The sequence below is a fragment of the Odocoileus virginianus genome, chromosome 1 (assembly GCF_023699985.2).
Source record: "Odocoileus virginianus isolate 20LAN1187 ecotype Illinois chromosome 1, Ovbor_1.2, whole genome shotgun sequence".
Taxonomy (NCBI): domain Eukaryota; kingdom Metazoa; phylum Chordata; class Mammalia; order Artiodactyla; family Cervidae; genus Odocoileus; species Odocoileus virginianus.
Window position 1 is genome coordinate 59,247,451 of NC_069674.1, and position 1,153,433 is coordinate 60,400,883.

At 39.3% G+C, this 1,153,433-nt stretch overlaps 8 protein-coding genes, 5 long non-coding RNA genes and 2 pseudogenes across 16 annotated transcripts; 10 read left to right on the forward strand and 5 right to left on the reverse strand.

Annotated features, from left to right (window-relative positions):
• Window positions 1-2,307: 2,307 nt before the first annotated feature.
• DOCK4 (dedicator of cytokinesis 4) lies at window positions 2,308-473,238 on the reverse strand. Of its 2 annotated transcripts, XM_070468524.1 has the most exons (53): window positions 473,101-473,238; window positions 269,583-269,666; window positions 267,159-267,199; window positions 265,132-265,187; window positions 260,304-260,400; window positions 254,451-254,599; window positions 250,501-250,585; window positions 243,663-243,814; window positions 221,354-221,435; window positions 220,546-220,606; window positions 216,406-216,538; window positions 212,104-212,192; window positions 189,222-189,347; window positions 179,799-179,923; window positions 178,662-178,824; window positions 174,514-174,620; window positions 153,877-154,033; window positions 147,955-148,052; window positions 147,764-147,847; window positions 147,385-147,485; window positions 145,051-145,132; window positions 143,321-143,491; window positions 137,209-137,401; window positions 126,674-126,801; window positions 124,132-124,266; window positions 114,876-114,974; window positions 97,506-97,600; window positions 86,755-86,830; window positions 84,358-84,458; window positions 83,595-83,653; window positions 71,982-72,130; window positions 70,145-70,230; window positions 65,060-65,086; window positions 64,822-64,917; window positions 63,929-63,989; window positions 59,674-59,767; window positions 50,030-50,178; window positions 47,713-47,799; window positions 45,757-45,861; window positions 37,483-37,624; window positions 35,712-35,878; window positions 32,157-32,243; window positions 23,146-23,322; window positions 22,077-22,160; window positions 17,067-17,186; window positions 16,594-16,715; window positions 16,145-16,265; window positions 15,056-15,137; window positions 14,816-14,925; window positions 12,202-12,274; window positions 10,363-10,476; window positions 7,677-7,738; window positions 2,308-4,895 (listed from the first exon to the last, which is right to left on the reverse strand). In XM_070468524.1, the coding sequence occupies exons 1-53, from the start codon at window positions 473,135-473,137 to the stop codon at window positions 4,479-4,481; spliced, it is 5,898 nt and encodes a 1,965-aa protein (XP_070324625.1). In that variant the 5' UTR covers window positions 473,138-473,238; the 3' UTR covers window positions 2,308-4,478. The 2 variants fall into 2 exon arrangements, with proteins under 2 accessions (XP_070324625.1, XP_070324628.1); XM_070468527.1 differs by lacking the exon at window positions 65,060-65,086.
• Window positions 14,337-23,302, forward strand: LOC139035495 (uncharacterized). The gene is made up of 2 exons (XR_011488080.1): window positions 14,337-14,758; window positions 21,051-23,302. It is a non-coding gene; the product is annotated as an uncharacterized lncRNA (long non-coding RNA).
• Window positions 332,916-335,538, forward strand: LOC139036564 (uncharacterized). Its single transcript, XR_011489381.1, has 3 exons — window positions 332,916-332,980; window positions 335,206-335,265; window positions 335,364-335,538. It is a non-coding gene; the product is annotated as an uncharacterized lncRNA (long non-coding RNA).
• Window positions 472,578-605,324, forward strand: ZNF277 (zinc finger protein 277). Its single transcript, XM_020889389.2, is given in 14 exon segments — window positions 472,578-472,726; window positions 473,733-473,827; window positions 542,244-542,445; window positions 550,207-550,295; window positions 550,531-550,613; window positions 578,985-579,076; window positions 586,232-586,342; window positions 589,149-589,281; window positions 597,792-597,859; window positions 599,913-600,009; window positions 601,625-601,640; window positions 601,643-601,666; window positions 602,781-602,955; window positions 604,388-605,324. Coding segments are annotated over 14 exon segments (1,443 nt in total). The 5' UTR covers window positions 472,578-472,655; the 3' UTR covers window positions 604,575-605,324.
• A 14,414-nt stretch (window positions 605,325-619,738) lies between these two features.
• Window positions 619,739-660,572, forward strand: LOC110134730 (uncharacterized). The gene is made up of 3 exons (XR_011488091.1): window positions 619,739-625,309; window positions 635,820-635,902; window positions 658,504-660,572. It is a non-coding gene; the product is annotated as an uncharacterized lncRNA (long non-coding RNA).
• A 6,288-nt stretch (window positions 660,573-666,860) lies between these two features.
• On the forward strand, window positions 666,861-719,208 carry IFRD1 (interferon related developmental regulator 1). Of its 2 annotated transcripts, none has more exons than XM_070468532.1 (12): window positions 666,861-666,878; window positions 699,451-699,555; window positions 699,698-699,782; window positions 700,520-700,644; window positions 702,542-702,699; window positions 705,624-705,674; window positions 705,758-705,936; window positions 706,025-706,133; window positions 711,353-711,487; window positions 715,095-715,223; window positions 716,023-716,118; window positions 718,449-719,208. In XM_070468532.1, the coding sequence occupies exons 2-12, from the start codon at window positions 699,507-699,509 to the stop codon at window positions 718,536-718,538; spliced, it is 1,206 nt and encodes a 401-aa protein (XP_070324633.1). In that variant the 5' UTR covers window positions 666,861-666,878; window positions 699,451-699,506; the 3' UTR covers window positions 718,539-719,208. The 2 variants fall into 2 exon arrangements, with proteins under 2 accessions (XP_070324633.1, XP_070324635.1); XM_070468534.1 differs by lacking the exon at window positions 666,861-666,878 and adding an exon at window positions 694,962-695,052.
• On the forward strand, window positions 680,956-682,570 carry LOC110134728 (chromobox protein homolog 3). Its single transcript, XM_020889392.2, is given in 1 exon segment — window positions 680,956-682,570. A coding segment is annotated over 1 exon segment (552 nt). The 5' UTR covers window positions 680,956-681,062; the 3' UTR covers window positions 681,615-682,570.
• On the forward strand, window positions 694,009-694,919 carry LOC139035512 (uncharacterized). The gene has a single exon (XM_070468536.1). It carries the CDS (start codon window positions 694,761-694,763, stop codon window positions 694,917-694,919), a length of 159 nt encoding a protein of 52 aa, XP_070324637.1. The 5' UTR covers window positions 694,009-694,760.
• On the reverse strand, window positions 718,574-724,513 carry LOC139035522 (uncharacterized). The gene is made up of 2 exons (XR_011488095.1): window positions 724,342-724,513; window positions 718,574-722,978 (listed from the first exon to the last, which is right to left on the reverse strand). It is a non-coding gene; the product is annotated as an uncharacterized lncRNA (long non-coding RNA).
• On the forward strand, window positions 719,289-733,596 carry LSMEM1 (leucine rich single-pass membrane protein 1). Of its 2 annotated transcripts, none has more exons than XM_020889394.2 (4): window positions 719,289-721,438; window positions 727,264-727,395; window positions 729,189-729,317; window positions 733,009-733,596. In XM_020889394.2, the coding sequence occupies exons 2-4, from the start codon at window positions 727,269-727,271 to the stop codon at window positions 733,137-733,139; spliced, it is 387 nt and encodes a 128-aa protein (XP_020745053.1). In that variant the 5' UTR covers window positions 719,289-721,438; window positions 727,264-727,268; the 3' UTR covers window positions 733,140-733,596. The 2 variants fall into 2 exon arrangements, with proteins under 2 accessions (XP_020745053.1, XP_020745052.1); XM_020889393.2 differs by lacking the exon at window positions 719,289-721,438 and adding an exon at window positions 723,489-723,895.
• A 103,374-nt stretch (window positions 733,597-836,970) lies between these two features.
• On the forward strand, window positions 836,971-839,244 carry LOC110147747 (uncharacterized). The gene is made up of 2 exons (XR_002316958.2): window positions 836,971-837,201; window positions 839,016-839,244. It is a non-coding gene; the product is annotated as an uncharacterized lncRNA (long non-coding RNA).
• Window positions 839,245-918,924: 79,680 nt separating this feature from the next.
• Window positions 918,925-920,763, reverse strand: LOC139038271 (stress-induced-phosphoprotein 1-like; annotated as a pseudogene).
• A 24,178-nt stretch (window positions 920,764-944,941) lies between these two features.
• On the reverse strand, window positions 944,942-997,829 carry TMEM168 (transmembrane protein 168). The gene is made up of 5 exons (XM_020909411.2): window positions 997,472-997,829; window positions 992,161-993,414; window positions 958,359-958,501; window positions 956,063-956,337; window positions 944,942-949,851 (listed from the first exon to the last, which is right to left on the reverse strand). The coding sequence occupies exons 2-5, from the start codon at window positions 993,286-993,288 to the stop codon at window positions 949,304-949,306; spliced, it is 2,094 nt and encodes a 697-aa protein (XP_020765070.1). The 5' UTR covers window positions 993,289-993,414; window positions 997,472-997,829; the 3' UTR covers window positions 944,942-949,303.
• On the forward strand, window positions 960,859-977,553 carry LOC139035526 (tropomyosin beta chain pseudogene; annotated as a pseudogene).
• A 15,069-nt stretch (window positions 997,830-1,012,898) lies between the features above and the next one.
• On the reverse strand, window positions 1,012,899-1,091,017 carry SAMTOR (S-adenosylmethionine sensor upstream of mTORC1). Its single transcript, XM_070468539.1, has 5 exons — window positions 1,090,704-1,091,017; window positions 1,074,984-1,075,125; window positions 1,060,376-1,060,546; window positions 1,024,150-1,024,264; window positions 1,012,899-1,016,133 (listed from the first exon to the last, which is right to left on the reverse strand). Exons 1-5 carry the CDS (start codon window positions 1,090,861-1,090,863, stop codon window positions 1,015,504-1,015,506), a joined length of 1,218 nt encoding a protein of 405 aa, XP_070324640.1. The 5' UTR covers window positions 1,090,864-1,091,017; the 3' UTR covers window positions 1,012,899-1,015,503.
• Window positions 1,091,018-1,153,433: the final 62,416 nt, after the last annotated feature.

Consider the following 1,153,433-nt stretch of genomic DNA (forward strand, 5'->3'; position numbering starts at 1 on the left):
CACCACATACACACATCTTCCTTACCTTCATCTTTCCAAAATAATTTGGAGTTAAATATTTTACATTTCCAAGACTATGTAAATATGTAGAGCTGACTCCATGGTATACTATAATTACATACTTATTTAAACATTTTTCTGTTTTCTCTGAAGTTATTTTCCTTTCCCTTTGACTTGCATAGATTTCTAGGTACTTCTCTCATCCATCCCTCAATTGTCTTATAAAAGTTTCATTTCCTGTCAGTAGTTCAAACACATCAAGCATTTCATCAGCCTGATCTTCTTGGGACATTCCACTCAGCAGATGATGGCATTTATTATGGCTGTTCAGTGTCCTCACTTGTAGGTTTTTGGCTTCTTCACTGGTTGTGAATGATGGCGGAGCCGAGGTGGGGGGGCGCGGTAAACTGGATTAGTGAGATGGTACTTGTGTTCAGAATGTTGGGGATTTTCTAGTATTCCATACAAATAGAGGATCTAAAGTGCCTTCTCTGGGATGAAGTATCTTCAGTAGGTGATATACTTAAGTGTTGGTGCCTATTACTCTAATGTTGTCTTCTCTCTCCTTTTCTTTATAGATATCAACTTACTTATACACAATTCTGTAAAATACTTAATTAGTGGAGTTATATTTTCTAAAATTTTAGGTAAAGTAGCAAAATTTTCTTCCCACATAGCAAAAAATAACAGCATTGATATTCAACCTTGGAAAAATATTGCTGGTGGCATTAAAATTGTTACAATTATGTCTGAGAAATAATTTGCCAATATGCATGATAGCAACAAAAATCATCCTTCCCTTGCCTTTGCAATTTTAGTCTAGGATTCCATGTCAAGGAATTAATTTAAAACATGGAAAAAGCTGTATGTCCCAATGGTATTACTTGCATTGGTGAAAAACTGGAAATATTATGTCCATTAATAGGGGAATGGCTAAGTAAATGGTGGGAATATATACTTTGCTTTTTATGTACATGTAAAAATATGAAAATACTTACTGTATTGTAACATTAAACAACAACCAAAAACTGAGTAGTCTGCCCAGTACCCTGTTCTTACAACTATGTAAAACATAGATGTTGAAAACTGAAACCATCTACTCCATACAGTTTACATGAACATGACCTCCATATTCCAACATTTGCTGGTATAACTTTACTCTTCCAGGAGTCTTTTTGCCAGGTAAATAACTTTATTTTTATAATGTAATTTGTCAACAGACTCATAAAGTTGTCAATAGAAAGTATCAACTAACAGTTATGTCCTAAGACTCTCTGAACCCTGCTGTTTCTTACCAATCCTCAATAATTATATCATGATCTGTACTCAGTCTTAAGCCCTGCTTCTTCAAAGATCTACCTTAAACAAAACTCCGGAATTTCAATAAAATCTGATATTGCCCTTGCCCCTCTGAGATACTGCCAAAGCTCTGTTGAAGTAATGTTCTCTGTTATGTCAGTTGGCAGTGAACTCAGCCCTGTATTATTGATTAATCATGTTGGGCTACTTGGGGAACCAGCAAGTAACAATATAGGAAAAGTGTGCAACATATGCATAGAGAAAAGACAAAAGGAATATGTAAAAATAAATAATATATGCATAAAGAAAAGACAAAAGGAATATGTAAAAATAATAGTTACATGAGGGGACTGTCAAATTTTCAAGTTTTTTTTAAATGGTATTATGTAATGAGGACAAGGTTTATTTCAGTTAATAACTAAGAATTCATTCTGGTAGAGCTATCTTTTAATGTGTTAAGATCAAATAAGGGCAAAGCTGTGTAACTTATTTTCTTTGTTGTATTTTGTAGAACAATCAATATCAATCCACAGAGAAGACTACTAAGGTAGAGAAAGAAGCTATTCATATTGTAATTAGGCTTGTCGAATTGAAACACTTGTGGATTCAGTGGTGATGAAAATGTTCCCCAAATGCTCTAAAATCACTTAATGTTGAGAAATAATCAGGAAGACATTGACAATGACCTTTAAGTGAGTTCTGGTACTTAATTTAGCCAGTGGTTTGCTTAGCACTGAGTGACCTAAATGTTGTAAATCTAACACAATATATAGATGCAGCTCGCAAAATTAAAAGCCAGGCTTTATTAGCAAATTTGGTAGTCAATGGACTTTGCAGTGTTAAATATATTTCCTATCATTTTACGAACATCAGGGAGAAAGCAGGCATGCAGACAGTTTGTGCAGCTGGCAAAAGCAGCACTCAACTATTCCTTTTGTACATTTGGCAATTATTTACACAGCTTCTGTTCAAGTAAGGATATGCTTATGACAGGAATAAAGACAGAAATACCAAGATTAATCAGGTAATTTTATTTAATATTTACCATTCAGCAGCAACCAACATGAACATCTGGGCTAATAGAATCTCTTGAAATGTTCTGCTATATAGCTGCTTCAGAAATACACACACATGATCGACTGTTCATTGCCCCAATTAAAAAAAAAAAATGGATTCAAGAGCAAATAACACTGATTTACACTGTGCCCAAGCACTAGTCAAGAAATCTATTAAATTACAGAAGAAAAGGAAATCAAAGCTTTGTTATCTTAAGCATGTCACCTTATTTAAATGGAGGGAAGGCTTTACTTCTTTAAAGCAACAGAAATATGTATCTTCCTATATATATAGATATATATATACTTAAGGATGTGATTACAAACACAAAGTGTTATCATCAAAAGCAAAAGCTAGTTCAAGAAATTTTCAACTGAAAAACTTGCAAGATACAAAGCTAAAATTCATGTTCCTTTTCTCTATTAAGAATACTTTCACTAAACATAAATATTTTAACATATATTAATTTTTCTGACATTCAAAACTGTAGTCAATATGGCAGAATTATTGTTAAAAGCACATATGTACAAATATTCTTTTTCCATACATAAAGTATTTGGCATAATTATAACAATCATACTGCATCCACAACAGTTTGCTTTTATTTTTAATTTTTTTACACGTAATGGTATCTCTTATTAAAATTAACCAGTTATGTACAAAAATACTTGAACATTTATTATAGAAAACCTCTATAACCAGTCTCAACAGCATATACCTGCTGAATGGTTTCGAAGGGAATATAAAAAAGTGGTCACTGCCTTCTGGGTAAGCTATCAACAAAAACACACAGTTAAACTAAAATGAGCTTCCCAACAAAAGAGGGAAAATATTCAACAGTATGATTTAAAATACAGTTCATATCTATTGTCAGTTGAGTGTTATAAACAGTCAGTAAAGAAAACAAGATATAAAATACATTACTACATACAAGGTGCTTTTCTCTTTTCACACTCCTACGACTGTGGCATTAGCATCCCTATCTAAATCTAAGATGCTATGTTGTAATGTTCAAGCTAGAGCAGTCTATAGCCATCCTCCTTCAACAAAAGGACAACAGGATTAGTTCAGCAGACAAGCCCCACTGGTAACAATGGAGTTGTGAGGAATTTCTTATTTTGTGCAGGACTGAAAGTTAATGCCCTTGCCTTTTAAAAGTCCTTTTGCTATTTAATCATGCTAATATATTTTCTCTACTTTTTTTCTTCATTTACTCTATCGATTTAATACTGTCCTGTATTGATTCCTGAATTCTTGTTAATGGGACACATTAATTTGTGCCTACTTAATACATGAACATCTCTTCTTCAATGACAAATTGGGTAGCAGAAATTATCTAAGGAAGCACAAGATTCAAGTAAACATTTCTCCTGGGGTCTTTTGCTTCATCAACCTGATGGGAACTCTGGAAGTAAATTGCACCTTGAAAAGAAATACAGTAGATACCATGGTGTCAGGGTACTAAACGGTTTACCAGCCAAATGCTATAGTAGCTTCTGAACAATGTAGACAGCAGTCAAGGTCAAAAGCAACCTTCAAGAAGTATGTTTCAAGAACAAAACCGCTTCCAGTCCCAATCTTTGCAGCTCCTTTAGTGTATATCTCATTAGCCTGCTTTAACTTTTAATTATGACGATGTGCATTCACTTGTCTGTTGATAGAAAGAGTCAGAAATCTCACCTTATTTACAGAAGTCTTCTAAAGTAAGGACCACTGCCTTAGGATGTGCACTGACTTAATAAGCTTTCATGAAGTATCAAGTATTCAGTAAAAAGTATACAACACTATCACGCTTCGTATTGTTCGACAATATTTTACTGGTTGAGATTATGTAAAAAAAAAAAAAGTGAACATAAAAAGATACAAAAGAAGGCTTTATCACTATCACTTTCAAACGAGAAACGGTGTCATGAAATTCAGCCATACTTGGGACATCTGGCGTTGGGGATCAGTAACTTTTAATATTGTGCAACATATTCTATTAAGCGAGTTTAAATTCCATTCATCTAAAGACAAATCTGAGTTAAGTTATTAAAGTGCCTACACTAAGGATGTCTTCTCACCATACCTCTTGATGTCTTGTAAACGGCAAAGAATGCGTCGCAGGGAAGTAGAAAAGGGACTTATAACTGGGAGACCTTCCGGGGCAGGGGCCTGGGCCGCGGGCCGGGGTCCGTCCTCCTGGTCCCGTTCTCCAGGTGGCCCGACCGCGCCGCCAGGGGCTTGGGGGGCAAGGCGGGCGGCTCGGCGGTGACGGGGATGGAGAGGCTGTGAGGCAGCGGCACGGGGCGCCGCAGAGTCCGCTCGTACACGCTGTAGGGCGGCGGCGTCTTGCTCTCCTTGCGCACCGGCTCCTCCGACCCCGGCGGCGCCGCGGCCGGCTCATTCACCTGATTCTCGAAGCCTGAGGTCTCCGAAGTGCTACACCGGCTGAGGGAGGAAATCCCGCTGCTGTAGCTGCCCGACAGCACGGGGGAGCTGGAGACGAGTCCTGGGGAGTGGTACTCCACGGGGGACGGGGTGAAGGACTGCACGGAGCCCTGTGCGGGGGGAGACGGCAGAGCGGTCAGCGTCGGGTGATGAGCTCTGCTGGGTCCCCCATCAAACCCAGAGGCCGAAGCCCTCCTCTCCCCCACCCCTGGGAAGGCATGGCAGGCCCTGCCCCGGAGACCTCTGGGCTCTTGCCAGGCTCACAAGCTGAAGGCTGGCAGCCCTCAGGCTATGTAGCACTGTTTTTAAAAGCCTCGGTGGTTAATTCTGTAAAATAGGGCGGTTTCCCACCAAATGTGCATTTCTTTAAGCACTGGACGTTCTAGCACCGTGGCTCACTATCCCTTTAGGTAATCTCTAGCTGAGCAGGGACTGGCCCTTTGGATGGGGCCTGAATCCGTCGGTTTCCCGCTGTCACCACCACATCACACAGACGCCTCAGTGCTGTCTATTCCCACTGGCAGCAAGATCTGCACTTCCCTTTGGGCTTCCCTGCTGGCTCAGAGGGTAAAGAATCTGCCTGCAATGCAGGAGACCTGGCTCCATCTCCGGGTGGGCAAGGTCCCCTGGAGAAGGAAGTGGCAACCCGCTCCAGTACTCCTGCCTGGGAAATGCCGTGGACAGCGGAGCCTGGCGGGCTACAGTCCGTGGGGTCACAAAGAGGCGGACACGACTGAGACACGCACACACACACTCTCCCTCTCTCCTAACAGCGCTCTGTGAAAAGAGGATTCTACTGGGAAATATTGCATCCTATGTACTCCTTGAGTCCATTCAAAGCCTATTAGCTCATTAAAGTCTGACAATAAAGGAACCTCAAAGGCTTTGTTCAGTCCAGTGTTTGCTAAACTTATTTCACCACAGACCTTTTTTTATACCTCCTCATTTATCACATAATGGCCTATAAAACCAAGAAATGTTATCCTACACTAACTTTACCTCGGTCTCTCTTTTTAAACATGAGAATGCTGGTAGACACAAATCCTTTCATTTATCAGGAGCCTAAGATCAAGAATGGCCAATTAAAAGATCCAAATTCACTGGTGTGTTTTGTTAAAAGTTCGACCCCAAGTGCAAAACAGGGCAGGTAAGCTGAATCTTCTCCACGGGGTTAATTCCCTCATTTAATTGCTGAAAAAAACTCTTAAGGAGTTTTCTGCATTCTAAGCACAGCAAGAGAAGGGGACGGCAGAGGATGAGATGGTTGGACGGCATCACCGACTCGATGGACATGAGTTTGAGCAAGCTCTGGGAGCTGAAGATGGACAGGGAAGCCTGGCGTGCTGCAGTCCCTGGGGTTGCAGAGTTGGCCACAGAGTGACTGAACTGAACTGAAGCACAGCAAAGCTAGTAACGTGGGGGCACTACGCCCTCTAATGTCACCCGGAGTTACAACACAGTGGTTCATCTTTTCAAAGCCTGATTTGTAGATACTGCTACAAGGCTACCTGTGGCCAGCAAGAACACAGGCAGGTATGTAGAAAGAAGGGTATACACCACTTTGCTAATTGGTGGCTACGCGAATATTTTCAACTCTTTGATTCTATTATTAGGAATTATTCTTTTTTAATTTTACCTGATTACTAATTTGCACAATCAAGTTAAAAAATGCATATGTGAATCCCATAGCAACATGTGGGGTTCTTTGCGAGTAAGGGGAAATGTAACGATGCGGAAACACCGTGTGGCTTTGTTTCCAACACATTAAGATAAGTCTATGGCTCCCGGGGTGAATGCAGTCCCATGCACTTTACGATTAACAGCTGCATGGCAGTATGACAACCAAACCAGCAGATAATTTGCACCCACTAGCAAATTTTGACATCAGAAATGTCAGCAATGCAAATCACGCTTTTTTTTTTTTTTTTTTGGCAATTTTCTCCACTGCAGGGGTGGGGTGGGGGAGGGGAGGTTTCCTTCCAGATTCTCAATTTCTACCAGCAACAATCCTGAGTACCACAGATGCACAGGATCACAATCTGCCCTTATGTGTTTGCAGAAGCTAGTTTCTGTTTTTCTTTTACATTCGTTCGAAATGTCTCATCAACAAAAAGGACACGGAGCATGCGAATCCTAAGCCATTCAGGAACAAATCATTCCTTCCACAGTCACTTCATCTTTAAGCCTCTGGTGTAGCAGCTCTGAACACCTACCTCTGAAAGCACCAACAATCCTTGCAGCCAGTCTGATTCAATTTGGATAGAGACTAAATATTATTCTTTACCTTCAGGAGGAATTTTGTATGTTTAGAGATGTTAAATAGTCTATGTCTTCATATTAAATCAAATATCTGACCTTTAAAGCTTTCCAGTTTGTTTCCCAGAGATTTTAAAATTCATTTTACTGTCTTGTTTTTCATGATCAAGTATGTACCTCTAATGTAAATGGAAGCCTTGGTATAATATGTTAAAAGAGAAAAAGTTGGGTTTGGCATTTTCAAAATGAGACTGATGAAAAAGGCACTTGAGAATATTTAGTAGATCTTGGTTATTTTTCAGCATTATCCTTTAGTTTAAGGCACATCAAAAACAAACACTTAAGTTGAAAATATCCTAGAAGATACCTAGGGACCATTTCTTTCTAATTCAGTGTATATACTCACTCTAGTTTGTACACTCTCATTGCTACCATTTGGAGAAAAAGGCTAATAATCTGAAACCAAACAGCAGACTCCCCAAAGGGAAAGTCTAATGTTGTTTTCTCACCCATCTTCCTCTCCCCCTTCTATGTTCTCTGCCTGGTCTTTGTAGATGAAAGCACCTTATTGATGTAACAGGGGAAAAAGTAGCAAGGGGCCAATTTCTAGCTCCCATCTAAACAAGAGCCTGTACCTTCAGTGGAGATCGCCCAGCAGGCGAGGGGGATACTGATGCCGTGTGCCTTGCTGGTGAAGCTGTGAAGAGAGAGAATCATTTCAGTTTAGAAAACCAGACAGCTGACTACCTGAAAAAGCCCTCTGTGTGTACAAACCCATACAGGTGATCCCGCGCACAAGGATCTAGGCAAGGGGGGGCGTGGGTGGAAAGACTGAATGGTGCCCACCCAGAATGGATTCCCCACAAAGGATGGCAGCTCCAAGACATGGGGTAATCAGTGAGAAGTAACCAGAGCACACATGATGCTTTAACCAAGTGACTGGTCCAGCATCCTTTCCACCTCCTCAAAGCCCAGATGCTTGTCTGCCCCTTGGTCTATTTCAAAGGGAGCTTTTACGCGTGAGGTGCCAGGGAGCAGACTTTGGGCTGAGCAGGAATGGAAAGACCCAGGTCCCCCTGGGTCACCCAGACAGCTTCGAATAGGTCCCTGGGAATGTACTGACATCAGTCTCCCCTTTCACCACCCCTTGCCCCCCCCCCCCCCCCCCTGCAATATTCCTGAAATTGACAGAAACCCCTTGGCTACATCCATATAAAAGGTAAGAAGTTTTCGACTTTTCTCCCTAATGTCTGTACTTGGGTTAGGAGGTCATCATTAAGATAAGAAGAACCCTCTCTGTTTCTCCCAGCAGATTTTCAAGCCTTACACCTGGGAAATGGCCAGTGTGATGACTCTGCCGTGTGTGTGCCCTCATGGACCAAATCCACCTCTCTAAAGCGTAAGCACACATACTACAGCCAGCCATGACACTGTCAGCACGAGAGTATAAGCCAGATTTCCCAGGTCTGCCTACAGCATTTTCAGTGGGCTCAGGGTTTGCTGCTCTGCGATGAGCTGCCATGCTCCCAGCTGTCACAGTGGGGTTTGCAGCTCATAAGAAAACCACAGAAAGGCCGAAGGGAAGAGAGACAGTTACAGATCCCACCAGCAGTGAGCACACAGGATGACATGAGCACAGACCATGACAGCAATGAGTGCAGAAGGGAAGGCAGCGCTGCCAAGGTAACTGGGGAGAGGTACGGTCACCTGCGTGCTCTGGGCCTAAGGGCTAGGGAGAGTGGCCGGTCCCCCCCAGTGGGGTCGTGCAGATCCATCTTGCATGCCAGGGTATGCTGTTAGCATGTGCCATGTTCCATTGCCACTGTTAGTTCTCAATTGTGGGTGTCGAGTATAGAATAAGAGCATGGACGTCTAGGGAAGCACATCTTGATTGGGAAATGGCATTTTTATTGTCTGGGACCCTCTTCCTCTCAACTTAGGCATTCCCTGACACCACCACTGTGGACCACCCAGCAGCCCCTGCACCCTCTGCATGTTTAGAGTGATGTTTCTCTGGAAAAGACCTAAAATAGTTCTATCCTTGTCCTTGCCTACAAGGTAGAGTTAGCCTAGGAACCTAAATACCATGAATATTATTGTCCCTTTGAAAACACTTTTCAAGTTTCCAACTTTAGGGACACAACCAGGTTTAAACTGGAGGTTGCTGCAATGTACAAACATCATGAATAAAACACCAAGTACTGGTTCGTGAGTTTTAAACTTCCATGGTCACACTGACCTAGCAATGCAGATTATCAAGGAAGGCTATAGTTATTTCTTGTTCTGTTTGAAGATCTCACATGTCTTTCTAAATCTACTGGCAACTTCTAGCTTTGGAAAGTACAAAACAAACTGGGTAGCACACAGTTTATTTTAAAAAGATAGTTTTCTTTCTTTGGTTAAAAAAAAAGAAACTAGAAAGATGTTAAAATACAGCAACGAAACAGGGTGATCAATCTAGAAAAATCCATGAAAAACATAGTGTCATATTTTCTCATGCCTTTAGGCTAGTTGTATTTGTAAAGCTTCAAAACGACTCTAAATATAGGTGAAGTGTTGAGAAAGCTCTCCCCATCAAGAGGACACAGTTAGTAAAGTGCAACAGCCTGTCTTAAAAACTGCCCTCATACACAGGTCCCCCAGCAATGGCTTCTTCAAGAGGAAAGGGGGTCCATTACTGTTATAAACTCGGACAGGAAGTTTCTTAAGAATAATCTTCAGTGGCTCAAAATTTAGAAAGGTTTGGTAAAACACAGATTCTAGGGCTTTGGCCCAGATATAGTAAAATTCTGATTCTTAAACCACGTCCCTAGGAGATGCAGTGCCTTGAATGAACCCTTTGAGAAAGATGACCCTGGAATACAGTCTTGGCTAAGCCATAGGGGCAAGGTACTGGTTGGTTGGTTCTCCACAAGCCTATCCAAATCACAGTCAATCCTACTCACGGACAACCTGAAATGGGGGCATCAGTCCTGCAGAAAGTGGCTGGAGTTCGCAGAGGCTGATAAGAATGAGGTGCTTCAAGCGAAGGATAGAGAAGATGCTAGTAGTTCAGCAAGGTTAGGGTGCCCCCCCCCTGCCCCCAGTTCTGAGGATGGTACCTAGGAAATGAATGTTCAACAGTTTAGGAGTGGTGTGCTTGTGGACTTAGTATAACAGGAGTTGAGGAAAAAGAGGGAACACTGCAGATGAATTCTGTAGCTACTACAAAGGTTTTTACCTTGGACACATCAAATGCCTACCTTTCTGAGGAATTCAGGTCGGAGTAGTCAATAAAAGTTATTTTTATAAAAATGATTGTTAAATGCTTCAAATACCCACCAGTCTGTGTGGGCCGTGGAGGGACTGGGGGAGAGATGAGCTTCCCACCATCTGCTATGTTCTTGGCTTCCTTCCCACTGTCCAGGCTCCAGCTGCTAGGGGTGGGGTTCACAGCTGGAAGGGAATAACACAGCTAAAATCACATGGTCCACGTCACCCTGCGAACACTCAATCTTAGAAGTCAGAATTATCCAGAATGAACACAGCAGCTGGATTAAAAATAACAATAAGGAAACTTCCTAAATGCGAACCCTTTATTTAATTGCCCACCTCACAATTATAGGTGACATTTCATTGGGTGATAGCATGTCTCTCTTTTTCCCTCAAGCAGTCAGAACTGCACATCTCGACAAAAGAGTGTAGAAACTTGAGATTTACAAATGTGTTTAGACACTGGATAACAGATGGAAGATGTAGTCACTCGACTATTTTAAAACTTGATTTTTAGCGGAATTTTCTGGACAAATAGCACCCTAAAAGGGGGAAGGCAGTGGACACTAATATCTCCACTTCCTGGCAGAATTACTGGTAAGGAACAGCCACACCACACCATCCTGTTGGCCCTTGTTCCTCAAGTCAAAGGGCTATAGTGGAGAACGTCCTAAAAAAATAATTTGGAATGCTGACAGTATCATTCCTTTTTTGTAATCTATCTGCTGCACACTTCAGTAAGATGCAGAAATATGGAACAACCCCGTTAGGAACAAGGGCAAGACATACAAGGTTATAAATAGCTGCTCTGAGAGGAGGTTTACAAAATCAAGTCTTTAGAGAGTTCCAGTCTGTTGCTTGCTGAGCAGACCCTGCCACCTGGTGGACATAGCCAGAATTTCAACATTTTATGATTATATTACCACTTTAATTGGATGGAAACAACACTCGTAAAATACATTTCCTCTGGTCCTTTTAAAGGTAGCTTTGTGGGTTTTCTTTGGTAAAAGAGGTGAGAAAACGATCACCTTTCTAAGTTATCCAGACAAAGATCAATATTCGACTTGTAGCTGTAAAGCAAAATGTGTGCTTTGAAATAATTTAGGCTACAGTCTTGCTGATTCCTATCTCCCGAGGAAAGTTTTAATGTATCCGTGTACTCAAATGACAATGCAGTCGAGATCTTAATGGGGACAATTAAAATGCACTTTACAGGGATATGTCATTAGTGTGTTAATTTGCTGGCTCGGGGACTGCTCTGATTTTTGAGGCTGACTGGGAGGTGAACGAGTGCCCTGCTGCCAGTCCCCATCCCCCTAGCTGAGGAAGTCACATTTAATCCACCCTTCTTCCTCTGCTGTGTCACACAGACCAATGCTAATTGGCTGTTAACTGCTATGCATATGTTGGTTTCTCATTTTTCATGTGACCTTGAGGCAGGGCACACTCCATTATGCAGTGGATTGCAAACTTTCAATAGCATCTGAGTCACCCACAAGCAACAGATGAGCTGACTGAATGAGCTTGGTGAGGCAGACACAACGTGGGACCAAGGGCCCATCTGGGAAGGTGCTTACTGTCCTTGTGTTGAACAAGCAGCCTGACTGGCCACGTGGTTTCAGGCAGCGCAGCAACTGCCTGAGTGGCTCACTGAGTGATACCTAAAGTCATTAAACAGAGGTGTCCCTACCTTGCTCAGATTCTGCTGCTAAATCCTACAGGAAAACAGTTTGTGAAGAATGTATCAGAAATAACTGCCTTCCATCTATCCCCTAAGAGCAGATCAGTCCTGATCATTAAAGATCTGCACATCTGCCTTCCACAGGGACACAAGGGCGACTGGAGGAAATGAAGACAGCACACTGCTACACGTTCCATGACTGACGAAGACACTGGCTTCATACCCACCTTTCTCAGGCGCAGAAAGATTGGGGTCACTGCGTGGCAAGGCTCCATCTCCAATGTGATTAAACAGCAGCCTCTGGAAAGGCACAAGAATATTTTTATGGTGCAAGATACTGACAGGTGAGATCTAGAAAACGAGGTGATTATTTTATTACTGAATGGTGTATGCTACTGCTCCGTCGTGTCTGACTCTCTGCAACCCTCTGACTCACCAGGCTCTTCTGTTCATGGAATTTTCCAGGTAAGAAGGCTGGAGTGTGTTACCATTGCCTACTCTAGGGGGTCTTCCCAACCCAGGGATCTAACCCACAGCTCTTGTGTCTCCTGCATTGGCAGGCGGGTTCTTTACCACTAGTGACACCTGGGAAGCCCTTACCGAACCTTTTGTTTTAAAAAAAAATGTTTCATATGGCAAAATAAGCCATATAAAACATTACTGGCTTAACACTGTTGATGATTGGCTTATCATTATTGAATTATTGTTCAATAATGACTCAATTATATTTAAGGGAAAAAAAGGAGAAGACCCTTAGGTTTCAAACAGTGTTTCTAAATGGTGTTTTAAAAGTCTATAGAGGATTTCAAATATTGGGCTGGCCAAAAAGTTTGTTTGGGTTTTCCCATACCATCCTCAAATGAACTTTTTGGCCAACCGAATATAACTGGCAAATAAATTTTTGTAACAAAATATGGAAAAAATAAACAGTAAGTAGCAGTTAAGCTACAGTGCTCTTTATAAATACAAATGCTAGACTGGCAATATAAAATATAAGTAAGAAAGAAGAAATATTAGCTCAAAAAATCTCTAGTCAATGAACTTTACATTTTAAATCCTAGATTAGGTTAAAACATATGAAATGGTTAGTATGTTGCAATCTTTAACCCACAAAAATGCCAGTTTTACATAGTTCTACCTAATATATTAAACGAAAGGCACCAAGTCCTTAAAAGTAGATACACCAGAGGAATGTGTATTATGGAAATTTTGGCAACACACACTGCTTCAAATTTTACCAAAAGCAGAAAACTCGGGAGGCTAATCTGGAAGTCTTTCAGAGCTCCCCACGCTGGTGACCTGCTCTCCAGGAGCAGAGGGAACAAACTGAAAGTCCTGGGCAACATCAAGTGACAAGGGGAAATTAAAGCAGCCAGGTGGTTCAGGAAAATGCACTTGGCTCAGTTTCTGCAACACGTCCATGTTGTGTGGATGGGGTACCCTGGAACTTTGGGGAAGATCAGAATCAGCAAAGAAACCAATCCAGGCAAATCCCCCTCATTCTCATCCATTTCCAGATGCAACTAGCCTTCTGCCAGGATGGTGTGGAAAAACAGAAAATGAGCTGGAGGATAAATAATGATTACTCTCTGCTCCTGAGTTATCCACAAATAACCGATAAAACTGAGGGCTCCATAGGAATCTTGACCTTTGAAACCCCGCCTCAAGGAGCTTAAAGGGCCCAGGGGTGAAAACGTTGGCCCTGCAGTCACTGAGGCTGAGAGAAATCACTGCAGACCCAGGTCTGAGCGGGTGGAGAGGGCTGCTGGGGAGGCCCCAGGGTTCAGCCCCTCCCTCCTCAGTGCATTTAAGAACCGCAGAGGCTTGTATATTTTTGAGATTAATCCTTTGTCTGTTGCTTTGTTTGCTATTATTTTCTCCCAATCTGAGGGCTGTCTTTTCACCTTGCTTATAGTTTCCTTTGTTGTGCAAAAGCTTTTAAGTTTCATGTATATTATCTAGGGTGAAACAGATCACCAGCCCAGGTTGGGTGCATGAGACAAGTGCTTGGGCCTGGTGCACTGGGAAGACCCAGAGGGATCGGGTGGAGAGGGAGGTGGGAGGGGGAACCGGGATGGGGAACACATGTAAATCCATGGCTAATTCATTTCAATGTATGACAAAAACCACTGCAATGATGTAAAGTAATTAGCCTCCAACTAATAAAAATAAATGGAGAAAAAAAAAAAAAGAACCGCAGAGGCAAAAAGACGCCCTCTTCACTCTTGGAAACCTCGGTAAGCAATCCGTGGCAGCCATGCGTCTCCTCAAGGAGGCGCTAGGGTAAAGAACCCGCCTGCCAATGCAGGAGACATAAGAGATGCAGGTTCAAACCCTGGGTTGGGAAGATCCCCTGGAGGAGGGCATGGTAACCCACTCCAGTGTTCTTGCCTAGAGAATCCCATGGACAGAGGAGCCTGCTGGGCTCCTGTCCATGGGGTCACAAAGAATCGGACATGACTGAAGCGACCTGACACGAAGTGCAAGGAGTTCCTCCAAATTTCTGCAGACAGACACCCCCGCCCCTAACTCAGTCACCCCTGACCTCTCTTAATGTTCAAGTGGCAGCAACAAAATAGTCAGATCAAAGTGGGTAAAATCACTTCCCAATTCCCTCTCAGCTCTACTCCCCGGCAACCACCAGGCACCCACGTCAGATTCGACGGTTCACACAGAACTTCCCAACACCAGGCCCGGGGCCGAGGTGTGGACTTCACTCAGCTGGACTTGTCAGCACGGCCCGTCTGGTGGTCTCTGGCAGCTCCCGTGACTTTCTGCAGCCCTGTAAGTAGCATCCAGACTTCTCCTTGTTTCCTAGAATTTCCATCCCCCACACCCTACCTGAGAAGGTTCCACAGGTGTCGGATAGATGGCGCTGCATGGCCGCTCTCTCGGGGACAGGCAAGCGTTTTCTCTGGAATGTTTGTGTTTGTCGGACAACAGAGGAGAAGCTGGGAAGAGATGGGAAGAGAGGCTCCTCAGGGTGGTGAGCTGGGGCCGTTTGGAGGAGAAAACCTGAGCCTACGGGAGACTGGAAGGTCCGCTGGGCACCCTCAGTCCACCCCACGCCTTGGCACTGACCTCTGGCACTCGAGGGAGCAGAACTTGTCACATTAGGCGAGGCGGAGTGAGTAGAGCTCAAGCTTGAGGTAGATGGACTTGGCTGGAAAACACGGGAGCTGTCATCAGATAAGGCTTAGAGGCTGCAGACTACACTGACACGTTTGAAACAAAATCACCATTTTTTTTTTTCCAAAGTAGGAAAAAAAAAAGCCCATTAAGAATTATGGGAAAATCTCACTAACTCAGACCAATATGGATGCCTGTCTGAATTAATTAAAAAAAAAAATCTGAGATTTTTGACACCTGCCAAAGGAATGCCTTTGTGTTCAATTTAGCTCCAAACAGCCTATGGCTAAAGACCAGTTAGCAGCGGCTCCCTGACTAAAGTACTAGCAGAAAGGTTCCCAGCCTCGGGCAGGTAAACAGGTGAGTGCTTCTAAAAGGCAGAGAACATGTCTGTGCCTTTTCTCCAATGTCGCACGTTCAAAGCGTAAATTTGGCAATATGTGTTATGCCCCCTTTCCAAAGACAGAGGTGAGGAAAATTTCAGCTGAGTCTTACCAAGTGATTATCAATGTCCTGTTAGCTGTATCTAAACACAAATGTTTGTTGCAAGAGTTACACTGACACTTAAATCCCTAAAAACCTCTGTTTTTCTTTAGTAAACAGTCTTTTCTTATGGGAAATTTCCAACATATACCTAAGTAGAGAAATCTTAGAATGGGCCCCTAAACCATATCTTCTTAAAGAAAAGAACAGAACACTTAGGAATGCTAAGAGGCAGCTGGTCAGTGGTGACAAGCTCCAGGACACCCAACTGAAGACCTGACTCAGAGGCAGAGCTCCAAGTTCCCCTCGCAGGGCCTGGCCGGGCTTGCCCAGCGCTGGCTCAGGTCTTCCTAGAGTGGCCAGGGCAGCTTTGAGAGAATCAGCTTTGCAGACTCCAGGGACCAATAAGGCAATACAGGTGTGTAAAGGTTTGTCCTTAGGTCAAGTTCTCGCTCGGAGGTCTGTTCCTAAGCATAGCAGAGTGAATGGAAACACTCATGATTGAGACAGAAAGGGAATAAACAGGACCAGACAAAAAGAAAACAGCTGATCAAGTACCTGCATGTTAAAGACTTCATCAGAGCTTTCTGATTGCCCTGTAATATTGCTTACTTCAGCAGACGCTTGTGAGGACAGTGAGGAGGAAGAGTATCGGTTGACAGCTGGGTAACTTAATGGGCTGTTTTCGGGGAGAAAAAGAAATGGCTGTTAACTTAGTCTCTACAGTGCACTTTATCACATGCTGGCATGGTATAAAAACCAAAGGGAAAAAAATACATACATCCCATTTTGTCGCCCCCCATTTGCCTCAATGTGATCAAACGTCTGAGTTTATTTCTCATGCTGTTGCTGTTTTACCAGCGGCAGATGTCTGCAGCTGCCTCTAGGGTTGCTTATTTCATTAAGAAACCGCGCATTTGACAAATTGTGCCATAAAGAACGAGACAATCGTTCCGCATCATCTTGTGGGAATGCCAAATTGTCAGATAATGTAGAATATGACTTACCTGCGTCGAGGAATTACCCTGGTACCATCTGGGCTCATGGAAGCAGGTGCTGAGTTTCTACACACACGAGGGCTTCCATTAGGAAAATGGACTGGACTGGCTTGTATACATGCGGAGAATTCCTAAAGAGGTAGTCAAGAAAATATTTCAGAATTGTAACGGTAAGGGCAGAATCACTCGAGAGGTGCTGTGTTGTACTAGATGTGCATTCTGATGGTCATAAAACCTTTATATAGGCACTTAGGAATGTAAGTTATTAAGCCTCCCCTCATTTACTTTTTTGTTTTCATGACAGTTAAGTGTGGTAAACCAAAGTTAATGCACTTTTAATATTTGAGGGCTCTCTGGTAAAATTTTGGTGCAGTTTGGCAGACAAACCAAAAGATGTCACTGTTGTATACTTCATAGTTTCTCTAACAAAAAGCAAATGGTAGAAGTCAGACTGCCCCCTGGCGGACCCTTTGTATACATACCTGAATCCCCAAGCTGGACTTCATCACAAAGAACTGGTCGACCAGCTTCTTGTGAAGGGGTCTCATATCCTGAGGCACAAACTTCTCGTGCACGGCCAAGCCAAATTCCAAAATCTGTGCCTTGAGAGTAATAGAAGGAAAAAATCCCCATCAGTGAGTACTGCCTTAAGTGCCTGCTGTGGATTCAAGCATGGTGCCCTGCGTTTTGCATGCATTACTGTTAACCTCCCCATCCCACAAGATAGGAGCAATCCTTAGTTTACTGCGGAGGACACTGAGGATCAGAAAATTCTGCACGTGCAGATGTAGCAAATGGACTGGTGGACACAGCTGGGGCAGGAAAGGGTGGGGTGGATTGACAGCGTAGCATTGACATACACTATAACGCCCTGTGTAAGACAGCTCGCTAGTGGGAAGTGCCGTATAAAATAGGGGGCTCAGCTCAGTGCTCTCAATGACCCAGAGGGCTGGGAGGGAGAATCCAGAGCGCGGGGACACATGTACACATATGGCAGATTCACGCCGCTGTACGGCAGAAACTAACACAACACTGTAAAGCAATTATACATAAATAAAAAAAAGAGAATTCTGCATGTACTAAAGGACAAATGGGAATCTGAACTTAAGTCTGATTCCAAGGACTTAACTGTCCTACTACCCCAAGTTTCTTTCCCATGTATTTTCAACCTGTAACAACAACCATATTTAACAGTTAAGCATCCCTTTGGCCTGTTCCTGCACTTCTCAGGAGGGGGCAAGGGATGCAGCTCCCTGTTAGGAGGGTCAGGTGGTTCTCCCTTAGTGATAAAGAACCTGCCTGCCAATGCAGGAGATGTAAGAGACGCAGGTTCAATCCCTGGGTCGGGACGATCCCCTGGAGGAGGGCAAGGCAACCCACTCCAGTATTCTTGCCTGGAGAATCCCATGGACAGAGGAGCCTGGCGGGCTCCATGGGGTCACAAAGCATCGGACACGACTGAAGTGACTTACACACACCACGTGGTTCTCCCCACGGGCCCTCTTTTCTGGCTGGCACGCTCTCAGCCACGTTACCCTTCTATCTCCCGTCAGTTCCTCTGTCCCTACCCCTCCCTCTCTCAGATTTTCAGAATCTGTCAGGGAGGAAGGAATGAGAGGATATTCTGTAACAGTTGCTTGCTTCCTGTTTTCGTTTAAAAATCTTCTTCTCCTTTATAATGCAAAAAGGAACAGTTCCTATTTTCAAAAAAGGTTTCCTGCTCTGAGAACCTAAACTGAGATGAATGTAAACATTTCAGTTTCCTTTGTACAGCTAGGTCAAAAGTGCTTAATCCCTTTGATGGGAGTAGAAGACATCTTTTACATTTTAAAAAACGCCCCATGCTACAGTGGTCAAAAGGACACATTTCAGAGGCTGAGAGGAAACCAAATCACACGTCACTACGAGACAGTCCTTTATCTTGACAGCCCGTGATGGTTCAAGTTTGAAAGCTTCAGGGCAGGCATGAGCGACTCTGGGGGGTGAGAGCATCCAGTACCTCCATAAGGGTCAGAATGGTGGCAACTTTGCCTGTAACATTTGCATAAAGATAAAAGAACACCTTGAAATAAATGTCAAGTGCAGTATGTCTGAGGCCCAAGGGCAAGCCCGGGCTCTGTGGGCAGGGAGGGGGGCTGGAGGAGTCGAGTCCACGGGCAGGGCCCTTGGTCCTCTGCATCTGAGACTCTGGCTGCGAAGGGCCCGCCCTTTGGTCCAGGTAAGGCTGCAGGTTGGGTGCTCCCGGAGGCAGGCTTCGGCATGGAGACTGGGCTGTTCACTGGGGAGTACCCCTGGGATCAGTGCCCATAGGAGGGAGGGGCAGAGCGGGACTGGACCGAATAGGAAACTGGACCTGCACGGCAGCCTGAAAGCCATTGCCGACCCCAGGGCAGCTAGGGGCCTTGAATGATTTCTTACAACTGCACTGTGTGTGCCCCAAATGGCCAGGCTGGGCCTCTCCTTCCCGGTTACTGGACGCAGGTCATCCAGGAAGGTAGGGACATTAGGCTAGGTGACACTGCAGCAGCGGCAATGCTGGAGGATCTGAGAGGCTAAGGTGGCTTCCAGCAGGCGGGGCCACAGGTCCTTTCTGGAAGGAGCCCTGGGGCTGTGCACCTCGGAGCCTACTAAACAGGTCTCTGAACCGCTTCTCAGAGGACCATTGCTCTCCAGCCCTCCCAGCTTCCTACAGTCCTGCAAGGACATGTGACTCGCCCAAGGTCACAAGGCTATACGTGCACGACTTGATAGGATCTAATGCTTCCTAGGCCACAGCTCTTTCCACAGGGTCCCATGATGCAGACAAAACAAAGGTTCCTCAATCTTTTTCTTGGGAGACTTCTTTAGTCAGTCAGTTCAGTCGCTCAGTTGTGTCTGCCTCTTTATGACCCCCTGAACTGCAGGATGCCAGGCCTCCCTGTCCATCTCCAACTCCCAGAGCCTACTCAAACTCATGTCCATCGAGTCAGTGATGCCATCCAACCATCTCATCCTCTGTCGTCCCCTTCTCCTCCTGCCTTCAATTGTTCCCAGAATCGGGTCTTTTCAAATGAGTCAGCTTGTCACACCTGGTGGCCAAAGTTTTGGAGTTTTAGCTTCAGCATCAGTCCTTCCAATGAATATTCAGGACTGATTTCCTTTAGGATGGACTGGCTGGATCTCCTTATAGTCCAAGAGACTCTCAAGAGTCTTCTCCAACACCACATTTCAAAAGCATCAATTCTTCGGCAGTCGCTTTCTTTTTAGTCCAACTCTCACATCCATACATGACTACTGGAAAAACCATAGCTTTGACTAGACGGACCTATGTCGGCAAAGTAATGTCTCTGTTTTTTAATATGCTAAGTTGGTCATAGCTTTTCTTCCAAGGAGAAAGTGTCTTTTAATTTCATGGCTGGAATCACCATCTGCAGTGATTTTGGAGCCCAAGAAAATAAAGTCTGCCACTATTTCCATTGTTTCCCCATCTAGTTGCCATGAAGTGATGGGACTGGATGCCATGATCTTAGTTTTCTGAATGTTGAGTTTTAAGTCAACTTTTTGACTCCCCTCTTGCACTTTCATCAAGAGGCTCTTTAGTCCTTTTTCACTTTCTGCCATAAGGGTGGTGTCATCTGCATATCTGAGGTTATTGATATTTCTCCCGGCAATCTTGATTCCAGTTTGTGCTTCATCCAGCCTGGCATTTCACATGATGTACTCTGCATATGAGTTAAATAAGCAGGGTGACAATATACAGCCTTAATGTATTCCTTTCCCGATTTGGAACTGGTCTATTTCATGTCCAGTTCTAGCTGTTGCTTCTTGACCAGCATACAGGTTTCTCAAGAGGCAGAGCAGGTGGTCTCATATTCTGATCTGTTTAAAAATTTTCCACAGTTTGTTGTGATCCACACAGTCAAAGGCTTTGGCGTAGTCAATAAAGCAGAAGTAGATTTTTTCTGGAACTCCCTTGCTTTTTCAATGATCCAGTGGATGTTGGCAAGTTGATCTCTGGTTCCTCTGCCTTTTCTAAAACCAGCTTGAACATCTGGAAGTTCATGGTTCACGAATTGCTGAAGTCTGACTTGGAGAATTTTGAGCATTACTTTACTAGTGTGTGAGATAAGTGCATTGTGCAGTAGTTTGAGCATTCTTTGGCATTGTCTTTCTTAGGGATTGGAATGAAAACTGACCTTTTCCAGTCCTGTGGCCACTGCTGAGTTTTCCAAATTTGCTGGCATATTGAGAGGCTTTTTAGCCCTTTTGATTTTAACTTGAGGGAAAGAGTTCAGTCATACTGAATACAGCAGGTAAGAATCCTGGGGTGAGACAAACTGCTCACAAGAGAATTAAAAATCAACAAAGGCTAAAGGCATTCCATAATCCTAAGTATTCGATGACCTAAGCTGCTCATTTCATTTCTAGCAACTACATCATCCCCAGGGCCACAATGAGAATTTAACTTCTCCTCTTTTTCCTTTCAGGTCAAATTCAAGTAATCCCTCTTTTCCAGAAGCTGTCCAACTGACTTTTCCACCCACAGTCCTGGTCCATGGTCACTTCTCTCCCTTCAGTATCAATTTTGTGGACCAAGCCTACAGAGCATAAAATATGGACGAAAACCAGATACAGCCTCATAATATCCTAGTCCAACAGAACATGCTTTGTTCATTAATTTGGCATTATCAAATGGAAAGAGATGCTTCTGTCACATTTTGTGATACATATTCCATTTTTCATAGATATAAAATGTTTCCTATTGATTTATTTCCTATTTAACCCAGCCTCTCACCATAATGTCTCCCACCTCAGAGGTTTTCAAACCATTTTCAGGCCAAGAGCTATCAACCGGGGAAGAGAAAGCAACAGGTTATTCACCCTGGTTCTTCATATTTGATGGAACCAAAGAAATAAAAGCCAACTGTGCTTCTGTAGAACTGAAAATGATGAGATGGTATGTAGATCTGTCTATGTCATATGATCTACAGGCTTTGTCTGTACAGCGTGATACTGTTTTAAAGCAAAGGGTATTACTGATTGCCCACTTCCTTAGTCTTAACATTTAAGTACGAATCTCATTCATTCATTTACTGAATCATTCATGTTAAGTTGGCCTGAAGTTACATGATCCCAAAATCTTGAGTGAAAAGTTGGCAACAAGTCTTTGGGGACTGAGCATTCAAAGAACGTGCCAAGGGCTGACATGATGTTTGCTATAAGGGGCTGCCATAGTTTACTCATTTTTTTGTTTTCCCCCCTACATCCAAGTGGGAAGAAAAAGTAGAAATTAGCAAGTCAGGATATATGACAAGTGAATCTGTAAACTGTGACTGCTAGATCTCTGACATATGGGGCTGGCCAAAAAAGTTTGTTTTTCTGACACAGCTTATGGAACAACATGGACAAACTTTTTGGCCAACCCAGAGAAAACCATGTAGATGGCACCCTGGGTAGGCAAGCACATGTGTGCATGGAAGAGGGAGAAGGTGATGGGCTTCTGCCCCTCTTACCTGCTCAAGCATCAGCTCTCTTAACCGTGCGATTTTCTCTCCATCTTCGGGGTGACTTAAGATATATTCCTTGACAAAGAATGCCTGGTAAGAAGAAGGGCAGTCAGGTTACTTCAAGAGGGTTACAAAGGAAGTGGAAGACACGCTTATTGTTTCTCAGGCTTCTTTAAAGAAATATCACTATTATACACCACTTTTGGGGGCTGGATGGAATGATTCAAAGTGTGGCAGCTGGTCAGAGGGAATACAAGGAGGTGATTGTTAACAGGCGATCAGAGACTGCATGAACTTTGTATGTATCTTTGGTAAAACAGCAAATCTAAATCCATAAGCTTTTATGACATCATGTTGTTGTTCATCACGTTCAGTCGTGTCCGACTCTGTGACCCCAAGGACTGCAGCACACCAGGCCTCCCTGTCCTTCACTGTCTCCCAGAGTTTGCCCAAGTTGTGCTAAAGAATGTTCAAACTACCGAACAATTGAGCTCACTTCCCATGCTAGTCAGGTTATGTTCAAAATCCTTTAAGCTAAGTTTCAGCAGTATTTGACTTGAGAACCTCCAGATTTACAAGCTGTGTTTAGGAAAGGAAGAGAAATCAGAGATCAGATTGCCAATATTTGTTGGATCATAGAGAAAGCAAGGGAATTCCATCAAAACATCTGCTTATGACATGCTATGCTAAAATAAGCTGCCTAAAGACTCAGAATGATCAAGATGGTAGCCCCATCTTCCAAACAAGGTTAGATTCTTTTATGTCCAAGGATCACTCTTTGCTTAGGGAAATGGGTTTAGGTAGCCATTTATTAAACAATTGTGATATCTTCACTACTTTTATTCAAGAAAACACACACATGCACATACTTTTAACCTCAAAATATCACACTCCGGGAAACAAAGTGTGCATCCCCAGTGATTATATATTCGCTCTATTAAGCAAAGAAATCTGGTTGTATTGATTGTAGCCCTATGTCAGCAGGCTGATGTATGTGCATATCTTGAAAAAAGACTTCTGAAACCTTAAAAAAATCACATATGAAAACTTTCATTTAACAATACCAAATCCTTACCTCTTGATACCTGGAAACTCCACCATTAACCGCAGCGTCTATAACTCCATTGAGGCACATGGTTAGGGGATTAATATTCTGCATCTGTCTTGTCTGACACTGACTAATCAGAGTCTTCAGCTGCTGATTCTTATTCTCCAGCACTTCAATAGCATTTTCCAGAGGACTCATTTCTACCTGAGAACAAATGAGCATAAATATATACTGGATTTTGTGACATTCAAGAAGAAAGACAAAGTAGATTATCCACATTCTGAATTATCTGTGCTCCCCTCAATATCTCTACTAGGGGCCATCGGTATAGAACAGACAAGGATATAGAAGACAAATTAGCTGTCTGTAAGGCCTGGGAAGAGAAGGTGATTATATTCACTGGCTGAAATGTGGTTCAAATAATCAGCAATCACTGATTATACATTAGCACTAAAACAATTTAATTCTTGAAACAAAATTCAAGCCTATGTATTTTACAATTTATTTCTTCTTTTCTTTTGAAGGCTAGGTGTTCAAGGACCCTGCATATTCTTAGCATCTTTCTAGATACTTAATGAGAAGTACCACAGGACATAACAAAATGCATTTACAGATCCTCTGATATCAAGGAGATTTCAGCCCAGTTGGGAAGATGGGACATATCCCCATATGGACCCCATATGCATATATAACAGCACCATAAGGTGGCACAGGATGGCACACAGTTTTGAGTTATAGAAAATAAGATAATCAGATATGCTGCAGGATCTATTTGTTCCAGGAGAGCCAAATAGAATCATAATGACTTTTCCACTCTGAGTTTTAATGGGAGACTCATTGTGAAAATGAAGAAACTGCTCTTCAAACGTACAGCATTGTGACCGTTACTGACATTGACCTACTCTTTGAAGAGAAGGTCTGCCAAGCTCTCATCTGTATAATAATCTAAGCTTAAGGATTATTAAGGAAGGGAAATTATTATTGGTTAAGGAAATAGTTTTTACAGGTCACCTGAATCATCTTAAACCAACACTGAAAAGTACTAGAATGATTTGACTATGTCAAAATTCAGAATGTACATTTATCAAAAGACATTATACAAGAGGACAGATAAACCAGAAAGTAGAAGATATTTGTAACGTAAAAATCACCAGTCTATGTCCAGAATATATAAAGAACTCTTATAAGCCATTAAGAGAAAGGCAAACAGCCCAATTAAATACGGACAAAAAACATAGCCATTTTATGAAGGAAGAAACCGAAATGACCAGTATACATATGAAAAGTGTCAAAATTGCATTTTTGATCTAAGAAGTGAAAAATAATACCACACTGATATACTATTAAGCACTTACCAGAATGGCAAAATAAGTATGACAGTAGCAAATGAAGTGAGAATGTGAAGAACTGAATCTCTTAATTCCTGCTGTTGAATGTTCAAATTGGTTCAATCACTTTGGGATTATTTATTAAAGATGAAGATATCTATATATTTTGTGAGCCAGTAATTCTACTCCTAGGCATATATCTGAGGAGAAGTGGAGTAGAAGATCTGTATACATGTATACTAGCAAACATGTACAAAATATTCATACTCATCTCCAAAATCTGTACATCCATCAAGAAGAGTGCATAAACATAGTATACAATGGAATACTATACAGCAATAAAAACAAGTCACATGTAATAACATGGACTAATATTGTAAATCATACTGACAGATGCAGTTACACTAGAATATATACAGAATTACATTATTGCACAGGTGTACCTCTTTTTACTGTACTTTGCTTTACTGTGCTTCACAGATACTATGTTTTTCCTAAATTGACACCCTCCATTGAGTAAGTCTATTGGAATCATTTTTTTCAACAGCATTTGCTCACTGCATGTTCTGTGTCACACTGGTAATTCTCACAATATTTTACGCTTTTTCATTATTATATTTGTCATGGTGAACTGTGATCAGTGGTCTTCGATGTTACTGTTATAACTGATGTGGCATTTTTTAGGAATAAAGTATTTTCACATTCTTGAAGGTATATACATTGTTTTTTCAGACAATGTTATTACATACTTAATACACTATAGTATAATGTGAACATCACTTTTATATTCACTGGGACATCAACTAATCCATGTGACTTGCTTTATTGTGGTAGTCTGAAACTGAACTTGCACCATCTCCAGGATATGCCTGTATAAAGTTTAAAACCACGTAAACTAAACTGACTTGTTTAAAGAGACATATATAGGTAATAAACAAAGCAAGAGAATGGGTACCATAAAAGTTATGATAAGGGAGGGAGTAGCAACTGAAAAATGAGGCACAAGAGGCCAGTAGGGTGCTATTGCCAGTATGCTGTTTCTTTACCTGAGTGGTGGTAAACAGGGTTTTATTTAATTATTTATAACATTAAACTTTTGTTTTGAGATCACAAAAGCTAACTCACAAAGAAGAAGTCTGAGAGTTCTGATGAACTGAAAGTTAAAAAGTCAATAAAACCTCTTGGAAACAGAAAGTAGAACAGTGGTTGCCAGATGCTGGGGGATGGGGGAAAAGGGAAATTGCTATTCAATGGATATTGCACAACAATGTGCATATAGTTAATACCATTGTATTATACATTTAAAAATGGTTATTATGGTGACTTGTAATTTTGATCACAATTTTTAAAAAATTTATGCTTACCCTTTAAATTAAATGTTAGTAATATGAAGAAATTTTACAAGTAAGCAAAATAAAATATAGTAAATACAGACAAAAGACAAATAATAACCTAGGAAAATATTTTCAACATATATTTCAGATGAATTATCAATATATCTCAAATACTGATGAAAACTATACAAAGAATATAATCAGTGCATTCACTAAAACTGAGTTAATATATGAAAACATACCATCTTCACTAGCACTCAACAAATGCCAAAAAAAGCCAACCCTACTGTGACCATTTTTGGCCTAATATCTGGAAATTTTAAAATAATATACAGCACCCTGTGTTGAAGAGAATGCTGGGAAAATGGTTATTCACAAGAACAGTTACCTCCTCCAGACAGAGCATAAATTAATACATGCCATTGCTGACCCATGAGTCAATATTACTGATTATATGTTGGTGAAATTATTCTAAGGAGATGGTCAAAGAAGTACATAAAGAATAATGTGTAGAAATGTTTATCAATAAATTTTTTTCCATTGGTTCCAGATTGTGATCTTTAATTACTATCCACCACTGAAAAGAATCAGGATTCATAGGAGAAATGGTTGCTTTCAGGTCTGGGGCAAGATTGCACAAGTGAGTCTGGACTACCCAGAGAGCAAGGAAGGCTTCATTAAAGCAGCTGGCCTGCTTTCAATTCACTCTCCTCACAGGAGGGATGTCCTTGGGGAACAGGAAAGAAAGCAGGTGACTGAGGTCTTATCTTCTTGTCAATTAAAGCTTCAATATAGATTAACTGCTAAGAGGAAGAGATGGTATCTATGGAATGCTCTTAGCAGGAAGTCCCCAGCTACAAGATTGCTTACAGTAAATAAACCCAGAGTCCCTCAGGCATGCTGCACTAGCGAATGTTCCACAGAAGTCTGACAACTCTCTGGAGTATAAACTGGAATGATTTACAATTTAAATTTTATGATTCAAATGTGCCCTCTGTACGAGGAACTCTATGAACTTCCCTTAGAGACTCTGCCTCCAGATCTGAATTATTAGTGATACGGGAAAGAAGGATGTGGAGGACAAAACGAGGTCTCAGATATCTCTCTGCTTCATCCCAGCCTCTTGACTGCCTAAAAGTTGTTAGTAAAGTTTGATGCTGATTCCTGTGCTTGATTTGACAACTGGCCTGTGTATTAGTTCAGTGACAAAGACAACTTGGATACTGTCAAAAGGACTGAGGAGCCAACCTGGAAATGCTTTCAATGGGCAAAATGGAACAATGTGAAAAGTAATGAGTAATAATGTGAAAAGTAATGAGTAATAATTGCAATTGTAATAATTGCAACTGAAACAAAACAAATATGTTTAAATCCATGATGCTAAACAAAACTAACAAAATAAAACCCTCTCTGGTCACATTTATAGGGTGTTGTGGGTGCTAAGTCACTTCAGTCATATCTGACTCTCTATGACCCTATGGACTGTAGCCCACCAGGCTCCTCTGTCCATGGGATTCTCCAGGCAAGAATACTAGAGCAGGCTGCCATGCCCTCCTCCAGGGGATCTTCCTGATCCAGGGATTGAATCCACGTTTCTTATGCCCTCTGAATTGACAGGCAGGTTCTTAACCACTGGTGCCACCTGGGAAGCCCTTATAGGGTGTTAGGAAACCAAATTATTATTTTTAAAATTGGTAAATCAAAGGAAAGAAAAAAGTGTTAGACTTCCTTTCCTATACCTTAGGGTAATCAGATTGTCGATGAAGGGATGTTTCTCTATAGAAGTATTCTAATCAATAAATGAAGAAAGAATGATGAAATATCACCCTTTTGTAACCTCTAATAGATTCCTAGACAGGGGCAATGATCAGAGCTGCTTGCCAACCACAGCATATAACACATTCTGAGAAGTAGTCTTGAAAAAAATAAAAGACAAAAAACATTTTATCAAGCTTTTAGATATAGCTGTCAATTTACCAAAAAATGTACCAAATTTACCAAAAGAAACACACTAAATGATCTCACTGATTCATAGCCTGCAAAACACAGGCTCAAGGAAACACTTTAGGATAAACAACCTGATTTCTTCAACAAAAAAGCTGCAAGGAAAAAATAATTTGGGGGAACCTATAGATCAAATGAGATCTAGAAGGTATTTCTACCAATGTGAATGTGTGGCCCTTATCTGGATCCAGGTTCAAACAACAGATGACAAAAGCAAACAAAAACCTATAAAATGAAGAATTAGATAATTGTGAATAAATTGGATATTTTGTGATCAAGGAATTACTGTTAAAATTTTTAGATGGAAAACATAAACACAATAATGGTATTGTGTGTACGTTTCTGATAAATATACAGACTGAAATATTCTTACATAGTGTCTAGGACTGACTTCCAAATAATCCAGTGTAGAAGGGAATGGAGGGAGGTGTAGATGACACAAAATCGGCCTTTTTGATAACTGTTGAAGTAAAATAATGGGTAACTAGGTTTATTATACCTTTTCTCTATTTTTATATGACATAACTTTAGTTTTAAAAAGGAGACTGGCTGCTGTGTACAGAGGTGTCTGCAGCAGGGGGAGGGGAGAAAGACAGAAGCAGATGACCTCTTAGGAGACTGCTTCAAAATCAGGCACTAGATGTATGGCAAAAACCACCACGATACCCTAAAGTAATTAGCCTCCAATTAAAATAAAGTATATGTTAAAAAGAAATCAGGCACTAGATGGCGCCATCAGAAGGGAGTGAGCAGGGCTCAGATGCTGGGTAATTTTGAAAGTACCTAGAGCCACACAACTTTCTGATGGATCTGATGCGAAGTATGATAACATTCTCAGCGGGTAAAGACTCCACCTGCAGTGCAGGAGACACAGGAGGTGGGTTTAATCCCTGGTGGGGAAGACCCCTTGGTGCAGGAAAATGACAACCCATTCCTGTATTCTTGAAAAATCCCAAGGACAGAGGAGCCTGGAGGGCCACAGTCCATGAGGTCACAGTCAGATACAACTGAGCGACTAAGCACACCCGTGATAATATTGGGGCTTCCCAGCTGGCACCAGTGGTAAAGAACACTCCTGTCAGTGCAGGAGTCACAGGAGATGCAAGTTTGATCCCTGGGTTGGGAAGGTCCCCTGGAGGAGAGCATGGCAACCTATTCCAGTATTCTTGCCTGGAGAATCCCATGGACAGAAGAGCCTGCAGGTGTATACAGGATCACAAAGAGTCAGATACGACTGAAACAACTTAGCATAGCACACAGCACATGAGAATACTGTCATTATCTTTAAGGCTTAAAAATATCATTATCTGTACATTCTATTTTATAGCTTTTTCACCATGTTTAAAATGTTTTAAATAAGCTTATTTTTAATCAGAAATATTTTGTTTTAAAAACAATTACTGAGGAAACAGTAGTTCAAAGAGGCTTATCATCTTTGAAAGAATGGGATAATATGTTCAATAATGTTCTGGGGTCATGATTTAGAGAATAAAGGCCCATTATCTCATCTGAAATCTTTGCTGCCAGATGTTTCAGAACTCAGAATTTTTCTGAGTTCTTCAGAAAGGTAACATAGGGCACCTACAGTATATTACACCATCCTCAGGCAGGGTCTGAAGAAGTTTCCTTTAATCAAATGTGTTAATATTTCTGTAGTAAAGTATATGATTAGTCATACTAAGTGAGATAAAGATCATAAATGGTCTTAGATTGGGTTAGGTGTATTCACAACTGAATTTTGGAGCCAAACTTATAAAAACATCTTTTGGTACTCAGAATCTTTTAGAGTTTGGTAAGGTCCAAAAGGAATTTCAATTTAGTGTGGCACATACGTCTTGAGTGCCCCAATCATCAGGACCTTCTACACTGGCAGTTAAAGCAGGAAACCAACAACACTAATAGAAGATGGGGATATGCCAGGCAGCGGGGATAAGAGAAAGACACGAGGTTGTCACAAGTGGGTAGGGCCCAGTTGGATTTGTTCTGTTTGCCAGTGTAAGACTGCATATCCTAATAAAGTAGGCAGCTGCTATTTGAAAGGCTGTGTTTAGTAACTCTCCCTTAATCACTATCAGCATGCTGCTTTTTATTAGCAGGCTGTGTGTGTGTGTATAATACTTCTAAGGTTAGGAACACTGGTGAGACTTCACAGAATTTGCTGCTCTGGGTAGCAAGTAGCTGACAAGGCTCTCAGAAGCATCAACGCAGCAAGGATGACTAAGAACATTCCTGTGGTTTGGGCCCGTGCCGTTCAGCAGGCAGCGACACTTTTAAGACTTCCCGAGTGCTGGGCTCAGCAGCCTCTTCCACAGGAGGCCACGGGGTCCACCATGGAAGCAGCCAGCTCTGGACCCTTGATTCAGACTCGACAAGCACACACCCACACTGGTGTAATCTGCCGGATGGAGTGCAGTTTGTGAAGAGAGCTGTATGAATTTTTTAGCCTTGCAAAATGAAAATGCCGTTAAATCCCTAGCGTGATTGAACAGAATAAGCTGAGGGTGGTGTCGATGCTTAGAGAGACTGCAGGCAGGACAAGCCATTCTTGGAAGACAATTTAGGTGGGCTCTGCTCTTATGGATTCATTGACAGAGGGGTTTGTTACCTAAAAAAGGAAGGGGCTACATTACATTTTCACGATTGGCACATTTTTCCATCAGGACTGTGGCAAAGGGCTGGCCCCTGACATAATGGATATGCCAAGGGTGGGAGGGGGGGTTCTTGGGGGTATAGGTCTGTGGCTGACAGCAAGGGGCTGGGGCCTTGATAACTGCTGGGGAGGGGTTCTCACCCCATGGCTGCCCTCCACAAACGCTGTCTCCCTTCCCACAGCACGGGGCATGTTTTACAACCAAAGGCTCCTCAGTTCTGCAAGGAGACCCAACCAGTCCCTCCTAAAGGAAATCAGTCCTAAATATTCATTGGAAGGACTGAGTCAAAGCTGAAACTCCAATAGTTTGGCCACCTGATGCGAAGAACTGACTCATTAGAAAAGACCCTGATGCTGGGAAAGATTGAGGGCAGGAGGAGAAGGGGAAGACAGGATGAGATGGTTGGATGGCATCACTGACTCAACGGACATGAGTTTGAGTAAACTCTGGGAGTTGGTGATGGACAGGGAGGCCTGGCGTGCTGCAGCCCATGGGGTCGCAAAGCGTCAGACACGACTGAGCGACTGAACTGAACTGGACTGCTCTTGGTTGCTGTGATTCCCACATTCTCAGTGATACCCGCTGATTGCTCCACTGGAGCTCAGGGAGAACAGTGCAGCGGCATCCTTCCCCTGTGAACTGTCACCGCACGGACCTACTGTGTGTCAGATACTGTGCTGGGCTTGACACTGGCCTCTCACTGCTTATAAGGCTAGAAGAAATAAACATACCTGGCTTTGGAGTCAGAAAAATCTGGGTTTGAGTTTATCCTTTTTCAGTATCTTGCTACGGGATCTGTGGCAAAGGCTTTTAACCTCTTGTCAAAACTTATGAAAAGAGAGGTAAGAATATGTACCTTGGACATGGAGAAATGAGAGCCACAGCACACTGTTGGTGGGAATGTAAATTGGTTCACCTTAGAAAATAGGATGGAAGTTCCTCAAAAACTAAAAACAGAGTTACCATATAATCCAGCAATCCTATTCCTGGCTATACAGCGAAAAAAAAAAAAAAAGAAAATACGAATTCAAAAAGATACACGCACCTCAGTGTTCAGAGCAGCATTGTGTACAACAGCCAAGATATGCAAACAACCCAAGTGTCCACCCACAGATGAATGGACAGAGAAGATAGAGGCGATGTATATAATTGCATATATATACACACACATACACACAATGGAATATTACTCAGCCATAGAAAAGAATTAAATCTGCAACAATGTAGATGAACCTAGAGGGTATTATACTTAGTGAAATAAGTCAAAGAAAGATAAACACTCTTATCACTTACATGTGAAATCTGAAAATAAAGAAATGCAAATAACAAAAGAAAAATGCATACATACCTTGTAGCTTCGACATGGTAATTAAATAAGATAATGAAGATAACTTTCTTCCACTGAAGATAAACAGTGAAGGTCTCATAGCTAGAGTGGTTAGGGGAGCTGGAATTTCAGTTTCTCTAACTCAGGGCCTGAGGTGTTGACACATTGCCGTCAGAGCTATTTTGCAGGGATCACTCAGAGTGGCTGGGCTAGGCCAATGCGTCCCCTTCCAGCTTTCATCATAGCAGTCAACATCACAAACATTCACTAGCTTACTATGAGTGTTTCCAGGGACTTGGAGTCCAAAGCAGAAGAGTGAATACATGGCCTGACTCCAGGTGAACAACTGTGCTGAGCAAGTATTCAATACTCGAGAATAAGCTCTGATCCTTACCACTTCACGCTTCTCCACTTCAAACCAGCGAGAAATTCCAGGTAAACTCTGCACCAAGTATAGTGATGTTCTTTCCACCCAGAGACTCTATGAAATACAAAACAAATTAAGTCCCCAAGTTACCTTCTTTCCAGTTACTGAGCAATGACTAATGTTTGTCGTTCAATTTTACCAAGTTCTCAGTCTTTGTCAGCTTTTCTTTAGTATTCATTTCAGTGCTTCAGCAACCTCCTTGCACTCAGGAAGCTATCTCAGTAAGATATGCTGAAGCTTACGTTAATTTCATTGTATATAATCTGAAACTTTCTTTTTGTGCAGAATACATGATCTACTTCAGACAGTAACCTTAAAAATGTAAAAACAGGTCATCACATTCTTTCCTTTTTCTCTAAATTTCCAATTTTAAGTTTCTCAACTCCTCAAGGGGGTCTAGCCATTTTTACTTGGAATGGGATACAGTATCAGCTAATCGTCATGAGATTAGAATAACAGAATCCTCAAGGAGGAATGGGCTTTAGGAATCTCATAGCCTAATCTTTCTGTATTAAAGATGACAGACACCAGCCCTCCAAAAGCCACGTGTACTGTGCTGTGCTTAGTCGTGTCTGACTCTCTGTGACTCCATGGGCTGTAGCCCATCAGGCACCTCTGTCCACGGGGATTCTCCAGGCAAGAATACTGCAGTGGGTAGCCTATTCCTTCTCCAAGGGATCTTCCTGACACAGGAATTGAACCAGGGTCTCCTGCATTACAGGCAGATTCTTAACCAGCTGAGCTGCCAGGGAATCCCAAGAGGCATGTGACCTGCTCAAAGCAATATCCTCATCATCTGTACTGCCAGCCCCAGGACCCCTGCACGAGAACACCTGACTGCCACATGGCTCCAGTTACTGGGCCATCTGCACTGCTATGATCCAGGAAGACCCGTACTTAGAGCTGGGCCTCCCTCTGGCCAGGATGAGCACCCCCATGACACATGCAATCACAGGTGCCTTTGGTAAGAGCTGCTGTTGACAATGGGTCTCTCTCTTTTCCCCAGGCTTCTGCATTTCCGCCTCATGTTTTCTGGTTAAACAAAGCGCATTCCCACGTGTAGTAAGCCTGACAAAGTTCCTGAAACACTGCCATTTACTCAACAGCAACAACAAATCGAAGGATTTCTTTGTGCCAGCCAAGATCTAATGAGACGAATATGGCAGCAGCCCTGTGACAGGAGGCCAGAGCACTCTGCTGGTGATGAGGGGCAAAGCAGATCAAGAAGGGCTCAGGGGGCTTCCCTGGTGTCTCAGTGGAAAAGAATCCACCTGCCAATGCAGGAGACATAGGTTTGATCCCTGATCCGGGAAGATGCCACATGCTGAAGAGCAACTAATCACATGTGCAACAACTATTGAGCCTGTGTTCTAGAGCTGGGGAACCACAGCTACTGAGCCCACATGCCCTAGAGGGTGCTCTGAACAAGAGCAGCCACCACAGTGAGAAGCCCGAGCCCCCGTCTGCTGCAACTAGAGAAAAGCCTGAGTATTAACGAAGACCCAGCACAGATTTAAAAAAACAGAAGGCTCAGGGAGAAGAGAGAGGAACAGCCCAGGTGCTGGGAAACCAGGAGGGAGCAGCACACGAGGCAGCCTGTGGGAGGAGGACCGTGCTTCACTGGGGAGGTGACACGTGAGCGGAATTTTGAAGAGTGAGTAGGAGTTTGCCAGGCGGAGAGCGGGGGAAGCGGCGCAGGCAGCAGGAAGCAGAGACGCTAGCGGCTTGTGAAAGGGCATGGCAGGAGATGGAGGGAGAGCTCCGCGCTGCCAGAGCTGAGAGTGGGTGAGTGGGCTGCAGCAGAGATGAGGCTTCTGGAAGGGCAGTTTGGAGCCAGATGCTGAGGGCTGTGAGCACAGGAAAAAGCAGCCAGATTTATTATTTTTTTTAAGGAGGGTTGCTACACCATTGATAAATATTTAAAGTGATAGCCAAAAGGAAATGTGGCGCAGCAGAAAAAGCAATGGAGAAGGCATCAGAAGATGGACATTCCAGTGCAGGGTCTGGGGTGGTGAGCATGCCATTCTGAGCAAGTCACCTGCCTGATTCTGGGGGACCTTGGACTTTTTACCTACTGGAAACTTGCAGTGAAAACTATATTATACACTAATGATCTTTAATCAGTTTGGCAAGGCAGAAAGAAAAATTATCCAGAGGGATTAGAAAATGGTCATGGATCTTTTCAGTAACATCGTAGTGTTATTTTCCAGTGGTTTCCTGGCCTTGATGTTTAACCCATCAACGTCCTTGCCCAAAGGACCGTGCTTTGCTCAGTCTCATCATAACACTGCAAAACTATCCAGCTTTCTCTCTGATCACTTGCTTGTGAGCAATTCTGGAGTTACTGTGAGGAGTACTGAAACTTGGGCAGGAGTGACAGGCGAGTTCACATCAGACAATCATAGCTGATAATGTTAGAAGAACATTTTCCAGCTTCTCTGATGGCTCACTTGGTAAAGAATCCACCTGCAATGCAGGAAACCCTGGTTTGATTTCAGAGTCAGGAAGATCCTCTGGAGAAGGGATAGGCTACCCACTCCAGTATTGTTGGGTTTTCCTGGTGGCTCAGCTGGTAAAGAATCCGCCTGCAATGCGGGAGACCTGGGTTCAATCCCTGGGTTGGGAAGATCCCCTGGAAAAGGGAAAGACTACCCACTCTAGTATTCTGGCCTGGAGAATTCCATGGACTGTATAGTCCATGGGGTTGCAAAGAGTCAGACATGCTGAGCGACTTTCACTTCACTGCGATGAAAGAAGCTAAGCCAAGTCACCCAGGATCCTAGGTTCATTTTACATTTTTTTGCTTAGGGGCAGATACTGGGGATCTGTATGGTCTCATTTTGTCACTGTTATCAAGGAAAGGGCAGATTATAATTTATGTGTGGAACAATTTCATCCCTTTCCCCCAGTAGGGCTTGCCTACTGAGAAACCTTGCCCTTTCTGGCTGAGAGAGAACTAGCAAGGCTTATCAGAACTGAGGATGGAAAACTCAACCCATGCAAAGAATCTATGGTTGGTCCTCTCAGAAGTCTGAGTTACACATCATTCTATTAAGAAAAAGCAGCAAAAGACAGCACAGTCTCTCTCACTGGGCCAGGAGCCCCCCAGTGGTTCTATCTCAGAATCAGCTGTTCCTTCAGTATCCTTCACTCATGGCAGTCTCCTGTATCGGAGATTAAATACCTGAGGTTCCCACAGTTAGTTCAACATGAACGAATGGTGGACTGAGCTGAACCCCGAGATCTCGAAAACTGGACAGAGGACCACTGCCATTAGAATCATCATAAACTTTGGGGCCTCCTCTGTGACCCAATGAGTCAGAATTTCCAGGCCAAGAAATCTGCTTGGTTAGAAAACACCCCCTGTCACCCTGATACATGGTAGAATTTAAGAATAATTAGACCACCTTCTAGTTTTATCACCTGACTGTATCTTGAGTAAATATTTAACAAGCATCTTGATAAAAAAAAAAGCTCTCAGTCTATTTGAGGAAACCATGTGTCACAGGAATTGCTCAGTACCTTGAATTCATTCTCTTTATCTTTCGTGCCTTTGTGAAACGGTCTGTCGTAGCGGAATTTCCAGATGTGATTCACTTTATAGAAACTTTTGATGTTGTCTGGGACACCTTCTCTCTGAAGGACCTCCTGGCTCTCTGGGATGGGAGTCACGGCGTATATCTGCAAATCTAGGATTCAAGAGTCAAGGAGGGAACCTGATTTGGCAGACTCTCTGGGGCGTCTGCTCAACCTGAGCTATGGCAGAAAGAAAGGGATGGCGAACAATTGAGTGTTTCTATTGGGGTAAAGCCAAAACTGCCAAGAAGGTACCAAGAACTCAGTTCATAGCAAATCACTTCTCAAACTATAAGCCTTAAAATAGCTTCACATAGGTCATTCTGACAAAGTATCAGTTTGAAATTTCTATGTCCTGTGAATTCATTTATCACAGATTTTTTTGGGGGTGGGGGTGGGTTTGAATGGCTTGGATCCTAGGTACTAAGGATTGAATTCATTTTAACCCTTGTTTGTGAGGCTCTGATCTTTAGTGCATGTATGGTCCTTTTAAAATGTGTTTGTTTGTAAAATAATATAAATACCTATGCAACCAAAGACAGCAACCAGTACTGATAGTAACTCATATATTCCCTGTCTCTAGCCTTTGCACATTTGAGGTATCCACTCTCCCAAACCTTGTATTGATAAGCTGAGTGTTTAGCTATAGTTGGTATTTTTGAAAACTATATTAAAGGGGTATTATATTTACTTATACATTTACCATCTTTTCTTCTCATTCAAAGAAAGATGGCAAAATCTTTTCCCTTAAGTAATTGCTTGCTTCTGGTACATTTAAGTTTCTACTTTGGAATGGTATCCGTAATTTTCAGGGGGGAATTTCTGATCTTCTTTAAGATTGCCAATTTCAGGAAGAGAGACAACAATTCACAAAGGAGTGCTGGGGCGAATTCCCTTTGTCTCTAATGCCTCTGTAATTTCAGTTGAGTTGTTTATGTTTGCACAAATGGGAGTGTCAACTACACGACAATTGTTAAATGCTGTCTGGAATGCCATGGCTGAGTCCCTGAAAGATATGAGGCTACCTCCTCCTCTTCCCTTTCATTCAGAATAAAAATATTAAGGGAAAAGTGGGTAAGTGATATATGCCAGTAAACATAATGCTATCATTTCCTTGAACTGAAGTAGTTTCTATAGAGTGTATATGAGTATGTGTGTGCACACACGTGCATGCATGCATCCATGCACACTCAGTTGCGTCTGGCTCTTTGAGACTCCATGGACTGTAACCCAACAGGCTCCTCTGTCCACGAAATTCCTTGGGCAAGAATATTTGAGTGGGTTGCCATTTCCTTCTCCAGGGGATCTTCCCAATGCAGGGATCAAACCAAGTCTCATGCAGTGGCGGATGGGTTCTTTACCAATGAGCCACCTGGGAAGCCCATTTCTACAGGGGATGCCAGAGCAAAATTATTCTAGGGGAAATCCCTAAAAAGGAGCTTTAAAAGCAGGGTTGAGATATAGAAAAGCTGCAACTAAAAGGAAAAAAGAATTCTCTTAACAGAATCCTTAAGGGATTTCTTTTCAACTGACATTATGAGAATACCTAGCATAATTCTGTTTGGAAGGAGCTAAGCTAAAATTAAGATGATGAGAAAGAAGGAGAGTGAAACAGGGCTATTGACAAGGGGCCAGTGCCTGAAGCACCTGCACAGAAACACTGCAGCCAAAGGCCAGTGGGACCTAGTCAGAATCCGGCCTTTCTAGGTGTGGATACACTGAGCTTCTGCCTGGAAGATGGTCTCATCGGGTTGGTTGGCATGCTGCATGGCGATGGCGTGGGGGAACTCGTTCAGCATTCTCTGCTGGAAGGCCTCCAGTCTTTCGTAGTCATGCCCTCGACACACAAACTCTTTATTCTGGAGGTAAAATCAGAAAAAGAAACATTAGGACTATGCAATTGAGTGCAATCACTACAGAGAGAAGCCAAAATATGCAACACTGGCAGTAACTAAGTATAGGCCCAACATCAATAGAATATAACCGAAAAAAGCACACTGGAACAGTCTAGAGAATTTGTCCGAATATTAAAAATACAGGGCAAAGGTCATAAGCAACATCAGGTTCACCTGCTTGAGGTGCAAAGGGGTGTCTGGTTCTCAGAGCACCAAAGTACAAAACAAAGCAATCGTGTTCCCTCCAAATGTTAGTGAACACATGTTACAGACTATTTTAAAAACTGTATGACAAAGTTAAGCAGGCAAATTCTCAATTTTGAAGAAATCGAAGTAACTGCAATCCCTAAAAATACATTTTATGCATCCTTTCTATAAAGGTCACAGAGATTGGCCTTAACCCTTTCACTCTCTGAGATCCTTCCATGGAGAGGAAGGCCAAGCCGCCTGCATGCCAGCTCTCAGCAGGGCTGCTCCTGCAAGCATCCTGGCCATCCCTGACTCCATTCAGCATCTTGTAGCCAGAACCTCTGCTAACTGACTGAAGCCAAGATTGGGGACGTTTAAGGTCTTGCTAAATGTTGGACAAATCTTTGTCTGTTTCTGTTTTGTTTTTACAATATATATAAATATTCTGTTAGGACTCTCTCATTCAGGTAAGAAAGGTGAAGTTTATCCTTGATGGAGGCCACAGAGCTGGCAGGATGGGGACCTTCTCAACAAGTACCTTCATGATCTGGTTATCGATATGGAACAACACTTCCTGACAGTTTAAAGTGAAAGTATTAGTCGCTCAGTCATGTCCTACTCTTTGCGACCCCATGGACCACAGCCCGCCAGCCTCCTGTATCCATGGAATTCTTCAGGTGAGACTATAGAAATGGGTAGCCATTCCCTTACCAGGGGGTATTCCCGGCCCAGGGATCAAACCCAAATCCAGTGCAGGCGGATTCTTGACGGTCGTGACCTACCAGGGAAGTTTAATGATAGTCTAATGATAATGAAATTATAATTGTTAAGCACAGCCAGCACATACCATATTTAACCCAAAGAAACTTGAGAGGGTGTCCCCCACCCCCATTTTGTAGCTTGGAGCTGAGGATCAAGATCATTACATACTTTGTCCACATGTATGAGATTTAAGCTCAGGTCTGAGTTCAAGGCCTTAGCTCCCTCTGTTCCAAACATGCCTGGTACATGGAAAAACTCCTAAGAGCTACGGAGACCAAGAAAGACTGTGGGATAAGATGCCCTGAAGATCTTTAAGGAGTAAAGTGCTTCGTGGTCTGGGGAGTTAAGGCCCAAAGATCTCAGCAGTTCTCAGTTCTGGGAGGTTTCTGTGATTGCACCAAATGCACAGAGGAAGTACTCTGGGCCAGAGTGAGGAAGTCAGAAACCACTCTGGGAAAGGGGCTCAGGGTTGCAGCTGAGAAAAAGCAGCTGCAGGCAGAGGAACCAACAGAAGTGAGCTCTGAGAACCTGCTACAATGCCTGACAAGCCACTCAATAAGCCAATAAACCCTTGAGAAACACAAGCTAAGACAGACTCCTTAGGAATCAGGATTGCCCTCCCCACAAACAATCCTATATTTAAAATTTCTTGATTGAAGTCATACCTTCTGATGATGTGTTATTTAATTTTCTCAAAAGATATTCGACAAGGACCTACTGTATAGCAAAGGGAACTCTACTCACGACTCTGTAATAACCTATATGAGAAGAAAATCTAAAAAATAATAGATACATGTATCAGTTCAGTTCAGTCGCTTAGTCGTGTCTGACTCTTTGCGACCCCATGGACTGCAGCACGCCAGGCCTCCCTGTCCATCACCAACTCCCAGAGTTTACTCAAACTCATGTCCGTTGAGTCAGTGATGCCATCCAACCATCTCATCCTGTCTTCCCCTTCTCCTCCTGCCCTCAATCTTTCCCAGCATCAGAGTCTTTTCAAAAGAGTCAGCTCTTTACATAAGGTGGCCAAAGTATTGGAGTTTCAGCTTCAACATCAGTCCTTACAATGAACACCCAGGACTGATCTTCAGGATGGACTGGTTGGATCTCCTTGCAGTCCAAGAGACTCTCAAGAGTCTTCTCCAACAACACAGTTCAAAAGCATCAATTCTTTGGTGCTCAGCTTTCTTTATAGTCCAACTCGGAGAAAGATTGGCCAAAGAGGCCTTCTGATTGCCAGCTACATCCATACATGACTATTGGAAAAACCATAGCTTTGACTAGACAGGCCTTTGTTGGCAAAGTAACATCTCTGCTTTTTAATATGCTGTCTAGGTTAGCCATAGCTTTTCTTCCAAGGAGCAAGCATCTTTTAACTTCATGGCTGCAGTCACCATCTGCAGTGATTTTGGAGCCCCAAAAAATAAAGTCTGTCACTGTTTCCATTGTTTCCCCAACTATTTGCCATGAAGTGATGGGACCAGATGCCATGATCTTCGTTTTCTGAATGTTAAGCTTTAAGCCAACTTTTCCACTCTCCTCTTTCACTTTCATCAAGAGGCTCTTCACTTTCTGCCATAAGGGTGGTGTCATCTGCATATCAGGTTATTGATATTTCTCCCGGCAATATTGATTCCAGCTTGTGCTTCCTCCAGCCCAGTGTTTCTCATGAGGTACTCTGCATATAAGTTAAATAAGCAGGGTGACAATATACAGCCTTGACGTCCTCCTTTTCCTATTTGGAACCCATCTGTGGTTCCATGTCCAGTTCTAATTGTTGCTCTCTGACCTGCATACAGGTTTCTCAAGAGGCAGGTCAGGTGGTCTGGTATTCCCATCTCTTTCAGAATTTTTCAGTTTATTGTGATCCACACAGTCAAAAGCTTCGGCATAGTCAATAAAGCAGAAGTAGATGTTTTTCTGGAACTCTCGTACTTTTTTTGATGACCCAGCAGATGTTGGCAATTTGATCTCTGGTTCCTCTGCCTTTTCTAAAACCAACTTGAACATCTGGAAGTTCTCGGTTCATGTATTGCTGAAGCCTGGCTTGAAGAATTTTGAGCATTACTTTACTAGCGTGTGAGATGAGTGCAACTGTGCAGTAGTTTGAGCATTCTTTGGCATTGTCTTTCTTAGGGATTGGAATGAAAACTGACCTTTTCCAGTCCTGTGGCCGCTGCTGAGTTTTCCAAATTTGCTGGCATATTGAGTGCAGCACTTTCACAGCATCATCTTTTATTTTATTTATTTATTTTATTGTGGTGGTTTTTGCCATACATTCACATGAACCAGCCATGGGTACACATGTATTCCCCACCATGAACCTCCCTCCCACCTCCCTTTTGAAATAGCTCAGCTGGAATTCTCTCACCTCTACTAGTTTTGTTCATAGTGATGCTTCTTAAGGCCCACTTGACTTTGCATTCCAGAATGTCTGGCTATAGGTGAGTGATCACACCATTGTGATTATCTGGGTTGTGTAGATCTTTTTTGCATAGTTCTTCTGTGTATTCTAGCCACCTCTTCTTAATGTCTTCTGGTTCTGTTAGGCTCATACCATTTCTTTCCTTTATTGTGCCCATCTTTGCATGAAATGTTCCCTTGGTATCTCTAATTTTCTTGAAAAGATCTCTAGTCTTTCCCATTCCATTGTTTTCCTCTATTTGCATTGATCATTGAGGAAGGCTTTCTTATCTCTCCTTGCTATTCTTTGGAACTCGGCATTCAAATGGGTTTATCTTTCCTTTTCTCCTTTGCCTTTCACTTCTCTTCTTTTCTCAGCTATTTGTAAGGCCTCCTCAGACAACATCTTGCTTTTTTGCATTTCTTTTCTTGGGGCTGGTCTTGATCACTGCCAATGACTGTGGTCATTGATCACATTGTCAGGAACCTCTGTCCACAGTTCTTCAGGCACTCTTGTCTATCAGATCTAATCCCTTAAATCTATTTTTCACTTCCATTGTATAACCTAAGGGATTTGATTTAGGTCATACCTGAATGGTCTAGTGGTTTTCCCTACTTTCTTCAATATAAGTCTGAATTTGGCAATAAGGAGTCATGATCTGAGCCACAGATACATGTATACATGTAACTGAGTTGCTTTGCTGTATGCCTGAAACTAACACAACATTGTAAATCAACTATACTCAGTATAAAATGAAAAAATTTAAATATAATAAATTTGCTTGATAAAATAAGATAATACATATCTTCTTGCATATTACTGAAGTCCCCAAATAAGTACCTGAAAACTGAAACAGTTCTAAAGCAATGCTCATCCGTCACAACAGTTTGTAAAATCAGGGGAATGCCTCTAAGTATAAGGTCATTCAAAGGTAGTAAGAAATCATTTTGGAATAAACATAAATTTGGGGCCTGATATTTGAGTTATGGAGAAATAAAAAGGAGTTAAGCTTTCTTTCCATCAATTATTTTTTAAAACCACAGTTTTGAGATATAGTTCACAAGCCATAAAATTTACCCTTTTATAGTATGCGATTCAGTTGTTTTTGGTATATTCACAGAGTTGTGCAACTATCAGCATTATGTAATTTCAGATTATTTGCATTACTGCAAAAAGAAATTTGTACCCATTAGCAGTCACTCCCCAACTCCCCCTCCCCTTGGCACCTGGCAGCCACTAATCTACTTTCAGTTTCCATGGATTTACCTAGTCTGTACATTTCATATAAATGGAAATACATAACATGTGACCTTTTGTAACTGGCTTCTTTCACTTAACATAATATTATCAAGGTTCACCCATTTTGTAGCGTTATCAGTACTTCATTCTTTTCTTATTGCTGAATATTCCATTGTATAGCTATACCATATTTTATGTATCCATTCATCAGTGGATGGACATTTGGACTGTTTCTACTTTTAGGCAATTGAGAATGCTGCTGCTGTGAATACTCATGTACATGTCTTTGTGTGGCTCTGGATGCTGGGAAAGATTGAGGGCAAGAGAAGGGGGCAACAGACAGTGAGATGGTTGTATGACATCATTGACTCCACAGACATGAGTTTGAACAAACTTCAGGAGTCAGTGAAGGACAGGGAAGCATAGCATGCTGCAGTCCATGGGGTCACAAACAGTTGGACAGGACTTAGTGACTGAACAACAACAATTTGTTAATAATTAATTTTTAAAATTGTCTTTCTTTAAAAAGGAAATATATACCTATGGGATAAAAAATTCCCAAATAGTATAAGCATACAATAAAAAGTAAGTATCTTTCCCATCCTTGATCTCAGTCATCCTCCTCAGACAAATCACTATTCAAAGATTTTATGCATTTAAACACTGTCAATAAAGAACTCATTTTCCACGAGGGTTAAAAAAAAGCTACCTCAATCACACAAACATATTAATTTATTTGAGCTTTAAAAATTATCAGGAAATGGATCACACAATGAAAGGAAATTTTTAAAGTTGATATTTGTTTTTAAATCAAAGAACAGACTAGATAGAACCTGATTTCTTAAAAAGTCTAGTCCCGTGATTCCAAAGGGTGCAGTGCCATTTAGAAACCAATAGAGGGTGACACTTCTCTTTCATTTAGAAGGAAATGCCATTTATTTCTAGAAAAGCTGTTTTCAAAAGAAAGATGATATATTGATCTATTCCAATTGATATATTAACAGAATTCACTTTATTAGCTGATATGTCTTCTAATTTGCCAGATTTCCTTTAAAATTATGGCTCCTAAACTACTTCTGACCTTTAAAAATCTTCACTTTTAATTAACACTAATCACACATACACAATAGAGATCTATGGTACTTTATAATATACTTGTTAGCTGAATTCAGAATTTGATCAGGGCTACAATACAACTTTTATGGGCTGCTTTCTCTATTAAAAATATTAAAAATCATACTGTATGACTCATTTGGTATAACGACAAATATATCAATAATAACCTAATGTACAATATACACTATTAAATAACAATCCATTGTATAGTATACACTATGGGATTCCCTGATTGCTCAACAGATAAAGAATCTGTCTGCAATGCAGGAGATGCAGGTTCAATCTCTGGATTGAGAAGATCTCCTGGAGGAGGAAATGGCAACCTACTGCAGTATTCTTGCCTGGAAAATTCCATGGACAGAGGAGTCTGGCAGGCAGTCCATGGGGTTGCAAACAGTTGGGCATGACAGTGTGCACTCACACCCATAATATACACTATAATATATATTTTAACATTTTCTTTAACCTGAAAGTTCACTGTTTTCTTCTGATTTTTAAAATGGACTTTAGAAAGATGGTAACGATAACCCTATATGCAAAACAGAAAAAGAGACTCAGATGTATAGAACAGACTTGTGGACTCTGGGAGAAGGCGAGGGTAGGATGTTTCAAGAGAACAGCATTGAAACATGTATATTATCTAGGGTGAAACAGATCAACAGCACAGGTTGGTGCATGAGACAAGTGCTCAGGCCTGGTGCACTGGGAAGACCCAGAGGGATCGGGTGGAGAGGGAGGTGGGAGGGGGGACTGGGATGGGGAATACATGTAAATCCATGGCTAATTCGTTTCAATGTATGACAAAAACTACTGTAATGATGTAAAGTAATTAGCCTCCAACTAATAAAAATAAATGGAAAAAAAAAAAAGAAAACAGTTTTATGAACCATCTACGAATATTATGGTCCCTAAGCACTGTACCTACTCTCTGTATAATGGATCAGGTAGCGCTGAGTATGATATGGAAAAAAGCAGAATCATTGCATTATTTTGAGCCAAGAGAAGAAGGGGTGGTCTGCAGCATAAGAATCATGTCTTGGCCCTACTGTGGGGTCTCCAGCCCTCTGTGCTGCTCACAGCTCCAGAATGTCCCTCCTCCCCTTAGAACTTGGACCCAGACCCTGCACTCTCCAGGAAGTGGCTGATGACAGCCCAGGACCAGCGTGTCCACTTTGAAGACACAGTCTTTCAAATTCAGTTAAGTGTTCTGAATTTGCCACTAGTTTTGACTTGGAATGAAGCTTTCCTCTGTCTGCAGGCAGGTCCATCTGCAGAGCTGACAATGTGACATGTCCATCATGTGGATCCTCCTTAACCCAGCAAAGGGATTTTACTTAGGTCTGTGTGGTACCCAAATACATGGTTATTTCAATCAGTTAGACGACTGATTTGCTTTCTGAGCATTTGTTTTATGCGATACTAAGTGAATCTTTGCCTATGGTGTTTAGGTATTTTATACATATATATATATATACACACATACATATATATCTTCATTCTGAAAGGCAGATACATGAATGATTATTAAAGAAGCAGTGAAGTCAAATGTTTCTCCTCTCTGTCCTCCTTCAAGTATCCCCATCCTGTATCTATTCATAGGTACCAACAGCTAAAGGAAGATATTTAAGATTTAAACTTTGTACTGAATTCATTCAATGTTACAAATTATTCCAAACACTCCTCCTCAGTTGCTGGAGAAGGTGCATTCTCCTCCTTTCCAATGCTTTTAGGTGAGTATAAATGAGATGTTACAAACTGAAGTGTTATGTAAGTTATTTCAGCACATAAGAGACTACTTGGCCAAATGCGAACGGTGGTAAGAATGGAGTCAAATATTTTATTATCTGGTAGGTACTTTAGAAAGTCGAAAATTTCCCTTTGTAGAAAGTTTCTACTAGCAATAAGTTGAACCTCTTTGCTGGGTGGCATTTACCTTTTCAAAGTCAGCTAGGACAAACAATGGTCCTCTGGACCCTGGAGGCAGTTTCCACAAGATGTGAAACTGTTGTGTTTTCTGTGGTCTACGACCCCCAGGCCCTGTAGCGCCCGCCATTTTTCTCTAGACTAACTCTATGGAAATTGCAGGCTGAACAGAAGTAATGCTACCAATCATACAAGGGAAACAACTGTAATTGCCAAAGATTGCTCATAATATATAATAAGCTTTGAAATGTAGGAAGAAAATTCAACTGATTGTTTGAAATCTTGGGAAATTATTCAAAACAAGGCATTCTATGAGTATGGGGTTTGCAAACTAAAGTTAGAAGAGAATCTCGTAATGTTATTACCTGCCTTAAAAGGAAAATATGTCATTCATATCTTAGTTTGCTTGATTGGGATAGCTATATTGGAGGCATGAAAGCAAATTAAGTAGTATATTACTTACTCTTAAGAAAAATGGAAACTTTTTCCCATAAAATCCAACTCTGAAGAACTCTGGTTCAAGACGCTGCTGGTCCATAATTTTGTCATACAAAGAGGCTTCCATCATCTAGCAAAGAACAGGGGGTATTTTAATCATTTTATCTCATCTTTTAGCTCTACCACTTTATAGAAGAGGATATTTCTTCTATAAAAAAAGGAGAATGTCACTTTAGTTCCATTTGCAGAAAAGAAGGTTGACTCCTTTTCTATGCTTTAAGGCAGAGATCAACAAACTTACTCTGTAAATGGCCAGACAATAAATATTTCAGACCTTACAAGTCACCTGGTCCCTGTCAAAACTACTCAATTCTGTGAGGTCCACAGGCTGTAGTTTCCTGACCTCTACTTTAAAGGATCGAGTATATTACTACTTGTTCTCACCAGAGAAAATGATTTCTATGCACGTAGTCTATCAAAATATTTTCTTCACAATAAAAATTAACATGAACTCTTAGAGGCAAAATCTTCCTGGAGAATTCTTGTACTCACCTGAGCATTCAGTTCTCCTAGGTCATGGTAATTCAGGACATCTGGAAGATGTAACCTTGTACAGGTTGAATGGGGATAAACCAACAAACCAAATGGGGCCCACAGTGCAAGTGCTGTGGGAGCTGAAGGCTGGTGAGTGTCTTTGATGAGGTTGGAAGCATGAAGTACATAAAGATAATGGCTTTCCATTCATGGTATTATCATCCCCAGGGTTTCCAGAGAAAGACTAACATTGCAATTGAAAATATCTCCCCTTTCTCCACCCCCCGTAATAACACCCAAAAGAGCACTTGGCATGAAGTGCAAAGCTTTGGGTTTATAAAAATCTTAGTGACTATGGCACCCAAGGGCCCTCACAGGTAAACACTGTAACCTTGCGTCTGTTCTGGGGACAGGATGCAAAGAGAAGCACAGGGACATTTTTACGTGAAACTGCAGTGCCTGCCAAAGCCAGCGTGATGGGCTGAAGTTAAAACAAGGCTTTTCCTCCTTGGTTTTCCTGTTACGAGAAATACTGATGAACTCCTGACATGAAACAGTATGCCCAAGATACAGGGCTGGCTCCTGCCAGAGGAAGAAGTTACTTGTGGTATAAGGGGTACTGGGTTGTTAAAGGTTTATGAGTATCATCTCTTATATTGCTACCTTGGAATGAAAAGGCAATATCATCATTTTTTTAAATATATATGTATATGCATATGTATATATAATCTGATGATCCTGTTTAAGAAGCCCTGAAGAGCTTAAATGTAACACAATGATATCACATGTTTGACCTGACAAGAATAAGGATGTGGAGTACCAGAGGGACTTGCTTGAACCTTCAAGAAGAGAAGGTATTGAGTTGGCCAAAGTTCATTTGGGTTTTTGTATGATGTTTCGCAAAAACCCAAGTGAACTTTTTGGCTACCTCAATATAAAAGATTTGGTTTAGGGAGACAGAATATTAAACTCCTTGAGCTCTTGGGTACTAAGACCTTGGTTTCAGTTTTAGCAAATAAAAACATATTTCTGAAGCTAAAAAGATTTGATACCTACAGAAGTTAGCCCCCAAATCTTTCAAAATGTGTCAGCTAGCCATTTCTGCACAGATGATGGGACTAAGAATGGAATATTACTGAGATTTGTGTGCAAGTGATAAGCTCTTCCAACAAAAAGTATTAATCCTGTTTTAAATTTTATATTTCAGATGTAGTATCTAGAATAGATCAACAGCTTACATTTTGCATATTAATCAAAAGCATCACACAGGTTAACATGCTATTTCTCTGGATAAATAGAGGAGTATGCTTCAGAGGAAAGGCATCTTTCAAAACCTTTCTATAAGACACATCAAGATGATCACAAAGTTGACTTCCTAGCACCATGTGAGGAACTTAATCTAAAAAAAGATTCCATAACCTGATTAGGATGCATGCAGGTACCTTACCCTCATCTTGCTCAGGTTTCTGTAATCATAGTAACTCTCGTACTGCTCTGCAATCTTCCGGCACAAGATGATTCCGTTCTCCCAACACTGTGGACAAGTGAATGACATATATGTTAACAATCTCATGGCATTTACTAATTTCCATCCAGAGGTCAAGAGGGGACCGCTCTCAGATGATCAAGCCTTACTTCTTAACCTTTAAAACCTACCCTTAATAGAACCACTGCAATTTTAAGCATGAAAACAGAATGCAATTAACAAGTTCATTATTAAAAATATTTAGAGAGTTGAAAATGATAAGCTACAAGTCATTAACATATGGTGCAAAAACAACATTTCATTATCATCTCAAAACTATTATCCTGAAGATGTGGTGTACACACACACAGATATACACTAGAATATTAGTCAATCATCAAAAAGAATGAAATAATGCCATTTGCAGCAACATGGGTGCACCTAAAGACTATCACGCTAAGTGAAGTAAGTAAAAGAAAGATAAATAGCATATGATATCACTTATGTGGAATCTAAAATACAACACATATCAACACACCTATGAAACAAAAACATACTCACAGACATGGGAACAGACATGTGGTTGCCAAGCGGGGGTGGGGAAGGAATGGATGGATGGATTGGGAGTTTGGGATTAGCAGATGCAAACTAGTACATATAGGATGAATAAACAACAAGGTCCTAATGTGTGACACAGGGAACTATATCCAACATCCCGTGACAAACCAAAATGGAAAAAGAATATGAAAAAGAATATATATATGTACAGATGAGTCACTTTGCTGTACAGAAGAAATTAACACAACACTGTAAATCACTACACTTCAATAAAACGGAAAAAAAAATAAAGCAATAATTTATAGGTAAAAAAATAAACAAAATGATCATGCTAAAATGACTGCAATTCCACAATGGCTAAGGAGATGAACGAGCAGCCCCTTAGGGCTCGGGTAGGGGGAACTGCCACTGACCCCTAAGGTCCAATTATCCACAGCTGGCTCAGTGGATTCCTTGTTGGCCCAAGTGTACTTGTAAACTGTAAGGGTCTAAGCCAGCTGGTTATTCTCAGCAGAAATGCAAAAATTCTTTGATCTAGCCCAGGTGTCTGCAAATTTTTTCACCAAACAGTAAATGCTTTAGGTGTTGTGGGACATACAACCTTTGTCACAACTGCCATTAAACTATGAAAACATCCGCAGACACACATGAGCTTGGCTGTGTTCCAATAAAACTTTATTGAGAACTGAAATATGAATTTCATATAATTTTCACAGGCCAAATACCATTCTTCTTTTGAGTTCTTTTGACCACCATTTAAAAACATAAAAGTGATTCTTAGTTTGTGGGCTGAACTGAAACAGGCAGTGAGCTGTTTGACCCATGGGCCATAGTCTCCAAGTCCTCATAAAGCACAGACTCCTGGGAATGGGCCAAGAGAGGTTCTGTAACAGCTTATTTTGCAGGTGGAAAGTTTACTGTGGGAGGACACAGAGGCATTTCTTTGCTATTAACGTAATGAACAATATGTCAGGGTAGTTAGATAAATAATAGAAGAGGATAGGAAAGAAGCAATTGCCTTGCATCAAATTTTTAGGAGTACCCAATTATGTTTTATAAAAGAATGACAGCCACTGGGTGTATTTTCATTTCCTGTTTAACCTTGGCACTTTGAAAAATATATTTAAATCTAAGACATGTATCACCAAAGCATCCAAGTGTTCAAATCAACTGGGGTCAGATTCACGTTTTTTTTCCAAGAGCATTGCAAACCCTTGAAGAGGGAGCAGGTGGCAGGGAGGTGACATGCTGAATTGCTTTATTAGCTCAGGGAGGTTTTCAACACCCCATGGCAACTCTGAGTACATGACGGGATGTCATAAAATTCTGTAAATAAATTTAGTTTCATTTATTTCACCTTAAAAAAAGTGGACTGGGACAGAATACTATGTGCCAGTTTGGGGAGGTAGGGGAGGTGTGATATTGGTTTTTCAGATAACAAAATGCCTGGATGTTGAAACTTCTAGTTGAGGATCTCTCAAGGTGGGGTCCAAGTTCATATACACTGGAATTTTCTGGAGTCCTGATTAAAATCGCAGAATCCCTGGTCCAAGCGAGACCTACTTAATTAGAATTCGCAGGAGTAGGGCCTGGGAATCTTATTTTCAGTCAACTCTTGGGAGTTGTTAATGCACTGAAAATACGAGGGCCCCTGCTTGAAGAGGTGGCCACCAATGAACTAGAAATAAAGGAAATGTGACAGTCACCTTGGGAAGGGACACAGGTGGCTGGGGCCACTTACCTTGCCTCTGTCAAAGTTCTGGATGATGGCGAGGTGCAGGTGCTCCTTGCGCTGCCATTCCGTTTGCATGGGGTAGGTCAGGAACTCCCGGAGGGGCCGGTCAGACCATTCCAGCAGCTCATCATATAACAACAGCGTATATGCAGCCTCTGAAAGATAAGCGGGAAGGTGATGATCGAGACAGGACCCCCATGCAGCTGGCTCAAGACAAGCTTTTATAAGCACTTTTTTCTGAATCTCATGATACTGAAGAACACGTGTCCAGGACATATGCAATGGAAGGTGAATGAATGAGAAGTGCCTCGGGAGATGGAATTACCGGAGACTTGTGTTTGATCTTCTGGTTCTCTTTACCTTCTCTTTCTCTCCTTCCCGTCTATGTTTCCCCCTATTGTTCATATGTACTGGCATAATAAAAATGTTTAAGGATAGCTCTGTAGCTGATTCAAAATGTAGGGGAGACGCGCTTTCATTTGCTGCATAGGTTCCCTGGTGAACCCCGTGGCAGGGGGCTATGGGCAGTCTCCACAGGCATGCTGAGTTGTTGTTCAGTCACTCAGCCGTCTTCAACCCTTTGCGACCACATGGACTGCAGCACGCCAGGCTTCCCTGTCCTTCACCATCTCCTGGTGTTTGCTCACACTCGTGTTCATTGAATCGGTGATGCCATCCAATCATCTCGTTCTCTGTCGCCCCCTTCTCCTCCTGCCATCAGTCTTTCCCAGCATCAGATTCTTTTCCAGTGAATCAGCTCTTCACACCAGATGGCCAAAGTATTGAAGCTTCAACATCAGTCCTTTCAATGAATATTGAGGACTGATTTCCTTTAGGATTGATTTGACCCTACGGGTTTGATCTCCTTGCTGTCCAAGGGACTCTCAAGAGTCTTCTCTAACACCACAGTTTAAAAGCATCAGTTCTTTAGCACTCAGCCTTGTTCATGGTCCAACTCTTACATCCATACATGACTACTAGAAAAACCATAGCTTTGACTATATGGATCTTTGTTGGCAAAAAAGGGCATGCTTAAGAAATAAAAAATGATAGCTCAATTCTCTTGACGAATAAAAGGCTGAAAAATGTGAATGTGATACAGTGAGTCCCCTATATACAAATGAGTTCTGTTCTGCGAGTGTGTTCTTAAGTGTAATTTGTTCATAAGTCCACAAAGTTAGCCTAGGTACCCAACAAATATAATCAGCTTTATAGTGCTGTACTGTAATAGGTTTGTAATAATTTTCACACAAATAATACATTAAAAAAACACACAAAAAATAAAGAAAACATCTTTAAAGTGCAGCACCTTGAAAGTATGGTAGCATGGTACAACAGCTGGCACACGGGGGCTGGCATCGAGTGAACAGGCAAGAAGAGTTCCTCACTGGACACGTGAGAGGAGGTGGGAGATGGCAGAGCTGAAGGATCGTCAGCAATAGGAGACGGAGGGCAAGCTGTCATTTCACTCACGCTGACATTGATGGAACACATGTTCACATCCTTGAAAGTTCGGAACTTGAAAGTTTGTATGTAGGGGACTTATTGTATATGTGTGTGGGGGGGTATCAGGGTACAGACAGCATGTAGAAGGGGAAAAGCTAGAGAAAAGCTGAGTTCAGAAAAGAAAAACTTTTACAATCTTTTAACAGCCAACAGAGAAAGGACCAGAAAGGGTAGAAACATTGGGTAAGAAGAGTGTGTGTGTGTGAGAGAGAGAGAGAGAGATAACAACCTGGGTGGGCTGTGTACTCTGACAGCCCCTCTGGCTGGCCCCATAAAGCTTCAGTAATGGTCACTAAAGTCATCACATGTTTGGTGTAGTGGGAATTTCCTGGGGAAACATGTAGAGGGATGCCATTCTATCCACGTGCATAGAAACAGTGACCCACAGGCTTAAGCACAGTTAACAGGTAATGTATTTAATAGGATACTTGCCATTCTGCAGGTCTCTTCTTTTCCTGAGCCATAAATACAGCCAAATACATCAAGAATGGGAACCAGAATTCACTGTCTCTGATGAAAGACTATAATAATTTTTTTCACCTGACACTGTAACAGCCAACTTATTTACTAAACTGAATAAAATGATAAAACCCTTATGTTAGGTATCCATTTACCTACCATCTCCACACATGTCTGAAATGACACAGTAGTAACTTTTAATACAATATCCATAAATGGTAATTCTTTTTCTTCACTTATTTGCTTTAAGGATAACTACACATAAGGCTCCTAAGTAACATGTTATGTTCCAGTACTGTGATCTGGCCATCTCAATGTATAAAATATAGCTGTGATAAGAAAGGCCTTGGTCCCCATCACTATTCTCTTGTCTTTTAAGTGTAGAAGTCTGGTAAGGCACAGGTTCTGGCTGGGTTTGCCTCTAATTACCTTTGGTGAGCTCAACCCAGTAATTTCAGCGATTGCAGCAAAACTTTTCATCACCCACCAGCAATCTCTTATCCCCCAGCATCCAGGGTGCAAGCTGTTACTAATACAAGTCTTCTTCACTGTAAATGATCACATTGCTCCCATGATTAAAACAAGTCAATGATTTTCAGTAACTATTAACAATAGAATGAATTTAGACTTCCTAAAGTGACACAGAAGGCCGCCCATGATCTGGTCCCTCCACTCACATTTTCCCAATGTCCCCACTTATGATGGGTAAGAAGGAGCCTGCTTCTATGAGCTTGCTACTGTCTCCCTAAAAAGCCTCCAGCCCCCCGACTCCATCATCACTTTTGCTGAATGAAACATGATGCATCCTGATCCAGAGGCGGCTGCCTGTCAGGGACACAGGCGCCTTCCACTGCGTGGACATGGGGCAGGCCCTTTCCTGGGGTGAGATGGACAGAGTAAATGTCTGCTGGAGGGTGTCAAATAATCAGTGGATGTAGAAGCAGCCAAATCTGCCATGACGTGGGTTGCCATGGAAGACTGCTTTGCAGGGGACAAGACAGATGATGATGATAACAAGATCATCAGAGCTATGCCGTATTTGAACAGCATCCTCATTTTCCCTGAGGCCTCCTGAGATCACTTCCTAATTTTTAATTACCCACATACCCTTATAATGCCAAGCATCTAAAAAAACCCTAAGGGCATCTTTGTTTGTCTGTCCACACTCTTTGCTCCTGTCACCTGAACAAACTACGATTCCTCTCCCTTATCACACCAACCCACACCTGGGGTCCTTCACAGCCTGTTCCTTCAAGCCTTTAGCTGCTGAATAATTCCTATTTTCTCTTAATGACACAGCTCCAGAATGACCATCTTTGCCTCTCAGGTTTCTTTTGTATCTCCCTGAGCTCTCAAAAAATATCCTTGAGACTAACCATGCCACAATGTAAAGGTGGAATAGTGAGTGGGGAGGTCAGAGGGAACCCCTTCCCACATCTCAGCTGCCCACAGGGAGGGACCAAAAAGGCAATGAAGGTCAAATTTATACACAGAGAAAGTAGAATAGTGGTGCCAGAGATGGGTGAGGGGAAAATGGGAAGTTACTGTTTAATGTGCACAGGGTTTCAGATTGGGTGGATGAAGAAGTTCCGGAGACAGATGGTGGTGATGGTGGCCCAACAACATGAATGCACTTAATGGCCACTGAAGTGTACACTGAAAAATGGGTAAGATGGCAAATTTTATGTTATGTACATTTTGCCACAATAAATAAAATGGAAAAAGTGGGGAGTAATGAAGTGTTTCTAATCTGTAAACTGCTGTTCAAGTAATGTTTGCCCTGGGAAGGTCCAAGGGATGGCTGGAAGGTCAGGTGTGGGTGAGCTGCCCCTGAGAAGGGTCGAAGAAGTAACTACTGGCAGGTTTTTTGTACAGTTCTTCTGTGTATTCTTGCCACCTTAATCTCTTCTGTTTCTGTTAAGTCCTTGCTGTTTCTGTCATTTATTGTATACATCTTGAATGAAAGGTTCCCTTGGTATCTCCAGTTTTCTTCAGGAGATCTCTAGTCTTTCCCATTTTATTGTTTTCCTCTATTTCTTTGCATTGTTCACTTAAGAAGGTTTTCTTATCTCTCCTTGCTATTCCCTGGATCTCTGCATGGCAGAAAGCGAAGAGAAACTAAAGAGCCTCTTGATGAAGGTGAAAGAGGAGAGGGAAAAGGCTGGATTAAAACTCAACATTCAAAAAACTAAGATCAAAGCATCCAGTCCCATCACTTCATGGTACAGAGATAGGGAAAAAGTGGAAACAGTGGTAGATTTTATGTTCTTGGGCTCCAAAATCACTGCAGATGGAGACTGTAGCCATGAAATTAAAACATGCTTGCTCTTTGGATGAAAAGCTATGACAAACCTAGACAGTGTGTTAAAACGCAGACACATCACTTTGCTGACCAGGGTCTGGTTTAGTCAAAGCTATGGTTTTTCCAGTAGTCATGTATGGATGTGAGAGTTGGACCATAGAGAAGGCTGAGTGTCAAAGAATTGATGCTTTTGAACGGTGGTGCTGGAGAAGACTCTTGAGAGTCCCTTGGACAGCAAGGAGATCAAACCAGTCAATCCTAAAGGAAATCAACCTTAAATATTCACTGGAAGGACTGATGCTGAAACTGAAGCTTCAATACTTTGGCCATCTGATGTGAAGAGCTGACTCACTGGAAAAGAACCTGATGCTGGGAAAGACTGATGGCAGGAGGAGAAGGGGGTGACAGATGATGAGATAGTTGGATGGCATCACCAAGTTAATGGACATGAGTTTGAACAAACTCCAGGAGATAACGAAAAACAGGGAAGCCTGGCGTGCTTCAGTCCATGTGGTCACAGAGAGTCAGACATGACTTTAGTGAATGAACAACAACTGGCAGGCCAGCAAAGCAAGCTGACAAATGACCGGTGGGTGACGTGGTAAAGTGTGAAAGCAAGTTACACCTGGATCAGAAGTTGATTCCGGAAGATAACAATGTATATCAGGGGTAAACGGCATGTGTGAAGAAAACTGCAGAAAATTTTCATTAAAGGAAACGTATGCCTCTGAGGTGTCAGCAACAGACTACTGAGGTTTTTGGAAAACCTCAGCACATCAAAGATGTTTTCTTACAATATGTTGCATGTTTATTCCTATGTTACTTTAGAAGACTGTATTACATACTGAAAAGAGAAAGATGACTTACATCCAAAATTATGAACAATGTACTTAAAAGTGTTTACAATTTTGAACAAAAGGCCATCTCACATAATTAAATATGGGCTATCTCATTCCATTGTTTTGAGAATTGCACAGGGAAGATATCAATATGCAGAAAGAAGTAACACAGGATAAATGTGGAGACGAATCATGCAATGGAGGGCATTGTCACAGACGGCTGGAAAGGATTAAGCCATAAGAAACAAATCCTGTAAAGACAGAAGTTTTTCCATCAATTCCACTTTCTCCAAGGACCCACAGAAATGAGGACAGAGAAGAAATGAGTAAAATGTTATATGGGAAAATAACTTATTTCTTATGGCTTTGGGGAACATAAAAACTCCAAGCTAAGTAAACAAATTAAAGAAAAAAGATTTATACATTTTCAAAATATAAGGTGACAGATTTGGAGTTTCAGAAAACCAAAATATATCTGTTACATATCTGCAAGAGCTTGTCCTCACTTCCCTCTCTTATTTCTTCTGTTTTTTTTTTATGGGCTTCAAAATTAAACAAGTCTACTAGATTGTTTTCACAGATAAAAAAACAAAAAACAGGTTCACCATTTTTCTAATATTAGCTGCTAACTACTTTAAAATGACTACTTAAACTTCTAGACAACAGAGTCAGCTAAAAAATCTTGGTTTATTTAATCAAGACTATCAGGACATCTGTGTGAAGAGATACTGGGGCTTCCTTGGTGATTAAGGAATTAACAATATTAAAGGAGAAAAATCTGCTCTTGGGGTGTTAAAATCTGAGTGCATTCTTAGTAATGCATTTATTTAAATCTCACAGCACTAGGCACTAATCTAACAACTGAGAAGACTAACAAGAAAATATCATCTCTGTCCTCAAGGAATTTACCCTTCAACTAAAGATCTCTCAGCCTACCTACCTACCTACTTGTCAACACTCACACACACACACATTTGTCATATAACTATGAATAAAATGATATGATGAATACTTGAATGGAAACCTGAAAAAACTGCAATGGGAAAAGAGTATGAAACATTAATTCAGCCCATGGCAGGGGGTGCGAGCTCATGGAGTTGGTGAGGGAGAGAGAAGGAAGATAAAGACTTCATGAAAAAGATGACATAGGAGCTGGCTCTGAAGGATAAAAAGAATGAACACAGTATTAGAGGTAAGCAAGAATACATTAGGCTGTAATGGACAGGTGTTGCTTCAATTATGATGGGCCTTGAATAAAGACTTTGAGCTTTACTTTGTAGAATACATGAGTTGATAGAGTTACGTCTAGAGAAGGGAGTGACAAAGTTTTTTCTCAGGGATCATACAGTCAAATATTTAGGCTTGTAGGACACACAGTCTTTGTTGCAACTACTCAGCTACGCCATCTGAGTGCTACAGCAACCATACACGATATGTAATTAAGTGGGTGTGGCTGGAGTTTTAATAAAACATTCTTTTTTTTTTTTTTAAGTCATCTGTATTTGTCACAACTTTTTAAAGCAGAATGTGACTTGAGCACTACATTTCCATTCACAAAACTTGCTCCAAGTTACTTTTCCAGCGGCTTTACAACATGCCTGAGCAGGCTTATAAGTTTGCTACTCTAAACAATATTTTTCTTTGGAAAACAAGCCCTATGTATGGACAGCAACTCCAATCAAGTTGGTTCAGCTTAACACACTAACTTCTAGAGGCCTGGCACATGCAGTCATAACTACAGGGGATGGAAGTTTTAAAAAGTATATCCCAGAAGATGAAAACTTGCTAAAACATTCTTTAAATAATCAAATGACAGTGCTGCAGGTTGAAGTTTACTGATCCCTGCTCTAGTGAATAACTCGGGAGAGTTAAGAAGCAGTCCAAGAGAGAGACGATGAAGGCCTGATTGAGGCAGTGAAACTGGAAACAATAAGAAAGGATATGGCTTTCATTTTTAGGAAGCAGAACCAATAGCACCTCATGAAGGGGAGGTATCAAAGATATCATACAGGTCTCCAGTCTGAGTCAAGAACTGGGAACTTTTAACTTTTAAGCAATTCTCTTAACTGATATAGTGGAACCGTAGCTAGAGGCATGCTTAAATCCTGGGAACATAAGCATCACTTCAGAAAATGTTCCTTTACTCTTTCAAAGCTGGGGGAGGAACCAAGATTCAGGAGTTCCTTGGAAGAACAACGTGCCAAAAGACTAAGATTTGTAATTTCTAAATCCAATTAAAGGGTTCTCATTCTGGTTAAGATGTGGTATGCACATTTTAGTGTATTTTTTCTCACTGATTCAACTAAAAACCCAAGACAGAATATATAAAGCAACTATTAGAGAATTCTGAAAAGTAAACAAGAAGGTAGACAGAACAGGAAAATCAATACTTAGAGGAGGATGACATAGTGGTGAGCTCCTGGTTTTTACCTTTTTGCCTTTTATATCTCCAGGCTTAGCCTTCCCTGTTTCCTGTAACTTCAAATGGAAAACAGACAGGAAAAGCTCCTCTAGTCAGAGAACTGGGAAAAGGACCTTCTGTGGGATGGAGGACTTTGTGTTCTTCTGGTCCACTCTGAGACCCAGGAACAAAGCTGCAAACCTGCATTGTGACATGAGGGGCAGTCACAGTGGCAACTTCCATTTTTCTATTTTCTTTCACTGCCTTCCCCCTACCAGGGAGGCTGACTATACATAGTAGATCATAGTGTGGAGGATCAAGTCTTGGCTCTGAGTACTCGGCTCTGATTAGGCGAGAGTATCAGGAAAAGGAGCTCTTGGGAGATGCTAAGAGTGAGAAAGATCAGAGGGAGCAAGTAGATGGAGAAAGGAATTTTCAAATTATGTGTATGACTTCCTGGGCTCACCCTTAAGCTGTACACGTATAGAATGAATCAGAATCAACATAACAAAGCTTTTGATAAATGAACTATGGTATAGATAACTGTCCTCGTCCCAGGTTCTCCCCAGGGGGCACACAGCAGGAAAGACCACGGAAGTGCAGCAAAGGCTTTGAAAACTAAACCGACCTTCAAAAGGTAACTCGGGACTTTAAGTCTGAACTTAGCTGGATTGATTTTTTGAAGATTTTAACAAAACCCAGAATCTCACAATATTCAAAATGTCTGGGATACAATCCAAAATTACTTGACATTCAGAGAACCAGGAAAACTAAATAAATCTCAGAGGGAAAAAGCAATTAACAGATGCCAACTCTAAGATGATTCAGTTGTTGAAATTACAGGCAAATACTATGAAACAGCTATTATAACCGTGCTACTTGAAGTAAAAGTGAACACTTGTGAAATGAAGAGAAAAATACAAATTTTTGCAAAGTCATTGAAGCTATTAAAAATAACTAAATAAACTTTTAGACAAATAATAAAAAATTAAAAAAATTAAAACTTCACTGGAAGGGCTCCGTAGTTGAATGGAAATGATAAAGAAGAGCCAATGAACTTGAAAATGGATAAATGGAAATTATCCAATCTGAAAAACAGAAAGAATAAAAAAATTGAAACCCCTCCCACAAAACAGCACCCCAGGAAATTATAGAACAATACCAAATGGTCTAATATCGATAAAACTGGAGTCCCAAAACAGAGAATCAGTGCAGAAAATATATTTGAAGAAATAATGCCTGAACGTTTCCCAAATTTGGTGAAAGAAATGTTGAGAGATCCAAGGGGCTCAGCAAACCCAACCAGTACACACTTTAAAAAAACCATGCTGATATATATATATCATAATTGAAGTGCTGAAAACCAAAGACAAAGTCTTAAAGGCAACCAGAGAAAATTACACATTACATACAGGGGAACAATTTAAATGACTACAGCTCTCATCAAAAACAATGGAGGCCAAAAGAAAATAAAAGTTTTAAGTACTGTTACAAAGACACTGTCCAACTGTATCCAGCAAACATTTCCTTCAGGGATAAAGGTAAACTAAAGATGAAGGACAACTAAGAATTCTTCACTACTAGATCTGTTCTAAAAGAAATACTGTAACAAGTTCTAGAGATTGAATGAAAATGTTAACAGAGGAAAATTGAGAATTTCATGAGTGAAGAAAGAGCAACAGGAATGGTAAATATCTGAGTAAATATAATAGATGATTTTTATTCTCTTAAATTCTTTAAAATAGGTATGACTTAAAAATTATGACACTATACAATGGAATTTTTCAATGTACATACGTATATGCTTATGACTATTACAATGTCCAGTGGGGAGGTTGTAAAGTTCCTATATTTAACTTGAAGTGGTGAAATACTAACTCTAAAATACTAACTCTAAAATACTAACTGTAAAAAGCTAGGTGTGTATTTTATAAACCACTCAAAAACCAATCCCAAAGCCAACTCCTAAAAAATTATGTAAATAGATATAGTAAAGAAAAAACATATATATTCCGGTTCTAAATTCCAATTTTAAAAGGAGAAATGCTTGAGTCTTCAGCTCTAATTTAAAAAACAGAGGAATTATATTTAATATAACAGTGACCAGCCCACTTTCCCCAACTCAAGTCAAAAGACACATTACCTGTGAAATTCTGTGCTTTGAGGTGCAGATCATAGAGTTTGTGGATGTAGCGTATATACATCTCCTCCTTGTTCAGTTCAGTCTTATAGAAGTTCTAAGAGAAAAAAAAAAGAGTATAAGTATGGATAATTTTTCAACAGTTAGGTTGGCAGGTATCTACCCTTTACTCTGCTTGAAGTTTCATGTCTTGAACCAAGAAAACAGACAAATTTTTCATATAAATGTCTTACAAAATTAAGTAAGGGACACAGTCATTCATGTATATATATATATATATATATATATATATATATATTTGACATTTCTTTCATTTTATTTTGGCTGTGCCACATGGCATGTGGAATCTTAGTCCCCTGACTAAGGATAGAACCTGCACTCCCTGCATTGTTAGTGCAGTCTTAACCTTTGGACAGCCAGTCAAGGGCAAAAGACAGTGACATATCTTTAATTCAACACTGTCTGTATTAAAAATTACCTACCAATAACTGGATAGGCTGGTAACTCCTGGGGGGGATGTTATTACCACTGATTCACATTTCTTTTGTTACTTTCTATTGTTTTTTGGTTAAGTTTAACTGCCAATGAACTACTCTAAAAATTCAACTAAAATATTAAAAATATGTTAAGATATTAATCTATTTATTACATTTGATCACTGATAGTCAAAGGATAATTTCTTTCATCTTAAAATTATTTTATGATGAATTAAAGGCTTCCAGTTTATGACTACAACATAAAGGGATTTGTAAGAGATTTTATTTCAAATTATTGCTACAAGGGCATGCTTACTGGAAACATTTGGTTTATGAAAACAAAGTATCTGGATCTTATTTAAACTTCTCTAAAATGTTTAACATTCATCATCAGAAACTCAACTTTGACTTAACTGAACACATTATGTTGTTATTTTAAATGTTTACATTACAGGTCGCCACATCTATTTCTTTATCAATATCAATTTTCTAATATAGAAAGTATGTTAGTCCTCACTGAACTTTGTAAACATAGGAGCAAAAGTGTAAGAAGTTGGAACTCAGCAAAAGCGTGATGCTGTGAGGCTCTGTATAAGGCTCCTTCAGCAAGCAGATCACTGCAGATCTTATGAACTCTCTGCTTACAGCCATCTGAACTACTATCATTACTATTGCTATTCTTTTGACAGATGCTACTTGGTGTTTAGAATGAAAAATGAACAGTGATGGGGAGACAAATCTGTTGATTGAAGGAGTAACAGGTTTTTCTAGGGGGAAAGGCCAGGAATTTTAAACATTTCTAAAGTTGATTAGCTGGAGAGGGCTTTGGTCACGGACCAAACTAGCCAGTGTGGCTGCTTAACTGTACTTGGGCTGAAGCCTGAGGGCCTCCGGTCAATGTGCTTTATGGCCACTACCTAACAGGTATCCATTCTTCAATATGAGGACACATCTAACTTCAAGAAGCTGACATGTAGTTGAAATGATCATAGAAAAATACCTCCTCCAATTTATACCATTATCCTTTCCCTTTCCTCTTGTGTCCTGTAGATCTTGGGTGGCACTAATCTTGAGTGGCTTGCCAGGTGGCACTAATCGTAAAGAACCCAGCTGTCAATGCAGGAGACATAATAGACCTGGGCTCAATTCTTGGGTTGGAAAGATCTCCAAGAGGAGGGCACAGCACCCTACTCCAACATTCTTGCCTGGAGAATCCCATGGACAGGAGCCTGGTAGGCTACAGTTTCCCGTAGATCTTAGCGTTCTTTAAAAAGCTAAGTAAACAATGCTCTTCACCTCTCTCTTATTATAACCAAAATCATTTTAATTAGCAAGAATTATTGTACCATAAACATAAATCTAACCACTCAATAGCAGACCTTTACATTATTAAACAATGTTTTGTTTTGTTTTTTCCCAATAGCTTTCTGGTAAGAAGCAGATTTCTTTGGGAACAAAATAACTGATCATTCCGTAAATGAATAATAGTTCTTTAAAAAAAAAAAAAGAAAGAAAAGATATCTCCAGTCAGCAGATGAGTCTCTTTCATGTATGTCTGGCAAAACTAGTGACAGAAAGAATAAAACAATAATTAATTTCCTAGTTTTAGTCATGTCAAAGATTACACATTTTTAGCAGTCTAATACTACCGTTTAACTCAGAGCTTGTAGAGAAAGTCAGAGTTCCTCTGAAGACAATCTGGAATTGATCTTTCCAAAGAGTTAAGAAAAATCTCCAGGAGGAAGTAAGTGATTAAAGAGAAGCATATTGCAGCTAGAAAACATCAGAAAACTTTCCATATGGAGTATAAGCTAAAAAGATTAGCTTCAGAGCTATATATTCGGTCCTTTAATAATAAGTATTCCTGTGCAGTTGAAATTAAAACAGTGTTCAAAATGTTAGCATTTCCTATAAGGACTATTCTTGGTCAGTGTAAAACTAACAAGATAGATTCTTTGTCTCATGTGAACACTGATGGGGACCACAGATTTTATTGTCTCTGGCTCATTCCTCCTGGGAAACTAGAGTAAACACATGTAGGTCAAGAGTATTCAGTCTTTCATCCGAGGAAATGATATCTTCTGTTTATACCAGTTAAGGAAATGGACCCAGAGTCTACACTTAAGAGTGTACCTCCCAAGGTCACAGAGGGTGCTGTGAAAGCAGATGGAGACAATGGAAGACGATTCCTTCGGGAAAAGGTAAAGGCTTTCCTTTGAGGTTATTTATGAGATTTTGGGCTTGGAGCTGGGGAAGAGCCAGGATTAAGGAGACAGACTGAGAAAACCCGAAGACGACAGAGCACTTGGCTTCTTTCCTCAAATATTGATGTACAAGCAGAGACACGGAAGGAGATCAGGCTGAGGACCTTGACCACGGCCAAAGGCTGGCAAACAGTGGGGAAAGCACAGAAAGGAAATTCAGAAGTGGGAATGACTCTGCTCAAGGTTAGACATTAAGTGCTAAGAGGAGAGGTAATGGGCTGACCCCATGAGCTTGGCCTGATGGCCTGCAGGTTACTATTGGGTCTGATGATAAAAATTATGGAAGAAACTGCATAACAAGAGGTGGCCTGACAAAGGATACTCAGGTCTCACTATTTTTAGCACCTGGTATCAGAGGTGGGGTGTAACAATTAAATGCAAAAATGAGGAGGAAGTGGTGGGTGTGGTTAAAAAAAAAAAGGATAAAGTCATATACTCAGTGATGAACAGTACAGCGAGAAAAGAAATAAAGGAGAAAGATAGTCCTAAGAAAGTAAAAATTCTGAGCTCTGAAGAGGGACTGTGAGGGGAATAAACAAAACAAAAAAATCTGAAATCAATAAGCTAAGACAAGACAGAATCAAATTGGGGAAAAAACAAAATTTTAAGGTGCAGGCAAATAGTGAACAAAAAGGCATGGATGTAAGAGACTCGTGGATCAGAGTAAGAATTAGAATTGTTTGTGCAAATACTTAGGATAGATGATGAGGTATACCTATTCTGTGAAATAAGAAAAAGAAACCATGATATACACAAATTTAGAACCAGAAACAGAGTATTCTTGTATTTTAAATATGATCAATGTAAATTATTAAAAGCATCAATTTATCCTACACCAAAATTTGAAAAAGGAATGTAAATGTATAGTCCTTCTTTTGCTCTGTAGTGAGAATATCATTCTATTTGATAATTAGTTATGAGAACTTTCAGGATAAATTTTGTGTTCCTAGAACTGTTCTGCTGTAGCCTATTATCCTTACGATACTGATTTTTATTTTCAAAAATTTCTTGTTTGGATGAGAAACTATATGGTTATCCCAGGTATAGTCCAAACTTTAACCACAGATGGCTTTAATTTGCAAAGATGCTATAGAGTGAAAATATGTGTGTTAAACAGAAAACTGTCATTTATTCAGAAAGGAACATTAATATTTATTAAAATCTAGAATAAATATAAGCAGGGTAGAAAGGAACTGTTTACACAGAAGTGGAAAGATCTTTTTCCAGGGACATCATCCTTTTTCCTAGGAGAGCAACAAAGGACTCCAGGGCAGAAAAGTGAGACAACAGGGAGAAGCTGGCATCACCCTGGGATCTTACAGTGGGTACTTTCTGCAACACTGGGGAGCTGAGAATTCTCTAGCATTTAATTCAAACTAAAGCAAAGAACACTTCTAAACTCTTCTAAGAAGCACTCAGACAAAGACACACTGTGGCAGAAAAACAAACAAAATATAGTATTTCTGAGAAAAAGCAAACATTATAATGCAAGGAGGGAAAGGGAAGTCATTGACTAACCAGGAGGCTCACGGTGCAGCCAATCTTTTTGCCATCTACCTCGCCCATTTTCATGCAGTCCCTAAAAACAAGAAGCAAGGGTCAGAACTCAGAACTTCCTTCCTAAGGGCAAACACAGTTTGTTCTTCTAGGGGAAAAAATGAAACTGTCAGAGACTAGAGGCTATTTGCAAGTTGCTGTTTGGATCAAGGAGGCCAGAGCCCCAAGAGGCTTGGGGTTTGGGGCGGGGGGGGGGTGGGCAGTCAGACCCTCCCTGAGCACCAACGTGACTGTAGATTTCACTTCCAGGTGGGCTGTGCCCTCTCTCAACAGAGAGTGGGCTAAGGAAGAGGAGAGGGGATGTTACGACACACCTTTTACTGGGCTGAAAAGGAGTCGGTAAGCCTGGCCATCAGTAGTAACAATGCAGCTTTTTTTCTTAAAATACCATGCATTTAAGTGGGATGACCTGCTTCAACAGTTTAGATCACTTCAAAATAAAAAAAATCATGCCTCTGAAAGGTAACGGTGTGAGTTTCATTCCCTCTCTCCTTCTATAAGAAAGCAGCATGGTTATACAATTCTCTGTTACAACACCGTCACACTAAGATGAATGGGTCTATTGATTCTAATGGGTGAGTTTCAAAAACAGCAACAAGGGATTTCCTTAATAACAGGACTCTCTCAATTTACTAAAACTTTAAAAGAACTGCCGTAAACCCCAGAACAAAACATTAAAAAAGGAAAAACAAACAAAGAGAAAATTGAGCTAGCTAGTTAAAAGTCCACTATTTTACTGCACAAGGTTCCATGGTCTGATTATCAGTTCTTTGAGTGATAAACTCAAGTGAAACTGTATTCTGACTCTTCGACTTCCTAACTGGAGCGCAGAGTATCTGGGAAACGGGGCTTACCTGTAATCTAACAACCTCTCCATCAGCCGAGTTACAGTGGCGATTAAGGAAACACCACTTTCTCTCCATGTTTCCCGCTCAATTTTCTTTAGTAGACTGGAAAAGAAAGAACCCAGGGTATTTTCAACATTTATTTTTATCAGTCACCATGACAACCATTTTACTTCCATCAGTACCTTAAATGCCTTAGCAACCACCGCAACATCTCACAAGTACCACGATGCAAACAATGTCTTACCTAGGATAGGGACCAAAGAGTGGAATTCTAATCCAGGAAGCATTGACAAAGCAAATTGATTTTCAGATTATCCAAGTCATCAAATACAAACACATGCATATAAATCATACTTTCAAAATATGCAAGCACCTCAGAGCTCAAAGACATGTTTCCTAGCTTCTCTCTTCCACTAATATTAGAGGCTTGTGCCTCCCCACAACAAACAACATTGAGAAAAGCAAAAACAGGAGTGCCTCAAAGTTTACTTTTAAGTAAGATCTTGCTTTAGTCACACAAAAATGTTTTCCTACCTCTCAGTGGAATGCATCTTCATCCAAGCAATTTTACTGCAATGCAACTGCTACAGGAAAATCCTTGTACAGACGGTATGACGTTTTGCGTTTTTTCCTTTCACTTAACATTTGCCCACTCAATACATATTGTACTATCTGTGCACTCACTCAACAGTTTCATTCATTTTGTCATTAATCACCGAGGATTTTCTATGTGGTTGTTACAGCAGATTGATGACAAGTACCGAACCACATCTCTCCTCCTACATTTTTCCCCTAATCTTAAGCACCTTGGAGCAGAGGCATGCTATGTAAACACAAAACAATAACAATCATAATAATTAGGATCTCTTTTTACTTTCACTCCCACCTCTCGGCAAATTAACCATATACTTGGCAAAACCCCTTTAAGATTGAACTTTCCCCAAAAGAAAAAAAGAACATAGGCATGACAACATGAGGATACTCTGTCCTCCTAAATTTAATGATGATTATTTCTAAAATCTTGTTTCCCTCTTATCCTGGATTCATGAATAACAGAGAGAGAAGACATTTTTTACTTTTTATTTTTTTCACAAGTACCATCTCAGTCTAGCCTGTATTGTGCTTAGTAGGAAAAAAAAAGCTATTTTGTCAAAGCTTTTTTCTTTTTTTGGTCTTTGGCTATGTTCTCTCTCAATTGTCCCTCCTGCTCTCCCCACATTCTTTCGGCCACTGCCCTTCCAGTGCCTGGTCTTCTGTCCTGGCTCCTCATCTGGTGCCTAGGCATCCCTGATCATTTGTTTTTCTGGCTTATTCTGAACTGCTTCCTAAACTAAGGAGGGGAAGGAAGGGAGAGGTAACACATGAAGGAATGGAGCTTGCCCTGACTAATCCCCCAGGGAAAAGTCCCCTAGTTTGTTCTAAATGTGTTTTCTTTAAAAAAAAGAAAAAAAAAGAAAAAACCCTCTGAAAAGCACCTGTTTCAAGCTTAAATGCCAAACTGGTATTGAACCAAGTACGCAAATGAAACTCTGCCTGCCAAAGCAAGGCAGGATGACGGAGAAATCTTCCCAAGCGACAGCCCACACCTCATATACTTTAGAGGCTGAAAAACAAAGAACTCAAGTTAAGTAATAATTCTAAAAATAAATGGGAGACTTCTTTTATAGGCATGAGCTTCACTAACTTGCACAGCCCCTGGATGCAGTCAGAAATCAGAGCTACAGAATCCTCTTGCGAAAAGAGGCACAGCTCTGCAGAGCCTGCTGCCTTGACTAACCTGAGACTCAAATTATCAGGACCAAGCCGAGAACCTGGTTCATCTGCTTTCTTGGCCAGGATTATTCCTTCTGTGGGAAAGCTGGCCCTCCAAGCTCACTTGATACACCCGGACAAGGAGAGGCTATCAGACAAGAAGAGTCTTTCCATAAAACTTGGGTGACACAGGTCTATAATCTGGTCTACAATCATGCCAATGTGCCCATGCTGAGTACACAGGGAACTCATCTAGTAACAATGAAAGTTTTCTATTTTTTTTTTGAGGCAATAAGATGATAAATGGTTGCTACATAAACTAATGCGCTAACTTTACATACATGTCACAAGAGCATAAATGATGCATCATTTCTTTATAACTTTTAAAAACCATTTTAAAAAACAGAACTACAGTTAATTTACAATGTTGTTAGTTTCAAGGGTACAGCAAAATGATTCAGATACATATATATACAAATATATCTCCCTTTTTTCTTTTCTATTATAGATTATTACAAGATATTGAATATAGCTCTCTGTGCTATACAATAGGTCCTTTCTGTTGAGATATAGAAGTTCGTCTGTGTTAATCCCAAACTCCTAATTTATCTCCCCACTCCAAGGTGATTTTTTATTGCTAATGATAGGCAATTGGCTGCCACGACAACGAGGAGCCACATAAATAACGTCCTGCAGGACTATGCCCTGGCTCATTAGGCTTTTCTCCTCTGATGGAATGAAGGGTGCAGAATTTGACCCTCACTTTACCTCTCTCTGTGTCTTAACAGGACTGTGTGGAGGCCAACGCTTTATATACATAGGTGGCTCAGATGGTAAGGCATCTGCCTGCAATGTAGGAGACCTGGGTTCGATCCCTGGGTCAGGAAGATCCCCTGGAGAAGGGAATGGCAACCCACTCCAGCATTCTTGCATGGAGAATGCCAAGGACAGAGGAGCCTGGTGGGCTACAGTCTATGGGGTCGCAGAGTCGGACACAACGGAGCAACTTTCACTTCATTTCTTCACTTCAAATACACACACACACACACACACACACATATGCACACACACACACAGCTCTATGAAATTATTTGGAGCCTTACTGAATTATTCAGAGCAACACACAATAAAACACAGTGGAGGACTGAGGTGGAGGTTACATCTTCCGGAAATCCCCTTCCTAACCCCCGAGGCTGTCAGTACCCTCGCTGTGTGCGCCAACAGCCAGCCACTGACGCACCCTCAGCCTCAGAAGACCAGCAAGCACGGGGAGATGCTCAATTAATGAAGCTGAAGGAGTCAACGAAGCGGATGCAGGGAAGCAGGATTTCATTCCGATACCTTATTCTGCATATCTCACGGGCAGCGATGATCCACAATTTCAGCATTATCAAAACCAATATATCCCAACCCTCATTTATTTCAAAAAGATGTAGTGTGGGAAAATGAGGATAACATGAGGGTCAGGGAAAGACAAGTTCTTAGGAAGGACTGTACTTTATAAATTTACAGTTCCATTCTAAGGAGGCTCTTTTGGCAAGTATATATCCCATTTTCAGGAAGCAGTGAGCTACTTTCAGCTTCTGACCGAATTTTAAGAAGTTTTAGACATGAATTACAGAGAAAAAATGAAAATCTGTACCACAATGTCACGTGTTCCCAATTCATAATGTGTGCAGTGACACAGTGTGATTACCCTAATTCTTTGTGATTTCTATTGTCAAAAAAGCATTTTATTGTTTCCTGAAATATAGTTGGATTTTCCCTTTCTTTTCTGAGCCCAGGTAGTAATGACATTTAATTATCACTTTAGATTTTATTTATTCTCAATATGCTGATCATAAAAGTATGAGAAACATTTATAGTAAGATTGCTAGTGATATGCTAGAAAATCAGGAAAAGAATAAAAATCTCCAGTGAATGAATCAGGGACCTTAAAACAGTCCTAATTATAGAGGCTTAATATTTTAATTATTGGTTTGATTTTAATGTCAAGGTACATCTTCTATTTCAAAGCCATATTTACACACAAGCAGTCCAAATTGCATGCTATCAGGCCTTTATTAAAGTAGATAAGAGGCACTACAGAGCTATGCGAGTGCTTATTAATCTTATGAATTTATTATAAATAATTAATCACAAATCTCAAGAGATTCATTTCACCAAGTGCTTTCTCATTTTAGTTCTTTGTTCAAACCAAAGACTAGTAACGGAATTGAGAGTGGTTTTCAAAAGTAATTTATTATACTGGATGAGGTTTTAATCAGAATTCTTGCTAAACTCCAGCTGTCATGAAAGACAGATGCTTTGTACAGTAGAATGAACAAAGGCTTGGTGAATAATTATTAAAAGTTCCAGTTTAATTACAGTATCAGAAGAAAATGCCATTGTTCAGGATTCAGTACAAAGAATGTATTTTATCACATACCACCACCACAAGAGATCTGTATACCCCTTCTTGGCTTTTCCCTTTAATATAATTTTCTTAAAAGCGTCAAGAATGACTTTAAATCAGGCAAGTTGAAATCTATCAACCATTAGTAACACTTTTCAACCCTATATATTAATATATCTGCTGCTCTAAATTTATGATCATAACATTTAAATTACAGAGTTTTCTATCTGGCTATCAGTGCTAAAGCAGTAGTATTTAGTTTTAGATTTACTTGGTTGTAACTACAAGGAAAAGCATATTTTGTAATAGAAAAATATATTGCTAAATTGTTTCTGCACTTTTGAAAGAACTGCAAACATTTCCCAAGCACAATGAGCTGGTTCTTCCTCAAAAAGAAACACTTCATAAGTATAAAAGGTTAGACAATGACTAAGATCCTTAGAAAGCTGTAGAGAAAACAAGTGCTAGAATTAAAATCCTTAAGCACTGGAAGCTTCTTATGTATTGTCTGTGGCCATTTTACAAAGTGAGTGACTACTCAGTATACGCACTTCATCCTGGGACAGTGATCCCAGTCTTTCCTTAGTAAGGACAACTTCAAGTCTCCTTAAAATACTCCATTACTTCTTTATCCTCCTTACAAATCCTAATCACAGAATCTACTAGAAATTATTTGCTTCTGTGATATTCTAGTAAGGAACATTTAGGAAGCAATTAATAATGCTGAAAGAGCAATAACCATTGCTGAATTAAAGCAAGCGCTGAAGCACAGATGCAAACTAGGTTAATTTTCCTAACAGCAAATCAGCCAAGGACATCTTGGAAAGCATTGCACACAAACACAACAATCGCATCACTATTTTGTTTTCCTCTCCCACTAGCTACCCAATTGAAAATCATTACCTTGCAGCCCCAATTTTAAAATTGTTAGTCATGAAAAGAGTGAGATTTGTTATGTAACACTTGTAACCTGTCCTAATCAGAGATTAATACAAGGAGATATGTCTAATCATCAGCATAATAAGATCCATTCACCAGAGTTAGGCAATGATCCTTTATTTCACACTCCACAAAGACAAAGCACTCTGGGGAGACCCAAGCTATCTTTGCAGCTCTCAGCTGCTTAACACTGACACCCAAATCCCCCCAAAAGAATCAACTGGAGATACACATGTTACTCACATACTGTTGAAGAGCTCACGGTAGGTTTCATCGCCTTTGCCTTCGGACATCAGGCTGTCCAGTTTGTCAATGAGCTTGGCTTCCACCTAAAACAGACCCAAATGTTACTCTCTTTCTTTCCTTCTCACAAGGAGGATTTTCTAGGCACATGGAAACATATTTATTTCTGAAAGGGAAAAAGCCACAGTAAATTTTGTGAATTTATCAGCTGTGGTTAACCGGAGACACCCCCTTGGAATTCTAGGGGGCCAATTTAGATGCAGGAACATGACTTCAAACTCCCGGTGGGGTAGCGTGTGCTGCTGCGAAAGACTTCTATTTGTTGATTCAAACACAAATGCCTGCAGCCCAGCTTAAATGTTTGAATTCTTTTTTTAGGAGCTGTAAAAACTGGCAAGGCTTTTTGGTTTTTTTTCATAATATATGATATATATATATATATATATACACACACACACACACACACACACACATACATATATATAAGAACATCAGCAAACTACCATATCCACAAACATTCAGTTAAATCTTTGATGTGTTTTGTATCTATTTTCTTTCTCAAAACAGTTTGAGGTTGCACTAAATCTTTGCTGAAGTTGAGAATTTGTCCTAACCATGTACAGATGGTAGATCCATAGACATATTCTAAGTCAGCAATCGGCAGCACGAGACAGAAAGGACATATTTCCTGAAAACTGTAGTCAAAACATTTATATTTTCAAGAACATAAATCCTTTAGGACTTCAGTGTCAGGAAAGCAGAAATAAATATCCCTTCATCTCTCGGAGACAGCAGAGGGGACAGGAAAGGAAGAGTTTCTGCAAGGCCAGAGAGTTAACAACTAGGGGTATGGAGGGATATCTGACTTTGTCAGAGGACTGAGCACTATTATTTTCTTTGAATCAAAAATTTCAATAAATGGGTAAAGAGATAAGGGAAGAAAGGTGTGTTTTCCCCAATATAATTTTTAAATAGGCTTTCATTCACGTATTGACTCTCCTGAAAATAAATGAAGGTCTTGATACAGATGAAATGTCATGCTTTTGGCAATGGGAGGGTTCTATGTATGCATTCAGCTTGTTCATACAGTTGACCATCATTTTCTAAGACTTGAGAAGGGCTCACAGGGAGAAGCAAGAAGCTTCCTTCATGCAGCAGAATGCACACAGGTGAGTGCCATGACTGTGTGAACAGTTGGCCTGCTGTCTCCAATAGGAGTGACTTGCCCTGGCAAAGGCAGTTGATTTCTGCTCTGAGATCTGGTTTTGGAATAAGAACAAGTATCTCTCCAAAACTGGAGCCTGTGACAAGGAGATCCTGTATCAAAGAGAAATGATAAGCTCATGCTCATCTTGGAATTTCTTTTACAACAATTTTGACTGCTTTTCCCTTTAAATTAATTCTCAGCACTTCAAGCAAAGAGCAATAAAACATACTGTGCATCAAATGCTCAAAGCTAAGCCATTCACCAAACACAATGTGCAGACCACTGAGAGGTCAGCAATTTTAGGAATCATTAACCTTCTGATTCCTCTGTGCTGTGTCCAGCTGGGAGCAAATAAAGTTTCTGCTAGTTCTTAAACACAGACCTTGGGAATCACAGGATTTTTTTTTTAGCTGAAAGGTAATTAAATTTTTTTTTTTCAGGGCTTCTCAGAGATTCAGGGAGACAGTCCCTGAAAGGTGTCCAAGGCTATGTATTCAGCTTGGAAGTAAGCAGCCTATGTTGAAATCTGGTTCAGAGCTCATTCCTCAACTCGGAGCATCTCTGAGCCACCGCACTCAACTCTAAGAGAACTGAGACTCTTATGACTGCTCTGAGAGCACATCCACCCACCTGTTTAAAATTGCCACTCCGCCTCTGCTCCCAGTCCATCATATCGTGGAAAATAGGAATCATGACATTGCGGAGATCTGGCTGGGGTATCAAGGTTACTTCCAAGAAGGGGCCGATCAGGGCAGGGATGAAATGGAGCTTGTGCTCTCCTAAAATGAATGAAATATTTACCTTTCTGTAGATTTAGTTTTAATAAGATTTCAGAAAATCAGTATTATATGACTTGTTTAAAACTACTGTCACAAGAACACGATCGATTATAGTTGTCTCAAGCAAGAAAATATTTCTCTAAGCAGCTATATAAACAGTAGATTTCCATGAGTTAGTATTTCTGCATCATTTTTAATTAAAAAAAAAAAACAACCTAGGGATTTATCTTTTCACAGTTTAAAAAAAAGCCATAAGATACAATTACACATTATATAAATCATCAGGAACTTGTTATGTATACTACTGTACTTCACATATTAAAATTCTTATGCAATCATTAAAAATGAGGTTGAAGAATAACACAGATAAGTTTCTCAATATAATTAACTGTAAAAGCAGCGCACCACACAGTACGCAAAGGTACATCTTTCATTTAAAAAGAATATATATATGATAGTCTAAAAGGTTATATCCCCTAGTAGTAACCACATAGGTTATCTCTGGGTGATAATATTACTAGTGACTTTTATATATGAAAAAGGTGGTTCCTATCTGCATTATGTAATTTGTCTTCCTTCTTTACATAATAAACATAACAGCCTAAGTAGCATATAAACATTGGCCCAAACAACAACAGAACAATTTTCTGAAAAGACTACAATGCAATAATAGTGAATTCAAAATGGTATTTAGCAAGTCCTAAAAAGTATACTGTTGATAATTCAGAGCAAAGGAAAGTGGAGGGTGGGCTGGACACAGATGATTTTGTCTAGCAGATGTGTGTTGAGTTCAGTCTATTACCCTAGTCATCTAAGTTAAATCTCAGAGAGTTTCTAGTTTTATAATAAAAAAAACTGCACACTATAGAAAATGTACAAGGTACATTTCATGTATGCACATTACATGCACAACTTTTTGCATCATGGACAAAAGCATATGATCCTGGGAGGCTGAGCAGAAGAGAGCTGGCTTCATGAAAAAAGATCATTTCCCTCCTATTAATTTTTCCATCTTTGATCTTTTTTAGTAAGTGTTGAATACACACAAAATCTTGCTGTTCAGACTTACTTGCCAATTTTGGAGTTAAATATCTTCACATTAATTATCATTTTCTCTATTTTGTTTCTGTAGCAGAAGGCATGAAGGTGAACCCAGACTTGGACAGACATAAATCCAGAATGGAAACATACAGTTTAAATTTGTATTGACTTTAGAGGGATTTTTAAAGGAAGGAGAACATGAAGAAAATTTGGAAAGAAAAGAAAAATGATGGATGGGCAAACCCAAGTAGGTGTTGTGAAGTCACTGTTTTTTTGTGACTGCAAACACCTTGGGATATTTCTGACGTCTTCAGAAAGTGGCTCTCATCCTTTGTACTCAATATGGGATGATAACAGGACACAACTGTCGGGCCCCTCTGTATCTGAAAGTCCCGGTACTTCAGTGACACCACATGGTCCTTTCCTCTTTCTCTCATGTTTCGTTGAAAGTAACTTCGTAGTTTGTTATCATCTCTAAATTACTTATATATCAAGGCATCCATTACATGTGAGGAGGAAACATGGTTTGTAATTCTTTTTGCCTTCCTAACTTTATTCTTGACCTGGGTAATATTTTATCTTTTCCAAGGGACTACTTAGTTTTCCTCTTCAGAGCAAGAACACTTCCCTCTTATTCATCAAAAGAAATGTCTTTATTAATCTGCCCTTGTATATTTTCCTCCAAAAGAATGAATAATTTCAAGACCAACAAACTCAACTGTGGCAGAATATACAAAAACATCAATTCATGGTTTTCTCCCTGCATTTTCCCCATCCCCCCAACATACACATTTAGAGCAGGTAACTAGCAGCCAGCATTTGCAATTCCTTTCTGTAGTTATTTTTGTCAGGGCAGAATGCAGAGCAACCTGAACTCAATCACTCTTCCTGTCATTTGCAAAAGTCTAAACCCACTCACTGCTTCTTCAAGGTGTTCTGGCAAGCGAGGGGAAGAAAGAGGAAAGAGGAAAGGAGATTTCTGCAGAGATGAGGGCTGGCAAGTCTTGAGATCAGCCAGCCTTACTCTTATCTCTGCCCCTGCCCCAGGAGCTGGCTGCAGGGCTGCAGAGTCCAGCCACAGATGCTCTGCTTCTGCAGAGCCACGGGCTGGAGGGACTCTGCACACAGGACAAGGCCACCCTGGCACGTGACTAATAACCAAGAGGACCTTTCTGCTTCCTTGACACTGTGTAAGACACCAATCCTTTGCACAGTTTTGGGGTGTGCATGGGGTGAGGCAGATGAGTGAAGCAACAAATATAGAATAAAATGAAAACTCCTGCCAGCCAGATAGTCCTCCCACAGCTGCTATGGTGGAATGATATTCAGAACTGCTCCATTACAGAATTTTTACTTTTAATCTTCCCTGAGCCTGGCATCCTTTGACCTCCTAGCAAAGAGCATCATTAGCATGCACTTAATTTATTTACCACTATTTCTTTGAGCATCCATGAATCTTTTTAAAAACTCTCTTCCATTTATAGGCATTTTACAACATGAATTTCTCTTTTAAAATTTTCTTACTTTGAAAAATCTCAAATGTACACAGAATTACAAAGAACAGTAAGATAAATCCCCACATCCCTATCATCTAGCTTCAATAATTATCAACATTTTTTTTTCTAATTTTGTTTCACTTATCAACCCAACTATTTTGTCACTGAGAAATTTTAAACCAAGTCAGAGACATCATAACATTCTACTTGTATAAACATCAGTAAGCATCTTTCACAGGCAGGTCATTTTATAAATATAGGATCACAACACCTTTATCACATCTTTAAAAAAGGCAGACAGTAATTATTCAAATTAATCTAAAACCAGTCTATATTACAAATTTCCAGATTGTCTTAAAACATGTCATTTATAGTTGGCTTCTTTCAATCACAATACAAACAAAATACATATAGTATTTTGTAGCCTGATTTTCTACGACAGTAAAGAAACCATGTTGTTGTTTAGTCACCAAGTTGTGTCCAACTCTTTTGTGACCCCATGAACCATATCCTGTTAGGCTCCTTTGTCTATGGGATTTCTCAGGCAAGAATACTGGAGTCATTTCCTAGGACTTCCCTGATAGCTCAGTTGGTAGAGAATCCTGCCTGAAATGCAGGAGATGCTGGTTCAATTTCTGGTTTAGGAAGATCCGCTGTAGAAGGGATAGGCTACCCACTCCGGTATTCCTGGGCTTCCCTTGTGGTTCAGCTGGTAAAGAATCCACCTGCAATGCAGGAGACCTGGGTTCCATCCCTGGAAGGGAAAGGCTACTCACTCCAGTATTCTGGCCTGGAGAATTCCATGGACCAGAGTCACAGAGTCAGACACGACTGAGTGACTTTCACTTTCTCCAGAGGTTCTTCCTGACCCAGGGACTGAACCTGTGTCTTCTGCATTGGCAGGCAGGTTCTTTACCGCTGAGCCACCAGGGAAGCCATACGCACATTTAAATTATTGTGCAGACTGTATGAGGCTAGCCTTCTTTACTGAGAACACACTTTGGAAACAAAGAATCTGTGCAACTGTACAAGTTTTCCACCACAGAAAATTTTACTCTTACCCAATCCGCAAAGCAAAATCTTGAGCTATGTATAGCAGCAGGAAAACAAACTTCACTTAGATTATTTCTTCTTAAATCACAGATTTAGTATACTTTTCCCATCTCTAATTGTCAGCCACATGGTCTTGTTTTGAAGTATTTAGGGCACCTGCTAGTTGGGCTGCTGGAGTTGTGTATTTATGCACACATAGCAGTCTGTTAGGGAAGTATTGATTTTTCTACAGCAGTTATAAGACGCTGTGTTTGCAAATGTGGAAGAGGAGCCCACTTTATATTTAGTAAGGATGTTAGTTCAACTAAAAATAGAAAGAAAAAACTTAACCTTGCAGCATGATGAATGGCAAAGGTAGAACACAGCAGTAGAGAATCACCTCTTTCTTTGTAGACTACTCTTGCAAGTATAGGTACAAATAAATAAATTTGAGGGGATTTCATGCTTTACTCACTTTCATTTTTTATGGAGGTAACACTGGTTTATAACATCATACAAATTTCATGTGTACATTATATTTTGACTTCTGTATACACTACAGCATGCTCATTATCAAAAATTTAGTTTTCATCCATCATTGAACTGTTGACCCCTTTACTTATTTCACCCTTTTCTACCTCCCTTCAGAGGCCAGACAGAAGAAGCAAGACCTACAGCCCCACGCCCTCCAGAATGAAAACAACAATCACAGAAAGCTAACCAAAATGATCATATGGATCACAGCTTTGTGTAACTCAATGGAGCTATGAGCCATGCAGGTCCACCCAAGACAGACAGGTCATGGTGGAGAGTTCTGACAAAACATGGTCCATTGGAGAAGGGAATGGCAAATCACTCACGTATTCTTGTTTCAAGAACTCCATGAACAGTATGAAAAGGCAAAATGATATGATACTAGAAGATGAGCCCTCCAGGTCAGTAGATGTCCAATACGCTACTAGGAGTGGAGAAATAGCTTTAGAAATAATGAAAAGGCTGGGCCATAGTGGAAATGATGCTCAGCTGTGGATGTGTCTGGTGGTGAAAGTAAAGTCCAATGCTGTAAAGAATAGTATTGGATAGGAACCTGAAATACTAGGCCCATGAATCAAGGTAAACTGGACATGGTCAAGCAGGAGATGGCATTTTAGGAATCAGTGAACTAAAATGGATGGGAATGAGTGAATTTAATTCAGATGACCATAATATCTTCTAGTGGGCAAGAATCCCTTAGAAAAGGAGTAGCCCTCATAGTCAACATAAGAGTAGAAAATTCAGTACTTGGGAGCAATCTCAAAAAAGACAAAATAATCTTAGTTCATTTCCAAGGCAAACATCACAGTAACCCAAGTCTATGCCCCAACTACTAATGCCGAAGAAGCTGAAGTTGAATAGTTCTATGACGACCTAAGATCTTCTATAACACACAAAAAAGATGTTCTTTTTAATCACAGGGGACTCAAACGCAAAAGTAGGAAGTCAAGAGATGTCTGGAGTAACAGGCAAGTTTGACCTTGGAGTACAAAATGAAGCAGGGCAAAGGTTAACAGAGGTTGCCAAGAGAACACACTGGTCACAGCAAATATCCTTTTTCAACAACACAAGAGATGACGCTACACATGGACATCATCGGATGGTCAATATGGAAATCAGACTGATTACATTCTTTGCAGCTGAAGATGGAGAAGCTCTCTACAGTCAAAAACAAGACCTGAAGCTGACTGTGGCTCAGGTCATGAGCTCCTTATTGCCAAATTCAGGCTTAAATTGAAGTAGGGAAACCCACTAGGCCATTCAGGTATGACCTAAATCAAATCCCTTATGACTTTACAGTGCAGTTGACAAAGATTTAAGAGATTAGATCTGGTAGACAAAGTGCCTGAAGAACTACAGACAAAGGTTAGTAACACTGTCTAGGAGGCGGTGACCAAAAGCATCCCAAAGGAAAAGAATTGCAAGAAGGCAAAATAGTTGTTTGAAGAGATCTTATAAATAGCTGGGAAAAGAAGAGAAGTGAAAGGCAAAGGAGAAAGGGAAAGATATACACAACTGAATGCAGAGTTCCAGAGAAGAGCAAGGAGGGATAAGAAAGCCTTCCTAAGTGAACAATGGCAGTAGAGGAAAACAATAGAACGGGAAAGACTAGAGAAGTGTTCAAGAAAATTGGAGATATCAAGGGAATACTTCATGCAAGGATGGGCACAATAAAGGACAGAAATGGCAAGGACCTAACAGAAGCAGAAGAAATTAAGAAGTGGCAAGAATACACAGAAGAACTGTACATAAAGGTCTTAATGACCTCGATAACCATGAAGGTGTGGTCACTCACCTAGAGCCAGACATCCTGGAGTATGAAGTCAAGTGGACCTTAGGAAGCATTACTAAGAAATGAACTAGTGGAGATGATGAAATTCCAGCTGAGCTATTTCAAATCCGAAAAGATGATGCTGTGAAAGTGCTGCACTCAATATATCAGCAAATTTGGAAAACTCAGCAGGGGCCACAGGACTGGAAAAGGTCAATTTTCATTACAATCCCAAAGGGCAATGCCAAAGAATATTCAAACTACTGTATGATTGCAGTACTTTCACATGCTAGTAAGGTAATGTTCAAAATCCTTAAAGCTAGACTTCAGCAGTACATGAACAAAGAACTTCCAGATGTACAAGCTGGATTTAGAAAAGGCAGAGGAAACAGAAATCAAATTGCCAACATCCACTGGATCATAAACATAGCAGAAAATTCTAGAAAAACATCTACCTCTGCTTCATTGACTATGGTAAAGCCTTTGACTATGTGATTACAACAAACTGTGGAAAATTCTTAAAGAGATGGGAATACCAGAACACTTTACCTGCCTCCTTAGAAATCTGTATGCAGGTCAAGAAGCAACAGTTAGAATCGGACATGGAACAATGGACTGGTTCAAAACTGGGAAAGGAGTACATCAAGGCTATATATTATTACTGTGCTTATTTAACTTACAGAGTACATCAGGCAAAATGCCAGGCTGGTTGAAGCACAAGCTGGAATTAAGATTGCCGAAAAAATATCAAAAACCTCACATATGCAGATGATAGCATATCTGCAGAAAGTGAAGAGGAACTAAAGAGCCTCTTGATGAGGGTAAAAGAGGAGAGTGAAATGCTGGCTTAAAACTCAACATTCAAAAAACTAAGATCATGGCATCCAGGCCCATCACTTGATGGCAAATATTAATAGAAGGGGGAAAAGTGGAAGCAGTAACAGACTTTATTTTTTTAGGCTCCAGAATCACTGCAGATGGTGATTGCAGCCATGAAATTAAAAGATGCTTGCTCCTTGGAGAAAAGCTATGATAAAACTAGATAGCATATTAAAAAGCAGAGACATCACTTTGCTGACAGAGGTCTATATAGTCAAAGCTACCATTTTTCCAGTTAATATGTATGGATGTGAGAGTTGGAACATAAAGAAGGCTGAGTGCCAAAGAATTGATGCTTTTAAACTGTGATGCTGGAGAAGACTCTTGAGGGTCCCTTGGACAGCAAGCGGATTAAGTCCTAAAGGAAATCAACCCTGAATATTCATTGGAATATTCACTGAAGCTGAAGCTCCAATACTCTGGCCACTTGATGCGAAGAGCTGACTCATTGAAAAAGACCATGATGCTGGGCAAGATTGATGACAGGAAGAAAAGTGGGTGACAGAGGATGAAATAGCTGGATGGCATCACGGACTCAATGGACATGAGTTTGAGCAGACTCCAGGAGAATGTGAAAGACAGGGAAGCCTGGTGGGCTGCAGTCCATGGGGTCTCGAAGAGTTGGACATGACTTAGGGACTGAAGAGCAACAGCAGCTTCCCTTCCCATCTGGTAGTCACTAATCCATCCTCTATATGCTTACTTTTGTCTCCCTTTGTTCATTTATTTACTTTAATATTCTTCATGAGTGCAGTCATATGGTTACTGTCATTGCCTGATTTGTTTCACTTAGCATAACACCCTCTCAGTTTTGGTTTCAGTGAAAGTTGCTCAGTAGTGTCCGACTCTTTGTTGACCCCATGGACTACACAGTCCATGGAATTTTCCAGACTAGATAGAATCCTGGAGTGGGTAGCCATTCCCTTTCCAGAGGTTCTTCCCAACCCAGAGATCGAACCCAGGTCTCCTGCATCGCACGCGGATTCTTCACCATCTGAACCATCAGGGACACCCATAATACCCTCTAGGTTATCACAAATGACAATATTTCACCTTTCCTATGACAGAGTAGTATTCCATTCTTTGTATATACAATCTCTTGACCCATTCTTCTGTTAATGGAGAGTTAGGTTGTTTCCATATCTTGGCTATAACAAATAATGCTGCAATGAATACTGGAGTGCATATATCTGTACAAATTACTTTTTTGGTATTCTTTGGATATCCAGAAGCAGAATTGCTGGGTCACATAGTAGATCTAATCTTAATTTTTTGAGGACTCTTCATACTTTTTTCCATACTGGCTGTACCAATTTACCAAATTTATCAATGTCAATTGGTGTAGCCACTACAGAAAATTATCACCAACAGTATATGATGGTTTCCCTTCTTTCACATCCTGTTCAGCACTATTACTTCTTATCTTTTTGATAACAGCCATTCCAATGGGCATGAAATGATATCTCATTGTGGTTTTGATTGACATTTCCCTAATAATTAGTGATGTTAAACATCTTTTCATGTGCCTGCTGGTCATCTTCACGTCTCCTTTGAAAATATGTCTATTCAGATTCTCTGCCCATTTTTTAATCATTTGTTGTTGTGGTTGAGTTGTATGAGTGCTAAGTTGCTCAGTCATTTCTAACTCTTTGTGACCCCATGGACTGTAGCCTGCCAGGCTCCTCTGTCCGTGGAATTCTTCTCCAGGAAGAATACTACAGTGGGGTAGCCATCCCCTTCTCTAGGGGATCTTCCTGACCCAGGGATCAAACCTGTGTCTCCTGCATTGGCAGGGCAGATTCTTTACCACTGTGCCACCTGAGATGCCCCATATATTTGGATAATAACCTCTTACTGGATATATGATTTGCAAATATCTTCTCCCATTCAGTAGGTAGTTTGTTGTTTTGTTGATTGTTTCCTTTGCTGTGCAGACATTTCTAAGTTTTATTTAATCCCATTGGTTTATATTTGCTTTTGTTTCCCTTGCCTAAGCAGACATACTTAGGAAGATATTGCTAAGACTGATGTCAAAGACTGTACTGTCTTTGTTTTCTTTTTAGAGTTTTATAGTTTCAGGTCTTATATTTAAGTCTTTAATCCATTTAAACTTTTTGTGTATGGTATAAAATGAAAATCTTTAATTATCTGAATAAATTCTCCTTTAGCAAGCAAAACACTCAATATTATATATTTATAGGTAATCCAAATTATAACTAATATATATTGATATTCTTAAGTAACATGCTGACTTAAGCCCTTTGAGGGGTGTTAAAATAGTACCATGAATACTTAATGTTTCTTAACATTTTGTAAAAATATACGTTGGAAAAGAGGTTTTACATTTCTAAACAGTCTCCAATTCCAATTGTTGTATGGCAACAATGACCTTTAAAATTCACCTCATGTTGTGGAAGGCTATGACCACAACTCTAGGGAAATAATGCAGAAACCAAGGAATGAAGTGAAAATGTACACACACCTTATACTTGAACTATGTCATGCTGGGAATTTGCACTTGATTATAATGAGCCTTTTATAACAGGGTGCTAGAGCTAGACTTTAGGGTTGGAAAAACAAAGAAAGGCTAGAGTGCTGTCAGCAGTGCTTTTCAGTCTTTAGCCAAGTGCCTAAGAATCACCTGGAGAACTTGGGAAAATTCAAGACTGTTGTGCCTCCTCTCAGAGGTTCTTAGAGACTCTGTTTCAGTAGTCTTGAGAGGAGCCAAAGAATCTGCATTTCTTACAAGCTTCCAGGCGATGCTGTTTATTGAGTGCTATTGTTGTTCAGTTGCTAAGTTGTGTCCAACTCTTTGCGATCCCATGGACTGGAGCCTACTAGGTTCCTCTGCCCATGAGATTCTCCAGGCAAGAATACTGGAGTGGATTGCCATTTCCTTCCCCCAGGTATCTTCCCAACCCAGGGACTGAACCCACATTTCCTGTTTGGCAGGGGCAATTCTTTATCACTAAGCCACCTGGGACCCACTGTTCTAAAGAGCACTGACATCATAATATGTTATGGGGACCAGAATGCTTTAGAGATTTTTTACATTCTTTGGGTTTCTGAGGAAAACAAAACCCAGAGAGGTAGACATATTTTTGTTAAAGACAAAATAGAGGAGAAAAGTTTACGAAGCAAACAATGACATCTTTAATGCAACAAAAGGTGCCAGTTTTATTTAGCAGATCATGGGCCTAAGGACACAGGTATGCTGGCTTAGAGAATGATTTATGTGGAAATAACCACACATGACTGTGCTAAGATTTATCTAGAAGATGTTAACCTGCCATTTTCTCACATTCTGTTAACTCAAGTGAACTGTCCAGGTCTTATCATTTGTGCTCTGACAAGAGCCTAAGCCACAACCACACTTCAGTGTAGCCTTCTTTGGAAAACACTTTGCTAAACTAAAGCCAAAAGCAATAGGGACATTCCAAGGGTCTTGATCTGTTTTTGAAAAACAAAGCACAAAGAATCAATGAAACATGAAGACTGAGAGGAGGTGTTCTTCAAACAAGACAAATTGAGGTTATTTTTCAGTTGAATCTAAACAGATTTCATGGGCTTCTCTGGCTGGTTTTTGACGGTTGGAGGTTGCTTTCAAGTGGTAACTTCCTTTTTTCCCACTGAAATTATCAGTGAGCACTGAACCCTGGGCTCAATTATATATAACAAGGTTTCTTCAAATTGCCCTGTATGTATTCTACATTTGCGGGGTATCTTGGTCAAATATCACTTCTGTAACATGAATTGAAGTAAAATGATAAGGGTTGTATTTCCAGTTATAGAAAACAAATTCTGCCATTTTCAAGTTGTGTTTGGATAAGTCCAAGAGAAAATATAGTTTCAGGTCATTATATATTCAATTCAAATAGGTCTATCACTTTAATAAATCATAAGGAATCCCTGGGTGGGGAAGATACCCTGGAGGAGGAAATGGCAACCCACTCCAGTATTCCTGCCTGAAAAATCTCAGGGACAGAGGGGCCTGGTGGGCTACAGTCCAAAGGGTTGAAAAGAATGGGACACAACTGAGCAACTAGGCAGAGCAGAGCTTTAAACATGCATAATTAACATGTCAAATTAAGTAAGTCATGACTTTCTATAAGAAACCCAATGCCAATGAGATTTTAAAACAATGTTTCTTCTAAATATTATTTTTTTATGCAACCAGATCTGTGTCATCAATTTGCTGGATAATATGCTCTATTTGCTGTGGCAGATTAACAAAACTGGATCTAATCGTTTCTTAGCAACTACAGATGCTTTAAAATCCTTTGACTATAGTCTTTATGATATAGGCCATTGGTTTCAGGATTTTAAGAGTACAGATGCTCAAGTCAATGTTTCATGAACCTTATTCTAAATTTGTTATGATTCACAGCCTCAATTCATTCTGAGTTGCTATAATTCCAAATTCTGAAAGGTTAGCTCATTGCAGGTCTTACTGGAATAATGCTAGATTATAAAATTTGTCATTCAGTGAAACACACAAAAGGAAGGTGATTTTTCAGACAGATACCAATTTAAAGAATCAGTTGTAGCCTTATTCTATGCCAAAGTGTCCCTTAGTCTCTCTAGACTTCTTTATTGATTTAGACACTTGGTTTCAAATGCTGTCAATGGTAAACTGTCCATCTTCATTTGTTTCCTTACAAGGACAGTGATAAGCTACAAAATGGAGGTGGCTTCTTTTTTCATTACTTACCTAGATTTTGCCACATGCTGAAAATTTCACAACCCATTGTTACCCGCATGTCACCATATCTGAAATAGAACAGAAATCAAACCTGATACAAAGACTCCAGAAAAAAGAAGTTATCTGTGTCTTTTTAGGACACAATCTATCATTCTGAATTAAAAGACAACATGTTCTTAATTAAAAATGTTTAATGTGCACATCCTTTACTGAGGTATAACTGACATATACATAACAATCTGAATATCTGTATATATTGCAAAATTGCCACCACAGTGAGTCCAGTTGATACCCGTCACCATAACTAGTCACAATGTTTTCTCTTTTGATGAAAACTTTCAAGATGCATTCTCTTAGCTACTTTCAAATATGCAATGCAGTATTATTAACGAGAATCACCAGTGTTGTATGTACATTACATCCCCATGGCATTCATTTTATAACTGGAAATTTGTACAATGTATTAATACATGTCTTGATGCCTCTAATTCAAGTTCACATATTAACCCCTGGGTGAAACATATTTGTCTCATAATTTTTGGCTCCTATAGTATTTTTGAATCCTGAAAGATTGAGGACAAAGATTTCTAAATAAGCTCAAAATAGTGAAATCCCCAGAAAAGTCGCTTGCTGTCCTCTTAGTCATTGCCTCTCCACTTTGATTTCTAGTTATGGAGATCAGATTTATGAATCACTCCAAATAAAATACTTTTTAAAGGGCACAACATTTGATTTGACTCATATTATTACCCAATTATACACTGGTACTTACTTTTCTAATACCTTTTTCTTTTTGGAAGGTGTAAACATCTCTAACTGCAGACACAACTGGTTTATAAAAATGACCGCAAGGTAAAAGTAGGAATCCCAGATCTAAAATGAGAATGACACATTTAAATACTATGGGGTTACAAAAATATTTACAGGTGAAGTGACAAAATATCTTGGATTTGCTTCAAAAGTGGTAAGTGGATGGGGGGAGAGTTGCAATAAGATGGGCCATGAGTTGATAGTAGCTGAACCTGGGTATGGGTACATGAGGGATTCATCATACTGTTCTCTTTACTTTTATACATCCGTGAAATTTCCTATAACAAAGCAGCAAACTAACTAAATAGATACTATTTTTATATTGCTGTATCCCAAGTTTCATGGGCTCTCTGGTATATGCTAAATGGTAGATACTTCATTTTTCTCATAACATGTCTGTGTGTCTCCAAGAAGGCTGAGGCATAAGCTGGATAACTTTATTTCAGTGTGATTTCATTTTGGAACCCCTTTTAATGTAGGACTCAAAAAAAAAAAAAAAAGATACATACACTATTTTGGATATGCTAATTGATTTAAATTCAGAGAGTACACAGAAATTCCCCACCCAGACAAATCTTCTAAGTTCTCTTACACCAAAAACACATTAGAAAGAGATCAAAATAAAATTTCCAGAAATAAATGTAACCAAAAACATGGAGGACATAGGGAAAGAAATGACTTTTCTATGGACACCATGTAAAATTAAAGATTACTATGAAACATTATAAAGAATTAATATATTTTATACATAAAGAGTGCTCACAAATAAAAAAGAATATAAAATGGGCAGAGAGGGAGGTGGGAGGGGGGATCGGGATGGGGAACACATGTAAATCCATGGCTGATTCATGTCAATGTATGACAAAACCCACTACAATATTGTAAAGTAATTAGCCTCCAACTAATAAAAAAAAAATGCTTTTCTAAAAAAAAAAACAAAAAAACTCTAAGCAAAATAACGAACAAAAGAACAGACACCTCACAAAACATGAATTTTAGTCAATAATTAGTCAATAGCTAATAACTAGTTAATGATTAATAACCAATAAATAATTAAAAACATAACTAGTGAGAAATGTGGGCTTCCTCTTGGCTCAGATGGTAAAGAATCCGCCTGCAATACAGGAGACCCCGGTTCGATCCCTGGGTCGGGAAGGTCCCCTGGAGAAGGAAATAGCAACCCACTCCAGTATCCTTGCCTGGAAAATCCCATGGATGGGGGAACCTGGCAGGCTACAGTCCATGGGGTTCAAAGAGTCAGACATGACTGAGCGACTTCACTTCACCTCAGTGAGAAATGTAAATCAAGCAAAAAATTGTTCTGCTTATCAAAGTGCCCCCCAAAATGGTCTCCTCTAGTGCTGATGTACACCTAGGTAACCAAATATAATTGCTACAACCTTTAACTCAACATTTTCATTTATAAATATTTATCCAAAGAAACAATTAGGAATATAAGTCAAATTTTATTTTGTAAGAAATACATAAAAAGAGTAATTTATGAGAATAAAACAGTAGAAACAAACTGAATATTAAAAAGTAATGTGGTGATTATGAAATTTTGATATTTTGATTGTTATAAAGTATAAAGACATTTATTATGCAACCATTAAAATTCCACTGGTTTCTATTATACTTTTTGTATTTTCTAGTTCTCTGATAAGGAAATTTTATTGAATGTTTAGTATAAAATATGTTATTTTTAAAAGAATGGGAAATTAAGATGTCAAAAACATAAAACACCACTAAGAAGGGAAACCAGGATAGGCACTGCCCATCTTTATTTACCATTTTTCATTTTCTATTTAAAAAATGGTATACTGAGAATTCTTAGAGACCCAGGCATATCATATTACATTACAAACTTACAGAGAGATCTGCCCTAAAGAATCTTACTAATTTTTCATTTTTTTTCTTTTCACTAGTTCATTCTAAAATATAAGAAGATAGAGATCTAAAGGAACTAAACAGTTTACTTTGTAAATATGTTCTTTATATAAACTCTATTTTAAAAGATGTTTTAAAACATTATGCTCTAAGTTCTTTTTGTCATGCAGGGGATCAAAAAGAAAAAGAATTAAAATTTACAGTAACAGTAAAGAACATTCTTTCCTCTTAAGCACTATGATTTTGACCAGGTTGATGAACATAGTTATAGACCTAACTTATTCACAAATAGAATGAGGAACTCTTAACATTATTCATAATTGAAACTAATATGTTCCAAGATTAATTTGAGGTAGCCAGAATAATTTTATTTTCCTATTACTAAGAGAAAGAAAATTCATGAGGCAATTTCTTGAGGGATAATGTAAAACCTTTTAGCCCAAGCAAGATAGTTATCTAAATGGATACTGACCTTATAATCAAAGTTTTCATTTAAGAAGTTCTTCCGAAGTGCATCTGACAGGTACAGAACTGTTGTAATAATGACGCTAGTGATAAAAAAGAATACATTTTAAGTTGAAAACTTCACATTAGTGAAAACCATTATTAGGCAAGAATAAAGTAATTAAGACAAAAGAAAACCTCTTCAGTAAGCCTGTGGAACAATATTAGATAATTCACATTTGAAATAAAAAAGAGGACACCTAGGGAAAAAAAGTAAAAGAATCTATCACTGAAATGATATGCAGAAAAATCTATAAATTCATACGACTCAGAATTATATTGTCTTGATGTTTTACAATTTTTAAATTTCTAAACAAAGCAAAAATTTTTAAATAAATTTACAATAGTCTATATTTTATTAACATGGAAGAAAGTATAAAAACTTATAAAATACAGCAAAAGAGAGAGAGCCCACAGATGAAATGGACAGGCTAAAGCAATAGATTATATTGAGTATTTATTTGACTGTCTTCTCTCTGCTCTTCCCTATTTAAGGTGTTAGCGGGCATGTAAGAGTTATGGGAGTCAGATTCCCTCTCCATGGTGACAAGATTGCACTAAAGAAACCATTACAGACTGTGAAATTGTCTATATCCTAGTACTAAGCTGTGTGAAACTGACAGTGTTACAGCAGTTTAGAGAATGGGGCATCTCTGGGCTGGAGAATTAGGGAAAGCCTGTCAGAGGGGCCATATATAGTCATCTGTATCTTGCTAGGGAGATTATAAAAGGAAGATTTAGTAAGCATCCTTGGTTAACTCTTGAGTTAAGCAATTTTTAAAAAATCTCCTTTTTACAGCTACAAGAGCATATGTTCAAAACTGAATGCAATTCCAATTGGCTCACTTAATGTCAGATAACAGCATTTATTGAAACAAGATAGGTCACTCCCCAAACCACCAGAAACCAAGCACCAATTTATAAATGATTGATATTTAAAATCTCTTTGGCCTTTCCTAAGATGCATGCATAAGGAAGTGCTTGTGATGTGATGAGGCCCTAGTTCTCATTGCAGGATTTGTAACTGAGGGACGTAATTGTGTGACCCTAGGTAAAATAACATGAAACAAAACAAAACACCTCATCAACCTCACACCTTGGTTATCCTACTTGTAAAATAGAGATTAAAAGAATATTTACTCATTAGAAGAATATTTATAGTTTCTGGAGAACATAAATGTTCACTGATGAAATCCAAGGTGGTAACTGGTTAAGTTTCTAAAGCAGTTCATTCAAATCTTAGTATATAAAACTAAAGCTTAATTATCAGAAAATGGAATGCTATCAGGCAAGGAAGGGGCTCTTTGTCCAGCACCTATTGCATTGTTGGGCTTCTAAGTTTAAAGAAGAAAATTTTGCATCCTTAACAAATGTTTTCCTTCAATAGTCAATGAAGAAACATACACAGAACCATGATACCTGAGTTTCACATCAAAACCACCTTCTGGCCTGCAACTCTAGCTTGAACTGTTGTTCAGAAACAGTAACCTCTAGTGTTAGTAAAACATGACGTATCTGAGATTTGGATTATTGGGCCCAATGCTGTGGAAAGGAGCCAACAAACTCAACCTTCCAAGTGAGATGATTCCTTGCCAAAGACTATTCATTTGTAATTTATATGCTGGATTCCAAACACATGAACAAAATCCACGGCTTCTTGAACAGCGCTTGCTGGTAAACAACAAGGACTCTCTGACTTTAAGAAGGACCTGTGAGCCTCAAGCTGACTGCTTACTGGAATCACTGGGGAGTTTTAAAAAACACAGATGTCTGGATCACACCCCAAAGATTTAATAATTGGACTGGGGCGCAATGTGAATCTCAGGATCAGTAAAGCTCCCAGGTGATTCCTTTGCACACCCAGAGTTGAGAACCACTGCTCAAGACAAACATTTTTAAAAGTTAGACAAACTTCCATGGATGCCTGGTGATCACTTAAGATGTAGATCATGATTCAGCTGGCTTGGGATAGGGCCAAAAGTTCTGCATTTCTTACAAGCGCCAGGAAATGTTCATGCTGTTGATTCACAATCCAACTTTTGAAGAGCAAGGTTCTGGAGAGGTTCAAGTCAGAAACACATTCCAAACAACACTGCTTCACATTCTCCTGCCTTCGAGAATTTTAGGCCAGTGACCACTGTGGTTCTTTAACAGGACATGCATCCTTGCTCTACACTATCTCACCCTCAATCCAAGGGTGCTTTATCATCAGGCATAAGAAGTACAGGGCACAGGCCTTTTCAGGGGCTTTGGAAAGTACTGCGTGTGTTTGTTAGTTGCTCAGTCATGTCCGACTCTGTGCGACCCCATGGGTTGAAGCCTGCCAGACTTCTCTGTCCATGAGGTTTTCCAGGTAAGAATACTGGAGTGGGTTGTCATTTCCTTCTCCAGGGGATCTTCCTGACCCAGGGATCGAACCCGGGTCTCTTATATTGCAGGAAGATTCTTTACTGTCTCAGTCACCAGGGAAGCCTGGCAATTTATTCCAAAGGCCAATACTTCAAAAAACAAAATGTAAAAACTGCTTTTCATTTTGGCATGCGGCAGGTGGTATGATGAGGGATAAGACCTTCAAAAATATGACTTCCCAGGGCTAAAAAGATCTTAAAATGACAATTTCAATCGCTTTTCATTTATGCTTATAATCCTCAGCCCAAGTCACAGAGGCAGCTCCCAGAGCTTTTTATGTCTCAGCACTAAGACAGTTTCCTGGCATACAGACCCTCAATCAGCTAAAAAGGCATATATATATTATGGCTCCTTCACTGTGGTGGAAACCTGTAGTGTTTAAGGATTTTTTTTTTTACTTGTTCTAATTTACCCAAAACCATGTGGCTCCTTTGGCTTTATTCTTTTACTCATGACTCAGTTTCTGAATAGGTGGACTTTTCAAATCTCAGGGTTCCAATTCAATAGCCAAGAAAGGTTTGCAATCTGTTACTACAAATCGTCAAAATACTGATGTCTGCCATAGGAATGAAAGCATAAAGACCACTTTTGACAACACTGATCTATGGCAGAGCATGATAAATCTATGGCAGAGCATGATAAATCTATGGCAGAGCATGACAAATGTGTACATAAAAGGGAAACCAGCACACAGGAGATCAAAACTCTCTCTTCAAATTTTCCAGCTGCCACTTCATTTCTGGCACTTAGAAAGTATTTTTATGCAATGCCATCCCCCCTAGAGAAACCTCATCCTATAAACTGTCCTTTTGAGAACTACTCTAACCTGATAATCTGCTCAAGCAAAAGCCCAGCTCCATAAATTATAAATAAACTGAATATTTTGGATTCCAATATCCAGTTTTTGGATAAACTGGCCATCAACAAGGTTAATGTACTTGGAAGATGACAAATTTCCTACAAGCTTGAGGGTTAAGAGGGCAGATCAAACCCTGGACAGCCATCAGGGAAACTGACCTAAGCTAGCGGTCCTCAAATGTCAGTACATGAGTAGCACCTGAAAGATACATAAGGCTTTCGGGCCTCACCAGAGGCTATGGCTTGGTGAGATCACGCCAGGGCTCAGCCACGTAATTCTGATGTGTGTGATTATTCATTCTGAGGTCTGGTGTTAGAGACGGAAAAGAAGATAGAAAAGGGTTGGAACTCGGTGAGCAATGACATTTGGGAAATTTGTCTATGGTAAACACTAAATCGCCAAGGGCCTAGCCCAGTAAGTGTTTGCTGAATGACTGTGGTTTCAAACTGGTATTTAAATCTATGGTTTGTGATAATTATTTGCTGTACTAGGTATTTCTTTTTTTTTTTTTTTTCCCATTTATTTTTATTAGTTGGAGGCTAATTACTGGTATTTCTAAAATGTAAGCCTCGTAGAACTTTTTATACTTTTCTATAGCTAGTTTTTTTTAAATAAACTTTTTTTAAAGAACAGTTTTAGGCTTACAGGATTATTGCAAAGATAATACAGAGTTCCTGTATACGTCATACCCAGTTTCCCTTATATTAACATCTATTATTGGTATGGTACATTTATCACTGTGAAGGAACCAATACTGTTGCTATAGATATTTTGAAGAAGAGACTGAGATTAAGACAAGCAAAGCTGATGGAGAAAGCCACTCTAAATGGAGGTCACAGAATAAGCCGAAACAGGAAGGCAGGAAAAGAAGTGATTCTGCTTTTAGTCAAGGAGGTATGCAGTGCGGGTGAGGTCAAAAGAATCAACAAGGATTGAAAGGGAAGGATTTTTAGAAATTCCATGACCTTCTCCTTTGGGCAGTGTTGGTACAAAGTCACTCATGTGGCAACAGCCTCAGTTTTTGTTTGTTTGGCCTACTAGACTTAAATCCTAATGTATTCTTGCCTTTCCTCATATATTCATTCTACCAACTCCTCACACCTCACCAGGAGATGCAGGCAATTCTTTTTTAAATATTTACTATAACTCTGGAAGTATGGCACATTTCTCTTAGTAATATACAGTTTTTGGTAAAAATCACTATCTTCTCCCATGCCCCGCCCCCCACCCCCCGCCACAGTAAAGTATTTAAAGATAATAACCCTAATAGAAAAACCCCACCATCAACAAAAAACAATAGTAATTATTTTTCAATGGATCTTCAACAGATGATGGGCTTCCCTGATGGCTCAGATGATAAAGAATCTGCGTGCAAGCCAGGAGACCCTGGCTCAAGCCCTGGGTTGGAAGAACATTTGGAGAAGGGAATGGTTACCTTCTCCAGTATTCCTGCCTGGAAAATTCCATGGACAGAGGAGCCTGGCAGACCTCAGGCTTCCCTGGTGGCGCAGATGGTAAAGAATTTGCCTGCAATGCAGGAGATACGGTTCAATCCCGAGGTGGGGAAGATCCCCTGGAAAAGGGACTGGTAACCCACTTCAGTATTCTTGCTTGGAAAATTCCATGGACAGAGGAGCCTAAAGGGCTGCAGTCCACGGGGTTGAAAAGAGTCGGACATGACTGAGCAACTAACACTTTCAATTTTTCCCTTTCAACAGATCATCTACTCTAACATAAACCTTTTCATAGTCAGTATCACATACTTTGTCTTCCTTCCTGTTACAATGGATCAATGCTCCTACCTAAAGTATCAACACTCCTAGCTAAAGCCAAGCTTCCTGGTGGGTACTTTATCAGTGCTACCCTAAGTGTGGTGAGCTTCCTTCATTGAGAAAGTCTCACCACAAAAAACAATGTCAATGGAACTAAACTGTATGCTTACACAGCTGACCCAATTTCCAGTGCAAATTGACAGTGGACAGCGCTACCTTCAGGAAAGGTATTCTCAGACAGGCACAATGAGAAATCCTGTACTTGACCTCACCCCTACTGGCTTACCCAAGGACACTGTTTCTTCACTTAGGCCTGTTTTCTTTAGCACTATCAATATTTCTTTTTTCTGTGCCCTTCCTATCTGTAAACCAACACGCATAATATTCCATATTCAGAAATGAATCTTAGCATTCATATCTCCTTCCAGATATAGCCACATTTCTCTGCTCCTTCTTATAGCAAAATCTTCTAAAGAGCTGATAATTATTGCTTTCATTTTTTCAATTCCCATCTGCTCTCGAATTCAGTCTGATAAGACTTTCATCTCTACCGCTCCACTGAAACAGTACTTGTCAAGGTCACCAGTATCTGCACCCCACTGCCAAAATCCAGGGATAACTGTCAATCTTCATCCGCCAACCTCCCAGAAGCTCTTTACCTCCTTCCTTTATGAAATACTCTCCTCATGTGGTTGGTATTATGCCCTTCTGGTTCTCATCTTACATCATAGGCTACTCCTTTTCCATCTCTGTTGCTGGTGGCTTCCAAACATCTTGACCTTGGAAGGTTGGCAGGTTCCAGGGCCCAGTCTTAAGTAGATTTCTCTTTTCAATCTGTACTTTCCTCTAGAGTGCTCTCGTTCAGTTTGATGACTTCAAATACTACCCAATGCCGGGGACCTCAAATGTATTAGCATGTCGCTAGGCTTAACTTCTCTGAGCTCCATACAAGCATGTCCAGCCTCTTCTCTTACATCTCCACTTGGGTATCTAACAGCATCTTAAATTTTTGCTCAATTAAGGATCCCTCACCTCTCCTATTCCTCTCTCAGTATCTTCCATTTAAGTGAATGTTACCACCATTTATCCTTCTGTTGAGGCCACAATTCTAAGAGCCATCTTCAAACTTTTTCCTCCCCCACCCAGATCCAGCCATCTGCAAGTCTTGTCATCTCTGTCTTCAAACAGGGGCTCTGTATCAAACCAGGAGGGTGGGGTGGGGAGGGAGATGGGAGGGAATGTCAAAAGGGAGGGGATATATGTATAACTATGGCTGATTCATGTTGAGGTTTGACAGAGAACAACAAAATTCTGTAAAGCAATTATCCTTCAATAAAAAAATTAATAAATCTAAAAAAAAAAATCAATCTTCCTACTACCATCATTGCAATCCACCTATTCAAGTCATCATTGTCTCTTACCCAGATTGCTGTATTAAGCTCCTAACTGGTCCTTCCTGGTTTCTCTCTTGTCTCTTTAGCCCCTAGTATCTGGACCTTGTCTTCTTCCAACCTCATTGTTATTGGTTGCTTCGCACCTCACACTTCCTCCACACAGTCTTCCAGATCTTTGAATGTGCCATCTTCATTCTGACCACAGGGCCTGTGTGTATGCTATTCCTGCTGATAAGAAGTCTTCCTTTGCTGTCTGCCTATTAACTCCTGCTACAGATTTCAGCTCAAGTTTCACTCCTTCATAAAAACTCCTCCTATTCCAGTCCAGAACAAAGTTCCTTTCATAGCTTTCCTCTCAGAACTGTGCTTTTTAATGATGACATTTATTTTACAGATTAGGCACTAGAAAATATTTACTGAATGAAAGAGTCAATGAAGGAATGGATGACCTTCCCTAAGAATCTCTGATTCCATAAATCACTTATTTGCTATATATATCTCATTTGAACATAAACTGGTGAAGGTAATAATCAGCTAAACAATTCAGTGTTTGGTGGGAAAACACACACACACACACACACACACACACACACACACACAAGTAAATGTTTGAAGCCAACATGCAGAGAAGATAAACAAAATAAGGGTCTGAAATTTTAACTGCAGGACCAGGGAATTTTTACTTTCCTCAGTAAGCAAATCTTGAAAATATGTATAAAGCTGTGACTTTATTTTTGTACTGTATTTTGCAATGTGTATGGAAGAGGGTGGAGAGAAGTCTGTCTCAAAGTGTCCTGTATTTTTGGTACTCAATTTTCATCTTCCTTATGTTCCTTCTTTCTCAGATTGAGCAGTTGTCCTCATGTGAAACATCTACCAAGAACTTACAGTGGCCAGGCACAATTAAGCTTTGCAGGCAAGCAGAAGTCAGCTTTCTTATCCTTGGAAAATTTAGCCTGAACACACAATGTGAGACATTCAGGTAGAAAAAAACAAAAGACCACACTAACAGCCAGGTTTTTATAGTCAAAGCTTTTGGTAGGACTTCACATAATGCAGAGAAGCTACAGGATTTGTGACAGCACAGTTTAAAGACAGCATTTAACTGACTTGAAAACACTGGAAGAAAGGACCAACATGTAAAAGAACACCTTCTTTGAGAGATGAGCCATTCATTTGAGTTCATGCCTAGACAACGGTGACTTCTGGGCCAGTTACCATCAATTTGACATGTATCAAATATACAAGTGGGTAGTAAAAGTAGAAGTTTAGGTGAAAATGCCTCTTTGAGAGGCTCTTCTCAAATATTTCTCTAGTGTCATGGAAGAAAAGGTGGTCAACTGCAGGGACCTAGATCTAGCTTATGAAACTTGCTTCTATATAATTTAACAAAGTAAAACCTTTTAATTTCTGGTGTGGGCTCTTTAACATATTTAAAATATCTTTCAGAGATTTATTTCTCTATCAATACTATTGATGTTTATATTTTCTAACAGATTAGACACAAATAGCTGAAGGTTTATTTCTGAACTATCAGTTCAGTCGCTCAGTCATGTCTGACTCTTTGTGAGCCCATGGACTGCAGCACACCAGGCCCCCCTGTCCATCACCAACTCCCAGAGTTTACTCAAATTCATGTCCATTGAGTCGGTGATGCCATCCAACCATCTAATCCTCTGTCATCCCCTTCTCCTCCCGCCTCTAATCTTTCCCAGCATCAAGGTCTTTTCAAATGAGTCAGTTCTTTGTATCAGGTGGCCAAAGTATTGGAGTTTCAGTGTCAGCATCAGTCCTTTCAATGAATATTCAGAACTGATTTTCTTTAGGATGGACTGGTTGGATCTCTTTGCAGTCCAAGGGACTCTCAAGAGTCTTCACCAACACCACAGTTCAAAAGCACCAATTCTCAGTGCTCACCTTTATAGTCCAACTCTCATATCCATACATAACTACTGGAAAAACCATGATCACACAAGAAAGATCCCACATGCTTTCAAGGTTTGAATGGGAAATGACTATGACAGTTAAATGAGGAGAGGACAGGAAACTGAACAGTTGAAATCAGGGGGTCTATTCCAATTTGGCAGGTGGTTCACAGGCTGTGGAGTCCTGTCTATGAATTAGGTTGGATATATCACAGCCAGACATCACCAGGGGAAAAGCAGTGCCAGATTCCTATCAGCACTGACTTGGGTGTCAATGGAATGATGGTACTGCATTCCGCAAAGTCTTACGACCTTTTTCTTACGTTTGCTATGAGACTAATCTTTGGTTTAAACACATTACACAGAACTCATCTCTAACAGAACCATGCTCCTATTTAGCTAACATTAGGGATGGAAATCTTAAACATTGTAAGTTTACTCAAAAACAGAATCTGACTTCTAAGTCTGCTCCCCACTCACATGACCATAAAGTCTTCCCAAGTGTAGTAGAGATTTTTAGGTGGCGGCAGAGTGAGATGGCATTTCCTATCATAAGCCACATGATTGTCATGGCTTTCAGAAGCTAAACCACCACCTTTGTACAAAAGGAACAAAATGTTAAATTCACTTTCAGTTTGAATGTTTGCCACTGGAAATTCTAATTCAAGTCAAAATATCCATCTGCACACAGATGCAGGCAGGATGACCAAATAATGATGCTGTATGATGATGGTGTCAACGGCATAGACCCCTTCCTGTGCTGGCTCCCTGGACCACTCAACACCCTCTCCAGATACCCAGAATATTTGCTGTTTGGTAATGAGGCCAGAAACATGACCAATGGTTCCCACTTAAACCTGTGGCATCTGGACATCCAGATGAAGAGATATTTGATTCTACTCACAGATATCAAACTAAATATGCTAAACTCTAAAGAGAGCTATTTCAGGATTCTCAATTAGTCTTCAAAATGGAAAAGCTGTTTCTGTACTTATGTAAAATATAATATGCCATATTATACAATTTGTTACTTCACAAAGTTTTTAACACGGCATTTTAACACCTCCTCGTCTCTAAATGTGTACTGCAGCAGAAGCCACATTAGGCATCTCTAATCAACATCAAACCCAATCTTCCTGGGGCTCTTACCTTCTTCATATTTGGGTACCTGGGGAAGACAAATGGTGTTTTTGACCTGTGAACAGATATCTGAAGAATCCAAGCTTCACCTGAGCATGAGGGTTTTGGGGATGGGAGAAGAGGAGGAAGGAGAGGGAGGCAAATGTGGGCTGGAAGGAAAGGATGTTTATGAAATAGGGTAAACTATAAATGTGGAGGTAAAGATCAAGCCACTTTCCTAAAAACAAACAAACAAACCCACTTCATCTTCATTTCAAATCCTGAGATAATAGAGGCCAAAAGTGTGAGAGCAGATAAACCCACGACGCTGTGCCCTCCAGGAATAGCTCCTGGAATAGAAGGCCGTTCTGACCATCCCTTACTCTCCTTTCCTGGTTCCTACTCATTCAACTATTGACCTCAGATCATTTTACTTTCCCCCCCAATATGCTCAATATAAGCTAATTTTGTCAACATCAGTAACTCCCCAGATGTCCGTATCTCTTCCTGAACTTCCTTCAGAGCACTATTTTCAGCCTTCTGAAAATACACATCACTCAGGTGTGTAAAAGGAACTTCAATCTTCACCTGTCTAACTCAGGGGTCCTATGTTATTCCTAGTGCTCAGCATATGGGAGATGCTGAATGTATTCTCTGAGTTAAAATTGAGTTAAGAAAGATCAGAAATGACTCAAGGGTCCAGAAATAAAGCTGGTATTAAATAACCTATGGTACACTTAGTCAGTGGAATATTATACAGCTACAAAAGAAAAAGAAACCATAAATGAATGAGGGACTTTCTATGTATTGATTTGGAAAGACTACTAGGATTTTTATTTAAAAGAAAGATTTGCAGGACAGTTCATTTATTCTGCTACCTGCTAAGCTCTGCATAATGGAACAGTGGAAGGACATGCAAGAAACTAAACGTGGTTATTGCAGGCTGGGAGTAGGGGTAAATAAAGTAGGTGGGAGAGGGACTTCTCGAGGCATACTCTGTTATACTGTTTGATTTTTGAACTATGTTAACATACTACATATTTAAAACAAATAGTAATGATTGGGAAAAACAAGCAGGCAAGCAAAGACACAAACAAAACAAGTGAGACAAGTTAACTCAGAAGTAAAGAAAAAGAACTTCAGGATTTGGAGGTTTCAAATTTGAGATCAAAGTGAATGTATCATATTCTCCACTTCCCATATTCAATGAGTTGCAATTATCTTCAATGTAAATGTCTTACTTGTTAGCCACCAAGCGCATGACAGTCCAGTCCTTTGGAAACATCTCTGGGCGTATCAATATTCGGAACACAGTAAATATCTGCAGCAGGAAATCCTTGGGTAAGGAGGAAAGAGACCATTTTACTGAGTTATTGTAATTATTCACACACACACACACACACACACACACACACACACACACAGCTATTGTTACCATTTCCAAAGCTCTTACAGAGAAAGGAGCCATACTCAATACTTTACCCAGGAGAAAAAAATCATCTCCCTACTCATTCTCAGTGACCAGTTGATTTGCTACCCTTCCCAAACATTCCTCCTTCTTTCTCTTTCTCATGCCTAGTGGAAATGACGCTTTGTTTTTCTCCACAAGCTCTAAACATTTAGGTTTAAGAAATAAAACAGAAAACTACTAACAGATTAGCAGGGAAATGTATTTTCTTTCTTCTATTATAGTATCCTAAACTTCAGAACTTTTCAGTTCAAGAGAACTGCAAAGGGTCTTAGTTCAGTTATGCTTTCTTTTAAGTGGGTGTTAGAATTTAGAAAGCTATGCTCATGGGAAAGCATCTTAGGCAAAAACCCATGTTTCTTAAAGGGCATTCTGAAAATGCAGGATTAATGGGGTGCATGCAGGTTTATAGAATCTGAAGGTCCTAGGCAGAATAAATAGAGAGAGGGACGTGTATGAAGCTGAGCCCAGTGACAAGTCCTTAGAAACTAAGAGTGTGTCAACGTATCCTTCACAGAGATGCCATACTAGGGGGCAGTGGTATCTATGGCGATGGTATCTTTAGGCTGACCACCTGGAAACACTCTTGACAAAAAGCTTTTGTCAGGCATGGAAATACCATTTCTTAAAACATTGTAAGAAACAGACCCAAAGTGCTGGAGCACATTATACTTAACAAGAACTCAAGAAGCTAACACATCACAGGTAATGAATGAAATGGAGCTTGTCCTACTCAAAAAGAGATCGGCTCAATCTAATTATGATTTAGATTTGTTAACTAGAAAACTTAAAGATAGTTTTGTAACTTAATTACTGCTAGGAAAATATATTTCACAATTTCACTGAAAGTAACAGTATTGTGTTGCTTAGAAAAATACCCCAAATATAAGAGTTTTATTTATCAAACCTAACAACACATTAGGTTAAACATGTAAGCCACTTGAAAATAAGATTATCATTGTCACCCATATCATCAGTAGACAGAAAGATCCTAAAAAGCTAGAAACATGTGGGAGCTGTGTGTGTGTGTGTGTGTGTGTGTGTGTTTACATATTCTAACAGCTTTGATCAGACTCATAAATATTTTGACAAGGATTTAATTTAGTTTCTTTGGCATCAGCACACATATGCTGATGTGCAGTCCATGCCAGGTGGAAACATGCCCACTAGGTCATCTGCCTTTAAACCGTGAGACAGATACTTCCTGTGTTGGCAGAATTACCACAGTTTCCCAAACACATTCTCCTTCAGGTCAGATAATTTTGGGAAACCTCCCATTCTAGCCCTCCACTGGGATAGGGGATCATTAGCATATCAAAACTATGAGAAGCTCTTTTTAATGCACTTCTAAATCTTTTTTCAGTTTTCCTGTTGAGTCTTCTGAGTTTTGCAGATATGAACACAAATAACCCTTGCAAAAACTGTTTGCATTTACCTTTCAAAGTGTTATACCTCACTTTAGTTTTCTGTCTTGATGTATTTGCTTAGATAGATATTAAAGAAAAATCCTGAAGGTGGGGAGTCACTTGTTTTTCACAGTTTACAAGTACTTTGGGAAAATGAAATGGCAGCCCACTCCAGTATTCTTGCCTGGAGAATCCCGTGGACTGAGGATTCAGGTGGGCTATAGAACATAGGGTCACAAGGAGTCAGATGCTACTGAAGCAGCTTAGCACACACACACACTTATGTATGTGTGTGTGTGTGTGTGTGTGTGTGTGTGTGTGCACGGGCCCTCAGTTGCTAAGTCGTGTCTGACTGTTCGTGACCCCATGGACTGTAGCCCAAAAGGCTCCTCTATCCATGGACTTTTCCAGGCAAAAAAACTGGAGTGGATTACCATTTCATTTCCAGTGGACCTTCCCGACCCAGGGATCGAATCCACATCTCTTGTTGTACCTCCTGTACTGGCAGGTGGAATCTTCACCACTGTGGGTTCTAAAATGCTGATGTTTCATCTTTTCTCCTCTAATCAGTAAACAGAATTGGAAAGTGGAGGCAGCACCCCTCACTAGGGCATAGGAGAGAGGGATGTCTGTTGCACAGAGGGAAAAAAATGGCTGAAAAATTGGCTACAGGAGGCAAGAAATCTATCTTCAGGACTAGCAACTTTGACTGCTGTTTTGCAGTGCAGGGGGCAAAGGCAAAGTTATTCCAGGTGTAGGACTGGCAACATACAAGCTGTTTCTGTACCATCTCATTTTCCTATTCCCATTTATCTCACACAATAAAAGGCATGGCAGCATGGGGCCTCGGGCCAATGCCTACGAACTGACATCAACCTTTGTTTCCCTGAAGAAAACCTCTCACTATCTCAAGTAGTTTTCTGAGCTTCATCTATCTTTGTGGAACCAAACACATTCATTTGTAGAAATCTTATAATGAAAAATAAAAGAACATTATACTGAGATCAGAAAATCTGGATTTTAATCCTGCCTCTGTCATTAACAAGCTCAATGACCTAGATAATTTATTTAACCTCTCTGGAGTTGAGCTCTGAGGCTTTATAATGCGAGGGCTTGGGCTTTCCTGGTGACTCAGATGGTAAAATGGAGAAGGAAATGGCAACCCACTCCAGTATTCTTGCCTAGATAATCCTGTGGACAGGGGAGCCTGGTGGGCTGCTGGACATAGGGTCCCACAGGGTCGGACACAACTGAAGCGACTTAGCATGCATGCATGCATTGGAGAAGGAAATGGCAACCCACTCCAGTGTTTTTGCCTGGAGAATCCCAGGGACAGAGGAGCTTGGTGGGCTGCTGTCTATGGGGTCGCACACGGTCAGACACGACTAGAGCGACTTAGCAGCAGCAGCAGATGGTGAAAAATCTGCCTGCAATGCATGACCCAGGTTCAATCCCTGAATTGGGAAGATCCTCTGGAGAAGGGAATGGCTACCCACTCTAGTATTCTTGTCTGGAGAATTCCATGTACAGAGGAGCCTGGTAGACGACAGTCCATGGAGTCTCAGAGTCAGACATGACTGAGTGACTAACACTTTAAAGTCTCTTGTAGTTAGAAGAGACTAAAAATAATTTATATGGTCATTCATCTATTCATGCAGTATACAAAACTTTTTATATTTCTAAACCGAAGGTTAATGTTTCGGTAGATGGTAACACAAGCATATTCCACTGTGGTACTCACACGGGTTCAGCAAGTATTCTTGTCAACTGCCTGTGACAGGTTACATTTCAAACTCACTTCCCATAATTTAAAGCACTAAGACCTGACTGTGAGGCTCACCATCCCATCCCTCCCCAAATGCAAGGGTATTTCCTTGTCTATTCTAAGTACTTTTCACTAAACAAGACTGTCTGCACAGATAAGTGAAATTATTTTGCACATATAAACAATAAGTAACAGATTCTTTTTAAAATTTAAAAAAAGAACACTGTTGCAATCATACTCTGGTTTGGATAGCACACAAAAATAAGTGTTTCATATGCCATTATTTTAAAATTGGCAGCCTGGCAGCAGTTTCTTTTATGTTTGTTAACTTCAAATAGCACAACACAGGTATTTAGTTGCATTACTGGTTATTATTCAAATAAGGCATCAAATTAAAAAAAATAGGGAGGAGTTATTTCTCAGCAACACTTCTTTTCTGCAGTGCGAGGGGTTCAAAGAAGGTTCAGGTGAAAACCTTCACAAACAATAAAAGTCTCACATTCAAATAGAAAAGAAAGCAGAAGTAATTGTTATGGTGTTAGATTATCATTAACATTTATTCATTCATAAATATTGGGTGCTTTAATATGTGCTAGGCACAGTAAGAGACTGGGGACACCTAGTGGGATAAAATATATTCTTTCCTTTATTCATGCAAGAATATTTACACAGTATCTGCAACAGGCCACACCATGATGAGTTAGCTGAATGTGACCTTTGCCTTCCTCAAACTGTTTTGTTGGAGAGATGAGTGCTCATCTGTTTAAGGATATGTTACAATCTAGGATAAATCTGTGGGCCAGTTATTTCACTGCTTCCCTGATAGCTCAGATGGTAGACGACAATCCATGGAGTCTCAAAGAGTCAGACATGACTGAGTGAATAACACTTTAAAGTCTCTTGTAGTTGAGTGAATAACACTTTAAAGTCTCTTGTAGTTAGAAGAGACTAAAAATAATTAATATGGTCATTAATTGCAGTGACTATACTGCAGGTCACTGCAATTGACCTGCATTGCAGACTTGCAATGTGGAGACCGGGATCAATCCCTGGGTCAGGAAGATCCCCTGGAGAAGGAAATGGCAACCCACTCCAGTATTCTTGCCTGGAAAATCCCGTGGATGGAAGAGTTTGGCGGGCTAGGTGGGATATAGTCCATGGTGTCACAAAGAGTCAGGACTGAGGGACTAACACTTTCACTTTCACAGGTATTTCACACCAAGGGAAGGGCACCTCCCAGCCCCAGAGGCAAGACAGAACACAGGCTCACCCAGGCTGTAAAACGGAGTGCTCAGAAATGGGGCGGGTAGGTGGGTCAGATCAGCTCAGTTGCTCAGTAATGTCCAACTCTTTGCGACCCCATGGACTGCAGCACGCCAGGACTCCCTGTCCATCTCCAACTCCCAGAGCCTACTCAAACTCATGTCCATTGAGTTGGTGATGCCATCCAACCATCTCATCCTCTGTCATTCCCTTCTCCTCCCGCCTTCAATCTTTTCCAGCATCAGGGTCTGTTCTAATGAGTCAGTTCTTCGCATCAGGTGGCCAAAGTATTGGAGTTTCAGCTTCAACATCAGTCCTTCCGATGAACACCCAGGACTGATCTTGCAGTCCAAGGGACTCTCAAGAGTCTTCACCAATACCACAGTTCAAAGCATCAATTCTTCAGTGCTCAGCTTTCTTTATAGTCCAACTCTCACTTCCATACATGACTACTGGAAAAACCATAGCTTTGACTAGATGGACCTTTGTTGGCAAAGGAATGTCTCTGCTTTTTAATATGCTGTCTAGGTTGATCATAGCTTTTCTTCCATAGGAGCAAGCATCTTTTAATTTCATGGCTGCAGTTCCCCATCTGCAGTGATTCTGGAGCCCCCAAAATACAATCTGTCACTCTTTCCACTGTTTTCCCATCTATCTGCCATGAAGTGATAGGGTCAGGTGCCGTGATCTTAGTTTTCTGAATGTGGAGTTTTAAGCCAACTTTTTCACCCTCCTCTTTCACTTTCATCATGAGGCTCTATAGTCCTTCGCTTTCTGCAATAAAGGTGGTGTCATCATCTTTCTCCTAGCAATCTTGATTCCAGCTTGTGTTTCTTTCAGCCCAGTGTTTCTCATGATGTACTCTGCATATAAGTTAAATAAGCAGGATGACAATATACAGCCTTGACGTACTGCTTTTCCAATTTGGAACAAGTCTGTTGTTCCATGTCCAATTCTAACTGTTGCTTCTTTACCTGCATACAGATTTCTCAGGAGGCAGTCAGGTGGTCTGATAGTCCCATCCCTCAAAGAATTTTCCATAGTTTGTTCTGATCTACACTGTCAAAGGCTTCGGCATAGTCAATAAAGCAAAAGTAGATGGTTTTCTGGAACTCTTGTGCTTTTTCAATGATCCAAAGGTTGTTGGCAATTTGATCTTTGCTTCATCTGCCTTTTTTAAAACCAGCTTGAATATCTGGAAGTTCATGGTTCACATACTGTTGAAGTCTGGCTTGGAAAATTTTGAGCATTACTTTGCTAGCATGTGAGATGAGTGCAACTGTGTGGTAGTTTGAACATTCTTTGGTATTACCTTTCTTTGGGATTGGAATGAAAACTGACCTTTTCTAGTCCTGTGGCCACTGCTGAGTTTTCCAAATTTGCTGGCATATTGAGTGCAGTACTTTCACAGCATCATCTTTTAGGATTTGAAATGGCTCAGTTGGAATTCCATCACCTAAAAGAAAAGAGTCGTACAACTTTTTTTGTAGCGATGCTTCCTAAGACCCACTTGACTTTGCATTCCAGGATGTCTGGCTATAGGTGAGTGATCATACCATCATGATTTACCTGGGTCCTGAAGACCTTTTCTGTATATTCTTCTCTTTATTCTTGCCACCTCTTCTTAATATATTCTGCTTCTGTTAGGTCCATACCATTTCTGTCCTTTATTGAGCCCATCTTTGCATGAAAATTTCCCTTGGTATCCCTAATTTTCTTGAAGAGATCTCTAGTCTTTCCCATTCTATTGTTTTCCTCTATTTCCTTGCATTGATTACTGAGGAGGGCTTTCTTATCTCTCCTTGCTATTCTTTGGAACTCTGCAATCAAATGGGTATATCTTTCCTTTTCTCCTTTGCCTTTTGCTTCTCTTCTTTTCATAGCTGTTTGTAAGCCCTCCTCAGACAATCATTCTGCCTTTTTTGCATTTCTTTTTCTTGGGGATCATCTTGATCCCTACCTCCTGTACAATGTTCCGAACCTTCTCCATCCATACTTCTTTAGGCACTCTTTCTATTGGATCTAATCCCTTGAATGAAGCTACTTGTCACTTCCACTGTATAGTCATAAGGGATTTGATTCAGGTCATACCTGAATGGTCTGGTGGTTTTCCCTACTTTCTTCAATTTAAGTCTGAATTTGGCAATAAGGAGTTCATGATCTGAGCCACAGTCAGCTCCCAGCCTTGTTTTTGCTGACTGTGTAGAGCTTCTCCATCTTTGGCTGCAAAGAATATAATCAATCTGATTTCAGTATTGATCATCTGATGATGTCCATGTGTAGAGTCTTCTCTTGTGTTGTTGGAAGAGGGTGTTTGCTATGACCAGTGCGTTCTCTTGGCAAAACTCTGTTAGCCTTTGCCCTGCTTCATTCTGTACTCCAAGACCAAATTAGTCTGTTATTCCAGATATTTCCTGACTTCCTACTTTTGCATACCAGTCCCCTATAATGAAAAGGACATGTTTTTTGGGTGTTAGTTCTAGAAGGTCTTGTAGGTCTTCATAGAACCGTTCAACTTCAGCTTCTTCAGCATTATTGGTGAGGGCATAGACTTGGATTACTGTGTTATTGAATAGCTTGTCTTGGAAACAAACGGAGATCATTCTGTCATTTCTGAGACTGCATCCAAGTACTGCATTTTGGACTTTTTGTGGACTATGATGGTGACTCCATTTCTTCTAAGGGATTCTTGCCCACAGTAGTAGATATAATGGTAGGTGGGTAGGGATACATAAAAGATGGATAGATAGATAAACAGGAAGATAACAATAAATATGGACCAAGGATATATAAACAAAAAAGAGACAAATGAATCTCCTACCTTTTCCCTGGTAAGCAGTTTGGAAATTCATCCTGAGGACAATGTAGAGACACTGAGGGACTTTATACATACATGTAAGAAGATCACTCTCCTGTTTCACAAAGATTTTCTGACTACAATGTACAACACAATGCTTTGTGTTTAAATATACTATGGTATCAGAACAACACAAGATAGAAATCAGCCGTATATGAAACAGAATTGGTGAAACACAGAAGAAGACCTTTGGAGATCAGGAAACCTGAGTTAAGAAATCTGGGGGAGTTGGACCATAAAGAAGGCTGAGCACTGAAGAACTGATGCTTTCGAAATGTGGTTCTAGAGAAGACTCTTGAGAGTCCCTTGGACAGCTAGGAGATCAAACCAGTCAATCCTAAAGGAAACCAACCCTGAATATTCATTGGAAGGACTGATGCTGAAGCTCCAATGCCACCTCTTGCAAAGAGCTGACTCATTGGAAAAGACCCTGATGCTGGGAAAGACTGAAGGCAAAAGGAGAAAAGGGTGGCAGAGTATAAGATGGTTAGATAGCATCACTGACTCGATGGAAACGAATTTGAGTAATTTCTCTCCAGAAGACAGTGAAGGACATGGGAGCCTGGTGCACTGCAGTCCGTGGGCTAACAGAGTTAGATACAACTCAGCGCCTGAACAATAACAACATGATTCAGGCTATAGTCAAATATTATTTTGAAAATCTGCCACAAATTTCAAATATGTGACACCGTTGATTCAGGGTCTGAACTCAGTTAAAGAGTGTTAATCAAAATTATCACATTGAAATTTATATCCTTACAATTTACTAAGTAGATTATGCAAAAATAACTTCCAAATGGTCCTCAATCTTCAAGAACTATAGAATTTTTTTTGTAATGAAATAAAGACTATAAGTTGAAATAACTTAATGGAAAAAGACGGCTTCTGCAGCAATCAGACATTTATTATGAGGGTTGATTCACTCAATAAAGATTAATGCTTAGGACACAGAGGCCTTACTCTCAGAGAGCTCACAGTCATCAAGAATACAAGAAAACAAAAGCACATGTGCTTACAGAGAGGGACTGTGGTCTGTGAAGGCTTCATTTTTAAAAAGTGACATCTGGGGCTTCCCTGTGGCTCAGTGGTAAAGAATCCACCTGCCCATGCAGGAGACGTGGGTTTGACCCCTGATTCGGGAAGATCCCACATGCTACAGAGCAACTAAGCCCATGCCCACAACTATTCAGCCCATGCTCTAGAACCCAGGAGCTACAGCTGCTGACCCCACAACAAGAGACGCCACTGCGATGAAAAGCCCAGACCACAGCTGGAGAGGAGCCCCATTCACGGCAACTGGAGAGAGAGCCCACACTGCAAGGAAGACCCAGCAGACTGTAAAATACAGTGCTTTAAAAAGTGACTCCTGAGCCTGATTTAAAGCAGGAGGTGACGCAGGAATTTAAAATTATCTATAGTTTGTGAGGAATATACAGGTAATCACACTAATCTTAAGTGACAGGAATGAAAGGTGTTTGGAAAGGGATGGAGGACAATGAGGATGGAAGGAAGACTGAGGATAAGGAAGACGATGAAGAGACTGGGTTTTGTCCTGCAGACAATGTTAAGGCCTCAGAGTTTTACAGATGGCTTGAGACTTGATCAGATATGACTGTTGGAAGCTAGTGGGCTAATATAAGGGAGACAATGAAAGGTAATAATAGTGCTGTATCTAACTTTCAGAACATGTATACTCTCAAGCTGAGGGCAAGATCCTCACAGCTCTATATGACAAGTCATAATCAACAAAAAACAGGAGTTTTACTGCTCTCTATATATACATAAAATGTCAGGGATATGGACAAAACTTTAGCCCACAGTAGAAGGTGGGTGTATTATAAAGGGTCGGTTATAATAAAACATTACTGACTACAGAAGAAGGAAAAAAACTTTAATCACTGCTTAGTTCTCACTTTTGATCATTTCTAAAATAATGGCAGGTTCTAGAGAAGGAAGGAAACAATCCAGAGGACTAGCACGGAGGGCCATGCTCCTCCACACTTCAGCTGACTCTGTGACTCACACACAAGGACCTAAAGACCAAGGAGAAACAGCCTACTGTTCACCATGCTAGAAGCGACTCCAAGAGTAACCCTGGAGACACCCAAGTTTTCCAAGCAAGAATGGAATTCAAATACTCGAGGCTTAGCAGATACTTGAGAACTACATACTTGCAACAATCATTTTGATTTAGAGACTCATGGGGAATTGCTAGGCCAAATCCCTCTTTGAATTGATAAGAAGAAAAAAAAAAATGAACAACCAAAACAGTAATTTGAAAATCTCAGTATATAATTTGTCAGCACCAAATAAGATTTAGAATGTGTATATCCCATGATCCAACAGTTCAAATTCCAGAAATTCATTCTACAGCAATAAGGGCACAAGTCCATGGAGATCTATGTATTGACATTAAGATGTACATGGCAGGGTCCCTTCTTTATATTAATATATACATATGTATATTTTTTGATAGAAGGTAGTTATTTCATTTTTTTTAATCTTTTTATTGAAGTATAGTTAATTTACAATGTTGTGTTAGTTTCAGGTGTGCACTGTATATACATAACACAACTTTATGCATTCCTCCATTGATAGACATTTAGGTTGCTTTCATATCTTGACTATTGTAAATAGTGTGGCTATGAAATTGGAGTGCATGTAGCTTTTCAAATTAGAATTTTGTCTAGATATATGGCCAGGATTAAGATTACAGGACAATATGGTAGCTCTATTTTTAGTTTTGTAAGGAATCTCTATACTGTTCTCTCCAATAGCTTTCCAATTTACATTCCCATGAAGGATCCTTTCTAATGGAAAAAGTCATAAACATACTGAATGCTCACCAAAAGGGGAATGATTAACTTTGGAACATTATATAATGAGATTCAGAAAAATGAATGATGCAGTGGGCTATATAATGTCCATGATAAATTATTGTGTGAAAAGAAGTGCAACCCATATGAATAATATGATCCATAGGCATGCGGATGCAGCAAAGAAAACAGTCTATGAAGATATACCCTGATGTGTTAACAGTAGTTACCTCTGGGAATTAGAATACATATGTGTGAAGGAAAAGAGGATGTATGCTTTATTACTTTAAACTGGTAGGCTTATTGGGATTTTCAGTGTCTAATTCCAGTATCAGCTATGATTTTTCACTAATCACTCGAGAAAGTTAGCAGAGAGATCACTTTGTTGACAAAGGTCCGTCTAGTCAAAGCTATGGTTTTCCATTAGTCGTATATGGATGTGAGAGTTGGACCATAAAGAAAGCTGAGTGCTGAATTGATGCTTTTGAACTGTGGTATTGGAGAAGACTCTTGAGAGTCCCTTGGACTGCAAGGAGGTCCAATCATCCATCCTAAAGGAGATCAGTCCTGAAGATTCATTGGAAGGACTGATGCTGAAGCTCCAATACTTTGGCCACCTGATGTGAAGAGCAGACTCACTGGAAAAGACCCTGATGCTGGGAAAAATTGAGGGCAAAAGGAGAAAGGGGCAATAGAGGATAAGATGGTTGTATGGCATCATTGACTCAATAGACATGAGTTTTAGCAAACTCAGGGAGATAGTGATGGACAGAGAAGCCTTGCATGCCACAGTTTATGGGGTCACAAAGGGTTGGACATGACTTAGAGACTAAACAACAACAACAATGAAGCTTTATCTTTTCTTACCTGATACTCCTTATTTATTCAATTTCTCACCTAACCAAAAAAAATCTCCCCAAACTCTCCCTCTGCTACTTTGGTATTTTCAGATACCTCCAATTCATGACTAGAATAGCTCATTTTTTATAAAGAGGTGATAAAGGAAAAGGTTGTACAATTTTAGATCAAAGATTTTGGGTTATGAAAGTATGGGGGAAAGTTGAGTTTTGTTGACTAAGCCAAGAGCTTAGACATTAAAAGAATTCCTAGCCCTCCCAGTTACTTGGGAATGAAATAGTATCAATCTTCACTGCAGGGGGTGATGAAATGAGACACTGCAAGAAAAGTTTAGCACTGTATCTGGTTCATGGCTATGAGGGTGAGAGTAAGGAGGGACTCTATAACTGCTGGAGAAGGAAATGGCAACCCACTCCAGTACTCTTGCCTTGAAAATCCTATGGATGGAAGAGCCTGGTAGGCTACAGTCCGTGGGGTCACAAAGAGTCGGACACAACTTAGTGACTTCACCTTCACCTATAACTGTTAGCCATCATCACTGTTGTTTATATCAATACATATCACACACATTTCTAACAGTGATTTAGATGCCCTAATAACATAAAGGCATTAATAGAGACTGTTTTATTAGTCTTGATATCCCAGACATCTAGTCAAGGTACTCAACAAATATTTATTGAGTCAAGTGCCTGACACAATAAAATGATAATAGTGCCTACCTCATGGGGTTCTTTTCAGGATTAAATGAGTCAATGCTAATCAACCTCTTAGAACAGTGCTGCATATGTACTGAGTTGGTCAAAAAGTTTGTTCAGGTTTCCCTAAGATTCAGCTCCATGAGACTAAATGTTTGCTTTTTGAGGACCTCAGTTCCTTTATAAGAATACCAAAGCCCATAGTCCTCTTAAGACTTTTGGTTTGAGGATCCATTTGGCAGCAAAACCAAACTACTTAGAAGGTCTTTATATATCCCACCTAGACTGAATATTTTGTTTAGCTGCAGAAAAACTGAGTGTTTGATTATGCAGTGGACCCTTGACAATATGGGTTTGGCTGTGCAGATTCACTTATACAGATTTTTTTCAATAGTTCAGTTCAATTCAGTTCAGTTTAGTCGCTCAATCATGTCTGACTCTTTGCAACCCCATGGACTGCAGCACACCAGGCTTCCCTGTCCATCACCAACTCCCAGAACTTGCTCAAACTCATATCCATTGAGTTGGTGATGCCATCCAACCATCTCATCCTCTGTTGTCCCCTTCTCCTCCCGCCTTCAGTCTTTCCCAGCATCAGGGCCTTTTCAAATGAGTCAGTTCTTTGCATCAGGTGGCCAAAGTATTGTAGTTTCAGCTTTTCAGTAGTAAATACCCCAATACTGCACAATTGTAGCTGGTTGAATCCGTGTATATGGAGTTACAGATACAGAGGAAACTGGGATACAGAGGAACCACATATACAGAGGACTGACCCTAAGTTCCATGTGGATTTTCAATTGCACATTGTTCAAGGGTCAAACTGTAGTTGCTACCACTAGTACTCCTGGAGATGCTATAGATGATACTACACAGTATATGTGCCACACTATCTTTCTGGAATAGCAAACATTCTGATTTCTGAAATACATGTGGTATGAGGACTCTAGTTAAGGGACTGTGGGCCACTGCAATCATCTTTGGAAAGTCTTGTAACATAGGTTTCAGTAGCATGAATACAGATATCTGACTTTGAAGAAAACTGAGAACACGAAAAACATATGCTAAAAGGTGGCATCTGCATTTTTTAAGTACAGATGAAAACCAGATGACTAATTAGCCTTTCATAAGATAAATGCCCTCCAGCCTGCCTTCACTCCAGTTATTTTCCTTCCAGTCTTACACTGGGCAAGGCGTAAGATTAATTAGGTCCCTCCTGCTGCTTTCGTAGGGACTTTCCCCGGTGAGTTAGCACCTTTTTATTTTTAGTGTCTCCCTTTCTACCAGCTCTGATTATTAACAATTCAATATGTTTAAGCTTTCTCCATGACAAATATTCCTCTAATAGCTCAAGTTCTCCTTCAGTAGACACCTTATACTCCTCTTTTTGAAACACAGTTTACATCCACTACATCTTTTTCTTTTTTAATCCTTCAGTCTATGACACCTTGGCTTCCCACTCTTACCAATGCATTGAAAATGCTCATCAAATTTACCAAATATGCAATAATTCCATAGTGCATCCAGATAGGTCTTTCTTAATACAAATGTGATCATGTCTGTCCCTTCTTAAAACCCTCCATAGTTTTCCAACGTCTTCATAATAAAATCTCTCTCTATATATATATTCAGAGAGGCTTACATTTTACAACTCTCTTCTAAACTCTACAGTCAGTCCATTCACAGATGTTGCCTGAATACTGACAATGTGTTAGGCAAGTTCTGGGCTTGAGGATACAGCAGTGAACCAGCAATAGTTTCAGATGTCAAGAAGCTTATATAACCTAGTAGCTAGGAGTTGGGATATATATAAACAAGCAAAAAGATTCCAGATTCTAGTAACTATTATAATGGTAGAATGGCAGATGTGGTGTATCAGGATATCTGGGTGGAAGAAGTGGGTGGCAGCAGATGAGATGTTGAGATAGGCATCACCAACTCAATGGACATGAATCTGAGCAAACTCCGGGAGAGAGTGAAGGACAGAGGAACCTGGCGTGCTGCAGCCCATTGGGTCACAAAGAGTCAGACACAGCTTCGCGACTGAGCACTAGCATAGTTGAGAGCCGAATGTCTTAGCCAAACATGGTCAGCACACTCCTACTCAGTTTTCAGCCAAGACTTCCTTTGGCAAGGTTTCCTCTACCCTTGAGTTTGGGCTGGCTGCAATTCCTAGATGCTCCAAGGCACTGCGTGTTAACTCTGTGTCTTCACCACTTCATTTGCCTATGTCACTGCCCATTAACCTGTTTGATCCCACCCCCCAACAGGAAATGGCCTTTTTGCCACTGGTTACATAACAACACTGACAGCACTTGGTATGCCTGAATTGCTCAATCTATACTTTCTGAAGGACAGATAAAGTATTATCATTAAATAATTTTCCTGACCTGAAAGTCCAGTTTTGTTTTGTTTTTAGGCTCCACTATTTTGAAGAGGGACATATGTCTTTTGAAAAAGCATGTGGCTGACCAAAGAAAAAGTCACCTGAAACATTCCATTATTTTCATTATTCCATTATCATTCATTATTTTCATTTGCTTTATTATTGTTAACATGAATATTAAAGCATAAAACTCAATACCTAGATTAGACAATGTTTTTCTGGCTTATGCTTTTCCACTATTTTTTTTATTCCCAGGCTCTGTGAAAATACATAATCTTTTCCTATGTGAATTCTGAAATATGAAGTTACAGACTTCATAAAATCTAATGATTCCTTAGCTGTGTTAAATATTCAACTTGTGATGATAGTTCATAACTGCACAATTATTTTCCTTTTTAATCACATGGATTTCTGTATGTAGAGTAGATAAGCTCTAAGATCTATTTATCCATTTCAAATTCTAACCTCAAGATTAAATATTAATACAAGCATGAAAAACATGATATTTTCAGGTTTGGACATATGCTAATCAACTGTCAAATAGATTACACCTGCCCAAATCTATTCTTTGTTTCATATGACTCTGCTTATAAACTGATCCAAGGTAATTGAAAAATTCATCTGAGATTATACAACATTTAAAAGTCAAAAAGAAGTGACCCTTATGCATTATCTATATTAAAACTATAAATCTTGCTCTAAGACACCATTGCTCAATCACTAAGTCATGTCCAACTATCTGTGACCCCATGGGCTGCAGCACGTCAGGCTTCCCTGTTCTTCACTGAGTTTGCTCAAACTCATGTCCAATGAGTCAGTGATATCATCCATACATATCATCCTCTATCACACCCTCAATCTTTCCCAGCATCAGGGTCTTTTCCAACGAGTCGGCTCTTCGTATCAGGTGGCCAAAGTATTGGAGCTTCAGCTTCAGCACCAGTCCTTCCAATGAGTATTCAGGATTGATTTCCTTTAGGATTGACTGGTTTAATCTCCCTGCCATCTAAGGGACTCTCAAGAGTCTTCTCCAACACCACAGTTCAAAAGCATCAATTCTTCAGTGCTCAGTCTTCTTTATGGTCCAACTCTCACATCCATACATGACTACTGGAAAAACCATAGCTTTGACTATATGGACCTTTGTCAGCAAAGTGATCTCTCTAATCTTTAATACACTGTCTAGGTTTTCCATAGCTTTTCTTCCAAGGAGCATGCGTCTTTTAATTTCAAGGCTGCAGTCCCCATCTGCAGTGATTCTGGAGCCCCAAAAAATGAAATCCGACACTGTTTCCACTTTTTCCCTATCCATTGACACCATGAAGGCTTTTAATCATGTAATTCTTACAGTGTAACTATATCCACTGTCTTATAATTCTTCATCCCTTAATGATAGGGACAGAGGAGGAAAATTAACAGTTTAGAAATCTCACTAGAGAGAGGATTAAAAACAAACAGAATTTTAAGAGGGTTTGTGAAACTGTTATAGGCTAATCACTCAAGAAAAGACAGTAACCTAGCAACAATCTATACCACCTTTAAGGACGATCAGGTGCATTCAAGTGCAAGGCACACTCAACCTGTGAACAAGTTGTGATAGTTAAAACACAAGACAATAGATATGTTACATGAAGTCAGGAAATTAATGGTCTTTGAAGAGCAGCATTTCTGTATGTAGTCAAGATAGGAATACAGGTGAAAGGGGAAAGAAACTATTTGAAAAAGGGTATTATACCAAAATCTGAGATGAATTACTATATTTACTAATATACATATGACTTAAATAGTGCCATGACAGTCTCAGTCCACACTGGGTTCAAAGGCAGAACTGATGATGTAAAACCTTTATATCTACCCCCAAACGAGGAAGAAGGTGGTCTTTTCCCCACTTTTTCTTTGATTAAAAAAAATGTAGCCCTCTTTGTTCTTGGGGGTGCACTGTCTTGCTGGCCCACTTGTGTATCTCTCACAAGCGTTCTATGCTAATGATCTCACTGTTCTCCTATCACTTTGCCTCTTGCTGAATTCTTTCTGTGACAGAACAAAAGAACCTGAGCTTCAGTGAGTTCAGGTGAGAAGGTGAGCAGTTTCAATAGAAAGATGGGGTTTGAGTCCCCTCCTAAGCCAGAGATTGTGGGTTTAAGTCCCATCTGAGAAGGAGGGTGGTTTCGCCAGCACTAAAGAAACCCTTCCATTTTGATGGCTTATGTATGAACCTGTCTGGAAACTGAAGCAATGGAAGAGAAATAAACATAACTAATGACAGATGACAGATCATTCCTATCACTGAGGACAATCAACATCTAAGATTTTAGTGAACACCATGAAGGAAGCATTGTTTTTCAGTGGCCATTTGTATCCAACTCTTTGCAATCCCATGGACTGCAGCACACCAGGAAGCATTAAAGGAAGGAAGCATTAAGGTTCCCTAAATCTTGGCAAAGATCAGACTTTTACAAATCAGACATCAATATTTTCTATTTAATGTCAGACTGTCAGAGTAGCATAGCATAATGATTAGACTACAGCCTATAGAGAATATCAAATATAAACTCTGCCTCCCTAGTCAGAATACTGTAGCCAGAACTTCTCACTGTGGCTTTTAGTTCAGTTCAGTTGCTCAGTCGTGTCCAACTCTTTGTGACCCCATGAATTGCAGCACGCCAGGCCTCCCTGTCCATCGGCTTTAGCAGGATGAAATCAGCTAAAATATATTCTCCCTTATTTTATATTAAGGCTATTTCTATTAAGATAATATGTTCTCCCTTATTTTCTGTTAAGGCAACATTACCACTATTAGTCTATTTGATTTTTGTCTCATTAGTTCTGTTACTCTATTTCTAGGTTACTTTACTGGACTTTGATGATAGGTGTTTCAAATCTTATATGCTTGCCCAAAATAAGAGTTAATTTCTCAGCTTGGGTACAGAAATTTTAAAGAGTCAATTTACAGAAGAGCAAATCTATGGATAAATCTGATAAAAAACAGAATTTAATGGAATCAGATAAAGCAATGGTGAAAAAATTATCTGAATGATGATAAATAAGAAAAAGAGAAGCTAAAAAGATATACTAAATAACACCATATAATGTCACTTACCCTTAGTTCTTCTTTTGTATTGAAACTATCAAGAAGCTGCTGATAATGTCTATCTGTCATTTGCCGTAATAGGGACAGGAGACAAGCAACAAACTCCCCCTAATGAAAAAAAGAGCAAGCACATTGTTTTAGCAAGTACATAAAGCAACATCAGCAACTTACTTTCAACTCTCAAAGTGCTCTCAAATAGAACACTTGAAGAAAAAACCCACTATGATCCAAATTTACAATATGATATTGTCTTAATCTAAATTAACCATGACATTACAGTCAAAATTTCTCCCTGTGATCATGGTAGACATGCACTTTAAAATTTAAAATTTAGAGTTTTTTTTTTTTTTTTAACTTAGGTGGAAGCTTTTCAGTAGGGCAGTAACTACATACACTTAAAGAAGGTGAGGCAATGCGGCTCCAACTATTTATTAAGCATTTACTGTGCCTTAGTTCATTGCATCATTTGAGCTTCATATCAGTGCTATAAGGTAGGGAATGTAATACTAATTTTTTTCTTTCTTTTTTTTAATTGAAGTATAGTTGATTACAATGTTGTGTTAATTTCTGATGTATAGCATAGGGAATACTAATTGAAAGAAAGTAAAATAAAGGTTTGGTGGACTAAAAAAGAAAGTGGCAGAATTGGAGTTATTTCCAGCTTTTTATACTCCAAAGCTCTTCCTGTAACTTCCTGCTCAATATTTGAATTCCTATGTTCTTCTCCAGCTCATTAAAGGGCCTATCAGCTAACTTGCTGGACGTAAAGAAAGCCATACACTGCATAATGTTGGTTTCAATCTCCTTTTAAGACCAGTTAATTTTTAAAAATTTTATTGAAATATAGTTGATTTACAATGTTGTATTAACTTCTGTGGTACAGCTAAGTGATTGTTATATAGAACGTATAAACATCCTTTTTCATATTTTTTTCCATTATGGCTTATCACAGGATATTGAAGACAGTCCATTGTGCTATACAGGAGGATCTTGTTTATCCATCCTGTATATACTAGTTTGCATCTGCTAACCCCCAATTCCAATCCATCCCTCCCCTTTCACCCCCAGTCCCCCCAGCAACCACAAGTCTAAGAATAGTTAAAGTTAATTGTGATTCTTTTGTGCTTGGGTGCTATGCAACTGACTTCCATAAAATCCAAATCTTAAAAATTAATAATGAAAAGAAAAAAATACATATAGCATCCGTAGATTTGAGGACTGATAAAATTATCAGGCTTCCCTGGTGATTCAGAGGAAAAGAACCCGCCCACCAAAGTAGGAGTCACAGGAGATGTGGGTGGGTTAGATCCCTTGGTTGGTAAGATCCTCTGGAGAAGGAAATGGCAACACACTCCAGTGCTCTTGCCTTGAAAATCCAATGGACAGAGGAGATTGGAGGGCTTCAGTCCATGGGGTGACAAAGAGTCAGACACAACTGAGTGACTGAGAACACATACACACACACAAAATCATTATTGCTGCACTTCCTGATGCATTTCTAACTTAAAATATTTGTTTTCAATGAAACTTTTGCTCAGCAAAGAATTTACCTACTTTTAAGTACATTTAAAACAGTATAAGCACAACAAAAGAGGTAACCAGTGATAAGTGACTGTGGATTTAGAGAAATGCAGTTTAACTGGGAATTGAATTCTTTGAGTTTACATGGGAAAATATTATAGACTCATATGTACAACTTGAGACTAAAAGCTTTGAGAAATGGAATCTACCCATAGCAGTAGCTAAGTCAAGACAAAGCCACCAAGGCCATGGGAGGCCCAAGGATGCTACTTTATGGCCATGTTAGTGGCAAAGAATCCACCTGCCAATGCAGGTGATGCAAAAGATGCAGATTCAATCCCTGGGTCAGGAAGATCCCCTGGAGGAGGATATGGCAACTGACTCCAGTATTTTTAACTGGAAAATCCCATGGACAAAAAGCCTAGTGGACTACAGACCACTGGGTTCCAAGAGTCTGACATGACTGATTGAATGAATGTGCACGCGCATGCACACACACACACTCAAGAACCAGAGATGCAAGTTGACTCCTTGCATGTGTATAATAATTTGCAACACATAGATATGACAAATTAATATTCCTACACACTTTTTAGGGCAAATATTTAAGAGCTCACCAGTATGGGCTAGCAGAAATACCCTCTAAGCTCAATATATTACTTTGTTAATGTCTGCGCTTTTTAGCTGCTCTTATGTCTCAACCTGAAAACACAAATCTAGTTAGTAGTAATGCATTCAATTTTTCATCTTCAGTTTTTCTGCATCTTAACCAAACTATCTCCAATGTATCTATGAGATTAACATTCTTAGACTATTTCAACATACATTCTGTCTATGAATAGTGATATATCTTAAATGACATTATTTTTAATGATTTTAGTAAATCATAAAAATTACTCAAAAATGAAAAGATATTCATTTCATTAAATCTTTACAGTCACTGAACTAAGAGAATCTCTCTCTGAATCCATATTATTGACTATTTATCTCTGTCACATCCGGTTTAGGCCCAATGCAAACAACTTGTCATGCTAATATCTCATCCTGGCACATTTAAGACATGTTGTCAATTCCAATATCTACCTTACGATGTCATTTTATTTATTCACTTCATCAGTTTAGGAACATTTAACCCTGTTAAGAGGCCGAGATGTTCAATATTTCACTGACATATTTTTCACCTGCAATTTTGTTTTTAAGAGACTTTAAGTGTCTGCATGAAAGCCGTAGACTCATAATTTGTTAAAAATAAAAACTAAATTATTGTCAGCCAAGATTCAATTCATTTTAATGTTGGAATTTAAGTACAAATCACCTTTAGCAAGAACTCCACGCCACAGTGGTTTCATCCATATTACAACTAGATTGAGTATAATGGCCATTTCCACCAATAACTGGGAATAAGATTAGTAGATTGCTATAAGGTCTTCAAGAAACCTTTCATTATATATACCCAAATTTCCCCCAGAATTCCCCCGTACAGAATTCTGCCTTCTTCTTCCCCCAACCACAGCCCGTAGCACACAAAAACTGCAGACAAATGTAGACCTGTGTCTTAGGCATGGTTCCTGCTGAACTAAGTCACCTGTACTATAAACAGTGCTGAACAGAACTTTGTACACAGATGCACTTACCAACTGTAAGCAACCCTGGAGTCCAATAGTTGAGGGTGTGAACAAATGGCCATACATGCCTCTTTATAAAATCTGCTTCCATGTACAATTAGATGTTTGAATGGAACTGATTACAATGGTGCTCTACCCTCCCCCAACTCCCCTCAACTAGTGAGAGCATTTTAAAGCTTAAACAGCAGTTGGTAGAAGAACAAAAAGTACAACCCATTTAGATGGTAAAAATAAGGCTACTGTTATCTGGAATTATGACAAGAGTGGAAGCCAGTCATCCTGTTGGCATTACCAGGAGACAGGGTGACAGATGTGGCACTTACAGAGAGCTGAAACACTTCACCATGACACACGGTGGGACTGGCTTTTACCCACAGCATGTCCACTTATAGTGGGCACGTTTCCTGTAAAGGCAGAAAGGTGCTCAGGGTAGGACTGTCATGGGAAACCTCCCTATTCAGAGAGCCTGTTCTCTAATTCAGAAAGAGGAAGGAATCAGATAGGTCTTCAGTGCCCAGAGAAATAACCTTGCCAATGATCAGGACCCATTTCTCACCTTAGAATTAGTTAAAAAGTAAGTAGCTCTTTAAGGGGCTTTCCTGGTGGCTCAGGAGTAAAAATCTGCCTGCCTATGCAGTACATGCAGGTTCAACCCCTGGGTCAGGGAAATCCTCTGGAGAAGGAAACAGCAACCCATTACAGTATTCTTGCCTGGAAAATCCCATGGACAGAGGACCTGGCAGGCTACAGTCCACTGGGTCATGAGTTGGACATGACTTAGCAACTAAACAACAATAATAAACAACAACAATAAAGCAGCTCTTATAGGAAACTGCCTTCAGCAGGAAGACCCTTTTCCCTGTCACTTTAGCAGAGCTACACTATAGCTAACTTTTAAACCAGGCACCCTCACGTTCTACTCATCTCTAGCCCAACACACCTTTCAAATCTTTTAATCACACAATACTTTGCCTAACTTGTCTGTTCCTTCTGTAGATCAAAGAAGAAATGAAGAATAAGTAATGAACAAATGACCAGATCTCTTCTCTAGCTTTCCCTTCAGTAATCTGAACAAAACGTGTGACCGAACTGTATGAACGAGATAACATCTAGAGGAAGGTCACGAGGGTAGGACAGGCCTGCACACAGTTGAAGAATGGTGGTGATTCTAACACCCGATCTCAATGATGAACTGAGGTTACTTCCTTATTTTTTTTTTTTTTAAGCTTTTGTTGCTGAGCAGAATCTTTGTAGGTGGTTTTGGGGGATGCTGAGTTCACCATCTCCCCAGATGGCTGGCATTTTGAGTAAAGGCATCTTTCTTTTCTACCATTTGTGAGTGTGTAATTGATCTTGTAAGTGGGAAGCAGCTGAACTCGATTCGTTCAATAACAACATAGATATTACTTCTACAATATTATTATTATTATTAATATTAATATAATATAATAATAATATTATTAATAATATTATTAACACCAGTCTGTTGCTACCACAATTACTAATGGCTAAAATGTACTCATATTGCTTAAACACTTTTATATATTTGATGAAACCCTTAAACTCATGTTCAGATAAGTACAATTACTTTCTCTATTTTAAAGACAATTAAACAGAAGCTTGCCCAAGAGCATGCACAGCTAATCAAAGGGCAGAGTAGGATTTAGACCGGGTCTGCTTGAGGATTCGAAAAAAAAAATACTATCTTGCAGCATAAAATCTATAAAATCTAAGATACCAAACTATTTAAGTGGACATTTCTTGCAAACTTCATCCCACATACCCAGAGTTTGGTTTGGCACACGGCAAGGGCCACAAAACAGCTATACGAGGGAAAGGTTTCACTTTATGTGATTTTCCTAAAATTGTAGCAGACCAGACAAACGCCCTGTCTGCCCAAACCCACCCATGAGCATCACTCACTGCCTTCTTAAGTCTCTTAATTTGCACTGGTTATTATACTGTGAGGACCTCCCAGGTAACTCACTGGTAAAGAATTCACCTGCCAAGAAGGAGACACAGGTTCGATCCCTGGGTGGGGAAGATCCCCTGGAGGAGGAAATGGCAACCCACTCCAGTATTCTTGCTGGGGAAATCCTATGGACAGAGGAGCCTAGAGGGCTACAGGCCAAGGGGTTGCAAACAGCTGGACACAACTGAGCAACTAAACTACAACATTATGCTGTGAAGACCTACAGGTCATGCATGGCCCAGAAAAATTTGACAGTTTCAACCCTGTTGATAGATACAAAGCAGTTTGACAAAGTATTTTAGCTTTTGACCTTGGGCAGTCTTTGACCACATGGAGCATTTGCTGTGATTTTGTTTGCTTGGCCATTATAATTTTAGGACTGTGTTGGAGCTGTATTGCCAGGAAGCAGTTGAAATGTTACCAGCAAAACCAAAATGAAGGAGACTCTTCTGCTTTTGGGAAGCTGGAGTATATATGCTTTTCCCAATTCCTTCTACCAAGTACAACAAAAACCCCTCCATTATATACAAAACAAACAAGATGACTCTGGAAAGTGGAAAGAAGAGAACAGGCCTGCTAGAGACCTCAGACCCAAGGAAGGACAGGGTGCTGTGTTCTCTGGGTTTTCTTTTTGCCTCCTATATCCTGCCCCTGGAGTTGAAGAAGCTGGCCTCCTTGAAATAACAGTAATTGCAACAATCTCCCTAACCCCCCACCTCTGCCTGGCACCTCCCAGTAAGCCTGCTCTCTTAAGCCAAAGGACCAGGAAAGGGGAAGTTTAACAAGACAAAACTTTTAGCAGTAACTTCTCTACTGTAGCTCAACATCACAAAAATCTGGCTGTTTTCAAACCTGCAAGAGCCAAATGGGGAGTCCAGATTTCCATCTTTACAAGGCTGTGATGGGATACCCCAACATCTGTCTCCAGAATGCAGAGCCAAATAGGGGGCAGGTATTTTCATGACCACTGGTCTGTGTAAGTGAAGCCAAGGCAAGGAGCCTGGATTTCTGCCTCCAACTGCCCACCGTGAGTGGGCATCCTCACCCTTTCCTTGCTAAGTAGTGTCACATAAGGCCACGTGAAACAGAAGGTTTAAATAAGAGCTGGAGTCTTATAATACAAAAATGTCCAGGTTTCAACTGAAAATCACTCGTCATACAAAAACCCAAGAAGATCTCAAACCGAATGAAAAACGACAAGAGATGTCAACACTGAGATAATAGAGATGTTAAAATTATCTGACACAGTGAATATAAAAATCAACTCAAAACGGTTCACAGACTTTAATGTGACATATAAAACTATAATACTTTTAGGCAAAAAGAAAAAAAAACCTAGGAGATAACCTTCAGAATATAGGGCTAGACAAAAAGAGTTCTTAAACTTGACATCAAAAGCATGATCCATCAAAGGAAAAATTGATAAACTGGACTTCATCAAAATTAAAAACTTTTGCTCTACAACAAAAAGACCCTGTTAAAAGGATGAAAAAACAAGCTACAGAAGTGGGATAAAATATTTGTAAATGACATATTCAACCAAGGACAGCAATCCAATTAGAAAAAGGAGAAAAGACATAAAAAGATATTCCACTGAAAGTGATATATAGATGGCAAACAAGTATGTGAAAAGATGTTTGGCCTCATTAATCATTAGGGAAATACAAGTCAAAACCACCGATGAAATATCACTACCCACCTATCCGAGGGTCCCCATCCCTTCCCCACTCCTCAAAGTGACAACACTAAACGCTTATGAGGTTCTGAGAAATTGGATCATTCATTATACACTGTATATATGAGAAGGTAAAGTTATACACCCATTATGGAAGTAGGTAAGACCATTTATTAAAAACCAAAATAGGCTACTAGCATACAATCCAGCAACCATACTCCTGGGAGTATTTATCCTAGAGAAATGAAGACTTATGCTTACATAAAAACTTGCACGCAAATATCTATAGTAGCTTTGTTAGTAGCAGCCAAAATCTGGAAACAACCAAGATGGCCTTCAGTGGAGATAGTTAAACCCACTACAGCATATCTACACCATGAAAACTACTCAGTAAGAAAAAGGAACAGATATATATATATATATATATTTATATATGTGTATATATACACATACACAATGACCTGGATGAATTTCTAGAGGATTAAGCTGAGTAAAAAAAAAAAAAGCCAATCACAAAAGTTACGTACTGTATGGTTCTACTTGTATAACATTTTTTTAAAAAATTTTTTTAAAAATAGTCGATTTACAATGTTGTACCAATTCTCTGTTGTACAGCGAAGTGACTCAAGTACAGCATTCTTAAAATGACAAAATAACAAGAAAAGGAGAACAGATTTTGTGGTTGACAGGCTTAAGAAGGAGGTGGAGTTGGGAGAGAATTGAGTTTGGCTATAAAAGGACAAGATAGGGGATTCTTGGGGTGGTGGAATATTCTGCATCTTGACTGCACTACTGTTGATATCCTAGTTGTGATACTGTGCTATAGTTCTGAAAGACATTACCATTAGGGAAACTGGATAAAAGGAACATGGAATATCTGTATTATTTTTCACAACTGCATGTGACTCAAATTATCACAAAATAAGAATTTCAGAAAAACATGAGAAGACAGGACAAAAAAATTCAAAACAAACTCACGCAAACTTTCAAATCCATAATGATGTCCAGTAGTTTTAAGAAAAAACAACATGTTTTGAGCATTTACTATGGATCAAAGAGTTGCCAAATACACAAAGCTAACCCTGTGAGGTAGGTGTCATTCTACAAATGAAATTCCACCAGATCGTGAGAAATTAATAGCTTCCTCTTCTTTTCTTTAATGAGGCAATACAACTATTACATATATTAGGAAGTTTTTTCGTATAATCTTTAACCGCAGCTTGTTACAAGAAATTGAGTAACTTTACTTCCCCAACCAGGAGCTTGGCAGGAAGAATCAGGTAAATCTCAGCTCTGAAAGCAGAGAAAATAAAATGCAATAGAAGATGGCCATCCTTAAGACATTCAACCTTGGCAGGACAGCCAGGGTGGGCTTTCTGTTTTGTTGTTGTTTGTTGTTTAGTCCCTAAGTCCTGCCCAGCTCTTTTGCGACACCATGGACTGTACCCCACTCTGTCCAGGGGACTTCCCAGACAAGAATACTGCAGTGGGTTGCTGTTTCCTCCCCCAGGGGATCTTCCTGACCCAGGAATCGAAACTGCACCTCCTGGATTGCCAGATGGGTTTTTTTTTGTTTACTACTGAGACACCTGGGAAACCCTCTACTCTCTTAAGTAAAAGAAAAAAAAAATTATCTTCATCAGGAGCTAGGCAAACATTCTTATGATAGTGGTTCTATAGTGCACAATTTGTAAAAATAATAGCAAAAGGCTGACATTTTGGTTAATAACCTATATGGGAAAACCAGAGCATCTACTGCCATTTCTGCAAGTGGTAGTTAGAAGAATGTTCTGAATCAGACCTTAAAAAAAAAAAGGCCACATTGGTCAACTGAATGTGAGTTTCAAATGTGAAGATTTATGTACCCATCCATCCATCTATACATCTCTCTCTCCACACACATATATACAAATAAACTATCACATAAATTATGTTTTAATATTTACAACTTATGTTACATTAGATCCATAAAATGGTAGAGCTTGAAGATATCTCAAAATCACCAGGTCAAACTTTCACAATTCATAGCTGAGGAAACTGACCTCCCCCACCAACCCGCCACCAAATTAAGATCCTTACTAGCCATAGTGAAAAATTCACAATCAAAATTTAGGACCCTTGACTGCTATTGCTCTGTTTCACTGTTCTAACTTTCTCAAGCAATTTGATGAATGAAAAGAGAATGGATAGTTATCAAGGAGACTGAGGATGTAGAGCCACAGATTAACTTGAATTGGGCAAAATGGGGGGGTGGGGAACTGGGCCAATTTGGCCTTTCTGCAATTAGAAATATCTTAATTGAAGATCTTTTAACAAACATGCATCTTACTCCCATCCCCTGGTAAAACGAAGGTAAACTTACACACATTTGAAATGAACACAGATCAACCTCCCAAGTTCAGATTTCCCACCCTCAAAGCAACTGAGGCTTTAACAAGCAAAACTCTGCAGTTTTGTGCGCCGTGGCCTTACCGTGACATCCTGAAACTGAAGCCTCATGGTGGAGCCAGATGGCTGCGGACGACTGGTGATCTCCAAGATGGTTCTCAGCAGGATGTCCAGCAGGCTAGCCACTATCACATCTATTTCCTCCAGCACAGATTTTTCCTAAAGGAAAAAAAAATAATGTGCTCAGAAAATTGTGGCCTAAAATAGAGTCCTAACAAAGGACTTGAGCTCGTCAGTCCTGGACCTCCCTAATTTATCTAAATGAATGACCTTTCATAGAAAACAAAAGGCATGGAGATATTAACACCTTACCCAAGAGTACGTGACTCTGCAGCGCAGTGGGAACCTGAGATGCAAGTAAAAAGGTGGGGTGATGGTCTGAAACACACCCCAGACTAATTGGGAACACCAGCTATGCCACTAACATTGAGTGTGTCTCTCTGTGAGGTAAGTTTGCCTCTCTGGGCCTGACAGTTCACTAAACATCCCTCTTGGCTTTAAGTTTGTAATTTTTTGATTTCAGGTTGTTTTTACATTTATTCTTCTCATCGCTGGAGTTGCATGGGTCATTTTCCAAAACTCCTAAGTGCAAATGACTATTTCTATAAAGTGATTTTTAAAAATCCCTACATGTAAAGATTAGCAAACAGCATTCAGTCTGAATGAATGATGTTAGTTACAGACTGGACTTAATGTCAGTGGCTGTGGTGGGACTGCTCTCCCGAAGCAAAATGAATACTATCTAAGCCCCAGAACTTGAGAGAGAGAGAGTGAAGTTTTCTGCACTGACTAAAGGTACTGGATTTGAGTTCTTATTATACTGCACCAGACAAAGCACTATGATGACAAATGCTTTGTGTAGCAAGAAGATTACTTTTGCAAAGAAAACTTTTAGAAAGTATGAGTTGGAAAAACCCTTTTGGCTGGGATTTTATGATAAACTTTCTTACAACTGGAAAGAAAACTACTAAAGATTTTCCCGCAGAACAGAGTTTCTGCTCTGACATCCTTATCAGATAAGTGCAAAAACTGACCAAAACTTCAACAATGAAATAGGAGAGGGAAGAAAAAAAATCATCTCTACTAACACCTGATGTTTTTGGTTTTCTGCAGTAACCTTTTAAACTTACTTTTCACTCTCAGCAATGAGAGTTAGCAAAAACATTCTCACTAGGCACGGTATAGCTCTACTTTACTGAATTGGGTACGTAAAAAGCAATGGTCCCTCCTAGGCAGGTACCTCGCACCATACTTTCAGACACAGAGTTTCTGGTCTTTTTCTCTCAAGGGCCAACTCTGTTCCCACCAAAGACCTGATGCTTTTGAAATGAGGTGCTGAAGAAGACTCTTGAGAGTCCCTTGGACAGCAAGGAGATCAAACTAGTCAACCTAAAGGAAATCAACCCTTAATACTCATTGGAAGGACTGACGCTGAAGCTGAAGCTCCAGTACTTTGACCACCTGATGCAAAGAGCTGACTCAATGGAAAAGACCCAGATGCTGAGAAAGATTGAAGGAAGGAGGAGAAGGGGGTGACAGAGGATGAGACTGTTACAAAAGCATCACTGACTCAATAGACATGAGTCTGAGCAAACTCCGGACGATGGTGAAGGACAGAGGAGCCGGGTATGCTGCAGTCCATGGGGTCACAAAGAGTTGGACATGATTTAGCAACTGAACAACAACTGTTCCCACAGTACTGGAGTCCTATGTCCAAGAGTTCTACTGGAAGCTCTTCAGAAGGTGATCATAACTCAGAGGGACGAAAATGGGGAAACGGTAGCATGCTAGTAAGTAGGAGGCAGAGAAACAGGCATGCCAACATTCACTGCCAATCCTACTGTGTAAAAGTTGTTACGGATGAGGCTGCATAGTAAACAGGTGCAAACTGATGGAACTAAACTAGGACATCCTTCGCACATGGACTTCACACCAGACCTCTGAACCATGAGTATGCAGGGGGTTACCCCCGGTTATAAGCAAGCGTGCCATTTTTCTCTGTTGACACTCTATCGTCTAATACAAACTGCAATTCCTCAAGAGTCAGGAACATTGACAGGAATTCCTAGAGCCATGACAATGGAGTGATTAGTAATGGTTGTGGTGCAAGATACCACCAGGTTTCTGGGCCTCTCTTTAGCTTTCCCTATCTGCACAGGGCTTGGCCCAAGGCCCGTGGCCAAGCTCTGACCATCATCATCCAGTCTTTCACTGAATGGGCCCAAACAGACTGTCTTTGCAAGCAATAATTTATTCTTGCCACAGAGTATTTATCAAGATTAAAGACACATGTGGGAGGCTTTGAGATTTCTAATTTTTCTCATTGGGTATTCAGTTCTTCCTTGAAATACAAGTTTAAGACATGCAGGTTATTTGGGGCTACAGACATCCTACAAAGTTAAAAAAAAAAATTCCTTTAGAAGAAAAGTAAAAAATCCAACACAGATGGAAATGAAAGTGAGAGTCTCCAAGGATGACTCTTTGGTGTGCTTTCTCAGAAAACTTAAAATTTTCTTTCCAGAAGCCATCTGATGGGCACTATATCCTATAACCTGTGTTTACTTACTGAGCTATTTTTCTTGATGAGACAAAATACATTGCTAAGGATCCGTGCACACATGATCAGGTCCTTCTGTTCTTGCAAGTGCATGTGGAGGTGATGTAGCACGACAGGTAAAAGAATATACCGGGAATCTGGAGGGAGAAGAAGTATTAGTGTCATATTTAACAGGCCCATGCAAACCTCGTGCAAATCCTTATCTACTCTTTAATTTTAATTGCTAAATTATTAACACATATAGTTAGAAAAGTACTCGTTCTACAAAGTTGATACTGAAAAACGGTCGTCCCTTCCCCAGCCCATGACCACTGTATTCACAAGGCCTTTCACTCTTTTATTGAAACAGGTTTTTTTGTTTGTTGTTTGTTTTTACTACCAAATACCTAAATGGCATGCTTTTCTTGCTATCTCCAGACTTTTCATTGAGATGGATTATCGACTCACTTCTTACTATGGTAGATGAGAATTTAGTTTTTTTGTTTTGGTATTTTTTTAACCTCTTTTTCTTCTCTCCAGCCTCTGAAAAGAGTTATATCACAATTTCTGGCTGAATTAACACTTTTTATTTCCTGCTATTCTGATTTCCAACCCTTTCTCCATGATCAGAGTTTCGTTTTATTTTTGCTTCTCTCTCTGAAAGCTTTCAGGAAATTATTCCTTTCATTTCAAAACGTCATGATCATATACTTTGTCATGGCTCTTAAAATCTATAAACCCATGCCCTTGAGTTCTGGGAACTTGCCTTGAATTATTTCTAGTATTATTTCCTTCCTGCTACTGCTAGTTCTTCTGTCCTCTGTCTGGAACTTTGACTATATTCATGTCATGAATATCATCTACTTTTCTGAATATTTTTTCATATTTTTGATCTCTAACTTGTCATAAGTATTTGAAATAGTAAGGTGATAAGTAATCTAAAAATTAACTTACATGCAGTATATATTTCAACATTTTGAAAAAGTAACAGTGAATATGCATATTGTCCTGAAGGTTTATTTTTCAATGTGATGTCATGAACACAAAATTATTGTCTATCTTGGGCCCATAATGGAAATTTTATTTATAGGATGTGCCCACTTGCAAATACCCCAGCCCATCCTGCTTGGTTTTCTAAAAGATGTCATCTGTGAAACAATTCAAATGAATTGATTTTGGTTTATAAAAATCCATATGTCTTATAGACAGCTTGTATAAGCTATAATCCTACCTCACTCATTCAAGGAAAAATGGATAAGCTAAATAACTCTATACCTATTAAAGAAACTCAACTTGCTATTAGGAGCATATAAGGAAAATTCCAGACCCAGGTGGCTTCTATCTATGAAGCAATAATTAGAAGAAAGCACATCAAATCTATATAAATCCTCTCAGAATATAGAATAAACAGGGAATACAATTAACTCATGTTATGAGGTCAGCATTATCTATGACAAAATTAGTCAAAGACATTTTAAGATAAAACTACAGATTTGCTATCTCTCATCATCATAGATGCAAATATTCTTATATAAAATTTTAGCATAACACACATACAGTGATTAAATAGGTTTATCCTGGTAATGAACGATCACTTTAACATTTGAAAGTCAATCAATCAATGTGATTCACTATATTAGCAGATGTATTAAAAACATGAAAAATTCAGCATCCATTAACGATAAAAGGTGATAAGAATAGCTAAAGAATAATAGATTTTTCAAATTGATAAAGGGTATTGATGAAATATCTACTGTTAGCTAAAATAATAGTAAAAGATTGAATGCTTTGTCTTTAAGATAAAAAATGAAGGAAGGCCAATTTCACCAATTCAACACTGCACTAGATTCCTAGCTAGTATAATAAGGTATATCCAACAAAGTGAAAAAATGTATGATTCTGTATCCTAATAAAAATTTTAAGTATTCACAATTCAGAAAGTGCCTTTACTGGTGTTTGCCTGACTCCTCTTGTCTTCTTGGTTTCTTTCAGTAGTGAGGTTGGGAGTTATATTTCTTTTAATGCCTGCCACTAGACTACCAACACAATGAGGCGCGGCCTGAGGTTTACCATCAAAACAAACCACAGAAGTCACAGTCGTGCTTCACTTTCAGAAAATGAACACAAAGTGTTAAAATACAGCAGAACTCATTGCAGGCTTCCCTGCAACAGGAAGCCTGAACCAGGGAACTTCAATGAAACCCAAAGTGAAAGTCACTCTGTTCTGTCAGACTCTTTGCAATCCCATGGACGATAGAGTCCATGGAATTCTCCAAGCTGAAATACTGGCATGGGTAGCCTTTCCCTTCTCCAGGTGATCTTCCTGATCCAGGAATTGAACCGGGGTCTCCTGCATTGCAGGCGGATTCTTTACCAGCTGAATCACCACGGAAGCCCAAGAATACTGGAGTGGGTAGCCTTTTCCTTCTTCAGGGGATCTTCTTGACCCAGGAATCAAACCAGGGTCTCCTGCATTGCAGGTGGATTCTTTACCAGCTGAGCTGTACTTATTTACAAAACAATTACTTGACAAAAAGAATCAAGAAAAGGAATCTGAAAGCTTAAATGACAGGAGTCACTGCCTAGTGATGCTTAATTAGAAGGAAGATAAAGCTTATCTGGTATGTTCCAGTAGCCAGTGGGATTTGATTTCTAAAAATTCAATTTGCAACCAACTGTTAAGGAAATCTCTACTGCCAAAACGCAAGGCAGACAAATAATTGGTGTGTGGCATGTGTAAAAAGAAATATGGGAGTTGCCTGAAGATTTGCTGCTTCTCCATTACTAGGTCAGTATCAGCCAATGCACATGATAGAATCGAGGGGTAAATGCCAAAAGAGCTGACTGGTTAAAACGTTAATTCTTAACTGTAAAACAAAACACCTGGAGTCATCAAGAAGGCTCAAAGGAAAAAAGAAAAAGGCTCAAAGAAAAAACAAAACCCAGACTTGAACATACAGTAAGTTTCTAAACAGTAGAATCTGTTATGCAGGTTCTGTCCTTGAAAGGGTCAAAACACTCAGATTCAGATTCTCAGATAAAGCTCACTGTATAGTGTGTCTTACTTTTTATTTTGTCTGTACACACTTGAAGTGATAAAGCCAGCTCCCATTAGCAATTTCCAATAGGTGTGGGGCTAGGAAGAGGAAGCAGCAGCTAAGAAATGCTGATAAACTTCCTCCTTGAGGTTAATTTCAAGGAAAGTTCTCATCTTTGCTCCTTTAGCAACAAAGCTTTAGACAACTGTCCTTGTAGTCCTCTGTCCCGAGGGGAGTGAGGGCTGTGAGTCCCGTGGGGGCATGCAGGGTTTCCATCCACCCTCCACCAACTGTCCCAGTATAGGCTGGACACCAGCAGGACTCCCAAGCAGCTGCTCCGTGGCAGCCTCAGGATATGGAGATGGTACCTCCAGTGCAGGGGCTCTGGCTGTGGGACAGCTCTGAATGGAGGAGAGCTGCTGGATGCAGGGAAGCACCAGCAGGACAGAAAGCCCTGAAATCAGAGCTGGTTTAGGCCTTTGTGATCCAAGATACCAGGAAATGAACTGCTAATGTCACAGACAGCAACAGAAACTGCAAACAAGCCCTTCAGACACTGGTGGACAGAAAATGCTAAGAATGGATAGGACCGATGATGATTTAGGGGCTTCCTGCCATGCACACAAAGTCAGGACCACACAGGTAGACAACAGCCCAGGGCTAGGGATAATCTCTATGTGGCCCAGGTTTCTTACCCCGTGGATTCAATCTCCCACCCTAAAAGCAAAATACTAAGGAATGCAAAGGAACCAGAGATCAAACACCAGAATATGCTGGATCATGGAGAAAGCAAGGGAGTTCCAGAAAAACATTTATTTCTGCTTCATGACTATGCTAAAGCCTCTGAGTGTGTGATTACAACAAACTGTGGAAAGTTTTTAAAGAGACGGGAGTACCAGACTACCTTACCTGTCTCCTGACAAACGTGTATACAAGTCAAGAAGCAAGTTAGAACCTGACATAGAACAACTGACTGGTTCGAAATTCTGAAAGGAATATGACAAGGCTGTATATTGTCACCCTGCCTATTTAACTCATATGCAGAGCACATCATGAGAAATGCTGGGCTGGATTAACCACAAGCTGGAATCAAGATGGACGGAAGAAATATCAACGACCTATATGCAGACGACACCACTCTAATGGCAGAAAGTGAAGAGCAACTAAAGAACCTCTTGATGGAAGTGAAAGAGGAGAGTGAAAAAGCTGGCTTAAAATTCAACATTCAAAAAATTAAGATCATGGCATCCAGTCTCATCACTTCATGGCAAACAGAAGGGGAAAAGCAGGAAAGCAGTGACAGATTTTCTCTTCCTGGGCTCCAAAATCACTGTAGACAGTGACTGCAGCTATGAAATTAAAAGGCACTTGCTCCCTGAAAGAAAAGCTATGACAAACTTAGACAGCATATTAAAAAACAGAGACATTGCCGACAAAGCTATGGTTTTTCCAGTAGTCATGTATGGATTTGTGAGCGCTGAAGAATTGATGCTTTTGAACTGTGGTGTTGGAGAAGACTCTTGAGAGTCCTTGAACTGCAAGGAGATTAAACCAGTCCATCCTAAAAGAAATCAGTCCTGAATATTCATTGGAAGGACTGATGCTGAAGCTGAAACTCCAATACTTTGGCCTCTTGATGCAAAGAACTGCCTCATTTGAAAAAGACCCTGATGCTGGGAAAGATTGAAGGCAGGATGAGAAGGGGATGACAGAGGATGAGACGGTTGGATGGCATCACTGACTCAATGGATATGAGTTTGAGTAAGCTCCGGGAGTTGGTAATGGACAGGGAGGCCTGGCGTGCTGCAGTCCATGGGGTCGCAAAGAGTTGGACCTGACTGAGCGACTGAACAACAATTCTTGCTCCATCCTGATCCTGGTCATGACCTAGTACATAGCATTCATGAAGCATCTTTCAAGTATCTGTTATGTACCAGGCACTGTTATGGAAGCTAGAGATAAAACTGTCTTCAGGATAAATACAACCCATGTTATCTGAGGCTCTTCTTCTGGGATGAGGGGGGAGAGACAGACTTGAAACAACTAAATCACCAGTTCTTCAGTTATTACAGATGTGTTAGGTTATCCGAGAAGTAAAAAGCCCAAGAATGAGGCTGATGATGGGATGGGTGAGGCAGATAAGAGATTTCTTGAGAAAATGAGAGTTCAACTGAATCCTGAAGGGTAAAGATGGGTCAACTTGATTCAGAAAGGAAGAGGAGAAAGTCGGTTCCAAGCAGAGTGAAGTAACACTGAGATGGGACTAGGCGGGTGGGCAGGGCATTATCATTCTACTTTGAGGGGAAAAAGAGCATTCTTCATTCCTGCAACTCCGTGCATCTTTACAAGGCCTGTCTGCTACAGTGTAAGCTGTGGTTAATAGAAAAGTTGCAAGGAAGTGACATTTTCTAATGAGAAAGAAGTTTAATCACAGTGCAAGAAAAGTCAATACTCAACTAGGCTTTACCTAAAGTTCAAAGAAAGAAAAGCTATAGGCACCCACTAACTGTAGTAGGATTTTATTCTTCAAGTCGTCAAATTAATAGATATACCATCACACATCCTTTTTTTATACTGTGGCCTAAAATGGGGGGTGGGATGGACAGGTAGAGGCATTCGTTCCCAGAAAAAACTTTAAAAACAGTCTTATGGGGACTTTCCTGTGGTGGTCCAGTGGCTAAGACTCCACGGTCTCAATGCAGGAGGGCCGAGTTTGATCCCTGCTCAGGGAACTAGATCTCTTATCACAACTGAGACCTGTGCAGCCAAATATTAAAAATAACAACAACAACAAAGATGTCCTTAAAAAAAAAACAGTCTTATTACAGTCCACCTTCCTCCCTTTCTCCTTTACTTTTTCATTGCCACCATCAATTCCACAAAAGAGCTAATAGGGAACTGGGGGGTTTTTTGGCAGAAGGAAAAAAACAATGACTTCTGGGCACTTTCTTACGAAATCCCTATGATACCTGGTTTTTCAGTTTGTGGGAACAGAAAGTAGCACCAGCGTGTTTCTCATCACTACATGCTCAGTGCATTTGTGCTCACCTCTATTACCTACACTGTGGTTTGCCTGAGAAACTGCTCAATTATCCCAAAGGACAACCATGTATGACCTTATCTTAGCAAGCAAATAGCTTGGGAATGACTGCAGACCTCTGCTGAACAAGTCAAGCACCAAGCGATGGGGCCCAATGAAAATGGAGGCAAAACCACAGTCCCCCAGAGCCTGCCCTGTGGTCTGAGAAGACTCAGCATCCACCTTCTCACTCCCACAACTTCAACTGCCACGCAGCTCCCATTCTCCATGCTTCTGCCTCCCCCTGCCTCAACCTCTATCCTTCAAATCTGCTCTTTACTCAAGGCAAGCTGTTTTCTCCAACATCACTGAGACCTTTTCCTGGCCTTCAAAAAACAGGAAGAATAGAATTGTGGGGAGAAAAGGAAAAGTGAGCAGCTCAACTTTTATACCTTAAATAAGCCTGTCTGGACCCCAGATGATTTAGGTGTGGAATAACAACCTGCTTACATTTCAAATCTGAGCTAAGTCTTTCAGGTCTAGCCAGATACTCTAGACTCTCACCTTGACGGTACAGCTCAAAGGGACTGATTCAGTTCTGCCTGGCTGTGGAATGCCTCCAACCCCGAGACTGCCCCCTGGCCCTTAACTCAAGATGGCTTGAACCTTCCTACCACTTTTTTTTGTTTGTTTGTTTCCTTCTGTGGTGTTGACCTTGTGTGTCCCTCTTTGTCTTCTGTGAGTATTAATTTCTAATGTAGGCTCAACTAGAAGTATTCTGCAGCCATACCGCTTCCTTTGTGTATCTCCTCCACTTTTTTCCTCTCTGGGGTTTGCATTGGTTAATTTTGTATGTCAACATGTCCCATTGCAGCCCAGGTATTTCGTTAAATGCTATCTTTGGTGTGCCAGTGTATTTCCGGATGAGAATTGTGTGTGATTTGGTAGGCTAAGTAAAGCAGATTGTCCTCCCCAACATGGGTGGGCCTCACCTAATCCGTTGAAGCTCTGAATACAAGAAAAGGTGGAGTAAGGAAGAGTTTACTCTCTCTGCCTGTCATTCAACTGAGATATCCACCTTTTCCTGCCTTCAGATTTAGACTGGAATTTATACAAACACCTCTCCTGGTTTTGGAACTCAGACTGGAACTATGTCACCAACTTTGAATCTACAGCTTGCTAACTGCAGATTTTGGGACTTCTCAGCCTCCATAAACACATAAGACAATTCCTTACAATAAATCTATACACACACACACTATTGGGTCTACTTCTCTGGAGAAGCCTAATATAGGATTCTAGTACAAAGACAGCTTTCAAAACTTTCTATCTCTCCTAAGAGCTTGTAACATCTACAGTCTTGTCCTCCAAAATATTTTGAGATCTATTTTCTTAAAGCATGGGCTGACTGTACTCTGTACGCCTTTCTAGCTAATATGAATGCCCCAGAAAATGAGGTCACTTTCTCAGATCCTTCTCACTCTCTATCACTAACCAGTTCATCTTTGTTGATCAGAATTCAGCTCAGAGTAGCAATTATCTCTGCCATACTCAGTGTTCTGAGAAGTGGAACTGTTATTAAGGCCATCAAGAATTAAATACTTTGTCTTCAGCTAAATACATAGCCAGTTGATACCCTGTAATGTACTTATCCCTATTTTATTTTCTCCTGTTCAGATTTATAATTTTAATCAGCAAAGTGTCATTTGTAACTTCCATCTGGCCAAGATGAGTTTACTTATATAACTGTAGGACTTCATGTTCCATTTATTTTGCTTCCAACAAGTAAATAAAATTCATAGACTCCTGAGTGTTTTTGCCTTTCATATATGGAGCTACACCATCACACTGCTTTTAAACTGTTCATTTTACCCCTATGTAGCAGGCAGAATAAATTGTTTCCCTCAAAGATATCTACATCTTAATTCTCAGAACCTGTGAATATGTTATGTGAATAGATTCTGTTAAAGAGATTTTTTTGGAAATGATTAAAATAAGGATACTGATACTGGGGAGATTACCCTGAATTCTAGGTGGGACCCATGTAAACATAGAGGTCCTTACAAGTGAAAGCAGCTAGATAGAGTCAGAGATGTGAAGATGCTAAACTGCTGGCTTTAAAGATGAAGGAGGGGGAAATGTAGGTAGCCTCTAGAAGCTGTCAGAGGCAAGAAAACAAATTATTCCCTAGACACTACACAAAGGAATGTTGCTCCATCCACACCCTGATTTTAGGCCAGTGAGAAGCATTTTGGACTTCTGCCCTACAGAAATGTAACATAAGAAATCTGAGTTACATTAATCTACTAAGTTTGTGGTAGTCACTGTGGCACCAGCAGGAAACTAACAGGTCAAAACTTCTCTAAAACATGAATCTGATTTCACCATAGTTTGGTGATGCTATTCATGGTTTTCCTTAGTGTTGTTATGGTTCCTGGGTAACTTTTTTAGTGTTGTTATGGTTCCTGGGTAACTTTTTTACTACTCTGCCACCTGGGAAGCTCCGTGAGTCACTAAACCACAATCTAATCCCATCTTCCTGGGGGCCCTGAGGGGAGTCAAGCCTCTTACCAGCATCTGCGTCCGTGTGTTCCATTGGTCGAGAGTCACTTCTTTCTCAGAAGTTTATGTTTCCCCATCATCACCCTCCATGAGCAGTGTCCCACATAACAAGGGAGGCAGGCTTCCCCTGCCCCTCTTCACATGAGTGTCACCATCACTAATCCCCAGCACTGGCTCTGAGTCTCTCCTCTAGGTCACGAGCACAGGTCTTTCAGGGTCCACGTTCCCTGGGTCTCTTGAGTCCTTCTCTTCCGGCCCCAGTAAATAATCTCGCCACCTCCCGCAGAGACCCAGTATGATTTCTCTACCACCTCCTGAGCATCAGTAAGCAACAAGGAGCTGAGTCCACAGACAGAACACATCTCCCAGGGGCAATAATGAACAAAAATAATTTCCTTACATTTTAAAAACGGTTTTCATTATCTATGTTGCTCTTTTTGTGTCAGACTTTAACCTAACAAAGAATTATCTAGCCAGTAAGAGAGAAATATGGTAAAAATCACTAATTCCTCTGATAGGAGAATAAACTCTTCTGAGTTTGGTAATTGATATTGACAGAATTTATATTCTAGTCAAATGTGGATGCCTAGTTGGGACCTTCATCCTTTCTACTTCATACCGCCTATTCTTCACCCTCAAGGAAGCCCTAATCACTGCAGCAGAACCCTAGGACTCTGAGAGGTACAGTCTGAAAACTACTACAAAAGCATCTTTCCAGGATGAGATGTGTTTTCATGGGGAGAAATCAGAAGGTTGAAGCCTCTTTCACACTGAAACATTGTTTATCTCAGAAAAAAATCAGAACATACTAACAGTCTATCAACAGGGAAAAGATAAATTAACCACAATATACAAATATTCGTTGGACTACTATACAACAGTAAAAAAGAACAAGAGCTATATCTAATAGCATGGAAAAATAAAAAAGTGCAATATTAATAAAAAAGAAGCACTCTACAGAATGACATTCAATATAATATTATATAAAAACTAAAAGGTGAAAAAAATTTGAAAAGGTAAAAATTGATGTTTTTATAGCTACAGAATAAAGGCATAGAAGACAGAAATTAATCTGATAGTGGAAACATATATGAATGAAGTGAGTATATACAAGAGGGTCTATTTCTATAATGACAAATCTCTTAAAAGACCTAAAGTAAATATCCCCCATTGTTGAGATTTATTATGCTCTAGTCTAGTTTGTATGTTTAAAGTGTTTCACAATAATGTAAAAAAGGTTTCTTAACTATATTTTAGACCTATTTAAAAAATATAACACACACATATATGTATTCATGTGAAAGATTTCTCAAAATATAATTTTTTAAAGTTTTTGATTCAGTGATAATTATGGAACCTTTTTAAAATATAATTTAAAATGAGACTGACATTTTTTTTTTTTTTAACTGGAGGAATTTCCAGTATGTAGTGGGATTTCAGAGTAGACATTATGACAAAATCAACTCAGTAAGTAGTCACTTGCTATTAGGAAAAAATATATAAAAAATGACAACACACTGAAACTTTCACCGAGTTTCAGAACACAAATTGATGGAAAACTTTTAAGGACAAATGATATAAACAAACAAGGATTATAGCAGTTCCCTATAAGCATCTCTGAAAAGAAAAAATTTTAATTTTGTTGACTGTTAAAAGAAAAAAAAAATCTACAGCAAGGAAAAAAGCATGCCCTACACTACAACTTGTTGTGATCTGAATTAACAATTTAATTATTAGAATTTCCATTCTTTCCAGAAATAAAATTTTAAGAGCCATACTTTTGTGTGTGACTATTTAATAAACTTATTCTACCATCCAAATACACAATGCTTCTGAGAAAGAAGTTTTTAGTTTCCTTTTTAAATTGCTTCTGCTGACCTATGACTAGAAAATGTAAGCAACGGCTTTCTAGAGACACTGTTTATCTGAGAGACACAGCACCTTACCTGGGTTGGTATAGAGCTGGCTTTCCACGGTCTTGCCAATGCACTGCAGTTTAACAGCCTGCAGGGCGTCATCCACGTGCACGATCGTCGGCAGACTGCCCAGGGTGTCCTGGACCAAGTTGGCCACCTCCCGGACGTCAAAGAGCTTCAGCAGCTCCGAATACACAGCTGGGAAGGAGCTCAGAAACACAGCCTTTAAAAGAAGAATTTAAATCAATTCCCAGACATGCCCTGAGAAATCAGCTATAAAAATGTCAGTGAGTTTAAGACTGTGACAAATATTTTTCAATGGTAGGAAACAGAATGTCAAATGCTTCTGGTACCTAAATCTAAAAAGACTAAAAGGGCAAAATTTAAGGGAAAAAGGTACACCAAAATAGAGCAATTTTTCAAAATATGCAAAGGTACAACATAGTAGAAAACTGGGAAATCCTGTAAAGCAACTGACATTAGCAAAATGATGGACGAAACCCCCATAGATTCAGCAGAAGGTAGCATGATCAAATGGAAGAGATACTCTGCCAAGACCTGGATTGTAATTATTTATGTTTCATTCTTTTTGGAGAAGCATTCTGAAGTGCTCATTTAAATATCATTTACCTTTAAGAAGCCAAACACATTAATTCCTTAAAACACTCAATTTATGATTAAAGAAGAAACACAGGACATCAGAAGGCATCAGAAGACCTAGATTACATGTAGGATGAGCTTGACTTCTAATCAACTCTGTGACCTGGGCAAGTCATTTTAAACCCCTAGGTTTCAGTTTCATCACCTATAAAATGACAAGATCATTAGAATAATCCCTCAGGTTACTTCAAGATCTAATGAAAATCCAAAACTGTGTGTATTAAGAACAATATTGTTTACATAAATAAAGAAACCTGATCATTATTTTTTAAAAGAAAAAAAAAATAGGTGCGAACATCAAACCCTGAGGGGCATACTTTAAAAATTGGGCTAAGACTGCACATCAAAACTCAGCCTTTTAAAATTCCACAAAAGGAGGGCAGTGGAAAGAAAAATTGATCAACCACCTGGTGGAGGAAGAGGCACATGTTTCTAATATGCTGAGATTCAATGGCTGTCGGATTCACCAATGAGATCTCCAGCAGAAAGTGGGTCAAGTCTCCATGCGCTGATGATTCAAACACAGAATCGAATTCAAATTTGTGGACTTTGGTATCTACCTATATAGCAGTAGCAGAAATACGTTGAAGAGCTGAGACCTGTTTTTGATATCAGAACCATCAGAATGCTCATGGTGCTAGGGTCAGCAGCTATGTTCTCCCTTTGACTTTTAAAAATTATAGATTTACTTGAATGCTTTTAAAATTAATAACTTGATATTTTTTGGTAAAGACTATACTTATATAACCTTCATTTCACTCTGCAAAGAGCTGAGTCATAAGATGAAGTTTAAAAAGAGTAAATGAGGCCAGCTTTCTGATCACTGAAAAATCACCTAACTTGATGTTCCTCAGAAATCCCTTAATGTATGCATCAATTCTTTATTTATACCTCTTTATTTCAAAAAGATATTTGTGCCTGCAGTGTAAGATACACTTATTTAAAAAGATAAAGAAAAAAGGACCTTGTGATGAGGGTAGAAAGAGACTTGTATCTAAGCTAAAGGTATCTAAGCTTACAGGTATCTAAGCTAAAGATTTTTACTGCAAATAATAAAAACACAATATTGTTTTGATCTTCCTGGTATCCAAGACAAAAAGAAAAAAGATAATTAATAGGAATTTGGGGCAGGGTCTCAGGGCTGAATACCTTCCACCATTCTTCTTTTCTTGGGGTTCCCAGGGTAGAGGGCTGCCCTTGGAATGGACTACAGACAGCAGAGTAAGCCTTCTGTCCTGCTCCCAAGGACAGAATCATTAACAGGCTGGGCTTAGGCCAGGAGGACCAAATGAACCTCCTAGCAGTACCAGCTCTACAGAGCAGCTGTCTACTGATCCAACTGGAGGGATTGCTGGGATGGCCTATTCTGCCTCCAGGAGACAGAATTTGCTGAGTTGTAACTCACATGGAAAAAATCCAAAATGGAGCAAGGAAACTGGGACTTTTGTGTTTAAGGCAAGAATCTGGACCAATGGCTATCCTTGGCTCTGGACACGGTAGGCAGAGTTCCAAGATGATCTCCAATAAATTTGTCCCCTGATGCTGTTCCCAGGCAGAAGTGTTCTCTGACACATGGGAGGGGAACTCAGAGATTTGAAGCATGAGAAAGATTTGATAAACTGTGCCTGGCTTTGAGGATTAGAGGGGCCATACACCAAGGAATGTGTGGTCTCTAGGAGCTAAGAGCACCCAGCTCCTTCCCCAACTCTGGCTGACAGCAAGCAAGGAAATGGGACTCTCACTCATAAGGAAACTGATTCCTGTCCAAAGTCTGAAAGATCTAGAAGATGAATTCCTCCTGAAAGCCTCCAGATAAGCCGTCAAAACCAACCCCTTGATATTGGCTACAGGAGACCCTAAGCCAAAAATCCAACCATGTCTTTTGATCTACGAATCTGACCTGATAAATGGGTGTCATAACACCATCATGAGAAACGCTGGGCTGGAGGAAGCACAAGCTGGAATCAAGATTGCCAGGAGAAATAGCAATAACCTCAGATATGCAGATGCCACCACCCTTATGGCAGAAAGTGAAGAACTAAAGGGCCTCTTGATGAAAGTGAAAGAGGAGAGTGAAAAAATTGGCTTAAAGTTCAACATTCAGAAAACTAAGATCATGGCATCTGGTCCCACCACTTCATGGGAAATAGATGGGGAAACAGTGGAAACAATGGCTGACTTTGTTTTTCTGGGCTCCAAAATCACTGCAGATGGTGACTGCAGCCATGAAATTAAAAGACGCTTACTCCTTGGAAGGAAAGTTATGACCAACCTAGACAGTATATTAAAAAGCAGAGACATTCCTTTGCCAACAAAGGTCCGTCTAGTTAAGGCTATGGTTTTTCCAGTGGTCATGTATGGATGTGAGAGTTGGACTATAAAGAAAGCTGAGCACTGAAGAATTGATGCTTTTGAACTGTGGTGTTGGAGAAGACTCTTGAGAGTCCCTTGGACTGCAAGGAGATCCATTCAGTCCACCCTAAAAGAGATCAGTCCTGAGTGTTCCTTGGAAGGACTGATGTTGAAGCTGAAACTCCAATACTTTGGCCACCTGATGAGAAGAGCTGACTCATTTGAAAAAATCCTGATGCTGGGTAAGCTTGAAGGCAGGAGGAGAAGGGGACAACAGAGGATGAGATGGTTGGATGGCATCATCGACTCAATGGACATGGGTTTGGGTGGACTCTGGGAGTTGGTGATGGACAGGGAGGCCTGGCGTGCTGCGGTTCATGGGGTCGCAAAGAGTCGGACACGACTGAGCAACTGAACTGAACACCATCATGGTCATCTGTTGTGCAGTGACAGAAACCTAACATATGGGATCAATCAGATTAGTGACACCTTCCATCTTAGAAGAGAGAGAAATGACAGTGTGGGGTCAAACGGGGACTTGGAATGGGAAGAAGTATTTAAAATTCTCCTTCCTCCCAAAATATAGAGGGACAAAGTCCTCCTTGTTTAATGAAGAAAACTAACCACTTATTTATAGAAATTTTCTCTTAGCACCAAACTAAGAAACTATGTACACATTTTATATATTATCTCCTGATAAAAAGCTAACAGTCAAAAAAGAAGAATCAAATATGATCCTTTGAAGGTGCAGCAGTTTCACTATTTTAAAAAAAAGTTATTTTAATATTTTAATTTTTCTTTGGCCATGCCCCAAGGCATTTGGGATCTTACTTCCCCAACCAGGGATACAGCCCACACCCCCTGCATTGGAAGGTGAAGTCTTAACCACTGCATGTCCAGGGAAGTCCCAACTGCCTCACTATCCTGATGGAGGGGTAGAATTTAGAGAATCAAGAGCAGTTGGAGGGTAAATATAGAAAAGGAAGCTGCTCTATATCATGGCTGTACCTCAGAGCCCAAATTTCTCAGAGTGACGGCTAGGATTCAGTGTAATGTAACTAAGGTAAAAGAATGTTTCTGTAACTTTAAAGAAGAAAAAAAAATCTCATGAGTCCATAGCAAGACATCCTCATTTGAGAAACCATGACTTAAGATTACTCTTGAGAGTAGGAGAATATTTTTCAGATATTAATTAGGTATGTTATATCCTTGATAAAGGTTTTTCTTTTTTTTTTTTAAAGAAAAATCTCAAAATGAAGACTGAAATTTTCAACAGTTTTTATAAAAGTAGTGAACTTCTGAGAATATTGATCTAAAGGAATATATGGTTAGCCTGTTGGAATATCCTTTTCAAATATCACCAGCTGGTAAGTAAGGTTTGATTAGTTGGCAACTTGACATTGAGATCTCTGGCAAGTGTCCTAAAGTTCAGTGATTGTACCATTGACAAGAGAAGCCAAAATGATATTAAAAGAGCCTGTATCCTTACCCAGGGGCTTCCCTGGTGGCTCAGTGGTAAAAGAATCCACCTGCAATTCAGGACACGTGGGTTTGATCCCTGGGTTGGGAAGATCCCCTGGAGAAGGAAATGGTAACCTACTCCAGTATTTTTGCCTGGAAAATCCCATGGACAGAGCAGCCTGGTAGGCTATAGTCTGTGGGGTCACAGAAGAGTCAGATATGACTTAGTGACTAAATAACAACATCCTTACCCAGATGGAAGAGAAGTCCACCTCTGCAAAGAAGAAAGTAACAAGAATAGCTCCCAAACAGTCAGAAAAGCATGGCATTATTATTGTAGGGGGGTCGTACATTTCTACTGTTTTGCCTTTAGATATAATGCTTTCCAAATGGCAAACACCACCAACTTACAACAATACTCCTAGGGATCTAGTCTCCTACTATCCCTTTTTGTATCCAAATTCACAGTCATTGTAAGTCTCAAGTCTCCAGGGGAGGGTAATAAAGAAGTTGCTTTCCCATCTGATGGGTTTTTTAATCAAGTTATTAGAATTAAACAGGTACAAGAAGTATCAAGAAAGTGTAGAGAAAGGTATTCAGAATGATCTCTTGGCACACTATTTGAAAAGTAGATAGATCCTGTTCTTAAATGACAAGAAGTAGATAGATCCTGTTCTTAAATGACAAGAAGTATCAAGAAAGTGTAGAGAAAGGTATTCAGAATGACCTCTTGGCACACTATTTGAAAAGTAGATAGATCCTGTTCTTAAACAAAACATGAGAGCTACTCCTGGTAATATACTTTGACAGCGACCGCTGAGCACTGGTGATAGAGAATAACTCCCAGGATGATTAGGGTCTACTGGAAACAAAACAACATGCAGTTTAGCCGAGACCAGTACAATGAGCCTCACGTGCACGGATTAAAATGCAGTACAAGAGAATTCTCTGGCAGTCCAGTGGTTAGGACTCACCAGTCTCATTCCGGGGATTGGGTTCTATCCCTGGTTGGGGAACTGTTCACACAGTGTACCAAAAAAAAAAAAAAAAGGCAGGCTTGGGGGAAACAACTGCAGCAGCAGATTGTTGTTTCTGTTGCTCAAAACAATCCTCTTTATGACCCCATGGATTGCAGCACATCAGGCTTCTCTGTCCTCCACCATCTTCTGGAGTTTGTGCAAACTCATGTCCATTGAGCCAGTGATGCCATCCAACCGTCTCATCCTCTGTCACCCCCTTCTCGTCCTGCCCTCAGTCTTGCCTTCATGAGTCAGCTCTTCACATCAGGTGGTCAAAAGATTGGCGCTTCAGCATCAGTCCTTCTAGTAGCAGGTGAGTTAAGAGAAAAATTCCTCCCCACAGGTGACACTGACAGGGTGTCTCCAATCAGCAGCGTGAGTTCTAGAAACTGGAATGGAGGCTGATGCAAACCAACAGGCTCTCCATTTGGGGTGATAACAGTCCAAAGAAAGACATTACCAACTTTTGCTCTGCTGGTGCTCAGAAGCTGGGGGACTTTTTAAAAGGTTATTCCGAGTCATTTAAGCTACAAATATAACCTGAAGTTATGAAATGCTGAGGGGGAAAATATTCACTTAGGTGGCTATGTAAAAATAAATAAATTGGACTCATTTTTTCCTCTGTTCGGCAGAGATGAAAAAAAAATTACCTGTGATTGGGATAATGCTCCAGATCCTTTGCTTTCTTGTGAAAGAAAAAAACGAACTGACATGAGCAGCTCCTGAATACAGCAGCGAAATTCCTCCTCATTCTGTCCTCCAGTGGCAAGGGAAAACAGCCTTCGAGACTGAACAATATACTTAAAAATATATTCTTGGGCCTTAAAACAAAATTTTTAAAATGTTAGTTTCAAAGAAAATTAAAGGTATTAATTTAACAATGACACAACACAAAACTATAGTACATTAGACTTTTAAATTATTGATTTAAGTACTAAGGCCCTGTGTGATTTTTGAACAGTATTTACTCATTGCAAAAGAGCTGTTTTTCTCTAATGCCTAATGAGAGGAAACAAACGTATAGATAATTTTTAAATTCCATATAATTCTCAAAGAGGTATGAACATTAAATGTTTTTGATCCTCAGATGATTTAATATAATTAACAAAGATATGGTGGTCTGTTTTTCAAAAATAATTCTGCTTTGCTGGGAGGTTCTTTTGCCACTTGCATTTTACCTTCAATCAGCCCCAGATGACAAATTTATAATGAGTAAAATGCTTGTTTTTCAGAATGTACACCTGTTTACTTTTACCTACTGACATTAAATACTATGTACTCAATTACAGAAATCAAAAGGCTGCCAAGGCTGTTACTGGACAAACCTCTTAAGAATCTATTGACAGATGGGAGGGAGGTAAGAGAGGGGTTCAGGATGCAGGGGACACATGCATATCTGTGGCCGATTCATGATGATGTATGGCAAAAACCATCACAATATTGCAAAGTAATTGCCCTCCAATTAAAATCAATTAACTAATTTAAAAAAGAATCTATTGGTAGATTCTTTACAAATTTGTTGCAAGAAAGGTATCAACATCTTCATATATACAGAGCTTGTAGGGCCCAGAGATATGGGCAGTGTTAAACCACAAGACCCTGTAAAACCTCAGGTTTCCTCATTATGATCCCTGCTAAGCCATCCTCCAGGCAAGAATACTGGATTGGGTTGCCATGCCCTCCTCCAGGGGATCTTCCCAACCAAGGGATCGAAGCCAGGTCTCCCACATTGCAGGAAGATTCTTTACCACCTGAGTCACCAGGGAAGCCCATGAATCCTGGAGTGGGTAACCTATCCCTTCTCCAGGGGATCTTCCCAACCAAGGGATCGAAGCCAGGTCTCCCACATTGCAGGTAGATTCTTTGCCATCTGAGCCACCAGGGAAGCCCATGAATCCTGGAGTGGGTAACCTATCCCTTCTCCAGGGGATCTTCCCAATCCAGGAATTGAACCGGGGTCTCCTGCATTGCAGATGGATTCTTTACCAGCAGACCTACCAGGGAAGCCCTTAAAATGTAAGACAAATGGTTCTCAGATGGTCTCTGTCAGGGTGGTCGAAGCAAGAACAGGGAAATTCTAAGCTTAACTGCTCATCTGCAGTCTTGTCTTCTCAATCCTTCCTTCTAGATTTCAAGTGTTCAGAGCCTGGAGGAGAGTAAGGATTTAATGCCAGGGAGGTTCCAGTGGGTGAGTCTGGCAAAGTTCTTTTCAAATCTCATCACCTCTGGAGAAGCCACAAACTGATTAAGATCATTGCACTGGAATGTCAGTGATACATCATCAGCAATTACTGTCTGTGTAGAGGAATCCAATTTGCTTAGGCATCACCACGCAGCAGCACTGTTGGGCTATGACATGCTATCCACAGCGTGTCATTACCTTCAACACCTCTTGGATGTGCTCTTGTCTCTCTGCTTCTGTGATCCGGTCCACATACCATTTGAGTACTTTGATGAGATCTCTAAAATACAGGGGAAATGTGCAGAAGGGAGACTAGGTCTTGTTCTCAATTAGAAGCCAACAAATCAAACACTTATTTTTATCATAAGGAGGTGTCATTTTCCATCAGTTCTCAACGTTTCTGTCAAACTGTTATAATATGATAATTTTACAAAGTCTGCATATCAACATCATTATCCCTCTTTTGAAGCTGAAGAAACAACATTTCCTCCCAGCGAGATTCCTTTCAATCTGGACATATTCCATGAGCCCTGCTGCTTCTGGCCATGCTTCCAATGAGTGAACACAAATATCAGAAGAAAGGACTCCCGCCAGGGGAGTGTCTGAATCTGACTGCCACGGTCAATCTCGGACAACTGCTAATTAGGATTTCCTCCCCAGTGAAATCCTAATTTGGATGAAATATTTAGCAGGAGGCAAAAGGAGGTGTGGGGAAGGATAAAGGTACCACCTCCTCATTTCAAATCACAACCCCATGGACTTAACAAATCAATTCTCTGACCTGTGGGAAGAATGAGGATTACCATCAGAGAATGCCCTGTTAATTTCCAGAAAAGCCAAGTTTTATTTTTTCCAAGTAATTTCTAGAAGTTTTATTGTTTTAAGAAACAAAAATTGAATTAACCTCCACCCCTTAAATTCTCAAGATTGCAGTTACGTGACCTTTAACACCGGCCAATTCTTGGCATCTAGAAAACAGCAAATTTTTAAAATTTTCTCTCTGTCTGAGGAGAATTCATGGTTGTTCCAGTAGGTAGATGCTGATGGGAACACTACTTTTGAGGATGAGTGGTCATGATTCTGGCCCATGAAGATTCCATGGGCCTTATTTGTCTGATTAGAACTGATCAGCTGCATTCCTGGCTAATCTGAAGTTTAGAAATTACACCACTGTTTTCTAGTTTCTAGTGACAGTGTCAGTCAGAATGGTGACCCCTCACACCAGGGCCCAAACTGTTAGGTCATGGGCAAAACTATCCTTGCTCAAACATTTCACCCTTTGAAAAACTCATGTCGGTAGAAGGTCAAGTCTTGCAAACATGACTCCATTCACTTAAACATCAGAGGTGTAAATCTTACCAGGCTATGGAAGCAAACAACCAAAGGAACTGGATGAAATGCTTAGCTGATTACCTACTATCTTTTATACAGCACACAGATGGGGAGAAAGGGCAAAGCCCTGATTCCATGCCCCTTTAACGCACCTCTGGGAATAGATGACTGCGTGCACATGCCCACAGGTGTTTAGTGTATAAGATAAAAGCATTGGCCGCTGCTGTATAACATAGGGAGCTCGGCTCGGTGCTCTGTGATGCCCTAAAGCAGTGCGATGGGGGCGGTGGTGGGAGGCTAGGGAGGAGATGTATGTATACATACAGCTGGTTCATGTTGTTGTGCAGCAGGAACTAACACAACATTGTAAAGCAATTATCCTCTAATTAAAAAAAATTATAAACTAAAAAAAACCTGGCAGAATAGCAATGACAGCAGTGGAACGGGGAGATGGAACTTTGGGGTACATTTCAGGGCTGTATTAAGCAGGCCCATGACCAGGAAGATGTCACCCATAGGACAGAAAGAGGGGAGCCAATCTTCGAGGCTACATGTAGGCAAGTACCAGCTACAGCATGTCATTATTCATTCACTTTTGGTCTTGCTTGCCTTATCTGAGCTGATAAGAAAGGAGCAGCAGTTAAAATGGCAGCTGGTAACAAAGGATAGAGTCTAATAACTGAACTCCTTGCATCCACGGGCCAGCTCTTCATATGATCAGCACAAAGCTTAGTGCCTGGCATGCAGGAGGCACTCAACAAATATTAACAAATGGATGAACAAAGGACTTTAAAATGGTATGATTGCAAAGGCTGTTTTCCCATTATATTTCTTCCTTAAAGACATCTAGAATTACCAAGGAGTGTGATGATTAAATGGGGTTCTTGACTGTCAAAATGAAACAACCAGGTATTTTAGACTAGAGAAGATCAAGTGAAACAGGCAAGAAGAAAACATATTTTAGGTTTCAGGACTAGAACTCAGGAAGTTCTCCCCCCACCTGCTCCTTTTTAATAAAAATAAGTTTCAGCCATCAAAAAAAGGTGTGTGAAAAAGGAAGATACTGTCTCAAGAGACACTTGAGTAGCTGTACTTCATTTCTTCCTACACTCTCTTTTAAATTTTCCTATATAGCTGGTTCTGCTTTAAAAAGTTCAAAAGAAACTGTTTCTAAACCAATTACAAGACAAAGGACCTTACCTGTATGCAAGTGCCCCAGCAAAATGACTCTCGATGTAAGTGTCCATTACAGGTTTAAAATGATGAAATTTGCTATCTTGCAGCAAATTGATTATGTGAACCTAAAACAAAACAAAACAGAGTTTTACAAAACTGAATGCAAACCAAGACTTTTTTGGCAGGGGAGTGGGAAGGTTTCTTCTTTTTCTTTTTTTTAAATTTTTTTGTTTGTTTTTTTGTTGTTGTTCTTTTTCTCTCTCTCTCTCTCTCTCTTTTTTTTTTGATTTGGGAAGGTTTCTTTTCAAGTGAACTCATTCTATTAAGTGCACATTCCTAAAATGGTCTTATGAAAGTCAAGATTTAAAGAGAAAATTAAGGTATAAAGTTAATTTAAACTCACCAATGAATCAAACACTTTAGACCCATATTTTTGGGAATTTTCATCTAAAATTCCAAATAAGGTATCCAGTGTATCTTGCAGAAACTGTTAGATAAAGAAGTAAAAGCATAAATAAAATATCCTCTGTATTTCCCCTCTAAATATTCTTTATCCCACAAATTTCTAAAAGAAGGATAACAGGATGCATTTACCTTTACTATCTCGGAGCCATCAATTTCTTTTAATTTAGAGAGACAGCCTGTGATCTTGTCTGGGTGGGTTCTCCATTTCAAAAGATCAAGCATATCACCTGTCCAAATAGAAAAGGAAGATTACTGCCTTGATAGAGAACAGGTTCTCACAGGAAAGTGTTCTAACTGGTAAACACTGAATTCTTAAATATGCTTCCACCTGGTCACCCAAACTGCAGGCTCCCCCAGACTCCAACTAACCCTCTAAGATGGCATTTATTACAGTGTCTTCTCTTTCTCCCATCCCAGTGCCCTTGACTGACAAACTCTTGCTTATCCTTCAGTTCTCAGGCTACTTGTAATTGCCCAAAGACTGTAAACTCCAAGAGAAAAAAACCACACTGAGTTTGGCCCTAACAGTGCTAGCGCTGGAATGGAGGAGGCACACAGCAGGCAGTTGGTAAGTACTGGTTGAAGAATTTTCTAACTCCTCCAATTAAACTGGGAGACTCTTGAGGGCTAGGATCCCACTTGATTCATTTTTCTGTTCCCAAGACATAGCACTTGGCCAAGCAAACAATTCCCTTTGGCAATGAAGGTCTTCTTGACAATGTGACCCAAACCTGGCAGGACGAGAAGGTTCCTGCAGAATGAAGCCATGCCATGCCATGCCAAGTTGCTTCAATCGGGTCTCTTTGCAACACTATGGACTGCAGTCCACCAGGCTCCTCTGGCCATGGAATTCTCTAGACAAGAATACTGGACTGGGTTGTCATGCCCTCCTCCAGAAGATCTTCTTGACCCAGGGATCGAACCTGTGTCTCCTGCATTGGCAGATGGGTTTTAACCACTGAGACACCATACAGTGATGACAAGTCCAGTCAACTGTCAGACCATCAAATGAGCCCTTGGACCTGAGAGGGCCAGTTCCTGGACTCTGTGATCATCTTCCGCCCTAGACTCTGGGCAAGAGCAGGTCCCAGCTCTTCAATTCCCTTTTCTTTCTGACCTGACAACATGTGAGCCCTGTGTCTAGCAGAGTCTTCAGGGAACCTCTTCACTGGTGAGGGAATAAATCCTTTCCTCCTCCTTCCAGGGCAGAAGCTCCTGCACATGGCACCCATCTTCACTGTTCTCCAAAGGGAACAAGGAGTCAGCGGCATCAGAGGCCAATGACAGCAGTAACAACTGACAAGGCTCATGGAAGCAGCACGTGCCCAGGACTATTCTCCTGGTGCCCAGTGGGGCTGAGACACTAGAGAAGCCACGAGAGAAGCCAGGAGGGGTTTTCTGCTTCAAAGCATTTGTTTCAGGAGAAACTTGAATGGGATTTGCCAAGAGGCAAGAAAGACCAAAAAATACAAACACCAATCACAACAACAAATAATCCAAAAAAATCAAGGAGCAGTTATGATAAGAAAGAAAACATGATGTAATAAATAAAGATCCCTAGGTCAGGAAGATCCTCTGGAGAAGGAAATGGCTACCCACTCCAGTATCCTTGCCTGGAGAATCCTATGGACAGAGGAGCCTGGTGGGCTACAGTCCATAGAGTCACAAAGAGTTGGAAGCAATGGAGCATCTAACACACACAGTGAATAAAGAGAAAAAACATGAGAATCTCAAGAAAAAATAGAAGCAACCTCCACCAAAGCCAATTTCAAGGGAAAAACTTCACAAGGGAACCAAAAGTAGGAAACTTAGCACTAAATAGGAATATTTTTCTGTAACAAATAGGGGGATGAGGAAGAGGAAGATTTACAATTAGAAAAAATGAGGGAATTTTTCAAAAACTGACATTGAAAAAGAAATTTATGATTATTTTATAGCAGAAAACCCTGAAAATGTTGAACATTCATGTCTAACTCAGACGTTCTGGAGGTATGACTGAAACATTTAAAAATATGATCGGATACATTTAGATGAGAGATTCTATAGGGTGAGACCAGCCGACTAAAGAAAGTTCTCCAGGATTCTCCTGGTTTGCTTGCTGCTCCGCTCTGACTTCCCGCATCTGGCTTCAGGATGCCTGCCTCCTTCCCTGGCAGCCCTCTTTTACAATTTGCCCTGCCATTCACTTTCCAATCTCCCTCCCATCCGGGTCTGTCCCCTCCTTCTCTTTCCCTGCCCTTTAGAATGAGGCCTTTGCAGGAGCATTCAATGCGAGGGGTGGACCCTGTGCAGAAGAAGAAGGAGGCTCTATGGGCTGCGAAGTGGCATCAGTAGAGGACCAAGGATAGGACTGTCATCAGCAGAGCCGGATAGCAGATGACAGCGGTACGGGGTGGGGCTGTTCATCTTTCCTGCAAGAAGTCTGAGGAATTGTTAGACTGCTCCCAATGGAGCCAAAAGGAGAACAAAGTGTTATACTCTGTCCATCTGGACACAATTAATCATGTATGCCATGTACTCAGAATCAAGTCAAAATTATCATCTCTTAGGTCTTTATTATAGCCCTTTGAAGATACATCAGCTGCAAATTTGCAGCTAGGATCTATTACTGAAAATGAGAATTTTATACATTCCATTCAACTATCATTTAAGTGTGTACTGACTGTATGCCTGGTCTGCCAAGAGCTATAAAATAGGTGGATGACCTGATCCCTACTTTTTTTTTTTTTAAAAAACCACAGTCTCAGGGAGAGACTGAATAAACCACCTGTTACTGGGGGGAGGGGGGAATATGAAGCAGTCAATATGGGCACAAATGTTAGACTGAATTTAAACATTGTTTTCATTTTTTCTTAACATTTTAAAAAGTTGTTTTTAACAGTCCAAGGAAGCTAACAAACAAGTAAAGTGGTTCCTTTTCTGATCCCCACTTTTAAGATACTTAAAATATTTCCTTGACTTGGCAATCACAGACGTCCAGTCCAGCCAGTGCACTAGCCTCACTATGCTAAGAATGACACTGGAACACACAGAACGTGTGTAGACAGACACACTTTAAAAATCCTGGAATGCAAATCTGCTCTAGGAAACCTGCCCTAGAGACCACATCACTTACTAAATGCCCAATTGTAATGGAAATGGGATTTGTATATTTTCCAAGTCGAGTAAAATGAATACAAAGCAATTTAATTCCAATTTGGAAGTGGATTACTTCTACGCAGAGACATGTGTCTAGCATGTAAATTTCAGAAAAAAAGAACTTCCTTCCTTCCTCTGTCCCATGTCTTTAAACACACTATTCATTTCCTGCCTCATTTTGAGCTGTTCAACATTGACAAGGTTAATCAAACTCACAATGGTAATTAAGCACTTATTAGTTTTCAATAATGCTTTCTATATAGCGAGATGTTTAATTTAATGACTTCGTGAATAGTTTATTTACTTGAAAAATGTTCTCTGCTTTTACAGAGCAGCAGCTTCTAGTTATCAGGATTTGTTTCCCTCTGTCTTATGTTCACAGTTCTGTCTAATAGCCTAAACCCTAGAACTAGAAATAATTAAGCAAGCAGTGCTATGTATTTTCACGGCAGAGAATCTATTGTTAGGTTTATATCTTTGGAAGAATAATAGCCCCCAAAGATGTCCATATTCTAATCCATGGATTTATCTTAACTGACAAAATAGTTCTACAAGTATGATTAAGTTAAAGATCTTTTAAATAGGTTATTATCCTGGGTGATTTGGTGGGAGCACTCTCATCACAGGGGTCCTTAAAAGATGGAAGATGATAAGAGTCAGAGAGATCTGAATATGCTTTGTTGCTGTCTTGGAAGATGTAGAAAGGGGCCTGTAGCCAGGGAATGCAGGTGGTTCCTAGAGCTAGAAAAGGTAAGTAAAGGGATCCCCTCCTAGAGATTTCAAGAGGGAATGCAGCCCTGCTAACACCTTGATTTTAGCCCAGGGAATAAGATTGCAGACTTTCAACCTCCAAAATCATAAGATAACAAATAATTGTTTTAAGCCAATAAGTTTATAGTAATTACTACAGCACTAACTGACAACTAATACCAGCTGAAAATAATCTAATGGAGGCAGAGAGTTAAATATGAACCAGATTCTTTAGAGACACACAACTCATCCATATAGGATGAATGACAATACCACCTAAGGGAGTCAATAACATTGATTTTATTATTTTCACAACCTCTATGAGGTTAGACTCCTCTCACAAAAAAAGGCCTGAGATTTGGTAAATGCTGTATAGTCATTACAGAATTCTGTCAATGAAGGTTTTATAAGTAAGATCATTAACCACTGAATACTGATAGTCTGGCGCAATGACCTAACTTGGCAATAGCTACCTTCAATCAAATTTACTAAAAATAAATTACATAGTTTATTTTTTAAAATATGTCTCCAAAAATACCTCTGGAAGGGGAGAAATGAAACCCAATATAAATGTAAAAAAAATAATTTGCCAAGGTCCTATATAAATACAGTAGCACTGTTTGACAAATTGGGTAGTATCATTAAAAGTGGTCATTATAATAACATCAAAATTTGCTTCTTTTCTCATTCCATGTTCTGAGAAAGTATATGTATTTCTTACTATATGACACAGAAGAAAGTAATAATAACACTTTAAAAAGTTTAAGCAGAGGAGCATATTTTGCCTAACAATACAGAGCCCTGACTTACTATGGTTTGACTTCAGATTTTTGACTTTACATGGGTGCAAAAGTGGTATGAAATCATTTAGAAACTATACTTCAATTTTTGAGTTCTGATCTTTTCCTGGGTTAGCTACATGCAGTACAACAGCCTCCTATGATGCTGAGCATTGAGCCTCAGATCCCAGACAGCCAAGTGATCATGAAGGTAAAGAAGCAATATAGTTATTAATACAACCATTCTGTTTTTCACTCTCAGTACAGTATCCAATAAGTTATGCGAGACATTCAACATTTTATTATAAAATAGGCTCTGTGTTAGATAATTTTGCCCAACTGTAAGCTACTGTAAGTGTTCTGAGCTTGTTTAGTGTAGGCTGGGCTAAGCTGTATGACACAGAAGAAAGAACTTCTTTTCTTAGATGTTTTGTGGTGGTGGTGGTGGTGTGTGCATGCTCAGTCATGTCTGACTCTTTGCGACCCTATGGACTGTAGCCCACCAGATTCCTCTGTCCATGGAATTCTCCAGGCAAGAAGACTGGAGTGAGTTGCCAGTTCCTGCTCCAAGGGATCTTCCTGATTCAGGGATTGAACCTGCATCTCCAGCATTGAAGGCAGATTCTTTGCCATCTGAGCTACCTGGGAAGCCCCATGATGCTTTGTAGGTTAGGTGTACTAAATGCATATTCTACTTATTTTATTCAACTTACCATGGGCTTATCAAAAGAATGTAACCCAATCCTAAAGTCAAGGAAGAGCCATACCTTATTATAAAGTGATTGTCTTTAACAGAATGAAACTAATTTTATTATATGGCATTCAGGATGCTTTCCAGAAGCCTTACATGGCAACCATGAAGAATTCAAAAATATTTAATTTACTTCCTTCATTACAGACAATGCTTTCAGGAAAATTTGCCAAGGAGAAGAGCTTGCTTTATTAATCATAACTTACTAAACAATCATTGACATAAAAAGTAATGCTAGAATAGAAAAGTAATATCCATCTAATTAAACAGAAAACAGCATTTACTCTGAAGCCTGCAATTAGCACGGTTTATGAAGCAAGAGAGATTAAGGTTGTGGTAATCTTTGTCTTTTTTTTTTTTTTTTTAAGCAGCTGGGTTTTTATGGTTTATTTGAGGACTTGTGTACTTGGGTTCCAATACTAGGATAATTCTGTAGTCCTTAAACTATACACATTAAACTGTTCATTGGGTCACAATTTGCATATTATTAGAAACCACAAACAGAAGGATCAACAACAATTTTTCTAGTGCAAAGTTCTTAAATATAAAACTGATGTTTACAGAATATCCTACTAAAATTCACATGAGTACTTAAATACAGGGGCTTTCAAATAAAACAGTATTATACATTACCATTTTGTGTCAGTTTTGTGGAACAGAGAAAAGATGTTATCCAAAAAGACTCCTTTGTGGCCTTTGTGGCTTGATTATTATTCCCAAGGAGAATGCCCTTGGAAAAAGGAAGTTTGAGGTAGCGGGTAGTATCCTGAAGATTTGTGTTTTCTTCACACTGCAAAAAAATGTTTTAAAAAATGGAAGGGGGAGAGGTAAGAGACCTCTTGAGAATTATTAAGCAAAATATCCATTTCTAGTTTTTAAGAACTGGGAAATATTCCAAATATCATTACAAACAGAATTTTGCTTTTAAGTAAAATGCAACAAAAGTGTCTAAGAGGAATAACTCACTTATTTTGGACGCAGACCCATTTGGGTTTGAATTCCATCTCTGTTACTTCCCAGACAAGTAACTGTATCAAGTTATTCAGCCTCTTATGATTTCCATTTTCTATCTCTATGACCTCACTGTGCTCCCATACGAATTAGATTACATGAGGCCTTTACACAAAGCCTGATACATTGGAAGTGCTCAAGAAATCATACTGCAGTGACCATAGCGTTTTTAAAAATCTTTTAACTGGAGGATAATTGCTTTACAATGTTGTGTTGGTTTCTGTCATACAATGCGAATCAACCATAACTATATATATATATATATATATCACTACAACTATATATATATACACACTACTATATATATATATATACACACAACATAACTACACATACACATACTACACATACACACACACACATATCCTCTCCATCTTGAGCCTCTCCCACCCCCCATCCCACAACCATAGCATTTTAAAAAAAGTGCTTAAATTCTTCCCACATCTCCTCTGAGGTAGATATTACTTTGAAAACAGGCAATTAAAGGACTCTATATGTCATGATAACCTAGTAATCCCACTATGTTGAGAAATCCCTACAGAAAATGTCCATCAACAAATGTAAAAGAAATTATAGGTTTTATAAATATAGTTTCATATTCCTAGTGTAATTCTTTCTTTAGTCGAGGGTTGTCGCTAAATGTTAAAATCAGCAGGAAAATTGTTGATGAGCAAATGAACATTCAACGCTGACACACATTTCCCTCCTACTGGCAAGGGGACAAATATAACTGCACATAGGGGGATTGGCCTGTCGGCCCTCTGATGCAGGGCAACGCAAAATAACACATCATCCTCGCAATGAATTCCTCCCAAAGCTGTGGAGCCTAAACGGATGACACCGACAGATTCACCTTCTACTTCATGGAAAATACAAAGGACAGAGCAACATGCTGAATGCCATGGGGAAGCAACCAGACAAACCCAGAAGGTGGCACTTTCTATAGGCGCCTGTCTTTGACTCTTCAAGTCAAGTTTTGTGGGGGGTAAAAAAAAGGATTACTCTAGATTAAATAAGAGCCAGATACAATATAATGGCCCTGGATTTGGACAAACTTGCTGAAAAGGATTTTCTTTTGGAATTTATACATTGATTAAGTTCTAGATGAGATAAAAAACATTAATGATTGGAAAAGTCATTAACTGGCAAAAGTAAATTTAAAAAAATAATAAGGTCCTATTGTATAGCACAGGAAATTATATTCAATATCTTGCAATAAACCATAATGGAAAAGAATATTAAAAAAAGCATGTCTATTACATGTGTATCACTGAGTTACTTTGTTGTATAGCAGATATTGGCACAACATTGTAAATAAACTATACTTCAATAAAAAAATTTAAAAAATATATAATAAAGCAACTGAGATAATCCTTCAGTACATGAATAGATAAATGTGGTACATCTAGAAACCAGAATATCATTTCAGTGCTAAAAATAAATGAGCTACCAAGCCATGAAAAGACATGGAGGAAATAATGCATATCAAAAAGTGAAAGAAGCCAATCTGAAAAGTCTACAAACTCCATGATTCCAACTACGTAATATTCTAGAAAGTGCAGAACTATGAAGACAGTTAAACAATGAGCGGTTTCCAGGGGTTGGGAGTAGGAGAAAGGATGAACAGACAGACCACAGAAGATTCTTCCAGGGCAGTATGATATTATGATGATGGATACATGGTCACTATACATTTGTTGAAATCCACAGAATACACAAAAACAAGAGTGAAAGCTAGGGTTTCCCTGGTGGCTCAGCGGTAAGAATCCACCTGCCAAAGCAGGAGACATGGGTCCGATCCCTGATCTGGGAAGACCCCTCATGTTGTGCAGCAATTAAGCCTGTGTGCCACAACAACTGAGCCTGTGATCCAGAGCCCAGGAGCCACAACCACGGAGCCCACGTGCCTCAGCGACTGCAGCCTGTGAGCCCTAGAGCCGGTGCTCGCAAGAGAGGCCACCACAATGAGAAGCCTCCGCACCACAACTAGAGAGAGTCCCTCACTCTCTGTGCGCAGAGAAAAGCCCACACAGCAACAGAGACCCAGCACGGCCAAAAGTCAAGAAAAATAAACTTATATATAAAAAAGCATGAACCCTGGTAAACTGTGGGCTTTGGGTAATGATGATGTGTCAATGCAGATTCAACCCTGGTTAAAATGAATACGCACCATTCTAGTGAATGATGCTGACAATGGAGGAAGCTACACACATGCCGGGCCAGAGGGTGGAAGGGAAGTCTCTATCCTTTACTCTCAACTTTACCGTATACTAAGCTACTCTTTTAAAAGTCTGCTACAATAAATGACATCATTTGGGTAAAAAAAAAAGTTCATACAGAAAAAACTCCAGAAAGATATACCCTAACGGGTGAATAGTTAACATCATCTGAGCAATCAGAATATGGTATTTTTATTTTGTTTATCTATATACTGTTTCTGTAATGAAGGTGACTTTAAATTAAAATTTTGAGAAAAATATATTGTAACAGATATAGAATCGGTATTCAGTTCAGTCGCTCAGTCGTGTCTGACTCTTTGCAACCCCATGAATCGCAGCATGCCAGGCCTCCCTGCCCATCACCAACTCCCGGAGTTTACTCAAACTTATGTCCATCGAGTCGGTGATGCCATCCAGCCATCTCATCCTCTGTCGTCCCCTTCTCCTCCTGCCCCCAATCCCTTCCAGCAACAGGGCCTTTTCCAATGAGCCAACTCTTCACGTGAGGTGGCCAAAGTATTGGAGTTTCAGCTTCAGCATCAGTCCTTCCAATGAACACCCAGGACTGATTTCCTTTAGGATGGACTGGTTGGATCTCCTTGCAGTCCAAGGGACTCTCAAGAGTCTTCTCCAACACCACAGTTCAAAAGCATCAATTTTTCGGCATTCAGCTTTCTTCACAGTCCAACTCTCACATCCATACATGACTACTGGAAATCGGTATAGCTTAACTTATTTTGAGTATAAATTTAGGAACTTCATTATTTTTTAATGTATATATTTATTTTAAAGGCTAGTGTTTTGGGAAATTAAGGTAGGAAATTAAGCACAGAACCCCTTGGGTATTCTAGGCTAATCTGTGTGATTTACAAAAAATTTTTAATACTAAATCTTTAAGAAAGACACCTCTAATAAGCTTAGAGAAACAAAATCAGAATATTACAAGATGTTCTTCCTGGCACACCTGCCCAGTAATAGGAGGACCAATAAACACAAGAAACAGTCTCCATAACTCTCTTCTCACGTTATGGCTCCAAATGCCTTCTTTTATTACTGTACGATATTTCACTTAGAAGAATGCCTATATAGTTTAGAAATAATTATAACGTGAACACTTCAGATGCTTTCCTGAATAAAAGTGCTTAGCAAAGTAAAGTTTTGGAACCTGGGGTCACCATCCCCCTCTCCTCAGTCTTGTTCTGGTATCAAGGCTTGGAGCACAGCATCCTACACTGGCCCTATTTTTTTCTGCCTGGATCTTGTCTGTAGGGTCAATAACATGCTCTGCTCCCATCCCCAGCATGACCCGTGCTCTGTATGTTGAACCACTCCTTCCTACTGAAACTGAAGCTTCATACAAACCCAGTCCAGACACCATCCAGCTATTTCCAGGTTTCTTCCCCAGAAGAAACTTCCAGAAGCTGAAGCGTGCCCTGGTCTGGTATGCTCTATCTGTGTACAGAAATCCTAAAGCCATAGATTGCTTTCTTATCCTCATCTCTACAAATGACTACCTGGTTCTTGAAGACTTCTGGAAGCCTCTTAGAATGCCTACTTGCTGAACTCATGCAGCTCAACCGGCAGTCAAGGATCAACCACTTCTGTGATTGAAGATGCGATGGCCATGTTCTACCCATAGCGGGCACTGTGGATAGACACCTTGGCTGCCTTTACAGGGGGCAGTCACTGTGGCCAGGTGAGCGCCATCTATTATAGTTCACTGCACTTCTCCCCCAGGCTGGGGGCAAGACCTCAGCATCAGAGTCTCTCTCATTACAAGCTGTGACATCTTGAATACCTTCTTACAGCTGAACTCTATCACCCTGACTCAACACAAAATACAGTAACTAATACAAACATTACTCTGGACACAGAAGTTATTTTAAGACCTTCCTTCCACAAATAATATCAGTGTGTGTTATGTGTATGTTGGTGCTGGTGTGGGGAGGACGTGGGGAGGATGGGTAGGAATTCTACCTATTAATTTAATAAAGAAAAGTACATAATAACTCTTTGGTCTCTGTGAACCCTTTGCTATAATATTTACTGTATTATAATATTTGCTAATACTAGGTGTTCAAAATTGATTTTTTTTTCTTTGTCAACAGGAGTCAAAATCATATGTTAGGTATGGGGTTAGAGTTTAAATCTATTTCCAAAGAACTTAAGTGGCCTTCAGGGAAAATCTCACAGCCTGGCTTTTCTTGTCCTCTGAGGTTTTCAGCATGCATCCTCAACACATCACACAGCACTAGAGATTTTAAAGGCAATCCAGGCAACCATCATTCTGTTGTTGTTCAGTTGCTAAGTCACATGCTAAGCTGTGTCTGACTCTTTGCGACACCATGGTCTGCATTTACATTTATTTACATGCCTTTGCCATCATTTACAAAGGCTTACTAAATGTCAGACTAAGCACTCTGCATGAGTTTTTTTACTCTGATAATAATCCTATGAGGCAGGACATCATAACCTGAGGGGCTTATGTGATTTGCTCAATATTACAATGTTAGTAAGAGTCAGAGCCAGGATGTGAACCAAAGTTCATGCTCACAACTACTATACAAAATAGCAGTCATGACTACAGTGACTTTCCCACTGTTGTCTTAACCAGGTTTTGACTTTTGCTGTAACAAATTTTAAAATTAATTAACAGATAACATATTGAATGGTAGGTATGGTTAAGGAAGATCACCCTCAAGATTTCATTTTTCACACACACAAAGTATGTTTGTGGGAAACACCCTGGGAGAGAGCTTAGAGTGGTCTTTGGAGCTGAAATAGTTTCATGTCTAAGAAGCCTGTGAGTCCTACAGTGAAACGGCTGATCTGTGTTCTGAAACCACCCAGGGAGTAAAAGAGATCACGTGATCTGGATGCGGTTGGCGGGGAGAAGCACACAGGAGCAGAGAAGGCATGTCACGGGAGCCGAGGAACACAACAGATGAGTCAGAGATCATTTGTTCATTCACTGGATGAAACAGAATTTACAGAAAAGAAATGAGACTGAAGAGCAGTGAAGGCCAGAAACAGGTTCCGAAGACAGGCCTGTAGGGCACAGCAGATGCTGCAAAGGGTTAAGCCAAAAAGGTTGCCCAGAGTCTTCAGAGGAAATGCTCAGCTTACCAGCAGAAGCCAGGGAGTGAGAAAGAGTCAGCTGTGAATTTCTCCAGCATTCTTCTGCCAGGTGGGAGAAGAGTCTGGACTGAGAGGAGGAGTCTGAACAAGGGTATGGATGGGAGAGAATAAATGGGTAGGAGCAGTCTTCCCCCAGGTGAAGGGCTAAAAGTCAAGGAAGTCACAGAAATGAAGCTGGTAAAGTACAGCACGGAAATATCAGTGCAAAAGAGTTGTGGCTAGATGTCTGAATGCCTGTGAATCTGAACAGTAAAAAACTGCAGCTGTGCACAAAGCTACATCACTGTGTTTTTTTGATGGATGGTTTTGTCACCACAGTAAAACGCAGTTACATCCCTAAACTGATAAGTAGTTAAATACAGACCACTTGCATTCTGGGGAACACCTGTAATGCAACTATTTTTGTTTTAGCATAGGGATGATTTTTTTCATCAAATCCAGTGTGGGCATGGAACAAGGCAACATGGATATTAGAATAAGAAGAAATATCCTCCCCTCCTCCTGCAGCAGACACAAGCAAAAGTCTTGCTGGTATTACGTTAGATGGGGGAGACAGACAGAGAGATGTGGGAACAATCAACTGAGCCATTCTTTCTAGGAGAGACAAGGCCACACGACTACAACCCCCTGAGGTTGCTCCTGGATTATGGGAACAGAACAATGTCACTGTCACAGAAAAGGACAATTCTCTGTGTTTACTTTGATAGGGTGGGATCTGTGCAAGTCATTTTAAAATGGCATGAAGTTAATTTATTACAAATTAGAGAAGAGGGAGATGAAATGCAGCCTGCTGCTTTACTCAAGACTGAAATCAGATCTAACAGGAAGGATGGACTCCCTAGATTATTAAAGAAGAGTTAAAACAAAGGCTCTGTGGCAGCAGTAGTAGCCTCTGTCTTCTTTGAGATGATATAGCCTGGCTCACAATCTATTTCTTTGCCCAGAATTAAAATCAGTTGGTGGAGCAATGAATTGTGCATCACACCCCAGGCCACTATTTGTCCACTGTCTTGAGCACAAGAAAGAGATGTAGTGGTCAGTCACAGACAGTCATCCAGAAAAGGGATAGGTGCAAAAATGCAAGCTATATAATTGAGAGAAATAAACAAGAAGTTTCTTCAGATATTAACTGGTACAGAGATATATTATATTAATCAAATTATATATATTGATTATATTAATCAAAATTATTAATATTATATTATTTGAATTATATTAATCAAATATCATAGTATATTAATCAAATTAAGGGGCCCGTAAGTTTCAGGATGTAGAGAATTAAATTAAAAACTATAGTAAGTTAGACAATCCATTTGAAACTACTGCCAGTTAATTGAACCAGATTTATCAATAGCTGTGGCAGAAAAACACCTTCTTTTAGGGATCCTTTCAACATGATTCGTCATTTTTAATGTCAGTATTAAACATGTATTAAAATTCTACTATTTGACAGTCTTTTAATTCAGTATAAAGAATGTAACAAGGAAATAAAAATAGTCTTTGTATATGAGGGCATTACATGTCTGACCTCTGCACTCATTTGTTAAGACTGATGACAAAGCAGCAATAAAGACCCCTGGATTTTAGCTCTGCCAGGGAAGTAGAGAAAAATCTGTGGGGAAAACGGCTATTTGGCTTCAGTCATAAAGAGTAAGAGGCTTTCCAGGCAAGAGAGAGAAAGACATGTTATATAGAAGAAATAAAACATAAAAAGACACTGGGGGAGAAAAACACATATATGAGATGATGAAAATATGGCAACTAAATGCAATGTGGGTTCTAGACTGGATCCTAGAAGAGAAAGATAAAAGTACTGGAAAAATGTGTAACATCCAAATAAGTTTTGTGTTAACAGTGTTGTACCAAGGTTAATTTAGTTTCAATAAATGTTCTGTGGTTATGTAAGATGCTAACATAAGGAGAAGTTGGGTGAAGGGTATTTGGGAATTTTCTGTACTATTTTTGCAGCTAAGTCTAAAATAACTGAAAAAACAACTGTTTTAAACAAGTACAGGTGTAGTCAGACAACTATATGTAGTTGAGTGTCGCCTAAATGATGTGATTTTTTTCAGGACCAAAAAAGCCTTGGGACTACTCTGAACTTCGTAAAGAAGGAAAACTCAGGCTGATTCTGATATCTGTCTCTGGTTTAAATTCCTTAAAGAACCACCAAGGAAGAGGCAGTGACTGGTCATGAAGCCAAGTGTTTAGATGGTGAGGTAAAGTGTGAGCAGTCAAGAAAAACTGAACGTTTCAATTCACCACAGGAGACGATGGAGATGGAATAAAAAAATTCAGTTTTGGACAAGCTGAGTTAAGAGGTGTCTCTGGCGGACCCCACTGAAGATGCTCAGTAGGCTGGTAAAAGTCCTGAACTACAAACCCAGATCTGGACATCATCAGCAAAGACATAGCAAATTAACCCTAAGAAGTGGGTGAGATGGTTCCAGAGTGTAGAAGACAGACAGGGTCTAAAGATTAAATCCATGATAACACCAAGATTTAAGATGCAGGTAAGATGCACAGTAGTATATACAGGAAGGATAAACAACAAAGTCCTACTGTATAGCAAAGGGAACAATATTCAACATACTGTGATAAGCCATAACATAAAAGAATATGAAAAAGAATATATATGTGTATCGCTGAGTCATTTTGCAGTACAGCAGTAATTAACACAATGTTTCAAAGTTAACTATGCTTCAGTAGGGGATTCCCAGGTGGCACTAGTGCTAAGAATCCATCTGCCAATGCAGGAGACAAGAGACAAAGGTTCAATCCCTGAGACACAACAGACACAGGTTCGATCCCTGGGGTGGCAAGATCTTCTGCAGCAGGGAATGGCAATCCACTGCAGTATTCTTGCATGGAAAATTTCATGCAAAAAGCCTGGCAGGCTACAGTTATGGGGCCACAAAGAGTTGGACATGACTGAGTGAGTGAGCACATGCAACAAAAAACATACTTTACTAAAAAAACTTTTTAAAATACAGATAAGATAGAAGAGTACTCAAAGGAGTAGAAGGATCAGACTCAGGAGAACACTGTCAGACCATGAAATTTGGGATTTTCAAAAAGGGTAATCAATAGTATTACATGTTATAAGGAAATCAAGTAAGGGAAGATTTAGGAAGTGTCTAGAAGGTGGGCCACAGCATAGGTGCTAGTGACCTTGAGGGGAAAACTTCATTTGAGCTTCGAGGACAGAGAGTAGCCCAAGGGACAGATGGGATGGAGGGAAGTAGAGACAGTGAGTGAAGACCAGCCTTTCCTGCAGGTGACTGAGATGGGATAGGAAGAGACAGTGTGGTAGCTATTACAATGTAGTTTGTCCTTAAAGAAAAAGGGCTAGTAGAAGGAAAGAAATTATAAAAATTAAGGCAGAAATAAATGCAAAAGAAACAAAAGAGACCATAGCAAAAATCAACAAAGCTAAAAGTTGGTTCTTTGAGAAGATAAATAAAATTGACAAACCATTAGCCAGACTCATCAAGAAACAAAGGGAGAAGAATCAAATCAACAAAATTAGAAGTGAAAATGGAGAAATCACAACAGACAACACAGAAATACAAAGGATCATAAGAGACTATTATCAGCAACTATATGCCAATAAAATGGACAACTTGGAAGAAATGACAAATTCTTAGAAAAGTATAACTTTCCAAAACTGAACGAGGAGGAAATAGAAAATCTTAACAGACCCATTACAAGCAAGGAAATCGAAAGTGTAATCAGAAATCTTCCAGCAAACAAAAGCCCAGGACCAGATGGCTTCACAGCTGAATTCTACCAAAAATGTAGAGAAGAGCTAACACCTATCCTACTCAAACTCTTCCAGAAAATTTCAGAGGAAGGTAAACTTCCAAACTCATTCTATAAGGCCACCATCACCCTAATACCAAAACCAGACAAAGATGCCACAAAAAAAGAAAACTACAGGCCAATATCACTGATGAACATAGATGCAAAAATCCTCAACAAAATTCTAGCAAACAGAATCCAACAACATATTAAAAAGATCATACATCATGATCAAGTGGGCTTTATCCCAGGGATGCAAGGATTCTTTAATATCTGCAAATCAATCAATGTAATACACCACATTAACAAATTGAAAGATAAAAACTATATGATTATCTCAATAGATGCAGAGAAAGCCTTTGACAAAATTCAAAACCCATTTATGATAAAAACCCTCCAGAAAGAAGGAATAGAAAGAACATACCTCAACATAGTAAAAGCTATGTATGACAGACCCACAGCAAACATTATCCTCAATGGTGAAAAATTGAAAGCATTTCCCCTAAAGTCAGGAACAAGACAAGGGTGCCCACTCTCACCACTACTATTCAACATAGTTTTGGAAGTTTCAGCCACAGCAATCCGAGAAGAAAAAGAAATAAAAGGAATCCAGATAGGAGAAGAAGAAATAAAACTCTCACTGTTTGTAGATGGCATAATCCTCTACAAAGAAAACCTTAAAGACTCTACCAGAAAATTACTAGAGCTAATCAATGAATATAGTAAATTTGCAGGATAAAAAATTAACACACAGAAGTCCCTTGCATTCCTATACACTAACAATGAGAAAACAGAAAGAGAAATTAAGGAAACAATCCCATTCACCATTGCAACAAAAGATTAAAATACTTAGGAATAAATCTACCTAAAGAAACAAAAAATCTATATATAGAAAACTATAAAACACTGATGAAAAAAATCAAAGAGGACACAAATAGATGGAGAAATAGACCATGTTCATGGATTGGAAGAATCAATATAGTGAAAATGAGCATACTACTTAAAGCAATCTATAGATTCAATGCAATCCCTATCAAGCTACCAATGGTATTTTTCACAGAACTAGAACAAATAAATTCACAATTTGTATGGAAATACAAAAAATCTTGAATAGCCAAAAGAATCTTGAGAAAGAAGAATGGGCCTGGAGGAATCAACTTGCCTGACTTCAGGCTAGCCTACAAAGCTGCTGTCATCAAGACAGTATGGTACTGGCAAAAAGACAGAAATATAGATCAATGGAACAAAATAGAAAGCCCAGAAATAATTCCACGTACCTATGGACATCTTATCTTTGACAAAGGAGGCAAGAATATACAATGGAAAAAAGATAATCTCTTTTAACAAGTGTGCGGGGAAAACTGGTCAACCACTTGAAAAAGAATGAAACTAGAACACTTTCTAACACCATACACAAAAATAAACTCAAAATGGATTAAAGATCGAAACATAAGACCAGAAACTATAAAACTCCTAGAGGAAAACATAGGCAAAACACTCTCCGACCTAAATCACAGCAGGATCCTCTATGACCCACCTCCCAGAGTAATGGAAATAAAAGCAAAAATAAACAAATGGGACCTAATTAAACTTAAAAGCTTTTGCACAATGAAGGAAACTATAAGTAAGGTGAAAAGACAGCCTTCAGAATGGGAGAAAATAATAGCAAATGAAGCAACTGACAAAGAATTAATTTCAAAAATATACAAGCAACTCCTGCAGCTCAATTCCAGAAAAGTAAATGACCCAATCAAAAAATGGGCCAAAGAACTAAACAGACATTTCTCCAAAGAAGACATACAGATGGCTAACAAACACATGAAAAGATCCTCAACATCACTCATTATCAGAGAAATGCAAATCAAAACCACAAAGAGGTACCATCTCACACCGGTCAGAATGGCTGCTATCCAAAAGTCTACAAACAATAAACGCTGGAGAGGGTGTGGAGAAAAGGGAACCCTCTTACACTGTTGGTGGGAATGAAACTAGGACAGCCACTATGGAGAACAGTGTGGAGAGTCCTTAAAAAACTGGAAATAGAACGCCATATGACCCAGTAATCCCACTGCTGGGCATATACACCAAGGAAACCAGAATTGAAACAGACATGTGGACCACAATGTTCATCACAACACTGTTTATAATAGCTGGGACATGGAAGCAACCTAGATGTCCATCAACAGATGAATGGATAAGAAAGCTGTGGTACATATATACAATGCAATATTACTCAGCCATTAAAAAGAATTCATTTGAATCAGTTCTAATGAGATGGATGAAACTGGAGACTATTATGCAGAGTGAAGTAAGTCAGAATGAAAAACACCAATACAGTATACTAACGCATATATATGGAATTTAGAAAGATGGTAACGATTACCATATATGTGAGACAGCAAAAGAGACACAGATGTATAGCACAGTCTTTTGGACTCTGTGGGAGAAGGTGAGGGTGGGATGATTTGAGAGAATAGCATTGAAACATGTATATTATCATATGTGAAACAGATCACCAGTCCAGGTTCGATGCATGAGACAAGGTGCTCAGGCCTGGTACACTGGGATGACCCTGAGGGATGGGATGGGGAGGGAAGTGGGAAGGGGGTTCAGGATGGGGAACACATGTACACCCATGGCTGATCATGTCAATGTATGGCAAAAACCAGTACAATATTGTAAAGTAATTAGCCTCCAATTAAAATAAATGATTTTTTTTTAAAGAAAAAGAAAAAGGCTTGAGAGTGTTAAAAATCTGAGAACCCTGCCAGAAGAGAGGAAACAAGAGGGGATGCTAAGAGGAGCAAGGTCCCAGGGGAGCTAGGAGAGGAGGAAGATCCTGAGAGAAGCAGGTAGAAGCATCAGCCTTGAAGGGAAGGAGTCTTGTCCCACCCCCTGAGACAGGAAGCAGGAAGGAAACGAAGGAGGCAGATAAGTGTGCAGGTGACAATGGAGAGAACACATGAAGTTAAGGAAGTTCCTGTCTGATGGCTTCTGTTTTCTCTGTTAAGGACAGGAGAAGTGGTGAGGCAGGCAGAGTGGTAAAGTCTTGTCAGTAGTTCTTACAAGGACTAAGAAGGGAACTATGGACAGAGGTTTGCAACACCATACAGGAGTTGGTGACCAAACCATCACCAAGGAAAAGAAATGCAAGAAGACAAAGTGGTTGTCTAAGGAAGCTTTACAAATAGCTAAGGAAAAAAGAGAAGCAAAAGTCCAGGGACAGAGGGAAAGATATACCCAAATGAATGCAGAGTTCCAGAGAATAGCAAGGAGAGATAAGAAAGATGTCTTAAATGAACAATGCAAAGAAATAGAGGAAAACAATAGAATGGAAAAGACTAGAGATCTCTTCAAGAAAATTGGAGACAACAAGGGAACATGTCATGCAAGGATGAGCATGATAAAGGACAGAAACGGCAAGGACCTAACAGAAGCAGAAGAGATTAAGAAGAGGTGGCAAGAATACACAGAACTATATAAAAAAATCTTAATGACCCAGATAATTTCAATGGTATGGTCACTCACCTAGAGCCAGACATCCTGGAGTGTGAAGTCAAGTAGGCCTTAGGAAGCATTATTCTGAACAAGTTAGTGGAGGTGATGGAATTCCAGCTGAGCAATGTCATATCCTAAAAGATGATGCTGTTAAAGTGTTGCACTCAATATACCAGCAAATTTGGAAAACCCAGCAGTGGCCACAGGACTGGAAAAGGTCAGTTTTCATTCCAGTTCCAAAGAAGGGCAGTGCCCAAGAATGTTCAAACTACTGTACAACTGCACTCATTTCACATACTAGCAAGGTAATGCTCAAAATCCTTCAAGCTAGGCTTCAACAGTATGTGAACTGAGAACTTCCAGGTATGCAAGCTGGATTTAGAAAAGGCAGAGGAAGCAGAGATCAAATTGCCAACATTAGTTGGATCACAGTAAAAGCAACGTAATTCCAGAAAAACATCTACTTCTGCTTCACTGACTATGCTAAAGCCTTTGACTGTGTGGATCACAACAAACTGCAGAAAATTCGTAAAGAGATGGGAATACCAGACCACCTTACCTGTCTCCTGAGAAATCTGTATGCAGGTCAAGACACAACAGTTAGAACTGGATGTGAAACAACAGACTGGTTCAAAACTGGGAAAGAAGTACATTGAGGTGGTATATTGTCACTCTGCTTATTTAACGTGCAGAGTATATTATACGAAATGCCAGGCTAGATAAATCATAAGGTGCAATCAAGATTGCTGGGAGAAATATCAACAACCTCAGATATGCAGATGATATCACTCCATTGGCAGAAAATGAAGAGGAACTAAAGATCCTGTCGATGAAGGTAAAGCAGGAGAGTGAGAAAGCTGGCTTGAAACTCAACATTCAAAAAACTAAGATTATGGCATCTGGCCCCATCACTTCATGGCAAACAAAAAGGGAAAAAGTGGAAGCAGTGACAGATTTGGTTTTCTTGGGCTCCAAATCACTGCAGACAGTGACTGCAGCCATGAAATTAAAAGACACTTGCTCCTTGAAAGGAAAGCTATGACAAACTTAGAGAGCATATTTAAAAAGCACAGACATCTCTTTGCTGACATAAAGAGTTGGACTATAAAGAAGGCCTAGTGCTGAAGAATTGATGACTTCAAAATGTGGATTGGAGCTGACTCTTGAGAGTCCCTTAGACAGCAAGGATATCAAACCAATCAATCCTAAAGGAAATCAACCCTGAATAATCACTGGAAGGACTGTTGCTAAAGCTGAAGTTCTATTACTTTGGCCACCTGATGCGAAGAGGCAACTTATTGGAAAATGCCCTGATGCTGGGAAAAGACTGAATGCAAAAGAAGAGGGCGACAGAGGATGAAGTGGTTAGACAGCATCATGGACTCCGTGGAATTTGAGCAAACTCTGGCAGACAGTGGAGGACAGAGGAGCCTGGTGTGCTTAATCTATGTGGTCACAAAGATTTGGACATGATTTAGTGACTGAACAACAAAGAAGACAGTAACCAGGACAGGTAGAAAGTTGCCATGTTGTATGGAATAAGCCTTACAGAGAGAGGGCATGGAAAGTCTTTACAAAAGGATGGAGAATGGTATCTTTACATGCACTGAGGCATTTAAAGAGATCGAGCGTCAGGACACTGAACACGGGGCTTCAGAAAAGGAGATTTCTCTACTCCAGAGGCCACACAGGAAGCTCTCTCAGTAGAGAGCCAGAGTTCAGCAGAGGCAGAGATTTAAAAAGATTGTGTAGTGGTATTAATTACTGAGAATGAAAGCACTTTCTGCCCGTCACATTAGTAGCCTTCGGGGCTGAGACCAAGCCCAGTTATTAAGTCACCTTAGCTTTATCTCCTTTCTTTTTCTTTGCTTGATTTAGCTCGTGTTGGACTGTGGAGTCACTCAGTCATGTCCGACTCTTTGCCACTCCACGGACTGGAGCCAGCCAGGCTTCTCTGTCCATAGAATTCTCCAGGCAAGGATACTGCAGTGGGTTGCCATTCCCTTCTCCAGAGGAACTTTCCAACCCAGAGACTGAACCCTGGTCTCCTGCATCGCAGGCAGATTATTTACCGTTTGAGCTACAGGGAAGTCTGGTTTGGCTTACTTTTATGCTAAATTTACCAGGCTACTTACATTTTAACTTAATTTTGCAGGTGTATGCTACTTAATTTCTCTCACAGTCTGTAACAAAACAAGGATTATGTGACCAATGCGCCTATGCCCAAGCCCAGGGTGGACAGATATGTGTTGTGCTTGTCTAAGATCTATTGTTCATGATTATAGGGGTGTCCTTGTGGGGTTCCCTTGTGACTCAGCTGGTAAAGAATCTGCCTGCAATGCAGGAGACCTGGGTTCAATCCCTGGGTTGGGAAGATCCCTTGGAGAGGGGAAAAGCTAAGCACTCCAGTATTCTAGCCTGGAGAATTCCATGGACTATGTAGTCCAGGGGGTCGCAAAGAGTCAGACACAATTGAGTGACTTTCACTTACAGGGGTGTCTCTTTCAGAATCGCTAGAGAAGTATGTAGAGTTTTCTGCACAGCAAGATGGGTGGCAAACCTATCAGTCTATTAAATTTTTCAGACTCCTGTCATTTTTTGATTTTACTTATAAATACAAACATCATATAGGAAAGGATAAGTGGAAAGCAACTCAATCTGAGAAATTCACCTCAAAGATGGTAACTAGTGCAGAGGGGCTGTGCTGGACTTCTGTGGACCAGGTAGGGAACTAGAGTATAGCATAAGAAACTGAAACATTGCAGGGAAAAAATGAGACACAAAGCATTAATGAACAAACTTCTAGGGAGCAAAAGTGAAATGAATTCATCAAAGACTCTTTCAATCTAGGCCATATATTAAACTAATCCCTTTCCAACCAGGAAACACGATCATCCTCTATTTAGCTGATTTCTTATCTGACCCTTCTCTTGCTCAGAAACAATAAATCCTGCCCTAAGGAATCAGATTCTCTACTAAGCAAATCCCCAGGCTGGCTGAGTTGGGTCACTTGAGTCACAGTGGTGTTAATCAACATAATGAATTTGCAAAACCCCAATTTCTTTAAAAGTAGACTGTATTATTATTTGTTTATCTATACACACAAACTAGACCCGAGAGTATTTTGGCATGTACTTCAAAGAAATAAAAATCCTTCACTAGAATAGGTCAGAATGAAGACTTGAGTGCACAGTTATTAACTTCCTATCCTTCTTTTTTGAACCTTCATATTATTATCTTTAACAGACTTGACCTTTGGAAAATGAATTTTCTTAAGCCTATTATTTCAATCTCTTTTTTTAATTTTGCTTTCCAACAGGTAGTTGGCAAGGAGTAGCCAAAAATATCTCTACAAATTTAAGGAAGACAACAAACCTAGCAGAATGCAGCAAAATAACAAAACTTAGCAAGATTAAATGCTGTTAAAATCAACTTAGGAATTCCAAAGACAAGTTTTGGACTTGGCCGTCAACTACTTAGAGATATTAATGATGTCCTCAGAGCTGAACAGGGACCCTGGAAGCACAAAATCTTTAATGATGACTAATCACGTTCTTTCACTTCCCTTTCTAAAGCTATAAGATTTGGATTTTTGTAGATTTCAGAGGTTATCTCCATGGAATACCACTGCAAACATACTATTAATTATGTAAAGGTGAAATGACTTTGAAAGGGAGCTTTGCCCTCAGAATTCTTCAGCTTCTGCCCTAAAGGATGAATCCAGGTTCTTGCCAGACCACTGACTGATAACAGCTGTCACAATGATTTCCTTAAAACACACTCAGAAATCCAGTCACTGTCACAAGGGGAAATTATTACCTCTTTCATAAATTTTAGGCCCAAATTAGGCTATTAAACAGTTTTCAGCATACCAATTTTTTTTTTCTTAGTTTACTGTAGAAATGAATCTTCTAAACCAGAAACTTACATGAGGAGGAAAGAAGATTTTAAATATCCTACTATGAGGGAGTCCCTAGTGGCTCAGATGGTAAAGAGTCTGCCTGCAATGTGGGAAACTGGGTTCGATCTCTGGGTTGGGAAGGTCCCCTGGAGAAGGAAATGGCAACCCACTCCTGGAAAATCCCATGGACTGAGGAGACTATCATGATACAGTCTATATGATCTTATAAATAAATCAGTTTTAAACTTTATGTAGCTAAAGTTATACATTTTGGGGGTACCTGACTCTTTGAGACCCCATGGACTATAGCCTACCAGGCTCCTCCCTCCATGGGATTCTCCAGGCAAGAATACTGGAGTGGGTTGCCATTTTCTTCTCCAGGGGATCTTCCCGACTCAGGGTTCGAACCCGGGTCTCCTGCACTGCAGGCAGACGCTTTAACCTCTGAGCCACCAGGGAAGCCCAATTTCTAACACCGAAGAGGGATCATTAGAAAGGCCCTCCTTACCTAACTTTCTAAAAATGTTCACTCATATTATAAAGGCTCTTACAGTTTTATTTTTTACGTTTAATCAGAATTTGCTTTGGTATAAGGAGCAAGGTAGGGATCCAGAGCTTAATTTTTCCCTGCAACACCTATTGTGGTCATCTCAGTTATCTCAACATCACTTATTAAATGGGCTATTTTTTTACCCTGTAATTTGAAATCCATTCCTCTTCCTAGCTTCCTTTTTCATTCAAATTTTTAAATTAATAAATTCAAGGCTGTAATCATCAGCAGGCTGTGAGACTGCCCATCATGGCAGAGGAAGAATAACATTATGCTCATAATACCATTTTATAATCATAACCTGCAAGTGCCCTTAAGTAGAAATTGTACTTCTTGGCTCAGTACTATGAAAAAGAAAACCATGGCATCAACTAGATGAAAAACAAAAGATGTATGCTTGACAGGTATTCCAGTTCTCTTTAAGCAACCTGAATAATCCTAATCATAAGACTCAACTACTTAGGGTTGTTCTGTGGAGCTAATTCTTCCTCATGGGTCTACACAACATAGGCCTGCCCCGTATGAGATGATCTACAGATACCATCCTGAGCCTCCTTGGTGATGGAGGAAGATCACTGGGAAGAGCTGCTTTTTACACTGTTGATGCTCAAATAAATTTTCTTATGCTTTCTGGATTGGAATTCTGTGTATCCACTGAAAATTTGTGCAAGGGCTTGAGATGATTCAAAGCTCCACTTCTGAGAAAAATGGTGGTTCTGTCAAAGGCATCCTGACAGACCCCAGGTAATGGGAGTAGAATGAGCCTATGCCTGGGAACCAATACCAGCGGGACTGCTAAATGCTCACATGTAGAAGCAAGCCCTGCTACCTGTCCTCCTGGCATTTTAAGTACATGGGTGTCTCTAAGCAGCAGCTAAGGGTCTTAATATTATTTATACTTCTTTAAAGTCAACCCAGACTTGACTGCAAAGTTAGTACCTGCCACCCGAAAACACCTTCCAAGCCACAGGTGAGAGAGCCTACATTGTGCAATGTCATGTACGCGCAGTCATGTCTGACTCTCTTCGACCCTGTGGACTGTAGCTCACCAGGCTCCTCTGTCCATGGGATTTTCCAGGCGAGAATGCTAGAGTGGGTTGTCATTTCCTCCTCCAGGGGATTTTCCCAACCTAGGGATCAAACCCATGTTTCTTGCATCTCCTATATCAGTGGGTGGATCCTTTATAACTGTGCCACTTGGGAAGCCTTGTGAAATGTCATAAAGAAGTGATTTATTCTTCTAAATATTATTAGGAAGTTAATAATTACCTTAGCCCTGCCTTTTCTGTGTGAAGATTTAATGGTACACAGAGTCAAGATCACAAACATTCATATCAAGTACCACTTATGTCTTTTGGAAAACTGTAGCTGAAGACACAGCCTGTCATATTACCCATCTCACATAAAGGGGCCGCAGACCTTTATTTATAGATTTATTTATAGATCATCTCATGTATCTAGTGCATTTAAATCCTCTGTGTGCCGTAGTGTCACTCTACTTGAAAATATTCCCTGTATTTTAACATCACGAATTCCTTTAAGTCACTTTTGAAGCCTAGAGGATGTATGTGCCAGAAATGGAGGCACTTTAATGGTCTTATTCACCACTATATTCCCAGTTGCTAGAAGAATGTCTGCCCTGTGGTCTGTGGTAGTCAATGCACTGAACAACCAACCAGAAAATAAATGATTCAAGAAATATGCACATACATACCAAAGCACAAACAAAAATTACCCGGTGTCTTGTGCATGGACACTCATTTTACCAGCAATAATCCAAATGTCAAGAAAGTCTGTGTCCTCACCTTCCTTCGCTCAGTGTATCTTCACTGCACATCGGCCACAGGCCAGAACCCCTCTGACTCAGCTGTTGCTCCTGAAAGGCTCCTAAACCTACCCTGGTGAGTTGAGGGGTCATCAGACAACCGTTTGACAGTGTAATGAGGACAATGGTAAGAGATTCCTGCAGATACCCGGGGAACTCATGGGCGGGCACATCGTCAGCTGGCAACACAGAGAGTAGGAACTAGGGTGAGGGGACTGTTTTCCCAAAGGTTCTGGCCCAGGTGAGCCTCTGCAGATGAGGAGGAGCCAACTATTGGGAGACAGGGGAAGCATGGCTGCAGGAATGTCAAGTGGAACTGGGGGAACCAGCAGGCAGGAAGTGACTGGGGCATTAAGTAGAGGACTGGAAATGGGATGATGTGAGGCATAAGGGAGGAGGCAGCCCGACATACCTGAAAGCCTGCCATTTCCACTGTTGGCAATGGGAAGCTTTTCCACGGGTTGAAGTCAGGCAGGGGCCTGGTAAGATCAGCACATTAGATAGGTCACCCTAATGGCTAACTGGAAAATGGACTAAAGGCAGAGAAGGCCCAGGTGGGCAGGACTAGTGAGTCCAGGTAAGAGCTGACAAGAGCCTGGAAGAGCATGTGGTTACAGAAATGGAGAAATGCAAAGGAGAAAGATTTTGGAGAAGATCATATACTTTAGTGCTTGATTTCATAGTTACGAGTGCTTCTGTTCTGTATTTCATTATTACTAGTATTCTCTGATAATTCCTAAGGATCTCCTGTTAGGTGAATTTTCTTTTTATTGCCTACTACACTGTATTCCCCCCACCCCCAAATGTTTAAATGTTGGCATGCCAATTCTTGCAGCAAAAAATAGAGAGAAACAACCACTGAAGTTGTCATGACAAAGAACAGCCACTTACTTCTCCCTTGCTTCATGAGAACAGCAAACAAGACAAATGGAAAGGTGACCTTGCAAAATTTACTTCTGGGGTATACAGATAAGAAAGCAAGTATTGGGAATATTTTTAAAATATTATATATTAAAATATTAAAAACCTTATTTATAAGGTTTATCTAATCCTATCACAGCCATGGATAGAATTTCAAGGTCACCCTATAGACTTGGCCAAATACCCTTATTTCAATTAAGTTTAAAAAAAAAATCTTTAAAATACATATCAGAATATGACAGAACCTAGAGATACTACTCTCAAAAATGCACTCTCCCTGCCAGCAATCATCCAAAAGAGTATCTTTGCAGTCCATTTTTTCTCTTTTCCAGAGTGAGGGTAAGACTGTGAGTTAGTACTTCCACCCTGTTTTTCACAACTGCCCCCAACCTCTGACTGATGTTACCTTATGCACAATGAGCTCGTGCGTGCCATCTGGAAGTGTCCTACCATCTTCCTGCATCAGGGGAACAAAGGAGAAGCCAAACAACTTCTTCTCTCCTTTCTCCTTTGCTGTAGAAGGAAAAAAAAGGATCAGTCAGTTATTTCACTGTATGCTTACACAACTTGTGTTCATACACACAGATTGTGGAGATGAGTGATCATGAAGAAATAGAACCCCTACCCCCACCCCCGCTCCCTTTGCACAATGAAGAGCAGCTCTTATGATGGGACTTCTGTCTACAGTGGCCACCCTTTAGCCCCATAGTCCTGCCTTATAACTGTAAGTTATTTTCCTTGACTAATTTTCTTCAAGGGATTCACTATTTGAAATTACGTGTTTTGTTTGTTTTTTGAAGTTGTAGATTTCCCATTTCTTCTCCTCACAACCCAACCTCCACCCCTTAACATAAGCACCATGCAGGGCAAGATTCTTGTCTGCTTTATTTTACTCTATGCTTGGTATCTCAAAGAATGCCAAGAACATAGTAGGTTCCCATCAAATGTATGGAACACAAATGAATGAGTGAATGAATGAACTCTCCCTACAGACACATGTATAAACAGAGACCTCTGAAAGCCACCTCCTTAGAATCAGGCACACAGACAAACATAAGCTGCAATCAATAGTTTGATAAGAGCTTACTGCAGTAGTATTTGTATGCCAGAAATGAGGCAATGAGGTTTTCAGATGCCCAACTGAATTACAATGGCTAGAACAAGGGTCATTGGCAACTGTTTACAGATAAGGAAACTGAGAGGTCTATCACAATGCCACCTGCTCCAGACCTCTTGTGTGCCATTCTAGTACTTTTCACCCAACTTCAGCTTCTCCAAAAAAGAAGACTGCATGAAAGAGAATCTGGTTTGTTCAACTGGACTCTGTCCTTGTATTTAGACATGCAGAGAAGAGTTGCAGGCTGGCAGCCATCATGGGCTGGCCTGTTATTCTTGCCCACACAACTGTGGAAGTGGAGGTTTTACTTGACAGAAAAGTCCAGCTTTGGGATACAGTAAGCCCCATGCTAGAGGAGTCAGATCCTGAGGATCGGACAAGAGACTCTAATAATAAACACATTATCCCCTTCCAATTCTTTCTGGCATTTAACCACAGGGATGTGGGACCCTCTGCACAGAGTAATTCTAGCTGGCTGGGTTAGGTTCCTGGCATGAGGGCAGCCCTAAATTGTGATTACAGTAGAGGATTTTCTTTTTAAATCATTAATTCCAAGCCTAGAGAGAAAATGGGGAAATACCAACACCCTTCAAACAAAAGTCACAGCAAAGATCTCTGGGAAGAGATTTCTATGTCAGTGAGTGTGCTGGGTATGGAACTTGTGATTTACGGGGCAAGACTTATTTAGAAATAATTTCTTAAGTTGCTTTGACTATCTTTTTGGTGTGGTTTTTGGTATTCAATTCAGAAAGATAAACAAAATTCCAAGATGCATAAAATTAGCAAAGGTAAGGAACAAAGCAATAACTTCCCCAAATGTGCCCTTGGTTATAAGATAATATAAATACCAAGTAAAGTTTAAAGTACGTAGCCTTTCCCCCTAAGCTATTAGATCAGGATTAATGAACTAAATAGACTGTTATGTATAATATGTATAATAAAATCCCCTTTTATTAATAAAATCCCTGAATCTACGGATTTCACCTCTTGACTTTCCAATATATTTCTTCTTGTAGCTCAACTTGCACAGTTCTGCCCCCTGGGACCTCCAATATATTGACTCACCACTCCTTACCCCTCCACTTCCACTTTCCATTTCTATGGCCCCTCATTCTACTCACCTCAGTGAAAATAGCCTCAACCCTCCCCCTTCCACATATAACACACATAACACATAGTCCACTCATAACACTACACCTTGGCAGAATCCAATTTGTGGCTTATTCTATGCCTAATCTAAGCTTAATTAATGCACACTAACTACAAAAGCGTCCTGGGATAGGCAAACTTTCTACGTTTACCTAATCAGCACACTCCTCTACTTTTCTAGACAATAATCTCATCCATTCTCCTTGTCTCTCAAGCCTCCAATACCTTGATACTTTCACTTTCAGCTCATGGAGAGAGCACTCCCTCTCACCCTCACATCCACCTATCACTCACCTGCATCTGCCCTCCGAGCCCTGAATTGCCCACGCTCCCACCCAAGGCTAACTTTTATCCTTGAGTCCTAGGTCCTGTACTCCTTCCCCAACTCAAGGACACTGCTCCTACAGGCGTCTCCACTCTCTACATCATCAGGTTTTCCCCTCTACTGAATGATTTCTCCCAAACGAACATACTTTAAAAGTTCCATTTAAAAAAAGAAACAACAGCAAAAACTTCCTATGACCAACTTGTTTTATAGCTACTATCTCACTTCTCTGCTCACCAGTATTCTTTATAGCAAAGCTTCTTAAAAGATCTGTCTATACTCACTGCCTGCCCTTCCTTTTCTCCATCTTACTCTTTGACTGACTCAGCTTTCAACTCCACAAATCCAAGAGAACCACATGTCAGGTTCAATGACTTCCATGATGCCAAATCAGGAGATCATTTCTTGGTCCTTAATTTATTTATCATTGGCACCTGACACGTGATCAATCCCCTTGTGAAAAACTTTCTTTATTTAGTCTCCTAGGTTCTATTCTTCCTGATTCTCCTTCAACCTTATTAGCTATTCCTTTTTAATCTTCTTAATGACTACTCACTCTCCCCAAATCCAAATGTGTCAACGACCCAAGGATCCATTCTTGGACTTCCCTTTGCTATCTAAACTTTATACGTCGACATCTTGTCCAGTTTCGGCTTTGAAAACCAGGGATATCTGTGATATGCTGGAGCTGACCTGTACTGGTTCATAAGAACTAACAGTATGCATCTTCCCTCAACTACAAGATCAGTGATGTCATGTTGGCAGCTTGAAACTGACCATGGTAGGAGTATTTACCCCATGGAAGTCAGCAAGTGCTATAATTTAGGGCTTCCCCTCCCCTCTCCATCACTCTGAGTGCTGGTTAAATATTTACAGCACACCAATGAACTACATGTTCTCATTATCAAGTTTAAGTCTCCAGCTTGGATCTCATTCAACTGCCTACTTGATGTCTTGAATATCTAATAGACTTCTCAGACTTAGCATATTTAAAATGGAATGTTTGATTTTTTTTCTCTCCAAACAGATTCTTCCTGTTGTCTTCCCCACTTCATTAAATGACCCCTTCACTCTGAGGCCAAAATCTTGAGATCAACCTTGAATTTTCTCCTCCTTTCACATCCAATCTGTCAATAAATCTGTATAAAAGAATCAAAGCACTTAAATCTCGTACTTGGAATTCTGCAAAAGCCTCCTGAATGGCTTTTCTGTTTCCATCTGGCCCAGCTACAATCTATCATCCATACAGTGGGCAGACTTAACTTCAATCTAAAACTTCTAATGCGTCTTTCTCACTCCAAATAAAGTCCAAAGTCCTCCTTCCCATGACCTAAAACACAACAGAGGATCTGGTTCTGCTGGTCCCTCTCTGATTCTCACCTCCAACTCTCTCACTTGCTCATTCTGGCCTCCTTGCTAGTCCTGTAAAGTGCCAATCACATTTGAGAACGCACAGTGATAATAGATATATGCAAATCAAATATGAACCTGAGCCAATCAGAGGCTTTCCTGGTAACTTCACATGCCTAGGAAAGTCCACGAGGGTTCCCTTGAGCTGTCTAAGGGCTGGATCAGCTCCTGGCTGAAAAGACAGCACAAGGGTCAGGGGTGCCTAAGATCACACAAGCCAGTCAGGCCTCTAATAACCCATCTCCTCTTTCTGTGTAGTCTTTCTAGACTGTGAAAGTGATGAATTGATTTTTATGAAAGTGATCACCTTCAGAAAAACCTTGTAGGTTTCTACAGCTACTTCGTTTCCTCCTCTTTCATCTCTTTCCATAGACGTTACTGGTTTTTTGAGAATGGCACCCATTCACCTCCCAGGATTCCATTCACCTCCATTTCTCTCTCATGGAGGTCTCTGGTTGGTGACGCACTTTCTACAGACTATCCCACACTGTTGTTTCAGCTTAGTAAGCAGTACCCAACATAACAAGGCCACGGAGACACTCCATCCACTTACTGGAACAATGCCGGAACTCGAAGCGGATGTGCGCACCCCTGAATTTATCCACGGGGATAGGAAGTTTCAGCAGCTCGGACCACCTGGGGCTGTTGTTATGATAAAGCACAAAAGAGTGGTACTCGCTAGCAGGTGGCTCTCCAGAGCCGAAGGATATAAAGTCCTGACAAAGGAAACACGCAGGTTAAAGACAGCTTTATTTCAAGATGATTTTGGAAGGAGTAGAACAATTGCTTTGCTGTGTCTGTGTGCTCCCAAAACAGCACTTAATGTGAAATTACGTCCTCAGTCCTCTTCAGGGCTGTTTTTGCACCTATTTCTGCAGGCAGGCTGTGTTTGGTTCATCCTGAGGCTGGTCTCCCAGGGCCTAATTGCTCAAAGGTGGACCTCAGCGACACATGCTAGCTGAGCAACTGCGGGCCCAACTCAGAGTCAACTACAAAGCAAAATTCTCAACCAGCCATAGCCAAAAGCCTTCTGTGCCTTCCTATAAAACTCAGTAAGCCCCGGGGCTCCCATGAAATATTTCTTCCACAAAGGAATCTGAAATGATCACCCTGATCAGCAGTACTCTAATCTCCACATCCTATTTTGGTCATAATGAAAATACATAGGATTAAATATGGGCTCAGACACTAAAGAATGCCTGCAATGTGGGAAACCAGGGTTTGATCCCTGGGTAGGGAAGATCTCCTGAAGAAGGAAATGGCTACCCACTCCAGTATTCTTGCCTGGAGAATCCCATGGACAGAAGAGCCTAGAGAGCTACAGTCCATGGGGTTGCAAAGAGTCAGACATGACTGAGAGACTAAAAATAAAAAAAACCCAACTGCACAAAGAAAAAGTATACCTCTCCAAAACTATAACAGATGAAAGAGAAAAAAATGAAATGGGATAAAAATGCTGCATTTAAGGAGTAGCTGCTATGAGGATGTTTTTGACATGATTAATTAAACAAACTGAAAGCTTATTTTCCTTCTTTTCATGATTAAACACAAACAAACAAACTACATGGGGGTGGAGAAGAAAAATAAGATTGAAAATATTGCAAATCATAAGTTAACTGATCGCACTAAAGAAGAACCCAAGGCAAGGATGTGAAATTGTTTTACCAAAAAGAATTCCGCATTAACATACCTTCAGGGTCTGGCCACTACTCTCTACAATGAACATCGTAACTTCCACGTTTCTGGCCACACTCTTTCCTCCTTTCTCAAATTCTCCCCTTTCTATAGTGATATATAAATCATTCCGCATTTCACCTAGCAGGAGAGGAAAATTGAAATGGCATTTTATATATATAGAAGGAAGTATAATAAGAGTACTCTATCAAGGAAAAGTTTAGTTCACAAAACATAGTGTTATAGCATACAACATACAATATTTATACTTCTATAATAAGATCCTAACCCTTACTGCCAACATCCAAGAAAAGCAAAGGCCGTCCTCTGCTAGCTTGAAATCAGCAATATTGAAAATGTACATTTAGGAGGGAAATAAAGGACCTGGGTAGAAAGGTGCTGTCAAGTTTCACCATTTTTCAATATTTCCTTCATCTCATTTATGAGGTGTGATTACAGAATGACAGCTGAGAAGGGGTGGTTCAAAGAAACTAGTCTCAATACTTTACAGTCAAGGCAGTTAGAGAAGAAGAAATACTTAAGTGGAAGAAAATGATAGGACTGCAAAGGGTACAGTTACAATTTAAATCTTCTAAAATTAATGGACGAAATGATCTCACTCCTGGAAGAAGCCAGGTTAGTGCTTTACAAACACAGATGTAGAATAATTCAGGCATACAGAGACACTTGGCTTAATATTTCTTGCCATCAAGCTATAAAACAAATGAGAAAGGCCCTGGATTCAAACTGACATAGTCTATGTACACATATATCATCTATTGTTTTTTCTCCACTGGCTATTTATGAAACTTGAATTTTTTTTCATTTTGCCCCTTTCTTACTACTGCAAGAAAAAAAAAAAAGAAATTGTATGCCAAATAGCAAAGAGAGGCAAACACCTGCTTTTATTTCTCCTTGACAACCTGCTCTTATTTCTCCTGTAAGAATTAAATTAGGGGTAGGCAATAAGTGGATATGGACATGAGAAGTAAGTCAACAATGTGTGACTAGAAAGTTTTTGAAAGTAAATATTGGTGAGGTCAGCAAGGTTGAACGTACTTTTACTTAACACAGCTTCCAAACATTTGAACACTCAAAAGCAATACTGCTTTGTTCTAATAAAAAACAAACAAACAAAAAAACCTTCTCCTTAAGAAAGCAAATCACCAGAAGGAGCAATAACCATACAAATGTACCCACATTTCGGAAATTTATCAAACTTCCTGACCGAAATGTATATAAGAAAGTACCCTAGCTTTCAAAACCATGGGGGAATACCAGTGTGCATGGTCTCCTTCCTCCACAAAGGCCGGCTTTTAATAAGAGCATCATTTGCAAATGACCTGTCTGACCAGGAAACAGATGGGCCACAAAAGGCAGACACTGAATAAGTTCTAAAAAAGATGAAATCTCACTCCCTCTTTAGAAAGTGTATGTGAGGAATACATTAATGAAAACAATTGATACAGTGGTCTCTGCCTTATAAATTTCTCAGTACTCTCATGTAGCTCCTACAAATCAACTTGAACAGTCAATGAACTTGGAACTCCGGGAGAAAAGCAACATATTTCAACACATACAAAATTACATTTGCATGCTTTCAAAGTTTTCTTGTTTAACCATCTCAATTTTTTTAAAAATTAGGAAACTATGACCCCACAAATTTCACAAATTCTCTACAGTTTTATAACCTGATTCATTTAATTTCTATATATTTATCATTAAGTTTATATATATTTATACATATATATATATTCATACATACACACATGCATTCTCAACACTATTTATTTTAACAATTCCAATGCAGAATAAATAAGCTCACAAAGTATGTCCTCCAAGTTCACCAGTTTCAACTCAAAACAGGACTGCAGCGCTAATGGTCTGCACATGTGCTATTTCAACAACTGAGGGGAAATTCTTGACAATACTGTTCCAATGAACAGATCTGCCAGGTGAAAAAACAATACAAAAATCAAGGTACTTTAGAACACACACCCACACACAACAGTAGGAAAATTCCTTTGCTTCTGGAGTAGGTGACATATGATGAGTGGCTGAGGTGACACATAGACTATAAAACACACACTGATTAATGGGAAGTGTAGCTACAGGGGCTTTTACCTTAGAAATTTCTCATAATGAGTGATTAGCTTGTCCAAACCACATGGGGATTAACTGTCCTGCAAAATGAAGCATAAGTGTTTCTTGGGAGGGGGACTTCCAACTCTCATCTACTGGCAGGGCCAGTAATTCTGGCTTAAGCAAAGTGGAGGGAGGGAGGGAGGCCTGCAAGACAACCTGTTTCTCCCTGTATGCAGGCTGGGCCTTGCAGAGGAACAGGGATGGAAGGAGAGTAAAATACCACCAGGGCCGTGAAATTCTTTCTCCATGTATTCATTCAGCAAATAGACTGTGAGCACCTACTATGTGTCAGATGTAAGTCCAGCAGACTCAGCAATGAACAAAGCAAAGATGCCTTCACTGCAGAGCTTAGATTCTAGCAGGAAAAGATTTTGAACAAAGAAGAAAAACACAGAGCACACAGAATAATGCCAAGAACTATGGATCAAAGCGAGACAGACAAGGGGACAGGGTGCTGAATGAGGCAGAGGGGCTGTCCCGAGAGGAGCCCTCAGTAAGAGGATGAGGTATCCGGGGAAGCGAGGCTGTTAAACCTCCAAAGGGAGGTTTAACATGCCCTTCGCTTCCCAAATGGACCCCTTGCAGTTGGTTTTGCTTGTAACCGAGCTGGATCCTTCTCTCTCTCCTGAGTTCAAATAAGCCTAAAGAATGTAGGGTCTCAGGAAGACTTGAATAAGGAGATCTGGATTCCACCCTTCCCTGCCACTGTCTCCTGTCTGTGACATTAGTCTAGACAGGGCAAGATAAACCTCGGGCCTCAAGAGTTTATGTCACTCAAGTGGGATGCGGTAAAGGTAGAGGTAGGGGTGGGAGAGCCAGTAGGAGGGACAAGGCTACTTTATTATGTTATGTTTCCTTTTCTGTAGAATTTCTAACATATAACACACTCATATATAAAAACACCTTATACATACATTTTACTTTTCTGTTCTTTAACTGTCACTGTCCCTGAAACCCTCTTCATCTTTCCCCAAACTTTAAAAAAAATTTATTTTTATTTTGCAAAGTTTTTAGACTGAAGTAAGATTTCTCTGAAAAGGGAACACACTACAAGAACACTTCTCCCGGATGACATTCTACATGTGTCCACCCCCCTCAGGAATCCATAGCTTGCTGTGTTCTAATACTGCAAGGTGCCGTGTTTTGCCAAAATATGTTGAAGGATAAAGTTGAAACAAGTGTTAATTAAAGTTAATACATTTGAGGCTGACTCTAGAGAAAGCCAACCTAAAGAAAACTAATAAGCCCAAATGGTGTTAAGAAAGCAAATCCTGGGTAATTAAGAGAGAAATCATAAGGTGAGTATTGAAATGGAGTCACAGCACCAGTCATGAAAAGCTACTTGCCTGACAATGTTTATTATCACCTTGTACCTCTTAAATTTATTACTCTGTAAATTTGACGGGCTTGACACTTTCCTCTCTTTCACAGGCCCTGTTCTGCTGGTAAGCCTTCAAAATATCACTGTAGATGAGAAAAAGATAAGGCCACAGCAGTAGGAACAAATTCAAAAAGAGTTCAGTAACCACAATCAAATGGGGTTGATTTGTGGCTTATCCTCAATGGGCAACAGGCTTTTTTTATCAGTATCCATAAACCTCGATTCTGTCCTATGAATGCCTTGGATAAAGTCACAGAGGACAAGCTCATCACACCAAGTAAAACACTGTCCTCAGCCATAGGGGCTAGTCCAGGGCCTCCTCTGTGCTAGACAATTGTTGTCACTTTTGGAGCTGGAAAATAAGTTTCTGTACTTCTTAAAAACAAAAGACCATATGTAAATGACTATAGGATTTTTGTGAACTTAGATTATGATGATGGTGCTTAGTAGTAGATAGACAGTAGTCAGGTATTTTGCCAAGTACTGTAAGCAGAATATCTCATTAAATCCTCACATTAAAACATCATTAAAACCTTAAACAAGGTCCTATTATTTCCATTTTACAGATGAGGAAACTGAAGTACAGAGATTAAGAAACATGTAAAATGTATTATCAGTATCTCTGCTTTACCCATGAAAATGTAATTCAACAGGTAAGAACATTCATCAAATAAGCTAGCGCAATTTAGCCTTTGCTTCCAAAAGACCAATGCCCTAAGCAAGGAAGATATTAGTCCCACCCTAATTGGCCAGACTAGTTGTCAAGCAATGATTTCATTTCTAGGAACGAGACAGAACATGTATGCTTCAGATCATAAACAATATGGAGAAGGTACTCATCGGTGGAGAGATGAGGGTGACAAGAAGTTAACTGAACTTTGAAATGTTGAGGTTACAAGCAGGAAAACTCAACCCAGCAGATAGAAGGTAGAAGGAAACTAGTTCAACATGAAAGAAGTCATTTTGAGAGATGACATGAGATGTGATGATGTGATCGTGGCCATTTAAGTACTCAAGTACAGTCAGGAAACCATCCCCAGGGACCCAAGGAAGAAATCCACGCACTGGACATGTAGCTGAGCTGGATGGCCCTTTGTGTAGCAGGCACTTCCTTACCTCCCCAAAGATGTCCAGGTTCTCATCCCATGAACCTGTGAATAGGTTACCTTACATGACAAAAGGGGCTTTACAGACATAATTAAGTTGAGGCTCTGGTGATGGGAAAATTTTCTTCGATTATGAGAATGGGCTCAATTTAATTTCAAAGGTCCTTATAAGAGGGAGGCAAAAAGTCAGGGTCAGAGAAGGAGATACGATGAGAGAATCAGAGGTTGAATGATGTGGGGCCATGAGCCAAGGAGTACAGGCCGCCTCTAGGAGCTAGAAAAGGCAAGGAAATGGATTCTCCTTCAGAATCATCAGAATACAGCCCTGCTGATCCCGTGATCAGAGAGACCCGTGCAAACTTTTCATCCCCAGAACTGTAGTCCATTTGCATTGTTTTAAGCCACTCCACGTGTGCTGATGTTACAGCAGTCATAGGAAATGAATACAACATGCCATGCACACTTAAACTTCCATTACCTCAGGACATCTTCAAGGAGGGGACAGAGCAAGGGGCAAGGGCAAGGTTTCCATGTAACTGAAATCAAAGCAAACCACATACAAGGAAAATTTATGCATGGGATGAAAAATTAACTTTGGATTTCTCACATGGAGTATGCTTGAGTAAAACATACCTGGTGTTTTGTTTCTGTTTTATTTTAAAAGAGTACACTGAAATGTTGAACTTTTGAGGGGGTAGATTTTTAACTTTTTTTTGATGACTATCAAACAAGCAGTGGCAAATGATAGCAACAGCAGTCATGAGGGGCTTTCCAGGCAGCAGTGCAGAGAAAAAGGAGCAGGAACAGGGTGCCCTTTACACTCTAGGACAACACATGCGTCTCTGATAGTAGCAGTTAGGGAAAGTCCTATACCCATGGGCAGTGGGGCATGTCAGCTTACCAATCTGGGGGTACCAGCCTCTCCCCCAGTGTGAACTTGGGCGGGGATCCACCCTTAGGGTGACACAATAGACTCTTAGCCTCTCTCTCTCCTTGGTCACTGTGGCATTTGTTGGTTGACAGACCACTGTCCCCTTGGTAAGGGGATCAACAGGGGGTTCAGATTTAAACAGACCAGTTGCAACTGTGTGATGTAGAGGTCCATGACTTGGCCTAGGGGGTGGTGAATTTTAGTTAGATTTAGGATATATTTTTTAGAGAAGACCAATTCAAGTAGGTTCCCACCTCTTTCTCTAAAAGAATTGAGGCAATTCCATCTGGTGATGTACATATCTCTTCCAGTAAGTGGTAAATAATAATATATATATTTAAAAGAATAAAACTATGTATCTTCTTAAATGGGAGGCAAATATATCTACAACATTTTTCCTTTCCCCAGTCTTGTAAATCATTATCTAGTCAACTTTGACCAAATAGAAATTTGACTTACCTGAACTGTTGCCTAAAAAATGAAAAGGAGGCTTACTCTTGAAGACACTTGGAAAATAAATCTTGAAATCACTATCACAGCTACTATTGCTGGCAACCATTTGAAACATGGGCTCTGTTAGTAATTTTTAGCAAGGTCTTCTAGTCTCCAAATTTCAACCCTTCATGGCCCCATCATTCTACAACTTTCCCATAAGTCCTTGTAGGATTAGGAACTTTAAAGATGTACTAAAAGTGAATGCACTGGAAGGTATTAATTACAGTGGCTCAGTGGTAAAGAATCCACCTAGCAATGCAAGAGGCTCAGGAGATGTGGGTTTGATCCCTGGGTCAGGAAGATCCCCTGGAGGAGGAAATGGTAAGCCACTCCAGTATTCTTGCCTGGAAAATCTCATGGACAGAAGAGCCAGGTGGGCTACAGTCCATGGGGTCACACAGAGTTGGATGCAACTGAGCCACTGAGCATACACACACAACAATCAGGGACAGTTTTACTGGTTGATCCGTGAGAATCCCACAGACAGAGGAGCCTGGTAGGCTATAGTCCATGGGGTTGCAAAAAGTCAGACATGACTAAGCAACTAACACACACACATCCATGAGAATGAGTCTCCAGGAGAGTGTGTACAGGTAGGGAGATAAAGCATGGAGACCAGGATGACTGCCTAGAAAGAATCACAGACTCAGAATAAGAGTGGACCCCTAGGGTGGGAGGAGGGCATGGCCTGATCGCCCATGACGTTCCTGACACATCAGCCGACTTTGTTCCAAAACGTCTGGCGGGTGGAAAATCAGTCCTTCCTGGTATTCAGCAAAGGCTCAAGCTCTGCTTTGTGCAGTCTGTTAAGACATTTAGAGCTTGGCTGTTCAATCCTGTAACCACTGCCACATGTGGCAACTGAGTCCTTGAAATGGGACTTGGCTGAAAAGAGATGTGCTGTAAAGTGTTAACAGTTACCAGCCTTCAAAGACTTAAGTTGAAATAGCATAAAATAACTCATTACAAAATTTTTATATGGGCTATCTATGAAAAGGATATTTTGGATGCATTGGGTTAAAAAATATACTGTTAAAATTAATTTCATCTCTTTCTTCCTACCTTTTTTAAAAGTGATTACTAGAATAGTTAGTTATATTTGTGGCTTGTATTATATTTCTACTGGAGAGCACTGATTGAAACATTTTCAGTGCCCTCCCTCTCATAAGCTCAGAGACCAGACCATGGAACTTTCTGCAGGGTTATTTGGTTTGTAAGTGGCAGTAATGGAGCTTCATAGAGAAAAACTTTTCTTCTTTGGAAATTCTGTAGGGCTAAGAAATAAAGTGCTGAATGACTGACCCTTAGTAACAGAAGGCTTCGTGACAAGGCAAAAACATAGTGGCAGGTTGCCTCTTTATACCAGGTGACATTCCAGAGATCAACCGTGTAAAAGACAGACCAAGACTTGAATCTCTATTTCCATGTTTTTCCCATTCCAAAAAGAGTTTGGCATTGATGACACTCTGTGACCCTCAAGAAAAGTTGTGTGTATGTTCTCATTAGTGTCAGGACCACAGATAATTCATTCTGCAGAAAGGCAGTGACTAAGTTAATGAAGGTCCTGTAGGTATAAACACATGCCTCACCCATCCTGACCTCTATCAGAACCCAAATTAACCCTGAAGGACAAGTCTAGAAAAAGAAAAAAAAAACATCACATTAGCAGACTGTCAGCACAACACTGGGATCAGAAATGCTGTTCACATACATTTTTCTCATTGAAAACTCAGCTCAAGTTTTCATCAAAGCCACAAGTGAGAGAGTGAAAATTAATTGGCAAGTCAAAATTCTGAAAATAAAGAAAAACAAAACAACGGCTGTTACGTTTGCCAATGTAAAACATTCCATTGAGTTGTAAAGTTGCTTTCTTTTCAGCTGTTTAAGTTTATACACACATCTCTCCATCCAATTTGTAAGACTCAGAAGCCAAAGAAGAAAAAAAATGAAAGAAGAAAAGGAAAGTGCTTTAAAAAAAATCTCTTGCAGTCTCAGGCACTGTAGACATGTGTCTGGGAAGACTGAGTCCCTGGTCAGCGTCAACCCTGCCATTATAACGTGGTGCAGGGAAGGGACAGAAGCAAGCCCGATTCCACAGTAAGTTCATTTCCATCATTAAAGCCAGACAAGAGCTGCGTGAGCAGAGCACATCCCAGACAATTATTCAGCCAGTGAAGTGTCATGTTGCTTGATATTTTTTCCATTTCTCAATGATTCTGCTCGGAGACCAAGCTGAGGAATTCTTCTAGCAGCTGGCTGCATTCTGTTCTAAAATATGTTTTTTATATTAGATTTACCCATCAATTTGCTTCCCAGTGGGATGAAATTTTTTTCTTTTCTGCTAAAGAGGAAATACTAGCTATTTATAGCAACTGAAGGAAATAATGAATGGTTCCAAGAGCCAGTGGATAACATGCCATCAAGTAAACAGTGCTATAAACAGTCATTTTTGACAATAGTAACAGGAGATGCTCAGGCAGACTGGGTCTTTAGGCTGGGTCAGGTCATCTCAGGAAACTTTCCAGGCTGTTCTCTTAGCCCTCCCTACATGAGTGATTTCCATCAGGAGATCAAATGCCACAGCAATCAATACCGGTCAGTTTCTGCAATGTGTTAGGTCTTTATGGACAACAATCCCACCACTAAGTCTTACAGCTGTAATAGGGGGCCTTGTCCGAAGCAATATTCATGGTTTGCTTTTTACACATGGGATTTAAACAGTGACTTAAAGGATCTTATTTCTAAAAATACTGTCAACAATTTGAGACTGTTTGGTTTTTCTATTTTTTTTGCTTGGTTGTGTAGAGTAGGATGCAGGACCCTACGAAAGACTATCACTTGGCATTTACTTTGATAGTGTGAATTTCCTTAATCTCTACCATTTCCACTCAAACATTTTTTTGGATTCTCTTTTGGAGTCTCTTTTGGTTGCTAATATAGATCTGATGTATATATACAAATAGAACCAAAAATACATATGGTATTTGCATATGGCTGCTTAGTTACATACACATATACCTCTGGTGGAAAATCCTCCAAGAAAGGCTACCATTGCTTAATAAATGTTCTTATCAAAACTGTAAGGATTTCTCCTAAGTGACTCCAGTAATACTTCCCACCAAAGGGTAAAATATTTTCTGTATTCAACTTCAGTTTTCCTTCTTATTATGGTCATAATGAAAAGCAGGCATGGTCCCCGCAAGTTATCCTTCCTGATGTGAAAAAAATGTAAAGATTAAAAAAAAAGAATTAAGTATCTCAATTTATTCTTCAGCATGGCCCATTTGAACTCTTTGAAGCTGACAGTTTGAAACTTTCTCAAGTGCCAAAAGGAGACAAAATAGCCATATTTCATCATGTGGTTCATTCTGAGTCACTTACCAGGCATAATAATATTAGAAAAACCCAACTTCCTGGTGATGGATACTCCATGAGAAAATACTGATGAGTATTCCCTTCTGATTTGTTCAATGTCTCCATGCAAGAGTTGTAAAGAAACAGCTAAACCTAAATTAAATGAGAACAGAATTAAAAACAGAAGGACAGAAATAGCATGAACAGAAACTGAAATTGTTTCATCAAGTCCAAATCTATGGTGTCATTGTTTTAAACTGAAGATTAACATTCAGACAAAATTAACAGAGTCTATAAGACAAATATCTAGAGAACAGTTTTCCAATTTGATCACCTTAGTTTATCTACTTATAAAGAAGCTTCCTAGAAGCTGGAAAAAACTTGGAACAGAACACTAAGAAGAGGAAGTTTGACTGCTAGTCCCAACACCCACTTCTCCATTCCCTGCCTGACAGAAATACCCCTGCACCAAACTCATCCTTGCAAATGGCAGGGGCTATTCAGCCCTGGAAGACACTGATCTTAAAATGTGAGTTCTAATTTCTTAAAAACTCTATGAAGTCTGTGAATAATTACTTATCAAATACCATAAAGATGAGCACAAATCTAAAGACATTAAAATTCAAGGATTTTAAGGATATCCATAGCTGTTTCTTTTTTTTTAAGTAAGAAAGGTGATTAAAATGAAACCAACATTGTATTCTTAATATTATATATGGTACAAACTCATAATCACATTATTTTCTACTGAGCATATATAGCAAGATACAGGCCATTTTGATAAAAAGAAATTTAGTCAGTAAAATGGCAAAAATTATCTTTTTTGGTTAGCCCAATTATAGTGACAGGACCACAGTAGAATATATTGAAGACACTAAACGACACACTTTTCATACCTAATTTTTCCAAATCTCAGGCAAGAGCTAGAGAAAAAAATTAATGTCTTATCTTTTTAAATATGCTTCCCTATTTTCAATATGCTGCTTCTCTTTAAGCCTTTTAGTTCCCTGTTCCTTTTTCCCTCTTTTAAAACAAAGAAAAAAATAAGCCCATCACTTACATTAGTAATAGAAAATGAAACCAGTCAAAGGTGACTTATTTTTTTAAAAAAACTTTCAATCATCATTAACCTGAACTCAAAATGAATGTGGATGATGGAATCAAGAGGATGATCAAAACGTACTCTAAAAATCCTCCATCTACATTCTTATCACCCTTTTCACTCAATAACACCCTTACTATTGTGCCACTTGTTACTCCCGATTCCTACCACACAGCACTATGAAGTTAATTGCCAATATACACCATAAGCCTGGCAACAATCAGGCTGGGATGAAACAAACGTGTAAGACATTTGCCATGCATCTAGATCAGGATCTCCCTTCAGTAATAAGAAACAACAACAAAAACAGTGCTCTGTTGGCTTGTTTGCTTGCTTTTCAGAGTGCATAAAACATCAGAAAAATTTGCCTTTTTAAAAATAGCATTATGCTCAGAGAGAAGATGAAGCCTTTCCTGGGGTTCAAACCAAACCAGGATGAGGGAGCGATGTAAGCAAAGAAGGCCAGGATGCGGCTGCATCACCGAGTCCTCTGGCGTGTGGATCTAATAGAGTGTTGGTGTTGGAAAGTTGTTGTGACAATTAGATTAAATCTGGCAGGCACTCAGGAACTTTAATTAAATCTTCATCTTATTTTTACCTAACTATCTTTTAGCTCACTCCCCACCCTCACCCCACGTGAGTTGGGTGACTGAGGCGATAAAATGGAGGAGCATCAGTCCTCCAAAAGCCACATGGGATGAAGCAGGGGAGAATGAGAAGTCTGGAGGGTTTGACGGTGACAACTTTGATGTGGTACTATTGGCTCCTTTTAAAACCCAGAGGCAAAAAAAAAAAAAAAAAACCACCCAGAGGCAGGCGAACAAAGATAAACTAACACATGTTGTAATCCATCTGTCTCAGCAGCTATTTCTTCTTGACTCATGCTCTTGACTACCCCCACCTCATTACTGGTGTCTCTGTTCTCCTCCTACTTCTGTCCTTTTGCCTTCAAAACATTCGCCCACACTGTCACCATCATCATGAACATCATCAGGGTCTGGTATTTGTATAATAGCAGTGTGTGCCAGATAGGGTATGTAATAACAGTCTCTCCTGCTGGGTAGAACACTGTTCCAGTCCTAGGGTATACTATCAGCAATGCTTTCAAATAGAGAATCACATGCACTAAATTTCTGAGGTCCTGTGATGTTCTGCAAGAGCAGGTCATTTTATTAGAACTTCTCATCAAAGGACCTGATCAGAGATACTAGCAACCTTATATGGTATGTATAAAGTAAAAAGAGAAAAGAACTAAACAATAATGAAAAAACAAACAGATCCTGCTATTCAGGGCAGAGGATGGAGGAAGGAAATGTGACCAGGATTCTTGTTTGGCTCTACTGGAGCCAGAATTCATTTAACCATCAGTGAATTTATATATATATATAATATTATATATGTTTTATATATTTTATATATATATATATAAAACATATATTTTTTTATGGCTCAGTGGTAAAGAATCTGCCTGCAATGCAGGAGCCACAGGAGATGCAGGTTCTATCCCTGGGCTGGGAAGATCCTCTGGAGGAGGACATGGCAACCCACTCCAGTATTCCTGCCTGGAGAATCCCATGGACAGAGGAGTCTGGTGGGCTACAGTTCAAGGGTTGCAAAGAGTCGGACACGACTGAAGTGACTTAGTACTCCTGTGTGTGTGTAAGAGTGTGAGAGTGTGTGTGTGTGTGTGCGCTGAAAGGAGAAGACAATGAGAAAATAAAGGCATTCAATCAATGTGAACGTTAAAGACAACTGAACATAGGAAATAGAGAAAAAATATGTTTTCAGGGAAGACACAGGTGTAAGCATGAACAAAAAAAAAATGCCTCAATGTTCTCCAGACAGCCAGAGTCATAGAGATGAGAATGCAAGAGGATAGAGAGGATCCACGTAGGAGACAGTGGACAGAAAGGAGCCAACGAGGCAATGAGGAAGTGATGAGGGAAAATATACAAATAGTATGGAGAAAAAAAACACACATTCTAGAGTTGGATGCATCCTAACATTTGGTTAGAAGACATAGTAGTTCTCAATCTGAAGGTTTAGAGAGACACAGATGAAAGCCCAGGATAATGATTTTATTTGTTTGGCCAACTGATATCAATTTGCAGGGAGGGCAAGGTATTGTTGAAGTGACCCAATTTCTTCAGAATGAAGAACTCACAGAGAATTAAGAACTGGGAAGGTCAGGTGGGCCAAGGGCTTGACCACAGTGTACTTGGCTCTTCCCAAATCATCTATTCGATTTCCATAAAAAATCACAACGCATGACAAACTTCAAAGAGTGGCAAGTCAAAGAAACATGATATAATAGTGAGTCCACAGGAACCAGCCCACCAAGAGCCATAGCAATATTATTTATTTTTCAATCAGGGAAACTACTGATCCTGCTTTTCTAGTGGTTCTTAATTATGCTGACTACAATGAACAGGTTGGACAAATGACTCACTAGATAATAAGAAATACGGTATTAACACTAAGAAACTATTCTTCACTATAAAGGAGAGACTTATCAAATATTCACCCACTATGATGACCTGAGATTTCATCCTCTCCTTTCAGGAGAGTAGCTTAAGATGTAAGGCATGTTCACAGAGCAGTATTTTCTTCCTATTCTTTCTTGTCAGATCGCTTTACTATCCTCACCTTACCCCTCTCTCTAGGGCTGAAGCAACTTCTAAAATTCTATCTGCACACTTTAACTTACTGCTACCACAATTTAAACTGTCCACTTTGGGCAAGGCAATAACTTCCAGCTTGAGAGGAGGATGAAAGGCAAGATATAAGGATGTATTAATATATGATAGGGTTCCTGCTCCATAGAAGCTGATCATCCAATAATGAAAGACACACACACGTAAATAGAATATGAAGCAGTATGGGTTAAATGCATGATAGGAATATTTAGTAAAGAAAAATTATGACTGATGGAATTTGAAATTTCAGGAAAGAATTTTTATGACAACCAATAAAATTAGGTTAAATTTTTAATTTTACAAATAGATCAATAATGTCCCACAATCAGTTTTTTTCTGGCACTTAACATAAATACCAAAAAGGAAATTTCTAAGGAAAAAATGTTACTCTTAATAGAAGAAACAAGCATTAAGCTAAACTTTAAAAAATCACTCTAGATATTTAAGACCCAATTATAAAGATTTTTAAACTAATTTTAAACAGAGATGTAAGTCATTAATTAATAATGAATCTAGAATCACAAAGCAACATTTTTTCAAGATCAAATAGCTTATAGAGCAGAACTACAGGAGAGAAAGGCTTAGTATCTGTTAAACCAAATGTGCTTGATTCTTTGGGAACTCTAATTTCTTAGGAATTGAAGCTAATTCACTCTGTGAGATGATTTCTTTTAAATTCATGAAATTCTGCACTTTTACATAAAATGGCAAGCACAGCAAGGTTTATTAAGTAGCAGGCAAAACTGATTTTAGACTAGATCAGCCATTTTGCCACCAATGAACCAAATAACACATAGCAACTGTATAACAATGCAAACACGGAAATACTGGCAAATATATTTGATAAATACACGTTGTGATTAAGTGGGCAGTTTAAGGAGCCTGTCATACAGCATCATGACTCTGCCTCAGTGTTAACTTCTCTGTGCTTTCTTTGGTTTTCACATTCGTAAAATAACTCCATAAAATACTCTGGGCAATGCCTGCTATAAAGGAAGTGCTTAAAAATGTTAGCAGCTACTACGGCAACCACCACTGCGGTTATAATCACATGATTGCTTCTCTTTCCGTTGTGCTCATTTGTTATTTAAGCAGTACACTAATTTTTCTTCAGTGACTTCTTCTTTAAAATAATTTAAGAAATTCTATTTATTTCTTTCTCACCAATAAAACTAAGCACCAAGAGGACAGCTCAGTTCAGTTGCTCAGTCATATCCGACTCTGCGACCCCAGCTCAGCAGCCCAAGCTTCCCTGTCCATCACCAACTACCAGAGCTTGCTCAAACTCATATCCATCGAGTTGGTGATGCCATCCAACCATCTCATCCTCTGTCATCCCCTTCTCCTCCTGTCTTCAATCTTTCCCAGTATCAGGGTCTTTTCCAGTGAGTTATTCTTTACATCAGGTGGCCAAAGTATTGGAGCCTCAGCTTCAGCATCAGTTCTTCCAATGAATATTAAGGACCAATTTCCTTTAGGATTGACTGGTTGGATCTCCTTGCAGTCCAAGGGACTCTCAAAAGTCTTCTCCAACACCACAGTTCAAAAGCATCAGTTCTTCGGTGCTCAGCTTTCTTTATAGTCCAACTCTCACATCCATACATGACTACTAGAAAAACCATAGCTTTGACTAGACAGACCTTTGTCGACAAAGTAATGTCTCTGCTTTTTAATATGCTATCTAGGTTGGTCACAGCTTTTCTTCCAAGGAGCAAGTGTCTTTTAATTTCATGGCTGCAGTCACCATCTACAATGATTTTGGAGCCCAAGGAAATAAAATTTGTCACTGTTTCCATTGTTTCTCCATCTATTTGCCAGAGTGATGGGAACGGATGCCGTAATCTTAGTTTTTTGAATGCTGAGTTTTAAGCCAGCTTTGTCACTCTCCTCTTTCACTTTCATCAAGAGACTCTTTAGTTCCTCTTGATTAGATTAGAGATGCTTAATATTTTTTGATGAATGGATTAAAAAACTCTCCCGAGTCATTGCTTCCTATTTTCTTTTTCATTATGAACCCATTTTTCTACCTTTTATTTAGTCTTTTCCTGATAGTTTATTATCTAAACTTCTAGGAGACATGGTTTAGTGTCTTAGAACATCACAAGTGATGCTTAGAAATGAGTCCTCTAATACTGGGCTTGAAAGAACTGTTCTCTGTTTTAAAAAGGTGATGAAAGGAGATGATTCCCAAATGAGAGAGAAAAACCTAAGCTTAAGCCACTGAATGTAAATTAACTCAGCAGTTTGGAAAAATCCATAGCAATGAAATCCAGGGTAAGTAACCAGTCCCAGTGGAGGAGCCTGAAAAAAGGAAGTGTATATTCATTCCACACTATCATGTTCACTCCCACAGTTCATGGGATTCCTGTGAATAAAGCAACACCCACTGAAAATGGGTCACAGTAAAATAAACAACAATAATAATCCATCATAAAATAATCAGCAATGAGGGAAAGGAAGCAGATATAACAAATCACATCTCAACTTCCATGGAATATTTAAAACTTAAACTTCCAACTGTCAGGACCTATGTTCACACCATTCCTCCCTGTTGGAATACCGACTGGAGTGTTTATCCCTCCAGTTTGGACCTCCCTATACAAGTCAGTGGGGCTTCCCTCATAGCTCAGCTGGTAAAGAAACTGCCTGCAATGCAGGAGACCAGGGTTCAAGTCCTGAGTCCAGAAGATCCTCTGGAGAAAGAAATGGCAACCCACTCCAGAATCCTCGCCTGGAGAATCCCATGGACAGAGGAGCCTGGCAGGCTACAGTCCATGGGATCGCAAGAGTCGGATACAACTTAGCGACTAAACCACCACTACCACCATACAAGTCAGCAAGATGTCCCTTCCTTTCTTTGAAGCTTTGTTTTCTATGTCTTACCACATCTTGGTTATAATTTATCCAGCATTTTTATGTGTTTGTAGTTGAAGAGGAAGTTATAAGAGGCAGTCTACCATGTTTCAAAAGCCAATTTATTTAACAATCTTTGCAATCTCTATTGTTTCCCAATAACACAAGCAGTCTGTGAAGAATATAGAATAGTGTGCCTTCAATGCACAATTAAATTGTAAATGGATAAGTTAATTAAGTGAGCAAAAATTTACTCTATTTATATAGTATTTAAGAACTATCAATCTCACAAATATTTAATTCAAAGACTGCCCTTTGCGTCAAAAAAAGTTACAAATGTGCCAAATTAAAGTATAAAATAAAATCATAATAGATTAAGTAACGGACTTAAAAAATGTAAAAAGTACTTGACATCACACAATTACATTTTTCTTTTTAATTCGCCTGAGTTTCTATACAAGTATAGAAGAAAAATGGTAGCATATTAAAGTATATGTTCTACAAATACATGTGCTAAAAATATCTGAGCTAAGAATAGATATGATAATAGAGAAAAATATCATCACAAGTGGGGTATCCAAAGATCAAATTACAAACCCAAACTAATAACAAACAAATTTCTGAAGTGACCTATAGGGGAGGAAACAAAGAACATAGTTGGCATATGTCTATTAATCCTGAGTCATTTAATTTTCTCAATTAGAAATCTCATGAAGTTTGATGACCAAACTGAAACGGTCTTTTCTTTTCATTTTCAGCATTTAAAAACACCCACATGCTAAGAGAAGGCCAAAAAACTTGCTTCATTTACTTTTTCTCAAAATAAAGTGTGGCAAATAGAGAACCCTGAATTAGGTTTTTATCTCAATACAGGCAGAATACTGTAAAATTTAAAGAAACTCAGTTTGGAAGATAAGACTAATTGAACAAGCGTAAAAGATTTGAAAAAAAAAATCATCATATATAACATACCAAAATCTAAATGAAAAAAGGCAGGGAATAATTTATCAAAGGAGGTTTTTTTTTTTAGAAGGGAGTAAAGAGAAGACACATAAAATACAGCAGGAAGTTGTGAGCAAAGACAGAAAAACATAAAATGGGTAAAAGACATGTCTTTGCCTCGCTTTGTTTTGAAATCACTGAGGTCTTCTAGTTCCCAGTAAAATTATTGAAGGCTGTATCACTAGTTTAATTTCTAATACTATCATAAAGGCATACACTTCTGGGGTATAAACACTTAGAGTACCATAACTCTATATGGCTACTAATTCCAAAATCCAAAGAAGGGTATGTTGGGTTGAAGGTAGAATGGAGGGGGAGACACGAAAGGGGGCTGGGCCAGAGACTGAAAGCCTGCCTTACAAACCAAACAGGAAGGAGTCAAGTTGGCATCACAAGTGATGAACCAATAAAACCTGAAATGGGAAAAGAGATACAGAACAGGTTTTTATATGACAAAGAGGATTCTGGCAGTACAACAGAAGACTTGGCAGGATACAAATTATGGATAAATTTAACAGTCTAGGTGAGAACTAAGGAGGGATTAAAATTAATATCATTGGTTATCACAGAGGATAGGCATGAACTTCAGTGATTGTTTTGAGCACACAGAGACTGTGAAAGTAAACCTACGTCTGAAACCAGTCTCTTCCACTCAGTCTCCAATTTTTCTTTTTTCCACTCTTATGAATTAATACTGCAATCCTGAATCTACAGGCTCTAAACTTTTCAAAAAACTCTGACATCTGTCTTTGATGTTCTCAATAACCTGTCCCAGGTTTTATTCCAAAATGACCATCCAAGCTGCTGTTTACCTTGTTAATGTGGCAAAATTCATCAAAAATCTCATATTCTTCCTTAAAAATCCCATTTCTAAGGCTTTATTTTAAAGTCATATTCTGAAATACAGGAGATGTTCCTCACATTATTACTTACAAATGTGAAAAAACTTGAGAGCATTTGAGTCTAACAAGCAGGGCTGGATACAGAAATTAGGGCCTTAAGTCTCAAAGCTAGAAAAGACAATGCAACCTCCTTAGAGTTCAGTAGATTATTTTTTAATGTTTTCCTATTTGGTACTAGGAAGCCAAAGAAACAAACAAGCAAATATCTGATAAGTGTCTTTGATTCATTCATAAAATAGATGTTGTCTGTTAGTCATTAAAGAATTGGGCATTTTAAAATTTAACTAGATTAAAAAAATTTTAAGTAGTACATGCATATGTCAAACTGTACTAAAGTTTCTGTTATGGAAGGAAACGTATTTCCTTACCTCAATTACTGAGTTCTGTTGACTAGAATTAATACATGTTTAACAACTTCTTGAGTATCCTACCACAATTTTTCTTTTTAAACTGTGATAATTGTCATAAAGAAATTAAACCACAAGTTGAGATAAAAATAATAAAAGATAAATGATTTTAGAAGTCATTTCTGAAAGAGTAACATTCAAGCTTGGAAAGAGAAACAAATGGCAATGCAAAGAATGGGGAGATGGTGCTCCAGACAGAGAAAAGAGCATGTGTAAAGATCCTGCAACAGAAAAGAGCTTGGGGTGATGGAGAAGATGGAAGAAGGGCACTGTGTCTGAGCAGAGTCAAATGAGGCTGCAGGGGAGACCAGAAGATGAGCAGCAGTCATGGAAGCCATAATCAACTATTTTTATTCTAAATGCAACAAGGGGATCCCTCCTGGTGGCTGAGATGGCAGTCTACCTGCAATGCAGGAGATTGAGGTTCAATCCCTAGGTCCAGAAGATACCCTGAAGAAGGAAATGGCTACCCACTCCAGTCTTCTTGTCTGGGAAATCCCATGGACAGAAGAGCTCAAAGAGCTCTGGTGGGCTCAAAGAGTCAGACATGACTGAGCAACTAACATCTAACACAAATGCAACAGAAATTACTGGAGAATTTTAAATAAAGGAAACATGATTCAATTTGTGTTTTAAGAAACTGTTCTTACTATTGTCTGGAAAATGGGATCAGAAAGAAGAAGAGTAAAACTGATGAGTCATTGAGCTTCCTGGACGTGAACATCAGCTTTTTATCAAATTTGTAAAGTTTTTTGTCAATATTTCTTTTAATATGTTTTCTGCTCCTTTCTCTCTTTTCCTTTTGGTATTCTCATTTTACATGTTGGTGAGCTTGATGGAATTTTTCTGAGGTTCTGTTCCTTTTCTTTCAGTCTTTTCTGACAAAAAAAATTTTCCCTGCAACGTCCACTGTTTTCAAGAGATCCTATAGATTTAAATTTCTGCAGAGTGTATCAAATAAAGCCATTTTCTTTCAGGGGAGCTTCTTTTAATAAACTGCCTCTTCCCTGGGCCAAGTCTATGATCCACTGCTCCAGAACTGGAGGTGGGTACAGCAGTCCGTTCTTCAGTGACACCCCTGCTTTATGTGGCAAGAGCTAGGCTGGAGCAGTAGCCTCTGGCCTCCTCGTGTGGAATCTCCAGCCAATGAGTGAGCTGGAGCAAGGGCAATTGATGCCTCAGTATTCTCAACTCTCTGTGTCTGGGACAGAGCCTCTGCCTTATGAGTGGCAGCCAGATGGTAGAAGGGAGGCCTCAACCTCTGAGCCACTTCTGCCAGGAATGCACCCTGTGCAACTCACAATTAATGGAGGTGAGAGGCACTGGAGGTCTTCACTTCTTGATAAGATACAGCATCCCTTGACTGAGAGCTGAAAGGAGAAGCAGTCCTACCTCCTTGGCCACAAAGCTCCCAGAGCAGAACTTCCATCATGCTGAGTAGGGCCAGGTGGAAGGGAAGAAGTCGACTGTAACACACGTGGCACAGACGCTCTCTGTTCTCATCAAGATTTAATATTATTCTTTTTATTTTAAGCAATTCTTATTGGAGTATAGTTGCTTTACCATGTTGTATTCATTTTTGCTGTATAGCAAACTGAACCAACTCTGTGTTTATCTATACCTCCTCTTTTCTGGATTTCCTTACCATTTAGGTCACCACAGAGAACTGAGTACTTCCCTGAGCCCTACAGTAAGTTCCAGTATTTTATCCATAGTATCAGTAGTGTATATATGTCAATCCAGTCTCCCAATTCATCCCACACACCCTTCTTTCCTTGGTATACACACATTTGTTCTCTACATCTGTATCTATATTTTAGCTTTGCAAATAAGTTCATCTGTATCATTTTTCTAGATTCCACTTTTAAGTGATGCTATATGATATTAATTTTTCTATTTCTCACTTCACTCTATATCAGAGTCTCTCGGTTCATCCATGTCTCTGCAAATGGCACAGTTTTGTTCCCTTTTATGGATGAGTAATATTCTGCTGTATACATGTATCACATGTTCTTCATCTATATCTCTGTTGATGGACATTTAGGTTGCTTCCTTGTCCTGGCTATTGTAAATAGTGCTGCAGTGAACACTGGGATGCATGTATCATTTTGAATTATGGTTTTCTCCCGGTATATGCCCAGGGGTGGGATTTCTGGGTCATATGGTAACTCTGTTTAGTTTTTTAAGGAACCTCCATACTGTTCTCCATTAGGGATATTTCAATTTACATTCCCCCCAACAGTGTAAGAGGGTTACATTTCAAAATCCACACCCTCTCCAGCAATTTTTGTTTGTAGATTTTTTTGTTAATGGCCATTCTTACTGGTATTTTGATTTGCATTTATCTAATAACTACTGATGTTGAGCATCTTTTCATATGCTTTTTGGCCATCTGCATGTTTCCTTTGGAGAAGTGTCTACTTAGGTCTTCCATCAATTTTTGATTGGGTTGTTTATTTTTTTGATATTGGAGCTGCATGAGTTGTTTGTATATTTTAGAAATTAACCTCTTGTTAGTTGTTTCATTTAAAAATATTTTCTCATATTCTGAGGGTTTTCATCTTGTTTACAGTTTCCTTTGTTGTGCAAAAGCTTTTAAGTTTAATTAGGTCCCATTTGTTTACTTTTGTTTTAATTTTCAAAATTAGAAAGTATTAAATTTTATTCTTGAGTAAGTATTTCTTCATTTGCTGTATGTTCTCAAGAAAATTTTCAGACTTCAAGGCTTTTTTAAAAATATGATCATTACTAGTTATAGTTTGGAGTGAGTCCATGCAGCGCTTTATGCTGCCATTCTGGGGCAAGACTCTGAAAACATTATTTCATGACAGTACTTGCATACTTTGTGTTTGGTAGGCATGGGCCAAGGGGTAAAACCTAATTGCCAGGATTTCTCAACATGAATGATAATTACTAACATCATCTGGTATCAGAAAAACTTCCTAAAGGTGATTATCAATAGATCCTTCCATAATTCACCTTCAGTAAAATCTATTAATTTCTGAAGTCCTAAGACCTCATTATTATCAGAGCAAGAATTTTTACTTCTATTTCCTTCTTTGTGTTTGATTTACAAAATCTGCCATCTGAGTTTTGCTTTGGATACTACAGTATTCTATGTTGTGTCTATAAGGTAAGATAATTGACTTTTTTTTTCTGTTTTTTTTTTCCATTTATTTTTATTAGTTGGAGGCTAATTACTTTACAATATTGTAGTGGTTTTTGCCATACGTTGACAAATAATCGACTTTTAAAATAAAACACCAGAAGCATATATAACTTTCAGGGATATATCCTGATTGCATCAAGCAGTAAAACCCTGATGGGATCAGGCGAGGAATTCACACAGCAAAGTCAGCACAGTCTCAGGACCTCTGGAACACAGGAAAGAAAGGGAGCCAAATGTCTGATAGGAGTGGTGTGAAGTGAGACAACACTGTTGGAAAGTGAGTGAGCTGAGGAAAACCAAGAAGCATTAGGAAGAGATTAGAGTGTAGAAATGGACCAGGTTCAGTTCAATTTGGTTCAGTTGCTCAGTCGTGTCTGACGCTTTTCAACCCCATGGACTGCAGCACACCAGGCTTCCCTGTCCATCGCCAACTCTCCGAGTTTACTCAAACTCATGTCCATTGAGTTGGTGATGCCATCCAACCATCTCATCCTCTGTCATCCCCTTCTCTTTCTGCCGTCAATATTTCCCAGCATCAGGGTCTTTTCAAATGAGTCAGCTCTTCGCATCAGGTGGTCAAAGCATTGGAGTTTCAGTGTCAGCATCAGTCCTTTCAGTGAATATTCAGGACTGGTTTCCTTTAGGATGGACTGGTTGGATCTCCATGCAGTCCAAGGGACTCTCAGGAGTCCTCCAACACCACAGTTCAAAAGCATCAATTCTTTGGCGCTCAGCTTTCTTTATAGTCCAACTCTCACATCCATATAGGACCACTGGATAAACCAGAGCTTGGACAAGGTTAGATGAAGAACTAAAACGGGAGCCATGACAGCACTGCAGGCCTTCTGAAATGTGTGCTCACTGCGTGACTGAGGATGCTGGGCTGCTCAAAGCCTCCCACCAGCGAGCCCACATTACCCAAAGGACGCATATTCTTTAACGCTTCCACACTGAAAACCAGACACTTATGTCTTTAATGCTGCAAAGCTCAAATCTCCTCTTTCAGATGCACTTTCAAAGCCATATAAAGTAAACAATAAAAAAAAAAATCACTCCTCTTTCTAAAGGGTCATATCTTGATTTCTGATTTTCATCCTGTATTATTCAATCTGTGAATAACGAAGCTAACAGCAATAGCTATAAACTGCCTGATGAAATAAAAATTCATATTTCAAGGCAAGATAAGAACATTTTAAACATAACATTTTTCTCTGCCGTTTTGGGCCTTTTTCCCCTCCTGCGTGCATTGTGCATCTGCATTATAATGTGTTCATCAGACCTCCCCAATGGCAGAAATACCTGATCAACCATAAATTAGATGAGTTTTTCTTCTTGTGGTGCCAGTCATGAAACTCCTTGGAAGATAACATTTCCTTCTTAATCCTGTAACATACCCACCACTCACTTTATATGTCAACTTTATGTACAATGCCGATACACCATTTCTTTTAAAGACAGCAACTGGTGCAGAACAGACTGCTCAGATAATCTGGGCTGAACCTAATTGAAGCTCTTAGTGTAAATACTCACTTATGACCTGATTAATGTTACTAGCTACACTACTTGTTGGGCCTCCCAGGTAGCTCAGTGGTAAAGAATCTGCCTGCAATGCAGGAGACACAGGACACTTGGGTTCGATCCCTGAGTAGGGAAGAACCCCTGCAGGAGGGCATGGCAACCTACTCCAGTATCCTTGCCTGGAGAATCCCATGGACAGAGGAGCCTGGCGGACTACAGTCCATAGGGTTGCAAAGTCAGACACGACTGAAGCGACTGAGCACTCATACAACTTGTGTTTTCCCTATTTTACAAGATTATTATTTCTTTGATTACCAAGTGGATGGCTGAGCTGATGATAATTAGGAAACTTGAAACAACTAACCAAATATACAATCCCATAAGACCAATGATTTTAAGAGTGTAAGTGTAGAAACCAGAACAAGCAACAAGGAACCATTCCCTAGACCATAAGAGACTAGTAAGGCAGGTGGCTGAGAAGCTTTGGTTACCGTGAACAGGACTTGGTCCAGAAATAGCACACTGAGTGGCCCGACAACAAAATCCTTGCCTGTCCTGGGAATGAGCATTCCCAGTTCAATGGGACAAATTGGTCATAAAATGCCTCCAAAACTGTGCTCAAAATTAAGACTGAAAGGGAAAAAAAATAAAGCATGTTGTCCATCATCCAGTTACACAAGAATCAAGTCACTGCAATTGTTGACTTACAGTACAGGGCAAAAATCAGGATGAGGTACTTGGGCTCAGGGGTATTTGTACTAGGGGAAGCCTGGCAGAACTGGTCCTCACAGATTATTTTCAGGAGAAAACTTTATGAACCCAGTTTCCCGCATCTTGCCATACTTAGAAAAGCACCAATAACTAAGATATTTGTTCCTCAAGAGTAGCAGTAACCTTCTATCAAGATATTTGATTGCATATACCCCTTTGTCAAGATCACATGTACACTGTTCCCTCCACCCCCCAAACTTTACTTCTTCAGAACAGTTCTCAGAGCTCTCTGAGAGATGGTCTCCCGGGTTATAATTCTCAGGTTGGCTCAAAGAAAATTTCCCATTTTTTTGGTGGTATGACATAGTCTGTTTCTTTAATTATTATTAATTAGAAGATCATTATTTCACAGTATTGTGCTTGTTTCTGCCATATAGCAACATCATTTCTCTTTTAGATTACTATGAATTAATGTTTTTGTTGACATATTTAAGTCTGGTGTGTGTGTGTTAGTTGCTTAGTTGTGTCTGACTCTTTGCGACCCCATGGACTGTAGCCCACCAGGCTCCTCTGTCCATGAGATTCTCCAGGCAAGAGTACTGGAGTGGGTAGCTATTTCCTTCTCCAGGGTTTAAGTCATAAAGGATGCAATTCTAAAGGAGGATGAACAACAGACTGACCTTCGGAAAATCATTGCCCTGATATATCTGCATAGGTAAACTCATCCATTGGGATGCTGACTTCCTAACAGGTAAGAGATATGAGAAGTATGGGTACAAAATCTTGTGATTTTAACTGCTAGTCCACAGATCTGCTATTTCCAAGTATTGGGAAGGCTTTTATGTTTTCCTTAAAGAAGTGATTAGCCCATGGCTAACAGTTATTGAAAAAATATGATTAAGTGGAAGGACTGATGTTGAAGCTGAAACTCCAATACTTTGGCCACTTCGTGCAAAGAGTTGACTCACTGGAAAAGACCCTGATGCTGGGAGGGATTGGGAGCAGGAGGAGAAGAGGATGACAGAGGATGAGATGACTGGATGCATCACCGACTCAATGGACATGAGTTTGGGTAAACTCCGGGAGTTGGTGATGGACAGGGAGGCCTGGCGTGCTGTGATTCATGGGGTCGCAGAGTCAGACACGACGTGAGCAACTGAACTGAACTGAACACATAATAAGTCATGGAATGTCAAACTAAGGCATATAAGCGACATCTGGAATTGTTTAGTTTCATCAAGTCTTAACCAGAAAAGAAATGTATTGATCAGAAATGAAAGACAAAGGCCATTGGCATATAGTGGAAGCTATAATTGTTTGAGTGGATGAGCCTATTTAGAAGGAATTCACATTTTTTTAACAAAGGACTTTCACCTTAAAGTTTCCATACTTATTTTTAAAGGCAAACACTGAGGATTAGGTTAATAGATAAAAGGTTGTTTATTTGCTTTCTATTGTAACTATTACTACTTATTTGTAATTTTTTCAAAGCACCCATAAGCCACTGGCTAAAAACAACTTTTTAGAAGTGTGTATAGAGCATGGCATAAATAATTGTATGTAATATCTGATGTTTTTAATTTATTGAAATACTTATTATAAACTACATTTTTTTCTATGTTGTGTATCTTTTCCTATGTAGTATAGAAGATAAGATGGTTGGACGGCATCATTGATTCAATGGACGAGTTTAAGGAAACTCTAGGAAATAGAGAAGGACAGGGAAACCTGGCATGCTGCAGTCCACGGGGTTGCAAAGCTGGACATGACTGAGCGACTGAACAACAACAAGAAATATCTAAATTGGCAAAATTTAAGTAATTCAGAGAATAAAACAAGGCTAGAATCACTACTTCCATTACCTTATAATTTGAGTTTGTGTTTGTGGTTTTTTTAAAATACTACATGAAGTTTTACAAATACCTTCCGTAGATAGGTTTGGTCACTAAGTCATGTCCTACTCTTATGACCTCATGGACTGTAGTCTGCCAGGCTCCTCTGTCCATGGGATTCTCCAGGCAAGAATACTGGAGTGGGTTGCCATTCCCTTCTCCAGGGGGTCTTCCTGACAGGTATGCTGCACTGCAGGCAGACTCTTTATCAACTAAGTCACCAGAGAAGCATATTTTAATATATTTTGAACTCTATCTTTTTTCTTCACCGTCATGAAAAAAGAATGGCTTAAAGGAAACTAAAAAGATATGACAACTGCATGCAATACAGACTGAGTTCCTTTTGTTATAAAGGACATTGAGAAAATTGTCAAAATCTGAATAAGATCTACAGATTAGGTAAGACTATTGATCAATGTTCACTTTCTGATTTTGATTACTGTACTGTGGTTATGTTGCCATGTTCTGAGTAAGTAGAGATAAAGAGGAACAATTCCTATAATTTGTTCTGAAATAGTTCAGGTGGTAAAAAACATGTAAGTGTGATATATATGCATGTACATATACATGTATATATGTGCATGTATAAACATCAGGGGCATTAATACAATCCTTAAGAATTACACCAATTCAGTAATAGTAAGTTACTATCTATAGAGAGAATCTATATAAGATACACACAAATATATATATATATAACACACAAATATATATATATATATATATATATGAATAAAGTGCCTGTGTGTGTGTGTATGTAGAGAGAAAGAAAGCAAGAGAAGGATAATGCAAATATAGCAAAAAGTTAAACTTTGAGAAGTTACATATTTGCTGTACTATTCTTAAAATTTTTCTGAAAGTAAAATTAATTGAAAGCTAAAAACTCAAAAAGAATAAAAATAAAGCATGATGTAATAATTGTGTGTGTGAGCTCAGTAATGTCCGACTCTCTGTGAACTTATGGACTATATCCTGCCAGGCTCCTCTACCCATGGAATATTCCCAGCAAGAATAGTGGAATGGGTTGCCATTTCCTCCTCCAAGGGATTTTCTAGACCCAGGAATTGAACCTAGGTCTCTCACATCTCTTGCATTACAGGCAGATTCTTTTACCTCTAAGCCACCAGGGGTGCCTTCATTTAATAATTAGGAAATTATTAATAATTAGGAAATTCCAAAAGTGAACCAAAAGGCCATATACTATATGTATAGCCAATAGGTGGCGCCAATGAGTACCTGTTTTCTTTAAACAATATTAGAAAGCAAATTGTCCAAGTGCAGTGTTCAAAAGTCAGGAGTATAGACACAGTCTTTAAGAATTACACCAGTTCAATACTATTGAATCAAACAACTACCTGTCTATGTGAGGACAGGATGCTCACCTCCCCCAAATACAGTCTAACTCTCAAAAGCCTCCTTTCACCTCAGTTAAATGAACACCATTTACTTCCTGCACAGGGTTAAACTGCCCTCCTTGTACAAGTATACGTGGGCTTCTTATCTAGGTAATTCTGAAGGAGTTTCACCTTCTGTGGGGGTTAAAATGTATAACTGGCAGGGATGCAACCACATTGCTCATCTGGCTAAGGCAAAAAGCAGATTGTAGAAACTGACCTGATTAGCAAATATGATTTCTTCTAGTTGTAAGTTACATGTACAAACTACAGGAAATAGGATTTCATAAACACATAGATAATATTAAAAAATTCTGAATTTTCTCTTAGGACATACTGAACAGGAGCCAAGGATTTTTACACAATTTATTTCAAATAATAGAACTGAATGTGTCTCAGGAAATCATATTGGCTCAGTCTTATTTCACATTCCTAGAATTCAACTGCTAATGTCTATCAGAGGTGACGTTAATAATAACCATTTGCTCAACAAACTTCAACCAGGCTGATTCTAATGACTATTTTTAGAAGTTCAAATTCTCACAATATGATTTTTGGATTTAAAAATTCTCACAGAGTACAACTTTGGAAATTTTGAATTACTGCAATGAACTAAATCTAACCATGCAGATATATGTTAATTCAATTATATTTTTACCTTTACAAGTTAAATGGATCACCTGAAATTTTCTTCCAGTTTCTAAACCCAATAAAGATAGTGGTTAATGTACTTTAGCAACACAAGTCTTAGGTTACAGGGGGAGAAAAAACCCAGTTATCTAGACAAATCCTTTTACCTATTAAATAGACAAGATTATAACTCCAAAAGATAGGAGCACTTCAGTGAAGCATAAAAGGCCTGAAAATTAGGTGGTAGAATTTGATTCTAAAACTAATTTCGAAGTTATTCTTTTTTTTTCTTTTTTTAGTATAATGATCAAGGAATAGCAGGAGGAAAGCAGGGACTAAAACAACACTTTGTCGAGTGAACTTAATTCTCTTGAAAACATTTGACTGCACTGCTTCCATTTAATCAACTACTCCATGGTCCAAGGAGAAAAAGTCAACATTTCACTGTGATAATTTAATCACGAGGCATCCCAATTTCCAACTTCAATTTCCTATATTCTTGTTTCCCCCTTAAGTACGCTAGCAGATGCCTCCCTTTCAATAATAATGCCAAACAGCTCCTAAAACTCTATCCACTATTTTTATAATTGCCTTCCCTCAAGACAGGTGACAACAGAACAATGTTCCACTCTCCAAGAATGGAAAGAAAGAGTAAAGGGTTCATTTACTAATTTTTAAAAGTTTCTGTCTGAACTTTCTCACTCTGGAGCAGTATTTTGGAGTGACAAGGCTTAGGGCTGGGTTTGCCTTGCTATGAGCGAGCTAAAAGGGACCAGAAGGACCCAAGAAATAGAAGGCGAGCTGATGCTGGCTGGGTGCAGCTGGCTGGGACTCAGGCTTGATAGGAGGGGGAAGGAGAGGAGTGGGCTCTAAGGACAGGAGAGCAGGCAGGATTTTGCAGCCAACGCCAAGCATAAAGAGTATATATTCAATCTAGGAATCTCAGCATCAAGATAGGCAGCAAAATGCAGGATTGATTCTGCCAAAGGCAGAGAAAACCTGCTAGGCAGGGTTGTATGGTAAAATGGTTTCTTTTATTCTTTCCAAAGATGCAACAAGTGGTTTTTCATTTCAGTACAATGGATGTAAACACAACAGGTAACACCCAGGGAACTTCCCAGGGAAACATAATATGCTGCCTTTCCTTCCTGGGGTTAATCTACGTGTCAGAAGGAAGACCTGGGGAGAGAGGTTAGCAGTCGACTGAACACAGACAGAAATGGAAGAAACAAAGAATAGGAAGAATCAATTTGATGATTCAGCCTACCAATAATTCAGCTGTATGATTCTCAAAGTCTCCATTTAGAAGATCAAATCAAGATCCATTTTGAGAAAATGAAGCAAGGTGCTTGACAAAAGAAGGGTAAAATATTCTAGAGGATGACTCCGAAGTTGTAAAAAACAAAACAAAACAAAACAAACTAACAATGAATAATACATTATGTATCAAATGCCCTGCTATGTGCTCCGCAACATTTTCTCTTTTAATCCTTCAATGACCCTTACAGGATGATACTACCATGATCCCAGTAAAACTTGATTCAAACGTAGGACATCCCACTTCTAGGAGCAAATATCTTTAGGCCTTCATCTCTAAGAGATGACTCCCACCTGTAAGCAGAGAGAAATGTATGGTTTGGCTTGACTGGCATCCCGATCTCATAGGATATAGGGTAAATTATGTAAGGAATCTATCTGGACATATAAATAAATCAAAGCCCATTATCCAGGACTTCAGCATGATTCAAGAGGGCACTGAGCATCACTTCAGTCAGGACAATGATAAACTCAAAGGATCCAACAACAGAAGAATTGTAAGGCACACTGCAAAGAGGAAAGACCTGGGAGTTGACAAGGAATTTGGAAACAAGTATATTGGAGCAGATCAACACACCTTGCTTAGTCAACACTGCATCTATGATGGTAAGGAGGGAAGGGAATACACGGGAAAAATTAGAAGGTCAGGGTTAGTTTTATATTTATTTATTCACATAGGAGGCAAATGCAAGCAAACTAAAAATAATGGGACTCTGGGAGAGAAGGAAAAAGATACACAATCGCTACAAACTTCTCCACCCAAAGTCAGTGGGCAGAAGCAAAGGAGTAAGGCATAATGAATGTGAGGCATCAAAAGAGCTCAAAAAGGAAATTCTTAAATCAAGTCTAGATAGATTTAAGAATAGAACTATGATATGAGCCACCTTTGTGGCTAGTAACCACTTAAAAAATAGAAACAAAATTAACTTTTGTAATATATTATGTTTAAACCAATATATCCACAATGTTACCTTTGCACATATAATCAATATAAAAATTATTAAAGGGGTGTTTTATATTCATTATATATGTATCAAGTCTTCAAACTCAAGTGTGTATTTTACAAGTACTACACACTGCAATGACATCTCCAGTGGCTCCGGGGTAAAGAAACCGTCTGCAGTGCAGGAGATCCAGGAGACGCAGGTTCAATCCCTGGGTCAGGAAGATCCCCTGGAGAAGGAAATGGCAACCCAATCCAGTATTCTTGCTGCAAAAATCCCATGGACAGAGGAGCCTGGTGGGCCACAGTCCATAGGGTTGCAAAGACTGATCAACTGAACATCATGCTCACACTTTAATCCCAGTGTTATACTAGTCTCCTGTCTAAGGCTCAATAGCCACAGATGGCTGGTACCTATCAAGGTGGACAGCACAGGTACAAAATACATTTAATGATAAAAAATAATCCATGGCATCAAGAAATACCAAAAAGTCTGTCAAAAGTAATGAATTTGGTTAGAAGTTTGTCAATGAATTTGGCAAGATAAGTTTTTAAAAAGCACTAGGCCTACCATCTTACTGAAAGTACATTTAAAATAAATCGCTTGGTCTCTACACCATAAGTGCTATTTCTTTCACAGAAAAATTGAAGACAAGTGTACACAGCAGTTTCTGAGGTGTTCTTCTTATTTCAAGTTATATTCACTACTAAAATCTCCTAGTCCTTCAGAGACTGTACCTTCAATAGCAAGTGCAAGTATTTTGTTTATTTAGTGATAGATGGAGGACTTTGTGTGGATCAAAGGAAGCCAAGTTCCCTCCCCCACTCTTGGGAAACTGGAGAGAAAACTGACCTCACCATTCATTACGGACTGAAGTGCTGCCACATGAATGAGCTGTGAATTCTTATAGCTCTCATGTGAACAAACCACAGAGTTTCTGTCTGCAGTTACTCTGTGGGTTGTTTTAGACTGGTGATGTGGGATCATCATATGCAAAGGGTCCTCTGTCCATGGAATTCTCCAGGCAAGAATACTGCAGTGGGTAACCATTCCCTTCCCCAGGGAATCTTCCAGACCCAGGGATCAAACCCTGCAGGGTCTCCTGCACTGTAGACAGATTATTGTCTGAGCAACAGTAGAATCTGCCTGCAATGCGAGAGACCTGGGTTTGATCCCTGGATCAGGAAGATCCCCTGGAGAAGGGGATGGCAACCCACTCTAGTAATCTTGCCTGGACAATTTCATGGACAGAGGAGCCTGGTGGGCTACAGTCCATAGGATTGCAAAGAATTGGACACGACTGAGTGACTAACGTTTTCCCTTGACCTGGTGAGATGTACACAGGTTTGAAGAAAAGGTGGTCTATATTTAAATTCAGGTTTTTTTTAACTGCCAGGCAAGTTGGACTATAACACAACCATCTATATTCAGGGTACTTTAAAAATCAGCCGCAAAAAGCAATGCATTCAGTTCAAATACCAGTTGATTTAGCTGTTTCTTTAATTAAAGCACACAACTGCATAGTTTATTCTGCTTCAACATGGGTTTGGAGGTGGGACAGGGAACAAATAATATTCATCATGTTTTTGTATACTGATCAAACTTAAAGATGTCATTCAATACATTATATAATCTACATATGCTATATAATACTAGTATGTTAGTAGTATAAGAGTATGCACCACCTGATGTATCATATGTGCTTCCCTGGTAGCTCAGCTGGTAAACAATCTGCCTGCAATGCAGGAGACCCCGGTTCGATTCCTGGATCGGGAAGATACCCTGGAGAAGGGAAAGGCTACCCACTTCAGTATTCTAGGCTGGAGAATTCCATGAACTGTACAGTCCATGGGGTCTCAAAGAGTCAGACACAACTGAATGATTTAAACCACTCAGTGATTTAAACCACTTATATTACATATAACTTATAATGCTATGTTATATTACAGTTCCTGCTGATGGCATGCATATGCTTTTCTCTATATAACACTACAGCTATAGGCAGAGAAGCATGGTTTTCTTGGACGTTATTGACAAAAATTCCTGTTCATCAAACCCATTCCACACAACTGTCATGAACCGAGGTATATTTGTCATTTGGTTTTCAGCAATCAGCAACAACCTGGAGATCCCAAGACTAGAGAATAAACTAGGATACTCTATCTTGATTCAAACCAGAAAAGAATAGATCTTTGAGAGTTATAGTTACAAACCTATCATAGAGTAAGGAGACATACCAGCATGCTGACAGAGCACTTTTAGGGAATGAGTAGAGAGAAAAACAAAGGGCTGCAAATCTTCTTCTTCACAGACAAATAAAGCGAAGCAACTGAAATGAAGAGTGTGGGGAGTCAGACAAACCTTATACTCACCCGCATTGGAGCCAGTCAAATTATAACGCGCGTTCAACTTCTTGATGATGTTCTCGTGGATCTGATACCACTCACTCTCTGTATTACACCTGTGAAATCACGGCCACTCTGTTAAGCTTTGATGATGCATGAGATGACCTTACTACACACCTGCCCCTTTTCACATAACCACTATAATGTACTTCCTTAAACCTCCCTACAGTTCTCAACACAGAGAACATGGCTTGGCTTAGCTGCCCCAGGATAAGCAGGAATGACCATATCTGGTAATGCATGACCAAATACTTCATGAAGTGGCTGAGATGAACAATTCCGCTTATGAGAAGCTCAGAGAACAATGCATACAGTGGGAAGTACAGGCTAAGATTCTGACTCCCTGGATTTGGATCCTCACTATTAACTGAGCTATGTTCTTTGGGTGAGTTACTTACTCTGTGCCTTGATCTGTTCATCTGTGAAATGGGGGCAATATACTAGAACCCTGAACAAGCTTGGGTTTAGGATAACCCCTGGCATAAAGTAAATGCTCAGTAAATGTTATTTGAATGTTATTGAATTATTTACTCTCCACCTATTATATCATGACCAAGTTGGCTAGCATCAAAATGCAACTGAGGTTAACACAACTTGAACTGGCAAAAACCTGGGATTTACTGAAGGGTAATTAAGGTAACTCTTCCAGATTTTCTACTTCTAGGCCAAAAGGCATTTCTCCATCTCTCACTCTGACAGCCATCTGTACCTTAGTCTTTCAGCTTTTGTCTTTTACCAACTCATGCTATCTTTGTGTACATGGTACAGTTCACCTAGGAGACTGAAGATTCTTGAGAATTGGATCTAGGACTGGTAGATACTTGTGTTTCCCTCAGTACTTTGAACATTGGAGGTGCTTAAAAAAGTACTGGCTACATGAATGACTGAATGGATATCCCTCTGACTATTACTCCTGATGATTTGTTAATAACTGGGTCTGTTCTCTTCTTACTGCTGAGACTCCCCCCCAAGTTAGGTGTTTGTAAATTCACTACTATCTTTCACTAGTAACAAAGGCTCCCTCCCAAGGGTCCTGATAATCAAAGATTCTATAACTATCAATCAAAATATTCCACCTTAGAGAGACTGCTTCCTTGTGATCTCATCTGTAGCCAATAATTCACAATGTGCTTACATATTTATTTATTTCACCACCATAAGCTTTTCAAGGATGAACTTGATGAAGGTTACCTTTGAACCAGTTAACAGTAGGATAGCAAATAAGATCACTGACACTGAGAAAGCTGGAAAATTAAGATGAAATAAAACCATTCCACTTGTCCAGCTGTAAGATACCAAATTGCCACTTAGTACACCCTGCTTCTAGTTTTCTTAGTTCAGCTCAGTGGGGAAGGAAGAAAGATAGCTTGCTTCCTATTAAATAGTTAAGTGACTCCGGAACTCATGCTTTTAACCTACAAAACTCCAAATAAAATAAAAGCTCCTAAAGTATGTGACTGAAATATCTTCCAGGCTCAGACGAGGTATTTCTTGCTATTCTCTGTTTGAGTCCCAGTTTGGGCTAAGGATTTGGTCACGTTAACAAATAGAAATTTCTTCCAAATTGTTTGTAACAGTCACTTCTCTAAAATGTTTTAATAAATTCTAGCTTCTTTTTCATCTACAATAACTGTTTTAACTACCTGGCATTCATCCTGGAATGGATTAATAAATTGCTGAACTGTAATTTTTAAGGGATCTCTCTTGCATCAAGAATAACCCAACTTTATTTGATATATATGAAAAAACAAACAATAACAACCACAAAGAGCAGTACAACTTAATTCTAGGAGAGTGAGTAACCCCCACAGAACTGGAATTCATGGATCTTCCTTGGCTGGATGCATACTCAAGAGGAATGCAAGCAACTCCAGGTCCCTCAGTTTTCCCATTGACAAGATTAATCTAACACTTCCTACGCACACCTGGAAAGATCACTCGAAGAAACAATGAGATTGTGAGAAATTTTAGTTTTTCTTAAAAAGCAAGGTCACCTAACAGCATCATTGTCACATCACTAGAAAGTGGTATGAAATAGCACCCTGAAATAGCACGTATGACCTGGTAACATGAGAGCTCAGGTTCTGAGTTAGGCAGTCCTGACTTCACAGCTGGTTCCTGTTCTGATTAGTCAGGTGATTTTGGGTGCTATTTAGCCTCTCTGTCCCCTTATGTGGAAAACAGAGCCAACAGCATCTGCTTCATGAGTTTGTCATGAAGATAAAGTGACACGGCACATGCAAAGTGCTTATAAACATGGTTCCTTGCAGATAGTAAGCACAAAGTAACTAGGCTATTATCATTAGTATTGTTGCAATTATATTATGTTTCACAATCACCAGTAAAATTTAGAAAGGGGATTATACTGGATTTACACTCCACTGTGGGAGAAAAGAGTAGCACGCTTTACTACCCAGTAGTTTCAGCAAAAGTTTTCAAGTTTAATATCAAGGTCACAGATTTTATCACTCTTAAAAGGTGCAAAGAGAGTTTCTAGTCCTAAACCACAGGCTATAAGTGAATCTTTGTCAACTGATTAGCAAACATGTGGGGCAGGTCCCAGGGCCTCTGGGTAGAAGATGGATAAATCCAAGAAACCCTGCAGCTGTTGTCAAAAGCAACCTGAAGTATATGTCCCGCAGGTAGTGGGACACGTGGGTCCCCTCTACATATGGAAAAACCATTGGCACATGCTACAGCAGCCGAACAGATAACTAAAGCAAGCTCACTCACAGAGGAGGTCAGTAGTGTGGCCCTCAAATCAGGAATGCGGACCCCAGATCCCCCACCCCCTAGTGCATCTGCTCTGAGGATGTCACTGTGTGCCATCTCTCCAGTGTCAGACCTGTCGGGAGGTGCTCAGGCAAGGGCAATCAAAAACCATGTGCCTTTTTAAAAACTTAGGATGTGGAATACATTCAGTGGATTTTCTTTGTGGAATGTTCAAACTGAACTGTATCTGCTGCCACTGACCCATAAAAGATGCATAAACCATGTTCTGAGGATCTTATTTGGAAATAGGGTCTTTACACAGAAAATCAAGTTAAAATTAGGTTGTTTAGGGTGGGTCCTAACCCAATATAACCTAACTGCTGCTGCTGCTAAGTCACTTCAGTCGTGTCCGACTCTGTGTGACCCCATAGACGGCAGCCCACCAGGCTCCCCCGTCCCTGGGATTCTCCAGGCAAGAACACTGGAGTGGGTTGCCATTTCCTTCTCCAATGCATGAAAGTGAAAGGGAAGTTACTCAGTCATGTCCGACTCTTAGCGACCCCATGGACCGCAGCCTACCAGGCTCCTCTGTCCATGGGATTTTTCAGGCAAGAGTACTGGAGTGGGGTGCCATTACCTTCTCCGAATATAACTAACTAGGCCCATGTAAAAAGGGGAGATGTGGTTACAGAAACAGACACACACACCTGGACAAAGTCATGTGATGATGAAGGTACACATCAGGTCCTGCAGGACACCAGAAACCAGGAGAGAGAAGCAGGGAACAGAAGCCCCCTCACAGCCCTCAGAAAGAATCAGTGTAGCCAACACTGTGATCTGGGAGCTGTGGTTTCCATTACAGCGAGACCATAAATGTCTGTGGCTTAAGCCTCCCTGTTTACCGTGCTTTGTTAGTGAAGCCCTAAAATGGGCTTCCCCGGTAACTCGGTCAGTAAAAAATCCTCCTGCTACGCAGGAGGCCTGTGTTCCATCTCTGGGTTGAGAAGATCCCCTGCAGGAGGAAATGGCAACCCACTCCTGTATTCTTGCCTGGGAAATCTCATGGACAGAGGACCCTGCCGGAATATAGTCCATGGGGTTGCAAAGCCTCAGACATGACTTAACTAAACCACCACATAATAAACTAATAATACATGAAGCAAGAGGGGAATCACCCAATCTGAACTTCCTTTTCCTTAATTCTAATTAGTTTACGTTAAAAGCTATTTCCATTTTCCAAGAACAAATGAACTTTCTGAGGGTAAAGCTATAACAGGTTTTAAAGTCTTGGGAGGTATTCTATGCAGTGGATGGTCCACCCAGTGGGAAAACTATCTGTTCTTTTTGGTTCTCAATTTCATAACTCCTCTGAAAGGCAAATGATGATTTGTAGGCTCAACTGTAGAAGGCCTAGAGATTATTAAATTTTTGAGGAATGGCTCATAAACTTGGCCCGTCCCTGGCTCTTCCATTACCCACAGAAAGCAAGATTCACGACACAGGATGCCCATGTACCCCCATGCCCACCCCAGTCCATATCATGTGCAGGCTTCTTACATGTACACTTTCAGGATGAGGTCATCTTTCGTCTCTCCCGTCAGCAGGTCAGCAATACTGAGAACTGCACAGCCAAAGGGTCGCCGGTACTGGACACTGCAGGCATTCTTTTTTTCTCCTGCCCCCATTCGACCTGTTCAATGAGAAAGCACACCTAGTTCAAGGAGCCATTTGATTAATCCAGCTTAAGACGAGACACATACAGCCATAATATAAGTCATATGAAATGTAGTGGGTAATGGTAAAGACACAGAGTTGGGGCAACTGTTGCCTCCGTTCTGAACTCTCCCCTCAGACCACACAGTTGTGTGACCTTGGGCAGGCAGTGCAAACTCTGGCCATTGGCTGTTACCTATAAAACATGAAGCTGAGCCCATGTGTGGGTACCCTTCCCGAAGCATTCACGAAGGCACCCCAGGAGAATCGCATCCAAAAAGGCAGTAAGGGTGCCCATTTCATTTTCTACTTGTAAGATTCTCCATATTTCAAAAAATGATTTCAAACATTTCACCTCTGAAAAGAAGTGATTTGAGATCACCGGAGGTATTGCTCACCAGATGAGCAAATGAGCATGTTCTTTCCTGACTCAGTATGCAGGCTAAGATTTCCAGGGATCCTTTTTTAACCCTGAAATGGTTTCTACTTGTTTAAATTGTTAGATGTTTTCAAATCTGTGGTTCAGATACTGTTTTAATTTATCGTTGCATTTAATTACCAACTGGATATTTTGAAAACGGAAAGCAAAAAGCACACTGGAGCTGTAACATAGCAAGCTAATGTGAGGAGAAATGATGAAAAAAGTCTGTCAGTCTGTTTCCAGATGCTAGGGAACAGATCTGTACATTGTTTCCACCTGACTGAAGTCCTCCTTCAACATGTCTGCATGGCTCTAGTACTTTCCAAATCAAATGCTAAATAGAAAAAAAGGAAGGAATGGCAGTATTCAATTTGGCTTTCATTCTTCAGTAATAAAGGAAAATTGCCCCTCTGATATATCAACTTCAGAGTAATATTTATAAACAGAAGCTGGAATACCACTTAATGGTGGTAAAAACCACAGAAAAAACAACACAAAGAAGAAGAGGATTTCTGACATAATGAAAAGGATTTTTCCCTGTTGAAATCCCTTTTGAATAATTAATGTGTGACAGCCTTGAAATGTACTTTCTTGGATGATGTTTCATTTTCATTGGTATATTACTAACATATTGATTAACAGGCCTAAGGATAATAAGAATGCTGATTTACAATGGAATCATGTGCTAGACTCAACACTATAAAAAGAGTTGAGAGGACTCCTCTGAGATCAGGGACCGGTGTTCACTATGTGGCATGCATGGGTTTGGCGAATCATTAGGTATTATTACTATGTAGGTACAGGATTTCCCAGATGGTGCAGTGGTAGAGAATTCACCTGCCAATGAAGGAGACGCAAGAAATGTGGGTACGATCCCTGGGTCGGAAAGACCCCCAGGAGAAGGGAATGGCAACCCACTCCAGTATTCTTGCCCGGAGAATCCCATGGGCAGAGGAGCCTGGCGGGCTGCAATCCATGGGGTCACAAAGAATCAGCTACAACTGAGTGTACATGCAGGCAGCGCAGGGGGTCATGTCGGTCCAGGCTTATTAACAGGGTGAATACGTAAACTTGGCTACTGTGAACTCAAGAATAGTAAGCAAAACAAGGACAATAAATGTAATGAAGGCTGTAGTAGGACTAATAATTATTAGGGCAAAGGTTTTTCTTCGAATTACATGAATTAGTAGGTGTTCAGCTGTAATATCAGCTGTTAGCTGTTAGTCATATAGCTAGGGCTACTGTTTGGGTGAATATGCCTATAGTTTCAATAACTACAAATATACTGGTAAGAGGAATGGGTATTCCCTATGGTAGAAAATACATTAGAGATGCTTTTGTTTTATGGTGAAAGCCTATAATAATTGTTCATGATAATAAAGGGATAAATACACCTAAAATTATTAAAAGTTGTGTGGTAGGTATAAATGAATGTGGTAAAAGACCAACTAAGTTTGTTGAGTTGATAAAATAAGCACTATAAGTATTTCTGTTCAGGTCTGTCCTTTATAGTTATGAATGGCCATTATCTGTTTTGTTGCAAGTTGAACCAATCGCTGCTAAATAGAAATCATGCAGTTATTCATGAGTCTAGTGTGGGGAAACTCTCTCTTTATTTCCTCCCCTTCTTTCCGATCGAAGACCAGGCCTCAAATTCCAGGGCAGGTGCTGTCACTCCCACTCTCGGCAGCCAGTGCAGGCCAGTGTACCCTTTTCTTACTAAGTCCATGCAAGGAATATTCTAGAAAAAGTTCTTACTCTTTCTAGAATGATTTTTCTATTTGTCCCTGATAGACAAGGATCTTCCACTCCTTCATTTCACTGAAGCAGATTAAATCTTAACCTTTCTGAGTTTCTTACCTCCATTATTACTGGACTGATCATCAGGCAAGTTTTTGCAGTAATGTCAATATAGAATTAATTTGACCAAAGCTTAGGGAAGGAAGGTAGGTAATTTGGGATTCAACATTCATTCTGATGACTTAATGATCCTAAATAGCTTAGTAAAATATACAGCCTCTAATCAAATGCCAGGTATCTGAAAGGCAGGCCTGTGATGGGTAATACTATGCAGTCGTTTCCTCAACTGTATCCTGGGAGTGAAGGACAGAGATGCCCAGCCCATGGGCAAGCAAGACATGTGATCATTTTCTACCACCAAAAAACTGTAGATACTTTTCTAAAAGTTCTGAAAGCTAAAGTGGTTTACTTTTTGTCTCAACCTTGTAGAAGATTATATTCAAATTGTATCCATGTTTACATGAAGATGTCCAAAATCACATTTTACATTAACAATTGCTGTGACAAATTTGAATACATTTTAAAAAACCACAAAGAATTATATAAACTGCACCCCTGCCATTCTGGGCACAGACAGAGGCTCTATCTCCTAAATACACAGAAACATGCATTACAACGTTGCCCATTTTAAAAGACTCTTTCTAATTTCTACACCCCATACTCATGTATAAAAAGAAAATTAAAACAAAACCAAAGACAGTTCACTTATTTATTTATTTCTGCTGTACCTCAAATATAAAAAGAGGATAAAATTAAATGGGTTTTGAGAACAGACTTTTATGAGGGGAAAAATGCTGAGAAAATCTTTGTTGAAACAACGTTTTATAGTCTCTCTCAATGCAAAATGGGGTCATCATGAATATAAAATAAAAAACCATAAAAAAAAATAAAAGTCACCATGCAGGACTGCACGGTGAGATATTACTGTCCTGCAGAAGTCTCCTCAGCAAGCCGTGTAGCAGTTAGTGAGGAAGGGGGAGCCGGTTCTCAGCATCAGTTGGTTAGCTTTCCTAGAGAAATGACTTAGGTTCCACCATGTATTTCCTCTGCCATAAAATGCCTGCTTTTAGAGGTCTTATATGTGTAAACCTAGTGACCATGTTTTGGTTTTGACGTGCAAGGGCATCGTAGAACACTGAAAGTGTGTTCTGCAAGAGGTTAGTAAGTGTTACATTATATAAGTGTTTCCACAGTCAAATCAAATCTGGAGAGAGCTAGGGTCAACAAAGTTGGAGAAGCAATTTTATTCTTCCCTGTAGGATTTCTCAGACTCTTTAGTAAGCTGATGAAATTACACCAGTGAAAACTATATATACAGCATTCAGTCTTCCGTAGCCTTTTGCTCATAGCACCTTGTGTAATAACGCTCTGCAGCCTTCCACACTTCGGGAAATGCCAGTTGGTGTCAAGTTTTCATAAATGTGTAGAAAATCCAGCTCCTAAAAGTTTAATGTATGTTGTTAACAGAAATTAGGATTTGAGTAGACAAATACCAAGTGTATGAATCCAGTATTTTTAGAAAGTCAATAAAACAAAATGAAATGCAGCAAACTAACTAATGACTTAGATGGAGAGAGAACAAACTCTATTTATGGTGGTGTGAGTGTTTGGGGAGACCAAAATCCCAAATTCTGAGAATATTGGATTCAGATCTTGCTTGGACTTCTTTTGGATCCAGACAGCACATAAATCACAAGTACACAGGAACCTCGCAGCAATTTTCCCCGTTGTGCTCCTATCACACCAACAAGTGTCACACCTACCGATTCGGATGATGTGCACAGTGATATAGATGTCCTTTCTGAGCTCGCTGCTACCCAAGTCCTACCAAAAAACAGAGTCTGGTCATTGTAGAACTCATCCTTTAGGCAGAAGCACTTAAAGGGCATAGCATATTGTTTTAACAAATAACAGAAGAAAGACACATATGAACATTTTTAATGGATTTTTTGGGAGCAGAAGCACATAATTCAAATCCTGTTCTAAAAATACCACTCTGATCAACTTTACTGTAAGCCTACAGATATCAAATAAGACTTAAAAAAGAAAAGCCCATTCTTTTTTCAGTCTCTGGTTCACTCATTCTTTAAATATTTCTGAAATAAACACTAAATAGCACGTGCCACTCTGAGCCCTGTCACACTGGGCTTCGGCCGTAGAGAACAGGCTCTTACACACACTGAAGGGACAAAGGTGTGATTGTGAAAGCTGGCATTCAGATTTCAGGGCATTATTGTAATTTACACTTTTCCCTGGCGGCTCTGACAGCAAACAATCTCCTGCAATGCAGGAGATCTGGGTTTGATCCTTGTGTCAGGAAGATCCCCTGGAGGAGCAAATGGCAACCTACTCCAGTATTCTTGCCTGGGAAATCCCCTGGACAGTGGAGCCTGATGGGCAGAGTTAGACACCACTGAGCAACTAACACTTTCATTCCACTTTCACTATAATTTGTGTTATTTACAAAGTTTCATCAAATCCACTATGTTCTCTCATAATAACTTACTCTCTTCAATAAGATAAAGTATTTAAGAAAGAATCTGCCTCCTTGATAAAACAAGATCCACTTACCACGAAGAGAGAGCAGTGTCGTTCTGGTTTATCTGGGGCTTTGGGAAGCCCGTTTCTATTTAGCCTCAAGAAAAATCTCTCACTACAAGAGAAAAGAAGTTGAATATTTTTAGAATTAATTAATATTTAAGGACTCATCACCCTTCTAGCTGCTCTTTGTCCTAAGGGTTAAACTCAAAATTTTTAGGCTTTTCACTGATATCAAAACTGTGTATATAAATTAGAAGAGCACCCAAGACAGTAAACATTTGCTTCACTTCTGACAAAGCTGGCAAAGCAGAATGTGCAAAAGCAGAAAACATACATATGCAAACAAAAAAAATAACTTTCAGAAAGTTTCCATATCCATGAAATCATCACTATTACTTTAAAAAGTAGAAACAAGGACACTAAAAGGAAAAAATCTGACTTAACATGTTCTGTGCATTTTTACCTAAGATTATTTTTCATGCTTTGTGTCATTGTATTTACTTCACATCATACATGAACACTATTCTGAGTACTAACAATCCATTAGAAGGCTTAGTATTTTATGCTCTTATAAACCTAATCCAAAACACAAAAAGAGAGACCAGGGAGTGAAACCTGAATATTCTTTGGTCCACAAAGGAATAGAAAACCTCACAATGCCTGCAGAACTTGCAATTGAAATTGAAGCAACACCTGGATATAATGCAAATACAAATAATGCTGCTGATCAGCCACTAATTCAAGTCATTTCAAGGTAATGTGTTACAATATTTATATTAAAAAAATAAGATAAAATGAGTATCACCCTTGCCCCCACATTAATGTACCAGCTACCACAAGCTTCTGAATTTCAATATCCTGGTGCCCATGATAGAATCAAATGGCTGGCTGCCTCAGGCAGAGAACACACAGCTAACATCTCCAAAATGTGAAATTAGTAAATGGCGTGGCCTTGGTCAGTAGCTTCCTTCAGTCTAGGGATCAGGCAGAGAAAGGGAGAGCAGAGCATCAGGAGGGCTCAGACCCTTCCAAATCTCCATGCATATTCATCACTTGGTTCTCGCCATAAATAATGGCGCTGTCTTCCAAAATCTCCCTTCTCCCCTACAGGGGGAGAAATGAGAACCATAATCAGATCTCTAAGGAAGCATATGGTTTTAAATTTATGACTGTTTTGGAACATTTTTATTCTCTTTTGCCATCTAAATCAAGACAGATATATTTAACAGATTCAACTACCTGGCTCACCCTGTCCTTTTTTAATGCCTATCCCTGATCTTTCACACAATAAAGCGCAAGCAATACACATGTCTATGGGGTCACTTCCTTCACCTATTACCTATGTCTTATTCCACAGAGCAGTGGCCAATGAGATCTGATGAAGAGAATATAAATTGCTGCAAGGATTCTCAAATGAAGCATACGAAGTTCCCATATAATTCTGAGGCAGAGGCTGGAAATGACAGATTCGACCAGGACTGCAGAGTTAAATTAATCTTATTCAATTGTCATTTACTATAATTCATGGCAAAGGACTGCAAGCTCACCTCAGAGTGGAAGAATATTCACTATTATTTCAAATTCATCTTGGGGAAAAATGAATTACACTTTAAAATAATCATAGCATTAGGTAACACTACTTCTTTAAGAAAACACTATTTTTTTATTTGAGAATGGGCACTCTGCTAAGAACTTTACATGGATTAATCTCTTTTACCCTCACAATGCTCTTGGGAAGTTGGTACTCTTATTATGTCATTTTATAGTTGGGAAAACTCAGAAATAGTAAATAGTTTTGTCCAAGATCACAGAGCTGATGTGTGACTGAGTAGGAATTCTATGCCACATAATACCTACCTTCATTTGAATGCTATAAAATAAATTCTTTCTCTGCTTCATAGAATAACTGAGCATATTTACAGAATATTGAGATAGGGAAGAAGTCATTCATCTGTAAGGGACACCCACTGACTCAGTCAAGCCTGGTCCTAACTCTCTCCATATTCTTTCTGGGCTAAACTTGATTTAGTAGGTTTCAAAGCCATCCCTGGCTTGAAAGTATTCTTTGGTAATTTTTTCAACTAAGTATTCTTAGAAAAATGACTTTGGAAATAAATTATTTACTAAACAAATGCAAAGCTTCAATTTAAGTATTTGGTTTTAGTTGGTCAAAGCTCCTAAAGTTTAAGACCAGTATTTGGTTTTGCTTCTTAGTCAGCACCTACTGACATATTTATTGATTATATTTTAGCCCAAAATGAAACCAGTGTGATCATTTTCCCCTCTGCTGATTATAGGCAGCATGCTGTATTCTATATTTTTGAGGTGCATTTATGTTTGAGACTCCTCTTTATCCAGACTAAAGCATTTGAAATAAATGCCACTTTATCTTCTGAAAGATCAGTCAAAATGATAAATAACAAAAATATTAATATACAAAAGTCAATATGGCATTCTAGATATTGAGACCTTAACTTTAATGTTGATATAAAATACTATTTTATATACACAAATTTTATCAATATTTTGGTAAAATGTTTTCTAAAGCATTCCATTTCAGAGATTCCTTTTGCTCTGTCACTATTTTAATTTCACTAGTCTAGACAGAATCCTGATTATGCAAGTATTATATCATATCCTGTTTCAGAAAGAATATCAATATTTACTAAGCCATATCCCTTAACTTAAGCATGCCTTCAGTCTAAATATAGACTGAAGATGGGTACTACGGAGAAAAAAGTCATGTGCAATTTCCTTAAAACACAGACTTCTAAGAGGGGGAAAAACTCTCTTATGGTCAATTAAACAAAATCTTTTTTATTCATCTGGTGACAAGTTGTTGGTATACAAACTCAATTTCTTTCAGCTTTAGTGATACAGCAACCACTTAATCGGCAAATGGTTTCAGAAGAAAAAAAAGAACTACAGCAAAACATTTCAGAGTCTTTGAATTACAAATAAATACCCACCCACATGCTCACCAAGTGGTATTAGTGTTAAAGAACCTGTCACCCATCTGCCAGTGCAGGAGACGCAAGAGATGTGGGTTCAGTCCCTGGGCGGGGAATATCCCCTGGAGGAGGGCGTAGCACCTCTCTCCAGTTTTCTTGCCTGGAGAATTCCATGGACAGAGGAGGTCACAAAGAGTCAGACAGGACTGAGCGATAAACATTTTCATGCTTTCACACACTCACACACATTTGGAGAATGCCCACATGTTGCCTTTAAGGCAAGGGAAGAAACTAAATAAGTCAATGACATTCCACTATGGCACATCTTCTAAAATTCTCTCAAAAACTTTTGTGGCCACCCACAAAGATATTTTCAACTTTCTACAGTTGATTCAAAGAGTGGCAACTCTGATTAGAAAACAAAATTAGTTTTTGTCAATTAAAAAAGTGTCCTATTACCAGCCTGAAAGAGAAGGGGAGGTTGGGAGTGAATGGATACATGTATATGTATGGCTGAGTCCCTTTGCTGTCTACCTGCAACTACCACAATATTGTTAATTGGCTATACTCCAAGAAAATAAAAAGTTTAAAAACAAAGCAAAAACAGTGTTCTGTTATAAGATGTGCATACTTACTATTTCCATTCCCAGATATCAACTAATGATTTGGTACCTTCTAGGTGTTTAAAGACTGAACAAATACAATCTTTTAGGAAAAAAATACAAATTATTAGGTAGCAATGTTCGCTCTCTTCCATATAACATCTTTTACACTTCATGGTAGCGAAACACATGAAATTCTCCAGGGACATATCAATCAATGGCACCTTACCATCAGACGTGAGAGCCTAATTCACTTCAAAGCCACTCCAGATTCTAGTCCATGCCATGTAACTCTGTCCATCATGCACATTCTAGGTCTTTATTATAACAAATAGATTGTAATCGAAGTATCTATGGTGACATATTTTCAAATGGGAATGCCTCCTTCTTCATCATCAAACAATGAATTAGCACATAGAACACTTTCAGCAACACTGAAGAAATGGGATTTGATATTATTAGTAGCAGAGAAAAATCATCATTTGACTTCCCCTTACAGTGCTGTGTGCTCCCAGAGGAAATTTCACTGCCAGGGAAATTTAGTGTCCACCTGAATTCCTTGTGTGAGCCATTACGAATCACTGTGTGATAAATCAACAAGAGTAAATTGTGTCTTTGGAAATAAAGAATAAAAAAATCACAATTATTTATTATTTATAACGTGCCTTCTTGTAAAAAGGATTTGAGAAAACCAAGGTAGTGAAGTAACAGTGGGCATATTTAACCCCAGATATCCCAGGGGAAAATAGTACAACTCAAAATACACCCCATCCTGGTGTACATACACTTTACACGGATTTTCTCTAAGTCTCACAATCACCCTATAAGGGAGGAGCCCCTCCCATCCTCATTTTACAAATGAGAAAGCTGGAGCTTGGAGATACTGGGTAAACTGGCCAAAGTTGCATGGTCAGTCAAGGATGGAGCCAAGAAATTAATTTCCAGGGTCTGATTCCAAAGTCTCAGGTCTTAACCACAAAGCTATCTTCATAAGAACAGAACACCTCATAACAGACACAAAAAGAGCAAGTCTAACCATATCATGTGAACCCAGGGTTTTTATTGTGAATATGTACAATAAAATACAAAAATAATTATTAAAAAATGCATGAAGCCAGACAAAAATTAATAAAGCCACAAACTTATCTGTGTTTAGGGAGTTTAGGTCTGTTTCAACAGCATAGTTGGTAGAAAAGTTCTCACCAATGATGCAAATAACATGGGTGGCACAGTAGGGACCTGAGGACCCCAGAGGCTTCTCTTCTCAGGATAGGATGCTCCTACCTTCCCACTTCTCCTCCTAACACACAGAAGCAGCTGTCCTTCTAAAGGCCCTACCTAGGGTCGTGGAGGCCTTCTGGACAGATGTGGGAGGGTCCTCCCAGCTTTCTGAGTCATCATATCAAGTGACTCTCCAATACGGCATTCCTAGGACAATCATTTGCTTTCATAGAGCAATGTACCCATAGTTAGGGATGACCAGCATCAAGGACATTTTTGTATTTCTCTATATGGATTTTTGTTTGTAACTCTATAGCTCCCCTCTCATAAGAAGCAATGTACCTATAGTTAGGAATGCCTAGTGGTTTAATGTTTGTGAAAGTTACACAATGTATAGCTACCTAATGGTTTAATGTTTGTGAAAGTTACACAACGTATATTTTATAAAATAATTTATGATGATAATATATTGAAGTTGAAGTCTGACTAATCCACAAAAATTGCAAAGAACACTTTCAAAATCATTTTGGACAGTTAAAACACTGAAATAAACTTATGTTCTCCAAAAGCAACAGTAACAAAAGAGAGAAAACACTTGGATGGTCGTGTTCTGGTACACAAACTGGAAAAAGAATTATCTGGTTCTTTTGTGCTTATACTTGACAGAGGGCTCCCCTGGTGGCTCAGCAGTAAAGAACCCACCTGCAATGCAGGAGACACAGGTGTCATTCCTGGGTCGGGAAGAGCCTCGGAGGAGGTCACAGCAACACGCTCCAGCATTCCTGCCTGGAGAACCCCATGGACAGCGGAGCCTGCCAGGCTACAGTCCATGGGGTCACACAGAGGCAGATACAACTGAAGCCACTTAGCACACAGGCATGCATATTTTATAAAACAGCTGTACCAAAAAAATACCCCATGTAGCATCTTTGAAAGAACCAGGTTCCTTGTCTTAAATGTAACTATGCTGTGTGTGAGGACAATTACTGTTTATTGTACATTGAGGAGTCATGCGGGGAGATGTGCCAAGAACCAAGGAGGAAGAATTCAGAGCAAGAAGATGGAAGGAGAAGAGGAAGGAAAAAGGCTCTGCTGAGCTGACTCGAGGGCCTCTCCCCAAAACGCCATGTTATATGATAGATGTTGATCTCAGTGCTTCTATCTCACTGTTTCTCCTGCATTTTCTCAAATGCTTTCAGATTGACTAACACTGTAAGCTGCTTCCAACAACCTGCGCAAGGAACTGTCACTATGTTCTTTCCTAGGACAACCCAAGGAGCATTCTAAATAGTCACAGTACCAGGAGCTGGTACCGCCACTGGCCAGGTAAGATGCTCTAGGAAAGTGAGGGGAAAGCGCGCTAGCTGCCCTGGGGTGGCCACTGGACTGAGTCTCAGTGTTCACCATGGCACAGAAGAAGGGACTGTCGTCCAGGCCATCTCCTAACGTGGGTGTGCACAACATTCCCCTGGGGAGCTGTAGAAAGCCCAGGTCCCAGCCTGGGGATCCTGACTTATTGGACTATGGATCGAAAAGCTCTTGAATGTTTAAAAGCACAGTCACAGTTAATGGCCACAGCTCTGACCCAAATGCAATTGCTGACTGTCCTTTATGACCATCACATACAGCAGGAAACGGGCAACACATGCCTGATATGTTCAGGTCAATGGCTTCTCCCCTTTCGTCTCCCAACATATGACAGATGCAAACAAAGTGTTTCCTTGTCAATAAATAAAAGCAACTCCTCAAGCAAGCCTTCCTAGATAAAGCTATTAATATGCTTTCTAATTTTAAAAGTAAAGCAACACAAGGGTCATGAGCTCTTCTGCTAACTAGAAGGAAATGAAACAAGAAGGATCGTTTGATACCAGGATTTTCACAGTAGTTTACTTAAAGAGCAGACAGATTCTGAGTTTTCTTTTTTAATATTACTGTCCAAACCCAGATTCACTTGACAAATATTTGAAGCTGAAGGACTAAGCAGTCAACTAAAGGGATGCTTTGTTAGGACAATAAAGAATTTTGCTTTAGTTGAACAATGAAAGAGAAGACAATTTTTTAAACTACAGTCAACTCTATAGCCAATGCTGAACATCAAGCTGATTCTTTCTTACTACTTAGAATGACTTAAAACCATTTCTTGTTTTGTTTTTTTTTCCTTCAGAGTATAAAGTTAGTTGAATCAGAACTCTTTTTAGGAAGGTAAAGCTCAAAAAAGGAATACGGTTTAAAGTTACAAGTAAGTGATGTACAGACCACCTGCTGATAGACCAATGAATGAAAGAAAAGATTTGGATCAACTGTTGATTTGAGAAAATCCATAATGGCAATAAGTTCTAAAAAGTTGATGTTCTAAAAATCCCATTTTTGAATTCAAGTGAAATCCTTAGAAACAGTTAAACTGTTCAATTGAGCAACTCAGGAAAATGCTTGTGTCTATCTCTAGAGAACTCATTAAGAATTTCACTAGAAAAAAGCTCCTGAGAGGTAACTAAAAGTAGGTGATGATGCGATCTGGTCAACAGAACCAGGGACTGTGAAATAAGAAAGCTTGTTTATAGGCAGAATGTCTTGTGCTTATTCTTGGAATTTTCATTAATTTGATTATGGTAAACACTGTATGACATTTCATGAAGGAAGAATTGCTCTGATTTATATACAGTAATTATTTTGATCTTTCTAACAATGGTTCTTTGTTAGGGAAGGTATCTGTAATAAGGAATCTTGAAAGTAAAGCAAACCTGAGCTCTTTATAACTACTCTGGGTTGAAGCATGCAGTTCTTTGCAAGGGTAAAGGAAACCTTTATGAAAACAGAATAAATAATAAAAATCCAAGTAATTCAAGCCCTGCAAAAACAGTAAGTAAAATGTCTTTCATACATCCATCATCTCAAAAATATGTCCTAAGTTTTAAAATGAAATAAACCAAAATCAAATGTCCCTTTCAACAGCTTACTGATACTGACAGATTCTTTATATTCATTATAACTTTAAAAAATGAAAACTTATGGCGGTCACCAAAGGGGAAAGGTATAGGGGATAGGGGAAGGATAAATTAGAGGAGTACAGGATTAACAGATGTATACCACTATATATATAAATAGATAAATAATAAAGAGTTGCTACATAGCACAGGGAAGTATAATAGTCTATAATGGAAAAGAATCTGAGAAAAACATATGTATGTGTATAATGGAATCAATTTGCTATACATCTGAAACTAATACAATGTTGTAAATCAACTATGCTTCAATCAAAAAAAATTATCAACTACACGTCATCATTCAATACTATTAACTAGATGATGCATGCAACTGGACTTTCTAAAGGTCAAATGCTTTTTCTTTTTAATCAGGAAACTACAAGGCCTCTGCATTGAAATGCAAATATTCATGTGTATGAGAATAAGTACATTATTTTCTGAAGAGCTCTACAGTGTTCCTAAGTTGGAAAATGCACTGAGAAGTTTAGGAAGCACTGCTCTAGACACCACAAATATTTTTATAAAATGAAAATAGCATATTGATTACATACACAGAGAAACTCTAGTGTTTAAAAATATCCCTTGACTTCAAGCTTAATAGTCTTTTGAAGATCAACGAAATGTAAGTTTTGGGAGAGCAAGAATTTTTAAATTTTTTATTCATTGATGTGTCCCCAGTGTCCAGATCAGTGCCTGGGGACAGTGCTCGATCAGTAATTGTTTGCTGAATGAATGAAGATCAGTGATTCAACAACAATAGCATGTGATCTCTGACGCTCAACTGAAATAAAAAGACGCAGTCTCTCTTTAGCTTTTTTGTCAAAGATCTCCTAATGGAAGTACTTAGGTAAAGATGCTACACGGATTTCCCTCAGCTTATAGGGTTACGTCCTGATAAACCCACTCAGCTTCAACAGAGTACTATAGCTCTATAGCTCACATGGCTAGCCCAGGGAAAGATCAAAATTCCAAGTACAGTTTCCAGTGAACGTTCATTGCTTTCATACCACTGGAAAGTCAAAAAACCCTATTGAAACACTGTAAGTCAAGGATAGTCTATAAATTTATCTGCCAGCTTTTATTTACTTTTTTTTCTAAAACAGATTTTGCAAATGATGCTCCCTGCTCCCGTAGAGACATATCTAAGAGCATACCTCTGCTTAACCCAAGAGAGCATGAAACAAAACTATTGATTTTTCTGATGCACTCAACCTTGAGTTCTCTCTCTTATCAAGAAGCACATCGTCACTGGAAATGAAGGAAAACAGCAAAAAAAAGACAATAATGACATGATCTTTTCATACTTTGCCTCGACAATAGTGAGAGATTTGTAAATTACTTTTAACTGTATCAATGCCCAGCCTGTGTAGGGCATTCTGCAAGGTTCTGGGAACAGAAAGATAACAAAAGGGTAGCCTTATCTTCAAAAAAGGAACTAACTAGGGCCATCTCATGAACAATTCTTTTGTTGGTGTTGAATCACTTACAAAACAAATGTCAGTGAAGAGCAAAGAAGCCTGGCAAGTTGGGTTGCTCTGTGTAAGCATGATTTAGTTAGTAGCGAATTAAGGGAAAGTAAATTAATCTGAATTCCCTCTAGGCAGCAGACACAGGGCAGAGGAGGAAAGACACAGTTGATCAGAATCCTGGTGAAAAGAACACCAATTTGGTCATCTTTTAAAACACAGGAATGTGGGTTAAGTCTGATCAATTTCTAAAACATCGCACGAAGTACCATGAGACAAATAGGCTGCACAGTGTCTGGAGCTAAAGGGGATGATAAAGTCAATCTAAATCCACTTATTCAATGAGTTTTCAGTTTTTTAGTTTTTTCAGTTTTCAGTTTTTTCAGTCACTTTTCCTTATAATAACATAATAATTTACAATTTCAAAAAATAACTGGAATTGTACGGCTCTTAAAATGCTACAGAGAAAATCAGTGGATCACTTCTATGTTGCGTGTTCTCGCAGCATGAACATAGTTATTTGGTTCTTTTGTTTTAATTTACATCCTCCTCCTGGTCCATTTCTGAAAATCTCTCCTATTAACATCACTACACCTCTAAAGCAATATTTTTTTATATGCAACATAATGTGACCGAAGAATCTGATTAACTTCAAAGTGACAACAATCTCAATTTTCGTGCACCTGCTGGAGGAGTCAAATGATAGAAAAGATGTGGGAGAGTGGAAAGCACTCATGCCTTTAAACAGGAGGCCCAAGGGAAGGTCACTGTGGGGTCAGTGATGTACAGACACCCACAGAGAAATCTGTGCCAGCGCGTCTAGACACAGCAGGAAGCACGCTGGGCCGTATGGAATGGTTGATGTTGCCACAATCCGAAGAGGACCTCTGAACGCCTTCTTCTATTTCTGTTCTCAGTCATGCTCCCTGCATGCATGGCCAGTCAGAAATTTTCCCCTCCATTATTGCTTTACTTTGGAGAGGTTACAATTTCCAGTTAATTTTATAACAGAAAAACTATAAAAAGAGATCTACACCAACCATCTTTCTACATTCCAAACAACAAATGCTCCTAATTTATGTAAAAACATAGATGCTGAATTTGTGTGATCACACTATAATAAGTCGTAAATGAGGTATGAAATGAGAAATTCTAGCACAGTGCTGGAAGAATTAAAAAATCACATGTGGTCTCTTAACTATGTTATGTACTATAATATAGACACAAAAATATTAGCATTTTTTTTTCTAAGAGTGGACTAAATAACTATTTTCTCCAACAGCTATAAGGCCTTGAAAAAATTTCCCAGTACCTAAGTCTTTTCAAAAGAAGCCTGAGTTCTTTAATTTCATCTTAAAAATGAAAGGCTTATAGATCATGTCAGCCCAACTGGAAGTTATGGTTGTTAATTTCTTTTAATTCTCTCATTATGCTAGATTCCCACTCTCAGTTTTCTCTAAATATGATGTGTCAGACTCCAGCTCTACCACCTGACAGCTCCTTCCTGAGCACACCTGGCAAAAGGTAGCTAACTCGGGAGCCAGGATTCACCACCAGTTTCAGACATCTCTCTTGCAGGAGCCTTCCTGAACTCGGCGATTCCATTATTCATCAGTAGCTCACCTCCTATCACATTTTTGCTCAAAGGCCACTGACCTCGTTTGTGCAACTCACTTTCAGCCCTCAACTCCCTTTCATTCTCCTTTCTGCTCTCCAGCAGCAGTTCATCTTGTTCCTCCACTTTCTTATGAAAGGTCAAGGCCACAGACCCAGGCCCTCTTTTCCTTTTCAACATCTGAAACTCATTTCACTGCCCTCCCTTCCTCCCACATTAGTAGAAGCAGCAACCTTCCTCTTTCTCAAAATAAATTTCTTCATGTGTGCCCTGCATCCCTTCTGCCATCTGCTCCAGAAGTCACCTGTGAGTCTCCAGCAGGGTCTCATGCCACAGGCATCCCACTGCTACTTCTGTGATTGTAAGACCAGTGCATGAATGAACAAGGAAGTGGCGAGAGGTAACCTGCTAGTCATGTACATGTAGAAATTCCTCACCTTTGGGAGGATAAACCTCTATTATTACTGCTTTTAAAATTTATTTTATTGAAATATAATTGATTTATGATGTGTTAATTTCTCTGTATAAGCAAAGTGACTAGGTTATACATATATAAATATATGTGTGTATATATATATGTGTGTATATATATATATATATATACATACATTCTTTTTCATATTCTTTTCCATTACACTTTGTCACAGTATACTGAACATAGTTCCCTGTGCTATACAGGAGGACCTTGTTGTTTTGGACAAACCTCTATTAATTCAGAGTTTCTGGGAACCTGGTCCTTATATAGACACAGGTTTTGCTTAAGAATATAAGGTATTTCCTCTCACAGAACATTCATCTTCTAAAAGTCGCCTATTTTATTTTATATATGAGTCAGACTTTACACTTTAAAGATATTACTATAATATATTTGTTACTGTAACACTAAATGTCCTAGACCTTCAGAAAACATTCCTGTTAAGTTCTGCCAAATATAATATCAAAAATATTATTGTCAATTTATAGGAACCCAGGAATATTATTCCAAGCAGAATGGAATCCAAACCATGTATGGGGCTAGCAACTAGATCAGAGTAATAAATCTATCATCTTTCAAAGAAACTGAGAAAAAGGCCTGCCTTCATTGTTTTACTGCTTGTATGCATAGAAAATTGATAATTTTAAGGAGATAATGCATTATCATACACACTATATGCTAAAAGGTAAACCAAGCACGCACAGATCTTATACCACAGGAAATTTACAACTATTCAATTCTGCCACATTGCTCCACCTACTTCTCTTTGTTCCTTCTTTCTTTCTTCTCCTTTTTCTTTCTCCCTTTCTTCTTTCTCCCTCTTTTTTTCTTTTTTTCTGTTGCTAAAGTATTTAAAAGCAAAGCATATCCCTGAATGCTGTTCCACATGTTTACTAGTCTCTCCAAATCTTATGCAACTATAATAACATACACCTTAAAGATTAATAATAATTCCTTAAAATATATGACTCCTTTAAGAATTCAAGACCAAACACCACATATCATTTCTGGTTATGTTAAAGTGCATTTCCTAGTTTTTTGTTTTGTTTTAAATCATCATCATCATAGCTTATAATTACTGACCAATGACCCAGTGTCAAGCATTAGACTAAGAAGTATATGCATTACCTCATGTAATCCTAAAACAATTCCATGAGACAAGTACTATTCTTATCTTCACTTAGCAGACAAATTACAGCCATAAGAGACATGAATGCATTTGCTCAGGCTGATGGAGCTACTGAATGACAGCGGAGGGTCCTCTGACTACAGAGTCTGACCATTTCTGTACTATAGAATGGTACCTGTAAGATACAAGATATACGTCTTGAGTATGGAGAGGATTTCAGATATATTTCATAGTCCAGAATTGGCTCATGTAAAAAAAAAATCTGCAAGCTAGGACATGGAAGCAACCTAGATGTTCATCGACAGATGAATGGATAAAGAAGTTATGGGGTATATATATATATATATATATATATATATATATAAAATGGAATACTACTCAGCCATAAAAAGGAAAGCATTTGAGTCAGTTCTAGTGAGGTGGATGAAACTAGAGCCTATTAAACAGAATGAAATTAGTCAGAAAGAGAAAAATGAGTATCATGCATTAACACATACATATATAATCTAGAAAGATAGTACTGATGAACCTATTTGCAGGGCAGCAATGCAGACGCAGACATAGAGACTTGTGGACACAGTTGGGGAAGGAGAGGGGTGGGACAAATTGAGAGAGTAGCGTGGAAACATACACATGACCATATGTAAAGGAGATAGCAAGTGGGGAATGTGCTATGTGACTCAGGGATCTCAAACCAGTGCTCTGTGTCAACCTGGAGGGGTGGGGTGGGAGGTAGGAGGGAGGCTCAAGAGGATGGGGACATATCTATATCTAGGCTGTTGATATATGGCAGAAACCAACACCATGGTGTAAAGCAATTATCCTCCAATTAAAAATAAAAGAAATCTGTGCCTCACCAATAATATTCACCACTTTTTCTTAAATAACAGACTCGAGTATACTGAAAAAGAAGGTAGTTTTAGGCAATATAAAATTTATACAGAAATGAAGCATTTAATGAAAATGGAGAGTTCAACTGTGTGATGGTAGAAAAAACACAACTTTAGTCAAGTAAGTGAGTTAGGCACCAGCAAGAAAGTCAACTTTATCTGAACTTAATTACTATGAAAAGACTTTTTGTATTTAATCACTAGAATAAGACTTTTTTAGAAGCACTACTCTGCTGCTATTTTCTCAAATAAAAGCCCACACCAGCAGTCTGGACACACAAGCAGACCTATAATAAGCCGAGAACCCACTGGCGGAACTTAGCAGTAGGAATGTTAGTTGCTCAGTTGTGCCCCATTCTCTGCAATCCCATGGACTGAAGCCTGCTAGGCTCCTCTGTCCACGGGATTCTGCAGGCAAGATTAGTGGAGTGGGTTGCCATTCCCTTCTCTAGGGGATCTTCCCAACCCAGGGATCAAACCTGGGTCTTCGACATTGAGGGCAAATTCTTCACCACCTGAGCCACCAGGGAAGCCTTGGTGGCACTTAGGTCATAATAAATATATTCTCTGATAAGAATGAAATACAGTAACAGGTTAGTCCTAAAACTTAGAATACAGCAGTAACCAAAGTAGCAAAACTTATATGGGAAATAGTCAACAAAAGGACAATGTCATTATCACTGAGCCATGTAACTTACACTCTGTTGTAGATTAACTGACATATTAATATGTAAATAGGGCTTCCTGGGTGGCTCAGATGGGCAAAGCCAACTGAAAGCCTTCTGAAAGGATTCATCATTCAAGAAGCCATTAAGAACACTTGTGCTTCATGGGAAGATGTCCAAATAACATTAACAGGAGCTTGGAGCAAGTTGATCTAACCCTTATGGGTGAGTTTGAGGAGTTCAAAACCTCAGTGGAGATAGTAATTGTACATGTGGTAGCAATTGCAAGAGGACTGGAATTAGCAGTGGAGCCTGAAGATGTGACTAAATTGCCACAATCTCACATTTAAATCTTGAATAGATGAGAAGTTGCTTCTTAAGGATGAGCAACAGAGGTGGTTTCTTGAGATGACATCTACTTCCGGTGAAGATGCCATGAAGATGGTTGAAATAACAACAAAGGAGCTAGAATATAATATAAACATAGCTGATAAGGCAGAGTTTCAAAGGGTTGACTCCCATTTTGGAAAGAAGCTCTGCCGTGGGTAAAAGACTGTAAAACAGCATTGCATACTATAGAGAGATCAAACATGTAAAAAAAAGAGTCAACAGATAGAGCAAATTTCACTGCTGTCTTAGCTGAAGAAATTGCCACAGCCACCAAGCCTTCACTAACCACCATCCAGATCAATCAGTAGCCATCAAAATCAAAGCAAGATAGTCCACCAGCAAAGAAGATGAGGGTTCAGACAAGGGTCAGTATTTTTTTAGCAATAAAGTGTTTTTGATTAAGATATGCACATTCATTTTTTTTCCCAGACCTAACACTCCTGTACTCTTAAAAAACTATAGTATAGTGTAAACATAACTTTTATATGCACTAGAAATCCAAAAAATCCGGGTGACTTCCTTTATTGTGATACTGACTTTATTTTAGTTGTCTGTGGTATTTTAGTTGTCTGTGACATCAAACCTGTGGTTTGATATCTTTGCACAAATCCCCTCTCCCTGATATTCCCAGTCCTGTACCCCAGGTTGTGCACATCCACACTCTGCCCTTTCTCACCTTCTCTGCACCTTGGCTGGTCTTCCCACCTGCAATTTCAAGCCTGTTTCCTCATACCTCCCCTAAGGGACCTTGAGCCAAACCTCTGCTGTTCCCTGAGTGTAACCTTTCCCATGTTACTGGATCCTTCCTGTCAATTCTTCGTAAGCTCAAGCTTCTTCCACTTCAGTTTCTTAAAAACACACACACACACACACACACAAACCTTCAACAGACACCTTGCTATATGCTGCTGCTGCTGCTAAGTCGCTTCAGTCGTGTCCGACTCTGTGCGACCCCACAGACGGCAGCCCACCAGGCTTCCCCGTCCCTGGAATTCTCCAGGCAAGAACACTGGAGTGGCTTGCCATTTCCTTCTCCAATGCATGAAAGTGAAAAGTGAAAGTGAAGTCGCTCAGTCATGTCCAACTCTTAGCCCCATGGACTGCAGCCCACCAGGTTCCTCCATCCATGGGATTTTCCAGGCAAGAGTACTGAAGTGGGGTACCATTGCCTTCTCCCACCTTGCTATATACTGGTGATTAAAAAATTGGTTGAGGAAGCAAATAGAATACTATTAATATTGAAGTTCATGAGAATGGGTATAGAAAAGTGATTAAAGATACTGATGCCTGATCAAACAGCATGTTAAAATATGGTCTCACTGTACATACCAGCTGTGTGGCCTTTGGCAAGTTATTAATCTCTCTGATTAATAAGCTTCCCCATCTATAATAATGAGGACATAGTCAGTCTTCTATATCTATAGGCAATACATCTGCAGATTCAACCAACTGTAGACAGAAAATGTTCAGGAAAAAAAAAATTCCAGAAAGTTTTCTAAAAAAGCAACTATTTGAACAGGATTTGTATTTTATTAGGTATCCTAAGTAATCTAGAGATGATTAAGAGTATATGGGAGGATGTGCATAGGTTATATGCAAATAGTATGTCATTTTATATAAGGGAGTTGAATAACTGAATTTTGGTACCTGAGGGGTGTCCTGGAACCAATTCCCCACAGAGACCAAGGAAAGACTATACTAATAGTGCCTACCTCATAGGGTTGTTACAAGGGATATGTAAGTTAATATTTTTTAAACAGCTTAGAACAGTGTCTGGCACATGGTAAGCAATATATGTTAGTTAAATGAAATGAATAGAACTGAAGAAAATTACAGATGCTATCTAGGGAATTGACTCCCTGACTTTTCTAGCTATACCCTTACAGCCTGGAGAAATTACAAACTTTGAACCAGATAGATGTGCTCTAAAAATATTTTACTCATATAAAACTTAATTTAGTAAATATTTTTAAACTCAGAAATTATTTTTTATGGTGAGAAATTATGTCAAAGACTGGGAAAAACTCACTCAAGAAAGTATGTTATTTCTCCTTATAACTGAGTCCAGTGTGTAGCTGTACCCACCATGGCAGATGTTGTTAAACAAATGAGGAGGGAAAACTGGAAAATAAGCATGGGCTAGGTGTACATTAGCAAGATGCTGTTAGAATATGTCTGAATCTTTCCAGTACAGTAAGAGGCGTCTGCAACATGCATCAGAGGCTTAATATTAGAGGCGATCTTCATGCAGAAACTGTTTGGAAATACTAACGGGCTTTCTAAATATCGTCCAACATCAATGACACATTATTCTAAGTTTCTGTCAGAGAACATATCCCTCCTGGTACTGAGGAAATACTGTGTGCTTCATTGATGCACATGGTGAACTAGAAGGGAGTAATCTTCACGTGCTGATTCCTTTTGCATTTGACATCTCCAAGTACTGACTCAAGGTTTTGATCACTGGTACATGGTAAGAGTGAGTGCTATGTTGCTATTCTTTAAGTATCTTGAACAGGACTCGATTTAAAAAACAATTTCTATAGTACAGAATATTTCTGAGGCCCTATATTAGTTTCAGTGTTATCATCACCAATAACTTGTAACAATTTATTATTAGGGCTACCAGTCTCTGGAGCTCTCACTCTGGCTAATGAAATCTTGCTAAGTGATGAAAATGTCCAGAAACTCTTGACGAGGCCGATGGGGTGGTGCTCAGAGGATAGACTTTGGGGCCACATGGCTGGCCTGCCACTCTGCTTCACCTCTTACCAGTTTGGTAAACTCAGGCCAGTTTCCTGACCTTACTGTGCCTGACTTCCTCACCTATACAATCAGGGCATATAATATAAAGTATTTAAAACAAACTCTGGCAGATGTGCTTAATAAAATGCTGGCTGTTTGATTCTTAGAGGAGAGAAGTTAAATGAACAAATTCTAGCCAGTTGTCTGCCTTATGAAAGGAATAAACTTATTTCTTTCCTAATCAAACCTCTACGGGCTTTGTACATGTTAGCTCCTCCATCTGTACCTGGACAAGGTTATTTCCCATGATTAATGGTCAGCACAATGCCATAAAATTACACTTAGACTGTATTTTATCTTTTTGTAAATTACAGCACTAATGATCCTATTTAACAACAAATGCATTCCCTAATGGAGAAGGCAATGGCAACCCACTCCAGTACTCTTGCCTGGAAAATCCCATGGACGGAGGAGGCTGGTAGGCTGCAGTCCATGGGGTCGGGAAGAGCCGGACATGACTGAGTGGCTTCACTTTCACTTTTCACTTTCATGCATTGGAGAAGGAAAGGGCAACCCACTCCAGTGTTCTTGCCTGGAGAATGCCAGGGACGGGGTTGCCTGGTGGGCTGCCGTCTATGGGGTCGCATAGAGTCGCACAACTGAAGCGACTTAGCAGCAGCAGCAGCATTCCCTTAATTATACCATCTTTTGCCTACTAAATTTCATTGTTTGGATTGGACTTCAAATGGAGAAAAAGAAAGTAAAATCATGATCCAGTCTCTTCAGCAAATAAATTACAAGGAATCTCCACACTGTTCTCCATAGTGGCTATACTAGTTTGTATTCCCACCAACAGTGTAAGAGGGTTCCCTTTTCTCCACACCCTCTCCAGCATTTATTGTTTGTAGACTTTTGGATAGCAGTCATTCTGACTGGCATGTAATGGTACCTTATTGTGGTTTTGATTTGCATTTCTCTGATAATGAGTGATGTTGAGCATCTTTTCATGTGTTTGTTAGCCATCTGTATGTCTTCTTTGGAGAAATGTCTGTTTAGTTCTTTGGCCCATTTTTTGATTGGGTCACTTATTTTTCTGGAATTGAGCTGCAGGAGTTGCTTGTATATGTTTGAGATTAATCCTCTGTCTGTTTCTTCATTTGCTATTATTTTCTCCCAATCTGAGGGCTGTCTTTTCACCTTGCTGATAGTTTCCTTTGTTGTGCAAAAGCTTTTAAGTTTCATTAGGTCCCATTTGTTTATTTTTGCTTTTATTTCCAATATTCTGGGAGGTGGATCATAGAGGATCTTGCTGTGATTAAAAAACTGGAAATAGAACTGCCATATGACCCAGCAATCCCACTCCTGGGCATACACACCGAGGAAACCAGATCTGAAAGAGACACGTGTACCCCAATATTCATTGCAGCACTGTTTATAATTGCCAGGACATGGAAGCAACCTAGATGCCCATCAGCAGACGAATGGATAAGGAAGCTGTGGTACATATACACAATGGAATATTACTCAGCCATTAAAAAGAATTCATTTGAATCAGTTCTAATGAGATGGATGCAACTGGAGCCCGTCATACAGGATGAAGCAAGCCAGAAAGATAAACACCACTACAGTATACTAATGCATATATATGGAATTTTAAAAGATGGTAATGATAACCCTATATGCAAAACAGAAAAAGAGACACAGATGTATAGAACAGACTTTTATACTTTGTGGGAGAAGGCGAGGGTGGGATGTTCAGAGAGAACAGCATTGAAACAAGTATACTATCAAGGGTGAAACAGATCACCATCCCAGGTTGGATGCATGAGACAAGTGCTCAGGGCTGGTGCACTGGGAAGACCCAGAGGGATCAAATGGGGAGGGAGGCGGGAGCAGGGGATGGGGATGGGGAACACATGTAAATCCATGGCTGATTCATGTCAATGTATGGCGAAAACCACTACAATATTGTAAAGTAATTAGCCTCCAACTAATTAAATAAATAAATTACAAGGAATTTAAAAGAGAGAGAGGGAAAGGGAAACTACATATGAAAGGTGACCCATGAAACTTATCAACCATGCAATGGGTGGACTTTATTTGGGTCTCATGTATTACAAATTCCTTATCTAGAATCTGTAAAACAATAATCATCAGTCAATAGCAGAACAGAATACTGACCAAAAACAGATATTTGATGATGTTAAGGGAATATTTATTTGGGCGGGGTGGGAGGGGGTGGCAGGGAAAGACAGTGAGGCCTAGCATGCTGCAGTCAGTGAGGTTGCAGAGAGTCAGACATGACTTAGTGACTGAATGACAAGAATATTTTTAGAGTTTCTTTCTTTTTTTTTTTAACATATTTTACATACAATATTTACATATGAAAATTTGATCTCAGGAATTTGCCTCCGTATAAGCTGGGAGGAAAGAGGAGGACTGGAAAGATATGCGGTTGAAACAATATCAGCCCTGAGTTGATCACTGTTGTCACTGGTGGTGAGTCTATGAAGTTTTATGACACTATTCTACTTTTTAATACATCTGAAATTTTTGAAAGTAAGAAGCTTTAAAAAATAGTATGAGTTGATCTTAAAATACTGACACATCCATTACTTTCTCTCTCTAAACGTCATCTTTTGTAGCTGATAGTGATGCTATTTACCTCATTGTTTCTAAGAGTACACGCCAGAGCACACTGGAGAGTTTATCTTACGGCCTGCCACGCGGTAAACCTGCAAATGTAACTCAAGGAGGTGAGAAGCAGTTATAATCTCTGTGTGTATGCAAATCAAGAAATGAAAAAAATATATACTGTTATATTTAAAGGAGAAAAACTGTTAACGAGAAAAAAATAACCCATGCATCTCACACTGCATTCGCTGTTGGGCATAAGAAGAAATACAACAATGCCTCAAATATCATATTTTGGCTTTACACTACCTTTTTCTGAGAAGATGCAACTATTTTGCAATGCTCAGCTCTGCCAGAAGCAATGAAGGAAACAAGACTTGTCACCAGTTTCAAGATAAAGAACAAGACAGAGGTTAAGTTAAAGGGTCAGGGCAGCAGCATTCAACTGAAGAGACAAGAATCAAGCTTGTTCTCAGATCTGTGCATCCCAAGGCCTCTTCAAAAGGTAAGTATGAGTCCAAGCTACTCATAGCAAAGCTTTGAACACTCCCTAAGAGAATAATCACCACCATCTGAAACCTCAGAAAGTTAAGAAATTTGAGATCCTTCCAAACACCTAGCAATTATGTATTTTCATTCTTCCTCATTCTTTTGCCAATCAACTTCATAGAGATGATGAGTTTGGGAGCTGAGAGCACATGGCCAAGCTCATCAAGTAGAAGCAGGTGAGAGAGATTCAGGCTTGATTTCTCCTAGATCACTCTACACCAGGTGCGTCACAGAGGGAATGGAGACTAGAGAGGGGAAGTGGGAGGAGAGGGGTGGAGGGAAGAAGGGCTAAGATGCAGAGAGGGGAAGCCTGGAGGCTGGAGGAGGGAGTCAGGCACAGAAACAGCCCAATCACATCACAGGCCCAGCTCCTGGGCGGAACCTAGAACCACAGAAACAGTGTTTTGGAATTCTGCACCCAGGGTTTTTTCCTACTTTCATCAAGTAAACAGGAATAAAAGAGGAGTAACTGTCAGTCAAAGCCTGAAGGAATGTTTTAGAAAATCTCAAAATGTTTCTAACAAGACAAAACTGAGAGACAAGCTAATATTAATCTTATGTCAATGCCATTTGAAAATTACTGGCAAAGGGGAAAGTATATTCCTCAAAAACTTTAGCTGAACAGGAATGAGCAAAAGCATAACCTCCTTTCTTCATTTTACACTCCATATAGTTCATTAAATATTTCAGAGACCATACATGACACAGACAATGTTATGAAGCCATTGGTTAAATTACACTACCTGGAAACCAAGCTTTCTAAAACACTTCAATGTGTAAGCAGGTATTATCTCTAAGGAATCTTTCACATCTTTAAAGTCAGTGCTAAACAGTAACGTGGATCCTTTTTTCAGGCCTTTATCTTCCCTTTTTAGTGGTGTTGATTTGGGGAGGGGAAAGGGTCTTTTAACTCACTGACTCATTTCCTGCAACAGTGTATAAAGTAGATTTAAAACTGTATTCCCATCATTACTTCCACACCTCATAAATCTTGCCTTTCCTGTATAAACCAACACCTTTAAACTCTATGGACACAGTTCACTGTTAGGAAATAGAAAGTATACTTTCTAGCAGGCAATGAATAACATATAAGCTAATTCAAAATTGTATGGCTATAAACACATTAAAAACAAACTTCACACAGATTTCCTTAAAAAAAGATTTTCTTTTTGCCAGAAAAGAAATAGTTTGTGTTTATAAAATAATATGTAGCTCATTGTTACCTAAAACTGTCAACACTTATTTAAGTAAGTATTATTTTTTAAAGTGGGGTACAGTTGGATCATTATGTGTGATTTGTGGTATAATATTAATTTTAATTTCAAACTAAAATTTTCTCATGTAAAAGATGGTGTGGATTATGCTCAACTTTAAGATGAAAACATTTTTACACATAAACAAGTCTCAAAAAAGGTTGAGACTTCTGGATAACAGCCAAAACATCCATTTTAAGTTTTTCTTAAATATGGAAAACTTGCCATAAGAGAAATACAACAGGTAAGACAGAGAAAGAAAAAAATGTATGTGAAAACTGTTTTATTATTTCCCACCTCTGAAACGCTAATGGAAAGGTTTCTAAGTTTAGTTTTTCCTCAATATCATTTGATGTGAACAGGGTAAGAATAATTTACTGTTTACTGAAAATTTGAAAAATACAATGTATTGACCTTGAGATGCCAATGAACTTCAGGTTTAGAGATTTATGTCTTTTTTGCATTATCAACACAAAACAACTCAAACAAATAAAAGACCTGCTATCAATGACATACTTTCATTTAACAATAAGTATGGTTCTATGGCCTTTTCGAGTTTTTCAAAACAAACCTTTTCATGCCTCATCTCATTTAATTTCCAGGGAAACCTCCAGAAGGTACACAGCTTAGAAATTCATGAAGTTCTAAAGGTGAGAAAATAGGCTGATAGAGCAAAAGTGTACAAGGTCACACATCCCAAAGTTTGCCAGTTGCAAACACCCACCACTCTACCATTAAGTAATTCAAGTCATACCTCCACATGCATTTACCTGATTGGTCGATTCTCTTTACTGTCAAACAGTGAAAAGATGACCTCAAGCTCCTCTCCCAGGTTGGAACACATGAGACTCTTCATCTGCACAAAGAGGTGGTGACTGCTGGCCTGCACTGGGGTATCTTTCTTTCGATGTCGATGCTCCATCTGTATGACGTCCATCAAAAAACAAGATCAGCGTGGACCAAGGGAAACAATGGAACCCAACAAACTAGTTAGCTATGGTGTGATCATAATGTCCTGTGCTTTTTTTTTTGGCTGTGAATTTGGTATCCAGTTGGATGTTAAACTCCAAGTTTTATTTCAACTTCTACTGAAGTCTGCAGACCATCAGGAATCCTGCTTTAAGAAGATTTGTTTCTTAATTATTAACATTAAAATGATACCAACTCACAGGCAGCATGAAATGCAAAGGATTCTACCCTTGTCAACTCCCAGGGTAAGAACAAATTATGGGTCATCTTTTAAAACATCAGACTAAATTAAAAATCTAACTGGTCATTTCACTGATGGGAGCTAAACAATATAGCTATGATTTCACTTTTCTCATAATTAAAAGTTCTTTTAAATTATAGTAAAGGTTTGGTAGTTTTCCAAGGCAGGCAGTAGCAAATGATATTCAATCATTAGAAAAAGAAAATGTTTCTAATCTGATGTGGAGATAAAGGGAGGCAGACCTACAAAACTCAGTAAGTGTCTAAAGGCAGGAATAGTCTCTGTGTCCATCTCTAGTTTCTCTTTTAATATAGCCAGCCTAGGCTACACATGAGAGGTGGGACCAGAAGTAAGAGTTCCCACATGCTAAGGAAGGAAAGGAATCACCCAGGGTTCCAGGGGTGAGGAGAACATGGAAATGATCATTTATTAACATATTTGTTATGTGTCTATAACATGCCCAGCACTGGGAATGCAATGATGGGTAAACACAGAAATAGCCTATGCCTTTGTGGAGCTTTTCTACTAGGGGGAACAGCTATCAACAAAACTGTCCCACAAGCAGATAGAAAATTGCAACTATGATGAATGGAGGATCTGACTTGTGTCTGAGCAGTCAGAGAAAGCCTCTTGGGAAAGCAACACTTTAACTAAGAGCTAAAGGGTGAGAAGGAATTATGAACCATCTATATAGTGCTTCACAAATTACCTGCAGTCAAGGACCAGGCTGTCTTCCCCTCTAATCTACCACAGGTTGATATTTTCATAAAATACAATCAAAATGTCATAGCAATGTTGAAACGTCATAAAGGCTTCTATACATTTACTCACCATTTTTCTACTTGGATCAGTTAGAAACAGTTCATGATTCAGCCAGTTCTTGAACCACACTGAGCAGAACTGGCCCAGGGTGAGGGCACAGGGAAAACATGCAGAAAGGCTGTGAACTAACAGGACAGGTGCTAAGACTGGATGATTACTGCTTTCATAACGGACTACTAAAGAGGGCGCGTCTTGTGATCACTGGACAATTGAGAGAAAGGAAGGAAGGAAGGGAGAAAGAAAGAAGGAAAGAAAAAACTTGGTGCTTAACTCCAAAGGAGTCATATCTTTGCTTGAAGTTAAGGTACAAAACTCTTTGTCTACCTCAGCCACCTTTTAATGTTTCTAAGTATAGTTCAAAAACTAATGACTGAAAAAACAACAACAACAACAACTAATGACTGACTAACCAAGATTTGAATGCAAAAAAAAATGCTATTTACATTTAGTTATAAATGCAACAACATAAAATCACCAGAATTTTTTCATGCTTTTATCATTTAATCTGAACCACTTGAAAAGTAAATAGCTAAAAAAAAAAAAAAATGCAATTAACCTAATATATCTATAATTGTTGTATACTCAACAGGGACACTGAACACGCCTCTGTAAGAGTGAGGAGTAAGTGCATTTTCTTTTAAAGCGGACATCAACGTTGTGGTATGTGTTGGCCATAATTACCAGAAAAGGCTTCCTGGAGAGAAAAAAAGCATAATTCTGTCTTTTTTCTATGATGGTTGCTCTATTTTGTACTTTAAAAACTCCTTAAAACAGGGCAAAGGAAGTATCATACATGCATAAAACTACATCTTTTTAGTTTCCCAAGTAGTTTTTTATTTTCTGAAATTGCTAATTTATTTACTGACTTACTTCAAAGTTCAGGGTAACAAAGCACAAACTTCTATGAAGAAATGAGTAACTACTAAAGGTTAGAGCTGGAAAATCAGGTATCAGAACTAGGAGATGTCTGGTCTTCACTTCAAACTGTGCAAAGTTCCTAGCATCCATCATGACATTCACTAAACACTGAACGGAAGAATTAGCTCCCTCACTCATGCAGAGAATCCAATATATCTAGATCAGTGGTTCTCAACCTTGGCTGCACTTTAGAATCACCAAGAGAGCTTTTAAAAAATACTTACGTCCAGGTCCTATCCCAGAACAATTAAACTAGAATTTCCAGGGGGTGGGGGTCTAGAGAAGAGAAGTTTTAAAAGCTCCCCAGGTGATTCTAATGTGCAGTGAAGGCTGAGAATCACTGATTAAGATCACGTGAAAGAGACGCAAATCCTAGCGGATTGAAAAACGTATTGTTACATCTTTTGTATAATTACTGTCTTGAAATATTTGGTCTCTGAAATCACCTCTCTTCCCTCACCTATAATGTTTCCAAGCCTGAGATGGATTTGAACTTGAGTAGGTTATGAGGACTTGTTTATCTTTTGGTAATTTGTTTATCTTTTGGGAACTGCTAAAAATATCTCTGTGAAGATATTATTACAACAGCAAAATGAAAACGGCAAGTTCATACTTCAAGAGCTATGATTTGATAGTTATAACACACAGACAAAAATCTACCTCTGAAATAGACAAATCTATCTCTGAAATAATTTACAGTTACAAAGGCACCTAGCAGTTATTCTAAATGCACTTACATTTTAACTAGACCTTTGATTGGGGAAAGAAAGAGATGTATTCCAAAGACTTATTAAAGTGATACAGATTTTTAATCCTCACCAATGCATCAGTTACTGGGTAAACTGTCTATATATACCAGGGTTCTTACCTTCAGCACTACTGATAATTGGGGTTGGTTCTTTCTGTGTTGTGAGAGCTTTGTGGGATGTTTCCCATTTTCTGGCATGTACCCGCCAGATGTCAGTAGCACCTCTCCTGACCCCCTAGCCCACACCATCCCCAACTGTGACAATCAAAACATGTCTACAGCCATGGCCAAATGTACCCTGTTCTATGTTCGAGAACCACTGGCCTACCCACTAAGGATCACACAGCAAGCTGCTAACATGATCTTATAAAAACCAAGAAAGTTTCCTATAAAGATCCTCCTTATGCACAAATTAACTTTCTATTTAGCAAAGGACTGAACTCTGGTCATTGGCAGTAAACCAAGTGGACATATGTTAACACTGTGAGGTTTAGCACATTTTACTGCTTAGATGAACACAATGAGGTGAGAAAGATCTGCTAACAGGGCTATCAAAAACTGAAAACAAGACTTTTTTTTCCCCTAATGATGCAATATGGAGTTAGTAAGATGCAAATACCTGTGTTTCAAATATGACATGGCAAAGACAACCCCCACCCCCAGCCACAAGGGATTTGGTGGTGGTGCCCGCCAACTCTCCTTGGTGAAGTCAGCACAGTCAGTCATGTTTACATTGCATAGAGAAAAGGGCCAGTGCTACAGACAACCTGATTACTGCTGTGCCAGGACATAAACAGGAACTTGAAGCTGCCTTAAAGAAAAAAACATGTCCTTCTGACGTTTATAATCATTTGAGGTTTCCTGGAGTATTGTCTTTACTTTGGAAACAGTAAAATACAAAGGAGGAGGAGAATCCCAATTTCATTTAAAATCACGTTTCTGACGAATGAAGACTGTGGACTAAGTTCTGAGCTATAAAATACAAAAAAATCCTTCTCATCTGGCAGTCATCACAGCCCAGATGAGACCCCAGAATCCTATCAACATAACACTCCCAGCAGCCACAACTAGCAAATTGGAAAGTCCAAAGAGACGAAATAAATTTCTCATCCTATAGATGACATTAAGTAAAAAGCAGATAGATAAAATTACATGCATACAAAATCAAACTTGGGAAAACAAAGCATATTTGTGTCAGATACTATTAGTTGCTTATCAAATATCTGACATCCCGAGCTAAATATGGGGATGTGACCATGCCCTAGCCAAAGAAATACAAGGGAAAGAATTGTGTGGAGTTTCCAAAAGGACTCATTAAAGTAGCTGAGTCAACTGAAAGAAATCATTCTCCTTCCTATTGTTGGAGAGCAATGTAATAGCTGGAGTTCTTGCAGCCATGTTGTACTGTGAAGCATCCTGGATAAAGGATCCTTTTTTTGCTTCTGACATCATGAATCCACAAACAAGCCCAAGACCTGCTGCCTGGGCTTGTGTACTGTCAAAGAGAAATAAATTTCTATCATGTCTAAGCTTCTATTATTTATTTCATTGAACACAGTCAAATCTAATTTTAAGAAGTAGCATAGTGAAATTCACTCAGTCGTGTCTGACTCTTTGTGACCCCATGGCCTATACAGTCCATGGAATTCTCTTCTCCAGGGGATCTTTCCAATGCAGGGATCAAACCCAGTCTCCTGCATTGCAGGCTGGTTCTTTACTAGCTGAGCCACCAGGAAAGCCCAAGAATACTGGAGTGGGTAGCCTATCCCTTCTCCAGTGGATCTTCCCAACCCAGGAATCGAACCGGTGTCTCCTGCATTGCAGGCAGATTCTTTAACACCTGAGTTACCAGGGAAACCCCAAAGACATAGCATGTAAGGTAACAATTATTCTTGCCACCATGCCTCTCTAATAAGGATGAAATAAAGATGAGAAAAGAATGAAGACTGACTGAATGCTTAGGTGCTTTGCAAATGTTATCTGCCAAGGAAAGGCATTTCACATGAATGTCTTATTTAATCTCCCAAACAAACATGATAAGAATGATTTCTCCATTTAATAGACGAAGAAACTGAAGCTCTGAAACACTGAGCAATAAATCCAAGATCAGAGAGCTGGTCGAAGGAAGAGATGAAATTCAAATCTAGTTTTCTTGATCTACAGCCATGGTCTTCTCATAATATCATAATGACTGAAAAACCATTAAGTGATTGCTTATTGAGTGCAAAGCACTGTACGAGATGACCTCAGACGTAACAAAGGGAGATAAGACATGGTGCTCACTCTGAAGAAACTTCAGATTGATTGAGAAATTAAAACAAAAGTGAGAGACAAAATTTGATGCCCAATAGTTAAATAAACTATAATAAAAATATCCCATTAGACGATGTGTCTGACAAATTCTAATGATTTTGTTATATATACATATATATACATAAGGTAAGAATTAGTGATGACTTTAAACTACTTGTAATCATCTTTGCCCTCCTCCCTCCAACCAATGTTTAACTGTGTTTTTGCTCTGGGCTTGACACTCCACTTAGCACTAACGTCAGAGAGGGGTGTGGCATGAAGCACCACTCTCAAGAAGCTCAATGTAAAGGAAATTCTTTACAGAAAAAGAATTTATTCCAGCTGACATGATGAGCTTTAAATCATCTGAACAGATTGATGACAAAGGAAAAAAAAACTGAATGTGGTATTAAAAATCACTTTCTCAAATCAGACATATGCATACTGGATTTTTTCCTCATGTTTTTCAGATAATCTCAGGTCAAGAATAACCTGCGTTTCTATGAAGAAGGTTGGGAAGTTACCTCCAAATAGGCAGGATCTTCCAAAAAAGGAATCCAGTGTTGACCACAGTGATTCCTCCTTGGAACATTATGGAAAGATACAGCAGTAACTACAGCAAAGCAAAATTACACCTGGGATGGTGACTGAATGTCTTTCCAGCCACATTTTTCTTTGATTTGAGGTTTCAAAAGAGCTTAGTGAATAACAGGGGCTTCCCTGGTGGCTCAGTTGGTAAAGAACCCATCTGCAACGAAGAAGACCCAGGTCTGATCCCTGGGTCAGGAAGACCCGTAGAGAGGGAACGGCAACTCATCCCAGTATTCTTACCTGGGAAATCCCATGGACGGAGGAGCCCTGGCAGACTACAGAGCCTGGGGTTGCAAGAGTGAAAGATGATAGCGACTGAAACATCACACTACCAGTGAATAACAAGAGATTAGGTAAACTTTATACAAATATTAAGAATATGAGGCAAAATACAAGACAGACGGATCATTCAGGGAACCTAGATGCCAAGTAAATAACTAGACTGTAACCTATCATGTAACTAGGGAAAAAACTCGTCATGGGTGATGCCGTGGTGGGTGATATGACCAAGTATCTTATGATTATTAATAAGCTCCAGTACTTAGAAATAGTCTCGGAGAGATGGGGGCTAAGACCAGCATTTGGAGACCAAGTAGGAGACACTTTCAGGAGTCTGTGCATGTAGTGATAAGACAGGAGGGAACGGAGTTAACACGCTGATGAGCACTAACTGGAAACCATTAGTCATAACAATGTCTTGATACACAACAGATAAATATACAACTTATAAGCATTTCACTAGCCCAGGCAAAGTAGAAAGATTTAGGAAAGGAACTTAAAACTTCTTTGGCTTTACTTCCTAGTGCCTGGGAGTTGAGGGCTCAGTAGGAATGTCAGGTAATTCTGAGACGGGTAAATTATCTTAGTTTTGTACTTGGGGCAGGGTCACCTCAGCTCTCAATTCTCTTTACTTGCTCCAAATTAAACCTGGAACATCCTGTTCTTACAAAACCAAGCAAGTATGAAAAGTGTCATGGAAACCACAAAATTAGCAGTGAGACTGTGAGCCACAGGTTCCTATACCTACCAATCGGTAGAGCTCAGTAATGCTGATGTCCTCTGGATCCACCATTGCATACTCTTTCCTAGGTACCAGGTCCAGTCCCAGTTGTCTAGAAAACAAATTGCAAATGTTTGGAAGAAACGTTACCTCAGCAGAATATATTTAAAATAATTATCTTAACTGTATCACTCTACAATTCAATACATCACCCATTGTGCTTCTCTCACCCAAACTTTTTACCTTATCATAACCTTTTACTGTGCTCGGACTAAGTAAGTAGGCTGAACACTGGTTATAACTTGAGAAACAGAAGATGATAAAGGTAAGGAAACAGGGATGGGGTGGGGATGGGCCGACCCTCTTGGTGCAACGCTTTTGCACTGGGTCCTTGGTTCTACAGAGTGGGGAGCCTTTAGCACACAAACTATTACCACAGAAACCCTTCCTCATTGTGCTGGCCTGGAAACTAGACATAATTTTGTTCTAGAACATAGAGTGGAGGAGAGGGAAGTCTGACCTTGAGGTTTTGACCTGGCATCAGGGGTTGGTTTTATGTTAACACAGTCACTGAACTGCTCTGGGACATCAGGAAGGAAGAATGAATTGATTCTCCCTCCAGTACCATCACAGAAACATCAAAAGACAGCACAGGGCTCTGTGGAGAAGGGAGAGGCGGCCACTGTTGCAACTCTGTTTGAGGCTTTCAGGCAAGAACACTTCTGACGGCCCTGATAGGGAATGAGACGACTATCTCCTCCTCCTCCCAAGTTTCCTCCACTTTAGTTTTTCCCTTTCAGTAAGAAAACTATATTTAAAGAAATACAGTAAATGCACAATCTGTAAACTGTAAGTCATTTTAAATAAGTTGTCAAACTCAAAGAAAGCAAAATCAGACCTCTGAAAATTCATGAATTTGAGGATGATCTAAATAAATTATATTGCTCATTTTCATACATCCATGTTTTACCAACTTATCGTAAATTAGCCATAGAATTGCCCAAAGCATAAGCTGGAACTTACATGAGTCAAAACTGAGCCATGATTCAGTCATAATTAATGTTTTTCCCTCTTTTCCCTTCCTTATGTCATCATCTTCCTTCCTAAAACTGAAAAAGTATCATCTTCTTGCCTGCTCTGTATTTCTAAGATATTTTTGATAAGCTAACTTCATCCAACTTTCTTCCTATTTACAAACTAGTCTTTTAAAGGAGAACTGGCATGATGACTAAGGGCCAATATGATTCAGAGAACCAAGTTTTTTCAAAACAAAAAGGAAAAACATTCAAAAACATTCGAAACATGAAAGATGGGCAGCCTAGGTCATGGACAAACAGTCTTCAGATCTACCCCTCAAAGGGCCACCCCATCACACACAGTGAGACTGGAGGCCCCCTGCACATGGCTGGCATACCCCATCTCTCAGGAAGCGCTCCTTGCTGTGAATCACATTGGTCTGGAGTGGATGGGGCCTTAGATCTCTTCTGGTCCAACTTACCCCTTCGACAAGCGACAAGCGAAGAAACTGGAGTCAAGGAGGGCTCAGGAATTTGCCTCACATCTTTAAAGAGGAGAGTTCCGAGTGCAGTGTCTTGCTGTATTCTACCCCTGCCCTTGATTTCCCATAAGGAATGAATCTCCCCGAGATAACTGAATTAGGGCTGCTCTCTTGACTGTCTATAAAAGGATGAATGGCACAGCTCACTCAGCGAAATAACAGAAGGACTCTGGACAAGATAGAGCTTTAAAATGTGTTATATACTTCACTCCTGTAGTATATGATGTCTTAGCAGGAATCAAAACTGCCTTCTGATAAAGTGATGTCCTATACTTAAAGGAAGCATTACTCTTGATTTCAAATTGGTTTTTCCAGATTCGGTAAGAGGAAAATTCATCTGTGGTCTCTTTTACTGCCTTCTCCTTTCCTGTCTGCTTTTCCTTTTTTCTGTTGCTCTAAGATGTCCTGATCCACACAGGATCACAATAAACTGTGTGAATCACAATAAACTATGGAAAATTCTGGAAGAGATGGGAATACCAGACCACCTGACCTGCCTCTTGAGAAAGGTCAGGAAGCAATAGTTAGAGCTGGACATGGAACAACAGACTGGTTCCAAATAGGAAAAGGAGTACATCAAGGCTATATATTGTCACCCTGCTTATTTAACTTATATGCAGAGTACATCATGAGAAACGCTGGGCTGGAAGAAACACAAACTGGAATCAAGATTGCCAGGAGAAATATCAATAACTTCAGATATGCAGATGATACCACCCTTATGGCAGAAAGTGAAGAACTAAAGAGCCTCTTGATGAAAGTGAAAGAGGAGAGTGAAAAAGTTGGCTTAAAGCTCAACATTCAGAAAACTAAGATCATGGCATCTGGTCCCATCACTTCATAGCAAATAGATGGGGAAATAGTGGAAACAGTGGCTGACTTTATTTTGGGGGGCTCCAAAATCACTACAGATGGTGACTGCAGCCATGAAATTAAAAGATGCTTACTCCTTGGAAGGAAAGTGATGACCAACCTAGGCAGCATGTTAAAAAGCAAAGACATTACTTTGTCAATAAAGGTGCATCTAGTCAAGGCTATGGTTTTTCCAGTAGTCATGTATGGATGTGAGAGTTGGACTATAAAGAAAGCTGAGCGCCGAAGAATAGATGCTTTTAAACTGTGGTGTTGGAGAAGACTCTTGAGAGTCCCTTGGACTGCAAGATCAGTCCTGGGTGTTCATTGGAAGGACTGATGTTGAAGCTGAAACTCCAATACTTTGGCTACCTGATGTGAAGAGCTGATTCATTGGAAAAAAACCCTGATGCTGGGAAAGATTGAAGGCTGGAGGAGAAGGGGATGACAGAGGATGAAATGGCTGGATGGCATCACCGACTCAATGGACATGAGTTTGGTAAACTCTGGGAGTTGGTGATGGGCAGGGAGGCCTGGCATGCTGCAGTTCATGGGATCACAAAGAGTCAAACACGACTGAGCAACTGAACTGAACAGAAGATGCTCTGAAGGTCCAAACAATGAATGGGGATTTGGGGAGAGAGGGAGGCCATGACCTTTTAGGATACCGAGGGACCAGTTACCTTCCTTATGCTTGAGCCCACATAAGCCTAACATCATAGTCAAAGTTGGCTTATTCTAATTTCTCACCCGTATATTAACATTCATATTTAGCACAACATCAGCCTTGATCACTGCTTTAAGTGACTAGATTTACTATTTAAAGTACTTGGCTATTAGATTAGTCACTTATGTCTTATTTAAGAGCAAATCTTGGTCAAGATCAACTTTTTAGCAAGTTTTCCCAAGCAGCTCCTCAAAAGACACTAACATATATGCACAGGTAGAATCAGGGCAGTGATGAAAGCCACCCCTCAGCCTTTCCCCACCACCACCCAGGATCCCTGTCCCTAAGACTTTTAACAGAAGCCATCTCCCTCCGCATAACATCAACAATCTATGACCACAACAGAAAAGAGGAATGTATTTAGAAAGACATACACATGTCAAACCTAAAGCCTTTTTGAAACAAGATGTACTCTCAGTGTGGAGAAGGAAATGGCAATCCACTCCCGTATTCTTGCCTGGAAAAGTCCATGGACCGGAAAGCCTGGTGGGCTTCAGTCCATGGGGTTGCAAAGAGTCAGAGGCAACTGAGCACACAGTAGTAGTAGTACTCTCCGTGGAAGTCATACCTGATTGACCCCAGTGAACATTTTGTATTTCGTGAGCACATGCACACTGTCAGACCACACAGGGCAGTAGAGAACTGAGAACGTCCGGGACCCACACCAGCCCTAGAAGATGCCGTTCTCAGCTCCAGCAGTGACAGTCTGCACAAAGCCCCCCCAAGGAGAAAACTGGAAAGTTTTCCAGAGCTACAAGCACACAGTGGCTCACACCACTGTTGCAGTCACACCCTCGTGTGCACCCACCAGAGCTCATCCCCAGGGTGGCAGGTACTCACTCGTTGCCCCAGTCCAGGCGGGCGGTGATGTGGCGCTTCACATCCTTCATCCGGTCATGGGTGAGGTGCCCCACCAACACCTGCCGCCGCAGATCCAGGATTTCATTCATGATGTGCCACAGTCGGTGGAAGAGATCACCTTCATTTCTCTAGGAAACACGCGAATGTGGAGATCCAGTGGTCAGACTCTGAGACACAGGGTAACCACAGAGGAGCAGTCCCGTTTACCCTCTATGTGCTCGGCACTCTGAAGACAGACTTTCCATTAACAAACTCTCTCCTCTGGTCCTGAAATGCACTCGCTTCTCTACATCCTTTCACCCTGTTTCACGATGCTGCTCTCCTGCCCAAGAATCTAAATCCAACTTCATTTCTCAGGCTCCCCAAAACACACATCATGTCACAGGATCCTGATGACGTCTCCACACCTGAGTTTGGCCCGATCTCTGACTCTACATTCTCCGCTTCCCTTTCCACCTCAAATCCTCTCTTTCTTTAGCTCTATCCAATTCTACTGTCCTTCAAGGCTACAACTGACTTCCACCTGCCTCAGGAAATCGTCCCTGACAGCTCCTGCTCACATGCTTTTCTCCCTTCTCTGAAGTATGGCTGCATGCAATGAAAGCCAATTCAAAGGAAAATCTTATTTTTCAATTATTTCTTGTGTGTTGGTCTTAATGCTTTAATGTTTCCCATCAGAAGCTGGGTACATAGAGGACTCTAATGCTCGCTTATTGATAAATTTTCACTGCTAGCATCTGGCCAGTATTTAGACTTTAAAAAAATGTTTTCTTTCTTACTTATTAAATTTTCTTGTAAATTCAAGCTAATCTCTTGTGAAATTCATCAAGTGAGGAGGCTCAGTTGAAAAGGAGATTGGTTAAACTCCTGGCTTCAAATCTTGGTTTTGCCACTTAACTAGTTTTATAGGCTTTGAGTATGGCTTTTGTCATCTGTGAAACATGCACATGAAAGGTTATTAGATATAATATTTGTGAAGAGAGCCTGATAAGACAGTGATTAAGAGCACAGACTTGAAAGACAAACTATCTCCCTCTGCATTCTAATTTTGCCCTTCACTGGCTAAAAAACCCGTGGCAATGTATCAACCTCATGGTGCTCGTTTTCCTATCTGCAGAGTGGCTATCACAGTACCTATCTCATAGGCTTGTTACGAAGATTGATGACTTCATATATTAAAACTCTGAGAATGATGTTTGACCCACCATAAATACCATGCAAGTATCAGGTGTTGCTAGTGCTGTTATCATTACAGTTTTGATCCAGAGTAAACCCTTTTATAAATACTGCATCTTTATCAAAATCTAAGTGTATGTCTCTTACCCACAGATATTTAGGGTAAGCCTTTGGTAAGTATTTCACCTTTCATTAACTCTTCATCTTTCTTAAGCAGAAGCTATGCTTTCATGTTCTATGAAAATTATTAATAGGCTATATGAATAATGGTATGAAAGTATTGAGATTATCATTTACCAGAAGTCCTCTACAGAGATAAGCTGCCAAAATACCAAAGTCTGTGTGATGGATAAAGATAGTCATAAAATTCTTTAGGAAAAAAAAAGGTAGAGATGGATCTTCTGCTTCATTGATGCTTGGTGACTGGAAGTGTTTTCTTGACCAGGTTAGACAATGCGCCAGTTGAGCAAGAAATGTTCTCCATGACACCATCCCTGATACTCTGAGATAGAAGTGATCTTGCTCTCAACTCCTATAGCACTCTCCTGAGCCTGTTCTACGATCTCTCACGCTCTCCTCATGTCATACACTCCCATAGAAGTCATCGTAAGAGCGCTGCAGTGCAATACTACTGTAAGCCGCTGGTCAATGCCTGTGTTCTTCATCTGATGTGAGCTCCAACCACAGTGGCTGAAACTGCCCTGTGTAGTCCCAGCAGCAGGAGAATGAAGGGAGAAACACCTTGATTTAAAGGAGCTTTAGGGAATCTTGAGAGGTGCGTTCTATTTAGATCACATAAGAGAATAAGCAGGGAAGATCAAGAAAAATTTGAGGAGAACGGACCTAGGGATTATCATACTAAGGGAAGGAAGCCAGACGAAGACAAATATCATATGATATCAATCATACTTTGAATCTAAAAAAAATGATACAAGTGAACTTATTTATAAAACAGAAAGACACAGACACAGAAAACAAACACTGTTATCAAAGGGGAAAAGGGGGGGGGTGTTAAATTAGGAGTTTGGGATTAGCAGACACATACTACTATATATAAAACAGATAAACAACAAGGGAACTGTATAGCATAGGGAACTATAGCTGTATAGTGCACAAACTATATTTAGTATCTTGGAATAATCTATAATGGAACATAATCTGAAAAATAATACACACACATACACATGAACTTCCCTGGTGGGGGGCTCAAACAGTAAAGAATCTGCCTGCAATGCAGGAGACCTGGGTTCCTTTACTGGGTCAGGAAGATCCCCTGGGGAAGGGGATGGCAACCCATTCCAGTATTCTCGCCTGGAGAATTCCACGGACAGAGGAGCTTGGTGGGCTATAGTCCAAGGGGTCACAAAGAGTTGGACATGACTGAGCGACTAACAGTTTCACTTTCATATATACACATACATACACACACATACACATACATATACATATATATATAACTGAATCTCTCTGTTCTTCATCTAAAACTAACACATTATAAATCAACTATACTTCAATTAAAAATTAATTAAAAAATTAAAACTCAAAAAAACTTGAGGAACTCCACGGGCAGAAGGAAAAGTCCACTCAAGTAGTCAAAGAAATTATTTACCTAAGGTAGAGATAATACAAGCCAAATCTCATGTGGCACGGAGACAGCCAACTCCTGCTTAACATGACCACCACCATGTGAAAGGCACCTGTCTTGCTTTCTGGGAAGGTGTCCTGGTGTTATTCAGAGGGATGGGCTTGATTTCCTAACAATGTCACCTCTAGCACTTAAGCTCAAGAGCACATTGAGCTGAGAAGAGGTTGGATTTACAAAAAGAAAAACCAGTCGGTCTGCTCTCCCTTTCAGAAAGGGGTGGCCAGAACAGTGACATACTGTAGCACCCTCCCCACTAATGCACAAAAACAGTACACAACTGTTTTGATAGCTAGCCAGAAAATGATGCCTCTTTAAAATCTAGATTAAAAAAAAAAAAAAGGATAGTTAAGAAGACTCTTCAGGAAACATGAAAAATGCTTTTAATTTAATGTTCAATGAAAGAGGCAGGGTAAATAAACACTTAAAATAGAAAAATACATCAACATTTTTACAATATATCAGAAAACTTCTGCAACATTCACCTGCAAAAAATGAACTGTAAGTATTTTAGCATTGTAGAGAATGAGCAAGTGTTGATTTGCCTCAAGATGGAAATAATATAAATTTTGGAGCAGCAGACAATGTACAGTCAGGTTTTCCTACTTAGCATGTGACCCTAGATAGATTATCTCTGATAAGATTTGAGAATAAAAACTACCTGGTAAAGTTGCAGGGAAGAGAGCTGTGCAATACCCAGCCGAAGGCCTGCACAAAGGTTCTTGGTAGAAGATGATCTGTATTTCACCTAAAGTTTTTGTTGTTACTGCTATTTTATTAAGTGATACTTTAAAGGACATTATTTAGACCATGACCAATGTACTGAAGAAAGCAAATAGCACTTCTTGAACATCTACCATGTTTTTTTTTTTTTTAATGCTAAATGTTCTACGTTATATTAAGATAAAGTATATCTCATATACTGGTTACCATTGACAACATATGAGTAGCTCATCAAATACCTTCCAGTGGAGAAGCTAGGCACCTTAAAGCTGTTAGAAAAGACCGTAAGTACCCTGATACACTTATGCATGATGAACTTGAACAAAAACATTTAAACTAGGAAAAGAGAAATCAAAAGGTCCAACATATCCAAGTCAGCCAAATTCTCAGGGTTAAAAATCTAGTATCTCCAGGTTAAATTTTATATTTGTTCCTCAGAGAACTATTATTCCAGTATTCAAGGAAACTTTGAAATAATCATTTATCTCCATCACTCAGGATGGTAGGAGGTAAGGGAGTTACTCTTAGAGCTTACAGCACGTAGATTTTCAAGCCAATCAAGTAGTCCCCAAAATAGATGCTCACAGCCTCAAAAGCAGGTAAAAATAGCTAGATGAGGCAGAATCAAGAGGAATTCAACTTTGATCCTCACTAGCAGCTACATAAAAGGGAAAGTGCTCATCACTTAGCTCAATTAATGGTTCACACTTACACTGTCATTATTTTTATGGTGGGTATTTAGGATGCAGCGATTTGCACAGTTCACATAGTTTTAATTTCCATCTTAATGTTGTGCAATATTAAGTGAAATAATACTTGGGTTTTATTCTTTCCAAGACAAATTTTTAAAATCTAAAAAGGAGATCTGCATTTCCTTCGTACTCTCCCAGCCCAGAGCCCGAGTTCAGTTATCCTGACAGAGCATTTACTGCACCCCAGCAAAGCCTAGATGCCATGTTTCATCTAAGATCATCTTGTGGATTTTAGTAGTGAGCCCTAAAGCCACCAGCTCCAGGAGGGCATGGTCAGAGAAATCCAACATCAAATGGGTTTTTATTAGTGACTTTTAAAGATTTTCTTGCCTCAGTGAAATATCCTATTGCATTTTCTATGGAGCAGAGAATAAAAATGGTCTTTCTTTGTCCATGTCCCTCACTAATTTGGATTCTTTTCTTTGATAGGCTATTTCAAATCGTGTTGTCAGGATAAGTACACCTTTGTATTTTGAGCACATCCCTTCAAATGACTAAGCTGTTCACTAAATTCCTTTGAAAATCAAAGAAGAAATAAACTCATCTTTCCCAAAACATCGCAGGCAATTCCCCACAGACAGTGCTTCAGTGAGGATGCTAGATTTACATGTGAATCCCAGCTTAGTCATAGTCATTTTTCAACTGCTTGGCCTCCAGTAAGTACTTCACTCTCAATTTTCTTCATTTGTAAGCTAGGGATGATCATAGTCTTTATTTCCTTGAGTGGTTGGTAAGGCTTAAATGAGATACTACATATAGAGTAGTTCTTACAGAGTTTGCAACATAGAAGGTTCTCAGTAAGTATAATATGTAAATAGGTACGTGTTTGTGTGCATGCTTCAGTTGTGTTCAACTGTTTGTGACCCTGTGAATTGTAGCCTGCGAGGGTCCTCTGTCCATGGCATTCTTCAGGCAAGAATACTGGAGTGGACTGCCCCTTCCTCCAGGGGATCTTTCTGACACAGGGATTGAGCCTGCAACTTCTCTGTCTCCTGCACTGGCAAGCAGGTTCTTTACCACTAGCATCACCTGGAAAGCCATATATACGTATATACCCAAAACACTGGCTCCTTTTTTCCCCAAAAAGCATCCCTTTCTCTTGTAGTTCTAGAATCTTCTCATTGATTCTAAATAGATTATCATTTTTAGTATACTTGAGCAATGTACAGAGAATTAGAATATAATTGAATGTCATCATTATGAAAATTATATTGAAAAATAAGCTTATTTCTCTGTGACAATTAAAATTATTCAGAAAGCCTAAATCTAGGTTCCATGTACATCATCCTATTTGATTAGATGCCAGGAAAGTAATTTTTTACCTTCGTGCAGGTTGAAAAAGACCTTACAAAATCCATGCTGGATGGACATAGGGATAAAAATCAGACTATTTTGTATTAAGCTCTCTATCCCCAATTCCCACAGGAGTAGTAGTGACTTACAGCAGGTGCTCAAATACTAGTTGACACTGATCCCTGTTCAGATATTTTTTGAAACAGTTCTCTACTGAAAAAACGATGCCATTAAAAAGTTACGTACCACATAAAGTTGTTTCCACATAGTTCCCCAGTCTCTTAATGTTGATGTCATTTCTGTGATCACAGAGTCTTCAGTGGGAATAACCATTTCAAATTGTCTGTGAAATTGAACAACAAGCATATATGCGAATGACATAGCCAATAATCTTTTAAATATTCTAAAAGACCAACTAGGAAAGGAAGCTGCCTAGTTATTTTTGGTTCTGCAAACAGAAACCAGGATCTGAATATGAACTTGCGTGAGCAATGTGATATGGGTTATGGCAGTACAACACCAGAATGACCAGCCGCTTCATCTAGATCAAAGTTTAAGCAGTGTGGTGAAGCAACAGTATCAGTAAGGTTGTGCGCCAGGCACAGTTTGACCTATAAACAGCAACTCACTTAAATTCTCCAAGTCCAAAAGTCCTTGTATGTAACATGAGGTTACCAGGCTATCTAGACTGCGAGATAGCTCTTGCCTTCCAAGCGCTATGACCACTGGGCTCAAAGAGAGTGAAAGCCTCATTCAATGATCAGGATACGATGGCTGCAAACATCCAAACTAACTCAGTATTATAAACAACTAGACACTGAGGTACTGACTGAATACTCACTTGATCTCATTAACACCTCATTTTCATTACTTGCAAACAGGACAATGAAAAATGATTACTATCAGTAATGTTGTCATGCATCCCAGAACTTATAAAGGGTTTAAGACATTACAGGTATTTGAATATCCATTGCAGAATGCTCCTCTCCATGATTAGGGTAATATATTCCCTCTATTTCTTTTCTATGTGTCAGAAACTATACTTGGAAAATATTCATACCAATATTATTATCTATGGTGGTCCTGATGCTAAGCATATATATAAGGAGATGGAGAGAAAAAAAAAACAGATTGAATTTGACTTCTGCATCCTATCTTTGACATACAATAACCTTTGTTTTTTTCAATCTCTCATTTCTTTTTTAAAATTCTTCATTTTTGTGCAGGTTAAAATGGGTAAGTGCCTTTAATACTACTTCCCAAAAGTATGCTAATTGACCATACTGAGGGGGATTATCTTCTTCATTTGAGCATCTTTTTCTAAGGACAATATTCAGTGTTCAGTGGACACTGAACCATGTTATGCAGATGATCAACGGAAATTTTTATTTCTTATCATGAGGCTATTAACTGTTCTGTGTACCTTCTTGATGTTAAGTCCAAAGTGTACATAACTGTCTTTTGTAAAGTTTTCTCGGCAAGTATGGGAATTAAAATCTTGCCTTGATTTCTTCACCAACAGAGCCTCATTTCATACTGCTGCTAAAATATCCTGAGAATATTTTACTTCTTTCTAGAGCTTAAACATAGCTGAAGATGTAAAACCAGAAATAAAAGTAAACAGTAATATATGAACTGTGACATATACAGAACCTTTTATCAAGTCTACATAATTGACATTTTCAAATGGTAGTGCATTTATTTTGCTTTTCAAGCAGCTGTTGCAATTTAAATGATGAGTATTTGGAGACAGGCATTATAAAATGAGAGATGCAAAGTCTGGGCAGCAAGAATGAATTCCCAAGAAAACTTAACAACCTACTTAGCATTTAAAAACTTACATGACTGTAGCAAGAATTAAACAACAAAGAAGTGACCTCACCAGTCACAACTATAATTTAAGGACCCCCACCCCCCAACCCCATCAGTCTTGCATTGCTCTGAGACCCAGGAAAGAATTTAAAGGCAATTTAGTCTGTGGGAAGTTGGTCTGGGGTTTGCACAACCAAAATGTACATTTTTAAGAAGCACAAAATTGCCATTTTAGGTGAGGCAGCTGTTTCCTCTTAATTATACCAAAACCAACATTCAAAGAGTCTGGCATAAGTAACTGCCCTTGAAATTATATTCTGTTGAGTTATTCTGAGATGTATATTGCAGTTATTTCATCCCGGTGGGCCATCAGCCTGCTAATCCCCTTAAAATAAGACAGGCAACATCAAAAGCCTAAAGAGACTGCTCTCTGGGAAAGCAATCATCTGGCAATACGTGTTCTGGAATGTTTTCAGGTTAAAGTTTTTCTTCCAGTTAACGGTCCTAGAACCTAAAGTCTCCATCAATTCTAACTTTTTTTTTTTTAAGAAAATAAACTTTGGTTCTACCCTGAGGTTCTCTTGCTGTATAATGCTCATCATGCCCTGTGTTAGGTGTCGAACCCACACCAAGTGTTAAACTAACAGGACCAAATTTTGAGACAATTTTACCTATTGTTAAACTTCCTCAGACTCAAGGGAGTCAGATATTCACCAGTTACTGGCTAGGACAAACAAACAAGGTACTTGTTTCAATTAAAACTATGTCCTACCACAACGCATTTTCAGAGAGAGGACTTAAAGTACACAGAACGATGCTTGACATCATCTTTGCTAGCATGCTGTCTATTTTCTCTTTCTCAGTCTGCATGCAAGATGGGGGCAGGGTGGCTCTCTACTCTGGAGGGTTTTTAGGATCAGGGTTGGGTTTGGGGCAAAGGCAGCAAAGAGACTGGCTACAGGGGTTGGCCCAGGTGGATCCTTTAAGGGGCAGGGTAGAAAGATCCAGGTCACCAGGCCAGAAAGGTCAGAACAAAGAGTAAGTGTGTGTTTTCTGGACAGTCCCTTGGTTTACTTGAGGAGGGTTGGATAGACTCTGGTTGGAGAATTCCAAAAGGACTGATAACTCTGACTCATTTCTGGTGGGTTATAGCTGCACAACATTTCTGAAGAACACACATTGATTAAAAGAGTAATAGTAGTGGCAATTATTATTATTAGAAATATATTTTCAATCTAATGTTTTAAGTACTTACTATTGTTACTATCAAAAAAGGTCTTAATGACCGGGATAACCATGATGGTATGGTCACTCACCTAAAGCCAGACATCCTGGAATGTGAGGTCAAGTTGGTCTTAGGAAGTATTACTACAAGCAAAGCTAGTAGAGATGATAGAATTCCAGTTAAGCTATTTCAAATCCTAAAAGATGATGCCGTTAGAGTGCTGTACTTAATATGTTAGCAAATTTGGAAAACCCAGCAGTGGCCACAGGACTGGAAATGGTCAGTTTTCATTCGAAACCCAAAGAAGGGCAGTGGCAAAGAATGTTCAAACTACCAGATAATTGTGCTTATTTTATATGCTAGCAAGATTATACTCAAAATCCTTCAAGTTAGGCTTCAGTAGTATGTGCATTGAGAACTTCCAGATGTACAAAATGGGCTTAGAAAAGGCAGAGGAACCAAAGATCAAATTGTTAACATTCACTGGATCACAGAGAAAGCAATGGAATTCCAGAAAAACATCTTCTGCCTCACTGACTACACTAAAGCCTTTGACTGTGTGGATCACAGCAAACTGTGGAAAATTCTTCAAGAGATGGGAATACCAGACCACCTTACCTGTCTCCTGAGAAACCTATATGCAAGTCAAGAAGCAACAGTTAGAACCCAACATAGAATAATGGACTGCTTCAAAACTGGGAAAAGAGTATGTCAAGGATGTATATTGTCACCCTGCTTGTTTAACTTACAGGCAAAGTACATCAAGAGAAATGCCAGGCTGGATGAGTCACAAGCTGGAATCCAGCCTGCCAGAAGAAATATCAACAACCTCAGATATGTAGATGATACCATTCTAATGGCAGAAAGTGAAGAGGAACTAAAGAGTTTCTTGATAAGAGTGAAAGAGGAGAGTGAAAATGCTGGCCTAAAACTCAACATTAAAAAAACTAAGATCATGACATCTGGTCCCATCACTTCATGGCAAACAGATGGGGAAAAACTGGAAACAGAGACAGATTATGTTTTGGGGGGCTCCAAAATCACTGCAGACAGTGACTGGACCCATTAAAAGAAATGTTTGATCCTTGGAAGGAAAGTTGTGACAAACTTAGACAGTGTATTAAAAAGCAGAGACATTACCTTGCCAACAGAAGTCAAAGCTGTGGTTTTTCCAGTAGTCATGTATAGTTGTGAGAGTTGGACCATAAAGAAGACTGAGCACATGAGAACTGATGCTTTCAAACTGTCATGCTGGAGAAGACTCTTGGAGAGTCCCTTGGACTACAAGGAGATCAGACCAGTCAATCTTAAGGGAAATCAACCCTGAATATTCATCGGAAGGACTGATGCTAAAGCTCAGTATCAGCTGAAGCTCCAATACTTTGGCTACCTGATGCCAAGAGATGACTCATGGGAAAAGACCCTAATTCTGGGAAAGATTGAAGACAAAAGGAGAAGGGGTTGGCAGAGGATGAGATGGTTGGATAGCATCACCCACTCAATGGACATGAATTTGAGCAAACTCTGGGAGATTGCGGGAGGCAGAGGAGCCTGGTGTGCTGCAGTTCATGGGGTTGCAGAGAATCGAACAGGACTTAGCGACTGAACAATAACAATAACACACAAGGATATGTTTTTAAGCCCAATTAGGAAAATAATGACAGACTCAGCTACTAATGATCAGTAGTGAATCTTGGAAATTCCTGGGTTGAGATATGACTCAGCATTTGATGGCTATGATTGCTTGCTTCCCTACACAACAGGAAACCAAGAAGAACCAACTCCTCTTGCTTAAGATTAGGTAGATTCCATGATTTCCAATGAGAGACCTCCAGTGCCCTAGATTGTACTGGTGTCCAACATATAGATGTGGTTCTTTCATTTTCTCCACAAACTGCCTTAATGTCATCTGTCTTTTATCTAACAACACAAACAATGGCAAGAATCGGTTCATTTCTTCAAGACAATAAGTCTTTCAAATTCCAAAATAAGCAATGATTGTGTGAAAACTCCCCATCAATAAAATTCATTTCTTACCCTTTGTTCTTTACACAGGCATTTTTCAAGTGAACATAGCTGGAAGGAAATATACCCTGGAAGAGAAAACATGAAGGTTATGGTGCTAGCTGTCTATTACAGCAGAGTAAATTTCGTAAGTCATATATATAAAATATCACCACACAACCATAACAAAACCAGGAAGATGGAATCTCTAACACATTATCTAGGTGAAATCTAATGTAGCTTAGAACCAGTCATTTTATTTCTACCATTTATCAGTTTACAAATTTAGAGATACTTTAAAATAAATATAACCAAAACATTAAATCCCACTCAAAAATATATTCTACATATGACAGATTTTTTTTGTATTTTCAAGAATTCTATATAGAAAGCATGCTAAATAATTTTTTTTAATATTGCAGTTTTGAAAAAAGGGGTTTTAGTTTGCTTCTCTTGGTTGTAGTTCTTTTTCTTCTCTTCAAACTACTCATGTGTCTATTTGAAAATACATACTGAAAAATAGCACTACTACGAATTTAGAAACAGTATGTGTATTACATGTTTAGGAACGATCCTTAATGAAAACATAGCAGCAAATCATCACCAGGCTGCCATTCTGATGGAACAAAAATTAAACAAAAGAAGACATGCTAGCTTAAAGCTCTTTATTGTAGGGAAAGGCTAGGGCAAGGAAATTGTTCCTTTGTTCTAAATGAGAAATTGAAAAAAAAATTTAAAAAGAGAGCAATTTTATTATCCATTAAATGACAATATTCTCTGAATGATTTTTTATGTACAATTAAATGGAAGATTCAATTAAATATTTAGGAAAAACAAATGTCATTTGAATACATTATCACCATTGTGGGTCCAAGGATAACATAAAATTTAACTAGCAAGCTCTGTATATACAACAGTAGTAAACAGGCATAGGTTTAAAAAAAAAAAAAAACCTTTTCCTTTGGAATTTAAATTTACCTCAATTTAGTAGGAATATAAAATAAGAGTAATTATTGGAATTAACAAGAAGTCAGAAATTGAAGTTCTTTAGAAGAGAAATAGAAGCAACAAATCTTAACACTTTTTAAAGCATGTTCTAAATGAAAAATATTGAAGTTACATATGCATGTGCCTGCAGATGACCAAAAATAACTTTATATGAGAGCTAAAGTATAGGCTCTCCTTTAGAAAAACCTAAAATAAATGAAATACAGTAATTAACACAGTTGGATGATCCAGGAAAAAAGGTATACTTAAACAGAAATGTAGGCAAAATAGATTAGATTACTTATATTTTGGAAATGAGAAATGATACACTTTCTTATCTACAATCCTAAGAAAACCAGAATTAAACCAAAAAATAAACATGACATGTAAGAAAATATTAGTGAATGTGGGTAGCATGGGTAAAGATGGGAAGATAGGAACAAAGTATAAAAATATAGAAGTAAGGATTAGTGTTAACATCATAAACTACACAAAGGAAAGGTAAAAGAAAAATCATATTACTTCCTACTATAATTCCTTATGATTTATAGAAATATATAAACAATAATGACTCTTAGTTTTTGTCTGGAATGGTAAGAAAGATGGACTCTTTATAATTTGATTTTCCCACATTTCAGCTCCTCACACCTAAAAGGACTCATAACATACCTAAAATAAACCACTCTCCACACCAACTTTTACAAATGATATCACAGAAAACAAAGATTAAATACCTCTATTCATTATTTCTTTTGGAATATATATTTCCACTGCCTGAATTTTAATTTAGCTCTCTGCAAAACTTACACTTCAAGAAGATTTTGTTTATATATCATGAGCTTATTAAGGTCTTCTCAGTATAAATTTCAAGAGCGACACAGGGTTATCATCTGAATAGCATGTCTTAAGTATAATCCAAGTTCAAAGGAATTTCAAAAATTATGAAAATCTGTATTGCCATTTAGTATTTCAACTAAGAGTCCCAACTGTAATTTCAATTGTATAATGAAATAAAGTAAATTAACTGTCTTTCTTTAAAATCCCGTAATTATAGTAAAAGTGATTATTTTTACCTTGATATTCGGGTTTTTTAAGGCAAAGCCTCTGTACCAGCCTGTGGAGAAATAATCATGGTCATGTTTCAATAAATCATTACAATACTTAGAAGAAATGATTAGAAATCAATCTATCCTTTGCTGACAGAATTTTACCTTACATGTAAATATTCTAGGTATAAACATGTGGGAGTTGGAATTAGGCTAGACTATAAAAGTCAAGTGACTACAAGTTTAAGTCTTCTATCAATAAAATCATTTAAAAATTGGACTGGAAATGTACATAAAAAATACAAACATGCATAATGGAAATAAAGGCTTGGGGAATCAGAGTACTGGGCTTTAAATTCTAGTTTTACTATCAGTAAGTACAAGCTGTTGAATCTTGGGCAAGTTAAGTGACCTCTCTGAGCTTAGTTTCACTCCATTTTATAAAATGTCACGCTATATCTCAAAGAAATTCACGACTCTACGCAAGATTTAGTACAGTTCCAAACTGTCTTTGCCTGAATACAAAGCCCTGACTCTAACACCAAAGAGCAGTGCTTAGCCAGCAATTCTGTGCTGAACTCACACATTCTTTAGCCTACCATCTTGTGTGAGGATCAGTCTGATAGCGTAAGAAGAAAGAAGCCAGGTCTCATCCACTTAGAGCATTAACGGCACTCTTTCATCCACACCATGTCCCATCAACTGAGCTCACCATAATTTTTATTCTGCAGAATGTCTATTACTTAACCTCCAAAGTGACTCAATCAGTTTTACAGCACTGTCCTTAAGGGGGAACATAACTTTTTATAGTTTAAAACAATTACAGAGTATATATATATATATATATATATATGAATTTACATGCTAATATACATGCGCTGTGTGTGTGCTCAGTTGGTTGGTTGTCTCCAACTCTTTGCGACCCCATGGATTGTAGCCCTCCAGACTCCTCTGTCCATGGCATTTTCCAAGAAAGAAAACTTGAGTGGGTTACCATTTCCTACTTCAGGAAGCTAATATACAGTCTCCTATAAATGTATTATTTTCAACTTATTGTTTCTTCAACTATAGAAACCATCTGGCTTATTGGAAGAAATTATTTTATCATAAAACCAATGTTCTATTGAATTGAATCTTTTTGATTAATTGAACTTTTAGAAAAAGTATTTGAGTTTTGTATTAAAATATTTTTGTTCCTCACGAGTTTTCTTAAAAAAATATTTTGTAAAACATCATTTTACAATCAGCCTGGAAAAAGTAGAATGAATTGAAAATTGCAATCTCTATAACGTCAGGATTTATTAGATTCCTTAAAGACATCCATCCAAGAAATATATCCATTCTTAAATAATTATTTTAACAGTAACCAAAACTTCATGAGAAATGCAGAAATGTCACAGTGAGGTCTCTGTCCAACGACACCACACAGAAAGGTTTTTATATTACAAAACAGCTCCCATTAGCTGGGAAGTACATTTTCACCCATTCATAACAGATTTTATATTTATCTGTAAATGAAGTGGAAACAGACAAAATAAATCTGGCAATGACAGAGAAAAACCTTATATTTTTAAATATATCAGTGACACTGTACAAAATAAATGTCCGTGTATCACCACCATTTAATGACAGGCTCTAAATAAAAGTAATAGTTCTATTTGGAAGAACACGATTTTATCAATAATGAACCTTAATATGATAGTCTTATCATATTATAAATCCCTAGTAAGGACAATGTATTGAGAGGAAAACCATATATTTGGATATGCTGATGGAACTTTACAATATGGCCATTTTGTTAAGGAAAAAAAAAGAGTAGTCATTTTATCTGGGATCTTTTTAAGGACAAGAGTTTAAGGATGTTTTGTTACAAGGAACAGAAGCAGAACTAAGCTGATTTAATGAGATGCCTCTTATATAAATTAATCATACAAGTTCACTTAACATTTCAAATGGAGTAAATAATTTCAGTCCAAATTTGGGGGAGGTGAGGAGGAAGAGGTTACAGGACTAGAGCAGAGTTGGCCAGGGCAGGAGTCCCACCCCAAGGAATCTGGTTACCCAACCTTGGTTAAAGCATTTCTGCTCTGGACCTCTGTTTCTTTCTGTCCTGGGGAGCCCACCAGACTCTTGACATTCCAAGAAAGGCCTTCAAGTTTGGCCCTGAGGCATGAACTCTCAGAAATTCAACAGTCTCAATAGTATCTAGCAAATATAAGTAAATAATATTAGGAAAAAATATAATCAGCTTAAAAATACCAAACAATATTTTCTCATAAGCCAAAAATTGAACATGCAAGAAAATAGTTTTGTAAAAAATGGTTCACTGTGACTAAGGGGAAAATCCCAGAGATTAATAGAAGTATGAAAAGAATTTGTACACTTTATGAGCTGCCCAATGCTGAGGAGATCGTTTACCCAACTGCGAACAATCAATACTAGTCTACTTACCATCGCACTTCTCCAGGATCTGAACTGTATCCCCAATTTCCAATGACAGACCATATGGCACAGTTCCTCGAAAACTGGCAATAACTGTAAGAAATGACACAGAATATATGGGGATAATCATGTCAGTTATGGCCAGTTATACTGCTTACTACTGCATGTTACTGACCAGGAAAAATGAACGTGAGCAGGAAATACGCACTGTAGCTAGAACTGGCTGTCATGTTTTAACGTGACACGTTTCAGAAGAAAACCAAAGTTTACATACTTTGCTAACCTCTTGGTCAAACAAGTGTTATTAATACAAATTTCAAAGGTGTGATAGTTACTAAGATAATAGACAAAATATCAACATCACCTGATAACATGCGTAAGCAAAGATACTGCCTGAAGAGCTGCGCAAGGAGTGTCCCTTTCCCTCACTGCTACAATCACTCCCCATTCAGAAGCCCATCTCATAAGTGACTCAATAAATATATGTTCAATAATAAATGAGGACTATATGTCTACTCATTAATAAGCTTGGTTGACCTTTCTGCCAAGCTGTCTTCAGGATGTTTCCTTTCCATACACCGTAAGGTCCTCGAGAAGGGACTGTGTCCTCATATTGTGTCCTCAGGGTCTAGCCCAGTGCATGGTGTTAAAGCAGTCTTCTTCTCTGCATTAATCAATGGTGATGATTACTTCTCTCGCTTGGGTCTAAACACATGGCCAAAATGACAATTCCCACACGCCTTAGCTCTCAGAAAACTTGGAAGTGGGGGAAAAGGGGGCACACAGAGATTGGAGTCACTGTTTAGCCTTACCTAATGTTTACAGACTGACTGGTTTCTGAAACATGGTGCGGGGCTGGGCAGGACTGGGATATAATACCAGAGATTAACCATCCCTAGGCAATTTGAGGGGTTAAGTGAGAATGAAGGACAGAGATTCTTCCCAGGAAATTAACACCTGAGTCATGAGAGACAAGGCTAGAAAATAAAGAAAAGGACCTCAACATACAGAGAGAGAAGACACATTTCCTGTTAAATATTTCACATGCTAAAATCTTCTTGCAATTCACATCCAAAAAATGATAGTAAATGCTTTGACCGCCTGATTTTTAAGAGCCTCCAACTTTGGAAGTGAATTTTACAATTCTCTCTCTTTCAGATCTTAAGATTTAGAAACAACCAATCCCCCAAATAAATTATTGTTACTGCTGTGAATGTATTTTAAAAGCCTGAAGGAACACATGAATCTCTCAAAAATCAAAACATGCCAATAAGTAATGGGCTTTCAGAGAAGTCTAAAGCCATTTTATGATCTTAAAACAAAATTAGCAGTAGCAATCAAAGCACAGGACAGAAAACATAGCCCAAAGTACATGAGACAGATAAAAATAACTACACAGTAACCAAGTTAAAACATTTTAGATAAGCACTAATCCATGATGTCATTTTCCAACTATACCCATAAATACCCTATGACCTCATGTTGATGGCCTCAACAGTGTTTGCTTAAAAAATAATCAAAGGTCTGTATCTTGACAGATTACTTCAAATAACTTTCAGAGACCTCTTCTTAAAAGGAATCAACAACCAAATAGACAGCAGATTGAGTACAATTTAAGACTCCAAAGCAAACTCACCGTCAGAATTGCCTTTTTACACTCATGAAGTTATCTTAACCTCTCACAATCCTAGTGGTTCTGCACATCCTGCACTACTGATGCTTCTCTTAGAGGTCTAAGGGTGTGGGTGCCCTAACTCAGCTCTGTGTATAGCTCTTACCACTCACGAATGCCCATGTTAACTCCCAGGCAGCCAGAAGTGCCTCCCCTACTGCTGGGGGCTCTCTCCTACCCCATCACCTTCTTGAACATGGCAGTACCATTCATTAGTTTCGTTCTTCACCACCCCTTCACACCTCAGCCCTTCACTTCACTGTGTTCTGAAATTGCTCTCTCCCCCACTGTCACTACATTCACATCACCTTTCAGGAGGCCATCTTCTCTTCTACTACTTCTCTCATACCTTCCAGCCTTCTGCTGTAGATCTACTTTCTTAGCCCTCTTTTAAAAATGTATTAATTTTTAACTGGAGGATAACTGCTTTACAATATTGTGTTGGTTCCTGCCATACATCAACATGAATCAGCCATAGGTATATAAATGCCCCCTCCCTCTTGAACCTTCCTCCTACCTTCCTCCCCATCCCTTCCTCTATGCTGTCACACAGCACCAGGTTTGAGCTCCCTGCATCATACAGCAAGTTTTCACTATTTATTTTACCTAAGATAATGTATATTTTCCATGTTACTCTCTCAATTCATCCCACCCTGTCCTTCCCCTACAGCATCCACAAGTCTGTTCTCTATGTCTGCATCTCCACTGCAGCCCTACCGATAGGTTCATTAACACCACCTTTCTACACAGTGGAAACAGTGGCAGACTTTATTTTTGGGCTCCAAAATCACTACAGATGGTGATTGCAGCCAGGAAATTAAAAGACACTTACTCCTTGGAAGGAAAGATATGACCAACCTAGACAGCATATTAGAAAGCAGAGACATTACTTTGTCAACAAAGGTTCGTCCAGTCAAGTCTGTGGTTTTTCCAGTGGTCATGTATGGATGTGAGAGTTGGACTGTGAAGAAAGCTAAGCACCAAAAAATTGATGCTTTTGAACTGTGGTGTTGGAGAAGACTCTTGAGAGTCCCTTGGACTGCAAGGAGATCCAACCAGTCTATCCTAAAGGAGATCAGTCCTGGCTGTTCATTGGAAGGACTGATGCTGAAGTTGAAACTCCAACACTTTGACCACCTCATGTGAAGAGTTGACTCAATGGAAAAGACTCTGATGCTGGGATGGATTGGGGGCAGGAGGAGAAGGGGACGACTGAGGATGAGATGGCTGGATGGCATCACCGACTTGATGGACATGAGTTTGAGTAAACTCCAGGAGTTGGTGATGGACAGGGAGGCCTGGAGTGCTGGGATTCATGAGGTCACAAAGAGTCAGACACAACTGAGCAACTGAACTGAACTGAACTGATACTTCATATATATGCATTAATATCCAAGTTAGCTTTCTTCTTAAATGTTGACATCAAACAGGCTGGGTGTAGGGATTTCCCTGGCTGTCCAGTGGTTAAGACTTCAAGCTTGAACTGCAGGGAACATGAGTTGGAGAACTAAGACCCCACATGCTGAGTGGCCAAAAACAACAGACAAACAAAAAGGCTGGGTGTAGGAAAAGAACATCACACTTGGTATCATGAGATGTGGGTTTGAGCCCAGGTCTTATTAGCTGTGTGATTCGGTCCAAGATACCAATCTCTCAGAGTCTCCATTACCTCATCAGGAAAATGGGGTCAATGATAAAGAAACTGCAAAAGGTAGTAAAGGATTAAATAAGGCTCCTCAGAGCAGACTTTCTTGATACACATCCTCTCACCTTAATTCCATATTCTCATAGCACCATATACCACTTAACCAGCCTCCCTTATTTGTGCAAGTTTTGGAAGGATGTCTCCTGCAAGAGACTGAAAATTCCATGGATATAAGGACTAGGTTGGTTTCAGCTCCCAGTTGTCTACATAATTCAGTATAAAGCCTGGCACACAAATTGAGCTCAGTAAATAATCACTGAGGGAATGAATGAGGGCAGGGCCATTACTGTTAAGTGTTCTGGTCTTAGGCAGTCAAGGTCCTTTTTTATGGGCAATTCTATTTTAAGAGGGCACACAAAATTCTAAGAACCAAACTATATTACCTGTGAAAACTCATTCTTTCACAGGAAATGTTTAAAATTGGGATAACATGTTGTCTGGGTCATAACTGTGCATCATCTCATTTCTTGCCCAAGGAACCTATGTGGGTGAATTCTGACTTCACTCTTCACCTATATAATATCTGATAACTATTAAAGGTGAGCTATTATGTTCCTCAGTCTCACTGAGCTTCAGATGCCTCTTCTATAAAACAAAGGAGTTGAACAAGGTGAACTGAAAGGTCCCTGCCAGCCTGCAATTCTGAGAATCTGGAAGAAGTCTTTCAGCTCAGCACTGACAGGGGTATAATATATAACTGAAGCACTCTGTCCCCAAACCAGCCTTGCTTCGGTTTTAGTCACTGCCTGAGTTCTGAAAGAATGGACATTGGTCCCCACTGTGTGATAAAGCAGAAGGGAGGCTCTGCTCTCAGCATCTCCTACCAAGTCCTTTACCTCTGTGCTCCCGTTCCTTTCCAGGCTCCCATCCCACCTGCCTCTCCACACAATGCCCTCCATGCTACCATATCCAAATTCTCATCAAGCTCTTTCATGCAGAACTCATTGCCTTCATACGTATTATCCCCCTTGGGGGCAGTTGCCTTCCCCACCCCTTCTAGACAGCGAACTACAAAGTAGCCTGAGTTGCAGGTCTAGCTCCAAGGTAAACCCTTTCAATTTCCTGATGCTACCCTTTCTCTTTCCCCATCCTTGGACCCAAATGAAATCAATTATTCTCTTATCTGTGCTCCAAGGGTACTATGATCATATCTTAAACAGCGCAAGGTATTGCATACACTTGACTTATCTTTGATTCTCTCTACTTGAAAACTTGAATTGTTTCGAATTCATCTTCCATACACCAGCATTGGATTATGTTAGTGCAGGAACAGAGAGTGAATAAACACACAGAATGAATGAATGAAGCCACTGAAAAATGGTACTCAAGTTTTAACAGAGTCAGAGAATGTCAAGGGCACCTCTCATAACTTAAAATGTCTAAAATATATTAAACCACAGATCATATTGGAGAGTAACACTTTTTTAAGATATAGTTCAAGGCAGGACTTTGATCTTCACCTTCTAAAATGGCTAGCCATTTTCAGTCTTTGAATTACACAAGTAATTCTACCTTGCAATGTACTAAGCTCATGAATGGATGGATAAATGCTATTCTGTTTATGCTTCAGGTTATGCAATTGAAAGGGGAAGGCAGTTCTAGGCCAAAGAGCAAAAGATCTGAAAACATGATTGGCTCGTGTTTACTAATGGTAGCATATAGTGTATCATAAAGGAAGGAAAACTGGTTTCACAAAGCAAAGATTCAAAGAAAACTCAGGCATTCATGAAAGCTCAATCTGCATTTCTATCAAATGCACTTGAAACATATGGTATGCTTAGATTCCACTCTGGATACAACTTTTCAAGTAAGTCCCCAAATCCTCCAAGCATTTTTGCATGAAACAAGTCTATAGCTGAAAATTAATCTTGCCACCAGTTGTTATAAAGTAGCTCCGTCTTCAAACGAAAGTCTTCTCATCCTATCTTTCCAGGGGCATCCCAATAATATTTGGGTTTACTGAACATGACCACATACTGTCTTGATTCCTTTGTTTATTGTCTTATAAATTGAAAAAGAGCTACAGAAAAGATCATAGAGAATGAATGCTTCATAGAGCTGGAAATACAAAGGCTCAATGCTATTGTTTGAGTCCTAAGGATCCTGAGAGTACAGTTTTAAACAGACATAAAAACCACTGTATGGTATTGTTTTCACCTCTGTCCATTTGCTACTATATAGAAATTTATTTGGATTAACAAACATGTATATAAACATAGCTTATGTTCAAGTCTTTTAAAATTATATGTGGCGAATTCCTTGGCAGTCCAATAGCACTCCATGCTTCTAATGCATGGGGCACCAGTTCGATTCCTGGTCAGGAAACTAAGATCCTGCATGCCACGTAGTCGGCCAATACCCCCGCTCCCCCAAAAGAAAAACTAGCTAAAATTATGTGTATAAGCTGAAAGTGTTAATTAAATGTATAGCTTAAGCATCCTGAAAATCAGAAACAGTTGCCTCTTACCACATATTATTCCTTTACGTAATATCAGTTTAGTATCTAGTGACTTTATTAAAAATTAAGTGGTTTTGAAAAGCATCCTATCTATAACTCACCAGTGTTTTCTATGAAGGCAGTGAAAAAAAGGCAAAATTGTGCTGTGAAGCAGGAACTTATTTCTCAGTTTCAGTGACATTGCTTGTTCTTGCAAAGAATAAATTCATACTTTAAAACTTTTAAACTTAGTATGGAGCAATTCAATCATAGAGTTGTGACTTTTAAAAGCAAAAACAGAAACAAATTAGAAAAACTACTAGAAGACAATCATGTAGCTCTACATCACAGATGATACCATATTCATCATCATGATCAAAATAACACTGATGATGATGCTACACACCACAACTCAAGTCAAGCCTGGCAAACGCTGCCCTTGCCCTTTATGGGTTGACAATCTAAGACGAATGGAACATAATGTGGGGGAAAAAAATAATGAAATGTTTTGTTCCTTGTGACACAAAGGAAGGAAACTCATCCCTCAAAGTCAAAGTTTTGGCTTCATCTTTCTGATAAAAGGATTTCCAACTCAGAAACAGGTTGTGGTCTGAAAGGTCAGTTTGAAGTTATTTACAACACAGAACACGATGGATGCTACTGTTCTCAAGTTCTGAGACCATCCCATGGAATCCCGTTTAACACAAAATAAATGAGACTCCTGTTTTTCACAATAGAAATGAGCCATGACTGCACCAGAAATTAAATAAGCATTTTTATGCAAGTAGCTGTAAAATTCTGAATGCTGGTACTTGAAGCATGTCAGCAACAGTGAGAAGGCAGTGACAAAAGCAGGGCTTTGTAAAGGAACTCAGGGGACATTTAAAACCGGTTCTTTCCATCTTCACATGTATTTCATACTATATTTCACTCTGGTTTGTCACGAATATACATCTACATTCAGGTCTATCAGCTTTATGAGTATCATTGTGCGTACTGGGGGCACACACAAATGGAAAAAAGCAGGGAGGAAAAGGTAGAAATTCTGAAGGGTCAGAAGATTTTTTTTTGGATAAGAGCTGGAGGACACAGTAAAAAGGGAAAGGGTATTAGCAGAACTAAATTCTTTTTCAGGGATTTTACTTCATAAAATAGGAAACAGCAGAAGAAGAGGACAAGGGGTTATCTCTGCACATGCACAAAATTCTCCTGTAGGAAAAGATAAAATATGATGGGGAAATCCAAGTTAATAGTCTTATCAAAGACACCACCTTATTTTTTAAAGAGCTGTCTGGATAGGCCTTGAGGGAAGATGAAACAGAAGTCATCTGGAGATTTCTATTGGTATGATCACAAGTGCAGGATGGAACTGTCTTTGTCTCGTAGCCCCGTAACACCTTCCCCCTCCATGAGATGAAGTTAAGAGCAAAGGGGCCATTTCTACCTTCAAGGGACTCCCAGCTGGCCATCCGTATGACAACAGGGCCACGGGAGCAGGCGGTCTAGAAAGACTGGAAAAAAAATTTCAAAGGAAACGTGGGAGGGGGCAATGGGATGCCTGCTCCTGAATATGGCTTTGATGCTGAAGGTGAACAGGAAAATCAAAGGAAGGCTCACTATGCTCCATCTTCTCGTCCTCATAATTGCCATGCATTTGAGATCAGTTCCATTCTGTCTATGCAGACGTGCCTCTGGGGCAGACATATGCACACTGACCAACAGGACTTCATTCTGATGCTATGGGTACCATGGTCAGGCCTTCAGACAGGTCACAGGACTCTCTCGGGCCTAAGTGACTTTGAAAAATCAGAAGCGCATGGAATAAAATGTATTCATTTCTGACATTTGACAAGTGCTACTTGAAAATATACTGCTGTCCTTGACTGTTAAGAGGACATTTCTACCAACTGCAGAACTCCATTCCACTTGAACCTCTGCCCTTTGGACTCCAGGTAAACACAAAGTAAGGTTGGGTGTGGCCACACCAAGATCTTGGAAGATCAGCTGAAGGGAGCTGCTTTGCCCAAGGCCATGTCCTCTTCCCAGGGAGCCTGCACCCACTGACAATGAGGGCCAGGCCCTCCTGCTACAACTCTGAAGGGCCACTCCAGCTGAAGCTGATAAGGGCTGTCACTGGGCCAGCATCACAGGTCATGTGTTCCCTCTGCCCAGTCCTACTTCTCCCCTGTTCCTTCCACTGCTGTGACACCCAAGAACACTCTCTGATACACACCCTGCAAGCTAATCTCTGCATCTCAAAGTCTGCTTTCTGGGGAGGCCAACCTGCTCCAAGCTTACAGTGTCCCATGTTCAGAACCAACTTCTTGCCAGATCCATTTTCAAGGGAGAAGGAAAGTAGCCTTGTTGTAATACTATCTGGTGGTTTTGCTAAGTTCTTTGTGCATTATTTCTGATCTTCTATGATGGGGGTGTTTTTATTCCCATTTTAGAGATAGAGAAGAGGACAGAGGCCAACAACGGAATGAATGAACTTCGGGAGGCTACTGTTCCACACTCAGATTCATTTGAAGACACTGTCGCGGTGGCAGTAGAGGAAGCCGATTTATTCCCCAAAGAGTCATAAACATACTCTTTCCCTTGGTTTTAACATTACAAATGCAAAGGCACTTTCCTAAGTGGCTACAAGAACAACTGAAGGTCAAACAGTACAATTCTGAACTGATGACTGCATCCACCCATCAGTACTTCTAAAAACAACTTTCAGATGATAGAAAAGGTTATGGTTTTGGTCAGATGCCAGTCAAAAGGAGCATCTTGGAAAACACAGAGTTTAAACAATTATCTCAGAAGTATCTCAGCACCAAGGAAAATGAGACAATATTGAAAGCTCACAGTACTGCTTTTTTTGGCGGGGGTTGCACAACATGGGGAATCTTAGTAGCCGACCAGGGATTGAATCTGTGCCCCTTGCACTGGAAGTGCAGAGTCTTGACCCCTGGATCACCAGAGAGGGCCCCTAAGGGGACAATACTGAATAGTGAGATGAAGAACCTGGGTTTAGCTCCACTACTTATGAACCATGCAGTCTTGAGTCCTACCATTTGCAGGCAGAATGACATCACCTGCCCAGACTAGCTCCCAGAAATGTCATGAGGATCAAACAAATGTATGAGAACTGGATTTGTAACCCTATAAATGTAAGTAAATACAGGGTATTCTTTTTTTCATAGTCACTGTTAACTGGAAGCTTGGAGACTAGGTCTGAATCTGTAACAGGCAAAAATAACATTTCCATTCACAATCATTAAGTCAAAAACCCTTGCTCCGTTTTGTGATTATGGATTCTCAGAAACCACTATTAACAAGTTAAACTTAGAAAGATTCAGGTTCAACTGCTCCAGAGGGGAAAGAAGGCTGGTACTATTGCATTTTCTGATAAAAGAGGAAAGTATCTTTGGCAAATGAGACAGATTTTAAAAAAAGAAAGTAACAGAGTTAAGAAAGATTTTCCTAAAATGCTGAAGCAGAGATAGGAAGGGAAGAAGATTCAGCTTTTAATACACTCTCTGCCAAACAGTGCATTATTTGTCCTAGGAATACTAGACAGCATCAGGAGGAAAAATTACAATGCAGACTTCATGTCACAGAAAATAATAACTGCTTTCCCCATACTCCAAGGGAAAAATTTTCACTGAGAAGTAAAATACCATTTCCCAAGCAGACATATTAAATCTACCACCAAATATTTGGTTTAAAAAATGTATATATAAAATTTATAGACATGTATATAAATCATTATATAAAATATATTTCCTTTCCCAATATGAGATGGTTAATGTTAAATTTTTGAGAGAATTTTTGAAACATAGGATTAAGCATTTTTTTTTTAAACTTAATATTTTGCTATAAGGGAAGGGAAAGAAAACAAAACCCTGTTACATCTTTCTGTGCTCTGTTCTGATTTCTCTCTCCAAGTACTAAATACTCAAAGTCACAAAATGGCACAGAAGAACTCAAGTGGTCCATCTGGGCCTAATCATCTAGCCGTCTCACCCTCTCCCCCTGGACCAGAGGGACTCACAGGTCACCCCCAAATGTGTGTGTTTAGTCGCTGAGTTCGTGGCCGACTCTTTGTGACCCCATGGGCTGTAGCCCACTAGGCTCCTCTGTTCATTGGGATTCTCCAGGCAAGAATACTGGAGTGAGTTGCCATGCCCTCCTCCAGGCAATCTTCCCAACCCAGGGATTGAACCCAGGTCTCCCGCATTGCCGGCGAATTCTTTACCAGCTGAGCTACCTCCAAATGGGGAGAGGTCAATCTGTTCTCACAGCCTCTCCTAATGTTCTCTCCAAATGTCTCATTTGGTTATTTGTCTGGCTCACACAATAAAGCACTCTAATTTTTTCTTCCACAGGGTTTGCTTTTTTCAACTTGAATTTGACTTCTATTCCCAATACTCACCTTTCAAGAGGTCCACTAGGATATTACCTGCAAACCATGTAACTCCCACCAGAAGAGAACCAATCCCATGTTCTTATACTTCATTACTCCCTCTTCTCCTTTGATGAATAAGCCAATTTCCAATTTTGAACAAACACTAGTTCTGACTGGTTTTGACCACTGAAAACCAGTTGAAAGCAATTTCTCTAGAAAATGGGAAGCCAGTGAACAGGTCAATGGAGAAAAGGAAGAAAGTTCACAGTTCTCTAAGAATCTGGTGCCTGCATACTTTTCTAATCTCAGCCTTTACAAACCACAGTTAACAGTCATACTGTTGAACCTCTTCACTGGGTCTTAGCAAGTGCTGTAAATGCTTTTCACTATAGTCAGGATCCCCTTTTGCCTGTTTCCAACAGATATTCTTCAAATCACCTCCAGCCTCCTTGACTCCATGGTACCCCTCCCATTTACATCTCTCTAACACTTAACTATATCCAGCATCTCTAGGTTTGAGATCCCCTTAAGTTCCCAACCCCACCAAGTGGCTGTTCAATAAATACTGATCAAAGTACCATGAGTACAGTTTACTCCTTCATTCACCTTCTATGCCCCAGCACTGCACCCAGTTCTGGAAAGACAAAGGTGAAGGAAACTCTCTACATCTGCTTCACCTAGTTCATGGGCTTCCCTTGTGGCTCAGCTGGTAAAGAATCTGCCTGCAATGCGGGAAGAACTGGGTTCGAGCCCTGGGTGGGGAAGATCCCCTGGAGAAGGGAAAGCCTACCCACTCTAGTATTCTGGCCTGGATAATTCCATGGACTGTATACCCCCATGGAGTCACAAAGAGTCAGACACAACTGTGCAACTTTCAGTTCACTTCACTTTCCTAGTTCACAAGTTATGAGAAAGAATATTTCCCATATCTTTTTGTTCCTAAAAAATTCAACACTGAATTTTATATTTCCAGTGATTTTTTAATTGTAAAATTGTTTTTATACAAAACCAACACATTTATAATTCTATCATTCTTGTGTGGGAGAAAAAATTAAGTCTCGTCCATTTTCTCAACTTTCAATTTTTAAATTGCAGATTTATATATTAAAAAACCTATGAAAATAGTATAAAAATTGATTTAGCCTTCAGTTAGTTTCAGGAAATGTTAAGATATTAAATAAAGCACACTTGCCAAAACCAGGGCTTCCCTCATAGCTCAGTTGGTAAAGAATCTGCCAGGAATGCTGGAGACCCCAGTTCGATTCCTGTGTTGGGAAGATCCCCTGGAGAAGGGAAAGGCTACCCACTCCAGTATTCTGGCCTGGAGAATTCCATGGACTATACAGTCCATGGTGTCACAAAGAGTCAGACACGACTGAGTCACTTTCACTTTCTTTCACTTGCCAAAACCAAGAAATTAAGGTTGATATAATATTCTTAACTATCCTAAAGATCATATGCAGATTTTACCAACTGTCCAACCAATGTCCTTTGGTTAAGGATTCAATCTTGGGTTCCACTACATTCAGCTGCTTTATTTCTTTAGTCTCCTCTCATTTGACAGGTTCTCAGTCTTTGTCTTTCATGACCTTGATGCTTTCAAGAATAATGTCCAATTATTTTGCAGAAAGTCTCTGACTTTAGTTTTGTCTGATGTTTCCTCCTGATTAAGTGTAGGATATGCAATTTTGGCAAGAATACCACAGAAGTGATGATGTGTACCTGCTCAGTGTACCTTATCAGAAAATATACAATGACAATGTGTCTCATTGCTGGTGATGTTAACCTCGATCACTTGGTTAAGGTGGTTTCTCCACTGTAAAGTTACTACTGTTTTCTTTGCAGTTAACTATAGTATCTTGTGGGGACATACTTTGAGACTGCAAATATACCAATTTTTTCACCATATTTTATAGCATCCATTGATAGTTCTTGCCTGGAACCCTAGCAAATTTAACTCTGGTGTTTTTTCATAGGGTTATCCAGACAGCTGGTTTATTTCAATTGCAGTTAAAACCTATAATGGGTCCTTGTTGAAGCTGGCACAATATCCTGACTTCAGCCATGATGCCTTGATTTCGTAAGTAGAAAGCATAGAATTAACACCACTACTATCAAAGGTATTCTTGACATGACCTACTCATCATATCAAATAAAATCTCAACCATAACATTTCATTCATTTCAAAAAATGAACAGAATTAACATTTTTGCTTAATTTTCAGTATACTTCTTGGTCTACTTAAGTACTTCTTTCTTAACCAAAGAATGGATATGTGCATTTGGTAAAAGACAGCTTTTGAACTATTTCAGCCAATATTTTCAAGAAAGATTGAATGGGCTTGCATTAACTATAATCATTCACAGGTTTGAATTAAGCCTTTCAGTCTTTACTTATGAGTCACTGATAGGGAATTGTGGGAAAATTTTCAATTTCTTTTATTTCAGTGAGAGAATCTAGTCGTCTGCGATGGCTAATTTTATGTGTCAACTCGACTGGGACATAGGGTGCCCAGATAAAGCATTATTTCTGGGTGTGCCTGTGAGGGTGCTTCTGGAAGAGATTAGCATTTGAATAGGTGGACTGAGTAAAGTAGACTGCCTTCTCCAAGATGGATAAACACCAACCAACCTACTGGAGGGCCAGAATACAACAAAAAGGTAGGAGGAAGAATTTGATCTCTCTGCCTGTTTGAGCTGGGACCTCAAACTTCTCTCACCTTGCCTAGGACTTAAGTCATTGGCCCTCCAGTTCTCACAACAACATCACTGGCTTTCCTTGGTCTCTGCTGCTATAATCATGAGATAATTCTTTATAGCAAGTCATATACATACATAAATATATCCATATACATACGCACATGTATATGTATGTATCTGTATACATGTATGTATCTTATAGGGGCTCCTCTGGTGGCTCAGATGGTAAAGAATCTGCCTGCAATGCAGGAGACACAGGTTTGATCCCTGGATCGGGAAGATCCCCTGGAGAAGGGAATGTCTAACCACTCCAGAATTCTTGCTTGGAAAATTCCATGGACAGAGGAGCCTGGAAGGCTACAGTTCATGGGTTTGCAACAGGGTCGGACACAACTGAGCGACTAAACAATATCATGTAAGTATTTTCTGGAGAACCATGACCTAATACACCCTAATGACTGTACAATAATACTGATTTTAAACTAAAGTCAGGTTTTACTGATGTTCCCAACAGCTTCTTAAGTTATTAATTCTGGCACACTATATTAGAACTGATCATAAAAATCTTACTTAAACTAAGACATTGACTACAAACTAGAATGTCTAACTTCTAAGTCATTTGTGTTTTGGAAATTTTATAAAGTTGGTTATTTAAAATGAATGGATTCTCAAGCTACCATGTGATAGTCTTACTTGATTGATGAAACAACTGAAACAATCATTCCACATGCAATGAAACTTCAGGGATGGGAGGGATTTATAATCCGGGAGATACACTAGGTGCAGAGGTGGAGCAGTACTGGTTAATGTGGAGAGAGAGTGGGTATACTCTTAATTCCTTACCAGTACCTTAATTCTCATCCTGGGCTCCTATAAGACCCCATGCGCGGGGAGCACCACCATACTTCAACTCTGTGGTGACCTGGTGAATCATCTACATCCCTCAGCACCCTCAATATAGACTATGATTATGAATCCATCTTGGCCTTCCTTCATTATTTCCTTTTCTCCAGGGAAACACAGCTGTATTAGAATATCTCGCTCAACCTCACTCCCACCCCTATCCACAGGGCAGACCCAGTAGCCATCTGACCAGTGAGACAGGAAGGAGTGAACATCCAAGTCCTCTGGAATCTGGCAGGAGCCCAGCCCAATCATTCTTTAGACTTACAGTATTAGAACTGAAAGGACTTTAAAGGAGTAATGACATCATTATATATGTGGTATTTGTAAACCTGGTACTCATGTGGCTTACATTATCCAGGAAATTCACTGAACCCTGCTCTTTCTCATTTCTAAATTCTCAATGACTATTTTTCAAATTAAAAGATATTGAGAAAAGAAATGCTGCCAGTTTATCATTGAGATTTTAATGACAAGTTAAAGCAAAACTCATGAAACTGTAATAGCCAAATCAGGGAACCAGGATAAAAACAACATTACCGACTCAGTACTTATCAATTATAAATGAACTTTTGAAACCTTCCTTGGGGATTTTAGAGGGTGTCAAGTTCTCTGGGGATCGTGCCCTCTGCTCTTCGACTCTTCCAGTTTTATGAACTAATGAAGCAGTTGCTTCCCACGTCTTTCTGCTCACTGTAAATTTCAGCTAACTATGGGTCCCAGGTGTTGTCTACAGAAATTGAAATCTGCGCTCTTTGTTAGCAAATCAATGAGCTATTGAAAAGAAACTTTTAAAAACTATCCCCTTAAACAGACTGCTTTTTTTTAAAAATAGAGATTAAAAAATCATTGTGCTTGGTTAAAATCTTTGTAATTATTTGTCCTTTCTCCCCTCTACAATGAAAGTTGCCAAGAAAATTTGATACGTTTTCCAAAATATCTTCAAGAACAGACAACAGGTCTGGTGTTAGGGCCAAACCCAGTCATTTGTTTCACAATATGTTAATTAGGAACAATCCATCTATCGCAATTCTTTGGTTTGAAGGATAATTCTGCATTTGTTTTTATTTTTCTGAGCACCACTGGAGGTGACTCAATCTGCTCGTGAACTAAATCTGACAACGTGAAAGCCCTTGGGGTTATGTACAAAGTGAATGACTTTAATATTCCAGCCAACACAGACTGAAATAACAAATGCCCAAATATGATAAGATTGAAAAGTGAAAAACATTTCAAAAATGTAGAAATTTCTATTTTTTTGAAGATAACTCTAATTCCCAAAAATAACCTCAATATAAAAAAATTTAATAAAAAATGTGATGGATTCTTCCACAGGTGTGTGGGAATTAGAGGATAATTCCATTTAACAAAGAAAAATGAGTCAGTCAAATTCCTAAGCTTCACTAGAGAAGTATATCTACATGAAATGTACATATAAGAAAGTATGGGTATTTCTTTTCTTATTCATGACTATAATTAAAAGCATCTTATTTTAGAACCTCTGCGAATAGCCATGTTAGTTATGTTTTATAAAGCATTGACAATTTACTGAAAGTTTTACTATTGCTAATAAATGTAGGTGAGTGTAATGAATTCTTAAAGTTAAAAAGCTATATATTGTATTTTCATTTATATAAATGAATAATTTAGCTATTGAACCTCCAATACTTTGGCCACCTCATGCAAAGAGTTGACTCATTGAAAAGACCCTGATGCTGGGAGGGATTGGGGGCAGGAGGAGAAGGAGACGACAAAGGATGAGGTGGCTGGATGGCATCACCAATTCGATGGACATGAGTTTGGGTAAACTCCAGGAGTTGGTGATGGACAAGGAGGCCTGGCGTGCTGCGATTCATGGGGTTGCAAAGAGTCGGACATGACTGAGTGACTGAACTGAACTGAATATAAATAAATTGATCTAAAGCTGATCAGGATCCCCCCATAGGCTATCAAGACCCCCATAATAATATGCTTAAAAATCCTGAATCTATCAACTTCTTATAAAATTCAAATACAAAAGTATAAATGAATAAATAAATGTTCCTGCCATCTCTCTTAACTCTAGCTCTGACAGCTGAGTGAAATATTAGCAAAAGATACTTTTTCAAAGATTTTTCAATCATTGAGTTTTAAGGTCTTTGTGTTCCAAATATTTGTGCATTAAACATTTTCAGTGAATCCAGCCTAGTATGTCTACCTAAAAGAAAACCCAGTTTAAGAAAATTCTGCATTTTTCTGTGAGTTCTTCCTAAAAAGATTCACAAGGTCAACTTTTTTTGTTTGTTTGTATATATAGGAGAAATTTGTAGTTCTAAGTTATTTCATGCCATGAAATTTCAATTTACAATTAAAACTACACAGTTAAAAACAATAAACCTTATAGGGAAAAACTTCCCTACACTGTATTTGAAGCTGTGTGACAAATGTCTTAGGTTTTCTCAATCATTTCATCCCTGCCATCTGCCCCAATTCTGACAGACACAGTAAGCAAATAGAACATATTAACCGAAATCTCATCAAAATAGGTAAGGTGGGTCTTTTTTTACCTCCATCAAGCTAATATTTTATTCTTTGCCATAAGATTGAAACTTTTTTAGTTCCTGACACATGCAGAAAAAATAAATCATCATGTCAATTTCCCAAAGACTAGTGGCGTCCTGCTAGAAGTAACATATGTCAAGCTACTTAATGTGCATGCATCTCAAAGCCCCAAGGTGAAAAAGCTCAGCTTCACACAATTCCCCAGATAGGGCAGGTCCTCCTGTTTGTTAAAAAACAGAAAACCATCTCTGATGCCCTTCATTTAGTCTGCAGCTTGCACCTACTGGTCTTATGAAAAACAAATCTCTTATTTCCGTTTGTTTTTTGGAAATGAATAGATATCAATCATTTCTGGAAAACTAATCTTTGGCTTAAATGGTCAATTCTGCAGTATCCCAAATCCGAGAGCCTTATAAGATCACATGGCATAGAAATGGGTTTTGTTTTCTATGCCAAAGAGCCACTGGCAGCCCACAAGTAAAAGTTTAAAAAATTTAATGAATGGGCAAAAGCTGGCCATGAGGGTTGCTGCTGCTGCTGCTGCTGCTAAGTCACTTCAGTCATTTCCGACTCTGTGCGACCCCATAGACAGAAGCCCACCAGGCTCCTCCGTCCCTGGGATTCTCCAGGCAAGAACACTGGAGTGGGTTGCCATTTCCTTCTCAATGCATGAAAGTGAAGAGTGAAAGGGAAGTCGCTCAGTCACGTCCGCTCTTAGCAAACCCATGGACTGCAGCCTACCAGGCTCCTCCATCCATGGGATTTTCCAGGCAAGAGTACTGGAGTGGGGTGCCAGTGCCTTCTCTGGGGCAGGAGGGTTAGGGAGCCAGAAATAATGAGAGCGTGTGGTAGCTTCTAATCACAATGGCCTGGCTCAAGATGAACATTCTCTCTGGAGATCAGTTCCTAAAGACTTTCAGGATCTACACCATAATGTAGTTTAAAATTCTTAGGGAATTCATTGGTTGCCCAGTGGTTAGGACTCCTCCAGGCTCTCACTGACAAGGGTCCAGGTTCAATCCCTGGCTGGGGAATTAAAATCCCACAAGTCATGCTGGGCAGCTGAAAGGGAAAACTATGAAAAGAGTTTACATAGTGAAACTGAAAAAAAAAACCACAAAAAATCCCGTGAGCTGCAACTAACACCCAATGCAGCCAAATAAATAAATAAATATTTTAAAATAATAAAATTGAAAGTAAAAAAAATAAAAACTTGCCATCGACTCATATAATGAAAAAGAGAACTTTCCTCACTCTGTATTTCTGCTCTCTCTACTCTCCACTCCCAATACTCAAACAGAATACTGTCATTGATAAGTTTCAACATCCAGGAATCTGGGAGGGTGGTTCTCGGATTTACCAGCGCATGGTGGATTCTCTAGCCAAACAATATGTTTCCATATCATCATTTGTGTTCTTCCTTCCCAGTGGTTTCCTGTGCTCCTTAGCCCTCCTCCCACCGAGGCAGCTGAATTGTTTCTTGGGGACAACAAAAGAAAGGAGACACGCTCAGTCTTCCACTTCCCAAACAGACATGGCTCATTTCCCAGTCAATAGTTGTGAAAGTCAAGGCTTCCGTTTGCCAAGGCTTTTATGAACAAGGGCCTGGCTTTACTGGTAGAAGTGTACTCTAAATTCCTAAGGCTGTCCTTTAAATATCTATATTAGAATCTAGAGATCTCAGAGTTCTGCTATAAACCACAGAGCATGAAAGATGCAGGATGGTTTCCCAACATGGAAGGGGAAAATCTCTACCAGTCTAGGAAGGGAGAGAAGGGGGAGAGGGAAGAAAGAGGTATTTGGGGTGCTGTATTTATATGCAGAGTGTGGATCACAACAAACTGTGGAAAATTCTGAAAAAGATGGGCATACCAGACCACCTGATCTACCTCTTGAGAAACCTGTATACAGGTCAGGAAGCAATAGTTAGAACTGGACATGGAACAACAGACTGGCTCCAAATAGGAAAAGGAGTACTTCAAGGCTGTATATTGTCACCCTGCTTATTTAACTTATATGCAGAGTACATCATAAGAAACGCTGGGCTGGAAGAAGCGCAAACTGGAATCAAGATTGCCAGGAGAAATACCAATAACCTCAGATATGCAGATGATACCACCCTATGGCAAAAAGTGAAGACGAACTAAAAAGCCTCTGATGAAAGTGAAAGAGGAGAGTGAAAAAGTTGGCTTAAAGCTCAACATTCAGAAAACTATGATCATGGCATCCGGTCCCATCACTTCATGGGAAATAGATTGGGAAATAGTGTCAGACTTTATTTTTGGGAGCTCCAAAATCACTGCAGATGGTGATTGCAGTCATGAAATTAAAAGACGCTTACTCCTTGGAAGGAAAGTTATGACCAATCTAGACAGCATGTTAAAAAGCAGAGACATTACTTTGTCAACAAAGGTCCGTCTAGTCAAGGCTATGGTTTTTCCAGTGGTCATGTATGAATGAGACAGTTGGACTGTGAAGAAAGCTGAGTGCTGAGGAATTGATGCTTTTGAACTGTGGTGTTGGAGAAGACTCTTGAGAGTCCCTTGGACTGCAAGGAGATCCAACTAGTCCATCCTAAAGATCAGTCCTGGGTGTTCATTGGAAGGACTGATGCTGAAGCTGAAACTCCAGTACTTTGGCCACCTGATGTGAAGAGCTGACTCATTTGAAAAGACCCTGATGCTGGGAGGGACTGGGGGCAGGAGGAGAAGAGGACGACAGAGGATGAGATGGCTGGATGGCATCACCAAATGATGGACATGAGTTTGAGTAAACTCCGGGAGTTGGTGATGGACAGGGAGGCCTAGCGTGCTGCGATTCATGGGGTCGCAAAGAGTCGGACACGACTGAGCGACTGAACTGAACTGAAATGACACAAGCATAGCACCTGCTTGGTATCCTACTGGGGCCAAGACCCAGGAATGAGGGAAAAGGTTGAATAGATTCCCTGAGAAGTCTGGAAATTGCAAAGCAAAGAGGTCTGTCCTCCCTGCTCTGTGGTACTTTGCAAAGGATGGCAATAAGAACAGTAGCCAAAGTACAATAGAAATGATAGCCTGCTATGAGTTGGATCTGAATAAGGTAACATCCCTCCCTCCCCTCAAGACAAACTCTCCCAGTTAAGAGGACAGCAGAAGGCAACTGAGAACACAAAATCACATTCCTGCCAGGAATCCAGAGTCAACAGCCCAGAGTCTGCACTGAACGAAGCCTGCAAACTGAGGCTTGAAGGGTCCACAGCATCTGCTAGACCTAAAGTGGAGGCTTAGTGAGGATGGGAAATGGCCCATCACCATGTCCTGCCCCTGGCGCAGCCCCGACCCATCACCATGTTCCAAACACGGATGGTACACAGAGGGTAAGGGCCGATACCCAAAGCCAGTGTAATTTTTCTCCTCTAAATTATTTTGGTCCAGAAATCAGCCCTTTTGATTTATCATAAAAGAAAATCAATAAACTGCTAGAATGAGTATCATGAGCTTCAGAGCACGGACTTCAGCAAACCTATCCTGTTAGTTCAGAAAATTCCTTGTTAGTTCTTGGCCACGCGGTATAAAGGTGTCGTAAGTCCCAGAAACACGGGATCTTACAGACACCTAAGACGAGGCACCTGTCTTCAAAGTGCCTATACCTCGGTGCAGAAAAAGGGCAGATACAAATGAAACAATAGGTAAAAACTCAGTCCTGTCAATCCTTTGACCAGCTTATCAGAAAAAGGAGGAGTGCATGAATGTCATACATAGTTCTCTGGTATAAAGTGAATTAAAAAACAACTCCCTAGGCTACTTGGCAGTTCAAGAGGAAGTGTAACATCTTCCATCAGGCAAGTTACACTGATCCATCTTCATGAGTCTGAGTGGCAGCTTAAGCATTTTTATCATCTGCAAAGGATCTCATCATCATTTCCATAAATGCACCCACATCTACTCAGTAAGCTACTTTCCCTGCATCTTTTCACAGCTTCCTTAAAATCTGTGTCTTTTCATTGACTTACTGCACAGAGTGTTCCCGTCTAAAACTTTCTCGAACAATTCCAGAACAGTTCCTATCTGCCAAACACAGCTATGCACAAATGGACCACGGCTCTTCTTCACAGGTGTACTGCCAAGCACCTTCTCCCTGATTTCCTAGTTTAAATAAGACTGTTGGTCCCCACCACCCACAGACTGCAGGGCGGGCACCTAGAACAGTCTTCTGAAAGTCCAACATCATGTTCAGGGCATAGAAAATGTGGCTTTTATAAAATATTCACTTGACTATTTATGCTAATTAATATCAAAAAGGTCAGCTGAGAAAGACTACACGTTAACAGCAGGAATGCAACTTCCTTGGTACTAGTCTGTATCATGATGATGTGAGAAACACCTAGAATGGCAAGTTTTACTCTTCCCTGTCCACATGCAATCTCCTTTACCCCCACCTGGGTTTCTCCCAGAGGAGGGTATGGTATGAGCTTAGAATCAGTAAATGTTTATTGAAGATCTACCACAAAACAAAATGGTCTACCATAGACTGAGCACTGCTCTCAGTACTGAGCCAGGAAAAAGTGAAAGTCACTCAGTCCTGTCCGACTCTTTGCGACCCCATGGACTGTACAGTCCATGGAATTCTCCAGGCCAGAAAACTGGAGTGGGTAGCCTTTCCCTTCTCCAGGGGATCTTCCCAGCCCAGGTCTTCCGCACTGCAGGCAGATTCTTTACCAGCTGAGCCACAAGCGTAGCCCTCCCCTCTCCTGAGCCAGGAGCATCCACAAATGCATTGTAATGATTCCTCTCAGCAACTCCCTGCAGTAGCTACCTCTCTCTCTTCCTCATAGAGGAGGAAGGCTGGGCTTAGACAAGCGAAGTCATTTGCTTAAGGCCACAAAGCTCAAAAGTGGTACCCAGAAGAGTCCAAACCTCGGTTGGCTGATGGATGTCCCAGCCGCAATTACAGCTGCTTGAAAGGAGAACAGGTACCACAGCCATGGTGAAGAACACCATTGGACTTCTGCATATATGAGGCTATATATTGTCACCCTGCTTATTTAGCTTATATGCAGAGTACATCATGAGAAATGCTGGGCTGGAAGAAGCACAAGCTGGAATCAAGATTGCCGGGAGAAATATCAGTAACCTCAGATATGCAGATGACATCACCCTTATGGCAGAAAGTAAAGAGGAACTAAAAAGCGTCTTGATGAAAGTGAAAGAGGAGAGTGAAAAAGTTGGCTTAAAGCTCAACATTCAGAAAACTAAGATCATGGCATCTGGTCCCATAACCTCATGGGAAATAGATGGGGAGACAGTGGAAACAGTGGCAGACTTTATTTGTGTGGACTCCAAAATCACTGCAGATGGTGATTGTAGCCATGAAATTAAAAGACGCTTGCTCCTTGGAAGAAAAGCTATAACCAACCTGGACAGCATATTAAAAAGCAGAGACATAACTTTGCCAACAAAGGTCCATCTAGTCAAAGCTATGGTTTTTCCAATAGTCATGTAAGAGTTGGACTATAAAGAAAGTTGAGCACTGAAGAATTGATGCTTTTGAACCGTGGTGTTGGAGAAGACTTGCAAGTCCCTTGGACTGCAAGGAGATTGAACCAGTCAATCACAAAGGAAATCATCCTGAATATTCATTGGAAGGACTGATGCTAAAACTGACACTCCAGTACTCTGGCCACCTACTGTGAAAAACTGACTCATTGGAAAAGACCCTGACGCTGGGAAAGATTGGAGACAGGAGGAGCAGGGGACAACAGAGGATGAGATGGTTGGATGGAACCACTGATGTGATGGACATGAGTTTGAGTAGGCTCCGGGAGCTAGTAATGGACAGGGAAGCCTAACGTGCTGCAGTCCAAGGGGTCGCAAAGAGTTGGACACAACACAGCTACTGAACTGAACTGATAGATGAGCTCAAATCCTATTTCTGCTACTTATTCACCAAGTGCCCTCATCAAGCTATTATTCTTACTGTGCCTTGGTTTCTTCAAACTGTGCAAGTGAGGTGATAACAGTATCTGCCTCACAGGGTCACATGTCCGTGGAGAACAGGGAAGGCCTGCAGCACAGTGACCGGCATACATGTGCAGTCAGCACCTGTGAGCTGTGACCACTGCCTCCCTTCTACCACCATGACCACCATCACCTGGCTAGTAGTTAACACCAAGGAATGTTTCCTTGATAAAATACTTCCAGTACTTCCTTCATTTCCCAACTGTGATTTACTGGCTATAATTTTCTATTAAAAATAAGCATACAAAGTTAAAGGTCCATAAATTGCCCCAGAAATAAAGTACAACTTCTAATCACAGGCAAGCCTTTTCTAAGGAGCCATCCTGATGGGACTTCCAGAGTTACTGCAAGAAGTGAGGAAGGCATGTGGAAGTAGCAACCCAGAAGCTGACAGGTACTATGACACCTGTCATTAAGATTAAGTTTCTTAAGTTTGAAGATTAAGTTTCTTCAGGGCCCATGGCAAAGGCCTCTGTTTCCCATCTAAGGATCTGGTATCGATTCTCATTCAGGTTGTAGAAAGCATAGAAGAGAACCAGGCCAGGATACGGGGCAAAGCTGCATTTCTCACTTATCCAGATACATCACCTGCTTCTCATGGGTCAAAAATCTCAGTAAGAAAACTATTAGATAACATCATGCCTTCTCATTCCAAGAACAAAGATTTTAGGTTATTGTGCTTACTATTTTTAAAATCAGTAATGGTGAAGGCTTTTTTCTCCCCCTAAACTTTGTCCTTTGAATCGAACTAGAATTTTCCTAGAATACTAATGAGAGAGAGATGGGCATTTTGTACTCTGTCCCCTGAAAGATGGTTGTGAGCATTATTTCTGCAACTTGAAAATCCACAAAGAAAATCCTCAACTTGTCATTCATTATGTGCCTTTGGGGAATTAACAAAAATAAGTCTCAAAGACAGGCTTATTCTTTAATTTACATTCTAGTTCTTTTCATGTTGTTACAAAATAAAACTTTGATATTTAGTGTTGCCTGCTAGCCAAGAGACCAAGTGATACCAACACATAGAAGTGTTTCTTTTCTTTGGTTTGTTAGCCATGTGCTGGTCAATAGCTTTCCCTCCTAAGCTGCTTTGCTTACGCCCTTCAGAGTCAAGAAAATGTTTATCATGTACATTTTGGTTCATCTTCAAGAAAGATTGCTTATGTGCACATCTTTTAGAAGACATGATCAAGGATACAATGCTTTCAATGTTCTAATTAAAAAAAAAAACTTCATAAAAATACTTAATTTGCCCTAAAAATTTAATAAGTATATAATCCAAATGTTTCCCGAGACCTTTGTCAGCCTCCTGGCTTATACATCATCTAAAGGCCAATGATTTCCACACTGATGTATCTACATGGGACCTTCTTGAATACCAGATTAGTATATTCAGCTTTCTGCTTGGTTTCTCCATTAGACAACTCTTCATCTCTCCTTCCCACATGGCCTATCTCCACACTCCAAAGCCTGCTCTACTCTCAGCCATCCATCTCAGGAAATAGGACTGCCACCTCCCAGCTGCTCAGCTCAAACCTAAAAGTCATCCTTTTACCTCTTCTCTTACACCCTTTTACCAACCCATCAACAAATCCTGTCCTCTACTTGTAAAGCATATATCGAGTATGGTCACTTCTTACCCTCTCTAACAGTCACTACTTCGTCAAACCACTCATCTCTAACCTGGATTATTACATTCTGTCTCCTAAAACCCTCACGGCTTCCAAAACCTTGACTTTCAAATAGTGAATTCTCCACATTGTAGCCAGAGTGATTTTTCTAAAACTGAAGACAGATCATGCCATGTCTCTGCGCAAAATAAACACAACCTCTTCCTCGACTGCCCATCGACATTGGTTATTTTCATCTATTTTGCCCTTCTGAACAGTGCCGCCATCAAGACCTGTATTTTTAGCCATGCATAATGTCAAATTAGCAAAGTGATACAAAATCTTTCACAAAATTAGCAAAGTGATACAACTCCTTCCTTAGTATTTCATGCTACTAAAGACATTTACAAAATAACCAAATTTCCAAGTTTAGAAACTTGGTTTGCATAACACAGCTGGTCACTGAGAAAGCACTAATCAACAGAAATATAGAAGATCAACCTTAAGTACTCACTGATGATAGTACAGATGTCTTCCAAATGCTGACACAAGCCAAATCCTCGACATTCACTCAGCACCACCCATATGTTGGTACTGTGCTGGGGGCAAGGAAGCCAGTGAAGTTTTTTTTGTTTTTGTTTTTTTAAAAAAAAGCTGCTGTTTCTACCTTACCCTCACTGAGTTCCCTAAGCTCTCATGAAGCTTCCAGTTCAGCTCTATTCTATGCACATGAACTTACCACCAGCTCAGAGACACCCAAGGCGAAGACAAGGATGAAAAACAGATCCAGCTTCTGATCTAAATTGTGGATGGTAGTGACACAGTGTTTAGAGCTGTTTTGAATATGTCTTGGCCTTTCTGTCTCAGTTCTAACTGCTGAGTTATCAAACCAGCCAAGGAGAGGTCAACCTACTCTCCCAGTACGATCCACGCCTTTTTCGGCCATCCTCATGCTGCCTCCTGCCTCAGTACCTCAGACGCTGCCCCCATTCCAGTGACAGCGTCATCTACCCCCAGCTGAGCTGATCAGGTCTCTCGCCCACAAAACCCTTCGACGGTCCCCCGGTAACTGCTAAGATGACAGTCTCATCCTCAGTGGCCTGGCCCAATTGCCTACCTCTCCTCTGTCATCATCCTTTATCTTCCATCAGTCCTTGTAGTCCTGCTCACGCACGATGCTGTTTCTTAACTCTTACTGGCTCATGTGGGCCCTGGTGCTGGGAACAGTCTTCAGCCTTTCACTGCCTGTTTCATTCTAGATTATTTCAAATTCAGCAGAGTGTCACCTCCACCCAGGCAGCTTCCCTGCCCACTCCTGTACTCAGGCAGAGCTATCTCCTCATTTGCTTCGGCTTGACAACCTAATAGGTGATCACACAGATGAGAAATGGATTTCCATCTTCCTAGAATGCTGTGAAAACAAACATACTACTTTCCCAAGAGCAAAAGCACTTTGTTGGCAGAGTCCAGGCCAGAAGGTGTGTCGAAAGGACCAATCAGTGTATGTCTGAAAACTTCTACCCCACTGTTCCTAACACAGACCAATTTCATCTCACTAGTAGGGGCTCAGCATTACTTGGCTGCATTGCAATTGCCTGATTATACCTTTAAAAGATCTAGTTAACCTCTTCTCTTAAAGAATCAGCACATGGCTGAAATCAAGCGGGAACAATTTTAACCCAGAAGAAAAGCTTTCTGCAAGAACCTGGATCAAGTGAAATGGAAACGTGGTGAAGAATGAACATCTCTAATGACCCTCTGCACAGCGAGTCACAGCAGCACTCTGAGTCTAATTGCCTCCCCAGGCTCCTTTAGTCCATTTCCCTCTCAGCATGGACAACACACATTTCACACTGAATCATACCACAACTCTAATCATTTAAAAATAATAATGCTAGAGCTAGCATTTTCCGACTGACTACCCAAAATGTAAATCAGATACCAAGCCAGGCTGTTTCGGCGATATCATGATACAAAGGTGTGGATACATTCTGAGTTTTTCCTCCTTTCTCTAAGCACCCAGCTCCTTCCAGCTGCCCTTGAAGGATCTGTCACTGAGCTGGTGGCCCCCAGCTCAGAAACGTTTCTTCGTATTTCTTGGTTCTGTGCCCCATCACTGTACCCACAAGATTCAAACCAAAGCCGGTAACTTAACCGTGAATGCACAACCACAGAAAGGCTAGCCAGCTGCTCCTGGAGAGCAAAGGCACTTCAACCACAACCCCTCAGCTGAAAGACACCCACTTACTCTCCCATTTGACCACGTCCGATTTCCTGGGCACCCACAGGAGGTCCAAACTCTCCAATTCTGTAGTACAGGGCCTCTTCTTTCATAGGGAGTTTTGGATATAAATCTGCTCTGTCAAAATGAAAAATCCTAAGCAGCTTCAAGGGACAAGAATGGGGAAATATAATTCATAAAATGTCACCATTCATTTTCCTCCCAGGACAAATGGTTAGTGCTGGCAACATCTCCTGCGAAGTCAAACTGACATTGGATGAGCACTCTTACTAACCCCTGAACTTCCATGCTAATGTGATGGACAAAACTTGTCACCTGGGTTTGGATAATCTAAAATGTCAGCCAGCAGTCACTCTTGAACCTAGGTGGAAATCCATTCGTTCCAACAGACAGCAGTGTTAATGAAGAAGGTAATTGTATTCAATGGGTGGTTTATTTGTTACTGCCGATAGAAGGAGATACTCTGATGGATGAATCTGATCCCACGGAATCCTTGGAAGTACAAGGGTAAACTACTGAAGCATTACAGAAAGAAATTATTTGTGGTATGGTTGAACCTAAACAGGATCACAATTCATTGTTTCTCTAAACACGTCTGACAATTAAATAGCCATAATATTTCAAAAAAGATCCAAATGTCTAAACCACCAAAAAATATAACTTTCTGGTTCAAAACAACTAATTGCTTTCTTAATATAAGCAAACCAGTTAAGTGTGCAAACACTACATCTGTAGGAAAAACTTTACTGAGAGCAAAGTCAAGAACTTTTCTACTGGTGTCTCTCATTTAAATGCTGGTTTCAGATTCATACTGATCAACCCAAAGTACCAGGACCTTGGTTTTATAGAAAGCAGGTATGATGCCCTTTAAACCTAAACTAGCAGCTGGGCATGGAACAGCAAGTTCTACAGTATCTATTTCCTAAGGAAAACATACATCAAAATGGTGAAGAGGCCGGCCTGGAAGCTCAGGTTGGGTGTGAACAGCAAATATTCACATCTGCAAGACACATATCCCACTGTACAAACACAATCACCATCCAAAGTCAACCACAGAGAAAACACTTGGCAGTGTTAATGCTGCCTCAACTAATGCAGCTAAGTAATGGATTCACATTTCCAAGTGTATCTAAACCACAATGAAATTACAAAAATCATAAAACAGTAAGATAGGAAAAGGAGTACGTCAAGGCTGTATATTGTCACCCTGCTTATTTAACTTATATGCAGAATACATCATGAGAAATGCTGGGCTGGAAGAAGCACAAGCTGGAATTAAGATTGCTGGGAGAAATACCAATAACCTCAGATATGCAGATGACACCACCCTTATGGCAGAAAGTGAAGAAGAACTAAAGAGCCTCTTGATGAAAGTGAAAGAGGAGAATGAAAAAGTTGGCTTAAAGCTCAATATTCAGAAAACTAAGATCATGCCATCCAGTCCCATCACTTCATGGCAAATAGACAGGGAAACAGGGGAAACAGTGGCAGACTTTATTTTGGGGGGCTCCCAAATCACTGCAGATGGTGACTGCAGCCATGAAATTAAAAGACGCTTACTACTTGGAAGGATAGTGATGACCAACCTAGACAGCATGTTAAAAAGCAAAGACATTACTTTGTCAACAAAGGTCTGTCTAGTCAAGGCTATGGTATTTCCAGTAGTCATGTATGGATGTAAGAGTTGGACTGTGAAGAAAGCTGAGCACTGAAGAATTGATGCTTTTGAACTGTGGTGTTGGAGAAGACTCTTGAGAGTCCCTTGGACAGCAAGGAGATCCAACCAGTCCATCCTAAAGGAGATCAGTCCTGGGTGTTCATTGGAAGGACTGATGTTGAAGCTGAAACTCCAATACTTTGGCCACCTGATGCGGAGAGCTGACTCACTGGAAAAGACCCTGATGCTGGGAAAGACTGATGGTAGGAGGAGAAGGGGACGACAGAGGATGAGATGGCTGGATGGCATCACCGATTCAATGGACATGAGTTTGTGTAAACTCTGGGAGTTGGTGATGGACAAGGAGGCCTGGTGTGCTGCGGTTCACGGGGTCGCAAAGAGTCAGACACGACTGAGCGACTGAACTGAACTGAACTGAAGATGCAAGACGGCTGGAGGGAACACACTTGTGCCATGTGCGCCTCATCTTTTCTAATCACTCTACATGGCACCTATAATTTAAGGGGGATGGCTCCACACATTTGACACCACCCCCAGCCCACTAACAAAGAGGAATTAACAGATTCTTTGCTCTGACTTTAGCAAGAGCTGATGAGAAAGAATATCTTACATTCTTTAGGGACTCGAAGCTCTAAGAGACGTGAAAAGCTAGAGCCATATGGAAGAGCTGCTAGAAACAGAGGTGTTGCTAGAGGGATGAAGAGAGCTCTGATGATACAGTGAACTCCTAGATCTAGTAGAAGCTGTTACAAAAGTTAGCACTTAAGATTTCTCATTTTAATGAATGTTTTCTAAGTTCATTTGGGGGGGTTGATGCTTTGTAAGTAAGAGTACTGGCCATATACCATGGCAAATACTCAGAGAGGGATGTAATGAAAGACAAGGGATGGAGTTTTATAAGGCAGAAGTCATTGATGTGTATTCTCTATGACTTAGAGTTCATCATGGTAAACACAAGACCTGTTGGTACCCTTTATTTAGTGCCACCAAACCAGAATAGAGCAGAGGGGGAAAGAGCAGGACTACAAAGAGAGTAGCAGAGGCACTATACAACCATGGTCATTACTAACAACAACTAGGCTACAACATTAGAGCTACCAGCAACCATGAAAAAGCTTGTAGGGAGGATATTGGAACCATGGATGCTGAAACAGGAACTGGTTCAGATCCTGTCTTAGTCAGTTTGGGCTGCTCTACCAAAGTACCATAGGGACTGGGTGGCTTATAAGCAATAGAAATTTACTTCTTACAGTTCTGGAGGCTGGAAGTCTGAGATTAGAGTGTTAGAATCATCTTCCTGGTTTGCAGATGGCCAACCTCTCACTGAATCCTTACATGGTGAAAAGATAGCTAGCTCTGGGGATAAGGGCACTAATCTCATTCATGAGGATTCCACTGTCATGACCTAATTACTTCCCAAAGGCCTCAACCTCGAAATATCATCATATTGGGGTTAGATTTCATCATACAAGTTTGGAGGGAACACAAACATTCAGCAAGTAAGATCCCCAGCAAGTAAGGTTAGCCTTCAACTCAATTCACTGTTGACTCAACTAAGACACCCTCCATTCAGTCAGTCAATGGATTCCGTTGTCTGCTTCTCTTCAATGGAGCTGGAGTATCACTCTCCCACCTACTTAAGGTTAGATGCCAGAGAGTTTTTTCTTCCTTAGGGAACCTTAATTCCACTCTTATTCTTCAGTTCTCTTCCTTTCTCCTTCTCTCCCTGCCTCTCTCCCTCCCTTCATTCTCTCTCATCTCTCCTTCTTCATATCAGCTTTATTTTGTAAAAGATTAAATCTTCTGACAAACTTATCAAAAAAGAAAACCAGGCCTGGTTTTTTACAAGCTTTCAGAGAGTGTCCTGCTTTCTAAGCTTTAATCATATTGGAGCCTCTTACTTCACTCCTCACCCTCCTCCTTTCCCTCTCTTGAGCTGTAACTCATGGACTGACTTTGTTTCAAAGAGAATTTGCTATGTGTGGTTCATCATTTCAAGCCTCTTCAAATTAATCTCATTGCTACAGGGTGATTTCCTCCTTTACTCCAAGAACATTTTTTAAACCATTAGATTAACCCTTGAAAAATACAGACTTCTGAGTAAAAATGCTGACAAACCAAAATTAAAGTGAGGTGAACACATCATTAAAATGTCTCCAGTCAAAATACCAAAAGACACATGCAGGGTACATTAGAAACTCAACTCAACCATATCAAATGATATTGCTTCCTGAGAGTCAAAACACAAAGCATGTCTACCAAAAAAAGAAGGCAGTGGGTTTGCATGACAAGCCTGGCCATTATCTCCATAGGAACAAGGCTGGAAAATACAACGTACAATTGTTGAATCCACTGCTGTCTGCAGCATGCAACTCACCAGAATTTTTAATCTTGTCAGAAGACCCTTAAGTAGGTCACAGCAAGCTTAAAAAATTTTGACAGCAAACAAAGTGTGATGGGTGACAATGTGTACATCATCTTGGAGGGAAAGTCAGTATTTTGTTATTCTGACCAAATCTCAGCAACATTAAAATTATTAAATATTTAGGAAGAGCATGTACAAAAATATCTACTTCAACAGAAACTGAAAGACGTATTACACCATCTTAAACTAAAATATTTGCTAACTAATTAGGCTTAAAGTGCTGTTTACCTAAAATTGGAAATTCTAAGTGAATGGCTATAAACATCAAATACAATTAAGAAGTGACCTATGCAAGTGAGTTGATTAAATAAAACTAAATCTTTACTGTCTTACTAGCGTGACACCTCATGTAATTACTGTCCTTGGCACTTTCATGTCTGGGGCTGCTTGCTTTGTTCCTTTATAAAAATTTTTATTGGAATATAGTTGCTTTAGAATGTTGTGTTCATTTCCACCATACAGCAAAGTGAATCAGCTACACATATAGTCCCTCTTTTTTGGATTTTTAAAAATGGCTTTTTGGTGTTTTGGTATTCATCGCAAGGCACCAAAGCACTGAGGAAGGATCTGTCTTAATCTGAATTCCTCCCTACGTGATACTGTGTTGCAGTTGAATTCCTCTGAGGTATGTGAATATCATATAAAATAGTAAATAAGGAAGTGGCTGAAAGACAGACTAGATTTCATCCCATTGCACTGTGACCCTACCTTAGTTACTTTTGTCTCATTTCACCCTCATGAACCACACTCATCTAAAAGGGAAGATGGGTAGGGAAGGGGTGAAAAACAATGTCCAGTCATCCCCCAGTACCTGTGGGGGACTGGTCCCAGGACTTCCTGCAAATACCAAAACTTGAGGATGCTCAAATCCCTTCTATAAAGTGGAGTAGTCCGGCTGACCATCTGTATCCACGGGAGGTTGAATCCACAGATGTGGAATCCATGAATATAGAGGGTCTACTGCATTGCCTTTTGTTCGTAGCTTCAAATTAACATTTAAGTATTAATTAATTTTCTCCAACATATTTTTACTTTCCATAAGAAGAATACATTCTAACCTCTGAGGGGAAAATTTTTTTATTACAACCTCCTTAAAGGGAGGTATTAAAACACTCATATTTAGCTAACAAATGTAAATAAAATAAAACTCACTGGAATCACCTCTGACTTCAATCACTCTATGCATCTGTTTTTTCAGCTATAAGAAACCTGAACGAATAATCCAATGAGACATAAAGGTATATTCTACCTTTTTATTTTAATTTCTAATTAAAATAATTGCAAGTATTTCTGAAAAGTTCAATATAAAGTAAATAGTTCCAAAATAAATACAGTATCCTGACAGATAAGAGAATTTAAAAATAGGCCAAACTCCTTTACCTTTCTAGACTAGAAAAAAATTTGCTAACAAAAGCAAATATAAAAAAATGACTATTTCTCTTTTTAGCTATTGTTTGAAACCTGAATGTGCTAAGTCACTTCAGTCGTATCCAACTCTGCAATCCTATCTGCTTGTAGCCCACGAGGCTCCTCTGCCCACAGGATTCTCCAGGCAAGAATACAGGAATGGGTTGCCATTTCCTACTCCAGGGGATCTTCCCGACCCAAGGATCAAACCCAAGTCTTCTGCACTGCAGGGAAGTTCTTTACCATCTGAGCTACCAGCAAAGCCCCAAGAGGAAGATGAAAAAGCCTAAAACTTCAAATTTATAAATGGAGTTTCAATGCTCCCAACCCCATCCTTTAAAACAAAAGAAAACCAGACAAAAAACCCTCTTTGGGAGGGTAGAGGTAAATGTCTTTTATTCTGATGGCACATGCTATGTCCTACTAACAAGTTTGGCATTTTCAAGGTGTGCCTTAAAATTCTTCCTGAAATTTGCTTATAATGCTTTCTCACCTTCATTCAAAACTTCAAACCTTCCCCTCTTTCAGGCTGTATCACTGCAGCATTATGCTCCTGACCTTATCAGAAGTCCCCAAGATTGGGCTTCTCTTCCAACTCTTCCAGTTATGACTGTTGGATCAACTTTAGAGGATACACACTTCACTTCTTCAAGCAGTTCTGCAAACAACATGGACAGAGACCCAGCACTAGATTACAAAGTACATACTTATTGTGCCAAGTAACACAGTCCTTGGAAATATGAACCACTACTTCACTACTGGGAGATAATCTTCTTTATACTTTTAAAGAAATAATCTTAGGAGAACAAGTAAGCTCAACTTAAAACCCATATCAGCATTAATGTTTCAGTGTTAAATATAGTGATCAGTCTGGAAAAATCCCTAGAAATAGAAGTCTTAAATGATAGGATCTCAATGGACAAATCCTGCAATAAAGGAGACCATTTTCAATTTATGGGCTAATCTAGTACGCTTTTGATTGGATTTTGGTTACAAGACCACTCTCAAAGCTCTATTTTTTATTTAAGTGCCTAATATTTCCTCCTGCATACGTGTATGGGAAAGAGAAAGCAAGAGAGATTCATGTTTGCTTTTTGGTGGGGGAGAAGAGAATGAGCAAAGAGAGAATGTATAAGGATGAATCATTTGACCAGCTTTACTTTATAATGAACTGGGTAAAATGTTAGTCATTCAGTTGTATCTGACTCTTTGCAGCCCCATGGACTTTAGACCGCCAGACCCCTCTGTCCATGGAATTCTCCAGGCAAAAACACTCAAGTGGATTGCCGTCCCCTTCTCCAGGGGATCTTCCCAAACCAGGGATTGAACCTGGGTCTCCTGCAATGCAGGCAGATTCTTAAAAGCCCGAACTGGATAACAGCAGTAGAATCAAACAGGATCACTGAATCTATTTCCCCAAGGGCTACGTGGAAATTTTAAAATATCTATTTAAAGTAACTAAACAAGGAAAGGAAACTATGCATGTGCCTGCCATCTTTTGAAAAGTGCAGCTGAGGGATGGAGCAAGACCCTGAAAGCTGCATCCAGCATGGCCCTGAGTCCTGTTCGCATATTCTGCCTCAGAAGTGGTGTTGAAGAAAAGAATAAGCTGATGAAACTCTGAACATTCTTACTCAAATGCTCTCAATTGGTGAGAAGTTGACTTGGAATTAGAAGTCTTAAAGGGAAAAAAAAAAAATCCATGAGACAAGACTCCTGTACTTCCTCAAGTGCCCCAGGCTAGCCACATCCCAGGATACTAAGGAGAACTGGGGTCAAGCTGAACCAGCTGCAGCTACATGGAGTGGACAGGGGCCTAGAATGTTTAAAAATTAGTAGAAAAGAAAGTTGATCCAGATAGGGTGGCCAACCATCCTTGAGACTGAGAGGGTTTCCTGGGATATAGGACTTCCAGTGTGAAACTGGGGAAAGTCCTGGAGATAGAACGATGGTTAGCCATGCTAGATCCAGGCCTTCCAGCAAAGACTGTACTCATCTCCAGGGGCATTCTCCCCACTCTTCCACCCTTGCATTATGAGTACTGCAGTGAAACTGACAGCAAGCCCTCAAACTGGAGGCAGGGATTTAGAAGATAATAGTTCCAGACAAAGCAGAAACAAGATCAAGTAAATTCACTTCTACTTGATCACAACAAATAGATGATGTGGAGAGTGGCCTCTATCACGCATGAGTGAGAATAAATAAGGAGGATTATAAAACTCTGCTAAAACAAAAATGGAAGAAAAGGATCCAGCATGTAAACAACAGATATGGAACTAAGATTGTAAGGAACATAACCCTAGAAACAGACAACTCTCGGTGAGTGTTTTGCATTCTATTAAAAACTTCCTAAGACTATGAATTCTATAAAAGAAGGACTCAAAGACTAGAAGACTCAAAGACAGAATGAAAGGAAAATTACTGATATACAGAAAGGCACACAAAACCACAGTATTATGTCCTTAATAAACCAATTAGAAACATCAAGGAGCCGAAGAGAAGAAAAGCCAACTAATGAATGGCCCAGAGTAAAGGTTAGAGATAATCACACTGAATGAGGCAAGACAAAGGAATTAAGGGACCTAGAGAGGAGGTGATACATGGAGACTCAAGGTAAGAAAATTAAGGAGGATTGTTGTTCCTGAAGTAACATACACAGGAAAAAGAAAAGAAGGGTTCATATTTAAAAACTAGAGGCTTACAACACACTCCCCCCACAGCTCTTCAAATAAAGGAAGAACTGAAACTGTAAATCAAAAGGACATTCTTATGCCAGGGAAAATTTATACACAGAAAAAAAAAAAAAAGTCAAGCAATAGCTTGAGTTATTGAATATAAGAATTAAACATTTTTCAGATACCAAGTATGAAAAACCAAGTCATCTACTAGAGGGAGAAAAAAAACAAAACAAGGCTGACTACAGACATCATCACAGTAATATTCAATGTCGAAGACAGTGTAGTATCTAAAAACAGGCCATGTCTTTAAATGAGGAAGCTTATACCTGAAGAATATTACATCCAGCTAATTGACAGTTCAAGTATAAAAGCAAAAGGCAAACATTTGAAAACTCAAGAAACAGGATATCCATGGTCTTCCTTTGGAATAAACAAACCAAAAAAACTGCTTGACCATGAAATCTGGATAAACAAGAGATGAATCCAAATATAGAACTCAGAAATGGAAAAACTGTGGCAAAAGGACCCGTGGTTCTATTTAAATACGGAACTAAGACTAAACAACTAGGGCATTATGATTGCAAATCAGAGTATGAATGTTGTGAAGCCTGAAAAAAGAAAAATTAATATAAGCAACATAAGGGCAGGTGGGAGGAAGCACAAGTTTGTTAATTCCTCTTGTTTCTGAACAGAAAGACAATCCGTAACAGCTCAGAGGTTTAAGTTGAGTTTTTTTAAACGTTTGAGACTTAATTATATACAATAAAGTACACAGCTCTTAGGTGAACAGTTTGATGGGTTTTGATAAATACATACATTCATTTAACCAATATCCCAATCATGATAAAGAATACTGACATCATCCTAGAAAGTTCCTTTCCAGTCTATACTCCATTCATCTCACAGCAAATCCTCTTCTAATTTCTATCACCAGAGAAACAGTTGTACATGTTCTAGGACATAATATAAATGGGTTTATAGAATATGTACTCTTTTGCATCTGTCTTCTTGGCTCAACACAATGTCTATGAGTCATTCACGTTGTTGCATGTCTTAACTATGAATGAATGTGAAATGACTATTCTTGCACAAATCTTTTTGTGGACATGGGGCTTCATTTGGGGGAGGAAATTACAGTGGAATTACCAGATCCTCAGATAGAGGTATATTTAATTTTATAAGAAACACTTTCCCATAGGGTCTATACCATGTTACATTCCCATTAGGAATGTAAGAATAAAGAATCCCAGCTGTTCCACATCCTCATACCTGTGAAAGTGAAAGTGTTAGTTGCTTAGTCATGTCCGACTCTTTGCATTCCCATGCATCAGGATCTCCATCCGTTGAATTCTCCAGGCAAGAATACTAGACTGGGTTGCCGCTCCCTTTTCCAGGGGATCTTCCCAACCCCGGGATCGACCCAGGCCTCCTGCACTGCAAGGCAAATTCTTTCCTGCCTGAGCCACCAGGGAAGCCCATGTCCCCATATAAACTTTGTATTTTCAGTATTTGTGTGTGTGTGTAACAGAGTTTTATTAAAGTATAAAGGAGATAGAGAAAACTTCTGACATAGACATCAGAAGGGCGTAGGAACAGTGCCCGCTTGCTAGTGTTAGCAATGGAGTTATATACTCTCCAATGAATCCAAAGAAGTCTGGAGGTTGTAAAGACCTTACCAGACCTACGCCCATAATTTACATTTTAAGATAACAGAATTAGTCAGAAGGTTTAATCCAAAGACTGCCCTCAGGCAGGATACATTATTATTATATAAATAAGGAATGTAGAGAAAAAAAAGTAAAAAGTTTGTCCTTTCTTCCTCCTTGAGAATTCCAGACCTCTCTCTCCTTGGGGATCCCTAGACTTCTTATCAATCTACCTAGGAAATGACGCTCTCATTCCCCCCTTTTCTTTTAGGAGAATTATGTTGCCAAGGGAAAGGGGTGTCGTTTTCATTCCATAACTACTTCCTGCTGTTTAGGGGCATGGTCCCTAAATTGTTAAGGCAACATATTCTCTTAACCCTCATGTTGAGGGTGTCTGATCCAGGGACCCATGTAATAGTTGGAGGAGGCTGTGGCACTCATAGGAGCTCGGACAACCATTTGTAAATTAAAAGCTTTTAGACGGTTAGAAAACCCCATTATAGAGTTACAAACGTAAGGCAAAATAGTCCTCAAAATGAAAAGTCACATTATGTCCATAGTTAAATGGTGCACAGTGGTAAGACTATGATGGCTCTAATCTCCTAATGGTTCTTCTTAACTCTTTGAATTACCTTGGAGGCAGTATTTTAGATATCAATGATTTTTAAATAAGAAACTTAATCAGAAGCTCAAAAATTCCTCCAGTTTCACTTCATTGAATATAATGATTTAACTTTTAAAATAACATGTACACACACTATTATAAAATTATTTGTGCCCATCTACCTATATCCAGTCATTCATCCTTCTATTTATAAATTTTCAGACGCTGACATTCCCCAAATGATAACATTTTATTTCTGGCAGGTAAGACTTGGAGGTGATTTGTAACCGTCTTCTTTCTATTTTTCTATAGTTCTTGAGTTTTAGAAAAATGAGCACATCTCCTATTTTAGAAAAATTGTAAAGTTGTTTACTGTCATTTTAGTGGGGACTGGACACCATATAAAGTCACACAGAGAAAGATATGGATGTGAAATCTAAATATTTTTGAAAAAATAATTAACAAACATATCAACAGGTCATCACTATCCTGGGGACTTTGATTCTTCAAAAACTTTGTAGAGAGGAGCAAAAGGAGAGGCTTAATGGTGATGAATACTAATGTCATCCTGCCACAAAAATGAAGACTGAAGATCAATATATCAAACGAGGTCAAGAACAAACAGCGTGGAAGCGGCAGAACTGTCATACCAGCGCCACGGCTGGCTGGGGAGCTTCAACTGCACCCAGGACAGGGTACACCCTACCCTGTCATTGAGTTTGTATCCTGAAAATCAACACCAGTAGGACCATGCTTCTCCCCCAGCTGGCAAAGTAACAGAAATATAAACTCCAAGTAGTAGGTGGATAATCCTCAATCAGAGGTGTAAGTCACACCCTGTTTGGTTCTATGGAAAGGACCTAACTTTTGGCTAGAGCTAACCAGCTACAGCTGATTTCAACCCTTGCTCCTTAATTACCAGCTCTAATGTTCTGTGACTATAAAGAGGATCACAGTAGAAACTTATTAGAAAACCAGCATATTGGACCAAAGTCACTACCTTCTGGACCAAAAAACTGATGCATCAACAAGTTCACTCACACAGAGATGTCCACATGACTTTAGATAGGTCCTTGGCTTCTGAGAAATGGTTTAGTTTCTTCACAACAGAGTAAATAACAGGAAAGGGATTTAAACAAGGGAGTCAGAACATAAAAGTAGGAGTGTTTACATTCATATACCATAATATATTGTACTATTTCAGGCTTAGTCAATCTCCATGTTTACCCAGAATCATCATCCATATTTAAAGACTTCAAATGCATTCCACTCTTAAGTGATGTCAGAATTATCTCCAGCTCTTATATTATTATTTCACTGGAAATATATTTACTGATTACCCACAGTGTGAGGAACCCTACCACAATTCCTGCTGATAAGGTTGAATTATCAAGCACTTACTGTGCAACAAAGAAAACTGAAGGTTATAAAGGATTTCATTTGGGTGCCTTAGAAATGCATAAATCTAGTTATAAGCTGTTATTTGTTCCTTTTTTTTATTTCTTCTTCTTCTTAAGTAATTGTCTACTTGAAAACTTCTGGCTTTTATATTATCATAAAATAATTTTTTTAAAGGCTTTTTTAAAAAAAGGCTTGATTGTCACTGTTAAGTAAAAATCTAGTTAGCCTCACAAAGAGATGACTGGACTTGCTGGATTTCACATCTGTGGGTAAAAGGAGACTTCAAACCTGGGTTTTCTCACTCTCAATCATGTGCTCTTTCCACTAACCATTCAGTCCTAGTTTTCATCAACATCTTACTTTGGCCACATGTCGTTCATGTTTTCCAAAAAACATAGGCTAGGGCAAACAGAGAGCTAGACATGAAGGCACTCCAGATGACAGGATGTTAAGACAAGTGGTTTCCACAACCCCTTCTTGTATGATGCCTGCTGGCTCCCAACTGCAAAAGTCTCATCTTGGGATAACTGGGAAGCTTCTAGAGTGGCACTTGAAGAGGTTTCATCATCTGAATATTTTATCTATCCTTAAAGTAACTCTGAAAAGATGGATATAGGAAGCAAAGCTTTCTCTTTCTGAAGGATTTCTCAATTTCCAAAGAGCTGAAGACCTGCCCTACAGCAACCTCTACACAGACCTGTGGACTAGATTAGATGTCTCCTGTTTCATCTGCACTGTGTTTTCAAACAATTATGACTACTATCAACATTTGAGAATTAGGAGTCTTTCATAAATTTTCAGCTTTTCTTGAAAAATGAGAAAATCCCGTTAATCAGAGTCCTTATTTCCCATGATAATAATGTAATTTGATTTAAATAACAGCTGACCTCTTTAGATGAGAAAACAGCCTCTGAATACCCCTAGGACTTACCCCTGGCCCTATCTACTCATGCCTGGCACCAATAAACATTTGAATTTTCAGTCTCCACTACAAATCAAGTGCATTTCATTGGTAACTGCCTTATTCAATTCTGCATATATTTTCATTAATAAAATGTGAATGACTCAGGCACAGCCTCAAGCCATCTTATATGTAGCTCACTGGTTGGGAAAATAAAGACTCTCCACATATGCATGCTGACCCAATTTAAACTGGGTCAAAATGTTTTACAGAGAAAATTTAATCAATATGAAAGAACAATAAGTGATTAAGTGGAAATCCTTCAACAGGATTCTCAAATGATCAAGATTAAATCTCTAGCTTCTATACTATCAAATCTTATCTTCTGATTAGAATACTAAATAGAAAGGCTTTCACACTGAATGCCAAAAACATGGGAAATGATGCCACAGGTAGACTCTGTACTTTTGCTTTAAAATGTCCAATAATAGGGGTTCGATGAAATAATTCATAATGTCCATACAGAAGGATGCTAGCATTAAGAATGATATTATATAGAAGGAAATTTAACTACATGAAAAACTGACCAAGATATTAATAGATTACGGTAAACGGTGTTGGATTCATGATCTCCGGAGAAGAAGATTTAGCTTCTTCGGGACTAGGGACCAGGCTTGATCACTCAAGAGCTTTTGTGTAGCAGAGTTTTATTAAAGTGAAAAGGGACCGAGAAACCTTCCGACACAGACATCAGAAGGGGGACAGACAGTGCCTCCCCTGCTAGTTTTAGCAAGCTGTTTTAAGCCTGTTAGAAAGTTATTAATCAGTGAGACATCTCAAGGCTGAGGGAGTTTCACCAGGACCCTCTCCCACAATATGCATTTTTGAAATAGGATGGCATGAGGTGTGTCATCCCCCAGCCATAAAACAATTGATATGAATACTGGTTTGTTGAGTTAGTATTAGCCCAAGTTTTGAGAAAAGGAAAAAAGTCTTAGCTTAGGAACCATTTTGAAGAAAGGCAAATTCCAAAGCAAATACATCGTTTCATTAACCTAGGTTAAGAAAAACATTTCCATAAGAAAAACACATTGGTTAGCTCAAGCTTTGACAAAAGTTAAGTTCAGGTGGAACCAGGTGTCATCACAGCAACACAGAATTTTAAGAGACACTTGTAGCCTATTTCCTCCATTTGGAGACCCCTGGCCTTCCTGCCTGTTACCCTCTCACTGTATCATTCAATGAAAGGATCACATTCTCAAATAGTATATTCGGTGTAACTACTTTTAAAAAAATGTATAAAGTAATACATACATGCATTAAGAAGGTACAGTTATACACGATACTCTATAAACATGCAATTAAAAAGATAGAAAGTATATACAATGTCTAAAGTAGTTATCTCTGGGTGGTGGACTCTGAAGTAATTATTGTTTTTCTATTTTTTTAACATTTTTAACGATAACTAAATATTATTCTTTAGTAAGGCAGTGATAAACAGACCAGTTCTGACGGAGATGCAGCCCTAAGTTGAAACCATTAGTTGAGGCATCTTATGAACTATTTTCCTTGGGTTTAACAGGAAAACAGTGATGAACACTGCTGATAAAAATCCTTCCAGAGTTTCTAGTACCCATCTATTGCGACAGGAAGGTCACAGAATGCCCAATTATTATCTCTCAGGAGAGGTGAGGCCATGAGATGTAGCTGTCAAAGTAGATAAGAATACACAAGTATAGGAGTTAAAAAATATATTTCCCCTGACCTCAAGGTAATGGGAAGAAAATAAAATGAGGTCATAGTGTATTTCCACATTAGTCACCATTTTTCTATCCAATCACAGAGTTGAACAAATTTTAGTTATCAAAATATGATATAACTCAATGAACAGACAAATTTTAGATGAAGGCAGGGTCATCAACAAATCCACCATTCAATGGATAATGAACAATTTTGAAAATGATTGCAGTTAATTACTTTGAATCATAAAACTACTATATAACAACAGACCTGGGCATAAAACCTCCATTCTTCAAATTGTAAACTTGATACTGTTTCTACTCTATCACTCTGCCTGTCCTTTCATTTCACCATAAGGGTAACACAGGACTACAAAGACTTTTCAGTTAGGGTTCCTGCGCTGCTATTAACTATCATTTTGGCAGACACTTTCCATTTGCAAGTTTCCTTTAAAGAGCAAACTGACATGATATCCATGACCCCTCCAGCCCTAGAATGCTATGATTCGACAGCAGAGAGAAGATATTTGCTTGGGCCCCAGACTGACCCTTTTTACTCAGAAAAGTCTACTTCTGGAGAGTCAAAGCTGTACACGCATTGGTTTAAGAGCACCAGTCTGTGGGTTTACAGGGGTGCAGCTGTCAAAGTAAATGTTCTCCACAGGGTGAAAAAAACAACCAGCTGCAAGGTGATAAAAGAGTGATAATCTCTGAGGATGTTAACCTATCATTTTAGTGACTCCCCAACATTGCTCACTGGAACAGACATCACTGCAGTCCAGAGTAGTCAATGATGGGGAGATATTATTCTCATGCATTATGTGCCTTGGGACAGGAAGATTAGGCCAAAATATGAAAGAGGATACTGGACTATAGACAAGAAAGAATCAGGCAGTTAGCAAACACAACTAGTAAAACTCATATCCAAGACAATCTATAGTTATATGAGACTAGGCCAGTATGTGCTGAGTAATAATTCCTTGAATATCACATGACAAGAATTAGAGCTAATACATCATGGGTGGGGAGGGGAAAGTAGTAGATAATGCACACGCTACACAAAATTAAATCTTTGCTGTTCAACTGCCTGCTATAGGAATACCCGATTATCCATGGGCAATAATGACTCTCTTCACTCACCTTACCTGACAATCAGCATGTCAGGCAAAAGAGGAAAATAAACAGACATCATTACCTACCCAATGAAACAGAAAGAGACTTTCACACGTCTTGACCAAAATGATGTCATTAAATCTCTCTTATAATCAAAAAGAACTTAATCAATAATCTCATCATTCCCTCTGAAAAACTTAACATTTTCACTAACAATCATAATCAATTCTTCTACATTCAAGAGATTGCTATAAATCAATTCTTAAACACAAAGGATGGGGGCCTTAAAAAACAGGAGCTTACTTGTTTTGATCCATATACAAGGATGCATTGATAACATAAAAACACACCACTGAGAGGTTACAGTGCAGATAACCAAGACATTGTTTAAAATGCTAAAGGCTAGATTAAGATCTCTATTAAAAAGAAATCCATAAAAGCCATCAATGGGGAGAATAAAGTGTCACAGAATCATGAATGTTTCATGAAGAGGCAGATGAGCCACTCTCACAGAATACAGTCAATTAAAAGAACAAAATGATGCAAAAGAGCAGAGTTTGTTTCCAACTAATTAGCAGCACCACGAGATCCAAATGTCAGCAAGAGAACAAACTTGGATAGAAAGGATATCAGAATATCTGACTGCAATAGGGTTTATAAGTAGTATTTGAATATTACCAGATACCTAGACAATTCTGGGTCTCCCAGAAGTTGTAACAAAAGTGCTTAGCTTCCACTCTGAAATAAGAATCTTAAAGACAACATTTAGCAGAATACATATTTTATACATGAGCCATGGACACTCAGACTAAAAAACAGACTTTCTGAAGATATCTCAACTAGTTACTTAGCATAATAAAAATTAATAAAATAATAGTTATTATTATTACTGCTGCTGCAGCTTCACTTGTGTAGCATTAACAATCTAAAAGATATCGTTTGAAGTGCTCCATATATATATATATACATATATACATATATATATGTATATATATATACACATACTGTCAATTAATCTTCCCATTTACTCTATGAGGTAAGTACTATTATCGATCACATTTACAGATATGGAAATTTAAGTGCAGAGAAACGAGGTTATTTATCCAAGGTCACACACAGGGTGAGTGAGAGGGCCAGGATTTGAACCCGAGGAAATTTGCTCCAGAATCTATGCTCTTCAACACTGCCCACGCTGAAAGTGAATGGCCGGAAAAAACTATTTCACGCAAACGGAGACCAAAAGAAAGCAGGAGTCGCAATACTCATCATATCAAATAAAATAGACTTTAGAATAAAGGCTGTGAAAACAGACAAAGAAGGACACTACATAATGATCAAAGGTTCAATCCAAGAAGAAGATATAACAATTATAAATATATATGCACCCAACATAGGAGCACCGCAATATGTAAGGCAAATGCTAACAAGAATGAAAGGGGAAATTAACAATAACGCAATACTAGTGGGAGACTATAATACCCCACTCACACCTATGGACATTTCAACTAAACATAAAATTAACAAGGAAACACAAACTTTAAATGACACAATGGTCCAGCTAGACCTAATTGATATCTATAGGACATTTCACCCCAAAACAATCAATTTCACCTTTTTCTCAAGTGCACATGGAACCTTCTCCAGAATAGATCACATCCTGGGCCATAAATCTAGCCTTGGTAAATTCAAAAAAACTGAAATCATTCCAGTCATCTTTTCTGACCACAATGCAGTAAGATTAGATCTCAATTACAGGAAAAAAACTATTAAAAATTCCAACATATGGAGGCTAAATAACACACTTCTAAATAACCAATAAATCATAGGAGAAATCAAAAAGGAAATCAAAATATGCATAGAAACGAATGAAAATGAAAACACAACAACCCAAAACCTATGGGATACTGTAAAAGCAGTGCTAAGGGGAAGGTTCATATCAATACAGGCTTACCTCAAGAAACAAGAAAAAAGTCAAATAAATAACCTAACTCTACAACTAAAGCAACTAGACAAGGAAGAAATGAAGAACCCCAGGGTTAGTAGAAGGAAAGAAACCTTAAAAATTAGGGCAGAAATAAATGCAAAAGAAACAAAAGAGACCATAGCAAAAATCAACAAAGCTAAAAGCTGGTTTTTTGAAAAGATAAATAAAATTGACAAACCGTTAGCCAGACTCATCAAGAAACAAAGGGAGACAAACCAAATCAACAAAATTAGAAATGAAAATGGAGAGATCACAACAGACAACACTGAAATACAAAGGATCATAAGAGACTACTACCAGCAGCTCTATGCCAATAAAATGAACAACTTGGAAGAAATGGACAAATTCTTAGAAAAGTATAACTTTCCAAAACCGAACCAGGAAGAAATAGAAGATCTTAACAGACCCATCACAAGCACAGAAATCGAAACTGTAATCAGAAATCTTCCAGCAAACAAAAGCCCAGGACCAGATGGCTTCACAGCTGAATTCTACCAAAAATTTAGAGAAGAGCTAACACCTATCTTACTCAAACTCTTCCAGAAAATTGCAGAAGAAGGCAAACTTCCAAACTCATTCTATGAGGCCACCATCACCTTAATACCAAAACCAGACAAGGATGCCACAAAAAAGAAAACTACAGGCCAATATCACTGATGAACATAGATGCAAAAATCCTTAACAAAATTCTAGCAAACAGAATCCAAAAACATATTAAAAAGATCATACATCATGACCAAGTGGGCTTTATCCCAGGAATGCAAGGATTCTTTACTATCTGCAAATCAATGTAATATACCACATTAACAAATTGAAAGATAAAAACCATATGATTATCTCAATAGATGCAGAGAAAGCCTTTGACAAAATTCAACATCCATTTATGATTAAAACTCTCCAGAAAGCAGGAATAGAAGGAAAACACCTCAACATAATAAAAGCTATATATGACAAACCCACAGCAAACATTATGCTCAGTGGTGAAAAACTGAAAGCATTTCTCTTAAAGTCAGGAACAAGACAAGGGTGCCCACTCTCACCACTACTATTCTCATAGTTTTGGAAGTGTTGGCCACAGCAATCAGGGCAGAAAAAGAAATAAAAGGAATGCAGATAGGAAAAGAAGAAATAAAACTCTGTTTGCAGATGACATGATCCTCTACATAGAAAACCTTAAAGACTCTACCAGAAAATTACTAGAGCTAATCAATGAATACAGTAACATTGCAGAATATAAAATTAACACACAGAAATCCCTTTCATTCCTATACACTAACAATGAGAAAACAGAAATTAAGGAAACAATACCATTCACCATTGCAACAAAAAGAATAAAATACTTAGGAGTATATCTACCTAAAGAAACAAAAGACCTATACATAGAAAACTATAAAACAGTGATGAAAGAAATCAAAGAGGACACAAACAGATGGAGAAACATACCGTGTTCATGGATTGGAAGAATCAATATTGTCAAAATGGCTACACTACCCAAAGCAATCTATAGATTCAATGTAATCCCTATCAAGCTACCAATGGTATTCCTCACAGAACTAGAACAAATAATTTCACAAATACAAAAAACCTCGAATAGCCAAAGCAATCTTGAGAAAGAAGAATGGAACTGGAGGAATCAACCTGCTTGACTTCAGGCTCTAATACAAAGCCACAGTCATCAAGACAGTATGGTACTGGCACAAAGACAGAAATAGAGATCAATGGAACAGAATAGAAAGCCCAGAGATAAATCCATGTACCTATGGACACCTTATCTTCAACAAAGGAGGCAAGGATATGCAATGGAAAAAAGACAATCTCTTTAACAAGTGGTGCTGGGAAAACTGGTCAACCACTTGCAAAAGAATGAAACTAGAACACTTTCTACACAACAATAAACTCAAAATGGATTAAAGATCTAAATGTAGGACCAGAAACTATAAAACTCCTAGAGGAGAACATAGGCAAAACACTCTCTGACATAAATCACAGCAGGATCCTCTATGACCCACCTCCCAGAATATTGGAAATAAAAGCAAAAATAAACAAATGGGACCTAATGAAACTTAAAAGCTTTCGCACAACAAAGGAAACTATAAGCAAGGTGAAAAGACAGCCTTCAGAATGGGAGAAAATAACAGCAAACGAAGCAACAGACAAGGGATTAGTCTCAAAAATATACAAGCAACTCCTGCAGCTCAATTTCAGAAAAATAAATGACCCAATCAAAAAATATGCCAAAGAACCAAACAGACATTTCTCCAAAGAAGACATACAGATGGCTAACAAACACATGAAAAGATGCTCAACATCACTCATTATCAGAGAAATGCAAATCAAAACCAAAATGGGGTACCATTACATGCCAATCAGGATGGCTGCTATTCAAAAGTCTACAAGCAATAAATGCTGAAAAGGATGTGGAGAAAAGGGAACCCTCTTACACTGTTGGTGAGAATGCAAACTAGTACAGCCACTATGGAGAACAGTGTGGAGATTCCTTAAAAAACTGGAAATAGAACTGCCATATGACCTGGCAATCCCACTCCTGGGCATACACACCGAGGAAACCAGTTCTGAAAAAGACACATGTACCCCAATGTTCATGCCAGCGCTGTTTATAATAGCTAGGACATGGAAACAACCTAGATGCCCATCAGCAGACGAATGGATAAGGAAGCTGCGGTATATCTACAACATGGAATATTACTCAGCCATTAAAAAGAATTCATTTGAATCAGTTCTAATGAGATGGATGAAAACTGGAGCCCATTATACAGAGTGAAATAAGCCAAAAAGATAAAGACCAATACAGTATACTAACGCATATATATGGAATTTAGAAAGATAGTAATGATAACCCTATATGCAAAACAAAAAAAGAGACAGATGTACAGAACAGAATTTTGGACTCTGTGGGAGAAGGTGAGGGTGGGATGTTCTGAGAGAATAGCATTGAAACAAATATACTAACAAGGGTGAAACAGATCACCAGCCCAGATTGGATGCATGAGACAAGTGCTCAGGGCTGGTGCACTGGAAGACCCAGCGGGATGGGATGGGAGGGAGGTGGGAGGAGGGATGCTCAGGGCTGGTGCACTGGAAGACCCAGCGGGATGGGATGGGAGGGAGGTGGGAGGAGGGATCAGGATGGGAACACATGTAAATCCATGGCTGATTCATGTCAATGTATGGCAAAAACCACAAAAACCACCACAAGATTGTAAAGTAATTAGCTTTCAACTAATAAAAATAAATGAAAAAAAAAAAGAAAAGTAGAAAAGGAGAGAGGTAATGAGGAGAGGGAGGGGGAAGAAATGAGTGAAAGAAGGAAGGAAAAATGGACTTGAATCTGGTCCTATAATTTGCCCCAGGGCCCTGAAAGCCACCATGACCTAGTGTGTTAACTCTCCCAGATAACGACCTGTGAAAAAAAAAAAAAAAACACTGTCCAACACCACTGCTACCATCCTCAGCTTTTATGTTAGTGGAGCTCCACCTATTCTATTACTACAGCAACATGGATGGTGAGCTATGCACTGAGATGGAAATAGTACTGATGATGGGTTGAGTGACATGGGTGCCACCAACATCTTGTGTGTCCTTGGGCATCTCATTCTACTTTTCCAGCTTTAGAATCTTTATTTGTAAAAAAATGTGTTCTGTGTTAGATAATGCTAAATATTTTCTCTTTACTGCTCAGCAATATACATGAATTTGTTTATTCTCCTTTCATTATAATATGTCATAAGATATTTATACCTCTTAGCTCCAACTCCTCCCCTCACTTTACATCGATAAAGTCAAGAACCTACTTGATATCTCCATTTATGTCTAACCTGTGTATTAAACATACCAGGTCCAAAATCACATTCTTTCTTCCTACCCTCTCCTCCAAAACCCCTCATTCTATCCTGGTTTCACACTCTCTACTAAACAAAATTCTCTTCTATCAGTTGTAAAGACCAAAATCATTAGAACCATCCTGGATTCCTTTCCTACATTCCTCTCCTACATACCCTACATCCAACCTTTCGGCAAACCCAAGGATGCATCCTTCAAAATATATCCTGAATTCTTAAACTGACCACTCTCACAATATAACTAACCTGACCTGAGCCAGAGCTCACGGTACTCTCTCATCTGGACTAGTGTTTCAATAGCATCTCACGGCCCCCCACCACCCGCAAAGCTGCTTCCCTTGCTTCACAGGACAGCAATCGGCCAGATTCCTTCTAACACCCAAGCTCCTCAGATCTCTCCTATACACAGAATCCTTCACTCACGTTCTTCCCACCAGGATAATGAAAGTCAGGCGATCTGGCTCCACCCCTACCCCTTCTCTGGGCAGAGCAAACTTCCTGCCATTCTCCCCTGCTCATTCCACTGGCCAGTTCACTCTCTCTGTGATTCTACAATCCATGTCAAGCACATGTTCTTTTAATACTTTTTATACCTACCTCTGTCTAGAACACTCTTTCCTCACATGGCTGCATGATTGTGTTAATTTTTTTAAGGTTTCTGCTCAAATGTCATTTTACAAAGAAAAACTTTCCTAACTAGTGGAAAATATAGAACTTTCCCTTTGTTAAGAACTATCTCTTTACATTGGTTCACTTTTATAGCATTTACTAAATACCCCCATCCCAGCAACCCCTCATTAAAATGTTACCTCCATGAGACAGGGAATTGTTTCCTGCTACTGAACTGAACTGAACTGATGAACACACAGACTGTAATAGTATCTGACAAACAGCAGATTCTCAATACTTTCTTATTAAACAAACAAACAAACAAACCAGTAAGTGATTATCACAATGTGGTATAATAATCATCTGACACTAAACATCCTTGGCTGACGACAAGGATCAAGTCTTTTTATCCATATGTACCCAAAACTCAGCACTTACCTGAAAGATAATAATTGTTCAGTAATATTTGTCAAACAAGCAAGGTCATTTTCCTCCTGAAAATTAACTCCTTTCTATGACCTGTTAAGGGGCTTCTGTCATAGCTCAGTCGGTAAAGAATCTGCCAGCAATGCAGGAGACCCGGGTTCGATTCCTGGGTGGGGCAGATCCTCTGGGGAAGTAAATGGCAACCCACTCCAGTATTCTTGCCTGGAGAATCCCATAGACAGAGGAACCTGGCAGGCCACAGTCCGTGGGATCGCAAGAGTCAGACATGACTTAGTGACTAAACCACCACCACCACATGGCATGTTAATAACTAGCAGATTTAAAAGCCATGCCTTTAAATCTGATAGGCTGGTGAAAGTTTGCCATTTTGTTCAAGAGAGCACCGTTGATTCCCTCCCACACACAAAAAAACCTTAACATATTTCAAAGGCACTGCCATTAAGAAGGATATCATTTAAAAGATGAGAGAATATATGTCAACTGCCATTTGGCACAAAAAAAGGTATATTAAAATTTATGCTTCATGATGTGAAGAAAAATAATAGTACATTTTCATGGAACAAAAAGCAAGCAAATTCCCCTTAGCTATCATTTATCATTCATAAGTTTATATTCACGGCATTTTGAACAACTGCTTAGGGAAATCATTGCTCAGTACCCTGTTTCTTGCATAACAACTGTATTTTTAAAAAAATAGGGAAACTTGTCAACAGAAAACCTGCATCTGATTTGAGCTTGTTTCTTTGCTGGATATATGTTTTATTTGCTAGATTCTGGGAGCTTTTATTAGTACTAGTGGAAAAAGTAATCCTGGCCAATTATACCTTAAAACTGACACAAGACAATATAAAAGGCAATAATCAGTCAAACCCATGTAAGCAATCGTCATCTGTACAACCTTTGAATTAACATAAAGAGCATCCACCACGGAGCACTGGATACCAGTTAGCCTTTGTTCAAACCCAGGGTTCGTGCCAAAGAACGAAGTTTCTCATTTGTCCCAGCTAGAGATATTTAAGAATATTCAGACAGTAGAAAAAATCAATTCAGGGAAATTGTACCCCTGTAATAAAGGATGCATGCATGCATATATGCTAAGTCACTTCAGTTATGTCTGACTCTTTGCAACCCTATGGACTGTAGCCTGCCAGGCTCCTATTGAACCCACATCTCTTACATCTCTTGTATTGGCAGGCAAGTTCTTTACCCTTAATGCCACCTGGGAAGCCCTGTAATAAAGGATAAGGGCCAGGAATAAAGAAGTAAAAAACAAGGGAAAGGAAAATGGGTCTCCCAGAAAGCTGACAAATGGGAAAAGAAAAAAAAAAATCCTTTGGTGGAAATTTACATCTAATACTTCAGTCTCCAACTGAGATGGAGTAATAGGAATTAGATATTGTCTTCTACTGAAACAAACAAAAATCTGAATAAAACATATTTAACAATAGTTTTTAATACAATGGACATGAGACACCAAAGGACAGTGATCCCTGAGAGATGAGATACACATGGGGTTTCTCAGTTTCCTGCCCTGAAAGACAGTCCAGGCCATAGAGCCCTGAGAGGAAGCCCGGATGGAGTCCAGCAGACTCCTTGAGTTGAGAAAAATAGAGTTGGGGGTCTGGGGAGATCAAGGAAGCTTACAGGAGCAGAGAGGATAGAGTTACAAAGAGAAAAGAACTGCACAGGTCTGCAGAAGGTCTACCTTGAGTATTTAGGAGAAGACTGATCAGTGCAGGCATGTGAGGAAACTACACGAGAGTGGGGCGGGGGTGGGGGTGGGGGGCAGGAATCACCCTGAAGGATTAGAAATCAAACAGTGTCTGGAACTCACACAAGACCTGTTCCCAACAGTCAGACTGGAAATCCTCATAATCCATGGGATATTAAGTACAGAAGGGTTTTGCCTCAGTATTGGGACAAAATATTTACGTATCTAACAACTGATCTTCAAAATGAATCTAAGTCAGATGGGCTGGAAAGAGTATGGTGCTTGGAGACCTAGAGACTTAAATCTGAATACTAGCCATACCACTGCTAATTTTATGATCCAGGGCAAGTGATAAAACCTCTCATGAGCATCATTACTTTACCTATACTAATGACAACCACAAACCTACCTATTTTAAGGATTTAGGAGGATTTGTCTCAACACTTAGCATGTCTGATAAAGAGCAGGATCTCAGAATTGGTTGTTCTCCCTTCCTTTTGCAATATCTATTGTAGCATTCCTTCTAAAATAAGAGGTTCGCCATCATAAATAAAATCTGGCATTTCCTCCCAGAATTTAAAGAGGCTTTTCTCCTAGAAGTCTTTAAAGTAGTGGTCATCTTTGGACCAGTCTTGTTTTGTTTAAATTTTATGGGTAGCCTCCTGCTGAGATAAGAGGCAAGTGGACTAGTCGGGGGGTAGCTCTGTTGCCATAAATGCTAAAGTCACTGGATTTATTCCCTGACTTAAAATGAACTGTTCCCTGGTAGCTCAGACAGTAAAAAAATCTGCCCACAATTCAAAGACCCGGGTTCAATCCCTGGGCCAGGAAGGTCCCCTGGAGTAAGAAATGGCTACCCACTCCAATATTCTTGCCTGGAGAATCCCAGGGACAGAGGAGCCTGGTGGGCTATAGTCCACAGGGTCACAGAGTCCAACATGACTGAAGTGAATTAGCATGTCATCTACATAGGTTATAGAACATCATACTTATGCAGAAAAAAAAAAATACTTTTCAGTACTGAATTCAAATTTTTCTTCCACATTGTCAAACAACTATCTATATAGAAAATGAAAAGTAGCCATTATTATGAATGACTTACGAAAGTAGTCATGACAGTCCTTTCTTAAACAAAAGTCAAATACATTCACTGGGAAAGTATTTAAAAAAAAAAAATAAAAAGCAACAACAGAGAGCTCCAGCTTCCAGTGCAAATTTCCTCTTTTACCATTAACTTTCACAATAAGAAAACTGCTGACTGAAATAAACTTTGATTTTTCACTGATTTAAAGTCTACATAAGATTTCATCTCATCAAGACAAATTAAGATTGCCAAATATTACTAAAATGCAAATTCTGAACCAAAAATATCTATGGGCTCTTTTATGTTTAGCTCAGTATTTCACAATTAATAATTCCTGATTCAGTAATATACAGATGAATCAGTGATTCGTGAAAATTTTTTGTGGCTTTGCAATATAATTCTAAGAGTGAAATACAGCCATTGCTCAATTTTTTTTTTTAAAAGACAGTATTAGGTATACATATTAGTGCTATTTAATACTACATACAATACTAACCTCACACTAACATCAACTGGTAGTACAATTAAAAAAAAATAAGGTTTAAGGTTTAGGGTGGAGAAGGAAATGGCAACACACTCCAGTACTCTTGCCTGGAAAATCGCATGGACGGAGGAGCCTGGTAGGTTACAGTCCATGGCATTGCAAAGAGTCGGACACGACCGAGCGACTTCACTTCACTTTAAAATTCAGGGAGTTGTGGCAACAGAAATAGCAAAATGAGGGTGGGCAGGGATTGTAATGAAAAGTTTCAGAAATGTGTTGGGAATTCTTCAAGGCTTTGAGGGTGGAAGGTTAAAAAACTCAGAGAGGATGTGGTAGGACATTTCAGCAGCAGGATTTATTCATATGATGGAGAGAAAATTTAGTGGCACCAGATTACAAAACACCTTGAAGTTTCTGCATACACATTAGTTATACTTTTCAGGTAGGGAAGTATCAATGACACTAAATTACAGATTCTTTTAAAATGACCTCTTTAATTGAGGAAAACAGGAGCCAGGAAGAGTGAAGGAGGAGTTAGGAGATGAATAAGGAGGCTCAACACCTTCTGGTGTTAATTTCTGAAATAAGAAATCTAAAAATGATTGCAATCATTTTCAGAGAAGCCATTAATAGGCCAGGAAAAAGATCAGAGAAAAGAATGATATTTTACAACAATAAAAAGTTTAATTTGCACCTGGCTGCAAACAGTTTTTCAATAAAAATTTGAGAATATGAAGGAAAGAACCTCTAGAGTTGTTCAAATGATACTGTATTATTATGTGAGATGATTTGATAGCACTATGAAAAATATTAAGGCATTTTTCAAAAAGGCAAAAAAAGAAAATGCTTATATCTTCCCAAGGTTATTCCAATTTATTTTTCAGAAGACTTACTTTTAATTAAAACCTTAAAAAGGTTGATCTAGATAGTTCCCTATATACTGATATCTGTATTTATGGGTCTATAGTCATATTTATCTTTATGTATATATACACTTTTAATTTTATTCAAGTATAATTGATCTACAATGTTAATTTCTGCTTTATAACAAAGTGATTCAGTTACACACATATATGACACAGGTAATTTTTTATAAATAAGTATGTGCTCAGTCACTAAGTCATGTCCAACTCTTTGTGACCCCATGGCTGTAGCTCTCCAGGCTCCTCTGTTCATGGAATTTCCAGGCAAGACTATATGTATATATGTATATGCTAAGTCACTTCAGTTGTGTCTGACTCCTTGCAACCCGATAGACCATAGCCCACCAGGCTATTCTGTCCATGGGATTTTCCAGGCAAGAATACTGAAGTGGGTTGCCATACCCTCCTCCAGGAGATCTTCCCGACCCAGGGATCAAACTCACATTTCCTATGTCTCCTGCATTGGCAAGAGGGTTCTTTACCGCTAGCAGCACCTGGGAAACCACTTAGATGTGTATGTGTATATATATACATATATACACACACACATATATATACACACACACACATAATATATATATTTAAGCTATCTTTTAACATCCAGATTTCAATACTCCTCTTAGAGAAAACTCTATAAATATGTGTTGCATTCAGTAGAATTTTAAACTTTCAACATTCTTTCCTATTCCCCCCTTTTTCCTTTTGGGGCATATGTGGTATTACAGATTCCCCATGCTAGATTTCTCTGAAACCAATTACAAAGTTACATTATTTCCGTGCTGGATCATCAGGCCTGTGTTGGGTCAGAGTTGTTTCCAAACATATCAATTTACCATCTGTATCCTTCTGTCATGATGCCCTACACCCAGCCCCAGACTATCACATAAGTTTTGCTGTTTCCCACTCACCCACCAGCAATAGTGGCTACAGCTTCCTCACAGCAGCCACTGGACTTGAACCCCGACTCCCTCTCACCACTCCCATTTAAAATGTCCATTTAGTGATTCAACACTCCTCTTCGATATTATTAAGCTCTTCGTTCTTCTCACCCTCATGTTACAGTTTTACAAACTAAAGTGAAGTGAAGTAACTCAGTCGTGTCCGACTCTTTGCGACCCCATGGACTGTAGCCGATCAGGCTCCTCGGTCCATGGGATTTTCCAGGCATGAATACTGGAGTGGGTTGCCGTTTCCTTCTCCAGGGGATCTCCCCGACCCATGGATCAAACCCAGGTTTCCCACATTGTAGGCAGACGCTTTACTGTCTGAGCTACAAATTTGCATAATTCATACCACATATAAGGTTCGTCTGTTTTAGAATCACTTAACAGAACACACACATATGATTCCAATTTCTTGCTCTGCTTTCCATATCACCAAACTGACAGTTTAAAGGCCAAGAGAAAAGCCAGTTAAATACTATAGTCTCCCCTACCCAGAGTATATTCATCTCAATTATTATTATTTCAAAGGACTCATATATAAGAAGATTCAATTCTCTTAACTATTCAAAACCTGGAGCTAATAAAAGCACTCATTCTTACTGGCCAGCCGTCATTCTGGAGAGGCAATGGCAGCCCATAAACCTTACTAATTATAGTACAATATTTGGCCACATGCAAGACCCCAGGGTGCTATTTATATTCTACTCCTCAGATCAAGTTCAAGGGTTTGAAGTTCAAGGGAAGGACAAGCAAGGCGGCGCACTTAGACTTCACTGCTACAGACCATACCATAAAGCAAGTAAACACACCCCTGTTCAACTTAGGACTTGACCCATGTGCATATCTTTAAAGGGAGTTTTCTGTAAGGGAAAAAAATTATTCCACTCATTTCCTCCCTACTCCAATCTCTGTTTTTCAAAAGTTTAAGAAGTAACTCTGCCCTCTCTCATGAGAAAGCCCCAATAACTAGTACAACCCAAGGCTTTCCAAACACTTGACAATACTCAACTTATGCTATAAAATAGGAGGATTTGTTTCCATGGCTTATTTAGAATTTCACTTGCTTTCTCTCTCAGTGGTATGCATACAATAACTAGATCTTGCAAAACCAGTAATGTTTGTCAGATCCTGGAGGAGAGAGAGGTCCCAGGGAAAGGAAATGTCAGCTATACCATCACCACCAGACAATGAGTCAGTCCCTCGGACTGGAATCTGACCCAAACACCTGGGGAAAAGAGGAGTAATGAAAGCTGAATCACAAATGAAGAGGAGAGCTGGTCAGGGAAGAGGAGGCAATGGTGGCTAGAGGGGCCAACTGTGCAGGAGCTCAGCCTGGAAGCTTCTCCTGATCCCCCTGTGTGTGAGGTCTCGAGGCCTCTTAGGAAGCACTCCTCCAATGGGACCAATGAACAAATTAAAGCATTCAGGATGGGGACATTCAGAACTACCTCCATGTCTGGGCTAGGTAGCAAAATAATGACTCCCGCATCCTGTTTAGGACTGCAAAACCTTTAATTCCTCAGATAAGAGTTATTTAATATTGCTTTGCAATTTCAAAATAACGAACTCTACCATTACACACCTTGCTAAATCTCCATTTGTCTCTACCACAGCTGACCCCAATTTCCAGAGAACACAATCTCCATTCTCCAAGTAATCCCAGCGTGAAACCCCTGATCAAAAACCACACAGAAGTCAGGACTGTATTAACTGTTAACTTAGAAAGAGAACCTGGATGTTCTTTTCTAAACTAGCCTCTGAACTTGAGAATTACTGAACAGTGACAACACATCTACAAAATAAAGAAATAAAAATGATTTATTTACCATTTCTTACAGAGAAAAAAGATTTTTCATGTAACATCAGATTTACCTGTCTCTACTCTCAAAGCAAGTCTAAATCATTCACTGCATTTTGAATTCACTTATATTTATTTAGAACTTTCCTTCCAAATATATTAAGGTTGATTTTTGAATAACAATAAAATAGGGTATATTTTCAGAGCCCTTGTACTTATTCCAAAAAAGATTAAAGTAATTTAAGCTACACACACACACAAATATAATGGGCATTTAAAATTTAATTTGTTAATACAAAAATAAAATGTTAAGTTAAATATGAAGCAAAGAAAAATAAAGGCACAAAAACAAGATAAAGCCAGGAGTAGGCCTGGTATCAAAAATGTATCCCATGCATTTCCATACACTGCAAGATATAACAGATGGAACTGAACACCATACCAAACTCAGTACAAAAGATGGAGCTGGTGCTAAGCTCTTCCTAAAGGAAGGCAAAGCGGGAAATGTGATCACTGACAAGAATCTCGGGATCCAGGAGAGGAAAACGAAGAGACAGTAAAGAAGTACAGGGAGATCGGATACTAAGATCAGAGAGAAGTCTTTCCTGACTATCGTGAGTCAAACTGCACTGTGCTAGCTCTGGCTGGGAGCGAGGAAGGGGCAGGTGGGAAAGGAACGCGGCAGGTGAGGGCAGATGAGTTCCCAGTCCTTCCATGCGACTGCCTCAAGAATAGCAGCTCTGGGTGTTTTTACATAGTTGGCCTCTGTGCAAGAAGTTGCTGGTGGGAGGGAGAAGTTAGGTGGCTCTACTTTAAATAATAAATTTATGACCACTGATAGAGTCAGGTCCACAAGATGAGCCACTGGGGAACAGGAGAACAAATGAGGATTTCTGTGTGTGTGTATGATATGATATATATATATAATATACAATAATTTTTTACCTTAAAAATAAAGGACCTTAAAAAACTAGGAAGAGAATTATAATATGACCCAACGATCCCACTACTGGACATATGCCCTGAGAAAAGCATAACTGAAAGAGATACATGTACCCCAATGTTCATTGCAGCACTTTTTACAATAGCTAGGACATGGAAGCAACCTAGATGTCCATCAACAGATGAATGGATAACGAAGTCATGGTACATATATACAAGAGAATATTAGTCAGCTATTAAAAAAAAAACCACCTCATTCTAGTCAGTCCTAATGGATAGATGAACCTAAAGCCTATTATACAGAGTGAAATCAGTCAGAAAAAGCAAGACAAATATTGCATATAAACACATGTGTATGGAATCTAGAAAGACGGTGCTGATGAACCTATTTGCGGGGCAGAAATGGAGACCAGACACAGAGAACAGACTTGTGGACTGAGTGGTAGAAGAAGAGGGTGGGATAAACTGAGAGGATAGTATGGAAACATACACACCACCATGTGTAGAATAGAAACCAAGCGGGAATTTGCTCTGTGACACAGGAAGCTCAACCCAGTGTTCTGCGACAACCTAGAAGGATGGGGTAGGGCGGGAAACGGGAAGGGGGTTCAGGAGAGAGGGGACACATGTATACCTGTGGCTGGTTCATGTTGATGCATGGCAGAAACCAACACAACACTGTAAAGCAACTACCCTCCAATTAAAAAAAAATGTAATCCAAAAATAAAAAAAAATAAAGGAAGCTCTCCTAAAGTCTCATATTTGAGCTTTCCCTGGTGCATTCCCTAAATCACATGCTACTGGAACTGTGAGGAGTGGCATGAGAAAAGGGGGTTTGCCCAGAGGAAAGAATCCACAGTTTTTTGTTCCCAGCATATGGTGAAAACGGCAATGCACCTGGGCCTGGCTAAGTAGATTTATAAGTAAGATTACATCAGTTTAACTGAACTCTTTTACAAATGTGCAAGTGGCTTAAAAAGATTCCTGCAAAGAAAACATGGATTAAGGTTAGCACTAATATAAGCACATGCAAACAGACAGAAAATGGTAAAAATGGACCTTTCTATGGGTTTAGCTTAATCAGCCATATGTTATAGGTAGAAATTGAAAATCCAATCAGATCTGAAAATAAGAGGGCAAAATCAAATTATGTAACACAGGCTGTAATCAGTATTTATAAACTAACCATCAAATATCTATATCAAAAGAAGTAAGCTTAGGTTAAAAATAATGAAGCATATTTAATCACATTGCTATCACTAAAATTATATGAATCTGTTCCCTGATTAAAAAGACTTTATAATACTGATAATAAATAACAGTTTATCTTATAAAATGTGTTTTTGGAAGAGCTTTATGTTATGCTTAATAAGAGTATATAGTACATAGATATAATTTGTAAATAAAAACACATATCCTGTGCGTGCAGACATCAATTTTCTATTAGTGGAATTTCACTAATATAGGAGATACTCTATGAATTATATTCAACAGAAATGTTTGAAAAGCGTTTGGATAGATCCTTGGCGAGAAAGAAGTCCATAGCAATGACAGCACCTTATTTTTGCATTCCCCCTTCTTATTCCTCTATCTTCACCTCTACCACGGCAAACGTTATTTTATAATATATGGTCTATGCAATTTCTTTGTTTTTAATAAATCATTAAAATCTGTTATAAAGAACAGCAAGCATCACCTCCTCTACTGCTGGAGGTTTCAAACGCAGTATGAAGTGATAACAATGTTATATGCCTAAATTATTTTCATAGTATGAATTACCCTAGCCTAATTCACATTAAATTTCATTTGTGACCTTTCATCTAAGCCACGCTGCTTGATTAGAATCTCTGGTATGTCTTTCCAACCCTTTCAAATGCTTACTGTCCTGAATGGGGTTCCATAAACTAAATTTGTCACCTGATCCCTGTTTCATTAACTCAATCATGAACATAGTCAATATTGAGTCCCTTGGGCAAAGGCCTCATGTAACCAATTCTCAAAGCTTCAGTCAGGCAAGAGCCTTGATTATAGGCTTGTCTGCTGTCTCAGAGGAAACAGGGACAGATAATGAGCATGAAGACAATAGAGTAAAGCAGGAGAGAAGAACGGGGGAGAGGAGAAAAGAAAAAAGGCGAACTCTAGAAGTGGGCTCCGTGGGGATACACTGACAAAGGTCAAAGCCTGATTCCTCTTCCTCTTCCCACATCTCCGAGGCTCCCACTATAAAATTGGGAAATGAGAGTGAGGAACTCTGGTTCAGACAGGAGAGAAAGCTTTTCCTAAGCCATAGGTTAAAACTGAAAGAAAAGCTGATTTGTGTGAAAGATGAAACTCTAACCTGAGGACATTATGGGTTACCTCATCTACTCAGAATCTGAATTTAGATTCAGAAGTTGGACTTCTTTGCAACCATTCATGACATTCATAGGCAAATCAAATCACAGTAATATTCTTATATACATGTGACAATTTCACAGTCACAAAATTATACTGCATTTCAGAATTTTTTCACTTCAGTGAAAACCATCCTGACCAAACTTAGGAACCTATTCTCTTTCACATATCAAGTCAAGATGTGATGATAACAAGCATCTTGCATTTACCTTCAATTTCATTTAACAGCAAAAATGATATACAATTATTTTATCAACTCATGATATAATTGATCAAAGAGAATTCTAGACATGCAGCCCTGACTAATCAACCCTGTTTCCTTAAAGAAGTCCCACACTGGATTTATCAGCAATAGTTGACTCAAGCAAGGATTTTTTGATTAATATAAAAATTAATTTAAGATAAACGTGGACATATCCAAAGGAAAAGGATGAAAGCTATGGGATACAGACACAGTTACACAGATGAAGATATGAACACTTTTGCACGGCTGTGTCCAAAACTTTAAGAAATCCTCCTTTTCAGACACTTGGGATTTATAATACTAAACTCCCTCGCAGTGCACTGCAGACAACCACTCGCAACTACTGTGGTCAAGGTCTATACCAACTCAGAAGAAAGAGAATATATTTAAGAAGTTAATAAATTTTTTTCTTGAAAATTAAAATTAAGAATTTCTTTAACTTTTAAGAGAAAGCCTTAGTTATAACAGAAAGAATTAAGATCATTTCCAAGGTGGTGACTAAAAGGAGCACCACATTCAATTCAGCAGCTTCACAGGCTTGACATCAAGCCCATGTAGCAGGTTTCACGGTTAGGCAGAAAGAAAACACAAGTGCCAAGGACTGCCAACTCCAACAGAGAGACGACTTCATCTCCAACTCCTTCAAGGAGAATTACAGAAAAAAAAGAATAAAAGAGTTTTCCTTCTTGATTTTTAAGCCATTTAAAGGTTAAATGTACGATCTAAAAGGAAAAGAATGGTTCGAATTCACAAGGTTATGAGGTAATTGAAATGATAATCTCTTATGTCCTACTTTACCACTTGTTCTCTCTTTTGCATTCCTTCATTTCACACGCAGAGATACTTTCCACTATAAAAGGGAAAGGATGGAGTTAAAAACTGCTCACCTCCCCCAAGCCATCTGTGCATGACTTTCCTACGAAGACAAGATCACACACACGTACATCACCATTTCCAATAATCGCCACTTTGCGTGGATGTGTACAGCCTCTGGAGAGAAGGGATTGCTGTGCCCCCTCTGAAAAACAGCTGCATGATGTCCCAGCTGGCCTCCCCAGCGCCTGGAGGAATGCAGACATGGGCCACACCAACAGGCAGCGGCAGAATTAAGCCACAGAGACATTCGCAGTCATAGAGGGACTGAGAGCCACACTAGAAAAGACGGTCCCAAAGTGCCAGGCTTCTGGTTCAAGAGGTAGCTCAAGACAGATGCCCAGAAGCCAGGGTACAGACAAGGCTTTTCCTTCAAGGGAGCTTACTTAGCCCTGGGCCTGCTACACACCAGCCTTGCAGTCATCACCTGCTATCCCACCATCCCTATTCACTATCCCATCCTTCCACGTGATACTGAACAGGGGTCAACACACACAGCAAAGTCTAAGTTCTCTCTGGCCACTTAAAATGTCTTCAAGATAAACACACCAAAGTTTTGCTTTAAAAAGAATTATCAGTGTAACTGTGATTTGTAGTAGCCTTTCCCAAATTTTATTTTGTGGAAATAATTTCTCTGGGAAGATGTTAATAATGTTCCATACACACACACACACACACACACACACACACACACACACACACACACGTATACAGTTTTTCTAAATGTTAAGAGATTCTTTTGCTGGAGAGCTTCCCAGTGTCTTTGTTATGATAATCTTCACTGGGTATTTCCCAGGGAAGAATAAAGTGGTGATAGTGGCATTGATAGAAATGTTTACTGAGTGCTTCAACAGAAGCCAGAGCAGCAGCATCTAATTTTTTTTTAACATAAATTAGCTTATTTAATTCTCAAAACACACCTATGAGTAAGTAAAATTGTACAGTATAAAGACAAGGAAACAGACTCAAGAGAGTTCATTATAACACAACTGGGAAGGAGCAGATCAGAAATCTGAACCCAGACCTGGCTGAAGAGTACTGCTTTCCATCCATCCATCCATCCATTCATTCACTCACACAGTGAGCTAGGAAGTATTTACTGTTGGTAAATACTAGTTAGGATACTCCTAATATGTATTTCTCTCCAATAATAATGTTGATAATTATGACATCTATCCTCCTACCAACCTCATATTTTTGTAAATGTCCAACTTGCATGAAAAAGCTTGAAAAAAAAGACTCAATGAATATCTGCTCCACCTGTGAAATTCACTTTGTGTAAAGCAAAGTAAGTTTCAAAGAGGAAAAGAAAATAACAGAATCACGGAAGTGGGAAAATGCATTATAAACATTCATAAGACTTTCTGAAGGGGCAGTTCTGTCTCCAATAAAAGAAAGGCTACTTTTTCAAATCTTATGTTTTATACCAAAGTAAAGGCAGTTGTCAATATGTGAATGAATATTCAGCTCCTTAATCAGCACCTCTTTATGAATATATTGTCAGGATCACTAAGATGTGCTAATATACTTTTATTGCTGCTCTATCCCCAGCACCAAAAACGGTGATAGCTCGAGCTGACATTAAACAATTCTATTTGAAAACACGTGCATAAACAGAAGTATACATCCTGTGAGTTTTACTGTGTCTTCCCTAATGGGACCACAGCGCTCATCGTCTTGACCTCTTGCATATACTCAGGTGCTGCTGGACATTTCCACACAGATGCTCCCCCCTCCTCCCTCCCCACCAAGGAGAGAGAAGTTATAAGCAGAAAACTCAGTAATAATGAGAGTCCACCTCAAAGTCACAAAGTATGAAAAATTCCCCAGTTTAAAATAAACCACCATTAAGCAAAAACATCTGCAGTACCTTCCACTCTGATGAAAATGGAAAAGACTCTCTTGAAACTGAAAGCTATGGTTCTAGAAAGGCCTCGAGAATACTTAGTCTGCATTTACTACCTGCCAGCCTTTCTCCACAATCTCCTATCCCCCTTCACTCCTGCATGATACAATCATAAAAATGAAAAGCATTAACCAGTGGGACGCTTAAGATCTCATCACATCTTATCTTCTACTTGATGCTCTCTGTATCTCACTTGAACCCTCCCAAAGATGAACAGACAATGAACACAGACTCTGCTCCTGTTCTACAATTTTGCCAGGGTAGGATTGGGAGACATACATTACAATGTGAGCATATCTTGATTTGTTTGTTTTGGCCAGGCCACATGGCTTGCGGGATCTTAGTTCCCCAACTGGGGATTGAACCTGGTCCCGGCAGTGAAAGTGCTGAGTCCTAACCACTGGACTGCCATGGAATTCCCGTTGTAAGCGGAAAAGAGGATTATTGAGAAGGACATGGGTGGGCATCCAAAATCTTGTTCTTTCCTGTTTTTTTCCAAAGAGGAAGGGGCTATCTTTGACAGTTCCCCATACTGTGAATCCTCCCTTGTGAACAGAAGGTATAGCCATGAGAACAGGCTCTATCACTCACATGTGAGATTTGATTCAGCCATGAACTATGTGAGAAAAGAGCTAGGCCCAGGACACCCTCAGTGCTGGCACAGGTGATGGCAGAGGCATGAGGGCTGGAGTCACACGTGTGGCAGCTTCGTGGGTCACGGCAAAGGCGGTGTGGTTCGGAGGCTGGTGGCAATGGCAGCCTGCTTGTCAGGCTAGTCCCGTGGGGTGGTTCTAGGAAATGTTCATGGAAATATAGCCTGGAGCGTGTTTCTGCATCTTTTCAGAGAGTCTGTAAGCCAGCTAATATCCCATAACAAATCCCATTTAAACCAGCTGGGGCGGATTCTATTATCTGCATCAGAGAACTCTAGCAGATGCAGAACTCTGTGCAAATGAAAGGTTTTGAAGCTGCAAAATATCCCGGTAAGTGGAGCAAAAATTTCATAAGCCAGTTCCACACCACTTACCACAGCTCCATCAACATGAGAGGTTGTAAGGACACTAAGCCAGTCTCTCTTTTGCTTATGATTCTTTCAATCCAAAAAAGTAATACAGCTTTCTCTCTTGGTGAGAAAACAGGTGTTTTGTCTTGTTAGACAAGCCCCTATGATGATGGGGGACTGTCAATTACAAGAAGGCAGCTGGTACGGATTGAACTGTCACAAAATAGAGCTTCTGGCCAAAGATCCAAAAATAAATAAATAAATAAAAGGTCCATGGCACTCCCACGTGATAAAACTTCAGGTGACCAGCTTCAGCTCAAGGACAGAACAAACATAAACAGTGCCATTCACATCTGACAAGGAAAGCAAATGGCCCAAAAGGTCAACTCTGGTTGTTCCCAGGTGGTAAGTTCATGGGCGATTTCATAACCTTTCTTTTTACCTCTCTTTTTAAAAAATGCTACACAATGAATATTATTACATTTATAATCAGGAAAACTAATCATATTAGTTAAGAAATAACCTTATTCCTAGAATCAAACCGGAAAGCACCATGACAGCAAGTAAACAAAACACACTGGCAGTCGAATGTCCAGGGCCTGCCGAGGAAAGCCGTGGAGGCAGGGCATCTGAATCGTGAAGGGCTGGCCAGAGCAATGCCAGGCATCCTAAGAGGGGTAGGGGGCAGGAGCGTGGGTTTGAGTTAGCTGGGGAGGTGTTCCCAGAGGAGGTTCAACTTCAGCTAAGTTGTAAAGGAGTGGAAAATATACTGAGCAAAAAAAGTAAGTCTTGTCCACGCTCATGGAGTGATAACTGGAGGGCTTAAAAAAAAAGAAAAGAAAGAAAAAATGTGTAAATGACATGGTAAAGCCCTGGGCCTGCTGCCTGCTGCAAAGAGGCATTCATTTCTTGCAGGAAACAGGCAGGGACCGGTTTCCTGCCAGCCCTTCTAGAGCTGATAGCTTTGACTGGCCTCTAGCACCTACAGGGAAGAGGAAACTCCCCAGAGCAGCAGAGAGGCACAAAACATGCCTTCAAAGGCCGCCCTTTGAAATCCCCAGGAGCTCTGACACCCTTGCCATGTGACTGCCACGGAGAACCACAGCAGACACCTATCAGATGAAGTCTGGCTGTCTGCTGCCAGGAGCAGCTTCTTTATTTACATTTCTTGTGGAAGATACTGAATGACTTTACAGGGTGACCACATTCCATCTCAGCCCATTACTCACTGTGCTTAGAGTATTCATCTTGAAGCAGGTATGTAATTATATAGTCAAGAAAATGATGCATGGCCACACAATAGGGAAAGGGAAAATGGATTGAAGGAAAATATATTAAACCCCAGATCGCTATGTTCCTGCATAGTAAGTGGTTCCTATTTGTTTCATTGCTACTGGGAGTGGTATTAAGAAGACTGGGCTATTGTGTTCACAACCTAGTATTACCAGTTAGTAACAGACGTATAACTTCGCTTCAGACAAGCCCTCTAGGTCAGTTTCTTCAACTATAAAATAGAAAAGATGTCTTGTATCCTTCATCAGTTCACTAAATGATCAAATGATTCTAAAGGATCCTGTAATGGCTCTGAAGGTTCTATTTTTCTAGACTGTTCTGGGTCAGACGAGGTAAATTAATACAGCGATTTAGAGCACGGGCTTTGGGTGTGAATTCCAGCTCCATCCCTCTGGGTATGTGAATGTGGACAAGTTATTAACCTCTCTCTAAGCCTCAGTTTCCTCATCTCTAAGACAGAGACAATAATATCTATCCCATGGGTTTATTATGAAATTAAAAAAAATAATCCACATAAAGTGTTTAGCACAGTTCCAGACACATTACAAATAAAAATTATTATAAATAATGATAACTTCTGTCTTGAGCAAGGATCAGCCTATTATGTAACCTAAAGAAAAGCATGCCATCCCATATTGAAACTTTCAGGAATCTCCCCACTGGCTGGAGGGAGTCTCACCTTTCTAGAGACAGAGGTGGTATCCTATTCATCTCTATATCCCTGGGCATCTCCCATAGGGCCCTGCACTTGGGGAGTGTCCACACTTGCATTCAATTAATGGTCCCAAATCCTTCTTGTGGATTCAGAGACCCTCTGATAGGAAGTAGGATCTCTGCCTCCCTGGATTATCCCCAAGTGGTTCACCAGGGAATCACTTCTTTAACAAGGTACCATGAAAGTACCCAAGTGAAGCAGTTCACTTGTTGTTTTGAACAACAAAAAAGGGCAATATTAACGAATGATCTCATTAGGATGATCTCCCAACTTTCATCTCTCATCCCTCCATGTTAACAAAATGAGCCTCCTTCAGAGTAGTAGTATATGTGCCTGCCAGTTAAAACACACTGTGAGAGCCTTGAATTAACACTGACTGGCTATTCTGAGCACCCAGATGATTACCTATTGCTTGACATGAGTGCTGCCAGACAGTGAATAAAACAATAAACGATAACCTTAGGTCACCAGGTGGATGCAGGCTCAATGCTTTTCTTCTGAGAATAATGAGTTAACTTTGGCCCTGTAGGCTAAATATACTTATAACTCTCACACCTTTGCTATTCTTATTTGGCAGTCACAGGATTGGCTATTAACAAAAGACACAATTCTTGCTTTCAAGGGACTCTCAGCCCAATGAGGGAAGCAGCACGGGGTCACTGCTAAAAGGCAAGACTCAACAGTAAGAATAACTTATTTAAATCTCAACTCCACCCCTTGTTGGAAGATTTAGAGAAAAGGGCTAAGTTCTCCAATTCTTGGTTTGCTTATTTATAATAGGGAGGAAATAGGACCTACCACTCTCCTAAGAAGAGAAGAGAGAGCTACCTATCTCTCCTTCCATCTCGTGAAGACACAGCAAGAAAAGCCCTCCCCAAGATCCCTGACCATGCCGGCACCTGGATCTCAGACCACCAGCCTCCAGAACTGACAGAAATAAATGCTTGTCACTTAAGCCATCCAGTCGATGGTCATTTGTTACAGCAGCCCAGACTAACTAAGACATGACTATCGTTGGCAGACGTGGTGGTGGGGGAGAAGGACGGGCCAAGATAGACATGGTTGGGGTCACAGCACAGATGAAGAGCACCCAATTCACTGGGAGGACACAAAAAAGACTTCCCGGAAAAGGAAGGCATCACCGATTCAATGGACATGAATTTGGGAAAACTCCGGGAGATGGTGAGGGACAAGGAAGCCTGGTGTGCTGCAGTCCATGGGGTCACAAAAAGTCAGGCACGACTGGGCAAGTGAACAACAAAAAAAGAAGTAGTCAAACAGCGAAGAGGGAACAGGGAAGATGGCAAGCCGAGGAGGGCATTTGCCCACGGGTTCGTTCTACTTGGAAGGTTGGAAGAGGATGTAGCCGGATGGTCCACACTTGGGTCGGGTGTCCTTTGAGCAGCAGCCACTGCTCGTCTTAGCCAGGAAAGTGCCTGGAGTGAAGCTCTGGAGCAGAAGGTGCTTCCTTCTACGGAATTTCTTGCAACCAAATCAGTGTTTTGGGTTACATGACAGAAAGACAATTTGTTCTACAAAGCTATTCTGCTTTCTAAAATAATAGCGTTGGTGATAATATGATTTTACCACAGCCCACAATAGGACTCTCCTCCCAAAAATCTGACGTTTTTATTCATATCCGACATGGGCATCTTATACCATTTTTTTTTCCCTCCTCTTCTTAACCATTATTACTTAGTTCTCCTTCATTTTATCTTCCTCCCAACTAGCAGTTTTAAGTATTTTCGGATGAGGAACTTCTACCTTTTGTATTAACATTTTCCACAACCCCTGCCTGGCAGAGTGTACTACACATGTGAGAAGGATCAATAAGTGCTAACTAAAAGAAGAATTTTTTTTAGCATCCTTATTAAGGATAGTTTGAAATTTCAATGACTCTACCAGATTTAAGTTGTAAATCTTTATGGCTCTACCACCTGAAGGCAAGAACACTTTTTTAATTATAGTTCTATTACTTCTCTAACTGGAATGAACTCAAGAATGATTCTATTTCAATAGGAATGTTATACAAACTGACAAAGTGTTACATTCTCAGAGCAGTCTTCAATCTTCTCAAAGGAATGCAAGTATAATCCTCTTGAATATTTTCTAACCTTTGAATTTATTATTATTCACAATCACTTGCCAAATACTTACCTTCTTACTTGCATGTCCTTGCCCTTAGCATAGAAAACTAAAAGTACACTAGCTTTAGAAAATTGTACCAGGAGCAATATTCAACGCTGTTAGAAATAAAGCTGGAAGGAAGCTACCATCTGAGCCTTGCCATGGAAAGAGGAGCCTTTTTTGATATGATTTTCAGTAAAAAAGATTAGATGAAACCCCAAATTACTCTTTTTATATGTTTAAGATTTTAGTGGAATTTTCTTGACTCTCTTAAATTCATGTGAAATACATACCCTTTCATCACTTTTCTAAAAACTGTTGGGAAAACTCATCCCTGAGTCATAACTTGCTAAATGACAGAGAGACTGGGAATCCACAATCACTTCAGGTCTTTTGCTCAACAGCTCTAACCAAAGAGCTCCCATTTCCAGTTGGAAAGCTCTAATAAACCTTAACAATTCCATGAACTCAGAAAGTACAAAGTGTTCACAGATTTGCTATCTCTTTAGAAATCCTCCTGTTACAAAAGAAAGAAAATAAGAAACTATCCATGACCAGATTATCAGCTTGCAAAATAAAACAACAGACAGGCAATCAACAATTTGCATTTCACTGAATCGCTACTGAACACGTCCACAACAAAATACAGATGCTAGGCCCTTGTGATCCAGGTTCACTTATCAGAAACCTTAGTATCAGACATATCATGTGATTCAGTATGTTTCCAGACTTCACCAAGTAACTTGGATTAAATATCAAGAATTACTAACCTTTCCAAACAGATATGGATCAATGTTAATGTCTCTGCACAAACGTGTATGAATATCATATCAACAATTTAGATTAGGTTTTACTGTCAAATAAGTAGATGGAGATTTTACAGGGATTTGGGGATGACAGGTAAATGATACACTAGTAATACTCCTGTATCAAGGATCTCGTGGTCAGGTTAAGATGACAGTAGTTATTTATCCCTTGAGTCAGTTAAAAGCCACTACCCATCATCTCCAAGTTCACCCCTCTATGCTCTGTTCTGGGATGCTAGGTTCAGCAAACCCCATTTCAGCTTTACCAGGTGCTGGCTCCTCTGCCTGCCACAGGACATCCTGGGAGACTAGAAGACTGGGGAGGGAGAAGGGACTTCTTCTGGTGGGTGGATGTTCCCACGTGACCTCCTGTCTGTTGGCAGCTCCTATGATTATCATCCAGGCAACACGTCTTCCCCTGGGCAGTGGCCAGTACCTCCAGCAGCACTGGGATCCAGTTGGCTGGACTCCACACACCAGCAGAACAAGCCACAACCAGAGACCTCAGCAGAAGCGAGCTCCACGCTGCGTCCCAGCCCACAAGGACTCTCAAGCAGGGCACCACCCTCACCTCAGGTCAACTTCAGTCCTGTTACTGCTGCTGTTCAGTCGCTCAGTCGTGTCCAACCCTTTGCGACCCCATGGACTGCAGCACACCAGGCTTCTCTGCCCCTCACCATCTCCCGGAGTTCGCCCAAGTTCACGTCCAGTGAATCGGTGATGCCATCCAATCATCTCATCCCGTCGCCCTCTTCTCCTCCTGCTTTCAGTCTTTCCCAGCTTCAAGGTCTCTTCCAATGAATGGGCTGTAGGGCCCAACAATTCTGTAGGGTCCCCCTCTAAGCTTCTAGGTTTCAGTAACCTAACCTCTTCTTGCCACCAGCCCCCAACCCACCCAGCGGTTTCTCAGGTAACACTGTCATACCAGTTAACAATCCTTTATATTAAAGTATCTCTGTTCTGTAATTAGTGTGGTTACTGTAGTTGATTGGACTCCTGCTGACATGAAACCCCAGACATGCTATAATAAATCTGGAAATACAGATTATGAAACAACATATTATAACAGTGGGCTCTGGGAAATATTCTGAAGACCTAATTGTTGAACTAGAACTTTACAAGACAAGAAGAATTCACCTAGTAGAAAACGGGGCAAAGAGACATTCTGATAGAAGAGAAGTAGCCACACAGCAAAGGCAGAGCCCTGCTCAGAGAATTTTTGCAGGGGAGGGGAAGGAGGCAAAGGTGGAGAGAGACCTTTTGCTTGTGCTCAGAAATGTTTGCTGGAGACAACAGAGAGTTGTTGGAGACTCATATGCAGCTCCCTGCTCTGGCTGGCCCAGCAGTGAAGGTAGTGTAGAGGGCAGCTTGCAGGGGAGTGCTGCGAACCTGGAGATCAGTTAGACAGCTTAATGCTAAGATAGTCTCTCCTCTAAAAATGTATATAATTTAGCAGGAAATTCAGACACAGTTCATTAAATACTATAATTAAATATAACTAGATCCTAAATATTGAGCCATACTCATTGGCAGCAAACAATGGAATTTTAATCCACTTCAAAAAGTGGTGTGACAACTTTAATTTCTGAACTAAAGATTTTCATTAAAAAGTACTTCCACATAGACCCCACCCCCCTCCCACATACACACAAAACCATGATGAAACTTGTGATTATGCAAACGTTAGTGGGGCTAAATTTTGCCTTAATTAAGGAAGGAACAGAGGAAGGGAAGGAGAATAGTTCCCTAGAAAAACAAATTCAGGGTATAATGGTAATAAACTCTTCCAGTCCAAAAGAAGTACCCAAATAAATGCAGTGACTACTGATCTCTTAACTTGATTTTCTTTGTACTCTTGTAGCACTTACAATTTTAATACAATTATCACTGACTTGTTTCCTTGCATTATCTGTTATTTTATATTCTCTTAAAGTTACTTTGATCATAAAGTTACTTAAAGATCATAAAGTTACTTTGTCAAGAGAAAGAATCACATATGACATTTTTGCTATATTCTCCTAGAGTCTTTCACAGTAAATAAAAATTCCTAAAGTATTTTTTGTTGATATGTATGCTAAAAATATTTTCAGATGTAGATTTAAAGAACTCTTTAACAAGTGGCATGTGAAATTTTTTTTTTTAGAATAATTCTTAGTAGTTTGAATAGTGTGATTTATTTACTTTTGCATTCCCTGGAAACAGGAATAACTTTCTTGCTCATAGTAGGCATGCAATAAATATTTGCTGATTTAAGTTGTCTGAGAGTCAAGGGTCATTAAAATATTTTGAAATCTAATTCTTCATTAGTTTAGGATCTGGACAACCAGAGTTAACAACGACAAACTGGATTTGGCAAAAATAGTTAACATTTTTGGAACTCATTTTTGTATTAAATAGGTTAGTTAAAAGAAAAAAACAGATGAGGAAAGCTTAGGACACATTGGCACACTTCCACAGATTATTTGATGATCAAAGACATCTGGCTTCTTTGATTATTTACGGAATTCCACCCTAAGTATCACTTGATAATTCCAAAATATGTTTTGCAATATTTGGACACTCTCCAGGCGGCTGGTTTAATTCACATTTCCCCAAACACTCATCTTATTAGGAAGCTTGATTATTATTTCTTTATGGTTACAATTAAGTCCTAAGTTCTAGAAAGAGTGTGTTCAGAGTTTTATGAAACAAAATGAAACTTTTAAAATTTAATTTTTAATTTAAAACTGAAATTAAGCTTTGATCCACTCAGTTTGTCATTAAATCTCATTTTTCTGTGTATGATGCAGAGAAGAACTAACCGTTACATAGAATTTCATTTTTTCAGGAAAAAATACTACATTCAATCAAGATATAAATAAATACACTAGTTCTTAAAGACTGACAAATACAAGTATTATTTCCAACAGTATACAACAAAACAGTATAGGTAAGAGATTCTTTTCTCCAAGAGATCTGTTAAACATAAATGTCAAGGTGATTATGGTAAGTAGAATACTTAGACATGTTTAATTTTATTCAATGTGATGCCAAATGAGAAAAAGGCAGAAAAAAGTCAACAGGACTAGGAAAGAGCAATTGAATGCCAACCAATATTCAACAGATGAGGTTAATGTCTGTCAGTAGTCAGAAGTTAGAAATTAAAAAACAGTACACTTTTCTGACCAAAGTAACCTTTGGAATAAATCTTTTCCTCATCCCCAACATGAATGACTACAGAGTAAATTAAATTACACAAAAAGGAAAATGCTACAAGTTAGCCAAATATCCTACTAGCCAAAAAAAATGCAACATATTTGGGCTCCCTATGAACATTAAGAACAAAAATGCAATGGTATTCACATTTACACAGTGGGAAAAATAAACCACATAAAAGGAAACCAAATTAGAACATGCTTCATTTTTTACTTCTTATAGTATAAAACTATTTCAGAAGTTCCCTGGCAGTCTAGTAGTTAGGACTGCACACTTCCATTGCCAGGGACCCAGTTTCAATCCCTGGTCGGGAAACTAAGATCCCATAGGTTGTGGGGTACAGTCAAAAAGAAAAGAAAAAAAAAAAATTTAATGTTTGTAGAAGACAGCAAGTCTTTTTGAAAATAATTGTGTACAAAACAGAAAATTATAAACTTAAGTACATGGCACTACCATGTACTTAAGAATGATGGAATAAGTATTTTGAAAGTCTTCCACTACTAAATCATTTATAAGTGTTCTATAATGAGTTGTAATACCATGTATTATGAAATCTTATTTTAAACCATGGTATATAACAGATGGCCTTGGAAAGAGCACTGATCATTTTTATATATACAGATACAGATATAGATTTATGTATATGTTTTTGCTGTTGTTCAGTCCCTAAATGATGTCTGACTCTTTGCAACGCTGTGGACTGCAGCACACCAGGCTCCTCTGTTCTCCACTATCTCCTGGAGCTTGCTCAAATTCATGTTCACTGAGTTAGCTGTGCTATCTAAATATTTTTTAACATGCAGTTATTTGTCTAAAATATTATGGCAGCATTTTATGCTGAATGTTGATACAAGAAAGCGTGAAGTAATATTTATAATTTTCTGCAAAATTTTCTCAAATTTTTATAAAACACTATTCATTTTAATACTCTGGGGAAGGAAACACTATAATCAGTAAACTTAAAGGATAAAAGGTAGCAAAGAAATGTCAAAGCAGTCCCAGAAGAAGAATAAACATCAATTATGCTGTGGTAGGTATTCATGACATGTACAAGGCAAAGTGAGTAAAATTCTGACTACTTTATTTATTGAACATCTTCATAGATGCTACACTTCATTGATAAGGCTGGCAAATATATAAAATTGTTCTCTACTAAATGGGTGTTGTAGATGGATTAATTGAAAATATATACATTTATCAAATTCTTTTTAGAATGTTAGGGTTATCAGTGTATGAAAATAATTTTGTCTCCTTTTTTAAATTAAGAAATGCTTAATTAATTGACATCGAAGTTAGAACCTTCCTTAAGACAAATGAAAAGTGCCTTTTATTTCATATTCTACTCCACTTCTATCAATATATTCTGCCCCCAGCTATATCTCACACCACTTGCTCAGTCACTCAGCCATGTCCAACTCTTTTACAAGCCCATGAACTGTAGCCCGTCACGCTCCTCTATCCATGGAATCTCCCAGCAAGGATACTACCATGGGTTGCCATTTCCTTCTTCAGGGGATCTTCTCTACCCAGGGATTGAACCCTTGTCTTCTCCATTGGCAGGCAGGTTCTCCACTGCTGAGCTACTAGGGAAGCCCGTCTAATACCACTAGAGATGTCCTATTTCCTTACATGAAACAGAAATAGCCTAAAATCACCCAGGAAAATACTCTTTCCTATTATTAACTTTCTAACACTTTGATTACTGTGAGCAAAGTATGATGAGTAACAGGTTCATTATTTTGTGAGAAACTTTACAGCAGCAAATAGGGCACAGAAAGAGTGATTTCAGGAGAGTATATCTGACTAGACTGGATTGATGGGTATTATGAAAGGAAAATGGAAAAAGGAAAAGTTTGTCAGAAAAATGCTGTAACACAGCTCCAACCTTCTTCCCCAAAGACAATAGGGTCAAACAGAACAGATACACTGATGTCACTCTATAGGATGTCTACATAAGCCGGTTGGGAAGACAGGCAGAGGTCGCTGATGGTCTAGGTGAGGAAGAGCAGAGAGGGGCTCATGCATCTTACACGTCCTTTCCCTTGGAATCTGGGTCTCTGTTCTAAACATGTATCATTATTTCCATTATGTATATTACAAAGGATTACACAAGATGGTATCAGGGGCTGCCCTGATGGCTCGGCAGTAAAGAATCTGCCTGCCAGTGCAGGAGATACAGGTTCGATCCTGATGCTCGAGGGTCCCACCTGCTGCAGAACAAAGCCTGAGTGCACCACAACTAGAGAAACCCCGGCTCGCCAACTAGAGGAAAGCCCACACAGCAATGAAGAACCAGCACAGCCAAAAATAAAATAAAGAAATAAACATTTTAGAGATGATATCAGGCAGGAAGAATGAGGTACAGCAAAACACTTCCTAACAATTATACAAATAAGTGTACAAACTGAGGGAGACTTGGCTTACTTGCATTTTGTGCAGATAGAGATCCCAGAAGTTTTACCTGACTAAAAGTTCAGTCTGAGGCAATACTGTCATGTGGAAGTACATTTGCCACAAAAAAACAAACAAACAATCTCCCATAATGCTTGGGCCACTATCTGAACTCCAGCATTCTATTCAAAAGCAATTAAAAACCCCGCTGTACTCTGCCTATAAATTATATTACATGCGAACTAGACTTTAAAATTTTGGCTATAACATAGTCAAGGGCACTGGCAAACCGCAGAAAGCCTAGAGCTGAGGGAAAAACAGAAAGGAGTCTAGAGACATTGTCCTACAAGGTATAACAGAAGTAACTAAAACTCAAAGGCTATAAAAGAGAAAATAATTCAAGAATTGACAGAGAGATGTGGCCTTGGTTAAGCCAATTAACATCTTTGCGCTTTAGTTTCCAATCTGTAAGACAGAAATCACAAAAGCACCTATTTCGCAAGGCTGTTGTAAAGATTAAATAAACTAAAACAAACACTAAAATAGTACCTTGCACATAATTAATCTCATTAATATAGTGCCATCATTAATAACATCATCTTCATTTTTTTCTATAACCTCCAGAGGGCAGAATTAGTAGCAATGGGGAAACATTAAAGGAAAACAAATATTGACTGGATATTAGCTATAAATCCTGCTTTGCTGTTTTGAGGATTCCATTCCATCTCTTCAATTTAATCCAATCAAGTTGCAGTCACATCTGCTTTTAAATACCTATGCCTCCTTGGTTATCCAAGTTAAATTTCTATCAGAAGAACTAAATTTAGAGAAATTGCTTCTGTAAAGATTATTTACATTTCAGAAAATACTCTAACTTATCTAGTAAGTAAATATAGATCATTAAACATTTTTTTAAAAGTTGGATTTGCATATAAAATACAGTGAAAGTCGTTCAGTCGTGTCCAACTCTTTATGACCCCATGGATTTATACAGTCCACGGAATTCATCAGGCCAGAATACTGGAGTGGGTAGCCGTTCCCTTTTCCAGGGGATCTTCCCAACCCAGGGATCAAACCCAGGTCTCCCACATTGCAGGCAGATTTTTTACCAGCTGAGCCACAAGGGAAGCCCATAAAATACAGAACGCTCAAATAATTATGAATTTCATAAAAATGACAAATATGTTTTTAGTATAAGATGGTCCTGCAAATTCCATGAACACATTTTAGCTTAAAAAAAAAGTATTTAAATAAAAAATTCATCATTTACCTGAAATTAAAATTTAACTGGGTGATTTGTACTTTTATTTGCTAAATCTGGCAAAGGTTTCAAAGGGTCAATGTTAACAAAACTCAGTCTCTGAAAAAAAAATTTTTTAACAAATTTTTTGAAGATCCTTTAACAATTTAGATGTTTTCTAACATGGATAGGGAAACGTTATGTATCTACCACTTGTGTTTAACACCATTTAAGAAAATTTTCCTTCCTGACGCATTCTTTAGACATATCTTAGATTTCCGGTGCCGGCTTAAATTGCTCAAGAGGAGGTTAGGATCAGCCATCTACTTGTGGCAACGTGCAGGAACATCACTTTCCACTTGGCTGTAGGAATACAGACCTTGTGGTCAATTTCTGTTTTCAACTCTGTTAGGCACAGATAACACAGTTCCTCTGCTGTAAGCATATTTACACGAACAATGTACCCAAATATTTGAAAATGACCATTGTCAAAGAACACAGCTTCTATCATTTTCCTCAGGCTCTACCAATAGGGCAGTAACAAAAGTGCTGAGATGTGAAAGGGAGTGGGGTACTGTAAAAAGCCTAAGAAAGAAGAAGCGAAACAGGAAGAAGGAACCCCAAGTCAGAAGAATGCAAGTCCAGTGGATAATTCAAGGAAGCAGTGAGGTTTGGAAGAGCCTGACAAAATGTGGGCAAGCTGTATTTATATGACTCAGTTTCGATTTGACTGCTGCTTCTCAAAGTTGTAGGGAACAAACTAGACAGTCCACATGAAATTATTCTGCACACAACAAAATCTTTAGGAGACACTGCTCATCATGGTCACGAATCAAGATGACTTGAACCCAGGGCTCAAGGTGAGGGCAGACCTCTAAGAAGTCTGAGAGGGAAAGTGCGACTGAAGAATTCTTGCAGAACAGACCAGATAGACAACATGCAAGAATGCCCTGCAAGTGGGACTCTCGTTCCCTTGAAGGAAGCTATTATATCTTCATGGTCTTTGAGATTTACTCGTATCTATTTTATCAGCTCCCTCAAATGTTTTACAGATTGTAATAGGAAGAAAAAAATCAAAAAACAAAATCATTATAGCTCCAAATTCCTAACATGGTACTCCACACACACCTGATGTATAATACACGTCTATTAAATTAAATGATTAAGTAATGGTCGTTTCCTTTAGAGGACTAAAAAGAAAGATGGTAACTAAACTTGAGACTCAAGAACGAAAAGAGGGAAAACTACGTGAAGTACCATAATTCAAAAGGTCAAGACCAAAGGAAGCGGATCACAGGGTAATGGGGCACAAGGCATTGTGCTCATGGGTGCATCCTCGAAGGGGACATAGACTTGAGTTAGAGCCCTAGTCTGCTTCTTACCAGCCATGTGACAAACTGCTGATCCTCTCTGCACCTCCAAACCCTGGGTGCATCCAATGGATGTTGGAGGAACACTTGCCAAAGAGAGCTGTGGGAATTAATTGAGATTCCTACACATGTAGAGTCCTTAGCACAGTGCCCAGCATGGAATAAACCCACAATAAATGTTAAGAGAAATAGTAATAAAATATTTAAAAATTAAAAAAATTTTAAAAACCTTTGTCATGCCTGGAATGAGAGAAAACCTATGTCAAGAGAACCATGCCTTCAATGAAGGCATGCCTTGGGATCCTGAATACATGATATTTGACCCTGAAATTCTCATAAATCATGATGTTAATGGTGGCTGTAACAGCCATCACTACATCCTCCTCTGTGGGTCTGGAAGAACCCTCGAGGTCGGGGTTGGTTAATTCCACAGGAGAGTCATGGAGAGAAGAATGGCTAGAAACAAGGGCAGTGGTTTCTGCAGTACAAAATCTACCTTAAAAAAAATTTTTTTTTTATTATTATCTCTACCGAGGGATGACAAGATTGCAAATCCCCCAGCAGCCTGGGATTTCCCATCAAGTCCAGCATCAAAGTGGTTTATTACAAAATTCTTTTTTCTTCCTATAAGAAACTGAAAGGCCAAAGGAGAATGTATTGTTCAATTAAACCTTTAGCTAACATACACAGGGAGGCACTTGTGGAAGTGGCAACTCCACTTCTCTCTCCCACTTAGAATACACTACATTTGAGGTTTTACACACACACACAGGAGAGAGAGAGGACTCAGAGCGAGAGAAAAGCACTAGCCACCAACTACTGAAACACGAGGCATTGCATATCGCACATTACTGTGAGATTGGCAGTGCTCTTCTTGTGCCTGAAAAATACACAATCTTGTAAACATGGTAAAATCCTACCCATGTGATTTAGTTAAAAATAAACCTTGAATTAAGAAAACATGATTTATTGTGGAACATATTTAAGTAAAAAACTCTATTACTTTTAATTCCTTATGAAGATTGTGAATTTAAAGTCCCTTGGGTCTGCTTTGTGAACAGATTAAGCACACTGAAAATTAGCACTAATTATAATTAGCATCGATCATACCCCCAAATAAATGTTCTAATTTTTATAATGTACTTTTTTAAAGTAGGTTCAAAACATTATTTTTTTTTAAAATGCCTTTCTCCACTGATTGCACTAAGGTAAAGTAAATTTCAATGCATCTTAGGCAAAATAATTAGAAATCAGGAGAATTTTATACTAATAGGATTTTAAAATTGTTGAAAATAAATTTATTTGCTATTTGATTGCTACCACAATTCTTCAAGCTTTCATTTTGATCATCTCCACTGGCTACACTTACAAGCACCCAGAGACAAGATAATTTGCCCCTGCTGTTCTGTGAGTTGGTTGAAAATATAAGATTAGAACCTGAAAGTCTAGAGTTACTAGTATAGTACATGACTCAGTTACTATAACAAAATGAATTAACCTCTGTTTCCTAGCAGTTTACCTTTACATATTGAGTTAACCTCTTACTCCCAGAAGTCAAGTTTCTGGCAACATCAGAGATTCTTTTTAGAACAAATTGTATACAGAAAAGTAAAGGAAAAGTTTGCCAAGTACCCAAAACAGCCATGAAAATGCTTCACGTCCCAGGAGAAGGCCTGAAATTCTCATACAGAATTTATTTATCCTTACCTAAAAATGTTTCTTAAAAGACTGGTTTATCTGTGGTTCAAAATAAGTAGGTTGAAAGTAGTACTGATGGCTGAGCAACTAAAGGTACAAATAATAATTGTATATAACTTAAAGCCATGTTAGATAATCATATCAATGACTCTGGTTAGTATGATCAAATAGATTGGTGTTTAGCAAACTCTTTCCTTTCCCACATTTATGGAAGAGGTGTACTTCTCTGTGTTACTGATGTTAGGTTCAGTATGTGACCTACTTTGACCAATGAAATGGAATCAAATGGATACAAGAAGAGACTTGAAATGTGCTTGCACCCTTGGACTAGCTCTATTGTGTCTCTTCCATCACTCTAAGAAAAGCTTTCCTTGGTTTGCTGCCCCTTCATATTGGACCCTATACCCAAGCCCAATCCACAGTGAGAACACAAGGTCAGATAGGCTTGCAATATAACCTACTAGAATAATCCCTAGCCAATTCCTCAGCATCTGGGGAAAGGCAAATGAATGAAAATCATTTTAAGCCATTGTGGGATTATTTGTTACACAGCAATAGTTGTCTGATGCAGACATAAAGAAAAGGTTAAGAGATGTTTCAACAGTTTCTGCTTAAGGCAGTTACATTTTTAGTAAAATTTTTATCAGGAGCTATTAAAGTATTTTTAAAGTTTAGCATTTGAAGAGAGTAACTTTCAACTGAATGGAAAATTCATTTATATGAAAGCATCACCAAGCCACTACTTAATGTAATGCATAGTTGTTATGAGTTGTGTGTCCAGAAAAAGAGAACGAGCGCTTTCTTTAAATAAAGTCTGCTTAGTTTTGCTGAGCTGTTGTCCTGGATCCAGGGTTAATATACTTCCATCTGAGATTTCACACTGATGGTAGGAAACAGTCACATGATGCTGTGGACTGAGTAAACAAATCAACCACACAGGAAACTTCAAGGCCTGCATAGTGAAAATGAAAGAAAACCCTTGCTTTCTCAAAAAATCCTGCTTCACATCCATACAGCATGAAGTAAAAAATTGAGACTTAATGCCAGAATCCCATGGATATGACTTGCTGCATTTTGATGTTACCAGCCATTTCCTGGTCATTTCCTGTGCATGGCAGGCCTTTGTACTGGGTGTTTTACTGTTATTACTTCAAGTAAATCAGACAGCCACTCTAAGAGGTCTGTATTATTACCATCAGCACTTTAGAGAATTGGAAAAACAGAAATGTACTGAGTATGAATAACGTGACCAAGCTGTAGAGTCAGGAAGTGGTCAGGGGATTTGGAGCCAGTATGTCTTACTACAGACCAGTGCCCTTACTCATACCGTGTTGTATGAGAAAACAGTTCCAGAATCTTCATTTTAACATCAGAACCTGCCATAGAAATCTTACCACAAAGCTACCTTCCAACCTTTTCTCCTCAAAAAGAAGATCTAACACAGTGACGTCTGGAGAAATACTCAATTGCTCCCTCTCAACCCCCCGAATGCCTACTTGTCATCAGATACTCAACATGCCCACAGAGTTATATCTAGCATCCTTTAGAAATCAGTAAAGGAGATGAGAGATTTGATCCATTCTTGATCAAAGATTGATAAGATTGTGTCAAGAAGACAGGGGTCAAAGTGGCCTAAGACAGGGCAATTTGAGCAAAAAGAATAATGACTGCAGTAGATAACCAATGTCTAAAAATGTATGAGTTCATAATACTTACAGCAAAGATTTCACTTCTCTTTACTAGAGGTTGCAAGGACACAAATTTATTACCCTCCAAATTTATAAACATGGAAAAAGAATCAAACATTTATCTTGTCTCTTTTGTGCAAACTGTATGTCAAGGTACTCAAACAGTAGATGAGGGGGAATTCCTTTTTAGAAGAGAATTCTAGTCAATAAATGTATAAGACATGACAGAATTAGAAAAATCAGCACTATCTAATTTCAAAGAGAAAGAATGGATCTAGGCAATGATTATCAATGGATACTACATTCTTCCAATACTTTGGCCACCTGATGCAAAGAGCTGACTCATTTGAAAAGACCTTGATGCTGGGGAAGATTGAGGGCAGGAGGCGAAGGGGACAACAGAGGATGAGATGGTTGGATGGCATCACCGACTCAACGGACATGAGTTTGGGTAAACTCCGGGAGTTGGTGATGGACAGGGAGCCTGGTGTGCTGCAGTCCATGGGGTCACAAAGAGTCAGACACGACTGAGGACTGAACTGAACTGAACATTCATCAGGTGAGAGGATAACAGGGAACTTTATAAAGGAATCAAGCTGACACCTCCTGATTGAGTAACCTTGAGTAGTGCCAGTGAAGGAGCAACAGTGACACCAAGTTCTTGTTAAAGGAAGATAAAGGTATAGAGCACCAACTATGAGATATTTTCCCCAAAGTAAACAAATAAACAAACAAGGCTGAATTTAATCACATCTCTAGACCTAATATCCAATTAACAGAATATACAGGTTGTAGAGGAACCAATGAAAGATTAATACAACATGAGAAAGCCACCAGCTAAATCCACAATATGGACATCTGAATCTACACACGGACTCATTCTGAAACCATTTACTTCAGATCAGGACTTGATCCCATGTGCTGGGACTTGAACTCAGCCAAATCCTTGCTTGGGACTCTAACCAGTGTGGTTGGGACTCGAGCCCAGTCAAAACGTATGGTCTTCCAATTGAGATCACAGATCTGGTTTCAGGACCTAATGAAACTCAGGTTCTTGATGTCTCATCGCGGGAAGAACTCAGTGAGAGACAAAGTGATAGGTAAGAAGTGGATTTATTCAGAGAGAAACACACTCCACAGACAGTGTATAGGCTTTCACAGAGGGCTAGAGCAGTGGCCCTGAAATGTGGTGTGGTAAGTTCTTAGTTTTTATGGGCTGGTAATTTCATAGGCTAATGAGTGGGAGGATTATTCCAACTATTTGGGGGAAAGAGTGGAGATTTCCAGGAACTGGGTCCACATTTTGGTCTTTCGAAGGTGCCTTGGAACTGTCATTGTGCCTCTGGGTGTGTCATTTAGCTTGCTGATTGAGGATCAAGGTCTAGTCCAAGTTGACTTGTCTGCCACCTTGGACCCATTTGATTCTAAATGGTTTATGATGCGTCTTTGAGTTACGTTACTCCTTCAAAGGTTGTGCCCTGCCCCCTTCCCTCCTGTTTCAATTTTGCCAATAAGTCAAAAGTAGGAGGGGGAAAAACCACAATAGCTGGGAAAGGACAATAACAAAACAAAAGACTTAAGAGACCAAATAATCACTTCAAAATGTAGACTCTGTTTAGATCCTAATTTGAGAGAGAGCTAAGGGAGCAAACTATAAAAACATATCACTTCTCAGGTAGCATTAGTGGTAGAGAATCCACCTGCCAATTCAGAGACATGAGACACAAGATCCCTGGGTTGGGAAGATCCCCTAGAGGAGGGCATGGTCACCCACTCCAGTCTTCTCGCCTGGAGAATCCCATGGACAGAGGAGCCTGGTGGGCTACAGTCCATGAGGTTGCAGAGTCAGACACAACTGAAACAACTTAGCATGCACGCATAGGCTGAATCTTATATTAACCTTTGATATTAATATTCATTCTATTAGGTATGATGAAACAACAATTACTTTAAAAAAATTGTCAGTTAGAAGTACACACTGAAGACTTTTGAGGTAAAATGACATAATATCTAGGATTTGCTTTAAAGTACTCCAGAAACAGGAAAAATAAAAGGACATGATGCGATGTTAGATAAGTTAGATTAGCAAAGTGTAGCTAATTCTTGAAGCTCAGAAAATACATGAAGATATGTTATACTGCCTTTATATATATATGTGTTCAAATTGCCATACTAAAATAATGCAGAAAAGGAAAAAAACAAACACACACATGACAGCTAAAACTTTAGATCGAGAGACTGTTAGTCACATTTCAGTTGGCCTGTCTCTCTGCTCTTATTCTTTATTCTCAAAATTATCAGTTTAGTTCAGTTACTCAGTCATGTCCAACTCTGTGCGACCCCATGAACCGCAGCACACCCGGCCTCACCGTCTATCACCAACTCCCAGAGCTTACTCAAACTCATGTCCATCGAGTTGGTAATGCCATCCAACCATCTCATCCTCTGTGTCCCCTTCTCCTCTTGCCTTCAATCTTTCCCAGCATCAGGGTCTTTTCCAAGGAGTCACTTCTTCACATCAGGTGGCCAAACTATTGGAGTTTCAGCTTCAGCATCAGTCCTTCCAATGAATATTCAGGACTGATCTCCTTTACGATTGACTGGTTGGATCTCCTTGCAGTCCAAGGGACTCTCAAGAGTCTTCTCCACATCACAGTTCAAAAGCATCAATTCTTTGGCGCTCAGCTTTCTTTATAGTCCAACTCTCACATCCATACATGACTACTTGAAAAACCATAACTTTGACTAAACAGACCTTTGTTGGCAAAGGAATATTTCTGCTTTTTAATATGCTGTCTGGGTTGGTCATAGCTTTTCTTCCAAGGAGCAAGCATCTTTTAATTTCATGGCTGTAGTTACCATCTGCAGTAATTTTGGAGCCAAAAAAAATAAAGTCTCTCATTGTTTCCATTCTTTCCCATCTATTTGCCATGAAGTGATGGGACTGGATGCCATGATCTTAGTTTTCTGAATGTTGAGTTTGAAGCCAACTTTTTCACTCTCCCCTTTTACTTTCATCAAGAGGCTCTTTAGTTCTTCTTTGCTTTCTGCCATAAGGATGGTGTCATCTGTATATCTGAGGTCATTGATATTTCTCCCGGCAATCTTGATTCCAGTTTGTGCTTCATCCAGCCTGGCACTTTGCATGATGTACTCTGCATATAAGTTAAATAAGCAGGGTGACAATATGCAGCCTTGACATACTCCTTTCCCAATTTGAAACCATCTGTTCCATATCCAGTTCTAACTGCTGCTTCTTGACCTGCATACAGATTTCTCAGGAGAAATTTTCAAAATTTTATATAATTTTTTATAATTATAAAAATTATAATTTTTATAACTATCAAAATTATAGTTTTGTATTAAATAACTAAGTTTGAAAAAAGTGTTTCCTAAAACAAGAGTCAAAGAAACAAAAATTAAAAAGAAATAGAACTGAGAGTATCAAAATTCATTCACTTAATAAATATTTGAGTCCCTATTTGACTTCTCCTCACCAGTCCAGAGGGAAATCTGTGGAAGAGACATAGGTTCCTCTCGTTAAAATAGTGGTTGCTAAAAATCTGGCAAATATCAGCTTCTCCATTAGGGTCAGGAAAAAGGACGTGGTAACAGATGCAATTTCCTAAATCAACTTTATAAAACTTAACTCCAGAGTCTTATCAAACTGATTCTGACAGGGTTTATGCTGAGCCCAGGCCGTTCAGCACCAGCTCATTAAATGTTAACTGTGAATGAAGTGCGTGCAAGCAACCTAAGAAGCTCAGTCATCTCTAACTCTTTGCGACTACACGGACTGTAGCCCACCAGGCTCCTCTATCCATGGGATTCTCCAGGCAAGAATACTGGAGTGGGTTGCCATTTCTTTCTCAAGGGGATCTTATTGACCTGGGGATCAAACCTGAGTCTGCTGCATTGGTAGATGGATTCTTTACCACTGTGTCACCTGGGAAGCCCTTGAACAAAGCATATGCAGAGCTAAATAGTATCCAAAGACCAGAATGGGGATTTATCACAGTTCACATGGTCAGGAGTCCCAGGGAGAGGAAAATAAAAGCACTCAGGAAGACTGGAACATTCCACCATTACCACCACCACCTCCACCCCCAGAGGAAAAAACAATTCAAGACATACAGGATTTCAATGAGGAACACTGCACGCTAAACCCAGAGCAAGAAGGAAGAAGGGTCAGAAAATTAAAGAGGAAACTCTTCAGATTATCAGTTCTACATTTTGTGGTGCAGACAAGACAGCTGACCACACCAGGGCTGTGGTAAAGGATTCCATTTTCTACATTTCAAGATGCCAGTTTAGACCATGTCAGTCTCCACCACTGATCTCTGTTTTTCAATGACAGAGTTCTACTCATTCAGTGCCCTACACTGAAGGATCATGTTAACTGCGGCAGCATAACCTCCTATTAACAGCACACGTTTTGGAGCTGGATGGCTTGAGACTGTATCCTAGCTCTGCCACCTAGTTGCTCTCTGACCTTAGAAAACTTCCTTAACCTCGTTAAGCCTGTTTCCTCATCTATAAAATGGAAATAATACTAGTACCTAGGGTCTGACATTTAAGATCTGATTAAATAACATGTTTAAAGAGCTTACAATAAGTGCTTGTTATTATACAGTGTCTATGTAAAAGACACTCTAGATTTTGAAGATTTGATTCTAAAAAAAAATAGAGAGTATCTAAATTTTTATGTGTTTACATATAGAAATGATAACATTTTGAACATATGGGGTTAAATAAAATAGTATCAGAATTAATTTCACTTTTACTTCTATCACTTTTTAAACTTTTTAGTGTAGCTACTAAGACATTTAAAATAATATGTGTGACTGGCATTCTATTGGACAGGACTGCTCTAGAAGGTTGATCCTTGAAACCAGAGATCTATCATGTCTCCCCCTATCCAGAGCTGCAAATTAGGTTTACCTGAATTTAAGAATATCTGTGTATATACAGTCAATAACGTAATCTCCATACATTCCACAGTCCTATAAAGAACAATGATCTCCCTTAGGTCTTTCTTCACCAAGAGAAGGCTCTGCCCATCTATAAGCCTTCGGCTGACAATGTACATGCTCCTGAGATCTGAAATGAATGGCAGTCCCTAACTGACACGTAGGATCTTTCCTGCACCTTCTGAAGGCATCAAGAGTTGAAAAGCATCAAACCTATAAAGTCCATTTCATAAACTTGTTATCTTTTTCTGAGTATCATCAAAGCAACCTAACTAGCCTTATCTCCCTACTCCCCATTTGCTCACATCAGCAAGTCATTATATCCTAGGTGGGATGCTCACAATGACTTACAAAAAAAATCAAATCTGAGCACTCTGCAAACAAACTGCTAAAGCAGGGGTCCCCAACTTCCGGGATCTAATGCCTGATGTTCTGAGGTGAAACTGATGTAATAATAATAGAAATAAAGTGCACAATAAATGGAAAGTGCCTGAATCACCCTGAACCCATCTCCCCCTCCCCTGGCGCATAGAAAAATTGTCTTCCGTGAAACTTGTCCCTGGTGCTGAAAAGGTTGGGACTGATGTACTAGAAGTTTCTGGGTGAATCCTTATAGAGTCAGGCCCACTTTTAGCTCTGCTCTCTAGCACCCTACATCTTCACCAAGGCTGCTTGTGCAGTAACTTGGTTTAATCAATGAAGATGCCAGGGACTGCCATGAATTATTTCTTGCTTGACTAATATACTGTAAATATTCTTATCCTGCCTCATGCTCACCTACCATGGAAGATGTGGGCTACAGTGGTCTGTCACATGCAAGGAAATAAATGAACATTCACTAAGGGCTTATCACATATGAAACTCTATTTTGAGTTATCACATTTTATTTTTTAATCCCCTCAACAACTCTGTGAGATATGTTTACTTACACTTTCCCACAGATGAAGATGTTAAAATTCAATTATATGTCCACCAAACAGTTCCCTATAGCTCTGACTTGTGCATACTTTTGGTATCAAAGATCAGAGACCTCTAGCCACGGGAGCGACAGCCTGTCTCCACCTGAACAGGAAGAATCTGGGCTCTGGTGTGTCCTTGGACCTGCACAAGGACTTCAGCCCCAAGCGTCCAGTATCTTCAAAGCAACATATGAAAGCACTCAGGTGAAAAACAGGTTCTCCAAAGGCTACTGCAGTGTGAAACAACTAAAGATGACCTGGCCTCAAAGAGATGGCAATTTGCATTAAACTTCCCTTCCTTTTCTTTTTTAACATGCCTGGCAGGCAGCAGTAGATCAGAAAGTCATAATAATGATTCCACTTTTCAAACTGCACTGTCCTCCTTCCCCAAGAAGATAGAATAAAACACACAGCCAGCAGGCTCTGGGTACCAGTAAATTACACCCCCACACACCTCAGGATGTCAGAGGGGTGTTGCTCTCAGCAGGCATCTGGGAGAAGTGGGGACAGAATGCTGAAATCTGTACCAGCCCAGAAACTGAAGGTGTCCTAAGAAATCAAACCCCAGTTTAACAACAAAGGATTTACCTTTTCTATCCTTCGCATATCGGTGTCATTATGGAAGATTTCACATACTGGTGTCATTATGAAAGATTTGAGCACATGTGGAGATAATTATATCAGGAAGCAGAAAAGAAAGTAGCCCAAGCACAGTGGAGGGGTGTCACAGAATTCTTAAAGAGGCAGATAGTTACCCTACGGCTTGAAAGAATACAAGTGGGTACATTATCACCCAGAAATTGTCTAATGGTCACCTGATCACAAATAAACGTGAAGGAGTTCTTGTTCCGTGTGCTGTCTCTCAATGCCCCCTCTATTTCCTATTACCCCACAAACTGCTATTCTTATTAATGCTATAATTAATTCTCTCTCTAAAATTTTAATATTTTAAAAACATTGTTAAAAATATCATTTAAGCTGGTCTGCAAACCATCATTAATATTCTCATCACAAAAATACCTATGACTTAATACTACAGCCAGAATTAAAAGTCATCACGCATTTCAAAAAGGGAAGAAGACAATTATATTAATATTAGAGTTTTGGAGTTAGTGATGGCTGTGCCCTGATTGATTCATGTGGGCCAACAATTCTAAGCAGCAGGACCGTTTTCTCTGCTTTAACACATTCTTGCAGTAGAGTGGGCAGTCAGCAAAGATGCGGTTTCTTTTAAATGAGAGATGAAAGATATAAGCAAAATTACCTTTCCATAAGGAAACTCTTATTACTATAATATATCATTTCAAAGACTAGTGCAAAAGATCCACATTTTGATCCTTATTTTTAAGAAACAGAATGCCCCATGCCCCATCTAATATGCAGTTAACTTTATAAAACTTGCCTTTAAAAAATTCCATTGAAATATGAGATTAAGAAATTGAGCCATCAGGATTATTGGTTCTTATTAAAAAAAAAAAATAGTGACTGTCTATGATATAGGAAAAATAAAAGAAAAAACTCTAAAATGGTTATTTTTAAAATCTAAAAACTGGAAATTTCATTTCTATCTTGAAAAAACATACTGAACCTAGATATAAGACCATTTGGCTTACCTGGAGCAGGCAGAAAAATGTCCTTAAATTGACAGATGATTAGAAAATATTTATATTACAATGAACATTAATAGGACTTTTCAAAAGCACATTCATGCCATCTTTCTCTCAAAAACATTGTAATTTATTCAATTCCACCAAGATAATATACTTCTTTCTTCAAAAACATTGGTCTATCATAGGTTAAACTAACAGCCATCACAAGGGGAAAGAAAGCAGTAATATCAGGTCAGGGCCCAGGGATGAGCCACAGGGAATTTTCTCTGTGACACAGTGACAAGCTATACAAATGAAAACAGAATATGAGAAACAGAGCTGAAATACAGCTTTGTAAATTACACCAGCTTAGTTGTGACTAACTTGAAAGAAAGAAATATGACAACTGTCTATAAAAATAAAAAACACATGTAGGAATTTTTAAAATATACTATATACATTATAATAATAAAAATTATCTTATATATATTATATTTAATAGAAAATGACTAAAACAGCAACAAAAAGTTCTAAAACTGAAAACTGATCAACTCTTAAGGCTATATTTCAATGATTATAATAGAGACTATCATTAATTTTTAAAAATTTTCCCCCTTAACTCTTTTTTTAATTTTAAAGTTATTTATTTTTTAATTGAAAGATAATTTCTTTACAGAATTGTGTTGGTTTTTGCCAAACATCAATATGAATCTGCCATAGGTATCATTAATTTTTGAATAGCAACAGAATAACTTACAATCCTGAAAAAAAAATTTCTCTGTTTTACTTATCATTGGTAAGCCTTTCAAAGATAGAGTGCTAAATTTAGCCTTCTTTATTTTATACAGAACATGGACAAGCTGGAGTCAAAAAAAGGCAAGACAATGAGTTGAGAGGGTAATGCTGAATCATGGAGGCATGGATAAAGACACTCAGTTGCTAAAAGAAAATAAAAGACTTGAAAAGAAAGAAATAGGGAATGGTTGTTCAATTGTTATGAGAAATATTTAGTTTAGATTTACTTGAAAATCAAAAGAGAAATGGTGAACAGGACCCAAAAGGAAGTTAAACCCCAAAGTTTTAATCTATTAAAGAGACAATATGTAATTAAGTGTCCCATGACACTTCTTAAAGTTATTTAACTCTATGAATCCTATGGAAGAGAATTCAGCAAACGTTTCATAGAAGTCTTCTTTCTCCTATTGATTATAGTGGTAACTCTCTCATAAAATGGTTTCATTCTTTCCAAAACATGTATGCTGATTTGAAATACTTTCTTAAAAGTTCACTGAAGTAGAGGGACAAAAGTAAAAGCAAAAAATCTTAAGAAACAATAAAACATTTCAACAGATTCCCTCAAGAACATTGAATAAGCAAGTTTCATGAATTTAGGTGTATCCAGAACTGAAAAAGCATGGGTATAATTAGGCCTTTCTGAAGCAAGTTCTACAATTATATAAAATGGTGTGTGGGCTATATTTTTAGGTCATTACTTTACTAATCATGTATCATGAACCAATTTTATTTTCTTCTTTCGACTGATTATGTGGCTCAAGAAGTTGAGATCAGGTCTCACTAATCTCTCTGCCAAAATACAAAGCACTGCCTTACATCCAGCTGCTGCTCAAAATAACGTTTCTTCAGCCAAAATGAATCCTCATATCTTTGAACTCCACACAGGAGCCACGACAATGTTAAATGTCAGTGAGGTGCCCTACAGTGAGTGAGATATGGTTCTGGCCAAACTCAAAGACCAAGCTGTAGCTGACTAGCAAATATCCCAGTGAGAAGAACAGAAACAGAAGCCAAGCCAGCATGACGTGGGCAAGTGGATGTTCCAGCACTGGACCACAGGCACAGCATTGGGAAATACAGGAACAGAGAGTCAACTGGTGCTGAGCAGAGAAGTGAACCGCCTGTGTGAAAGAGGCATGGTGGCAGGGGTTTAGGGGCAGGGCTCAGTCACTAAGGAGGCCTGTCTATAAAAAGCAGGGCACCAACACAGAATAAATGCGATGCATATCTGAGAGAATACACCAAGGCAGGGCACAGGAGTGAACGCAGGGTCTGGTGACCACAGCTAGAGCCAACTCTCATTCAAAGGAAAAAAAGCAGCAGCTTACTCAACAGAACCCAAGCAAACCAATCAAAAGAAAACAAGTGGTAGAAGAATACTGGTCCTAAGTCATTAAAATGAGGGTTTTTAGACTTTGGGGGCTAGGAAAAGGGTTATTTTCAGAACTCAGGGTAAGTCTAGACATACTGAAATGTTTTAAAAGCTCTAGGGTTAGGGACTTTGCTGGTGATCCAGTGGCTAGGACTCCAGGCTCCCAATGCAGAGGGCCTAGGTTCTATCCCTGGTCAGGGAACTAGATCCCAAATGCCGCAACTATGACCCAATGCAGCCAAATAAATAAATAAATAAAGCTCTAGGTTAATGTGCAAAATAGATAGCAGTGGGAAGCACAGGAAGCCCAACTCAGGGCTCTGTGATGACCTAGATGAGTGGGATGGGGGTTGGTGGGAGGGAAGCACACGAGGGAGGGGACATGTGTATATTTATAGCTGAGTCATGTTGTTTACAGCAGAAAGTAACAACATTTCAAGGCAATTGTCTTCCAGTTAAAATTTAAATTTTTTTTTTAATTTAAAAGAAAAATAAGCTCTAGATAAAGGGATGAGGATTTACGTTGTTTCACAAGCCTTCTGTAGACTAAACTTACGTTTTGAACAATTTTTTTTAAATATCAACACGGTACACCTAGCCACATATACTTCTGGAGATTTGTAGATGTGAACATGTAAACAGAACTCTTAAGAAGTTGTGGGTCTACAAATTCAAGGCCAACTGGTATTTCCTAAGTTGAGAACAATGTATTAATAATATTCCTGTCATTAGGCCAAGATGCAGAAGGGACTCCTAAATGTCAGAATGCCAGACTAACTCCCAGTTCTAACAGTTAGGACACCAGAGGTTTGCCCATAGGAAGCTGAAAAGTTTTGGTGGAACTCAAAGGATTCCACAGTGTATTAGAGCATGGAAATTTTGTTATATAATCAGAGCTTTAAATATGTCATACAAATAATACACTCTTTGAGGAAATGCTTTCCTTCTCTTCTGCCTGTATCTCAAATGGTTTCATCCTGCACAATGATTAGAAACTGCTTACATGTGAGTAAATACCAAAATTAAAAGTCGTAAGTGCTAGCCACTTCCCTCATGGTCCAATGGCTGAGACTTCACACTCCCATTGCAGGGGCCCAGGTTCAATCCCTGGTCAGGGACGTAGATCCCACATGCTGCAAATAAAATAAGACCCAGCACCGCCAAATAAATAAAAATAAAAGTAAAAAATAAATACTCTTTATAAGTCATAAGTGCTAAAAGATGCAAAGATAATCCCCATTCCTCTACTCAAAGTCTCTAAAATATAAACTACCACTAAAGGAGATTTTCTTATTCTATAAATTATATAATTTTATAGTTAAATTATATAATTTCCTTTAGCAATGAATAGTTTAATATATACACGACACAATGTGAAAAAATATCTAGACCCAAATTAACATATACTGAACTTTAAATCATCCAAGAAATATCTGTACAACATTAAATAGTGCAGAACAAATTTAAATTCCTAAAACTTGCTATCACTATGTAGAGTCTAGAATGGCGAATAAAAGTCCACATAAATAGCAGACATTAGCCCTGATAACCACGTCTGTAGTAGGATCCTCCACACACAAGCCTCTCTTTAATAATAGCCCCTTATTCTCTTTAACAGGAAGAAAAAGTTTATTGTATTCCTAAACACAATTGATAATTTGTATTTACTTGTTTGTTTACTCATTCAATGCCTGTTTCTAGGACTTCACTGTCTGTTCCACGAGGTCAGGGAAGGTGACAGTTCTGTTTACCACTAAGCAACTATCCTAGCACGTGTTGGGTATTCATTAAAAATCGATAGATTGATTGGCTGAATCTGTGAGTAAAGACTACTTTCTTTTAGGTTGACAGACTTTATATAGACACATCAATCAGAAAAACTTGCCTTTCAAATCAACCAAGTATAAAGAAACCCCACAATATGTATGCACAAGAAAAGTAACAGATGCAATTAAATAGACAACTAGCTAGATGTGAACACAATAGCAGATAAAACTACTCCCTCACCCACATTTACAAATATATTTAGAGGAATTGAGTACATTAATATATTCCTACTGACATAACTGTTGGAAAGACTTAAAAATCAATGAAAAAATAATGAACAGGTTTTGTTTCTGTAGATTTATTGTAAAAATTAAATACTGATAAATATTTGCAAACAAGGACTCCAAATAGTATTTTATCCTCCTAATTCTAGGTTATTATAATTTTACAATCAGATCTTTATTTTTAGACTCCACGGAATAGTATAACAAAAATAAACTCTGGCAGTGAAAATGAGTCGTGTTTCAAACCTACATATGCCAGCTATCATACCTCCTTCCAACAGTGAATAAGGAATATTACATTATGCATGAAGTATTTAATAGAATGTTTTGATATAGTTACAATTCAGGTATTGTTAACTATGTAAAGAACTTGTTAGAAGTGTGAGGGTCTCCGAGGAAGTGAATGCAGTATGTATTATGGAAGGACAGGATGAAGGAACACACAAAGTGAAAAGATTTCACTTTTGGCATCACTTCTAAAGATGAGAACTATTACAGTAAGCAATCCACCAAAAAAAAAAAAAATCATCTAAGAATTAACAAGCAATTTTATCACAAGCAGACAGTGCCTAGGTATAAATTCAGCTCCATTATCCCAGTGTAATATCATGTTGATTTACTATATATTTCACATGCTAGTTAGAAATTCATCTATAAAATATATCTCAAAATGTCTTTTGAATTAAGACAATGATGACCCTACCTACGTCATAGCTCTGGTCTCCAGAGGAGTGAAATATGTGCTATAAAGAAGGAAGGCTTGATTTTTTGCATGCGGTTGCTTAGCATCAAGTACTTTTATGTCAAAAGACAAATGGCACCAATAAAACAGCTCATTTCAAAGGCTACCAATCAGCCCTAGAAAAGTCATGACCCACTGCCAACCTCCCAGAGCAATTTTCAGTTGAATTTGATATTTATTGTTGTTATGATTCTCTACACAATGAATCCCTCAGAACCTCTGTCCCTTGGTATTTTTAACTCCAATACTTCACTTTCCAGCTATAACTTTTTTTCCTTTCACCTACTGGTAAATATATTCATTTTCCTTTTGTCTTCAAATAGAACTGCAGTTCATTCCTGAACCGTCTACATTTTATGCCCACTGACTAATTTTTCCTAATCTTGTGTGTGTGTGTGTGTGTGTGTGTGTGTGCATGTGCACACACACACACACGTGCATGCAGTGGGCTGCTGATGCTCTGAGGTCTTTCCCCAGATTCACATCCTCTACCACCTCCCTCAACAGAACAGATCTGTCTTTCTCCTCCCAACCTCCCCAACAGTTCTTGTTCTAGTTCCCAATTCTGAATGCTCCTCGTCTGCAACTGATATATCTGTATCCCACTGACAGTCTGAGTTTCTGAGGACAGGACATATACTCAACCACAACATCTAATTAATAGCAGGTCTCAGGAAGTGTAAGATTGTGAGCAAGTGGCTAAGACACTGAGAAGTGGGTGAGGAAGAAAGAGAAGCTACAAACATTGCAAGTTCTGAAAGCAGACACAGCACAGTGGTTAAGAAGAAAAACTCCATAACAAACTGCCAAGGTTCAAATCCCAGCCCAGCCATCTTCTAGTCCTCAGGAAAAGTACCTAGCTGGTGAATGTCACGAGGAATACCTGAGTTAATATACATTAAACACTTAGAAAAGTGCCTTTAAGGATTCTAAACATGCTGCATGCTGGAAATTAACACAGTGGATTAACCCTGAAAGAATTCTAGTTTCCCTAAGCTAATAAAATCTTTTAAGTTATTAGTAAAATCACAAGTTCAAAATTTTTTTACAGTTTCCTTATTGAAAGGAAGCAAACCCACAGATGCTTAGACCTCTGCCTCTGGTAATGCCGATTTGTGCACTCCTGAGTTCACATGTGAAAACCAAGGAGTCACTTAAAATATGAACAAAATTAACTCCAGTTACATGAAACACTTTTTAAACTTATCAATTATATACATTTTCTCCAGAATACTACAGGACAATAACACATCATTCGCTTTTCTAATTCTCAGATTGGTGGTGGTGGTGGTTTAGTCGCCAAGTCGTGTCCGACTCTTGCAACCCCGTGGACTGTAGTCTGCCAGGCTCCTCTGTTCATGGGATTCTCCAGGCAAAAATACTGCAGTATGTCGCCATTTCCTTCTCCAGGGCATCTTCCTGATCCAGGAATCGAACCAGGGTCTCCTGCATTGCAGGCAGATTCTTTACCAACTGAGCTACAAGCCCCCCAAATTTGGGGAGCAAATGGGAAGTAAAGAACAAGGTGGAATTTTTCTAACAAGACCAAGATGCAAAAGTACTGAAAAATGAATGGGAATTTGAGTCCGGAGAAGTCAGAATCCCAAATTCAGACCTTCTCCTTCCCACCTGTTGAACCTCAGCCGCAGACCCTGAGAGGCAATAGGAAAGCCCGAAGGACCACCTCTTAAACTGGGCGTGCATGTGTGCTCCGTCGCTCCGCTGTGTCTAACTGTTTGCGACCCCATGGACTGTAGCCTGCCAGGCCCCTCTCACCACAGACTTCACCACGCAGTAATACTGGAGAGGGTCATTATGTCTTTCTCCAGGGGATCTTTCCAACCCAGGGACTGAACCTGCGTCTCCTACATTGCAGGTATACTCTATCCACCGAGCCACTGCCTGGACAGAAGACTTATTTAGTCAAGGGAATCAGAGCTGCAGAATATTTGATTATGGCCATTAGTCTTGGGGTAGGATAAATTGATGAAAAACAGTCTATTTACTGGTTTTTTTTTTTAAAAAAAGAAAACTCATGAGTGCTCTTGTCCTAAGAACAGCTCTAAACAATCATTCCTTTTTTTTTTTTTTTTTTAATAAGCTTATTTTATTTTTTGGCCACTCTGTGCACATTCAGGATCTTAGCTCCTTGACCAGGGATCAAACCTGTGCCCCCTACAACAGAAGCTGAGTCAACCACTGCATTACTAAGAAAGTGCCAGTTCCCTTGATCTGAGACCAAGGATGCAGTCCTGCTTATCTCTGTGGGACAGGACCAAGGCCAACTTCTCCGCGGTAGACCCATCTTATCAGCCTGAGCTTTAGGGCAAGACAAGGAGAATACACCCAAGTTCCTGTGCCCCCACTGGGACTCTCTTCTCCCTTCTGAGGCCAGTGCTTCAGGGAAGGCACTTCAGAAAGCCTAGGTCTGAATTTTTCCCGGGTACTGTGGCCATCAGAGAACACAGGGCAGGTGGGTCAATGCCCTCTCGATCTTATAATGGTACTTTCATAACTGAGGTGCTATTGCCACTGTGTGTTCTGGAATATGAATCATAACACGCAGCAATTATTACTGAATTACTTTCAAGTACACCACTGAAACAGAATGCCTCATTAACCAGTCCTGCTCTCTCCATTAGCAAACTAATCATTTAAAGAGGGAGGGCACACTAAGACGAAGGGAGGGAGATGCCCAACTCAGAACCTTTACAGCTTCTTTGCACAAAATCGTAGGCCAAGACCTGTGAAGCCTGGCTCTCTGATTGCAAGGGAAGCACCAAAGTTCAAAATTATCCTTGGCTGCTAGCAAACCCAGAGAATCAGTCATCAGAAAGAATCTGCTTTCTCCTTCCTTCCCATACTGGACAGCATGATGTAGAATGGACCGGTAGAAAATACCACTTTTTAGGAGAAAAATATCCAAATGACCTCCTGTATTTTAAATTTGTGCTAAAGAATATAGTAAGAATATGAAAAGTATAAGGCAGAAAGGTTCAAAGTGCTTATAATCTGGGACAGGTGAGAGGAAAAAGGGAAGAATAGACTAAAAAGTAAATTTGGAAAAAATATAAGACACTATATGGTTAACCCAATGTGAAATGGTATATTAATAATAAGCAGTAAAGGGAATTAAGCAAGCATGAGATCAATAATGCTTAGAGGATGATAGTTTCAAGAATAATAATTAAGACTCAAGAAAAAGGTTAAATCCTCATTTCAGATGATTATCTAGACAGTATTAGTTTAATAATCTACTGGTATCATTAAAAAATAAGAAAAGACCAACAGAAACATGTCAGAGACCGTATTGAGCAACACTGAGAATGTCATTCTGTGTTTATATCTTGGAAGAAAAACTCCTAATCCCTGTTACCTAGTAAAGTAATCTGAAACATGCTCAAGTTAACACACAGTTGACAGATCCTGTTATTCTTCCTTATTTACCAGTTTTTACTTATTTTCAACTTTTCTCTAAATAAATAATGGAAAATTATAACAAAAAACATAGCAGTCATCTTAAGGAAACAAATTTAAAAATTAGTGTGAAAATCTAAAACCCTCCTAAAATAAAAAAGTAGACATAAAGCATGACGAAAGCCGAGTAATGAGTACACATGACTTTTCTACATTGTTTTCAAAACTTCTTACAAGTGAATAATTATGCAAATATATATATTTTTAAATCAGAAGATCAAAATCAAAATCCAAACATGATAATTATGTGAGTTGACCTGAGTAACCATGATGAAGTTTCAAATTTGGTTCTAAACTTCTTTGAAGAAAAGGCATAAAACCTGAAAACATTAACAGAAAGTCCTTATAAGCATCTTTATGGTTACATGAAGGATGGGAAGGGACATAATGGACAATGGATTCCACAGAAGATTCCACTGGGTGGCTCCTAACGGATTATTCACTAGTCTGAATGATTACGCTGTCCCTCCCCTGACCCCTGTAAATTCATACCTTGGATCCTAACTACCAGCATAACTGTATTAAGAGATGACTAGGTCATGAGAGCAAAGCCGTAATGACTGGCATTGCATGTGTGAGTGCTAAGTCACTTAAGTCGTGTCCAACTCTTTGCGACTCCATGGACTGTAGCCTTCCAGATTTCTCTGTCCATGGGATTTTCCAGCCAGAATACTGGAGTGGATTGCCATGCCCTCCTCCAGGGGAATCTTCCCAACCCAGGGATCGAACCCGCGTCTTCTGCAACTCCAGCATTAGCAGCAGGTTCTTTACCATTAGCGCTACCTGGGAAGCCCAATGACTGAGATTAGTGCCCTTATAAAAGAAGCCTGAGAAAGCACACCTTCCACATTGTGAAGACACAGCGAGAAGAGGGTCCTCTATTATCCAGAAAGTAGTCCCTGATCGGACGCCCGATCTGCCAGCACCTTAATCATGGACCTCCCAGCCTCCAGAACTGTGAGCAATTAATGTCTGTTGTTTATAAACTACCCATTTGTGGGATTTTTGTAACAGCAGCCTGATCAGACTAAGACATGTCCACAGCCTTCAGCAAGAGCAGAGAGCAGCACGACATTCAGGTTCAGCTCGGGGAGGTGGCAAAGCAATCTACAGGGACCTGGTAACTTGGGGCGTGAATGGACACAAGGGGGCTAAAAGCCCCCTCCTCCAGGTAAAAGCTGTCAGAAAGGCTGAGGGTACACTCTAATCTGCACCCAGAGACTGGTATTCCAAACCTCTGATGAGGACAACTCTATAAACACACAGACGATCAAACTAGCAGACGGCAGAGCAGGACCTTGCAAATCAAACTGAGAAACTGAACCAGACCTTTCCAAACAAAGCATCCACCCAGAGGTGGGGTGCTGAGGAGACTGTGGGCTAAACAAGACATTTTCTTTCACAGCAGCGAAGATTCTCCCCTGACACACAGACATGTATTTGACATCCCCCACAAATTGGAGAATGACAGAAATGCTTTGAACGTTATCGGTTTTTCAAGTGGGAATAACCACTTTCTTAACATAACCAATGATAACTTCAGAAATATTCCCAAGGAACATCTAATTCTGAGTAGCTAGGCTTGCTGATGAATCCTTTGATGTCACCAGCCCCAGAGAGCTAAGTGAATTGGCTTGTTACACCCAAGCGTTATTTAACATTTGCCAATCAAACACAGAAAATGACAGCCAAAGGCAATGAAGATTCTTGTGTGGATTTAGAAGGCAGATGTATTAAGTTCTGTCTTGACCTCTATTTTCACCTTGAGTTTATAATACTGAAAGAGGGTATATGAGCATTACTTAAGTCTGAAGAAAGAAGAGTAACATAGTATTCTGGCAGTGTTTAGTTTTTATAAATTACTTGGCAACATTCAGCTAAATCCATCAAGAAACTGTAAGTACCCTGTTTTGGCCATAGATCATTTCCATAAAAGTATAATAATAACACTAAATTTCTGAAGAGTTTATTTAAATTTAAATCCAGCAGATACTTACTGATTATTTATTATGCATGAGGCATTATACTAAAATCTAGCAAATCCATTTGTACAAGGCCCTACCTTTGACTTCGAATCCCTCACAATTTAACAAGGGAAAAGAAAGAGGAGAAGACATGTAATGTATACAAAGAGTCAGTGTTTTGGACTGAACTGGGTCCCCCCAACCCCACCACCAAATTCATATACTGAAGTTCTAAGCCCCAGGACTTTAGAATACGGCTGTACTTAGAGACAAGGCCTTCGGGGAGTCAATTAAAGTTAAATGAGGTCGTATGTGGGATGCCCTGCCCAATCTGACTGGTGTCCTTCTGAGAGAAAGAGGATATCCCAGGATACAAGGGAGATGCATTCACAGCAACAGTGACCATGTGAGGCCACAAAGGGAACTCTGAAAGTCAGAGGAACAGGCTTCAGGAAAAACCAACCCTGCTGACACCCTTGATCTGGGGCTTCTGGCCTCCAGAACTGTGAGAAAATAAATTTCTGTAGGTTAAGTCACCCAGCGTGTGGTTTTCAGTTACGGTCACTCTAGCAGACTAATATAGCCACTCTGAAGGGGGAGGTAATGATACACACTGTAAGAGGAAAGTGAAATTTTACTTAACTAAAGGAATCAGGATAGGTTTCATGGAAGAAGCTCATGGGATGGATGGATGAAATTATGAAACATAAAGGGGTGGGAAGCGTGGGGGGAAAAGAGTCATTCCAGGAATAAACCATGATTCCAGGGTAGCAAAGAGGCCATTTAGAAAGCAGCCCAGTTTGGTGACATTCTAATTTCCTGTGGGCAAGGAAGTGAGACCCTATTAAAGGCATACTTTAGCAAAGGGCTTTGAATGTCAGCATGAGGAATGTATCCTAAATTTGGTAGAGGCAAGGCTGCACATATAAGAAATAAACTGTCAATTATATAGCCCTAAGTGCAATAGGAAAGATTATTTCTGAATATGAAGAAGAGCCTTATATACAACAGTGAAGTTAATAAAGCTTCTCAGTTTTTCTTTTTCAAAAAATACACACACTAAAGTTTCAAGTTTAAATTTATTATAAAGAGTCTAAGATTAGAGTAATACAAACATTTCTGGGATTGCATCCTTAGATAGACATTGATATTATTTCACTGCAAGCTCATCTGAATTCTGAAGAGCTTGCAAAAATAAATGTTACTCTCTAAAAAAGGATACTAACCCGAAGACTAAATACATATTCATTACATAATCTGTTAGGTGTCACACACAACACTGGAGTGATACATATCTTTCTAGGAAACTGAATAGAAAAAATGACTGAACTAAACAAACCTGTCATGAGAAGCATACTAAGTTTGATAGTACAAGGAGACACACTCCTCCTGAATTGAAATTTTCACCTCAATTAAGAAATGAGAAGGTGTAATACTTTATACTATTAACTGAGCTATTTATTATCACACCATTGAGGATACTTTTAGATCACTCTCCTGGCAATGAGACACTTATTTATACTCCCTTAATTTGCAGACTCTAGTGAAACTCAGATAATTAAAAGGGTGGTTAAGACTCAGGTCATTAGAAGAACACTGGCCAAACACAAGAAGTTTCCAGTGGTACCAAAACAAACTAAAAACCCACTTCAGAAGCTGATCTTTCATCATATCCTTTCTATTTATCACAGACAAATGTCAAAATACCCATACAGTTGCATTCCAGTGTGAGGAGAAACCCAACAACTGCTAAATCTCATCCATGAATATGGATGCTATAATCCCACTTCACAGGGATTTAATCTGGTAGAATGTAGGGAATTTCAATCTGCAGTAAATAAAACCAGACACCTCTTCTTTGCATGCTGCCAGGAACCAGGGATGTAAAGTTGACCAACCTCTTCCAGTATCTGGCCCACTTTTATTTATTGGAGGAAGAGAAAAGTAGAAAGAAAAAAAACCCAATCATTATACCATTTCTAATAACTGATGTGAGAAGAAAGTGCTTTGCTACTCTTTAAGGATCTCTCTCAGAAAGAGAAGTTTCCTTCACTGAGGAGAAAGAAATTACCTCCCTTCCACATGATAACATTGCACTGGCATGGCCAGGAGGCTGTGGTTCCTCACATGCAGCAAATGGACGGGATGCCCAAGAACGCTGTAGCACTGGCTCCCAAATGCCTTCTCGGGGTCATTTCCCCAAGCAAAAAACACACACACACACACACACACACACACACACACATATGTGAACAATAGGGAAGATGAACAATCAGCAAGATGAAAGATCTTTGCTGATCAGGCTTCCTTCCTCCAGGTAGGATTAAGGAGGAGGCAAAATTGAGGTGGTAAACCACTGGCCAATGCAATTTATCCACAGTACCAAATGAGACACAGAGAAGGGAAAAAAAAAAAAAAAATATATATATATATATATATATGGTAAGCTTAAAATATAAAAAGTAAGACTGTTCTCTTGAAGAAAATGCTATATAAATTCAGGCAATGCAACTCTCAAGAAATGCAACCAGCTTTCATTACAGAAACTTCTGGGCTACCTGCTCTCTCAAGGTAAAACTACTGAACTAAAAATAAGATTGTATTGATTTTTAGGGATATTGTATCTCAGAAGAAAAAGAGAGTCCTCAGGTGTTAAGAAACTTTAGAGGGAGGCTGGTTATTGAACAAAAGCTACATATTTGTGAGCGACCAGGGTGAATTTCTATATATAGCAATATTTTTCTGTTAAGCTGCAGTAAAAATCATCTTTGAATGCAGTATTTGTATCCAAAAGCAAAGTCATTTGCAGATGGGCTCCCAGAAAAGTCAAAGGATGGCCAAACATGAAAATGAGCCTCCAAATCTCCTGAAACTTTTTTTTTCTCATCAAAATGTAATATATTAACAGATATTTTTCCAATAAAGGCTTAAAAATAATCAAATACCAGAAAACCTTGTCTTAAAACACTGTTAACATTTGTAGAACTCCATTAGGATTAGAATAAAATTCTAAGGCAAAGAGTATTTCATAAAACTGTGCACAGAGACATGCATCTCTCCACCTACACACCTCACTCTGTAGATTGAATTCATAGTGATACAGGTCTACTACTCACCCATCCAGCTCAGAGCTTGAGGCTTCAAAGACAGGACTAGATTATTATATTTCAAGAAACTAAATAAAATAGGATATGAAATATTTATGTGTTATTACCCCTGTATCTCCTACCCCTGTAGGAGAAGAGGGCAGCTGAGAATGAGATAGTTGGATGGCATCACCAACTCAATGGATATGAGTTTGAGCAAACTCCAGGAGATAGTGAAGGACAGGGAAACCTGGTGTGCTGCAGTCCATGGGGTGGCAAAGAGATGGAGATGACTTAGGGACTGAACAACAACAGCCCCTGTATCAGGTCCCAGACACTGGGTCTTTCTAGGGAAGAGCGACATGGCAGACAGACCTCCAGGCCACCTCCATCAGCAGAAGAAGCAGAGCAAAGGCCGAATCTGGCAAGCATCACGCATAGTGGGGTCATCCAGAAATCTCTCAGCTAAGAACACGGTGGTCCTGTTTGCAGAAGCAACCTGATCCCTGGTTGGGTGACTTGCTGATTATAGCCTTTTCAGATCAGACACTCCCCATTCCCATCCTCTAGACACTCTCACAACAGACCCAAAATCCATGCTCAGGGAAATCAGACAGGTATTCAGCTGGAGGGTGCATGCAGTTCACATGCTGCAGGAGGAGCCTGTCCTCTAGAGCCCATGCAACTCACCTTCCACAGTGAAATGCAGCTGTCTGCGTCTTCCCCATTCAGAACGCACCTGAACCTCAGCAAGAAGTCCAAAGTGTGTCCCATCTACTGCTCTCCTCCAAGCTCCCCTCACCCTTCCAACACCCACCCTCAGGTCTTCACATAGCAGAGCGCTGGATGTGCAGGTGACTCCCATGAGAAAAGGGTGCAGCCTTTTCTGAAAAGCACCCACAACAGGTAGCATCACCTGGCACAAGAAGAGTTGGCCCTTTCAGCTCTTCACATCTGGACTCTTGGTCGTGCCTCAACAGCTAGTTCCTGACAGCATTCAAGTAGACCAGATGACGCTGAGGAAGGGATGCAAACTCCCTAGGGAAGAATGGACCCACTTCAAGGGTTCCAGACTGTCTAGGAAGGTCTTGAAGTGTGAGCAGTGAACATGTAGACACTCCCTTCTAACCCTTCTCAATGGGAGTGAGGTTCGAGGGAGAATGGATACACATATATGTAAGGCTGAGTCCCTTCACTGTTCACCTCTAACTATCACAATATTGTTAATCAGCTATATTCCAACACAAAATAAAAAGTTAAAAAAAAAAAGGGCACTCCCTTATGTGGGAAGGGGATAAGGGATTGTTTTAGTTCCAATTATTTCTGCCTGCCTGTCCTCAGGCCATAAGTGGGACTCCTGGTCTCAATGCTGTTTACATCAGACTGAGAAAAATACTGTAATTATACATACTGGTGGAAATCATTCATTTACATTGACATCAGTTACTATACATAGAACTTCTGCCTGTGTGGGGCATTTTTGCTAGTCATTTGTTATCTGTTTTAATTCCAACTAGTGATTTCTATTTTACATAGTGAGACATCTTTTGCAACTTTCCATTGAATAGTTTTTAATGTTTATAAAGTTTTTATTCGTAAAACCTATCATCCATAACACTTCAGTTACCATCCTTGGCTTTTGCTCTCAGAATGCCTGTAAGTAGGACCCTGAACTGCAGAGGCCCTGCTTCTACGTGGAAGGGTTCGGGCTGAAATCTCTGTACTGGATGGGGTATGACCTGCCTGTCCAACCTCGGATCACTAGCTATCTTAATTAAGTATAGATTTCTTCATTCATAAAGAAAAGATGAGCAGTTTACATGGTTTACACAATCCTCAGAACACTCTCCAAGGGCCTCTATGCTGCTCCTCAGCCCCAACGTGGAAGAAGGTTTCTCCACATTCATCAAGAAGGTTCCTCCATGTAAACTGGGAGTGACTGGATTTTGCTAAAGATTTCACAGAGAGAGGTGTCAGGGTGTTTATACCCACACAACCACATCAAGCCTTGTAGGCAGATCTCAAGATCTTCTTTTCAACCTCTGGCCACCAGTCTACCCTCTCATCACCTTTCCATGAGTGGTCTTTGATTCTTGTTGGCTTTTGTGCCCCCTTGGGGACATTTTCAGGGACCTCTCCATCTCTCCCATTTTCATCTACAGAAAAACTTGGTTCTATTCCAGTTTCTACTTCTTATCTTGTACCCTTCACCCAGCACTTAACACTGTCTTCGAGGACATAGCGGGCTATCACTGTGAAAGAGCTGATTCTACGTTCTGCAAACCACAGACGTCCCACAACTAGGATCCTTGAAAGGTGGAGATGTTATTACCAAAAGGAAAATTAAAAATTACACTACTGCATATCCAATAACAAAACAAGCTTGCAAATTAAAAAACAAAAAGCAAAAAATTACATCAGAGGCTATGGTAAGAGAAGCCAGGATTAGGAATTCCTGAGGCAAAGTGGGGTACAGGCCACTTTGAGCAATTTATAAACCAGAGAGCTCTGTCCTGAGTTCCCAAATACACTGAATAGTACCTAAGACCAGGAAGACAGGTCCCAAGTGAGTAGAAGCACCAGAAGAACCCAGGCCCTGGTGAAAACAGCTGTACTGAGAAGGCAGCTGGGCAAAATCCAGTGTTTCTCACAGTGAGGTCAGTAGCCCCAAGTGGACTAACTTTTGGCACCATACAAGACTTTTTAAAAATGCAACAAAAAAGAAAATTATGATTATTAAGAAAAGGAAAAAAAAAACTTGGGAAAATGAATTTCTCTGTATCATAATGCCATCCCCAAACAGAAAAGCTTCATTAAATTTAGCTTCTTGTCAAAAGATCTGATGAAGGATTAAGACAATTTCATATCAGGATCCAGCCCAAAGCAGAACATCATTTTCCGTTAGCCTCCCCGCCTCCCTATCAGCTCCGTTGGTTGACTCTCATTTCTCATTAAAAGGACTAATGCTAAGTCCATCAGGTCAAAACATCTGTGCGGTTTTTGGCTTTTTGACTGACCATGCCTCATGCAAGGGCCAAATCCTGCAAATCTGACCTACCTCATCATGCTCTCCGAATGAAAGCATGAATACATGAGCCATCTCAGTTAAGCCCTCATGACACAGTCACTCCCAATGACTAATATTGGAAAATCTTGGTTCACTTAAGAGAAACAGAGATTCCAAATGCTGATACATCTCATCATACAATAGCAAGATATCACAACTCTCATCAGAAAAGTTTTAAAGTATTGGTACACAGGTGTGCACTGGCAGATGAAAATCTTTGAAATTCTCACTTTTGTTCAAGAGGGCAAATTGTCTCATTGGCAGCAACTGCTGTCAAACATCTTTTTTTTTTTTTTCTAGGTCACTAATTCTCTTTTTTTTTTTTTTCCCATTTATTTTTATTAGTTGGAGGCTAATTACTTTACATCATTACAGTAGTTTTTGTCATACACTGAAATGAATTAGCCATGGATTTACATGTATTCCCCATCCCGGTCCCCCCTCCCACCTCCCTCTCCACCCGATCCCTCTGGGTCTTCCCAGTGTACCAGGCCCGAGCACTTGTCTCATGCACCCAACCTGGGCTGGTGATCTGTTTCACCCTAGATAATATACATGTTTCGATGCTGTTCTCTTGAAACATCCCACCCTCGCCTTCTCCCAGAGTCCACAAGTCTGTTCTATACATCTGAGTCTCTTTTTCTGTTTTGCATATAGGGTTATCATTACCATCTTTCTAAAGTCCATATATATGTGTTAGTATACTGTAATGGTCTTTATCTTTCTGGCTTACTTCGCTCTGTATAATGGGCTCCAGTTTCATCCATCTCATTAGAACGGATTCAAATGAATTCTTTTTAATGGCTGAGTAATATTCCATGGTGTATATGTACCACAGCTTCCTCGTCTGCTGATGGGCATCTGGGTTGCTTCCATGTTCTAGCTATTATAAACAGTGCTGCGATGAACATTGGGGTGCACGTGTCTCTTTCAGATCTGGTTTCCTTGGTGTGTATGCCCAGAAGTGGGATTGCTGGCTCATATGGCAGTTCTATTTCCAGCTTTTTAAGAAATCTCCACACTGTTTTCCATAGCGGCTGTACTAATTTGCATTCCCACCAACAGTGTAAGAGGGTTCCCTTTTCTCCACACCCTCTCCAGCATTTATTGCTTGTAGACTTTTGGATAGTAGCCATCCTGACTGGCGTATAATGGTACCTCATTGTGGTTTTGATTTGCATTTCTCTGATGATGAGTGATGTTGAGCATCTTTTCATGTGTTTGTTAGCCATCTGTATGTCTTCCTTGGAGAAATGTCTGTTGAGTTCTTTGGCCCATTTTTTGATTGGGTCATTTATTTTTCTGGAGTTGAGCTGGAGGAGTTGCTTGTATATTTTTGAGATTAATCCTTTGTCTGTTGCTTCGTTTGCTATTATTTTCTCCCAATCTGAGGGCTGTCTTTTCACCTTGCTTATAGTTTCCTTTGTTGTGCAAAAGCTTTTAAGTTTCATTAGGTCCCATTTGTTTATTTTTGCTTTTATTTCTAAAATTCTGGGGTGTGGGTCATAGAGGATCCTGCTGTGATTTATGTCAGAGAGTGTTTTGCCTATGTTCTCCTCTAGGAGTTTTATAGTTTCTGGTCTTACATTTAGATCTTTAATCCATTTTGAGTTTATTTTTGTATATGGTGTTAGAAAGTGTTCTAGTTTCATTCTTTTACAGGTGGTTGACCAGTTTTCCCAGCACCACTTGTTAAAGAGGTTATCTTTTTTCCATTGTATATCCTTGCCTCCTTTGTTGAAGATAAGGTGACCATAGGTTCGTGGATTTATCTCTGGGCTTTCTATTCTGTTCCATTGATCTATATTTCTGTCTTTGTGCCAGTACCATACTGTCTTGATGTGCTGTCAAACATCTTGAAGTGACAGACTCATGTCGTTCACTTCCAAAAAGATGTCTGCCAAATACTCAAGACTGCATGACTACAATATGTCGATTTGTCTTCCACGTAAAAAGGCTGTTTCTTGGGGAAAAAAGCAGCTAGTACAGTCTGCAGCTCAAACATTTGTGTGAATACTTTTTCTCCTCAAGACAACCAATGTTGTCTGCATGCAGCAGAAGTGCTTTAGGGGGGCATCCTATATTGCTGCATGGAATATTAAAATGATGTGAACCTGAGGTTTGAGATTTTTACTGCTCCATCAAGGATATTCTTAAGTGAAACTGAAACCTTTTCTGTAGGTGCACAGAAATGAAAAAGAAAAATGAAGACTACAGCTCGGTGCCATGGCCTTGATTTGTGCTAAGGCACCAAAAGTTTTCCTGGCATGACTTTTGCATCATCAGTATAAATGTCAAATCCAGTGAAAAAGGCAAATAACATCTTAGTATGATGAAAATAGCTTTGTCTTGGCAGACCCTCCCCCAGAAAAGACCCCCTGCAGATTTCACCTTTCAAATGCATTCCTCACAGCTCTTTCTCTCTCTAGTGAGTTATACAGCAGATCATTTCTATCTCAAAATGCTGCCAGAGTCACCTGTCTAAAGCACAGGTATCTGTTCCTCACTCCTACATCAAAATCATCTGAGTCCTTGCCACTGACAACAAAACTAACTGCAAATTCCCACATGCACATGAAAGATATCCAATGAGGTTGCTTAAGCTGCTTTCTCTGCCTGACTCCTCCATCTCTTGCATTTATATCCTCTTGTCTAGTCAAACAAAACTTACATTCTTCCCAGCTGGGTATTTATTTGCTTCTTTAATTTCCTCTGCCCAGAATGCAGCTGTCAATATCCCACTGTTCCTTAAACCTGTGGTCCTCACCTCCATTGCATGGGAGAATCCCACGGGAGATCCAGAGGTTTTGATTTAATTTGAATAGGGCCAGGCCTGGGGATAGGTGCTTTTCAGAGCTTCCTAGGTGACATTCAGTTGAGATCCAGTGAGTCCACCTTTCGTGCTACTGCCCGAAAAGAAAGCGTTTCAGATTCCTACAGAAGAACAGGTGCACTTTTGGGGGGATACCTGCAGTCATCTGTTGTCATCTTCTCTGTAGAGCATCTCATTTCCATCTTGTAATCTAGCTCTTGCTCTGTTTATCTCACCTCCCTGCTAAGCTGCACAATCCTTTGAGACAGCACCTCACCACGCTCCTTGCTGTGTCCCATTCAGTGACGAACACAGAGCTCTGCCCAGGACACAGATTCAAGACACATAGTTTACCATTTTCACCATTTTAAAGCATGCAATTCAGTAGCACAAAGTATAATCACAACACTGTTGCACCATCACCACTCTCTAGTTCCAGAATGTTCTCCTCACCCGAAATGGAAACCCCACCTCGATTAGCAATCATTCCATAACCCTGTCTCTCCCAGGCCCTGGCAACCACTCATTTGCTGCCTCTATGGATTATATATAGATATAGTATGGAAGCCAATGAGTGTTGATCTATATACAGTTGAACTTTGAACAACATGAGTTTGAATTACATACGTCCACTTACATGTAGATTATTTTTTCAATAGTAAATACAATACTACACGACCACTGGCAGTTGAATCCACAGATGAGGAGCCTTGGATACAGAGGCACCACAGATACAAAGGACCAACTATAAATTCTATGTGGATTTTTGACTGTGTGGAAGGTTGGAGCCCCAACTCCCACATGATTCAAAGGTAAATTGTGTATTTTATGTATCTCCATATGTGTGTGAGGTGTGTGCGTGCATGAGTGTTCAGTCGAGTCTGACTCTGTGTGACCCCATGGACTGTAGCCCACTAGGCTCCTTTGTCCATGGAGTTTTCCAGGCAAGAATACTGGAGTGGGTTGCCATTTCCTTCTCTGGAGGATCTTTCCAACACAGGGATCAAACCGCGTCTCTTCGGTCTTCTGCACTGGCAGTCAGGTTCTTTACCAGCTGAGCCACCAGGGAAGCCCATATCTCCCTATGACATATGACAAATATATACAAGCATTGATGTTATATATCAGAGTTCACACAGCCTTCCTTCCATCACTTCATAGTGACTCCCACACTGTAGCTCTCTGAAGCCCACCTTCACAATCAAACTTCAGGTCTTTGCAGTACCATATTTTTGCAGTAATTATGTATGTCTTAACCATTCAACATGTGCAAAACATACTCCCATTTTTATGTGGTTCCTATCTTTATTTTTTTTTAAAAATGTGTCATTGATTACATTTTTACATGTTGGGTCCTGACTTTTCCCATAAGTGCTGTGGGTTTTGTTATGCAATTTTGGGCAGCATGGTGATTTGGAAAAATTCAAGAGTTGCATTATAGCAGAACTGACTGGATGACTTTTAATTCCAAGTAGAAGCTTGGGTCAAAGACCAGGCTTTCATGACCTGCATCTTCCTTTGAGTCAATCCTGGATATACAAACAAAGATGTCACTGCACTCATTAAAAGCCTCTCTCTATTCACCTCTCTTTAAAATTTATTCTCACACCATCGTAAGTATAATAGGAATGGCCTCCTACTCCACCATCAGAAAAATCCATGCAAGATTTCCTGCACAAGACGCAGTGCTGTTATGTAAGAAAATTCTCTTCACACTTACCAAATCATCCCCATTTTCCACAAAAATCTGTGGTCTGCTTGCCAATTTCTTGTTTACAAATGAATGATACCAGAACCATGGACACAAAATTTAAAACATCATTTCTCTGAAAATCCCTGGAGCTTTCTTATACTATACTCAATCTTCTCCATCTTAAAGTTTAAAGAATTTATGGGAATTACTGAGTAAGTTATTGTCACAATGAACAAGACTAACTGAACTACTTCAAATGAAAATCATTCAGAGAGATGCAAGATGACAATCAGAGATTTCAGATTAACTTGGGAAGCTCATTTTGGCCTCTTACTGTACCCAAATATTCCACTTAGTTTAAATTAATTAATACATCACATAAAAGTAAAGTAGGACTTCCCTGGCAGTCGAGAGATTAAGACTCCTGCTCCCACTGCAGGGGCTGAGAGTTCGATCCCTGGTTGGGGAGCTAAGATCCCACATGCTGCGTGGCCAACAAAAAAAGGTAGAGTAAAAAATATTCATTGGCTCTACATTATATATAGCAATAATTGCCCCAAAAGCTGTCCTCCTAGACTTTATAGTCAGGTGGCCACTAGAACTTCACTGCTTACTGTGATTCCCCCTCTTACCTCCCCCTTCTCTGTAATACAGCCTGTGGGGCTAAAACTATCTTCTTCTCTCACTCCTCGAAACCCAGTCCAGGGACTGTCTTCAACCTATGAATCAAACAGGCCTATTTGGAAAACACAGAGAGTGGCAAGGAGGGGAGGAAGCTCTGGCAATTGTCACTCCTCTACCCACCCCTCCTGCTGCTTCCCAAACTTTACATCTGCTGTGTACAAGGAGCCGCAGCCCAGCTGCTTCAATGTCCACCCAGTAGATGCATGGAATCTTCATTTCCCCCTCAATGTAGAGGTGTCTTTCCTCCGAAATTAAATGTTCAGTGTCCACAGATAGCTCTTATATGTCTTCATCTTTTCCTAATGACCTTGTGCACCTTAAAATGAGATTAATGGACTTCCCTGGTGTTCCAGTGGTTATAACCCTGTGTTTCCAATGCAAGAGGTGCAGGTTTGACTCCTGGTCAGGGGACTAAGATTCCACATGCAGAGAAGTGCAGCTAAGGAAATAAAAACAAACTGTAAGAATTAAAAAAAAAAAAAAGAGTTCTCATATCTTTTGCTTTGGGAGATTTGGTTGTGTTGTGTCAGAATTCCCCAGTGGTCCACTGGTTAAGACTCCAAGCTCCCAGTGCAGGGGGCATGGGTTTGATCCCTGGTCAGGGAACTAAGATCACACATGCCACTTGGTACAGCCCAAGAGAGAGAGAGAAAGAGACAGGCTGGGGCCAGAGCTAGTCACTCTTATTAGTTGCCTGTTTCCAACCATTCCAATTTCAATTTAGAAGCATCCATAGCAACAGACAAGGTGTTAATGTCAGTCCATCAAGGCCCTAGTACAGGAGACAGGAATTCCACTTCAAGACAAGAAGTGGAAACCGCTGCAGAAAAGCAGAGGAGAAAAAAAATCAGAGGAAGACAGGGCACTGAATGAATGGCAGAATCCCAAAAGCTTTGCTAGAAGCCCCCTCCCCACCACCGCCAAGCCCAGGCAGTAGGTGGAGGGGTGCAGGAGAGATTAGAAATGCCTGCCCTGTGGAGTGAACAGTCCCTAGCCCTCCAAAGTGAAAAAACCAACACTGTTTGAGGCTCTCACTAGAGTTTGCTGTTGACACTCGGATGCCTCAGACATATCAAAGTTGGCCCACAAACCTAACACTGACCAGAACACAGAATACTATTATTATCTATAGCAATATGTGTGCCAACTCCATTTAACTGCATCCTAAATGAATTTTGGAAACACAGCCCTTTCATGAAGAAGCAGTCAGGATGGTGACAAAGTGTGGGCTCTCAAGTCAGACAGCATGGGTGCAGGGTTGAGCCCCACTTTCTGTGGCCTTGGTTTCAGGCAGTCAACCTACAAAAGCTGCATTAGTGAACTAGTAGCACTCACAGATTGAGCCCCTACTGTACGCCAGACATCATGCTAGGTATTTTATGTATAATCTATCCTCATAATAACACTGCAAGATTCAGTAACTTGTCCAACATCACATATGTAGAAAACGGCAAAGCTGAGATTTGAACCTAGGGCAGCCTGATTCCAAATCTCATGCCTCCTTCCTGTCTCAAATAGCATTTCTACATTATATATGATAAGTATGTATGATAGATATCATGATATATGACACATGATAATTGTCTGTCAGTAAAAAGTCTCTAACTTTCAAGCAGTCTTTGCCCTTCTAGGGGGAAGGAGCAGAACTTCCTCCTGTGATTAGACTCGATAAGTTCCCCTCTGAGTTTGGCTGAGAACAGAGTCCTAGCACTGCTTAAAGAGGTCCACACAAACTCTCCACTGGTAAAAATTTAGCATAGTTTCCTACAAATCCATGGGGACAGCAGTTCTCCTTTCTGACCACTTCATGCTCTCACAGTTACAAACCTCTTGGCATTAGGTTCAATTCCCTTGAACTTTCAGAGCATTCTCACTTCTATTATCTCATCAGCCTTGTCGAGGAACCCTCACCCACTCCCCAATATGAGAGAACAACATCACAGTTTGAAGACCTTCACTGTTCACAAATTAGATTGCATTTGCACATATCAGTAGAGAATAACTCTAGGCAGGAAGACTCACAGACCAATATGTAGATACTTTAGTCTGTGAGTCCCCTCTTAATGGCTGCCTTTCATTCCTCTACATGAGGCATGTGGTTTTGACCCCATCCATCCACTGAGACTGCTCTCATCAAAGTTGCTGATGATATTCTGGTGCAAAATGATAACTGAACTTATTTAACATAGAGAAAGCTATCTTGTATCTGAATATAGAGTATAAAAGTTTCCAACACTACTATACTTCGAACAGTTTCTCCATCCACTTCTATTAGTATTTGATTTACATTATTCTTGAGTGTGAAAAATGCAGCAAATAATATTAATTAAATTCTGCTTTGTCAGATATTAATATTGTCACATTCGACTCTTGCTACTGCTAATAGATCCTGTCTTATTTTTATTTTGATAGGTTATATTTGGCTAACTGTGGCAAAAAACACAATGGAAAATTTACCATCTTTAACCATTGTTAAGTGTCAGTTCAATGTGTGAAGTATATTCATATTGTTGTGAAGCAGTTCTCCAGGACTTTTTATCCTACAAATCTGAAACTCTATACCCATTAGAAAGCAAATCCTCATTCCGTCTTCCTACCCTCCGCCCCCTGGAAACCACCACCATTCTACTTTCCAGTTCTATGAATTTGATTACCTAAAAGTTGAGTCATTATGTTTTAAGACTGTGTCTTACAAATAGTATTTACTTGAATTTTTTTAAACCCAATCTGAGACTTCACCTTCTAGTGTTTAGCCCAAATGTATTTACTGAAATGACAGATATGTTTGCATTTATTTTTGATATTTTATTGAATTCTTTTTTGTGTTTCTGTGCTATGTACTTTATTTTCCACTTCATTATAAAGACTAGGGTTTTGTCTGCTTTTATCTATTTTAGTATTTTTGAAGTTGAACTCTATTTTTATTTTACTGGTGGCTATCTAAGTTCTCAAATACATCTAAACCCTTTATTCCTCTGATGATGAAATAAAGAGCAAGATCTCTTGGCATTCTCTCACAGGCAGGGATAAGAAATTTACCATCATCATCAACAGAGTGGCCTGAAGGGATGAGGTTTTGTAAAAAGTACCACAAACAAACTTTTGGCCAAAAGGCAGAATAAAGGTCTAGTTACTAAACTTAGTTTCCATTAATCGTTTCTATAATTCAAGCATCTGGAGTTTTAGCTATCAAGATAGGAAACCTCTTATCCCTATACAGAAAAGGAAATAATTTTCTAAATTACTCCACCAACCTTATCAACTATTTAATAAATTGTCCACCATTTACCCGTGAAATATTCATGGTACACTATACATTCTTAATCAAGCATGGCATTGAACCATCTTCTTACTATGTCCTTCTGTTAGAACTCAAGTCACTCAAACTAATTTTCATTCTTGCCTAAATCAGCTGCAACAGGAAGGAAGTGAAGTGACAGTCGCTCAGTCGTGTCCGACTCTTTGCGACTCCATGGATCATATAGTCCATGGAATTCTCCAGGCCAGAATACTGGAGTGGGTAGCCGTTGCCATCTCCAGGAGATCTTCCCAACCCAGGGATCGAACCCAGGTCTCTCACATTGCATGCAGATTCTTTACCATCTGAACCACCAGGGAAGTCCAATAGGGAAGAAAAATCTGCTTCAAAAACCAAAGAATATATTCTAAATGCTGATGGAAGGATTTCTATCTGTATAGAAGGAATTTGTCTAGAAGTAACAGAAGGGGCATCCACAGTTAGTGGCATCCCTACCACTCTGTCCTATACTAATTATAATCAGGACATTATCATAAGAATAGGGTATTTATTTTTCTGATCATGGAGAAAACATTCTAGATGATATCATAAAGCAACATTCCCTGTAATTTACTTTTATGTGTAACAATCAGATAAGTGAGAAGTGGTTAACCTGAACACATTTTGTCATTTTCATTTAAATAAGAAATGAATTAGCTATTGTATGCCACCTGTGACTTTACAGTCATATTAAAGGACACTCCACCAGCGTGACCCTTCTTTTGGCCAAGGTCCAAATCCCAGCTCTATTTCTCTTTTCTCCAGTTTAACAGAGGGAAGATCATAGTTTGAAAACAGAATAACAAAAGAAGGAAGGTCTAGCCACTCGCTGGCCACATGACTTGGGAAACCTCATTTCTCCTTTTAAAAATGAGAATAATACCACCAACTAACTTCATAAAATCATTTTAAGGCTAAAATAAAATAATGTATTATCAACCACCTAGCATGGTGCCTGGCCCCTAACAGGTATTCATTAAATATTGTTCCGCAAAAAAAATAAACGCTTAGTCAACTTCCTTGTTTATTATGTAAAGAACAAATCCACATTCATTAACGTAATACATTCATAGATATGTATATTCCATGTATAAGTTACACTCTTTTTTTTTAGTCACTTCCCTAAATATAACCCTGATGTACTCCTTTCCCAATTTGGAACCAGTTTGTTTTTCCACGTATAGTTCTAACTGTTGCTTCTTGACCTGCATACAGATTTCTCAGAAGGCAGGTGAGGTGGTCTGGTATTCCCATCTCTTGAAGAATTTTCTACAGTTTGTTGTGATCCACACAGTCAAAGGCTTTGGCGTAGTCAAGAAAGCAGAAATAGTTCCAGAAAGTTTTTCTGGAACTCCTGTGCTTTTTCGATGATCCAATGAATGTTGGCAATTTGATCTCTGGCTCCTCTGCATTTTCTAAACCCAACTTGAACATCTGGAAGTTCACAGTTCATGTACTGTTGAAGACGAGCTTGGAGAATTTTGAGTATTACTTTACTAGTGTGTGAGATGACTGCAATTGTGCGGTAGTTTGAGCATTCTTTGGCATTGTCTTTCTTGGGGACTGGGATGAAAACTGATCTTTTCCAGTCCTGTGGCCACTGGTCAGTTTTCCAAATTAGCTGGCATATTGAGTGCAGCACTTTCACAGCATCATCTTTTAGGAATTGAAATAGCTCAACTGGAATTCTGTCACCTCCACTAGCTTTGTTCATAGTGATGCTTCCTAAGGCCCACTTGACTTTGCATTCCAGGATATCTGGCTCTAGGTAAGTGATCACACCATCATGATTATCTGGGTCATGAAGATCTTTTTTGTATAGTTCTTCTGTGTATTCTTGCCACCTCTTCCTAGTATATTTTGCTTCTGTTAGGTCCATACCATTTCTGTCCTTTATTGTGCCCATCTTTGCATGAAATGTTCCCTTGGTATCTCTAATTCTTGAAGAGATCTCTAGTCTTTCCCATTCTATTGTTTTCCTCTATTTTTTGCACTGATCACTGAGGAAGGCTTTCTTATCTCTCCTTGCTACTCTTTGGAACTCTGCATTCAAATGGGTGTATCTTTCCTTTTCTCCTTTGCCTTTCATTTCTCTTCTTTTCTCAGCTATTTGTAAGGCCTCCTCAGACAACCATTTTGCCTTGTTGCATTTCCTTTTCTTGGGGATGGTCTTGATCCCTGCCTCCTGTATAATGTCACAAACCTCCATTCATAGTTCTTCAGGCACTCTATCAGATATAATCCCTTGGATGTATTTATCACTTCCACTGTGTAATCGTAAGGGATTTGATAGGTCATACCTGAATGGTCTAGTGGTTTTCCTTACTTTCTTCAGTTTAAGTCTGAATTTGGCAATAAGGAGTTCATGATCTGAGCCACAGTCAGCTCCCAGTCTTGTTTTTGCTGACTGTATAGAGCTTCTCCATCCTTGGCTGCAAAGAATATAATCAATCTGATTTCAGTATTGACCATCTGGTGATGTCTGCGTGTAGAGTTTCTCTTGTGTTGTTGGAAGAGGGTGTTTACTATGACCAGTGTGTTCTCTTGGCAAAACTCTGTTAGCCTTTGACCTGCTTCAATTTGTACTCCAAGGCCAAATTGCCTGTTACTCCAGGTATCTCTTGACTTCCTACTTTTGCATTCCTGTCCCCTATAATGAAAAGGACATCTTTTTTTTTGCGGTGTTAGTTCTAGAAGGTCTTTTAGGTCTTCATAGAATTGTTCAACTTCAGCTACTTCACCATTACTGGTCGGGGCATAGACTTGGATTACTGTGATACTGAATAGTTTGCCTTGGAAATGAACAGAGATCATTCTGTCATCTTTGAGATTGCATCCAAGTACTGCATTTTGGACTCTTGTTTAGTATGATGGCTACTCCATTTCTTCTAAGGGATTTTTGCCCACAGTGATAGATATAATGGTCATCTGAGTTAAATTCACTCATTCCAGTCCATTTTAGTTCAATGATTCCTAAAATGTCAGTGTTCACTCTTGCCATCTCCTGTTTGACCACTTCCAATTTGCCTTGGTTCATGGACCTAACTTTCCAGGTTCCTATGCAATTTTGCTCTTTACAGCATTTGGCTTTATTTCCATCACCAGTCACACCCACAACTGGGTATTGTCTTTGCTTTGGGTCTGTCTCTTCATTCTTTCTGGAGTTATTTCTCCACTGATCTCCAGTAGCATATTGGGCAACTACCAAGCTGGGGAGTTCGTCTTTCAGTGTCCTATCTTTTTGCCTTTTCATACTGTTCATTGGGTTCTCAAGGCAAGAATACTGAAGTGGTTTGCCATTACCTTCTCCAGTGGACCTGTTTTGTCAGAACTCACCACCATGACCTGTCTGTCTTGGGTGGCCCTGCAAGGCATGGCTCATAGTTTCATGGAGTTAGACAAGGCTGTGGTCCATGTGATCAGTTTGGTTAGTTTTCTGTGATTATGGTTTTCATTCTGTCTGCCCTCTGATGGATGAGGACTAGATGGATAAGAACTGACTCGATGACTGGATGGATAAGAACTGACTCGATGGACATGAGTTTGAATAAGCTCTGGGAGTTGGTGATGGACAGGGAAGCCTAGCGTGCTGCAGTCCATGGGGTTGCAAAGAGTTGGACATGACTGAGCAACTGAATTGAACTGAAATACAACTTGCTGAATCTTTTAAAAGATAGGCTCCACTTCAACCTATTAGTGTACTAATAAGTGATAAGAAATGCACAGACATAGATGAAACATTCATATCAAAAATGAGTTCCACTCCCCAAGTATAAAAACTCTCACTTAAGGAAACTTCCAATGTGAGCACAGCCCTGAAGCACTGAGTTAAAGCAGGACTCCCTGTAAAAACAATTAACCTGAAAGCCCACAGCTCCACCAAGTTTGAAATTAAAAACAAGCTTGAATTATACATTTTAAAGGTTATGTGCCTGATGAAGAGATGGGTGAGTTCACTCTCAGGTAATTGTAATATCTAGTACTTTCTACAATATCTCTATGATCTAAATTACAGTGTGTGGGAAAAATCATATGCTTTAGAAACAATGCCTCCCTGCCTCCCCCCACACAGGATGACCCAAAGCCTTCTCTATCATGTCATTTAGAGCAATTATCCTGCCTCTCAAAAATCCAAACCAGTTATTTAAAAAATACTAAGGTTAGTTGGATTCCTTCTTTCTGAAATGTGAGGTGATCTTGCGTGTGTGGTCGCTTCCACTGACCTCTAGACAAAACTTAAGAGCACTTCCTAGTGGAGCTGGCTCCGAATGAATGCAGCGAGTGTACCTGCCACTTCAGTTACAAAACATGGTGCAGAAAATTGTATTTGAAAAAGCAACTGACGCCAAGAAAGAGGTATAGGTTAATGATGAGCACACTAGAGACAGACTGTCTAGGTTCAAATTCCAGCTTCCCAAGAAACGTGCCTGTGACCTTCATCAAGTTAACTAATTTCTCTATGCCTCAGTTTCCCTCATCTGAAACTAAGTACTACAAGAATACCTAGCCATGGATTTGCTGTAAAGTTTAAATGAGACAGGTAATCCCCACTCATCTAGCATGGCAACACACTCAATATGTTATCAATAAACAGAAGGCTCATCACACTATTCTGATTATAAAGAATTATCAATGAATTTTTGTCTCTTATGGAAAACTAGGAGCTGCTAAAAATATTAGCTATTTTTAATCACCATAAAAACTAATCTAAAAGGCACCGAAATCCTCAAAGACACAGAATCTCTGAGCACCTACCATAATCCAGAAAAACAGCCTATTATCCTGCTAAATCCTCCCAACAGGCCAGTGAATTAGGTATTATCATCTCCAAATTAATCATAAAGCTAAAACTCAGATAAATAATCACAGCTAAAATGGAGGAAGAGCTGTGAGTTAAACACCATCTCCTTCACTCCCAAATCTAGATCCACACATGAGATCAGGTTGTTCCCCTTGGTTTCTGATACTAGCATATCTCACTAAATGTTTGCCAATGAAAACACTGAAGAACGGCAACAAAATAAACCAATATAGCATAATCAATAAGTATGTACACATGTGTCTTTGTTAAGAAAGCCTCAACTATGGCTCATTTATTTAAAGCAACATTCGATTAGACAAACAGGACCATAAACACATAATTTAGATAGTCTCTTAATATGTCTCGGTAAGGGAAGATCCAGTACCATCTTTCTCCAATCTTACAAGATTTAGAATTCTGTACCCAGATGTTTTTTCAGTGTTAAATTACTACCACCTTGAAAACTGAGCCCTCTCATACATTGCTAGTGAAAATGTAAAATGGTTGAGTCACTGCAGAAAGCAGTTTGATAGTTTCTTATAAAACTAAATATGCATTTACAATATGACCTAGCAACTGTACTCTTGAGCATTTATCCCAGAGAAATAAGATTTGTGTGCACACAAAAACTTGTATATAAACACTCATTGCAGTGTTATTCATTATAGCCCCTAACTAGAAACAACCCAAATGTTCTTCAAGGGATGAATGCTTAAACAAACTCAGATACAACCATACTACAGATCAGTACTGTTCAATAAATAGGGATGAACTTATTGATACATGCAACAATTTGTGTGGACCTTGAGGCATTATTCTTAGTTTTAAAAAAAGCCAATCTCAAAAAGTCATATACAGTACAATCCTAATTAGATACCGTCTTCAAAATGACGAAATTATAAAGGTGGAGAACAGAAAAGTAGTTACTAGAGGCCAGGAAAAGTAGAGTGATCAGTGAATGTATAATGGAATAGCTTAGGGAAGGTCCTTTATGGTGATAAACAGTTCATATCATGATTGTGGAGGTGGTGACATGAATCTATGCATAGGATTAAATTACACAGAAATACATACATACATACACACTAGAGCATGTACAGACTGAACAAGCCATGTGCCAATGTCAATGTTCTGGTGTCGATACCGTGTTACAGCTATAAAAGATGTCGTCATTGAGGGAGATGGGTGAGGGGAACACAGGCCTCTTCATGTACCAGTAACTTTCAATGAGGCTATAATTATAATTAGTTCCAGAGTAAAAGTAAAAAAAACAAAATACCAAGCAGTTTTTTAGCTTATCCTTATATGGAACCTTCGAAACAGCCTGAGCAATATTCTTCCCTTTACGAGGCTGCGATTGTCCCAAAACTCTTAATACTAGCAGCAGCCTGGAGACTAGAATCCATGTCAACTAACTCATCATCCAATTCTCCATCACAGCTTTTATATAGGAAGACAATGAAAATACAAACATATTAACAGAGCCATAATAGTAATACTGTTAGTTGCTCAGTTGCATCTGACTCTTTGCAACCCTCTGGACTGTAGCCCTCCAGGCTCCTCTGTCCATAGAACTCTTCAGGCAAGAATACTGGAGTGGGTAGCCATTCCCTTCTCCAGGGGATCTTCCCAACCCAAAGATGAAACCCGGGTCTCCTGAATTGCAGGGTATGAGCCGCCAGGGAAACCCAACATAGCCACAGGCTCTGGCTTTCAGTAATGCCATTCCCGCAGTGTCCAACCCTTGGGAGTCTTTACCCAAATGAACAAGGCCATGAGTACATCTAGACTTGGAAGCAGTCAACTCTGCCTGAAAAGGTCAGGAGAGGCTTCTTCCAAGAAGGGAAACTGGAGCTGAGTTTGAAGGTTAAGAAGAACGTCACCTGGCAGAACTGGAAAGAAAGAGCATTCCAGGAAGCGACGGGCCTGGGACAGCACCCCAAATTTAGAGGGCTGCAAGGAAGGGAGAAGAGGGTGTGACAAAGATGCAACGGAGCCATGGGAAAGAAGGGGCACAAGGTCATAAAAGCACATAGTGCTGCGTTATAAGCAGAAAGTTTTCAAGCTCAAGGTTACATATCCACCATAAACCACTGAGGACAGGAGGTCTCTTAACACTTCTCTTTTATTTTGCTTAAGATACCTACATGATACTTCTTTTCCTCACATGTGTAACTTCTGCTAGTTAATATAAACAAGATATCATGGTTCTAACAATTCTCCCAATAATTATGATAATGTCATGCTTTGTCAGTTTGTCTTCTGACTAAGCAAAGCAAGTAGATTCTTTTGGGGAAGTAAAATTAAGCTAAGGAGGAAAGATATCAAAATCACCACACCAAATTATACAAAAAAGCTAACCTTGTTAACATATCTCATGCATATTTATTTTTATCCAATCTTACCTTTTCTCAAAGCTTGTTTATTCTCTCAAAATAAATATAAGCTATGTTTTAAGTTAGTAAACTGCAAAAAAAATAAAATGTTCAGGGGGGAGTAAAAATACAGAGGAATCCTGCCACAAGGAACCAATAATTCTTGATTTAAATTTAACAGCTTTGTTCACTGTGGCAGTAAAGTATTAATGGCATTGCAAAGTTGAATTCACATGGGCAGTAATTCACAATCTCTGGAACACAGTCTTTATTTTATGTCAAGTCATTACATCAGTAAAAGTTACCAAAAATAAACCCATTTGACTTTCAGTATTTTAGACAATAAATAGAGTCCTTTCTTCCAATGTCAAGTTAGCTTTGAAATATGCAGGCTTATTAACAGTGAAAATCTCCATGACATCAAAGAAATGGTACACCCTATCTCATAAATATATCTCATAACTAACAAATATGATTCTGTTTCTTATAGTTTGTGAGGTGTCTTCTGTTCTTTGAATTAACCTAAAACCCCAAGTATGAAAAACATGCTTTGTGCTGAATGAGGTCAGCGTTATGTTCAGCACTTTATATTGTTTTCAAATGTGCTTTGGCCCAAAATCGATCGATCACTCTGCAAAGACCATAGCATAGGGTACACAAAGTCGGGGGATCTCCCGTCTGCCTGGGGAGGGCAGAGGGAAGCAAGCCATTCCAGGGGGATACAGGGATGCCACTTAAAGGTCAAACATCAGGGTGGGTCATTCACCTATAGCAAGTACTTAACGCACGCAACCCTCCCCCTCCAGCTTGTAAGAAAGGAAGGAACCAACTACCTTCACATCTAAGAAACCACGGACTTAATCAGGAACAAGTCTGACTCCTTTGGTGCGTCCCTAGCGGCTCAAACCGGAGAAGGCACTGGCACCCCCCTCCAGGACTCCTGCCTGGGAAACCCCATGGACGGAGGGGCCTGGTGGGCTGCAGTCCATGGAGAAGGCAGTGGCACCCCCCTCCAGGACTCCTGCCTGGGAAACCCCATGGACGGAGGGGCCTGGTGGGCTGCAGTCCATGGAGAAGGCAGTGGCACCCCACTCCAGGACTCCTGCCTGGGAAACCCCATGGACAGAGGGGCCTGGTGGGCTGCAGTCCATGGAGAAGGCAATAGCACCCCACTCCAGGACTCCTGCCTGGGAAACCCCATGGACGGAGGGGCCTGGTGGGCTGCAGTCCATGGAGAAGGCAGTGGCACCCCCATCCAGGACTCCTGCCTGGGAAACCCCATGGACAGAGGGGCCTGGTGGGCTGCAGTCCATGGAGAAGGCAGTGGCACCCCCTTCCAGGACTCTTGCCTGGGAATCCCCATGGACGGAGGGGCCTGGTGGGCTGCAGTCCATGGAGAAGGCACTGGCACCCCACTCCAGGACTCCTGCCTGGGAAATCCCATGGACGGGGGAGCCTGGTAGGCTGCAGTCCATGGAGAAGGCAATGGCACCCCACTCCAGCACTCTTGCCTGGGAAATCCCATGGACAGAGGGGCCTGGTAGGCTGCAGTTCGTGGGGTTGCTAAGAGTTGGGCACGACTGAGCGACTTCACTTTCACTTTTCACTTTCATGCACTGGAGAAGGAAATAGCAACCCACTCCAGTACTCTTGCCTGGAGAATTCCAGGGACAGAGGAGCCTGGTGGGCTGCCGTCTATGGGGTCGCACAGAGTCGGACACGACTGACGTGACTTAGCAGCAGCAGCAGCAGCAGCAGTGGTTCAAACAGTAAAGAATCTGCCTCCAATGCAGGAGACTCAGGTTTGATCCCTGGGTCAGGAAGATTCCCTGGAGAAGGGAATGGCTAACCCACTCCAGTATTCCTGCCTGGAGAATCCCATGGACAGAGGATCCTGGCAAGCTACAGTCCATGGGGTCACACAGTCAGACTCATTTGAACAACAGCTGGCATTCTTATGTCTTTTCATGTTCTCAGTCCCTACAATGCTGCTCAATATGTTTTTGGACTAAATGAGTGACTGAATGGATGCATTGGTGCAATGCAAAAAACAGTTAAAAGATGGTACAATGCATTATTAATTCACTTATTTTTTTGTTATAAACATTTATCAGGTGCTTGTTATGAGCCAAATAGCATGCCAGCTAATAAGAAAGAGGCAATAGGAGATAGCAGACTGATGACAGCAGGGAAAAAATAGGACCAAAGAAAGGGAAAAGGATTAAGGATGGTCCTAACAAATGTCATGATTTCAAACTGATACACTGGTTCCGGAACAGAAGAAGACACTTTTAAAATTCTGTCCCTGGAAAGAGGCTGATGTCCTGTGGGGAGAAAAGGCAATGTCTAAAGCCCGAAGACTAGCTCACAAACAACAGGCTTTCATCATCACCGTGAGGCTGAAAGCTTTAAAAATCTCATTTCAGAAGTATTTATTAATCCCACACAAGAGCTCGGATGAAAGGGATGTGGGGAGGGGGGCTGGCAGTTTCTCAGACCATTAGGAAATCAGTGGACTCTCGTGGTGTCTGGCTTAGGAGTCTCACTTAGATAGGATCCCTTAACCCCATGTAAATTGGCCCCCTACTTCAGAACCAGGGGTCATTTTCTCTGTGGTCAGTTTGTCTTAACCACAGGGATTCTTAAAGAGGCTTAAGCCACACAATTTCAAAGGCATGGTTTTGCTTCAAATTCGGTTCAACACTGAACAGATTACGATCCCAAAAGGATTTTGAGCTATACTGAACAAAAGAATGGAACTTCACCAGGAAAAACCTGGGGGAGAAAACAGGACATTTGGTCATCCCAGCCCGGTGGCAGCTCGCACAAAGGATGCAACGTTAAAAATAGAATCAACAAACATTCACGTGGAGATGGTATCTAGAAACAGGACAAAGACTGATGGCATCCCTCCCCTGAAAGGACCTCGAAGGAGGAAGCTACAGACCACAGGCATGCATGCACACAGCAAGACATTTGGAGAAATGCTTCAGAGGGGAAAAAAAAAAGCCCTTGATTTTGCTATTTCACCTACATTCAATATCCCTGGTTACAGAGTAGGAGGGAGTATGGGACAAAGAAAGGTTATTAAAGGATAAATAGACTATTCTCTGGTCTCAGGGACATTTACTCCCGGTTTATACTGCTCTTTGGGCACTTGGCCCCACAGTTTGCAGACCCATTCTCCTTGCAGGGTTCATTAAGCACAGAGGCCCATACAGACCAGTCCTCTTTCCCTATCAGAAGTTCCAAATTTCACTCCTAAGTTTCAACTGACAATGGATGGAAGTGAAATGGATGAATTCAGACATTTAGTATTCAGGTTCCCTAGAATTTAGAATCCCAAATTCCAGAATCACCACATATCCTTAAATCTCAAAAGAATCATCAACATCTGTGATACTGATATACCCCTGAGACTTAATCTTCTTTCTGTTAAATGTTAGGTAGTTAGAACAGGAAAAAGGAGTCCAGAATGGTGGTGGCTAAAAGACTAGGAAAGGAAAATCCCGTGAAAATAGAACAAAGGAAGGTCCGAGGACCAGAGTGAAGACCTCAGGTAGAACAAACAGCACTCCTGGCTCCTCTTTTTATATGTTTTTTCCTTCCCCTGGGCCTGCCCTATGTAAATTGGGCTAGCCAGGACTGCTGTTTGTTCTGGTCCTCAGACCTTCCTTTGTTCTATTTTCACGGGCTTTTCCCTTCCTAGTCTTTTAGCCACCACCATTCTGGACTCCTTTATCCTATTCTAACTACCTAACAGTTCCAACCTAATTCCCTTAATACAGACATAGGTCATATCTCTTTCTGTGAGGTGTTGCAGGATGGTGAGGATGATACAGCCCTGTGTGTACCTGTGGGAACCACTGAGCCTCCAACACACAGGAGCAAGTCTAGAAAGAAACCAGAATAGAAGCCAGGACTGATGGAGGTAGGACATCATCTTATCATTCCATGAATGTTTCTGTCATGAGTCTTCTCAAACTTCCTCAAATAAATAAGCCATGCTTTCTTATTTAATCATTTAATTGGGCCTTGATCTTACATCTCTTTGCCTGAATGAAGAAAGGATACACTCTAAAAAGGCTGCCTGAATGTACACTTATAAAGGACAAAGACTGCTTTTTTTGGAAAAGCACTATATACACGCAGGTGTTTATTATTCTGAATTGGTGGTTCTTGAACTGTGAGTTGTGTCTCATTTATGGTTCCTAAAATGGCTTGTGAAATTGACTTTTTGAATGGAATAAAATTCAAGAGAATGAAATAGAATGGAAAGGAAAATATTAGAATGTATCACATAATGTCAGGCTATTATTTGGTGAAAATTTTAGTACAGTGCTGACCCAAGATTTGGTTTTTAAAATAAAAAACCACTACTTTGGATGATGTCAAAGTGACATTTTGAAAAATATAATGCACTATTCATAGCATTCATATTACTTTGAATTTCTCACTCCATTACAATGCTTCAGAATCATTTCAGCTATAATTAGACAAAGTCTCAAATCCTTCACAGTTTAGTCTCAAGATAAAGAAAACTAATAAAATAGGTTGAGCCTTTACAACAACATTCCTCGTCCCTGAGGCATGGACCAGCAAATGGAAAAAGGTGTAAATCCACCATCCAAACCATCAAGATCCTGTATCTTTTAAAGCGATCTGTTCCAAAGACATGGCATCCCGACCCCATGAACTGTGGGACAGACCCAATGAACCACAGAAGGGTTTTTACTAATATTTTTAAATGACTTAAAAAATTATAATAGATAAAATATCCAAGACCAGAAAAATAAAGTAAGTATACTCTAAAATAAGTATATCAAGTATGTTTCAAAAATCTCCATGCGTATTATGTTTTTAGTAAGAAAAATGGCTGACCTATAATTCAATCAGGCATCTCAGAATATCAGTAATATGTCATGATAAAAAAAACTTACTTCCTTAATTTTCTTAATCAGTATTTATCCTTGATTGCTGCAAAACTTATTTCATCCTTAGAACATACATACACAAATAAACTTTAAATAAAAATACAATGTTTAATAAATTCCTTTCTGTATAATTCACTCTTTCTACATCTTTAATCAACTTTGCTTTAGCAAAGGCATAATTATTCTAATTGGGGCTCTTTAAATTGATCATTTTACATTGCCAAATTAAAAGTCAGTGTATTTTTCAAATAAGTATGATTCAAGCTTATTGATAAAGGTCATTGATTCAGGTGGACTGAACTTATTTAAAGTCATTTAAAAATCACTATAACCATGCAAGTAAAAGGCTTATTATTATCTATTTAAGCTTTACCTTCCTCTCCTTCTTTATGCTTTTGTCAGAACTAGGGTATTAAGAAATCCCTATCTACCTATCCATACATCTCTCCATCTAGCAATTAATCGTCTTTCTTTCTTTATACTTCCCTGACATAGTACCATATATACAGTAGGTACTTTGAGAAAAAAAATTTCTGAGTTGAAAGATTGCAAAAGACATTAAATTTATTCTAACATTAATTACAGCCTAACTTATTTATTAATTTTATCCCCCAAAGCAAGTTCTTTCTACCTCTACAACCTGTCTTCTTTAATCAATAGGAAGTTATCAATCCAAGCATTGAGTATTATATCCTCTTAATTGACAGCTTGCTGCCTTGGTTAAGCTGCATGAAGACTATTACACAAGGAATTCAAGAGCATAGAGAAAAGAAATTTAACCATCAGAAATATTACAAACAAAAAAACCTTCTAACTCTCTTTTCCAAATGTTATATAAAGTTTCAATCATTCCTCTCATCAAAAAATTAAATCACTCCAGATTACCCCAAATATATAATAATGAAAAACTGAATTTTGTTGTTTTCCCAGGAATATCTCAAAGACCAGTTGAAAAGACCAATGGGTACAGAAAATAATGTAAAACATCAACTATCCCTATCAACTCCCTTCCACATTCATCTTAATTACAGGCTATCTTCCCCCAAATAATCATCTAAACCTACAGCCAAAAGGAGAAAACCAAGGGTTAGCAGTCAAAGGTAATCATATTTTTCTCTGTGTCATACACCATTGCCACAGGTAAAAAGCAGGATAATTCTGACCAGTTTCCAAAGATGTCACTGTAAATTAAACATACTCGAATAAGTTTTTATCTCATTGTGGTTTCAAATCAATAGTTTGCAAAATTTCAAAGTTCTGAAGAAACTGAGAACAGAATAAATGAAACCTGTTTTATGTCTAAGTGTTTTCATACTTTAAAAAAAAAAATCATAGAAACTATAAAGAATAGCAACACAGAAAAAACCATTATCTGCTTGTAGATTTTTCTCTGTGGTTTATTTCATGTCTCCAATCCCAGGCTGGCTTGTAAATCACTCAGCCTAAAATCATGGCACAATTCCCACTTCCACAGACAACTACAATGCACTCAGGGAACACAAAATAATTTTTATTAGTTTAATCCAGACACATGAAAAGAGAAGCCTGCTATGGAATGCCGTAATTCATTCACTTATTCATATATGCATATAGCACCAGCTATGTGTCAAGCCCTCTGCTGGAGGAGGATCGGGGAGGAGATGTGCCTCCACCCCCCTAGAGTTTATATCAGGTGGTAGACAAATAACCAGAGGTCAAGGTCAAATGCTGTAAATAGCACTACAATGAAACAAACAAGATTCTCTAGGAGGCAAGAAGGGGCCGATTATCCTCGGTCTATGTGATCAGGCAGGGTTTTCTTGCAGCACATCACATTTAGATTGGGTTTTGAAGGATGAAGAGGATTTTGAAAAGCAGAGATGGATGGGTAATTTGAAAAATGAGAAGAGAATGCTGACACTCCTCAGAAGTCTAGGACATATGCTAACAACAGGCTATGAGCTTTTATGTATGGTATCTCATAATCCTTTTTCAATGGGGAAGGACAAAAGGATTCAGCTACAGGATCTGAGAAGAAGCAAAAAGGCAGGCAAGGTGAGATGAATAAAAGTAAAGAATATCTCCAGTGTTAATATGCCAAAAAGTCTGAACTTCACCAGAAAGAAAAATGGAACGCATACTTCAGTTCCCTCATCTGTATAATGGGCCTAACAGCTATACCTGCCTTGCAGGCTTTTCATATGATCAATGCATGGAATAACATACATAAAATCTTTTGCACACTGTTTGGCATACAATCAACACTCAGTTCAGTGTTAGCCACCAGCATCATCCACCTCTAAACTAAATAATTCCCTCCCTACCATCATCCTCCATATGACATAGTTTTTAAGACACTTGCCACTTTGTGGTCTACTCCAACTTGTCAACATCCTCCTAAGATACGGTTTATCCAGAAAGGAACCAACATACTCTCAGTGGTTTGGCTGGAATATGATACAGAAGGACAATTATTGCCCGTACTCTTGACAATGAATAGAGAAAACAGGCTATGGTCCCTTTGATAGGCTAACGTAGAATGACCAGGAGAGAATCTGCAGATGAAATGTTACAATTTAAACATTCAGGTAACACACGTAGAGATCAAGAATGAATACTACAAGGGCAGAATACCATACAGGAAGAGGCCATGAGAGGTCACTGACTCCAAATAGCTTAGAGAAACTCATTACCTGTCCAAATTCTAAGAGAAGCCGCTCGAAGCATTCCTGGCCGTATCTAGCTCCACCACAACTACCTACCCTACAAGAAGCTGGCAGCAGCAGCAGCTCCAGTAACCAACTGATACACATTCAAGTCCAGGGCCTCAGGGATTCAGAAAACAACCACAAATGGCAATGGTACCTCTAACTAACAAAGAAGCTAGCTCTTGCATGTAAAGTAGGAAGCATGAAAATAACCCCCAAAAGGTGTGATTCCTTTGAATAAAACCATTATGAGCCCCCAAAGCAAGGCAGTCTTTCACAAGAAAAAAGAGGTTCTACTTCCAGTGACCCCAATAATCCCAATAGCAGTAACCATTAATCCCAATAGCAGGCACTCCTGTCATTTCTTTATGCAGCACTGTCATCAAAAGTATCATTTTTTAAATATTAAGGACAACCTGTGGATAAGACACAGCCTAGGAAAAAGACAGAGCTAAGTCTAACCTTAGAATATGGGAGAATGCAATTTCATTTTATCTAACCTAAAGTGAGAGGGAAAGGGAAAAGTAGCAAATTAAATTCAGCAGCAGGCTTATAATTCTGTAGCCTGGTGTGACAAAACAGTACAGTGCTTTACAGGTTAACAGTGATAATTAAAAGTTTTTGGGGGGAGGGTTTTTGGAATCAAAGCCAGAGAACCAATAAAGATAATGCTGAAAGGATAGTAAAGTCACTGATGAGGAGGAACAAAGAAATAGCAGAGTCAGGCGGCTTGAAGAGAGAAGAGACACTGCTGAGAGAGCAATTGATGGCTAGACCATGCAGCTCACCACTGAATAAAGAGAGGATGTTAGTTGCAGGAAAACTAAAGGAATCAAGGGACTGTAAGAGTTTCCAACAAGGCTCCAACCAAACTTAAAAGTTTCTCCCAAGGAACAGTTTACAAAGCAAGGAAAATTTTTAGAGTATCTCTAGATTTTAGTTACTATCCCATTCAACCTCCTTGTGGGTAAGTAGAGGAAGACACGGCCCAAGTGACCTGCCTAAGACTGGACACCCAGCTCCCAAGTCCAAACTCACTGCTCTTCCTTCCTAAAGACCCTGTCCAAGAATAAAAATTAATACAGCTAGAATTCTCTCAAGAAACAATCAAAGCTAATCTTCATGGTTCTAATGAAGGATACAAGTAGAAGATTAGTTGGAATAACAACCCAGTCACTTCAAGGGTCTATGATCCGCCCTTGAACAGGAAGCTCTGAAAAGTAGAAATACTGGCACCTCTATCTCACACGCTAATAAAGCAATGCTTAAAATTCTCCAAGCCAGGCTTCAGTAATACATGAACCGTGAACTTCCAGATGTTCAAGCTGGTTTTAGAAAAGGCAGAGGAACCAGAGATCAAATTGCCAACATCCGCTGGATCATCGAAAAAGCAAGAGAGTTCCAGAAAACATCTATATCTGCTTTATTGACTATGCCAAAGCCTTTGACTGTGTGGATCACAATAAACTGTGGAAAATTCTGAAAGAGATGGGAATACCAGATCACCTGAGCTGCCTCTTGAGAAACCTGTATGCAGGTCAGGAAGCAACAGTTAGAACTGGACGTGGAACAACAGACTGGTTCCAAATAGGAAAAGGAATACGTCAGGAATACATCACCCTGCTTATTTAACTTCTACGCAGAGTACATCATGAGAAACACTGGGCTGGAGGAAGCACAAGCTGGAATCAAGATTGCTGGGAGAAATAGCAATAACCTCACATATGCAGATGACACCACCCTTATGGCAGAAAGTAAAGAGCCTCTTGATGAAAGTGAAAGAGGAGAGTGAAAAAGTTGGCTTAAAGCTCAACATTCAGAAAACTAAGATCATGGCATCCGGTCCCACCACTTCATGGCAAATAGATGGGGAAACAGTAGAAACAGTGGCTGACTTTATTTTTCTGGGCTTCAAAATCACTGCAGATGGTGACTGCAGCAATGAAATTAAAAAATGCTTACTCCTTGGAAGAAAAGCTATGACCAACCTAGACAGCATATTAAAAAGCAGAGACATCACTGCCAACAAAGGTCCGTCTAGTCAAGGCTATGGTTTTTCCAGTGGTCATGTATGGATGTGAGAGTTGGACTATAGAGAAAGCTGAGCACTGAAGAACTGATGCTTTTGACCTGTGGTGTTGGAGAAGACTCTTGAGAGTCCCTTGGACTACAAGGACATCCATTCAGTCCATCCTAAAGGAGATCAGTCCTGGGTGTTCATTGGAAGGACTGACGTTGAAGCTGAAACGCCAATACTTTGGCCACCTGATGCAGAGTGCTGACTCATTTGAAAAGACCCTGATGCTGGGAAAGATTAAGGGCAGGAGGAGAAGGGAACCACAGAGGATGAGATGGTTGGATGGCATCACCAACTCGATGGACATGGGTTTGGGTGGACTCTGGGAGTTGGTGAAGGACAGGGTGGCCTGGCATGCTGCGATTCATGAGGTCACAAAGAGTCAGACACGACTGAGTGACTGAACTGAACTAAACTACTGGTCACCTGTAAGACACTGTCCTTCACGTGAAGCAGCCGCTGTCCAGACCGCACCCAGAGCCCATGATCTCAGCTCTTATATGTTTGCTCCTCAGCATCTTAGTATGTCCCACACAGAACATACTCTTTGAGATTAAAGCTCTGAGGCTGAGCTCCTTGGATTTTTGCATCATTCCTGAAGATTATTTTTGGATCTTCTAGCCAGTCTATTTTTTCTCAGAAATAAAACATAAATATTCAGGATTTTAAGTTGTTGTAAATTAGCACAACACACAGAGAAATAGAGTCTTAAGGCTTTATTCAAACTCCCTATTCACCTATTCTCCACAAATGAAAAACTAAGCTTAGAATCATCTTAACTGATGCTTTACAAAAAATAGTAATGCAGAGACAAACATACATGGAAGATTGTTTTTGCCTTGTGTTTCAGCTTCTCCTTAGCAGCTTTGAAAAATCTCTAGGAAACAAAGCAGGTTTTGAGAGGATTCCTTTTGAGTTCTGCTGGCAGCCTTCCAATGCACAAAGCCACACAGAGGCTAACAATAGAGATGGGTACTCAGAACCTGCATTAATACCTGACCTGAAGCAGGAACAGCACACACCTATACACCTGGTTTATAGGAGGCTCTACAACTGCTGTAGAAATCTAGTTCTTCTTCAACATCCTGTCTTCCTCCAAAACTCCTCTGAGCATCTGCAAATGACTAGTCTCCACCCTGAATGGCAGAGCCAGTACTGCCAAACCCAGGATCTCTGTTACACCCTGCCTGGAGAAAGCATCCTGCATCATGGATCACAGCATTCAGCCTCTTAGATCCCAACCCAGACACAGCAGCTTTATTTGCAAAGCTCAAGGTTCTCAGAGTTTTTTAAGTTCAGCTCCTCCAAAAAAATCCTAAATGCCATCACTATCCTTTACTATAAAGAACAGAAAAAAGTCTACAGGTGCCACATAGATATCATGAAGTGAAGTGAAATCGCTCAGCTGTGTCCGACTCTTTGCGACCCCATGGACTGTAGCCTACCATGCTCCTCCATCCATGGGATTCTCCAGGCAAGAGTACTGGAGTGGGTTGCCATTTCCTTCTCCAGAGGATCTTCCCGACCCAGGGGTCGAACCCGGGTCTCCAGCGTTGTAGGCAGACGCTTTACCATCTGAGCCACTAGGGAAGCCCTATCGATAACATAAGATTGCTCAAAAAAAACATAAACTGGGTTGGTTTGTTTCATACTTGGCTAAGCTATGGTATCCAGTTATCCAGTCAAATACTAATCTAATCAAAACTAACTGCTCTGAAGATATTTTATGGATATGGTGACACCTATAACATGATGACTTTAAGACACTTATTCTAGATTTTGTAGGGGGGGCCTCATCCAACCATTAGGAAGGTCTTAACAAAAACACTGAGGTCCTGATGAAATTCTGCCTCGAGACTTGCAGCATCAATCCTCGTCCAAGGGTTTCCTTATATAGAGAGAGATATAACATAAATACAAAGATAGATATAAAAATCTCCTACCAGTTCAAGTTCTCTGGAAAGCCCCATTGCTGATATATAATCCAGTTCCATATTTGTATCACTGCAAACCCATTAAAATCAATTGTAAACTCAAATGCTGATGGGAGGCCAAGGAGGTAACGTCACTGGGAAGAAGTGGGTGGTAGACATCAGAGAGCAATACACAGGCTGCCTTAGTGCCTGGAAGACATGTGGAGGTTGCTGGGAATTACACTGAACGGTGGATACGTCTACCTACAGGAGATGGCAGTGCTGCCAGGCTGCAATGGGGAATCAGTGCCAGCAGATGTTCCATTTGTAAAACAGAAGCCAGAAACTCATACTTTTAAAAGTTAACCCCCCACCCCAATCAAATTTAAAGCATCCGATAATCCAATCCTTCAGAGATCAAATAAAACAAGTCTGTGAGCCAGAAGGGAGAGAGAAGGAAAACTGGCTCTACGGATTCTACACACATTAACTCATTTAGTCTTGAAAACATTGTCATAAGCAGATACTACTATTAGGCTATTTTTGCAGATGAGGAAACTGAAGCATGGTCACATGACTAGTAAGTGGGGCAGCCAGGACGTCAATTCTGGCAGAATACATAGCCACAGACAATTTTGCTTACCTTTTGTCTACAGTTCTCCCCCTGAAGAGCTTGAAACTCTGACTTTTCATTTCTGCATGTTACAATAGGCTCATAAAGACAGCCACAGAAACTCTACAGGTGGAGAAAATGTGACTCAGAAAACTAAAGACAGTGAAGGGTTCACCCAAGTAGTCAAGCCAATAATTCAACAGACGCCACTCTCCTCTGCCTTTCAACTCAGAAGGTACACACTTCTCAGGGAAGCTAATCACTACTGCATTTCTAATGAATGGCCTGGCTGGGCTTTTGCATTATTATAATTTACCAAGTTTTAAATTAAACATTTTAGTCACTGAAAAACAGTCAGTAGTAACTATAGTAACCCCAGAGTGTCCACCACTTAGTTTAAAAAACTAAATGCCACAAGTACAATAGAAAGCTCACCAGTATTTTTTTAACCACTTACAGAAGAAACCAGAATCCTGAACTTTGTGTGTATCATCTACTTGTATGTGGCAGTGTTTACACTATTACTTCACATGCAAGTACAGCATGTAATACCACTTTGCATGCTTTCAAACCTGAAGAAAACGGCACTGTAAGGTATATATACTCTTCGGCAACTTGTTTTTATTTTCTCACTGTGATTCATTTGACATTTCTTTCTTTCTATACTGTATAACATTCCATTGTATGACAAAAACAGGTTACATATCCATTTGTTTGTTATTAGATATCTAGTTCACATTATGCACAAGGCAACAAAACACGTTCTTACACGTGTCTTCCTGTGGACAAGAGGTAACAATTATACTATGGCAATGAGTCAGATATATAAGGGGATTCTGTATAATTTTGCAATTCTCCTGTAATTCTAAAATCAATTCAAAATAAAGTTTTGCTTTGTTTTTTAAAAGAACATTTTGTTGAGGCCACTCAAAGGAATCCTTCCATATGATTGCAAAGCTTTATGCTAAATACCAAACACAGATGAGGCCTCCATAGTCAGTGGGCACAAAGACGCTGCCTCCTCAGCACCCAAGCTCAGAAATGTCACAACTCCACCATGTGAATGTGGCTGTTTAGAATGCCTCAAATATCTGAGCTTACATATGGTCAAGTATGTTAAGTAAAATCAAAGCAATTCCTTGCATATTTATGAACCAAGACAGGAAGAAGCTATTTAAATTGAAAAGATAGCAAAGACTCACTAGAGTCAAAAAGCCTCTCAAGCTATAGCACCTCTCTATAGGCTATGACTTGTCATTTTCATAGGGTAAAACAGAATCTAAGATTTAATTCTATGCATTTGGGGCACATCTAAAAGTTTGAGGCCCCTTAAAGTATGAAAGGGGGAAAAAAACTCTTTGAGTTCAAACATTTCTTCCTTCTCTTCTTATTCTTTCCAAGAAGGCAGATTCCTTGTGCTATGAGTAAATCGTGTTTACGTAAAGGTTCAGAGTGTGGGACTTACAAGAGCTAATGCACCAAATCCAAGCCCAACCGCCTCCCCTAGGAAGCCTGCCAGGACTAACCTCATCCGAACCACATCACTCAGCCCCCCCCTCTCCCTTTGGACTTGCACATTTTCTTTGGCCTCAATCACTGAGCACTTGTGGATGTTTTGATTGGGATAATCTGTAAGTCCCTGTTATGTTGTTTTGTCTTCCTACACAGATCGTAAACTTCTTGAGGCATTATGTCAGTCCATCAACGAGGGCAGTTGCCAAAATATAGCAGAAAGAAGCCGAACTGGAAACTAGAAGAATATTTAGTTTCCAGTAAGATCTCTGAAGCCACAGCCTAAGGATGTTATCATCTTCGGGGAGATTTAGACCCTTCAAACTCTTTCTTCAGTTTCTGAAACTATTGCTTTCCATTAGATTCTATTTATAGATCATCCATTCATTTCATTTTCTTCTACTGACAGTTTATTACATGCAAGATACAGGAACCCTGGGAGATTTAATCTTTGCCAATAAGAAACAAATGATTTTATTTTGCTACCTCCCCAAATATAAGTAGCTCACTATCATCAACCAAAGATTACTTAATAAATGTTCGTTCAAGCATCCAAGTGATGAAGCCAGTGGCTGGGGAATAAACAAGCTCAGCAGATCCTTTATCTGAAGGGTGTTTTCTCTATCTAGCCTCCTCAATCGTGGCCCACACTTGGGAACAGTTTGACATTTTAGCACCATATGGCTCAGCGAGGATCCAAAGGCCACACTAAAACCTGCCAGGCCGCCTGGCATTTCCCACACTTGCCCACGCGGGCGGCAGCCGGCACCCAGCTCCCAGCTGCAGCCTGAGTCAGGTCTGGGGGGCCGGGGGCCCTAGCGGACGCCAGGTCAGCAATAGCCAGAGCAGCAGCCACAGAGCTGTGTGGTTCAGCACCACAATGCCAAAACTAATAATCTAATGCCCATTTGCCCAGATTTCTGGCACAGCTGTGAAAATACCCTGGTGGTTTTGGAACCATGTGTCTTTTCATCAGAGGAATCTCGGAATCGCACCCTATGTCAGAAAGCCATGTCTCTGAAGCACACCACGGTACGCTCATTCTCCGAGCGATGCTTGCCAATGTCAAGGACCCTACTGGGACTATCGGGACAGACAAAGAACCAAGAGATGAAAAGAGGGTTCCCACCCCGTAACAACCTCCTTTTCCAAAAGCCTGAGCTTCATCATCAGAGATTCGTTTCCTACTGGATTATAAAACACCTTTTGCTTGTTAAAATTGCCAAGAGTGCTATACTTCGTAAGTTATAAATGCAGACCTCTTCTTGTGCCTCTGTAAGAGCAGCTTGCTCTGTGATGAACAATACCTATGTTGTGAGATACCATGTAGGAGCCAAGGCAGGGATGGAGTGCCTTGTAGGGGATAAAGGCAGTAGGTGTCGAGGGGAGGGACCACAGCAGGAAAACAGGACAGAAAAGGCGGGTGTAAATGGAAGACCGCGCTTTACCTACACGGCTGTAATGAGGGTGTTTTGCAAACATAAGTGTTAAGGGTCAGGCTGTGATCAAGGAACCATGTCCCTAGGCAATGCTTTGCTCTAACTGGCCATGTCTTATTATTCCAGGCCTTAATATCTCTCTTAAACAACACACACGGGCACATATACATGCACTAATAAGCTCCTATCCTAGACCTGAGATTGGTTCAGCTCACATAAAACCGACTACAGGCAAGCATATGCTCTTCTGGAAAAGGGCCTCAGGGTTTGCGATATTGCAGTATTATATATTAAAAGATATAACAGAAGTCTTCTCGGTTTATAGTACCAAAACTGGCTATTCAGAGGATGAGAAATTCCAGAGAGACTTAGCATTCCTTACTTAATAACAGCTAATCTATATAAAAAAACTAACAGTCATTAAACAAGATTTTTATACTTCTTCAGGCTCACCTAAATTCATCCTTCTCTCTAGTAAGCTCTGCATTCTACTAGACATACATGCACTCCAGGGATGATTTTAGAAACATGATTTGCATGGAAATGCTTATTTTCATCTGACTTAGACTCTAAGATAAGAAGTCTAGGTCACAGCAGCCAAGTCAAAAAATTAAAACAAAATGAGGGAGGGGCATGAGAGCAAGTATGCAAGAATATGACAATCTATTATTTGGCGTCATCTAAGTTCTCTTAAACTGCATACTTCATTAGAATGTGCTCAAATGTTTATTTCTAATATAGAAAATGAAATAACTGGAAGATACAATATTCTAACAGGATAAAACATGCTTCCCACAGTAAGTGGCCCATGCAACAAATCCGAAGATCTGACATCTAAAGTCACAATGTGGCAGTATTTATCAAACACTAACAACATCCATCAGTTTTTGCAGCAGGAATCCAAGGTGACATTACAGAGGGACTCAGCTTTGGGAAGCAGTTGGATATTAAATGCTTTGCCAGAAAGATTTTGCAAAATCAGCCTTTTCTAAGGCTGGCATGAGGAGGAGTTTTGAAATCTCCAACACAGAGCTACAGAAGTCCCCAGAGCTTGGTATCCTGCAAAGGGTTTACCAAGCCTTTCCTTAACAAACAGCCAAAAGCTGATCCCTTTCCTTTTTGGCTACCCCACCTTCAGGAGTGCCAAACAAAAGGCAGGAATTTCAAGATCTGAACCTGGACTCTGCTATTACCAGAATAAACATTTTTAATTCCCCAGAATTAATTTTTAAGCATAGCCATTTATAGATATATCAATCAGTACATGCATGTCACTTTACATTCTGGCCTCATCCACTTGACCTGTAACTTTTATCTTTTGGCTTCACAAAGACTCGACATTCTTATTGTTACTGGAGATACTGCCTAAAAATACGTTCTTTTGGAATGATTTTTCTACCATTTCCATGCCCAACACTTCCAAACACCTTCAAAGGTAAAAGTCATCAGTTTGCCTATGTTCCCCATTTAGTATAAAATCTGACAAAAACACATCAGTTAAACAATGTGAACTAAAATAAGGGAGTTATCTGGGAGGCAAGGGAGCCTTCACAGAAAAGCCTTGAGTCACAGAAGCTCTAAACTGAACTTAACTGCTTGTGGTTACAGGTGAAGAATCCACCCTTAACTACACAGGAACAGTTCCCAGGAGCAAATGTAGATTTGGACAAGGAGACGCCTCCATCAGGAATCGGCTGGAAGGCCTCAATTTAATTACCTCCCCATCTTCTTATTCCACCCAACTTCCTTCCTTTCCCACCTCATCTCACAGCCTCCACCAGCTCTCCTTTCAGGCCTCCTACTATCCGTTTGTACAAGCACACTCTTACTCTCCCTCCTCCGCACTCCCATGGCTAAATGCGCTGCTTGCTGGGTCTTGCTTTCAGCATCCAGCTTTCCAATGAACTGTCATGAATCAACATCTTTCACTAGAAACTTCTGTAGACAATACTATCCTAGAGCAGCAGAAGAGCTAAAGAAAGTCTGCTCTTTTAAGACACGTAAACAGCAGACAAAACCAAAGAAGCTTCATCACCAGAGTCAAGAATACAGAACAGATTCTAGCGATAAAATTGATGCTGAACTTCTCAAAAGTCTGTCTCTCAGCTCTCCAGAGTGCAGGCAGAGGGGTGTGGTGCAGAAGAAAACAGAAGCATGGCAAAGAATCGGGACCAACAGAGAGCAGGCTTCTTACCTTTGTTTGCCCCAGAACTCTGGCAATCTGGTGAAGTCTCGAGATCACTTCTCAGAATAATCTTTTTAAAAGCATTAAAACACAGGACTTAAAAAGGATCACAATTGCACTGAGAGACAGTGATAAAATTATTTTACAAAAACAAATTCTGATACAGCTGCCTTCTTGCTTCTCTATTACAACACTGAATAACAGGATGTAGTGGCATATTTCATTAGTACTATAATTCAAAGGCTAAATGCTACTATGATTTGTTGCCTACATTCATATTTAAAAGGAAATGCTAGATTTCACTTAGGGATTAGAGAAAACGAAGAATTTTTTTTTTTTTCCCCCATCCAGGTTCAGAGAGTCAGAATTCTATCCATGGGCTCCCTGATTAAGAGCCCCTGCCACAGTTAATTCTTCCCAGATCCTAACTTAAAGAAGGACCTCCAAGTTCATGTCGATGCAAATCCAATGCCACATCCAATTCAGCCACAATTTGGCACACAACCACTGTACAAGAAGATGGAACATTAGCTCCAGCGTTGTGTGACTACAGCGGAGACCCTGCAGCCCTAAAGTGCAATTCCTTGGAACTAAGGTGGACGACTCTGGCCACTGAGAATGCTGGCCCTTCCTTCAACAGGTAGGTGAACCGTTTCCCTTATTCCTAGACGTTAATTTTGAACTTTCCAACTGAAGATACATAGACACATCTGTGTGGACTCTTGTATCACTGTTTCCTATTCAAAGACAAGATCATTTTTTTGACTGCAACATTAACTAAGTAAGAACTTTATGGGGTGGAGGGGGGGAGAGGGGAGTGCAATATTAAGTACATCCATGGATTTTAAGATGCATACAATTTCCAGACATTAAAGTATAGCAGGAGGGGTAGAATGTCTCAGACTTAGAACTGAATAAAAAAAAAAACTGTAAGTGATTTTGTTATTCTGAGTATGCCAAATAGTTGTGCTTAGGCTGAAGATATTTGAAGAGTGAAATGTTACATAAAGTCTCAAAATATTAGGCAACAGATTTTATGAATTCATGGAATCTATTTAACCAATGCTTATTCATATTTTAGTCTTACACAGAAATATGCCAATCAATCAGCTCAGCAAATACCCATTATTATCATTTTCAGTATTTAATATTTAACAGATGCTTATATAATGCCAGGTATTATTTTAAACACTTCATAAACATTAACACGATTACTTTTCAAGACAAGCCTATGAGATGGTAGGTAACATGCCCATCTTACAGATGAAGAAACTGAGGTGCACAGAGGGTGAATGATTAGCTCAGATTCAAACAGCTACCAGGGCTTCCCAAGTGGCTCAGTGGTAAAGAGTCCACCTGCCAAAGCAAGGAGACTCAAGAGTCATAGGTTTGATTCCAGAGTCAGGAAGATCCCCTGGAAGAGGAAATGGCAACCCACTCAGGTGTTCTTGGCTGGAAAATCCCACTGGACAGAAGAGCCTGGAGGGCTACGGCCCATTGAGTTGCAAAGAGTCAGAAACGACTGAGCACATATGCACACATACAGCTACTAAGCTGCACAACTTGCTTTGAACCCAGGCAGTTATGACCGCAGGATCCACATTCTCAACTATGCTCCGTGGCTCTGTCTTCCTCAATTCCTGATTACTGGAACAACACTTTCTCATTTCTTTTTCTCACATTTTATGAAGTGCTATTTGCTAACACATCTCTTTCTGGCATGTGGATAAAGAGACTCCCTATGGAAATTTTTCATGCCAGTCAACAGGGACTTATGATTCTTTAACATCTGTGGAGTAAAAGATGGTGCAGCTATAGGACCAGTCCCAGGCTCTGCAAGACAGAGTCATTGCCATCCCTTTGTCATTACCAATTCTTAGCTTCCCACTTGAATATATCACTATTTCTATGCTCAAGCATTGAGCCCATAGGCTGATATAAGTCTGGCACTAAGGGAGAAAAATGCAAAACCATCATGTTTTCAGTAACTGGGCCTTTCAGAGTACAGATTCAGAGCACACATGATAACTTTCCTGTTATCACTCACATGCCAACATGAGTCTGATAACTTTTCTATGCATCAAAATACAGGGTCTTAAAAGCTTCCCATGCAGGTCAGCTGGTAAAGAATCCGCCTGCAATGCAGGAGACCCCAGTTTGATTCCTGGGTCGGAAAGATCCCCTGGAGAAGGGAGAGGCTACCCACTCCAGTATTCTTGGGCTTCCCTTGTGGCTCAGCTGGTAAAGAATGCACCTGCAATGCAGGAGACCTGGGTTTGATCCCTGCGTTGGGAAGATTCCTTGAAGAAGGGAACAGCTACCTCCTCCAGTATTCTGGCCTGGAGAAGTCCATGGACTGTATAGTCCATGGGGTCATAAGGAGTCAGACATGACTGAGCAACTTTCACTTTCAAAGCTTCTATATAAAAGAAAACAACTTACAAAGAAAATTAGAAGAAAAGAACATTATAAAAAGTATACAGAGTTTCCTATTTTGCAGAAAGTAAGACTATCAAAGAACAGAGCATCCTTCATCAACAGGAGAACAGAAGTTCACATACACTCAGAACAGAAGGTTCATCTCATATTAGAAGATATCATTTCTAAAGTTCTTATTTCCTGGATTCAGTATATCTGGAAGAAGGATGAAAAATATTGGTACAGAAAACAGAAACATAATAGAATCTGGCCAAGCCACCAGATCTGCTTGGCAAGTACCCAAAGACTTATGAAACATGCCCTAAGGGCAGCCCCCACAGGTGTCTGGGTCAGGTTCAATGGCATGTGCCTGGTGCATCTTCCAGGAGAATGGGAAGAGGCAATAGCTGCTGACACTCACTGCACATTTACTGTGGGCCAAGTGCTTCACATGTACTATCTAATTCTCACGAAAGCACTACTGTCCACTGTTTTACAAAACAAACTGATTTATTAATTTGCCTAAAATAACAAAACTAGTTAAGAGCCTATGCCTGGATTTGAACCTAAGTGGGAATCCAAAGCTTCCAAATACTTCCTTGCCCAAGGAATTTCTACTCCTAAGATTGGAAGACTATCTTTTTAAACAGGCATCTCCCAAAATGACCACAGCATATTGTAATTGCAGTGGTAAGTGCATAAAACCATGCAAATGTTTTATTATAGCTGGCAGAAATATCAAAGTACAAATTACCCAACAATCAGGTAGTTTATAGGTAAATAGTTCCAATGTTCTCAATTATCTTTACTTCAAGAATGAGACTTTTTTCATATATACACAGAACAAACTTATGGTTACCAGAGGGGATAGTGAAGGTGGGCATGGGGGTTGGGCAGGGAATAAAATACGAGTTTGGGATTAACATACATACACTACTATGTATAAAATAAACAAACAACAAGGACCTACTATATAGGGAACCATATGCAGTGTCTTATAATAACCTATAGTGGAAAAAATCTGAGTCACTTTGCTGTACACCTGAAAAAAATGCAACGCTGTAAATTAATTTCATTTTTTTAATTGTTCAAAACAGAATGAGTCTTTCTGAGAAGCGCAAATCAAACCAATGAGATATCACCTCACACCTGTCAGAGTGGCTATTATCAAAAATTCTACAAAAAACAAATGTTGGAGAGGATGTGGGAAAAAAGGAAGCCCTCATGCACTGTTGGTAAGAATGTAGACTGGTATAGGCACTGTGTAAAACAGCATGGACATTCCTCAGACTAAAACCACAACCATGACATGACCCAGCAATTCAACTCCTGGGTGTATATCTGCAAAAGACAAAAACCCTAACTGAAAAAGATATATGCATCTCAATATTCATAGAAGCACTATTTGCAATATATGGAAGCAACCCAACTGCCCAACAACAGAGAAATAGATTAAGAAGATGTGGTATGCTAATACAATGGAATATTACTCAGCCATAAAAAGAAAATACTGTCACCTGCAGCAACACAGACGGACCTAGAGAATACTATACTTAGTGTAATAAGTCAGACAAATCTGAGTATCATTTATATGTGGAATATAAAAAAATACAAGTGAATTTATGTGTAAAACAGAAACAGACTCAGAGGGATAGAAAACATACCTGCTGTTACAAAAGGGAGAGGGAAGCAAGGAGTGACAAATTAGGGGTATGGGATTAACAGATACACACTATGATGTATAAAACAGATAAGCAGCAAGGGTATTCTGTATATACAGTGCAGAGAATTATAGCAATTATCTAGTAAAAGCCTGTAACAGAGTATAGGAAGAAAGAAAACAGAGGGAGGGACAAAGAAAAGAAGGAAGGATTTTTCTCTGTCAACACTAGTTCCAGGTTTTTGAGTTCCCAACTCTCAGCCTCCACCCCATCCTTAGAGATCAGCCCTCGTAGAACCATTCCTTCAAAAAAGGAACAAAGCCCAGCATTTCAACAGCAAGTCAGTCCTGCTCCCACGTGGAACCCTCCTGATGTAGCCTAATTTTCACTAACAGACCTTCCCCACTTTCCCATCATCTGTTCAACTCAGCAACTGCTCATCCCTTGAGTCTAGTTTCTGATACACCTCCAGGTTCTCTGCCCCAGCATGCCTCATGGCCCTCAGCACCAGGGTGACTTAACAACCCCATCCCCAACCTCCCCAGGGCCTTCAAAGTCCACCCTGGGACCAACAGTACCTTCTCAGGGCTTCCATAAGTTCAGATGCCAATTCCTAGTCACCTTCTTCTAAAACATTAGTAAGACTAACACCATCTTCACAGCGTAATTATAACACGTCGCCGGGCACCAGCCAGACCGGGGATGCTGAAAACCTTAGGAAAGCATATCTTCAAGTTTGGTCTTCCAGAGTTATTAAGTGGAGATTGGGAAACCAGTCCTATATCTAAAGAAAACATATATAAAGTAAGTGGCATTCAACTACTCAGGGAGTAACTTAATTCTGGATACTTCTCTTATAACTAGGAGAGACAATGCAAGAGCCATGTCTGAAGCAGTTTTACAACAGTAAAGATCTGCATTTACAGCCAGGTCAGCTGAGTAGCTGAAGCCTGGGGTTGTGGCATCTGAACCTGAGCAAGTGGCCCATACTCAGCAGCCACATTAGTTTCTTGCAGGCTCAGTTTCCTCACAGGTACAATGGCAATAATAAAAATACCTACCTTACAGGACTATAGAGAGCAAATAAAATAATGCATGTTAGGTACTTGACACATCACTAACTGCGCTCATCACTAAACCGTGTCCAACTCTTTGGGACGCCGTGGATTGAAGACCGCCAGGTTCCTCTGTCCATAGGATTCTCCGCAAGAATACTAGAGTGGGTTGTCATTTCCTTCTGCAGGGGATCTTCCCAACCCAGGGATCAAACCCCCATCTCCCGCATTGGCAGGTAGATTCTTTACCACTGAGCCACCAAGGAAGCCCCTATTACTTACTAGCAGTAGTTTAAAAAAAAAAAAAAGAGTAACTCAATAAGCATACACACTTCACCACAACCTTCACACAGCCAGGGTAAGAGACAGTTGCAAGACTGATTTAACTTTTAGTTCAGTGGGAAAGCAGGCACATTTGAGACGCAGATGGACGCCCCTGTGTGTGGAGCTCTTCACCAACACACACCTCTGCGTTATGCACAGTAGTAGAGCATCTTTTCCCAAATCTCACTTTTATGTTGAGGTTAAATTCAGCAACATAAGCTTCTGTTATTGTGAGCCTCTAAATGCTTCTCTCACAGAGCGCTCTGCTATTTTTGCTTTTATCAAATGGGTATCTTTTTTCAATAAGAGAAAGTTCAAAAAACTGCAGACATGTGGTTGAACATAAAGGTTTCTATGACCCAACCACCTACACAAATTTGATCATGAAGAAAAGAACTTGTGTGTGGCTGTAGATTGAGCTTGATAAGAAGAAAGCAGTCACACACAAATGCAGATTGTAGAATACTTTTAACTACAGCAAAAACTGCTGCTGATTTGTTACAAAACAAACTCCAACTAAGTCCAGCTAATATGCAATAAGCTGATGCCTAGTTGCATTTGAGACAGAGGGAAAAACTAGAATCCATTCAAAGATGTATAAATGAATGCTATTTTGCAAATTCTCTATTTACATAAAGGCACATGTTCAACTTTAAGTTTAGAAGACCTCAAGAAAAAAATAACTCTTTCATTTACTATGTAAGTAACAATCTCAGAAAATGGACAATTAGACCATTCCATGACAGAGAATATTAGCATTTAACAAACTCATCTAAAAATATAAGCAGTAAATACTTTTAGCACAGCTGGCTTCTGAAGACTTCAATATTAACAAACAGACTTAATATTCTTGATTTACTACAGATTTTTCCATCAAGTGAAATAGTCATGAGGATGATAATTGGGCCCACATGCCTCCCAAGGACACAGTTCTGTGGTGTGATGGGGAGAAAGTCACAGAGCCCCAAAGGACAGCCGTGCATACTGCAAGTCTTAGCCTGCAGTATTGGAAAGATTCTGTTTCCTCAATTCAACTAAAAATAAACAAATGGGGCTATGCGCAGTCTCTGTCCCTGTCACAGATTTTAAACCAGAAAAAAACTCACCAGTTACTCAAAACGTACCAAAGATTGACTCTTAAGAGTACTTCTACAGTTTACATCCATCAAGCTGAAGGACATATCTTGAATAGTAAAAAATGAAACCATTAACATTTATTCAAACTAAGGTCCTATGAGAGTAAAGTATAGTCTATGATGTAAAGAGAATGTAAACATATTTTTATGTTAAGTCATTTCGATAACATGTCACCAATAGGATCAGTGTTCACACCGGATACTGGTGTCAGTTTCAACAGTAATTCAAAGACTAGAGTTTGGAATGGAAGATGGGAAATACCTATATAAAGTAATCTTTATACATGAACATTATTTTACAATAAACTGCATTTACCTCTTCAGGATTTGGCACAATAAACTCTCAGATTACACTTGTGCTCCCACCACCATGTGGCTTCCCTGGTGGCTCAGCAGTGAAGGATCCCCCTGCCAATCCAAGAGACGCAGGTTCAATCCCTGGGTAAAGAAGATCCCCTGAACACAGAAAGAGCAACCCACTCAGTATTCTTGCCTGGGAAATCCCACGGACAGAGGAGCCTGGCAGGCTACAGTCTTTAGGGTCGCAAAGAGCTGGACACGACTAACCGACTAAACAGCAAGAACAAACATCACTATGTACTGTCTCGTTGAGCTTTTAAAGAATTCTCTGTACCACATAGGAAAAAAAGTGTAAATCAATAAAATGAGACCATTTCAAAATTATATTTAATCAAAAGAAAAAAAAATTTTAAACCATGGAGCTAGTTTTTAGCAAAACTTTTGACACATAAACAGGCAACACTAAATTTAGATCAGCATCCACCAGTTGCTGAATTTTTATTTGTTTCAGATTGTAAGTTAAAGCTCCTATGAAGGGAGATGATTCATACTCTGAGAAGTCAGAAATAACCAAAAATGTAACAGACATGATAGTCATTTATAATTTATACCATAAAAATGAATAGGCAGTTACCAACTTTTCAGTGTAAGTTATCAGCTATGTAAAATTTACCTCTGAGTTTTTGAGAGCATCTCCAGATTCTAGCAAATATTGGTGTGGCCAAAAAATTCCTCCAGGTTTTTCCAGAAACAGTTATAGGAAAACCCGAATGAAATTTTTGGCCAACCCAGTATGTTTCTCCTTCAGCTAAACCATATTATGGGTTAATTTAGTTTGGTGGACCATTCTGGGAACAAATCCATTATTTATAACATTATTTCAACTGGAAAATTAATTGCCACTTCCAATATAGAATGTGGGATATGTGTGAAGGACACATTGTCCTCGCAAAATAAAGAGATCACCCTCCAATTTCTACCAACTGCAGTTACTGCATCAACAAGTGATGTGCGCAAGGCATCATACGAGGTACTTTGGGGGACCAAAAGCAATAATATTTCAGTAGAATCAGTCTTCAGTTTAAAAGCTAGCAATAATAAAAGCAAACCATTGAGACAGAGGTGATAAACTTCCTGTCAAAATAATCTAATGATGTAGCAAATTTTTAATATTGTTTTAGGTGAAAAAAATAAGTAATCTTTAAATGACACCATACCCAAAGAAACAGCAGGTTTGAAAGTTACAAACATCACTAATCAAAACCGTGCTACCTTCCCAGCTAAGAGCACCGTCTCCATTCTGCTTAGATTTTGTTTGAATGACTCCTTTTTCTTTGCACTGGGTTTCTGAAATACAGAATACTGTGAAATTCTACAATGATGTTCTCCATTTGTCACAATATCCTTCTAGGCCCTACCAGTGAAAGTATTAGATAACTTCTCCCTTTCATGAATTAAGATGGCAGCTGATACACAGAGTACTGTCTACTACATATCAAGACAACTGTTCTCTGCTATAGATGTGCTAAGACGGAGACTGGTATTTATTCCTCCATGAGATAAAGACTCTCTCATTTCCCAGGAAGGCTGGCTCAGAGTGAACAAGTTCATAAAGTGAAGACAGCTCATGGAGTCCATGGCATCAGGACTCCACCTCCCCAAACAAAGCATTTTTCATCACATCATCATCACCACTGACCCACTCTCAAGAACAAGGTCTATCATTGAAAGTGCATGCCAGAGATGTGAAACAAGAGTGCCCTTAAGGAGAGTTGGGCCTCATGCAAAACCTTGATGTTCTTTAGATTCAAAAAGGATTTAGAAAATAAAGGATACAAAAGAAAGAAAAGAAAGCATACAGACACAATGCCACATTGACATTTGGAAAGAACAGGTAATTTCCCAAGGACTACCATCACTTCATTTGAGACTCCAATGATTCTGACAAGCAAGGCAGATATTACTGTCCCAGCTTATTGATGAAGAAACAGATAAGGAAACTGATAAACTTTAGAAGGTTAAATGACTCCTCAGAGATCCAAATAAAGCATTTTTTCTTTTATAGGACACTGTCTCAGTTGTTAAAATGATCTTTCCTACTGAACTACTTTAAAAAATCATAATAATAAAATATATACACATTAGGTTAAAAACTCCTTTTATGTATCCCCTTCCCCAAAAAGTCCTTTAAAAAGTCTATTTTCCCTGTACCATAAAAATTTCCTGAGGAGAATGCTAAGGATTTTTGTATTCACCAGAGTATATTCTAAATCTCAATTCTGATTAATTTCTCCCCATCCTGGTTTATCCTTCTCCAAATGAATTAAGACCTTGTGTTAAGGAAATATTAAACAGATGTAAAAGAATAATTTGTAGCTGGGAGATACATTTTGGCATTTACCAGGCAAAGAAACAAATCATTCCTCTTCTATGCCTGACCTATTCAAGAAACAAACACTCTTTGGGTAATATTCCACATATACTAGTATCATGATTCTGCTGCAATCACCAACCAGTGAGTTACGCAAGCCCCCTCCTCTCTTCAGTCAAGAGGCTCTAGACTGTGGACAATGTGGATTGCTGTTGCTGTTTAGTCACTCACAGGTGTCCAACTCTTTCGTGACGCCTTGGACCGCAGCCCTCTAGGCTCCTCTCTCCATGGGATTTTCCAGGCAAGAACACTGAAGTAGGTTGCCATTTCCTCCTCCAGGGGATCTTCCTGACCCAGGGGTCAGACCTGCATCTCCTGCATCGCAGGCAGATTCTTAACCACTGAGCTACCTGGAAAGCGCAGACTATGGGGATTCCAGAGTTCAAAAAGATAGGACAGTGCATGAGTGGCTAAGAGTAAGTAGAACTCAAGAGTCCCAACAGTATTTCTAGGTGTATTAGTAATGCTACCAACGAAGACAGTGGATGGGCACTTGAAAGAACTCCTCCAGAGGCAGCCTCCAGGCCAGCCCTGTCCAACAGGACTTCCTGTGACAAGGGACATGCTCTATATCTACACTATCCCATGTGGTACTCCCAAGCAACACGTGACTATTAAACACTTGACATATGACTAGTGCAGCAGAAAAATACATTTTCAAATTTATGTAAATTTACTTAAATCTAAAGACCGACATATGAACAGCCCAAGCCAAGAGCAATGACATTGCTCCATGCAGGACCCTCAGCACAGTTTGTCTCACAGAACTCAGACCCCAAGGCACCTGGGTGTAATGAAAACAGCATGGGCTTTGGAGGCTGACAGACTAGGGTCTCTAACAAGCTGTACCACCTTGCAAGTTTACTTTATTGAGTCTCAGCTTCTATATCTCTAAAATGTAGATCTCAACATCCATTTCTCAGGATAAGTAAGAAGGAAGGGCTTCCCTCCCTCTATGTTCAGCACACAAAACACTCTGTAAAACAACAGTCCCTCTCCCCTACCATTCTACCCCATCTCCTCAATCCAAAAGAACTGTACACTTGGAACCTATCAGGCAATTATGAGATAGAATTTCATGAGCAATCCATTTAAAAAAAAAAAAAAAAAGAACACCTGAGCTTCTTAGAAGGTAAGGTAAGGAAGGAAAAAGAAAATCACAACTGGCTAACATTTTTTAACTTGGCAAAAAAGTTTACAGCAACAAAAAATTATAAACTGCACTCATTTTTCAATATTTGAACAATTTATGAATTTTTCAATATTTCAACAATAATTACAACTGTGCTTTATTTATGAGCTGGAAAGCTAAACCATGTTCATCTCTTATCTCACAAAGCATAACATTCTATAACAGAGATGATAAAAACCACATAATGTTGTTTCAACATTACTTTATATGATACAGTCTTCACAAGAAGCAGATTGGAAATTCCCTCATATCTGTGTAAGGGATGAACTATCCAGCATTTCTCTAGTGTTAAATGTTTCACTGATTGTCAGGTGGATAGAGTTCAAGAGGAACTACTGATATCCTTAACTGTATGCCTGATCTTAGAGATTATTAAAAGACTACACACACAAACATTATTCACAACATTCCATGTAGTTTTATTTACAATGAATAATGTGGACAAAAACTTTAGCATTCCATTCCAGTGGAATTATATAAGTAACCAGAGATACATTCATCCAATGGAATTTCATGTAGTCGTGAAGAGTTTATAATGAGAGGTGTATAGTATAATCAATAAGATTATAAAATTACATACAGCATGGCTTGTCATGCTGTCGTTTCCGTCGTGTCTGACTCTTTTTGACCCCATGGACTGTAGTCCACCAAGCTCCTCTGTCCATGGGATTTTTCAGGCAAGAATAGTGGAGTGGGTTGCCACGCCCTCCTCCAGGGGATCTTTCCAACCCAGGGAACAAACCCACATCTCCTGCATTGCAGGCAGATTTCTTACTGCTGAGGCACTGGAGAAGCCCATATACAGCATAATTCTTTAAATTAAAAATATATATGGAAAAGGTGAAAAAATTAATAATAATAATAGCCAGTTTCATTAAAAGTTGGAGCAACATATAATTCTTCCCTCATACTTCTCTCCTGTCTTCCTAGATTTCAGTAAGGAGTAAGTACGACTTTGAGGGTGGGTGGTGGGCACAAACGCTTTTAAAGTTATTCACTGTGTTGGAACCCGAATCATCTCTGTTTCCCATCATTTGAAAGCTGCTCACTATACAGGGGAAAGACAAGAGCTCAAACCACAATACCTCAAATGTTTTTTGGCTGCCGGCAGCCTGGCAACCAGGCAAGCAGGCAATGAGAGTGATTACAGAGTGCTCAGCCCACACCCTGCCTGTGGCCACCACTGGCGACACCATCTTCTCCTCCACGCCCTGAATGATGGCACACCAGGTTCTACACAAGCTGCTGGCTTGCTCCCCAGAGACAGGAACATTTAAAGTGGGAAGAAGTACCCTCCAATAGCAATGAGACACCTAAGTAACCTGCTTGAAAGGTCTTCATAGGGTCCCAAACTTGCTTTTTAAATGAGGTCTGTGGTCTAATTTTTGGAATAACTATTTGGAGGAAAACCACGGCAACAGCTGAGAGAATGGAGCTGCTAACCCAGATTGGGTTGCTGAGGCATACCTGGTTATGGAACTCACATGTAAACAAAAGTTAAACAGGCAAAGAAAGAGTGGGGTGTTCCTCCACATGGAGGAACAGTTAGGACAAAGGGGAGATGTCACAGGACTCCCAAAACCAGGGGAATAGCTTCAGCTAAAGCTAAGTCCAAGGCATGTGCTGAAAAGCCTAAGAGGGGAACCTGGAAATGAAGACAATGTCTAGGTAATGAAAACATCCTGCATGTCAGTTTCATGAATTTGGAGATGATCCTATCCAATTAGTGACTGATTTAAAGGGGTGTGATGATTTGCAGCTAAGAATTATCCCATCCCTTTGCTGCAGTCAGGAGGATGAACTGAGGGAGTGGAGAGCCTGCTGAGAGGCAGGACATGTTGGTTGTGACTGCAACAGTTTAAGAAGGAGATAAACCTTAAGCTAAACAAACAAATGTGGGGATAAGGAAAGAAGGGCAGATTTCAGAGATATCTCAATAGTAGAATCCACAGGATTTGATGAACTGATAGAAGAGGAGGAGGAAGAAAGGAAGGAATTCAAGGCCATAGAATTCCTAACTAAGCTCCTCTGTGCCACAAACTGCTTTTGTAGTGTGGTAAGGCCAGGCTCAGAGGTTAAAGCGTCTGCCTGCAATGCGGGAGACCTGGGTTTGATCCCTGGGTCGGGAAGATCCCCTGGAGAAGGAAATGGCAACCCACTCCAGTATTCTTGCCTGGAGAATCCCATGGATGGAGGAGCCTGGTGGGCTATAGTCCACGGGGTCGCAAAGAGTCAGACACGACTGAGCGACTTCACTTTTCACTTTCAAGGCCAAGCAATGTTTCTCAGAACGTTTTTAAGTGCATGAAATAAAAAACACAGAATTAAAAGAAACTAATAACATCTTAGGAAGCATTATTACAAACAAAGCTAATGGAGGTGATGGAATTCCAGCTGAGCTATTTGAAATTCTAAAAGTTAATGCTGTTAAAGTGCTACACTCAATATGCCAGCAAATTTAGAAAACTCAGCAGTGGCCACAGGACTGGAAAATGTCAGTTTTCATTCCAATCCCAAAGAATGGCACTGCCAAAGAACGTTCAAACTACGGCACAACTGTGCTTATTTCACATGCTAGCAAGGTCATACTCAAAATCCTTCAAGTTAGGCTTCAATAACATGGGAACTGAGAACTTTCAGATGTATAAGCTGGATTTAGAAAAGGCAGAGGAATCAGAGATCAAACTGCCAACATCTGCTGGATCACAGAAAAAACAAGAGAATTCCAAAAAACATCTACTTGTCTTCATTGACTACACTAAGGCCTTTGATTGTGTGGATCACAACAAACTGTGGAAAATTCTTAAAAGAGATGGAAATATCAAACCATCTTACCTGCCTCCTGAGAAACCTGTAGGCAGGTCAAGAAGCAATGGTAAGAACCAGACATGGAACAATGGACTGGTTCCAAATTGGGAAAGGAGTACATAAGGCTGTATAGTGTCACCCTGCTTATTTAACTTATATGCAGAGTACATTACATGAAATGCCAGGCTGGATAAATCACAAGCTAGAATCCAGATTGACAGGAGAAATATCAATAACCTCAGATATGCAGATGACACCACCCTTATGACAGAAAGCAAAGAGAAACTAAAGAGCCCTAGATGAAGGTGAAAGAGGAGAGTGAAAAAGCTGGCTTAAAACTCAACATTCAGAAAACTAAGATCACAGCATCCAGTCTCATCACTTCATAGCAAACAGATGGGGAAAAAATAGAAACAGTGGCAGATTTTATTTCCTTGGGCTCCAAAATCACTGCGGATGGTGGCTGCAGCCATGAAATTAGAAGACGCTTGCTCCTAGGAAGAAAAGTTATGACAAACCTAGACAGCGTTATTAAAAAGCAAAGACATTATTTTGCCAACAAAGGTCCATCTAGTCAAAGCTATGGTTTTTCCAGTAGTCATGTATAGATGTGAGAGTTGGCCCATAAAGAAAGCTGAGTGCCAAAGAATTGATGCTTTCAAACTGTGGTGCTGGAGAAGACTCTTGGGAGTCTCTTGGACAGCAAGGGGATCAAACCAATCAGTCCTAAAGGAAATCAACCCTGAATATTCATTGGAAGGACTGATGCCAGAGCTGAAGTTCCAATACTTTGGTGATCGGAAGCGAAGAGCAGACTCATTAGAAAAGACCCTGATGCTACGAAAGACGGAGGGCAGAAGAGGCAGACAGAGGATGAGATGGATGGATGGCATCACTGACTCATTGGACATCGAGTTTGAGCAATCTCCAGGAGACAGTGAAGGACAGGGAAGCCTGGCATGCTGCAGTCTATGGGGTAGCAAAGAGTCGGACACGACTTAGTGACTGAACAACAATAATACCAAAATACATTTCTCCCCATGGAAGCCCTAAGAGCCTATGGCTTTCAACCTTTAGTCCATCTCAGAATCACTAGGAAGGCTTGTTTAAACAGTTGTTGCTCCTCTGTCCGTGGGATTTTCCAGGCAAGAATATTGGAATAGGTTGCCATTTCCTTCTCCAAGGGATCACCTGGACCCAGGGATCAAACCCACATGTCCTGCATTGGCAGGCAGGCTCTTTACCACTGAGCCACCCGAGAAGCCCAAAACAGACTGCTGGCTAAATAAGATACAAGGGTATAGTGTACAACACAGGAAACATAGCCAATATTTTATAACTATAAATGGATATACCTTTTAAAAATTGTGAACTACTAGTCTGTATACTTGTTTGAGCATACACACACTTGAAAATTATAAAATATCATACATCGACTACATCTCAATTAAGAAATAAAACAGATTTCCAGATCCCACCTCCAAGTTTCCACGATGCTGACGATGCTAGTCTGGGGAAGACACTTAGAAACCATTTACCAGGGTGTTACCCAGGTTTCTGGCTAGAAACCTAAGTGGACTGGTACCACTGATATGCTTGTTTCCTTCTGTATCCCCAGAGCCTACAGCTTGGTGTACGTGCATGCTATGTCGCTAAGGACATGCAGTCATGTCCGACTTTGCGACCCCATGGACTGTAGCCTGCCCAGCTCCCCTGTCCATGGGATTCTCCAGGCAAGAATCCTGGAATGGCTACCACTGTATGAATTCAATAAGTACTTTGTGAACAAATGAAGCAGCAATACAGATATAATATAATGCTTAATATTTGGCTAGGTTATAGCTTCATTTTTTTAAATGCTTTTTCTGCAATCCTTGGAAGTCCTGAAGACAATGGATTACAATGTTTTGATCTAATTTACAAGTCCTGATTCACCTCCTCACAAGAATCAGAAAATGACCTTCAAGTTGCCAGTTATATTCCTCTATATATAAGATAAATACTTAAAAGTATGCATTTACATTTTAAAATATTACTTGGGCAGTTGGTAAAAATGCTGAATCCTCTTTATTCATACACAAGGAATCTCTCTCTTATTAAGGCATACAGTGTTAAACACTGAAAATTTCAAAGAAACTATCACTTTTAATAAACTCAGCACAGTTCAAAGAATTGTCCATAGAGAAATTTTAGGGAATCTTTTGTAATAAATGACTAAAAACTATTTTCATTTAGCATTTCAATAGTTTGGTTACAAATGGATGTTTCTCTAGCTCCTGACAGTGCTTTAAAAAATTTTTTCTTTCCATAATATTTTCAGTATTCCTCCTCTGTTCTCATTTACTATAACCACAGTGTAAAGTTTACACAAAAGGTAAGATTTAGCACAGATTCACCTAAGTTACTACAAGCCAACTAAAAAGCCCAACTATTGAAGTCCACACGTATTAAGGCCTGCCCTGCGCTGGTTGCTATGGAGACTGCAAAAGCCAAAGAGAAAGCCAAATTTAGCACTGGGAGCAGCCTTACCAAATCCCTTTGGTATTCTACCTATGGGGATATCTCCACAAACACATCCATCTCAGAAATATGTTATGTTCCCTTGGAAAGAAGCTCTGGGACCTTTCTAAGTCCACTTGTGTGTTTTAAGTTGCTTCAGTAGTGAACTATAGCTGCCAGGCTCCTCTGTCCATGTGATTCTCCAGGCAAGAATACTAGAGTAGGGTGCCATTTCCTCCTCAGGGGATCTTCCGAACAGAAAGATGGAACCAACTTCTGTAAAGTCTCCTGCACTGACAGGCAGGTTCTTTATTATTAGCGCCACCTGGGAAGCCCTTCCAGGTCCACACGTTATACAAATTATACAGCCCCACCCACATCACTTGCCTGGAGTTGTGTTATTTTTTTCCTTCATAATCTGGCTCATACCTGAATTTCTTTGCCCCTAGCTCCCATCACCCCTGTTCAAGGGTCTGTCAGGCAGGCCTCTATAGCTGTCCCTCATCTTTCTCCCCCTCCCCAGAAGCTGTCTGCTGCACTCCCACCACAAAGCCTTTATCACATTGCCCTCTCTTCCTCAGACACATTCCTAGCCCAAGCAAGACTCTAGATCTGGCAATCAAGGTCCTCCATCATTTGATCCCAACCTGAGCTCCCCACCAAGTTCCTTCCTGCTTCTCCAAACAAACTCTTCACTCCAGCCAAATTGTTCTGCTTCCTCTGATCAAAACACGCCTTTTGGCACCTCAAGTAAGAAAAAAACAAGAATATTTATGCTGGGAAATTACCGCATAGTCATTACGTCAATGTGGTAAATAAGAATACTGGTTTGCTTATTAATCTAGAATATATGCTGACAGTACACACCTGGAGGGTGGAGACCCTGAAAGGGTGATGCGATCATGACTTATGAGGGATTCCTGTCTGAGCTTCAATGCTAGAATCATGCAAGCCAAGGGTGTCTTCTTCAACAGTGATGAGAGCCACAGCTCTTAGTAAGCCAACACCCTGTGCCTGGAATTTAATTCACATGGCAATCCTGAGAAGTAGGGAGAAGGCAAGAAGTATCAGCCCCATTTTAAGAGGCAGAAACAGAGGTTTTAAAAATAACAGGTAGCCCATTAAAGAAGGCACTGGCAACCCACTCCAATACTCTTGCCTGGAAAATCCCACGGACAGAGGAGCCTGGTAGGCTGCAGTCCATGGGGTCGCTAAGAGTCGGACACGACTGAGCGACTTCACTTTCACTTTTCACTTTCATGTATTGGAGAAGGAAATGGCAACCCACTCCAGTGTTCTTGCCTGGAGAATCCCAGGGACGGGGAAGCCTGGTGGGCTGCCGTCTATGGGGTCGCACAGAGTTGGACACGACTGAAGCGACTTAGCAGCAGCAGCAGCATTAAAGATCACACCACGCCAGGCTAGGTTGGGCTTCATACTCAGGTCTGACTTAAAGGAAAATTTATCAGAGTTACACTGGGTGGGAGAGTTTCTGGTGATTTTTATGTTTTTGATAGTTTCCTATCAAATTTTCAAATTTTATACAATAAACTTGCATTATCTTTTAGAATCTAAAAATAAAAACAAAAAAAATGCCATTTGCTTCCATATTTCTTTTGCTCGGCTTCCTCTCTGACAATGATACCCTGCACCTAGGGAAGTCTTACTCATCTACTGAGATACAGCACATGTATGGCCCCTTCTTCCCCAGGAGCCTTCCTTATCCCAATAAACAATCCCCTCCCCACTGTCCACAGACTAAAACTGTCACTAATTCAGGTAACTGTACATACTCTGCTTGGAGTGACTGTAAGCTTCTACATGACGATTGTGTATCACACTTCCCAACACTCACCCATCTGTCCACCACAGCACACTTGCACTCAGAGCAATGCTCCATAAATAACCTGACTTCAGGGACCATGAGTCTGGGTCTCAGTACATCTGCAAACTAGGCTCCTAAGGTACCTCTCTCTAAGGGCCTTTGTGAATACCAAATGAGATAACAAAAGGTTTCTTTGGAAAACACCCTATAAATTGAATGCAAAGGACAACACCACTGAGGCGGCAAAGGTGCATTCACAAAATACCAGAGACCCAAACAAGGCAGCAGGCTCTCAAGTTTGATGCCATCAGATGCCACAGGAACTCCAAGACAGCAAGGACTGCTGCAGGCAACCACAGGATTCCTGGGGAAAGTACTCCCTAGAGAGGAGGCTCTGCGGCCAGCCCTGAGGGTGGTGCAGGATCTCTATTAACACACAGAAGAGGAGCAGCGAGGACAGAGGAAGCCTACAAAGCCTGTCTAGTCTCCCTGAAACATCTTCGTCTCCTAGAAAGTCATCAAGAATCTGCACTCGGCAGTCAGAGGTTACTTGGAAATCTTGGGGAAAGTGCTGGGTGGTCTCCTTCAACAGACACCACCCCTTCCCCAGCGAGAGGTCAGCGGACACGCAGAAAAGGAAACACAATGTTCCTTCAGCAGGGAACAACAATAAATTTGTTAAACTTTAGCTGTTCTATACATTTATCTTTCTAAATGCCTAGTACTTGGCCACCGTCTCGACCTATCATTCCACTTATCAGCCTGCGTTTCACAACTTTTTCCTGAGAATGCAGGCTTAGCAAATATTTTCCTGGGCTAACATGGACTCTGGATTCTACGACACAAGACCTCAGGCCCACCATCAGGATCGCCACTGTGATCCTGCAATTCCTCTGATATAGGCACGTAACTAATATTTGCAGGGGGGCAGAAAGAATTTCCGACCAAAGTGAGTCATAGGATTTTAACAATTAAAAAATAGCTTTGAAAGCAGATGTACAGAAAAGGCCAATCAGTGTCAAATTTCCTGTTGTTTTCTTTCCTGTTTTGTCTACCAAGTGATAGCTAGTCTCCAAAAATACCCGATACAGAAATATTTCCAGAATATTTGTAACATGCTTACCACTACTAATAAAAACTTAACATATGAGAAGCCTAAGAAAACACTTCTGTGGACTACTGAATTTGCTGTACTTGTTTAGAAAACTGACACATTATGTCTGCTGCAGAATCCTAAGCAAAAGAAACCAGTTTCTTTCACTTTACCATGTAACCTGGTTGGGAAGAGCACAAAATAATCTGACTGGGCACACAGTAACAGGAAGGAAAGCTAAATACATCTTTCACGCCCAGCATGGAAAATCTAATGGAGGGCTACATTTCCGATAAATTCTAATTAGACACGAAAGGAAAATAAAAGGATTCTGCTTTGATCCTGGGATCTGTCTTAATCTTAGCATCAACCTGTGTAACAAGAAAGCAGCTTATTAATTCTGCATTCCTATTTCACACAGCAAAGCCTTTTAGGGTAAAACAAAATGCAGTCCATGGTGACTGTCTAGAAAGACTGGGTTAATTTATGTGATGTTAGGGATGCCTTATTTATGGAAAGGAGGTAGGTTAAGCGCTCCGGGGGATAACAACTTCAGCTCTGGAAGGGTCTCTCTGGACCACTTAAGCAGTATCAATAGTTCACTTACGACATTTACACATCTTGGTTAATGTGGCATAACAAAACTGGAGGGACTTTGTGCCAAACTAATTTTTTCCTCTGTGACTGTAAGAAACGGATGACAAAAGCCTTCATCCTGAGCATGCTAACTAAAGAGTATGGCATACTAAACTCATAGTTGCTACACCCCCCCGGATTGGTTTCAACTCTCCTCTTAAGATTGGGAGGGTGGAAAGAAGGTACATCATTTCTACTATAGTGGTTAAAAAGTGCATTGAAAAAAGGCTTATTTTCCATCATACTATATGTAATAAAGTTTGGCTAAAAATGATGATTAATTTTTTTTAATTTTTTTAACTGCATCACAATTTTTATTTTGCATGTTCCCAAAGAGAGTAAGTAACTCTAAATAGGGTGAAACCTTATGTATCTGGCATCAAGAGAGTAGAGCTCTAGAGGAGTGGTTTCCTGAATAACAAACACTCTGCCATTCATTTGCCTGGAGTGGAAGTGTCTCTCCTGCCAGCGCTCCTCCCCTTAATCTCCCCTCCTCCACTCTGCCTGGCCTGGCTGGACTGTCACTCATGGTATCCAGGCCTCCTGGCAGCATGTGATCCAAACTGGACTAATCACAGCCAACAACCCCAGGACAGAGTGATACATCAAGAAGTAAGCATGAGACTGAAACAGTATCTGCACTCTTTCACTCAATTTTGTGTAGGGACATTGAGAGGAAAAGGGTTTGTTTTCTCATTTGTCTAAAAACTCCAACCTTGTAGATCTGGAGCAAAAGCAACAGAAAGAACCCTAAGAAATTCCACTTAACCTCCTGGGTACTGCTTTGCCCCAAGTCAGCCAGGCCTTTGAATGACTCTTTACATGATCAATATTTTCCAGATGGGTTTTTAGCACTTGCAACTAAAAGAATTGCGATTCAATGTCCAGACTTTATCTGATTTAAAGTTTACTTGATATTACAGGAAAACTTCCCAAAATAAACTGCATGCTTCTTAGTTTAAGGAAATAAGCCATAGTAAACATAATTTAACCTTTTCTTATTGATCTAGTCAGTTAAATGGTAATGTATGTTCTCAAGCACTACTGAATTATCCAGGTGTACCCGACTTCACTAAATAGGTCAATACTGCTTTGTATCAGATTTCTGGGTTTATTATATTTTAAGCAACATAACACTGCCTGAGTGAGTGGGGGCCAGATGTGACTCTGTCCTCCTTTGCAGTTGTCTCTACTGCCACATCCCACGGCAAGAGACCATGCACAGGCCAGAAACCATTTACTAAAGGAGAATAAATTAAGGCATGCCAAGCTAGTCGTTGTGAATGACTAATCACACCCTGTCCTTTGTCACGCATGGAACAGAGCTTCACTCAAGTTACCAGACACACAAACAATAAGATGGGGAGGTGGGGAGAGGCAGGAAATACATGCTCCACAAACAGAGCCGCTCTCACAAAGCCCAGCCCCCAAGCTCCTCCTCCTGCCCTGCCCCCCAGCCCCATTCCACCCTTCCTCTGTGCACAACTCACACCACCCGCACCACTGCCCAGACTAGTGGCAGCCCTGGCTGCCTCTAGTGGCTGCCCTTCTCTGGACGGTCAATCACTTTTCTCACAGCTAACTGGCTTAATTTCTCAAATTCCCAAGGGTAACTTCCTGGAATGTGGTCTAGCTCTTCTTCTAGAGCTAGATGGACATCCTGCTAACATCACCCAAATTCAGCTGTTGGATGATAGTCTCTGGCTTGTGTGTCCATTCTGGACACAATTAGTGGTAGCCAAAGAAATTCCTTTTATTTACTTCTTCATTGTTTATTTAATAATTTATTTAACAAACATTTACATAGAACTTAGTAGAAACAAGGCAAATACTTTTCTAAGCACTTTACACATATTCATTAATTTAGTACTCATGATAAACCAGTGAGGGAAGTACAATTATTTTCCCATTATGCAGATGAGAAAACTAAGGCATACAGAATAACTGCCCCAAGGTTCACAATCAGTAAGTGGATCTGAGATGAGACTGTCTTGGGAGAAGAATCTATACTGTTAATCACTATGTCACAGAAATTTTCATAATGAGGACTGCATGAAGCTGGGCATGCACACATTCCAAAATGACTTTAATATACATTCATCCACCCATTCATCATTCATTCACATGTTCTGAGCATCTATTATGTGCAAGACACATTTTAGTCTCTGAGGAGACAACAGTGAACAGAACACCCAGAGACCTTGCCTTGAGGAATTTATATCTGATCCTATTAAGACTACTCTGCTCATCTTTTCTGGTTACAAAGCAAACTTGGTGTTTTTAAATACATAATCTTATTCTTGTTATATAGTTTATATTTAGCCATATTAATAAAGTACCCATTTGATAGACTTTATAAAAGCTGAATAGATAACAATAATCAGAGCTATTGCTCTTTAACCAATCTGAATCACTTATTCACTCTGTGTCAGGAACTATACTAAACATGCCTTCTTTCATTTGTACATATACCCCAAGCTTACGTGCTCTATCTAAAGTTCAAAGATGGATATCTCATCTACCCAATCTTGTAATGATCCTGAGAGCTTATATTATGCTCTTATTATTTACAACTGAAATTTTCAAAACCCTTCCATAGCATTAATGTGTCCCACAGTGTGTAAAGGGCATTGCATGTCTTACTTCATTTAATATTCATGGCCATCCTGAGGTGGATACTATTACTTCTTTATACAGATGAGGAAGCTAAGGCTCAAAAACCTACTAAGTGGCAAAGCCATAATACAAACCAGGATCTGTTTGAGCTCCACTACAGACTATTGGAAAAATATCACCCATTGTGACAGACACATTATTACAACCTCACAGGGCAAAGAAGTATCTGTAAAGAAGTAAAGAAATCTTTATCTTTCTAAACACTAACATCAGCATAAACTGCCTAATTAATAATAATTAATACTACTAATATTAATTAGTAGCAGATTAATTAGTAGCAATGCAAAAAAGCAAAATGGCTGTTTGAGGAGGCCTTACAAATAACTGCAAAAAGAAAAGTGAAAAGCAAAGGAGAAAAGGAAAGATATACCCATTTGAATGCAGAGTTCCAAAGAATAGCAAGGAGAGATAAGAAAACCTTCCTCACTGATCAATGCAAAGAAATAGAGGAAAACAACAGAATGGGAAAGACTAGAGATCTCTTCAAGAACATTAGAGATACCAAGGGAACATTTCATGCAAACATGGGCACAATAAAAGACAGAAATAGTATGGACCAAACAGAAGCAGAAGATATTAAGAAGAGGTGGCAAGAATACACAGATGAATTATACAAGAAAGATCTTCATGACTCAGATAATCACGATGGTGTGATCACTCACGTAGACCCAGACATCCTGGAATGCGAAGTTAAGTGGGCCTTAGGAAATATCACTACGAACAAAAACTAGTGGAGGTGATGGAATTCCAGCTGGGCTATTTCAAATTCTAAAAGATGATGCTGTGAAAGTGCTGCCCTCAATATGCCAGCAAATTTGGAAAACTCAGCAGTGGCCACAGGACTGGAAAAGGTCAGTTTTCATTCCAATCCCTAAGAAAGGCAATGCCAAAGAATGCTCAAACTATCACACAATATCACGCATCTCACATGCTAGTAAAGTAATGCTCAAAATTCTCCAAGCCAGGCTTCAACAATATGTGAACCGTGAACTTCCAGATGTTCAAAGTGGTTTTAGAAAAGGCAGAGGAACCAGAGATCAAATTGCCAACATCTGCTGGATCATCGAAAAAGTAAGAGAGTTGTAGAGAAAACATCTATTTCTGCTTTACTGACTCTGCCAAAGCCTTTGACTGTGTGGATCACAATAAACTATGGAAAATTCTGAAAGAGATGGGAATACTAGACCACCTGAGCTGCCTCTTAGAAATCTATATGCAGGTCAGGAAGCAACAGTTAGAACTGGACATGGAACAAAAGATTGGTTCCAAACAGGAAAAGGAGTACGGCAAGGTTGTAATTCTGTCACCCTGCTTATTTAACTTATATGCTGAGTACATCATGAGAAACACTGGGCTGGATAAAGAAGAAGATAGAATCAAGACTGACAGGAGAAATATCAATAACCTCACATACACAGATGACACCACCCTTATGGCAGAAAGTGAAGAAGAACTAAAGAGCCTCTTGATGAAAATGAAAGAGGAGAGTGAAAAAGTTGGCTTAAAGCTCAACATTCAGAAAACTAAGATCATGGCATCCAGTCCCATCACTACATGGCAAATAGATGGGGAAATAGTGGAAACAGTGGCAGACTTTATTTTGGGGGGCTCCAAAATCACTGCAAATGGTGACTGCTTCCATGTAATTAAAAGACACTTACTCCTTGGAGGGAAAGTTATGACCAATCTAGATAGCATATTAAAAAGCAGAGACTTTGCCAACAAAGGTCAGTCTAGTCAAGGCTATGGTTTTTCCAGTAGTCATATATGGATGTGAGAGTTGGACTATAAAGAAAGCTGAGCACCAAAGAACTGATGCTTTTGAACTGTGGTGTTGGAGAAGACTCTTGAGAGTCCCTTGGACTGCAAGGAGATCCAACAAGTCCATCCTAAAGGAGATCAGTCCTGAATATTCATTGGGAGGACTGATGTTGAAACTGAAACTCTAATACTTTGGCTACCTGATGTGAAGAGCTGACTCATTTTTAAAAAAAAACCCTGATGCTGGGAAAGATTGAAGGTGGGAGGAGAAGGGGACAACAGAGGGTGAGATGGTTGGATGGCATCACTGACTCAGTGGACGTGAGCTTGAGTAAACTCCGGGAGTTGGTGATGGACATGGAGGCCTGGCGTGCTACAGTCCATTGGTTCGCGAAGAGTTGGACATGACTGACAGACTGAACTAAACTGAATGTTAATATTAAGCAGACCATTAATCTGGACTTCAATCTATGAATACAAACAAAAATTGTCCACTACATGGACTATAAAGTGGATTGCTTTCTTTGGGTGACAAACTCCAGTATGAGATTATACATAATAATGAGTAATTATTAATGTAACATAATGGAGAGGATATAGAACTCTCCACACTGTTTGTGGGATATGAATCAATGCAACCACTGTGGAAAACAGTGTACAGGCTTCTCAAAAAACTAAAAATAGAACTGCCATATAATCCAGCAATTCCACTCCTGGGAACATATCTGGAAAAAAGAAACAAAAACACTAATTCAAAACCATAAAGGACCCAGTGTTCATAGCAGCATTATTTACAATTGCCAACATATGAAAACAACACAAGTGTCCATCAATAGAATGTTAATAAATAAAGACGTAGTATATATATACAATGGACTACTACTCAGCCATAAAAAGAATGAGATTTTGCCATTTGCAACAACATGGATGAACTTGAAGGACATTATGCTAAGTAAAATAAGTCAGCAAAAGACAAATTCTATATATCACTTATACGTGGAATCTATACAACTAGCGAATATAACAAAAAAGCAGCAGACTCACAGATATAGAGAACGAACCAGTGGTTACCTGTGAGGAGAGGCAAGGGGGAAGGGCAATACAGGGGTACAGGATTAAGAGGTACAAACTATTAGGTATAAAATGAGCTACAACAATAAACTGTGCAACACAGGAAATACAGGCAATACTTTAAAATAACCAGAAATAGAGTATATCCTTTAAAAATTATAAATCATTGTACAGTATACCTGTTAAGTTGCATAATATTACATAGCAACTATACTCCAATTTTTTAAAATTCTTCTGTTTTCAATAAAGGCAGTAGTACTGAAAAACATTAAATATTTAAAGTAATTTCTCTTAGGTCCTAATAGTTGCTTGGAAGAATAAATTCTGATGATTATAACTGTTTCAATTCTCATTAATGAAATCCACTGCATATTTATTGAGGCAGGGGTAAGAGAAAAATATGTGAAATGGTTTACAATTTTCAAGGTTCCCATCAGACACATCTCCAATAGCTCTCAACTACAAAAGAATTCATCAGTGGACAAAATTTCTTTCAGTCAAATGGCCTATAGATGGACCAACGTGCTGGGGTCTCAATTAAGAGTTGTTATTCTTTAGGGAACAAAACCAGGAACAGTGGTCAACCTTTTACTTCCCCTTTCCAAGTTTTTCCAAGGAATTTTTTTGGAAATTGATGTTGATGCCAGAAGAAGAACAAACAACATACATTTGCAAGTGAAACAGAAAAACAGAAGCAGGTGGTCAAGTAGCTAAACTGGCAACACATCTAGCCAGTAGCCGGATGGCCTGAATTCAGTCTTGGCTGAGGTCACCAATGACTCCCTAATGCACAGCTGCATAGCGGCCAGTCCTTCCTTTATAAGAAAATGCTTGTGAAAGACAAGAAAAGAGATGTCCAAGAAAATACACCTGAACACAGAATCTGTTAGTGCCATTTGACCGTTAGAAAATCAGCCCACTGGTTTACAATACTCATGGCTAAAAGAGGAACAGCAAAGATACCAAAAACTCTTGGTGGAGATGGGTCATGTATATTCAGAGAATTTAAGCTATCAATCATCAAAACTGTCCATCCCTCCATCCCTCCATCCCTCACTCTTAGTGATCATCCTTTATAAAGTTCATGATTCATTTTACATGCTCTAGGACTCTATACTGTTACCTTAATCACTGGTTCACACATACCCGAGTAAACTTGAGAAATTTCACTACCCACTCTAGGTTTTGATTGTTTCTTCAAGAAAAAAAAAAAGAGAGAGAGAGAGAGAGACGTACAACTGACCTTTGAACAATAGGAATTCAAACTTTACAGGTTCTCTTCTATGCAGATTTTTTTCAACTGTAAATACTACAGTACTATATGATCTGCAGTTGGTTAAATCAGAGAATTTGGAATGGTGGATACAGAGGACCAATTATATGTTACCTTTGGATTTTCTATTGCACATAGGGTTGGCATGATTATTTCCTGCACGGCCCAAGGGTCAACTGTACTAGACTAAATAATCTCTAAGGCTTATTCAAGTCTTTTCATTTCATCATTATAAAACTAAAATATCTTGACTTTCTTCTATGCCACCAAATTCTTCACCAGCTCCTTCTCACTCTCCATGACTCTAGATAACAACTGTCCTACACGCTAAAAACCTGTTGACTAAGATGCATAATACAGTCAAGATCGTGGTTCACTTAAATTAAAATCTGAAGACCATATCACACTTCTGAATCACTGAATTCATCACACATTACATTTTCTGGCAGAAAAACTCTACTCTTCACGAGTATTTGAAAATAATCTCTGTTTGGAAGAAAAGCTATCTGGCATTTGCTAGTAAAAGAAAAACTCAAGTATTAATCAAGTTTTAAATATAACATCTTTGATCCATCTTAGGCAAAATCTCCAGAGAAAGTAGCTCATTTTTGGACAAACTGCCAGCTCATATACAAAATGTTCCTCTATAAACAGAGTTAAGTAATACATGGAATTAGGCAAGGTAAGCGCTGACCATGGCTGATGAAAAAATTAATTTTTAATTCTACTTGCAGCTCTATTTGTAAACCACTGAAGAAGAAACTCAGGTACATCTGTGTCCTCATTTGGGTCAGAAGTCCATGAAAAATTGCAAGTTAAGCATGGTGATCTGAAAAGAACCCATCAGCCTGGGTGGTCCTTCGTAGGATGATACTTACACACACATTTATGTTATCACTATCACTCTGAAGCCACAGTTTTCTAAGTAAAATAGTAGTAACACAACTTGAAGGATGAAATTTTATACACTGAAATTAAGATGCCTCTTAGGAAAAGTTCATTTAAGTCTCTGAAGGATTAAAGTGAGAATTTTACGACCCAAATATTTGATCTTTTAGAAGAAGCACTTTCTATGTGGGAAGATTATCAACTCCTCTGTGGTTGACTCCATGAAGAAATTTTTGAAAAATATGACAATAGCTAAGGGACATAGAATTAGGCAAATAAGTCTAAATGATACATGTGTGGACCATTCAAGGCCTTTCCCTTATAGCCTTGGATGAGACTTTTGGCCCCTATCCCAAAGTATAAATCAAGACTGGGAAAAGCAGAAATTTTTATTTCTCAACTGCATAAATGGTCATAGCTGTTAAAACAGCAAGCAGATACAACACCTCTGTGCTTCACCAGCTGAAATGTAAGGAACTGACAGGTACCTGCACTGGGTGGGGCTTACCTGTAACAGGCACCCAGGAGAGGTTATATTAATCTTAATAGGTGACCAACTCAACTAGATACCACAGTCTATTAGCATTTTTTTTTCTAATGCAGAGGTTCTTAGTTTTCTAAGGCCACTGATTAATATACAATCACTATTAGTTCAATTATTACAATCTCCATCTCCACACGCAAAGCACACAGCAAACAAGGAAGAAGTGCTACAAAAAGCAACAAAGAAAATTACAAGTGATAATCTAATAACAAAACAGGAAAGGAATAAAGTAAAAGAGTAAAGAAAACATTCAAAAATCATATATTTGGGTTATTTATCATAGGAACAAACGCTACTGAATTCCATAGCTCCAAAGATATCATTATATTGCAGAACAAGAAATGCTTTCATAAATAATCATGACCTTGATTAATTACACAAAAGGTCAAGCTACATTCAGAATGTCTAAGAGGGAAAGGATAACTAACATCTTTTACAAAAATTTCCTTAAGAAATATTTTTAATTAGGGTGCTAAAGGGAAAACCTTAGGTATCCAGAAAGCCTGATAAAATGCTTTAACTTAAGAAATGTTAAAGCCCAAAGCTCTCTATGAATAATTATCAAGATATTGACACATGCAGAAATGTTGTCAGCTATTGCCTCAGAGGACAGAATACTCAGAAGCAGTACCGTATGTGCTAAAAAGGGTGTTTTTCCAGCACAATGCTCCAGTCAATTCCACCTTGCAACCACTGTCATGCATTTCAAATGTGATTTATCAATGTGAGAAATCTCTATTGTCACAGTACCAAAAAAAAAAAAAAAGGCTAAAGTGACAGGAACCTGGATTGGACCCACTTTCACTAAATATCCACACCCCCAGGGGCTTCCCCGGCAGTCTAGTGGTTAAGATTCTGCCTTCCAATGCAGGGGATGTGAGTTCAATCCCTGGTCGGGGAACTAAAGTCCCACACATGGGACACAGCCAAAAATAAATAAAATTTATTTAAAATTTAAAAATAAATACCCTCATTCCCACACTCTACTTTCTAATTCTAAATGTTAGATAGCTTTCACAAACAGTCCTGATACTCCTTCACAGCCATTATTTTAGGATCATGCTTCAATGGCATAAGCTTCCACATTTCAACACTGGCAAAGCTGAATGGCTCACTTCTGATATTAATTTTCCCTTTAAATGGAAAAATAAACTAGTTCCCCTAAGAAATAACTAGTGAATAACATTTCAATTTGCTTGAGAGAACATACTAGCTATTGAAAAGAAAAACTAAGTCAGTGGTGGCAATGAGAAAGTATTCTGACCATGTCATACTTCATTTCACTAAATATCCATAAAAACAAGTGTTTTTTTCTTTTTATACTTAATAGGTCTTTTCTTCATTAAAAATAAATGGTCTATTAAAAATAGACCATTTGATACATGGAAAATCACATAATGTTAAAAAGATGTATAAAGCACAGTAATGTCAAAAAACACAATGAACAGACCACAAGATCCAGGATCGGGAACTTTATCGAAACTCTGCATCCATCCAGGTATACCTCTCCCAGATCCCTGCCTCCTAAGGTGACTCATTCACATCCACAGAGAAATGTTCCTGTACTATCATATTCAGAAAATACACTACCAAACGGGCTTCCCAGGTGGGGCTAGTGGTAAAGAACCCATGTGCCAAGGCAAGATACCTGAGACTTGGGTCCAATCCCTGGGTCGGGAAGAAATCCTGGAGGAGGGCATGGCAACCTACTCCAGTATTCATGTCTGGAGAATCCCATGGACAGAGGAACCTGGTGGGCTAGGGTCCACTGGGCTGCAAAGAGTCGGACATGACTGAAGCAGCTTAGCATGCACACACACATACCACCCTATTTTATTCATTTGCTTGGCTGTCATGAAAAAAATACCACAGACTGTATGCATGGCTTAAAATACAGAAATTTATTTTTCTCACAGTTTTGAATGCTGGAAGTCCAAGGTCAACGCAGTTAGTGGGAAGAGTTGGTTTCCTCTAAGGCCTCTCTCTTTGGCTTGCAGACAGCCACCTTCTTGCTGCATCTTCACATAGCTGTCCCTCTGTGCACATAAGCCACTGGAGTCACTCTGTATATCCCAATTTCCTTTTCTAATAAGGACAGACTGGATTACTACCCACTCTAAGGCTTCATTTAAATTAACCATCTCTTTCAAGGCCCTATCTCCAAAGACAGAGCTACATGTTGAGGTATTGGGAACTAGGGCTTCAACATAAATATTTGGCGGGGGTGGAGATAGTTCATCCCATTGTTGTTGTTGCTTAGTTTTTGCTAAGTCATGTCTGACTTTTTGCAACTCCATGGGTTGCAGCATGACAGGATTCCCTGTCCTTCACTATTTCCCAGAATTTGCTCTGACTGAAGCAACTTAGCAGCAGCAGCATGTTCATTGAGTAGGTGATGCTGTCCAACCATCTCATCCTCTGTCACGCCCTTTTCCTCCTCCTTCATCCCTGTTATCACTGACCAAATAAAATTCAAAGCAAATATTCCAATAAGTTTCTGGTGCTGTGCATCTCAGGATTATTCACAGCCGTGTAAGGAAATATTCCATCTAGAAAGTCAATATTCATTTAGCCCAAGAAAGGCCCTCAAAAAGAAGAGAAATACTTCCAGAATAAGAAAAATGTATCTCTTTTTTGTGGGCTTACTTCAGTGTGACAGCCTCTCTCTTCTGGTCCTATAGTAGGTCCCTGTAAGAAGAGAATTTTGACCAAATCGCTTGAGATCTATCCTCTATCTCTGACAGAAACAAACCTTTAGAAGCATACAATCTCAAATAAAGGCCAGGTAATGCTGTTTTCAGCATATGAAGAGAACAAGTGACTTTTAGTTACTGTCAGTGTTAGAGGTAAAAATCAAGACAATTGCTCCTTCCAAAGCCAGATGACACTAATCAACTAAAATTACGGTAATTCACATTTTCAAGTGTTTATCTTCTGCAACAGAGATAAATTCATTAGCTTGCACTCTACTGTTAAGTGGAAGAACCATACTACCAAATGGTACATATTACACAATCCTGTTACTAGAAAGAATAGATCAAATACAAAAATAAAAAACATAAAATACATGAAGAATAGACCTTAAAAAATAACAGTAAGTTAATCCTGGTAGTGAGAATATATATAAATTTTTATTCCTTTTCTTAACACTTTTTGATAGCTCTACATTTTCAACCATGAAGTATAAAATCTTATTTTCTGCCATGGATGTGCTGGTAAGAATGACAGCCTAGTGTCCTGAAGGACCCTCATGGGCAGACCTTAGCCACAGTCTCAGATCCAAACAAAATAAAGAAGGAACTAGAAGAAGCTTAATCACCTCCTGTGAGTGTTTCCTGACAACAAGTCTGATCACATGGAATTTATCATTTCACTGATACCAAAGACATCTGGCATGTCAACAGCTCAAAGGCCAACCAATGATTACCCAGAATCCAATGTAATCCCTCTGACATTCTATACATTTGCCTGATTAATTTAGTGTCAGATTTTTATGGGATTTCTGTTCAAAAAGCAGGGAGGAAACAAACCGCTAAAAAGCATTATCTCCCTTGTGCATTGGGTAAGAAAGAAACAGTCAAAGGCATGATGTCCCCCCTCCTCAACTTATAATTATTTTTCCATGTTTCCACACGACTGTTTCAACTCCAGGGAAGGAGGGAAATGTCACTTCTGGACAACAGCCCTTGTTGTACTAGATTATTTTCCATGGTCTCTATCTAAAGACAGTTGTTTTGTAGGCAGCAGGTCCTCTTATCCTGGTTCCCTAAGGAATCATCTCCTAAAGAGATTAATAACAGAGCCAGAGAGAAGAGGCTCTGAAGCCTGCACTGCTCTTTTAAAGACAGGCAGCACTTAGTTCAAAAGGGTTCCATTGGGATCCAGTCTGGCTTTCCAGATAGTTATTAGCTGGGCAATATTTAGGAATCACCGGCTCCCAAAAGCTACCACACACACTGAATACACTACAAAGACCTCCCCGAGACCCAGGTCATGGCTATATCAGTCAAGAGAAAGATTGGAAATGCCTGAGGACAGGTGCTGGCCCAGCACAACGCCACAGCAAGACATTTTCACTAGAAATTCCAAGTGGAAAATGGCCTCCAAGAAAGTTACCTAAGCAAATGTTACATCCAATAATACACTGACCAAAGTAAGTCTAGAAGAGGGCAAGCAGGTATCTGTGCAAGCTGACAGCAGGGGGACTGGGCCTCCAGGAGCAAGTACGGCAGGTAACTCATAGGACATCTCAGAGAGGACGGCTCTGGCCCCCCCAGCACAGGCTATCCCCTCCTCTGGGCCTTTCCCCACCTCCCCTCCTCTACACCAACTCCCTCCCGATTCGTCAACCCTTCTGCTCTGCTCTGGCCTGCCAGGTATGGTGTGGAGCATGGCCAGAGCCATGCCATCGGCAGACTCTCAGTCTTGACCATCAGAAGTCCCTCCACTTTTCAGTTGGCCGGGAGAGACTGTGAGATCCCATCAGACGGTGGTATACAGCCCGAGATGGTCCCTATCGTCAAAGAACAGAAACTGCCCACATGTGCACACATTGAATGGAAAAGACTGCGATCCTTGAATCACAGTCTTGAATCACACTCTGCTTTCCTACCTTGATCTGTTCTCCCCCAGTGACCTTAAAGACGCAGAAACTCTTCCAAATCACTGTTTAAGGCTCAGCTGTGGGCAGTCCATCACAGAAAGGTACGTGTGCACCGCCCTGCACACAATCACAAACTCCCTGACTTTTACTTCTAGTATAAGGACTCCCAAAACTTTTTCTTTACCATCACACCATATAATCACACACACAGACACATACAAACACATCCATAAATATACGAAAGACAGCTTGATTTTAAGGAATAAAGGCAGGCTCTTAAATAATACAATAATAATAATTATCACTACTAGTTTAACTTAAAGTTCTCACCACCTCTTCAGGATAGTAAACAATGCTTCTCCCAGTACCTTTCTTCATGTGACCCCAGAGGGCTTCAGAGATGCGCAACATCTCCTGATTTTAAGGCTCTGTCACTTCCACATTGTGTTAATATTCTAGCATGACCAGCACCTAGTTCCCACCAGATCCCAGTGTTTTCCAGAAGGTTTTTGCTTGCCTGTCTGCTAAAAGAACTACAACAACGTTTCCCCTTGCACACATTTAAACTGACACACAAGTTTTTCCATCTGAAATTTCAACAGTTTGAAAGAATTAAATTTCCAATGCATCATACAATGAATTTGAAAATTAAGTATGATTCTTTAAAATGTATCCAACTTAAAACACCAGAGCCATTTGATGTCTATTATTATTCATAAACAAACTGAAAAGCTCTTGCATAACAAAACTTTTCATTGTTCCTTATTCCCTTTGAATTTATATGTCCATCCCAGTATCCCCAAAGAATTTTATCTCAACATAAAAAATTTTTAACATTTGAAAATTTTATTACTCATTCTATCAAATATCTCTGTAAATTAAGGATGTATAATATATATGCATAATTTACAGAAAATATACATATGTAAATCTTATGATCTCAAGAAACTTAAAAAATTTACATATAAATATTTTATGGTCACAGGATCCTTAAATTTCCATACATAAAAATGTAAACATGAGTATCTAAATTTTCTGTAACCATAAGAGGCTCATTTTTTCACCTGAATTGATGTGCATTATTTATTAGTTATATACAACTAATACCATAAACATTACAATTTTATAATTATTATTAAAATAAAAATCAGTTGTTAGAAATGCATCAGTTAATGAGATGAATCAGTTACTTCTTCCAGTTAAATTAAGCATCTATAGATGAAAATGGCTAACATGAGACAAAATTCAGCATAAATTTTATTCCTCTCTGCCTCTCCCTCTTTTTTAATATAAAAGCTGAGAAAACTTGTTCACACAAATAACTACATGGAAATTCAAATTCGTTGTGATAATTTTCCTCAATAGTTTGAAGTCCTTCTGGGACATAATGCCAAAAACAATCTCAGGGTGATCTATCATCAAAATTATTTTTAATGATCAACTGACAACTCAATTAAGTCCTCTTTCAATTTATGGAAAATAAAGGATTGGACACCACCTGAATTGTGAAAGTATTTGTTATCCTGTCATTAGATCATTAATTTTCATCAACACCAACACCACTACTTCAATCATCCCTTTGTCTGGAATTCAGGAGTCTGGAACTCAGAGTCAGAAGGACTGCCTGGCAAGACTAGAGATGTGAGAGACTGGCCAGAGGCAGAAGACTTATTTGAGAAGAGAGTGGGGGGAAAAGGACACTACAAGTACTACAAGAACATTTATGAAAGGTGAGATCTAAAAAGAGATTCCCTGAAGTCCACTCACATTCACCACCACATCATACTCATCACAAGTCTATTCGTCCATGAACCCCTGTCTGAAGATCTCCCCTGACCCTGCTATGTTCTGTTTTGTTCTGACTTCATAAATAACACAGGGTTGGGAGTCCTGTCCTTCCCTCCTACAGTAATCCAATTCTGTCTGCCTCACGTCTCATTTTACCTTCCAATTACTAACAATAAAAAAATTTCAATGCCCTTCAGTTTATTAGGAGAAAAAAAAAAACCTCATACAAACAATACAAAATCAGTCTCATACAAAGAAAGATTTGGCTTTTTCAGAATCAAAACAGAAAAATCTGTATTGTGCACAAACCTGCCAATTACTGTATTTTAATTACAGCCCTTTTTAACCCCCTGGAGTCTTCTAACCACCACGTCCTGCTCAGTAACAATGTTGAGCCTGGCTCATTATAGTAAGCTGTCTCAGGAGTATCTACTTCTTTAACCAAGTGCATTTGCTCTGAAAGCACAGTGCTCAGTGCTGATGCTGCACTTAAGACAAAAGCAAGTTTAGTGAGTTATTTGTGTTTAATGAAATTACTGCACAGATGCTGATCATCTGAGTGTGAGAAGCCTGATATACCATTCTGCATCAAGACCCTGGGTAAGGTCATCCTTTAGGGACCTAGGTTACAGAAACAGTGAGATAGGGTAAGGGTGGGAGGGAGAAGAATTTTCTTGCCAGCCAACTTCTCATTCCACTCAGACAATTAAGCTCCAGGGCACACAGTTACAGTCAGACCAAGTAATTATGCAGAGACACTGGGAATATGTGTTGTCCCTAAAAAGTAGTGCCTGTCTTGCAGTTATAGATATCAGCCACAATCAGGACACACTGGGGAATTTGTCACGAGTTTATGCTCAGTTATCACACAACCCAGGGTGCAAATTACTGTACCTGTGTGTCCTCGGTCAAACAACCTTTCCAAATCTTACACAGCTCTCCTGGAATATGTGTCTGTGTGTTCAGTCATTTAGTCATGTCCAACTCTTTGCCACTGCATGGACTGCAGCCCACCAGGCTCCTCTGTCCATGGGATTCTCCAGGCAAGAGTACTGGAGTGGGTTGCCAGTTCCTCCTCCAGGGGATCTTCCCCACCCAGGGAATGAACCCACATCTCCTGCACTGCAGGCGTATTCTTTACCACTGCGCCACCGGGGCTCCCCCTCCTGAAATATAGGGACGATATTAACAGCACCTACTTCACAAGGTTATTGTGAGACGTAGACAAGCTAATAATCCACTTAAAAGCACTTAACCCAGTACATGACAAATGGAATTGTTCCTTATACCAGTAGCTATTGTTATTAAAGAAAATACTCTCACACATGTGCAAACCAATTTCTCTTAAAATCAATTCCTAGATGATATGTCAAATACAATAGGGGAATACTGATTTTTTTTTTTCACAGAAATTTGAAATAAGCCTTTTCATAAGGTTAAAAATAATTAAAAAAAAAAAAAAAAACAGTTGCCCTTTTGGGGAAATCCGAATCTTTATCAACATGACATGAGGTGTGCTTAAAACAAAAGACACCTGCTGTGCAGAAATGCTGTTCTTCATGCTATGGGGGCACCCTGGGCAGTCTCTTGGGCATGACGGCCTCCAGCCGTCATCTGCTGAACACAAGTTCTACACAACACATCCTATGACATTCATCCCATGGGACTTTCAGTCATGGTAAAACAGCTGTGGAACCATGGTCAACCCAATAAACAAACTGTTTTCAATGACCACTATCAGGATTAGGACAATCTCAAAATGCTTATTGATACCCGAAGCATTCTCTCATTCCTAAGATCTCCCTGAAGGCTGTTTTGGTCTCCTTCTTCTTTATCATAGCTACAGATGAAATCAACACGTGGTACTAGTACTAAAACTTGCAGTGTTTTTGCCGCAAGCTGTAAGGAATTTGGCCATGTCACTTGCCTAGGTACTTATGAAGTGAAGCGTAAGGTATACCTTTCTGCTTACTTAACTGTGAATGGTCCTAAGTTATTCTAGAATATAAATAAATAAAGAGCTTTCCCAGAAGAAAGTTAAGGAGGGGAGAAGATGAGACATTAGCAAGGGAATGAGGGAGCTGTGAGAGAATTCAGCGACCTCAGTACCCAGATCTCCCAGCCATATGTATTCAAAAGATTCACATAACAAAACTTTTCAACTTCTCTGCTTCTAGCCTCCACAATTTAGCCAGAGACAGAAACAACTACCAGAAGGGAGTGCAGAGAAACACTAGGAAAAGAGCTATATACCTTCTCCTCCTATCAGTCTGCAAGCACCAGACACACACACCATACACAAGTGTCCCAGCCTACGAAACAGCTGCCTGAACTACAAAGACAAAGCCATCATTTTGTTGCTGCTAGCAGGTAGTCATGTGGAAATGACTCGTTTGCATGCTTTGAAAAAAAGTGAGGCAAAGAGTAAAAATAATATTTCTATCCATCACACTTCCCTTCAATGGTCTCTTTCATTCTCAGTTCAGAACCACAGAAGAGTCTGAACACAGAATATATGTGCAAAGGACAGTAGGCTACTAAACTTGGGGTTTGTGTAAGATCTCACTACACATATCAATTCACAAGAAATCAGGACACTATTTATTTATTGTAAAGGTTACCTGAAAGATGCAGCAACTTCAGACATAAAATGAACCTATGATGACTAAAAAAAAATGAAAAAAAAAAATTGAATTGTGTATGCCTGTAGCCAACTTCTCAAAAGTTAAAAGTACCCAGAAAGTTAGAATGCTTATTTAAGAATAGGATGCTCTGGGCTGGTGCACTGTGATGACCCAGAGGGATGGGATGGGGAGGGAGTTGGGAGGGGGGTTCAGGGTGGGGAACACATGTACACCCATGGCAGATTCAAGTCAATGTGTGGCAAAACCAATACAATGTTGTAAAGTAAAATAAATAAATAATTTTAAAAAGAAATAGACAGAGGTGACCACAAGAGAAAAGATTCTATGTGAACTCTCTAAAAACCCTCCTTTATAGACATTGAGCAATACAGTGTTAATGTACCATTATTCATTATAGAGTTTCAGCAAAACACCCAACACAAACAGTCTTCTTTTAAACCAAGACACAAACATAAAAAACCTGAAATGAAGATGCTTGGCACTCAAAGAACACCTTCAAGAACACAACTGCTTCAAAAGGAACTTCTTCTAGAATCACTACTTGATTTTTAACTGACACAAACTAGTGTACCTTAAAACTCTTTCTTCCCCATCTTACAGATGCATAGCTTAATTAGAAATATGGAAATAAAACTGGCAGTTCTACTGTCGAGATTTAGGAGATTAGGACAGCTTTATTGAAAAGCCTCAAAATCAGAAATGTGCCAATGAAACAGGCATCTGAAATGTGTGATGAATATTAAACTTACACTGGTATCACTTTAGCTTAAGCATAAACACTTTCAATTTAGACTCTTCCTATTAAAAGTACTTCTAGTAAGTCGTTAGGAAACTGACAAGCTGTCAATTCAGTTTTAAAGGGGAAGGGGAGGGGCAAGACATCAGTTTCTTGTTCTACAGCAAGTTCAAAAGTCTAAATTTAAAAGAACATGACTAGCAAACAAAATTCCAAAGTGAAAACTACAACTTGAGAACTTCAAGGTCAACCTGAGCGGTTGTCAGCAAGACAGACCCAGAGTTCATTAGGCAGAAAATGGACCAGACCAGAAACAGCATCCACTGAGCCCAAGGCTGGGCAGCACAGAACACAGCAAGGAAGCACCCAGCTTAGCCCAACCCTGAACCCCCTGTTGGCTATACAACCTCTTCCTTCTCAAATCACTTAATAAGTACTCAAAGGATCCGAGGCCTAGAGGCATAGCACACCCTGATACACAAAATTCCCTTCTTCCTTCAGCAAGCAATCTAGTACCCCACAGAAAACAATCTGGGATCCGTCCAACAGATCAGACGGAAATTCTGCTCTTCAAGGCTTGAAAGTTAAAGTGAGCTGATCCTGTGGAGTCAGATTTCCAAAAGGGAATCTGAGGGCATGTAGTTAAAGGCGCTGGTTTTTCCTTAGAAAATGCTCAGAGAAGAAGCATTTCCCCTAAAATCAGGAACAAGACAAGGGTGCCCACTCTCACCACTACTATTCAAAACACTTTTGGAAGTTTTGGCCACAGCAATCAGAGCAGAAAAAGAAATAAAAGGAATCCAGACAGGAAAAGAAGAAGTGAAACTCTCACTGTTTGCAGATGACATGATCCTCTACATAGAAAACCCTAAAGACTCTACCAGAAAATTACTAGAGCTAATCAATGAATATAGCAAAGTTGCAGGATATAAAATTAACACACAGAAATCCCTTGCATTCCTATACACTAACAATGAGAAAACAGAAAGAGAAATTAAGGAAACAATACCATTCACCACTGCAACAAAAAGAATAAAATACTTAGGAGTATTTCTACCTAAAGAAACAAAGATCTATACATAGAAAACTATAAAACACTGATGAAAGAAATCAAAGAGGACACAAATAGATGGAGAAATATACTGTGTTCGTGGATTAGAAGAATCAGTATTGTGAAAATGAGTATACTATCCAAAGCAATCTATAGATTCAATGTAATCCCTATCAAGCTACCAACGGTATTCTTCACAGAACTAGAACAAATAATTTCACAAGTTGTATGGAAATACAAAAAACCTCGAATAGCTAAAGTAATCTTGAGAAAGAAGAATGGAACTGGAGGAATCAATCTGCCTGACTTCAGACTATACTACAAAGCCACAGTCATCAAGACAGTATGGTACTGGCACAAAGACAGAAATATAGATCAGTGGAACAAAATAGAAAGCCCAGAGATAAATCCATGTACCTACAGACACCTTATTTTCGACAAAGGAGGCAAAAATATACAATGGAAAAAAGACAACCTCTTTAACAAGTGGTGCTGGGAAAACTGGTCAACCACTTGTAAAAGAATGAAACTAGAACACTTTCTACACAAAAATAAACTCAAAATGGATTAAAGATCTAAATGTAAGACCAGAAACTATAAAGCTCCTAGAGGAGAACATAGGCAAAACACTCTCTGACATAAATCACAGCAAGATCCTCTATGACCCACCTCCCAGAATATTGGAAATAAAAGCAAAAATAAACAAATGGGACCTAATGAAACTTAAAAGCTTTTGCACAACAAAGGAAACTATAAGCAAGGTGAAAAGACAGCCCTCAGAATGGGAGAAAATAATAGCAAATGAAGAAACAGACAAAGGATTAATCTCAAAAATATACAAGCAACTCCTGCAGCTCAATTCCAGAAAAATAAATGACCCAATCAAAAAATGGGCCAAAGAACTAGACAGACATTTCTCCGAAGAAGACATGCAGATGGCTAACAAACACATGAAAAGATGCTCAACATCACTCATTATCAGAGAAATGCAAGTCAAAACCTCAATGAGGTACCATTACACGCCAGTCAGAATGGCTGCTATCCAAAAGTCTACAAGCAATAAATGCTGGAGAGGATGTGGAGAAAAGGGAACCCTCTTACACTGTTGGTGGCAATGCAAACTAGTACAGCCACTATGGAGAACAGTGTGGAGATTCCTTAAAAAACTGGAAATAGAACTGCCATATGACCCAGCAATCCCACTCCTGGGCATACACACTAAGGAAACCAGATCTGAGACACGTGTACCCCAATGTTCATCGCAGCACTGTTTATAATAGCCAGGACATGGAAGCAACCTAGATGCCCATCAGCAGATGAATGGATAAGAAAGCTGTGGTACATATACATGATGGAATATTACTCAGCCATTAAAAAGAATACATTTGAATCAGTTCTAATGAGGTGGATAAAACTGGAGCCCATTATACAGAGTGAAGTAAACCAGAAAGATAAAGACCAATACAGTATATTAATGCATATATATATGGAATTTAGAAAGATGGTGTTGATAACCCTATATGCAAGACAGAAAAAGAGACACAGATGTATAGAACAGACTTTTGGACTTTATGGGAGAAGGCAAGGGTGGGATAACCTGAGAGAACAGCATCGAAACATGTATATTATCAAGTGTGAAACAGATCGCTAGTCCAGGTTGGATGCATGAAACAAGTGCTCAGGGCTGGTGCACTGGGATGACCCAGAGGGATGGGATGGGGAGGGAGGTGGGACGGGGGTTCAGGATGGGGAACACATGTAAATCCATGGCTGATTCATGTCAATGTATGACAAAAACCACTACAATATTGTAAAGTAATTAGCCTCCAACTAATAAAAATAAATGGGAAGAAAAAAAAAAAGAAACGAGACGGAGATAAAAACACAAGCTGGAGAGACACTTGCGGAGCTTTCTCAATTCCATGATGACAGCATGAGCTTCCTGCCAGTTTGTGTGAGACACTGCCTCAATGATGACATCCTTCTTTAGAGTAGCTGGGGTCCCCACAGTGCCACCCAGAACTTTGTGGCTCCTTGCTGTTTCTCTGCTTTCAAGTGAGGGGCTGGCAAAGGGGGCTGAAGTACAGACTCCCTAGTCAATAACTGCTCTGCCCTAGTCTAAGAAGCATTCCCTGGCTGTGAAGCTGCCAAGGTGGTTTTCCTAAAGTAGGTGACAATGATATGTAATAGCTGCACTTTTAAAGTGCACTTTTAAAGTCTTTTAAAGACTGGAAGGTATTTCTTAATAACACAGGGAGTTTCTGAATAACTTACACATAACTCTTCTTGAGTGAATCCTAGCATGACAGGATAAGCTAAAAGATCACCAAAGTCAAACATTACTGATTTTGCTCACCTAGTGTACTAACATCACTTTTATAGACTAATAAAATACTAGTGATAATATCCAATGTCAGCACGGGAAAAGCAAAGCAGGTTGGTGGAAAGATAAATGGTAGAGGTTTGGGGGAATATAATTTGTCAAGATAAATTATAAAAAGTTTTAAATGTGCATCCCTTTTGACAAAGCAATTACACTTCCAAGTATACTTTCTACAGAGATATTCACATATGCATAACTACATGAGTGCATATAGTTGCATATTAATATAAAAGCAGACTCTTTGAGGCAGTATTGTTTAGAAGAACATAGGACAGGAAACCACCAAAAGAGATTTAAATTATCACATAATCCCAAGTGTGGAGTGAAAGTGTTAATTGCTCAGTCGTGTCCAAATCTTTGCAACCCCATGGACTGTAGCCTGTCAGGCTCCTTTGTCTAAGGAATTCTCCAGGCAAGAATATTGGAGTGGGTAGCCATTCCCTTTTCCAGGGGATCTTCCCAACCCAGGGATCAAACCCAGGTCTCCTGCACTGCAGGCAAATTCTTTACTGTCTGAGGCACCAGGAAAGCCCAGTGTGGAACAGTATGCAACTATTAAAAAGATTCACAATTAATTATTATTATTATTGTGAATTAATTATTCACAATAACCAAGGTATGAAAACAACTAAAATATACATTGAGTGATGAATAGATAAAGGGAAAGTGGTATATGCATACAATGAACCATTATTCAGTCTTAAAAAAGAAAGAAATCCCTGCCATTTGTAACTGTAATATGGATGGACCTAGAAGACGTTATGCTAAATGAAATAAGTCAGACACAGAAAGAAATACCCTGCATGATTTCATTTATATTTTGAATCTAGAATATTCAAACACATAGAGTAAAGAGTAGATGGTGGTTTCCAGGGACTAAACAAAAGAAAGAATGGGTAACAGGACGCATGATTACAGGGATGAAATGAATGGGAACCTCTATCTCTGTATCACCAATATTTGGCACTTTTTGAATTTGATACCATATGTTGTCAAATATATTTAAGAGCATGCATTATGGAGCCATGCCACCTGGCTTCAAATACCAGTTTTATACCCTTGTTCTGCATAATCTTAGACAAGTTACCTGAATTCTGTGCCTCAGTTTCTTGAGTTAAAAAACATTATGAACAGTACACATCCTATAAGGTTGTTCTCATACACAAAAAAATGCTTACAACAGTGCAGGCACACAGTAAGCCTCAAATTTAAGTATTATAGTTATGATTATTATAAATTTTTAAATATATTAGTTTATAAAAGAGCTAGATTTATAATGTATACTTACATGAACAGATATGATCTTTTTTAAGCCACAGAAAATAACGTGATCACATTTTTAAAATATACTGATCACATTTTTAAAATATACACCAACAGAACAGAAAAGGATCTGATGCTCTACCCCAAACCATTAGCAATGATAGCTTCTAAAAAGGAAAGCAGAGAAAAAAAAAGGTCAAGGGAGACTTCAGCTTCATGATTTACATTCTTCAATACTATAAACTTGTAATCATAAGCAGGTATAAACTGCAAGTGAGAGAAACAAAATTTAGATCTCACAGAGCATCAAAACCTCATTTCATTAAGGAAACTAAAGGACCAGATATATGTATATATATATACACAGCGTCCCTTTCATCCACTGGAGAAATAGAGGAAGCAGGTCAAACCAATGGGGATCAAAATGTCAGCTTCTGACATTTACCACCACAGGGAAGGACACAATTGAGTGTGTAGACCTTTGGCTCACTACCAAGGCAGTGCATACAAGACCCAGAACAGTAGACACAGACCACAATGAGAACACAACGGTGCCCTCTGGGGTTGTGCAACAGGACCACCACTCTACACAATGGCCTTGTTCAAATGAGCAAAAGCAACTGCTTGGGTCCCAGTACAGCTGGCGGGGCCCAGTGGAGTTCTGGCTGGCTTCCAAACGCCACTTTCTCCCATTATGCAGTACACAAACCACCTTACTGTAAGCAGGACCCGGCTGACACTCCCCTAGGTTGAGTCTAGGTCAGGAACATGCAGGCCTCCAGCACCATCACTAAGCTCACAAATCAGAAGGCAGATCCCCCGGGGACAGGAAGGATTGAGCCAGGCACCCTGGTCTCCAAGCTCAAACTGGCTAACCAATTGCCAGTCAAACCAGGCAGGGAAGGAAGGAGAGAAGGGCCAGAGAAGAAACAGACTGTTACATTAGTGGAGTTCTCCACTTGGGAACAGGAAGAAAATAAGTGCTTGCTCTTAACAAAGATACTGGCAACATAAGGCATTAGAATTTTATAAATCAGAATAGCAATTAAACATGGAAACTAGAAACAGCAAAAGCAATTTCAAACATAAGAGAGTAATGGAACAAGCATTCCAGACCGTACTAATAACCTACCAGCTGTGGACTTTGACTTTTGTGTCTTAAGATTAACAGTAGACATACTCACTGACTTGTGACCTCATGAGATGAAGCCTACGAGGGCTTTGCAAACAGTGAGTACATCATAGGCATTTGAGACAAGAGAGTTCTTTCTTCTAAAGGCATGTACCATCCCTGGCCCTGTCCAGTGAAAGTCACCAGGACTTCTCAAATACTTGTCAAAAACAACACATTTCCAAACACCCTTGGGAGTAGGGGAAGGGGGTGAGTGATTCAGCCAAGTTGAGAGCCACTGATCTAAACTGGAATAAGGCAACATGTCAGCTACATGCAGCAGTTTTAAGATGATAATAATTTATATATAATTTATATGCACCTATGTGCAACTCCCAGTCATTCCACACACACCTTTAGCTTACTTGCCTTTACTTATTCCATTTCATTCCCATATTTCTTCTACTTCGTAACCTCCTGCAATTCCTTCAACTCTATTTAGATACCACTTCTCCAGGACACTTGCCTGCCCTGACAGAAGGGGCCTTTCCTCTGGACATACCTGCCTCTCCCAGGACCACAATCAGTGATCACTTCTCTGCCTTGTCCATGCAGATTTGAGCTCCTTGGAGTTCGCTCTTTACCTCTGAAATCACAGCACAGTGCACACGCCTAGTGTGTGTACCTAACACATATTGAATGGAGGAGTAAATTTCCTGAGGTCCAAAATCCCTCCCCTCTCCCATGTTAATACAGCACCAGCACAGCACCTGGTAAAAGAAGACCTTGTAAACCAGTGATTATCCCAAGAATATAGCTGCATGGGTGACCATCACTTGCTAATACATCGGGGCAGGAACAGGCTATTTCAAACCTTCCTTCCCTCCCTCCCTCCCTCCCTCCCTCCCTGCATCATCAGTGGGCACTTTCTGTGGGTGCTGCTTTAGGCAATTTCTTCACAGTGCAATGTACTCTCCACTACAGCCTCATACAGGAGCATTGTGCAGGAAACACTAGCATCTGGGCTAACGTCAACTGACTTAAGGTTTAGTAAAGCATGTGTTCCAACTTGTCTCTCATTTCTCCCTTTTTTTTTTTTTGGAGACTAAAGATGCAAGCTACTATCTTTGTTTTGGCTCATTCCAGACAATATGTCACTGACCCTCCTTATCAATACCCAGCTGATTCCTGGAGATTAGCTGGTGATTCCTTCCTGATAGCAGAACTCTCTTTCTATGGTCACATGCCTTGGACACTGGCTCCCGGAAGTGTGAGCCAGGTCTTTCCCAAGGGACCTTAGAAGTCTTTCTGCTCCTTCACAAACATCTGGGTGACCCCTACACCTCCCCCTTTGGGCTTGTAGAGGGTCTTGAGAGAAGCGAATATGGATGGTATCATGAGCAATTACTCTAACTAGTGTGGACTTTCTTCTTGAACACAGGGTCATTCGTCCATAATAATTTCTTAAGCTTGTAAAGCACTTTATGATGTACACAGCTTCACAAGAATGATCTCACCTGATCATGATAATTACCCCCTGAATAAGCAAGGCTGATATTACTAGCCTTGTTTACAGAGCAAGAAACTAAAGCTTCCCATTAGTTTCCCTTAAAAGGACCCTTAACATGTTTTTAAAAAAAAAATGACATGGACTGTAAAAATGATAAAGAATCCATTTGCATACTCAGTCATGTCCAGCACTTTGCAACTCTATGGACTATAGCCCACCAGGCTGCTCTGTCCATGGGACTTTCAGGCAAGAACACTGAAATGGGTTGCCATCTCCTCCTCCAGGGGATCTTCCCAACTCAGGGATCGAATCTGTCTCCTGTGTCTTCCACATGGGCAGGCGAATTCTTTACCACTGAGCCACCTAGCAAGCCCAAAGAATCTATAGGTCACCAGTAATACTGTACTACAGAGCTGCACCACTTGCAGCATGGTGCTGAGGTTGGTCTGTGGATGCAGCAGCAAAGTACAGGCTTCATGCTGGTGTTTTCATCCAAAGATGGTGGCCACCCATCAAGTTCTGGTTGGATCCACTGTCTGGACACATATATGCACAAAGCATGTGGCAGACAGTCGACATTGTACAGCGGTGTAAAGTAAGTACACAGAGAGATAAACTGAGATAGTTCTTCAAATGCACAGTAGATCTGGGTTGTCTTGACCAATGAAATTTGATTTATGCTCCACTGGTCACTTCATCTGCTGTGACTTCACCATCTCATTTTTTAAAGAGGAGTAGCTCCCTCCTAGCCACCTTCTAGGAAGCTAAAAGGATCTGAAAAGACAAGTGAGAAAGCACTGAAAATAGTTAAAAATCCCCCAAAAATGGAACAGGGTATTACTATTTTATACACAGGGAAGTTAGGACGTAAGCAGTCAAGTCACATTCAGTCTATCAGGCCCAAAGAATTCACAAGGGAATCCAAACATGGGTCACCCTCAGACAGCTATCTGGGGTAAAAGTCACTTGAAATGAAAGAGACACTCAGCCTGACCGCAATAATTGCACAATGATTTATAATTAGTTTTCCCTGATACTGCCCAGATCCCCCGACCCAACCCAAAGGTCCAGCAGGTCTCCACTGTTATGCACTTCTACTTTCCTAATCTGCCTTTCCCACATTATGACGGCACAGTCCTAAACTGCTTTTCCTAAGTGGCATCTAGTCTTTTACACATCACCTGGCAAATGGCGACTACCACAAGGTGGGAGATTGCCTGCCACCGCTGGCGGCAGTTGAGGGAAGGGGTCACTTTGATGTAGGGGCCATCTCACCAGCGCACCTAGGGATGCTCCAACCCCAGGCTCCTGCAAACACTCCCTAAGTAGCTGAGTCTCAGTCCACGCTTCTGTTGAGCCCTGTGACAGTGATGGGCTGAGTTGGTCTGGAGAACCTCTCTAGGACATCAAGGGAGCTCTCAAGGGGAACTGATGGTCAAGGGCCCAACCCAATGCAAAGATTTCAAAGTCACAAGCTGTCCAACCATTAGCCTTGGCTCTGTGTCAGTAGCTACCTACACCCCTTTATCCCGAGGGACCTGCCTGTTTTTAAAAAAAAAAAGTACAATTAAATGCTGCAATAATAACTACGCCTTTTGTCAACAGTTTAACTTGAGGGTAATTGACAGCCTCCAGTCCCACACTACCACCACCAACACAAAACAAAACAAATGAGCAAAAAGACCTGACTGGGGAGACACTAACAGTATGGTAAAGGCATGACAGCAAATTACAGTTCCACACCTCTTTTGAGATCATGGGCAGGTTCTGACACATTTCAGTGCCTCAGTTTTCTCATTTATAAAAATACAAACAATAATAAGAACAGTATCCACATCATGCAATTGTCAGGAGCATGAAATGAAATATCATGCACACAACCTGGGCATGGGGCCTGACACAATGTTCACTATTACTATAACAGCAAGGTACCGCCTGTAATCAACTATATCATCAGAAAATGTTGCATCAACAATTTGACACCAAATTAACATTAGTATTTGAGAAGGAAATATAAATACAAGAAATGTCCCATGGTGCTTAGTGAGACACTCAAAAAAAAAGAAAAGGAAGTTTACAGTATTTGAACATGATGTTCACCAAATATGTCATAATAGTTTTCCCTCTTGGAGAGATTAAAGACACCAAAATGGTTAGTACCTTCTTTAAAGAGCAGCAAGAATTCTGTGAAGGGGGAGAGAAACTCTAGGGACATATAGAAGAAGCTGCTTATATTAGAGAAACAGAAATCTTACAGCAAAAATGCTATTATTATATTAAAAGGGGGGGGGAGGCAGAGGTGGTCTCTAATTACACTTTTTTTTCAACAGATACTTATGCTTGTTTCTCTTTTTCAAGAAAGCTAATATAAGTTAATATTGATGCCTAAAGAAAAAAGTTATATTTTTAAAAGCTAAACATGAGACAGACTAGCATTTGTCAATTACCCTTTTCTTCTAAATCCTGTTTAAAATGTGCAGTGTGCAATTGCCCAAGTTAAGTTTTAAGTATGCCAAAACATTAAGAAATTACAAAACTCAATACCAAAATAATTCATGTGTTACAACCATAATTAGTTCTATACTAAGAAAATTATTATCCTCATAAGAAAATTCTGGCAAATTGCTTCAAACATTGCCCTTCTGAGTGCATCTAGGAGTAATAAAAGGAAAATTCAGAGTTCAGTCATTTTGATGTCCCCATGCTTAAGAAGACTTTGTCTATTTGTCAATTAGCTACATGCAGTAATTTTAAATGCCTGTGTAACAGTCACATTTCCTTGGTTCGGGAGGTCTTCCCTCCCCTCCCCCATTTTCATTTTCACAGATGTTTCTGTGGAATACAAAACAAAGGAACGCTTTCTTCCTCTGTTCCTGTGCCCTCTGCCTTTTTGTAAGTCTTTGTCTGATCTACTGCAGAGAGCTACAGCCAGAAAGGAAATGGGAAGAGAAAGTGGGGGAAGGAGGGTTTGGTTCTGCCCTCAGAAGTCACCATTTCTCAGGTGGAAAATAAGACTGTCATGCCACGATGACATTTTGCCTTGTGTCACAATGATTAATAGTCCTAATTTTTTCCAATTAGGGAAGTAATCACAACCAGTTGGTGGAATCTGACCAATTTTATATAGTGTGATCTGTGAGTGCTATAATTTCAATGTGGAATAAGATCTAAGATGATTCTTTTCTTTTTGACAGCTAAATGTAATATTGCATTTCCATCCCTGAGCTCCTTTTTCATATCCAAAAAAGAAAAGAAGCTTTTCCTAAATAAATTATTTCCAAATCTGACCTCTTCCACCAATATGCTCTCTATGAATTGGTACACTGCAATTCAGAAAGGGAGTATGGAGTTTAGTATATTCAAATGAGTATGTTAATAAACCTGGCAATGCCTTAGTAGGGACAGAAAGACGTAGGGGAATAGAGTGCTTTTATATGATACTTATAAACACTTGCCAAGTTCACAGAACCAAATTCCATAGGGAACTGCCCAAGAGCATCAAGAAACACACAAGGCCTCACAGGCAGTAAATTGCCTGGCAGAAGAGACCACTACAAAGAGTAAATATCTCATACGCTTCACCTTCAGTTACCTAAACACAAACCAAAACATTTCAGATACAGAATATTCCAGATAGGTCCACTGATATCTAGTCAAATGACTGGCCAAGGAAATTAACTTACAGTGAATTTCAAGCAAACTTGAAAACCACCTCATCCAACTCTATAATTTTACAGAGGCCCTAAGAGAGAAATGCTTTCCTACAGTTCAGACAATTATTATGAAGGAACCAAAATTAGAACCCTAAGCTCTTACTTTCATAAGACAAACTTCTAAGTATGTAATTTATAGCATGATGGTATCAAATGGTTTTTTCAGACAGGAAGGGCTTTATTACATCAATATAAATGGTGCAAACTGTGCCACATGGCAAATGTGTTCTGGAAAATGCAATAATTCCATGATAATTCCTAACCCCAAACCAGATTTCTCTCTACCACCAATCAAAGCAGAAAGAGGTGAGCTCATCAAGAGAATTCTGACAGGAATTATGAAGCCTGTTGTAACTGAAATTTACTTGTAATACTCCAGTCTCATGTCAAAAAATTCTGCTATGTCAATGGTTTTCAAATTTTGGTTTTCGGAGTAAGGTTATCCTGTTTTGTTTTGTTTTTTTTCTTAAATGAGCTCTTAAATAGAACCTCAATAGCTAACATCGATAAAATCAACATTTTATCCTAATAAATTTATATTTTCAATTATTTATCTGCTCAGTAGGGCTCCCCTGGTGGCACAGCTGGTAATGAATCCACCTGCCAATGCAGGAGACACGAGACACAGATTCGATCCCTGGATTGGGAAGATCCCCTGCAGTAGGAAACAGCAACCCCCTCCAGTATTCTTGCCTGGAAAATTTCATAGACAGAGGAGCCTGGTGGGCTACAGTCGATGGGACCACAAAGGGTTGGACATGACTGAGGATACATGCACAAATACACATCAAATCAGTCAGTGAGGACACTGATCAGGGTTCCTGTGAGCCCACATCACTCCACTATGCAGACCAGAAAGAGGACACCTCTCCTTCCCAGCAGAGACTTTCCCAAAGCCAGCCGCCTTGTGCAGAGCACATCCCACAATACAACACATGGGACATGACAGACGGCTTCTAATAAAAAGTTCTAATGAATAAGGCTGTTTCCATGAAAACAAAAATTTTAAATAGGAAATTATAAGTGATAACTGTAGTCTCTCTCTTCAACATGCCACATATCTCTATATTTTGTTTTTGTTGCACAGCAGAGTGAAAAATGATGTTTCTTGCCAATGGCTAATTGCATATTTGATAACAGTTTTGTTTCTGTCTTTTGACAGGAGCTTGCCTTGCCTTGCAATCTCAGGATACTCTTATTCTGAAAAAGCAGAGGTAGGAAATTTTTGTTGCAAAGTTGAATCACTTAGAAGTTGGAAAAGCATCCCAAACTTGCAAGAAGCACTAAGAGTGTCTAAGATACATTGTTCGCCAGAGAATTATCTACAGTTGACTGGAACATGGTGACCAGAGCATGTAAAAACAGATATGCCCGAGCATCTTCTGGTATTTAAGTGTAATCCAAGCCATGCTACTTGACTGATAAACACTCTTAAAAATTTAGACTTGTCCATACTGACTCAAAGGCTTCCCTGGTGGCTCGGATGGTAAAGACTCTCCTGCAATGCAGAATCTCTGGGTTGGGAAGATCCCTTACAGAAAGAAATGGCAACTCACTCCAGTAATCTTGCCTGGAGAATTCCATTGACAGAGGAGCCTGGAAGGCTACAGTCCAAGGGGTTGCAAAGAGTCAGGCATGACTGAGCAGCTATCACTCACATACTGGCTCAAATAGAACTTATTTTTATAGTTTATCATAAATTATAATGTATTATGTAGCAAATATTACACTAAGAACAGAAAATACAACAGGAAGAAAAATCCAGTCCTGTCTTCATGGAGTTCAGCGGTTAGCAGTAGGTTTCTTTATGAAATAGCACTCACAGCTTTCTGGTTTTTATTCTCCATCTGGATTTTTGGATGCCAATTTTATATGGTCACAGAACAAACAGAACTATGTCGCATGCTTCAGAATTTCTGTAGGTAATTTTACATACTTTTGACAAATTCTGTCACTTCTCTGGCAATTGTCTCCTCTGGATGGGCCCTGTAGGATGTAGGGGGCAGGCCATGATTAGTCTGTTTGACCTCTTCTCCTTAGAGCCTTGATCATACACTCTGGACAACCTGACAGATAAACTCAACAAGAAACTATGACACAGTGAACTTAGATTTCCCCCTCCTCCACCGAACTCATTGCTACGGTCTCAAGGACTGTGTCCCTGCTACATCCACAGGTTGAAATCCTAATGCCCAATGTGATGGTATTAGAAGGCAAGGCCTTTGGGAGGTGCTTAGGTCATGAAGACCCTGTCCTCATGAAGGGGATTAGTGCTCTTGTAAAAGAGACCCCAGAGAGCCCCTGATCCCTTCCACCATGTGAGGAGACAATGAGAAGTCCGCAACCCCAAAGAGGGCCTTCACCAGAACCCAGCCAGGTGGGCACCATAACTGGACTCCCAGGCTCGAGAACTGTGAAAAATCAATTGCTGGTGTTTATAAGTCACCCAGTCTGCAGTATTTTGTCAGAGCAGCCTGAATGGACTAGAATACCATTTATTCATTGATTCACCACTTACTGAGCCTACTAAAAGCTAGCTCTGTGCTACCCCCCAGGGAAATCAAATGGACAGAACAGCATCGAGGGCTTCCCCAGCCTGTAGCAGGGGTAGACAGTTTCAAACAGTAGTAACAAGAGCCCTGGGAGAGGCAGCTGCAGGCACAGATGTGGAATAAAGAGCGGTTTTCGTTTCTGCTAGGAGTCAGATGTAGGAGCTTTTAGAGAAGAGACACCCCAGTTAGGTTCTCAGGTAAAGATCCGAAGGAGGATGGACCAGCCAGGCTGAGTACAAGCCAAGTGCAAAGACCAAGAGTCCAGACGCAGCTCAGCACCCCTGAAAAGCTCTACCTAGCCCCTTAGCATGGAGCTCAGGGTGCGGGAGGAAGAAATGCCCAGGCGGGATTGGACAGTGGGTGGGGGCCAATTCACGAAGGGCCTGATGTGCATTTGACTTTGGATTCTATCCTGACTGCACAGGAAACATTACAGGTATTTGTTTTTGTGTTTCCAAATGAAGTACAACAAATCTGGCCTAGAGAAAAGATCATTTGCAGTTAAAACGCAAGGCATGTGCTAGAGAAAGAAGGGACTACAAGTAGGCGACAAATGAGGAGCCTACTGCAGTAGTCCACACAAGGGGTGCCTACCCAGCACACCCAGGTTGCTCATGGCATTTGATCCTCAGCCCAGCAAGATGAGGCTTCTCTGAGCACGGATGGGGCTCAGGTCCATGCAAAGCAAGAGCTTCCAATATCAGAACCATCAGCCTCAAAGACCAGGGCTTCCATGGCTGTTCCAATCAATGCTGATCAGCTCGCCCTCCCAGCTAGCTCTCTCTTCGAGTCCCACCATCACTGACAACTTGCATTTTACTCCAGGGTTCCTCCTTGGTCCTGGTCACACTTCGCCGAGGTCCATCCTCACTCACAGATGCACACTTTTACTTCCTTCCTATCATGCAACCTTGTTTGGTGGTTGGCTCTCGGCCCCCGTATTTCCCCCAAACCTTCTGGTACCCAGCCATTTCCTGACCCACCTCAAGGCCCTGCAGCACCACTGGGCTCCACACGCCCGACCCACAGGCAGGCATCACAGCAGCACACGAGGCTGACCGTGACCACCAGAGGCTAAGGCTGAAGTGAGAAGACAATGCAGATACTTATTTCATATAATACCGGAAGCCAGCATCTTATACAACTAGTAAGGCATAGTGAGCAATTTCTTCATCACTGTCCACAGAACCCAACGCCAGGGGCTAGGCCTCCAGATTCTAACCACAGGCTTCAGACTTGGACTATGTATCCGAATCTCAGTCAGTCACCTTGAACAAATACTTGCCCTCTAGGTTTGCTAAGGCTTCAGTGTGCATACATGGCACCAATCACACAGGCCTAACTGCTGGAAAACATGCACCTTGAGGCTGGATTTTCCCCTGCCTACCCACTCTTCCTGGTAACTCAGATGATAAAGGATCCACCTGCAATGCAGGAGACCTGGGTTCGATCCCTGGGTTGGGAAGATCCCCTGGAGAAGGGCATGGTAATCCACTCTGGTATTCTGGCCTGGAGAGTCCCACGGACAGAGGAGCCTGACAGGCTACAGCCCGTGGGGTCACAAAGAGTCAGACAAGACTGAGTGACTAAGTTGGACACAGCACCCACTCGTAGTTAATACTGAATCCATCTTTCTTCCTCGGCCCAGTCTTAGAAGGAAATCACAAAAAAAGACAACCCATTGTCCAAGATACTTAACATTGTTTAGGTGACAAGAATGAGTCCAAGGTTGGGGGGAGGGGAAAGTGGAAATTACCCAGAAGGAAGAGGAAGAAGGTTTTCCAGCTATTTAAAGTACAGCTCCACTCAGGTGTTTATACTGGACAGTCTCAGCAGCTGGTGACTCACTGTGCAGGGAATATCTTAAAATGAACCTTCTATTCTTCTGGATAAGTTCTGAGTTATCCAGGATATGAGACACTCCCTCCTCGGGGCTATTTCCTAAGGCTCACAAGTGAATAGCATCACCATCTTGAGTCCTTATCTTCCTTTTAAAGCTTAAGGGAAAATATGTCTTAAGCTTCACACTAATTTCTCTCTGATATATTTATACATTGCCTTACTAAGCCCACCTGGGCCTCCCCAGGTGGTCCTAGTGATAAAGAATCAGCCTGCCAGTGCAAGAGATGCAAGAGACATGGGATCGATCCCGAGTTGAGAAGATCCCCTGGAATAGGAAATGGCAAGCCACTCCAGTATTCATGCATGAAAAATTCCATGGACAGGGGAGCCAGGAAGGCTACATACAGTCCACAGGGTCGCAGAGTCGGACACAACTGAGTGACTGAGCATGGAGCATTACCAAGTAAATATTAAAAAAAAAAAAAAAAGATAACACCTACCTTGAAAAAAATGTTTTATGAAAACTAAATAGAAAACTAAGAAATATTTCTAGCTTCTTCACTTGTCCAGGGACTCAGTTCTATACCTATTCATATGCCCCCATAAAGTTAGCACAATGCCTCATAGACAGTGGGCACACCCAATAAATTTTTCCATCAATGTGTCACAGGATATGCCTTTATACTTATCATCACTAAAGAAAAAAAAAATGTGACAAACTCTTAACAGGATGTAGTATCTGCTACCAGGAAACACATACTTAAGGACAGAAAATGGAAAAAAAAAAAATTACCTAATATCATCTATTCCCCTCAGGGACTTGGTATGTACTATATCAGGCAGGCCTTTCAAAAACAAAGTACACGTGAAGTGATGTCTCCAACCAAATTTCAATATGGTAAAACTTCAATGACCTGTTCTAAGTGCTAACCCAGACAGTTAAACTTATTGACCCAAGTTTTTCATAAATAATTACAGCAGGGAGAAATGACTCATTTCAAGACCCTACTTTTACTGGTTTCTTTGAAAGAACCCAAGGTGATTTAATGACTTAAGATGCTATGAGCAACTCTACATAAATGCCATTATTCAAATAAACACATTCCTGGAGTTACTGGTAAACATCATCAAACAGTGACTCAATTAACTCTGTGCTTCCAAGGGCAGACTAAGGGAGTTAGAGCTCAGACCACAGAAAAGCGCTACCGTGACGACATGTCTTACACAGAGGTCCAGGATTCTGCTTCTATTTTCTTTGTTCCTCTTCCTACAGTGCCTAAAACTGCTTTAACCCATTGTATTAGCTCAGGCTGCCATAGGAAGATTGGAAAAGGAAATGGTAGCCCTCTCCAGTATTCTTGCCTGGAGAATCCCGTGGACAGAGGAGCCTCGTAGGCTACAGTCCACAGGGTCACAAAGAGTCAGACACAACTGAGCGACTTCACTTTACGTGAAGTAAGATACAATAACCTGGGTGGCTCAATAGCAGAAATTTATTTTCTCGCAGTTGTGGAGGCTGTAAGTCCTAGATCAAGGTCCAGCCTGGTCAATTTCTGGTGAGGGCTCTTTCTCTGGTTTACAGATAGTCTCCTTCTCTATATATCCTCACATGCCTTTTCTTAGGTACATGCATGCTTGAATTCCTGGAGAGAGCTAGCAAGCTCTCTAGGGTCTCTTATAAAGACAGTGATCCAATTAGAACAGGGCTCCACCCTCATGATTCATTCAACCTTAATTACCTCCTTTCTTCAAATACAACCAGGCTGGGTGTTAGAGTTTCAACATAAGAATTTTGGAGAGACACAAATATTCAAACCTAGACAGCATATTAAAAAGCAGAGACATTACTCTGCCTACAAAGGTCCGTATAGTCAAAGCTATGGTTTTCCAGTAGTCATGTATGGATGTGAGAGCTGGACAGTAAAAAAGGCTGAGGGCCGAAGAACTGATGCCTTCGAACTGTGGTTCTGGAGAAGACTCCTGAAAGTCCCTTGTACTGCAAGGAGATCAAACCAGTCAACCCTAAAGGAAATCAGTCATGAATATTTATTGGAAGGACTGATGCTGAAGCTGAAGCTCCAATACTTTGGCCACCTGATGCAAAGAGTCAAGTCATTGGAAAAGACCCTGACGCTAGAAAAGATTGAGGGCAGGAGGAGAAGGGGACGGCAGAGGAGAGGATGGCTGGATGACATCACCGACTTAATGGACATGAGTTTGAGCAAAGTCTAGGAGATGCTGAAGGACACGGAAGCCTGGCATGCTGCAGTCCATGGAGTCACAAAGAGTCGGACATGCCTGAGCGATTGAACAACAACAAACATCCAGTCCATAAACCCATAAAGAAGCAATTATCCCCCACAATGGCCAAATAAAACCTCTTCAAGTTCTTGACCCTCTACATTGATCAATTTCTCTTACATAAACTATCCCAGGACCCACATTCTCACTGGAGAGTTTACAGAACAATGGTAAGTGAGCAGTGACATCAACATTCATCTTCTGAACAAACACTTCTGGGAAAGAACAGTATTTTTTATCTTAGACAAATTTGTTTGAAGCTCTTTGTCAAAGAGGAATTGGGGCTCTTTTCCAAAATTTGTACCCCACAGCCATCTGAAAACACCGTTCTGTGACTACTGGGAAATGAACAAAGCAGCGACATCACAAGTAATCAAACACGTTAGAGCAAGAAAAGCCACTTCGAAACTTTTTTTTTTTTCACTTCAAAACAGAAAAATTTTCAGGTATAAATGACAAACTAAACTCAGGCCTTCCAGACTCGATTTCCACCAGTCTAACCTCTAATCCTGAAAGGAAAACTCTATATAGGAAATAATGCTCAGCTTATAAAAGAGTTCATATAATTATTTCTGATTACAAAAGAAATTCATGTTAATTTATGAAAATTATTAAAAAGTAGAAAGTCTAAAAAAATGCCACCTCTCAATGGTAACAATGGGTTGTAACAACACTGTAATATGTAACTTTGTGTCCCAATTCTTCACTTCTCGAATTTCTCATTTTAAGACTCATTACCATAATTTTTACATAATTTATACATAATATTTCCTCTTCTAACTTGGGGCCAAGAACATAAATGGCTGGTTTTCTGAATCAATTTATATAAACTACGAATGGCAATATTAAATGAAATGTAGGATGCAATTAATACAAATATGATTTTCCTAGGGGAAAAAACTGAGGAAGGGGCTAAGGGCTAACTTTTATCCATATGCGAAGTTTTTACAGGAATCCTCATACTTTGTTGTTAGTGTTCATCATTCACATTTCTGGAGAAAACTCTCAGACATTTTTCTTCTTTTGGCTCTTTACAGAACTGCTTATGCATGTTTGAATTTTCTTATTTCATTGAGAGTCTGGCTAAACCCTAAGCCTGTTATTATGGAAGCCCCACAGACTCCTCAACCCATTCTGGACATCCTTCGAGAAAGGCCAACAGGTTTCTTCCTCTCCCCAGGATAGTGAGTACTGTTTTCTCCAGGACCTGGGTTAGGGCTATTTTTAGTTGCCTCACACACATTCAGGCTTTCCAGGTGGCTCAGTGGTGAAGAATCCACCTGCTGTGCAAAAGACACAGGAAGACACAGGTTTGATCCCTGGGTGAGGAAGATCCCCTGGAGGAGGAGATGGGAACCCACTCCAGTACTCTTGCCTGGAAAATCCCAAGGACAGAGGAGCCTGGCAGGCTATAGTCCGTGGGGTGGCAAAAGACTAGGACACTACTGAGTGACCAAACAATAACAACAACCCACAAATATATGCCCATGTTCCCGAACATGCTCACCCCTGGTCACCAAGGCAGAGATGATCGTTTTCATTTTGGAGAAAAAAAACACCTAATCTCTACATTTCTGCTTAAAGATCTCAGGGAGACATGTTTACAGAAATAACTTTCCTGTTGTCCAGTGGTTAAGACTCCACACTTCCAAAGCAGGGGGAACAAGTTTGAATCCTCATCAGGAAACTAAGATTCCAAACTCTGTGCAGCACAGCCAAAACAAAACAAAACAAAACAATAATAGATTACCTTTAATTTTAAAATGCCCAATTAACACTATCATAAAATGAACAATAAATTGGTTGGTTTAAGAAAGCAGTTCACAACTTAGGGGAGGAAAGGTTATCAAATTCACCCAAGAAGACATGCAAATTTCATAACCAGAAGAGTTCTCACCAGCCTCAATCCCACCAACTTCCTCTTTCTGGCACACACGCAGGGGTCATGAATGGGGGTGGAAAACAAATACACATGTGTGGCTGGCAATTTCCCAAAGCCTTCTGAAGTGCCAATGTCATGCTTTCTCTCTTCCTTCCCAGCTGAGAAGCAGCCATGTTTTAGTTCATTACAGAGTGACAGATGCCTGTTTCTGGATTTAGTTGCTTTTCTTCTTCGATAGAGACACAGATGTGATCCTGACTGATACAACCTGAGTCTTGAACTTCCCTGCAATACCAAAGCCAGGGCTAAACATAAAGGAGTATGTTCAGTCCCATTTTCAAGTCTTCCTTCCTGGAAGAGGTACACCGCTCCAATCCAAGTTCCCGGTGATAAGTCATCCGGTACCATGAAAAACTGTTGGTTGCTAAGTCGTGTCCAACTCTTTGCAACTCCATGGATTATAGCCTGCCAGGTTCCTCTGTCCCTGGAATTCTCTAGGCATTGCAGGCAAATTCTTTACCATCTGAGCCACCAGGGAAGCCCTCCATTGTGTGAAAGTGTGGAAGTATAGTTGTTCAGTCGTGGCTGACTCTTTGGAACCCCACAGACTGTAGCCCACCAAGCTCCTCTGTCCATGGAATTCTCTAGGCAAGAGTACTGGAGTGGGTAGCCATTCCCTTCTCCAGAGGATCTTCCTGACCCAGGGATCGAACCCAGGTCTCATGTATTGCAGGTGGATACTTTATGGTCTGAGCCACCAGGGAAACCACACCATGGTTTACAGCAATTAAGATGAGATTATCTCTTATCCCATCGCTTCTTCCTCTGTACCCAACAGACTGCAAGCAGAACTATCAATATAATATCCAGCATGCCTTGTTACTGCAGTACTTCAAAGGTGCCCATGAAAGCACACTTTGTATGAAGGCCATAGTACACCTGTCAAAGACAAAATGGTGTCCTCAAAGACTCCTTTCCACCCACCCACCTTCCGGTCCCAGCTGCTTCCACACAGGTCATCTCTCATACAAAGATGAGATGGAATGAGAGGGACTAGAGATACCTCAGGTGGTAAAGGACACACTCCATGTTGAAGGTATTGACCTGGCCTCCAACCTGGTGATAGTAGAGAGGGGCAATGGGTCTTCCTGCCCAGGTCACTGAGGTCCCTGAAGCTTCTCTATTAAGGAGGGAAAGCAGAGGGAAGCCACCAACTGGTTTTCACAATGTAGTTGCACCTGCCTTGGAGAAATTGCTCCTGAATTTGGCAGTTGGTTTTCTGTCAGACTTCATTTCTAATATCATTAATGTCTGCCTCTTTGTGTACATCTAGCAGTATTTCAGTGGGAGGTTATGACAGGCTACATTAGGGAAAAGGAACATAAAGCTATCTTAAGCTGGAATCCCTCACTTCAAATCACATATTCTTTCAGGAGTACAGTGGTGTAACTTTAAGAATTCTAAATCTGACCTTGTGGTTCCTAAGATGTATTACATATTTACCACACACACAGTCTGTATGCACAAATATATTGCTTTGGGTATCTGAGCATTTTCCCATTTCCAGATGTGTGTATACACTTAGATGCTGTTTGAGGGATATATAAATCATGTTTATTGAAATACTGTTTGTGGTTTCTGTTTTTCAACATCCTACTGGGGAAATCTTACAAACATGCAAAATCTGGCATGAGACATTTGCTTCAGAAAGAACTGTCAGAGAAACAGAAGTAACTTATGCCTTACCCAGGCAATGCACCAATGGGAAGCAAGAAAAAACCATGAAATCTAGCTTCCTACCAACTGTACATGACAGCTAATCATTCTTATTTTATAGTCCCCAGATATCTGTATTAATAAAGTGCTTCGAGATGACTGCTTTTGGAAAATTGAGGTTCTATCACTTTAAAACTTAGACAAGCAGACTACATAATCAAAATCAATACAATTAATAAAGTGGATCACTTCAGTTCTCACACCTAAATCAAATGACTCTCAAATCATGCTCTTTGGTCTATAACCTCTCTCCTATTCTTGTTTATGCAGATATTGCCACCTGAATGTTTGATGGGGATGGCCAACTCTAGGAAGCCAAACAAAACTCTTAATCCTATAAACTATAAACCAGTCCCCCCTGCAAAAACGTCTCTTTTGTTGAATGGCACCTATGTTCACCTGGGGCTTCCCTGGTGGCTCAGTGGTAAAGAACTCATCTGCCAATGCAGGAGACTCAGGTTCAATCCCTGGGTTGGGAAGATACCCTGGAGAAAGAAATGGTAAGCTGCCCACTCCAGTATTCTTGCCTGGGAAACTAGATGGACCCAGGAGTCTGGCGGGTTACGGTTCATGGGGTCACAAAAGAGTTGGACACAACTTGGCAACTAAACAACAACAGTCTATGTTCCCCAACTTGTTCAAGCCAGAAATCAGGAAGACATCCTAAACTTCTTCCTTCCCCTAACTCTTCACATTCAGTGATAAACTCTGTTGTTTCCATATTCCAAACATCTTAGATTTATCCACATTACACCATGCAAGACTGCTCACCTGGTTCAGGAACTTATCTCTTAACCTCATCTACTGCAATAATCTTTCTTAGATCACCTTTATGTCACCTCCATCATCCAGAAGGAACAATGTGCATGCTTTAAAGGTGCATAATGCTCATATCTCCAAACAGGAGGAATTTTTAAAAAAATAATTTGCTGGTAATCTTAATATTCTAACAACTCTCACCTGTGCATTAATTATTGAATACATCTTCTCTATATGCTACACATTAACTACCATCTTCTCTATAATGCTATGCATTTTATGGAATTTCAATCACTATCTATGTTTCACTTATTTTGTCACCTGACACTAGGTACCTGGAATGTATTTTATTTTTTTAACATGGACCATTTTGAAAGTTGCTACTAAATCTGTTACAATGTTGTTTCAGTTTTACTTTTGGTATTTTAGCTGCAAGGCAGGTGGGATCTTAGCTCCCTGACCAGGGGTGGAACCTGCACCCCCTGCACTGCCTGAGAAGTCTCTTGGAATGTATTTTAGAAATGGCATTATTTATGGACTTCTTTCATTTTATGACTATAAGTATTCTGCTGTGCTGATAATCAAATGTGATTCAACTATTCCTATATTGGAACTGATGTTGTTTCACAGACCACATGGCAAGGAATAACTGCATAAAGTGTTTGCCATAAAGTGTTTTGCCACTATTGATTTTTTTTCATGTGAACTTTGAGGGGTGGAATTACTGATTCAAGCTCCTGCTTTTGACCATCATGTTAGACAATACAGCAGAGTGGCTAAGAAAGCATACTCTAAGACTTTTGAGGTTCCAATCCTAGTTCCACCACTTCCTGCATGACCTTAGAAAACTTACTTAACCTCTCTATGACTCAGTTTCCTGTAAAATGAATGAAAACTGAACCTTCCCTTATGGAGCCGTCACGAGGATTAGACAGAAAACACATGAGAAGCTCTCAGAACAAAGCTTGGTGAAAAGCAAGTGCTCCACAAAGCCTATTTTACATATTTATACACACACACACACATATACATACACCTTCATTTCCAAAAGGATCACGTTAATATTTAATACAACCAGTAGGGTACTGCATATCAATTTTATTGCAATTCTGTCACCAAAAGGCATTAACAATATTTTTGGTGATTCTTACTTGGTAAATATCTAGTGTATCTTAGCACACATTTTTTTAAATGCCAAAGAGTAAAACAGTTGTTCCTTAAGTACACTTATAGAAAGTGAAAGTGAAGTCGCTCAGTCGTGTCCAACTCTTTGCGACCCCGTGGACTAATATAGCCCACCAGGCTCCTCCGTCCATGGGATTCTCCAGGAAAGAATACTGGAGTGGGTTGCTATTTCCTTCTCTGGGGGATCTTCCCAACCCAGGGATCGAACCCTGGTCTCCCGCATTGCAGGCAGATGCTTTAACCTCTGAGCACCAGGGAAGCCAAAATAAAAATAGCTTGGGGGACATTACTTCTTCATTCTTTAGTATTATATATACTCTGACCAAATAAGCTTACCAGTTTTGTTTTTAAGAAAACAAGTCACATGAGTTGCCTTGTTTCTTCTAATAATGATCAGCAATACATAAAAGGATGGAAAAGAATGGTGTGGGTAACCCTTCAATTGGCAAGAAATTAATAGCTCATTAGATTCATTCTTCTGCTATAGAGGCCAGAGATCATTGTCAAAGGAAATTAAATATATATATAAAAACTTAAAATTGGTCATTATGCAGTTGATCCCAGCCTTTGTCAAAAAGACCCTAGCAGAAAGACACACCTCGCCTAAAAGAAACAATTCATGCAATGCATGTGATGGCTTTGGATACTTGTTTCATAGTTAATGAGAAATATTATATAAAAAGACAAACTTTGACTTTTATTATAAGAAAAAAGTATGATTAAAGTCTAAGTTTAAATACAAATACATATTTGTAAAAAAATAACAACATAATGAATGAACTTATCTAGAAACCCAACAAGGCCTAAATTTCAGTCCTTCCTGTATCACAAATGAGGCATCTAAAGCAGTGCCATTCAAACTATTGGTGAGAACCCACTGAGTCATTAAGTAAAGTTAGTGACAGTCTTTTTAAGTTTATAAATAAATTTATTTTATTGAGGTATAGCTGGCATACAACATTCTATTAGTTTCAGGTGTACAACATAATGATTTGAGTCCTGTATATATGTATGTTTTAAATGAAAAACAATAGGAGATCACAGAAAGTATGAGTAAATATTGTTTCACTTATATGTGTGTAGGGTGGTGCTGGAATCAGGAAATGAATTTCCTATTATGGATGACAGTTAAGCAATGTCAAAATCCACTGATGGAAAGTGCCTCATTTTACTATGCTTCACCAATACTGCATTTTTTACAAATTGAAAGTTTGTAGCAACCTTGCATTGTCAGATGATGGCTTGTGGTTTCCCTCTTATATTTATTTATTTATTGCTGTTTTTCTTTTTAAATTAAGGTATATACATGGTTTTTTAAACATAATGCTATTGCACTCTTAAAAGACTACAATATAGTGTAAACATAACCTATATGCACTAGGAAACCAAAAAATGTGTGTGATTCACTCTATTGTGATAATTTGCTTCACTACAATGGTCTAGAACCAAACCTGCAATATCTCCAACGCATGCCTGTAAGTCATTTAATCTCTGTGAAGTTGTTTCCTCATCTCTTAAATGGAAAGTATTCTACTTCAGAGAGTACATTCAAATAAAATAATTTCACAACATCTTTTTAACTATAAAACATTGTATTAATATGCTAAGATTACAGCATTATGGCTGGGTTTCCTTAGAGTTAGATTAATGTTTCTTGGCTGTATATGTTCACAACATAAAATGACTATGCTAGAACTTGGACATACTGTATCAAAGATAATTCTGCAAATGTAGTCTCCTAAAAAAAATGGAGCTAGAGACAGGAAATCCTTAAGTTTCTTGAAATGTTTATAATCTCCTTTGTAGTTCTGACTATACAGCCTCTGGGGGAAAAAATAAGACTAAAGAAGAAAGGCAGCATCTCAGTGTCACCGTGGGGTCTTGTGAAAGAATCATCACTTATAAGAATGACCAAAAGGGGGAAATGTTTACAGGCTATTCCCACAGGAGGCCAGATCATGAATGTAGGCTGCCACCTCACTGTCTGCACAGCCCTTCAGTAATACTTTACTTGCAAGTACAAATCACTGCTCTTTGCTTCCCACTGAAAGTTTAGAATCCTGTACCAGTCTCTAAATGCCACAAACAATTCCAGGTAGCACGTCTTTAGCTAGCTACACATGTTATCTGCACACATCATGGTACCACAAGATAAGAAACATCTCAAGACTGCCAGCTAACAAACTGAAAACAGCTAAGAGGAAAGGTACACTCCCTCATAACTCTTCCACACAGGCTACAAATAAATCACGCTTCTGAAGAAAAAGACATTCTAAAGATCCTGAGTAAATAAGAGATGGTACCTCTCCCCATTAAAATAGAAGGGACTTTAAAAAGGAACAGAATTCCTACTTTGCTGTTGTTTAGTTACTAAGTCATGGCCAACTCTTTTTTACCCCATGGACTGTAGCCCACCAGGCTCCTCTGTCCATGTGATTTCCAGGCAAGAATACTGGAGTGGGTTGCCACTTCCTTCTCCAAGGGATCTTCCCGACCCAGGGATCAAACCCACATCTCCTGCGTGGCAGGCGGACTCTTTACCACTGAGCCACCTAGGAGACCTGAATTCCTACTTAGATGATTTAAAAAATCACTTTAGGATAAATGGAAGACAGGAATGTTTGTGAGGACTCAGTGATATGAGTATGATGACACTTTTTTTTTTTTTAAAGGATATCTGTGACCTTCAGATCAGCTTGTTCTGAGTTTTGTTTCCTGTATGCCTTAGGGGTTTTTTTGCACTGATCAATCCAGCCCACATTACCCCTCTAAGCCTAAACAGGTTCACAAATGTAAACCATCTGGCTTGGGTGAGGGGCTCAGTTTGCAGCTCTCAAAGGCTCACTGGCTCACGCACGCCTGCTGAGCAAATGAATGTAGAAATAGACCTGCAATGGCCCTAACTTTCTCTGTGACTAATTCCCATCACTTTAAGGGGGGGACGGGGACTACGACAGATGAGAACATACGGAAGGCAGATAGTCGGCGTGAGGAAAGTTGTCAGGGGGTGATCAAGAATGTTTTAGTCACTGCCCTTTGAGTTCCTGCTAGAGAGAGAGGATCAAACAGCCCGAATCACCTTGGTTCTGGCAGCCTGCCAGGTAGCTTTTGCTTACCTGTGATCTTAGTTGAAAACCATGTGGGATGTGTCACAGCAAACGTGCCTTTCTCATAACAATCTCAACACAATGGAAATATCTTCCTAACCAAAGGACACACTTGTTTGGAAGAACTCCACAGAATTAATACCGAGAAAAACCTTGGCTATTCTTCGACTCTCCCCAGGTGTATTGAGACCCTGGAAGGTTAAGTGACTTACCCTACGTCACACAGCTGGCAGCAAGCACTGTCTTGACTAAGACCAAGAGCTAAACAGACTCTCCCAAGATAAAATATGTCTACAATTGTGCCTATTAACATGTTTCAAAGAGACAAGGTTCCTTACGACTCAGAACTCTAGTTTAATCAGTATACCTGTCTAATACCCTAGTACACTTACAGATATATGACCAAGTATGCATTGTTTTAAGACCATTCATCAATTAAATGGAGGGGATAGTACCCACACATCAGGTTTGAAAAGGTGTATCCTATCTCTGATACACCTCACTACAGGTATGAAATTTAAGTAATTTTATCCATATTTACAGTATGTTGCTTGATACTGAAACAATAATATATAAAGATACATAATTCTTTCATAGATAGTGAGAGATAAGTATGTTAGAAATATACAATGTGCATGGAAACTTCAAGCAAAGTTACAAAGATCAATTTATATCAAAGAATATGGAAATTGATTTCTACTACACCTAATATCAGCAAAACATCTGTGCCCATAAAATAAATTTCCTTGAGTATTTATAAAAAACTAGAAGGAAATGCACATACAGTAACCAAGTTTATTAAAAAAAAAAAAAAACTTGTAGCGCATGTGTGTTTTAGTTGCTCAGTACAAGCAGCTACAAATAGTCCTTTCTGTGGTGAAAAATAAAGTCCACACATAAGAATCCCTGCAAAATTTTCACCATACACACACACATGTAACAGATGGAGTCTAAAAAACACCTAAGCATTTCATAAGCCAAATGCTCAAAAATTAATAATAAAAGACGGTAACAATCCTGTATTATACTGCATAAATGAGCACAACAGATCCCCGCCCTCTGCTTTCACCTCGCATCTCATCCCACCTTTCTCCAAATGTGTGCTCACCCATCTACATCCCCTACTCTGCAACCAAATCACAACCATCCAAAGGCGAGGTGTCTGCTTCAGCCCAAAACACTTGACTGATAACATCCGGTTTGCCATTCCAGGAAATCCCAGAGTGTGTTTTAATCCTCTGCCCACAGCTTGCAAGAGAAAAGCAAGAGAAGATCTAATCGATACCAGCACCCCAGCTGTGACCTGGCACATAGAGAAATCAAGAAAATAAATCCCATCCATAATCTGTATAATTTAACACTTGGAAGAAAGCAACATCTGGGATCAACTCCAAGCGGGACAGTGCTGCTGGCCATGTCTGTGCTTCCTGCCCCGAGTGCTAAGCCGGTGACAAGGGGCCACTCCGCATCCTCAACACTTCAGCAAAAACAATGTCTCTTCCTCACAAGAAATAATCTACCCCCAAAAAGGAGGCAGGTGAAGAGAAGGAAACATCTCCTTGCCAGCTGAGCGCCCGATAAAGGCTCCTCTTACATTTCAAAGACAGGGAAAACTGGAACTCCTTCCCAAAGGTGGGTCCTGGGCAAACTATTGTGTTGCTGATCAGTCAAAATCCAAAATGAAAGCTCATATAATACAGGGGAATGACTCTGTTTAATCCTACAGCCCTTTCAGGACACTCCAAAGTCCTATCCCCAGATGAAGTTGGGGGGAAAAAAAAATCCCCTGTAATTATGACTCCCTGGAAAGGTGTTCCAGATTTTTTAAATTACAGGAAAATGAATTTAGAACATAAGTAGATACCTACATATCATCTGAATCATTAGATCTACACCCAATTTTTTAAAAAGTAAACCAATAAGCAGGACAGGGCATTACAGGAAACTATGTACTATGGATTTTTAGTATAAAATTTTACTTTATACTATAAAATCATAATACTTTCTCTGTCAAACCTTCTGAGAGGTTATAATTGCATTTGGCTGCTTCAGGCTTGTCAGAGAGCCTTCCTTCTTAACAGTCGCAACCTAAAAGGAGTAACTGTCAAGGACCGACCCAGCTGAAATCAAACAACAAAAACGGGAACTGTAATCCGCCTGAAATGGGAGGAGGGAAAGGAAGGGAGACTCCTGTATTCATCCGTCAGTATTAATGTCCTTTGTTGTTCACCTTTACACAGAACAGCGAGCGCTACCCTGCTCCTTTTCCTCCTAACACCCGTGTCAGGGTAGTCTTTCCTAAAAGCTGTCTCGTTGCCTCGAAGACCCAGGCTTTCGGAGCCTCTCTCCCCATTAACACTCCACAGCTGCCCTCCAGCACCACCCCCACCATGGGCAGAGAGGGTGGTCAGAAGTAAAAACATTGCTGAAATACCCGTTCCCCTCCAAAGACCAAAGAGCAGAGCGGCGCAGATGTTGAAATTTACCAATAACCCCCGCCTCTCCGAGCGCACACACACACACACCGGGTAACCCGGGATGGGAGGGAGGAGGAAGGCTCGGGCCGGACTGTCAGAGCGGCTCTTCTGAGGACGGTGCCACAGTCCGCACTCCGGGAATGTGGAAGGCACCGGGAAGGTTCTGCGCCTCCCTTCTGTTTTGGGGATGTTCTCTCTCCGCGACTGTTGTCTCCCTCTCCACCCTGGGAAGTCGTTGCAGCCCTTGCCATCTTTAAGGTAAAGGAGAAGGAGGGAGAGGAAAGCCGTCCGTCCTCCTTTTCCAACTTGACACACACACGCCCGGTAGCCACTCCAAACTCCGCAGGCAGAGCCCACAGCAGGCGGGCTGGCAGCGCGCTCCCCGGAGCCGTCCCGGCGCTCCCTCTGGGAGCCCGTGCCGAGAGCTCCCATCCGGCGTTGAGGGGCGAGACCCCGACGCGCACCCCTCTGCCAGGAGGTGGCTGAGCAAAGCCCCGAACCCGCAGCGCGATGCCAGAATTAGGCATTTGCAGCCGGGCTGAGCGAGAGGGGCACAGGGGCAAGGACGCGAAATTCGCACTCGCTCGGACTAGGACCAAAGCAGAATAAAAGTTCGCCCCGCGGAGACTCACCCACGCCGTATTTCTCGTGCTCCGTAGGTATCCACATGGCTAAGCAGGGGTCCGGGGTCTTCAGGCTTTGTAATCCCCGCGCCCCTTCTCCGGCTCACAACAATGCACAGCTCCCGAGTAGCGGCTGCAGCGCTGGAGCCCCGCGGCTCCGCGCGGGCTGCGGTCTCTGGGCAGGGTCTGCGCTGAAGGCTCCCGCGGCTAACGTTGACACCGCACGGCCGAGGCTGCGCCGCCCGCCGCTCTCCCGGCGGCGGCTGCTCACAGTCCTCCGACGCGCTCCCGGGAACCCGGAGGCGCAGTCATTGTTCTGATTCACTGAACTAAGCGAACAAGCCGGGGCACTCTCCAGCGCACCCCCGCCCGTCAGCGCCTCTTCTAGCCCTCCCTGCCTAGCGCCCCGCAGCACGCTGGGAACCGTAGTTCTGCAACAGCTCCATCCAGGAAGGAGGCGGGAGTTAGCGGCTAGAGGCGGGGCTACGTCCCGCTCGCCACATTCTATTCGCCCAGATCGTGACGGAGCGAAGTGGGCGTGGAGGAAAAGCCGCGTCAGTGGGGAATTCGTTTCCAATCGCGTTTCCATTGGTCCCGCGCCTGTTCTGCGGCCCTCCTTTTTTTTTTTTTTTTTTTCTCAGCCGCGTAATGGCTGCTCCCAAGACCCAGGGGGCTGCTACCCAAGAGGGGGACAGTGATGGCAACTGTGGTGGAGCCGGCGGTGTCAGTTATGAGGGTGAGTACGGTGCCTCTGAGGTGCAAATGGTTTTTTGTCTTCGTTTCTGTCAGACCTGGAATACAGCTGACTGCTGGACGGACCTCAGCTCTAAGGCCACTTGAGCACGAGGGGGCCACGGGTGGAGCCCCGCGGGACAGGATGGGGTGGGAGGAGACTACTTGCTGGAGACTGTCTGGGAGGGAAGAAAAAATGGGATGAAATGGCCTAATCCGCAGAACCCTGGGTTCTGTCCTACGTGTGGAGTTCCCACCTTTACTCTCGCTGCCGAGTGGGCATGGGTCAACGTTTGCGCGTGTGTGATTGTAACTCTGAAGTTAGCTGTCCTCTTTCCTCGCCAGTACTCTACTCTTGCCTCGGTTTGCTTGATTTGGCCTCGGGAGATAGGTTTTATTTGGGTTCGGGCGGATTTCCATTTGCAGACTGGTTGGTCATTGCTCTTTACAGATTTTCTCAGTTGTTGGCTGGAGCAGCCTCTGAAGGGAAAGTCTGTATGGCTCTCACAGCTTCTTCCCATGTCAACTGCCCCGGGCGTTCTCCAGGATTGAACGTCGAGCCTGGGAGATCTTCCCAAACTCTGGGTCCTTAGAGCAGTAGGAAAGGAAATGGTAATTTGTAGTCAGGCTTTAGAGGAAGTCATCGCAGCTACTTTGGCTTTGCTTGACTCTCAGGTTGTCTTCTGACCCAGTATAGAGAGCAAAAATCAAACTTTGAAACCTGCTGAGGAGGTTATCTTTAGAATCCCTAGCTTCTTTCTTTTGTTGTTGTTCTATCCATCTATCATCTATCCATCTATCAATGAGTCCTATCCAACTCTTTGCATCCCCATGGACTGCAGCCTTCCTGGGTTTCCCTGTCTTTCACTGTTTCCCTGAGTTTTCTCAAACACATGTCCATTGAGTCAGTGATGCCATCCAACCATCTCATACTCTGTCGCCCACTTCTCCTCATGTCCTTGTTCTTTCCCAGCATTCGGGGCTTTTCCAGTGAGTCAACTCTTAGTACCAGGTGGCCACAGTATTGGAACTTCAGCATCAGTCCTTCCAATGAATATTTTGGGTTGATTTCCTTTAGGATTGACTGGTTTGATCTCCTTGCAGTCCAGGGGACTCTCAGGGTCTTCTTCAGGACCACAGTTTGAAAGTATCAATTCTCTGACCCGCAGCCTTCTTTATGGTCCAACTCTCACATCCATGCCTGACTACTGGAAAAACCATAGACAGCCCTTTGTCGGTAAAGTGATGTAAAGTGTCAGTAAAGTAAAAGGTCTCTGCTTCTTAATACACGGTCTAGTTTGTCATAGCTGTATCCTTACAGTCTGTGTATCACCAACCTTACCCCCTTCTTTTTTTGTCTGATACATAAATACACAGCTAGTTGTCTTTTTCCTTTTGATTTCTGTTTTGTTTGGCCACACCGTACACCTTGCAAGGACTTAGTTCCTTGACCAGGGACCCAGTCCAGGCCTCCTGCAGTGGAAACTCTGCCCTCTGCAGAGTCTTATCCACTGGATTGCCAGGGAAGTCTGTTGATGTTTTTTCTGTAAGGTCAGTTTATTTCTCTTCCTAGTTTCTTGTCTTGTCACACCAAAAACTTAGAGTGATGGACTAAAGGGTACAGAATAACAGACTAGTTACAGTTCAGTTTGGCTCAGGCAGACAGATCTTTTATTAGACAGACAGACACTCCTAAAACATGGGAGCAGACTGACTCCAAAGGAGTTCTCCTCTTCCTGTTGGTCCTGTTCGGTGTCCCACTTTCATACTTCCAGTCTCTCCCTTTTGCCTATGGTGTGTGCAAAGTAGAACTTGTACCCACCACCAGTCAATGAAAGGGAATGCAAATGGGCATATACTCAAGGCTGATTGACAGTTGTAACATATGCAGGATATGTTGTTTGTGTCCTCTCATAATTCAGTCTGTTATAATTAGATGTAGAATGTTCATGAGCCTTACTGGGCTCCTAAGTGCCTAAGGTTGCTTGGAGAAGCCCCTTGATTATTTTGTATCTACTCACTGTGTCCCTAGGGCACATGTGCAAGAGTTGAAAAGTCTCTGGTTATTTTGTAGCATATCTGTGAACTCTCCTGGGTGTGTCTGGGATGGAATTTAGAGATCAGCTTGCATCCCTTTCAGCCAGGCCTCCCTTGCTGCTCATGTCTAACTTCCTAACATAACAAATGTGGTTTGAGGCTTAAATGTGGTTCTTCATCCTTGTCACTGGTGTTTTTTTTGTTGTTGTTGTTAATTTCTTGCTTTTTTTTTTGTGCTTTCATGGTTAAATTGACGTTTAGTCTTAAATTTTTGTCTTAGCAGAGTTAGTGCTACTTATTCCCACTTCATTGAAACCCCTAATTCTGAAATTATTTCAGTACCTCTTTGTAGAAATTTTCAGTAAGCTCCATTCTTAAATATTGTGTTATATTCATACCCTAAACAGTTCATTTTGGGATATGCCATATAGTCAACTCTTATCTTATGGTAACATACTAAAAGTTTTCCAGATTCTCAAAGTTCCAAAAGGCTACCTGTTTAACATTTGAAGGTGGAATCTTTGGTAAATTTATCTCACAAAGTAACTCATAAAAAAGAAAATTGGGTATGCCTTTCAAAAGCATTGTGTAACTTTTAAATACATTAGTCATTTTAAAATTATAAAACTTTTAATCACCAAGAATTCAAACCATTCAGAGATGTGTACGGTAAAAAAATCAAAGTTCCTGCCCCTCACACAGTCTCAGTCCCAAAGTAACAATTCTTGGGAGTTTGGTAAGTATTCTTTTCAATAAATTTTATGTATGACACACATCTGTATGGTTTTTATTTCTTTTGAATAAAAAAGGATCATTCAATGTAAGCTTAAAGACCTGCCACCTTCTTTCTTCCAGTGTTCTATTATAGACATTCTTCCATGTCAGTACATCTGCTGCTTCATTGTTTTTAATAACTGTGCCCATAGTATTCCATGATATGAATGCACCATATGTTAACCATTCCTCTGTTAATGAACATGTAAGTGTAGCTTTAGTTTTTCACTAATGTAGAGAACAGCTCTACATACATATCCTTGTCCACTGGGTGTATATTTCTTAAGAAATTAGATCAAAGGTGACACATGTTTATAATTGTGATAGATGTCAGATTTTCCCCTTCAATAGTGAGTAGACATTCCCACCAATAATAATATAAATATCCTTTTCTCCAGATCCTTACAAAACTGTGATTACCATCATTAATTCAGGATAAATGTTTAGATGACTATTAGAGTGAATTGAGTATCTGATGGAAAGCGTAATTTTAGATTCCAGTTTATTTTCAATGAAACTACTGAACAGTGAATTTGCTATCTGTACCAGAAAAAAATGCTTCACCCTGACTCAGAACTGCCCAGTAGTCTCACTAATGGTTGGTTTTTAGGTCATAAGGTAAAGTTGTCGTTAAGAATTCCTTTGATAACCCATGTATCGTGTGACTTTATCCACATTCTTTTCAAAGTCTGTAAAGTGTGATACAAATTTTGGGTGAAACTACAGATGTTAAAAGTATACATATTCATATTTTTTGCTAAGCAGCCAGTTCAGTTATCAATTATGTCTTTCCCTGTAAAAATCTTTAATTTCTTAAAAACTGTCTCTTTTAAAAGATTTCCCTCTAATTCTAATTAAAATGTCAATCTGTGTGTTTAATATTCTGGGACAGAAGGAACTATGGAGTCTTTTTATAGAAACCCTCCCAACTGTGCAAGATTTCTGCTGGAATGAGTCACTTTGTCGTGTGCAGGCAGGTATGACACCTTCCCTGAGGTCTGTGTGCCAGACTCCATCTTCCTTCAGGGAATCCTCTGATCAGACACACCACCACCTTCCAAACATTCAAACAGTGACTAGGACTTCATATTTTTCCCTAAAACTGGGAACAGATAATAAATAGACTCAACACTTCTCATGTTTGGGGAGGTTACTGGGGAAATTTTTCTGATGGAGGTGATTTCTTCTGACAGTTAATCTGTGCTTCCATATTGTAGCATTCTGATAGAGTCAACTTTTTTCCCTACAAATGCATGCCCAGTAGATGATGATAAGGATAATGCTTCTTTGGACTTACAATGCATATCCCCCATGCTCCAGACTCTGCTTTTGGGACCAAAACCATGTCTTTTGTTTTTGTCTGCTTGACCCTGTTCTTGTCATCTTGTCAGTGTTTAATAAATGTTTGACCTGAACCGAATTCTAGCCTGGATGATTGCAAAACCTTCATATTGATCTCACTGACTCTTGATTTTTCTGTTCTTAATCCACCTTCCAAAACTCAAATATATTCATGAATCTTCACTTCACATCTTCAGTGTAACTCTGATGCATTGCATTTAAGGTTCTTAATCGACTTTTCTAGCCTCATCGTCAGACACCCTGCTTCCTTCCCAAGTCTCCATTATCTCACTTAACATGATGGGTTTTAGTTATTTGTTGGCAATTTTGTCTACAGCAGTAGACTGTGAGCTTCTTGAGGGTAAGAAGTGTCTTATCTTATGTTTATACATCCAGTGCTTATCAGAACTGTGTGTGGTTAACATTCTGTAGCAATTTAATGGTTAGAATCTGTTTGAAATGTATCCAAAGTACTTAAAATGACTGCTGTTTTAAGCAGAGGAAATGAAGTAGAATAAAAAACTCAGTAGATGTTGTGTGCTTGTGAAAGTTATGCATACCAATTGGAAAATGTAGCATATCATCATGAAGTGTCAACTTGGTCAGAGATAATCACAGTTAGCATTTTAGCATAGTTTTTCAGTCTTTTTTTAAGTGAAGGGTTAGTTTTTAGATAATGATTAAATTTTTGAAAGAATACTTCAGACCTGTCCTTTATAACCTTGCACTCCTAACTGAGTAAACTGCTACATAGACCTTGAAATCTGTCTTCCATTATCTATGTGGCTGTTACCCAGTTTTCCAGAGGTTGTCATCTTTCAGAATTAAGGCTTAAGTCCAGTCTCATATATTTGACATGACAGTGGAAGGAGGACTAGAGCCTGTCTTGGAAAAACTGTATTTAAATTTCAGTTCTGACATTTAGTAGCTATGTGCGGTAGATTTATTGCACATTTGCTACATTTATGAAAACATAGCTATAATACCTACCTTGCAGAGTTTGTGATTATTTCATTGAATTTTATATTTATGAAAGACTGACATACTTCCTTTTACAAAGTTAGAAATCAGTAAATATCAGTTGAATTAAGTATAAAAATATGCCTAATTGAATTGTAAAACTGCCTACTCTGCTTCACTTAGAAGCAGTCCAAATTATGGTGTAACCAAGGGGAAGCTTAGGAATGTAGTGGTGATAACTGCTTAGGCTGCCCATGCATTCCTAGGGCTTGTCAGAGTGTCTGTTGGTGCCCTGTACTGGTATTGCAACTATGTGCTCCGAAGGCCGTTTGTATTATCTTTATACCCTTTCTCAGCTCTGCCCAGTGCAGCCCCCTCATACCTAGCTCCCAGCTCTTCACACATACACCACCCACATTTAGACTCATGGGCAAGAAGCTCAAACAACCTTCCATACGCAGATGGCCTGGAAAGTACAGGCCAGAGGGTGTGAAGGAAGAAAAAGAATTATAGCTGCTGGGTTTGATGTCAGGTTCTGAAGGGGCCTTCTTTAGAACATCCTTTGTTTTCCTTTAAAATGTACATGAGACCCAACTTGTAGGATATTAAGAGGAGATATTATAATAATGATGATGCTGATGGTAGCTAACATGAGATATTATAATAATGATGATGCTGATGGTAACTAACATTTGTTGAGCAATCATTGTGCCAAGTACTGTTTCAAATGCTTTTGGAGATCTTATTTTGTCTCACAGCATCCCTGGGATAGATATTCATATTATCCCCTTTTTATTTACAAAGGAGGAAACTGGTGCAAAGAGCAGCTGGCACAAGGTCACACAGTAACTGAAAGAGAACTTTTAGTCCAATTACTATTAGAAAGATGTCTCATAGTAACTAAAGTCCATTGGATGAGGTCTGAAACAGACTTTCCTGAAACATAAATTTGTTCTAAAGCTTATGTTACTATACAAAGGCAACATAGTATGAGAAAAGAGATCAGGCCAACTTAGCATCAAACCCTGGTTACTTAACCAGCCACAGGCAAGTTAAACAACCTCTGATCTTCAGTTTCTCACCTATGAACAATGGGAGCTAATCATGTCTGTCTTGCTAGAATATTAAAAGTTAGTGAAATGATGGGTATAATTCCTGGCCTTCAATAAATGGTGGCTTTTACTTCAGTTTAGTTTCAGGAGTACCTCCAACATGTGTGCCAGTGGTGGTGCAGATGCTGATTTTGAGTGCTACACCTTTAATGTCTGTTTTTCATTTTATGACCGGGTTTCTATTAAGGGACTTGGTCAGTCCTTGTATCAGACACTGAGTTAATCTACACTTCTTAGTATACTGACATAGATATTCCATTCATGGAGAAGAATAGTTCCAGCCTCCACAACACATACACATTTACAACCCATCTTGAAACACTGAAGATGATACTGACCAGACTGATAATAAAAATCATATTAATACTTTCCTGATGCTCATCACCATTTGATACCTGAAAACTCTTTCCTCTCCAGTCAGACAGATGAGCTGAAGGAAAAGTCTTTCCCTAAAAGGACTTTCTGCCAGGGATCAAAGAGTTCATTTAAAAGGGAAGCGAGCAGAGGTAAAGAGGATCAGTTACTGTAATGCTGAAAACTATAAAATAAAATCTGATTCTGTGAAAAAAGAAAAATAAAAATCATACTTTCTTCTATACATAAATTCATGAGCATTTAATAAGAAGTGTACCCAAACTGTCCTTCCAGTCCTTGAATCTTTAAATACCTCTATTAACTGTTCATGGGGAACTTTGCCACAAACTGGGGTTCAGTTTTGCTGTGATTTATTTAACGAACTTATGAGACCTAATGGATTGTCATTTCACTGACGGTGCCTTGAAGAATTGCCATCTCTTGCTGAAACAAGTGTGTTGTTTTGACTTCTTTGACCCGAAGGTGAGCAGGGCAGCTTTTTCAAGAAGTGGTGATGGATTCGACTGATCAGTCTTCTGCCTTCTTTGCATCTCAGCCAATGGACTTTGTGACTAGTGTCATTTATTTGTAAAATAGCTAACTGGAGTTGGGTGCTGTCTTCAGGAACCAAGTAAAATTTCTAGTATTAAACAGGACTTAAACCTTTGCTTCATCAAGGGTGCAGAGGGACATTAGGGGGGATTCAATAATAAATGGTAGAATATTTTAAGTATTAATAATATAATATAATATGGGATAATTTGGGACTTTCTTTATGTGTAATACATTTAAATTAATACATTGAGTAAAAATATGTGGAAGGAAAGCCTGGATTAAGAGTTAGAAATCTGCACTTTGATCCTGAATTTGCTGCTTTGTCACAGTGTGAACTTGGGGGGTAAAAATTGCTTAACCTCTCTGAGCCTCAATCTCATAAAAATGCTGCAGGTTAATTACCTTACTGATATTTTGGAAGGTTGAGTGAGGCATTATATGTGAAAGCACTGTGTAAGCTTTGATATACTGTGAAGATAGAGATGAATAATGTTGATGAAGGTATATCCCAAGAGGCAATTGTGAGTCTTTGGAATTAGACAACCTGGATTCCAAAGTAGCTGTGAGTTAAAAACTGTGTGACCTTTAACAAGTCATATGACCTCCCTGTTATCATCACAACTGCTGCCACTACTGCAGCAGTCTGGAGGTAGAACTTTAAAATGATTACAGGCTAATTAGCCAAAGTAACCTTGAGAAAGAATGGAACTGGAGGAATCAACCTGCCTGACTTCAGACTATACTACAAAGCCACAGCCATCAAGACAGTATGATACTGGCACAAAGACAAAATATATAGATCAATGGAACAGAATAGAAAGCCTAGAGATAAATCCACGAACCTATGGTCACCTTATCTTCGACAAAGGAGGCAAGGATATACAATGGAAAAAACACAACCTCTTTAACAAGTGGTGCTGGGAAAACTGGTCAACCACCTGTAAAAGAATGAAACTAGAACACTTTCTAACACCATACACAAAAATAAACTCAAAATGGATTAAAGATCTAAATGTAAGACCAGAAACTATAAAACTCCTAGAGGAGAACATAGGCAAAACACTCTCCGACATAAATCACAGCAGGATCCTCTATGACCCACATCCCAGAATTTTAGAAACAAAAGCAAAAATAAACAAATGGGACCTAATGAAACTTAAAAGCTTTTGCACAACAAAGGAAACTATAAGCAAGGTGAAAAGACAGCCCTCAGATTGGGAGAAAATAATAGCAAACGAAGCAACAGACAAAGGATTAATCTCAAAAATATACAAGCAACTCCTCCAGCTCAACTCCAGAAAAATAAATGACCCAATCAAAAAATGGGCCAAAGAACTCAACAGACATTTCTCCAAGGAAGACATACAGATGGCTAACAAACACATGAAAAGATGCTCAACATCACTCATTATCAGAGAAATGCAAATCAAAACCACAATGAGGTACCATTACATGCCAGTCAGGATGGCTGCTATCCAAAAGTCTACAAGCAATAAATGCTGGAGAGGGTGTGGAGAAAAGGGAACCCTCTTACACTGTTGGTGGGAATGCAAATTAGTACAGCCACTATGGAAAACAGTGTGGAGATTTCTTAAAAAGCTGGAAATAGAACTGCCATATGACCCAGCAATCCCACTTCTGGGCATACACACCAAGGAAACCAGATCTGAAAGAGACACGTGCACCCCAATGTTCATCACAGCACTGTTTATAATAGCCAGGACATGGAAGAAACCTAGATGCCTATCAGCAGACGAATGGATGAGGAAGCTGTGGTACATATACATGATGGAATATTACTCAGCCATTAAAAAGAATTCATTTGAATCAGTTCTAATGAGATGGATGAAACTGGAGCCCATTATACAGAGCGAAGTAAGCCAGAAAGATAAAGACCATTACAGTATACTAACACATATATATGGAATTCAGAAAGATGGTAACGATAACCCTATATGCAAAACAGAAAAAGAGACTCAGATGTATAGAACAGACTTGTGGACTCTGGGAGAAGGCGAGGGTGGGATGTTTCAAGAGAACAGCATCGAAACATGTATATTATCTAGGGTGAAACAGATCACCAGCCCGGGTTGGATGCATGAGACATCCAAGGTTGGATGCATGCTCGGGCCTGGTGTACTGGGAAGACTCAGAGGGATCGGGTGGAGAGGGAGGTGGGAGGGGGGATCGGGATGGGGAATACATGTAACTCCATGGCTAATTCATTTCAATGTATGACAAAACCCACTACAATATTGTAAAGTAATTAGCCTCCAGCTAATAAAAATAAATGGAAAAAAAATGATTACAGGCTAATTAGCATTAGAGTTTGAATCAAGACGAACCCCTGGTCTCATGATAACCCCCTTGAGGACAGGGACTGTCACGCATAGCTTTGGATCGCCTCACCTTCTGGGACAGTGCTGTGCTGTGATGGCATTTGCTGTTGAAGGGGTTGTGACTGTTAGTCAGCTCCATGCTGGGTGCTGTATGGGGCACAAATGAAGAAGAACCCTGGCCTTATCCTTGAGGATGTTTCAGTGCAGTTGGTGGGGCTCCACATTCTTATTTTACCAGAGCTAATTGGAAAGTCCTTTCTGTTTCCATATTGTACTCTGGGAAGAATTGGAAACATTTGAATCTGCAATTTGTACCCATTGACTGAGGAGCTGAGCAGAATAAAGCTTTTAAACATGGTTATTTTTTAAAGAAAGGAAATGCATGCTCCATCTCCTGGTTTCCCTAACACTGTCCTTATTTCGTGGTTTTTTTTTTTCTAAACTGAAAGATGAACCCTCCCCCAAGTAATTACTGAGGCCCTGCCTTTAACAATTTTTTTAGTGGTTTTATTCAAAACTTCGATTTGTTTTTAAGAGAAGGACTTCAGAATTGTAATTGTGGTTATTTATTTAACACAGTCTTTCTGTTACGTAACAAGCTGCTATTCACCAGTAATAGCCAATTAGAAAAGAAAATAATCTTGTACAACAAATCGTAATTACCATTATAAAGCAATTAATAGCAGGAACTGTTGCTGAACAGTAACATAACATCAATCAAGCTATCTTTGCTAAAGCACCATACAACTAATTTTCACAAATGGAGGAGGGAAGAGGAAAGTGAAAAAGAGTCTGAAAGCTTATTGGAATTGCTTACATACTAGTTGATGGATGACTTTTGAAAGCTTTATAAATATGCATCCTCATGAAGGAAAGTAATGCTGTAATCTACCGGGACTTTTGAGTTATTTTTCCAACATCAGTGATCATAGACTATATTGTTTGGTGGTGCGTTCACAAGGAGTCAAAAGATCTGGGTTTTAATCCCTCTTCTGCTTCTGACTGGCTCTGTGGTTTTAGAGAAGTTATTTGCACTCATATTTAAGATTTTCTGGTATGCAAATGGGGGGATTCTTTGTTAGCATTCTTTCAACTGATCATCCATACATCCACAAAAGAAAGAGAAGACAGACTTAACATCTAGGGAGTCTAATTATACATTAATTCTAGATTCTGTGTAGAAAGAATATATATCTGGATTTCCCCTTGGGAATTAAATACACATTAGTTGCACATGTTAATGTCACTAATCGAGTGTATCAAGTTAGAAAATTGGTGAAGAGCCACAGGCAACAGATAACTTCTAGAGTTTCTTAATCCAAGAGATTACGGATAGATCATTATGACATGTCTCATCTTACCCCATTCCTTCTCCTTTCCATATTTTAATAAATGATGCAAATCTGAAAGGGCTTTGATAGAACTGAGAATTAGTTCATTCAAAAAACTGTATTAAGCATCTACTGTGTGCAAGCTTCTGTATTTTAGATGCTGTAGAATACAAAGATGGAAACAAGATAAGTCTTGTAGTCCAGGGTTTTATGGTCTAATAGGAAAGATAATGAGATATAAGTACCTGTACTACAAAGTAGAACGTGTTAAGGACCATCAGAGTGATCAGAATAGAGTTGAGCAAGAAAGAGATGGTACCCAGCAGATGGTGCTGGGCCTTGAAGTTGAGTAGGATTTGGACATGAAGAAATAAGGTAAAGCATCCTAGGCTTAGGCAAAGGGAAGGAACAGTGAAAAACTAAAGGCATATGCATCAGGTAACAACTCATTTCATTTTGCCCTGAGAAAATGTTAGGTAGATGGAACAATGAAAAGAGGTTTGAACAGTTTGAGGCAGATGATGTGATTTCAAATGTTAGATCCTGACTCAGCAGACTTGAGGAAAGGAAATGATAAGATCAAATTTTAATCAGATAATAACATACTTAAGAGGGAAAGTTGAGTCAGGAGGCACTGGTATGTGCCAGAGAAAGAGATACTGAAGACTCAAGGGTGTGTGTTCAGTCGTGTCTGGCTCTTTGCGACCTCATGGACTATAATCTGCCAGGTTCCTCTGTCCGTGGAATTTTCTGGACAAGAATACTGAAATGGGTTGCCATTACTAGACTTTAATTATATGCTGTCTTTAATAAAGTCAGGTGATCCATCAGTCCTGTAAGGAATTCCTGAGATTTGAAAGACATTCCAGGACAAAGCAGGCTGTGTATGGAGATTCTTTCTTTGATAGGTTGGGGTTTGCTTGGGCTCTGTCATCAGGAAGCCCCTGAGAGAGTAGGCAGAGAACTCCATAATGATGACAAAACAGGCATCATAGCACAGATAGGTAGAAAGTCTGGTGTCTGGTAATGTTAAAGAAAACCAGAGCTGGACAGTAAAGGGGTAAAAAAATAGATTTTATTCAGCAGCTATTGGAATGGAAGGGAAGAGACCACAATATAGAACTGGACTCAATTCTTAGTGGGATTTTTAGATAAGGAACAGGTTGGGTAGATTAGGTGATAGAAAATTCCTAATAGGAAACATTAGGGACATTCTGGTGTAAAGGAGCAAAGGGTCCATGTGCCTGTGGTGCAGAAAGCCAAACTCTAACAACCGGAGTTTGCAGCAAAGTCAGAATTGATCGCCGGCCAGGCTCCAAGCAGGAGAAACAAGTCTCACAAACGCTCCAACTTGGTCTTGGAGTTAGGGGTTTTTTAAAGGGGAAGAAGAAAGAAGCTGGTTGTGACATTTATTAATCGTAGTTTTGGGAGTTAGGATGTCTCTGGTTTACAATTCTCAGGCCAGGTGATCCATGGCTCGGGGGTCTATTAGCTCATCTTGCCCTGGAGAAAGAACCTGAGTTTATATGTTAATGATAATATCAACAACGGCAATTTTAGTCACCTGACTCTGGTTGTTTAGTGTTCAGTTAGCACAGGATTGAGGTCAGAGGGGACATGAAAGGGAATAAATTTTCAGATAGAGAGGTAGTCATAAACTCAGCAGGGCAACTGCATTTTAGGAGGACACAGTTTCACGGGTTATACAGACTCAGCAAGACCCTTGCCAAAGGTCTGCCAGGGTAGTAAGGTATCACCTGGAGGATAGTAGAGACAGAGGAACCCCGTCAGAGATGGAGAATGGGGGATTCTTTCCAGACTGACTTACCAGGATTCTTGCTAAAACCTGTCTATGCAGGTCTAGCGTGGCCTGATCAAGAAAAAGACTCAGAGGAACCTGACTGTAAAGTTTGGTCAAGGAGAGGGTCTTTGTCAGTAACAGGAACACACTCACAAGAAGACTGGACTTGAGAGACAGGATTCAAGTCAGTTAAAAAGCCTTAGGGAAACAGGTTCACAGAGACATTTATTCTGGGTGAGGTATGAAATCAGACAGTTTACAGAAGCAGGACAGCAGGTTGAAGGCTGAGTTACTAAAAAAGAGATACAAGTTGAGGCTTCGTTCTGAGAAATGAGTCACATGCCCAGTGACTAGCATTCCAGACCCAGATGAAGATGAAGCCAACAAGACTGACTTGGTTTAGAGCCGCTGGCTCAAGGTGGTCCCTGCTGGAGCAGAGCCAAACTGCTGCTGTCGGGCCCCTGCCACGCGGACGGGCTGTGCCGGCAGGGCCCTAGCTCCAGGCAGCTCATTACAGTTGCCCATCTGGCCACTGAACTCCTAACCCTGCGCTCATTAGTCGTGAATAATCAGCCAGTTGTAATATAATTCTCAAGTATAAGGTGATAATAGCCTTTCTTTTTCATGACCCCTAGACTACGTGGGTATTTGATGTCACAGAGAAAGATTCCTGTCTTGGGTCTTTTTCCTTTTGAAACATCTTAGTTTTTTTTTGACAAAACAGATGAAAATTCAGTGTTAATTGTTCCCCATTTGTTAATAAGGTATTTTTAAGTATCATTTGTTATCGTTGTTTCCATAAATAGAGCACAGTTTGGTTTTACTTTCATTTAATGAAACTCAGAGTACATCCAACCATATAGATTTACATGTTCTTAGAGTCTAAATGAATTTAAAAATGAATTAAACCTGTAAGTAATGGACAGAAAAGAACTTCATTTCTTTGACATCATACTTTTGAGATACATTCATAGAAAATTGTGTTCTTGTTTTTGTTCATCTGTGTGATGGAAGTAGGTAGGGCTGATGTGAATTTAGTATGCTATTTATGTTTTTAGGGACAGTATTTCAGGACTCCATTGATTTTTAAGGTGGAAAAAGTATTTTAACCAAAGAGACTTTCATGTGCAAATACTGAGTTGAATAGAATGTCAAAGCATTCTTACTTCAGGACTTTTTAGCATACAAATTTTTGTGGCTGTTAAAGAGATAAATGTTACATTACAGTTTCCCAAATATTTAACTGCACTATCTTTTTCTCAAATAGCACCTATTAACATTTAATGAGACCCTAGTGTTCCATGGAATTTGATTTGGCAAATGCTTATCAGGGTCATCTCCTCCATAAACTGATCATATTTATTAAGAGCTTAGACACCCCCAGTAGTTCCATCTGTAAACTTCTTCAAGAAGAGATTGTTCACCCTGTTTCTATAATAATAGCTATAACCATTGTTGTTCATTTTATATCTTTCTTGTTTTACTTCAAGCCCTTAGTGGAGAAGGAATAAGTGTAGAGTGCTAAACACAGGGTAAAAACAGTAAATACAGCTATTTGTTCTATCTCAGAGAGATGTGACATCCTCTAAGGAGCATTCCTCCCCACCCTCCCCACGCCCCACCCCGCCCCCACCCCATATTCAGAAAGTCAAAACTCTTTTGAAAACGTTCCACGAAGCACTGAAATAAATATTTGTATAAACAAAACCTACCCACTTTAGCACAATATGAGAACTCTTCAAATTTTCTTTTATTTTAGTGTCCTGCTCTTAGTATATTTGAACTGAGATTTGAATATTGAGCAATATAAAAGGAAATTGTTCCTAAGTAACCAGTCTCTGATCTACTGTTCCAGAGCACTCAAGCCTATGCTTCTTATTAAACCAGGTAACCATAGCTATTTAATGCATTATTTAAGGTTATAAAATTTTAATTTACATTCTCCTATCAAGTTTCATCGACTTCAAGAATGTGGGTTAGTTGCAGTTTTTTTCATTGCCTGTGTTTGGCATCATTGTCAGAAATGTCAGAGTTTCTGAATTGCTGTTTATAAATGAAATGATGAATCCAGACATCTCTTTGATGTAAAAATCCGCAACTAGTGTGATGCAGAGGAATTTTTTATTGAAAGTTTTTTTTTTAACAATTTAAAAATGATTCATGGGGCCATTGTTATTCACCCCTAGTTAGCAGTATTCAGAGCCAACTGGCAAGTCTCCATTTCTTCAGGATTCTCACTATTAAATTAAATGTGGTTTCAAAGTAAACTGATTTAGGCAAGCAGTGTATAAGTGAAACAACTGGATTGCTCTTTTGTCACCTTTTCTAAAAATCACATTTGCTGGCCTTTTTGATAGTATATTAATCAGATTCTGAATTCACCTTATTTATAGATATCAAAAATTATTAGAATGTTATCAATGTTTGCTGATCCTTGGACCCTTCTGTGAAATGCACACATACTTGTGTAAACTCAAACACATTTTCATATACTTATGGGCAACATTTTTTATGTTATATCCTTCATAAGTTATACTTCATAAATATTATAATCCTCATTATAAATATATACCTCCTCCGTTTCTCTTTCTGGGCTAGTCATACTCATTTTTCAAATCTTAGCTTAAGTGTCACTTTTTATGTGAAGATTTTCTTGAACCATAGTATGAATTAGCTACACACTTCTTTGTAGCTTTAATCATATTACACTTTATAATTATCTAGGAGAATCCCATTACCTGCTTGTAGAGAGAAAAGTTTTAATGCTAATAGTTCCATTGATATATATTATGTTCATTCTCAAGGGCTGCCTGTAACAGATTATACAAACAGGGTGATTTAAAGCAGCAGAAATTGATTCTGTCTCCGTTCTGAAGGCCAGAAGGCAGAAATCAAAATGTCAGCAGTGTCACACTGCCTCTTCTCTAGAGGAGAAGCCCTTCCTCGCCTCTCTCAGCTCCTGATGGCACGGGGCGTTCCTTGGCTCGTGGCAGCGTAGCTGTAGTGCCTGCCTCCGTCTTCAGCCTGTCTGAGAGGTCGGGTGGGCTTCACGAGGCGAGACGTAGGCAGTGGTCTTTGCCGGGTGCGGTGGGTCTTCGTAATAGTGGAAGCTGCATGAGAAAAGGCCAGGAGAGCCCACACCCCGGCGTGTCACCAGAGCCTGAAATGACATGGTAGAGGAGGAGACGTGGCTAAAGGGGCACGATGGCTGTATGAAAAAGGAGTTGGTGGGCCTTGCAAAGAAAACCTGGGTTAGCTCCTGCATGGTGAGGAGTGCTTTATGGGTGAGAAATATGAATCCGGTTTGCTGGAGAGGAACAGCCTTGCAACAGTTCTGATGTAAAGATGAATACAGACTTCAGAGGCTCTTGTGAGCCTCTCTTGTGAGAATAGCACAGTCCTCATGTAGTCCGTACTGGGTGCCAAGCTAAACGTGCTTGTGCATGCTCAGTTGTGGCCCAATCGTTGTGACCCCCATGGACTGTAGCCCTCCAGGCTTCTCTATCCTTGGCATTTCTCAGGCCAGAATATTGGAGTGGGTTGCCATGTCCTTCTCCAGGAGATCTTCCCTATCCAAGGATTGACCCTGCATCTCCTACAGGGGCAGGCAGATTCTTTACCACTGAGCCACCAAATAAGTCTCTCTAAAGCATCATATAACCTTCCGGCTCACAAACCAGCTATAATTTCTCTGTGCCAATAGGAAAAATCCCAAAATGAAAGAGTATTTTTATTCAGGACTCCTCATTGCCTGGCCCTACTAATTTAATCTGCTGCTTCTCAACCATGGGGATAGCTGTGAGTTTTCTTTTTATACCTTGTTTGTAACCACATTTCATGTGTGAGTCCCACATTAGATGATTAAGGGGCACAAATGGAAGAGTAAAGCCTGCTCATGAAGCACTCACTAGACTCTGTCATATGGAAATCTGCACTTTTAAATTTTATTTTCTAGATGAAAGTACATTTTTGAGGTTGTGTTTTTATTATCTCTATGAAATTTTTGTTTTCTCAGAAAATTTGATATATTTTCCATAATTAAAAATGACCATATACCCCTGAAATTTTTGCTTTGATCCATGTCAAATTTTGTCAGGTACTCCTAATTAAGCTCCAGATTTTTTACAGATTTTCTAATAATTTTCAACCAAGACCTCACATCATTTGGGAGAGAAGATGATTATGTGTCTTTAAAATTGTGCCTTTTGTATATATGTAAAAAAACCTGTTGACGTGTTAATTGGAGTGAAGTTTAGTCTGATTAACCCGAATGGGGAAGTGCTGCTTTGTTGCTGTAAATTTTCTCTTGTTGAAAACTCACATACGTATCTGATACAAATGCTTAACTCTGATTTAGCACAGCTCTTAAGTCCAAAGTCATCCTTTCAGAGGTACTTAGTCTTCCACTGTAATACTTCTTTTTAAGTGATAAACTGCATTTTGTGTGTGTGTATGTATGAGAGAGCAGTCCAGTTACTTCTGAAGTGTCTAATGAATGCCATCTGATCCTAAAGACAGACTGCAATTTTTCATATTGCTTTTTTGTGCAATCAATTTTGTGAATGTGCATCTCCACATTCTCCTGTTTTTCCATTTTGATAATTTATTGTTGTAAGAGATTACTTCATTGCCCATAAATGTCCTTTACTGTTTTTCTTTAACATGAATGACATCTTTTTTCATTTCTGAAGTAAGGAAGCATCAGCATGGTACTGTTTTATATCGTGTATTAGGATCAAGTCACCTGTAAGACTTTACTAATTAAAAGAATCTTTTGGTTGATCAGTGTATGGCTTATCTTGTGTATTCCTTCCTAATATCAGTTGCATTTGCTTGAAGTCAGTAATTTGTGGGAGAGGAGTCTAATCTACTGTTTCAGAAAAGCAGACAAGATAGTAGTTTCCACTTCATTAGGAGAGAAGATTGGTATCAATTTAAAATATTCTGCTATTTTCTCTAGTTCTCTTAGTGAAAATGGAGTAGTATCCAGGGACTGCCACCCCCTTCACCTAAAAAAGGGTTTTTTCCTCTTTAACTCAGTGTTTTCAAAGCCTTTGTCCCATAAATGTAGTATATTAAAGACTAGATAGATTATTTTAAAAGTGAATAATGAGATCTGGGGAATCAAGATAGAGATTTCAAGTCAACATAATTGGAATTAAAGTCTCAAGGGAAGACAACATGAATTGCAGGAAAAAGGAACAAGGTATCAACTAGACAATAGAAGAAACTGTGAAATCAAATAAGATGTGTTCATTTAGAGAATAAGAACAAAGCATCCTGTCTAGAGGAGAAGGCAATGGCACCCCACTCTAGTACTCTTGCCTGGAAAATCCCATGGATGGAGGGGCCTGGTAGGCTGCAGTCCATGGGATCGCTAAGAGTCGGACACGACTGAGTGACTTCACTTTCACGTTTCACTTTCATGCATTGGAGAAGGAAATGGCAACCCACTCCAGTGTTCTTGCCTGGAGAATCCCACGGGAGAGCCTGTTGGGCTGCCGTCTATGGGGTCACCCCGAGTCGGACACGACTGAAGTGACTTAGCAGCAGCAGCAGCAGCATCCTGTCTGGAGTAGTTTGTAGATTAACACTTAAATTCATGCAGAACGATGTTCTGAATTTTCAGGTGTTCCTCTGCAGCACCTACTTTGAGTTGATTTGCCTTCTTTGAATTAATTTGAAAGCCAGATTACAAATAAAGTGCTGAGAATTGAGCCCACTTCTCTGAAGTTACTATAAGTGTAGACATACGTGTGCATAAATGATCCACAGCTAATTGATGATAGTCTAGGCATTGTAAGGGATGGGTAAGAGTTGAAACTGCTTGCTGTCTGGCATATCCTCTCCTCAAGATCCCCTTGAGTCCTGAATCTGAGTAATAATTTAATAGCAGTTTTGTTGTTAGGTTGTGTATCATATGCTTTATGCAGTGTCCAAAGCAAGAGTCTAGTGATGCATTTCTTACCCCATCAACCTCATGACACTGAATTTTTGTCTGTAGCCATTGGAGTACCATGTAATCTTGAGAGTGATGGCGGGTAGTTCCAAAGCCTAAGGTTACTTCAATAGTTCCCTTCCATTATCTCTGCATATTTTGAGAAATTTTGTCATCTTCTTACCAGTCTAATCTTAACTCATAGTCTCTCTGCCTCGAATCTCTTTTCCCTAACATTCTACTTTATGTTGTTTAGTTGCTAAGTTGTGTGTGTCTGACTCTTTTGTGACCCTATGGACTATAACCTGCCAAGCTCCTCTGTCCATGGGATTTTCCAGGCAAAAATATTGGAGTAGGTTGACATTCCTCCTCCAAGGAATCTTCCCAACCCAGGAGTCAAACCCAAGTCTCCTACTTTGCAGGTGGATTCTTTACTGCTGAGCCACCTGGGAATCCCTTTCTACTTTATAACCCCTACTTATTCCTCAAAACCAGTTTAGATAGCACCTTCACCTTTTCAATGAAATGTTCCTGTTAACTGCCTACCACCACACAAAAGGTAACCCAGCATTTTCTCTTCTTAGTGTTTTATTTCCATCATCAGTTTCTGGTTTCAGCTCCCATTTTGGGATTGTGACTTCAATACACTCTGCTCCTGTATTTTATGTTCAGATGCTCAGTAAGTGATATCAGAATTACATCTCACATAACACTGGCCACTTGGATGGGATTAGAAATGTGTCTCCTGTATGTCCAGATCTGAAGCTGAGGCACCATTGGATTTGTCTTCTTTCTCCTGCTTTTTAGCTATTGGAAGCTACTGTCCTTGCAGACCCAGGACACTGAGTGTCCTCCACAGTCCTCCCCATGTTGTTAGCAGGTCATATTTTCTGGAACATCATTCCATACTTGATCTCATTTTATCACTTCAGCTACATTTAGAAGATAAGCAAGTTACTGAGCAAAAATTGCAAGTCACACAACTAGCTTTTAGCAAGCAGTGCTGTCATTGGAACCCCCAAATCTATTTACTCTTAGTGCATTACCATTATACCAAAACATATTCTCTCATGTTATCATTTTACTTATCTCTGTTTGAATGGATAGCATTTTTAGGTAATTTCTGTGTTTGGTATGAAGAAGTGACCCAGCTTTTTCCTTTTGCATGTGGACATCCAGGTGTTCCAGCACCATTTGTTGAAAAGACTGTTTTTTCCCCAACTGAATTATCTTGGCATCCTTGTCAAAAATCAGTTGATTATAAATTCTGAGGATAAATTTATGAACTCTCAGTTCTCTTCCATTGACCTGTATTGATCCTTTTTTATGCCAGCACCACCCTGTCTTAATTACTGTAGCCTTTTAGAAAGTTTTGAAATCAGTTAAGTGTGAGACACTCAACTTTGTTTTTCTGTTTCAAGATTTTTTTTTTAACTTACCTGCTGATTTTTTAGCATTTGAGATCAAAAAAGAAAGACAGATACCAGCAGTAGTAACCCTTTGTTTTACCATAATCTCTTCTTAATGGGCTATTTTCAGGTGCTGTTCTTTAATTACACTAGACCCAGGTAGTAATTTGGGGCAGATGGTGTCTGAGCCTTTCTGGGCTTTAGTTTCTTCTGGTTAGAGATTGAGTCCGTTAGACAGTCTTCCATGCCCCTGCTAGTCTTTCAAAATGTAGGGTCAATAATTTCTTATTTCCTTCTGTAGTGAATAGGTAAAGAAAATATAGATGAGAAAGAGGATTTCCTGGGAGTCAGTATTAATGGAGCACCCAGGTTGTATAATTGAAGTAAGTAAATATTAGAATGAAAAGCTTAAATGGTTGTGAGTGCTTTGGTAAATAGCTTAAGTTTTATTGATCCTTAAAATTCTACATTATCTTTTCACTAACAATCACTCACTTTCTATGTTTGAAATTAAGCACAGTCTAATAGTTTAAACTAGAACCCAAATGACACTTTTAGAAACATTTATAAAAGGAGGTCTGTCTGTGCAAATAAGATATAGTTCCTGTGACAGTGAATGCATTATTAAACCTGATTAAAACATATATTTGTATTTCTTTGTCACCCATATTTCCAATAACAGGCATTCTTCTAGGCTCAGTGTAACCTATTGAGGTTTGAAGTTGTTTTTTCTGTTGTAATTTTAGATCATTATATACCTCTCTTCATCAGGTCAGTATATTCTGCTACAGGTGACTTTAACTTCTTTAGAATTAAAACAGAAACCTTATTAGATATGAATTTTTATATAAAGAGAGGTACACAGAATTAAAAAAAAAGATAGATACATTAACCAGATGGTTTTTAAAAGTAAATATTAAATATTCTGTAATATATCTTTCAGATAAGATACCTGACAATGTCTATGTTTATGAAGTCAGTGAGATGCCTAATTGTATTAACTATCTAGATTAACATGTATGGTCTTGTGATCAGTTCATATGTTTCTTAAAACATTAATCTACATTTTCTCCAAGCATTAAATATAATTTTCATAATTTAGTAGTTTAAGGCCTAATAATATAGAATTATTTGTGATTAGAAAAAATTTTCAAAAGGCAGTTATAACCAGTTGAAGTATAATGAAGTGTAATGTGTTTTACACACTGCTAATCTAAGAAAAGAAGCACAAATTCTGTTATTTTATTTCACTTTGAATACCTGGTTACTGGCATACAAGAGCTCAGATTATGTCCGTTGAACATTTATTTTTGTTTACAATATTCAAAAAAATTCTTTTTCTCATACATGTTCTTTTTAACTAACTTTCTGTTCAGGAACTTAACTCCTCTTCTTGGCTTTATAATGGGTTTGTGACTACTCTTCTACCAGTCATTTTTCCTCACAGTTTCATCAGGTCCTCATTTTCTCTTTTCAGTTGTCCCTTCACCTCCACCCTAAGCCACTGACAGCGGTTAACCCATACATTGCTTTGGGATCCACAGCTTTGAGGGCTAGTGCAGCTGGGTGAAGGTGAGAAAGACTGTGAGCTAAAGCTTCAAGCCACCCTTTTCACACAGGTTGAAAGTGAAAGAAGGAAAAGAAGGAAGAGCAGGCAGAGGAAAGGAAGTGAAGAAGAACTTGGGCTCTTTGTAGTTGTGACCTCTTAGACCTTGTCCTGATGTTCTTTCCACAACCATTCCAAGGGAGATGCTTCATTCACAGTTAGTTTGCTATGGTTGCCATAATACAGTACCACCAACTGGATACCTTAAACAGGAGAAATTTGTCATCTCAAAGTTGTGGAAGGTTCTAGGACCCACAACAGATTTCCCAACCTGGGGATCCAGCAAAGGGACTGAGAACCCGCAGGGAATTTGACTTTGGAGGGCACAAACAAAACCTTGTGCACACCAGGAGCTGGGAGAAAGGAGCAATGTCCCCACAAGAGACTGAGCCAGACTTACCTGTGACTGCCCAAGAGTCTCCAGCGGAGGTGTGGGTCAACAGTGGCCTGCTGTGGGGTCAGGGACACTAAATACAAAAGTTTGGGCATCAATCCTTTTGAAGGAGGTCGCCATTACTGTCATTACAGCTACCATAGTTTGGCCTCAGGCCAAACAACAGGAAGGGAACACAGCCACGCCCATCAACAGAAAATTGGATTAAAGATTTACTGAACATAGCCCCGCCCTCCACCCCCACCTCAGATATAGAACCAGATTCCCCTACAGTCATTCTCTCCCATCAGGAAACTTCCATAAGTCTCTTATCCTTCTTCATCAGAGGGCAGACAAGGAATGAAAACTGCAATCACAGAAAAGTAACCAAACTGATCACATGGATCACAGCCTTGTGTAACTCAATGAAGCTATGAGCCATGCCCTGTAGGGCCACCCAAGACAGACGGGTCATGGTGGAGAGTTCTGACAAAACGTGGTCCACTGGAGAAGGGAATGGCAAACCTCTTCAGTATCCTTTCTTTCAAAACCCCATGAACAATGTGAAAAGGCAAAACGATATGGCACTAAAAGATGAACTCCCCAGGTCGGTAGGCGCATAATATGCTATCATAGAAGAGTAGAGAAATAACTCCAGAAGGAATAAAGAGACAGAGCCAAAGCAAAAATAACACTCAGTGGTGGCTGTGACTGGTGATGGAAGTAAAGTCCAATGCTGTAAAGAACAATAATGCATAGGTACCTGGAATGTTAAGTCCACTAATCAAGGAAAATTGGAAGCGGTCAATCAGATGGCAAGAGGGAGCGTCAACATTTTAGGAAGCAGTGAACTAAAATGGACAGGATTGGGTGCACTTAATTCAGATTACCATTTTATCTACTACTGTGGGCAAGGATCCCTTAGAAAAAATGGAGTAGCCATCATAGTGAACAAAAGAGTCCGAAATGCAGTACTTGGGCACAGTCTCAAGAATGACAGAATGATCTCTTGTTTGTTTCCTAGGTAAACCATTCAGTATCACAGTAATCAAAGTCTATGCCCCAACTACTAGTGCCAAAGAAGCTGAAGTTGAGTGGTTCTGTGATGACCTACAAGACCTTCTGCAACTAACACCAAAAAAAGATGTCCTTCTCATCATAGGGGACAGGAACACATAAGTAGGAAGTCAAGAGATACCTGGAATAACAGGCAGCTTTGGCCTTGGAGTACAAAATGAAGCAGAGCAAAGGTTAACAGAGTTTGCCAAGAGAATGCACTGGTCATAGCAAACACCCTCTTCTAACAATACAGTAGATGACTCTATACATGGATGTCACCTGATGGTCAATACTGAAATCAGATTGATTATATTCTTTGCAGACAAAAATGGAGCTCTACAAGGTCAGCAAAAACAAGACCAGGAGCTGACTGTGGCTCAAATTATGAACTCCTTAATGCCAAATTCAGATTAAAATTTAAGAAAGTAAGGAAAACCACTAGACCATTCACATATGACCTAAATCAAATCCCTTATGATTATACAGTAGAAGTGAGAAATAGATTCAGTGGGTTATATCTGATAGACAGAGTGCCTGAAGAACTATAGATGGAGGTTTCTGACATGGTACAGGAGGCAGTGATCAAGACCATCCCCAAGAAAAAGAAATGCAACAAGGCAAAATGGTTGTCTGAAGAGGCCTTACAAATAGCTGAGAAAAGAAGAGAAGCAAAAGGCAAAGGAGAAAAGGAAAGATATACCCATCTGAATGCAGAGTTCCAAAGAATACCAAGGAGAGATAAGAAAGCCTTCCTCAGTGATCAGAGAACTGGAGGAAAAACAATAGAATGGGAAAGACTAGAGATCTCTTCAAGAAAAGTACAGGTACCAAGGGAACATTTCATGCAAAGATGGGCACAATAAAGGACAGAAATGGTATGGACCTAACAGAAGCAGAAGATATTAAGAAGAGGTGGCAAGAATACACAAAAGAACTATACAAAAACGATCTTCATGACCAAGATAATCATGATGGTGTGATCACTCACCTAGAGCCAGACATCCTGAAATGTGAAGTCAAGTGGGCCTTAGGAAGCATCACTATGAACAAAGCTAGTGGAGGTGATAGAATTCCAGTTGAGCTATTTCAAATCCTAAGTGATAATGCTGTGAAAGTGCTGCACTCAATATGCTGGCAAATTTGGAAAACTGACCAGTGGCCACAGGACTGGGGAAGGTCAGTTTTCATTCCAGTCCCAAAGGAAGGCAATGCCAAAGAATGCTCCAATTGCCACACAGTTGCACTCATCTCACACTCTAGCAAAGTAATGCTGAAAATTTTCCAGGCGAAGCTTCAGCAGTATGTGAACTGTGAACTTCCAGATGTTCAAGCTGTATTTAGAAAAGGCAGAGGAACCAGAAATCAAATTGCCAACATCTGTTGGATCATCGAAAAAGCAAGAGAGTTCCAGGAAAACATCTATTTCTGCTTTATTGACTATGCCAAAACCTTTGATTGTGCGGGTCACAACAGTTGGGAAGATTCTTCAGGAGAATAGAATACTAGACCACCTTACCTGCCTGCTGAGAAATCTCTATGCAGGTCAAGAAGCAACATTAGAACCGGACATGGAACAATGGACTGGTTCCAAATTGGGAAAGGAGTATGTCAAGGCTGTATATTGTCACCCTGCTTATTTAACTTATAGACAGAGTACATCATGAGAAATGCTGGACTGGATGAAGCACAAGCCAGAATCAAGGCTGTGGGGAGAAATATCAATAACCTCAGATATGCAGGTGACACCACCCTTATGACAGAAAGCCATAAGAACTAAAGATTCTCTTGATGATAGTGAAAGGGGAAAGTGAAAAGGGGGGCTTAAAACTCAGTATTCAAAAAACTAAGGTCATGACATCCAGTCCCATCACTTCATGGCAATTAGATGGGGAAACAGTGGAAACAGTGGCAGACTATTTTTGGGGGCTCCAAAATCACTGCAGATGGTGATTGCAGCCATGAAATTAAAAGGCTCTTGTCCCTTTGAAAGAAAAACTATGACCAACCTAGACAGCATAGTAAAAAGAAGAGACATTAGTTTGCTGACAAAGGTTCTTCTAGTCAAAGATATGGTTTTTCCAATAGTCATGCATGGGTTGGATCATAAAGAAAGCTGAGAACTGAAAAATTGATGCTTTTGAACTGTGGTGTTGGAGAAGAATCTTGAGTGTCCTTGGACTGCAAGGAGATCCAGTCAGTCAATCCTAAAGGAAATCAGTCCTGAATATTCACTCATTGGAAGGACTGATGTTGAAGCTCCAAAACTTTAGCCAGCTGATGGGAGGAACTGACTCGTTGAAAAAGACGCTGATGCTGGGAAAGATTGAAGGTGGGAGGAGAAGGGGATGACAGAGGATGAGATGGTTGGATGGCATCACCAACTCGATGGACAAGAGTTTGAGCAAGCTCCGGGAGTTGGTGATGGACAGGAAAGCCTGGCGTGCTGCAGTCCATGGGGTATATTGGCCATCTCTGCGTTCCTTGGCTTGTAGGTACATCATCTGTGCCACCTCCTTCACATTGTATTCTCTGTATTTGTGTGTGGCTTTCTCTGTGTCCAGATATCCCCTTTCTATAAGGATACCTGTCATGTTGGGATTATGAACTCTAATGACTCATTTGAACTTAATTCTAAAAACACTGTTTTCAAATAAGGTCAGATTCTGAGCTATTCTAGGGACTAGGACTTAAATGTGTCTTTTTGAGAGGACACAATTCAACCCATAACTTTGGACATCTTATAAAAATCCATGCCCAGAACATCCTAAATCAAGACACTCGCCGCCTTTTCTTTGATAAGCAGTTTCCATAATGGAAGGAGGTTGAGGGCAAGTATCATTAGGAAGTCAGTGACCCTTGGGATTTCCCTGGTGGTCTAGTGGTTAAGAATCCACCCTAAGGCTGGGGATGTTGGTTTGATCCCTAATGGGGGAACTAAGATCCCATATGCTGTGGGGCAGCTAGACCCATGTGCTACAATTAGAGAAGCCCAAACACCACAGCGAAGACCCAGCACAGCCAACAAATAAAATTAGTGGCCCCTGATCGTTTATGCATCATAGTCTGCCTGTGGTTTAAAAAGGATGTTTACAGTAGAACGTTAGGCTTCACCCAGTTTTGGCAAACAAAGATGCCAGTCTCCATGGAACTTTCTCCCCCATTTTCTGTTTGAAATTTTAGTTCTTTGACTTTAGAAAAAAATTTAGACTGCTAAATTCTTAATTATGTTTCTATAACAAAGAACCAAGATTTGTCATACCTCAAATTTGATGTTGAATGCCTAGTAACGTAGACCTAAATAAACCTCCTCTTGGAGACTTCTTTGTTACATCATCCCATGTGAAAACTTTCAGATATCATATTCACCCCCATGAGCATTCCTTGTCAAAATACCTGCCTGTCACCTCCCTTCACAAGACACCACTCAGTAGACCATCTTGGGCTTTACCTGTTTAGAGTCCTGCTCTCCTCTCTGACTTCCTCAAGGACAAAATCAATGTTCATTCATTGTTATGTGCCCAATAACTAGCCCAGTTCCTGAAACAGTCTGTGTAGGTACTTCAGAAATACTCTTTAGTTGATTTCCTTCTCTGTGTACTGACTCACCAATTCTGCAAACCTGAAATGCTGAATATCTTTAGTGTCTTACTGGATCTCATGGTCAGGATGTTATTCATATTGTCACTGCACTTAAATGAAAAGGCCTAAATGCTTTTGAGTATACTTCATCATTACTTTTCAGATAAGAAAGCAGAGCTGGAAAGTATCAAATGTTTTGTCTGAGATCACTGGCAGAGAACATTGCAGGTCCCTAGATTCTAGGTTTGCTATCCTATCCTGACTTCAGGAATCAGGCAGTTAGATTCCTTTGGGCATTTATATACATATGAGAGTGTGTGCGTGCTCAGTCTGACTCTTTGTGACCCCATGGACTGTAGCCCTCCAGGCTCCTCTGTCCATGAGGTTTCCCAGGCAAGAAAACGGGAGCGGGTTACCATTTCCTCCAGGGAATCTTCCTGACCCAGAGATCAAACCTGTTTCTTTTGTGCCACCTGCACTGGCAGGCGGATTCTTTACCACTGAGCCACCTGGGAAGCCCCTCCCTATGTATAATGTACTCTTTTGCCAGGAAAGAGGTTTGTTGTTGTTGTTGTTGTTTTTCAGTGACTCAAGAAAACCACAGTTCTACTCCTGTACTGGACACAGGAACAGTATTACCATGCTGTCCTGCTCTCTTCATTCACCCTTTTAGGAAATGCTTAAAGAACAACAGGGCCCTATGGTGACAAAGACACTTTATTCTCAGCTCAGTGTTCCACTTGGCAGCCTTGTCTTTCTTCTCCTTAATTGCAATAAGCTAACCTCTTGCATCTCAAATGTCCTCATAATCCAAAGGAAATAACCAAACTGAATGTTTTGTTAGTTGTACATTTCCTAGCTAATGAGGTAAGAGAAACATAAGTAACCAGTCTTAGCAATGCATGTAGTTTAGCAAAATGTAGTAATTTGTATTTTTGTACATTAGTCTACAAAAATTTTTGTAAACCCAAAAGGCATGAACAGAGTTAGTTAGTTAAGTATATGTCCCAAAACTGATCCAGTGAGTGCCACAAATTGCTAATTTAGGTGGCTTGATTTAATAGGCATTGAAAAACCTCCATTCCACAAAAATGTGTCTTCTCTTCTGCTGATATTTAAAACATCATGTCTTTATCAGTCCATTGCTTTGCATTATACCCTACCTTCTGTGAAGCATTGATTTTAAAAATCTGAAATATTCATTGCAGAGGCAAAACATCGTGTCACTCACCTCAGTAGAGGTCAGCTCAGTATGAATTGTACCAGTTCATTTACAAAATGAATTTTAAAATGAGTCAGTCAATAAAATGGACTCCTTTTGCTCATTGCTGAGCTGAGCACACTGGGGAAAAAAGCTTATTTTAAGGAGCTTCCAGTATAATTTATGAGACAAACATATATACATGGAACAAAAGTGCCAGTAACAATATTTTATTGAATAACAAATGATTTGGTACATTAGAAAGATGTGTTTCTCAAGCTTTTTCCTTAAGCAGTAGCACTATTTTCCAAATTATCTTACACAAAATCCCAATATATAAAACCTCTGAAAGTTGGGCTTCTTTAGAGAGAGTGGGAGGAAGCCAAAGGAGGCATCTCCTCCAGGTGTCCTTTCATCCCTGAAGGGATTCCTTGGGGTCTGCGGCATTTGGGATCACAATTAAAAGGCATTAAATGTAGGACTTCCCTGGTGGCTCAGTGGTGAAGAATCTGCCTGCCAGTGCAGGAAACATGGGGTCAGTCCCTGATTTGGGAAGATCCCACATGCCACAGAGCATCTAAGCCTGTACACCACAACTGTTGAGCCTGTGCTCCGGAGCCTGGGAGCCATAACTGCTGAGCTCACGCGCCGCAACTCTGGAAGCCCTTGCGCCCGAGACCCCCTGCTCCGCAGGAGAAGCCACTGCAGTGAGACGGCCTCGTGCTGCAACTAGAGAGCAGGCCCAGAGGCCCAGAACTGAGGAAAAGGACCTGCAGCAACGAAGGCCCAGCACAGCCAAAAATAAACAAATAAATGATGGCGTTGGTTTTTAAAAAAATCATTAAATTTAGCACACAAACATGGGGTGAGTTGATAGAAGGGAAAATACAAATACACTCTGGGTTTCACAAGGAGAGGAAAATCCCAAGTAGGAATTCCTCCTCAAATTGTTGTAAAAAAAAAAAAGACAACAACTTTTTTTAGTATGAGGGACAGTGAGAAAAAATCTGGGTTAAGGTAGGTAGGTAGACATTAGGTCTAAGCTAAAAAAAGCAGGCAGAAAATTTGAAGTTTATTGAGAAAGAAAATAGGGAGGCACTAGGGCTTAATCTTAGGAACTGATGTAATGAAACAGACTTGAAGAGGGAAGATTGGTAGCAGGTGCTAGATGGTTTGGAAACCGAATTGATTCTTATTCTCAAGTTATTCCTTCCTCTCTGTCTCAAGTTATTCTTCCTCTCTTCCTCTTGGTTTCATTATTTGCGAAACTGCAAGCAGGCCATCCACCTATCCTCCCCGCTTCCCCATCCACAGAGGATGTGTGGTACCTGCCTGAGCCTTCTGTTTCCCATTCTGTGCAAAGGTGGATCTAACTGAGCAGAATGTGCATCCTTTCCACATAGCCCCTAGCCTTGGGGTCATCATGCCTAACCGTAAACCCCATAATGCCGCTTTCCTTTGTTCTTAAAATTTTATTTCCATCCCTGAATTCTGCATCTTCTGAAATCGGAAAGATTTGTATGTGAATCTTTATAGATCTCCTTATTAAAGGAGAATTTATACCTTAATTTACATAAGTGCCAGAAAATGGGCGATATGACTTGACTGTTTTCTCAGAAATGGTTTTTTTTTTTTAATTCAACAATTCCCTCTTTTCATTTTCTTGTGTACTGATGATTCCTCGCCAGTTGGTCCCCATAGCAACACTGGATAATGCTAATGAAACTGCAACATCTTAAGCTCTCTCCCACAGAGCATCTCTGTTAAAATAGCCATGAAACACGGTTGCATTTATTATTTTCTTTGCTTAAAAGAAATTGCTATTTTGGAATCTTTCCCATAATCAAGGCTTAACTTGCTAAACTTTCTGGCTTGAATTGGAGCCTGTGATTTAGAGAGGATTTTTCGAAGGTGATAAACCACAAGTGGAATGCCACTTTCTCTCCCCACGTTCATGCCCCATGTTGGTGTATGGCGGTGGTTCTCAAAATGTGTTTCCCCAGCAGCAGCAGCATCTGGGCACGTGTTAGAAATGCAGATTCATTTGCCACATCCCATACCTTTTGAATCAGCTACTCAGGATGGATCCCAGTACTCTGTTTATATATATATAATTTTATTTATTATTTATTTGGCTGTGCTGGATCTTCACTGCTGTGAGAGCTTGTCTCTAGTTGTGACAAGTGAGGGCCTCACTCTAGTTGCAGTTTGGGGGCTTTTCATTGCTGTGGCTTCTCTTGTTGTAGAACATAGGCTCTGGGTCTCATGGGCTCAGTAGTTGCAGTTCCTGGGCCCTAGAGCATAGGCTCAATAGTTGTGACACATGGGCTTCATTGCTCCTCAGCATGTGGGATCTTCCTGGATCAGGGATCGATCCCATGTCTCTGCTTCGGCAGGTGGATTCTTCACCACTGAGCCACCAGGAAGCCCTAATACTGTTTTAACAAGTCCTCCAGGTGATTTGGATGCACACTGAAGTTTGAGAACCACGGGTGTAAAGTTCTAAAATAGAACTGTAGTAGCCAACAGTTTGCTGGATTTTGCTAACAAAGTTAGAAATTATTTTACTTTTTGTTTCTTATACCACCTAAATTTGTTTATACTATGAAACATTGCTGAATATCAATTTTTGTTGAGATAATATATGATAGTGGAGAGTGTAATTGATTTTAGCTCCTGAAAATGTGTTGTGATCCTTATTTATCCATTATTAACAGGCATTTTAAAAAGCTAATTAATTTCCAGTAAGTCTATGATAATAGGTAATGGCTCAGACCATAAAAGCATGTGGTGTTTTTTGTTTTTTGTTTCTGTTCCTTATGCGTAGATGCTGACACATATCTGCCTTTTTGAAAGGAGTGTAGTTGACCCTTGAACAACACTGTGGTTAGGAACTCTGACCCTCCACACAGCTATAAATATGAATATGACCAAATTCACGATTCCACATCTGTAAATTCAACCAACTGCAGATTACGTACTGCTGTAGTATTTACTAATGGAAAAAATCCACATATAAGTAGACCTGTGCAGGTGAAACTCATGCTGTTCCAGGGTCAACTGTATCTTAAATAGTGCCTTTTTTGCTTATACTAATTCATCCTTTATATGCAGAAACACACCATAAGCAGGCAGTAAAAGCAAGAATCTTTGGGAGGCATGATTTAGAGAACTTTTGTTTGAAAGATAGGAATCAGATGGAACAGAGAAGTGCAAAAAGGATAAGTTTATTTTGTTATATAAAGTTTTAAGAGGCAGAAAAACCCCAAAATATGGATATCCAGGCAGAAATCTGAGCTGGAGACAGGCACTCTGAAAGTTAAGGTATTTAAGCTGGTGGTTATCACAAAGCTGAACTATCTGTATACCAGGATGTTGGAACAAGACCTAAGGAAGTTGTACTTGTTGGTGATTAAGTCCAGTCTTAAAGCCAGATGGTCAGGCATTACAAAAATGAGCCAAACGGGGTTCAGAAACCAAGATCAGTAAGATTCCCCTGGTTGGGAATCCAGAGGTTGATCCAGCCAAACATTACAAACAGAATGATTCTGATCAGCACCTGGCACTTGCTCCTTTCTCTTGATCACCACTGTCCTAGTTCAAACCCTCTCTGTATCTCACCAAGACTGTTGCCTTTGCTTCCATATTGGGGTCAGATCCCTGAGTATTAGTAATATTCATCAGAATTCATTCATCGTATTCATTAGTCAATTCAGTTGCTTAGTCGCGTCCAATTCTTTGCGACTGCAGCACGCCAGACTTCCCTGTCTATCACCAACTCCCGGAGCTTGCTCAAGCTCATGTTCATCAAGCTGATGATGCCATCCAACCATTTCATCCTCTGTCCACCCCTTCTCCTGCCTTCAATCTTTCCCAGCATCAGGGTCTTCTCCAGTGAGTCAGTTCTTCGCATCAGGTAGCCAAAGTATTGGAGCTTCAGTATCAGTCCTTCCAATGAATGAATATTCAGGACTTATTTCCTTTAGGGTTGACTGGTTTGGTCTCCTTGCAGTCCAGGGGATTCTCAAGAATCTTCTCCAACACCACAGGTCAAAAACATCAATTCTTCAGTTCAGTTCAGTCGCTCAGTCATGTCTGACTCTTTGTGACCCCATGAATCTCAGCACACCAGGCCTCCCTGTCCATCACCAACTCCCAGAGTTTACTCAAACTCATGTCCATTTAGTTGGTGATGCCATCCAGCCATCTCATCCTCTGTCATCCCCTTCTCCTCCTGCCCCCAGTCCCTCCCAGCATCAGGGGCTTTTCCAGTGAGTCAACTCTTGGCATGAGGTAGCCAAAGTATTGGAGTTTCAGTTTCAGCATCAGTCCTTCCAGTGAACACCCAGGACTGATCTCCTTTAGAATGGACTGGTGCTCAGCCTTTTTTATGGTCCAGCTCTGACATCCATAAATGACTGCTGGAAAAACCATAGCTTTGACTAGACGGACCTTTATCGGTAAAGTAATGTCTCTGCTTGTTAGTATGCTGTCTAAGTTTCTCATAGCTTTTCTTCCAAGGAGCAAGCGTCTTTTAATTTCATGGCTGAAGTCACCATCTGCAATGATTTTGGAGCCCAAGAAAATAAAATCTGTCACTGTTTCCATTGGTTTTCCATTTATTTGCCATGAAGTGATAGGACCGGATGTCATGATCTTCATTTTTTGAATGTTGAGTTTTAAGCCAGGTTTTTCCCTCTCCTCTTTCACTTTCATCAAGAGGCTCTTTAGTTCTTTGCTTTCTGCCATAAGGGTGGTGTCATCTCTATTATCTGAGGTTATTGATATTTCTCCGAACAATCTTGATTCTGGCTTGTACTTCATCCAGCCCGGCATTTTGCATGATGTACTCTGCATATAAGTTAAATAAACAGGGTGACAATATAGAGCCTTGACGTACTCCTTTCCCAACTTTGAACCAGTCCATTGTCCCATGTCTGTTTCTAACTGTTGTTTCTTGACCTGCGTAAGGTTTCTCAGGAGGCAGGTAAGGTGATCTGCTACTCCCATCTCTTTAAGAATTTTCCAGTTTATTGTGATCCACACAGTCAAAGGCTTTAGCGTAGTCCATGAAACAGAAATAGATGTATTTCTGAAATTCTCTTGCCTTTTCTGTGATCCAACAAATCATCCTGTCTCTGCCTTTCTTGCTCCTCAAAGTGCCTGTGGCCACCCTGTTCCCTCCAACTAGGTGTGCTCCTCTCAGTTGCTCGTATTTGCCCTTAAGGTTTTAGTTCAAACAATGGACTTCTTCAGCTTTGATGGACAGACTTAGATGCTCTATGTGCCCTGTGTTTTTCCCTGTACTTACACTTACCATTATTTGTAACAGAGGCACACATTTTTAACTGTGTCTCTACTTGCACTTTGGTAGCTGGATCCATGCTTTCATCTCTCTAATCCTTTCTCTTGGCTTGGTGCCTAGACTGTAGATTTTCAGTAAATATTTTTGAAATGAATAAGAGATTTTTACCTGCTATAGGCATGGCAAACAGATTTTGGATTTTCTGAAATAATTCTGATTTGAAGTCTTTTTGTCCTTTTCTCTCAACTAGTCCAACTCCAGCTGTTTCAGTGACTTCAGATTTATCTCCTAAATGTCTTATATGCAATATCACAAAAATCCTTTAAATAAAGTTACAATATACCAGGGATCTGGAAAGATGGAAGAAATAGAAGTATATATTAGTCATTTAAGAAAATCTCCAGGGAAGTCCATTAGTGAAATCTGAAAGTGGGAGTTTAGAGTAGGATGTTTCTTCTGTGCTTTTTTGAGGTATTTAATTAAAATAATTCTTGGACTGAATTGGTCAAGCCTTATAGAAAATCTCTTCTGTTCTTCCCTCTCTTTGCATTGCCATGTTATTCCAAAATTCACAGTACTAAGGGAATGTGGTTAGAATTGAGAAATAAAAAGAAATTCCAAATTCTTTCCATGGGTAACAGATTGTAGTGCCCTTTAATTTACCAACAGCATCTCAGAAAACAATATGATGTTTTGTTTAAGGAGCTTTGCCAGGTTTCTGAAGATGATTATGTTGAGTATTTTTCCAAAGGGCTTGCATATATCACTGACTGCAAACATCATGTCTTGATGGCTGTCAACAATAAACACTCATATTTTTACCTACTAATTCCATTCAGATATTTCTAAATAGCTTTCCTTGTTTTGTTTTTTTGTTGCCATAGTTATTCTTGCTTCACCCTCTTTGATGGTCATTCAATTAATCAAATAAATACTCACTTAGCATCTACTGTATGTTGGGCACTGGGCTGGGGGATGAAACCATTTTAAAGTGGGAGAAGTAGACTTTAGTGGCATTTCATCTCTCCATATCATAATTTGTGGCTTCAGATCTTTGGTGAAGATAACTGGGTATAAAATAAATATGTATAGCAGAACCCAGGTCACAAATTCAGTGAAATTCAAGGGGCTGCCAGATAACAGAAATGTTGGAAATGGGTAGAAAATATCACTCTAAATTACTGCTGTCTTCAGCATGATTTTGGAATAATAGGGAGTGGTGAGGGTCATGGCAGGTGGGAACGTGTCTCCGCTGCCTGAGGAAGCAACCATCCGATCTGAGTTACTGACGTGGAAATGGACTCCCAGTGTTGTCAGAATCTGGAATTATTATATTTAATGTGTAATGTACTCTTTCAGTTTTAATGATGGTAGCTAACTGATACTAAAATACTGTGCATATCAAGTAAAATATATCAGATGGGTAGATTTGGCATAAGGCTGCTAGTGAATAGACTCTGAGAATCTTGAGCTTCCTGTGAATAAACTGCATGAGTTTTAACATCTAATTTGAACACACAGCAGCCCTTTTTTCTCCCTTCCTTGTTAGATTCCAGATTAAGCAAATGAAGATAAAGGTTGCTGACCAGTTTTATTTTCATTTCAGATAAGCAACTAATAACATTTTTATTATATACCACAAACATTACTCAGCATATACCCTGCAATATCATGCAGTATTTGGGACATACTTATATTAAAACAGTATTCATTGTATATCTGAAATTTGAATTTAACTGGGCATTCTATATTTTATCTGACAACCCTATTCCTACTACTGTCTCCTGTTTTGAATTTAAATTTGCCAGATAAGTGACCTATTGGTGAAATATTTCATCATTTTTCCTATTCACTAATAATTAATAATTAAAATTTTTATTTTTATTAAATGATGACTCATTGCAACCTAGGCATATCTTCAAATAGGAATGGGTTTTTTGTTTGTTTGTTTCTTTATATTGTTTTTAAATCTGGCCATCTAGTGGGGAAGCCTTCTTACTTAGCTGTTATATTTAAACTTCTAAAAATGTTTTTCATAATGTTTACTGTTTTGGCACAAAAATAGTAATTCTGTAGTTCCAGTGAACATTTTTATCTATCTTTATCCGCATGTTACCAGCTTGCCTTTATGACCTCAAACAAAAGAAAGCGAAACAAGCTGGATTTCTGCAAGTGTCCTTTCCATATTGGCACATTGATCTTTAGTTCAATCTTTGCAAAACCAGGTTCTGAGCACTCTGCTTCAGTGGCATTCTCCCTGATGGCCGCACCACTTGGCAGTACTTGTGTACTTTCTGAGATTCTCTTATTCTTCCCTTCGTGATATTAACCATCTGTATTAATGAGCTAATAAACCAGGCTTGTTGCTAATGAATTGATTCATTCAACTGCTAGATTTAATTAGAAAGACAGTTAGCATGCCAGCAGATGTTCTGATTTTGTTCAATGGTCCCCAAATATAATAAAATAAAATACAATGAATTTTTTTTGTTTTTTGCATAAATTAAGCCAAATCAAGATTTCTTATTCTACCATGTATTTTAAAGGACTAAATGATGGAGTTTTGTTACCATTGTATTTCAAATATCAGAAGGAAAATCAGTTTCCTTCTGAAAAACACTCACCTAACTCTAATTGGCACAAGAGTAAAGTTGAGGCGTGAAGAACATCCTGACCCTCAAATCTGTATAAAAGAAACTAACCCGAGATACATCCCAAAGTTGTTTTTTCCCCCAGTACTTTGATAGGGGGTGTATCTTCTAAATTATTAACCATTAAAAAAGTTACTTAACTATAATTCTGGAGACACTATCTAGTGAAGTTTTTTAATTGCTTGCTTTTCATAGTTTTGTTTGCAATGTTCAAAGGGACTTTTATTTTTAAAAAAGAGAAAAAGAAAAAGACATCGTTTTAGGAGAGACTTTGTTCTTCAGGGCTTTTATTAGAGAAATTGGCAGGGAAGGTTTTGAATGTGTTAGTGCATGCCCAAGAGTAACAGCTCAGACAGACTGCGCAGACCTCACTTTGGGGCTTTCGGCCTCTAGCATGCCCTTCCCAGAAAAGGAATTAAAGGGTTCTGTGCAGGGTCCCAGATACCGAGTCAGTCAGTCCGTTCAGTCGCTCAGTTGTGTCCGACCCCTCGCAACTCCATGAACCGCAACATGCCAGGCTTCCCTGTCCATCGCCAACTTCCGGAGGTTACTCAAACCCATGTGCATCAAGTCAGTGATGCCATCCAACCATCTCATCCTCTGTTGCCCCCTTCTCCTCCTGCCCTCAGTCTTTCCCAACATCAGGGTCTTTTCCAATGAGTCAGCTCTTCACGTCAGGTGGCCAAAGTATTGGAGCTTCAGCTTCAACATCAGTCCTTCCAATGAACACCCAGGACTGATCTCCTTTAGGATGGACTGGTTGGATCTCCTCACAGTCCAAGGGACTCTCAAGAGTCTTCTCCAACACCACAGTTCAAAAGCGTCAATTGTTCGGTGCTCAGCTTTCTTTATAGATGATGTGAATTAAGCATTACTCAGACACAAGGTAAATTGCAAATATATTAGGGAAAAAATAAAATCTTAAAAAAATTACCAAATGATTCATTTCATCCATCCTGGGCACATGGGGCATAAAGGCTTGCATGGTAGTTAAAGAGAAAGAGGAAGAAGACGAGAGTAATTCCTTTCACCCTTCTAGCTTAGCTTTCTTTGCTTCTGTTTTTTGTTTGGTAGTTCTTTCTGTTTAAAAATATGTATTTTTTTAGAAGTAAGGATCATAGTATGAATATGGGTTTGTTCAAGTTTTTTCCTGAGTATTTCCCCATCCCACTAAATCTCTCGAACACATTTTTTGATGACTTGCTTTGTTTCTGTAATTCGTTTAGTCATTCTCTTATTGTTGGATATTAGGTTGTTTTGTTGTTGTTGTTGTTGTTTTTTCCTATTGTTAAAACCAAAAGGTATTCTTTAGCAAACCCTCCAATCCTGCTTTTATAGGGCTGTTATTTCTAGGAAGCAGTCAGCCTTAGGCGCTGGTTAAATTTGAGCATTCACATTACATTTCAGAGTGTAAGGAATGCAACAGTTTTCAAAAACTAGGGCAAGAAGAGAATGAAATCAGGAGGGTCGGCTCGGCAGAGAGCAAAGGTCATGGAACAGAAAGTTGTGCCTGCTGGTTGCTGTACCATCCCAACCTCTGTGGTGAATAGTTAGAGCATAGATGATTGCCTTTTTCTTCATCTGAGGTTTACTTCTTACAGATTCACAATATTGTTCTTTTAGTTTTAACAGTTCATCCAAGGACTTGGTAGAATTGTTAATATCACTCACGTACAACCATGGAGGCATATGTGAGAAATAGATTAGGCCTTGTGATGGTAGGCTGCCATAACTCCTAATAACATCTCTAAGCATAACTTGCCTCAGTGGTTCTCCTACATAGAAGGTTGCTCATGCAGATTGAGATAATTCCAACCAGTATAAAAACTTGAGGCATTAAGTAGCTTCATGAATTTTGAGTGTCTTCCTAGGAATAGCATTAGAATCTTTGAATTCCATGCTGACCCTCCCCTGTATATGTTATGGCGTTGTCTGCTTCAGCCAGGTACTTGGGTGGTTGGAATGAAGTTTCAGCTTTGACATTTTCCTTCAGAAGTAGTCATAATGTGCCTGGAGACCAGCTGTGTCTCATTTCACAATTCATGGAGTCTGTCTGGGGCTTCCCTGGTGGCTCAGACGGTTAAGACTCCACCTGCAACCCAGGAGACCAGTATTCCATCCCTGGGTTGCAAAGATGCCCTGGAGAAGGGAATAGCTTCCCTCATAGCTCAGCCGGTAAAGAATCTGCCTGCAGTGCAGGAGACCCTGGTTTGATTCCTGGGCTGGGAAAATCTTCTGGAGAAGGAAATGGCAACCCACTCCAGTATTCTCACCTGGAGAATTCCATGGACAGAGGAGCCTGGCAGTCTACAGTCTATGGGATCACAAGAGTTGGGCATGACTTAGTGACTAAACCACCACCACCCACTCCAGTAATCTGTCCTGGAGAATTCCGTGGACAGAGGAGCCTGGTGGGCTACAGTCCATGGGGTCACAAAGAGTCAGACACGACTGAGTGACTTTCACTTTCACTTTACTTTCAAAGTCTGTTTTACATAACAGCCAACAAAGGTTTTCTGCCTATTAAAAACCAAAAAAAATGAGAGGATGCTAAATAAATTTGCTAAATTCCATAAAGAGTTAATGAATGGCCTTTTATATGCCTAGCTGTGTCTACTTTTTGATTGTATTTTTGATTTTTCAGATCAAGAATGGTGTTTATATTTAACCCTTGAACAGCAGGGTTTTGAACAAGGAGAGTCTATTTACACCTGGATTTTTTTCCTGTAGATACAGTGGTACTGCATGATCCGCAGTGGCTGCTGAGGCTGTGGGGCCACAGAGGAGGAGGGCCTGCCGTGAGGTTAATGTGGATTCTCAGCTGCAAGGGTCTTGGTGCTCCTCACCCCCGCCTTGTTCAAGGGTCAACTGTACTTCATTTGGGTCCTGATTTCATGCTTTTTCTGGGAGAAAAGAATGATAATTTGTATTGAAGGTGGAAACAAAATCTCATTTTCTAGTGTTAACCTCTCCCCTAATTTATTTTTGTGCTTCTTGTCTGAATTTTACCACATGTAACATTTGGTCCCAAATCCTTACATTCTTTAACCTTCATGGTCCCTTTAGAATTGTGGTTTTTATGAGTTTCTTCATAATCTGCTCTCCATTAAAAGACACCAGTGCTCATTTGTTTAATCCTCTTGAATATCAAAAGCCTTTAGTCAAAGCTTTTGTGTCATTGTGTTTGCTATTACTTGAATATTCTGTAATAAAAGACTTTCTTAAAGCAAGGTGACCTGAACTACATTTTGTTCCAAATAAAGTTATTTCATTTTTAAGTAGCATCCTTTGACTTATACCAAGGCAATAAACATTTGAAAAATCTACTTAGTTTTTTAAGCACTGTGCTAATAGAGTCTTTTCCTCTACTAAACATTTATTCTTCTGTTCAGGGTCTTGTAGCATCTGAGTACCAAGGGTATATTCATTTCCTGTAGAATTTGGTGTTCTCTAATCATTACTTTATATTTTTCTACAATGAATCCTGTACACTGCTTTCAGCCTTAGTTGAGTTCAGTTGTTCAGTCATGTCTGACTCTTTGCAACCCTATAGACTGCAGCACACCAGGCTTCCCTGTCCATCACCAACTCTCAAAGCTTGCTTTCAGCCTGCCTGCCTTTAATAACTCTCCTCCTTCCTACAATCTGCCCCTCTAGTTTTCTGGCCTCAGTAGATTTTATCTCTCTCATGTTCTGTCTTCCAAATTAGTGAGATGTTTTAAAAAGCAATTAAATTTAAAAAGATTGTTATTGAGCCATGTATATAGACTGCTTGCCCACATTTATGGATTGTAAAATGGTCAGGCTACTGGCCGGGAATTTTCAGCTTTACATTAAAGCTCAGAAAGAAAGCCAAGGGGAGAACAGTGTAGAGAATATTGTCATTAAAAAGAGAACTTTGGACTTAAAGTTCCCACGGCAGATAATATTTTTAGTTTCTTTTTTTTTTTGGTTTTTTTCTTTTTGTCTATTTGCCTTAAATATTTTTTATCTATGAAAAAATTACTGCATGTGATTTATTTTCTGCACTAATATGTTAAAAGCTTAATAAGTTAATTAAAAAGCTTAATAAGTTAGTTATGTAAATAAGCATCATTTAATGACATAAAAAATTTGTCCATGGAATTATCTCTCAATGTTTTAAACAATATAGCTGATTGTCTATTTTTTAAAATACATTTTGTCTTATTACTACAAAAGTATGCTGTTATTCATATTTAGAAACTCTTCAAAGCTTGTTATTTTAAGTTTGTTTCAGTTAAAATATGGATACTTTTGCTTGTAAATGTTGATGACTAGTACTGCCTAACTTCAATAAGGACTTTGCCATTCACGGTGTCCATAAAAAGATAATAAAAATAGAAAGGAGCAATAATAAGTCACTATATGCTGTATTTAAATAACAATATTTCTGTGGTCATGAAAGGAAAGAGGATGTCAAGATCTCTCCATTATAGTCCAAATATTAGGATATTTGTTCAAGGAAAGTATAATGACTCTAATGTCGTGTTCTGAAATCAGACTGCCTGGCTTCCAATCCTCTGCATAACCCTTTGGTCAAGGAGGTCATTACTCAATCTCTGAATCAAAAAGCTGGATTTATTATTGCTGGACTTGAAAGGCATAGTCTTTCTGACAGAGCAGAGTGCTGATCATATTTTGGGTTTGGGGAGCCATGGTAATTAGAGACTGTTGGACTCTCAGAAGCAGTACTGTCCGGGGCGGGGGTGGTGGAGAGGGGGGCGTTGGTAGACCTTTAACTAGCTACGCAGTAGGGACACTGAATGAGGCTGCTGCCTGTTAAGTGATTTTCAGAAGTTTGGTAATGGATTGAGTTGTCACTGACCCATTTGGAGGAGTTTAAAAACTGTGATTCTCTTACTTCTTAATAATAAGACTGCCTTGCTTATAGAATATTTTCTGATAATTAAATCAGAGATTGTGTCTGAACTTCCTAGCATACTGCCTAATAGAAACAATCCATCATCTTCATCAACCTGGCCTTAAACAGAGTAAAGGCCTTAAACTATAAAAGCCCAGCTTTAGACCATTAGATCATCATATCGGGGCAGTGTACCACCTCAAATTTGCCTCATTTCCAGTGTTGCATAGTACATGATGTTCATTTTCATTTTTATGTATGCTTAATACCTGACTTTACACTGTCAGCATTTTATGCCATGTTTATTTCATCTTTAAACAGATATCATTTGCTTTCTACACTAGGAGGCTTTTTGTGTATTTGGTTTTAGATGATTCTAGTCCTAACTACTCTTAGAGAAAACCTGAATTACTTTTCTATTTTTTTCTTTTTTCTGAGTTACTTTTCTAATCCAAACATTGTTATGACACAGCAAGTTCTCCCCACCTTCCTCTCTAGTCTAATTTTTTTAAGTATATGTGGCGCTTGTACCTTAACGGACCCTCCAAAGCAACATAAGCATTTCACTAGAGGATTTTGTGGTGTCAGGTCAGTAGGCCTTTGGTTCTTAAATTGCATCACCTGTTAAAATGGGTTACTTGTTAAAATGCAGGTTTCTGGGCCCCATCCCCAGAATTTCTGACTCAGTAGGTCTTGGACGGGAGCCCAGTGATTTGCATTTCTAGCAAGTTTTCAGGTGATGCTGATGCTCCTGGTCCAGGGACCACACTTTGAGAACTACTGCTCTGGGCATTGATACATAATTGGCCCTCAGACCCCAGTTACCACTGGTCATAAACACAAGATTGTTTATACCACCCACTCAAACTCAGTGATTTAACTCATATTAAGTAATTATTATAATAACTCTAGATCAGTTGAATGGTGTAATTGCTCTTGGTTAGTGGCTAACAATCAATAAAATTATTGCAGAAATGTCTTCAGGCTTGAGAGAATGGGACAAGGGCAGAAATAATCTTGTAAGCAAATTTTTTAGTAAGATTAAAAAAAAAAACCTAGCAACCCTGACTTCAGTAAAATGCAGGGTGCTTCCTCTGGGCCCTAGCTGACATCCAGTTGAGAGAAGCATTTGAGCAAAGGCTGCATCTGTAAGCAGAATAAGTCACACTTATAATATGGCCCCCCCTGTGGGGCCATGCTTCCCTGGAGAGGAATCTTCTACAGCTGGAGATTATTGACCATCTTTCCTGACTCTCTTCATATCAGAATAAAAGAAAGGAATCAAGTTTATGTTCAGAGTCAAGCAATATGATGTCTAATTCCCTCTGCTAATGTCATCTTTTATTAGCTAGGGACCAGACTTTCTTTACCAATTCCATAATAAAAGATATAAATGATCCACACTAAAATATTGGTACCCTTTGACCTGAAATTCTGCTTCTCATTAATCCTAAGAAAATTATTATTTTTAAAAGGGCAGGAAAAATAAAAATTTTTTTAAAAGGGCAGGAATTTAGTTACACTTATATTCACTGCAATTTTGTTTATAATAGTAAGAAATCTGTGAACTGTTATGTTCCAAGATTAGAATACTCTGGTTATTGTAAGTAATTTTATACAAGACTATTTAGTGGTATGGAAAATTCCTTACAGCGTATTAAGTGAAGAAAAAACATGTATGAGGAAAGTATCTGGGGGATTTTTAATAAAATATGTGCTGAGATATATATTAAGAAAAATCATTATAATGTTAATTATGCTTATTTCTGAATGGTTTTGCTTAAAAGTTCTACAGTGTACTCATTTTTGTTGTCTGAAAATTTTGTTTTAGAAATTTATATGACAAACTATTTTAGTGAGAGTTTTAATCAAAGTATTACACCAGTCAACCAAGATGTAAAGAAAATAGCTGAGAGCACTTTCTTACATTTTGTTTTGAATAAGAAGGAAAGGTGAAAGTTGCAGAACAATTCTGGATGCTTCTCTGTAGGGAAGAAAGCTCAGCTTTGTCAGAGCAGAGAGTGAAGAATCAAGCTGCTGGAGTCAATCATGTTGTTGACTGTGCTCTGTCGGCCTTTAAATGGTAAAAATAAATGGAAACTGTGAGGAGTACTGTCATCTTACTACAGGGAAAGGCAACTCTGCCTATTATCAACATTTCTGCATTTTTTAAAAAATTCTTAAGATGACAGTATAGTTACTGTCTGGCCAGTGGATCACTAACAATGGTCCAGGGTTATCACTGGCTATAAAAATCACAAACTGAAAAATGATGACTTTTTTGGACGGTGGGTAAGAGTTACAATAACTTATGAAATATCCAGTAAGATATTTGAAGACCTCACCAGCATATCATAACAAACTTACTTTTGAAAATAATTATAAGGCTTAGGTTTGTTGAACACTAAAAACCCCATTGAAAGTTCTAAAGTTTTACTGTACTCCTAAAACAATTGCTTACCAGAAATAGCAGTGCCAATAACGTGTTTTGTAAAATATCCCTTGGCTATTTATAGGTCTAGGTCTTCTCTTTGGGAACTATTGATGTCACACATATGTTCAATTTTGAAGAACTCATTCTTGTAATCCCTTAATGCACCAGAACAGTGTATTTATCTTAATAAATGTAGAACTCAACTCTTTAATATCAATAAACTTTCTATGCCTCATTTTTTTAATAAGAATTTCTTCAACACAATGGCTTTCATCTGGATGAGTGGTTTACAAAGCTTCCCAAATTATTATAACAATATCCCCTTCCCCTGCTGTAAAGTACACGTTTGGAACACAGCAGAAGTGACAGCTGGTAGTGAAATTCAGAGTGAAGCACCTTTCTGTTCTGTAATAGATTACTTTGACCACTGCTATATCCTCTTATAGTCATAAGTATATTGGATGTGTTAAATAGAATAATTATCCCATTAGCTTATTTTATACAACCCAAATAACTTATTTTGCCTTTTCTGTTTTAATTAGTAGGTATTGTGCATGTTCAGTATTCATTATTCAGTGGAGTGCTGGGACTTGGAAAACCTCATGTCTTTTGATGCTGTTCAGTTCAGTTCATTCTCTCAGTCATGTCTGACTCCTTGCGACCCCATGGACCGCAGCACTTCAGGCCTCCCTGTCCATCACCAACTCCCAGAGCTTGCTCAAACTCATGTCCATAGAGTTGGTGATGGCATCCAACCATCTCATTCTCTGTCCTCCTGTTCTCCTGCCTTCAATCTGTCCCAGCATCAGGGTCTTTTTCAAGGAGTCAATTCTTTGCATAAAGTGGCCAGAGTATTGGAGATTCAGCTTTAGCATCAGTCCTTCCAATTTGATGCTGATCTTATCTGTATTGATTTTATCAATCAAATGTTTCCCTATTATGTTTTAAGTCTTATTTCATATGTGCTTTAAAGCTTTATAGAGTCAGATCTGAGAATGAAAAGAGGTGGGGGAATGGAGGGAAGAAAGCAAGGGCAATGAACAGCCCTTTTAATGATTGCTAACATGTGACTTGCTTTGCTGGCTGTTTGGAGTGTTTTTGTTTTTGTTTTTTAATCTCTTGCCTGCTTCCAAAAGTTCTCTTCATTTTTTCCCCCCTTTCCTGTTTTTCCATTGTTTTTTGTAGTGTACGTCTCGCTGGTAGGGAGTATCTGCTGACTGGAAGGGGACTAGGAGGCTTGAGTCAGCAGAGCTGAGAAGCATAGCAGAAAACCGGGTGTTCTGTACTATTGATGTCTCATTCCACAAAGGGGTCTGAGGCCACTGTGCTTTCAAAGTATTAGTGGTGGAGCTTGTTCCATTGGAGACCTTACCCAGGATTTCCCTGCATGTTCCCTCTGATAATTGAAATTCTCAAGAAGTGGAGCTCAGCGTCTCCTTTCATGGAGAAAGCTGAAGTTTTGTTAACTCTGGCTCAATGTAAGACTCATCCAAATGATTCTGAATGGTTTTGAGTGGATTTCTGAAAAGTCTAAGGTACCTCATGACAATTAGGTATGAAGGTGAGTTTATCTGTATGGTCCTTAAGGATTTACAATGTGTTTCTTTTCTGTCTTTTTCTGTTCTTTTTGTATAGAATTTTATCCACGTAGACTCATGTGGTGAAGGCTTGAAATTAGAAGTGATTTTATAACACAGGAATTACAAAGAATGATTTATAGATCATTGCTTCTTTTCTTTCTTTTCTTTTTTTTTTTTGCAAGTCCAAATTAAAATCCAAAGTGGATTTTGTGGAATTATGTACCTTCAAATCAAAGTAAATCATACCAAAACTAGCAATAGGCTGCAATTTTGTCAGTATATATACTCTTTCCTTGGGTTGCTTATTTTGAATTACTGTCAATTTTTTAATTGACAGTAATTTTTTAATTATTGTATATCTATTTTAGGTGGTTTAGATAAACAGTGAGATTTCATTGATTTGCCACTTAATAACTTCAAATGCACAGTCACTTGAGCACTTTGTTTTAGTCTAGATTTCTTGAGAGGTTTCTTCACTTTTAAGACTCTGCACCTCTTTGATATTCCATGTGTCAATGCCCTGAATCTTAGAGACTGGGACTCTTGAGTGATACCTACTGTCTTTCTCTATCTAGTATTTCTCTCTCAGAATGGCAATTTTATATCTAGATTTGGGGGGAATAAATCCATTCCAGTAAAATTGGTTATAAAGCTTGTCCTGGTAAGACAAGTACTATTTTGTAATTGTTTTGCAGAATAAAACTGGAACTGCATTGGGGAAGGACAAAGCCTCCTTGTTGACTTGTTTATAACGTGATGCAGAAACTGTTATGATGGCCAGTCATTTGGCATAATGAGCATTGGCCTCTTCAAGAAGGCTTGTTGTAATACTTTACTAGGGAGACAAGATTTAAAGTAGAAAAAAGATTTTAGGTCGAAGTTTTCTTATCGCTAAAGTGGAGTTTTGATTCTACGTCCTCATTAGCTATAAGCCGAGATGTGCTATAGCAGAAGCACTTTTTCTCTGTGTGGAGTACTGTGATTCCCTAGCCCCAGGGTCCTTTTATTAAGGGTTTTTAAGTCTAAAAGCTGAGCTATATTATCTAACTAGATGCCCTCCTCTGTCCCAATGTGAAATAATGAAAGTCATTCAGTCGTGTCCGACTCTTTGCAACCCCATGGACTATACATATACAGTTCACAGAATTCTCCAGACCAGAATACTGGAGTTGGTAGCCTTTCCCTTATCTAGGGGATCTTCCCAACCCAGGAATCAAACCCAGGTCTCCTGAATTACAGGTGGATGCCTTACCAGCTGAGCCAGGAGGGGAAGCCCTAAAAATCCTTCATTACGTACAAGTAACAAAGGTGCTTCTATTCTAGTAACCTTATATGCATTCCTGACAAACTTTGCATTCTACTGAAGCATGCAATACAAATAGGCTTTGTTGGGGGTGGAGACTGGGAGATAAGGGTAAGGATAGATGACTCAAAACCAATAGAACTTTGTAAACTAGAGCAGTCCTAATAAAAAGAGCAGCATGGTTAAGTCTTCACTGGGTTTACATTCAGAATCACAGTCCAGTTAATTCTTTGTCATTGAACACTGGAATTCACACTGTCTCCTTCAAACTGTAGCTCCTTGGAGACATTTGCTCCTAATGAAGGTCAGTTTTATCAAAATTAAATATGCAACTCAGTGTGTAGACATCTATCAATCAGGTATTTTGTTTTAAGACATTTTTTAAGAACAGTTTGAGATTCACAGCAAAATCGAGAGATACAGAAGTTTCTCATATACTCCTTACCCCAACACACGAATAGCTTTTCCCATTATCAACATTATTCGCAAGAATGGTAGATTTTTTTTTTTTTAACCAAGGGTGAACCTACATTAGGGACTTCCCTGGTGGCTCAGACAGTAAAGCATCTGCCTGCAATGCGGCAGACCCGAGTTTAATCCCTGGCTCGGGAAGATCTCCTAGAGAAGGAAATGGCAACCCACTCCAGTATTCTTGCCTGAAAAATTCCATGGATGGTGGAACCTGATAGGCTACAGTCCATGGGGTGGCTCAAAGCCATTGTTTATTTTGGACTATATAGTTCATCCTTGGTGTTGTACATTCTAAGGGTTTGGACAAATGTGTAATGGCATATATCCATTATTATAATATCATACAGAGTATTTTCACTGCTTTAAAAATCATCTATGCTCTACATAATCGTCTGTTCCCACCCCCATCCCAGCTACCACTGATCTTTTCATGGTCTCCATAGTTTTTGCCTTTCCAAAATGTCATGTAGTTAGAATCATACACTATGCAGCGTTTTTAGATTGGCTTCTTTCACTTAGTCATATGCATTTAAGGTTGTTCCATGTACTTTTATGTCTCGATAGCTCATTTATTTTTTTAGTGCTGAATAATATTCCATTTTCTGGATTGTACCAAGGTTGATTTATCCACTTGCCTACTGAAGGACATCTTGGTTGCTTCCAAGTTTTAGCAATTGTGCTTAAAGCTACTGTAAACTGCAGATTTTGGTGTGGACATCAGTTTTCAACTCCTTTGGATAAACACCAAACAGTACAATTGCTGGATTGTATGGTAAAAGTATGTTTAGTTTTGTAAGAAATTGCCACACAGTCTCCCAAAGTAACTGCAGCGTTTGGTGTTCCAACCAGCAGTGAATGAGAGTCCCTGTTACTCCATATCCTCACCAGCGTTTGGTGTTCCAACCAGCAGTGAATGAGAGTTCCTGTTGCTCCGTATCTTCAGCCAGCAGTTCCTGTTGCTCCGTATCTTCACCAGTGTTTGGTGTGTTCAGTGTCTTGGCCATTCTAATAGCTGCATAGTGGAATCTTGTTTTAATTTGCATTTACCTGGAACCATATGATATAGAGCATCTCTTCACATGCTCATTTGCCTTCTGTATATCTTCTTTGATGTCTGTTAATGTCTTCAGCCTCATATAACATTGTGAATTAACTATACTTCAATGAAAAAATTAAATGAAAAGGTAATAAAAATCCTCAGCCCGTTTTCCTACCAGGCTGTTTGTTATCTTATTGTTCAGTTTTAAGAGTTCTTGTATATTTTTGGATAACAGTCTTTTATCCAGTATATCTTTTGCAAATCTTCTCTCCCAGTCTGTGGCTCAGCTTCAGCTTCTTATTTTATTGATACTGTCTTTTTCAGATTGGAGGTTTTTAATTTTAATGAAGTTCAGCTTATCAGTTATCTTTCATGGATCCTTTCTTTAGGGTTTTGTCTAAAAAGGCATTACAAAGGTCATCAAGGTTTTCTCCTCTGTTATTATTGACTTTAAAATGAGCAACATAAAAGCTGTAAGTCTAGTTTATTCAGTTTCTTACTAAGGACTGTTGCCCAGAAGACAGCCTCTCAGACAGCTCTGAGAAACCTTTCCAAAGAGGTAATCAAGGACATATATTTATGATTTAGGCAAAGGTGGCATATGCAACTAAGCACTTCTCTTGGTAGAAGGTTGCTGCTAATCATGAGGTACAGATATCTTAGTTAATGGTTTTAGTGCTTTTCTAAGTGTAGGAAGATGCAAGAATCCAGGTTCATTAAAAAAAAAAAAAAAAACAAAAAAAAACTTTCTCGTGAAAATATCTCAGTATCTGAAGGCCTGTTGTACCAGTTTTCCCAGAACAGGGTGCCTCTTTCCTGATCTCCTCCCTGAACTCCTTTCAGGGTGTGTTGAAGGTTAGCAACCATGGTGGCTAATTACTCAGTCCTTATAGAGCCAGATGGCCAGTGGCATCTTTAGTTTGCATTGTTGTCTAAGAGTTTTACAATTTTGTGTTTTGCAACTAGATCTTTGATCCATTTTAAGTTAAATTTTTTCAAGGTTGTAAAGTCTGTGCCTAGATTCTTTTTGTTTGTTTGTTTGTTTGCCTGTGAATGTCCATTTGTTCCATACCATTTGTTGAAAATACTCTCTTTATCAGTCAGGTGTTTTTTAAATACAGGAAGAAAAGTCATTGCACCTTGCTCATCTGCATTATCAGCTTCCTTGAATAGCTTGACTTAATGGAAAGAGTAGCAGTCTTGAAGCCCCTGCTTGCTGTAAGGAAGAACTTAACTAGAATTCTCAGGAGTTTTGTTAAAGATTGTTGTATATTGCTAAGACTTTCTTTAAATAATGAGAAAGCATGCTGTGATTGCTTCAAATCATTATTTTGCTGGGGAAAAAATACACATGAAATAATACAACTTCTTTGTTATGCTGATATTATTCTTCAGTATGTGTATGAGCAGGTTTCCCCCATCCCTGTAGCTCAAACGGTAAAGAATCCAACTGCAATGCAGGAGCCCCGGGTTCGATCCCTGGGTCGGGAAGATCCTCTGGAGAAGGGAATGGCAAGCCACTCCAGTATTCTTGCCTGGAGAATCCCATGGACGGAGGAACCTGTCTGGCTACAGTCTTTGGGGTTGCAAAGAGTTGGACACAACTGAGTGACTAACACACACATGAGCAGGTTTATATTAAAGAAACGTATTGTAATGACTGATTTTATTACCTTTCGTAAATACAGTGCTTGCTTTCTTTGTGCTCTTGTGCTTCGTCGCTCAGTCGTGTCCGACTCTTTGCAACCCCATGGGCTGTAGCCTGCCAGTCTCCTCTGTCCATGGGGATTCTCCAGGCAAGAATACTGGAGTGGGTTGCTATGCCCTCCTCCAGGGAATCTTCCCAACCCAGGGATCAAACCCATGTCTCCTGTATTGCAGGCGGATTATTTTACCGTCTGAGCCTCCAGGGAAGCCCTTTCTCTCTCTAGTCAGCGTATTATCTACAAAATATAATTTTATCTATCACAAAAGAGCCCTTCTAAAACCTATAGAAAAGATGTTGTTTTTCTAAAAACCAGGAATCATTTTTAATCTTCCTCCGTAAAATGTCTGTCATTTTACTCTTATACTAAATTATGAAGTCATAGAATTGATCATAACACGTTTTCCTTTCAACAGTACTTTGTGGATGTACATAAAACATGTTCCAGTCACCATAGAGTGATTACGTTAGAATGTCTGTGAAAAGCAGCATGTTCCCAAAGCTCCCTAGGTGAGTTATATGTACTGTCAGGTTTGAGAATCACTACCTGAAAATAGAAATAGCTAAAGGTATTTATTAAGTATCATTTTTAGTAAAGTTGCATTTGGACATCACAAGGAAGCCAGCCCTAGTCAGATTAACTGCTGGCAAAAGTCTGTATTTGCTATTGCATGAATAATTTGCAACATGTACAACCTTATATAGACTACCTTCCACCTATTCTTTTAGAGATACAAAATTTATATCACTTTTTGGGTTAATTTTTTTAATTATGATGTAAACCATGGGAAATTAGTACTATATCTGAAATTCTAGAACTGAAATCTGTTGTGTGTTTTATTGTCCAGACGTTTTTTATTTCCCCTTTTTTGTATTGGAAGTCAAGTGATTTTTGTGATGTAGTCACATTTAGAGAGGATTATTTTGTATTATGGAGGTAGGATTTATACTAAACTTCACTGAAGATACAAGAGAGGTTGTCAGTAGACAAGTAAATTAAGAATTATTTCCTTTAATTGTCCTGAAATAAAATGAAATAAAATGATCGAATCTCAAATGTTCTGCTGAAGCTTTTTAAAAGACTACTCATAAGTATGTTGTTATAAAAGCAGCAGCTCCAGATAAGGTGAAGAAAAAGGATTTGTTAAAGACCTCAAAGTAAGACCAAACAACTACCTAAGCAGGCTGGCGTGTGACTGAAACAGAAATGCATCCAGGGCTTCATATTTCACTTGGTGGATACAGGCTGCTTTGGCATTGTGCTTCATTCTTTTCTCTCCTCTGGTTCTTCTGACATTCTAGGTTGTGTGAGATGTATCTGAACATGACCAGCCTCCCTGGTGGAAAAGACATGAGCTCCTTGAAGGCAGAGTTGCTCTTCTTCATTTGCTCCCCAGTATCTAGCACAACCTTTTGCCTGAAAGTGGGCTTGAGGGAAAAATTAGTTTCTAGAGAAATATGATATCACTGAATGATACAGGGACTATCAGCTAAGACTTTGCCTAACTTTTAGAAAGTTTCTATTTCAATATCAGGGCTTAGAGGAAATCTGTTATTATTTTTTATCCTCATATTCTTTAGAGCCTCATTATTTCAGAGCTGCTTTATTGCTGAGAAGGCTTTTATAAAGAGGTCTTTTACTATTTCTACAATTAAAAATCCGTTAGACAGACTCTCGGCTGATTTATCCAGTGCTGAATAATCTAGTAAGTACTACCATAGCCAAGGTCCACTGTATTAATAATAGATTTTCTTCTAAAGGAGTTAGAATAAATTAGTAGTTGTTAACTTTAACATATCACCCAAAAATCAAGAAAGAATTAACAGATTTTCTTAGTTTTACAGTTTGTCATTGTATTTAGTATTAAAAATAACAAAATTGCTTGTCAAAAGAGCAGAGAACATAGTCAGTTATATGTTCTTTTCTCCACATGAAAGTCCATTCAGCACACATACTGATTTGAAACTACTGCTTGTCTTTATTCTACATTATTAATATGTTTGGGACATAAGCCAAATACAGAAATGCATCTGTAGAACTGTTAACAACACATTTCATTAAGTGAAAGAATAAACTAATTTTTTCAGGGAACTAATTGACATCTGATATATACATACATATATATGTATATAAGAGTGAAGAAGTAAAATGTTCTAAAACAAGAATTTGAATCAGTGGCCTGTGGTGCTTTTGGGAAGTTCCTGTTTCTTAATGTACTTTTCTGTGCCTAAAAGTATTTTTAACTTGTCCTGTAAACAAAAACTATTTCGTGTACTAACAAATTATTTATATTGATGAATTAAGATATCAGACATTAAAATTAAAAGATGACATAGCTCTTTAATTTTTTAGCTAGAAATATATTAGTTCCATAACTCAGAAAAAATTATGATTCTATCAAAAACACTAATTATACTTGATAAGGAAATATCAGATAGGTATTTACAATTTTATAGTTGCCAACCCATTTCATTAAAATATTGACTAGAATATTCATTCCAAGGTAACTGCCTGTCAAATCAAATCAGTTAAATTAGGTTAAACCCAACCTCTGTGGCTGCACTGTGAAATCTCCACTGGACACCACTTGTTTAGAAAGCATAAGGTAGGCAAATAACCATCAGCTGTTTATGACTCAGCATTTACCCTTCCTTGCTTTCCATCTTTTCCCTCCATATGTGCATACTACATGCTAAGTCGCTTCAGTTGTGTGACTCTGACCCTTTGAACTGTAGCCAGCCAGGCTTCTCTGCCCATAGGATTGTCCAGGCAGGAATACTGGAGTGGACTGCCATGCCCGTCTGCAAGGGATCTTCCTCACCCAGGGACTGAACCCATGTCTCCTGCAGCCCCTGCACTGCGGGCAGATTCTTTACCGCTTCAGTAAATACGAGTATTCACCAGTGAGCTTTGTTTCTCCATTCATGTCAAAAAGTCTTGTTTGTAAGTGTCTTTTGTTATATTGGTCTTCTGTCAGGATCATCAGCATTGTTTGAAATAGGTTATCCTGGTTAACTAAGTTTTCCATTAACTGAGGTGAAAATTTTAATACCTTTTTTAATTTCCAGATTTACAGTCCCAAATCCCCCATGTCTGCCTCTTGCCTACTACTGCCTTCTACTGGTGGGAGGGAGATAAAGTTGAGGACATAATTCCTATTTGTTGCATTACTTAGAATGAAATACACACACACACCACAACCTTGAACTCTACTTACACACACACACACACATACACACACACAGCCTTGAATTCTACTTGGAATCCCAGCACTTCTATCAAATAAAAACTTATAATAGTTTTACACTGAAATACTCTGAGGTGTCTTTGATAGTATACAGTCAGAGCAGTAGAGGCTGTGAGATATCAGTGATGTGAGGCAGTATTTAAAATAATAACACAAAGTATGTTTTTTTAATCTTTCATTCCAACTCCTTTTGGATTTGAAACCTCTCCTTGCCAATAAAGTTTAGCATTAGAGAAAATATTTCTGTTGAAATGAATATACTTAACCATATATGTTTTAAAGTACATTTTTAACAGTAGAAATCTTGTCTGGTTTAAAATCTACAAATAATCATTTATCATATTAATAAGAAAGTATTTATTTTTATCCATTTACTTTCTCTTCCTAGGATTTATTTCCCTCTGAAATGTCACGAACTTATATTTCAAACAGCTGTTGCTTTCACATTATTGTTACTACTGCATTATTAAAGTAGACACTACTAATTCCTCTTTATGGAATGGATTAAGATAAGAATGAGTCATGTGTAAACCAGACAAGTAATCAATTGCCAAGAAAGCTGCCTGAGAAAGGAAACTTAATCACAGTTCACCATTCACTAGTTTTGAAAGTAAGAATTTGTAGCATGGAAATGAGGCCCCAGCCAACATTTTAGCTTCTCCACAGCCTTCATATTACAGGAATGCAAAGGAGTTTAATGTCATCTCATGAGTCGTAATCTGAGCAGGAAATCAAGCCATTTCTGCAGCCTCTAATCTACTACATGGTACAAATCTTTCTGCCCCTTCAGTTAAGTTTATTCCTACATATTGTTTTCTTTTTGATGCTATTATAAATTGAATTGCTTGAATTAACTTTTCAGAAAATTCATTGCTGGTATATAGCAGAAACACAACTGATTTTTATATGTTGATTATGTGTCCTGCAATTTTGCTGAATTTGTTTATTAGTTCGAAGCAATTTTTTCTGTGTGTGTAGCCTTTACAATATTCTACATCCAAGATTATGTAATCTGCAAAGATAATTTCATTTCTTTTCTTATTTGGATGTCATTTTTGTTTCTTGTTTGTTTCTAGCCTAGTCTCTAGGACTTCCAGTATTATATTGAATATAAATACCAAGAGTGGGCATCCTTAATTTGTTCCTCATCTTAGAGTGAAAGCATTCAATTTTCACAGTGATTATATATGATATTCACTATGAGCTTTATATATATGGCCTTTATTATGTTAAGGTGATCTCCTTTTTTTTTAAAGGTAAGCTCCTTCTATTCCTAGTTTGTTGAGTGTTTTTATCATGAAAGGATGTTGGATTCTGTCAGTGCTGTTTTTCATCTATTGAGATGGTCCTGTGATTTAGAGCTTTCGTTCTATTAATGTGGTATATACCACACTGATTGATTTTCATATGCTTAACCATTCTTGCATCCCAAGGATAAATTCCACTCAATTATAAAGTGTGATCCTTTTAATGTGCTGTTGAATTTGGCTTGCTAGTATTTTGTGGGGAATTTTTGCATCTTTACACGTTAAGGATATTAGCCTGTAGTTTTCTTGTAGTGTCTTTGTCTAGCTTTGTCATCAAAGTAATGCTGACCTCATAAAATAAGTTTGGAAGTGTTCCTTCCTCTTCAGTATTTTGGAGAAGTTTGAGGATTGGCACTAATTCTTTAAATGTTTTATAGAATTCTTCTGTGAAGACATTTGTTCCTGAGCTTTTCTTTGTTTTTCCTTACCGATTCAATCTCCTTATAGTTATAGATTTTCTGCTTCTTCGTGATTCAGTTTTGGTACATTGTATGTTTCTAGGAATGTATTCATTTCTTCTAGGTTATCCAGTTTGTTGGAGTATAATTATTCGTGGTAGCCTCAAATGATCCTTTGTACTTCTGTGTTATCAGTTATAGTATCTCCCTCTTTCATTCCTGATTTTGAGTCTATCGTTTCAAAACACTAGCTCTTAATTTTGTTGACTTTTTTCTATATTTTTTCCTATTCTCTTTATCTCTATTCTCTATTTCATTTATTTCATTATTTCATTCATTCGTTTCCCTTCTGTCCACTTGAAGCTTGGTTTGTTCTTCTTTGACTAGTTCCTTGAGTTACAGTTTGTTTATGTGAGATCTTCCTTGTAACATACACATTTACCAATATAAACTTCTCTGTAAATACTAGTTTTGCTGCATCCCACAAATGTTTGTATCTTGTGTTTTCATTTTGGTAGGACTTGCTTTGTGACCTAATACATCATGTTACTTCCCTGATTAAAGACTTTCAGGATCTACTCACAACTTTCAAATTAAATATAAATCTTTGGCTTGGCATTAAGTTTCATCAGCATGTGATCCACCTACTTTTACAGCCTTTTCTTAATGAGACTCTAGCACTAGTTGAACTATTTGGACTTTTAAACAACCTATGTGTACTTGCTGAAATTCTTTACCTTTGAATCCTCTATGAAGACACCCGTTTGTTTCTCCAGATTTATTTTTTCATCCTTATCCTTAGCCCTTGATGTATATGGTCAACTTCACTCATATTATAATTGTTGTATAGTTGTCTCATATTTTCTTCTAGACTAACAACTTCTTCACGATAGGGGATTTTACTAATGATCTTTCTGTTTCTTATAGTATCTAGAATATACCTTATGCATAATAGGCATTCAATTTTTAAATGGCAAGTTTAATCAAAATTTTTCATCTCAGGTAGCAAGACTTAGTGACTGAGTAAAACTGTCACATTTAGGAACTCATCAGATAGCATATTTTTATTTAAGAAATTTTCAATGTTAAAGAAAATTTAGGATAAATAAATGCATTCATAATCTCTCATTATTTTGTATAGTTTCTTTCAAACCTTGCAGTTGTGTTTGAGTGTATGTACATGTATGTTTGTGTATGTGTGAGGAATTGTTTGCAATTCATTGTGGATTAGGGAGAAGGCAATGGCACTCCACTCCAGTACTCTTGCCTGGAAAATCCCATGACAGAGGAGCCTGGTGGGCTACAGTCCACGGGGTTGCTAAGAGTCAGACACGACTGAGCGACTTCACTTTCACCTTTTACTTTCATGCATTGGAGAAGGAAATGGCAACTCACTCCAGTGTTCTTGCCTGGAGAGTCCCAGGGACGGGAGAGCCTGGTGGGCTGCCGTCTATGGGGTCGCACAGAGTCGGACATGACTGAGGTGACTTAGCAGCAGCAGCAGCAGCATTGTGGATTAGGTTCTTTTCAGATAATATCAAACATGTTTGTCAGTATTTCTCCATTGTTTTCATAATTGCCAGTTAGCAAATTCATAATGTTATGCAACACAGATTTGCCATGTATTATGGAACAATTTCCATTTGCATGACATTTAGGTTGTTTCTATTACTTTATAGATGATGCTGTAATAAAGTTTTCATAGCTTTTTGCCTGTTAAATTAGCTCCTTAAATTTTCAAGTATGGATTTATTAGGTTTAAGGGTTGAATGTGCTGTTAACTTTTTCATACCAGAGGACAGGGCAGGCCTTCCACCAGTATCAGTGTGTGTACTGACCCAGCTCAGCCTCATCCTCTGTCCCAGTGTGCTGCTGAAATGATGTGACAGGCCCGGTGTACATCCGTCCCCACACACACTCCCACTCTTAGTAGGAGTTTAGTAAATTGGCCTTATAAATATTGGGCCTCATTAATTTACAAAATGAACTATTAGCCCCAGGGTAATTAAATAAATGTATTAATTCTATCCTTATTCTGAGCTTTATAGATTAATTATGGTTAAATCCTAGACCCCATGTTCGCAGTGTTTCAAATGCATCTGCGGGGGAGCCACTTGTAGAAATCGAACAACTGACTTGTTTAGGAAGTAGAAGGCCATTTTGTAGTGTAATTTTACATTCAAGAATTTAGAAATCAATCAGCCTTGGAGTTTAATTTTTTTCAGAATAAAATCAACACATAACCAATGAATTGACTAGGCATTTAAATCCTCTGGAAAGACATGGTTTCTTCAGATCAAAAGCTTAGAGAACAGGCCTCAAAATATTGTCCAGGCTTGTTAAAATATGTAAGTAAACTATAACCAAAGGCTTCCCAGCTGACTCAGATGGTTCATAATCTGCCTGCAAATGTAGGAGGCATGGGTTCAAACCCGTGGGTCGGAAAGATTCTCTGGAGGAGGAAATGGCAACCGACCCCAGTATTCTTACTTGGACAGTATTCTTGTCCATGGAAATCCCATGGACAGAGGAGCCTGGCAGGCTACAGTCTATGACATTGCAAAAGAGTGGGACATGACTGAGTCAGTAAGCACGCATGCAAGCTATAATCAAATAAATTACATTAATATCTATAAAGAACAAATGTAAAGGAAATGTTTGCCTAGGAAACTAGGAGTTTATTTATAGCATTTTCAGAAATAAAACAGCAAAAGCAAAAAAAAAAATACTCTACCTATCTCAATATTCCAGTTTTTATGCACTTTTGGAACTAACACACAAAAAAGATGTCCTTTTCATTATAGGGGACTGGAATGCAAAAGTAGGAAGTCAAGAAATACCTGGAGTAACAGGCATATTTGGCCTTGGAGTACAGAATGAATCAGGTCAAAGGCTAACAGAGTTTTGCCAAGAGAACACACTGGTAATAGTAAACACCCTCTTCCAACAACACAAGAGAAGACTCTATACATGGACATCACCAGATGGTCAATACTGAAATCAGGTTGATTATATTCTTTGCAGCCAAAAATGGAGAAGCTCTATGCAGTCAGCAAAAACAAGACTGGGAGCTGACTGTGGCTCAGATCATGAACTCCTTATTGCCAAATTCAGACTTAAATTGAAGAAAGTGGGGAAAACCACTAGACCATTCAGGTATGACCTATCAAATCCCTTACGATTATACAGTGGAAGTGAGAAATAGATTTAAGGGATTAGATTTTTTAGACAGAATGTCTGAAGAACTATGGACTGATGTTCGTAACATTGTACAAGAGGCAGGGATCAAGACCATCCCCGAGAAAAACAACTGCAAAAAGGCAAAATGGTTGTTTGAGGACAACCATTATAAAAGCTGAGAAAAGAAGAGAAATGAAAGGCAAAGAAGAAAAGGAAAGATATACTCATTTGAATGCAAAGTTCCAAAGAATAGCAAGGAGAGAGAAGAAAGCCTTCCCCAGTGATCAGTGCGGAGAAATAGAGGAAAAACAGTAGAATGGGAAAGACTCGAGATCTCCTCAAGAAAATTAGAGATACCAAGGGAAATTTTCATGCAAAGATGGGCACAATAAAGGACAGAAATGGTATGGACCTAACAGAAGCAGAAGACATTAAGAGCAGGTGACAAGAATACACAGAAGAACTGTACAAAAACGATCTTCATGACCCAGATAATCATGATGGTGTGATCACTCACCTAGAGCCAGACTTCCTGGAATGCGAACTCACGTGGGCCTTAGGAAAACATCACTATGAACAAAGCTAGTGGAGGTGATAGAATTCCAGCTGGGCTATTTCAAATCCTGAAAGATGATGCTATGAATGTTCTGCACTCAATATGCCAGCAAATTTGGAAAACTCACCAGTGGCCACAGGACTGGAAAAGGTCAGTTTTCATTCCAATACCAAAGAAAGGCAATGTCAAAGAATGCTCAAACTACCTCACAATTGCACTCATCTCACACGCTAGTAAAGTAATACTCAAAATTCTCCAAGCTAAGCTTCAACAATATGTGAACCCTGAACTTCCAGATGTTCAAGCTGGTTTTAGAAAGGGCACAGGAACCAGAGATCAAATTGCCAACATTTGCTGGATCATCGAAAAAGCAAGAGAGTTTCAAAAAAAATGTCTACTTTCACTTTATTAACTATGCCAAAGCCTTTGACTGTGTGGATCACAATAAACTGTGGAAAATTCTGGAAGAGATGGGAATACCAGACCACCGGACCTGCCTCTTGAGAAACTTGTATACAGGTTAGAAAGCAACAGTTAGAACTGGACATGGAACAACAGACTGGTTCCAAATCGGGAAAGGAGTACGTCAAGGCTGTATATTGTCACCGTGCTTATTTAATTTATATGCAGAGTATATCATGAGAAACACTGGGCTGGAAGAAGCACAAGCTGGAATCAGGATTGCTGGAGAAATATCAATAACCTCAGTTATGCAAGTGACAGCACCCTTATGGCAGAAAGTGAAGAAGAACTGAAGAACCTCTTGATGGAAGTGAAAGAGGAGAGTGAAAAAGTTGGCTTAAAGCTCAACATGCAGAAAACTAAGATCATGGCATCCATTCCCATCACTTCATGGCAGATAGATTGGGATGCAACAGAAACAGTGGCAGACTTTATTTTTTGGGGTTCCAAAATCACTGCAGATGGTGACTTCAGCCATGAAATTAAAAGACGCTTACTCCTTGGAAGTAAAGTTATGACCAATCTAGATAGCATATTAAAAAGCAGAGACATTACTTTGCCAACAAAAGTCTGTCTAATCAAAACTATGTTTTTTCCAGTAGTCGTGTGTGGATGTGAGCGTTGGACTGTAAAGAAAGCTGAGCGCCAAAGAATTGACACTTTTGAACTGTGGTTTTAGAGAAGATTATTGAGAGTCCCTTCGACTGCAAGGAGATCCAGCCCATCCATCCTAAAGGAAATCAGTCCTGAATATTCATTGGAAGGACTGATGTTGAAGCTGAAGCTCCAATACTTTGGCCACCTGATGTGAAGAACTGACTCTTTGGAAAAGACCCTGATGCTGGGAAGGATTGGGGGCAGGAGGAGAAGTGGACGACAGAGGGTGAGATGGTTGGATGGCATTACTGACTCAGTGGACATGAGTTTGAGTGAACTCCAGGAGTTGGTGACGGACAGGGAGGCCTGGCGTCCTGAAGTCTGTAGGGTTGCAAAGAGTCAGACACAACTGAGCAACTCAACTGAGCTGAACTGATCAATTAAGTAGATGATCATATGAGAGTAGGAACTAAACCAGCTTTATCTGGATTGAGTATATCACCAAATTACTCCTTTTTTTTTGTTTGTTTTCAGTTTCACTAATGGTGTGGTGATAGTGGAGCTTCCCTGGTGGCTGAGATAGTAAAGAAGCTGCCTACAGTGCAGGAGACCTGGGTTCAATCCCTGGGTCAGGAAGATCCCCTAGCGAAGGGCATGACTACTTACAGTGTACAAAAGCAGGTTGCAGGGATTTCTTTAAAGGGGAAATGATGTGTGGGATATACTGCAGGTCCTTACAAAGGAATGCTGGGAAAGTCATCAGTTATTTGTTGACTTGGGCTTTTATTCTCTCATTGGACTTAAGACCGACAGAAACGTCAGTCATCTTGTGTTTTCTTCAAGGTACCAGCAGCCAACTATCTGTTTGGCAGTAATGATGTATTGTAAAGACTAGGAATACCGCTCCTAGTACCTCGGTATGTTGTGAATTTGTGACTGCTTTGTTCCCTGGGTAGAACCTTGCCACTCAGAGTGTGGTTTATGGATGGATGAGTGGGCTGACATCATCTGGGAACCGAGACATGCAGAATTTTAAGCCTATCTGCCTCCTGGTTCTACTTTGATAATTCATGTCCTCCAAGAACCACACTCCAAGATGGGATTTAACATCTTAAGAGATGTGTTAGGGAAGACGCCAGAGGGAAAAAGGAGAAGTAGGTCTGACCTGTGTGAAGGAAGAGCTAAGGGAGGATTGTGTAGGATCTAAGAGTGTAGCACAGCGCTAAGCAGTTTTCTGGCAAGCCAGGGGGGAGTCCTCCAGCCAGTGTTACATGTCTTGAAGTTCCATCTCTCACAGGAGTGAGTCTGCCTTACTATTTCTGCTGCCTCCAGTCATTTACTGAGAGCACTGTATGGAAAGCTCTGCTTCAGTGGAAGTGGGATTTCAGAGCACAGCACTGAGGCCTTCTTTCAATTACGGTCATAGCAGCCAGAGATCTCATTGGCACGTTTCCCTGGCCACGACACCTTCTGAATCAGGTGCATCAACAAAATCTCCAGGTGATTATGTGCACGTTAAACTTGGAGAAGCACTATTCTAGGATACTTATTTGCCACTTTGAGGATCTTACCCACAGTCAATAAAATTGTTTATGATCGACATAGCATCTCCTCAAAAATGCAGTTCTTTGGGGATAGCATTTTTCACAGTTCATTTGAACAGAGTTGCTGTTCAAAGTGAGAACTAGAGCAGATAATTTGTTGTTAATTTGTAACAAATGTGTGAAGCCAATTTGGGGCCAAAGCAGAATTTCCAAGATGCTTTGCTTGCTTGCTGAAGGGAGCTAGATACAGTTTACTTCCTCTGGCCTTTTAGAGTTTAAGGTTCTTGTAACAAAGAATTATATATTTCTGCTTCTGTTGCCTTTCTACCACTTGGTAAGATATAAATATGATTCTTATGGTGACTGCTGGAAATAAACTGTTAGGAAAATCTTACTGAGTTGCCTCTGCTGATACAGTGCTTAGTATTTGAAGGTCTTGCTTCAACCAGACTAATTTACATGAACCAAGAGTACTTTTTAAATCCCTAATTAAAGGTAAAATACTTTTACTACACTCAATAGTATTTTTGTGATCTTGGAATTCAATGTAATTTTTATATCATTATTTATTAATTAGTAGTGGGCTGTTGCCCCAAGGGCCCCAGCACTGAAGATCTGGCTATAAATAAAGTTGGACTACTCTCAATCTTGGGCAGAGAAAGTTCCTCTAAAGACAGACAGCCACAGGTGTTCCCTAAAATAGAATTTACCTAGAAACTGAATTAAAGGTGTAAGTCTAGGTGTAAGAACCTCTGGCCCACTGTTTATCAGCAAACACTTGTCAAATGTAAGCTATACTTCAGGCACTGTATAATTACACCAGAGACCTGGAAATCAGTAAGACTTAGTCCTCGACCGTGAAGAATTCACAGAGTACCCTAGTGGCAGAAATAAACCTGAAAACAATTAATTACAGCAGAGATATTTGCTGTTGTTGAGCATGGAGAGATGGAATAGGTCAAGCAGCTGGGGAGCTGGCAGACACAAAGAATGGTACAAATCCATCACATGAGACACTAGTAAGTGCTGTCTTTGTCCACCAGGCCTGTCAGGAATATCTAAAATTCTGAGCAGATCACCTGAGCTATCTAAAACTTATTACCATCCCTCTCACAAAATAGGGCTTCCCCTGGTGGCTCAATTGGTAAAGAATCCACCTGCAATGCAGGAGACCTGGGTTCGATCCCTGGGTTGGGAAGATCCCCTAGAGAAGGGAAAGGCTACTCACTCCAGTATTCTGGCCTGAAGAATTCCATGGACTGTATAGTCCATGGAGTCACAAAGAGTTGGACATGACTGAGCGACTTTCACTTTTTAGTAAATAAAAATCCTGCTTCTTTACATGTATTCATAGAATTGTGATTGGTACCCCTATTCATACAGTCCTTTCAGGCAGAAAACTGAGCGGCTTCCTCATGTCCTTCTCCTTTACTCCCCGTGGCCAACGTTAATCAGGAACTCTCAGTTTAATCTTCAGAACCTCTTCTCTGTTCCTCCCTTCTGAGCACTGCCAACATTGCTGCCTCAGACAAGCTCTTAAACTTGAACATCTGCAATAGTCTTCCCACTGGTTAGTCTCCCCCATCTTCAGACATGACCTCTTTCCAATTCATTCTCCCCATATCAGTTTAAAACAGGAGTGGCCCTTCTTCCTGTAGGAAAAGGCCTACACTCCTTAAGGAGTTAGGTATAGGTTGAGAGATCAAAAAAGATCTTAATGACCCAGATAACCACAGTGATGTGATCACTCACCTAGAGCCAGACTTCCTGGAGTGTGAAGTCAAATGGGCCTTAAGAAGCATCACTATGAACTAAGGTAGTGGAGGTGATGGAATTCCAGCTGGGCTATTTCAAATCCTAAAAGATGATGCTATGAATGTGCTGCCCTCAATATGCCAGCAAATTTGGAAAACTCACCAGTGGCCACAGGACTGGAAAAGATCAGTTTACATTTCAATCCCAAAGAAGGGCAATGAATGCCAAGGAATGGTCAAACTACTGCACTATTGCACTTATTTCACATGCTAGCAAGGTCATGCTCAAAATTCTCCAAGCTAGTCTTCAACAGTATGTGAATCAAGAACTTCCAGATGTTCAAGCTGGATTTAGAAAAGGCAGAGGAACCAGAGATCAAATTGTCAACATCTGTTGGATCATAGAAAAAGCCAACACATTAGAAAAGACCCTGATGCTTGGAAAGATACAAGGGAGGAGCAGAAGGGGATGACAGAGGATGAGATGATTGGATGGCATCACCGATTCAATGGACATGAGTTTGAGCAAGCTCCAGGAGATGGTGAAGGACAGGGAAACCTAGACGTGCTGCAGTCCATGGGGTCGCAGAGTCAGATGCAACAGAACAACGTAGGTTGAGAGTGCTACTAATGCTTGAGAGCCAAACTGCTTGGATTCAAATCCTGGCTCTACCACTTACTAGCTGTCTAGGGCAAGCCACTTAGCCTCTCAGTGACTAAGTTTCCTCAACTGTAGTATGGATGTAGAAACTGACTCTCTGTCATAAGATTATTGAGGGGATTAACTGACTCAATACTGTACCTGTAAAGTGCTTAACAGTGCCTGGCACAAAGTCAATACACTGCTTGATGGTGGGTACTCATGGTAGGATAATAGTACACAGAGTATGTGCCAGGTAAATAAAGATGACCAGTACTCCCCTTGTCTTCCAGAGACTAACAGTCTGAAGGCAAACATTGTCTCTTATAATCAATGCTGTTAGAATTTGAGCACAATGCTAAATGATCAGGGAGTAAGGAGAAAATTATTAACCCTTTAATCTAAAATTGTTCTGTTAAATTTTTTTTGTTTTCTGGATACATAGTAACTCAACTTCCCAAATACAACTTAGTGTCTGTCAAACCACACATGCCTCATACATAAAATTTGAAGACTCATGATTTCGTTCCTCTATACCCTTACAATGACAATAAGCAATTGGTTCTAGTATGTGTGAACATTTAGGTCCATTGAGGAGTAGTTTGAAAAAAAGATAAACTGGCATTGAACGCATATACAAAAGGGAAGACACATGATACACAGAATACTAGAGAGTTTGCAGGAAAGCCTCAGGAAATGATAACAGTGGTAAAGATAACTGTAGAGATGACTGGTTGGAAAAGACCATGATGCTGAGAAAGACTGAAGGCAGAAGCAGAAGGGGATGACAGAGGATGAGATGGTTGAATGGCATCACCAACTCGATGGACATGAGTTTGAGCAAGCTCTGGGAGTTGGTGATAGACAGGGAAGCCTGGCCTGCTGCAGTCCATGGGGTCGCAAAGAGTTGGACCAGATTGAGCAACTGAACTGAACTGAGTGATAACTGTACCCACTGGTTTTTGAAGTATGTGGGCTGCTGAGATTTGAGAGTTGCTGGTGGGGGTGATACGAGGGAGATTTGAGGACACTGGCAGAATATATGTAAATTCAGTATAAGTACATATGAATTCAAAACTGAACAGAGTTTGAAGAAGAAATACAGATTGAGGAATTGCCTTTTGATATTGGATGCAGAAGAATGTTCTGTTTGAATTTGGGTTCAAATTACTAGTTCAGTTCAGTCTCTCAGTCCTGTCTGACTCTGCGACCCCATGGACTGCAGCACGTCAGGCATCCCTGTCCATCACAAACTCCCGGAGTTTACTCAAACTCATGTCCATTGAGTCGGTGATGCCATCCAACCATCTCATCCTCTGTGTCCCCTTCTCCTCCTGCCGTCAATCTTTCCCAGCATCAGGGTCTTTTCCAGTGAGTCAGCTCTTCACATCAGGTGGCCAAAGTATTGGAGTTTCAGCTTCAACATCAGTCCTTCCAATGAACACTCAGGACTGATCTCCTTTAGGATGGATGGGCTGGATCTCCTTGCAGTCGAAAGGACTCTCAATAGTCTTCTCCAACACCACAGTTCAAAAGCATCAATTCTTTGATGCTCAGCTTTCTTTACAGTCCAACTACACATCTATACATGACCACTGGAAAAACCATAGCTTTGACTAGGCGGACCTTTGTTGGCAAAGTAATGTCTCTTGCTTCTTTATATGCTGTCTAGGTTGGTCATAGCTTTCCTTCCAAAGAGCAAGCGTCTTTTATTTTCATGGCTGAAGTCACCATCTGCAGTGATTTTGGAACCCCAAAAAATAAAGTCTGCCACTGTTTCCCCATCTGTCTGCCATGAAGTGATGGGGCTGGATGCCATGATCTTAGTTTTCTGCATGTTGAGCTTTAAGCCAACTTTTTCACTCTCACTTTCATCAAGAGGTTCTTCAGTTCTTCTTCACTTTCTGCCATAAGGGTGGTGTCACCTGCATAACTGAGGTTATTGATATTTCTCCAGCAATCTTGATTCCAGCTTGTGCTTCTTCCAGCCCAGTGTTTCTCATGATGTACTCTGCATATAAGCTAAATAAACACAGTGACAATATACAGCCTTGACGTACTCCTTTCCCGATTTGGAACCAGTCTGTTGTTCCATGTCCAGTTCTAACTGTTGCTTCCTAACCTGTATACAAGTTTCTCAAGAGGCAGGTCCGGTGGTCTGGTATTCCCATCTCTTCCAGAATTTTCCACAGTTTATTGTGATCCACACAGTCAAAGGCTTTGGCATAGTTAATAAAGTGAAAGTAGACATTTTTTTTGAAACTCTCTTGCTTTTTCGATGATCCAGCAAATGTTGGCAATTTGATCTCTGGTTCCTGTGCCCTTTCTAAAACCAGCTTGAACATCTGGAAGTTCAGGGTTCACATATTGTTGAAGCCTAGCTTGGAGAATTTTGAGTATTACTTTACTAGTGTGTGAGATGAGTGCAATTGTGAGGTAGTTTGAGCATTCTTTGACATTGCCTTTCTTTGGTATTGGAATGAAAACTGACCTTTTCCAGTCCTGTGGCCACTGGTGAGTTTTCCAAATTTGCTGGCATATTGAGGGCAGCACATTCATAGCATCATCTTTTAGGATTTGAAATAGCCCAGCTGGAATTCCATCACCTCCACTACCTTTGTTCATAGTGATGCTTCTTAAGGCCCATTTGACTTCACACTCCAGGAAGTCTGGCTCTAGGTGAGTGATCACATCACTGTGGTTATCTGGGTCATTAAGATCTTTTTTGATCTCTCAACCTATACCTAACTCCTTAAGGAGTGTAGGCCTTTTCCTACAGGAAGAAGGGCCACTCCTGTTTTAAACTGATATGGGGAGAATGAATTGGAAAGAGGTCATGTCTGAAGATGGGGGAGACTAACCAGTGGGAAGACTATTGCAGATGTTCAAGTTTAAGAGCTTGTCTGGCTTACTTCACTCTGTATAATGGGCTCCAATTTCATCCATCTCATTAGAACTGATTCAAATGTATTCTTTTTTAAAAAAAAAAAAAGTAAGATGACCAACAAGGACCTACTTCAAAAAAAAAAAAAAAAAAGCTTGTCTGAGGCAGCAATGTTGGCAGTGCTCAGAAGGGAGGAACAAGAAGAGGCTCTGGAGATTAAACTGAGAGTTCCTGATTAAAGTTGGCCACGGGGAGTAAAGGAGAAGGACATGAGGAAGCTGCTCAGTTTTCTGTCTGAAAGGACTGTATGAATAAGGGTACCAACCACAATTATATAAATACATGTAAAGAATACATGTACAGTTCTGTGTATTCTTGCCACGTTTTTTAATATCTTCTGCTTCTGTTAGTTTGGTTCATACCATTTCTGTCCGTTATTGTGCCAGTCTTTGCATGAAATGTTCCCCTGGTATCTCTGATTTTCTTGAAGAAATCTCTAGTCTTTCCCATTCTATTGTTTTCCTCTATTTCTTTGCACTAATCACTGAGGAAGGCTTTCTTATCTCTGCTTGCTATTCTTTGGAACTCTGCATTCAAATGGGAATATCTTTCCTTTTCTCCTTTCCTTTTCGCTTCTCTTCGTTTCACAGCTATTTGTAAGGCTTAGACCATTTACTAACACTGTGATTTGGGGAAATTATTTAGTTTTTTAAGTCTCAGTTCTCATCTGAAAGATGGGGGTTGTGATAATACTAATCAAACAAGAAAGTTAGGATTGAGAATGTTCTCTAAACACTTTGCTGGTTATTTACAAATAGTGAACATCTAGTAAGGTCAGTTCTTGCTGTTGGTGGTAATTATTGTTTCTTTTCTTCAGTCAAGATAGGTGAATTTACAGATATTTCAGGCAAATTTAGGAGAAGATGATTTCCTAGTGGCAGGTTATTGTCTACTTAGAATATGCTGCCTTTTGTTATCTTATTCTAGGGAACGTAAAATATTGTAGAGTTTCATAAGTATATCCATATCTCTTTCCTCACCTATTTTTCATGTGCAGGTTTAAGTTCCTACAGAATTTAACAGGTAATTGAAAAATATATCCTACAACTAAAGAGCTATAGAATTCCAGAAATCCTTTTTTTATTACCTGATTTAATGAATGTAATAATTGGTAACATGCCAATTTTCTAATAATGCTTTTAAAGTGCTTAAACATTTTTCATGTTCTCACTATTGTCATGTGTACCCTGTTTTCTCCTTTCTTGATCTTTAATAATTTTATGTAATTAAGATAAACAGTTTGATTTAGCATCCTCTATTATGAGTGATGTGTTAGAGGACATTCCTTACAGGACACTTTCCTGAAGCTCACTTAAACTCCTCTATCCCATGTTCCCATAAGCCCTGTACATTCCCTGCTTCTCTCCCTCCCTGCCTCTCTCTCTCTCCCTCCTCCTCTCCCCTTTCTTCTCTCCCTGCCTCTCTCTTTCCCTCTCTTTCGCTCTTTATCCTTTTAACTTATCTGCCCCTTAGCCTTGATGGTAAGAATAGTATCATACAGCATCAAACAGGAAACGGCCAGCGCTCAGTAGATACTCAGCTAGGTTTGGTTGAGTGAGTGAATGAATGCTGCCCTCTTGCATCGTTTATCCCGTTCTGAGACCAGGGTCAGCAGTGTACCAGTAACTGATTCAATTAGTTATTCATTTAAGAAGGCCTTTAGGAATAAGGTAAAGTAAGATAAAAAATAAATAAAATTTTAACAGTAGAATTAAATAGTAACCTAATTCCGGAGACTGCTGTCTGTGAAATAGCTGTCTTTCTAAAGTTGTCTGCCCTTCTTCAAATGCCAAGTGCCTTCCACTAGTTACCTGGTTGCTAACTACTCAGTAGTGTACCTACAGTGACAGGTTCAGTCTAGAAGACTGAAGAGGACTCCTGATAAAACTGTCTCTAATTCAAGGCCCTTAATTCAGAGCTGTAGACCTTACACACCTCAACTCTTAAAGATTCTGTAGGTGATGTTAGGGAAAGGAATAGTGTAGACATGAAAAAGGTTCATCATGTATGTCTAGTGATTGAGCATTCATCTCTTTGTTCACAAGAACTTGAATTATGATGCATAACTGTGTAATAAGCAAATGATAGACATAAATCAAATCACAAATTGCCACCTGGGCCACCCAGCACATGCTGTGTCAACCCAATGTGAGACTTGCCTTCTTCTCACAAATAATCAGACACAGGAAAAAGTTTGCAGGTGCAAGAGGAAGCAGCTAAAAAGATTGTCCTGGCCTCATCTGTAGCCTCAATATATACCATTTACCTCCCAGTGTCATGACTCTCGGCCACAGGTCACATTTGAGACTTAGAACCTTAACTCAGCGTGCTACTGCCTCCCCCTCGAGTTCCCCTAGAGTTGCTGCCATTGGCCGCTGTCCAAGAATGAGGTTGCACAGCTGTCCTGACAAATGAGTTTCCCCCATTCAAGCCAGCAAATGGGGAGTTCGAGCTGCTTTGTAATACTCTTTGCCTCTGGGTTGCAGAAGCTATTTAAGATGTAATAAAGTATCTTGTTCTCTGGTACTGTGTATTTTCTTTTTGAAATTATGTAAACATCTTTAGGATCCTTTTAATGCAATAGTCAAGAAATCATCCTTCTTAAGGGAGTTGATTTCAGCTTTTTTCCTCTTTCTTTTTGTCTCTCCCAGACACTAAGGATTATATCTTGGAGCCGCTTTCTCTGCCAGAAAGTCCAGGTGGCACCACCAGCTTAGAAGGTTCTCCATCTGTGCCTTGTATTTTCTGTGAAGAACATTTTCCTGTGGTTGAACAAGACAAGCTTCTGAAACACATGATTATTGAACATAAGATTGTCATAGCTGATGTCAAGTTGGTTGCTGATTTCCGAAGGTAAATTTTGTTTTCATCCATAGAAGAATTAGGTTTACTATTTCATAGTGGAAAGGTATAACTTAATTATTCCTGTAGAAATATGAAAATTCATACTCTTTTTCAGGTTTCAACTTAGCCTTTTTTCAACTTTGAGCTTATTTGCATTCTTGAGCAAGTTGTATTTGAAAATGTTACATACTCTTGTATTTCTACAAATTCTGGAAGCAGACCAACTTTCTAAAGAGTTGATAATACTCCCTTTACCACATCTCATGAAATTTTTGGCATTGTTGGTCTCTATCAGATTGATGTCCTTTTTATATTTCAGGATACACACATTCTCCAGCTAAGTGAGTTCTTCCTGACAGCCCAGAATAAACTTGGTAAAAAAAAAAAATTTTTTTTAAGCCACCCAAAGGGAGGTTTGGGGGAAAGGGGATCCTTGGATCTTAAGTGTTACAATAAAGTTGAAAATCAGAAAAAGACTGAGTCTTTCAACGACCCAGAGGGGTATAAGGGGTATAAAAGGAGACAGCAGCTAAGGTCAGTGACTGAGGTGCTCAGAGGAAGAGGATGAAGAAGATGAAGAGAAGATAGGGGTGAGTGGCTGAGTAACTGCCAACACTGGACATGGTGAGAAATGTAGGAACCTAACCTGTATAGCCTGATCCTGAAATGAGCTAGACTCGCCAATTCTAGACTGCTTCTTGGAAGTGATTGTCTAACAGACACGCCTTCTCTTAAGCAGGTCTAATGGAATAGTTATGTATAGGTCATTATTAATTGAAAACACCATGCAAACAATATGGTGGCAGTTAACTAGCTTAGTATAGTTACTGAAAGCACATATTTTGGTATATCTGGTGAAGTCCCATTTTGAGATGTTCTGCATTGATTTCCCTACAGAACATTAGAGTAGCCCAGATATTGTAATGTCCTTGCATCTAAATTCTGTATCTGCCAGACCACATTATTCTTAGCAAGCGAGTTCTTTCTTAGGATGGGTTTTGCAAACATCAAGCTATATTATTAAGAGTGGACTGTGAAACCCAGCCGGCCTAGGATTGAATGCAGGCTCAGTGACTTTCTTACCATATGACTCCCAGCAACCTACTTACTTCTCTGAGCATCAGTTTTCTTATCTATAAAATGGGGGTAACACCAGCCCTCATAAGATTGTTGAGCATTATATAAAAACAGGGTATGTGTAGCACCAACTAGCATCTGATATCTTTCATACCCAATAAATAGTAGCCAAATTTTTAATTATATTTTGATTACAAAAGACATATTTTAAGTCTTAGTTTTCTGCAACTAGAGCCTAAGTTTTCAATAGGCATTTGTTGCTGACCTGAAAATCTAATTATGGTTTGTAAAATTTGTTTTGAGAAATTTTCATTTCAGTTTCTAAGTACTCTAAACTTCTAGAGTAACAGTTTGTTTTTTAAGGACAAATAACCACAGTGCCCACAGGGGTAATATTAGCTATTCTATAGCCCTTTTGTCCTTCTCAACTGCGTAGCACCTATTTCTGAATGTCCGCTGTGTGCCTACTGTATGGTGGCTGCTTTTATCCATTCAGCATTGCCACTCAGCATTTGAGTAGCCTTGGGGCTGTGTGCTTAGGGGGCATAGAAAGTTATATGAAAAATATATGTCACCAACTCCTAGAATGGGTTTTTTTTTTTTTTTTTTTGGCCACACCATACAACACTTGTGGGAATCTTAGTTCCCTGACTAGAGGTCAAACCTGGGTGCCCTGCAGTGGGAGCGAACAGTCCTAACCACTAAACCAGCAAGGAATTTCCTAGAATAAACTGATTTTTACAAGCTTTCAGTGGAGAAACTGTGCTTCTCATTCTCATCCATTGTTCTTTATTTTCAATTAAAATATTTGTATGTGTATGTAGGTATGTATATACGTGTGTGTATGTGTGTTTTGGGAGTTTTCTCTTACATGATACAAAGTTACATGTAGTCAGATCTGTTGATTTTGTTTTAGACACTTCTTAAGCTAGAGCTTTGAATTGTTTACTTATTCAAATAACCATTGATAGGAGTATCAGCTAAGTTATGCTTTTCTAAATTTTGTATCACTTGGCTTTTCTTTGATGTAAAACTACATTTCCTTACTCTTTTTTTGTGATATAAATGCAAATTCTCCCTCAGAAATCGCAGAAAAAATGTGATGATCAACCAGTGATAATTGAGTAATGTTGAATTTTTCTTTCTCTTCTAAAATCTGTAAGGAATGTCTGATTCAGAGTTTGTATTTTATCCTTTGTACTTACGTAAGATAGCTGAGTGGCTATATTTGTTCTAATCAATCTCTCTTTTTATCATTGTTGTCAATCTCATCTGTATGTGGGCAGGAAAATCAAATTATTTGCTAGGTCTCAGGCCTTAGGAGTTGATAATCAAATGTTAAGATCAATCACATTCTAAATGCAGCCATGTAATAAAATGGGTGCTTTAATTAAAAAGAAAAAGATGCTTGTCTGATAGAAGTGCTTTCTAAATAAAATATGTAGTTACCATGTACTTTAAATTTGGAAATCTAGATTTTCCTTGTCAACTGTCCTAATTAAATTAGTTTCATTCTCAGGAAGTAAAAACATGATTAATTCAAGTTGACCAGGAATGTATGTGAATAGACTTTAATATCTTTTAAAATATTCAGCCTCCTTTAGGTATTACCTGACTGCTTTTAAGTAAACTAAAAATTCCTCTCCAAAACAGTACAAGCATTGACTTCTGTGATCAGAATTAAACTGGAACCTTCTCAGCGTTGTATGACTTTTTCTTAACAGTTTTTGAGGGGAGGAAGGGACAGTGAGTTCAACTGGCATGAATTAATTCACTCAGAACTGCTTTATAGGTTAAGTAATTATTATATGTAATAATTATTATATATGCTTCTCAGAGAAGAGTTGTTGCTTCTGAGTACAGTAAAGATGATAAATAATAGATAAGAGATGCACTTGCCTCATCCTTTGTAAGAAATAAGCTCTCATCTAAAAATGTGGAATATATTTAACATTTTCTTTATTGGAACAAAGTAACAGTAAAACTTTCCAAGAGCAAATAAACAAAATCTCTCCTTTGATCCATTTATTAACATAGCTATTTATATAAGCTATTTGCTAGCTTTATGCAGTAGATAAAACTTTTCCAGAAGAAAAATGTTAACTCCTAATTCTTTGCTCCTTTCTATATTAGATTCCACTCATTCCATGCTACTTAATTAACAACTATATCTCAAATCTTTATGCTTCTGTCAGTATCACACCAGTTACAGTGGGGAGTTGGACAAGGAAGATGATATTACTACAAAGATTTCTGGTTAGACATGATTAAAATTCTTTGAAAGAAAGTATTTGCTGATGACCAAATAATTACTTTTGTGGCTTTTTATTAAAATATGAAATGCTGTGATAACCCTCCAAATAAAGGGTGCATACCACATATTATTTCTTGGCTTCCTTTAGGTATTGGGTGGCTGCAACTGTAGCTTTAAGTAAACTAAAGAAGTAGGAAAAAAATGAAGAAGTACTAAATGATTTCTTAACATGGAACAATAAGTTTTAGTGGGTAGGAAAAAATGCCATAAATGCATGTGTTGAACATATCCTATCTTTGACATCTCTCGGTTGAATACAATTTATCTGAATGTTTTTACCAACCACAAGAAAATGGATATATTGACACTTCTTAATTCTGTGGTAAACTAAAAGTACTATTTTGTGATAACTGTGATGCATCTTAAATCTAGACTTAGGTCAAAACTTTGTTGTAGTTCAGATCTGTTCATATACCATAAGATATGATAATATATTTAACTTATATGATAGTTTATGATAATATTTCACTTTTGTAGCATGATTTTTTTCATTTGATGTTGGTGTCAACAAACCTTTGGTCAGGAGGAGACCACTCAAATGACAACTTTGTGTCTATTGGACTGACCTCTCACCTGCATTATTCTCTTTTCCTCAGAAACTGTCTAACAACATCTCAGAGATGTCCCTAGAGATGGTGTCTAAGAAACATCCTTTCCAGAATTCATAACTACTTGTTCATGGAGCAATAAAATAACTTTTAATGAATGTAAAGGCCTCTAGACTGTAAGAACATAACATTTTCTCTCCCTTTATGCCATGGGAAGCCTTAACAATTTGAGGAGCATAACTGAGGTTCTGTCAGGCAGGCTCTCTCCATGATTTTAAGTCAGCTGCTGTTAGTTATCATGTCCCTTGTGCCTACCACATTGAGGGTAAACAGTGATACAAAACAAATATGTGATGTGAGCCTTCTCTTCAAAGACCATAGAGAGTAGGAGTGAACATGGAAGTCCTCGGAGACTCCGAGTCACTGACTTCTGGAATCAGGACTTCAGAAGAGTTAGTGCCACTGTAGGGTCTCTCTTGGGATCTTCCCTGGTGGCTCAGTGGGTGAGAATCTGCCTGTAGTGCAGGAGACCAGGTTTCAAGCCCTGAGTTCGGAAGATCCCCTGGAGAAGGAAATGGCAACTCACTCCAGTATTCTTGCCTGGAGAATCTCTTGGACAGAGCCTGGCGAGCTACAGTCCATGGGGTTGCAAGGAGTCAGACATGACTGAGTGACTTTCACTTCACTTCAGAATCTCTCTTGCCTAGTCAAGCAGTTCCAATTCCACAGCCCCAAACAGCTGGTGTAAACTTTCAGTACCTACACAGGACATTAGGAGCGGTTCAGATTAAGAGCTGCTTTTAGGGAGTATGCTTTTCAGAAAGGGAAGACCTTCCCTCTCCCTTCAGACTTCATTTCTGTACTTTGGTTTTGCCCTGTCAAACACTGTTTTCCAAGGGCTCTAAGGAAGTTGAGTCTCTCCATGGTCTCTGAAAAAATTCTTCAACTATCCATTACAACTATTAATATAATCCTAGAGGCTTTCTCCTGCTTTTTTCTTCTTTTGAGGTTCTTATGTAAATTGGTCCTCAAGTGACATAAGAGACATGATGTTGTAGAAGACTTAAGATTAGGAGACAACAGATCCCAATTTGAAAGGTCACAGTTGTGTGACCTTGAGCAGGCAGGGTCTCAGTAACAGGAGCTGCTCATAGTTATCACCCTCTGATCACTCTACTCTTCCTCTACCTTAGGCACCTGTGTGTGCCTTCTGACACTACTAATACAACTGTTGTAACTTGCTCATTACATGTTTGATGAAATGTTATCATTGTTTTTGTTGTTGTTTTGGATGCCAGGATTTCTTTGGAATAAACAAATTCTTTATTACTCTAGTTTTATCTAATCATGTTATTTTTCCTTATAATAATAACCAGCCATTTATTAAACACCCAGAATGGTGGGTGCTGCTTTACATGTATCATCCTATTTAATTATCAGCAATCCATTTTGCAAATGAGTAAGCCAAGTTTCAGAAGTTTTAAAAAACCTTTCAATTCAGATTTATATCTGTAAAGGCAAAGGCCCTGCTTCTCTCTACTCACTGTTGCCTGCGGGGCTGGTGTAATCAATTAATAAAACATCAACTATGAGGGTTTGACCATAGGTTTAATTTGGAAAGCTAAACTACTTCTAGCTCACGATTTGTGCAGGTAAGAGACTCTCATTGTGTTGACTCTGTTACAGAATTAGTCAATGACAGTTCACAGGACAGTCTCATCACTAGTATCTGCTCTTATCTGGTCATCTGCTTCATGTAGTTATCATTGCCTTTTAACAAACTATAGGCCAATGGGCTGGTCACTATTCTGTTTTTCCCAGAGGATATCACCCACTTCAGTGGAATAGTAATCAAGAGTGATGAACCTCTCCTTGGTGTATTCTAGTGGCAGCCATGAGGGAGCTCCAGATAAAACATGACTCTTCTATTTTTTTAAGTCAGTTATCTTAGCACCTGGTCCTGCTGTGTGAATTTGATTAGTCATGAAAATAGATGTCTGTGTATTTCCTGTGGAAGAACGATCTATCTTCCATTCCTGACATCTCTAATGGACGTTCTCTTATGGTCCTTCATCCATGCAATAGAAAATATGCTAAGGGAAGAATAAGAAAAGTGTCTGGGAATGTCACTTTTATTCTCTTAAGTCTTCTCTTGCCTTTTTTTCTCTTTCCCCTGGAGAGGGAAAAAAAGCAACTAGTGGGAAATGGAAAGGAGGAGAATGAGAGTAACTATGTAAGATAATTGGAAAGTGAAAGGTTGCTGAAGCTGGCCAGGATGGCAAAGGAAATAAGCCTTTTAGAAGTGCCTTTTCTCTTTCTGTGTACTTTGATGGATCTGAAATGCTTTCTGCTCTGTTACTTCTAATGTGGAAGCCAGTAAGCTAGCCATAGGGTCGTAGTTCATTATTTATACTATTTATCATTTGAGGGTGAGCTGGAGCCTAAGATACATCATTTTCAGATCTCTTAAAATAAGGTCTGGCACTGTTTTATAAGGAAAGGGTTCTCCCCCTTCTTACCCATCCAGGTTGACAGCATGGTTATACATGAGAAGAATGAACTAAAGCATGTGGTTCTGTTCTTACACACTATTCTTTTACTTCTTTTACTTGTATATTCTATACATGGTGTTGTCATCCATATATATTTTATATAAGCTCATGTCATGGTTCTCTCTTTCTCTCAGATCTCTCTCCCAGCACATTTTTTTTCCCTAATATGTAATGTATGTCCTTTCTATAGGGGACTATAGGTTTGGGAAATTAAGGAGAGAATAAAAAAGAGCTGAAATACTGGGGGTTGGAGGCTACTTAGAGAACCTTACAGGAGTCTTTAGATACTCTTCTACCTCTTTGAAACATTTAGTGTGGACCTACTATATGCAGAACACTGCTTGGTGCTGTAGCAGGCCATTTAAATGTGTTGTTTCTGTGTACTTTGTCTGTATCACTAAGTTCCATCTCTTTCACAGGTTTTGGTTCTTTGTTGTAAGGTTCTTTTTTTAATCATTGACCATGTATTCTGATAAATTGTCAACTGTATAGTCAACCTTTCCATTTCCTTTCTCCTCCATGAAGGAGATCACATTCTCTTCTTTGTATAATTTGGTAAATGGGATTGCAATTGTCAATATAAATCTTTTTAGGTAAATGGAAAGATGAGCAGTTTGTTGAATCCTGTCATCTTTCTCCCTCTTTCATCAAATGACACAGGTCTGGCTATTATGCTTTGCTTTTAAATTTAGCCAGTGTCCTTCTAACTCAGCTCATTAGATACAGGAATTGTAAGCCTGGCTATTTTTCTAAAAGCTAAATTTCCCTCCTTTCAGATACAGCATGGATAATATGGAATTGTTCTATCTTGTTATATAGATACTGAATTTATACAGACTATTTGTTCCATTGTCATCATGATCTCTTCTTTTGATGTATAAGGTAAACACCTAGCTTTCAATTTATTGGAAAATGTGTGATGAAGCCTTTTTAATCATTGTTGCATTTTAAATTCACATAAACATAGATGTGATTTTCAAAAAAACTTCACTATTACATAAAAATAATTCATTTTAATTTTCCCGTATGGCTGTTTATTGAATTTGTGGATGGTAAAACATAATCATTTTCATGCCCTTACAGGGTAATGTTATTTCATTAAATATTTCATGGTTCTACAATGCTCTATTGCCTTTCTGTTTACAAATTTTCTAGCAGTTTTCAGTCAACATTTAATTTGTTGCTTTAAGATAATTAAATGTTCTTATAAAATCCTATCATTCTCAAGTAAGTAGTTCACTGAGTCTTCTCACTATTCTTTCTTTATGATTGTTCTAAGGTACATTTTATATTGGAGGAAAAGGTTCACTGAACAGCCCATTACAGATTTTTGTAGTGTGATAAGAATCAATTCTGCAGCTCCATCTGGTAAGTGTACATCTTGACTACCATCTTTCCCCTGCAATCCAAAAATTCAAATGAATAATTTTTCTTTAGTTGTAATTCTCTAAAATAATAGCTAAAATTAAATTGCTTATGTTTTCTAATAACTTTAGTGAAGTTAAAACAGAACTATATACCAGAAGAGATTTTTTTAAGAAATAAAAAAAATTTTTTAAGTGAAAAATAACATTTCTCATTTATTTTTCTCATATCTCAACAGAAGAACAAGACAATTATTATTTGTTATGTGATGTTTTACCAGAAGATAGAATTCTTAGAGAAGAACTTCAAAAGCAGAGACTGGTAAGTAGTAAGAATTATTTTAAACCGTGAATAGGGTGTTGGAAATACAGAATCATTTTTGTTATTGTTCTTTTTGTTTGTTTGTTTTTATTCTGGAAACTTTCAAATATACACAAAAAAAGGAGATAATGCATAAAGATCTTAAAACAGAAAAAGTATACACTTGATTGAAGATTAAAGCATTTCATGTTAAAAATGCAGAGAGAATTTTTGGCTTTGTTTTGCTTCCTGGATTATCTCTAAAATAACAACAGAGCTTACACATTTTAGTGTAATTTTAGTTGCCTGACACATGTAGGGTTCAGCAGTCGTGGAAAAATGCCCTCAGCTAAAATTGAGTTGAATTGATTAACTTTTTTTCTCCCACTGGAATGTGCTATGCACGAGCACTTCTTTTGTTCCTCTTTATGAATTAAGCATATAGTTTGATGGTAATACCCTTTCTCATTTTCAGCCTTAACAGTAAGTACACTAATTTGAAAATCGCAGTATCTTTTCAAAAGATAACAGCATATACAATTGTGAAAATTTTCATTTTCAGAAATTGAATAGAAATTGGTTAATTTTTTGAAGTTACTAATTTTATTTAAAAGTATCCAATTTTCCATTATTTGTCAATAAATCTCAACTATTACTTGAAAATAACTGGCTCGTTTTTTCTTCTTTTAGTATTTACTGAAGTGTTCCCTGTATCTTTGGACTCAGCTAGATATATTGTAAGAGAAAGTAGTATTTCTGCTAAATCCTCAAGAGATCTAGGAGGAAAATAATTTCTGTCTACTAAAGTCATAAGATTTGAGAAAGTCCCCTGAAGCACATTATGTTTTATAAACATCCCAGCTGTTTATTTCTCCCGTAAGCAGAGATGGTATTGTTGGGTATTGATTTATACATAAGAAAAATTATGCTTTTCCTGTAGCAACAAACCCAATGAAGAAAGAGGACTTCTTTTCTTTCCTTATTGTAGTATATAAGAAATCCACAGAGTCAGGATAAATTTGCTATCATTTTATGAATTTTGTTTGGTAGTACTTATTCATAATTTTTTATTTTCATGAATTTTTTCACTCTTACAGTGTTCTTAGTCAGAATAATCAGCTATCATAATCCTAGTACTCCTATAGGTTTCTTTACAGGAACTTAAACTGTGCTACTTCGGTGGTTACTGTTACTCAGTACGCAGAATCTTTACTGTATACCTGTAGATAGATTCAAGTTTCCAGAAATATGTGCATCAATAAAGTTGAGGTAACCTTTGAAGATTCTGACACCAGCTTCAGCATATGGGCTCTTAACTCATACCACCAAGTAATTCTCTGACATCAGCTGGATACTCTGTCAATGTAGTACAACTCAATCCTGACATTGTCTATCCAAAGACAGCATCAGATGCCACAGGTGAAGGGTTCAGACCTGCAAGACTGACATCCACTTCATATGTTGTTCAGTCCCTCAGTTGACACTTTGCGACCTGATGGACTGCAGCATACCAGGCTTCCCTGTCCTTCAAACTCATGTCCATTGAATCGATGATGCCATCCAACCATCTCATCCTCTGGCGCCCCCTTCTCCTTCTGCCTTCTATCTTTCCCAGTATCAGGGTCTTTTCAAAAAAATCAGCTCTTCACATCAGGTAGCCAAAGTATTGGAGCTTCAGCTTCAGCATCAGTCCTTCCAGTGAATACTCAGGGTTGATTTCCTTCAGGATTGACTGGTTTGATCTCCCTGCTGTCCAAGGGACTCTTCTATAGTCTTCTCCAACACTGCAGTTTAAAAGTATCAATTCTTCAGCACTCAGCTTTCTTTATGATCCTTCTGTCACATCCGTACATGACTACTGGAAGTTGGCAAAGGAATGTCTCTGCTTTTTATTATGTTCTCTAGGTTTGTCATAGCTTTTCTTCAAGATGCAAGTGTCTTTTAATTTCATGGCTGCAGTCACTATCTGCAGTGATTTTAGAGCCCAAGAAAATAAAATCTGTCACTGTTCCCATTGTTTCCCCATCTGTTTGCTGTGAAGTGATGGGACCAGGTGCTATGGTCTTCGTTTTTTGAATGTTGAGTTTTAAGCCAGCTTTTTCACTCTCCTCTTTCACTTTCATCAACAGGCTCTTTAGTTCTTCTTTGCTTTCTGCTGTAAGGGTTATGTCATCTACACATCTGAGGTTATTGATATTTCTCCTGGCAATCTTGATTCCAGCTTGTGTGTCATCCAGCCCAGCCCAGCATTTCTCATGATGTACTCTGTATTTAAGTTAAATAAGCAAGGTGATAGTATACATCCTTGACATACTCCTTTCCCAGTTTTGAACCAGTCCATTGTTCCATGTCTGGTTCTAACTGTTGCTCATTGACCTGCATACAGGTTTCTCAGGAGGCAGGTCACGTGGTCTGGTATTCCCATCTCTTGAAGAATTTTCCACAGTTTGTTGTGATTCACACAGTCACAGGCTTTAGCATAGTCAGTGAAGCAGAAGTAGATGTTTCTCTGAAATTTTCTTGCTTTTTCTATTATACAATGGATGCTGGAAATTTGATCTCTGGTTCCTCTCTCTGCCTTTTCTCAATCCAGCTTGAACATCTGGGAGTTCTCGGTTCACATACTGTTGAAGCCTAGGTTGGAGAATTTTGAACATTCCTTTGCTAGCATGTGAAATGACTGTAATTGTGCGGTGGTTTGAACATTCTTTATATATCTACTTCATATGCCATTCACAAATCGAGGTTTTACCTGTACTTCTGACCAACTGTCTATAAACCTCTATAAAGTGACTCTCACAACCACCCACCTTCCTTGGTTTTGGTTCACAGAACTCAGGAAGCTAGTTTACTCACTAGATTATTGGTAACGATACAAAGCATGCCAGTGAATGTGGACTGACATTCAGATGAAGAGATACTTAGGGTGAGATACCAAAGAAGCTCTGTCCCCATGAAATCTGAGGCCCATCAAGGCAGTGTGTCCAGGCGGCTCAGTGGTATACAGTCTGCCTGCAGTTCAGGAGACATGAGTTCAATCCCTAGGTCAGGAAGATCCCCTGGAGAAAATGGCAACTCACTCCTATATTCTTGCCAGGAAAGTCTCACGGACAGAGGAGCCTGATGGGCTACAGTCCTTGGGGTGGCAAAACGCTGGACATGACTGAGCGACTGAGCATGCACACGTGCAAGGCAGCATGTAGACATGTTCTGATTCATCAACCTGGAGGCTCTCTGAACCGTGACCTTTTGGGGTTTTATGGTAGGCTTCCCAGATAGTGCTTGGATTTTTATAAAAACCTCATTAAATACTAGGCATGATTGATTAAATCATTGGCCATTGAGGGGTATGAAGTTCCAACCTTCAAAGTCACATTGTAGGACTTCATCCTTAAGTTGTCTATGTGCTTTCCAAAAGTCAGTTCATTAACATAACAAGAAACACGTTTATGGCTTTCAACACATGAAATTCCCAGCATTTTAGGAGCTAAGTGCCAGAAATGGGGACTAAAGCCAAATACATATTTCTTATGACAAATCACAACATCCCATCTTTTTAGCAACTTTATATTCTGACAAAGTGGTAAATTTGATGAAAGTGAGCATTATGGCAGCTTAAAAGAAAAAAATGATTAAGTCAGTTCATACATACATGCATATTCACTGAATTCCAGCTTAACTACATGTTTATACAAGGTGTAATTCATGTCATAAGAGAGTGTAGAATCTAGAGAAATAAAGGCAAATGTGTTATCTCAGGAATAGAGATAATGATAGAACATAGGGCTTGTGAAGATTAAGTGAGATAATGTGTGTAATATACTTAACCACAGTACCTGTTAGGAAACAAGCACTCAGTAAATGTTGCCAGTAGTACAAATAACAATAATATTAGGACTTCCCTGGAGCTCCAGTGGTTAAGACTTCATGCTCCCAATGCAGGGGGCATGGGTTTGATCCCTGGTGGGGGAACTAAGGCCCCACACGCCTCACAGCGTCAGTGTGGCCAAAAAAGAAAAAAATACAATAATATTGTGCCTTAACAGTGACATTGATTTGGGTATTTGAAGAGTTCTAGAAAAAGGAGGAAAATACATGTGGATCCACACTGTTGTTGTTCAGTCGTTCCATCATGTCTGACTCTTTGCAACCCCATGGACTGCAACACATGAGACTTCCCTGTCCTTCAAGTCTCCTGGAGTTTGCTCAGACTCATGTCCATTGAGTCAGTGATGCCATCCAACCATCTCATACTGTTGCCCCCTATTCCTTCTACTATCAGTCTTTCCCAGCATCAGGGTCTTTTCAGTGAGTTGACTCTTTGCATCAGGTGGCCAAAGTATTGGGACTTCAGTTTCAGCATCAATCCTTCCAGTGAATATTCAGGGTTGATTTCCTTTAGGATTGACTGGTTTGATCCCCTTGCTGACCAAGGGATTCTCAAGAGTATTCTCTAGCACCACAGTTTGAAAGCATCAGTTCTTTGGCACTCAACCTTTTCTATGGTCTAGCTCTCACATCCGTACATGACTACTGGAAAAACCATAGCTTGACTATATAGACCTTTGTTGGCAAAGTGATGTCTCTGCTTTTTAAAACTCTTTCTAGCTTTGTCATAACTTTTCTTCCAAGGAGCAAGTGTCTTAATCCCATGGCTGCAGTTATCGTCTGCAGTGATTTTGGAGCCCAGGAAAATAAAGTCTGTCACTTTGGGAATTGGCAATGACAACAGGATGTCTTTTAGGTGTAACAAGCTCTATAAATCAGTAACAGACATTTCCAGCAAGAAACCCAAATGATCAAATGAAAACTTTCAACCAAAACAATAATACACCTTTTTCCTTCTATCAAGTTAACAAGATTTGAGAAGAGTAACAGTGAATGGTGGTAAGGATGTTAAAAGGCAAGCACTTTTTCAACCACTTTAAATAGTGTGCATTGGTATACTATACCTGAAAGGTGCTTAAATATAGTTTAAACCCATTAACTTGCTTTATGGTAATGGGTATATAATCCATTCTGTGTTTGAATGATCTCAACTCAGTACCAGTAGGATCTCAAGTCCGTGAGAGAGGACATCAAACCAGAGTGGCATTTGCCCTCCTGATTTGCATTAGTGAGACTTGCATTGATATCGTTGTCTCTACTCTCTCAGTTGGAACTCTAAAGAAAGGATTTGGTGTAAATACCTTTGTATGATTTGCTCTTAGTTCAAAATGGCTTTGTAATATCTTTGAGGCAGGAATTATGTCTTGTATTTAAATATCCTTCAGTAGTACTCACTATACTGCTAAATTCATGTTATTATTTTTTACAAACTTCATTTTTTTAAAAAATTGCTTCTGAACAAGTAACGGAGGTATATAGAGTCTAAATGATCCACTTTTTTCCATTTTCTTCTAGACCTCACTGGTTCCTTGTGACGTTTATAAGATTTGTCTCTGTTTCCAGGTTTGCTTTTTTTTTTTTTAAGAGCTTGACTCCTACTTGACACTTACTTGAACTTTTTCATGTGTACTCTGAAGGGAGAATGACAGAATTAGGAAAGATTCTTGAGGGTTTGAATAGCTTATACCCCTTCCTCCCTTTAGCTTCCTTCTTTAAAAATACTCCCTTGATCTCATCATTCTATCTTAATCTCTTCCAGTAATCCTTTCCCCTCTTTTATTTTAAATGGGTAAGTTCTCCAAGGTCCCTGTGTGCAAGTTCATAAATACCATTGCTATGCTGGTGGCTTAAATTTTGGTGCTGCCACAGAAATAGGCAGTCAGAGTCAATATCCATTGATTGAGTTCATCTCTAGCTTTCTTGCTGGCTTACCTCTAAATGCCAATTCTAACTTCCAATATGTTGAACTTTTCCATATGAATTTTCAGTCCGCACCTTAATTTTGATGTGCCTAAAACTGACTTTGTTTTTTTCTGAACCAGAATTTGCAGTTTGCTTGTTTTCCTCTTCTTACATAATAGTACCACCATTTCCCTGGTCACTCAGTTTGGAAATTTCTGGAATTATCTTTAACTCATTTGCACACCTCAGTCATTTGTCAAGTCCTGTCAGTTCCAACTGTGAGTCCTGTATCCATACTTTTCTTTGTGCTCCTCATGCCTTTTACGTTACCTTGTAAATGGAATCACCTCTCGAATCAGTTGGCATTGCCTTTAGAAGTTTAATATTAAAACACATAGCAGATCACTTTAACCTCCTAAAACTTGCAGTGGTCTTTTTCACCTACATTTTCTTAAGCTTCTCTGGGCTCAAACTACATTTCCAGTATCTTTTCCCATTTTTTTTTTCTTTCAATTACCCAGGGTCCAGTTTATTCATTCATTTATTTAATATTTATCTTGCCCCAGACACTGTTCCAAATGCTGTTGATATAGCAGTGGGTGAGATAGGCCGCAGCCCCTACTCTTTTAGAGACTGCACTCTAGTGAAAACACTCCGTATCTCACAGTTCCTCATGTTAAGTGCTTTCAGGAATATGCTTCATCAATCAGAAACGCCAGCCTCACCTGTGTAAATAACATACCCCTCAAGACATTGCTCAAATACCACACTTTCCACAAAAACTTCGTGATGCTGTCAGAAAGAATTAATAACCTTTTCTAAACTCGATTAGTAACAGTATTTTACTTGGCTTTTCAATTATAGTTATTTAAAAACCTTTCCTCCCTACTGGATTAGATGCCTCTTAATGGTTGAGACTGTCAGGTTCAGTTTTGTATCTTCTCTGAGCCTTATTCATAAAGTATTAACTTAAATTTGATCCTGAAGTATTGGTGTGGTATTTCTATAGTGCCATATAGTCAGATCTCCTGGATTAAAGGAAGAGAGATAAAATAGCTGAGGCAGACATACTTAATCATGGCATACACTTTTCACTTAAGCATAAAAAAATAATAATAGTAGTTTTTTACATTTGCCCACAGTAGAAGATAAATGACATTCATAAGTTCTCAGGGCAAGATATAACTTTTAATTAAATTGGGATGAGGGGAAACATCCATTTAGCTGCATGAAAGTGGGTGTTTGGTGTGTTTTTTTTGTCACTATTATAAATGTCAGCCTGAGAGGTCATTCATGACAATTATAAATATTTTATGAAAAATTTAACCTATATAACAATTTGTTCCTCTGGAGAGAAATGATTTTTTGTTGTGGTTGTTTTTAATGCTACTTCATATATCCTATCTCCCCATCCCACAGTAAAACAGCAAAATGAAATTATATATCCCCACTAAAATTTTTCTCCCTTGTGCCACTTTCTTTATAGATTTCAGAGATTTTTAATAAAGGATCAAATTATATCAGTGACTTTAAAGTAAAATATATTTATACTTTTCTTGCATAATTCCTAGCTTTGTAGCATAAATCTTATAATTGCATCTAGAGTAACTCCCAAATATAAGATGTTTCCCATTGACTATAACATTATTATTAACAATGCAACAGAGATGAAGTTAGCTTGAGTGACCTTTGAGTGATATTAACCTTCATTTTAGTTAATGTTTTCATTTAAGAAACAAATATAAGCACAGTCTGAAACAATACTAAACTGAATCGTAAAGTTTACCGCTTTGAACTTCAACAAGAACTTAAAATTTACATGGTAATTTTGTATATACATTGGCTCTGTGAGATCACTAAGGCAATACCATTATCTCTGTTTAGATGGAAAAACAAGTTTGAAGATACAAGGAGATGTGCTCAAGGCCTCAGTCCTGTTCTGTATTGAGTAGGAATGAAAGGGTTCAAGCTCTTGTTTTCCAAGCCCAAGCACCATTCTTTACCAGGATCCTTTATCATATTGGAACTTCCTTCTATAAGCAAATGTGACATTTTCAAAATAGACAGTTTTTAGAATTAATAAAAATGGATGAACAGGAGAATAAATAGTAGTATTCTGTTTCCATTGCTAAGATTTTTTTCATCTAATTTCTTGTTATCTTAGGTCAATGGTAAATAGAAATTCTTATTTCTTTCAGCGTAAGCTACTTATGGCCTTCCCCAGTGGCCCGGCAGTAAAGAATCTGCCTGCAATGCAGGAGACTCAAGTTCAGTCCCTGGGTCAGGAAGATCCCTGGAGGAAGGCATGGCAACCCACTCTAGTATTCTTACCTGGAGAATCTCATGGACAGAGGCGCCTGGCGGGCTACAGTCCACAGGGTCAAAAAGTCAGACATGACTGAAGTGACTGAGCACAAGCACAAAGCTGCTTATGTTTTCTTTTAAAACTCGAAGATAATGTGTTTTTCAAATTTCTTCTATCTTTATAGAAACATAGGGTATACCTGACCCTGAGTTTAGCCAATAAAATACGTTCATAGGTAGATAATACTATACTGATTCATGCTGATAGCCTCTCTCTTCTTTAGTGTAAAAGGCAAGTAAGTATTTCACAGTCTCCCATGGCACCTTTCAATTTTTTAAAGTCTGTCTTTTCTTGCCTAGGTAGGGTAGAGTCCCTTATATCTTTAATACAAATAGAAATTAAGAAACTTCCCTGGCAGTCCGATGGCTATGACTTCACCTTCCGATGCAGAGGGTCTGGGTTCATCCCCTAGTTAGGCAGCTAAGATCCCGTATACCTCATGGCCAAAAATCCAAAACATAAAACAGAAACAGTATTGTAACAAATTAATTAAAAATCTTTTAAACAAAAGTTTCATTAAGAAATGTAGGTAATCCAAGTAATATATACAATAAGAAATAAAGTCCTGAATTTTTAAGCAATTTAATTAAGAAAAAAAAATTTGGCTTTTCTAGCTCTCATGTGTTTAATTAACTCTTGCAATTTTTCGTTCTGCAGTTCAACTTCTCTTTTTTTCATTGTGATGATCTATTCCATGTAAATGGTTAAAGCTGTATAATTTTTTTTTTCTCTTCTAGTTAGTTTTTTAAAGATATTCTCACTATCCTGTCTCTTCCTTACTCTTCAAAAGCTACTTCATAGAGATTCAAAGTAGGAGAAAATTACTGACAGTGTGTCCTATGTAGCAAACAGATGGTTATTGCCTTCATCTTTGCAGTTTCAAAAAGGGTGGGAGGTACTGATATCTTTCAAAAAGGTGAGATATTAGTCAGATCAGATCTCATGGATTTGGGGGAGTGTGTATCATCATCCAGTTAAGAAATTTCTCCCTGGCTTTTTTGTTTTACTGTCTTCCTTTAGTCATTGACATACATTTTCTTATTCATTTAAGACATCTTGATATTGCCATAAACTTAACTTTTCACCATCTCAAAATGCAGAGAACACTGGATTTTTACATTTAGGAAACTGTATTGTACCTTTGATAATCCTTGTATTAATGCAGTCCTGCCTGTACCTGCAGAGATGTGTTTTTAAGTATATTGCATGATTTACATTGCTAACATAAATTCAAATGCTTACATCATCAGATTCTGCAAGCAAGTTAGTCTTTCCCAGGGTTATCTAGCAATTCTTTGGAGAAAAGTAGCTTTTTACTTGACCCCAGGTCAGAGAGTTTCTAAAATATTTAAGTTACAGGCAGATTCTGTCCTGAAAGTGGTTGAAATAGGACATCAATATCATATATAAAATTTGTCCATGTTTCCATTTTACTTTGTTACGTACTTGTCCCCTAATCCGTGTATTATTAATGTTATCGAGCTTTTTATACTTAAATTTTCTCATTTTGAGTGTCAGATAAAATAAAGGGTATGATAGAAAAAATAAGCTTTTACTGTAACTTGTTCAGTTCACATAACTCTAGTATTAAAACTTGCCGATACTTTTAAATTTATTTAAAATAAAAATCCAGCCTCCTTACCAAGATCTCAAAGGGTGGGTGCCTGTTTCCCTCACTCACTCTCTTTGCTCACTGTGTCCCATCACACTGGCCATGTCTCTGTTCTTCAGATACAGGAAGCTCCAGCCAACACCACTTACCATTTATTCTACTTGGAATGCTCTTCTCTAAAATCTTATGGCTTTTCTGAAGGGAAAGGAAGAGATTTTGGAGATGGTTGTATCCAAGATCAGCCTTTAAAATAGATCTATAGGCTAATGAATGCCTTTGGAATACTTCTGGAACATAAAGATATTTAGAGTAATTCAAATGGGTGACTAGAATGATTTATGAAAAACTGCCTTCTGTGGAGCATTGATTCAGCTACCAGTTACAGTGTGGATACTCAAAACTTATGTTGACTGGTTAATTTACTACAGTCTTTTTTCAGTGGGTAGGAAAAATTGAAACCTATTCTGAATTTGAAATTATGGCCCAGAAGAAGTCATAGGTTGCAATGCCCAGTGTAAAACCAAATCTTTAGTTAACTTTTGAGAAATCTTGGCTGAATAAGTGATGTGTGTTTTAACCAGTTGAAGTGTCCATGTCACCTGCTTAAAATAGACCTATCCATGTTATTTTCAAATAATTTACTCTGGTTGGTATGGGGGAGGAAGAGTAGGAAGTAGGCAGCAGACTCCTTTGATTGCTTTATTACCAGCAATGGCTGACGTACCATTCTTCATGCCTCGATGTCTGTTCTCCAAAGGAGTGCCAGTCCAGAATCCCCAGTGCTGTGCTTGGAAGTAGCAAATGTTCCTACTCTTTAAGAGCAAAGGCTTCTCAGGGTTCCATATGTGTATCAGGGGCTTTGTCATTTGGTATGCCGTCTGGGTTTTGGTATTGGAAACAAGTCACTTCAGAAGAAAGCTAGTGACTCATTTGTATCAACAGTACAGACCTTTTTCTGCATCTGCCTAAAAAGAATTTTTATTAGTTTTCTTTTAAGCCTCCATTTTGTTTACCATCTACTGCTTCATTTTTTTACCCTGAACTTTAATCAAGTAGCTGAAAACACAAATAAATTCTAAAGTGTTCCAGGATTGATTCTTCTTCAAGGTGTGTCCTCCTCAAAGATTCCCAAACGCTCATGTTTTATTCATTTTTCTTGTGAAGATCTTTCGTAATCTCAGCGTATAAGCAAAAAGTGAATATACTCAGGACCTTTACTGGTCCCTGGATTTAACCAGGTGTGCAGAATGGGCAGAGACTGGTGCTGCGGGTCTCCTTCATCTGCCGTCTTTCCCTGCTGTTCCATCAGCTTCTTGCTAGACCTGCCCCAAGTTTAGACAGAAAAACCTTCATCTCTGTAAATTTTAAGCATTGTAAATTTTTTTATTTTATGTTTAAATCCTTTTATACCAAAATACATACCTATAACTTTCTTGAACGTTCTAAGAAAAATGCACTGTCAGACTTGCTTACAAACTTCCAAGTTAGGATCTTCCAGGTCTATCTTTATATCCAGCTCTTACACCACAAAACACTCTTGTACAGTCAGAAAGAACTCAGTGATACTCTAATTTACTTCTTAGTATCCCCGCCCCATCCCCCAGCAGTGCGGACCTCTGCTTTGTATCCGTGTGGTACGGCGGTCCCTCCCCTGGCCAGCAGCTGTGTGCTAAAGAACTGACGGAAACTAGCAAGGTCCCAGGAAGCAAACAGATTCAAAAACAAAGGCCAGAAGCAGAGTTTTAATAAAGTATTCAGACAGTAATTTGTGATTTATGTGACAAAAACAGAAGTATGTTAAGCAACAGGGAACTGAACATTATTTTTCATACAAAGTTAAAAGCACGTTGTATTTTCTTCCTGACTACTTGCCCAGTCCTCATCTCTTCAAGAGAAATAAGCTTCATCTAAATTATTTCATCTAATTGATGATTATCATTTAGAACTTTATTGCTACTTCTGTTTCAGGTATTCCTTTGAAAAAGGTGTATGGATTCATTAAATATTCTAATATATTATCTATAGATTATAAGATAAAGTCAAGCATGTTATCTGCAGATACTTTTTAATTGACTTGTCTTTATACTTAGAAATGTCTCTTAATAGTAGGCTCCCCTGGTGACTCAGATGGTAAAGAATCTGCCTGCAGTGCAGAAGACCCATGTTTGATCCCTGGGTTGGGAAGATCTCCTGGAGAGGGAAATGGTAGCCCACTCCAATATTCTTGCCTGGAGAATGCCATGGACAGAGGAGCCTGGCGGGCTATCGTCCATGGGGGCGCAGAGTCGAACGTGACTGAGTGACCATCACGCCATGGGAGGGCCGTTGCTCACGTCTCTTTGCCCCACTGCCAGTCCTTGTCCCGAGATCTCGGAGGAAGCCTGTGGAAAAGAGCTGGATCCCCTTTTGTCCAGGGCTCCCAGGGCTCTTTAAAATTTCAGCTCTTCTCATCTTTCTTGCCCTTTACATCTCTTGCTCTGCCAAAGGTGAAATGGTTCCTGTATCCCTGCCTCTCTTCAGAGAGTTTGTCACCTTTTGGAATTCAGTATGTCTGGTTGCCTTTTGATTTCAGCTTTCTTGGAGTCAAAATAAGTTGTGGAGGGATTTTGTTTGTTTGGGGTTTGTCTTTTTTTTTAATCCAACTTTCTGTCATTGTAAGGATGTTCTCTTGTGGCTTTCCTTATCCTAAGCAGAGTGAAATTCTTTCTCCCTCTGCTTTATTTTAATTAATATCTAAGTGATTCAGTTCAATTCAGTTCCGTTGCTCAGTCGTGTCCAACTCTTTGCGACCCCATCGACTGCAGCACACCAGGCTTTCTTGTCCATCACCAACTCTCAGAGCTGAAACTCATGTCCATCACATGGGTGATGCCATCCAACTATCTCATTCCCTGTTGTTCCCTTCGCCTCCCGCCTTCAATCTTTCTCAGCATCGTAGTCTTTTCCAGTGAGTCGGTTCTTCACATCAGGCAGCCAAAGTATTGGAGTTTCAGATTCAGCATCAGTCATTCTAATGAATATTCAGGACTAATTTCCTTTAGGATGGACTGGAAGGATCTCCTTGCATTCCAAGGGACTCTCAAGAGTCTTCTCCAACACCACAGTTCAAAAGTATCAATTCTAAGTGATTAAATGCCAATTTAGTTAAAGTAGATGCTTCTCCTCTTTTCATAGAATTCAGAAAGATATGCACACATATGTATTTGTCTACTAAAAGAGACAATTGGCCTTACTAACTAGTTGTCATGAATAAATTCCAAAACCTATTATTGTTTAATATCTATTTTTTTATTTTTATTTTTTTTCCATTTATTTTTATTAGTTGGAGGCTAATTACTTTACAATATTGTAGTGGTTTTTGTCATACATTGACATGAATCAGCCATGGATTTACATGTATTCCCCATCCCGATCCCCCCTCCCACCTCCCTCCCCACCCCATCTCTCTGGGTCTTCCCAGTGCACCAGCCTTGAGCACTTGTCTCATGCATCCAACCTGGGCTGGTGATCTGTTTCACCCTAGATAATATACATGATTCGATGCTGTTCTCTCAAAACATCCCACCCTCGCCTTCTCCCACAGAGTCCAAAAGTCTGTTCTGTACATCTGTGTCTCTTTTTCTGTTTTGCATATAGGGTTATTGTTACCATCTTTCTAAATTCCATATATATGTGTTAGTATACTATATTGGTCTTTATCTTTCTGGCTTACTTCACTCTGTATAATGGGCTCCAGTTTCATCCATCTCATTAGAACTGATTCAAATGAATTCTTTTTAATGGCTGAGTAGTATTCCATGGTGTATATGTACCACAGCTTCCTTATCCATTCGTCTGCTGATGGGCATCTAGGTTGCTTCCATGTCCTGGCTATTATAAACAGTGCTGCGATGAACATTGGGGTGCACGTGTCTCTTTCAGACCTGGTTTCCTCAGTATGTATGCCCAGAAGTGGGATTGCTGGGTCATATGGCAGTTCTATTTCCAGCTTTTTAAGGAATCTCCACACTGTTCTCCATAGCAGCTATACTAGTTTGCATTCCCACCAACACTGTAAGAGGTTCCCTTTTCTCCACATCCTCTCCAGCATTTATTGCTTGTAGACTTTTGGATAGCAGCCATCCTGACTGGCGTGTAATGGTACCTCATTGTGGTTTTGATTTGCATTTCTCTGATAATGAGTGATGTTGAGCATCTTTTCATGTGTTTGTTAGCCATCTGTGTGTCTTCTTTGGAGAAATGTCTCTTTAGTTCTTTGGCCCATTTTTTGATTGGGTCATTTATTTTTCTGGAATTGAGCTGCAGGAGTTGCTTATATATTTCTGAGATTAATCCTTTGTCTGTTTCTTCATTTGCTATTATTTTCTCCCATTCTGAGTGCTGTCTTTTCACCTTGCTTATAGTTTCCTTTGTTGTGCAAAAGCTTTTAAGTTTAATTAGGACCCATTTGTTTATTTTTGCTTTTATTTCCAATATTCTGGGAGGTGGGTCATAGAGGATCCTGCTGTGATTTATGTCGGTCTTGGCCTTTTGGCATAGTTATCAGTGAATATTATATTAGTAAATTACTGTTTAATGTACCTTGGTATACATTTTGCTGGAAGTTTGTCATTGGAGGATGTGCCAACAAATTATGTCACTCATTGGCAGGTGTTCTTTGGGTACATTCCTGACAGCCCCCAACTTACCCCCCTCCCCAAAATCAGAGCTGGACAACTGGTGACACCTTCTTTAAACTTTAATCTGTGTTAAAAATTGTGACCATGATAAATGAGGTACAACTTTGGAGGCTAGTAGTTGGTGTTGGGGGGGTGTGATGGGGAATAAAAATGATTTTTTTAGGGGACTCTTTTTTTATCTAGTGTGTAGCTGTCCCCTTGAGTCATTTTTGACAAAGAATTAAATGACTTCCCATGTCAACTCCTGTCCATGTTTAGGACTCTGCAGCTTTTATAAGACAGAGTCAACTCAGATGTCTCCCAGTTGCCTTCTAAGGCCAGTGGCTGCGCATCCAAGTCAGAGCTTGGAAAAGCAACAATGAAGCTACTTGACTGGAAGGACAAAGTTGAGAATATTATCAGCCAATATTTATAAAAGGCATGTTCAGGGAAAATTTTTTTAAGGAGGGTCACAGTTTTTCTAGGAAGTCTTAAACTGTCAGCCTCCAGTCAGAAGGAAACAGCTATCTATTGTATCATGATGATTCTTACCCTACCCCTCTGCATTGCTTTCACTAAGTTTTGGGATATGCTTTGGCATGAGAGCTGACTTTGGAGAATCAATATGAGACACAGTCTATCTTGTTTGGTCTATTTGTTCTAAGTATATGGACTTCACTGTAGTTCAAACGGTAAAAGAACCTGCCTGTGATGCAGGAGACCAGGGTTCAGTCCCTGGGTTGGAAAGTTCCTCTGGAGAAGGGAATGGCTATCCATTCCAGTATTCTTGCCTGTGGAATTCCATGGATGGAGAAGACTGGAGGGCTACAGTCCGTGGGGTTGCAAAGAGTCGGACACGACTGAGCGACTAACACACATATACATTCTAAGTGTATTGCCCATTCTGTCACATGGTATACTTATTATTAATGGCTTCTGACTTCCCAGAGTTAGGCCAGATTTCACAAGACTATCCTCTCTTCAAACAGCAGCCATAATTGTGGGCTCCCTAAGTTGCCTTCAGCTCTGACCAGGTGGCTACAAATTCAAGGGGTTCCCACTATGCCCCCTCAGATTCATTAGTTTGCTATAATAACTCACAAAGCTCAGGAAAGCCTACATTTATGATTACAGATTTTATTGTAGAAATAAGTCCAAATCAGAACCAGCCAAGAGATACATAGGGTGAGGTCTGGGAGAACCCCAAACACAAAGCTTTCATCATCCCCAGGGAGGCATTGCTCTTCTGATACATCAGTGTATAACAATACACACAGTATTATAACAATACACACTCAGGAAACCTTACCTGAGCTTTGGTGTCTAGAGTTTTTGCTGAAACTCCATTAAGTTTGATTGACTGACTCACTGATCACATGATTGAACTCAAACTCCCATTCCCCTCCCCTTCCTGAAGTCAGGCTGATGTCCTGCGGTTCAAAACCGTAGCCCACTGATCACACTGCCGTCTTTGAAACGGCAGTCCCACGGAGTTCTCTCATTAGCGTAAACTATCAGGTGACTTCAAAAGGCCCATCAGGAGTAACAAAGACACTCCAAACACTCAAGGAATCCCAGGGCTTTAGAGGTTATCTCCTAGGAACAGGGGGCAAAGCCAGCAAAATTCTTTGTTACATGAACTCCTGTCCAACTGTTTCCCTTTTCTAAGAAAGCCAGTAGCCAAATTTGAAGCACCTAGAGACTTGAATGTGTGGATGTACATTTTTATTTCTTCTTTTTATTTTTTATCTTCAATTTGTGTGCCCTTCCCACCCTAATTTTTCTTTCTTCCTTTACTAATTTTTCTGCTATGTTGTTTTATAACCACTTGAAATATTTATGAGAACAAGATGGAGGTGTAAATTAAATAATCCCAGACACCTCAGAGATAATCCATGGTTCTAGAAACGGAAAGCAGGAGGAATAAGGAGTTCTGCTGCCTTTCTTTGGAGCATTTGGGCCACTGTTCTAACTTTGGTAGGGAGATCTGTGGTGTTCTGTATGCGAGGAGTGCAACTAGGCCCCTGGACTGAGAATTCCTAGCAGGTTCTGCCATGCTGCTGCCTTTGAGCTGGTTGGGAGGGAACCTTAGGAGTGTGCTCTTTTCTCTCATAGTCACTTATGTAGCCGTTCAGCCAGGAAACTATTATGAATCTAATATGTCAGTATCTATGATATGTTTTTGATATCGTATGAATAACATCAACCTTAGTTTTACTTCCTTATGTTAATACAAGCTGTTTCCATTGGATTTGTCATTTAAGCATCAGTTTTTTTCTTTCCTGTATACAAATACTTACCTAAATTGACATTTTCTAAATTGCTTTTTCCCAAATTGGCTGATTTTTATAATTTCCAAACTAACTCACAAATTTCATTTTCTACCTACATGTCAGTCCTCTATGACTGTGTAGCATGCCATCTGCTATGTCTGCCGTTTCATTAATGTTTCCTCTGCTTCAGCTTATGAATAAAGATGAAACACTATGTGCTGACCCCTTTGCTACCATTCTTGACATTTTAAACCAATTACACAAACATACAGCTTGTTATTATGACTCTTTGCTTAATACATCAGCTGATGTTATATTCTTACAACTATGGTTTTTATCCAAGCCTATTTTGTAATGAAAATTTTATCTGATTTCATCAGCCACTTTGAGCAGTTCAAACAGATAACATCTGTGACATTCTCTTCATCCCTCTATTCTATAAATCCATGAATAAAATCTAGTATATCTACCCAGCATGGGACTTTTTTAGAAAAAATAAAAGCACAAAAATGGTGGCTTGGATATGCCGTCAAAGATGCCATAGAAAGCATCTTTGTGATGCTTTCTATGGATTGTCTCCAAAACTTATATTTTTCTGTTTGTAAATGACTTCAAGCATAGCTATCATTAATCCTAACCAACACCAATCTTACCAAAGGAAGAAAGGAAGGAAGGGCAGGAGGAAAGGGAAAAAAAGAAAAAAAAAATTGTTCTTATTTGTCACAAGTGTCTTCCACTCAGTTTCTTCCTCACTAATACTTCATCAACAGTGAGCAACATGTATGCTACAGAAGAAAGAAATACAGAATCCTTAAAGCTCTGTATTGTTTTATCTCATCATACCAAGTTAGCATCAATGGAAATAAGGGTGGAGGGGCATAGTGGTGATGTGGCTGTCTTTCACCTAGATTTTTGCTAACCATTCAAGGGGTCTGAGTAAGTAGAGATCTTAGGAAGCATAGCACTTCCATTGAACAGTTATTGTCCATATACTTTAGAAGACCATTATTGAGTTTTTCCTTTTCCAGACATCAGAGTCATTTAGTTAATAGATAGCAGGCTGTTTAGTTATTTTGTGGTTTAGGATTCAGAGGGTGGGGGAATTGGATTTTAAAAAGTTTTAAAAAATGGGTGGGGGGAGGTGGACTTGGAGGCAGAAGTGAAGTGAAGTCATGTCCGACTCTCTGCGACCCCGTGGATTGTAGCCTACCAGGCTCCTCCATCCATGGGATTCTCCAGGCAAAAATACTGGAGTGGGTTGCCATTTCCTTCTCCAGGGGATCTTCTCGACCCAGGGATCAAACCAAGGTCTTCCACATTGAAGGCAGATACTTTAAACTCTGAGCCACCAGGGAAGCCCAAGCATCTAACAAACAAATGAAATGTGTAAACCTAGGAAGATCTTGGTGGGAGCTGGGGAAGAGATGAACAGTAAAAGACATACTTGAGGCAGCTGAAGAAATTTAAGTAATACCCAGGTGTTAGACACTACTTGGGAATTATTGATTTTCTTAGATACAATGATAGTGGCACTGTGGTTGTATATAGGAGAATGCCCTTATTTTCGGTAGAAGAATGCTGAAGTGTTTAGGAGTGAAGTGTTGTGAAGTCTGCAGCTTACTTTCAAATGGTTCAGCAAAGCAAGAGGTGTTTAGTGCTAAATATATATGTGTGTATGGTGTGTGGGAGGGGAGGAGAGAGAGAGAAGCTGTGGCAAAATGTGAAGTTATTGAGTATAGATATTGGTGATGGACAGGGAGGCCTGGCGTGCTGCAGTTCACGGGGTCGCAGAGTCGGACATGACTGAGCAACTGAACTGAACTGATTCAGTATACAGATGTGCATTGTACTAGTCTTTCAACTTTCCTGCTTGTGAAATTTTTCACAATTAAAAAAATAAATAAATCAGACAGTGACCGAGTTACCTGACTTGAATAGCTTCCAGGTTTACTAACTATTTGGTGTTCTTAACATAACTGTCAACAGACCCAATTTCAGCAAATAAATAACTGTCTCCTTAATTTGCTGAGTTGATTACAAGATAAGGAAAGCTATTATAGACATAATAGTTATGGAATTAAAATAGTTTCTTTTTCATCTTCACATGATTTATGCATAAGTAAAATTTGATTCAAAGTATATCAATATATATTTGATATTCCTATATTAAGAAATAATAATTTCCTATTTGTTTTATAATGTATAGACAGACACTTCATAGAGTAGGTTCTGTTAGAGTGGATAAGAGGGAAAGCATGTTGCCATTATTTTATTTCTTAATATATTTAAAGAATAAAACAAAAACAATTACATTCTACTTCAATATATTTAGATTCCTTAATTATTGGATTTATCATTCTAGTTCATTTCTACATCTTGACTTGCATCTCCTGTTTTTCTCAAAAAATCATCTTAGTGACAAACATGTAATTATGCTTTTGAGATATATACTTATTAAAGGGCTTCCCTGTATTTTGCTGAGAGTTTTCACTTTCATCTTAGGTTCAAAGGATTTGTTAACAAAATAAGTCACTCATTATATACAAATAAATAATACCAATATTTATTAGAGAATTATCTAGCTTACTTTCAATATACTAACATTAAAAGAAAAAAGAGAATAGAAACAACAAAGGATATATATCACCGAATTGGGTGTTGACCAACATCCAGACTTAAGTGGATGCAGCACGGAAATCCTGTGCTACAGCACATCTGGAGTCCCAGTTGGGAAAGGGTCCCAAGCAGTGCATCTGCTCTGTGGGTGAGACTTCAGAAAGTTCAGGGTTCCCAGTTGTAATCTCAGGATGCAAACTGATAATATCATCAGTCTGTGAGCAAATTGCAGCTCTTGTTTCATTATAATGCTGTTTGCTCTGTCCTGTAAAACTTTGTTAAGCCTAGGGCTTGGTTGGCCAAACCCCCTCCAGGGGCTCAACAGTCCCAAGATTTGTCCCATATCTTATCTATGGTGCCGCAAGGCTTACACTCACAGCAGGCAGTCAGGGCACTCCCATCAGGGCAGTGTCCATGCAGCTTAGAAGCAAAGTCAGAGGCCTGCTGTGCCTTGTCTCTTAAGCCTAAACAAGACTTATTTATTTAATTTCCTCAACATCCTGGTGATCATTGTGAAAATCAGTGATCAATGCAAAGAAATAGAGGAAAACAATAGAATGGGAAAGACTCGAGATCTCTTCAAGAAAATTAGAGATACCAAGGGAACATTTCATTCAAAGATGGGCAGAATAAAGGACAGAAATGATATGGACCTAACTAACAGAAACAGAAGATATTAAGAAGAGGTGGCAAGAACATACAGAAGAACTATACAAAAAAGATCTTTGTGACCCAAATAACCATGATGGTGTGATCACTCATCTAGAGCCAGACATCCTGGAGTGTGAAGTCAAGTGGGCCTTAGAAAGCCTCATTACAAACAAAGCTAGTGGAGGTGATGGAATTCCAGTTGAGCCATTCCAAATCCTGAAAGATGATGCTATCAAAGTGCTGCACTCAATATGCTAGCACATTTGGAAAACTCAGCAGTGGCCACAGGACTGGAAAAGATATGTGTTCATTCCAATCTCAAAGAAAGGCAATGCCAAAGAATGCTCAAACTACCTCACAATTGCACTCATCTCACACAGTAGCAAAGTAATGCGCAAAATTCTCCAAGCCAGGCTTCGACAGCATATGAACTGTGAATTTCCAGATGTTCAAGCTGGTTTTAGAAAAGGAAGAGGAACCAGAGATCAAATTGCCAACATCCGCTGGATCACTGAAAAAGAGAGAGTTCCAGAAAAACATCTACTTCTGTTTTATTGACTAAGCCAAAGCCTTTGACTGTGTGGATCACAATAAACTGTGGAAAATTCTGAAAGAGATGAGAATACCAGACCACCTGACCTGCCTCTTGAGAAACCTGTATGCAGGTCAGGAAGCAGCAGTTAGAACTGGACATGGAACAACAGACTGGTTCCAAATAGGAAAAGGAGTACATCAGGGCTATATATTATCACCCTGTTTATTTAACTTACATGCAGAGTACATCATGCGAAATGCTGGGCTGGATGAAGCACAAGCTGGAATCAGGATTGCCAGAAGAAATATCAATAACCTCAGAAATGCAGATGACACCACTCTTATGGCAGAAAGTGAAGAATAACTAAAGAACCTCTTGATGAAAGTGAAAGAGGACAGTGAAAAAGTTGGCTTAAAACTCAACATTCAGAAAACTGAGATCATAGCATCCAGCCCCATACTTCATGGTAAATAGATGGGAATACAATGTAAACAGTGAGAGACTTTATTTTGGGGGGCTCCAAAATCACTGCAGATGTTGACTACAGCCATGAAATTAAAAGATGCTTACTCCTTGGAAGAAAAGCTATGAACAACCTAGACAGCATATTATAAAGCAGAGACATTACTTTGCCAACAAAGGTCCGTCTGGTCAAAGCTATGATTTTTCCGGTAGTCATGTGTGGATGTGAGAGTTGGACTATAAAGAAATCTGAGTGCCAAAGAATTGATGCTTTTGAACTGTGGTGTTGGAGAAGACTCTTGAGAGTCTCTTGGACTGCAAAGAGATCAAACCAGTCCATCCTAAAGGAAATCAGTCCTGGGTGTTCATTGGAAGGACTGATGTTGAAGCTGAAACTCCAGTACTTTGGCCACCTGATGCGAAGAACAGACACATTGGAAAAGACCCTGATGCTGGGAAAGATAGAAGGTAGGAGGAAAAGGGGACAACAGAGGATGAGATGGTTGGATGGCATCACCAACGCGATGGACGGTGAGTTTGAGCAAGCTTCAGGAGTTGGTGATGGACAGAAAAGCCAGGCATGCTGCAGTCCGTAGGGTCACAAAGAGTCAGACACGACTAAACTACTGAACTGAACTGAACATCCTGGTGGCTCAGTGGTAGAGAATCCACCTATCAGTTCAAGAGATACCTTTTTGACCCCTGGTCTGGGAAGATCCCACGTGCCACGGGGCAGCTAAGCCTTTGTGCCACAACTATTTAGCCAGTGCTCTAGAGCCCCAGAGCAGCAACCACTGAGCCCACATGCTCCAGCTACTGAAGCCCACGTGACATGGAGTCCACACTCCATGAGAGAAGCCACCGCAATGAGAAGCCCACGCCCTGCAACCAAAGAGTAGCGCCCACTTGCCACAACTAAGGGAAAGCCCTCACAGTGACAAAGACCCAGCATGGCCAAAAATAAATAAATAAATAAGTAAAAATTAAAAAAAATTTTTTGAGATATATACTTATTAAAATATATTGCTGTATCAAGTGAAAGCAATTCATTAAAAAAAAGTAAAACTCATCCTCCACTTTCCATTCCCATAAAAATGTAAAATTCTCTGTGTAACTCTACTTCTAAAAATTATCAGTTGTGACTTCTTAAAAAAGCACTTTAGAACTTTTAAATTAATAACCAATAATAAAAACTTACTATTGCTGCAGAAAGTTCTCCATTTTATAGCCTATTCAGTTCAGTGCAGTCGCTCAGTCGTGTCTGACTCTTTGCGACCCCATGAACCGTAGCACGCCAGGCCTCTCTGTCCATCACCAACTCCCAGAGTTTACCCAAACTCCTGTCCATTGAGTCGGTGGTGCCATCCCACCATCTCATCTTCTTTCATCCCCTTCTCCTCCTGCCCTCAATCTTTCCCAGCATCAACGTCTTTTCCAGTGTGTCAGTTCTTCACAATACTTTGGTGGCCAAAGTATTGGAGTTTCAGCTTCAACATCAGTCCTTCCAATGAACACCCAGGACTGATCTCCTTTAGGATGAGCTGGTTGGATCTCCTTGCAGTCCAAGGGACTCTCAAGAGTCTTCTCCAACACCACAGTTCAAAAGCATCAATTTGGTGCTCAGCTTTCTTTATAGTCCAACTGTCACATCCATACATGACCACTGGAAAAGCAATAGCTTTGACTACCCAGACCTTTGTTGGCAAAGTAATGTCTCTGCATTTTAATATGCTGTCTAAGTTGGTCATAGCTTTTCTTCCAAGGAACAAGCGTCTTTTAATTTCATGGCTGCAGTCACCATCTGTAGTGATTTTGGAGCCCCCAAAAATAAAGTCTGCCACTGTTTCCACTGTTTCCCCATCTATTTCCCATGAAGTGATGGGACCGGATGCCATGATCTTAATTTTCTGAATATTGCGCTCTAAGCCAACTTTTTCACTGTCCTCTTTCACTTTCATCAAGAGGTTCTTTAGTTATTCTTCACTTTCTGCCATAAGAGTGGTGTCATCTGCATTTCTGAGGTTATTGATATTTCTCCCAGCAATCTTGATTCCAGCTTGTGCTTCTTCCAGCCCAGTGTTTCTCACAATGTCCTCTGCATATAAGTTAAACAAGCAGGGTGACAATATACAGCCTTGACGTACTCCTTTTCCTATTTGGAACCAGTCTGTTGTTCCATATCCAGTTCTAACTGTTGCTTCCTGACCTGCATAGAGATTTCTCAGGAGGCAGGTCAGGTGGTCTGGTATGCCCATCTCTTTCAGAATTTTCCAGTTTATTGTGATCCACACAGTCAAAGGCTTTGGCATAGTCAATAAAGCAGAAGTAGATGTTTTTTTGGAACTCTCTTTCTTTTTCAATGATCCAGCGGATGTTGGCAATTTGATCTCTGGTTCCTCTTCCTTTTCTAAAACCAGCTTGAACATCTGGAAGTTCATGGTTCGTGTATTGCTGAAGCCTGGCTTGGAGAATTTTGAGCATTACTTTACTAGCATGTGAGATGAGTGCAATTGTGCAGTAGTTTGAGCATTCTTTGGCATTGCCTTTCTTTGGGATTGGAATGAAAACTGACCTTTTCCAGTCCTGTGGCCACTGCTGAGTTTTCCAAATTTGCTGACATATTGAGTGCAGCGCTTTCACAGCATCATCTTTTAGGATTTGAAGTAGCTTATCTGGAATTCCATTACCTCCACTAGGTTTGTTTGTAGTGATGCTTCCTAAGGCCCACTTAACTTCACATTCCAGGATGTCTGGTTCTGGATGAGTGATCACACCATTTTAATTATCTGGGTTGTGAAGATCTTTTTTTATATACAGTTTTTCTGTATATTCTTGCCACCTTTTTATAGCCTATATGAGATGCTATTAAGAATTGGCATAAGATGTGCCAATCTTTTATGAGTAAGGGATAATCAAGTGTTTTATAAACTCCTCTCCTTTGAGAATTTTATTTTGATTTTAAAGAGAGCAGTCAGGTTTGTAGTGAGTTTGTTGTTGCACCAGGGGTATAAACTTAGTTATCTGGTATTTTTAAGACTCTACTGTAATAAATTGTGCATAAAGGAGCTCATGTTCTATTAGTAGGGATGGTTGGGACATAGTTTTCTTGAAGACTAAACAATATAGTTGTCAGTGTAACATTGTAAACTGTGGCATAAAAAGATAATGTGTCGATATTCTGTAAGAAATTTTTTAAGTTGCCCTGCCTTTGCAAATATCTACGCCTTGGATTCTGAACTTGGTTTGTTTACTAAGTAGAACAGTTATTGCCATATACTTTGTGTCTAAATATGCTACACTGGGTATCATCTGGGAAAAAAAGCAAATTTGGTATTCAAATATGGCACCAAGTAGCTTTGTAGCTTTAAATAGGTCACCCTAACATCTCTTTATGGGGAGTTAAGTAGTTTCATGATGTCCTTTCAGTTCTCAAATTCTAAAAGGTCAGTACTGAGCAGTATTGGTCAGAAAGGAAATCTTATTGGAGAGGTTAGTTGTAGTTAGTAGAAATAGAATATGTTAATGGAGAGATAGGAAAATAACCAAGAAGGAATAGGTAGAGTATACATGTCATTGCAATCATAAGAGTCAAATATGGCCAGAATACGAGTTGGAACTGAACAATTGGAGCAGAGAATCTGACTAAAGCTGAACTACCTGGCATGCCATGTCCATTATTCCCAAATATAGAACTCTTTCTTACATTGATAATATTAAAATGAGAGAGGTCTTATGCAAATAAACAGAAAGCAGAAGTGAAACAACGCATGGTTTAAGCAGCTTCACTTGGCAAAAGGTCTGGGAAAGAGTTTAAAAAGAGTTTGGGCAGCGAGCAGAAGGCAGATCTCAAAAGAATGAACTTAAATAAAAATGAAAGAAGTTGTACAGAACCAGCCAAATCAAGGATGACACATGAACACTAGAGTCCTTGTCTCTCTCACTGTGGTTGTAGGTAGTGCAGATAAACTAGCCGAGAAGCCATAGTACCACCACGCGAGAGAAGCTCAAGGATGCAAATAGAACGGAGCAGTTTTAGCTACTTGCCACTAAAAAGTGGCTTCTGGCTTTACTGCCCTGTCTAGTCCATGCTCCTTCTAATTCACCAAAATGCAAATTAGGCTCTCCTAGGAAGAATTTACACACAGCTTCAGGTGTCTATACTTAGGTTGTACCAATTACGGTCAACTGATAAAACTTAAATTTGGCCAAAGTAAACTGTAGATGGCTTAGTATCACTGTGGTTTAAACTCAGAAATGTGTTATGTTTGTCTGAATCAAAACCAGGGAAGTATTCAGTAAGATATTTCTTCAGCCAACTTTGGGTTATATCATCACCAGCCTGAGAAATATGAGCCAGAATGATGATTTTAATAAGTGTTAACTGGTCTCATAGTCCAAAAACAGGAGCAGGCCAAGAAAGTATTGCTCAGCCTTACTGCAGTGTATTAAAGTGATCTTTATTTATCAAGAGCATTATCTGTTGGGTTTTTTTGGTTGCTGCTAACATAGTTGTAAATAAAGGACTCTGAGATGTGTTTTCTCTTTTTCAGTTGGGCTATACATGTTTGTGAAGGTTCGCTTTTCCTTTAATTTGGCTTTTACTGTCACTTTCAGTTTTTATGTAAGATTAACTTAAAAAGCAATCATTAAAATTTTCTGATACATCAACTTTACTCCCTTTGTTTCTTTTGCTTTTATCTATCCACTTGCCACCAACAGAAAGCCCTAAGCTTCATGAAGTAAAAAGTGTTCTTTTATATTTGCTGTGTGCCTGAAGTGTTGAGTAAGGTCTCTCCATTTTGTATGTCAGGTTCCAACATACTGAGTCCAGTGCTGTGACTTCTAGAATCTCCATTAAGCTTCACAGCCCCTGGAAACTCCCCTATCAGGCCTCACAGAGTCTTGTCCTATACATTGGTTGTGGTGGTGGTTTAGTCACTCAGTTGTGTCCAACCCATGGATTGTAGCCCACCAGGCTTCTCCATTCATGAATTTCCCAGGCAGGATACTGGAGTGGGTTACTCTTTCCTTCTCCAGGGGATCTTCCCAACCCCAGGATCAAACCCATGTCTCCTGCATTGCAGTGGATCCTTTATCACTGAGCCACCACAGACTAACCCTATATAGAGAGAGAGCTCAGTATTTGGACAAAGATATAAGGAATCCCAGTCCAGGTTTCTTGAGCTCTTCCTCTGAAGCTCTCTTCTCTCTAGTACCTTGTCCCACAAATTTCTCTTGCTTTTAAAGTATGCTGAATGCCAGTCTATTTTTTTTTCTTCTCCACCAACTGAGGTAGATATTTACCCTTCATTTGGGTTTAACTTCCCAGTGTTGTGATTTTGAAAATACTACCCAACAGAAAACTGGCAATGTATATTTATTTTTACTCATCCATCACAGTGCTATTATCCATTTTCTGAAAACAGATACAATATATGAAGCAACTTGTTTTTATAGTAGTTTACAGGGGAAGGGGAAGTCCAGTATCCATTATTTTTGTCATGACTGAAAGCAAAAGTTGATTGAATTGATTTTTATTGTGGCAGTATCTTAGTTTTTTTTCTTCAGTGGATTAGTATTTCTAAATCTTTGGTGATAGATTTCCAGACACACCAATGGAATTTGTTAAGCTTCTAGATACTAGCTCATTTTTAGGCTGTCCTACAAATATTTATAGAGTCAATAATAGACTTTATGAAGTTCCTATTTTGTGCTTCATGTTACAAGAGTAGCTGAAGAGTAGTATGCAGATGTAAAATAAGAACAGCATAAAATACTCTCTCTTAATTTCAAAGAGTTTTCATATCCATTCAGAAGATAAAGCAAGCAAAAGAGATGATGGTAAAGCAAGTTACCAACTAGAGGGGAAGTGAGGTCAGATGAGCTCCTTAGTTACCAGGAGACCAGTAAAGGGGCATGCCCCTCACTGCCCCTTTGATAAGAACAATCACTAGCTGGGGCCTGAGGCCTGTGTGTAGGAATATCAGTCATGTGTTGTTGTTATTATTCAGTCACTCAGTCGTATTCCACACGTTGCAACACCGTGGACTGCAGTACGCTAGGCCTCCCTGTCCTTCATCATCTCCCAGAGCTTGCTCAAACTCATGTGCATTGAGTCAGTGATACCATCCAACCATCTTATCCTCTGTCACCCACTTCTCCTGCCTTCAATCTTTCCCACCATCAGGGTCTTTTCCAATGAGTGGGCTCTTCACATCAGGTGGCCAAAGTGATGGAGCTTCAGCTTCAGCATCAGTCCTTCCAATGAATATTCAGTGTTGATTTCCTTTAAGATTGACTTATTTGATCTCCTTTTAGTCCAAGAGACTCTTAAGAGTCTTCTCCAACACCGCAGTTCAAAAGCATCAATTCTTCGGCACTCAGCCTTCTTTATGGTCAGTCATGTATGTAAAATAGAAGTGAAGTAGGGGCTGATTGGACAGGAGATGTACAGAGAGCAAGAGAACAGCCATCTTGAGTGGCCTGACCATACACATGTGCAATTTGAATTCTTTACACAAATTTCTGATCTTATCCTGTAAACAATGCTGTGAGGTAATATTTTCACCTTAAAATTGAGAAAACTTAAGTATTATAGAGGTTAAATAAAATATCAAGTACAAGTGAGTTGTAGTTGTTGTTCAGTTGCTAAGTGGTGCCCGACTCCTTGCAAACCCATGGGGCGCAGCACACCAGGCTTCAAATCTAGTTCTTCTCAGTGGTTCAGATTCTGAACTCTTTACCTGTTGTACTGTAGTTCAGAACTGACTACGTGGCAGAAATGGGAATAGACTAGGATGTCACTGATGCATGTTTTAAGTTATACGAATTGGAGAGTAACAAGATAATTGTACATGAAAATAATTTTAAGGTTTTTCTACCTGCCAGAGAGAGGATGAATATGGTAGAAAAAAGGATTAAAATCAGGCAGACCCTCTAGGGGACTTACTCATAGTCATCTCGTAATGACTGACTAAAGACTGGATTGAGGGTGATGGCATTGGGATTGGTGGCGAGAAGTAACATGAAAGACAGATCAAGTAAAAAGCACTGATCAGAACTTGATTACAAACTAAACTGAGAATTTCAGAAAGGAGCACATTTTTGCTTTTGGAAGAGAGTGAGATTGGGAGATGACTGATAAAGATAGAAGAAAGGACAGAGTCGGGAAAGGATGATAAGACCCTGTTGACTTTGTTTCCTACATAGCTATCCAAATACTATCCAAATACTATGTTGTCTGGCATTTAGCTGTATAGACCTGGAGTTTAGGTACAAGAACAGGAATGCAGAAATTTGAAATATCATCAGTGTTCATATACTTCCTCTGTGCCTCTCTCTGGTTTCCTCCCAACCAGACCATGACATTTTTCACTCGCTAGCTATGCATTTATTAAAGATAACGTAATGTATCTGTTTTTCCTTTACAGAAAGAAATTCTAGAGCAACAGCAACAAGAACGAAATGACCACAGCTTTCATGGCATTTGTATGTTTTGCAATGAGGAATTCCTCGGAAACAGGTAGCTGTTGTGTATGTATTTAAATGTTACTGTTTTTCATCTGAAAACTTATCAAAACACTGACAGTGGGTGTTTTAATCTTATATAGATTAAGTTACATGAATTGGCTCAGTGCCCTTTAATATATCCACAGTAATTTTTTTTTAATACACCAAACATCAAAGATGGAATGTTTTGCTCTAAGCAAAGTAGGGGAATAAAATTTTTTAAAAGCCAGAAATAGATTTGTGTTTAATGTTGTAGGGCTTTTTAAAATCTGTTGACAGGCCAAGATCATGTGCAACAGATGTGCCCTTCTGTGTTAACTTGTAAACTCTAAACCTTCAGCAGCTTTTGGTGTTTTATTTTTAAACATTAAAAATGATAAAGATCTAAGGGGGAAAATAAATGGGGAATTGATAATTCTGTCACCAACCCCAGCTGGCCTAAAACCAACTGATATACTCTGATTCAGTTCTAAAACTAACCACACAGAGTTAGCATCCGACTCCACTGGAGAAGGGATAGGCTACCCACTCCAGTATTCTTGGGCTTCCCTTGTGGCACAGCTGGTAAAGAATCTGCCTGCAATGCAGGAAACCTGGGTTCGATCCCTGGGTTGGGAAGATCCCCTGGAGAAGGAAAAGGCTACCCATTCCAGTATTCTGGCCGGGAGACTTCCATGGGGTTGCAAAGAGTTGGACACAACTGAGCAACTTTCACTTCACTTCACTTCACTGTGGGTTTAAGGGTGGTCATCCCCTACAAGACTGCCCCCTCTTTAGACACCACACAAGTTCAGAGATTCCCTTGGACAGCTGCACTTCTGACAAACGGGCTACAAATGCAGGGATTTCCACCAATAATTTGCTTCAGTTCAGTTCAGTTCAGTCGCTCATTTGTGTCCGACTCTTTGCGACCCCATGAATCGCAACACGCCAGTTCTCCCTATCCATCACCAACTCCCAGAGTTTACTCATACTCACGTCCATCGAGTCGGTGATGCCATCCCACCATCTCATCCTCTGTCGTCCCCTTCTCCTCCTGCCGCCAATCCCTCCCAGCAGCAGTGTCTTTTCCAATGAGTCAGCTCTTCACATGTGGTGGCCAAAGTATTGGAGTTTCAGCTTCAGCATCAGTCCTTCCAGTGAACACCCAGGACTGATCTCCTTTAAGATGGACTGGTTGGATCTCCTTGCAGTCCAAGAGACTCTCAAGAGTCTTTTGCAACACCACAGTTCAAAAGCATCAATTCTTCAGTGCTCAGCTTTCTTCACAGTCCAACTGTCACATCCATACATGACCACTGGAAAAACCATAGCCTTGATTAGATGGACCTTTGTTGGCAAAGTAATGTCTTTGCTTTTTAATATGCTATCTAGGTTGGTCATAACTTTCCTTCCAAGGAGTAAGCATCTTTTAATTTCATAGCTGCAATCACCATCTGCAGTGTTTGGAGTCCAAAAAGATAAAGTCTGCCACTGTTTCCACTGTTTCCCCATCTATTTTCCATGAAGTGATGGGGCCAGATGCCATGATCTTAATTTTCTGTATGTTGAGCTTTAAGCCAACTTTTTCCCTCTCCTCTTTCACTTTCATCAAGAGGCTTTTTACTTCCTCTTCACTTTCTGCCGTAAGGGTGGTGTCATCTGCATATCTGAGGTTATTGATATTTCTCCCGGCAATCTTGATTCCAGCTTGTGCTTCTAATTTGCTTAGGTTCATTAATTCACTAGAATGACTCACAAAACTCAGAAAAGTGTTAACCATAAAAGATACAGATCAGGAACAGTCAGATTAAGAGACACGTAGAGCTGGGTCTGGATGGGTCCTTAACACAGAACTTCTGTGCCTTCTCAAAGAATCAGAATCTATCACCTCCTGGCACGTCAGTGTATTCACCAACGAAGAATCTTCACTGAGTTTTGGTATCCAGAATTTTTACATGCTTCATTATGTGAGCATACTTAATTTAATTATGGAACTTAGTCTCTAGATCCTCTCTCCTTTCTGAAGGTCAGGGTGGCTCTGGGTTCCTAAACTTTGATCACTTAGTTATTTAGTCTTTCTGGCAATCAACCCCCGTTCTGAAGCATTCTAGAAGCCTACCACAAGTCACTTTATTGGCATAACAAAAATAATCTTAGAGAACTTCCGAGGGTTTTTGAAGTTCAGTGCCTGGAGCCAAAGACAAAGACCAGACTAAGTTCTTTTTATACAACAGTAATATTTACAAGTGTACGTTAACTTAAATACAAGTCATGAAGTTGTAACCTCTAGGGAATGGGAATAGTTTTAGTGACAACCTAGAGTGGACAATCATTCTGCTGACCACTTGAAGGAAAGCAGTCTTTAGTTTAAAAAAAAAGGGCTAAGCACAGTAACTGACATTGTCGTCTGAAAAACATGGAAAAGGAGAGGGTAACTGTTTGTTTGAATTTAGAAAAGGGTTTGGATGAAGCATCAAATTTGAAAACACCAGTTATAAAGATTTGATACTCATATAGATCAGTTAGCATAGAGGAAAACCTATGCCAAGGCCAGTCATTATGCTTTTAACACTGTCTATATCAAAGAGATTTATGGGGATGCAAGTGAGGACCACCTCCCTATCAAAAAGCTTACCAAGCACTGCTACTTCCTTTTAACATGTTATTTCTGATTTAACATTAAGACTATTATTAACCCAGTGAGGAGCTGTGTGACTGTTATTAAGAATCTCTAGTATTAAAAGTCTACAAATATTTTTGTTTTCTATAGCTTAAGTTTTTATGATAAATGTAGATACTGACATGATTTGAAATATATGTCCTTAAACTCAGGGATACATGGGTATCAGGATATAAGGAGTGAAAGTTTGATAGAGAAAGGCAGTCAGCCTGTTGCAGAGACAGAAGTTTGCTTTATCTTGCACCATACAACCAAGTGCATATGCATGTGTGGTTGCTCACTCTACAACTCTTTGCAGCCCCATGGACTATAGCCTGCCAGGCTCCTCTGTCCATGGAATTTACCAGGCAAGATTACTGGAGTGGGTTGCCATTTCCTACTCCAGGGGATCTTCCCAACCCAGGGATCGAACCTGTGTCTCCTGCGTCTTCTCTGTTGGTAGGCAGATTCTTTATCACTGCACCACTTGCCAGGTAGCTTTAACCAGTGATAAAGATAAGCAGTGTCTTATTTTTATAAAATGTCCCCTTTCCTTCTGCAGCTCTTATTTATGAAAGGTCTGTTTATAAGGAAAGATTAACAATATAACCTGATTCTAGCCATGCATGATATTAGCAATGTTTGGGGATTATATTTGTGTTCTTCCAGCCTGGGCATAAAAAGAATAGAAAAACATATGGTGTGGGTAATGGTCAAGGATAGAAAAATGAGTACATTCTTCCTCTCCTATATTTATGTTTATTGTAGTGTAATTACTGTTCAGATGGGATTTACTTATACCATTTTGCTGTTTACTTTCCTTATTTATTAAGTTTTTAAGACGTTCTTTCCTCCATTACTGCCTTCTTTTTTGTTGAGTAGACATTTTCTAGCACACCATTTCAATTCCCTTGTTTCTTTTACCTTATTTTTTGAGTTATTTTCTAGTGGTCCACTCACTGCCCACTATAATTCACTGGGGAATACAATTGAGATTTTTAACTTAAAACATGTAACTCAGATTAATACCAGTGTAATTTCAACAATACACAAAAAATTTGCTCCAAGATGGATTGCTTCTCCCCCACTCCTTTGTGCTATTGTTGTCACATAAATTACATCTTTATACATAATAAGCTCATTAACATGTCTTTAAAATTTTTGTTTCATGCAGTTATTTTTACATCAGATATGGAAAGAAAAGATTTATAAACAAATTCATTTATACTGCCTTTTATATTTGACTATGTGACTACCTTTACTGGTGCTTATTTTTTTTAATGTATATTTGAATTACTATCTAGCATTATTTTATTTTTTTTTTTTCATTATATCCCATCATATTTGAATTTGGTTTTTTTTTTCCATTTATTTTTATTAGTTGGAGGCTAATTACTTTACAACATTATTTTAACAAGATAAAGACCATTACAGTATACTAACACATATATATGGAATTTAGAAAGATGGTAACAATAACCCTATATGCAAAACAGAAAAAGAGACACAGATGTATAGAACAGACTTTTGGACTCTGTGGGAGAAGGCAAGGGTGGGATGTTTCAAGAGAACAGCATCAAAGCATGTATATTATCTAGGGTGAAACAGATCACCAGCCCAGGTTGGATGTATGAGACAAGTGCTCGGGCCTGGTGCACTGGAAAGACCCAGAGGGATCGGGTGGAGAGGGAGGTGGGAGGGGGGACCGGGATGGGGAATACATGTAAATCCATGGCTAATTCATTTCAATGTTGCATTATTTTATTTTATCCCAAAGAATTTGTTTTAGTTTCTTATTGGCCAAGTCCTTTAACAATGAATTTTCTCAGGTTTTATTATCTGGTAATGTCTTGATTTCATCTTCATTTTTTCTCTTGGTATGAGTCTCTCTAATTTATTCTACATGAAATTTTGTTGGGCTTCTTCAATGTTTGAGTTAATGTTTTCCATCAAATTCGGGGAGTTTTTAGCTGTTATTTCTTCAAATATTTCTGCCCCTATCCTTTTTGCTTTTGGGGAATCCTATTATACATAAATTGGTAGATGTAATAATCTCTGAGGCTCAATTTAATTTTCAGCATTGTTTCTTTTTCTCTTCTGCAGACTGGAAAACCTCAATTGATCTTCAAGTTCATTGATTCTTTGTTCTGCTAGTTCAAATTTTCTTTTGGGCCCTTCTAGTGAATTTTTCATTTCAGTTACTATACATTTCATCTCCAGAATTTGTCTGTTTTGTTGAATTTCTATCTTTTTATTAGTATTCCCATTTTGGTCAGGGTATCTTTCTCATACCTTTTTTTGATTATTTAGTCATGGTTTTCTTTAGTTCTTTGCACATATTTTTATAATCTAATTTATCTTATGATCTTTGTCTGTTATGTCCAACATTTGGGCTTACTCAGAAATAGTGACAGTTTCTACTGACGACTTTCTTTTCATATGGTAGGCCATAGTTTCTTTTCTTTGCACGTCTTGTAATTTGTTGAAAACTCAACATTTTAAATAATGTGATAACTACAGAAATTAGATTTGTCCCCTACCCAACCAGAGTTTTTGTTGTTGCTATTTGTGTATTTAGTGAGTTTCCTGAACTCGTTCTCTGGAAGCATGTATTCTTTGTCCGGTATGGCTGCTGAACATATTTACTCAGCTCAGTGTTCAATAATGATATGGCAGCAATTTACTTAATTGCCTTGAGGAAGCATACCTTCTTCCCTTTGCCAAGGAGTTCTGTGTTTGGCTTGAGACCTATCTTCAGTGCTCCATCAGTTTACAACTCTGCCTTAACCTTCACTCCCTGCTTGTGTAGAGTCTCAGAGTCAGCCACAGGTGAAAGATTACGGTATTCTCAGGGATTTCCTTGGGATGCACACAGCCCTGCACATGTGTGTTTCTAGATACTTAGAAGGGTGCTTGAACTTTGTTGAAAATCCCCTATGATCATCTCATTACCCAGATTTTCCTTTTAAGTTTTGTGGCCAACCTATCATTTATCCCAATTGATACTGCTTCAGGCAAACTGCATTGTTTAACTATGTAGGGAAACCTTTATTCCTACAATGAAACAAGGGAGAAATATTTGAGAGAGGAAAAATGCATTGGCTTAGCTCCCATCTCTTAACTTATGGACCCTAGATATCAAGCCTTTAGGTCCCAGAGAAATGAGAGCAGTAATCTCCCATAAGTACATTCAGTACAACTCTTAAAAAAGTGAGAGATCCTAATGCCACACAGACTAGGATGAAGTAATCCTCCTAATTCATCCATAGGCCTTGAACCAGCTGTTAATGATTGCTGAATCCTTCCAGGTACAATATAGGGTCTGGATCTAGAGGCACTGAACTCTGCCCCAGTACAGCCTTGAGGTTAGGGGAAGCTCTCCAACCGTCTGCCTCACATAGCCTGCCACTCACCCATCCCAATCCCTGAAAGAGGACCCCACCTCTGCTTCTGCCTGGACCCTTCCTCAGCCTGGGCCTCATGCCTAGAACCCCTGGAAAAGTCCAGCTCTGTCTGGGCTGTCCCCGGGGGTCCCCTTACAGGCCCAGAAGGCACTGTGGAGTGGTCCAGCACATGCTAGTTTTATTCATATTTGTCTGTAATACTTAAGTGATCTTACAAATGGACATATGAACTATGAGATTCATAAATGTATCTGTTATATAGTAAAGAAAAAAGTAAAACATTTTCAGGAAGGTGGTTGCTATATTTCACTTTCTGAAGAGAAAAAAAAACAATGAAAGCAATTTGGGGCCAGCTATGTGTCTAAACAAGCTAGAAAAAATAAACTGCGTAATGTCACTGTACATAGTCTATCATTGGTTTGTGTACTAATAAGTTCCCAAAAACTGTCACCTTTGTTTTATGAACTAAATTTGTGGTAAACGCCCAAAGTATGTATTTTACACATAAGATTTTTTCTGTGTAAAAGTTACACTATTATATTACATAAATTAAAATTTTCCTTCTATACATGAACTGATCAAAAAGATGGTCATTGTGTATGCAAGTTATCATAACCTTTACATGAAATTAGATATGTGAACTGTGGATTCCAGTTTTGCATCCAATCATAAGCTAACTAAATGTCTGTGATCCTGGGTTATGTTTGTTTATGTATTTCGCTGGAGCGGTTGTCTCTTCCTCATTAATTGGAAGAGTAAGCAAAGCACATTTATTTAGTAGTTTAAAGGACTCAATTCACCAGTTGAGTGTAGTCCTGCTCAGTGACAGATTGTGGACTCCCTTTAAAGAACTGATATGTTTATGCATACTATTACATAGACTTCCCTGGTGGCTCAGTGGTAATAGAAAAAAAATACACCTGCCAATGCAGGAGACAGGTTCCATCCCTGAGCTGGGAAGATTCCCTGGAGAAGGAAATGGTAACCCATTCTGGTATGTCGCTGTGTTTAACCTTTGCTTGTCTTCTAATTAGTATTGTTATCATTATATAAATGCTACTTCTGACCTGATTTGTTCCTAGATGAGTTATAAATAATGCAGATGGCTCAAATTTCTTCCTAGATCTGTTCTTTTGAACCACATGGCCAGAGAACATGCTTTCAACATTGGATTGCCAGACAACATTGTAAACTGCAGTGAATTTCTGTGTACATTACAGAAAAAGCTTGACAAGTAAGTACATTTTTATGAAACACAACCTAAAGGTATCTTAATCTTGGACTCCATTGTGAATTTTTAAAAATTAATAGTCACAAGTAATTAAAAAAATAGAATTTTCTAATTTCTCATGTTGGAGGAGTTCACATTTTATATGACAGTCTATTTTGTGTAGATCATATTGCCTTTTAATCACCTTTAAATATAAATGTCATATGTAGCAAACAATGTATATACCACTATAAGGTATGTCATGTAGGGTATGAAAAATATACTTACCAGCATAAGAAAGAGAATGTTACTATGTCCCTTAAGTCTCTCTTTGTTCCCTTCCTCATTAGTATCTCCCTGAGTAACTACTGTTCTTCACTTTGGTTCATAATTTCTATACTTCTCTCTATAATTATTCTACACATTTAGTAAAGTCGGATTCCTAGATAATATTCAACTTTAGGTGAAACATAGCATCCTGCTTGTATTTTTTTAACTTTAGTGTTAATTTACATTTATATATCATAACAGTCCACTTTTCTTGAGGTTATATTCTGACTGTTTAACTTGTAAAAATAGGGAAGAAAATTCTCTCCATCACCAAAATGTGGGTTCACTCTTCTTTCTAAGGAAGGGCTCAAGATTTTACTCTCAAACCCTAACTTTATTCACTTAAATATAGTACTAATAATGTGGTGTCTCAGCCCACAACATTTGGAGCAGTAACATTGAGCAAGAAATACCTACTATAAAATCCTAAATTCATATTCTGGCATCAACAGTACATTAAAACAGGTCTCTTCACTCTTTTAATGAATGATCCTTCATTTATAAAATAATACCAGGTGTGTTCTCTAGCAAGACTAGCAGTAATGAATATCCTTAATCAACTTGTTGCCCATAAATTGTTTACTATAAAAGAATATAGTTACTTCTGTGGCATAAAAAATAATTGAGATGTTGTTTGGTAAAGATGGAAAAGAATTCAAAATAGCAACAAAAACTTATTTCAGTCATTTTGTTGTCAAACCCAAGTTCATGTGCCCAACACACAGTGAGACCAAGCAAACCAAAACATCAGTTTAACACAGAAAGGTTTATTGCAAGGGCCACACAAGGAAAACAGGTGGCTCATGCTCAAAAGACCAGAACTCCCTAATGGGTTTCAGGGAAGCAATTTTTTAATTTAATTTATTTAGTTTTTAATTGAAGGATAATTGCTTTACGGAATTTTGTTGGCTTCTGCCAAACATCAGTCATAAGTATATGTATGTCCCCTCCCTCTTGAACCCCCCTCCCATCTCCTTCCCCAGCCCACCCTTCTAGATAGCCACAGAGACCCTGTTTGCATTCCCTGAGTCATAGTGCAAATCCCCCTGGCTCTCGATTTCACATATGGTAATGCAAGTTTCCATGTGACTCTCTATATACATTTCACCCTCTCCTTCCTCCTCCCTCCCACCACCCCGTGTCCATAAATCTGTTCTCTATGTCTGTGTCCAGGGAAGCATTTTTAAAGGCAAGTTGAGGGAGGATAATCACAGGATGTTTGATCAGCTTATAGACAGTTCTCTGATTGATTGATGTGGAGGTAACAGGCTGGTGTCACAAGGGTTAACATTATCAATCCTCAGGTTCCAGTAGATCTGGAGCCCACGTGCCCATGATCATCAGGTACTTCAAGAAGGAACTAAAGATGCCATGACTGCCACATGGGTGATTTACTATTCAAATTCATGCAAGTTCTCCTGACCCAACTGCTGTTTTTGTCACTACATGTTCCTATCTTGTCAATCATTAATTCTTGAGATAGACTTTTCTGACTCAGGGGAGGCCTGGAAGACTGCAACTTTTCTACAGGCAAGAGGCAGGCAGAGGACATGGTGGAAGTGTTGTGTCCTGGGAATGCCCCATAGTGTCCTGCTCGGTTATAATTTTAGTGTTTTCATGAATTCTTTGTGACTAGAAAGTAGAACTCTTATGACTGCTGGGTAGAAGTTCCAGGCAGTGTCAACTGTCCAGCTTAGTATGAGAAAAGACATTTTGCTAGTAATCTGTTCGAAACTGGTCATTACTGCCACATTAGGTAATGATTCCCAGTTAGGGGAAATACTCTAGCAGAAGGTACATGTGAGTGATAAGATAGTAAAAGCAGCACTTACTGTGTGCCATGAATATGCTGGGCATTTTATTCATATATGTATAAATAAAGCATGGTTTAAATGTGCTCATGTATTCATGTTTTGTGTAAATTAGTCTCATGGTTATGAATTTATATGTATACATTGTCATAAGTATACTCTAAAATGTGTTATCTTCAGGTTAGAGATCAGAAAATGAGTGGTAACAGAGATAGCAAGTAACTTGACCAAGTCCCACAGCTGGAGCTAGGAGTTAAACCCTGCAAATCAGGTCCCAGGATGTGCCAAACCTCAGGCTAATCATTGCACTCCGGGGAAGCAGCCAGTGCTGGTTATCGTTATAGTTATATGGAGAGCATACCTTCATTTTTGTTTTCAGAATAGATATTTCAATTCAATTAGTAAAGCACCAAAATCAGTTTTGGGTAATTGATACCTTTATCATAGTTTTAAATAGCCAAGTTGGCCAGTATAGCCAACTACAAAATAAACCACAATACACATCCTTTAAAGCCAAATGAATAAAGGGAGAGGGATTCCAAAAAAGATATTACATCCCGTTTGAAAACTCTATGAGACCTAAAAAATGAGTAAATTTTAAGACCCAGTAATAGTAATAATAATAAAGGTCTGCTGCAACAGCTTTTCAGGGGACTTACTTAATCTCAGTGTTTGTGTCTTTCTTGTAGCTTGCAGTGCTTGTATTGTGAGAAGACCTTCAGAGATAAAAATACTCTTAAAGATCATATGAGGAAGAAACAGCATCGTCGGATCAATCCTAGGAACAGAGAATATGACCGGTTTTATGTCATCAACTATTTGGTAAGGCTTTCTTTTCTCTTCGAAATTTAAAATTTGATTGCCTGTCTACAAACATCAAAATGTGGTTGAGGGATACTTTGAAGCAATGGTTAGTTTTAAAATGGTTAGTTTACAAAAGGTAACGTGATTTGATTTGTCTCTTGATTTGCCAGGTGTTTATATAGTAAAAAGGTTGTGTCTCTAGAACTTGTAGGGATCTTGCTCAAATAAATAAATGTAAAACATCTGGATAGCTACACATTGCCACCCATTTATTGTCTGTTACTTGTTGGGAAGATCCCCTGGAGAAGGAAATGGCAATCCTCTCCAGTATCCTTGTCTGGAAAATCCCGTGGACAGAGGAGCCTGGAGGGCTACAGTCCACAGGGTCGCAAGAGTCAGACACGACTGAGTGACTAAACCACCACCACCACTTTGAGTACAGGGACTTCTATATTCTATATACTATTACATTCCGTATACTATATGTATGTATGTATGTTAGTTGCTTAGTCGTGTCCAACTCTGCAACCCCATAGACTGTGGCCCACCAGGGCCCTCTGTCCATGGGGATTCTCCAGGCAAGAACACAGGAGTGGGTTGCCATTTCATTCTCCAAAAGGAACTATAGAAAGAGAGTGAAGTCGCTCAGTCATGTCCGACTCTTTGCAACCCCATGGACTGTAGCCTACCAGGCTCCTCCATCCGTGGAATTTTGCAGGCAAGAGTACTGGAGTGGGTTGCCATTTCCTTCTCCAGTATACTATATACTTCTGTATATATCAATACAGGGACTTCTATATTCTTTTCTAAAAACATTTTTGACTTCTGGGTGTGCTGGGTACTGTGCTAGATAATCATTTATAGTCTCTTCACTCATGACCTTTTCCCCTTTTAAAATATCTTTGCCTTTCTTTCACACACACACACACACACACACACACACACAATATATATGTATATATATATATATACATATATATGTATGTGATGGATTGATGGGGTTACCATGTCAAGAATTTTAAATACTTTGTAAACTCTCCTTGCCCAGAAACCTCCATACCATTTACTGGCCTCTGTAGATTACAGTCCTTTTTGTGTAAGAAGAGGTATTCAGTTGGAGGCAAATGTCCTTCTCTTTAGGTGCATTTGGAAATTTAAAAAGAGATTTTTGATTGACATACAGACTGGAGAGTGCTACCAGCCCTGAACCCAGTCTGCTGATTTTTGTTTTACGTATACATAGCAAAGGAAGGAAACTTGTAGGAAGGGGGACCCTTTCCAGGGCCCAAGAGTGGGCTCTTGTCTAACACTTGGAAATGAATTGTCCAAGGAGATTCTTATGCTGACAAAGCAAGAGACTTTATTGAGAAGGGGCACCAGGGGTAGAGCAGCAAAGGGAACCCAGGAGAACTGTTCTGCCACATGGCTCACAATTTCAGGTTTTATGGTAAGTGGTTTAGTTTCCTGGTTGTCTGTGGCCAATCATTTTGACTCATGGGTATTCCTGGTGGCGTGCACATCTCTCAGCTAAGATGGATTTCAGCAGGAAGGATTCTGGGAAGTTAGTAGGACATATGGACTGGCATCTCCTCTCTCCTTTTGACCTTTCCTGAATTCTTCCAGTTGGTGGTAACTTGTTAGTTGTGCATTACTTCCCAGGACCTCCTGTTGTTTATGATAACTCATACAAAGTGGTTGTTATCGTGCCTGTCTAGGATTGGCAGTTGCAGTCAGTGGTTCTCTAACAAAACTACTCATGACAAGAGAAGGAGTTAAGTAATTCTGCATTGGAATTGATAAAAAGATAAGGAGTTCCAGTTCTGACAGCTTTCTAAAGCAAATAGAAAGTGTTTTTTGCTCTTAATTTGAAAGAATTTTAATCCAAGTCCATTGGCCACAAAAGGCATAATTGATAATAATGAGCCATTTTATCTATTGGACAGAAAGCATATTCTGAATTATGTTGAAAGTCTCCGCTTTAGGATAAAATTTTTGCCTGTTCTAACTAATCCTTAGCATATTAAAATAAAATTCCCCTTGAGAAATAAGGTTAGCATGTGTTTAAAGATTGTCTCTGAGAGGTTGCTGTGGTTTGCTACAAATGTGTTACAACTAGCTAAAGGTAAAGGCACCCTTTGAGTCTTTCAATCTTCTCTTGAAATCACTCAGTCATTAATTCCTAGAGCAAACACTACTTCAGGGCCCAGCCCAATCCAACAGGGAATGGACTTCAGTGTTAGCTCTAAGAAATACTCAGCTACTGCAGGAAGCTGTGGAAGCAATTTACTAGTACTTCCTTCTGGGGCTCTTTTAAACTAATAGTCAAGAGCTTAGGATTAGCAGAACATTGTACATAGCTGGAGGTGTTTATCTTTTAGAGGAGACTTCAGAGAAACTGCTCACTCAGATTCTGCTGGCACTTTTAGAAAAGTTCAATACGGGCATCAAATAGTACGACTGTGAAAACTGGAATTATCCGTGAGGACCAGCTGGCTCTAGATGAGTGTGCTAGATTGTACTGCCCACGGAGAGCCCAGATTTCATGTGGGATGAATCATGGCTTGAAAGAAATACTTCAGGAGAATGTAAAGGCTTTAATAACATATAAAATGAAAATTAAATCACTTCAGGGTAATACTGATAGTTTTTTTTTTAAGGCTTTTGGTGGGGGGGTTCAACTTTTTATTTTGTATTGGGAAATAACTGGTTAACAATGTTGTGATAGTTTCAGGTGGACAGCAGACTCAGCCGTACATCATGTACACATACCCATTCTCCTTGGTTTGGTTTTAATTAGCAGCTTTTGAGTACCAACTATGTGCCAGGTACAGGCTTCCCAGGTGGTGCTAGTAAAGAGGTAAAGAACCCTCTTGCGAATGCAGGAGACATAAGAGATCCAAGTTCATTCCTGGGGTCAGGAAAATCCCCTAGAGGAGGGCTTGGCAACCCACTCCAGTATTCTTGCTTGGAGAATTCTATTGACAGAGGAACCTGGGGGGACTATGGTCCATAGGGTCGCAAAGAGTCAGACACGACTGAAGCAACTTAGCACGCATGCATGGATGTGCCAGGTACTGTCTTAGGTATTTATATTAAGTCATTTACTCTTAACCACATCCCAGTGACACAGGTTTTGTCATTATCCTCTTTTATAGATTAGGTAACTAGAGCATAGAGAAGTTGATTTTCCAGGGTCACATAGCTAAAGCTTTCTGCATCAGTTTCCTTCCATTTTTCCTCAGTTTTTACAATTGAAATAGTAGCAGTACCCACCTCTTACACTTTGGGTTGGTTTGGGGATTTGGTCAGTTAATGGTGATGCATTTTTAATGATCTGCACACACGCACACCCTTTGCCTACTGTCCTTTTTACCAAAGGAGAAGCTGACCCACGGTCACGTAAAGCCGACTGATCGGCTCCTTAGGGGCTCTAGCCCACAACCCTAACCGTCTTAGCTCTCTATGCTTTTCCATTGAGGCCAAAAACAGTAAAGTGTTTTGTTTCTGGATTTTTTGGTTTTGTTTGTTTTTTTTCCTTTTTTGACCATGCTACACAGCTTATGGGATCTTAGTTCCCCAACCAGGGATTGAACCCATACCCTTGGCAATGAAAGCTCGGAGTCGTAACCACTGAACTGCCAGGGAAACCATAGGAAAGATTTTTTTAAAAAAAGAAGTGTTATGATGCCTTGTTGTTGTTCAGTCACTCAGTCGTGTCCGACGCTTTGCAGCCCAATGGACTGCAGCATGCTGGGCTTCCCGGTCCTTCACTATCTCCCAGAGTTTGCTCAAACTCATGTCCATTGAGTCAGTGATGCCATTCAACTGTCTCATCCTTTGTTATCCCCTTATCCTCCTTCCCCCAGTCTTTCCCAGCATCAGAGTCTTTTCCAGCAAGTCGGCTCTTCGCATCAGGTGGCCAAAGTATTGGAGTTTCGGCTTCAGCATCAGTCCTTCCAATGAATATTCAGGGTTGACTTCCTTTAGGATTGACTGATTTGATCTCTTTGTTATCCAAGGGACTCTCAAGAGTCTTCTCCAGCACCACAGTTTGAAAGCATTAATTCTTTGACACCCAGCCTTCTTTGTGGTCCAACTCTCACATCCATACATGACTACTAGAAAAACCATAGCTTTGACTATATGGACCTATGACAGCAAAGTAATGTCTCTGCTTTTTAATACACTGTCTAGGTTTTTCATAGCTTGGAAATGATGTAAACTTACCTTTGGAAAGAATTGAAAAAGCTAATAACATCTCTAAAGGTGTATCAGTGCCTTAAGCTAGAGGAGTGCTTATCAGAAGTATTAATCTTAACAGTGTTCTTGGAATATTATAAATAAAGGTATAAAAAATATATAGGCTAAATATATTTTTTAAAACTGTCCCAAATATTAATAGTGTATAGTTGGAGAAAAATGAGGGCCAGTGGTTTTTCATTTTAGTTTTCTTTTAGACTTCATTAATGAAAAATATTTATTATCAAGAGTAAACTATTCTAAAAGTTTAGTTAAGCAATAAACACATTGTGTTTTTTTTTTCTTAAGGACTTTAAAGAGCAGGTCAGTTTTTTATTGTTATTTTATAAATTTTTGGCTGCACTACCTAGCTTACAAGATCTTAGTTCCCCAACCAGGGATCAAACCCAGGCCCCCAGCAGTGGAAGCTCCTAGTCCTAACCACTGGACCACCAGGAATTTCCTGCTTTATTTTTTTTAAGGATTAAAAAGAAGAAAAAAAGAAAAACAGAAATGAGAGTCATTCATTGTTTATTCCTCTGAGGGAAAAAACTGACATGAGTACGTGGATGTAGGCAAAAGATTGAATTGTTGTTTTAGTAGCTAGTGTCTGCACATCCATTTCTCACATCCTCTTTCCTTCAGAAGAAATTTCATTGACTTCATACATTCTACAAATGTTTGAGTGCTTTCCAGGTACCAGATGCTGGTGGAACAGAAAGAAAAATATGGCAGAACAGCTGCTACTTTCAAGGAACTTAGAGATTGGTATGAGAACCAGATGTGTAAGCACATTAATTTCAACACTTTGTAATGGTGTGTGCAGAATTAATGTTTTGACCTCTCCTGTAGTAGATCTGTGCAGTAATTGAGTCATGTGCTCACAGAGTGTCCCACTTCAGAACAGAATTTTCAGACCAGCAGTAATGGAAGCATCCAGGGTATTCCTGGCAAGATACACTCTGAGAGTCATAAAAGGTGGGAGATCACTAAACAATGTCCTGGTCCCTGATCAGGACAAAGAGGCTGTTTGGGGTCCCTTTTGGGCTCAGCAAATTGATAGATTCCATCTTCTTTCTTGGGAGAAATAATTTTCCTGTTTAATAACTCATATCAGTTTCTAAATACTGATAGATTTGCAAATCAATATATTAAAGGTCTTTTGCATAATCTAAATTATCTACTTAGAGTTCATGCTTTGTTTTCTCGCAGACAGAAGGTTCAGTGAAATGGGGGTTGGGGTGGGGGGAACAGCTAAGGGGAGAAGGTCCCAGGCAGTTTCGTATTCAAATACTCTTGCCTCAGAGGGCAGCAGACTGTTTAACATCATCTTCAAGGCTTCAGCTACATGTTCTGTAGGTGCTCATGGTTCAAGGCCTGAGTTTTACTTAAGGGAAGTATTTTTGCAGTGGTTTCATTTTTTTATTTAAATTTTTTTAGTTTTAAAATATACAAACCCATCTGTAACAAAAAATTGTTGTTGTTTAGTGACTGAGGCATGTCCAACTCTTTGTGACCCCATGGACTGTAGCCCACCAGGCTCCTCTGTCCATGGGATTTCCCAGGCAAGAGTACTGGAATGGGTTGCCATTTCCTTCTCCAGGGGATCTTCCCAACCCAGGGATCAAACTCGCGCCTCCTTCATTGGCAGGCAGATTATTTACTGTTGAGCCACCAGGGAAGCCCCAACAGAAGTAGGCTCTTAACCTGTTTTTCAGTCTTGTTATAATTCTCTCTACTGTAATTATTTACATTTAAATACTGTCTCTGTTTCTGATGGATTTTTTTGTGTATAAGCATGTGTAAGTGTGTGAGTTTTAGAGATGAAAGGGTGCTGGGTGAAAGGAACCTTTTTTCCCCATGTTTTTTCCCTCATTGATCATAAGCCATCTGATGCAGAGGTTTGAGGAGGTGTTCTGAACATCTTACTGACATGCCTTTCCAACTTTGTTTTCTGTGTGTGTGTTCTTCTCTTTCCTGATATGATTCATTAGTAGGCACAGTGTCTTAATCAGAGACTAATTTTTTTTTCTCTTTGTGTTTTGTTCTTATAATAAATCATACATTTAACTGTACCAAGGCAGAGCACTCTAGGAAAGTCTCAGCCACTGTCACAGTCAAATCACTTGTTTCCTATTATACTAATGAACACAGAGTTCTCTTTTGTTCTCAAGCAGTAAATGGTTAGTGCTGTATTGCCTAGATAAATCCCCGTGTTGTACTCAATACTGAGAAAGCTGTAAAGTAATGCTTTGACTTTGGAAGTTTGACAGTGAAAGATATTTTTCATCATTTTGGGCTCAAAACATTTATTGATAAGTAACATTTGCCTGTATTGTTGAATGGTAATATCCCAAATGACCCATCCTTGAGTAATATCTTGCAGCAGTGGCCTTGAGTTTGTGTCCAAAGAGACCAACCAATGCATAAAAGATTTAATTCATCACCAAAAATTCCATCTAATAAGAATCCTGTTGGCAATGGTGAGGCCATTCTTACTGTTCATAATGATGCTTAGACACTTCATGACGACTCTGGGAAGTCCATTATGGAGTCCAAATTAACTGTCTCTAATGACGTTATGGTAAATCTCTGCGTGTCTGAGTTTATGCATCATTTAGCTGATAGATAATGACAGCTGCAAAACCTCTCATTAAGTTGACGAATGATAGATTTTCTTTTTGTCTAAATCATAATGGCTCTTGTAGTCCTTTGTTTTTAGTTAAATGAATACCTTCCTTGAGAAAATATTTTTAACTGAGAGTGAATTCTGGTAATGTTTTTCTAAAAAAAAGGATATAAAGCAGAAATATCTGTATTATATCAGGTGAGGTTGGACTTGACAGTTACCACAGTTTAACTGCTTGGAAAAGTGCCCAGTAATATTTCTCTGTATCCCTCTTTAATGCAGTGTCTGTTTTTGCATGGCACAGTGGGAAGATTGAGTAGAGAGAGAAGAAAGGCCAAGAGAAAGAAAAAATGACTCAAGGGAGAAAAGAGACATGTTGGGCCAAAAGAAAGCATTCCTGCTCATCACTGCATTAAGTTTTGCTGAAACTATGACTAAATTTGTCTGACATAGCCCTGCAAAGGTGGAACTCCTCCATGAACTGTAAGAGATAAAAGGGATTTGAGTAGATATTTGAGTACCAACTATTACCTGGTACCATGTGATTTTTATACGTTAACTATTTACTCAACATGCACAAAACTTCTGAAGTAAGATCTAAATTGGCATCACATTTTTTAGATGTTTTCAGTTACAATTCAACTCAAAAAAATAATTTCTAGTACCCGCTGTATGCCTGACTCTGGAAATATAACAGTGAACAAAACCCGTGTCTTCACAGACATTCTAGTGCAGAAGACAGGAAATAAGAAAACAGATCCACGAAATGATTTCAGGGTATGATCAATGCTTTGAAGAAAAATAAAGCATCCTAGCAGAATAAAAAGTAACTTGAAAAAGGGGTGTTTTAGACAGTGTTCAGAAAAAGAAGTGGTAACATTCAGGATGACAGAGCCATGTTAGGATATGTGAGGCAAACAATGCCAACAAGTGTAGAAGTAGCCAGGTGGAAGTCGGCTTGCTGTGTTCAAGCAAGAACCAAAGAGAGGTCTGACCAGAGCCAGCTAAGCATGAGAAAAAGTGCTGGAACACAGTGATAGAGAGGGAGCCTGGCAGACCATGGAGGCCTTATAAGCCATGGGAAGACCTCTGAATTTTGTCTGGAGTGTGAGAAGCCCTCGCTAGACAAACAGCGAGGTACCCTGCAGAAAGTTCACTGTGGCTGCTGTATGGGAAATTGACTTTTGGGAACCTCAGATGGAAGCAGAGTCCAGCTGGGAGAGTCTCTCTCAAAAGATATTAGTGGTTTTTCTAAAAGATTCCCAAGAGGTTCCTGTGTACATCCAGGGCTGAGAAATGCTAATTTACATTTAAGAGAAAAGAATTTGACTGAAAGGTTATCTCTGCTTCTCCAAAAAAGAAAAGCATATTTAAATGTTATTAATCATTGTTACATGCTTTTTAAATGTTTGATTTAGGATATATCTGAAATCCTAACCATTTAGGATATATCCTAAATCCTAAACTTTGAGTTAGATTATATCATTTCTTACCCTGAAATAACACCTTTACTATATTCTGCTTATATTGTTTTAAAACCATTTGCGTTTAGGTACTGTCTTGTTTTGTTTTGAGTTCAGTGTCTACTTTCTCTCTCCTCTCCCCTCTTCCCCCTTCACCTCCCCTCTTTATCTCTAATCCCTCTGTTCTTCCTTCAAAGGAACTCGGAAAATCTTGGGAAGAAGTTCAACTAGAAGATGATCGGGAGTTGCTAGAGCATCAGGAAGAGTAAGACTTATTATTGATGGTACTTAATCACAGTATTTTAAGAAAAGGAAAATAGTTCTTTAGTTTGATTTTAAGTTACCATTCTGAAAAGATAGAATAAAAAGAAAGAGAACCCTTTTTGTAAGCCATGCATCATTTCATGTAATATAGCCAAAACTTGAAATCAAAATAACTTTTGATACATCATACCAGTCAGAATGGCCATCATCAAAAAGTCTGCATATAATAAATGCTGAAGAAAATGTGGAGAAAAGGGTACCCTTCTATACTTTTGATGAGAATGTAAATTGGTGGAGCTACTGTGGAGAACATTATGTAGGTTCCTTAAAAAACTAAAAGTAGAGCTAGCATATGATCCAACAATCCCCCTCATGTGTATATATCTGGAAAAGATGAAAACTCTAATTTGAAAAGATACATGTACCCCAACATTCATAGCAGCACTAGTTATAGTAACCAAAAGATGGAAGCAACATAAATGTCCATGGACAGATGAATGGATAAAGAAGATATGGAATATTACTCCGCCATTAAAAAGAATGATATAATGATATGCCATTTGCAACAACATAGATGGACTGAGAGATTATTATATTAAATAAAGTAAGTCAGAGAAAAACAGATATCAATTGATACCACTTATATGTGGAATCTAAAGGTTTGACACAAATGAATTTATTTACAAAACATAAACTAACAGACATAGAAAACAAATTTATGGTTACTAAAAGGGAAAGGGGGTGATAAGTTTAGGAGTTTGCCATTAATAGATATACACTCCTATATATAAAATAGGTAAACAACAAGGTTCTGCTGTATAACATGGGAGATTAGACAATATCTTGTAATAGCCTTTAATGGAAAAGAATCTGATAAAAAATACCAGATTTTTTATCAGATATTTTATTAAAAACGTATGCTTATAAAATGATTATATATATATATATATACAAATATATACATATATAACTGAATATATACATATAACTAAATCACTTTGCTACATACCTGAAACTAACACAGCATTGTAAATCAATTATACTTCAATAAAATTAATGATAACACCAAAATAAGTTGGACATAATTAAAACAACTGTTATTCCAACTAAATAGTGTTTTGCTACTACAGCTGATCGTTGAACACACAGGTAATATATAATTCAGAGAAAAATATACTCCATAATTCTTTACTCATTAGTCCATTGATCCCTAGACCTTAAACTGATATGATCTTTGAACTCTTCATGCTCCTTACTGTTAGAATAGAGAATTTAACAACTAAATTGCGGTTAACTTTGTTCTGTGTTCATCCCATTGATGACTAACTTAAAACATTCACAGCTTCTTTGCTTGAAATTATAAGCTCAAGAAGTATTCTTTTCAACCTAAAAGGATTCCCCATTATTCATCTTCCTCTCACTCAAAGCTGTTCAGCCTTTGTCTCTCCTGGGATTTTGCTTCTCCTGGTTTAGCAGTGACAAGAAGTTGACAGTATCTCAAAAAATAAATGCAAGGAAGGGAGAAAGTGGTAAAAAAAAAAAAAGGCCCTGTGTGCTTTTTTATATCTGCCATCAAATTTAACACTTGCCCCATTTAAAATGATCAGTATTTCCCACATGAAAGATGCAAGGTTGCCTTTTTAAAATATGCCATTTTTCATGCAGAAACACACTCAGCACTGACTGCACCTCTCAGCATGCGCACTTAGTGGTTGGAGTTAATGAGAGAGCATCCCATCTCCTGATATGTCTTCTCTGCAAATTAAATCTGGTTGGCCCAGAAAGACATGGTGCTGATTTTGTAGTGAAATAGCTGCTCAGAAAGAGAGGCAAATATAAGAAAATAGAGCAGCACCTGTTTTCTGTTTCTATTAATTTCATGGTGCTACTTTGAATTTCAAAAATTGTATCAAAAAGTCATAATATGACAGTCTTTACAGAAATGTCAGAGTTGAAAGGGACTGGCAGGGTTTCTTAGGGAGCAGAAAGTAATACCAGGTCACTGTTCAGTATACCCTTGAAGCTCCATGTTTGCTGTTTTATTTTTAACACAGTGACTGGTCTGATTGGGAAGAACACCCTGTGTCTGCTGTCTGCCTATTTTGTGAAAAGCAAGCAGAAACAATTGAGAAATTATGTGTCCACATGGAGGTGAGATACTTTGATTCATTTGACATTTGTTTTGTTGTTCTGACAGGGAGAAGTTGATGATTACTGCAACCTCATCATACCTTTAGTCATTTATACCTTTAGTCTCTTGATTATTTTCCCCTTCCTTAAAGTGCTGTAAGCAAAATGGGAGTCAGGGCGGGTCCATCAAAGAGAAGCAGAAGTCAGGGCAGTTAAATGGAGTTCACTGAACCTGGGTGGACTGTTAGTTTGATATTTCACAGACCACTGATGCCATCCCACCTCTGAGGTGTTTATGAGATAGTTCTGCCTTAACCTGTAGGATCTGCAACCACGATTAACAACACGCGGGGTGTGGGCAGTTCTGAGTCTTTCCCAGTGCTCCCCTGCTGGTGAACAAGGAGAGCGGGAGAGAGAAAGCTGCCGTTTACAGAGCCCTTGGGAGGGATGAGGGTGGGGAGCCATGGAGGTGGTCAGGGCACAGCGTGTGCTTTTACAGCTCCCTCAGTTACCAGGGTTTGAAGAGAAGAAATTTGAGGACATTTCCGGTTTGTGTTTTCTCTTCTGCATGCTATTCTTTTGTTATATTGGGAGCTGAGTTGAGTATAATAGAAAAATTTTACTGGATTATTCTGATGTGCCCTCTCTCCCACCCCCCCCCCCCCACCCCCTCAGCTCTTCAGTAGTGGAGCAGACTCTCCTGGTTGACCCACCTTCATTCTCATTCATAAAAACTGTTCTTAGTTCAGTAAAACAAGGACCTGGAAGGTGTTCAAAAGGCTATGGACATTTAACTCAAGAGAAAGGAGAATTATTTTGTCTGAAGCAGGTTGTCACTAGTACATATGTATAGTTTCCAGTCTTAAATATCCTAATCTCACAATATCCTAATTTCTTTGAATTGAAAGGTGCCTTGGTCCCTCTATCCTGTGTTAAGAGTTCCCTTTGCAGGATCCTTGACTGGTGTCCTCAACCTCTGCTGAGTCACTTTAAGTGATAACATATCATGGAATTCTTAATTATCCTGCCTGTGGTGCTACACTGAATGCCTTCACAGAGAGTTAGATGGTCTTTATTCTCTGTAAGCTTGTAAGTTGAAGCATTTACCCAGATGGGCGATTGCAGGAATGGAACAGAATAAAAATAAGCCTGTGCATCGTAAAAATCAAAAGACATGTAATTTGTGGGAAGATATGAGTGAGAAGAAACTTGCAGGTTTAAACACCATGTTTGACAGTATAAAAGGAAAAGCAGAATATTTAAAATTACCTATCTACTTGTGAAGCAAAGGACCTATAGTCATAATTCTAGTCCAGACACACAGTACAGTAGGTCTGCATTTACCGAGAGACTGAAGACCCTTTTGTCAGACTGCAGAATGCATACAGAGTAAATGATAAAAACTGGAGATAGAAGCTGTGAACAACTAAAATGTTTTAACTGATTGACATGACTTGTTTGGACTGTGCTTCATAAAGCAATTGGGTGTAGATTTCGAAGACTTTGAAAACATATGATGAACTGAGACTGAGTTCTGCAGTGTTCAAACTCCTGTGAGTAAGCTGTCTGTTTAAACTTTCATTCTGAAAGATTAAATAATTTATATGCTCACAGATACATTCATTCCTTTTTTTAGGATGCACATGAATTTGATCTCTCAAAATAAAGTCAGAACTTGGTAAGTTTGATTCGGAAATTGTTTTCCATGCTGCTGCTTTTTTTCATACACCATTCCGTGAACAATGCCTGTGTTCTGCAGTTGTGATTGGACAGTGTACAGCCAAAATGTGTCTCTCCACAGATGGTCTCAGTGGGACTTCCTGAAACAGTGATTCACAGTCTGAGCTACAATATTCAATTATGGTTTTGATTTATAGTTTGTTTTTTTTTTCCTACGTATATGATGTCAAATAAAACAGGGCTTCCCAGGTGGCACTCGTGGTAAGAACCTGCCTACCAGTGCAGGAGACATGAGACGTTAGTTCAATCCCTGGGTCGGGAAAATCCCCTGGAGGAGGGCATACAAGTTAATGATTAATATCTTATCGTAAAGTGGAGGGGGCTAGTGGAAAAAGCATGGATTTTGAAGTCAGACTGGAGTTCACAGTCTAGCTCCAGCACTTACTAGCTGTGTGACATTGGGCCTCAGCTCAGCAGAATGTTGTAGAGAATGGATAGTGAATGAAAAACACCTACTGCACTGCTTGGTAGTGTAGTTCGAGTGTTTATTGTAGATGTACCCAAGTAGATCACTGTGACAGAAATATTAGTGTCATGAAGATGTAAAGTACTGACTTGCTAATATATCCAAGACCATAAAAGCTCACGTCCCACCCCTCAACTCACCGACTACTTTCCTAGACTCTTGAAAGTGTTACTTTACTTTATAGCTCTTACAGACATGTATATGTGTTGTGTATGTAATAGGCTAATAGTAAAGAACATGGGCTGTGGAGCCAATAGCCTGGTGTCAAATCCTGGCTCTACCACTTACTAGCTGTGCAGCCTTGGACAGTTTCCTGGTGTATAATGTGGATACGGTAACACCTATGTGGTAGGGTATTGTGGAGATTAAACGTATCAATGCATGAAAAGTGATTAGAGCGGTGCCTGGTACATAAGCACTATATAAGTACTGGCTGTTATTATTTTCTATCTCTTATTTTGCTTTAAATCTGCACTGCCTCTTCAGGTTGGTTAATAAAGAGAAGTGGTTCTTTTTAAAAAAATTGCAACAGTGCAAAAATGGGTCTGGTCAGCTGTCTGATGATTCTGTATACTACCATTTTCAGGATTGAATTTCTATCAGCAAGTAAAATTGGTCAATTTCATTCGGAGGCAGATTCACCAATGTAGATGCTATGGCTGCCATGAGAAGTTCAGGTCCAGAGCAGACTTAAGGATTCATATGGAAGAAGCTAAACATACTTCGCTGCTTCCTGAAAAACAGACATGGGATCAACCACAGTGAGTTCTGCTCAACCAGACATATATTTCTTTGCTCCTTCTCCATTATCTCATCCATTTATTTAATTCCTTTAAACTTAAATAAAAAATAAATGCAAATCTGTGGTAAAAAGTAAAAATCTTCAAAAACCTTTCTTTTAAAATAATTTCCCTGTTACAGATGTAATCTTCAAATTTTATGGTGTAGTGATATGGATAGCTATATATAGGTATAGAAATATAGATTTTTAAGTTATATTTTATTAAGAAAGTATTTAAAAGCATATCCACTACACATCTATTGAATCATTTTTAATGGTTGCCAAATATTCCATTGTATGGATGTTACCCTACTTTGCTAGATGTTTAGGATTTTTATGTTTTGCTCTTCTAAATAGATGCATATGCCTGCATTTTTGCACACTTACATAATTATTTCATTTAGATAAACTAGACATAAAACTACTATGTCATACAGTATACCACTACCAGGGCTTTTGATGCATATTTTGCATCCTGGCGCTTTTAAAAACATCAAGCATTTGTTCTTCTAATACATACCTGTTGAGATGGTCTCAGACTCCCAGGTATCCTTTGCCAGTCTCGCCTTCTGAGATGGTTCTCAAATCACTCTGGATAATCTCAGTTGAGGGAACCTCTGGGAGGTTGTGGGATTCCAGCTCCAGAGAGATACCTCTATTCTCAGGGGATGTTAAATCAGAGCCCCCAGGAGTCTAGGCAAAAAAGCTCTAGTTTTTCCTCTTTAGAAAATTCCAGATTTATGAGAGGCAGAGTCAGCCCTGGACTAACCTGAGACCCAGTTCCTATAATTCTTCTTATAGAAGTCAAAACCTTTATATTTCAGAACTAACTCCAGAGTGTGTTGTCCAGAAAAGGAACCAGAGTAGTAGACTTAAAATTCCATGGATGTTTTTAATTTTTTAAATTTATAATGAAGAAAATAGTGATGATTAGATTGGAGTGGGGGGAACCCCACACTCGGAAACAGTTGTTTTTATTGGATATTTGAAGGAGTAGTATATGAAAGAGTAACTGTATTTGAACTTTCCTATCCCTAGGGGGGAACTGAAACCTTTGAATAGAAATGAGAGGAATGTCGTTTTTAGCTTTATACAAGAAGGTATTAAATTAATAGCTAGAGCTGCCTGATAGTAGAGTAGCCTACCTTTTAAGATGGTATCTTGTTATGTTAAATATCAAGCAAAGGCTGAAATGCCAGCTAACAAAGATACTAGTAAAACTGATGTCAGCCAATAAAGGTCAAAGTAAAATTAATTCAGAAGTTCTATCCTTTACAGCCTTTGCAAAATGTGGTTGAAACTATTGGCAAAGAAACCCAGCAAAATTATAGTAATGTGTGCATTCAACTGCTGAGAAATTTTCTAGATAATCTGTAGTTTTGGTTATTCAGTATATTTGTGGTTGTTTTCAGGTATTACTTTCCAACTTATGAAAATGACACTCTGCTCTGTACACTGTCTGACAGTGAAAGTGACCTGACAGCTCAGGAACAAAATGGAAATATTGCCATCATTAGTGAAGATACATCTAAACTGCATGCTTTGAAACAAAGCAGTATTTTGAACCAGTTGCTACTACATGAGTCCTTGAAAAACTAGAAGAAACTGCCACAGAAGCAATGTTTCATGTTTTCTCCTATGAGACAGACACGAAAGAATACTTTAAAGTTGAACATCAGCAAAGGATTAGTCCTTGGTAAAATAAACTTTTAAAAAAATGATTTTTTTCCAAAAGTAAAGTAGAAACTAAATAAAATGAAGGCTTTTTGTATTTTGGATCTAAAGTTTTATTATGTAATCATTGTAACTCATATCTATAATAAGGAAGACATGTAAATCAGAAAGAAATGAAATGTTCAAATTATTTATAAATCTGATTTCAACCAGTAGTTTCAGCCTCCTCCCCACAGACTATCTTCATCCAACAAGTCACAAAATTTGATGGATGTGTGCTTTTTGTACTACATTGGGTCACCTGTAAATGTGGTGACCAGCAGAGGAGCTGCAGAAGAGAGGAGCAGTGGTCAAAGTCCTGGACGATGCATGCTTTGGACACTGTTCGGGGATAATCAAGATGTGACTATGTTATTATTATTGCTTTCCACCTAGAATTACTAAACTTAAACTCCTTAAAAATGAACTTCAAGACAACTTCACTTTCCCCATGGCTAACAGATGAGTATCATTTTTTTATAAACATGACCACAATAACATGATCACATTTAAATAAAATTAACAATAACTTCTTAGTATCATGTTTTCCATTGTCCCTGGTTGAAAAGTGTGTTTAGTCTGCTGCATCTGGTGCTGTCAGTCTGAAGCACCGTTATAAAGTTTGCCATCAAACCATTTTAGTGTCCATTGGTATATATTATCTAGAATACTATTTTTAGGGCTTGCAAAACGGTGATTTTCTAATTCTATCATTTCTTTACCAGTGGGTTCCTTACAGCGTGGGTGCTCGAGAGCACTGGAGTCTGAAGTTTTCGTTTTCTTTTTTAATTTATTTTTTAATTGGAGGAAGATTGCTTTACAGTATTGTGTTGGTTTCTACCCCACAGCAACTCAAATCAGCCATAATTATACATATATCCCCTCTCTCAGGAGCCTCTCTCCCCTCACCCCACCCCTCCAGTCCATCACAGAGCACCAAACTGATGGCAGCTTCCTGCCAGCTATCCATTTTACACATGAGCGTGTATAACATGTCAGTGCTACTTTTTCCATTTTCCCACCCTCTCCTTACCCCACTGGGTCTACGAGTCCATTCTCTACATCTGTGTCTCCATTCTGCAGTTCTAGTTTTCAGTTATTAGTGCCAACTTATGGAGGCATTGCCCCAAGACTAATCTTGAAGTTGTATGGTATGACCTGTGCAGAATCTCAAGACTAATCTCCCACTACGTGATCCAAAATTGACTAGAATTGTAAGTTATTATGAGCTCTGGCCAAGGCCCCATGCAGGCACCCATAATAAGGCTTTTCATTGAAAACCAGCAAACAATAAATAGGAGCCCTTACTGAATGAAAAAACTACCTGTTAAAGACACAAGTTGTTTTAAATAAAACAAAAGTCAGGCTTCTCTGGTGGTCCAGTGGTTAAGAATTCGCCATGTAATGCAGGGGACACCAGTTCAATCCCTGGTCCTGGAAGATCACACATGCAATGAAACAGCTAAGCCCATGGGCCACAACTACTAAGCCTGCACTCTAGAGCCTGCAAACTGCATCTACTGAGCCCACATCCTGCAACTACTTAGGCAAGAGCACCTAGAACCTGTGCTTTGAAACAGGAGAAGCCACCGCAGTGAGAAGCCCATGCACCGCGATAAAGAAGAGCCCCCACTTGCCACAACTAGAGAAAGCCTGCATGCAGCAACAAAGACCCAGCACAGCCACGAAATTAATAAATAAATCTTTAAAAAAAAAAAGAAAAAAGGTCAAGAAGGTGATTATCCTGTGCCTAGAAACTTGGATCTCTAGAAACCAGGTCTGTTCAGGAAATCAAGGAATGTCTGGAGTGTTCCTGGAATGTGCTTCAGTCTCAGGACCGAAACAATGACAGGATGAGAACAAATAAGTGAAGGGTAACTAGGCTTTAGAAGGAGAAACCTTTTTTGGAGATAAAGTTGAGATCTTGCAGAACAGATTCAATAGACATTAATGGAAAAGTGAAATTGAAGGACAGACTTTCAATGTCTGTCCTGTACTTGAAGGGACAGGATACTGTACTTGAAGTTTCATTCATTTAAGAGGTTATCTCTTAAATTGGTAGATATTTGGTGGGATCATCTGGAACATAAGGACAGAAATAATTAACTTAGTTCCAAGGAAATTGAATAAGAATATAAGCAAAGCCTCAGCAACCTGTACTAACTGTCCCAGAGGGAGCACGGAGCACAGATACAGGCCACTACTGTGCAGAGTGCTCTGTTAAAGCCACACAGAGCATCCTTGGAAAGAACCCCTAGGGAACTGTTCCTTCAAGACATGACAGCGGTGCCAAATGTACCTGAAAGTCTAAACCACTTGAGAGGGGAATAGCAGTCCAATGCAAGTAAACTATTCACAGGATTATTAAAGGAGTTTCCAGATATCACTATAATGTGCCCAGAGGGAGCACACCTGAGAAATGTTGAGAATTAAGACTCTAAATGAAGGCAACAAGAAAGGCGAAACATAGTAGGCAAGAGTGACCAGGACAATGATAAATGAAATACAACCCTGAATTGGCATGAGCCCAGTCAAAAAATCCATGCTGAATATCTAACTCGGAAAAGTGAGAGTGCCCAAGGTTTTTTTGAACAATGATTGCCTTTGAGAAGACCAGAATCTAGTAACTTATCTCTCAGAACACAAGACTCCATTAGACAAAATCTAGGTGAGAAAGGTAACACTGTCTGGACCAGAAAGGAGAGTTAAGTTTTTTGTTTTTTTTTTAAAAAAAAGGAATCATCAGATCTGACACATACTATTAGACTATATGTGTTAGGGAAGGACAGGGATCAACTTAAGAAATAAGTTATACTGTGACAAACTCAGCTGTTCCTCCTAGCAAGGTATAGTGAGGAAATCACACACTAGGACATATCCACTATTGCTGGATAAGGCAGAGCAGAGAGGATTACTGCCGGAGGCCTGGACCAATCAAAAGCAGGAGAAGTTCTGGTGTGCTGAGGAGGCTTGCCAGAGGTATGTATCCTCACCACTGCTCTTAGTCTGGTAGTCCAGTTCCCTTCAGTATTTGTTTATTTCTAGTAATAATACTTCCCTGGTAGCTCAGATGGTAAACAATCTGCCTGCAGTGAGGGAGACCTGGGCTTGATCCCTGTTAGATCCAAGTAAGATCCCCTGGAGAAGAGAATGGCAACCCTCCAGTATTCTTGCCTGGAGAATTCCATGGACAGAGGAGCCTGGTGAGCTACAGAGTCACAAAGAGTTGGACACAACTAAGCTACATGGACAAAGGAGTCTGGCAAGCTGCAGGGTCACAGAGAGTCAGGCACAACTAAGTGACTCACTTTCCTTTTCACTTCACAATAATAGTAATGTTTGGTTGGGTATATGGCTGCCTAGAATGAAGACCACATTTCTCAGCCTCTCTTGCAGTACCGAGTATCTATCATATTTTGCTATATTGGACTTCCCTGGTGGCACAGACAGTAAAGAATCTGCCTACAATGCAGGAGACCTGGGTTCGATCCCTGGGTTGGGAAGATCCCCTGGAGAAGGAGATGGCAACCCACTCCAGTACTCTTGCCTGGAGAGTCCCATGGATGGAGGAGCCTGGTGGCTACAGTCCATGGTGTCGCAGAGAGCTAGACAAGACTGAGCGACTTCACTTATTGCATTTATCAAATACTGCATTTTCTACAAATTGATGTTCATGGCAGTCCTGCATCAATCAAGTTTATCAGCTTCATTTGTCCAACACCATTTGCTTACTTCACGTCTCTCCCATTTTGATAATGCTCACAGTATTTCAAACTTTTTCGTTATTATTATATTTGTTATGGTGATCTGTGATCATCAATCTTTGATGTTTCTGTTGTCATTGTTTTGGGATGCCATGAGCACACCAAAACAGCCCATTTCTCTCTTCAGGCCTCCCTATTCCCTGAAACACAGTATTGAACATAGGCCAATGAATGTTGGCCTCTAAGTGTTCAAGAAAGAGTCACATGTCTCTCACTTTAAATAAAAAACTAGAAATTATCAAGCTTAGTGAGGAAGGCACATTGGAAGGTGAAACAGAAAAGCTAGGCCTGCCAAACTGCCAGGTTGTGACCACAAAGGAAAATTTCTTGAAGGAGATGAAAAGTGCTACTCCAGTGAACACATGCATGATAAGGCAAAACAGCCTTACTGCTGATACAGGGAAAATTTTAATGGTCTGGATAGAAGATCAGACAAGCCACAATATTCCATGAAGCTAAAGCCTGATCCACATCAAGGCCCTAACTCTCCTCAGTTCTCTGAAAACTTGAGAGAGGAGAGGAACTTGCAGATGAAGTTTGAAACTGCCAGAGGGTGGTTGATGAAGTTTAAGGAAAGAAGCCATCTTCATCACATCAAAGTGCAAGGTGAAGCAGCAAGTGCTGATGCAGAAGCTGCTGCAAGGTACTCAGAAGATCTAGCTAAGATAATTTACCAAGGTGACTATTCCAAACAACAGATTTGAGTGTAGACAGAGCAGCCTTCTGTTGGAAGAAGATGGCATCCAGGACTTTCATAGCTGGAGGAAAGATGTCAATGCCTGGCTTCAAGCCTTCAGAAATCAAACTGACTCTCCTGTTTGGGCTAATGCATCAGGTGACTTTAAGTTGAAGCCAGTGCACATTTACCATTCTGAAAATTGTGGGGTTCTTAAGAATTATGCGAAATCTATTCTACCTGTGCTCTGTAAATGGAACAAAAAGCCTGTGTGACAGTGCAACTGTTTTATATGTTTGACTGAGTATTTTGAGCCCACTCTTTAGATCTGCCCAGAAAAAAAGATTCCTTTCAAAATATTAGTGTTCATTGACAATATACCTGGTCACCCAAGAGCTGTGATGGAGATGTGCAACTGGATCAGTGTTGTCTTGATGTCTGCTAACCCAGTATCCATTCTGTAGCCCATTGATCAGAGTCATTTCAGCTTTTAAGTCTAATTATTAATAAATGCATTTTCTAAGACTCTTGCTGCTGAAGATAATGATTCTTCTAATGGATCTGGGCAAAGCCAGTTGAATCCTTCTGGAAGGGATTCAGCATTCTAGATACCACTAAAAGTATTTGTGATTTCTGGGAAGAGGTCAAAATATCAACATTAACAGGAGATTGAAAGAAGATTCCAATCCTTGTGGATGACTGAGGAGTTCAGGACTTCAGTAGAGGAGATAACTGCATGTGTGGTAGAAATAGCAAGACAACTAGAATTGCAAGTGGAGCCTGAAGATGTGACTGAACTGCCACAACCTCATATAAAACATGAATGGAAGCAAAGTTGCTGCTTAAGGATGAGCAATGAGAGTTGTGTCTTGAGATGGAATCTGTTCCTGGTGAAGATGCTGTGAAGATTGTTGAAATGATAACAGAGGATTTAGAATGTTACATAGACTTAGTTCATAAAGCAGCAGCAGGGCTTGAGTGGATTGACTCCAATTTTGAAAGAAATGCTATAGATAAAATGCTATCTAAACAGCATTTTATGCTGCAGAGAAAGCATTCGTGGAAGGAGGAGTCAGTCGATGAGTCAAACTTCATTGTTCTATTTCAAGCCAGCCCAACTTTCAACAGCCATCACCCTAATCAGTCAGTACCATCAATATCAAGGTAAGACCTTCCACCAGCAAAAAGATTATGACTCACAAATGATGGTTAGCATTTTTTAGCAGTGTTTTTAAATTAAGGTATGTACATTGTTTTTTTAGACATAACACTATCACACACTTAGTATAGTGTAAACAACTTTTATATGCACAGAGAAATCAAACAATTCATGTGACCTGCTTTCTTGCGATACTCACTTTGTTGCAGTGGTCTGGAACCAAACCTGCAGTGTCTCTAAGGTATGCCTGTACTTACATGTCTTCCTTAAGAAGCTCGGCAGAAGTACCCTTTGCTTTACTTTCATCCTTTCCTACCTTCTTTTGCTTAGGATGTAGATGTCTGCAAGTGGGACAGTGAGGTGTAGCTGGAAGGCTACACCAGCACTGGAACGCTGACCTAGACGTTTATGTGAGCAAAGTAAACTTCAACCTTCTCCCTGTTATTTTGGATTTCCTATCATTCATATCTGAAACTAATCCTAATACACCTAGAAATTCAAGCTGCAGAAATGTCAACTACAGCTTTAGTTCAGGAGCCTGGTGAGGACATTTTCCAGCTGAAACAAACTGCGGGGGATGAAGGGAAAACTCCCCTTACATGGCAGGCTTCACACGCCCAAGTGATTCCACAGCAAAAGGCAACAGTAGGAGCCACTGTGTCATTACTTAAAGCCCAGATTCCATGGATCAGGGGATGTTGGAGACAGAGGGTTGAAAGGGGAAATAGAAGTTAAGGGGTGTTAAGTGTCAAGGTGGGAGAGAAAGATCTCACAACAGACTCATGGCTGGCCTTCCCATCATTGCAAAGATGCAAAAATTGTGGGGAATAACATTCTTCTTTACACTCTTAGGTTCTCTGACTGGGTCTGCACAATAGTCTGATAACAGACATATTAAAATGAGAAAATACATACAAGTTTCTTTGATGTTACAAATTTTACATGATGAGGGAGTTTCCCAGAAAGAGAGAAAACTCACAAAGAAACAACTTAAAGCTGGAGGTTTTATATCATTTGAACAAAAGGTGACATTTAAAAAGTGTCAAGGGTGCATAGCTAACTCAGTCAGTAGGGCATGATACTCTTAGAAATGTGAAGACAAATGGAAAGGACTTGGGAGCTTCTAGGGGCAGCAAACTGTAGGAAGGCAAATATATGAGCAACCAATGGTAGCTAACTAACCTAGTTAGTAAGGTTTGGTTGTGTAGACTCATGGGACCAGCCTGTCTCCTATATTACTAGAAGTTGTCATTCTCTTTCTGGTATGGACAATGAGGGGCTGGCACTGGGATGGGGAAACCTTCACAGAGGAATTTGTGATACCATTTTTCACAAGATAGGAGACAGCAAAGAGCTCATATTGTGCCTGCTTTTGCTCAGTTTCCTTCAGCTCAAAATAATCCTTATGCCAGAGGGCATATATTGGGATGGTGTATTCTGACCTCCTATAGTCTCATATGTCACCCTGAGAGAAGTATCTGTTGATTCTTCCCACAGGAATGGCAAAATATGTTGCTCGCTTTAACTTCTTGAGGGAGCTTCCTCCCAGTTGAGTCTATTTACAGATCAAGGATTCAGATAACTTACACAGATGGACTAGCATCCTGTGAAGCCCGAATCAAGATGACACTGAGTCTCATTTATGAAAAGTGCAAAGTTCTGGAAGCATCACTTTGTCTTGATAACTACTTGAAGGTCTTGGTATTGATTTTTTTCTACTGTTTCATTTTGTTGGTGTTGAGTGCTTTGATGATACTCCTTAAAAAGTGACGTATAATGGAAATGTGCTGTTTAACTTCTGAGACTGAAAAAAGCCACACCAGTGGTTCTAATGACACCCTGTCCAAGCTGCTGAAAGAACCACAGATATGAAGAACCCCTCTGGTTCACAATGAGCAGAATTTGGGACTTCTCTGGCTGTCCAGTGGTTAAGACTTCAATTCCACTGTGGAGGGCATGGATTTGAACCCTGATTGGGGAACTAAGATCCTACATGCTGCCTGGCACAGCTGGGGGCAGGGGGTGGGGGGGATGTCAGGCAAGAATTAGAACCTGGGAAGGATAAGTTTTAGGCTAATGCCTTTTAACTTTAACTCAGGCAGAAAAGAGAATTCTAATCTTAGAACTCTGATTTCTCCCTGGGAAATTCACAATGGTAGAGGGGTTGTATTTAAATTGGGAACATCAGTATTTTACTGGAATATTTTCTCCGAAAACATCTTTACAGCGTTACATAATCTCCTGGCAGAACCTCTGCTAGACTGTCTGAAACAGCATGGTTAGATATAATTCAGAATGAAAAGTGAACTGGGGAACTTTCTGCTGGGCTCCGCGTGGCCTATGATCACTTCAGTCACTAAATGGCCTTCTTGGGGCAGTAGCTACACTTTTCGCCACCAGGACCAGGAGAACGCACAAAGAAAGGGTAGTCGCCATTTGAGTGGGAAGGGTGGGGGTAGGACCATGGTGGGGGCTACACTGGCATCGTATCAAAAGATGGTTGATCTCCTGCAGGGGAGCCGGTCACACTCCGAGTCGGCCCAGAGTGTAGTGGTTAAACCCAGGGAGCTAAGTGAATAAAAACCTGGGGAACGTTGGAAAGAGGGAACTCCTTTCCTCTAGCATCTTGTTTCTATGAGGAAAGGAATCCATTACAATAACATTCTGGGTTTCTTTCTGGCCCCACTCATTCCTACAAGGGAGGAGTGAATTTTCTAACAGGAAATTTGGAGAATAGGAGCTCGGCATGTGTGATGCAGCCCCTTCCTCCTCCTTTTTCTCTTTGGGATCTGTCTCCACAGAGAAAACACACCCTGTTCCGCTCCTCCTTTCTGCAGACTTCAGAGTAGCAGGCTCTGCTGGGGCAGTTGGGGTCCTTCAGCTGTCCACCACTGCCTACGACCTTGTGCACGAGACTGCCCGGCTTTGGGGTTCAGTGTTAGAAAGCTCTCTTGCCCACGGCTCTAAGCCGTGTTTTTTAAAATCATCTTTATTAGCAATAATGGTGATATTTCATCTCCATCTGCTTGACTCATGTTTCAGCTGGCTCTTCTGTAAGGTACAGTCTCTCAGCAAATGGAAGTTGTGGCCAGAATTACTAGAAAACTACCTCTCAGAGAATTAGCACTAAATACACTAAGTCCCAGTAATCAGGAGACAAAGCAGACTTAGTTCCATTCAGGACTAGGGCTGAGCGATAAAGCCCTAGAATTCTAGAATGTCATTGGTGAGCTGGCTGCATGAATACTATTTGAAAAGCCATTGGAACTAGAGTCTTAGGCTAAGTCTCCCCAGAAACAGACCTTAAGAATTTGAGGACAGGTGGTCAGTTTGAGAGGTAAATCCAGGAGATACCAGTTCAGAAAGTGAAAAATAAAATGGAAGGAGCACAGAACCGTGTGCATTAAAGAAGCCTTACTGAGTACCTCTGAGTACTCAGTACTATGCAACAAGTGTTGCATAGATCACTTGTTAGAGTTGCCCTCTGCCTACCAGCACCACCAAGGGGCAAAGAGCTGGGGATATTTGTCCACCAACTCCACTGGTCATGGGTTGAGCCTTGCACATAGGTCTGGTGCCCTCAGGAGACTGGTGAAAACCCTCACACAAAGACTGAAGAAGCTGTAATACAGAAGGGCCTGAACAGTAACTGCTACAACTACAGATGCTGTATTTCACAAAAGTAAACATGTTATGTAAACCTTAGCAGTCCTCACAGCTTCTCCATATTGACCTTCAAAACAGTGTTGTGAGGTATCTAGTCAGGAACTTGGATCCTAAACAGGAATAAAAAGAGGTCAAGATAACTGACGATCAGAGAGATAGAGCGGAGCACAGCAAAGAAATCCATGACATGATACATGGAAATTCAAAATGAGACAAAGCCAAGTCCCGAAGTTCTTTAATGAATGAAGTAATAGGAATTGTTTTTGAGAGGATGGAGTCGAACTTGAATGAGAACAAGAGTAAATTCTTTACTTTGCTGAATTTATATGTAGAATTAACATACCAGTCCACTTCTATCAAGGGCATCAAATTGCAGCTATTGTTTGCTTAGTCTGCAAAACTAGCCACCCCGCATCCTTGAAGTTTAATTCAACTATTTCTGTAAGCTTTAGATGATGGATAGCTAAAGGATTAAACCAGGAGCTGTAGTTGAACTCTTAGGCCTTATAATTGATACTTTGAAAAGCTAAAGCACGTTCAGTTCCTGAGGATAGCAATTTGCAAGATTGAATGGCATTGCAAGCATGTTAATTCAAACTGAAAACATTCAGCGAAATTAATATTAATCTCACAGTGTTCTAATATTCAAGTGAAGCTGTGTCCTTTGGGCTTGTAAAATTAGACTACAAAAAGCATTTTTGAGGATATTTTCAGTCACTTGACTTGGATACACAGTGAGCAGTAAATAAAACTCTAGTAAAACCATGTAGGTTATGATTTTCAAAAACATTAGAAGAACAAAAGAATATGCTGTGGTAAATTGCAAACAGTAAAAAAAAAAAAATCAAGGAGGAAGAGAAAGACAAATCAAAAAATAAAAATCATTACTTGCTTACTGTCACAAAAGGCAACTCATTTCAACACCTCTGTTGCTGACTACAAAGATGAAGTCCAAACCAGCAGCCATGCCATTGGGATTGACCCCAGCCCTAGCTTCAAGGGGTTCCTGCTGGGGGTAAGAACATCACTGCAGAGATTGGGTTATGCAGAGAGGGGCATAGCAAAGGCCTGCGCACTGTGACTGGTGCAGGTTGACCCCAAGTGAAGGTGAGGAATCCTGTTATGCTGCTTAGGGAAGCTAGACCGTCCCTTTCCTTTTGGGAAAAAGACACCTGTACCCTGGTTGCTGCCAAAACCACCTTTCAACCTTGAGAGAAACTAGCCCAAAGACTCTCAAGAGAAGGGCGAAGAAGAGAATTCCTGAGAAATGAAACCAGAGCCTTCACCTCAAGGTCCCCTGGACTTTTCAGCTCCTTGGGTCAATAAATCCCCTTTGTTATTTAAACCCTCAAAGTGGATTTTCTATTTCATACAGAGAGAGCGTCCCATCAAATGTGGAGGCAAGGCAGCTTCTTACACAAACCCAAGAGTTTCACCTCCACCCTCATTTGATGTCACTTTCCTGTGCCCGCTACTCTCTAGGCAACCGGGCCTCCTCCTGTTCACTGAACCGACCTCGCTTTTCCTACTTTGGTGTGTTCTCTCCATCTGTATGCTATTGCCCCAGCTCTTTAACATTAATGTCTCCTCAACATTCCACCCTCACTTTGACCCACCCCACCTACTGGCCCAGCCCACTTTCTATCCCTGCACTAACTTGTCTGAGGCCAGTGCAGTTTCAGCAACCCCGTAAGAGAAGCTGAGGGGGATGGTCAGGCTGTGAGTTGGAAATAGTCTTAGGTGCAACAGGCAAATGTTGCATTTGGTCTCCTTCCATTGTCACCTCTAAGAGGAAATTATACAATAGATTTGTGGGGACATCAAGTTTTTCTAGACTTCCCTGGTGGCTCAGCAGTAAAGAATCCTCCTACCAATGCAGGAGAATGGATTCAATCCCTGGATCTTCTCCCTTGGAGAAGAGAATGGCAACCTACTCCAATATTCTTGCCTGGAGAATCCCATGGACAGAGGAGCCTGATGGGCTACAGTCCATAGGGTAGCAAAGAGTCATACATGACTGAGTGATTAAACAAGTTTTTCTGGAGTTAAAATGGAATACAAGAGGCTGCTCCCCATGAGACTAAAGCCAGACTGCACTTTGCCGCTGGCTATGTGGGTGGAGAAGGTCTCAGGCTGAGAGCTGGTGGAGGTGGGACACAAAGAGGTGAGGGGAGAGACAGCAGCAAGACAGTAAAGATGAGGGAGGCTGCAGGGGTCAGAGAGGGCAGACCATCCAGTGCAGAGAGAGTTGAAGACTCTGAGGATATTTTGAGGAAGAATGCAAGCTGTCTTCCTTAAATACATTCCTTGGAAAACAGAAAATAGATTAGAGGTTACCAGGAGTTGGGGAGGGGGAATTGGAGTGACTGACTTTATAGAGTTTCCATTCAGTGTAAGGGAAAAGTTCTAGAAATAGACTGGTGTTGTTGCACAACATGTGAATTTAATTAATGCCATTTAAAATGTCAAAATGGTCAATTGCATGTTAGGCATATTTTACCAGTATTCAAAAAAAAAATACCAAAAAAAGAATAGATTAAAAAAAAAGAAAAACTAGCTAATTGTGTGAAGGATGAACTGGAGTGGGTCCAGCTTACAAAGGAGGCTAGCAAATTAATCTGATCAGAAGGTGACGAGAACTTCAGTTAGGATAGTGAAAGTCAGAGGGAAAAGTTGAAAACAGAATGGTCAGGATCAAATGCGTCTGGTTTTGAACCCTGCTGAGTTAGGGGGTGTGTGGTGGATATTGCCCAACTCCCTCGTTTAGGACTGAGGGCTGCCCTGAGTGCAGGTTGATAAGAGCCCACAGCTGCGGCTCTTCTGGGCATTGTTGGCCAAATGGCGTTGTATTACACAAGGGGTAGTGGAAACTTGGGAAGAAATGGTTTCTATCAGAAGGAGGGAGTAGTAGACAGAGAAGGCAATCTGAGAGTCTCCTTTGGCTTTGGCAGCATGGAGGTCCTTGGTGACTTTGGAAGGAGGAGTTTATGTGGAAGGACAAGGTCTGGATCACAACAGGATGGAGGCCACGTGGGAGGTAACAAGGATGAGCTGGGCCTGCATCTGGAAGGAAGGGTAGGAATTAGGGGCATAGAAAGACCTGCCAGGCAGGGAAACAGTGTTAGCCAGGGAACCTAGGCTGGGGAATCACTTAAGTTAACTAGAGGAGGTCAGGGGAAGGCAGGAGGGATGGCTGGAGAGGTGGGTAATACCTAGACATGGCTATGGGGTTTTAGCAGAATTAACCAGGCTGTCTCCACACATAGGCCTGAGTTCCAGAAACCATCCTCTGGTGGGCACTGGGCATTCTCTCCCTAGTGTGACTCTGACTATTCATGCCAGGTGAATGTTTTGTCTACAGTCCCTTGGACTCCATGTTTACGAATGCTGGCATAATACATTTTCTGAAGTGAGAGAATTTATTTCTGTTTTGTGGTGTGTGTGTGTGCATGCTCAGTCACATCTGACTTTTTTGTGACCCCATGGACTGTAGCCTGCCAGGCTCCTCTGGAATTTTTCAGGTAAGAATACTGGAGTGGGTTGCCATTTCCTACTCCAGGGGATCTTCCCAACTCAGGGATCAAACCTCCATCTTTTATGTCTCCTGCATTGGCAGGCAAATTCTTTACCATTGTACCACATCAGGAAGTATCTAATACATCTACCAAATATCAAATTGCATCCATTATAGCTTCTGCCATTGTAAATTTTCTTTTGTGACCATTGTTTTTATGAAATTTAATTACCCTTAACAAATATTTGCAGATCTAAATTTTATCAAGGTAATTTGGTCTTTTTAAAAATCTCTAACAAACTGTACGATGTGACATTTTAACCATCATCAGTTCTATTTTGAGATTATTCCTTCTAATAAAATTCATGAAGACTAGGAAAAGAATATTCCTTGATGAAAGTTTCTTGTCAAGGCTTATGGAGTTGATCTGTTTTTGTTTTTTTTTTTTTTGGATGTACCAGGCAAAACCTGGACCCAAGAAAGCCTCGTGGTAGTCCAGTTAAAAAGGGCTAAAAGAAATTTCAGCGTGATACTTAATACTTCCTGTTATCAATGAAATTCCAAGGCACTAATTAAAGAGTTCTTCTAACTCTCCATGTCCCTGCCTTACAATCAATGAATGATTTAAGCCGTGGAGAGAATCTGGCTTATTAATTTAAAAGATAGCTTTCATCTTTGTACATTCTTCTTTCCCTCAGAAAATGACAATATAGTTATTTAAATCTCCCTTGAAACCAATGACAATATTAATCATGTTTTTTAAATGCCTTGGTTAGTGAAATTCTTTCAGTAGCATGTTATTACACCAACCATTGAAGTAACCTGGGTTAAGTTATAAAAGCAAGCTCTCACCATGGTACATATAATAAGCAGACTTACTTTTAACAAGTCCCCTAGTGGTTTTGAGTCCCAAAGCCAAAGAATCAGGCTTTGTAAACACAGGCATATTATTAGTAGAGGCTCTTGAGTCAGACGATCCTGGGTTTAAATCTTGCCTCTGACATTGGTCATCCACAGAACTTTTTAAAAGTGAACTTTAACTTCTCAAAGCTGCAATTTTCTCCTTTGTGAGATGGGCATCTTACAAATAATAATAATAATAATGGCTATCTCGTAAGTCTGTAAGATGGTGCTTCAGTTCAGTTCAGTTCGGTTGCTCAGTCGTGTCTGACTCTTTGCGACCCCATGAATTGCAGCACGCCAGGCCTCCCTATCCATCACCAACTCCCGGAGTTTACTCAAACTCATGCCCATCAAGTCAGTGATGCCATCCAGCCATCTCATCCTCTGTCGTCCCCTTCTCCTCCTGTCCCCAATACCTCCCAGCATCAGGGTCTTTTCCAATGAGTCAACTCTTTGCATGAGGTGGCCAAAGTTTTGGAGTTTCACCTTCAACATCAGTCCTTCCAATGAACACCCAGGACTGATCTCCTTTAGGATGGACTGGTTGGATCTCCATGCAGTCCAAGGGACTCTCAAGAGTCTTCTCTAACACCATAGTTCAAAAGGATCAATTCTTCAGTGCTCAGCTTTCCTCACAGTCCAACTCTCACATCCATACATGACCACTGGAAAAACCATAACCTTGACCAGACCGACCTTTCTTGGCAAAGTAATGTCTCTGCTCTTTAATATGCTATCTAGGTTGGTCATAACTTCCCTTCAAAGGAGTAAGCATCTTTTAATTTCATGGCTGCAATCACCATCTGCAGTGATTTTGGAGCCCCCAAAAATAAAGTCTGACACTGTTTCCACTGTTTCCCCATCTATTTCCCATGAAGTGATGGGACCAGATGCCATGATCTTAGTTTTCTGAATGTTGAGCTTTAAACCAACTTTTTCACTCTCCTCTTTCACTTTTATCAAGAGACTTTTTAGTTCATCTTCACTTTGTGCCATAAGGGTGGTGTCATCTGCGTATCTGAGGTTATTGATATTTCTCCTGGCAGTCTTGATTCCAGCTTATGCTTCTTCCAGCCCAGCGTTTCTCATGATGTACTCTGCATATCAGTTAAATAAGCAGGGTGACAATATACAGCCTTGATGTACTCCTTTTCCTATTTGGAACCCATCTGTTTTTCCATGTCCAGTTCTCACTGTTGCTTCCTGACCTGTGTACAGATTTCTCAAGAGGCAGGTCAGGTGGTCTGGTATTCCCATCTCTTTCAGAATTTTCCACAGTTTATTGTGATCCACACAGTCAAAGGCTTTGCCATAGTCTATAAAGCAGAAATAGATGTTTTTCTGGAACTCTCTTGCTTTTTTGATGGTGCTTAGCACCATAATAATAATGGCTGCCTCTTAAGTTTATAAAATCATGCTTAGCACATAGGAAAGGTTTAATAAATATTAACTTTTGTTTGATGGATTTATTCCTAAATCCTGTGGGAGGCATCAGGAATGTTCCTGAGGGTGTGGTGCACCTTCACTCTGTCATCCATCTTACAAAGAGCCTTTGTCTGAGCACAGGCCCTCCCATTTATCACTCCCTCCTGTGTGTCTTCTTTCTCATTGTTTTCCTCTTCAGAGCTGTCCTTGGTGCTCTTTCTAGCTTGATTTCATCCATATAAAAATACAGACATGGACAGTCATGATACTACTCTGTACTTATGAATATGTTAGAACTTTTCCCTAAGAAAAATTGTTTTAAAAATCATTATTCATTTGGGCTGCTCCACACACACCTTCCCTAAGGATGGTTCTGACTAATATCACTTGGAATGTACACCTGGGCAATAAATTTCAGGCACCATCTCTGGAACTCCTACCACATGTGAATCACTGGAGAGCTGCTACCACAGCAACACGTACAGGGGTAAGGCTTAGTCATGGCCCTAGCATGGTCCTCTGTGAAGAGCATCAACCATCCCAGTACATACAGTGCTAATTTGTTAGAGCTGTGGGGGTTGATTTTTCCAGGCAGATTGTGATCTCACCGCTGGGATAATCCAGTGGTCAAAGCCCTGTCTGGGGACCTAGGCCTCTGGAGCCAAATCTCTAACTCCTATCAAGACACTCCACAGACAAAAGTAGATTGTAGGAATAAGGTAAAAGAATGGAGATAGATGATAATGATAATATTCATTATTAGTAGTGGGAAAGAAATTTAAAACTCTTGCCTGAATTTCCACAGCTCAGTATCAACATTTTGTAAAAAGGTACAAGATCACTGCCTCCACTTTCTTATGTGCATTTCAGAAATAATAGAACCTATCTCATAGGGTGACACAAGAAATAAATAGGGTTGTATTTTTTAAAGTGCATCCCCTAATTCCCACAGTGCAACCCTATCAAAATGTCAATGGCATTTTTTGCACAAATGGAAAAACTCTCATAAAATGCATATGGAATCTCAAGCAACCCAAATAGCCAAAGTAATCTTGGAAAAGAACAAGATTGGAGATCTCACACTTCCTGATTTCAGAGCATATCACAAAATTATGGTAATCAAAGCAGTATGGTGGTAGCATAAAGACACACAGGTGTTAGCTCATAAATCACAGAGTTTCCACCGTGTAGGAGGCATTTAATAAATGTGCCATCATCATCTTCATCATCATGAATCCTGATTATAATTACCCATTTTTCTCCTGGCCTCCTTCTCTATATTCTGAATATTGATGTCAGTCATTTAATTCAGATTCCTTCCTTTACTTCTATATAGACTGAGTTTGGCAAGTTTTGACTAGGTATAAGGAGAAATGTGACTTAGGTAGGGATTAAATGAGGAAGAACAGGTTCCAGTCTCATTAGGCCATGAGGAGTCAACCTGACAGAATCTTACCTTCCAGGGTTTTGATGAAGATGAAAGAGGAGTAAAAAAGCTGACTTAAAACTCAACATTCAAAAAACTAAGATAATTGCATCCAGTCCCACCCCTTCATGGCAAATGGATGGGGAAAAAATGGAAGCAGTGACAAACTTTATTTTCTTGGGTTCCAGAATCATGGCAGATGATGACTGTAGCCATGTAATTAAAAGTTGCTTGCTCCTTGGGAGGAAAGCTATGACAAACCTAAAGAATGCATTAAAAAGCAGAGACATCACTTTGCCAACAAAAGTCTGTATAGTCAAAACTCTAGTTTTTACAGTAGTCACGTATGGATGTGAGAATTGAACTGTAAAGAAGACTGAGCACCCAAGAATTGATGCTTTCAAACTGTGGCGCTGGAGAAGATGCTTGAGAGTCTTTTGAACTACAAGGAGATCAAACCAGTCAGTCCTAAAGGAAATCAACCCTGAATATTCATTGGAAGCTCTGATGCTGACTCCAGTACTTTGGCCACCTGATCTGAAGACCTGGCTTATTGGAAAAGACCTAGATGTTGGGAAAGTTTGAGGGCAAGAGCAGAAAAGCGGGCGTCAGAGGATAAGATGGTTGGATGACATCATCAACACAATGGACAGGAGTTTGAGCAAACTCTGGGAGATAGTGAAAGACGGGAAGCCTGGCATACTGCAGTCCACGGGGTCACAAAGAGTCAGTCAGTCAGTCAGTCAGTTCAGTCACTCAGTCGTGTCCGACTCTCTGTGAGTCGGACAAGTATTAGAGCTTCAGCTTCAGCATCAGTCCTTCCAATGAATATTCAGGACTGATTTCCTTTAGGATTGACTGGTTGGATCTCCGTGCAGTCCAAGTGACTCTCAAGAGTCTTCTCCAAAACCACAGTTCAAAAACATCAATTCTTCAGCACTCAGCTTTCTTTATGGTCCAACTCTCACATCCATACCTGACTACTGGAAAAACCATAGCTTTGACTAGACAGACCTTTGACAGCAAAGTAAGGTGTCTGCTTTTTAATACAAATGAGCAACTGAACAACAAAAGGGTTTTGAGTAGAAATGAAGGAGCTATCTTTGTCCCACCACTGGCAGTTACTGGTCAGCAAGTCTAAAGGCAAAGCTATAGCTCACACAAAGCCAATTATGGAACCATGGGCCCTGTTAATAACTTACACAGAATCTTCAGTGTATGGATGGCCAAATGGTATTTGTATTCTTGATTGCCACACTGCTGGGTACATTCTCAGTATCTGACAGCACAGAGTCTAAAACAAACAGTCTAAAGGAGAATTTCATTGTGTAGGTAATTTCAGAGCATCCTTGAGGTCAAGAAATAAAATGTTGGGCAGATAGCTCAAAGGTCAAGGTCTGGGCATGTATTTTTCACTGCCTCCAGCTACAGCTACTTCTGGTGTTCAGAATGGCTTAACAAGAGTCAGGACAATTTGAGTATTTATCAGCAGCTTCCAGAATTGTGGATTGACATTCTCTTAGAGCAACAATTTTAAAAAAATTTTTTTATTGCAGGATAGTTGGTTTACAATATTGTGTCAGTTTCAGGTGTATAGCACAGAGAGCAGCATTATTTGGTGTCCTGGGTGGAAGCTGTTTGCTTTCTTCTTCCCTGAAATAATAGCTACAACTTAAATATCATCAGTGGTAATGATCAAATTTGAGTTTCATTTTATGCTGCAAAATTTGTTAGTCCCAGCTTACTCTACTCAAGCCATAGTAAATCTACTACTGCTAACTTTTATTTAAAGGTCTTTGTGTGGGAGATGGTCTTTCTTCAACCCTATTTTTACCAGGAGATAATTATAAATTTGTCAACCTATACACAGGTATAACTCTTACACAGTCAAGGAAGGAATGTCAGGCATTCTTCTCCATGATGTGCCGTCCATGCCATCACAGGTGGATTCTATCAGTTTCCCTTCTCTTGTGTCTCAAGCATTACCAAGGCAGTTGGTGATCACACTCACATCACACTCACACACTGCAACAGGGAGCAGTTGGTGATCACACTCACATCACACTCACACACAACAACAGGGAGCTGTCCCCTCACTGGGTACCTGGATGCTTGATATGTGCAGCTGTATACTGGGGACCCCAGGGCAACCTGAGCTTTCCAAGGAATTTACATAATAAAGGGAGTGTTTTCTGTTTTCCCAGGAATTGGGTCATAATGGAAATCAGGACACTAGTGTACCTGCCTCATACCTCCCATGGAATCCTGGGTTGATAAGCATTTAGGCACCAGCTGCTGGTGCACACAACTCAGGATGTCTTAGAGAACATGTACACGAATGATGTACACGAATTCAGGATGGCTTAGAGAACATGAAACATTAGGGACTGGGTCTGTGCTACAGTCTTAGGTGGAGATTAGCAACCTGGGGTCCCTGGACTTTCCCCACTGGCTCTCTGAATATGAATGGGAGAAATGATATCTTTATTGCCATTAACCTTAAAGTCATAAAATCAAACTTAGTACTTCCTTCTACTGTGAATATAGGCAACAAATCACAGTCGAATTAGCAGTGCTTTTGAGAATAGAAACCACAGGTACATTCATATCACATCCAGCCATCACAGACATCTCAAAATACCATTTATATTCATTACTAATTCAATAGTTACTTCACCCACCGCTGGATCTTGTTGAATGCATTAATAAAGATGCACATATATTACTGTATCTTAACTTTCATTAGTATTTTGACTATATGTAACATCTGTGGTTTCCTCTGTATTTAATTTTATTTGCAGTGTGTCTCCAGGTATCCAGACAACTCTGGAAGAAGACTGGCCCCTGGAAGAAATGATCAGTAGCCCAAGGATTTCTGGTCACAGCGCTGTGCAGAGATCTTCCAGTATTCCTCAGGAGCCTTTCCTGTCTCCATGTGTCATAACCAGGGCCGTTCCCAGTACATCAGTGAGCATCAGGAAAATGTTAAATGCTTCTTAACTGGTTAGTGAATAGGCACTGGTCTGAGCTCTCTGAGTGTGCCTCCACCTCTCCAGACACCCTGGCTGCAAGAATCCCTGGTGGGCACTAAAGCGGAACAGCCCTTGAACCAGCTAAGTCTTCTGCTGCCTGAGGTCGTCCTGCATTTCCCCCCTCCCCATCCACCTCCCACCGTTGCTGCCAGAGCTATCAGACCCCAACCCTCCTGGGAGAGGGACTGTCCTCCTGCAGGGAAATGTGCCCAATGCCCACCTGGCCACCCCAAGGCTGCAGCGTCCTGCTTGCCTTTCCCCCAGGTCCCACTTCTCTATATTTTTCTAAAAATGCTACCACTGGATGGACCTAATAAAATTCATAGGAATGACAGTATTGCCCTGGAGAAGAGCCTGATGCTGGGAAAGATTGAAGGGAAAGAGCGAAGGAGGCAGCAGAGAATGAGATGGTTAGAGAGCATCACTGACTCAATGGACATGAATTTGAGCAAATTCCAGGAGACAATGAAGGACACGGGAGCCTGGTGTGCTGCAGTCCATGAGGTTGCAAAGAGTCAGACGGCAGCAATGTTGCATTGAAGGGGAGGCAGCTTGTAGGGGAAGCAGCTCATAGGTGCTTTGCCTCTACCCTGTCAGCTGTCATTCGCTGAACTAAACCCTGCACTGGGGCTCGAGTACTGTGTGGTCCTTGAAGGACTGAGGCCACAGCGTTCTCCTTGGCTCTGAGCACACACCTACAACAACTGACCGTCACTAAGATCTATACTCAGATTTCCGAATGAAAATGGCTAAGTAGCAGCTCTCCATCCCCACCTATGGGAGCTCCGCAGGTGGCGCAGTGGTTAAAGGATTCACCTGTCAATGCAGGAGAGGCAAGAGACACGGGTTTGATCCCCGGTCAGGAAGATCCCCGAAGTAGGAAATGGCAACCCACTCCAGTATTCTTGCCTGGAGAATCCCATGGACAGAGGAGCCTGATGGACTTGGTCCATAGTGTTGCAAAGAGCCAGACACAATTGAGCATGAGCACCTCACCAATATGACACCTCACACGCCAAAATAAGGGCCTTTTCCTAACTCACAGCTCTCATACAGGTAGGTACATAGCTTCATTATTGCTTTAAAGTAAGGACATTAACTCAAAACTGTGGAAATTTCTCTACTGATCCAAGAATGTCCCACTCAAACACATTTTGTCCCCAGGCTGGTATATTATTTCAGACCCTAAATGGCGAACAATACCTTTTGGATGTGTATCCAACAGTAAACTGTGTGCGGATCTCTGTGCTGTCCTGCTGAGCTGTTGCTAAGGCTGCCTGGCTTGTGTGTCTGCTGGGAGTGGCTTTCCGGCTGCTCCAGTGGGCTGGGCACTCAAAGTCAAAATAGCTGAGTGGATTTTCTCTCTGTCATTTCCAAGCTGCATGCCCCTGGAGAACCACTTGGTTTTCCAAGCCTCAGCTATGTATCTAACCCAAAGTTGGTGTGGGGTTTAGAGGAATGTAAAAGGCCCAGCCCATGGCTAGCATATAATAAAGACTCAGTCATTTGTTATTTTTGTTATCTTAATGCTCTTGGACTGAACCAAAGGGTTGCATGCAGCCAACAGTGTGTTTGGAAGGGTAGAGGGAGCACTCAGCTTTGTTATTATGTCATTGTTGCCTGAAATTCTTCATTAGAAAGGCATTCTTGGGGCTAATAACTTTTTAAAAATGCAAATAGCTGTAGGGTTTACTTCATTAAGCTATTAGCTGTCACTGCCACTGAAAGGATGTGTGTGACTGGGACAAAAATACAACCTGTGCTTGTCCAGAGCTTCCTCTCCCCTGGGGACTGGCAGTGAATGAGGTGAAATATGCTTTAAAGAGAGAGAGACTGAGAGGGAGGGGCAGGTCCATAGTCCTGGGTCCCCAGGGATTCCTGCCAGGTAGGCCCGAAGTCTGGGGCCCACTTTCCACTGTGCAGCCTGAGGAGGAAGAAGGTGCTTTGGGGAAGCACTAAAAAGAGAAAATTTGAGGCGGTTAAAGTTTATAAGAAAGTTGGTGGGAGAAGGGGGACAGAGACTCTGATGTACCACTGCTGTGGTCGACATAATTCTTATTCCAGGTCAGTTGCTCCAGAAGCAGGGCTAAGATGGAGTCTATGCTCTGAAGACTAACCAGTTGGTATGTCTGGGAAAAGTATAAAAAGGTCTTTCATTTGATGATTATTTTGCACCCTAGAGATTGGGACCCCATCCTGTCAGAGTAATGCCAATGACCATACTTCAGCTGCGCCCTCAGCCAATTGCCGAGGCTCTCTCGGCTGGGCAGTTTCTGAGAAATGTGGAATGTGCTGCAGCCCGTGGAGCCCATGGTCCTGGGCCCACTCTTGCTCTTCTGCTGGGATGTGGTCCCACAGTCTGATGTGATGTTGTATGGGATTTCATACCAGTGGATCAAACACTCTGTAAGCCCTTAAGATAGTGGTCATGGCTAAGGCCTACAGATGGAAAAGGCAAATCTATAGCCAAAATATGTGTATATTCTTGAAGTGCTGGTTTTTCTAGGTTTGAGGGGGCCCAGTATAGTCAATTCATTGCAAGTTGGCCACTTGGTCTCTTCAAGGAATGGTGTCATACCAGGGGCTGGCTCTTTGCTGGTCTCTGTTCAACAATGGTAATTATTAGCCTTAGGTCCTTCTCTTTCCACTCAAAAGGGGTGACCAGTATGAAGATCTGTCTTGCTAAGTGAGAGTCCATACTTCTGGCCCATGAATCACCTCCATCTTTGCCACTGTGGCCAGAAGGGCTGCTCACATCACAGCCTGAACCTGCTCTAGAGCCCTTTCCCACTTTGCAGTCCTCAAAATCCAGCAGCCAATCACCTCACTCAGTACATGGGCCATGAAACTATCACTAGCAGTAGAAAACGACATCTTCAGAATCCAAACCAGCATTGTGCATCCTTCTTCATGGTAGATGGTAAAAGATGTATAATTTGTTTTTCCTCTAGAAGGGGATTTCAGCATACCCCTGACCACTGAGCTATAAATGTAGCAGGCCCGTATATATTCAGAGTTTATCTCACATCTCCTGGAACATCTGTGAAGGTGTTACCAAGGCCTCTAGCCTGTTGGTCACCTCTTGCTTGTCTGGCCTAATAAACATAATGCCCATAATGTAATTGATAAGTGTCATGTTCTGAAGAATACCAGGATAGTACAGAGATCTCCTGTAGTATATCTATGTAATAAATACAACAGAGGGCAGAAGTTTACATAGCTCTAGGGTAAAACTAAAAATGTATATTGTCCATTTGATGTGAATATGAACTATTTTTGATCCCCCCCTTTTTAACAACAACAACAACAAAAAAAAAACCCTAATTTTATTTAGCCCAGTATTTCCCAAACCTAGTGGCTCATGGAAACTTCTGCATACTTTGTGGGATAGTCCACAGGACACCAGTTTGGGAAGTGCTATGGGGTAAGGCTCTGAAAGTGGAGGAAGGGGTCTCCAGGAGAAGCTATGTGGCAGGATTGAGCCACAGCAAGATTCCAGTGCCAAGAGAGGAGTAAAGGAGGGAGCTGAAAAGCCAGGGCTAAGGGCCCCAGAGCATAAGGGGAAGGCAATCGGGAGAGAGCAAGGGCAGGGGGGGTAGAGAAGGAGCTGTTTGGATGCAGAGAGGAGAGAGGAGGCAGAGGCAACTCTGAGCATTCGCATCTGAGGAGGGAGGAAAGGAGAGAGCAGAAAGGGGGTGAGGAGTGGAGGACATCCCTCACTCTGCACATTCCCCTGTCACTCGTCCCAGCTTGTGAATGAGGCGGATCTAAAACCTGTGGCTTCCCCAACTCGGGGCTGATTACCTTTCTTGGCTGTGATAGAAAAGTCATTCACCATGTCAAGACCACAGGACATATTCCGGAGGCCATGCTACTTTCTCGAGCAAAAGATGGTGTCTGTAATTTAGGCTCCTATGTGGTCATGCTTGTTGTGGTCTAGCAGGAGTCAGCAAACTTGAGCCTGAGAGTCACATCTGCCTGTTTTGTGTATTAAATTTATTTTATTTAAAAAATATATTACCATATTTTTTTGGAATCCAGCCACATTTACAAATTTCTGTAGTTGCTTTCATGCTACAACTGTAGAATTGAGTAATTGAAACCGAAACTCTATGATCAGCAAAATCTAAATATTAATTACCCTTACCTTTATGGAGAAAGTTCATTGACCCCTGGTCTACAGTTATCTTCCAGGGTCCATCTGGTTTCTTCAGGGTCTGCTTTAGCAAATTAGATGGAGATATTTGGGAACCACCACCCTTGCATCTTTTTTATCTTTAAGAGTGACACTAATCTCTACTTTTTCCCCCAGGATGCAGAGTCACTGTCTTGAAGGGAGAAGGGGTTCAAGAGCCTTCCACATGGCCTTTCCCATGACAGCTCTTAACCCTGCAGACCAAGGACTTGATGTGGGAGTTGCCAAGGATGTCAACCTAATGGTACATTTGGCAAGAAGGGAACAGAACACAGGGTGGATTCACGGACACAGTCGACCACCAAGCCAGGACTTGGCTAGGATTTCATCTATTATCTAGGCTTCATATCATTTCTCTGAACAAGGGGCTTGTGGTGATGCTTCAAGTCTCTGGGTATCAGCATCTGTGCAGATCTTGTTCCAGCAGTTCTTGAAATGTCCAGGAGTTACCCTTTGCAATTATCTGAGCAAATGCCACATGATACCTTGAAGGGGGAAAGGCTTCTGCATTGTCTTCTGAGGTGGGGAGCTGGAGGGGTGATAGCTACTAGCAGTGTAGGTGAACAGCTTCTCTGAGTCTGCAGGCTCAGCAAGTTCAGAGGAGTCTGAAAGTCAAAACCTCAGGGACCTTGATTGGACATTGAAGCCTCCTGAATTTGGCTCTCCACCCTCCTAGAGGAAATGAGAGCTGCTTCATATACACTTAAAGAAGCCCTCTGGCTTCCATTCCTAGCTTTCAGTTGCCTCTTACTCAGTCCTTCAGTGTTCATTATCTTTCTGTAGCGCATCACTAACTCCTAGCGATCACACCACTACTCTTATCCATGCACCTGCTCTTTTCTCCATACATCTCAAATGCCTGATAAATCATTCTAGCTGGTACCTTCCCTCCTACCAGTACATGCTCCCAATTCACCACAGGTGAAAGTTTTAACAGTTAGGCTGCCACCTTGCCCCAGAGCTGTGTTCCTCCTGCCAGTAACTGGTGTCCTCACCACCTGCCCGAGGTAAATAACTGCTCCAGAACCCCATCTTATTGCCTACTTTGTTGGACTACTCCTGGTACAAACTCACATAGCTTGGGTTCTCTGGAACCAGCTGCTGAGATGGGTGTAAGATGTTTATTAGGAATCAACAGCTGTGAAGGAAGATGAAGGAAACAGTATTGGGCGGAGGTTGAAGCTGAACTATAGTGCAGGCTCAACAGAACCTTGGCCAATTTGGCAAGGAACTGTGGAGAGAGTGTTCTCTGCCAGACCAGAATGAATGTGTCTTTAAATCTCCAATTTGCTCAGTCAGAGAATGTGGGCTGCCTTGGAAAGGGAGAGAACTCAGGAGAAGCAGTTCCTTGCAGCTGACTGCACCACATGTTCCTCCTTCTACTCCCAGCTGGGAAGAAAGTCCTTCCTTCCTTCAGAGGGGTTTGGACCATGTGTCTGTGTGTCTGTCCCAACTCCTTTCTTGGTGTTGAGAAATCAAGGAAAGAACTTGTTATTGTAAAATGAGTTTGTAAAATGTAAAATATTTTACATTTAAAATATTGTAAAATAACTGAGTTATTGTAAAATGATGTTTGGGGTTGTTAATCTGCACTTCTTGAGTGTGGCACCCCTCAGGAACTTCAAGGATAAAGCATAATGGCTGAGGAATTAAGAAGGAATCAGTGCTCTAGAGTTTGGGCAACAGCAGCTTATAGGAATGAAAAGAGACATTGCCTGGGAAAAGCATTGGGTTCTTGACAGAAGACTCAATTAGGAAGGAGAGGGAATAAAAGGGAATAGGAGGGTCCAGGAGTCAGAATCTGCCTACCTTACAAGATTGTCTTGTGTTAAAAAAAAAACAAACAAGATAAAAACAAGGGTGAATGAGGGTGAGGAACAATGGGAACCCTCATATTTTGCTGACGGGATGTTAAATGGTACAGTTGCTTTGGGAAAGAGTGTGCATTTCTTCAAAAGGTTAAACATAGAAATAATGAATGACCCAAAAATTCCCCTCTGTGCCATACCCAAGGGAAATGAAAATGTTATGTCCACACAAAAAATTGCACATGACTGTTTATGGAAGCATTGTTAATAATAGTCAAAAACTGGAAACAACCCAGATGTCAATCAATTGATGAATGGATAAGTAGAATGTGATATGCATTAGAACATTTTACAGTGATCAAAAGGAGTTAAGCACGGATACATGCTACAGTGTAGATGAACCTTGAAGACATGATGCAAAGTGAAAGAAGCCAGTCACAAAAGACCACATATTCCATGATTGTGTTTATATGAAATGTCCAGAACAGGAAATCTATAGAAACAGAGAGAAGATAAGTGGTTTGCAGGAGATGAGGGAAAGAGAAATAAGAAGAGGCTGCTATTGGGTACAGTGTTTCTTTTGGGGTGATGAAAATGTTCTAAAATTCATTTTGGCAGTTGCACAATTCTGTGAAAATACTAAAAACCATTGAGTTGTGTGCTTTAAATGGGTAAATCATATGGTATGTGAATTATTTCTCAATAAAACTTTAAAATAAGGAAAGATTTCAGTCAAAAAAAGATAGCTTTGCATTGACTGACGGAAGCTGTCTCTGAAAGGTGTTGCAGATTGTGAGAATGTGGTATATTTTATATCAGTTTTTAGGTTTGGATTTCTAAGATTATTCTTCCAACATTTGAAATTTTTTGAAGGTAAGCACCAGGAATTTGAGCAAACGGTTGCAGAGGTTAGTGGTATCTGACAGATGTTTGTGATTGTGGCATTTGCAGCCCAGCTTCCCATGGGCATGAGGAAACTTTCCTATTTACTGTCGCCAAGGATTGTGCAGCTCCCTAACACCAGCGACACCTGAGCTAACCCATTCCCCTACCCATCCACCCACCCATTTATTCACCCACCTACCCACCTACCCATCCATCTGCCCACCAATCCATCCATTCATCCATCCATCCACCCACTCATCCATTCAGTTACTAGTACTTACTGTGTATTAGACCGTGTGTAATTATTGGAAACACAGTGAAGAACACTGTAGTCACCAACTTTAACCTTAAGCTTAGAGTATAGTGGTAAGGGAAGCAGATAAACAGGTCATTGCAACACAGGCTACTTCACATGCTGTAAGAGGTGAACATAGGAGTTACGAATAAAAATAGGTCCACCCAGATAAATCAGCCCTCTCAGTGCTCACCTTATACAATCATCTTTCTATATAGATGAATGCCTTTAATTTTCCCTTTTCCTCTTACTCCTTAATAACCGTTTTCCCTTACTTTAAGATATATCCTGTTAGTGAGTAATCAGAGTATCAAATTTTAACTGTATATATTAATAAAGTACTCAGGATATTATAATTTTGTATCAAATCCTTGCTGCTACATTATAAATAGATGACTGTACTGTCAAGATCACAGTCACATGGATGTTCTAGAAATATTGTAGTAAGAAGTCCAAGTTTATTGAAATAACTGGATTAATTGCCTTTCCTTCTGTGGCTTGGGGTTTTTCTCCCCCTAACAGCTCTCTTTAGAGAAGGTTTTATCGCCTAGCTCTCTGCATCCGTCTCTTTCTGTCTTGGATGGCTGGTATGGGTTTTCCTACACGCTTCTGGTGCTTCTGTGAAATTGTTTGCCATTACATCCTCAGCTCTGTTGTGGTTTGAGATACTTTGAAAGAAGAGTAATTCATTGCTGACTGCATTATGTTGACCACATCCTCACTTGTGTCAACTAACTTCAGAGTTCCTTTACCATCTTACCAGTCTTGAGATTTTAAGTATTACGGACACTTTTCCATAATTTATTTTGATGTATATAGTCTCCCAACTTAAAAAAAAATTCTTTATGATTTATTTATTTTTGGCTGCACTGGGTTTTTGTTGCTGCATGCGGGCTTTCTCTACTCATGGTGAGCAGGTTTCTCATTGCTGCGACATCTCTTGTTGCAGAGCGTAGGCCCTAGGGCCCTCAGACTTGGTAGTTGTGGTGCACGGACTTAGTTGCCCCAAGGCATGTGGAATCTTGCCCAATTAGGGATCAAACCCTGGGTCCCCTGCATTGACAGGTGAATTCTTAACCACTAAACCACCAGGGATGTCCTTTAGTTTCCCAACTTGGAAGAAACCAGTGGTATTCATACTTCAGGAAGACCTGGGCAAATTCTGAGATTTTGAGTCCTTTGAAGTAGGGCACTGAAAGAGGTGTGCTATTTCTAGTTTTCTTTGTAATATCTCAGCATTGAAAATTCAAAAATGAAAAGAATTTAAGAAATACTATATAGATAAAAATGGGGCTTCTCCAGTGGCTCAGCAGTGCCTGCAATCCACCTGCAATGCAAGAATCACAGGAGACATGGGTTTGATCCCTGGGTCACAAAGATTCCCCTGGAGGAGGGCATGGAAACCCACTCCAGTACTCTTGCCTGGAGAATCCCTGTGGACAGAGGAGCCTGGCAGGCTACAGTCCATAGGGTCACAAAGAGTCAGGCATGACTGAAGTGACTTAGCACGAGTATAGATATAAATATCACTTTGAGAGATGATTAAAAGGACAACTGAGTGCTATTAATTTATCAGTCTGTCAGTTCAGTCCTTCAGTTATGTCCAACTCTTTGTGACCCCCATGGACTACAGCACACCAGGCTTGCCTGTCCATCACCTACTCCCAGAGCGTACTCACACTTCCATCGTGTCAGTGATGCCATTCAACCATCTCTTCCTCTTTCATCCTCTTCTCCTCCTGCCTTCAGTCTTTCCCAGCATCAGGGTCTTTTCCAAATGAGTCGGTTATTTGCATCAGGTGGCAAAAGAATTGGACTTTCAGCTTCAGCATCAGTCCTTCCAATGAATATTCAGTACTGATTTCCTTTAGGATGGACTGGTTGGATCTCCTTGCAGTCCAAGAGACTCTCAAGAGTCTTCTCCAACACCACAGTTCAAAAGCATTAATTCTTCGGCACTCAGCTTCCTTTATAGTCCAACACATGACTACTGGAAAAACCATAGCTTTTGACTAGATAGACCTTTGTCAGCAAAGTAATGTCTCTGCTTTTTAATATGTTGTCTAGGTTGGTCATAGCTTTTCTTCCAAGGAGCAAGCATCTTTTAATTTCATGGCTTCAGTCACCATCTGCAGTGATTTTGGAGCCCCCCAAAATAAAGTCTCTCACTGTTTCCATTGTTTCCCCATCTCTTTGCTGTGAAGTTATGGGACCAGATGCCATGATCTTAGTTTTTTGAATGTTGAGTTTTAAGCCACTACTCTCCTCTTTCACTTTCATCAAGAGGTTCTTTAGTTCTTCTTCACTTTCTGCCGTAAAGGTGGTGTCATCTGTGTATCTAAGTTATTCATATTTCTCCTGGCAATCTTGATTCCAGCTTGTGCCATGCATTTCACATGATGTACTCTGCATTAATGGGATAAATGTAAATATTTTGCAATAAGGATGCTGTTATAATGCTTGAATATGATATCTAAATTTCAGTTTGTTTCCAATCTAAGTATTGCTTTAAAAATTATTGACAATTCCAGTTGTTTCAGCCTCAGTAGGGCAGTTTCCTCAAACTGAAACTAATTAAAGAAAAAACTTTAATTACTCAATAATGATTTGCTAATTTAACACACTGTCTATAGAACTCAAAATATGCAAAAATCTTGATTCAGTTCAGTTCAGTCACTCAGTGGTGTCCAACTCTTTGCGACCCCATGTATCACAACACACCAGGCCTCCCTGTCCATCACCAACTCCCGGAGTTTACTCAAACACATGTCCATCGAGTCAATGATGCCATCCAGCCATCTCATCCTCTGTCGTCCCCTTCTCCTTCTGCCCCCAATCCCTCCCAGCATCAGGGTCTTTTCCATTGAGTCAACTCTTTGCATGAGGAGGCCAAAGTACTAGAGTTTCAGCTTCAGTATCTGTCCTTCCAATGAACACCCAGGACTGATCTCCTTTAGGATAGACTGGTTGGATCTTGCAGTCCAAGGGACTCTCAAGACTCTTCTCCAACACCACAGTTCAGAAGCATCAATTTTTTGGTACTCAGCTTTCTTCACAGTCCAACTCTCACATCCATACATGACCACTGGAAAAACCATAGCCTTGACCAGACGGACCTTTGTTGGCAAAGTAATGTCTCCGCTTTCTAATATGCTGTCTAGGTTGGTCATAACTTTCCTTCCAAGGAGTGTCTTTTAATTTCATGGCTGCAATCACCATCTGCAATGATTTTGGAGCCCCAAAAAATAGTCTGCCACTGTTTCCACTGTTTCCCCATCTATTTCCCATGAAGTGATGGGACCAGATGCCATATCTTAGTTTTCTGAATGTTGAGCTTTAAGCCAAGTTTTTCACTCTCCTCTTTCACTTTCAAAAATCTTAATGAAAACTACATAATTAGTGGTTTTATTGAAATGAAGTCCAAAACAAAAGTGTGGAATAAATACAAATTCATTGTGTATTATGTTCATCATTATTGTATCACTCTTCCAAACATCACCAAACCATCAATGGACCGCCCTTATTTATCTTTTTCTGTCATTAAGAAACTTATTTTTCAAGGTAGGAGAAGAGAACATATTTTACTTAACAGTTTGTTAGTTTGATTTATGGCTTCTATACGGTGTATGGCGCTACCCTGAACAAGCCTGATTTCTTTGTGTAACTTCTACATGTTTAGACTTAAGGGTCTGTGGGCCTCCATTTCTGTTCTTGGTCCAGATTCCACAAATGCTTGAGGGAAACCTATCCCACCCCCTATTTCTTAGTTAAAAAAAAACAGCACAATGTTCATGACTTTAATGTTTTTCTTTTATTTTTTTTTAGAAAAAGGCAGGGACTTCCCTGGCAGTCCAGTTGTTAAGACTTCACACTTCCAATGCAGGGGTCTTAGGTTCCATGTCTGGCTGGGAAACTAAGACCCCACTTGCTGTGGAGCACAGCCAAAACATTTTAAAGATGGAAAAAAAAAGAAAAGGGCAAACACTGAAAAAATCTACCTGTCCCATCTACCTCATTCCTGCCTCTGCCTGCAAACCCTTTCCTGCATAACCATGTTTTTTAATTTCTTGTATTTTGTATACAAATAAAATAACATGTAAATATGGCTTCTTATCTGCTCCCAAGTGTTAGCATGCTGTGTACATCACTCTTTTCCTACTTAATATTGAAGACATTTTGGAAATCTCTCCATATTAGCATACACGGAAGTTTCTCAGTCTCTGTACACTGCTGCATAGCATTCCATTAGTTGAATGTACTGCATATTATTATTTAGTCCCATGTTAACAAGGACATTTGGTTTATTTCATAACTGTTACTATGATAAACAAAACTACATTGAATAAACTTCTACACGTACCATTTTTGCTTGTTTGTCTGCAGATAAATCCGTGGGAAAGGAATGACAGGAAGTGGGATCGCAGCGTTAAGAGGAACGGCAATGTTTCTCTATAGTGACCTTAGAGGTGAGCGAATTCTTCATTGTTCAAGACTGTCCTTCTTGTAGCTTGGTCACTGTTGCTGTTCTTTCTCTACTAAATGCCACCAACACCCTCTCATCTCAGAGGTTAGCTGGTGTGTGCTCTCTCACCTTTCTGACTTTCTCTGAGCAGCTATCTACCAAATGTGTCCATGAACCATTTGTAGGGAATAGAGTTATGATATATCCTTTTAATGAAATATCATTTGTCCTATTAAACCTTCTTGTATGCTAGGCCCTGTTCTGAGTACTTTAAATTTAATATGTCTTTGATCTTCATAACATCTTATGAGATAGATGGTGTTGTTACATTTCACAGATGTAACCAAAACTATAATTAAAGTAGTTGATTGAACAGTGCATGAAATATGTAACATCATGATCTCATACTTAGATATTACTTATTATAATCCAGTATAGTGAGCTCTTTTAAATTATCCATTATTACTATTTATTTGGGGAGAAGGAAATGGCAACCCACTCTAGTACTCTTGCCTGGAAAATTCCATGGATGGAGGAGCCTGGTAGGCTACAGTCTATGGGGTTGCAAAGAGTTGGACACGACTGAGCGACTTCACTTTCTTTCTTTCTATAGTTCCTTTTGGAGAAGGAAATGGCAACCCACTCCAGTGTTCTTGCCTGGAGAATCCTATGGACAGAGGGGCCTGCTGGGGCTGCGGTCTATGGGGTTGCAGAGAGTTGGACACGACTAAGCAGCTAACACACACTGTTTATTTGTGCCAGAAGAAAGCATCCTCTGAGATTTTTGGCTCTATGCCTAAACATTTTAGTGTAGATGATAAAATTATGCCAATTCTATAGTTATATATATATATGTATGTACAGACACATATATGTGCACACACACATAGTTTTAAGGAGTTCCTCCTTGTATGAGGCAAATGCTCTACTTTATCAATTAAAACCTGTTAGTGAAACTGTTCATTTTGGTAGGAAAACATAAAGTACATGAGGTTTAATCAGTGGTTTCTAGAAAGCTGCATGGCTGTTGTTGTGTAACTGTTACTACAAGATTGTTATTACTCGATTAACTCACTGCAGAGGAGTCTTCTGCTGAGACTTTGCCGTGGATCACTGTCTGCATTGGATGGTTTGTCTCCTTAGCTGTAGGAGGAACCCAGCAGTTCCCCCTGGAGGCTCACCTTGGGGGTGTTGCTATACTATGCGCTAAGGAAGCATCCCAGGTGTGATTAATCTCTTTTAGACTGGTTGAAAATGAATTTCCATAGCCTAATTTGGAAAAAGAAAACACTTTCTTGTTGATAAGCTCAGAAACAACTCTTAAATATGCAGAAGTATAACCACTTTCTTGAGTAGTTTGAAACCTGGTGGAAAAAAATCCCTTTCGATGGTAGTTTTCTCTCATTTAAGCAACCCCTCTCTTGTCTTTTGCCTCAGACCCAGCCCTTAGTTTTGTGTTTAGTACAGTTCTGTAATAGCTGTTTCTTGCTATTTGCCTTGGTATGCAGTATTGAGCTTTCTTACCTTCTTCCCAGCACCAATACACTATAATTTGTATAGTTTATGTTTAAGACAACACTTATTTGCTTTGTAAAGCCCAATTATAGAAATAAAAGGTACTCAGAATAAAAAATATGGGGACCAAAGACTCAAAGAGGAAAATACCAATCACCTCTACTCCTTCCTCCAAGAGATGCCTGTTGTTCACGTAAGAACATGTGCTGTAATTGAATTTATACATAGCTCTACTCAACATTTTTTAATGAACATAATGCTCTTTTACTGCTTCTCTTTGGAAAATACATTTAAAAATAGAGAAAAGTTTCAGACACCTTGAAAGTTCTGAAGAGTGATAACATGTTTGAGGAGCAAGTATTTTTTCAGTTAGTTTCCTAATTAAACATTTTGCTTTCTTCATTAAGGCCCTTGTTCAAGCAGCAGAAAACTAACTCTAGCTAAATTAAGCAAAAGATGTTCTACCAGAAGAATATAGCGGTCTCATGAGATCGAAGAGAAGCTGAAGAACAAGACTTTTTTTTTAGCCAGACTGTGCCGCATGCAGGATCTTAGTTCCCTGACCAGATATAGAACCCACACCCCCTGCTGTAGAAGTGCAGAGTTCTAATCACTGGACCACCAGGGAAGTCCCCAACAGGGCTTATAAAAAACAGGGATCTGGCAGTCCTGGCCTGGCCTTCCTTACTTGTTTTCCCATCTCTCCTCAAAAATCAAAGTACCATGAGAAAGTGTTTTTTCTTCTTTTTTTTTTCTTTCACTGAATTTAAGTTATATAAAACCAGTTGGGAGAATTCCCCAGAGGTCCAGTGATGAGTCTCTTAGCTTTAGCTGCCAGGCCCTAGGTTTATTCCCTGACTGGGGAACTAAGATCTCTCAAGTCCTGTGGTACAGCCAAAAGAAAAGAAAAGGGAAAAGAAAAAACACTCAAAACTAGCTGGCCTTGGTGATAGACTGACTATGGGTGGAGAGGGAAAGGAGTCAGGAATGACCTCCAGGTTTCTGGCTTCCATAAATGTATTGCTAATGGAGCATGCAAGAAGACCAGGCTGACTGTATCTTAAGAGGGGTTAGATGAATGGTTTGGTTGGGGACATGCTGAATTTGAAGTGCCTTGAGACATCAAAAGATGTGAAGTAGGCAACTGGATACATGAGTTGTGCCACAGCTTTTCCATCTGCATCTGCAGCCTCCTCTCCACACTGCCTGCAGCCCTGGGAAGTCTGCCTACAGCAAAGAAGTCCCTTTGCTTTTGGCTTTAGGTTGGGTCTGTTCAATGGGAGCAATTGCAGAGGATCAAAGGCGGAAAAGGAGTGAGGCAGGTCTTTACTTACCTGGTTCTTCCCTGCAGAGGTGCTGGCTGACTGCAACCCTGAACCAAATGCCATTACTCTTCTCAGACAGCCTCACCCACCAAGCCCTTTCTCTCTAGGGTCCAGCAGTGCTCTTGCTTGTCTCAGAATGCTGTGCTGCCTCCAGTGATTTTCCTATGTTCTGTCCACCCACTCAAATTGCACCAATCTGAGGGTGCAATTTGAGTGATACCACTCATTTCCAGGGTCCTGGCTGATACACATGTTGTTACTTATTCACTAAGTTGTGTTCAACTCTTTGTGACCTCGTGGACTGAGCATGCCAGGCTTCCCTGTCCTTCATGATCTGCTGGTGTTTGCTCAGATTCATGTCCATCGAGTCAGTGATGCCATCCAACCAACTCGTCCTCTGCCATCCCCTCTCCTCCTGCCTTCAATCTTTCCCAGCATCCGGGTCTTTTCTGATGAGTCAGGTCTTCACATCAGGTGGCCAAAGAATTGGAGCTTCAGCTTCAGCATCAGAGCTTCCAATGAATATTCAGGGTTGATTTCCTTTAGGATTGACTGGTTTGATCTCCTTGTAGTTCAAAGGACTCTGAAGCATCTTCTCTAGCACCACAGTTCAAAAGCATCTGTTCTTTGGCACTCAGGCTTCTTTATGGTTCAATTCTCACATCCGTACATGACTACTGGAAAAACCATAGCTTTGACTATATGGACTTTTGTTGGCAAAATGATGTCTCTGCTTTTTAATAACTTCTCTAGGTTTGTCATAGCTTTCCTTCCAAGGATCAAGCAGTTTTTAATTTCATGGCTGTAGTCACCATCTGCAGCGATTTTTGAGCCTAATAAAATAAAATCTGTTATTGGTTCCACTTTCTCCCCATCTGTTTCCTACAAAGTGATGGGACCAGATGCCATGATCTTGGTTTTTTGAATGTTGAGATTTAAGCCGGCTTTTTCACTCTCCTCTTGGCACCCTCATCAAAAGGCTCTTTAGTTCCTCTTTACTTTCTGCCATTAGGCTGGTATCATCTGCATATCAGAGGTTGTTGATATTTCTCCCAGCAGTCTTGATTGCAGCTTGTGATTCATCCAACCTGGCATTTCACATGATGTACTCTGCATATAAGTTAAATAAACAGAGTGACAGTATACAGCCTTGTTGCACTCCTTTCCCAATTTGGAACCAGTCAGTTGTTCCATGTCTGGTTCTAACTGTTGCTTCTTAACCTGCATACAGGTTTCTTAGGATACAGGTAAGGTGGTCTGGTACACCCATTTCTTTAAGAACTTTCCACAATTTGTTGTGGTCCACATAGTCAAAGGCTTTAGTGCAGTCAATGAAGCAGAAGTAGATGTTTTTCTGGTATTCCGCTGCTTTCTCCATGATACAACTAATGTTGGCAATTTGATCTCTGGTCCCTCTGCCTTTTCTAAACCCAGGTTGTACATCTGGGTTGTACTGCTGAAGCCTAGCTTGAAGAATTTTGAGCATAACCTTGCTAGCATGTGGTGTTTCCCCAGTGGCTCAGCAGTAAAGAGCAATGCAGGAGACACAGGTTCGATCCCTGGGTTGGAAGATCCCCTGGAGTAGGAAAGCGTAACCCACTCCAGTATTCTTCCCTGAAAAATCCCATGGACAGAGGAACTTGGTGGCTTACATTCCAAAGGGTTGCAAAAGTCAGACACGACTAAGCACACACACACACAAAATCATTATTAATGAAACATTGTTTCGCATTGCTCTTCTTTGGGATTGGAATGAAAACTGACCTTTTTCAGTCCCATGGCTACTGCTGAGTTTTCCAAATTTGCTGACATATTGGGTGCAGCACGTTAACAGCATCATCTTTTAGGATTTGAAATAGCTCAGCTGGAATTCTGTCACCTCCACTAGCTTTATTCATAGTAATGCTTCCTTAGGTCCACTTAACTTCACACTCCAGGATGTCTGGCTCTAGGTGAGTGACCACATCATCACAATTATCCAGGTCATTAAGACCTTTTTTTGTAGAGTTCTTCTGTGTATTCTTGCCACCTCTTCTTAATCTCTTTTGCTTCTATTAGATCTTTACCATTTCTGTCCTTTATTGTGCCATCCTTGCATGAAATGTTTCCTTTATATCTCCGATTTTCTTGAAGAGATCTCTAGTCTTTCCCATTCTATTGTTTTCCTGTATTTCTTTGCACTGTTCATTTAAGAAGCCTTTCTTATCTCTCCTTGCTATTCTCTGGAACTCTGCATTCAATTAGGTATATCTTTCCCTTTCTCCCTTGCCTTTTACTTCTCTTCTTTCCTCAACTATTTGTATAGTCTCCTCAGATAGCTACTTTGCCTTCTTGCATTTCTTTTTCTTTGGGATGGTTTTGGTCACTGCCTCCTATACAATGCTACAAACTTCCCTCCATAGTTCTTCAGAAACTCTGTCTACCAGATCTAATCCCTTGACTCTATTCATCACCACCACTGTATAATCATAAGGGATTTGATTAGATCATACCTGAATGGCCTTGTGATTTTCCCTTCTTTCTTCAATTTCAGCCCAAATTTTGCAATAAAGAGCTCATGATCTGAGCCTCAGTCAGCTCCAGGTCTTGTTTTTGCTGACTGTATAGAGCTTCTCCATCTTCAGCTGCCAAGAACATAATCAATCTGATTTTAGTATTGACCATCTGGTGATGTCCATGTGTAGAGCCGTCTCTTGAGTTGTTGAAAAAGGGGTTTGCTATGACCAGCATGTTCTCTTGACAAAACTCTGTTAGCCTTTGTGCTCCTTCATTTTATACTCCAAGGCCAAACTTGCCTGTATTCTGGGTGTCTCTTGACTTCCTACTTTTGCATTCCAATCCCATATGATGAAAAGGACATCTTTTTTTTTTTTTTTTGGTATTAGTTCTAGAAAGTATTTTTAGGGCTTCCCTGGTGGCTAAGACAGTAAAGAGCCTGCCTGCAGCACAGGAGACCCAGGTTCGATCCCTGGGTCAGGAAGATCCCCAGGAGAAGGAAAAGGTAACCCACTCCAGTATTCTTGCCTGGAAAATCCTATGGACCGAAGAGCCTGGCGGGCAACAGTGTATACTGTAGGTCTTTATAGAACCAGTCAACTTCAGCTTCTTCAGGATCAGTGGTTGGGGCGTAGACTTGGATCATTGTGATGTTGAATGGTTTGCCTTGGAAACAAACTGATATCATTCTGTCATTTCTGAAGCTGCACCCAAGTACTGCATTTCAGATTCTTCTGTTGACTATGAGGGCTACTCCATTTCTTCTAAGGGATTATTGCCCATAGTAGTAGATATAATGGCCTTCTGAATTAAAGTTGCCCATTTCCATCCATTTTAGTTCACTGATTCCTAAGATGTTGATATTCAGTCTTGTCATCTCTTGCTTGACTACATCCAATTTACCTTGATTCATGGATCTAACATTCCAGGTTTCTATGTGATATTGTTCTTTATAGCATCAGACTTTACTTTCACCACCAGACACATCCACAACTGAGTGTTGTTTCTGCTTTTGCCCAGCTGCTTCATTCTTTCTGGAACTATTAATAATTGCCCTCCACTCTTCCCCAGTAGCATATTGGACACCTTCCAACCTAGGGGGCTCATCTAGTGTCATACCTTTTTGCCTTTTCATACTGTTTATGGGGTTCTCCAGGCAAGAATACTGGAGTAGTTTGCTATTTTCTCCTCCAGTGGACCACGTTTTGTCAGAACTCTTCACTATGACCCATCTGTCTTAGGTAGCCCTACATGGCATGGCTCAGAGCTTCACTGAGTTACACACATCCCTTCACCATGACAAGGCTGTGATCCATGAAGGGAAATAGAAGTGTACAGAATTCAAAGCACAGGTTATGGAGATGTATTTTTTGAATTACCTGTTTTTAAAAATAGCAGAAACTGATGTGGATTAAATTAAATTCCTTTGTGGGGAAGTGCAGTCAAGAAGTGGAAAGTGTTTAGGACTGAGCTTTAAGAAATTCTGCCTTGCCTCTCACTGAAACAGGGCAGTGGAAAGAAGAACCTGATGAACAGAGAGTCCAGGGACCACCTTGGGAGGAGGGCACCTAGTTTTGGCCTTCCACCATGGCATCACACAGTAAAAGAGGAGAAATTCACTAAAGGGAAATCAGAATGATATTAAAATGGTAGAATGAATGCTGGGAGGCTGGATGCAACACACCCACATACACCTACACAACGCTTATGCAAACATACCTACATAAGTTTACTGAAATGGAATACACATATTTTTGCCCTGTCAACAAGATTAATTCTGTTGTGTGAGTGGCAGAAAATCCAAAATGGTAATAATAGAAATAAGATAATTTATTGCTCTATTATGTAAACAAAGTTTGGAGGTAACTCAGGGCTGTTTTAGATAGTCCTCATGGTATGGGGATCACGGTTCCTTTATCTTGTGGTTCCACCATCCTCACTGTACAAGTTCTACCTCATGGTTCAGGATGGCTACTTGTGCTTCAGTCATCTTGTCTGCGTTCCAGTCAGCAGGACATTTTTCAGATATTGCACACAACACATGTCTCATTGGCCAGAACTGGGATATATGACCATAACTCCTGGCGAGCTACTGAGACATAGCTTTGCTTCAAATGACCATGTGCCTAGCTTAAAACCAAGAGTTCTAATATAAAATAAACAGGCTGGGACTTCCCTGGTAGTACAGTGGATAAGAATTTGCCTGCCAACCCTGGGGACACAGGTTCCATCCCTGGTCTGGGAAGATTACTCATGCCATGGAGCGTGCATCACAACTACTGAGCCGGCGTGCTGCAACTGAAACCTGTGTACCTAGAGCTTGTGCTCCACAACGGGGGAAGCCACCGCAGTGAGAAGCCAGCGGACTGCAAGGAGGAGTAGCCCCTGCTGGCCACAAGTAGAGAAGGCCCACAGACAGCAACAAAGACCCAAAATAAAATAATAAATAAATAAATAATTAAACAAAAAAAAGAAATGGAGAATGGAAATTGGGACACCACTAGTGGTCTTTGCCAAACATGTTATTGTACAATGTATTTTCTTTTTCATTCAAAAATTTTCCAGCTTTTGATGACTCTTGCCAGAGATAGTTATTGTATAATATCCTTCCATGTATGTACTATGTCTTCTAATCCAAAACACCCATGAAAAATATTAGATAACATCAAGGATCCAATACATGGTTAGTACAGCTTAGGAAGATTTTTAAAACTAACTTGGCTTGTCCGCATATCTTACAACATTAGAGTCAAAAGAACCTGTAGCGAACATCTTTCAGCTAAGTGCAGCCTGGCTGCAAAAGCATGCCTCCTGAAGCTAGTTCTGACTAGAGAATTTTTAAATTCATGGGCACATTTTATACCCTGCCTTAGGCAGATGTGAACATGCACATGTTACCCCTGGCTACACATCAATTTCTAGACAGGAATAAACTACCCATTGCTTCTTTTTCTAGGAGGCATATGATGCTGTGGTGAATGGGGCCATGAATTTCTGCAGGAGGTGGAAATCCCACAGTAGACACTCATTACCATGTCTTTGGACTGCCTTTTCCCATAACAAATATGGTCAATTTTGTTTATGGTGATGGTAGAGAAGGTAGTCATTGGTTCAAAGAATTTGGCTCATTAAGTCAGAGTAAAGCAACCAAAATTTTTCTTATGCAATGTGGAATAGAAAAAGTTTCAAAGTCCAGCCAAGTGTAGATTAGGAAGGTAATAGGGTAGCAAGATTTTTCTCATTACAGTAGGTCTATTTACTTCTTATTCAGGCATTTCATGGCTTAAGGGATCAACAACAATCTGTGGCAAATTGTCTTTGAATTCTAGAATTATCAAACCCTGTCTTAGATACATGGCAAAGAATGTAGCATGGTGAAAGAGGCTTGCAATAAAAACAGCATTTAGTACATGAGAATTTTGGTAAGAAGCAAATGAAACTATGAATGACAAATAACATTATCAACTTTAGACTGCTCCACCAATATTATTTTAATTATCTTGTTGTGTCATGGTTCCAGCCCAGATGTTATTATTTAGCCAGCAGGAGTTAACATGTATTAGTCTGATATAATTATTAGGTCCCAGAGAGTTCTAGATTATTAGTCCCAACGGTGCTTTCTTAACCAGATGGCCAAAAGGTTGTGTGCAGCTCTGTTCAGTGAGAGAATTAGTGAGTCATCATGTAATTCTACCCATTTGTGTGGGTAGAAAGTTGTTTAATTTGAACCTAGCATCAGCAATTACAGATATCTCTGGAGCACTTTTAAAATAACCTAATAATTCTCTAAGATTATAAAACAGTAACAAGAGTTGGATAATACCAGTGTTACTTTGGTTCCTGGTAAATTCTGTCTTCTTACAACATTGCTCATTGATGACAATAGTTGAATAGATTATGGTGCCTAATTATTACTGAGTTTGTATCTCCATGTAATAGCTTGCCACATGCTGACTTGCTAACCAATCTATGATAATACCATTGTACACAAAGTAACAAGTAGAATGATTTCCCCATATGTTACATAGAAAGGATCTTCAGATTTTTTTTTGTAAGTAAAACAGTGGAACTGCTGATAGCTGTCTTAGTTATCTTCTGTTGTGTAATAAATCATCCCAATCCTTAGAGACTTTAAAGTATTCTTGTGAGTCAGGAATCCGAGCATAGCACGGTTGCGTGCCTCCAGGTCTGTCAGGAGTTTGCAGTCAACTGTCAGCTGGGGTTGCGATCTCATCTAACAGCTCAGCTGAGGGTAGAGCCGGGGTCCACCCTAAAGCTCCCTCACGTGGTCATCGGCAGGCCTGAGTCACTTGCCATTAGGGCTTTTCCACGGGGCTGCCTCATGACATGGAAACTGGCTTTTCATGGCTGGTGAGAGAGAGAAAGAGAGAACCAGAAGCTAGTCTTTTATAATTTAATCCCCAGAGTAGCGTGTTATCCCTTCTGCCATATTGCGTTCATTAGAAGTGAGCCAATAAATCCAGTCCATAGGACTGGGGGGTAGTAAACAAGGGCATGAATATTAGCTGGTGGGAATCATTGGGGATTATCATAGTGGCTTCTTACAACAATGGCATTGGGGTTTTGAAATAATTATTTGGCAGATGGTCTTCAGTTTAATAAATTATTTGTTTTTACATAATAGCTAATGTTGAATATTTGTTAATGAAGTGAGGTTAGATATCTGCTGATAATTTCGTAGAATGTGCTTAATGTCAGTTCAAGTTTTATGATCTACTTGGAGGCACTGAGCCTGTAAAATCTACATAGTAGTTTTTATAGGTTCATTACAGCTCATCTAGTAAATTCTCTTTCAGTAAATCAATTAGTAATCTAATTTCTACGCCTCCCATTTTTTAATATTTATTTTTTTAATTGAGGGATAATTGCTTTACAGAATTGTGTTGGTTTCTGCCGAACCTCAACATGAATCAGCCAGAGGTGTACATATGTCCCTCCCTCTTGCACCTCCCTCCCAGCTCCCTCCCCATCCCGCCCCTCTGTGTTGTTACAGGGCCCAGGTTTGAGTTCCCTGAGTCATATAGCAAATACCTGTTGTATGCCTCCCATTTTTTAAAAACTAATGAGCAGAAAGTATATTTTACATGATTAGAATTTGGGTTATTGTATATTTGGCATGACTGGGCTAAATGTTATTCATGCTTTCTAAACATAAAACAAGTCGAGTGTGTGTGTATGTGTGTGTTCATGACTTGAATCTCGAGGTGCTTATATCAATTAGCAGACGATACATTATGATAAAATCAACCAATACCATTTTCTTTTTGCCTGAAGAACTTTATTTAATATTTCTTTTAATACAGGTCCTCTAGCAATGAATTCTCTGTTTTTATTATCTAATGTTTACTTTGAGCAAAGCATTTTAGCATGACAATTTTCTTTCAGTATTTTAATGATATTGTACCAGACTCTTCTGGCCTGCATGGTTTCTGATGAAAAGTTTTCTCTCATTCTTATCTTTGTTCTCTGTACATAGTGTTTCACATTTGTCTGGCTTTTTTAAAATATATATTCTGCTTGGAGTTTGTTGAGATGTTCAGATCTGTGGATTATAGTTTTCATCAAATTTGGAAAAATTTTGGCCATTATATCTTCAAATATCTCTCCTCCCCCTTTCTTCTGAAACTCCAACTATACGTTTGTTGGACTCCTTGATATTGCTTATAGTCGCTGATGTTATGTGTGTGCACAAGTATGTTTGTCTCTTTTATCTCTGATTCATGGATAAGTTTTCTATTGCTGTGTAACAAATGACCACCAACTTTAAGGCCTAAAATAATACTGACTTATTAACTCACAGTTCTGTAGGTCAGAAGTCTGGTATAGTATACATCTGGATTCTTTGCTCAAGATCTCACATGGTTGAGATCAATGTGTTAACTGGGAATGAGACTCTCATCTGAGGCTAGCATCCTCTTTCAAGCTCACTGATTGCTGACAAAATTTATTTTCTTGGGGCTGTAGAATTGAGGTCCCCATTTCCTTGCTGCTTCTCAGCCCATTGCTGGTCTTTTCAAGTGGAGGCTGCCCACATTCCTTACCACATAGGCTTCTCCATCATTAAGCCAGCTGAAGTACTTTGGATATTTCTCCTGCTTTTGATCCCTTACTTCCTCTCTGTGACTATCCAGAGAAGCACAATGCTTTCAAAGCCTCTCATCCTCAGGTCAGACCCACTTGGATGATCTCTCTTTTTTTAACGGCATCTGTATCCTCATGCTTAGTCACTCAGTTGTGTGTGTCTCTTTATGACCCCAGGGACCATAGGTCACCAGGCTCCTCTGTCCATGGGATTCCCCAGGCAAGAATACTGGAGTGGGTTGCCATTTTCTACTCCCAGGGATCTTCCCAACCCAGGGATTGAACCTGCATCTCCTGCACTGGCAGGCAGATTCTTTACTTCTGAGCCACCTGGGAAGCCTCATCTGTATCCTAGAATATGACAATCACCAGAGTGGAATCCATTATATTCATTGTCTTGTGGATTATGTTACATGCACACACGCAAGACACAAACTCTTTGGGAACATTTTAGAATTCTGCCTAGCACAGATAGTTTACTGGTGTTTCTTTAACTTTAGTTATCTTTTCTTCTGCAGCATCATTCTTATTATCAATCTCATTTAGTATATCTTCCAACCAAACACTATTTTTTATCTCTAAGAGCACCACTTAGGTCATTTAAAAATCTTCCATTTCTTTCCGCATAATGGTCATGTTTTCCTCTATCTTCTTGATTAGAGACCACATTTATAAAGACTGTTTCAGCATCTTTGCTAATTCCACCATTTTCTTCATTTCTAGTTCTATGGTTTTTTAATAAAAATTTCTCTTGGTTATAGATAATAGTTCATGCTTCTTTGCATGCATGGTGATTTATGGTTAGATATCAGACATTGTGAACTTTACATTTCTGAATGTTTGGTTATACTGCATTATTTTAAATTGTGTTGGATTTTGTTTTGGCACACAGTTAAGTTACTTGGAGTCAGTTGGATTCTTTCAACTTCTTGCCTTTAAGCTTTGTCAGGGCAAGTCCAGAATTGCTTTCAGTCAGGAAATAACTTAGCCTGCCTGCTAAAGTGGCACACTCTTGATGATTCTTCTTAATGCCCCATGTACGAAAAAGTTTTCCATTCAGGCTTGTAGAGCAGACACCATTACCAGCCCTGTGAGGGCACTGGGGATTGTTATGCCTTCTCATTTCCAGTGGGTCTTCTCCTGGCCTTGGGCAATTTCCTTTCACACAAGAGAACAGTAGAGTTCAGCCAAATACCTGAGGGTATTTGTAGAGTTCCAGAGCTCTCTTTCTCAGCAACTCCCTTCTTTCTGGTGGTTTGTCTCGACAATTCTACTTGCCTTGGCCAGCATCTGCTTTTCAGCTCAACAAGACTTCTGGGGTCTGTTTGGGTTCCTGTTTTTACTTTTTTCTGTACTGCAGCCTGGAAATTACCTCCAGGTAGTATGGTACAATTGTAGGGCTGACCTTGTTTATTTCCTTTCTTTCAGAGGTCATGGATCTGCTCTGCCTGTTCTCCAATGTGTGAAAATAGTTGTTTCATATATTTTTTCTACCTATTTAAGGTGAGAGAATAAATATGGTCCCTGTTATTCCATCTTGGCTTGTAGTGGAATATTTATGATGAAACCAAAATAAATATAGAATTTTATTTTTAAGAACTTTTAGAGTATAGCATTATCTTCATTTAGGTCTAATTGAACTGTAATTAGTCTGCCTTTCAAATATAAACCCTGTACTAAGTATTAGGATGTAGTTGCTTCTCTGTGTCTTGAATAGCGAGGAGTTCATGTAAGAGGAAGGTATGTAGGAGGTTTTTTGAAAGAGTAGGAAAATGTTAAGAGGAACATGGAAGAAGACATAGTATCAAGGAAACTGTTGGATTGGCTGGGTTCTTTGATTCAGCAAGTATTCCCTGAACAAACATTTTTGCCGAGTACCTGTTATCCTGGCTTTCCCACTGGCTGGAGCAAGCCAAGGATCATGTGCAGCCAAGTGTGGCCAGGACCTTCGGACTCCCAGGTGCTCCCTCTGTATGTGCTCAGGATCTGCTGTGACTGCCTCCCTCTTTTCGTCCTTTGGATGCCATCGTTAAGGGTCAGCACCATCCTTAGATCCAGGCAAGATGGTTTTCTGTCCTGAGCCCTGTGCTTTCAACATCTGTATTTCACCGATACAGAAAACATAAGTTTATTAAAAACACGCAGTACCCTGTCACTGGGATCCAGAGCTCAGCTCTGATATAGTATAGTGTGGACATCATACACCTACTGTCATGACTCCTGCTATTCAGGACCCAGGGAAACACTTGTCCACAACTCGTGCCCAAAGTGCTTTTAGGCAACGGGTGATGGCATCTGAGTGTCCTGAAAGTCTGTGTTTGACTATAGTAGATGTTAGAGATCAATGCTGCCTTGGCATTAGGATTTGAGTAGCAGAGATGTATAGTAAAGAGAAGACAGATTAACTGTTGAGTACCTCCTCTCAGATAACTTGAATGCAATAGGTTCTTGTACAGTGAAATATCATTTTCCAGCTGTGCTGAGTGCTCATGTCCTTGCTTTTACTCAGGTTCCAATCTGTGTTTCCAGAGCATAGTTCACAGCAATTGCATATGGCAGCTGATAAATCAGAGAAGACAATGGCACCCCATTCCAGTACTCTTGCCTGGAAAATCCCATGGACAGAGGAGCCTGGTAGGCTGCAGTCCATGAGATCGCTAAGAGTCGGACACGACTGAGCGACTTCACTTTCACTTTTCACTTTCATGCATTGGAGCAGGAAATGGCAACCCACTCCAGTGTTCTTGCCTGGAGAATCCCAGGGACGGGGGAGCCTGGTGGGCTGCCGTCTATGGGGTCGCACAGAGTCGGACACGACTGAAGTGACTTAGCAGCAGTAGCAGCAGCTGATAAATAGTTTGCAGTATTTATTCATATTGTTTTAAAATTTGTTTATATGTAGGCCTAAATGTAACATGAGTAAAATGCCATACCAGTTCTTTACACTGTTGACTAAATGGTCACTAAATACTAGAACATCGTGCCAGTTTGAGTTTTCCAGGAAGCAAATGCCAAGACAGAGTCGGGAGTGCAAGAGATTCATTTGGGGAGATGCCTGTGAAAGGCACAGGGAAGAGGGAGCAGGAGTGGGCGGGAAGAGCCTTTGGACCACAAAGTAGATCTCACACCTGTGAAAGGAGAGAGGAAAATGAGGAAATTTGGGTAGAAAGAGTCTCAGACTTCAGTACAGCTCAGAGAAAATCTCGGTCAGCCCAATAAAAAATAAGATTTAGTTTTACCTGAGCCCGTGTTCCTGCAAACATTAAGACCTGCGGAGTTTCCATTTCTCTCAGAGCTAAACCTCTTTGCCCTAAGTGTAGCAATCTGACCTAATGGCCTGTTTTTTTATGCCCACTTTGTTGTTTCAGAAATCTGATTCTTAATTTTAACTTGTCCCAATTCATTTAAAATGTGCCAGAGCCCCTTATCCTGGCCCAAGCTGTGTCAGATGAATAAAAGTAGGGGCAAAATGGAAGGAATAAAGTATCGTGGCAGTGGGAACGGGGGTGGCGGGCAGAGTGAAAAGACTGGTAGTATTTGGTGCAAATTTCGCCAAGATGGAAACTAGGCATAAAGAGTGAATGTTATAAGGCAGGAAAAACATATTGTCTTCAGAGAAATTGAACACTGAACTTAATGACAGCTCACAGCTGACATAGTGAACTTTTTGTCTTAAAGAGAAAAGTAGTGTAACGGATCCACTCTTAAGATGCACTTGCTGTTTTAAGGTGTCAGACAAATAAGTGCATGCTAAGAAATATTAAGAAACCTTGAGCTCATTCTCAAGATTTGCATCAAATCAGACCCACCTGGCTCTGTTACTGCTTTCAAAAGGCTAAATGCTTGGCAGACAGTATAGATATTTGGGAAAATTTAGAATTGCATATATTGGAGCAAACTGGTTGTCTCCAGAAAGTGGCTGTTATTGGGAGCACTGAATTACTATGTTGCTGTGCGAATGAATACAAAATAATGGGCACAGCATCCAGATGGCAGCCCTTACAAACTGTTCGGCTTTGGAATAGTCACTTGACCTCTCTGTGCCTTGGATTCCTCCTCCATAGCAGAAGGATAATGATATCTCTATCTCCTTTAGACTATGGTGATGATGAAATGAAATTACACATATGAATAAAACACTAGAATGGGCCCTGGCACCTACCAACCTTTCAATAAGTATTGTTTATAATGATTGTTTCTTTACCCATCTGTATTTGCTCCTTTCCATGGATTGATTGTACTTCTAAGCCAAGCTGGCTGCCTTGCAATGTGTGTTCATTAGAAGAGTGTTGAGTAGATCAGTTCAAACTTATCACCACTACAAATTACTAAGATAAAACAGCTCAAGGATCTTGTGATAATAGCAGTGGATCACCCTTGCAGCAAAGATGAGGTGGATGAGGGTGCATTGTCCATTTAAATCACTGCCATCAATCTACCACACAAGTTTTGAAATGATTCTTCTAAAGGGCAAAAAAAAAAGTTTCTTTTTCATTCCTGTTCTTGAAATATGCTACAGATGCTATGAAAAACAAGGACAAGAAGTGGGAGGTAAGAGTTCTTAGATGAGATTTAAGATATTACTTGCCAAAGAGTTCTGGTCTGGATTTCTTATATTTCAAAATTGTGTCCCACAGGTCTCCATAGCGACATCTTGAAGTCGATTGAGTGGCTGACGAGAAAAACACATGGTTCTCTCTGACACTCTAGGGTCTCTGCTCTGCTACTGTCCACCATTCACCCCCAAAGACCAAGGAGCCGTGGGACCAGAAATCTATATATTCCTTTGGAATTCCCAATTGGTAATAGCAACAGGGAATATGGGAATTTGCAGGCCTTGAAAGTAACTTGAAATCATTAAATCAAATTCTATTTGACCTGGTTAGATTTGCTAAGATTTCTTTCTTCCATTCTGGCCGACCTCACTATGGGTTAGAAACCATAATCTCTCCCATTTTCCCCCAGGATTCACTTCTGAATGTTTTTCCTTCTTGAGGTGCAGACCTTGGAGGACTAGACTTAAGATATGCAAGTCCATCCTTGCTAGCTTCTCAGCCCACCTTTCAGTTCCAAATCCATGTCTGAAGAATTATTCTCTCCTCAACACTGAACATTTCAAGGGAGCGGGAGCTCACCAGGAGGGAATGGCCTCGTCCATGATGCCTGAGGATAACCCTCTCTCTGAGAAGACAGTTTGGGGGAACACAAAGGTTCTTAAGACAAAGCTCACCCACTCCAACACTCCTAGAGGGTAGTGTGCCATTTGGAAGCACTGCCACCAGGAGACAGGCCTCGGCTCTGAAAATGCATCCCTTCAGTCTCTTCCAGGCTTAACATCCTGGATTCCATCTACTTGCTCATCTATCAAGGGGTGGAATTTTCTCCCTCTCCTCTTCACAATTCTTAAATTGCTTTGGGGTCACTTGCCTCTAAAAGTGAGGCCTCTGGAATGAAATCCTTGACTCCAGGAGTGTTGTGACAGAGCCAGGGAGATAAATGATAACCAGTGAGGCAGATTATTTCAGCTCAGGAAGCTTGTAGAGAAATCCTAGACTATAGACTATACTCAGTAAGTACTTTTGTGTGTTCTTAGGATGGTTAAGGTGTCCAGGCGGTCGTTTTCATCTTCCTGCTTTGAAGTTCCAGGAAGAACTTGAATCACCTACTATAAGCCTCTCACATTTCTTTTTCTCTATTCTGGCTGTGCTGGGTCTCAGCTGTGGTGCTAAGGTGCGGGCTCTTAGTTGCCACATGTGGGCTCTTAGCTGCAGCATGCAGGATCTAGTTCCCTGACCAGAGATCGAACCCGGGTCCCCTGCATTGGGAACACTAGCCTCTCTTATTAAAAATTTCCCCATCTCACCCCAAATCCTGCCGAAGAATCCAAACACTTTGTGCTATAGGAAAACTGACAGAACTGGCCCCCAGGTAATAAGATATTTTTGGGAGAAATTTTTTATGAACCTGGCTGGATTCTTGCATCTTCTTATACTTAGAAAAGCACTAAAGCATTCAAAAGAAATCTGTTTCTCATTGACTAGTAGCAACACTCTACCAAGATGCATGCTTGGTTGCACATACCCTCTTCACCAAAATCACATTTATACCAACCTCCCCCCCTTGTTATTGGAGTATAGTTGATTTACAATGCTGTATAAGTTTCAGGTGTATGATAAAGTGATTCATTTATAATGTATATTTTTATATATCCATTCCTTTTCAGATTCTTTTCCTGTAAAGGTTATTATAGAATATTGAGTAGAGTTCCCTATGCTATACACTAGGTTCTTGTTGTTTATCTATTATTTATGTAGTAGTGTGTGTGTGTTAATCCCAAACTCTTACTAATGTATTTCTCCTCCCAATAGTAATTTTTCATTGACCTATACTCTTAATATTTTTGTAATTTTCTGCAAGTATGCTAAACTTCAGTAGACAAGTCTATTTGAACATTTATCTTGCGTTGACAGTTACAACTTCAATGGAGTTGTTGCTCAGCTACAACCTCTGACAAGCTTAGGAATACACACATGCATGTGGGGAATGTCATTAGCTACATGAGGACATGCCACATGGTTTCCGTAAAGCAGTGGTGAGCATACTTATGTGACCTAGGGGTTCATTTGCAATCACCATTAACCAAAATAATGAGGCAATGTCTGCGTACCCTGGAGAATCTAACAGAAGAGTTAGAGGTTTTCAAGGGCTGCAAGTCAAAGAATTCCAGCTGCTAAAAGGCTTGTGATTTGATAATGAGAATGCAGGGGTATTTGTGGGGGTTTTTTTGTTTGTTTGTTTTGTAACTTCAGACTTGTTAGGGTTTTCAGAGCCAAAATGTATATGAACTCTTTTGTTGAAATAAAAAAGAGTCAGTTGGACTAAAAAGTAAGCTAGGTGACTGAAGGGCACTTCCTCACCTCAAATAGAAATAGGTACTTTTGTGTATATATATATACTCTTGTTTGCCTTATGGCTTAAATACTAAGGATAGTGACAAATAGGTAAGACCTTTTATATTTTTCCTCTCATTAATCACTCCCTGATAGAAAGTGTCTTACCCAAACAGAAACAAAAACTTCCCTTTGGGGAGATGATTCTGTGTTTCTAGGTATTAGCAATGGTCTCATCAATTGTCCTATAAACCCTTTAGCCCATCTTGACTATTCTAGGTACCAGTGGCAGTACCATGCTTTGATTGAATATCTCTGCCTTAACCTAGAATACTTCTTTATCTCATTTGGATGACCGTGAAGGTCACGCCACATCCTTGCTGTCTTTGGGTGTTTCCTTTTAAATAAAGATGGTTAGAGAAGGTGACCTTCTGATACACTCCTCATGGTTTAACATGAGGCACACTAGCTGTTTTCTGTGAAATAAGCAACTTTCCCAAACAATGACCCTTACTCATCATTAAGGCTTTCACAGGGAGGTAAAAAGCACCCTTTCAAGTTAAAAACAGGTTAACCAAATTTGCCGACCACTCTTTTTAGTGTACTGTGTTACTGTGCAGTTTGAAAGGTAGAAAGACACAGTCTCATGGCTTACAGCAAAGAATTTGCTTGAAGGTTACAGATTTTTTGATGGCTTATAAATGGGATTTCACTCACAGGGGCAAATCTCTCTTGTAATCCTGAAGGCATTATTTTTTAAAACTGCACAGTTACTTTATGCACAATAGTTTTGATGTTTTATCAGCATGCAATTAAAATCCCTTTGTCTAAGGTTCTGGCTCTAAACTCTTGAATAGATAGGAGCCAGAATGAACTGTGTTATGCGTTTCAGAAAGAAGAAAGAAATTAATTTGACAACTGGTGCGGTCCCACCCCCAGGAGGGAGTGAGCGGCGCAGTGCTGCTCTCTGTTGGGCTGCTGCGGAAACACACAGGATGCATTTTGCTTGTCTGCCAAGAAAATCTTCCCAAGGAAGTGTCTCTAGTCACTTCCCTGGGAATAGTCTGGCTGCTTATTCAACACAGAGACTTTTATTTCAGCCAAAGGACAAGAAAAACCCAGTAAGCTAAGTAGTAGAGCAGAAAACAAAATATGTTAAAACTCCTCTGCTGGGCACTGAATGCTTCTATTTCCCCAGATTCATATGTTGAAGCCCTAATCCCTAGTGTGATGGTATTTGGAGTAGAGTCACTGGCAAATGATTAGCTCATGAAGGCACTGCCCTCGTGAATGGGGTTAGTGCCTTTATGAAACAACTGCTCTCACCCATATTGTAAATCAGCTGTTTGTTTCATGCATGTATGCTCAGTCGTGTCTGACTCTTTTCAACTCCTTGGACTATATAGCCTTCCAGGCCCCTCTGTCTATGGGGTTTTCCCGGCAACAATACTGGAGTGGGTAGCCATTCTGTTCTGGTGATCTTCCAAATGAAGGGATCAAACCCAGGTCTCCTGCATTGACAGGCAGGTTCTTTACCACTGAGCCATGTAAAAATCCACAAATCAACTATATTCCAATATAAAATAGAAATTCTTTTAAAATGTTCTTTCTGCATTGATTTAAATGATCACGTGATTTTTCTCCTTTATTCTGTTAATGTGATGTAGCACATTTATTGATTTGTAATTGTTGATTCATCATTGCATCCTAGTGATAAGCCACACTTGATCATGGTGTATGATCCTTTTATAATGCTGTTGAATCTGGTTTGTTAGTATTTTGTTGAGGATTTCTCATTCAGTTGGTACTTTGATCTTAGACTTCCCAGCCTCTAGAACTGCTAGAAATAAATGTGATCTGGTCCTAGCCAATGAAATATAAGAGCAAGTCAAGGGTGGGGGGGAGTGTTTTTCCTCCCTGAGAAGAAACAAGAGATGCAGGAGAAGAAAGCTACATTTGCCCTTCATCCCTCCCTGCTTATAGGGCTGGTATGTGAGGCTGGGCTGCCTGGGACCTGGCAGACATCTGGAGACAAGCAGGTTTTAATTCTCTGGATGAAACCACTGAGCTGCCAACCACCCTCGAAAAGTAGCTCTGAAAAAGCAGCTCTGAACTTCTTGTTCCTTATGGTTTAAGCTCCTCTGGTTGACTCTTCTGTTCATTAGTGCTGAGTATGTTTCAGCCAGTACAGATGGTCTAAAGTCTGGGCAGGAAATAATGCTTCCTTACTCCACAGCCTACAGGAGTATTGTAACTAGCTGACCTACCTTCTGTTAATTGTCTTCGTTGCTACATGGATTGTTCATGACCTAGGAACCCCCAGGGATCATGGTTCAGTAAGACTCAGGGATGTGTAAAAGCAGGCTGTATATCCAAGCTGAAGCTGACTTCAAAAATGTGGTTTGAACAGCACCAAAATCCTCCACTCAGCATATGAAATTAAATAAAATGAATGCCCTTACATCCTGCTTTCAGGTTTGGAAGTCTATTGGTAGAGATTTATTTTCTCAGGGTCTTGTCTTCACGAGTCTTTTCTTAAATTACACATTTTCCTGTACAGAGACTAGTATCTTACACTTTTGTTAGCTCACATGTTAACTGAGATGGGGAAACAGAAGGCAGGGACAAAATGAATAGTATTTTAGGATCTATGAGTTGGTTGGGATCTTTGAGATCACCTGCTCTTATACTTTCCTTTCATAGATGAAAAACTATGTGGACCAGAGAGGTTCGGTGGTTTACCCAGTTAATCTCCACCTTAGAGCCAGAACCCTGGTTTCTAGGCTTCCAGTCTGGGGGATTTTATACTCTCCTGCCATTCTCAAATTAACTGTGTGAATGGCACATTGGCACATTTTAAACACCTGGAGGAACTTTGCTTCAATTTCTTTATGTGGGTCTGGAGTCTGTGGGTTTGAAACTTCATTTGAGGAGCAAAGATTGTTTTTGCAGCATGAGAAGAGCTGATAGACCCTGGAGGGAGCAGACATGTAGCCGGTGGCCTCAAGAGTTTGCTGAGGTTCAAGCCTGTTCTTGCTCTCTATCTACTAGAAAGGGCCGTTCTCACTAGTTCTGCCTCCGTTTTTACTTAGCTGGTAGATTAAACAGGTTTGTTTTAAAAAAAAAAAAACCCATTTAACATTTTGACATTTGTTAGCCCATTTTACCAAACATGCTGCATTTACAATAGTATTAAGTTCTTCAGAGATATCTGTTTCTGAGACTTATCATATTAATCACTGCTATGTGCACAGAAGTGAGGCACAAGTATACTATCAAGGCTGAAACAGATCACCAGCCCAGGTTGGATGCATGAGACAGGTGCTCAGGGCTGGTGCACTGGGATGACCCAGAGGGATGGGATGGGGAGGGAGGTGGGAGGGGAGATTGGGATGGGGAATACATGTAAATCCATGGCTGATTCATGTCAGTGTATGGCCAAAACCACTACAATATTGTAAAGTAATTAGCCTCCAACTAATAAAAATAAATGAAAAAACAAAAGCAAAATAAATAAATAAATAAATACTGCTATGTATGATTATTGAAATTTTAGAGCCTTTATGGGATCTTCAAACAAGAGTGTTTCTCAAAATGTTAGGTCATATTATTCAGACATATTCTCAAATTTTGTCAAGCATGTAAGGATCTATAAAGAAATGCATGTACCATTTAAAGAAAGTGTGATTTTCAATTTTAAAACAGCAAGAATTTGTTGAAACAGTAATCTATCTGCTTTAGACATGCAGTTTTTAAATATATTATTTTTCAAAACGGCTACATTTGTGATTATTTTTGTTGTTTGCTTTTGCAAAGACACACCTATCTACAGTCCTTCAATTCCGTACATTTATAAAACCATAAATTCTGGAACAATTTCGGTGTTCTCTTGCCCTCTGCTGGTTAAATTGAGACCTTTTTATGGAAACACGTCCATCAGCTACCTTATGATCACCAATGTACACCCTCTGACCTGTTCATTTTTAAGTCCATTTGGTAAAAGTCTCCTTAATCTTTTGCCAGAGGTAAGAATCTACCTTGAGGCTCCATTTCTCATCAAGATACCCATGCCCTGATGGTTCCAGCTCAGGACACATGTCCATTCTCAACCATCTTTTGTATTTACCCCTGCCTCCTTTGATTAGCACCTTATTGTATACTGTACTACTCCTGACTTGTCTCTACTGCATAATTTAACAGATATATCAGTGTGTAAATATAAGCTGTATCATTCTGTCTTGGTTATTAATTGCTTGGTGTTTGTCTTGTTTTCCCAGTGTGACTGTCAGTTCTCCAGGCCTTCACCCCCATCAACTGAATTTAGAAGAGGCCTCAGTCATGGAAATCAAGCCTTCACGCATGCCCTAGACTTTCCTGGAGTGATGCAGGAACCCTCATTCTGGCTGTGACCTGCCTTCCTGGGCATCCCCCAGTCTCCCTGCAGTGGTCAAGATGGACCACACACACTTGGGTAAGATCAGCCCTTCCCTGGAGAGCTCAGTGGAGGAGCGTGAACCAGCTCACCGTCTTAGACCTGGTTCCCCCCTCTCTCCTGCTGGTGGTGAACCCCAGCTGATGTTATTTAGGTTCTGCTACCCTGCTGCTCTCTCTTCTCTTCTACCCAGTTCTCACAAGTCTGATGTTCTGGAGTAAACTCTAAGTGACTGCTACTCTGGATTTCTACTTTCTTATTTACATCTAAATTAAAATTTGCATTATTCTGTCTCCTAGTTATTCTGAAGATACAAGCTTTTCTCTCTCTGTATTGATCTGTATTTTTTTCCACCCCCAGCAGGAGGGTATGTGAGTAGATTTGAATTTGGGTGGCTGGCATTATTTTCCTATTGGAAAGCTGCAGAAGTTCTCTCTTGATTTCTTCTTTTTTATTGTGTGTGGTTTTCTCGGTGAGCTGAGTGAGAATAGGGGAGGAGAGGAAGAGAGAGTGTGAATAGCTGTCTAGGGGAGCAGGAGGCTGAAAGACAGGGCAGTGTGACTGCCTATGAGCACTAAGGTACCACTTGAGGTTTGTGGTAATAAATGTAAATTAAGACCAGTCAGTATGATCATGGGCTTTTCTCCAACCACGTTCAGTTCAGCTGCATCCTGTTGTGGTTTTGCCAAATGAGTACAAAGAAATGTGCAAAACAGATAGGAGGAAAACTTCAAAGCTCTCCTGTGAAGGACAGAAGTAGAGTTGAACAGACATGGAGACACCACGTTCTTGGATCCAACAGCACAGTGCCAGATGCTGGTTCTCCTCAAGCTAATATGAGCGTTTATGATGACTGTGTTAAAAGTGACCTTCCCCCCCACCACTGGAATCAGAAAAGCTGATTCCAAACAAGAATACCCAGGAAAATTCTGAAAAAAAAAAAAAAAAAAAAAAGAAAGCAGAATGGACAAAAGATATGAATAGTCTGTTCAAAAAAGGAAAACAAACAAAAAACAAAAAAACAATAAAAAAAAAGGAAAACAGAACAAAACAGAAAAATGTCCCTTATGTATCTAAACAGCTGCTCAATCTTACTTCTATTAAGAGAAAATTGAATTATAACTGTTTTAAAATAACAAATGCTCACCTATCTGACTGGCAAAATTCAAAACATTTGATAGTACTCTCTGTGGGTGAGGCTGTGGAGAAACAGGCATTCTCATAATTGTTGGGAGTTCAAAATGGTCCAGCCTCTATGGAAAGTAATTTGGACTTAGCTAATACAGCTGCACATGCATTTGTCTATTGACTTAGCAGTTCTATTTTTAAGATTCTCTATAAATTCATGACTATGTGCAGGGAGTTATTCATTCTGACATTGTTTATAATTGCAAAAGATTATAAACAATCCAAATATCCATCAAAAGGGAACTTGTTACATAAAAAATAGAAAAGCTATTAGAAAAGAAAAAATGGCTCCCTTTTTAGGAGCTTGCTTTTGCAAGATTCAGAACCAAGATTAGATAAGTAAATAACAGGTACAGAGCCCTACCTTTTGTATAAGGAAATAAAAATATTTGCTTATTTTTGCCCAAAACAAAGGTCATGGAATAAATAAAAAATTAGTAGATAAGAAAGAAATGAAAACAGTAGCTGGCTCTCAAAAAAAGTTAGTAAATATGATTTCCTAGAAGGAGCAGGAGAAAGGGACCAAGAAGACAGAGGAGGAGGTTCAGTTCAGTTCAGTCGCTCAGTCGTGTCCAATTCTTAATGACCCCACGGACTGCAGCACGCCAGGCCTCCCTGTCCATCACCAACTCCCGGAGTTTACTCAGACTCATGCCCATCAAGTCGGTGATGCCATCCAGCCATCTCATCCTCTGTTGTCCCCTTCTCCTCCTGCCCTCAATCTCTTCCAGCATCAGGGTCTTTTCCAGTGAGTCAACTCTTCTCATGAGGTGGCCAAAGTATTGGAGTTTCAGCTTCAGCATCAGTCCTTCCAATGAACACCCAGGACTGATCTCCTTTAGGATGGACTGGTTGGATCTCCTTGCAGTCCAAGGGATTCTCAAGAGTCTTCTCCAACACCACAGTTCAAAAGCATCAATTCTTCAGTGCTCAGCTTTCTTCACAGTCCAACTCTCACATCCATACATACTATCCCAAAGCCTTTGACTGTGTGGATCACAATAAACTGTGGAAAATCCTGAAAGAGATGAGAATACCAGACCACCTGACCTGCCTCTTGAGGAGGAGGTTACACTTCTCTAAATATAGTAAACAGCGGAAACAGCTTACAAATTTTAAAACTAATAATAAAATGAAAGAGAAAAATAAAAGCAACCCTAACATTGAAAATAAATGAATTTTGTGTGAATAACTGATTGAAGGACCAGGTATGTTTCCTTGTTGACCGTTGACTTGTGAGCTTTCCTGGTAAGGCTTCCTCTTCTTACTCTAACCATTGAAAACTGTGGAATTTATATAGCTTGCCTCAGTTTACTGGTTGCTTTCTGTGGTCTGTCTTTTCCTACTGAATAGTCAGCTCCATTGGGTGGGGGTTGGTCTTTGTTTTGTTCACTGATAATCCGAACAGCTCACACAGTGTCTGGCATATAGTAAGAACTCAATAAATATTTGTTGAACGAATTAAGCTCCTTGTGGGCAATGAAGCCATTTCTCTCTCTCTCTCTTTTATTTAGTCTTTTTTTTAAAAATTTGAAGTTTAATAAGGACCTAATGTATAGCACAGGGAACTCTAGCAGTACTGTGAAATGGCCTATATGGGAAAAGAATCTAAAAAAGAGCGGATATATGTATATGTATCACTGACTCACTTTGCTGTACATCTGGAACTAAGATAACATTGTAAATCAACTATATTCCAACTTTTTAAAGACAAAGAATTAAAAAAGTTTAAAAATAAAAGCATAGATAAATGAAGTGTAGTTAATTTACAATGTTGTGTTAGTTTCAAGTATACAGCAAAGTGATTCAGTTTGTGTGTGTCTATGTATGTATTCTTTATGTATATGTATTTTTTCAGATTCTTTTCCATTATAGGATAAGATGTTGAATATAATTTCTTTTGCTATACAGTAGTTCCTTATTTTCCTTCTGTTTTATATATAGTAGTATGTATATATTAACCCAAAACTCCTAATTTATTCCCCAGCCCCCAGCTATCCCCTTTGGAAACCACAAGTTTGTTTTCTACATCTGTGAGTCTATTTCTGTTTTGTAAATAAGTTCATTTAAATAATTTTTTAATATTGCACATATTAGTGATATCATATGATATTTGTCTTTCTCTGTATGACTTCACTTAATGAGATAATCTCTAGGTCCATTCATGCTGCTGCAAATGAGAGAAGCCTTTCTTGTATGTTCTTCCTTTAATGCTCCAAAGCTAGTAGTGGGCTAGTACAGGAATTGCTAAATATATATTTTTGTCTGAGCCCAGATGATTTTAGCAGAACTTCCAATTACATTTCTGTCCTCATTGCTGTTATTCATGTCTGGCCAATAACCCGGGACCCCATCACTGGGACTTTATCTGCAGCTGGCAGTCCCTAGCAGTCAAGACATTGCCCAGCTTCATGCTGTGTTGACTGTGGCCCAAACTGCTAACGATTTACTCTTTCTCCTTTTGTGTACAAACTTCCAGCTGAGCTGCTTTGCAGATATTTCAGAAGTATGTCTCCATTTCTTTCTAGTTATTTCTTTCTGGTCTTTCTTATAATGACCAGCAGTGAATGTTTGGGGTTTAGAAATAAAGTGTCTCTTTTTAAAATGGCTATATACAAATGAAGAAATTTCTTTCAGTAGATCAAATTCCATAATAAACTGGATAGATTGAACTCTCACTAAGAATAGCATCAACCTTCCCACATTCCTCTCATCATTTCATTCTCTCTGTAAAATTCACTAGCAGGCTTCAGTTTGGAGTCCACTTCTTAGAAAATTTTGCTCTGGGAGTGATTTGAACTAACTTGAACTAATTTATCTTCTTGGGGCTCAGTTTCCACAATTTCAGCAACACCTATGTTTCCAAGTTGCTGGAAAGCAAGCAAATATTTATGTCAGTTTCCTAGCACAGCGCCTGTTCTTGGCTGAAGAGCGTTGTTAATAAAAACAGGCCTCCTGGTCCCACTAAAGACTGTAGGGAAAAGGGATTGGAAGGAAATATCGGTATATCAAAGTGTGGACAGTTATTACTGTGGGAAGTTGAGATTATTGTGCTTTTTATCTTGGTGATTTAAACTTTCCTGGGCTTGCCATATCTTATAAAATGATTATATAGCAGTTTTATAATCAGAAAATGTTAATAAAATGATCATTTTTGTAACCTTTAACAGTTAAATTTTTTTTTCTCTTTCCATGATTCCGTCCCATTTCTCATTAAGTAATAACTCACAACAAAAAAATCCAGCTAACTAGATGAGTTCATGTTGGTTCATTTCATTAACAACCAAAAGAATTGATATGAACACACCGACCAGGACCCGAAGAAAAATCAGCCTACAAACAAATGTGAATAAGAATGAAAACTGAGGACTTGATCTTTGGCACAAGTGTTGGAGTAAATCAGAACTTTTAGGACCTAGTGAGCAGATGACAAGTCTTTACTAGGTTGGTGCAAATGTAATTGCAGTTTCAGGCTGTGAATTTTAAATCATTTTAACTAGGCTGAAACACATCTATATTAATCAAAATAGGAACCAATACAATGAACACATTTTTGCCAATGAGAAATAAGTTTGCTTATTCCTGTAGTGTAAAAATCTATGCTTTGGGATTTGATAAACTCTCGGAAAGCATTTTGTGCCTCCTTCTGATTGTGGAAGCATTTTCCCTGAAAAAAGTTGTCAAAATGTTTGAAGAAGTGGTAGTCAGTTGGCAAGAGCTTGGGTGAATATGGCAGATGAGGCAAAACTTTGTAGCCCAGTTCGTTCAACTCTTGAAGCATTGGTCATGCGATGTGCGATCACTCACGTCGTGGGGAAGAACTAGGCCCTTTCTATTGACCAGTGCCAGCTGCAGGCCTTGCAGTTCTCAGTGCCTTCTGCTGAGCATGCTTCTCAGATGCAATGGTTTTGCTGGGATTCAGAAAGCTGTAGTGGATCAGACAGGCAGCAGACCACCAAACAGGGACCATGACGGTTTTTTTGGTACAAATTTGGCTTTGGAAGTGCTTTGGAGCTTCTTCTTGGTCCAGCCACTTAGCTGGTCATTGCTTTTTGCCACAAGTCACAATCGATTGAGAAATGGTTTGTTGTTGTAAGAGAAGATGACACTTCACAAAGATGATTTTTTTTTTCAGTCAGCTCCTGAGGCACCCACTTATCAAGCCTTTTCACCTTTGCCACTTGCTCCAAATGCCGAAGGACCATAGAATGGTCAACGTGGAGTTCTTCAGCGACTTTTCATATAGTTTTAACAGAATCATAGTTTTTAAACAGAATCAGCTTCAATGATCCTCTCTATTGTCAACTTCCGATGGCCAGCCACTGCGCTCCTCATTTTCAAGGCTCTTGTCTCCTTTGCAAAACTTCTTGAACCACCACTGCACTATACTTTTGCTCACAGTTCCTGAGCCAAATACGTTGATGTTGTAAGTTGTCTCTGCTGCTTTATGATTCATTTTGAGCTAGAATAAGAAAATTGCTCAAATTTGCTTTTTGTCATTTCCTATTCATTGGAAGGACTGATGCTGAAGCTGAAACTCCAATATTCTGACCACCTGATGCGAAGAACTGACTGGAGAAGACCCTGATGTTAGGAAAGATTGAAGGCGGGAGGAGAAGGGGATGACAGAGGATGAGATGGCTGGATGGTATCACCGACTCGATGGACATGAGTTAGAGTAAGCTCCAAGAGTTGGTGATGGACAGGAAAGCCTGCCATACTGCAGTCCATGGGGTCACAAAGAGTCAGACACGACTGAGAGACTGAACTGAACTGATTTCCCTAGTCTAAATAAATATAAAATAAACAGAAAGTAACAAGTCATCAGCAAAAAAAGAAAAATAAAACCAAAAAACCATAAAGTAAGAAATGTGCATTAAAATGATAATGTATAACATAACCACATTTATTTAAGAATGTATTCTCATAGCAAACAGCAAAGTTCAACAATGCAAAACCATGATTACTTTTGCACCAAAATAATATTTCTTTATTTATGGCTGTGCTGGGTCTTCATTGTTCTGCAGGCTTTTCTCTAGTTGAGGCAAATGGGGGCTGTTCTCTAGTTGTGATGTGCAGGCTTCTCATTGCAGTGGCTTCTCTTGTTGTGGAGCATAGCCTCTAGGGAGCATGGACTTCAGGTGTGGCACAGGCTCAGTAGTTGCAGCTTCTGAGCTTTAGAGCACAGGTTCAGTAGTTGTGGCTCACGGGCATAGTTGCCCCACGGCATGTGGGATCATTCTGGACCAGGGATCAAACCCGTGTCACCTGCATCGGCAGGCAGATTCTTTACCACTGAGCCACTAGGGAAGCCTGTAAGTCTTTTTAAGTGCTGGCTAACAGTGGCTGACATGAGCCAGAGAGTAGAGTGGGGGTGCATGTCTCCTGTGGAGAGCTGCACCCTCTCTCTCTGCTGGAAAGGGATCCTCTTCAATGGCCCTTCTGGAGGGTCATGCATGGAGCAGCCAGGCTGGAAGCCCTCACCCATGCTACAGCCACGCTTGGTGGTCAGTATGGAGAAGATGTCACGGCCAGGTTGTGCATGTCCGCACAGCCAGATGGCTGTGTTTGCATCACCGGGTTTGGGGGGAGGTGGCTGAGGCCGCTTATCAGAGATTGGAACCCAAGAGGGAAGGAAGTGGCTGAATTGGTGGCTGCTGCTCCTTGGACTGCCGGCCACTCCCACCTGCTGTCACTTGCAGGGGCTGTGGTCAGGGTTGCAAGAGGGGCACAGAGAAGGCCTTTGTGACCATTCAGACCTTGTGCATGAGACTTCTAACCACTCCACATTTCACAACTGAGGAAATAGGAAGTGAGGGCTTAGAAGGGAGCATGGGGCTGGCAGCTGTACACTCAGAACTTCAAGGGGCAAGTATTTTTGTCAACACAGGTTCTCCGGTTAGTGAAGATGCTGAAATGCATTTCCGGTGTGGCTCTATTTTAATAGGGTGTTGACCAGCTCGCTAACTCTGGGCATCTGCAGCCTGTCTCAGGGGTTTGCAGCCTGAAAATCAGAACCAACCATTCATCTCATGGTCCTACTGCATAAAGCACAGGTCAATTAGTTACCAACACTGATATTTATTATGGGAGAATTTATAACAGAGAAGAGATGACAAGCCACCTCCATAACTCTGGCAGCACCCTCAGACTGCACAGATCGGATTAGGAAATTCATCATAGAAATAGATGAGTAGTTGCACTGATCTATCTTCTGCAAAACACATCTAATTTTTTCCCTTTCCTTCACTTTCATCCGTTTCCACTATGAGCAAGTTTTTTAATTTGTTCCCCCCTTCCCCCATTCAGCCCTTTTAAAAGAAGAATCTGAGCAATGTTCCCAGGAAGAAAGTTAGCACCTTCCTCTGCCCAGAGCCTCCCCTGATTAGCGGGTGGAAATTCCCAGGTAAGAGCACCTGCTCATTTGGCTGTGGCTCAAGAACTGAGGTTGGGAGGTTCATGCCCATGGAAGGAAAATAACCAGTTGGATCAGTGGGCAAGAGATGAGAACATAAATAGGCCTGAGACAAAGAAAAGGTCAGCGGCAAGTGGGTCAGGAGATCAGAGTGGATGAGTAGGCTCTGGAAGGGAGGCCTGCCATAGAGAATTTCAGTTCCCACCTCACCCTGGGGGCTGGATGACTCAGCATTTCCTATTATTACTATTATTAAGGCCAATCCCAGAGGCCCAAGGCTGACTGCTGTTAAAACTGGACTATTCTCCTTCTGGCCTCTGGTTCATTCTAGGTAAATGTAGTAGAAGGCTGATCCAGAAGGGCTGTGTAATTCATCCTGATGTTTAATGCTCTTTTATTCTTTTATTTTTAAACTTCACTCAATAGCCCAAACTGGTCAGGCTTTGGGTGGGCTGACATCAGCTGCTTTATCTGGTCACATTGTCACCTATTTATAGGTGATTTATTGTCATAAATGACAATTGATTCGTTGTCATTCATTGGTGATTGCCAGGTGCTGACATTTCATGAAGACTTGACAGGAACATCGCTTTTAATTCTCAGAAGCAGGCCACAAGGTAGGTGTTATTATTTGCATTTGCAGACAAGAAAGCTGAGGCTTAGAGATGTTCATTGCTCAAGGACTGAGAGTCCTACTTAAGCCTTTTCACATAAGTCTATGCTCTTCACCTGTACCCTCTACCGCCTGGCAGAGATTAGAAATGGTTTATTGAGCTTAAACACAAATCAGAAGGTGATCCTGGGCGGGAGAGCATGGAGAAAATGAAAAGCACATAGCAGACCAGGAATGTGATGAGAAGAGAAGGATAGAGGGAGGGAAGCATATGCTACTGGTGGAAAATCAGGGTGGGAAAACCACTGCCCCTTTATGGGCACATAATGTCCTCCCTTAGAGGTTTGTTTACCTTCTAACATGTCTTCAAGATGGACAAGTTTTGTCATCTTTGCTTTTCATGTATGCGTTCCGTGGACTTATTACCTAGATAATCGGTATTCTTCCAGCCACCAAGGGACTGATGTATATTCAGTGTGACATGTGAATGATGTCACATTGAGTATGTGAGTATGAGGCATCTCTCATACTCAGTGTGACATGTGAATGATGTCACATTGAGTATGTGAGTATGAGGCATCTCTCATACTGTCACTCGGCCTCCTACCCTCCCTGGAAATTTCACTCTTCAAGTAACTGGGTCAGGCTGTAGATGCTGGGCATTGTCTTCAGAAGGTTATTGTTGAAATGTACGTGTTTTCCTTCAAAATCAAGCTCTGTGAAGTCAGGGATTTTGTCTTGCTTGCCTTACATCCCTAGGAACATAGAAAATGATCTTTATAAATGGAATTAAGAATGTATAACTAAATGAATGAAAGACAAGAACAGGAGGCTGAATGTCCCTGAAAGCCTTTGCTGATCCATTCCCTTAGCAGAGTAGGAAATGGGGAGGAATGGGTTGCAGGGAGCATGTTAAGGGGAGGTGTGGTGGGGTAGGATTAGGGATGAGTAACTTTGGATCTTGGGGCTTTAGGGCAGGACACATTGGAGAGCTGGTGGGAAGTGTCACCTCCCCGACCCACCTCCTCTCCACTTCAATATCAAGGCCTCTGTACTGTCCTCTCCCCCTTCCTTCATTTTCAGGAACAGAGTCTTGATTTACCAAAGCTTAAATCACTAGTTTTAATTCTTCTCCAGCATTTTTATGAGCACAGGTATTCCTCTTTCAAGAAAAACAAAACAAACAAAAACGAAACCTGGTTTCACTCTGAAGTTCTTTCTAAGTTATCACCCTAAGGAAACCATTGACATCGTATCATTCTTCTCCTCAAAAGCTTTTGTCATCTTGTCAACAGCCTTTTGCCAACTTGACACTTTTTATCTTGAGGCTACCCTTTGCCTCCTCTCTCTGAAATGCTCTCCACATGTTTATAGTTTCAAACATCCCTGTCTGCCAAAGGTGCTTTGGCCCTTTATGACCTACCTACCGTAGAGCTGCTTTAGTTGCAATTACAGTTGGCCCTTGAACAACATGGGGGTTAATCCATATATAACTTACGGTCAGTTCTCCCTGTCCTCAGCTTCTCAGCATCTGCATATTCAACCAACCACTGACAGTGTGGTACTCTAGTGTTTACTACTGAAAACTATCCTGTATCAGTAGACCCACACAGTTCAGTCCCATTGTTCAAGGGCCAACTGTATTCTGTTGAACTTTATTTCCTAGCAATCTTCTTGCTTTATGTTTATACCAGTTGTAGCTTCTCTACCTTAAATATGTGTGTAATCTGACTTGGCTCTTCAGTGGTGACTGGTGTTGGGAATGTCTCATACCCACAGAAAGCCTCTGGTGTAAGCAGACATCGCTGTATATTATGGCCCTGGTATACAGCCAACATGTGATGACACTTTAAAATGCTGATTTTTTATAATATTAAGTCAAAGACAATTTGTACTTTAGAATGTTCATTCTGGGCTATAAGGCCTTGAATGTTAGTTATTCAGTAGTTCTAATATCTGGAACTTGACATCCTGTCAACTGCAGTCACAGAGCTGAGCTGTCCTGGACCATCCTCTCCCCTGAAAGAAGAGTTGTGTTTTTTTGCTGCATTGCCACCCGATGAATGGCTTTGCAGGATTTTTCTGCTATCTGAGCAGCTTCTACTCCAGGTATGAAAAATCTAATTTCACTCCCTAAGACTTTTCCCCATAATGTCCCTTCTGTTTCAACAGATTCTCACTCAGACACATTAAAATGGGCCTTATAATATCGATTTATTATCTTAGCAATCTCAGTACACAGGGCAGTCTCATTGTGTTTTTTTTTTTTTTTCTTCAGAGATAAGGCAGGCCTAGCATCTTCCTTAAAAGAACATACTCTATGGCCTCATGTTACAAAAATTGCAGCTTGGTTCAAATCCCCACTGATAGTCCTTCAGTTTTTCTTGTAAGGAGATAACTTATTATGGAGAAATGTTGTTCCATAAATAAAATAAAGCTAGAATGTTAATATTAGGAGACAGTTCTGAGCTTGGAAGCCCAGTGCTGATGTTACATACTGAATTTTTCTCATCCCCTCCTTCTCAGCATCCTCACACTACTTCTCTCTCTCTCTGTTACATGTTGGCAGATACAAATTGAAGGTGTGATACAGCTGACAGCACCTGCAGAGGTCAAGGGCCTTCTCTTAGACAGAGAGATTTGGGTCTGTCCATCGTAATTCCACAATAGGAATTTTGAACCAAAGAAAACAAAAGATTCTGATTCTAAGTGACATAGAATGGATGCGACCTAGGGCTGCCCGACTTGGCAGCCCAATTCTTTTTTGGGAAAATATTGTTTGTTATATTGTGATTCTCTTCTATAGCCCTAGCCTTCTTATCTTTGAGGCTTTGTGCATGGATGGTTGGAGTAAATTAAGCAGGAAATGAAGTCTGGTAGCAGCCTAGGAAGGTAGTTATGAGACGGGAGAGATGACCTGCTGAGAGCTGAGCCTGGCTTCCTGCTGCTCCCTGAGAACAGACAGTGGCCGGTGCAGAGGTTGGGAGCAGGCAACTAGTCCTCAAGGATTCTTAGAGGTAGCTGGAAGAAGAATCTGGTAAAAGATAAGCTTCCTTTTTGTTAAACGTGGCATGAGCTCTGACCTTATTGGCCTTGGAAGACTAGCAAGGTCTCTGACCTCTGGCTTGCCCAGACTAAACCCTGCTGAACCCATGTCCAGGAATGGGGCCATTTCCCACCTCCCTTCCACACACCCACTCACTCCTAGCTGCCTTTCATTCCACTTCCTGTCTCTTCCAATGGGGACTGCCCAAATGACAGGAGAAAACTAGAAGGTATTTTATATAAAGGGAGCAAGGAGAGTGTCAAAGACTCAGGTCAAAGTCTCATCTGTTTGCAGCTTGGTACCCCCAGAAGTGGCTCTGGGCACTGGAAGCCGGATGCCCCATGTCTGAAATCAAGGGTTCTCCCAGCATCCTGTTTCATACAGGTCAGCACCACGTTTCTCAGCTAATTGATAGACACCGCCGCCCCGCCCAACCCCAGCCCCGCTCCCCGCCCATCACCCAGAGGCCAGGATGCGTGGAAGGGCTATTTCTCAGAGCCCCTTCAACTCAGTGTTTTACATCGTTACTCCTTGAGATGGATGGAACTTGTTAGGTTCGTTTCTTTCTTTTGTCGTTCTTTCTTCTCTTCCTCCCACCTTCTCTCTGCCCTCCCTTCTTTCCTTCCTGCATCCTCGGTCCTAGGAACCTAGGAAGTTTTCTGCTCAGTATCTTCCAAGCAGTGTTGCTGCTTCTCCCTGTGTTCCCTGCAGTGGCCAGAAACCTGCTCCCCCATCAAAGACTTAAAAAGCACACAGGGAGTCGCGGAAGCTCAAGTCTAGGCCTCAAGGTTACTGCTTAGACCCTTTTGCCTAGAAATGATTATATGAAGACATAAAACGTTTTAACTCTATGTCCTACTTTGTATTTTGAATTAAAACTCTCAATATATAGATATGGGAAATTCAGATTGATCACTCAGCATAACAGCCTTGGACTTTTCCCTCTTTCATCAGTAGTACTCTGATATGGCTTATGGAGTCTGCTTTCCTACCTTGGAGAACAAGGATGATGTGTGTTGATTTGGAATGTTTAGGTGAGATCACCTTGGGAGCCAAGTTACAGATGACGTGTAATCATTTATCTTTAGACTCCCAGCTTTGATTTATCCGTCCTCCACCCATTCCTCATCTTCCACTAATGGGAGTGTAGTATCCAGGGCAGTAGAAAACGCCCTTGTCCTGACATCCATACTTCATGTTTCTATACTATCTGTATTTGTGACAAGTCATTGAGGCTACCTCCTTTTGCTAAAATATTAATAGGTAGGAGCAGAAAGGTCACAGTTATGAAAGTAATATTTGGAAAAAAAGACTGATTCTGTTCATTATGCTCTTATTGGAATCTCTCTTTTTTAGGACGGGTGGCGGGTGGGGCGGGAGTGGTAGGAAACCTGCGCTGCACAGCATGTGGGATCTTATATCACCAACCAGTGATTGAACTTGTGCCCTCTGCAGTGGAAGTGCGGAGTCTCAACCACTGGACTGCCAGGGAATCCCCTGGAACTTCCTTTTGACATGGAAATTCCCATCATCTATGATCTCAGATTCTTGGAAATCAAGCATGGCCATGTTCTCTCGCTGACATAGATGCATTTGTTCCTAAATATTTTATCCATTTTGGTGTTTTCCACATCCTCAGTGCTCCACAAAGTTATTAAACACATGATTCTTGCTGCCAGTATCAGTGTTGCTTTGGAGATTAGTTTAATAGTAGAAGGTATTAGTCATTGGCCTGTCATACAGCCACATGCTCTTATTGCCTCTTCCTGTAACTACATGATAAATACATGGGTGTGGGTGTTCATAGCATTGTTTTTTGCTCGTAGCATTTTAAAAAATGATTTTATTTATTTATTTTTGGCTGTTCTGGGTCGTCGTTGGTGCGCGGGCTTTTCTCTAGTTGTGACAAGCGGGGCTACTCATTGCTGTGACTTATCTTGTTGTGGAACATGTGCTTTAGAGCCTGGGGGTTTCAGTACTATGGTTCCTGGGCTCAGGAGGACAGGCACCACAGTTGTGGCACGCAGGCTTAGCTGCTCCGAGGCATGTGGAATCTTCCTGGATCAGGGATCAAACTGGTGTCTCCTGGGTTGGCAGGCAGATTCTTTACCACTGAGCTACCTGGAAAGCCTGCTCAGAGCATTTTTAGTCCAATTTTTCATATCCATTTGTTTTGAGAATCAGAAGTCAGTTATTGTGGCCTATTTACCAGGCACTGTAACCATGACTAGCACTTTATATATACATTCTTTGTAATTTTTACAATAGTGTTGTAAGGAATTACCTTCATTTTTTCATTCATTCGTTGGTCCATTCAGCAACTGCTAGGTTCTGCGTTAGAAGGTAAAGACATCAGTCAATGAGACAGGGGGAAAAAAAAAATCTAACATTCACAATGCTTAGAAACTGAAACTTAGAGAAGTGACTTGTAGTCAGGGGACACCCTGAGTGACAAGCTGGGATTTGAATCTGTCCAGTCCCAAAACTCATGCTGCCTCCAAAAAACAGTGATGGTCGGTGCCAGTCATTCACAGCTTCATTTGTTTTCAAGCCTTCAGACCAATCTCATATGTTCAGTGTCATTGTCTCCACTTCACAGGTGAGGAAATAGGACTTGGAGAGGCTGAATAACTTACTCACGATCTTGCAGGCAGTCGGTTCCCAGGGCCACACTGCTTCTATTTGCCCTCTCTGCTGCAGAGAGGCAGAGGTTCACAGACCCTGCCCAGCAGGAGTTTGCAGACCAGCAGACATTACAACACAAAGCAGAATGGAATAAGGCCACAAGAAGAGTATAAACAAAGTGCTGTGGGATTGAGCAGGGATTATTTTAGTCTAAGGAGTATTTGAAAACAGAGGACAAGGAAAACACTCTATAATTTACAGGGTATCATATTTCAAGCAGGAAATAATATATTATTCTAAGTAAAAACATAATAAATAGGAGCTAGAATTATTTTACTTCTCTTTTTTGCCTAGTGAGTGTATTCATTATATAAAATTTATCGAGCGGCTGATTGGGTATAGTACTGTAAGAAACAATTCATTTTCAGAGATGTTAAATTGCTAAAATAATGTGGATCTTAAAATTGATTAGTTTTGTTTATTTTTTTAGTAAGAGTATGTCTTGGTCTGTGTTCAGATATTTTAAGTAGAGAAAGTAGAGAAGGGTCATAACATATTTTCACATTCACTGGGGTCCCAGCAGGGCTGTGTACAGTTGTATGATTTGTATACTACACAGAAGTACCCAGATGGGTAAAGAGGGTACTGAAATCTAGTCTGCATTTCCTATGCCCAACAATGCTCCCCAGCACAAGACTGCCTCCCTCCCAAAAGGAAGGACATCTTGGTGCCTTTTAAAATTTTGTACGAGTAATAAAAGATTGTTTATGGGTTTGCAGTGACGCTGGGTCCCACAGCAAGAGCAATAATAATGGTACTATAGCACCCAGGGTTGAAGGTGCTTAATATGATGGTTTTTTTATCTTTCTACTGTAGACTTTAAAATACCATAGGAGTTTATTGCATTCTAAATTAAAGATTAACTTAGTAATTAAGTAATAACCAACAACATTGTAAAATCTGTTAATGAAAAATTTTATTGATTCCATGTTATTACATAAAACCAAATTGTAATGTGGGATAAAATGAAACAACTTTAATTCTCAACTACACAATATTTTTGCATGTAATTTCAGAGAGTTCACAGACCATCTAAATCCTATTTCGGACCACAGATTAGCATACCCATATTATAGTACAGAATGATTAAAAAAGAATTGACAATATAATGTGTTTATGGTATTTGTTTATAGCAAATATAAACATGTAGTTGAAACCTAATACTTTCCCTATGGCTAAACACTCAAGAAGTCACCACAGTATGTATATTTACTGGTTACTGAGTCATCCATTTTGGAAGTGTTTAATTCTTTTTGAATCACTCTTCTCATTTAACAACTTCCTTTGAGAAAGTGCCTAGATTTGGGTGCTATTGTGCCATGAATACATACTTATTGTGGCTCACTTTGCAAGGTGCCTTTTATAGGTTGGATTAATGGTAAACAGAGTAATTTGAATTTATTGGATGACAATAATTTTACTTTAGATTTCAGTGAGTGATAGTGGTATTACCTCCCTACTCCAGCACTCCCTGAAAATCAGATCCACAAATCCAAAGCGTCTCTGAAAGTTTCAGAATTGTCAGTGATCATGAAATTACAAGCTACTCCAGGGCTCATTCTCATAGAAAGGGAAGTTTCCCAGGACAATGAGTCATTATTGAAGCAGAGAGTTCCTCTAAATGGCTCCCTCATTAGACCAGTCAGTGTGAGACTGTAGAACATCCATCTGGCAGTGTGGTTATCATCACTAGCCAGAGGCTGTCTTCCACATCACAGACTATGTCATGAAACTGTCATGTTAAGTGTTTATTTTCCTGGCCAAATGTCATTTTTTTTTTTTTAATAAAAGTTTGTTTTGTTTTGTAATGCTATAAATTTTATTTTATACTTTTAAAAGCATAAATGTAAGAAGAGTCCATGGTTTCTCAGACTGCTAAAGTGGTTTGTGGCTCAAAAAGTTAAGAAAGCTGACCTCATATTTGTCCCAGTCTGCTGTGCTCTGCTAATTTAGAACATTAATATGGTCCACTATATTTTCATGCCAAAGTTTGTTTAGATTAGAGTAGTACAAATTAGCTTCTCTGGGACTTTTCTTCATGGACCTCCTGGATATCATGCATTCCCATTGAGTAGGTAGGAATATTTCCTGCCTTGTACCTTGGCCTCTTCCTGCCATGGTCTCCTTCCAGTTCTCGATGCTTCTCTGAGTCTCCCAAATGTCATTTTTAAGAACTATTTCATTGAAGAGTTTGCTGCAAAGAGATTGACTTGGGATTTTTATCATAAGCCAGGTGAAATCTGCTGTGGGTGGGAGGGGTGAGTGTATGCTAAGTCACTTCAGTTGTATCCAACTCTTTAAGACCCTATGGATCATAGCCTGCCAGGCTCCTCTGTCCATGGGATTCTTCAGGCAAGAATACTGAAGTGGGTTGCATGCCTTCCTTTAGGGGATCTTCCCAACCCAGGGACCAAACCTGCATCTCCTGCATTGGCAGGCAGATTCTTTACCACTGAGCTAGCAAAGAAGCCCAGTTTAGAAACTAGCTCTTTATAAAGTTTCAATTGGCTTTTATTAATATGAACATTCATATTTAAATGTGCCATTGATTTTGAAATGCTTTATTTATTTTGTGCTTGTGTGGTCTGTTGTGTCCAACTCTTTGTGACCCCATGGACTGTATGTAGCACACCAGATTCCTCGGTCCATGCGATTTCCCAGGCAAGAATACTGGATGGCAAGGGGTTGCCATCCCCTTCTCCAGGGGATCTTCCCAAGCCAGGGATCAATCTCCTGCATTGGGCAGGTGATTTCTTTAACACCAAGCCTTTTGGGAATCCCTTTATTTATTTTACTGTCTATCAATATTTTTCTTTTTGAAGTTATCAAATAATGATGACTGATTAAAGTAGACCCATTTTCTTAAATTTTCCCTTTGTCAAAAATGGGAATATTTGTTCAAAGAAGACATGACTGCTAAGTGCAGGAAATGCAGCATGAGATCAGTAGGGCACATGGCAAGCATTTTGCTTCCCTGCCTGGAACAGCAGGGATAACATGATTGCAGGAGGGGATTTTTATGTTGGAGATATTCACTATCAATGATTCAGAGGGTGGCTATTGTCCTTACCTTATACATCGAGGATCCAAAAATGTTGAAATTTTACTCATTCAAAAAGTATTCAGTGATATGTGTCATCTATGTCAGTCACAGAATTGGGTGGTTGGGATACAAAGATGAATAAGAGCCTCTGTGTGCTGAGTCCTAGGTCATCCATGCTTACAGAAGAGGCTTACAGAAGACGTTGATATGAGGGCATGAAGAAGGGAAGGATCAGCTTTAGCCACAGGGTGGCCATGAAGTCTGGAAGTGAAGATACATTATTTCATCCTGAATGGTAATATAGTATAAGTTCAGTTCAGTTCAGTTGCTCAGTCGGGTCTGACTTTTGCAACCCCATGGACTGCAGCACGCCAGGCCTCCCTGTCCATCACCAACTACTGGAGTTTACTCAAACTCATGACCATTGAGTCGGTGATGCCATCCAACCATCTCATCCAATTTTTTCATTCTTCTTTCACTTTCATCAAGAGGCTCTTTAGTTCTTCTTCACTTTCTGCCATAAGGGTGGTGTCATCTGCATATCTGAGGTTATTGATATTTCTCCTGGCAATCTTGATTCCAGCTTGTGCTTCATCCAGCCCAGCATTTCTCATTAAGTACTCTGCATATAAGTTAAATAAGTACGGTGACAATATACAGCCTTGATGTACTCCTTTTCCTATTTGGAACCTGTCTGTTATTCTATGTCCAGCTCTAACTGTTGCTTCCTGACCTGCATACAGATTTCTCAAGAGGCAGGTCAGGTGGTCTGGTATTCCCATCTATTTCAGAATTTTCCACAGTTTATTGTGATCCACACAGTCAAAGGCTTTGGCATAGTTAATAAAGCAGAACTAGATGTTTTTCTGGAACTCTCTTGCTTTTTCGATGATTCAGAGGATGTTGGCAATTTGATCTCTGGTTCCTCTTCCTTTTCTAAAACCAGCTAGAACATCTGAAAGTTCACGGTTCACACACTGTTAAAGCCTGGCTTGGAGAATTTTGAGCATTACTTTACTAGTGTGTCAGATGAGTGCAATTATGTGGTAGTTTGAGCAATCTTTGGCATTGCCCTTCTTTGGGATTGGAATGAAAACTGAACTTTTCCAGTCCTGTGGCCACTGCTGAGTTTTCCAAATTTGCTGGCATATTGAGGGCAGCATTTTCACAGCATCATCTTTTAGAATTTGAAATAGCTCAACTGGAATTCCATCACCTCCACTAGCTTTATTCATAAAAAGGCCCACTTGACTTCATATTCCAGGATGTCCAGCTCTAGGTGAGTGATCACACCATCGTGATTATCTGGGTCATCAAGATCTTTTTTGTATGGTTCTTCTGTGTATTCTTGCCACCTCTTCTTAATATCTTCTGCTTCTGTTAGGTCCATACCATTTATCTCCTTTATTGAGCACATCTTTGCATGAAATTTTCCTTTGGTATCTCTAATTTTCTTGAAGAGACCTCTAGTCTTTCCCATTCTGTTGTTTTCCTCTATTTCTTTGTACTGATCACTGAGGAAGGCTTTCTTGTCTCTCCTTGCTATTCTTTGGAACTCTGCATTCAAATGGGTATATCTTTCCTTTTCTCCTTTGCTTTTTGCTTCTCTTCTTTTCACAGCTATTTGTAAGGCCTCCTCAGACAACCATTTTGCTTTTGTTGCATTTCTTTTTCTTGGGACTGGTCTTGCTCCCTGACCCCTATAAAGTGTCATGAACCTCTGTCCATAGTTCATCAGGCATTCTGTCTATCAGATCTAGTCCCTTAAATCTCTTTCTCACTTCCACTCTGTAATTGTAGGGGATTTGATTTAGGTCATACCTGAATGGTCTAGTGGTTTTCCCTGCTGCTGCTGCTGCTGCTGCTAAGTCGCTTCAGGCGTGTCCGACTCTGTGCAACCCCATAGATGGCAGCCCACCAGGCTCCTCCATCCCTGGGATTCTCCAGGCAAGAACACTGGAGTAGGTTGCCATTTCCTTCTCCAGTGCATGAAAGTGAAAAGTGAAAGTGAAGTCGCTCAGTCGTGTCCGACTCTTCTCAACCCCATGGACTGCAGCCTACTAGGTTCCTCCGTCCATGGGATTTTCCCAGGTAAGAGTACTGGAGTGGGTTGCCATTGCCTTCTCCCATGGCTTTCCCTACTTTCTTCAATTTAAGTCTGAATTTGGCAATAAGAAGTTCATGACCTGAGCCACAGTCAGCTCCTGGTCTTGTTTTTGCTGACTGTATAGAGCTTCTCCATCTTTGGCTGCAAAGAATATAATCAGTCTGAATTCGGTGTTGACCATCTGGTGATGTCCATTTGTAGAGTTTTCTCTTGTGTTGTTGGAAGAGGGTGTTTGCTATGACCAGTGGTCCTCTTGGCAAAACTCTCTTAGCCTTTGCCCTGCTTCATTCTGTACTCCAAGGCTAAATTTGCCCGTTACTCCAGGTGTTTCTTGACTTTGTACTTTTGCATTCCAGTCCCCTATTACGAAAAGGACATCTTTTATGGGGTGTTAGTTCTAGAAGGTCTTGTAGGACTTCATAGAACCTTTCAACTTCAGCTTCTTCAGCATTACTGGTTGGGGCATAGACTTGGATTACTGTGATATTGAATGGTTTGCCTTGGAAATGAACAGAGATCATTCTGTCATTTTTGAGATTGGATCCAAGTACTGCATTTTGGACTCTTTTGTTGACTATGATGGCTACTCCATTTCTTCTAAGGGATTTCTGCCCATAGTAGTAGGTGTAGTGGTTCATCTGAGTTAAATTCACCCATTCCAGCCCATTTTAGTTCTCTGATTCCTAAAATGTCGATGTTCATTCTTGCCATCTCCTGTTTGACCACTTCCAATTTGCCTTCATTCATGGACCTAACATTCCAGTTTCCTATGCAATATTGCTCTTTATATCTTCGGACCTTATACTTCCATCACCAGTCACATCCATAACTGGATGTTATTTTTGCTTTGGCTCTATCTCTTCATTCTTTCTGGAGTTGTTTCTCCACTGATCTCCAGTAGCATATTGGGCACCTACCAACCTGGGGGGTTCATCTTTCAGTGTCCTATCTTTCTGCCTTTTCGTACTGTTCATGGGGTTCTCGAGGCAAGAATACTGAAGTGGTTTGCCATTCCCTTCTCCAGTGGACCACATTTTGTCAAAACTCTCCACCATGACCCAGCCATCTTGGGTGGCCCTACACGGCATGGCTCATAATTTCATTGAGTTAGACAAGGCTGTGGTCCATGTGATTAGATTAGTTAGTTTCCTGTGATTACGGTTTTGAATCTGTCTATCCCCTGATGGAGAAGGATCAGAGGCTTATGGAAGCTTCCTGATGGGACAGACTGAGGTGGAAACTGGGTCTTGTTCTGATGGGCTGGGCCATGCTCATTAAATCTTTAATCCAATTTTCTGTTGATGGATGGAGCTGTTTCCCTCCCTGCTATTTACCTGGGGCCAAACTGGTGGATAAAGATAATGAAGATAATGCTGACCTCCCTCAAAAGATCCCATGAATGTATTGCTACACTCAGTGCCCCCAACCCTGCAGCAGGCCACCACTGACCCACGCCTCTGCCAGAGACTCCCAGACACTCACGGGCAAGCCTAGGACAGTCTCTTGTGGGGTCACTGCTCCTTTCTGGTCCTGGTGCACAAGGTTCTATAACATAATATAAACAGACCATTTATTATGTATTTGCCTGTGTTTTCAGATGTGCTGGCTATCTGTAAGAAGGTCAGGAAAGACTTTAAAGAAAAGATAGTAGACTATGGTCTTGAATATCAAAAGTTCACTGGGTTTGGGGAAAGGGATTGGGAAGACATTCATGGTTGACAGAAAAGTGTATTTGGGGGAACTGTGAGTGATCTTGTTTAGCTGGAGTGTAGAAGATGAGACAGAATACATGGGTAGGAGGCAGATTTCAGAGGTTTTGGAAACTGTTCTAAAGAGTATCGATTTTATACTACAGGCAGTCAGGAGCCAGTGAAGGGTGACAAGCCAGGCAGTAACATGGTCGATCAATCAAAAAGTATTTATGGCATGTCCACTACTTTTCAGACCAGTACCAGGTGCTGAGCTACAAGGATGAATTAGATGCAAGAAACTCAAAATATATTAAAGAAAACTATAAGCAAGTTAGTGCAATGGAAGTCATGGATTTTCTGAAATGATTATTATTATTTTTATTATTATTATTATATTTACTGGGGCTTCCCTTATGGCTCAGCTGGTAAAGAATCTGCCTGCAGTGAGAGACCTGGGTTCGATCCCTGGGTTGTGAAGATACCCTGGTGAAGGGAAAGGCTACCCACTCTATTATTCTGGCCTGGAGAATTCCATGGGCTGTATAGTCCATGGGCTCGCAAAGAGTCACACATGACTGAGTGACTTTCATTTTCACTCACTATGTTCCAGGCTTGTACTGAGTGCTAAAATGTATTGTCTGATTTAATTTTCCCAATAAGCCCCAAAACACTAAGGCTTGGTGCTATTTTATAGAAGATGAAACTGAAGCACAGAAATTTGGTAACTTGTCTCAGGTAAGTGGTGGAGCCAGGGTTCAAATCCTAATGGTCTGACTCCAGAAAATGCACTTTTTACCACTAAGGGCTACACTGCCTCCCCATGACAGAAACCTCTCTGAATTCTAAGTACTAGGGGCCACATGAGCCATTCTGCAGAAACAGAAGTAGGATCTGGAAAATCTTCATGAAGATAGTGATGGGGTTTGTCTTATGGAAGATCACTCTGTCCACTTGGAGCTGAGCAAGACCAGAAGCAAGAAGGTGATTTAGGAGGCTGGGTAACAGTTGGCAGTTATCAATGAGAATGAGGGTAGGCTTCTCACTTGGATATCAAGGTGGATAGTGGAGCTCTTAACCATGATTCATAATGCCAAAGGAGAAACAGGTGTCAGATAGGGGCAGAGTAGGTGTGTACATTTTTAATTTGTTGAATATGTGGAGTTTGTGGGGGCAGTAAATGTCAGTAAAAGTCAGTGACTGGATGCACAGTATTAGAATTTAGAAGAAATATCAAAGCTAGATATTACATTGGATGTCATCTTTGAAAATTTAAAAACTAACATATTAGTTAATTGAAGGTATGTAAGTGTCAAATCAGAGCTATTGATTCTATCTAAAAAATTGGGGGAAATATAACAAATGGATAATATCAATAAAAAGTAAACAGTAGAGCTGGCAAAATGTGCCACTCCATTTTAAAGAAAACATGTAGACAGGTCTTCTAGCTTCTGAGGTTGTGAAAAAATGGTATTGTAGCACTGTGCATACCTTTGGTGAGAAACACCAGGGATGGGGAGAAGGTGGTTTAAGATATAAGAGGTAGGAGACGCCGCAGACCCGGGACTCGGAGCAGCTCAGAGGCGGTGAATAATAGCTCTTCAAGTCTGCAATAAAAAATGGCCTCCAATAAAACTACATTGCAAAAAATGGGAAAGAAACAAAATGGAAAGAGTAAAAAAGTTGAAGAGGCAGAACCTGAAGAATTTGTAGTAGAAAAAGTACTGGATCGCTGTGTAGTGAATGGGAAGGTGGAGTATTTCCTGAAGTGGAAGGGATTTACAGATGCAGACAATACTTGGGAACCTGAAGAAAATTTAGATTGTCCAGAGTTAATTGAAGCATTTCTTAATTCTCAAAAAGCTGGTAAAGAAAAAGATGGAACAAAAAGAAAATCTTTGTCTGACAGTGAATCTGATGATAGCAAATCAAAGAAGAAAAGAGATGCTGCTGCTAAGCCAAGAGGTTTTGCCAGAGGTCTTGATCCAGAATGAATAATTGGTGCCACAGACAGCAGTGGAGAATTAATGTTCCTCATGAAATGGAAAGATTCCGATGAGGCGGACTTGGTACTGGCAAAAGAGGCAAATAGGAAGTGTCCTCAAATTGTAATTGCTTTTTATGAAGAGAGACTAACTTGGCATTCTTGTCCAGAAGATGAGGCTCAATAATTGTTTGCATTGCCTTTTATATATATTTTTATATATATATAAAATGTGGGTCTTGGTTTTTTGATTTATTAGTGTGAAGAAATAACTACATTCTAATGAAAATCAGGTTTGATGTTTGTTTTGAAGTAATATTGGGGAAGTTACATTGGGTTTTTTGTTTTTTTTTTCCATCTGTAGCACCGGTTACTTTGAACAAATAAAAGCTTTCTGTAGTTGCTTCCTTCAGTAGGAAAGAATTTGATACCATGGTGTATTATTTCCTTAGCATTAGAGAACAGTTTTTCTAAATGTTCGAGGAAATATCCATAGTCATTACTCAATCAGAATTTAGCATTTAACTCATATATGCCTGAGGACCATTCTAAGTTTTTTGTATGTGTATACATAAAAGACATATGTAAATGGTTGGGAGTTAATTTTTTGTTGTGGTTTTTGTTTTGGTAAATATATTTAAACAACAGCCTTTCATAATGATGGATAAGCCCATGTTCTGGAATTACATCATTTTGAGCAATATAAGAAATCACTTCAACTTAGATTGAAAATTTAAGTCTGAACCTTTCAAATTAAATAATTTTGTAATTAGACAAATTAAGCAGTTTAAATTGGGTAATTTTTTAAAGCATCCCTATAAGAATCTGCATCCATATCTGCATATAAATGTAGTTTTATATGCAGAAACCCTGGAAGGAAAATTTTTATCACCATCAACAACCTTCCCAACCAAATGAAAAAAGTAGAAAAATTCTGGTATGCTTTAATATAGCAAAGCAAAACTTAGTTAAACGGACACTTGATGGTTCTTTTTGGTGAACCATTGTTTTACAAGAAATTGAAGTCTTTGTGCTATATTTAGGAAAGGTTGTGATACATGGGATGTCTCAGATTTGTTCATGGAAACTTAATCAGATAAATATTGGCAATTTACGATCTACAAGAATAAATGAGTAAACAAACTTTTCTAATCTATGCTTGACCTGCATGTTTTTTCAAACTTGACTCCAATCCATTCCTTACACAAAGGCTCAATTTTCTCAGTATTTTGGGTTACTAGTTCAGCAGAAGCCAAGGAAAACAATAACTTTGTAGTAATCAGAATGTTATTCAACTGTATATTGTTTACTTTATTGTAAATACTGGTGAACAGTGGTCAATAAATAGTTTTATATTCCTTAAAAAAAAAAGATATAAGAGGTAGAACTTCAGAGAACAAGAGTAGGAAAGAACATTACTGAATGTTGCCTTAAGCATATGGAGAGCACAAAAGTATAAAAGTTGTTGGTTTGCTTCCTATTTTGAGAGTTCATTGATCAGCCTGAGGCTTCTTAAAATGCATGCTGAAAATCAGATCTAGGAGACAAAAGGCAAATTTGCATGGATGCATGACTGGAAATAATTTGAGACTAGAAGATACCTCCTATATAAAAAGTCTGGGCTATTGAAATCAGGCCAACCAAAAGAAAATAATCTTGAAAGAAATTACAGTTATAACCTATATGTTTAGAATTAAATTAACCCTATTATCATGTGGGTAGAATACATTTTAGTCTTTTGGTCTTTAGAATATAGAGAGGGCACCATTGCCCACCCATCATGGCAGTCCTTGTTTAGAAGGAAGACTACCATTCATGAATCATCAACCTAAGCATAATGAAAGTTAGCTACCTGGGATACCAGTGACAGAAAAATTGATTCCTCCGATTGAAAGATGTTTCAGTTACAAAAATTCTGATGCCAATTAACAATAGCAACAAATGTCTCTATTAAGAACATTAAGGGAAATACAGACTCTTAATGAGGAATGCCAAAGATGGAGAAAGAAAAGGACACTGGGGGGAAAGCCCATAAAACACTTGTACGTGCTAATGGCGGGAGTGGAGGAAAGGCAACTCTCCAAAGAAGGGTGTTCTGGACAGAGTCCTGTGGAGGCGGCAGGAAGTGGGCAGTGGTACTGTGTTGGCACAGTCTCTGTACAAAACAGCAGATGACAGGAGTGAGGATTCCAAAGACATTTTCTCTCTGAAACCATATGGGAATTTTAAGGGTTGTAGGGGAAGAGTTGGGGATTATTTTTATTCAACTCACTCTTAAACACATATAAGAATGTTCGAAATGGCCAAATGCTACCATCTTTTTAAGGGGATCATTAGATATAACATATCAATTGGGATACTTTCAGCCCCAAGTCATAGAAATCTCCTGTTAAAATTGACTGAAATGTTGAGAGGCTTTATTATCTCACATAATGGGTGGTCTAGGGGTGGTAGGTGGTGCCAATTGCTGAGTGATTCGGTGAGTGATTCAAAAATCTCATACTGGTTCTCTCAGGGAATCTGGACTGGGGCTTTGTAACAACTTGGAGTGGTGGGATAGTGATAGGGCCAGGAGGGAAGTTTAAGAGGAAGGGGAGGGACACAGGTATCCCTATGGCTGATTCATGTTGGTGTTTGGCAGAAACCAACACAGTACTGCGAAGCAGTCATCCTTCAGTTAAAAATAAATAAACTAATTTCTTAAAAGTCTCATACAGGTTCTTTAATCCTTTCCTTTGGCCATTTGTTGGGGCTTCCCTGGTAGCTCAGCTGGTAAAGAATCTGCCTGAAATGCAGGAGACCCCAGCTTGATTCCTGGGTCAGGAAGATCCTCTGGAGAGGGGATAGGCTACCCACTCCAGTATTCTTGGGCTTCCCTTGTGGCTCAGCTGGTAAAGAATCTGCCTGCAATGCAGGAGACTTGGGTTCGATCCCTGTTTTGGGAAGATCCCCTGGAGAAGGGAAAGACTACCCACTCGAGTATTGTGGCCTGGAGAATTCCATGGACTATACAGTCACAAAGAGACAACTGAACGACTTTCATTTTCACTTTGGCCATTCCTGGAATGTTAACTTCGTATGCCCTCATGGTCACAAATGACAACATTCAAAGAAAGAGAAAACCATCTTTTCATTTGTATTTCTCTTGGAAAATCCTTCTGTAAAACCCTTCACCACTTAGACTTCATTGACTAGAATTACGTCTAAGTGTCTAAGACTAAACCAACCATTTGTAAGAGGAATCAATCATAGGATCAATGATGACCCAACTCCTGGAGCTGAGGCTGGGTTCAGCCTTCCCTGAAGCGCCTGGCCACTCACAGCAGTTGCCAGTCTGGACAAAACTGGATTTTTGTGAATGCAGGAGGGTCACCTAGTTTTGGGGTAGGCAATCAATGATGTCTTGTACAAAGTAATTGCAAAAGCCTTTCTTGAGTGGAATGAAAAAATATTAAATGTTTCTTATTAATAAAATTTTGTCTTTTAGTTTGTGTTCAGTAGCCAGTTTTCTCATTTTTGGTAAAATAATTAAAATGATAATTTTAGAACTATTTAATATGATTATTTCAGTGTGATAAACCTAGTATGGTCAGTTTAGTTTGGCTTAAGTTTTTTAAAATAGCTTTTCAGAATTCTTTTGGCTGGATTGGTTCACAGTAAATATCACTGATGATGAATGAAATTTGGCTGTTCACTCATCCTCCATAATTTAGAAAAATGCTAACATGCCTCCAAAGTGTTGGAGAATCTGTTCCTACTTCCTACTGCCTTTCATCTGAGACTAAAAGATAGGCTTTGCAAGTCCCACTTGCCGCTACGTGGACAGTTTCCTGGATTTCCCAGAGACACTAGGCTCAAGAAAACAGGAGGAGTGCCAAGAAGAATTATCAGTTACTCTGGCTTGTAACTGACTAGACTTAACCTAAGCAAAAAGAAAGAGTTTATATTTTAACAGTTCAGGGTTGTATCTTGGAACCCAGAGTAGGAATTCAGTTGAGTCTTTGGAAGTTCTGCTGTCTAGAAGTGGAAGACCACTGGGAGCTGGGCTGTTCCATCTCTTGTCTCTACTTCTTGTTATAATCCTATTTCATTATTTTTTTTTTAATTTATTTTATTTTTTTTCCATTTATTTTTATTAGTTGGAGGCTAATTACTTTACATCATTACAGTAGTTTTTGTCATACATTGAAATGAATTAGCCATGGATTTTCTTTCTGCAAATGCTTTAATGTTTTTTAATGTCTGTAGTGGGCAGATGAGAGTCACTTTTTACTGCTTGATATGACTTCACCTCTGCTTAAAAGACTAGTTCAGACTTTCAGTGTCTCTCAGTTATGATTCAGCTGTGGCTTAGATGAAGCATCTCGTTCAAGGTCACCCAACTAGGAAGCAGTAGAAAAAGGCATTTTGACTTTAGGTCTGTTTAGATCTAAAACTTGGTGACCTTCCAACAAAATATGCAAGCACCGGTGAGATTTGGGGAAACAATGCTTGATAGCTTGTTGACTCAGTCCATTTGTGTTTAGAGATGAACCTGATTTGGGGGCTTGGTATAGTTCCTCTTCTCACTACCTCTGTCAACTCCCAGCCAAAAGAGCTTCCCTTCCCATCATTAGAGGAGTCATTTCTTTCTTTGACTTAACACAAAGGGGTATCTCATCATTATAGAGTAGCTGACAGATTCCAAACACCACATAATAATCTTTTATTTTACAACAGTCCAGTGATGTAGTATTCTGGAATTATTTACTCCCATTTACAGATAAAGAAATGGAGGCTCACAGAGGCAAGTAGTAGAAAGACTGAATTCCCTGGGGAGCTGGACTAGTTGCTTAGGAGAAGACAGAGCCCCTTGGTCATGTCCCTGGGGGACCCAAGTGGGCAGAGAGGGCAGGATAGCCGCAGGTCACCTGGTGCTGAGCTCTCTTGCTAGACTGGGGACTTCATGAGGCCAGATACTTTGTTCTCACTGACCTCTTCGTTCTCAGGTTCTAGCACAGTATTTGGTACATAGCAGATTCTTGATGAATGTTTGTTGAAGGAATATGAGACTTTCCTAAAAATGATAACTATTCAATATTTGAATGAACTGCCTTGAAAAGTTCCGTGATTCCTAGCACTGGCAGAGTTTAAGATGGATAAATATCTGCTTGCTAACTTTTAAAAACTTTGTCTTTTGTGTTGGGGTGTAGCTGATTAACAATATTATGATAGTTTAAGGTGAACAGCAGGGGCTCAGCCATACATATCCACATATCCATTCTCCCCCAAACGCGCCCCACCCCCACTCAGGCTGCCACAAAACATTGAGCAGAGTTCCACGTGCTATCCAGTGGGTCTCTGTTGGTTACCCACTTTAAATATCATTGTGTACATGTTCATCCCAAACTCCCTAATTATTCCTTCCCCTGTGTCCTTCCTCCTGGCAACCATAAGTTCCTTTTCTAAGTCTCTGAGTCTGTTTCTCTTTTGCAAATAAGTTCATTTGTATCATTTCTATTTAGATTCCACATGGAAGGGATATCCTACAGTATTTCTCTTTCTCTGTGTGACTTACTTCACTCCGTATGACAATTACTGGGTCCATTCATTTTGCTACAAATGTCATTAATTCATTCTTTTTAATGTCTAAGCAATATTCCATTGTATAAATGTACCACATCTTTATCCATTCTCCGTCAGTAGATATTTAGATTGCTTCCATGTCTTGGCTGTTGTCAACAGTGCTGCAATGAATACTGAGGTGCATGTATCTTTTTGGATCATGTTTTCTCCAGATATATGTCTTGGAGTGGGATTGCTGGGTCATACAGTGGCTCTAGTTTTAGTTTTCTAAGGAACTTCTATAGTGTTCTCCATAGTGGTCTGTTAGCTAATTTTAAAGGCTAACATTTATTGAGCATTTACTATGTGCTGGGCACTGGATTAAGTGTTCTACATGTATTATTGCATGTATTCCTCACTCCATTCCCCTGAAACAGTAGTTTCTATTATTACCCTCATTGAAACGAAGGCATAGTGTGGTGAAATGACTTGCTCAAGAATCCATTGCAAGTTGTGTGGCCAGGGTTTGAAATCCTGGAAGACTGAGTTAGAGATCTGAATCTTAGTCATGTTGTTCAAGTGTTTCTAGATGAGACAGGACTTTGAAGTAGATCACCTCTCAAGTCTTTTTCAATCTAGAGATTCTCTGATATTTTGGCCGGGAGATTGGTGCTACCACATACAGGGAAAGCAGAGAAGGAGAACTGGTTGTATAAGGATAGAGGGATTGGTAGAGGGCAAGTTGATTTTGATTTTATTTGGTATGAATGTCAGAGGATATCCAAATGAAAAACTCCAACAGTATTTTTATGTTGAAAGAAAAAATAATTCATACGTGTGCTGTTGGCATGAAAAGTTCTTCCAATATCATAAAAATGATATCATAAAAATGACTTCCTGGTTGTACATATGATGTTGCTTATAGCTCACAGTACTCCTCTAACACAGCCTTACACTGTGTTATGGATAATACCATAGTTTTGAGGGATAAGCAACATTCTCTTTTTTAGAAATTGAACTTACTGTCCTTTATTTGTCAGAAATTTCATTAAATTGAAATGCAATTTCAGAACTGAAAACCACAAAGAAATGTCTCCAGAATAAGAAAAAAGGCAAATAAAATATATTTTAAGGCTTCAGAGTCCTAGCTAAATTTGCCACTGTATCCTTTCTTCCTTAAAACAAACAGGGACCTCAAATTTAGCATGTTGCATTATCACCATTCCTAGCAGCAAAACAAAACTTACAAATATTTAAGAAAGTAATGTAATCTAAAATATAACAATGAAAATTCAACCTAGAGAGGTGGGATGGGGAGGCAGATGGGAGGGAGGTTCAAAAGGGAAGGGATATATGTTTACCTATGGTTGACTCATGTTGAGATTTGACAGAAAACAACAAAATTCTGTAAAGCAATTACCCTTCAATTAAAAAATAAATATTTAAAAATCATTTGAAAAATATTGCTCTTTGACAATATAATTCTTCCACAGCCTGAGAAATATCAGAAAAATCTAAATCTACTGATCATCAGGCAGTCAGAAACTCTAGAAATTGAGAGACACTATAAAAAAGGAACAAGGCAAGATTTTGCCCAGATGGACCTGTGCTAGCAGACTGCACATATAACCTGCGATTCCTAGGAACACGCAGTCAGGTTCCTGGGTAGCCAAGGCCAGCCAGGGGTGACCTTGGAGTCACATGGGCCTGGGTTTTAATCACAGACTCACTGTTTATTAATGGTACGATCTTGGGGAAGTTGCAAAACTTCTCTGAGCCCATTTCTTCATCCACAAAATAGAAAGACTAATCTTTCCTTCATGGGGGTGTTGTAAGAAGTACATGACATGACATGTGTGAAAAGGACCTAGAATGAAGTGTTCTTAACACACACACACACACACACACACACACACACACACATCAGGGTGAGAGGAAACTTTTGGAGGTGGTATGATAGATATGTTTTATGGCATTGATTAGCTGATGGTTTCACAGGTACATACTTATATCCAAATTTATCAAATTGTATACATTAAACATGTACAGCTTAAAAAATTTTTTTTAATTTTGTATTGGAGTATAAGCAGTTAACAAATGCAACCCACTCCAGTATTCTTGCCTGGAGAATCTCATGGACAGAGGAGCCTGGTGGGCTACTATCCACAGGGTCACAAAGTGTCAGACACAACCAAAGTGACTTAGTATAGGCGGTTAACAATGTGATAGTTTCAGGTGACCAGGGAAGGCGCTCAGCCATACATACACATGTATCTATTTTCCCCTGAACCCCCCTCCCATCCAGGCTGCTACATAACATTGAGCAGAGTTCCATGTGCTATATAATGGGTCCTTGTTGGTTATCCAATTTTAAAATAGTAATGTGTAACATATACAGCTTTTTATATGTCATTTATACCTCAATAGTGGTTTAAAAAAACCCCGATAACCCTAAATAGTAATAGTGACAGAACAGACTTTTGGTAATGGTTTGGTCTCATCCTTTCCCCCACCTTAATTTCTTTGCCTTTAAGAAACTAAGATATAGAGGAAATTGACTCCCTCATTGAATTAAACAATTAGTGTCTACCAGGCGTACTATGTACAGGTATACAGGTTGTTCCCTGCTAAGGTGAGGAGGGTGAATTCCAGTCCATTAGCACTCATCAAGCTGGGCGCCGGGGCCTCTCTTTCTAATTTGCAAAAAGGTGCTACATGTGTGTGTAAAGCTCCAGCATCTGATTCAGAGATAACGAATTTGAACTATGCCCACTTTGTGACTGATGGGAAATGGACAAGCAATCAAGGGTTACAATACCTATAATTAATGCTACTACAGGGAAGGTACTACAGGAACACAGAAAAGAGACACTTAAATGAGATGGCATGAAGAATGGAGTATTCAGAATCTGTGACTTAAAGGATGGTGGCAGGGGGCACAGATTGTGGAGAATGTTCCAGGCAGAGCAGTGAAATTGAATTATTTATCCATTTATTCATTCAGTAAACACAAATTGAATAGCTACCAAGTTCCAGTACTGAACTTGAAGAAAAAAACAGTAAATAGTAAAAGAAAAACTCCTTACTCAAAATCCTAACATTCTGGTAGGGCAGAAGGATGACGGTAATTGAACTAGAAAAATACTTGGTAGTGGAGATGTGCTTTAGGAGAATAACACAGGCCAGGCAGGGGTGGTGGGTTGGGTTGGGTTGGTGCCCCTTCCACACGAGAGTGGAGAGCGGCAGGCATAGTCAGGGAGGCATCACTTTAAGCTGAGGTTTAAATGGCAATCGTAGGAAGCTCATGAGATAATCGTATCAGGCAGAGGGAGAAGAGAAGCTGTTACAAGTCTTGAACAAGTTGCTCAGTTGTGTCTGACTCTTTGTGACCCCATGGACTATAGCTCACCAGGCTCCTCTGTCCATGGAATTCTCTAGGCAAGAATACTGGAGTGGGTAGCCATTCCCTTCTCTAGGGGATCTTCCCAGCCCAGGGATCAAACTGGGTCTCCTGCATTGCAGGCAGATTCTTTACCATCCGAGGCACCAGGGAAGCCTGTTACAAGTCTTAAGGGGGGATGAACTCTGTTTTTAGTTGGCAAAGAAGACACTTGAGGTGTGTCTGAAGTGGCACGGGAGAGAAGAGGCTCAGGAGATGAGACAGAGAGGTAGGCCAGTACCAGACCTGTGTGAGCATGGTGACCTCACAGACCTGCAAGGCGTCCCATATGGAGGGAAAGCTCTGTGTTATTAGGGGAGGACAAGTGAGTTGGGGGAAACAGGCAGGAACCAGATGATGACAAGTCTTACATGGAGAATCTGGGAGCCATTTATTTCTGCTTAAGGTTATGCAAAGAATTCCAAGGAAGCCATGACTAAAGTAAGTCAAAGAAATCCTTTCATGTTTGTCTTCAATACCAAGACTTGAATACCGAGTCTTATTTGTATTCCTTGTTCCTGAACCCAAATCCTCAATGTATAGACCCCATGAAAGGTTAGAACCCTTCTCAAGTGTGACCACACATTCAGATTAATGTAAAATTTATTTTTGAAACATGATGGTGACAATTGTTAGGAGAAATGTTAAACTGGGCAGGTTGTGTTTTTTAGGAAGATATATCTTCTTCTGATTTCAAGAAGTAAGAAGAAATACATAAGGTCAAGTTGGTAACAAGTAATGTTTACTTATTAGACTATTTCCTGTCTTATATTTGTGATCTTCATTCTCATCAACAAAATCTCAGATTTGATTATCAATGAGCTTAACTAAAACTCTTGTCTTCTAGACTCCTGTGTGACTTGGAGTCATATTTGACTAAAATGTAATTGTTGAGATATAGGCTGAAGTCCCTGCAGAGGCAGAGTCTGGCTGGGAGAAAGCCTTTTTGTTCTGTTCCCCTTTCTTCCTGGTATTTGTATTTATTTTGTGACTTCTTGATATGGCTTGGAGTCTTATAATTTTTTCAAATATGTTGCAAAACCATACACTGAGTTAAGGACCACAGCTTTATAAGGTCTATGGGTACATTTTTCAGGTACTTGTACTGATTTGGAACTAACTGTGGATGTAAAAAGATAGTAAGATGATTTTATCAAAAATACCTCGTAGGGTTCATTATGCTGAAAGTGACGTTCCATGTATGTAATGTTTCTGCTGTTTCTTGACTCAGAAAAATCTAGTCAACAAGTATTTCTCAAACATTCATTTAACACATAGTATCTGTAATTACAAAGATGGCATGAGACAGAGATGATGAAAACAAGGTTCTCATTTTTAGCGAGTTAATTTCATGAGATGACAGATGTGTTTACAAATAAATGTAAAACAAGTATGTATATGATGTGGTAGGCCATGACTAGGCTTGCCCAAGAAAAGCCTCTAGGTGGATGTGAATGAATGCAGATGAAAGGGGTGTGCCCCAAATGCAGGCAAAGCACAAGCTTCAAGGCTTGGAACTGGTACATGAAACCTGGGTGATCTGGCTCAAAGAGTAGCAAAATCATTGCCTTATGAATAGTATGAGTTGTTTCTGAAGGATGAAGAGCCTGGGGTTATGGAAGGTATAGTTCTATGATCCTCCAGTCTGGCCTACTCAATGTGGGCCAATGCCGCTGGGCTTCAGATGCACAGTCATCAGTAGGAGCTGTGTCCACCAACTTGCATCCTTATCAGGTTTACTTGCTGCTTCAGGATTAAACAAAGTAAAAGCAACCCTGAAGTGTTGCCCTTTGAATAGGATGTGTGGCCTCTGGGGATGTAATAAGTGTCATGGGTGCATTACAGACAGTTTTAAAGAGTTTTAAGAGCTGTGAGGAAAAAGAAACATTTCTGGTTGGAGGCTTCATGAAGGAAGTAGAATTTTTTTCCTTTTTAAATTTTATTGAAATATAGTTGATTTATAATATTGCATTAATTTCTGCTGTATAGCAAAGTGATTCAGTTTTACATATATATATACTTTTTCATATTCTTTTCCATTATGACTTATCATAGGATATTGAATATAGTTCCCTGAGCTATACAGCCAGACCTTCTTGTTTATCCACTCTTTTTTTTTTTTTTTAAATTTTACTTTGTATTGGAGTACAGTTGATTTACAATATTGTTAGTTTCAGGTGTATAGCAAAGTGATTCAGTTATACATATACATATATCTATTCTTTTTCAGAGTATTGAGTAGAGTTATTACAGAGTTTTGAGTAGAGTTCCCTGTGCTATACAATCAGTCCTTGTTGACTATTTTATATATAATATTGGCTATATGTTAATCCCAAACTCCTAATTTATCCACCGTCTACCTTTCCCCTTTGGTAATCGTAACTTTATTTTCTAAGTCTGTGAGTCTGTTTCTGGTTTGTAAATAGGTTCATTTGTATTGTATTTTAGATTTCACATAGAAGTGGTATCATGTCTTTCTCTAACAGAAGGAAGTAGAATTTGAGCTAAATCTTGAAAGATGAATACCATTCTAAGGTGAAGGTGGGTGGAAGAACATTACAAGAACACTGGACAATGAATGATAAAATGGAGGTAGGAGAGCAGAGCTGTTAGGAGCAGGTTAGTGTGGCTGAAGTACAGGGTATGTACCAGGAAGCAGTGAAATGTGGGCTGCAGAGGGAGTCCAGACCAGGGGAAAAGGACTGGCATTTAACATATTGGTAATGGGAACCAAAAATGTTTTTGAGCAACTACTAAACCATGTGAATTAGTAAAATAGGGGAGATATCAATAAATTTGGCAACATTATCATGCATGAGATAGCATAATGTCAATGAAATGACTGGCAAGATCCTTTAAAATGCCCAGGCACCAACTGAGGTCATGTGTGATTGGAAAAGAGCTTACGAATTCAGGAGTTTTATGGAAAAACTAATTGTTTTAGGGAAACCAGGTTTCGATTTGGGCATATTGGAGGATAGCAGTAATTGTGAACACACAAAAGGACGACAGGGAGAGGGAAACGCAGTATTCGAGAAGCTGGATTGAATGCATATGGAACATTCAGGTGGAAATGTGCTATATGCCATTCAAAAGAAAATAAGAGAAGCAGCTCGGGAGAGAGGTGGAGTGGGGGATGAGTCACCTACATTGAAGTGAGTCAGTGAGTTCGCTCTGTCATAAGCATAATATATGAACTCAATAACAGGTTCTAAATATGTAGCAAATATAACAAGGAAGACAGATCTTAGACTCACCTTGGAAAATAAAACAAAAAACGCTGAGATTATTGGTATTTATAGCTCATGTTTGTTTTACCAGCTGTTAAATTCCCCAAACCCAATACTTATCCCAGACTGACCTCCTAACTGGCAGGAAGAATTTGTCAAAGGACACATTCTTTCATAGAAATCTGAGTCGCCAGATCTTTCTAGTTTACAATAGGAGAAATACAGGAACTACACGACTAAGTAGATTGTCAATGTGCCTTGTGCTCAGTGGTGTCCGACTCTTTGTGACCCCATGGGCTGTAACCTGCCAGGCTCCTCTCTCGATCGGATTTTCCAGGTAAGAATACTGGAGTTGGTCACCATTTCCTTCTCCAAGGGATCTTCCCCACCTAGGGATCAAACCCGCGTCTCCTCTGCCTTCTGCGTTGCAGGCGGATTTCCTTACCCGCTGAGCCATCCGGGAAGCCCAAGCAGATTAAAGCACATCTTTTTGAAGGTGAGGGGGGCCACATAGCCCTGAACCACAATTCAGTTATAGATACTGATGATCGCTAAACGAATTCAACTACTAAAACCACGGAAACGTTCCCAAAGACGGGTTTCTGTGCCAGGGCAGAGGCCGCAAGCAAGGGAAAGGTTAAAGAGAAGAACGCGAGTCTCTGGAGACAGACCAGCGACGCGGATTGCGTAGGTCCCAGTTGGAAGCTGGCTGTCGTCATGTGGCATACCCGCGGCATTGCTCATCGCCGGCGGCCACCTCCGTCAATTCCAAGGCTGGGCCGCCAGCAGGCAGTGGAAGTGTCACGAGAAAGGAAGCATGTGCGCAGAAAAGCCAGTTGAGAGGAGCTGGGAGGCGGCTCCACGGGGCCGACTACATGTCCCATAATTCAGCACAGCAACGAAGACCGGCTCCCCGGGCGCCGCTGGAAGACTTGCGGCATGGGATCTGTGGTGAGCGTCCTTCGCCCGCCCGAAGTCGGCCTTTGGTGGGGAGATATATGGGGATTGGCTAGTGAGAGTTCGAGTCCCGCCCACGGATGGTGACGACAGGCGGCGGTCCTGCTACTTAAGGCGTCGTGGCCTCGACCGCCCCGCCTTAGCTCCCGCGCTAGAGAGAAACATGTATCGTTTCCGATCACAGCTCTTCACGGGGATTTCAGCTGCCGCCATCGCCCACTCTTACCCGAGCCGCTTCTCGCCTCTGTTGTTAGCCGAAGACTCGCCTCTCAGCCGCCCGTCGCACAGACGCACGAGTAAAAAGTGCAGCTCCATCGGCTGATCCTCGCTAAGCTAGAGTTTAGGCGGCACCGGGCGTCCCACGATGCCGAAGAATAAGAAGCGGAACACTGCCCACCGCGGTGGCAGTGGTGGCGGCGGCTCAGGGGCAGCTGCAGCGACGGCGGCGACAGCAGGTAAGAAAGTATCCCAGTCGCCGGCATTCCAGATACCGGCCGGGTTGGCGAGTCGCTTAGCCTTGGGCACCCTGGGAGTTGTAGTTCTATTCCTCTAGATGTATGCGTTGGCGGGGCGCTTGGCGTGGCCGGCGGACTACGCTTCCCAGCATGCCTTGGGGGCCGAACCTCGCGCGATTTGGATCTGGCGTGCGAACCGAACTCTTGGGCACCGGCCGCGGGGCAGGCAGAGGGGCAGATGGGTTCTTGCGTCTGAGAATGGGTTGGGGTTGGGGGTGACTGGGAGCTGTGCGGGAGAGGAAGTGTTTTCAGAGACTGGTACTGGCTCTATAGAGCTCTTCTTGACAGAGGGTGGTGCCGAGTTCGGAGTTCTGTCCATGCTGTCACTGGTCGTCTTTGACCACTCGGCTCCAACATGGAGTTCTCGGGAATGCCAAATGTCCGGCGGGTTTGGACCGGCTCTTGCGTCACGCGGCCTGGGCCTTGCGCCGTGGGGCCGGGGTGACGCAGAGGAGCCCATGTGGCATCCCATTCGGCTGCCTTCCTGCGCATCCCGCGTGTGCACCTGGCCCGGCCGAGCCGCCAGAGGCTGGGGTCCACTGTCCCAGCGTAGACTCTGCTCCTACCTTTATTTGGCACCCGCACAAATCCCGAGTCTCCAGCTCTGGTGCGACCCGTCGAAGCCAGCTCCTACTCCCGGAGGCAGAAACTGCGTTCTCCTTTGTGCTATATTTTGTAGGTTCTCCGCTGGGAGCCCGGAATAGGCGGGAGTGGTGAGGAGCTCAGATTGCAGTTGGCCAAAAGTTTAGGTGTTTTTTTTTGATTCCTCTTTGCAGAGTTGAAACTTTTCCTGGATGGCTAGGTGCTTAACTGAATTAATGATTTTTTAGTCCTAACTATACGACTAAGAAAAAATGACCTCAAGCAGAAACTCCAACGAGACACACCATACTGAAAGCTAGTGTTAAACCTGGTAAAGCATCTCACTTAATGATTGCTTTATTGAAACTTTGAAATTAAGTATTAAAATAACCTCAGATGTTATCACATCGAATCTATTAGCCATATATATTTGTGAACACAGTTGCCACTTTAACCCTCAGATTGATAAGCCTTTGTTCTTTAGCAAATAGGCCAGTTTTTTTTTTTTTAAAGAATTGGAAACTGATATTTAAAAAGCAAGACGAAAACTTGTGATCATGTATTATTTAATAATTGACAGTAGAAATGAATTATTATAGATGCAGTTCCCCCCTTTTAATATCTTTATTTTGATTGAATGCTTGCTTTCGGTGTTCATGAAGTTCATTCTTGATCAAAATATAAAATACATCTAGTTGCTCTGTGTGAATTGATACCTCTTTATCTTTCTGCTTCGTCTTCTCGTCAGAAGTAAACATTTAAATTCTGTCCAGAAGGTCCTTATTAATTTTAATTCTTCAAGTTTACCTTTTGTTGAAACAAACAGATGGAGCAAGCTAAAGTCATGTTGAAAATGGTAATGGCCTCCTTGATTGGCTAAGGAACATTTATTCCCCTCTGAAGCTTCCTGTCCAGCCTCCTTCCTTCCTGGTACTTAGAGAATAATCTCAGGAGGCAGTGGGGGGTTGCCTTGCAAATTTTACTTCGAGGTTCTCATTTGTGACTTTTCAGCAGCAGGAAAACAATTCTTTGATAGTTTATAAAACTATACATGCTTTGACTATCTTTGGATGTTTACACTAGAACTTGTTAGCTGTGCTTGCCTCTGATTGGGGCTTGGGGGTGAGATTTACTTTTTGAAAAGGTTAAATTGGTTCCACCTGAATATTACTTACTCAAATAAATAATAGTTGAGTAGAAGAGATGGAAAGTTTTCACAAACTTGTACTTAAAAGTCTCTTACCTTACTGATATTTTTAAATGACATCTATAGAAGAAATAGGATTCATATGAAATCTTCACATGTACAACCAAGAAATAACCAACTTCTATCATTTTGGGTTTCCCATTTAAATACTTCTAAATAAACTTAGTGGAGGGGGTCCAGGAAGCTAATAAAATTGACCTGTTGTTCAAGTGTGTGTGTGTTTTTCATAGAACTTATTTTGAAGAGAGCATTTTTAGGAAAGAACAAAGCCTTGTTAGTAAGTAAGCCCTTTAAGAAATAAGGACTTAATGTGTCTAAAGGGCCACCTCATTAATGGTACTTAGGATCACAAGGTGGGTGAGTGTGACCTAGATATTAGACACTCATACAGAGTTTTTTCCCCTCAATTTTTTTTGTTTTTTCAAATGATCTCTTTCCCTTTGAGCTTTGGGAAATCATTGAAACTTATAGAAGGGAGCTGAGTAACACCTGGATACGACACTCTTTTTGACAGTTTAAAAATAGGCTGAATGTGAAAAATAAAAGATGATTTGTGAATAAATATTAGTAAAAATTAAGCTGATGACTCAACTATTGCCATGACTTCAGATCATGAAAACAAATGAAGACAGATCCAAAAATAGAATATGATGTCATAGGTCTTTGTTTGTTTGTTTATTCTTTCCTAAGCACTATGATTAGGAAGTTTTGGTGTCTTGGCTTCATTGCTTATTCTTTATACTTCACTACTTTGATTGGCACACTTTATTCTCTTTTGGATAGCAAGCAGATTTGAAGGCCACTTGCTTCCTCTGTTGATTTAAAAATCTGCTAAAGCCTCATCTCTGTTTTGATTTTTTAAAGCTATAAAAAAAGACAGCAACAGGCTTAATTATACACAGAGAATTTTTGAGAAGCCTTTCTTAAGATTTATTAAATGATACAGATTTCTTGAACATAGGGACCTAAGAGATGTCTAGTGCAATCTTTGATTGGAACTCAGAGTTAAATCAGGTGACTCATGGTCACTTTTGGAGCGGAATTGGGGACTTCTTTTAACTTAGTGCTCATTGTAATTGATGACTGAATAATCTTTCTATTAATAAGAAGTTCCCACAAAAATAATTAGAAGTGACAGTGACTAGGAGTATAGATTTATTCCTTAGATTAATGAAATTGAGAGGAAGATTCTAGTTTAAAAAAAGATTTTAATTTTTTAATAATAGCACTGATATTTTAAAACTTTTGTGTATATTAGAACCTTTCTTTTGAACGTGATTTGTCTAACAGGCTTTTTATGCTATATAAAATACCAGAACATCTTTTTAAAGTCTTAAAATTCAACTCTTAGTTGACCAAAAATCCTCAGACAAACTGAAAGAGCTCTGTCTGTCTTCCCAAGGGAGTGACAGGAATGTTAACACTTGACTAGGAACAAATGTAAACGTGTACAGCCATCACAGTAGGAAAGTCATCATCCAGCTTAGTCACTAGTCACTACAGTGAAGTAGGTTTTTAAAATACTGTAGTCATTTCTGAAATTGGCATGTGAAAAAAAGTCAAGTCTTGAGCATTGCTCAAGGTCTTCAAAGCAGATTCCCAATTTTAAGCACACCATGCTTGCAATCTTTATCAGCTTGCATCTTGCCTATAATTCTTTACTTGCAAACATGAGACAACTCTGTTAAGAGGACTCTGAGTAGATGCTTTCTCCAGTGGACTTGGCCCTGTGAAGTCCACCGTAGAGTGCTGGTAAGAGGAAGCAGGGCCTCTGTGCAGTGCTTGAGGACCATTTCATAGTCCTGCCTCTTAAGTGATTTGTATGCATGCTCCTTCGCCAGACTTCTCAGCTCTTCTGTCTTCCATGACTTGGGAACAAAAATCCTGCAGTTCACTGCACTGGTATCATGTAGAAAGTCCATCAGAGCTCTTTGTATTTTCTTACACATCTTACCAACACTAGTTCTTTTGTGATCAGTCACTTCATCCAGTTGCTGTCGTCATTTTCTGTGCCATGTTGGATCCACTTATCAGCATCTAAAACTTCTATCTTAAACGTTTTTGATCCTCTCAATTCAAATTGTCTTACTTAAAACTACCATCCCACAACTCCTCAAATTTCCCTTTGTATAAGACATGTGTAACCTAAAAACTAACCTATTCACCAGTTAATGTTATTCTCATTGGAAAATGCATTTTTCTTGTTTTTATGTTGATCTATTTTTATTGTCTTAATGATTTGAAGTAATTGGGAAGTAGTTTTTTTATCCATAATACTGGTTTTGTTTGACCAAAAATGGTCACATACTAGATGATTGATATATTTCTGCAGTTGATATATATTGTAAATAGCTTTTGCTCTGAAATACATAGTAGGTGAATTGACTTATATTAGGAATATTTAAGTGAGTTCTTTTGTTAAAAAAAATTATCTCTTAAGTAAGTTTGGGTTTTTATTACTGGCTTTAAGTAAGTTTTAAAAGTCCCAAGTTAAGTGTTTGCATACATGACAACAAAATCATTTACCTCCACCCTCTTTTACCTACTAGGTGGCCAGCATCGAAATGTTCAACCTTTTAGTGATGAGGATGCATCGATTGAAACAATGAGCCACTGCAGTGGTTACAGCGATCCTTCCAGTTTTGCTGAGGATGGTATGAGTTTTCAGTCTAGATTTTCGACATTAGATAAAAGGATGTTAAGGTCAAGGAATTACTTGTAGCTAAGTATTCTATTACTTTTCCCTATCTGCTTTTTTCTGTTTAAATCATAGTGGTTGGTTTTATTATTCCGTAGGGCCAGAAGTCCTTGATGAGGAAGGAACTCAAGAAGACTTAGAGTATAAGTTGAAGGGATTCATTGACCTGACCCTGGATAAGAGGTGGGAATTACTGGAAGCTCTTTTCATTCTGGTTGATTTTGATCAGCTGACTTTTATATAAAATATGTGCAGTTATTTCTTTGAGCATTATGTTTTCCTAAAGCTTAATTTGTTTACTTTGGATATTTTAGTTTTTTGCGCCTTTGGACTTTTAATGTAGATAGGAACATGCCACTAGAATTTAGATTAATAGACTCAGATTAGTTGTTGTTCTAGAATAAGAGCACATATTTGTGTTTGATAATTGAAGTGTATTTGTTGAATTAAAAGTTAATCTTCAACTAGGAAGGATAGCTATTGAAAAATACTAAAGCCAAATTGTTTTCTTACTTAACAGTAACTCTAGAACCAAATTAAAACAAATGGAATTTAAAACCCCAGAAGATGCAAACAAGAACTCTGGACTTTTGTTCTGTTAAAAAAAAAAAAGAAATACGTGTTTACTTGAATATGTAATGTAGAAGAACATGCCTTATACACTGAAACTATGAAATACTATGTGGCCATTTAATGTTGTGGTTATTAAATGAATAAGCAGAAAAATGCTATGATACGTAGTAGGGTGAGTTGTAGATGAAAATGAAATTATTATTTGAAAAGTGGTGTGAACATGAAAATTATATGTTAAAAAATCTATAAATAGAAAAAATTGAGAGGAAACTAGGCTTTTACAAGTATCATTGACTGATGGTACACTCCAGCTGTATCTTCTTTCTCTTATATTTTGTTTTAAATAGTGCGAAAACAAGGCAGGCAGCCCTTGAAGGTATTAAAAATGCATTGGCTTCAAAGATGCTTTATGAATTTATTCTGGAAAGAAGAATGACTTTAACTGATAGCATTGAGCGCTGCCTGAAAAAAGGTAATGTCCTTACTTTAGAGCCACAGTTACAGAACCTAAAAGGAATTTGCTACCTTCTGTGCAGTAACATTTGTTAATAGCACTAAAAGTCTGGCTCACTCTTGTAACCTTGTACTTGACAGGGAATATATCAGTCTTGTTAACAAAATGAAACTTGTTAGCTTTTGAAACTGTAATTTCAAAATGTAAAAACGTAGTAAGCATTTGAAACTAGGAAAGACTGGGGTGGATTGTCAACTTCAGTTGTATTAAAAGAGGTGTTTGCCATTCTCTTGTACATGACAAAGGCTTGAAAACTTGTGTCAGATGTCAACAAAAAGTATTACTTAAAAAGCCGTCCTACTTCATTTTTCTAAAATTAAAACAGTATCATAATTATCTACCTCATTTTCTTATTTAAAACATTGATCATACTTTCAATGACATTTCAGAATACCCCTTGGAATATTTGAATTCTTGAACTTTGTCATAGAGATTCTAGAATTCATATTAGGATCTTCTATGATTAAAGAACTTTTAAGAATAAAGAGAGACCTTAAGGATTAAGTCTAGTATTATCAAAGACTTTCAATTTTAGAAAATGCCAGAATTCAAAAGGTTTGGGGATACCAGCTTAATTATTTTGCCAAGTAAGAACATTTGTCTTTATTCTCATTTTCCCTCAGGTGAAAGCTTTGTCAAGAATGGGTGTTTGGAAACCTTTGGTCTAATCCACCTCTCACTGTGCAGAGAAATGAAAGGCCTAGGAAATGCGAGACTGGTCTAAAGTTATATAACTTGTTATTGCTATAGTTGATAGCAGAGCCAACTTCTTTGAGATGCTACAATGGCTGTGTCAAAAGTATTTACATTGAAACTGTATCCTATAAGGTAGTTGGATTAGACCTTTTAAAATTTCGTTACAACCTGCATAGACATTTAATTTATCAGATAATAACTTAAATTCAAAATTTGTGCAGACCCTTGATGTATACAGTTCTCAGGAGAGTTAGTTTACACTTACCTGTATATTAACATGTTTCCCTGGGGGCTCAGACCATAAAGAATCTGCCTGCTGTGCAGGAGACCCAGGTTTGATCCCTGGGTCAGGAAGATCCCCTGGAGAAGGGAATGGCAACCCCCTCCAGTGTTCTTGCTAGGAAATCCTGTGGATGGAGGAGCCTGGTAGGTACACTCCATTGGGGTGCAAAGAGTCAGACACAACTGAGTGGCTTCACTCACTCACTCACTTACATTAATGTATTTGTATAGTTTTAAAGGCTCTGTTATTTATAGTTGGCTGTGCCATGTAGCTTACAGGACTTTAGTTCCCTAACGAAAGATTGAATGAAAAAAGCCCTCTACAGTGAGAATGTGGAGTCCTGGCCACTGTACCACCAGGGAATTCCTGAGAATACCTGTTTTTAACCCCTTGCTTATTTTAAACAATATTGGTGGAGGAGAGCCCTGAAGGTTTAGTTTACCTCATGGGCTGTGTACATCTGAAATGCTTGACAAGTTATTTCAAGAGCTGTTTGTGCACTATTCTGTGAGTTCATGAAGGATTTAGAAAGTCAGATTAGCTTGAAATGCATTATTTTGCTGACCTGTTACAGTACTCTTCTTTAAAATAGGTGTTAATTTCCATTTTACAGACGAGCACCTGTTTTGAGAATAAGAGTAATTGGTTGAAGGTCATTTGGCAGTATGTGATAGATCTAGGATTCGAGTGTGGCCTGCTTCCAGAGTTTGAGATCTTTAACCTCACTAGATTTATAGGTCATGCCAAAGCATTGAGCATACTTTGGGTTTCATAATTGGTAGATGCTATTTTGAAATAGAACAAATTTGGGAAATTGCTGCCTTAAGAAGTCTACTGAAAATGATTTGTCATAATTGCTGGTGACTTCTTTTATAGGTAAAGGTGATGAGCAGCGTGCAGCTGCAGCATTAGCGTCTGTTCTTTGTATTCAGTTGGGCCCTGGAATTGAAAGTGAAGAGGTTTTAAAGACTCTTGGACCAATCCTGAAGAAAATAATTTGTGATGGAACAGCTAGTATCCAGGCCAGGCAAACTGTAAGTGTAGAATTTTTAATTATAGCTCTATCTAGGCATGATACTCAGACCTTGTGATGATCTAGGAAAATAGCATCTTCAAAAATATAGAAGGTTTTTATTATCATTTTATTCTCATTTGTTTTTTAGTGAGCAGATTCAATATGACAATTCTTTTCTTAAATTTTCTGATGCTCAATAGAACATCCCTTATAGAGCAGATTTCTACATTTTGAAATTGAAGATCATGTGCTTATAGGAAGTACAGTGCAATGTTGATTTAGGATTACCCACTTTTTATTGGAGCTTAAACAAGTGGTCTAGACAATGTTTATTGTGTAGTTATTTTTTTAATTCTAAGAAATGTAATGGAGTGGTGGTGTTGTTTTAATTCTGACCTAGAAGTCCTTATGAAAGAGCTGAGTGCTGTAGTTACATGGGTGGATTTGGTTGATGTAGGGAACTCTGACTTTTGAATTATTCATCTGATTTGGGGGGTTTGGAAAAGCTTTCATTTTCTAATTGATATTTACCACTTATATACGTAAGATTGTGAATTTTGGTGGAGGAGTTGGTTGTTGGTTTCTGTTAGGCTAAATAAGTGATTTAAATGATCACACAAAACATCTTTTGCTTTATCACAGAAACATAAGGCAGTCTTAGTGGATTTAGGAAGTGGATTTTAATCTTAATGGATGTTAAGAATCTTAAGAGCCTTAATAGATCATAAGAATTTATTGTTAGTGAATTTGAATCTTAAGCTGTTTTTCTAGCAAGAGAGCCAGTTTGTTTAAAACTTTAATACTAATTATTGGCCTCCTCTTTAGTGTTACTTAAGGTAAATGATGGGCTCTCCCAGTGGCTCAGTGGTAAAGAATGTACCTGTAGTCCAGGAGCCGCAGGAGACTTGGGTTCTTCCCTGGGTTGGGAAGATCCCCTGGAGGAGGGCATGGCAGCCCACTCCGGTATCCTTGCCTAGAGACTCCCATGGACAGAGGAGCCTGGTGGGCTACACCCCACAGCATTGCAAAGAGTCAGACACAACTGAAGCAACCTAGCATGCACACAAGGTAAATGACGTGACTCTTTCTATCAGGTAAACCCTGAAGTCTTAATGGCTTAGTGAAAGCTTATTCTTGTACATATCAGTGCCCAGTCAGGCCAGCAAGGCCCCTTGGCATATCCGTCTTGCAACTCTGCCCTGCCTCTAGGTTCTTTTCAAATGGCAGCTGTGGTAGTGAGATGAGGAAGGCTGGAGGACAGAGGCAGGTCACTTCTGCTGAGAGTTCCTTGGTTTACCAACTGTATAGGTGCTGGGAGGAATCTATCGGAAAAGGAGTAGGAGTTTGGTAACTTTATAGGAATCTCTGCTCCCCAGTAGTTAGTAATCTCTTTACCTTTCTGTTTTTCCTTTTTGGCTAGTTTCTTGCAGCTTTAAAATTGCTCGGGAGTATGAGGGGTATTTGAAATGTTTTGACAGAAAACACTGTTGATGGTATTTGGGGTGATCACTTTGTTTTGGTTGCACGTGAGTTGTGGTTGTCCAAGGCACTTTCTTCATCCTTCTCACTCTTTCTGTGAGTTATTAAAAAAGCAAAATTCTGGCATTCTTCTGCATATTAGTAGAAGGAATCTTTATTAAATGAAGGCAGTCCTACTTTTTAATCTGCTGTTTCTCTTAGGAGATGTGTTCTGGCTTCTGCTGCTTACGTAGGAGAGGATTACATACTGAAATCTTCTTTTACTGAGAATAATGCTTCAGCTACTTTGGAATTTTAACAGTGTCTAATTTTTACGATAACCTAATGAGAATAAAATAGTGGCAGCAAACTGATTAATATTACAGGTGTCCTCATAGTACTGGAGCAGAACTCGCTAAAATTGGGGGCGTGTGAATGATGCCTTTAAAGACTTACACCTTAGTGGTACTTGGAACAACATGAGGGCATTTTAGTGATAACGTATGGAGAAAAGGGAAATGAAGAGTAATAAAACCTTATAAATTTCAAATTCTGCTTTTATATAATTAGCACAAGTGTTCTGAGACTTAATGGCTCCTATAATGTTGGAAGTAGATTATGTATAAATACACTGAATCTGTTTTATTAGGTAGGTTTTTCCTTGGTAATCTTGGATGTCTTGTTCACTTGCTCAGTTGTTTCCAGCTCTTTGTGACCCCATGGACTGCAGCACGCCAGGTTTCCCTTCACTACCTCCCAGTTTGCTCAGATCGATGTCCATTGAGTCAGTGATGTTATCTAACCATCTCATCCTCTACCGCCCTGTTCTTTTGCCTTCAGTCTTTCTTAGTATCAGGGCCTTTTCCAATGAGTCGGCTCTTTGCATCAGGTGGCCAAAGTATTGGAGCTTCAACTTCAGCATCAGTCCTTCCAGTGAATATTCAGGGTTGATTTCCTTTAGGATTGACTGATTTGATCTCCTTGCAGTCCAGGGGACTCTCAAGAGTCTTCTCCAGGACCACAGTTTGAAGGCATCAATTCTTCAGTGCTCAGCCTTTTTATGGTCCAACTCTCACATCTGTACATGACTGCTAGAAAAACCATAGCTTTGACAATACGCCCTTTTGTCAGCAAAGTGATGCCTCTGCTTTTTAATATGCTGTCTAGGTTTATCTCAGCTTTTCTTCTGAAGAGTTGAAGTTGGCTTGAAATGATCTGCTAGATGAATGAAGGAAGACCCAAATGAAATGGAGTAACTGCTAAAGTTGAACTCTTAAGTTTACTAGCAGACCTTACTGGGTTTTAGCTGAAGCCCACTTCCCTTAACTCTTAACCCTGTTTTTTCCTTCTTTTTATACTATACTTGGGACCTAACATAGTCATGTAGCTGATAAGTTTTTCACGTTGAATTATAAAAGCTGGAATATGTAAAATTAATAAGAAAATGGCAAAATTAATGTCTAACTTATTTTTTCCTTTTTTTAGTGTGCAACTTGCTTTGGTGTTTGCTGTTTTATTGCCACAGATGACATTACTGTAAGTGGAGAGCCTTCTGAATCCAGTTATTTGCACATTTCTCATTTAAGATGGTAATCTTATTTCCTGCTCTTATGCATTAGGAGCTGTATTCAACTCTGCAGTGTTTGGAAAATATCTTCACCAAGTCCTATCTCAAAGAGAAAGACACTAATGTTATCTGTAGCACCCCTAATACAGCACTTCATATCAGCTCGCTTCTCGCGTGGACATTATTACTGACCATATGCCCAATCAATGAAGTGAAGAAAAAGCTTGAGGTGTATGTATTTTTTGTTCTTATTTTATAAAAACAACATTTGTTGATATAATTGGTTGTGTTCACATAGTAATGACTGGCTCTTCTCCAGGCATTTCCATAAGCTTCCAAGTCTCCTTTCTTCTGATGATGTAAACATGAGAATAGCTGCTGGTGAATCTTTGGCACTTCTGTTTGAATTGGCCAGAGGAATGGAGAGTGTAAGTATCTGATGGTAAAGATGTTACAAGAACCATTATTCTGTCATTACCTTCACAATTAAGAATTGGATGATAACTCAGGAGCATGGCCCGCTTGAGAACCTAATGATTGGTTGTCCTGCTTCTTGGCAGTGATGATGTAATACTTAATAAAAGCATAAACCAATACTGGTTGGTTGGTAGAGCAGTATTTGAGTGTAGTTCATTATACTTAATCATTGCTGCCTATAGAACTGAAGTTAAAAGTACATTCTTATTACTCATGAAGAGCTGTCATGTATAATCTTTTGGATCTGCTTGGATTTCTCAGACCTGACTCACATTAAGGTAATTCAGGCACTTACAATAAATGTTAGAAAAATGGATGAAATATGATGTCGATGTAGGTTTGGGATTAAGTTAGATGAGTTTAGTTACCATCATGTTTAACTTTCTAAGCCAAGTGTGTTATTTGTTTAGTCCTGTTCGACTCTTTGCAATCCTATGGAATGTAGTCTGCCAGGCTCCTCTGTCCATGGGATTCTCCAGGCAACGGTTGCCATTTCCTTCTCCAGGGGATCTTCCTTACCCAGGGATGGAATCTGGGTCTTCCGCACTGCAGGCAGATTCTTTTTCTGTGTGTGTGTGTAGTAAAGTTTTATTAAAGTATAAAGGAGATAGAGAAAGCTTCTGACATAGGCATCAGAAGGGGGCAGAAAGAGGACCCCCTACTAGTCTTCAGCTGGATGTTATATAGTCACTAGCAGTCTGTTAATGAAAGAGGAATGTCTTAAAACTCAGAATGGCACCAGGCCCCTCATCCATAAAATGCATTTTGGGATAATCTTGGCACGAGATGGTTCATCATAGGCTATTAACGACTGACTTGAATCTTGTAGAAGGACAGATTACTATACAAATAGTTTCATTTACATTGATTAAGGGAACAATATCTGAGTATAACATACTGGTTTGTCAAGTAGGTTCTGAGCCATTAGGCAGAACCAACTTGAAGACAGTCTGGGGTAAATGCATAGCACATTAACATAGCTTAAGACAAACATTTCCAAAAGAAAAATGCATTGGTTAGCTCAAGGTTTGAGAATAGTTAGCTTCTGGTGAAACCAGGTGTCATTTTGGCAACACGGTATTTTAAGCGAAACCTCCTTTTAAATTTGTATAGAGAAGGGAAAAAAATATCGCTAGTTTGTTTCCTCCTGCCGCTTAAGAGAGATAAAAATGTCTGATGCTTGCAGCCTATTTCCTCCATTTGGAGACCCCTAGCCTTCCTGCCTATTACCCTCTCATTCCCCCCTTTTCTTTTAGGAGAATTATGTTGCCTAGGGAAAAGGGGCGTCGTTCTCATTCCATAACTGCTTCCGAGCTGACAAGAGGCGTTGTCCCTAAATTGGTGAGGCAACATATTCTCCTAACCCTCATACTGAGGATTTCTGATCTAGGGGCCCCAAGTAGTAGTTGGAAGAAGCTGCAGCAGTAGCAAGAGTTTGAGCAACCATTTGTAACTTAAAAGCTTTCGTGTGACTAGAAACAAATCCAGTTACACAGTTACAGATGCAGGGAGCAAACAGCAAAAACAAAAATACCAGAATTATTGTAATTAAGATAGAATCTGGGTCTTCCACATTGCAGGCAGATTCTTCACTGTCTGAGCCACCAGCGAAGCCCTTTCTAAGCCAAAGACGAGAGTAAACGTGGCCCCTGAGCCGGGGACATGTGCTTTGTGGTTCGCTACTGCTGGCCACTCATGGTTGCTTTTTTTCTGTTCTTTTTTCTTAATAACCACAGTTTTGCTTTTGGGGGTATTTGAGTTTGTGGTAGGTGACCGAGAGATGATCCACCATCCTGGTGGTATTCCATGTTTAGCACTGAAAAGTCCTATGTCCTGAAGCCCTTTGTCTTAGGCTAGTTATATGGAACAGTTGGTCACCCTGGTTTGTGACCTCTATTGTGAATCTTGGGTTACTTCCTAGCTGCTTTTCAATTTAAGGAGAAAGATTATTTTCTGGAATGATGCTTTTCTGCAATTAAAGAAGTTAGTTAACAGTGGATAATTCTACAGTGGATAATTCTAAATAAGATTAATGCATGTTCTGAGTTGCCTTGGTTTTTCACATTCCATTATTGGCCTGTGTTTGGCTGCCCGCCACCCACCTTCCTTATTTCAAAAGATAGCTGGTATGAATTAAAAGTAAGTTTTTCACACTGTCAGTAGCTAATGAGTCTCCATATGTGAGAAATTGGACTCAAGTTTAGCAATCCGTTTAATTTTATTGAACTAGTTAATGGCACCTTAACCTCAAGGCACAGAAGCCAGGTGTCCTAGTTTTTAATCTTGTATTCCTCTACTGACTAGAAATGGTAATTTCTTTTTTTTTCCTTTGAAATGCATCCTAAAAGTGAACTAATGATGCAATTTAAATTATATATGTTGAATTTGTTTAAATTTGCATAAATGTAAGTAGTATTGCCACCTGCATATCTACCTTCTTTGACTTAATAAATCATATGTGATAGTCAAGAGAAGTCACTCAAACATGTTTAGTTTGACCAAATCCTTGTCAAAGACAAAAATGAACTGTGTTATAAAGCAGAACGTAGGTGTTTGTTTGCTATTTTTGTTAAGTAAGTTTTGTATTTGTTTATTTTTAAAAAATACTCATTGACTTATTTGGCTGCCTTGGGTCTTAGTTGTGGTTGGTAGGATCGTTGTTGCAGTGGGCAGGCTTCTCCAGTGGCAGGCGGGCTGCGGAGGGGGCAGGCTCAGTTGTGGTGCACCAGCTAGTTGCCCTGCAGCATGTGGGCTCTTCACTGACAAGAGATTGAAGTGAAGGCGGCGAATTCTTGCCCATGGGACCACCTTGGAAGTCCTATTCCTACCTTTAAAGTGGAAATGGTAATAGTTAATGCCTCACAAGTTGTTGGAACACGTGCCAAGTACAGTGTAAGTGGTAGCTAGTCCTACACTGTTAGCTGAATTGCATATCACCTTCCCCTTGCTAGTAGTCTAGTAGTAGCCTTTTTAGAGCTCTCTAGTCAAACTTAAACTAAGAGAAGGACTATTTAGTGGATAAAATTATAGGTCTGAGGGCCATGTGATAAACTAGTTCAGGAAATTGTACCAAAATACAGTATTCTCAGACCGTCCCTAATTCTCCCTGTTCCATCTTCCACCTAAGCTGACAGGGGCAGTGCTTCAGGACAGAGATACAGTGGAAGTAAAATCTGAGGACTCAAAACACATTTCCCAGGCCTTAAATCGCATGCTTCTCAATTCTTGATTTTGTTTATAGGATAACCGGATCATGTGAACATGTCTCCATACCCTGACAGAGACATTCTGCCTCAATTATCAGGAGTGAAAAGAATAAAAGTTTCTGTAGTTGAATTGTCAGATAAAACCATTCTGGAAATAGTAGTCAGCGCTTTGCAGTGAAGTGGGGAGGGATCAAACTCTGTTTTAATGTTTGGCTTCCCTGTGGTTATTTCTTAACACTTAGTACAGCTTGTTTCATTTTATTTACAATCAGTGCTCCGGTGACTACTATATTGAAAATACTAGTTTACGGCATGATTTTTGTGACCATCAGCATCTCATCTTGTGTACTTGAACTGTTAAGTTTTCTATGGTTTCATTTCATTTTAATTCCACTCAACTTTTGAAACCATTTAACTTATTACAGCTGTTTGAAATAATCATCTTTAGACTTGTTTGAAACATTTAAATTATTATACTGAAACAGACTGTATCATAAAAAACTATAGCATAATGGATATTTATGTACTGTGTTTTATGTAATTTTAGAATATATAAATATGTTTTACTTAGGCCTTACAATAAACTTACGGGATGTGGGTGGTATTAACTATCCCCTTTTTATATCAGATTCCTCTGATTAAAAAAATGTCTGCTGGGAGATAAGATTCTTGAGAACCACTGGCAGTGATTCCCAGTTCTTAAAACAAATTATGGTAATGCATAGAGTCTTGTTAATTTTTGGTGTATTCTCCCATATATATGTTTAAATCTTCCATACATTTTTTTTTTTGAGAATAATACAAAAGAACTAGTAGCCAGTGAAATAAGCAGGAAACTGTTAGTCCCTCAAATGTACTTGTTTCTACAAGTAAAACAATTCTTATTTTGTTATGATGGAATCAAATTTAGTGAAATATAAATACAGACATCAATATAACATTGAACTGTTTTAATAATACCTTTTCAGTTTTGGTAACCATTTTTCTAGATGAAAGTCTTATTAACAGGTGTCATTTCCAGCTAATTCAGCCATAGGAAGTTGAATTAGAGCATGAAAGAAAACATTTCATTAGAACAGTTAAGAATATACAATCTCTAAAATACTGACAATAAGAAAATACTTGTACTTAAAAGAATAGCTGTGTTGATTTCGAGCTTATTTTCCATGAGTATAATAATCTTCATTTTAGGCATTAACAGAAATTACATCTGTACCTTTTGAGATTGAACAATTAATAAATATATACAGTACAATGTGAAGAATGCCTGAAATAAGAGTTTCTTGTTTTAATAGAATAAGTTAAATGATTGTTACCACTAATGCAAAAAAGGTTAATAACTAGAGCTGGAGATGTCTCATCTTCTGTCTGCTTTAGTTTTGGTCAACTAAATAATTCTGAATCATCGCTTAGTTTTTAATGTGTTATAAAATTTAATTAGAGAATAAAAACACCCAAAATAGACTTCTTAAAAGTATAGCCATTTAAACTGTAATAAAGAAGCCTATAGTCAACTTAAGGTCATAGCAAATAGTAATATATTTGTGGCTTCCCTCCAAAAGGAATTAAAATATATTTCTTTCTGAAATAATTTAATCATTTGAGTTGTGCACCTGATGTAAATACTTGGTCGCTTATTTGAAATGTGGCCAGTAAATTAGAAATTAGGAGCTTTAAAAAGCTTTACTAATAGCTTGCCCTTTTGCTATAAAGAAATTTGGAGTTCTGGGAATATGCACCTTGGGGTCTGAGGAACCAGAGGGTAGAAACCATATTGGTTTATGTGTATGAACTTGGAAGTCCCAGTAACGTCTTGAGTACAGTTGGAACACAGTAAGTGTTAGTTGAGTGTATCTGGATATACTTAGAAGAGGAATGTTCATTATTGGGTGGTAGTGTATCATCTTGGTAGACAGTATTTCTGGGTTAAATTTTTACATGTTAATAAGTGTTTTTCTGACCAGGACTTTTATTATGAAGACATGGAGTCTTTAACTCAGATGCTTAGGACTTTGGCTACAGATGGAAATAAGCACCGGGCCAAGGTGGACAAGAGAAAGCAGCGGTCAGTGTTCAGAGACATCCTGAGGGCGGTGGAGGTAGGCTTCTTAATGCTTTAATAGTTAATTAATTCTTTTGAAATTAGATTGTTTTAAGCCAGACTTGTCAATTGGGTGTTTCTGCTGATTGAACTTCACCTTTGAGCTAAATAATTTCCTCATTTTAAGACTGAGCAAGTTTTTAACAACAAAAATGAAAAAAATTTCTTTCTTTTTAAACAAAGGAAAAATTAATTCTGATGTTATAAAGGTTTATTTTTTTTTTCCTTTTGTTGATGTTAAAAAAGATAAAAAGATAAAAAAGATTCATAGTGATAGAAATATACTTCACTTTGGTGTACTTGCCATCATTCAAGACCTGGTGCTTATCATTAGCACATAGATACTTAGTATGTATGAATAGTGAATTATTTTTGTAAATAGTAAATTATTGCCCCTATCCCTCAGTACCTTTAAGCAGAGACCTTTGTGAGCTCCTTGGGAAAGCTAGGTGCTGAAAGCCAAAATAACAAAACCCAGCATATCATTTTCTGATGCTTGAATCCTTTCTATAGACCTCTAACCTGCTTTAGCCTACCTGACAAATAAATGATTTAGAAACCTTTAGGGCTTATAGTGCATGGTTAAGGATAAGTTTCTTCGATAAATGTTAATAGGGCATTTCTTTCAAGAATATTAGTAAAGAGTCCTTCAGTGTGATGTGTATGAAATTTTAGAATGGGCATTTAAAAGAAAATACTAAAGCCCCTCTCAGATCCAATTTTCAAGTGTTCCAATGATTCTTACATAGCCTGCTTAAGAACTACTTTCTTCATTTTAATTTACATTAAAAAAGTAAAAGCTAAGGTATAAATTAGTATACAGGTCCTCTGTGATCTAAATTTTTGGTTAATGTTAATACCAATTGCTTTATTATAATATTTTATGTTTACTCAGGTAATACTTTATTTTCAGGATTTTTTTTTAAAAACAAAATGAGAAAAAAAAAAACAACAAAAAAACCCTGACTTGAACAGACCTACATACATACTAAGCATTGATCTTGTTGGTCTTAAAATTAGTGTGGTAAAATCTCAAAATAAGCAAGTGATTTTCTTGAGTGAAATTTAAAAACAAACTATTCCTGTATTTAGATCGTGTAGCCTCCAAAAGATAAAATAATGACATGTTGTAGATTTTCTGGATTATAGCTTATTTCTAATTTTCTGTCTTTGGATCCTCTCTGGGTAACAGATTTTAAGGTCGATTTTAAGACTTTGTTAACAGGTTCCTCAGCCACAGCCAGTCATGGTGGAAAGTACTGAGTCTCTTGAGAAAGATACGTGTGAAATTCGATGTGAACCAGCTTTAGCAGGCCTCTTGTCTCCTCCCTCTGCCCCCCACCCCCACCCCCTCTGCTATCAATAGAAATGAAAGCCCTGCGTTTGCCTCACAATTCTATCCTCTGGTGACCTCCCTCCCAGGCCTTACCCACCCTCTCCATCTCAGAATTTCTGTTCCTTCTTTGCCCTTTGATGGGTTCCCTGTTCCTCCAGCTCAGCTTCAGTCTACCGGTGTGTGTCAGAGCTTTCCTCTGTGATCTTGTCTCTTTTCTTATATTGAAACCCAGCTTTCTTTTGAGGGACTCTGCTTCCTTGTTGGATCTTGTTCAGTTGCTGCAGAAAATGGTCTATTTGGGATGTGGTTGTTTTGCCACACCATTTCTTTTCATCCAAAAACCCATTTTGAAGTTCATGTATTAAATTGGTAAACATTTGATATGTTGGTGCTTTGACATACAGTTTTCTTGTTTCGGTCCCAGTATAGGTCTTAAGCAGTAGAATTATCTTTTTAAGGAAAAATGGAGACCAGAGGAATAGTCAAAAAACAGCAAGTAGCAAAGCTGGCATCTGAACGCACTGTACTGTGCCGTCTTTGAGGGCTAAACACTGTGGAGAGGTCCAGAGAGGGAACGGAAAGTGTCGATGAGATTTGTCACTTAGGAGGTCATTAGTGACCTTTGTAAGACCAGCTTCAGGAGAATGAAGGGAGAAGAACCAGGCTGAAGTGGATTGAAAAGTGAATGGGAGGTGAAAAAGTGGAGATAGTGTGTCTTGACTTAAAACACATGGCTGTGATGGGAAGAAGAGAACTGATGACTGGATTGTGGGAGGGTTTGCTGTTTTAAATGCTAGAGACAGTTTATGGGAAGAGAAGTCAATGGAGGAAGGAGCCTGTGAAAATAAAGTGAAAGATTTGTGGTATGAGGCGTTGAAAGAATAATGATTAGCCTTGAACTGGGGAGGAGTGTCTGTCAGATTTAAGAGAGAGGAATAGGTAAGGATACGCATGAGTTTATAGGGAGCTCTTTCCTGGTGTCTCTGTTTTCTGAAATAAATGATGAAATAATAGAATCCTACTGTTTTCTCGTTGTCGTTGTTTTGAGCTGTTGTAATAGCCCAAGCACTGTATGTGCTTCCCAAAACATGCTTATACCTGTAATAATTCTATGTGGTAGATGTATAGATGGCTTTATAGGCAAGGGAACAGACCCAAACAGGTTAAATTACTTGCCAAAGTCACAAGCCCAGGGAGTGGCATATCCATGTGAATCTAGCATTCACATTCTTTTTCACATGAGATCCTGTGTCTGCTGAGAGAGGTGGGGACGGCGGTTGGATTGGTCCCGCCCAGTCAGGTCCTGTCGCTTTGTTCCTCCTGCCTCTGGAAATCGCTTCCTCCCTTCTGAGTTGTGTGTGCGTGCTCAAGTCCCTCAGTCCTGTCTGAGCCACGGACTGTAGCCCGCTAGATTCCTGTCCATAGAACTTCCCAGGCAAGGATGCTGGAGTGGGTTGCCGTTTCCTCCTCCAGGGGCTCTTCCCGACAGGGATGGAAACCGTGTCCCTTGAGTCTCCTGCCTTGGCAGGTGGATTCTCTACCGCTGCACCACGTGGGTTACTCTTCCTTATTCATGATTTTTTAAAATATACAGCAGCTATTTTGTTTTTGTCTCAAGTTCTGTCAGTATTCTGGATTTCTTCTCTGTTCGTTTGAAAACCCTACCCTGTATTTGTTCCTGTTTCCATTTCACTTCCACCACTACCTCTTCTCCCCCCATGGTTAAACTTTAGAAGTTGTCTTCTGGCAAAATTATTCCATCTCTGAAATCGTAAATGTTCTCTCTCATTTTCTTAATAAGAATCTTCAAAGGCCCTCTGAACCCTCATGTTGCTCCTCCTTTTTGGTTGGTCTGTTAGTAACACCATTTGTCTTTACTTCCTTTCCTAGATTTCTGCTTCCCTAATTCCACCACTGGCTTGTGGGGGCATCTTGTCTTTCTGACTTGTCCTATAACCGTCCCTACCCCCAGTCCTAAACCAGTACAAATATCTGACTTTTCCAGCAAGTTTGTTGAGTGCTTTTGTAATGAAAAAAACATTCACAACAAGGTAGTTTTGCTGTGTCTACTGCAGCTAGACAAATTCTGCACTCTTTAGTAGGATAGTACTTCTACTTTCCAGTCTATTCCTATTTCAGGGATGGAGGTATTGGTTTAAACCATACTATTCATTTCAACATGTATGTGTGTATTTAGAAATTGTGTTTATGTAGGATCTCTTTAGATCATTTTGGTTCCTCTTAAAATTTTTATTCTTCTATTGACCAGGAACGGGATTTTCCGACAGAAACTGTTAAATTTGGTCCTGAAAGGATGTATATTGATTGCTGGGTCAAAAAACATACATATGATACCTTTAAGGAGATTCTCGGATCAGGAATGCAGTACCACTTGCAGGTGAGTGGGTGACATCCCTTCTGTATGTTTGCTTTTAAATTTGAGAGTAGTTTTGAATGTACCTCACTTCACTGCTTTTGAAATTAGTTTGAAAACAGACTGTTTTCAGTATATGTTATATTCAGTAGCAAATGTATTTTTGAAAGGTAAGGTGAATAAATATGAAACTGCCCTTTTTGTTTTTGTATAGTGTAAGCTTGGTGGAACATCTCTTTGACTGTTGGAGCACTATTGACATCTTTGTAGGAAAGCAACTAGTTTGACATAGCTTTCTTTTTTTTTTTAATTTTTTTTTTTTTTTAATTAGTTGGAGGCTAATTACTTCACAGCGTTGTAGTGGGTTTTGTCATACATTGACATGAGTCAGCCATGGATTTACATGTGTTCCCCATCCCGATCCCCCCTCCCATCTCTCTCTCCGCCCGATCCCTCTGGTTCTTCCCAGTGCACCAGGTCCGAGCACTTGTCTCATGCATCCAACCTGGGCTGGTGATCTGTTTCACCCTAGATAATATACATGTTTCGATGCTGTTCTCTTGAAACATCCCACCCTCGCCTTCTCCCACAGAGTCCAAAAGTCTGTTCTATACATCTGTGTCTCTTTTTCTGTTGACATAGCTTTCTTGAACTCAGGGCATTGGAAAACAATTTGGTCTTAAGAAAAACAGAAAGAAAATAAGTGACATATGTTCATATTTATAAACTCCACATAACTTCTGTTAAGCAGATTTCAGTTTATGTAGTAAAAAAAAAGAAAACTGATGTTTAATACTGAGCCTTATTGCCTCTTTTATTTAAGTCAAATGAATTCCTTCGCAATGTCTTTGAACTTGGACCCCCCGTGATGCTTGATGCTGCTGCATTGAAAACAATGAAGATTTCTCGATTTGAAAGGGTAGGTTTGGTTTTTGTTTTTAAGAGAACTGAATGCACAAAAGTGGAGCCAAAGTTTTCATTCTGCTAGGTGACAGGCATTTAGCTATGTCTATGAACTATATTTAGTTCTCCATGGTGTTTCAGACAGCTCGACTAATAAGTATAGAAACTTTAGTTCATTTAGAGTATGGAGGGTTAAGATGAGAAATTTTTATCCATAATCCTATTAACATAGAAACTATTTTCATTTTTTGTTTCCCTTTGTTCTATGAAGTTTATATATTTAAGGATAAATATTGATAAAAGTGCTTTCATATCTGATGACTGAGCCTAAACTTAGTCAGTACCAGATTCATTTTACAGATGAGGAGAACAAATGTGCTTAGAGAGCTTATAACATTAAATAGTGATTAATATTATTTGGCTTCCCCAGTGGCTCAGCATTAAAGAATCTGTCTGCAATGCAGGAGACCTGCGTTCAGTCCCTGGGTGGGGAAGATCCCTTGGAGAAGGGAATGGCTACCTACTCCAGTATTCTTGCATGGAGAATTTCATAACATTTCAAAAATCCATATTATTTTTTTTACTAAGGTAAAATTCACGTAACATAAAGTGTACAGTTCAGTGGTATTTAATACACTTACAGTGTTGCACAACCATCACCACTGTCTAGTTCCCAAACATTTTCATCACCTCAAAAAGGAAACTGAGGTTCATTAAATATTCACTCTCTGTTCACCTCTTCTTTCCTCCCAGCTGCTGATGAGCAGTCACTCATGTGCATTCTTTCTCTATGGATTTACCTGTTGTGGGTATTTCACAGAGAATCATATAATGTGACCTTTCGTGACTTTTTTTTTTCACTTAGCATATTGTTTGGAGAAGGAAATGGCAACCCACTCCAGTATTTTTGCCTGGAAAATCCCATAGACAGAGGAGCCTGGTAGGCTACAGTCCATGGGGTCGCAAAGAGTCGGACACGACTGAGCGACTTCACGACACAGTGTATTGTTGCCAAGTTTCCTCCATGTTGCAGGGTGGTCAGTACTTCAGTCCTTTCTGTGGCCAAATAATCCTCCATTATATGGATACATCACATGTTTATCTCTGTTAGTTTGTAGACATTCGGCTTGTTGCCACTTTTGATCCTTTTAAATCGTGCTTTTTTTGAACATAAACATACAAATTTTTATTAGAGCACCTGTTTTCAATTCTTTTAGGTATATACCTAGGAGTGGAGTTGCTCAGTCATGTGTAATTCTGTTGTTTAACTATTTAAGGAACCACCAAACTTTTCTACAGTGACTGCAGTGTATTTTACCTTCCCACTAGCAATATGAGAGTTCAAATTTTGACATCCTTACCAATACTTTTTTTTTGTTTTTATTTTCCTTTTAAGTTATAGACATCCTAGTGGATGTGAATTATTTTATTGTATGTTTATAAAACCTTTATATTTAATTATTTTGATGGACATATACTTGATTGTTGGGCATTGTAAAATTTTCTAATAAATACGGATATTTTTACATTTATTTCTCTTTTGGATTATTTCTTGGATAAAGTCCTTGCATGGGACTATAGGGCTTGATTATGATTTTTTGAGATGTATTGCCAAATTACCTTCCAAAATTATTCTACTACTTTTAATTATTTTCAGTGTTGAATGAATGCATGTAGCTATTAAACACATATTTGACAGCATTGGTTTTATTATTTAAAAAACTTTCTTGACATTTTATGTTTGATTATTTTTTTCATACAGAATCGTCATGAACTATCATGTGTTAATCTTCTCCCTCACTCTTTGTGTCTTTTAAACATTTAAAGTATATCTAAAGTCAAGATTAGTTCATTTCTTTCCTTTCAGTCCGTGGCGACCCCATGGACTGTGGCCTGCCAGGCTCCGCTGTCCAGGGGAGTTGCCCGGGCAAGAATACTGGAGTGAGATGCCATTCATTTCCTGCTCAGGAAATCATCCCAACCCAGGAACTAAATCCCGGTCTCCTGTTTGCAGGTGGATTCTGAGCCACCAGGGATGTATATACTTCAGTGCTTATAAGCAAGTTAGTTCCCTGCTCCTTTCTTTCCCATTTCTCAGGGTTTCATTTCAGCCTTTAGTTTTTTCCTAGCACTTTGGTTTCAGATTCTAAGTAAAATGCTTATACAGCTATTTTTATTTGATAGGTAAGGATTTCTGCCTGTTTACTTCTCCCCTCACCCCCCTTTTTTTCCCTAAATCAGCATCATTGTTTACATTATAGTAACATTATAATCTTTTTTTCTTACTTTATAAGAATATCTAAAACTTCATTGGCTCACACATATTTTCCTTTTTTTCCATTTCAGCATTTATATAATTCTGCAGCCTTCAAAGCTCGAACAAAAGCTCGAAGCAAATGTCGTGATAAGAGAGCAGATGTTGGAGAATTCTTCTAGATTTTTAGCATTTGAAGACCACTTTCTAATTTCCCTTTTTTTTTTTTTTGTAATTTTTAATGTATTTAATCTCTAGAGACAGTTTTTATCTTGGTCAACAGATAGCTTTTGTAGTAGGTATTATATTATAATTTAATGTATATAATATTGCAGATGGTAAGTCCTGATTATTGAATATTCTTTGTATATATAATCAATAAACAGAAATAAGTTGTAATGTTTGGTCATTTTCTATTTATGAAAAAAGCAAACATAAGATATTTCACTTGATTTCATGATGAGAAAAACTGTTAGCCAGAGTTAAATTTCTTACGCTGTGATTGTCAGAAATACTGATTATAATGATATAGATAAACAAAGTTTTTAACTTAAAGATCTTACACAGATGAGTTCAGGATACAATTTTGGGAGCTAGATATGGAAAAGCTGCTGTTATTTTCAATTTTAAGTGGAACCTAATAATTTTGTCACTAGGATCAACAAAAGGAATTACACCATGCGACCATACAGCTGCACTTACAGGCCAATCAATCCATCTGTTGTTCATGATGAATTAATATAAGCCAGAAAAGTTGCTAACCTTGACCACTGAGGGCAGTAACACTAATTTTATCTGCTGTGTAAGACCTTGTGCTCTTTATTTTGAAATAAAGATCTTTTCACACTAAAAGTGCTTCTTTTCTAATAGAAGAAACGTTTATGAGTTTATGTATAGAGTTCAAAATGATAAAGTGGGGTAGTGAGAGTAAAACAGAACTTCCTTTTGTATATTTGGAAACATGAAAATAAATGAAAAAAATGGTGCAGTATATTGACATTTCAGCTACTTCTAAGACCATTGTTTCTTGGTTGACCCATGAGATGCTTTTTTTTTTTTTACTTTATGGGAAGTTGTAGGCATTTTGACAATGCACTAGGATTTTTTATTAAACTTGATGTTAAAAAGACATTGCATACGTAATACCTGCAGTTTAGAATTTACAGATTTCTTTATATTAATGCAGTAAACAGTAATAAGAGGGGTGGAAGAAGCATGCAAATAAAGACCAAAATCCACAGAGGTATTTTCTAAACTAGTCTTCCTCTGCCACATCTTCAACCCCTCCGGGAAGGTCTGATGCGCCCCCTATTGGCTGCCTCATGGAGCTGTTACTGCTGCTGGGAGGGTGAATTCCAGCCCTCAGATACAATGCAATGGAAAACAAACCTGGAATCTCAAACCTGGGGTTGCGTGTTGTCACCTCTTTATATTCCGAGTAGTTTAGGACCATGGAGAAGCGATTGTAAGTAGTAGTTTTTCTAAATTTTCAATTTACTATTTATATATTTTAGAATATTAATGGATTTTTATTAAGGCAATGTATAGTGGTGGTTTAGTCACTAGTTGTGTCTGACTCTTGGTGACCCCACGGACTGTAGCCTGCCAGGCTCCTCTGTCCATGGGAGTTCCCCGGGCAAGAATACTGGAGTGAGATGCCATTCATTTCCTTCTCAGGAAATCATCCCAACACAGGAACTGAATCCTAGTCTGTTGCATTGCAGGCAAATTCTTTATACCACTGAGCCACCAGGGATGTATATATATAGTTTCAGTAGTACTTCAGTGCTTATAAGCAAGTTAGTTCCCTGCTCCTTTCCCATTTCTCAGGGTTTCATTTCAGCCTTTAGTTTTTTTCCTAGCACTTTGGTTTCAGATAATAAGTAAAATGCTTATACAGCTATTTCTTTATTTGATAGGTAAGGATTTCTGCCTTTTTACCACCCCCCCCCCACCGTTTTTTTCCTAAATCAGCATCATTGTTTACATTATAGTTACCATATTTTCTATTCATTTCTGAACCGGATGGTTTCCTGTGCTTAGATTACCATTCTCGGGACATCTTGTCTTGGTTTTATATACACATCATTTAACTCTTCCAGAATAGTCCCAATAAGTCTGCAAAACTCCTTTAGTCTTTTTGTCACATAGTCAATGCCCAAAAGAATATTAAATTCTTTGTTGTTTCAGTCTAGACTACCTTCTCTCATCTGAGTGTACAGCTGTTGCCTGAGACTCCATGCTGGGATCTGTTTTCCACTCAAGTTGGATTCCACATCTGGACCCCATGTCTTCGCTGTTAGATTAAAGTTAAGTCAAGTCACTCAGTCGTGTCTAACTCTTTGCGATCCTGTGGACTGTAGCCCACCAGGCTCCTCCGTCCATGGGACTCTCCAGGCAAGAATACTGGAGTGGGTTGCCATTTCCTTCTCCAGGGGATCTTCCCAACCCAGGGATTGAACCTGGGTCTCCCGCATCACAGGTGGATGCTTTACCCTCTGAGCCATTACTTCCCTGTTAAAATGGAATGAGTGAAACTTCTGGGAATGAGTGTGTGGGAGGTCAATTATGTTGAAACTCTACGTATCTAACAGGTACTTTGGTTTGGTATATAAAATTCTAGGTAGAAAACCAAACTCGGAATTTTGAAGGCATTGCTCTACTCTAATTAAAAGTTGCAACAATGTCTGATGCAGTTTTACTTTGTGATTTGTTTTGTTCTTTGAATCTCTGACTCTGCTGTTTAAAAATGTGTGGTACTGTGTTTTGGTAGACTGGCGATCTGGGAAATACTAAGTTCTTGACACCACCCTCCCATCCTCCACATAGACACATGCACATTGTCTATGAGCTGGAACTCCCATGAAATGGTAGAGCTGCTGGGTTGAGCCTCTGACCTTACTTTTTCTTTTTTTGTAACAGCTTTCAAATCTTGCTGTTGCATTATATTTTTAGCTAACATGAGATTACCTGTCTGTATTTAGCTCTGTACTTCACTGTTGCCTTCAGTTCCTGAGCCTGCTTGAATTCTATAGGGTCCGTCACTTACTCAGCAGTGATGGTCCTGTGACTGCCTGCTAAGGTACGTACCAACCACTCTCTCCTTCCTATATTCAATACATTTGCTGAAATCTTGCTCAGGATTATTACCTCCTATGTTTATTATTATGGCTCTGTAACTTTTATTCTGCCTTTTTTATTGGAATTTTGGGAGGAAGAAGTAGTAAGCAAGTATTAATTATATATTAAATTTATAGATGGGTGCCTTTTCATGAAATTGATGAGTAGTTGCTAGGCAGGATAACTGGGGATTCAGTGTGAAAGTGCTTGAGTTTTCTTCTGAGCAGTAAAATGGTGTATGATAGACCAATTTATTCCTTGATACTGGTTAACCTTGCTGGCTTACAGGAATTTAAAATGGTCCCTGCCTAGTAACTTCTTTGAGATTTAGTCATTCATTTTGAATCAGTTGGCATCTTTGACTCAAGTCTTTGATAGCATATGCTTTAATTTCCTGGGAATGAGATATAATATTTGAAAGAAAAAAGTAAGAAATAGTTGAAAATGTCCCCAAATTGATCAGTTCTTATGAAAATACCTGTTTTCTTCTTGTGACTCAAAACCCTTCAGGATCTGACCTTTTACATACATAGCAGATAAAATGAAGTAGGTTGTCTTGCTTTGCTCTTAAGTGGTTCTCCAGAAGTCTACCTGGTCACACACCATAAAAAAAAACCTTATCCCCATCTCTGATGTAAAATATGGTTGAATCCAGACTTTGGTGTGAGGAACTGTTAATTTCCACTTTCCTTGTCCTTGAGGGCAAAAGGGGGTGACTAATACTTCAAGGGTTAGGTTTACAGGAGAGAGAAAAATACATAGTGTTCAAAATGAGGTTTTGTTTTTTTTTTTTTTTCTTTAAAGAATAGATGATTTAAAACAGATCAGGTAGTTGGGAGATTAAAGCTGAACATGATTAAAATAGCAAACATTCTTATTTTTTCAAGAAATTTTGCATAACTTTTAATGCATTATGTGCTTCAGAGAAAACAGTTACTGGTTAACAGTCTTTCTTCATGAATCTTAGAAGATGACATTCCTTTTCGCCCAAAGTAGAGTGAGGTCCATACTAAAGACAGATATAAAAGAAATTTTGTAGAGCATTTTCTAATTGATGTGCTCAAGGGTGAGTTAATGTCTGTCTCAGTTCAGTTAGTTCAGTTGCTCAGTTGTGTCTGACTCTTTTCGACCCCATGGATTGCAGCACACGAAGCTTCCCTGTCCATCACCAACTCCCGGAGCTTGCTCAGACTAATGTACATCAAATCGGTGATGCCATCCAAACACCTCATCCTCTGTCTTCCCCTTCTCCTGCCTTCAGTCTTTCTCAGCATCATGGTCTTTTCTAATGAGTCAGTTCTTTGCATCAGGTGGCTCAAGTATTGGAGTTTCAGCTTCAGCGTCAGCCCTTCCAGTGAATATTCAGGACTGATTTTCTTTAGGATTGACTGGCTTAATCTTGCAGTCCAAGGGACTCAAGCGTCTTCAACACCACAGTTCAAAAGCATCAATTCTTTGGTGCTCAGCTTTCTTTATGGTTCAGCTCTCACATCCATACATGACTGCCAGAAAAACCATAGCTTTGATTAGACGGACCTTTGTCGGCAAGGTAATGTCTGTCTAGTCACGGCAACAGAGAGTAGGATTATAAAGGGTTACATATCCGTTTACCACTTAATCATTAGTATCCTGCCCGGACAGTCGGTCTGGGGCGATGGGCCTGTGGGATTGTCTCACCACAGCTTCTTTGCTATACATGGGAGAGGGAACCACATCAGAAGCTGACATTCCTGAGAAAGGAGGATGCGTTAAAAACTCACAGAATAAAGCCTTTGAAAAGGAAAGTTGATGAGATGAAGTGCTTCCACCACCGGCAGTGGGGACAGTGGGCCAGTAGCCATGTATTCTCCCACGCACCATCCCCTTTTGTAGCTGCTGGAAGCTCTGGAGTCCTCTGACCTGCTGTCATCCTGGTTAGACTTGTCACAACCTTATTCTCTTCCTGTTGACTGTCGTCCTCTGATTGGTCTGGAGTCTTGTGTGGTTAGCTGTCAGTGGCAGCTCCAGCTTGCTTCCCCATATTTATCTATGGGAGCTCCCCGTGGCAGAATGCAGGAGCTGTATCAGGTTCCATATCAGCCAAATAAGGACATAAATCTCCGTCCAGTAAGAACCTCATCAGTTACCAATTAAATCAAGGCATGGTAGTGGTTTTTTTTTTCTTTTTAAAGCATAGTTTCAGTAATATATTTATTTAAACCTTAGACATTATCAAAAAAAATCAATATTTGGAATCTTAACTACTTGGCCAAATTAACACTGGATATAGACCAACAGTTTCACGCTGGGGTTTATGGGCCTTCTAGGAGCACCCGTGTGCTGAAGGAAGGCAAAGAGCTACAGAATTTCTAGAAAGTCTTATAGTTGCTTCTGAATATTTTTTCCCCCTGGCAACCTAGCAGTCAAAGCTCACGTTTTTGTAAGTAATTTGCATGCTGTTACTCTCAGACTGAATTCTGATTCTTGAGGTTGGGATGTCTTTTGTTGCATGTGCTGTGTGCTTTTCTAACTTGTGTCAGAAATGATTTAGACTTGATTTTAAAAATTACTTCCTGAATGTGAAGAGGCACTACCTCTGAAATGGAATTAAAGAACAAATTACCATGACTCACTCAATAAAGCTTCTATTAGATTTGAATTAAGCTCTATTATAACAATTCTGATTTTGTAGCAAGCAATACCCATGTGAGTTATTTCTGTGATATGATACCAAGCACCTTTGGGAAAAAGTAAAGAGCAAAGCAAACTTTATAGACAATTACATTGGTCAGAATGTTTATTAGTAGGCAGTCAAAGAATTCTTAAAAGACAAAAAGAACCAGCTGTTAGCATTGATCTAAATTGGAGAAAAATGAAATTACTTACATGTTTGGGCTAGAGGTATTAATATTAGAAAGGCTCTGGGAAACGGGTGAGGCTTTGCAGATTTGCACAGCGCAGTCAAGGAGGAGGGTCAAGTTAGAGAAGTGCAGAATTTAGTAACTCTCTGGCTTTTCCAGCCGTACTGGTTGTTCTCAGATGCCCCTCATATGGAGATGCCAAAGATAGCAACAACTGGGTGTCAAACAACTGTGGGTCCTGGTCTGAGGGCCATGTGATCTTGTATCCATTTACTCAGGGTTGTTTGCTGACTCTTAGTGGCCACAAACCACCCCCCAACTTGGTTTTCTCATTGGCTGTTTATTTGCTATTTGCATGTTGCACTTAATTTAAAAATGTGTTGACATAGCATCTATAGCATTTACATTGTGACTTTACCCAAATGAAGATTATTCCTTTCAGAGCACTTTTCATTCTAAGTTGTTATCTTAGTGCTTTTGGATTTGATGTTGCATTGAATTACTTAAGTTGACAGCAAGGCTAGTGATTTGGAGATTTTATTAGCTGCATGGCTCTTAAGTCAGTTTTTGTGGCTATGATTTTCTAGCTAGTCTTCTACTTTGTAAATGCTGATTAAGCCTCAGTATGAGATTTAAGCAATGGCAGTTACATTCCTAAAGGGGAAGCTAAGGCTCAAGAATGGCAAGTCAGATCCAAAAATGAAGCACGTGTCAGCTACCAAGCCTAAAATAGAAGCTGTGTTTAAATGATGATCCTGTGATGTGACACAACCTTTATGCCTCATCCAATATTAGTGTTTGGGATAGCAAAGTGTAAAGTGATGATAAAATATAAAACCCTTTTAAAAGAGTAGTTTAGAAATCTGTAACCATGCATCAGTCAAGACTTTTGGTTTTATCTATGGAAGAATAAGATTTGATTGATCTCTTAGGCCCTGCTGCTCTATATGCTCTTTTTCTTATTTCTGGTTAGAGTCATTCCCTTCAGAATGCTCCATGAAGTATATTTGGAATTCAGTATATCTGAAGTGCCTCAGTAGTATCTTATCTAAAATACTCAGGGAGTTAGTTGTTCTTGTTAATTAAAATTTCAGAATAACTGAAATGCCCTTTTAGTTTTAGACTTTAAAAAAATTTTAACTAGTCCATAACTTTACAAGCCCACTGCTTTTCTTAGCTAGGGTTCTGATGGCATGTTTTTTTTTTTTTAACAAGTACTAATAGGTTTTTAGGTATTGCTAGGAAATTGAGGGGTTTTCATGTTTTTAGAATGCAGTTTAATCTGTTTATTAAATGATTGATTACCGTTTACCATTTCTGAGTTTGGTTTCTCCTAGCTCTAATCATATTTCTCTTTATTTGGTAGCTGGGTATTAAAGGAAATTTTTAAAATGTTTAGAGGAAGTCAATAGTGTTGCCATATATAGGCAGGCATGAAGCTTATTACATTACTTTTTACTAAAGTTCAGATAGATATGAGGATTTTTAACCTCAGTTTTATGTTAGTGTTCTTATTATTAACAGCTTCAAATTCTACTGGAAATAGTGAGATTTAAATCCTAGATAAAATATTTTAGGTATTGGCTTCTAAACTTGGCACTGGACATTTGAAGAATAGAATGGGTACTTACCCTACAGAGTGTTCAGTCAGTTGAGGAAATCAAAGAAGTAAGCAAATAAATGTGATGAAATAGTACAGCTGTTACGATGGAAGAAAGTATAGCATCCAGCAAGGTCACAAAGGAAAGACAGGCTGGAGGTGAGGTTTGAGCTGAGTCTTCACAAAGGGTTAGGGAAGGTGATGGAGAAGAAAGGTCACACAAGGAACGGGCAGTGATCTCAGAAGCAAGAGGCCTGCTTCCAGCTCTGCACCTAGCTGATGTGTGATCTTGGGCATTTACCTTCTGAACTTCAGTTTCCTCATTTGTGGAATGAAAAGGGGCTTAAATGAGAGCATGTCCAAAATCCTTTCTCGATCAAAAAATCACACATCACTATTAGACTCATTTTATGAAACGAGATGACTGGGAAAGAGAAAGCTTTGATAGCAATTGGAATTTGTCTTCCTATAACCTTCTTTTCCTGTGATTAAAATGCCACAAGTTCTCTGTTGTGCTAGAGAGACAACTTAAAGAGAGAACTTTTCAATCTATTCTGATTTTTTCAGCATAGCTTGAACTTATGCTGTCATTAGAGAATATTACCTTAAATGTAAACCACAATTTCAGAATTAACTACGTAAGTGGCCAAAATCTAAAGGAGCTCGGGGGAGGAAACCTCAGAGGTCCTGAAGTTCAGCCTCCAACAGCTGAAACATTTCTCTCTGTATCATCTCGGTTTGCTAAGATTTTGTCTTGTGGTCTCAGAGCCAGTCTGTAATGACTAAAGAATATATTTAAGATATGAACTTCTAGCATATTGAGGGGGAATATAAGAAGTATAGTTTTGTATTATAAGCCTATTCTATTAGAATAGTTCACAATATTTTCTTCTTCTCTTAGAATCTTTATGACCACAGGCTTGCTTGGCATAATTTTATCCTTTTATGTGTTTAAACATAGTTGTCTTGTGCAAAGGATTTGAGAAGTCTCACCAGAATATGAAATATTTAAAAATCAATTAAAAAATTAAAAAAAAGAGAGAGACCCAGGGCAAATATAGACAAAACTGAGAAATCTGAGCAGGAAGAAGGAGCATGTTCTGATAAGCAGGGTATTATAGCATTAAAATTGTGCCACGCACTTGACTCTGAGCTCCCTGGTAAGCAAAGCAAAAGAAGAGTTACAGTATCATCCCCCAAAGGAAAAGCTAACTTTTCTAGCCCTTCATCTGGCAGTCATATGTGTGGGTGGGTCTTTACGTGCCGGCCCAGCTTCCTGTGGACTGTGATGTGAAGGCCAGCTCCCCAGCCCAGCCTCTCTGGTTTAACAGCAGTGTTTTCTTCCAGGGACAATGAAACGTTCTTCCCAGGACAGCAGCTCTCGCAACATTCCTGAAGATAGAAAGCTTTATGTTGTGGATTCCATAAACGATCTGAACAAACTAAACCTCTGTCCTGCCGGATCACAGCAGCTGTTCCGTACGTGTGCCCTCCCAGGCTTGGCAGCCAGTCCTGGCTTCTAGGTCACCTAAAAATAGCCAGCGCTGAGCTGGGCCTGTGGGTGTGGTGGGGGTGGGGTGGGCATTACAGTTGCTGTTTAGTATTAGGCAATGTTTGCTTTTGCTCTCTGAATACTTGCCAGGCTATGGGCTTTCCTGGTTCTTAAGCAGGATTCAAACTCTTATCTTCAAAAGTTCTGAGAAGTTTCCTGTGGAGTTTCTCTCCCTGGAAAGGAGTGGAGGCTGCAAGATGGCCTCCCAGAGGCTAATTCATACCTCGTGGCTGCTTCTGTGCCTTCTGGTGACCACAGCCAGGTTACTGAGTGTGACCGCTTTCCTAGACAGGTCTGACTTCATAGCAGATTGTTGAGAAAATGTTCCACACATTTATCTAGTATAACAAAGATCATTCATGTTCTGTTGGGCAGAAAAGTCATCTTCATCTTTTTAAATTTACAAATCTCCTCAATGAACACATTAGAAAGAAGAGGGGGAAAACAAAAATATGCTAAATACTAAATGCTACTTGTGTATCTCGTCCCCTAAATATTATAAATGAGTTCTATCAGGTTATTTGAGCCCCATCTTTTCTAGTTTAAATGCTGACCTTCCAACTCAGGGGATAAATGTCCACTTGATGTTTCACGTGTACTCGAAACTCATACTGTCCCAGTTTTATGTCTATTATTTCTCTTCTGTATCCTTTTTGAATGCTTGTTTTTCTCTTTCATTCATTCAGAATTTCACCGGTTTTTACTACAGTTGGTCTTAATAAAGGTTGGTGTTTGAGTGCCAGCTTATGCCTTGGCTGTGATTAGGAAGGGAAGGACGTGGAGGGTGTAAGGAGGATATCTTTACAAAGCATGGGACCTCTGCCCCCCTCTCTCCGTAATCAAGCAGTAGAGGGTGTGGGACTGATACATAGTAGGAGAAAATACAGAAGGTAATTCAAGGATCTCCATGATCCCAAGTTTCTATATTTATTTTTCAATTTAATTTGGGTGTTATTAAGCAAATAGGCCTTACAAAGCAGCGACCAAATGCAGACAGTTCATGGTTTGGGTGAGCCAAGCATAGTTGCATTCTCAGTTCAACAGCAAAGCGTTTAAGAGAATCTTGCTTTCAGAGCATGTCCGTCCTGAAAACAGCTTTAAGAAACCAAGTACATCAGGCTCATTTTGATGTTGTTGTGTAAAGAGATGTAGGAATAGCTGGTTATTTTTATAGGAAATAAAGTTTTCTGGGAGATATCTCAGAATGCTCAGACTTTCACCCAGAGTATGTGGTCCACAGCCAGCTGTGTTGTATTCTTGGGTCGCTTTGGGGAAAAGGGCAATAGAGTCTCTGTCACTCCAAATCCTTAACTTCTTTACACCACCCCACCCCAACCCCGTGCAAAAGAAAGATCCATGTCTGGCTACACCAGTGTTAACATGATCGTCAAAGAATTTTCCAAACGGGTTATAGAGACAGCTTGACCAGGCTTGTTGTTTGAATATACTAATATAAAAGAAGGTGAAAATTTCTCAAAGAGCACTAGTGCAAAGACATTTCTAAAGCATACGTCTCTTTTCAGAGTGATCAGAGGGAAAACGGGTGTATCCCTTACTCACATCTTTTTTTTTTCCCTTTTTTAAATTGTATTGGAGTATAGTTGATTTACAATGTTGTATCATCTTACGTCTCTAACTCTGGGGGACTGTTCAGTTCCCTGACAGCCTGTATGCTCAGGAGTCCTTTTTTTTGTTGTTGTTGTTATTTGTTTCACATCAGCTCTAGAGGAGAAACTCCAGGACGTCAGCACTGATTCAGGAAATGGAAGCCACAGTCTGTTTTTGGTGGGGCTGATCATCGTGCTGATTATCAGCCTGGCACTGGTTTCCTTTGTGATATTTCTGATAGGTAGGTACCATTGACACTCTTTTCATCACTGCTTTGCCCTTACTTGACAGCTGGTTGTTTAGCTTTCTTCCGTAAGGAGGCAGTGCTTCCTGGCCCCCAGTACTGCCACTGAAGTATGAGATGGCAAGAATGCCCAGGGCACCCTGCTGCTCTGGGTGGGTTACTGGGGCACACAGAAACCCTCGATGCCAGAAGTTCACAGACTTGGATATTGTTTCTGTACCACTTTAATTTCTCACCCAGAGTCCCTCGCTGCTAATGGTAGGCAGCTTATCCTAGTTAATTCTGGGTTTTCTTAATCCAACACACAGTTTCTCCATGAATTCGGGCTGTAACTTTGAATCACCCTCCCAGTTTTCCTCACGTCCCTGAAATTGGTTAGAAGCACCAGCTGGGCTTTGCAAGGGCCCAGAGGCAGGGCTGGGATGCGAGGCGGTCGCTTGTCTATTGCATGACCCTGTCTGGGCTGGTGTCCCGCCTGCCCTCGTCCCGGGCCCCGCACGTCCGCCCTTGAGCGGTGGCCCACGCTTTCCCACGCGGCTCCTCAGCCAGGAGCTCCCCGGAGCCTCAGTGCCACCCTTCTCCGCCTCAGGCTGGGGCGGGGTGCTGTCCACTCAATGCCGTGCTCTCCTTGTGCGTGTTGCCCCTTCAGGGGAGCCCCCCGTGTTCGCTCTGAGCAGTCCCTGTAGACCACCATCTGCAGTCACTCCAGTTCTCTCCCACACCCGCCAAGAGCCTGAGAAGAGGGAGTCATCCTTGGTACCCGTTTGCCTGCATCCACCACGTCATTTCTTCTGCCCTGCAGGCCTGGTAGCCTTCACAAAGCACAAATGAGAAGTGGGTTCCATGTGTTTGAAATGCCTCTAATTCAAGTTCACTCAGAATTAGTGGAGGTAGCAGTGGTGGTGATGCGAGGTGGGCAGAGGGCATGACTCTCACAGCTTCTAACCTTTTCCCTTTTCCTCCCCAAAACTTCATCTCCCATCCAGCTTAAAGCTCTATCTCTGGTCTAGGTTTCAGAGCTGGCGTGAAGGGGTGATGTAATTTAATTGCTTCTCTGTCACCCTGCTAATGCCCTTTTGCACTTAGAAGCTACAGTGTGAACTCTCCTGACAGTAACTGTGCCCATGGATCTGATTATTCTATGGAGGAGGGTTGGCCCTGAAAGAGGGCGTGGATTACTCTTCAGAAATGTTATACCACAAAAGTGGATGCTGCAAATATCATCCTGCCTCACTGTCTGGGTAAATGACTGAGTTAAACTATTGGGAAATTTTAGGTTTGTCATCTCTACAGGGAAGCAGCCCAGAGGAACTGCTTTCTTTTGTGGGAAAAGACTAAGGGTAATGATAATTAAAAATATGATGTATTGGGTTCTCACCCTCTTCCAGGCACCATGGTAAACATTCATGTCTGCTCACTACCTCATAACAATTCTATTGTGTGGGTCTTGTTGTTATTCTGGTTTTATCAATACTGAAACTAAAGCTTAGAGAGATTAATTACTGTGCTGAAGGTCCACAGACAAGGGTGCCTAATCAGGGCTCAGAGACATCCCTGCCTGACATCAAATACCATGTTCTTTATTACCATCTTATACCCTCTTTTATGAATAGGATTTATTTTATGTTTGCTTCTAGGGTTTTATATTGAGGGCAAAGTCACATCAAGAAACAGAAGATGTGAATAAAGAAGAATGTCTTTTTATTGGACAATTGCTCTGTGCCAGATGCATTAAATTCATTATCTTAAATCTTTACCCTTCAGGGTAGTGTCTAATATTTCTATTTTACTGATGAAAGGTGAAAGCCCAGAGAGTTTAACTCTCCCTGTTTATTTAGCTAATCCGAGGCAGGACTAGTATTCATACTCTGGTCCATCTGCCTCCAGAACTCCTGGCACTCCACTGCCTTTTGCAGTAATAATAAGAGGCTTCCGGTGGTTTGCAGATAAACTTTATCCCAACCTAAGACCAGAGTTGGCATGTGCTTGCATGCTTTAGTCACTCAGTTGTGTCTGAATCTTTGCGACCCCATGGACTGTAGCCTGCCAGGCTCCTCTGTCGATGGGGATTCTCCAGGCAAGAACACTGGAGTGGGTTACCATGCCCTCCTCCAGGGGATCTTCCCAACCCAGAGATCAAACCCAGGTCCCCCACATTGCAGGTGGATTCTTTACCATCTGAGCCAACAGGGATGCCCCGTTGGCACAGGCCTCTGTAAGTGAACTTGGCCCGTGCTCATCTTTGAAGAGGCAACCTTTCTGTTCTCACTGGGATTTGGTGCAGATTTGTATCATTTTAACTGAAGTGTAAGAACTTATATCTGGCATTTTTATGCAAGAGAAATAGGCTATTTTACACTGATTACATTGATTAAACTATTGGACCTTGTGTTTTTGCCACAATCGCTGTTCTGAAGAGGAATACTGGCCAGCAAGGGTAGATTACCCAGGATGCTTACCTGCCTCTGTAGGTTTACAGGGGCCAAGCACTGTTAGATACTAGGTGTGTGGGAAGTGATTAAGCATTGCCTTCATTTAAGAAAGGGTTCCATGGTCTAGTGAGTTTGAGAATTGCTAGGTTGGTACTACTCAAGGTATTTTATTTTACTTTTTGTGAATTTCCAAAGTGCAAGTCAGTATGTGATTTTTCTCTAATGTTTTTGCATATAGAATCCTTTTTCTCTTTTGGAATTTAATTTGGAGGTAATATATTGTGGAACAGACTTAGTCCAACATACCTGCTACTTCCTTTTGTGTCTGACTCATGTAGAAGGTTCCAGAGAGAGGAAACGATGTCACATGCTGTGGATTTACTTGTTTCACACTTCTCTCCAGCAGCGAGTGGTGTTTCTTCTGTCTGCTCTGCACCAACACACTCATGTTCTAGATCACAGTTCATCCAAACATAATTTTCAGACACAAAGGGGAGGCAGCTTCTGGGCAGCAGTTTGTCCCTAGGCCAGAAGGTGAAGTTCTGACACCTTCCCACATTAGTTTTTGGGTCACTCAGTGGTATGTCACCACCTTCATTAGTTCCTGAAAGCTATCTTGGAAAACACTTGCCTGAAATGGAAATGATACGGAGTCCACGTATTAAATACTGATTTTGTGCTGCCTTTCTTGGAAATTTTAACTGCCAAGTAGGCCTCAGAGTGTTCCACTTCCTGGCTTACTCAATTCCCAGGGGTTCTATTTATTTTGTAAATATGGTCTCTCTGCTCTCAGAATGGCTGGGGAGAATTATTATTATACATTCATTATGGACTAGTAATTTAGAACCAGGAGACCTATGGGTTGGAACCCAAAATATCTCACCTCCCAGATGATGAGTGAAAAGCCTTTGCTGAGAATGGGTCTCAGAATGAGATAACATAACAATCCCTTCTCCGGGGATAATCAGACACTGGCAGTTTTCCTGTGGTTGTTCACGCAGTGTCTTTCTCAGCCAAAATCTGAGCAGAGCTGCCAAAGGTAGTCAAGTCTGGCACAAAAGGGTTGTAAAAATAATTCACTTCATAGGAAACTTCAGCAGTTTCTCTCCTGGGCCTCTGGGCTGCACGGGCTATTGGAGCAGAGGATTTGCCGAGAGGGCATCTCAGCTTCCAGCTGAGCACCCTCATGGGCTCTGATGAGTCACGATGGAACACTCTGGAAACCAGCATAACGCTGTCTATTTTTCACTTTTAAGTTCAAACCGGCAACAAGATGGAAGATGTGTCAAGACGACTAGCAGCTGAAGGAAAGGACATAGATGATCTTAAGAAAATCAACAGCATCATCGTAAAGCGACTCAACCAGCTGGACTCAGAACAGAACTAAAGAAATGAATCGTCCAAGAGCAACTGCTAACACCTGAGCTTCTCACGGTCCAGGGAGGGCGTAGGGTTTAAGATCCACCAAGGGCATTTCTGTGGGTCTTGAAAGGCTGAGTTTCTATTACAGGGATGGGAGCAACTCCAAGGCAAGGGGGGCTGGGGGCAGCCCCAGAAAGGGGCTCATTTTGTGGCAGTGTCTTTCAGCTTTCGCAGGATCAAGGGTGGCAGGCACGGAGGAGAAACAACAGTAAACGCGAAAGGGAATTTGGCTCTGCCTGTCAGCTTCTTCTACCAAAGGAGATTTGTCACCAAAATAAGGTCACGGTGGCCAGTAAAGTTCATGGCCCCTCATGTATCTTTATGAACTTCCAGGAAAGCCTAAGGGATTTGTTAAATTGTTTGTATTCACAGGAATCAGGTGATAATTCTTTTCAATAAAACAGATTCTGCTCAGGTGATTATACTTGACTCTTACTTCTTCAGGGATGGGGGATGGACCAACTCAGAGCTATTTACCTACAGGTATTTGCTGATAGTAGTTAAGTGCATATGGTAGGTGGGTACCACAAGAGAGAGCCTGAGTTATTCAAATAATGTTTATTGAGCTGTTGCTTTTTGCAAACCACTGTATTCTACAGAAGCTTACATTCAAGTGGGGAACAAAGGAGATATGTAGTTATATATAGATATATAAGCTTTTTGACTTTCTGACAGGAAAAAAAAATCCTTCAGTACCCGCTGATTAATTGTGCAGAAATCTGATAGTTTACAGTTTATAGGTTTATTAAATTACAGTGAGAAATTGTATATTTGGAATATTTGGAACCTGCCTTGTTTCAGCAAAAAAGGTAAGGCACAGAGTTTGTGAAATTAGATATGTTGCAATATAAATGAGTTTAAAAGCATGAATCTTAGAAAGTGTTTACTATAAATATATTGTGTAATTCTGTTGTGTGAAATATATTATTGTTCTATCATCTTGGGTTCATTAAAAACATTTGAGTTTATTCTAAAGTTATATACATACATAAAAACAGATTTTGTTACAGTAAATAATTAATGAAATAAACACAAGATGTTTCACCTATTCATTTTTACACTCAACCCTTTTTAAAGTTAATTTTTTAATGTATTTATTTATTTTAATTAATTTATTTTTTATTGAAGGATAATTGCTTTACAATATTGTATTGGTTTCTGCCATACATCAACATGAATTAGCCATAGGTATATGTATGTCTCCTTCCTCTTGAATCTCTCTCCCACTCAAAAACATTTGTACTGCATAGTTATTTTTTTAAAATTGATGTCATGCAGGGTATTTTAAAACTGAAATTTGTATTTATTGGAAAATTATTATTGACCTGTTGATGTAGTGTGGCAAAATTATTTGTCAAGATTTGTTGTAACATTGTGTCAGAGACCACAGATGAGCTGATGCAACAACTCTTTAAAAATAGCCATTTTTCTTTGAAGTCATTTGTTCTTGTAATGCTTTTTCCCCCCTTTCTACCTACAAAGTGGATATTTTGTGCTCAGTAATAAGTGATCTTTATTGTAAGAAATACATGATTTTTATAATGTGAAGTACTATAGTGCCTGATGCATCATTTCATCCATCTTTTTGGATCCACCCTGTTGGATCTGCACTGTCCTGCCTGTATGGTGTCTATGGAGCCGTAGTCATCCACACAGCCTGGGGAACTCCAGGCACCCTGGCTCCAGGTATTTGGATTCACAGACTCACAACTTCTATTGATGGTGTTTTATGTTTTAAAATATTGCTGGCTACATGTAGTCTCCTTTTTTGCAACACAAGGATTTAAATTTGCTATTAAAGCTATTATTGGAGCAACTGGAATAATCTGAATAGGGTCTGTAGGCTAGATAATGGTATTATGTCAGTGTTAATTCCCTGATTTAATAATCATATCATGGTTATATGAGAATCTTTGTTTTTAGGAAACACACATGTATGCATTTAAGGATAAAGTGACATCATGTCTTCAATTCCAAAATGGTTCAGAAAATAAAAGTTTGTGTTTGTGTGTGTGTGTATGTATGTTTAAAGGAACTATGGTAAGTGTTAACATTTGGAAAATTTTTATTTAATAAAATCATGCAGCAACCTAGATGTTCATTGACAGATGAATGGGTAAAGAGGTCTTGTCACATATATATATAATGGAATATTACTTAGCCATAAAAAGGAATGAATTTGCATCAGTTCCAGTGAGGTGGATAAAACTATAGCTTGTTATACGGAGTGAAGTAAGTCAGAAAGAGAAAAACAGATATCATGTAATAATGCACATATATGGAATATAGAAAAAATGGTACGATGAACCTACTTGTAGGTCAGCAATAGAGACACAAGGGCTTCCTGGTGGCTCAGATGGTAAAGAATCTGCCTGCAGTGCAGGACTTTGGGGTTCAATCCCTGGGTCGGGAAGACCCCCTGGAGAAGGGAATGGCAACCCACTCCAGTATTCTTGCCTGGAAAATTCCATGGACAGAGGAGCCTTGCAGGTTGTAGTCCAAGGGGTTGCAAAGAGTCAGACATGACTGAGCGACTAACACTTCCAATAGAGACACAAACATAGAGAACAGACTCGGGGACATAGTGGGGGAAGGAGCAGGTGGGGCGAATTGAGAGAGCAGCACTGAAACATATACCATATGTGAAATAGATAGCCAGTGGGAATTTGCTGTATGAAGCAGGAAGCTCAACCAGGTGCTCTGGGACAACCTAGAGGGGTAGGACAGGGTGGGAGGTGGGAGGGAGGTTCAAGGGGGAGGAAACGTATGTGTACCTACGGCTGATTCATGTTCATGTATGGCAGGAACCAACACAACATTGTAAAGCAATTATCCTCCAAAGAAAAATAAATTTTAAAAAAATCATGCATTTTTTTCCTTTAAAAAATAGCTTTGGCATATAATTGACGTAGATTTATTTGTATTTAAGGTCTGTAGTGATGTTTTGATCTATGCATACATTGTTAAATGGTCACATAATTAAGCTAATTGATATATTCATCACCTTCATAGTTGCTACTTGTATGAATGTGTGTGCTGTGTATGGAAAGATCTAAGATCTATACTCCTAGAAATTTCAAGTATACAATACAGTACTGCTAAACTGTTGTCACTATACCGGACGTTAGGTCTTGAGAACTTGTTCATCTTGCATAACAACTTTCATATCTTTTGGTTACAAGTATTCTCTTGGCAGTCAGATATGGTGGTTGAGACACAGGCTGGGGAACCCAACTGTCTGATTTGTCCTGGTGCTACCATTTACTGTGGCTTTGGGGAAACTAACCTCTTTCCTCTTTTATCAGTAAAGTTGGATAATTATAAAATCTACTGTTACTATTATGAGTCTTAAAAGAAATGATGAATGACTTACAACAGTGTCAGAAACAAAGTACTCAATAAATGCTAGTTTTTGTTGTAATTATTAATGTTAAAAGCAGTATAAGAGAAATAACTAAATTTAACATCTCCTGTTGGGGCCTTAGTGCTAAATGTTTTTCTTCTGTGCATCCTGATCTGATCTGATCAGGGATAGTGGAGATAGATAGCTTTTTGGAAAACAACTTAAGCTAATTTACAAGTTCTTGTTCAGTCGCTAAGTCATGTCCAACTTTTTGTGATCCAATGGACTGTAGCATGCCAGGCTCCCCTATCCTTACTGTGTCTAGGAGTTTGCTCAGATTTGTGTCCATTTAGTCAGTGATGCCAGGCAACCATCTCATCCTCTTCTCCTCCTGCCCTCAATCTCTCCCAGCAAGAGGGTCTTTTCCAATGAGTAGGCTCTTTGCATCAGGTCGTCAAAGTATTGGAGCTTCAGCATCAGTCCTTCCAATGAATATTCAGGGTTGATTTCCTTTAGGATTGACTGGTTTCATCTCCTTGCAGTCACAGGGACACTCTAAAGTCTTCTGCAGCTCCACAGTTCCAAACCCTCAATTCTTGGGCACTCAGCCTTCTTTTCCCAAGTCTTCAGTTTACAAGAGGTGATCAATATAAGCCAGAGGATTGGTTGTTTCCTAAACGATCTAGTCTGAAGAACAGAAGGATCTGCATTTGCCTCCCTGAGTGGAGCCAGGAGTTGTCTGTCCTGGATTAATGCCTTGCCCACGAGTGGGCAGTGTCAGGGGAGAGCCAGGACAGGAAAGGAAGGCAAAGGAGTAGAAAAATAAATAGAAGGGACTGTTTGACTGACTCATGTCCTGATAGGGAAAGAGAAGGAAAGTTTTTATTTTTTTGGACTTTGTTTATGTTCACAAGAGGCTCAGAAAGAGATGATTTTTTTTTTTTTTTTTCCTGGCAGTGGGCTTTGTCTGCATGCCCTTCCTGGTGTTGCTGTGGTGGATGGATTACCATGTCTTCTGACCCCAGGGCCAATGCACTGCCTCATCCATCGTGAGGCCCCTGGGGAGCCTTGCTGAAGCTCCTCAGATGGTTCTGATTGGCAACCACCTGTGGGTGAGCCAGGCCCAGCCCCACACACAACACCATGCTGTGACAGCTGGAGACCACTGGGGTGTGGAACAGCCTGGAAGGAGGAGGTCCCAGCTTCGCAGTGTGGATGCCGGCCGCAACTTAGGGAACATGGGCCCTTCTCTCTCCTGGAAAGACCAGGGTCATCTGACAGAACTCCCCAGTGGACTCCAGTCTCCAAAGCAAGGCTCTTGGGTAAGAACAAGAAAACCAGCAGGGTTAAAATAACACAAAACAATAGCTTTTTTTCTTTTAACAGCAGTCTGTGATAGAAAAGAGAACAATTTTGGTGTGTGTGACATTTGGACTGAGGCGTCTTGGGAAATTATACTGCACAAACGATTGTATTATAACCCATTTTTATGTCTTAGAATTTTAATGGAAACAAGATCTCTCTGAGTTATGGTATATAAAATAATTTTATTCCTGCTTAAAATAATGACCCCATTTAAATTCAGTAGAGGATGAGCAAAAGAAACAGACCACCAGAAAAGATTGGTAATCTATCTCCTCTGTGAATGAATTTGCCCGGAAGAAGCTGTGAAAAGGAGAAAGAATTCTAGGACTACGAACTATCTTTCCACAGAGTCAGGAAATATATTTTCTTTTAAAGAGGAAATTAAAAATATTCTTATTGGAATCCATATGTCTGCTTAGTCTCATTTGGTGAAGATAAAAACTTCTCAGTAAATTTTTTTTTTTATAGGGGAAACCTTACTGAAATATAATTTTGCTTTGCAGGAAGATGAAAGGATTAAAAAAAAACAGTGAAAAGCAACTCAGAACAAACTTAATTCCCTGTAATGAGCAAGCGTTGGGTATATACGTGGTGCCCACCTGTGTGGGCTGACACTGCAGAGGATTTAAGGGTCTAGGGCGTCATCCTGGCTCCAAATGGGTTTCTGATCTGGTTGTGCAAATAAAATGTGTAAGAAACCAGTCATGATCTGTTACCACGACAGGAAAAAGCAGGTCCATGGCTGTCCAAGTATCACCTGGGAGACTTAGACCCGGGTTCTTGGATCCTACCCTCCATGATTCTGACTTAGTAGGTAGGGGTTGGGATTGGGGATTCATGGGCTTACAAAGTTGCTGTGACGAGTCTGATGTACAGTTTGGTTAGGGTGGCTGGACAAATGGTGGGTTCAGTATAAGCTTGTGTTTGGATTCTCTCTGCATGAGTTGCAGTGAGGTCTTCACCACTCTTGACTCTTCCTGACTTTAGAGAATTTTGTCTGTAAAGTGCGAGTGTTTTGCTGCTGGTGAGAACCAGGAAGTTGATAGAAAGTCTTTCAGGCTCTGTTGTTTTTAAGTCACTAATAAATTGTATATAAATAGGGGGACCATCTGATCATCTGTGGTTATTAGTTTTAATCCCCAGGGAACACTATTAGTCTCTAGTCAAAAGACCCATAAAAGTCTTCAGAAGAATCCACCATTTCTTCCTGCACATATCTTTTCTCTTTCCTCTCCCTTCCTCTCTGCTTTCTCAACCTGCTTGGCTGAGGCTCCACTTTAAGGGGCTGTTCACTTGTCTGGAGGGCCCATGGAGGGCTATTCTAATAGCAGAAGATGTGAAGGAGAACCTGGGAACGCTGAAGGGTGAGGAGTCCGTCGGGGGAAGCCAAACAAGGGGTCTGCTCCACTTTCTGTCCCAGGAGAGCAGAGAATAATTATTTTTGCAGTAGAAGCTTTGCAGTATCATAACCTGAGGGCTTCTTGGAACAGGAGACACACAGGCCTGGCCAGGCTGGTCGACTTTCTGGCAGTTTGTCTTTTCACAGGTTGAAAAAGTTGTGATCAATCTTAATCTCAAGACACAGATTTCAGTTTTGTTTTTAAGAAAAGTGATGCTGCTCAGGGTTCTTAGAATCCCCCTGCCCTCACCCCAGTTACATCAGACTATGCCTTGTGGTCGTTTGGAATGGAACCTTCCTGTCTTGTGTATTTTCATCTGAAGACGTTTTATGGATTCTTGGACAGAATATTGACATTTCCTGGGTACTGGGAATCACATCTAGAAATGGTCACCCTTCTCTTTGATATAACAGCTTTAAGTGACTCAGAGTTGGTGGGATTAAAAAAAGTCAATACCAAAATAGTCAATAGTCACCTGAAGCCAATGACAGTGATAGGCCATGAAGTGAGTCAAGTGATTAATTCAATCTTCAGCACCTGAGGAGCAAAACTGTTGAGACAGGGACTCGATCAGCTATTAGGCGGTGAGGTGCAACTCTTTAAACTGCAAGGGTTAAAAACTTGTCCAATTTAGTTGCATTTTCTGTTTTTTTAAGAGTTCATTTGGATACAACTTGTGTTACCTCTGAATTTCTCACCATCCAAGAGAAGTTAAACTGCACCTAGAGGAAAGTGACATTATTGATCAAAAACAAATCAGAGAAATTTTAAATTTTGTTCTTCTTTACTTCAAGGTTGGTCTTGCCAATAAAATACGTAGGGATTTTCCTGTAGACAATTGTTTTTAGGCCAGGAATGTGGGGCTTCCCAGGTGGCACAGTGGTAAAGAATCTGCCTGCTAATACAGGGGAGACCGAGATGCAAATTCAATCCCTGGGTCAAGAAGATCCCCTGGAGTAGGAAATGGCAACCTACTCCAGTATTCTTGTGTGGAAAATTCCATGGACAGAGGGGGCTGAGAGAGTACAGTCTATGGGGTCGCAAAGAGTTGAACATGACTGAGCAGTTGCCTCATGGGGAGTAGGATGTAAAGGTTAACAAGGGCAGATAAGACCCCTTTGGAGTGATGTACATATCCCACCTGTCAGGCTGTGGCATCTTAAATTTCCCGGATGGAGGCTGGCAAATGCTGCCTGTGTCTTCTCCACACATAAAGAATAAATGGACTGTGGAAACAGAAGTCATGATCCTAATTTCTCTTTGTTTCTTGGCCTCCTCTGACTCTCACATCCTCTTTTAAGTTGTGAAACATGATTCATTCTTCATGCATGAATCCTCAAAGAAATGGATTGTAACAAGCTTATTCTATGAGGAATATCCTTCCTGAATGTGGAATACTTGCTGCTACAGAGCATTTATTGTCTGATGAACAAACAGGGCAGGTCAAACAATCAAAAAACCAGTTAATAATTTAATTACGGTTTCTTAAAGGCTAAAAATGTCCAACGTTCCATGCCCCAAAGTGGTTTCAAATATTGCCACAAAAAGGCTAAATTAGAATTCTATTCCACATCCTCTTCACTGATCCTACCCAAATTAGCAAACTTCTTTAATATTGATGAGATGGGGTCAACTTCTGAATTACTGTAAATCCATTTAGGGGCTCAAAAACAGTTTCTTACAGACTCAAAAAATAATGATGGAAAAGACATTAGCTAGCCTTTGAGGTACATTCCGGGACCTATTTTTAAACTTCATTTAGAACAGATGAGAGAAAACCCAGGTTTTTTCCAGAATACTTGTGGCAGTCACAAAGGAATCATTCATAATTGTTTCCTCATGCCTCAGTGCAAGCTGCGCCTCCTCTGAGCCCAGCACTTCATGTGACCCTCTCAGATTTTGCCTTGTCATTGTGTATTCGTGCTGTACCCTTTCCTGATGTTCGCATTTGGGCATCCCCAGGCTATAACTGATGGCTCGGTAATAGGAACTTGTGTAACTGGATTAAGCTAGGATGGGTTTCCAGGCTGCCTGCATTGCTTTGACTTGCAACAGAGCCAAGTGGTGCGGACAAATAGGAGAGGAGGGACACCTGGTGGCAGTTGGTTATTTCAGAGGAAGGAGGACAATTTGAAAGGAAGAAAGAAGGCAAGAGTTAAAATGTAGTGGGTGATGCTGAAGGGAGAATGAATGGTTGCATCAGACATAGGACAGCTGTGGGCTACACCTGGGAGAAACAGCCACCCAGCTAGGAGGCCACCTTGATGGTGGTGAAGATGGTGGGCTTTGGGATTGAAGGACTTGCCTTTGAATCTGGATCTGTTGCTCATGAGCTGTGTGACTGGCTGAGTTACTTACCTTTTTTGAGCCTTGGTCACATCATCTAAAAAATGAGAAAAATACCTGCCTCACAGTGTTGCCATGAAGATTGGACAGAGCGACATCTAGGACTTGGTAAGAACTTGGTTAATGAGAGTGGCCATTCCTTTTCTTACTCACATAAAGAAGGTGAGAGTGGGGTTTGAGGTGAGGGAGAGATTTTCTGCTGGCTCTAGTGAGGGGCTGATAGCTCTTTTGGATTTGGAGAAATTCTCTGGAAGGGGCCTCTCTGACCCCGCTTTTAGGAAGGTCCGCACAAGGTAACTGATTGTCAGGCCTCCGTTGGGAAGTATCTTCCTATGAAACAACAGGAATTTATTAAGTTCCAGAGTCTTTTCACCGTGCAGACATTCTGCTCTCCTGGAACTTATCCCTAAGAAGGGAGACAAGATTACCACACAGAGGCAAAACAAGAGATAAGGCATGGTTAAGTTTCCAATTTTGTGGCCCAGAGACTAGAAGCTGGAAAAATTCAGAGGAGGGAAGGCACCCTCCCAGACAATAGGCTGGCCATCACTCATGGGAGTCTTCATTCCCTGGAAGGCTGGGATGGATGGTCATTCTACCTTCAGAGAGAAGGTTGATGCCATCTGGAAGATTACTCCAGATGCCACCTTTTCTCTCTACAGACCTACCTACGACCTCACCCCAACCATGGCTTCTTCTCAAGACTCAGGTCAAGGTGAACTGCCTTCTCACTTTGATACCAACCTCTTTTCCTAACCTAGGACCATGCTCTGATTAGTCAATCGGTCCCCTTCCACTAGCTCCTTCTTTTCCTGTAGATACCCGTTTGAGTCTCTCCCATTCATAGAGATCTTTCTCCATTTACCCCTACTGGCCACTATCTTTTTTTCTTACTCTCCTTGTCTAGACTTCTCAAAATGATAGCCTACACTCACTGTCTCTTATTGTTTAACCTCCCATCCATTCCTGAAAGCACGATGCAATCTGACACTTGCCTCTACCTGTCTACCGAAACTGTCCTTGTTAAGGTTATAATGGATGACCTCATTGCTAGATCCCATGACCATTTCTCAAACTTGTTCTTTTTCCCCAACACATTTATTTATTTTTGGTTGCACTGGATCTTTGTTGCTGCACGTGGATGTTTTCTAGTTGCGGCAAGCAGGAGTTACTTTCTAGTCGTGGTTCATGCGCTTCTTATGGGGGTTTCTCTTGTCATGGAGCAGAGGCCCCAGGGTGTGCAGGTTTCAGAAATTGCATCTTGCAGGCTCAGTAGTTGTAGCACTGGGCTTAGCTGCCCTGCAGTAGGTGGAATCTTCTCAGACCACTGATCAAACCTGTGTCTCCTGCATCAGCGGGTGGATTCTTAACCAGTGGACCACCAGGGAGGGCCTTAAACTTCTTAACGAGTCTTTTTTTGTTGCGTTTGACATTGTTGATCATTCCCTTCGCAAAACTCCTCACCTCCTTGACCTCTGAGTCAGCACTCTCCTGGGTCCCTTCTGTGCCTGTAGGGTTTCTCTCCTATTTCTTCCTAGTTCCCCTCTTGCTCTACCTGCCTCTCCGTTGTTGCTGCTCCTGCTCTTCTGGATTACTTCATTTTATGTTTTCAAACGCCTTTTTTACTTATAGATGAACTTCTACATCTATTTCTTCAATATAGATCTTTCTACTGTGCTTCAGGTATGGAGCTAATTGCCTATCCAGTATCCAGACTTAGATAAACCCAACATGTCCAATATAAAGCTAATCGCCTTTCCCCATGAAACTTACTCCTCTTCTTGTATACCCTGGCTTAGCTGGGAGCATCACCATCTGCAAACCAGAGCTTGAGGGCCACCTCTACTCCCTTTTCCTTACTATCATATGCAATTTAGTCATCAAGGCTTTTTTATTTTACCTTCTATTGATAAATCATTTCTCATATCCATTCTTTCCTCCCCCTACCCCCTGCCCCAGCTGTGCCCTACTTAGGGTCATCACTGTTGTTTGTCTGAATGATCACAACATCCTCCTAACTGGTTTCTCAGACTCAAGGTTGGTTTGTTTCAAGTTCTCATTCTCTGAAGTCATTAGAATAAACTTTCTAAAAATGTAAATCCATATTCTCCCTGGTAAAAAAATCTATAATAGTTCCCAAATCCTGCTTTGTGGGTCCTTACTTATAGCATGTCATTTCCACTGCAATGTCTTCATTCACGGTGTCTCTTCTGTTTGGGGGGAACTTTTCTAATCCCTCCATCTCAACACCTCTTCTTCAGGTATTCAGACTCTTCTCAGACAGAGTCTCTAAAACATTTTTGGATTTATTACTTCAGGGAGACTTACCCTAATATTTTCAGGCACCAGAAAGACCTGGAGTTGGGCACACTAGATTATTATCTTAGGTCTGCTTCCTGATAGCTGTGTGGCTTTGGTAAAGGAGCTTAACCTCTCTCCACCTTAGTTCTTTATAAAAGTGAGAATGATAATCATCAACCTAATGGTATGTTTGAAGAGAGATAACATGCTTGTGAAGCACTTAGCATAGCCCTTGGCTCATAGTCAGTTTTACCTGGACTCTAATCACCATGGCAACAGAAACCATGTCTTAAAAAAAAATCAGTTAAGGCAAAAAGGAAATTCATTGGCTCACAGAACCTGGGTCTCAGGAACAATTGCAACTAGGAATTCATAAACCATCAGGGCCATCCTACTCCTCTCTCGATCCTCTGTCTTCAGTGTGTTGGCTTTATTCTTTTTAATTATTTTTATTTGCCTACAGATTTATCCTTCCAGATACTAGAACCATGGCACCAGCAACTTCTGGTTTAATGTGAAACCATGTCTTTCTTATTCATCCATGAATCTTTAGTGCCTGACAGTGTCTGGCAACAGGAGGAGACTTTCTGAATAAATGAATAAAGAATCTTCAGCTGTTAGGGAGGTATTTATGTACATGTGTCTTTCCTACAATTTTCTGCTTATTGATAATATTTTGGGGTAATGAGTCTATCGTGCTCCTAGGCCTTGAAGGCCTACTCTCCTGTTTAACAGTGGTAGCTCTTTACTCATCAAAGGCAGATTGTGGATTCTGCAAGAAGAAAGGTGTATAATAGAGAAAGATTTGAGTTGTCAGTTGAGCAAAGAAAGACTTTATTAACATGGAGTGTTCATGTCAGCTTCTAAAGAGGAATTCACTGCTTGGGGGACTCTGACCAGGCTGCGTCAGAGGCTGTCAAGTCATGTCTTCTTTAAACATGTGCCTGCTGTCCTGGGGCAGGATAACTGTGGGAAGCTCAGGTGTCAGGGAAGACAGGAAGGGGATCTTGCAGAGAAAGATGAGTGGTTTGCCTTTGTTATTGCTTTAGTCTCTCTGCAGGTTTGTCTGTTATTTCGGACATGAGGGAAAAAAGGCACTTTGCCAATAGTGGTAAAGTTCTTTACACTCTGAATTTATTGCAGGATCAACAAATTTGTGGGTGTCTGGTGCAAAATGGAAAGGCAGGCCCCTTGTTTGTAAATTACTAAGAATTTCAAGAAGGCAACAGTGGAGCCTTAAACCAAGCCCAGGGTCCTGTGCAAACCCACAGGGTGAGGCTGCATTTCCTCTTCTCAAGCTTTTCCTGTATCTATTTAGTATCAGTTTCCTAGACAGAGTTTCCATTTCCAATTGTTTTAGCACTCACCTTTAGTAGCATTTTGAGTGGTTTTTGAGTCTCTGCTCTTTAGCTCCATATCTACTTATTCTTTGGTCTTTACTGTTGTCCTAGTTTAAGAAAGCATTAGATCAGAGATTTATTTAGCTTAGAATTCTGCCTCTGACACTCAAGGATACTTTATGGGTGAATATAGCGGTTTTCTAGGGCTTCCCAAGTGGCACTAGTGGTGAAGAATCTGTCTGTTAAAGCAGGAGACCCAAGAGACATGGGCTTGAACCCTGGGTTGAGAAGATCCCCTGGAATAGGAAATGGCAACCTACTCCAGTATTCTTGCCTATAAAATTCTAGGGCAGAGGAGCCTGGTGGACTACAGTCCACCACAAAGAGTCAGACACCACTGAACACTTAGAGTGGTTCTCTAAAGCTCATCTGAGAGATTAGAAATAAGAGACGTTATGGATCTATAGCCTATGGTATTAGTTACGTTATTCTCTTTAGTTACTTATTATATATTCTATTTTATTTATTTTTATTTTGGACTTCCTGACATCCCCTGTAAAGCTATGACCTATATCAGAGATATAATATGTCCCCTGCAATTTGCTCTCTTGCCTCCTTTTTAGGAAGTTAGGTATACTTGAAAAGATGCTAAAGTTGAGTACTCCCATCAAACTGTCTGCCTTGCATTTGCCCCACAAGATCAGAAGAATGTTTGCTTTTCCATGAAGATATTTAAAGGTGCAGAAGACAAAAATATAGTTGTGTGTATTCTTATTTAAAGAATTCATTTAAAAAGCACATGAGTTCTACTAGTTCAATGTGTCAGATGCTTCTGTTTAGGCCCAAAAGGGAATTTCTTTGAAGGACATCGGTTAATGTGAAGAAATCTGAGAAAAATATTGGCAACAAGCCTTCAGAAATGGGAGATGGAACTTCTGCTTCTGATCAGGACTGAGTAACCGGGAATGGACTCTAGAGTGTGAAATGTGAAAGTGCAAGATGAATGGGGAAACAGGACACTCTATTTCACGGTGCAGGAATCCCAAAGTGAACCAATCAAATGCTGGGTGATGTGCAAACACTGGAATATTCTAGCAGATAAGCAGGCAAGACAGAACACATACCAGGCAGGATGTTGGAATACCAGCAGTATTTTTCTTGAGTCCCTATTGACAGATGTTTTTTTCTTCTACGCCGTCTGTAGTCATCTTGGGCTGGGGCCAGTGATGGCATGAACTAAAACTAAGATTCCATCTGGAAGACGAAAGCAATTGTGGAAAAGTGCAAAGATCTTACTTTTCTTTCAAGGTCAATTCATGTTGATCTCGTGTTGAAATAGACTGAAGTCTCCCAGGAAAATTTCAGTTTTTTTCTTCCTCTTCTCTCTTTCTCTGCTCCATTGCCTTAGTCAGATCTTCGGTCTATAATTTCTGTGGCAAGTTTTCTGCCTTCAACATGATTTCCTGTGATAGTCAAGCTAAATAAAGCATCAGGAAATTCATATCTATGAAAAAGCAGAATTGCTGTGTGTTCATTGTAAACATGCAACCTCAAAATCTATTGAAAGAAGGGGATCCTCCTCTATGACCCACATCCCAGAATTTCAGAAATAAAAGCAAAAATAAACAAATGGGACCTAATGAAACTTAAAAGCTTTTGCACAACAAAGGAAACTATAAGCAAGGTGAAAAGACAGCCCTCAGATTGGGAGAAAATAATAGCAAATGAAGCAACAGACAAAGGATTAATCTCAAAAATATACAAGCAACTCCTCCAGCTCAACTCCAGAAAAATAAATGACCCAATCAAAAAATGGGCCAAAGAACTCAACAGACATTTCTCCAAGGAAGACATACAGATGGCTAACAAACACATGAAAAGATGCTCAACATCACTCATTATCAGAGAAATGCAAATCAAAACCACAATGAGGTACCATTACACGCCAGTCAGGATGGCTGCTATCCAAAAGTCTACAAGCAATAAATGCTGGAGAGGGTGTGGAGAAAAGGGAACCCTCTTACACTGTTGGTGGGAATGCAAATTAGTACAGCCACTATGGAAAACAGTGTGGATATTTCTTAAAAAGCTGGAAATAGAACTGCCATATGACCCAGCAATCCCACTTCTGGGCATACACACCAAGGAAACCAGATCTGAAAGAGACACGTGCACCCCAATGTTCATCGCAGCACTGTTTATCATAGCCAGGACATGGAAGCAACCCAGATGCCCATCAGCAGACGAATGGATGAGGAAGCTGTGGTACATATACACCATGGAATACTACTCAGCCATTAAAAAGAATTCATTTGAATCAGTTCTAATGAGATGGATGAAACTGGAGCCCATTATACAGAGCGAAGTAAGCCAGAAAGATAAAGACCATTACAATATACTAACACATATATATGGACTTTAGAAAGATGGTAACGATAACCCTATATGCAAAACAGAAAAAGAGACTCAGATGTATGGAACAGACTTGTGGACTCTGGGAGAAGGAGAGGGTGGGATGTTTCAGGAGAACAGCATTGAAACATGTATATTATCTAGGGTGAAACAGATCACCAGCTCAGGTTGGGTACATGAGACAAGTGCTCGGGCCTGGTGCACTGGGAAGACCCAGAGGGATCGGGTGGAGAGGGAGGTGGGAGGGGGGACTGGGATGGGGAATACATGTAAATCCAGGGCTAATTCATATCAATGTATAACAAAAACTACTGTAATGATGTAAAGTAATTAGCCTCCAACTAATAAAAATTAAAAAAAAAAAAAAAAAGAAGGGGATCCTGCTTCACAGACTTCAGGGTGAAGGTTACATTTTTTCTGAGTTTGATTTACTCCCAGAGACAGATGTGGATGTGAGTTTATCTTGCTCAACATGTGCAGGAGATTAAAACTGTTATCAATGCTAAACACAAAAATGGAAAAAAGTCCTCACAGTGGTTGGAGATCTCTGCATTTCCCAGTGACTACTTCCCACCTAAGAGGTGGTAACACTGTTGAAATCTCTGAGGCAAAAATTTACACAATCTTTCATTGCTTAAAGGTGTTTTTTTTTTAGCAGCTCATTCCCCTAAAACCTACATATGTAACCAAAGGCAAACAGCTCATGCATTCTGAATTCTAAAAAGGATCTAGAATGAAGGATGGAGAATTTTTCCACTAGGTGGTAGGATTTTGCCATGGTCCTAAATCTCAAAATGTGGAGAGGAGGGAAAGTAACTTGAAATTAAGAAGAGTTGAGTCAAGATAGAAAGTGACAGTAATAATGACACTACACACAGATTGAATAGATTTTTTTTTCTTGGCGCAGAGAAAATTACTCCTAATGCTATTCTTGAATTAAGCAAAAATAACACAATTCAAAGATTCTAAAATTTCAGAATAAAACTGGGACTTTAAAGTTCACTCTTAGGGAGTCTTAGTTTGTAGTTTATACCCTTTAATACCCATTGAATTATTTTACTTTTCTTTTTTTAATTGAAGTATAGTTGATTTATAATGTTGTGTTGGGCCTCTGGTATACAGCAAAGTGATTCAGTTATATATATAAGATTATGTATGCATTTATATACATATATAAATATACTGGGCTTCCTCAATGGCTCAGTGGGTAAAGAATCTGCCTTCAATGCATTAGAAGCAGGAGATGAGGGTTTGATCCCTTGGTTGGGAAGCTCTACTGGAGAAGGGCATGGCAACCCACTCTAGTACTCTTGCCTGGAAAATTCCATGGACAGAAGATCCTGGCAGCTACAGTCCATAAGATCGCAGAGTTGGACATGACTGAAATGACTGAGCACACATAAATATATATAATATATAAAGGATTTTATATATATGTAACTATATAACTATATATATGTTATACTATATATATATAACTATATATATAAATATATGTAATATATAAAGGGTTTTATATATATGACTATATATGTTATATATATACATAAAACTATGTATACTTAACTATATATATACACATAAAAATATATGTAATATATAAAGGGTTATAACAATATATATATAACTATATAACTATATTATATAAATATAATATTTTTCATATTCTTTTCCATTATGGTTTATTATACTTGTTGAACTTTATATCATGTGTGTGTGTTACATATTAAAAAAATCAGTAAACATTTCAGTCTTTTAAGTTTTTAAAGAACCGTCTTTCATGTTTCCAAGACTTCAGTCCTCTCCAGTGGTTGAGTGTCTTTTAGCAAGTATGTCCCTCCAGCATTTGCCAGAATTGGTTGTTTTCTCTGGCTTCTCTGAATAAAATCTTGTCTCCTTGGGAAAACGTCTTTAATTTTCCATATTCAGTAAATGAGGGCTTCCCTAGTAGCTCAGCTGGTAAAGAATCTGCCTGCAATGTGGGAGACCTGGATTCGATCTCTGGGTTGGGAAGATCCCCTGGAGAAGGGAAAGCTACCCACTCCAGTATTTTGGTCTGGAGAATTTCATGGACTGCATGCTGCTGCTGCTTCTAAGTCGCTCAGTCGTGTCCAACTCTTAGCAACCCCATGGACTGCAGCCCACCAGGCTCCTCCATCCATGGGATTTTCCAGGCAAGAGTACTGGAGTGGGGTGCCACTGCTTTCTCCATGGACTGCATAGATTAGATTAAATTAGATTAAATAAGGTTAGATAATATTCCATGTTTTTAAAGTTTTTACTTGGCCAAGGAGTTAAAATGTTTATATTTACATAATTAATAGTTAATCTTTAATTTTCCATATCCAGTAAATGAATCTTCCTGATCCTATCATCATTGCCCTGTGTGACACCCTGGCCTTTCTCCTTAGATCTTTTGAGCAGCATAGAAGACTTTCTTGAAAACAGGATTCAGTTCTCACCTCAGTAGCTTTGGGTCAGGCTTTATGATTAATAATTAATTTTAGGCCTTAGATAAAGTTTGGCTGGATATTGTTTCTTTGAATCCTTTTGTGGCCTAAACTCATAGTGTAATTTACCATCCAGAGCCATACTCCTGACCTTTTGGCCTTTCTGCTATCTGTATCTTTCTTTCAGGGCAGAACTTGCTTTCCTTTCATGAAAAATTCACAAATTGAAAGCTATTTTTGTAGTGGAACTGGGCTTGGTCTCTTGTTAACCCTCTTATTGACTTGAGGTGCTTCGCTTCATACAGTAAAATGATACATCTGACTCACCAGGTGCGTGTTCTGGACTTTTTGTCCCGCTGTATGCTGTTTTTGGAAGGTCTTCTTGTGCTCTTGTGGCACAATTTTATGGGTTATTTGTTGAAAAATTACTATTGATTGCCTTTTTTTTTTTTTGTTAGACACTGCATAGAGTGCTGAGAAGATATAGATACCTAATGTAGTCTCTGACTTCACAGAAAATGTCTAGCATGGGGTACAGATGAATGAGTTGACTATGATAACAGAGTACAAAATGTTAGAATGAGATGTCATAGGAGTCCAGAGAATGGGAATCTAATCCATACTTGGATGACCAGGAAAGTGTATTAGCTACCTGCTGGGTAACAAACTGGACGAAAACTTAAGAGTCACAATGCCACCATTTTGTTACACTCATAGAATTCGGTTTTCAGGAATTTGGGAAGAGCACAGTGGAATCAGTTCTCTGTTTCACAATATCTGAGACCTCAGCCAAGAAGACTCAAATGGCTGGGGGTAACTCGATGGCTGAGGGCTGGAATCATTGGTGCTTTCACTCACATGTTGGCACCTGGGCAGAGGGTATCAACTGAAATACCCACATATGGCCTTCTTCACAACATGACAGCCTCAGAATAGTTGGATCCTTTACATGGTTAGCTCAGACCTTCAAAGGGCACATGGAATAAAAGATATTGTTGTGGCCATCTTTGGAAAATCCTCCTAACCTAGTTCCTACCTAGCATCCCATAAATCACACGTTATATTATCTGAGGGCCCCAGCTCAACAAATCAGGAAGGACATTTCAAGGGCCTAGAGATCACCTCCCAGGAGCCAAGGGCAAAGGCCAGACTTCTATTCTGGGTGAGGTTAATTCTTCACTACACAGTGGGTTTATGGGTAGGGTTAGTGGAGGGAAAGTATGTCTGGTGATTGAGAAAACGGAGGTGCTCTTGTAAGAAACAGAGCTAGGAAGTGGATCTGGTTGGGAGATGAGAACAGGAACAGAGGAGCATGTTCCTGAATTGTGCTTTTGTGTTGACACAGTCCCACATCCAAGAACATTAATCGACTTCAGAATGGCAGTGGTGGTGGAGCTGGCAGCCCTGTCCCAGCAGCATGGGAGGTGGAGGTCAGTGGCTAAGGTGGGGAGTGCAGATGGCTTCAAGGCCGCAAAGACAGACAGTGATGGAGTTTCTGGGGCACCTGTATCCACATTCTACCCTGCCCAGCAAGTCTCAGATTAGGAAAATGACCTCTGAATAGTCCTCCTACCAGGTGCTTTGGGGGCAATTGCTCTTCATAAATGCCTCCGGTAACAAACCTAATCTTTATGCAGAGCACAGGGTAAAGAAATCTCAGACTGGCTTCTCTTGGTAACTTCCAAATAAATGTTCCTTTTCCTAGCAGACCCATAACACTTCCTGTTTACAATAACACTTACTTTATTCTAGTCCAAATTTGCCTTTGAGTTTTCTTTGTAATGATGTTTCGGGGATGAACAGAGCTAAAAAGCCTTTCCTGGGTATGCTTCTGCTTTCAACCAAGCAAAAAATTTCCAAGACCCCTGGGCCCTCTCGACTACAGAGTCTTTGAATTACCACTGCTTTTGCCTGGAGCCTTCCTGATGATGGCAGTAAAGCTGTAAATTAAGGAAGAGCCAAAGCCAGGAATTTCAGTGGGGCTCTGCAAAGCCCTATGCAGATGTTCCTGGAGCTTGGAAAGCAAACACACACAAGTTCTCAGAGAGGTAACAGGCTGGGCTACTTCAGGAGCCCAGGGACCTCTCCTCTCCTCCCCTTGTGGGGGTGGGGAGGTGGGGCTGGGGTAAGAGGGTAGGGGGAATGGAGGGAACAAAGCGTCGAGTCTCACTCTGAAAGATCGCAAAGCTCCCTGCTGTTGACTATCTTCCATCCTTGCAGGGCTGGGCTGTCTATGTGTCTTTCCGAGTGTGGAAAGGAGATGAGCCACCGGTATGTGCTGTTTCTCAGAATTTCCCACACTCTTAACAGAGTTTAAAGTTGGGAGGAAGGGGGACCTATCGGGGTCCCTCCCAGAGGCCAGTCTCTCCGACACACCATCCAGCTGACCAGCCACTGTTACTATCCTCACCGTTCTCTGCCAAGGGCACCACCTTCTCATGTCCCCTCAACTCTTCTCCCAGAATTACCTGTATGCAAATCTAATCAACAGGTCTCAGTGAGGCAGAGACCAGATTGGTAACTGTATCGATATCACAAGACCAAAAAGAGAGGTGCAGCCTTATCTGGCATATGGGATGACAACCTTTCCCCTCATGCATCTATTTGCCTCCACTTGTGTGACAAGGGGCCCCACAGGCTGCTGTCCTTGAGCCTTGTTTATTTGAGAGAAACTGACAGTTATGTTCTTAGTGAGTGGCATCACCTGGGGCTAGATCTTTCACTGAAGAGTCAGTGGAGTGGCTTCACTGCCTGATTGTCATGAGATTCATACAGAACAGAAAGGGACAGGTTCTTCCAAATAGAGAGTTGGCAGGCAAAAATGGGAACCATCTACTGCTGTTGATTGATATCAAGATGTTGGGTAGAGTGGAAGAGCTTCTCTCATTATAATTCTGTGCACTGTGGCACTTGATCCAACCCATATCTTGGACGCTGCTTCTGAAATGGGTTGGGGGAGACTCCCAAGGGCTGAACCGGTGATGAAAATGGTGAAGGGAGGGTGACTTGGCTTCCTTCTGTGTGGGTTTGCAGATGAATTATTGGGTCCTCTGTTCTGCCTTTCCCTGCAAGTGTCTAGAAACACTGGTGTAGGGCAGGGCAGGAGAGGAGCCCAGAGAATTTCTCCTGTGACCTGTTACCCACACAGACCTCCCTCATCTTGCACATGCTGCTTCCATCCAGGGCGTGGAGAAGGAGTTCCTCCTGGGGCAATGCGGAGATGCTGGATTAATCTATTCTATTTTTTAAAGGCTTATTTTTATCAGTTGTGGGTGAGATGGAGTCAGAAGGTAGTTGATGTGGTTTAGGTTTGAGTGGTAACCAGCCTCCTATTTCCAGTCATGATAATCAAATGTGGATGGGTTTTGGGGGAGAAGGAGCTTACAGAAAGGAGGGTAGGGCCCACAATGGGAGGTGTCTCTAGGCAGAACACCTAGAGAGCAGGGAGGATTTATGGTCATAGGTGTGCAAAGTCAACAGAAAGGGTGAGGAGGAAAAGACATCTCCCCAGGAGGAAAGGCTGTGGGGTGGAGATGGATGGAGATGCATAAAGAAAAGAAGGTTCAATGGAGGATTTGCAAGTTAAGAGTGATTTAATGAAACAGCCATATAGAAAAAGGGATTTGAAGAGAATTGTGATGTTTGTGAATCAGCCACTCAGATAAATAATTTTAATTGTCATGGTAGAAAATGTGCATTAGTTTATGGGGTATACAAAGTAAAATCTAGGATGCGAAGATTACAGATGGATGTCCCCTGTAACCCGTACTTTGATAATCTGATTCCGTAGCCCCTTAACAGAAGCTAACTTACATTTATTCTATGTTTACCATGTGAGGCTAACCATGTGACTAGGATTAAATGATTATCTCATTTAATCCTCATAACAAACCTATGGACAGGAACTATCTAAGCAATTTTTTAAAAATAATTTTATTTATTTATTTATTTTGGGCTGTGCTGGATCTTTACAGCATCGAATCTTGCTTCTATCACCAGTCCCATCCACAACTGGGTATTGTTTTTGCTTTGGCTCCATCCCTTCATTCTTTTTGGAGTTATTTCTCCAGTGATCTCCAGTAGCATTTTGGGCACCTACTGACCTGGGGAGTTCATCTTTCAATGTCCTATCTTTTGCCTTTTCATACTGTTCATGGGGTTCTTGAGGCAAGAATACTGAAGTGGTTTGCCATTCCCTTCTCCAGTGGACCAGATTCTGTCAGACCTCTCCACCATGAGCCATCCATAGTGGGTGGCCCCACACATAAAAGCAATATTGTAAAGAGCAATATTGCATAGGAACCTGGAATGTTAGGTCCATGAATCAAGGCAAACTAGAATTGGTCAAACAGGATATGGCAAGAGTGAACATCGACATTCTAGGAATCAGCAAACTAAGATGGACTGGAATGGGTGAATTTAACTCAGATGACCATTACATTTACTACTATGGGCAGGAATCCCTTAGAAGAAATGGAGTAGCCATCATAGTCAACAATAGAGTCTGAAATGCAGTACTTGGATGCAATCTCAAAAATGACAGAATGATCTCTGTTTGTTTCTAAGGCAAATCATTCAATATCACAGTAATCAAAGTCTATGCCCCGACCACTAACACTGAAGAAGCTGAAGTTGAGTGGTCCTATGAAGACCTGCAAGACCTGCTAGAACTAACACCCAAAAAAGATGCCCTTTTCATTATAGGGGTTGGGAATGCAAAAGTAGGAAGTCAAGAAACACCTGGAGTAACAGGCAAATTTGGCCTTGGAATACAGAATGAAGCAAGGCAAAGGTTAACAGAGTTCTGCCAAGAGAACGCACTGGTCATAGCAAACACCCTCTTCCAACAACACAGGAGAAGACTCTATACATGGAAATCACCAGATGGTCAACACCAAAACCAGATTTATTATATTCTTTGCAGCCAAAGATGGAGAAGCTCTATACAGTCAGCAAAAACAAGACCAGGAGCTGACTGTGGCTCAGATCATGAACTCCTTATTGTCAAATTCAGACTTAAATTGAAGAAAGTGGGGAAAACCATGAGACCATTCAGGTACGACCTAAATCAAATCCCTTATGACTATACAGTGGAAGTGAGAAATAGATTTAAGGGACTAGATCTGATAGAGTGCCTGATGAACTATGGACAGATGTTCATGACATTGTACAGGAGACAGGGATCAAGACCATCCCAAAGAAAAATAAATGCAAAAACAGCAAAATGGCTGTCTGAGGAGGCCTTACAAATAGCTGTGAAAAGGAGAGAAGTGAAAAGCAAAGGAGAAAAGGAAAGATATAGCCATTCAAATACAGAGTTCCAAAGAATAGCAAGGAGAGATAAGAAAGCCTTCCTCAGTGATCAATGCAAAGAAATAGAGGAAAACAATAGAATGGGAAAGACTACAGGTCTCTTCAAGAAAATTAGAGATGCCAAGGGAATATTTCATGCAAAGATGTGTTCGATAAAGGACAGAAATGGTATGGACATAACAGAAGCAGAAGATATTAAGAAGAGGTGGCAAGAATACACAGAAGAACTGTACAAAAAAGATCTTCACGACCCAGATAATCAGAATGGTGTGATCACTCACACTCACCTACAGCCGGACACCCCAGAATGTGAAGTCAGGTGGGCCTTAGGAAGCATCACTAGGAACAAAGCTAGTGGAGGCAATGGAATTCCAGTTGAGCTATTTCAAATCCTAAAAGATGATGCTGTGAAAGTGCTGCGCTCAATATGCCAGCAAATTTGGAAAACTCCGCAGTGGCCACAGGACTGGGAAAGGTCAGTTTTCATTCCAATCCCAAAGAAAGGCAATGACAAGAATGCTCAAACTACGCGCAATTGCACCATCTCACACGCTAGTTAAGTAACGCTCAAAATTCTCCAAGTCAGACTTCAGCAATATGTGAACCATGAACTTCCAGATGTTCAAGCTCGTTTTAGAAAAGGCAGAGGAACTAGAGGTCAAATTGCTAACATCTGCTGGATCATTGAAAAAGCAAGAGAGTTCCAGAAAAACATCTATTTCTGCTTTATTGACTGTGCCAAAGCCTTTGACTGTGTGGATCACAATAAACTGTGGAAAATTCTGAAAGAGATGGGAATACCAGACCACCTGACCTGCCTCTTGAGAAACCTGTATGCAGGTCAGGAAGCAACAGTTAGAACTGGACATGGAACAACAGACTGGTTCCAAATAGGTAAAGGAGTACATCAAGGCTATATATTGTCACCCTGCTTATTTAACTTATATGCAGAGTACATCATGAGAAACGCTGGGCTGGAGGAAGCACAAGCTGGAATCAAGATTGCTGGGAGGAATATCAATAACCTCAGATATGCAGATGACACCACCCTTATGGCAGAAAGTGAAGAAGAACTAAAGAGCCTCTTGATGAAAGTGAAAGAAGAGAGTGAAAAAATTGGCTTAAAACTCAACATTCAGAAAACCAAGATCATGGCATCTGGTCCCATCACTTCATGGCAAATAGATGGGGAAACAGTGGAAACAGTGGCTGACTTTATTTTTCTGGGCTCCAAAATCACTGCAGATGATGACTGCAGTCATGAAAATAAAAGGTACTTACTCCTTGGAAGGAAGGTTATGACCAACCTGGACAGCATATTAAAAAGCAGAGACATTATTTTGCCAACAAAAGTCTGTCTAGTCAAGGTTATGGTTTTTCCAGTGGTCATGTATGGATGTGAGAGTTGGACTATATAGAAAGCTGAGCACCAAAGAATTGATGCTTTTCCACTGTGGTGTTGGAGAAGACTCTTGAGAGTCCCTTGGACTGTAAGGAGATCCCACCAGTCCATCCTAAAGGAGATCAGTCCTTAATGTTCATTGGAGGGACTGATGTTGAAGCTGAAACTCCAATACTTTGGCCACCTCATGTGAAGAGTGGACTTGTTGGAAAAGACCCTGATGCTGGGAAAGATTGAGGGCAGGAGGAGTAGGGGACGACAGAGGATGAGATGGTTGGATGGCATCACTGACACAGTGGACATGGGTTTGGGTGAACTTCGGCAGTTGGCGATGGACAGGGAGGCCTGGCGTGCTGTGGTTCATGGGGTCACAAAGAGTCAGACATGACTGAGTGACTGAACTGAACTACGCTGGATCTTCATTGCTGCTTGAGCTTTTCTCTTGTTGCAGTGAGTGGGGGCTATTCTCCAGGTGTTGCGCACAGGCTTCCAACTGTTGCGGCTTCTTTTGTTGCAGAACACGGGCTGTAGGGCCTGTGGGCTCCAGAGCACAGGCTCAGTAGTTATGGCGCTCAGCCTTAGGTGCTCCGTGGCATGTGCGATCTTCCTGAACCAGGGACCGACCCCGAGTCTCCTGCATTGGTAGGCGGATTCGTTACCACTCAGCCACCAGGGAATCCCTAAACAATTTATAGTTGGAGGAACAGGCTTAAGGAGCTGGCCAATTGTGTGAAATCACAGGACTGGGTTTTGGCGCGCGGTGGCTGGATTCCAGTGCCAGGGCCTGGAGCCCTCCCACCCACTCCCACCTTCCTCCTTGGCCCAGTGCGTTTCCTTGGGCTGCCATTACAAAGGACACATCCTGGGTGACTTAGAAGAGCAGAAGCTTATTGTTTCGCGGTTTTAGAGAACAGAACTCCGGGGTGAAGCTGTCAGCAGGTGTGCCCTCTCCCTGAAGGTGCTCAGGAAGGATCAGTTCAGACCTCTCTCCTTGTTTCTGGTGGTGTCCTGGCTTGAGCAGTGTAATTCACATCCTCACAAGGCATCCTTCCAGTGCCTGTCTGTCTCTTCCCATGGTGTACTTTTATGAGGACATCAGTCATACGGGATCAGGGACCCACCCTCCACCAGGATGACTTCATCTGGACTAGTTGCACCTGTAACAATCCTATTTCCAAATCAGATCATATCCTGAGGCACTGGGGGGTTAGGATGTCAACAAATGGATTTGGGGAAAGAAGGGGACACAATTCAACCCTTAGCAACACCCAGGGAGCCAGGGAGGGGTCCTGCCTCCAGGCAGTCCTCTTGGCCTATTCCTGCCTCTGCCTGGGTCTCTGGCAAGGTCCCCTGTGCTGGAGGCAGGTGTCCCCCTGGCTCCGCTGCTGGCTCTGGGGCTCAGCTGCGGCACGTACGCTGCAGCCAGGGCCTTGGCTGGATGGGCTGGAGTTGCTGCCAGGGGCACATTTGTTCTTCCCCTGCCAGCTGCATCTTTGTCATCACCACTGTCTCACTGACCTGCTGGCGAACCTCCTGCTCATCTTTGTTCTGTTTCTGTTCATTGTCTGCAAAATAGACTCCAAGCCTCCAAATGTATGCTTGTGTGTCTGCAATGTCCATGTAATTGTTTAATAGGTGCTTTTGGAAAATGACTTCATCCCAATTGCAGGTGCCCCGTGATCCATCTCCCCCTTTCTCTCCGTGGCCTTAAAAATTGGTCTCCCCCTCTACATGCTATAACCCCAGGGAGGCACACACAGAAACAGTATACCTGCTTGGGGGTCCCACAGTCTTTGAGAATGAAATTATCAGCATCTTTTCTCTGTCTCTGACTTACTTTAAGAGCGGAGGCCTGTTGATCTAATTTTCTGGCTGGTTTCTATGCAGCAGCATATTGCATAGAAAACTGTGATTTGAATGACTCTATTAACTCCCCAGAAAAGCCAGCCTCATTGTTTTCCCTCATCTTTTCAATCTGGAAGTCTGCAGATGACACATACAGTCACATTCCCCTTTCCTGTAGAATGTTCCAATCAGCAGCCAGCATAATGAAATCCAATTAATGCGTTAGGCTGTTGTGATTCTAAAAATATTTCACATCCCCCGGAGGGGCTGTGGAAATTGGAGGAATCAAGGTATTACAGCAAACTCATAATTTGCAGAGAGGTTCTTCAATCATTCTGAAGGTGGTAAATTTGTTCTTGAGAAAACAAAAATAGATCACCTCTCCAAAATGAGGCTGTCCCTGAGATCCTGTTGATGATCCTTTCTTCAGGCACTGGCCCTTGCATGCAATGTAGTGATCCCTCGGTTTGGATATATATGAATTATCAAGGTCAGTTAATTAACACATTTTTCTTCTGCTGAAGTAATTGGACGAATAGAGCTCTTGCCCTCTTTTCTGGCTTCACTGGCAATTGCTCAGGGCTGAACAGAGGCAGTAAACTTATTGCCACACAGATGCTAACCAGAGAAGGAATTTTCTGGTTTCCATGTGATTTCTGAAGCATCTTCCCTGCAACCCAAGGCAGCTTCCACCTGGAAAGTAAAGCAGGAGGTCTGTGGGGAGCTGGAGGGCAGAGAGGGGGTGAGGAGCCGGCAGAAAGTCTTCACACAAAGCTACTGAAGTGCATCTTCTAGATGCCCGCTGCTCACATGTCGTTCTGCCTAATTTTAGGCTTTGCATCTTTTAATTTTGTGCTTCCCTCATGAAGGCTCTGTGTCATTTCTCCAAAGGTTATTCTCCAGTGTGAAGAGTTATTACAGCTGCGTGTATTAATATTCCAAGGTTGTTTTCTTTCTGTCCCCAGTGTGGCCACAGAGTTCATAGCTGCCAGAAATTAGAATTTGGTATGTGCAAAGTGGTTTTTTCCCCATCATTTGTGTTTTCTGATTTTCTAGGTCATTGGTTCCCAAGACTGGCTCTGTATGAGAATCATCTGGGGAGCATAATAAAGGGCAGTTTCCCAGCCTTCGACTCATGTCCATGGTCTCAGAGTCTCTGTGGACAGGGCCTGGAAATCTGGATTTTTAAAAAATCTCTGAGTAGGACTTGCTTGGCAGTCCAGATGGTTAAGAGTCTGAACTTCCACTGCAAAGAGCACGAGTTCAATACCTAGTCGGGGGGCTAAGATCTCACATGCCGCGTGGCATGGCCAAAATTAAATAAATAAAGTGTATACAATTCAAGGGCTTAAAAAAAAAAAGTCTCCCAGGGTGAGGATGATTCTCAGTCAAAGTCTAGGAATCACTGTTCTTTGTAGTAACCATGTAAATGACAAAACAGCATCTCTCCTGTTCTCTACTGAAATTCTTCCGGTCAGGGCTGATCTCCAGTCTGATCCCCAGGTAAACGTGCAAAGTAACTTGATCTGTGGGTGTTATAGGTCTTTGTTTGCATCACTTGACCTTTTTTTTTTTTTTTTCTATGGCTTCTGCCCACCAAAACAACCAGAATTTTATGGAAATTATCTGCTGTGAGAAGGCTGGCTGACTGAGATCATGACCAAAGAGAAGAAGGATAAGACATAGTTTCCAACCACCAGCCTTCCCACAGCATCGGTTTCCTCACCTATGAAATAGATTTAATAATAGCAACCCCATGTGACTGTGAGGAAGAAACTAGTTGATGTATATGAGCCCTAAGTAGATTTTAAAAACACTGTTTCATGGAAGCCGGTGATGATGATTCAGCCAAACTTTGAGCAAGGGAGCAGAACAGAGGCTGGAGAGGAGAGGAGGCGGACCCTGTGCTGTCTTAGGGCACATCAAGGGGACCAGCGGCATCATGCCTGGGCCATATACAGTCTGTAAGTGTTTCCTTGGGACCATTGTCTTGCTGAGGTTTTATGTGGTTTTCTGATAATTTCCCCCATCTTTTATACTTCATGGTCATTTTTGCTGATTTTAACCCTATTTTGCCTTCAAAAATATTTTGTATGCAAGGGGAAGGTCCCCTATGGTGAGATTCACCCTAGCTTCACACTCCCAGAATGGCCCTGAAGACAGTTCTATGTACGGGGGTGATGAGGGCAGACTGCTCATTAAGACCCTCCTTAGGAACTTGGAGATTGTTTGCACAGATTTGCTAGGGCCCCCGAGAAAAATGTGAAGTGAGAATTATGACTGGTGGTAGGGCTTGGAGACTGTAAAGGTTAGAATTCATGATAAAAGCTGTGATTGAAGGTGTACCCAGCTTTTGGAGCTCTTGAAGACAGCAGAGTTGAAGCTAGGGCTCTGTAAGTGGGATACTGGGTCACGCTTGTTGTTGGGCAGGAGAATATCAGATTCCAAGGCCTTTGTATGCATTACCCCAAGTCTTAAAACAGCTATGAAGCAAATAAGAGGAGGATATTATAAGGGGAGCATAATCTTTTATCTGTAATTCTGAAACCCCAAAATCTTTGAAAGTTTTTTTTAATAACACATTTGAATGTGAAACTGACCTGAAATCTTTTGACAGGAAAATCTGACTTGAACTTATGTGAAGCTATTTACAGTTTTGACTTATCCCACTCAGTGTGAATAGTCCTATGTTTTGCTGTAGAAATATTAATGGATTTGATTATAGGGGACTGCGTCAGACCTTGCTGTTTGTGTTGGATAAAATATGGTAAGGGCAATGCGTTACCGTCCTGTAGTCCAGAAAGTCTAACTTCTGGAAACACATCTGACTCCACTCTGAGTTTGGGGGAAGGGATTTATATTCCATTCTTTGCTTCTATAGAAAAACTGAAGCTCAGAGAGGTGAAGTAATTTGTCTGGGGTCCCAGAGCTCCTCCATTGAGAGTTATGGTTCCAACATAGGTCTGTTTCGAGCTGTTCTGCTAAAAACTCCTGTTTCTGCTTGGTTCATGTCCCCTGAATCTCTCCCTTTTGTTACCCTGATTTGGTGAGTAGGCCCCAGGAGGAGGGGTGTGTATGAGTGTGGTGGGGACTGGAGTCAAGTCGTCTCCCTTCATTACTCACATTGGTTCACTCTCCACTCCAGATGCACTTTATATTTATCTTAAAACATAAGTCTGATAATATTACTCATCTGCCTGAAATCTTTCAGTGCTGCCGGAGAACCCAGTCCAAACACCTTAGGACCGGGAGTAAAATCCTTTCTGAACTGGCACCCGCCTGACGATAGCAGCAGTGCTTAGGAGAGCGGACTTGAGCTGGGTTGGGAGGTGAAAGCCGCCTCCGCTACTCCCTAGGTGTGAGTGACTTTGGGCACGTCACTTATTCTGTGCCCCAGGTTTTTTTGTTTTTTGGCCTGTAAAACAATGGTAAAGGAGTCATCTACCACCTGAGGCTGTGTGAGGAGTGAATGAAAAGCAATGCAAACTATTTGCTATACACAACAAGCACTCAGGTGATCTTAGCTGTTATTATTACTATTTCCCCAGCCTTTTAAAAATATTACCTGGCTTTATAGAGATATGATTGACACATAACAATGTGAAAGTTTAAGGTGTACAGTGTGTTGATTTGATCTCTTGAAACTTTTCTCTTGCTGCCTGCTTCCTCTCCCACCAACCCCATGTCTTGACTCTTCCCCCAGAACATGGAAGACCACAGCTACCTCCTTGTTTTCACTGATGCTTTTTCCTTTGTCCTATTGCTCATTGGCACATCAACCATCTGTTTATATTTTACAACTCAGCTCAAGGGACATCTCCTTGAAGATTTTCTGCACTTGCCCTCCTCCTCCCTGTTGCTACATTTGTATTTCATGGCCACCTAGAATGTTTTAAAGTTCTTCTTGGTGTACTGATTTGTCTTTCTCTGAATTTTAAGGACCTTGAGAACAAGTTCTATAAATACATCCCCAGTCCTTGGCAGAGTCTTAACACAAGTCACATAATCAATGTGTGTGGGTAAATGCTATGGAGAGAATTCTTTTCCACTTGGTAGGAATTTCTGCTTTGGATGCTATTTACAAGTAGTGGAACCCACTCTTACTAATTTGAACTGAAAAGGAATTTATTAAAAGATATGAAGTAGCTCACAGGATTTCCAAGAAGCCAGAGACTGGGACTGGGATTTTTTAAGCTGGGAGCAAGATGCAAGCTATGTCAGTTCATTGCTCTGGTGTATGTCTTCTTGCGATGCTGGTCCACATCTTCTTGCGATGCTGGTCCTGATACTGAGCATGCCACTGCCTTTAGCTCATCCCCCTGCTGCCTCTATAAGTTGATGGTCTCTCTTGCCGCCCTCCCCGATCTTCACCAGCAGGTAGTCATGGAGTACCCGGGTGTTGACTTCTAATTGTGTCGCTTTCTTCCAAGTTGAAATCTCCATGGATGCATCTGATGGGTGGAGTGTAGGTCACATGCCTATCCAGAGCCTGTAAGGGAGGCTGGCAGGGGGAAGACATCTAATTTGAGAAATCCTGGGTTCATTTACTGGGTATGACCACCACAGAAAAGAGTTTGGAAGATGCTGAGGGGCCAGAATGTCTCAGGTAGAAAGAATGGCATTGACAGCCAGAATTTACACCAGTGGTGGAGGAGTGGTGAGTGAACTAGGTTGTGAGTGAGAAGGTTTCCTGGGCAGCAGCAGGAGAATTTTCATAGACTTGGAGTGGGAAACTCCTAAGATTCTGTGGGGAAAATGAGGAAGACATTTGAGCTGAAAGTTCTAGACCTTGGCTTTTCTCACCTGTGTTCATCACTGTCTGCTCGCTCTCAAGACTGCTGTCTGGAGGAGTGAGGATTATGCTCATGCATCACAACTGCTCTCCTCTCTGAATTGTTAACTGTGAGTCATTCATTGGTAGCGGAAAAAAAAAAAAAAGGAATTATTTCTTGCATAAGTCACTGCTGTTCAACAAATGTTCTGTATCTGCCTTGTCCACTGGCCACACAAGGATAGTACTTGAAAGGTGGCTAATGTGACACAGGAACTGAATTTTTATGTTAATCAATTTCATTAATTTAAATGTAAAGAGACACAGGTGGCTAATGGCGACCTTGTCGGATAGTGCACATCTAGATAATTTGACCTGTTTAGGAAGGCAAGAGGTTTCACTTTTTTTAATGTGGAAAAAGTATTCTCATAACAGTTGCTACTTCTTGGCAAGTAAAACCTTTATTGATAAAAGTGTTCCATAGCATGTTGATTTAGCAAGAAACGGTGAAATACTAGATTTAACTCAGTAGTGATTCCTCACTTGAAGCTTTGTTAATCTAAGAATCTAAAAGCTAGAGTTGGCAATAACAGTATTTTCCAAGTAAATCACTTTGGAAAATGCTGTTATTTGCCAAAACTAGAAAAAGGGTCAATGTATAGGACTCAGGCTATACGTCAGAGTCACTTTGGTGGACTTGTGATAACACAGACTGCAGGGTCGTACCCCAAAGCCTGAGATTCTGTGGGTCTCAGGTGGGACAAGAATTGATGTTTCTAGCAAGTTCTCAGGTGATGCTTCCGCTGCTGGGCTGGGGCAACATTTCAAGGACCTCTGACTTAGGAAACTCTCTGTTCAATAAAATTAAACCAAGGTTTTCATTGTAGGGCATTTCTGAATCTTTCATCTGCACATATTACTCTGGTACTCTGAAGCTCCTAGGGGAACTATATATGCAGCACATCACACGCTGATTTGTTCATAAAACCCTTTTCTCACTGAGTATCCCATGGACTAGAGTTGGAAAAACACAATTCTATGAAATTCTGTTGAGTTAAGCATAAAGCTTAGTTTCCCATTCTCCTGCTTTGTCTAAGCAGTCACAGAAACATTATTCCCCAGGGCTCAAATCTGAGATGGCTTTTCTTTTCTATCTGTCCTCTCCTCACAGGAGGGCTCATCTAAGGCCATGGCTTTAATGGCAGGGGGACACCCAATTTAACATCTCCACCCTGTCTCTCCTCTGAACTCTAGGCTGTATCCGCTGCCTACCCGGCATTTTCATCTGAAACAGAGCACATACTGAGCTGAGCTCATGTTTATAGCTCCCCACTGATCCAATCTGACTCTTCTGGTTTCCCCTTCTCAGTAAATGGTATCACCATCTACCACATGTACTATCATCAAATTCATCAGCAAGATCTGTCATTTCTGCAAAAAAAAAAAAAGGTGTATGTAAGTATATGCATATGTACTTACATATATATGAACACTGCCATAATACATATGTGTATATAAATGTACACACTTGTGTATATATCTCATTTTATCTGTCGATAATACTACATGCTAGTTCAAGATACGAGCCATCTGCAATTACATCATCACATTCTTTTTAAAAAAAATATGATTTTCTGGGCCATGCCATCCTGGAGGTTAAAATGGGGTTAAAATATAAGAGAGGATAGAAAAGTATTTCTTTAGCTTTGCTTCCATCTGTAATTGTGGAAACTCAAGTGGTTCTTAGATCTTTCTAGCTGGTTCAGGAAGATGATGAAATGTTTTGCGTGTGCTCAGGAGCTGGTTCTCTCTGTCAGCCTGCCCACTCTTCCTCCTGCTGGTGTGGTGAGGTCGCCCATCAACCAGAGAGGAGCCCAGATGCAGGTCATTCTCCTACTTCTCCATCCAAGGGAGAGGTGAGTCCCACTCCGTGCCCAGCCTGCTCTCTCTCTCTGCTCTATCGAGCTCCATCTACATTCCTCTGAAGTGGGATAGCAAAGGACACTGAATTCCTCCATATTCTCCATCTAATTGGAAATTCAGTGCAATAGGTCAGATTCAGTAGGTCTGGGGTAAGTGTAAGGATCTACGCTGTCTTCATGGTAGGTAGAAGCCATTTGAATTTCCTTCCCTCTGGGATTTTTGCCTAGGAGAAAATACAACCCAAAGACCAGCTCTTTCTTTTCATTTTTGTTAAAACCTAAACTCACTGAAGAGCTGGTCTGGTAGCTGACTCAGGTCCCAGCATGATTTCTTGTGAAATATTTGGAACAGCTTTCTATTTCTTCTCAATTTTCTTGCAACTCTCTCTTTAAATTAGATTCTTTGTTCAAAAATTTCTTGCTTGCCTGGCAAATAACTGGTGGGACACCATGTACCTCCCAAATACCCTCATTATCATTAGTGACTGTTATTAATTAATTGTTTCCAAAAAGAATCCTTCAGAAAGCTTTGCTTTTTGGCAAGTACTATGCATTGCTTTCAGAATTATATCAGTTATTTTAAGAACCATTTGTAGTCCATTTGGCTATGATTTATTATATAATGTTATTTATTCAATTTAAATTTCAGCACAGAGTGTAATAATCATGGTATTTCAAAAATATGGATATATGGATATTTGCTTCTCTTTATGTAAGTAGATAAAAGCATAATCAGTCTTTTCTTCTCTAGAAGTGACATAAAGGAAAAATGTAATCTCTCTCCTCATGTTAGTATTTTGGGAAATGGTTTGGAAATCAGAGTTATTTAAATATTAGATGCAAATGTGCATTTTTATGAACATTTCTCCATTTAAATGTTTAAAACATTTCTCTCCACTTAAATGTTCAAAAATTCTCATCATATCTTTTCAAAAATAATGATTAGAGGAAAAAGAATGTACTGTTTAGGACAAAAACAGCTTAGAAACTTATCAATTTTTCCTGTTATCATGAAGCTAATTTGAATAATTTTTCAAAGAGTTTATTAACTGATCTAAAACTCCCATTCAACTGAGGGACTGCCATCAGCTGTGTCCTCATTAAAGTTGAAGTGGTTGTGATTATGTCAGCTTCTTTTTTCTCTCCTGGACCGTTTTCTTCCTTGGGAGATCGCTCTTCCCCCACCGCGGGGCACAGGTCTGTGTGTGATAGTCAGTTGCATGGTGGTCAGGAGCAGCGATGCTTCTGAATTCACAGAAGACTGAGCGCTGCGACTGCCTTCTGTCCCTTCTCTTCCACACTTGATTTCCTCGTGAACTGTTGATCACGTTCTACCCAAACCTATGATTCACAGCATTTAAACAAGTGTTCTTGCTGTCTAGCTTCCCCCTTTAAAGAACATGGCTGTTTTTCTTCTTTTCTTTCTCCTAAGTTAAGTTGCCTCTGAAATTCAGAGCTTTCTTGCAGGAGACAGTTTTTCTCACAAGAAACAATTTTTACCTGCAGGGAGCACTTTGTACATCAAATAGATTCCTTTGGGGTACCTGCTGACAATAACCACCCACCTCACCTTCATGTGGGAACTGTGAGAGTGGGATTCATCTCTGTGAATGAGCAGAATGTCATCTCTGTGAGTGACTTCCCAGCCTCTGGAACCGTGAGAAATAAATCTGTGGCCACCTAGTTTTATGGTGTTTTGTCAGAGCAGCCTGAATGGGCCAGGACACAGGGCAACAGCAGAACACAGAGGAGCCTGTGGAAATGAGGCAGGCCTTTAGAGCCTGGGGTTGGAGCTGGCACACCTTAACATCACCTTCGTTTTGCTTTCCTAGTAAGTCAAGGGTTGAACCCAACATTAAGATGTAGACAGATACACTCTGCCCCTTGGTAGAACTGTAAGCCATAAGGCGCATTGCATGGATATGCGGCCTGAGGGATGAGTGGTGGGTAAGGAGAAGGATCAAAGCCAGTGGTGTAATCTATTACACACACGAACTTCGGGTTTATCTGTGGGGTGACCCATGTACCCCGATGTGGGCTAGAAAATAGAATGCATCTGCCCAGGGAGGAAGGACAAATCAGACACAAAGAATCAGAAAGAAGGGATAGAGAGCTCTGCTGATTTCCCTGCTACCTATTTCAGGTCCTTTTTTTTTTAAATTGAAGAACAGTTGCTGTATAATACACTATATGTTACAGGTTTGCAATACAGTGACTTGCAATTTTGAAAATTATACTCTATTTATAGTTATTATAAAATATTTGCTGTATTCCCCCATGTTGCATAGTATTTATGTCCTCATAGCTTATTTTATACATGATTAATTGTACCTTTTGATCCTTCAGCCTTATATTGCCCCTCCCCAACTCCTTCCCACTAGTAACTTCTAGTTTGTTCTCTGTATCTGTGAATCTGCTTCTTTTTTGTTATATTCACTAGTTTGTTGTATCTTTTAGATTCCAAAAATAAGTGATATCATAAAGTATTTGTCTTTGTCTGACTTACTTCACTTAGTATAATGCCCTCCAAGTCCATTCATGTTACTGCATATGGCGAAATTTTGTTCTTTTTTTATGCTTGAGTAGTATTCCATTATACATATGTATTATACATTATATGTATGTATAGTGTATATGTATAATACAGATCTGTATCTTTAAATATACCACATCTTTTTTTATCTGTTCATCTGTTGATGGACACTTAGGTTGCTTCTCTAACTCGGCAATTGTAAATAATGCTGCAGTAAACATATGGGTGCATATACCTTATTGAATTAGTGTTTTTGTATTCTTAGGATAAATACTAAGAAGTGGAATAGCTGAATCATATGGTAGTTCTATTTTTAACTTTTTGAGGAATCTCTGTACCATTTTCCACAGTGGCTGCACCAATTTACAGTTCCACCAACAGTGTATGAAGGTTTTCTTTCCTCCACCGCCTCTCCAACATTTGTTATTTCTTGTCTTTTTGATGATAGCCATTCTAACAGGTGTGAGGTGATATCCCATTGTGGTTTTGATTTGCATTTCCTTAATAATTAGTGATGTTGGGCATCTTTTTGTGTCTGTTGGCCATCTGTATGTCTTTTAAAAAATGTCTGTTTAGATCCTCTGCTCATTTTAAAATCAAGTTGTTTGGTTTTTTGTCGTTGTTAAAGAAATTTTTGTTTTAAGATTAGTCATAAGTGGCAGCAGCCTCTGTTTGAGAGGTCTTAAAATTTCAGCCTCAAATGTTCACCTGGAATCAATACCAATTGAAGCAAAAAAATTTTTTTTTTCTTTTACAACTATTACACTTTTTCTTTTATATCTTTTTTTCTTTTCTGCTCTTGAATATACCCTGGCAACTCATATGTGGATGGATGTCTTCACAAGGGAGTGTCTACTCTTTTTCATGTCTGAAGAGAAACTGGATTTTTATTTAATACAGTACTAAACATTGTAGACCTAATGAATTGTCAAATACTCTGAAGTTTTACCATGAAACAGACTTTGGGAGGTGTATCAAAGAACTATGAATTCATTAAAATATAGTGAAGTGATTTTTTTTTTTTGAGGATTACAATCTATGATGCCAGATACAAGACTTTTGGATGATACCAGTTTTCAAGCTTTATGGGATGGGGTTCTAGTGGTAACCCTCTAGCACCCTCATTGTGGTTGTAGGGAAGTCACTTAAATTGATGGTGGGCTAGTATGTGTAAAGAGAAAAAAAATGACTTCTTTATAGTCTTCTTGAAAGACCAGAGATGAACTAGTGATTATAGTGTTTTATTTTAGAAGTTTATGTTTTATTGAAGAGATATAACACTGGCTTTTTCAGACAAGATGTCATTTTTCTTTGTAATTTTACTACATTTCTCTATAGGACTATTTACATGGCTAGATGTATTATCTTGTGAGGTTTTTCTATTTCTTCTTCTTTAGATTGGCTGCCTAGCCCATTCCAAATTCAGGAGGTAATTGGGTTTTCCAATATTTTCCTCTACATATAGGTCTTCATAAAATGAGTATGGGGAAGACAGAAGGAATATGGCATTTTGAGGTGGCCTAACAGCAGATCTCTAAGCATTTGTCCTAAAATCAAGCAATGCATGTCATAAACACTCTCACTCAGATTCTACCCTCTTAGGCCCAAGGGTAGGGTGAGGCTTAGAGAAGCTATTGCACATTTTAGTTTTGAAACCACTTCAGTTGAGAAATGTACATTTAGAAAGTGTGGCACATGCAACTGTGAATACAGAACACAATATACATACATGGTTCAGTTCAGTTCAGTTGCTCAGATGTGTCTGACTCCTTACAACCCCATGGACTGCAGCAGGCCAGGCTTTCCTGTCCATCACCAACACCCAGAGCTTCCTCAAACTCATGTCCATTGAGTCGGTAATGCCATCCAACCATCTCATCCTCTGTTGTCCCCTTCTTCTTCTGCCTTCAGTCTTTCCCAGCATCAGGGTCTTTTCTAATGTCAGCCTTTCACATCAGGTGGCCAAAGTATTGGAGCTTCAGCTTCATCATCAGTCCTTCCAATGAATATTCAGGATTGATTTCCTTTAGGATTAATTTTGAAAATGGAAAAGCAAAGAGGGAACTGTCCATAGATGGAAGAGAGAAGGGCAGAGCTTCTTGCAGCCAGCCAGTCATTTTACCACATAGGGAGATGAAAGATCAGTGTGGAGTGGATGAAGATTATGCTCAAGTCCACCCAGGACTGACTGACTGTACTCAGGCTTGCTCCAGAGTATTCTTTTTTTTTTTTTTTCTTTTTTAACTTGACTGCACTGTGGGATTTTAGTTTGCCTATAAGGGGTCGAACCCATGCACCATGTATTGGGAGAGTGGAGTCTTAACCACTGGACTGCCAGGGAAGTCCCCCAGAATGTTTTTATATCCATCTCATCCAGTTCCCTCAGGGCCCATTTGCTCTCCAAAGTTTCAGCTCTAATCAGCTAAAGTAACTGGCTTGAATGATAGTGGTGGCTAAACTCTTAATGGAAAAGAAATAGATCCTGAGGCCTCCCTCCCATTGCCCAAGTGAATGTTTGGCTAGCTGTATTTCAAAGAGCTGTCTATACTTTGCATCTTGAAGCTTTGTCTTCCTGGCCGTCTGTGGCCACACAGTTGCTTTCCTTTATGCCTCTCAGGCTTTTCCCCCCTCAGTCTCCTTTGCTAGTGGCTGTCTCAGGCCTTGGTCTGAGGCCATTTTCTCTTTTACTCCTTAGCCTGTCATTCATGCCTATAGCACTGAACACTGGAACAAGATGTCTGTGTCCATGTTCTGTATTTCATTGCCTACGTTCAGATCACCATTTAGCACCTCAACTTTAACATATCCCCGATTGGACTCTTCATCTTTATCCTCAAACTTGCTCCTTTGAGTGAGTAAATGAATGAATTATGGCCTTCTGTGGACAGTGCTGTAATCAGAACTAGATCTAATGGTGAAAGTGTTAGGTAAAATTCAGGCTGTTAGGTGATGTAGGGTAGTCTGTATCTTATAAACCAAACTCTGATTTACTTAAAAATCTCTCTCTCTGCCTCATATTGTAGACTCAGCAGAAAGGAAAATTCCTCTGTCGCCCCCTTTTCTATTTTCCCAAGAAGGAGAGCTCCTCAGAGGTTGAGGTGGTAAGGGTAAGGGCAAGTGAACTATCTTTGTGTGAGTGTGTGTCTTAAAAGGGACTTCCCTGGTGGCTCAGATGGTAAGGAACTTGCCTGCCCGTGCAGGAGATCTGAGTTCAATCCCTGGGTCTAGCAGATCCCCTGGAAAAGGAAATGGCAACCCACTCCTGTATTCCTGCCTGGAGAATCCCCATGGAACAGAGTGCCTTAGAAAGAGGAGACTTTTCAAAGGGTGGTGAAGCAGGAGGACTCACCTTGGAGACAAATCAAGACAGGTTTTTGTGTGGGAAGGTCGAGATCCTGGAGGTTGAAGAATTGAAGTGGACAGTGGTCTACCATCTACCTGCCTTTCTGATGGAGAAGGGAAATGGAGGCATATCTAGTTCTGTTGGAGGAAAACATCCGGGACTGTGGGAGGACCACTGTCACCTGATGAGGCTGCAAGGCCTTAAAAAGGTCCTGGAGAGGGCTCACCAGGAAGTACTTGGCCACGGGGACTGTGGAGAAGGTTTCCTTGTCTGAACTTGGGATGGTGGGAGTGGAGTTGCCATGGAAACCAATGGCTGCAGGCACTACCCACAGGGACTGAGAATTAGACCTCCCTCCTCATTTTTCTAGATCTTGTAAAGTCTGGGATTCCTGTATGATCCTAGGAGATGGTATCCTTCAAAATCCATAAATACCTAATTTCTTTTCAGTCTTGTTGAGTAAGGAGGAAGAGTGGGCTCGAATCAGATCTACTTTGAAATATTGCTTTTAGAGGGTTGGGAGGCATTTCATTTCTATTGCATTTGTGATGACATCAGATCACCCCACATGACTGTCTTCTCTGTGTTTCTGGAGGGACCCAGGCAACACATCCCTGATCACTGAAAGAAGCAAGGACTCAAGCATGCAGAATGCAAACTGGCTATGAAAAAAAAAGCACTTAAAAATACTTTAGTGTCATTCTAAAGGAGAGTTTAAATCATGTTCTTTAAATGCACATATTATTTTCTAAATATTTGTCATTTAGTAAATTTGTGGTTTCTGTCTGGGAAACAAGCGTGGTAAAAAAAGAAAATTGTTCTTTTGTTCCCCCTTTTTTTGGTCTGAAACGAGGACTATTTATTGGAAACACGTTTGAAGTGTTATCTATAATATATTGAGTCTCTTTTGCCGAGGCACTGTGGCATCTGTCTGAAAACCAAGGTAAACAATGTGGGGTAGGGGATTGGGAAAAGGAGAGACAGAGACAAAGAAGTCTTGCAGATCCCTGCACTGAAATTACTGAACTAAAATAACAGGAGATCTGTTCACAGGAGGTATTTCAAACATTGTGAAAGGGTTATCATTCCCATATTGTGGCAACAAGAAATCTAGCAAAGCAATCTAGCTCTTGGTCTTAGAGCTGCCAGGCCAGGATATTTTACATGCTGGTTCCCATGATTGTTTCTGTGGCTCAACACCATCCCAGGGGAGGGCCTGCAGACTGAGACTGAGCCTGTATAGCCCAGGTCATTTGTGGAGGAAAAGTGTCAGATTCTAGACTGAATGAAAATGAGATCATATGCAAAATCCCTCCATTAGTCAGACACTTGTTAGATTATATTTCATCTATTTTTGGTCAAAGCTCTTTAGTAAAATAGGGTAGAAAGCAAGGAGTTTTGAAGAGACTAAGATGATCAAAAGATAGAAAGTACAGCGAGTCCTCATTAACCATCGACCCAGATCCTTATTTCTGTTCAAAATTTACCAAGTAGAGGTATAAATATATCTTAGGGGCTTCCCAGGTGGTGCTAGTGGTAAAGAACCTGCCTGCCAATGCAGGAGACATAAGAGATGTGGGTTCAATCCCTGGGTCAGGAAGATCCCCTGGAGAAGGGCGTGGTAACCCACTCCAGTATTCTTGCTTGGAGAATCCCATGGACAGAGGAGCCTGGTGGGCTACAGTGCATGGGGTTGCAAAAAGTCGGACACGAGTGAAGCAGCTAAGCACGCATGCACATAGAGGTATCTTACAGATTTTATGTTTCTATTAAGATAGATTTTGGCGATATCGACTTAGCAATTAGGATGATTGCTGCTTGTGTCAATTTGGCCTTTACTAGAGCCAACAAGGAAGAGTTATTGAATTTTTTTAAAGAAAACCACCATGCTTTTATATAATTATTCTGCTTTTGGCTTAATGTAATATTACAGATGTGTTTGAAGCCCTCTTTGCACCTTTTGCAATTTTACTCCTTTTTCTTTCCCAAAGCTAAGCCATTATCTTGAAATGTGTGTTTTTCTGCCTGAACCACTTTAAAGACATATACTGTATATGTATATATAAACGTTACAATTATTTTGTTTGTAAACTTGAAATAAATGATATAGTATAAAATCATGTCCTACATATTATTGAACTCAATAGCAGATTTTTATTAGCAGCTTTATTGAGATATAATTCACATACCATGCAATATTCACCCAATGGCAGTAAACAATGTAATGGTTTCTAGTATATTCAAAGATATATGGAGCCATCGCCATGATTTTTAGAATACTAATATTTTCATCATTTGAAAAAAGAAAACCTGTGCCCATTAGCTATTGCCACCCTGTTTTCCTCTCTTCTGTCCTTCTCAGAATCCTAAGCAATCACTCACACGTTTTATGTCTCTTAGATTTCCCTATTATGGACATTTTATGGGAATGAATTAATATAATAATTGGACTTTTGTGACTGGTTTCTTTTACTTAGCATAATGTTTCCAAGATACATCATATTGTAGCATATATCAGTACTTAGTTCCTTTTTTATAGACAACTAATATTAGTTTCTGTGGGTAAATCACATTTTGTTTGTCCCTTCATCCTTGATAGACATTTGAGTTGTTTCCACCTTTAGGTTGTTGTAAATAATGCTGCTATAAACATTTATGAACAGTTTTTAGTGTGGACATAGGTTTTCTTTCTCTTGGGTATATACCTAGGAGTAGAATTTCTGGGTCATAGGATAACTTCACATTTAATCATTTGAGGAACTTCCAAACTATTTTCCAGGATCTGTGCCATTTTACATTCCCATCCATAGTGTATGAGAGTTCTTATTTCTCCAAGTCCTTGTTAACACTTGTTATTATTTCACTTTTTAAAGGCTAGACGTTCTATTGGGTGCTCTTTTTGTATTCTGGATATAAATCCCTTATAAAATATATAATTTGCAAATATTTTCTGCCATTCTGTGAGTTCTCTTTTCACTTTCTTCATGGTATCCTTTGAAGAACACTCTTATAAGTTCAATTTTTATTTATTTTTTTCTCACGCTTTTGGTGTCATATCTAAGAATCTACTGCATAATTCAAGGTTGTGAAGATTTACCTCTGTATTTTCTTCTAAGAGTTTATGGTGTCATATTTTTGTTTTTGATCCACTTGAATTAATTTTTGTATTTTGTGTGAGGTAAGGGTCCAACTTCATTCTTGTGCATGTGGTTATCCAGTTGTCTCAGCATCCTTTGCTGAGAAGACCATTATTTTCCTATTGAATGATCTTGGCACCCTTGTCAAAAATCAGTTGTCCTTGGGAACAAAAAAATATATACATTTATACTTATGGACTTTGAATTCTATTCCACTGATCTATAAGTATATCCTTGTACTAGAACCATACAAAGGCTTATTCTTTGCTGTTGGCTTCTGATAGACTACTTTATTTATTTATTTTTTTCCCATTTATTTTTATTAGTTGAAGGCTAATTACTTTACAACATTGCAGTGGTTTTTGTCATACATTGAAATGAATTAGCCATGGATTTACATGTGTTCCCCCTCCCGGTCCCCCCTCCCACCTCCCTCTCCACCCGATCCCTCTGGGTCTTCCCAGTGCACCAGGCCCGAGCACTTGTGATAGACTACTTTAGAATTAAAGCTGTTCCAGAGCAATGATTCTTATCCGGACTGCAACCTGGATACCCTAGGGGATATAAAAATACTGATGCCCAGCTCCAACCCCTGGAAATTCTGGTTTAATTGGTCTGGGATGTAGCCTGGGCACTGGGACTCTTAAAAACTCCCCTGATGCTTCTAAGGTGCAGTCAAAATTGAGAACTACTATTCGTGATTAATGCCTATATTTATTGGCCAAAATTCTCTATTAGTGATGGGTGACAGAATACAAGTTTAAGTAGCTTAGGGAAAATAAAGAGGAAGACCTCCCTGTGGTCCAGTGCTTAAGACTCTGAGCTTCCACTGCAGGGTATGCAGGTTTGATCCTTGATTGGGAAACTAAGGTCCCTGCATGACACATCCACCACCCCCAGAAAAAAGAGGAGAAAGATTTACAAGTTTATAAGATCATGGCAGTTGCAGAGCTAGGAATAATTGCAGTCATTCTCGACCGCAGCAGTGAGCTGTCTCCAGAGACTCGTGGGAAGCTCTGAGCTCATCTTGTAATAGCTTCCAGTGATGAGAGTGTCTTTTTCCTGCTAGCTCCAGTAGGGGAAATCTCCAAGAAAGGCCCTGTTTGCTTGACTTGGGTACCTGTCCTTCTCTGGACCAATCCCTGTGGCCCACATATGGGCAGGTGATTGGGAGGAGGGCTTGTTGTTGGACAAACAGAGCAATTTAGACTTTGGTTAACTTTCTTGAATATATTCATAAAACTGATAGTAAGAACAAGTCTCTAAGAGTCACAAGAGAGATGTGAAGTCGTTTTTAAATATTGTGTTAAATTATGTTACTCATTTAATAAAATTGATAATTTGGTTTTCCCTGGCAAGTTGCCTAAGCTTCAGTAAAAAGATATTAGGAGGAGGGAAGGGTTATTGCTGAAGCTAATATGCTGAAAGCGATACCAGGGGTGGAGAGAGGTTAAGTCATCTTGTAAAAGTTCAGCAACTTGTCCTGTTTAGCTAAGGGGTAAACAGTCCTTGAGGAAACCCCCAGCAAGAAATGGCTATAAAAAACAACTTTCAAAACTTGGAGGCGAAAGCATGGGAAGGATAATAGGAAAGCTTTGGAATCAGACAGTAGATGTCAATTCTTACTGAAGATATATGCTTGATTTTAAATAAATTAATCTTTCTAAGCTCCAGTTTCTCTATCTGCAGAATGGAGATGGTGCCTAGTGTATAGGATCATTGATGAAGTTCAGTATTACGCATCAGGCATACAGTAAGTGCACAATAAATGTTACCACTCACCCTTTCCATCTTTTCCCATAATAAATAATGACCATAATGATGATGCTGTGTTTACAAGCAAGGTTGTATTACATCTAGTATACTGTGTATTGAGAAGGTAGGCAAATTTTAGTGAGGTTATCAAAAAGATGGCTCAGATTAAAGGCTTAATTCCTAAAGTAGTAAACTTTATCTAGAAATTTCCCTTGTACAAATAAGACATTGCTCTACTACTATAACACAGAGGAATTTGAGGGTGTCAAATTTATACTTCCAACGAAATGTAGCCTCTAACTTATTTATTAACAGGCAGACTGTTTGTCAACCTTCCATGCTTTCTAAAAGTTTTCCCATTGACCTGAAGCTGCTTTGGGCCAGCTGTTGAACAGTGGGATCAACACTTCTCTGCTTCAGGGAACCCACGAGCCTTCTGGCTGACCTGAGATATGAGTGCAGGGGAGGACATCTGTATCCTGAGCCACTGCTATGATGGAGGCTTCCGAGAAGCTGGACACCAGGGACTGCTCTTGGATACTTGGGCCTGAGGTCCTAGAGAAGGACCTCATACCTTGTTCATTTCTAGACAAAACCTCACTTGGGTTTACCTGAGGAGGAAGGAACACCTGATCAGGTCTTTGTCAAACTCTCTCTTTTCTCCTGTCCATTGTCTCCTTCTGGTTTCCCTGCAAGCTCTCTGGACTTCCATCTCACCACCCCACCCCCTTTCCTGCATGCTGTATTTTTCTTCTGGTTCTCTCCACATTTACACTGATGGCATCAACTATCAATTAGGTGTGAACACACAAATCTATGAGACCTCAACCGCTCTCTTGACTAGTTTTCACAAATGCAACATTGGTATGCTTCCCACTGGCTATCTCCCAAGCACCTCTAACTCTGCATCTTTTTCATCTTTGCTTCCTCTCACCCAAACCTGTATTTCCAGTACAGTGAAAGGCATGTCTATTTACTGGTCATGTAACCCAGGAACCTGGAAAGTCACCCCCCTCTCTGTTTCCATCCAATGTAATTAATACTACTAATAGCTGATATTTCTGCTAGTATTACTAAGTCAGAATTATTAATAATACAGAGCCATAATTCCCTGCATCCAGAGTCCTGCTTTTATTCTTTTTTCTTTAACTGCCAGTCAGTTCTCAGGTCTTACTGACTTTATCTGGGTACTATAATTTAGATCTTTCCTCTTACTGTCTGACATATTTGGCCTGTCCTGGCTATCCCACTTGTGATGCCTTAATCCAGTCCTCTAAATGGTCTCTCTGCTCTGTCTTATCTTCCTTCAGCGCTCTCTACTCTGTAGCAGGACCTGAACCCCTTTCTGAGACTGACTGCAAACCAAGGAAGCCTTTGGCATTTACCCCCGTTAGACCACTCCGTTATACACTCTCAAAGCGGTGTCTCATGCAATACTTTACCTGTCTTCTCTTTCATTCTACACCCCCAGTATAATGGACATTTTAATTCATTGTTTTATATGGCTCAGACGCTAAAGAATCTGCCTGCAATGCGGGAGACTAGGGTTCTGATCCCTGGGTTGGAAAGATCCCCTAGAGAAGGAAATGGCAACCCACTCCAGTATTCTTGCCTGGAAAATCCCACCGACAGAGGAGCCTGGCAAGCTTCAGTCCATGGAGTCCTAAAGAGTTGGAGATGACCTAGTGACTTTCACTTTCAAGCAATTGAAACAGTAATTCATCAGCTGTTCTTTCAGAGCTCAGTCTCACCATATTTAGTATTCACAGAGGGTTCATTTCAGCTTTCCTCACTACCTTGCTGAGTTCCTCCTAGCTGCAGCTTTCATTGACAGAGATAAGTGCTGCGGTGACAGGGAATAGGTGAAAAGGGGTCTCATAATCTCTATCGACACAGGGATTGACTTGGTTCATCACCATGGGAAGGAGGACTCAGCTAAGAGCTGTGGGAGAGCTTTGGAAGAGCTGGTGCTAAGTACAGATAGGCTGATTTTCAAATAGAAATGTGTGCTGTATGTGTGAATCTTCCCCACGGAGCTATCATGGTTAATTAAGAACAGGGTCATAAGATCCTCGATAACCAATAATAAGCTATGCTGTTTGGAAAACTGAGGTAAACAGACTCCTTTCTTTAGAAAAAAATTAAGATGAACAAAAGTTTGCCAGAATTTGTTAATTTGCTACAATGTGGAGTGACTTTTAATGAGCTATGAAAACACATTACATGTTACCAATTATTTTCTAGAGGATTTATGGAGTGTGTAGGATCTTAGAAACAAGACTATTTGAGTAGTTAATAGACACAGACTACAAAATTCAAAAAGTAAAAAAAAGTGTATTATAAAAATTGTCTCCTCACCAGAGGTAAACCTATTAACAGTTTCTTGTGTTTTCAGAGATAGCCTATCATAGAATAAATTTTGAAAGATGTTTTAAATCAAAATAAGCATCTCCATTTCTCTAATACCTAATGGGTTGCCTGGTTTTTAATAGGTATTCTATAAATGCTGATTAAAAAAACTGCTTCTGAGTAATGTTTCAGTAAATTTCATGAAAGTATTTTTTTTTTCATTAAAATTTCTCTTTGGTCATCACATAAATAAAAACACAAAATTAAGCAATGATATGACAAAGTGAAAAAGACATGTATACAGTATGAATTGCTTTATTATAAGCCAAAAGGTAACATCATATTCAACAATGAAAGGTCTGAGATTTCTTGCTAATACCAGGAACAAGACAAGAAGACCCACCCTCACCACTCTAATTCAACACAGTACTGGAACTCCTAGCCAGAACAATGAGATTAAAAAATAAAAAAGGTTTAAAAGTCATCCACATCAAATAGGAAGAAGTAAAGTTATCTCTTTGCAGATTATATAATCCTTTTTGTTATTATCAGTTTTGATCGCACTGAGTCTTTGTTGCTACGCGGAGTTTCTCTAGTTGCGGTGCATGGGCTTCTCATTGCGGTGGATTCTCTTGCAGAGCACGGGCTCTAGGCACCCTGGCTTCAGTAGTCACAGCACATATTTTCCCAAAGATACATCCAAATGGCCAAAAGGCACACAAAAAAGTATTCAACACCACTGATGATCAGGGAAATGCAAATCAAAACCACAAGGAAGTATTACTTCACACCTGTTAGAATGGCTGTCATAAAAAAGACGAGATAACAGGTGTTGGTGAGGATGTGGAGAAGAGAGAACCCTTGTACACTGTTGGTGGGAATGTAAGCTGATGTAGCTACTATGGAAAACAATATGGAGGTTCGTCAAAAAATTAAAAACAGAGCTACTGTTATGATTCAGCAATCCCACTTCTGGGTATATATTTGAAGGAAGTGAAACTACTCTCTTGAATAGATATCTCCACTCCTATGTTCATTACAGCACTACTTAAAATAGTCAAGACATAAAAGCAACCTAAGTGTCTAATGATGAATGAATGGATAAAGAAAATGCAATGTGTGCCTGCGCGCGCGCACACACACACACTATTCAGCCACAAAAAAGAAGAAAACCCTCTTTTTTGTGACTATGGATAGTTTTTAAGGACATTTTACTAAGTGAAATAAATCAGACAGAGAAAGACAAATACTAATTGATATTACTTACAGTGGACTCTAAAAAGGTAAACTCATAGAAATAAAAAGTAGAATGGTGGTTGCCAGAGTTGGGTTCAGATGAGTGGGAGAAAGGGGAATCTTGGCCAAAGGGTACAAACTTCCAGCTGTAAAATGAATAGATTTGGGAAATCTAATGAGTAGCATGGCGACTAATTAGCAATACTCTGTCATATACTTGGAAGTTGTTAAGACTTAGATATTAAATATTATCACCACATGCAAACACACACAATTATATGAGGTGATGGATGTGTTAACTGATCTTATTTGGGGATCATTTAACAACAGGTATCTGTATCCAGTCATCACATTGTACACCTTAAATTTATGTGTGTTATATGTCAATAATATCTCAGTGAGGCTGAAACAAATACCTTTCAGATGAGTCAAAGACTTTAATGTAAAAAATAAAAGAATGAAAGGTACAGAAGAAAACATGAGAGAGAACTTCCTGGGGGATAGGGAGTGAAGCAGGCTTTTTTCACCATAGATATTTTGTACTTTAGGGATGCTGTACTACATGTATATGTGTTACCTAGTCAAATATTTTCTAATAAAATTAAATAAGAGAGTTCAGAAATAGAACTCTCTTAGTTCTGTTAGCATACTCTTAGTTCTCTCTGGGATTGCTTGAGCATATGGTAGTTTTATTCCTAGCTTCTTACAGAGATCTCCACATAGTTCTCCACAGTGGATGTAACAATATACATTCCCACCAACTGTGTGAGAGGGCTCCCTTTTTTCCATATCCCCTCCAGCATTTATTGTTTGTAGATTTTTTGATGATGGCCATTCTGACCAGTGTGAGGTGATACCTCATTGTAGTAACTGTCTTAATTCTAATAGTATATAAATAGAAATATATATATATATACGTTCAAGTGATTTTTGACAAGCGTGCTAATGTAATTCAGGGCTGGAAAGAAAAGATGTCTTTCAACAAATGCTAAAGCTCTTGAGTATCCATATGGAAAAATAGTAAAGTCCGTCCCAACCTCAGTCCATATAAAATTTTTTTAAATTTTTATTTTCAATTGGAAGATAATTGCTTTACAATGCTGTGTTGGTTTACGCCATACACCACTGTGAATCAGCCGTAGGATACATGTGTCCCCTCCCTCCTGAAGCTCCTTCCCACCCACGACCCCTTCCCACCCCTCCACGCTGTTACAGAGCTCTGAGCTGAGCTTGTGTTATGTAGCAACTTCCCACTAGCTAGCTGTTTTACATGTGGTGATGTGTATGTTTCAGTGCCATCCTCTCTATTCGTCCCATCCTTTCCTTCCCCAGCTGTGTCCATCCTCTTCTTCCCCCACTGTGTCCACAGGCCTGTTCTCCGAGTCTGAGGCTCTATTCCTCCCCGGCAAATAGGTTCATCGGTACCATTTTCTGGATTCCCTATGCATGCGTGATTATTATACAGTAGTCTTTTCTCTTTCTGACTGACTTCACTCTGTATGATAGGCTCTAGGTTCATCCACCTCACTAGAACTGACTCAAATTCATTCCTGTTTATGGCTGAGTAATATTCCATTGTATATATGTACCACGACTTCTTTATCCATTCATCTGTTGATGGGCATCTAGGTTGCTTCCATGTCCTAGCTATTGGAAATTGTGCTTCAATAACATTGGGGTACATCTGTCTTTTTCAATTATGGTTTCCTTAGGGTATATACCCAGTAGTGGGATTGCTAAATCATACGGTAGTTTTATTCCTAGCTTTAAAAAGACATCTCCACATAGTTCTCCATAGTGGATATATCAAGTTACCTTCCCATCAACTGTGTGAGAGGGTTCCCTTTTCTCTTCATCTTCTCCAGCATTTACTGTTTGTAGATTTTTTGATGATGGCCATTCTGACCAATGTGAGGTGATTCCTTTTTGTAGTTTTGATTTGTATTTCTCTAATAATGAGCATTGTTGAATATTTTTTCATGTTTGTTGGCCTTCTGTATGCCTTCTTTGGAGAAATATCAATTTAGGTCTTCTGTCCATTAAAGAAACATATTTACTTGGTTGCAGCAGGTCTTAGTTGTGGCATGTGGGATTTAGTTCCCTGACCAAGGATCAGCCTGGGCCTGCTGCTTTGGGAGTGCAGAGTCTTAGACACTGGACCACCAGGAAAGTCCCCTTCTGCCCATTTTTTGAATGGGTTGTTTGTTTTTCTGATATTGAACTGCATGAGCTGCTTGTATACATACAGAACTTATGACACAGGTTGATGATTGTAAGAGCTAAAGCTATAAACTTCTAAAGGAAAACATAGAAGGAAATATTTATGACCATACATTAGTCAAAGATTTGTAAAAGTGAAGATTGCTCAGTCATGTCTGACTCTTTGAAACCCCATGGAATATACAGTCCATGGAATTCTTCAAGCCAGAATACTGGAGTGGATAGCCTTTCCCTTCTCCAGGGAATCTTCCCAATCCAGGGATCGAACCCAGGTCTCCCACATTGCAGGTGCATTCTTTACCAGCTGAGCCACAAGGGAAGTCCAAAGATTTCTAAGGCAGGACACAAAAAACATGAAGAAAAAATAGATAAATTGAAATCCATCACATTTAAACATGCATGTATTGAGCAAGTCATCTCTTCTCTCAGCTCCCAACGTGGTCCTCCGGTCCCCGTTTTGTAGTAAGAAGCTGCAACCTGTAAACGTTTCTCTGCCAGTTAGTGTAATGCCGGGCTTTGTCAGTAGAGGGCACTAAAGCAGCATTGCAAGATGATAGCAACATGAACTTTTTGGGGCGACGGAAATGCTGGGCGCTAATGTGGTTGTCCAGCATCCCATGCAGCTGTTTAAGATTTAAATTAATTAAAATGAAAGTTACTAATTCAGTTCCTCAGTCCCAAAGCCATTTCAAGTGCTCAATAGCCAGTGTGATCAATGACTACCATATTGAATAGATACAGAACATTTTCATCATCACCAAAAATTCTGTTTGTACACCACTGTATACATTAATCAAAACATATCAAACTGTACACTCAGAGTTAGTGAGTTTTGTTTTATGTAAATGACACTTCAAAAAAAATTACTGTTTGAATAAAAAGGTGTTAATGTATTAGTCTAGGGTTTTAGTCATCTTTATCACTGAAATTGTACCATTAAATAAAAGTCTTGCAAACATCGATGTTGCCATCCACCCCTCTTTTTTTTTTTTTTTTTTTTTGAGCCAGGAGCAAGCAGTGCTACAGTCTTCAGTTAACATTTATTCTGCATTTCCATTTTTAAACCAGATTTTCAATTCTTATCTTACTTTAGAAAATTAAAAACATATCCTTTAGAGAGTCAAACAATTTCATAACCATTTTTTCAATGCTATTCATAAAGTTTGATGTCCTATGAGAACTGCCAACAATTTAACTCTTTTTCTAAGATGGTTTAAGCAGTTATTAAAAAATAGTTTGATGCATGAAATAAAATATTCCTATCTAGCTCAATTCCCAGACTCTAGATGATTGCCTTTTCCAGAAAAATGAATAGTTTTGAGTGACAAAAACCATGGAAATAACTCCATGGAGGGGCTGGGCTATGTTTTGTTCAACAAATTGTATCTTGAGCACCTGAACAGAACCTGGCACTCAGTAAGTTTCTGGTGAATGACTGATTTGGGTGGATGAATGAATTAAGGTACTGGGGTAAATCTGTAATTAGTTATAGACTTTAAGACAAGGTGTACATCACAAGCAAAGAACAGAAGAGAACTGGAGAAATGCATAGCTATTATTTTTTAACTGAACACCTCCCCCAAATTTCTTTTGACTGAATACCTGGCCAAATTTCCTGATTTCAAACTCCACTTCCTAAAGCAAAGGGCAAGCTGGATGGCACATTTTAGGCATTTAAAATAGCAAATACCAGCTTCTGTGCGTCTATATACTTTAAAGATTTAAAACAGGCAATTGAACTCCTACCTCAGGGACTTCTATCCCGCTATCTGCCTAGGCCTTCCTTTGCCATCCCCCAGAGATGAAGTCAGTGTACTTCAGTCCACTCTCTCCTGGTCTTATTTTTGTATCTGAGTGATAAGAACTGCTACTTTCCTCAGACACCACTGATAGAAACCAGGGAGTCTTTAGAGAAAGATTCTTCTCTCTTTCCCACCTTCTAGAGCCAATCAGTTGCCAGCACTTGTTAATCCACTGTAAGCTGGAATGTCTCTAGTTGTGTCCAGAAGCATCACTGGGGGTGGATAAAGACTGGAGGGTTGGAATTGATGGTAACCGAGAAGTGGAGGCTCTCGTAGGGCGCATTCTCAGAAAGTGGCCCCTCATTTTCCTCCAGTAGTTGTTAAAATTATAATGAAAATTTCTTAGACGAAACAATGTGAAGGGAAGACTCTAATGTGGAGAAGGTAGCTGGAGTAATGGTAACATTTTCACTTGTTATCTTTTCTAAGTAGCCAGTGACAGACACAGGTTCATTCTTTGTTAAATCCTCTGTCTCTAGTCCCACTTCTATTTTAGTTCTTTTCGCATCTCGATATCAGTGTCATCCTCCTAAAATCAAAATTTTAATTCTTCCCTACTTACAAACCTTTAATGGTACTCTTTGATAACCAGTAGGATGGCTAGAATCTAAAAGACCAATAATAGCAAGTGTTGACAAGGATGTGGAAAATCATACACCACTGGTAGGATTATAAAATGGTGCATCCAATCAAAACCACAATGAGGTACCATTACACGCCAGTCAGGATGGCTGCTATCCAAAAGTCTACAAGCAATAAATGCTGGAGAGGGTGTGGAGAAAAGGGAACCCTCTTACACTGTTGGTGGCAATGCAAACTAGTACAGCCACTATGGGGAGCAGTGTGGAGATTCCTTAAAAAGCTGGAAATAGAATTGCCATATGACCCAGCAATCCCACTTCTGGGCAGACACACCGAGGAAACCAGATCTGAAAGAGACACGTGTACCCCAGTGTTCATCGCAGCACTGTTTATAATAGCCAGGACATGGAAGCAACCTAGATGCCCATCAGCAGACGAATGGTAGCTGTGGTACATATACACCATGGAATATTACTCAGCCATTAAAAAGAATTCATTTGAATCAGTTCTAATGAGATGGATGAAACTGGAGCCCATTATACAGAGCGAAGTAAGCCAGAAAGATAAAGACCATTACAGTATACTAACACATATATATGGAATTTAGAAAGATAACCTAACCGATATGCAAAACAGATAACGATAACCCTATATGCAAAACAGATAACGATAACCCTATATGCCAAACAGAAAAAGAGACTCAGATGTATAGAACAGACTTGTGGACTCTGTGGGAGAAGGCGAGGGTGGGATGTTTCAAGAGAACAGCATCGAAACATGTATATTATCTAGGGTGAAACAGATCACCAGCCCAGGTTGGATGCATGAGACAAGTGCTCGGGCCTGGTGCACTGGGAAGACCCAGAGGGATCGGGTGGAGAGGGAGGTGGGAGGGGGGACCAGGATGGGGAATACATGTAAATCCATGGCTGATTCATACCAATGTATGACAAAACCACTGCAATGTTGTAAAGTAATTAGCCTCCAACTAATAAAAATAAATGGAAAAAAATAAAAATAAAATGGTGCATCCACTTTGGGAACTAGTCTGGCTCCCTTGAATCATTGAATGTGAATTATCATATAATCCAGCAATCCCACAGTAGGGTATGTACTCAAGAGAAATGAAAACTTATGTCCACAAAGAAACTTGTACAGAAATGCATATAGTCGAATTACTCGTAATAGCCAAAAGGTAGGAACAACCCAAATATCCATCAAAGGATGAATGGATGATAAAAAATATAGTATATCCATACAACAAATATTATTTAGTCATAAAAAGTATGAAATACATGATACATGCTACAATAAGGATGAACCCTGAAAATATTATGCTAAGTGAAAAAAGCCAATTACAAAAGACCTCATATTACATGATTCCATTCTTATTAGATGTCCAGAATAGGCAAATCTATAGAGACAAAAACAAGATTAGTGGCTGCTTAGGACTAGTGGATGGAAAAGGAAATGGCAACCCACTCCAGTACTCTTGCCCGGAGAATCCCATGGACAGAGGAGCTTGGCAGGCTACAGTCCATGGAGTTGCAAAGAGTCGGACATGACTGAGCAACTAAACCACCACAGGACTAGTGGAGAGCAGAGAGTGTGGTGATTGACAGCTAAAAGTTGTGGGTGTTTTTTTGGGTTTTTTTTGAGATAATGAAAATATTCTAAAATTGTGAGTTGTGTGCATTTGTGAGTATACTAAAAATCAATGAGCTGTACATTTTAAATGGATGAATCATATGGTATATGAATTGTATCTCAAAGCTACTAGAATAAACAAATTTAAAAGTCTTTTGTGATCTACATAGTAAAGCACAGATTGATCAATTCTGCATTCTGTGCAGGGCTGGCTTCATACTTAGAAATACTCAGAAGTATGCCATCACTGGGCTCCACCATCATGTAATCAGTCCTGACTGACTGTTTCATCCACATAGAGTCCCTGGATGTTCCAGACCTCTCCCAGTGTCCAATTAACTCTTGTTTATGCTGTGTCCTCTGCTCGGAATATCTTTCCCACTTGCCCCTTCTGAGTCCTGCCGAACAAACACCTACTTATCGTCCAAGTCTATTCACTGGTCACCTCCGTTTCAACACTTTCACCAGCCTTCCTAGGCTGAACTGATGCCTCTGTCTTCTGTGCTCCACTCTGCACCTTGTACAGAAGTGTCTCCCAGCTTCTCCGGAGCTTGTTTCTTGTGTGTTTCTTTCTCCCTATTTAGACTGTGAGCCTTTCATTGGCAAAGATATTGCCATTTTGTTTTCCCTCTGCAGCTTCTTGCTGCTTGACTCTGTTTGACATCTGCTGGCTCATCTCTGCCACGTACTAAAACTGAAGCTTAAGAGGAAAGATCAGAGTTGGTTTACTTCACACCCTTCCCCTGCTGCTCTGTGATCCTGTGTATTCTGGTAGCTGCAGACAGCCTCCTTCCAGATTATCTGTCCAAATGATGAATCTGAATCTGAGCTCTGGCCCCTACCAACAAGATTTTGGCTATGCTGTGCATATACCCTGTCTGGTCCCTGTTGGACTTGTACCTCTGGAAGTTGACTGCAGAACTGTCTACTGGACTGTGAACCTTGCCAGGTTTCTCCAGTTCAACTAGATAGCCCACACTACCAACTGTGTTTTGATTTTAAACTGATGGGGCCAAGACCTGTAATGTGGGCACTGCCGAAGCTATCCCAACCCAGCTCCTGGTTCTGTCCTCCTAATCAGCCTTATGTTAGTTATTTCTTGGCACATTTTCCTCTAATCCTAACTGCAACTTCTCCTACTGGCACAGTTTTCTCTGATCCTTTCTCTTTCTTTTTTAAAAAATGATATTCTTATAAGTATTTTTTTAGAAAATTGAAGTATAGTTGATTTACAATATTGTACTGATTTCTGTTACATAGCAAAGTGATTTAGCAATACATGGCTTCGCTCATAGCTCAGTTGGTCAAGAATCTGTCTGCAATGCAGGAGACCTGGGTTCGATTCCTGGGTCAGGAAGATCCCCTGGAGAAGGAAATGGCAACCCATTCCAGTACTCTTGCCTGGACAGAGGAGCCTGGAGACTACAGTCTATGGGGTTGCAAGAGTTGGACACGACTGAGTAGCTAAGCATAGCATAAACATGCGTATGCTTTTTATGTGCTTTTCCATTGTGGTTTATCACAAAGTTCCCTGTGCTATACAGTAGGACCTTGGTATTATCCATTCTGTAGAAACAAACCCAACCCTCCAACTACCCCCAAATTCCAGCTTCATCCCTCTCCCAACCCTTTCCCCCTTGGTAACCACAGTCTATTTTTTATGTCTGTGAGTCTGTGTCATAGATAAGTTCATTTGTGCCATATTTTAGATTCTACATATAAGTGATATCATATGGTATTTGTCTCTTTAAGACTTACTTCACTTAGTATGATGATCTCTAATTCCATCCATGTCGCTGCAAATAACATTATTTTGTTCTTTTTTGTGACTGAGTATTATTCCTTTGTATATATGTACTTCATCTTCTTCATTCATCTATCAATGGACAGTTACGTTGTTTCTGTGTCTCGGATATTGTGAATGGCGTGGCTATGAGCGTAGGGGTGCATGTATCTTTTGGAATTATAGTTTCGTCCAGATATATGCCCAGGAGCGGGATTGTTGGATCGAGTGGCAACTCTTTTTTTAGTTTTTTGGGGAACCTCCATAATGTTTTCCATTTTGGCTGTATCAACTTACATTTCCACCAACAGTGTAGGAGGATTCCTTTTTATCCACACCTTCTCCAGCATTTGTTATTTGTGAACTTTTAAATGATGGCCATTCTGATCTGTGTGAGGCAATACCTCATTGTAGTTTTGATTTGCATTTCTCTAATTTAGTAATGTCGAGCATCTTTTCATGTGCCTGTTGGCCATCTGTATGTCTTCTTTGGAGAAATTTCTATTTAGTTCTGCCCATTTCTTGGTTGAGTTGTTTGTTTGTTTTTGTTATTGAGTTGTATGAGCTGTTTGTATATTTTGGAGATTAAGCCCTTGTCTGTTGCATCATTTGCAAATATTTTCTCCCGGTCTGTAGGTTGTCTTTTCATTTTGTTATAGCTAACCTTACTGTGCAAAAGTTTGTAAGTTTGATTAGGTCCCATTTGTTTATTTTTGCTTTTATTTCTATTGCCTTGGGACATTGACCTAAGAAAACATTGGTATGATTTATGTCAGAGAGTTTTGCCTATGTCCTTATTTAGAAGTCTTATGGTGTCATGTCTTATATTTAAGTCTTTAGCTATTTTGAGTTTATTTTTGTGTACAGTGTGAGGGTGTGTTCAACCTTCATTGATTTACATGCAGCTGTCCAACTTTCCCAACGATCTTTGCTGAAGAGACTTTTTCCTCACTGTGTGTTTCTGCCTCTTTTGTAAAAGAGTAATTGGCTTTAGGTGTGTGGGTTTATTTCTGGGCTCTTCACTGTGTGACATTGACTCATATGTCTGTGTCTGTGTCAGTGCCACACTATTCTGATTGCTGTAGCTTTGCAGTGTTGTCTGAAGTATGGGGAAGCTGTGCCTCCTGCTTAGTTCTTTATCCTCAGAATAGATTTGAGAATTCTGTGACACTTCGTCTTTCTCTGCCTTACCGAAGTGTCCTGTATTTACACCGGGTGCAGATGATTGTACCAAATAGACTGTTCTGTGATCATTGTCTGTCTGCCTGTCTCCCTCTCCCACTAAATATAGTCTAGAACTTGTCAATAATTTTTTCTATTTTGACACATTTCATTTGCTGGCATAACCCCCATGGATTTATTCAGATAAATTGTAACTCCACCCCTTCTAATCCTACTCAGGAATGTATATCATGATGCCAGTAAATGAATACAAAATTATTATAGGGATAACTGAATCCGTTCTAATCTTTTAAAGTAAATATTTACAAACTTTAGTACTTTGTTATTAATAGAAAATCACTTGTGCTAGCCTTCTGAGGTGGCTGCACTATGCCAACATGCTATGGGTGCTTCTATGTAGGACCATGGGTAACTGAGAGCTAAAGCGACATCACAGGTGTCCCTGTAAACCCAGCCCTGAGCATACTTTTGGACAATAGCCGGTGCCCAGGGCATAGTTGTTTAATTTGTCATTGGTTGATGAATTATAAAGTAAAATTAATTTTTAAATAATTCCCTGGGTTTTCTTAAAAACAAAAAGGAGACTGAGGGTAGCTGTCTTTATGTCCAGCTGTTTAAAGGCAGCTTCTAAGGCCACAGTTCTTTAGGACTGGGTTTTCTTTCACAATAAGGCCCTGAAGGAGTTTGCTGTTTGGGAGAAGTAGTAAACAGCATAGTTAATGAGTTGGCTCACTCCAGGCATGTTATTACTTTTACACACTGGTAAGTGATTTCCAGCCTGTAACTATGGGTGTCTTTTGGGTATCCATATAGAATCCATTATGTGAATTCATAAATCTACTTCATATTCTTTTGGTCAGATGGTCATGTAATAATACTTCTAGGGTATGATTACTTCAAGGAGCTCACAATCACAAATAGCACAGTAGAAATAGCTTCTGTATAAGAGAACATGATGCTAATACTGTGTTCTTTACTATTTAATGTGTGGGTTTTCTTTGTTTTTTTGTTTTTTTCATTTATTTTTATTAGTTGGAGGCTAATTACTTTACAATATTGTAGTGGTTTTTGTCATACATTGATATGAATCAGCCATGGAGTTACATGTATTCCCCATCCCAATCCCCCCTCCCACCTCCCCCTCTACCCGATCCCTCTGGGTCTTCCCAGTGCACCAGGCCGGAGCACTTATCTCATGCATCCAACCTGGGCTGGTGGTCTGTTTCACCCTAGATAAATCACCCATGATTCGATGCTGTTCTCTCAAAACATCCCACCCTCACCTTCTCCCACAGAGTCTAAAAGTCTGTTCTGTACATCTGTGTCTCTTTTTCTGTTTTGCATATAGGGTTATCATTACCATCTTTCTAAATTCCATATATATGTGTTAATATACTGTAATGGTCTTTATCTTTCTGGCTTACCTCATTCTGTATAATGGGCTCCAGTTTCATCCATCTCATTAGAACTGATTCAAATGAATTCTTTTTAATGGCTGAGTAATATTCCATGGTGTATATGTACCACAGCTTCCTTATCCATTTGTCTGCTGATGGGTATCTAGGTTGCTTCCATGTCCTGGCTATTATAAACAGTGCTGTGATGAACATTGGGGTACACGTGTCTCTTTCAGATCTGGTTTCCTCGGTGTGTATGCCCAGAAGTGGGATTGCTGGGTCATACGGCAGTTCTATTTCCAGTTTTTTAAGAAATCTCCACACTGTTCTCCATAGCAGCTATACTAGTTTGCATTCCCACCAACAGTGTAAGAGGGTTCCCTTTTCTCCACACCCTCTCCAGCATTTATTGCTTGTAGACTTCTGGATAGCAGCCATCCTAACTGGTGTGTAATGGTACCTCATTGTGGTTTTGATTTGCATTTCTCTGATAATGAGTGATGTTGAGCATCTTTTCATGTGTTTGTTAGCCATCAGTATGTCTTCTTTGGAGAAATGTCTGTTTAGTTCCTTGGCCCATTTTTTGATTGGGTCATTTATTTTTCTGGAATTGAGCTGGAGGAGTTGCTTGTATATTTTTGAGATTAATCCTTTGTCTGTTGCTTCGTTTACTATTATTTTCTCCTTAGTGTGTAGTTTTATCCTAGTCACTTTGCTTTGCTTAGGCTTTAAAATGGGAGTTAAGTGAATAATCTCTAACCTCTTCACTCACTCTAAAATTCTTGAGTGTAACAAGTGTTGAAAAGACTTTAGAAAGTACATTGACAGATTGCCTCCCTACAAAATGAGAATAAAAAATTGTAAAGTTTAGTCAAAATCTTTACATATCCTTCCAAGGTGAAAAGACTGGTGCCTTAGCCCATGAATCACAGGAGACACTGGGCTCCCTGTCCATTTCTTAAAAAAAAAAAAAAAGGATACCTAGCCTGGGGTTGGGAAAACAAGGTAATCATTGAAAGGATCCCTGATTTGCCACATGACTGGTACTCATAGATTGTGTCTTGTGGTGGCTCCATAATTAGAGCCAGACAAGATCCTTCAGGGAGTATAGTAGTGTTTGGATTGGAGTTTAGACAGAGCAGTGCTGCCTCTGGCATTTAGGATTTATGAATCTGTAGGCATCCTCACCAGGCTGTGAGATGTGTGAGAGGGCAGCCTGTCTAACTTGAAAGATTTATGTGAAAGAGACACAGATGTATAGAACAGACTTTTGGACTCTGTGGGAGAAGGCAAGGGTGGGATGTTCTGAGAGAATAGCATTGAAACAAGTATACTATCAAGTGTGAGACAGATCGCCAGCCCAGGCTGGATGCATGAGACAAGTGCTCAGGCCTGGTGCACTGGGAAGACCCAGAGGGATGGGATGGGGAGGGAGGTGGAGGGGGGATCGGGATGAGGAACACATGTAAATCCATGGCTGATTCATGTCAATGTATGGCAAAAACCACTACAATATTGTAAAATAATTAGCCTCCAACTAATAAAAATAAATGAAAAAAATAATAAAAGCACACACACACAAAAAAAGATTGATGTGATGGGAACTGGAGTCCAAGTGAAAGATGCACCTTTGAGGACAGAGATATATACCTTCCATTGTAACATGAAGAAGAATGGGAAAAACAGGTTATCGAAACAGGCAGGCTTCACATATGGAGGTGAGGATATGAGGGCATTCCAAGCTAATAATGTGGGTTTTCTCAAAAGTATGACTCAAGGTCATCAAGCGAGAATAAAAAGGGAAGGGGGGGTAGGAGGTTTTTTGAGAGGGGAGGGCATATGAAATAATTGTGTTAGAGAGTGGGAAAGTGAACTTACTAAGGAAACACTGTAGACATTCCAGGATGTGTTGCCTGCCCATTTGAGATGAGTGTTCATGAATTTAAATGATGTGCTTTTGCATTATCAAGATACAGGAAAAGTGGATATTCAGGTTCAACCATGGTTTTGTTAGGACAGTACAGGCAAAGGCAAGAGCATACAGCCACTGATAGTCTTGATGATTACCAAAAGAGATAGTTGAAGACAGAAGATGGGTATGTTAGTAACAGACAGAAGGTTAAGATTGAAAATTGTAGCAGTGGAGGAGATTGTTAATAGAATAAGTGAGTTCAGAGAAACAGAAGGTGGGAGCTAGAAGTGGGATGTTGAAACGTTATGGAAGGACTCATGATATGGTCATAGGAATGGCTGACTGAGATGCTGTGGAAGAAAACGTCCCTGGAATTGAGGTGGTTGAGAAACTGAGACACCGAGATGTATGATGGGTGATCTGTGTGGATGATGTCATCACTTTAAGAATGCTGACAGAAGTTGTGATGATAAGGAAGATCCCAGTCTTAAGATCTCTGATGTAATCCTGTCAAACGAGAGAAGTAACCGGAGATAAGACGATGGTAGCACTGAGAAGGTAGAACAGTTATTATTGCTGGCTGATGAGCTTCAAAGCCAAAAAGGAAGGGGGGATGATTTGCGGTTATATTGGAAAGCATGGAGTATGATCATACTTCCAACCCTTTTGTATGTGCAATGTGAGAGGGAAATAAATAGCCTCTACTTGAGAAGAGAAAGCAATGTTGTTAGGAGGTGACCTGGTTTCATTTAAGGCAAAGAGAAGGAATGTTCAGAAAAGACATTGAAGATACAGTGTTTACTGGTGAGGAATTTTGAAGAATTCAAGAGCAGCATTTGGAAGGGAAGATGGGGTAGTGTGATGGATCAGATTCAGAGATGTATTGAGAGAAGGGAAAGTTGATGGTGGTGGAAGAGTACTGAACTTCTAAAAGGGCAGAGATAGAATCATGGATGAGAAGTCTCTACCCTGAGAGGGCCCAAGGGTCTCAATACTTATCTCAGTGACAAGACATCTTAGGAACCTTACCTTTATGTACTCTCTATACCGAACTGTGGGAACTTGTAGGTAAAAGTAGGGGTAAAGCAAGCCTCTAGGGCATGAACTTATTTTCAAGTTATAATTATGAACTTGTGGTTCAGGTGGAACTTGTTTAATAAATGTACTGGTAGAAACCCTTAGAGCTCAGAAAGTGATAAGGCATTGACAGTAGGAGACTATCTAATAACATACAATAATTGATTGATAAATGAAAAATCACTTTTTTTTTGCTCCACTGTAAGTTCTTTACCTGGTTTAGATTTTTGAGAGGGTGAATCCATAACTTTCACTAAATTCTCAAAGTGGTCTTTGAACCTTCAAAAGATTACCAACCACTGATGTACATGATCAATCAAACACTGGGTGAGTTTCTTTTTCTCTGAATTAATTGAAATTCACACTGGATTTACTAAGTTTTTGTTATCACTTGGACACAAACATTAATCTTTAGTTTACATATTTGAGTCCTCTGTGAACTCTTGCTACAGCATAGTGAAAAATGCTATACAGAGGAACCTTGGTAATTTCCCATAATTACTAAGAGAGCCTTTTCAACGTATTGTACTTCATAAATCAATGAGTAAATAAACAAAAGGACAGAGTAAATAGACAAGGGCATATTATCCCTGTGAATACACTTGATTGCATAATAAAAAAAAGTCACTATAAACTACTTGGGATGTACATTAATGGTTTCAATAGTACTCTCCACAAAAATAAACACTTCATTAACAGATTTAATTGGAATTGATGATAATTCTGACCTGTAGTCAGAATTTTTATCTTTGCATTAAGAAAAATGTGTTGGATATGAACATTAATCATGAAAGCAAAGGAAATGAGCAGCTTACTTGAGTGAAGTTTCTTAGTCCAATAAGCTGTTTTCAAAAGCATTTAGAAAATCATACTTAGGGTATCTGAATAGTACCAATGAATATGTTAATGACAACTGATTATTTATTTACTAAAGAACTCATAAACATTTTCTAGGAGCCACAGCCCTACTTCACTCCCCTACCAGTCCACAATGTGACTGTATGCTATAAGTCCAGTGTGCCCTCTAGTTAGAGTAAATTTTTTACAGTTAATCAATTTTAGGTTTTTTTTTCTCTCTAATCCATAAATATAAAAATAGATGATAATTCTATTGTAAGAGACTATTTTGACACAGATATTCAGTCTTGTGAGTTACTGAAATTGATAGTTTCCTTTGGCTTGTGATAATTTCAAATGACTTGATATGATTAAAAATAAGTTAGATAAATGGAAGCTTTAAGTTAAGGTTTTATTTTACTGTTCTTAGGACAATAGAAGGTAAACCAAATTATATAATACTATAGGCTAAAATAATAAAATTTGGAATACAAGAATAAAACTCTCTCTATAATATGAACTGGGTCATCTTTAATTCCCAATATGTAACAGAGGGCCTGGCTTATTGTGAGTGCTCACAGAATATTGTCGATAATGAGTGAACAAAATGTACAAATTTTTTCATACATTTTTGATGGCTAGAAACATTGACAGTTTGGAGAGACATTGTATTAAAAGTCTTTTTGTGGTTCAAACTATATATAATTAAAAATTCACATTTAAATTAACTTGGTATGTATAATCAAGGACTTTCTGACTAGTGTGCGTTTTCTAAGCCAATTGTACATGATCAGCAAGTACTAAAACAATTATTTACTTATTTACATATGGATGCAGGAATACCCAATATCCAAGTGAATCATGGTTCACCAACCAGATTCTTCTGAAAAGTAGTTTTATTTGTTTTTGGCTGTGCTGGGTCTTCGTTACTGCGTGGGTTTTTCTCTAGTTGTGCAAGCAGGGGCTACTCTTCAGCTGCGGTGCGCTGCCTTTTCATTGCGTGGCTCCTTTTACTGCCGAGCACAGGCTCTGGGGCCTGTGGGCTTCAGTGGTTGCGGCTCGTGGTCTCGGCAGTTGTGGCTCCCAGTCCCTAAAGCACAGGTTCACTGAGTGTCATGTACAGGCTTAGCTGCTCTGTGGCATGTGGGTTCTACCTGGACCAGGGATTGAACCTGCATCTCCTGCATCGGCAGGTAGATTCTTTACCACTGAGCCACCAGGAAAGCCCCCAACCAGACTTTAAATCTAAAAAATCTTGTGATATGATTCAACAGCAAAAAGACAACTAAATTTAAAAATGGACAAAGGACGTGAATAGATATTTCTTGAAATAAGCTATACAACTGATACATGAAAAGATGCTCAAAAGTCGCTAGTCATTAGGGAAATGCAAATTAAAACCATAATAAGATATCATTTTATATCTGTTAGAATGTCTATTATCAAAAAGATAAGACATAGCAAATGCTGGCATGGATATGGAGAAAAGAGAACGCTTGTGCACTGTTGGTGGGATTGTAAATTAGCACAGCCACTAGGGAAAATAATATGAAGGGTCTTCAAAAAATTAAAAACGAAACTATTGTGTGACCCAGCAGTTCCACTTAAATGAGTATATCCAAAGGAATGAAAAACACTAACTTATAAAAGACATGTGTGGCTCTGTGTTCATAGCAGCATTATTTACAATAGCCAAGATGTGGAAGCCACCTCAGCATCCATCAGCAGATAAATGGATAAAGAGGTTACGGTGTGTGTGTATGTATGTATATATACATGCGTACACATGGATTATACACAGTGGAATATTACTCAGCCATAAAAAATGAGGAAACACTCAAGCTTTAACAGGCTTCTCTGGCTCTAAAGTCCCAGAGTGCTCACAGGAAAACACACTGTTGCTGAAGTAAGAAGCTTGGTGCTCTATTTGCATCCTCACTCGACAGGCCTGAAGCACCAAGTGGCTTATTCCTCCAATTCTAAACCCTTGGGAGTAAGCTGCAGGGGCAAGAGGGTTCAGTGACTTGCCTGAGCCCAGACCAAATTGTATTTTTCTGCTACTGTTTGAAATAGAATTCAAAGTCTTTGAGATTTTACATTATTTAGCCTTCAGAGATTTTCAGATACCTGACCTTTAAAGTATCTGTCCTTCCCTTCACTTTCCCATGATTGGGCTTATTTATGAGAATAACTGAAACTTTAAATCTCCTACTTTCATTGTCAGTAAAAGAAGCAAAAATGAGGGCAATAAAAAGTCTTAGCTTCTATTACTGAATCGATGACCAATTCTTTCCTATCTAAGCAAGCCCATGTGGCAGTAAGCAGTGGTCTGTAGCACCATTATCACTTAAAGGCCAGCCAGCAATTTTGTTACAAAATCTTCTGAAGCAGTTTGTAATTTGGTTGTTTTAATTAAACCTTACCAGCCCAGACTACAGAGGGAAAGTACTGGGAATTTTCCACTGAACTGTCACTCTGAGTGTTTTTCTGTGGATTTGATATCAGAAATCATAACAATATTTAATGCCAGATGATTGGCATAACAATGATCTTGACTGACAGCTTGTGAACTTGGGAAGTTAAATTAAAGTTGATGTGCTTATTTGTCTCTCAAACTGCCAAATCAACACATGCACCTTTTACTTTCAAAATTGCTGCATCTTGGGGCAGTTGGCTGCAATCAGTAGTTAATTCTGTATATTTTAGCAAGAGACTAGGTTGATTTTGTTTTCCTTTTCTTCTTTTTTTGATCTTAGATAAGGATAATGAGAATGATGGTAAATTTATCAGTGCAAACTGGGACCATAAAGAGATGCATGTCTAGAAGAATATTTCCTTGGCTTAATTCATCTGTTCAGAGAGATTAGGATATGTAAAGCAGCTAATAATTATAATGGCTACCATTATTATTTACTCTGTGCTGGGTACTAGGCTAAAACCATTCCTGCATTGACAACTTAGGGCCACTCTTATAGAGGAAGATAATAGCACCACTTCATAGGTGATGAAATTTGCTCAGATCCCACAGTTAGCAAGTGGTGGATGTATGATTTCAACTTCAGTTTGCTTAACCCTAGATACCATGTTTTAAACTATATCATAATGTTTCCTGTCACAAACCACCCACTCTCTCCCAAAAATCAAATTCTTTTTCCAAGAGTCTAGGTTATAGTGAGACTTTTTAAAATGTTGTCTTTTCACTACATGATACCACTTATGTGTGGAATCTAAAACATCCAACAAACCAGTGAATATTGAGTATTCTTTTTTTTAATCATTATTCTTACAAGAGGGCTTCCCAGGTGGTTTTATTGGTAAAGAACTTGCTTGCCAATGCAGGAGACATAAGAAACACAGATTAAATCCCTGGGTCAAGAAGATCCCTGGAGGAGGGCATGGCAACCCACTCCAGTATTCTTGCCTGGAGAATCCCATGGACAGAGGAGCCTGGTCACAAAGAGTCAGACATGACTGAAGTGACCTAGCATGCATTGTTATGAGACAAAGAAAGGACAGAGAAGTAGAAAAGGCCATGTGACAGAGGAGGCAGAGATTGGAGTTATGCTGCCACAGGCCAAGAAGTGCTATAAATTGAAGAAGCTCTAAAGATCCTCCCTTACAGCCTTAGGAGGGACCTAATTGTCAACACCTTGATATCAGACTTCCGGCCACCTGAACTGTGAGAGAATACATTTCTGTGGTTTAAAGTCACCCAGTTTTTGGTAACTGTTATGGAAGTCCTAGGAAACTATTAACAGAACAATAATATTAAATGACTCCTGTTGAATTTCAAGGATTCTTTTACTGTTATATAAGAAATAAGACATGATGCATTCAAGTTGATTTTTCCCTCTATGTGCTATTTTTTTCTTTTCTATACAATTTCCTCATCACCGTACACATTACTCTCTTTCTTGGGTTTATCCTTACTTTGGTTTCCTCCTTTTCTGATTTTGTTGTTGTTGTTTCATTGTTCCTGTTTGTTTCTGTCCAAAAGGAAGACTAATTAGTTGTTTGCTCTGTTGTTTTGATCAGTTATTTTTTGGTTTCTGGGAAGGAGGTTTTAAAGTAGAGGATGGTTAGATAAAATCTTACAACTGTTGGTGGGTTTAAATCTGATGGAAATAGAAAGTATTGTTTATACTACAGAATGATTATTTGCATGTCTAAAGAATAAAAGTTTTTTTTTTTTAATAAAATGTTGTCTTTTATCTAAAGAAAAACTATTTGTTCTAGAGCTACATACAAAAAAAAAGAGAGAGATAAATATTAAACATTCTATTCACCTACTTTTAGCTTAAGAACAATCATAACACAATATAATTTTATAAAACTGAGCATTATTATTTTTATTTTACTTCTATATTACAGCTGGATGGGAGAGAGAGAGAAGTAAGGTGAGGCAAAGAGAAGATGAAAAGAAGAAATGAAAAGGGAGGACTAGGAAGTTGAGGGGAAAGGAAAACTGAAGGGAGTACAGAAAGGAAGCATAGAAATGGAAACAATTCCAAGTAACAGTGAGGAAGGCTCGTGTACCCTCCTTGACTATCACTACTGAGAATTTTTTTCCATGGCTCTCTTTAATCAAGGTCTTTCTTTAACATGATCAATTTCTTCCCTCCACTGATTTCATCTACTTTGCCTTCAAAAATACACAGTTCCCTTCGAACATGAAGAAACCTTCCCTTGGTCTTGAACCCTTTCTAACACTGGTCGAGTTAGTGATTGACTTGATATACAAGCTCTGAGTATCCATGTACCAGGCATTACCTGCTAGGTTCTTGTACAGAGTAGTACAAGAATAGATTCTTTCCTTTTCATAAGCAAAATTTCCAAGTCACTGGAATTTAATCATGGGCAGGTACATGTCTCTAAGACCATACTTTATAATGATAAATCCATTAAGGTTAAAAATCTCCTGAAACAGCTTATATTGTTAGTCAGATAGATCAACCACCATAGAGATTGCTTTCCCTTTTTAAAACTTCTTATTTATTCTTTTTGTTGACTGTGATTACTATCTTTGTATTCTTTCCATCTGCTCATTGTGACAGTATGATACATAACCCCCTACTAAGCTGTGCCTTGAATGTCACCAATTTTATTTTTATTAAAAAATAAAATATTTCTTTTACTCTCATGCTTTCTCATCCTTCTATCGTACATATTATATATATTTATTATACAACTTTCTTCACCTCTTCACACCCTCAAATTATTTCTTTCTAGAACTATTAGCTCAAATCATCATTGTTTAGGAAAATTTTATCTCAAACTGCAGGAGTTTGGTTAGAAAAGCTTTATCTCGGACAAAGTGTTAATAAGTGCGGCTTGGTAAATTTGGGAAAAGCTATTCAAATCGCAGCTCTGAGTATTAGAAGTCCCATATTCAGCCCTAGATCACATTCTTTTACGTCCGGAATATACCCTCTGAGGATGATGACTTTTCTCCTGAAAGGTGATGGGGTCTTGTGTGCAATTTTTCAGGGGGAATGTTTTATATTTGATGCACATATATCAGAATTAAGCATGGATTTTAGAAATCTCATGTAAAAATTATTTTATTGTAGTTGACTCACACCATTAATTTCTAGTGTGATTCAGTTATACATATGCACACATTCTTTTTCATATTCTTTTCCATTATGGTTTTTCACAGGATATTGAATGTAGTTCCTTGTGTTATATAGTAGGACCTTGTTGTTTATCCATTCTATATATAATAATTTGCGTCTACTAATCCCAAACTCCCACTCCATCCCTTCTCCACCCCCTTACTCCCTATTGGAACAAGTCTGTTCTCTATGTCTATGAGTTTGTTTCTGTTTCATAAATAACTTCATTTATGTCATATTTTAGATTCCACATATATATGATATCATGTTACTTGCCTTTCTCTTTCTGACCTACTTCACTTAGTATGATAATCTCCAGGTCCATCCACATTGCTGCAGATGACATTATTTCATTCTTTTTTATGGCTGAGTAGTATTTTGCTATATATACATATGTGTGTGTGTGTGTGTATGTGCCTAGTTGCTCAGTTGTGTCCAACTCTTTGCGACCCCATGGACTGCCAGGCTCCTCTGTCCATAGGGTTTCTCCAGACATGAATAATACAGTGGGTTGTCATGCCCTCCTCTAGAGGGTCTTTCCAACCCAGAGATCAAAGCCAGGCCTCCCGCACTGCAGGCAGATTCTTTACCATCTGAGCCACCAGGGAAGCCCATATATGCACCACATATTTTTTATCCATTCATCTGTCAACTGACATTTAGATTGTTGTGATTATTGTATGTCTTGATTATTGTAAATTAGAAATCTCACTTTTTGACATCCATTGATTTAGGATTTTTGGCTTTGGGGTATAGGGGTTGGGAGTCTGAGGGGTGAGTCCAACTTTTCTATAAGTAATCTGAGTTCTAACTTTGTCCCATCCACCTTCTCTTATCTTAGAAAGAAGACGACCAAACTCCCTTGATTTACTGTAACAGCTTCTACAACAGTATCCTCACTATGAAGGCACAGACTGTCTGCTCAAATATTAGGTTACATTTTGCATATTTCTTAACTCCATTTTGTGTACAATCATTGTGGAGTTACTTATTTTGGGAATTGAGTATCCCATGAAGCTGGTCATCAGATTTATTATATCAGTAGATATAGTTCCTCTTTGCACTTCTCTCTTTAGAATTATAAATTTTTAAAATAATTCTGTAGATTTTGCTTACTGGTATAGTAAGGAGATTTGGGTTGTGTCCATATACAGAAGAAATAAGTGGTTGAAAAGAGGGAAAACAGTTAATATGGCCATTAATCTACCTATAGGGGCTTCCCTGGTGGTTCAGATGGTAAAGAATGTACCTGCAGTGCAAAAGGTCCAGCTTTGATCCTGGGTTGGGAAGATCCCCAGAGAAGGAAATGGCAACTCACTCCAGTACTTCTTGCAAGAAATCCATAGACAGAGAAGCCTGGCAGGCTACAGTCCATGTGGCAGCAAAAAGTCTGATATGACTAAACAACTGGCACTTTCAATCTATCTATATAGCAACAATGGAAAAAGTCTATATAGCAACAAGTCTAACAACGTCAGACTTCCCATTCCAAGTATGACAAACAACTAGTTTGTCAGATTTATATTCTTAATTGATTCAATTAACATTGTAAAATATGGTTTAGATATCCACCAGCTCATGATTAAATTCTGATTCACCATGCTGCCTCTTCTGACAATTAGCCCTTAGAAATTTTCCAGTAGAAATGAAATCTTGAATAATGAGTATTAGCTAATTTGAGAAACTTGGAACCCAGATGAAGGATACAGAGCCAATTTATATAATGAGGTTCCAATTTATTTAGCTTTAAAAGACTATACAACATTTGGGATATGAAATTCTAAAGAATACGGTTTAGACTTGGACTAAATAGTAAATATCCACATTTACATTCATTATGTATAATTACTACTCCAGTAGAGCAGGTGAAGTCTGAGTTTTATTAGTCATGAATAAAGAATGAAAAAAGAGATAATATATGTAAACACACTTAGTGAACTGTAATTTCTATGTAACTGTTAACAATGACAGTTACTGTTTTAACAGTCAGGCTAACTCTGCATTGTCAATGTAAGAAGCATGCAATCCATGGTAGCTTATTGGTCAGGATGCAGACAAAAAATAAATGGCTCACTTAAACCAAGTAATGGAGGAGAGCTTAGTGAAAGGACTGCTTACAAAGATGTATGGAAAGAGGGCAAGGTCAAAGTAAACTAGCAGGAAATGGTGAAGCACAATAGAACTGACAATAGTAGAGAAATGTCACCTCTCTAGGCCTGCAGCAGCAAGAAAAGGAGAAGTTAACTGGAACTCAGGGAGAGAAAGCAGCTGCAGGCTGAAAGGTGTTGCTGTCTTTGGTGGAGGGACAGAGTCTCACCATGTCAAGGGGACATGCAGCTAATGTCACTCTTTTCCCTCTCACTTTGATCTACTAGTGTCTCCCATTGGTTGGACCTAATCGGAGGCCAGAAAGCAACACAGCCCATTGATACACTTCATACACATTAGCCTCTGGAACGCAAAGCAGGGAAGAGAAGCCTCTAGAGTGAAATTGCTCTGGAAGAGCAAGTGAAATACATCCAGCTCACAGGCTAGACTTAGCTATGGCCTACTTTAATTGATTTGGATCATTTAACTTTTACTAGCCCAGAGAGCATTGTTCCTTCCTTTGAATGCCACAATTACTTCCTTCTTGACAAATGGTTCTTTTACTCTCACACTTTCCCTCAGACAAACATACTCCACCCCACCATTTTAAGCCTCCTTCTTAGCTCTTAAGTTTTGCACACGCTGTTCCTGCTACCAGGAATACTCTTTCTACTCCTTGTACTTTTCCTCTTCTGCCATCCACCATATTATATTATATTTGCTTACTAATGACATTATGCTGTGAACACCCTGAGAGTAGAGGCTATTTCTTACTTGAAAGTGAAAGTGTTAATCACTGAGTTGTGTCCAACTCTTTGCAACCCTGTGGCCTGTAGCCTGCCAAGCTCCTCTGTCCATGGAATTCTCCAGGCAAGAATACTGAGTGGGTTGCCATTCCCTTCTCCAGCAGATCTTCCCAACCCAGGGATCAAACTCAGGTCTCCTGAATTATAGGCAGATTCTTTACTGCCTGAGTCATCAATTTCTTACTTATGCATCATTAAATCTCCAGGACCTTTTCCAGTGCTAGGCATAAAATAGCTTCTCATTATCTGTTGAATTAATAAGTGGATGAAAGAAATAGCAATGGGAAAAGTTTTATTCACTGATGTTTATTCTCAAGTTAGTTCTGCTTAGGATGATCTCATTTGTAACTGTGAAAGAAAACTGCCAAGTGCCTGAATAATTCACAGATACAGTGTAGGTCCTGCATAAGCTGCAGAACAATGGCCAGCATGTTGCACTGTGAGGGCTCCAGATTTGTGAAACAACTGTGAAGAAACTGACTCTACCAGAGCTGCCTATATTAGATGCCCACCAGAATCCCTTCAGGTTACTTATTACATTTACCGAACCAGGTCTTATGCCTCCCAGACCATCTGAGTCAGCCTCTCTGGGGTCGGGGTGGGGTGGTTCTGAGAGTCTATGTTTTATCATCTGTCCCTACCAGCCCCCACGTGGTAGTTCTGGGGCACATTCAAGCAGGACAAGTTTCGCTTGATCCCTGAAAGGTCTCAAAGTTCCCCGAGGACTAGTGATTTTGCCACGGGCATGAATCATCAACAACCCTAAGTTTGTAAAGAATATTTGTAAATATTTAGTTTTATGTTTTAATTTTTTATGACTTGTAGACTTTACCCTGGGGAAATGTTTAATTTTCTTTTGCTGCTTTGTATTGCAGGGTCTTATTCACTTCATTAATATTTAATCGAAGAATCATACTGAGCTATTTCCAGACTCTGAGTGGAGGGAACATGGTACTGCCTTCCCAGTGGAATTCTGATTAATGCACCATGTCTGTGGTCCCTGAGGATCACCAACTTCCTCACCCCCCAACTATACATATTTATTCTGTGGAGAGGGAGGCAGAAAGTTGGAGAAAGGTAAGCCCTGCTGAGCAATGTTGAGATATGCTGGGGAGTGGACTGTTAAAACCTGCTTTTGCATGTCTGTAAGTATGAGTCTACTTGTGTGTCTCCATGGAATCATCCAATATAGTTCTGCCTCTTTGTTTTCACAATCACTTACTTTTATTGGAAGATTGGTTGCTCTAAAATTAAGCATTTAACTTCAGTAGAGTTCTCTGCTAAAACTTCCTAATATGCAATCAAGTCTTAAAGATGATTGCTCGAGTCATTTTGGTTAGATGGTTCTGGTGATTCTTCTATTTAGGCTTGTTATTAAAGCTGAGTGAGTCATTTTCTTATTATAGCCCTTTGTAGCTCAACACATGATCTTCAGAATAGTCAACGGACCTTTCCTGATGGTCACCCAGTGGCCTTGCTGTTTCTCCATGTGAATGTGATACTGAAAGTTGTACAAAGCTGCATGAAAATGTTAGATATAAAAGAAGCCTGACATGTAAGTTTACAGAAGAATAATGGAGTAGCTAGCTATTTCTATCAATGCCGTGAAGTGAGTGGCTTATCACTCATTTATTAGGTGAACCAAAAGTCTGGCAGGAACTTGGCTGAGTTCTCTGCTTAGGGTCTCACAAGGTGGAAATCAAGGCAATGGTTTGTGAGAGAGGAACAGTTCTTGTCTGGAGGCTCAGGGAGGAATACACTCATTCAGGTTGTTGGCAGAATTCCCTTCCTCCCAGCTGTGAGACTGAGGTTGCCATTTCTCTGCTGGCTGTTGGCTGGGGGGTTCTTGGCTCTTACAGGCTGCTCTCTGGTCCTTGCACCATGCCCTCTCCATTTTCAAGGCCAGCAATAGTGCATCAGAAAGTTTTTCTTGCCTCAGTGCTACCAGCCGGAAAAAACTCTGCCTTTAAAAGGGCTGATATGATTAGGTCAGGTCTACTCATATAGCCTCTATATGTTAAGGTCAATTGATTTGAGGATTTACAACTTAAAAATTCTATTACAGCAGTACTGAGATTATTGTTCAATTGAATAACTAGAGGGTAGGAAATCTGGGAATCCATCTTAGAATTCTGGCTAAAACAGACAAGAACAGTATTTAAATAAGACAATCATTATCATTTATAAATATATATAATCTATATTATACCTGCAATCTATATTATTCAGTTTTTATGAGCTGATAACATGGCTGGTACCTTTGGGGAAAACATCAGTTGTGACAGTATACAATATCATTTGTACATTATATGTAAGCCAGAAATTAGGGTACAGGGTATAAAATCTTTTATCAAATTTAAAGATATACATCCTCTTGAATTTTGAATGAAATGGCTCATCTCTAGAGGCTGGATTTTCAGGTCATCTGAGGCTCACTTTAATGCCAAAATCCCCTATAAATTTCCTGATAGTTACCTGCCAGGCCTGAGGACTCATTCTTTCCTAAGTCTGTTGCCCAGTATCAAGAATTCATTTATAGACAGCTATATAGATAGCTAATACAAAACCCCTGTTCTGATTGGCTTATGTTTAAAACTACAGATACTTAGTGAAAAGTCCTTTTCCTGAACAACTCCATAGGCCAGTTAGCACAGTGTATCATTAAGTTCTTGTTAAATGTGTGTGTGTGTGTGTGTGTGCATATATCTTCAATATATATCTTCAATAGTGTAGAAGAGCAAGTAAAAGGGGTCTGTTAGGGTAATGTACTTAAAATCAGTGAGAGAAAATAGTTTTTACTTTGAGTAGGCTCCTAAGAACTGGGTCAAAGATTATCATGTAGAGTGGAACTATGAATTTGCATATTGACCTTTGGACTAAGATCAAACACTATAGCAAGATGTGCAGAGAAGAGGGGGAGACTCAGGAGAAGGATGGGACTAGGAAAGTGCCCAGGGGAAGATGGCTAAGGAGAGCTTAGGGCTGGGATGAGATAAGCAGTCCACATTGGCCAGAGGAAGGAAGGTTGTGTTTCATAGCTGGGCATATTCTGAGTTTGAGTTTTCAGCAAGGCAATGAGTCAAGCTAGAAAGAATGCAGAAGTGAGGAGAAAACAGACAATGGAGGTCAGTGGTTCTTCAATTTTAATTAAACTTGTCCTCCTTCTTACAAAACCCCACACACATAGTTTGTGTCTAATTCTGAGCTACATAGCAATTGGGACTCTCTACAAATGTTTAGATCAACTGTCACCCAACACAGACTCTGGATTGGATGCAGACCCAGAATTCAGGTACAAGCCCTGAGACCACCTACAGAACTATAATTGGGCAGCAATCAGCAGCAGGCACCAAGATCTTTGATTCTGAAGTTACCCTCTTGTCTAATCAGGAATCTCCTTATACACTCTGGTCACTTACAAGTCAGCCTTACAGTTTGACGCTTGCGAGGTTCAGAAGGAGTAAGGTTACAGAGGGTTGTGATTGTAAGACAGAAAAAAAGATGAGTCCTAATGTTTAGGTTATAGTCTCAAGCAGATCTGATGGATACCTCAACTGGAACTACTTCTCATTTTTTCCTTTACAAAGTCATATCCTCCTTAAATGTTTCTGGCTCTTTTATGGTCAAATTCTTAAACCTGCCCATCTGAGAAAACTGTGGAAATTCTTTTTAAGCTGGTCATTCACACAAGCTTATTTAGTTTATATTCTTGAGTATTTAAATAATTAAGAAGGAGCCTCAAGAAATCATCAAATGAAATAGGTACCTAATAATTGATGAAATACAAATGACTTTGAACTAGAGAGACAGGGCAACAGCAGACAGCCTCCAAGGCAAGGTATTCAAGAGAAAGCATTAAAAATATCATGTGGGTTAGTCTAGGGACAATTGTCAAGAAATCACTAGAATTTTAAGTGGCACTTTCTCCACTCTTTCATCAAATCTGTAGCTGGAAAATGTATGCCAGTAGAGAAAGTCATTGATTATGAGTATCTACGCTGTGTCCAGAGAGGCCTAGGAATTATCCACATAGACTCTTCCATCAGAGTGGATGATCCTGGCCTTGCGTACCTGTTACATTCACACTTGGGGTTCAGTACGTCGGTTATTCTCAACTGGTATCATCATCGGTGGCTAAAATTTAGCTTCAGGAAGAAATGGTTTGGGGAGTTTTAGTTTACTAAACGTGTCATTGCAGTCATTACAGGTTGGTCTGTGTTCTGAGCTGTTTCTTTTTAGGAAGGATACATTGCTATACTGATGATGACCATACTGAATGCTTGGGACTCGTCCTTAGATGGCAGACTTAAATACAAGGACAGGTCAAGGAACAGACTTCAGAAATGAGGCTGTGTTGGGGAAATTTATTACAAACAAGTGTTTGGAAAGATTCAGCTACTCTTCTAGTGAAGAGTCATTTGCATTGAATGTGAGTTAATTGATAATATGGCAACTATAATTCATAAATCATTTAATACTTGATTGTTATCCTTTTTGTGCAGGTGAGCAGATGCATGTCTATAATCCTAAGCCACAAATGTATTCAGGATGCAAAGTGTTCTTAGCTGCAATATTTCACTGATGTTTATAACTCTTTGAAGCAGGTAGGAAAGTTATTAAGGCTATTATCTTAAAAAATTGTATATCTGAGGTTCAGAGGGATAAAGTAACTTGTCTAAAGTTACATATGTTGTAAATAGCAGACCTAGGACTTGCACCCTGTCTCCTTATTCTTGCATACTTGCAAAGGCATTTTTCCTCCACCATCCTCAGGAAAGGTGTTCTATGATTCGTTTTTCCAGAAGTGATAGCAAGACCATGCATTTTAGTGATGCCCTTGAAAGCCCGAGTAGCAATACCCATGTCATGAGTGAGTGGTACAGCTTATGCACCTCAGGTGGGCTTTTCTGGTTTTTAATTTTTACTGTAGTATAGTTGATTTACAATGTTGTGTTAGTTTCAGGTATACAGCAAAGTGAATGAGTTATACATATACACACACGCACTCTTTTTATGATTCTTTTCCTATACAGGCCATTTCAGAGTGTTGAGTAGAGTTCTCTGTGCTGCACAGTAGGTCCTTTTAGTTAGCTAATTGATATACAGTGGTGTGAGTATGTCAATCCTGATCTCTCAATTGGGGCTTTTCTTTAAAGGGATGTTTACTGGCATATTGTTACAGTCAAAATCATGTTCTATTCAACTTTAGTAGATGAATGCAAGTCAACTCCAAATAAATGCCTAGAACAGTGCATGACACTTCATAGACACATACAAATATTTGCTGAATTCATTGTTCTTAGTGTTACATATAAAAGTGAAACCTTTATAGAGTGGGTTTCATCTGAAGAGTCTATTCATTAATTCAGCAAATATCAAGGCTTGTTCTGTGCTTGGCTCTGCTCTGGGTTCTAGGAATTCCATGGTGAAACAAAGATTCCTGTTTTCATGGAGTTTATGGTCTAGTGCAGAGGAACAAATATTTAGTAAGTAGGAACATGTCATGCATGTCAGTAATCCAAAGAAAATATATATGAATCAGGTGATAAAATGGCTGGGTCAGGGGCTGGGTGAACATTTCAGAAACTTCTCTTCTGAGGTGGTAATATATGTGCTGAGACTTGAATGATGTGATGGTGCCTGCTGTGCAAAGATCTGGTGGTGGGCTTTCCAGGAAGGATTCTTAGAAGTTAAGAAGCTGAGTGTGTTTCAGGGACCAAAAAACCAAGAGGAACAGTGAAGTTAAAGGGTCCTAACTGAGCAGACGAAGAGAACACATGGAGGATAAACAGTTAGTCAGGGTTTTATAGACCATGATAGGAATTTGAAATCAAATTACACTCAGAAGTTACAGGGGAGTTTGAAGTAAGGTAGTCATAAATCTGATTTTTATTTTAGATGATTCAAACTCTTATGTAATGAGGGGACTGTGAGGGGCGAGGGAAGTGGGTTCAATTGAGGGATGCTGGTGGCAAGGCAGAGTATCAGTGGAGGTGGTGAGAAATGGTTGGGTCGATATGTGTAAATTGGAAGTAGGACTTGGTTGGTCTCATAGACTAGGAGTGGAGCACAGGGAGAGATGAATCTGGGATGTTTCCTAGGGTTTAGTCTTGAGCACAGGAGGATGCTAGTGTCTTCTTTTGAGGCTCAGGATTTTGGGGTGTGGAAGTGGGGATGGAGAATCAAGAATTATTGCCCAAGAGTATCTTTGCCATCAAGAAAATTCTGTTGTAAAGAGAAAAGCTGAAGAACAAACAGAACTAGGATGTCACAGTGAAAAAGTGAAAGTGTTAGTCTTTCTGTCCTCTGACTCTTTGTGACCCTGTGGACTGTAGCCCTCCAGGCTCCTTTGTCCAAGGAATTCCCCAGGCAAGAATCCTGGAGTAGGTTGCCTTTCCCTTCTGCAGGGACTGAACCTAGGTATCTGCATTGCAGGCAGATTCTTTACTGTCAAGATTAGAGCTTTCTTTGTTTTCTCCCTGCTGGGGAATATAGTTCCAGGAAAACATATTTTTAACTCTTTGTGTCTGTTTCCTTTCTTAAGGAGTGGCAAGATTAAATATATAAGATGCATATGCACAATAACTTTCCCCAAGAGTTCTGAGCACCTTGGGTTTCAGTGTTATACAAGTATAAATGATTCCCCCAAAGGCCACAGAGTGTCTCCTCGAGAATGATTTATGTTAGTGGCTCTCGCTGTTTATCTCTTCAGCACCTCTGCTGCCAGGAATGGAAAGAAAATCCAGAGACATCTTATTCTTCATTAGGCATCAGGGGAAGTGGTTTATAGTCCCTGTCTAAGTTATTAATTAACCATTTAGCTTGGTTGTGTACTAAAATATAGGGAATCCTTTCTCCTCATCTTGTAGGAATATTGAAGAAAGCAAAATATATGAAATAAGCAATATGTGTGTATCTTAATGAAAAATAGTACTTGTCTTTCCGCTGCAGTTCCGTCTTCACAAAAGTAAGCCAAGACTTTGAGCATCTGTTACCATTTGGTTATAATTTTAATCAACCTTTCATTCACTGGGATAAAACAAGCTGTTACCAGGAGATAGTATTTGGGTGCCAGATAAATGACTTCCCTGGTTTCATCAATGACTCTAGATGCTCTTAGATTGGCACTAATAATAGGAGTAATGAGTGAAGTTAGCCAGAATGATGCTCTCTCATACACTGATGTGGATTTTTTTTTTCTTCCTCAACATATTTAACGCTCAAAGACCGTCAAACATTTTTAAAACCCTAAACCTGTTAGACTTTTGACAGCTGAGAATTTAAGGCATTGAAGGGGAGGAGGGCTTATCTAAATTTAGGCTGGAATTAGACTCTGAAGAATCTACATCTATTGTGGGCAAAAAAGTAGAAATTTATTTCCAATGACTAATGTCCCTCTTCCCTTATCAGAATCATACCCCTCCCCAGCAGGCCAGGGCTTTGCTGTATACATTTCCTTGAACCTCTTATTTCAAAAGAAATTGTTGTCATTAGTGAATTCATGACTGAATCAAGCTGGTCACAGTTTGAAATATTATTGCTCCAGATGGGATTTGAATTTTGAGTAGATACTCAGGGAAATGCTTAGATTAAGGGGGAAAAATGAGTCTTTGACAGTAGACTTTTTGTCACATGGCCTCTGGTTGGACTTGTGTTTGAGACAAGGAGCATCTTCCTGACTTCCCCAAGTAATAACAAATCAAAGATCATCTGCTTTGTCATTGTAAAGACTCATCCTGGGAGAATGAGCCTCCATGGATTCTCTGAAGTCCCAGAACAATAGAGACCGAAAGACCCATTTTACCACTTGAAGGTTTTTCTGTAAAACAAAAACAGTATTTTTTTCCCATTTATTTTTATTAGTTGGAGGCTAATTACTTTACAATATTGTAGTGGTTTTTGCCATACATTGACATGAATATTATTTATATACATGTGTTTGAGAAAAATAGCAAAATATCTCTCTTAAATTCTCCTTCCTGCCATGCTTCCTCCTCACCAGTGGTCCATAAATAAAAGATAGCTGGTTAAATTAAATCTGATACCTGGTTGTACACTAATGTCTGAGAGCTTACCTTAGCATAGTGGGTCTCAAACTTGAGTGTGCAGTATGCATCAGAATCAGGTTGCTGGACTCCATCTCTGGAGTTTCTGATTCAGGAGGTCTGGAGTGGGTGTTGAGACTTTCCCTTTCTTACCATATCTGGAGGCGATGCTGATGCTTCTCATCTGAGGACCATATTGTGAGATCTACTGACTTAATCTTCATACTCATCTGACTCCCTCTCACTTGAATCTCTGCTGGGATAATGGAGAGTGGATGTTGCAGGAACTAGAACTTCCACTTTTAGCCAAAGGACCTTAAGACTCAAAACTTAATCCCTAAATTATTTCCTACTTTAATTTTGTCCAGAACATTTATATCACACGACTTGCATTTTAAGAGTTAAGAATTGTATCCACCTAGACAACTCCCCCAACTTGTGATAATACCAGTTCTAGAGACCCCGCTCAGCTCAGTCAAATGTACCTCTGTCTTATTGTCATTGTTCAGTCACTAAGTCATGTCCGACTCTTTGCGATCCCATGGACTGCAGCACACCAGGCTTACCTGTCCCTCAATTTCTCCTGGAGTTTGCTCAAATTCATGTCTGTTGAGTCAGTGATGCTCTCCATTTCATCCTCTGCTGCCCTCTTCTCCTTTTGCCTTCCATCTTTCCCAGCATCAGTCTTTCCCAATGTCATCTCTTTGCATCAGATGGCTGAAGTATTGGAGCTTCAGCTTCAGCATCAGTCCTTCCCAAGAATTTTCAGGGTTGATTTCCTTTAGGATTGACTGGTTTGATCTCCTTGCAGTCCAAGAGACTCTTAAGAGTACCTCTGTCATGGACTAAGCATCCCTGATATGTTAGAAATTTGTGTTTTTGTTTGGTTCAAAAATCAAATTGCAAATTGAGCTTGCACTGCATCTTAATACTCTTTAGTAGGTTGATAAAGATCAAATGACCTGGTGTTGCAATTCCCTTCATCAGCATTGTGCTATTTCTTCAGGAGCTAATTCAAATGACACCTTTCCATGAACCCTTTCCCATATCTCTTAGGCAGGAGGGAACCTCCCTTGCAAGGTCCACACCACATTTAGTTCACACATTGTTGTTTATCACAGGGAACCACAATATATTCTACCACAGGCCTATTACCCCTGTAGATTGTGCGCTGTTCAAGGAGGAACAAGTTGTAATTTCTCATAGCATCAGGGCCAGTTATAATGCCAAGTATGTAATAGATATGTAATAAATGTTTCTAAACAAATGTGATTTTTAAAAAGTTACTGTGAGACAAACATTGGTAAACAGCAGAAGAGAAGAATCACATTCTATTAATAATAGTATACCATTTCTCTTTTGTACTAACTCAATAACATTCAATTTATTAATCTTGTGGCTGTTTTGAAGTTTAAAGATGAATGAACTGGTGATGAATGAACAACTGGTTTTGACTGTTAAAAAGATATCATTTATTATAAAACTAATATATGGTTATTGTAGGAAATCTGGAAAATATAGAAGAGAAGATATTTTTAAAATAACCCCTGATTCTATACTCAAATTCAACAACAAATATATATGGTTAAGGCTAAAGTCCCTTTTTTGTCTTCTTTCCCCCAAATATACAATGTTAATGATTTGATTTACCAATTTCACATAGATGAGATCCTACTTAATACATTGTCCTTGTACTTGACTTTTCATTTAATATTCTATATTTTGATTACTCTGGGTACAAATATCATTAGTTTACATTTTATTCATCTGTTTGTTGTCAGGATGAGAATATTTTTATGTTTCTGCATCGTTTGACCTCCTAGTTCAGTTCAGTTGCTCAGTCATGTCCAACTCTTTGCAACCCCATGGACTGTAGCATGCTTGGCTTCCCTATCTGTCCACAATTCCTGGAGCTTACTCAGACTCATGTCCATCAAGTCGGTTATGCCATTCCAACCATCTCATCCTCTGTTGTCCCCTTCTCCTCCCATCTTCAATCTTTCCTAGCATCAGGGTCTTTACCAATGAGTCAGTTCTTCACATCAGGTGGCCAAAGTATTGGAGTTTCAGCTTTAACATCAGTCCTTCCAATGAACACTCAGGACTGATCTCCTTTAGGATGGACTGGTTGGATCTCCTTGCAGTCCAAGGGACTCTCAAGAGTCTTCTCCAACACCACAGTGCAAAAGCATCAATTCTTCAGCAATCAGCTTTCCTTTTAGTCCAACTCTTATATCCATACATGACTACTGGAAAAACCATAGCTTTGACTAGACAGACCTTTGTTGGCAAAGTAATGTCTCTGCTTTTTAATATGCTGTCTAGGTTGGTCATAGCCTTTCTTCCAAGGAACAAGCGTCTGTTAATTTCATGGCTGCAGTCACCATCTACAGTGATTTTGGAGCCCCCCAAAATAAAGTCTGTTACTGTTTCCATTGCTTCCCCATCTATTTGCCATGAAGTGATGGGACCAGATGCCATGATCTTAGTTTTCTAAATGTTGAGACGTAAGCTGACTTTTTCACTCTTCCCTTTCACTTTCATCAAGAGGCTTTAGTTCTTCTTCACTTTCTGCCATAAGGGTGGTGTCATCTGCATATCTGAGGTCATTGATATTTCTCCCAGCAATCTTGATTCCAGCTTGTGCTTCATCCAGCACAGCATTTTGCATGATGAATTCTGCATATAAGTTAAATAAGCAGGGTGACAATATACAGCCTTGACATACTCCTTTCCTGATTTGGAACCAGTTCGTTGTTCCATGTCCAATTCTAACTGTTGCTTCTTGACCTGCATATAGATTTTTTCAGTAGACAGGTCAGGTGGTCTGGTATTCCCTTCTCTCTCAGAATTTTCCACAGTTTGTTGTGATCCACACAAAGACTTTGGTGTAGTCAATAAAGTGAAGATGGACACAATAAAGGACAGAAATGATATGGACCTGACAGAAGCAGAAGATATTAAGAAGAGGTGGCAAGAACACACAGGAGACCTATACAAAAAAGATCTTCATGACCCAGATAACCACGATGGTGTGATCATTCACCTAGAGTCAGACATCCTGGAATGTGAGGTTAAGTGGGCCTTAGAAAGCATCACTACGAACAAAGCTAGTGGAGGTGATGGAATTCCAGCTGAGCCATTTCTAATCCTGAAAGATGATGCTATGAAAGTGCTGCACTTATTATGCCAGCAAATTTGGAAAACTCAACAGTGGCCACAGGACTGGAAAAGGTCAGTTTTCATACCAATCCCAAAGAAAGGCTATGCCAAAGAATGTTCAAACTATCATACAACTGCACTCATCTCACATGCTAGCAAAATACTGCTCAAAATTCTCCAAGCCTGGTTCAACAGTATGTGAACCATGAACTTCCAGATGTTCAAGCTGGATTTAGAAAAGGCAGAGGAACCAGAGATCAAATTGCTAACATCCGTTGGATCATCAAAAAAGCAAGAGAGTTCCAGAAAAACATCTATTTCTGCTGTATTGACTACCCCAAAGACTTGACTTCCTTAGCAAAGGAGATTGACAAGCTACAGAATGTCTTCATTTCCCCAGATCCATTTGTTTCTCACATTCCACAGTTTTAGACCTAGAGCCATCTGCTCACATCCAGAGTAATAAACTTATCTCCTCCAAACTGTGGAAATACTCCAAGATTGTAAACTTAGAGATATTTGTCCTTTCTTCCTCCTGGAGACATTTATTATATTTATATTCCATAGGGAAAGAGCTCATCACCCCTTTCCTTTTGTTCCCAAGGAGAGTTTGCTTATTTTAGGGAACAAAATTTCTTTCCTTCTCAGGAGAGATGTAGGGGAAACAGGTGTCCCCATATTTATGGGACTTCTCACCTTCAGTACAGTCCCCTGTGCATGTTGGATGACAATTGTCAGGCTCTCATTCTATAATCCCAAGAAGAGGAGGAATTGGAACAAATAGGAACAGTGTTGTTATTGTAATTAGTAGTTCCTGCCCCAGAAATTCTGTGCCTATTTTCAGGATACTATGAATCAATAAAGATATTAAAAACTGATGACTTGTTATTTAATATAATGGCCATACTTAAGTCATTTAAAATGTTTTCTTTTCAAAAGCATTTAAGTTATCTATATATTTCACAAGCACAAATAATGCTTCATTAAACAGATTTATGTAAATCTGGTTCATAGAAGTGAAAATGTTCAGTTAAATGGCATGTGCATTTAAATTTTTGTCAGATATTATTAAAAAAAATAGCCCTCCAAAAAGGCAATTTATACTTTTATCAACTGTGTATATTACCAGTTAATTTTTATTTTCTAATCTAATCTAAATTGATAAAACTCACATTACCTTGTTCCAATATGCATTCCACTCTTTACTAGTTGGGCTAAGAATATTTTCTTTGTTTATTTTTCATGTATATTTCTTTTTCTGTTCATTGCTTGTTCTGATGCTTTGTTCATTTTCTACTGCTTTGGTTTCTTAGTGATGCAGAGATTATTATATATTATGAACATTGATATTCATCTGCTTTCTATACTGCAAGTATTCGCCCCTGTATTTTGTTTTTTGTTGTTTATTGTACTTTGTTCATGGCTTCTACTACTATATAAAAATTTTATGTAGTTTGTCTCTCAATCTTTGCCTTTATGGTTTCTGACTTTTCTGTCTATCTTATTGTGAAATGTAAATAAACCCCCTTGGTGAGATTCCAGCTTTTTTGTAGTATGCCTTCCCTGATAGCTCAGTATGTAAAGAACCTGCCTACAGAAAAGGAGACATGGATTCAATCCCTGGGTCAGGAAGATCCCCTGGGGAAGGAAATGGCAAACCACTCTACTATCCTTGCCTGGAAAATCCCATGGACAGAGAAGCTGGGCAGGCTGTAGTGCATGGGGTGAGTCGGGCACAACTGAGTGACTAATACTTTTCATGATAAAGACTAGAAAGTAGAAGGGGAGAATGTAAAAGATTACATTTTATAAAATCCATCAAAACTTGAGTTCTACATGTGAACTAGTATTTCCTAGCAGAAAATCACCTTCTCCCCAGGGGTTAGAAGATGGACACGAGGTGTGACTGTGCTATTCTAGCTATTTCCATAGGCAAGCATGGTGGAAGGGGCACTTGGCTTAGAGAAACAACAGTAGTAGAAACCCCAATTCCTCATTTTTACTTTCATGAATATCAAGAAACAAGGTGGATGGTGGTGCAGGGATTAAGTTAGCTGGTGTGGAAAAGATTGAAGTGGAATGGTGTTTTTTAAAAGCTTTTCATTTTATATTGGAGTATAGTTGATTAACAATGTTGTATTGGTTTCAGGTTACAGCAAAGTGATTCAGTTATACATATACATGTATCTATTCTTTTTCTAATTCTTTCCCATTTAAGTTGCTACATGATATTGAACCGAGTTCCCTGTGCTGGATAACAGGTCCTTGCTGTTTATTCATTTAAAATACAGCAGTGTGTATGTGTCAGCCCCAAACTCTGTAACTGTCCCTTCTCCCTCACCTTTCCCCCAGGTAACTATGAGTTTGTTCTCCAAGTATATGAGTCTGTTACTCTTTTGTAAGTAAGTTCATTTTTATCATTTAAAAATTCCACATTTGAGTGATACAATATTTCCCTTTCTCTGGACTTCCTTCACTTAGGATGACACTCTTTAGGTTCATCCATGCTGCTGCAAATGGCATCACTTCATTCTTTTTAACGGCTGAGTACTTTTCCATTATATACATGTATTACATTTTTTTTAATCCATGGAGCGTTCTACAAGTTAGCTATTTCCCCACTTCTGATCATGGAGTTTTCTGACCACGGCAGAGTTTGTTATTGATTATTTTGTTGTGGGCCAGATCTGCAGTAAAGTTCTGGAAATCTTTTTGAAAATTCTGATTAGATCTTGTTCCACAAATCCCTTCTGATAATTTTCAAAGCTTTGTGCATGCCTAGTCATTCAGTTGTGTCTGACTCTTTGTGACCCTGTGGACTGTAGCCCACCAGTCTCCTCTGTCCATGGAATTTTCCAGGCAAGAATACTGGAGTGGGTTGCCACTCCCTTCTCCAGGGTATCTCCTCAACCCAGGGATCAAATCCGGGTCTCCTGCGTTGCAGGCAGGTTATCTACCATCTGAGCCACCAGGGAAGCCCATTTCAAAGTTTCAGGTTCTCTATATTTAATGGTTTGTGCTTAAGCCAGATAGAATAATTTTTGTTATATTCAACTGAATCCTGATTAACATTCTTGGCAATACCTCCTTGAAGCTGGACACTCATTCTCTTATATTTTCTTTTAAAACTTTTGTAGTTGTGATTTTTCATTTAAATTGGGAACGCGTCCGGAAATATTTTTGTGTTTGATGTTGGATAAAAGTATATTGGATAGTTATTAGTTCCAAAAAAATTCTTTGATTAATCAATTATTTTCCATAGATCTCAAATGTTACATTTATCTTATATCATATCCCACATACACAGATACAGGAGTACATTTAGGTCCCTTATTTTATTCTATTATTTATTCTTGAAAGAGTTCTCTATTAAGAAATACTACAGGGTTTTGATTACTGAAGTTCTTCAAAGTGTGTTTTGAAATCCAGCATGGCAAGTTACCTATCATAATCATAAGTTTTCTTAATGTCCATAGATAATATTAATATTTATATACATGTAGAAGAATAAGGGATATCATTTTCATGCTTCATGAAAGTCTCTTTGGGACTTTATTTAGAAGTGCATTGAACTTTTAGATAAATATGAGAATGGATATATTTACATTAATAATAATGATTATATTATACTTTACATAAATTAATTCATTTAATTCTGATAACAACCCAGTGAAGTAAATATTATTTTCATGTCCATCTTACCAATAGCACAGAAACATTAAATAACTTGCACTTCTTACACAACTAGAAAAACAGTATATCCAGAAACAAAATATGTCATTTCACTTAATCAAGCATTTAAATATTTCCTTCAATAAAGTTTTACAATTTTTTTCTCACAATGTTGACACATGTTTGTAATGTTTATTCCCAGTTGTTTTATAGGATTTTGCCATTAGCATGAGTGAATACTTTCCCCATTACTCTTCAGATTTGTTAATGCTGGCATGCAGAAAAACAAGCCACATTCACATGTTGATCTTATATTTGATCATCTGACAAAATTCTCCTGTTTGTTCTCATAGTTTTAAAGTGTCTTATAAGTACTGCATATTCACTGTGATAACGGATAAGCCAAATTCAGAGCACCCATACAGATGTGTACACACACAGAAACGTGTGTACACACCCATGCATACACAAGCACACATGAGCATGCACGGTATGCTGCGGCGCGCAGAGGATCTCAGCAGGCACTTGGAGTCTCAGCCCTGCAGGCTCAGAGTCGCCAAGGCCTTGCAATTTGTCTCTCCAGCAACAGGATCCCAGCCAGCTCAGAGCCACAGCAACATGCCAGTTGGCTCAGGTCATCCCGCGCCCTTCAAGTCACCACCTCTGTGAAAACTGGTGTTCTCCTCATTTGAGTTCTCAGTCAAGCTGTTATTTCAAATTCCACCGAGTCAAAGCCCCCTTTCTCTGCCATCTCTTAGATAGTCTAGTTTAAATACCCCAGGGTGGGAGGGTGGGACCAGGTCTTCTAATCACAGAGCCTTACTATCTCCAGGGTAGCCAGTGTTTGAGTTTAGCTAATGTCTCCTTTACTAGCCGGGAAACACAAAAGCTCCATCCTTGCTACGGGTGGGGAGAACCTAGACTGTAGCTCAGTTGTCCTCTTGAGAAGGGGTAACACATTCTTTTATTCCTAACTAACCAGACTAAAAGAGTGGGAGCAAAATTCTTATTAATTTCTTACAGAGCATCCTATTCTCATCCTATTCCTGAATTAGTAAATTTGTTTCAGGAGTAGGTTTGGGATTTTTAAAGCTCCTTTGTCAGCATCTACTGCAAGATCATAAAAAATTTCTCTGTATGTCTATTGATATTTATACAAAGAGTTAATACACATACCATTGTTTAACAGTTTAACCACCCTTTTATTCTCTGAAACATCCTGCTTGGTCATGACATATTCTTCTTGTTATATGCTGCTAGTTTTGCTTTGTAATTAAAATTTTCTTTTTTACTTTTATAATTTTATGTAAGATTTAGAAAAGGCTATTTTTGGCATTTTTGCTCAATTTGATGTTATGCTAACCTTATAGAACAAGGAAGGGAGTTTTATATTTTTTCTATGCTCTGAAACAATTTAAATAAAACAAAAAAGCAATTTGTTCTTTTGCAGAAATCATCCATAAAACATAGTCTGGGACCTCTGCCTTTTTTAAAAGGCAGATTTTTAAAAATTATATTTTCAATATTTTTCTATGGCTCTTTGTTCAGTTTTACATCTTCTCTGATACTGTCTTGATAATCTTTATGTCCCAAATAGTTCTTTCCTCTTGAATTTTTTTCTAAGTATTTGTAGTTGTTCTACAAATATAAACATATATTCTGGACTAGCCCTTTCATCTGTTTTATTGAGATATAATTGACATACTCATATATGAGTTTTAGGTGTATAGCATAAAGACTTACATACATTGTGAAATGATTGCCACATAAATTTAGTTAATATCCATCACCTCGTAAAAACACAAAAAAGAAAGAAAAAAATTTTTTCCTTGTGTTGAGAACTTTTGGATTTATTCTCTTGGTAAATTTCATATATACCATATAGTATTGTTAACTACAGTCATGATAGTGTACATTACATTCAGTACTTGTTTATTTCATAACTGGAATTTTCTATCTCCTGACTACCTTTCTTCCAATTCCCTCATCTCCCTTCCCCTGCCTCTGGTAACCACAATTCTGATTTTTTAAAAAAAATATAAATTATGTACTTATATATAACCTATAAATATACACATGTGTACCCTTCCAACAAGGACATTTTTATTGTTATATTTTATTATTTTTTAAGACATTTTATTTTGTATCTGGGTATAGCTGATTAACAATGTTGTGATAATTAAAGAGGAACAATGAAGGAACTCAGCCATACATATACATATGTCCATTCTCCCTCAAACTTCCCTCCTATCCAGGTGGCCACATGACATTGAGCAGAGTTCCATGTACTATACAGTTGATCCTTTTTGGCTATCCATTTTAAATATAGCAGGGTGATTTTTTTTTTTGGAGTTTTTTTGTTTATTTTTTAGATTCCACTATAAATATGGTCATACAGTTTTTTGTCTTTCTCTGTTTGACTGATCTCATTTAGTTAATGGGTTAAAGGTCCACTCATGTTGTCACAGGTGACAAGAGCTCCTTCTTTTTTATGGCTGAATAGTATTCTGTTGTGTATATATGTGTGAATATCACATATATATCATATTTTCTTTACCCATTCATCCATCAATGAACACTTATGTTGTTGTCATGTCTTAGATATTGTAAACAATGCTATTATGAACACGGGGTACAAATAACTTTCTGAATTAGTATTTTGATTCCTTCAGGTAAATCCCCAGAGTGGGATTGCTAGATCATATGAGTTATTTAAAAAAAATTTTTTAAGCAGCCTCCATACTGTTTTCCACAGTGGCTGTACCAATTTATGTTCTCACCAACAGTGCACAAGAGATCCCTTTTCTCCCCATCCTTGTCAGTGTTTATTATTACTTGTCTTTGTTGGGGTCCTTTAATGGACCGGAACCTGGTGGTACGGAGTGGACGATAAGAAAGTGAAAGAGAGAAAGAGACTGATATCCCTTGGTTTACACAGAGGACCAATATTGTCCTTGACACAGGGCTTGCATCACTCACCAAGGTACCAGGCACCCTCTCGAGGTGGGTCTTAGAAGCCCGGGCAGAAAAGTGAGCACAACGGGTCTCCACGCTCCAGAAAGTCAGCCAGAAAAAATAGAGAGAGAGAGAGAGACAGACAAAAAAGACCCGGGGACCTAAGCTCTAATGGAGCAAAGGTGCTTTAATGATTTTCCTATGAGTATATATAGGCTGTGGTACAAGAAACTTCTTTCGGGAATGATAGAGATCAGAAAACCAAACGTACAGCAACCGTTACCAAGGGAACAAGGGGTAATGTTAGTCACAAGGTCAGGAGACAATCCATATCTCAAGAAAGGGGAACGGGACTAAGCAGTTTTGTCTTAAAGAGAATGTTTACTAAAGGAGGACCCAAGCCTGCCTCACACAATGACCTCAGTCCCTGGGAGCAGCGTGCTGTTCTGCTTGAAGAGGGACAGAGGACTCATGAGAGAACGCACGTAGGCATCCTCCCGTCAAACATTCCCTGACAGTCTTTATAATGGTAGCTAACGCTTTATGGCTAATGCACTGTAACTCAGTTGGGGGTTTGTCTTCACTTTGTCGTGTCTGTTGCTGCACACAGTTTTTAATGTTAATCTAGGTGGTTTATTTTTCCTCTTTGAAGAAGGAAATAAAACTGACTGAGGATGTTCTGTCTTCTCTACTGCCTCCAAGTCCTAGGAAAATGTTGAAAGGGGAAAATTGATGATTCACTTCTCTGACTACAATAATAAATAATAGGTGATGTTAATAGGAAAAAAAAAAAAACCCCAGGCTGTTTTAACATTTTGATACCAGAGCTTTAAAAAGCTGCTTAAATGTCAATTTGTGCTAAATGACAGGCTCTAAAAGAGGCCTGCAAAATTAACTGTCAAGGTTATAAATCCCAAGAAAAAACCTAAACCTTGGGTCACATGAACGTCTGCCAGGACTGGGTAGTTTTCACTTTAACCACTTTTTAGATGACAGGAGTAATCTGTAAATGTCGGAACCTTATTATTTACAGGACGGGGTGGCTGAGTCATCTTGATAGTCAGAGTGAAGAGTTTAAGTGTATTGTGGATCATTTTAATGCTGTAAATATTAATGGGGAAGACACACATAGAAGGAACACAGTTGAAAATAATGGGTCTAAAATATTAATACTAATGTTTCATCTAGAGAGAAGGAGGTTTCTGGCCACCATGGTAACTACTTTTACGTGAAAGCTCATTATCACATAAGGATCCAGATTAGACTAGAAATAATAAAGATGCCAGTTTTTACATTTCAAAAACAAAAGTGAATCCTTTCATACAAAGATGTTTCTGTGATTGTGTATCTTATAGCCCCGAGTTCTCACCCCAAACTGCATACTTAACTCTTGATAAAAATATGCATGTGTTTCTAGTTCACTTATTAATTTTGAGAACTTATATAATTTTTTTAACCAATTCAAAGTAGTGACTTTGGCTATGATTAGCATTATTTTTTATTCATTTCAGTTCAGGCACTCATTCATGTCCGACTCCTTGCGACTCCATGGACTGCAGCACGTCAGGCTTTCCTACCCAACACCAACTCCCGGAGCTAGCTCAAACTCATGTCCATTGAGATGGTGATGCCGTACAACAATCTCAATCTCTGTCGTCCCCTTCTCCTGCCTTCAATCTTTTCCAGCATCAGGGTCTTTTCTAATGAGCCAGTTCTTTGTATCAGGTGGCCAAAGTATTGGAGTTTTAGCTTCAGCATCAGTCCTTCCAATGGATATTCAGGACTGATTTCTTTTAGGATTAACTGGTTGGATCTCCTTACATTCCAAGGGTCTCTCAAGAGTCTTCTCCACACCACAGTTCAAAAGCATCAATTCTTCAGCACTCAGCTTTCTTTATAGTCCAACTCTCACATCCATACATGACTCCTGGGAAAACCATAGCTTTGACTAGACAGACCTTTGTCAGCAAAGTAATGTCTCTGCTCTCTAGATTTGTCATAGGTTTCCTTCTAAGGACAAGTGTTTTTCAATTTCATGGCTGCAGTCACCATCTGCAGTGATTTTGGAGCCCAAAAAAATAAAGTCTCTCACTGTTTCCATTATATCAGTGCATAATATTGGAAAAGACTCTAAATAACAACCTCTGATCTAATAATTGAAGGAACTTATTTCTCTAATCTTTAAAAAGTGACCTCCTACAAGCTCCATTCCTCTTCTAAATTTTTTAGGGCAAGATTCTCAGGGGGCTCTAGTGGTAAAGAACTCACCTGTCAATGCAGGGGATGTTAGAGATGCAGGTTCCACCCCCGGGTCGTAAGATCCCCTGCAGGGGAGGGCATGGCAGCCCACTCCAGTATTCTTGCCTGGAGAACCCCATGGACAGAGGAGCCTGGCGGGCTACAGTCCATAGGGTTGCACAGAGTTGGACACGACTGGAGTGACGTAGTACGGACACACGCACACAGGCCCTACGTCATGGGATGGGCCCTTCTCATAGGACTGGTCTTTGATTGGCTCCACTGTTGGGGGAACCAGCAGGCCAGGTGCACCTAGAGTTGATCAAGTACCTCCTATTGTTTCTGGATGATGACCTGTCACTCAATTCTACACGACCTTGATCCTAGTGCCATCTTCCAACTTATAGACTTAATCCACCCCAGCTTGAACTTGGACTCTAGGCAGTGCCAGGCAGCCTCAGTTCTGCAGATGGTTCTTGTTTCTTCATCTTTGACATAAACCCCAATCCAGTTCTTCAATCTCTTCTAAATGGTGATAGGTAGCAGTTTTAAATTGTTATAGGAGTGTTCTCTCCTAACAGTTTGTTTTTTTTAATTGTAAGCACTGACACATTGATGGGAATGCGGACAAGTGTCATCCTCTGCTCCCTCATTGCTTTTGTCTCCCTTGTGTGGGTTGTTTCCACCTGTTTTAATGCTAGGAGCTCTTCTCCCTCAGACAGTCCAGCTCTGGGGGGAGTGGAGGGGGCAGGTCTCAGCTTTCAAGTCAAAGGCTTCACATTCTTCTCCACCGTGGGGGAAGCTCCAATTGTCCAACCCAAAGCCCAAGCAACTCTCTTGGGAAGGAAAAAGAAAAATGCTTTCCTTTGAGGACAGACAAGAATGGATGGAGTAAAGGTGGGGCACCCTGAGAAGTTCCCTAAATGATACAAAATCTAGGGAGGCTGTTTTCATAGTTGTTGCTGTTATTGTTATCATTGTTAGGCTTTTTATATAGCACTCAGAAAACTCAGGTTTGCTCATCCAAACACACCTGAGCTTCCAGGATAACAACGCTTCAGTTCACTTCTGTTCAGTTGCTCTTCGCAGCCCCATGGACTGCAGCACGCCAGGCCTCCCTGTCCATCACTAACTTCCGGAGTTTACTCAAACTCATGTCCATTGAGTCAGTGATGCCATCCAACCATCTCATCCTCTGTTATCACCTTCTCCTCCCATCTTCAATCTTTCCCAGCATCGGGGTCTTTTTAAATGAGTCAGTTATTCACATCAGGTGGCCAAAGTATTGGAGTTTCAACTTCAGCATCAGTCCTTCCAATGAACACCCAGGACTGATCTCCTTTAGGATGGACTGGTTGGATCTCCTTGCAGTCCAAGGGACTCTCAAGAGTCTTCTCCAACACCACAGTTCAAAAGCATCAATTCTTCAGTGCTCAGTTTTCTTTATAGTCCAACTCTCACATCCATACATGACTACTGGAAACACCCTAGTTTTGACTAGATGGACCTTTGTTGGTGTAATGTCTCTGCTTTTTAATATGCTGTCTAGGTTGGTCATAGCTTTTCTTCCAAGGAACAAGCGTCTTTTAATTTCATGGCTGCAATAATCATCTGCAGTGATTTTGGAGCCCCCAAATAAAGTCTGTTACTGTTTCCATTGCTTCTCCATCTATCTACCATGAAATGATGGGACCAGATGCCATGATCTTAGTTTTCTGAATGTTGAGCCGTAAGCTAACTTTTTCACTCTCCTCTTTCACTTTCATCAAGAGGCTGTTTAGTTCTTCTTCACTTTCTGCCATAAGGGTGTTATCATCTGCATATCTGAGATTATTGATATTTCTTCCGGCAATCCTGATTCCAGCTTGTGCTTCATCCAGCCCAGCATTTCTCATGATGTACTCTGCATATAAGTTAAATAAGTAGGGTGACACTATACAGTCTTGACATACTCCTTTCCCGATATGGAACCAGTCTGTTGTTCCATGTCCAACTCTAACTGTTGCTTCTTAACCTTCATACAGATTTCTCAAGAGGCAGGTCAGGTGGTCTGGCATTCCCGTCTGTTTTAGAATTTTCCACACTTTATTGTGATCCACACAAAGGCTTTGGCATAGTCAATAAAGCAGAAATAGATGTTTTTCTGGAATGCCCTTGCTTTTTCAGTGATCCAGCAGATGTTGGCAATTTGATCTTTGGTTCCTCTGCCTTTTCTAAAACCAACTTGAACATCTGTAAGTTCACAGTTCACATATTGCTGAAGCCTGGCTTGGAGAATTTTGAGCATTCCTTTACTACCGTGTGAGATGAGTGCAATTGTGTGGTAGTTTGAGCAATCTTTGGTATTGCCTTTCTTTGGTATTGGAATGAAAACTGACCTTTCCCAGTCCTGTGGCCACTACTGAGTTTTCCAAATTTGCTGGCATATTGAGTGCAGCACTTTCACAGCATCCTCTTTCAGGATTTGAAATAGCTCAACTGGAATTCCATCACCTCCACTAGCTTTGTTCACAGTGATGCTTCGTAAGGCCCACTTGACTTCACATTCCAGGATGTCTGGCTCTTAGGTGAGTGATCACACCATTGTGATTATCTGGGTTGTGAAGATCTTTTTTGTACAGTTCTTCTGTGTATTCTTGCCACCTCTTAATATCTTCTGCTTCTGTTAGGTCCTAACCATTTCCATCCTTTATTGAGCCCATCTTTGCATGAAATATTCCCTTGGTATCTCTAATTTTCTTGAAGAGATCTCTCGTCTTTCCCATTCTACTATTTTCTTCTATTTCTTTGCATTGATCACTGAGGAAGGCTTTCTTATCTCTCCTTGATTGTCTTTAGAACTCTGCATTCAAATGGTTATATCTTTCCTTTTCTCCTTTGCCTTTTGCTTCTCTTCTTTTCACAGTTATTTGTAGGGCCTCCTCAGATAGCCATTTTGCTTTTTTGCATTTCTTTTTCTTTGCTATGGTCTTGATCCCTGTCTCCTGTACAGTGTCATGAACCTCCGTCCATAGTTCATCAGGCTCTCTGTCTATCAGATCTAGTCCCTATAACAACACTTAATAGGTGTTAAAAGTTCTCTCCAAGGGCTTTATGTGCAATTCATCCCCAGAAAAGGAGCTGCCCCAGAGGCACACAGACAGAGGACAGACATAGAGGAAAAGGTCACGCGAAGGAGAAGGCATACACTGGACTGTAGTCACGAGTCAAGACAAAAAATACTGAGGATTGCCAACAGCCACTAGAACTAGAGGAGAGTCATGGACCAGATTCTCCCTCAGAAACTCCAGAATGAACCCACCCTCCCATCCCCTTTATTTTAGACTCTGACCTTCAGAACTGTAAGAGAATAAATTTCTGTCATTTTGAGCCACCAAATTTATGGGACTTTCTTACCAAGATTGTCATTGTGGTAGTTAAACAGTCATATTAAGAAGAGACAAGGCCGCTAATTTATTTCTGGTATCCTTAATTATTTTGATGATATAGCACTACTATTTGTGAATCATTTATCAAGCATTTTTTAATTCTAGTTTAAGAATATTAAAGCAGCCCAAGTTGCAAATTCATCTTGACTGGAAGTTATGGCAATGTTATTTGTCTTTGTTAATGCTGCAACAGGGAACAGACATATAATGCTTGATTTCCCCCTTTTAAGTAAGATTATTTTAAACTTAAACAGCTGAGTAGATGGAGCAATATTTTTCATAGACTTTGAAGTTTTGAACCTGAGATATTTTTAGGTAGAAAAGCTGAGACAGACAATCTTGATGGAGAGTGATGCTATTTTCTACGTCAAAATTTCTTTTTGGCTTTTTAATCTTAAAAAACATGTATGAGAAAATTCTTGTTAAACAGTCAAACAATATAAAAGTATATGGAGAAACAAGTGAAAAACTGGAATTTTCTTTTTATGAGTATGTTCTCTTTATGTATTATGAGCACAGATCCTTGTCTGTTAATGAGTGTTTTCTGATACTCTGTCTTCACTCTCCCCTTTTAAAAACTTTGTACATTATACCATATAAAGATTTGTTTTGGTATTGTCCAACTTATTAGATTTTTTTCTTGGTAGTTTCTGCATTTTGTGTCTGTCTTAGATTTAGACACAGTTGTGTCTGTCTTACCAAGATTTTGAAACTTTTCTCATTTTTAAAAAATCCTCTTGTGCTTAGATATTTAATTTTATGTTTGATAGGGAGAAGAGATTGAATTCTCCCCACTCTAAGGTGTAGCCAGTTGTCGTATTATGTTTAGAAAAGTTCTTCATTTCCACACAGATATTAAACATCAGCTTCATCAAGTACTCCATTATGGAAATGGAGGACCATGGAGCATCCGAAGGGCAATTTCTGAACTCTCTAGTTTCACTGATCTGTGTTTGTATATCTTAGTGCCAATTCAATACTCTTTATTATTAGGGCTGCAAAGTATATTTAAATAAATATTAGGGCAGCTCCTCTCTTATTCTTTTTATTTTCAAACATTTCTGGATATGATTGAGTATTTTTTTCCTTCCAAGTGTACTTTAGAATAAGGTTGTTAAGTTACATACACAGCAAAAATCCTGTTGGAATTTGAATAAAATTATATTAATTAAGTTAATAATAACTCCATGGGCTTCCCTGGTGGCTCAGAGGGTAAAGCGTCTGCCTACAATGTGGGAGACCCGGATTCAATCCCTGGGTCGGTAAGATCCTCTGGAGAAGGCAATAGCAACCCACTCCAGTACTCTTGCCTGGAAAATCCCATGGATGGAGGAGCAGGGTAGGCTACAGTCCATGGGGTTGCAAAGAGTTGGACACGACTTCACTTCACTTCAATAATAACTCTCTGGGAGAAAACCATTCAAGAACAAGGTGGGCCTCTGTATTTATTCAAATATAATTTTATGTCCTTCAATTGAGTTTTGTATACTTCATATACTTTTTAAACAGTCTTGATAGGTGTCTTCCTATATATTTTATATTTCTTTTGCTATTATAAATAAATGGTAGCTTTTCTACTGTATTCAAATAATTGATTATTATTAGTATATCACAAATTTATAGATGTTTTTACATCTGCCTGTGTTTCTACAACATGTTACTAACCCCTCTAAAAAGCTAACAGGTTTTCATTTAGTTTCTCTTGATCTTCTAGGTAAGCAAACATATTTCCTTGTAACTAATGATAGTTTGATCATTTTTCTATTATTTATCTCATTTATTTAATTATCTAGTTACATTGGGCAGGATCTCTGGTACGTGGTTGAATAGTCCTAGTAAGAGTAGACATCTTTGTCCTGTTCATGACATCAAGTGGAATTACTTCCAGTGGGTTCACATCGGGTATGATACTTGTTTTTTGTTTCTGGTAGATATCCTTTATGAATTAGGAAAAGTTCCTACTATTCCTAGCTTGATAAGATTTTATTTTGTGTTATTCTTAGTCAGTAAGAGATGTTGAATGTCATCAAACAGTCTTGGGCAGTAAAATAATAGTTCTTTTTTAGTCTATTTGTCTTTGAACCACATAGATAGATTTATTAATGTTAAATTATCTTTGCATTACTGGTATAAACTCTACTTTGTCAGCAAATTAGTTCATGCTTTTAGTTGCAAGCAACAAAACCAACTCATGCTAAGTTAAACAGGAGAGCAGTTTGTAGAAAGCAATCAGAGAAGGAATATCTAGGAAGTCAGAAGAATCGGGCTGCATGATCCAGAAGAAAGCCTTACATTATTTCAAAGAAGTGGTCCAGTGAAGATACACTGCAGAGCACAATGCTGCAATTTTTATCACTTAAGATGGTCAGCTGATACTTCCCTGTGGCTCCATCATCTTTGTGCTTGGATGTAGCCTCTACTGCCCAACAAATGGATTCTGAACAGCCCCTGCTTCTTCATACCAGTTGCTTCCAGCTCAAAGTCTGGAGTTGTGGTACCAGATGAGCAAAGCCTGGGTCATGTACCTCTTGCTTTAGCTTTGGGAGAATTTGGGAAATATCATATGTAGCATGGGGAGCCTCTTTGATAGGAGATTGGGAATTCCCTAAATAAAGGACCAGTTTTCAGACACCAAGCAGCCCAGAGGAATGACTAATGTCTCTGATAGTTCTGATGTGTTACTTTAAAAACAAACTGCTGGGTTCTGTTAGATAACATTTTATTTAGGATTGTTACATCAGTGTTTTAAAATGAGATAATTTTTAGCATTCTATTTTTGAACCATCCTTATTTTTGAAATAAAGTTAGGCTGTTGTTATAGAATGATATAGGAAGAGTTTCATGCTTTCTATGCTCTGAAAGAGTTTATATAACATAGTAATTACCTGCCTTTTATAGGTTTAGTAAAACTTATAAAACCATCTGGGATTGGAGCCTATTTTTAGGACAGAGCTTTGACAATCCTTGCAATTATTTTTACAGTTATTGCTATAGTCACACTTTTTCTTCTCTCTGGTTCAATTTGATAATCTATATTTTTAGGAGAAAATAATAATACTTTTAAATTAGTTGATATTGGAAAATTTAATATTTTTTATAGTATGGAAAATCTCCTCTGTATTTGTATTAGATTGGTACAAAAGTAATTGCAGTTTTGGACCGTGAATTTTAAATCATTATAACTGGGGTCAAACACATCTTTATTAATCAAAATAGGAACCATTACAATCAACACATTTTTGCCAACAAGGAGTAAGTTTCTTTATTCCTGTAGCATAAAAATCCATGCTTCAGGATTCAACAAACTCTTGGAAAGCATTTTCTGCCTCTTGCTAGTTGTGGCAGTGTTTTCCCTGCAAAAAGTTGTTGAGATGCTTGGAGAAGTGGTAGGTGGTCGATGAGAGGTCAGGTGAATATGGAAGATGAGGTAAAACTAAATAGCTCTCTGGCTTACTTCACTCTGTATAATGGGCTCCAGTTTCATCCATCTCATTAGAACTGATTCAAATGTATTCTTTTTAATGGCTGAGTAATATTCCATTGTTTATATGTACCATAGCTTCCTTATCCATTTGTCTGCTGATGAGCATCTAGGTTGCTTCCATGTCCTGTGGGAGAAGGTGAGGGTGGGATGTTCTGAGAGAATAGCATTGAAACAAGTATACTATCAAGGGTGAAACAGATCACCAGCCCAGGTTGGATGCATGAGACAAGTGCTCAGGGCTGGTGCACTGGGAAGACCCAGAGGGATGTGATGGGGAGGGAGGTGGGAGGGGGGATCGGGATGGGGAACACATGTAAATCCATAGCTGATTCATGCCAATGTATGGCAAAAACCACTACAATATTGTAAAGTAATTAGCCTCCAACTAAAAAAAAAAAACTAAAAAACTAAATAGCTCAATTTGTTCAGCTTGTGAAGCAGTTGTGTGGCATGCAGTTGGGCATTGTCGTGAAGGAGAATTGGGCCCTTTCTGTTGACCAATGCCAGCTGCAACTGTTGAAGCTTTCTGTGTATCTCATTGATTTGTTGAGCATACTTCTCAAATATAATGATTTTGCCAGGATTCAGAAAGTTATAATGGGTCCGATGGGCAGTAGACCACCGAACAGTGACCACAACCTGTTTTGGGTGCAAATTTGGCTTTGGAAAGTGCTTTGGAGCTTCTTCTTGGTCCATCCACTGAGCTGGTCATCACTGGTTGTTGTATAAAATCCACTTAACTTTGCATGTCACAGTCCGATAGAGAAATGATTCATTGTTATTGTGTAGAATAAGAGAAGACAATAGGTACTTCAAAATGGTGATTTCTTAAAATTTTCAGTCAGCTCGTGAGGCACTCACTTATCGAAATTTTTCACCTTCTCCAATTTGCCTCAAATGCTGAATGACCCTAGAATGGTCAACATTGAGTTCTTTGGCACCCTCTTGTGTAGTTGTAAGAGGAGCTGCTTTGATGATTGCTCTCAATTCGTCACTGGCAACTTCTAATTGCCGGCCACTGTGCTCCTTTTCAAGGCTCTCATTTCCTTTGCAAAACTTCTTGACTACCACTGCACAATATGTTCGTTAGCACTTCCTGGGCCAAATGTGTTGATGTTGTGAGTTGTCTGCTCTGCTTTATGACTTATTTTGAACTCAAATAAAAGAATCACTTGAATTTGTTTTTTGTCTACTGTGGTTTCTATAGTCTAAAATACCTATAAAATAAATAGCAAGTAGTAAGTCCTTAGCAAAAAAGCGAAGTGAGAAATGTGCATTAAAATGATGTATAACATAACCACATTTATTTAAGAATGTGTTTCAATATCAAACAGTAAAGTTCAATAATGTAAAACCACAACTAGTTTTGCACCAACCTAAGAAATACCTCTTTTCTCATAACTAATGGCATTTATTTGTTTTTTTCATTTATTCTAAACAAAAGATTCAAAGCTATTATCTATTTTATGGAGCTTTTCAAAGTGCTATGTTTGATTTTATTGATCGGTTTAACTCCTTTATGTTTTCTATTGCGTTCTTTTAAATTTAATTTTTATGAATTCCTTTTTCCTCTGAAGATATTTTATTATTGTTTTTCTGGTTATTTGAGAAATTAACTTATTTATTTTTTCCTTAAAATTACAGATTACATCAAGCAAATAAGAGTTTAGAGAAGGATATGTCTATATTCCCTCATACAACTTAGATAAATCTTAATGTTTTGCAATATTTGCTTCAGAGAGCTTTTTAAGAAACAAAATATTTCAGCTAGTAAATCCCATATGTCTTTCACAAGCGAAAACTACTACCCTAAGCTATGTATTCACCATGCTTTTCTATTTGCTACATTTACACGTGCCCAGTGTTCTTGCCTGGAGAATCCCATGGATGGAGGAGCCTGGTGGGCTGCAGTCCACAGGGTCGCAAAGAGTTGGACAGGACTGAGCGACTTAACTAACTAACAAGCAACATAGAGTTTACATAAAGTTTTCAGGCTTTATATAATTGGATCAGACTGTGTATCCTTTTGCAAATTGCTTTTTCTAAACACATAATGTTTATTTTATCTATCAAAATAAATATAGCTCCAGTTTATAAATTTGAGCTACTCTATGGTTTCCTTTGATGAATGGGTCACAATTTATTTACAGTATCATGTTGATAAATCTGAGGGAAGAAATGCTTTATCTATAATAATGCTAAAAGAAGCAGAAGAATGACTGTAGAAAGAGGTATTAGAATTCAGACGTTGCTGTAAGAGTACAGTGAAAGTGTAACAGTGAATGTGTTAGTTGCTCAGTCATGTCCGACTATATAGCCCGCCAGGCTCCTCTATCCATGGGATTCTCCAGGCAAGAATACTGGAGTGGGTTGCCATTTTCTACTCCAGGGAAGCTTCCTGACCCAGGGATCTAACTTCCATCTCCTGCATTGGCAGGCAGATTCTTTACTGCTAAGCCACCTGGGAAGCAGGCAGAACTTCAATTGACATCATTCTTGAAAATTGACTACTTCTTTTGCTGTTTCTTTGTCAAAAAATTCAGAAATTTTTTTTGTGAGACCCAAATGAAAACAATCTAGATAATGCAATTGATGTTATTAAAGTATATTTTTCACTCAGTGGTTATAAATTTTGTAAAGCCTGTTTGTTTCCAGTCTAAATTTAGAAAAATAAAAATAATTTTTAAAAAGTTGGATTTTTCTGAGGTTAGTTAGGGATGACTTCAAGTAGTTCTTGTGAACGCCCTCAACTTTTGTTCTTTTAGAATGTAAGGAATACTGATTTTTTTGTCTACCTACTTCTTATATTTTCCTTGTATTTTTTTCCTCTCTCTCATCTGTTACACTCTACCTTAACTGAATATAGTACAGACCTAAAATATAGAATGACTTGATGTTCCCTGTTCTAAATTTTAATACGGAATATTTCTATTTCCTCTTCAGTATAAAAAATTGCTTTTTGATGGATTTTTACTTAGGTCAGAAACCTCAATTTAAAGATGTATGTATGTGGGTCTTCCTTAACTGATTTAAGGATTTGAAAGTAAAATAAATCCCCTGAAATTGGTAGCTTTATGTATTGTTTCACAGAAGCCCTGTTCTATAGGGCTGACCTAAGCTGCTTGGCTATTCTGCATCATGGCATCAAATCTTTCATTAAAAGCATTATGCAGTGTCTCCACATCAAAATTACACATATATATCTATATATATAGATATGTATATGTATACACACACATACATATCTATCTATCTATCTATATATATATATCTATTTTAAGATTTCAAAACAATTCTTTGCTCTTAAACCTTTTGAACTCAGAAATATATATGGATTATTAAAAATAGATTTCTTTAACTTTAGGCATGTTATCGTAGAGCTGGGGAAAAAAAGTGCAAACTATGTTGCTAAAGCTGGAAAACTAAGAAAAAATGGTTGACATGCAGAGAATAAGAATGAACTATAGTATTTTGAAATGTATTATCAAAATGTATTTTAAATTTGAAAGCAAAACTTAAAAGGCAAAGTTAGTTTCCAAAAGATAGGGTCAAAGAGTTTGAAGCGAATCTCTGCCAACTATAAATATTCCTCAGAGGAGATGCCAGTGGGTGAGGGGTGAGGAGAGCAGAGAGATGGGTTTCTCTTTATTGTCTTCTCTTGTCAGCTGACTTGGGAAAATGAGGAAGACAGCCTGGAGTTCCACTCACTTCTTTGTGACTTCAGTCGTAGTATTGAAGTAAACTGCTGAGACTTAAGTCGCTCATGCGTTGAGTGTTTCCTGTGTCAGGCGGCCCCCGTGCAACATTCTATACACTGGTGAACTGAAGAGATACAGGTCCTGCCCACAAAGGGACTTCCTGTCTGAGCCATTCATTTATTTTTTTTAACCTCTTCTTTCTAGACTAGAGGGTTTTTACTGCTTTGCCCCTTTATTAAATATCTGGAACTGATCTCAGATGGCCTCAGCCCGCAATGGCTTGGAGCAGGGCTTGGGTTGGACCCAGAGATTGGGCTGGATCACGGTGGTGAAAGCACCAGATCCTAGCCTCTAGGCCAATGGTCAGTGATAAGGGCCCTGGTCCTGTGGCTTTACAGAAAAGAATTCCCAGAAAGACGAAAAGTAGTGAAACAAGTGAAGTATTTATTAGGAGGAAAAAGAGTACAGTATGTGTGGATAGACACACAGCCAGATTCAAGCAGAGAGTCCCTGAGTCACACCCTTGTAGCAGTTTGAATTACTTTTATGGAGTATTTCTTCCAGGTTTCATTTGGCCAAGTATTTTGATTTGCCTGGTTCACAGTCCATATTTGGTATACCTCAGGATCCTCCCGTGTGTGTGTGCATCTCTTAGCCAAGATGGATCCTACTGAAAAGGCAGCTGAGTAGACTATCCCTTGACATGACTCTCCTTTCACTTCCAAGCCTTTTCTGCATGCATGTGGTCAGGGAGGTTTCCAGACTTCAGAATGAGAAATATGTGGTCTGTGCAGTCTCCAACCTCCTCCCTTAATTGCCCTGCTATTCTTGTCTTTGGAGTGTCAGTCAGTAGAGAATGACTCTTCAACTGCTTAACCCTGGGAGCCCTGTCTGCCTTCTGCCTCAGAAGCTGTCATTTGTCTTCTGCTTAAAGGATGAATGTGTTTTTTTGTCTTATTTAGTGGCCTTTCAGAGATGGACTCAGTGAGCATGACCCAATTAATAACAGTAAGACAGAGGCAGCTGGGAAGGTGCATGGTGTGGGCTCTTCCTGAACCCTGGCACTGGACAGACACTGGAGGACAGATATGTGCTGGCTGAGATCTCATCTAGTAGGTAAACATAGTGCCTAAGAATAACAAGCACTTGCATAGCATTTAGTAGGTCCCAAGCATAAACAATGTTTACTCCACATCATAGCCCCATGAGGTAGATGCTAGAGTCTGCCTTTCTGTCTTAATTCAGGAATCAAACAGATTCAAATATGGGGTCACCTCTTAATTGGGCTTGCCTGGTGACTCAGATGGTAAAGAATCCAGACGCAATGTGGGAGACCTGGTTCCCTTCTCTGGATCGGGAAGATCCCTTGGAGGAGGGCACAGCAACCCACTCCAATATTCTTGCCTGGAGAATCTCCACAGACAGATGAGCCTAGCAGGGTACAGTCCATGGGGTCGCAGAGAGTCGGACACGACTTAGCGACTAGCACACGCCCACTTAATTAATTCCGTTTTAGGGATGACGAAACTGAAGCATGAAGAGGTTAGTGACTGGCCCAAGGTCACATGGTTGGAGAATTCATGGTTCAAATCCTGGTAGTATGGCTCTAGAATCTGTGCTCTTAACCACCGCACTGCTCCCTCCCCACCAGCCACCGTAACTGCTTGTTATTAAACTTCCAATACTTGTTTCATCCCACTTGACTTATCCTGCCTTAAGACCTGCCCTGGAATTGGCCCATGCCTTTGAATGTACAAGGGGATTTTGAATAGAACAGTAAGGATCTCTAGCTAGAAGGTTTGTGATTGTTGCCCTGTGGCTACTGTACACTTTATTTGGAGAAGCGGGGCAGGATGGTGAGGAGGGGAGAGAACTTTGCTGCTTCTTTGCCTTTAGGGTTACTCTTCTACTTTGACAATGGGTTGTGGGAACTGATACCCTGAGGGCAAAATAATGGTCATTCCCTGACCTTCAGTCTTTTAGAGTGTTGTGGTTCACAATTCCTAGCTGTTCAGCTTGTTGGCCGGGGTTCTGACTCCCCAGGATTGTCCCAAGTTTTGGTCTCTTAGATTTTTTATTTCTTCCTTTATATGATTTCTTCTACAGCACAGATCCTCAACTTGGGATCACATATTCTTAAGGCATTGGCTAGAGATGGGGAAGCCTGTGAAATTCTTAAATTGTATACAGACTTTTATGGATATATGTCTGGAGGTTTTCTTTTTTCAAGATGGAGAGAGCCTGTATTTTATTAAATTCTCAGAGGAGTTTCTAGCTATGAAATCAACCTAATTTTATAATCTGCTCATTTTTAATCTATTATGTGTATATTAAGTAAGCTGCCTTAAATTATTTTTAGAAAGATATAAAAATATAAAATCATAACCTATTTGAAGGATTCATCATTAATTCTTTGTGTCAAACAGACTCTAATGTTGTACTATGGTTTACGTTAGCCATATATGCCCAAATATAACTTCTCCATTCATTTTTGGGAATATTTAAAATGATTGTGATCCAAGATGATATCAATCTATTAGCAGCTGTGGCCTACCTGAGGAAAATAGTAGAAAAAGATGGGAGAGAAAGAGCCTAGGAAGATGACATAGATTTTGAAGGAAGGGCTTCCCTGATAGCTCAGTTGGTAAAGAATCCGCCTGCAATGCAGGAGACCCTGGTTTAATTCCTGGGTTGGAAAGATCCACTGGAGAAGGGATAGGCTACCCACTCCAGTATTCTGGCCAGGAGAATTTCAAGGACTCTATAGTCCATGGGGTCACAAAGAGTTGGACACAACTGAGCGACTCACACACACACAGATTACAGTTGAAGCAAAGAGTGATATCACTTCTGAAAAGAAAGGATGGAGATAGAGATTCTAACATGGGCTAAAGGTGAGATGAAGGGATACACAAGTGATGGCTCAATATTTTCAGGAAAAAAAAGGGGGGAGATTTTAAGTATGTGTAAAAAAAAAATGAAACTGGGTTTAGTTCTGATCTATACACCCTATTGAGATGAGGAGACTCAATAAAAGAGTAACAAAAGAAAAAAGTTAGGCTGTCAGTTCAACAGTTCAGCAAATTTCTGTGAACATTACTGTGATAAGATGCTCTGTAGGTATAGGGTCAGAGAAGATAGTCCACAGAAAGTGGGTGTCATGCTTAACACATAGGCTACCCTCAGGGCCTAGTTGGAGGCAAGTAAAAGTGAAATATTAGCATAAACTCAGAACAATCTTCAACAATGTTTGTTAGACTTAGGAGGAGAGAAAGTTGAGTTAAAGTCTTGAAGTTTCAGGTTTACTTAATGACCTTATGTGAGTGTTCCAGGCAATAACGATCTTTGTGAACAGGCCATTAGACTAGGAATGATGTATAGACTAAGGGAAACACTGTTCCTGTGTGGAGGGAGTGGAATAGGTGTCCAGAAAGATGGTGCTGCCTTGCTGGGGGCCATCAAAATAGAGATCTGCTAAGTGATGAGGCCCCACAGTCAGATCCTAATGGTGGGTCACTGAGACAGTGTGGAGGGGTGCTTATGAGCAAGAAGTGTTCTAAAGATGTAATAAGGGCTTACCCATGTCATAATGTGATCTAAACAAATAGGAAGTACACAGGGGCTGTGGGGAGTTGGCTTCCCCACACATCTGAGACCTAGACATGTACGGTCCTGCTCTTGTGTAAAGATTTCTAAGTACAGGAATACTGATTCTAGAATCATCTCCATTATATTGGTTTGTCTTTTTAAGACAGTTGTTTCCAAGCTGCCTTACTATGAAGATTCATTACCTTTTCTTGGCTCTTCTTTTCTCTGGCCTCTTATCTGCTGCAGGTAAGGCTTTAGCCATAAAAAGGGAAGAGTTTCCCACATAATATGGGAGGAGCTGACACAGATGAGAATTCTGTGAAATGACACAAAAACCATCCATCACCAATGGTAGTCAGTTGGTGCTCAGTGAATGTTTTGAATGATTGAATCATTGTTTCTTTACAGATAACCCCTTGAGAATAGAATAGAATTTGGAGAATTCTAAAATTCCCTTTCTTTTTGATACCAAATTACTTATTTCAGCTATGAGGTAGAATCTTATATCCAAGGGGAAATCTTAAAAAGAATGACTTTGAGACCTTCAATCCAGGGTCTTCTGACTCCCAGTACACCATACAAATTTCTCTAACACTGCTGCATTTTTCTGCCTATCTTAAGGAAGGTACAAATGGGGTCCATTTCACAGACTCCTACTGTGTGTCTTAAATGTCCTTAAATCTATGTAAAGGACCTTTAAGAAGTACTTGACAGCACTTAACAAATGTTAACTATTATTATTATCATTACTGCAGTTTTTACCTCTTCTTTAGTTGATTCCCTTTAGTAATTTTTCCTTTCAGTTCAGAATATCCTCAGTCAGGAAGAACTCAGGAAAAAAAATGTGACTTTATTGTTCATCTTTAGAACTTCAAGTGCCCATAAAATGATAAGGGGTTGATAGGACTAAGAATGGAAATCAAGGGATGGAGGAGAGAAATAGTATCAGGAAAATGGAAACAGATGGTACAAAGGTAAGAAGTGGGAGAAGCATCAATGTTGGCACTGGGGATTGGACTGAGTGATTTAGAAAGTTTTGGGGCCATTAATAGCAATGAAAATGCAGGGACAGGGAGCTGGTTGGGAAGGAAGCCGGTTAAAATGATTTTAGAAATGGTTACTTTGAAGTGACAGTAAGATATCCAAGTGGAAATAATCTAGTAGACAGAAAAGTGGAGATACGAAATGAGGAGAAAGCTTGTGGCTGAAGATAAACACTGTGGGACCTACCAAAGAGTATGACAGTTGTGGTTATGTGAATAGGCAACTACTTCAAGGGTACTTCTCCTTCTCTCCTCTTTCTGGCAGGCATGTTGTATTCTGGGCATGGTGACAACAAACATTGTGTATTAGTGGAGGACAAAGGCAATGCCAGAAACCATCATTCTCTTTTTCTTTTTCCTCCTCTCCCTCTCCTTCTCCTGTCTACTCTTCTTGCATTCACTTTGCTTTTCTCTATTTTTCCTGGTCTTGTACATATGAGGAAGTTTATAAGTTGCATACAGTAAGTGTTCTAAAGCTAAGTAATTAGGAGGAAGATTTTGGCAGAGGAAAAGGAGCTTAGTAAAAAGTGATTTGGAGCAATGTTGATATTGTATTCCAAAATGATCCCTGGGGGAGGCAGCTGAAAGTGGAGGACAGAGGAAGTTGATGTGCATTTCAATTAGGAATGGAGTGGTTCCTCCTGAGACTCCTCACTTCTTCACTTCCTGTTGTCCTCACTTGCCTGGAATGGCAGGACACCCAGCATGGCATGATCTTTTAGAATGTCCACTATTGGCCATTCTCCTGGGATCATCCTATGTTGCTGAGCGTATTCAGTCCAAAGGGAGGGTGATCAGTCTTCTATACGTAGTCAGGAGACATATAGTATCAGTCTGTTCCTTCTGAACTGTATTTTTAAAATCTAATTAAAAATTATTTTGTTCCCATGGGTCATTGTTACTGGTAATTCCACAAGTCTTTATATTTGCAAACTCTGCTAGAACTTTGTGAAATATCTGCAAATCAGTGTGGCCCCCTGTTTTAGCTTATATGTTTATATATCTGCTTAATTTCAGGAACTGAAGATAATCATGTCATCTCTAGTTTTCTGGAGTGTAAAAATCAGACACTGTGTGATCCTTCAGATGAAAAACAAAACTGCTCTTACGCTAACAAGGAGGTTGGAATATGTGTCTTGCGTCTTAGAAAGCATGGAAAGCTAATAATCATGAAGAAATAGAAAATTAGGAAGACAAAACAATCAACTCCCTTGTCTCATTAAAAAATAAAGTCAGTCTTCCTTTCTCTTTTTGTGACACATTTACTGAAAGTTTAGACAAAAGTTTATCAAGGAATAATGAGAGAGGACATTTTCTCTTTAGTTCCAACAGATCAAAGAGTATAGATTAAGAAAACAGAAGAAGTCCGGTTCTGTCTGAGTTGGGGTGAAAAGCTTAAGGGAGTGTGAGATGCAGTAGAAAGGACCTAAAGAGGCATGTATACTGTGTGTATGAGATACAGAAAGGGTACATGGGGACAGGTCATTCCATTTTACTGTAGACTGTGAAGTCTTCCCGACCTGCTTTGCAGATTTTGGTCAAGTCTTAAGTTGCTCTTTAAAAAATTATTTCTTTGTATTTGGCTGCGTTGGGTCTTCATAGCTTTGTGCGGGCTGCTGCTTGCAGTGCTTCTCTTGTCGCCGAGCACACTCTAAGCCCACAGGCTTCCCTGGGTGCCGCACCTGGGCTCAGCAGTTGAGGCTCCCTGGATCTGGAAGCTTGGGCTTAGTTGGTCGGTGGCAAGTGGAATCTTCCCAGAGCAGGGATGGAAACTGTGTCCCCTGCATTGGCAGGCCAATTCTTATCCATTGTGCCACCAGGGAAGTCCTTAACTTGCTTCTTGATGATTATTTTTGGCTCAAACTCTTTAACTGTAATTAACATGTCAGTGTTTGTATCATAACCTGTGATTCCTTTCCCTGGCTTTTTATGCCAAATACCCAAACACCACCAGGGCCTGGTAAAGTAGGGAAGTGATTCTTTGAGCCCTGGTTTCCTTCAGGCCTGGGGTGCCTATGTTGCCCATGGTATCCGTAGCAAACATAATCCCTGCTTGGCGTGTTAGACAGAGTTGTCCTCCCCACGTCCCTTATCCACCCTTATCCAAGGTCTCTGATTCCAGAACACCAGCTTCCCTCTGAAACGGCTGTCTTAGCCTTTCAGAAAAAAAAATGTGACTGAACACATCCAATTTGGGTAAAAAAGACCAACTGCATCTTAAATAGAAAGTGAGTTTTAAAACAACCACAGTGAAGAATTTCAGACAAACATGAGCCTATCAGTCGGAGCTCTGACTGGAACAACCTCGCCATTCAGAGGTTCCCAGAGGTCTGGGCGGGGCTACAGCCCTCCAGCCGCGCCCTGTGGCGCTGGGGGCGGGAGTGGGCGTGGCTTAGCAAGGTGGGCGGGCCCTTTCCCTGGTGCTCTGCACCTAGAGGCTCACAGGAGCGAGGGAGAAAGCGCTCTTGGACAATAGCACAGGAATGTAAGCGAGAGGCAAAGGTAAACATTAACAAGGAAACAACAATACTTTGTCTCATTATTAATAGAATGGGGGGCAGCAGTAGGCCAATAAGTGGAAATATTGGTCCGGATGTGCTTCGAGGAAAGAGTTTTTGTTCCAAGTATTCAGGGTAACCCCCGCAGGCTCTGCCTTTTGGGTCTAGGTGGCCTCCTAGAGAGGCGCCGTCCTTTCTCAGGGTCTACCCCTCCCCTTCTCCCCAGGTGAGTTGGTCCTCAGGGTCCCTCTGTGACGCTGATAAAGGTGCCCAGGAGGGAGATGTGACAGTGACTCCCTTCCATTCGCATCCTCAGTCTTCTCTGCGCTGGCGGCCCTCAGGCCCAGCCCCAGGGGTCAGAAGTCCTGGTCTAGCTAGTCTTCAGCGCAGAGTGGTGGGCGATGCAGATGCAGTCCCAGCTGTGGAACACAGCCCTCCCGGCACTACACAGGGCTCTGATTACTGAGTGCAAGTGCTCCTGGATGAAGGTAACTAAACTGGGCTAGTGGGGCTACAGTGGGAAGGCCGGGTTCCAGATGCTGTCAGGGGCCAAGGCTGGGCCAGGCTCCTCCGTCCCAGTTCCCACAAAGCCCTCCTTGCCCTGTGGATCATTGAGATTATAGCCCAGTTCCTAGTGTCCTGAGAAACATGGGTGTATCAAAAACATGTAAAATGTACTGTTCAGATTCTGGCTGCTATAAGTGCATCATTTTCTGGTTTCTACACTAGTCTCTGCAACTGCACCCCCACCTCCCTAAATGCAGAGAGGTGGTTGCACTAGTCTTCCAGGAGGCCTCCCAGCCTCAGGCTTGCTCTCACATTTATTCCTCCTTGTCCACAAAAAGGGGTGTGCACATGTGCAGGTGAGTTCGTGTGCATGTGCATTTGTGTGTGTGTGTGTATGACTTCTCGTCTCTGGGAAATGAGTGCCAGAAATTCCCCTGTGCCTTACTTTCGCTTTGGCAAACCAGGCCACACCAAAATTTCAGTCCCTGAGTCAGAGGGGCCGACAAATTAGAAAGGATGGACTGCTACTCCTATGTGGCTATGTTGTAAGCTGGATGGAGTTGCAAATGGTAGGGTTCCTCACCTCCACTCCCTCTAAACAAACAATCAAACAAGTAAAAATGAAAAGCAATGGCAGAGACAACCAGGCACAAGGACAATAATTAGCACTGATAGAACTTCTTCAATTACCTATGTGAGGTAGGTAGTATTTTTCACTAGTGTACAGATGAAGAAACTGAGGCAGCTGAGAGGTTAAAGAACCTGCAGTTTCCAAGGAGTGGGGTCAGGATTCAAATCCAAGCAGAAACTTTCTCATTCTCCAGACAAAGCAGCTAGAAGCAATGTATCAATGATAACTACTGGAAGAAGTTCGTTGGAGGCAAAGCTGACTAGCTTGAGTGAGTTAAAAGTTGTGGGTCCTTCAATTTCTGTACTAGGGGATGTGTTAACCTTTTAAGTGCAGCAGTACAGAGCTCGAAACAGCAAAAGAACCTGCAGGTATTAAACAGAGAAGAAACCAATTTTAAACCAGAAAAATTACCTTTAGTCTCTAATATCTTGAAATGTAATTCAAGAGGCTGCAATCTCTTTTAAGAAAAGTAATTATGTATATTAATATCAGAAAGATATAATTTGGAATAAACCCTGATCTAGTCACATTAAGATTAGACAGTGAAGCCAAAAGTTCTTATTGCTCTTGAAATAAGGCTCTGTCATGGTCATTATAAGGGTGACCATCAAACGCTAGAATTTACTATGACTAAGCTAGATAATGTATTAAATTTTTCCTTCCAGTTTTAGGTTGTTGAACTGCTGGACATTCTAAACCAAGTAGAAATATACCAGATACCCAACCCTGATATTCCTCTGGCCCAACTGGTAATTTTAACTTTCTTACCAAAGAGTCTTATTTTGGGTGGTGATAAGATGATTCTTGAAAATAGAGTTGAATTTCTGGAATGAAAAGTGCAAACTGTGTATTATGATTTTCATTATTGAGTTTTGTTTATTATTATTATCCTAAGAAGTACTTGGCTGTGAATACAAAGTAGGGTTTTTTTGTGTGTGTGATTCAGAACAACTAGTGAGACTGGATCAGTGTCATCATTAGGTCTTTGTTAAATAAATATTTATGCAGCCTCATTCTGCTGGATTTGCCTTTGCAAAGAATAGAAGAAAACAGAAGCTAAAGTAGTAGATAGAAAAACCTAATCTATCTGCTCTGCTCAAAGAGTGTACAACCTAATGAGGCTGATAAATATAAACACTTTGTAGTATTGAGATCACTAATTTTCCAGAGCAGTGCTTATCAACAGAGGCTGCACATTAGACCCACCTGGGGAGTTTATAAAAGTTCAGATACCCTGGCTGTACATCAAAATCTCTGGAAATGTTACCTGGGTTGTGCAATTTCAATGGGCAGTGAAGTTGGAGCAATTAGCATAACTGTGAATGTGTTAGCCACTCAGTTGTGTCCAACTCTTTGCGATCCCATGGGAGGGGAAGCCCACAGGCTGCTCTGTCCATGGAATTCTCAGTACTGGAGTGGGTAGCCATTCCTTTCTCCAGGAGATCTTCACGACCCAGAGATCGAATCTCGGTCTCCCACATTGCAGGCAAAATCTTTGCTGCCTGAGCTGCCAACTGTATCACCTTGTTAATGAATTTCATTCTTTTAAAGCTTGATAAAAGCCTTTTAAACATGAGCCTGAATTTAAAACACAGGTAAATTTTAATGTGGGGATCACAGAAGCAGATGTGGGGTTCTTTTAATACTGTTTTTCTGACTGCAAAAGGGAATAACTAGGAGCTAAAATGGTGTGACTTGGAGGCAAGAAAGCAATGTGTAAAAAGATTCTTAATTCATTGTGATACTTTGAAACCCAGTGCCTTAGATCAGGGAAAGGAAAGCATCTGAGAAAAACTTGATTCATGGCAGTGTCTGGAAATGGCATGCTCATCACTGTGACTTGAAACCTGAGTGTGAAAAGAAGTCTCATCAAACCCTGTTGTCTTTCTTGTGGAGACACTAAGATGGTTGATTTTACAAGCACTCACTGGTTTTTGTTTTTTGTGTGGTTTTTTTGGGGCTCTAGATGATTTTCATTTATTCACATATTCAGACTTAAATAACTCTTCTGATGAACTTATTTTCTTTCTCTAAAAGATATTGAAGAGGTAGAACTAAAGTTATGCCAAGTGCTTGAATGTGCACTTTGAGAGCTTTATCTGAGGATCTTCTGTGATGATGCCCTTAATTTTGCCCACCCACACTTCTCTTAGCATCCGAGTGGTACTCCTCCTCCTTAGAAAGCCACCCACTTATTCTTAGCTCAATAGCAGAGATGGAGTTTTTGCACTTATGAGCCAAGATTGGTTTTCAAAAGCTCTGTGTAACAAGCTATAACAAAGCAGAAATTAGCCTCAAGGCATTTTCCCCAGTAAGTCTCTTCCAGTCCTCCTACCACCAAATTGGGTTTAGACAATTTTAACAAATCATTGTCTAAGCCATTAATTACTAAAAATTATTAGTTGGAGATTTTGAATGCCTCACTTTTATTAAATACCATAAATTTTGTTGGTCTCATGTTTTAAGAAAGAAGAACAAGCCCATTTAAATTTATCAGGTAGCACATATTTAGAGGAATTTTTTTTTGTCTGTACTAAAGCTGTAGTTTCAGACAGTGAAATTCAACATGTTTGCAAATAATTGGTTTCCACAAATGTTATTCTGAGTATATATTGGCAGTGATATCTGAAGGAAATATTATAAAACAATAAAAATGGAAATTGTCATGCTTAAATAAAAAGTTATTAGCCAAAATTATTTTAGAACATATTACCCAAACCATCTTGGGCCTGACCACCATTTGAATAAATATTCATACTTGAAAAAAACCTGCCTGTTGAATTGTTGGATTGTTGGTCAGATTTAGAATTCCTTGCAACCTGGCTTTCTGTTCCTCACAGTGATAAGGGACATTTTTCAGAGATCATGGTTGCCTTTCATGATACCTCAAAAAGTTAAGCTGTCACTTAGACATCTCTCCCTTTTTTATGCATTGGCTATAAGGCATATGCTAAATATGTTAGCATGTTTAGAATTTACTTCTTGCACTTCTCCTCGTTATCCATTCCCATTTTACAAATGAGGAAACTAAGGCACAGAAATGTTCAATGGCTTTCTGAAGTCATAAAACCAGCAAGTGGCCACGCTGAGATTTAAACATAGGTAGTTTGACTCCCCGTTAACCACAACAGAATACAAAAAAAAGAAAAAAAAGAGCCAAAGCTTTTGAGCCTAATAGCTTGAGAGAAGAGCAATATTATTAATGAAAATGAAAGAACTAGAGAGATGATCTAGCCTGGATTTTTCTTGCAAAGGGAGAAGGAGGAAACAATTGATTTAATTTTGGTCACATTAGAATGACATGTCAGAATATATAAATATCTGTCCTAGAGACAGAGGCATGTGATTAGGGCAGAATCTGCACTGGGGATGTGGATTGGAAAAATCTTTACAATAGAAAATGTAGGTTAATAGATGAGAAAGTGTGATTTTTTTCCCCCAAGAAAGCGAATATATAGAAGAGCAGAGGAGAAGGAGTTTAACTTTATGGTAAATGCAGAGTTAAAATGGGGCAAGTAGAAGAGAAGGAAGTCAGAAGCAATCATAAAAGGGGATGGAGAATGAGGACAGGACTAAGACCCCACCCATGAGAGACGTTCCCAAAAGATGAGCATGGGATATAAGTCTTTCAGAGAAATGGAGGAGAATGAAGAAATACAGATTTGGTGACTTCCACAAACTATTATAAATAGTAACTGTCAGTAGCAGTGGATATTGCTACACTTATTTTGTCTTACTTGTTTTAAAATTTTATTTTGTTTCATTTCTGGTATCTGATTTAAAAAGATATCTTATTAAGGTAATAAGATATTAATAAAATATTAAAAATCTTATTGTTCTTTTTTGACAGAAAGAGTGAATGATTGCTTCTCAAACTGTTTCTTGAGTCAAGCCTTAGAAATCTTGCCCAGAACTTAAGTATCAGCAAAGTCAGAGAGCCACATGAAGTTAGCAGTGAGAAGGCCCTCAGCAGTGCATCCTGGTTCCTGTTATTGGTGGGAAAGTCGAGGTACAGAGTGGTTGAGTGTCTCCCACCTGAGATGCTTTCTGAAATGGGCCTGGAGGTCTGAGCCAGATCCAGGTCCCTCCTCTTCCTAATGTCTCCATGTGGCTTTGGAACGATAGGGAGAGTCAGTTTAAAGCCTTAGGCTCTCTTCTGACTAACTTATTCAGTCCTTCTTTGATTTCCACAGGGGACTGTTCCCCCACCCAATACCAAAATGCTTGACTGCTCAAATCCCTTATGTAAAATGACATAGTGTTAGCTTATAACCTATGAACATCCTCCCATATACTTCAGATCATCTCCAGATTATTTATATTACATAATACAATGTAAGCCTATGTACATAGTTGTAAATACAGTGTAGATCTGTGGGCATGGAAACGGCAGTTTCAAAGGGCGGGCTGTACCTTGACTTGTGCCGGTGTCACAGAACGGAGGGAGATCCTAGACCAAATGAAGCAATTTTTAAAGAACATCTTTCATTATTTTGAGCTGGAACAGAACCCATGTCTCCTGATTGGCAGGTGGAGGTAACTGACTGACAAAAACTTCCACAGTATCCAGGAACCTACAGGAAATGTGAGTCTTAATTTCAAAGAGAGGCAATGCCAAAGAACGCTCAAACTACCACACAATTGCACTCATCTCAAACACTAGCAAAGTAATGCTCCAAATTCTCCAAGCCAGGCTTCAACAGTATATGAACTCTGAACTTCCAGGTGTTCAAGCTGGATTTAGAAAAGCCAGAGGAACCAGAGATCAAATTGCCAGCATCCATTGGATCATCAAAAAAGCAAGAGAATACCAGAAAAATATCTACTTCTGCTTTATTGACTACGCCAAAGCCTTTGACTGTGTGGATCACAACATACTGTGGAAAATTCTGAAAGACATGGGAATACCAGACCACCTTACCTTCCTCCTAAGACATCTGTATGCGGAAACAACAGTTAGAATTGGACATAGAACAGCAGTCTGTTTCCAAATCAGAAAAGGAGTACGTCAAGGCTGTATATTGTCATCCTGCTTATTTAACTGATATGCAGAGTACATCATGAGAAACTCTGCGCTGGAAGAAGCACAAGCTGGAATCAAGATTGCTGGGAGAAATATCAATGACCTCAGATATGCAGATGATACCACCCTTATGGCAGAAAGCAAAGAAAAACTAAAGAGCCTCATGATGAAAATGAAAGAGGAAGGTGAAAAAGTTGGCTTAAAGCTCAACATTCAGAAAACTAAGATCATGGCATCCAGTCTCATCACTTCATGGCAAATGATGGAGAAACAATGGAAACAGTGGTTGACTTTATTTTTTGGGGCTCCAAAATCGCTGCAGATGGTGACTGCAGCCATGAAATTAAAAGATGCTTGTTCCTTGGAAGAGAAGCTATGACCAACCTAGACAGCATATTAAAAAGCAGAGACATTCCTTTGCCAAAAGGGTCCGTCTAGTCAAAGCTATGGTTTTTCCAGTAGTCATGTATGGATGTGAGAGTTGGACTATAAAGAAAGCTGATTGCTGAAGAATTGATGCTTTTACACTGTGGTGTTGGAGAAGACTCTTGAGAGTCCCTTGGACTGCAAGGAGATCCAACCAGTCCATCCTAAAGGAAATTAGTCCTGAATATTCATTGGAAAGACTGATGTTGAAGCTGAAACTCCAATACTTTGGCAACCTGATGTGAAGAACTGACTCATTGGAAAAGACCCTGATGCTGGGAGGGATTGGGGGCAGGAGGAGAAGGGGACGACAGAGGATGAGATGGTTGGATGGCATCACCGATGTGATGGACCTGAGTTTGAGTAAACTCCGGGAGTTAGTGACAGACAGGGAGGCCTGGTGTGCTACAGTCCATGGGGTTGCAAAGAGTTGGACACGATTGCCAACTGAACTGTAAGTTAGTGCGTACTATAAAAGGATGTGTCTGCCATTTCAAACCACTAAACTCCCAGACTAGTGAGAGTTTGGAGCTGTACTGTGTAGGGATCTATATATAAAATGTGTCATCATAAACTCATGAGCTTGCTTTGACTTATGTGTCTTTGGACTGGTGTCAGTGGCATGGAGCTTCTCTGGCGGCTCAAATGGTAAAGAACCTCCCTGCTAATGCGGGAGACGTAAGGGATGCAGGTTCGATCCCTGGGTCGGGAAGATCCCCTGGAGAAGGGAGTGGCTACCCACTCTAGTATTCTTGATTTCTTGCCTGGGGAAATCCCATGGACAGAGGAGCCTGGAAGGCTATAGTCCATAGGGTTGCAAAGAATCAGACATGACTGAGTGACTAACACACACACATTCTCTCTCTCTCTCTCTCTCTCTCTCTCTCTCGCTCTCACTCGCTCGCACTAGGGAGCCTAAGGCTGCTTCCCTGACATGGATAATATTAGTAAAAGGACAGAAAGAACTTTTGTTTTATAGTTTAAACTTAGCCAAAATCTTGCTACTTAAAACAACAGGAACAACAAAGCAAAAACAAAACCACAAAAACCTTAAGTATTTTGACACAACATTTTTCTTCCAGTTCTATGAGGGCCATTTTCATTTAGCAGTGGCTCTCCAGAACCTGAATCTCCACAAGAAAGTCACCTAGCAATTAACAAGTGCCTCAAGGATAGCCTCTGAACCAAAGGTGAACCTGGGGGCTATTGCTTAGAATTTTCAGTAAGGTGAAAGTTGTAGGAATTTGAAAAATCTTCTATATTTCCTAAAACAAAGATATCACTCTCAAATAATTAAATGAGAGACTTCTGTTAAGAACTGAATTTTTCTTTTCCATTACATTTGTGTCTAATAAAGTAAGCTTGGGCTTCCTAGTTGGGCTAGAGGTAAAGAACGCTCCTGCAATTCAGGAGACATAAGAGATGTGGGTTTGATCCCTGGGTAGGAAAGATCCCTTGGAGGAGGACATAGCAACCCACTCTAGTATTCTTGATTGGAAAATCCCACGGACAGAAGAGCTTGTGGGCTACAGCGCATAGGGTCACAAAGAGTCGGACGCAACTGAAGCAACTTAGCATGCATGGACACACAAACTAGGTTTAGGGGAGAATTATAAGCTTACAGAGAAATTAGTCCTTCTGACTGTTCTTCAACATCATTTTATTATACTTACATTTTATTTGTATTATTATTACTACTAAAAATAAACTTTCTCCCTGAGCACGAGGCATGTTTGGGGCCAAATGCTAAGTACTGCATGTAAATTATCTCACTTAGTTCTCACAAGAAACCTAGGAGACTGGCAGGAACTCCAGTAACTTAATACAGGTGGGTTAGTGGAAGCCAAGAGTGATTGTATTGAGTGTAATGAGCCTAAACTCAAGAAGCTGGTAATGAGGGAAAGTGGATCCACATTCAGTTCCCTGCAGTCATTCCACTGCCTGACTCTGAAAGGAACAGAGGGAAGGCTGTGGTTTTTGGAGCTTCTCTAGGTAGGGCGATGTGCTAGTTACTTCCCTTGCTGATTTTGTTGCATCCTCGCAGCCTCACTAGGTAGAGCATGTCGTTTACATTTGCTGTTTTACAACCGTGGAAACTGACTTCCCATTCAAGATGGTGGAGTAGGACATGTGCTCATCTCCTCTTGTGAGAGAAACAAAATTGCGACTAGCTATGGGACAACTACTGACAGGAGGATGCTGGAACTCACCACAAAAAGATACCCCGTGTCCAAAGATGAAGCTGCTATGAGAAGGTAGGAGGGGTACAATCATGATAAAATCAAACCCCATACCCACCGGGTGGGCGACCAACTAACTTACCAAAGAAATTCTCCCACATTGTGAAGGTTCTGAATGCCACGTCAGGCATTCCAGCCTGGGGATCTGGCAAAGGAACTGGGACTCCTCAGGGAATCTGACTTTGAAGGTCAGCAGAATTTGATTCCAGGCCTTCTACAGGACTAGGGGTTTCCATTCTTGGAGGGCACATACAAATGTGGAAAGTGAGGTTTCGGGGGATTAAATACTTTATTAAATAAAGTCACACAGCTAATAAGTGGCAGAGCCAGGAGAGAGATTTAGCTGTTTTCAAAGAGGTCATTCCCAGTCAACCACGTGAGAAAACTTCTTACATCTCTTTTTCCACATAGAATTATAAGACCAAAATGTGTTGCCTCTTTTTATAACTTTGTACAGGATAATATGTACATTGCATGTGAAGACTTTCAACTCTGTAGATTCAAGGTGAGTTAGACTTTGAGGTCCAGCTTGGAGAACTCCACCAAGAGCTCAACATAATGCCCAGAGATTTTATTGAACGCACAATCTAATGTCTTGGTAATTTCATGTTGAATCTCAATTTAAAATAAATTGGGAAAAATAGATTTGACACTCTAGTTTAAAAGAAATAGCACTTTAAATATGTGTAGGAGGGATTCAAGCACAATACTAAAGTTTTCCCAGTCAAAAATGTTCTCTCATTACTGATTAGATAACAAGTGAAAAATAGATTTATCATAATTTAGAATATGTTTTTCCTATAAAATAATTTTTGAAGAAATTATAAAAGAGAAAAATTCTATGAGAAACCTGGCTTAAGAGTGGTATCATAGTTTATTTATTCAACAAATATCTATGAGTATACTTTTCTAGGGCTGAAGATACGGAAGTTAAAAAAGCAAAATCCTGGCTCGCCAGATTACTTTCTAGTGGCAGAATGCAGACCATAAACATAAATAGTGTATCAGAAGGTGAGCTATACTATGGAGAACAATGAAGATGGATAACGGGAGAAAGGAAGTCTGGAGTATAAGAGGAGGTCATTGTTTAAATAGAAAAGTCAGAGATCTCCATGTAAAGTGGAACCTAAAATTTCTGCCTGAAAGCAATCTTGTAAAAATGTGGGATAAATAAAGGTATGCAAAGCTCCCTATGCTAAGTGGAGAGGAGTATAATTCTATTTTCTAGATGAGAAACAGATGTGGATCAACAAGGTTGCATTCCCTCAGTTCCTGCTAACTGGCAGAGCAGAATTTGAACTCAGTTTTTCTGACTCTAGAATCTGTCATCTTCCTACCTTGCAGTGGTGCTGTTTCCTATGGGTATTGATCACCCTTGGGCAGACATTGAAGATAATACTTGCTTACAAATGAACCTAACATAAATGCTTATTTTTCATTTTCATAAATTTTTCTATGTGATGCATTTGTGTTTGAAAGTATGAAAAAAAAAAAAAGGTGCTAGTTGCTCAATCGTGTCCAACTCTTTGTAACCCCATGTACTGTAGCCAGCCAGGCTCCTCTGTCCATAAGATTCTCCAGGCAAGAATACTGGAGGGGGTTGCCATTCCCTTTTCCAGGAGATCTTCCTGACCCAGGGATCTAACCCAGGTCTCCCGCATTGCAGGCAGATTCTTTACTGTCTGAGCCATATTTACTGTTAACTGTAATTTTTATGTTTGTTAAATGTATTTTTAAAAATTATAATCTCTAAGGATGTGAACTGATTTATATTAACATGTCACTGATGAAGTTTTTTTTTAATAACCTCATAGGTGTTCACATTGTTTTTAAAAACTGAGTGTTATTATAAGAAACATTTATGGAATAATGGCATGTTAGCCCTGAAGGAATAGCAGAAATTCTGGAGGAGTCTTGTAGAGTCCTGTTAAGATTAATAAAGGTGGTGATTTAAAATAAAGAACTGATTGTGCTCATCCATTATGGTTTACAAATATTGTTAGATATGCTGTGAGGGATTTTTATATTTGGCAGTTCTAGCTGATGATTCAATCACTCTTAAAAACTGTACCACCAAAAAAATGATAGAGAAAAGTATTTTATTGTGTGTAATCAGAGCTAATGATGACATATGAAAAGAACATTCAGTTATAAGCAAAAAAGTTTTACCCCAGGATAATTGGCAAATACAAATAAAAGTTCTTTCCAAAATGAAGTAGAAATATTAAGGAAACAGTAAAAATGGGTTTGTGGTTGCTAGTAATCATAGAATGAAATTAAAAGGCAGAGCAAGTTATTTTTCTACTCAGAGGAAATGATTGAGAACAATAAAAATGGTATTTTTTATGCCTTGCAAGTGGGAAGATGAGTGATACAGCCCTCAGGGAAGGCGGAGTGGTAACAGAAACAAGAGCCATGAAACGATTTGTAATGTTTTAACAAGCAAGTCAATTTATTGAATGCATTCTACCAAATTATGCTAAAATAAAAGGAAAAACTTGTTGAAGAAGATGTTCCTCGTAGTATTATCGATAACAGGAAAAAAAAATTGGAAGAAAAAATAACCCACAATAATATCTTAATAGGTAAATTGAATGGACCTACTTGTTAGAAGACTATGCAATTAGAAGAAATGATCATTAACTTGGCAACATAGAAACGCCTTAAATAAGTGAAAAATAAGTACATGAAATTAGAATTCAGACTATTATTATAGCTATATACAATTATGTAGAGAAGCCCGAAAGGAAACATATAAAATAATTTGTAATTTTTTTAAGATGGTAGGATTACCTATTTCCATATCTATTTTTGAATATTCTGTACTATTGTTTTAATAACAAAAATGCTAATTCATGATATATTAATAATATTTTTAATTTATTTTACAGTAATGTTGGCTGTAAATATGAAATTTCTTCCACACACCAAGATTTTCAAGAATGGCATATTCTCAATGCAGTATGTGGTAAGATGCGTTGTTTCTCTCTGAATTGGGCTGATACTAATCTTCAAGCTAGTAAACCTGTTTCCTCTGTGATATTAAGTTTCCACTGGAGACCTTACTCTCACTCTATAGAAGCGGTAATTAACAAAAAGCCATTATTTTGAAATGTCAAGTGTTTCCTATACTAAAATGTTTTTATACTTTCATAATTTACAATCAGCTTGATTAAAGCACTGCATCTTCCAAGTGTGTTGGGACAACATCTTCATATGCTCAGGAAAAACCCAGATGTTCAAATACAGAACTTAATCCCAGAGATTCAAATATAGAATTTTTGAGGAAAGTACCACTTAGCAAAATCATGCTTTGTGTGTCAGGAGAGATGTACTTTGAAATCCAAGGTTTTCGATCCTTGGAAGATGAATGAAGATCCCTTTGTTTTTATCTTTCACCTCCTAGATTTCCCAAAACCTAATTTGGAGAGAAATCCACTTCTGTGGGTTGAGGAGAGAAGGTTGCAGCAGAAGGTACATTAGTTGAGTGAATGAATGATTTAATGAACCCTACAGTGTAGCGTGCAGATAAAGTTAATCTGATGCTCCAAAGAGCTGCAGCTGTTTTTCATAGGTGGGAATCCTCAGGAGGGGAAAAACTGGGAAGGGGGCGTGTTCATAGACCTGGTCCAGACTAGAGCTGGAAGCAGATCTCTGACAAGGATTCTAAAGATCTTGTTGCTGTTGTTATTCAGTAACTAAGTTGTGTCTGACTCTTGGCGACCCCATCAACTGTAGCACGCCAGGCCCCTCTGTCCTCGACCGTCTCCTGGAGTTTGCTCAAATTCATGTCCATTGAGTCGGTGATGCTCTCTAACCATCCGAGCCTCTGCCACTCCCTTCTCTTTTTGCCTTCAATCTTTCCCAGCATCCAGGTCTTTTCCAGTGAGTCGGTTCTTTGCATCAGGTGGCTAAAGTATTGAAGCTTCAGCCTGTTTAGCAACAACCCTTCCAATGAATATTCGGGGTTGATTTCCTTTAGGATTGACTGGATGAGGAAACCCACCTGGGAATGTGGTGGGTGCTGCACTTGAGGTCAGGAACCAAAGAGATGGATTGAGTCAAGAATAAAGTCGAATATAGTTAGATGTCCATAGATCCTGCATTATTGGGCTGGCCAAAAATTTGGTTTGGATTTTTCTGTAACATGTTACAGAAAAACTTGGATGAAGGTTTTGGCTGACCCAATATCTTTCCTATAGTCTCCCATGGATACTCTCTTCTAATAAATGGGACCCAACTATTTCTTCTGGTAAGAACTTGAGGTAGAAAGAACCTATGTAGGTAGAGTAAAATCCAGTATTTTGACGGACAACTTTGACAGGTCACTTCCATGCCTGAATATTAAGGAACTTAACCAACACATGCATGTACTGCTGGCTGGAAATGGACCAAATATTCCGGTTAGAATAAATATTGATAGAATATACAAAGGATCAGGTCTGAGTATGGAGAGTAATTGTTTCTTAGGAGCTACACTTAACAGATTACACCCAAGAGCCTAATCTGCACCTGGACCTGAGTCCTAATATAGATGATGAGATTTTAGACTTTGAGCTGATGCTATAATGCAGTGAGACTCTTGAGAATCTTGAGAAGAGATAAATGCATTTTGCATGTGGAAAAGATATGAATTTTTAAAATTTATTTTTTAATTGAACTTACAATATTGGTTTGATTTCTGCCATACATGAATTAGCCATAGATATACATAACTCCCCACTTCTTGAACCTCTCTCCCAATTCTCGCCCTTTCCTACCCCTCTAGGTTGTTACAGAGCCCCAGTTTGAGTTCACACAGCAAATTTCCATTTGTCTATGTTATATATGTTAGTGTATATGCTCCCATGCTGCTCTTCCATCCATCTTACCCTCTCTTTCCTCCCCTCTGCCCTTGTCCATAAGTCTGCTGTCTGTGTCTGTGTCTCCACTGCTGCCCTGCAAAAAGGTTCATCAGTGCCATCTTTCTAGATTCCATATATATGTGTTACGATACAATATTTGTCTTTCTCTTTCTGACTTACTTCACTCTGTATAATAGGCTCTAGGTTCATCCACCTCATTAGAACTGACTCAAATGCATTCCTTTTTATGGCTGAGTAGTATTCCTTTGTATATATATGTGCCACAGCTTCTTTATCCATTCATCTGCTGATGGACATCTAAATTGCTTCCATGTCCTAGCTATTGTAAATAGTGCTGCAATGAACACTGGGGTACATGTGTCTTTTTTAGTTTTAGTTTTCTCAAGGTATCTGCCTAGAAGTGGTATTGCTGGGCCATAAGATGGTTTTGTTCCTAGCTTTTTAAGGAAAGAGATGTGAATTATTGATTCCAGAGGGTGGACTGTGGCAAAAAAGCTCTAAGGTAGCCCCCATGACCTCGGTTTCCTGATGTAATTACCGCTTTTTCCTGGACCTGTGACTCACTTGGTTCTAACCAATAGATTATAGCAAATGTGTAGGAATGTCAGCCTAATGATTATGTTATGTTATGTTAGAATCTGTCTGGCTAGCTGACTTTTTCTCTCTCCACCTCTGGTTTCTAAACAAGTCAGCTTCCATAGATCCTATAACTTGCAAGGAAGTGAATACCTCCAACAACCACATGAGTGATGGATCCTTCCCCAGTTGTATCACCAGGTGAGAACCCAGCCTTGGCCAGCGTCTTTGTATTGTAATTTTTTAATCAGCGATAGATAACTAAGGCATTAGCATAGGAGGCAGAAGCCCCTAGTAATCTCTACTTTCATCCCCAGTCTATAAAAATAGTTGAAATATTAAGTGGGAAACAATTACATTTCATCTTGTCAAGATTTGTCAGATCTTTCTGAAGTATATTAATAGGCTTCTATTCACAGAAGTAAAGAATTATTAAAGCCAGTTTTATTTTCATATTAATCTTCTATTTTCTTCTCTAACTCTTTTATATCTGCTTTTCTTCACTTCCAGTTCAAGCCATGTCCAAAGCCAACCCTCCTGATCTGATTTGAGGGTAGTAGGTCCTTCAATAGCATTTAGATTTCACTGGCTCATTTTTATTTTAAAAAACCTCTTTCTTTATAAATCTGTAAGAATTTCAGCATGTCCTGTAGTACCTTTTCAGTAAATTGAAACCATCTATAAACATCATATAAATGAATATCAGAATATGAAAAGCATTTAATTTCCAGTTTATCCTTGGCAATAAAATATGAAGAGAGAGACTATGAAAAAATACACTTACTTTCCACCTTCTCTACAGTGAGTTAGGATAAAAGAGAAAAGCAATAAAAGATGCTAATAAAGCTATTTCTTTGAACATTCTTAACCTGATAAATTTTAGTGTAAATAAATGACTAATAATAGTGTGCTATTCCAAAAATTCTTCCCTTTATCTTCTCTGCTTGCTATTATTTAGAGATTATAATTACTTCTCCCTATTTTTATGTATGGCTTCCCTTGTGGCTCAGCTGGTGAAGCTTCTGCCCCAGTGAACAATACAGGAGATCTGGGTTCAATCCCTAGGTTGGGAAGATCCCCTGGAGAAAGGAAAGGCTACCCACTCCAGCATTCTGGCCTGGAGAATTCCATGGACTGTATAGTCCATGGGGTCACAAAGACTTGGACATGACTGAGTGACTTTCACTTTCATTTTTCTGTATGTACCACTATATATTTCCTTGACTAGTTTTTAAGTTAGTAAAAATTGTGCACCTTGGAATAGAAGAATGAAATATAGGAATCCTTAAGTTAAAAACTATTATATCAATAACAGTAGACTATAACTTATTTACTACCATATACTGTCTTCATAAAATGTGCCTTTACAAGCTTCACTTTCTGTGAAATAGATTGATGAAATGTTGTGTTGACTTTATTAATAATTTATTGCCAAATGGTATATGCAGTTTTCTGAAAAGATGGGCAGAGCTAAAGTATGTAATTAATGAAAATGCGTGAAGAAGATGGTTGCAAATCTATAACTTGAGAAGCCTAAAAGATATCTGTTGCAGTTGTCTTACTTTGCAGGTGAAAAAACTAAGGGGCACAGTTCACATGATCAAGTTTGGGCCACATGAATGGTGCTCCTGAGTTTCCAGTGCACAGTCTGCTTGGCTGCACGGTTAGTACAACCCTGTCAGTTAATGGAACTCAGGGAACAAAAATCCAGATCTCTGAACTCCTGGGCTGGGGCTCTTAAAACTATGCGACTTTAGCCTGACTTGTGTCTTTTTCACTTGTTTTGATTCTGGATTTCTTTTAAACCTAAAGATTAACCACATTAAAAAAAAAAGAGTTTTATGTTTTCCAGGAAGTGTATTGTGTTAGAGCTCTTCTGTGGAATTCATGCAAAGAAACTGAAAGAGCCATTTATGATTTAAACTATGGCCTCCAGCTAAATCCTTCTTGCATTTGTACCTTAATATTAAGAGGGGCTATCACTAAGTCTATTGGAGATGAAAATTATTAGTTTGAGTGTAAAGATCGTGAAAAGGTAAACATAATTTTCAAAAGCTTCTGACCTCACACATTTGAAATGAATACATATTCCTTCTATTGTTTAATGTTTTAACTCAAATGAGAAATGTGATGTGAAAAGCACTGTATTAGTGATTATAATTTGGTGGGAGAAATTTAGAAATTATTGCATCATGATAGCACTGCCCAAGCCACATTATAAAACAAAATAAGGCCCTGTATACAGAAGTGATGTAAAGGTATATTACATCAACTCTCAAAGTAGAATATACTAACATACCCTTTTTATATGTTAATTCCCTGTAAAAGAAGTTATTTAAATCTTTACACTTTTAAGTGTCTTGGAAAGAAATGCATGTTTATTTTTACACTTGTTATTTCACTGTCATATTTCTGACATCTATCCATTAATTAAGCATGAGATAAGTTGCAAATAGTCCTTTTACTTTTGCCCAAGCCTGCTTTGCAGAATCTGAAGATACCTCTTGGTGTTATAGGAGAGGCACTCGTGATGAACCTGAATCTTTTGAGTTCAACTGAAAAAAAATTATAAGATTTAGTCCTTTTAAGTAGGTTTCATATTTATGTGAGATCACATAGTATCATATAGTATTTATCTTTTTCTGTCTGGTTTACTCTACTTAGCATAAAAAACTTCCAAGTTTCATTTATGTTGCTGCAAATGGCAAAATTTTCTTCTTTATGGCTGAATAATATTCCATTATATAATGTGTGTATAGACCATTTTATTTATCTATTCATCCATCAATGAACACTTAGATTATTTCCATGTCTTGTGTGTGTGCTGAGTTGCTTCAGTTGTGTCTGCTCTTTGTGACACTATGGACTGTAGCCTGCCAGGCTCCTCTGTCCATGGGATTCTCCCAGCAAGAATCCTGGACCGAATTGCTATGCCTTCCTCCAGGGGATCTTTCTGACCCAGGGATCGAATCCGCATCTCTCATGTCTCCTGACTTGGCAGGCGGGTTCTTTACCACTCGTAAATAATGCTGCAGTGAATAAGGGGGTGTGGTTACCTTTTTGAGTTAGTGATCTGCTTCCTTCAGATAAATACCCAGATGCAAGATTGCTGAATCATACAGTAGTTCTGTTTTTAGTTAATGAGGACCCTCCATACTGTTTTCCATTCTGGCTGCGCCCATCTACATTCCCACCAGCAGGGCACAAGTTTTCCTTTTTTTCCACATCCTCATCAACACTTGTCACTTCTTATTTTTTTGATAATAGCCATTCTGACAGGTGTGAGGTGATACCTCATTGTAGTTTTGATTCACATTTTTGAAGATTAGTGATATTGAGTACCTTTTCATACACCTGTTAGTTATTTAAATGTCTTCTTTGGAAAAATGTCTATTCAGATCCTTTGCTCATTTTTCAAATTCAATTGTTTTTTTTTTTTCTGATTGTTTTGTTGTTTTTCTGCTGTTGGGTTATGTGAGTTCTTTATATATTTTGGATAGTAAGCCCTTATCAGATATGTGGTTTGCAAATATTTTATCCCACTCTGAGATAACCTCATTTTGTTGTTTTTTTGTTGTTGTTGTTTTTGCTGTGCAGAAACTTTTTAGTTTGATGTGGTGCTATTATTTATTTTAGCTTTGTCACTTGTGTTTTAGGTATTGTATTTACAAAATCATTGCCAAAACCAATGTCAAAGAACTTGTTTCCTGTGTTTTCTTCCAGGAGGCTTATGGAAGCCTTAGTAAAGTCTTTATTGTGTAGGGCTATCCTGTGCTTTCAAAGATGTTTAGCAGCATCCCTGGCCTCTATCTAGGAGATGCCAGTATCACTCTGTCTCAGTTGTCATAGCCAAAAGTGTCACCAGACACTAAGTGTTACCTGGGGAAGCAAAATGTCCCCAGTTGAGAATCACTGCTTTATTCCTTTGTTTGGATTTATGTAAGGTTTTTGAAAAAGAGTATGAGCAAAAACAGTCTTAGCTCCTGATACTTGAGAGTGCATACGTAAGTTAAGTTTTTCCAACCTTGTCAAGCTCCAGACCTCTTACAAACTGAACAGTTCTTGCCTGATATCATTTCTCTCTTATAATAACTTGTCAAAAGGTGGCAAGGAGCTGCAGCTACGTGGTGATATTCTGGCTTTCTGTTTAACCTCTTCTCCTAGAATGTAGACATATAGGCATATGATTTGCCTTCCAAATTATCACAGGAGATGTGTGTGTGTGTGTGTGTGCATGCACATGCACACACTCAGTCACTCAGTCGTGTCTGACTCTTTGGGACTCCATTAACTGTAGCCCGCCAGGCTCCCCTATCCATGGGATTTTCCAGGCAAGAATACTGGAGTGGGTTGCCATTTCCTCCTCTAGGGGATCTTCCCGACCCAGGGATTGAACCTGCGTCTCCTGCATCCCCTGTGTCTCCTGCATTGGCAGGTGGATCCGTTACCACTGAGCCACCTGGGAGCCCCTATCCCGGGAGATCCTGTAACCAAAAGTTTTGCAGCAGCAGAACAAGAATCACCAGATTTTTTCGCCTGCAGTGTCTGTGTCCTTTCTTCCTGCTATGACACTGCTAAGCCAGTACCATATTTTAGGCTTTCATAATGGCAGCACTCCACTTCTGAGTATCAGTCTCTGTTACAGGAAAAAATAAGCCATTTGAGAAATAAGGGGGAGAAGATTTGGACAGAAGGAATAGTTAGTGAAAAAGTGCAAAACTGGGTGCACATTGGGTCTAGCTGAGGAACCAAAAGAAAGCCGTGTAATGGAACTTAGTGGAAAAGAGGTGGAGCAACCCGAGATGACGTCACAGAGGCAGGCAAAGCCCAAATAGGGATCTTCCTAGCTAGGGTAACTTGTTCTAGGAGCAATGGGAAGCCATTGGCATATATTAAGTAGAGAAGGGGAAAAAGAAAACAACTTGGATCATTCTGGCTACCATGGGGGAAATGGATTATAGGGAAACTAGAAAAGAAGCAGGGAGCAGTCCTATAAGAAGTTCATGTGGGAAGTGATGGTTGCTTATATGTGGACTGTAGTCAAAGAGATAGAGGGAAATTAATGGGTAAGGGATGTTTTGGAGGGAACACTAGAAGACTCCTTGATAAACTGAACATTCAGTGTAAAGGAAAAAGAGGAATGAAGGATAATTCCTGGATTGTGACTTAATCACCTGGAGGAATAATGTTTTAATTTATTTAACTGAAAAAGATTCAGAGATAAAAACAAAAATTTCTTTTTTCAAATTAAATTTGAGATGGCATTCATCAACTATGTGCTTACATTAAGGGACCAATGTGCTGGATGGTTCAAGATTTCCAGAAAGATGTAAGGCATAGGAGTTTGGACTGGAGATTCATCAGTTTTTGAGGATATTGAAAGCTGTCACCCTAAATGAGGTCATTATTGGAGAATGGAGAAGAGAAGGGCGTGTAGGATAGGTTCTGAGGGTTGCCAGCATTTCGGATGTGAATACTATAGGAGGAACAAGTCAAGGAAACTGACAAAGGGCAGACTGAGGGGCAGGAAGAAGCAGAGATTGGGAGTCTGGGATGTACAATGAGAGGTGAATCTTCTTTCTATGCCTGATTTCCAGTTCTCTTGTCAGTAGTAGTTTCCAGGATATCCTTCCTGGAAGTATAAGCAGGTGGTTTTTTCCTAGAGGAGTCATAGTCTTTAATGATACTCAAGTAGAAGATAACATAATATTATTCTGCAATTTGCTTTCTTAACAGTACATCTTTCCACATTAATATGTAAATGTTGACCTCTTCTATGACTTCACAGTACTTGAAACTTATCTTCAGAGTCTAAGCAACCCTCTAATTATCAGATGAGTCTTTTTAAAAAATATTTACACACACATACATCCATGCACACTCACGATAATAATATACTGAATAAGAAGCTACCCAAACATGAAGCATTCCAGTTTGAATTAATGAGTACTTGGAGCATTAGCTCTGACCTTAGCTTAAAGATTTAATAATTGAGGGCTATAGCAAGCCAGCAACAGTTTTTCTAATCTCCAGAAGAGAAAATGTGGAAAAACAAGGGACAGTGTTCTCTTGTACAGGTTTCATGTGCTCAACAGTAATGGAATTAAATGAATAACCTCTGACAATGCAGTGGAATGGAGAGTTATTTTAACCATCTATTCGTAAACCCTGGCTTCTGGGATCTTTGCTCCAATTAAGTAAATAAAGCAGCTTATTTTGGTTTTATTGAGTTATAAGTAGAGTCAACCTGCTGTTTTCTGAAAAAGTTAATAATCATGGGTCTAAAACACTTCTTCTACAAGTACTTCTGAACAGTGATGTTTATTATTATAGTGAAGCAATGAGTTGCATAAAGAATGAATCACTGGTTGCTTACTTTATTATCAAGTTATTTAGATTCATTTATTAGATTGCTTATAATTGGAAAACAGTTTTTTGCACCACAGAAATAGACTTTTATATAATAATAAGTATACAGTTAGTCACCATAAGCAAACAAATGACTTAAAACAATAATGACTGTTGAGATTAAAAATTTCCCACAGTGTTGTTCACCCAGTGATCATTGCATTTGAGCATCATTAATGAAGCATTAGCAATTCACATGAATGCAGTTGAGATATCATTTTTTTCTTTAATAGGTTTGTAAAATATGCCTAAGAAACATTTTTTAGATTTTACAGACTTCAACAGTCCTAAAGTGGTTGATTTTTATGACAAGTAAATGCAGTAATAGATGAGAAGAATTTTAGTTACTTAAAAAAATTCATTGTTATCATGAAATCAGCTTAATTTTGTGGGGTCTGTTGGTATAAACATGCATCAACACCAAAGTTTGAGAGCCTGGGGAAGGAAGGGGACTCAGTCCTGAATAGCTGAATCAGGTCTGCTGTGTCCTTTTATCCTGAAATTATGTTCCACATCAACACAATGCACAACACCACCCCCCCCACCCAATGACTTGAGTTCCACATCTTCCCCGAAGGGCTCTCATTCTGATCTGATGCACAAGCTTCCAATTGCTTCAGGCTTTGCCTTCCTTTCACTCTTCTCCCCTCCATCTGGTCAAGCTTGTGTGTGTTATCAAGAACATTATCCTTAAAATGTTTTTTCTTATACCATCTTTGCTTTTCTTCTCCTGGTAGAAATTTGTAAAGAACAGGATCTGTGTGATTCTCTCAGTCCAGATCAAGTCTCTGTCCACTGACTGTATGGAAGAAGAATTCCTCTTGGGGCATACTTTATTTTTTTTATCACAGATTGCCATGTTCCCAGTCTTGTCCCTCAAAGTAGCATTAATATATTTTTTGTCTTCAGAATTTTGTCTTCCTTCTTCAGCCCACTCTACTGTTTTCCCAAGAGGCATGTTGATTTCTAGCATTTTTTTCTGCATTAGTTCCAAATTGATCTGGTTTTAGATAATATTTCTCCAAGTGTAAGGTTTGAGTTTTGGACTCTTTCCAATTGTCAGTACTGATTGTTATTTGCTATTTATTTGTTTGTTTGTTTTTTCATCAGGTTTGGGGATAGGCTTCTTCAATTCTGCACCAGAGCTCCCCAAAAGTGAGAATCTTATTTTTTACTCCACTCTCTGCCCAGTACCAGACTATTTTTGAAGAATGAATGGCTCTTACATGATAGTTTCAGAGGTATATTGAATGTGAGAGGATGTGTCAGGTATCCTTTAAGTCTCTAGAAGCTATATTCAGTGAGTGGTGTGGACCTAGTAGACTAAAAGCATCAGGGTAGGGATGTGTCTATTACAACCCACAGCTTCTCATCCCAGTGAACAGTCCTCTTTACAATCCATGGTCTCTCCTGCCCACCCAGCTTCTCACCAAAGGCTGCTTCTGGACCCCCTCAAATCTTAGCCAGGTACTGAGAATTACAAGGGGTGAATCCCAGTTTAGGTACTTGGCCTGATTCAAATGAACCCTGTATGTTAAATGTTAAATACTTATGTTTAGTTCCTCTCCACAAAATATCAGTTCAGTTGCTCAGTCATGTCCAATTCTGTGACCCCATGGACTGCAGCATGCCAGGCCTCCCTGTCTATCACCAACTCCCGGAGTTTACTCAAACTCACATCCATTGAGTCAGTGATGCTATCCAACCATCTCAGCCTCTGTCGTCCCCTTCTCCTCCCACCTTCAATCTTTCCCAGCATCAGGATCTTTTCAAATGAGTCAGCTCTTTGCATCAGGTGGCCAGAGTATTGGAGTTTCAGCTTCAATATCAGTCCTTCCAATGAACACCCAGGACTGATCTTCTTTAGAATGGACTGATTGGATCTCCTTGCAATCCAAGAGACTCTCAAGAGTCTTCTCCAACACCCTAGTGCAAAAACATCAATTCTTTGGCACTCAGTTTTCTTTATAGTCCAACTCTCATATCCATACATGACTACTGGAAAAACCATAGCTTTGACTAGATGGACCTTTGCTGGCAAAGTAATGTCTGCTTTTTAATATGCTGTCTAGGTCGGTCATAACTTTTCTTCCAAGGAGTAAGTGTCTTTTGAATTTTATGACTGCAGCTACCATCTGCAGTGATTTTGGAGACCCCAAAATAAAGTCTCTCACTGTTTCCACTGTTTCCCCGTCTATATGCCATGAAGTGATGGGACTAGATGCCATGATCTTTGTTTTCTGAATGCTGAGTTCTAAGCCAACTTTTTCACTCTCCTCTTTCACTTTCATCAGGAGGCTCTTTCATTCTTCTTTGATTTCTGCCACAAGGGTGTTGTCATCTGCACATCTGAGGTTATTGATATTTCTTCCGGCAATCCTGATTCCAGCTTGTGCTTCATCCAGCCCAGTGTTTCTCATGATGTGTTCTGCATATAAATTAAATAAGCTCGGTGACAATATACAGCCCTAACATATTCCTTTTCCTATTTGTAACCAGTCTGTTGTTCCATGTCCAGTTCTAAATGTTGCTTCTTGACCTGCATACAGATTTCTCAAGAGGCAGGTCAGGTGGTCTGGTATTCCTGTCTCTTTCAGAATTTTCCACAGTTTGTTGTAATCCACACAATCAAAGGCTTTGGCATAGTCAATAAAACAGAAATAGATCTTTTCTGGAACTCAAGGCTAGGTCAAGTGTCTGTAGGTCCTTTTGTAAAGCCTGTCCAAAAAAGTGGGGGCTGTCTCTGAACCCCTGGAGAAGAACTGTCCATGGTAGTTTTTGGGAAACATGAGTCTCCGGGTCTTGCCAGTTGAAGGTGAAAAGGGGTTGGGAGAGGGAATGGAGGGGGATGGTGAAAGAGGCATCTTTGAGGTCTAATACCGTGAAGTGGGTTGCAGTCGGAGGTATGGTGGACAGGAGGGTGTAAGGGTTAGGGACTACTGGGAATGTTGGTGTGACGGCCTCATTGATTTTTTGCAGATCCTAGACCAGTCTCCAAGAGTTTGGTCCCTTCCTTACTGCCAGAATAGGGGAGTTGTGTGGTGAATGGGTAGGAATTAAGATAGAGGCTTGAAGAAGACAGTTTATGATAGGCTTAAGTCCCTTGTGGGCCTCCAGGGTAAGAGAGTACTGTTGTTGGGTGATTATAGTCGAGGGGATAATGTTTGGCTGTGGATGTGTGGTCAGTGTCCCAGACTTGGGGGTCTAAGGTGGGTGGATCCAAGGGAAGGTCAGGGGTGAGGGATAGGGATAGTCCAGGTGTTATCTGCATGCAGAATATAGAGACTGTATTGAGGAGGGGTATGGTAATAAAGACCCCCAATTTGGACACCAAATCTCTCCCTAGGAGTGCCATCGGGCACTGAGGCATTATGAGGAATGAGTGTATGAGGGTTGATTTTCCAAATTGACAGTAATGGAGTGCTGATTTTTGGCCTTAAGAGAACTCCAGAGACTCCCTTGATTGTGAGTTCTGAGTCTTGAGTTGGGCCAGAGTAGGAAGTTAAGAGAGAGAAAGTGTCTCCAGTGTCTGCTATAAAGGAGGTCTTTTTCCTGGCCACTACCCTGTCTACCCTCAGTTCCGAGCTTGTGTCTGAGACATGGTCTGGGGGACTGGAACCCAGGCCCCGCCATTGGAACAACTCTCATAGGGTTGGGCTGGGGTTCTGGGGAGAAGTGGGGATCTCCCCAGGGGCACCAGGGCATCCCTGTGGATATTCCACTCTCCAGGTCTGGGAGATGGGGACCTCCCCAGCGGTGCCAGGGTGTCCCTGGGAACAGTTCATCTTCCAGTGTCCCCATTGACCACAGGTTGGGCATGCTTTTGTGGGGGGGCCATGGGTTTGGGCATCCTTTGCCCAGTGTCCTGACTGGCTGCATCGGAAGCAGGGTTCGGGGTGGGGTGGGGGGGGGTGGTCTTAAGTCCCGGTCCGGGATGACTTGGGCCGGGCTGATCTCTTCCCTTAATTGCTGCCACCAAAAAGGCATATTTAGCTTTTCTCTCAGTCTTTTTCTCTCTTAGCCTCCTCCTCTCTATTACTGAACACCTTGAAGGCTATTTCTAGAAGGTCTTTTTGGGGGAGTCTCAGGGCCCTTCTCTAGTTGTCGAAGCTCTTGTCTAATGTCAGGGATAGACTGGCTGATGAACTGAACATGAAGGTAGGGTAACCAGCAGGAGTGGTGATATCTAGGTTGGTATACTTCTGGACTGCCTCTGTGAGGCTTGCTAAGAATAAGGCTGGGTTTTTGTCTGCCCCTTGGGTGGTTTCCCTGACTTTATCATAATTGACATGGATATGAGTATTTTTTCTGCATTCCTTCTAGAAGACAGGTAATCATATGATTGAGTCTCCTGATACCTGGGTCACTGGGCTGGTAAGTCCAGTGGGGATCTAATTGAGGCACTGCCTCATCAGCAACTGGGCTATCATAGTCTGGGTTATGTAAGTGATCAGCATGGGCTTTTGCTGCTTGCCAGATACGGTCTTTTTCATCTGGGGTGAGAGTGGCATTTAGGATATAATATATGTCACTCCATGTGAGGTTATAGGCTTGGGAGAGTCTCAGGAATTCTTTTCTGTATCTGGTAGGATTTTCAGAAAATGATCCTAATATTTCTTCTATCTGGCTCATGTCTGACAATGAAAATGGCACATGGACTCAGGTGGAGCCCTCTGGTCTTGCCACCTCTCTCAGGGGAAACATGTGTTGGGTAGTGCCCATGTGGCAGATGGGGAGGGAAGTGGGGAGGGGGAGTCCGGGAGATGGGGTAGCGGGGTTGAGGGAGAGTCAGGAGAGGTTTCAGAGTCAGTAGCTGAGTTGGATGAGGGGGATGGAGAGGGTTGGCGGGATGGTGGGTAGGGAGGGGGCTCCTCCATGGGGTTGAACTCCGGGGGTGCGGATGGTAGCTATTGGCGGTTAGTTGAAGAAGAGCCCTTTTGCTTGGGAGGCAAGGTGCATAGAAGGACCTCCTGGGTGGAGCAGGCCTGGCATAGGGAGGGCCTGCTCTGAAGGGTCCAAAAGCCTTGGGCATAGGGGATCTCCGACCACTTGCCATTCCATTTAAGGAAGTCAGTGAGATTTTAAAGAATGCTAAAGTCAAATGTGCCGTATTCAGGCTATCGGTCTTGATTGTCTAATTGGTGTTGAGGCCAAATCTGTATACAGAGTTGTTTTAAGCAGTTAGCTTTGAGTTCAGTAAGAGCGGTTTGAGATTTTTGAGAACACAGGCCAGAGGGGATTCTTTTGGGACAGATTGGCCAGACCCCATAATTGAAAGGTAAGCAGAGGCTCCTGTTGGGAGTTCGAGTCATCACCCGTAGTCACAATAGGAGTTATGAGAAGAGAGCTCTGTGTCGAGGTGGAGCATCCCCCACCATCGCCTACATAGTGGCCTTAGGCTGGGGGGTCCCTGGGACCCGGAGAGGACTGAGCTCTAGGGCGCCTCTAGAACACCGTCTGGATCTTACCTTAATCTAGGGGCCGGCTTGAGTGGAGTGTTGCATGTAGAGCAGTCGAATGGCAAGAGGTCCCTGTTCCGGAGGTCGGCAGAGAGGGAGAGAAAGGGGATAGAGCTGGAGGCCTGGTGGTAGGCAAAGCACCAATAAAACCTTAGGACGAGGCTTGCACCACTCATGAAGGCATTAGGCATCCCCGAGGAGAATTTATGAGCCCCTGGCAAAAAGGGAGCTCGGCAGGCGTTGAAGCTCCCAGACTCTGGGAAAAGGGAAAACAATGAGAGGGAGGGAGAGTGAGAGAGAGAGACAAGTGCCTCGCCCTCTCCCGGGTTTCGGCACCAAAAATCTAAGGTATAGTTCGGGCCGAGGCAGTAAAGAAGGAGAGACGACCTCAACGGAGGTAGGTTACCTTTATTCAGGCAAGGAGGGGTGACAGTCAGCCTAACGACCAGGCTGAGCGGAGAGGAATCAGGGAGGCTGCGTATTTAAAGGGAGGTTTGTGGAAGCAATAAGGGAAATGTTAGTCAGATGGGACATTTTGGGTATTCTTTAGTTGAGACGGCATTTGTGGTTGAACAGGGGGTGGGAGGTTTTGGGCAAGGGGTGATAAGCCCCTGGCAGATGTAGGGGGTGGAAGGCTTCTGGGCAGGGGAAATAAGTCCCAGGTAGTACCGGCCGGGAGCATCAGGGCGGGGCCTAAATTTCAGTTTTGTTTTCTCCGAAGTTAGATGATTCAGCAAGGGCCTTTGAGACCATTGTGTTTATTTTCTAGGCCCAAAGACTCCTTCATATTGAGTGCAGCACTTTCACAGCATCATCTTTTAGGATTTGAAATAGCTCAACTGGAATTCTATCACTTCCACTAGCTTTGTTCATAGTGATGCTTCCTAAGGGCCACAAAAAAAAGGCTTTTCCTCAATCATGTAATTTTTTTTCTCAATGTGAACAGTTGTGTGTGTATTGACTAAAGAGATGTACTACGCCTGCCTGCTGTGTGTCTGGCCTTGAGTACAATCATGACAAATAATCTCTGCCCTCATAGGGTTTATGCTCAGGTGAGAGAAAAAAAGTAAATACAAATTATTATCTGCAGCCTGTTTTGATGGATAGGGTGGAAAATTTTCAAATTCAGTATATCCTGGAGGATTCAGGGATTATTGATAACAGAGATGAAAGTTTAGACAAGTTTTTGTGTTTTTTTCCCTTACAGATTGGAGGAACAGATTGGTGATTGTTTTTTTAAAACAAAATGCTTTTGAAATTTTGCCTGAAATTCAAATGGAAGTTTTGCATAAAATTTTGGGGCTTTGGTGAGGGAAAAAAACATAAATATTTGACATCCTGAGTATCTTTGTGTGTTAGGAATCTTTTAATGCCTCTTTTGTATGCACTTAAAGATTCACACCAGCTATTCAGTTCATTGAATTTAGCAGCTGTGTCTTCTGCTTAGCTACTAGTTTATTTTCCCCTTATTCTTTGAAAATGAATGCTGTATGCGAATTGTTAGGTATACTTGGTAAGGTGTAGGCATACATGGTACAGTCTGAAATTGTTAAAATGCATTTCACGTATACAGCTGTTTCATGGAAGAAAGTTAACAATGACATTCTATTTACTACACCAGGAAAACTTGCTGTGTTCATTTAAAATCATTATCTTTTCAAGATGGTATTTCCAATGCCTTATCAAGATTTTTGCAATAGGGAATTTAAATTCTGCATTATTGTTTTAAAAATAAGTATTTTTCCATTCCATTTCCATTTCACTGCATTTACTGGCAAGTTACTAATCTCACTTTCTTGGAGAAACAAAGTACTGCTTCACTTTTAGACTGGTGGCCTTTATTTGTCCTCAGGAGCCTGCTGGGAACCATTCTCTGCACAGGTTTTTAGATGTTTGATCTGGAATCTAATGGAATTAGAAAACAGAAACATGTAGAAACATGACTTTCTCATCATCTATCTTCTTCTGGTAACACTAGAGAGAGATTCACAGCTTGTCTTGTTTGTATGTGGCAGCCCTCAGCATTTTCCTTGAGAGAGGAAGAAGAGTGTGATCTAAGGTCATCCACACATTACCAGGACAGGCATTCTGGGCTGACCTACAATCCTGTGAGCAGAGGGAGTGCATGAAATACTGCCTCTACCTTTATTAGACCCTATTAATCTTTGCATAAATGCAAGCCTGTAGATGGCTGCTTTGCACAGCTTTCTTCCAGTCCCCTATCTGGGTATCAGGAAAAATGTGCAACTAGAACAAGAAAAGTAGAATCCCATAGCCAAATACTTACTTGCTCACCCTTCTCGAGCTGGGTCTTACCTTAATTCACCTTTATTTCTTTGTGGCTTCAGGTCCAGATAGAAAGGCACATATACTATCTGGAAGTGAAGTGTTCTACATGTGGGGTGGCATATCAGTTAGTGGTTGTTTGTTGCAAGCAGCAGACCAATAAAAAATGAAGCAGATCATTTGGCTTCATGTATTTGAGAGATGAATACATTAATGCATTATGGCAATGGCCTCATCTTAACATTATATATATACTGTAAAATGCTCTTCCATAAAAATACCTAAGTAAAACAGAATCTAGCACACAGAAAAGAACCCAGTACTCTTGCTTTGGGAAGAAGCCTGGCAATGTGTATTAATAGCTAGGAAAATGATCATGCCCTCTGACATAATCTTAACAATCTTATAGCAATCAAAAAGGTTTGTTCTTGTATTAGGCTTATATTTTTGGTAAATTTTCAAAATGCATTTAATATTGACTTTCATTTGGAGAACAACTTCATAAATTATGATTCTGTGAAATTAAAAATTTAATCAGTATTTCAAAATACTTCTTGAATAGCTTTGTGACCATGGAATTTAACACTGTCCAGTCTGTGGCTTCAAAAAAAGTCAAAGTGAAGTCGCTTAGTCGTGTCTGACTCTTTGCGACCCCATGGACTGTAGCCCACCAGGCTCCTCCATCCATGGAATTTTCTAGGCAAGAGTACTGGAGTGGGTTGCCATTTCCTTATCCAGGGGATCTTCCTGACCCGGGGATCAAATCCGGGTCTCCCGCATTGAGGGCAGATGCTTTATTAGTGTTGCAGTAATCACCCCCAAAGGGTACCATTCCCTGAGATGTGTGGACTCAGGCAGAGAAACTTTTTGCACAGAGTATTGGTTTAGAGCCAGCTCGCTGATTTTCTGAAACTCACAAACATACTGCTGCCTTCAGCTGAGGGTGCTTTTCACTTAGAATTTGGATCAAATTTAGCACCAAAAGTCTTCTGAAGTGAAAGGTCAGCTATTTAATAGAATAGTTTTAATTAAATGATGATGGCTTTTGTGTTAAATGAAAAGAAAGTAAGCAAGTTCCAAAATGGAAGCCTTAATAGCTAATTCTAGTGATGAAACCAGACTTATGAACACAGCAAAGTTCTTATTAATTACTTTCTTTAATGAAAATTTGTTTTGTTCCGTTTACCTCTGCATTAACTTTTATAAGTGAGTGTATTTCCTCTATTTATATCATGTTTTTAATTATAATAGGTATTGCTGAGTCATCTCACTCAGAATATGAAAAATAGAATAGGAATACTGAAGATAGACTGCTGTTGCAACGTGAGATGAACTTTAAGTACATTGATTAAAACTCAATATTCTATTTCAATTTTTTTTTCAAAACCAATTTTTTAAGCCAGATATATTATTTGAGGTCAAAATGATTTTTCCTCCAAAATTAGCCATTTATATGTCAAAACTGAAAATATTTCAGTGAATGGAAATATGGATGTTCATTATTGAGTTTATGGTTACTATGGTTAATTTAAACAATAAGAAGCAGAACAATTTTGTGAAAATTTGTACTCAAGTGAAGTTAACAATGGAATAATCAGCATATTTAATGTGCACATAAACAGATATGGTTACCACTATTTACATTGGGATCACTTATTAGTGAATTATTACTGACTCAGGTCCTTGGACTCTAATCAATAACAATCAATAAGAGGTATCAGTTGCTCAGTTCAGTTCAGTCGCTCAGTCATGTCGGACTCTTTGCAACCCCATGAATCACAGCACACCAGGCCTCCCTGTCCATCACCAACTCCTGGAATTTATTCAAACTCATGCCCATCGAGTCAGTGATGCCATCCAGCCATCTCATCCTCTGTCATCCCCTTCTCCTCCTGCCTTCAATCCCTCCCAGCATCAGGGTCTTTTCCAACAAGTCCATTCTTTGCATGAGGTGGCCAAAGTATTGGACTTTGAGCTTCAGCATCAGTCCTTCCAATGAACACCCAGGACTGATCTCCTTCAGGGTGGACTGGTTGGATCTCCTTGCAGTCCAAGGGACTCTCGAGAGTCTACTCCAACACCACAGTGCAAAAGCATAAATTTTTCAGTGCTCAGCTTTCTTCACAGTCCACCTCTAACATCCATACATGACCACTGGAAAAACCATAGCCTTGACCAGACAGACCTTTGTTGGCAAAGGAATGTCTCTGCTTTTTAATATGCTATCTAAGTTGGTCAGAAATTTCCTTCCAAGGAGTAAGCGTCTTTTAATTTCATGGCTGCAATCACCATCTGCAGTAATTTTGGAGCCCCCAAAAATAAAGTCTGACACTGTTTCCACTGTCTCCCCATCTATTTCCCATGAGGTGATGGGACCAGATGGCATGATCTTAGTTTTCTGAATGTTAAGCGTTAAGCCAACATTTTTCACTCTCCTTTTTCACTTTCATCAAGAGGCTTTTTAGTTCCTTTTCACTTCCTGCCATAAGGGTGGTTTCATCTGCTTATCTGAGGTTATTGATATTTCTCCTGGCAATCTTGATTCTAGCATGTGCTTCTTCAAGCCCAGCGTTTCTCATGATGTACTCTGCATATAAGTTAAATGAGCAGGGTGACAATATACAGCCTTGACATACTCCTTTTCCTATTTGGAACCAGTCTGTTGGTCCATGTCCAGTTCTAACTGTTGCTTCCTGACCTGTATGCAGGTTTCTCAAGAGGCAGGTCAGGTGGTCTGGTATTCCCATCTCCTTCAGAATTTCCCACAGTTTATTGTGATCCACACAGTCGAAGGCTTTGGCGTAGTCAATAAAGCAGAAATAGATGTTTTTCTGGAGCTCTCTTGCTTTTTCAATGATCCAGCGGATATTGGCAATTTGATCTCTGGTTCCTCTGCCTTTTCTAAAACCAGCTTGAACATCTGGAAGTTCTTGGTTCATGTATTGCTGAAGTTTGGCTTGGAGAATTTTGAGCATTACCTTATTAGCATGTGAGATGAGTGCAATTGTGCAGTAGTTTGAGCATCCTTTGGGATTGCCTTTCTTAGGGATTGGAATGAAAACTGACCTTTTCCAGTCCTGTGGCCCCTGCTGAGTTTTCTAAATTTTCTGGCATATTGAGTGCAGCAGTTTCACGGCATCATCTTTCAGGATTTGAAATAGTTTCACTGGAATTCCATCACCTCCACTAGCTTTGTTGGTAGTGATGCTTTCTAAGGCCCACTTGACTAACATTCCAGGATGTCTGGCTCTAGTTGAGTGATCACACCATTGTGATTATCTGGGTCATGAAGATCCTTTTTGTACAGTTCTTCTGTGTATTCTTGCCACCTCTTCTTAATATCTTCTGCTTCTGTTAAGTCCATACCATTTCTGTCCTTTATTGAGCCCATTTTGCATGAAATTTTCCCTTGGTATCTCTAATTTTCTTGAAGATATCTCTAGTCTTTTCCATTCTGTTGTTTTCCTCTATTTCTTTGCATTAATTGCTGAGGAAGTCTTTCTTATCTCTCCTGGTTATTCTTTGGAACTCTGCATTCAAATGGCTATATCTTTCCTTTTTCCTTTGCTTTTCACTTCTCCTTGTTTCACAGCTATTTGTAAGGCCTCCTCAGACAACCATTTTGCCTTTTTGCATTTCTTTTCCATTGGAATGGTCTTGATCCCTGTCTCCTGTACAATGTCATGAACCTCTGTCCATAGTTCATCAGGCTCTCTGTCTATCAGATCTAGTCCCTTAAATCTATTTCTCACTTCCACTGTATAGTCATAAGGGATTTGATTTAGGTCATACCTGAATGGTCTAGTGGTTATCCCTACTTTCTTTAGTTTAAGTCTGAATTTGGAATAGGAGTTCATGATCTGAGCCACAGTCAGCTCCCAGTCTTGTTTTTGCTGACTGTATAGAGCTTATCCATCTTTGGCTGCAAAGAATATAATCAATCTGATTTCGGTGTTGACCATCTGATGATGTCCATGTGTAGAGTCTTCTCTTGTGTTGTTGGAAGAGTGTTTCCTATGACCAGTGCGTTCTCTTGGCAAAACTCTATTAGCCTTTGCCCTGCTTCATTCTGTACTCCAAGGCCAAATTTGCCTGTTACTCTGAGTGTTTGACTTCCTACTTTTGCATTCCAGCCCCCTATAATGAAAAGACATCTTTTTTGGGGTGTTAGTTCTAAAAGGTCTCTTAGGTCTTCATAGAACTGTTCAGCTGAAGCTTCTTCAGTGTTACTGGTTGGGGCATAGGGTTGGATTACCGTGATATGAATGGTTTGCCTTGCAAACGAACAGAGATCATTCTGTCATTTTTGAGATTGCATGCAAGTACTTCATTTCGGACTCTTGTTGACCATGATGGCTACTCCATGTCTTCTAAGGGATTCCTGTCCACAGTAGTAGATATAATGGTCATCTGAGTTAAATTCACCCATTCTAGTCCATTTTAGTTTGCTGTTTCCTAGAATGTTGACATTCACTCTTGCCATCTCCTGTTTGACCACTTCCAATTTGCCTTCATTCATGGACCTAACATTCTGGTTCCTATGTAATATTGCTCTTTACAGCATTGGACCTTGCTCCTATCATCAGTCCCATCCACAACTGGGTATTGTTCTTTGGCTCCATCCCTTCATTCTTTCTGGAGTTATTTCTCCAGTGATCTCCAGTAGCATATTGGGCACCTACCGACCTGGGGAGTTCCTCTTTCAGTATCCTATCATTTTTCCTTCTCATATTGTTCAAGGGTTCTCAAGGCAAGAATACTGAAGTGGTTTGCCATTCCCTTCCCCAGTGGACCACATTCTGTCAGACCTCTCCACCGTGACCCGCCCATCTTGGGTGGCCCCACACGGCATGGCTTAGTTTCATTGAGTTAGACAAGACTGTGGTCCTGTGATCAGATTAGCTAGTTTTCTGTGATTATGGTTTCGGTGTGTCTGCCCTCTGATTCCCTCTCGCAGCACCTACCATCTTACTTGGGTTTCTCTTACCTTGGACGTGGGGTATCTCTTCACGGCTGCTCCAGCAAAGTACAGCTGCTGCTCCTTACCATCAGTTGCTATAGGTACTTAAAAACAAGTGACAGGTATCCTTGCAGGCTCCCCGAGGAGGGCAGGCTGGGGGTTCTTAAATGAGCTGGGGGTAGGGATAGACAGTTGGCTCAAGCTGGAAGGGAGACAGGTGGTTTGCACACCTCATTGGTGGTGCCATGTGTAAGCGTCATGTGCCCTGCTTTTGTGCCCAGCACCTCACAAGAGGTAGTGGGTTTTGGCCCTTTTGTGTCTAACTGCACATGTATGTAGTTATTTTTAGTCCCTTATAGTTTCTTCTGTTCTGTTGCTCCAGGAGACCTTTGTGCAGGTACAGGCACTCCAGAAAAGGGTTCCAGGTCCCAGCCTGTCTCAGTAGCTTCCATCTTTTCAGCATTTACCTACCAACTGCCTCCGCTTCTTTTTCACTTTCACCTTATATATATAAAAACTTATAATCTTTCTTTTAGCCAAATTACTCTATTGAAAGTGTCCTGAGAAATCGAATGATTTCCTAATTGTCATTGCCAATAATTCTTAACATATTTTTAAATGTTTACATTATACTTTGGAAAATGCAGATTATAACTGTACATCTCAGTGAATTCTCTCTTCTAAAGGCAAACACTATCCTTAACTTTATGCTTTAGTTTTGCTTGATTTTTTAACTTTATGTAAATACAGCCATGCAACTCCCTCTCCCATTTCTTTTGCTTCCTGTGGTATTTTTGAAATTCTATTATAGAATATAATTTATCCACCTTACTGCTGATGGACATTTGGCCTTTGACCAGGTTTTGGCCGTTGTGAATAATGCTTCCATGGATTTTCATGCTCGTATTTCTGTTGAGTTATGTATTTAGGAGTGGAATTCTGTGTCATAGCGTGAATAGTTTCAACTGTTGTTGATAATGCCAGAAAGTTTCTTAAAATGGTGGTGACAATTTATACCTCTACCAGAGCTGTGTGTGAGTTCTAGTTCTATAAACAAGTTATTTTGAGTCTTAAATTTTAACTATTTTGGTAGGTAATTAGTTATATCTCATTGCATTTTAACTCTCATTCCCTTAATTACTAGTGAAATGTGTCACTTTTCACAAGTATGTTGTTTAATGGGATTTCCTCTTATCTGCAGAGATGATTCAGGGCTCATGCTCATTTTTAAAAAATGGGTTGCTTGTCTGTTTTTATTGATCTGTGATTATATGTGTACCCATATTGTATTCTAGTCTGTGGATTGCCTTTTTTGTCTTAACTGTGTCTTTTAATGAATATATATTTTTAATTTCAACAAAGCCATATTTATCAATTTTCTTTTATTATTAGCACTTTGTATGTTCTATTAAAGAAGTCAGCCTCTCATCCCAAAGGCATAAGAATATTTCCTATATTGTCTAAATATTTTATTGATTTGCCTTTAACAATCATTTCTGAACGTTGTGGTACAAACCAAATAAGGCTTGTAGGGACATTATCTAGTAAAAGTGGAGTATCTTAAGTTTGATGATATGTGGCTCCAAGTCAAGGGCTCAAGCAGTTTTTACTTAAACAGAAAGTTATATACTCTAAGGTTCAGAAGAAGGAAGATATAAATAGCATTTTTAGAAACAGTAGTAGTTCATCCTGGTGGCTGTGAGCTTTGTGATTTTCCACTTAATTGGATTGAAATATTCCTGAGTGTGGTCAAGACTGAGTTCTTGGGCATGACAGGAATGTCAGTCCAGCTTCACCGAAAACCATCAGTGGGGGGCCAAACACCTCACACAGAGAAAGAAGGGCTTTGAACTTGCAAAAAAGGCAATCATCTCAACTAAGAAATATATGTTTGGAGAAAATCATAGTCCTTGTTCTTTTCCATTCAGTTGAACTTTTATTTGAATTCTGGTGTTTGATGCTTAACGGAAAATAAAGCTTGAGTCATTTACTTAACAGATAAATGTATTAAAGGAAATCATTTTCACTATTACTTAAAGTGGAATCAGTTCTACAATTTGGTTTCTTTTCTTTTTTAACAACTCCTATTTTAACTCCTATTACTCCTATTAACTCCTATTACTAACTCAAAGTTACTTTCATGTAATAGCTAACAGATGAAATAAAAGTATATATGTTATGAAGATGGATATACTAGTCTCACTTGCCTTGTTAAACTAACTTTCTGTCAGGCAAAATAGTCCAGTGCTCCCGGTTAAAGAAATTAATAACTGTTAGAATGGTCAAGATTCCTGGAAAAGGGCAAGACTTGAACTGAGTCTTGAGTAGGTTTAATTTTAGTCATTTGAAAGGACTTGAGTAAAGAAATGATAGCAGTGTGAATTACTAGGCTGGATTCTTGATGTGTGGGGATGGTGGGAACATTCAAGTTTAAGTGAGGCCTGATTTGGAGGGCATCAGAAACTAGGGAGAGGGGTGTGGACTAGATAGATCAGGAGAGGGGGAAAACTGTTAGAGAAATTGACGTGATGAAAGCGTTGTTTAAGAAAGGCTTACTGTGCAGTTGTGAGCGGAAGGAACAGCCATGGTGAGATGCTGTGACAGGCAGGCCAGCTGAGGATTGATCATGCGCACTGCATGGGGGCTTTCAAATCAGGAAAGCCTGGCTGTGTTCCCAACTCTGCCGTCTAGCCTCTCTAAGCCTCTTTTTCCTGGCAAGTGATTGAATCTCTCTTCAATCTGTGTTAAGACAAAAGGCATTGTACAGTAAGCTGGATTAACTCCCAAAGCTGAAGGAAAGCTGAACAGTCAAGCTAAGGCAACTGCGGGAACTCAAGAAATGAAACTAGAGATTTAAAACCACTAGGATTCTCTCTTCCTCTCTGGGGAAGGGCTGTGAGCAGATTTCACTATGAAGTAGGGGATGTGGTAACTGGTAACCGTAGCTCTTCCTGGTTTCTTCACCAAGAGAAAAAGGACTCTTTCTAGAGCCACAGTTCTAAGTTTTGAGGAAAAAAAAAAACAAAAAACACTAGCTTATGACCGTAGGTAAGTTCCTTAACCTGTCTGTGCTTCTGTCTCCTTATCTGATAAAGGGTGAAAATACTAGGGCCTATGGCGTAGTGCTGTTGTGAGGATTAAATGCCTTAAAATATTGAAATTATTTGGAATAGTTGCCAGCACAAACCTATCTTAGTTGTTGTGTCGTTGTCATTGGCTCATCCCCAGCCCATCATTACAGTTCCATGGTTGACGTAGACATGCCTGGAAGGAGCGTTAATCCATGCTCTGTTGTTGGGAGTGGGGTGGGGTAGGACTAATGCCCCAAAGGACTATAAGAGGAAGGAAAGGAGTGCCAGGCAGACAGAAATAATAGCTCTCCTCCACACCTCATTTGTAAAAGCTTTACTCTGAGTTATAATGTAACTTTTAGAATTAACAGTTGTGCATGTAAAGTGCCTGTCCCATCTCAGGCCTTTAAGAAATGTCAGCTATGCAATCTGCACATGAAAAAACCAAGGAAGGCCTGGGCTGGACACCAGTTATGGGAATTAATGAAATATTTTGAAGGAAAATCAGATAGACTTGGATTGGTTTGTGGACTGTATTCATGGTGGATGTAGACTGACACATGTTTTATCTTTTGTCTGTGCGTTACAGCAAACAGCAGTCATATCCATGTGCATTGCATTAAAAATACAGGTTTTGATACTTTCTCCTATGGGTGGGAGAGTTCCCCAGGAAGAGGTGCATCCTGCAGTCTCTCCAGCTGGGTGGTATTCGGTCTATTTTGATAGAATCAGGCTTTAGCCTCCTGCCGGTCCCCTGGGACCTGGGTTATAGTTCCTTCTGTTGTCAGGTCCCAGCCGACAAGGTGGTTTCTATAGTTGGCCAAAGAAAAATGCTAATCCAAGAAAGTTGATGGGAAAGGAATCTTGTTTTTATGAGGCTCATGGGGTGTTGTGGCTCTTGCCAATTGCTAGCAGACCTCCCAGACATTTACTCTTTGCTCCACACCAACGTTCACATTATTCAAAATGCAAACCAACATTTATATCATTATATTACATGATTCCCAAATTTGAGTCTACAGGCTTCTACTAATTAAATCAGCACTCTTGAGGTTGTGTTTTTAAAAATCCATTATATGGTGCATTGAGAAGGGAAATTAGGCCCAAGAGTGATAATCCCAGACCATCTCCAGGCTCAGAAATGAGAGAAAGGCCTGAGTCAAAGAAGCCTTCAGGTGAGAAGTGGGAAACTGTCTTCATTTCAAACCCTTTGGAATGGGCAAAGAAGCATGCGAAGATCTTTGTGTATATGATGTGCTGAAAATGAGCACAAAAAAACTAGATTTCAGCAAAACTTACCATTGTGACATTGCTCTGAAAAAAAAAAAAAATATATGTGAAAGGAGGAGTTGCGTAAGGCCCTGATTGACATATATTATTGACACATATATATTATCCTTGCCGAAAAGAAAAAGCCTAGGAAGAGAACGAGGCAGAGAAACTGAACTTATGCTTTGTCCTACAAGGGCCCAGCAGACCAGAGGGAATTAAAGAAAGGAGGTTGGGAATGAAACGGGGAAGGTCAAATGTAGGGGGCAGAAAAAGAAGCTGTAAACACTTGTAAAATGGGAGACTGTGAGGTATCTTTGCTTCAAGTCGATATTCTCTAACATGCAGAGAAGTAAAAGAGGAGTTACTATTTGAGATGTTTATTTGCCCTCATGTTAACTGTCTATGACACTCATTGACTAGAGCATTCTTTGACACACACAATGCCTGTTGCTGCTGCTGCTGCTAACTCGCCTCAGTCGTGTCCGACTCTGTGCGACCCCATAGACGGCAGCCCACCAGGCTCTGTCGTCCCTGGGATTCTCCAGGCAAGAACACTGGGGTGGGTTACCATTGCCTTCTCCAATGCATGAAAGTGAAGTGAAAGGGAAGTCGCTCAGTTGTGTCCAACTCTTAGCGACCCCATGGACTGCAGCCTACCAGGCTCCTCCATCCATGGGATTTTCCAGGCAAGAGTACTGGAAAATTGCCTTCTCCGGACAAAATGCCTAGCTTGTACTTAATCTTTCTCATTTCTTTACAGTCTTAATAATCTCCAGGGCTGCCGTGTATACACAGTTCACCCTGGCCCTCTCCACACACTTGTGTATATATGTATAAATATAATACCTCTTTTAGAGAAGACAAAAGCAGTGCTGATCACGCTCATTTTGGGGGTGTGCCCATGGAGCACTTAGCTCATTTACTTAGTTATCAGTTTCATGTGAACTTTATGATTAATGCATCAGTTCACTTTGGAATTCAAGGCTTCTATATAAATTAGCTAATTGTATTGACCAAATGAATTAATAATCACAGTCACGATCCTAATTAATCAACAGCAGCAGAAGCAGTAGCAGAAACTATTTCCAGCTCTCTACTGTTTTATAATTGACAAAGTGCTCTCACAGATTTATCTCTTTTGATAAATGAGCCTGCAGTGAGTGCAGCATGCCTTCAACCAGCTCTTTATGTAAACAAAATGATACATCCATGGTTTTCTCACAACCATAGAGCTCAACTCTGTTCCAAAGCCTATTTGAGTAAAACACTTCACTTCAGTTCAGTCGCTGTCATGTCCGACTCTTTGCGACCCCATGAATTGCAGCATGCCAGGCCTCCCTGTCCATCACCAACTCCCGGAGTTTACTCAAACTCATGTCCATCAAGTCGGTGATGCCATCCAGCCATTTCATCCTCTGTTGTCCCCTTCTCCTCCTGCCCTCAATCCCTCCCAGCGTCAGGGTCTTTTCCAATGAGTCAACTCTTTGCATGAGGTGGCCAAAGTATTGGAGTTTCAGCTTCAATATCAGTCCTTCCAATGAGCACTCAGGACTGATCTCCTTCAGGATGGACTGGTTGGATCTCCTTCCAGTCCAAGGGACTCTCAAGAGTCTTCTCCAACACCACAGTGCAAAACCATCAATTCTTCAGCAATCAGCTTTCTTTATAGTCCACCTCTCACATCCACACATGACTACTGAAAAAAGCATAGCTTTGACTGGATGGAGTTTTGTTGGCAAAAGAATTTCTCTGCTTTTTAATATGCTGTCTAGGTTGGTCATAGCTTTTCTTCCAAGGAACAAGTGCCTTTTAATTTCATGGCTGCAGTCACCATCTGCAATGATTTTGGAGCCCCCAAAAATAAAGTCTGCCACTGTTTCCACTGTGACCCCGTCTATTTGCCATGAAGTGATGGGACCAGATGCCATGATCTTAGTTTTCTGAATGTTGTGTTTTAGCCAACTTATTCTTACATGGACCAAATAACAATCGCAGCCTGAGTACCATGATTTAATTAACATGAGAGAGACAATGAGAGCAGCTTAACATCCAGAACTGCAGTAGCCTGCCTGCTGAGCACTGGACTGTTCACAGAGAGGTACACCCAGCTCCAGTGCTGCTGAAGAAGACATGGAATGATTCCTGTGATGTTTGAAAAATGTTAAATGTGTTAGCACTCTTTCCTTTTGTGATTAATTTATGGCTGATTATCATTTAAAAACAGTTTTTGGCATGATGCTTTCTCACAATTTTGCTGCTGTTCAGTCACTAAGTCGTGTTAGATTCTTGGTGACCCCATGGATTACAGCACGCCAGGCTCCTCTGTCCTCCACTATCTCCCATAATTTGCTCAAATTCATGTTTATTGAGTTGGTGATATCTGTATAACCATTTCCTCCTCTGTCACCCCCTTCTCCTTTTGCCTTCAGTCTTTCCCAGCATCAGGGTCCTTTCCTCTGAGTTGGCTCTTCGCATCAGGTGACTAAAGTATTGGAGCTTCAGCTGATTTCCTTTAGGATGGACTGGTCTGACCTCCTTGCAGTCCCAAGGGTCTCTTGAGTCTTCTCCAGCACGATTCAAAAACGTCAATTCTTTGGTACTCAGCCCTCTTTATGGTCCAACTTTCACCACTCTAATGAGGGTTAATTGACGTATACTAGCATATATTTACAGTGTACACTTTGATGAGTTTTGACATACATGTGTTCTTGTGAAACCATTAGCACAACCAAGATAATGAACATAGCCATCACTCTGAAAATTTTCTCAGTGCCCCTTCGTAATTCCCTTCCCATGACCCCCTCCCTAGAAAACCACAGGTCTGCTTTCTGTCACCACATAGTAGTTTGCTTTTTCTAGAGTTTTATATAAATAGAATAATACAACATGTGCACTTCTGGTCGTGTTCTTTCACTTAGCATAAATAATTTGTCCATGTTGTTACTGCGTATAAATAGTTCTTTTCTTTTTTATTGCTGAATTGTATTCCATTAGGCAGATGATCTATGATTTGGTCATCATTCTCCAGTTGATGGACTTCTGGTTTTTTCTAATTTGAAATAAAGCTGCTATGAACATTTTGTACAAGTCTTGGTATGCCTATAGTCTTTCAGTTATCTTAGGAGTAGGGTAGCTGGATCATATGGTAAGTGTATGTTTAGCTTTTTAAGAGAGTACCAAACTGTTTTCTAAAATGGAAGTCAAGCAGATTGTTTCAAAACAAACATTTCTTCAACATAAATTTTAACTTGTGACTGTTTGAAACAGTTGACTCCTGGTGTGCTGGTGTGTATTGTTCAAACTAATTAATACAATTAGTCTTAATTGAGTTGATATTTTAAAATTTTTGATTGACATGCTAAAGTTTGCTCCAGTAGATTTTTTTTTTTTTTTGATCTATTGAGAGCTAATATGCCGAATATCGTTTCATTATCCATTTGCAGCATCCATTTCATTGCATGGGCTGTCACACAAATATGTTAGTCACTTGCTCTGCTGCTTCTTCCCTTGTTTATTTTGAGGTTAACAGAAAGATTGTTACTAAAATATCCACATTAGGATTTGCATTCTATGGAAATTTTAGTTAGAAATACAGATTAAATGAGACTGGGGATCTCAGAAAAAGATTCATTTCTGGAAATACACATCTCCTTAGAAACAAGAAGTGACCAAGTTTGACACACAAGCCATAGGACTTATAGAGAGTTGGATGCAAATTTACAGGTGCCTGTCCCCTTTCGCACTCTTTGGGGCTTTCTTCCGTTTACATGAAAATGGATATTATCCCCATTCCATGCATGAAATCACCTTCCCACATGGTTTAGTGGTAAAGAATCTGCCTGCAGTGCAGGAGATGCAGGGCACACGGGTTGGATCCCTGGGTGGAGAAGATCCCCTGAAGTGGGCAATATCACTCCAGTATTCTTGCCTGGGAAATCCCATGGACAGAGGAGCCTAGTGGGCCACAGTCTGTGGGGTCGCAAAGAGTTGAACACAGCTGAGTACAAGCGTGATGCCTGGAGCCAGCAACCCTGCCCCTTTACACATTGCTGGAGACTTGGGGGCCTGTGTTTCTCTTGTTTGAAGCTTCTGCTTCCTCTGAACTCTTGCTCTGTCTCCTGTGTCTTGCCTTCTGCAACTGGTTTCTTCCATCTGCCCCTCATCAACATAGATATGGAGCAGCTGGCTTTTCTTCAATACAGACGCAGGGCTCCTGTCTATTGCAGAGTAGTGTTGCAGCTTTGGGGACACAGAGGACAGAGGAGGTGGAAATGTCAGTTGCTCAGTCATGTCCAACTCTTTGCGACCCCATGGACTGTAGCCTGCCAGGCTCCTCTGTCCATGGAATTTTCCAAGCAAGAATACTGGAGCGGGTTGCCATTCCCTTCTCCAGGGGATCTTCCCAACCCAGAGATCAAAACTTGCTCTCCTGCAATGTAGGCAGCTTCTTTACTGTCTAAGCCACCAGCGATTGTTTCACAGCACAGCAAACAATTGAATAAAAAATTGAACATGATGCTTTTTTGGAGGTCTTTAACCATCTGCCTTAGACAATTTTTGCCTGACACCATGTTGCTCTCCTCCTCACTGTTTATCCAGACCTTCATCAGTCTTCCCTTCTCTCAGCTATCTAGAATGTCTTAATACCTAAAGGTTTTCAGAAGTGCCTACATTTTCTTGCATAGACTAGAGCAGTGCCTTTCAGTACGCACATGAATCGCCTAGAGATGGTGTTAAAGTACAGATTCTGATTCATGTGTCTGGAGAGGGGCCTGAAATGTTGCATTTCTAACAAGCTCCCAGGTGATGTTGGTTCTGCAAGTCTAAGGGCCATTCATTTAAGAACCACTGGCCTGGAACATTCAACTCTGTCTCCATTTCTAAGCCTTTGTCTATCTCAATGGTTTTCATCTTGGGTCAATTCCCCCCATTTTTGGTTGTCAGAACTGAGGGGGGAGTGCAACTTTAAAAATTATTATGTGTCTCTTTTTCCTTCTTTGTAAATGAAGTGTTTAGAACAAAGGCTGTCATATGGTCAACATCCAATAAATGCCATGTTGTCATTAATTTTCTTTACACCTGAGGCAAAGAGGTGGTAGGGATTTTTTTGGTGAATGTGGGAAGAGCTGCAGAGAAGGAAATAGAGGGGTTTGAAGAGCAAAGAATATTTGCTATATACCCTTATTGTTACAACAACTCTACTCAAGAATAATAGGACAGAATTCTATGCAATTAATAATTATGACTACCAATACACAGCTTCAGGCCTCTTGAGTCAGAATGAGAGACAGTCCCTTTGCTTTAGGAAGAAATTGAGTCAGGATCAGAAATAGTCCAAATAGCTAAAGGAGAAAAATGTGGGAAGGTTTTCATTTGACATTACTCAACATAATATGTACTGAACACAGTGATAGGTGCCGGCAATGCAGTGATGAGTGAGATGACAATGTCTAGTCCTCTGAAACTTATTTATTATTCAGTGGGAAAAACAGACAAGAGAGCAACCAATTACAGTGTGTTAAGGACAGGGTGATTAGGGAGCATGCGTTTTGTGTTCAGCCCAGGATTTACTATGTTTTTCTGAAAATGTTGAAGGAAAAGGTTCTGAAATTTTTAATGATAACAACTGTAAGGGAGAAAGTTGTTACTATTAAATACCCTATTCTTTTTAAATTCTCTGTTTATTTATTTTTGGTTGCACTGGATCTTCTGGTTGTGTGTTGGCTTTCTCTAGCTGAAACAGTTGGGGGCTGCTCTTCCTCGTCATATGCGGGCTCCGCATTGCCCTGGCTTCTCTTGTTGCAGAGAACAGGCTCTAGGCATTCGGGCTTCAGTAGTTGTGGTACAGGCTTAATGCTCAGGGGCATATGGAATCTGCTCACACCAGGGACTGAACCCACATCCTCTGCGTTGGCAGGCGATTCGTATCCCTTATTGCAGCACCAGGAAAGTCCAAATACCCTTTTCTTAAGAATTCACATGGGCCATGCTCCTTTCCTGCAGACTCCAGGTGGAGCATGTGACTTCCCCAGGAGTCCCCACCAAGCTCGCCCCTCAGCATTCCTTCACTTCCCACCCTGTGTATGCCAAGGGACAGGTTGGGAAGGAGGCATCTGTGACAATTTCCTGTTACCATGAAAGGTGGTTTTGGTTAACTTTGTGAGGATCCTGTGAAAGTAATGGACTAGTTGTTCTCTGTTAATGAGATTCCAGAGAAGATGGAGAAGTGGCCTGAGGTTCTTGAAGAATTGTGGCCACCTAGCTTCACTGTTCACCTTGTCCTCTCCTTCCTTCACTCCTGAGTCAAGTCTTAGCATCTCCTTTTTGCTCCAGGATGCAGGTTGCGTATCTCTAGTACAAGAAAGACTTGCATCTGCACTCTAGCCCACCTCCATGCCGTAGTCCTGAACAGGCTCACATATCACCTTACTTGATCCATACCTGCCTCATTTCATTTAGAAAAGCCTTCACAGAACTGACTTGACACCATGCCCACAGATTTTCTCCCCTTGCTGATCAATGCTTTGGCCATATGAACAGATGTGTGTGTGTGTGTGTCTTTTTAAGGATCCACTACTAATACCGTATCTATTGCATTACTCAGTAAAGATCAGTGTGATTATTTTCCCAGAATTTACTGCCAGAGAAGTAATGGTCTCTGGAGAAAATTGTATAGATAGTTACAGCTGCAAAGCCACCTGCCTCGGCTGCAAGGAAGTTCAGAGCTAAATTTAGTACTTAGGCAGAGGATGACATCATCCTCAATTTCCTTTATTTCTATTAGTTTAGACTCTGTCTTAATTTTATTTCCCTATGTATATATGTACTTGCCTTTTCTATAAGAAGACTGGATTCTTTTTATGAAAGTAGGAAAGATACAAATTCTGTATTTATTTTTAAAGTGATAATATATTTGATAATGTCTACCATTTTTCAAGTCATCCAGGCTCAAATTTTATCCTCCTCTCTTCCTCCCATCCCCTAAAGATACGTCACATCAATTTCTTTTCTTTCGAAAAAATCTTTATAGTCATTTTTTCCCCTCCATCCCCATTGCTCCAGCTGAAGTCTAGGTTCTTACCATATTCCACTGAGTTATTACAACATCCTTTTATCTGACTGCTTGGTCTTACGTGTACCTGTCCCCTGAATCTAGCCTCAATATCCACATTCAGTAAGTGCTCATTTCATCATGCTACTCATATGTTTAAAAACTTACAATGATTTTCCATTTGTTTGCTAAATTTTACCTTTGCCAAGCCCTTTGGCCATATCTTGCTTGCTTGCCTCTTATTTCCTTTTAACTTCTGTTATACAAACTCTCTTCTTGTTTAGCTTGTTCCCTACCACCCTGTACCTATCTCCAAACCTTTCTCTCACCAAGGATGCTTTCCTCCCCACCCTCCCCTTGTCAGCTGTTATGTCTTTTTTTTTTTTAAAGTAGTATTATCTTAACAAGTGGCTTCAGAGTTTCTCTTAGGAGAAGCATCTTTGTTTAGGAAACATAAAGCTAAACTTTGCTAAGTTGCTTGGAGTGAAAGATGAAACATTGAAGGCTTAGGTGAGCAGCAGGTAAAGCAGAAAAGGAGGACCTGATGGCTCTGCACTAGAGATGAGCAGAACTAAGAATGGGAAAGAACAAAAGAGGGTAAAGAGGCAGGCTAAGCAGAAGGTGGAAGGCCTTAAGAACAGCAAAGTTCAGTATTGAATTTGAAATTCTTTGCTGTGATGGAAATATCCTCCTGGTTTTCTCCAGACTTTGCTTTCACTTATTTTCTGAGCACAGGCCTAGTAGGATGGTTTCCTGATAAAAATCACAGAAATGAACTGTTTCTCATTTGACTCAGTGCAGAACAGAAGATTGTTTTCTTTTGAACTAGACTTTAAGCTCCTCGATGGCAGAAATGACACATTAATTTCTTTGAGGTTCTTGACAAGGTGAAGCAGAGAGCTGAGAAATTACCTACCCAACTTACTAGTTATGATACTTGCCCTCAGGTAGATGTGATGAACGATTCCCAGGGATATTTACAATTGGCAGAGTAGATAACATACCCACCTGTTTGTTCAGTTCAGTTCAGTCGCTCAGTCGTCTCCGACTCTTTGCGACCCCATGAATCGCAGCACACCAGGCCTCCTTGTCCATCACCAACCCCCAGAGTTTACTCAAACTCATGTGGAAAGTAAACTGTAAAGCATGTTTTTAGGAAGTGAGCTAGATTGTTCTCATTTACAGAGGAGGTGAGCAAACATTTTCTGTTAAGGGGCAGATGGTAAATATTTTTGTCTTTGTGAGTGATAATAATGTCTTTGTCACAAGAACTCAAATCTGTGTTGTAATATGAAAACAGCCATACACAGTAAGTAAACAAATAAGCATGGCTGTTTTTCAATAAAACTTTATTTATGGACACTGAAATCTGAATCTCTTATATTTTCATGTCTCATAAAAGGTTATTATTCTTCTGATACTTTTCAGCAGCTTTGAAAGGGCTTCCCTGGTGGCTCAGATAATAAAAAAATCTGCCTGCAATGCAGGAGACCTGGGTTCAGCCCCTGGGGAAGGGAATAGCTACCTACTCCAGTATCCTGGCCTGGAAAATTCCATGGACAAAGGAGCCTGGCGGGCTACAGTCCATGGGATCACAAAGAGTCAGACACAACTGAGTGACTTTCACTTTCACCAGCTTAAAAATGCAAAAACCATTCTTGTGGGCTGTATAAAAATAGGTGACAAGCCAGATTTGTCCCTGAGACCTTGGTGGGTAACCCCCAATTTAGAGAATCTATCTTGTTTGCTCATGTGTTTTATGAAGTAAGCTCTTATTTTAAAAAATCTACACTCAAAGCTCCTATTTTTAAAAATCAACACTCCACTCTGGGGATTCCATGCTTAATTTTGTTTGAAAAGTTTTCCTGCTTAAAAAATAAAAAGAGATATGAGAACTCAATAATGACTTACACCATTATCAAATGGTTTTATTTCCCATAAGTCACTATTAGAACTGTGAACTGTGCATCAGAGCAAGAAAATATAAATGACTCAGACACGTGGGATGAGAGAGAACATATGTGGGGCATGATTATGTAGGCATTTGTATATTTGATGGTCACATTTCATACATTGGGTTTTTTCCCCAAATCTCTAGAGCAGCTGGATACTGTTTCAACTAATCGTATGTCCATTTGTGTCTTGGAGAACTTAAAATGTATCTACATTAAATTTGTGCAACATCCCTGAGCTTGATAGTTGGTGATTTTAGGAATATTATGTAAGTTTTTAAGCCAAAATTCAAAAGAATATTTTGGCTTCAGACTGGAAATAATGCAAGATTGAGTTTTCTTACTGAAATTCCTAGAGTTTGACTTGCCTCAGGAAGAAATTAATAATTCAGAAATTCCTGTTAGCTTTTTGGAAACCTAGAGAAGCTTGAGTCTAACTCATAAACTATCAAACTTTTTTGTTGTTTTTTTTTGCATTTTCTCCCCCAGGAGTCATTTAACTATAAAATCTCATTTATCATTTTCATAAAATGATCACAATATAAAGAAGAGATTATTGTAAACATTTTAAACAAATCATTCTAACTCATGTTACATTGATTATACCCTTGACTCACTAGTTAGAGTACATTTTGTTCTAAATTTGTTCCAAAGGGCTAGAGAAAAAAATGAAAAAACATGGAAAATGATCATGGTACCAGAAAAGCAAATACACTTCCATAAACCCATGGAAAAAAGGCATAGGTATGCTCATGTCAAAAAAATGTGCATGTCTTAGGACCAAATATAACATGAATCATAACCTGATTCCCGCCCCACACCAGTGTATATCAATGTGATTTGCCTTCTTATTGCTATATTGGATTATGTTTAGAGAAGGTAACAATTTCTTCCAGTTTTAATATTTTTCTTTTTTTCCTATTGTGTTTACTCTTTTTGTGTTAAAAATGTATGGAGTTCATATCACATTTAAAATAGCCAAACATTAAAGAAAATTGAGGCAAGGAAAGAAAATCATTACATTTGGCTTATTAGAATTGTCTTTCTTCTATATTTTTGTGGTCTCTGTACGTCCCTCACACTATCACTGTGGCAAAACTATCAGAAAGATATACTTCATCTTCTAACAAGATGTATTCAGATCTAGGTATGTACACTTAAAGTGGGGGGTAAATGTTAACTGGATAAATGTTGATTCTCAAGCAATTAAAGCCAATGATAATTGAGTAAAGATGGGAATGTGTAAGGTTTCCAACTAGGAGCAAAGCTACCAGAAATCTCCACAGAAACAAAAGACAGATTTGGCTCCTAACTGTGATGATGTTTAGTGTCAGTTCAGTTTTGAAAAGCCAGTCAAATTAACTTGTAAATAAGTAAAATAATAATTTGGTAGGTTGACTTTTTTACCTTTTTTAAACCAGTTTTCTATTCCTTAGTCATAATGTGTGTATTAGAAAATAATACAGTGATTAGAAGTGAAAGGTTACGAATGATAATAAAGAAAGAAAGAGAAGGAGACAGAAAAGGAGTGAAAAAAAGACAGAACTTGAGAAAAGGAAGAAAGTTTCTTAGCTGGGCTCCTGAGAAAGACTGGATGATTTTTCTTCCGCTACTGTCTAGTTTTCAAGATTACAGTTACCATAAAATTCACTCAGTTAAACAGTGAATTCAATTTTCAGTTTACAAGCTTGCCAAGCAGGTTACTAAACAGCTTGGGGGATTGTTTGTTTGTTTGTGTTTATGTTCTCAGACAATGCTAGAATTAATTTTAATTGTACATAGTTAGATTTGAGGGGTGTTAAGTGTTAAAACCACAAGTGCAATGCTATTGATAGTTTCTGCCTACTCCCACCATGATCCCTAAGTAGGATATTTGGGGAAAATAGCTATGTTTCTAAAGTTTAATAATTATTTTAGAAAATTTCTCTAGTTAAATCTTAGTCAATCATAGTCAAAGATAGACATCACCAAATTATGGCTCATGGGTCAAACCTAGCCAACCATCTGCTTTTATAAGTTCCATGAGTTAAGATAGCTTTTTATATTTTTAGATGGTTGAATAAAATTGAAAGAATATTCTCACAAATAGTTTTTACATGAAAATAATATGAAATTCCAATTTCAGTGTTCACACTAAAATATACTGGAACTTTGGTTTGAAAATCTGTGCTCCAATGTCTATTCATCATTTGTTAATAGGCTGTCTATGGCTGTTTTCATACTGCAACAGCAGTTGACTGGTTGAGACAGAGACCTTATGATCATAGAGCCTAAAATATTTACTTCTGGCTCTTTATAGGAAAACTTTGCCAATCTTTGCTCTAGAAGAGTCATGTCCGCAATGTAATGTAATGTCTGTCATGCATGTAAGTTAAAGAAAAGATGAAGAGAAAAAAAAAAGTCCAGTTATTGAATGATACAACAAACGTAAATTACCTTAGGCAAGTCAGTCTCTCTGGTCTTATAGTTGCCTGGCCAAGAAATTGGATATTAATGGAGGGAATTAGAGTGGAAGACTATAAGTATCATAGTGTTTAGACTCATCTAGAGTTTATTTGTATAGAATGGGGAAGACTAGAGATCTCTTCAAGAACATTAGAGATACCAAAGGAACATTTCATGCAAAGATGGGCACAATAAAGGACAGAAATGATATGGACCTAGCAGAAGCAGAAAATATTAAGAAGAGGTAGCAAGAATACACAGAACTATACAAAAAAGATCTTCATGACCCAGATAACTATGATGGTGTGATCATACACCTAGAACCAGACATCCTGGAATGAAAAGTCAAGTGGGCCTTAGGAAGCATCACTACGAAAAAAGTGAGTGGAGGTGATGGAATTCCAGTTGAGCTATTTCAAATCCTAAAAGATGATGCTGTGAAAATGCAGAACTCAATATGCCAGCAAATTTGGAAAACTCAGTAGTGGTCACAGGACTGGAAAAGGTCAGTTTTCATTCCAGTCCCAAAGAAACGCATTGCCAAAGAGTGCTCAAACTACCACACAATAGCACTCATCTCACACGCTAGCAAAGTAATGCTCAAAATTCTCCAAGCCAGGCATCAACAGTATGTGAACCTTGAACTTTCAGATGTTCAAGCTGGATTTAGAAGAGGCAGAGGAACCAGAGATCAAATTGCCAACATCCACAGGATCATTGAAAAAGCAAGAGAGTTCAAGAAAAACATATACCTCTGCTTTACTGACTACGCCAAAGCCTTTAACTGTGTGGATCACAATAAACTGTGGAAGATTCTTAAAGAGAAGGGAATACCAGACCACCTGACCTGCCTCTTGAGAAACCTGAATGCAGGTCAAGAAGCAACAGTTAGAACTGGACATGGAACAACAGACTGGTTCCAAATTGGGGAAGGGGTACGTCAAGGCTGTATATTGTCACCCTGTTTATTTAACTTATATGCAGAATACATCATGTGAAATGCCAGGCTGGAAGAAGCACAAGCTGGAATCAAGATTGCCAGGAGAAATATCAATAACCTCAGATATGCAGATGACACCACCCTTATGGCAGAAAGTGAAGAAGAACTAAAGAGCCTTTTGATTAAAGTGAAAGAGGAGAGTGAAAAAGTTGACTTAAAACTCAACATTCAGAAAACTAAAATCATGGCATCTGGTCCCATCACTTCATGGCAAATGGTGGGGAAACAATGGAAACAGAGACTTTATTTTGGGGGGTTCCAAAATCATGCAGATGGTGACTGCAGTCATGAAATTAGAAGATGCTTGCTTCTTGGAAGAAAAGCTATGACCAACCTAGATAGCATATTAAGAAGCAGAGACATTACTTTGCCAACAAAGGTCCATCTACTCAAGGCTATGGTTTTTCCAGTGGTCAAGTATGGATGTGAAAGTTGGACTATGAAGAAAGCTGAGCACCAAAGAATTGATGCTTTTGCACTGTGGTGTTGGAGAAGACTCTTGAGAGTCCCTTGGACTGCAAGGAGATCCAACCAGTCCATCCTAAAGGAGATCAGTCCTGAATATTCATTGGAAGGACTGATGCTGAAGCTGAAACTCCAGTACTTTGGCCACCTCATGCGAAGAGTTGATTCATTGGAAAAGACCCTTATGCTGGGAAAGATTGAAGGCAGGAGGAGAAGGGGTCAAGAGGATGAGATGGTTGGATGGCATCACTGCCTTGATGGACATGGGTTTGGGTGGACTCTGGCAGTTGGTGATGGACAGGGAGGCCTGACGTGCTGCAGTTCCTGGGGTCGCAAAGAGTCAGACACAACTGAGTGACTGAACTGACCTGAAAGTTTATTTCGTATATATAATGGGATTGGCACTGGTTTCAGTTCCATCCGTGGGGTTTCACCCTTCTTCACTAGAACTTGGCTGGTTCATAAACAGCCACAGTTATATAGGTGAGGCTGCCTTATAGACAGTGATACAAATGTCAAGAATTAGGATATAATTTCAATATACCCATCCACCAAAAACAGCAAATAAGTTAATATGGACACCCCTTGGAAAGCCTGGGAGGATGGGAAGGTGAAAGGGCCCATGTGTTTGGTGGGACAAGAGAAAGAAATGGAGCTAAATTTGCATTTTTTAAAATAATGGGAAATCAATAGATGATGCTTTAAACAAACCCTCCCCCCAAATCAAGAAACAACAATGCTAATATATTGTTGGATATAAGTTGATAATGACGAAAAGACATCTAGAAAAGATTAACATGGCTACCTCTCTGGAGGGGAAAATGGAGGACATGACTGAGGGCTGTATTTTGATCTTGTAACACTAGTTGAGTCTTAAACTGTGTGCAAGTATAGTGCTGACAAAAATTAAAACTTAAAAAAATTAAGTTTTCCCTGGGTTTGGAATGGAAAAAAAAAATAGCTAATAAGTGATCTCTAGCTTCTTTTGATTGTGTTCCATCAGCAACAGAATTTATGGAACATGGTTCCCATTCTTTTTTAAAGATAACTTTCAAAAGTTATTGGAAGTAGAGCTACTATAAACTTTTGTATACAAGGTTTTTTATGGATGTATTCTATCATTTCTCTTGGGTGTATACCAAGTTAGCCAGGACTTAAACTGGAAGTGGGGACAAGTTTGCTTTTCCCTCTGAGTGATACTTTATTCTATGAGCTGAGTGCTTATTGGAGGGAATGGAAGTAGTCTTCAGCTTGCCTGTCCTGACTTGGAACCTCTGATATATAAGCTACCAATGAATCGTGGCAAAGGGGATGTGGGCCTCAGCATTCTTAGCATGCTATAAGTAAGGCAGAGCCTGCATCCCACTGGTGGGTGATGGATGGAAGGAGCGAGGCCCCGCTTCTCAGCTGCATTCACTCAGAACTTAGCCTCAGCAACAGGTATGGGGCAGGATGAGAAATGTTGACACTGGGCTTCTCTTGGCTGATGGCCTCCAGTGGGCCCTGAGGGCAGAGGGAGCCCTGTGTGTTGGAGGCAGTCTGCAGAGTTTTTGTGTCACTGAGCTGGGAGAGAATAGTAGAGAAATGAACATTGGTTCAAACATCACAGTCTCTGTGGTTACTAAGTTTCAGTGGACTTTGAATTCTTTATTTGCTGTGTATCCTTCGGACCATTTCCCTTGACTTTAAATGGTGTTTGTTTGTTTGTTTGTTTTAAATAATTTTCACCAGTTTCACTAGTGAAATAGAAGATGGTCTATGGAACTCCTTACAATATCTTGTTGGAAATAGAATTTAATTTTAGTTAATTGGAAATCACACACACATGCACACATGTGTATACATACACAGATGCTTTACTAGTATATTATGCATGCTATAAATAGGTTACTATATAAATTTTTGAATGATAAAATTATTTCAAATGAACTTTTTAAACGGTACTTTGTATTTATTTGTGATACAAAGTATCTCACTGTTTTTTTCAGAAGTATTATAAGTGATTATAATGATACTAATATTTTTCATGAGAGTAGTGTGACTGAAATGCTTCTTTGTTTTTAAAGTCCTGGTTCTGATTTAGTTTGTTTTGATACTTGGTTTTAATGGTGAATTAGCTGGGAAAATAGCTAAAATGAGCTCTAGATCTGAATGGAAGAAGTACTTCATTGGATGTACTTACTAAATCACTGTTAATCCTATTCAGCAATGATGTAGACTTACTGAAAAGTGACTAGTAAATGTTCATCTTCCCTAGGTGACTATGCCACCTTCCTTATGCCTATCACTTGTTTTTGCAAATGAAGCTGGATGGTTTTGCATTTTAATTTTTTTTTTGAAAAGGGGCTCAAACCCAATGAAACTCTTCACTTGAAAGATTTTAAAACAAATGATAATGTCAAAGCTTTTAAAGTGTTCAGACATAAAAATGTATCTCTGTGATATATTTCATTGGTTTTGCCCCAAAGATTGCATAGTAATGAAAGTATTTTCAAATATGTGTTTTCAAAGTACTATTTATATAGTACAATTTATTTTGAAAGACTTTCCTTCAAAAATCTGGTGCTTTCTCTCTCTTTGTTACCTTTAAAGGACAAATTAGTTGTGTTCATTTGTTTTAAAACATTTAATGGATAGCATATTACTAACTGCCACCAGTCATCACATTTTTCTTAGGGAACAAGAAATATTCAACATCTTTAAATCTGGTAGTTCTCTTAAGTATGAGATAACCAGTGAATCTCTGCTTGAAATTTAAAAATTTACTATCAGCTGCTCATCTTTTTATAATATTAGGAATGTACTATATTTCAATATTCTGTTTTTATATAATTAATTGCATTGCTATATGCTTCAGCATTTTGTTCACACCCAACTTTAATACTTTGTCTGTAATAGTGACCTAGAATAATCTGTTGAAAATTGTTCCAGTTAAAGTTGCAGCTCCAACTAACATAGTTTTCCCACAAAACATTTTTTCAGCCTAAGACACCGTTTACTGTTGAGACTATATCTTCTCTGATACATCTTCCATTTGTTGACTCACAAAACAGCAGCTCTGTGTTTCAGATTGTAGAGGCTCATTCATAACAATTATGGATGTATATACTCATATTTCATATTTCAAATAGTATTCTTGGTTATTTCTTTCTTCTTTTTATTTTTGGCTGACTTCCTGTCAGATTTAATTTCATCATCGTTGCTTCTTCATTGCAGCATGGCTACAAAGGGCTTATATTAGGAATAGAAGAATCAGGTCTGCATTTTCTTACTGTGAACCTGTATTTATATTCTTAGGGCTATCTTTATTCCTTGTCTCCTTTGCAGACATATTTTAAAGCTCTTTGTTCATTTTGTGAAGGTTAGTTTCACCAAAATTAGGGAATATAATCTGGAAACTATGAGGTATGGCAGTTTCTAATCACAGAAGGACTTGCTAACTCACCAAATGAATTGTATCTTACCAACTTTAAAATACCACTTACTATGTGCCAGGTACTGTTTTAAGCATTTTATACATATTATCTCATTTAATCCTCATAATGATCCTATGGTATAAGCACAGTTATTTTCTTAGTAGTGAACTAAAGCCCTGAAGTTGGGGTACTCTTATCTAGTGTGCCCAGCTATCTCTGCTTATTGAACAATTATTAGGAAAGTGTAACTCCAGTTGCAAAGATCAATGGAAAATCAATCCCAAACCTCTTTCTTGATCTCACTTCTACCAAATCCAAGGTCAGAAATCCTTTTGTGCTTCATTCTAGGTGGCAAGCCCTCTCAGAGATCACTCTATTTTCTCAAAATAAGTCTGCCCTAGGGGATGTTCTGGGAATACAAGTGGAATTAGAATATTGTTTTATTCTGATTAAAATAATATTTATTCTGGTTAGGATAAACTCTGCTCTTAGGAAAATCAGGGATAGGGAGACAGAAAGTTATTAGAAATTAAAGAAAAATGAGAACCTGTGCTCCCAGGTGATTAGAAGAAAGAGGACAAGAAGGAACCAAAGTATGCTTTGGAGGGAAAGCAAATGGACTCAATACAGGTCCTTTATGTTTGAGGTCATGGGAAGGAGAAGGATGGCAAAATGATAAAGATGAAGGACAGAGGATTTGTCAGCAAAACTAGGGAAGTGAGGAGTAGATGTATATTTTTAAAACTTAATATCATTTTTTAACCTTTAGTTGATTTTTTAAAAACCTCTTTATGATGAGAAATTTTAAATGGATGCCAAAGTAAAGATAATTATGTGCATGATTCCTTGCATAAACATCACCAGCTTCAACTCATGCCTCATTTTGTTTCATCTATAACCCGCAGTCCCTTTCCTGCCAGAAGATTTAAAGGAAAAATCTTACATGTCACATAATTTCATCCATAAATATTTTAGTGTGCATCTCAAAATGATAACTTTTTAAAAAACATACTTCAGTACTGTTAATTGCACAGAAAATTTAGCATCAAGTTCATAATATCATCACTCAGTGTTCAAGTTTCCCTGATTATACCATAATGTTTCCCAGCTTTTTTGAATCAGATGCAACATATGATCCACACAGTTGATGTATCTCTTAAGTCTCTTAAACTATAAATGTCCCTTACATTTCTCTCTAAAAAAAAAAAAAAGCAGTTTATCTATTTTAAAAAATGAGTGGGTATTAGGGTAAAATGATGATTTGGTATTGCTTATACCATGTCAGAGGTGCCTGTTGACCATCCACGTAGAACTACTGTGAAAAAAGTTGACATGGTGGGTCAGGAGCTGGGGTCAAGGTGAATTATATTGATTTGGTAAATATTTGAGCATTGGTTTATAGTAGAGTCATAGGAACAGATGAGATCACCTCCTGAGAGGCCACGGGGCAAGAAGAGGACTTGATCAAGAGTTTGGCATGGGAAGAACAAGGACAGCAGGGCCAGAACAAACCAACGGAGCAAACTGCTTCAAGAGATGTTGTCAACAGTGCCCATCTGGGAGCCAGGACTAAGGGTGATGAGTGATCAATGAATTCAAGTGTATGCTGACCCTGAGACCTCCGCAGTCAGGAGGAGGGATAGCACACAACTGGAGGGAACTTTGATTTGTTTTGCTTTTAGAATAGTGGAAGAAATAACCAGTTGAGAAGGAGAAACTTGTGGCCTCTCCCTGGCGAGGGAGAGACAGTGGAGATGGGAAAAAGTCATCGAAGGAAAAAAGTTTTGGAGGTTCTGCTTGCCATGGAAACTAAGACACATGTAGTGAAGTTGACCTTGGGAAGGTGGAAGGGTCTGTGCTCTCTGAGTGTGGAGGGAAGTGAGACAGGCTGGATGAAGAAACAAAATGTTTGGGAATAGAGAGGAAGGGAAGCTAAAGGAGACCATATGGAGTGGCCTTCATCTCCCAAGAGATGAGGAAAGTTGGGGGCAAAGAACAATAAATAGTGCTTTTTCTTGCTAACCTGTTCTCTATTCCTAACCTTATAATTAATACCAACCTGAAGGACAAAGAAATATGGAGTTAGTATGTGTCCAAATATTGAACTTAAAAAACTACCTCATAGCTCTGTATTCAACCTATCTCACTTTGATGCTTATGTTGAAGGGAATTCAGCTTCTGCAAACTTCATTGCTCTTCTAAAACTTTCCACCCTCTGATACATGATCTGCTTGACTCTGGTAAATTTTGAAACATGGAGCTGATCTCACTATCTGAACACCCTCTACTAAACAGGAGAAGACTATTGTTATGAACTGAATTGTGTCTCTTATCCCCCGAAATTTGTGACCCCTGGTAACTCAGAATGTGCCTGTATTTGGAGATAGAATCTTGTTTTATCTATTTATTTATTTATGGCTGCGCTGAATCTTTGTTGCTGTGGAGAGTCTTTCTCTAGTTGTGGTACCCAGGCTCCCCATTGCAGTAGCTTCTCTTGTTGTGGAGCACCAGCTCGAGGGCGCATGGGCTTCAAAAGTTGTTGCATTCAGGCTTAGTTGCCTCGTGGCAATGTGGAATCTTTCTGGAACAGGCATTGAACCCTTGTCCCCTACACTGGCAGGCAGATACTTAACCAGTGGACCAGCAGGAAAGTCCTGGAGTTAGAATCTTTAAGAGGTGATTCAAGTAAAATGAGATCATATATGTAGGTCCTAATCCAATATGACTGGTGTCCTTATAAGAAGAGAAGATTGGGGATGCAGAAACACAGAAAGAAGAGCATGTGAGGGCACATGGAGAAGACAGTCATTTACAAGCCAAGGAGCGAAGCCCTCAGAGGAAACCAGCCCTGAGATACCTTGACTTTGGACTTCTAGTCAGCAGAATTGTGAGGAATAAATTTCTGTTGTTTAAGCCATCCAGTCTGTGGTACTTTGTTATGGCAACCCTGGAAAACTAGTGCAAGTACCCTCCTGTGAAAGTCATTTGCACCCTGCAGACATTGGAATATGGCTCCCTGTAGCAACAGCCACGGCTGCAGGAGCATAAACAATCATGGCCTCAGGTAGCACTCCAATGGAGAGGACAGAATCGTCCCTTCAGGCTGAATAAATGCCCTCTTGGAAGTCAGCACAGCTCTCTCTGGAGAAGTCATCAGAGCAAAGAGGGTGCATTTAATAAAAGCTGATTCGATCTGAAAAAGAACTAAAAGGAAATTGATGTATTGTGAGAAGTGAAACTGGATTTTGGACAGCCAATAAGTAAAAAGCCATTTAATGCAATGTTTTTTTTTTTTAACTTAACAAATAATCATTAGAGTCTTTCAAATTTACTAGATGGCTATCAAGCCTTCAGAGCATTGCTTTTCTCTAATATGTGCAAAATCTAGTCATAAGACTGTTTTCCTGCTTTGTACTGCTAATTCCTAAGGTTTATAGTCTTCAAGAAAATTAGAGATACCAAGGGAACATTTCATGCAAAGATGGGCTCAATAAAGGACAGAAATGGTATGGACCTACAGAAGCAGAATATATTAAGAAGAGGTGGCAAGAATACACAAAAGAACTGTACAAAAAAGATCTTCACAACCCAGATAATCACAATGGTGTGATCACTCACCTAGAGCCAGACATCCTGGAATGTGAAGTCAAGTGGGCCTTAGAAAGCATCACTACGAACAAAGCTAGTGGAGGTGATGGAATTCCAGTTGAGCTATTTCAAATCCTGAAAAAGGATGTTGTGAAAGTGCTGCACTCAATATGCTAGCAAATTTGGAAAACTCAGTAGTGGCCACAAGACTGGAAAAGGTCAGTGTTCATTCCAATCCCAAGAAAAGGCAATGCCCAAGACTGCTCAAACTACCACACAATTGCACTCATCTCACACGCTAGTAAAGTAATGCTCAAAATTCTCCAAGCTAGGCTTCAACAGTATGTGAACTTTGAACTTCCAGATGTTCAAGCTGGTTTTAGAAAAGGCAGAGGAACAAGAGATCGAATTGCCAAAATCTGCTGGATCATCAAAAAAGCAAGAGAGTTCCAGAAAAACATTTATTTCTGCTTTATTGACTATGCCAAAGCCTTTGACTGTGTGGATCACAATAAACTGTGGGAAATTCTGAAGGAGATGGGAATACCAGACTACCTGACCTACCTCTTGAGAAACCTGTATGCAGGTCAGGAAGCAACAGTTAGAACTGGACATGGAACAACAGACTGGTTCCAAATAGGAAAAGGAGTACGTCGAGGCTGTATATTGTCACCCTGTTTATTTAACTTATATGCAGAGTACATCATGAGAAACGCTGGGCTGGAAGAAGCACAAACTGGAATCAAGATTGCCTGGAGAAATATCAATAACCTCAGATATGCAGATGACACCACCCTTATGGCAGAAAGTGAAGAGGAACTAAAAAGCCTCTTGATGAAAGTGAAAGAGGAGAGTGAAAAGGTTGGCTTCAAGCTCAACATTCAGAAAACTAAGATCATGGCATCTGGTCCCATCACTTCATGGGAGATAGATGGGGAAACAATGGAAACAGTGGCTGACTTTGTTTTCTTGGACTCCAAAATCACTGCAGATGGTGATTGCAGCCATGAAATTAAAAGGTGCTTACTCCTTGGAAGGAAAGTTATGCCAACCTAGATAGCATATTAAAAAGCAGAGACATTCCCTTGCCAACAAAGGTCCATCTAGTCAAGGCTATGGTTTTTCCAGTGGTCATGTATGGATGTGAGAGTTGGACTATGAAGAAAGCTGAGCACCAAAGAATTTATGCTTTTGAACTGTGGTGTTGGAGAAGACCCTTCGAGAGTCCCCTGGACTGCAAGGAGATCCAACCAGTGCATCCTAAAGGAGTTCAGTCCTGGGTGTTCTTTGGAAGGACTGATGCTGAAGCTGAAACTCCAGTACTTTGGCCACCTGATGCAAAGAGTTGACTCACTGGGAAAGACTCTGATGCTGGGAAGGATTGAGGACAGGAGGAGGAGGGGATGACAGAGGATTAGATGGCTGGATGGCATCACTGACTCGATGGACATGAGTTTGAGTAAACTCCAGGTGTTGGTGATGGACAGGGAGGCCTGGCGTGCTGCGATTCATGGGGTCGCAAAGAGTCAGACACGACTGAGCAACTGAACTGATAATTTCCCCCAATTAGTCTCCTTATTCTCCTCAGACTGCATTTTTTTCCCCCAAGAGATAACTGAAAAGGAATGGAAACAAGATAGGGAAAGCATGTGGGGAATTGCAGTGGCCCAATACATTGCTGTGGTGGAGGAGATGGGAGATTATGTGCATTTATCATTTTTGTGATTATCTTAAAAGGAGCTCTTGAATCAGAAAAAGGAATTTGCCAAATGGCAAGGGCAAGAATTAGGATTAGTTAAACTGAAAAGAAATGAATCTTGGTTCTGGTATCTTCTGTTGTTTGCCTTAAATAGACTTTGTCCTCTGGTCAATGGACTCATTCTAGTTGAGATTGATAAGATTGCAGGAGGATCTTTAGGATATGATAACACCTGGTATGCTATCAATTGTCTGACATGGATGACTAATTCACTTTGGTGGTTGCCAAGTATCCTAGATGAGAGTAGAAAGTCACACAAGGTTCTAGTGAAGATCTGTGCCCCCAGGGATGTTTAAGCATTTTTTTGGCTGGTGAATTGTAAACCTAGTGAAATGCCTTACTCGGATTAGTTTTCTTCTGTAGAGAAACAGAACATTGTCCTTCATGTATATACAGAAGGTAATAGAACTGATAGGCCCCTTTGGATTCAGTTATAGAGACTGGGTACAGTCTAGATTGGTATGTCCTCTGAGCAAGTTTGTTTAAAAGGAGACAAAAACCAACTGTTGTTAACTCTCTATTATTTAAAGCAGCATCATTCTTAACATCTTTTTGCTGCACTGTCTTCAGTTTATGCTGATATTGATCTCCTTTTGTGCTGTTTTAAAAGCTTCAGAGGGATAGTATTAACAAGAAGCAAATTGATGCTTGTGAACTGTGGTGTTGGAGAAGACTCTTGAGAGTCCCTGGACAGCAAGGAGATCCAACGAGTCTATCCTAAAGGAGATCAGTCCCGAATATTCACTGGAAGGACTGATGTTGAAGCTGAAACTCCAATATTCTGGCCATCTGATGTGAAGAACTGACTCATTAGAAAAGACCCTGATGCTGGGAAAGATTGAAGGTGGAAGGAGAAGGGGTCGACAGAGGATGAGATAGTTGGATGGCATCACTGACTCAATGGACATGAGTCTGAGTAAACTCTGGGAGTTGGTGATGGACAGGGAAGCCTGGTGTGGTGCAGTCCATGGGGTTGCAAAGAATTGGACATGACTGAGCGACTGAACTGAACTGAATTCTTGGACAGATGTGACATCAACAGACTTAAGTCACAGGAAAAGTGTGTGGGTGATTTGGCATTGAGGAGGCCAAGCATATTAGTTTAGCCAAAGCAACTTCACATAGAATCATGAGAAATGTGCATAAGTGCTCTGTCCTCACATCTTTTAATCTGGTGATCTGTTAGCCAGCTTCTGTAAATGGTAGGAGAAAGGCAAGACCTAGTGCTTTATCAAGGGCTTGCCATAGTTTATCTTCTGGGTGTCTTATTTCCCAGAGGGATGGTAAGCCATAAAGCGAGTGTTATGCCCGATGTCCGAATCCCTGAGCGGGAAGAGAGAAGGCTTCCAAGACAATGCAACTCACATAAAAGGGAAGTTTATTGCTGACTCGAGTCAGGGCTCCTGCCGCGCGTCCAACGCAGTGGTACGGGGTCAGAGAGCACTGAGCCCAAGCTGTTACTCAATTTAAAAGGTGTGCATAAGCAGTTGGTAGCTGGCTTAAGCAGATTGGTTACATGTTTGCAAAGTAATCCTATTGGCCTAAACCTTCACGGGCTTTTTTCAAACTTGGGCGTTTGTGGGCTTTTCAGCTTTCCCCTGATAGGTTCCCTTTTTCTTGCTAGGCGCATGTTGATTGGCTGGCTCCAGGTTACCTGATGGGGCAGGGAATCCCACCATTTCAGGGTAAACCGAAACCCAGGTCCGGGCCGCCTGCCAGCCCCGGCAGCCCCACACTAGTACTAAAACAGTAAAACCATGGCACTGCCTTGCCTTGCTGAGACCAGAGGGGATAGTTCCCATTTTAGCCTGTAGCAGGCTATCACTCATCAGCTAGTTCCCATGCAAGCCTCCATCCAAAATATAAAATACAAAGCAAAAATTGCAAAATAGAGTCCCATAGCCAGAAGACACACTCTGTTCAGCAAGTGCAAGTGAGGGAGGGGGCAGGGTTCCAACTCCAGCTTGGCCACCCTAAAATGTGCCCAGTGACCTCCTTTTACTTCCTGGGTCCTTTCAACTTGCAGCTTCCTTGAGAGTAATCCCTTGCAATAGCAGCTTTCTCTTCGAGTCTTGTTTTGGGCTCTCATTTCCTATATTTCCCCCGCAGATCTGATCTTGTCTACTTTTTGTTTTTCAAGTATTTCTCAGAATTTTTGATCCCTTTATTATTATCTAGTGCTGTTAATAATTTATTCTTTTCAGAAATACATTTTTTTTCTCTTTTCTGGAGGTTGGAAGGCATAGGGAAGTTTGCCATCTTGATCCAACTAAAGATGAAAATTTACTTTTGAGAGGAAATTAGACTTTACAGGAAAAATCCAGCTATTTACACTGGGTGATAAGCTATCATCTTATCCATGAGTGCTGGATATTGAAATGACTTAAATATTTTAGAAAACTGTTTTCTAGGAAAGCATGTATATCAAGGTCGTAAAGGTCACAGTTACTAAAATTATGAGATTATTTTCATATTGTATTATTATAAAGAGGCTTCCCAGTTTATATAGAATTAAAATTCTTTCATGTTAAGGCAGGGGGAAAGTTTATTTATAGAACAGAAGGACTAGCATTGTATCAAGTTTACCGAACAGGTGCTTACAATAAATATTCTTACCTTTTCCTGTCTACTCTAGTTAGATGTTCCATATTACTTTGCAGCTGGTTTTCCTATACTTGCCCCGTGTTGAAAGTTTAGGTGGTAACCACTCTAGAATGTAAGAAGTAGCAAGCTCTTTATTGTTAAACATACACATGTCCATTTGACTCTTTATTATACTTCAAAATTTAGAATTAAAGCAGTTTAAATACTGTGGGTACAATAATAATTGACTTTTCTAGTGGGCTGAAAATCAGTAAAGATGTTTTAGTTAAACTGAACATTTCTGTCAATTAACTGTCAATCAAATTTAACAACAGCAGGATATGCATTCTTCTCAAGCTCACATGGAACATTCTCAAAGATAGACTACATTCTAGTAATTAATACAGATAAAACATAACTCAAATATGAATGTATAGAAATCATGCAGAGTATGTTTTTAGGCCACAATGAAATTAAACTAAAAATGAATTACAGAAAAAAAGCTGGAAAATCCCCACTATTTGGAGGTTAAACAACAGACTTCCTAAAAATACTGTGGGTTATAGAAGGCTCTAGAGAAATATAAATGTTCTTTTAGCAGAAAAAAAATGAAAACACAACTTATCAAAATTGTGAAATGTAGCAAAAGCAGTGCTTAAAGGGAATTTCATAGCTTTGAATGCATGTATTAGATAAGAAAGATGTGTAATCAGTAATCTAAGCTTCCACTTTAAGAAACTAGACAAAGAATAGTAATATAAACCTAAAGCAAGAAGAAGAAAATAAATGATAAAAAATTAGAGCATAAGTCAATAAAATTGAAAATAGGAACTTAACGGAGAAAATTAACAAAATCAAAGCTGGTTCTTTGACAAGATAACACTGATAAACCTCTAGCCAGGTAGCCAAGAAAAAAAGAAACAAGATACAAACTACTGCTATCCAAAATGAAAGAGAGGCCATTACTATTACTATTAATTTCATGGGCATTAAAAAGTTCTGTTTATCTGATGGAAACCTGAATGAAACACATACATTAAGTTCATACATGTAAAATATGTAAATATATGTAAAATATAAGGTATGAAAGAATTTTCACCAAAATCTATAAAATGGTTGGGGTGGGAAGGACCAGGGATAGAGCTTGAACTTAGAATTGGATTTTAGTCATCAATTTTTTTTTTTTTAATCAAGAGAAGATTTCTTGTGCAATTAAAAAACACTTTCCAAAGAAGAATGGAAACCCTGGAGAACCATCTAATCAACAATACACAAGGCAACAATAAATGTCAACAAGGTTTTATACCAGTCCTTCATTCAATATTCTTCTTCATGAGGTTGTCAAAATCACTAACTGTAGTCATGTGTCACACAGGTTTGGAAAACAAACTCCTGCTGGAGGACTATGGAGCTTCTTGCCACAATATTTCTCCTGCATGTTAGTCTGCTCCCTGAAGTACCCTTCCCTTGGCTCCTGTTCCTGCAGTTTCTCTGCATGGACTCTTTTCCTCCTTATCCTCCTGGTAGCTACTTTCTGTCAGCCTTTCTCCCTTCCCCCTCTGGCTGCCTGCCTCTCTTAACTCCTCCTTTCTGAATACTTATAACCACATTCCTGAGTTAAAAAGCAAAATTCTTCATCGTTCTTTGTTGAGGGAGGGTCAGGAGAGGAAGTATTTACATTCTTGGTTAAATTCAGGGCTGTGACTGTTGATCAGTTCTTTCCTGACAAGGTAACAGTTATTTTCTTCTTCCTGCTCACATGTGCTATCATTGTGCTTGCGGTGGTTTTGTGTCTCCTCCTACATGACATACACAAGTGTTGATGGAAAACTGCCTTTATCAGTAAAGAACTGCCAGCTGGTGCCTGAGTGCTTAGACTGACTATTGCTCTTGAATCGAGTGCTGAAAACTTGATAATGAAACCCAAATCACAGAAGCATAAACACAGCTGCTTATGCCTATAAAGTAAGTGGCTACAAGGGAAAGCATAATCAGTAGAATCTAGTGTTTAGTCAATTACATTAACAGCAGACAAATAGAAATCATATGTATTTGACAGGAGGCCATTTTAAGAAACTGTGTATTTGTATGCTGCAAATGTAATGTGACATCTTACAAGAAATGTGATCCATTATTCATGAACTTGAAGAAAATACAAAGAACTAACCCAAGAAACCAGAAAATTTAAATTCTGTTAAAAATATATGAGGGTTTTTCTTATTGAAATATAGTTGATGTACAATATTATTTTTTACAGGTATGAAATATTCACAATTTTTAAAGGTTATACGCCATTTATAGTTATTATACTGGCTCTATTTTCTGTGTTTACAATACATCCTTATAACTTATCTATTTTATACATAGTAGTTTAAATATTAATACAAACTTAGTCCCCTACTCGTATATTGCCCCTCTCCGCTTCCTTCTCCCCATTGGTAACCACTAGTTTGCTGTCTGTGAGTCTGCTTCTTTTTTGTTTTAGTCAAAAATGTGAGGATTTTATTTCTTAAACTGATTCAGAGGTTTATTGTTTAAGTGATCATAACCAGAGATTTAATGTCTCTTAAGTATGCCAGAAGTATTATTTCAGAAAACACTGTATTTGGGGGAGCTCCAAGGCTTTAAGAAACACAATCAAAATCAGAACTTGAATTGGGTTGGAGAAGGGCCATAGCAAATAGACCCAGCAGAAGGTGGGAGATGATGTAGGAAGTTCCCTCAAATGATGAGGGAAGGTAATCCGTGAAGGCAGCTGGACCATCAGGGGAAATCTCATGAGAGTACATGAAGGTCAGAGGTCAAGTCAGAAAGCTAAAAAAAAGGACCATTGCTGGCTCATTGGTGGGGTTTTGGCCCTTGGGGTCAGAACACACACAGAAAAAAATCACTGACGAAATTGAGAAAGAATCTGGAAAGACCCCTGCACTGGGACTTGGGTACAAAGATGCTACTACTGGAGTTGGAGCTCAGGCTGGAACACGGCACCAGGACCATTTTAGGGTGTCCAGACCTAAGGTACGGTGATGGTCATTGTTTCTTAAATTCTACTGATTAAGGACTGTAGGGAGAGCCTGGAGTGGGGCTGAGTCTTAAGGTTCCAGGTACACTGTCGTAATTACAACTTCTGTGGCATGTGGGACTGCCAATTGCAAATGAAATTTTACTAATCTGGTATAACTGCAGTCATGGTAAGTCAATAAAGGATAAAGTTCCAGTTTGTGAAAAACTAGTAATGGCAAATTTTGCAAGGCATTTTTGAAAGGCTTCCTAGATTTCAATTATTACAGGACTGGAACTCCTTAAGGTATCTGTTAATAAATGACAGATAATAATAAGTAAATGGATAATAACAGATAAGTGGGTAACATGCATGGTTGTATAATTAGCAGAGATTCCCTAAAACTGTGCATGAGTCAATTGCATTTGAAACACCTGCTGGTGCTTTAAGAAACTCCCAGGTCTGCAGACAGCCTAAGGAATCAGTATCTGAGAGAAAGCCTAGAAATATGAATTTTCTCTAAACTCCCCAGGGAACTAAAGACAACTCTTCTTAGAGCCCTGTCAAGTTTATTACTCATAACATTTCATCTGCTCCAAACAGTTTGAAAGTTTGAAGACTTTATTCTCACAAAGAGTTTAGGCATTCCTTTTCCAATAGTATCCTATAATAACATAAATACATCTTATTATATCATGATGTGTATATCCCAGTATATCACCTTTAGTTCAGTGCTTCCTAGAATTATCATGAATTCCAATTTCGGTTCAGTTCAGTCACTCATTCTTGTCTGACTCTTTGCAATCCCATGGTCTGCAGCATGCCAGGCCTCCCTGTCCATCACCAACTCCCAGAGTTCACCCAAACCCATGTCCATCGAGTCAGTGATGCTATCCAACCATCTCATCCTCTGTCGTCCCCTTCTCCTCCTGCCCTCAATCTTTCCCAGCATCAGGGTCTTTTCCAGTGGGTCAGCTATTTGCATCAGGTGGCCAGAGTATTGGAGTTTCAGCTTCAATATCAGTCCTTCCAGTGAACACCCAGGACTGATCTTCTTTAGGATGGACTGGTTGGATCTCCTTGCAGTCCAAGGGACTCTCAAGAATCTTCTCCAACATCACATTTCAAAAGCATCAATTCTTTGGCACTCAGCTTTCTTTATAGTCCAACTCTCACATCCATACATGACCACTGGAAAAACCATAGCCTTGGGTAGATGGATCTTTGTTGGCAAGGGAATGTCTCTGCTTTTTAATATGCTGTCTAGGTTGGTCATGACTTTCCTTCCAAGGAATAAGTGTCTTAATTTCATGGCTGCATTCACCATCTGCAGTGATTTGGAGCCCAGAAAAATAAAGATAGCCACTGTTTCCCCATCTATTTCCTATGAAGTGATGGGACCAGATGCCATGATCTTAGTTTTCTGAATGTTGAGCTTGAAGCCAACTTTTTCACTCTCCTCTTTCACTTTAATCAAAAGGCTCTTTAGTTCCTCTTCACTTTCTGCCATAAGGGTAGTGTCATCTGCATATGTGAGGTTATTGATATTTCTCCCAGCAATCTTGATTCCAGCTTGTGCTTCCTCCAGCCCAGCATTTCTCATCATGTACTCTGCATATAAGTTAAATAACCAGGGTGACAATATACAGCCTTGATGTACTCCTTTTCCTATTTGGAACCAGTCTGTTGTTCCATGTCCAGTTCTAACTGTTGCTTCCTGACCTACATACAGGTTTCTCATTAGTGAACTCTTAATTCCAGAAAATCATCCCCTTAAAATCCTTCTATTCCTCTACAGTTGCACTATCCACCCCTGGGGTACATCTTCTCATGGCAACAATGTCCTTGAACAATCCCAACTGTGTCTTTTTGTGTGTGTACCTTATTCTTCACTATCTTTCTGGTCATGTGGAAGTAGTTTTGGTCTGGGGTTGGTTGGAAGTGAGTAGAAGCCTTAATCCACTTTATCAGAAGGCAAGGATTCTATGTACTGTCAGATTATTGTTCCAGCTACAGGTGAAGACATAGGTACTTGACTTTGCCGTCCGAGTATGTTTCCTACCCCTAGCCCTCTGAGCAAGTCTCTTGTCCAACTGACAGCTAAAAATGTTTTCTATGTCTGTTCACAACCCCTGGTGATCCCAGACTCCTGCATGGCGAATCAGAAGACTGAAGTCTTGGTTTTGCCTCCAGGACTAGCCAACTGTGTGGTTTTACACAAACAGCATCATTTCTCTGGGCTTTATTTTCTTCTAGTGGTAAAATCAAGGGTTTGAATCATGATTTCATTTTCTATTTGTGTAATTTGGGGCAAATTATTGAATACCTAGTGCCTCAATCTCCTCATTTATAAAGCAGAGATAATAAAAGGACCCACCTTACAGTAGTTGTGGCAGTTTGCTCAGATGGTGCCTGAAAGTGAAGAGTGCAAGTGTTAGTCGCTCAGTCTTTTCCAACTGTTTGCGACCCCATGGACTGTAACCGACCAGGTTCCTCTGTCCTCCACTTTCTCCTGGAGTTTGCTCAAATTCATGTCCATTGAGTCAGTGATGCTTATCTAACCATCTCCTCCTCCTCCGCGCGCGCGCGCACACACACACACACACACACACACATATTCTTTTTCAGATTCTTTTCCCTTATAGTTATTACAAAATATTAACTGTAGTTCCCTGTGCTATACAGTACATCCTTGTTGGTCATCTATATGTAGTAGTGTGTATATGTTAATCTGGGCTTCCCAGGTGACACAATGATAAAGAATCTGCCTACCAATGCAGGAGATACTGGAGGTGAGGGTTTGATCCTTGGTCAGGAGGAGCCCTTGGAGAAGGAAATGACAACTCACTCCAGTATTTTTGCCTGGAAAATTCCGTGGACTGAGGAGTCTGGCAGGCTACAGTCCATGGGGTTGAAAAGAGTCAGACACAACTGAGCATGCATGCACACATATTAACCCCACCTACTAATTTTTCCCTCACCCCACCTTCTACTTTTCCCTTTTAGCAGCCATAAGTTTTCTGTGTCTATGAGTCTCTTTCTGTTTTATAAATAAGTTCACTTGTATCATTTTTCTAGATTCTACATATAAGCTGTATCATATGATATTTGTCTTTGTCTGGCTTATTTAGTATGATAAACTCCAGGTCCATCCATATGTTGCAAGTGGCATTATTTTGTTCTTTTTAATGGCTGAGTAATATTTCATTGGGCTTCCCAGGTGGCTCAGTGGTAACAAATGTGCCTGAAATGCAGGAGACATAGGTTTGATCCCAGGAAGATCCCCTAGAGAAGGAAATGGCAACCCACTCGAGTATTCTTGCCTGGGAAATCCTATGGACAGAGGAGCCTGGTAGGCTACAGTCCATGGGGTCACAAAGGAGTTGGACATGATTTAATGACTAAATAACATTTCATTGTATATATATATACCACATCTTCTTTATCCATTTATCTGTTGATGGACATTTAGGTTGCTTTCATATCTTGACTATCATAAATAGCCCTGCAGTGAACATTGGTGTCCATGTATCTTCAAATATTGGTTTTCTCCAGATATATGCTCAGGATTCACTTACTAGTTTTTAAGTGAAATCAGGACTTTTTAAAACAAAATGTTTTTAGGAAGTTCCCCTGTGCTCTTGATGCAGACAACAATTTGAGACCCACTAGCTGAAGAGGTGTGGAAGGAGTGAGATAGTGGGTCAGAAACAACCAGAGAGACTGGGCAATGGCAAGGCCATTGAGCACCAAGGCAGGACTGACTGAGCACCATGCCCACCCTATGGTTTTAGTCCCTTCTTTTTCAGGTGGGAATCTTCCATCTTTGGTGAGATCTAGCCTGAAAACAACAGTCAGAGAAAGTAATTATGTGGGAATTTTTACTTGATTCCCATAAAATTTAAACTGGGAATGGCTAAGAAAAAAAAAAAAAATCAGGACAGGTATGGCTCTTAATTTTGGTACCTAGTAATAGCCCAATCTCTCAAGTACCAGGGCTGGTCTTCGCCTTCTTTCTGGTGTGGGTTGTCCACCACAGGTGGGAAGTGCAAGCTCTAATTGATGTGTGAATCCTTTAGCTTGCTTCTCACATATGATCTGCAATCATTGTGACAGGCTGACTTGGTTCATGTGGTTCAACTCATAGGAATATTCCACGTTTCCTTGAGCTCATACTGATGCTAAAGAAAAGGTTATGTTGTGTTGTGAGAGAGCCAACCAGACTCCATGGTCTTCTGAGATGGTTTGTTTCTATGCTGTAGTGACTGTGGTCACTGGTCATGATACAGTGAGTGTGTGATTAATAAAACATGCAAAGCCTAATGATCTGTGGCTATCTAAGTTAAGAGAATCATAGAATTGAGAAATTCACAACTCTCATTGTTGGTAACATGCTATAGAGCACCAAAAGCATTTGTTATTTGTGTCTCCTGTCCCCAGTGGCCACAATCAACAGTTTAGAAAACTGGAAAGATTATCCACAAAACCCTAAAGTTAAAAAGTCCAAAGGCATAGCCTAGGAAATGTGAATGAGACTTCTACTCACATACTGATTGCTCTCGGACCAAATTCTTTGTAACACGGAGCTCCAATTTAATAAAAAAGAGAGGTCTCATAGTGGGGGTCCATTTTTGGCAGTATTATGGGTCAGGTATTCCAAACAGCTACCCTGCTGAATGAAATGCACATAGATCCTGAACAATGAATATATAGTTTAAAAATGACTGAGTTTGCAAGAAGGTAAATTCTGAAGAGCAAAAGAAAAGAACTGTGAGCTGAAATCAAGGTTGTAAGTAAATAAAAGCCATCACTATCCTGGAGCAAGGTGTGTGGGCTCAGTAGTTGCAGTCCATGGGCTCCAGAGCACACAGGCTTCAGTAGTTGTGGCACTTGGGCTTAGTCGCTCCTCGGCATGTGGGATCTTCCTGGTCCAGGGACGTAATCCATGCCCCCTCCATTGGCAGGCAGGTTCTTAACCACTGGACCACAAGGGAAGTCCAAGAAAGCAAATTCTTGTTTGTTTGAGTGAAAGTCTGCAAACACAACAAACAGTAGTTTAGATCACCTGAAATTCAGATAATGGGATTTTCCAATATTGACAATAAAATAGCTACCTAAAGAAATAAAGGATAAAATAAAAAGAGGGAGAATGCAAAAAAGAATATTGGCAAACAGGATCCAATACTATATTATAAAACTAATACATCATAACCACATGAGATTTATTTCCATGAATGCAGAGTTGATTTAGCTTTTTATACTTAGTAATATGATTTGCCCTATTAATAGTTGGAGGTGGAGGCACACTTTTTAAAGTTTTATTGAGATATAATTAACATGCAATAAGTAGTACATATTTTAAGTTTACAATTTAGTAAGTTTTGACATGTATATATACTCATGAAATCAGCACCAAAGTCAGGATAATGAAGATCTCCATCACCCGCAAAAGTTTCCTTCTGCCATGTTGTTATCCTTTTCTCCCCTTTCCTTCTTGGGTTCCCTCCCCATCCTCATGTAACCACTGATCTATTTCCTGTCACTGTAGATTAGTTTACATTATGTGGAACTTTATGTAAGTAGAAACACAGTAAGTGCTCTTAAGTTTCCTGGCTTCCGCTCAGCATGATTATCTTAAGGTTCATTCATGTGTGTGTCGGTTATTCATTCCTATTTATTTCTGAATGTTGTTCCAGTGGTTGGCTCACTTTAGAAAATTAGTGGTAGGTCCTCTCTAGTGGAGTGGGCTTTACCTGCTGCAGGCTAATAGGCAATGGAAGAGTAAGAAAGACCTCCACTTGCTTCTTGAGATGTGGCTCAACAGCCATATGTCTGTGTGAATTCAGAAGCACCGATAACCCTTAAGTTTGGATCATCTCCTTGGAGTGAGTAGAGCTCGTGTTGGAAGTGGTCTGTGGCTCTAACTTGTCCTGGTCTGTGTCTGCAGTAAACCAGGATGAGCTGTGCTTCTAGGTGTTTCTATTGGTGGGCATGTTGGGGGATTTTGCCACATAAGCTGGATTTTCTTCTTGATTCCTTCTGAAGAACCAAAATGAAAAAGCTTGGTCAGTCAACTCTGATCAGGTCCTCTCCCAACTCCATCATGGGAGCTCAGAAGGAAAGTAACCCAGCTTTTTTGTTGCAGATTGCATTATAGGGTAGGGGGAAGGAGAGAAAAGAGTTTTGAAATGGGTCACAATGATTGGTACCCCTCTACCCACTAGTATGCTTATCCTTCCTTCTATTTCTTATAAAATGCTCAATCAGGAGAGGAGGATACAGAACAGAAGGCAAGAAAAGAGTTCAGGAGGACTCACAACTCTTCAAAGATAAAGAAGCCTGTGGGTGTGCAGCGATTTCTTCATTCACCTTTTACATTGAATTGGCCAAAAAGTTCATTTGAACTTTGCAAACATGAAAAAAACTTGATGAAACTTTTTGGTCAACCCATTACTAAGGTGCAGACAGTCCCAGACAGGCCTACAGGAAGGCAGGACCAGAGAAACTGCCACAGGGCCCCAGTAAAGACTGTAGATTTGAGAGAGGGAGTCAGAACCATCCAGAGGTGAATCCAGTGATTGGCCTGTTCTGATATTCCAGGAAGCATTGAGAAGAGCCAAGACAAACATTGACTGAGGGTCAGGACAAACTCTGAGTAGGTGTAGGGAATTACAAAGTGTGGAACGGGAGACAGAGAAACAGCATCTGACTGTTAGGAAAAGTAAGAATGACTGATAATGGAAAAAGTAAATCAGTGATTTTCAGAGTTGAGACGTGTATTAGCCAAGATCATTGGCCTTGTCAGCTCTTGCAATGAAGTCCCTTCCAGCACTGGTTCCTGGAAACAGTTTTCAGTTAGGCTGTCTCGGGCAAACTGGCACTGCTGCTAGGGGAATGTGGTAGTGGAAGGAAAATTTACTTTCTTAGTGATATTCCCAAAAAAGCAATCATGTGCTTAAAGAAGTTTTTTTTTTAAGAAGTTTTTTGAGTGGTGGCTCTTCTAGTGTCTTAAAAATTATTTGATTTATATCCAGAATTCCTGATTAGTAACCAATGTAACATATTTTTGAAAGTACAGTAGTCCTTGTTTAGCCACAGATTTGCTTTGTATGATTTTAGTTACCCATGGTCAATCATAGTCCAAAAATATTCAGTTCAGTTCAGTCACTCAGTCATGTCCAACTTTTTGTGACGCCATGGACTGCAGCATGCCAAGCTTCCTTGTCCATCACCAAATCCCAGAGCTTGCTCAAATTCATGTTCCTTGAGTTGGTGATGCCATCCAACCATCTCATCCTCTGTCAACCCCTTCTCCTCCCACCTTCAATCTTTCTCAGCATCAGGGTCTTTTCCAATCAATCAGTTCTTCACATTAGGTGGCCAAAGTATTGAAGTTTCAGCTTCAGCATCAGTCTTTCCAATGAATATTCAGGACTGATTTCCTTTAGGATGGACTAGTTGGATCTCCTTGCAGTCCAAGGGACTCTCAAGAGTCTTCTCCAACACCACAGTTCAAAAGCATCAATTCGTTGGCTCTCAGCTTTCTTTTTAGTTCAACTCTCACATCCATACACAACTACTGGAAAAACCATAGCTTTGACTAGACAGACCTTTGTTGGCAAAGAAATGTCTCTGCTTTTTAATATGCTGTCTAGGTTGGTCATAACTTTCCTTCCAAGGAGTAAGCATCTTTTAATTTCATGGCTGCATTCACCATCTGCAGTGATTTTGGAGCCCCCCAAAATAAAGTCTCTCACTGTTTCCATTGTTTCCCCATCTATTTGCCATGAAGTGGTGGGACCGGATGCCATGATCTTAGTTTTCTGAATGTTGAGTTTTGTCAGCGTATCTGAGATTATTGATATTTCTCCTGGCAATCTTGATTCCAGCTTGTGCTTCATCCAGCCTGGCATTTCACATGATGTACTCTGCATATAAGTTAAATAATCAGGGTGACAGTATATAGCCTTGACCTACTCCTTTCCCAGTTTGGAACCAGTCTGTTGTTCCATGTCCGGTTCTGACTGTTGCTTCTTGACCTGCATACAGATTTCTCAGGAGGAAGGTCAGGTGGTCTGGTGTTCCCATCTAAGAATTTTCCATAGTTTTTTGTGATCCACACAGTTTTCAAAGGCTTTGGAGTAGTCAATAAAGCAGAAATAGATGTTTTTCTGGAACTCTCTTGCTTTTCAATGATCCAGAGGATGTTAGCATTTTGATTTCTGATTCCTCTGCCTTTTCTAAATCTAGCTTGAACATCTGGAAGTTCAAGGTTCACATACTGTTGAGGCCTGGCTTGGAGAATTTTGAGCATTACTTTGCTAGTGTGTGAGATGACTGCAAAAGCGTGTGAGATGAGTGAAAAAATATTACATGGGAAATTCCAGAGATAAACAATTCATAAATTTTAAGTTGCATGCAGTTCTCTCTCATCAACCTGGCCATCCCACACGGGATGTGAATCACCCCTTTGTCTCGCATATCCTGCCCAGTGGTCATTTAGCAGCATCTTGGTTATCAGATGGGCTGTCATGGTATTTTAGTGCTTCTGTTCAAGTTACCTTTATTTTACTTAATAACGGCCCCAATGTACAAGAGTAGCGATGCTGGCAACTTGAATATGCCAAAGAGAAGCCAAAAAGTTCTTCCTTTAATTGAAAAGATAAAAGTTTTCAACTAAAGAAAAAAAAGTGTATACCAAGGTTGCAAAGACCTTTTATACTTGATTTTGTGAAAAAGGAAAAAGGAATTCATGCTAGTTTTGTTGGTGTACCTCAAACCACATGTTACAGCCATGATGCATGTACATGCTTTGTTAAGATGGAACAGGTATTAAATTTGTACAAGATGTTTTGAAAGAAAGAGTGATTACATTCATGTAACTTTTATCACAGTGCAGTAAGAATTATTCTATTAGCTATTATTATTAATCTCTTACTGTGCCTGATTTATAAGTTAAACTTTATCATAGATATATGTATATAGGAACAAATATATATAGAGTTCAGTACTATCTGCAGTTTCAGAAATCTGCTGGGGGTCTTAGAATTTACCCCCCAAAGACTAGGGGGACTACTGTAATAATCACTGTAATTTCAACATAACTATAACCCCCACCCTGAGGATCTCTTTAATGCAGATAAACAGGAGCTATATCTGTCAGTATTCACAGCAGCAATAGCAGCCAAAAATAATTTGGCTTCTGTGTATCACAGAGGCTGTTCTGAATGCTTTCCAAATGTTAATTTATTTCTCACAGCAGTCTTTTGAGGCAGGCATCATTATTCCCATTTTATAGAATGACCTATTTGCATGTCACTGGACTAACAACACTTTCATTAGACTAACAGATTTTTTTTTTTAAACCTTGCAATTTTTTACTTATTTGTTTTTTAATTTTGGCTGTGGTGGGTCTCCAGTGCTTTCTCCAGTGGCTTCGTGGAGCACGGGCTTTAGGTGTCTACAGGCTTCAGCAGGTGCGGCACGTGGGGTCAGTAGTTGTGGCACATGGGGGCTTAGCTGCTCCACAGCGTGTGGGATCTTCCTGGACCAGGGGTTGAAAAATTTGAACTCTTTTCATCTAATGATATAAAATTAGTTATGATGATAGCCCTATTTTTTCAACGAACTTCATTAACTAGAGATGTTTGGAGGGTCATGCAATGAGAAAAATATCTTAAGCAGAATGAACATTTAATCTCCGCTTTTGAAGAGAAGTCATTTCAACTTGCTTATGAAAGAAGTAATGTTTAATTATTCTGGACACAAAGCAGAGTGTTTGGGTGTTGTTTTTGTTTTTTAACATAACTCTCAGTGACTTCTGGTTTTTCCATTTTGGTGACAATTTGCACTGGTTACCTAGTACAGTTTACATTCTGTTAAGCACAGAAGATAGAATAAACAAATTACACTTTTGAATTCATTGTTGTATAAGTTGGGAAATTCTAAAAATGAAACTGGTTCTAACCAGTTTGGTTTTTAGAAGATTTGCCTCTTTAGCAACTGTCATACTATGAAAAGGTCTCATTTTATTAACTATTATTTTATTAAGGAGAAATTAAGTATGAAATATATGCTGAGTTATAAAGAACATAGAAATGACTTCTTGGCTAAAAAATGCACTCTACCAGTCTGATTTGGGGCCAGCTAATAGCTGGAAAGGCTCAAGCATTAAATCTATATCTTCCATCAACAATTTGGCATCACGGTTCCATTTATACTATAACCCATTTTCCTACATTTCCTTTCATCCACTCCTCTTGAAAGGAGGAGTGAAGAGAGGTGAAGGGCTTAGTATTCCTGTGGGACAGGTCCAAACTGAAGACTTTAATGGGAGATACTGGGAGACTGGGCCTCACAGAGAACATGATGAGAAAGATTAAATGCTTTTACAATCATGTAGTGCTGCAAAGAGCTCTTAGCAAGTGAGCTGGGCACAGTTCTTCATCTTGACTTTCCCACTCTTCAGCCTTCCTTAGAGGAGCTCCGTATTGTCCTGGCTTCTGAAAGGATCCACGCTACATCCTGCTGATTGTCACATTTTTAATACCAACCCAAATCTCTCTTCTGAGCTGCAATTGCATATGGCCTCACTGTCTGTTCAACACCTCCAACATGAATATCTCTGGAGGCATGGGTTGCAGCAGTGAACAAAAAAGAAAAAAAAAAATCTATCTTCCTAGAACTTATATTCTAGCCCCTACTCAAAAATCTCCCAAACAGAGGGGATATGGGTATACCTATGGCTGATTCTTATTGATATATGACAGAAAACCACAAAATTCTGTAAAACAATTATCCTTCAATTAAAAAACTAAATAAAAAAATAAGAAAAAAAATTTCCAAACAGAAATTACATACCTTAAATTTGTCTAAGTCATTCAGTTGCACTAGCTAAAAATCACATCTCATTAGTTCTACATTTAAGATGCTTTTCCTCTTCAGTGCCAACCCAATTATCCAAGAAAGCCATCATTTCTCTTCTAGGCATCTATAAAAGGTTCCTAATAGTCCTCCTTCATCCACTTTTGTTCTCCCCACCATCTAAGCCAAATGGTTACTTTATTTTCCAGGAGTGGTCCTTTTAAGTACAGGCTGATCATAGCAGTCCCTTACTTAAAAATATTTCAAATACAGTTTGAATAAAATTCAGAGCCTACCAGACTCCACAGAACCTGGCCCCAGCTTCCCCTGTAGCTTTCTCCCCTTCATGCTCTAAGTTCCAAACACAGTGACATTCTGTGAGTTCCAAAATCCTTTGTACTCTAGTGACACACTTCTTCCCTTTGTCTCTGTTAACGCCAAATTATTATCAGATCTCAGGTTAAGCATCATTTTTTGCTAGTCTACAGTTCCTGCCAGACTACTTGTCCCTTTATATGTACATTTGTAGCAATTTTTTTTTTCATATGCTTGCCAGCATTGTAATTACTTGTGTGATGATCTGTTTAATGTCTATCTTTACCATTAGGCTGTAAGCTCCATTAAGGTAGGAACTTTATCCATCTTTTTCACCACAGAATTTCCAGTGATAATCACAGTGGGATAGTAGGCACTCATTGAATACATGTTATATTTATTCAATATAAGGAAAGACTTCTAAAAGCCAGTATTACAACACTAATAAGAGGTCGTTTTGGGAAAGGGAGGAATTGTACTAGAGTAATTGGAAAAACTAATTTAAATAAAATTTTTATTTTCCAGATAAGAATAGTGAATTAATACAAAATGCTGCAGGGGAAAATGAGTGTTTGATAGTGCATAACTGATAGGAGCACAACAGACGTTGTAGCAGCTCCAGCCTGGACAGAATGAGAAGGAAAATGTCATGAAGGATGAGAAGTGACTTTTGTATTTATGAAAGGAACTGCAGACCACATAGAGATTATAAATAGGACTTCTAGGGACCTTCCTGAACCAGGTGTTTTGGAAACTATGATCTGCATTCAGATATTCAGATGTGGTGGAATACAGTTGTGTAGAGAATAGTATAAAATACTTGACTGGGGAGGGTGGGACTCTAGGCAGCTGGTATATGAAAAAGGCAGAAAACACTGAATAGTTTGCCCACATGTAGATGCCTGTAAAGATTTTTCAATCCAGTTTAGAGTGCATAAATATTTCATGAACTGAAAAGCTTTGAGAGTGGTCCTGTACTGGTAGAACATGATTGCCTCTTGCACAGAACTCCTGTTGACTTCAGATTTCAAGAGAACAGATTGGGCCAAAATTACTTGCTGTGCAGTAATGATTTCATAATCAGAATATTATGTCTCAAGGCTTAGAATCTTCTAAATTATTCAAATATCTTCTGAAATTTTTATTTTTCAGCCTCAAAGACATGGTTTATTTTGTTTTGGGGAAGAGAACATGTGTCTATAATTCTGAGAGCTTGTTCTTTTATGAAAATAAATCAAGATAAATAGGTTATACATTTGGGAACATGGGAAGAATGTTTCCTGTATTTTAATCCCAAAGTATTCAGTAAAACATTCAGAGTCTTCTCATTGCCAAATATTACATCAGTAGACCATGAAAGCCCTACTAACATGGAGCTCCTAGGTCAACATTAAAAACAGTTGTGAAGTTTTAAGTTGCTTTTGTTAGTTGCTTTTTTTCCCCCAAAGACAACCTTGATAATAATGCACAGTCACCTTCTTTTATTAATTAAGCTATGATAAGAAGATCTGAATAGACTTCTGGTTTCCTATTTCCTGTAAAAGACCTAAACTTGAACAAAGATATATTTTCTTTGTCTTTATCTTGTCTGGTATTAACAATAAACAGAACTACTTTTTCTTTCCTGTTTGTGTTTTTTTAAATGTGTAACCAGGCCTGACTGGCTGGTTTTGTTGGTGAAGGGGTCATAGTGTTTATAGTGTGAAGACAGTTGGGACCTGAGGTTGGAAAGAACAGCCTCCCCTCCCTGCGTGGCGGGTGGCTCCAGTGGTAAAAGAATCTACCTACAAATGCAGGAGACCCAGGTTTGATCCCTGGGTTGGGAAGATCCCTTGGAAAAGGGAATGGCTCCCCACTCCAGTATTCTTGCCTGGAGAACTCCTTGGGCAGAGGAGCCTGGTGGGCTACAGTCCATGGGGTCACAAAGAGTCAAGGACACAACTGAGCCACCTGCCTACCCACTGCAACCCCCCCACCCCACCGATCACCAACTGTGGCAGAGCAGCTTGGACAGTGACTGAGGAGCACGCGTGGGAGACATGAAATCTGGGGGCAGCAAGAGAGACAGTGTTAGTGCTAGGAGGGCTGAGAGGCTGCTTGAATAACTGGAGTACAAACCTCTGTGTCTTCCACCTAGATCTATATAAACATAGAGAGATAAGTTGTTCTCTTTTCCCTGTCTGTCCCTTTGGCTCCATGCTGCTTGCCACAGTTCTGGCTCCTTTTTCTATGTGAGGGTGAAGGGAAGGAGATGACGAGCGAGTCATCATCCAACTGCAATCAGACCCACCTCCATCAGCTTCTGGATTGTCCACATTATTGCAGGATTCTTTAAGTGTCTGCTGAGTGCCAGGGTTCTTTGGCATCTGTTCCAAGATAAGCCACATGGCCAGGTCACTCATCTATTGCACCTTGGCCATGGCCTATCACTTCACATCTTCAAGTCTATTGTGTTGGTGGTTCTGTAACACCGTGTAGCCATGGTGACTGTCAGCTACCTCTTTACAGTTGGAGTCCAGGTCTAGTGCCTTATAGCGGACATCCGTGGCTTTTGTGTAGTCCTTTGTTGATTCTTGTCCAACTCTTTTCGACAGACTCTTATACCATCTTATACTGCTTATAGGCAGATGCTTTTACCGTCTGAGCCACCTGGTGGCTTAGAGGGTAAAGAATCTGCCTGCAATGCGGGAGACCTGGGTTCGATCCCTGGGTTGGGAAGATCCCCTGGAGAAGGAAATGGCAACCCACTCCAGTACTCTTGCCTGGAAAACCCCATGGACGGAGGAGCCTGGTAGGCTACAGTCCATGGGGTCAAAAAGAGTTGGACACAACTGAGCGGCTTCACTTTGTTGATTCTTAGGGCATCTGCTTTCCATGGATAACCCTTGGTGAGAGTCAGTTCTAACTGGATATATTTCTCACAGTCCTTGAGTGCAGCTGAAACTCCAAGAGTTCGATGGAGCAAGCAGCTCACTTGCTGTACAGTTTGGTGTCTCTGAGGTTCCCATTTGATGGTTTCTGGCCTGGGGATAGTCCCCTTTCTGAATGTATTCATTGCCTTTGTTCTTCTCTTCCAAAGTCAGGCCTGGGTTTATGTAGTCCAGGGTTTGGTGCTCTGCCAGAGACTTGCAGAAATGGACAGCATCCTTGTACTTTCCTTCCATGGAATAGGCTCTTCCAATTTGAGTGTAAGGTTTGGCAATCTGTTGATGATAGCCTTCTTGCTTGTTTAGCCACTCTTCAAAGGCCTTCTCACAAATCTCCTGACTTTCACTCTGGTCATCCTTTGTGAAGTACCTGGCTCCTTGATTGGTCATTTGAGCCATGTTGGTGGGGTCCTGGTGTTGGCTCTGTTGTACTACTTAAGGCTGAGTCAAAGATTTTTTTTTTCTCTTATAGGCATCCTTCCTCAACTCTTTTTCCTTCAGTGCTGTTTCTTATTCTCTGGGAGATTTTCTTCCATTGACTCTGGCTTGGTCTCTTTTTTGGGAGAAGATGGTGGTGGTGGAGGTATCTCAGCTTCTTCCTCCTCATCCATACTGCCCAGATCACCTTGGAGGAGACACTGAGGGTAGTCGTGACCTACGGATCTTGCAGCTTTAGCCCAAGTCAGACAGCCTGTTGTGTGTCGCTCCATCAGTTCCTGGTAGGTAGGATCCATGAGCAGTGTCCTTGTCCTGGAATCACTATCCAACTTCTGGTATAGATCAGACATGATGAAATTCTTGAAGTTCCTCTCTGCTGACCAGGGCTCCATATTCCGTAAACCATCTTTGAGCTGAGGATTGAGGATTATTTGCTTCATGTTTAAACTCTTGTCATAGGTTTGAGTGGTGATTTTTGAATGACTTTAAAAATTCAAGAGCTACTTCTTTTGGGGAATGGAGCCCTTGCCCCAGTCAGGTTTTAAGTCAACAGTTTTGTCACCATCCTTGTAAGCCTTCTGATGATCACCTTTCTTGGTGAAGGACTCTGAGCAATTCCTGGAGAGCACACGGTCTGGAGACCTAACTTACTGTTTGAGGGCAGCACTGTGGTGCATCATTCATGTTGTCAGCACTCAGGGCCTCGTCACCTTTGGTTTTAGCTCATTTATCTTCTCCATAGCCTGGCCTCGCCAAACCCTTCAATAGGTTTGATCTGCTCTCTGTTCCCAGCCTAGAACTTTTAAAAAGATAGTTCCTAGATACTCTGGAAAACAGTTTGGCAGTTCCTTAAACTAAACATGCAACTACTGTAACACTCAGCTGTTATACTCTTGGGTGTTTATCCCAGAAAAAATAAAAACTTGTCCTCATATAAAAACATGTAAATGAATGTCTATGACAGCTCTATTTGAAATATCCAACAACTAAAAACAGATCAAACTTTCCTCAATGGGTGAATGACTAAAGAAACTGGAATTCATATCCTTGAATACTACTCAGTAATAAGAAGGAAATGGATTATTGATACATGCAACAATTGGAATGAATCTCCAGGGCATTATGATGAATAAAAAGAGCCAATACAAAAAGGTTAGCTACCATCTGTATGATTTCATTATACAACATTCTTGAAATGACAGAATTATACAAATTGAGGAGAATTTAGTGGTTGCCAGGGATCATGGGCAGGACAGGGAGTGGAGTGGGAGGTACAATGGGGAAGGGAATTGAGTGTGATTAAAGAAGGGCAACCTAGGATTCCTTGTCATGTTGAAAATACTCTGTGTCTTTATCCCTCCATTTGCCAATGGACGTTTGGATTATTTCCAGTCCTCAGCCTTTGACTGTGTGGATCACAATAAACTGTGGGAAATTCTGAAAGAGCTGAGAATACCAGACCACCTGACCTGCCTCTTGAGAAACCTATATGCAGGTCAGGAAGCAACAGTTAGAACTGGACATGGACCAACAGACTGGTTTCAAATAGGTAAAGGAGTACGTCAGGGCTGTATGTTGTCACCCTGCTTATTTAACTTATATGCAGAGTACATCATGAGAAACACTGGGCTGGAAGAAGCACAAGCTGGAATCAAGATTGCCAGGAGAAATATCAATAAGCTCAGATATGCAGATGACACCACCCTTATGGCAGAAAGTGAAGAGGAACTAAAAAGCCTCCTGATGAAAGTGAAAGAGGAGAATGAAAAAGTTGGCTTCAAGCTCAACATTCAGAAAACTAAGATCATGGCATCTGGTTCCATCACTTCATTGGAGATAGATGGGGAAACATGGGAAACAGTGGGGAAACATTTCCATGGGGAAACAATGGAAACAGTGGCTGACTTTATTTTTCTGGGCTCCAAAATCACTGCAGATGGTGATTGCAGCCATGAAATTAAAAGGCGCTTACTCCTTGGAAGGAAAGTTATGACCAACCTAGACAGCATATTAAAAAGCAGAGACATTACTTTGCCAACAAAGGTCCGTGTAGTCAAGGCTATGGTTTTTCCAGTAGTCATGTATGGATGTGAGAGTTGGACTATGAAGAAAGCTGAGCACCAAAGAATTGATGCTTTTGAACTGTGGTGTTGGAGAAGACTCTTGAGAGTCCCTTGGACTGCAAGGAGATCCAACCAGTCCGTCCTGAAGGAGATCAGTTGTGAATATTCATTGGAAGGACTGATGCTGCAGCTGAAACTCCAATGCTTTGGCCACCTCATGCGAAGAATTGACTCATTGGAAAAGACCCTGATGCTGGGAGGGATTGGGGGCAGGAGGAGAAGGGGACGACAGAGGATGAGATGGCTGGATGGCATCACCAACATGATGGACATGAGTTTGGGTAAACTCCAGGAGTTGGTGATGGACAGGGAGGCCTGGTGTGCTGTGATTCATGGGGTTGCAAAGAGTCAGACACAACTGAGTAACTGAACTGAATTGAACTTGGCTATGATGAATAATACTACTGTGAATATTCATGTACAAGTCTTTATATGAACATATGTTTTCATTTTCTTGGGTAGTCATCAAAGTGTGTAATTGCTAGATAGTTGTGGTGGGGTGGTCGTGGATTAGTCACTAAATTGTGTCCAATTCTTGCAACCTCATAGACTGTAGCCTGCCCACCTCCTCTGCCCATGGGATTTTGCAGGCAAAAATGTCGGAATGGGTTGCCATTCCCTTCTCCAGGGGATCTTCCTGACCCAGGGATCAAACCCAAGTCTCCTGCATTGCAGGCAGATTCTTTACCGACTGAGCCACCAGGAAAGCCCCATAGAGTTGTAAGTTAACTATAATCATAGTAAGCTAATATTTAACTTTTAAAGTCACTGTCAAATTGTTTACCATTTTACATTCCTACCAGCAATGTATGAGGGTTCCAGATTCTTCTCATACTTGCTAACACTTGGCAGTCTTTTCCAGTATACCACTCTGATGAGTCTGGAATGGTATCTCGCTATGATTTTAATTTGCATTTCTCTAATGATTAATGCGGTCTTCCCTGTAGCTCAAATGATAAAGAGTTCTCCTGCAATGCAGGAGACCAGGGTTCAATCCCTGGGTTGGGAAGATCCTCTGGAGAAGGGAATGGCAATCCACTCCAGTAGTCCATGGAAAATCCCATGGACAGAGGAGACTGGCAGGCTACAGTCTGTGGGGTTGCAACAAGTAGGACACGACTGAGCAATTAACACTACTACTGATTAATGATATTGAGCACCCTTTCATGGGCTTATTAGCCATTCATATATTTTTCTTAATTAAATGCTCGCCAAATCTGTTGCTCATTTATAAGTTGGGTTACTTGAATTCTTATGATCGAGTTTTAAGTGTGTTTTTTTTTTAATCTCTTCTGGATATCAGGCATATAACTTGCAAATGTATTCTACTAGTTTATGACTTTTTATTAATGGTGCTTTTTGAAGAGCAAAAGTTTTAATTTTATGAAGTCTGTCCAATTTATTCATTTTCTAATTTATTTATCATGGTTTTGGAACAAAAAGGATTTCTAAGAAATCTAACCCAGTATCATGAAGATTTTCTCCTGTTTTCTTCTAGAAGTTTCATATTTTTAGCTCATATATCTAGATCTGTGATCCATTTTGAGTTTATTTTTCTGAATGTTATAATGTGAAGATCTGAGGTTTTTATTTTCATATGGATATTCAGTTATTTTAGTACCATTTTCTGAAAGGAATTTCTTTTTCCTATTGAATTGCTTGGCAGTTTGTTGAAAAGTGACTGACCATAAGTATAAAGGTTTATTTCTAGACTCTCCTGTTATATTTATCTATATGTCTTTTCTTAAGTCAACACTGCAATGTCTTGATTATAGCTTTAGTTGGGAGTTTTGAAAAAAAAAAGTGTAAGGTCTCTAACTTTTGTTCTTCAAAAATTCTGACTGTTCCGGGTTCTTTGTATTTCCATATAAAGTTCAGTATTGACTCACCCATTTTTTTTAATTGTTACATGTTCTTATTTTTTTTTCCATTTATTTTTATTAGTTGGAGGCTAATTACTTTACAATATTGTAGTGGTTTTTTTCATACATTGACATGAATTAGCCATGGATTTACATGTATTCTCCATCCCGATCCCCCCTCCCACCTCCCTCTCCACCCGATTCCTCTGTGACTCACCCATTTCTACCAAAAACTTGCTGAGTTTTTGATAGGGCTGACCTTGCTTCTATAGATCAATTTGGGGAGAATTGCCATCCTAACAATATTGAGTCTTCCAATCCATGAATGTGTTATGTCTCTCCTTTCAGTTAGGTTTTTGCTTTCAGCAAAGTTCAGGAGATAAAGTGTATCTCTTTTGCTGTTTGTTCATACCTATTTTATTGTTTTTGAAGCTATTGTGAATGAAACTGTTAATTTTGTTTTCAGATTGTTCATTGTTTTCATAGATATATAATGTAATTTTGTGTATTTTATCCTGAAAACTTGCTAAACTGATTTATTAGTTTAAGTAGTTTTTTGATTCTATAGGGTTTTCTGCACATAACATCATGCCACGTGCAAATAATAAAGTTTTATATCCTTGTTTCTAATCCACATTACCTTGATTTCTCTTTTTATTAAGTTGGCTAAACCACCAGTACAACATTGAAGTAGAAGTAAGGAGAGTATAGATTTCCTTGACTTCCTGATATCAGGGAGAAAGCATTCATTTTCACCAGAAAGAATTATATTAGCTATATGGGTTTTTTTAGTTTTGTGAGGGTTTGTTGTGTGGAGAAATTCAAATGAACTTTTTGGCTAACCCAGTATATTCTCTGTTGGATAGAATGTGGGTGGCTATATGCATCTTAACTTACCACAATCTACACATTAGATTAAATGAATTGTGTTCAATTTATCTATGTCCATTTTGATTTTATGTCTGGTTGTTCTATCCAATATTGAAAGTGGGGCATTATAGTTATTTAATTGTCTATCCTTTGTTCGGTAAGTGTAGATTAAAACTGATTTATTTTCATGATATATTGATTCATCATTATGAAATGTCCCTCTGTCTTTAGTAGTATTTCTTGACTTAAAGTCCATTAATCTTAATATAGCGACTCCAAGTATATTAATATCCTTTTATTTTTGACCAGTTGTGCCTTGGACTCTGTATTGTGTCTCCATAGACAGCATATAATTGGATAATTGCTTTTTTTTATCCAGTCTGACCATCTCTGCCTTTCAATTAGAGTATAATCACATGAGTGCAAGTATTGATTTCATTGAAAATGTCTGCATTTTGCAGTTATCTTCTAGATGTCTTATATTTTTAAAAAGCTGAGATGTAGTTGACTTAACACTCTATTAATTTCAGGTGTACAGTACAGTGATTTGATAATTTTATTGCAAAATGATTACAGTAAGTTAGTAGCTAACATTTGTCACCACTGTTACAAATTTTTTTGTGTATGTGTAATGAGAAATTTAAAGATTTACTCTCTTAGCAACTTTCAGATATGCAATACAGTATCACTAATTCTAGTCACCCTGTTGCACACTACATCAGCATGAATTTATTTTATAACTGGAAGTTTTGTCTTTTGGCCCCCTCCACCTATTTTGTCTACTCTAATCCCACCTCTGGCAACATCAATCTAGCTCTGAGCTTAGCGTTTGGTTTTGTTTCTAATATTCCCCATGTAAGTAAAATCATTTAGTAGTTGTCTTTGACCTACTTCACTTAGGATAAGGCCCTTAAGGTTCATCCCTGTTGTTATGAATGGCAAGATTTCCTTCTTTTTTATGGTCAAAGAATATTCCATGTGTGTGTGTGTATCACATCGCCTGTGTTCATTCATCTATTGATGGATACACAGGATCTGCCTATCTTGGCTGTTGTAAGTAATGCTGCAATGAATGTAGTGGTGCCATATATCTTTTCAAGTTAGTGTTTTTGTTTCTTTTAGATAAATATCCAGAAGTGAAATTGCTGGATCATATATGGCAGTTCTATTTTAACTTTTTGAGAATCTTCCTGACTGTTTTCCATGAGGCTGCACCAATGTATGTCACACCAACAGTGCATGAGTGTTCCCTTTTTTTCATATCCTCACCAACACTTCTTGTTTCTTGTCATTTTGATGATAGCCATCCTAACAGGTGTGAGGTACTATCTCATTGTGGGTTTCAATTTGAATTTCCCTGATTAGTGATGTTGAGCATCTTTTCACGAACATGTTGGCCTTTTGCATGTCTTCTTTGGAAAAATTTAAATTCAGATTCTCTGCCCATTTTTAAATCAGATTGTTTAATTTTCTTTCTATTAAGTTGTATGAGTCACATTTTGTGTTTATCTGTTCCTTCTCTACAGCCTTCTTTTGTGTCAAACAGTGTATTATTTTAATTCCTCTGCCAAATTTTTAAGTACATTTTTTAAGTTATTTTGTTAGTGATTATGCTAGTTATTATTTTTACATCAAAATTTATCACAATGTACATCAGGTTAAAACAGACCTAATTCTGGTAAAATAGCAGCTTTACTCTAAGGTATCTTCCCTCTTTTGTGCCATATATTATCAACTTATATTATAAACACAACAATATAATTATTGTTTTATACAATCTTTTATCTCAGAGTAATTATAAGAAAAATAAGAATATTTATACATGTTTATAGTTATTCACATATTTACCATTTCTGGTGCTCTTTGTTTTTTCCTGTGGATTCAAGTTACCATCCTGAGTCATTTCTTATTAGTCTGAAGGACTTTATTTAGTATTTCTTGTTAAGCAAATCTAAGTTCTCTCAAAGTTTGCTGCATTTAGATTTCTTGGTTGATAGTTTTTTCTTCCCGTACTTTAATATACTATTCCTCTGACTTCTGTGCTCCGCTGTTAAGGTAATCCTAAGTAAATTTGGCTCCTACCTTCTTTTTAAACTCACAATCCAGGTCCTTCCTGCTTCATGATCTTGGTTTATAGTCTTGAAAACCCCTGAGCCTTGGTTATTGTGTATTATGAAAGGACTAGTCTGTGGAAGAAAAAGTGGGCTTTACTTTTCATGACAATAATGATGTTGAGAAGGCAATGGTGGCTTGTCAGAAAGTTGAAAATTAAACTTTGTGCAGAAGATAATTGCTGACTCTCCATATATCTTTCTGTATGGAACTAGCAGTCTTTATGCCAACTTTTAATTTTTTTTTTAAATATTCCGATGGCATTAAATAAATCAGACTTTTTTTTTTTTGCTTTTTTAAAATTAAAGAAATTTTTTTTCCTTTATTTTTATTAGTTGGAGGCTAATTACTTCACAACATTGCAGTGGGTTTTGTCATACATTGACATGAATCAGCCATGGAGTTACATGCATTCCCCATCCCGATCCCCCCTCCCACCTCCCTCTCCACCTGATTCCTCTGGGTCTTCCCAGTGCACCAGGCCCAAGCACTTGTCTCATGCATCCCACCTGGGCTGGTGATCTGTTTCACTATGGATAATATACATGCTGTTCTCCCAAACATCCCACCCTCGCCTTCTCCCACAGAGTCCAAAAGTCTGTTCTGTACATCTGTATCTCTTTTTCTGTTTTGCATATAGGGTTATCATTACCACCTTTCTAAATTCCATATATATGCGTTAGTATACTGTATTGGTGTTTTTCTTTCTGGCTTACTTCACTCTGTATAATGGGCTCCAGTTTCATCCATCTCATTAGAACTGATTCAAATGAATTCTTTTTAACGGCTGAGTAATGTTCCATGGTGTATATGTACCACAGCTTCCTTATCCATTCGTCTGCTGATGGGCATCTAGGTTGCTTCCATGTCCTGGCTATTATAAACAGTGCTGCGATGAACATTGGGGTGCATGTGTCTCTTTCAGGTCTTAAACCAGACTTCTAACTGGGTTTAGTTTTTAACCTTCTAGGACCCCCATCCTCACTTTATTTACCATTTTCAAATAGAAAAATTTGCCCTTGGAAGGAGCTAATGGAGTGTTTCTACTCATGTGTAATTCATGCTGTCATGGGTCTGACTAACATAGTCCATTTACACATCCAAAGGAAGCAAATGACAATCTTAATGATAAGAATTTTACCAAAAATTAAAAATGGGAAAAAACAATGCTTTACATGCTTCTTTGTTAAAAGAAACATTATATTTAACAAAAGCTTGATCTCATGGGAAGACTTTTGATTTAAGAGCTCAGGAAGAGTATGTAACTATCTTAGGAGGCATGCTGCTTCATGTAAGTAAAGGTATTAGGAGACATGACCTGGAGTCCATCATTGTATCCATTTAGATCTAGTCATGAGACTAAGTCAGACTATTTATTTAACAGAAAATAGAACATAAGTAAGTATCAATTAAGTGTAAAGTTTATTTGGTGACTGAAAAGGCAAAAAAAGAGAAAATGAGGTAGCAGCTGCCTCCCTTAGAAATGGAAAAATAAGAGAAAGATGTTGGATGGACTTAAAACCTCTCTCTCACTCTCTCTCTCTCTCTCTCTCTCACACACACACCCCCACACACTTAAAACCTCTCTCTCTCTCTCTCTCTCTCACACACACACACACACCCATAATTGGCAGAGCTTAATAGGGAGCCAGTTGGCAAAGTGGTTTGCAAAGTCCCCACTCCAGCATCACATAACACAGTTAGAAGGGGAGACAAAAACCTAGTAACTGGCACATTTTCTTAATCCTAAACAAAACCTTTTCCCTATATATCCAGTTTCCCCTTTGCCTAAGGTTACCAGAATATTCTGATATGAAATAATCAAATATTATTTTGGCTTATTGTTTTTCCTATAATTTTAACAAATGTTGAATTCAAAGTTGACTCACTTATTTTATTGTTGGGAAGGATAAATAGGAAAGAGGGGAAGAATTACTTTTTATTTCCATAATGGATATAGTTTTACTATTGATCATCTCAAATATGTCAAAGGTATATGGAGTATAAATTATAAATAAGTAAAATTTATTAAATTTATTTAATAAAATCAGTAGTGCCAACTAATGAAAGAGATTCTCAATAATTCCAAATTGTCTAACCTGGGTATGGGGCTGTGCAGTTTTAATGGTGAATATTTCAAGCTAGATAGCTGGGCATGATGGATGAAAGAGGAGATGGTTTGAGCTTTCAGATTCATCATTTCTTCAATCTCAACTGCATTTCTCATTCACCTGAGGGCCACAAACCTAAAGGAATGCCTTCTGATTTCAGGATAGAAAAGTCTCTTGGGAGATACAGAAAATGACAAAGTACATACATATTTAAAGACCAAGATTTCTTTAAGTTAAAAGTAAGATAGAAATAATTTTACTCTGAAATCTTCAGAGAATTAGGAGGAGTCTTTAGTGTTTTTCCCTTTAACTGATATTTCTAAAATTATCAATCTAGATAATCAATCTAGATATGAAAGAATCATTAAAATTGCTGCAAAAAAATATATACTGATACATCTTACATGATAGTACTTAACATAAAACAGAATGCTTTTACCCTTTGGAAAGCTTGTTACATAAGTAAATTTAAACATAGAACTGTCCTCCCTGCCATCAAAAAAAGTCTAAAATTCCTAAGGATCCTGAAACTCAAGTTTAAAAGTTTTGAGGAATTAGGGAAATGTAAATTATACATCCCGTTCATTCCCCTGCTAAGAATGGTAGTTTTCAACATAACATAGTCTTGCAGAAGGGAAGGGTAGAAAGGTATGGGTTATATAAAATTTTTCCTTGGTGACTTTGATATCCTCCCCTCTCACACAGCAGGTTTAGAACCTGGTGGGAAAATACTAACATGAAGGTAAAGAATTGTAATATCTGAAAATATTTTAAAAATATTTTCATCTGATTGTTTATGATTATTGTTTTGCGTTATAAGCTACCTTACATAATGATAACCAGAGAACTGGTTATCAAATATCCTCATTCATAGCTAGGGATTAAAATGGCCCATCAAGGCAAGCTGCTCAGAGTAGCTGGTGCGTTCTCAGTCGCTTCGGTCATGTCTGAGTCTTTGCAACCCTATGGACTGTAGCCCGCCAGATTCCTCTGTCCATGGGATTCTCCAGGCAAGAATACTGGAGTGGGTTGCCATTTCCTTCTCCACAGAGTAGCTGGAATCTGTGGTAAAGAATATCAGATTGCACAAAACAATAGAATAGGAACGAGGACAAAATTTTATCAAGTAAGGGCTAGTCTTAGCTGAGATAGAGCCAAAGGACATGGAAATCAGAGCTTATGGGGCTGCACTCTTACTACTCACAGGAGGTAGTGAACCTGCCAAGCAGCCAAGAACTGCCCCAGGCTGGGGCACCTCTCTGGGGAGAGAGCCCTGTGAACAGGCTTTCATTGGTAATTTTTCTAAAATACAGCCCCAAAGTCTCATGTTGCCAGGTCACCAGCCCATCTGAGGGCTTTTCCTTTTCTTTTCCTATTTCTGCAGTTTTGAATCCCTTGGACTTAGACAGTCTATGAAACAGCCAATATTATTTCCACATTATTTTAACATCATTACCTCATACGCCTCCTGTATTAACTTATTTATGTTAGAAAAACTAGAAATTATCATAGTGAAGAAAGCCAGGCAGAGAAAGACAAATATTGCATGATATCTTTTATGCGGAATCTAAAAAATAATGCACGTGATATCACAAAGCAGAAATAGTCTCACAGGCATAGAACACAAACTTACCAAAAGATAAAGGGGTGGAGAAGGGATAAATTAGGAGTATGGGATTAACAGGTATACACCATTATGTATGACATAGATAAACAGCAAGGATTTATTGTATAACATAGGGAACTGTATTTGATATAATATCCTATACTGGAAAAGAATCTAAATATATATACATATATATATATATACACACATACATACATATATATATATATACACACACACACACACCTATTCACTTTGTTGTACATCTGAAACTAACTCAATATTGTAAAACCACTATACTTCAGTTAGGAAAACTCATTATAGAACAGACTATCAGAATAACTTTGATATTTTTGGTCTCAAATTTTTATGGCACAACTTTTTACAAATATATAAAAGGGGTGTAGAACTATATTAAACCCTTGGCATTTTCAGAATATTTGTGGTATCCTCTGCATTCATTTTCACAAAAGTCCACATCATGTGGGCTTAAATTAAGATAATAAATGCACTGCAGTGTATAAAGTTGTTGTGAGGATTAAATGATATATAGTAGAGCACCAAGCAAGACTTTAAATGTCAGAGGCTGAAAGTCTGCAGTTCAGTCTTCTATTAGGGAAGAACCCACTGACAGGATCCACTAATTGAATTAATGATTGGCTTCATTGTAAAGATTCTTCAAGACTTCCTGCATACACCTGAATTCCTCCAAATGTGCTTCTGTGCCTTTGATGAAATAAAACTCTTTGCCCTCAATTTGAACAATTGAAGAGATACAGCACATTGGTTAGAAATTAAATTTCTCAGCCAGACCACCTAGTTGGGATCCTTCTGTTTCCTACTGAAGGATCCTAGTGATTTATCATAGCCCTCTGCCTCATTTTCTCATTCCTGAAATAATGATAACAACAGTACCTCCTTCACATGATTGTTGAAAGAAATCAATGAGTTAACATATACCAAGGCTTACAACAGAGGTTGGCTATGTTAGCATTCCTCTATCCTCTAGGGATAAAGTCAAAAATATCTCCCAAATCAATCTGGTTTTGGGCATTTATTTTTAACTTAGTTGCAGTAATGGCAAAGCTAGCCTTAACAGTTTTGTCCCACCTCCAACTATAAACAAACTATCAAAAGCATGTTTGAAACCTAGTTTTCTACTTTTAAAAAATATGGCTCTCTATTAAAATAAAAAAAGAGCTATTCCAAACAACTCTAAAAAGCTCAGTGGATTATTTACTGAGACTATGGAATTGGCATTTTAAAACCCATTTGGAAAACTAATGTTTTTGGCTCACTGTAATCTGCTTTGTTTTGATGTGCAACAATTTCCAAATCTGTTATCTTTCAGTCCGTGACAAATATGTTGGTGATGCAGATGGCCTCAGTGCAGTATTGTCAGAAATCTTGGCTGAAAGATGCTGTGGAAATATGAAAAAAAGAAAGCAATGTTACCTCGATTTTCCAAAAGTATCTTCATGATATGTTGGTGATTTTTAAGGTCAATTCAAATACAGTGGCAATTATAGCTGCTGCATTCGATGTTTAATCATTAGTAATTTGCATCACAAAACAGTACTGGCCCAGCAGCTCTGTTTCCTCTTTGTGAATTATTCTTTAATTATTCTCACTGATGCAGTGAGCATCACCATGTGCCTAGTTCACCTTATAAAGCTTAATTGTAAATGTGTATAAAGACTGACAAGAGCTCATAAATGATGAACAGAGGCATTAAAATCAATTGCTGATAGAACTAGGATGTAAAGTTAATGAGGCTGTTCATGTTTCCTGGTAGCTTTTCATCTGCTGCGTGAGAATTTCCATTAGAAACAGAGCTGAAGGTCCAGTGTGTCATCCATTTATTTTTTTCTAGTGAGAATTTTTCTTTCTCCAACTTGTTCTCCTGTAATGGTCTTCGGACAAGCTATAGTCACTTCAGCATTATATTGAATAATAGTTCAGTTCAGTCACTCAGTCATGTCCGACTCTTTGCAATCCCATGGACTGCACCACACTAGGCTTCCCTATACATCACCAAGTCCCAGAGCTTGCTCAAACTCATGTCCTTCAAGTTGGTGATGCCATCCAACCATCTTGTCCTCTGTCCTCCCCTTCTCCTCCTGCCTTCAATCTTTCCCAGCATCAGGGTCTTTTCCAATGAGTCAGTTCTTCACATCAGGTGGCCAAAGTATTGGAGTTTCGGCTTCAGAATCAGTCCTTCCAATGAATATTCAGGACTGATTTCCTTTAGGATTGACTGGTTTGATCTCCCTGGAGTCCAAGGGACTCTCTCCAACACTAAGTTCAAAAGCATCAATTCTTCCATGAACAGTATGAATAATATAAAATTAACAGATTAGTATAGAAGGCACTAGGGATTAAGCAGTAGGAAAAAAAAGTGACAGAAATAAAAGTGAACGTACCTGGAAATAAATGACTTGAAGGAAAACAATGAAAATCTTCCTTTTTTATCATTTGAGCAGCAAAGTTCTCATTTTGTGGTAAATAGATAACACAATCCTCATTACTGAAAGAGCATAAAAATAAATTGAGAACTTTTAAAAAGCAATATGGTTGGAAGATAACAGTCCTGTGTAAAAAATCATAACCAACACCAGTTTCTTCTTGGGAAGTCATTAAAAAAATTGATTAGCAAGTTTGATATTCTTTGGCATAAATTAGATTTTATTTTGAACAAATCTTGGCTGGAAATGAATTTGCAAATTAAAATGTCTTCTAATGTAATTACATTGTCCTCCAGTATAAATCATTTCAGAAATGAAAACTCTACTTTTAACAAGAAATGAATGCATATTCTTGGCAGAATTAAATGGATATCCAAGGAGAAACTGAAATGCATATGCAGTGTGGGCCACAAAATGGAAAAATATAGGATGCATAGCCTCTCTGTAAATGCTTGCTTTGAATATGAGTAGCTGTGCACATGACTATAGGCTAAGTTTGGTATATTTGTCTTAAAAATCTGTTTATTTAACTTGGAGGAATCTTAGGAATTCTAATTTTTAAAAGTTGGGTTTGTTGCAAAATGTTTGTCCATCTGTTTCTTCTGAGCAGTTAAAAGCTTAAGATATATTTAAACAACATGACCAAACTAGGTTTATAAAATGGTAGGAATTGTGTCATGGTGGGATGTATGCTCAGGTTGGGATGAGTTTGAACTGTTTTGAATCCTGTTGGTCGCTTACTGACTGAGCACCCTCTGGCAATCCTCACCTCCAAGTAGGGGGTTCATTGTGAGGATAAAAAGATAGAGTGGATGCAGAGTGCCTTGTTGCTGCTCTGATACCTGAAGTGTTCACGGAGTTGCATTTTTAAAACTCCCGTTTTGGGGAACTTACTAAAGGGGACTTCTTAGCTTCCCGAGTAGCTCAGTTGGTAAAGAATCCACCTGCAATGCAGGAGACCCCTGTTTGATTCCTGGGTCAGGAAGATCCGCTCAAGGAGGGATAGGCTACCCACTCTAGTATTATGGGCTTCCCTGGTGACTCAGCTGGTAAAGAATCCGTCTGCAAGGTGGGGGACCTGGGTTCAATCCCTTGGTTGGGAAGATCCCCTGAAGAAGGAAAAGGCTACCGACTCCAGTATTCTGGCCTGGAGAGTTCCAAAGAGTTCGACGTGGCTTAACGACTTTCACTTTCACTAGGACAAAGTGATTAAGTCAGTTACTCTTTTCTGTCAGATTCCCATGTACTGTGCTCTAAGTCTTAAAACAGTAAGTGTGGATTTAAATCTATCATCTTACGTGACTTCTATTCTGCCTGTTCTCTGTGTTATTTTCACCTCTTTTTTGCTTTTTTAATGAAAGTCACCAAGTTTTAATTCTAGTTTTTCCTGTGTTAGTCTGAAAGTTAGGCATTTTTTAACCCTAGAAATTATAAGTTAATTAGTACTTTTAACACTCCAACTGGAAAATAATCAATATGCTATTATTTACCTATGCTTTTAATACTCTCTATACTTTAAACCCTGGAGGGAGAAATGGCAACCCACTCCAGTATTCTTGACTGGAGAATCCCATGGACAGAGGAGCCTGGCAGGCTACAGTCCATGGGGTTGCAAAGAGTCAAACACGACTGAGCGCCTGTCATGATACTTTAAACCACGGGTTGTTATTACTTTACCTACTCAATGTTCATTTAGATTTACCATGTATTTATGGTTCTCTTGGGAATTCTTTGCTTCCTGCATAGCTAACCTTCTAACCAGTATAATTTTCTTCTGCCCAAAGAATATACTTAATTCCTAACTGAAGGTCTACTGGTAGCAAATTCTCTAATTTTTACCTTGTTCAGTGTCCAACTCTTTGCAACCCCATGGACTACTGCACACCAGGCTTCTCTGTCCTCTGCTATCTCTTGGAGTCTGCTCAAATTCATGTCCCTTGGGTTGCTGCCCAACAATGTCTTTATTCCATGTTCGTTTCCACAGGATATTTGTGCTGGGTGTAGACTTAAAAAAAAAAAATTCTATTTAGTTTTGCTTCTGCTGGGTTTTCATTGCAGTGCACATGTTTCTCACTGTAGTGGCTTCTCTTGTTGAGGAGGACAGGCTCTAGGCGAATATGCTTCAGTAGGTGCAGCATGCAGGCTCAGTAACAGTGCTTCCTGGACTCTACAGCACAGGCTCATTAATTATGATACACAGGCTTAGCTGCTCCACGTGGACTCTTCCTGGACCAGGGATCAAACCCATGTCCCCTGCATTGCCACGTGGATTCTTATACACTCTGTCATAGGAAGTCCTGGGTGTAGACTTCCTATGTGGGTCATTATTTTCTTTCTGCATATTGATTGCATAATTCTATTGCCTGTTGATTTTTCTTGCTGCTGTTGCTTAAATAATGTTATTAGTATACATTTTGCTTCTTTGAAGATAACCTATCCTTTAAAATAATACTGGTTACTTTAGATTTTTCTTTTTCTTTTTTTTTCCTGCAATTTCACTCACATGTCTAGATATAGATTTTTTTTTATTTTAGCTTGATCAAAATCTAACACTAAAATAATTCCTTTTCACAACATAGTTAACATTATAAGATCATTCATAGTTGAAAATATATGACTTGCAGAAAGCTAATTATAACCATAACTTTCTGCAACCCTAATATCCTCTACACTAAAAATGATTTCTGGGCTTATAAAATAAGGGAAGATGGAAATCTGTATTTATTTTACACCTATCTCTGAATAATAAACTGTGAGTTTAACATTTACTACCTTTTTTTTAGGTTTTCCATTCCTATAGGTGTGAGATTAAAAACAAAGGGTGACTGCCCAAGGATTCAAAAGCAATTGAATGATTTTAATTAAGCTTTCTTGGGGGGGACGATCTAAAACCAGTTGGTCCTGAAAAAGAGGGGTATGAAAACAAACTGTTTTGAAGAACTTTGATGTTTAATTTTAAATATTTTAAAATTATCCTGTGATTTTGTTCTTGACCCAGCAGTTACTTAGAAATATGTTATTTTTCTAAAAATTTGAAGACTTCTGTAGATGCCTTTTCATTATTGACTTTTAATTTATTTATGTTGTCATAGAAAATATTTTGTTTGATTGCAGTCATTTGTAATTTAATGAGACTTACATTTTGACCCAGCATATGGTCTATCTTGGTAAACATTCCAAGTGCACTTGAAAAGAATGTATGCTCCGCAGTTGTTGAATGTACTCTAGAATACTAAGAACACTCCTAGAATAATAGAAGTATCATTTAGGTCAAGTTGGTTAAATGCATTGTTCAAATCTTATATAACCTTCCTGATCTTCATCTAGTTATGCTAGCAATTAATTAAAGAACAGTGTTTCAGTCTCCAAATATGATTATAGATTTTCTTTTCCCTTTGTTTCTGTCCATCTATACTTCATGTATTTTGAAGCTCTGTTATTAGGTGCATGAACATTTATGTCCTTTTAATAGGTAGATTCTTTTTATCATTATGAAGTATTTCTATTTCTGCAAATCCCCTTTGTCTTCAAATCTACATTATCTGGTATTAATATAGTCATACCAGTTTTTTTTTTTTATAATTGGTATTTGAATCCTTTCCCTATCCTTTCCCTTTGAGAATGTGCAGCATATGGTTGGATCTTCATTTTCATCTAGTCAGGTGGTTCTCAATCAGGGGTGAGTTTTTAAAATTAATTTATTTTAATTGGAGGCTAATTACTTTACAATATTGTGGTAGTTTTTGCCATACATTGACATGAATCAGCCACGGGTGTACGTGTCCCCTGGTGCCAAACCCCCCTCCCATGTCCCTCTGGGACATCCCATTGGGTTGTCCCTCTGGACTGTCCCAGTGCACCGGCTTTGAGTGCCCTGTTTTATGCATCGAACTTGGACTGGTCATCTGTTTTACATATGGTAATATACATGTTTCAATGCTATTCTCTCAAATCATCCTACCCTCACCTTCTCCCACAGAGTCCAAAAGTCTTTTCTTTATATCTGTGTCTCTTTTGCTGTCTTGTATACGGGGTTGTCATTAGCATCTTTCTAAATCCCATATATATGTGTTAATATACTGTATTGGTGTTTTTCTTTCTGACTTACTTCACTCTGTATAATAGGCTCCATTTTCATCCACCTCATTAGAACTGACTCAAATGCATTCTTTTTGATAGCTGAGTAATATTCCATTGTATTTATGTACCACATCTTTCTTATCCATTCATCTGCTGATGGACATCTAGGTTGCTTCCATGTCCTAGCTATTGTAAACAGTGCTGCGATGAACATTGGTGGTACATGTGTCTCTTTCAATTCTGGTTTCCTTGGTGTGTATGTCCAGCAGTGGGATTTCTGGGTCATATGGCAGTTCTATTTCCAGTTTTTTAAGGAATCTCCATACTGTTCTCCCTAGAGACTGTACTAGTTTGCATTGTCACCAACAGTGTAAGAGGGATCCCTTTTCTCCTCACCCTCTCTAGCATTTATTGTTTGTTATGACTTTTTGATAGCAGCCATTCTGACCAGTGTGAGATGGTACCTCATTATGGTTTTGATTTGCATTTCTTTGATAATAAGTGATGTTGAGCATCTTTTCATGTGTTTGTTAGCCATCTGTATGTCTTCTTTGAAGAAATGTCTGTTTAGTTCTTTGGCCCATTTTTTTTATTGCATCATTTATTTTTCTGGTATTGAGCTACATGAGCTGCTCATATATTTTTGAGATGAATTCTTTGTCAGTTGCTTCAGTTGCTATTATTTTCTCCCATTCTGAAGACTGTCTTTTCACCTTGCTTATAGTTTCCTTCGTTGTGCAAAAGCTTTTAAGTTTAATTAGGTCCCATTTGTTTATCTTTGCTTTTACTTCCATTATTCTGGGAGGTGGGATCATAGAGCATCTTGCTGTGATTTATGTCAGAGAGTGTTTTGCCTATGTCTTCCTCTAGGAGTTTTATAGTTTCTGGTCTTACATTTAGATCTTTAATCCATTTTGAGTTTATTTTTGTGTATGGTGTTAGAAAGTGTTCTAGTTTCATTCTTGGTGGTGGTTGACCAGTTTTCCCAGCACACTTGTTAAAGAGATTGTCTTTTCTCCATTGTATATTTTTGCCTCCTTTGTCAAAGATAAGGTGTCCATAGGTGCATGGATTTATCTCTGGGCTTTCTATTTTGTTCCATTGATCTATATTTCTGTCTTTGTGCCAGTACCATACTGTCTTGATGACTGTGGCTTTGTAGTAGAGACTGAAGTCAGGCAGGTTGATTCCTCCAGTTCCATTCTTCTTTCTCAACATTGCTTTAGTTATTCAAGGTTTTTTGTATTTCCATACAAATTGTGAAATTATTTGTTCTAGTTCTGTGAAAAATACTATTGGTAGCTTGATAGGGATTACATTGAATCTAGAGATGGCTTTGAGTAGTATACTCATTTTCACTATATTGATTCTTCCAATCCATGAGCATGGTATATTTCTCCATCTATTTGTGTCATCTTTGATTTCTTTCATCAGTGTTTTATAGTTTTCTATATATAGGTCTTTTGTTTCTTTAGGTAAATTTATTCCTAAGTATTTTATTCTTTTTGTCGCAATGGTGAATCAGTGAATGGAATTATTTCCTTAATTTCTCTTTCTGTTTTCTCATTGTTAGTGCATAGGAATGCAAGGAATTTCTCTGTATTAATTTTATAACCTGCAACTTTACTGTATTCATTGATTAGCTCTAGTAATTTTCTGGTGGTGTCTTTAGGGTTTTCTATGTAGAGGATCATGTCATCTGCAAACAGTGAGAGTTTTACTTCTTCTTTTCCAATCTGGACTCCTTTTATTTATTTTTCTTCTTTGACTGCTGTGGCTAAAACTTCCAAAACTATGTTGAATAGTAGTGGTGAGACTGGGCACCCTTGCTTGTTCCTGACTTTAGGGGAAATGCTTTCAATTTTTCACCATTGAGGATAATGTTTGCTTTGGATTTAACATATATGGCTTTTGTTATGTTGAGGTATGTTCCTTCTATGCCTGCTTTCTGGAGAGTTTTAATCATAAATGGATGTTGAGTTTTGTCAAAGGCTTTCTCTGTATCCATTGGATAATCATATGGTTTTTAATTTTCAATTTGTTAATGTGTATCACATTGATTGATTTGCAAATATTGAAGAATTCTTCCATCCCTGGGATAAAACCCACTTGATCATGATGTATGATCTTTTAAATATGTTATTGGATTCTGTTTGCTAGAATTTTGTTGAGGAATTTTGCATCTATGTTCATCAGTGATATTGGTGTATAGTTTTCTTTTTTTGTGGTATCTTTGTCTGGTTTTGGTATTAGGGTGATGGTGGCACCATAGAATGAGTTTGGCAATTTACCTTCCTCTGCAGTTTTCTGGAAGAGTGTGAGTAGGATAGGTGTTAGCTCTTCTCTACATTTTTGGTAGAATTCACCTATGAAGCCATCTGGTCCTGGGCTTTTGCTTGTTGGGAGCTTTTTTATTACAGTTTCAATTTCCGTGCTTGTGATGGGTCAGTTAAGATTTTCTATTTCTTCCTGGTTCAGTTTTGGAAGGTTATACTTCTATAAGAATTCATCCATTTCTTCCAGGTTGTCCATTTTATTGTCATATAGTTGCTGATAGTAGTCTTTTGTGATCCTTTGTATTTCTGTGTCTGTATTTCTGTGTTGTGATTTCTCCATTTTCATTTCTAATTTTATTGATTTGATTCTTTTCCCTTTTTTTCTTGATGAGTCTGGCTAAAGGTTTGTCTATTGTATTTATCTTCTCAAAGAACCAGCTTTTAGTTTTGTTGATTTTTGCTATAGTCTTCTTTGTTTCTTTTTCATCTATTTCTGCCCTAAGTTTAATGATTTCTTTCCTTCTACTAACCCTGAAAGTGAAAGTGAAGTCTCTCAGTTGTGTCCAACTCTTTGTGACCCCATGGAATGTAGCTCACCAGGCTCCTCCATCCATGGAATTTTCCAGGCAAGAGTACTGGAGTGGGTTGCCATTTTCTTCTCCAGGGGATCTTCCTGACCCAGGGATTGAACCTGGGTCTCCTGCATTGCAGACAGATGCTTTACTGTCTGAGCCACCAGGGAACTAACCCTGGGGTCCTTCATTTCTTCTTTTCCTAGTTGCTTTAGGTGTAACATTAGGTTATTTATTTGATTTTTCTCTTGTTTCTTCAGGTAAGCTTGTATTGCTATGAACCTTCCTCTTAGCACTGCTTTTACTGTATCCCATAGGTTTTGGGTTGTATGTTCATTTTCATTTGTTTCTATGCATATTTTGATTTCCTTTTTGATTTCTTACACGATTTGTTGGTTATTCAAAGGTGTGTTGTTTAGCCTCCATATGTTTGTATTTTTAAAAGTTTTTTTCCTGTAGTTGACATCTAATCTTACAACATTGTGATCAGAAAAGATGCTTGAAGTGATTTCAATTTTTTTGAATTTACCAAAGTTAGATTTATGACCCAGGATGTGATCTATCCTGGAGAATGTTACCTGTGCACTTGAGAAGAAGATGAAATTCATTGTTTTGAGGTGAAATGTCCTATAGATATCAGTTAGGTCTAATTGGTCCATTGTATCATTTAACACTGTGTTTCCTTGCTAATTTTCTGTTTGGTTGATCTATCCATAGGTATGAGTGGGGGTATTAAAGTCTCCCACTATTATTGAAGATACTGTTAATTTTACCTTTCATACTTGTTAGCATTTGTCTTATGCACTGAGGTGCTCCTATATTTAGGTGCTGCTTTTAATATTTGCTCTTTGTGTTTGATCTTTGTTAGTTTGATTAATATGTGTTTTGGGGCATTTTGCCTTGGGTTTGTCCTGTTTGGGGCTGTCTGGGTTTCTTGAACTTAGGTGGCTATTTCCTTCCCCATTTTAGGGAAGTTTTCAGCTGTTATCTCCTCAAGTATTTTCTCATGCCCTTTCTTCTTTTCGGACACCTATGATTCGAATGTTGGGGTGTTTGACATTGTCAATCAAGGGTGATTTTGTCCCTCAGGGCACATTTGGAAATACCTGGAGAAAATTTTTGTTGTTACAATTAAAGGGAAAGGAATGGTGTTTCGGTATCTAGTGGATAGAGGTCACAGAGGCTGTTAAATATCCTGCAGTAGGCCTACTGCAACAAAGACTTATGTGGTCCAAAGTGTTAACTACTGAGCTTTCTCTAGTTGCAGTGAGCTGGGACTACTCTTTATCATGGCTTCTCATTGCGTTGCAGAGCACCGACTGTCACCCAGAGGGTTTTAGTAGTTGTGGATGTGAGCTCTAGAACACAGGCTCAGTAGTTGTGGCACAGGAATTGAACCAGCGTCCCCTGCATTGCAAGGTGGACTCAAGCACTGGGCCACCAGGGGAACCCCAATCTCTTTTAATTGAAGCCATTAGTTTATTTACATTCAATATACTTATCAATGGGAAAGCCCTGGTGGCTCAGGGGTAAAGAATCCACTTATCAATGCAGGTTCCATCCCTGGGTTGGGAAGATCCCCTAGAGAAGGAAATGGCATCCCACTCCAGTATTGTTGCCTGGAAAATCCTACAGACAGAGGAGCCTGGTGGGCTAGGGCTCTAGTCCATGGGGTACCAGAGTCAGATAAAATTTAGCAGCTAAACAACAATGCTTATCAATAAGGTTCATTTTAAATTCGCTATCTCACTATTTGTTTTCTATTTTTCTTAATGGTTCTCTGTTCTTTCTTTCCTACTTTTTTTAGAACCAAATATGTGTGTGTATGTGTGTGTATGTGCACACACATGCACATACGTACATTTAGTATTCTATTGACTTTTTAACATATGCCTCATTTTAATACAACTAACCTCTTGACCAGTCATGAAATACATATGTATGTGTGTATGTATAAATATACACATACACACATAGATATTCATATATATGTAAATCCCATGGATGGACGGAGGAGCCTGGTAGGCTATAGTCCATGGAGTCGCAAAGAGTTGGACACAACTGACCAACTTAATATACTATACTATGTCTGTGTATCTATATCTATATATTTATCTCAGTATGAGCACTTAGCTCCCTAATGCTCAAGTTGTCCAGGCCCTCTGGAACTAATATATTCCAGGTTCATCATGTTCTTTTGCTGCTCCAGCAGAAGTAATCAGTTATTTCTCCAAAGAGCCTTGGATCCTTTTCAGTATAGAATAATGCTCAGAATAACATTCAGATCTGGGATCTAAGTGTGTTCATTGCTATGCAGGCACTAGTAATCTCAGACCTTCTTAGTAAACAAAGCTAGGGGCTATACATATAAAAACACACATTTCCTTACACGTATTACCTCTACATTAATTTCTATATCTAATACTTCCTCTCTCCAACAACTTTGAAAATTCTAATTCTCTCCATTTCCATGTTTGTTGAATTTCCTTCAACAGAATCTGCTCCCATCATCTTAAAAATATTTTAATACTTGACAAATCCTTATGTAACCAATCTCCCATGATCATCTCTCCCAGTCCCTGGTGTGGATGCCCTCCTTAGCCTATGCCACATCAGTCCTCTTTGTGGTTCCTGCTATACATTCTGACACCTCCTGCTAGGGACTGACCCCCACCCCCCAACTACCATCCAGTGATTTAAAATTTTCTGGTATATTTATTAGCAGTCCTAGAATCATCTATTTGGCTTGAAAATTCATCTGTGTTAGTAATCTACAAGTCTGTCTCTTGACTGCTTACTCTTGATAAAGGATCCAATTCCTTCCCTCTTTTGGTCTGTATTATGTATATAAGAAAGTGAAAGTCATGTCCGACTCTTTGTGACCCCATGGACTGAATACTAGAATGGGTAGCCTTTCCTTTCTCCAGGGAATCCTCCCAACCCAAGCATCAAACCCAGGTCTCCCACATTGCAGGCAGATTCTTTACCAGCTGAACCACAAGGGAAGCCCATTGGAAAAGACCTGATGCTGGGAGGGATTGGGGGCAGGAGGAGAAGGGGACAACAGAGGATGAGATAGCTGGATGGCATCACCGACTCGATGGACATGAGTTTGAGTAAACTCTGGGAGTTGGTGTTGGACAGGGAGGCCAGCCTGGCGTGCTGTGATTCATGGGGTCACAAAGAGTCAGATACAACTGAGCGACTGAACTGAACTGAATTGATGTATATAAGAACAATATAAGGTGTAATCAGTGTCTGTGCAGACACAGCATGCCTTTCATTCTAGGTTCCGCCTGCAGTGCAGGAGACCCTGGTTTGATTCCTGGGTCAGGAAGATAGCCACTGGAGAAGGGATAGGCTACCCACTCCAGTATTCTTGGGGTTCCCTGTGGCTCAGCTGGTAAAGAATCCGCCTGCAATGTGGGAGACCTGGGTTGGGAAGACCCCCTGCAGAAGAGAATGGCTACCCACTCCAGTATTCTAGCCTGGAGAATTCCATGGACTGTATAGTCTATAGGGTCTCAAAGATTCTAGGTGGCTAGTGTGAAGGACTTACCCTTCAGAATCTCCCACAAGTTGAACTGAGCCAGAGCTGAGCCAAAGGTTTAATTAGATTGAGTTCACCTTCAGTTATCCCAGTTTGTGAACTCCCAAGCCTCATTTGCTGAGATAACCAGTGATTTCATCTTTTTAGTGTTTGAACTAAAAAGTGTTTGAAAATAAGTCTGTTTGACATAGTTTGGATTTAAATTTGGTTCCAACCATGGCAATTAAGTGTGATGGGCAAAGCTGCATGAATTCTCTTCACTTACAAGGCCCTCCTTCACTGCCACTTCCTTGACGAAATTCCAGGGAAAGGGGGCAGAATTATGTCAGCAGTTACTGCCCTTGCAGACCCGTCTCACAGACCCACAGTGTTGTCAAAAGTTTGGCTGGTTTCCTCTTTCCTGCAAAACCTCCCAGTCCATGGCAGCTCCAATTCTAACACAAACCAAAAGATGTGGGGAGTAGGTGAGATCTATTGTCAGGCCAGAGATTTTAGCACACCTCCAGGAGACAGAATGGATACAAGAGTATTAACTGGGTGGCAGAGAAAAGCAAGCAGTAGCCTAGCAGCCTGGCAGAAGATGCCCCAGGGAAGCTGTGTCTGAGCAGCCCAGTACAACTCCAGAAAGGCTTCAGCATCAGAGACTGCTGGAAAATTAAGGAAGAAGCTGAGAAATGGAGTTGGTATTAGCATAATTAAAAACTGAAGATCTTTATATCAACTAATTGCCTATCTTCCCTATACTTATATTCCTACAGTGGTGATGCAGTAGTCATTGTGTCCAACTCCTGTGATCCCATGGACTGGAGCCTGCCAGGCTCCTCTGTCCATGGAATTTCCCAGGCAAGAATACTGGATTTGGGTTACCATTTCCTTCTTCAGGGAATCTTCCTGACCCAGGGATCAAACCCATGTCTCCTGCTTTGCAGGCAGGTTCTTTACTACTGAACCACCAGGAAAGCCCTATGTGCTTATAGCCAGGTGTTTACCCCCTTGACAAAATATGCAAACAGTTCTCTAAGGGCATGTAGGTATTTACACCTGAATAAAACCTTGTTTTGGTATGTGGGAGTCCCACAGTATAAAATCTCGCTTAAAGCTCAGTTTGAGATGCAGTTTCTTAGCCAGCCACAGGTGTGTCATTTGGGGAGAGTTACTTAAGTTCATTTCCTCAGTTTCCTTTTATTCATAGAAGTATATCCATCATAAAAAGTGGTTGTGAGAATTTAATAAAATCATGTATACGAAAGTGCTTAGCACAGTGACTGGAACATAATAAACATTCAATAAATGATAGCCATTGACATTTTTATTGTTACTGATGAATTAGTTGTTTTACGTGGAAAGGGGGGAAAGAATCCAAAGGTTAGGTTTTGGAAAAAATATAGCAGTATCTCTTCTAATTAGGTAGGAGAGAAATAGATGAGAATGGGTATGAATGCATGTGGATGTATAATAAGATTACAAATCAAAATCCCCACCCCACTTTCCTCACAAATACCTAATTGTGTAGAACAAGAAATCAATATGCATTAGGATTCCAAAGAACCTAGAAATACCTATTTTAAAATTGCATTAAGATGGTACCCACCTGAAACTCCATCAGTATTCAAACAAAATTATTTATTTAGAGAAAATCCACTGTGTTTGCGTTTCCAAGACATGACAAAGGATTTTTTAAAATATTCAGTATAGAATACCATTAACATTGAAAATTGTGCCCAAAGAACCTAGTGCAAGATTAAAACTGCTTTCAAGTCTTGTGATTTACACTAAGAATTAATCAAATATTGCTCAGCATGTTGGTATGTTTTAATATAAAAATATTTTTAATTTACATGGAATAAACACTGCTGGTCTAGGGAGATATGCCATTTTCCTCACTTACCCTGCCACACCGATTTAAAATTGATCAAGAGTTCTAGGTCCAGACCAAACAGCAACAACAAAAGTTTACTAAACTTGTCTACTTGCTCTTAATTAAATTCATAGTTAAAAAAATATAATATTGTAAGGTCATCACACAAGATGACTGGCCAATTCAATTTTTTAAATCAATCAAAAGGGTTACATATTAACATTAAAAAAGCTTTGCAATCAGCCTACAGTGTTCGAGTTTTGAATCAGCTTTGGTCTAAGTAATAGTTCCTAAAAAACATAAATGTAAATGTTTATTAACAAAATAGCTGCTAAAAATAATTGCTTTGCTTAAATTTCATTCTTTCATACTTTATACCTATGTGTTGCAACTATTGTGGATATGCCAAAGATGAGATGATTTTAGTTTTCTTAGCTTGTCATGAAACTGCTTATGTTCTGAGGCCCCCTTTTTTCCCCTCTGATTTTACAATCTAGTAGTTACTGATAGGCACAGGTAAATGCTTTGTTCATCAGACTTTCTTCTAATGATTTCCATATCTGTCTATATGTTTCTAATGGGATATCAAGGAAAGATTCAATCATACTGGAGGACATGATGAAAAGGGACTCAACCTTGAAAGAGCTACTTTTTGGTGATAATCAGGCATGTTTTCAATCAAACCTATCTTAAAGTTTTCCCTTAATCTTTATCCTTATCGCTCTTTACCTACAAATGTGATATTTGTTTTCTTTTCACTGATGCTGTAATTGTCTTTGGTAATTGTTAACAATGAGGATCTTGAAATAATACCCACTTAAGGTAAAACTGTCAAGAAAATGTAATAATTTACAGTCAGACTATTCCAATTTCTCCTTAGGAATCTAAATTCATTCACTCAATTAAACGTATTTTAAAAATACCTCCTATTATAAGCAAGGCACTCTTCTGGGTAACTGTATGAGAAATATCAAGATGTGTAGGCCTTTGCTTGAAAAGAGATGACAGTCTAGTATCTTCCAATATAGATGTTAAAAAGTGCTGACAGATTTAACTCCTTTGAGCATTTACTATCAAATATACTTAATCACATGGTTAAAATTAAGCCATTTTCTTCTGGCATATATAATATTAACACATCACCTGTGGAAAGGTAATGTAGAACACTGCCTTGAAGGAGGTTAGGCTCTAAATGTGAAAGAATACATATAAAAAATGTAGTACCCCAAACAGTAAACATATTTAAGCCAAAATTTACAAATTAAATGTACAGTTACAAATAGACTTTAATGAAGATTCTGGCTCAAAAAAATTCTACCCACTAATGCATTAGATATAAATGCATTTTAATTAGCAGTGTAACTTTTAAAAAGTGTTTAACTTATGAAAACACTGTTCATAAAAATTGTTTCCTGAAAAAGGTCTTTTCTCTAGAATTTCATATTAAGAAGAGGGAGATAGAAAGCTATACAATAAAAGATAAATCCAAATGTCCCAGAAGAGTTTAGTCAGAGCAAATTAAAACAAAATTTTGAATGAAATAATAGTTTTTTTTTAAAAAAAGATGTTTTTAGATGGTTTTTTTGTGTGTGGTTTTTAACAAGGTACCACACAAGGAAACAAGTCAACAGTATGTTGAAAAACATCTCTATGTTATCTATTTCTTTTAGTGGCATGGTAAAATTTTGCCGTTTCATAATTTCTATCACTTTAAATAACCCCTTCCTAAACATACGATATATAAAACAGAGGCCATAAGAAAATTAGTCTCATTGTCACATCTGTTTCTGAATCCTTAGGTAAAAGTAAGCAATTATCTTTCCTGTAATATTCCTTCTCCAAACTATCACTTTGTTTCATCAAAGTTTAAGTAGGCTCAAATCACATTTTTAGCCCAGACCTTTTTCAGTTGTACTTTATAGAAAATATATATCAAAGTATTAGCGCTGTGGCTGTAAAAATGTCTGCTACCTTTTGAATGCGATTTTTAGTAAAATGTTAGTTTCACTTTATAAAGAATACAGGATATACTTTTCTATTTTGCTTTCTCAGAGTAAACGGATATGCTTTAGTTAAAGCTCATTTGCTCAACACTGGCTCAGAATTTAAAAGATGATTTTACTTAACCTTAATTAAACTTTTGTAGCTGTAAGCTCATCATTTTAACACTTGGCTTGTCTGCTACACTATTTCTGAGTAGTAGTGAAATACTATACTATTTCATTTGGATGATGTTGATGTAAATATGTAACCAAATATTAGAAAATTTCGTAATACTTGTACATTTTTTGACTATCCCTTTTAATATACTAAAATATGTGAAAAATTAATTTTTGACAAAATTTTATTCATAGCATTAGGAAAATCATACTCAAAACACAGAAATAATCAGACTATATAACAAGGCTGCATAGATAGTGGTATACCAGTTCCCTGACGCTAAGTGACCTCTTTCTAACCAGAACTGCTATTTTCAAGTCACAGGTAGAAAATGGTAGAGGCGTTATTTCCTCTCTCTGAGGCTGGAAAAAATGGCTTTTATGGTGAGAAATTACACCATTTAAACAGCAAAGATTAGAGCATCCTCCAGTTTAAATCTATTCCCTTCATGTTATTTTTCAGAAATGAAAACTTAGAATGTTAGGATTATTAGAAAGGAATAGGAGGTAAATTACCTTTTAGGAGATAGCCCAATCCATGCCTGCTTTAATTAGATAAAACACTGAAGTTTTAAAAATTACAACCACACCATTATGCTTAACTAGAATTGCCAGTATGAATACTTTTTTTACATAATACATTACAGGTATACAAGAAAAAAAAGAAATGACCCTGTTTCCAATCCTTTGACCTCAAGTAGAAAAAAGTGTTACCACTAATGGGGATCTGAAAAATTGTTTTCATGACACAGCATTAACTTTACAGAGATCAAAAGCACTTCTCAATACTGAAAATAGCCTAAATCAATGACAAATGGCTACATTTCTTTCATAAAATTACATTTTGAAAGGGAAGACAATTTATTTGGGAGGAATTTGTAGCTGAAAACATTTTTATTAAGAAAACATTGTTACCCTGAGAAAGACTCTTAAAACTGCCAGTGCTTTCAGAGGCTCCCAGCAAGGCATGAAGGAGCAAGTTGTAGGCTCTGGCTTCTTACAGTTACCTATAGGAAGAATGTTTTCACCTAAACAGTGATTTGGGCTTCTCTGCGATACTGGTAACAGGTCACAGCCAAGTGTCTAAATGTGATGGACGATAAGCAAATTTTACATATTCATTTTAAGCAGACTTCTTCCTTTTCCCTTTTCTGAGAGTGAGTCTGAAATTCTTCAAATGGTTTTGGACTCAAACCTACTGTTCACAAAAATAATCTTCTGTAAGCAAATTGGTAGTTTTCTTATAACAGTAAGCAAACTGTCTGGTTTACATTCTCTAATCTATGCCTTGGGAAAGAAGGCATTGGTGATTCTTCATTGGCCACTGCAGAGCAGAGACGAGTCTTCCTTCTAATCAGAGGCATTTGCAAACATTCCTCAAAGTGCATTGTCATTATTTTTTAACATCTCTTATGTATTGACAAAGTCAACATTTTGACTCCCTATATACTTTTAGTACAAAATGCTTATTCCCAACTCCTTACACATACCATAATTACTTGAGAAAAGACAAAATAAGATCAGCTACAGAAGTAGCAAGATATTTTTTCAAATAAAAATACAATATACAAAAAATGGCAAGTTAGTGATAAGTGGTAGAATAAACTCTCAATAATACTCCACTTTGGGTTCCAGATTAAGATTTAACGAGTTTGAAGCCTTGTCCTGTATCCAGCACAGCAGGAAGAAACCAACTCATTTTTAATCTTTTCAAGCACCTAAAACAAGTCTTGCAGATCCAAAAAAGGTTCAGACCACACAACCAATTTGCCAAATGCACTAGTGGATACGTAATACGAGGAAAGTACAGCATCCAGTGCTTGGCCACGTCGCTTCCCGTTGGCAGGTGCAGCGTGTAGTCACTCCACCGTTTAGACACGCCGTACACTGCTTTCACTGTGCGTCCCTTTTCAGTCCAGCAGATGTTATTAGTGGTGTTGCAGTTATATTCTACCCAGTCTTTTGTGAAGTCACCCAGCTGAGGTGGGTCAGCTTCTTCGATGTCTATTGTCTTTGTCATCTCTGCTCCTTGCACTGCAATATACTGGTCGTTGATTTTTCTTACTTCTTTCACCCAAGGAGTTGAATTCTCACTGTCTAATATGATAATAAGTCGGGAACAGAAGGAACCATTCTTTTCTCGCCACCATTCTAAAAGTGTGTCAAGGCGTAGTATGTCACCACCTGTGAACAAAAGAAAGTTCAGTAGAGCAATTTAAGTGTCTTACTAACAATACTATTTTGTCTTGAGTGTATTGTCTTTAAGTTTTCAAAGTTAAATATATAAGAAAAAAGAGGGTGCCTTCTTTTCAAAGTATCAGAAGAATTTTCAGAAACAGAAAACAGACTTTCAACTTCAAGTAAAACCAAAAAAAACTAAAAAATCCAATCACCCTGTTTCTTAAAGAGAGATGCTATGATTAAAAAAAATGCTACGATAAAATAAGAAAATTATTTAATAAAGTTAAATTTGGTGAAAAGAAATTACACAGCAAAGCTAATGTTCTACATTGGGCAGCAAATTATGACCTGTGGTCATATCTAGCCTGCCGCTAGTTTTGCATGGCCTGAGAGGTAAGAACTGATTTTACATTTTTAAATGGTGTAAAAAAAATTTTAAAGAGAAGTTTGTGATGTAAAAATTAAGAGGAAATTTAAATTTCATGTTTCTATAGATGTCTATGACTGCTTTTATTCTACAAAAAGCTAAGTATAGTTGCAACAGGGACTTTATGGCCTACCAAGTCAAAAATACCTGATCCTTACAGAAAAAGGGTGCTTACCCCTGTTCTACATCTCTGATAAACTGTTAACTTATCCTCATATGTGGGTACCTACTAGATAAAAAACACTCCCCCTCCTAGTAACAAGAGTTTGGAATTGGTTTATTTTTAAATCAGTTTTATACCCCAAAACAACAAAGGATTAAAAAAAAATATATCAGAAATGTCTAAGATAAAAATATTTCTGACCTAGAAAGCTGTCTTACAGCTACTCATTATACATTTTGTTCATATTGTATGGCGTTTTTTTTGCATTAAAATTTTAAATATACTGTATTAAAATTTGATCACTTAATTTTTAGTACTCCATTAAATTTTGTGCCCTAGGCATCTGCCATTCTCACCTCACTCTAGTTCTGGCTCTGTCTCAAATGGTACACTAATCCAATCCTTCCAATTCTAGGAATTTATCCTAAGAAGGGGCAGGGATGTGGACAAAAATCACATACAAAGATCATCTTCCCACTGCTACCTCAGATAGTGTAAAATCTGAAACAACTGAAGGAATGGAAGTAATTATAAGTTTATGAGGGAGTTTTATTATAAATCATATTTATAAAGAAATTTTAATAACAAAATATGATATTAGGAGAAAAAGCATGACATAGAAGTATATCTACAAAAATAATAGCAATAGTTATTGTCTGGGTATTCGGACTTCAGGTGGCTTTTGTTATACTTTTTTATATCTTCCAAAATTTTTACATTGTTATTTTTATAATTAGAAGAAAGTTTTAACATGCTACAATTTACTAATACAAGCTCCAACAACCTAGCTCCAGAATAGGTATTTCTAACAAGAGCAACCATCTTTGCTAAACTATCAAAATGACAATACTGGAGAGACAGAAAATCTTTTAGAATTTGGATTCTATCAGTAATATGATCTATAAAGACAGAGCATATATCACATTCTTTATGAATAATAAATATTTTTTTATTCACCACACTGTGACAATGCAGAATTTGTTTCATGAATTGCTCTTACACACGTTTGTCATCTCTGAGGCGCTATTTTTCACGTTATTACTAATGTATTGCTTCACAGACACCTCTATAAGGTACGTTTTTAAAAGGATCAAGCTCACTTTTCATTATTTCTACTTATATTAAACTTCTCTGGAGAGGACAACATAGATTATAAGAGTTATACAAGTTCCATCTGCCATAAAACATTGTCTAACTTGCCTTCTACAACTATTTCAATAAATATTCTGTAGCACATGCTTACACTAATTCTTATACACATGCTCTTTAGATATTAGCAAGAAATTACAGGGCTTTTTAATGCTGTTTTAATACTAATTCTCTTGGCTTGTTTTGCTCTACTTTCTCCTATGAAAAGGTTCTATGTCAAATTTGGCTTTTGGCCCAGATGTAAAGTACTTACATTTATCTCAGTAACATCTGATGCTGTTCAAGTAATTGAGACTGTTTTTAAAGACTTTATCTGTGATAAACTGCTTTATAGGTTAAATAGATTGTTTCATTTGTCTCTCTTGTCATTACCAAATTGTTTTTTACCCTCAAGCAAAGAGGCAAAGATACTAGGTTCCACATTATGAAGTCCTACAAGTGTAAGAAGACTACATATTCTAAGAAGTACTGTGAGTAAAGATATGGGTAAAGGAGCACAGATTTTTTCTCACAGTGAGTTCTGACCTATTCTTAACCTCAAGTAAAATCTAATCCTGATGCTTCCTATCTAAAGGTTTTAAGAAAAAAAATTTTTAAAGAAAACTATTTATTAATAAGTTCTCACACTTAGCATGCACGCAGAGCTTAGAGTTCTTTGTCACTTAGACTGGAATGGAAAGTATTTTCTTCAGAGCAGGGGTGTTCAATAACACTTCTGAGAAAAAATCAACTTCTGGGGCTGTTTCAGGCAGGCCAAGGGAAAGAACTGATTGAAAACAGGATGCATTCTCTGGGCCCGGTTTAATCTGCAAGTGAGCCAGGTGCCTCAGGCCAGCGGGGAGTACATGGTTGCTGAATTATGGGGCAAAGCCGAGCCCTCTTGACAGTAAGGCCTGTCAACCTATGCTTTCTCCACTGTTTTGTTCTACTTTTACAATAAAGTGTCTCACAGAGAAAATTACACATACAGGAACAAGTCTTCCTGGCTAAAAGAATTCTGTAATGGTCTACTTATCCCATCTTTATAATATTTTTAATGTATAATATTGTAGAAGGTAACTATTAGACATTTATTTACCTAAACTATAATACTACTTTAAAGTGTCTTAAATTATTCTCAATTCACAGTGAAGGAAAACATAAGAACACTGACATTTATGCTACTGCTATTCATCCTGGTGTCTATTACATTTTCTAAGAAAAAACTACTATAAATATCAGTAAACTGAACATCTAGAGTTTATTTCCAAAGCCATCTTTTAAAAAATATTTGAGATAAATTAAGAGTTAAGAAAATACAAACTTTTGGGAAAATGTTTATATTAAGTAATAAATACTTCATGTAAACATAAGCTTGCTTTAAAAACAATTAGACCTAGAGACTGTCATACAGAGTGAAATAAGTCAGAAAAACAAATCGTGTACTAATGCATGTATGTGGAATCCAGGAAAATGGTATGGATAAATTTATTTGCAAAGCAGAAATAAAGACATAAACAGAGGGGGGGGGGAAGTGTATGGATACCAAGGGGGGACATAAGGGTTAGTGGGATGGATTGGGAGAATGGAATTGACGTATCACCTACTTTATGCACAGTAGTGTTAACTAATGAGAACCAACTGTATGCTGAGGAAACTCTACTCCGTGCTCTGTGGTGACCTAAATGGGAAGTGAGGTGGAAGTCACTCAGTCATGTCTGACTCTTTGTGACCCCATAGACTATACAGTCCATGGAATCCTCCAGGTCAGAATACTGGAGTGCATATCCCTTCTCCAGGAGATCTTCCCAACCCAGGTCTCCTACATTGCAGGTGGATTCTTTACCAGCTGGGAAGCCCAACCTAAATGGAAAGGAAATCCAAAAGAGAAGGGACAGAGGTATACATATAACTCATCTACTTTTCTGTACAGCAGAAACTAATAACGCGGTAAGGCAACTATACTCCAGTAAAAAAAAAAAAAAAAGAAAATATACACACAGATAATCAAATGAAAGCACAGTGCCAGAGAACACTGTGGATTAGATTCTTTTTCTTCAGTGGAATTCTTTAAGTATTAACCAATTTAACCTTTGGAAATGAAGTACAAAAAGCTGCATTTCACTGTGAAGCTGTAATTTGTCCCTGGCTGCTTTATTCTTCACTAAAGCATTCTCTAAGCTTTGTATGTTTAATATTTAGCATATAATAAGAAACAGTATTTTTAAAAGTCTAGATATAGCAATGATCTCAAAGCCCATACCTGGACATGGTTTTCTTGAACTTGTTCGGGATAAGCTTGTCAGTTAGCATGCTCTCCCCACTGCCTCTCAGCCTTCCTATTTCAACCTGACACTCCAACCCACACATTTGATATAATCAATAATGAAAAATTTTCCAGGTTAAGTCTAAGATAATAGCCACCACTGCTGATCTAATATCAATCATTTTTGTTATTGCTCCAATGAAACATGTTTGTTATTTATGTAGAGGACAGTATGCTTTACTAACTACTCAAAAGTCAAGTCACTGGGTAGAATTCATTATTTCTCTTTACTACAATCATATGCTTAGGAAAAAACTATAATTCATGCAGTAATTAAATGAAATAGAAATTTAAAAAATGAAATTACTTTCTTATAAAAAATAACGTATATGCATGGCCACCAAAATTATGCCCCTCCCCTTGCATTTGAATTATTATAAGCATTTCAGTAGTAGTTTTCAACTAATCAATCCCTGCTTTTAGGTTTGAAATATATTTCTGTAAAAATGTTTGAACTGACTAAAACTTTTTCTCTTGGGCTCTGAAGTACACAGAATGCTATACTTTACCTGAATTTGAAATAGCTGTAAAGGTTAAAAAGTTATTTTATATGTTGTCTTATTAAAAAGTCACAAGTTGAGTAAATGATTTTATAACCTTATGCTGAAGTAGTTTTAAGTTGACTAGTTTCTTTCGTATTACAGTATTTCAAAAATGGGTGAACCATGCTATCAGAAGTATCTTTGGAACCAGAACATATCATTTCTGTGCCTTTGTGGTTTTTACCTTTCGCAGCAACATAGAGTGGCAGGGAGGGGGGATTTTAGGTGTCAGGCAAAACCAGACTTGAATCGTGGTTCCATCACTTAGGAACAGTATGACCATATGTAAGTTATGTAACCACTTTCAGCTTGCATTTCATCCTTTGAAAAATAGAGGTGACAGTATCTCAAAGAATTTCAAGTGAAGAGTAAGTTAATGTGTATAAAGTGCCAAGCACAGCAGCTATGCGTCAAACACGCTCAGTAAGTACTGGGACTCCCCCGGTGGCTCAGATGGGAAACAACCTGCCTGCAGTGCAGGAGACCTGGGTTCCATCCCTTATCAGTTTGACTTTACTCTTTCTAGACAGCCACTGACTTACTCAGTATTTGTTAGACCAAAAAATTTCAAAAATCTATTTATAATAAAACCCTGGAAACCAATCTGGCACTAAATTAGTGAGACCATGATGGTTTGAAATCATGTCTACTTTAACCTCGAGTTTATTTCCTTTCTTCTGGAATTCTTATATTGGCACTCAATCTCTGTCCTTCCGTAATATTTCTCTGTATATTTTTCTGTATCTTTTTCTACTTATATTTTATGACTATTTTATTGTGTTCATGGTGTAAAACATCTAAAAAATTTTTAGGAAAAAAAAATGATATAATTAAGTCTAAATGAAGTATTCCTAATCTAAAATAAGAAAATTACCCATTTTGTCATGATTCATTCAATGATTTTATCCATCTATGTACTACTTAAGGAACCCCACTATTTGCCAGACTCTCTTCCAGGACTAAGCAAGTTATCTCATAAAACAAAACCTTCGATTTACAGAGTCTCCTCTCTAGTTGGGAAAACCAACAAATTTACATCCAAATCTCATTTCTCCCTTGGCAAGGAGGTTTAATATTACCCCTTCTATTTTCAGATGAGAGAACTGAAATAGAGTAATATGCCTCAAACAGCAGTGCTGGGGCAAATTAGGAGAGAGCGAAGGTCTCCTGACCTAAACACTACTCCAACCACATCGTATCTCCTGCTGCTTACAATTATGGTGCGTTTTCTAACAGACAAAATTGAACATGAGAAGAACTACTGAAGTATCTATAATCTTAAAGACTTAGAAGTATTAGTCAAATAAGTTAATCAGCTTCTGAAAAATGTAACTATTTAATAATTCTGAAAATAGTTTAAAGGGAAACTAATTGTAAGTCTCATATCAAGCAGTCAAATTTTTTTTCCTTCCAATCAACACAAAATATAATTTTCGAAACCTTTAGAGATCACTAAAATTATGCTAAACAAGTATGCCAGAGAAAAGGTAAACAAAACAGTCATATGTATACTTGGTAAACTATAAAGTGGAAAATTGAGAATTTTGAAACACTGTTTCAGTGTGAAGGACAGATTTTCACAAACAGGTGTATCTTCACAATAGTGAAACTGCCAGAGGTGGACTTACCTGCAAGAGCCCACTCTCCTGTACCATGGGTGTGCCCACTGTAATATAAAACATACGTATCATGCCTAGGCCCATCCACAGTCCGAAGTTCAAGGAAAGCTTTCAGTTTGGAATGTAGAGTATCAAATGATAGTCCACTTGTAGAATAGTCACACCCATAGGTCTCAATCATGTGATAAGCAAAAAATCTTTGGATAGCGTTGAGCATGCCAGTAGACCTCAAATTTAACTCCTGTACATGTTCTGGTGGAAGAAGTGTTGGCTGACCATCAGGACTGAAAAAGGAGGAAAAACCATCATTTTGGTATTCATGAAGTGTTCATTCTATGTCACATGCCTATTTTTCATTTATAATAAATTATCTAAGATTCCTAAGTTACTAATAACTAAATGGCATAATCTATTTTTTTTTAAAAACCCATCTTTTCTAAATTTTCCACAGTGCTAAGAATTATTGGAAAATCAAAGCCTAGTTTCTAAAACTTACACCTCTTATCAGTAAGATCTGGTGCTCTGTGACAACCTAGAGGGGTGGGATGGGGGGGGTCTGTGGGACGGAGGTTCTAGAGGACAGGCACATATGTACACTGATGACTGGTTCATGGTATTGTAGAGCAGGTACCAACACAACACTGTAAACCAATTATCCTCCACAAAAAAAATAAATAAAACTGAAAGCTGGGAGGATATCTCTAAATGTGGATTGTACTACTCTTCATTCCCATCTTCTTACCAAATGAGATATTAGACAAGACTTTAAAAAGTAAGACTGTACTAATTTTACCCCCAAAATGTTTCAAGAACACTGGATTGGGGACAATAAGGAAAGTACTTTTTCCTTAAGAAAAAACACAGTATGGAAACAGTATTTTAAATTAATTTCCATATTGAAAAATAGTCTTTATAAAGTGTTCAAGTTTTACTAACTTGAGGTACACAAATGACAGAACAACTTACCTTTTAATAAATGACATTTAAAACAATTATTATAATTTAAGTCCATTGCCTTATACTACTGAACACTAATTGAAGACAGGCTTGATCCTGGAATACATGTAAAATGGTACGTTGGTAAAGATGATAACCAGTTCCTAAAACTAGCAGGATCAAATCAATTTTCAGGGAGAATAAAAATCATCACTCCTATCCAGAAACTGGATTTCTAAATAGGAATTTTGAAGACTTTACATTTGCATCATGTATTATCCATACTATTCTGATAATTCTACAAAAGCTTTCATTAAAAAACATTTTGTCCCATATTTTATCATTTAACAGCCACAAAACAGTAAAAGAGTAAACAATCATAATCAAAAATTACAATAAAAATCTGTAAATTACTACTTTCCCATATTCTTCCTAGAGAGTTGTCACATCTTTATGGAATCTTTTGAAATATATTTCTTTTACTCCTCATGAGAATCTTCACCTTATTTATCAAATCTTTAATATGGAGGAAAATATTTACTACAAATAGTCAACTTTGTGGTTTTATGTCAAATATTTAAAATCCAATAAAAACTTTATGTTCAGTTTTCTCCCACCTCTGCCAAGGAAAATATGATGACTACTTTGTCAGCAGAATTCATTACTGGCAAGGAACATTTTTTTTTTTTCCTATTTCAAAGGTACTTAAACTATAAAAGAAAAACTAAAATTTGGTAATGATTATAGATTGAAACAGATTAGGCACATATTAGAGTCAAAATTATTTGAATAAAACTTCCATGAGATATTTGATTTTATTGTGAATGTTTCTGAATTCCTGGTATTTGGACTACATTTTCAAGTAGATAGTATTTTTACATTCATATTCTCAAGACCGCTTCATGACATTCCTCTGTCTGCATTTTAAATTAAGACACTGAGGTTGAGAGAGGTTATGATTTGCCTAAAGGAACACAAAACTAGAATTTAGGATGCTCAGGTCCAGTGTACATTCTGTTACTAGTGTACAATCTATTACACATCACCATGTGGTTTCACAACTCCTTAAACAAGATATTCCTAAGAAAATGGAAGAACTTTACAAAGAAAATCTACTCATATTTTTAGCTAAAATATACTCTAATCACATTTACCAAAAAAAAAAAAAACTTTAATTGAACCCTTAAGATTACTACTCAGAGTAGATAAAGGTTTTTAAACATTTGGGATAAATGAAAAAAATGCAAGAGTATTATATTTTGAGAATATTATAGCTTTGAAAAAATGAGCTATGAGCTTATATTCATACAAATATTAGAAGAATGTTAAGAGTTAAGGTACTATGACTAATTACACTAGGTTACTGTACCTGCAAAAATTGGTGGGAATCACAATCGCATATCCAACAGATGTTCCTCCTAAACAGCTACCCAATTCATGGAAGAGGCCATGAGCCATAGATTCCAAAGGCAGAACAATTAGAAACATGCTCAAGAAGATTCCGTTTGTTGGCTAAAAAAAATTTAAAACAGTATGTTTACATAGCATGTGTGATTAAACTTATATATGTGAGTATGCATATATATTTATATAAATCCATATTTATTCATTTTTTGCCCCTACTTCCAAAAAGGATTAAAAGGATAATTAATGATCTAAAATCCATTATAAGTTGAAAGACACAAGAACACAGGGATAAACAACAGAGCCTAAGTTTATCTAGAAGCTCCTGGACATCATGGTAAAACAAACATAACATATTGTATTTTTTTAAAAATTTGTCAAATAATATCCCAAACTAAAAACATAATATACATATATGTAATATCTTTAATATGACAGAGAAAAAAAGCCAGAAAACAAATCCTTTCCTGTTAAAACCCACATGCTTTAAATCATTTTTCAAATAACACACTCATTTATCAGAGTGTAGAAAGGGTCTTTTTTTTCCCCTGTGAAAAGTCCGGAAATTAAGAGAAAATTTTAAAATGTAAACTCCTTAAAACTATAAAAATGAATTCCATTCTTAAACTTATAATACAGCTTTCCTTTGAAAATATCTAGACTCTTTGTAACTAAATCAAAACTAAAATGTTTATCTATACATTAAGGACATTTAAGCAGCCTAAAAACAATGGAAAAAGGGAGGCAGGCGAAATTTTAAGAGAAGGCAGATTTAGGTAGTATTTGCAATTAAAATGAAAACGGACCCATTTAAATGAAAAGAAAACGAAAGCATGAGTCACTCAGTATCAACCAGTATTCTTACAATACGGATAGTACTTCACATTCTCTGTGTTGCTACTGTACATATTACACAGTTAGGTGTGTATGTGCATGAATGAATACATGTTTTTCTAACACTAACAAGTGGTTCATTTGATCAGAATTTTAGTAAAAAAAAAAAAAGTTGAATCCCATAATGGAAAAATGGATAATGCCCTGTTTTTGGTACACTGGTGGAGGTGGTGTAGTCGCTAAGTCATGTCTGACTCTCGAGATCCCATGGACTGAAGCCCGCCAGGCTCCTCTGTCCATGGGATTTCCCAGGCAAGAATAGTGGAGTGGGTTGCCATTTCCTTCTCCAGGGGATCTTCCCCCTCCCAGGGATTGAACCCAGGTTTCCTGCATTGTATGCAGTCTCCTGCATTGCAGCTGGATTCTTTACTGCCACCAGGGAAGCCCACTTTTGGTATATTCTGTGCTATCAATTACATAAATAATACAGTACATGCTCAATTTAGAAACGAGAAAAAGATATTAGATTCATTCTGAGTACCATTAACATACACAGATAACTGTTTAAAATATGTTCAAACTTCATGCAATATATGTAATCACAAATATTTAGTCTTTTACCAAAGTGGGATGATATATAATGTTCTGCAAACTTTCTAATACACTATAAGCCTATTAATGTAATTCTAAATCATTTGTAAATACCAAATGGCATTACTATCATATTTATGAAATTTTAATTAGCTGATTTCCTATTTGTGTATTTAGATTCCTTAAATTTTTCCTGTGATAAACAAAACCAGAATAAGTACTGAGTACTCTGATGATTATATTAAATATCTTTGATCATTTGGGTTCAACTTTGGTGAAATATTTTGCCATGGGGCTTTCTATTAATGATTCACAGTTTTGTTTTGCTATCAATGTAAGTGTAATGTAGTCATGTTATGTCTTGCTAAATCTTCTCCATCTACCTAAAGATCAAGATGGTATTTTACATTATCCTCTAAAGGTTTTGTTTTTTTTTTCACTTTGCTTTTAAGTCTATAATCCAAATATAGTTGAGTTTTATAAGAACAGTTCAAATTAAGTTTTTTATATGAGCACTCAACTATTTACCAATTACTGAAAATCTCAACCATTCCACATTACTGTGCTAATTTTGTCATGAATCAGGCATTCTGATACCTGCTTTTTTACTCTTATGTTCCACTGGCCTATCTGTTTTTTTAAATAGTTCCTTTTGCCCACATTTCCTCCTTTCTTTCTGGGACTCCAGTAAAACACAAATGAGATTTCTCTGTATCTTCTATGAGTCTTATCCTTCTGTACAGTATATCCTCTATTTTTCCTCTTAAAGCTTCTACTTTCATAGCTTTCTCTGAACTATATTTTCCAGCTCACTAATGCTCACTTCTCATTTGTCTGCTAAACTTGCACGCTGAATGAATTTCAGGTATTTTATTTTCTGATTCAAAAACATGTCTAAAAAGAAAATAAAAGCCTGTCCAGTTCTTTTTCAATCTGCCTTGTCGCTTTTTTATATTAATAGCTTCCAGTTTCCCACCATTATTTACTATCTTTGCTTTTGTTTTTCAACTTGCTAAGTATGATGGCTTTCTGTGTTTGATAATTCCAGTAAACCAAGACATTTTGGTCTGCCTATTGTCTGCTGGTTCTGTTGCTTCTTCCTCTTGATGCCATGTGAGTGAGTGAGAAAGAGAGAGAATCTGGTTATATTTATGAGTTGAATACTGTATGCAAAAAATTATTATATGACTAAATTTCAGAACTAGGATAATTATACCTTCTCCAAGAGGATTTCTGTTTCTTCTAGGGAGCTGTGGGCATTAACAATTTATATATCTTAATCCAGGCTGTATCACTAACAGGATACAGTATCAGGATGCAAATTCATTAGAGGGTGTAAAGTATTTATTAAAAAAATATTCCTACTATAAACACCAACTTCTTATACAACTTGTATCCAAGAGAATATACACAGTTTTTATACTTAGGTTAATAACTATATCAGTTAGAAAAATCACTCTCTTATGACATAGCTTACAATTTAAAAGATGCAACAACTGTCACAACAGTTGATAGAGCAACTTCAATGGCTGTTTTTAAACATTACCTGTTTAACTCTTAGGTTTAACAGGTAATCATCCAATCTACAAATATTGATAATTTCATTATTTTCTTTTCAATTTCTATACCTCTATTGCATGTACTGTTCCATTATAATAGGAAATACTTTGATCAATTAAACCCTTATCCACATGAAAGTGGATGGGGAGCTTTTAGATATGGATGGCTAACTGTACTACACCATAAATATAAGGGACTCCAGCAACTGCAAATTTTGGTATTCAGAGGAGGTACTGGAATCAATCCATTGTAGATACCTAAGGATCACTGTACATTCAAATTATGTCAGCCATTTACATAAAATAATTACTGGCGGGGGGATCAAAATGGTGGAGGAGTATGACAGGAAGCTCACCTTTCCTAACAAAAACATTAAAAACACATCTACGAGTGGAATGACTGAAAACGGAACATGTACTGAAAGCCAGCGGGAGACCTCAGACTCTTCAAAGGGTAAGAAAACCTCCACGTAACTGGGCAGGACAAAAGGAAAAGGAAACAGAGATGAAGCCTGCACCCAGGAAGGAGCTGTGGAGGCAAGTTTCCCACCCCCTGGGCAGTCCCTCGCCAGCACAGAGATCAGCCTAGATGGAGGGAGCTTCAGAGGCTAGGAGTAGAGCGCAGCGTTGGCAGAGGGCACAACAGTAACGCGAACAGAGGCTGGCACTGCCGCCCTGCACTTCCCGCCTAAGATGCTCACACGCTGGTGAAGTTGGGGGTTAAGTACTAAAGTACAGGCTTCAGAGGTCAGACGCAGGGAGGGGACCAGGGTTGGCTGCCTGGAGACAGCCTGAAGAAGCTGGACGGCAGCAACAGAGCAGGTACTCAGAAGAAGCTGGGGCTGATGAGAGACGAAGTGCCATTGTTGAGGGGGTGTGCATGGGAAGAGGGGTGAGACCACCGTAAGAGCTCCTTTCCCTGTGACCACTTGGCAACAGGACACTACCCGCAGCAGTTCTGGGGGCAGGCGCAAGTCACTGCAGCCATCCTAGGCCCCAGAGGTGGCTATGAACTGCCACTACAAGACCTAACAGCAGGTGCCAAGCACTGCCACCACCATCCTGGGAGTGTGTGGATAGCAGCTGCCCACAGGAGACCCATGAGCAGTGCCAAGCTCTGGCCCTGCTGTCCCAGGAGTGTGCAGACAGCCACCACCCCCAGGAGACCCAAGAGCAGGTGTCGAAGACTGCCCCCTTTGTCCTATGTGCGCACAAGGGCCTCTGAATCTGCACACCACGTATCAAGGGGGTGACGGCCAGCATACACTGAGGAAAGAGACAGCATCCAAACAAAGCAGCCCCCTGACTCTGGAAAAGATGGCAGAGTAGAAGGACGTGAGCTCACCTCTTCTCATGAAGGGGCTTCCTTGCTGTCTCAGACGATAAAGATCCTGCCTGCAATGTACAAGGCCAGGGCTAGATTCCTGGGTTGGAAAGATCCCCTGGAGAAGGGAATGGCTATCCACTCCAGTATTCATGCCTGGAGAGTATAATGGACAGAGAAGTCTAGAAAGCTAAAGACCATAGGGTTGCAAAGAGTCAGACACAACTGAGCGACTAACACTTTCACATCTCATGAAAACACCAAAATCACAACTCCTAAACAATCATCTACAAATCAGTGGAACCTACCAAAAAAGGTATTTTACAATCAAGTCAAAAAGATGGTGGAGTAGAAGGACATGCGCTCATCTTCTCTTGCAAGAACACCAAAATCACAACTAGCTGCTGAACAATCATTGACAGGAGAATGTTGGAACCCACCAAAAAAAGATACTCCATATCCAAGGGCAAAGGAGAAGCTGCAGCAAGACAGCAGGAGGGGTGCAATCATGTTTAAAATCAAACTTCATGCCTGTCAGAGACTCCTGGAAGGCACAGAGAAAACCTTTTGCACATTAAGATGCAGGGAAAGGAACAGTGATACCCAGGAGAGACTGAGCCAGACCTGCCTGTGACTGTCTGAGGGTCTCCTGTGGAGGCACTGGTCAGCAGTCGCCTGCTGAGGGGTCAGGAACACTGACAGCAGCAGTCCTAGGAGGTGTGGGGTGTGGCATAAATCCTCCCGAGGAGGCTGCCACTGCATGCTAAGTCACTTTGGTCATATCCGACTCTTTGCCACCCTATGGACTGTAGCCCTCCAGACTCCTCTGTTCATGGGATTCTTCAGGCAAGAATACTGGAGTGGGTTGCCACTTCCTCCTGCAGGGAAAATTCCCAACCCAGGGACTGAACCCCCGTCTCTCATGTCTCTTGCACTGGCAGGCAGGTCCTTTACCACTAGCACCATCCCCCATCTGGGAAGAGCTGCCAGGTGGGCAATACATAAACGGGAGAACAGTTATACCAAAGAAGTTCTCATGCTGCTGCAAAAGTTCTAGGCTCCACAAAAGACTTCCCAACCTGGGGATTTGGTAAAGAGACTGAGAATCCCACAGGAATTTGACTTTGAAGGCCAGTGGGATTTGATCACGGAACTCCCACAGGACTGGGGAAACAGACTTTGGAGGACACAAACAAAACCTTGTGTGCACCAGGACCCAGGAGAAAGGAGCAGTGACCCCACAAGAGACTGAGCCAGACTTGCCTGGGAGTGTCCAGGAGTCTCTGGTGGAGACGTGGGTTGACTGAGACCTGCCGCGGGGTCAGGGACACTGACAGCCGCAATCCTGGGAGGCACGCCGTGTGGCGTTAGGTCTTCTAAAGGAGGTCGCCATTACCACCATTACCCCTACCACAGATTAAGGCCAAACTACAGGCAGAGAGCACAGCCCCACCCGTCAGCAGAAAACTGGATTAAAGACTTACTGAGCAGGGCCTTGCCCACCAGAGGAAGACCTACTTTTCTTCACAGCCAGTCCCTCCCACCAGGAAGTTTGCACAGGCCTCTTACCCACATCCGTCAGAGGGTAAACAGAATGAAAACCAAAATCCCAGAAAACTAATCAAAATGATCACATGGATCACAGCTTTGTTAACTTAATCAAACTATGAGCCATACAGTGTAGGACCACCCAAGACTGATGGTGGAGAGTTCTGACAAAACGTGGTCCACTGGAGGAGGGAATGGCAAACCACTTCAGCATTCTTATCTTGAGAACCCCAAGAACAGTATGAAAAGGCAAAAAGATATGGCACTGAAAGATAAAACCCCCAGGTCAGTAGGTGTCCAATATGCTACCAGAGAAGAGTAGAAAAATAGCTCCAGAAGGAATGAAGAGGCTGAGTCAAACCAGAAATGAAGCCCAGTTGTGGATATGTCTGGTGGTGAAAGTAAAGAACAATACTGCAAAGGAACCTGGAATGTTAGGTCCATGAATCAAGGTGAATTGGAAGCAGTCAAACAGGAGATGGCAAGAGTGAACACTGACAATTTAGCAATCATTGAACTAAAATCTCCAGGAGTTGGTGATGGACAGGGAGGCCTGGCATGCTGTGATTTATGGGGTTGCAAAGTCGGACACAACTGAGCGACTGAACTAAAATGGATGGAAATGGTTGAATTTTAATTCAGATGACTATTCTATCTACTACTGTGGGCAAAAATCCATTAGAAGAAATGGAGTAGCCTGCAGAGTCAAAAAATGAGTTCATCCTGCAGTATTGGGCGCACTCTAAAAAATGACAGGAAAATCTCAGTTCATTTTCAAGGCAAACCAATATCATAGTAATCCAAGTTTATGCCCCAACCACAAATGCTGACGAAGCTGAAGTTGAACGGTTCTATGATGACCTACAAGACTTGCTAGAACTAACACACACACACACACACACACACACACACACACACAAAGATGTCCTTTTCATCATAGAAGTCTGGAATGCAAAAGCAGGAAGTTAAGAGATATTTGGAATAACAGGCAAGTTTGGTCTTGGAGTACAAAATGAAGCAGGGCACAGGCTAACAGAGCTCTGCACAGAGAACGCACGGGTCATAGCAAACACCCTCTTCCAACAACACAACAGACGACTCTACACATGGACATCACCAGATGGTCAATACCAAAATTAGACTGATTAGATTCTTTGCAGCCTAGGTGGAGAAGCTCTATACAGTCAGCAAAAACAAGATCAGGAGCTTACTGTGGCTCAGATCACAAACTCCATATTGCAAAATTCAGGCTTAAACTGAAGAAGGTAGGGAAAACCACTAGGTCATTCAGTTATAAGCTAAATCAGATCCCTTATGATTTATACAGTAGAAGTGACAAATAGATGCAAGGGATTAGATCTGATATATGAGTGCCAGAAGAGCTATGGACAGAGGTTTGCAACACCGTAAATGAGGCAGTGACCAAAATCACCCCCAAGAAAAAATGCCACAAGGCAAAACTGTTGTCTGACCAGGCCTTACAAATAGCTAAGAAAAGAAGAGAAGTGAAGGCAAAGGAGAAAAGGAAAGATAAACCCATCTGAATGGAGAGTTACAAAGACTATCAAGGAGAGAGAAGAAAACCTTCTTAAGTGATGAATGCAAAGAAACAGAGGAAAACAATAGAATGGGAAGGACTAGAGACCGCTTCAAGAAAATTAGAGATACCAAAAGAACATTTAATGCAAAGATGGACACAATAAAGGACAGAAAGGGTATGGGACCTAACAGAAGCACAAGATATTAACAACAGGTGGCAAGAATACACAGGAGAACTATACAAAAAAGATCTTAATGACTCAGATAAACACGAAGGTGTGATCACACATCTAGAGCCAAACATTCTGGAGTGTGAACTCAAGTGGGCCTTAGAAAGCATTACTATGAACAAAGCTAGTGGAAGTGATGGAATTCCAGCTGAGCTATTTCAAATCCTAAATGATGATGCTGTGAAAGTGCTGCACTCAATATGCCAGCAAATTTGGAGAACTCAGCAGTGGCCACAGGAGTGGAAAAGGCCACTTTTCAGTTTTCATTCCAATTCCAAAGAAGGGTAGTGCCAAAGGATGTTCAAACTACTGCACAACTGTACTCATTTCATATGCTAGAAAGGTAATGCTCAAAATCCTTCAGGTTCAGCTTCACCTGTATGTGAATGGAGAGGTTTCAAATGTACAACCTGAGTTTACAAAAGGCAGAGGAACCAGAGATCAAATTGCGAACATCCGTTGGATCACAGAAAGAGAATTCCAGAAAAACATCTGCTTCATTGACTATGCTAAAGCCTTTGACTGTGTGGATCACAACAAACTGTGGAAAACTTTTAAAGAGATGGGAATACCAGACCATTTTACCTGCCTCCTGAGAAACCAGTATGCAGGTCAAGAAGCAACAGTTAGAAATGAACATGAAACAATGGACTGGTTCAAAATTGGTAAAGGAGTACATCAAGGCTGTATACTGTCACCCTGTTTATTTAACTTCTATTTATAGTATATCAGGCAAAATGCAGGGCTGGATGAAGCGCAAGCTGGAATCAAGATTGCTGGGAGTAATATCAGTAACCTCACATATGCAGATGACACCATCCTAATGGCAGATAGCAAAGAGGAACTAAAAAGCCTCTTGATGAGGGTGAAAGAAGAGAGTGAAAAAGCTGGCTTAAAACTCAACTTTCAAAAAATGAAGATCAAGGCACCTGCCACTTCATGGCAGATAGATGGGAAAACAAGGGAAACAGTGACAGACTTTATTTTCTTGGGCCCCCAAACCACTGCAGATGGTGACTGCAGCCATGAAATTAAAGGGGGCTTGCTCCTTGGAAGAAAAGCTATGACAAAACTAGACAACATTAAAAAGCAGAGATGTCACTTTGTCAACAAAAGGTCTATAGTCAAAGGTACTTTTTTTCTGGTAGCTATGTATTGATGTGAGAGTTGGACCATAAAGAAGGCTAAGCGCTGAAGAATTGATTCTCAAGCTGTGGTGCTGGAGAATACTCCTGAGAGTCCCTTGGACTGCAGAGAGATCAAACCAGTCAATCCTAAAGGAAATCAACCCTGAATATTCACTGGAAGGACTGAGCTGAAGCTGGACCTCCAATACTTTGGTCACCTGATGCAAAGAGCCAACTTATTGGAAAAGACCCTGATGCTGGTAAAGACTGAGGGCAAGAGGAGAAGGGGCAACAATGGATTAGATGGTTGGATGCTATCATTGACTCATTGTACATGAATTTGAGCAAACTCTGGGAGGCAGAGCAGGACAGGAGAGCCTGCCATGCTGCAGTCATGGGGTCGCAAAGAGTCAGACATGACTAAATCACTGAACTACAACAACAACAACAAAAACAAAAATCATGAGTCCCGCTTGGTGCTCCTTGCCTGCCATCTGTGCGCCCAGTCCACGAGGCCAGCCCAGTTCTCCCGGTCCGCACTGCCCGCCAGCCAGCCGGTCCCCCACCACAACCACAGATGCCATCAAGAAGAAGATGCAGATGTTAAAACTGGACAAGGAGAATGCCTTCGACCGCGCAGAGCAGGCCAAGGCCGACAAGAAGCAAGCTGAGGACCGCTACAAGCAGCTAGAAGAGGAGCAGCAGGCCCTCCAGAAAAAGTTCAAAGGGATGGAGGACGAGGTGGAAAGTATTCTGAGTCACTGAAGGATGCCCAGGAGAAGCTGGAGCAGGCTGAGAAGAAAGCCACTGACGCTGAGGCAGATGTGTACTCCCTGAACCGCCGCATTCAGCTGGTAGAGGAGGAGCTGGATCGGGTGCAGGAGCATCTGGCTACAGCCCTGCAGAAGCTGGAGGAGGCTGAGAAGGCAGCTGATGAGAGGGAGAGAGGAATGAAGGTCATCGAAAACCGAGCTATGAAGGATGAGGAAAAGATGGAGCTGCAGGAGATGCAGCTGAAGGAGACCAAGCACATTACTGAGGACTCACACCGCAAATATGAGGAGGTGGCCAGGAAGCTGGTGATCCTGGAAGGAGAGCTGGAGCACTCCGAAGAGAGAGCTGAGGTGGCTGAGAGCTGAGCCAGGTGGCTGGAGGAGGAACTTCGAACCATGGATCAGGCCCTCAAGTCCCTGATGGCCTCAGAGGAGGAGTATTCCACCAAAGAAGATAAATATGAAGAGGAGATCAAACTGCTGGAGAAGCCAAAGGAGGCTGAGACCTGAGCGGAGTTTGCTGACAGGTTGGTGGCACAGTTGGAGAAAATGATCGATGACCTGGAAGAGACCTTGGCCAGTGCCAAGGAGAACGTGAAGATCCGCCAGACCCTTGACCAGACAGTGCTGGAGCTCAACAACCTCTGAGGGCTGGCCCTGCCCCCAGCCAGGATAGCTGCCACCCCAACCAATAAAACTGATGTTACCAGCAAAACAACAACAAAAACCACTAGTACTGAAATTGAAACAATGATTAAAAACTTCAAACTAACAAAAGTACAGGACCAGATGCCTTCACAGATGAATACTATCAGTTAGAGAAGAGTTAACACCTGTTCTTCTGAAAGACTTTTCAAAAAACTGCAGAGGAAGGAACATTTCCAAGCTCATTCTACAAGGCGACCATCACCCTGACAGAAAAACCAAAGATACCACAAAACAAGAAAATTACAGTCATCATCACTGATGAACATAGAGGCAAAACTACTCAACAAATTCTAGCAAACTGAATGCAACAGTACATTAACAGCACTATACATCATGATCAAGTGGGACTTATCCCAGGAATGCAAAGATGCTTCAATATCCACAAATCAATCAGTGTGATACACCACATCAACATATTGACAAATAAAAACCATATGATCTTCACAATAGATGCAGAAAAAACGTTTGATAATATTCAACACCCATTGATGATAAAAACTCTCCAGAAAGTGGGCATAGAGGGACTTACCTCAACATATTTAATGCTATATACTGACTAGCATTATAAAGCAAGAAAACAGGAAAGGGTTAACATACTTGAAAAATAGGGCAACCACAAATCAAAAACATACAACAATTTCACAAAAACCTAAAAGAAGAGGAACACAAGCATAAGATAAAATCCTCAAACCACAAGAAGAATAACAAAAAAGAAAAGAAACAAAGAGAAAACAAAGAATCACCTGGGAAACAAGGTTTGAGATGGCAATATATGTATCAATGAAAGAAAGTCACTATGAAAGTGAAAGTTGTTCAGTTGTGTCTGACTCTTTGGGACCCCATGGACTATACAGGCCACAGAATTCTCCAGGCCAGAATACTGGAGTGCTTAGCTGTTCCCTTCTCCAGGGGATCTTCCCAACCCAGGGATTAAACCCAGGTCTCCTGCACTGCAGGCAGATTCTTTACCAGCTAAGCCACCAGGGAAGCCTATGTATCAATAATTACCTTAAATGTCAATGGACTGAATGCTGCAATCAAAAGACACAAAGTGGCAGACTGGGTAAAAAAAAATAAAACAAGAGCCTACAATACTGCTGCCTACAAGAGACCCTCTTTAGGGTAAAGGACACATAGATTAAAAGTGAGGGGATGGAAAAAAATATTTCATGCAAACAGAAATGACAAGAAAATGGGACTTGCAAAACTCTCATTAGACAAATAGACTTTAAAATAAAGACTATAAAGAAAGATAAAGAAGGACATTATAAAATGACAAAAGGATCAATACAAAAGAGGACATCACACTCACCAACTTTTACACACCTAATACAGGATCACCCAAATACATAAAACAAATACATCTTTTAGGGCTTCCCAGGTGGCTCAGTGGTAAAGAACCCACCTGCCAGGCAGGGGAGACAGTTTGGGTGGCGAAGATCCCCTGGAGAAGGAAACAGGAACCCACTACAGTATTATTGCCTGGGACATCCCATGGACAGAGATGCTTGGCGGGATTTCCCCTGGCATGGGTTTCAGAAGAGTTGGACACAGCTTAGCAACTAAACAACAACAACAACAATATTGGACATAAAGGGAGACATTGAGGGGAACACAATAATAGCAGAAGACTTAAGACCCCACTCACATCTTCTAGACAAGGAATTAATAAGGCAACAGAGATCCTAAATGATAAAATAGAACCATTAGACTGACATTTCATCCAAAGGAAACAGAATATACGTTCCTTTTAAGTGCACATGGAACTTTCTCTAGGACTGACCACATACTAGGGCACAAAACTATCATTGATAAATTTAAGAGTACAGAAATTACTTCAAGCATTTTCTCTGACCACAATGATACAAAACTAGAAATCAACCATGGGGAAAAAATGAGGAAAAAGCAATTACATGGAGACTAAATAAAAAGGTACTAAAAAAAACAACAGTTCAACAAGGAAATAAAAATGGAAATTAAAAAATACCTTGAGACAAACGACGATGAAAACACAACCATTAAAAAAAAAAACAAAAAACATGGGACACAGTCAAGAGCAGTTCTTAGAGGGAAGTTTATAGGAATACAAACCTTCATCAAAAAAACAAGAAAAACCTCAAATGAACAACCTAACCTATGACCAAAAAGAATTAGAAAAAACAAGAAGAAACAAAGGTGGAACAAGGGTGCCCCAAATGGATTAAAGATTTAAATGTTAGTCTGGACACTATAAAACTCCTATAGGAAAATGTAGGCAGAACCTTCTTTGACATAAATCACAGCAATATTTTTTGGATCCACTTCTTAAGAGTAATGAAAAGAAAAACAAAGATAAACAAATGGTACCTAATTAAACTTAAAAGTTTTGCACACCAAGGGAAATCATAAACAAAACAAAAAGACAACCTAGGAGAAAATATTTGCAAACTATGTGACCAATGTAGTTTTTCCAGTAGTCATGTACAGATGTGAAAGTTGGACCATAAAGAAGGCTGAGTGCTGAAGAACTGATGCTTTCAATTGTGGTGCTAGAGAAGACTCGAGAGAGTCCCTTGGACTACAAAGAGATCAAACTAGTCAATCCTAAAGGAAATCAACCCTGAATATTCACTGGAAGGACCAATTCTGAAGCTGAAGATCCAATATTTTGGTCACCTGATGTGACAAGCTGGAAAAGACCCTGATGCTGGGAAAGACCGAGGACAGAGAAAGAAGAGGGTAGTAGAAGATGAGATGGTTAGACAGCATCACTGACTCAATGGACATGAATTTGAGCAAACTCTTGGAGACAGTGCAAGACAGGGGAGCCTGGCATGCTGCAGTCCATGGGGTTGCAAAGAGTCAGACATGACTTAAGTGATTGAACAACAACATGACCAACAAGGAATTAATTTCCAAAATAAACATGCTCTTGGATTGGAAGAATTAATATCGTTAAAATGACAATACTACCCAAAGCAATTTATAGATTTAAGGCAACCCCAATCAAATTACCTATGTCATTTTTTCATACAATGAGAACAAAGAATCTGAAAATTTACATGGAAACACAGAAGACCCAGAAATACTACAGCAATCCTTGACTGGGGAGAGAGGGGAAGCAGGAGGTATAACTCTCCCAGATTTCAGATAATACTACAAAGGCATTGTAATTAAAACGGTGTAGTATTGGTACAAAACCAGTCATGCGGATCAATGGAACAGATTAGAGAGTCCAGAAATAAACTTGTACACCTATGGTTAATTATTCTTTGACAAAGGCTGCAAGAATATAAAACAAGAAAAAGTCTCTTCAGTAAGTGGCACTGGGAAAGTTGGACAGCTGCATGTAAATCAATGCAATTAGAACGCACCATCACACCATGCACAAAAGTAATCTCAAAATGGCTTAAAGACTTAAACATAACTTTAACATGACACCATAAAATTCCTTATGAAAAAAACATAGGCAAAACATTCTCTGACACAGTACCAATATTTTCTTAGGTCAGCCTCCCAAGGCAATAGAAATAAAAACAAAAATAAACAAATGGGACCTAACCCCAAGCTTTTGCACAGCAAAGGAAGCCATAAAAAAAGTAAGTAAATGAAAAGACAACCTACAGAACGGGAGAAAATATTTGCAAATGATGTGCCAGACAAGGGCTATTTAATCTCTAAAATACACAATAATAAAAATCGCAAACCAATAAAAAAATGGGCAGAACTCAACAGACATTTCTCCAAAGAAGACAAACAGATGACCAGTAGGCACATTAAAAGATGCTCAACATCACTAATTATTAGAGAAATAAAAAATTAAAACTATAATGAGGTACTGGTACCACCTCATACCAGTCAGAATGGCTAGCATTAGAAAGTCTACCAATAACAAATGTGAGAGGATGTGGAAAAAGAGAACCCTCCTACTCTGTGGGTGAGAATGTAAACTGGTGCACCTACTATGGAAAACAGTGTAGAGGTTCCTCAGAAAACTAATATTACCATATGATCCAGACATCTCACACCTGGGCATATGCCCAGACAAAAATATAATTCAAAAAGATAGATGCACCCCTTATGTTCATAGCAGCACTACTCATAATAGCCAAAACATGGAAATAATCTCAATGTCACTGACCGATGAACTGATAAATATGTATGCATACTTACATACACAATGGGGTACTACTCAGCTATAAAAAATAATGAAATAATGCCATTTGCAGTAACTGGTGCAAGTAGAGATATCACACTGAGTGACATAGTCAGAAAGAGAAAGACCATATATCACTTACACATGGTATCTAAAATATGGCACAAATGAACCTATCTGCAAAACAGAAACAGACTCACAGACATAACAGAACAGATTTGTAGTTGCCAAGGGAGAGGTGGGTGGGAGAGGAGGGAAGGACAGGAAGTTTGGGATTAGCAGATGTAAACTCTTAAACAGAGGAAGTATAAACAACAACATCCTACTGTACAGCACAGGAAACTGTATTCAACATCTTGTGATAAACAATAATGGAAAAGAATGTTTTAAAAAGAATGTACATGTATAACTGAGTGACGCTGCTAAAAATCATGACACTGTAAATCAACTATACTTCAATTAAACAAAATTAAATTGTTTTTTTAAAAAAGATAACATTCACAGATAAAAGTTAACAACAGATTGCAAATATGTCCAAAGGGCCAAAATAAATTTAGGATGTTTTATCCACTTACCACATTCAGAAAGTTTCAACTTCACTGGCATGCAACCCTTTATACTATAGCCTCAACCTGAGAGTCATTTGTGACTTTGGAGTACACCTTGTATTCTAAACAACTCCCTGTAACAAATGACTTGACCAAAACTAGTAAGTATGGATATTCATCTTCCTTTGCTTCTACAAACCACTCTAAGCTCACTATCAAACATGAAGACATGGTCCAAATTTCAAAGCAGATATAAGCTGAGAACAGCAGCAAACCAGTAAACAACTTTAAGTAATATCCTTTCAATAAAAGTAGTTACTAATTATTCTCTATTCATCTGGGCTTTCAAGTTATGGTCAAAAGATTCAATATCTTTATATCCTAAAAATTTCTCAGCTAATAGGAACAAAATCTATTTATTCAACTGGAATTTCATTTTTAAAAACATGGTATTTACATAAGACATATGACTGCTGTTTGGTAGAAATATTTTTTTACAAGTCACATTAAGTAAGCCACGTTTGGGAAATGTTATATATACAAGTCTAATTAAGAGACAAAATATAAAATGTATGCTACAAAACAACATGTAAACAGAGATAATGTTCTTTCAATTTAAGATACCCATATTTAAGAAACAATAGGCAACTTTCAGTATTCCTTCCAGGAAAATCGCATGGACAGAGGAGCCTGGTGGGCTACAGTCCCTGGGGTCACAAAGGGGTCACACGACTGAAGCAACCGAGTGTGGCAGCACAGCAGGCACCTCCAAACTCTGCCTCGCTTAGACACTTTGAGAACATCAGAAAGCGACTTAACAGTGTTTTTTTTTTTTAATTTTTTTTTTTATTGCTACTTAACAGTTTTAAAGCAGGGATTTCTTTTGCCTTTATGTAGAGGCAATAGGGTGTAGTGGAAAGGACTCAAGGTTTGGAGTTCAGACTTTGGTTCATTCCTAACTTACCATCTGTGTGTACATGAACAAATTAATTAAGCCTTTCAGTCTGAATATATAAAAGAGGGATATTTTATGAGCTTATTCCACAGATCAGAAATAGCTGAAATACGTCTAGCACAGTAAAATGGTAGCTGTAATTTAAAAATTTTTAATTGCAATGAGATCTTTGTGAGCAAAACAGAAATTTAAATGACAATAACCTTTTCAACTAAATTGACTATTGATATTTAGCAGACTGAGTTAAGGCCCCAGTAGATATATTATAAAAAAAAATTTTTTTTGAGTAACCACAAGAGATGTCAAAAATAGAAATTTTTGAAGACCACAATCTTGAGAAAGGCAAAACACAGGTATGGGAATCAAACTTGGATGGTGTGTTGAATCTTACTTCTCCCAGTGGGTAAAAGAAGTTACATTAAATTATCTGCTCATTTTTAACTCTAAAGATACATGGAACTAAGTAAAGTGGTTGAGAGTGAAAGCTGTGAAGGCAGATTGCCTGGATTTCCTAGTCTTTAAGCATGTTTCTTCTCTACAAAATGGGAATAATAATATCTATCTATCTCAGATGTTCTCTCTTGCCATCTTCTGCTTGACCATGTCCAATTTACCCTGATTCACATACCTAACAGTCCAGGTTCCTGTCTTAGGAATCAGTGAACTAAAGTGGATGGGAATGGGGGAATTTAATTCAGATGAGAAGAACTGCCCTCATAGTCAACAGAAGAGTTGAAAATGCAGTATTTGGGTGCAATCTCAAAAATGATAGAATAATCTGAGTTTGTTTTCAAGGCAAACCATTCAACATCACAGTAACCCAAATCTATCCCCAACCACTAATGCCAAAGAAGCCTATTGAATGGTTCTATGAAGACTTCAAGACCTTCCAGAACTAACACCAAAGAAAGATGTCCTTTTCATCACTGGGGACTAGAATGCAAAAGTGGAAAGTCAAGAGATACCTGGAGTAAGAGGAAAGTTTATTTGAGTACAAAATGAAGCAGGGGAAAGGTTAAGAGTACTGCCAAGAAAACACACTGGTCATAGCAAACACCCTCTTTCAACAACACAAGAGATGACTCTACACATGGACATCACCAGATGGTCAATACAGAAATCAGACTGATTACATTCTTTGCAGTTGAAGATTGAAAAGTTCTATACAGCTGGCAAAATCAAGACCCAGAGCTGACTGTGGCTCAGATCATTCAGACTTAAATCGAAAAAAGTAGGGAAAACCACTAGGCTCTTCAGGTATGACCTAAATAAAATCCCTTGATTATACAGTGGAAGTAACAAACAGGTTCAAGGGATTAGATCTGATATACAGAGTGCCTGAAGAACTATGAATGGACAGAGCTTAGTAAATTTACATAGGAGGTAGTGACCAAAACCACCCCCAAGAAAAAGAAATGTAACAAAGTAAAATGGTTGTCTGACGCCTTACAAATAACTGACAAGAGAAGAGAAAGAAAAAGGAGAAAAGGAATGATATACCAAACTGAATACACAGTTCCAAAGAATAGCAAGGAGAGGTAAGAAAGCCTTCTTAAGTGAACAACGCAAAGAAATAAAGGACAATAGAGTGGGAAAGACTAGAGATGCTTCAAGAAAATTAAGAGATACCAAGAGGGAACATTTCATGCAAAGACTGGCACAATAAAGGACAGAAATGGTATGGACCTAACAGAAGCAGAAGAGATTAAGAAGGTGCACAATTTCACAAAAGAACTATACAAAAAAGGTCTTAATGACCCATATAACCATGATGGTTTGGTCACTCACCTAGAGACAGACATCCTGGAGTGTAAAGTGGGCCTTAAGAAGCATTACTACTAACAAAAGCTAGTGGAATACTGTACACAGAAAATCCTAAAGACACTATCAGAAAATTACTTGAACTAATCTGTGAATCTAGTAAAGTTGCAGGATACAAAATCAATTCACAGAAATCACTTGCATTCCTATATACTAACAATGAAGAATCAGAAAGAGAAATTAAGGAATCAATCCCACTTACCACTGCAACTAAAAGAATAAAATACCTAGGCGTAAACCATACCTAAGAAGACAAAAGAGCTATATACAGAAAACTATAGGACACATCAAAGAAGTCAAAGACGACATAAACAGGTGGAGAGAGACACTATGCTCCTGGGTTGGAAGAATCAATATTGTGAAAATGACTGCAAACCCTATCAAATTACCAATGGCATTTTTCACAGAACTAGAACAAAAAATTTCACAATTTGTAAGGAAATGCAAAAGACCCCAAGTAGCCAAAGCAATCTGGAGGAAGAACAGAGCTGAAGCAATCAACTTACCTGATTTCAAACTATACTACAAAGCTACAGTCATCAAGACAGTATGGTACTGGCACAAAAACAAAAGTATAGACCAATGGAATGAGATAGAAGCCCAGAGATAAATCCACACAAGTATGGGCACCTGATCTTTGAGAAAGGAGGGAAGAATATACACTGGAAAAAAAGTCTCTTCAATAAGTGGTGCTGGAAGAACTGGACAACTATGTGCAAAAGAATGAAATTAGAATACTGCCTGAAACCATACATAAAGACAAACTCAAAATAGACTAAAGACCTAAAATGTAAGACCAGAAACTATAAAACTCTTAGAAGAAAACACAGGCAGAACACTGTATGACATAAATCATAGCAAGATACTTTATGACTCACCTCCTAGAATAATGGAAATAAAAACAGAAATAAATACATGGGGCCTAATTAATCTTAAATGTTTTTGCACAGGAAAGGAAACTATAAACGAGGTGAAAAGACAACCCTCAGAATGGGAGAAAATAATAGCAAATGAAACAACTGACAAAGGATTAATTTCCAAAATACACAAGCAGCTCATACAACTCAATACTAGAAAAACAAACAACACAATCAAAAAGTGGGCAAAAGACCTAGACAGACATTTCTCCAAAGAAGACATACAGATGGCCAATAAGCACATGAAGAGATGCTCAACATCACTTATTAAAGAAATGCAAATCAAAACTACAATAAGGTATCACCTCACACCAGACAGAATGGCTGTAATAAAAAAAATCCACAAGCAACAGTCTGGAGAGTGTTTGGAGAAAAGGGAATCCTCCTACAGTGCTGGTGGGAATGTAAAATGACACAGCCACTATGGAAGACAGGATGGAGATTCCTTAAAAAAAAAAAAAAAAAAAAAAACACAACTAGGAATAAAACCACTGTATGACCCAGCAATACCACTTCTAGGCATATACCCTGAAGAAACCAAAACTGAAAAAGACACGTGTACCCCAAAGTTCACTGTAGCACTATTTACAATAGCCATGACATGGAGGCAACCTAGATGTCCGCAAACAGATGAATGGATAAATGGTATACGAATGGATATATGGTATACACACACAGACACACAGACACAATGGACTACTACTCAGCCATAAAAATGAACACATTTGAGTCAGTTCTAATGAAGTGGATTAACCTAGAGAATGAAGTCAGAAAAAAAATATCGTATATTAACACATACATATGGAATCTAGAAGAATGGTACTGATAATGTTCACAGAGCAGCACTGGAGACACAGACATAGAGAACCCACTTATGAGCAAGGATGGGGGAGAAGAGAGAGAGGGTGGGATAAATGGAGAGAGTAGCATGGGTGCATGTGCACTAACACACGTAAATAGAGAGCTAACGGGAACTTGCTGCATGACTCAGGGAGCTCAAACTGGGGCTCTCTAACAACCCAGACGGGCGGGAATGGGCAGGAGGTGGACAGAGTATTCAAGAGAGAGGGGATACATGTACATCTATGGTTTACTCATGTGGATGCACGACAGAAATCAAACCAATACTGCAAAACAATCATCAATTAAAAATAAATATTTTTTAAGTTAGTGGAGATGATGGGATTGAAGCTGAGCTATTTCAAATCCTATTAAAGTGGTGCACTCAATATGTCAGCAAATTTGGAAAACTCAGCAGTGGCCACAGGACTGGAGAAGGTCAGTTTTCATTCCAATCCCAAATAAGGGCAATACCAATGAATGTTCAAACTACTGCACAATCGTGCTCATCTCCATGCCAGTAAGGCTATGCTCAATATTCTGTAAGCTAGGCTTCAGCAGGATGTGAACCAAGAACTTTCAGATGTACAAGCTGGATTTAGTAAAGGCAGAGGAATCAGAGATCAAATTGCCAACATCCATTGGATCATAGAAAAAGCAAGAGAATTCCAGAAAAACATCTACTTCTGTTTCACTGACTATGTGAAAGCTTTTGACTGTGTGGATCACAACAAATGGGGATATTCTTAAAGAGATGGGAATACCAGAGCTCCTTATTTGCCTCCTGAGAAACCTGTATGCAGGTCAGGAAGGAACAGTTAGAATCAGACACAGAACAACAGATTGGCTCAAAATTGGGAAAGGAGTATGACAAGGCTGTGAATCGTCACCCTGCTTATTTAACTTCTATGCAGAATACATCATGCAAAAATGCAGGGCTGGGTGAATCACAAGCTGGAATCAAGACCGCTGCTGCTGTTAAGTCGCTTCAGTCATGTCCAACTGTGTGACGCCAGACGGCAGCCCACCAGGCTTCCCTGTCCCTGGGTTTATCCAGGCAAGAACACTGGAGTGGGCTTCCATTTCCTTCTCTAATGCATGAAAGTGAAAAGTGAAAGTGAAGTCGCTCAGTCATGTCCGACTCTTTGCGACCCCATGGACTGCAGCCTACCAGGCTCCTCCGTCCATGGGATTTTACAGGCAAGAGTACTGGAGTGGGTTGCCATTGCCTTCTCCAGGAATCAAGACTGCTGGGAGAAAAATCAACAACCTCACATATGTAGATGATACCACTTTACTGGCAGAAAGTGAAGAGGAACTAAAGAGCTTCTTGATAAAAGTGAAAGAGGAGAGTGAAAAAGTTGGCTTAAAACTCAACATACAAAAAACTAAGATTGTGGCATCCAATCCCATCACTGCATGGCAAATATTAACAGATGGGGAAAAAGTGGAAGCAGTAACAGACTATATTTTCTTGGGCTCCAAAATCACTGTGGATGGTGACTGCAGCCATGAAATTTCTGATGCTTGCTCCTTGGAAGGAACGCTATGACAAACATAGGCAATATTAAAAAGCAGAAACATCACTTGGCCATCAAAATCCGTATATTCAAAGCTACAGTTTTTCTAGCAGTCATGTACAGATGTGAGAGTTGGACACATCTATACATGAAAAAAGGCTGAGTGCTAAAGAACGGATGCTTTTCATTGCTGAAGAATTGATGCTTGTGGTGCTGCACAAGACTCTTGAGAGTCTCTTGGACTGCCAAGGAAATCAAACCAGTCAATCCTAAAAGAAATCAACCCTGAAAATTCATTGGAAGGACTGATGCTGAAGCTGAAGCTTCAATACTTTGGCCACTTGATGTGAAGATCCAAATTATCAGAAAAGACACTGATGCTGGGAAAGACTAAAGGCCAAAGGAACAGGTGGCAGCAGCGGGTAAGATTCAGACAGCGTGACTGGCTCAGTGAACGGGGATGTGCGCAAACTCTGGGAGACAGTGCAGGACAGGGGAGCCTGGCATGCTGCAGTTTCTGGGGTCACAAAGCATGACATCTGACTGAGCAACTGAACAACAACTATCGTAAAGTAGCATGAGGATTAAATACACTCAAAGTACAGAGAATAGTGGATAGCACATGAAAAAAAAAATAAACAGCTAATAAATAAATCTTATTATTAAAATTAAAATATCTCTAGTCATTATTTTCATTTTTAAAAGCTGGAAAAATCACAATAAAGGACAAATTCATGTTCTTATTCCATGAATAAAATTATACTCAGATTATTGCTATTGTTTTAGGAAATAAAAGCTTCTATTCCTGTTTCATAGTGTTCTGCAGAACAGATAAAACATCAAATTAAGAGTATAAATTTAAGCTAAAAAAAGAGTTAGTGACCCTCTAATTGAGACCTAAATATCTCAAAACTTTAGGAAGAGAAATGAGACAAAACAAAAAATTGTGAAACATAAACTTCTAGTTTTGGAAACAAATTTGAAAACTCTCTGCTCCCTGTGCCAAGTGAAATGATATGGCTGTCTGGCCATCTTGCTAGAATTGAAACTGTGCTGCATCTGTGGATTCCCTCCCTTCCTAGGGTGTGAAACTGATCTTGTTACATCTGTCAAACCCAGTGATTACTAGAGCTTCCCCTGCAGAGAAATTAACTGTGATTATGGTTTTTCTGGTTTGGGTCAAAGGGCTCCTTCAAAAAGTTGCCTCAAAACCCCATGGACTCTGCAAATGACAGTGGGTGGCAAGGAAAGGCATATAAAATCTCATGTGAAAGATTTCAGAGAAAATCGCTAAACAAAACAGCAGGCCATGGGGAATATGCTTCCTTGGGAATCCGGACACTTTCCTTTTTTATCCTTGTGTGAATTGACAAGTATCGATTTTAGAAAAACCTATAGCTGAGAAATAAAACTACCATCAAATGGCTATAGTATTGTGTTAAGTATTAATACTTCTTAATGACTTATTTAAGGAAAAAAGTACAAAAGTAGAACACAAATAGCACATTCAATGAACAAAAGATGAACTGCAGGAAACAACAGCTGTAATGTTGCATTTTAAAAGTGCAATGAGATTATGAACAAAACAACAGAGGTTAATGGTAAAATTCCAGCTTTTTAATGTAATGACTTGGAATGATATTACTGTCTTCATTCTGAAAATGCTTCATTATTCAGTAAAGCTAACAAAGAATAAAGTTATCCATGTGGGGTTAGTCAGAGATTCTATTCAAATGAGGTCAAAGGTTCCTCACATATGACATCAAAAGATAATCCATAAAAGAAAAAAATGATAAATTAAGACTGTAGCAAAATTAAGAACTTCTGCTCTTCAAAAAACAAGAAAAAAGGTCAAACACTGGGAGCAAATATTTGCAAGTCAAATATCTAATAAGGGACTTATATCTCAACACATTAAGAAAACAAACAACCCAATTTTAAAAGTAGCCAAGAGATCTGAAATTTTCATGACAAGCAATCACATGAAAAGATACTTAACATCATTAGCTACTAGGGAAACAGAAAAGAAAACCACAATGAGTTACCACTGTATACCTATCAGAATGGTTCAAAAACAAAGAGATAAATCCCATATACTGCAAGTGAGAACACAAAACGGTACAGCAACTTTGGAAAACAGTTTGACATTTTCTTATAAAGTTACACATGACTTGTATGTTTATCATACAACCCACACAGGTAAAATAAAAACCCATGGTAACACAAAACCCTGTATGAATGTTTACAGCAGCTCTACTTAAAAATACTAAAAACTAATTTCAGTGTCCCTCAATTGAGTGTGAGACTTCCACATAATGGAATACTGCTCAGCCATAATAAGGGATAAACTGATATAAAACAACAATATAGCTAAATCTCATATGAATTATGCTAAGTGAAAGAAGCCAGACTCAACAGATATGTACTATATGATTTCGTGTATAAGGCACTCTAAACATAAAACAGTTCCGTTGCCAAGTACTGATGGGTGGAGAAGGACTAACTAGAGAGGGGCAGGAGGGAATTTTGGGGTGATGGAACTGCTCCATATTTTGATTGTACTGGTCATAAAACTATGTGCACTTGTCAAAATCACAGAATTGTACATGAAAAAGGGTGAATATTACTCTATGCAAATTTTCCTTATTAAAAAATATTTGCTATTAAGTTGGATAAAAATAAAATAACCCCAAACTACTGACATGCAAAAAACCTTAAGATGAGAAAAAAATGGCTAAGTCCATTTGGGGAATAAGTCAAAATTGTGCTCCACTGGATTAGTCTCATGTTTATGTCTATTACTATTCTGGTAGTAAAATGAGATAGAGATAGACTTGACTGTCTAAAAATACAAAACCTATTCTAAAATGTTTTGTTAATAATAAATGCCCACTGGGCGATCAACTCAATAAAATCGATTACTGTAAATTCCAATCTGCTCCCTTCATTCTGTCAACAATTTTTTAACATTGACTATCCACTGTCAGAACACTCATCTCTACATTTCATCAGCTTATTTCAAATTCTCTTTAAGTTTTACTTTTAAATAAGATCTGTTTTTCCCTTGATACTTCTATCAGTCATATCCTTACCACAGCACTTTTTCTCTGTCACCTTAGTCCAGGTCTTTATCTCTTGATCCTAGCTAGTCTTCCAGATTTTAGTGTTACCTCTGCTTTCACTGATCCTACCTGTAGCTGACTAACTGATCTACTCTAAAGACTTTAGTTTCTCATTTTTACCTGGCCTGCCCCCACTCAATCAGTGAAACTGTTTTCCAGTGGAAATCCATCCACTGAAGGACATTTTAATGGGACAGAGGGGAAAATTAATTTTACACTTTAGTATTACTCTTACAGAAATATGAAAAAATGGGTTTAGATTATATTATTAAAAAGCTTCCCTGGTGGTTCAGACAGTAAAGAATTCACCTGCAATGGGGGAGACCTGGGTTCAATCCCTGGGTTGGGAAGATACCCTGGAGAAGCGAAAGACATACCCACTACAGGATTCTAACCTGAACAATTCCGTGGACAGAGGAGCCTGGCATACTACAGTTTATGGGGCCAGAGAGTCGGACACGATGGAGTGACTTTTAACTTAATTAGTATCTATATCATTTAGGAATGTTAAGCAAAAGCAGTTTGAGAAAAATCTAATTGAAAGAAGAGCAGCGAGCAGCTAAGAGGAGATACTCCATGTCCAAGGTCAGGAGCAGAAGCCGTGAGGAAATACCCCATGTCTGAGGTAAGAGAAACACCAGTAAGACAGCAGACACTGAGAGAGGGCATCAGAGGGCTGACAGACTGAAACCAGGACCACAGACAACTAGCCAATCTGATCACAGGACCACAGCCTTGTCTAACTCAATGAAACTAAGCCATGCCGTGTGGGGCCACCCAAGATGGCTGGGTCATGGTGGAGAGCTCTGACAAAATATGGTCCACTGGAGAAGGGAATGCCAAACCACTTCAGTATTCCTGGCTTGAGAACCCCATGAACAGTATGAAAAGGCAAAAAGATAGGACACTGAAAGAGGAACTCCCCAGGTCGGTAGGTGCCCAATATGCTACTGGAGATCAGTGGAGAAATAACTCCAGAAAGAATGAAGGGACGGAGCCAAAGCAAAAACAACACCCAGTTGTGGATGTGACTGGTGATAGAAGCAAGGTTCAATGCTGTAAAGAGCAATATTGCACAGGAACCTGGAATGTTAGGTCCATGAATCAAGGCAAATTGGAAGTGGTCAAACAGGAGATGGCAAGAGTGAATGCTGACATTCTAGGAATCAGCAAACTAAAATGGAGTAGAATGGGTGATTTAACTCAGATGACCAGTACATCTACTACTACAGGCAGGAATCCCTTAGAAGAAATGGGCTAGCCATCATAGTCAACAAAAGAGTCTGAAATGCAGTACCTGGATGCAATCTCAAAAACGACAGAATGATCTCTGTTCGTTTCCAAGGCAAACCATTCAATATCATGGTAATCCAAGTCTATGCCATGACCAGTAACTCTGAAGAAGCTAAAGTTGAATGGTTCTATGAAGACCTACAAGACCTGCTAGAACTAACACCTAAAAAAGATGTCCCTTTCATTACAGGGGACTGGAATGCAAAAGTAGGAAGTCAAGAAACACCTGCAGTAACAGGCATATTTGGCCTTGGAATACAGAATGAAGCAGAGCAAAGACTAATAGAGTTTTGCCAAGAAACACACTGGTCATAGGAAACACCCTCTTCCAACAACACAAGAGAAGACTCTACTCATGGACATCACCAGATGGCCAACACTGAAATCAGACTGATTATATTCTTTGCAGCCAAAGATGGAGAAGCTCTATACAGTCAGCAAAAACAAGACCGGGAGCTGACTGTGGCTCAGATCATGAACTTCTTATTGCCAAATTCAGACTTAAACTGAAGAAAGTAGGGAAAACCAGTAGACCATTCAGGTATGATGTAAATCAAATCCCTTATGAATATACAGTGGAAGTGAAAAACAGATTTAATGGATGAGATCTGATAGACAGAGTGCCTGATGGACTATGGATGGAGGTTCGTGATACTGTACAGGAGACAGGGAGCAAGACCATCCCCAAGAAAAAGAAATGCAAAAAAGCAAAATGGCTGTCTGAGGAGGCCTTACAAATAGCTGAGAAAAGAAGAGAAGCGAAAAGCAAAGGAGAAATGGAAAGATATCCTCATTTGAATGGACAGTTCCAAAGAATAGCAAGGAGAGGTAAGAAAGCCCTCCTTGGTGATCAGTGCAAAGAAACAGAAGAAAATAACAGAATGCGAAAGACTAGAGATGTCTTCAGGAAAATCAGAGATACCAAGGGAATATTTCATGCAAAGATGGGCACAATAAAGGATGGTACAGACCTAACAGAAGGAGAAGATATTTAAGAGGTGCCAAGAATACACAGAAGAACTGTACAACAAAGATCTTCATGACCCAGATAATCACAATTATCTGGGTGTGATCACTCACCTAGAGCCAGACATCCTGGAATGTGAAGTCAAGTGGGCCTTAGGAAGCATCACTATGAACAAAGCTAGTGGAGGTGATGGAATTCCAGCTGAGCTATTTCAAATCCTGAAAGATGATGCTGTGAAAGTGCTGCACTCAATATGCCAGCAAATTTGGAAAACTCAGCAGTGGCCACAAGACTGGAAAAGGTCAGTTTTCATTCCAATATCTAAGAAAGGCAATGCCAAAGAATGCTCAAACTACCACACAACTGTACTCATTTACACGCTAGCAGAGAAATGCTCAAAATTCTCCACGCCAGGCTTCAGCAATACATGAACTGTGAACTTCCAGATGTTCAAGCTAGTTTTAGAAAAGACAGAGGAACAAGATATCAAATTGCCAACATCTGCTGGATCATCGACAAAGCAAGAGAGTTCCAGAAAAACATCTATTTCTGCTTTATTGACTATGCCAAAGCCTTTGACTGTGGGGATCACAATAAACTGTGGAAAGTTCTTCAAGAGATGGGAATACCAGACCACCTGACCTGCCTCTTGAGAAACCTGTATGCAGGTCAGGAAGCAACAGTTAGAACTGGACATGGAACAACAGACTGGTTCCAAATAGGAAAACGAGTACATCAAGGCTGTATATTGTCACCCTGCTTATTTAACTTATATGCAGAGTACATTATGAGGAACGCAGGGCTGGAGGAAGCACAAGCTGGAATCAAGACTGCTGGAAGAAATATCAATAACCTCAGATATGCAGATGACACCACCCTTATGGCAGAAAGTGAAGAGGTACTAAACAGTCTCTTCATGAAAGTGAAAGAGGAGAGTGAAAAAGTTGACTTAAAGCTCAACATTCAGAAAACTAAGATCATGGCATCCAGTCTCATCACTTCATGGCAAATGATGGAGAAACAATGGAAACAGTGGCTGACTTTATTTTTTTGGGCTCCAAAATCACTGCAGATGGTGATTGCAGCCATGAAATTAAAAGACGCTTACTCCTTGGAAGGAAAGTTATGAACAACCTAGATAGCATATTAAAAAGAGAGACATGACTTTGCCAACAAAGGTCCACCTATTCAAGGCTATGGTTTTTCCAGTAGTCATGTATGGATGTGAGAGCTGGACTATAAAGAAAGCTGAGAGCCGAAGAATTGATGCTTTTGAACTGTGGTGTTGGAGAAGATTCTTCAGAGTCCCCTGGACAGCAAGGAGGATCCAACCAGTCCATCTTAAGGGAGATCAGTCCTGGGTGTTCACTGGAAGGACTGATGTTGAAGCTGAATCTCCAATATCTGGCCACATGATGCGAAGAGCTGACTCATTTGAAAATACCCTGATGCTGGGAAGATTGAGGGCAGGAGGAGAAGCGGACGAGAGGGGATGAAATGGTTGGATGGCACCACCGACTAGATGGACATGTTTCGTGTAAACTCCAGGAGTTGGTGATGGACAGGGAGGCCTGGTGTGTTGCAGTCCATGGGGTCACCAAGAGTTGGACATGACTGAGCGACTGAACTGAATTGAAAGAATTTAAGATAATCTCATACAATACTGGGTAGAGCACAAAAGATTAAAGTTACATTTAAAACGTTAATTGCATCTCACTGTTCTCCACAGTGGCTATGCCAATTTTTGGTGTAAGAAGTTTCCCTTTTTCCACACCCTCGCCAGTATTTATTATTGTAGACTTAATGATGATAGTCTAAAAAAACTGAAAAGAGAATTACCATATGATTCAGAAGCCCCACTCCTGGAGATAAATCCAGAGAAAATCATACTTGATAAGATATATGTACCCCAATGTTCACCACAGCACTATTTACACTAACCACGACATGGAACCAACCTTAATGTCCATCGACAGATGAATGGATAAAGAAAATATGGCACATATATACAATGGAATACTACTTAGCCATAAAAAGAAATTGAATAATGCCACTTGCAGCAACATGGGTGGACACAGAGATGAACACATTAAGGTAAGGAAATCAGAGAAAGACAAATATGGTATCACTTATATGTGTAATCTTAAAAAATTATGGAATGAACTTATTTACAAGACAGAAACAGACTCACAGACCTAGGAAACAAACTTATGGTTACCAAAGGGGAAAGGGAGGGAGGGAGCGAGGGATCAGTGAGGAATTTGGGAGCAACATACATAAACCAGTATAGAAAAAAGTTAAACAACAAGGACCTACTATATAGCATAGGGAACTATAGTCAGAATTCTGTAATAACCTATACAGGAAAAGAATCTGAAAAAGATTATGTGTGTGTGTGCATAAACTGAATAACTTTGCAGTACACCTGAAACTAACAACACTGTAAATCATCTATACTTCAATTTTAAAAAGTTAACTGCATCAAAAACACAATGCCTGCATGACGGCAGAAGTTACCAAATAGCAACTAATGCATACAAAACCCGATAGAGGACTTCCCTGGTGGTCCAGTAGCGGAGAGTCCTCCCATCAGTGCAGGAGACCCACTTCGACCCCTCGTCTGGGAGGATTCCACATGCCAGAGGGCAACTAAGCCAGCGCACCATAACTGCTGAAACCCACATGCCCTAGAACCCATTCTCTGCAACAACAGAAGCCTCCACAATGAGAAGCCAGTGCACGGCAACTAGAGAGTAGCCCCCGCTTGCAGCAACTAGAGAAAGGCCATGCATAGCAAGTAAGACCCAGCACAGCCAAAAGGAATAGATACCAATTTTGATAGATACATATTAGTCTTGAATAGCTAAATTAATACCTTGCTACTCAATGGGTTTACTTCTACCTGCATCACTTTTAAGATTTTCAGATGGTCTGCAGAGTTTTAGGCTCTCCTCCCAAATTACTTAATTCTAGTCTTTAGAATTTTAACAAGATCTCCATATGATTCCTATGTATATCAAAGTTTGAGAAGCACTGCCCTAAAACAAGAGTTGGTAAATTGGTAATGTTACATTTTGCAAGCTATTAGGTCTCTTTTTTAACTATTCAACTATACTGCTTACCATGAAGATAAAAAGGTAAACACATAAGAAAGTATAATTAAAGATGTATATATACCTCGAAAAAACAAGAGCCCCAAAATACCTAAGGCAAGAAAATGACAAAATTGAGAAACACACAATCTAGTAATTTAACAGAGATTTTCAGCATCACTCTCTCAGAATGAAACAGAAAATCAGCAAAGACATAAATACATGACCACCACCACCAACCAACTTAACCTAGCTGATATTTATAGAATGCTTCAATCAACAACAGCAGCAACTTATTCTTATTCTTCTTAATTAAACATGATGTATTCTCCAGAAGGGCGCTTCCCTGATGGCTCAGCGGGTAAAGAATCTGCCTGCAATGCAGGAGACAAAGGAGGTGCGGGTTTGATTTCTGGGCTGGGAAGAGCCCCTGGAGAAGGAAAGGGCAACCCCACCCAAGTATTCTTGCCTGGGAAATTCCCAAGGACATACGAGCAGGGTGGGCTACAGTCCATGGGGTTCCAAGAGTCAGACCTAACTTAGCGACTAAGCACACACACATTTTCCAGAATATAACACATGACAGACTACAAAACAAGTTTCAGCAAAACACTAAAGTCATAGAAACTATGTTCTCCAGTCACCTGGACTTATATTAGAAATCAATAATAGAAAAAATCAGTCCTGGGTGTTCACTGGAAGGACTGATGTTGAAGCTGAAACTCCAATACTTTGGCCACCTGATACGAACAGCTGACTCATTTGAAAAGACCCTGATGCTGGGAAAGATTGAGGGCAGAAGGAGAAGGGGATGACAGAGGATAAGATGGTTGGATGGCATCACCGACTCAATGGACATGGGTTTGGGTGGAATCTGGGAGTTGGTGATGGACAGGAAGGCCTGGTGTGCTGCGGTTCACAGGGTTGCAAAGAGTTGGGCACGACTGAGCAACTGAACTGAACTGAAAAGAAAAAACATGGGAAATCCCCCAAAGATTACAGTATCACACAACAAACTTTTAACTTCAACAAAGATCAAAGAAGAAATTTCAAGGAAAATTAGAAAATATCTTGTGAGACAGCATAGTACTGCTTTAAGTATAAGATATATAGAACAATGGAACAAAGAGAGCTCAGAAACTGTTTTTGGACAAAGGTGCCAAGGCAATTCAACGAGAGAAAGGATAGTCTTTTCAGCAAATGGTGCTGGAACAATTACAAAGCCACAGAGGGATGGGATGGGGAGGGAGGTGGGAGGGATTCATGATGGGGAACACACGTACACCCATGGAGGATTCAACTCAATGTATGGCAAAACCAATACAATATTGTAAAGTAAAATAATAAATAAATTTTAAAAAAAAGAAAAAAAAAATTCCTTACCTCATACAATAACAAAGCTTAACTCAAAATGGATCATACAACCTAAATGTAAAAGCTAAAATGATAAAACTACAGAAAATATAGGAGAAAAATCTTTGTGACTCAGGCCTGAGTAACATTTCCTTAGATATGATCCCAAAACTGCAGTACATAAAAGAAAAAGTTGACAAATTGGATTAAAAAAATTAGAAGTTTGCACTCTTCAAAAGATATCATTTAAAAAAAGAGAAAAAGGCCTCCCTGGTGGCCCACCAGCTAAGAATCCACCTGAGAGTCACTGCAGAGGACACAGGCTCAATCCCTGATCAGGAGGATCCCGCATGGCATGGGGCAGCTGAGCCCAAGAACCACAGTTGCTGAGCCTGCGCGCTGGAGCCCACGAGCCCCAGCTACTGAGCCTGCGTCCCTAGAGCCTGCGCGCTGGAGCCCACGAGCCCCAGCTACTGAGCCTGCGTGCCTAGAGCCTGCGCGCTGGAGCCCACGAGCCCCAGCTACTGAGCCTGCGTGCCTAGAGCCTGCGCGCTGGAGCCCACGAGCCCCAGCTACTGAGCCTGCGTGCCTAGAGCCTGCGCGCTGGAGCCCACGAGCCCCAGCTACTGAGCCTGCGTGCCTAGAGCCTGCGCGCTGGAGCCCACGAGCCCCAGCTACTGAGCCTGTGTGCCTAGAGCCTGCGCTCTGCAGTAAGACAGGCCACCGAAATGAGAGGCCCAAGCACCACAATGAAGGGTGGCCCCCACTCACCACAACTGAGAAAGTCCATGCAAAGCAATAAAGACAAAGTAACAAAGACCCATTGCAGCCAAATAGAAAAGAAATAATTAAATTTTTCTAAAAAGAGATAAGCCACATAGGAGGAGAAAAGTGAAAGTGAAGTCATTCAGTCGTGTCCGACTCTGTGACCCCATGGACTGTAGCCTACCAGGCTCCTCTGTCCATGGGATTTTCCAGGCAAGAGTACTGGAGTGGGTTGCCATTTCCTTCTTCAGGGATCTTCCCGACCCATTTCCAAATCATATACCTGATAAAAGGCTTCTAGTAAGAATATTTTAAAAACCCTTAAAATTTAATCATAAGACACAAAACCCAATTTAGATCAAAAAAAGATTTAAACAGATATGTCAGCAAAGGTAAATGAATGACTAACACACACATTAAAAGATACTCAACATCATCAGTCATTAGAGACTGTTTAAATGCATTTAAATTTGATTAAATGCAAATTAAAACCACAATAAGTAACCACTCCACATCTACATTGAGGGGCATTCTCAAGTAGATCAACTTTAACAAAGGAGAATGGAAGGTAAGAATTTGGAAACTGATTGCCTTAAAATTATCTTTGCTGACATACTCAATGGAAAGCTTCTATATACCTCCAGTAGTACACATACCAGGTTTAAGACCACTTGTATAAGAAGAATTTAGTGACTTACAAAATATTTGCTTAACAGGATTTGATGATCTGGAAAGGTGTCAAAAACGAATGAGGCTGATTTGGAAATGAAAAAAAAGTAGGGGTGGGAAAGGAGCAAGCAGGAAGGACAGAGAAGAGGAAGTGAAAGGACAACTCTACCCATCAGCATCGTTCTGATAGTCCTGAGCACTGGCAAATAGTTTTTTGTTTGTTTTTTAAATCATCTGATTGACTCCCACACAGGTTCTGTGCCCTAGCCCGCAAAGACTAATAAAATGCACCGTGCCCAGCCAAGTCTCCACATCTTCTCTTCAAACACTCGTATCTAGAAATCACTCCGTTGCAACTAACTAGTGCAAAGCAGAGAACTGCACCAAGCAAAATTCACCTTCATTTTTGCCCTACATCCCAACCTGATATACTCAAATTATAGTATTATTCAAAGTGTTATAATAATTACTAGTTTACATGCCTGCCTCTTCTGCCTCCCATTAGAGACTGTGCCTTCTTTAATGACAGGAAATTTTCATTCATCTTGAGATCTTCAGCCTCAGTATACTATGGGATTTTCCAGGCAAGAATACTGGAGTGGGTTGCCATTTCCTTCTCCAGTGACCTGTTATATAGAACAGTCAATAAATGTTCAGAGAACAGAAGGCTGATATAAACTACAGATATAAACTCCAACCATTTAATTTGAATGTCTCTGTCTACAAAAGATTTTTTTTAAACATATTGTAGGCAAATGTATTGTAAAACTAAATTTTTCCTTTCTTAGGAGAGGCTCTAATCTGAAGTTAAGAATTTGACATGGGGACTTCCCTGGTGGTTCAGGGGCTGAGGCTCTGTGCTCGCGCAGGCAGCCTGGGTTCGATCCCTGGTCAAAAAACTAGATCCCACATGCCACAACTAAGAGTCCAAAGACCACAACTAAAGATTCTGCATGTCTCAACGAAGACTGAAGATCCAACATGCCACAACTAAGATCCAGTGCAGCCAGATAAATTAAAAAATCCTTTAAAAAAAAGAATGATATGTTATTACATATCTAATCAACTTCTATATAAAACCTTTAGGGAAATGAGGAGACCAATGGGCCAGACAGAAGCTAGGCAACCTCATTCTGGCTAGTACCAGTGACTCTGGATATGTTTTCTGACTTTTGGTTTCCTCATGTGTAAAGTGAAAAAACTAAAGAACAATCTCTAAACATGCTTCAAATGTTAATATTCTAAGAATCTTTAACCCATGAAGTGTTTCATTAATCAACAGTCAGAAGACAGGAGGCATATCACATGCTGAGTATTCCTAATATTTTCACACCTCTTGCTAGAAAGCAAATGAAATTATCCTGTCAATATTCATTCAGTACTCAATTCCAGAAAGAAAACTAAATAAGTGCCCCACCCTTGACATCTACTTCTGAAATTATGAGCTTGACCTTTCGGTTCTAATAATCCAACTCTTGAAGCAAACATTTAATCACATATCACAGGCATTGACATAATAAACAAACTGTAAGCTTACCTGCCAGGAAACTGCTCCCAAAATTGCTGTTGCAAGAAGACTGAAAAAAACTAACTGCTCTGAAATTAAGCAAAAATGACGCATCCCTTTGGATGCCATGATTCTGTCAAGGCTATTGTTATCTACTCTGTGGGTAAAACACACCTTATGGCAGTCATTTAATTTGGTATGGAATCCCCAAAGAGTTAAAAGAAAAATAATATGGCAGATCATCCAGAAAATTCCAAAAATGGAGAAGCCTGGTATTACAAAATACCAGAGATGAGTGTCTCTAAGTTTAAATGCTGAAAGAATGAAAAATGTAAGCTCGATCATCCCAGTGAAAACAACTGAAAGTCTTCTGCAAATTCTTCCACGGTACAAAAAGGGTTTCCACCTTTCAGTCACTGAAAGTCCACTAAAATAAATGTCAAGGAAAGGATCGGTTATCAGGCAAATAAAAAAACACGCAAAGGCAACTGGATTTTTGGGAGTTTCCAATGAGGAGAAAAACAGCAAGACTGCAAAAATAACTAAGTTTGGAATAGCTAGAAAAGACTTCATTCTCAGGTCGATAATCAGCATGGCCAAAGCTACAACAAGTAAAATGACACTCAGAGACTTTTCCACCAACATAGTTGTGCTGGCGATGGCAAATCCAACAAGTTCCAGAAATTCAACTGTGGTTAGTAAGGTGGGCCGATGACGGACATAACCAGAAATTCTCTCCACCAAAGAGCATAATATCCTTAATACTATGGAAGTTAGAAGCAAATATTTGGTTGATTCTTCTTTGACATCATTTTTAAAGGATGAATTATCAAGAAAACACAGGAGGCCAAGCAAGAATCCAAACCAAAGATTGGAGAGACTTAAACTTGCTGCTTCCATTGAAAAATAATAATAGAGTATGCTGGCAATTCCGAGAACAAAAAGACCAAGAATAAAAATGACCAAAATTAAGGAATTTGCTGTTTTTTCCCATCTTACATAAAGACCTAAGCATATAGCAACCAATAAATTGATTCTGGCTAAATAGCCAAGGTAACGCACTGAAGAATGCATGTTCACTTCTCTGTTTACTTCTTCCAGTCTTGTCATTGCTAAATAGAGACAATGACTAAAGCAGTAACGCAGTGATTTACACATTAATCTGTCAATCTGGGCTTTCTCCCCACGTTATGAAAATTAACTGCTTGTATTTCATCCAGCAAATCCAATGTATCTGTAACTCCTATTTCAGCACTTTCTCTGGTGGAATTTGTTTACAGTGATCTAAAAAGAAGAAAAAATATTTCACTGTTAATTTTATGTAATTTACCTTTCACATACATCTTTCTTATAAAAAAATAAAGACTAAGTGAGAAATAAACTTTGTTTGGATACCCAGTTTAAAATCTGACTTGCGTGTATCTAAATGGTAACTGTCTCTGGCTTAAAAACTCTTCAGTTTATCCAAACAAAACTGGAGATTTGTTCTACTTATCCTATGTGAGGACTGTATGACTAGGTCGCCATCAACAAAAATTTTTCCAGAGATGGTAAGGAATTCACCTAACCCATTTTTATTCCAATATCCAGTTTTTCAACAACGTGCAATGATGAGATATTCAACTCAGCTTAAATATAGCAGATGGGTCTGGAATAGTGGAAAGCTAGTCAACTCAAACAAAATGAGAGATGTCATTATTACCTCTAATTTGAAAAGCACCAGTATCCAATAATAGCAACCATTACCACCTGCCTAAAATCCTCCACATCTTTTTACCAGTTACTTCTAAAATGCTATAAAATCAATCTCAACACTGTTTCACTAATAAACTTATTAGCAGTTTAACTGTATTAAAATTACTCAGTCACTAAAGTTGATCCTTCACTCTCCCTGTACTTTTCCCTCCATTAAGTTACTTTGATGATCAAACATACAATCTCTGTAGCAAACCAATTCTGGACCTTTCTAGTCAAAACTGTAAAACTGAAATGCTGACCAATATTTATCGTAAAGTAAATTTTAAAAACTATGATTTTACTTTTAGAAACTTACCACAACAAGTATTTGTTAAAGGACTCAGATAATTATTTCAATCTTAAGGACCCCTTCGGATTGCACTTCAAACATGACACCATCAAACAAAATGATTTAACTATCTACTAGATAATTCTTCAAATTTTCTAGCATGCTATTTCAGAAGATGATACATGCAAAGGTTTATGGTCACACTGAATATCCACTGAGAACTCAACAAGATTAAAAACTCAAAAAGTAACTACTTTGCAATCAGCTTATTTCTGCTTTCTAATAGCAGGACACTAAAAGAGCCAAGAGAAATATGAGATAACCTGAATTAACCCTGAATTACCCGTACAACTGCAGAAGAATGACACTGGGTGACAACTTTAGGGTCTCTGGGAGGTTCAATGTACTATTACTAACTTACAAGTTCAACAAGTATATTTTTTACAGCTAAGTTTATTTAATTAAGAATTATGATTTTCAATCATTCCTTAAGATACCACACACCACTACAGAAAATATCTTCCTCTGGTATATTTAGGTTTCATCTTTTTACTTAAGTATGAGAAACTGACACTATCTAGAATGCACTACATTCTTAAAAACATCACTTATACCTGCTATATGATCATTCAACAAACATGCTGGAATACACGCCCTCTAAGGGTTGATGGTACAGTCTGGGTTCAGATGACTGAACACTGTTGGAGGAAAAAAAAAAAAGCACACCCCAGACTAAATGGTTGCAACGCAACTCATGAGACATACTTCTGTGTTTCTCTAGTCAAACTCAGTCTCTGGGGCTGGGCAAGCCTCTCTTCCCTATTCTCAAATCTCTGACATCCACTTCTGACCAAATTCTTACCAGCTGACTTTGTCTCCAATGAAGTCATCAAAAGGGAGCTTACCTGAGTTTCCAACACCACAAACTCACCTATATCTATCATCTCCTGATTTAATAAAAGAAGGCTCTCTGCCCGATCGAAGGCGACATCTTTTAGCTGTACATGTGACTCTTCCTCATGGTCTCTTCCAGAACTCCACACACTCTCCTCTCTTCAAACTCCTACTACTCTTCTCTTATCCACTGGTGCTTAAACATTTGCAAAGCTCTTTTAAAAAATGATACCTATACACACACACACACACACACACACACACAGAAACAAACTAAAACTCAATAATCCCTATCTCCTCCTCCAAGTTCAGTCATCTGCCCTCTCGACAGCCAGTATTTGATTGCTTTACTTCTCACACAACTAAACCACGGTTTCCACTACACAACAACAAACTGCTCTGCCAAGTTCTAAAATAACCTAAATTCCTAAATCCCGTAAGTACTTTACACTCATTATCTTGTACATTCATCAAACAACCTTTGACATTTTTTACTCCCTTCACCTTCTGAAACCTGCCCTTCCTTTAGCTTCCAAAGACCAGTCTTCAGAATTTCTTCCTAACTCACTGATCTCTCCTGTCTCCTTGCAGGTTCTTCATTCTGAATCTATCCTTTGGATGTTCAAACCCAAGCCTAGGCCCTTCTCTCACTATACACTTAAATGTGTATTAATATATATTAACCTACCTGACAGAAATGAAACCACTAGCTCTGTCCTGCACTGAGGTGAAAGCTTAGAAAAAAAAGTAAAGGAAAACACATAAATAATAAAGTATAGCACATTCATAGCATGGAATATATGCAGTTACCCTGTTATGGGCCAAAATCAACATGGCAGAATGTTATTTTTTTAAAAGGCTAATTCACGGAAGTTTTCCCCCATTTTGAACTTCTTTAAAAGACAAACATGCTGAATCAAGAGAGTAAAACAACAAAGCAGTGCAATCCTTTTCACTGGGTCTGCCAGGACAAATGATTCAGTGGGAATTACTTGAGAGGCAGATAAAAAAGGAGCACAGAAGAGTCCACTGAATACAGGAAAAGTTAATAATTGTCAGGTCTGTTTTATAGCATCCTATATACTATTCTCACCCTCCTCTCTTTCACCACCTATATTTAATGGTCACCAAGTTCTGCCCACTCTTCTTCTTAGACACTTCTTAAATGTTTCTACTTCTTTCCATTCTCAAGATCACAACCCCAATTTTGGTCACCATCATCTCATGGCTGAATGTCTCCCTGTATCCACCCTTGCCCTTCTCCAAGAAGTATACTTTTTAAAAGCCAATACTTGTCACATCATTCTGTTATGTAAAAGCCTCCAAAGGCTTCCCATCACTCTAAGCAATAAAGTCCAAACTCCTTACAATGCCTTAGGAGGCTTTCCTCACTGGCTGTGAGTAACTCTCCCGCCTCATTTCTTACCATTCTTTGTATTCTAGCCACACGGATCTTTCAATTCTGAACTACACTAATGCTATTCCCTCTCCAGGTGTACTCCTTTCTCTTCTCTAGACCCCACCATAGGTCCTCACACCTGGCTCACTCCTACTCTTCAGATCTCAGCTTAAATCATTTCTTAGGGCAATCACCTTGACTCATTTATATGATCCACGTATTTTCTGTATAATAGGAAAAATATTGATCATCAACTGTTTAATATCTGCATTCCCCACTAGATCACAAGGTCCCTGAAAGTTTGTCTTCAAAACTGTACACCCAGGGTTTAGCAGAAAGTTTGACTCCAAGTAGATATTCAACAAATACCTGAAGAAATGAAGAATGATACAGAAGTAACTATATTTAATAACGTCAATCAGTTATAGGACGCATATTAATATACAAAGAGAATAAACAAGTTGTCTAATAACCCACAACTACGAAGTCATAGAGCTAAGGGAGATACCATGAATGTTTGGTTTGTTTCTCGAATCTCAGCCTTACTCCAGCCTTCACTTAACTCCTCCAAATTCCTCCAAACCAGCAAGTTCTCCCTTACGTCCTTCTAGGTAATGGTTCACTGAGCCCAAGAAACACTATCACATACACCGTCTTCTGACTCAGAAACTACTTAAGTCCAGTCTAGGGGAAGTGTCAAAAGCTGAAAGAATCTACAGAGCAGCCAGGGTCGGGGAATTCCAGTGCTTCGGTTCTATGAATTCATGAAAACAACTCTTTGGACCCATCCCACACGAGGAGAAAGGCACCTCGAATATTAAAGCCCTCAGCAATACGGCAGCAATAGGACTTCTTCTTCCATTCTGCCTCCTTCTAGGAGGAGGCCTTAGAAGCAGCCCGGCTGTTGGGGACCACAAGTGGGCACCCAGCAGAGTGGGGAACCGCTGGGGGATACGGAGAGGCGCCTTGCCTTCCATCCTCCACCCCGCACCATCAACTTCTCCCGAGGCAGGTATCCCTACCTCCTTCCCGCGAGGCCGGTGGGGCGGAGCTCGGGGTCCGCACCACGCCGAGCCCTGCGCGCTGTCCGCGCCTGGGTCTCGCCGCCCCGCCTGTGACCCCTTGTCCCGGACTCGGCCGCTGCTACGAATGCTCTCTCAGCCCTCGGAGTCGGCCCTTGGGCCAGCAGGGAAAAGGAAGGGCCCTTGCGGTTGAGCCTGCGATTCGGAGCGGAGACACGGCACTCCAGGGGAGTCGAGGGCCCCACGCCACAAGCACTAGCACAGGCCAGTCTCATCGGAAACTTTCTCCGTTACTGGCCCGGCAGCGGCCGCCATATTCCCGCCGGCGGATTCGCGACCGTACGGAACGCCGCCGGGGTCAAGCCGCGCGGCGCGCTTCTTCCGCGAGACCCGGCAGCCGGCCCCTGGCTCCGCCCAAAGCCGCCGCACCGCCGCGGGCCCAGGTGCTCTCGCGCCGCAAACGGCTCCACCTGGGGCACGAGCCGTTTTCTTGGCAGACCTAGAGTGGGCGGGGCACTGGTACCTGGAAGACCACGGAGGATCGGCCGTGTCCGTCAAGCTTCTAGGCCGCCGCCTCGGGTTGGACCGAAACTGGGGCAGGATGGGCAGGCCGGCTACCCAAGGACAGTAACTACCGTAGGAGGCGTTGCTGCTCTTAAGTATATATCGCATAATATATGGCTTTGTGTCCACTGAGCGGCTAAAAGCCCAAGCTCCTTAGTCTCGCCTTCAAAGCCCTTCTGGCTTCATTTTCTAATTAAAGCCTCCCTTTAGTCCGCTGTCCCGGTCTTTATTCCGCCAACAACGCTGAGCTCCCCAGTCCTGGCCTGCCCCATTCCCCTTCTCCCCCAGTCTCTTACACGTTCACCCGCCCCACAGCCCGAGGGTCGTTCAGAGTGCAGGGCTGATTCTCTTTTGTATCTGAACTCTGAATAAACCTAAGGGGATAATACTCAGAGGCAGGGTTTCACAGCAGCTGTGGAGCTGATGATTTGCATTCTGGTTTTTCTTATTCGTATGTGCGACCTCGGCTTTTCCATCTAAGAAATATTGTGAATATTCAGGGAAATTTTTCCCCCCTGGAATCATAAGGTACTCAAAAAGTATAAATCCCCCTCCCTTTCCAAGAAGCACTTCCTGTTTGCCAGTCTTCTGTCCCTACCATTATTTTCTACTGTTTATAGCTCTTGGTGGTGGCAGTTTAGTCGCTAAGTTCGTGTCCGACTCTTGCGACACCACGGACTGTAGCCTGCCAGGCTCCTCTGTTCACGAGCTTCTCCAGGGAGAGGCAACTATTTAACTTTAATCAGCACACTCCAGGGTGGGTAATTAGCATTTGAAAGATTAATCAGAACTCTTCAAAGTTGGATGCACAAGTGCCTACAAAGCTCCTGCTGTTGCTGCTAAGTCGCTTCAGTCGTGTCCGACTCTGCGACCCCATAGACGGCAACGCACCAGGCTCCCCCTTCCCTGGGATTCTCCAGGCAAGAACACTGGAGTGGGTTGCCATTTCCTTCTCCAATGCGTGAAAGTGAAGTCGCTCAGTCGTGTCCAACTCTTAGCGACCCCATGGACTGCAGCCTACCAGGCTCATCTGTCCATGGGATTTTCCAGGCAAGAGTACTGGAGTGGGGTGCCGTTGCCTTCTCTGAGTGCCTACAATATCAGTAAGTAAATCTTCCCTAGAGGTGTGTTAATTAGAATAAAAGATTAGAATTTTTCATTGTGGAAATAACTGATGGTCAGGATATGTAGCCAGCTAGACTATTGTACAGGCACTTCTGTCTTTGCACAAATGTGGTATGTCTGTTGAGTCTAGCAGAGGGACACCAGAGTGGCTCCTTTGGAGTTTAGACTTCTGTTTTGTACTTTGTCACAAAATATTGTCTGCGTGCTGTTACTTTGTGTGCCTGCTTATTGATAAATATTTGTGTAGTACTATTCTGTCTGAGACTTGCTTTCATTGTAGGACAATATCTAGGGCCAAGGGAGGATATGAGTACCTCTCACCCATCTTCAGTTGTTGAAACGTGCCAGCATTTACTAAAAGGACCCGACGATTGTGAAGGCCAAGTGCTGCTTATATTCTTTCACCATATTTCTTTCATTTACCATTTCCTATCAACTTGCACTGCCACTATCTGAGCTGAGGTATTGCCCCTGATTACTTTAGTAACTTCAATGCTGGTCACCTCCCTGTCAGCCTCACCGCAGGCTAACCCACCACACAGGGCCCCTGACAGTATACTCTGCAGACACTCTGTGTCACTGCTTGGATTAAAATCAATGAGTTATATAAACAAGAAAAATTAAGTCCAAACTTCCTAATCTGGCACCTGAGGCCCTGAGGGGTTTGTTCTAAGCCCCAACCCCTTGCCTGGTGCCATTTATCTTGAAACTAGAAGTATTAGGGTCAGTTCTTGGACATCTGCCACATGGATAGCCAAACACCTGGATATGAAACAGCCACCTGGGAACTATTTCAGTGACAGAATTCAAGCTGCAGTTACTGATGACAGTATAATGATCCTAACTGGGACATCCATTCTTGCAACACTTGCTTCTCTGCAGGCAAGATCTGTGTGCTCCAGGCCAGGAATTTCACCAGAGGAGTTACTTCAGATTAAGAACACCTGTTGAAAATAGAATCATAATTTTTTAAAAAAAGAAGAGGGGGCCTCACCTATGGCAGGGGAAATGGATGATCTTACCATTTCAGTCCTGTGTAGAAAGGGGGTCACAGATAGTTCCTACATTATTTCTAAGTTCTCTCTTATTTTTCTCCTACTTCTTTCAATTCTTCAATCCTGTTCTAGGGCTAAATCAACTCAGGTTCTCCATAAGGATGTAAATATTTTCATCACCATTTATAGATAAAGTATCCAAGGTCCAGAGAAATTACACTGTCCCAGTGCAGGGACTTAAACCTCGGTCTTTGGGCTTGAAGTCCTAGGCCATCAAGTACAACTTTCTACCATTCCCCTCTACAGGAAACACAGTCTCATCGTTGCTGTTCAGAGTAAGCAGGGAAGGATTACAGTGTTCAGTCCTGGTACACTTACTGTAATCATCTGGAAGCTCTTTAGCCTACATACCCGTACAGTCCAGATCAACTAGAGTCACCTCTGCAGTCAGTCCCAGGTAGTGCGTTTTATTTTATTTTATTTTTTTAAAAACACTAAATTAAAATACATTTTTATTTTTTATTTTTTTTCCATTTATTTTTATTAGTTGGAGGCTAATTACTTTACAACATTGCAGTGGTTTTTGTCATACATTGAAATGAATTAGCCATGGGTTTACATGTATTCCCCATCCCGGTCCCCCCTCCCACCTCCCTCTCCACCCAGTCCCTCTGGGTCTTCCCAGTGCACCAGGCCTGAGCACTTGTCTCATGCACCCAACCTGGGCTGGTGATCTGTTTCACCCTAGATAATATACATGTTTTGATGCTGTTCTCTTGAAACATCCCACCCTCGCCTTCTCCCAGAGTCCACAAGTCTTATATACATCTGAGTCTCTTTTTCTGTTTTGCATATAGGTTTATCATTACCATCTTTCTAAATTCCATATATATGTGTTAGTATACTGTAATGGTCTTTATCTTTCTGGCTTACTTCACTCTGTATAATGGGCTCCAGTTTCATCCATCTCATTAGAACTGATTCAAATGAATTCTTTTTAATGGCTGAGTAATATTCCATGGTGTATATGTACCACAGCTTCCTCATCCATTCGTCTGCTGATGGGCATCTAGGTTGCTTCCATGTCCTGGCTATTATAAACAGTGCTGCGATGAACATTGGGGTGCATGTGTCTCTTTCAGGTCTGGTTTCCTTGGTGTGTATGCCCAGAAGTGGGATTGCTGGGTCATATGGCAGTTCTATTTCCAGCTTTTTAAGAAATCTCCACACTGTTTTCCATAGTGGCTGTACTAATTTGCATTCCCACCAACAGTGTAAGAGGGTTCACTTTTCTCCACACCCTCTCCAGCATTTATTGCTTGTAGACTTTTAGATAGCAGCCATCCTGACTGGCGTATAATGGTACCTCATTGTGGTTTTGATTTGCATTTCTCTGATAATGAGTGATGTTGAGCATCTTTTCATGTGTTTTTTTGCCATCTGTATGTCTTCCTTGGAGAAATGTCTGTTTAGTTCTTTGGCCCATTTTTTGATTGGGTCATTTATTTTTCTGGAGTTGAGCTGGAGGAGTTGCTTGTATATTTTTGAGATTAATCCTTTGTCTGTTGCTTCGTTTGCTATTATTTTCTCCCAATCTGAGGGCTGTCTTTTTACCTTGCTTATAGTTTCCTTTGTTGTGCAAAAGCTTTTAAGTTTCATTAGGTCCCATTTGTTTATTTTTGTTTTTGTTTCTAAAATTCTGGGATGTGGGTCATAGAGCATCCTGCTGTGATTTATGTTGGAGAGTGTTTTGCCTATGTTCTCCTCTAGGAGTTTTATAGTTTCTGGTCTTACATTTAGATCTTTAATCCATTTTGAGTTTATTTTTGTGTATGGTGTTAGAAAGTGTTCTAGTTTCATTCTTTCACAGGTGGTTGACCAGTTTTCCCAGCACCACTTGTTAAAGAGGTTGTCTTTTTTCCATTGTATATCCTTGCCTCCTTTGTCGAAGATAAGGTGACCATAGGTTCGTGGATTTATCCCTGGGCTTTCTGTTCTGTTCCATTGATCTATATTTCTGTCTTTGTGCCAGTACCATACTGTCTTGATGACTGTGGCTTTGTAGTATAGTCTGAAGTCAGGCAGGTTGATTCCTCCAGTTCCTTTCTTCTTTCTCAAGGTTACTTGGGCTATTCGAGGTTTTTTGTATTTCCATACAAATTATGAAATTATTTGTTCTAGTTCTGTGAAAAATACAGTTGGTAGTTTGATAGGGATTACATTGAATCTATAGATTGCTTTGGGTAGTATAGCCATTTTGACAATATTGATTCTTCCAATCCATGAACATGGTATATTTCTCCATCTGTTTGTGTCCTCTTTGATGTCTTTCATCAGTGTTTTATAGTTTTCTATGTATAGGTCTTTTGTTTCTTTAGGTAGATATATTCCTAAGTATTTTATTCTTTTTGTTGCAATGGTGAATGGTATCGTTTCCTTAATTTCTCTTTCTGTTTTCTCATTGTTAGTGTATAGGAATGAAAGAGATTTCTGTGTGTTAATTTTATATCCTGCAACTTTACTGTATTCGTTGATTAGCTCTAGTAATTTTCTGGTAGAGTCTTTAGGGTTTTCTATGTAGAGGATCATGTCATCTGCAAACAGAGAGAGTTTCACTTCTTCTTTTCCTATCTGGATTCCTTTTACTTCTTTTTCTGCCCTGATTGCTGTGGCCAACACTTCCAAAACTATGTTGAATAGCAGTGGTGAGAGTGGGCACCCTTGTCTTGTTCCTGATTTCAGGGGAAATGCTTTCAATTTTTCACCATTGAGGGTGATGCTTGCTGTGGGTTTGTCATATATAGCTTTTATTATGTTGAGGTATGTTCCTTCTATTCCTGCTTTCTGGAGAGTTTTAATCATAAATGGATGTTGAATTTTGTCAAAGGCTTTTTCTGCATCTATTGAGATAATCATATGGTTTTTATCTTTCAATTTGTTAATGTGGTGTATCACATTCATTGATTTGCAGATATTAAAGAATCCTTGCATTCCTGGGATAAAGCCCACTTGGTCATGGTGTATGATTTTTTTAATATGCTGTTGGATTCTGTTTGCTAGAATTTTGTTAAGGATTTTTCCATCTATGTTCATCAGTGATATTGGCCTGTAGTTTTCTTTTTTTGTGGCATCTTTGTCTGGTTTTGGAATTAGGGTGATGGTGGCCTCATAGAATGAGTTTGGAAGTTTACCTTCTTCTGCAATTTCCTGGAAGAGTTTGAGTAAGATAGGTGTTAGCTCTTCTCTAAATTTTTGGTAGAATTCAGCTGTGAAGCCATCTGGTCCTGGGCTTTTGTTTGCTGGAAGATTTCTGATTACAGTTTCGATTTCCTTGCTTGTGATGGGTTTGTTAAGATCTCCTATTTCTTCCTGGTTCAGTTTTGGAAAGTTATACTTCTCTAAGAGCTTATCCATTTCTTCCAAGTTGTCCATTTTATTGGCATAGAGCTGCTGGTAGTAGTCTCTTATGATCCTTTGTATTTCAGTGTTGTCTGTTGTGATCTCTCCATTTTCGTTTCTAATTTTTGTTAATTTGGTTCTTCTCCCTTTGTTTCTTAATGAATCTTGCTAATGGTTTGTCAATTTTGTTTATTTTTTCAAAAAACCAGCTTTTAGGTTTGTTGATTTTTGCTATGGTCTCTTTAGTTTCTTTTGCATTTATTGCTGCCCTAATTTTTAAGATTTCTTTCCTTCTACTAACCCTGGGGTTCTTCATTTCTTCCTTCTCTAGTTGCTTTAGGTGTAGAGTTAGGTTATTTATTTGACTTTTTTCTTGTTTCTTGAGGTAGGCCTGTAATGCTATGAATCTTCCCCTTAGCACTGCTTTTACAGTGTCCCATAGGTTTGGGGTTGTTGTGTTTTCATTTTCATTCATTTCTATGCATATTTTGATTTCTTTTTTGATTTCTTCTATGATTTGTTGGTTATTCAGAAGCATGTTGTTTAGCCTCCATATGTTTGAATTTTTAACAATTTTTTTCCTGTAATTGAGATCTAATCTTACTGCACTGTGGTCAGAAAAGATGACTGGAATGATTTCAGTTTTTTTTAATTTACCAAGACTAGATTTATGGCCCAGGATGTGATCTATTCTGGAGAAGGTTCCGTGTGCAGTTGAGAAAAAGGTGAAGTTGATTGTTTTGGGGTGAAACGTCCTATAGATGTCAATTAGGTCTAGCTGGTCCATTGTGTCCTTTAAAGTTTGTGTTTCCTTGTTAATTTTCTGTTTAGTTGATCTATCTATAGTTGTGAGTGGGGTATTAAAGTCTCCTACTATTATTGTGTTAGTATTAATTTCCTCTTTCATACTCGTTAGCGTTTGCCTTACATATTGTGGTGCTCCTATGTTGGATGCATATATATTTATAATTGTTATATCTTCTTCGTGGATTGATCCTTTGATCATTATGTAGTGTCCATCTTTGTCTCTTTTCACAGCCTTTATTTGAAAGTCTATTTTATCTGATATGAGTATTACGACTCCTGCTTTCTTTTGGTCTCTGTTTGCGTGGAATATTTTTTTCCAGCCCTTCACTTTTAGTCTGTATGTGTCCCTTGTTTTGAGGTGGGTCTCTTGTAGACAGCATATATAGGGGTCTTGCTTTTGTATCCATTCAGCCAGCCTTTGTCTTTTGGTTGGGGCATTCAACCCATTTACATTTAAGGTAATTACTGATAGGTATGGTCCCGTTGCCATTTATTTTGTTGTTTGGGGTTCACGTTTATACCACCTTTCTGTGTTTCCTGTCTAGAGAAGATCCTTTAGTATTTGTTGAAGAGCTGGTTTGGTGGCGCTGAATTCTCTCAGCTTTTGCTTGTCTGTAAAGCTTTTGAGTTCTCCTTCATATCTGAATGAGATCCTTGCTGGGTAGAGTAATCTAGGTTATAGGTTATTCTCTTTCATTGCTTTAAGTATGTCCTGCCATTCCCTTCTGGCCTGAAGGGTTTCTATTGATAGATCAGCTGTTATCCTTATGGGAATCCCTTTGTGTGTTATTTGTTGTTTAAAAGACCCTCCCTTTCACCTCCGCAGTGATTCTAAGGTGAAGCAAGAGTTGAGAACCACTGAGTTATTAGTTCTGTTAGTGTAGTGATTCTCCAAGTGTTAGAAATGCAGATTATCAGGACCCACCCCCCAGGTCAACTGAATCAGAAACCCAAAGCGTAGAGCCCAGATTTCCGGATTATGTTCAGATGTATGTATCAGAAATCTCATAACTGACTTCATAAGTAGGTGTTCCAGAGCAGATGTGATGCTCCTCAGTGGTAAAGTTCCTGATTCCTTCCCCCTTGTTGCTCTTCTATTCAGGGCATAGCTCCCTCCTCAGTTCAAGATGGTTGCTTAATTTCCATGTGTCACTTCTGAATTCTCATCAAGAAGAAGAAGGAAGTACAAGAGGCAAGGGTATTCCCCCTCACCCCTACTTTAATGACACTTCTTGGAAGCTGTATAAGATACTTCGGCTTATGTCACACTGACCAATATTTAGCATTTATAGAGTCTGGAAAATGTGCTATGTTTTTGAGTGGCCACAACCCTATCCAAAAACCAGAGTTGTCTTTCTGAGAAATAAGGGAGAAAAAATAATAGATGACAAGAAGCAGTCTTTTCCAGAGCTTAGCTAACTTAACTAACTTTGCATCTCCTGCCTCTCCTGCATTGCAGGCAAATTCTTTACCACTGAGTCACCAGGGAAGCCCTCTCTACTGTATCAGTGATGGCAGATTTTTGATCATGTGCTTGAACCATGATTTAGTGAACATTTTCCTTAATTTTAAAAGTTGAGGACGCATTTGCTTTTTACTATTGAAAATACTACAATGGTGAGCACTTAAGCTCATTGCACTTGTGATATTATTACATTTCTGATTATTATTTTGAGATAGATTCCTAGATGGGTTGAAGAATATGAATGTTTTTAGGACTCTTAACTAATACTGCTGATTTTCTTGCCAGAAAGGAATCATTTCTGTGCTACCGCTGCCAACGAACTATATTTTCAGCTGCAGAATGTTTTGTCTTTGAAAGTTTTTTGGGGGGGCTAATTTTCCTTTGACATTTAAAAAAGGTTATTTTATTTTTGGCTGTACTGGGTCTTCATTACTGCATGGGCTTTCTAATTTTGACAAGCAGGGGCTACTCTCTAGTTTTGGCGCATGAGCTTCTCATTGCATTGGCTTCTCTTGTTGCAGAGCACAGGCTGTAGGGACGGCGGGCTTCAGTAATTGTGGCGCACGGTCTTAGTTGCTCTGCGACGTGTGGGATCTTCCCTGGATCAGGGATCAAAACTCTGTCTCTTGCATTGGCAGATAAATTCTTTACCATTGAACCACAAGGGAAGCCACTTCTTTGACATTTTGGAAATAATGCAGGGACGGGTGTCACTTACATTTGGTCCTTCCATGATGAGAGAGACCCATATTTAGGTAAATTGCATCTAAACTGGTTATGAACAGTATGCCAGAATTTCATGAACAGATTTCATTGATATGTACCACTAGATGCAACAGTGCCAGGATATGCTATTCTTCAATTTTAAAATTTTTCTTTAAAGTTTTTCTTGCTTTATATTAATGCTAATGAATTTCTTCAGTTACATTGTCAGTCCTAAAGAGCACAGATATTTATTCCTTACAGTACCTAGTCTAGTGTAATAGTGTAATAATGAAGCTTCAACTGATGAATCAAGCAAAGCTAAGGAGATGGTTTGACATTCTAACTCCTATTCTGTAGCTGATTCCAGTTGGCACCATTCTCCAGGTCACTGGGGTTCCTCTTACCTTGATAATATTTCTACTTACACAAGCTCAAGATCTTTTCCTCTCCATCAAAATATTATTTTCTTAACTTTCAAATTCCTGACTTCCTACTTTCCAAGTAACCTGCACTCTGGTACTTTGATCTATACTCATATTTCAATGAAACTAAAAAACATGTAAGTTCCTTTTTACAATCAAGCCATTAGACCCTCTGTCTCAAGACTGTTTCCTAAGCATCTTTCAACTTATAGGCAGGCCCCAGGGATTTAGCTTGCTTACTTCTCTTCTTTCCAGCAATCATGAATTTTTACTTCTAGGCCTTCTTTGGGAAACATGTTATCTACTAGATTCCTAGTGAAAAGGCCTGGGGTGATTTAAAAACTATAATTATTTCTGAATTACTTCATCTTTCCTACATGTTTTAGCATGTCTGGGCAAACTCACATCCAAACAGGGGACAGGAGTTTGAGGGAGAACTAAATTAATAATGGCCATGGCCATGTTTGTATTCTTTTTCCTTGGGAGAAGAGAATGGGAATAGCTAAAGTGGCATTAGTTAACTGTAAGAAAGATTTGTAGGTCTAGGGTATAAATGTAAATAACTTAAATGGAGATCTATAATAGCCTCAAGTGGAATATATCTCTGTGACAAGTCATTCTCCTCAATACCTGATTCTCCCCACACCAGCTCAAAAGTATATGGAAAAATGTCATAAGGAGACTATACTGATTTACTTGGTTGTGACTGCCCCTTCAACATGTTAGATATACATGCAATTCAAAGATGTATGTGTATTATCCTGGCTTTTCTCTGTGAAGAGTTGTAAATAGGCCGAGAGCCAAGAAACACTTTCAGGCATTGTTTTGTCTTTTGGGTAGTGTTTCCCATTACTATTATGGTTTACATGGGCATTCGAATCCAACAATAAAAACAAATTTATGTTTTACAGTCTTCTAATTATTAATGAAAAATTCAAGAGACAGTCTTGCAAGTCATCTGTTGTTGTTCAGTGGCTCAGTCGTGTCCAACTCTTTGCGATCCCATGGACTGTAGCACTCCAGGCTTCCCTGCCCTTCACCATCTCCCAGAGTTTGCTAAAACTTAATTCCATTGAGTCAGTGATGCCACCCAACCATCTCATCCTTTGTCATCTCCTTCTCCTCCTGCCTTCAATCTTTCCCAGCATCAGGGTCTTTCTAATAAGTTGGCTCTTTGCATCAGGTGGCCAAAGTGTTGGAGTTTCAGCTTCAGCATCAGTGCTTCCAATGAATATTCAGGGTTGATTTCCTTTAGGATTGACTGGTTTGTTCTCCATGCAGTCCAAGGGACTTTTAAGAGTCTTCTCCAGCACCACAGTGTGAAGGCATCAGTTCTTCGTGCTCAGCCTTTTTATTGTCCATCTCTCACATTCGTACATAACTACTGGAAAAACCAGACCTTTGACTATAGACTTTTGTAGGCAGAGTAACATTTCTGCTTTTTAAAATGCTGTCTAAGGTTTGTCATTGCTTTTCTTCCAAGGAGCAAGCATCTTTTAATTTCATGGCTTCAGTCACAATCTGCAGTGATTTTGGAGCCCAAGAAAATAAAGTGTCATTGTTTCCATTGTTTCTCCATCTATTTGCCATGATCTTAGTTTTTTTGAATGTTGGGTTTTAAGCCAATTTTAAAGCAGGTTTTAAGCTTTTTCACTCTTCTCTTTCACCTTTATCCAGAGGCTCTTAAGTTCCTCTTCACTTTCTGCTATAAAGGTGGTGTCATCTGCATATCTGAGGTTATTGATATTTCTCCCTGCAATCTTGATTCCAGCTTGTGCTTCATCCAGTCTGGAATTTCGCATGATGTACTCTGAATATAAGCTTATGGCATAATTCTTCATATTTTCTTTTAACTTCAAAAACAGGTTTCATTTTTGGTACTGCTGATAGGCCCAATCTTAGAAATTGTTAAAGTATAATGCCTCCCCAGTGGCTCAGATAATAAAGAGTCTGCCTGCAATGCAGAGACCCAGGTTCAATCCCTGGGTTGGGAAAATCTCCTGGAGAAGAGATTGGCAGCCCATTCCACTATTCTTGCCTGGAGAATTCCATCGACAGAGGAGCCTGGTGGGCTACAGACCCTAGGGTTACATATAGTCAGACACTACTGACTGACTCACACACACACACACGATGGAAAACAGTTACCAATATATTCAATTATTAAAGATGACCAGTGACATTAATAATAAATGTTTTATATTATTGCAAAAAGTGGAATAGCTCTCTATTAATTGAGCAAAGGTGTTATGTTTAAAAAGAAAATTCACAGTCGAACACTGCTTACTCAAAATTACTACTCAGTAGTGCCATCTGTAACAAAATTCTTATTTGAAAAATACATACTAAACTACCAAGCTCATTCTAAAACAAGTCTGGGATGAAACACACATTTAAATCCGACTTTAAAATAAATTGATTCCAATTGTTATGGTTTAATTTCTCTAAGACAAAATAATTCAAGGAATTAGATCTGGTAGACAGAGTGCCTGAAGAACTATAGATGGAGGTTTGTGACATTGTACAGAAGGCAGGGATCAAGATGATCCCCAACAAAAAGAAATGCAAAAAGGCAAAATGGTTGTCTGAGGAGGCCTTACAAATAGCTGTGAAAAGAAGAGGAGTGAAAGGCAAAGGAGAAAAGGAAAGATATACCCATTTGAATGCAGAGTTCCAAAAAATAGCAAGGAGAGACAAGAAAGCCTTCCTCAGTGATCAATGCAAAGAAATAAGGGAAAACAATAGAGTGGGAAAGACAGAGATCTCTTCAAGAAAATTAGAGATACAAAGGGAACACTTCATGAAGAGATGGGCACAATAAAGGACAGAAATGGTATGGACCTAACAGAAGCAGATGATGTTAAGAAGAGGTGGCAAGAATACACAGAACTATGCAAAAAAGATCTTCATGACCCAGATAATCAGAATGTTGTGATCCCTCACCTAGAGCCAGACATCCTGGAATGGGAAGTCAAGTGGGCCTTAGGAAGCACCACTACGAACAAATCTAGTAGGGGTGATGAAATTCCAGTTGAGCTATTTCAAATCTTGAAAGATGATGCTGTGAAAGTGCTGCACTCAATATGCTAGCAAATTTGGAAAACTCAGCAGTGGCCACAGGACTGGGAAAGGTCAGTTTTCATTCGAATCCCTAAGAAAGGCAATGCCAAAGAATGCTCAAACTACCGCACAATTGCACTCATCTCACACGCTAGTAAAGTAATGCTCAAAATTGTCTAAGCCAGGCTTCAACAGTACGTGAATCATGAACTTGAACAGTTCAAGTTGGATTTAGAAAAGGCAGAGGAACCAGAGATCAAATTGCCAACATTTCCTGGATCATCGAAAAAGCAAGAGATTTCCAGAAAAATATTTACTTCTACTTTATTGACTACGTCAAAGCCTTTGACTGTGTGGATCACAACAAACTAGAAAGTCCTTCAAGAGATGGGAATACCAGACCACCTGATCTGCCTCTTGAGAAATCTATATGCAGATCAGGAAGCAACAGTTAGAACTGCAGATGGAACAACAGACTGGTTCCCAATCGGGAAAGGAGTACGTCAAGGCTGTATATTGTCACCCTGCTTATTTAACTTATATGCAGAGTACATCATGAGAAACGCTGGGCTGGAAGAAGCCCAAGCTGGAATCAAGATTGCCAGGAGAAATATCAATAAGCTCAGATATGCAGATGATACCACCCTTATAGCAGAAAGTGAAGAACTAAAGAGCCTCTTGATGAAAGTGAAAGAGGAGAGTGAAAAAAGTTGGCTTAAAGTTCAACATTCAGAAAACTAAGATTATGGCATCTGGTCCCATCACTTCATGGCAAATAGATGAGGAAACAGTGGAAACAGTGACAGCCTCTTTTTGGGGGCTCCAAAATCACTGCAGATGGTGATTTCAGCCATGAAATTAAAAGACACTTATACCTTGGAAGAAAAGCTATGACCAACCTAGACAGCATATTAAAAAGCAGAGACATTACTTTGCCAACAAAGGTCTGTCTAGTCAAAGCTATGGTTTTTCCAGTGGTCATGTATGGATGTGAGTTGGACCACAAAGAAAGCTGAGTGCTGAAGAATTGATGCTTTTGAACTGTGATGTAGAAGACTTTTGAAAGTCCCTTGGACAGCAAGAAGATTCAACCAGTTCATCCTAAAGATCAGTCCTGAATATTCATTGGAAGGACTGATGTTGAAGTTGAAACTCCAATACTGTGGCTACCTGATGCGAAGAACTGACTCATTTGAAAAGACCCTGATAAGATTGAAGGTGGGAGGAGAAGGAGATGACAGAGGATGAGATGGTTCGATGGCATCACCGACTCAATGGACATGAGTTTGAGTAAACTCCGGGAGTTGGTGATGGACAGGGAGGCCTGGCGTGCTGCAGTCCATAAGGCTGCAAAAAGTCAGACATGACTTGAGTGACTGAACTGAAGACAAAATAGGGTTTAGAAAACCTAATTACTTTTCTCCCTTGGTAATATCTAGAGGTCCTTAACTAAAATGTTAGCTATTGTAGCATGGTAGTTTGTTGGGGATTACATAATTTGTGTATGTGTGGAGTGCTCAGTCTCATCTGACTCTTTGCAACCACATGGGCCACCACTAATAATCTTGGGGAGCTTTGTGTTCAGTGGATCGTGATTTGAAGTTTTATTGTAAACTTTTATGGACGTTCTGGTTTTGAGGAAGAATAAAATTATCATGATACCAAGATTCTTTGTAATAAACATTTGTATTATGCTTTTTTGGACTAGTTATTTAGAGGAATGTTTTTCACCTTTAAGTATGTTATTCGCTTAGTTGTGTCCAACTCTTTGCTACTCATGGACTATTGCCACCAGGCTCCTTTGTCCATAGAATTCTCCAGACAAGAATACTAGAATGTGTTGCCATTCCCCTCTCCAGGGCGTCTTCCCAACCCAGGGATCAAACTAAGTCTCCTGCATTACAGGCAGAGTCTTTACCATCTGAGTCATTTGCTAATAATTTTCAACACCAAGAAGGACCCAGATCTTAAGTCTACATTTCTCTTACCTAGTATGTAAACTCTTGAAGAGGATACCATTGCAGCCCTGTGCTCAGAAAAGTGTGGGAAAATGGAGCAAAAGCTCTGTTCTATCTTTTTCTTGCCTTTTACAATCAGAATTTTAGTTTGCACTCTTCTAGAGGGATGAACAATATATCCCTCTTATCTACAATATGTTTGTGATTTGCTAAACCATTTTTGTTTGTTTTACAACTTTTTTTTGAAACTTTTCAATTGTTATGAAACAAATTAATGGAGTTAAGCAGGGGCAAAGGTATAGGAGCAGTAGGCAATCATTTCTAGATACCAATATAGAATATATATATATATATATTTATATATATATATATATTCTATATATATGTTCTCTATATATATTCTATATATATATAGATAGATAGATAGATAGATACTCCATGTAGAATGCCTGTCATTTTCATTAGATCATGTTCCATGAAAGCAGGGGGCTGTGAGCATATTAAGCCCTGCTGTTTCCCCAGCATATTGTACATGGTAGAATTCAAATGTTTCTTCCGTGAATAAAGAATTCCTTCACATCGTGAGAAACCCATCTGCTGCCCTAAAATAACTGATATACTTAGGTAATTTATCTTGGATGTAATTTTCAAGGAAAGTAGGATATGATATAGTTGACAAATAATGAACAAGAATTTATGTTGGTTGTTGTCCTCGCTCGTTGGTAAACAGTATGACAATAGGGAGGTCACTTGAGCTCTCTGAATCTCGGTGAATGAATTTATGAAATTAAGGGACTGGACTAGATGAAACCAGCTAGAAAATTCTAAGTCATTTAAGTTTCAAACTGCTCCTTAATTCTGAAATAGCTTAGTGAGATTACATCAAGACCACAAAACTTTCAATTTGTAAATAATAGACAATGAATATTAGAAAATTTAAAATTTTTAATAAATGTGCTTTGTTCACAAAATGTGAAAAAATACAACAAACACAAACATACATTTTCAGGTAAGCCACCTCCCACCACTTGGCAACTACCATATAAACCACTTGATCTAGTCATAATCCTGAAGAAACCAAGCAAATGATCATTTGTTTTTGAAACATCAAATTGTTTTGGAGAATACTGTTGTGAATGTGACAGGAGGCCCCTTAACTTTATATCCAAATGAAATCATTTTCAAGAGTACCCATACAGTATTAGAAGGCTCTATGGACTTCTCTTGTCATTATATAGAGAATCTGGCTCCAAGCCACAGGAATGCTTACATTTTAACATTTATATGTTAAATTGGCTTTGGTGGATATTAATACATATTAGTTTAAATCCTGCGCCAACCTAATTTTGAAGATGAATTTACAGTAACAAATGAGATTTATATATCCAAACAAACTTATACTAAATCAGAGTATAGGTTTTTATAAAGAGAGATTTCTTTAAAGTACTATTTAAAATACACCATGCACACTTTGGAGCATAAGCAGAATCAACATCTGTAAACAATCAGAAGATTTTATAGCACCAACATTTTAGCTGTAACACAAAGGCTAAATCCAAGGTCAAATACTTATACCAGCCTCTCAAAAGTATGGTTTTCATTTACTTTCGAAGCACTTTTGTTTCATATGTTATTTTCTTTGCCCTTCAGATGGCACTTAGCCCAATCACAGAAAATGACTGTATGGAAAAGGGGGTACTACCAACACACATTTCTATGTTACCCTGAACACAGTACTTTTTTTTCCCCTCCTTCTTTCGGGTGAACTACAAGATTTGACCTGTAGTGCTTAACTGGAAAGAAAGTCCTAATTTTTCTTTATAATTAAGTAATCTTATGTTATTGAAAGTAAATGCAAAACTTCAAGTTACTTCTGGCACATTTGAGCAACCAATATTTATTGCATTTACTCAACTGACTTTTAGGTTAATTACAATCTTGTTACTTTCATTAATTTAGAATTTGAAATTTACTTGAAATATTGGGTACACACACTTAGCCATTTATATCTTACAGGGTAAATTTTGTATTTCTAAATAAAGTTTGACATTCAAAGTTAACTACAGCAATTCACAATAAGCACAAAAACACTTTTACCAGAGTAAAGAAGTGCAGTTTATGAATTTAGGATCAACTATTGAAAATGCAAGTTTCCTTTAAAAACACACACACACAACATTAACCATGAAATCTGAAACTGTGATATTTCAGTGCAAAAACCTCACTATGAGGTAATTTTAATGTAATAACCACTTGAAAAAAAATCCACACAGTGGCACTCTTAAAAATGACAGTTTACATGACAATTGCTGGCTGACAAGACAACGTGGACTAAATGTTCTTAGCCATTTAAACATTTAAACTGATCTTGTCTTGTTGGACATATATTTCTCCTTAATCATTTGCTTCTGATTCAGAAACACAGAAAGGCATTTATCAATGTGGAAAGGGAAAATTCCCACAGCCAACTAATGTTTATATATTCAAAGACAAATTTCTGCTAGGGCTTTAGATAGAAACTAGAATACCGAAAGGTCAAAACCATTTTATGAGATTACCAGCAGAGGGTTAATTTAAAAATTTTCTATATAGTTTCCAGACTTGTAGTGCAGCACCTCCTTAACAGAAAGGTGAGGACCCTATTAAGGTTGGTCTAGGTAGAACATAAGCTCTCTTACAAGTGCAAACCCTTTCACAAAGGTGTGTTAGGTCAGTATCGAGTATTATATTGTTCCTTGCTTAAATAGAAAATTTTGTAATGAAACCTAAATTTAAAAAAGTAAAAGTGAATTCTCACAGTTAAATATACTCATCACCAATGCCCAAATCAACAAGAAGGATATGGAAACTCTATTTTGGCAATGGTGTTTACTGTATTGTGCTAATCAAATTAGAATACATACGTTGGGGGAAACAGATCCCCAATGTCTGATGTTGCCAAATGAGCAAGAAAGAAAAAGAGTCATCATCAATTCCAAAAGGTCTAGGGAATGCTGAATCATCAGACAAAACTGAGCCAAAATGGCTTTCTATAACAGGTAACAATTTAGTTAGAAAAAAGGAATAAGATAAGTGCATCACAAAACTACTAAACCAATCTATCTCTCTGTCACATTTAACTTGTGAGTCATCAAAGTGCAATCTACAGCTTTCTACATACATATTTTAGTTTCTCATCGCAATGGTTTAAAGTCAACACTGAGAAGATGAAAACAAAAATACATAGCAAATTATGCTTCATTTTTCACAATAGCACTAAAGAGAAAAAGGTACCTTTCTATAATATCTTAGTGCTAAATGCTAAGTAACAGTGGTTTCTGCTAGGACAGGAGTCACTCTGCATGAAACATTAAGCTTTCTCTATAAGAATAAATTTTAAAATCCAGAAGTAGAAAAAAATAGCAAACTCTGTAAACCTTTGCATTTCTTCTATGTGAACCAGGTTTTAAGTACTGAGTTCATGTTAGTATTTCTGATTAGTGTAAGCAATTAAGTTTAGGAGTCTGGATTGAAAGGGTCTTTTGCTTTTATATTAACTTAAAAGTAATATGGGGTCTTCTAGCTCATAGAAAGGAATAGAGCTGGCTTGACTTTCTCCAGAATCTGAGTCATATGGAGCATCAGGGAGCTCTGTGAAACCATATGCTAGTTGTTCATCTTCTATATCTGATCGAACGTAGCAGGAAGGGTTAGAATATTCCTCATCTTCTATACTGTTGAAATCTTGAGGAATATATAACATCCCTGGGTAGTTCCTACTAACCAAGTCACTTGTGGTTTTTAGGGAGGTTTTTCTAAATGCCATCAGATGCATATGTGAAAATTTTGAATACTTGAAACGTTTAAAGCCCAGGGACTCTATAGCAATCTTCCAGCTTTTCATCATCATAGCATGACGGTTCTGATGGGAAGAATCAGGTGTGATGATAAGCAATAAACCATTTAACACTAACAGTTCATGGGCTTTCTTGCAGCAAATCCATCGCTGGTAAGGTGATGGAAAATAAGAAAGAAGAAGAGAGAAAACAACCACATGGAAAAGTTCTCCGGGAAGAGAATCAATAGGGTTTTTCAGCTGCTTCAAAAAGGCATCTATAGCATCTTGTGCAAGCTGGAGTGGTTGCTGAAGCTGCAAGTTCAAGAAGTCACATTTATATACACTCTGCAAAAAGGAAAAAACAAGGCATACTGAGAATTTTAAGATTACTTCCATCGAACTACACAAATTTTAAACCAAACTATTTCACAGCATTTCTATATAATTCAAGTTTTAAGTTGGTACTTTCACTTCTAAATTATTCCACTTACAGAGACTTATTCAACCAAAACTTTTACTCAGAAAAATCTCAGAGTAATTAAGCCTAGAGAATTTCTAGTCATCATTTTTTAAAAATGTATTTCTGAGAAACAATTAAAAATACTTTAAAAATACATATTTTTTAAAATATTAAGGCTTTGTTTGAAATTTAACTTGGATAAGAACTTACAGGGATGATTTATTTCTACACTTAGTCATACTTATGTTCACTTAAACATTTATAGTTACCTAAAACAGGCTAGTATAAAAATAACTTTAAACAAGAAATACTATGAAATGAAGATGAACCAAAGAAGTCAGAAGACAATAAAAGTGGATTTTTAAATTCGTAAAAAAGCAAAATACAAAATCTTTTTAAAGTCATGTAAAGCATCTTTTCAATCCTTAACTTTAACTATCTCAAAAGTAGTTTTAATAATATATCTATTGAAATAAACTACATATTAAATTTAACTTGACGGTGAGTGACCATGAGGTACACTACAAGTAAAGAAACAGCACTGCATCATTTGTTGAATATTAAAATTGTATGAAAATAATCCAGAATAAGAAAGCAGTTTTAAAATTAGATAAAGGTAGCTATCCTTATATAAAACAATAGTTAATTGATTATCAAAGATATGAACTAATACCTTAGTCCCTCATTAGTGTGTAGACAAGCTGGTCACATAAGCATCTGGACTATCTATCAAGAAAAGCAATACATAAAGTTCTATTATATGGAAAAATATTGTTTTTCTTTTTTTGTTCCTTTTGGAGGGGAGACAGAGATAACTTTATTGAAGTATAACTGACATACAACCTAAAGTAATAACCGACACACATTTAAAATGTACGTTTTTAATAAGTTGTAATGTTTATACACTTTTGAAACCACTTCTGTAATCAAATTAAGAACAGATCCAACACTCCCTAAAGTTTTCTTGTGCCCCTTACATAGCCCTTCCTTTTATCCTCCCTTCTTCCCTGTCACTAGGCAATCACTGATGTGACTTCTATCACTACAGATCAAGTGTGTATTTTCTAGAATTTAACATAAGTGGAATAGTATAGAATAATGTATTCTTATTTTGCCTGGCTTCCTTCATACAGCACAATTATTTTGAGATTCATTCTTTTTTTGCATGTATTGATAGTTCATTCCTTTTTAGTAGCTAAGGTATGATACTATGTAAAAGATATACCACGGTTTGTTTTTCCATATACCTTTCATAGATAACTTGGTTGTTTCTAATTTTTGGCAGTAACAACTACAGCTGCTATGAGCATTCCTGTCTTTGAACAGACATGTTTTGTCTTTGAATGGACATGTTTCAATTGTCCTGGCAAGTATCAAGGAAAGTGGTGGCTGCATCATATAGCATGTGCATGTTTAACTTTTAAAGAAACTACAAAACTATTTTCAAAAGTGCTTACACTGAAGTTTACAATTCTACCAGGAGTTTATGGGAGTTCCAGTTTCTCCACCTCCTTCTCAACACTTGGAATGGCCAGCCTTTTAAATTTTAATCATAGTCATAGGTGTGTATTAGTATACTGAGGTTTGAATTTGGCTTTTCCTAGTAAGTAGTGATGTTTACCTGGGTATCTTCTTAGGTGAAGTATCTGTTCAACTTTTTACATGCTGAAAAATAACTGGGTTGTTAAAAACCTATTTTCTTATTGAATTTTGAGAGTTCTTTATTATAGATCCAAGTTCTTAATCAGATATATTGCTTGAAAATATTTCTCTCAGATTATGTCTTTTCATTCTCTTAACAATGTCTTTTTTTCTTTATTGTGGTATTATTGATTTATAATATTTTATTATTAATAGTTTCAGGTGTTTAGCATAGTGATTCAGTATTTTTATAATTATATCCCATTCAAAGTTATTACAAAATAACAGTTGTATTCCAGAATGTTGTGCACTAGTCTTGTTGCTTATCAGTTTTATGTACAGTAGTTTATATGTCCTCATCACATACTCCTGTATTGCCCTTGTTCCCGTCCCTCTTCCTCACTGGTAACCACAGTTTGTTTTCTATATCTGTGAGTTTATTTCTGTTTTACTATATACATTCACTTATCTTTTAGATTCTATATATGTGATAACATATAATATTTGTCTTTCTCTGTCTCACTGCTTCATGTAATCTGATAATCTCTAGGTCCATCCATGTTGCAGCAAATGGCGTTATTTCATTCTTTGTTATGGCTAAGAAATATTCCCATTGTGCATATATACCACATCTGCTTTATCCATTCATCTTGTTGATGGATGCTTAGGTTGCTTCCATATAAAGATATGGAAGTTGTAATAATACTGTTATGAACATTGGTGTGCATGTATGTTCTCTAATTAGAGTTTTCTCCAAATTCATGCCCAAGAGTGGGACTGCAGGATCATATGGTAACTCTAGTCTTAAGTTTTTTAAGGAACCTCCAACAGAGTAGGTGGGTTCCCTTTTTTCACACCCTCTCCCTCATTTATTTCTTGTAGACTTTTTAATAATGGCCATTCTGATTGGTGGGAGGAGATAGCTCATTATAGTTTTGATTTGCATTTCTCTAATAATTAGTGATACTGAACATCTTGTCATGTGCCTGTTGGCCATCAGTATGTCTTCTTTGAAACAATGTCTATTTAGGTCTTCTGCTTATTTTCTGATTGGGTTTTTTAAAAAATATATAAAGTTGCATGAACTGTTTATGTATTTTGGAAATTAATCCCTTATCAGTAGAACTGTTTCCAAACATTTTCTCCCAGTCAGTAGGTTCTCTTTTGTTTCATTTATGGTTTCCTTTGCTGTGCAGAAGCTTTTAAGCTTAATTAGGCCCCATTTGTTTACTTTTGTTTCTATTTCCATTATTCTAGGAGATGGATTAAAAAAAATATTGTGATTTATGTCAGAGAGTGTTCTACCTATGTTTTTCTCCAGGAGTTTTATAATATCTGGTCTTATATTTAGGTCTTTAATCCATTTTGAGTAGATTTTGTGTAGATATTAGAGACTGAGCATTTTTTTGAACATTAAACCAGTCTTACACTCCTGGAATGTCAAACTTTGCCATAATGTATTATCCTTTTTGAAATATTGTTGGGTTCAATATGCTAAAATTTTGTGGAGAACTTTTGTGTTTATGTTCATGATGGATATGACCTATAGGTTTTTGTTGGTCTGTAATGTCTCTGGTTTTGGTATTGGGGTAATGGCCTCATAGAATACGTTGGGAAGTGAAGTCATTTGAGCCTGGAATCTTCTTTATGGGGAAGTTTTAACTGCCAATTAAAATTTATTTAATACATTGTGAGCTATTAAGGTTATCTATTTCTTCATGAGTGAGCTCTGGTAGTGTGTGTCTTCCAATGAATTTATCCATTTAATTTGTGGAATTTATTGGCATAAATTTTTTTTGCAACATTTATTATCCTTTCTTTTAATATTAGTAAAATATGTAAGATGTCACATGTTTCTCTTTATTTCCTAACTGGTATGCTTAGTGATTTAATCAACTTTATTGTTCTTCTCAAGCAGCATTTGCTTTCAATTTTTTCCCTACTATATTTCTAAAAGTTTTTTAATTCATTGATTTCTGCTATAATCTTATTATTTTCTTTCTTGTATTTTGAATTTAGTATGGGCTTTTTGTTTTTTTCTAGTTGAAAATTGATGTCATTGCTTTGAGACGTTTCTCATTTTATAATAAAGGTGTTTAGTATTATATAATTTCCTTTAAGTACAGTACTACTTTATTTTTAAATTTATTTTTTGGTTGTGCCACATGGCATGTGGGGTCAGTTCTCTGACCAGGGATTGAACCCATGCACCCTGGATTGGAATCATGGAACTGCTGGACTGCCAGGGGAGTCTCTCTAAGTACACTTTAGTGATTTTAGAGGCATCCTATGCATACCTATGTTTTTGATAGCTTATGTTTTTATTTATCTTCATTCCAAAATATCTAATTTTCTTGGTGAGTTCTTCTTTCACTGATGTTCTAATTATTCCATCAGTTATTGACAGAAAGTTGATTAAATCTTCAACTATAATTTTATAAATGTCTGTAATTGCTACTTTATCAGTTTTTGGCTTATGTATTTTGAAGCTTTTACTAGATGCATAAATGTTGAAGACTGTTTTGTACTCTTGATGAACTGATCTTTTTATCATGAAGAAATAAGCATCTTTATTGCTAGTAATATATTTTACTCTAACATCTACTTTGTCTGATTTTAATAGGGCCATTCTAAGCCTTTTGACCATCCTAATAGTGTGTATATAATTGAAGTGCATTTCCTATAGGCAATATGTACTTGAGGTACATATTTTTATGTCCTGTTTTTTTATCCAGTCTGATGATTTCTACCTTTTAATTGGGTATTTAAGCCATGTCTATTTAATGTGATTATTGGTAAACTTAAGTTTAAAGGTATAATCTTGCTACTTATTTTCTGTTTCCCATCTGTTCATTGTTTCCTTTCTTCTCTATATACCATCTTTTGGATTAAAGAAATTTAATCCAATTTGATCCTATTTTATCTCCTTTGCTAACTTATTAGTTTTAACTCTTTATTTTACTAGTTGCTTTAGAATTTATAGTCTACATCTTTTACCTATCATAATACCTTACCACTTAATATGTAGTATAAAAACCTATTACTATACATATAGTATATTTCCCTCTTTCCCCTCTTGTGCTATTGTTATCATACATTTTTATATAAACTCCATTTTACAGTTGACTCTTGAACAAACACCACGAGTTTTCACTGCACAGGTCCAATCATACATGGATTTATTTTTAAGAAATATACAGTCAGTTCTCTGTATCTGTGGACACAGAACCCAGGGATATGAAGACCTAACTCCACAGGCCTGAGCATCCATATTTTGAAATCTGCGGTGGTGGTAGGGTGTCCCAGAACCATTCCCCTGGGATGCTCAAGGCCAGCTCTACTATTAGCTTTTATCATATTTGGAAGAATTCTGACCATTATTTTATTTCTTTTATTCTCTTCTCCCCCTTTTTGAGGGAACTCTAATTGTGCTTATATTTGGCCACTTGAAACTGACTCACTCTTTGCTGATACTCTTCCATTTTAAAAAAAAGTCTGTTTAATTTTGGGTAGTTTCAATTGTTATGTCCTCAGTTTAACTTCTGTGATATCTAGTGTACTATTAATCCCATTTGGTACACGTTTCATATCATACACCATAGTATCAATCTTCAGAAGTTATATTTGGCTATTTTTAATTATCTCTCATGGCTCTACTTTTTATGCAGATAGAATATAGTTATAACAGTCCCACCTTAATGTCCTTGTTTCCTAATTTTAAAGTCTGTGTCGGTTCACAGTTGCTTCTGTTAGAAGACTGATCTCATTGCGGGTCCTATTTTCTTGCTTCTTTACTTGGCTGATTACTTTTTTACTGGATATCAGGTATGGTGAATTTTACTTTGCTGTGTACTGGATTACTCTATTCTGCTATAAATATTCTAACTTTGTTCTGGGATGTACTAGTAGTTAAATTATCTGGAGACAGTTTGATTTTTTTGGTTCTTGTTTCAAGATTTGTTTCGTGGGACTAGAGCAGCCTTCAGTAGAAGGTTATTCTTCACTACCGAGGCAATTATTAATTATTCTCCACTACTGGGCTTCCCTTGTAGCTCAGGTGGTAAAGAATCTGCCTGCAATGCAAGAGACCTGGGTTCGATTCCTGAGTCAGGAAGACCCCCTGGAGAAGGAAATGGCAACCCACTCCAGTATTCTTGCCTGGAGAATCCCATGGACAGAAGAGCTTGGCAGGCTACAGTCCATGGGGTCTCAAGAGTTGGACACAACTTAGCGACTAAAGCACCACCACCACTGAGGTAAGGTGGTTTTGTGTATTCTACCCAATGCACTGTGATTCCTGAGGTTTTTAGCGTGGCTGGTGGGAACAGGTACTACTTTCCAGCCTGTGTGAGTGCACCCGACAACATAACTTAGACCTCTGAAGTAGTACTCCCCCAGGTTCTTACAGTTTTCTCACAGAAATGTACTGATAAGTACTGTGTTGAGTACTCAAGAAGAATTCTTTGCAGACCCCTGGAATTTTCTCTCTGTGCAGCTCTCCCATCTTTAGTACTTTGTCCATGAACCGTAGCTGTCTTGATATCCCAGGCCTTTTACCTCTGCCTCCAGAATTCAGAGTTATCAGCTGTGCTCTGCTTGGGATCCCCTGCTTGTGCCACATACTGGAAACTCTCTGAAGGCTACATGCTGGTAAAACGGTATGCCTCATTTGTTTTTCCATTTCTTGGGGATCACTGTCTTTCATTACCTGATGTACAGTCTCTTGTATATTATTCTGAATATTTTGTCAACTTTTTAGTTGCTGCAGGAAGGAGGAAAGAGAATTAGACTGGTCCCTGTCACTCTATCTTGCTTGGAAGTATGTCTCTTCCTTTAGTTTTTAAAATTAGTTATAGGGTTCTGGGAACTATAAAAGTCTGATTCTACTACTAAACTTATGTTCTTCCGCCTTCCTTAATGGCTTTACAGTTGAAAATTTATAGCCCTATCTATAAACAATTTAACATTTTAAGAATAAAATTTAAGCTTGAGGTTTAGACTAAATGGTCGTCATGTCTTAGCAGTCACTGAAGGATATCTCTAGTGTGTATCGTGAGGAAGGAAGGGGAGAGGATCCATGTGTAAACCCATCTGCACTTTAGACTATAGCTCTGGGACTTCCTCTGTGCTCCCAATACAGGGGGCCCAGGGAACTAGATCCCGTGCGCTGCAACGAAGACCTGGCACAGCCAAATAAATAAGTAAATATGTAAAAAAAAATAAAATAAGACTATAGCTTCTGATGGCACAGGAATTCTCTGCAAAGTGTTTGTCTACCTTTAGAAAGTAGAGATAATAGTAAAGGTTTTTAGCATTTTCTTATTTGTCAATGTGAGTCATAAAGATTGTCAAGCTCATTAAAATTAAAGAATAAATTTATTTAAAAGTTGACGCTTCAGGCAGAATTTTTCAATTATAACAGTAAACATTTCTTCAGCACTTACTATATAACAGGCCCTTTGCTAGGTGCTTTAAGTACTTTTTCTCAAGTAAACATGACAATCTTATAGTTATGGTCCATTACAAACCTCACTGAACAGATGAGAAAACTGAGGCTCAGACAGACAAAGTGAGGTTGAAAGTAAGATTACTTTCTCTTATTAAAGTACTTATTGAGTAATTAATAAGCCAGGTACTCTTCTAGATCCTGGGAGCATAACAGTGGGGATAAAAAAATCTCTGATCCTTAGAGTCAGTAAAAAAATTTTTGTGCCTGGTGCCATATCAAAAGTTAAAACTGCAAAGTTATGAATTTATGTCACTGAGGGAAATAAATATAATTTTAAAAGCAGAGGAAACATTCTTTGTAAAGTTAAAGTAGTTTTATCTACCAAGTACAAATTTGGAAGTCTCCAAGACCCTGCTCTTTACTATTCCATAATAGCTCTACATCACAGTACATTTCAGAAAGAGATGCATTAAGAAAATCAAAATAAAAAATAAAAAGTCAAAACATTAAAACTATCTGGAAGCTTTGCAACCTACTACAATTTCTTGACTCCAACGACAGATGCTAAACAAGAAACAAAATGACAAATATGGTATTGGTCAAATTGATATTAAAGAAATGCTCAAATTTTCATAGACTATACATTTATTTTTGAATAGAAAGAGCTTCTTATCAACTTGTACACAGGAAATATATTTGCTATTTTAGGAATGTAAAGATAGTGCTTTCCTTTGTGTGTGTATATATATATATATATATATATATGTAAAATATTTAAGTCTCTGAACAAAACAAACAGAACTATGCATACCTCTACAGCAGGTACAATGTCTATGCCAACAGTTAGAAATTCTTCAAACTTCAGAAATGGGTTAAAGCAGCTGCCAACGTCAAGTAATCTGATCTTTCCTGAGGTTTGTAGCAACCTAAAAATAGATTATTTTCAGTATGCCTTTTATAATATGAGAAGTTATAAGATAAATAAAATATATGAAAAATTCAAACATTTGAGAATAAAAAAGATATATAGACTATTGGCTTTTTGGTCTCAAGATCCCTTTACATGTTTAAAAATTACTGAGGGCCTTGAAGAACTCTTTCATTTATGCAGGTTATATCTACCAATAATACCATGTTTGAAACTAAAACTCAATGGTTTGAAAACATTAATTCATAATGAAAATCTAAATTAGAAAGGGAGTAAAAGTGAGTTATTGTTTTATATTTTTTCAAGTCTCTTTAATGTCTGGCTTAATAGAAGATGAATGGATTCGCTTTATCTGCTTTTCACTCAAGTTGTTGTAATAATAGGACATGCCATGAAATTTCTAGAAAACTCAACCATAGATTCAAGAGAGACTGAAAGTAGAAGAGGCAAATGACATTTTAGTATTATTATGAAAATAATTTCCTCCCCAAAGAGACCCTGGAAGGCTCTCAGATTCCTAGATCACATTTTGAAAACTATAGATGAAAGAATTCATTCACAAATTAATTCTCAGTCGCCAATATAATGATGTCAATGACTTAAGGACCAAGAGAAAAGTTGTTATAGAATAGTATTTTTTAAGTAATGAAAAAATTTTGTGTGGGAGCATGTCTCATTTACAAAAGTAGTAGGAAAAAAGAAGGTAACCAAACTATACATGATCATTAGTCAAATGCAGCTAATATGGGTCTGAAGAAGTGAAGTGAAGTTAAAGTTGCTCAGCCGTGTCCAACTCTTTGCGACCCCATGGGCAGTCCATGGAATTCTCTGGGCCAGAATACTGGAGTGGATAGCCTTTCCCTTCTCCAGGGGATCTCCAACCCAGGGATCGAACCCAGGTCTCCCACATTGCAGGTAGATTCTTTGCCAGCTGAGCCACAAGGGAACCTCGATATGGATCTACATAGCAGCAAATAAGGATGAAGGAAAACAGTAGAATTTTCTTGGTCTGAAGCCCAGAGTTCTAGTTTTCAGATGGTAAAGCAATAATAAAAACCAACTTCAGACATAAGCATTTTCACTGATATTGAGAAAATTTTTCTGAAAAAATTATGAGTGGATACTGGAAACTTAAAGGAAAGAAATGTAATGAAATAACTGAGTAAATAAATGGAATCTTGGATTCTTTAAAGTCTATAGGACACAAAAAAAATCTGCCCAGCTTCTGTTTCTTATACCTTGGCTGGTATACTGCCATAGGATCCATTAGAGAGGTGTTAAACTATACTGAGTTAAGCTCCTACAAAAGTCACTGTAAGTCAAAATAATATAAAGATTTTTTTTTCATAAAGGAATGCAATAAATAGGGATATGTTTTTAACCAAGAGCCTGATGTCCTAACATTTTATAGAAATGACCATAATCACCATCTGATCATAAATAAACTGTATACAGGATCAGTCCGGTATAGGACACGGCAGGTTATAGTACTGTAAAAACAATATGAACAAATTAAAATATTTTTGTCAATAAAATTTTATTTAAAAACTCATCTAAAGAGGGGGTTATGAGGGTATGAAGAAATAAAAGAATTAGCACTCTCAGCAAAAAAGAGTTGCTCCTCGGGCTCAACAGATAATTTTCTTGTGTCGATTATTGTGTAGTCCGAGTGACATGTGTAACAATCATCTGTAAAGCTGAATTAAATTTAGTGATACTTGAAATATCACAATACACTAGCTCCAAGGAAGAAGGCAACAAGTAAACTTCTGTGGTATAGGCTGCAAGCTGTCAAATGGAGCAAAAGACTGAGTGGATAGAAATGCCTGGCATATAGTTGACATTTACTGCTGAATTAACAAATATGAATACTCAAATCATAACCAGTTAGACTAAATTAGAACCTGTAACAATATGTAATGCTAAATACATCACTAGATTGCCATTCCAATCCTTACATGGGGCTATGGTTAAGAACAGGAGTTCTGGAATCAGAGAGACTTAAAATAAAAACTTGATTCACACAGTCCTTTACCTGTGTGATATGGAGACAACAATGACAGTCACACTTAAGAGTTGCTTCCAGGATTAAATGAGATAATGCATTTATAATGTTTGACCTCATATGTGGTACATGGTAAATGCTCCAAAAAGTGGTAGATACTGTTAGCTATTAATATCCTGTTATATTATAAAATCCTATGTGGTTTGTCCACTAATGACCTTCCTAAACATAGTAAAAGCAGAATTTGCCTCACACTATTCTATTCTGATAGATCCTAGTAAACTGGGTAGAAAAAAGTTTCTAATAGTCTTTTAAAAGGTGCTTCTTATAAACTTTCTACCTGAATAGAGTATTCTGAATCATTTAAGTTGATTCAACATTAAATGTGAAAGTGAAAGTCACTCAGTCATGTCCGATTCTTTGCGACCCCATGGACTATACAATCCATAGAATTCTCCAGGCCAGAATACTGGAGTGGGTAGACCTTCCCTTCTCTTGGGGATCTTCCCAACCTAGGAATTGGCAACCCAATCCAGAATTCTTGCCTTATCCAAAATTCCATGGACAGAGCAGCCTGGTGGGCTGCAGTCCATGAAGCTGCAAAGAGACACTTTTTAATATAATATAATATAATGGAATAACTTAATAACATTGTTGTTCAGTTGTTAAATCATGTCTGACTCTTTGCAACCCCATGGACTGCAACATGCCAGGCTTCCCTGTCCTTCACTATCTCCTGGAGTTTGCTCAAATTCACGTCCATTGAGTTGGTGATGCTATATAACCGTCTCATCCTTTGCTGCCCTTTTCTCCTTTTGCTTTCAATCTTTCCCAGCATCAGGGTCTTTTCCAGTGAGTTGTCTCTTCGCATCAGGTGGCCCAAGTATTGGAGCTTCAGCTTCAGCATCAGTCCTTCCAATGAATATTCAGGATTGATTTCCTTTAGCACTGACTGGTTGGATCTCCTTGCAGTCCAAGGGACTCTCAAGAGTCTTCTCCAACACCGCAATTTGAAAGCATCAATTCTTTAGTGCTCAGCCTTCTTTATGGTCCAAATCTCAAATCTGTACCTGACTATTGGAAAAACCATAGCTTTGACTGTACAGATCTTTGTTGGCAAAGTGATGTCTTTGCTTTTTAATATGCTGTCTAGGTTTGTCAAAGCTTTCCTTCCAAAGAGCAAGCGTCTTTTAATTTCATGGCTACAGTCATTGTTTGCCGTGATTGTGGAGCCCAAGGAAAAAAACACCATCACTGCTTCTATTTTTTCTCCTTCTATTTGCCATGAAGTGATGAGACCAGATGTCATGTTCTTAAGTTTTTTGAATGTTGAGTTTTAAGCCAGCTTTTTCACTCTCCTCTTTCACTCTATCTAGAGGCTCTCTAGTTGCTCTTCACTTCCTGTCATTAGCATGGTATCATCTGCATATCTGAAGTTGTTGCTCTCAGTAATACACTTAATCCTTTTCAAATTTCTTTGGTTTAGCTCTGCAATTTTTTCTTTTTTTACATCAAACATATATTTACAGATTAAACACTAATCACACAGAGAACAGAACATCCAAATAAATACTACCCAGGGCAAGAAAACACGCTGCATGCTAGAAACACAATCCTCCCTGACGACATCCTCTACCCATTCTGTAAAGGCAGCTGCTGTCCTGATTTTAGTGAGAAACATTCCCTTGATTTCCTTTTATAGTCTTCCCACCATGAATGTTTTCTGAGTAATACAGTTTCACACTACAAATTTATTTTTGGGACTTTCTTCTTTCACTTAATATAAATTTGTGAAGGTCATCTGTGTTTGTATAATTTAATTCAGATTCATTGCTGTGTGGTAGTACCTTTTACACAACACATCCCTTGTGATTTTGATGAGAATGGCACTGATCATTTGGGAAGAATTAACATCTTTACAATATCAAGTCTTCTAATGCATGGACATGCTATTGTTCTCCGTCTACTTAGGTTTCTTTCATTGTCTCCAAATAGCTTTCACAATTTCTCTTAAAGGTCCCATGTATATTTTATTGGGTTTATATTTCTTGTTAGCTCAATAAATTTCTTGTTAGTACCATTTTTTGATGCTATTACTGTATCCCCCCCATGGATAAACCCTCTTATTTTTTTAAAATTTAATTTTTCATTGTTGGTTACAGAAATGCAACTCATTTTGTATAATGATTTGTATTCAGCAGCTTGACTAAGTTTCTGTTATCTCAACTGCTAATCTGTATATTATTTTGAGTATTCTAATCTAGGTACATAGTTATATGAAATCTGTGAAAAACAACATTTATTATTTCTTTTCTTGTCTATCCATCCACCCACCCACACATCCATCTACTTTTTGCCTCACTGCTTTCCCCAGGACTTCTGTTCAGCTGCTAAGTCATGTCTGACTCTTTGCGACCCTATGGACTACAGCACACCAGGCTTTCCTGTCCTTCACTATCTTCCAGAGTTTGCTCAAACTTCAGGCTTCTAATACAGTACTAAACAGGACTAATACAAGCAGTTACTATTTTGTTTTCAGTCTCAGAAGAGACATTAAATATAATGTTCACCATTAATATATAATTCACTATTAAACACAATGACTGCTGCAGGTTTTATATAGAAACCCTGATAAAGCTAAAGAAGCTCCTCTTATACTTTGCTAGTTCCTTTTGTAAAAAGACATTTTCACAGAAATCCATGTTGGATTTTATGAAATGCACTTTACTCAGCTGCTGAGATAGGACTTTAGCTTGTTTATGTGGTACAGTACACTCAATTCTGTAGTGTCAAATCAAGCCTGCCATTATTGGGAATAATCTGACTTGGTTTTGATAAATTATTCTTTTTATAAATTAAAGGATTTGTTTTATATAGGTATATATAGCTGGTTCTGTCTGTGGTGGTCCTGGTCTATAAAGTCATCACAATCACTGAACCATGCTCTTAAGGGAAACAGAAAATTAGGCCTCTGATTACAATACTTTAATTATCAGATCAACAAATAACTTGGATTTATGTGTATTTCTGTTTAAAAGTATCTTATTTAATATATATTACAATGCATCAACACTGAACTCATAACCAACACCATTATAACTCATGCCTAAGGGAGGCATATTTAATACATTACTCTCTCTGTAAGGCATAATACAGCCTTCTTGCTTTTAGATACACTTGACAGAATTTAAACATTATGCTCGGGGATCATTTAAAAAGTGAAATCAATAAAAAGTGCAAAAAATGTACTCTAAATAGACTGAAAAGGGACATTTTTATACTTGAGAATTGAACAATAAGGAAGAGCCTCCCTTGCTCAACTTCAGCTAGGAAGGTGTATGTCAGATGACTTAAATTTTTTGCCACACTGAGCATGTCCACAAATGAGGCTGAAAATACCAAGGGTACTGATCTTGGAGTTAAATTTTATTGATTAGGTGAATTTGCAGATAGGGAATTTTTGAATAATGAAGATAAACTGTGTACTCACACACACACATATATATTTGCATCTATGTTCATAAGTGAGACCAGACTATAATTTTCCACTCTTGTACTGTCCACAGAGAGTTTTCATGTCAAGGTTATGCTAGACTCTAAGGTGAGTGCAGGAGAATTCTTTTCATTCTATTTTTAAGAGTATGTGTAAGAATAGAATTCATTTTCCCTTTAATGCTTATTAGAACTTGCTGGTAAAGCCATTTAGGCCTAGTCTTATTTATGAAAAGATTTTTAACCACTAATTTAATTTTGTTAATATTATTAACATCCACAAAGTTATTCAGTATCCTTCTACTATCTTTTAAAAGTCTTCAGTATGTATTGCTATATTCACTCTTTTTTTTTTTTTTTTTTTTTTAGTTGGAGGCTAATTACTTTACATCATTGCAGTGGTTTTTGTCATACATTGAAATGAATTAGCCATGGATTTACATGTATTCCCCATCCCGGTCCCCCCTCCCACCTCCCTCTTCACCCGATCCCTCTGGGTCATTGAGCGCCGAAGAATTGATGCTTTTGAACTGTGGTGTTGGAGAAAACTCTTGAGAGTCCCTTGGACTGCAAGGAGATCCAACCAGTCTATCCTAAAGGAGATCAGTCCTGGGTGTCCATTGGAAGAACTGATGCTGAAGCTGAAACTCCAATACTTTGGCCACCTCATGCAAAGAGTTCACTCACTGGAAAAGACCCTGATGCTGGGAGGGATTGGGGGCAGGAAGAGAAGGGGACGACAGAGGATGAGATGGCTGGATGGCATCACTAACTCGATGAACTTGAGTTTGAGTTAACTCCGGGAGTTGGTGATGAACAGGGAGGCCTGGCGTGCTATGATTCATGGGGTCGCAAAGAGTCAGACACGACTGAGTGACTAAACTGAACTGAATATTGAAACCGGTTATTTGTGATTTTTGTTTTTTGGGATGTACCTCACCCTGAGATTTCCAGTTTTAATGGTCATTATAAAATTCCAGTTTTTATATTTGTTGACTTTTTCTACCTTCCTGCTGTTTACTTTTTTCACTTTTTTGGTGGGGAAGGAGCTTATTTTCTGAGTTATCTTTGACTTTTTTTTTAACTCTTTAAAAATAATTTCACTTATTCACTTTTGGCTGTGCTGGGTCTTCACTGCTTTGCAGGCTCCTCTAGTTGCAGTGTGCAGGATTCTCACTGTGGTGGCTTCTCCTGCTGCAGCGCATGGACTCGAGCTTGTGTGGGCTTCAGTAGTTGCGGCTCCTGTGGCTCATGAGCTTAGTTACTCTGTGGCATATGGGATCTTCCCAGACCAGGGATCAGACCCGTGTTTCCTGCACTGGCAGGAGGATTCTCTACCACTGAGCCACCAGGGAAGCCCATCTTTAACTTCTTGAGATAAACTCTTAATTCATTAGTTTTCAGTTTTTCTTTACACTATATGCATTTAAGCTATAAATTTTCCTTTCAGTAATGCTATAGCTATACCCAAAAGTTTTAATAAAAAGCATTTTTGTGACATTTTTTGACAAAAAATTCTTCACAAAAAATATTATTTAGTTGAAAATATTTTCTCATTTTTATTATAATTTTTCAGCTCATGAGTTTTTTGGAGAAGGTTATTTACTAATTTCTAAACCTTTGGGTACTTTCTAATTCCCATTTGGTACCAGTTTCTTGCTTAATAGCATTGTCTGTATAATTCAACCCTTTGAGTCTTACTGACATTTGCCTTATAAATTTTTATAAATTAACAACATTCTAAATATTTACTATAATTTTTAAATAACATTTTTGGTATATGTTAACTGTATAGCATAGTTGAAATGAATTATTTTGTAGTTTTGGGGTACATTATTCTACATATAGCTGTTAAGTTGTTAACTATGTTCAAATATTCTACTGTGAATGCTTGCTCTCTGTTATTGAGAAGGTGTGTTAAAAATCTCAGAATTTTTTAAAGAAGCAGAAAAAAATCTCTATAAATTGATAAAACAGCACCACCTTCATAGTGTATAAAGATTAAATGAGTTAACTACATACTATACATGAGGACAAGGAGTAAAGAAGGAATAATTACCAAAAGTTTGGTACAGTAAAAAAAGAAAAAAAAGGCTATGGAGAGAGATAATCAATAGAACTCTATCTTTACTGGTACTTTACTACCAAGTGACCTTAGAAATTTTACTTACCCATTTTGTGTCTGTTTCCTCATCTGTAAAATGAAAGGTCATTCTAATATCCTAGATCAGTTCTTGATAGAATAAAATACTACGCTCTTACTTATTTGAAACATCTATATTAATATCTTGCTGAAAATAATCAAATAAACATAAGACTTAAAAAAATTACTACCTAGTGAATTTTCCTGAGGTCCAAATTTCATGAAAATCTATTCTGTCATTGTTAATGGACATCTAACAGCAGCAAAGCTCTAAGGGGCACTTTTTTCGATATGTCATACATAGAATAAAAACTGGCTTAGTTATGGCACTCTGTCAGATACAATTCTAATGAACCAAAGTCTTTCACTGGAGGTAGAATGGAAAGGGACTCGTGTCACTTGGGATACCTCTGCTTGAGACTCTCTACCAGTAGTTCTTAATTTTTTGGGTAATATACTTCTTTCAGTATCTGATGAAATTTATGGCCATTTCCCCCTAGAAAACAATACATATATGATACACAAGTCACACTTTGCTATTATTTAGGGTGGTTCACAGACTCTGCCTAGATTATTTGAGTTTCCACGTATAGGCAGTGATGATGAAGACAAGGTTATATAGAATCACTGTCTTGGTCTGGTACAGTTTAGTGGCAAGGAACAGAAACCACTTAAACTAGCTTAAGTAAAAGGCAAATTTATCTTAAATATGAAAAGATACCTCATGGAATTCAACTTCAAGAAGCACAGTTGGTCTTCATGGGAACAGAAAGGGTATCAAGGAGATACTTTTCTGTCTCCTCTTTCTTTCCAGAAAACTGCCTTAGTTGTCTACAAAACATTTCTGGACATTGATGATTAAAATAGACATGGTTCTGTTAGGTAGTCAGAATAGGAAACAGGAGTCCAGAGTGGCGGTCGCTAAAAGACAACAAAGGGAAAAGCCCGAGAAAATAGAACAAAGGAAGGTCTGAGGACCAGAGTGAGGACCTCAGGTAGAACAAATAGCACTTCTGGCTAGCCCAATTTACATAGGGCAGGCCTAGGGGGAGGAAAAAACATATAAAAAGAGAAGCCAAAGGGCCGGGGCGCCCTCCTTTCTTCTCTTCTTGTTTTTGGGTCGGCATGCCCTTGCGCCTCAAGGATGTATTTTCCTGCTGCTGTTAGGTCGCTTCAGTCGTGTCCAACTCTGCTCTCTGTGCAAACCCATAGATGGCAGCCCACCAGGCTCCACCGTCCCTGGGATTCTCCAGGCAAGAACACTGGAGTGGGTTTCCATTTCCTTCTCCAATGCATGAAAGTGAAAAGTGAAAGTGAAGTCACTCAGTCGTGTCTGACTCTTTGCGACCCCATGGTCTGCAGCCTACCAGGCTCCTCCGTCCATGGGATTTTCCAGGCAAGAGTACTGGAGTGGGGTGCCATTGCCTTCTCTGATTTTCCTGCTATTTTCTAAATAAAATTGAGCTGTAACATGGAACTGTAACACTGATCTGTTTTAAGAGCTATAACACGGTCTGTCTGAGGCCTGAGAGCTATGACACACGGAGGGCTCTAACGTCCGTGGCTTCAAATTTTTGTTGAGACGAGACAGAACCGAGGAGAATACACTCACGTGACAGTTCTATACCCCTGAACTATACTATTAAAGTATAACTATCCTTCATTTCAGTTTAGAGTACTTAGTATTTATATACACAGTCAGGATATGGGCTAGATTAATAAATAGCATCTGTGAACTACTCTCTGAGTTAATATTTAGCATTCTTTGTTAGGATGTGCTCTTTAAATTTCCTTCCAAGACACCTATGACTCTCAGATAGCCTTTCTCAGGTTATACTTTTCATGCTTTCTCTCTCTTTCCATTGCAACCTAGGACTTATTACAGCTATATCACTTTCTACTGAAACATCTCTCTGAAAATATACATCAAACTCAACCACAATATACAATTTGCCACCATTAAGAATGTTGAAAAGAAATGTGATGTAGGCTCTGTAACTTCATTAAACAGTTGTAACCAATTCTGTGGTCTATGGCAGCACTGCTGGAATGTGTTAGTGTTCTCTGGAGACTACTCTGAGGCATTTGAACACATTTTTCTAAATGTACACTAGGCTGTAGGAAGAAAGCCTTTTTTAGACACGCCAAATGTGATTCCAAAGAGACTGAGGAAAAACAAAGTCATTATACCTTATGAGAAACAAAACAGAAAGAAATGGCTGAATTTACTAATGTTGGTAAGGTAAATATTTAGAAGATATTAGTTTTATCTGACCAGGAAAATCTATAGAACAGATAAACAGTCTGATGAGTCAGGAAACAACTGGTTTTCTACAGGACAGCTAATTGAAATACAGTTAGACTGGTTCCTAATTTCAATATATAGGAACCCTCTTCATTTACATTCTGTGAAGTGATAAAACATACTGATTAAAAGACAAAGTTTGGTTACAAAGTTTGTTATGGTTCCTCTACATTTTATCGCCTCTTTCAAATGTTCATTTACATTCCTCAGTAAATTTTCACTTTGCTTTAGATAGATTTATGCAGAGAACCTTAAAACTGTATTATTTGGAAACATTTTTAAAATTTAAGAATTCAGTTTTCAACTTCACTTACAGTTTCTCAAAAGTGTTAAGTAAAAATCTTGCATGTAAAAATGTATAGGCTATTCATATGATAACTTTCTATTTAAATTTCTTTCCTATGTTGACTTTTACTCCATACTGCCTTTGTTCTCTTTTCTAAACCAGTTATAGTAAAAGACTGTATTTCTTTACTCCTGTCTGCCTAGGCTGTTCAAATGATAACTTTCTATTTAAATTTCCTATGTTGGGTTTTACTCAATATTGCCTTTGTTCTCTTTTTCAAAACAGTTATAGTAAAAGATCATATTTCTTTTTATTCCCTCCCCCTCAACTCCCATCTTGTTGGTTAAGGAGCTTAATAAGGAAATACAGGATTTTATTTCCTACAAAATTTTCTATCTGGCATGCTGCCAGTGTCAACAACAGAATCTTGAATGCCTCAAGACATTTTAAGAGGGAGCTAAAAACTCTAAGTAAAATGTTTTCCTTGTTACATAAGAAAACCTGGCAATATTTACCCAAGTACACAGTTTAAAGCAGGTTTTCAGAGTGCTCTCTTCCAAGCCTTAGGTATTTTCCAGAGTCCATTCAAGGGTCAACAAAGGCAGACATGGGAGATATTGGGTGGTGACAACTTCTATACCCTTGGCCTGTACCACAAAATGTTTCCTCTGAAGAAAATATTCTGTGGCTAAAATGTTGAAATCAATAATCCAGGCCTTACTTATTACCCTACTGGTTTGATATAGAGGAATGGGAAATTAGATTTCCATATAGTATCTTCTTCAGGAGAAACAAAAGAAGAAAACGCACTATTGAGAGTCAGTACGTAAAATAGCACTGTCACTCTGAATTCATGACAGTCATATATATGAGAAATTTTTTTACAATCCAACTTTTAGGGGTGATATATAACAAATAAGTGGGTAAAATTTATTACTAGATACCCTGGATCACATTAATAATAATTTAGTTCCACCCATCTTCCTGTCATAATCATTTCTTCAAGGAATAGCAGAAAAAACAGTTAAACAGAAAACTTCTGATTCTGATTGATGGTGTGGTTTATTATCATTTATTCATATTTAGAGAATACCCAAACCAAGGACTGAACCTGGGTCTTCCACATTGTGGGCAGATTCTTTACAATCTAAGCTATCAGGGAAGTCCAGCATTTAGCAACTTGCTCTTAGCATTTCATATCAGTTCAGTTCAGTCGTTCAGTCATGTCCGACTCTGTGACCCCATGAATCAGAGCACACCAGGCCTCCCTGTATATCACCAATTCATGGAGTCTACTCAAACTCATGTTCATCGAGCCCGTGATGCCATCCAGCCATCTCATCCTCTGTTGTCCCCTTCTCCTCCTGCCCTCAATACCTCCCAGCATCAGGGTCTTTTCCAATGAGTCAAGTCTTCGCATGAGGTGGCCAAAGTATTGGAGTTTCAGCTGCAGCATCAGTCCTTCCAATGAACACCCAGGACTGATCTCCTTTAGAATGGACTGGCTGGATCTCCTTGCAGTCCAAGGGACTCTCAAGAGTCTTCTCCAACACCACAGTTCAAAAGCATCAATTTTTCGGTGCTCAGCTTTCTTCACAGTCCAACTCTCACATCCATACATGACCACTGGAAAAACCATAGCCTTGACTACACAGACCTTTGTTGGCAAAAATAATGTCTCTGCCTTTTAATATGCTGTCTAGGTTGGTCATAACTTTCCTTCCAAGGTGTAAGCATTGTTTAATTTCATGGCTGCAATCACCATCTGCAATGATTTTGGAGCCCCCCAAAATAAAGTCTGACACTGCTTCCACTGTTTCCCCATCTATTTTCCATGAAGTATTGGGACCAGATGACATGATCTTAGTTTTCTGAATGATGAGCTTTAAGCCAACTTTTTCACTCTCCTCTTTCACTTTCATCAAGAGGCTTTTGGTTCCTCTTCACTTTATGCCACAAGGGTGGTGTCATCTGCATAACTGAGCTTATTGATATTTCTCCCGGCAATCTTGATTCCAGCTAGTGCTTCTTCCAGCCCAGAGTTTCTCATGATGTACTCTGCATGTAAGTTAAATAAGCAGGGTGACAATATACAGCCTTGACATACTCCTTTTCCTATTTGGAACCAGTCTGTTGTTCCATGTCCAGTTCTAACTGTTGCTTCCTGACCTGCACAGCGGGTCAGGTGGTCTGGTATTCCCATCTCTTTCAGAATTTTCCACAGTTTATTGTGATCCACACAAAGGCTTTGGCATAGTCAATAAAGCAGAAATAGATGTTTTTCTGGAACTCTCTTGCTTTTTCGATGATCCAGCGGATGTTGGCAATTCGATCTCTTGTTCCTCTGCCTTTTCTAAAACCAGCTTGAACATCTGTAAGTTCACAGTTCACAAATTGCTGAAGCCTGGCTTGGATTTTGAGCATTACTTAACTAGTGTGTAAGATGAGTGCAATTGTGTGGTAGTTTGAGCATTCTTTGGCATTGTCTTTCTTTGGGATTGGAATGAAAACGGACCTTTTCCAGTCCTTTGGCCACTGCTGAGTTTTCCAAATTTGCTGGCATATTGAGTGCAGCACTTTCACAGCATCATCTTTCAGGACTTGAAATAGCTCAACTGGAATTCCATCACCTCCACTAGCTTTGTTCGTAGTGATGCTTTCTAAGGCCCACCTGACTTCACATTCCAGGATGTCTGGCTCTAGGTGAGTGATCACACTATCGTGATTATCTGGGTCATGAAGATCTTTTTTGTACAGTTCTTCTCTGTATTCTTGCCACCTCTTCTTAACATCGTCTGCTTCTGTTAGGTCCATACCATTTCTGTCCTTTATCGAACCCATCTTTGCATGAAATGTTCCCTTGGTATCTCTAATTTTCTTGAAGACAACTCTAGTCTTTCCCATTTTGTTGTTTTCCTCTATTTATTTGCATTGATCGCTGAAGAAGGCTTTCTTATCTCTCCTGGCTATTCTTTGGAACTCTGCATTCAAATGGGAATATCTTTCCTTTTCACTTCTCTTCTTTTCACAGCTATTTGTAAGGCCTCCTCAGACAACCATTTTGCCTTTTTTGCATTTCTTTTCCATGGGGATGGTCTTGATCCCTGTCAATGTCACAAACCTCCGTCCACAGTTCATCAGGCACTCTGTCTATCAGATCTAGTCCCTTAAATCTATTTCTCACTTCCATTGTATATTCATAAGGGATTTGATTTAGGTCATACCTGAATGGTCTAGTGGTTATCCCTACTTTCTTCAGTTTAAGTCTGAATTTGGCAATAAGGGGTTCATGATCTGAACCACAGTCAGCTCCCGGTCTTGTTTTTGCTGACTGTATAGAGCTTCTCCATCTTTCGCTGCAAAGATAATCAGTCTGATTTTGGTGTTGACCACCTGGTGATGTCCATGTGTAGAGTCTTCTCTTGTGTTGTTGGAAGAGGGTGTTTGCTATGACCAGTGTGTTCACTTGGCAAAACTCTGTTAGCCTTTGTCCTGCTTCATTCCGTACTCCAAGGCCAAATTTGCCTGTTACTCCAGGTGTTTCTTGACTTCCTACTTTTGCATTCCAGCCCCCTATAATGAAAAGGACATCTTTTTTGGGTGTTAGTTCTAAAAGGTCTTGTAGGTCTTCATAGAACTGTTCAACTGCAGCTTCTTCAGCATTACTGGTTGGGGCATAGGCTTGGATTACCATGATATGAATGGTTTGCCTTGGAAACAAACAGAGATCATTCTGTCATTTTTGAGATTGCATCCAAGTACTGCATTTTGGACTCTTTTGTTGACCATGATGGCTACTCCATTTCTTCTAAGGGATTCCTGCCCACGGTAGTAGATTTAATGGTCATCTGAGTTAAATTCACCCATTTCAGTCCATTTTAGTTCGCTGATTCCTAGAATGTCGACATTCACTCTTGCCATCTCCTGTTTGACCAGTTCCAATTTGCCTTGATTCATTTACCTAACATTCCAGATTCCTATGCAATATTGCTCTTTACAGCATCAGACCTTGCTTCTATCACCAGTCCCATCCACAACTGGGTGTTGTTTTTGCTTTGGCTCCATCCCTTCATTCTTTCTGTAGTTATTTCTCCAGTGATCTCCAGTAGCATATTGGGCACCTACCGACCCGGGGAGTTCCTCTTTCAGTAGCCTATCATTTTGCCTTCTCATACTGTTCATGGGGTCTCAAGGCAAGAATACTGAAGTGGTTTGCCATTCCCTTCTCCAGTGGACCACATTCTGTCAGCATTTGATATAGTTTATTTCATTCCTATATGTATCATAAATCCTTGAAATGATTCTTAAACATTACTGATTTTGATGGCAATATGTAAAGCCAGACAATAGCTTCTGCTTCACATTTTGGTATTAAAGAACAAAAAAAATGTACTAGAAGGAGATTAAGTGTGTGAGTAAAGGTTTTTTATAGGCTAAACAATCTGCATTATGCAGATGAAGCCAGGCTTTAATAAAGATAAGTGTTAGCTCAGGGAGTTAATGATTTATATCTGAAGGGACAGTTTTTCCCAAAGTGCATTTCACAAAATAATCTTAGAAGATGCTTCTTTGTTGATAGGTCAAATGAAAATATAGTCTCTTTTTTTGAAGAGCTACAGGCATGTAACCATATAATAACTCTCTAATTAAAAAACTCAACTTTAATGTCCAAATTTATTTTGTTGATAAACCCATTTTTAAATTGTCTTACTCATTTTACAGAATTTGTCAGGAAAACAAAATTTTGAGACTGGTGATAAGGAATTCATAAGAAAGGCGTGGATATCTAGTTTTTAAGCAAAACATATGAAAAAAACTGAAAGGATAACCCAGAAAATCCATATATAGAGATCACAGCAGGCTTATGAAGAAGTAAGTGAAAAGATCTTAGCCATGGCTTCACATGAATGCCCAGATTACTGCTTTTATTGACAACATTTTTTGTGTTGCATCATGGGGATCACTGTCATAACAATGGCCAGTATATCAGCAATGTAAAATTCTTATGAGTAGGTACTATTACTCTTATTTTACAGATGAGGGAATGAGGGAGAGAGGTTAAATACATATTGAAGGTCATTTGCTAGTTAAGTGATTTCAGATGGAATTAAAATCTGACCTGTAGTCTGAGTTTTTAACAATTATGCTCACTGTGTCTCCCACAGAAGGAAGTACCAGTTTGGATACAACGTAACAGTTGTCCATGCATAAAATAAACATACTATGGAAATATTTACTATAAATGTAGGTCTGCATTCTAAAAACAAGCTAATCATATGTATTAGTTTTTATTATTATGTCATAGACTACCACAAAGTTAATTTAAAAATACAACCTAATTTTGTAGAAGTTCAGGCATGCTTGGCTGGTACTCTGCTCTGGGTGTGATAAAGCTGAAATCAAGAAAGCTGTGGTACATATACACAATGGAATATTACCCAGCCATTAAAAAGAATACATCTGAATCAGTTCTAATGAGGTGGATGAAACTGGAGCCTGTTATACAGAGTGAAGTAAGCCAGAAAGAAAAACACCAATACAATATACTAACGCATATATATGGAATTTAGAAAGATGGTAATGATAACCCTATATGTGAGACAGCAAAAGAGACACAGATGTATTGAACAGACTTTTGGACTCTGTGGGAGAGGGCGAGGGTGGGATGATATGGGAGAATGGCATTGAAACATGTAAATTATCATACGTGAAATGAATTGCCAGTCCAGGTTCAATGCATGAGACAGGGTGCTCAGGGCTGGTGCACTGGGATGACCCAGAGGGATGGGATGGGGAGGGAGGTGGGAGGGGGGTTCAGGATGGGGAACACATGTAAATCCATGGCTGATTCAAGTCAATGTATGGCAAAACCAATACAATATTGTAAAGTAAAATAAATAAATAAATTAAAAGAATGGGAAAAAAAAAAGGTTTCAGCAGAACTAGGCTTTCATTTAAGAGTTTTGTGAGGGGAGAATCCACTTCTAGTCTTTTTCAGGTTGTTGGCAGAAACCAGTTCCATGTGGATGCAGGATTGTTTTTTTGCTGACTGCTCAGCTTCTAGAGGCTACCTGTATACCATGGCTCATGGGCCACCCCATTTTCAATGCCAACAATAGCACATTTATTCTTCTTATGCTTCCAATGTTCCTGAGACCCTCTGTACCCCTTCTCTTCTGTTGCATTTGGAAAAAGTTATTTGTTTTTAAGGGCTCATGCAATTAGATTAGACCCACCCAGATAATCTTCCTGTCTTGGTCAACTGATCAGTAACATTACCAGAAAAAGACTGAGATCACTGGAGGAAGAGGCATTTTTGCCTCCTTCAGACTACTTTTAGACTCAAGATGCAACATCTTGCAGATTTTAGGCCTGCCAACCCCTATGATCATGTAAGCCAATTCCTTAAAGTACATCTGTCTCTCTATGTACACACCCACACACTATATTAGTTCTATTCCTCTGGAAAACACTAATACACACTTCCCAACAGAATCCCATGTATCTGGTGGTCAAGATTCCTATTTTTGTGTAGGGCTACCTGAGAGATGAGAGGAAGTTTCAGAACACAGAGGAATACCAGTGGCATATCCCTATTAACTGTTCCCTAGCAGCAAACCACAACATACTGAGTTTCCTTGCTCCCACGTAAGTCAGTACACAGACTGAATCATTGGTCTTAATCAAACTAAACCTCATGAAAGAGTAGCTTATCAAGATTCCTAGCAAAGAAAGTTAAAGGTTTAAGATACTAAAAAAATGTGAATGCAAGGGAGTTAGAAACAACACAACACAACAGATCTGACACTTCTATTTCTAGTAAAAACATTTTCAGCTAGATTGAAGCAAAAAAAAAAAATGACTAAATCAGATCTGGCATGAAATTAGAAAAACTCAAAATTATAAATAAAGTTAATTGAAATGCAGACTTATATTCACTCATGACCTTGTCCTAAGTGATTAACCTACATTTCAGTGTTTTTTAACAACTCAAAATTTTGACAGGGCATGATTCTTTCAAGGCAAGGGTCTAGTGCTTGAGTGAGAATACATTTTATATGTAATGGGAATATTTTACGAGTTACTATACTCTTACCTGTCTTCTTAAAAATGACTTAATATCTTTTCTTGACATGAGAGATATTCATCATGACTGTTCATCATTTTTATAGATATACAGGACTCTATTCCTACAAAAAAACTGCCTGTTTCTAGAATTATTTGTTTTCCTCTAAGATAGCTGTCTTTTCTCTCAGTGTCACATTTTGTTATTATGTAACAGACTTTTCTGTTTTCTTAAGGTTTCTAATATATTATGCTTGAAAAAATCTCTCCTTTATTTCCTCTTTTTCATTTTTGTGTATGAAGGCCTCCTTCCATGGCAATTACTTGAACTGATGTCATCTCTGTTCAGAGTGGTTAAACTCAAGAGGGTTAAAACTAGATACATTGTCTTTTATTAATCAGGGTAGGAAGCCAAAGAGTAGATAGAGATATTAGATTCCCACTGTTTTCTCAAGATATAAAGTGTCACACACAACCCCTCCACCGCGTGAACCCCCCCTTTTAAAGCCTTTTCTTAGTCTGCTTCTAACATTTTAATCTTTTGTTTTTCTCCTTGGGATGACTCATAATGTTGTATTAATCTCACTCTAGATACTTTGGGCCAACATCAAAGTACTCAGTGGTACACAGAACTGAAAAGACATTGTAGGGATAAAAAGAAAATAAAGGAAACAAAGTACTACTAATTTCTCCTGTTTTTAACCTCAATTAAGTTTTCTTTGTTCTAAAGTCACAGTTAACTTAATCATGAGATTGGCACTATCTTGGGTTTTGGTTAGAATTCATATTATAGTCTCTTTTAAGAGAATTCGTTCATTCATTGATTTACTGTGTTCACAACTCACTCCAGTACTCTTGCCTGGAAAATCCCACGGACAGAGCAGCCTGCTATAGGCTGCAGTCCATAGGGTTGCAAAAAGTTGGACACGACTGAGCGACTTCACTTTTCACTTTCACTTATGTGAGTTGGGAAGATGCCCTGGAGAAAGAAATGGCAACCCACTCCAGTATTCTTGCCTGGGAAATCTGATGGACAAAGCAGCCTGGCAGACTACAGTCCCTGGGGTTGCAAATAGTCAGATACGACAGAGAGACTAGCACTTTCTTTTCACTTTATGTGCAAGGTTACTGTGTTAAGCCCCCAAATTAAAGCAGAGAATAACAGAACTTGAACATCTGTCCTGCTGAAGTACTCACTACTACATGGTTTGGAAAATTATAATGGTTAGGAAGATTATTATAATGACCCTTGGGCAAGTTACTAAAGTGATTAACTTAATTCTTTTACAATTCTCTAATCCTTTCTTAAAGTTCTCAACTATTATTAAAGCCTAAAGAAAAACCTGGCTTTTAGACAGACACAAGCTCTCTTCTGATTTTATGATAGAGTAGATTAATTTACTGTGAATTCTGTCAAATATACAGACTTTCTCAGGTTTTCAAAACTATTTCTACCGTTGGGAATATGTACTCAAATCTAGAGCTAATGCATAAAAGTACCCAGATCCTGGAAAGAATAGGTTTTTCCTCTTAGCAGTCCTTAATGCAAATAAACACTGCCTTAAAGGCTGCAATGGACTGCGCAGAAGTGTGGCCCTGAGGACCTACCCCTCGCCCAAGGTCGGGGGTAGCGACCGAGAACTCTCGGCTGTGATAGCGCAGGAGCAGCCGGCGAGAGGAGCTTCCCTACATCCGAGGTAAGGGGCGGCAGCCGAGAGGAGTTTCTACACGCCTGAGGTCAGGGGCGGCGGCCAGGAAGAGCTAACACATGCCCGAGGTCAGAGGCGGTGGCCGAGAGGAACTACCCCACCTCCAAGGAGCCGCTGCTGCGCTGGCACAAGAGGGCCAGAGGAGCTACTCCATGTTCAAGGTCAGGAGGGGCGGCAATGAGAAGATACCCCTCGTCCAAGGTAAGGAGCAGCAGCTGCACTTTGCTGGAGCAGCTGCAAAGAGATACCCCACGTCCAAGGTAAGAGAAACCCAAGTAAGATGGTACGTGCTGCGAGAGGGCATCAGAGGGCAGACACACTAAAACCACAATCACAGAAAACTAGCCAATCTGATCACAGGACCACAGCCGTGTCTAACTCAATGAAACTAAGCCATGCCGTGTGGGGCCACCCAAGACGGACGGGTCATGGTGGAGAGGTCTGACAGAATGCGGTCCACTGGGGAAGGGAATGGCAAACCACTTCAATATTCTTCCCTTGAGAACCCCATGAACAGTAGGAGAAGGCAAAATGATAGGATACTGAAAGAGGAACTCCCCAGGTCGGTAGATGCCCAATATGCTACTGGAGATCACTGGAGAAATAACTACAGAAAGAATGAAGGGATGGAGCCAAAGCAAAAACAATACCTAGTTGTGGATGGGACTGGTGATAGAAGCAAGGTCTGATGCTGTAAAGAGCAATATTGCATAGGAATGTTAGGTAAATGAATCAAGGCAAATTGGAACTGGTCAAACAGGAGATGGCAAGAGTGAATGTCGACATTCTAGGAAACAGCGAACTAAAATGGACTGAAATGGGTGAATTTAACTCAGATGACCATTAAATCTACTACCGTGGGCAGGAATCCCTTAGAAGAAATGGAGTAGCCACCATGGTCAACAAAAGAGTCCAAAATGCAGTACTTGGATGCAATCTCAAAAACGACAGAATGATCTCTGTTTGTTTCCAAGGCAAACCATTCATATCACGGTAATCCAAGCCTATGCCCCAACCAGTAATGCTGAAGAAGCTGCAGTTGAACAGTTCTATGAAGACCTACAAGACCTTTTAGAACTAACACCCAAAAAAGATGTCCTTTTCATTATAGGGGACTGGAATGCAAAAGTAGGAAGTCAAGAAACACCTGGAGTAACAGGCAAATTTGGCCTTGGAGTACGGAATGAAGCAGGACAAAGGCTAACAGAGTTTTGCCAAGAGAACACACTGGTCATAGCAAACACCCTCTTCCAACAACACAAGAGAAGACTCTACACATGGACATCACCAGGTGGTCAACACCAAAATCAGACTGATTATCTTCTTTGCAGCGAAAGATGGAGAAGCTCTATACAGTCAGCAAAAACAAGACCGGGAGCTGACTGTGGTTCAGATCATGAACCCCTTATTGCCAAATTCAGACTTAAACTGAAGAAAGTAGGGATAACCACTAGACCATTCAGGTATGACCTAAATCAAATCCCTTATGAATATACAATGGAAGTGAGAAATAGATTTAAGGGACTAGATCTGATAGACAGAGTGCCTGATGAACTGTGGACGGAGGTTTGTGATATTGACAGGGATCAAGACCATCCCCATGGAAAAGAAATGCAAAAAAGGCAAAATGGTTGTCTGAGGAGGCCTTACAAATAGCTGTGAAACGAAGAGAAGCGAAAAGCAAAGGAGAAAAGGAAAGATATTCCCATTTGAATGCAGTGTTCCAAAGAATAGCCAGGAGAGATAAGAAAGCCTTCCTCAGGGATCAGTGCAAAGAAATAGAGGAAAACAATAGAATGGGAAAGAATAGAGTTGTCTTCAAGAAAATTAGAGACACCAAGGGAACATTTCATGCAAAGATGGGTTCGATAAAGGACAGAAATGGTATGGACCTAACTGAAGCAGAAAATATTAAGAAGAGGTGGCGAGAATACACAGAAGAACTGTACAAAAAAGATCTTCATGACCCAGATAATCACAATGGTGTGATCACCCACCTAGAACCAGACATCTTGGAATGTGAAGTCAAGTGGGCCTTAGAAAGCATCACTAGGAACAAAGCTAGCTAGTGGAGGTGATGGAATTCCAGTTAAGCTATTTCAAATCCTGAAAGATGATGCTGTGAAAGTGCTGCACTCAATATGCCAGCAAATTTGGAAAACTCAGCAGTGGCCAAAGGACTGGAAAAGGTCCGTTTTCATTCCAATCCCTAAGAAAGGCAATCCCAAAGAATGCTCAAACTACCGCATAATTGCACTCATCTCACACGCTAGTAAAGTAATGCTCAAAATTCTCCACGCCAGGCTTCAGCAATACATGAACTGAGAACTTCCAGATGTTCAAGCTGGTTTCAGAAAAGCCAGAGGAACCAGAGATCAAATTGCCAATATCCACTGGATCATCAAAAAAGCAAGAGAGTTCTAGAGAAACATCTATTTCTGTTTAATGACTACGTCAAAGCCTTTGACTGTGTGGATCACAATAAACTGTGGAAAATTCTGAAAGAGATGGAAATACCAGACCACCTGACCTGCCTCTTGAGAAACCTGTATGCAGGTCAGGAAGCAACAGTTAGAACTGGACATGGACCAACAGACTGGTTCCAAATAGGAAAAGGAGTATGTCAAGCCTGTATACTGTCACCCTGCTTATTTAACTTATATGCAGAGTACATCATGAGAAACGCTAGGCTGGAAGAAGCATAAGCTGGAATCAAGATTGCCGGGAGAAATATCAATAACCTCAGATATGCAGATGACACCACCCTTGTGGCAGAAAGTGAAGAGGAACCAAAAGCCTCTTGATGAAAGTGAAAGAGGAGAGTGAAAAAGATGGCTTAAATCTTAACATTCAGAAAACTAAGATCATGCCATCTGGTTCCATTACCTCATGGGAAATAGATGGGGAGACAGTGGAAACTGTGTCAGACTTTATTTTTTGGGGCTCCAAAATCACTGCAGATGGTGAATGCAGCCATGAAATTAAAAGATGCTTAACTCCTTGGAAGGAAAGTTATGACCAACCTAGATAGCATATTAAAAAGCAGAGACATTACTTTGCCAACAAAGGTCCGTCTGGTCAAGGCTACGGTTTTTCCAGTGGTCTATATGGATGTAGAGAGTTGGACTGTGAAGAAAGCTGAGCGCCGAAAAACTGATGCTTTTGAACTATGGTGTTGGAGAAGACTCTTGAGAGTCCCTTGGACTGCAAGGAGATCCAACCAGTCCATCCTAAAGGAGATAATCCTGGGTGTCCACTGGAGGGACTGATGCTGCAGCTGAAACTCCAATACTTTGGCCACCTCATGCGAAGAGTTGACTCACTGGAAAAGACCCTGACGCTGGGAGGGATTGAGGGCAGGAGGAGAAGGGGTCAACAGAGGATGAGATGGCTGGAGGGCATCACCAATTCGATGGACATGAGTTTGAGTAGACTCCGGGAGTTGGTGATGGACAGGGAGGCCTGGCGTGCTGCGATTCATGGGGTCACAAAGAGTCAGACATGACTGAGCGACTGAACTAAACTGAACTGAACTGAAAGGCTTAGAAATTGTGTGAGGTAGACAATGTCATTCTGAAATACCTTACTACTCTACACTCATATTTATAGTTTAAAAGCTCTATGCTGTGACCTCTACTGCTATTGGTTTAGATTAAAGTTAACATAGGTAACAATGTTTCTTTGAAGGCTAAAAACCACTGCATTGGCAAACTGAGGTAGAAAAGAATCCAGCTGGCTAAGGTTCTTCAACAACTTACATATTTCAAAGAAGGCTTCCATCGGAGGTTCATATTATATCTATGGTCATGTTCTTAAGGCCACACTCTTAATTTTAAAATATTCTCCAGAAGTAAAGTAATCACTTTCATACTTTCTATATCATACTACTCAATTGTTTCCATATTTTTCTTTCACTTACTCAAATATATACTGAGTAATTACTGTATGCCAGGTATTCCATAGGTACTGATGATATAGTTATAAGGCAAAGTTCCTGACCTTAAATTTACACAGCAGGAATATAATTTAGGTAACTGCTTATTAATAAAATATCACAAATTATTTTCACATGCCTTTCTATAAGTAAAGCTGAATTGAGAATGGGAAATACACACAATATAATAAATATATAGTACTACATGAGGACTACCAGTTCAAAAAACATCATAATTAATATATGATTTGGAAACTGAGGTATCTGTTCACTCCTCCATATACTGTTCTTAATATGACTAATATGGCTATTATCAGTACAGTAAGAATAAGCATAGTAACAATGTGTTATTAAATTTGGTGCAGGGAAACATTCAGAACTCTGTGCAACACTGGGACTAATCTAAAGATTCCAGCTCTGTCTATGGCAGGTCCATGGGTAGGCAGTTTCCATGGGCCGAGTGAAGCAAGGAAATGGGTGAGAATCAGGGAAAAGCCATGCCCTCCGGTGACCAGCAGCCTGTGGCTACAATAGCTACTGCCTGGTGAAACAGAAGTGGTCCGGTAGGAGTGGGCTGAAACTCAAGAAGGCAGTTGTTTATTGATTACAGGGTTTCAGCTCCTATTTTCTCTCTTTTAAGCAGCAGCTTCCCCATAAGCTTCATGGTAGAAGGTTTAGAAAATCAAAGACACTAACCCTCTTCTTCACCATAAATCCTGTCTAGGCCTAAGTACTAGATCTCAGAAGAATTTTATATTTCCTTTGCTTTACTTAATTAACAGCAGTCTTCCAATTTACCCATATTGTTTCCCCCTCTTAAATATGCTTTCAAACAATATTACAGCTGTACTTTCTCCAAAGAATGAGAGTGTAAGCAAAGTAGGGAAACTGTTAAATAACACAAGATGAAGGTATTTAAAAACTGGGATTCATGTTTTCCCCTGCACATGCCATTATCAGTTATACCACTTACTGCACTGTCTATTGTCTTCATGAAAATAACTGAAAAATTAAAATAATACTGTGATGAGGAGCTTATTTATCAGTCTTAGTACAAAATGGAGACAAAGATAAAATTCATTAAACCTGCTTAAAGCTGTGGATTTTCAACCTCCCAGTTTCATACTTACTGGGCATGCAACAGAAAAGCTAAAATTAAACTGTGTACTCAATTTTATAATTATTAAAAAACATGTAAAACATACTGGAAATATATTATCACCAATTCTGATTAAAACATGAGGTACAATTATCTTATCTTTTAAGGGAATGGAAATGAAAGATGTCTTACAACTTTCCAACTTTCTGATATGAATCCACTTGACTCTTGAAAAGGAATTACCTTCCCACAAAGAGTTTATAAGTGTCTGCAGGTCCAATGCCATTGAGCACACTGAGAGTCTAAGTGAAATTAAATCCGTCCCGCCTCTTTCCCTTGCTCCTGTGTATTATTTTGATGTACCAAAACTCTGAAAAAAAAATTAACACTCCTCCTTGGATAAATCATAAAACAGGATATACTGATTCTGAAAAGCACAGTATCTGTTTTTCTTATACTCAGCAAAAAAGAACTGAATTTAAATTAAAATGCTAATAAGCCAACTACTGTGATGACTTCATACTGTTAATATTTAAAAATAAGACATGAAAAACAATGGCTTTGCTCTGGGAACACCCTATACTTTCTAACTACCAAGTAAACAACCAAGAGTAATAAATACAGAAATATGAAGCTGAAGAAGTAAACTAAGCCACCTACTACTTTTACATACATTTACCTCCCTTGGTATTATGCTATGTTTTTTAAAACCTTACTTTTCCATGTTATCTAGCACTGAGTTAGAAATACAGTAGCATTTAGTAAATATTACTTTTTTGAATGACTGAAAATATACCTGCTTAAGTGTTCTGGTTGCTGGGGCTACTTTATATTTCACCCTACTGGTCACTAGTTTTGCCTTTCAAATACAGACTTCGGACTGTGTGTAACAAAGTAAAAATTACAGTGCAAATTGAAGGTCAAACATTCCACCAGTTAAAATTTGTCTTAACTGATTTTCCCTCTTGATAACTGGCTATGATGCTTCTAAATAAGACAATGAAGAATCCAACTATGCTCAATATACCTTATCATGAACTGTACTTTACTTTATCTGAAATCTCTGAAAATCACTATTATATGTTTAACGTTAAAATCTGCAGAGTACTCTCCATGACTTACCACAGAAATATTTTGACATTTTCATATCAAAATGCTATGACAAAGAATGAGTTACACTTATCAAAATGCAAGTGATTTAAAAATGGCAAAGAAACATAAGTACCATCACCCTCCAACACTCCATATAAAATTATTAAATTAAAAAAAAATTAGTAAATGTTTTCTAAGGTTCGATGCCAAAAGAGCAAGTTAATCTAATTAACTAGAAAAGACAGCATTAACCAACGAAAAATCCATTCTCTGAGTGTAATCAGTGATTTTAAAAATTTTGGACCAGAAAAACGTATCTACAAAAGGAGTGGGGATAAGAACAAAGCTTTCAAGTAAAGCATTTCTTCTGGAGAAGTACTATAGAGGGGATTTTTATTAAGAAAGTGATTCTCCTGGAGATAAGGGGTGATGATTTAAAATTGCAGCAGAAACAACACAATTTACTCTTCAACCCACTCAATTCTATATATATACATATGCCTTCTGTTCCGTAACTTTAGCCAATTGCCAGCATCTCTCCATTCTCTAATTTAGTTAATGCTGTTGTATTAGCATTAAAAATAAATTTCAGTTAAATTCTATTTAGGTGATTCAAGATAATAAAAAAAATTTATAGACTTAACAAATACAAAATAATACATGTGTTGTAGTCATTTGGGGAAACTCCTGAATTTCCTGAAAGACATTATCCTATCTTAACCTTTTCACTTGCTACCATGGTTCTCTTAAGAGAAAAACATCTCAATCTGTGTCCAATTAATGATTATCTTTAATGGGATAATCCATACTGAACTATTATGTTCATAATAGTTTTCTTTTCATTCCTATTATACATAAGCACTACCTAAAGTTCCATAACTAAGGTTTCTCTTTCTTTCTCTCCTTCTACTTTACGGTTTTTCTCCAACTGATTCAGGTGATATTCTGTATATCCAGATGATATCACGTACTTCCAACAGTCAAAATAATCCCAGATGCAGATTATATTTCTATATCTATTTTCTGATTTTAAAAATTTTTTATTAGGCTGAGACTCATTTTCAATAATATGCAAGATAATAATAATAAAAATATGCGGTTGAATTCATTTATTTAACTTAACAAGTATCTATTAAGGACCTTGTATGTGTTGGCACTATGCTAGGAGCTGAGTTGCAAGGCAGATGTGGACCTTACCTTCACAGGGTTTACAAAGTGGCCTAAGAGGAAAGATAAACCATAAATAGAATAAGAAAAATACAATGCGTTGGAGCAGGGGTTTTCAAACTTTTTGGTCTCAAAATCCCTTTCCACTCTTAAGAGTTACTAAAGATCTCAAAGAACTTTTGTTCATACAGGTTATATCAATTGATATTTACTGTATAAAAACAAGCTGAGAAAAAAAATTTTTATTTAAAAAACAGCAAAAATAAAAATCATTATAGGCTAACATACATAGTATTTTTGAAAAAAATTCTACTTTCCAAAATAAAAATGTTAATAAGTGACATTGTTTAATATTTTTTATTGTTGTTGTTGCAAATCTGGCTAAACAGATAATAGCTTAATCATGCCATGATGTTTTAGTTTGCCTTTTGTACACTTCCCATTTCATTTCATCATATGACATAATAGAAAGATAATTACTCAAGAGTTATGTTAAATACAATTTATAATTTTTATTGTCTCATCACCAACAATCTTAAATTGAAACTGGCCTTTTTTTACAAAAACCTGTGGGTCCATGATGAGGAATACAATGACTATTAATATAACTTGGTTTCACTTCCTTGATCATGCCAGAAACTTTATCTACCACTGCTTCTGAACCATCAGTACAAAAGCAACATAGTAAAAAAGGCAAATAATATTTTAATATTAATATGAAATACTTTGAACTCACAGACCTCCCCAAAAGGACCTCAGAGACTCCCAGAGATCTATGGGTCATACTTTGAGATCTGCTGTTAGAGAAGTATGTGGCTTTGTAGATGATACCGAACCTAGGAGTAAAGGAAGTTCTTCCTCAGAGTGTTGAATGTTTAAGACTATGTAAAGATTAAAAGGAAATTATGCGGGTGAAGGGGTTGAATGCTGGCTTGTGAGAGGGATGTTCTAGGCAGGAGGAAAGACACCAGGCAGAAGCGAGAATTTTATATGAATAAAAGGAAGATCAGTATTATTGAGTCGTATAGTAAATAAAAGGTACTAAGCAAATGAGGGATGCAAAGGTCAATAATGAAGGATTTTTTAATGCTATGCTAAGGAACCTGCATTTTATCTTAGAGCAAAAGAAAATCGCTGAATGGTTAGGAGAGTTTGCCAAGTGAGCATCAGGTTTGTTTCAGATAAAATTCTCAGGTTGAACTGCAGAGAATGAATTGCAGTAAAACTGGAAATGGGAGTCTACTGTAATTGCCCTGGTGGGAGAAGAAGACACAGAGGGGTAGGCAGACTGAAATGATATTGATAACTTGGAAACGATAATAGGACTTGGTGATAAACTAGATGTGGGAAGTGAGACAGGGAAGGAGTCAAGAATGAACCTTTAAGTTTCGACCTTTGGCATACAGAAGCTTTTAATGAAAACGGGAACACTGGAAGAGGAACAAATTTTGGTGATTCAGTAGTAAAGGGGAAAATATTAGCTTGCTCATGATACAAAGGTATCTCACAGGCTTTGTTACAACAATAGGTAAATAACTCCATTGAAGTAACTCATTGATACAGAGAACTGTTGTTAAACTTGCACTGTGCTGTGCTTAGTCGCTCAGTCATGTACAACTCTTTGTGACCCCATGGACTGCAGCCCACCAGGCTCCTCTGTCCATGCAGATTCTCCAGGCAAGAATACCAGAGTGGTTTGCCCTGTCCTCCTCCAGGGGATTTTCCCCACCCAGGAATCGAACCAGGGTCTCCTGCATTGCAGGCAGAATCTTTACCAGCTGAGCTACCAGGGATGCCTTGAGATAGTGAAGGAGTCAAGAAAAAAATCTTTACGTTTCTCGCTTAGGCATACAAACACATTTAATAAACCAGGGAATACTGGAAGAGGAACAAATTTGGGTGATTCAGCAGAAAAGGGGAGAATATTAGCTTGCTCATGATGTAAAGGTATATCACAGGCAAAAACATCAGAGTTTACCAGGCACCTAGATATGTGAAGATCAGATCAGAACTCTGAACTGGAAATACAGATTTGGTATCATCAGCATATACATGGTAACCAAAATCATGGAAATAAATTAAGCTGCCAGGGGATGATATGAAAATGAAGAGTAGAGAATACAGGAACCACATTTAAGAGGGAAAAACGGGGATGCACTATTAGGTTGGTGAAAAAGTAATTGTGCTTTTGGATGAAAAAGTAATTGTGCTTTTGGACTTTGAATTTTAAATCATTATAACTAGGCTCAAACACATCTTTATTAATCAAAATAGGAACAATTACAGTCAACTAATTTTTGCCAGTGAAAAATAAGTTTATTCCTACAGCATAAAAATCTGTCCTCTGGGATTCAATGAACTCTTGGAAAGCATTTTTGGGCTCCTGCTGGTTCTGGAAGCATGTTCCCTGAAAAAAGTTGTCGAGGTGACTGAAGAAGTGGTAGTCAGCTGATGAGAGATCAGGTGAATATGGAGGATGAGGCAAAACTTCACAGCCCCATTTGTTCAACTTTTGAAGCACTGGTTGTTGTCAGGCGGTTGGGCATGGTCATGGAGAATGAGGCCCTTTTTGTTGACCAAAGCTGGCTGCAAGTTTTGCAGTTTTCGGTGCATCTCATTGATTTGCTGAACAACTTCTCAGATGTAATTGTTTCGTCGGGATTCAGAAAGCTGCAGTGAGTCACATGGGCAGGAGACCACTACACAATGACGCTGATCGTTTTTTGGTGCAAGTTTAGCTTTGGGAAGGGATTTGGAGCTTCTTCTTGGTCTGATGACTGAGCTGGTTGTTGCTGGTTGTATAAAATCCACTTTTCATTGCACGTCACAATCCGATCTTTGTTGCTGCACAGAATAAGAGAAGATGACACTTCAAAATGACAACTTTTTTGATTTGCAGTCAGCTCATGAGGCACCCACTTATCAAGCTTTTTCACATTTCCAATTTGCTTCAAATGAGGAATGACGCTAGAAAGGTTGACGCCGAGTTCCTGGGCAACTTCTCATGTAGTTGTCAGATCAGCTTCGATGATCCTCTCAATAGGTTGTTGTCAATTTCCAGTAGATGACCACTATGCTTCTCATCTTCAAGGCTGTGACCTCCTTTGCAAAACTTCTTGAACCACCACTGCACTGTATGTTTATTCATTAGCAGTTCCTGGGCCAAATGTGCTGTTGATGTTAGGAGTTGTCTCCACTGCTTTACAACCCATTTTGAACTCTAATAAGAAAATCACTGGAATTTGCTTTTTGTCTAACATCATTTCCCTAGTCTAAAATAAATATAAAATAAACAGCAAGTAATAAGTCATTAGCAAAAAAACATAAAGTGAGAAATGTGCATTAAAATGACGTATAACATAATCACATTTATTTAAGAATATATTCCAATAGCACATAGCAAAGTTCAACAATGCAAAACCACAATTACTTTTGCACCAATCTAATATTAAGAATGGACAAGAAATGGACTGATAAAAGGACATGTCCTTATATAGTACATGTATTAAGATGAAGACTTTTTTTTTAAAAGATAAAGAGAAGAAATGGAAGAAGCTGATTGCTCAGTTCAACTTAGTTCAGTCACTCAGTCGTGTCCGACTCTTTGCGACCCTATGAATCACAGCACACCAGGCCTCCCTGTCTACCACCAACTCCCGGAGATTACTCAAACTCATGCCCATCGAGTCGGTGATGCCATCCAGCCATGTCATCCTCTGTCGTCCCCTTCTCCTCCTGCCCCTAATCCCTCCCAGCATCAGGGTCTTTTCCAATGAGTCAACTCTTCGCATGAGGTGGCCAAAGTATTGAGGTTTCAGCTTCAGCATCAGTCCTTCCAATGAACACTCAGGACTGATCTCCTTTAGGATGGACTGGTTGGATCTTCTTGCAATCTAAGGGACTCTCAAGAGTCTTCTCCAACACCACAGTTGATTGTTAATAACCACTGAATTATCATTAAGAATTATAAAACAGGTAATGGGACATGCCTCTGCCACCCCCATAAAATGAATAACATTCACGGATATTTTAGGATGAGATGAGTTTTACTAGGTTTTTAGGTAACTCACTAGAAAATGGTAAATTGTCAGTTAAAACACCAAAGACCCTATTTTCTAAATTACTTTTCTGTAATTCTACATGCCTAACTAGTGTTATATTTTTATTAGATCAAATTAGATTCAATTACTAAGATAATAAAGAAATTGTTTTACATAGTAAATCTTTAATTTACTATCTATTGAGGGCATCATATACAGAACTATAATAAAAATCTTATAAACTGAGTTTAACAGAATTTGGGGGGGAATGCTTTATATCTTACCAACAGCACATTTAGTTGAAGAAGTCCTCCAAAAAGAATTTTTGGTCATCATTTTTATTCATACAGTCATATCCATTTCATCTAAGTTATCAAATTTGTGGGCATAGTTATTTATAATATTTCTATATTATCCTTTAACTGTCCATGGTATCAGTAGTGATAGCTTTCTTTCATTTTTAATATTAGTAATTTGTCTTTTGTTTCTTGGTTAGTTTGACCAGAGGTTTATCAGTTTTACTGCCCTTCAAAGAACCAGCTTTCAGTTCCACTGATTTTCTCTGTGGTTTCCCTGTTTTCAGATTTCATTAATTTCAGTTTTAATTTTCATTATTTCTTTTCCTCTTACTTTAGATCTAATTTGGTCTTGTTTTCCTAGTTTCCTAAGATAGAAGCTTACACTACTGATTATACATCTTTCTTCTTTTCTAATATATGCATTCAATGTTAAAAATTTCCCTCTAAGCCTGCTTTCACTACAGCTCTTCAATTGTGATAAGAAGCATTTTCATTTAATCCAAAGTATCAATATTTAAAAATTTCTACTGTGATTTTTTATTTGACACATATGCTAATTAGATAGTCTACAAACATTTTGGGCCCTTCTAGCTCTCATTGTTATTGATTTATAGTTTAATTCTATTGTGGTCTGAGAGAATACCTTTTATAACTCAAATCTTTCTAAATTTGTTAAGGTGTGTTTTATAGCCCAGAATATGGTTTATTTGGTAAATGTTTTGAAAAAAACAACCAAACTTTTTAAAAGGCAGCAAAGTACTTATTTCATATCATTTACAAGTGTATATGTACAAGATGAAGGAGGGTTGGGACACAGCTATCTTACTATTAGAAGGAACAGCAGTAATTGGGGCTTGGGATAAAATTCAAAAAGTAACATCTCAATTCTGAGCTATAGATGCTATTTTAAAAGTGACTCTAGCAATAATAAATTTTTGGTCTTCATAAAATGTAAGTGAAAAAAGATCAAAGGTATTTTTGCTATGTGAGAACTTATCTGAACCCAGAAATCAAAATGACTTTATTCTGGGATAAGACCAGGAAAAAGATAATCTTTGCTATCTACATTTGCAGGTAGCACAGTGATAAAGAGTCCACCTACTAATGCAGGAGACACAAGGGATGCGGGTTCAAGCCCTGGGTGGGGAGAATCCCTAGCAGGAGAAAATCCCAACCCATTCCAGTATTCTTGCCTGGAAAATTCCATGGACAGAGGAGCCTGGCTATAATCCATGGGGTCACAAAGAATCAGACACGACTGAGCACATCTACGCTTGCTATGCAAAATCACAAGTCAAAGAGATTCAGATAGCAATAAATGCATATCATCCTACAATAATATCTATAAATAGAGTAAACATCTGACCTTTGACTATTTCATCTACCTCTCTGAAAGTGTTATGTATAAGACAGCAGAGATTCTCTTTGAGAAAACTGAGTATTATTTTGTACTATCACTTTATATTTAGATGCATACAGTGGTAGATTATGATAAAATATAATGCAGAATGATTGTTTCAATAGCATAGGAAGAGCAGTTTACATAAAAATTTTTATACTATATGGTCTCTATTGTGTAAGAAATGAGGCCTATTAAAAGGACTGGAAAGAAATATAACCTAAATGTAACCAGAATTGAGCAATAATTTTTCCACATTTTCATACTGTGATCTTATTTCATTTGTAGTCAGAAAAATATACAATAATTACTTTAATTCAACCTGATAAGTACTGCAATAGAGCTATAAAAAGGTTTGCTATTGGCCAGAGTATCAATTCTTTTGAGAAGTTCAAGTTAAATTCTGAAATGGAAGATATTTCAAATATACCCTAATGTAATATAGCAATAGTTGATCAGAAAAAGGATATACTGCACTTGCAACTGCCAGCAAGACCAAGCATATACCACTACGGAAATTTAAATAGTTCCATAATACTAGAATACAGGCTGCAATAAGAGTAAGAGGAATAGGAAGAATAAGTATAGTTGAACACACTGGGGCCAGATGCTGTATGAAATAGTTTCTAGAATGAAGGAAATCTAAACCTAGCCATCTTAGGCTAAGATGTTTCAATGCTTAACTTCAATAGTTAAAACAATCAATAGTTAAACAATGACATTAATAGTTAAACAATGACATATAAACAATCATATTTCTTTTGAATACTTAAAACTACTTTTTTCCTTTAAACAACCACTTGAGGGCTCAAATATACACAAATGTGTTGCTAAGTGTTAATTCATGAAAACTAGCTGAATCTTGGTTAACCACAGTGGGGATTTGTGGTGCCTTTGCCTGAAGCCACTCTCATTACCTTCACCCTTTGCTCAGTTGGTATGGAAATTCTTTGAGGATAGGGCTGGCTGTGAAAAAGAGTGACTTCACTTCTGGAAGGGGCTAAAGGAGTTTTGAGTGAAGAGTGAAACACACACACAGAATTAAGTATCAGACTTGGTAAGGAACAAACAGGGAATGTAAGCAGGTATGCTAGCTTCAGGTTGCAGTTTTGGTTGGCCTGAACTGTAGCCTGGAAGGCTGGTCAGAAATTTAGAAATTCCACAAAGATTCCGGAAATGAGAGAGACACAGAAGGGCTACAGAAACTCTTCACATAGTCTTGGCTGGTTGGGAGGCTAGATGAACATATACGGGAGACCCATAAGGGCCTGACGGAAAGCGAAAGACCCATAAGGGCCTGACGGAAAGACTTGAAAACTGCCTTAATTTTAAATGTACTCCCAAATCAACATACATTCACTGGCAAAGGCTGGAGGCCTCACAGGTTTAGAGAGGTGTTTGAGCACAACTACTGACTTACCATTGACCCCTAATCTGTCTAGACATAGTTGCAACCCTAGCAAACCAGCCTAAAAAATTAAAAATAGTAATGTACAAACTACCAGGGAAACAGATCCCACAAACTAAGTGCAGGCAGACTACCAAAAAAACCATCACCACCCATCTTCCTTGAGGGGAAAATCCAAACAAGAGTTCCTATAACAAATTATCAAAGATATATTGGACAGTTTTCAACAAAACGTGATGAGACATGCAGGAAAAACAGGAAAGTGTAATCCAAATTCTAGAATAATGGCAGTAAACAGAAAGATTCTGAGTGAGCCCAAATGCTGTATTTAGCCAAGACCTCAAATCAGCTATTACAGAAATGCTCAAAAAATTCAAAGAAACCATGTTTAAAGAATTAAAGGAAAATATGACAACAATGTAACAAACAGGGTTATCTCAACAATGAAACAGAGCTTGTAATAAAGAATCATATAAAAATGCTAAGATTCATATTTTCCATATGTACCTGTTTTTTGGTAGTCATTTAACTATATAATTTCTCTCTCTCTCTTTTTTCTGCCACATCATGTGGAATACGGGATCTTAAGTTTCCCAACCAGGGATTGAACCCATGTCCCTTGTGTAGGAAGCGCAAAGACTTAACCACTGGACCATGAGGGTAGTCTCTATAATTTCTTACACTGGTCAATATTTTTTAAAATACTTACAAATGAATACCTGAGGTATAAGCTGTTTAGCAACTCATTATGCTTTGTAAGCTTTGTAGTAACCTCTGAATAAAGGTAAAGATCTTTTCCTACAGAATTAATCAAACATATGTTAATTTTTTGGCAAAACTGTTTATACCTAACTGGGCTTTCCTGGTGGCTCAGATGGTAAAGAATCCACCTGCAGTGTGGGAGACCTGGGTCCAATCCCTGAGTTGAGAAGATCCCCTGGAGAAGGGCACAGCAACTCACTCCAGTATTCTTGTCTGGAGAATCCCCATGGACAGACGAGCCTGGTGGGCTATAGTCCAGGGGACTGCAAAGAATCACACGACTGAGTGACTGAGCCAAAAAAAAAAAAAAAAAAAGTACCCAACTAGAGAATATTTCAACATGGTATAAAATCAAAATATCCAAAGGAAATGTTATGTTGATAATCACAGGTGTGTAACTGTTTTAAGAGGCTAATTTAATTTCCATGGTTAGCCTCCAGTGTCTGTCAGGAATGTTTCTAGAATTATTTTAAGGGAGTAATAAAATATTACTTGATTCCACAAACTTATTCTGATACTACAATATATAAATAATTTTAATATTATTAGTAATTAATTGTATTGAATACACAGTGAAATACTATTTAGCCATAAAAAAAGGGGGGGGGATCTTGCCATTTTCAAGAATACAGATGGACCTTGGTCATTACACTAAGTGAAGTCAGACATGAAAAGATAAATACTATATGATCTATGGAGAATCAAAGAAAATCAAGCTCATAGGAATAGAAATCAGATTTGTGATTGTCAGAGCTAAGGATTTGAAGGTAGGAGATTGGGTGAAAGGTATTTCCAATTAAGTTCTGGAGATATAACGTCCACCATGGTGACTATACTTAACATTACTATATTGAATATTTGATAACTGAATTAATAAAAGTTCTCATAAGGAAAAAAGGGTAATTAGGTGAGGTAAGGTATGGTTAACTAAACTCACTGTGGTAATCCTTTTACATTATATACATATTAAATCATTTTGCTGTATGTCTTAAACAGTGTTATATGTTGACTGGTGGTGGTGGTTTAGTCGCTAAGTCATGTCTTAACTCTTGCGACCTCATGGACTGTAGCCTGTCAGGCTCCTCTGTCCGTGGGGTTTCCCAGGCAAAGATACTGGAGTTGGTTTGTCTATCTTTCTCCAGGGGGTCTCCCAGACCCAGGGGTTGAACCCACATTTCTCCTGCATTGCAGGTGGATTCTTTACCATTGAGCCACCACGGAAGAACCTATATGTTGATTATATCTCAATAAAACTGGGAAAATACTCATGTATTTATTAAGTAAAATTTGTGCCTATATGCATATATATTACCAGCAGGCAGGTTTTTATATTAACAATAAAATAATGGCAATTAAGTCTATTAATAATCTATCTGTTAGTCACTCAATCATGTCCAACTCTTTGCAACCCCATGGACTGTGGCCTGCCAGGCTCTCCTGTCCATGGACTTCTCCAGGCAAGAATAATGGAGTGGGGAGACATTCTCTTCTCCAGGGCATCTTCCCAACCTAGGAATCGAACCTGGGTCTCCTGCATCGTAGGCAGATTCTTTACTAGCTGAACCAGCACAGAAGCCCAATCATCATCATCTATCAATTCTTTATTTGTGATTTCTTTGTACTGGACTGTCACTTTAAATTTAACTGGATTTTGCTGTTTTGATATTTTCTATCACCGTAAAAATAATTATTATAACATTTAATGAATGATTCTCTCATTTTTAGTAAGATCAGTCTATGCTATGGAACTATTAGTTTCCCAGATGTCCCTTCAAAGTTTATGCTACTTTCCTGTGTAACAGTATTACAAATTTACATTTCTCAAGCTAACACTACCAGAGAAGCAAACTGCCCACTCCTTGTTGTAAACCATTATCTTACATTATTAGCACAGAGGTACTTACTCAGTTATAAACTCAGGGTTTGTAAAGCTGAGGTTGGTTAAAGGACCTTCAAGTTTAGAAGATTCGTGCGTGTTTAAGGCTGGAGTGGTCTTAGTGCCGAGTACAGCTCTTTTTTCATCTTTTTCAAGTGCTTTTCTCTTCCCACCATTTTGGAAATATTCTCTGCACACACTACAAAATAAAGTTATATTTTAAACAATAGGTATGGATGTAAAATTAAAATGGACAAATATTACCCTTTATTAATAAAAATGGGGAATTTTTCAATTATAGTTTCATATTTTTAGAATGTCACACAGAGGTTAAGTTTGAGTACCTGCAGCACTTTCAAATTTTTTAAATTACCATACAACAAAGCATGATCATAGATTATGTTTAATAAATTAGAAGTGTTTACCCAGAAGCATAATACCTATATGTTTTGCTGAACTTTATTCTTAGCTAAAACATAAGTTCCTCCAGAAAAGCTTAGATAACTCTGCTATACAGGGGCACATTCAAAAAGAACAGTAGTCACAGTTAATTCTGATCCAGCTCTGCTGGTAGCACAGCTGTTTTTCAGATCCCTCCTAGTTTATAAAAACAAAGTCACAAAATCAGGTTGCCAACATAGAAAGAAGAGCATAAAAATCTAGTTCAGGTAAAAATAGTATCATATTATAAAGGTATGCATTCAGAAAGAACAAAGGTTTGAATATAATAGTGATTTTTATAATACCTGGAAATTATTCCTACCCATCAAGAGACCATTACTGTTTGTCCCAATTCTTATAATATAAATGAATACTAAAATGCAGATTTTTCAAGATATATTGGAAAATATAAGCCCATTATCAGGTTGTTATCTAGAATCAGACACTAATGACTGGTATTAACATTAAATATTAAACGATTTTCTTCATACCAAATACAATTTTGGAGAAGGAAATGGCAACCCACTCCAGTATTCTTGCTTGGAGAATCCCGTGGACAGAGGAGCGTGGTGGGCTACTGTCCACGGGGTCGTAAAGAGTTAGACACGACTGAGTGACTAATACACAATATAATTTTAGTAGGAATATAGTAGGGTACCATGCCTGGGTATATAACAGGGCAATAAATATGAACCACAGAATCAACTCAAGATATTCACTAGCTATTAAAGACAAGAAACTTAAAAGGAAAAAAAGACTGCTGTGATCTGCCTCTGGCCCTTGAGCTTATTACATGACAGGAGACACACAATTAAACAATTAACTGATATACTTATCAAAGTTTAAAGTGAATGTGAATGGAAGCTAAACAAATCTTTCTTTACAGAGTCTTAAAGGTGGCTCAGATGGTAAAGCATCTGCCTACAATGCTGGAGACCAGGGTTCAATCCCTGGGTCAGGAAGATCTCCTGGAGAAGGAAATGGCAACTCACTCCAGTATTCTTGCCTGGAAAATCCCAGGGACGGAGGAGCCTGACAGGCTACAGCCCATGGGGTTGCAAAGAGTCAGATACGACTGAGCAACTTCACTTCACTTCACTTCAAACCATTATTACTCCATATAGCTCATTCTCTGAACAAATATGGACTATTTTTCTCCACAGACACTGCCTGGTACAGTTCCATAAACACATGGCTAGAGAAGAACTGAAAAAGTACTTTAAAACTAATTTTTGCAAGTACAACTATGGTGTCTAAGGAAACAGTGCCCATTTCTCCTCACACCTAAAAAAATACTATTAGCTCAACTTCGGTTTGCCTAAATATCTACTAAAGATGTCTTTAACTGATCCTATGGAGATTTAATTTTAACTCAAATTATACACAAGAGTTGAAACTCATTTATCATTAGTCAAACATTTATTAACTACCTATCATGTGCCAGGCACACAGGTGATGGGAAAGCAAATTGAAGAAGACATTGCTGCTTTCAAGGAGCTCAAACTAGTCAAGGAGACAGTTATATAATAAAGAAAATATAATTTATAAATACCTATCATTCAGTCTAAAATCAGTAGTATAAAAGCTGATTTTAGGAAGATGAGTAGGAATAAATCAGGCTAGGAAGAATGTTAGTTAAGGAGGAAAGTCCTTTCCTGGTAGAGAACAGCATGAGCAAAGTCAAGGAAGAGAAAAGCATCATGGATTCTGCAGAGACAGACATCACTTCAAGGCATGTGAAATTTAAAGTGCCAGGCAGAAAATGCACTGATGGACTCATAAATGAAAAGGCCAAAGAGAGGAATGATAGCCAGGTGACACTTGAAGAGATAAGCAAACTTCAGATCATGAAAGACTGACGGGCCAATGTAGGAATGTGGCCTTTAGAAATCTAACCTAATGACAGAAGTGATTTACTGGTTTCTTGAAGTGGGGGGTAAGGCTGACTACAAAGGTATATATTAGAGCTTTTTAGAGTAATGGAAAAGTTTTATATCTTGACATGGTGGTGGTACATAAGTGTAAACAACTATCAGTACTCACTAAACTGTACACTAAAATGGGTGTATTTTATTGTATGTTAATTAAACCTCTGTAGGGTTAATTAAATACAGCCTTAAAACCTTGGAATTAATACTAAAAATAATACCTTTATCATATACACAAGGGTAAAAAGATTGCTTACTTTTCTATCAGGTGGAACCATACAGAACTGCTGATATTCAATAGTTCTTGATCCACAAACACTGCAAAACTGAACCAAATTTATATGGCTCAGTCTCATAATTACCTAGAAGCTGGACTGCAAAATACTTAAAAGGGCTAGGATTCCAGATACTCACAGGATAATAACCACTATCTAAATACCAATCTCCATACACAAGTTCCAAAAAATATACAAATCATTAGGATAAGAGCACACACAGCTCATACCTATGGCATAACTAGGAAACAGGAATAGTACCTAATTATATATGTAATTTGGAGATAGAAATCTGAGGCCACCTGAGTTGGCTTTGGAATTATCCAAGTACAGAATCAGATGAGGACTATGTAAAAGAGGAAGGTATGGTGAGGTCCCTGAGGTGGCAAAAAAAAAAAAAAAAAAAACCCAGATAATACCAGCTAAGGTTTACTACCAAGACAGTCCAATTCTGAGTGGAGAAACCTTAAGAATGCAGAATGCAGTGAAATAAAGCATTAGCCACAGGAAGGCCAAAAAGAAAAATTTTGAAAGGTGTATGAGAAGGGCTGTCGCCAAAGGTGAAAGCCTTGAGAAGGTGTTATTTCTGAGGGAGAAAGGAAGCACCATGAAAAAAGGGGGTATCTCTGGAGGTGTTGATAAAGGATGCTGATAAAGGGAAGGAATGAAGCAATGAAGAATAAAGAGTATACTGACGTAAGTTATACCTATTAAAAAATCCATACATCAGCCAAAAGAGGATGATATTTATTAAAGGAACTCCACTTATATATTTATAGCAATCAAACAAGGCTCTATGGAATTAAGAAACCAAGTAAGTCACCCAAACCCCTAACTATACATCTAGAGACATATAGCCAAAACACATTAAAAAAAAGGTCCAATAAACCCAGCAACCATACAAGTTTCTATTAGAAGGAAAGACAAATCGAAACTTTTCAGTAGATGAAAATTCTTAAAAACATAAAAAATAAAAACTATAAAAGAGAAGAAAATTGTAACATAATACTTCAATATTAATTATATATAATCAAACAATTGCAGATATGAAAAAACATTTCAAATCGGAGATTAAATAAAAAGCTGAGGATAAAGAAGAACTAAATAAATAGCCAGATATTCCATGAATATGAATAGGAAGACTCAATACTGTCACTATGTTAGTTCTTCTCAAATTTATACATACAACACAATCCCAATCAGAAGCAGAGCAAAATACCATATCGACAAAACAAATGGTTTCTGAAGTTTACACCGATTGGCAGAAGATCCAGGATAGCCAACATAGTATTGACGGAGAAGTACAAAGTTGGAGGACTGACGCATTCTGATTTCAAGACATAATATAAAGCTAATACTATACTATTATTAGTAGTAATCAGGGACAGTATATTGTTGGCAAAACAACAGACAAATAGATCAATGGGAACAGAATAGAGAGCCCAGATATAGGTACACATAAATACATTTAACCAATCTCTGACAAAGGAGCAAAGGCAACACAGTGCAGTAAAGATAGTCTTTTAAACCAATAATGCTGAAACTGGATCAGTTCAGTTCAGTTCAGTCGCTCAGTCGTGTCCGACTCTTTGCAACCCCATGAACCACAGCATGCCAGGCCTTCCTGTCCATCATCAACTCCCGGAGTCCACCCAAACCCATGTCCATCGAGTCGATGATGCCATCCAACCATCTCATCCTGTCATCCCCTTCTCCTCCTGCCCTCAATCTTTCCCAGCATGAGGGTCTTTTCCAATGTCAGTTCTTCGCATCAGGTGGTCAAAGTATTGGAGTTTCAGCTTCAGCATCAGTTCTTCCAGTGAATATTCAGGACTGATTTCCTTTAGGATGGACTGGTTGGATCTCCTTGCAGTCCAAGGGACTCTCAAGAGTTTCCTCCAACACCACAGTTCAAAAGCATGAAACTGGATACTGAATACCAAAAATGAACCTAGACACAGACAATACAACCTTCACAAGATTAACTCCAAATGGATTACAGACCTAAATGTAAAACACAAAACTATAAAACTCTTCAGAGAGTTTCATAAACTTCCAGGAGAAAATCTAGATGACTTTGGATGTTGTATCTAAAAAGCCATGGTCAAATGCAAGTCACAATCGATAAAAGAAAAAAACTGAAAAAGCTAGACTTCACTAAAATAAAAAAACTTCTGCACTGCAAAAGACAATGCCAAGAGAATGAGAAGACAAGTCATAGACTAGAAGAAAATGTCTTCAAAAGATATATCTAATAAAGGACTGTTATCCAAAATATACAAAGAATTCTTGAAACTCAACATTAAGAACATAAACAACCTGATTAAAAAATGGGCAAAAGACCTAAATGGACACCACAGTAAAGAAGGTGTAAATTTCAAATTTGAAATATTCAAATTTTCAAATTTGAAATATAAATTTCAAATAAGCTTAAGAAAAGATGCTCCATGTCATATATCATTGGAGAAATAAATGTAAATTAAAATAGCAATGAGATACAATACCTTATTAGAATGACCAAAATCCAGAACACTTAACAACACCGAATGCTGGTGAAGATGTGGAACAAAACTCTCATTCACTGCTAGTGGGAACGCAAAACAGTACAGTCACTTTGGAAGATAGTCGGTAGCTTCTTACAAAACTAAATATATTCTTCCCATATAATCCAGCAATCAGGTTTTGTGGTATTTACCAAAAAAGGAACACTTATTTCCACACAACACCCTGCACATGAGTGTTTATAGCATTTATTCATAACTGCCAAAATATGCAAGCAAACAAGATCTCCTTCAGTTGTTGAGGTTCAGTTCCTAAGTCATGTATGATTGCAACCCCATGGACTATAGCATGCCAGGCTCCTCTGCTGTCCACTAGCTCACAGAGTTTGTTCAAATTAATGTCCATTATTCAGTGATGCTATCTAATCATCTCATATTCTATCACCCCCTTCTCCTTTTGCCTTCAATCTTTCCCAGCATCAGGGTCTTTTTCAATGAGTTGGCTCTTTGCATCAGGTGGTCAAAGTATTGGAGTTTCAGCAACAGTCCTTCCAATGAATATTCAGGGTTGATTTTCTTTAGGATTCCCTGGTTTTATTGCCCTGCAATACAAGCGACTCAAGAATCTTCTCCAACACCATAATTTGAAAGCAGCAATTCTTTAGTGCTCAGCCTTCTTTATGGACCAACTCTCGTATCCATGTATGACTACTGGAAAAACCATAGCTTTCTCTATCCCAACCTTTGTCAGCAAAGTGATGTCTCTGCTTTTTAATACACTGTCTAGGTTTGTCATAGCTTTTCCTCCAAGCAATAAGCGTCTTTTAATTTCATGGCTGCAGTCACTGTCTGTGGTGATCTTAGTTTTTGAATGCTGAGTTTGAAGCCAGCTTCTTCATCTCCTTCTTTGACCCTCACTAAGAGACTGGTTCCTCTTCACTTTCTGCCATTAGAGTGGCACCATCTGTATGTCTGAGGTTACTGATACTTCTCCTAGCAATCTTGATTCCAGCTTGTTGATTCTTTCAGCCCATACATCAGTATATCACATGATGTGCTCTGCACAGGAGTTAGATAAGCAGAATGACAACTACAGCCTTGTGGTACTCCTTTTCCAATTTTAAACCAGTCGTCGTTTCATGTTTGGTTCTAACTATTGCTTCTTGACCTGCATACAGGTTTCTCAGGAGACAGGTAAGGTGGTCTGGTATTCCCATCTCTTTAAGAATTTTCCATAGTTTGCTGTGATCCATACAAGGGCTTTAGTGTAGTCAATGAAGTAGAAGTAGATGTTTTTCTGGAACTCCCTTGCTTTCTTCATGATCACCGAATGTTGGCAACTGATCTCTGGTTCCTCTGTCTCTTCAATATCCTTCCGTAGCTGAGTGGATAAACAAGCTGTGGTTCACCTAGACAATGGAAATACTATTCACCACTAAAAAGAAATAAGCTGTCAAGCCAACAAAGACTTGGTAGAACCGTAAATGCATATTATTAAAGGAAAGATGTCAATATGAAAAGGTTAAATACTGTAATTCCAAATATATACATTATAGAGAAGGCAGAACTATGGAGACAGTAAAAAAAAACTAAGTGGTTGTTCGGGGAGGGGGAGAATGGGAGTAGAATGAATTAAGAGCTGGAGCACAGAGGATTTTTAGGGCAATGAATTATTCTGTATGATACTATAATGGTAGATACTTATCATCACATTTTTGTCAAAACCCATGAAATATATAACACCAAAAGTGAACCGTAATATAAACTATGAACTTTGGATTATAATGATGTGTGTGTGGGTTCATCAATTGTAACAAAGGTAGCACTGTATGTGGATTGTTGATAGCGGTGTGACTGCCCATATGTGGGGGACAGGGTGTATATGGGAACTACTTGAATTTTCTGTTCAATTTTGCTGTGAACCTAAAACTGCTTGGAAACAAATTCAAGACTATTTGAAAGGGAAAAAAGATGAACACAGAACAGATATCATTTGCCTCCTGATAGTACCTTGAGAAGGATACAATGCCACCTATGTGATATTCTTACTAGTAATAAGCTTACTTTGAACCTAATTACAAAGAAACAATCACAGAAATCCAAACTGTGGGACAGTCTATAATTTGACTTTACAAAATGTCCATGTCATAAAACACCAAAAAAGAAAAAATCCCAAACAACCCAAAACACTAGAGAATTTTTCCTAGATTAAAGAAGAGCACATGGGTAACAACTAAGTGCAATAATACATCCTGAAGTATTCAGGAACAAGAGTATTGTGATTTCTACATTTGACTTGCAAATGGTTCAGTAATGAAGGGGAAAGGAGACAGAATAGTGGAGGTGGGGAAAAAAAGAGAAAAAAGATACAAAATGAGACTAAAATAGCCCAACATTTTTTTCAAAACAGAAGGGAACAAAGTGAGTCAAAGGTTTTATATCTAGCCAAGCTATGCATCTTGTAACAAAACTATAAAAAAAAATAGCTTTTGGTATGTAATAACTCATATAATATCATAATTATAAGATGTTTTGAAAGGATGAACTTCATCTATGACTTCAGAGATGTTGGTGAAAAGGCTGGAAGTAAAAAAAAAAGCATTAAATGAATTTAAAAAGATAGTTTATAATGCTGAAGGCCACAATTCCCAACGAAGCAATGTGCTATGTATCATAGCAGCCATCTTTACAAAGCAGAAACTCCATGAAATGCATGGAGAAACAGATACAACTAGAACAGGAACTTTAAACACACCACTGAGGTATTCTCATTTTTGCTGGTGGAATTAAATGATAACTTCTATGGAGGGTGATGTGGCAATATCCAACAAAATCACATATGCATTCACTCTCTTACTCTGCAATTCCACATCTACAAATATACAATGTCAAAAATACAAAATGAACATGCACAAGGCTATTCATTATAGCACTATTTGTAACAGAAAAAACTTGTAAGTAACATGAGTAAGATATCTATACACTATATATATATATATATATACTGGTGACAGTCAATTTATGTGTCAACTTGACGAGGTGCCTATATATCTGTCAAACATTCTGGGTGTTTCTGCAAGGATGCTTCTAGACAAGACGAACACTAAGTGTGCAGACTGAGTACAGATTTCTTTTTCATGAGGTTAGCTGCATCCAATCACGTAAAGGTCTGCATAAAGGAAAAACACTGACCCTCCCCAGAGCATGAGCTGCTTCTTGCCAAACTGCCTTTGGGCTGGAACACTGAATTTTTCCTGCCTTCAGACTCAAACTGAAACAGCAGCTCTTCCTGGGTCTCGAGCCTGCTGGCCTTAGAATTGGAATTATATCATTGGTTTGGTTCTCCTGGGTCTCTGGCATGTCAACTCATCCTGCAGATCTTGAGACTTGTCAGCCTTCACAAACACGAGCCGATTCTCTGGAGAATCCTCAATACAATATCAAATAAGAGTGATCTCCGTGACATACTATTAAGTAAAAATGAAAGGTACAAAAGAGAGTACATGACATGTACCATTTGCAGAGGGTGGATCCATGTATACACATTGTATGAATTTGCTAATTTCTGCAAAAAGGAGAAAAAAGAAACAAAGAAAACAGAAGGGAGCCTCTTCTGAGTATACGTTTTTTTGGTAAAGTTTTGACTTTTGAACCATGTAAATGCCTTATATTTCGCCAAGTTAAAAGAAAATAAGAAAAAACCCCATAAAATAAAGCGAAACTAACTGCATAGTAAATTGGTAACATAACCATAAACAAAGGAACTGTTTAAAGTAACTTTCAAACAGAGTATACGCAGTATTCTGACTTTTAGTGAGCTATTTTCTAAAGACAAAAGAACTAACTGCAAAGAAATCTTAAACTTCACTCAGCTTATTGTTAGAAGTAAAACTGGTACTGTAATTTTGATACCATTTTAAGTGAACTATAGAACAAAGCAAACCTGTTAATGTTATTCAGAACTAAGTCCTTCAGGGTAACAGAAGAGATAAGATAAAACATAAAGAAGTTAGGCAAAAAACCTATAATGTTACATTTGAATAGAAAATATCAGTTATGAATTTAAGACTATACGTATTTTTTAACTATGTTCACTGAAAAATTCTAGAAGAAAGGACATCTCAGTAGTACATCTCCTGCCCAGATCTTAATTTAAAATTACTATTTTCCACTTCAAGAAATTAAGGCTCCTTGATTCTAGGTCTTGACTGGGAAAGTAAAGATTTATATCGTCATAGCTACCAAGATAGTGCTCAAAGGTAATGTCAGAACACAGAAGCCAGCTTTGAAGAGTCTCCCACTGGCTAAATATGGAATAATTTAAACATACACATTCACAGACAAATCAAAGACTGATGGAAAAAGCAAATAAATTACAATCCAGGAGGCTGCAGGATTATTCCAAAAACAAACAAAATTCATCAAACCAAACAAAAAAAGTCACAAAAAACTCACTTGTTACAATTGCAATCAACTACTATTGAAAATTGGTAATTAAACAGAAAGAATTACAAGTATATGTTTATTTTGACCTAGTCTTTCTATAATCATTCCCTGTTCATAAAGGAAGGTTTTTTTATTAACAGAAAATGACTACTAATAAGTGCAAGGAATGATATGATGAAAATCATTTTGCAACCCCAAATGCAATAATCTATTTAATAAAGAAAATAAACCTGTTACTTGAAAGACTGTTGAGAGACAGCATTGATCCACAGGCCAAAAATGCCAATCTACACATTACCTGCTAATTACAAAAGGAAAACATAAGTTTACAATGGAAAGATCTAGTAGTTACCACCTTAACCAAATGGCAAAATTTAGCATCTCTAACAGTGGAATAACCTGAATAAGAACTTGCTATTGTGATGCAATATGAAGTATGCAGTCCACCTAATAAATATTTTGGCAAAAATCTGAGACCTGAATCAACATTTTAGACTCAACTTTCAGTTTAAAAGAAATAAAGGAGATTGAGCAAATAGTTAAATGGCACCATGAGAAAATAATCAAATAAATTCATAACAAAGACACAAAGCTAGTTTTGGATTAGGATACAGACAATCACAAGAGGCCCCTGGTTGTACTATAACTAGGGGGAAAAAAAATCCCTATACAATCTAAAAAACAATGTATTAAAAAGAAACCAAGAGAACTGAGGATGCAAAGAGATCTAATGGAACTAAATTTCAAAAGGTGACAAGCCCTCCTAGGTGAAGTGATCCGAGGCACTTTGTGGATTTGCAGAAAGGGTGGGCAGTGGTAAAGGATCAAGCCTTACAAAGCAGAGGAATTTTGTTTGCTTAAAGGGAAAGCAGCTGAGCTTTCAATGGCAGCTTAGAATGATGTGACAGACTGGAAACTTAAAGAAACTCAAATGCAGAGATTGTTCTCCCCATTCTCCTGCTTTCCCCCTTAGGTCTTTTTGCAAGTAAGAAAAAGGTGGGGGAGAGAGGGAACTCACTGCAGACTTGGAGTGGGACTAAAAAGGCAAAATTCTCTTCACTCTTCCATGGGCATCTTCCCTGATAGCTCAGTTGGTAAAGAATCTACCTCAGTTGGTAAAGAATGCAGGAGACCCCGGTTTGATTCCTGGGTCAGGAAGATCCCCTGGAGAAGGGATAGGCTACCCACTCCAGTATTCTTGGGCTTCCCTTGTGGCTCAGCTGGTAAAGAATCCGCCTGTAATGAGGGAGACCTGGGTTCAATCCCTGGGTTGGGAAGATCCCCTGGAGAAGGGAAAGGCTACCCACTCCAGTATTCTGGCCTGGAGAATTCCATGGACTATATAGTCTGTGGGGTTGCAAAGAGTCAGACATGACTGAGCGACTTTCACTTCACTTCACTTCCATGGATGTACGTCCCAGAGTCCTGCTAGAGGATGGCAACTGGAATATACACACAACAGGACTCACTCACTCTCACGGCATTTAAAGCCAGAAGTGAACTGAAACTATCTAAAGAGGTAATCCAGTTTCAACCCAGCTTAACTCCTAATGAGTTCAAAGTGTTCAATCTTCATCTCAGTTGCCTATCAGAAAAAAGCATGCCCTCTTTGGGTAAATAATATTTAAATATTTACCCCAGTCTCTTCTAAATACTAGGTTAGTATATATATTTTTATGATTACCAGACATACAATGAGGCAGGAAAAAATGATCCCTGACCAAAGGAGAAAACGGCCAAAAGAAACAGATCCATAGATTAACTTTACGTTGGAATAAGCAGACAAGGACTTAAAATAACTATTATAAATTAAATTATATGGAGGAAAATATTAACTGATGAGATGAAAACATGGAGAACTTTAATAGAAAAATGAAATCTTTAAAGAATAGCCAAATTATTATAGAAGAATCAAGAGAAGTCTTGAAAACATCTCTCTTGGTAATAATAAAATAGAATAAAAAGCCAAAAAGAAAAATTGGTAAGGATATGTAGAATATTTGGAAAATGCCAGTAATCACTTTGAACCAACAATCAAAAAATACAGAATGTGGTATATTTTACAAATCAACTGACATTTCTTTAAAAATTCAATGTTAGGGAAAATAAAAACAAGAACCTAAAAAAATCTAACCACCAATACATGAGCCTTGATTTAGGGAAAATATTATAAAGAATGTTTTGGGGATAATACCAAAAATCTGAATTTATGAACTAGATACTTTAGGAAATTAGGAAATCACTGTTGATTGTCTTAATGTATTTACAGTATTATGGTTATGTAGAAAATGGAGATGAAATAGCATGTTATCTGCAATTTACTTTCAAATGGTTCAGGAAATAGTGTGTTTATAGTTTCCTCTGTGTGGAGAGTTAGAAAAGGGAAATTCTTTTATTAAACATACAATTATAGCTTTATATCATGCTTTGTTTCCAACTTAAATACTTCATATTACAAATAAAATTTTACTCATTTTTAGAAGGAAATCTTAAGTATAAATTTCTTCAAGCTAAACAGTCATCAAAAAATCTCAGCAGGGTAATGTCAGTAAGTCTTACTTCACATATCAAATTTCTCTTAAGTTTTAAGTATAAATACTTAAAAGCAAACTTTTATCAAACCTCTTAAAGTTCATCTTAGCTTTCGGACTGACACTGCCCTCAGAATCGTCAATAGGGAAAGGAAATACATATAACCCCAGTTAGAATGACAGATAACTCATTTCAAAATTCTATACTGTTTTAAGTCTTTTTTCACTCCCAAGTTTTAAGTTTACGGTAAAGTCACTATAACCTCTCTTGTGTTTACTTCCCATAGTAAAATATTTTTAGTATATTTTGCCACTGTTCTTTTTTGGCAGTCTGATCTAAATTCTTATTAATGTTTGTTTTTAGCAGTTTGACCTAAAAATGACCTCTTTCAGAACACATGGAGATACAGTAACTATTGATAAAAACACAAATTTGAGGAAGAAAAAGGAAGAGTGAAGTGTGAGGCAGATTCATTATTCAAGTGGAAGGTACAAGTAAATGCTCCTGTGAGAATACCACACATCAAAGTGGTATTTGAAATAAAGACTAAAAGCTTGCCTGAAGTACTGGAATACTAATTTAAAAACAGTGCTGCTAAAGCAAAGAACGATGGTCTTCAGTAGTGTAGTACTGATTTCCTGATCAGATTACATGATTACTTTGTGTCACAAGGGAAATGACATGTCTCAAATCGCGTTTCTTAGCTTGAAGGAGAAAATGTACAGTCTGTAGAACAGTCAGATTTATAACCAGTTTCTCCTCTAGAAGAGGCAAAAAAAAAAAAACAAAAAAAACCCCAAACATTTTAATTCCAAGCATCTCATTTCTTATGATTCTGGCTCCTTCCTTTAGTTCCCCAATTCTGTAATTCTTTGGCTCCACAATCCATTCACAATACCAATCTTTTCACTATTCCTCACCTACCTCGTATTTCCAGCTCCTTTCTTACACATCATCATGATCACCACAATGTATACATCAGCATCGCCCCTGCTCCTCTCTTAAGTCACTACACTCCTGTGAACTTTAATCATACTACACCATCTGTCCTCACTCTCTCCCTCTCCAAGAAAACTGTTTCACTGTAACTCTGTGCCTTAATTACTGTAGTAGCTTCCTAACTGGTTTCCTTACTAACATCCTTGCCTTTTCTATAGTCTATCTTAACACTACAATTAATTCTTAAAAGATTCTTGACACATTTCTAAATGTTAATAAGAGCCTGTTACTTCTTCTTAAAACATTTAATGACTTTTGATCTCATGCAGCATAAAGGTCACTGACTTTATAATGGTCCACAAGATCCTACAAAATCTAGCTATTTGTTATCTTATGTTCTACCACTCTCCCCTTTTCACCCTGGTCTCCTTGCTATTTCTGAAACATGCCAGCGAGCTCCTGTCTCAAGGCCTCTGGACTTGTTCAGGCTTGCTCTCTCACTTCCTTCATGTCTTTTACACATCACTTCAGTGAGGCCTTCTTTGCTATTTACTTTATTTACTTATTATTTTTTTTGCTTTACTTTTCTCATAGCACTTACCACTTTCTGACCTGTATATATTTAGTTTATGAATTGTTTCTTGCTTCTAACTCCCACTAGCATTTAAGTTCCATGAGAGCAAGCGTTTTATCTGTTTGGTTGATTGTTGTACTTACAGTGCCTCTGATGTGACTGATACACAGTGGACAAACATTTAAATTATTTATTAAATGAATTAATAAAAGAACTAAGTAAAATACATATTTTTATCTGGGCTATCTGTTGAATGGATGAAATAGGAATTATTATATAATTTTTAAATGATATTAAAACAAAAAGTTTGAATAAAGAATAACTGGATTGAAATATAAACCTAAAGTTACCATAAACTTACTGTCCAAGCAGAAAGATAATGTTTTGCTTTCAAGAATTCATAATTCAGTCAACATACAAATCTGTTCTCATAATTTTACCCTTTGAGAGAAATGATCAGCAGTATTCCATTTTTTGACGTTTTTAACATTAAAAGCTTTGCTATGAGAAAATATAAACATTATCCAAAGTCAATATAAAAGTTGGAATACCCTGAATCATATATAAAAATTCAGAAATTGGAAACTTTTACAGATGTTTTCAGCTTTAAAGAATGGAAAATATTAATTTTTACTTGAATTCAAATATAATTATCTAAAGAAATTTCTATGCTATAACTTATGAATGATGACTCAACTGCTAATTAAATCTCATATTTTAAATGTACCAATGCTTAAATATATTAAATGAACTTAAAGGTATACTTCTAAAAAGTTGAAACAAAAAATTTTAAGTTATATCAAAGAAAAACAATTTGATTTAAAAAGATGAATGAAATAAACCTAGAGAAAGTAAGGCAAGGGGGAGAAACTATTTAAAAGACATCATCTGTTCTAAAAATTTCTATTTTGGTACAATGAATCATATACAGCATTACTTAGACTTAAGAATTTAAATAAGACATCAGAAACCAAAAATGTTAGTTCATAAAAACACTCACCTACAACACCATTCAATACGACCTTCGCCCTCACAAGTTTTTGCCCAATGATTATCTGCCAAATTTTTCATTGCAACAGCATATTCACAAAGAGTTTCCTCATCCTCACAATGTTCTCTCCAGATCTTATCAAAATCTCCCACTAAAAACAAGGGAAAAAAAAAGTTTACTTAAAATATGTCAAACTCTTTACATTTCAGCATAATCTAAAATTATTATTTAAAGATGAATGTAAACAAAGTTATGAAGCAAAATTTCATGAAATTTAAACTTTATAAATTTTGAAGCTTTTTTATGCAAATAGATTCACCATTTTAACCATGATGATTTGATAAGCAAACAAAATTTACCATTTTAAACAGATTTGTGACACTAGATCTCTACATATTTATCAGTGTCCTATATTAAAAAGGGTTGATAGGTGAGATGGCAACATACATTAGCATTCAAGTTAAATGTTTGCATTGATATACTTGGATTTGCTCTAGGAATACTACACTTTAAAAAATTATAATCCTAGGGCAAAATTTTGCTAGAGAAATTACCCTGGAAACCTCTCCAAGGTTTTGAGTCTATATAAGATGAATAAAAATTGTAAGGTGACTACATTATCTGGCCACAGCATTACTTCCATCTACTACCTTCTTCCTTTTTAATTAAATCAGTGATCATATTTAACACAAAATTTGAAAAATCAATGTCAGTTCTAACAAAGGTATGAAAATGACACAGTCAAATAAATAACATTAAAACAATTACAAAGTTAAAAAAGTAAACAAAAATCATCAATGTGGCTTGAATCAATGCTCTTAGATATAATTTAGGTTCTCTTGCTACGTGTTCAAGTACAGGCAATTGTTTAGTGACACAATAAACTTAGAAACATAAATATGACAACCAAATCTGGGGGATGATAATTATATTAAGCTCTTTCCCCAGGTGAGACAATTAGTCTCAGTAAGACTTGGGTTTTTTAAAACAGAAAAGGAATTATAACAGCTCAAATTTAACAGTACTTATCTATTCATAATTTGCAAACCTTTACTGGTTATTTTAAGCACCCAGTTTAGCAGGTACAGAGTTGAAAACCAAACTATTAGCCTTCTAGTTTGACCAATACAGGAAAAAGCAATTAAGGGTACAAACATGCCCTCACACACACACTACTCAGTTAAGATGAATGTATATCAGTCTCAAACTTGGTCTGTATACTCATTTTAAACCCACAAAGGATGAAAAGCTGTCTCTTTTCTGTGTGTGATTATGTTCTTATACAGTAATATTTTCATTAATCACTAATACTTTGTAGTAATAGGGCTCTCATTTGTTATATAGCAGACTGGCAATAACTGGCCATTAGAAACAATACTTGTGTAGTAACAGGGTCCTCAATTTGTTATATAGCAAACTGGCAAAAACTAGCCATTAGAAACAAACAAGCAAACAAATTTTTCTAAATTCTCAAAGAAACACTCTCCAGTTTTAGTACTATCTTTCAGATGTACTTATTTATTAAGTCTCTAAGTAGGACTACAGGAAGTAAAGTCTTTGAAACAAATATACTGATTAATGATTCTTCAATATATCTATTATGTTCATAAAACTATTCCTGACTTTACTCATCAGATTTAATGTCAAATGTTCCATTAAGGTACATATTCATTTTCAAGGTGCTTTATCTTTATTTGAAATGGATATTGTCAATTCTTTCACAATAACACAAGAGATGACTCTACATGTGGACATCACCAAATGGACAACACTGAAACCAGACTGATTACATTCTTTGCAGCTGAAGATGGAGAAGCTCTGTACAGTTAGCAAAAAAAGACATGGAGCTGACTGTGGCTCAGATAATTAGCTCCTTATAGCAGAATTCAGGCTTAAACTAAAGAAAGTGGGGAAAACCATTAGGCCATTCAGATATGGCCTCAATCAAATCCCTTTTGATTATACAGTGGAGGTGACAAATAGATTCAAGGGACTAGATCTGGTAGACAGAGTGCCTGAAGAACTATGGACAGAGGTTCATAACACTGTATGGGAGACAGTGACCAAAACCATCCCAAAGAAAAAGAAATGCTAGAGGGCAAAGTGGTTGTCTGAGGCAGCCTTACAAATAGCTGAAGAGAAAGAGAAGCAAAAAGCAAGGGAGAAAGGGAAAGATATATCCAACTGAATGCAGAGTTCCACAGAACAGCAAGAAGAGATAATAAAGCCTTCTTCAATAAAAAAAATGCAAAGAAATAGAGGAAAACAACAGAATGGGAAAGACTATAGAGATCTTTTCAAGAAAGCTGGAGGTATCAAAGGAACAGTTCATGCAAGGATGGGCACGATAAAGGACAGAAACAGTAAGGACTTAACAGATGCAGGAGAGATTAAGAAGAGGTGGCAAGAATACAGAGAAGAACTGTACAAAAAAAGGTCTTAGTGACCCGGATAACCACGATGGTGTGGTCAACTCACCTAGAGCCAGACATTCTGGAGTGTAAAGTCAGGTAGGCCTTAGGAAACATTACTATGAACAAAGCTAGTAGAGGTGATGAAATTCCAGCTGAGCTATTTCAAATCCTAAAAGATGATGCTGTTAGAGTACTGCACTCAATATGTCAGCAAATTTGGAAAACCCAGCAGTGGCCACAGGCTGGAAAACGTCAGCTTTCACCCCAATCCCAAAGAAGGGTAGTGCTAAAGAATGTACAAACCACTAGACAATTGTGTTCACTTCCCATGCTAGTAAGGTTATGTTCCAAATCCTTCAAGTTGGGCTTCAGCAGTACTTAAACCGAGAACTTTCAGATGTAAAAGCTGGATTTAGAAAAGGCAGAGGTACCAGAGGTCAAATTGCCAACAGTCACTGGATCATAGAGAAAGCAAGGGAATTCCAGAAAAACATCTACTTCTGCTTCATGGACTGCACAAAAGACTTTGACTGTGTGGATCACAACAAACTGTGGAAAATTCTTCAAGAGATGGGAATACCAGACCATTTAACCTGTCTCCTGAGAAATCTGTATGTCGGTCAAGAAGCAACACTTAGAACTTAGTTCTAACACTTAGAACACTTAGGATATGGAACAACTGACTGGTTCAAAACTGGGAAAGGAGTACAGCAAGGCTGTATATTCTCACCCTGTTTATTTAACTTACATGCAGAGTACATCACGCGAAATGTCGGGCTGGACAAGTTACAAGCTGGAATCAAGACTCCCAGGAGAAATGTCAGCCACCTCAGATATGCAGATGATACCACTCTAATGGCAGAAAATGAAGAGGAACTAAAGAGCCTCTTGATGAGGGTGAGAGAGTGAAAAAGCTGGCTTAAAATCCAACATTCAAAAAACTAAGATCACGGCATCTGGTCCCATCACTTCACGGCAAATAGAAGGGGAAACAGTGGAAGCAGTGACAAATTTTCTCTTCTTGGGCTCCAAAATCACTGCAAATAGTGACTATAGCCATGAAGTTAGAAGATGTTTGCTTCTTGGAAGGAAAGCTATGACAATGCCAGGTAGCATATTTAAAAGTAAAGACATCACTTTGCTGACAAAGGTCCATATAGTCAAAGCTATGATTTTTTCCAGTAGTCATGTATGGATGTGAGAGCTGGACCATAAAGAAGGCTGAGCACTGAAGAATTGATGCTTTTGAACCCTGGTGCTGGAAAAGACTCTTGAGAGTTCCTTGGACAGCAAGGAGATCAAACCAGTCAATTCTAAAGGAAATCAACCCTGAATACTCATTGAAAAGACCTATGCTGAAGCTGAAGCTCCAATACTTTGGCCACCTGATGCGATGAGCCAATTCACTGGAAAAGCCTCCGATGCTGGGAAAGATTGAAGGCAAAAGGAGAAGGGAGCAGCAGAGGATGAGATGGTTAGATAGCATCATTGACTCAATGGACATAAGTTTGAGCAAACTCGAGAGATGGTGGAGAATAGGGAAGCCTGGCATGCTGCCATAGGTTCCAAAGAGTCAGACTTGACTTATCAACTAAAAAACAATTATCAATTCCAGACCCTTTGTTTGAACATGTAAGTTTCACTGTTCTAAGTAATGTACATATTACAAGTAAATACATAAACTTACTACATTTTCTGGTAATAGAAGTCACTCAAACAAAGGTTTTATGATCCCATATGTTTGGGAAAATCTATGTTTAACTTAAAAAGATTTCCTTTTTTCAAGACCTAGTTTAGATTCTACAAAAGGTACAACTAAGGGAGCCCTAGGAAACAGGAGTCAGGGAGTTGGGGAGAACAAGTTAAGGGAGGAGAAAATGCTAATACAAGGGTGCATTGTTGAGCCTGCGGCTGTGGACAACACAGAAGCATACTGTGCCTCAGGAATTGTGCACCCAAAGGATGGGAGGCTAGAGCATTTATTTTACAGTTATTATCCCCCAATAATTAAGAGTCAGAACAATCTGTGCTTCTACTCTACACTAAGGCACTGAAAAGGGGGATGCTCTTAGTGGGCTCCAGCAGTTTTGGAAAAAGCTGAAAAGCAGAAAAGAAGGCAGCATTTAAATGGGGATTCTGTCAGGGCTAGTCCCTCTGAGCTCACAGTATCTGACCATCACACCCGAGGACCAATGTTATGTTACACACATGAGCCACCAAAGACATCTACTATAAATTCTCTGAGTCCTTACTATGTCATTGCATACTATGAAATTATATTCAAAATTCTCTTTAAATACTGCCAACTTTTTATGAAGTTTTAAGGCTTACAATTAACATTTGCTCCACTAAAATTTTAAGGAAGGATTCAAATTTGTCTGTAAGCCTATAAATTCAAACTGTTTGCAAACTTCAATTTAATGTTTTCACTAACATTTAAGAGTCTCCAGATCCTCCAAGTATGCTGATACTGAGACTAATATGATTAATAGTATATTTAATATATAACCGAGACTAAATGCAATTGTACATACTTTTCATTTTCTTTAACAAATTTGCTGAAAAAATACTCTATGTTAAATACTACAGAGAATAATAAAGTTAATGAGCAAGCACTGGCATCAAACAAAAGGGAGAAGACATGTAATATGTGGTATTTGTTCTCATAGAGATATAAACCTGACATATTCTCTATGGTTCACGTAAGCCATTCCAGACCCAGAAGTTTTAAATCATGAATTTATTCAAGTTACCAAACCCCAGCTACTAGGTATAACACTATGTTGCATGTCTGGTGGTTACAAAGTTGAACAAAAAACATAGTTAGCCTTCAGTTACTAGAAAATTCCACTTTCCAGAATACCCAAGAAAACTTATTTTTAAAATAAATAATTTATTAAAAATAGATGTTCTGCAGCCTAACCTGAAATTAATCGTTAATAAACATTTTCTGCTGCTGTTGCTAAGTCGCTTCAGTCGTGTCCGACTCTGTGCGACCCCATAGACAGCAGCCCACCAGGATCCCCCGTCCCTGGGATTCTCCAGGCAAGAACCCTGGAGTGGGTTGCCATTTCCTTCTCCAAAACATTTTCTAGTCAGACTAAAATAATAAATGTAGAGAAGACATCAGTATTCATTTGTTCAAATACATCATTTTAAGATCAAGTTAAAGCTCTGCCAAATCTTTAAAGTCCCCTGATTGTCACATAAAATTCTAAAATAAAGTTTGCATTAACAGGACTATATTTTATTTATATTTAACTTTAAATATAATATATAATTTATTTATATTTAACTTTATTTTTAAAGTTAACTATATTTATATATAATATATAATTTATTTATATTTAACTTTAAAAGTTTAAATGTAAAGAAAGGATATTAAGCTGGTTTTAGAAAAGGCAGAGGAATCAGAGATCAAATTGCCAACATCGCTGGATCATTGAAAAAGCAAAAGAGTTCCAGAAAAACATCTATTTCTGCTTTACTGACTATGCCAAAGCCTTTGACTGTGTGGATCACAATAAACTGTGGAAAATTCTGAAAGAGATAAGAATACCAGACCACCTGACCTGCCTCTTGAGAAACCTATATGCATGCTGGTCAGGAAGCAACAGTTAGAACTGGACATGGAACAACAGACTGGTCCAAATAGGAAAAGGAGTACATCAAGGCTGTATATTGTCACCGTGCTTATTTAACTTCTATGCAGAGTACATCATGAGAAATGTTGGGCTGGAAGAAGCACAAGCTGGAATCAAGATTGCCGGGAGAAATATCAATAACCTCAGATATGCAGATGACACCACCCTTATGGCAGAAAGTGAAGAGAAAAGAAAAAGCCTCTTGATGAAAGTGAAAGAGGAGAGTGAAAAATGTGGCTTAAAGCTCAACATTCAGAAAACTAAGATCATGGCATCTGGTCCCATCACTTCATGGCAAATAGATGGGGAAAGAGTGGCTGTCTTTATTTTTGGGGGCTCCAAAATCACTGCAGATGGTGACGGCAACCATGAAATTAGAAGGCGCTTACTCCCTGGAAGGCAAGTTATGACCAATCTAGACAGCATATTAAAAAGCAGAGACATTACTTTGCCAGCAAAGGTCCGTCTGGTCAAGGATATGGTTTTTCCAGTGGTCATGTATGGATGTTAGAGTTGGACTGTGAAGAAAGCTGAGCACCGAAGAATTGATGCTTTTGAACTGTGGTGTTGGAGAAGACTCTTGAGAGTCCCTTGGACTGCAAGGAGATCCAATTGGTCCATCCTAAAGGAGATCAGTCCTGGGTGTTCATTGGAAGGACTGATGCTGAAGTTGAAACTTTAATACTTTGGCCACCTCATGTGAAGAGTTGACTCATTGGAAAAGACCCTGATGCTAGGAGGGATTGGGGGCAGGAGGAAAAGGGGACAACAGAGGATAAGATGACTGGATGGCATCACCGACTCGATGAACTTGAGTTTCAGTCAACTCCGGGAGTTGGTGATGGACAGGGAGGCCTGGCGTGCTGCGATTCATGGGTTCGCAAAGAGTTGGACACGACTGAGCAACTGAACTGAACCTTTTAAAAACACTAATTAAAAAACTAATAATTCAAAACACAAGTGATGCCAACTTAAAGTTGTGAAACCAAATTCAGCATGAAAATCAATGAATCAAATTATTCTAAAACTTGGTCCTACCTCAGGATTAAACTGTAATTATTGACTAAACTCACCTTCATAAACCTATGCCACAACTAAAGAATATTCAATATAAAAGTTACTGCCAATGAAAAGACTAACTAGGAAAAAATAGTACATTCATTAATTGATTAAAAGAGTTCCATGGAATATAAGAAGAAAAAAAAAATCAAGCGCATAGATGCAGAGAACTGACTGGTACTTCCCAAGGACAGGGAGTTGGGGAGTGGGCAAAATAGGTGACGAAGGTCTAAAGATGCAAACTTTCAGTTATTAAATAAATATGTCATAGGGATATTTTTTTAAAAAGAATTCAATTTTTAGTAATTTTGAGATTAGTTTAAGATATTATTACTTTGATTGCAATAGTCTTTTTAAGAACCAAGTATAAGAAGCTAAGAAGTTATTTCTTTTTGCTCTTACTCAATAACCTCAAGAACAGCTAGATTACAGGTCCAAACTCGAGTGAACCAATGGAATCTCTATACTGTCTCTTTAATATGGATACTATTCCTTCTTTCTGAATTAACTTCTCTCATGCCATCTAGAATAGAAAACTGCTTTCTTTCAAAACATAAAAGAATTCTCATACTCTTCAAGAGGGTTTACCTCCCTCCCACTGGATCTTCCCTGGTGGCGCAGATAGTAAAGAATCTGACTGCAATGTGGGAGACCTGGGTTCACTCCCCAGGTTGGGAAGATCCCCTGGAGAAGGGAATGGCTACCCACTCCGGTGTTCTTGCCTGGAGAATTTCAAGGACAGAGGAGCCAGGCTACAGTTCACGGGGTTGCAAAGAGTAGGTCACAACTGACCATTAAATCACGGGGTTGCAAAGAGTAGGTCACAACTGACCATTAACAGAATAAACGAAGTAAGCCAAAAAAGTCACAACCAGATGGAAACAAGTTCAGCAACCGTTACAAGACATTAAAACAAAGTGATCAGGAACAGATTATCTATAAACATAGTTAAACCACACACAGACCAGCTTTCTCAGTATTCTTGAGCTTTTGATACAGTAGCAAACCTAAAGATGGCACAAAAACATCTAAGATGTTTGATGTTGAAGCGTTCCTGAGAATCAAACAAAGGAACAACCTGAAAAACTTGCATGTGACACCTAACATGCTGCTACTAGTCATTTCTTTGATAAGGGGAAAAATCCAATATTCTAATGTGCTAAAAAGGTTGAATCTTTCATATACAATGTTATTAACAGAAACCTAAGAAGCAAAGGGGGCAAAAAAAAAAAAAAAAAACCAGATAACAAAAGCTTCAGAAATCCTAATACTGAAGAAGATACTATAGAACAGTCTAGATAGAAATTGCAGGAACCAATCTTCAATACCCTTAAATGCATCCAGGTGGTAGTTACAATGACACCTTTTATTTTTAAAGGTATGTATTTAACACAAATAATGCTTTCTATATGCCAGATACTGTTTAAGTACCTTACAAATATTAACTCATTTAACTCTAACACCAACCCATTTTGACAGATATTTTACTTTACAGATAAGGAAACTGAAGTACAGAAAGATTAAGTAACCCTCTCAAAGGTACACATCAAACCTGGCAGTCAAGTGCCAAAGTCCATGCTCCTCACCACTGTACCACCTTGCTTCTCATAATGAGTTTCTAATTTATGAACTTTCATGGATATGAACAAAGCTTTGCACTAAAGCAAAGTACACTGACTCTACTAGCCACAAACAAATGGTCTTTTGTCAGTCAAATGCAATTATTTAGCCTCTAGGTGGTGGTGATTTAGCCTCTGCAACTGCATTATTTGTTAGATTCCTGGCAGCAATTTCAACTCCGGCTGCACGATTTCACCTAGACGTTTAATTTAATTGGTCTGAAGTGGGAACTGGTCATTTATTTTTACTGCTCCCCAGATGAATCCACTGTGCAGTCATGGCTTAAAACCATGGGTTTATGGCAAGACTGTAAACTCAAAAGTCTGGTGAAATAATATACAGAGCAACTGAGGCTTGGGGCAAACCGAAGAGCCAAATTTAATTCAAAAACAAAACCCTGCATGGATAAAAGTTCACATTTATAAATATAATTTGACCCACGGTGCATTTTTTGTTTGTGGAGCACTCTCTTATTACAAACATATTTATGATGAAAAGTTAATTCAAACTGTAAAACTCTGAATACACCCTATACAAGAGATGGAAAGAATCAAGAAAAGTTAGAATCAGTATCTGTTATTCCCCTGTGAAACAACTTTACCTAAATGCATATCACCACACAGATCTCTTGTTTAGTGTAAACAAAGGATTTATGGAGAATCTTCTGGGACTTAATTTTTATGTAACTGGGAATAGGAATTTCCATATAAATAGAGGAGTTTCTGTATAAATGAGAATAGGTAATACTCAGTAATGTCCCTCTAAAGGCATGGGGTTCTAAAATAACCTGTGCAATGAGCATCAATGATTCTACATGTAAAGCACAATTAATTAGCACAGTTTACATCAGTGGTTCTCAGATGTTTAGATTTTAAAACCAGCACAAACTTCACCTCAAAAATATAGGAAATGAATATGGGGGTTGAAAAATTTTGTGAGTGAAGTTAGAGTATATTAAATAAATACAAAGACATATACAAAATTATTATCATACCAACACACACAGAGACACTTACACCACACACAACAACCTTATTAGTTCACATTTTTTGAGAAAAAAAAATTTTTATCTATACTTACTCCTGACAGTTTTAATTTAAAAAGTGGACTGATGTTAATGATATATGAACCATTTCAAAAGGCTAAATTAATCTAATATACTCATTTAAGCTATGACCATAAATTCATTACAAAAAATTTGTACTGAAAATTAAAATTTAAAAATTATGAATATGAAAAGATTAGATTCAAATCACAAGGACATACTCTACATCAGCTTCCTTCTTTTGTGTGTGTGCCCTTAAATCTACAAGGCAAGGTGCTAGGTACTAGGGACACAAAGATAAAAAGGCAGAGTCCTACTCAAGGAACTAAATTTAGTGGGAAAGACAGATAACTGAACTGGTAAGTCATAACTATTGGCTTCCCAAGTGGTTCAGTGGTAAAGAATCCACCTGCCAATGCAAGGAGATGCAGGAGTTGTGGTTTGATCCCTGGGTCGGGAAGGTTCCCCTGGAGGAGGAGATGGCAACCTGCTCTGGTATTCTTGTCCATGAAATCCCACGGACAGAGGAGCCTGGTGGGCTACAGTCCAAGAGGCCGCAAAAGAGCTAGACACGACTGAGCACGTACGCAAGTGGTAACTACAATCAAGGAACGGTAATGGCATCTTGGGAGCATAAAGGAGCATACTTATTTACTTATGTAAAACCAGTAAGACACTACTGGTATCTTCCAAGAGTCTATCCTCTTTTATACATTTTTATCACTCCATTGGGCTGTTCATCTGCCCTCAAAACTTTAACAGAGGGCTTCCAATCCTTTACTACCAAGGTATACATCCGAATTAAATCATTACCATTACCCTATGACAAGCCAACGTGCCTATCTACTCTTTTCTCCATGCCCCCATCTCAACACACACATTTCTAAACTGGCTGGAAATGGCTATTTACATTTTTCCAGGCAAGAAATCTTGGCATCATCATTGACTCTTCCCTTTACTTTCACTAAAACTGTTCACTCTGACTTTCAAAAAGTATTTGACTTATCTTTCTCTATTTTCATGAACACTACTTTTACTTCTACTATTATTAACCTTTAAAAAATAGACTGGTGTAAGAATCTCCTAGCTGATTTACTTTCATCTAGACTCATTCCCACTTCAATCTATTGTACTTTAGCTAGGTGTTCTTCAACTCCTTTGCCCACTGTATAATCTACAGTTTTAAAATAATACAGATGCCTGTGCTCCACGAAGTTCCACAGACGAAACTAATGTGGAATCAAGGTTGATATCCACTGCATTTGTTGTTATATTTTTTCCCCCCAAAATCAAAGGATCTATACAAATACTCTTGATTTTTACTGTATCTTTTAAAATGCAAAAATTTCCTAAAAAGATACCTACTACAAGGTGACTAAAAATAACAAAATCAAATAGTTACTATGTGTCCCTCACTGAGTTTATTCATGTTCCCTTTATCTTCCAGTGTTACTGATTATTACATTTTTTTCATTTTTCTTTCCCTGCTAGAAATGCAGTTCAAACTCTCCTAGCGCAACTAGGAGACTCTCCTTTCTGTGGACAGTTTTCAACTTACTCATTTGGTGATTGAGCAAAGATTCCATCACAAAAAAACAATGCTTTCATATTTTGTATCAGAATCAGAAAAGAACATGTAAAGAAAAAAAGTTAAACGTCACTTGATTAAAAAAAAAAAAAAGTAAAAGGGAATCTGTTAAAGTGTCTTGGGGTCAAAGAGTTGGTCAGTAATTTAAAGTAGTATTGAAAGCTCCCAAAAGAGAAAAAAATTAGGAAATTTCAACTAAAAACACAGTCTATTATTCTAATTTTAAAAGTAATTTCAAAACTTTGTTTCATGAAAAAATGCTAACAATACATTTATTCTTTCACTTTTAGACCTTTTGATTTTAGTTTTAAAATTATTTCTAATTCAAAGGTTTTTCCCTTCCCCCTACAATTCTCATGTTTTAGCTGTATGCTAAGGAAAAATCAATCACAAATGAGCAGCATAGCCTAAACTGCTATTGCAGCACCCTTTGTCTTAAACAAGAATAATTTGAATAATCAATAAGAATTAAACATCTAAACTAGGCTACTTAGTAGCTGACTCTTAAAATGCTGCTCACAGCTGTTAACCTTTGTAACACAATTTTTTTCCTGACTTAGTCTACAAAATCAACTTATTCTGTGTTCTTCTCTTCTGTTTCAGTATCAGTAACCTATCCTATTTATTCTAACTACTTTTAAAATATTATCACTGCTACTAGTAACACTGATTTTTTTAAATGTAGGAAAGTATAATAAAGATCAACCATTAACCTATGCTTTGAGAATATCATTGTTAACAGGTTAACATGCATTTTAATTTTTTTCTGATTGATAACCTGCACCGGTCTATGTGACAAACTGTTCTAACCTGTTTTGGCATGCAGAAAAAGTAAATTCAGAGACAATTAAATTTATGAAAACTGCTAAAGACATCCACAAAATAGGTTAAAAAAATAAAGGTTTCCATTTATATAAACTCAATCCTTTATCTATAAATGACTGACACTAGAAACACTCCTTCTCATCTCCACTGCTAAACATTTCCTGACCATTTCCTTTTGGTAACTACTTCAGATATCAGCACTGCCTGGAACACTGACCTTTATCTCCAACTCTCACTTTACTCTTCTACAAAGAGGCAAAGGATCTTTAAGTGCTGACAGAGGACAGGCAGTAAAATGGAGTAAAAAGGGGAAAAGTGTTAAAAGAAAAGAGTGCATTAAACTTAACTGCTAGTCTTCACAATTTTATCCACTACCCCCTACCCCAAGCCTGCTCATTGCCACAACAAGCATCAGTTTGGACAAATGCACTGGGAAAGGTGGAGAGAAACTTTTTTCTACTAATTTTATTTTCAATCTTATTCTTGCTTCATTTTCAATCCCACTATCAAAGAGAAGGAAAGGGAGAACTTGATTATCCAACACTACACTCATTATGCAGGACTCACTCCTGTCTTTCACTATCTAGTGAATGTTTTGCCTCTTCCTTCATTCTACCCCAATTTATTTTCTTCTGTGCTGTCACTCCAGAGGAAACCCACGCTTCACATAGCTCTAACTCAGCAAATCACACCTATCATCCCATGGACTGCCCCATTCTCATCAATTTACATCCTTTTACCCAACACAAATTCTAGGGCTACTTCCTGCTTCTCATTTTCCCTCCCACTCCAAGAACATTTGGAGACACCATTAGGCTTTGAACTGGGGGGAGAAAAAAGAACAATCATCTCATAAAATCTGTTAAAATCTCACAAAATATGTTTGGTACTAATGATGAACTATCCAAACTTCAAGCAAGTTATTTTACTATTTTTAGGACTCAGCTCACTCATGTGTAAAAACGAAGGAAGTCATTTAGATTATCACTTGAAAATCTGGCTGACAAATTTCCAAGCCCCATTGACAGGGGTTCTGAAACTGTATATCTGAGGTGGAATGGAGTATTATTTTCTAAAAGGCACACATATGAGTCTACTGTTTATTCATGTTTGGGAATCACCAAAGTTCCTTCTAGTTTAACATTCAAAGATTCTATGTTGGAATTTTCATTGTATTTTCTGATAAGAATATTGTTATAAAAGGAGTACAGTTTCCATAATTATTGGTATTACAGTACAGGCATGTTACTGATTAAATAGGCCTTTGTAACCTGACCCAGCACCATTTGTATTATTATTTTATAACCAGAGAAGACCTGCAAATGACACTATAATGACAGTAAGACCTCAAAGTAAAGCACTAAATGAGTAAAGCACTAAATTAGTAAAGCACTAATTCTTTGGTATTATTATGTGAAAAATCAGACTTTTTCAGGTGGCTTTTTCACAGATTTTTGTCAAATCACAAGTCTTGACCTACATGTCAGAAATAAAGATAGAAAGGGCATGCTTTTTAGGATCTTTTACTTTGCTAGTTCACTGATGGGGCTTTGTATATCATTAAAACCCAGAGAAGTCTAGATCATTGGTGGAATTCAGGGCATTAAACACCTAAAGAACAGTCTCATTCATATGCTTACAGACTGCCAGGACTTTACCTGCCCTAAAGCAAACTGTATCATTCACTTACGAACTACATGTATCTATCCTAGCTCTGGTAACTTCCAAATACTAATTCTCGTTATAAACAAGCATTCCCTTGGTTAATATTCAGGCTTAGACACATGCTTCAACGTGCAGGAACGAAGAAAGAATAAACAGCACTTTCTGAAGACACGATGACACAATAGTAGTATATTTAGTAGAACCTAATTTTTGAATGAATTAACAATGGATAATCAAATTATTATAAAAAGGTAAAAATGGAAAATGAATTATATGCTATTCATTTTTTTCTTTAAAAAGAGGTACTTGCTTAAGTTTGTACAAAATACACGATAAAGTGTGTCCATTTATTTCTTCATTTTTCCAAACAACACAAGAACCTACTGAATGCCATTATGTAAGTGCATTCTCTGAATATCAAGAATGATGCAATCGTTGCTATGGTAACTACTCATTTTATTGAATAAATTGTGCATTGGGGTTAAAGCATTCTTTTAAAAGCAAATTTCAATGTCTCAAAATGCCTGATAAGTCTCTATTGCTAACTATTAAACAATAACTATAGGCTATTTTTTAGGATTACTATTTAAGCAGCTATTTAAAAATCGAGCCTTGAGTTGTCAAGGGGAAAAAAACTTAAAAGTTTGAAAAATGAAACACTTCACCTACATTCAAAAGAACAAAAGACACTTAGTTTTACTCTTCCAGAGTAACTGAAAAGTGTTTGTAACTCAAAAGTAACATTATCTTAGCTATCTGTTCCTTCCCACTGTCATAATTTTGCTTCTGATCCAAGCTTAACCAAGTATAAGACAACCACTACAGGACTGCCAACTTCTTAATATGCAATTAAGCTAAAGCCAGAAGAAAGCAAAAAGATCGTTTTGATCTGTAGAAGAAATGTCTCCTGAGCACAGGAAAAAACTGGGGATTTTCACTGTCAGTTTCTTATAAAATAGCTCTGTTTAAAAAAGCCTGTATTTTAAAACACCAAGTATAACTGTAGATCCCAACTATAAACACTTCTCAGGCCTAAGCAAAAGCTACTGTGGCTTCTCTTTTGCTCAAGATCTTCCATAAGAGGGGTTCCCAGCGATGGCCTGTTTCGCGGGGTACCCTTAGGAGGCTTAGTAGTTGCATACTATTCATATCTAAAGAATATTTTGAGAATCTGCCCCAGATCTCTCTCTCTCCCGCCTAAATAAACACTAAGATTCAGCATTTAAAGAACGGGAGGGGGAGACGAGGGGTGGCAAGGATGGAGCCCCTCCCCCTTTTAACAAGGTGAAGTCCAGTCAGCTAAAAGGCCTGCTGACTTCGCAGCCCTGGAAGCCAATGCGAGGAAGCTCAGGCCCGGGCTAAACCCGCAGGAATGAGGTAGTAAGAAGGGGGTCAAACGCGGCAACAAATCAAACAGGCTGATCAAAGCGCAGGGTGGTCACTTCGCGCTTCTTCCAGTCCATCTTTCTCGAATGGATTTCTACCTGACTTCGTGTTTGAGCTGCAGGTCTCTCGTAACGATCGACCTCCACCTCCTGTGTGAGGGTCTGGGTGCTTGTGTGTGAGGTGACAACAATCTCAGCACCCAGGCTGGGGACAGGGGATGGGGGAGGTGGGGACTCGGCTCCTCCACAGGCCTGGAACTCTCCTGAAGGGCCCTCGAAGAAAAGGGGGCGGGAGGAGGGCGCCTGAAGCCGAACCGAGGACTCGACCGAGAAGGGGGCGTCCTGGCCTGGGAGAGCGGCCCTGGCAGGGGCTGACGTGCAGTTCCTCCAGGTTGTAATGGTGGCCCCTTGGGGGAGGGGAGAGGTTGACAAGGGGCCGGGGGCGACGAGGCCTCCCCTTCCCCCCGCTCCATTCGCTGTTTACCTTCCCGGTACTTCTTGCGGAGCCGCCGGTGGACGCTCTTTACCACCCCGGAGAGCTTCTCCTGCTCCAGCTTCCGCTCCTGCTCCCTAGGCGGTGGAGTGCTCGCGGGTCCGGCCCCGTGCCCGCGAGCAGCGCTTCGGCCGCCGGGCCCCGGCTCCATATCGCTGCTGCCGCCGCCGCCGCCGCCGCCCCTCGGGCCCCCGCAGACGCCCGCCTGACGGAGGAGGTGGGGAAGGAGGAGGCAGCAGCGGAGGCAGCAGCGGGAGGAGGCAGAGGAGTCAGAGCGGCTGCCTAGGAGGTGGCCACTTACTCAAACGCACAAGCTGATTGGTGAGCTCTGGAGGGCTGGGAGGAAACGGAAAAGGCCAAAGGCCAATAGACGGAGAGCGCTAGGCCGCACCCGCTTGTTTGGGAAGGCGAGCAGCTGAAGGAGGCGGGGCTTGCAGCTGAGGTTGCTGAGGCAGTGGGAGCTCTAGGCCCGACACCTCCTCTCCCTTCCCCGCCGCTCCAGGGATCCTGTGCGCAGGCGCTGTGATGAGGCCACGGGAGACGCGCTGCAAGCCATGCGCTTGCGCGACTGAGTTTGCTTAGGTTGGGCATCTTTCTACCTCCCAGCTTTCTCACGTCTTCTAGCCATTTCCCTCCTGAGAGTTACATTCTGGTGTGATGCTATCAGGGTCCTCGATCTGAGCCTCAGCTTCACCTTGTCAGTTGTTGGTTCCCTTTAGCTGCGTGGCCCTGTGAAGCGCTCAGGAGGTGACTTGGGAGCGCGAGAATTTTACATTTTAAGGAACCCAGGCATGGATGCTTTGGTGGGCACAAGAAGAGGTCTGGCTACCAAGTGCGTCCGTCCTGAGTTGTGCCGGGCTCCTTGCAACCCTATGGACTGTAGCCCGAGAGGCTCCTCTGTCCATGGAATTTTCCAGGCAAGAATGCTGGAGTGGGTTGCCATTTGTTAACCTCAGCGGATCTTCCCGACCCAGGGATCGAACCTAAGTCTTTGGTAGTTACAGGTGTATTCTTTACCACTGTGTCACCTGGGAAGCCCAAGTACTGTTTAATTCAAGAGCCAACAGTGAATGATGCCTGTAGTGCTAGGGTTGGGCAGAAAAACATGGGAACTGGGGAAAGGAGAGGGGCAATAAAAAGCAATATAAGATGGAGGAGGGGAAAGGAAAGCTAGAGAATCCATAACAGATGCTCTGGAGAACGTCTGTGGTGGCCCGGGTGTCAGAGAAAGCCTGCCTTGGTCTCATTCGCATCAGAACTCAGCACTTTTAATGTTGGCATGGGTAACTTGACGCCTTTTAAATGGTTAGGTTAATCTAGGCAGAGTGCCTAAGTGGATTTGGCAACCTGTTCTACCTCCCTCCTCTTATCTCTTCTCATAGGAAGCTTATGGGGAATATGGTTTCTGACTTCTGTCCCAGAAAGGTGGAAACACTGCTTGAGAGAGAGAGAGAGGGCATTAGCTTTCAAGTGGTAGAGAGGCTGCTGAAGTTTCAGAGATTCAACCAGCCGAGGGCCCTTAATGAATCGTGTTAGGCTGTAGTGTTCCCACCCCACCCACCACACTGCAGTTGTTGGTTTCATGGTGTTTGGAAATTGTTGCAGTAACAATCTGATCAGTAATTTTACAAATATAAATGAGGCCTGCATTGTGTAACCATTTTGTATGCCACCTTTTGAATGATGAAGATCTTGAAAAAGGTAGCCTTATACACTCTCCAGAACAGAGGAGGAGCGAGAGTGTGGAAGTGAAGGGAGAAGATGGGTGAAATTTAAGATGAAAAATATGTCCCTACCCTCAGTGAAGAAGAAGATCAAACACAGATAAACTTCACAAGTAGTTATGAACTTAGTTATGAACTGGTAGAACTCCTCATGTAGTTATGAGGAGAAATTACACAGACATGCCTAATAAAATAATGCATGCATGCTAAGTTGATTCAGTCGTGTCAGAGTCTTTGATTTGAGAACCTGAGGACCATAGCCCACCAAGCTTCTCGGTCCATGGGATTCTCCAGGCAAGAATAGTGAAGTGGGTTGTCATGCCCTTCTCCAAATAAAATGAGAACATGGGATCTTATTTGGGGCGGGGGGAGATTTCATTTGGGAAAAAGAGGAACTTGAAAAGACAACATCGTTTCACTCTTTCTGTATTTTAATATTTATTGAAGGCAGAAAGAGGTGCAAATATTTGAAAGTTATAATCATAGTAAAGAGAGCATTAAATTTCATTTGTACTGAATTGGCTTCCCTGGTGGCTCAGACCACAGAGTCTTCCTGCAATGCAGGAGACCCAGGTTCAATCCCTGGGTTGGCTCAATCCAGGGAGCCATGGATTGAACAACCCACTCCAGTATTCTTGTCTGGAAAATTCCATAGACAGAGAAGCCTGGCGGGCTACAATTCATGGGGTCGCCAAGAGTCGGACACGAGTGAGCGACTCACACACACACAATCATAAAGAGACTATTAAATTTCATTTGTACTGAATTGTAGTTAAAAGAATTTTTCCCTCCATGCTACTACTAGCACATGAATTTGTCTCTGTGTATGTGCACTCAGTTGTGTCTGACTCTTTGCTACCTCATGAACTGTAGAGAGTCAGACACGACTGAGTGACTGAATTGAACTGAGTATAGGAAAATATCCTTGGCAAGAAAAATAACTTGTCTTCTTTGTTCAGTTAAGTTCAGTTGCTCAGCCATGTCCGACTCTTTGTGACCCCATGGACTACAGCACGCCAGGCCTACCTCTCCATCACCAACTCCCGAAGTTTACTCAAACTCATGTCCATTGAGTTGGTGATGTATCCAACCATCTCATCCTCTATCGTCCCCTTCTCCTCCTGCCTTCAATCTTTCCCAGCATCGGGGTCTGTTCAGATGAGTCAGTTCTTCACATCAGGTGGCTAAAGTATTGGAGTTTGAGCTTCAGCATCAGTCCTTCCAATGAACACCCAGAACTGATCTCCTTTAGGATGAACTGGTTGGATCTCCTTGGAATCCAAGGGACTCTCAAGAGTCTTCTCCAACACCACAGTTCCAAAGCATCAATTCTTTGTCACTCAGCTTTCTTTATAGTTCAACTCTCACATCCATACATGACCAATGGAAAAACCGTAGCTTTGACTAGACAGAACTTTGTTGGCAAAGTCATGTCTCTGCTTTTTAATATGCTATCTAGGTTGGTCATAACTTTCCTTTCAAGGAATAAGCACCTTTTAATTGCGTGGCTGCAGTCACCATCTGCAGTGATTTTGGAGCCCCCCAAAATAAAGGGGGTTCTCTTGCCTTGAGAACAGTATGTCTTCTTTGTAAGGAAACTAAAGTCCCATAGACAATGAGAAGAGTCAACATGTAAAAATAAAGTGCATTCTATTTTCAGTATGAATTCAAAACATATTAATTGATGATGAAAAGTGAACTTGTAAAATCCACATCAAAATCTGGGTGGTGGCACTGAGCTAGCAAATGGAAAAATTCTGGGCATACTTTGCAAAAGTGTTATACTTTTCTTTGCTACATTTATTGAGGTTTCCTGTAGGAGGGAGAAGGTTACACAATGGAAATTAGGGTTCTTTGTCGGAAGCATTAATCCTTGGTATTTTTTTCTCCTTTTTGACCCTCCTTATCATTAAAATCTTAAAAGCAATTAGGTTTTAATGTATAATAGAAGTATTAGTATTAAATTTATATTTATAAAATTCAAAATGGTGTACAATAGTGCAAAAGACTTGTTATTATTGAAGAAAGAGATATTCCAAGCTGGGCAAATATTCAGCTCATGGCTATTTAGAAATAGAATCTTTAGCAATTCAGTTAAAATAAAGACAAGAAAAATAAAAAGCTGTATTATTAAAAATATTTATATATTATTTTTATAGCTTTTACCTATTAATATAAAAATACCCATGAAGTTAAGTATTTTTCTTCTAGTAATTCAAGCTTTCAAAATGTAGATGTATCATTAATTTGGCACATTTAGAGAAACTGTTGAAAAGCTCTTGCTTTTCATATTTCATTTCAAATCATAGAAACTTTTTTTTGGAAAATGTATTTAATTTTTTTTTATCTTTTATTTATTTATTTATTTATTTTCATTTATTTTTATTAGTTGGAGGCTAATTACTTTACAATATTGTAGTGGGTTTTGTCATACATTGAAATGAATTAGCCATGGATTTACATGTATTTCCCATCCCCATCTCCCCTCCCACCTCCCTCCCCATCCCATCCCTCTGGGTCTTCCCAGTGCACCAGGCCCGAGCACTTGTCTCATGCATCCAACCTGGGCTGGTGATCTGTTTCACCCTAGATAATATACATGTTTTGATGCTGTTCTCTTGAAGCATCCCACCCTCGCCTTCTCCCACAGAGTCCAAAAGTCTGTTCTGTACATCTGTGTCTCTTTTTCTGTTTTGCATATAGGGTTATCATTAGCATCTTTCTAAATTCCATATATATGTGTTAGTATACTGTAATAGTCTTTATCTTTCTGGCTTACTTCACTCTGTATAATGGGCTCCAGTTTCATGCATCTCATTAGAACTGATTCAAATGAATTCTTTTTAATGGCTGAGTAATATTCCATGGTGTATATGTACCACAGCTTCCTTATCCATTCATCTGCTGATGGGCATCTAGGTTGCTTCCATGTCCTGGCTATTATAAACAGTGCTGCGACGAACATTGGGGTGCACATGTCTCTTTCAGATCTGGTTTCCTCAGTGTGTATGCCCAGGAGTGGGATTGCTGGGTCATATGGCAGTTCTATTTCCAGTTTTTTAAGGAATCTCCACACTGTTTTCCATAGCGGCTGTACTAGTTTTCATTCCCACCAACAGTGTAAGAGGGTTCCCTTTTCTCCACACCCTCTCCAGCATTTGTTGCTTGTAGACTTTTGGATAGCAGCCATCCTAACTGGTGTGTAATGGTACCTCGTTGTGGTTTTGATTTGCATTTCTCTGATTATGAGTGATGTTGAGCATCTTTTCATGTGTTTGTTAGCCATCTGTATGTCTTATTTGGAGAAATGTCTGTTTAGTTCTTTGGCCCGTTTTTTGATTGGGTCATTTATTTTTCTGGAGTTGAGCTGGAGGAGTTGCTTGTATATTTTTGAGATTAATCCTTTGTCTGTTGCTTCGTTTGCTATTATTTTCTCCCAATCTGAGGGCTGTCTTTTCACCTTGCTTATAGTTTCCTTTGTTGTGCAAAAGCTTTTAAGTTTCATTAGGTCCCATTTGTTTATTTTTGCTTTTGTTTCTAATATTCTGGGATGTGGGTCATAGAGGATCCTGCTGTGATTTATGTTGGAGAGTGTTTTGCCTATGTTCTCCTCTAGGAGTTGGAAAATGTATTTAATGTTTTGATAGAAACAAACATAGCAGAGAACTGGCAAGAAAAAAGAAATTTCAGTGGTGTATTTTCCTTCAGCATGACAGATCATAACTTTAAATTTCTTTCTATTTATTGAAAATAAAATTATTTTCTTTAAATATTTGTTTATAGTTACTGATACAATGTCTTCCCTGCAATTAACATACCTGCCAACATAAAAATCTTTAAAATAACACAGATTAACTCTCTTTTCAGAGTTAATATGTAGAATATGTTGACTAGTATTAATTACACCAAGTGGTAACCATTAACCATTGCCTCACAAATGCAACTATAAAGTTTACAATATTTTTGTGAGATACTAAATATAAAGTTCATTTAATTACCACAACAAGGCTAATGTAGGAGGAGATTTACCTAGGAAATGGGAAGTATTCTTCCAGGTGATGGATGTTATCCTTATAATAAGAGTAGGACTGAGAGATTTTCTGAATCTTGATTCCATCTTTACGTTAACTACCAGAGCAAGGTGCTTGATTTTCTGAGCCTTATTTTTCTCCTTTTAATGTAAATGAAAAAGTTGGGTTAGACTAATATTTTTCAAGTTTTTATGTTCACCGTGACTCATAGTAAAAAAACTCATCTTACATCAGGGCTTGGGATATATGTATATACACATATCCCAAGTCCTGATGTAAAATGTGTATATATAAATATACACTGTATATACAAATATAAATATATATTATACATATGTATAAGTATATATATATTGTACATATACATATATAAAACACACATATATAATTAGGATGAATGTTTTATCACCAGACAATACTTACCTTCCCTAAGTACAATCCATGGTGATATTTACAATTCTATTTTAATTTTTAAAAGTTTGGAGCACACTACATTGATTTTTATGGTGTTTTAATGAATCATGGCTTAAAATTTGGAAAACACTGGCGATTTAAAAGATCCCTTTCAACCCCAAACCACCATAATTCTATGACTCACATTGATTTTAAGAATGCTTTGTGAGATGTACCTTGCCATGTTGAGGCTTCTCCGTGCCTTTTAAATATCATTTTTATGTCTGGGGAATTTCCACTATTATGAATGCAGGCCCAAATAAATGACTAGACTCTGCTAATCATATTCTCTGGAATGAACTGTCTGTTCAGAAAAGAGCAGAACAATGAAGCAGAAGCTACAGGGAAACTTTTGTTTTCTTAAGGGAGACTGTGCTGGTGTGGGTCTTTTAGGACTTAGCAACCAAAGTCCTATCTTCTACTGTCCAACATTTGCCCTTTAAGCCAAAAAACAGCGAGGTGAGAGCTAACACATGAGTAGCTGACAGTGAGATCTGACCTAGCACATTAGTTGCTGGGTCTGACTTAGGCATAGATCCAAGCTGGGTGGTCTGTAAGTCTTCCTCACTGGTCCTTCTGGAGGTTGAGGGGACAACTGACATCCTTTAAGAAGTGCCTTGTCTATTTGAACAGCTGGAGTGAGCCCTGTTTTTTGCATAGAAATTTCTAGTGAAGAAACATCTCAGAAGAGAATGAGCTGACCTGAAGGCAGTCTTCACTAGCCTTCACTCTGACGTTTGGTGATCTGTTCTCTGTTGGGTCCCTCACCTTCCTCTGCTGCAGTGATGGTGACATGTTCTTACTTCACAGTTGTCTGAATAAAAGAAAATCATAAACTGAGAATGTTTTGAATAGTTAAAAATCAAAAAAGCAAAGAAATTTGATAGGTGTCATTTGGTTTTAAGGGATTTGATAAAATTTTCCTGGATGCTGGAAGCTAGATTTAGACTTTCTTTTAGTGAATGTGCATCAGTCTCCCTTTAGATTTTAATAGCTTGTCACTGAATCATCTTTTGTTTTTCTTTTTCTAAAGGAAAGATCTTTAGAAAACACAGATCTCATCCATAGATCCAGTACACAGATCTCATACTAGATCTGAAATTACAAGATGTTATATGTCAAAGAAGGAAGCAACCACAATACATTTCCCAAAGTCAACTGTGTTTCCCCATAATTTTAAAAATACAATTAGAATTTTTTTTGGAAAGCCAAAGTTCCAGCCATAACATTTTAATAAAAATGATATTTCTAATTTACCTAGAGTTCTGAAAACTCTTTATTCTAAAATTGAACTTCAACAATTCTTCTTTTATTCAGTAAAGATGTATTCAGCCATAGGTCAAAAGTCTCAGTATTGCTAGGATGTCAGTTTTCCCTAAATTGATGTAAAGATTAAAGGTAACACCAATCAAAATCCAAGCCATTCTTTAGTAGAAACTGACAAGTGATTCTAAAGTCCATATGGTGGGGGGCGGGGAGGGGAAACACAACAAAAACCAAAAGATTCAAAACAACTTTGAAAATGGAGAACAAAGCTGGAGATCTTATGACTTAGTATATGGCCAAAATAATCAAGAGTGTGTATTGGCTTAAAGAGAAACAAACAGATCAATTAAACAGGAAAGAACATTCAGAAATAGACACATACATGTACAAATAACTGATTTTTCCACAAAGTTGCAAAGCTCACTTGGTGGAGAAAGGCTAGTGTTTTTGACAAATGTTACTGGAAAAATTGGACATCCATATGCAAAACAATGTCTTTCAATCCCTACCTCATACCATTTATAAAAATTAACTGAAAATAGAACACAGACCTAAATATAAAACCTAACACCAAAACATTTAGATAAAAATCTTTATGACCTTGAATTGATCTAATAATTGGCAAAAAGTTCATGGCAAAGTGCTCAATATCATTGGTCATTCAGTTCAATTTAGCTGCTCAGTCGTGTCTGACTCTTTGCGACACGGTGGACTGCAGCACGCCAGGCCTCCCTGTCCATCACCAACTCCCGGAGTCCACCCATACTCATGTCCATTGAAGTCAATGATGCCATCCAACTATCTCATCCTCTGTCATCCCCTTCTCCTCCTGCCCTCAATCTTTCTCAGTATCAGGGTCCTTTCAAATGAGTCAACTCTTCACATCAGGTGGCCAAAGTATTGGAGTTTCAGCTTCAACATCAGTCCTTCCAATGAACACCCAGGACTGATCTCCTTTAGGATGGACTGGTTGGATCTCCTTGCAGTCCAAGGGACTCTCAAGAGTCTTCTCCAACACCACAGTTCAAAAGCATCAATTTTTCAGTGCTCAGCTTTCTTCACAGTCCAACTCTCACTTCCATACATGACCACTGGAAAAACCATAGCTTTGACTACACAGACCTTTGTTGGCAAAGTAATGTCTCTGCTTTTTAATATGCTATCTAGGTTGGTCATAATTTTCCTTCCAAAGAGTAAGCATCTTTTAATTTCATGGCTGCAATCACCATCTGCAATGATTTTGGAGCCCAAAATAATAAAATCAGCCCCTGTTTCCACTATTTCCACATCTATTTGCCATGAAGTGATGGGACGAGATGCCATGATCTTAGTTTTCTGAATGTTGAGCTTTAAGCCAACTTTTTCATTCTCCTCATTCACTTTCATCAAGAGGCTCTTTAGTTCTTCACTTTCTGCCATAAGGGTGGTGTTATCTGCATATCTGAAGTTATTGATATTTCTCCCAGCAATCTTGATTGGTCATTAGGGGAAAGCAAGTTAAAATCACAGAGCTACCACTATACATCAATGCTAATGACTAAATTTTAAAAGTTTGCCCATACCAAGTATTGGCTTGAACATAGAGGTTGGAGAATTCTCACACAATGCAGGTGGAAATGTTAAATGATGTGATTACTTTGGGAAATGGTTTGACACTCTCCTAAAGAACTATACATACACCTACCATATGATCCAGCCATGCCACTCCTAAGTATTTATCCAAGAGAAATGAAAGCATGTATCTTTATAAAGACATACATGAATGTTCACAGAAGCTTTATGTGCAAGAGTCCCAAATGAAACAAATTATTTTTTTTTTAGTGCTGTGTGTTTTTATTTTTTTTTCCATTTATTTTTATTAGTTGGAGGCTAATTACTTTACAATATTGTAGTGGTTTTTGCCATACATTGACATGAATCAGCCATGGATTTACATGTGTTCCCCATCCGGAACCCCCCTCCCACCTCCCTCCCTATCCCATTCCTCCAGGTCATCCCAGTGCACCAGCCCCGAGCACTTGTCTCATGCATCCAACCTGGACTGGCGATCTGTTTCACACTTGGTAATACACAAGTGTTTTACTTGTGTAAACACACATGTTTCGATGCTGTTCTCTCAGATCATCCCACCCTCGCCTTCTCCCAGAGTCCAAAAGTCTGTTCTGTACATCTGTGTCTCTTTTTCTGTCTTGCATATAGGGTTATCGTTACCATCTTTCTAAGTTCCATATATATGCATTAGTATACTGTATTGGTGTTTATCTTTCTGGCTTACTTCACTCTGTATAATGGGCTCCAGTTTCATCCATTTCATTAGAACTGATTCAAATGAATTCTTTTTAATGGCTGCGTAATATTCCATGGTGTGTATGCACCACAGCTTCCTTATCCATTCATCTGCTGATGGGCATCTAGGTTGCTTCCATGTCCTGGCTATTATAAACAGTGCTGTGATGAACATTGGGGTGCATGTGTCTCTTTCAGATCTGGTTTCCTTGGTGTGTATGCCCAGAAGTGGGATTGCTGGGTCATATGGCAGTTCTATTTCCAGTTTTTTAAGGAATCTCCACACTGTTTTCCATAGCGGCTGTACTAGTTTTCATTCCCACCAACAGTGTAAGAGGGTTCCCTTTTCTCCACACCCTCTCCAGCATTTATTGCTTGTAGACTTTTGGATAGCAGCCATCCCGACTGGCGAGTAATGGTACCTCGTTGTGGTTTTGATTTGCATTTCTCTGATAATGAGTGATGTTGAGCATCTTTTCATATGTTTGTTAGCCATCTGTATGTCTTATTTGGAGAAATGTCTGTTTAGATCTTTGGCCCATTTTTTGATTGGGGCAAATGAAACAAATTAAATGTCTCTCAACAGATGAAAGGATAAACAAGCTGTGATTTAGCTACACAATAGAATACTAGTCAGCAGTAAAAAGAAATAACTATTGATTCACACAGCACAAATTAATCTCGAAATAATTAAGCTGAGTGAAAGAAGCTAGAGAGAAAACAAAGCACTTTATGGTTTCACTTACATAGGAATCTAGAAAATGCAAAGTAATCCATAGTGACAGAAAGTGGATCAGTAGTCATGATAGGAGGGATCAAAAGGGAGCATAAAGAAACTTTTGAGGGCAATGGATATGTTTATTATTCTGATTTTGGTGATAGTTTTATGAGTCTATACAGATGTAAACATTTATCACACTATACACTTTAAATGCATGTTCTCTATTGTATATTCTGTTAAAAATAATATGTTTGGTACCTATTATATCCCAGACATTCTGCTAGATATTGTGTCTTCAGCTGCAAAAAAAAGAGAGAGATTGTATTTTCATAAAGTTGGCAGTTATTAGTTAGAGGATGCAAACCAGTGGAATTCTTATTTATGTACTATTTATAAAATAAAGCAAGTGGAAATTTGATACAAACTAGTTATTTATGTTGCTACCTAGATAAATTTAGTGTAAAAATAAAAAGGGCTTAGCATATTCATTAAATGAGAAGATATATAAAATTGAAAGAGATATCAAATAATTCTTGAATATGTCTCTTAACAGTGCCCATGACTTTAAGAGAGAAAATGACAGGCAGCATTTTAAATTCATAATTTGGATTAATTCCTAGAAGTCAATAGTGATAGAGATTGGATTTTTGTGTTGAATTAAAAGATGTGCTAGTTAATTTTAGGAGAATATGTTTTCCTAAATGGAAAAAGAAAATTCCCATCAAAGTATCAGTCTAGTTAAAGATAACTAGTGATGGACTAGTTGAAGAGAAGTATGAAGAGAAGTATTTTTGTTTTACCCTTTTGTTCACTTTACATGTTTTAGGAAAAGCATTAGATGGGGGAAATCTTTTGTTTGTTAATTATTTTAAAATATTTATCTAAGTTGATTTTAGTCTATAAAAATTGGCATTTGAGGTTTAAAAACAGTCATACTTAGTAATTAACTTTGCTCAATTGAAAAAAAAGCTATAGTCAGTGACATAGCACTTTGAAGTAGAGAAACTAAGCAAAGAAAAATTGTGAACTAGATAATCTAAAGCAATATAGTTTAAATTGGACGTTTAAGGCTTTTATATGATGATTTTATACTTTTCCTTTTCTTTCTTTTTTATTACATTCCCACTCTACATCCTTTCCAGCCTTTGCATCTTAAAGACATTCCTATCTTCCTTTGTTAAAAGATAAATACCATTAGAAGGAACATTTTGACCTTTTAAAAAAATAATTTAACCAGTCATCATATGATATGGATTTTGAGGATGAAGACTAAATGCTATGTGATGGAGAAGACAAAGGTGGGAATGTGAATAATAGTGAAGCCATTTTGCTTGTTATAATTTTAACCCATAACAAGGAAAGAGGCAGTGGTTCATTCCAAAATTTAATGATTTAAAATAGTATTAGTAAATTTTTGCTCAAAATTCCAAAAATTAGGCAGGGCTGAGGGATGGTATCAAGCAGGTAGCTAAACTACTGGGAGAAAACCCACTTCCAAGATGACCTCACACATGTTCCTGGCAAATTGGTGTCTTCACCTGGGGCTTCTCACCGCATCATAGGTTCAGGGTGCGAATGTGTGTGCTAAGTCGCTTCAGTCATGTTTGTGACCCTATGGACTATAGCTTGCCGGCTCCTCTGTCTATGGGATTTTCCAGGCAAGAATACTGGAGTGGGTTGCCATTCCCTCCTCCAGGGCATCTTTCTAACCTGGGGATAGACCCGCATCTCTTATGTCTCCTGCATTGCCAGGCGGGTTCTTTACCACTAGCCCCACTGGGAAGCCCCAGGCTCAGGGTAGTTGGAATTTATTCTTGGTTGCTACTTCCTCTAGAGCATAAAAGACAGTTCCAGGCCTTCTTCAGGGTTGATTGGTCTCATATAATCTTGAGTAGTTCTCCATCTCCTTTGGATCATTGTTTAAGCTATCTTCTCCACCTGTAAGGCCTTCCCCATGCCTTTTTGCTAACTTGGGTCTTATATTTCCTCTCATATCTTACACAGGAAGCACTCTCCTTTGTGAAACCTTTTCTAATTATTTCATATTGGTATGGTAAACCTTTCCTTTTGAAACCTGATAGCTCTTATAATCTGTAATATTCATTTGTCATTGAAAATATACTGTCTTATATTATTATTTACTTTCCTGTGGATAACATATTCTTCCTCCTCAACACACTGGATAGTTCTTGAAAACACAAACCAAGATCCATATCTCTATATCACAGTGCCCACCGTATGATATATACTAAGCAAAGATTTGATAGCAAGGGCAGCTGAATACTGGGGCATCTTAGTTCTTAGTTCTTTCTAAGATATATTATTCTGCTCAAAGTGATATAGTCTTGAACTTACATAGATGCTGTGTAAAAAATTCTATTTGATGAGATGTTTACTTGTACTACTAAAGAATATTTTTAATTACTTATTAGATATAATGAGTTTGGATCATTTATTTTATTATTTTTTTTCAATCTTTCTTTTTTCGCTTCATGTCTCTTGGTCTTTCTCACTGATCCAAAGAAGCAATGATTATTAGGATGTTCAGCATCAGTGAGGTAAGCCTAGAAAATGCAAATATAAAACTAGTTAGCCTGCAAATAATGAGGAGGAATGTTTATTAACCCAATTTTCTTCAACTGGACAGAGGAATTTTAATAGGATACCTTTTCTGAACCATAGGCAAAGGTACAATCAGGCAGAGCTGAACTGATTTTGTCCTCTAGTAGAAGTAGTGAAGTTGCTCAGTCGTGTCCAATTCTTTGCAATCCCATGGACTGTAGCCTGTAGACTGTAATCAGGCTCCTCTGTCCATGGGATTTTCCAGGCAAGAATACTGGAGTGGGTTGCCATTTCCTTCTCCAGGAGATCTTCCCAACCCAGGGATCGAACCTGAGTCTCCCACATTGTAGGCAGACACTTTACTGTCTGTCCTCTACTACTCTATATGTTTGTAACTGTTATGACTTGGAGAATAAAAAATGTACAATTACAATGAGGAAGGAAAACCAGTGAATATTAGAACTTGACAAAGAATAAGTTGGCTCTATAAAACAATGAATTCAATCCAAAAAATGTCTTGGCTTATAGATGTGTCAGCATCTTCAAAAGTAGTTTCTTTTCAGGACACTGCAGTGATTTCAGTTTGAAGAAGTTTCTGAACCTTTAACTCAAGGTAATGAGCCAGTTAATAGGAGACTGGGTTTTGTGTAGGAAGCAATTACCCCGATTGATAGGAAACTTGAGAAAATGAGCACAAGCTTTAATGAGATCGACAAAAAGGTCATGTGTCTGAGAGCTGAGATGGAGTAAAAAGGAATGATGATGGGAGAAATCATTAAAGAGGATGGCATGAAAACCAGTAAAAATAAAGATGAGATATAATATCATTGGATCTACCTCTCTAAAAGGCCACAGAATTAATTTATTTAAAGATAAAGTGATCTCTAGATATTTGGGAGAAAGGAGTTCATGGTTCAATTGTACCTTTGTCAATTATTTAGTTTTAATTCAACCGAGTATAGTGATAAAATAAGTATTAATAGAATAAATCATTCTATACTGATATATATTCTAGTTTATAGATGACTTTTGGAAAGAGCAGGTCATAAGCACTGCTTCCATTTCCTCTTCTCTCAGTCACTTCTCAACCCACTGCAATCTGGATTCCACCCCCACCAGTCTACTGAAATTGCTCTGAGAAAGGTTAGCAATCATGTGATCACCAAAGACTTTAGCCTCTTTTCAGCTCTGAGCCTATTTCTCCTTCCAGCAGAATTTGATGTTGTTGATCATTTTTCTTTCCTGTAAAGCTCTTTCTTAACTTCTCAGACACAGTTATGTCTTATTTTTCCATTATGTTTCTGCCTCCTCTTTATTTTTCTCCTAGTTTCATCTCTTCTGCTGGAGTTTTCCAAAGGAACTGCTATCTTTTCTCACTTTACGTGATCTTCCTGAGTGATATCATGCAGTTCTCATGTTTCAAATATCATCTCTGTGTCTCTCAAATACTGATTTTTCAACCCTTTTTTGAATTTTGGATGTATCATTGGATTAACTATAACTCTTCAGGTTTCATACTGCCCTTTCAAAACCTGTTTTTTGTTGTTGTTATTGTTTGACTTTTGTTTTTGTTTTTTTGTCTCAGTTATCAGCAATCATATTTACCCTATTGCCCAAGCTAGAAATCTTGGAGTAATCTTTTCTTTTTTACCTTTCCTTACTACTTATATTAAAGTTTGATCCATTCCACCTCTTAAGGTTCCAAACATGCCTTTCCATTGCTACTATTGCTATCCCAAGTCAGATTCATTTTATTTTTTTGCTTGGCATTTTTCTTGGTGTTTTCCTAACTGGACTTACCTCTTAATCTAACTTATCCCTGTTTCTATATATTCTTTATATTGCTGCCAGAGTTATCTTTTTAAATGATGGGTTTGATCATATTACTTCCATATTAAAAAAATCTTCACATATCTTGATGACTTGAAGGCTGCCTACTTAACTTCTAAAAACATTATCTTCTATGAGCTCAGCTATTGATCCACAAGAATGGGCCATGAGAAACTATATTTATGCAATGACACCCCACTCTCTAGTCATAGTTGACTGAAACAGGAGGAGTAGATACCTGAACTGGCTCAATCTCCCTCCTATAGAAAGGTTATACTTATGAGCAATGGAGTCACCATGTTCTAGTATGTGAAATGGAGAAGACATAAACTAGGAAAGAAAAGGAGAAATGAGTGATGATATACATGCTAAATTCCAGCCCTTCCCGGGCTGTTACTGCTTTTCCACTCTTGAATTCTGTAAGATATTTGTATCCTTATTTTTACATCCCCTTTCATTATAGATATCACCCAAGTAGATATCTGTTATTTGCAACTCAAAGAGTCTTAATAATTACAGTTGTCAACAAATTAAGTTCTAATTCTTTGGCAGGCATGTAGTACCCTCCAAAAACTAGCTTTCAAGTTTCATCTCTTTTTAATGCCTCCACTTTCCATTATAGCCTCAGAAGACAATACAGCATTGGCTCAATTTTATGTCTCCATGGGATTGTCCTCTTCCTTTTCCAAGTATTCTTCCTTCTCAGAAGGACAGATGTTTATTGCTCTTTCTAGTTTTCTTTTTTGTTATTGGTTTGTTTAGCTTTACCATACTGCAATCTCCTACTCTCCTCACTACCTTCCTTGTCTAACTTAGATTCCACAGGCCATCATTCTCTCAAGGGCTTCCTCAATTACTATGCTCCCTTCTCAGACTTCCCCTTTAATACTTCCACTTTCTCAGAACCATCAATCTCTTTGTCTGAACTAGGACATCCCCATCACTGTACAAATATGCTCTCATATCTTACTCCTTGGAAGGAAAGTTATGACCAACCTAGACAGCATATTAAAAAGCAGAGACATTAATTTGCCAACAAAGGTCCATCTGGTCAAGGTTATGGTTTTTCCAGTGGTCACGTTTGGATGTGAGAGTTGGACTGTGAAGAAAGCTGAGCACTGAAAAATTGATGCTTTTGAACTGTGGTGTTGGAGAAGACTCTTGAGAGTCCCTTGGACTGCAAGGAGATCCAACCAGTCCATCCTAAAGGAGATCAGTCCTGGGTGTTCATTGGAAGGACTGATGCTGTAGATGAAACTCCAATACTTTGGCCACCTGATGCGAAGAGCTGACTCCTTTGAAAAGACCCTGATGCTGGGAAAGATTGAGGGCAGGAGGAGAAGAGGACGACAGAGGATGAGATGGTTGGATGGCATCACCGACTCGATGGACATGGGTTTGGGTGGACTCTGGGAGTTGTTGATGGACAGGGAGGCCTGGCATGCTGTGCAGAGAATCAGACATGACTGAGTGACTGAACTGAACAGAACTGATCTCTTGATTCAATATATTCCTCCAACTTTCATTCCATTTTTCTGCTTTCCTTCAAAACTAAACTTCTTGAAAATTGTAATCTACTCCTGCTTCTTTTATTGCCTTAGCTAGTTAGTGTTAGTCACTCAGTCATGTCTAACTCCTTGGGACTCTGTGGACTGTAGTCCACTGGGCTTCTTTCTCCATGGGATTTCCCAGGCAAGAATACTGGAGTGGGCAACCATTCCCTTCTCCAGGGGATCTTTCCAACCCAGATATTGAACCCGGGTCTCCTGCACTGCAGGCAGCTTCTTTACCATCTGAGCCAGGGGAAGCCCCTTGGGTGACCAGGGAAGCCCATGGTAGCTGGGCTACCAGAAAGGCCGGGCTACTCCTGGCTACCAGGGAAGCCCCTTCATTTCCTTACTTCCTATTTACTCTTCAGGGCTTCCCTGGTGGCACAGTGATAAGGAATCCACCTGCCAAGGCAGGAGACACAGAGATGCAGGTTTGATCCCTGGGTTGGGAAGTTCCCCGGGAGTAGGAAATGGCAACCCACTCCAGTATTCTTGCCTGGGAAATTCAATGGACAGAGAGGAGCCTAGTAGGCAACAGTCCATGTGGTCGCACACGACTGAGCACAACACCTCTTTCATCTGAATTTTTTTTCAACAATTCTACTGAAATTGCTTTAGTCAAGATCACCAACAACTTTTGTTTTATAATATCCAGTGGATACTTCTCTGCCCTTAGCCCCATTGAACATATTTAATCACTTCTTCCTTCTTTAAATACTCTCCTCTTTTAGGGAGATTTTTAGATTCTGAGATACCTCATACTGTAGAACTCTCTGTTCCCTCTCTAATTATTCCTTATTCCCCCTCGGTTCCTTTTCTACCTAAGCTTTAAATGTTGGAGTTGATCTATTCTTCCCCCATCTACATAGTTATTTCCTCAATCCTCCCATTCTTGTAAATCTGAAACCTTTGGTCATTACTGATTCTTCCCTTTTGCTTGCTCACATTTTAATTTCTCACCAATTCCTGTCAAACCTCTCTTCAGATATATTCAGAGCAGCTCACTTTTATCCATCTGCCCTGGAACCTCTCTAATTCACTGCCTTTATAATTTCTCACCTGGACTTCTGTAAAAACTTCCTAGCTAACCTTCAAGAAGCCTCTCTTTTTGTCCACCTTCCAATCTATTTTACATTTGGAAAAAGAAATTCTTCTCATCTTTTAAACATATAAGTTGTATCATGCCATTTATTGTTTAAAACCATTTTATAGATTCATATTGCCCTTGGAATAAAATTCAAACTTTCTACCATGACCTACCAGGCTGTGAATTTAGTAACATCTATTATTTCACCTTTAACTTGTTCCACTTTCCATTTATGCTCTAGCCATTGGGTTCTTTCAGGCCCTCGAACATGTCAAACTCTTTCCAACCTCAAATATTTTGAACATATCTTCTCTGCTAGAAATTCTCTATGCATTTTGAAGTTTTGGCTTCTTCTCATCATTAAAGCTTCTCCCTAGAAAAGTATTTCCTGACCATCAAGTACAAAACAGTGCCTTTTACCTGACCAAATTCTCTATCGCAGCATTATTACAATTTTCTTCATGAGATTTATCACCAAGTATATATTTATCCCTGTTTATTATCTTTCTCTTTCAGTAAATGGGAAGAGAATTATCATATTTGCTTTGTTTGCCACAGCATATCCTGGCACATATGTGCATGGCACATAGTAAGTGCTTAACCAGTATACTGAATTAATGAATAAATGGATGGACATTATTGTCCTAGACTTTCTCTTAACCACTAATCCCAAAAGACTGGGAGTTTCTCAAATGTAGGACTATGCCTTATTCACATTTGTATACCTTACCCTGAGCATAATTCCCGACACATAGGGAATGCTCAGTAAATGCTTAGTAACTTTTAGCTAAAATGAGTGCAAATCACCAGATATTTTTTAATAAAATAACTGCTTTACATTTCTGTGCTCTATATCATCTAGAAGAATCCTGCCATTATGAACAATACCAAGATTGTCCTTGACTTATAATAACTAGTGTATCCTTCATCCGTACATCAAATATTGAGAGCATAACAGTGCCAGGCACTGTTCTAAGCTCTGGGATATAAGAATGAAAAAAATAAAGAAAACAATAAAAAAAGACTTTTCCCTCATGAAGTTTTTATTTCAGTGAGAATAATAACTCAAGGATTCTGCTTCAATTAGTGAGTCTTAAGTCTTGGTATTTAGAATTTTTAAATTAGTATTCTAATGTACAGCAGGAGTTAAGAACCATTGCTTTAGGATGAATATTCCTTATTGCTTTTTTTTTTCCTGACCATATACCTCTAGTGGCATTTTTTTCTATCAGAGTGTGAGTTTACTTTCAATGTGTCAATATTTGCCTTTTTTTTTTTTTACTACTTGCTTTTTAACTTAAAATATTTTAGGATAAAACAAATATGCAAGATAGAGCACCATATTTTAATGAATTATTCTCCTTAGCTAGACACAGAATCCACTCCAGAGGAGTGGAGTAATTTGAATCTCTCCCACTTAGAATGTAAATTTGAATCATGAAAGCAAAAAGAATCTGAACAAGGAACAGAAAATATCTGGAGTTTCCCTTTCCCAAGTAAGCATTGTTTTGTAAGACTGGAAAATTTCTTGTTCCTTTTTTTTCCTCATTGCTTTCTATATTTACTATTTCTATTTATTGCATGGAAAACTATATTCAGTGATAATTATTCATAGACGATAATTAGATGCAACAGGTCCATGTTCTCTAATGCTGTTGAGGACTTTAAATTTTGCAAGTGAACATGTAGTCTCCAGATACTTTCTGACACCCATTTTTATTAAGAAAAATATACATACACTTTGGTGAGTTATAATAGATGGATGCAGCCATGTAAACATCAATTCAAATAAAGCACGGAATGTTTTCATCATTCTAAGAAAATTACATTGTGCCCCTTCCAGTCAGTCTTCACTTCCCATATACAACTGATGTCTGAATGTGCTCACATTCCTTTGCTGTGTCATTATATGAATATTTCTCCTGTCCTTCAGCTTCTTATAAAAGGAATCATGCTATAAATGTACCTTTGTGTCTGGCTTCTTTCAAATCAAGCCTCTACAAATTCATGCATATAAACCAGTTACTTAATTGCTTAGTCACACAAAAATTAACAGTTCTCAGAGAAATATAGTGAAATCTAGAGTCTTTACAATGTGTCACCCACAATATCCAGTGTGCAATCAAAAAAGAATAGACATACCAAGAAACAAAGGGTATAATCCCTAGTCAAATGAAAAAAGAATCAATAGAAAGAGATCCTAAGTTGATCTGGATGTTAAAATTAGCTTTTAAATACTTTAAAGAAATAATTATGAAGATATTCATGGTTTAGGAAACAGGTGATTAAAATGAGTGAATAGATAAGCAAATCTCAGCAGAGAAGTGAAATGATATAAAAGAACCAAATGGAAATTCTATAACTAAAAATTACAAGAAGCATATGAAGTGATCAATTTCATTAGTCATCAGGAAAATGCAAATTAAAAACACAATGAAATAACATTCATATCCCCAAATTGCCAACATTTAGAAGATGACAACCAAATGTCAACAAGGATATTGACCATCCTTTTGGGATATTACTGGTGGGAGTCTTAAATGATAGAGCCACTTTGAAAAGTTTTGGCAGTTTCTTATAAAGTAAAATATATACATCCTGTGACTTAGTATTTCTATTTCTAATTAATTAATCAAGAGAATGGAAACATAGTTAACCAAGTGAATGGAAACATGTCCATACAAATACTTACAAACACATATATTAATAGCAGAAACAATTCAAATGGCCAACAAGAGTTTAATAAACTAATTATGATCTGTTTATACAATGGAATACTACTAAGCAATAGGAAAAATGTATTAAAATGTATTTCCTCTAGATTGTGTTGTAATGCCTCTGTATTATTCTTCTGGGGGTAAAGGATAAAAGTCATAATATGAGAATACTGAGATGCTTCTTCTAACTGAGAATAAACTTCCTGTGATTGTCACAATTAATAGATGTCTCGTGCCAGTTATTGCTAGCTTGACCTTAAGTAGAGAGATCAATATTTTGAGGGATTTCCAATGGATACCAGATATTAAAAACTAAATCATGTTCTTACAAAATTCTTAGGTTACAAACTTAACCCTCGAGGCCTTTTCTGGCGGTCCAGTGGTTAAGACTCCGAGCTTCCACTGCAGAGGGCACAGGTTCAGGGACACAAGATCCCACAAACCACACGTGGCCCAAAAGAAAAAGAAAAAAGCCTAACCCTCCATGTGACTATACTTAGAGATATGCCTTTAAAGAGTAATTATGGGTAAGTGAGGTCACAAGGGTGAGACCCTAGTCCAGCAGGGCTGTGTCTTTACAGGAAGAGACGCCACAGCTCGTTCATGCTCCCTGCAGACACATGCCCAGAGGAGAGGCCATGTGAGGATACATGGAGAAGGTGACGCTCAGCAAGTCAAACAAAGAGGTCTCACCAGAAAGCAAGAATTGCCAGTGCCTTGCTCCTGGACTTCTGTGAGAAAATGAATTGTTTAAGCCACCAGTGTGTGGTACTTTGTTATGGTAGCCCAAGAGGTCTGATACATCAAGACTGAAACCTTCTTGACTCTTCATTATTAAACTCATGATGTTAATTACTGGGGTTTCTAACTAAAAGCTATTTAGATTTCTTTGATCAGGTAATACTATCATTTTTCTTAAGTTTTCTTGTCCTCTCCCTGTTCTTTTTATTTTTAAATAATTCATATTCACAAATAAGAAGATAGGATTGATTCTTTAGAACTCTTGAATGATTCTGAAATTCTCTAGAAACACAGATTGACAGTAAAATGCAATACCTCACTGGATTTCAAAATGTGGCATCAAACTTACTTTAGATTCATATAGTGTCATGTGTGCCACTCAAGATTATCTTCAGAGGTAGGCATCACTGAAATCCAAACCAACATTACAGAATAAAGAATCTTTTACCATCATTCCTGTGTGTACTCTTGACAAAGGGAGGGGGGATTTTTAGTTTTTCCTGTTTAGTTCACTTTCCTATATTGCTAGTATTGCTTAGCAAAATAAATATTTTACCATAAGCATCTATAACCCAATACTATAATTGATTTTATACAATTTTATAATAGTAATATATGATGGTTTGCTTACTAAGTGTTTGTGTCTGCTCTGGGCTCAGTTGCTCAGTTGTGTCCGACTCTTTGCAACCCCACTACCTATAGCCTGCCAGGTTCCTCTGTCCATGGGATTATCCAGGCAAAAATACTGGAGTGAGTTGCCATTTCCTCCTCCAGGGGGTCTTCTTGACCCAGGGATCAAACCCACATCCCTGCAGTTTCCATGTTGACAGGTGGATTCTTTTCTGCTGAGCCACCTGGAAAGCCCTGAGTGTTCCAGTATATGGGATAATGCTGATTTATTGGCAGTTTTTTTTTTCCAGTTCTAACTACACAAAGGAAATAGTTCAAAAATCCAAGGGAAACAAGAGCAATTATGTGTATTAGTTGCAACTTCATAGAATGTCCACCTTATTTCATCTTTAAAATTTTGAATACTTTATAGCAACCTGTTAGGCTTACCATAATGTCTCTCACCTCACATGTGTTATAATCTTATAATTAGAGAATATCACTTCACTCCTCTGTAGACCTGCCACCATAATGGGAAAAATCTCATAATTACATCTTTATGGAACTTTGCAAATGAATGTTTATTAAAAACCTGAATTTAGTAAAGCAGCATATAAGGAGAGATGCATTTGCTGCCTAACAAATTGTTGGACCATATTATTATCTGATTATATTAACATGATATATCATGGTATAGACATTGAAGTGGCTATTTTAATTTCCTAATTAGATCTTAGGTTATATAGTTTAGCATCCCTGTTATACAGATGAGGAAAGTTCACAGAAGCTGTTCATAGAAAGTTCTTAAAGAAGTGAAAAAATTATTTTAAAATTGACATCTTTCATTTCCCCATATATGAATTCAGTTGATAGTCATGTCTCCAAGTGTATCATGTCTCATGCATGTAGAAACACAGAGTTTTCTGTTTGCAAATGTTAAAGGTTTATTTCTGGTACTTGAAGATGATAAAGACTAGACTATGAGAATGGGAAATGGGATTGCATTGACAGTGCAGATTACATAGAAAATAGCAAATTTTTTTAGAGAGGGGTACTAAAAAGCTAAATAGAAAGCATGATCAAATAAAACAAGAAAATACCAAGCTAACTCTTTAAAAATTAATCAGCAATACTTAACAATATTCAGACATTTCTAAGTTATTGTATATGTTAACACATTAAGTTATTTTGCACCTTGAAAGGCTCGAGCAGATGTTAGATTTCGTGCATAATTTGGTAGCTGTAAAGCCCTTGTTTTTTCTGGGTGGTGGTTTAGTCGCTAAATCGTGTCAAACTCTTGTGATCTCATGGACTGTAGCCCGCCAGGCTCCTTTGTCCATGGGATTCTTCTGGGTAGCATACGCTGTATTGGGCTTCCTAGGTGGCGCTAGCGGTAAAGAACCCGTCTGCCCATGCAGGAGACTAGACAGGTGGGTTCGATCTCCGGGTGGGGAGGATCCCCTGGAGAAGGGTATGGCAATCCACTGCAGTATTCTTGCCGAATAATCCTAGGAACAGCCGAGCCTAGCGAGCCGTAGTCCATAGGGTTGCAGAGTCGGACGGACTGCAGTGATTTAGTACGCACCCATACCCTATATTATCACCATCATTGCTGATGCTATGAAGTCAGTTAGTCATAGGATACAGTACCATTCAGGTTCTTGGCCGGTTATCAGAAGGCATGAATATAACTGAAAAATTACCTTCAGGATGAAAAAACCCATGTTATAGTCTCATTTATTTATGAACCTATTTGTTCATCCTTTTTCAATTCATGTAAAGCTGAAAAAAAAAGACAGGGAAAGAAATTGACAGTTTTAGGGTTAGAAGCAAAATTATTATACAATGAATGGAACATGAAAAGGATGCTTCAGGAGTGGCTCAATCAGAGCAAGATCTTTCGGGTTCCTAACTTTATGTAATGACTCCAAAGAAAGCAAAGAGAATAAGACTATGGCTCTCTCCACCTCCTATAATCCCACATGCCTTAGCGCAATTAAGACTGTGCGTCAGAACCACTGAGGCTGTTCTCTAGGACTGGGGAGCCGCTACTAATGAGCCCACGTGCCGCAACTCCTGGAAGCCAGCGGCATAGAGCCTGTGCTCTGCAACTGGAGAATCGGCAGTGAGAAGCCTGTGCACCACAACTAGAGAGCAGCCTCTGCCTGCTGCAACTGGAGAGAAGTCCACGCAGCAATGAAGACCCAGCACAGCCAAAAATAAATGAATAAAATCATTAAGAAAAAAACAACACAGGAGAGTATAAAAGAGATAGTATTTTTGTTGTTGTTGTTAAAAATGTCAGAAAATTAATGTTGCTATTCCTTAGGGTATATTTCTAGATATCAACAATAAAGCTGGAAATTTTGATATAGATTTTATTTCAATTTCACCATATTTCCATTGCTGAAATGTTGGTTCTTAGTGATTCAAACAATTGAAAAAGGAAGGGCTGTGTTATCCTTAGGGAAATGGCCTAAAGGAGTAAGGAAATTTGGGTTCTGAATAATTCAACTTTGATACTAAGTTGCTGAATAACTGAGAAACTTGCTAAACCTTTCTGGGAACACAGTTTGCTTCTAAATAAGAATATTGAACTAGATATCTCTGCAGTCTTTTGCAGATTTTATTTCTAATGATTGTTAGACCTCTGCTTTCATGGCAAGGTATGGAATCAATTATTTCTAGATGAAAACATTAAATTTATTTGTGAAGAGACCTAGAGAAGGACGATATGAGGCTGAAGAAAGTCTGATTATAATTTTGCATTAATAATGCTGGAGTGATTTAGTACTATCAAGTACACAGCAGATTTAGATTTGAAAAGGCAGGGTATTCAAATTTTTGTGAGATAGTCTAGAGACTACATTAGATTTTTAAAAAATAATTTTTTAACAGACCTAAAAGAAATTCCAAGAGTTAATTAATAAATGTACAACAGATAAGATAATTTATTAATAGATGGTTGTATGGGGGATTAAGAAGTGATATATACCTATAAAGTTAGCAAGAAAATAAAACTTTTCCCAAATGTTCAGCTATTATTTTAGATGGTTCAGGTTGCTTGGCAATGCTAAATATGGATAATTGGAATAACAGCAATTTACATTGTGAAGGCTCTATTTTGACTGCTAATTCAGACTTTTTTCAAGTCAGCAGAGTTTTTCAGGGCTTTTAGCAGAATGATCAAAGGCCCTAAACATGCCATTGGATATTGCAAATTCAGTAATCAGCAGAATATTCAGCATTATCTCCAGAGATTAGTTGGCAATACACCTGGCAAAGAGGCTCTTTGGGATGGAGAATTGGGAATGTAATAATGATCTCAGACGACATAGAAAAGGGAGGATAGATATCTCTGAAGCTTAATAAACAGCTACAAAGACCCTCATCATGTCATGATTAAATCTTAGATTTTCTATATCTATATTTCTGGAATCTAATTATAACAATTGGGAGGGAGGATACCATGCTGAGATTATTTCCAAGCTTTCTTCTTCTCAGAGCTTTGACCCCTATGGCCCCTATTATAAATTTGTTGTAAATTGACCTAAGGAAATTTGGCCATACATAATAATTAACTTTTGGTATAGATAAGTAGGTCTTTCCCCCCCCTAGCTTCACTGTGTAGTGAAATGTCACAGTGAAGGCAAGTCCAAATTTGTCACAAATACAAACATTACATAGCAATGTTTATTGGAAAAAGTTATGATGCTTTATAAACTGCATCATTTTAGGCACTCTGACAGAATCTTGCATATAAACTTCAGTAAAGATGAATATGGCTATATTGTAATGCCAAATATAGCTAAACTTTTACTTAGAGTCAGGTGAGAAAATCTGCCATTAGGCAGCCAAACAATGTACTCATAAGTCCTAAGTCAGGACTTTCTTCTAAAAGGCGTAGGATAGTGGGTTGCTTAGATATTAGGTTATTAATCTGAAGGTATGAAAATCTGTACATTTGTAGCCAATGCACATACCTTGAACACCATTCATTTCACAATGAAAAACTACTTCTAACAAAACCTCATGTGCTGATTGGAGATAAAGATATTTGAAAGGCTAGTGTAGATGTTTCTGGACTGTTTTGGTTAGAGCCATTAAAATCCAGCTGACCACCCATGAAGTGTATGTTCCTTATTAGGACACTTCAATGATAATTACCTGTTTGGTGGCTCAGAGAGTAAACAATCTGCCTACAATGAAGAAGACCCAGGTTTGATTTCTGGGTCAGGATGATCCCCTAGAATAGAAAATGGCAACCCACTCCAGTATTCTTGCCCGGAGAATCCCATGGACAGAGCAGCCTGGTGAGCTAGAGTCCATGGGATCACAAAGAATTGGACACGACTGAGTGACTAACACTTCTAGTTACTTCTAGGGTAAAATTAAATTGAGATTCATATATCTCTCCGTCCACATTGGGGAATTTTAAAGTAAATTACAGACAGTATAGATCAGCTTCCTTAAAATGTTAAAAGTAACAGTAATACGTGTGCTGAGTCGCTCAGTCGTGTCTGACCCTGCGACCCCATTGACTAGCCCTCCAGGCTCCTCTGTCCACGGGGATTCTCCAGGCAAGATTACTGCTGTGAGTTGCCATGCACTTCTCCAGAAACAATAATATGGGTTTATCTTTGAAGAGGGTGCCACTCGTCAGCACTCACCTTTCTCTTTCTTTGTCATAGTTTCTCTTGCACCCCCACTGAACCTTCTAATTTTGAATTTGTAATCCTTCTGTCCCATCTCCTTCAAGCCCAGTTGAGAAGAAAAAAAAATAAAGGGAACAAACTCCCTTTCCTGATAAGTCTCTCCAGCTGTGTGGCTGTCCTTTTGTAATCAGTGTTTCTCTGACAACACGAGCACCTCAATAAATGGAGAGAAGAGGTAACTAATAAAAAAAAAAAGTGCGTTTGTTTATAAATAAATAATGAAAATAAAGAAAATAAAGACTGACCTAAAATTCCATTACCCAGGTAATATGTTGACACGTTAAATGAATAAATACTTGAATATGATTGGAAAAATCCGTACTGTAGAAGCACCTGCTAGTGACTCAGTCACGTCCGACTCTTTGTGACCCCATGGACTGTAGCCCTCCAGGCTCCTCTGTCAGTAGGATTCTCCAAGCAAGAATATTGGAGTGGGTTGCCGTTTCCTTCTCCAGGGGGCCAGGGGAGAGACTCCCTTCCCCATCTCTCTCCAAGCATCTTCACTCATAGCCACAGTCTTTTTTGTGTAAAATAATGATAGGCACCATTTCGCTGCTTTTTTCTAGAGGAAAAATCAAATCATTCCTTATTCTCTCACAAAATGATCATTTTTCCTTATTAATTGATGAGTTCTTTGTAAATATGTTACAAATATTTTTTCTTATGTATTCTTTGATTTTGTTTATAGTTATAGTTTTAGTTTTTACTATTCAGAAGTTACTCCACATTGATTTGAAACACAGCTTTACCATAATGGAAATCTCTATGCACGCTGTGCACCACTTGACTTTTTCTGTTTCATTGATCTATTTCTTCTCATGTTCCAATCTGTTTAATTATGGAAGCTACATGATGTCTTAAGAGCTAATAGGGCTAGCCCCATTCACTCTTCCCTTTTAGAATTTTCTTCATCATCTTTGTGTGTTTATTTTTCCAAATGATCTTTAGTATAATTTTGTCCAGGTTAAAAAAAAATCCTTTTGGTGCTTTGTGACGGCATTTAACCTACAGAGTAATTTAGAGAGGAAATGACAATATCGTCTCCTTTTTATACAAGTGAATGGTATGTATAACAATTTTAAACTCTTAAACAATGTTAAACTCTTTCATATACTCTCCTGTGTAGTTTTAGATTTAGGCATATAGATTCTGCAAATTCTGTAAATTTCCTGCAAGTTTGTAGTTAAATATTTAAACTTGTTACTGTTCTTGTAAATGGGATAATTTCTTCCAGTACAGTTTCTATCTGGTTGTTTCTGAAATATTGCAAAGCTAACATTGTTTTGGCAATAGCACCCCACTCCAGTACTCTTGCCTGGAAAATCCCATGGACGGAGGAGGCTGGTAGGCTGCAATCCATGGGGTCACGAAGAGTCGGCCACGACTGAGCAACTTCACTTTCATGCATTGGAGAAGGAATGGCAACCCACTCCAGTGTTCTTGCCTGGAGAATCCCAGGGACGGTGGAGCCTGGTGGGCTGCCATCTATGGGGTTGCACAGTCGGAGACGACTGAAGTGACTTAGCAGCAGCAGCAACGTTGTTTTTAATATTTACTCTGTAACCCATGAGCATACGGATTTTCATGTTATTTCTAAGAGTTTTCAGTTACTCTTAAATATATACGCACCTCCTGACATGGAAATGGCCGGTAGATATATGCACACATGTACCACATTTTGAATCTCCACAAAATCAGTGCTAAAAGGATAAGGTAGCCTGTAAAAGTTTTTTCTCCACCTTAAGCAGAATGGACAGGCTAGATATGTATATTTTATTTAGGTAATGGCTACAGGGCTTCCCTTGTAGGTCAGTTGGTAAAGAATCTGCCTATAATGCAGGAGACCTGGGCTCGATTCCCGGGTCGGGAAGATCCCCTGGAGAAGGAAATGGCAACTGACTCCAGTATTCTTGCCTGGAGAATCCCATGGACAGAGGAGCCTGGCAGTCTACGGTCCACGGGGTCGCAAGAGTCGGACACGACTTAGCGACCAAACCGCCACTGCCATATTGGACAGAAGAGAGAGAATTGTGACCATTTACAGCATTTTACTGTGGTTGAACTCTTTGTCTTGAAAAGCTTGGCATTTGTAACTATGAAACACTGACATTTTATGAACAGCTTGAGGAAGAAGTAATAAGTTAACCAATTCTTCAGACTTTCTGACTTATTATTTCAAGACTTAAGTCTGAGAACATAACCTAATTGGTCCATTAGCCTTACTCTAGGTTTTTAATTGAACCTTTTGAAGACAAAATTTCTTTGCTTTTACCATGGGCAGAGGGAAAAAAATGAGCACAAAATGCAAGCACTCAGGTTACAACTGAACAGAGAGAAGAGACAGCTCCTTCCATCTCCCACCAAATAGATCTAAAATGTGCATGTGTTCAGTCATTTCAGACTCTTTACAATCCCATGGACTGTAGCCTGCCAGGTTCCTTTGTCCATGGGATTTTCCCAGCAAGAATACTGGAGTGGGTTGCCATGTCCTCCTCCAGGGGATCTTCCCAATCCAGGAATTGAACCTACATCTCATGTGTCTCTTGCATTTCAGGCAGACTGTTTACTGCTGAGCCACTGGGAAAGCTCAGATCTATAATGGGGAGCAGCAATTTTCAGCCTGTAGTGACTGAAATTAAGGTAGGGTCTATTGAGTAAGGAGTGTCACCCAGGAAGCCTGGGTAGAAGTGAGGACCAAACAATGAGTCCCAGTCCCCGAGAGTCAGGCAATGGACCTGTGTAAGACCACGTCTCACCAGAACATAGGGACATAGGTGTTTTTTTTATATACAGTTTTTAAAGGTTATACTTCATTTACAGTTATTTTAGGTTTTTGGCTGTATTCTCCATGTTCTACAATACATCTGGAGGATTGCTGGATCTTAGTTCCCTGTCTATGTATTGAACTTGGGCCCCGTGCAGTGGAAATGTGGAGTCCTAACTACTTGACTGCCAGGAGACTTTCTGACTCTATTTAACTGAGCTTTCTATGTATTAATGTTTTTATAGCACTATCTGTGAGCTCCTAGGTCTTTGTCCACATTTCTTTCCAAAAACCTGTTATCTTTTACTGTAGTTCATCTCACGTTATATCTCCTTCTAGACTCTAGGAGCCTTAAAAGCAAGCCTCATATCCTGTTTACCTTTATATTTTCAGGATTTGGCAAAGTAGCTGATATAAAATAATGTCACATAAACATTTAATGAAAAAATAAGTTATTAAGATTAGAAAGAGGCAGACTGGTAAAACCTAGAAGGGAAGCAAAATTCATCTTCTTCTGAAATAAGAGGCAAGAAAGTTGTACATTTGTAGTATTGGTCCTTCATGAATGTGCTCTCACCATTTCAAAGGTAAGGTAAAAAATCTTGGGGAAAAAACTGGTTCAGCTAATTATGAATTTGTGTCCTAAGTATTCACACTTCTATTTTGGCCAAACTACAAATATTGACAGTTGTAAATAAAATTTTACAAGATATTCTCCATGAACCAAGAGAATTCTTGGATAAATGAAGAATGTGAAATTAGAGAATAGTTCAATGAGGTGATTATCATCCCATCCATTATCAGATCAGGCTGTCCTAAGGATGAAAATACTCAGCTTAATCCTATTTTAGGACTAGAATTGAGAAACAAGAGTCTATAAAGTCTTGAATGCCTGTAATATGTAAATATACAGGTATTGTTTTCTTCTTCAATGGCACTGAATATTTATTTTGGCTGAAACTTGTGAGCTGTGTGATATTGTGATTAATAATAAAAAATATACATCTAGTTTTCATTTGCATTAAAGGAATAGAGCTCCTAAAATCCTTAGAATTTCCTAAGTGATGAAAGCAGTAAAGGTGTCTTTTGTTAGGTTCTTGATGTGATTTTTGGAAAGCCATTGGGTAACCTAGCATCCTGGGTGGCACTAGTGGTAAAGAACCTGCCTGCCAATGCAGGAGATGCAAGAGACTCAGGTTTGATCCCTGGGTTGGGAAGATTCCCCTGGAGGAGAAAATGGCAACCCACTCCAGTATTCTTGCCTGGAGAATCTCATGGACAGGGGAGCCTGGTGGGTTACAGTTCATAGCGTCACAAAGAGTCGGACATGACTGAAGCAACTTAGCTGTGTAACCTAAGGTGGGGCTGGTTGCTAAGCAAATCAACCAGGTGATCAGAGGGATGAAACTTTCATTTCTACCTCCTGACCTGCTGGGAGGGGAGAGGAGCTAGAGTTCAATGGCCAATGATTTAATCAATCTTGTCTATGTAATGTTGCTTTTAGTCACTCAGTCGTGTCTGACTCTGGACTATAGTATGTCAGGCTTCTCTGTCCTTCACCATCTCCCAGTAATGAAGTCTTCCTAAAACTCAAAAGGATGGGGTTTGGGGGAGCTTCCGGGTTGGTAAACATGTGGAAACTGAGGGAAAATGGCACTTCCAAAGAGCATGGAAGTTCTGAGCCCTTTTCCCATACCTTACCATGTGGCATCACTTTCATCAGGTTGTTCCTGAATTGTATCCCTTTTAATAAACCAATGATCTAGTGAGTAAACAGATTTTCTGAGTACTGTGAGCCACTGTTGCGAATTATTCAAACTCAAGGAGAGACTTGTTGGAGCCTCTGGTCTATAGCCCCTTGGTCAGACATACAGATGATAACCAGGGCTTGTGATTGGCATTCTTGAGTTGGAGGAGGTTGTTGGAACCTCCTGTTTGTAGCCAATTTGTCAAAAGCACAGGTAAAAACTTGAACTTGTGACTGACCAGTATCTCAGATGAGGGGAGGGGCAGTCTTGTAGGGCTGGGACCTTAACTGTGGAATCTGAGCCTATCTCTCAATGGATAGAATCAGAATTGTAGAATACCCACCTGGTAACCTGAATCTTTAATTTTACTATTAAATGCTATTTGAATAGGAATCTGGGGGCCTCCCAGGTAGTGCTAGTGGTAAAGAATTTGCCTGTCAATGTGGGAAATTTAAGACATGCAGTTCTATCCCTGGGTTGGGAAGATCCCCTGGAGGAGGAAATGGCAACTACTCCACTATTCTTGCCTGGAGAATCTCATGGACAGAGGAGCCTGGTGGGCTACAGTCCATAGGGTCACACAGAGTTGGACACGACTAAAGTGACTTACCATGCATGCACGCAAACAAGGATTTTAAAAAATAACTTAGCTACTGAAAATACAGGGCTTATTTTCAATCACTGAAAGTATCTGGTAAGCTAATGTGGGTTCAAAAATATTTTACGTGTTTCCAAGTAAGCAACATTATTTTATCAATATCAAAAGTTAGTATAGCCATGTCATTAAGAAATATGATGAAATTTCTGAATTTGTAATTTGTGTTCTAGTAGCACTGATTTATGGCAACCCACTCCAGTGTTCTTGCCTGGAGAATCCCATGGATAGAGGAGTCTGGTGGGCTACAGTCCACAGGGTCGCAAAGAGTCGGACATGACTGAGCAACTACACTTACTTACACTTAGCACTGATTTAGGAAAGTGTAGTAGATTGAATCTGTGCTTTTGAGTAACTGTGAGGACAGTTTATTTAATTGCTATAGAGAAAGAAACCATGTTATATATGTTTAAATGTATGTTATAGTGTGTTTTGAAATGAGAAGGGCATGCCCTTTTAAATAACAACAAAAATAAGTAAACTTATGAGTGATCTAAAGCCTGCTCCTATTACCAAGAGAAAATGCAATATGAGCCTAAGTATAGGGCAAAGTTGAATTTAAACAAGCCCTGGCTTCAAAAAGGGAGAAGAATGGGCATGAAAAAGAAACATGGTCAGAAGAGGAAATTTTTCTGCTGATTTGAAAAATGCTGTCACATGGAAGTTATAATGGGAAATATAGGACATATTCAACCTTGGGCTCTTTCTGTCAAATCCTGTAAGGAAGGAAAAGTTAGAACTCCGAAGCAAAGAGAGTTAAGCCTCTGGGGAATTCAATAGCTAAGTCAAAGGTAAGCTGAGATCATAGATAACTATTAAAATGAGAAAAGGTGCAGTAAAATTTTAACTCCAACAATTGAGGAAATTTGGACTTTTAAAACTTGAGAATATGAATACTCTAATTAAATCTGTAGGGGTGAGGCAGGGGAGAGAGGCTCAAGAAAGAGGTGATATATGTATAATTATGGCTGATCTGTGTTATCGTACAGCAGAGACCAACACAACAGTGTCACCTTCCTCCAATTAAGAAATAAATTAAAAAAGAAAAAATGTTTAAAACTGTAGGGAATATAATTGGATTAAGGTTCATAATTGCTACATTTAACAAAGATGCTCTCAAATTTTACCCAAGTATTTGTACTTCTTCAGACTTTGATCTAAATTATCTAGTCTTTAAAAGCATTTTATCATAGGTTATCATTTGTACACTCTAAGACATACCATTTGGAAATTTGGAAAACTCAGCAGTGGCCACAGGACTGGAAAAGGTCAACTTTCATTCCAACACCTAAGAAAGGCAATGCCAAAGAATGCTCAAACTACCGCACAATTGCACTCATCTCACACGTTAGTAAAGTAAAGCTCAAAATTCTCCAAGCCAGGCTTCAGCAATACGTGAACTGTGAACTTCCAGATGTTGAAGCTGGTTTAGGGTTATCGTTACCATCTTTCTAAATTCCATATGTATGCTTTAAAAAAAGGCAGAGGAACCAGAGATCAAATTGCCAACATCTGCTGGATCATCAGAAAGACAAGAGAATTCCAGAAAAACATCTATTTCTACTTCATTGACTATGCCAAAGCCTTTGACTGTGTGGATCACAATAAACTGTGGAAAATTCTGAAAGAGATGGGAATACCAGACCACCTGACTGGCCTCTTGAGAAACCTGTATGCAGGTCAGGAAGCAACAGTTAGAACTGGACATGGAACAACAGACTGGTTCCAAATAGGAAAAGGAGTACGTCTAGGCTGTATATTATCACCCTGCTTATTTAACCATGCACATGGAACAATAGACTGGTTCCAAATAGGAAAAGGAGTACGCCAAGGCTGTATATTATCACCCTGCTTATTTAACTTATATGCAGAGTACATCATAAGGAATGCTGGGCTGGAGGAAGCGCAAGCTGAATCAAGATTGCTGGGAGAAATATCAATAATCTCAGATATGCAGAGACACCACCCTTATGGCAGAAAGTGAAGAAGAACTAAAGAGCCTGTTGATGAAAGTGAAAGAGGAGAGTCAAAAAGATGGCTCAAAGCTCAACATTCAGAAAACTAACATCATGGCATCTGGTCCTATCACTTCATGGCAAATAGATGGGGAAACAGTGGAAACAGGGGCTGACTTTATTCTTCTGGGCTCCAAAATCACTGCAGATGGTGACCACAGCCATGAAATTAAAAGATGCTTACTCCTTAGAAGGAAAGTTATGATCAACCTAGATAGCATATTAAAAAGCAGAGACATTACTTTGTCAACAAAGGTCCATGTAGTCAAGGCTATGGTTTTTCCAGTAGTCATGTATGGATGTGAGAGTTGGACTATGAAGAAAGCTGAGCACCGAAGAATTGATGCTTTTGAACTGTGGTGTTGGAGAAGACTCTTGAGAGTCCCTTGGACTGCAAGGAGGTCCAACCAGTCCATCCTAAAGGAGATCAGTCCTGGGTATTCATTGGAAGGACTGATACTGAAGCTGAAACTCCAATACTTTGGCTACCTGATGTGAAGAGCTGACTCATTTGAAAAGAACCTGATGCTGGGAAAGATTGAGTGCAGAAGGAGAAGGGGATGATGGAGGATGAGATGGTTGGATGGCATCACCGACTCAATGGATGTGAGTTTGGGTGAACTCCGGAAGTTGCTGATGGACAGAGAAGCCTGGTGTGCTGTGGTTCATGGGGTCACAAAGAGTGAGACACGACTGAGCAGCTGAACTGAACTGAAGATACACCATTATTTATTTTGGACAATTCAACCATAATATGCTAAAATATTATTTCATTTTGCATAGTTAAATTTTAGTGAGGTTGAACAGTTTTTCAGGTCATCATTTTATGTGAACTATTGATTCATTCGTGCCCTTTCTTATCTGTTATTGTGATTTCTGTGTCTTTTCTTACTGATTTGATGAACATATTTGTATGAATGTTTACACTTTGCTATATTTACACACGAAAGATCACATGATAATGTGAGTAAATGTTTTATAGAAGTAACATAATTGTTATAAAGAAGTGCTTTAATTTCATTATACAGTAATGGAAAGTCAGACTTTTTGGATCTGGAGGCCATAGCCTAGGTGCTCCCATTTATTGGCTGTTTAATTACAAGAATTTCAGGTATATAACTTGGAAATAACCGTTAGAGGGTTTTTGTTTGTTTTTTCAACTGAAAATGTCTATAGTGGTAACTACAGTTAGAGTATGAAAAGTCAATTAACTTAAAAAATATCAGTGATCTTTGTGCAAAATAATATAAAATAAGAGTGTTAGACCCCCAACAGGAAAGTTAAACAATTCTCTAAAAGTTTTTTTACAGCTTTATGATAGCATGAAATAAGTTGTTATTATTGTTATTTATATAAGTCCTTGAAAATAAAGATTACTCTGCAAATGAAATTTCTGAGGATAGTGTGTAGAATCAAAGGAATGTGATAATATGCTTCACAATCCATTCCTCAACTTGCTAAAAGTTTGGGTCAAATCCTAGTATAAATGGACCTATATAAACAATAATACTTAATATTTACTCTGAACCAGATATCCCCTTCTGATTAAAAATATCATACCAGACATGTTTAAAGGTTGAGTCAAAATTTTTAGGCATCAAAGAAATAAAGTTAGGTACTGTGGAATATTTCAGAGCCCATGTAGGCACACTTCTCAGTCTTAATCCTCTTAATAGTTCTGGTGCTTCTTAATCTCCCCCACTGTTGTGTAGGCAGCTTGCAGCCCATGTATTCGACAAATGCTAAGGTACTCTGGGATCACAGTTGCTTCTAACACCAAGTACGTTAATAGAACTTTATCATTTCCACATACAGGCTGATCCCTAGTCAAGAAAATTTGTAATTTGGGGGGCATCCTGACTTACAGTGAGGACTCAGCTACATTCTTATCAACTATCTTGTTTGGCTATGCCTTTAGATGACAGAAGTGTTTATTTTAAATGTTTGGTTGCATAGAGTTGGTGGACAAGTTTACCCTTATTTTTGCCTTCTCTCTCTAGTGCTCTCTTTCTCAGGCAGAAGACTTAACACTTCCACCTAGCTAGAGGGGAGAGTCAGAACATTCTGCAGTAACTTATACCTCTATTAATATTCTTACTTTTGCAATAGAAACATGTGCCTCCCTTGGTTGTAGAGTTTCTATTTTAAAGTTGCCAGGAGTACATTAGGGAGTTTTGCTACCTGTGACTCTCTTTTGCCTCTCTCTCAAGTTCCGTTCCATGGTTAGAATAGTCCTTGTAAAGAGTAATAAACTACACCCATGTGTCCTACCTCCAAATCACTTCAAATGTACGTATTGTAACCCTGTTTCAGACTTCTAAAGAATTCAGCCCCTGGGTGAGTTCAGCCCCTAATATGAAATGCCAAGAAAATTCAAACCCAGGCACTTTCCTTAATTTATTACTTAACAGTGTTGCATCACAAAGGGAAGGGAAAATCCTTTAATTATTTCACATAAGATATTCCACTTTTTAATTTGCTGAGTACTTTTCTTATCAATAAGTAGCACGGATTAGGGCTTCCCTCGTAGCTCAGTGCTAAAGAATCTGCCTGCAATGCAGGAGACCCCACTTCGATTCCTGGGTTGGGAAGACTCCCTGGAGGAGGGTATGGCAACCCACTCCAGTATTCTTGCCTGGAGAATCTCCATGGACAGAGGAGCCTGGTGGGCTACAGTTCATGGGGTCACAAAGAGCTGGGCATGACTGATGACTGAGCACAGCACAGTGGTGATCAATTTCCATATTTTCAAAAGGCATCATTTTTGTATTTTTCCCTGTAATATGTATTTTTCTTATACAAAGTTGTATATGTCTATGTATTTTGTGGGACCAAGATAAACCTAAGCTTAACATAACAAGGTTAGAGCAAATGAAAAATGGGGAAGAATTCAAGAGATGATGGCTGTACTGGTAATTGAGTAAGGGAAAACTACTATCATTCAAAAGAAAAACAGAAGAGGATAATTTAAGAAACAATGATTTCCTTTATGCCTCTTGAGCAGCTGGTTAAAGCCCAACTGATTTTTTATTTTTACATAACAGGATACCAAGTACCAAGGAGCCTTGTTGGTAATGCGTCACTGAAAAACGTTTCCCCAATGCATACAGAGCTGATAAAACTTGAAATATATCTACTGGCCAAATATCAAGGTTTCAAGGCCTCTAAGTATTTTCTGCACAGCACAGAGTTGTATTCATTACTTGAAAGAATGACCTGTTAATGGGATTCAGTGGTATTGGTATTTGATACATAAGCTAGAGATAAAATTGAGTGAAATGGGTAACTTTTCAAAATGAATACCAGGGTAGGAAGAAAAGATTCTCTCCATCATTATTGAATAATGTCAATGTTTTCTGTCTAGGGAGATTTTCCTTGCTGTACATTAGTAATTGTTCCTGAAAACAGCTTATGAAATTGACCTTAAATATATTTCATGATGATACTCACCTCTATGAGGTGTGTGTGTGTGTGTGTTTAAACCAGAATCAAATTTCCATTTCCTATGGGCTTTTAAAGGCTGTCTCCATAGTGATGGCCAATGAGCAGAGAGGATTTCGCAGGTGTCTTTCTCAGGACAAGCGGCACAGCCATCTCTTTTTACGTCCTTCTGTTTGCTCCCTGTGCATCACTACTGGCTGCCTCCATGGCAACATCCAATGCGCTCTTGCACATGCATCAGTGCACTCTCTGTGTGTGCCCCTCTGTGCGTGCCCTCACACACTCAGTGTTATCATAAAGCATCTGAGGGCCATACGGGTCCCGTCAGTTGGTTTTATGTCCCTGGCAACCGCCTTTTCCTTCCATACCCTCAGGATAGCACCAATTCTAATTGTCCTAAGAATTGTACCTATTGAGTTGTCTACCTGCACCCGATGCACATTAATCTTCTATGACTTTGGTTTCATGGATATAAACTGTTAATATATTTAAATATGGAGATTATTGGCTGCATACCTACAGAAAGGCCCTAACTTCTAAAATATCAAGTCTCAATATGATAGCTGTTTTAGCCTGCAGTATTTTCACATAAAAGACATTCTATTTATACATTTTTGCATTTCATCTATTTCTTCCTAGAATTTAAAACACTCTAGCTTCAAATTTGTATTGTTCTGTTGTTTGAATGACTTCTCTCTGTGTGGTATTTTATTTTATAAGGAAACATTAAATCTGCCCTCAAGACACTTAATTGTTTTGACAATCATCTGACATACCCACCTTGAGGAGATATATGCCTAATGAGAAGTTGATAGTGATCTCAAGTAATATATGGATCCACTAATTAACCAACTTATTAAAAAATCTATCCATGAATGCAGGTAACTGAAAGTGTATATTATTCTATTTTTTTGACAGGAGAGGAAAAGAATAAAAATGAAAAACAATTTGATATAAAGTTGATTTTTGTGAAAATAAAGTAAAGTTACTGGTAATATATTGTACAATTACTGCTATTCCTTACCATACATATTTGGGAAATGAATAGATGAAAGGTATGATTCTTTTGAACTGATCTAAGTTATTCATTGATGAATGATTTGATAACTGCAATAAGCTAAAGATTGATTACTAAATTTTCTTATATTGATATCTTAATTCAGAATGATTAATTTGATTTAGGTCAGATGAAGTTAATCATAAAACCTTCCAAAGTAAAAGTTTTGGCTCAGAAAAAAGTTATGAACCATAGGATAAAATGAACCCATATAATTATTAATTATCCAATTTATTTTAATTATCTTTGTAGAGAAAATTTTTATTTGTTTTCCCTAAGCTCTATGATGAATTGTAGAAAATGTATGTTTATTCATTTGGTACTCTGGATTTTGGATTCTTATAAATATAATTTTGGTATCAATTATCTCAGAGTAAAGACCCTTTGTAAATAGGAATGCTACTCATTCAAGGTAGGAAAACATTTTTGAAGGTTCCTTAACTTCAAGCACAAATTAAAAGAGTTGTAAAAATGTGAAAGTGGAAAATTTTTATATCAAAATATTACATTTAAAATTTATTTTAACTCAAAGAGGCAAAAATGAAAACAGAAATATTGATTAATAGGTTAGAAGCATAAAGATGGTACACTTAAGACATCAGTATGCGATTAAACTAAAGGGAAGACTACTCTGGTTTTAGATGTTTTTGTTATTTTGCTTATTTTTAACTTTTAGATTTCTTATTGAGATATTTTAATTAAAATCTGTTCTATTGTAATACTACACTTGTAATTCCTACTTCAACTACTAAAATCATCATTTAATATGAATCAATTCAAAGTTTGGGAGCACAGTTTAGACTATTTGAACTTGATTACATCCAGTTACTTTCATCATTTTGTGTTTTTTCAAAAGTTAACACATATTGCAATTGCAATAATGCCTTTCAAATGGGTGATTTTCCCATGCATTTTGGTGGTGTTATCCCCTTAAACCAGAAGTCCCATGTGTTTGTCTTTGGGAACAGCAAGAAACCTTGAAGTTGCAGAGACGATTATAGTATCATTCCATCCAGAGTACTAATTAAGCAATACTTGGGAATCCATGTTATTTGGAAAATTTCTGATTTTTCTCTTTTAAAGCAACCTCGTTTTTCTAACTCACAGCTCTGCTTCTGCTTCAGCATTTCCTTAAGAGCCTCCCAATTTCCTCTCTTATTTTATTCACCTATTGCAGGAGCAACAAATTACCGGCAATGGAACATTTGCAGTCATTCTTTGTTTTTTCTTTGTTTGCCAAGAGTCATTTTATGTAATTGTTCAATATCAGCTTTTCTCACCCAACCAGTCTTACTGGCATGTCTTAGGTTCTCTCTCACTTTTATGTAGGGTATTAAACTGTCAGGTAAAACGAACAATTCTTCTAGTGTTAAACATTATTCTTTGCTTATTGCAAAGTTTTTAATATGTTTCCTTTTTGTTTCCTTTAACTATGGTGGAACCTAAAATTATACAAGACTAGAAATTGTTTAATATTTATGCCCTTGCTATTGTTATGCAGGCAAGTGGAAAGTCATTTCCAACACTACAATTCACTTTATTAACAGCGAATAAAATTTCTATTTCTTTTTTCCTTCAATTTTCACACTGATAATTTAATCTCAGTGACTCATAAGTAAATTATAAATTTTGTGCATGGTTATTATTATATTATCAAGAAACCTTTATATTTCTCCATTTACAAGCTGAACGACCCTCAAAATGATTGTGAAAGTAAAGATAGCCCTTTTTTGCAGTTTTATTTCCTACCTTCCAGTGACAACTTCAAGTAAATCACACTATGAGTTCCTAAAGTGCCACAAAAGTCAATCTGGTGCTTCCAATATTAATGGTCATGTTTATTGAGGTCTTACTACATGATAGACTACATCCTAAGCATTTGATATGAATTTATTCAATTTATTCAAACTTAGAAAGCAGGTACTTACTATCCCAACAACTAGCTCACAATAAACTGTGGAAAATTCTGAAAGAGATGGAAATACCAAACCATCTTACCTGCCTCCTGAGACATCCTTATGCAGGTCAAGAGCAACAGTTAAGAACTGGACATGGAACAGCAGACTGGTTCCAAATCGGAAAAGGAGTACATCAAGGATGTATATTGTCACCCTGCTTATTTAATTTATATGCAGAGTACATCATGTGAAATGCCAGGTTGGATGGTGCACAAGCTGGAGTCAAGATTGCCAGGAGAAATATCAATAACCTCAGATAAGCAGATGGCACCACCCCACGGCAAAAAGTGAAGAGGAAGTAAAGAGCCTCTTGATGAAAGTGAAAGAGGACAGTGAAAAAGCTGGCTTAAAACTCAACATTCAATAAACTAAGATCATGGCATCTGGTCCCATCACTTCATGGCAAATAGATAGGGAAACAATGGAAAGAGTGACAGACTTTATTTCTTGGGTTCCAAAATCACTGCAGATGGTGACTGCAGCTGTGAAATTAAAAGACGCTTGCTCCTTGGAAGAAAAGCTATGACTAACCTAGACAGCATTTTAAAAAGCAGAGACATTACTTTGCCGACAAAGGTCTGCCTAGTCAAAGCCATGGTTTTTCCAGTAGTCATGTAAGGATGTGAGAGTTGGACTATAAAGAAAGCTGAGTGCCAAAGAATTGATGCTTTTGAACTGTGGTGTTGGAGAAGACTCTTGAGAGTCCTTTGGACTGCGAGGAGATCAAACCAGGCAATCCTAAGGGAAATCAATCCTGAATATTCATTGGAAGGTCTGATGCTGAAGCTGAAACTCCAATACCTGGCCGCCTGATGTGAAGAACTGGCTCATTGGAAAATACAATGATGCTGGGAAAGATTGAAGGCAGGAGGATAAGGGGATGACAGTGGATGAGATGGTTGGATGGCATCACCCAATTGATGGACATGAGTTGAGCTCCAGGAGTTGGTGATGGACCAGGAAGCCTGGCAGGCTGCAGTCCTTGGGGTCACAAAGAGTCGGACATGACTGAGCGACTGAACTGAACTGAACTGAACTGACTATCCCAACTTTATAAATGAAGAAACTGAGGCATAGAGAGTTTTAGTAACTTGTCCATGGCCATGCAGTTAGTGAGGGGAAGAGCTGAGATTTTGAATCTAGATCATCTGGTTCTTATTATTCTACAATTCCATGATATTCACACATTTTAATGTTCCTTTTAGGGGATTCTTGTGGCACTAGTGGTAAAGAACTCACCTACTGATGCAGGAGACATACAAGATGTGGGTTCGATGCCTGGGTCAGGAAGAACCCCTGAAGGAGGGCATGGCAACCCATTCCAGTATTCTTGCCTGGAAATCCCATGGACAGAGGAGCCTGGCGGGCTAAAGCTCATAGAATTGCAAGGAATCAGGCAAGACTGAGGTGACTTAGCATGCATGCATTACAGAACTCTAGTTATAATCCTCCCATTACCTTAGCATGCTAAGTGAATTACAAAAATTGAAATCGGAATCATAAAGGCTACAAGAAAAACTAATGTGTCCCCCGAAGCTGCCTAAGCCCCATTTTCCCCCAAGTCCTCTGGATTTTATTTTCATAAACATCATTGCCTGTGAGACTGCTTTTAGTACTATTTTCCTCCAACAGAATACTGGTATTCTTCTAGTGCACTCATACTGAGAGGAAGAAAGATGAAATAGCTGGGAAAGCATAAGTTTGAGGGAAGTTAATACAAATTGGTGGTCAAAAATCATTTAAAGATTTTTGAAATTTATTTTTTAAAACTATATTTATATAAGCTCCATGGCCTATATGTTTATAGGTAAATATTTCCTAGCTCCTCCTAGGATACCTGGATTTGAATTGAGTGCTCTAGTTTGTATGTCATCCCACTTTTCTTCCCAGTCCTCCTTAAAAGTATTAGGCATCCTCAGTTGAGAAACAACTCAGGGAAACCCAGAAAACACCTCTAGTGAATGCCACTCTTTCATTCAGCTCACTGCATCAGCCATTTTTGATGGTATGTATAGTGAGTTCTCTATCCCTGGCTGTCCTGATTGAATTTCACGATCTCAGTTTTACAAGGCACAGCCATCTCTGCTTCTGGATGACTTACTTTCTCTCTGGGATGCACAGAAGGCTCATCTCAGAGTCTTGTTTCATGTCTCTGTTCTGAAGAACTCTAAAACCTGCAGGCGAATGTAATATGAAACTTTGGCGGAGGCGTTGTGACTCAGACCAGGCTGGAGAGAAGACCTTGCTGGAAACGTCCCATGCCTTGGACAATATATATATGAACTTGAATTCAAAGTTCTTTCCTATTTACAAAATATTTTTGTATTGTAAAACAGTGTGACAATAATACTAGAAAAGAAAAAGTTACTTAGATTGTCATCACCCTGTGAAAACAATTCTTTTTATCTTGTCACAAACATAAATATTAATACTCCTCTATCTTTAAGTGGAATGAATATTGAAGGCCCCTAAGTGAAAGCCTTTGTTTTACCTTACGCTTACCTCCCTCAATTTTTTACCTTACGCTTACCTCCCTCAACTTTTTACCTGAAAAAAAAAATAGAGCTAATTTCAATAGTGAGAAGTGGATAGTTTCCTAAGGATGCAGTAGGGAATTGAGGAGGAGGACTCAGATTGCATAGCATCTTCAATATTCTTGTCTCCTGCTCAAGGTTTCTTCTCCCTTTTGGTCCCTTCATCGCATCCCTTTATAGTCCCCCCCCCCCCCCCCCCCAACTAGCCTTAGTTTTTCGGCTCTTCTCCTTGGTTTTCACTTCCACTATGGCAAAATGATCAGCCATCTATTATTTTCAGATGTGTCCCTGTGGGGTGTAATTTCATCCTCTTAATGTAAATTTCTTGCCTATCTTACTTCGTTCAGGCTACTATGAAAAAATACCATCAACTGGGGCCTGGTGGGCTGCAGTCCACCGGGTCGCGCGAAGAGTTGAACACGACTGAACAAATTCACTTTCACTTTTCACTTTCACGCATTGGAGAAGGAAATGGCAACCCACTCCAGTGTTCTTGCCTGGAAAATCCCAGGGTCGGTGGAGCCTGGTGGGCTGCCGTCTATGGGGTCTCACAGAGTCGGACACAACTGAAGAGACTTAGCAGCAGCAGCAGCAGCAAGGTGACTTCTAACAACAGAAATTTATTTCTTAACAGTTCTGGGGGGCAGGAAGTCCAAGACCAAAGCACTGGCATATTTGGTGTCTGGTGAAGCCCTGCTTCCTGGTTCATAGATGGTGGCTTCTCTCTGTAACCTCACACTGGGGGAGGGAGCTAGGAAGCTGTCTGTGGTCCCTTTTATAAGGGTACTTATTCCTTCCATGAGGGCTCCATCCTCTTGACCTAATCACTTCCCAAAAGCCCTATCGCCAAATACCATTACACTGGGGATTAGGCTTCCACATAAGAATTTTGGGAGGGAGACATAAACATCCTGTCCACAGATTTATCGTTGACAAAATCTATTTCTGTCTGGCAGGCTTCAATGGGCTATTTCTCAAACCCTTTCCTGTGAAGTGGGCAAACGATTGTGTGTTTAGGCTGTGGGAAGTGATGGTGAGTATTTGAGTTCTTGAGATGGAAAAGGGACCTTCAACTGAAGTTTATCTAGGCCATTGTATCTAACTCACATATGGTACAATATTTACTTTAGTATTTGAAGTAAAAGGGGAGGAAGGAGAGGAAAGAAGGGAAGAAAGGGAAGGAAACAGAGCATTTTTTTTCCACTGGGTGCTTTTTTCAGCAGTCCACAGCTTTTTTGGTATCCACTACCTTCATTTATGACACATCTATTTTTTAAAATAAGTTTCTGAGGTCCTTTTTATAATTCCTAGGCATATATGCTTTCAGTAGTACCAAGTCCTCTTCAACATTCAGATCTCCCATTGTCAATTACCTTCTCTCATATGCTTTTTGTCTCATCAGGAAGTCTAGTTTCATCTGGATGTCATGAGGACATGTGTTTAAGCTAACATGTACTAATGTGTGGAGAGTGGAGAGACATTTACCCTTTCAAGAAGAATTTGTGTTTTAAGGAAAGATATAAGCCAGAGGAGATCTTTTGGGGGAGGATTCTGTAGTATAATTCTATGGTGTAATAACTGAAGTGTAAAAAACCCAAACAAACAAGGAAGTATTTTGGGCATGCAGGACAATATTTAAGTAATAAGTTCTGTTTGGGAATCTGGATTCAGGGTCCATTCCCTGTCTTCATAACTGCTTCTCTTACTCACTCTTCTGCATGTAAGGATTGTCTAAAAGAATTTCTCCTAACTGTACTCCTCCTTTTTTACATCTTATGATAGCTCACCTGGCAATAGTTCTGGGACTTTTCTAAGGGGGTACTGGTATGTCCAGCTAGAGGGAGAAAAGGTTGAGATAGGATTCAGGGAATGAAATTTGTGGGTCATCAGTAAGTGCTATTTCTCTAAGTCAAAACTGCTTCAACTGAGAAGCAACATTATTTGACACCTGGTCAGAAATTTCAGTAATGTACCTTTTAAATTATACAAGTAATACATGACCATTATTATCAATTTAAACAAAAAATTTAAATGGAAAATACATGAATTTAAAAGTGATAATTCTCTTTCCTCAACTCTATTTCCATTGTGCAGGGGCAACTACTGTTAGTAATTTGGGGTATAACTTTTCATACTTTTATCCTGCTGCTGCTGCTGCTGCTAAGTCGCTTTAGTCGTGTCCGACTCTGTGTGACCCCATAGACGGCAGCCCACCAGGCTCCCCTGTCCCTGGGATTTTCCAGGCAAGAGTACTGGAGTGTGTTGCCATTACCTTCTCTGTACTTTTATCCGTGCTCAGCTAATTTTGGCTCTGCATAATCCTGACATTTAGCTTTTCTAGCATTCTCATAGGCTATCTTGTATCAAAAGTTAGGTCAGATTTACATCTGGGCTATGGCAGATAGTATTTAATAAAGGACACAGGGCTGTCAAAATGAGCATTTTTCGTAACATTATTTTAGAGAATCAGTATTGAACATTTAGTTCTTTATACCCATATGATATTTCATTATCTTCCACAAAACTGTTACTTGCAAACATGACTATGCCTAAACTACTTATTTATATGTTCCTGTTTTGTTTTTATGTCATTTTTAGCTTGGGGTCTTTCTTCATGTCCCTTTTCTTTGCATTCTGACTATTTGGCAATGCCTTTTAAATGGAGAAGTGGAATACTGGCTGGGGTACAAAACAAACTTAAAAGACTCTTAAATTCAGAAACTTCTATTCTACCTATATTGATCAATGATTATTTTACACTTCTGTTTCTTCATCTATAAATGAGCATACATTTTGGACAAGTTTGCTATTTGGTATACATTTTAAAGTAATCATTTAAGCCTTAAATCTGTGATTGTCTTTCTTGCATTTTCTTTTCTACAGGTGGAATAATTCAAGTAATTTTTATGCCAGTTAACTCTCATCTTTGGGAGTTGTTAATTTGTTTCAAATGCATCAGGATAATTTTTTTAACGTGGAATTTGCTTGAGAACAGAGCAAATTTGTTTTTTTACTTGCATTTTTGAGGTGTTCTCTCTTTTAAAAAAACTGAATTTATTTGAATTGTATTGACTGTGCAACTGTTCTGCACTTCATATACTATTTTTAAAACCTAGGACTGGCAAAATCAGTGAAAATCAGTTACAGAAGAAGAATATTTAATGGCAATATTGGAAAGAAACTGAGCCCTGGGAATGTTAGCATACTTTAAACTGGATGTGAGTCAGCCATGAAATGCTGTTATCCAAAAAAGGAATGCATAAATGAGGCAATTATCTATGCAAATTTGGCTTCAATATGTCGAATTTATTATCATTTTATTACACAGGATTAGGTAAGCAGTATAATATAAAAATCGAGAAAGTAAAGCCTGTTCAATTGTATGTTTTAAACCCAGAGGTAAATGAACTCTGCAGAAGAAGCAAGCCTATTTGGAGATAATGGTAACATTGAACAGGAAAACACTCTTTATCATGAATTGTAATTACTTGTGCAAAAAATTTACTGTATTCTATGTTTAAAACCACAAAGCTCCTCTGTACTTGGAATTCTCCAGGCAAAAATACTGGAGTGGGTAGCCATTCCCTCCAGAGAATCTTCCTGACCTAGGGCTCAAACCCAGGTCACCTGACAGCAAAGAGATCAAAGCAGTCAATCCTAAAGGATATCAACCCTGAATATTCATTGGAAGGACTGATGCTGAAGCTGAAGCACCAATACCTTGGCCACTTGGTGCTAAGAATCGACTCATTAGAAAAGACCCTGATACTGGGAAAAATTGAGGGCAGGAGAAGGGGGCCACCGAGGATGAGATGGTTGGATGGCATCACCGACTCAATGGACATAAACTTGAGCAAACTCCGGTAAACAGTGAAGGACAGGGAAACCTGGTGTGCTGCAGTTCATTGGGTTACAAAGAGTCAGACACTACTTAGCAGCTGAACAACAGTTAAGTTCTATATTAGGATCCAGGCCTTAGAAGCAATGCACTATTCATTGCTTTCCCCCGACCTTTCTTTAAGAACATCTTTTTCACATAATGAAGGTGGTAAGTGTATGTGCTTTTCTCTGAGAAGATGCCTCTATCAAGTTCTCCTTGTTTTGAAATTAGCATTACTCTTTCTCACATACCAGAGTTAGGCCAGCTACTGTATTGATTACCAGTGTGGTGGTTGCTTTCTTCTTTCTGTGTCTTTTTTGGCATTTTGGTGAGCAGTGAGGAAAGGCTTTGTGTAGGGTTGCTGAGGAAATGTGCAAAGTACTGTATCCAGTATTCAGCATGGGCTTAATAAGTAATTATTGAAAGGATTACCAATCCTCTTGAGTCACTCCCCAACAAGGGTCCTCCTGCTTGGTGTTATTTGAGCCAAGAGAATGAGACAGAGTTCCGTTTGGTAGCAAAAGAAAGCTTTATTATTTTTTTTTCTATTTTTACATGCTAATTTATTTTTTGTTGGAACATAATTGCTTTACAATATTGTGTTTCTGCTGTACAAAGAAGTGGATCAGCTAGATGTATGTGTGTGTGTGTGTGTGTGTGTGTGTGTGTTCAATTGTGTCCAACTCTATGTGACCTCATGGACTATAACCTGCTAGGCTCCTCTGTTTATGGGATTTTCCAGGCAGGAATACTGGAAGAGGTTGCCATTTCCTCTTCCAGGGTATCTTCAATGGAAGAATTGAACCACGTCTCTTGAGTCTTGTGCATTGGGTTAGATTCTTTATCACTGAGCCACCTGGGAAGCCCCTATGTATACATATGAGAAAGCTTTATTCTTCAGTGAAAGAATAGGGAGATACGAGCTCGCATTATAGAGCACAGCTCTTCTCAATAGGCGGTGGGCGAGGCTGCCTTATAGGGTTCTCCTGGGTTGTGGGGAGAAGGGGTGAGTTCTCGTGGCTCAGGTGTGGCTATGCTGCTCACGCCACACTTCAGACTGAGGTGCTCCGAGTGGCCGCTGTACGCAGAATATGCCGCTGCCATCTTGAATGAGGTGTCTACATAGAAGTCAACTGTGGAAATTTACCTCTGAGGCGACATGCACAAAGCTTCTGTACATGCCAGCTATAGGCAGATGAAACTGGACTAAGAAGAAGTAGTTAGACTTTATCTTATCACTAAATACCATCTTATTTTTCTCAGGAACCCCAGTTGGTTTTTCTGATGATGAACAAACAACTGCATGAGCAAAACTGAGAGAGTAAAATCAGCTCATGCGTAGCAAAGCAGGCTGCTAATTACTTGATGTGATTTGAAAGGCAGTAGAAAGACTGCTTGGTCCTTTAATTTGGCAGATGTAACATAGTGCCTGGAATTCTCACCTTCACTTTACAATTTTTTACTTTATGTTTGGACATTGAATACTGGGAGTAACTAAAATGGGAGTCATTCTGGAGATAAAACCTAGTGTCAACCAGTATGGCATGTTAGCTAGTTTGTCATCACTGTGAGAGCTTTAGAAAGAAAAATCTTTGATTTCTGAAGAAGCGGGGTGAGAAATGGAGGGGGAAAACGTTTAGAATCTGGAATGTTTGTTTTTAGAATCTTAGGAGCAGTGAGGAGAGGGCTGGTGAGGGGAGAGACACTCTGGTAAGGGGGCGGCACAGAGAAGGTGGTTTTGGCTGTGGTGTTGGCAGGGAGAGGCATAGGGGTGACTGAGGAGAAGTGGGACCTCCTGTACAGTTGAGTCCACATGTGAAAGAACGAGAAATAGTCCAACTTACTCCCGTAGTTTTCTGTTTATGGCCAAGAGGGCTGAAAGGCGGGGGGGGGGAACATTTCTTCCAACTGGTTGTCTGTTGAACTCTCCAGAGAATAGCTTAACTGTCACCCTGCTTGCCTCTGGAGCCTTGAGAAAGTTTCCTTCCTTACACTGGTTTTTCCATTCATGAGACCTTTGTTCTGGGGAAAAGGAAGGGATTGTGAGAAACAAAAGAAGAGATGAGTGTTGGATTTTGATCATTCTAACAGGCGTGTGGGTGGGTGGGTTGTGTGTGTGTTGCTCAGTCGTGTCCGACTCTTTGCAACCCCATGGACTGCAGCCTGCCAGGCTCCTCTGTCCATGGGATTCTCCAGGCAAGAATATCAGAATGGATTGCCATTCCCTTTTCCAAATAAGGTGTGTAGTGATATCTTATTGTTATTATAATTCTTTAACTACTTTAAGGGTGCAGTTCAGTAATAAATATGTTCACATTGTTGTGCAACCAATCTCTAGAACTTTTTCATCTTCAGAACTGAAACTCTATACCCATCAAACAACTACTTTCCATTTCCTCTTCCCCTTACCAACTGACAACAACCATTCTACTTTTTTAAAGTGTACAATTTAATGGTTTTTAGTATAGAATTGTGCAGATTACCACTATTAATTTTAGAAAATTTTCATCACCTAAAAAAAGATGACCTTTAACGATTATGCTTCGATCATACCATCTGACTCCCCCACCCCAGTTGTGGCCAACCTCTAATGTCTTATACATTTTCTTTTTCTGAACATTTTATACCAGTATGTGAACTCTTGTGACTGGCTTCTTTTGCTTAGCACAGTGTTTTCCAGTTTCATTCATTTTGTAGCAAGTGTGAAATAATGTGCATTTTGTTTCTATGAGTTTGATTGCTTTTAATACTTCATATAACATACAGTATTTTTTTTTTTTTAGTGTATGCCTGGCTTATTTCACTTAGCATAATGTCCCCAAGATTTATTTATTTGTATCAGAATTTTCTTTAAGTCTGAATAATACTCCATTATATGTGTATATCACATTTTGTTTATCCATTCATCTGTCAATGGACACTTGGGTGTCCATCTCTTGACATTTGTGAATATGGGTGTACAAATATCTGAGATGCTGCTTTTGGTTCTTTTGGGTATATACCTAAAAGTGGAATTGTCAGATTATTTTGTAATTACATTTATATTTTTTTCAGGAACTATCACAGTGTATTTACATAGTAGCTGCAACTGTTTTACATTCCAACCAACAGAGAAGAGGGGCTTCAATTTTTCTGCAGCCTTGCCAACATTTATTTTCTGATTGTTTTGAAGTTTGGTTTTATTTTGATAGCAGCTCTGGCAATGACTTTTAAAGGTCCCTTTGACTAAACTATCACCTTTTCTTTACAGACGTGGAGATTGTAGTTCAAAGGAGCAGTGATTCCTGTTAACAGTAGGTAAACGATTGAACTCAGATTTTTAGAACCTAAGTACAAGGGTTTATATACTATAGAAGGATTCTCACAATATAGCAGACAAAGCTATTAGAAATGGCAATCAAGAGGCTCTTAAAATAAGAGAGATGAGACATTAGAAGCATGATGGAGGAGATTTCTGTTCTTTAGTGTTATGTTTGTGTTTGCAAGGATGAAAATCTGTTGATAGTAATAGTGCCAAAGTGAGGAAATTTTTTTTTTTAATTAGCTACAGGAACAGTAATGCTTGACCCTCATCAATATGCTCAAATTAGCATTATCCAATTTACATTGGTATTAGCCCAGGAGTGTAGAAGAGCAGCAGGAGACTATCTCAGATCATTACAAAACTGGAGACATATCTTCTGTCTTTCTCTGAGGATTTTCAAATAAACAGTAATTATAATGGTAGCGATTTAGGAATTGCTGATTACATAATTTCAGTAAACCTGTCATTATCTGTAAATATTTCATGAAAAATAGAAATACAGTGTTTTTGATAGCTTCATGTAGGTATTTTTTTTCTTTGAAGGAAAAAACCCATTAACTATGTTCCTTATATACTTTCCAGGTCAGGCAAATACTACTTTTGGAGCAGAGAATTATATCTACAGTTTCACATATCATTGCTATTCTTTATGGCTATCTATTTTGGGTAGAATGTTGCAGAAACTGCTAAATGTTTATTTGATGGCAGACTTTCTCTCTTACACTCTGCAGAGAAATAAAATGTGATGATATAAGTGTAATGTAGTGCTCTGCACAATTCAAAATCCTGCAGTTTCTTTGTTTTCTTCCTGCTTGTCATGCAAGATACTTCTAAGCATTCTGAAAAAGTACAGATCATGGAGAGTTTAAAACACTGAACACTGTAAGAATATCATGTGGGGGGACAGTGACAGCCTGGTGAGAGTCATGTTAGGCTCACACGTGACACTTCTTTATTCAATTATCCCAACTTTATGGGTGATAAGTGTGAAGAAGAGAGAAGTCAGGAGAAGACAATGTCAAACAAATCACAGAAATGATCAGTCGTTAAATTTATTCACATAGGAAATATTTACTAAATATCTATTATGTGCCAGGATATAGTATTAGACACACATGGGAAAAAGACACCATTCTTAATTTCAAGGACCTTAGAAATCATCTCTGTGATGTTGTACTCTCAAACATCAGAATCACATGGAAGTCTTATTCAGACAGACGTTGCCGGATAGTACCCTTTACTTTCTGATTTAGTAGATAGGGCAGTGGTTGGGGAGCAAACATTTGCATTTCTAAAAGGTTCTTAGAGGAAGTTGATGCTGCTGGTCTGGGGCCACCCTTTGCAAACCACCATTATCATGAAACTTTTGTGTCAGCAAAAGGAAATTCTAAATTTAGAAATTTTTACTTGTAAAAGCCTTGTTTGATTATATGTAATAAAAATATTGAGGTTTGGGACTTCCCTGGTGGTCTGGTGGTTAAGACTCTGTGCCCCTAATGCAGGGGATCCAGGTTCGACCCCCGGTCAAGGAACTCATCCCACATGCCACAGCTAAGAGTTTTCATGCTGCAGTGAAGATCCTGTGTCCCGCAGCTAAGACCTGGTGCAGCCAAATAATTCAATAATTTTTTAAAATGTTGAGGCTTTACACAGTCAACTGAGGCTGTGCAATTAACATTGGCCGTTAAAGTGAACTTAAAATAATTATGCTTCTGACATAGCTATATTCATATCTATACATCTCTATTTTTCTGTATACGTGTGCATTTCTTTTTTAAGAAAAGATATGAAGAAAAGGTACCCAGTAAAACAATTTTGGAGATCTTGAAAGATATTTAGTATATTATCAACAAAAAGAGATACCTAGTAAGGTACGTGAGATATAAATAAAAATATTTAGGAAGAAAAGCTTCAAATTAATGAAATGTACAACCCCCTACCCCTACTAAAAGGTCACATCCCAGTGAAGTCTCACAAATGTTAGAGAAATAATAAAGAAGGAAAAAGCCCTTAATGGTTGTCCTGTTACCTTAAAAACAAAATAACAGAGAACAAAATAATTGGTATGTACTTTGATATAATACAAAAGTGGTTGTGTTTTACTTTAAGAAAATGACCCAATTTTCCGTGGATTGGCTTCTTGAAGGAATCATCTTGGTTGTTTAATGATGAAAATAATATAATGATAAGTTAGTGATGATGGATACACTTCTTTATGTAACTGTACATACACATGGTACAAAATACAAGCAATGACTTGAGGTTATCAGACAAGAAAGATTTGAGTGTGATGCAAACAAGTGTAGAAATAGCAGAAGTGGCTAAAAGTGAGCTAAAGATGGGTTATGTATTATGTGACATCCTTTTTCTGATGTTCTCAAAGAATATTGACATTTAAAACACTAATTTATACTCGTAGTGCTATTTAGAGGAAGTAGGAAAGCATCATTGCCTATTTTGCTGCATGTTTAAGATGGATATAGAGAGGCATGAAGTTTTCCTGATGCTCCCAAGGCTTGATACTTAAGAGTTAGGATCAGTACATAGGATCATTACTTTTGCTGGTTTGTTCATTTTGCTGTTTTAATTTTAGTCTAGCTTTAAACACCAGGCCACATTTTTTTTTTAAATGTAAGATTTGTAACAGCCTTTGTTTTGGAAGGAATTTCCAGGGATTTAAACTTGTTAATTTCTTCATAGCTGAGTTCATCTTCTGTGTAGGCGTAGCAGGCAGTTGCTCTTAGTGTGATTCAAGTTTCACCACTAGAGTGTCATCTTTATTAAATCTCTCTCAGTGGCATGCTAGTGAACTAGTTCCTATTTTTGCCTGATACTCTTGCCAGTGGAGTCAGTATTGCAGAATGGTGACTTGGGAAGGCTCTGGAATCAAGTTGCTGTGGTTCAAATTTCAGCTCCACCAATACATTAGGTCTGTGACCTTGCAACAGTTTCTTAATCCTTCTAGACCTGAGGTTCCCAATCTGTAAATGGACTTTGGCAGGAGCTGGGCCTGAATTTCTAGGAGGGTCAAGGAACTGTAATAAAGTCACTCTGGAACCAGGTCAATCTCTAAAGTTCAAAAAGGAAGAATCTTCCCTGGAACATAACTGGAGTTTTGTTTGACTCTATAATCGGAGAGTTGACCCATTATAGACCAAGCTAGAATCATCTAGAGCTTGGACATATCTGTTTAGAGTGTTCAACCTTAAGCTTTTCTGCCACTTTGGCAAGGTTTTCTGGATAGCGGGCACTCTGGCCTTCTGTGAGGATCGTCCATTTGTTTCCATAGCAAGTTTCTCAAACAGGCGTTGCTCTTAACCTGACCTAACAGGACATTACAATGGGTTCTGAAGTTTCTTGAGGTACTTTGAGATGTTCCTATAGTTCATTGTAGTTCTGTACAGCTAATGGCAATGGCTAAGCTAGGAGAGGATAACCACTGAACAGAAAAGGAAGTTGTACTAGTCTTGAGGCAGAGAATACATTTCACATTGTAATGAGAAGACAGAAGCCAACTGTAGCTTTAAGTTTAATTGAGTTTATAATGTGAGCAGTAGGAATGACAGGGAAATAGGGAATTTAGAGGAAAATTCCTGTAAATTTTTATATTGAAGAATAAAGCTGTTAGTATATAAAACTATAAAAGTAAGCTTATTTTATCTCCTAATTAACAACATCTAGGTTAGAGTTTGCATATTATTATGCTAATTCTTAGGATGCACAAAAAAATAAATCAAAGGCTTTTTGAGGGTTTAATTTTTCTAACCAAGCTATAGAAGAGCACAGTAAGACATTCTTCACTTCTCACTTGACTTTTGTAGCATGCTCATAAAGATAGTTATTTTTACAAAATATTCAAGGGCTTCTTCAAAGCCTCTTTTGAAGGATTTACTTTGTCATCAGATCTTTATTTCTCAATGACTTATCTGTTTTCTAATTTCACTTTTATGGACTTTAAGAAATCCTGCACCTTTTGTAAGATTTCCAATTTCACTGATAATTATATCATAATTTTTATAAGAAAATGACAAAGATATGAAAATAGTGCATAGGATAAAAGCGAGCGTGAAGCAGGAAAAGAGTTTTGAGTATGAACTAATTTTATGTGAAGGAGTTCCTTAGCAAATATTCTTCTGTCATAATAGTTTTGCTTGCCTGTGAAACCTTGTAAGGCTGAGAGCTGGAAGAATACCTACATGGATAAAAAGAATGGCCTGTGTAATTTTGTTATACACTCAGGAGAGGAGTCTTATGGCTTTGTGTTTCCAAATGTGTTACTGACAATAGAAGCACCCACATTACTTTAATATTGGTTCCAACCTATTACATCTACTTTCTAGAACTGGGATTTACAGATTTGATGATTCTTTTCTCAAACCAAAGATATCTAAAAGTAAGAGGATAACTATATTCATAGAGTAGTGCTCCAAATTCCAAGTTGTAATTTCTGGACACCTATCATAAAGGTGATATGTCTTCAGAAAGTGAGGACATCCATCTAGAGTAATTCTTAAATTGGCAAATCTGTTCAGTGGCCACCTTGCTCTGGTGGGCAACAGTTCCCTCCACTAAAATAATGGGCTTGAGACATTTGGTTAGGGCAGGCTCCACTTGGGCTCATGAAGTAAGCTTTCGTCCTTGTTTGTTCCTCTTTTACTGCCAGGAAACTAAGAAAGAACTCTCATAAATGCAGACTCAATGGTTCTTGTAGAGGCTGGATGCTGGGCATCTAAGCAGAAGTCCTGACTATTGTTACCCTCTTATCTGGATGTGGTGAATAAAAGCTACCTCAAAACAGGCTCACTCATTATTCCTAGAATGAGCTCATTGTGAAGGTTTCTTTCTCATTTAGGCTGAGTCCACTGGCAGAATAGATTTTGCTAGAGTCTGTCCTCTTCCATGGGCATTTGAACAATAGTTTTAGCTTAGTACCAACATTCTTAGAGAGGGCTCTCCTAAAGCATATAGTAGGGAAACACAAGATAATTCTCAATGGGCATGTGAGAGCATAATTGGCATTTTGGACTAGATAATTCTTTGTTGTGTAAATTGTCCTGTGCAGTGCAGAATGTTTAGCATCAGTCCTAACTTGTGTTCACTAAACGCCTACAGCGTGCTTTTAGTCATGACAATCGGAGATGTCTGTGCTGTTGTTCAGTTGCCCAGTCGTGTCTGACTCTTGGCGAGCCCATGGACTGCAGCACGCCAGGCTTCCCTGTCCTTCACTGCCTCCCGGAGCTTGCTCAAAGTCATGTCCATTGAGTGGGTGATGCCATCCAACCGTCTCACACTCGTCTCCTCCCACCTTCATTCTTTCCCAGCATCAGGGTCTTTTCTAATGAATTAGCTCTTCGCATCAGGTGGCCAAAGTATTTGAGCTTCAGCTTCAGCATCAGTCCTTCCAATGAATATTCAGGGTTAACATCCTTTAGCATTGACTGGTTTGATCTTCTTGCAGTCCAAGGGACTCTCAAGAGTCTTCTCCAACACCACATTTCAAAAGCATCCATTCTTCAACACTCAGCCTTCTTTATGGTCCAGCTCTCACATCCATACATGACTACTGGAAAAACCATAGCTCTGACTAGATGGACACCTTTGTCAGCAAATTATGTCTCTGCTTTTGAATATGCTGTCTAGGTTGGTCATAGCTTTTCTTCCAAGCAGCAAGGGTCTTTTAATTTCATGGCTACAGTCATTTCATATGCACTGATTTTGGAGCCCAAGAAAATAAAGTCTGTCACTGTTTCCATTGTTTCCCCATCTATTTGCCATGAAACGATGACACCAGATGCCATGAGCTTAGTTTTTTAAATGCTGAGTTTTAAACCAGCTTTTTTACTCTCCTCTTTCACTTTCATCAAGGGAGATGTCTCTAGACATTGCCAGATGCCTCTTCGGTGGAAAATGGCCCCTGGCTGAGACCCACTCCAGACCGATATTGGGAAATCCTATTGACTGTATCTTCAAAATGTGTTCAAAATTCAACCACCTCTCATCACTTCCGTTTTCTATCTTTGTTCAAGCCACCATCATCCTTTGTCTGTATTACTGCAATAACTTCCTAATTAGACTTCCAACATCTGTCCCACCTTCTACCCTTAACTTTTCAGTGTCTTCTCAATGCATCATCCAGAGTGATCTTTTAGAAACATGCCTGTTTATATCAGCACTTACCTGCTCATAACCCTCCAGTGACTCCCCATTTCCTTTAGCGTAAAATGGTCAACCAAGTGAGCTTAGGACTTGTTGATACATTGCTACCACTGGCTGAATCAAGGATCTACACAGGAGCTGGCCATATGACAGCCAATTGCTCTTGGCAAAACTCAAAAGCTCTCTAAAAGTTTTTCATGAAGTTGTCTTCAAAGCCAGTTTAATCAGACAAGAACATTACCCTCATTCCTTACAGTCAGATAGTTTTCTCCCAGGTTTTTTCCCAGTCTATCATCAACCCATATACTAGACTATGGATAACAACTATCTCTATCCAAAAATTAAAGCCCACATGTGAAGGATGAAGTTTTACACCACTAACTTCATTTAAAATAAAGCAGTAGATTCTAAAGGCAAATCCACAAGAGGATTCCCCCAAATTGTTTTAAACAATGTCAAGATTGAGGGAATAAAAGCAAAAATTCCTAAGGTAGCTATATAGGAGATACTATTCATTTATATTTTTAATTTTGAGGTGTAATTAATATGAACTTTCCTGTTTTATTCAAAATTGCCTCCTAGAATAGTTTAGTAATGTGACATCTTAAAACAATATTTTGTATACTTTAAAGAATATGCCCTAGAAATGTGAAAAGTAAGATGAAAATTAAATAGTAAGGTAAATCAAGAGATAGAATACCTTAATTACAAGTGAACCAAAAACTTTTCCCACCAGATCAACTTGAAGTAAGATCCTATGAAAAGAGCAAAAATAAAGGATGGTTAAAGGTAAAAAATTTACCCCCAAAACCCTTACTTTGATTTTAAAAGATGTCATCAGTCTTTTAGAGCACAGAAATAGTGAATGCCCCTTTCACTACAGCTTGGGAAGATCACATTTGGCGTTGCTAGTCTGCTTCAGTCTAGTGTCTTCATATGGGAAAAATAGAACTAATTGGATTCTTTTCAACCAGAAATAAAGGAACATAAATTCTAAAAAAATACGTAAGAATTGATACAAAATGATAAAAATGTTCGACAGGTTCTAAACGGGAATGCAGTTAAGAAAACATTCTATTGCTCTGTGCAATGGGGGTGAAGTCAAGCAAAGTAAACTTGAAAGTCAAATATCACAGAGAATATTTTGATGACAAGTGGTAATGTTCCATTGCATAGCAAGAGCCCTTCAAAATATGAGAATTTGAATGTAAATTGGAAATACTCAGAGAGGCTCTCAAAGGTATAATCCTTGTCCAGTGAGGGAGCTATAATTCCTTGTTTATTTTTTCTCTTTGACATACTATAAGCTATTCACTTTTTCGAGGATTTTGTGAATTATCATTAAAATATTTATTTCTTTATGCCTGCTTTTTGGCCATCACACTTCTCTAGGGAGAGAAAACAATAATTTGACAGCATGTTGGCTCTTACTCTTAACTTTAATATCCTGTTAGTAAGTCTACTTTTTCTCCAGGCTTTTGGCTTGGGATAACTTTTTTGCTGCCGCAGAAAATAGTGCCATCTTTCATAGACATTTGCAAAAGTAAATTTACTCTAATAACATGCTAAAAACTTGATTTTAAATACAAAGATACAATATAATAAGAGGCATGGCTGATAAAATCATTTAAGTGCATTCATTAATAAAGACACATTTTTCCATACTAGAGACGGCATAAGTGGTGGCTATGGTCTCCAGCTAGCCAGCCATGCTTATTTAATTTAAAATGCAGTTGAAACTGGATGTTCTATAAATCAGACACATTATGGGTTAATAGGGCCTTTGGGGAGGTTGAAATTGGAGGCAGTGAGAGGAATAGTCAGGGAATTTGACTGACACTGTAAATTATTTCTAAGGTAATTGATTTCCAAGTCAGACTTCAGGATGCCAAGACTGAACTAAAATATGTTCTGGGAAACTGAGAGATTGAGAGAGGGCAAAGAGGAAGAATAGGAGATAGAATTTTCTTCTTGTCAGGCCACATGTGGCAGTGGAAGCGAGCCCCAAACTACACTCTCTCGTCAGACCACGCAGTATGAAGAGGGCTTGTCTGACCTCAGCGCCAGAAAAGTCACCAGGAGAGGACTCTCTCCTTTCAGCCTCGTTCCCCAGAAATCACTCTTAGATTTGAGAGACAATTATTCATGATCTGGCATTTCTGCACCTCTTACAAAGCAAGGCAGCGACTACTTTTTGTTCTCAACTATGTTTTCAAGGATGTTTGTTAAAAGGAAAGACTTGGAAGGTGGAAATATTGTCTCCTCCAAAGGAAAGGGTAGGATTGTTTATAGTAGGAAGATAAGAGATAGTATCTCTCTCTGGAGCAGTGGGCAGGAACTCTCACAAACACAAGATTTGTGTTCCCTAAGGTCAGGGTACCTCTGGTTTTATTAAATGCTATGGGAATGGTGGGTCTGGGTATCAGTGCAGATACTAGTATCTGGTATCTAGTTATTGCCATTGCTTTGAGTAATAACTTGTCCTTTATCTCTCACCCAGGGTTTCATGTCTTCTACCAATACCCATAAAACTGGCAGGCTAACTTGTTAACTTGAGAGTAGCTTGTATGTTAGTTTGTGGCAGGCTAATTTATTAGCTTGCTGCTTTTTAATAAAAGCAGCATATTTTGATTAGATTCTGATATATATATATATATATAATATGTATATAAATCTATAAAACTAAATATACCACCTATTTTTTTACAGATAAAATTCTGCTTGTTTATATATACTAATTTAGCATAATGAACAAGATGTTTTGTGAAAAGAGAGACATGATTGATTTAAAAAGTCATTGACCATGACTGTTAATATTTATCCTATTCAAAATTCTATTTTCATTATAATCCATAAAGTTTTTTAAAAATTTTCTTTATTTTTAATTGAAGGATAATTGCTTTACAATATTGGCATTATAATACATAAAGTTTTATACATACATTTCTATAGTTTTAAAGCTGTTTGTTGTGTTTTTTCCTAAGTATTTGTACAAAAGAAAAATAGATTCTGTTATTCTAAATTTACTCAATGGTCCAAAGGACAAACTCAACTAAAGTTTACTTTTCTACCATAAAAGCTTTTGAATTTACTCTGTTGCTGGGGAGCGTATTGTCCTGAATTTCCTATTGTTTGTGGCAGAGTATGGCTCAGTCCTGGTTGGGTGTGGCTGAAGGTAGAGCCTAAGACAAATTTAAGGGTCAACAAGTAAGACCTACATTTTATAGTTTTAAATATATTTCATTATTAGATTTAAATGTAGATTTAGATATTTGGGGAGTGGTGTGTTCTCAAAACATATTCACTCATTCACTAAACTACTTTATAGTTTGTATTAGAGACTGAGAAAGCTCTCTTAATTATTGAAACAGCCTTTTTCTCAGGATCTACCACCAGCTTCTGGTATAGACAAGTTATACAGTAGATGCAGCTGCTTCTCTTACTTTTTTAGTGACCTAATTATTTTTTTTCAGTGCCTTGCACATGGCAGGATAGAGAGGGATACTGAACTGAATATAAGTATACTGTTCTTCTTTAAGACTCTCATAGAAAGTAAAATTAGGAATTGACCCAAGTTACTTCAATGAATAAAACAGAACAGTAGCATGTGCCCTTTCCCTCTGTAAATATGGACAAAACCCGATTTTTGTCAAACAGGCCATTCCTTTGTTAACAACCTGAAGCATTCAAAGATTTCTATGAAAATATACATGTACATTAAGATCTCTGGGCTCCCTGTGGCTCAGGAGTAAAGTATCTGCCTCCCAATGTAGAAAACACTGGTTTGATCCCTGGAGATCCAGAAAGATTTCCTGGAGAAGGTAAGGGCAACCCACTCTAGTATTCTTGCCTGGGAAATCCCATGAACAGAGGAGCCTAGCAGGCTACAGTCCATGGGGTCACAAAATAGTTGGACATGACTTAGCCACTAAACAATACCAACATTAGGATCTTTAACAGATTAGATAATTAGAATTGTCAGGATAATAATCACTTTACTTTAGCGGGTGTTCTGCCAGATAAACTAGACAGATTTGACACAAAGTTATAATAGCAAATAAATTGAAGCATCATTTAAAATACTTGTCTTCACTCACGCTTTGGAGCTCCAGTTTGGTCCTTCAAATTAAATACCCACATATTTAATTATTTAGTAGGAGGATAAAACCAATTCTGAAAACATTTAATAATAAAAATAAACTGACAGAAAATATCTGACAAAAAAGTGTTAACTCCTTTCTTCATTATCTCATTTAATAGTCACAATTATTATTATTTCTGTATTATAGATGAGGAAATTAAGACACAGAAATTAAGTAACTTGCCTGAGTTTACATAGCTACAAAGTGGTAGAATTTAAATTCAGTACAGTTAATTCTTATAGCCAGAAAATGACAGCATTTTTCAATGAAAATGAAAATGCCATTATTTTTAACAATACAGTCTAGCACTTGATAGTATCTCAGAAACCAAGTTCTGAAGAAGAAATTTGCATTTCTTTTGTTTTATCCAATTCAACTTTAAGGTGGAACTACCATGAAAAAGAAAACAAAACAAATTATGCATATATTTGGAATAGCTGGTTAGAAACTGTTAACTTTCAACTATCAAGATTTTAATTGCTAAGGGTATTAGGTTAAAGCTATCACTTAAGAAAATTGCACATGTCTCCCTTGGGAGAAAAATAACTCAATCCTAAAGCTACAAAGACTACAAACTCTCCAACTAGATAGTATATACTTTAGCAACACTAATCAATTAAACCTCATAATCCTGCTGAAATTGAGCTCTAACCTTCCTGAGAGGACACACCAGTGGACATCTATAACCTTCAACTGCAGATGCCCCAGTAGGTTTCTATCCTGGGCAGCCGTGCGGCTGCTGCTGTTCCCATTAGCTGCCTGGTCAGTGCCAGCAGGGTTCTAGATTAACCAGGTCTGAGCAACCTAAAGTTCCAGTGTTGATAAGGAGATAAAGTAGCTACTTTTGGTTCTGCTCTAACTTCTCTACCAGCAGTTCTACAAAGTGGATAATCTCTCTAAACATGATAACTTTGTTCAGTCAATCAGACCCAAGGGTGGCCTTGAAAACAGTTAAAGTGTAGGGAACTCTGCTCAATATTCTGCAATAACCTAAGTGGGGAAAGAATTTGAATAAGGATTGAAAAAACACACACAAACAAAAGCCACATGGAGAAATAAAGATCTCAATAAAATACATGAGAAATTAAAAAAATAAAAAGAAGGTAACTGCTTCTATGGTATGATTTACAAGACCCTCAATAAAGGACTTTGCTATTATTGCAAAGTCTCTCACCCCCCATCCAATTTCTAGGGATCAACCTCCTACGAAACTGGCATGCCTAGAAGGTCTCAACTTACTTTATTAAAAAGGATTTAAATAATTTAGGGGACACAGTCATCTTCCCTAGATGAAATTAAAACTTCTGTTCACTCTTTGAATTTTTTAGTTTTTATAATTCCTTGTTAATCAACATCAACCTGTACGGTATTTGACTAAGCCATTTTTCACACAATTGAGAACTTCATAACCAAATTGCTCTTGCTTCATAGGGTATAATCTTCAAACCTGTTAAGGACTACCTATTACCCTCATTTACCAGAAGCCAGCTTTGAATGCATGTACCCATTATTACTCTGTCTGAGGTATCCTTAAAGGAAATTGTATTAGAAGAGCCATCACCTCCAACTCAGCCAAATGATATTAAAGCTAGTGTATACAACTCTAATCTCTCTAATTGCAGTAGTTTCCAACCTCTGTTTTCATCAGAACTGTTTTTGCTTCAAACAAAATTTCACCTAGAAGCTCAGTATTGATTGATGTGTTCAATAACTATTAAGCACTCACGATGTGACAAGCACTGAATATTTGCCCTAGTGAGTGGAAATGCCATCCATCCACCAAATAAGTTTGGACCGAAGTGTAGGAGTCATCCCTCAGTCCTCTTTCCTTCGCTGCATACATTCTGTCCATCAGCACTTTGTTACCTCTGCTATCTCCAGCTCTACTATCTATCTTCGTTTGTCCACTTCTCCCTCCCTACACAGCATCCAGGTCGTTGTTATCTCCCATAACAATGCCAGGATATGCCTCCCTGCTGATCTGCTCTTGCTCACCTGTTATCTATTCAACACATAGGTGGCAAGATAACCTAATGTTTCAGCATGATCTACAATACTCTGTATGAACTGCCCTCTGCCTGCCATTCCCATTTCGTCTCATCCTTGTCATTCATGAAGCTCTAGACACAGTGAACTTCTTTATGCTTCTTTATGTCAAAGATATTCCTGATCTGGGTTCTTTGCGCTTTGTTTTCTCTTTCTGGAGTGCTCACCAGGACCACTCATGGCTGTCTCTTTCATATGTCAATACTTTTCATCTCAAATCATGTTATTTCCTTAGAGAGATCTTCCCCACCAGACCACTTAAATTAACCCTCCAACCCTTAGGCAGAAAGTGAAGAAGAACTAAAGAGCCTCTCAATGAAAGTGAAAGAGGAGAGTGAAAAAGATGGCTTAAAACTCAACATTCAGAAAACTAAAATCATGGCACCTGGTTCCATCACATTATGACAAATAGATGGGGAAACAATGGAAACAGTGACAGACTTTATTTCTTGGGCTCCAAAATGACTGCGCCATGAAATTAAAAGACCCTTGCTGCTTGAAAGAAAAGCTCTGAGTAACATAGCATATTAAAAAGCAGAGACCTTACTTTGCCAACATAGGTCCATCTGACCAAAGCTATAGTTTTTCCAGTAGTCATGTATGGATGTGAGAGTTGGACCATAAAGAAGGCTGAGTGTCGAAGAACTGATGCCTTTGAACTGTGGTGCTGGAGAAGACTCTTGAGAGTCCCTTGGACTGCAAGGAGATCCAACCAGTCAATCTGAAACT

Excerpts from the sequence above, each read along its gene's own strand:
- DOCK4 (XM_070468524.1), bottom strand. The coding sequence starts at position 473,137 with ATGTGGATACCTACGGAGCACGAGAAATACGGCGTGG. Across the intron at positions 174,621-178,661 it reads CGAGTTCCGGCATTGTTCCA|CAAAGGAGAAAGGAGAGAAG; the intron begins GTAAGTGGATGG and ends TTCCTTCTACAG. Across the intron at positions 7,739-10,362 it reads TCCACGGCCCACACAGACTG|CTTCACCAGCAAGGCACACG; the intron begins GTGGGTATTTGA and ends CTCTCTTCACAG.
- LOC139035512 (XM_070468536.1), top strand. The coding sequence starts at position 694,761 with ATGTATCGTTTCCGATCACAGCTCTTCACGGGGATTTCAGCTGCCGCC.
- IFRD1 (XM_070468534.1), top strand. The coding sequence starts at position 694,962 with ATGCCGAAGAATAAGAAGCGGAACACTGCCCACCGCGGTGGCAGTGGT. Across the intron at positions 705,937-706,024 it reads GTGAAGAAAAAGCTTGAGGT|GCATTTCCATAAGCTTCCAA; the intron begins GTATGTATTTTT and ends GCTCTTCTCCAG. Across the intron at positions 715,224-716,022 it reads GAATGCAGTACCACTTGCAG|TCAAATGAATTCCTTCGCAA; the intron begins GTGAGTGGGTGA and ends CTTTTATTTAAG.
- LSMEM1 (XM_020889394.2), top strand. The coding sequence starts at position 727,269 with ATGAAACGTTCTTCCCAGGACAGCAGCTCTCGCAACATTCCTGAAGAT. Across the intron at positions 727,396-729,188 it reads CGGATCACAGCAGCTGTTCC|CTCTAGAGGAGAAACTCCAG; the intron begins GTACGTGTGCCC and ends GTTTCACATCAG. Across the intron at positions 729,318-733,008 it reads CTTTGTGATATTTCTGATAG|TTCAAACCGGCAACAAGATG; the intron begins GTAGGTACCATT and ends TTCACTTTTAAG.
- TMEM168 (XM_020909411.2), bottom strand. The coding sequence starts at position 993,288 with ATGTGTAAATCACTGCGTTACTGCTTTAGTCATTGTCTCTATTTAGCA. Across the intron at positions 958,502-992,160 it reads TGGGAGCAGTTTCCTGGCAG|CCAACAAACGGAATCTTCTT; the intron begins GTAAGCTTACAG and ends AATTTTTTTTAG. Across the intron at positions 956,338-958,358 it reads ATTCCCACCAATTTTTGCAG|TCCTGATGGTCAGCCAACAC; the intron begins GTACAGTAACCT and ends CTCCTTTTTCAG.
- SAMTOR (XM_070468539.1), bottom strand. The coding sequence starts at position 1,090,863 with ATGGAGCCGGGGCCCGGCGGCCGAAGCGCTGCTCGCGGGCACGGGGCC. Across the intron at positions 1,060,547-1,074,983 it reads CGTATTGAATGGTGTTGTAG|TGTGTGCAGAGAATATTTCC; the intron begins GTGAGTGTTTTT and ends TTTATTTTGTAG. Across the intron at positions 1,016,134-1,024,149 it reads ACATTGTACCTGCTGTAGAG|AGTGTATATAAATGTGACTT; the intron begins GTATGCATAGTT and ends TCCTTTTTGCAG.